Here is a 1,153,433-nt window from a genome sequence, read left to right on the forward strand (position 1 = left end):
AAAAGCGCGGATCCCCAGCACTGAGGCGATGGGAGGGAGCCGAACGCAGAGGAAAGTGACTCCGGTCGCGTGGCCCCAGTCCCATCACCTCCCCCGACCCCAGAGGGGCTGGGGGTGGGGGTGGGGCGAGGAACAGGCCGTGGGTGAGCTCTGGAGTTCTTGGAAAAGGGCAAGAAAGAAAAACCTCAAATGGTTAAACCACTCTCATAATTAAAACTTTTTAAAAATGCGGAGGGGGGGTGCGGGAGGCGTGTAGGAAAGGAAAAGAAAAAAAAAGAAAAACCGCGTGTTCGGTCATTATTTAAATACAAATATACTTACAAAAATCTTACACAGGCTATATACAATTCATAAAAGCGTACAGTCCTGGTACCGCAGTGAGGACTAGAGAGGTCTGTCCGTCCCCCCTCGCTGGCAGGTCCCTTTGGTCCGTTTGCCCCCAGGGATGTAAACTTTTGCAAGAGCCCAGTTTTTCACCAGGGGGCCCGCGGCTTTGAGGGTCTAGTGAGAAAACCTCTATTAGCCGCCAGACCCGGCCAAGGATTCCGGTGGGGCCAGCTCTTGTGGTGTGGCAGGGTCCAGCGGACAGCTAGGAACGGGGTCCGAGTCCCGGGGGCTCAGACGGTGGTCTCCCCCTGTTTGCTGTTGGTGAGCCTGGTGTAGAACTTCCTCCAGGAGTTTAGGGTCTTGCCAGACCAGATCCAGAAGCCCGACGTGATGCCCACGATCAGTGTCATAAGGTACTTGATCATGAAGACTGTGAAGTCGGGGCTCATAGGGGGGTGGGGCGGGGCGCCCCCGCCGGCCTGGAGGTGGGGGCAGGGGATGGCATAGCTTTTGCAGCTCTGGGCCACCCAGCTGCGCTCCCACTGGTCCCGGAAGGCCTGCTCATAGAAGTAGCAGGCGATGACTATAGTGGCAGGCACGGTGTAGAGGACGCTGAAGACACCGATGCGCACCATGAGCTTCTCCAGCTTCTCGGTCTTGGTGCCGTCGTGCTTCATGATCGTGCGTATGCGGAAGAGCGACACGAAGCCCGCCAGCAAGAACGAGGTGCCGATGAACAGGTACACGAAGAGGGGCGCCAGCACGAAGCCGCGCAGCGCGTCCACGTTATTGAGACCAACGAAGCACACCCCGCTCAGCACGTCGCCGTCCACCTGGCCCAGGGCCAGGATGGTGATGGTCTTAATGGCCGGCACGGCCCAGGCGGCCAGGTGGAAGTACTGCGAGTTGGCCTCGATGGCTTCGTGGCCCCACTTCATGCCGGCCGCGAGAAACCAGGTAAGGGAGAGGATCACCCACCAGATGGAGCTGGCCATGCTGAAGAAGTAGAGCATCATGAAGAGGATGGTGCAGCCCTCCTTCTTGGTGCCCTGCGCCACGGTGCGCGCCCCGTCCTCGGAGAACTTGTCATTACACACCACCCGGTCCTCCAGCAGGAAGCCAGCGATATAGGCCACGGCCACGGCGGTGTAGCAGCCCGACAGGAAGATGATGGGCCGTTCCGGGTAGCTGAAGCGCCGCATGTCCACCAGGTAGGTGAGCACGGTGAACAGCGTGGAGGCGCAGCACAGCACCGACCAGATGCCGATCCAGGTGCGCGAGAAGCGCAGTTCCTCGGGCCCAAAGTACATGAGCCCGTATACCTTGGTGGGCTCGCACGGTGCGCCGCAGTCCTTCTCCCCCAGGAAGTGGTAGTTGAGGTAGGAGGGCACCTTGAGCGCGCGCGGGCAGGAGAACTTGCCGCGCTCGGACGCGCCGCCGGTCCCCGGGAAGCCGCCGCCGCCGCGGTGTCCCCCGCCGCCTCCGTGTTGGGGGTTGCTAGTCCAGAACTCGGGAAGCAGCGAGGGCGTCGGGGTGCCCTTGTCCGACGTGTTCTGGCCCACGCACAGCTCGCCCGCGCCGTGCACCGGGAACTTCTCGCACTTGAGCGTGTCAGGCCACTGGAAGCCGAACTTGTTCATGAGCGCCTCGCAGCCCTGGCGCGCGCGCTCGCACAGGGAGCGGCAGGGCGGCAGCGCCTGCTCCAACACGGTGCACACGGGCGCGTACATGGAGCACAGGAAGAACTTGAGCTCGGCCGAGCACTGCACCTTCACCAGCGGGTAGAACTGATGCACCTCGAGGCCCGCGTCCTCCTGGTTCGTGTGGCCCAGCAGGTTGGGCATGATGGTCTGGTTGTAGGCGATGTCCGTGCACAGTGGGATAGAGATGGGCTGGCAGTAGCCGTGGTCCGGGATGGAGATACCCCGCTCGCCGTTGTACTGCTGCCCTCCCTGTTGCTGCTGCGGAGGTGGCGGGGGCGGCGCCGGGGGCTGCTGGCCCGGCCCGGGCCCCTGGCCCGCCGCCTGCGCCCGGACCCCCAGCAGCAGCGGCGCCTCCAGCAGCCAAAGTAGCAGCAGCAGCCGGCGCGCCAGGCGCCCGGGGTCAGCAGCGGGGCGACGGCCGAGCCTGCGGGCGGCCCCGATCCCTTCGGCCACCGGGCCAGCCCCGAGCGCCCCGGCAGAAAGTTCCCAGCTCGCGCGGCCGCCGGCGGCCCAGGACTTCTTAGGCGCCTCCTCCTCAGCCATACTTTCTGGGCTCCTTTCTCGGAGCAGCTCGGCGGGGGCGGGCGGGGGCGCGGCCGGCGGCGGTGCCCCCCGCGGCCAGGGAGATCTCCTCCTCGGCGCCGGTGCCCTCCGTCGGGCCCCAGCCGCTCTCGGCCCGCTGCCCCGCTTCGCGCTCCGCGTCCCGCAGCCGCCGCCGCGGAAACTTGCGATTCATGAAGCGCGGGCGGCGGGGAGAGCCCGGGCGGCTCGGGCGCGCGGGGGTCGCGTCTCGCCTCCCCGGCTCCCGGCTGGCCGGCTCCGGCGGAGCTGGCGGCGCCGCGCTAGTGGCCGCGGCCCGGGAGAGCGCGCAACTCTCGGCAGACCCGCGGCCTCGGCTCCCCCCAGCGCCTCCGCCTCCTTCTCCGCCGCCGCCGCCTGACCATTTGTGTCAATCCCTCAACTCGCTCGCTCTCCTCTCCCTCGCGCGCGCTCCGACCGGTTTCCAGGCGCCCCGCAGTCTCTCTTTCACCCGGAGGGAGGAGCCTTGAAACCGACGCGGAACCCGAGGCCCAGGGAGCGTCGCCCAATCGCCGCACCGGCTTCCCGGCGCAGAGGGCGCCTGCCGCCTGGGTCCCTGAGCGCGGGTCGGCCCCGGGCGGGAGGAGCTGGAGGAGGAGGCGGGCAAAGGAGAGAATCGAGGTGGCGGCGAAGGCACGTCTCTGGCACAAAGAGTGGGTTTGCTAGGGCGCCGGACAGGCATGGTTGCTTTTGCTTTGGCAGGGGAGGGGGGGTGCAGGGGTAGGGGAGGGGACGATTTGGAGAATGCTCCCATATGCTGTTGGAGATAATGAATAAGACTCGGCACACCGCGGGACTTAGCTCCCCCCCGCCCCCCTTTTATCCATTTTCATGTTTAAAATCCTGCTCTTTAAGCTGCCTGCAAACAACAGCATGCCTGACGCGGCGCTCAGAACAGATGCCTCCTCCTTAAGGAGCGCACAACTTCCTTCGACTTTGTGTCTGTCGAGGTTTTGTTTCAAATTATTGCTCGACTACGAGCACTGGAGCTGGGCTCGGCGAACTGTGGACGCGCCATTCCCCACCACCACCCCCGGGAGAAGCGCGCCGGATCGCTTGTTGAACAGAACAACAAAACACAGACACAAACTTTGATGGAATTTCCAAAGTCAAGCCAGATGCGCGGTCCGCTAGTACTCTCCGTCTTGCATTCCTTTCCCATTTCTTTAATCAAGCCAGAAACAGAAGCAAAAAAGAAACTAGCCGTTAAATATTCAAAAAGAGAAACTTTTAGCTTTTGCACTTCCCTCCAGGAGGGGACTTCAGCCCACCCGAGACCCAAGAGCGGCTCTGTCCCTGGCACGATTGCGGGTGAGGGAAACCACGGCCTTTGTGGAAGCTCTTAGGAGCCTGTGAGGCCCCTCGTTCGCCCACGCTGGGGGTGGGGGTGGGGTGGGAGTTGGGGCACTCGTGGGAAAGGCAGACCTGGCCCTGCGGCGCCGCAGACTGGGCAGCAGCCTGGGTTCCTCCAGCATACAGAGTTGATGCCAGTCTCAGAAATGAGCAAAAACAATGAAGTCTGAAAATAAAAAGCAGACTGCCGTTTTCCTTCTTAATTCCAAACTATATTTTGTATCTAGGCCAATTCACACTCTTTAGACGGTTTTGCAAGGGTGCTTTCTCAATGATGGTTTCAGTGACCAGACTTTATCAATAAAATGCCATTGTATTATTACTTCTTAGGATTAGTAATAATTCAATGAGAGTCTGTGATTAGACTCCTCTAGGGATACTTTTCTACAGTTTTTCCCATCATTTGTTTGTTCATTCATTGGTAAAATCTCCACAAGTCCTTCTTCTCTGTGATATATGCACTGGTAGGTATAGTAGAGTTGGAAGATGAACAAAAATATGCCCAGCCTGAGCCAAGGGATAGATCAGTGTGGCACAGAAATATAGATCCATAATAATTCCCAGCAAAACAGAGGTTCAGGTGGAAAGGGGAGAGAAGCATTCTGATGAGGTGACTGGAAGGTACAAACTTAGGGAGCTGAGAATCCTTAAATTGCTTCCAGAAAATTGGAGGTGGTGGTGAGAAGAGCATAGACTGGATGTGTCTAACATACAATGTGGAAGGCAGGAGAAAATATTTCAGTCCACACTAATCTACCTGGGTAGAATTATACAGACAGTAGGGAGCTATTGAAAGTCACTTGTTCTCACAGATGCATGAAGCGGATGAATGTGAAAGAGGGAATCTGGGACAGACTGTCGCAGGGAAGCTGGAACATCAGTTTAGACAAAAAGGTCACTACTCAAGAGGTGTGTTGCTTGTACTGCATACTAACTAGGAGCTGCGAAGTTCATCACCAAGCATGCTTGTGGTGTCTCGGAGGAATAGGCAGTCACTTCTCTACACATAAAAATGAAATGATATGCTTGGAGGACACACTCAGGATGGGAGATGGAGATGCATGCTGAAAGTAGACTATGGATCAAACATGATGGCCACTTACTACCTGTGTTGCAAACCATAACACCCGAGAAAGAGAGAGAGAGAGAGAGAGAGAGAGAGAGAGAGAGAGAGAGAGAGAGAGAGAGAGAGAGAGAGAGAGAGAGAGAGAGTGTGTGTAAAAGGGAATGTGAATGTGCCTGCCACAGAGGTGGGATTAGGGGGGTGAGGGGTAGGATGGGGTGTGGCAGGAGGGATACTGAGAACATTGGAGGTGAAGAATGGGCACTGGTCGAGGGATGGGTACTCGAGCATTGTATGACTGAAACATAATTATGAAAGTTTGTGAGTTCTGTAATTATCTTGAGGTGATTCATTATAAAAAATAAACATTCATGAAAGTAAAAACATTTTTTAATTAAAAAAGCTATGTTAAGGAACAAAAAAATGAAATTATTTGTATTTGACTCATATTTGTGATTCTTATTCGACTATGCGTGGATGCAGTAAATTTATCAAATGTGTATTTGCATTTAGTGTTTCTGTATCCCTGGTGTTTATTAAAAGAAAAAGCAGGGCCGGAGCGATAGCACAGTGGGTAGGGCGTTTGCCTTGCACGCGGCCGACCCGGGTTCGATCCCCGGCATCCCATATGGTCCCCTGAGCACCGCCAGGAGTAATTCCTGAGTGCAAAGCCAGGAGTAACCCTGTGCATCGCCAGGTGTGACCCAAAAAGCAATAAATAAATAAATAAATAAATAAATGAATAAATAAATAAAAGAAAAAGCAACAGGTATTATATGTGACTCTGCGTATGTTGGCGGTAATTCAAGACACATAACATTTAAAAAGGAGGTTTGGGAAGCACAGGTGCTTTCTGAAATTCCCTGGGCTGCCCCAGTCCATATAATTCATTTGTTAAAATCACATCTTATTTGTAGAGGGAAGGGATTTGAGCCACAACGTTTACTCCTGGCTTTGTGCTGAGGGATCATTCCCGGCAGTGCTCTGGGACAATCTGGGTACTAAGGATTAAACCCAGTCTGACCACTTGAAGGAAGTGCCTTACTCACTGTACTATCTTTCAGGCTCCCTTATTTTACTATTCAGCATCCCAGCAACAGCCTACAGTTTACCAAGGGCCTGGGCCTAATATTCATTCCTCTGCTGATATTAGCCAATGCTGAGCAATGGGACCAAGCCAACTTTCTACTTACATCTCCTGTAAAGAGTTCTCTTGTGTTCCATGTTTGTCATTCCAGAGACTAGACTGGGTGGGAACTAGACTGAATTTACTCTGATGGCTTAAGGTGGGGTGGGGGGGGCTCGGAAAGCATTAGGTGCATTGTGAAGCTTTTACTACGACCAACACCAAACACTGTCCCTTCTCCTCATGAGATCATAGCTTAGCAAATTCAGCAGAGTTCATCCAAGTAGAGTCATCTTGCTTCAAAAGCTGCTCTTTTGAAATTCTTGTAATTCGTTTTATCCTTTCACCAGAGATGTGTGATTTATTAGAGAAGAGGCTCAGAAGTGCAGCCAGAATTAAAATATAAAAAAATAAAAAGTTGTTTTTTTCAGATCACAAAAGTGGGAAGTCAGAGAAATCACTTAGAAACTAGTAAAATAAAAATTTTATTTTTCAGTTTATAACTAAGGGATTGGAGAGATAGTACAGTGGGTAGGGCATTTCCCTTGCATATGACTCACTTAGGTTGAATTACCTGCACCTCATATGGTCCCACAAGCACGGCCTACAGTGATCTCTGAGTGCACAGCCAGGAGTAAGCTCTGAGTACCGTTCAGTGTGACCCAAAACTAAACAAACAAAACTAGCTTACAGTTAAGAGTATTAAGGCCAGAAATATTAAAGGGCCTTGATTGACTTGAATTTTGTTAGAGGTATATTCTCTTTCCTGTTCTTTTGAATAATTCTCTTTCTTCCTCTATCTTTCCATTCCTCCCTCCTTCCCTTCCTCCCTCTCTCCCTCACTCCCCTCCCTCTCTGTCTTTTTTCTTCCTTCCTTCTTTTCTTCCTTCCTTCTTTTCTTCCTTCCTTCTTTCTTTTCTTCCTTCCTTTCTTCCTTCCTTCCTTCCTTCCTTCCTTCCTTCCTTCCTTCCTTCCTTCCTTCCTTCCTTCCTTCCTTCCTTCCTTCCTTCCTTCTTCCTTCCTTTCTTTCTCCTTTTCTATCAAACCCAGTGCCTCACATATGCAAGGTAAATACTCTACCCCTGAGTTACAATACCAGCCCTCTTTTATTTAAAAAAAAACAAAACATTTTTTTTCTAGTTCTCCTTTGATGAACTATGTAAAAAAAGACCTCACCAGGTAAAGAAAGTTATTATTGAGAGTTGACTTCTAAAGGTTAAAAAAAAACAAAAAACTCCACTAACAATCAGTGTTGCAGAAGAAAGATTTTGCAGACGACCGAAGTGATAACAAAATAATAGAAAAGAAATATGAACAGCATATTTTTACTTTAATTTATATTATTTTCTCAGGGCATGGAAAGGTTTTGGATTCACATATATTTAAAATGTTTTGTAAATATAAATTATTGAGAATTTTATAATAAAATGACCCAAATTCTTCTTGCTATTGATTCTTCAAGCATTGGACTTTGTCAAGTTTTCTTGTATAATAGACCTTGTTCTATCAGGCCTTTCCTAAATCTTCTGAAGTTTCTCCAGACTGTTTGTGCCACAGAGAAGGTGGATAATTACAAGTGTGGAGATCTAGTTCCAATTATCTACAGTTGAGTGCACAGAGATATATAAGCAGTTAAGTGCAAACTCCAAGTGCAGTCTAGAGGAACTTGAGTTTGTAGGTTAATTTTTTTTTCATTGCTAGCTTATCGGTGTCCGTTTTGAATTATCTTTGCTTATAAAAAGAGATTTCACAGGGTTAAGACTAGAATTTTGAACACCTATTTGTTATGTATTTATTTAGTTAGTCATTTAAACTTTCTAACTCTTAGAGAAAGGAACTAATTATTATCTTCTCTTAATAAACGAAGACTAAGGCTCAAAGCAGTTAATCAACTTTTCTAAGTTTCTAGAACCAGTTAAGTTCAGAGTAAGTTTTGGAGCTGAGCACAGTCTCTGGATTTGTGTTGAGAATTACTCTGTGAGAATATAAACTCCAAACACTTATAAGTAAACAATTGATTTCTGGATACAGATTATGATGATTCTGCCCATTTAATAATTTTCTTTTTGAAATATACATTCACTGATAAGCTAGATGGATATCTTTTGGTTGTTTTCTATGAATCTAATATTTTCCTCACAGGTGTTCTATGAAATGAATTTGTTCACATAGGTTTGTAAAAAAGTTATATTCAGGGCTGGAGAGATAGTACAGCGGGTAGGGTATTTGCCTTGCACATGGCCGACCTGGGTTCAATTCCCAGCATCCCATATGGTCCCAGCATCCCATATGGTCCCCCGAGCACAACTCAGGAGCAATTCCTGAGTGCAGAGCCAGGAGTAACCCCTGTACAACTCCGGGTATGACCAAAAAAAAAAATAAGAAAAAAAAAGTTATATTCTTTGTTCTGATTGCAGATTCCTATTAGCCATTCATAAAATCTCCAAGAATGTTTGATGTCATTTGTCTTACCTCTTTTTCTCACTTAACTATATGCCTACCCTTTTGGAATATACCCATATCTACACACATTGCATAAATATTTGCTTGATACTCATGCTCTGTTGGATAAAGTTTGAGGAATGCCAGATTAGAATTAATATATTTCGGAACTAATCTTTTAAGGCTGAATGCTCACATTTGTATTAGTTTTGTATAGTCAGGAGTGAAAACCCAGAATTTGATCTATGCTTTGAGTTTTTGATGGTATTCTATGAATTCCTAGTGAATGAGTACTGATTTGTTATGGAGATAAAAGTAGAAGAAAAAGCTCCGTCTGCATTATTCCCTCTACTCTGAGCGGCATCACTAAGGTGTCTATTGAGTTATTTTCTCTGGTGGTGTAACTCTTCTCAGTGTTTTCCTTAAGCCTCTATCTAATTTCTTTCTCTTGTAAGTACTGTGCAGTAGCCTATTGCATCACTGGACTCACATCATTATTTCTTTTTTTAAATAGGGGGCTCACCCAATAGTGCAAGGGATAAAGCTAAGGACATGTCCTTGCACTATTATCCCTTGCACTATTGGGTGAGCCCCCTATTTAAAAAAAATAATGAGATATCTGGGATTGAAGGCAAGCTCCAGACTTGCTATGCTATCTTTCCAGCCCCTCACAACTGTTTTCATTAGTCTTACTGTCATTAAATTGTTGGAAACATTGTATACTATCTGAAAATGCTTTTGAAAATATACAGGCATTTGTAAGAGATTTAAAATATAGCCCATATGAATATAAAGTAACAAAATGGGAGACCAACACCCAACAATAGTAGAAATAAGTAACAACAGGTTTGCTTCAGGGCTTGGAAGCTGACCTCACAGGCTAGAGGAAAAGGCAGCTCAGATAGAGAAGGGAACACCAAGTAAAGGGTGTTTGGAGGACCCGCTCGGGATAGGAGATGCGTGCCAAAGGTAGACTATAGACCGAACACGATGGCCACTCAATACCTCTATTGCAACCCACAACACGCAAAAGAAGAGAGAGAACAAAAGGGAATGTCCTGCCACAGAGGTGGGGTGGGGGGGGTGATGGGGTGGGGGTGGTTGGAGGGATACTGAGATCATTGGTGGTGGAGAATGGGAACTGGTGGAGGAATGGGTACTCAATCACTGTATGACTGAAATACAATCACGGAAGTTTGTCAGTCTGTAACTGTACCTCACAGTGATTCACTAATAAATTTTTTCTTAAATGTAGCCCGTCTGTGACACCCTGGGAAAAAAATATAGATAATTAAGACCTGTTGTTTCAGGGTCTGGAGAGGTAACATAGGCAGGGTGTTTGCTCTAAAAGTGGTCAACCTGGGTTCAAACTCTGGTACTCCATATGGTCCTCTGAGCACCAGTAGGAGTAATCCTTGAGCACAAAGCCAGGAGTAAGCTTTGAGCATGGCTAAGTATGACCTCCAAACCAAAAAATTAATTAAAAAACAATACCCTATGTTTCACGAGCTTAAAACAGCCTATCTGCTTGACTAAGATGTGGAGAACTGCATTTGGAATCATTTCGGTGGAGAAAGTTTTTAAGGGAACAAATAAAATGTGTGCTCTGTAAGTATATACTCCTGTTTTTCCTTCTGCATGAGATGACATTTTTGGAAGCTGTGGGAAAATAAACCATGGTTTGATAAAATTGTTTTTATTGTTGTCCTTGCTTTAACCCTATTCCACTGGCAAAAGCTAATATGGAAGACAGAACATGGTTCTTAAAATCATAGCACTGTGATTTTTAATTGACAACATTTCTTTGGCTAGGATAAAGAAAAGTACTGAAATATTTACACCTTATTAGATACCAAAGATTGAAGAAATTCTAACAGCTGAGGCATAAAAGGAAAGAGAGAAATATTTTTCTGATAAAAGTCATCATATCACAGTGCCTGACAATCTTCAAACGACGACAGAATCCAGATAAGTTGTTAAGAATGATGATCCTTGTCTTCCTTTGCTGAACCTTTTAGAAAATTAGGATGATAATCTACTGGATATTTTAAACCCTGCTGACTTCAATATCCTACAATTCTGGTCACAACAGAGATATGCACACCCATATTTAAAAGCTGGACACTGATCAACAGGCAAGTATGCTTGATTTTATAAAAGGGGTCAGTACCGTGCTTTTCATAATCTTTGCTTTGTTGATCTGATAAACTGCTATTTAAACCAAGGATACTGGACCAGGGAGATACCTCAAAGGACTGGGTGATGCTTTGCATGTGGGAGGCCCATGTATAATCCCCAGAATATGGCGCCCTGAGCACTGTGCCAGGAAAGGCCCTGGAGCACTGCTAGGTATGGCCCCCAAACCAAAGTAAATTTTAAAAAATCAATGAATTTTCAGCTTTCATTTACCACATCAGTACTTACAAGAACAAAAGTAAGAGAAGTCTCAATCTATACAACTAATGTGCTGTATTTTGGGGTCTGACAGTCTGGGAAGTTTATATGACATTTTGTTTGCTGCAGGACCTTCGCATTAACACAGAACTTTTAGATTGGAAGGAAAGTAAATTTGTCATCATTAGAAACTATATATTTAACTGAAAATATGTATAGAGATCAAGATTAAATTCTTTGGGAGGAAGTAATTATGTGTGTGTATCAGGTATATCATCAGGTATATCAGAGAGATACACAGAGAGAGAGAGAGAGAGAGAGAGAGAGAGAGAGAGAGAGAGAGAGGGAGGGAGGAAGGAGGGAAGGAGGGAGGGATATAGGGACTGAATCCATGGAACTATACCTCTACCCAATATTTCACTGAACCACATTTACCCTCACCCCCAATCCCAGAAACAAGTAATTTTAATGTTTTTTGTTGTTGTTGTTTACTTGTTTAGTTTTGGTTTTGTTTGTTTCTGGTTTTGGACCATACCCCATTATGCTCTGGAGCTATGGTGGCTCTGAACTCAGTAATTACTTTTGGAGTTCTTTGGGGATCATAGGAGATGCTGGGGATTGAGGTGGGGTTGGCAGTGTGAAAGCAAGTGCCCTACTCTCTGTACTATCTCTTCAGCCCCATTAACGGTTCTTTTTCACAAATACATTAAAGAACCATGCAATGTTGCCAGCCCTGGTATCAATCCTTGGCAGTAAGTCAGCACACTCCTTTACAACTCACTCAGTGGTGGTAGAAACTTTCATCTCACCTTTATTGTTTACTATGACCCTTGAATTATCTTCATACTAAAGAAAGATTGTATCTTCTCTCCAGTTTGACTTTTGTTGTCGAATTACCATTGCTAGATGTACTTTCTTCCTGAGCTCAAGTCTGCCTTTCTTGACTATGGGAATCACCATGTCATTCTCACCAGCAGCAGGAAATCGGTTCAGTTGTCCTCTGGTCCCCTTCACAAAAATGATCTATAGAATGTTGGTTCCTGTGTTGTCCGCACAGGTGATCATAGTTGAAGAAAAAAAATCCAGAATTTTGTACCAGAAAACTGACTTTGTCCTTATTTTGCTATTTTTTTAATTACCATGAAAAACACAGATATAAAGCTGTTCATGATAAGGTTTCAGTCATACAATGTTCCAACACCCATCCCTTTACCAATGTACATTTCCTACTATCAGTGTCCCTAGTATCCCTCCCACCACCCCCATTGCCCTCCCCCAACCTGCCTCTATAGAGGCACTTTTCTTCCTCTCTCTCTCTCTTTCTACTTTTGGGCATTATGGTTCACAGTATAGATACTGAGAGGCCATCATGTTTGGTCCTTTGCCCACTTTCAGCACGCGGCTGTCATCCAGAGAGATCACTTCCAGCCATCATTGTCATCATGGTCCTTCTCTATCCCAACTGCTCTCTCGTTGAAGGCTAGAAAAATACTAGATCTGGTGACTTTGATATGGTTAACTTTCCCCTTTATCCCATTAATGGCACCAACTCTATTATTTTCTAAATGTTTCTTAGGCCCATTGCTATGGAATCAAGCACACCCAATGCCCAATCATGTCCAAGTGACATCAAGTGAAAATCAATCTATTCTAATAATTCACAGGGTCAGCAACTATGACAGGAAAGGAGGAATGCTTTTTGTACATATGCAAACTCAGTAACCTCAATTGGGAGAACTCCCACAGCTAGGAAGTGACTCCAACAGTTGAGAACTGGAATCGTTGGAGCTGGAAGTTCCACTTCCAAAATGCCTGGACCCAAGACAGAAATGGCTGGACTTTGATGGGGTTGCTAGCCAGATCCTTACAAATGACTTCTCCAGCATGGCAGCCTGAGGATTATCAGATGACAGTTCCATTTTCCAGCCCACAAAGCAGAAGTCACTTTTTCCTTCATGACCTAGCCCGGAGGTCATATAAGGTCACTTCCAAGGCATTCTAATTGTCAAAGCAGCCACAAGCCTGAACAGAGTCAGGTGGAGAAGGCACAGGCACTATTTCAATGGAAACAAATGTCAAAAGGTTTATAACCATTTAAACAAAAAAACCGTCACACTAAGAAATTTGAATTTGTGAAATTCTTTTCTTTTAAATCACAGGGCTAGTAATAACTTTAATTTCTTGGATGCTTACAACGTGCTGGTTCTCATATCTATTCTTTTAGAGCTGTCTTATTATCACCTGTGTTTTATAGAAGAAAAAAGGAGGTCTCAAGATGAACTGGTTACAGCCCAATGAACAGAAGAATGGAGATTTGAGTCAAGATTATCTGGCTATAAACTATAGAAGCTTAACAGCTTGGCTATGTAATTCCTTCTAAGTAACTGGGATAAAGCTTTTTAAGATTTGTCAAAGAAAAAATTTAAAGTCATGAATGCTCACCAAGCAGTAAATTTTTTAGATAAAAATGCTACCAAAACTGATTTGATGGTCTCAGTTTCACAACACTGAAAAAAACAAACAAGTCTCTTTTATTTTAGACACCTGTATGTTGGCAGAGTATTTTTCAGACAAGATTGGACAAGCTCAAACTCGTCAAGCTGGAACGTTCTCCCAGAAAAATAAAGTGAGTGGTGAGACTTAAGGGTTACTATGATGAGACTGGTGAGAAATCAGGCTTTCATCTTTGACTCTTAGTTCAATATCATTCCAAAGTTCATAGTTAGTTTAGCATCCAGAATTGGGATGTTATCAAGGCATATTTTAATGCATAGTTGTTTCATCTTTCAGAGCAATTAGGAAGTAGATAGCAGAAGCACAGAATTACAAAGCTCCTTTTTTAAGAACTCAATTTTCACACGTCATTCCTAGTTACTTAGCATGTTCATGTGCTACAAAAATATAAGGTTTCAAAAGAGACACAGCTCTGTAATGAATTAAAAACCCACGTCTTGTATGAACCCTGCTACTTACTACACTATCTCAGCATGCAACTGAGATATATAATCCTTGTGTACCAGCTGTGGATGTGCTAAGAACTTGTAGATCAGAGGGAAGCCCTAGAACTCTATGGTTTCAGAACCAAATGGGCATAAAAATTTCAACTCTGCTGGCCCTATTTCCACTTTGTATCATATGTGGGAATTGGCATTAACAAGAAATGGGTTCTCCTCTGACCCTTCATTCTCCTCTACCCCAGTAATCCTCCTTGCTAAAATTCCTGCCCTGGATATTCTTTTCCTACACATCAACCACCAAAGACTCTACCAAATTTGCTCCTGCTGCAAAGTAACCCTCTATCTGTGAGTCTCTGAGGGCCATAAAATCTGGGAGCATCCATCCCTCACAAATCTACCATCTTTCTCCCCTGCACTGCCTAAATTCAGATAGATTTCCTTGTGGACAATGTTCCTTCAACTAAGTTAGCTTCCAAACATAAGTAATCTCTATTCTTTACTAACTCTGCCCTCAGATGCCATAGTGTGGTTAGCAAAGGTTGATCTTTGTGACTACCCGAGAATCTTAAAAACACTATTCAAATTACTTCTCACTGACACAAATGTAAACTGGTATTGGCTCTTTAATTTTTCTGCCCAACCCTGGTACAGTTTCATCCCTTGCCCCCTGCCCCATGCACTTCCTAAAGAGCTGCATCTGTCTTTTATTTTAATTCATTCAATAAACATTTACAGAGCACTCACTGTGTGCTACACCCTATGGTTGGTGTTCAAGATAAAACAACAAACAAAGTTGACATATTTAGAAAGTTTTTATTCTATCTTCAGAGTTTTTATTCCAGCTGTGGAGAAAGACACAGAGCAGGAGAGATAGTATAGGAGTTAAGGCACTAGGACAGTAGCACTATCGTCCCGTTGTATATCAATTTGCTCGAGCGGGCACCAATAATGTCTCCATTATGAGACTTGTGTTACTATTTTTGGCATATCGAATACTCCATGGGTAACTTGCCAGGCTCTGCCTTTGACCTTAATTCAAATTCCCTAGTATCACACATATGGTCTTCTGAGCACTGCTGGGGTTCACACTACAGAGCCAGGAAGAGTCTCTTAGCACCATCAGGTGTGACCTAATCCCACATTTCCCAAAACAAGAAAGATGCTGAGCAAATAGAATATTCAATATATATATGTCATTCGGGTTGACATAAATTGTGTTCTGATTGGGGATTATAGCTCACTTTGGGTCATTTCATCATAGGGAAAAATGCATGGGAAAGTCATGAAGGTGTTTAAAAAGGATTCAAGGAGACAAGAGCCAGAGCCAAATTAGCTCTATTTCATTTGCTAAAGTTTAGGTTTCTTCCTTTGCATTCTTACTTCTTTAATGTGGCTTGTCAATAATTCAGAGTCTTCTGGTTCAAAGAGGAATGTCTTTTTTCATTCATATGAAGTGTAGTGTCTGCTCCTGGACTAGTTGATCAGAACCATAGAAGCTGGACTTAGTGCACAGACATGCTGCTAGGGACGCCTCTGAGAAAATGAGTTAAGACCCCCAAAGAAGAGGTGAGGCTCTTGGCAACATTGTTGATACAATAAACAAGACTTTCCCCAAGAGCATCTCAACTAATTATGGAAAGAGGATGGGACCAAGGAAAAATTCACTGTTTATGAGAAATATAAAAATGTCATCTGATAGAGAAGAGTTGGTCAAATCCAAAGGGATTGTGTGGAAATAAGAGTATGGTATCATGATAAACTGGCATGATGGCTGTAAAATGCTCACAAGCAAGAAAGAGTAACACACATTTGAGGACCCATAGAAGGGCTAGGTTATTGCCAACAACATATTTTCCCTCTGGTGATCGATAGCTTTTCTCTTGACCCCCAATTTTCAATCATAAGGCTTCCCAGGAACCCAGTGGGACTCCTGTTGATGAGTAAGGACACTACTGAGTTCATAAAAGGGACATTCAAGTCTTCTCTACTGATAGTAACACAAGTACTGACACTTCTCATTTACTGTTGTTTTTGCTCTCCAGAAATATCTATCTTTACAGAAACGTATTGGTTTTGCTTTTTTTTTAAAAAAAAATTAAAAGTCATGTCACCTCCTTTCTTTAGATTTTATAGATGCTCCACCAGATCTTTGTATCTATACAACAGATCTCTATAAATTCCAGCTGAATTTTAAATAGTTTTTAAAGCACCTCTTGAATTTTAATAGTCCATATAATTACTTTTTTATTAACTGAAGGTCAGAAATTGAGCCATTTTGTTCTTTTGGAGAAACAGTAACTATTAGGAGTTACATAAGATAAGGCTCTGACTCAGATTTATTAGCACTTTAAGACATTGTTCCTTGTAGTTATAGTGACAATTGTGATTTAAGCTGAGCAAAATCTGTGAGGTCTGTGGTGATTAACGATAGTCACAAACTCCTTGCCATTCTCCCATTAAGAAATCCCATTCTTATTCTTGGTGAGAATGTAAATTGGAGTAGTCATTATGAAAAGCAATATAGAAATAACAAAAAGTAGCGAAAAGTAGAATCCCAAATAATGCAGTTTTAGTACTTTCTCTGAGTATTTATTTACACAAAGAATACAAAAGAACTCTTGGCTGGAGTGATAGTACAGTGGGAACAGTGGGTAGGATGTTTACCTTGCACCAACACAGGTTTGACCCCTGGGACCCTATATGGTCCCCAGAGTCCTCCAGGAGTAATCCCTGAACACTGAGTCAGAAGGCCCTAAGTACTATCCAGTGTGGCCCCAAATAAAAATAAAATAAATAAATACTCATTTAAAGTGGCACAGTCACCCACTTGTTTATCCCAAGTATTATTTACAACTGGATTTGGAAACAAACTGTGTGCTCATTAACAGATGAGTGGAAAAGGATGTGGTGAAAATACACAACAGAATAGCATTCAGCATCTAAAAAAGAAAAGAAAAGAAAAGATTAAGCCTTTCCATGGACAGAGCTAGAGGATATTAAGCCAGTGTAATGTCAGATGAAGAAAGCACCATATGATTCTACTCATCTGTAATACTTAGAGAAACAAAACAAATTAAATAAATAAAACCAGAAAATGCTTTCAGATCCCAATGCCAAATTTGCATTTACTGGAAGGAAAGAAGAAAGGGAGGTGGGTAAATCACATGAAAAGTATCAACTGCATGGTGAAGGATGGAATTAGACTATAGTGGTGAGTCAAATATAATAAAATATAATATATACAGTTTTCTATATATGATGAGGTGCTTCATCTGAAACATGTAATTTTATAAATCAATATTACTTCAATAAAAAGATTAAAATAGGGCCAGAGAGATATTATAGCAGGTAAGACTCTTCCCAAGCATGTTCCAGACTGAGTTCGATCCCTGGCACCACATATGTTCCCCCAAGCTCCACCAGAATCCCTGTGCACAAAGCAAGGAGTAAGCCACTGAGCACCATGGAGTATGACCCCCACCCCAAAAAATCAAAATATAATTAAATAGAGAACTAGTGTATTTGCCCTCCCTTGAATCTCTGGTCTTGGGACTTGCTTTGCTCGGGGGTAGAACAAGAAGACAAAGTGATCCTGTGCTACTTGTTGGCTTACATCTTCAAAAGGCAAAAAGATTCTGTTTGTGAGCTCTTGGAAGACAGCTGGATGCTATCAAGAAGCTGCAGTGCTAAGGAATGGTAACAGGGACTACAGAAATGTTCTGGAGGTTGAGGTGCCATCTTGTGTATCCCAGGTGAGTGCCGCTCCTGCTGACCTCATCTAAAATCTGTGGAGTAGAAGCATGGTTCAGCCGGCCCCAGTCTGTCCTGAGAATTTTAAGACATAATACATTTTTCCCATTGTTGTTCATTGATTTGCTCGAGCAGGCACCAGTAACGTTTCCATTCTGAGAATTGTTGTTACTGTTTTTGGCATATCAAATATGCCATGGGTAGCTCGCCAGGCTCTGCCGTGCAGGTGGAATTCTCTCAGTAGCTTGCCAGGCTCTCCGAGAGGGATGGAGGAATGGAACCCTGGTCGATCACATGCAATTCTGTTCCACTTTGGGATAATTTGTTACAAAGTAAAAGACATGAAAAAGATTCTGTTACTAAGAAGGTAGTGAACTTCCTGCTATTTTTAAAGCTTTTTGGTTTGAGTAATAATCTTTACTGCTTTAGGGGCTAGGACAATAGCATAATGGGTAGGGAGCTTACCTTGCATGCAGCGGAAGTGGGTTTGATCCCAGCATCCCCCATGGTCCTCTGAGCACCACCAGGAGTGATCCCTGAGTGTTGAATTAGAGCCACAAGTAGTAAGCCCTGAGCACTATGGAGTGTGACCCACAAACACAATTTAAAAATTGTTTTACTAATAATTTTATCAAAACCATGTGTCAAAAAATAAATTATCTTCCTCTCATTCATCTTAGTCATTGTTTTATTAAAAAGTGGTCAGTGTTGGAAATTCCTTAAGTATTCAAATGTAAACAGAAACATGTACATATTTATTCATTTCATCAATTTCCAAACAATTTTAAAGGCAATTTCATATTCAAGGAACACACACACAGTTGCCTAATTTTATTAATTGCTATGCAATATACTACTGACTAATGTTCCACACTTTATTTGACTAACACCCTATGCATGTTTTTTTGCTTCTAATAATTTATTATGAGTAAAATTGGAACAATTATCCTCGAGTCTGTACCCCTTTGCACATATTCAGAAATCCCAATGTGGCAGGGAGGAAACTGAAGTAGCTCTATCAGCTCTACTGGATTTCATTCAAGTGGAGGTAAAGCTCTTAAGTAGAGGAGGGAAGCTGATACTTGCAATAGCATCTTGCTTAGAAGAATATCAATTAACATCAACAGCTGTAGCATTGAGTACTGTTATCCCGTTATTCATGGATTTGCTCGAATGGACACCAGTAACGTCTCCATTGTGAGACTTGTTGTTACTGTTTTTGGCATATCAAATATGCCACAGGGAGCTTGCCAGCCTCTGCCGTGGGGGTGGGATACTCTCGGTAGCTTGTGGGGCTCTCAGAGAGGGATTGAGGAATTGAACCTGGGTCTGCCACGTGCAAGGCAAACGCCCTACCCACTATGCTATCGCTCCAGTCCAATAATAATAATAATAAAGGGCAGACTAAGAATTAATCTTAGTCAAGGCTGGAGAGATAGTACAGCAGTTAGCATGTTTGCCTTGCATGCAGCCTACCCAGGTTCTATGCCCAGAATCCCATATGGACCCGTGAGTGCTGCCAGTAGTGCCCAAGTTCAGAGCCAAGAGTAACCTCTGAGCATTGCCAGGTGTGACTCCAAAACAAAAGCAAATCAAACTCTTAAGTCACAAGTGTTAATTCATTACAATGTTCCCAGCAATTTAGAGAGAAGAGTGATTAATTATGGAGTACTTTTAACAGAGAAAGTGAAAGTTCACACATTTGACCTCCCAGGCCCTCACCTCACCCAAACATTACTCCTCTGAGGAAAGTTAGACTTTTCATTCATTCTTTGCTTGAACTAATTCAACACCCTATAAACATGGGAGAAAGGGCACATTTCTAAAATAGAAGACATGGTTCTTTGGACAGAGGCATTCCTATCACTGAGGCAGTGGATAGAGTTTGGGTAAGCAGGCAAGTATAAGCCTTAAATTTGGTAGAATAGATCATACAGGATCTTTTCTCCTTTGGATACTTCTGAAAATCTATTTCATATTTTTTGAAACAGAAGGGAGATGAACATGGGAATCATAAAATGTTCTCTGTCTTATTTCAGTCCTGAGGAGGAATCACTCTTTCATTTGTTTAAATATATGATTCTAACAATGATATCACCAGAAGTGGTTAAACTTAATATGAGATGAGATCATTTATAGGGTTTATTAACATATACTACTGGGCATACTTCATTCCCATAGCTCATTAGTTGGGTGACTTTGGACAAGTTTATTTAATGATGACTAGCCTCAGTTTTCTCATCTGTAGAATGGCTGCTATAAAAATAGCTTCCATGATTATCTCACTAGGTTGTTGTGCAAGGATCATATGACATAATGCATATACACAACACTTTGAAAACATTCTCCAAATATAAAGTATCTTGCATAAGTCACTTGTGAAAATACCTTTACTGACTATAAAAACTCATCCCAATCCTGGCACCAACTGGTACCAGAATTTTGTTCATTCTTTTCCAAAGCACAAATGAAATAAGAATTTATTTTCTTTTGGGGAAAGTTATATTTCATCCTTTTATAAGCACAAATGAAGATTTATTCTTTATCTTTTTTTTGAGAGAATAAATCTATACTTCTACATTTTGTCTATATTTGTGCTCTTTGGATTACATTCCTACATTTTTATATGTGTGCATTTGTACATATCTACATTTGTGCTTTGGGGACTCTGAATCAAATGTATTGATGATTTGCTGAGTCTATGAAATCCTTTTTTCAAATCACCTTGCTAGAACACCAGCTAACCCCCCCATTTAAATTAGTAGCAATACACAGCTAGAGGGTGGACAAAACAACTGGCAAAATGAAAGTTTCTGCCTAAAACAGAGCTAGAAGGATAACCAGTACATAGGGGAAAAACCTTTGTCATGAGAAGGAGAAAGTTAGCACCTTTAAAAACAAACAATTATTAAAAGCTTTATGGCTCCAGAATTACTTAAAGGCATGAGCTCAGGAACCAGACTTTGTGGAGTTGACTTGAGTTCTGCCACGTACAAGTTGTGGGGACTTAAGTAAATAGGCTAAATTCTGTCTGTAGTTTCCTTACCTATATAAAGAGGTGCCCCTTCATTGGATTGTTATGAAGATTCAATGAATTAATACTTATAACTCATCTGGAGTAGTGTTCGGCATATGTCACTACATTAAAATAAGGTATCTGACAGATAGTATTTAGTTACATCAGACTCTGGCATCAGATTTCTGTTGTTCGTTTGCTAGAGAAGATGCATGCGTTAGTTCTACAGAGAATTAAGATTTAAAAGCCTCTGAGTTTACAGATCAAAATGTAAGTACTTTCAGACATTCCCTAGTTCAGTGTGTGACCTATACACCAATGCACCACAGCAACTTTCTTTAAACAAAGTGAAACCAAGTTTGAGAATTATGAGCTCAGATCTGATCTCAGAACTGGTAATGCATTTAATCTCTTCATGCCTCAGCTGCTTTGCCTGTAGTAAAGGAAGGAAAAGCTGCTTCACAAGGGTATCATGAAGATGGGAATGAGATAACGTTGGTAAGACTCTCTGCTTGCTAGGAGAGGCGCCACCTAAACACAGATTATAATTATTCTCATCCTGTATCCTAATGGAAGCTGGTTTGGATGCCATTATCTTATTAAATGACTAAAGTCAATCCTGAAATTATGATACTGAGTGATTGGATCATTAGGAACAAAGTCCCAGACAACTTCCCTGCAGGAAAACTGCTAAGTAGATGCCTACAGACTTTGCTGTGTTAAAACTCACCGGCTGCGTTACTCAGAGTCCCCTATGGCCAACACTCAGAAGAGAGCATCACAAATATGGCTCTCTCGGGGTGCCTCTTTAATTTTTAAGGTTTTGGTTTGGGGGTCACACCTGGTAATGCTAAAGGCTTCCTCCTGGCTCTGTGATCCTCACTTCTGGCTCAGAGATCTTTCCTGATGGTGGTTTGGGGCCTATGTGCAGTGTCTGGAATCAGACCAAGGACTACCACATGCAAGGCAAGTGCCTTGAGCCCTGTTCAAGCCCTCAGGTTCACCCAGGGCTTCCAACTTACTTCCTGAGTGTTACCAAGTTTACAAGAATCCAGGGCAGGAAGATTTGCAGCATGATTTCCTTCATGAAGTTCTTTAACTATGCAGGGTCACAAAGCTCTTTAGAGGTTTAAAATTTTGTGGAACTAATCACGTAAATCTTCTCAGACTTGTCCCAGGTTCACATGACACTGACAGTAGGTGACAAATGTTCAGAGTAAGTGAAAAAACTGAGAGAAGCAGATAATATAAAATTCCTATGAAATTCCTCTGCTCCTGGGTAAACAAAATATTTCAAAATAGGAGACATGCTGAAGTGGAGATGAAGTAAGGTGATTTTAGGTGGCACGTACATAGGTGTTATGCTTGTGTATGTATATGCGTATGTACACATACCCATATGTTTACAAATAAAGTATATGTGTATATAAACGTTTAATTCTATACCATAATACCTGTGCATTCGTGAATATTATTGCTTTGGACAAAGATAGAATTGATAATTGAAAAAGATAGTTGGTAGCTGACTTGGGCCAGAGAGATGGTATAGTGGGTAAAGCACGCCAGACCAGGGTTTGATCTCAGCAACACATATGGCCCCCAAGCCCTGTCAGGATGATCCTTGAGCACAGAGCCAGGAGTAACGCCTGAGCACAGTCAGTTATGACCCAAAACCAAAACAAAAGAACAAAAAAAAAAGCATTTGTCTTAAAGCAAAAGGTTAGGAAGTGAACAGTAACATAGAATCACAATGAATGTTTCTGTTTTTTTGTTTTGTTTTGTTTTGTCTTCCAAGTGGTATTCAGGAGGCCTCAGGGCCCTCTCAGCCCACCAAGTCAGAATTTCAAGGCAAGTGCCTTGAAGCCAGGGATTATCCAGGTAAACCCAGCAGTGCTTCTGAACCCCAACAGTTGCATGTAGTGATGCTCAGGGGAACAGTAGTGGTGCTGGGAACTCAACAGGAGTGTTGTAAGTAAGGCAAGCACCTAAACCACGTTATCTCTCAAGCACCATTATACAGTTGGTGATGATGATGATGATGATAGTGATGATTTTGGTTTGGGAGCCATACCTGTCAGTGCTCAGAGATTACTCCCAGCTCCATGCTCAGGGGTCACCCCTGACTGTATCCTGGGCACTAAGCAGTGCTAGGGATCTTAACCAGAGCATCCAGCATACAAAGCATAAGCTCAGTCCATTGAGCTAGCTCCTTGTCCCCACAATGTATATTTTAATAGCAAAAAAACCTCAAAAAACAAAGAAACAACAAGAAAAAAATCCCCAGTGTTAAAGAAATACCATCTTAGAGGGCAGAGAAGAGCCTGTGTTTCCTTGTTACAAGTGAATATCGGATTTAGATTCCAGGGTGGAAGTTAAAGAATAGTTAATTTCCTACATCTGGATTGACTATCAGTGTTTGTTAAAGCCATTTTTCATGCTTTTGATTATGTTCAGGTCAGGTGTAATTACTTGTGTGTAATAGATGAGGTAACAGACGAAATATCCTTAAAAAAATTGTGCAGCAGCAAACTGGCAAGTATATAAAAATCTGCATATGTTCTAACACTGTTTAAGGAAAAGAATCATGCAGTTCAGTGGTTTTTACAAAGTAGACTACTGTTTACTAAAGCTAGTAGTTGCTCATTTAACTCCTTGGGAACTCACATTACTAATGGGCCCTGTTTATCTTTCATCTCCCTTGTGCCATGTACTTTCTGCAAATTCATCTTGTCTGTGATTACAAGGGTTTGAATTTTGAAACAGGTAACAACTGACTAATCCTATTAGGGATCCATTTACATTTTACTTGACTAGTAGAATGTTAATATCCTTTTAAGTGTGCTATTAGTATTTAATAATCTGGAGATTTCATATACTATTTGAAACCTGGCCTCACCTAAAACTATGGGAAAATCTGTCAAGGCCAGATTGTGGCTCTTGCTTTGTCATCTTTTTGCAGGAGTTTTCCCCTCAGACATAAGCAGTCCTTCTGTCAGACACTGGACGCAAGTCTCTTTCACTCATTTACCTTGAGTCTGGGTTAGAGGGCACAGCAAATCAGTCAGTAGCTCTTACAAATCAGCTCTCACTGGGGAGTGATAAAATGAGCATGGCAGCTATTAACCTAAAGTGAGAAAAAAAATTAAGCTGATATGTTTCATAGAACCTATGATTAAATATGGAAATTAATACTACTTATTATGCTGCCTGCAAAATATTTTCATTGCTTGATTTAAAAAATATTTGTCCAGGGGTCAGGGTTGTAGCTCAGTGGCAGAGCACATGGCTTACTTGGGTAAGGCCCTGGGTTCTACCACTGGCACCAAAATTGTAGCACAAAACCAATTTCCTCCACACAATTTGCCATTCACACCACAACTTAGAAAAAATAGACTGTAGCACTGTAGCACTGTCATCCCGTTGTTCATCGATTTGCTCGAGCAGGCACCAGTAACATCTCCATTGTGAGACTTGTTACTGTTTTTGGCATATCAAATGTGCCATGGGTAGCTTGCCAAGCTCTGCCATGCAGGCGGGATACTCTCGGTACTCACCGGGCTCTCCGAGAGGAACGGAGGAATCAAACCCGGGTCGCTTGCATGCAAGCCCTAATTTCCATGCAGTTTTGACTATGTAATTTTCATCATTCCTGCCTATATCTAAATATCAGTATGGGAGGGGCCACACCTGGCAGTGTGCTTAGGGCTACACCTGCTCTGTGCTCAGGGGTCAGCCCTGGCAGTACTGAGAGCTCACAAAGTGCCAGAGACTGAATTCAGGCCTCCTGCATGCAAAGTATGTGCACAACATCCCAAGCTCCAAATAAAGGAATCTTCCCCTTTTTTTTGCTTTTTTTTGTTTTTTTTTTTTTTGGGGGGGGGTGGAGGGGGCATTCTGAGTTTATTTAGGAGCTATTCCTGGTTCAGATCTTGGGAATGATACCTGGCAATGCTCAGGAGACCAGAGGTGGTGCTAGGGCCCAAACTGGGTCTGCCACTGCAAGACAAGTGCCTTAACCCTTTTTTTTCTATCTCTCAGCCCTTAATAGCAGAATTTCTTACCTTAACTTTTCCAAAATACTCATTCTTTACCTTCCTTCCTTCTTTTTTGCCTTCATTTTTATTCACCATGATTTACAAAGTTGTTGATAAGTTTCACATATTCAATATTCAACTCCAAAACCATCATTAGATTCAGAGTTCCTCCAACAATGACCTAAAGTAACTTGTTCCTTCCTAACACCATTGATCTCACTAGTATGATGATTGTGATAAACTATCCTCTTTTCTTTCCTTGGGAGCCCCATCTAACTGGGACTCATTCTCTTCTATCTTTATCATGTTGGGAATGGGGTCAAGGAATAGATGAGCAATTAGAACAAGCAAGCACTCATCTCTAAGATTACAATTAGCACTGTTCTTTGGGACAAAGACCCCTATCCTCCTATCTGTTATAATGGGACACATACATGGTACAGATAATATGTACTTGCATATAAAATGTATGAATTCATAGCTTCTGATATGGGTAATCAAACATAACATAATTATGGTTACATTTAAGAAATTACTTTTGATTTTTGGATGGCAGTTCAGGGAAGCAGGCCAGCGCCACTGTTGTCAGTGCGTGATTCGGAGGAAAAGACCAATTAGGCAAGAAATATTATCCATCCTTTATTTATCAGGAAATCAAATACCTGAAATTGGAAGAATTTTTCCAAAACAGGGCCTAAGATTGTGAAAAAGAAAGAGAGAAGATGGGGCTGGAGCAATAGTACAGTGGGGAGGGCATTTGCCTTGCAGAGGCTGACCCGGGTTCGATTCCCAGCATCCCATATGGTGCCCTGAGCACCACCAGGAGTAATTCCTGAGTGCAGAGCCAGGAGTAATTCCTGTGCATTTCCAGGAGTGACCCAAAAAGCAAAAAAAGAAAGAAAGAAAGAAAGAAAGAAAGAAAGAAAGAAAGAAAGAAAGAAAGAAAGAAAGAAAGAAAGAAAGAAAGAAAGAAAGAAAGAAAGAAAGAAAGAAAGAAAGAAAGAAAGAAGAGAAAATAATATGGTCTCAGATCAAGCCCACCTTGACTTGAGCCTGAGGGAAAGCTTTGGAGCATTGCCTACACCATAGAGCTGCTTTCTTCCGAGGCTAGGATGCTAGCCCATTGAACCCCCTTGTGCACATGCGCGCACGCACACACACATCATGCACAGTTTGGTTCAGGAGATAACAATTTCAAAAACTACACCAGAGTTCCTTTCCAAACCAAAAAGTTCTCAAGATGCATTTTAAAAACACAGGAAATAGTCCAACCTTTATAAAATAAGTTTTATGACTGATTCTAATTAAAATGTAGAAATAATTAAATCCTCTTTTACATATAAATATATGATATATACATATATGCATACATAAATGTATAAGCTATATATATGTAAATGTAATATATATGTGGATAAAAGTATAGGTATAAGAAATGATGTTAATGTTTATCTAAAAAAAAACATCTTGCCACAGACAATCAGGAAACTTTATGTTCAAAGGATTTACAAAATAAAATCTCCCTGAACAGAGCTTAGCCCCTTGGGACTTGATATAGGAAAACAAAAAATATCTTCAAGAAATATCTGATTGTCCTTCTGGCATATTCTTACTTTGTTCTGACATAATTTGAGTTCAGAATCATATTGCATTAGGCTTAGCAAAATGTAAACAGAAGAGAAAATGATTATAAAATAATACTGTACTCATAATCTTAAAAAATAGATATTTAACAAAATTGCCTCCCCCTCTCCCCCTCCCGACATTTCTAGGGAAGGGTTTTGGTAGAATGGCCATACCTGGAGATGCTCAGGGATAACTCATGGATCTGCACTCAAGGATCACTCCTGGTGGTACTTGTGGGGCCATACCTGGTACCAGGGATAAAGCCAGGGTGGGTTGCATGCAAAGCAAGTGTTTCAACTCCTGTACTACTCTAAAGCACCTGAAAAATATACTATTATGGTTTGAGGGCTACACTCAGTGGTGCTCAGGATTTACTCCTGACTCTGTGCTCAAGGATCACTCTTGATGGTGTTCAGGGGACCATATGCAGTGCTGGGCATTGAACTCAGGTTTGCAATGTGCAAACCAAGAGGCTTACCTGCTATACTATCATTACAGCCCATTTAAATGATTTTTTTCTTTTGGGGGGTAGTAAATCTTTTTGACTAAAGGAAACACATTACCTCCTTCCATGATGGAAAAAGTTCAATGTCAGCAATTACAGGAAATCTGAAAGAATATAAGTAGGAAAAAGCCCAAGGTAAAATACAGCTTATTCTATTTTTCCCACTTAAATTTTATTTTCAATGACTCACCATGAGATACATAGCTACAAAATTGTTCATGATTGGGTTTTAGTCATGTTCCAACATGACTGGACTGTTCCAACATTGGCTGTACTTTGTGGAATATGTATATTGGTGGTAACGGAGAGACAGGGAGAGAAAGAGAGATTCATTCAAAATTAAGCTACAAAATTCAAAATTCCAAATATTCCAAATGTTTCAATACCCATTCCTTCATCAATGTACATTTCGTAACACCAATGTCCCCAGTTTCCTTCCTGTTACACCCTGCTCCCCACAAGGCCTGCTTCTATGGCAGGTATTTTTCTTCTTTCTTTGTCTCTTTGTCTCTGTCTCTCTCTTACTCTCTGTCTCTGTCTCTGCCTCTCTGTCTCTGTCTGTCTCTGTCTCTCTCTCTCTCTTTCTCTCTCTCTATTTCTCTCCTTGGGCATTATGATTTGCAATATAGGTACTTAAAGATTATCAAGTTTATCCCTTTACTTCCTTTTAGCACTCAGTTCTCATCCAGAGGAATCATTTCCAACTATCCTAGTCTTAGTGTCTTCCCTCTCCACAGCCACTGTGGCAAGCTTCCAACACTGGACCAGTCATTCTGGCCCTTGTTTCTACAATCCTTGGGTATTAGTCTCATATTTTTAAAAAATATTTCACAGTAAGTGCAGTCATTCTAAGTCTGTTCCTCTCCTTCTGACAGTTCATTTGATTTCTTTCCTGATTTCTTTTTATAACACCTTCAAGATACCATCCCAAAGCTATTACCATAACTGAATATTTTACATAATAGAATGCACTGGCACTTCAGATCTCTTTTTGCATGACAAATGCTTAATTAGGAAAATAATAGGATAGAAATGAAATTGGTATTAACTATGACTAACACAGAAAATTATCCTGGAGAAAAAAAATTTAGTTTTAATTCACCAAAGGCAAAAAAGAAAAGGAAAAACAAGCAAGCAAACACAGAATCTTACATGCCAGAAACAAATCAGAAACTAAAGCAAGTCTAGGGTTTATACCTACCATATGGATGAAAGAATGAATCTCTTTTTCTCATTCTCTCTGTCTTCCCCCCACCCTCTGCCACCAATATGCAAACTCCACAAAGTCTAGCCAATGATAAGTTTTTAGAAAAAGAATATCGAAAAGTTCTTAATATGGAGATCTTAATTACCTGTACTAAAAATGTCAGGCTCTGTAAGTGTAATGTTTCCATCAGATTAGATAAAGTGTATACCAAATTAATGTATAGGCCAATTCAGCACTGCATTAGCAATCTAATTATAACTGTGAAGTAATTCAATGTGGAACTTCATGCTAAAATATGGTAATTTCTGTTGTAAGGCTTTTAAAGACCTGTTGTATTTTCTTGTGCCTTTTTGAATTGTTGGTGATTTGTTGCCTTTGGCCAGTGAGTCAGAGGTTATACTGCTCTTTTACAGATAATGAGAACTACCTTAATTTCTTCTCTTGCATTTAGTTGCAGAATCTTACTTCAGCAGGAATATATTTGTCATACAAAAAAGCAGATAGGGCTTCCACCCAAGTTGGCTTCCTTAATCCTTTGTTCAGCCCAGTCCTGCTTTTCTAAAGCTGTCTAAAAATGTTCAGGAGATATTCATTTTTTCGAAATTCTTTTTTGGGGAGCATGTTCACAAAAAAAATTAGAATGGCTTGAGTTATTTGCTAACATGATGGGATTTACTTTTACTAAAATGCTTGAATATTGTATGTATTTCACTCCATTATAGCTATTTCCAAAAATTTACAGTTGTTCTGGCTTTGTGTTGCCTTTTTCTTTCTCTTTTAAAGTTGAATTTATATAGGCTTATAATATTGCATAAGCCTCAGGGATACAGCCTTATGCTTTTACATCTATATGCTACTTTGGGGTTACCACCAAATGTACAGTGTTAAAACATCACTGGATGAACATCATAGTTGGACATGGTCCATTTTGCCCACTGATACCCAGTGTTCTGCTGTCAGAATCTAGAGTTTATTTATTTATGTTTCTTTGCTTTATCTTCCACAGGTGAGATCATACTGAATCTGACATTCTCCATCTGAGAAAAACTTTTTTTCAGAACAGTTTAGTTTTATAACAAAACCTAGAGGCGCATGCAGAGATTTCCCATGTCATTCTTACAGGCCTTAATAATTGTATTTTCTTTTTAAATGTTTCACTTCTTCTTGAACAAGGACAAATTAAAGCCACCATATAGGAGGAACTATTCAAACTATTATGTAGGAATTTTGTTGTTTGTGTTCAAATGCCACACAATAGGTCCTTTACTGATGGGAGTATGTCAGCTCTCTCTGTCGAGAATGCCACCTTCAACTGGGCAGAAACTCCCTGGACTTTGGTCCAGTTTTTAATTGGCCACAAATTGTGGCAAGATGACCCATCCCTGCCTCTATATTAAGTAAATATGAAATTGCATAGAATTAAGTTCTTGAGTTTCACTTCTTTCTCTTCTAGCTAGGGAATTTGAAGTAAAATCTGCTTGACATCTGTCACTTAGTGCTTTGATATCAAATCCAAGGCAGGAAAAATGATGTTATATGTCAGATTGAATAGTATCTGCTATATAACAAAGATTGCTCATATTATATGATGGACCAGAATATGCATCTTGTTTTATGCTTCATCCTCCTTAGAGGACAGCAACAGAACCTTAATGGTCAGGTCCATGGGTATGTTTTATGGAAATTGGAAACTATTTAATTCAATCAACATTTCTTTGTCAAGTGATAGCCTCTGAATTAGAATCTGGAAGTGAATTACAATGACATTCATCGCAGGTTGTGGGAGCGTAAGGTAATAAATACCAGATAGCCTTGAAGATAGCAAAAGGAGCATGGGACCCAAGCTATAAATGCAGTGGAAGGAAGGAGGTGTCCAGCAGATGGAGTATTCTAAGGAAAACAGTGAAAAGTCCCTATTGCCAGTGTTCAGATTCATGCAACATCACTGTTTAATGTAACTACTGCGTACATAGGGCATCTAGCTTCTCCATGCATTCAGTTTTTGCCCTTAAATTTCATTCTACTACTCACAACTGCCAGTCTTTCCAAAATGAAAATCAGATTACTTCTCAATATGTATCAAATTGATTCAGCATCTCATCTTCCCACCAAAGACTACAACCTCAGCAAGGGCTCTGTAAGCTGAGCCTGCTGCCTCTTCATGACTCATTTCAAACTCCTGCCCTCACCAGAGCAGCTACCTGTTCATCTCACCTTCCACCCCTTCTTCTTGGTCTCTGCTGAAGTTCCTGGGCTTGGCTGTCTCCCACCCTCAGTTTGGTTGTGAGTTCTACTATTTCCCATCACTGTGACTGTGTGTCAGGAATTTTGACTTCACGGCCTTGGAGTTGGACTTCTGAGTGCAGGACTGATGTTGTCACCCCCAGATCATGTGGTATTGTGTTGATGTTTATATACTAGCGAACTCAGTCCTGGAAGGTAGCTGAGGCCAAAAGTCTCACATGCTTTGCTGTGCAGAGGGAAGCTGCTGTGGCTACCACGAGGAATCCAAGCAGGAGATGGCATCACACAGTATCAGGAACCCCAGAATGTGATTAGGAGAGAAGATGCTCTAATCGAATAGAAGAGTCAAGAAATGAGCTTAATGCCTCCTGGAGCAGGGTGAGAGGCTGAAACTTCCAGGGGCATGTCTCCTGCTCTCTTGAGAGATGGGGCCCTCAACAGAGTGGGAGACTAACATCCAAGAGTAGTAGAGATAAGGATCAGGAGGTCTGCTCCACAGCTTGGAAACTGGCCTCACATGCTGGGAGAAAAGGCAGCTCGGATAGAGAAGGGAACATCAAGTAGAGGATGTTGGGAGGACCCATTCAGGTTGGAAGATGTGAACTGAAAGTAGACTATAGACCGAACATGAAGGTCACTCAATACCTCTACTGCAAACTAAAACACCCAAAAGGAGAGAGAACAAAAGGAAATGCCCTGCTGCAGAGGCAGGGTGGGGTGGTGGGAGATGGGGTGGAGGTGGTGAGAGGGATATTGGGATCATTGGTGGAGGTGAATGGTCACTGGTGGTGGGATGGGTAAACGATCACTGTATGAGTGAAATGCAAACACAAAATGTTCAAAATTTGTAATTGTACATCACAGTGATTCTCTAATAAAAAAATTTTTTTAAAAGAGAGATGGGGCCCTCTAGGTTCTACTTGAGAAGAACTGAGGAGATAGGTGGAAAGTGGCAATTTCTCACAACCGACAGACACTGAAAAATAAAAAAACAGGTAAAGAGACCGCAGGAATACACAGGAGCTGGGCGGCCACTCATAGTAAGGCTGGACGGTTCAATGTTTGGGTCTACTAATGCAAACCCTCTTGGTCTTAATGGTGCTGGGGGTACTCAGGCAACTTCAGTTGAAGGGTTCCATGCAGTTCAGAGTATCAAATTCCGATCTCTGCACCTGCTAGGCATATGCCCCGGGTCACTGGGTCATCTCCTCAGCCCTTCAGTTTTATTTTTAATTGGAAAAGTTAGCATAGCTTTCTCTACTTGATTAATATTCTTTTTAAATTGTTGGAAGAAAGCATACCTTCATTTTTGCAAGTTCTATCATAGTGACTCACAAATAAAGGGACATTTCAGTTATGTGTCCTGCATTATGGCCCCAGACTTTGTCTCTAAGAAAGAAAAAAAATCAGTTGGAGATGGTCATAGACCTTGCCGGAGCTCTGGCTGTGTCCTCCACACACAGAGCATCACGGCAGTTTAAGAAGAAAAAATAGGCAGAGGCCGAGCCTCCCATCAGCTAGAGGTCAAGGAATTAATTACATCCTGTAGGAGCAGGCCTGGTTTGGGTGTCTTTTTCCTTGTGACCAACAGAAAACAAACAGAAAGTTAGACTGACAGCAAAAAAGGACATTCTTTGAGCTGCTTCGTGGCTATCGTTACTAAGGAAACCAATTCTTTAGTATTCATGTGTTCGGCAGATGGCTGCACTGACTCTCTAAGGTGGAGCAATTGCACAAAATGGCACAAAGGAGAAGCTGGAATGAAAACAACCCATCAGATAAATATGCATGTAGTTGAAAATTTAGCCAACCTCTGGTATCTTGTGGCTTTACAGTTGAGATCACTGCCAGTATAAAATAATTTAGAGTAATCAGGGGCATATCTTTGTGCTGCTTTATATGATCTTAGTCACATCCTATCCACACATTGGGAAGAAAAGCATTGTTGGAGGTTACAATGATCCTTGGAATATGGTCCCATTTAAATAAAATTCATCAAAAGGGTCCCTGAATTGTATGTTTGTCTCTATTCCCAAACACCTTTCCCTCCAAAATACTTTCCCTCAGTATTAAAGGATGAAAGTTGAGCCAACCTCCTGGTACTTATCTCTACTATTCTTGGGTGTTAGTCTCCTATTCTGTTACTTCATATTCCACAGATGAGTGCAATCTTTCTACATCTGTCTCTCTCTTTTTGACTCATTTCACTTAGCATGATACTTTCCATGTTGATCCACTTATATGCAAAGGTCATGACTTGATCTTTTCTAACAGTTGCATAGTATTCCATTGTGCAGATGTACCAAAGTTTCTTTAACCAGACATCTGTTCTCAGGCACTCAGTTTTTTCCCAGATTGTGGCTATTGTAAACAGTGCTGCAATGAACATTCAAGTACAGATGTCATTTTGACTATACCTTTTTGCTTCTCCAGGATATATTCCCAGGAGTGGTATTGCTGGGTCAAATGGGAGCTCAATTTCTAATTTTCTGAGAAGTGTCCATACTGTTTGGTCTCACATGCTCGGGGAAAAGGCAGCTCAGATAAAGAAGGGAACACCAGGTAAAGTGTGGCTCGAGGACCTGCTGGGGATGAGAGATGTGTGCTGAAGGTGGACTACTGATCAAACATGATGGCCGCTCAATACTTCTATTGCAAACCACAACACCCAAAAGGAAAGAGAGAACAAAAGGGAATGCCCTGCCACAGAGGTGGGGTGGTGTGGGGGGATCAGTTGGGAGGGTGGGAGGGATACTGGGATCATGGGTGGTGGAGAATGGGCACTGGTAGAGGGATGGGTGCTGGAGTATTGTATGAAACACAAGCATGAAAAGGTGTAAGTTTGTAACTACCTCATGGTGATTCACTAATAAATTTTTTTTAAAAAGTTGTTACTTAGCACTTATTCAATAAAAGCATTGATTTAAAAAAAATAAATAAAAGATGGAAGTGGCATATAAATTGTTAATCAAAGAATGGGAGTGTTTACCATGATTGCTGAGCTCCAATCTTAAAACATCAGAAAAGTCAGTCATATAGAAATTGCAATCCCCAACAGGCAAACGTAATCCCATGGATTAGCCTGTGGAATGCACAGGTCTTCAGCATATGAAAGAGCACAGTTAAAAAAGTGGGAACTCTATATGGCTGAGTGAAAGAGAAGAGACAGAAAAGATGAAGAAGAGAGAGAAGTCCCTCCTTGCTGCACCCTGCCCCAACCATTAGATACTAAATCGGTGATCCACTAGCAATTCTCCTAATGAGAATCCAAGCAGGGGAATAGCTAAGAATTCTCAGAGAAAAATACTATACACTGTTATAATTGAAAAAAAAAGTGTGAAGCCCCTTCATCTTTCATCTTCATGGACTAGGGGAATTCACGTGGCTGAGATATACTAGTAACCACTGAACTGTAGCACTGTAGCACTGTTGTACCATTGTTCATCCATTTGCTTGAGCAGCACCAGTAATGTCTCCATTATGAGACTTGTTACTGTTTTTTGTTGTTGTTACTGTTTTGGCATATCGAATATGTCCCTGGTACCTTGCCAGGCTCTGCCGTGCGGGCAGGATACTCTCGGTAGCTTGCCAGGCTCTCTGAGAGGGGCGGAGAAATTGAACCCCGATGGTCGCATGCAAGCATGCAAGGCAAACACCCTACCCACTGTGCTATCACTCCTGCCTGCCACTGAACTAGATCATCATTAATATTTCACTGAGTCATCATATCACTGACATCCTCTTCCAGGAACAGGGGACCATATGTGGTACCAATGATGGTGATTCAAACCAGGGTCAGCTATACACAAGACGAGTTTCTTAACTCCTGTACTGTTTCTCTAGCAGCAGCCTATACTGAACATTATTGTTGATGTAAAATATAATCATGTAACCAAAGAGAAAAGTAATTTTTGAATGCAAAAAAATGATTTTGTTTGCATTTCACAACTCATGCATTCTTTTTTGTGGGTGTTCATTCCACAAAGCATCAATGTGCATGGCACTTTGTAGATAGCAAATATTTGAAAGTAACAACCATCCCTTCACCCCTCCCACACACATATTTAATGCATGACTATTTATTTTTTCTCTTTTGTTTTGGGGCTACATCCAGCGGTTCTCAGGGGTTACTCCTGGCTCTGCTCTCAGGAAACACTCTTGGCGGTGCTAAGGGTAACAGTATGGGATATTGGCGGGTGAAACCTGATTGGGCCACATTCCAGACAAGTGCTGTACATGCTATATTATCTCTCTGATCCTCTATGTTATTATTTAATTGCTTTCTAACTTATTTTATTTTGTTCATTTGTTTAACTGTTTTTTGTCAAAAGTCAACTCTACATCAGTCCTGTTAAGAGCACTAAGCACTCGGTGATGAGCACATGCTGTCAGCAGGTGCTGCCACTAAATTTGGGATCTAATAGAGAAGATATACATCCAACAGTCACATTAATACAAAATTTAAAAGTACATATTGTTATATATGTATATAACCACAGAAACATCAGACATGTCCAATAAGTATCACATACATATATAATCAAGCTGAATCACTACAGCAAAGAAAATAAAGGGGGTACAACGAAATCTAGATGTTCATTTATTATACATATCTTCTGGATTTTAATGCTTATAGTATACTTATTGAATGAACTGTATTTCTCTTGTCTCTCTTCTCAGACAGACAAAGGTCAATTTTCCACTGCCACAGAGAATGTATGTAAACTCCCCATGTACTAGATATCATTCTGACAAATAAAAGGCAATGAGTCACCAATAATTACCAAGGATACACAGATTTGGATTTTTTAAAAAATCAACCACACCCAAATGTAGTTTTTAAAACATAAACAACTAGATTCTAGGTATATTTAAAATGTACCATGATGTATTTTGTGTTATAAAGTGTTTAGTAAAGGTCAGTCAATCAAAAGTTGACCTAGACTAGAAACATTGGACTTAATTTATTATTATTTTTATTTTCTTTGTGGTAATTTTTGGACCAAAACCAGAAATACTTGGGGATAACTCCCAGTTCTGTACCAGGGATCACTCCTGGCAGGGCTTAGGGGATGGATATGATGATGGTGTGCTAGTGACTGAACTTGGGTTAGCCACATGCAAGGTAAATGTCCTGCCCACTGTACTATCGCTCTGTCCTGAAACATTGTGTTAATGTCTTAATAAAAATAAGATAATTCAGCAAAATTAAAAGCCAACAAAATTTCCCCTGAAATAAAGAAATATCCTTAGGTTTCTAGGGTAAGTACAGAAAGTGCCCTTATAGGGAATTTACCTCTCATGCTCTGCTCATCAGAGTCAGCAGCAGCGCTAAGAATCTCTAAGAGAGATTTATCAAAATTTCTGTTACTGTCTCTAGTAGGTTTTTATGTTTATGTCACCCATAAACACACCTGTAGGTTTTTGCAGTAATATTGTTCACACCAGGCTCTCTGAGAGGGAAGGAGGAATTGAACCTGGGTCAGCCTCATACAAGGCAAATGCAAGGATACAAGGATAACATTGGGTTTGTCCTTTCAGTCTTGCCATAGGGAACTTAGTTTACCTTAGAGCAATGGCCTTTCTGTATGGACACAGGAAGGCAGTTAATATTATGCTTTGTAACTTGGGAGCCGATTAACTCCAATAATATTTACTCCTGGGCATCTGCTTTCTCAACTCAGTTGCCCTTAGTTCCTAGCACCCCAAAAGCAGGATCCTGACAAGGGACAGAATGGACCTAGGGCAAGCAGTGATCTACCCTGGCATCGAAATGGGCCAGGCCAAAGAGCCACAATACTCAACTATAAATTGAGAACATGGTCATAGGCAAATGTTGTCATGATCCAAAAGTAAGGATGAGACTAGAACCCTACTGGGGTTAAGAAGACTAAACTGGCCTGAGGACGGTGGTCTGGAATATATAGTGAATGTCCTCAGGAAAAACCAAACTTTTAGTCTGATATATTTCTTACTGTGCTCATACAGAATGACATTGCTAGAAATATTAGAAGTAAATTTACTAAAATTATTTAAGCGGATTACTAGCTGAGGAAGAAAGAAAGTGACACACCCTTGTTTGGATCCCACCCTTGAGCAGATCTAGTAATCTGGAGTAATCTCCTTAGATGAGATTTTGTTAATCTCCTGGAGAAATGGTTTTACCCTTCTTTGTTGATTTCTTAATGTTCAACCCACCTTTGTGTCACCACCCTATGTAATTGCTATATAAACTAAGACTGTAAATGGGAGAGAGGGCAGGAGCAAGACAGAAAGACAGAGGCAAGACAAGCGGCAGAAGTAAGACAGAAGCGGCAGAGGTAAGACAGAAGCAAGGAGAAGAGACAGAAGCAGAGAGAAAAGACAGAGAAGCAGAGACAGAGAGAGGTCAGAAGAGACCAGAGGAGAGACTACAAAAATAGAAAAAGAGATAGTGAGACACAGAAAAGAGCACAGCGGCACACACAGAAGCAGAGCACAAGGAGGAACCATCCCTATCTGGTCCATACACAGTGGCTCGAGAGCACCAAACGTGAGCAGACACAGAGAGAGAGAGAGAGAGAGAGAGAGAGAGAGAGAGAGAGAGAGAGAGAGAGAGAGAGAGTTCTGCCCTGAGAGCCAGAGAACAACACAACACACATCATCTCCCCCTCCTGTGCGCGTGCATCATTGTAATTTTTTACACCCTATATGCTATGCTATCGCTCCCAGAAAGCTATCAAGACTATCTTGCCCGCATGGCAGAGCCTGGCAAGCTAGCCATGGCATATTTGACTTGCCAAAAACAGTAACAATAAGTCTCACAATGGAGACGTTACTGGTGCCCGCTCGAACAAATTGATGAGCAACGGGATGACAGTGCTATAATGCTATTGTTCACACTCAGGAAGGAAGATTAAAATTAAGTGGCAGGAAAGATAGTACAGAGCAGGTAAGGCACTTGCCTTGCAGCACCCAACCTGGCTTCAGTCCCTAGCACTGCATATGCTCCCCAAGTACTGCCAGGAGTAATCCTTGTGCTCAGAGACAAGAGCAAGCCCTGAGCACCTCCAGGTTGGCTCCCAATCCAAAAAATTAATAATAATAACAACAACAATAACTGTCACTGTCATCCCGTTGCTCACCGATTTGTTCGAGCGGGCACCGGTAATGTCTCTCATTGAGAGACTTATTCTTACTGTTTTTGGCATATCCAATATGCACGATACTCTTGGTAGCTTGCCGGGCTCTCCAGAGGGGCGAAGGAATCGAACTCGGGTTGGCCGCGTGAAAGGCGAACGCCCAACCACTGTGCTATCGCTCCAGCCCAAAAACAACAATAATAATTTTAAATAAAATTAAGAAAACAAGCACCAAATTTTATCTGTTTCAAAATGATAGTTTGTCAAGGCTGGAGAGAGAGTATAGTGAGTGGGCACTTGCCATGCATTCAGCTAACCCAGGTTTATTCCCACCATTTCATATGGTCGCAGCACGCTACCAGGATTAACCCTTGAGTATTGCCGGGTATGGCCCTCAAAAACAAATAAACCAAAAAGGGAATAGTTTTTCTCTCTTTCTCTTGTCCCTCTGCTGAACTTTTCTCCCACTTACATGACCTACAAAAAATCCAACCATTTCTGGGTCTCTATAACAACTTTCTAGACTCCAAGCAACAGTTATTTCACAGTGGGAAAGAAAAGATGAACAATGTGGTATGGCAGGAATCTCATGAAATAATACCACCGCAGAATTCAAACCAACAATAAAGCTGCCATTAACAACAACAAAACATTTGAATGAATATCTCTTCTCACAGCTCCCTCCAAATCTTTGTGGATTTCAATTATTTCTCTTTTGGTCAAATACAGCAATTTTGGATTATTCAAAGAACTTTTGCATTTACTGCACGACTATTTTAATATAAAATATCACTGAGTCAAACTTAAATATATATAAAATTTCTACTTTTTTTCCTCTTTGAAATAACTTACTCTCCCTAAAAATGTGAACAATGGAATTTGTGTTTGAGCACATTGTTAAAAATAAGCCTAAAGCTTTAGTAATGAATCACATGTAACTAGTGTTTTTTTTTTTAAATAAATAAATAAAGTCTGGAGTGGATAGAGGACAGAGAAAGTATGGTTTAACGGGGCAAAGAACTGTGATTTATTTTCAGGAATTGCAAGACATTGTCTAAATATAGAAAAAAGACTCCAGTCATCTCTGAGGGTTGAAAATCACTGCCAACACCCATATACACACTTTCATCTGTCAGCCTGCAGAGAAAAATCTCTGCACCTTTATAATTGTTTTCTATTTTTGAAAATTGATTGTGCATTATGGCTACAAAATGTGTATCAAAAGCTTGTAGAAAAAGAGATTTTGTGGCCTTACCTGGGTGGGGTTGAAAATGAGATCATCTGTCCCAAAAGGTGTTATTTTAGTCCCTCGTGAGGCATTTAAAGCTAGACAATTGCTTATTTAATTCCTTGGCACAGCAGGTTCTTACAAAATTAGTGTTAAGAAGCTACTTACCCAGGATAAGTAAAATCCAAGCATTAGTAAGTCTTAGAGACGAGACGGAGGGCTGCTTGTTGGCTGCTTAGAGGGGATTGCTTTCCCTCTGGGATAGTGGCTGTTTGATTTGGGGAAGTAGGAAGTTACGGAGGGATGGTGAGCAAGACTCTATAAAATGTTTCTTGTGAGGCTGGTGAGACACTAGGCAGTTAGCACCTCTGGATTCAAAAGCAATAAGGTAGGAAAAGGTTTCCAAGAGATTAGAGGGGATAACATTGAGTTAGAGACAATTTTAAAAACAGCAACCTAACTCCAACATTTCTAAGAAAATTAAAATTTTGAATTTCTATCCGGCCTACCAATTCTTCCTGATTTAACACATGTATACTAGGTTGTCCAGCTTCAGAGATTGGCTTCATTTATTTATTTTACTGTGACCTTAATGGTATAATGAGCCTTCCAAAGGAAGAAAATACAAAATAATGCTGACATGTCAAACTGAACTCACAGTAATAGGCTTCAGTACAAAATCACCAGGTCATTTTGCCAACTAACAGCAAGTACAGTGGTTTTAACGTGTCTTCAAATGATTTGAAATACCTTCCATTAAGAAGTAGAGTCAAATTCTCTTCCTTTAAATGCTGAACTGGATTTAGTGACTTTCTTCTAATTAACAGGGGGTAGCAAAAATCATTCTGTGTGATTTTCTAGTTCCTGAAAAGTAATATAGGGGTTGTGTATAGCCTTTAGATATGTCAGACTGGGGTTTGATTCCTGATGCTCATGATTCATGTACTCTGATCATTACTCATTACTGCCCAAGAGTCTCTGAGGGCCATTATCTCAAGATCTTAAAGGACCCTTGAGCACCACTCGGGTACTGAGGACACCTCAGATAGAGTGTCTAACCCCATGGTTTTGCCAGTTTCCACCACTCAGGTATCCTGGATAATCCTCAGCACTGAAGCACCTGAGCTGTCCCACATCCCAGTTGCCAGAAATTTATAGTGCGCTCCTGGGCCTCCTGAGCTCCACTGGGGAGGCTTTCCCCACACCTTCCCCACCAAAAGTCATACAGATGTTCCCTGACTCTTTCTCTTGAGGGATCCTGCTTTGGAACATAGAAAACCACCATGTTAGAGAAGTCACATGCAGAGAGTCACATGTGGACATACAGAAAGATAGCCAGAATTTTTAGTAACAGCTCCACTGTGAGACTTGTTGTTACTGTTTTTTGGCCTATCAAATACGCCATGGGCAGCTGGCCAGGCTCTGCTGTGCCGGAGGGATACTCTCGGTAGCTTGCAGGGCTCCCCGAGAGGGATGGAGGAATCAAACCCGGGTCAGCCGCATGTGCAAGGCGAATGCCCTACCTGCTGTGCTATTGCTCCAGCCCAATCTCTGAACCAGCCTCAAACCCAGCAACATCAAACTCAAGACATCTGGGGCCAAACAAGTTGATCCAGAATGTTGGGTCCATGGAAACCATGAAAGATAACACAGAGAATGCTGCTTTTAGCATACCAATTTGAGTGATGATTTGTTTCACAGCAATGCATCACTGGGAACTTTTGGTTCCAAAAAGTGAGGCATTATCATAACAGAACTTAAAATATGTGCTGATAGTTTGGGTCTGAATAGAGGGTGGATATGAGAAGAGTTCTGAGTAGGCTGATGGTAAGAGATTAAAAGCAAATAAGGAGTAGGTATTGAGTGATGGAGAAAAGAAAATCTTGGTTATGAGTGATGAAAAGTCTAGCAATATTTTCACAAGTTATAACATGAAAAACAGAAAATTTATGTAATGAACTCACAATCCAGTAATATATCCAGGATGAGTGTTGAGATATTACCTGATTCTCCAGTTGACATAGTAAAATATGAAAAGAGAGGATCTTAAAAAATATATTAAATATAAAATCTTCAAAACCATTGAGGCTCAAACAAATACAAATATGAGTTTCATATTATCCATCTGGACAATGAGGCTAAGGTTTACACATGTCATTTCCATCTGATGATGAAGATCATAGTATGATTCTAAAATCCTTGGTTAAGATCTCAGATACACTTGACATAAAACCTCTTAGATTCTCTCAGATAGTCAAAAGTACCTCTAAAGATATGTTTAAAAATTATTTTAGTGTTTTGGGCATCATCTGGCAGTTCTCAGGGCTTACTTCTGCACTCAGGGATCAGTCCTGGTAGGGTGGTGCTGAGGATAGAAGCTCAGTTGACTGCATACAGGCAAGGGCCTTACCTATTGTACTATCTCTCTGGCCCTTTCTCTAAGAAACTCAAGGGCATGACTGTCCAATGTCTCCAAGTAAAAAAAAAATACTTCTGAAAATTTTAGGGGCATGATCTGTTCACCGTTTTAGGAGATATTCAAGGGAGAGAAAAATTTATCTCAATGAGATTTGTGTATGTAATTTTTGTCTAAGGGAGTAAATATCAACAAAAGTGATAGGAAACACATACTGTTTTAAAGACACAGTAGAACAAAAGCATTCCCAGGGCACTCTTAAAGGTGCATAGATGGCATAAAATGAAAAGAGGTTTATGAATTCTCCAAATTTCATGGGAAAGGAGGGAACTCAGAAAACCACTAAGCTATAAACATGGAGTAAGTTTTATAGATGGGAAGGATATATTGGAGCAAGAATCCAGAATTCAGAAATGGCTCAAGCACCCTGAAAAAATGGACTGGAGGGATTATACAGTGGGTAGGACATTTGCCATGCATGCAGCCAACTCAGTTCGATCCCAGACATTCCGTATGATTTCCTGAGTCCTACCAAAAGTCATCCCTAAGCGCAAAGTCAGGAGTAAGCCCTGAGCACAGCCAAATGTCGCCCCAACTCTTCCTACCCCTCCAAAAAGAGCCTTGAAAAACCACTTCTCCAGAACAATAACTGGAGCCAAGAACTGACAGTGAGCACCTGGCTGGCTTTCAGAATTGCTGCAGACTACTTACTCATTACCACATGGATCATGTTGGGGAACTGTCTGTAGCAGCTATCCTCTGCCTTCACAGAAGTGTTGAGTAGGGGGAGCAGTAACTTGTTGCTTTAGTTCACAGATCTTCAGATCAAAACCAGCACTCATGATGCTGCCACTGAGGATGCAGGGCTTCATCCTCAGCACCTGAGCCTGATTTGGATCACAGCATATTGGACTTTGAGCCTGAGAACAATGCCATCCAGATGAGCTATTAGGGAGATGTTGGGAGAGGGGAGTCTATTTTGCATGTGGGATCAATATAAATCACTCGTAGCCAGAGGGCTGGCTGTTACAGATTTGAAATGTGCTCACTGTTCTTTGACGTTCTTTTCATCAAAAGGTGGTCTCTGATTCTCCTCCCGTTAAATATAGGCTGGCCTTAGTGACTCACATCTAACACCAGGTCATGAAAAAGCAATATAGCTTCCACCTGGGTGTTTTGCTTTTATTTTTGCTGCATGGGCTTAGGAGTCATGAATCATAATGCAAAAACATGTAGTGAAGCTAAAGCCATCGTGCCAATTCAGATACCTGGGGGAGAAATCAGCTTACTAGAGCTCATTTGCTAGAGCTTGTTCACCAGCTAGCTCTTCAAGTCTTCCCTTTTCTGCACCATAGAGGTGAGTGATGTGCTTGCAGGAGACCTCAGCAATTCCCAGCCCCCTCTCCCTCCACTCTGCAGACTGAAGCAATAATGCATGCCAGAGCCATCCAGCTTAATGGCTCCTGAATTTCTGACTTGAGGTTTGAGAGGTAATAAGTAAAGAAAAATTTAGAGGTAATAAGTAAAGAAAAATAAAGACACTAACACTGGGTTGGTTTGTCATACATCAATAATGAAATGAGGAGGCACCAACACTCATTACTTGATGTAAATGGGACCCATGTAGTATGGAATTCTGTTATGAGTATTGATCAATTTCTCCAGGCTCAGTGCTAGCTACACTGCTTCTCACATTTTCTCTCCTTTTTTCTTTTTTTAAACCTTCATTTGACCTTTTTCTTCACTTTATTTGACACTTCAAAACTAGTTCCTAATAAACTGGAGCCATGATTTTTTTTCATCTCTTGGGAAATTCTATTATGTACACCCTAGAATTCCCCTCCTTCCTTGCTACTCTCAGTGTCCCCTTCAGTACACCTGTTCCAGAAAGGACAGGAAATGAAGGAAACCCTTTCTCTTCGATACCAAACTGTCTCTGTCTGTTCAGCATCTAAGATCCTTCCTTCATTTTGAAGGTCGAGGTTGATTGATCATCTACTGAGACTAACAGAGTTGATGTGGAAGGTTTCAACTACAATGGGCTTGACTACTTAGACTCACAACTTTCCTGTTATACAAGTTTTTGCAGGCACTCAAAACAGCCTGCAAAACTGCTCTGGAACCTACCTGCCCTTTCAAATAAAAGTTTGAGTTTTCTGCAATCATAACAGCGTGGCTCATAGCCAGTGTCTCAGGGATGTTTCACAGGGTACCACACTCCAGCAGGCAGTTGCTGCATTGGCTGTAATTTCACCCAGGGTAACACCTTGATGAGTTCTCAGGCTTTTCTGATACTCTAAGATGTGACTTGCTCACAGTGCTCCCTGAATAAATGGAGAAAAAGCAGAGTTGCTCACTGAGTTCACATAGCTCACATGGTTCAAAGTGTGGAGGCCCGATGTTGAGATGCTTAGTATAATGCCAGGAGAAGGAGCCTGGCAGGGTTGCATGGGCCTGTGTTGTTCCTCTGATGGCTGCTGAAAAGCACAGCTGATGTTTGCTGCTCTTGGGTTTGAAATGCAAAAATCATTCTGGTATTCTTTTAGTTAGTGAAAATAGGTACTAATGCACTTTTTTTTGGTGTGTGTTTTATTTAATTTGTATTTTGGGACTCCCAAGCAGAGTTCAGGAGGTCCTGGTTCCTTCCATGCAATTCTCAGCCAACTGTTCTAGTGGTTCTTTGTGAAGACCTGAGGATGTGATGCTGTCCAGACTCTGCAGGCTGAGGGATTCCTTGGGCCATCTGAGCAGTGCTCGGGGCTTCCAGGGCTGTACTTGGCAATCAATGCTCAGGGAACCAGGTGGTGCTGGGGATCTGATCAGCTTTGGTCACAGGAAAGTCAAGTGCCTTAATCTCTGGACTTTCTCTGCGGCCAGTAATGTAGGTTTATTTATAAAAGTAAAGTGGCCTAACACAAATGTTGAAAATGAAAGAGCTTCTAGCATTGCCCAACAAGGGATATGTGATGCCAGAGAGAAGGCAAGGAATGAGGGAAGAGTATGCAAAATTCCAAGGGGGTATTTATTACTTTAAAGGCTGAAAATCCTTGAGTTAAACCACAACCCGACCTTAGTAGAGTAAATTGGGACACCCTGATGTTTTTATTGCTCGTGGTTAGCTGGGAAGCAAGACCAAATTAATCTTAGGGGACTGCATGCTGTTTTTGTCCTTCTATGTTTGCATTTTGCTCAGCAAAGCTTGCCCAGGTTCTCTGGAAAATCATGTGTCCCAAGATACCCTCCTCTCCACTCTACATTCTGCCAAAGTGATATGTACTATATGCATCTAGATATTACATATTGCATAGTACATAAATGAAGCAATATGCACCTACTGTGTCTTGGTCACCATTTTGCGGCTTCAGATACAGAGATCTAAAAAATATCTGCATGTTGTTACTATTTCAAAGTGACAAGGGAACTTGGAAAGGGGAAACTGTTTTGAGGGGTGTTCTGGAATGTTTTGCAAGAGAGACAGGTTTTTGTTTTTTGTTTTGGGGACCACACAAAATGGTACTCATGGGTTACTCCTGGCTCTGCACTGGAATCTCTCCTGGTAGTACTGGAAGGACTATAAGGGATGCTGGGGATCAAAGCCAGTTTGGTTGAATGCAAGGAAAGTGCCTTACCTGATGTAATATTGCTCTGGCCCCTGAGAGAAATTTTGAACAGGGAGGTTAAAAGGATTAGTTGGAATTGAATTAGTATAAAAATGAGTCACTATCACTGTCATCCCATTGTCATCGATTTGTTCGAGCGGGCACCAGTAACGTCTCTTATTGTGAGACTTATTGCTACTATGTTTGGCATATCCAATACACCATGGGTAGCTTGCCAGGCTTTGCCATGCGGGCACGATAATCTCCGTAGCTTGCCAGGCTCTCTGAGAAGGGTGGAGGAATCGAACATGGGTCGGTCACATGAAAGGCGAACGCCCTACTGCTGTGCTATCACTCCAGCCCATAAAAATGAGTAAGGGCATTCTAATCAGAGGGAACAGAGTGTGCAAAAGGACAGGATAGGACTAAAGTAATAGGACAGATGTTAAGGCACTTGCTTCACATAAAGTCAACCATGGTTCAATCCTTTGCACTGCGTTTGGTCCCTTGAGCACTGCCAAGAATTACTCCTGAGTTCCTCGGGAGTAGCCCTTGAGCACTCTGGTGTGCAACCTTTCCAGATAGCTCACCACACAGAAGTGATTTTGAGAACTGAAATAGAAAGGAGACTAGAGTCTGGGAAACTGATTCTTAAAAATAACAAAGTGACTTGAGGAATTTGTTGATTTCTGTGGTTTAAGAGCTTCCCCCCCCTTTTTTTTTGTTTTTGTTTTGGGCCACACCTGGCAGTGCTCAGGGCCTATTCCTGAGTGTACTCAGGATGATCTGGAACCATATGTGGTGCTGGGAATTAAACCCAGGCCTTATTCAGGCAAAGCATATGCTCCAGCTCACTGAGCCATCTCCTCAATTTCCCCCTTCCCATCTGATTTCAAGCTATCAGTCATTTAAGAACAGGTGTCCAACATTCCTCCATACTTGACATTTGGTTTTTGTGAACCCCTACCAGCTAGCTAGTTTCAGTATGCGACTGACAGCTCCTTTTAATTCTAAGAGAAGGGCTGGGGCAATCTGTTGCTCTTTTAACAGAATGCTATTTTTTTTTCTTTTGGGGTCACACCCGGCGATGCACAGGGGTCACTCCTGGCTCTGCACTCAGGAATTACCCCTGGCAGTGCTCAGGGGACCATATGGGATGCTGGGAATCGAACCCAGGTCAGCCATGTGCAAGACAAATGCCCTACCCGCTGTGCTATCACTCCAGCCCCAAGAATGCTATTTTCATGGATTTGCAGTAGGTGGCCAACACACACACACACACACACACACACACACACACACACACACACACACACTGAACACTCTGAAGTTTACTTTCAGGTTTCTATTGCCTAGTATAAATGTCTTCAAACCCAACCAAAAAGCATCTAACTTAGTTTGCCATGTTTATATAATCTGTTTCCGACCCTCCAGAAATGGATTGCCCTCACGCACAGAATTAGCATCCTCAGTGCCTTTCCCTCAAGAAACCTGTGTCTCCCATTTTCACTTTATATATTCCAAGTGTCCAAGACCCTGGGATTTCCCCAGAACTTCTCTTCCTCACAGTGTCCACCTCATGTGAAGGGCTGCTAGAAGAAAGGGTGCTCGCCAGGGTATGGATGTGGGAGTTCACAGCTATGCAGGCGGGGCCCTTCACACCATGGATCTTCATCCCTAGAGTGGGGAACAGGAAACAAAATTCAGGAGAAGGCCTTGAATAAGGGCACCTTACTCCATAATGCTCAGTTTTTGTGAGACAGTATGAGGCGTTTGAGAATTCTAAGTATAACCCTGACCTCTTAGATCATTATGATAAATTCTTTATCTATTTCTATAAGAGCAAGTAGAATATATTTACATTTGACTCGCTGGATTTGTATATACATTTAAATATTTAGATAGACGGTACGTGGGCCTCCATTTTGCCTTTTGCTTTGGGGCCAGCTAAAGTCAGGGATATCAGGGATGTCAGGGCTGGTCCTGGCCTCCCCCTATACTAGGTCTGCATCCTCAGCCAAGCGAAGCAAACTACAGCCTCAGGCAAATTGCTGCCCACTGCATGTTTTTATGGAGGCTGTGAGCTGAGAGTGGTTTTTACTTTCAAGTTTTGAAAAACCAACAGAAAAATATTTCATGACATGTGAAAATTATACTAAGTTCAAACTTCGGTGCCCACAAATTGTTTTATTGGAGGACAGCCACACTCATTCATTTGTGAAAGTGCATGGTGGCTTTCTGGCTAGAGAGCAGCATGAGGAGTTATGACTGAGACAGCAAAGTGGAAATATTTACTATCTGGCCCTTCTGGAAAGTTTGCCCACCATTGTCCCTGGTGCAGTAGACAGTAGAAAGAGAGGATTCTAAAAGTTCTCTCTCTTTTTTTAAAAAAAAATTATTTTATTGAATCACCGTGAGATAGTTACAAGCTTTCTTGTTTGGGTTACAATCTCACAATGATCAAACACCCATCCTTCCACCAGTGCACATTCCCCACCACTGATATCCCAGGTATAACCCCCCCTTTCCCACCTTCCTCCTGTCTCCATGGCAGACAATATTCCCAATAATCTCTCTCTAACTTTTGGGCATTATGGCTTGCAACACAGACACTGAGAGGTCATTGTGTTTGTTCCATTATCTACTTTCAGCATGTATCTCCCATCCCAACTGGTTCCTCCAGCCATCATTTTTTTAGTGATCCCTTCTCTACTCCATCTGCCTTCTCCCCTCCGCTCATGAAGCAGTATTCTAGCTATGGGGCAATCCTCCTGGCCCTTGCATCTACTGTCCTTCGGTGAGATTCTAGAAGTTCTCAGTGGGCTATGTGGTAGAATCAACTGAAGCCAGGGTCCCAGTCCCATTATTTTTGGATAGAATTGGTATGGAATTAGGGGGAATTTCCCCACAACTTTAATCAGAGGCAGGGCTGTCAACGAGTCACCAGGCTGTGGATAGGATACTTAAACCTGAATTTCACAAATGGCAGGTGGAATAAGCTTGGCATGGGGTTGTTCTTGCCTTCCCCCAAGGATCTGAGTGGATGGCAGCCTTTCTTTGAGGATGCAAGGTACCCAATTCTACAACTTGGCTGAAGTTGGCAAGAGGATAAAGTGTCACTATTTCAAACAGTGGGATGATTTATAAAGCTCAGTTTCCTGGGAGCCTCTCTAAATCCTTGAACCACTTGCTGGTTCAAACATGTGTCCCCCATCATCTTCTGCAGTGTCTGCTTCTGTCAGGCCAGCACACCATGGGCTTTTTAGCACTTGCCTCACTGGGATCCCCTGCCAGGCCACCTCTTGGGATACACTCCAATAGGGAACCCTTACCCAGTCTTTGCACTGCACCCTCCATAATTATTGGTCATCTCGCAGGGAAGGAGAAAATAGACAACTCTATCAGAATGCCATTCTCCACCAGATCATTCAGCACTGTTGGCAGAGGCCGGCCTGGGCCTGCAGGGCTGCTCTGAGCTATTATTGTGCCTGGCTCTCTCTCAGCAGGACTCAGCACAGACAATATAGCACACTGAGAGCATGGGGATGAACGGTAAATACGGGGCCTGAGATTTTTTTTAATCTTGACAGTTTTCCCCTGATTTGTGTCCTTTATCCTAGTCCTCTCTGCTGTATAAGCTTCTCAAATCTAATGCTCATAACGCCACCACCCACTGGTAGCAGCGGGCTGTAGGACCACTGTGAGGTTCTCATTGCGGAGATTCACAATGCTCGCCATTATTCAGCAACTGTACGTGTTCACCTAGTGGCTCAGGGTTGCTCCAACACCTTCCTTCCCCTCTGGTTCCTCTTTGCTCTGGGGGTCCACAGATACTCTAGAAGTGCTGCTTTCCTGCCTCTGACGCTTGCCTTAATGAAAGCACATCACATGCTCCAAAGTGGCAGAGCTGGAATCACCCCTCTGTGAAAAAGGGAATATTGGGCAATTGGAGAACTAATTGTCACTTCTGTGACATTCAAAAAGTTAAAATCTTATTTCTCAAAGCTCTTTGGCCTCTAATAAGCACTTGTCCTCGATTTCTTTATTCTCTTCCTTTTTTCTTTAAGAGTTCATGGGATTAGGAGGCCCAAGGATGGCTTAGTGACTAGACGAGCCTCCTTGCAAGTATCAAGTCAGGGCTTTGATCCTGGTGTTACCTATATGTAGTGAATGCAGTCCCTACAGCTATGTGATTTAGGATCCGTCGCAATGCAGCAGATATGGTCTCTGGCACATAGTCAGGTTTGAGGACACTGCAGTTAGGGTGTGCAGCCTCTGGCAAGTAAGACAACCAGAATGTGCAAGAACACAAGTGAATGAACAACATGTGAAAGCACTTCTGCGAAAGAGTGTGAGCACAAGTCTGGACTCCCCTACCCTCTCACATGAACACCTTGACCCAGTGTGTTGTCAGCAACCAAGAGAATGTGGAAAGGATAGGAAATTGATAAAAAAAAATTGATAGAAATAATACTTGATAGGAAAAAATAATTTAGTGGGATTGAATAAACCTTGGCATGTTGTCCAACTTGAAAATGCAAACCCAGTACTAGAGCTTCTGGGAATGATCTCAACAAGGGACCCATGTGCTAGTGTAACTGTGGGAATGGGGGCCTGGCATACACTATGTTCCCTTGAAAAAATATTGAGAAGGAAATTCTTTTGATACTTCTATAATTTGAATCTGCTTCCATTTAGATTATTATGGTTCACTAGTTGATCGTTACTGTGGCTACCAGGAAGCCTGTCTTTAGGTAAGCTCCCATCTCAGAAACCCCTGGTGTTGGCAGAATGGTCTATGCTTTGGCATGGACCGATGACTAATTAAGGGTAAACAGCAGGGCCAATTGGGAGGTAAAATTGTGATGCCTCTCATGACCCGTTCAGGGTTGGAATATGCATTAGCTGACAATATTTTTGCTTGGATTTGTGAGAATATAAGTTTGTGAAGGGCTTAAAATGATGAAATGACGGAAGTTTGAAGAGAGATGCAAGGGGACACAAGCATGAGGTAACTGCTGCTGATGGGTGGGGTCTAGTTGGGACCCACTTTGAGAGAAGGATGGACATTGTTCCGAAGGTCAACTAGGCTGGCACTTCAACGTGAGGGTCTGCATATGCCATGCTAAGGTCCTGTGGTACTGGAGATTATTCTGGTCTTACTGAGGCCATTCCCAGAAATGCTGAGGGGAACATGTGATGCTGGGGATTGAACCTAGGTCAGAAGTATGCAAGGCACATACCATAACTGTTATACTATCTCTCAGCCCTGAAAGACCAGGTTTTTTTGGTGTGAAGTAAGATGGCATTTTTTTGAAACATATTTAGAAAGATGTGAGGGGAGAGAAAAAGAGAAGTATGTGTTCATGAGAGTACTTCTTGAGAGTTGGAATAAGAAATGGAGACAAGCAAGTGAGATACATGTCTAAGGGAGACACAGGCTTGAAGAGCAAGCCAGACCAAGTCTTTAAACATGGTTCTCAAGAGTAAGCATTTATTTTCCTTTTTAAAAAATTAAATTAAAAAAAATAATTTTCTTGGACCACACTCAACAGTGTTGAGAGGTTACTCCTGGCTTGAGTGCTTAGAAGTCACTCTTGGTGGTTATTTGGGGGACCATAAGGTCCTAAGGATCAAACTTGTGCTTTCTGCTTACAAAGTTTCATTCTAGTGCATTAAGCTATCTCTCTGGCCCTATGGTATTTTAAAAATTATTCATATGATTTAAATTATTCAAACATAATTTCTAAAATTGATGAATGTATCTGACTTTAACATTAGTAGCAACTCATCAAAGCACAGGGGTTTTCTTATAGTCATGAAGTGGACCAATCTAGCTCAGAGGGCAGTGATGACAGAAATGAGACTGGCCTTTTGGGTGGCACCATCCATCCAAGTGCAGGCTCCTGCACCGTCCCAGGATTGCAGTGCAGACCTCCCTGGGCGCTGCTTCGAGAAGCTCGCTTAGGTTGGAGAACAGTATGTTTCTGCCAGAATGTTGGCATGCCAAAGCACTGCTTTGTATTCAGAGAAGAGTTCCTCACTCACCTCGTTTGAGGAAATGTGTAAAATTATCAAGCAAGAGGCAAGAAAATAGAAATAAGATTATCATTAAACAAAGCCAGACCGAGTCCAGATGACCAGAGTTTGTGGTAAGTGTCAGTAAAAGCTGGACTAACTGTAGATCCTCAAAGCTCACAAATTTGTACTGCCTCGTTGTCATACTCCTTCACTCAATCTGGCATAAGAAATAAAGGAAACTGAGGGTGTAACTGACTCCTGGAACATTTTGGCTAATTCACTCCTTGCCACATTCATTATCCACTCATTATTTCAGGGATGGGGTCTTATTTGATTTTTAAAAAATTTTTGGACCACACCTGGCCGTGTTCAGGGCTTATTCCTGGCTCTATACTCAGGGATCACTCCTGTGAGCTTCGGGGACCATATGAGATGTTGGGGATCCAACCCAGTTCTGCTCCGTGCAAGGCAAAAGTGACTTACCCACTGTACTGTAGCTCAAACCTTATTTTGCATTATTTTTAAGAATGGTTGTGCTTGAGGGTTTCCCCCCTTATTTTGAGGGGAAAGGAAAGCTGGCAGGGTCACAGCTGGTGTGCTCAGGGCTTACTCCTGGCTCATTATCACTACTGGTAGTGTTCAGGACCTAAATGTAGAGCTGGCGTCAGCAATGTTCAGGGAAAGTGCTTTACCCACTGGTAAAGGCAGGACTAAGACCTAAGAGTTTTTAAGAAAAAAATTTGGATACTTTTGGATACTATTTTTTTTTTGGATACAGAAAAAATTTTGGATACTGCTATTTGGCACCCACCAAGAAATACCAAGAAAATGTACAGAGATTCTGTTATACTTTATTCCATATCATGTTACAAGAAAACAACAGTGACAGTTGACAAACCATTACATCTTTCATAATACAGACAAATTACAATTGATAACAAATATGCAACATGTATTATTCCATTCTCCTTACTATGCATCATTTGGAAGTATAATAGTTTTTTGAAAAATGCTAGTATGTTTTATAGGTACCAACCTTCCCTGTTAGAAAGTACACATCTTCTTGTATCATACTGTATCATACAAAAAAAAAGAATAAAAGAAGCATTTAAAAAAAATACACTCCCCACTAGAGAATGTCGATTTTGTATGTGCCTCTAAAATATGCTGCTGTGGAAAGAGTTAGGAGAATAGAGATTGCTTATTTGAACTTTTTATTTTGTTCTGTTTTCTGATGTATGAGAAAATTGCAAGGCAGCAACATATATGTTTTCCTCTGCCTACAAGCCAGCAAGGGAGATGGAAGTTAGGCGCAATTATGCAGCATATTCTTCTATATAGGGGGCAGGCAATAATCTACCCCAGTATATACAGCCTAAACATCCTCTTATATAACAAAGATTACAAAACCAGTAATATTCACAGATGAGTATCTTATATAGATGCATAACCTAAGACAGGATTATGCTGGCTGTCATATACACACTGAAGAAAGGACACCACGAGGTCTTGCATTTTCCACAAGCTCGGAGGTTCCCTTGGAAATGTTTCTCATCACTCTTGGGAGGTAGAAATAGCTTCTCACACATGTATCAGGTGGATAGACAGCCATGCCTGCCTGCTGCTTCCTGTTTTTTTTTTTTAACATTTTTGAGCTCTGCAAACATTTCTTTCATGTCCTATGTATTTCATATATTTAAGCTGAACAAATCGTTCCTTGAAGAAAATGGAGATGAAGTCCTAAATTTCCCTTCAAATACTATGTGTGCAGTGACGGTGCAATGATATAATCACCATGCTAATGTGTTCATACTATTCCAGCTAGGAATAGTATGATTTCAATAGTAGGATTTCAAGCTACTCCTTCATATAAAAATAATCTCACACAACTCTCCAATGTTTTCTCAATAGAATAATACATCTGTGAATGAACAGTTGAATTATTTTCATGGCTGCCTTCACTCTGAGGAGGGCAGAAAAGAAGAGGAAGAATGTCAGAGCAGATGGGAGAGAAAAGGAGAGAGAAGTAAAACCAAACTTTGAACTTTCTGTATGGTTGGAAGTGGCAGGGAAAGAGCTGAAAACCTCCTAGACATGATGTTCTAATATGTCTGCCTCTCTAATAATAAAGTCAATTTTTACTTTGTTGAGTAAAATTAGATTTCATTTCCCAAGAGCTGATGACAAGGGCCTGTATCTCTGAATGACTTTAACATTCCTAATGTATGTACTTTAACAATAAGTATTTTCAAATTCTCGAGCTTTTAGAAATCATGTCAAAAAGCAAGATTCAGTCATCAATTGCTTTTGGCTTAAACATTGTAAAATTCAAAAGTTATGCCTTGTCTCTAAAATAATGAAATCAGAAGAATTCACAGGAAGGGTCACTTTTGATTGCATGTAGCTTTTTTTCCCTCCATCTTTAAGAAGTTCTCATTTAAGCCTCTGTGAAACAGAAACACCTCCAGCAACTTCCAATGGGATGGAATGTAAAAAAAAAAATAATAGGAAAGATTTCTAGGTAGCAGAGCGTAAACATTCTAACTCTGGGTGACATTTTCTTTTTAAAAATCAATCAGTGACTGAAATCAGATCAATTCCTGGCTTAGCACTTAAAAGCTTACTATGAACACTACTTTTGAATGGGATGGATTATGACCTTGACATATCTATGTCAGGGAAGGTACCATTTTCATGTTTGGAAATTCTGGGTCCAATTTCCTACACAAACACTGGGTTTGACTAAAGAAAATCTTGTCCCACACCTGACTCTCAGAGAGTCTTTGTCAAAAGTGGTACATGATTCCTGCACTTGATCTGAAAAAAAGCGTGCCATTTTACACTGTTCTTCTCTCCTTTCCAATAGGAAACGTAAGCCAATGTGCGTGAAGGAATTTCTAAAGGAATCTTGTGCTGAGGAGCAAGGCTTCACACTTTAGAGCAATGTCCTAATGACTCCTTTGGCCTAGGTATTACTTGGGATTCTGTCCACTGGGAGAGAGCAGGCAGTGTTCCCTCTGGATCTAAGCACATCTCTATGCACATGCACGGTATGCATTTCCCTCCGGTCATATACTTGCTTTCATTCCTCTGAGCATCCTCAACTCCTAATACAAGGGAAGCTTGGCCTTTCATTTTTCCCTTTTCCAAAGCAAGAACTTCTGCATTGCCTCTAAAATCTGCATTTGAACAGTAATTCTAGGACTGTAAAAAGTTAAGATACCCAAAAATGCCCCCAATTGGCGTGGAGTGTTTAAAAAAATTAATTTTATTTTTCCTATGGTACTTTCTTGTGAATGAGTGAATGTTTAAACTTTGGATAAGTCTGAAATTTGCCCTTTTAAAATATTAACCAGTAAAGATGACTTTCAGGGCTTATCCAGCGGGTACAATTAAGTTTGCAGCCAAGTTTCAAACTATCCCATCCCCCACTCTTTTCTCCATTTAGAAAACAATGTGGAACAGAAATAGATGGCAAAAATAAGATGTCAATAAGACCAAGTAAACCTGTACAAAAGTTACCTCTATCTCCAGAAATCAATAAAGTAGACAGTTTATCTCCATTGTTCTTTTTTTTTTCTTTTTGGGTCACACCCGGCGATGCACAGGGGTTACTCCTGGTTCTGCACTCAGGAATTACTCCTGGCGGTGCTCAGGGGACCATATGGGATGCTGGGATTCGAACCTGGGTTGGCTGAGTGCAAGGCAAACGCCCTACCCGCTGTGCTATCGTGACCCTCCATTGTTCTTCATGCTTGAGATTTACTTCTTTACTTCCCACCTACCTGAAGAACAGCCATACTCTGTGGCTTGAAGACACTAAGCAGATTCTGATATTGTACATAAATGTGCAGCTATTTCCAAGAAAAGAAACCACCCACATTTGCACTATCCTCAAAAGATAAGCCACAAGTGGGGGGTCCTTAGTCAAGGACCAAACTTGTCAAGTCAGTCAGAACATGAGTTTGCTTTCACTAAGAATTTCCTTCCTCGTGGTTGCAAAATGTGTGCTGCTCTCAAAGAAAACGCACATTGTTTCATGCCACGATGTGGCTTTCAAGCACAGACATTACTGAAGAAGTGTGAACACCAAATGTGTTGTCTTAATGTATTTAAGACATGGCTGGTGAAAGCATAAAAATCTTTACAGAGACGCTGCACTGTGGAGGGAAATCAAATAAAATCAAACACAAAAGACTGCAAAGAATACATGCCATGTATCAGTAAGCAAAGCTTAATCTTCACATAGTTCTTGGAAATCACAAGGTACCCAAATGCGTGCAAGGTTTTAAATAAATTGCAGAGAAAACAGGGTCTTGCCAGCTTCAATTTTCTTGTAAGTGAAATCCGCCACAGGGAGTGAAAGAAGACTGATCCACGATTCCCTTTGTGTTATTGGCCACGTCATTAATGTGTGTGTGTTTTTTTCTTCCCAGGATGATGACAACTTAATCCTGGAAGGAGGAAAAGAGAAAATGCTATGTATTAAAAAAAAAACCTTACATCATTCATTTTTCCTAAATGACACGAGACATCAAAATTGGTCAGGCCAAAATGAGCCTGTTTTCTCTCCAGCCTCTCCCAGTACAAAGTCAAGTAGATTAGCTTCCTTACCTGAAACGGTGCTTAGATTATGATACACAAGTGTTCTGACTGCATTTCCTTCCCCTAAAACATTGTAACTTCATGAATTTAAATGGTCTTACTTCCTCTTGGATTATTTAGGGAAAACGAAATTCAGCAAATTTCCTTTCCCAAATCATTAGTAGCAATACTGGTCTTAATTAAGCGCCTGTAGCATCATGCGGGGCCATCATAGGACACCATATCACGTTCGTTTTTATGAACATGAAATAGAAAAATGGATCACATACATGCTTTTAAATATCCAGCTGCATGTAATTCCTTGGTTGCATATTATCAGCCCTCGTTCTGGCAGAATGAAAATTGGTCCGCATGAGCTGATTCCCAGCCTCTTCCCAATAACCCTGCATGCAATTGAGTGTCCCCAACCACGCCAGCTTAAAGAGGGTAACTACTTCCATGTGAGTGAGCAGCTCAAAAAAAAAGAAGGAATGTTCCCGCTGCTCCTGTCCACATTTCTTGTTGGCCCGTAAGCGTTTTCAGAGTCTGAAGGATAGGAAAGAATGTTGTGCCAGGAGGGTGAAAAGCTTTGCTCAGGCTCAAGTCATGCAGCCTGGAGATTAGATGTGTCAGTCCCATTCCATCCCAGAGCCAACTCCCATCCTCAGCTGAGAAGACCGAGGCTTGCTCAGGTCTGCTTGCTTCCTCCTACAGTGCCACATTATCCATTTCCCAAGAAGAGAGGAACCCTTGTCATGTGCTGTCACCCTACTGCGTCCATGCAGGCTGCATAGAGTATCAAGGACTCCATTCTACATAGCATGCCCTTGGCTATGAGAGGAAAAAAAAATCTAGTTTTACATTTAAGAGGTATGAAAATCACACCTTCCTCAGGTTCAACTCATAGTTTCCAGTGATGTTTTTTTTCCTGGATGGTGTGTGTGGGATTTAAACTTGTGACCATGCACGTGCAAGAGAGGGGCTCTTAGCCACTGTGCTTTTCCTCTGGGCCTAGTACTTCATTTTTTATTGCTTACTAACATTCCATTATGTGGCTATATTATGTTTATCCTTTTATGAGCTGAGGTATATGTGGATTGTTTTTAACCTTTTGGCTATTGTGAACAGAGCTGCTGTGAATATTTGTATACTGGTATTTTTTTTATACTGGTATTTTTAATATCAATATAATCTATATAGAATAATATATATCTGTATAAAGTAATATCCATATTATTTTAGGTACTTAGGAGACAAATTGTTAGGCCTATAGTAACTTTTTGAGGAACTGACAAGCTATTTTCAGTTTGTTACAGCATTATTTTATTCTCCCATTAGCAATATGCACAGGTGCCAATTACTCCACACCCTTACCTACATTTGTTATTTCATATAAGAATTCTAGTTTCGTTAAAAAATTTTTTTTTAAATTGAATCACCATGTGGATAGTTACAAAGCTTTCAGGCTTAAGTCTCAGTTACACAATGCTCGAACACCCATCCCTTCACCAGTGCACATATTCCACCACCAAGAACCTCCCCACCCCCCCCCCCCCAGCCCCTCACCCCGCCTGTGTAGCTGATAAATTTCACTTTACTTTCTCTTTACTTTGATTAAATTCAATATTTCAACAAAAAAACTCACTATTATTGTCTGGACTTCCCCCCCCCCAAGTTGGACCTGCTGGAAAGGATACATTTGATAATTTGTTTTCCATTGCTGAGACAATTCTAGTTTTAATTTTCAGCATGGACATTCCAGTGGTCTCTATGAGTATCACATCATGTTCCCATATTATTTCCCTTACTATTGATTGTGCATACACTTCATGTTCATGTTCATCATTTGCATAACTATTTGGAGATATACCTGTTAAAATCATTGATTTAACTGGGCAAAGAAATGTACAGTAGTAAAGGGGGGGTATGCCTAGATAACCCTTGTCCTGAGTGTTTAGAGTGGAGAAGGACAGAGAAGGAAAGAAATAAAGGGGAGAAGAACTGGAAGAAATGGGTGAATGGGCATAAGTTACACCAGAGATATGGGTGAGTGGTATAGCCATATATCCAAAACACAGACAACAACCTGAAAAAATGAAATCTAAGATGAAATTACTGAAACTTTGTAATGTGCTTATTAAATTCACATGCAGAGATTGGGGTGAGAAAGGAATATGGGAACAGTGGTGGAGAAAAGTTGACACTGGTGGTGGGACTAGTGTTGAAATATTATATGCCTAAAACTCAACTTTGAAAATCATAGTTCTTAAAAAAAAAAGATCTGGAAAAAAATCCTTGATTTGTCAACAAATAACTCCTTTTAGTGAGTTAGAGGAGCTCTACAGGTATCTTAGCTGCTAATCTCTTATCACACGTTTTCCAGAGTGGAGGATACCACCGTCAGTGGCAACTGCAGGGCACTGAGCAATTGTTTTTTCCCAAAAAATGGGGGCAAGAAGCCAAAAAATCAGGCCAAACCAGCTAATCTGCAGTGTGTGTGTGTGCGTGTGTGTGCGTGTGTGTGCGCGCGCATGTAAGTGTGTGTGTGTGCGAATGCCTGGTTGTGCCCAGAGCTTATTCCTGGTTCTGCGCTGAGCAATCGGGAACCACATGGTATGCCAGGGACTGAACCAGATTGAACCAATGTCTGTCTGAAAGGCAAGTACATTACCTACTATACTATTTCCTGGTCCTAAAATTTGCAAATATTTTCTCCCATTCTGGGGCTTACCTTTGACAGCACCCTTTAACGCATAAGATTTTAAAATCTGGATAAAATCCAGCTTGTTCATTTTTAAAAAATTGCTTGTCATTTGGTGTTACATCTGAAAATCACTGCAAATATTCACCCCAATGATCTAGGTGTTAGTTTTCATTCTTATATTTAAATCCCCCATTCATTTTGAGCTGAGTTTTGCATATGATTTGAGGCAAGGAAAAATAAAAAACAACCTTCTATTCTTGTAAACTCCCATACTCAATAATGAGCCAAATATAGACCAAATCTTTACCTTACCTTTGTGGGAGAGGGTCAGAGGTGGATGGATAACCTGCATATGTTCTTTGCCACTACTAAGTGCAAACTCTGCGTAATCACTAACTTTAATTTTATTTATTTATCTATTTTTGGTGGGGATCCACACCCGATTATATTCAGGGTTTATTCATGACTCTGTACTCAGGGATCACTCTTGGCAATCTTGGGAGACCATCAGGGATACCAGGGATCAAACCCGAGTTTGATGCAAAAGGCAAGCGCCCTACCCACTGTACCAGCTCCCACAAACACTTTTTGCTGTGGCTCACCCTTTCACTCCTGCCAGATTACCTCAGATGTGCCTTTATCAAACCTCTATTTAAAGAAGTCTCTATTCCAGCAAAAATAACTACATGAGAACACCCTCTTTAGGCCTCACTCCACGCTTGTCCTTTCAGGGAAAGAAGAAACTCACCTTTTTACTGTACCCATTGCTCCCATGGAATAATGCATTTTGATTTTGGCATTGACCTCTTTTCCGAAGCCCATGACATCAAGGAGGGAGAGAACACTTGTCTCTGAAGTATTTCAAGCACACCTGTCTGCAGGCATCGCAGGGAGTCTCCACCCCCACTACCATCCTAACACTGTTATTAAGCAAATGTCAAAAAATGTCTTTTCTCTGCCCTGCTCCTTAAAGGGCAGTTGAGATTCCAGTGCTTCCAGGAAGCCTGATGACCCTGGTCCAATGGGAGCTGCAGGTTTGTCCTAACATCTGCGTGTCTAGGCATGAAGTTCCAACACCCACACCCAAATGATATCATCATGGCTTGGCTCTTCTCCACCTCTTCACTTAAGGGAAAGCAGGCCCAGTGCTCAAGCTGAAATGTTAAGCTTTATTTGGTCCTTCCTGAGGAGTAGGAACATTTCCTCCGAAGGTGCAAGAAAAGTGGCACGTGGCATCGTGATTTTGTTCTCGGTTTTATTGACCATTGTGTCCCTCGAGCATATCCCAAACTGGGCTCAGGTACTCAGCTGCTGATGTAAAGGAAGGGGGACAGGAAGAATGTGAAAACTTGGGAGTAGAATATATTCTCAAACTCAGAATTCTTTCATGGAACATGGACTGAGAGCAAATCCGCCCACACTCTTACTTATGGGCACCTCTCAAATAGACCATTCCCCAAACCCATAATAGGTGAGAAGGTTTAGCTCTTTCCAGGGGGCAAAGCATTTTTTTTTTGGTTAATTGAATGACATTCTAATTTTAAATGAATGATTCAATTTTCAGTGCTTTTTATTTCATCTAGCAATAAATCATGTTGCTGTCAGGGTACATGGTGTGCTACTATTCAGGTGGATTGATTTCATCCTCCTTTATGTAGTTATTTACTTATTTATATTTTAAAGCCATTGCTTTTGTTCTGACTCTCTGAGTGCAACCTCCAGGAGAATCACATGTACAAGCAGAGTTATGTAATAAAGGTAAGTTATAATAATAGTAACTGGATGACAAACGGTGAGCAGAATGATTATGACAAGTCTATTATTTAGTATGGACAATATCATTTAATGGAAGGTGCCAATAATACAAAAAAGAAGTGCAAGGAGAGCCAGACCCATGCCTGTCTCTGTAAGATGACTCTATCACCCAAATTACTCCAGCTGCTCTGCCTGATTTTGTTCATTAGCACCATAGAGTATCACTCTTCTTTCTTTGGGAAGCATTAGTATTGATTAAATTATCTAGCACTACATAAAAGGTAGGTAAATTTACTGCTAAAAAAAGTTCTTAAAATCTAAATGCAAGCATGCACTTGATGGATGGATAAGGTGAAGAGGGTTTGTGACAAATATAGGGAAGTGAAAGATAATATCAATATAAATCTTTCTCTCACACCTAGTTTATGACTAAAACGCACTGCACACACAATAAAAATGAACAGTGAATAGGAACTATAGGCACAATAATGTGTGCATCAGCCCCCAGCCGAATAAACGGTAAGATTAATGGATGCCATTTTTGTCTTGCTTTCTACGTTTGCAAGCTTCTAATTCTCTAGAAATGAATGTTTTCTAACAAGAAATTAGATTTTATTGATAAAATCTTTATTCAGAAATATCTACATAGAGCTTCTTGGCTATAAATATTAATTAATTGGATCTCCGGTACCCATAATGCAACTTTGTTCTGACCCATGTGCCCTATGAACTAGATATTTTTTTGGATTCAATTTTCTTAAAACCAACTGTCAGCATCATGTGATGGAGGAGATGAAAAATGAAAATGAGCAGTCCCGCTGTGCAGGTGGGTGACCTGTGGGAGAGAGTCTGCCTGGTAGGATTTTTACACGAACCATCAGACACAGACCAATTGATTAGATCATCTCATACCCGCCACCAACTAGGCTCAAGAGACTAATTAGAGAGAGTACTGCCTGCGCAGGCACCCCATTGACACCTAATTTGCTCAGCCAAAGCCTTTGGGGAAAATGTATTATCTCTGCAGCTGCACTTCATGCATTTCTGATTCGAGGCATAAGCAAGGCGTGCTCCATCACTCTTTTGAGCAAACTGAATGTGGAAGCCCTTAAGTGCTAAATGCAAGCAAACAGACCCAAATTAAAAATAGGCCAGATGCCTTCTAATTCCCTCTGTGCTCCCCTTAAATATCCATGTGTACATACACATGCACACTCAAACCCCACGCACGACAACGTGGAGTTTGTGTGCTGGGGGGATGGCATGGGCCAGGACCCCAGCCCAGGCTGCTTCCACGGGATCCCTGGCTCACGCTCGCACTGGCCTACTTACTCTAAGTTTTGCTATTTGTTTTCCCCCTTCTCTGCCACAGGATTCTTTCTTTCCTAAAGGATAACTCTGGCCTTTTGCCTGTCCCACCTTAAGTATAGCTGGAAAGAAATGATTATTTGGTTTCCAAATTAAAACAACTGTAGGGTCTTCCTTTCATCTCCTAAATTGAGAGGAGGATATTGATCAGGATGTATGTGGAGCTGTAGGGTAATGTGCTCAATTTCTGTATTATTTGAGAGACTTTTTTTTATAAAGATGCCAGTGAGTGAATTATTAAAAATTGACAGAAAAAAACAAACTCCATCATATCAAAGACAGTATAGAATTACAAAATTTATTTCTCTTCAAACCAAACAATGTATATAATTTGACAAATGATTAGAGTTTACCTTTTTCTAACATAAAATAAAACTGATTCCAATCTCCTCATATATAGAGTACAAAACACTGGCATATAAAGAGAGGTATGCCACTAATAATAGGCTTTAAGATAGAATATAAAATTATTCCAGGTAATAAGGAAGAATTTGGGCATTTTTGTGCCAAACCTAGTGACTAAGGAATAAATTTCCATAAATGCAGTAATAAGAGAACAAACTAGGACTACTATGGTATTATAGAGCAGATTACCAACTTTTGTATTTTTGTGCTCATATTGGGTGAGTTTTTTAATCTATGTGATCTGGTGAATTTCAATTCTGCTTTGTAGTTTTTCTTATAAATTTTTTATCTACCGAATTTTTATTTTTATTTTTTTTATTTTTAATTTTTTTATTGAGTCACCATGTGGAAAGTTACAAAGTTTTCAGGTTTAAGTCTCAGTTATACAATGCTCGAGCACCTATCCCTTCACCAGTGCACATATTCCACCACCAAGAATCACAGTATAGCTCCACCCCGTCCCTCCACGCCCCTACCCCCCCCCCGCACCCTTAGCCCCCCCCCCGCCTGTGTAACTGATAAATTTTGCTTTACTTTCACTTTGATTGCATTCAATATTTCAACAAAACTCACTATTATTGTTTGGAGAGTCTCCCCCTAAAGTCGGACCTGCTGAAAAGGAAGCATTTGGTAATTTGTTTTCCATTGCTGAGAATGAAGAGGTATGAGGTCGAGTGACCACACTTAGCGGCCTCACGGTTTTGGGTTTCTGTATTTTAGTATTTTAGTAACTAAGTCCAGAGAAATATCTGCCAGAAATTGCATCACTGCCAACTTGTACTTCTCAGTTCTTATAAATTTTCTTAACAATTCAATAAAGATTCTGTAGGTTCATTTTAGTGTTCATTTTATAAACTTGTGTTCAAAATTGACCTAATCTAGGTCCCCGGACCAAGGATTCCAGAGGTCACTAAAGACACGATATTTCTGAAGGTATTTGGAGAGTGATCAGAGACGTTTGGCATAAGTAGAAAATCAAGGCCTGAATGAACACAACCCAGTCTACACACTCTGTCTTGCTTTGTGATTAACAAAGTCAACGTGGTTTCTCTTCCCCGAGTACCACCTCAAGATTTTGCATGAAAAATACCCAGAAATAGCTGGGATGTATGTAGGTCAGTGGTAGAGCAAATGCCTCAAATATATAAAGTCCTAGCTAGGTTCAATTCCCTGCAACACACACAGACACAGACACACACACAAACACACATACACACACACGTGAGTGTGCGTGTGTGCAAAAGAATTGCATATGCCATGTCACTTTGATTTGCTGTTGTTGGAGATTGTGGGCATTGATTACATTTGATTTTTTAAAAAATCTATACTGGTGGAGGGATGTGTTTGTGAACATTGTATGAGGGAAAAACAAGTTCTAACATGTGTGAATCTGTATCTGTACCCTCATGGTGATTCACTAACTAAAGAATAAAATAAAAAAAAATCTATACTAAAAAGAAAACGAACAGACAGGAGTGATAGCACAGCAGGTAGGGCATTGCCTTGTACACTACTGACCCAGGTTCGATTCGTCCCTCCCTCTTGGAGAGCCCAGCAAGCTACCGAGAGTATCCCACCCGTATGGCAGAGCCTGGCAAGCTACCCGTGGTGTATACATTACGCCAAAAATAGTAGCAACAAGTCTCACAATGGAGATGTTACTGGTGCCCGCTCGAGCAAATTGATGAACAATAGGACGACAGTGCTATAGTGCTACTTAAAAAAACCAAAATCATTTCTTTGGACTAAATTAATCTTCAGTAGAGTTCATGATCATAGAAAATAAAATTGAAAAATAAGGTTGCTAAACTGTAAACACCTGGATAAGTACAAAAATATCTAAAGTAAAATTATTACCTATATATATGTATATATATACACACTATATATATGCAAACAAACATGTATACATATTTATATATAGACATATGCTTTTTTGTTTGTTTTGCTTGGGGACATAGCTGGTGGTGCTCAGGTGTTATTCCGGGTTCTGTGCTCAGGGATCACTCTGGCTGGCATAGGGAAACATATAGGGAGTCAAGGACTGAACCTGGGTCAGCGGTGTATAAGGCAAGCACCCTACTCACTGTACCACTGCACTACTCCCCAACATACACTTATTTGTATACTACACTGCATTGTCTGTAGCACTGTTGTCTTGCTGTTCATCGATTTGCTCCAGCGGGCACCAGTAACGTCTCCATTGTGAGATTTATTATTACTGTTTTTGGCATATAAAACACGCCATGAGTAGCTTGCCAGGCTCTGCCATGTGGGCGGGATACTCTTGGAAACTCACCAGACTCTCCGAGAGGGACGGAGGCATTGAACCCAGGGTGGCCATGTGCAAGGCCCTACCCGTTCTACTATCGTTCTGTCCAACCCCCCAAATCAAAACCAAACAAAAACCCTAGGAAGCACTGCCCTATTCCAGTCCAGGGATGATGCAAGGGTGGGTGTGGAGAGTACACATACCTGTTGTGAAAATTTTTTCTCGCCAGAGATCCCCACGGCCCTGCAGTCAGCATCTTGGGCTATTTTACTGAAGCACTCCACCATCTCCCTCCAGAAGGCTTTGTCATACACACATAATACTATGCTATATTTTTTTTATAAATGCTGGATTCAAAACAATGCTTTAAAACTTTATACTTATTCAAAAAAATTGCAAGCAGCTTGTTGTGGGTTTTTTTGAGTTATATTTTCATGACTTTCTAGAAATACAAGTTTTGTTTAGAACATATGTAGTCACTGTTTACCAGTAATTCTAACATTGCATTGAAGCTCTTGGGGGCTGGGGAGTGATGGGAAGTAGAAAATTAGTCAAGTCTACTTCAATAACTAATTTCTGAGTTATGATAATCATGCTTCTTTCTCCCAGAAGAGAATGTATCTTTGAGACCAGCAAAAGAATATTCATTGAAATGGATGCAGAGATAGACAGGCTTTGTTTTAAGCTTAACAGAAGGTCCATCATTCAAAATAGCCTAAATCCTTTAAGTTGAAAGCAGTTTGGTAACATCCATATGGATGCACAATGCACTAATTGCAGCGACTTTCCACATTTTAAGCTTAATGCCAACGTGCTGATTCCAATTAATTTTTTTTTAGACAAAGCTATAAGTCTAACGTTACAAGACAAAGCATTTCTCACATGAGGGAGACTGACTTACCATATCATTTTAATAATTATCATTATCAACAAACATTGACTGAAAACCTCATTAAAGATAATGCACTAGATGATGTGTAATTAGCTGTGATTGAAAAAAATGGTACATTTTAATGGTGTGACTATTTATTAAATAAGATTTATGTAAATGCAAAACACTGATCAAATTGTAGACACATGTGGAGTAAAGGATGGGCTTTCTTGGAGAACGTTCTGTTTGGTCACAGTCAAAGGAATGGCAGGGAAACAGAGAGAGTCTTGATCTAGGCTTTTTAAGAAACATCAAGACAAGTTAAATCTTTTAAAATATTACCTATATATTTTTAAAAACTGTAATAATTAGATATGTAATACATAAGCATGTACATGTATATGCAAGGTTACTCTAATGTTTGAAATAGTTTATGGAAATAGTTTTATTGATAAAGTTAATAACAGAAAAGGCTGCCCCAAAATAGCTTGTTCTTTTCAAGTATTTCACATTTAAAGTCTTATTTGCACAATATATCTTAGTAATATATCTTAATAATAGTAACTGTAATTGAAACCAGCTAGAGTTACTATAACTGTATAAAAATAATAGTAACTCGTTTTCAAGTGGATATAAGTTAGTAAAATAGGGTCCTCACATTTTAACCTTGCTGGTATATTATAGTCATACATACTAAATTCTGTTTAAATACAGTTGAGTAACGCAGAAGTGTGTGCAGTTTTTGCAACTTAAAATATAGACACAATCTCATAAAAATCACTCCTAAATATTTAGCAGAGAGAAATGCAACAGCTTGTGTCTGACTGTAATGAAAAGATCTGAGAGAAGATGTGAATTCATTTCAGAGACTTTATGTATTCTCAAATTCAAACTTGTCTAGGAATACTGCACTAGCTGTAGAAGCATATCATGTTAAAGGGCTTGAATTCAATATAGACCACCACAATTCAAATTTGTTCATAATCACTTGCATCACTTGTATCATTTGTCATCCCATTGATCTTCGATTTGCTCGAGCGGGCCCCAGTAATGCCTGCATTTGTCCCTGTCATGTGCTAGTGTAGCCCAATGGTATCTGCTCGCTCCAGGAACACGAATATTTTCAAATTCAAACTTGTCTAGTAATACTGCACAAGCTGCTGAAGCACATCATGTTAAGGGGCTTGAATTCAATATAGACCACCACAATTCAAATTTGTTCATGATCATCTTATAAATTTGGAAAACTAAAACATATTTATGTAGTGCAAATTAGATCACGAATGATCACTAAATAAATTGGTGTCTGTGTGAAGAAGAAAGGTGTATATTGGCTAACATAAACAATTTCTTTCCAATGTCAAAGATTTGAATCACCAAATGATATCAACCATGTGCAAGGGACATACATATAACTGCAGGGACATACATATAATAGAATACTACAGATCCTGTCCATTTAGCCCACATGCTTCCTCTTGGTCGGTCTGGTGACAAGCTCTTTTTAGAATTAACTTTTTTTGTTGCTTTTGCTTTGGGGCCACACCTGGCAGTGCTCAGGAATTACTCCTGATTCAATACTCAGGGATCACTCTCGGTGGACTCAGATATTAGGGATCTGGGGTTGGCAATGTGCAAGGCAAACGTGCGACCCACTGTACTATTACTCTGGCCCCTGGAATTAACTTTTTATTGTACAATTTTCCTACATCTTCGCACATTTTGTTCTTTTATCCAAAAGTTGGCATCCTCAAGTCTTCTGTCAAGTTTGTTACTGTAAACTGCGCTCATAATTTTACTGCTTTTATAAGAAAGATGTATTATATATGAAATGTCCATGTCCCCTCCTTAAGTTCACATGCTGAAAACTAACCCCTATGTGATGATCAAGAGGAGCCTTTCGGAGGAGGTTCAGTCAAATGGATGGAGTTGACAGGAATGGGATTAAAGCCCTTATATAGAGATCTCAGAGGTTTTATTGTCCCTCTATTATGGTAAGAAGAAGGTCCCCTCATTAGGTATCAAATATGTCAGTATCTTAATCTTGAAATTCCTAGTCTTAAGAACTAAGAAAAATAAACTTCCTGTTCATAAGGCATCCCAAACTATGGTATCCTATGGCAATAATTTGAAAAAGACTAAGATACTAAGGTTATACCAAGTCAAATACATTTAGAATGGTCTGCCCTGTCTGTTTTCCCCCATAAGTGATGTAGTTTTCATTATGCTATTCTGATATGAGTGTGAAATAAATGAATAGGATCATGTAGCTTTATTTCTGTCTCTATGTATCTATGTAGCAAGTGTTTTCTCTCTCTCTCTCCCCCTCCTCTGCTCTTTTGCTCTCTTCCTCCCTTATGTTGCTACCACAGTGATGTCTATGTGATACATCTGTACCATTGAGAGTTGACACACAGACACTATAGCAGTACATCATTTCCAGTAGGAAATGCCTGCTGGTGAGAGGAGGCGGCCATACTGAAGGATGTGGATACTGGATAGCCACTAAGCTCCCCACAACTCTTCTCCTAGCACTCACTTCACACTATAAATGGTGCCAAAGACCAATTACTTGAGGAGGAAAAAATCACTGGATGTTGACTCACTGAGGCTATGACTCTAGCTATAGGAAAAGTTATTGATGTATATAACTTCCACAGCATTGCCACAGGTAGGTTTTGAAGTATTTTGATACTGGCTATCCCACCAAAACAAGTTGTTTTATTTCTATAATAAACAAGATGATTTGTTACAAGTAAATATAAATCATGTGCATCACACTGAAAAACAAATACCAGCATTTTGTGCTCATGCTATACTTTTTCCGATTCAAAGTACATTTCCACTTATTCTCTCATTTAATGAAAGGTGCCTGAATAAGACCTTAAGAAGGGAATAGCTTTTATAAACTTAACTTTAAAAAAAGCTCTAACCCTTTTAGTCAATGTCTTCTGGCATACTGGCAGCAGGAGGTACATTTCAGGTTAAACCCACAGCATCCCTAACTATAATAACCTTTACAGGAACTAGGAATAACTCTCCCTGCTTGCTCAGACTGAAGAGGTTTCCAGGATTCAGAAGTTTTAATTTCTAAAACTAGGGCAAACCAAAACGACTTGGTCACCCAAACAGAAACAGTAGAATTGATGTGCTGTTTGTTCTAACTTTGTTATAAAAACAGAGCCAGAAAACCTGACATTTTATTAAATGAAATAAGATATGCTCCAGTGTTAGAAAGTGAGTCACAAAAGCATTTTACAAATTCTCCACTCTGGGAATGGCAAAAGGTTTGCTGAGAAGACAGTAGGAACTGGGTTAGCAATCTTCTCTTCTCAGTCATCAGGGATTTTTCGCTTATCTCTCTGATGTTGTGCTTATTGAAACCATGTTAATCACATTCTGCTCTAATGGGTTGTTGAATTCAAGACCATCAACTTAGTATATAACACAATTTCCTATTGCACTTTCAATAAAGTCAGCTTATTTAAATTGATTTATTCTTGTTCTGTGTGGCACGGAGGAGGAAATGGTCAAGACTATACCTCTGACCATCAGAAAAGACAAGAAGTGAAAAATATTGCCTGAATCTCCACTGCAAATGACTCTGCTCTATGAGCATTCGTGGAGCCAAGTCACCAACAGGTCTGTCCATTTCAATCCACGAAACACAGAACATTTGTTTTAAACAAAGCACAGTGTGTGTGTGTGTGTCTGTGTTTGTGTGTGTGTGTGTGAGAAAGAAGACAATAATACAATAACTTTTATTAAATCAAGGTGCTGGTGATGTTCTGGACTTAGCTTGCAAAAGCCAAATGTTAAAATTTTTCAGAATTTCTAAAGCCAATTGTTAAACATAGCCACCCTTGAAACTGGCAATGGATAGTACTGGGAAATGGCCCACTGGCTTAAGAACCTTCTGAGTTTGATCTCTGGTGCTGGGGTATGCTCTGGGAGTGATCCTGCAAACTCTGATGTTTATGCTGGCAGCTCAATTGTCTAATTCCTGGCACCAGAAGTTCCTTGCTGCACTGTAGGCCGAAGTGTGCAAGCACCATAACTAAAGGGAGTGACCCCTGGTGAGCTCCTTCAATGAAATAATGTGCAAACTCTGCACACTGAGTATAAGCCACCCCCACCGTAAGCATGTGTTTGAGCACTGAAGTGACACCAATGCAGTGCAATGAGCATCACAACCAGACTCAAAAGAGCCACAACAGCTAAGTCAGCGCTACCCCCAGCAAGTACATGTGCAATTGCCACACCCTGAGGTTGCTACTCCTTGGTAAGCAACACAGCCCAGCGTGTGTGACTACCAGTCATCGCAACAGTAATATCGAGAGGGAAGAAGGAATAAAAACATAAACAATGGAAGCAGGGAGTATTTACATCTGGGGATGCAAGACAGTCAGGGACTTCCTGCTTCTCCTGGAGAGTCAACTGTTTACCAATGTGGATAATTGTCACTGTAGTGACTTTCAAGAGTTTGGAATCTTGGAAGGGGTTGATGGTCAGGAAATGATCCCTAAGTCGAAATGAAAAAGGGCAATCATTTTTCTAGCAGTACCAATGCACTGAGGGAAATCTGGGCTTTGATAGATAAAAGTTTAATGTGTAGAAAAGTAAGATAAAGGACATTCCAGAAGAGGCAAAGGCTCTGGGCAGCAGTGAGATAGGGTCACTGGAGCAGGAACACTGGATGGCTGGAAATATATGCGGCAAAGCCGCCAGTGCAGATGAGGGTGGAGACCCTGACACCCTTGGCTTCGGAGTGCGGGCTTTCTTCTGTATGAGAGAAAGAGGTTTTAAAGACTTCTCAGCAGGGAGATACCCTGCTCAGGAAGTTACCCAAGCCAAGAGCAGTCGTGTTCTGGTCACCAGATAAAGTCAAAGGGATTTCTGTGAAGTCTGTGGGTAAGCAGCTGTCTTCTTCAGGCCACTGAATTGGATAACATATCTGGGACTTCAAATGACAGTGGTGACTGCTCACAAAATCCCAGATTTTGTATCATTTATTACCTATGGGAAACACCAGGAACGTTTTAGACTAACAGTAACATAGAAGCTAAGCATTTTTCCTCCAAGAACTGTATTTTACAAATGTGGCCAACAGGGAGAATTTGGACATCTCCATACAACAGAAAGATGTCCTTAGGTACTAGATAAATAATTTGTTCACTGTGTCTTTCACTGTATCACTGTCACTGTATCACTGTCATCCTGTTGCTCATCGATTTGCTCAAACGGGCACCAGTAACGTCTCTTTGTGAGACTTGTTGTTAGTGTTTTTGGCATATCGAACATGCCACGGGGAGCTTGCCAAGCTCGCCGTGCAGGCGAGATACTCTTGGTAGCTTGTTGGGCTCTCCAAGAGGGATGGAGGAATCGAACCCGGGTCAGCTGTGTGAAAGGCAAACGCCCTACCCGCTGTGCTATCGCTCCAGCCCACTGTGTCTTTATGTTTGTTATAAAGACATTTAAAAGGAAAAGGAAAAAAATATGCGCCAATTCCTTCTTTACTACTCTACTGGCCTTAAAACTCAAACACACTGTTTCTGATTAGCACACAATGCCAGGCAGACTTTCTAATGACAGCATTTGGAGCTCTAAAATACTGTCAAATCTTTAAAAGAGAAAATGCAGTAAATCAGAAAATGTCGTCACCACATTCTAGCCTTGGTTCACTGTGGCTGCAGGATGTGAACTAGGAGTTTCAGCTTATTAAAAATGTGAAGCCTGTAATGTCTGATGAATAAGACATTCACATCAACACAATTGGTTTCCTCTCAGAATAAAATAATTAAAGTGAAAAAAGCCCAGTGGTTTGGTGGTAGAGCAATGAACAGTGGTCACAGGTATGGAATCAAATATTTCATTTTCTTGGGCACTGATAGTGGCCAGTACACACCAGGCTCGTGGGACTCTGGGATGTTTCAGGCTTTTATGGTATTCTGTGTGGTGGACAGAAATACAGCTCTGCTGGAGCTCAATGAATTGAGGGATTATTGTGAGAGGCATTGAAATATCCTTTACCTTGGCCCAAACCAGGGTCCCCCACACAATGAGGTAGGTCAGGAATGTGACATCTCTTCCACACCTGTGAACAGAAGCATATCCCAGAAAGATCTGATTTCCTCTTCATAGAGATGCTAGATAGCAACGCTGTGTCTTGTCTGGGTTATGCTGTTTGTTTTCCAGTCTGTTGGCACTGAAACGATACCCTAAGATCCTACCATGTTCCAGAATCTCTGTTAAGTCTTTTTCAAAAGTTCTTACTTTTAACACTTGGGGTCAATTAGAAGAGAAAAAAAGATCTAATGATTTAGCTGCTTCATGGTATCAAGAGAGAGAAAATTACTTCGTTAAATTATTAATTATTAGAAGTTGTATATTTTACAACATATACAAATGCAGGGGGAGATAAAATAAAACAAACCCTAGCCCAATCAGTTCCACCAAACTGTTTAAATTTTGTTTCTCTTGCCATCCTTGGAGTCCATGGCTCTGTGTGAAGAGTTATGCACGATGAGCCAGAGCCAGAGATGTTAGGAAGGAAAAGCTCTTTTGTTTTGTAATTACTCACCTGCTGAGTTTTAGTGCTGGAGTTTATGTAGCTCCCATAATCAATTATTGAGGACTTTGGTCCAAGCAGCATATCAAACGATTCAGGCTTGGATTAACATGGCAGAGTTAAATCTCATCTCTGAGTACTTCCTTATTAAGAACATTTCTAGCATTGATTTTTAGGGACTAATGTACACCTGATAAAATGTACAGAGAAACATAACTCTTTTTTTTAGCTCTCTGGGTGGTTAACACTTTCCATAAACTAGAGATGGATGATTCAAATAAGATACTTATGAAGTCAGTAGGGTGGAGGGAATTACTAAGATTAATGAACTGCAGTCAAATAAAAAAGATAGAGGCACTCAGAAAACAATGTTGGTGAAAGGAGTTTTAATGTAAGAACTATCTACAAATAGAACAAATGAACACTCCTAAGTCTGAAAAAACACAGTCATGGATATGATCTGAATGTTATCTATCTATCTATCTATCTATCTATCTATCTATCTATCTATCTATCTATCTATCATCTATCTATTATTTACTTCTGATCACAGATTCTTTGCATTTGAAATTCAAATCACACACATATTATGTATATATATATATGCACACTTCTATGTATTAAATATTTACACCCGAATTGGCCCAATAAATATCTGCTATGAAACAACATTCATTAATGTTTTATCTCTATTCTGTCTTCTGTGCTACAGTTTTATATACTCTAAATATGACAATATATTTTAGAACACTAAAAATTTCCCCAAACATACAGCAAAGTGAAACAATTATGTCATATTGCTATGTTAAAAGAAAAATGTTTTAATTCAGCATCTGAGAATATGATTTTTCTTACTAACAAAATATTTCCTAAATGTCACCCTTCCCTCCTACTTGCATCAATCCCCCAGTGGCAAAGCTACTAATAAATACAATTGCTAATAGCAACTCCAGATCAAGAACCTAAGGATTAGAGTGTGAGAATGCTAAATAATCCTACCATAATAGTAGTTTTGCACATAGGACACCTTAGAGCACATTTCGGGGAAAATTATCATCCATGAAAGTTAAATATCTGTAATTCATTCCTTTTCAACAAAGATACAGTCTTTTTTATGGGAAGATAGTATTTATTTATACAAACAAAAGTATTTATACGTTATGTAAATTATAGGTAAAATTATATACACACATGCAAGTATTCTGTTATATATCCATTGGGTGGTGATGCAGTGATTTTTCCCCTTGAATTCTTTTTCTTTTTTAAAGTGAGTAACTTTTATTTATTCATTTATTTTTATTTTTTATTTTTTGTAATGGATCCCCATGAGGTGCAGCTACAGACTTACAAACTTTCATGGTTACATTTCAATCATACAAAGGTCAGCACCCATCCCTTCACCATTCCCCACCACCAATGATCCCAGTGCACCTCTCCCCACCCCCACCTCATCTTCCCCACCCTGCCCCACTTCTGTGGCAGGGCATTCCCTTTTGCTCTCTCTCTTATTTTGGTTGTTGTGGTTTGAAATAGAGGTAATGAGTGGTCATCTGTTCGGTCTATAGTTTATTTTCAGAATGCATCTCCCATACCCGAGCTGGCCTTCCAAGCACCCTTTACTTGGTAGTCCCTTATCTATCTTAACTGCCTTTCCCCCCATCGACAAAGACACAGTCTTAAGCACTGCTGTATAAGATGTGACATTATTTATGTGTTTTCTTATATACTAGCCCCTCCTACCATGATAAAAAACAATAGTCTAAACAAAATAAACTAAAAATATCATTTAGCCAATGAATCAAGTTTCCTTCAAGAGAAGCTGAATCTGGAACACTGTAGTTGACAAAGGTAACTATCAGAGGACATTCTGCTTTCTACTTGACAAAGTAACCTCCAGAGAAACATAGTAACTCCCAACTAGGGTTCTAAATAAATGACCTCAGAGTACTAGGAGCTCAAAAATCTTTTCTCCAAAACACAATCCTTTACTCTTTCTCCCTTCTTTTTTGTAATGAAGTTAATTTCATGCCATATGATCCAGCAATACAACTTCTAGGCATTTACCCAAATGACATGAAAATGTCAATTTGTAAAGGTTTTTACATTTCTATGTTTATAGAAGCACTATACATAATAGCAGAACATGGAATTAACCTAAATGCCCATTGATAGATGAGTGGATAAAGAACCTATGGTAAGTAGTCAATGGCAAAAGTAACAGTCTGTCATTAGAAAAATATGAAATTGTGCATTTAAAGGGACCAAATGAGGTGATTATGGACCAGTCTTGAGGTGATTATGCTAAGTGAAACAAGAACCTGAATGTTAATTACTGGATGTTTTTACTCAAATGCGGAAAATGAATTACAAATCAAGCAAACAAAACTGACAAAATTAACTTCTAAATTTGGTGAAAAGCATGAAAGTTACCACTACAGGGAGTCAGGATGGGTGAGTGGGAGGAATTTTTTCTGGTGGTGAGACAGTACTGGAACTTCGGAGGTGGGTGTGTGAATGCTATGCACATGCAGAGATATTAAGCTATACCCCCAAGATTCTTTAATATTATAAACTAATGATAAGCTATCAGGTATCATTATAAACTAGTGATAAAGTTAATAAAAGAAGGGAAGGAGAAAAGTTATTTTCAGTGATGTGCCATAATGCTGCAGAATTCAAAATAAACGCAAAGAAATTATATAATGCTTATTGTTATTAAACACCATTATTAGCAATCACCTTATTTCATTTATATTTATTATCCATATAAACTAGTATTTCTTCTATTTACCTGACAAGGTATAAATAATACTTCCAGGAATCTGCATTTGTTTTTAATGTGTTTATCAGTGCTTACTGGTCCAGAAAGTATCAAAATAAATCATTAGGATGGTTAGAATTGCTTATTATGCTTCTGGTTCGTACAGTTACCTTTTAAGACAGGTTTTAGTATATAGGTGAGGAGCTAAAATTGCTTGAGATTGGTATTTCTTTTTTTTTTCCTTTTTGAGTCACACCTATCAATGCTCAGGGGATACTCCTGGCTCATGAACTCAGAAATTACTCCTGGCGGTGCTCAGGGGACCATATGGGATGCTGGGAATAGAACCCAGGTCAGCCGAGTGCAAGGCAAACGCCCTACCCACTGTGCTATTGCTTCAGCCCCAAGAGATGGGGGCCGTATGGTCAAAACTTGTATCTCTTATCAAAAGAATCTGAGCTGGCCATCTTATCATCAGATGACTAGCTCAGAGTTCTACACATTTGTTCTTCACACAGTGACTTGGATTATTGCTCTGGTTGTGCCTTTTCAGAATTACGGACTATCAAGACTTAGCTTAAAATTTGGCATCATGAGGACTCTTTGGTTAAATCTTGCCACACTTGTATCCACTTCTTGTGGTGTTTTGGTTTGTTTGTTTGGTTTTTGCTATTTTTGCTATTTTGGACAACACCTGTTGATGCTAAGGGCTCACTCCTGGCTCTGCACTCAGGAATTATTCCTGGCGGTGTTTGACCATACCATATGGGGTACTGGGGATGTAACTAAGGTGAGCTGCGCTGCGTGCAAGGCAAATACCCTATCTGGTATATTATCACTCTGGTTACTTGTACCCCCTTCTTGATCCACACACAGGAATAATTTGTACCTTTCTTGTTAGGAGACAACTGCTTCTGGTTACATGGAATCCCTGTGGAATCCAGCTTGGTAGTACCAAAAGCCCCAAGGACTATAAATTCCTGGCAGTAAGTTAAGAAGGGAAAAGAAAAATGTGGAGTGAGGGATGAATCATGATTTTTTCCAATCAGCACCAGGTTGCCATAGCAACCACATGTAGCTGTCCCTTTACCTTGTTGCTCCCACAGAGCTGCTTGCTGACTTGAGTGTTCAAGGGAATGTGCACAGAATCATTTTAATTCTGATCCATATAATTTTACTTTAATACTACTTAATTTTATACCACTTCTTCCCTTGAGCATTAAAGAACTAAGAGTTTAAAAACGTATTTTTGACCACAGTTTCCACCTGATCAGTTGCAACAAAACCTTTTTATTTCCCCTTCTGGAAGCTTCACATTTTCTCTTCTTGGGCTGGAGCGATAGCACAGCTGGTAGGGCATTTGCCTTGCATGCGGCTGACCCGGGTTCGATTCCTCTGCCCCTCTTGGAGAGCCCAGCAAGCTACCGAGAGTATCTTGCCTGCACGGCAGTCTGGCAAGCTATCCGTGGCATAATCGATATGCCAAAAACAGTAACAAGTCTCACAATGGAGACGTTACTGGTGCCCGCTGGAGCAAATCGATGAGCAACAGGATGACAGTGATACAGTGATACAGCTATTTTCTCAGTGCACACATGTGCATGCATGCACTCACTCACTCACACACAGACACATACATACATACACAGGTATATACCCACATAATTTGACTTTTAGTAGGCTAATTTGTTTGAAGGAATATCCTAAAGAGAAATTCTAAGCATATGGATATGGGAGCATCTTGCAGACTTGTAGTCTTCCTACAGCTAAGAGGTCTTATAGGAAGAAATGGATGTGGCATACTGTAAGTTTTTTTTTTAATATTTTAACTTCACATGCCTTTTTTGTAAATAAGATTGCAGGATTTATTTTACTTTTAAGAACCAAGAAAACCAGATGCTCTTTAGAGAACCTGAGGGCATGAAGGGTTTAGAAAACAAAACAAAACAAAACAAAACAACTTGCTGGCCTGAGAGAGAGTACAATGGACACAGGACTGACCTGGGTTCAATCCCCAGCATTACCCCTTACATTTACTAATATTTCCAGGATTTATTAGTGCAATTGATGATATCCAGTTCTCTGCCTTCTTCACCTTCAGTGGAATGACCTTCCTAACTCCCTTGGAAGTTAGGCTTGGCCACTCCAACTGTTCTGATGAATGTAATATGCACACCATGTGGCTGCTTTAAGGATACTGGTCACTTATACCCAAGTGACCGGAAAGGCAAGTCCGAAGATACAGCTTCTGTTAGCTTGTGTCTGAACAGAGTCCCTGATGATTCATATGGACACAGAATGTGAACAAGAAATAAACATTTACTATATTAAGCCAGAGCAAAATCTGTCCCACCCAAATAATATGATACCTGCCTGTATAATTTAGATCTTAAGTCCCTGAATAAAACCTGAAAATTCTCTATGTCAGTGAGGCCACTGGAACCACGCTGAGCCCCTAACTGCACTTAAAGACAATCTTAGCTCATGTGAGACTCTCAGGCAGGAGACTAACTACAAAAACCAAGTTAAAAATATGCCTGTCAAGGAGGCGGGCTTTGGGGTGGGAGGGAACATGGGGGGACTGGAGGGACCCATCTCACTTGTGGTGGGATTGGTGTTGGAGAACTGTATGCCTGAAAATCAACACAAATTACTTTGTAAACCAGATATCTTAATTAAAAAAAAATCCTGCAATTTAACCAACAACTGTTTTGAAAACAACCTCAGTGGGCAGAGTAGTTTATTTTGCCATTACTTTTGCTAGTTTCCTGGTAAACAAGGGAGGTGTAATGAACACATGTCATTTGCTTAAGGACTCACAGGCAAAGTTAGAACTTGTACAGATTTTATTACTCCAAATCCTGTACTTACAATCTACTGTATTAGTGATGACAGTTAACTCTCAAATGGTATGAGTAGGACACAGATTAATTTCCAAAAAGAAAGAGAAAAAAAGGTTGATAAGAAGAAAAAGTCACAAACCATACAACAAAACTCACATCTCACTTATATGATAAAAAATAAATAGTAGTGCTAGATATATCCACTGAGGTTTATTTCTTTTTCCTAGCAACAGAAAAGTTTTCAGGCATTTGGTCAAAAAGTTGGAATTTTTGTATAATTACTGCTCACAAAATAAGCTAATTTTCATATAAATTGGACCAGAGTGAAATTTCTGTAGTAGTATTATTTTAAATTATAATCATTAAAATCACAGATATAAAAAGAATCTGGAAAGATGTGTGCCAACTACTAATAGTGGCTAATGTTGGAAATAAGAACAAGACTTATGTAGACTAGGAACTTCAGTTGTATTTTATGGGTGTGCTATTTAACATTTCAATAGAATGGGCTTATGAGTTATTTGTGTGGTTAACACATATGCAGTGTGAATAATAACTGTTTACCCCATATCTGTGGGTTGGTGAGATGGTTATATTAGCAGTTGCAATGAAAAACTAAACCTGACTGGCACTTGGCTTATTGAGTAGCACCATGTAAAGGCTTGATAAAAATTCTTATTTTTTAATTTTTTATTCATGGATTGGAAGAAGTCATCATTGTCAAAATAACCATATTACCCAAGCTATCTACAGTTTCAACACAATCACCATTAAAATTACAATGACATTCTTCAAGGACATGTAACAAACTCTATTAAAATCTGTATGTAACCATAAAACTTCCTAAATATCCAAAGCAACTCAAAGACAGAAAAAAATGGAAGATGGAAAGTACTTCATTTCTCAAGCTTCAATTCTACTATCAAGCTATAATAATCAAAACTGCATAGTACTAAACTAAAGATAGATCTAGAATAAAATTAAGAGTCTGGAATTAAATGCTGAGATGTAAGGGCAGTTAGTTTATGATACAGAAACTAAGTGTGTGAAAGTCTCTTCAATAAATGGTTTTGGGAAAACTGGATATCTACATAAAAAAGAAAGAATGAAAGAAAGAATGAACAAATGAAAGAATGATAGAGGAAGGAAGAAAGGAAGAAAAGATGACAAAAAATGAAATTGGAACAATATCTCACACCATTCACAAGTTAATTTAAGGTGATTCAAAGACTTAGGTAGAAGAGAATCTATAAAATACACTGAAGAAAACATCGTTAGAACTCTCCAGGAAAAAACAAACACAAATGGGACTATACCAACTTAAAAAGTTTCTCATGACAAAAAGAAACTTAAGCTCTCTCTCTCCTTTTGGGTGTTGATGGGCTCTTGAACATTGCATGAGGGGAAAACAAGCATGAAAATGTATGAATCTTTAACAGTACCCTCACTGTGACTCACTAATTAAAAAATAAATAAAAAAATAGATGTGGGAAGGAAAGAACACCATGTTGAAACACTATAAAATCATGATAGGAATATTCACCCTTAAACTTCAAAGGAAGTGCCAGAATAATCTATTCAAGTCAATGGAGAAGACTGAGAAGTACACAACTCATTTCAGCAATTTAACCATAAAAACAGATTAATTTAGCTTTGGTAAAAAAAAAAGAAACAAGCTAATATGAAAAATAAAATGCACCTTATTTTTCCATTGGGGAAAATAGTTTTACAAAATACAGAAAATAAATATTAATATCCATTAAGTGCTAATAAGTGCACACAAAGTTTTTACAACAAAAAACCACCAATCCCATCCAAAAAAATATAAACAGAAATTCCCTCAAAGACGCTATAGAGATGCCCTTAATAGGCATATGAAAAAATGCTCATAGTCACTTATTTGGGAAATGCAAATCAAAAAGTCAATGAGATATAATCACACAAATGAGAATGGTGTGTATCAAAATAGTATTGATGAAAATGTGGTGAGAAAGGAAGAATCAGTCACTGTGGAAGGGAATGCTGTCTGGTTCAACTTCTATGGAAACAATATGGAGATTCCTCCAAAAAATGAATACTAGAACTCCCATACAACTCAGAAATACCACTTCTTGGCATAAATGCCTCAAGTACAAAAATATTAATTTGGAAGGACAGATGCATACCTATATTCATTGCAGTGCTTACTATAACCGTCAAGAGATGAAAACAGATACCAATGGGTCCAGCTCCACATTTCCTGAAACTCTGTTTACTCCCCATTCTACCAAGTGAGATTAATTTCCCAGCTGATATCTCTGGGGTCTTTCTTGGAACCAGAGACAATTATTCTCCCTTCAGACTAGGTCCCAATAGTCTCCACACCCTGCCTTCACCATATCAATGGATCCAGGTCCACATTTCCTGAAGCACATAGCCACATACGCTGTCACTCGACAGTTGAACTCATCAAATTTCATACTGCTCAGAATTATATTCCCTGTCACAGGATGAAGATGGGTGGGAAAAGGAAAGAACAACTCCAAGCCTAATCCCTCAGAGATTCCCCCAGGAAGGGCTAACTAGAAACATTCACCCTCAGCAGAGCAAATACAATGGGGAAAACATGTAAAAGCTCACCAGATTAATGGGCAAAACCAGTTAACCTGGAAGGCTCAACCAACACCAACCAGCTCTGTTAATCCTCACAGGATGACTTTATTGACACCATGGTAAGGCTGTTTAATGAATTCAGAAGAATGATGGCACAGGTCATAAGTAATTATGAGCTGAAATGAGGTAGGTACAATTAGAAATGACAAAAATGAAGAATATGGTAGGTGATATACAAGACTCAATATAAGCTCTGAATAGCAGAATAAGAGCAGCTGATAAAAAGAATAATAGGATCAAAGATGAGATACAGGGAGCCAGGCTATAGAAAAAAGTCTGAAAATAAATAAACAGCTTACCAGAAAATATGGGATGAGTCCAAAAGGAACAAATGAGAATCATCAAAGTCCCTGAAGAACAAGCAAGGTAAATTTGATGAAGAACAAGAAATCATGGATAAGAAAACTCCAAGACACATTTAGCTCAGAATGGCAAAAACCAAAGACAGAAACAAAACATTGAAAGCAGCAACATCAGAAAAGAAATTTACACACAAAGGGAAGCCCGTAAGCTTCACACCAGGATATATCACCAGAAGAGAGGGATAGTACAAAAATTCAATGAAATGAATATGTAAGCAAGAATACTTCATCTAGACAGACTATAATTCAGATCGGAAGGAATGATACAGAGGTTCAGGAACAGGAAATGGCTTATGGAATTCTTAACCTTGAAACCAGTTTTGCAAGAAGCAATAGAGGAGCTTCTTTAAAAGACAAGATAAACTTCACAGCATGTGGTATTGAGTATGACATTCACTCATGGTGCTTATTATTCCCCAGCTTACTCTTGGCTTTGTGCTCAGGGATCATTCTTGGTGGTACTTGAGAGACTACAAGTGGTGCTGGGGATTAATCCTGGGTTGGCTGCACATTAAGCAAGCCCTTAACCACTATATAATATGGCCCTTGAGAAAAAGATTTGGACTTGGTAATTTTTATTTAAAACTTTAACTAGAGATTCGTAAAATCTTATTCCAGGGCAGACATACAGTACAGCAGATAAGGCACTTGCCTTGCATGTGCCTAATCTGGATTTGATTCCAGGCAACACATATAGTCCCCTCAGCTCAACCAGCTCAACCAAAGTGATCCCTGAGCACAGGGGCAGGAGCAGACCCTGAACACAGATGTGTGTGTCTCCAAAACCAAAACTGAAGAAAAAAAAAGTAAAGAAAAAGAAAATTTTATTCTGAGTGTATTAGAAGCATGATTGTATGACTATTTATCTATTCTATTTTGCCTTTCTATATCTACCTGTCCATTTGTCTGCATATACTCTGTGTCTTGGTCCTGAGCTGTGGTCCTCAGATGAGGAAGTAAGAATTCAGGGAAAGAAGTGGCCAGCTGAGTACAGCTCAGTGATTAGAAAAATCCACTAACATTGAGAGTTCAATTTTGTCTGCATATTGCTTCTAGCTGCTAAGTTTGGGCAATGATAAATACAGTAGAACATCTCTATTACTTATTTGCTCTCCATTTTATAGAAGGTTGATTAGCTTTTGTATTTTACATGCTTTTAGTCTTCAGAAATAAAAGCTATAAATTAAAACGCATGAGGCATGCATAAGTGATATTCCTAAAGCAAATACTTAACTATGGGAAATAAAATATCTTTTAAAACTGCACAATGAGGGAGCCAGAGTGATAGATCAGTGGGTAGGGCATTTGTCTTACACATGGCTGACTCCGGTTTGATCCCTGGCACCCCCTATGGTCTTCTGTGGCTTGCCAGGAGTAAGCCCTGAACACTGGGCCCTGAGTACTGCTGGTGATGGCCCATAAATTTAAAAAAGGGGAAAAAAAAAGAAAAGCACAATGAATCACACAGTAAATCTTAGTATTCAGGTATAACACAATAGATGTGGGATTCTTTTATCTTTCTGATCTGAAAATTATTACAAAATTATATAAAATAATACTTAACTATGAAAGAGTTCATATTCATAAATATTTCTGGAATACATTATAGAGCATTTGTTTTAAAAATTTCCACAAACAAGCTGTAATATTTGTCCTCATTAAAATTTGGGTTTAGAACCAGAAGGATGACTTAAAGTACTAGAGTGCATGCTTTGCATGCAAGAGTCTTTGGCTCAATTCTGGAACTGACTGGCATCATGTGGTCCTCTAAGCACCTTGTCAGACTTGAACAGAGCCAGGTGTGTACCACATCGGGAAAAAAAAGTAGGTTGTTTAAAGCTAACAGTGGAACAAGGGATGTGGTTAAGTAGAGCACAGACCTTGCATGTAAGGCCTATGAGATGTCCCAGAAACACTGGGTGAGGCCCTACTGAATCCTGAGCATTGCATGGCCAGAACTGCTTGTCCTGAGTACTGCTGGAAGAGATCCCACAATGACAGAAGGGGAGCCCACCAAACTATTATGTAAAGTTTACATCAATGTTGCTATTTATGAATTACTTATCTTTCTGGGCTTCAGTGTGAGAAAGAGAGGCAAGTCTTCATTATTCCTATGGCAAAGAGTTTATTAGAGGAGTCCCTAGTAGAGCTAAGGACTCTTAGCTTATTCTAATTTTGTATATGTTTGTATACAAAATTAGAATAACTTGCTGACAGAAGAACACATAATCATTATATTCAAATGAATTAGTGTATGTTATAAGGAGATCTGATGATAGAAACATAATTGCATACTATTTTAAATAATTTAACTGTTCTTTATTTTGCTTTGCCCTTATTCTCATGGTTTAATTGAACTGTTTCATTCCTGTTTTTAGAGGGTTTTTCCTTTTGTGGATTTATTTTAACTATTATTTCAAGAGCTTTCCCAAGACCAAGCATAAAAGCTCACATGCCTATTTTTCTCTTAAAAGGTACAACTAATTAACTCCTAAAGAGTACTCTTAATTTTGAAATTCAGGCTACTCTTGTATGTCAAAAAACCCTTTGAACTTACATGACTTCAGGAAAAAGAAAAATGTAATTCTAAGTTAAATTAGTTAGAAGGAGAGGGACAGATATAGAATGCACTCATTTGTGGGATATAAAAATAATACAAAAATTAAATTTAAAAATTTTAAAAATGTAAGGAGACTAATCTACAAGACCTAAAAACAGGGCCAGAAGGACTGGTCAATGGCTGAATGCTTGTCACAGGTGTGTGTGTGTGTGTGTGTGTGTGTGTGTGTGAGAGAGAGAGAGAGAGAGAGAGAGAGAGAGAGAGAGAGAGAGAAAGAGAGAGAGAGAGCACACAGGGGTGGGGTGATGGGAGGGTATGTGAAGAGCAGTTATGATAGACAAGAGACCAGTATGACAAAAATAGTTAGAAATGAGAAGGGCAATCAGAATAGAGAAGGGACCAGTATGACATTAATAGTTAGAAATCATCATTCTGGACAAGAACTGAGTGTTGAAATTAGGTAAAGAGATATACACGATAACCTTTCAGTATCTGCATTGCTGCATTGCAAACCAAAATACCCAAGAGGAAGGACACACACACACACACACACACACACACGCAGACGAAGAGAGAGAGAGAGAGACAGAGAGAAAGAGAGGGAGGGAGATAGAGATGGAGAGAGAATGAAGGAATAAAGAAACGTGCTGCATAGAGGCAAGTGGTGGGGGTAGTGGTGGTGGGAGGGAGGGAAACTGCAGATATTACGTGGGAAAATGTAAGCTGGTGAAGGGATGGGTGTTGGAACATTGTATAACTGAAACCCAATGATGAACAACTTTGTAACTATGTATCTCACTGTGAATAAAAAATAAGACTTTAATAAGAGAAAAAAACTATAATTACAAGTATGCCTAGATGAAGAATACTAACCCATACAAATGTTTTCCCCAAACAGAAGTATTTACCTAAATTCAGCTTTTGTGACTTTACTGTAAAGATATGATTTTTGTAGTCTGAACCCTTTCAGTATTCTGGACCAATAATTTCTATTCCAAAGGAGGGAGAACATTTTCTTTCAAAGGAAGCGTAGAAAGACACTAGGAAATTAAAATACTCAGAAAGTCCTCGTGGGTATGCAAAGTAGTACTCTTACATTCATATAGCACCATTAATGATAAGAGTTAAACAGCAAAAACAAACCGTATATTCACCAACAAAAGACTGGGGAATAAAAAGTGGCACATCGATGGAATGGAGTATTACTTGGGGAAAATAGAAAAGAAAGAACTATAACATGATACATACTGCAATGTTGGATGCCCCTTGAAAAAATTAACTGAAAGAAGCCAGCTGCAAAAGCTCTGTATTGTGTGATTCAATTTATGTGAGATGTCTGGAGTTGGCAAAATCACAGGAAGGGAAAGTAGATGAGTGGTTTTCTGGAGTGGAGGAAGTAAGGAAGTGGGAATGAGGAGTGACTGGCAATGGGCAAGCGGTTTATTTTCAGGGTGATGAATTGTCCTAGAATTAGAATATAGTAATATTTGCACCACTAGGTATATACCAAAATCACAGAAGTGCACACTTTACATTGGTGAATTTTATGGTATGTGAAATATATATTTCAATCAAGTTGCAACGGTAAAGATTTTTTTCTGTTCTCCCTAAATATAAAGTCTAAAACTCTAACTTAAAAGTTATTTACCCTTTGACTTATACATTGAACATATACGTCTGTAACAACAAAGAAAGTTAAATGTCATCATTAACGTACATTTGAAGGTAGAATCTCAGTGTGTGTGTGTGGGGGGGGACGGATATTAATGGAAATTGTAGCTGAAAGTAACTGGAACTGAGCTGGGCTTTTCGGCTTGGGCAGAACTGGATAGAGGGAAGGGCAATAAATAGTTGTCCAATAAGAAGTTGAACTTCTAAATAGTTCTTTTGTTTCTATCATCATTGCTTAGTTGTTTGGGGCTCTGGGGGGTAGTGATATGTCTCTTATTTACTCTGTGTCATTCAGTCTAGAATGACAAGTGGGGAATAGGAGGTACTCAGTAAATATTACTTGATTTCAGGAGTGTATATATATTGCTAGGATCCTTTTCCTAGAACGTGGGAGATAAATGAAGCAAGCTCTTGCAAATATATTGTGGCTTTATGCACTTGAGAAAAAAAATCCCCTTCTCCTAAGCTGATGGAGTTCCTCTCTAGGATTTGTGTCTGGGAGCACAAATCATGATCTGTTCTAATCCTGATGCCTGACAGATCTCCCTTCTAATGGTCTTAACCCAAGATACACAAAATCTATTCTCCTGGGCCTGGCAATCAAAGTCCTTCTCAATCTGATCTCAAATTTCCTGCTCCATCCTCAGTGTTTAATGCATAAATCTTAATAAGCCTATGCTTTGAAGTGTGGTATATTAAACACATTGGCTTCCATACTGCCTTCATTCCACCAATTCAGTACTTCTGATTCCCTCATCCCCAGTGCTGGGGGTTGAGTCTAGGATGTCAGACACACAAGGCATGCATTTTACCATGCAGCCAAACCCCTGGCCCCAATCCAGTACTTTTAAGCTAAACACTAACCATTTAAAATGGAAGAATGTACCCTCCACATTGTGAAGTTGCTCCAGGGTACTGTCCCAGACCTATCCTCTCATCTCCATAAGCTCTCCTTCTGACTCTCTTTTTCCTCTGATTCTTTACTCCTTCCTCATCTGACATTTTATTTCTGTGCATATTATTGGATCCGTGCTTTGGTGCTAGGAAGGTACACGAGAATTTGACCCTCACTTCTCTTGTCCTTTGGTATGACCTTGGCCCCCCTTTCACATAGCCCTTTGGGATGAATGAATCAACCTGCCTTCTCAGCTCTCCTCAGGTATAATTAGCTATTTCTCCCCTCTCTCTGAACTTAAACTTATCAGAGCATGCTGCTTCATTACATACTTCCACCTTCTACCATTTAGGAAATCAGATGGAAGGAGCCATATATTATTCTTAGGAAATTAGCACTGTGTCTGACATACAGTAGACATTCAATAAATTAGTCTGGAGAGGATAAAGACAAAGGTTGACCTGAGCTGAGAAAACGGGATGTGGAGGAAGTCAGACTGTAAAGGGTCTCAACATGCAAACACAAGAAGCTAGATCTGTGGTAGAAAGAAACAAGGTGTCACTTCAGATCTCTGAGTAGGGAAATGACACAATGCACACAGCATCTTGGAAGGCTTATGATGTGTCACCACTCGGGGGGAGCGGAACAAGGGAGGGTCTGGAAGTCATGGTGAACACTCAATAAACGGTTTGGGTTTTGACTGGTGGAGCTTGGAGATACGCTTACAGAGACAGAGGTGTGTGAGAGAATAAAGAGAAGAGCATAAATCTAAGAGACTGTTCAAAGCAAACACAGGTTTGGGGGGTTGAGAAGGGCAAAGAAAAGGAGAGCTAGCGGCTGGCAGAATGGGATTGGGGGTGAAAAGAAGGCTGAAAGTGGAAACCTGTTCTCAGAGGGAAAGAGCTCAGCTCTGAGGATGCGGAGTGGCTGTGGTCTGTCCGTGCATGCACGGGGCCGCATGCATCTGTGCACCGAGTGTCTGTGACATAAACCCTTCGCAGTTTCAAGAAGTTTCACCCCAACCCCCCACTTCCACCCCCTGCGCCCTCCCCCAGCCCTGCTCTTATTTCAGCCAACAAAAACAAGTTTACCCATAAAATTAATGGAAACGATCTGCATTTTCCTCGCTATAGAAAGAATTCTTCTTAATTACTTTTTCTGGGGAGTTCTTAGACTCATATATCCTGTAGCTTGATTAAATCCCTCAGAAGTTAACTAAGCATTGCAGATTTTCAGCAAGAATCCCAGAGGGTTGGTTACTCGTCCCATGTAAACGATTATGTCTTGGAAAGTGGCATTTCAGGAAGGCTAATGAAGACCTGCTTTCCTGGGCCAATGCGAAATATATTCCTCAACACTTTCAAGGAAATAGAATATGGTTAACATAGTAATAAAAACTGGATTTCTGGGCAACCCTTCATTTTCTAATATGGGTAAAACCATGTTAGCAAAAGTGAGGATTTTCCAATATGATTTTTCCTGTTAATATTTTTAAAAAGTATTTCCCAGCTGTATTTGTTTCCTCAAATTCTTCTGAAAGAAGGCATGGCTCCAGATGATTTAATCAAGTGGTCTTTCACCACCAATCCATGGGCTAGTCTACATTAGAAAGGCTAAAACCACTGGTTTGCTGCAGTGGTTAGAACTACCAGTGCGTGTACAGAAATATTCACAGGTTATCAAAAGGTTGAAGAAAGCTCAGCTAGTTTGTAAGAAGCCAACCCTCAAAATACAAGCGCTCTCTGCTCTAATAAACTCTCTCCTAAACCTGAGTGCAAAAGTGTCCGTATACTTTTCAGCAGTGGGACAGGGACAGAGCCAGCAGATAATGGGGCACTAAGGTGGTGGATGTGCGCCTTCACCCACTGTCTTCCAGGCACTCACGCTTAAAGGCTGTGGGTGCACCAAGTGAAATCTTCTCGATGGTCCATTTCTGTCTGCAGTTCTTCATGGTTTTTCAGAAAATACAGAATTTATTAGAGACCAAAACCCAAATGTGGTCTGATATGAATGAGTGAGAAGTGATGCCTTATGCCTTGTGAGAAGTGGTGCCTTAGCCACTTATGCAGCTAGGACTACCTCTGCGTTGACCTCCAAAAATAACCTTCGGAGAAGTGGGCTCCCTGGTCTGTCTTAGAGGTCTTTGCTCTTGTTTACAGCCCACAGCCTCCTACCTAAATCCCAGATTGAGACCCTCGATCTGGCCTGAGAACAGAAGTGAATTGTTTCTAGGAAAAAAAAAGATGATTTCCTTTTGGCACAGAACTCCAGCTTCGCGTGTCTGGCCCTGCAGCTTTTGCCCAGATACCTGTAATGGCTACTTCTGGTCTGCAAAGGACAGGACACACTTCTTCAATGCCTGGCCCTTAAGGTCCTACACAACTAATTAAGTGTCACTCTTTCTCTATTTCTAGTTGAACTTTCAAGTCTGGCTGTGTTGAGTTCCCAAAATGTGTATAGTTGTATATATGTTATATAAAAGAGGCACACATATAAAAGAAGGGGAGGGAGGCTATAAATATAGGCATCTATTTTTTATATTTAAAAACTAAAAAGTAGAAGTTTTGAAGCTGGCGTGGTGGTTTAAAGCACCTTTCCAGAAAGTGTGAGTTAAAACTCTGGTGATCTCTGTAAAACTCTAGTGATCTCTGCACATGACAAGCCAATCCTCATGATCCCACAGTCTGAATTCCCTGGCAGAGTGTAGAAAGGCAGAGTGTAGAAAGGAAGATAAGCCATAAAATTAAAGAAAACATTCCATAAGAAGAGGGAGAGACGGAGGATACAATAAGCCTTGTTTTATAGATGTAGCACAGGAACTGTAAACATATTTATAAGATTATTAAACAAAAGATTAAAAGGATAATCCTAACATTTAAAACCCCCCACAAAAGTACAGAGAGAAATTACTGAAAATAATTTAAAGTTTACAATTATCATTAATATTGGTTTTGGGGCCATATGCAGCTGTGTTCTGGTACTACTCTGTGCTCAGGGATGATGCCTGGTGGTGTTCAGGAGAACACATGGTCCTAGGGATTAAGTCAAGGTCAATTGCATGCAAGGCAAATGCCTCAAGCCCTGTACTCTCTTCAGCTGTACTGAGAGTGATTTTTAAAAAGGTGAAAGATCTTGGGGTTGGGGTACAGTGTACAGTACAGTGGGTAGAGATGTGTCTTGTACACGGCAGACCTGGGTTGGATCGCTGTCAAACCATATGCCCCCCTGGTTCATTAGAAGTGATCCTTGCAGAACCAGGAGTAAGCCTTTAGAAAGACTGGGCATGACCCAAGGCCCAAACCAAAGCAAAAAAACAAAAGATAAAAGATTTATACAATCTGAAAAGAAATAAGAATGACTTTAGAACAAGAGATTTTAAAACACCGTAACAATGCTATATAATGCTAAACAATGAAACAACCTGACCATAGAGTTCATATTGCATATTTCTCATGATTACAACCCTAAGAAGCACAAAGATGCATAAAAAGATGAAAAAAGGAGTGTGAAACCTTAACTACTTTCATTCTGCCACTGTGAGTCTGCTATGAGCGGTGTGAGACAGAAACACATGACAAATTCTCTAGCCAAAATTTTCTACATGCAGGAAGGTGGTATCCAACCAGATTCCATAATATGGAATTTTATTTTGTTATTTTTTTTCTTTCCAATTTTTAAGTTAGGTACGTGATTTACAATACTGCTGGTAATAGAGTTTCAGGCACACAATGTTCCAACTCCACACTTAGCACCTGCATCATTGTCCCTTCACTAATATCTCAGAGTTCCCTTCCATGCTGACCCTCCCAACCCCTTGCAAAACTCTTTTTTAAAATATTTAAGTACATGTTGGGCTATATGTTTACAATAGTATTAGTGCACATGGTTTTAATGTACACTTATCTCACTTCTACACCACCAATGTGCCAAAGACCCTTAACCGTACATCCTGTGCAACCTCACCACTCTCCCACCTCAGCACTCCAAAATTTGGCATTCTTAGTTCTGTAATCTGGGGCTGAGTGTCTGCCATCATTTGATACCTGCACTCCATTGTCATGCTACAAATGAGGGTGAATACCTGTACTCCCTTCTCCTTCTGGCTTATTTCACTTAACAGGATACCCTTTAGTTCTATCCAAGTTGCAGCAGACTGCATGACTTCATATTTGCTTATGGAATCTGAATTTTACCATCCAGTAAAAATGATGATGTATTTCACGTCTCTAAAATGAATACACATTTCACAATCTGGTTACTGAGATAAGATAGGGAGGTAGACCTACCCTGGCAGCAATGTACACCCCCCAGCACTCAAATTGTGGTCTCACTACAGAATAGATGAATACCAGGTATAAAGCCCCAAATAAGAAATGGACTAAAAAAAGTGCCCCAGATTAATATGGAACAATTTGTCATCAGAAAGGAAGAGAACAGAAATTATTGGCACTTAGTCAAAGGTAGTCAGAAGGCAACTTTAAGAGCCTCTTATTGGTTCCAAATAACTGAAATAAATAAAAAATACTGATCAACAATGGAGCATATTAGAAATTCACCTATTATTTTGAAGTCCTTGTGTTTTCTCCATAGTTTTATTCAGCAAGCAAAATCACTGAAGGAGGGAAGAGTTCTTTTTAAAAATGCTTAATAAATAAATGAATGTTATGACATACTTATAGTACCAATACTTTTAACGTCCAAAGATTATTAGTCATGGCAATGCTCATCAACAGCAATGAATGTAGAACACTATTGTGCAATGTTATTGCTACAAAGCAAAAATTAAACTCAACAGACATTAATCTGGTCAAAACTCATGATCTAAGTACTAGCTTAGAGAAAACAGGAAAGTGGAACAAGTCATAGGAACATCACGGGAACACAACATACAAAACTGATAGCACGCAGCTCTACAGGACAAGATATTGGGCTTCTCAACAAAATTCCAGGAAAAGAAGAGGGCGGAAAGAGGGAGAATTGGGAAGAGTAGAGGAATTCAAGCAAACCAAAAATTATAAAAGGAGAAAGAACTTTAAAACAATATTCACTGATAATAAGGGGCGGGTATAATTTTTGGAGGGGTCCCTACAAATTAGGTTTTAAATTAGGTTTAAAAAGGTTGGTAGTCATAGAAATATATACTAAATATATTAAAACAAGAAACAAGCTTGTTTTGTGGTTATTAAATAATCCAGTGGGAGGGGAAGAGTGGGTAAAAAGAAGAGGGAAAAAAATCGGAAGTTAACAGCTGAAGGTGGGCATCAGAGGTTCAGGCTCTTGACTATTGTAAATGCTTAATATTCCATAATTCCCAGCACCACATGGTCCCCTGACAATGATGGAAATTAACCCAAACCACTAAAATGAGTGTATCCCTGAAAACTGCTGAAAACTGACCCCCCCAAAGCCCCCCATAATGTACAAACATTGTTTTCTCACTAATTTCACTGACTTCTCATCTCTTTCCTCTTTTAAAATCTCTTTCTTATTTAAAACCAACCAAGTTTCAGTTCTGCTCATAACTGCACCTGCAACAAATTCTCACCTTATACCTCTATAGAAACAATTGTCTATTTCATTATTCATGTGACATGACCTTATTGTGTCTTATTTTTTTTAACAATGATAACAATTGTTTATTACCAACGGGATCTTCTCATATAAGTTGTAAATAAACAAAGATGTGGTAAAACTCACTCATAATTTTATTCTATGAACGAAGAAACATTGGTAATTTTTTTTCAGTCTTCTCATGCCTACCTCTGTATATTTTAGTTATAGAAATGGGAATTTTGGACACATAGCTATTCTGAAACCTATTTCTGTAACCTTAGTGATAAGCAAGAAAGTGTTTCAGTACGTCTTTAAGTATTACTAAAGGACTAACTGCTGTTGCATAAACTGTATCATATTTAAAATTTTCTTTATAAAGCAAAATTCTTGAAGGCATGAGTGAGGTGAATTTTCAATGCATATTGCATTGAGCGCACAGCAAAGCATTGCTCGTGATAAACAATATGATATATATTCCAGTGGAACCTCTGATTGACATAATTTTATGGTTGGTTTTCTACCTCAGACTAGGAATTCTTCACAAATGAACCAGTCATACATTTAAGCCATGTCCATCAGTCTCTGGTATCTAAGAGTATATTACACACACACACACACACACAAATAACACAACAATAGAAAGTTTTACATTTAATCAGTGCGTTGGCAGTCACTGTTTTTTTTTAAATTATAAAGTTCCAAATTCAAAAAATGAACACTTAAGTCTTATACCAGTTTTGAAGAGATATTGAAATACCTTCTTGCTTATCACAAAAGTTAATGAAGTAGTTCTCAGCTATTTGCCATGAAATCCCAATTCTCTTGATCATGTTGATCATCAGCAATATGAGTTGGGAAGAGTATTCATGTGCATGCTTAAGAAAATCTAGTAAGTTTTATCCACTGGGGACAAGCATGGCAGGTTGGCATAGGACTTGTTATAAAGATTTGTAGAAAGCCCGTGTCCTCTGTGGACAGTGATTAGTCTTTGGATAGCACTTATTGAGTGATATAATTGATATGAAAGTCATTTTGCTTACCTACTTATCTATAACACTAAAATGAGTAACAGAAAAAAAAAACAAAATCACAACCCAAAACCTTTTTGGAAAGAAAAAAAGCATAGGGGTTAAACACTCAATAAATATGCATATCTGCATAGAACTTCTTGAATTGGAATTTGATATATGTTTGGCTTAGTAAAAATATTGACATTTTAACATAAAAGTTTAATGTAAATCTTTAAAATAGGTATAATGGAATATAATCTATTCAATTAACCAACTTTCATTTAAAAAATTATTTGAAACATTATTTGTAAATATTTAGTTGGAGACAAATTTTGAGTGGTGAGATGAGGTAATTATAAGACAGAACCATAAATATCAACACTAACTTGAACAACATAATCTAAACTATCATAATTTTTAAATTTTTTTTGCTTTTTGGGTAATACCCAGCATTGCACAGGGGTTACTCCTGGCTCATGTACTCAGAAATTACTCCTGGCAGTGCCTGGAGGACCATGTGGGATGCTGGGAATTGAACCCGAGTCAGCCGTGTGCAAGGCAAACGCACTACCCACTGTGCTATCACTCCAGCCCCTATCATAAGTTTAAAATAAGACAAGTCAACATAAGAGCACTAAATCTAAAAGATTTTTGGGAGTCAGAGAGATAGTACAGGGATTAATTAAGATACTTGCCACTCATGTGGTTGACCCATTTTGATCTTCTTTCTGCCCCATATAAGCTCCTCCCATGTAGGATATCATTGGTTTGTTCTTTCTCCCTTGCCACAGAGTTTGGGCTTATCTGGTAATAATCTCTAAACAATTCTAGACTACATTGGTATGTCCTGCTCCCCTTGCCACTAGGAGCTTAGGTATATCAGTCACGCCCATCAAGGTACTCCCGAGCCACTCCCATTCCTTTGTCTATCCATAATCATTTCTATGCTCCCTTCCCCAACCAGTTAATTAGCTCTTCCCCTAATCAGACTCTGTTAATTTGTAAGGTCAGACCTTGCTAGGATAGTGAACTTGTAAGTTAATATTGCCTTTCTCCTCTCCTTATGTCTTTCGAATAGTTTACTTTAAAACAATGTCCTTTTTGTATGGACAAAGAAAGACAGTTGTTAATGTGCTTTGGTAACATGGGATTTAATTGGCTTCGAATATTATTCACTCCCGGGCATCTGCTTTCTCGACTTAAGCCTCAGCTGCCCTTACTTCCTAGCACCCCCAAAAGCAGGGTCCCAACGAGGGACGGGACGGACCCAGGGCAAGTGGTGAGTTACGTGCTACCCTGGCATCAAGATGGGTCTGGCCAAAGTGCCTAATGCTTAACTATATGTTAAGAGCTTGGTCATGGACATGTCATGTCATGATCCAAAAGCAACGGCAAGACTAGGACCCTGCTAGGGATAGGAAAGACTAATCTGGTCTGAGCACTGTAGTCTGAGCAAGCTTAATGCATCTCTTGCTATGTCTATACAAAATGATTAATATTATGAATGCTATATGCTAGTTGGACAAGGAGAGGAGAAACACACCCATGGAATTCCACTCTTGGGTGGGTGTCCTGCTGAAAGAGAATCTGTCCTAGAAGAAGCATCCCCTGAGGGAAAGAACTTTACCCCTATTGATGGTGACCACACCTATGTGTAAGCCCCAACCCCTAATGCTGGGGGATTTAACTAGGCTGAAAGAGTGGGCTGGGGGGGCCAGTCTCAGGCCAGTTCCAGTGCCAGATCTGGAGAAGCTAGATCAAGATCCAGATCCAGAGGAGAAGGAGAATAAAGTAACATGGGGGAGGAAGAAGCAGGAGGAGAATCAGAGGAGAATGGAGATGGGAATGGAATAAACTGCAACTGAGACCAACCAGCCTGGCTCCGTTCTTTCCTTCACCTGCCTCGAGATCGCCATAAGCCTCCCCGGGATGGGGGAAGTGGCTGGAGACTACCGAACTCGGGCAGCGGGAGAGACAGAGCACAGCTGCCCAGTGCCTGGTGCCGTGCCGTCTCTCCCTTTTCTTTTTTGTGTTTTTACACACTCCCGAACACCACCGGAGCTTTCCCAAGCAGCACAGTGTTGGAACTAGGCCCTGAGCACCACTGATTGTGGTACAAACGGCTTCCCAAGGCCCAAAGGATTTGAGATGTAATTGACATCTAACATTATTTTGCATATTATGACTCCATATTTATACATATTGTGAAATAATCACATGTCTAATAAGCATCCATCACCCAAGTCAGAAATTCATATTTTCATCATTATTTAGTAATTCTACTGTACATCTTTTATGATTTTTAAATACAATGAATTATCATTTTTTAAAAAAAATTATTAGTGAATCACCATGAGATACAGTTACAGATTTACATATTTTTGTGCTTGTTTTCAAGTCATACAATGCTCGAGTACCCATCCCTCCACCAGTGCCCATTCTCCACCACCGATGATCCCAGTATTCCTCTCACCCCCTTACCCATTCCCCCCCACTCCACCCCGCCTCTGTGGCAGAGCATTCCCTTTTGTTCTCTCTCTCCTTTTGGGCATTGTGGTTTGCAATAGAGGTATTGGCCATCGTGTTCGATCTACAGTCTACTTTCAGCACACATCTCCCATCCCGAGCGGGTCCTCCTACCACATTTTACCTGGTGTTCCTTTCTCTATCTGGGCTGCCTTTTCCCCCAGCATGTGAGGCCAGCTTCCAAGCCATGGAGAAAACCTCCTCGTACTTATCTCTACTATTCTTGGGTGTTTCTCTCCCATTCTGTTACTTTATATTCCACAGATGAGTGCAATCTTTTTATGCCTGTCTCTCTCTTTCTGACTCATTTCACTTAACATGATACTTTCCATGTTGATCCACTTATATGCAAATTTCATTACTTTATCTTTTCTAACATCTGCATTATATTCCACTGTGTAGATGTACCAAAGTTTCTTTAAACAGTCATCTGTTCTCAGGCACTCAGGTTTTTTCCAGATTCTGGCTATCATAAATAGTGCTGCAATAAACATACAAGTGCAGATGTCATTTCGACTATACATTTTTGCCTCTCTGGAATATATTCCCAGGAGTGGTATTACTGGGTCAAATAGGAGCTCAATTTCTAATATTTTGAGAAGCGTCCATAATGTTTTCCAAAAGGGCTGAACCAGTCAGCATTCCCACCAGCAGTGTAGGAGGGTCTCTTTCTCCCCACAGCCATGCCAACAGTGGTTGCTTTTGTTCTTTTGGATGTGTGCCAGTCTCTGTGGTGTGAAGTGGTATCTCATAGTTGTTTTGATCTGCATCTCCCTGATGATTAGTGATGCAGAGCATTTTTTCATGAGCCTTTTGGTCATTCATATTTCTTCCTTATTTTTTATTAAGGATAAAAATAATAATAAAATAATAATAAAAATATTATTATTCTTAAACTTAATTTTTTTGCAGTGTCAGGAAAGGAACACAGGACTTCATACTCTTACAGAAAATTCTTACCACTGAACTACATTCCTGTTCCCATAAAAGACATATTGAGGTGCATTCTCAGTGATGTGAATATGTATATAAATTTAATTCTTTTAGTCTAAAACAATAAGAATAAAAATTTCAAAAGATTTATTTTGGATGGGATTATGACTACTATTGTTGTATGACGGACCAAATTGGCAAAGTTTTTAGACAGTTAAAAATTATAATATGCCAGGATGTGGATCCACTGGTGGAACACAAATCTAAGAATAATTATTAGACATAAAACTAAACTTATAATAGAAAATGTACCTTTAATGAGGAAAGTGACCTGCCTTCTCCCCAAATTAATAGATACATTCCTAGAAGTATTAGAATGAGTTTGAATGCTTCAATTACAGGGATTTTTGCGTGCCCATAAATGGATACATTCCTTTGTTACCTAGAGATTGTACAGCTTAACAAAATTCTACCCACTAGTATGAGGATGGATGAATGGATACTTTCTTTGGGAAGGAATCTGAAACTGCAGGTGTTCTCAAGGACATGCAATTTGGAAGAGAACAAAAAATTTGGAAAGAACCTGGATGCAAAATGTATATTCATTCTTGTTTGAAAAGCACAGGAATAGGATATGATTCAAGTCTTCCAGGAATTTATGATTTGACGTAGGAGGCATAACTGCCATAAATAAAATTTGATGTCAGTGATCTGAGGTCAAGGGGCACTCAAAGTGGCATTTAAAAGATATTTTAAAATGTTTTCCATTTTCTCAAACAAGCAGCTTTTAGCTCATAGAGCACTGGTCATGGAAAAAATGGAGATTGAACCTGCTTTAGTTGGAAAATAACTTTCAATAGGAGAGTTTGAAGGTGGTACAAAAAAACTGTGAATATACTTATTACTACGCTAAATCATACACTTAAAAGCAGCCAAGAAGGTAAATTTCATGCTGTATGAATTATACCACAATAAAGTTTTGGGAAAAAATTGGGTTAAAGGACCAAGAACTGAAGAAATAAAAATCTTATAAAATTCTTTTGTTTATAATAAAATCACTTGACATTATTTTCTAGTTATTTAGCTTTTGGTCATTATTAAAATTGAATACATGCAGACTGAAAACATTTTAAATTAAGTCAATCTTAAAGGGAAGTGATTTGTTTCTCCACTTAAAAATTGTCTCCCAGGGGCTGGAGCGATAGCACAGCAGGTAGGGCATTTGCCTTGCATGCAGCTGACCCAGGTTCAATTCCCAGCATCCCATATGGTCCCCTGAGCACTGCCAGGAGTAATTCCTGAGTGCAGAGCCAGTAATAACCCCTGAGCATCGCCGGGTGTGACCCAAAAAGAAAATAAAAATTTTCTTTCAATGTGGACAGTACCAAGTTGTCTATTATTGTGGTCTTTAAACAACTTTATTATATTAAAATTAGAAAACCTAAAACTGCACAATGTCCATTATCTACTACACATGTGCACACACACTTCACTTTGATAGTCACTTATTTCACCATCAGCAGAATTAAAGGATATATTCTGACATTTAGTGGAATCACTCATGATACAGAAGTAAATGGATATTTAAATGAAAATTATCCTTTGTATTTAATGCATGAGTGCATATTTTATAGGGAAACATTAATCTAATACTTGAGAGCATTTTCCATTACCTTAAGCCTAAAGTTTGTTCTCCAGTCTTTTCCATATCTGTAAATACACAAGGAATGACTTATCATAGCATCACTAGTTGACCTCTAAGAAACAGCTCATGTCATCACTGAGCAAAAGTGCTGGTGAAACATTTATCTCGATGAAAGACCTCAAGCAGTTAACCTGCTCAGCAGAGGCAATGCAACCAGGCAACAGGATAATGACCTCTATCCAAATGTGGAAGGTACATCAATTTAATACCCTGACAGCTTGACAAAAGATGATGGCAGCTCAGCAGGAAAACATTAGCTATGATAACGCAGGGTACTGTAAGTGAAAAGAATGAATTATGAAGCACAATGCAATTTGGGTCGGGTAGGGATATTTTTTTTCATAGCCAACTTTATATTTAGGACAGTAGTCATGCCTAAATCTTCCTTCCATTTTTTTTCCCTTCCTGAAAAAATATGCTGGTAAAAGTAAAACAGCAGTGTGGATTAAATTAATAGCATAAATTGAGTTTTCTAACTAACCCGAGATGCTGCTCATCTCTGCTTCTGAAAGGCTTAATTGTTACTCTTGCAGAGAATCAAAAATGTGGGTGCTGGGACACTGGCTTAATACATTCGAAAATAACAGGCGACTCAAATCAGAGTGGACAAGGCCAGGTTTGCTGTATTTGTTACTGTTTTAGTTTAAAATGGAGAAGGTACTGGCATACTTTGAAATTTTCTAAAATCCTGTCCCCTCCCCCCAACCTGCAAATTCTGCTTAAAAAAAAAAAGATCAACAATCCAATTTTAGAGTGGTGGCATGATCATGCTTGTATGTTTATTCAAGGACCTTTACTGTGTGACAGGGTTTCAGCCTGTGTGGTTTTCTCTACACATGGCAGGCAGCTGTCAGAACCAGTGTGAGGGGTGAAAGGGCAGCCCGGCTGCTCTGTTAAATCACGGGGTTCCATCAACATCTCAGAATTCCTGCCGAGTGGGAGCTGGGAGACCACAGATTAGAGTACACTGGAGTGTGTATATTAGGTCACTCAGTGTCTATCAAAGCGATATCATGCCGGTGAGCTGTACAATAGATTTTACTGTGTTCTGTTCAAAGAAAATATAAGGAGAGTGGACATGTGTGTAGCAGACCACAGCTGAACACTTAATTCTTCTTGTCTTTAAATGGGTGAATTTATTATCCACAAGATGAATGAAGAATAGGGGCACAATCAATAAAATAGCTTTGGAAATCATGCAAAGCTGGTGGTTTTATTCAGATCCTGGAAATGATTGTTGGGCAGATGCCCTGAAGAGCCAAAGGGCTGTGATGGAGGCCCAACACAAGAGGGAGCGGAACTCTTTTGTTTACAATCTTGAAATCTTGAAGGAATACTTCCCCTCGGTTTTGCAAAACTTCAGTGTCCTTGACTGCAAGATGGAAATGCTAATGCCTGGCTCATCTCCCTTCCAAACTGGTAAACTGGAAAATGAATTCCTAAATGAGAAAGGATTTTTAAAAAGCTAGAAGAATTCAGCATGATGGCATAGTGTGGAATATTTAAGAAACGTCTTAAGTTGTATTAATGGATATTTGGTCTACCCATAGAAATGAAAATATTTACTCTGATGACAAGTATTGGTCAGTTTTTTTTTTAAACTGAAAGATGAAAGACTAAAAGATGTTTAACAGAGTAAAGCAAGGAACATGATAATGGATAGATAACTCTCATGCCTGACAAATGAAAGTTGTAAAATTAAAGAAGTTTTATATGTCAATTTTAAGTGATGAATTCTTCTTGACTATGATATGCATATACCCAATCTTATATTAGAAAGAACAGCTAACACTAACAAAATGTTTACCATGTGCCAGTGGATTGATTGAACTTTTTCTGAATCATTTATTTAAATAACAAGAACATTTATGAAATGGTCCCAATGATCAGTTTTTAGGTTAGACCACCCACAAAAATGTATCAGACTTTGTGTTATGAGTTCCTTTTGGGTTAAGTGTATTTTATAATCTTGGAAAATATGAATAAGCACATTCTTTTCTCTTTATTTATTAACTTTGGTTTTGGGGCCACACCCAGCTGTGCTGAGGGCTTGCTCCTGGCTCTACATTCAGGGATCACTCCTGGTAGCTCGGGCAATATATGGGGTTGCAGAGATTGAACCTGGACCAGCCATGTGCCAGGCAAATGCCTTACCCACTCTCTCCAGCCTCGAGTTCATTATTTTCTATAAAACAATTTCATCTCATATTGCATGAGAAAGATATTGTTTTTTATCCATATATTTTAGATGAGAACATTATGTTCCAAGAAATGAAGTGATTTGGACAGCCACCAAGGGATCCACACAGGATTCACATCTAGGCAGCCTAGACCGGGTGTAAAGGCTGCACCAGTCACCTTGTCAAAAATGCACCTCCTAGGGGAGCAAGTTGTAAAGATGCCTTACTGCCTGACTTAGGTGTCCATTCAGCTTGGTGAACTGCAGCCTGAAATATACTCAACACTGTCACTCTGGATGCAGAAAATAAGTCAAATAATAAGTGCAAATTTAGGCCTCCCCCCAAACAAGCTTCTCTATTCTTGTTTGGAAATAAATTCTTGAAGAACATTTTTTAAAGGCAGTAAAGAAATTCTTAATTAGCAAATTACATTTTGTCTGTTTGTAACTGGGCATGAAAAAAAAAAGCGTATAAAACACAAACAGGCATATCTGGAGCTGCCGAGCACTGCTCTGCAGGTTTCCCTGGGTATCCAGGGAAAAATTTCAGGAAAATTTTTTAGAAAAAAAAATTTTAATTAAAAAAATTCAAAAGACATACTAAAATTTGTTCATACTGAAGATCCAACTCTAATTTTCAGGCTTCTCTTTTGTCATTACTTCGCAACATTCAGCATAGGTGAGCAAGAACTAAAAAAAATATGCCTCTTTTCTGCCTCATATTCTCAAGTGAAGTGAGGAGGCTGAAGGCTTCCTTTCTAGCCCTTGTGGAAGGATGTCTGGGTTGGTGGCTGAATCTTTAATGAACTTCACCAACCAGTCCAGGAGCACAGGGGCTGCCCTGTTCTCTAAATCTTAATAACTGATCAATTCAGATGCCGGTTGAGCTTTGTTGCTGTGAAAGGTCAGAGAAAGCAGTGAGTATATTCCATGAATAACAAAAACTGAAATCTAGATGCATTTACAAACACAGTTAGTCCCAACTATCAGCTTCAGGCAGCATCAGTATCGTACTAAAAAAAAAAAAAGTTTGGTTCTGCATTATAGGTCAAAGTTTACTTTCTAATCCTGCAAAAACATGAACAATCTGAGAGCTTCTACAAAAGAATTCCATTCAAAGATTTTTGTCACCAGTAAGACAGCTAAAGGTTGCTGCATTGCTTAAAAAAATGAAAAAAAAATTAAGAGGCACTTCAAGTTTAGCCTCTTTGTAAGGCCTTCCTATTTATTTATAATTTTTATTAATTCTGAAGCCAGTTGCTCCTCAATGGCGCATTTATGTTCAACTAGGTCAGGTCCACTGGGATGATATTTGGTCTTTCCCCGCAGACACACAGAGTCTGTATGGGCAGCAGGCTCGAGCTACCAAACACACTTCCTTTCCCAAAATTTGACTACATGAATTTGTCAGAGGTTTGTGAAAATCTATAAAGAAATCCAGATATGTGTTTCCTGAGTCTCTCTATGTGAGACCTACACATAAGTTACATTTTGCCTCCTTATTAGGGCAGCAGGCATTTGGCAAACAGTCCACTTGTGATGGTTTGCAGGGTGTGGTATAGTTAACAGTGCAAAGAACCACAAACATAAGTAAAATAAAACACTGAAAACTGTTCTTTCATGTTATGTTAGTTTGGTAAAACAATATGCACTCACTGACCAAACCTACAAACCAAACTTTTAAAAAAATTTATTTTTTATTGAGTCACCATGAGATACACAGTTACAAAGGTGTTCATGACCCACAGTTACAAAGCTGTTCATGATGGGTTTCAGTCATACAATGTTCTAATACCCATACCTCTACCAGTGTCCATTTCCCACCACCAATGATCCCAGTTCCCCACCCCTCATCATTATGGAAGTCACTTTTCTCCTCTCTCTATCTCCTTAAGAAAGTTGCAGTAGATTAAAATTTAGTTGGGCTGGAGAGAAAATACAGAAGTTAAGGTGCTTGCCTTTTATGCAGCTGACTCAAGTTTAATCTGGCACTGCATATCATATGGTCCCCCGACCACTACCAGGAATGATCTCTGAGCGCAGAGCTTGGAGTAAGCCCTGTGCACAGTTAGGTGTGGCCAACCTGCAGCGACCCCCCCAAATTGGTACAAGAAATATTTATATGAGATAAATGCTCATTATTATATATCTTAATAATGCTATGATCAGCACCATGATCAATAACATTAGTAGTAATGATAATGTCACAGAGAGAACTTTAAAAATAAAGACAAGCCAGAGGTCATTGACACTTGAAATATTCCAGTATAAATTAATATGCATGAGACTGAATGGTTTTGAGCCAATCCCTGCAAATGTTGCCATCACCTTAAAAGGACTGGGGATAAAGTCCATTTTTTTTCTTCCTGCCCTCCAGTTTTACCCAATGGAAGGTGAAATTTAACCCTTTTGAGACTGTTACTAGCCGGAAGTCACTGATGATATAGCGCAGACAATTGGAGTTAAAATGACTCTTGGAGACCCAGAATTGTATCCTTACTTATAGAGGAGACGTGGTGCCTAATAGAGATGAAACTATATGCTCAAGGTAATAGTTGGGAACATGGTTGATTTAATCCAAACCCAACGTCTCTGGACTCTGACTACAGCGTTGATCTGCTCTATCACCCTAAACATGATGAAAAACAGGTAAAGGACACCAATTCCTTACAGTTAGTCTGTTAGCACATCATTATTAGATGCATGCTGTTGAATTTGTGCAGTCTCTGAGGTTAGAAGAAATGTGCAGCAATTGAAATGTCACAGGCCTGGAAGTAATCAAAAGGAAGATGAACGTTCATTACTACTGTGCATAATGCTCCCAACATAACTGTGGCTGGTTGCAATGTGTTATTAGAGCTCGGGTTTTTGTTGCGACTGTATAAACCAAGCCACATAGGGAACACTGGAGAGTGATCACAAAAATACCTTTCTTTCCCTACTGTCCCTCAAGCAGCAGGGATCAAATGACTGTTTCTCAGCTGTCTGTCTTTTAAACAAAAATATCTCCTTCACTCTACATGTATCTGTGGCAAGTTGGTGTTTGCTTCTTTTCTGTTCTGTTCTATATTTTAGACCCCAACCTTGGATCACTGGGGGAGACTGAGACTAGAAAGGGCCTAACATGATGTTTTACAAATTTATCTTAGATTCCTTCAGTACGTCACAGTTTGCATTCAAAAGAGGCGGCAGTGTAGAGCAGGCAAGCACAAAATGATGTGCCACTGGATACTAGGCTTGCAGAATCACTGGATGCCAACCTTGGGGCGTGAAGGACTTGCCACTCCAAGTACTGGGGTTTTCATCTAGATTTTGAGATAATTACCATTATACAGTGCAATGTTGGTATATGCTAATTATCTGTAGCAAGGTCAAAACCTATTTATTTGTTTAGAAAAAGAATTAGTAAGACTTAGAGCAGTGATCTTGAATCCATTCTGTTTCCCAAATTGCACATAAACCTCCCAATTCCTTTACCCAGAATCAAGTCCGACTACTACCATCTAAACATGATTCTTTCCGTTCCTTTCTTTTCCTTTTGTCTTTTTATAGCTCTTCCCTCCCGCCCCCAAGTGTTGATTTTTTAAAATAGCAGATTACATTTCTCTGCCAGTGGCTAACAATACTATGAAGTTTTGAGAGTATAGTTTCAAACCTTCATAGGAGCAGGTCTCACTGTATATGACGTTCTAGTGCCATCCACACTATCAAAATGGTCCTTTCTACTCATTTCTCCTACCCCGCACCTCCTTTTCTTCTGGTAGTGACCATAATATTCACAGAACTAGAGATCTTTCTTAATTTTACTTGGTCCCAGTAGCTTCATGTGTCAATATATGATAATAGTTTTTAGAAATTAATGAGTACAGAAATTATATAAGACCTGGTATATAAGCACATAGTTATTTTCTTTCCAATTCCGAAAGTTAAGACTTCCCCATAATTTTGGATCTCAGCTGCCTGATAACATTTTGACTCTAGTGAAGAAATGGTGTGCTAAGCTAATTAATATCATATGGCTATATAGACATTGCCAAGCATTGGCCTAATATTGGACATTTAGTGTATTTCCAATGTTCTGTTGTATAAATGATGTTGTATGCTACCTGTTACTTCTAACAACCTATTCTTATAATTTCCATATAAGGTAGATGCTCTTAATATAGCCATTTTCCCAAAGAGGAGAAGAATTTGGCAGTAAAAAACAAGAAAATAATCACACAACTAAGTTAAGCATAAGAAAGTCATCCAAATTTTCAGATTCCAAAGGTTTACTAACTTCTCTACACATCTTATCCAAAATGGTTAGAGCAACTATCTTGTGTTTTTAATGCTAAAAATATAATTTATCTATAGTTTTTATTACATTGGGCATCATATTCCCCAATAATTCAGAGACACTGTAATGTCATTTTCTCTTTGGAAACAAACCTTCAAGAGAGAGCCCTTGACCTACTGTTGGAAATGATTCCGTTGCAAATTATTAGCAGGTTTGCAAAAACCCTGTATTGTTTTCTAAAAGACTTGGGTACTTCATTGTACCTTTTCATTGCAAACTTTCTGGATCAGTACAACTTGGGTGGTCATGAAGAGCAATTTCAGGGTACTCAGGAGGCAATTTGATTGCATTCTGGCAAGAAGATATCCTTTGCTGTCTTTATCCAATGGAGACTTACATAAATCTGATTAAATACCTTTCTGGTCATGAATTCCTGTCATTGTTACTAAAAGCAGTATGAATGAATCACAAAGAAATAAATTCGATTTTTGAAAACAACAACTGAGAAAAATGATAAAGCACAGTAAATACACTGTATTACTAAATGCACAATACTTCCCATAGAAAGTAATATGAAATGGTTGTAGCATACCCCAATCCAAACTGATTGGATCCTTCTTCCCTAAGATGAGGCTGACTACATATCCCTTCTCTAGGATAAGCAATAACTACAATAATATTCATGACTACAATGCATTTACTACTATGTGCTTGCCACTATTCAAAGAACCTTATATGTACTAATTCCATTTAATTCATAGAACCATATTAGATAATGATAGTAATTATATTTTCTCCATTTTATTCATGAGTACTCAGTGCTTTAGAAAAGGTGATTTCTCCAAATTATAGAGTTACTAAGTGGTGAGGCTGAGATTTGGCTCTGGTAATCAAATCCAATTTGAAAATTTAAACCTGGATGCTTTTGTTGTGTTACTTTTAGAAGATGCTCTCTGAAAACCAGTGAGTTTGAATCTATAAAATCGACTGTTTCCAGGTGTTATAAAGACCCAACAAGTCTGACCATGCTAAAGCCAAAGAAAACAGTGACTGTTTTCTCTTGCATGTTTCTTTCATGACTTTCAAAAAAGACAAACATTTGAGATATCAAGAGCAAAGACAATCTTACTTAATATTAACCTTGAAGAAGTAACAAGAGCTAATTTGCTTTCTCAAATTCTATGAAGATTTTATTACTTAATTACCATGTTTTTAAAATGTACTTACATTTCACTTTCACATGTCATTTTATGAACTGTTAACAGAAATCATTGACTTAAATATTGAGGGGAAAATCAAGACTAGTATTTTATTTGTTAAGTTCTAGCCATGTGCTGAATGCTGAGAACTTAGCAGTATCTATGGCTTTGTGTTTTTAATAACTCAATGTGTTTATTTTTGAAATTATATACTAGATCTTAAATGTCATTTCAGGCTCATTTGGTTTCATTTATTAAGTGACGCTGTTTGCCTCAGGTAGTTTTTAAACAGTAAAGGTGAGGATTTATTAATGAAACAACAAAAAGGATGGTGACTGTTGTAAAAGCATGATTTTGGTATCTTCACATCACAGATACTTTAGGATTAGCCTACTAGAGAAACAGTGTGCGTTGTTAGGAGAATCAAAATATAAAGTGATTTCTCAGTCTGCCCGGACACATCAGAAAACCTTACTGCTTTGAGCATTTGCATTTGGCGAACTTTTCCAGTCAAAAATTTTCCAGGATATATTACAAATTTTACAGCAAATGTTGATACTTTCAAAAGAAATTAATTCAATTTTATTTTGTCTTACTTTCCACATTTTTGGGGGGTCAGGGGGGGTTGTTGGTTGGGCCACACCTGGCTGTGCCCAGGGCTTATTCCTGGCTCTGTGCTCAGGGATCACTCCTGGGGGTACTTGGGAACCACATGAGGTGTTGGGGATTGAATCAGAGTCAGTCTGCCTTGCATGCAGTGGACCCTGATTGAATCCCCTCCCTGGCATATGGTTCCTCAAGCACCACCAGGAGTGATACCTGAGCCCAGAGCCTTAACTGTTGTTTGATCTCTTTGTCATCACAGTACACAACTGATTTTCTCATTTTAATTATATACTAAAGTGTTTATCTCATTAGATTATAAAACTGAATTATTTTCTCATTTTAATTCCATATAAATTTGTGAGCAGCCCCCAATCAACATGACAAATGAACCATGGCATAAACAGATAATGCTCTGGGAGTTCAGACTTGTGCACATCCTTCCTAGCACTTGTTTTCCATTTCTTTAATTATAGCTATTCTAGTGTGTATAAAGTAATCTCTTATAGTTTTATTTGTATTTAGCTGGTAACTAATGGTTTGGAGGTTCTAGCAGGGGACTGTAGTTACTTGTATACCCTCAACCCAAGACCAGTATGTCTCTATTCAGGGAAGGCCATCCTCTAAGACCGAGCACGCAGCTTCAGGAGGGATGTACAAGGAGCAGTGAGGGAGGAAGGGGACTCCCGCCTAGCCAGCCAGATCAGTCGAATCAATCCTGGTGATAAATGGGGTGATAGATGTCACAGCCAGATTGCCCTCACATCCTCATAGTTGGGGCTGGAGCAATAGCACAGTGGGTAGGGCGTTTGCCTTGCACAAGGCCGACCTGGGTTTGATTCCTTTGTCCCTCTCACAGAGCCCAGCAAGCTACCAAGAGTATCCTGCCTACATGGCAGAGCCTGGCAAGCTCCCCGTGGCATATTCAATATGTCAAAAACAGTAACAAGTCTTACAATGGAGATGTTACTGGTGCCTGCTTGAGCAAATCAATGAGCAATAGGATGACAGTGCTACAGTGCTGCAACTAATGGTACTGAGTATAATTTCATACATTTATTGATGTTTGTGTATCTCATGTACTTTCCCATTTAAAATTTTCATAATTTAGCTTTTTATTCTTCTGTTGAATATAATCTTTATATTTTCTGATAATAAACACTTGTCATGTATGACTTATAAAAAACCAGATAATGATCATGACAGGATTGCAAAGTGAAAAAGTATGGCTGTTATTATGTACGGCCGGTCAGTGAAAATGCATTGTGACACATTAAAATGTCCTATAAGTATATAGTATATTCCATAAGTATATTAGTATATTCTATAAGACTTATAGCCTCCATGAACAAATTCAGGTTTATAAATATAACATAACAAAGAACATAAGAGGAAATAGCAAGTACGAAATATAATAAAAAGGAAACTGAAATAAAGTCTTTACAACTATATGCAACAGCAGTAAACATTTGATTATTTATAAAGGGTTAAATCAATAGTTACTGAACTGAGATAGCTTAGACCCTTTATTTCTGGTAAAGTCCAACCAATTCCTTAGTTTGGGGCACCCACCACTGCCAGAACCTCTGCAAATTCCAGGACCATGGGTTAGGATTTCCTCCACAGGCCCACACATGGCCTGATATTACTGATGCTGGGGAAGGATGTTGACCATTTACCCCTCAGTTTTTTCCTCTATGTGAAGGATGACTAACTCAGACACTTGCCCACAACATCCTACATTTCAGTAGTGGTTTTCCATTTAAGGTGACTGAGCTTGGCAAGGGCATACTGTAGATAAAACAGCTCAAGACTCCGAGAATGCTTCCCATGCTTTTTAATATAAGCTGTGACTGTACTGCTAGTCCAACAAATGTGGAGAACTTGTTTGATTAATGTCTAAAATATCAACGTCTGGCAAACAGCTATCTTGCGGGCAGCGGGGGTGGGGGGAGAAAAGTTAAGTTCCTTGGGATTTGGAGAACTTGCCATGTTTCTGGGGAAGTCCAGCAGCTTTAGAGATAGTGAGTACTGCACCAGATGTTCCAGTGACCTTTGTGAACTCCAGAATGATGGGCAGGATGTCTACTCATGATTGTGCCCTGGGAGGTGGGACTTTACTTTTCCATGACAGGAGAGCAGCTGCCTCTTATCATCTTCCATTAATATCACAGACATTAGTGCCCATCTGTTTAATCCACCCTCTTAGGTCAGTGTGTGAGAGTACTGGGCACCTTCTGTGTGCCAGCCAGTTTCTAAGCTGAGTGCCTTACATGAAAGACCTAAATCACTTCCTTTCACAAACCCCAAAATATCAGAATCTGACAACCACTGTTGTCTAGATGAGGGCATAGAAGCAATGTTCCCAAGTCCACATGGTTTCTAGTCATTAGAATTAGAACCTCTAAAAGGCTACATGGCAATGCCTCAATGTCTTTTAGGTAGTATGAGGCACTTAGCATCCTTCATCCCACAGTTCATATTTAATCCTCCTAAAACTTTGTAGATCAGTGTCGGTCCATCCATACCTGAAGATGAAGAAACACTCCCGAGATTCATGGACCTGTATGTAGACACACAACTAGCAAGAAATAATTCCCACAGTGTTTGAGTCCAGGTGTGCATGAATTGGTAGCATAAGGAAACCTCTATGTGGACATTGAAGCCTTAGCAAGCCTCTCGGTCATTGTGGGGAAGAGCCTCTAGCTGACAGTTTAGGAATCCCTATTCTCAAATCTGAAGTGACCCCGGATCATTTTATTTAATTATTTTTTAAGTAGACCATGAGGTTAGTTCTATTTATTTTATATATCTTTTGGATTACACCCAGTGGTGCTCAGGGCTCACTCCTGGCACTGTGCTCAGGGATCAAGTCATATGCTACACAAGAATCTTAGTTCTTATACTATCTTTCCACCCACTACCCCAGGTAATTTTAGACAGAACTGTCTTTCATACCTATACACATCCTTTATTTTTTTCTTACAGAGAAAACATGAAATGCGTGATTCAACAACAACTCTGAGGAAACTTATCCTCTGTCCTACTTCGAATTCAAATTCAAAACTCTCTTTCCACAGTTTCCTTGTTTGAAATGCTTTTGAGCCCTTAAGATACCAAAGTCACAAGAGGAGAAATTAATCGCTGGAGACATGTAATGCATAAAATATGGAAATGATAGCTGCCTAAAATAAAAAATAGATTGTATCATCCAAATGAAGGCTGATCCAAAAATGGCATGTCAAACCACTAACATTTCCTTAAGTGCTATTTGCATGTTCTTTAAGTTTTGTCTTCAGCATTTTCATGGGTCTGCTCATGCTCCAAGTGTGGGCTGTGCCAAGAGGCTCAGCATAAATGGTTTCAAATGCACAGAATGTGATGGGAATCTCATTTGAAACCATATGGCCTCTCCCAAATGTTCCAAATGGTCACTTCTCAAAAGTACAAAGATTTAAAAAAAGAATTCTGCCACCATTAAAATATATGAATAAATAAAAGACAGCAATGACTTCCTTTTCCCTTCTGGATTCTTGGACAGGTTGTAGAGTATGAATTGCTTCTGCTCTGTGGCTGATTTTCTGTTCAGATAACTCATCTTTATTCATTTCCTTTCAGTCATGATGAGACATATTGAGAGCAGCTGTAGGCAAGAGGAGGGAGAAAAAAAAAAAAAGGATCCCTCACTCCCTCCTTCAAATCATTGTCAAACAGCCATTATAAGGAATCCATCTGGGCTAAGTCCTGGGCTAGGCACCCAAGACATAATAAAAAACAGCAGAAGAAACAGTTTAAATGGAATCTAACAAAAAGATTTTAAAATTATATAACCACACATTTTGGGGGGAAATCAACTTCAGAATGATATAATGCAAAGTCATGTAGAACAGACCTAAAGGAAAATTATACTTGAAATAAATTCAAACCCCAACAAAACTAAGTGTACTGAAAAAGTAATGGAAAACACTAATAATAGGCAGGTAACTGGTCATGAGAGGTCTGGTGGCCAACTTCAGCAGGAGTTTCTATATCAGAAGATGGTGAGTACCCAAAATCTAAGCTTTGCAATGTAAGAATAATGAAAATGGCTGTGGAAAAACAACTTTCAGAAAGGAGAATAAAATAATTATTTGCTTTAGTGACTCTGTTTTTATATCTGAAATAGTCTTTTCACGTTTACATAGCAAATGAATCGAGGATCAAAACTCAGTTTTGTTTTGTTTTTCAGATTTTGGATGGCAGATGAAGATTTCTTTGGATCCAACTTGGTCTGAATTAGGAAGCAAATGCTTTTAACATTTCACTTAAAATGATTTCATTTGTTTTAGTATATAAACCCAACAGAAATCCTGTTTATGGATTATTCTACTATACTTCAATGACACAAAAATGGCTTCAGTTTCAAAGGAGAGACTTGGCAAATGATTATTACATGAAATATTGCAGTCTTGTTTATTTTACAGCATTCTTGTTCATGCGTTTTTAATGGTTACATGAACCAAATGCTTAGGCAACTATGTGGAGAGGATATGAATGAGAGAAAGATGTGTTAGCAAGCAAGTTTGAAGACTAATAGCTTTGCAAGTTTTCTTAAAATGTAATTTACTGAACAAAAAAAATCTTGTGTTTGAAATTCACTAAGAAAATGTAAGTGAATAACATTAGTTTTAAAAAGACAGAAGAAAAATCATCTGAAAAAATAATCATAGTCACACATCCAAAAGAACAAAAGCAACCGCTGTTGGAGAGGATGTGGGGAGAAAGGGACCCTTCTACACTGCTGGTGGGAATGCCGACTGGTTCAGCCCTTTTGGAAAAGAATATGGACGTTTCTCAAAAAACTAGAAATTGAGCTCCCATTTGACTCAGAAATACCACTGCTGGGAATATATCCCAGAGAAGCAAAAAAAATATATAGTCTAAATGACATCTGCACTTATATGTTCATCGCAGCATTGTTTACAAAAGCCAGAATCTGGAAAAAACCCGAGTGCCCTAGAACAGATGACTGGTTAAAGAAACTTTGGTACATCTATACAATGGAATACTATTCAGCTGTTAGAAAAAATGAAGTCATGAACTTTGCATATAAGTGGATCAACATGGAAAGTATCATGCTAAGTGAAATGAGTCAGAAAGAAAAAGACAGACATAGAAAGATTGCACTCATCTGTGGAATAAAAAATAACAGAGTAGGAGACTAACACCCACGAATAGTAGAGATAAGTACGAGGAGGTTTGCTCCATGGCTTGGAAGCTGGCCTCACATGCTGGGGGAAAAGGCAGCTCAGATAGAGAAGGGAACACCAAGTAAAATGTGGTTAGAGATCCCGAGCGGGAAGGGAGATTCGTGCTGAAAGTAGACTAGAAACTGAACACAATGGCCACTAAATACCCCTATTGCAAACCACAACACCCAATTGGAGAGAGAGGACAAAAGGGAATACCCTGCCACAGAAGCAGGGTGGGATGAGGGGAGATGGGATTGGGAGGTGGGAAGGATACTGGGTTTATTGGCGGTGGAGAGTGGGCACTGGTGGAAGGATGGGTTCTCGAACATTGTATGAGGGAAACAAGCTCGAAAATGTGCAAATCTGTAACTGTACCCTCACAGTGATTCACAAGTTAAAAAACAAATAAATTATTTAAAAAATAATCGTAGTATGCACAATAAAGAATTAAACTCGTTTACCTTTGATAAAGAAGAGCCTCTACTGTAGCACCATTGGGAAGAACGAGTAAAGAGAGGCTGCTAAAATCTCAGGGATAGGATAAATGGAGACGTTACTGGGCCCGCTCGAGCAAATCAATGATCAACAGGATGCCAGTGATACAGTGATACAGTGATACCTTTATTAGCTACAACTTCTGCTGGCTTCCAGTTACTGTCATCACCCTACTCGGTATCATATGGCACTGCTGAGTACCCTCTCCTTTGTGAGGACTGCCCTTCAGTGTTTTTTTGTGATTGGATTCTCTCTTTATCTCTGCAATGGTATCTCAGGTGACTGGTTTGCCTTCCTTTCTGCCACTCCCTCTGTCAGTTTACCTCCAGGGGTCCAGGACACTAAGCCATGCTTTGATGTCTCTCAGGAGCCCATCTTCTTCCAGGTAGACAAGTCCCTTTCTCCTCTGTTCCTATTTGGGCCATACCAGTGCTTCCCTGGGGCACTCCTGGTTGTGCTCAGGGGATCAAGCATAGAAGCCAGACTCCTGCAAAGTGTGACTTAGTCCTCTAGCTATCTTTATAGCCCTGGCAAATTATTCTTTTTTATCCCCTTTGACTTTGCTATACCCATTTTAATTTTTTTATTGCAAGCAGTATGAAAGCCAAAATTAATTCTTGTATATTTTAAAAAATTTTAAAAATTGATTGAAGTACTGCTATTTACTATGCTATTAATGATGGTTTCCCAGTGCACAATTTTAACACCACACCCATCAACAGTGAACCACTTCCCTCCCCCCATGTCCCCCAGTGTGCCTCCTTTTTAACCCTCACCCTCCAAACTCAGTTCTGTGGATCAGTTTTTCCACTGTTTTGACAGGCCATCCTTACTCATTGCCAAGGACACTTTAAATGATTATTTTCATGCCTTTTCAAAACTTTATAATGAACATGAAATCTGGTAATAAGAATCACATTCCATGATGTCATTTTAAAACATACTATTCAAGGCCCATGACTTCCATAGTGTCATTTTTCTATTCAAACACAATGATAAATACTTATTGTCTGTAACATGAGGGTGAAAGTTTCTCTGCTCAGTTATCTGTGTCTTGTTGGGCTCTGTAACCAATGCATTTGTGTCTTTCCAGAGTATCTTTTTTAATTTTTAATTTTATTGAATCACTGTGAGATAGTTACAAGCTTTCATGTTTGGGTTACAATGTCACAATGATCAAACATCCATCCCTCCACTATGCACATTCCCCACCACCAATATCCCCGGGATTCTCCGCTTTCCCACCCTCCCCCTGTCTCCATGGCAGATAATATTCCCCATACTCTCTCTCTACTTTTGGGCATTATGGCTTGCAACACAGACACTGAGTCGTCATGTTTGCTCCATATTCTACTTTCAGCACACATCTCTCATCCCGACTGATTCCTCCAGCCGTCATTTTCTTAGTGATCCCTTCTCCAGGGTATTTTTGACCCCTGTCAAAGTGACTTGGTTTCTTCAGGGCATTTTCCTTACCCATTGCCTACCAGCTCTGCATTTGATCAACACCCAGTTAGAATCCATTTCACGATTCACCCTCACTCCCAAATGTGTCAATTCTCCCACTTTATTCTTAGAACATAATTTGGATTTATTTATAAACATTTGGTTCTTTTTTTCTAGTTTTACTATATATGGAAAAAAAGAAGACTCTCAATGTGTACCATACAGTTGTTGCAAAAATAATTATTTGGCGAGAGTGATATTCCATCAGGTATGAGAGCCACATACTTTCCACACATACCACCCAGGTTGGATCTCTGGCTACGGTACCTGTAGTCCTGTGAGGAGTGATCCCTGAGCACAAAGCCAGAAGTAAGCCCTGAACACAACCAGGTGTGGCCTCAAACAAACGAAAACTCCTCCAAACAAAAAATAATTTTCATACACAAGCCAGACACTTGGCATTGATAACGTTTCCTCTGTTAACATCTCACATTTACTTATTTACATATTGGTCTTAGTTGCTAACCTCTGTCTCCTACATCATGTCTGTGTGATTGCCTTTTGTTTTTAGGCCGCACATGGTGGTGCTCAATGGTGACTCTTGCGTGATGCTCAGAAGCTGCTCACAGAGGTGCTCAGGGGATCATGGAGGCTGGGATTTGAGTCCAGTCCTCCTGTATGCAAAACATGTGCTCAGTCTGTTGAATTCTCTCTCTGGCCTCCTCCATTACCATTTTCACACTTCGGTTATGGAACTTTCTTAAATGAGACTGACATTTTACACATGTTTCTTTCATGCTCACCTGTCAGTACTATGAGTACAATGATCATGTCTAACTAAGGGGGCCAAGGTCATAGCTCAGAAATCTGGAATGCATGATGAGCATGAGTGAGTCTGGGTTTAAACACCCTGAGAGGGACCTCCAGGCACCAAACCGAAAGTAGCTTGCTGGATGTGGCCCCCAAAGAAACAGACAAACAAATCTAAGTTCTATCACCACAGCACGAGGCACATGGAAGTTACTGATGAATATTTGTTAATAAATAATGAACTGGAGGAAATAGAAGACTACAAGTTGAAGAAAATTCTTGAGAGAACCTGCACATAATTTATGGATAGAAAGAAAAATTAATATAGAATCTCCTTGGATGAAACTGTTATAAATTAATAAACAAGATCTATTTCCACTTATTTGTCAGATATCACATGCATAAAAATTCACTTGGAAATACATTACCCATCTGATTTCTTCTTTTACAAAATTATTATAGTAATTAGTGATAAAATGTGGGTGGGAGGAAGAGGAGAAAGAGGAAAAAAGTGTACAGTTTATAAAAATACCATAATGAAAGGAACTACAGGGAATCATGCTGAGTTAAGTCAGTCAGAAGGAAAGGGATAGACAAAGTCATCTCCCATTGTATCACCCTATTGAAAATTTTAGAATTCTGAAGCTCGGCCAAGAAATTAATACTCACAAGTCTCACAATGGAGACGTTACTGGTGCCCACTCGAGCAAATCGATGAACAATGGGACAACATTGCTGCTCTACTGATATGCCAAGAGTAGCACATCACATTTGATGGGGTTAAGGTAGAAGGCAATTGATCTTGATCCAGAAGTAAAGAACTACATATTAGCACAATTTTAACCAAAAATAAGGGAAGGGATAGATATGAAATGATCATTCTCATATGTGAGATTTAAGGATACACTCAGTATGATAGCAACAAAGTGCCAAGGGGCCGGGTTGGGGGGGTGGAGGCTCAGTGGCAACAGCAGGATTGGATTGAAAGGAAGGGACCACTGGGATCTTGGTGGAGGTAAGGGGGTATTCTAGTAATGGATGTGGTATTGGAATGATATATGCATGAAGGCATCATTAACAGTACTGCAAATCACAGTATCTCATTAAGGACTAAAACAAAACAAAGCAAGTCAATGATAGTATCAGTTCCTACCTTACCTATTATATTCCAAATTACTTTCAAATTGTTATGCATCTACGGAAACCAAAAGATCCTACCATGATTCATCAGACATAACAATGATGAATAAATGTCCTATAAGGAAAGTTATAATTTTTTGGCCAGGCTTTGGAGAAGTTGTAGCCACAGGAGGAAAGTCTGAGTGATTAATATGGTCAATCAAACCTATTTAAGAATACCATAATCCTCAATACCCAGGCTTGGTTTTTATAATGCATGGGTATAAATTCAACTGCAAGGATTTTTCCATCTCATGTTGGGTCCTAATTTCCATTTCTTTGGACTATTTCACTTCTCTCTTTGAGCTCGATGGACCATAACATTACATCATAAGTGGGCAAAACTGAGACTTCTCCTTCCATGTTAGCAACCATGGAATGCTGATATTTAGCTGCCAGTTCATTCTGTCATTCATTTTTGGGATGAACCTGATCAAAGAGTGAATATACAGAGAGAACAGAGAAGCATTTCTGTCTATGGGGATAATGAACAAAAGTGCCCTCTTGGAACCAAATAAGTCATCCAAACCAGTTTTTAATGCAGATTATTGTGCAAGTACAGTAAATGTTAGTTAAGAATCTGACTGCTAAGAGATGTCTTAGAGAAATAAAATCCAGGAAATAAAAAAGACATGGTTATAAATGGAAATTCACTGAAATTCTAGTGTTGGGAAAACAGGTCTAGATCCCTATTTTAAAAGCTTATGACATTCTCAAAGGTTTGTACCAGATGAAGTTATGTTTTGCAAGGATGAATGATAAGATCCTGCTGGGCCATGTTGAATCAAGAATATGATGTGAAACAAACAGAGCCTGTATTGAAGCTGCTCCACTTGACTAGTAACTAATTAGCAAGTCAGAATCACATAGAGCTGGGACTTTGTCCTGTGGTCCATGCGACTGAGGAAGGGGGAGAGCAAGGGTTGAATATGAGAACATAGAGGAAGTGGTGCTGTCTCCACGAGAGGACTCTCCCTTAAGAACAAAGTAAGCCTACTTCCTGGAAGATCCCACACTTGGGATTCTTCAGGTGCTCGATGAGAAACAATAATGATAACATCAGGGCCCTTTGACAAATTGTTCTCCAGAAAATAAAACAAATAAAAATAATTTATATATTAATGAGACAATGATAATAATAATAATGTGGCACTGTCATCCTGTTGTTAATTTGCTCGAGCAGGCATCAGTAATGTCTCCATTGTGAGACTTGTTGTTACTGTTTTTGGCATATTGAATACGCCACGGGGAGCCTGCCAGGCTCTGCCGTGTGGGCGGGATACTCTTGGTAGCTTGCTGGGCTCTCTGAGAGGGATGGAGGAATCGAACCTGGGTCAGCCGCGTGCAAGGCAAACACCCTACCCACTGTGCTATCGTTACAGCCCAATAATAATAATAATAATAATAATAATAATAATAATAATAATAATAATAATAAGATTAACCCCGTGCTTAGTGAAGTAAATCTGATTTATATGAATAATCTGTAATTCTTATCTAAATAAAAAGCTCAATTTCCATGTTCCTGAGGCCGGAGGCATAGTACAAGAGGTAATGTGAATGCCATGCATGCGGCTGACCCTAGTTCCATCACTGGCACTGCATCTAGTTCCCCCTAACACCAGCAGGAGTGATTCTACAGCCAGGAGTAGTAAACCCTGAGCACCACTGGGTGTGGTCCCAAATCCAGTAAATAAATAACGCATAAAATACAAAGAAATTATAATGCTCTTTAAAGGGCACCAATTGTACATGCATACATGGGAACTAAAAGATGGCTAATTTGGCAGAGGAGAGGTCCCTCTTGGGTACACTCGAGCACAGAGTTTTCAATCATTTTAACATGTTTGAAACCGACACTGTCCTTTGTATTCCTCTTTAGAACCTGCACTGACTCAGGACATGACTCTTCAAAGAGGGAGGAAAGGGCAAATGCATCAGATCATCTGCTTTATAAGAAATTATTAAACACTAAGGTTAAAATGTTAAAATAAGTTGAATAAATCTTAAAGTGACCCTGTGTGCATGTGTGCTCATGCAGACCAATACTTTAAAAAAAAAATCAAGAAATATAATGTAAATATACTACTCTATTTTGCTGTAGAGTAGCCATCACAAGCGGGTTTGACAGAACTGATTTAATAAAAGTAGAAAATTCTATTTAACATAATATATTTTAATCTAAAGGGAGATGTGAGAAGAGGAACCGCATTTTAAGAGACACTTTATACACAAAACATCCTGTTGTAAACAATAAGCAAACAGAAGGTTTTATATCCCTGGCATTAAAAGGGTTAAGCGCAACACTAAATGTCTCTTCCACTTTCTCTCAACTGAAGGATGTTGTAATTTTTTTGGATTTATGAATTGGCTAGGGCAGTCAGCATCTTGAACATAACAGACTCTGTCTAGATCTATCCCTTACCTGCTGGGAAGAGACAATTCCCCTCACACTTGGAACCCTGAAGCCCTTTAAGCTGCTTGCTCTGTAACCGGAGCAGCTGGGCCCTACACAATTCTTCATCTCCTGCCACCAGCCTCACTAAATAAAAACTATGGCGCCTTGTTAGCCAACAACTGAGCGTGAAATCACTACATTGCAATCCCCTACTCTCCAAGTCAATCCATTTTTTCCCCCCTATTATAGACCTGGATGAATTGATTCAATAAAAGAGGGAGGTGGAATAGAATAAAATGAATGTGTCAGGCAACCAAAACATCCCTAAAGAGCATATTTAAATCCATATTGTGGAATTAGTGCATTCACATAGAATAGTTTAGAGCGAGCTAACAAAACCAAGACATGTGCTACTGGATGTCAGCATCATGCTTTGAACTTGTGCCGGATATATAACGGAGAGAAAGGTAGAGACAGATATGTGGCCAAGAACAAACTTTTGTCAGGTCTGAAATTGCTAACAGATTGGAGTGTGTTTGACACGGCACTGAAATGGTAACATGTGTTCTTTCTAAGGAGTATTAACATTCTGTGCATTAGCTACATGCTAACTATGTCAGCAGTTTTTCTGGGCATCTTATGTTGTGTATCTGTGGATGGAAGAAGCAAGGGAGGTAGGCCCCAAGGGAAGGAAAGCCAAAAAGGAAAGAATACGAAGAGGTAGGGAGTAACATGTCCTAAAAGAGGTGCCAACTTTTGTTTGAAAATGTTTCCCATGTAAAAAGCATGCTAGAAAAATAGTTTTAAAAGGAGTATTTTGAAATAAAGATCTTTTCAATATTTTCATTCCCCTAAACATTTATATTTTTTACTACTTCCTAATTTGTAGGGCTATTTACTTAGCAATCTGAAATGGCCCTTGCACTTATGTTCTCACAATTATTATTTTTATTAAATCTCTCTCAAGAGGGAAAAACTGTTTGATAGCAAATATTAGAGTGGTGAGTAAATACTATTACTAAATATGAACAAGGATCATTATTCCACCTAGCCTAATTGAACATCATTAGACTTTTAATAAAGGGCAGAGTCCCCCTAGCTGCAAATTTTCACATATGGCAAGCTATGTTTCAAATAAAATTTTAGCAACTGTTGCTGTTAGTCTATCTCTTACAGATAGCAGCTACAGGGTGTGCCTGACAATACCCAGAAATAGCAAGACTTGTATAAACATCTGTTGGCTTGTACTAATCGGAAGAAAATGGAAAACATAAAATAATGATTCGGAGCTAAGAATCTCACCAGCAACTTTATTCACTCATCAAGAAGTCAGTGTCCTGGCCACAGATGTCATTTACTAGAGCAAAACTCAGTCAGAGTGGTCAAGCTGTGTTTAAAATTGCAATATTTCTACGGATGGGCACAAAGGGTCCCATGGTCTTGAGGCTGAAATATAATTTGTATCACCAAAGTTTACATGGGATTGGAGATAGTGTCTTCTCATGGAGAGAGGTTTTTTTTAAAGATAGAAAATAATGCATATAAGTAATGTTTTTCAGTAGGAAAGTGTCCAATGAAGTTAGCAGTCAGTAAAGGCTGATTTTCTTTTTACTATAAAAAGAAATTGAAAAAAATAAGGGTATAAATTTATACTTCAGGACCATTTGCCTCTTTCAGGCCATAAAATACTTAAAACTACTTAATCATCTGTGTGTATGTGTGTATAAGAGAGAAAGAGAAAGAGATAAAAGGAAAAAGAGAAAGAGTAGTGAGAGAGATGGATGTACTGGGGGCTGAGTACTGGTGTGGGACTACTGGTGGTCTTGAAAGTTTATAAGCCCTTTTACCAAGCTAACTTATGTGCACCCACTCAGTATGTACGAGCTTAGTCACTATTTTCTGCAATAACCCTATGATTCTAAGTATTACTTTTTAAAATAGAAGGGGAAAGACCCTCCTGATGTGCGGGAGTGGTGTAAAGACAAAGAAACGTCAAGTCAATACAGAAAGAAGAGTACAGAAAAAGGAGGTTCTTTGACAAGGGGAAAAAAAAAGAAGTCAAGATTCAAGTTTGTAAAATCACACAGGACACGACGAGTGGCTCTATCTACTAGAGTCAATGTCTGAACAATAACGCCTCTGAAGGTTTTAGAAGGGTTTTCAGGGCACCTGAGAGGAAGGAGTTGGATTTACACAACAGGTGGCTCTTAGGGAAAAAAAAAAATTATCTCAAGAAAAATGGCAATGGGTTTATGAAATTTGGAACATCCAGGGAGGGCAGCCTGTGAAGGGTTCATAAAGAAGATGAGAAACTTCTAGTTGTCCTTCCTCTAGCCCCACTTTGACTCATCACTGAGGTAAGCCTAATTCCCGGCCCCACACATGGGATCTGAGGTGATAAGCTGGCTTGGTGGGCCATGGCTTCCGTTCCTCTCCATTAACTCAGATAATTGAGCATGGGTTATGAATGTTACATTAGCCATGGCTGTTGTCAACACTAGTCACTGATGTTGATGTCCCAATTTGAAGAGAATGAGGGGGACAGGGGAGAAGTTTCCAGTCAAACAGCAGTACTGTCTAAAGATATAAAAGATCTTTTCAGAGGTAATTTTTAAAAAAAAAGTTGGCAACTTTAAAGACCAGCTTTCTCATGTGCAATGTGGTGTAGAGCAGCTTGTAGGCTGCAGATCAATAAATTCCAGTTAACTTTCAAGTCATGTCAGCATGCAGCTCTGGCTGGTTTATTAATTTAAATTTCAACCCTCTAAGAAGGTAGGTATAAAGAAATAAGGCACTGTATGGATGGCAGTGAGAAGGCTCAATCTGAACAGGTCCTCACATATACCAGTTATCAACATCAAAAAAAAAATCGTAAAACACTGACAATAATAGGTCATCCCCCTTCTGTCTCATTCAGTGAGGGTTTTTCTGTGGCATCATGAGTATCAATCATTTCTCTTTGGAAGAGTTCTGGGTATCTGAGCAGCTACTAGTGCAAGAAAGGAAGATTTTAATCAGACAAGCTGCAATGATTAGTTAAATAAAAGGGAGGAAAAAGAAAATCATACCATCTCAATGTTCCTGGGAAGGGGTGTTTTCCCCTGTCCTGTGTTTCTAATATCTCAATGTATCTGACAGAAGAAATGAAAAGCTAAAAATGGCTTGCTTTTCCTTTCAATCATTTTTCCCTTGCATATTTTCTTTTCTTTGATTCTTTATGTTTCCTTTTAATATACATTTAAAAAAAAAACCCAAACCCAAACCCTCAAATATCTGTCAGCGAATGATCCCTTTGTGGAATTGCTCCAGGCATCAGAACACTCTGGAATTCCTGTACCAAAATAATATTTTCAAGAGTACAAAATAATTTTGCTAGTATGCCCCCAAATTAGTATGTTAGTACAGCTGCAGTTCAAAGACTATATCCTTAAACTAAATGATTTCTGAATTATCTGTGCCACTCCAACCTTGCATTGATATGAATAAGGAAAATCGTTTAAATCTGTGAAAATTGATCACAGACAAAGGCTGCAGTTGAATTTTATTGTACTTCTTCCATTTCTTCATTCTGAGAGAAAAATGTATGAGGCAATGGCATCTAACAACCCATACTGATAGAATCTTAAGCAAATCATTTAATAAACAAGTGCTTATATAGAAATCTCAGATGCTTTCAAACCAACTGTAATTTCAAGAAGTTTATATAGAATATTATCATTTTAAAATAACTGCAGTATGTATTTGAAGAACCAACTGAAACAATATGAAGTGTCTCACATTTTCATGTTGAGAATTTTAGATTAAAGACAGACTTATACTTTTTATTTCTGACTGCATTCAGTTTTAATGAAGGTTCCTGGAGCTTCTCACTAACAGTGAAATTGTATTTAAATAAAGCCTTTGGGGTGTTCAAGTTACGGATTAATTAACTCAATTTGGACAGGGTTTGGGGGCACTGTAGTTCTCGCATCTCTAATTTTATCTCCAGAGGTAGTCAAAGTTCCTCTAGACATTAGCAACTAAATAATTGCGGAGGCTTAGACTGATTATGATTGAAACATCTAAAGTAAAGCAGGCTTATCAGAAGTCAGAATAAGAAGCCTGGTGATGAGAGCAGTGAAATCACACAGATAGTTTACATTCCTAGCACACTGTAGAACTGGACTATGAATTGGGCTCTGCCTCTAAGCTGTGGGAATGTGAGTGAACCCCTAATTCCTATTCTTCCCCTGCAAAATGGAAAACCTACTTGGGAGGTTGTTGTGAAGACTAAGACAATCCTTATATAGTAAAGTCTGGGACCAGAAAAATAGCTCAAAGAGATGAGCTCATGCTTTGCATGCAGGACACCCGGGTTCAACCTCTGGTGCTTCATGGGCACCTGAGTACCACTGGAGGTGAGACCTAACTATTTAACCAGTTAGTTAAAGTCTTATATGGCACACCGGAAGCATTTACTAATTGAGATCACGCCACTGTTTTTGCTGTTAATCTGAACATTGTTCTTTATGGGAGTAGGATTTTCTAGAAATAAAAGGCAAAGGAAAAGGGTTAAGAGGAGGGTGGCTTGAAATGTTCTGACATGATAGCAACTGGCCTATGGTCACACTGTCTTTCCTTCCCGCCCCCATCAATGCATGTACCCACACACACACCTGCTGTAGAGGTCATTACATTTCCTGTCCAGTTCCAAACACAGCCTGGACTTTCCAGTCTTTCTGTACCTTCTGATTCCCTTTCCTGGAAGCCTGTCACTGACTATAAATATCCCACATAATCCTGAGGCTTTACCTCAGATGCCATCTTCTCCAGAATGCATTCACTTGCTCACCGAGGCCTGACATTGCTGCTTTCATTGCACTTATTTTATACTTGTACAATAGTACTTTTATCACATTTTCCCTCGAGTTAATATCTAGTATCTTGTGTCATTTACTGCTTGACAAAAGGGACCACACTGTTTCAGACTGAACCTTTGTGCTACTTCAAAATGTATACACTTAAGTCCTAACCACCTAGCTCTGATATGATGGCATTTGGAGATGGGAGTTTGGTGCAAGTAATTAGGTTTAGATGAGGTCATAAGGATAAGGTTCCCAGATGGGATTGGTGTCCTTCTGAGAAGAGAAAGATATACCAGAACAGACACTTTCTCTCTCTCCTCCCACCCTTCCCCTAACCCTTCTGCCATGTGATAATAAAGGTTGGCATCCTAGGTCAGGACAGCTCTCACTGGGAATCAGATATGCCAGCATTTCGATCTTGGATTTTTATAATTTCCAGACTGTTATAGAGAAACACTTTTGTAAAAAACAGTATTTTGTTATAGCTATCTCTGGTGACTAATCCTACCACATCTTGGTATCTATGCACATAATTTTAAAAAAAAATTTTTGGCCTTTAACAAATGTTTGCCAACTTTCTGGTTCTTAGTCATCTGAGCTACCTATTTACACAAATTAACTTACTCATTCCCTCCCTCCTTTCCTCCCTATCTACTTCCCTCCCTCTCTTCCTCCTTTCCTTGTGGTGTTCAGGGATGCACTGGTTTCAGTGCTTAGAGATTGCGCCCAGTGGTACTCAGGGAACTAAGAGGTGCTAGAAATAGCACCAGATACTCCTGCATGCCAAGCAAATACTCAGTTCATTGAGCTCTCTCTGGTCCCATTAATATATATATTCAGACGAGCCTCACACATGAAGGAAAGGAAGCGGCAGAGGAATCCAGGTGTGTGGGACCCGGGGCCGAGATCTCCAAGCCTGCTCGGATAGGGACTGGGCCTCTTCCACCCAGATCCTCCATTTTCTAGTAGCTAGGCGGTCACACCCAGAAACTGCCCCCAGCCCCGTGTAATCCCACCAATGGCCAATATCCAGAGACTATAAGACCGAGCTCCCGGAAGGACATCTTATAGCCTAATTCTCCCCTTTGGAGAACCTGGCAAGCTACTGAGAGTTTCCTGCCACGTGTGAGAGCCTGGCAAGCTCCCCGTGGCATATTTATATGCCAAAAACAGTAACAATGATGGGTCTCATTCCCTGACCCTGAAAGAGCCTCCAGGCAGTACCGTTGGGAAGGACAAATAGAGGCTTCTAAAATCTCAGGACTAGGACGAATGGAGACGGTACTGAGACGGCTTGAGAAAATCGACAATCAACAGGATGATGATGATGATGATGATGATATATAAATGCATATATATATATACACACATGTTTACAAATACATATAATCACATATGTATATATGAATATATTTATTTTCCGCTCTCCCTCTCATTATTTCTATTGGCTTTAGGGCTACACTAAATAGTGCTCAGAGATTATTTCTTGTTCTGTTCTCAGGAGTGAGCCCTAGAGTTACTCAGGGGACCATATGTAGTACCAGAGATTTGAACCAGGGTCAGTGGGAAGCAAGGCATGCATTTAAATCCATGTACAATCTCTCCAGTGGGAAACCCCTCCCTGCCATAAATGATTTTTCTTTCCTGTAAATCTGCTTATACTCATTTCAGTTTGCTGGTACCACATAAAATACTTCACTTTGTATATAGCACATTAAGCAAAATGTGGTGAGAACAGAACAATTTTACCCCAAGAAGCTTTATTAGCAAGACACTTGGGAATGTAAAGTCAGCACACATAATGGTAAACCTGGTTACTTATCAAACAATTAGAAAATATTATGAGACAGGCTCAGTAAAAGCCAAAAAGGTGACTTATGTGAATGAAGGGAGTTAAGTTATTTATAGAAAGAAATATGCTCTCATCAACGCTTCTTGTGACAAAAGGCTCCACTGGGCTATTTTTACATTTGTCATTTAGGACAGAAACCTGGTTGCAGGAAATATCTCACTTCTCTTTGCCCTCTCCAATGAAATAAATAACACTAAAAAGGTGAAGGTAAATAGCAACAGTTTCTCAGTCTTGGTCACTAGAGAGCAAGTTGTGAATGGCAGGATGGTGGCGAACTTCGGAGCATGACCTTTTCTTAAGATGACTGTCACTGGTCAGCCCTGACTCATCAGAGATGTTAGGATCTGCCCACTATCGGCCAATCTTTCTTTACTTAAAAATAAGATGAAGATAAATCTGATTGTTACTTGAAAAATCTCCCTAGCTTAAAATGCTGACAATTATCTTAAAAATTTAGAATACTTTGGGCTGAAGAGATAGTACAATAGGTGAGTTGCTTGCCTTGTATTCAGCTGATCACATATGGGGTACCACATATGGGGTCCCTCAAAATACCACCAGGAGTGATCTGAGTACGGAGAAAGGAGTCAGCTCTAAGTACTACTGAGTGTGGCCCCCAAACAAAAACACATTAAAAAACCATTTTAACAAAATGTAATGCGTAAGGAAAATTATCTGTTACTGCTCTATAAGTGTTCTGAGAATCAGAGCAAGACAACAGAACTATAGTTTGGAACTTGCTGGCTCAAGGATATGGATAATATGGCACGTGGGAAGCACCTACACTCTGTTTACGGTTCTGTTATTTTCTCTTTCTCTGTTGTCTGTGCTAATTTTAAACTACTGCTCTGGAATTGGTCCAGCTTTTGAATCTTACATTGATCTCATCAGAGCATGGTCCTACTAGGCGCATTTACATTTTCATTCTGCTTTTAATTTCTCTCACTCTCTGTATTGATACACCAGCACAAAGGCGAAATCTACCTTAAAAGAACAGACATGACCTAATTATCTTCACCTGCTGCTAGCCCCTTCTGTCTTCGGGTAGGCCACCAGGGAAGGTGCCACCTGGCCAATTCACAAGTTTCACAATGTGGGGGGTAACTTTGATTCTTTTGTCTTTTTCCTCCCACTTCAATCAACTAGGACATCATACCTCATATGAATGATTTTCTTTGTGAATCGGTTTCAAAATCCCCCTCCGGAGTGCCATGAAACTTCCAAATCAAAACAAAACAAAAAATAAACTCCCCTAGAGACAGTTCCTACTTTATTACATTTTTGCTTCATTCAAACAAATTTTTGTTGCCCCCTATAGGCAACAGGTTCAGTTCTACTTGTGTGCTTTTCTGCTGCCTTATAAAAAAACCTCTTAAATTTCTTCCAATTTTGTGCCAATTTGAAAACTTTTTTTTTCAAAATAAACCTTTTTTTTTTTAAATTGTATGAAAACTCAGGCCAAATTAAGTCCCTGGATGATCTTTCTTCTGTCAAGAATATGGCTATTTTGAATCAAGAAATAATTTTCACTGCAACAATTTCCAGCCTTTTTTTAAAGGTAAAGAATATAGAAACATTTAATAATAATAAAACTTATTATTAAAGAGTATTTTTATCATATATATAATTTTTGTATATCATGGATTCTATGAAATTTGGAATATATAATAGTTACTGAGCATTTTTTAAGAGCCACACAAGTCACTGATGTACTATTTTATATTTATCTATTTATCTTTTTTTTTGGTTTCTGGGGCCACACTGGCAATGCTCATGCCTTACTTCTGGCTCTGTGCTAAGGAATAACTCCTGGTGGACTCAGGGGACCATATGGGGTACTGGGGATTGAACCTAGGTTAGCTGCAAACAAGACAAACACCCTACCCGCTATGCTATCATTCAGGACCCTAAGTATTTACTTTTATTATCCCATTTAATCATCATGGGCTGGAGCAATAGCACAGCCCATGATGATTAAATGGGATCATCATGGGTAGGACGTTTGCCTAGCACGCAGCCGACCTGGGTTAGATTCCTCTGCCCCTCTCGGAGAGCCCGGCAAGCTAATAAGAGTATCTAGCCCGCACGCAGAGCCTGGCAAGCTACCCGTGGCATATTGGATATGCCAAAAACAGTAACCACAAGTCTCACAACAGAGATGTTACTGGTGCCCGCTCTAGCAAATCGATGAACAGTGATTCAGTGAATCATTATAGTAAGCTGACAAGAGAGCCTCTGCTCTAAGATATAGATGAGAAAACCAAGACTCAAAATGGTTAATATTACTACTGATCACAGAATTGGTAAATAGCAGAGCAAAATCTCAAAACCCAGCCTGTTGGTCAGAGCCAAAGGTCTTAATTCCTACTTAAATGGCTCCCCTCAGTTAAAAATCACGCCTGCAGAGATTAAGCAGAGAGCTATTCCTAATAGGACCAATGTAAATACCAAGAATGATTATTAAACAGTTTACTAACATGATAAAAATACCCATAAAGCCAATAACTATTTTACTTCTTCCCCCACATAGGCACAACAGAATTGATAATGAGACAAAGGAATTCAACATAAGATTCTGGATCCTAGGACAGTCTGTCATGCATTCCCTCCACAAACCAAGGGCAGAAAAAGAGTCAGGTAAACCTATTTCAGCTTCCCAAAGGAAATCAGCTAAGAGGTGTTTTTAGAAGTCGCTTCTTTTCTCATTTAATCCTTGTTCTTTTACATGTTATTCCCAGTCCAGAAATGGTCTTTCCTCATGATCCTCAGTTCTCCAGGCAACTTCTATGAGCATCTGAGTAGGCTGCCTAAATCTTTCCTCTCGTGACACCATTGCTCATTCTGCCTTTCGTGCCTCTCTAAGAAACGAGCAGAAAACAGTTCAATGAGCATTCCCTGTTCTCCCCCTGCCATTTTTATTGTAAAACTGTTTAAAGCCCATTCAGATTTAGTGTTACCCTGGTTATATTAAGTCTCAGAGTTTTCTATGAGTTTAAGAAAGGCAATTGCATTGTAACTTCAGACAGAAACAGAAACAAAAACAAAAAAAAAACACCTCACCCAAATAACTCATAGCTCAGTCATTTTCTTAGCCCTCTCCTGAACAGAAAATCAAAATAATGCCGATCTGGTTCTGATGGCCTCTATACTTGTTCTAAAAGTGCCAAGAAGGAGCCTGATAAGTCATGTGTTTAAATTTTTGCTCACTGCATTTTTGTTTAAAAACTTAGATGGAAACAAGTATACAGCAATTTAAAACGGAACAACTTCAATGCTCTGAGTGATGAGCTGGGAGCCCAACTTATGTCTGCATCTCTCCTCTGCCCCACAAAATAAACTCTGACGGGGAATTGGGGAGTAGTCATTGGTTTTCAAACTTGTTCTGACCACAACTCACTAATATATGATCAAAATACCTAGAAAGCCAATAACTATTTCACTTTATTTCCCCCACATAGGCATAACAGAATTGATAATGTGTCAAAAAAAACTGAACATAAGATAGATGAAGTGTCACAGTGTAGCTGGGCATGTGCATACGTAAAAACACTCAGGACCTAAAATTTCAGGTAATGATACTAATACTTCCTACATGTGACTATCACAGACACCTTCCTTTCTCAGTCTGTTCTGCGTAGAAAACATCCTAGTTCACTAGAATGGTACAATCACCCTTGAGAGGGGCATTGTAAACACTATATTCATCCTTAGATTAATTCTATGAAGGCATTTTTTTCCTGTCTACATTTCCTTCTCCTATGGACTGGAGTGATGGCACAGCGAATAGGGCATTTGCCTTGCACGTGGCCAACCTGGGTTAGATTCCTCTGTCCCTCTCAGAGAGCCCGGCAAGCTACCGAGAGTATACCGCTCACATGGCAGAGCTTGGCAAGCTGTCTTGTCTTTTTGATAACAGTCTAACAAGTATGATATGGTATCTTATTTTGGTTTGCTTTTATTCATTTCTATTTGCTCTAATAGTGATGTCAGCCCCCCCTTTCTTGTGTCTGTTAGCCTCTCCAATGAAATACCTTTTTTTTTTTTTTAATTTTTTAATTTTTATTAAATCACCATGTGGAAAGTTACAAAGTTCTCAGGTTTATATGTCAGTTATACAATATTCAAACACCCATCCCTTCACCAGTGCCCAAATTCCACCACCAGAAACCCCAGTTTACCCCCCGCCCCCACCCCCTACCCCCTACTGTATAACTAATGAATTTCACTTCATTTTTTCTTTACCTTGATTACATTCCATAATTCAACACAAAACTCACTATAGTTGACATAACTCTCTCTCTCTCTTTTTTTTTTCTCTTTTTCCTTTTCCTTTTTTTTTTTTTTAATTTTTCCCCCTCATCCCCCTTCCTGCGCCTCATAGTATGGTGTACTCCACGCCACGTTGGCCAGCGTGGGGCTTTTGCTTAGCTCATAGTCCAGAGGTGGCTGTTACATTAAGAACCTTCAATATTTCAACAAAAACTTACTGTTATTATTTGGAGTTTCCCCCCCAAGTTTGACCTGTTCAAATGGAACCCTTTCACATTGATGACAATTATAAATGTTAAGTGGATTTCTGTATAAAGTCCTGGGAAAATTCTGCCAGAAACCAATTCCTAAAGCTGTCTCTGGTTCCCGCTTGTTCCACATCCACCGGCTCTGCAGGGGCATGGGCGCCCGGGCCGAAAACCCGGCCGGCCGGAGCCGAGCACGGGCCCGACTAGGGCTGGCTCTGTATCCTGCGGCTGTTTCAAGTTCAAAGCACACATTTTTTTTTTTTTTTTTCCCGCGCCACCAAGTTCGTACCTTCTCAACGGACCCACAAAATGTCGGACACCACGCCTTCTCCCGGAGGGGAGAGAGACCAAGAAGGAAGGTTCTTTCCTCCGTTAGCCGGCGTGGGGCAAAGGCTTAATTCACAGTCTCCATACATGGGTGCAGGCACTTGCTGGAACCCCAATTCCTAAAGCTGTCTCTGGTTCCCGCTTGTTCCACATCCACCGGCTCTGCAGGGGCATGGGCGCCCGGGCCGAAAACCCGGCCGGCGGGAGCCGAGCACGGGCCCGACTAGGGCTGGCTGAAATACCTTTTCGATTACACTGCCAAAATTTTTATATATTGCATATTGGTGTAAACCAATACTGTAGCTCTTCTACCTCACTCCTTAGAGGATTGAAGAAATCTGCTGTGTCGTCTGAGTGATAGCCCTGAATATACTCAGACTATTTTGTCCTCTGGAGCAACAGGACAGCGAGCAGGGCATTTGCCTTGCACGTGGCTGACCCGGGTTCGATTCCTCTGCCCCTCTCGGAGAGCTCGGCAAGCTACTGAGTGTATCTCACGAGCACGGCAGAGCCTGGCAAGCTACCCGTGGCGTATTCGATATGGCAAAAACAGTAACAACAAGTCTCACAATGGAGACGTTCCTGGTGCCTGCTGGAGCAAATTGATAAACAACAGTGCTGCAGTATTACAGTACTACATTTCCGTCTCCTAAGGAGCTGATGAAACCAAATAACAAGAGGAAAGTGGAGACATTACAATTGGGATGCAGGGTTGATTCACTAATCTCAGAAGAGCATCTTCAAAGGGAAGATGACCTCCAGTGAAGTCTAGTCTTTTTTCCTCGTGACAAATCATTGGACAAATCACTTGGTTTTCACTGTATGGACCAGAGAAACAATGAAGGTTTGAAGCGACCTATGCAAAGACAAAGACAAGTGTCCTTACACATGCTGCAGTTCCTGCTCCCAGTTTATGCCGTGTCTCACTGTTATTATTTATTATTTATAAATCTGCAGATTTATAAAGTGTCTTGAATCCCTGTAATCTCCTATTTTGGAATAAGCAGAGAGGAGGAAAAAGAGTGGGAAAAGGAGAAAAAAGAGTGGGAAAAGGAAGTCCAGCACAGCAAACAGCAAATTAAAAAATATGTTGTCATATATACATATATATATATATAAAATCTACTCATGCTACATTGTTACTAATATAAGGAAAAACAACAAGCCACCCCTTTAAGAGAATACAGAAAATATTTCTGGTAGATTTAAAAAGCATTGAAAGAGAATGAAAAAATATATTTGGGGAAAGAATTTCTAATGTCTACTGTATTTCTACCCTTAGAATTGTCTTCTTACTATGTCAATCCAGTGGCAGCCACAGGACTTAAAGGTTTTATTGAACTTCCTTCACTGACAAAAAAAAAAATCCATCTCGAATACCATCAATTTAAATGTGTGTCCCTTTTCATCTTTCATTTTAGCAAGAGGCCGGAAGAAACATACCTTTAAAAAAAAATCTACCCCTGGTAAACCTGTAACAAGGCTTCAAACATGTGCTTCTACACCAAATCACAAAATGGGCTTTTATAAATTTCTTTCTATAAAAATAAATAAGAGAAAGTAATGAAAAAAAGGATAAAGCCTTCATACAGAATCGCAGCAATTATATCCCCACAGCTACACTATAACCCAAAACTTTGCAAAGGCTTTGATTACTGAACCATGGCTGAAGTGAATAATTTGCTTTTCACTCAGAAAACAAGGACATTCATTCTCACCACAATGGAGAGAGGCAGTTTTAATTAAACCTTATCAAAAGATGAATAAAGAATAAACTCAATACCCATTCCACAGTACTCTATTTTCATCTGTTTAGTTTAAGCTTGCCATGTTCATGCAATAATTATCCACTGTCCAAGGAATGCCAGAGTTGTGTTAATGTTGGTAAAGATTTAATTAGCTCAATTATCTGGAGAGCATTGAAGTGAGGCTCAGCACAGTACAAATTTCTTCAGGCTTTATACATACCTCTGATCAAAATACATGAAACTGAAATTCAAGTGAACAAAAGACTTCAACTTCTACAATTCTACTACTGAAACAGTTCCATACTTCATAATTTTATTACTCCAATTAAAAAAACCCCACAATATCAGTCTTTAGAAGTAAAACTCATAAGTGAAGGCTTATCTGTGTGTGTGTGCGCGCATATGTGTGTGCACAGCACAGTTAACTGAATCTGTAAATATGTTCTTAGAAAGTTAATTAAATTTGCCTTTTAGATAAATATTAACATCCAAAGTCTAGTCTTTTTTTAAAAAAAATATCTTTTCAATGTGCCTACTACTATTACCCACCCACCCCCTCTCCGCCCCCCAAGCCAGACATTTAAAAAGCATTGAAGGCACAGTGACACAGACAACTGTTTCAATCTGTCAGACACCCGGGACAGACAGGAGGGTTCATTCCAGAAAACAGATTGGCCCCCAGCGGCCTGACCTTCCTGGTGGGAAAGAGAACACAGCGCTGTGCTTGACAAGCTCAGCAACAAAGAGGTATATTCAGGTTCCCCCAACTCAGACACGCTTCTCACAGGGAAAAATGCAAAGTAGGAGAAAGAAACACTGCGCTTCCAGCAAAGCGGAGCTTACTTAGATCAGAGACGAGCATCTCAACCAGAAAGAAAATAACGTTTTTGGAAAGTAATAGGCACCATTTCCCCCACTCGGTTATAACTTCAGAAAGCTCTCCACTGCCCATTGCCAAGGTCAGCGCTTCCCACCTTCCCTGCGATCTGAACTCACCAGCATGATGGGACCAGTGAAAAACCCAAAATAGACTGATAAAAGGCTTCCTAATTACTCCGGCAATGAGGTGTGGGGGATCCCTTTGCTTCCAGAAGCTACCTCATGCTAATTTCAAAGTAAAATTTCTTTCTTCTCACATGTTACAGGTTTTTGCCTTCCTTTTAAAATTTACATGAACATTTGTCTTTTAGATCTCTTAAACAATTTTTTTAATCATTAAAAAATGATTTAATTTTTGGATTTTCTAGCAGGCTTCAAAATGAAGGAGAAAATCCACCTTAGTGCTGAGAGAGGGTGCTCAGTAGGCTGGAGTATGTGCTCTGCATGTAGGAGACCTGGGTTCAATTCCTGGCCCCACATGGTCCTCTGAGCACAACTTGAAGCAATATCTGGGCACCCAGCTAGCAGGAGCCCCTGAGAACCACAGCCCCAAAGAAAACATTCTAATTCTAGCAAATATTTAGACAGTGAAAAACAAAATTGAGAGGCCCTGGCAATGTGGGTTGGTGTAATAGTGCCTCTCTGGTGTCCGTGGGTAGCACTGCACGGGGCTGTGAGCACCACCACACAGTGTGTGAGCAACAAAATGTGCGAATCCCAGGGAGCAAAACAACAAAGGAAAAGCTAAATAAGTGCATTGATGAAAGACTATCCTCAATAATATAAAAACTCAAATTGTCACTGAGCCTGGATGCAAACTTTTATTAACCTCCATGTCAATTTTATTATGTATCATACTCAATTAACCTGTTCTTAATATAAATGTATTGAATATGTGCATTAAGATACCACATTAAAAGAAAGGTACCACTGGTTCTTTTTTGGTGGGAGGGAAAATGGAATTGAATGATCATACATTTAAAAGTAAACAACTGCCCTTAGTATTCTTTAAAGAAAAAGTACATTGCTATTGTTAAAAACTTCAGGTTCTTTGTTTTTGAAGCATATTTTCCTGAACTATCAGGATTACAAGCACTCTGGCTTAAATCAGCCCGGGTTAAAACAAGTTGTGACTTCTGACCTTTATTATCATAATGACTTATTACATAATCAGGAACTGCAAAGAAACACTCATCACTTGACATATGAAAATTTTTAGAAAATCTCTTGGTGAAGACCCCTGCATTCTACATAGTATATGCCTCCTTTAGAAGCTTAGACACAGACCAGAATATTTTATAAAAACTTGGAATGTCAGAAGAAAGACAAGATTGGTGAGACAAGGAGGGAACTTGTTACTGCTCTGCTCAGTGGTCCAAATATTTTGCTTCAAATTGAGAGTAAAGACAATCCATGCCAATTAGAATTTGTTTTTGGTCTGCCCATTTTCTGAGCCATACTTCTAGGGAATTTCATCAAGGCCTTCTTTGAGCTGACAAAGAAAGAAACAAGTGTTGCTTAGTTTTACCTTGTTTTCTAGCCTGCAAACACATTAATGTTTTGACTCACCCAGTCTGGCTCGAAAAGACATCCTTGGAAGTTCAGAGTACTTTATGCAAGAACAAAGGGGGCCTGGACTCAGTTTGCAACTGGGGTCTTTTTTTTTAAGCCACACAACTAACCTTCTTTTGTGCTGGCAAAGGGGGAAACTTTGAGCCCTTTGGGTTTAGAAGACCTTCAAACAGACAATAGTGTGCAAACAACCCTCAAGAACACAACTTAACTAGAACAACCTCACCACGCTGAGACTGAGGCTTTGAGAAAGGGCCTTCAACAGATTTCCTTCTGCTCATCACCAGAACAAAGCCTGCCTGTCAAAACTGAAGTCTCCTTTCTTTGGGTTAAATCCTTGGGGTAGGGGGGTATGCAAATGTCCTATGTGGTTCCCAGTCTGAGCCTACTCTCTTCCAGCTATCTCCCTAGGCTGGCTCACCTCACAGATTATTCACTGCCTGACACAGAGATCAGCTGCCCAACTCAACATCTTTCACTGCTCTCCCAGTCCTCCCAGCTATCTTCACAGACCATAAAGGGGCTCATTTAGTTGTAATTAACTATTCCATTTAATTGTAATGAACTATCCCAGGCATAGTTCCTAAGGTATGACAATTAATTGTGTTAAAGGTCAACATTCATTCTAGTTCCCATGAAGATCCTTCCCCTTCCCTCTCTGCAGTCTTCCTCCTCAGTCTTCTTTCCACCTGACACCTTTAGCACCTCCAACATTCCCTCTCCTTTCTTTTCTTCTGTCACGTTTCAAGAAAAGAGAGGAGAGGAAAGTGGAAATCACAAGAAAGACCATTCCAAATGCAAAGCTTACTGAAGGGTGAAGTGACTCGTAGAAAAATCACCAAAAGAAATGAAAGTGAACTAAAAAACAAAACAGTGCAAATAAAAAGAAACTGTGTCAGCAGGAACATAAAATGACCACATAATGTGCTTAATGTAGGTCCCAAGAATGTTGGGACAATATAAAATTAGACACTGTAAAAAAAAAAAAATTCGGGGCTGGAGCAATAGCACAGCGGGTAGGGCGTTTGCTTTGCACGTGGCCGAGCCGGGTTTGATTCCCAGCATCCCATATGGTCCCCTGAGCACCGCCAGGGGTGATTCCTGAGAGCAGAGACAGGAGTAACCCCTGTGCATTGCCGGGTGTAACCCAAAAAGCAAAAAAAAAAAAAAAATCCCAGGGCACACACAGAAATCTCGGACCCGAGCAGTTTGTGGCAGAGATGGCCCAGGACTTTGCAATAGGCCTTCTCCGGTGGGCCACTCTAGATGGGGGCAGGTGCTGTCCCACCGCCTGCCCTCTAAGAGCTCTAGCAGTCGCCACTTTCTAGAAGCCAGCAAGAAGCACCAGATCCCACGTGGCCATGATCCAGAGACACACACAGGAATCTCGGACACGAGCAACCTACAGCAGCAATTTCCTTGACCCTAATTATTAAAATCTTAGAATTCCTAAAACGTGTTGCTGCTCTCACAGCTGCATGACATTATATTATATCCATAACAAGCAATACAAAACACATTGTACAGCAATTGTATTTTTGGTAGATATAAGGGGACGTAGGACTGGTCTCAAAATATTGAAGGTAACTAAAGTAGAGAAAGAATATCTTGCAAATTGTCTGCCACACAAGGCAGGGGGAGGTATGAAGGGGGGGAATACTGGAGATTTTGGTGGTGGAAAATATGAACTGGTGAAGGGATGGGTGTTGGATGACGCTATGATCAAAGTTCAAACATTAAATTTTTGTTACTATATTTCATGGTGAATTAATACAAAAAAATTTAAAAAAACATCCAAGGGCTAGTGTGAACATTGGCAGGCCAGAGACCCAGGTTTTATTCCTCCCACAGCACAGGCTCCCACCAACAGTGGGAAAAGCTCTTCGTGTGAACCACTGGGTTATGGCCCAAGTCACCTTTCCAAAATTCTGAAGCTCAAAATATTCAAGCCATTACCCACCACCTCAAAAATTCTGAAATTAATTTTCTGATTTCTCTTCTAAACTTTTTTCTACTTTCTACCTGCACTATATAAAAAAGATACAAATAAAAATTAATGGTTTTGTCTCATTAATATCTCTTTTAATCCAAAAAAGTACAGGCCAGATAGAGATAAGGTCAAGATTCTTAATCTCTGACCTCTAGCAAATGTTTCAGGTACAGGCAAATGGCCATGGAACACTGAAGTTTACGTATTTTTTTTTTTTGCAGGCAGACCAATAAAACCAGGATAAAGTAATTGTGGAGGAGGTCATATGATAAAACATTTACTGTTAAGGTCCTTCCATTACTCATGCACTACCTGAGCTATAATTAATTGGTCAAATAGGTACAAGTTAGAAGTAAGGCTTCTTGCAGTATCTCCATCCTCTCAGCCCACAATATTCAATATTGTGTGGCTAGCCTTGGCACAGCATGGGAGATAACTTCTTATATCAAAAGACTCAAGGATCAATGCCCTGAAAAATTTACTAAGTAATTGGCAATGAATTTTGAGTAACAAGTCATTATTTTGGTGTAATTATTATTTTTTAAAGTTAAAATGTTTTATTTAAAGATGTTTACTTAGGGAAAGATAGGGAAGAGAAGGAGAGAGTTACATATTTAAGAAAAAACATGAGGGGCCGGAGCAATAGCACAGTGGGTAGGGCATTTTCCTTAAATGGCACTCGGCCGACCGGGGTTTGATTCCCAGCATCACATATGGTCCCCTGAGCACCGCCAGGGGTGATTCCTGAGTTCAGAGCCAGGAGCAACCCCTGTGCATCACCAGGTGTGACCCAAAAAGAAAAAAAAAAAGAACATGGGCTTCTCCAGAAGTGAAAATGTAAGGGATGGCTCCTTTGGGTGAAGATTATATACATTATCTCCAAATTGTCTTGGCCTGGAGTTCTTGACAAACATAAAAGTTAATATAGGTATTGTCGCAGGGAAAGTCTTGAACTCTTGATGGTCCTTTCATATTCTTATCATGACCTTTTGATTCTCCTGCTAGCTCTTCGATTTTTTTTTGGCAAAATTATGATTCCATGCTGTTTTATTAAAGCCATCTCTATACTGCCATTTCTTAATTTTGGGGGTCTTTTTATATGTTTAAAATTCCTTTTAGTTTACTGTATTTTAATACAGTAAAGTTTATAGCCAAAGAGAAGAATAAATGTTGCGGTAATTTCTAATATTATCTTAGACGTAAGTGTGAACGCAATTTTATGCATTTTTTAAGACATGATCTATCATATTAAGAGGTTCAAAGAAGATGAAAAATAGCACATCTCCTTTCAAGTTTGTTGTAAGATCCCTAAAGGATCTCTCAATTATAAAATAGTTTGTTTTTTCTGTGTCTGACCAGGGAGTCATATTTATTTCTCCATGAGCAATCTCACTAAAATCCAAATTCTTAATAATGTTGCTCTAGAACGTTTACACTCAAGCTTTAAATTGCTTTTTTTTTTTTTTTGGTCTGTTCTCATTTTCTAAGCCCCAACCGCTTAAGTTCTAGACCTTTCCCTAACATGCTATACTTGGGACCTGACTTTTCTCTCAACTTTTCCTCTGCTTGGAAACATCCAACTTATCCTTCAGATGCATGAAAACTCTAATTCCTTCTTCTACTCATAGTCTCTTCCTTTTGCAAACTCCCTCCAGCAGAATTATTTTTTTCTCATTTGTTCTCTCATGTAGAACCATGAAAACTTGTACTATTGCTTTTAACTTCCTGAAGTTTTTATATTTCATTTGAAATAAGAGAACACTAAGGTGAGTTAAACTAGATATCTAGCAATTCAATAATTCAAACTTCATGAGCATAAATTATGTGCAATGGCAGGAGACAAAAATAAAGTAGTGAAATGAGGATAATGCAGTGGACAGATTCCTGCATGCGAAGGTTTCACTTTTATTAGGAAAGACTGACAAGGAGACTTCATCTCTAGAAGTCCAATGTGCTATCCATTGTACCACAAAGACACCTTGACAAGGAGACTGCAGTGTAGAGGAGCTGAAATTCTGCACTGGCCTCCACAGGTGTAACATGGCTACACATTTATCTGTCTTGACACAAAACAGATTTCACACTCATTGGCCATCTTGCTAATACCGACCTTGAATCAGATGCTGGGGCAATTTCAACTTCTGAATACAAACACTGTCGTCCTCTGGTCAGTGTCTGAAATCTCTCTCTCTCTCTGTCTCTCTCTTCTCTATGTCACCATTCTCTTTCTCCTCTCTCTCTCTTTCCCTCCCTCTCTGCCTCTCTCCCTCTCACTCTCATGATTTTGACACCAAGTACCTGCCTTAGTTCAGTAATTTATCTTGGATTTCTTCCATTTGATCAAGAACCTGTCTCAGATCTTGTGCTTTGCGGGCTACTTTGTAGATGATCATGTTGGCTTTAAAATGTCATCTGTCTTCACCTAGTAAATCAAGCTTATATGAGATCCACCAGTGACCAGGTGGATCTCATATGTCTTCTGAGATGAAACAAGGGCACTACATTTTGGTGGTAATCTTCCTTCGATTCCCTAATCCCAATCTAATCATGAGAAAACATCACGAAGGTCATTTCACAAAATAACCTAAACAGCTACTCTTCAAAGGCTTCAAGTTCATAAAAATCAAAGGAAGACTGAGAAACAGAGGTGACTAAGGAGACTAAACACTAAACACGGTATGGTACTCTGGATGGGCTCCTGGAACTGAAAAAGAACATTGCATGTGAAAATAAGTGAACTGAAAATAAAATGTTAATCTATTTAATAATGTGGTAGCACTGCACTGTCATCCTGTTGTTCATCGATTTGCTCGAGTGGGCACCAATAACTTCTCCATTGTGAGACTTGTTGTTATTGTTTTTGGCATATCGAATATACCACGGGTAAGTTGCCAGGCTCTGCCATGTGGGCAAGATCCTCTTGGTAGCTTGCCAGGTTCTCTGAGAGGGGTAGAGGTATCAAACCCAGGTCAGCTGCATGCAAGGCAAACGCCCTACCTGCTGTGCTATCATGAGGGTACCTACATTAATTTCTAAGGTTGGTAAATGCACCACAGTTACAGACGTTGTTAACAGTATAAATTGGATGAAGGGCATAGTTTTCTGCATCATTGTACACTTAAAAGCATTTCACAGTAAGGAGTACAACAGATTGAAAAATACAAGCCTGATCTAACTACTACTCTTATAGTTGTTACTTTTTATCCTGAACTCACAGATGCATTAAGATTACCATGCATCTAGTAGTAGCTGGACAGGGAAAATTCTCTCTGAAGAAGTAGAAGTTTTCTGAAAGAAGCAGAATTTATACTGAATCTCATTGGGGCTGTATATGAAAAAAATCTTCCTCAGTCCTATAAACTAGATATGTCGAAAGGACTGGCTATTTATTGTCTTATGGTCAGAGTGTTTCCATGTAGAAGCACAATAAATCATGAAAAGGGAAAGTTAGCCAGGGATGTGACTCAGAGGTAGACATTTCCCTGCATGTGTGAGATTCAATGCCTAGGATTCAATCCCTGGCACCACAAGAAAGAAAAAGAAGAAAAAAGAAGGGTGTGGTGATAGGCTTCAGACTTATAATAAAAGTCTTTTAAAAATTGGTCTGGTAATCAAAATAGAGATATTCAACTATGTGGATAAAATTAGATTAACTATATAGCAAGCAAGAAAAAAAATGTAGGGCTGGAGTGATAGCACAGCGGATAGGGCGTTTGCTTCGCACGAGGCCGACCCGGGTTTGATTCCCAGCATCCCATATGGTCCCCTGAGCACGGCTAGGGGTAATTCCTGAATGCAGAGCCATGAGTGACCCCTGAGCATCACTGGGTGTGACCCAAAAAAGCAAAAAAAAAAATGTAGTGAACTGTATCCAAGGTGGAAAAAATGTCACCAACATATTACCATGTAGGAATTAATACAGTTATTGATAGAGACTTTCACTTTTCAATTTATGAAGACAATATTCTTATAAAGTACTAAAAAGTCTCAAAGAGCTATTGTTTATGGAGGTTGTGACTACTGATATTTGAAATAAAAAATTCAAAATTTATTAATCTATTTTAAAAGTCTTATTAAAATAAACTGAAATTTTAATAAAAACAATATTTTCTAAACAGAAATAGTGAGAGGTATGGTACCACTTCACCTTTATGCATAGCTGAATAAAGACAGCTATACTCTTCTGTGTGTTTACCTTCAATATGTTCTATAGTATATTGCTTTCGTGGGTGCAAGTGAAAAAAATATAGTGTCACAGATAAGTGTCTGGAGACGAAAGAACTGTTTTAATAACACTTACGGAAAATTATGACTACTCTTTTTTAATACTACAACAAAACTCAGCAAGTGGTAAATTTTTAAGGTTAAGTTGCACTGAGAAATCTCAAATCCTATCAATGAATTGTTTGTGTTCTGTTATTTTAAAATTTATTTTAAATTTTATTTTATTTTAGACCTCTGGTGAATATTTTAAAAATGCATAATAAAAAATCATACATTGGTCCTTTGGAAAATACTGATTCATTGGGTTATTTACAAATTTTAAATGGTGGTACCATTAGACAATGTCAGAAATTCAAGCTTGTTTATGTTTCCACTAGTCTCTTTTGAAAATTCTTTGGTAAACAGTGACCTTCACAATAGCAAATAAAGTTTTCCTATGTTTACCCAAATTCTAATTTTTACTAAAAGTTTTTATCTTATCATTGGTAGCAAATTCTATAAGTTGTTTTGCTTGACAGAACCCTCCTTTTGTTCATTTCTGAGAAAAATATGTGAAGATCCAATTTTGAATACTCATAGTTTCCTGACAGTCATTCTTTCAAATAAAGGTTGTTTCAGGAAAAAGCACCTAATTCATCTTGAAATACAAATACCTACACAAGAGATTTCTTCTCCAGGAGAGGTTTTATTTATTTATTTATTTATTTATTTATTTAAGAATGTTAGACATCAGGGAGCAGATATGATTTATGCAAACCTCTTTTTCATCACATACAAAATTAAAAAAACACATTAACTCAAAAGCAGAGGTTTAGTAAAATTAATAGTATTTATTTCTTCATCAAGAACATTACTAAGTAATGCTAGCATTTAAAAAAAAATCACTTCTGCTGTGGTAAAGAAAACAGTGACAAGGAATAGTTTGGTGCCTCTGCCATGACTTGCTCCAAGGGCAGCAATTTTACTTCCAATTGCTTTTGCACCATTAGTGCAAATGTCAACACAGTACAAAAAAGCAAAGAACATCTTAGTATTTTTATGGAAACTATTTGACTCCATGCAGCCTCTGGGGATCCCCAAGGGTATATGGCCCACACTTTGAGAACTACTGCCACAAAGGACAATTATAAATAAAGATGCCATTATTTTCCTTTGGAAACTAGCGACCTTCTCTGTAGAGAACTCACATATCTAAAAGTGAAACTTTTCACAGTGGGGTCAGCAATTCACAGTTTTGGAACAGCTTAACAAAAGGATGAGAAATGTAAGAATGCCAGTGTGCAGCAGGTAATTTTAGTTAATGGAGGAAGATTAAGACAAGAATGCAAAATAGTGAATCACAACAGCCCTGAATGTACCTGATTTGAGAAGAGTGAATGAAGGGCAGGGAATGGAGGAGGAGTTAGTTACAAGACTAGGCTTGAGTTAAATACTGCTATTCAGGAATCTATACTGTAACAATGTATGAGAATTGAGAGAATGAAGAGACAGCTGAATCTAGCCCACTGCCTTGGCAGGCCTTTGGCCTGGACTTCTGGAGAAGAAAGGGCAGTTTACTTAACTTTGTATGAAACTGACTAGAACATTAATTTGTAAAAATCTAAAGTCAATTATTTTATTTTTAAGGTTCTTTTTGGCAATACTCTACCCCCAAATGGTTGATTTATTAATTTTTCTAGTAAATGTCATTAACACACTGAGTTATTGCCAAAGAATTAAAAAATCTTAACATTTCTTGAACCATTTCAAATAGTATTTCACAGATGCTTCTTTTTCAAAGGTCAGCTTCTTGACCACACAATATAACTTATAAAACTCCCAAATGAGGGGATGAGTGGAGTCACACTGATCTTTAAATTTTCAGATTTGACAAAACTAATACAGTATATCTTGACAGTTATATTCAGTAGCTTAATGCTAAGCTTTTTATGCTGAATACAGAACAGAATAAATTTTCCACCAGTGTTTTGACTAGGAGGTTTTAAGATTCCCATTCACATCAAACAGCAGTCTGAGGCTGCCTGATAAAACAAGCATTGACTATTTCATAACCGCCTCATAAAATGTCTCAATATTTAAGAGAAAAGAGAAACTCAAGGCAGAGGCATTTTGGAAATATATGTTTTAACCAAAATCTGGCTATATAAACATCCTCTGGTGTTCAGTCAGAAGACTTACAGCTGTGACGTGTGTGACTTAAAATAACAAGATGAAGATTTCCATACAAAAGATAAATGAGATCATAAAATTTTCTTATCAAGAGAAAATGCTTATTTGGGGGGAAGGGGTATGAACTTCATGTAGGAACAAGTTTTTATACTGAAGTTTACTGGGACATTGTAAAAATACTGGAAGATTCAAAATGAGTTTAGTCAGTATGAGTACATGTTAGGCAATAATATTTTGTTTTGCCACCATATTCTTTTCATGAGTTGCAGATAAGTTTTTCTTGTAGGAATATCTTAGTCTATTTTGTTTATAAATATGGCTGTGGTAAGTTGACAAATTTATGGTCAACTATCAAGTTCTAGATGAACTTTCAACTAGATAGGCAGTAAAGGAATGGAAGAGTTTCTCCTTTAAGAAAATCAAAATGTTAACACTGTACCAAACTATAACAGTAATATTTTAAAATAAGCACATTTTAAAATAGATTAGATCTAAATCTCACAGAGGGCAAGCATTTTCCTCTATAAATGTGACTGCAGGAGAATCAGACCCAGGTTTAATTTGTGCAGCCTAGAGGACCACTGAAGATAAGCACCAGTCCTGTTAGAATTCAGTATGAGACTGAGCAAGTACCCAACACCAGCTGAGGGAAAGAAAAAAAATGCCTCTTATTTTCAAAAGTTTTCCATCTCTGTCCATTTCTGTTGAATTGCCACAATTGCCCAGATAAAACATTTGCGAGTACGTCAGCTTTAATTAATGTAACATGATCTGATCATTTCCACAGTTAAGAATAAAGAAGTTTGCATTCTTTAAATCCAAAGCTCAACCTGGAGATTATGCTAAATTGCTTCATTCATAGTCCACACTCCTCTGCTCATGTCAGAAGGACAGCATTTGTCCCCTCTAGTGATAAACAAATTATACATGAAATCAATTCCACTTCACAATCATTTTCCCTATTGGGTATTATCTTTCCTTCTCTGCTCCCTCCAGTTAAGCCCGCATCCTGTAACTTGCTAATGAGCTGGGGGCTTTCTGTTCCAGGTGGCACCCCCTGCCTGGAAGTCATGACATTTCCCATTTCGAATGCTGCTGGCATTTTTCGACAGCTCCTGCTAACTAGCCTTTTTGACCTGCACTAAGAGGAACTCATCTGATCGAATCCTCTAACCTGCCAATCATTCCAGCAAATGATCTTCACAGTCACTCCCAAGGCAGGAATAGGAGGGGGGGGAAAAAAGGAAATAAGAGTGAGAGAGTGAGGCAGTAGGCAAGCTGCCTCTGCAGCTACCTAATGAGAATACTTTAAGTCTCTGAGGCAGCCCAAACACTGAAAAACTGGTGGGAAAATTAGGACAGAACTGAATGTCTGGCTCTGTAATTACTGATTTTTTTCCCATTCGGAGATCATTTTGAGAGCAACACCTCTGAGATGTGCCAGTTTCTACAAAACACAAGAACACCCTACCTGACTTGGAGAAAATAGATTTATTTCTCCTGTCACTATCAATATGCAATTCTCATAATCCCACTCTGTCAAACAGCATCCTTTTACAGAATTAATTATGCGCTATAAGCTTGTTAAGTGTGCATTTGTAAACTGGGGATGATTATCATGTTCACCACAGTGAAGAAAGTACCTCTTCCCCCTTTCCCCTACAGGCATATTTCAAACGCTGCCATCATTTAGGGGGTGTGTGTTTATTCATATTTATATAAAAAGCAAACAGGTATTCTGGAGTTTGGCACTGGACTCAGAGAGGTTCTAACATTGAATAATCTGGGTTTTCATATCATTGGAAATAAAATAACTTCCAAAATGTTCTTCCTTATGCACAGTGGGTTTTTTTTTTATCAGTTCCCAGGCTACAGAATAACTCAACTACTTTATGAAGCAAGATCCTGTACATGGATCTTTGGCAATGGATCACAACTCTAGGCATCTTAAGTTAGATTTTTTGACCAAAGAATGATATAATTACAGGCTATCATTGCACCATTGTATGCAATAATGTAAAATAAATACTGCACATGATTTAATTGCACATGATAATCACACATCTTTTCCCATTTATAATAATTAGGCCAATAGCACCATTTACAGTAATTATTATATGTAATTGAGGGCATTTTACTAATTGCATTAAAAATGATAATCCAGAGCAATTAAAAATCCAAGGGCACTATACAAGATGCAAACTACATGAAAAATGGTGATAAATTAAGGGGAAAAATCCGACAAAGAATGGCAAAGAACAGCACAGAGAAGTAACTGAACTTGGTATTTAGTGTAAGACAAAGTTTCATCAATTTCTTTTCTTGTTCTAAGCCTTAAAATGTTTTCCTTAGGTGTAAAAACATTCCTTTATTTTTTTTTTTTTTTTTTTTTTTTTGCTTTTTGGGTCACACCTGGCGATGCACAAGGGTCACTCCTGGCTCTGCACTCAGGAATTACCCCTGGCGGTGCTCAGGGGACCATATGGGATGCTGGGAATCGAACCCGGGTCGGCCGCGTGCAAGGCAAACGCCCTACCCGCTGTGCTATCACTCCAGCCCCTAAAAACATTCCTTTAAATGAGCTTTCATTTTATCCTAACAACTCTAGGACTGATGAAAAATTATTCTATTTGGCTATATGCATATATAACAAGTGTGCATGAGTGTGTGTGTGTGTGTGTGGTTTGATAGAAGAAGCAGCTATCCTAAATTCTAAAAGAGATGCAGTAAATTATTTATTTGTACAACCCAACTGATGTTCTTTTAAGCCTTATTCACAGAAGTATCTCGCAGTAGTATTGCAAACATTTTGTTAGATATGTTTGTAATAATTTAGCTAAAATGTTTAACTTTGTTAGATTGGAAATACATTTGGGTTGTAGTTCTCATGATATTTGCTCTCTGTCTAGAATTCCAATGTGTCTAAGAATCGGAATTCCTGGCTTTTGTCCCAGGATCCCAGGGTATCTCCCTTCCCGATCCCACTTCCTTTTTCTACCCAGGCAACGTTGCAAAGTGAGGACTAGGAGGAGGAATGATGAGCATTTGTGGGACAATGGGAATGAGTCCCAGCTTCTTTTTGCCTTCCCTTTCTGACACTGTCATTTAGACATTGTCTTCCATGCATTCAAATGTCATCCCAGACTATCAGCCCACTTCAACTCAGCCTCCTTTTATGCTCAGACACTTCTTAGAGTGCAGACCACAAAGACTGTCTAGTGGGACTCAGCAGCTCTCCTGGTATTAATAATACAATACAGTGCACTTAGGGCAGAGCCAATTCCCTCCATATCCCAAATTCATAAGAATCAACATTAAATGAAAAGGAAAAATAGAGTACCTCAACTGATTATAGCTACTTATTATGTGACTACTAACTTTCTATCAAGTTGGCTATGTATTGCAATAGATATCTTGCATACCAGCCACACCACATCTCATGCCCACTATTTGAAAGAAAGTTTCCCTTACACTATGCTGCTGGCTAAATAGTCCCTAAGAAATTAATTTGTGTTTTAAAAAAGATAGAAGATGCAAGTTGCAGCACAATCTCCCCTCCCCCTCGCTTGGAAGCTCATCTGACCTGGAAACAGTGAATTACAAAAATGTAGCCAATTTTCGTGGATTTAAGCAAATGAACCAATTTTTAGAGCATCAAACCAGTTTCTTCTCTTTTTCCCATTCTGCTTATATGGACTCTCAATCAGAAAAAAGGGAAAACATAAAGCAAGGGCATAAAAGTCCTATTTTTAATTCAAAAGTATCACTTTGAAGTCTTGGCTTTTTAGAAAAATAGTGAGTATGTAAAGGTAAGGGGAGCACGCATGTAGGAGAAAATGAAGGAAAAAGAGAGAAAGTAGTGAATATGATAAAGTGTAGTAAAATGCTAACGTTTAAGGAAAGTAGGTGAAGGAATTGAGAATTCTTTGTGTCATTCTTAAAATTTTAGTAACTACTTCTAGGATGTACTTGGGGTGAAATATGACACATTTATCTACATTTTTACCATGTCTTATGACATTTTCAGTACATAATTAAACAGATTAGATAGTGAAAGACCTCGGAGTCCTTTCTAACCCATTCTGGCGTTGAAAGGGTGGTTGTGTGGAACTGAGATCAGAGGGGATCCAAAGAAAGGAGATGTCCTTCTCCAACTATTCTGCATCAAAATTGAAATAATTTTGATTCTTCTTGCCCCCCACTATTGTGATTAGTCTAGTGGCTCCGAGCACCAGCTGGCCAGAGAAACACTATACTATTAGGCAAGCCCAGACCACTGTGTGTGACCCCCACCTATAAAAATAAAATGAAATACACCAGTGCTACCCAAGTTGAAAGAAGATTAGGTGATATAACTTAATACTTAATAGTCACACAGGGCTAATGGATACTGTTCATCCACTACAAATTCTACACTGCTCTTTCTTTAAAGAATTGGGGGTTGGGGCAGGCATGGAATTTCTTTATTTGTTTTTATCCAGTTCTGATTCAGATAAACTGATGTTTTTATATCAAAGAGATACTCTCTTGAATGTGAAATGAAGATTTCAGTGTAGGTGGTTCAAAAGCTACCTGTGTTAATATCCTCCGAGATTCTTTACAATGTAGATACATGGACTCCAAGAATCAAAGATTTTTGAAAGATGTCCAAGGGTTTTGGCATTCCTATGTAAGGACAAACTGTACTGAATATTCAAATGATGATGTCAGACACTCCTATGTACCAATACATTGTATCATCTGCAGTTTGAGTTTTAAAACTTTCTTATCACAATTTCTTGACTAATTTGTGCACTCTCCTCAGCTTATTTGGGAAGCCAAACATTAGGAAATTATTGCTATATAGCTGATCCAAAGAGAGTGAGCTCAATATGTTTTTTCATTGTCATATAACATAGATTAAAAAATATATATGTATGTATATAATATGGGCTGGAGTGATAGCACAGCGGTTGGGCATTCGCCTTTATGCGGCCGACCCGAGTTCGATTCCTCTGCTCCTCTCGAAGAGCCTGGCAAGCTACTGAGAGTATCGAGCCTGAGTGGCAGAGCCTGGCAAACTACCCATGTGTATTGGATATGCCAAAAACAGTAACAATAAGTCTCACAATGAGAGACGTTACTGGTGCCCACTTGAATAAATTGATGAGCAACAGGATGACAGTGACAGTGATGTATATAATATATATGCATGCATATATATATGTATATCACTATCAATGATTCACTGTCATCCCGTTGTTCGTCGATTTACTTGAAGGGGCACCAGTAATGTCTCTATTCCTTCCAGCCCTGAGATTTCAGCACCCTCTCTTTACTCAATTTCCAAACAATTGGAGGTTCTTTAAGGGTCAGGGGAATGAGACCTATCATTACTGTTTTTGGCATATTGAATATATATATGTATATATATATATTCAATATATATAAATTTATATATATACATATATATATAAATATACACACAGAAATATGCCAAAAGAAAAGGAGTGTCACCAAATTATACATGTACAGGGTAATAATGTAATTATACATGTGTAATCCTTGTACAGGGTGAATTTAATGGAGTCTGAAGAACAACTGATTCACTGAAAGGAGATGTTCCTCTAAAAGAACAAAAGCAACCGCTGTTGGAGAGGATGTGGGGAGAAAGGGACCCTTCTACACTGCTGGTGGGAATGCCGGCTAGTTCAGCCCTTTTGGAAAACAGTATGGACGATTCTCAAAAAACTTGAGGTTGAGCTCCCATTTGACCCAGCAACACCACTGCTGGGAATATATCCCAGAAAAGCCAAAAAGTATAGTAGAAGTGACATATGCACTTATATGTTCACCGCAGCACTGTTTACAATAGGCAGAATCTGGAAAAAACCCGAGTGCCCTAGAACAGATGACTGGTTGAAGAAACTCTGGTACATCTATACAATGGAATACTATGCAGCTGTTAGAAAAAATGAGGTCATGACGTTTGCATATAAGTGGATCAACATGGAAAGTATCATGCTAAGTGAAATGAGTCAGAAAGAGAGAGACAGACATAGAAAGATTGCACTCATCTGTGGAATATAGAATAATAGACTATAAGACGAACACCCAAGAATAGTAGAAATAAGTACCAGGAGGTTATCACCATGGCTTGGAGGCTGTTCTCTCATTCTGGGCAACTCAGAGAAGGGAACAGCAAGTAAAATGTGGTTGTTGGTCATGTGGGGGAAAGATGATGCGGGCCAAATATAGACTAGAGACTGAATACAATGGCCACTCAACACCTTTATTGCAAACCACAACACCTAATCAGAGAGAGAGAACAAAAGGGAATACCCTGCCATAGTGGCAGTGTGGGGTGGGGGGAGACGGGACTGGGGAGGGGGGGAGGGATGTTGGGTTTATTGGTGGTGGAGAATGGGCACTGGTGAAGGGATGGGTTATCAAACTTTGTAAGGGAGAAACATGAGCACAAAAATGTATAAATCTGTAACTGTACCCTCACGTTGACTCACTAATTAAAAATAAACTATTAATTTAAAAAAAAAAAGAAAGGAGATGTTCCACAGTGAGCAGATACCATTTCACAAAAACTTTACAGTCTGAAGTATGAGCAACTATGCATTCCCCATATAAAAGGGAAAATAACCACTCTGCATTTCCTGTTTCAGTTTAGAATGATTGAGAAATTAAGCTCAGCACAGGAATGACATTCAATGTAGCTCTGGGCTTTTCTTGGGGAAATTTTTTTTTAAATAAACATTTAGGTTTTATAAGAATTTAAGAGGGTCTCTTACCTTCAAATGCTGATAAAGAAGAGTGAGTGAAAAAAATGAAATCATAGTCTATTAGTATCTTTAGAGGGAAACAAAATATAAGAAACTCAGCCATAACCATTTAGAGGATCCTCTCTCATTTTTAACTTGGTTGTATGTAGTTTTCATTTTATTTGGATATAAGAGTGAACCAAAATTGCTCTCTGCTGCAAAAAAAGTGCTTCTCATTAGCTTTTCTATAAGGCCAGTTTATAAAAATCCAATATCATCACTTAAATAATTGAAATGACCTCAGTATGCAAGTGTAGAAACATTTTGCCTTTCAAATGTGGGAGAAAAAAATTAGGGCTTGAAACAGTTCTTCGTCCTCCAACATTTCAAAAATAGATGTGATACAGTAAATTTTCCATATTTATATCTCTAACCTCTCCGAAGATAAGGGTTAAAGGCTGCTGCCTTTCATCCTAGCCTCTCTGAGTCCCAATGTCTTCCCCTTGCTCTCCTTCCCAGTCTCTGGATTTTACCAAGAACTGAAACACCTGAAGAAATTTCAGTATGTCACAACTAGATTTGCCAATTAATTAATTTACTCACAGCAAAATCAAAATGTAAGAAATTACATGTTTCTCTATATCAATATTCTTACCTGTACAGTCTTTCCTCTATAATGTCTACAGATTTATATTTAGCTATTGGATAAAATAAGGCTGCTGGGCCTGAGAGATAGTACAGGGGTTAAGGTGCTTGCCTAGTATGTTGTCAACCCTAGTTCAATCACAGAAACAGAATATGGTCCCCAGAGCATCACCAGGAACAATCCCTGAGCACAGAGCTAGGAACAGCCCTTGAGCAGTGTCTGGGGCTGCAGGTTTTGGATGTGGCCCCCAAACCAATAATTGAGTATAATATAGGATTATATAGCACAGGATATAATAACCAATCTACAGGCTGTATTATCAGATCTCCAAGATAGTTCACTAAACTGCAACTCAAAACCCAGAGGGTGAGAAATTAAAATGTTTTTTAAACAATTTTTTTTACAGACTGGCAAAAACTCCTTAGAATTCAACGTGCCTGGAAAGATTTTCTGAGAAAAGAAAATTCGGATGTTTCCTAACATAAAATTAATCAAACTGAAAATTTTATAAGAGAACAACAGAGAATAATAAATAATAATATCAGTGCTTCAAAACTGTTGTTTTTAATAAGGGTCCCAGGCTGTGGATAAGGAGTAGAGTGTGTCACCTTTCAAGCACTCAGTAATCTGACAAACACCCAACTCTTACCCCAAGGGATGCAATCCCAGAGGCACTACTGTCTATAGTCACAGCGTGGCTTCCATAAAGATATGTGGGCACCATAGTGAAAAGTGTGATTCCTGGCAAGCAGGCATGCGAGCCCTGCAGTCTCACCTGCAAGCATCACAACAAACTATGCATCTAACTAAAGGAGTGCAAAGCTGTGTGCACGCAGCAGAGTGTGCAAGCACTACATCTGGACTTGTGACAGTCAGTGATTAAATAAAAATGTGGGAACATCAAAGAGAAACAAATGTGCAACCCCCATTATGGCAATATCAGTGATAACAAAGAGGAAGTGGAGGGAGGAAATTGGAGTACAAATGAAACAGTGGTGCTATAATAGTTAAAGTAAGTAGTGATAACAGTCATATTTTTTTTTCCAAAAGGAATAGAGTCTCTGAAGAATGAAGAATCTTACTTTTACCAGTGGAGTAGCAAGTTTCCTGAAAACGTTTCCGGATTGACATTTCAAAGTCATTTATCCACAAATTTTCTTTTCATTCATAAATCCTCAACACATTCCTGAGAGGTAAAACTCACCCCCACAAGCTAGACCCAAAAATAAATCAAGATATGCAGAAGACAATATAAACAATTTAGTTTGCTGTGCTGACAATCCAGCCTGCTGCATGTTTCACATTAAGAGAGGAGAAAAGAAAAAGAGGAGTTCCTGCAATGTTCAAAACATCCTTTGAGTCACTTAACTATTTAATTATTGACCATCCACACAAGCAGGGAACAAATATGGACTGTCAAGGAAAAAACCTTTCCTGCCCAAAACTGTTTTTATTTTCCTATCTGCTTCAGTTATGTGACATTTGAAACAAACACAGATATAAATGCAAGCACAATTTTCTTTTTAATCAGAAGATTTCCATATGGCAATGATGAGGCAGTTTTTGCACAAGTTGCTGTCTTGGCTTGTTTCTGTGAGGCATGTATGATGCCCATGGTCACACAGGCCTGGTAAGAGAATACCTTGCTTTCGGTGAGCTTCATATAACACACAACAGAAGAAGACAGCGAACAGACTGGGGGAAAAGAGAAGCTCACCAAGGCCCTGTAGCTCACCAAGGTCTGTAGGAGGAAGGGGCCAGGCAAGAATTAGAAATGAATGAAGCTGCTCTCACGGCAGCTGAGCAAAGCCAGCACATAAGTCCCATTTCCAAGGGCTCAGAGCTAGTTACCACATAAACTTCTCGTGGAAATACGCGTGCAGTATAGTCAGAGTTGCTTATTTTTCAACTCAGACCAGATAGCCACCAGGTTTTATGTAAAAAATTTTCCATTAAAAAAAAACAAGAACAACTAATTAAAAAATATCATGTTACCCCAACAAAGTCTCTGATATAGTACCGGGCTATCCCTAACCTTTCTTTCACCTCAGTGAAGAACTGGATGAGTGCTTGAAATGAAGGGTTTATGAGTGCTTCTCGCTCCATAAATAAAATATAACTTAAGTTATAATCCAGGGAATACCTGAAACATGGAAAAGCCAGATGGCATGCGTCTTGGGTAGGATCTGTGCTGATGCCACTGTTGACCTGGGAGAACCATACAGGTCTGGGGGGGGGGGGAAGGGAACTCAAACTACTTCATCTGAAAGATTTATTCAATGTCAACTCACTATTGCTTTCCAAGTAATGCAGGGCATCTTACCTGTGCAGTCTCGACGACACTTTACTCATCAGTGCTTGCTATTTGATAGACTTTTGCCGTAACTATTGTTTTTCCCAAAGACCCGCATGCTCTCTCCAGCTTCTGGTTGCAATCTTACATTTGGGACCGTAAAAATAGAAGACACTGTGAATGGAACAAAAGTTTTCGCTCATCATCTTTATAGAGGTATTTCTCATCTTTTCTTTTTTAAAAAAATAAGAAAGGAGGTTGGGGGGGGCTGGGGAGATAGCTCAAAAGACTGGAGTGCATGCTTTTTGTATATAAGACCCCCAGAGTTAAATCCTCAGCACCGAATGGTCCCCTGAGCACTCACAGGGAGGGCCCCCAAACAAATGCGTGTATTTGTGAGACTGTGAGGAGGCGGATGGGGGAGAGAAAAAGGGAGTGATCCCTAGAATGTGAAACATCATGGTATTTGCCTTGATCTTGAAATATCAAGTGTTCATGCTCCCACATACATTTACACAACTTCACAAACACATATGGCAATGAAGTTTGCTTCTACATATAATCGCTCCTATTACTCCGATTTAAAGAAACATTAATTTGGAATTGGAAATCCTATGTTTTGCTACTGCCCCATGCCTTTCTTTCACTACCTCATCGGAGAGAGATGTATTGAGCCCCACCATGCTCTTGGTATTTTGATATCTTGCAGGATATAAATCAAGGCAGAAAGAAATCCCCATTATTTTAGATTTCACTTGGGAAAGACAATTACTAAACAATCACAGAAACATGACAACTAGTAGTTGACAAATATGGTCCCCTGAGCCCTTCCAGGAGTGATCCCTGAGCACAGAGCCAGGAATAAGCCTGGAGCATTGCTGAGTGTGCTTCAAAAGCAAACAAACAAACAAAAGGGTGTAGAAAGAGAAACTAGCAAGAGCCGACTTTGAAGAGCAAAAAGAGAAACAGTCATTATTATACTGAGTGGGCAATCACATAAACACAGGCAAAAGAAGGTGGAGAGTGACAGGGAAACAGCAGTTGGAAACACAAGAAAAGGTGTACTCTCAGTTGTTTCCTCTTTTTCCTCTCTTCTATGTATAGGGCGAAGGATCAAACCCAGTGTCTCACACATGCCAACAGAATCTGTGGGAAAGCCAGGTGTTGGGCATGGCAAAAAAGTCAGGATAACTTGCAGAATGGAAGCTTGGTGTTGCCATTTCAGGGCAAGAGTTCAGAAGACTTACTCTGGAGTTCAATTTAGGGCTGGAGAGATAGTACAGGGATTAAGGTGCCTGCCTTGCATGTGGCTGACACTGGTTCAATCCCCAGCACTGCATATGATCCCCTGAGCACTTCCAGGGGTGATCCCTGAGGGCAGAGTCAGAAGACAGTCCTGAGCACAGTGGGGTCCTAAGCAGACATTTCTTATTTTTGACCACCCCCCCCCAAAATAAAAGAGAAGAAACGACAGTTAAAAAAAAAGAAATAATGAAAAGAAAAAACAGCACAGTTTGGGTTTCTGACATATGCAGATGTGGAATCTTTAGTTGGATATACAGGTCTGGAGTCAGTAAAATGGGATTGGAGATGAAAATCCAGAAGCTGTCAGTGTACAGAGGATATTTTAACCACAAGACCAGAGCTCTAGGTCTGAGGGAGTACGCATTCAGAAAGATTAGAAAGTCCCAGTGCACACCAATGAGGTGGGATGACAGGGCTGGTAGATGCAGGAGGAAAGAGGAAGGTTCACCCATGGCGTTTCTCAGGAGAGTTGAGAGAGGTCAAAGGAAAACCCTGAGAAAGTCCTGTCCTGGAATTCAAGGGGAAAGGTATATTACAAGGAGGAAACGATGGTCATCTCCTCTCCTACTCTGAATTCTGCTGATGGGTAGAGATAAAGGTCGGGAGAGACAAACAGGATAAAAAGCCGGGATTGGATGGATTCTCAAGAGAATGAGCAGCAGAGTCTGGAGACAGCAAATATATTTGAGCTGGTCTGTCTGTTTTATTTTGCAAAGGATGGCACAGAGCTACGTTCCTGGCAAAATATTGTTTTAGAGCAACACAAACATTAGAGCTGGAAGAGTCCTTGGGGATCACTGTGTGTGCAGCAACTTAACGGAGGAGTGGAGGCCAGGATCAGGCGCTCTGATTTCCAGTCCATGCTCCTCATGCTGCCCAGCCTGGCTGGCCTCCTTCCCCGCAGCCCTGAGTCTTATGGATTAGCAAATGAATGCAATAAAATCAAGGACTTTGCTCTATGAAGTGTATTTTGTTCATTTATTTTGACAAGGGTAGTTCAGCCTCAATTATTTATGTAACTTGATAGTATACACAGGAGAACGCTCTGTGGTGTCTTTGGGATAAGTAATGAATTTCTTCTAAATCAGCCCTCCGTTTCCTTTCCAGCAATTAAATCTGTGAAGAACTGGGGCAAGGCTGTTGGGGTTTCAGGACTGAGGGAGAATGACAGGGTGCTACCAGGCCTAGCCAGCTTTGAAACCACCGCATCCCCAGGTATCTGTTCTATTATTCTTGCTTGATACATTTATAATTCCTCTTCAGTGGCACACAACATATTCCTTATAAATTTTGGTACTGGGTAAAGTGACAAGGCCTTAGATGTAATAACAAAAGATATAACGTTACATACGTCTGCAAAACAAATAGAGTCTGGCCTAAGGATACAACTTCATCTTTGTACCAATTCCTAAAATGACTTCAGTGCTCTGGGAAGGTTCTAATAACACCCGCCACTCCTCGAAAAGGGTGTAATATGTTAAAGTAGGCCAAGAAGGCCACAGCCCACATTGAGCTTATTTTATTTCAATTCTTTTTGTGAACTTGGGTTTGCTTCTGTTTGCAGAAAGCAAAGTGTTTCCTTTCATGCACATTCTTTAACAAAATGCCATTAGTTATTTTTATAAATGTGAGTCTAGAGACCAGTGTTTTGCAACCATTTTGCTGACCATGGCTCCCTGTTGATCTTGTTCCCTTCAGATCTTACCAGCTGGCCCCCTTGCCTCATGCCATGCTCCTAGCCCATGAACACAATTTCATTTGTGGCTCCCCTGGCATATCTTAGGGGGCCAACAAGAGGTCATATGGCCTAATACTGAGAAATAACTTCTCTGGACCAAACTGTGTCCTTCCCAAGTTTACATACTGAAGCCTTAATATGGCCACGGGTTGGTATTTGGGGAAGGAGCTCTGGGTTACATTAGGGCTAAATAAGGGCAGTTTAGGGCCCCTTCTGTGATGAGATTAGCAGCCTCATCAGAAGAACATACTCTCTCTGCCTTATAATCATGTGATGAGATGGATATCTGCAAGTCAGAGAGAGACTTGTGCAGAGAGCCACATTTGCTGGCATCTTGATCTTATCTTTGCGTCTCATTACGTGATACAGGCTACAGCAATAAAGAGACTAGGTGAAGTTCTTGCAGTGATGAATCTGAACCCTGGCTCGGCTCCTAACACAATCCATTCACTGATTCTGCATTCTTCTTTCCAGGTGTTGTTCCTTCCAAATCTCCATGGAAAGGAGGCCCAGGAGGGTGTGGCTGCTGCTGCTGCTCCCATCTCGAGGGCCACTGTGTGGTGGACATTTAAGAAACTTCAAATTCATTTAAAATTTAAGAATAAATATAGGCTGTAGACTATTAACTCAGGAAACAGGGTCATCAAAACTAGTGACTTTACCGAAAACAACTATTTCCCCAGATCTCCAAGGTCTGGGAAATCTTTGTTTTGGAAACATGTTTACAAGGACTATTACTGTGCCCGAAATGGAAATGACTGTAGTACTTAATACTGAGACTGTCCTTTCTTTTGACTTGATTTATGCTTCATAATGATTATCTACTAGACACAGAAATAGCATTTCCGTAACTCAAAATTGTTACCGGAGGCATTTAGCAGAATCTTGCTTTAAAAATATAATGATTTTTCATCTTTATTCTCCCCCCTTCAAAAGGTTTCACTGCTCCTGATGTTTAACGTTATGCAAAGACGTGTTTCTGCCAATGAATATCGCCTTATGGTTATGCTTCTGCAAATAGCCTGCTGTGAGCTGATAAAGGGATTAATGCAGCCAAAATTCTTAATCTGTGAAATTACAAATTAAATTCTCATATTAAAAATACCACCCTGAGGTATTTTTTGTGGTTTTAATTCCCCTCTGGTGTTCTGCATACATTGTGCTTGTTAATGACAGGGACAAGGCTGTCTCCGTTGGCAGCCTGCTGCCGAGTGATAATGTGTAGGCATTTACTTACTGATAGAAACTGGATTTAACCACTGGCTGATAAACTAAGTGGCAAGTGGGTAATAAGTCCCTATTAACAGAAAAATACTACTACAGAATTCAGAATTTATAGACCATCAAAATCTTGGCTTAAACTCAATCACTGAGTCAGATGGGATTGAGATGTCACCAAGGAGGAGTGATATTCAATTCTGTGCTATACTAAATGGGAAAACAAACCATATGTTTGAGTTCGATCAGCCACAAACTAATGAGCCGACTCACATCCATTTTTCCAATATAGAAAGATCTTACAATTCATAATTTTTCCATATGAATTTCCTGTTTCTTTCTTTTCTTAAAGGGGGATCACTGTCATTATTGGTCACTAGGTTTTCATTTAGGAAGGAAATAGACCAGTCTACAGGAATGAATATGAGCTGGGAATATATGATAAGGAAGAGTTACAAAGCATAGAGGAAGCATTTGTTATTGTAAACATAATTTGGGGTACAAAAATAAATTCAAATTAAATAAAGTAGTATATTCAGAAAGATTTAATTAGGAATATTAAAGAAGAGTTTTTTCCTTAGGATGATGTACCAAAGTGAGGGGTTCGTGTCATCAAGGAAATCCAATAATACAAACGGGAAAATTCTAAAGTCCAAGAGATTCAAGAAACTCCCCTTATGTCTATTGTGAGTGTGACACACCCAAGGATTAGCAAGCATATCATAATTATATGTGTATATGCAACATATTAATTTTAAGACAACCTGAAGAGTATGAGAATAAGTACCTTTAAGTTGTTTTTTTAAAGAATGCATCACCAGCGAACAAAAAGTTTCTCAGTGCAACAATGTTTTGCAAAATTTCACAAGAATTCTGTTTCACACTTTAGAAGAAAGATGAGACCTCCAAGCCATAAATCCTCTCCCCAAATATTTAAAATGTAATTGGAAAAGGCTGTGTAAATATGAACACTTTTATAAAAACAAAATAAAAACCCACCCAGGAATGTGTTTTGTTTTAAAGGATCCAGAGAACAGTCTGTATGAATACCAAGAGCATTTGTAGTTAAAATGAATTACATGTCTCCACTTCTTACATGTCAATTCAGCGCATTAGCCAATTGCCAACTCTGTTCCTCAGCTCCTGCATAGCAGCCCTTTCTAAGGTTATTGTTACAACCAAGATGGGCTCTGAGAATCAAACAGAAATGAATCATTTCTCCTCTGTGTACTGCAGCCAGTTAAAAAGTACTGCATGCACAAAGCACTAAATATGTAAATCATATTTTCCTTTCCCTTTATGACGGCTCAGATCATTCTTTTTGACACACATAGAATCAAATACAAAGACAGGCAGCTGCAGACTGCAGAGCAGAGATAGCAAAGAAGGAATCCATTTTCTTCCTGTGTCTGGTAGACTAGCAACTGAATGACAGGATTCCACTAAATATATACATATACAATCCTTTTCCCCATCCCTTCCCTCACACTCGGTCCCTCTCTTTTTCTTTCAAACAATTTTATGCATACGTGCAATGGCATACACAAACATAATCTTACATATGCACACAATAACATATGACTCTTTCTACATGTTATGTATGATTGCTAAAGTGATATTCTGTTTTGATTGGGTGTCGCGAATTTGCCATACTCACTATCGGTCAGTTCCCATAGCCGTGGGGGCAAGTCACTAAAATACTCGTGGCTCAAGGCAGCCTGTGCCGATAGTCTGTTCTTTGGGGAACACTGTAGGAGCTTGGAAGCCAGATCCTCTGCATAATTCACATAGCTGAGCCTGAAAGCACAAGCAAAATAGAGAAATCAGAGTGAAAAAGAAAATCTACTACATAAAACATGATTAACTAATTTAATCATGGTTGGACTTATTTATTCCTGACATTAAAAACAACTTAAAGTACTCACTGAAAATAAACAGAAGCAAAATTCACCTTGGTTTGTACAGTACTTTTTATTCTAAACTGGCTTTTACTTTTGATAATCTAGCCCCACTGACTTAAAATACTACTATTCCAAGTGAAAGGTGGCTACTTTCAGGAAGAACTAATCTAAGATACAAAGTTTTTTAAGACAGCAGTTGATAGACTTTGTTCACAAAATCTACTCCTGTATATACAAATGGATATATTTATATGGAAATGAACACAAAATAAGAGAATTAAAATAAAACTGGTTTTAAGTGCTCTATTAACTATCAAGAATCACAGAATTAGTGCATATGCTAAATATGAGGCTTGAATCAGTTCAAAATGACCATCTGAAGACTAGAAAGAAAATGGGTTTTTCAAGATTGCCAGAAGAGCAGAAAAGTTGAGTCTCCCAGGTGGCATGACTCTTAAACATGACTCTTGAACAGTGCGACCTGCCTTGCTTTTCATGGAAATCTCTCACATCTCAGTGCAATCAAACCCCGATGATTAACATCATAGTGGCAATGAAAGTATTTAAAACAATGTAATGGCTATCATTTATGGAGAATTGAGTATGTGTCGAGAATTTTCTTGGGGTGGGGTGGGATTATCTCAGTGGTAGAGCACCTGCCTTGTGGGCATGAAGCTTTGAGTTAGGTCTCTGGCACTGCCCCATGGGCAAAATGCAGTCCTGATGGTGTTTGTCATCCACCGCATTGGTAAGGCCCCAGGAGAGCAGCGCAACCAAGTATTTGAGCACCAGCCACGGCAATAACAACAACAAAGGAAAGATGGGGGGTGAAGGATGGGAATCTTTAGGCATTTTCCATTCTCATATTTAGAGTGTGACTGCTCCATCTTCCCAGATAATACTGTGGAGCTAAGTAGGGATCAGAGAAGGCCCCTTAGTGGACTGAACAAACTCAAGCCCACCCTGAATTACTTGACTCTAAAATGCTCCACATTTGCCATACTCACAAATGACTTTAAAAAATTTTGACCTGAGATTCCTGCATTGCTACAACTGGTGTAAAAACTGGAGAGACCAAGGTTGCATCTGCCCTGGAATAAATTTTCAAAAGTCTAAAGCCACCAAGCTTACAACTGATCAATAGATATCTTTCTTCAATTACCCACAATTCTTGTCCTTCTCCCTCCTCAAACAACTCTTTAGTAGTGATATAAAATCGTTAAGGGGACAGACAGGAGGATTGGAAGTGAAGAAGCAGAGGGGAGGTAAAGAATTTAAATAAAGGAGAAGAAAAGGAAAAAATATATATTTATAATACATATATTAGATATTAGGGCTGGAGTGATAGCACAGCGGTTGGGCTTTCGCCTTTCACACGGCCGACCCGAGTTCGATTCCTCTGCCCCTCTGGGAGAGCCAGCAAGCTACCGAGAGTATCGAGCCCGCATGGCAGAGCCTGGCAAGCTACCTGTGCATATTGGATATGCCAGAAACAATAAGTCTCTCAATGAGAGACGTTACTGCTGCCCGCTCAAACAAATCAATGAGCAACGGGATGACATTGACAATGATAGTGATATTAGATATTATGTATTAGTTTAAAAGTCCAACTGTCTAAATCTTCATATGAGAAGGTCTAACATATGAGTCAGTATTTGGATGCTGCAATGGCTCCATTTTAAATACTGACCATTGATTTCATTTGCAATGTCTCTTCCTAGTGAAGAGAAATTTTCAGAAAAAGACGTTCTTATGGTTCTCCAAGTTCTCCAAGTTGATGTTTTCTTTCCTTTAAGAGGCGCCATAGCCATCCAAATGGTTTCTCCCTCTTGTAAGACTTTCTCATTGTCATAACTTTTCATCAATATTTAAAAAATATCAGATGCAAAGTTTGTGATGTATCATGGTAAACACTATACTTAAATTGGATGTGCAGTTTATATACAATGGTGGTGAGCCTTCTGTCAGTATCAACTTTATACAGGTTTGCTACAAAAGAACAAGAGTGCCAGATGGAGACTAGACCTTGGTTTTAATGTTACTCTGTCACAAGAATGACAAATCCCATATGGCTGCAGAATCTCCAGCTCCAACAAAGCCTGACTCATATGTGGAGCATGCTTTTACTATTCTGAAGAATTATAAATAGTTATAATTGTATCTTTGTTTCTGGAACAGATTATCAATCACATGTAGACTTAATGTGCAAGAATCTAAATATAAGGAATTAACCATTAATAATTCATTTTTCTTTCCCCCCACTATGACTAAACTTAGGCCTGTGAAAAAAATTGAATGCTTGTATGCAATACTTGGTTTATATACAAATATTTAAATTATCAATGGAGTACTAATTTTTAAAGATATCTATTCATTGCATGCATTTATGACTTTTAAGACAATTTTCCACAGGCATTTTAGCACCAGATTTTGAGTTACTAGAACCAGTTTTGAGTCCATCTAAATTGAGTTTTATCCCAAGTCATAAGAGCTCACCTTATTAAAATGTTAGAATGATTGTGGTTGCTTGAAATTTCTTTTTATGTTGGCAGATTTTCAAATCTTTCCTTCTAATTTTGTCCATTTTTGCTTTATATATTTAAAAGCTGGATCATTAACTACATAACAGTCTAGCACTATTAAATTATCCTGGTAAATTAACTCTTTAATCCTTCTGTAGTCACACTCTGTATCCTTAATAAAGCTTCCTTCCTTCCCTCCCTCCCTTCCTCCCCTCCCTCCCTCCTCTCACCCTTCCTTCCTTCCTTCCTTCCTTCCTTCCTTCCTTCCTTCCTTCCTTCCTTCCTTCCTTCCTTCCTTTCCTTCCTTCCTTCCTTCCTTCCTTCCTTCCTTCCTTCCTTCCTTCCTTCCTTCCTTCCTTCCTTCCTTTCCTTCCTTCCTTCCTTTCCTTCCTTCCTTTCCTTCCTTCCTTCCTTCCTTCCTTCCTTCCTTCCTTCCTTCCTTCCTTCCTTCCTTCCTTCCTTCCTTCCTTCCTTCCTCCCTCCCTTCCTCCCCTCCCTCCCTCCCTCCTCTCACCCTTCCTTCCTTCCTTCCTTCCTTCCTTCCTTCCTTCCTTCCTTCCTTCCTTCCTTCCTTCCTTCCTTTCCTTCCTTCCTTCCTTCCTTCCTTCCTTCCTCCCTCCCTCCCTTCCTCCCCTCCCTCCCTCCCTCCTCTCACCCTTCCTTCCTTCCTTCCTTCCTTCCTTCCTTCCTTCCTTCCTTCCTTCCTTCCTTCCTTCCTTCCTTCCCGCCCTCCCTCCTCCCACCCTCCCTCCCTCCCTCCCTTCCTCCCTTCCTTCCTTCCTTCCTTCCTTCCTTCCTTCCTTCCTTCCTTCCTTCCTTCCTTCCTTCCTTCCTTCTTTCCCTCCCTCCCTCCCTCCCTCCTTCCTTCCTTCCTTCCTTCCTTCCTTCCTTCCTTCCTTCCTTCCTTCCTCCACCTCCCTCCCTCCCTCCCTCCCTCCCTCCCTCCCTCCCTCCCTCCCTCCCTCCCTCCTTCCTTCCTTCCTTCCTTCCTTCCTTCCTTCCTTCCTTCCTTCCTTCCTTCCTTTCCTTCCTTCCTTCCTTTCCTTCCTTCCTTTCCTTCCTTCCTTCCTTCCTTCCTTCCTTCCTTCCTTCCTTCCTTCCTTCCTTCCTTCCTTCCTTCCTCCCTCCCTTCCTCCCCTCCCTCCCTCCCTCCTCTCACCCTTCCTTCCTTCCTTCCTTCCTTCCTTCCTTCCTTCCTTCCTTCCTTCCTTCCTTTCCTTCCTTCCTTCCTTCCTTCCTTCCTTCCTTCCTTCCTTCCTTCCTTCCTTCCTTCCTTCCTTCCTTCCTTCCTTCCTCCCTCCCTTCCTCCCCTCCCTCCCTCCCTCCTCTCACCCTTCCTTCCTTCCTTCCTTCCTTCCTTCCTTCCTTCCTTCCTTCCTTCCTTCCTTCCTTCCTTCCTTCCTTCCCGCCCTCCCTCCTCCCACCCTCCCTCCCTCCCTCCCTTCCTCCCTTCCTTCCTTCCTTCCTTCCTTCCTTCCTTCCTTCCTTCCTTCCTTCCTTCCTTCCTTCCTTCCTTCCTTCCTTCCTTCCTTCCTTCTTTCCCTCCCTCCCTCCCTCCCTCCTTCCTTCCTTCCTTCCTTCCTTCCTTCCTTCCTTCCTTCCTTCCTTCCTTCCTCCACCTCCCTCCCTCCCTCCCTCCCTCCCTCCCTCCCTCCCTCCCTCCCTCCTTCCTTCCTTCCTTCCTTCCTTCCTTCCTTCCTTCCTTCCTTCCTTCCTTCTCATCCTCCCTTTCTTTCTTTCCTCATATTAATTTAATGATCTCAGGTTTTTTTGGTTTGCTGGCATACCACTTGTTACCTTTTTTTTAATGTTTCATATCCAAAATTTTATGGTGCCTCTTTCATAGATATTATATAGCTGGTATTTATCCAAGTAAACTACTCCCCATTTGTGGGGCATATTTGGGTTTCAATATTCGGTTCTGTTCTCTGGGATCCCTTCTTGCAATGCTTGGGGGATCTTATGGTGCCAGAAATCAAACTGGGATCATCGGGCGGGCTTCAGCCTTTTGGGTGCTTATCTTACATGTGGCTGGGCCAGATTTGATACCTGAACTCATATGGTTCTGCCACCTCCACCAGGAGTGATCCCTCAGCACAAAACCAGAATTAAGCCCTGAGCACTGCCAAATCTGGAACAAAACCAACACAAAACAAAAAAACAAAAATTCTGAGATCAGCTGCATGCAATAGAAGCCTCTTAATCTTTGTATTATCTCTCCAAATGCTCCATTTTGAAGAAAATTAGCTTATTTACAATACCATTTTAATCTTGCATTTCATGTTGTCTTATTCTATCTTTGATATCACATCCTTCCTTTGTTTGGACTGAGTTTTAAAACAGCACTTTCCTAAAATGGTTTTAAAATGTATACTTTCCAATTTCTATGTGTTTTTCGATTACTCTAAGTTTTTCTTTTTCTTTTCTACAGTTCAGACATTTAAACTCTAAAATGAAGATTTTATAAGCTGGTGTACATTCACAAGTTATTGCTCCTATAAAAATCACAGACCTATAATCACATATTTAAGCATTAGAAATTAGAATGAAGATCAATATGTAGCACCATCTTATCAATTACAAAATATGATAATTTTTTCTTTTTTGCTTTTTGGGTCACACCCCGCAATGCACAGGGGTTACTCCTGGCTCTACACTCAGGAATTACTCCTGGTGGTGCTCAGGGTACCATATGGGATGCTGAGAATCGAACCTGGGTTGGCCATGTGCAAGGCAAACTCCCTACTTGTGCTTTCTCTCCAGCCCATTATGACAAAATATTAAGTATAAGATAGTAACTTAAGAGTTCAACAGGCATATAAAATACCAAATACCTATTCAATTTATTCACAGAAACTATTTTTTTCAAGAAAGATCAGGACAAAAAATTACTTACACCAAAAATAAATGGTAAAAAATTTTCAATAAAAATGGGAGAAATACAGGCTTTGCAAAATTTTATAATTAAGAATTATTTTAGCAGCAACAAAGCATTTCTACATTAAAAAATTACTCACAGGCATATTCCATACATCCTGTAAAAGACAAGTACAATATTTTGCTAAAAATTAATAGCTCACTCCTACTCTATTTTTATGCTCTCTCTTTAAGTTGCACCCAGAAGTGAAAACATTAAATTAACTTTAAGACATTTTTATCTGGAGACATTAAAGATATGTAGGTGCTTCTGTATAATGTGGACTCTACATGAACTTAATAGAGGTTTGTAATCGTCAAAGTAGAGGGTTTTGTAACAGCACAAAATGAAATTTATAGAAAAAACAGTTAAAAAGTTGTAAGACTTGGTCAAAAGCCAACGAAATAAATTGTTATACAAATCTGATATATACTGTTTTAACGTTGGAGACATAAATACACAGCAAGTAAATAGTCAGGGAGGCCTTATTATCAATATTTGAAATGACTGAAAGGATAAATATCAGAATATTTAGACTGTTTCCATAGTTTGTGGCATTTTACTGCCATATTATAAGTGTGTAAGAATGGTGTTGTGTACAATGGCCACTCTACACCTTTATTGCAAACCACAACACCTAATCAGAGAGAGAGAACAAAAGGGAATACCCTGCCATAGTGGCAGTGTGGGGTGGGGGGAGACGGGACTGGGGAGGGGGGGAGGGATGTTGGGTTTATGGGTGGTGGGGAATGGGCACTGGTGAAGGGATGGGTTCTCGAACTTTGTATGGGGGAAACATGAGCACAAAAATGTATAAATCTGTAACTGTACCCTCACGTTGACTCACTAATTAAAAATAAACTATTAATAAAAAAAAAGAATGGTGTTGTGTATTTAGCATCACAACTCTATAATCTTTTTGTTTATTAGTATGATTTGGGATGGAGTTGTTTTAAGGAATATATGACTTGATACTGCTTGGTTTCAGCAAAGATCAATTGATAAAAATAATACATTTTGAGCACTAAACAGCAAATATCTTTATTTATTTAAATAATAGTGAGATTCACAGTTACAAAGTTGTTGATGATTGGGTTTTAGTAATACAATGTTCCAACACCCATCCCTTCACCATTGCATATTTTCTACCACCAATGTCCTCAGTTTTCCTCCTGCCCCTCTCCTCACTGCATTCCACTATGGCAGGCACTTTCTCTTTCTCTCTCTCTCTCTCTCTCTCTCTCTCTCTCTCTCTCTCCCTCCCCCCTCCCAACCATTAACTAGTCCTCCTGGTTTCTGCTTTCCCTGTCCTTGGATATTAGTCTCAATATATATAAATGCAGTAATTCTATAACATATATATGTATATACCCCACAAATAATGCAGTCATTATGTATCTGTCTTTTTCCTTCTGATTCATTTCACTCAACTTAATACTCTCCATGTCCATCCATTTAAAAGACATTTCATGCCTTCATTTTTTCTAATGGCTGCATAGTATTCTATTGTGTAGGTATACTACAATTTCTTTATTCAGTCATCTGATCAGTAAATATCTTTAACTAAAACCTGAAGTGGGCAGATCATAGTACAAATATGGAGGCTGCCATTTTGTCAAATTTGATGCCTGACAAGCCAGCTTATCAATACTCCTAGGAAAATGACATCATTCACCTACATGTTAGCTAATAAGTAGGATAATTTGAGTCCCGTCTTCAACTCCGTTTTTTTTTTTTTTTTTTTAATGGGCTGGGGCTGGAGCGATAGCACAGCGGTTGGGAGCTCGCCTTTCACGCAGCCGACCCGAGTTCGATTCCTCCGCCCCTCTGGGAGAGCCCGGCAGCCGACCAGAGTTCGATTCCTCCGCCCCTCTGGGAGAGCCCGGCAAGCTACCAAGAGTATCTAGACATTAGTGGTGCCCGCTTGAACAAATCGATGAGCAACGGGTAGACAGTGTAAAGTAAAGTAAAGGTTTTTGGGCCACCAGAGGAGCTTGAAAATTACTTCACACTCTGGGCATTCTCCTGGCAGTGCTCAGGGATCAAGTAGTGTTAGAGATGAAATCTGGTCAAGTTTACGCTCCAGTTCTTCAAGATCTATGCATGGTTCCTCAAGTTCTATTTCTAAGGTACCTTGTTACACAGGTAACAAGGTTTATCTACTGCAACAGTAATATGATGGCTGGAATCTGTAATATGTAGCGGCATTTCTGGATATTTATATTTCTCCAAATATAAAAGTTACTAGTTTTTATAAGCACCACAACCACTTTTATCTTAGAAAGTTTACTGTATTTTCTATTTCATTTTCCCATCAATTAACATTAAGGCAACAAATACTGGGCAGAGGTGAAACAACCAGATTTTTCAAGAAAGTGCATGTTACCAGTCATAACCAGTCACCACATCTCATGTCACAACCACCAAACCTGGATGCCTTCTTGATCCAAAAGAGCAGTACTGCTAAGTGTTTTCACATAGTCTTACTATAGCACTAAGGTCACACTAAGTTCCTCCATATTTCATTTAAGGTCAAACGTTCACATTGTCTGGTGTATGTCTTCAGAGGGGTGGTCTATATATTCAAGCCATATTGATTGATTATTTTTTCAATACTTTTCTTTTAATGAAAGCAGAAATAATGTTTTTAAAAAGGTGCAATTTGGTCTACTGCCCCTTTTCAAAAAAAAAAAAATCACCAGAATCTCCGAGTCTCCTGAAGATCTTCTCTCTTCAAGTAAACAAACAGAAAGCCCACCCACCACTGCACCCAAGGCTACTACTGGCCACCTATCCCCACACTGTTCCCGAAGCCTGGGGCAGAAGGTGATAAAGATTGCTTTGGGAAACACTGATAAAGGGTCGAAGTCTATCTTAAAAATACTGCATTTGAAATTCTAGGTGTTTTGAATACTGGGTGGTAGTAACAGCAAATCAAATGATCCTCCTAGCTGTATCACTACCATCCTGTTGTTCATTGATTTACTCAAACTGGAACCAGTAACGCCATTCATCCCAGCCCTGAGATTTTAGTAGCCTCTCCTTACTCGTCTTTCCCAACAATTGGAGGCTCTTTCAGGGTCAGGGGAATGAGACCTGTTATTGTTACTGTATTTGGCATATTGAATATGCCACGGGGAGCTTGCCAGGCTTTTCTGTGAAGGTGGGATACTCTCGAGAGGCATATATACATATATATATATTTATATATATACATACACACATATATGTATATGTACATATACATATATATTTCCTTTTATAATGATGTGTCCAGGAATATGTTCTCTCATGCGTGAGGCTCAGCCCGAGCATGTGGAAAACGGCCTGGAGCGTGGCGGTGGTGGGGTAGTGGAGGTCAGCTGCCGGGCTGGTCCCTTGGGGCGGGGAGGGCTCTAGCTAGAAGCAACAATTCTTTAAACCATTCATAGGGCAAGTTACCCAGTTTTAGCCCACATCAATCAGAATCCTTTTAAATGCTTCCTTGATTTTAATTCAATGCCCCCAATTCATAGCCAACCCCTCCTATGGAGCTTCTTGGGAGGAACAGTAAACAGTTCTGGTTCCCTTGTCTGTATAGAGACCTTGCTGATTTCCTAGCAACTCTCTCTGCTGCCCTTCAGAATATATATATGTGACCAAGTACATCGCAAAGCCGCCTAATCTGAAGTCAGTGGTGCTCTTCTGGGGTTAACTTTTTTCTGTGGGATTGTGTTTGTTTAACCACCAAGAATATCAGAAGAAACATCCATACTTTATACCTTCTGTAACTTTCATACGTTTAACCTTAAAGTTTGGGAATCAATATTATCTTTATGCATATGCCAAATAATACAAAAATATTACACTTTAATTCTGATTATAATAGCTCCATCTTTCATGTTATCACTATCTAATGTTTTATTTCTATTTTCTGTGCCTAAAATATATTTAATATATTAAACTGAAGGTATTTAGACCTGATGATGCTTTTTTCCCCCATTTCTTTAATCAGCTTTCTTCTAAATCAAATATTCCTTCCCAAATTAATTTTATCTGAAATACACATCTTAAAAGATCTTTCTGTGGGTCACACCCAGAGATGCTCAGGGGTTACTCCTGGCTCTGCACTCAGGAAGTACTCCTGGCAGTGCTAGGGGGACCACATAGGATTCCAGGTATTGAACCCAGGCTACTGTGTGCAAGGCAAAAACCCTACTTAGAAGATCGTCTCATGAGGATCATCTGATGGCAAATTTCATCAGTTTCTACTCAAGATAATAGTTGGATGCAGGTAAAGCCCAAGGGAAAAGCACTTTTCCACAAGCAATCTGCTATTGCTATCTGCTTGTACTTCTCTTCCTCCTTGGAGTTGTTCAGTTGAAATGAAAGTACTCTTTTAATTTAATCTGCTTGATTTTCATTGTTTGCTGACTTTGAAGTTTCATGTCTTTCAACAACTGTGGAAGAAAATCTCAGCCATTACTTTTCTTTTCTCTTTCTTTTTTTAGGGGGGGTGGGGAGGTGGGGCACAGATGTCCAAACTTAGGGGTCATCCTGACAGTGCTCAGAGGATCACATGTGGTGCTGGGAATCAAAACAGGGTTGGCTATATGTAATGTGGTGCTTTATCCCTTGTACGATCTCTCTAGCCCCACCCATTACTTCCTTAGTATTGCCTTTCCCTAACATTTTCTCTTTTCTAATCTATCAACTCCAGTGTAGTGCTATTAAAATTTGGTTTTGTTTTTCATAGTTTGTCTCTCTGTTCCCCATTCAAGTCTCTTTTCAGCTTAAATTTTCTTATTAGCCGCATACATCTTTTTCCTACTTGTTTTTTTAATGAAAAAATTTTTATATCTTTTAAATCTGAAAACAATCTTACAGTTTTAATGTTGATGACTTATAATTGAAGTTTTAAAGTTGATTTGATTTTACAGCACTTAAAATGTACTTACACTCTATGCATGATTAATTCCCCCAACTGAAAGTTCCCGGTGTGAGGTAAGTATCCTACCTCCACCCCCGCCCCAATTTTGTTGCTTCTGCTACTAACCCTCAATTACAATGACTTTTTTTTCTCATGTATTTTATAATTCCCGATTGTGAATTTGTGCTTGGCTAATGCATTATTATCTGTGGGTATTCTGAAGAACTCACGTAGAGTATTTCTTTTCTCCAGAGGAAATTTCTTTTGCTTCTTCCAAGAACACTGGAGTTCTGTCAACATCTAAGCACTCCAACTTGTTTCTATTGGTTTCTGAGACGAGATGAGTTAGTAAAATTTAAAACCTAAGCTTATAACATTCTCAAGGTCAAATTCTTAATTTCCATTTAGAGCCAAGGCTGAGGCAAACAACGGTCCTTATAGTCTTTTTCTTTCAATGCCAGCTCATCACTGCTGAAAGACGCTGATGGTCTGGACTCCATAAAGATAATATCAATTCCCATGCTCCAGCCTAAAGCTTTATTTCCTGACACCTAAGAGCTCTATGCTCCTGTTCTGGCAATATCTTCAGGGCAACTGAAACTTCAGTGTTTATTTCATCAGTCTACTTCCACTCTACATTCTTGGTCCCTGGACATTTCATTTATTTTCTTCTTGGTTCGACATTTGAGTGGATATGCTTCTTATTTTTAATCCTGACTTTAGTTGATTTTTGATGATATCAAAAGAAATCCCCACCATAGATCTGTATTTAGAATATGCATACTCTAGCTGGTATAAAATGATATATGTAGGCCAATAATGAAACCCTCAGCATCTGCCAGTAGAACTGAATTCATTAACTGGGGTTGGCAGGGTGAGAGGGAAGCTGTAAAGAACAGAAGAGGAATGCTGACATCCAACTTGTAGGGAGAGAATAGCCAACATTGTAAATCGTAATGTTACTATTAAAAGTACTGTAAATCAATACTTAAAAAAAAACATAAACATATCAAATTCTTAAGTCTTTTCCCCTGGAATGATAGTTAAGTTGATGCTCTCTTTGTCTCCTTTGGGGAAAAAAAAATCAGATTCTTTAAGTCACCTTTAAGAGGCCTCAAAAACTAGCTATCTGATGTTGCTTCAGGCCAATGTTCCTTCATCACACAACTTTGTAGTGTCTCACAAATGCATCTTGCTAAGTGGAAGAAGCAAAGGTGACATGCTATGTAATCCACTTATAGGATATCCTGAAGAAGGCAACATGATAGAAACAGAAAAGTGTTAGGTGGTTTGTCAGAAGCTGGGAGTTATGAGTAGGCCAAGTAAACAATAGGGCGAAGGGGAAATTCTTTATATACTGGGCATGTTAATAAAGAATAAAATCAGGCCATCTAAAGAAGTGAGATGGTGCATGAGGTTAGGGTCTTTTCAGGGAGATTTAGCAGAGGGAGCAGTTTAGAGAGAGGGTATTAAAAATTGCTCATAGGGAACAAACAAGCACTGGGGTGGAGAGATGGTTTGACATTAAGGCTTTTCATATCTTATGGGCATGGGGTGAGGGGTTCCAAACCTAATGCCTGCTACTGCTAAAGGTGAGGCACTTTTAATAGTTTTGGGTGGGATTTCAGGTCACTGAGAGGGGCTCTGTGATAGTCATGAACCTGAGTATGCTATTCTCAGTGAGTCTTTAATGCTCACTAGATGCTCATATGAAAGGCAAACATAAACTGGCAGGGTAGGAAGGGCAGGGGAATGTCACATTCATTTTATACCCCTTTTATCAAAAAGTGAAAGATGTTTTCTATTCATAGAAACTCTCCAGGAAAAAATATGAAGCACATTTAAAATTATCAATCTAAATGACAATGAAGAGAAACAATCCCTACTGAATTCAGTGTGTACATTAGAAAGAAAATCTTATGTGACTTTCAAATATTTTTAATATAGTTAAAAACAATGTTACTGTTCTCATCATTTATACATTAATACATTTCATTCATTTTCTGAATTTTATCTCTGAAAAATATGCACATGTGCACTCTCTTTCTCTCACACACCCACAGACAGACACACACACAATGAATTAAAAATAAAAATAAAGGAATTAACATGAATACTTTAAAACAGTCATACACAATGATTAGAATATTTTCCTTTTTCTTCCTAGAGGTCCATTTTTGCCTCTTGGAAGTGGGGGATATTGGATGGCCATAAAGGATTGTCTAGCATTATAATGTCATGTGTTCTCCAATCTGAAACAAAGCAAGATTGTGAACTAGAGGCAGAAGGTTATCAGTCATATTAATCTGCCAGGACTCACCTACCAGGGCTTTTTGTCCTGCCAACAGGAAATGATCTAAAAGTTCCTTTCACTTCTCTCCACTCAACCTATGAATTCAATGCTTTAAAAACTATTTGAAAAATTCTCTTTAAGTTTCTTAGCTATGCTAAAAACAAAGAGCAAACCCAACCCAGAGTACTGTGAGCTAAAGACTGTCAAAGTTGAGAAGAAAGAATTGAAAATGAAGCATGGGAATGGTGGTGCATAAAAGAAGAATTGGAGCTAGGGAAGGATAATTAGAGCTACTTCTTAGAAGGTAAAGTTCTTGAGAGGGCGTGGGGACACATCTTTGAGTAACTGATTGGGAATTGAGAATATCAATCTCCAAAGTTTTATCTTACCTAAAACTTGAATTTAAAGAATAAACAATCATTTTAAAATAGAGACAGAAACAACTTAAAAACATTGAAGTGAGGATAAAATTGGCCCTTATTGTTTAAAAGTCACTTTATAAGTAGGAACTGCAAGTGTTTTAGTTGTTTGGAATTTGTGTGCTTTTGCACTCTTAGTTTCAGAAAACTCCCTTTAAAACTGATAAACATATGCTTGTAGAAAAACTTAAAACTAAGACAAGTTACACTTTGTCCCCAAAAGGTGACTCTAATTTTTTTCCTATAAAAGTCTTGACTAGGATTTCTTCATAAGTTAGCAAATGTAAGCATGGTATTTAAAGTGGAAGTGTAGGAGCTTTAGTTTACTTATTAGAACACTCAGTGAAGACACTAATTGCCACATTAAGTCTTGAAAGGGAAAATGGGTAGAACAATTCAAGAATATTCCTTACCTGAATTCAATGATGGACCTACATATAAAACATTGTAGTGTGTGCTGTCTCGAAAAGTTAGAAACAGTGACCTGGAGTGAATGATGTGGAGGGTTTCGCATTCATGCATTCTTAGAACAAAACCAATGAGTTTGGATCCTTATATTTGATCATATACACACTGTCTCTATGGTAAAGATGCCAACACTGGATTGCCCAGCAATAAATCTCCATTTTTTCAGGGGAAGAGGGTGGGGCCCCACCTTGCAGTGTTCAAGGCTTAATTCAGGTTCTTTGCTCTGGGATCACTCCTGGTAGAGTACCATCTGTGAATTGGGATTGAATTAGGTTTGGCTGTATGCAAGGTGAGCACTTACCTGAGTACTGTGTCTCCTTTTCAAACAACCAATCTTTTTTTTTTTGTGTGTGTGTGTGTGGGTTTTGTTGTTGTTTTATTTTTGAACCACCCCCAGTGGTGCTCAGGGTTTACTCCTGCTTAGGTGACCATGAGTGGTGCCCGGATCAAACACAGGTCAGCCATATACAAGGGTACTGCTCCAGTCCCCTAAGAATCAATCTCTTTTGGAACACTGTATGACTGAAATGCAATCATGAACAACTTTGTAGTGCTCTATCTCATGGTGATTCAATTAAAAATAGTCGTTTATGAAGAAGTCTATCATTTAAGACAAGTTTGCATTGAACATAATTGTCAGGTATATCACAATTTCATATTTAACTATCAAAAGCAAAATTCTCAATCACTTTCTTATCAAAGTCTTTGACTTCTAAGAAAAATTATGGTCAGAATATTTCTCTGATTTTTTAGGAAGTGGCTTATTTTCAGAAAACAGGATTAAATCTATTCGTTTTGAAAAGACAGGGTGTGTAATTGATCTATTGGAATATAATTAAGTGGGAATCTCAGACATTAGAATAGACTCTTGGAAAATGTAAATGCTAATACGAAGATATAAGCCTACTCAGAGACTCTCTCAAGCCTGCATGGTGGGTGAGACTCTTAGTCACCGTAATAATGAAGATAGAGTTGATGCTGAGACTTTCTTTGTTAGTGATAGCTTGTAAAAAAATTATGGGACTTCCTTCTCTATCTGAGCTGCCTTTCCCCCAAGCATGTGCTGCTGGCTTCCAAGCTGTTGAGCAATCCTCCTGGTCTTATCTCTACTATCCTTGGGTGTTAGTCTCCCATTAAGTTACTCTATATTCAACAAATGAGTGCAGTCATTCTATGTCTGTCCCTCTCTTTCTGACTCATTTCATTTAGCATGATACTCTCTGTGTCAATCCACTTCTATGCAAATTTCATGACTTCATCTTTTCTAACATCTGCCTTGAATTAAACATTTCTTGGGATCAGAAAAATAGCTAAACATGCTGACCACATGCTTTGCATGCAAGAAGCCTAAGTCCAATCCCTAGCACTGTCAGGAGTAAATCCAGAGCACCAAGCAAGGAGTAACTCCCAAAGAGAAACAAAATAAAAACTAATTAGATAAAACAGTTTTCTTTTAAAGCATCCTAATTTTTTTCCTGTATTTTTCCTCTCTTTAACTCTGAAATTGATTGCTAAAAAAGAATACACATCTTATATTTCCATTAACACCCATACAATCCTATACGTAGACAACACAGAGAGTTTAGTCATCATGAACAAGATGAATAATTCTTAGATCCTCTACACTCGTAATCCTTTGATTAAGATCTAACCCTTCTGCGACACACTTGCCACTATCTGGTGGAAAAGTCCAGAAAGTGCTGAAGAACCCTCAGCAGTCACTGAACCAAGTTTTTAAAAATGACAATACTGACACTCTGAATAGTAACAAAAACTGCCAAAAAATGAGTTCGAGCAAAGGGGGATAATTAAGGTCTTGCTGTGGGTTTCCAGAATTTAGCCAGAAAATATTTACCCATCCTTCCTTGTTTTTATTTATTACAAATTTTCTACCCTCCCAGGAAGTAGTGGTGACTCTAATGTTTATGTCACTCTGAAATCAAGCAACTGTTTTGAAAAACTGGTTAGTGTGTGATATAATTATACTAACCCTGCCCAGGGGCTTTAATGAAACTACTAATTTTCATATTTGTTTTTCATCAATCTACTGATGCAGATATTATAAAATATTCAAGGAGAAAAGTTAAATAAGTGGGCTTCTTACCACATACTTTTCAAAAAACCTTTGTGTATTTAAATTTATTTTTGCTAACTACCTCAAGGCTAATCATGCTTCCCTTCAAGCTGTTAACAGAGAAGAGCTGGTGACCTACCGGTGGCAGTATTCTTACAGAGAATCCACTTTAATTTCTTATCCCAGACTTCTGAAGCACCCCATGGCTATAACTTTTCATTGAATTGTTAAGTTGTTACATTTTATTTTTTTTACTAGTCAATATCAACACTATAATCCATATGAATCTGACTATAATTCTATATTCCAAAGTAACATATAGTTTAAAAATTACTCTAAGCTTTGGTACAGCTTGCCAAGCATTAAAATTTTTCTTGGACAGAACAGCACAAACCTATCAGGAGTGGGCCTCAGTTATGTCTTAGAAAATATTTCTAGACTTATCTGTGATGTTTTTAGAAGATGCTGTGATTATGATTTTATAATTTTGGTTCAGTATTTTACTTTAATTTGGGAGTTAACAACAGCAGAAGCATGCTGTTCCTTTTCAGTCCTCTGCCTGAATGGCCTGATAGAAGAGAAAAATTTTATTTAAATAAATTCACTGCATCACTGTCATCCCATTGCTTAAATTAAAAAAATGTTTAACCCTGGTCATCAAATGATAGAACTTACAGAATACTTAAAAAGAAAATTTTCAACTCAGATATCAGTATAGAACATGCCCAGCCTCCAGATGATGTGCAGACAACAGAATTTATTTCCAACTTACTCTGCTTAGTTATATATATCCATAAAAACTACTATCTTCCTAGCCATATGACCTCCCCCACCCCACATGCTATTCCATTGTTACCTGAAGGACATGAGGCAATTCGTAACCTTTCCAACTTCTGGATATAGATCAGGATAAAATTAATAGCCCTTTCCTACTTCATAGAACTACTGTGAAGATTGACCTTTCCGTCCCATCACTTGCTTAAATCGATTATAGGCATCATATTATTTCACCTATTTCACGAGTCTTTACAAACATTTTTAGGAAATCAAGAGTGAAGCAAAGTAAATTGTTAGTGACTATTTTAACAGTTATGATGATTTTGTTATTTATGCTACTTAGAGAATAAAGATTATCCAATTTTCCTGAGTTCAAAGTGTATGATGACAATACTTTCATCTGAAACAGACAGCTCATTTTTGATGACAAAAGACTGTATTGGGAGTTTAAATTTAATTTCTCATTTATCAAAAAGGAATCAATACATAGTAGCATTTGCAATGGCTTATGCTTTACATTTCAGATGGATAGGTTATAAATATTTAGTCTAAATTACACAGATTGGTAAACATTTTCATTATAAAAGACTCCTGCAAAATAGTTTAAGTTATTGGTGCATCTGTATTATGGTAAATTGAGTTAATGGAAAATAAGAACTTCACAGCTTTTCATTCCGCTGAAGTTACAAATCTCATCATCAGAGGCTGGTATGGAAGGCTGATATCTGCTTCAGCAGAATGTATCTATGTGTCCTTCCCCTATCAACAGTGCTAAAAATAGCTCCTGAAAGACCTCATTTTATGTGATATTATTCACCAAAAAAGAAGAAAATATATATCCTTAATCCTGAACAAAACCGCTTCAAAGTTTATGTTCTCAATAAACCTTTCACTGAAAGCTGAAAAATATAACTTAGTAATGCAAAAAATGCCTGAACAAATATATCAGATTTTTCACTTAATGCTTTTTACAGGCTTAAACCAAATGGAGTAAAAGGAAATCACCTTTTACAGTCCGACTCCAGCAGGAAGAATGCCTTGCTGTTACGCTTTTTAAAGAAGGCATGGTGAATTTATATCAGCTTTGGTGAATCTTGGGGCATGATAAAAAGAAGAAAAATACTGGCACAGTTAACATTCCACAGAATTCTTTTTTTACATATTTGTTTTTTAAGAGACTGGACATGATTCAAGATAATAAGAAAAATGTAAACAGGGAAGTAATTTTTAAAAGCAATAGATACATACATAGTTTAGCACCATATGCTGATGTAAAAGAGATAATGGTTTTTTGCATCTCAAAAAACTGTCTCACAGATTGATATTAAATGATTAGGATTGGATGAAATTACTAAGAAATGTTCTTCCATTTTTTAAAGAAAATTCCGTTAGCTTAGAGCTGACATGTTATGAATAATCTATTTGCTGGGGACTGGAATTTGGGCTCCTTTATTTTATGACATTGCATCTGAAATTTGAAAATATGCAATTTGGAGCCAGAGTGATAGTACAGAGAGTTGGGCAGTTGCCTTGCAATTTGGTCAACCAGGATTCAATTCCTGGTACCACATATGGTCCCCTGAGTGCTGCCAGGAGTGCAGGAAATTAATATGTAATATTTTATTTTGACATAAGAGATACTTGTTTATGTCTCAAATGAAAACTGAAAGGAGACTATTAACTTGATGGGTATTCTCTGAGAAGGTCCTACTCTATTTAAGAAGAAAAGTCAGATACCTTTGAATACATACAACTCCTACGTGGTCTGTCTACTTTGTCATACAGCTCTTTTAGACAATACATTGACCTAATGACTTATCTGATCTTACTTGATAATCACAAAAGGTAACACTCTTATTTCCAGTTCTGTGTGAAGGTGTAAGGGTACGTTGAAGCATTTATTGAGAATTTTCTATGTGCAATGGACTTCACCTGTGAGAAATTTTCTGGTCCTACATAACTACCTATGAGATAATCATTATCCTTCCTTAAGAAAGAGGGAACTGAAACTCTAGGTCATTTTCACAACTTGTAAACGTATTAATAGCAACAACAACCAAAAAGATCTCCTGTCAGATATTCAGAGATTTTTTTTCCCCACTAGGTCTATTTATTCCTATGTCTGAGAAAATCCATAATTTTATGATTCTATTATTGCATACATTTTCACCTGGTAAAATTTTCTTTCAAACCTTAATTTTGAGAGTTTAAGCTTCTAAATGTCATACCCATGCTTTTATTATGATCACATATTTTTGTTTCTTCCTATTGCAGAAAAAAATTACAGGTAAAAAACAAATTCAGGCATCCATAAATAATGCATACTGTTGAGGATGTAATTTTTCCACTTGTGGTTATTTACTTTGATTTTCACGGTGTTGCTTAATATTCCCTTAATAGTGTGGCTAGTTTTATCAAATCTCCATCCACAAAAATATACCTATGGAATTGATCTTACATCAACTTCTTGCATATAGCAGCTTTGTAAATATCTTATTGCGAAATGTCATGAATGGTAAAAAAATAATCACATTACAGTACGGCTCTTTTAAAAATATATCTGTATTCATATATTCTGATGCCCCAAAACTTCCAATAAAAGTGAAAATATAAGACAATAAGGATAAGGGGCCAGAGAGATGAGGTGCTTGCTTGGCAGGTGACTGACCCTGATTTGATTCGCATCACCGTATATGGACCACCAGCATGGATAGGCGTAACCCTGAGCACAACTTTTAGTTCGTCAATACTAGTTTTTTATTTACTGATATTTCAATATCCTGTCTTACTTTCTTACATATCACTTTTAAGATTATTTTGTTATTTATTGTCCTTCATATTCTTGAAAGCAAACTCAATGAGAGCAAGAATTTCATCTGAATATACTCACCTCAAAGATCCAGGATGTTTTAGATACTAAATTAAATGTCTTAGTGTTTCATGAATGACTTTCTTTGAAACTATCAACTCATTTCCCCTAATCACTGTATCACTGATCCCGTTGTTCATCGATTTGCTGGTGCCAGTAACGTCACCATTAGTCCTTAACCCATGTTAGTGTAGCCCAATGGCATCTGCTCGCTCCAAGAACACAAAGAGCCCGAGATTTTAGCAGCCTCTCCCTACTTGTCCTTCTCAACATTTCCGAATTGGGAGCTCTTTCAGGGTCAGGGGAATGAGTCCTGTTATTGTTATTGTTTTTTGGCATACTGAATACTCCACAGGTGGCTTGCCAGGCTCTGCTGTGCAGGTGGGATAGTCTTGGTAGCTTACCGGGCTCTCTGAGAGGAAAAACTACCATTTCCCCTAATATTTTCCATTTTTACTGCCTTACTGTGCCATTAGCAGTAAAGAAATGGGCTGTTTTCTAATCCTGGTAGCGATGGTGTTTCAAAAGATAGGGCCATTCCTTCCATGCTGCTGACTCTGGTTTGGTCCAGACACCACATATGGTCCACAGATCATGGTGAGGAGTGATCAGAGCTCAGAGCCAAGAGTCCTGAGCCTGTGGCCCCCAAACCACCACCACCCTCAATACCAACAACGACACTCATTGTCCTCTCTTTTGGCAGCACATATAATAAAAATGGACAGATGCTACTGAGATTCTCATGGGCCTTGTGCAAGGATGACAAGTAACTCTATAAAGTACTCCACAGACTTCTTTTAAACATGGTTTTAGATCTGGAGGAATAGATGCTAATGAAGGTTAGGATGATGGGAAACAGAAAACAGTAAATCCTTTCAATTTAATTGATCCATTTTGAGGGAGTCTACCTAATAGTGCTCAAGAAGTCTGGGGCTGCTTCCAGAAAGTCCAAGCCAACCCGGCTGGCCAGCCCTTCAAAGTGAGGAACCAAAGATTTGGGGCTTCACAGGACCTGACCCATGGCGACAGTGATTACCCAGCATACCAAGGGGCTTCCACAGGTACATCAGCAATAGTTGGGGGACCATGTGGTGCCAGGGGCTCACCTAGGGCTGACTGCATGTAAAATATGTCCCTTAACCCTTTTTTTAATCACTCTGTCCTCTAATGCTATTCTCATGAAAATGGTGCACTAAAACGTTTATCTAGTTTACAAATCTTCCCCTTTTTTGAGGGGGTACCACTCTAAATTTTAAAGGCCAGGTGAGTGACTTACTTGCCTTTGCCTCATATTAGCATTACTGTGTATAAAATGGGACTGAGGGATAGATGTAAGAGATTTGCTCTGTCTAAAATACAACTGAAGAAAGGAAAATAAACTTTCTAAAATAAGCTTAAGTGCTTCCACCAGAAAAATATGGATAACTATTTGAGAGTTGTTTTGAGGATTAAGTAAGATAATGCAGACAAAGCATTTGGCATGCTGGAGGCACATGCATCTGCTCTGTGAACAAATGCAGCTGTTGTTGTTTACTAATGCACATTGCTGCTACGTCCCCACTATTTCTATACTTGTGGAAAAGTATACGGACTTAATGTGGTACAGGGAGTTTTTAGGAAGATAATAATTTCCCCCCATACAGAGTATGTTTGTAAAAATCTTCCAATAGGAAATACTTTATTGGGTGATTTACAAGTAAGAGAAAAATTAAAATTGAGGTTGTGACTAAACTTGCCCAGAAAAGATCTCATAAATTTTTATATGCACATGAAAATAATGAGAGTGAAACTTAAGAGAATATTTTCAATATTGTCTTGCATGCCTTGATACTATTTTTTTTCCTGATAGGCTTCAGTTTCTTAATTTCATTTTATGACTTATTTTGGTTTTTAGGTGGTTTTTTTTTTGGGGGGGCAAGTCCTCATTCTGTGCTGAGGAACTATTCAAAAGCACATATTCCACCTGGATGAGCCTTCTCCCTGTCACCAGTCTCCAAATTTCAGCAAGATTTGTAAATTATGCCAAGTCAGACCAACTTCGCCTTTATTAAGTTTGTCTCTTCTTGTTCTAATGTTCAATATCTTCCTCAACGTATGGGTCACTATGATAGCTCTGTTCCTGGATGTCTTGATTCCTTTGTACTCTCAGGCACTAGGGCGTTAATCTCAAGTCCAGGCATATCAAGACATGATCTGAAAGACTTTCGCTTTTTGGCCTTTGCTATTCCTTCTTCCCCCCTTTCAACCATTCTGCTCAAAATGTCTCAACAGAATTACTCATGAACATCTTAACCAGGATGCACATGATTGCAGAGTATTAAAAGTCTACTAGCATTCCAAGGAACTGCAATCAGTGTTTGAGGGATTATGTGATTTCTTGCATGGCTGGGGCTGATGTGAAAGTTAGCATGTTTGGAAAAACAAATTTTGTTGCTGGCTTTTGTTTGGTCATTTGACTCCTAGAAAATATTTTTTTCTACTCTGTGATCTGACATATGCTACAAATGTGAGGTCACCACCGAGGAAAGGTCTTCAGTTTTTTTGAAAAATGTGTCATTTTTTTTTAAAGAGATAGTTTCCTCCTACATTACAGTGTGTAATTTAAAGAGTGTTTTTTTTTTCCTCTGGAGAGTGGGGGATGGAGAGGAGGGATTTGGGGCCACTCCCAGTGGAGTTCAGTGCTTAATCCTGGCTCTGTGCTCAGGGATCACATCTGCCGGTGCTTAAGGGATCAAATGTAGTGCAAGGGATGGAACTTGCAGGGTTGGCTGCATGCAGGCTGGGACATTAGTCCCTGTACTATATCTCTCCAAGCCAAAAAAGTGATTTTTAAAGAAAAATCTGTAGAGTGTATGACAACTCAAAATGTGTTAAGAACTATATTCTTCTACTACCAAATCCTTGCCTATGACCTTTTACTTTCTCTCTTTTTAAAGAATGTTTTAAATTTTATTTTCACAAACTTGTTCACAATAATTGATTACATTCAATATTTCAACACCAATACCACTACCATTACACCTTCCCACCATCATTATTTTGAATTTTCCACCACCACCCAAGCCTGACCCAAAGACAGATGCTAAATACTTTATTTTGTATTGCTTGTTATGAATAATCAACTAAAATGACCCCAAATATGTCCTTAGAGGAAAGTATGTGAAAATTGTTGTATCTCATCTTGGAGCCATTAAGGCCCTATATAAGGGATCACTAATGTTGTTAGAGATTAAGCCTTGTTGGCTAATATGTGTATATATATATATATATATATATATATATATATATATAATGTGTCGTGATAGCACAGTGGGTAGGGTTTTTTCCTTGCATGTGGCCAACCCGGGTTCGATTCCTCCATCCCTCTCAGAGAGCCTAACAAGCTACCGAGAGCATCCCGCCCGCAAGGCAGAGCCTGGCAAGCTATCTGTGGCATATTCAATATGCCAAAAACAGTAACAACAAGTCTTGCAATGGAGACGTTACTGGTGCCTGCTCGAGCAAATCGATGAATAACGGGACAACAGTGCTACAGTGTTATATAATGTGTTATATATATATATATATATATACATTTATATGTTACTCTTGGTATATCAGTGGCATAAACTATGAGATGTCACGCAGCTGTAAAAGCAGCTGCATGTTTCAGAAATTCTAAAATTTTAAATAGGGTGCTAGATCTGGAGTTAAAATTTTAATTGGATGGTGATTTGGGGATCTGGAGGTGTCTCTGCAGCGCGTTGCTCTCTTCCAAGATCTATTTCTGAGTTTATGAAATTTATTTGTGAGTCTCTGATCTTTTACTTTCTCTTTTTATACCTGTATGACCCTATATCTGACTGCTCACTATGACAAACAGCTGAAAGTACTTTTGCAGTTTGCAAACATCTGCTTCCAACACAAAGAGCACAATGAAAAAAAAAATATATATATATATTGGTATAATCTAAATTCTCTTTCTTTGTAGAGAATTCAGAGACTATTAGTGTTCGAAAGGCAAGGAATTGAACTGAGTGTGCTTAGTCACTAGTCTTAAAAGCCCACATTACTAATGTAACATGAGCAAGAACTCTGTGATCCCTTCCTCTATTGGTCCATCAGCCAAGAGGCTGGTTTCTTAACAAATAAGAAAACCACCAACCAACCTTGCATTCCTTTCTCACAGTGCAGAGGTGCTTGTGGATCTGGGAACCAGAGTATGCAATGGGTAGGTTGATAGTGAGCATAAAACAGGTTGAGGCTGTTTACTCAAGTGAGCAAAAAGTTTTGAGCTGCATATTTCTCCTACCTTTACTTCCACATTTTGCTCTTTAGAGATAATAATGTGGGGTGGGGGGGAGTGGGTCGGAGAAAGTTCTTAAAAGCAGTGCTCAGGAGGCCACTTCGGCAAACTTCAGCTAACTGGGCCAAGTGATTCAGTGCTAGGGCCTGATATATATATGTACCTGCTTCAGCCCTGCAGTGCCAGGAACCATCAGAGCACACAGGCAGCAGTTGGAAGTGGCTCGGCTACACCCAGTGATGCTGGGAGAATGGATATAGACTGCTACAATTTAAACTCAGATCCCGGCACTTGTCAAGTGTGTGAGCCAGGCCACTGAGCCATCTCCCTGGCCCCTAGAGAAAATGACTGATAACTGAAGGATGTGCTTTCCCATATCCATGGCTTAACAAATTAGTATCATGACTAGAACGACTTAAATTTCTGAGCACTAATTTCATCTTGACAGCTAAACTAAATTAAAAAATTTAATATGAATCTTATTATCATTTGGGGTTCAACTATTTATAATTTCCAGGTATATGGAGATAAAGATGTTTATAAGTAGGCATGTCTTTGACATTAGGCAGAAGCTAGTGGCACGGCCTGAGTCATCATTAAAAGTTTTTTAGGGCCTTAAAATGAAATGTGTCTTATTAGTAACAGTACTGTCAGCCAAAGTTCCTAAAAAGAAAAAGAAATAAGTACCTGCCACTGAGGCCAGCAGAGGGTGGGAGAGAAACTGGGGACATTGGTTGAGGAAACAGCACAGTGAAAGGCAAAGTGCAAAAATATTGTACCCTTGAAACAGCAATCATGAATGATTTTGCAATTTTGCAAGTCACAGGGACTCAATAAAAATTTAAATTAAAAAACAAATGTACTGGCATAATCTAAAAAAAAAACAGAAGGCACACACTTGCAGGTCATATGAGAAGAATGGCAGCACTTAAAAATGATTACTTAGTAAATTACAAGGGAAGTTTCTAAAGAATACTGAAGTCTCTTCAGAATGGAACAATCACAGACTATATTAACTTATAGTCAATGTGAAACAGTCCTGTCATGCATACATATGTTTCATGTTTGATCAGGAAACATGCTGACATGTATCAACCTTATATGCAATTGATATGTCAGCACACTCCCCAAGTTCTGGTCTTCCAATTAGGAAAAATTAGACAAGTTAACTCATTTAGGTTTAGAGGAGGAAATGACGAGTGTCCACAGAATTAGTACTGCTCAAATGCCATCTTTGAACCTCCAAGGATACTAAAGGGGCAAAGGAGCAAGATGCTCAATATTCAACAAAATTGAAGAATTTGAAAATTGAAAATCTTTCAATATTCTGAGAAAGAATAAATCCTAGGTAAGAGTCAAAGGACTTGGACTTAAGCCTACAGCCAGATGAGAAAAAATAAATAAATAAGTAAGAGTAGGGAGGGAGACAAAACATTGACAATAGGCTTTTTAGCTGCCAAAACGAATCCACTTCACAATATAATCTGATAAAGTATCAGTAAAAAAAGATGGTCATAAATCATGTTCTATTTCACATTATTCAGTTGGATAGTCCCAGGCAACTATCTTATTTTAATACATTTAAATTGGGATAGGATGCTTTCTTTGCACATGGATGACCTGGGATTAATCCCCGGCACCACATCTGGTCCCCAGAGCACTGCCAGGAGTGATCTCTGAGCACAGAGCCAGAACTAAGCCTGGAGCACTGCCGGATATGACCATAGAATGAAACAAAGAAAAACAAGCAAGCTTAAAAGGTTCTTCAATGTCACCAACCACATTTTAAGGTACTCAAATAGCCACAATGTAGCTAATAGTTACTGTGCTGGACAGTGGATATGAACCATTTCCATCAGTGCAACAGAGCTAATGAACATGTTGCTCTACTGCAGCTTTGAGACATTTTTTAAAAAATCTAAAAGAACTGTGTAGTCTAGTAATAGGAAAATTTAGCTTTAGATAAAGATTAGATATTGAATGGAGAAAACCAGTGATTTGGCTCTAGAGAAGAGTGCTGGTTAAATGTTTATTCCAAAGATGTGCCAACTTTTTAGGGGAAGAAACTAAAGTCACTGTGGATGAAAGATGCAACTGTCAAAATGGTTTCCATTTTCCTTGGGAAAAATAAGAGATACTAATTCTTTTTAGAGATCACAACTTAAAAGTAACAGTGAGGTAGTGAAATGTGGAGTGGGACAAGTAAGGTCTCATAAAATTACAACAGTGAGAATAATTTTACTCACTCTTAACTTAAACGAAGAATGACGAGCAATGAAACACATGAAAACTCCCATTTACATGCACTTCTATGAATAAAACAAAGGGCCTGGTTCCATTTGGCAGTAAATGCAGGGAACTGGTGTAATTTCCATAATGAAGTTGCCTCTATGTCAATTCATACAGGTATTAATTATCCAAGGAGACACCTCAAGTCACTGACAGGGGCAGACCAGCAAAGTAGGGGGCAGCTCTGCTTTCCTACAACAGAGATATTGGACTCATTTTGAAAGGTAAAAAAGGACTTAGCTGCTTTAGCGGATGTATTTCATGGAGATACAGAGCTGTCCTCGAACCTTTTGTCTTTTCCCTCAGAGCATGCTGCCCCCTACAGACATATGCAGAGATATGCACATCTAAGGCTTCAGAGACACCCTATTTAACAGTTCATTAGTAAAGGCATGATGAAAAAGAGGAAAGGTGGTTGGTTATCTTTGTTGCCTGAAAAAAGGCCTAAGGATTAAGATGAGAAACAGAATTTATAAGCCTCTCATAAACCTTACTTCTTCAGGTGACACATGCATATAGTCATGAATCTAGTCCTATCTTAGCCTTTCCTTTGAGACTGAAATGTATGTTAACCACCTTTTATATTTTTATTTATTTATTTATTTATTTTTGCTTTAGCCAGGGAGGAGAGAGTATGGGGGAAAAAAGAGGAGAAAGAGTGGTTGATGTGATTTGACAGCCTTTGCTAACATCTCCAAAGTGCTATCTGTTTTGATCTAAAACTCAGTTATTTTAAATCCAGGATTTGAGTTGGGAAATAAAAGTCAAAGCATTTAAAAGAATATACATGATTTCATTCCCACTAAGAATTTAATCTTTTAAATCCTGGCTGCAGTGAGATGGTCAAAATTTGGCTGAAGAAATGAGCACTATCCTTCATCTTTACTTCAAATCAATTCTACTGCAACCTCATGCCATAAGCACACACACACGTACAAACACACATACACAGCTGGTGTGTTTATTGGTTTAGTCACTAAAGGATTTAGCTGGACAAACATCACAAAGATGATGGCTGATTTAATTGAATTTATGATCAAATGTTTTCCATTGCAGGAAGAGTGGGAAATCATTTATGGGGAAATCTGAATAATTTAAGGGAAGTTCACTTGGCATTATGTTTGTATATTAAGTCTTGAGGGATTAAATACAGCTGAGGACTAGCAGAGAACTCATATTCAGATACAAAAAATATGCTGTATAACAATGCAGTATGGGCTAAAAAGATGCACAAAAATATGCTGTATAACAGTGTAGCATAGGCCAGAATATTGAGCTTTTTGTGCAAATATTTTTTCATTTATATCAAATTCATAGTCTCAATAACAGTATCCACACAGAATATATGGTCATTAGTAATTTTTCAATTGTAAACAGTCATTAGATTTTCCTAAGATCCCCAAAGTGCTGAAATAATCTAAAAATGCTTTTACATATGACAAAAATAATTAGTTAGGGGGTGTACATAGTTATTCATAAAACATTTTAATGCATCTTTGCTGTTGCCAAAGACAATTAGAAATGTATTGCAAGGCAGTGTGGAATTATGTTATGGCATGAATGTGGCTCAGTGACAAAGGCCAGCAATTGGACCAGAGATATGGCTCAACAGGTTGAGCACATGTTTTACAGGTGGGGGTGTCCTTCTGCTCTCCCCATATTGAATGTTCCCCCAAGCATGACCACCCTTCCTCCCACCCCCATCCCCCCATCCCCCTACCCTCCCACCCCCAGCCAAGATTAATAGCCCCAAGCACCAGCAGGTCTGGCCCAACACCAAAAAGAGAAAGGAAAGGTCAGTTATCTTTAGAGTCTCTTACCCATCTGCTTCCCAGTAATAACAGGTGGACCAAAACAAGGCCATTCTCTAAGCCTTTGTTCATTGTCTTTATAGAGATAAGCCATCTACATTTCCTGTGTAAAAGCTACAAACTGCAGACTTTGTATTTCATCTCTACACTCCCTCCAGTACACCCCCTCCAGTCAAGTGCACACACACTGCCCAATGCCAGTAGGGGCATGCCTCAGTTCTCACAGAGAGAGCATCATGGGAAATATCTAACACACTCAAACCTTAGTAAAATTGTTTACCTTTGGGTTTCTTCTGATCTAATTAAAAAAAGAGAAACAAACAGGCTTTAAAACTTATGATGATCCACAGTTTTACATTAATTATGTTCAATGCTATTTGTTAACCTACCACTCTTAAGAATTGCTAAGGACAGGCTGGAGAGATAGCACAGTGGGTAGGGCATTTGCCTTGCACGCGGCCAACCCGGGTTCGATTCCCAGCATCCTATATGGTCCCCTGAGCACTTCCGGGAGTAATTCCTGAGTGCATGAGCCAGGAGTAACCCCTGTATATTGTGCATCACCGAGTGTGACCCAAAAAAGCAAGAAAAAAAAAAAAAGAATTGCTAAGGAAGGGAGAGCTCATGATCCCGGACAAGTGATTTTTTGGAAATGAATATACAATGCTCTGTGTTGGTTTTTGCTAAGAAATGGCAATGAAGAATTGCCTATATACTCATTTCTCCCATAACTTATTCAATCCTCATAATATTTCTGTCAAGTGGGTTGAAGATAGGAAAATGGGTACAGAGAGTTCAGTGTGTTTCCTGAGAAGTGTGTGGATTAGTAGTCGACTAGGAGTGGAAGTACATCCCTACAGACCCTAGAGACTGTAGCAGCTTCAGGCATTCTCTTGTCATCGATGCCAATAATTATATTTGTGACTTTATGTTCTTTTTTTGTGATTTATCTTTCTTTTTTTTTCTTTTTTGTGACTTTATGTTCTTACAAGGAAAAGGACCACATTCTCCACAGCAGACATTGGACAGTCAGATCAACATGCAGAGTCTATTTAAACTATCTTCAGAATGAGTCTCCCTAAATGATGAAGGAACTCAAATGATCCATGATCAATGCTCAAATGATCAGGCCCCTGCTCCAATCCTAATTTTCATAATCCTAAACCCAGGCCCTATAGAGTACATTCAAGAAAAATGATGTTTAAAATGATCTCTTTATCCAGGACTTAATATTTATGGCAATACTGAGGCTGACCATTCTCTAAATTCGTAAGCATTTTCTTAATGAAATGAAAATGACATGAGCAAGTGTTGTGGAAAGGGACTACATAGTGTTTCTTATAAAGAGCAGTGTCTATTAAAAAGAAAAAGAAAAGCTTCTGCATTTCTGTTCATGTTATACGTTTCAAAAGGTGGCAATTTCCCATGTTCTGAAGCTGAAGGATTAACATCTGTACCAACAGCAACAGCGGGGTGGGGGGGAGGGGGACGCAGTGAGGAAGACCAGGCTTTCGGTTTGGGAGGCTTATTTAGAAAATAGAGCCCTGCTCAATAGTATCTCCAATGTGGTGGAGAGGAAGCTGAGCCTTTATGTTTTCTGAGTAGAGTTAGGGGAGATCAAGGGGGCCGGGAACAACAGCGGAGAGGTGAATTCTTAAGGGAGTTCAAAAAGGGTATGGAACTGTGTGTCTAACCCCTAGCAGTTCCTCACAGAAAAGAGAGAGAGAGAGAGAGAGAGAGAACACGAGAAGGAGAAAGGAACAGAGGTGCTTGCAACAGACAGTGCCCCTCAGGAGGGAACAGCGTGGCTCCTCTAGGGGCAGGGGCTGGGGAGGGGGAGAGGAAGTAGTGTGGGATGCTGGGTACATGTTGTTTTATTCTACCACTATTTCTGCTGCAGGTTGCTGCCTGCATTGGACCCTCGGAGCAATTTTCTTCCCAGACTGTTTACAAATGAAAAGCAGGATAAGATGTGAAATTATAAAGCAGGATCTCTGGACACTTGAGCACAAATGCAAAGATGCTGGTGTGCAGTTTCCAAAGATTCAGACATGCACCTAGGGGCTGTGTCTGGGAACCCTTGAAACCAATGACTAGTTCACATGTTGATTGACAGCTGTGCCCTTGCTACCGCAAGCGGGTGCTACAAATTCTACTCACAAGTGAATGAAGTTATGAAGTTTCAGTCAAACAAAAAAAATTCAGTTCTGAAGTCATTCTAGCCCTATTTCCAGTGCTCAGTGGTCACAGGATGTTAAAGGTTGCTCTACTGGGCAGTGAAGATATTGATTTTCACCTATGGAGAAGGTTCTCACAGGCAATGCTGTCTGGAGGGTTACAGAAATGTCAGGTCAAACTTTCAGTTGTCTAGGGGATGATAAACCTTCCTGAGAACATTCTTTTTTCCCTTCATACTAGGGATGGAAAATGACTTCTTACTAATACATAACTTTGAGGTTATCTATGATGAGCCTGGGAATGTGAACCAGCAGAGTTAAAGGCCTCTGCGTTCCCCGACAGGCTGGAGACCAGACGAACAGCCACGTCCGAACCTAGTGAGGGCTAAGCCTGCCCCTCTGCTCTGTCTCACTGCCGGCACTTAGGTCTGGAAGCAGAATGGCCTCTAAGATAGCTACTTGTGAACCCCGAGCCTGTGAACACAGTACTTTCCATGGCCAAAGGCATCTTGCAGATGTAACTGAGGTTACAGACCGTCAAACAGGCAGATTAACCTGGATTATGCCAGGTTACACCTTGATAGACAAACAGTGTTTCCTTTCTGATGTGGAGGAGCGGGGACAAAAGAGAAAGTGGAAAGGATGAGAAGGGTGATCCTTTTGGATCTCTTGTGAAGAAGAAGGGGGTCATGTGAGGAGGAAGGCAGGTGACCTTAGAGAGCTGGCAACGAGCAAGGAAATGAACCACAAGAAACTGAGTTCCACCAACTGAATGAGGCTGGAAGTGGATCCTTCCCAACTGTCACAGATAAGAGTCCAGGCCAACCAACACCTTGATATGGGTCCTTTGGGACCCAGATCAGAGACACCAAGTTAAGTCTTTGAGGACTCCTGCTCATCACAACTGTGAAATAATAGATTTATGTTGTATTATGAAAATGAATTCGTTGTAATCTATGATTGTGGCTACAAATGCCCTATTTCTCACATACACACATACACACCCTCCCACACAACACGCACACACAGTGCGCGCGGCTGTCCATATGTGTATGTATGTGTGTCTGGTGCTGGGGATGGAGCCCAGAGCCTCCCACTGCGCCTTCAGCCTCTGTTTCATATTGTGTGGAGAAGCAGAGGAACTTCAGTTCACACTTCTACAATCTGTTTTGGAAAACAGTTGGAGAAAGTCTAATTCTATCAGTCTCCTTTCAGGGCAATGAGCAGCCCAGCTGCTCCGGGAAACTCTGGATCTCTTCAGAAGTGTAGTTGGGTTTTAGTCCTTAATGAGCCGGATGGCAGAAGGAAGGTGCTGGCTGCGCCATGAGTGCATACGTTTGGATGCGGAGTCCAACACATAATCTGAAAGGATGAAAAGCAACGGCTGCTGCCAACTCGCAGCTGGCATATACTGTTAAGTAGCAAGACACAAGATAGATATTTCCTGTCAGAAAGAGGACAAAAAAACTCCCGCCCAATGGACAAAAAACAAACAAACAAACAAACAAACAAACAAACAAACAAAAGCATGGAGGGACTCCTGCCCCAGCCACCCCCAGCCATAACCGGGGCCATCATCAGCAACAGCAAATTCTTCCCTTCAGGAAGAAAGACATGGGGGTGACACCTGGCAATGAATCAAAGTGAGAGAAGACAATTTCCCTGGTGCTGAGAGAGCGGTATGCAATAGGTGACAGAGCTCACTTGCAGCTTCACACGGAGACTGCCACAAATGCACCTTAATCCTACAGCCTCAGCACAGGACAGGGCTGGGCCAAGGGGGTGGGTGGGTGGGAGGGCATCAGTCTGCTGCAGACACTATCTCTCCAGGAAAGAGCACAGCAGGTTTCCAAGAACTTGGATCATCTTTCTGCTCTCTGTCACCTAGCCTGGGAATGAATGAGATCTGTTCCCATCAGAGACGACTTTGCCCAAAGCTGGAGTAAGAGCAAAATAAAAGCATATTTTGATACGCCCACGTTTAATACCAGACTCACTGAAATCAAAACCACAACCCAATAGTACTCTCTCAGTAGAGTCACTCTGGGACCTACATTCCAATTTTTAATTTTCAATAGTATTGATCATTTGACATCACTGTGTCTGCGTTCTATTTTTAATTCAAGCGACAAAAATGATAATAATAAAATGATGATGACCAAAAAAAATGTAACACCTTTCTTGACAAGCTCTCAAGATGGTTTGAAAGAGAGATTGTGACAACATATAAGTTAGCAAATTCAATATTGCAAAAAGGCTGGCTGCGTGCGTGTTAACCATCACTGTGATCCCTCTCACGACTCCAACTATGGAATGAGGTTAGTCCTGATATGGTTATGACTCTAACTAGGTACATTTTGCCTGTGATCCCAGGTACAATGCTGCTGTGTGAGAGGGATCAGGGCTTGGCCATTGGCGAGCTTCTCTTGGACGCTTTCCTCTTCTCTGACCTAAACTGTGTCCTGGCCAGGCTTCCCTGCACTCTTTGAAGACCTTTAGGATTCCTAACAGAATCTGGAATGCATCCCCTCCTGGAGGATGTCCTCTTTTTTTTCTCTCTTCCGGACCCCACTCTGCAACTTACTAGAACTGCTGTTAGGTGGCTGGAGGTTTAACAAACATGACACTTACGTAATTTTTTTCTCCCATAACTAAACGAATGATTCATTCCTCTGGAAATAAATGTTCCTCCAGAAAGCACTGTGAACCAAGCTTTCTGAGCAAGCGGAGGAGCCTCTGCAGCCGCAAACAATACCCAGTATGAGCAGTCAAGGTCAGAATAAGAGGCCTGCTCGGACGGATGGTGCATGTGTTGAAAATGGTATTTTTCAAGGGTGTGGAACGTGGTGAGCAGCTACACCCCATGTAGATTCTAAAGCTGGATTCATATCCACAGAACTGTGTGGATGACAACTGCAGCCTTTAAAAGCCTGGAATTCCAAAACGCGGACTTCAGGATCTGCTGCAGAGCTTGTCACTCCAATAAAGCCATTCTTTAAAAAGTGCACTGAAGATGGAAAGAATAATTTCTTTGAAAATACTGTAAGAAGAAATCTCAAGGCACCCAATAAATTAAAACTGCTACTTTGAAGTAAATAGAATTATAACAAAAATGATCAACAATGAAGAAAATGTGAGAAGTGGGGAGGAGGCACAGATCAGGCTCAACTCAATGGCTCCCCCTAGTGCCAATAACTGTTCTTCTATGTCTAAGCAACCGACCAACGGAAAGCTTTCATTTAATCTGCAGTATTTTATTATTTTAGATTCATTTAGAACAATGCAGTGCAGTAGAAAACAGGGCCTTTCAATGTATTGACAAGTCAATGACTGAAATTTCAGTATAATACATCTGATTCAATGAAATAAGAAAAATCTAGCAGAGAATTATTAATATGGAGAAAAACTTATTATTCCCTTAAACGTTGTTCCCAATCCTTTAATGTACACGTAATACAATTATCTAGCAAGTCACCTTTAGATCATGTTCTGGACACTGGAGAGACGGTATAGTGGATATGGCACTTGTCTTTCATGCGACTGATCCGGGTTCAATCCCCAGCAACCTTTAGGGCCGCCCCTAGGCCCCTAACTAGGAGTGATCCCTGAGCACAGAGTCAGAAATAAGCCCTGACCACAAGCAGGTGTGGCTCAAAAAACAAATATATATATATATATATATATATATTTATTTATATATAGAATATGATCTGAAAGTTAAATACTGAATAATAAGTCTAGAAAAATTTAAAAAACAAATAAAATACTTTTAAATCTTCTAAATTAGGGTTTTTGATTTTGTGAATCAAATATGTACAGATAAATGCTTCCTTCTCTGTCTTGCATGTCCATAAAGGTAGTTTGATTACAAATCTCAGCAGTTATTACAAACTTAAGGTATCAGCTTTTCTAAATTAGTAGGAAAAAATCAGTTAAGCTAATTAACAAGGAGTGTTATGAGCAGAATTAGAGCAGGTGGGTGGAATGAGCAGGCAAGGTTGACCTAGCTATACCTATTCAAGTCTGTGAACTTACTTTCTTTTATCAGCTACAAGCTGTTTCCCAAACGTCCCTTCTGAGACTTCAGTAGTTTAATCTTCTCTTTCTGCTACTTTCAAATCTCCAATATGGTTTGGCTGTTAAAAGACTCCAAAACAAGCAAATGTGTTCCTGGAATCTTACCCTTCACTTTGTTGGAAAGCATATACTAAAGTTTCTTCTCCAGACAAAATAATAAAAGATCTTTTAAGTGGCTGGAATTCTTGGTTGATTGCACATACATGCCAATGTCAAAAAACTATAAATAGAGAGATTTGGAAGAAAAATAGGGAGAGACTTTATAACTCTAATGAAACAGTGGAATGTTCTGAAGCCAGTCGGAAAACAGAACATATACTTATAAAATTAAGGTCTGTCTCCTTGTAACCCAAGATCCCCTTTAAGTAGACAAAGCCCATGTGGATCATATACCTCTAATATGAGGGAACAGAAGAACTTTCTTTTCTTTTTAACATATATGTTTGTTATTCTGAATCCCATAATTAAGATATATTCTTCATATGTATCCTTTTGAGTTCGGGTATCTACTGTATCTTTTGGAATTCTCCCATCACTACATGATTTCTCCAGAACAATAAAGAAAAATTCTTCAAAGGATAAATATCATGCCCATGGTTACTGTACAAATGAAGTCAATAGGGAATTGCATAGGTGTTACCTAGGGCAGACTTGGACCCCAAATGAACTGGGTCACTTGTTAAAGCTGTTCAAAGAGACACAGCATTCATTACTCAGGAAATCCTTCCTCTCTCATGCTAGTCGACATGTCCATTAGCTTTAGAAACTAGGTTAATACATAATTTAAAAAGATGTTGATAAAGTTTATACAGTGATTTACTTTTTTAAAAAAATAGTAACCTGCCCTTCTCCTAAGAACCTCAGTCCAATTCAAATTATTTTTTTTTACATGTAGTTCACTTGATTTTAAACCTATTACAAGAAAATTTACCAAGTGCTTTAGTTTTGCAGTTGTGTTATGGACAAGCTAATCAGCAGCGATGGAGGAAGCCAGTTCTTGCTTAGCAGTCTTTCAGTGCAGTATCTCTGGATCTAGACCCGCATCTGAAGTGAGTTGTGTCAGAATGTTGATGGCAGCTGCCAGGTCCCAAGTCCAGCTGGAGGGAGACTCCACAATATAATTAAAGTTTTTGACTCCTCAGTTCTGTCTACTGCACTTTAGGCTTAAAGTGGCTGAAGGCTGTAGCTTGGCCCGAAGGCTTTAGGGCAAAACACTGAGATGCCAGAAAAAAAAAATTTACAATATTTTTGCTGATGATTTTATCACTTCATTTTTTTTTCTTAAAATAAACCCTTAAGGCAATAAGAAATAATACTGGCTGACACTTAAAAATAGCATGATTTTAAACAAGTCGGATATAATTTTAAAACCTTCTCAAGATCAGCTTCTTTTTTTGTCAAACCTTTTTTTTTTTTTTTTTGGTGGTGGTGGGGCTGCATTTTAGGGCCACACCTAGTAGTTCTCAGGGCCTATCCCTGGGCTCTGTGCTCCGGGGTAACCTCTGTGAGTATTCTGGACCCTATGCAGTGTGACAGCGGCCATAGTCCCTGAAAAGCTAGTGCCTTATCTCCTATACAATCAAGATTAGCTTTCAAAATTCTCTGAAAAATGCTGTAAAAGCAACCAAGCAATCTGAGGCAGTACTTATCTTATTAAACGACAGTGAATTAATTCTACTTTATTTAAGAAGCATAATGATGATAGAAGTTAAAAGGTCAACCTTACCTATAATTCTCCTAGAAGATTAAGCGAACTCTACAAGCCGCCAAAGAGATAGTACAGTAAAGGACCTTGCCTTGCATGAGATCAACTCCGGTTAAATGCATGGCACCGCATGCAGTTCTCTGCCAGGAGTGATACCTGAGCACTGATTCAGAAGTAAGCCCTGAGAACTGCCTGGCTTGGTGCCCAGAACAAAAACAAATAAAATAAATTAATAAATTAAGGCGAATGCTCCCTTTAATACTGAAATTCTTAACTGCAGGCCAGGGCTGGTCCAAGGGAATAAAGATATTGAAAACTACAGCGCGAGTATTGTAACCTTTCTTTTGCATACAAGTATAAATCTTATGTATTTGGAAAATGCACATAGTAAAATATCTCTGCAGATTTTGTTTTTGCAAGGGGAGTCACTATCAAGTGGTACTGAGGCAGTCCAATGGCCCCACCTGTGATTTTTGGTCCACCAGATGTCCAATATAAGGGCCTGAGGACATGGTGCCAACGAGGGCCAAGGCCTCTACGGCTGCATCCATTACTTCTTGAGGACCATGCAGTGATTAAATCCAGGTCAGAGATACATGTTCCCTTACTGTTGTCTTGTCTCCTGGCCCTTTAAAGTTTTATCTGTAAGAAAACCTGCATCCTTAAAAAAATTATATATATGTGTATATATATATGCATATATATACACATATATATATTCTGAGCGATTTATATTGCCATAAATTAAAAGCCTATTTTCTAATACCTAGCATCATTCAAGACAAATTTAGAAACAGGACATAATGCATAGTTTAAAATTTTTTCTAGTGCAGAAATATCACATATCCTGATTTTTGTCAATGAAATGAACTGCCTTTATGGTGACATGAATGTACCTGTCACAGAAAGGGCTGCTCAGTTCCTGAACTGTCAGAACAAAGTGAAGCAACACAAAGCTTGAATATCATGCCAATACTCGCCTAGTTTCTCCTGGGAAGCAAAATGCAAATGGGCAAAAGAGCCTTTTCTAAGAGGCGGTCTACCAGTCACTGTGGAATGGTTGAAGCAGATGGTGTAGGCCTTGATGACGCAGGCCTTTGTGTTAGAATGCCTACAGGGCAAGTGCTGGATACAAGTTGCAATAGGGAAGCACTGATTTCTGGCCAGTTTTATGTGAGACGGAGTCCTTCTCACAAGGGCCATGTGAAGGATAACACTGGTTTGTCCTTTCTGCCTTGCCACAGGGAGCTTAGGTTTATTGGGTCACTCCCATCACAGTGCTCCCATTCCTCTGTGTTTATCTGTAACCTCTTTCTTATGCTTTGCTTCCCCAACCAGTTAAATCACCTTTACCTCCTAATCAGACTCTGTTAACTTATAAATATTGCTTTTCTCTTCTCCTTAAGTCTTTTGCATAGTTAATTCAGAGCAATGTCCTTTTTGTATGGACACAGGAAGACAGGTACTGCTATGCTTTTGTAACTTGGGAGTTAACTGACTCCGAATGATATTCACTCCTGGGCATCTGTTCTCTTGACTTAATCCTCAGTTGCCCTTGCTTCCTAGCACCTCAACAGCAGGGTCCTGACGAGGGACTAGATGGACCCAGGGCAAGCTGTGAGCTACCCTGGCATCGAAATGAGCCTGACCAAAGTGCCATAATATTTAACTATAAGTTAAGAGCATGGTCATGGACAGATTCTGTCATGATCCAAAGAGTAACATCTAGATTAGGACCCTGCTAGGATTAGAAAAGGTTAATCTGGCCTGAGCACTGTAGTCTGAGATCTATAGCGAGATGTCTCCAGGAGAGACACACTACAAACTTAATGTATCTCTTACCAGGTCCATACAAAGTGACTAATATTAAGAAGTAGAATTAAGATGTTAATTAAGTTATTGGACTAAGGAGAGGAGAAACACCCCTAGGTGGTATTTCTACCCTTGAGCCTGATCGCCAGTCAGGAAGGGCTTCTGATATGTTGGTTGTGCTAAAGATGGGGGGGTGGCTACCCCCAATGCTGGGGAGTTGGAGAGAGACTAGAGAGAGACCAGGCTGAAAGATGGAGCACAGGGAGAGATGAGTGGGAGAGAAAGGAGGAGACGGGAATGAGGGGCAGTGTGAGGCAAGAAAGGGGAGGTTAGGAAGATTGGAACAGGCGTGTGGGGAGAATGGAATAAACAGCAACTGATCATCAACCAGCCTGGCCCTCGTTTCCTCCTTTGTCTGCGCACGGCACCGACCATCCCGGGTGGGGAAGTGACCTGAGACCACCGAACCCTGGCGGTGAGAGAGCCTTGCAGGGCTTTCCTAGCCTCCCAGTGGTTACACACCATGTACGGGCCTGGTTCAAGCAGATACTGTTGCTATTTATTTTCTAGGTTAGGGTTTAAAAGTCACTCTGCCTACCTAAAGGGAGATAAAGCACAGCTATCAAAAATGGGATATTTTTGTCTACAAATGACACTTTGTGTAGATTTTCCAGGTTCTCCTTTTCCTTCAAAAATCAGGAGACAGATTCAAGACTATTTTATCAAGCACTGTTTCATAAAACGCTTAGCCCGTTAGATGAAACTTTTTGAGTAACAATGAGAACAAATGAACCTGCTCATTTAATGAAGATAGACTGTCAACTATATCTGACCCATCACAGAAGAACAATTAGTTAATTATGCTAAATCACTGGCCATTGAAGTGGAGGAAGGAAGGGCTAAAGGACAAGGATCACCCACAGAATGTTCCAGCAGCTGGTGTGTTACCAGTGGAGATCTAGTCAGTGGAAATGAACTGACTCATCAAGTGGTAAAAGCAAAGTCCTGTGTCAGCAAACACTAATTCTACCATGTGTTCTGGGCAGGAATTTGGCCAAATAGATTATTGCATAATGTAAGGTATTCCTTCTACGTGTCTCTTAAGATAAGCTGTCCGGTACATCTACACACAGTACTGGCATTCCTTAATATAACAAAGAAGAGGCATTTGCGATAAGAAACTTGAATGTTTTTCTTTTTGTAACTGACGGTGTCTAAAATTCAAGTCTATAACAATAAAAGGTAAAACAATATGTTAAATTTCCCATAGACATATTTTGATGTGACAAATTAGCTTATTTATTCAAACCAGTTTCAGTTACCTTCTCCACCAATATAATGCAAGAAATGAGAAATCCACAACACTTAAAGGGGAGACTCAATTATTTTGCTTTACAACTTTCAATAATTTACTAAAAGGTTGGCTTGCAATGACAGAGCTTTGAGTAACTTGAATAACCTAGATCTTGAGTTTTACTGGATTCCAAACCCAAAAAATCAAGTCTATTTCAGAAAGGTCAGAAATTCAATAAAAATTAAACAAATGGAGTATATATACTTAGAATCCCAATAAAGCTTAGAGGTAAAATATGTAAATGGAAAATAAATCCCTGAAATATCAAAGTTATCAAACTAGAAGTTTCTCACCATTATTCAGAAGCTAAGGTCAATACTATGATTTATTGAGTAAATGCTACTTTACTGTGCCGATACAAAAATGTTTCTTGGAATATAAGTGCCAATCAAAATGGATTTGTGATTTACAACCTTGATGTAATGTCACATTGGTCTAGGTAGCAAAACTTATATAATGTCAATTCAAGTTGAATATGGTGACTGGCATATAGTTAGGCATAATATCTATTTAATAGTTAAGTGAATGGATAACTGAATGAACAAATAAAAAAAGAAGTCATGAAAGCATATTAAAATAGTTTTTAAAATTGAGAAAGAGAGAGACAGAACAAGAACAATCTGTATAAAGACTTACTTATTCCATGCTTGTCTAAGGTTTTTAGAGCTGTACAAGGTAAAGCGCTCTGAAATAAAAAAAAGAAAAATGTTAAGCAATTTTTGTTTCCATTGTATATATTGCAAGTATGATAAAAACTCAGCTTTTAAAAATACAATATTCTCACTTAACCATAAAATGACTTCACTTTTAGTTTAGTATTTGTAAAGAGTAACAAGAAAAAAAAAACAACCTTCTTTTTTTGCAGTAATGGAGATCAAACAATAGGCCTAACATGCTAAGTGTTCTACCACTGAGCTACATCTCTGTTCCAAACAAGAAAACCTTAATCTTTAAAACAACAAGGCACCGTTTTCAGTCTTTTCTTTTGTTTTCATTTTTGTCTCTTGTCTATTAAGGCTTATCTCATAATCAGCTTCCTAGTAATGATTTCTCAGAATAAGTTTTGAGTCAAAGAAACACAAATTGCAAAGCTCCAAGCTATATGTAGATTCATCAGTAGTATGACCAATTGAGATCTGCTATTTCCTACGAAGACACCACTGGCCAAAGGACACCAACATTAATTATTCTTTCTTAAACCTTATAGTATTTACACATGCTCAAAGCTAAAATACAAATGTTGCACTCTGTGTTTTACATTTATCTCAAATAATTTTCATTACATTTTATATTTAAAAATCTACTTCTTCTGGAGCTTGATAGATGGATGGCTCAAAAGAATGCCCCATGCTCCACATATAGGAAGCCTGGGTTTAATCCCCAGCACCGTATGGTCCGAAGAGCACCACTGTGAGTGACCCCTGAGCACAGAGCTGGAAGTAGTCTTCCAGCATGGCCATATGTGGCCCCAAAATAGACACACACACACACACACACACACACACACACACACACGTGTGTGTGTATACAAATATACATACATGTATATGTATATTATATATATGTTGCATTTTTACTATACAAAGTTAAACAGTAAGGTGGCATCATTATATATAATCTCCTTCCCTGCTTCTTATTTTTCACTCCTGATAAATAGCAATAGCTTGTTATGTCTCTCTTTATATATTTTATTATGATAAATATAACTTCACTCATATATGCTACTTTACTTAATTATTGAGTCATTTAAAATATTTGTGGGTCTTGAGGACACATCTAGCAGTGCTCAGGGCTTACTCCTCTCTCTGTGCTCAGGGATCACTTCTGGTGATTTGGAGGATCACATGTGGTGCGGGGATCAAACCTGGGTTGGTCACATGCAAGGTAAGTGCCTTAGCTGCTGTACTGTCCTCAGGCCCCTACTTAAAAATTTTCTTAATGACGTCTAGAACAACTATCTAAAATTTTTTAGTCCAGCCGGGGCCCGTGCTCGGCTCCGGCTGGCCGGGTTTTCGGCCCGGGTGCCCGTGCCTCTGCAGAGCCGGTGGATGTGGAATGAGCGGGAACCAGAGACAGCTTTAGGAATTGGGGTTCCAGCAAGTGCTTGCACCCATGTATGGAGACTGTGAACTAACTTTGGCTACATGCTGTTCCAGGAAGAGAAATGATTCATTTTCAAACTTAAATCTTCGCGGACTTAATTACTATAATACAGAAATTGTAAACCGCGCGGCCGCTACTGCAGCCGCACAACATTTTATCTCTTCATTCTTATCAGTGGAAAACTTATTATCAAATATTTCCCTGTTAATAGAGCTGTATTCTTAGGGGATAAATTCCAACAAAAATAGTGAGTCTGTTTTGAAACTCTAATAACAATAGTGAGTTATGTGTTGAAATCTGGAATGTAATCAAGGTAAAGAGAAAAGGAAGTGAAATTATCACTCACCTACGGGGTGGGTTGGGGGGTAGGGGTGGGATGTATACTGTTTTTTCTTTTGTTTGTTTGTTTGTTTGTTTTTGCTTTTGTTTTTGTTTTTATTGGTGGTGGAATATGGGCACTGGTGAAGGGATGGGTGTTTGAGCATTGTGTAACTGAGATATAAGCCTGAGAACTTTGTAACTTTCCACTTGGTGATTCAATAAAATAAATTAAAATAAATAAATTAATTAATTAATTAAACATAAATAAATAAATAATTATGAAGAAAAAAATAAATTTTTTAAAAAGAATTTGATAATATGAAGTGGGCAGTTAGTCATATCAATAAAACACATGTAATAATAGTTTTTAACTGTATTTTTCATAGGCTTTAAGTACCATAAAGTACCATAAAATAGTTTTTAACTGTATTTTTCATAGGCTTTAAGTACCATAAATACTTAAAATGACTTATAAGTATTAGGTAGTTACCTAATAGATATTTAGTAGTTTCCATTTCCCTTGAAAACAATTCTTTGGAGTTATTGATTATAATAAATATTCAGAAACAACTCGTGTCCAAGAATAGATGATGGAAAAAAACTATACTATATATACAAAATGGACTATTAGTTATAAGGAAAGACAAAATCATTCATTTTATTCAGTGTGGTTGGAATTAGGGGGCATCAAGCTAAATTAAGCTTTAAAGATGAAGCAAGTTAAATTTGTGGGGCAACTGGATATAAAACAAACAGAAAAGGAGTAGTTAGGACAACTACTACAGTTGAAAATGTGGAATTTCATATGCAAATGAAATCTTACTCTGGAGGTCTTTCATCTCTCTGTAATGATTCAGAGAATATTCAAAGTTCTCATAAAGTTTCAGAGCAATCATTCAAGCTGGGCCAATTGACAAACTATTCAATAACCTTCATGGCATGGGTGCTGACCTATCAAAACAGAAACTACCCATTACAATGGTATGTGTTAGCTAAAGATTAAAAGTATTATTTATATTCAGGCTATGAACAGAAATATTCATTGTTATAAGGAAGCAAGAGTTCTCACCACCAACTATATTTTAATGTGTGTCAAAAAATATCTGATGCCTAGGACTGGAGCAATAGCACAGCAGGTACGGTGCTTGTCTTGCATGCAGGCAACCCAGCTTTGATCCCCAACATCCCAAATGGTCCCCCAAGTCTGCCCGAAGTGATCCCTGAGTCAGGAGTAAGTCCTGAAAACCACTGGGTGTGGCCCCAAGCAAACAAATAAACAAGCAAACAAAAAGAATTTCTGAGGTCTAAGTTTATCCTCTATTATAACACATTACATAAAATGCAGAAGCTGGTGTAGAATGCAAATGTAAAGATGTACCCAAGGAGTGTCTCGAGACAGCTCAGTAGGTTGAACAGATGTTCTGCATGGAAGAAAACCAAATTTGGTTCCTGGAACTGCATGGTTCCAAGCACTTCTGGGAGTAAGCCCTAAACAGACTTCCGAGCAAGCCCAGACTACTGTCAGCTGTGGCCCCAAAACAAACCAGAAATGGAAAAGAGGAAGAAAATAGGAAGAACAGGTCTCCTTATAAAGGTGCTTTTTGTTTGTTTGTTTTGGGGACATGTGTTCATGGCTTGATCCTGTCTCCATGCTCAGGGATCATTTCTAGTGGGGTTGGAACAATATGTGGTGCCTGGGATCAATATGGGCTGGCCATGGGCAAGGCAAGTTCCCTATCCATCATATTTTCTATGGTCCCTATAAAAGTTTTATTTTTAATTATTAGTGTCTAAAGTTGGTTTTTAGAAAGGAAGATATATCTTAAAAATTAATTACATTGAATGTTCTTGTAAAACAAATTCGATCTCCTTAACTTTGTACTCCCCACAAAGCAATTTTAATAATTTGCTGTGATTCTAGGAGGAACAAGAATTCCATTACAGATAACATTAATGCAATCTTGCATTTAGAAGTATATTATTATTCTTAGCCACTAATGACTGCACACAAATATTAGTTCTAAGAACTGTCTCTATTTTGAGCTTGACAGGGTATGCTAATAGACTCCCCCAACCCCCGCAGAAATACAGTATGTCAGTTATAGTGATGCATAAAAGAGTGAAAATTAGTAGTGAAACATGTCACATAAAAGTGATAAAATATGAAACTTGTCTTCTTATTATCTACCTGCCTTTCCTTCATATAACTAAATTTTCTTCCAGCAAATATCACTTGGGCACCTGCCTATGTGCCAGATGCTGCAGCTTTAGAGGCACCCAAAACTGAAAGAGTCCTAGTTACAGTTCAGTGGCATAGAGATAACTATGCCACTTTGTAAACACAGAATTCCAAATATAGGGTGAAGAGTGCTGCAATGTGGATTTGGACATAGTTCTTTTGGAGCCTCCAGGCAGAGTCTCTAACCGCACTTACTTCTTTTCCAAATGAAGACAAGCTAATCTCTGAAACTAGCTCTAGCCACACACAGCACCTGCTTATCTTGTATGCAACATCTTGCAGATCCTAACAGCCAAAGTGCACACTTTCTGACAGCATTCTCCGAACATTCTCTGTAAGGAGAAGGCATTACATTTCTAATCAGACAAAAATACCGTATTTCAATCTATTTCTATAAAATGTAGCTGTTCCACTAGAATGGGAGCAACATAACTGGCTGTGTAAGTTTTGAAAACAAAATGGGGTTTAAATGAGTGCCTCAAATCAGTCACAGTCTACTGGATAAAAGTAGTACTCCACTGCTTATGAATAATTTTATCTGATTATTTGAGTATTTGCATATGAGTATTTTGCACCGTTGTACTTCAGTTGAGTTCACTCTGTCAGTTACTACTTTAATGTCAGCTTTCTCTCTTCAATTATGTTTAAACTAGAAGTTGAGAATGTTGTGATTTAAAGCTTTGGTTAACTCATAGCATAACTGAGGAGTGCAATTAATTTAAACCTGCAGGCAGGCTTTCACCTTCTCCTCTTTTTGCAGGGACACTGCAGAGGAGGATAGCTCACAGCAGGAAACCAGGGAGGAGAGCTTTCAGAGAAGAAATCACTCGCTATGCGACAGGGTGGGGGAGAGAAGGTTGGCAAGGTTTTCTCTCCAATTGCCATGCCTATATATATATTCCAATTCCTTGAATTCCACGGGAAAGCATCTAGAGAACAATGCTATATAAAGTATTCTATAGTTCCCCAGCTTCGAGGAGCTAAATCTGAAATGGCTTGGGGTCCTGTGAAAGCGGACTTCAGCTCACTCGAAGATGTGACTTAAACTGGAGCTTACTCATTTGTTATAAGAATGAACTGTGCATTGCGGTGGAGTAATTTTAATTTTTAGCCTCCTCATTCTTCTCTTACCGTGTTTTTTGGTATCTTATATGATGCTGCTTTTGAAAAATATTCAATAGGAGTAAATGGTTAAATCAACCATCACTATCACAACCACTAACAACAAAGTGTGTACTTTGTGTGTTTGAAGAACTTTTAAGTGTGTTTGAAGGACTTGAAAAGTTAAAGCAAGTTTATAACCTAACAGTTTTCTTTCTTTATTGAGGGGTAGATGGGAGTGGCAGATAGGAGTATAAGGGGAAGCAAGACACATAACAATAAAGTGCATCAAACTTAATTTTTCTTACAAACAGATTTAATATTACATAATATAAACACTACCATGAAAAAACTACAAGTCAACATAAAAATAAATATGTACAAAATTACACAGATGTGGACCAGAGAGATAGTACAATAGGTAAAGTGCTTGCCTTGAATATGGACAACCTGAGTTTAATTCCCTGGCATCCCAAATGGTTCCCCAAGCCCACGAGGAGTAATTCCTGAGTATAGAACCAGGAGTGATCTCTGAGCACCACTGGGTATGGCCCCAAAACAAAAACAACAACAAAAAGGTAAGATATGCTTTACAATGAATTCCTCAATACCATTCTAACTTTTCACAATTCAAAAACATTAGAGGGGCATTTTTGGGCGACACCTGGTAATGCCCAGAGATTATATCTAGCTCTGAGTTCAACAAACATTCCTAGTCATTCTCAGGGGAACATATGTGGTGCCTTGGACTGAATTTGGATTGGCATGTATAAGACAAGCACCTTACTGTTCTATCTCTGCAGCCCCAACAATTTAAATTATTTAGGATTAGACTACATTTTAACTAACAAACTGAGCTTGTAAGAATGTAAGAGATAGAAGGACTTATTCATTCTAGATTATTTTTTGTGTGCTTACTGTTTGTCAGGTACTGTCCTAAGCAATGAGGAAGTAGCAGTGTGCAAAACATATGAGGTGTCTAGGTGGCCTACAATAAATCATGGGGCCAACACTAAGGGGTCACAACTATTCCTGAGAATTTCTGGGCAATTTACCTTCTTTTTTGTTGTTGTTTTTTGGGTCACACCAGACGATACACAGAGGTTACTCCTGGCTCTGTACTCAGGGATTACTCCTGGCGGTGCTTGGGGGACCATATGGGATGTTGGGAGTCGAACCCGGATCGGTCAAGTGCAAGGCAAAAGCCTAACCCACTGTGCTATTGCTCCAGGACCCTGCAATTTACTTTCTTGTAGTTATTAGAAAAACCAAGTCAAGAGCAATAATTGTTGATATGCGGATGTAGATAAAGAAAAGCTAGATTTACACTCTCTCTAAGTCCCTAGAAATAAAGATGAATTAACGAGCAGGATATGAAAGTGTATCCCATATTGAAAAGATTCAAATTGTGTCAAATTAAGAGTTTTAGATGTCTAACTCCAAAAAGGCAGAGTATCCAAAAACAGGCATTTGAGAAAGAACATGTAGGTTCACAGAACTGCAATCTATAGTCTTAAAATAGTGATATCCCCAACATACCTAGTGGCTGTAATTGGACGCAGCTCTGGTGTTATCAGCAGGAGACCTGGATGTGACATATTAATGCTAAGCAGAGTTTCGAGGCCCTGTCACCGCCAACGAGCATGACCTCAGGGTGCTGAGCAACCAGACTCAGTACTGAAAACAGAAGCCTCCAGCCTCCTGGCTTGCTCTGGTTACAGGAAATCATTTTCAAATTATCAACAGCATAAAATGAGTAAAATAAGGCACCTCTAAGTAACTTCTAGTAACTTCTTGTGCTACAACAAATGTTTATTTGACTACCAATGTCCTTTTGTTTCTGTACCATGCATACAAATGTGGGCTTGTGCGCACCTATTGATGCATGAGGCCTTCAAACAATTTCACTACAAAAATCTCAGGACACATCATTTTTTCCATAGGACTTTTTTCCTAGACAGCAAACGGCTAATCAGTTAGGCATAAAGACAAGTCTAAGGTGCGTATTTTACAGGTAAGAAATAATCTCTGTAGTTCCCAGGGGACAAAAGGGAGAAGAAAGACTTTATGTCTCTTTGTGAACAACCATTCACCCATTCATACAGTCTCCTAAAGGTGGAAGAAATCAGAAAGGGGACATGCAGACCTCCAAGGGGAATGTGAGCTAGACAAGACCCAACAATCCAGAAGTCTACCCACTTGACTTTTTTTTTTTTTTTTATAAAGGAGTAACCTGAAGTTAGAGGGAAGGACTTGCCTTAAGCTGTAAGAAACAATCTGTTCCCAGACAATCAATACTTATAAGGGGTCAGGATGCTGAAGTCTGTACTAGCAAATATGCCCTGTGTTCTGTGTGGTTGTATCTATGAAGTCTTTTCTTTTCTTTTCTTTTCTTTTCTTTTCTTTTCTTTTCTTTTCTTTTCTTTTCTTTTCTTTTCTTTTCTTTTCTTTTCTTTTCTTTTCTTTTCTTTTCCTTTCTTTCTTTTCCCTTCCTCCCTCCCTTCCTCCCTCCCTCCCTCCCTCCCTCCCTCCCTCCCTCCCTCCCTCCCTTCCTTCCTTCCTTCCTTCCTTCCTTCCTTCCTTCCTTCCTTCCTTCCTTCCTTCCTTCCTTCCTTCCTTCTCTCTCCCTTCCTTCCTTCCTTCCTTCCTTCCTTCCTTCCTTCCTTCCTTCCTTCCTTCCTTCCTTCCTTCCTTCCTTCCCTTTTCTTCCTTCCTTTCTTTCTCTTTTTAAGTGGGTTATATTTATTTATTCATTTTTAAATTAATTTACTTTTACTCACTATAGTTTACATAGTTATAACACTGTTCAAGTGTATGGTATTGATGTACAAAATCATTGCATCCCACCATTATTCATGTGGCCCCAAACCCTCCACTACTTGTCCCTATGTCACTTCCAGCTGTTCTTCCCTCTTTTTCCCTCCCCACCCTGCATAGTAATCAATTTTGTATTTCAAGGTGAAGGATATGAGATTGTTCAGTGCAGTCTGTTCTCTTGCTTAGTCTCTCTCTATTCTACAGATGAGAGACATTATCCAATTAATAATTTGTGTTAACATGCTGCTCTCCAGTTATGAACTCATTTTCTTAAACAATGACACAGGGGATATGTCTTTTTCCCTCATTTTACACATAGAAAAACTGATATACACAGGCTAGGAACTAAGACACTGGGTATGTGGACCTTGTTACATAGCTTGCATTTGGCAGCGCTGGGATTAGAACCAGGAATATGATCTAAAGTCTGTACTCACAGTTGCTATACACTACAGCACTTCTCTGTGTCTCAGGGAGGAATGTGAGGTTTGACAATGAGATGACAAAGAGCTAGCAGCAACATCAACAGATCAACTCTCCACTAGCCACCAATAAAATACACTTAGAGAAAAGGCAAAAGTATAAGCAGAGTAAAAAAGATCTATGATCACAGAACTTAGTGAGGAGGGAGGAATGAAAAGGCAGAGCTGAGAGGTTTTTATTTTTTAATTAGAGCTCTATATGCTATTATAATGATAGATACATAGCATTATAAAGCTGATAAAAAACCACAGAACATACATTAAGAATGGACCCTCAACACACTTTGGGTTATAATAATGTGTCATACAGGCATATCAGCTGTCAACAGGTAGACCACTCTGGTTTCTTTTTTTTTTTTTAATTAGCATTGTTGATAATGAGGAGACAGTGCTTGTGTAAGAGTAGGAGGTACAAGGAAATCTTTGTACCTTCTGCTCAGTTTTGCATAAATCTAACACTTCTCTAAGAGGGGCTGGAGCAATAGTACAGAGGGTAGGGCTAGCAGCCTTGAACATGACTGACTGAGGTTCAATTCCCAGCATCCCACAGGTGCCCCCTAGCACTGCCAAGACTAATTCCTGTGTACAGAACCAGGAATAATTCCTGAGCATTGCTGGGTGTGAACCAGGAAGTGATAAATAAATAAAAGTTTTCTAAGACATGAAGTCTATTTAAATTACAAACAACAACAGCACAACATGTACATAAAGTCTCCTGAGCACTGAACTGCACTGCTACAATTATTCACAACAAATCTGAAAAAATGGCCATCATGTACAGCTATGTCACACAAAGCAGACATCTGGTACACTGAAGCTTATTACTCCATGGAGATTAAATACTTAAGCTATCCCTTATTAAAGCAAAATAAAGAATAAATAAAAATCACAGACAAGTGCGTGTTCTTCTATCTCTATGTATTTCTATGATTCTAACACTTTGGTGGAAATTGAGGGCTCATGTTCTGGAATATCAACCATCTGTTTTCTTTCATTTTTTTTCCACAGTAAAGAGATTATTAGTTAAATGAACCAAACTGGTTCAGTACATATACACATATTACCATGCCCTTTGTGCACATCAGCCATTGTAAACATTAATGCATTACCAATGCTGGCCTTTGGTCAGCATTGTCCTCAGATACAGATATAAATGAAGGACATTTTATCAGATTTTACAATAGAACTAGTTAATCATAGTCAATTTATCAACCTATTAGTATCTTGATTTAAAAATTTGTGAGAAAATTATTATTTGCATTTTAAATAACTAGAACCAATATTTTTTAACCTCTGTATTAGCACAGGATTTTTATTCTATTGTCTTGGGAGATGGTTCATTGGTTTAAAGCAATAGCCCAGTAACTGTGAGGCAAGCAATTCAAATCCCAGCTCGGGGGCTGGAGCAATACACAGCAGGTAGAGCGTTTGTCTTGCACGTAGCTAAACTGGAGTTTGATTCCCAGCATCCCATATGGCCCCCTGAGCACCGCCAGGAGTAATTCCTGAGTGCAGAGCCAGGAGTAACCCCTGAGCATCGCCGGGTGTGACCCAAAAAGAAAAAAATTCCAGTGCCTCTCAATGTGAAAGGTAAGACTGAGAGCTCTACTGTCAGGATACCTAAAGTGAAAAGGCCCTGATGATACTGAAGTGGCTTAAAAAACACCCAAATCACCTGTGTGATTATGAGTTTAATCCCAGTACAGCCTCCTGCACCACATGCCAATCCTGACAAGTCTCCTGCCTGGGGAATGCCAGTGAGAGAATAGTAGATCTATTTTCTCACAGTTATGTATCTACTATGCAGAACCCCAATTATAGTGGTTTAGAGGACTTTTTACAAATCCCAGAAGTCAAAAGACTTACAATGAGATTAGATTTGATTATATCTCACATGATTAGATTAGAATAAATGTTTCTTCATCCCTTTTCCCACCCACTCATGAATGAAATATAATTCTCTGTTCCACTGATGTGTATGACTTGTGGCCAATGGAATGTTTGTGGTAGTGACACAAGAGAAGTTTCAGATGAGCCTGGGGCATTTGGACTGTCCTCTTGTCATAAGAACATTCTTTTGCAGCTGCCATTTCCAAATGAGATGAAAGATGTGTGGAAAAATCTGAACCCGACCTGCAGCTGAGAGGCAAATCCTGCAGAAACCAGGCAAGGTCAACAACTAAAACCACTTAACAAGCCAGGACGGAGCCATTAAAGACTTTTCTTGGCGGGGACTGGGGCAGGGGGCTGGGGGGGGGGGCGGTCAGAGTGAAGAGTGGGTGCCATACTCAGTTGCTCAGGGCCTATTCCTAGTTCTGTGCTCAGAAGTGATGCACAATGGTGCTCAGGGGACCGTAGGTGACACCAGTGGCAGGGACTGAAATGAGTTCAGCAGGATGACAGGCAAACACCTTTAGTACTGCGCCATCTCTCAAATCCCCATAAGCAAATTCTTACCATAAATGGCACTGACTCTGGGTGGGCAGTTTTGAACATTTTTCCAAGTGGGGAAAATGCTTATCTGGTTCCAGGTTGGGTAATACTCCTGTGCACCACGAGGCAGGACTTTCTGACCAGTTTGAGCTTTATCTATCTTCCTGTCTACATGGCCTTCCATGAGGACCGCAAGAGATAACACATGTGACAGAATCCAGCATACTATAATTAACTACCATGCAAATAGCTTCACCCACCAACTGGCACTAAGATTTGTGACCATTATTCTGTTTCAAAGAAATTTCAAAAGCTGGAATATTCACACAAATTCTTTGCTTCCATTATCCTCATGTCTGAGCTAAGAAAATCCTCCAGTCTCCTGTGGGCTCAACTGAGTCATGAACCTCTCCTAGGGCTATGGATCCGCTGCTAAAGAGAAGTCCATTGAGCAAGAGTCTGGCTTGTGGAGTCACTCTCCTTCCCTGGGAATGCATCGTCTTCAAGTTTCTGGGGTCAAGATGTGATTTCAACAACTATAACATTGTCTTGTTTCATATTTAACCTTCCAATTCCCGTGTCCCCTTCCTCCCTCCCCCACACCTCCAAAATCTTGATTGCTAACGTCTTTGAAAAGTTTAGGGCCAGGAAATATGGAGGCTATTGTACAGGGAAGATTTCTAGTTATACATTTGCTAGTCGAACTGGAGCACAGCGGGGAGGGCGTTTGCCTTGCATGCAGCCAACCCGGGTTCGATTCCTTCTTCCCTCTCGGAGAGCCCAGCAAGCTACCGAGAGTATCCCACCCTCACAGCAGGCCTGGAAAGCTACCCGTGGCATATTAGATATGCCAAAAACAGTAACAACAAGTCTCACAATGGAGACCTTACTGGTGCCTGCTCACTCAAGCAAAATCAATGAACAATGGGATAACAGTGCTACAGTGCTACATTTGCTAGTATTTACTAGTTAGATACCTTTGAAACAAAAAGTGACAAGGATATTATTTTAAAAGTGTATGGCTGCTTAGAAGGAGAGTGACAGAGAGTGACTGCATTTATTTGTGGGATATAAAACCAAAACAACAAAGACTATGAAACTAATATCCAAGGCCAGGGAAAATGGGCCAGGAGGACTGGTCAATGGTTGGAAACCACCGCCAGGGTGTGGGGTTGGAGGGTAATTAAGATACAGGAAGATCCATTATGACAAATTAGTTGGAAATGATCACTCTGGCCAAGAACAGTGTTGAAAGTAGGTAAAAGGATATACAGGTAACCTTTCAGCATCTGTATTACAAACCATAATGCCTAAAATGAGAGAGAAGAGAGAGGTGCCACCATAGAAGCAGGCAGGGGTGCCGGGTGGCTTAAAGGGGTGGGAGGGAAACAGGTGACATTGGTGTTGTGAAGTTATGTTGGTGGAGGGATGGGTGTTGGAACACTGTGTGACTGAAACCCAATCATGACCAGACTTACAACTGTGTATCTCACTATGATTCAATAAAAAAGGCAGACTAAAAAAAGTGTATGACTGCTTTATGTTAATTCCCATAAAATCTAACAACTCAAAAAATGTATTTTTGTAAGCAGACGGACATTTCGGAACCATGAAAATCATCTGGCCTTTATTCAATTTCAATCTCCACTTTTAGAGAAGAATTCTAATTCTTTTCATAGACTTTTAACCTCCCTCCCCCCTCCCTCCCTCCCTCCCCCCCCTCCCTCCCTCCCTCCCTCCCTCCCTCCCTCCCCCTCCCTCCCTCCCTCCCTCCTTCCCTCCCTTCCTTCCTTCCCTTCCTTCCTTCCTTCCTTCCTTCCTTCCTTCCTTCCTTCCTTCCTTCCTTCCTTCCTTCCTTCCTTCCTTCCTTCCTTCCTTCCTTCCTTCCTTCCTTCCTCCCTCTCCCCCTCCCTTCCTTCATTCCTTGGATGAGGGATTGCAGAAGAGATGAAGTCTTTATCTTAATGCTGTGTTAACTTTGGTAAGATGAAGTCTAGATAATTCTCCAATTGAATTTTATGAAATCTCGAAGAATATTAGAAGAGAATCAAATCTGCTTAGGGTCTTTTGTTTGTTTGAATTTTTAGGATTACAATGTGAAGAGCTTAATTTTCCCTTGCAATTCAATTTTTTTCTGACAATTCCTAGACACTCCTTTAAGTCTCCATCATTATAGATGCCCTCTAGTGAAAATAAGTGGGAAATTCTTCAGGCAGAATCAGACATAGTGAGAACAGAATTCCTTGCTTCTGCAGTTAAGTCAGGTTTCTGCAATTCCTGAATATATTCCCACCCCCAAAAGCTGTTTATGGGGGGAAAAATTCATGTTTTATATTTTTGAGTAATTGTCAAAATTATGGGTCCTTTAGCATCTCTATGTCACATGATCAGTCACCTCTCTGGGCTTCCTCACTTTCAAAGCCTCATTCGTTCAGCTGTGGACTGCTTCCCCGAATCCCCAGGCATCACTGCTACCTGGGGAGAGGATAAGTTCACCCTGATCCAGGACTTATCATTATAGACCCTTCTCACCCCTGAGCTGCAGCCAGAGAAGCTCCCAATCAAGAGAGGTTCACACTTGAGAGGAACCTCTTTCCGTGTCTGAAATAGGTCTGCTACTCTTTGCAGTCAGCAGGTCATTTGGAAAAGATAAAAGCATCCATTTCTTTCCCTGCTCAAAAACCCTCCAACGATGCCTCTTGTGCTTCACATAAAATCCCACCTCCAGACCTGGAGGGGCGAGGCCCTGCTGTTCTCTCTGTAGTCTCCCTTCTTCAGCCACAAGGCCGTGGAGCTGGTCAGCTCGTCTGCCTGCTGGACACGAAGGAAGAACAATTTTCTGCTGCGCTCACGACTGTGCCTTCAGTGGTCACCTGCTGCCTCGTATCTAGCAAGGCCTTAGTGAGGATCTGAGTGTCCCTGAAGCCTTGCCCCTCCTATGCAAGGCTCTCTCTAACTCTCAGGCACCGGGGGCTCCTGGTGTGGCCCGCACCATTGCAAAGAACCAGGATAAAGACAAGCCTCCTCTGCCTTTCTGGCCAGGCTTCACCTTTTTATCTTTTTAAAAATCATTTTCCCCGAGGGCTGGAGCAATGGACACTGAGCAGGGTATTGGTCTTGCACACTGTCAACCAGGGGTTCAATCCCCAGCACTCCATCTGATACCCCTCAGCCTGCCAGGAGTGATCCCTGAGTGTAAAGCCAGGAGTAAGCTGAGTGCCACTGGGTATGGCCCCAAAGCAAAAACAAAACAAGAAACAGACAAAAGCCTTTCTCCACTCTGTAAGGTTTGCTGATTTCCTAGATGAACTGTTGCTAAGTTGGTTGCTGAGGGCGCAAAAAGCTCTAATCATCCTAAGCCAAGGGTGGGTCAAGCAGACCCACCAATAAAACCTGAATTAAGAGCCAGATGTTTGTCTGGTTACAGGCATGGCGGCAGCTGTTGTGGTGTGAATGTGGCCGCCAGAGCTTTGGTGGGGCCAGAATTGGACCATCCCACTCCTGAGATCACCCCAGAGGACTGGGTATCTGAGAAATTTTTTGTGGCTTTAGTTGATCTCTTTCAAGCCTTATTTATGAGTCTCTGGAACAAGGCTGGTAGATGAGCTTCCATGGTGACGGCAGTGGTGGGACGTGGGCGAGGCTATCAGGGCTTCTGGAAGTATGGGGAGGTGAGGGGAGATCGCCCAACCCACTCCTAAAAGGCCCGGGGTTTTAAGCCAAAAAAATCCCCTATGTCCCTGAAATTTTCGGCAGGTTAACATCTCCGGGAAACTCAGTCATGAGGTGGTGAAGTCTGGCTGGAGGCACGGTGGCAGCTGTTGGGGTATAAATATAGGCGAGAACTTGGCCCACCCCCATCCTGAGATCACACAGAGGTCTCAGCCTGTACAGCTGCACTCGCCCAACAACTGGTCAGGCCACCCAGTTAAGTATTCAAGATTTTCTGGAGCGACATCTCCAAATTCTACAGTACTAACATCCCAGCGGGAGCTCGCCACATTGGATCCGAATGTAACGGAGACTCCAACTAAATCATGACTAATAAAAACATTAACACAGAAGGCTTAATTTGCAACAACAGCTAAGTAAACCCTCAGGCAAGGACTCAATGTCTCCATGGTGAGATACAACAATTTTTACAAATTTTATTTTACTGAAGTATTTTTTGTCATTCCTTTATGCATTTAATGATAACTGTCACTGTCATCCTGTTGCTCATCGATTTGCTCAAGTGGGCACCAGTAACATCTCCATTGTGAGATTTGTTGTTACTGTTTTTGGCATATCGAATACGCCACGGGTAGCTTGCCAGGCTCTGCCGTGCGGGCGAGATACTCTTGGTAGTTTGCCGGGCTCTCCGAGAGGGGTGGAGGAATCAAACTCGGGTTGGCCGCGTGCAAGGCAAACACCCTGCTGCTGTGCTATCGTTCCAGCCACACAGGCAATAAAAAACAAATTACTGTGGGCCTGCTATGGGGGTAGGCTTGAGGGGTGGTTGGGAAAATGGGGACAACAGTGGAGGGAAGGTGACAGTGGTGGTGGAACTGGTGTTAGAATATTGAATGCCTGTAACAAATCATCATGAACAACTATGTAAACCACAGTGTTTAAATAAAGTGGATGGGTGAGGAGAAAGCAGTGGAAGCCAGGTGTTTGCACAAGTCCATTTTGAAAACCATTACATGGTTACACTCTCGTACAAGTATTATACCCCATTATCAATTATCAATACAACTTCTACTTATCGATTTTAAAAAGGACATTAGGACAGGAGAAATAGTACTATGGTTAGGGCATCTGCCTTGCACACAGTTACCCTAGTCTGATTCCCTCGTACCACATATAGTCCCTCAAGCACAGAATCAGGAGTAAATTCTGAGCACCACTGGGTGTGGCCCCAAATCGAAAACAAATAAATAAAAGATTCTTGAGGTCAAGAGCCAAAGGGCTGTGGGAAAGGAACTACCAGGCAGAGGATAGCCCTTGAACTGAAATTGTTCCACTTAGCCTGTATGCAGATGCTCCCTTGAAGGTCAGTGGGCTTGTTTGGGGTAGCTTAAAATATCATCTTTTTGCATTTTGCCTCCAGGAAAAATTTTTCCTTATTGCTCCAACTTTATTTGAAGAAATTCTGTCGTCATCAAACTTTCCTTAATCAAGCAGCCTCTTATATTGAATAACTTTCTCTTAGGAATAATATAATCTCTTTAGAAATGCTCTGTGCTCTTGCTTGATTTGGGAACTTAGAATTATTTTATTCTAAAAGTCATTACTTGTAATTGCTTCTGGTCTAGTAGTAATTTTTTTCTCCCTGAATTTTACAGTGCCTCCCATTCTGAACTCCCGAATAATAATCTTTCATTAAACAGCTGCTGAATGTCCCTATTGTTGGACACACTGAGGAGATGAATGAAAGTATTACACATGGAGTCTAATGTCATTTCAGAGCCAAACCATTTTATATAAAGTGAGAGTTATGAATTTCGCTAAAGACAAAGATCAGATTCTTGCCACTTTTCTGATGATTTCCTTTATGGGGACAATTGTCAATATGATGTGTTCTGAAAGAACAATGAAAACTCCTGACACTGCTCGTCAGGCGTGTGGTCTGACGATAGGCTTCCAGGAAGGGCTCTAGTACCTCTGACCTCAGGTTCCTGGCCAGAGTAAAAAGGAAGAAGTAGGTACTCCCTGCCTGAGGCCTCTCCCAGCTCTACTATTAAATCCTGTAAAACAGTTCCAGCCTTGCACTCAGGGGCACCAGACAAAGCTTTCTCTGGGAAGCTCAAGTATGAATCCTGGCACCGCAAGCATCCCCCAACGCCACATCCCCCCCCCCGCCCCCGCCCCCAGCACTGCATTGCTGGGCAAAGTCCTGAGGACTCCTGAGCACCACTGTGAGTGGCCCTGGGACTCCCAAGCAGGCCTCTTCCCTAAAACAGTTTTATTAATAGAAAATAGGTTTGGAAACATCAAAATACCATGCATACACTCAGCTCAAGTAACTCCTGGGATTTTCCTTGACAGCAAGAAATTTCAAGAACTGGGGCTGGAGCGATAGCACAGCGGGCAGGGCATTTGCCTTGCATGCAGTCAACCCAGGTTCGATTCCTCAGTCCCTCTCGGAAAGCCCAGTAAACTACAGAGAGTATCCCTCCTGCACAGCAGAGCCTGGCAAGCTACCTATGGCGTATTCGATATGCCAAAAACAATAACAACAAGTCTCACAATGGAGACATTACTGGTGCCTGCTTGAGCAAATCGATGAACAACAGGACAACAGTGCTACAGTGCTTACAATTCTCAGTCACATGCCCCAATTCTATCCGTGTGTTTACTATTGCTCGGCCCTGATCTAGGACAGGATCACTGCTGGGGAAGGGGAGAGGGGACACGGCACAGTAGGAGGGTGAAGGATGGGGGAATCCACTGACTGGACTTCAGCACTGAGAGTCTCCTCCTCTTCGAATGTGAATCTCTCAAGCCTGCAGTATGAGGGTCAGGGATCAGACAAGCGCCCCCGGGAAGGGCTGGCTATGTATTTATTACATGTAAGGACTCAGATTTGTTCCCTTTGCATTAAGCCAATTGCGTATCTTTCCTTGACTCCACTGCAGCCAACTAAGGAAGCACTTACTACATCTATTCATCCATTGGACCAATGTGTTTTTTTTTCTTTATTTTTAATTTGTGAATCACCGTGAGGGTACAGTTACAGATTTACTCATCTTTGTGCTCTTGTTTCCCTCATACAAAGTTCAAGAACCCATCCCTTCACCAGTGCCCATTCTCCACCACCAGTAAACCCAGCATCCCTCCTACCCTCCCCAATCCCATCTCCCCCCACCCCACCCCACCACTGTGGCAGGGTATTCCATTTTGTTCTCTCTCTCTAATTAGGTATTTTTTTTTTATATTTTGTGTTTGTCAATACCACACTTAGTACCATCTATACATTATTTTCTAGGACTTCTGTATCTTCTACATATTATATATGTGTAACTGTGCTTACACATAGTATGAGTGACTTAAATCATTGACACCTGTCCTCCAGGAGAGCCATCTAAACAAGGCAATTTGGGGGGACTAGGAGGTGGCTTGGAAGCTCAGGTGTGTGCCTAAGAAGCATGCGGTTCAAATTCGGTCCCAAGTGCTGCCTACACGGACCAAGAGGAACACTGGAACCCCAGTGACTCTGCCTGGCTGTGGCCCCTGCTGGCACCGACTCATCCTTGGTTTTGAGTTTTTGTTTGTTTTATGAGCTGCACCTGGCTGTGCTCTGGGGCTACACCTGGCTCTGTGCTGAGTGAAGATGTGGATCACAACCATTGGTTCTTGGGTCAAGGAAATCAAACCCGAGCCTTGACTCTGCAAAGCCTGCCCCCTGTCCACTTAACTATCTCTCTGGCCCTGTGATCCGGGGGTGTTCCAAGCAATTTTCAGTCACACAGCATCAGGTACGTGTGCAAACACTGTGACTATAACCTGTGATACTGGGCAAGTACCACAACCAAAAAGATGTATGAACACCGAGGCCAGAACAATCCCCCCAGCTCATGTGTGCAACCACAAAACACATATGCAGGCTCTGCCTCTAAAGGAGAGAAACCCCTGGAGAGTAGCACTGCACTGTAGCACTGTCGTCCCCTTGTGCATCGATTTGCTCGAATGGGCACCAGTAACATCTCCATTGTGAGACTTGTTGTTACTGGTTTTGGTATACTGAATACACCACGGGGAGCTTGCCAGGCTCTGCCATGTGGGCAGGATACTCTCGGTAGCTTGCTGGGCTCTCCGAAAAGGATGGAGGAATCAAACCCTTGTTGGCCATGTGCAAGGCAAACGCCCTACTCTCTGTGCTATCACTCCAGTCCTCTGGAGAGTAGCACAGCCCAAAACACTTGCAAACCCCACGACCATGTGTGCATGCAACCCTGCTCACTGCAGTACCAATGAGCTGGGGGAAGAGAAGTGAGGGGACAATGTCAGTTTGAAGTTTTTTATATAATTCAGTGAAGCAAGCATGGACTGAACACCAAATATGTACTAAATACAGTCCCTGATCTTGTGAGGTTCCCAATCTGCTAATTTAATTCGCACTATATGATAGCTTTATCCAGAGCACACTTATGATGAGGATAAATTCTATTCCACCGAGATAAACAAATAACTCCATGTTTTCTAGTGAAGAAATTTGGCAGGCCAAATGGCTGTCTCAGTTGTTCCTTCCTGCATCTAAATTTATTCACTTGGAAATCTTTGCAGATTCTCTGCTTTATTTCCCTAGTCTGCAAGGTTTTCGATACCAACAGGGGAAAGCTAAGCTTCTTTTAAGAGCTCATATTTGGAACATTCATGAAGAGTTGTGTTCTCACTTAGATTCTATTAGGAACAAGTATAGCAGTTAAAGGATGCATCTTGGTTGGTTTAAAAAAGAAGAATAAAATGTACCTTAAACTGTTAAGTTTCTATACAGTCTATAAACATAGAAGTTATTTTAAAATTTCAGTAAAGTACAAAGAGTCCTTGGGGCAACTGAAGAAGATGAAAGAATTTTCAGCACAAAGTACACTTTGAGAAGATAAATGTTAGGAGAAAAAAATAGTTTCCCAACTCAATCTCTCTTTGGGATTGATAATTTATTCTTCATGGTTCCTCAAAAGAAAGAAAGAAGTAAAAAAGAATATAATTGGCTCCCCTAACAGAAATTATTCACAGCTATTTTCCCTCATAAAATAATGAACTATTAGATCTTCTATAAAATCCCTTTCAGAAAATTTTATGGGAGGTCTGCATTCTATAAGCCATGTTTTATAACCAAGAATAGAAAAAAATCATTTAACAAGAATCCATTCCACTGATTTTTATTAAATTTCTAATTCTAAACCTTTCATCCTTCCTATAAAAATTAAATAGATCACTGTTGAGATTAAATGTAATTTTTACAACAAATTCATTACTGCCACCTACTGATATGAAAAAACATTACAGGTTATTTTAAAAATTTCAACTTATTTTTTTTGAGTTTATGTAAAATGTAAAATTTTCCATTTTAGGGGTTCCAGCATTTTATTCTAAAAATATTAAATGATGTACAAGTGGATACTGAAGCATTCAATATGTTTAAACTAAAATTAATAGACTATACAGTTCTAGCTTTTAAAAGAAGAAATTCAAATGTTATTCTTTCTATAATTCAACACTTTTGTGGGAGTATTGTGAGAAGTCACACTGATAGATTACACTGCTCAAATATAGTTTTTATATCCGTGAAAATTTAACAATGATAAAATTAATAACTGTTTCAAAATTAATCCTTCAAACCAAGCCAACTCTACCTGGTGAAAAATCTCTCCTGAGGAGCTTCATTAACATTATGTTTACAAACAGTGTGAGCATGCAAAGTAACTTTGCCAATAGGCACTGGCAAAAGTAACTAGAATTCGACAAGGTAATAGATTAACTTGGGATGTAAAACTTATATATTCCCCTTTGCACATACGAAGCACTGTGTCAATGGTAATGAACTAAACATACCTGGCTTGAAATGTGGTAAAGAATGAACTCCAGGCCACGTGTCCTCATTGGGTGTTCCAAGAACCTAGAGGAAAGCAGGAAATTGTGGGAACAGACTTATTTCAAAGCACTTGAAATTCGCCAATGTAGAAAACACATACTGCATATGATGAAACTGGAATTCTTTTTTTTCTTTTTTAACCCCCTGTTATCATGTGCCAGGATTCTATTTCAATAAAAACAAACCTAGCTAAAAAGCCACCCAAGATGAATGCCTGTGTTTTAGCAAATGCAGTAAGACAGCTTAAATCTGCTACATTTTATCAACTCTAAACCTACGAAGGACGCTGCGGGCTCAGACGATATCTGTCTGAGTTTTTCATGTGCTTTTGCCCTTCACTTCAGTATCAGATGCCTCATCACTGAATAGTTCTAAGAAGTCTGGTATTTCTTCTCCCCCAAAACTTTCTGTGGGAGGGGCTGGACTGATAGCATAGCGGGTAGGGCATTTGCTTTGCAGCCGACCTGGGTTCAATTCCCAGCATCCCATATGGTCCTCTGAGCACTGCCAAGGGGAATTCCTGAGTGCAGAGCCAGGAGTAACCCCTGAACATCGCCGGGTGTGATCCAAAAAGAAAAAAAATCTTTCTGTGGGAGCATAAGTTTCCAAGAAGCAAGTCAGACAGCCTGGGAAATGCGCATTGTCTCTGGGCTGCAAAGCTCAGCATCAGTAAGATCTTTGTGTGATTGATAGTTTTCTCTTCCCCAAAACCTCTTCTCTCAACACTGTCCTTTTTATTTTTTCAATCCACACTTCACTTTTTCCCCTCATCTGTGTTCCAGTAACCATCATGTTTGGTTTGGCTACGAAATGAGAGGAATGAAGTGGATTGGAACTAGCCAACTGACTGGAATTTCCAGTCTTGCCCTTGACTGCTTTCACATCCTCCATGGTGATAAATCATTGCACAGAGTGGGCTAGAAGAATAAAGAGCCAGCCTTGGACTTGGCCTTTCTGGGTTCAAATCCTTGATCCCCTGCTTATTAGCCAGAAGCCTGCACGAGAACTAATCTGACTCGATTTCAATTTCTTCCTGTGTAAACGGGGTGTGAGGGTCACGCCTGCCTCACCTGGGATGACACCGCTACCTGGCATGCAGCGAGCTCTAGGCAAGTACGAGACTCTTCAAAGTATCCACAGAAATCAGAGTCAGGTTAGGAAGGTGCCAAGCAGGTAGGAATATCTAGCCCACCCTCTTCCCATGTGACATCCTGCTCTGGGGTGTCAGCACTTTGTGCTGCATCTGGGACCATGATGACCAACCAGGCCAGCCCAACAGGACAAGAGAGAAAGCTGGAGTCTGAAAAGGAGGTGGAAACATGAGCTTTGAGGTGCTGCTGCTAAGCAGTGAGAAAATGGAGAGATCTGAAGAAGTAGGTACTGGCGTCCAGATCCACTGAGGCCTGGCTCGGGCCTAGCATCACCCAGGCATTCACAAAATTCCAACGGAGTGAATGAGTGAATGAATGAATGAATGGATCACAGCACTGTGAGGTCTGTTATGAATGGCAGATGGGCTTACATGATCAAATGCATTTGAAACAGATCAATGAAACAATGCATTTGATCTGTTTCAGTCACCAAATTGCTGGTTCCCTTCCCCCTTGGGGATCCTGTATGTTTGAATGTGGACATCAGATTTTTTTAAAAGATGAAATGTAAGACACGGTATTATAAAGCTCTGTCCACGCTCTATGAGTGCCAACACACGCATGAATTCTGCGTGAATAGAAAAGACTTTTCTTCCTTAGTAATAACCATTCTAGAGGCTGGAGTGATAGCACAATGGGTAGGGCATTTGCCTTGCACGTGGGTGACCTGGGTTCGACTCCCAGCATCCCTGAGCACCTCCAGGAGTAATTCCCGAGTGCAGAGCCAGGAGTAACCCCTATGTATCGCCAGGTATGACCCAAAAAGCAACAACAACAACAAAAACAAAAGAACCACAATATAGGAATGAGAAGTTCTCAGCTGAAACCCGGAAGGTAGGCAATAATGCAAGTTTGGAGGCTGAGACACAAATTTAGTCCTGGATCTGCTGAATGTGCACAACCTGTGTAGATCAGGGTACGGCAAGGACAGATTTGGACCTTGGGGAAAGGATTTAAGAGAGAAAATAGGTTTAGGAGGCAATATGGGGTCAGGGACCCTGAACCTGGCTTGATTCCCAGCACTACATGGTTCCTCAAGCACCAGCAAAAGTAGTGTTGGGGAACCCTGGCATCACTGGTTGTAGCTCTGGTGACACCAATCACTTGCACGAGTGGCTGTGGTGGTCCTAGGTGTTGCGGGACCTGAGCATTGGACCACCAGCCCAGTTGACTGAGAATCACTGGGAGGGGTCCTGAGCCCATGAGCAAGGCATGGGGGTGGGGGAAGGTGTCCCCCAAGCAAAACAAAAGATGGAGTCAAAGTTTTGAAACTATGGTCATAGAAAGCAAATGTAAAAATACAAATGACACACCAGTCTTGCCTCCCGATGTTCATCCACTGACTGTTCCCTCAAAGAGCTGCTCTTTGTCTTGGTCTGTTTTTCTCTGCCCTGATCTAGAAACATCTCTCCTTCCTTGGGCACTTACACTCTGCTCACATGATCTTTCAGGCCCTTGAAATTTCCTTCCTCTGCATATCCCCTCTCAGTTCATCCGTTCCCCACCCCCCCACACACACTCTATCCACTCACATGGGGCATTTATACACACAGCTTCCTAGCCTGCACACCTGTGCCCTCCCCAATTCAGACCCCCTCCCCTGAAATGCCTCCTAGAGTAGAATCTCCACAAGACGCCATGGCAGCACTTTAGATCTCTGTAGTAATGGACCAGCACAACTGAATTTTTACATTTGTTTCTGTGAACATCATGATTAAAGACAAAGTCATTCACTGGGCTTTATGTGCAATCTACTTTGTGTTGGTATTTTAAATTTACTTTGCTGTGGCCATTTGCCTTGCACACGGCCATCCCCAATTTAATCTCCAGCACCACATCTGGTCCCTGGAACATCACCAGGAGTGATCCCTGAGCACAGAGTCAAAAAGAGAGCGCTGGGCTCAGATGGAACTATTTCCCCAAATTATTCTTTGACTTTCTTTATATGCCTCTTATCTTGCAAAATATGGGGCATAAAGTAGACACCCAGTAAGTACTTGTTGAAAGAGTTACATAGATCTACGGGATCCTCATGAATGAAAACCAGTTACCACAGGGGTCACTGAATTCCCTGAATAAAAGGCTGCATAAACCTTTTTAAGAAGCAGGGGCTGCATCTCTTTCATCTTTCTTTAATTGCAAGACCTGTGTTTCCCCCCTGGCTTTCCCCTTCAGTTCTAAAAAAGAAAGAGCAGAGAGTGAGAATTCAGATTCGCAGAGGCCAGCAGGGGCTGCAGGCAAAGGACAGGGCCAGTAGGAAGCAGGAACAGCTGAGTCCGATCCCGTCCAGAGACTTTTCACAGTGAAGGGGCTGGCTGACACCTGCATGTCTCGAAAAAACTCTCTCAATCCAATGGCTGAATTCTAATTTCTTGGAAAAAAATTATGCAACATAAATTGGGAACTTGAGCAAAATTCCAAATCCAAACCAAATGAAAAGGTTCAAGTGAAAGTTTCAGGAGCCTCTAGGCTGCAGTCTCTGTTCCAGTGTTATGTGGGTTTTAGCCAACACCGACAAAAGGAGCCACTGAGAAGCTGAGAGTTCAAGGTTTCACAGAGAAATGGTGGTGCTGGAATGCAGAATCAGGTTGATTTGATCAGCAATGAAATCTTAAGAACTGTGCTACCTCACTCCCAGGAGGTCAGAGAGATATGTGGCTCGGATGGTGTAAAGTAATGGGCAGCCAAAAGGCTGTGATGTTGATTATGAAGAATAAGGCTCTCTCCCTCCCTCCCACTGTCTCCCTCCTTCTCTCCCTCTCTCCATACACACACACACATACACACACACACACACACACACACACACACACACACACACACATGCATCCTCAGCATTTTCAACAGTGACTAAAGAGACAGGGCGGTGGACAGGATATTTGTCTTGCAGGTAAGTGACCCGAGTTCAATAGCTCACACCATATATGGCTTCTCAAACTCCACCAGGAGTGATTCTTGAGTACCTCTGGGTTGAGCCCCAAAACCAAACCCCAAAACCAAACCAAACTATTAACTTATTGTTAAGTCACTTAACATTTTTAAATGATGCAAAACAGAAAAGCTGTGTGGAATCCTAATGGCCGAGGCAGGGCCCAGGGTCGCAGCGCCTGCTGTGCAAACCTGCATTCCTTCAGGCCAAGAGGCCAGTCCCGACCCCACCTCAGTCCCCCATGCTTCCCGCTGCCCTGCTCCTCATCCATGGGGCCACCACAAAGAGCAGCTGTTGGGCCAGTGGCCTTCCACGATCATGTGTGCAGGCAGTGCAACACGCATGAGGCCTCTGGTGATCAACTGTGGGCAACCCCCAGTCATCGCAATAAAGAGAAGGGAAGAGAAAACTTTTTAAAAAGAAAATGTTGATTGAGCAGGAGCAATGGACTGAGTCAACACAGAAAAACAAAGCCTGTGCTTGGTTCCTGTTTGCTCGTGGTTTAAGATGGAGAAACATGGGATGGGACAGATGACTGAAGGGGCTGGAGAATCACGAGGAAGCTTTGAGCCCATGCCGAGCACAGAATGGGAGGAGGAGGAGGGTAGAGGGAGGAGGAGGGAGGAAGAAAAGGAAGAGGAGGAGGAAAAGGAGGAAGAGAAAGAAGAAAAAAGGAAGAAAGAGGGAAGAAAGAAGGAAGAAGGAAGAAGAAAAACACCCAGGAATAGAAGAACGGGCTGTGCCGCTCACCTTGTGTAGATTAAGCACCTCACTGTCACTTGGGAACTACCCTGCCCCATGCTGAGTCAAACAGATGGAAAATTAGAAGCAGAGGAGTAAGAGAGGCATCCACACAGAGAAGGCCTCGCTAATGACAGGAGCTGCTCAGAAGCAGCAGCCAGTCTTAGGAGGCATTGTCAGAGCCGAGGGTTGGGTGGCTCAGATGTATTAAAGACCAAGATCTGCCTCCACGGACACAACATTTACATGCAATAAGGTGCTGATGCAATCCTATGCCACCCTGGGTGGTAAGAATGAGGTCAGACATTCATTTCATCTTTGGTTATTTGGCCACAATGGCAATTTCAGGGTTAGAAAGGGAGAAGTGAATTGTATGAAAAAGCTTCTGACTCTGTGAAAGAGGAAGGAAAAGTTACAAATGAAAATTTTAATTTTCCTTCTTAGTTTTCCATCGATAGTAGGTATCATTGATCATTACATTTGTATAGAACAAGCACAATCAATGGCTCGTAGCAAGGAAAGAAAAATCTGAGCATAGTAGGGAGGTATTTACTCATATATTGTTGATGGTGTACACACACATATACCTCCTTCCATCATTCCATAGACCTCACCTAAAATACCACTCAGTGAGGGATTGGAGTGCTGTGGCTTCATGTTTGTAGGATTAGAAAAGCTGCTTTAAAACGCAATTGATTCGGGGGTTGGATTTCTATAGTCAAGTTGTACAGCGCAAGATGCGATCCTTAAAATGGCCAGCAGGGGGAGCCACTGGACTGAGTAAATGAAAAGCGGCCAGGATTCAGAAAGCCTCCTATGGAATCAGCTGCATGGGGGCTGGATGAGGGTAGGGGTTTCCAGAACCCTGTGCCCTTTAAGTGAAAAGGAATCCGAATAAGAACAGTTCTTAGAATTTTACTTAGAATGAGTTCAATTGAAAAATCATCTGGGAAGTATTAAGAAGCAGAGTTTAACACACACACACACACACACACAAACACACACACACACACCACACAACTGGGATCTATCCTAATGACTGACTGCAATGGCCTGAGGTATATATAGCCCATGTGTGTGGAGTTGTTTTTTTTTTTTTTTAATCTCCTTGGTGATTCTCACATTAGCAAGGGTTGGAATCACGGACTGGTGCAATCTAACTAGGCAATCTCACAGGGTCCCTCAATTGGGATAAGGCTTATAGATCCTCCCTCCCCCAGCCCCCCTCCCTCGAAGTCTTTGGGCCTGCATCCAGAGGAACAACACAGGCTGTCAGTAAGAGAATAACCAGAACAAGTAGTAGGTGATAAAAGAGAGCAGAGGGTAACTGAAAAATAAATTTGAGGACTAGAAATATAGTACTGTGGGTAGGACATTTGCCTTGCATACACCAGACAAGAGTTCCATCTCTGACAAGCCATAAAACCCCCCAAGCCCCACCAGGAATGATCCCTAGGCACACACAGACAGGAGTGAGCCCTGAGAATTACCAGGAGTGGCCCCTAAACAAAAAAAAAAATAAAAAATAAATAAATAAATAAAAGAAAGAACTCCAGACAGTTCACTTAAGTAGAACGGTTTACAGAGAAGACAACAGCTGGTTAAAAACTTGATGTCTTGGGGCGGGAGTGATAGTACAGCCTGTAGGGTGCTTGCCTTGTACCAGGCTGACCTAGGTTCGATCCCCAGCATCCCATACAGCCCCCTGAGTCCTACCAGGATAACTGAATACAGAACCAGGAATAACCCCTGAGCATCACTAGATGTGGTTCCCCCCCAAACAAAACCAAAACCGGATACACGTTTCATTATTCTCTTTTTCTTTGCCTTGCTTTTGCTGTCTGTGTCCATCCCTTACCCCACTTGCTCCGATTCCCTTCTCCATGGTTTGCTTTTCTTTACGCCAAGTGATGTGACTGTGACACAGCTTCATGAAGGTGTCCCCAATCTCTTGGTGGGGGCACATCCATGGGAATGCATGAATGGGCTACTGGAGCAGAGGCTGCTAGGCTGGACTGGGCAATGCAACCAAGCAAATGCAGTTGACAAGCTGGGCCGCAGCATAAGATGGAGGGGTGGGGCGGGGGACGGGTGAACCCCAGGTGAGGGAGCTGGAGACAGGACGCCAGATGCCACACTTGATGTTCCCAGAGACCAGCAGCAGCAGCATCATGTCACCTACACCCTGGGGGCAGAGCTGTCCCCTCCCAGCCTGCTGGAGCTGGAGCTGGAATTCACAGAGAACCCGGGTGACTCATAGACACGCAAGGCTGAGAGGCGCTGCTTGAATTCACCCAGATGGGGTTTTCCAACGACAGGGGACAGAACCTAATGGCTGCAAGCACACCTCCAGCAGAGTAGCACTGTCAGGTTGTGGGTTTAAGGAGGCTTTGGAGAGGGGGAGCTGTGGGCAGTTGGATGGTGTGGGCAGCGCACATCAGAGGCTGAGAACAGGAAGGACAGTGGCGTGGAGAATTGTGGATTCTCACAGCATCTCATGGATCTTCACACACTCTCAGTCTCGGCATGTCAGAGCTCATCCAGTGCTCTCGTGCCCTCCTGGGGCAATCACCACCAGGGGCCTCTTTATTTATTTATATTTATTCTGGTGGGGGGCAAGGGGGGAGCCACATCTGGTGGTTCTCATTTTCACTCCTGGCTCTGTGCTCAGGGGACCACATGTGGGGTGCTGGGGAATGGAATTAAGACCCGTTACATGCAACACAAACCCCTTAAACCTTGTACTATTCTGTCCTCCTCCCCCCAGGTGCCTTTGAGAACAAGAGGCATTGAATAATTTCTGGAAACTGGCAACACATTACTAGCAATAACAATAAAAGTAGGAGTAATAATAAAAAGTACCCAGTTCATCCACTGTTAGCTGCAAACTTGAGGGCAATTAAAATTCATATTCAGATTACTTATAATGCATGACTATGTTGATCCCATCAACTTTTTCTGGAGTAAGTTTATTATTTACTACTAGGATTAAGCCCTGAGCATGGCTGGGTGTGGCCAAGAAATGGGGAAAAAATGTCTAAATACTCATTTTAAAGTACATTATAGTGATAAATGGCACAGCTATGACTTATTCATAACCAGAGGTTGGTTGGGAATTAATATCTCAGGCCTATCATTCTTTAGTCTACTGCAATAGTTGGCCGAGGAAAATTATTTGAAGATGATACTTAAAAGAATCTTTTATATGTAAAAAACTTTAAGTGAACAACAACAAAAATAACTTGGGGAAGTAGGTCTTCTTGCAGCACTAGTCACTTTACACAAGCTCCTGGCAGCTTTGCTTCTACTTGTGAGAGCTGCAACCAGCCCAATACAGCAGAACATTATTGGCTACTGTGCAGATGAGAGTACTTAGCCACACAGCATTGATCTGGAGGACAGGAACAGAGTCGGGACATCACCCGTTATGTCCAGTGCTCCTCCTGTCGGTCACTCAGAGGTGGGTCGACATTATCGCTAGGACTGTTAAATTCCTCTCAGTTGATTCCTACCACTACTTCTGCATGTACAGCTCTGCAGATGGGCACCGGGGCCTTCATCCAGGCCAGGTAATTCCCGTCAGGGCGGCTTCGCTGCAGCTGACCTTGACTACACTGAGTGGGTTTCAAAGTCAAGGAGTGAGACTTCCACAGGTCCTTCCTTAAGAAAATGGAAACTGAAGTTTATTCTTATTCAAGACTGACCAAGGCAATCACAGATCTGTTTGTCACCGAAGAAAATAAAAACTAGGATGTACTATTTTCCATTTCTTTGGATATAGAGCAGTACTTTATTTGATTTTATTATTTGTAGGGAGAGGGGCCCCACCAGGCCAGTGGTAGAATCCACAGGCCAGGGGATGTAATGCTGTTTGGGTCCTGATGCTGGAGATACCCAGGCACCTCAGTGATGCTGTGGCCTTCCAGAACCACACGAGAAAGTACTTGGGAGCCTCCAAGTACTTTTTCTTGGAGGTCTGCATCTCCGTGATGTTTGGCGGACCACAAGGTGCCAAGAATCAAATCTGGGTGTTTAGCACGCACCGTAACTGCTGTTCTACCTCCTTAGTGAAGTGTTGCATTTCAATTAATATGATCAGCCCCCAACCATGAGCTACCCAACCTGAGAATTAGGTGGTTTAACCACCACCTCCTCTGATCCTGTGGCTCAGAACCCATACTGTTTTCAGACTTGAAGAAAGTACCATTCTGAAACAGGCTTACTCGTCCCCACCTTTTACTCGTTACATAATTTGATTATCCATGACCATGAAAATATTTGTTTTAATTACTTCACATTTTATAAATGACACAATGCCAGGTGTAACCTGGTGGGGTGTAGTTGTCAGTTAACATGACTTAGAGCAAATGTGGCTTGGATTAGCCCCGACTGTTGCGTGAGAGTCCTGTGACGGACAATCCCTCACCTGCTCCCTGACTGGCAGCATCGGCACGTGCTCCACAGCTTCTGTTCAGGGTAGCACTGTAGCACCGGCGTCCTGTTGTTCATGCATTTGCTCAAGTGGGCACCAGTAATGTCTCCATTGTGAGACTTGTTAGTGTTTTTGGCATATTGAATATGACACAGGTAGCTTGCCAGGCTCTGCAGTGCAGGCGGGATACTTTCGGTAGCTTGCCAGGCTCTCTGAGAGGGCTGAAGGAATCAAACCTGGGTCAGCCGCATGCATGGCAAATGCCCTACCTGCTGTGCTATCGCTCCACCTCTTTACTTACTTTACTTAGTAATTCTAGAAATTTTAGGTACCAAAAGTCTCAGCGAACAATTAGAGCACTGGCAGGATGAATTTTGCAACCAATTTTATAACTCTAGAAACTCATGTTTAAACCATTACTTTTTGAACCTGTTTTCACGTGTCATAATTATCTCAGGGTACAGGAAGGAAAATGGCATTGGCCACAAATGGCAAGCTGAAAGCCCAGCTGCCAACCTCACCCCTGCTTCCCCCTCTGAAGTTCCATAATGCGAAGATGAAAAGCTGTCAGGGCTGGCAGCCTCAGGTCCGTCCCAACCCTAGGCAAGCTGTCTGCGACTCACGACAAACGCTTCCAAAGAACGGTTTGCAGCGTAGCATGAGTTCCCCAGATGGCGCACAAACAGGCGATGTCCACAGGAACCCGAAAGCCCCACAGCCAGACCTCTCTGGGCAGTGGCTAAGGAAAGGGGCTCACCCAGCCACCCTGGAAATCCAGCCCCTGAGGGCGTGGCTCTGAGAAGGAGAAGCAGAGCACAGAGAGGGGGTGCTCTACCCCCAGGAAGCTGGGATGAGCCTGTGCACAGAACAGGGTCCATGGGGAGTTGAGACTTGGGAGAAGGGAGCTGAGACTTGGGAGAACTCCATGGGGAGTTTAGACTTGGGAGAAGTGGGATGGGGGTGGAGCCTGAGCAGGGAGGGGTGAAGGAAGTGCATTGCATCCTGGGCAGGAGAGGGTCTTGGGAGGCAACAGAAAGGCAAGGTGACGGGCTGGCATTTTCTTTCTCCTCTCCAGGACTTCTGACCTTCCCTCTCCACAGAGGTGCCCGCTCACATTGAGATGGGATCTGGTGAGAAGGCGCCACTGCGGGTGGGGGAGAGGTGAAGGGAGGCCCCCTCCCAATGGCTCTGCAGCAGTGGGGTGAAGGGGGAGGCAGGGAGGAGGCAGAGCCTGCAGCCGGGAGTGCTGAGTCCTGGGAGGGCAGTATGTAGGTCAGGCCCTGCCTCTGGAAAGGAAATCCATACATTTACCTGCTCTAACAGGGAAAAAAAAAAGGACACTTATTTTTAGAGCTTTGAATGGGGTATGCAGGAATGTGTGAATCACAATGAAACTGTTATTAAGAATACTGGCAGGAAAAAAATGGTTTTAAAAATGTAGGTCAAGAGAGTTCTATAGAAAGTACGACAATTGCAGTATTTTATGGTAGCTTTTGCCACCTTCTATGTACTAATTAGGGCTATACAATTAAAATTTCAACATATGCATCTATTAAAACTGTATCTATTCATTTATTCAACAAATGCTGCAAACAAATTGTTGCCAAGGACTTTGCTAGAAGCGAGGATGCAATTACGGAAAAGGCAGTCCTGGAGCAGGCCGGGGTGCAGCTCATCCCTTGCATGCACATGCGTGAGACTTGGGGTCCATCCATAGCAGAGTGGGGATCAGACAGTCGTGCAGGAAGGTGATTGGATCCCAAAGAGAAGCCTCAGACCGGCTGGACCACCCCTACTGCAGGCACCTACAAATGGGCCCCATGTTTCTAAGCTGAGGGAGCCTGAGAACTGGCCTGTGGAATATCATTGCTAAAATCTGGTATTCATGGGACTGGAGCGCTAAGTTGAGTGGGTAAGGCACTTGCCTTGCATATGGTCAACCGGGTTCTATCCATGGCACCTATATGGTCCCCCAACCACTGAGAAAAGTGACCCTTGAGGGAAGCACCAGAAGTAACCCCCCCAAAAAATGGTACTCAGAATCCAAAATTAGTGTGACCTCCTCCAAAAACAATTTTGTATTCATAATCCAACATAGTCCATTCCTTAGAGCTGCCAACAATGCTTGCTCTTAGGAAGAATGTCTCTGTCTCAAGGCTTCTGGCAATGCTCAGGGATTGTGTGCTGCTAAGCATCAGACCTGGGCCCCCGACAGGCCAAGCAGGTCCTTTGCACTGTCTCCCGGGGCCTGAATCAGTCTTTCAGGAGGGCCAGAAATACTTCCTTCTTCTCCCCACCACATTTGCCACTACAGACTGATCCTGTATATCCCCCCCACGGCCACCCTCCAAACTCTTATGTGGACCTTTTGGCTCAACCCCCCCGTCCCCCGTGGGGTTATTTGGAGCTGATGCCTTTGCGGGGTGATCAGGATTCGGTCAGATCAGGAGGAAGAAGACCTCGGGAAATGACGAGGCCCTTCTCAGAAGGAGGCCTGGGCCCTCGGCACATGGGCTGGAGCTGGGCCCTCGCTGAGAGCTGACCTGGCTCAAGGCTCCCGGACCACAGCCCCCAGAACTCACAGAAGTCAAAGAGTATGGTTTCAGGCACCTGCATCACAGCCTTCTGTGGGGGAGGGAGGCCAAGACATCTTTTTGTTTGCTGATTTGTGCCAAGGGAAAAAGCATGAGCCTTGCCCCAGAGGAGCTCTAGTTATGAAACTCACACACACACACACACACACACACACACACAAACACACACACACACACACACACACTCTCTCTCTCTCTCTCTCTCTCTCTCTCTCTCTCTCTCTCTCTCACTGCCTCATGGGAATTTGCACACAGAATTAATAATTTATAAGAGATTACAGGATAAATTCAGAATGATGATAAATAGTTCAGAGGAGTCTGGGGGAGAGGGCTTTATTATAAGTGGCTTAAAATGTGATATAAGGAAAAATAATTCCTAACGGGAGCCTTGATTTCTTGATTTCTATAGAAGTACACAAATAGAATTTGAAACAGATTGAGCGGCTTATGGGATCACCCAGTTAAGGGGGTGGGGTGCGCAGAGGGGAGAAGGAGAGAAGAGATAATTTCCAAACCCTTCAGACCTTCTGAATCAGAGAATACTGCAAACACCGATTGAAACACATACGTTGACCCTCAAGTTTGCCCTAAATAGGGAACAAAATGGAGATCAAAGAAACTAAGATAGGGCTGGAGCAACAGTCCAGCATGGGTGGGGAGCTTTCCTTATACCTGGCTGACCGGGGCTCAATTCCTGGCACCACCTTCTAGTCTCCGGAGCCCATAAGGTGTGATTCCCCAAACACAGAGCCAAAAGTAGGCCCTGGACACAAAGCAAAATAATGTTCTCAAGAACATTTTTGTTGTGGCTCCCAAACGAAAATTAAATTTACCAAAAGAAGACTAAGATACAGGAACAGTTTGGCTAATAGTGGACTTCTCTTCCTCTTCTCCAGCATCCTTCTAGAGAACCATCCTACTTCATTAGCTCTTAAGAAGCTGCTTTCACCCTGGACTGACAGCACATCACAGAACACTGCTGAGGTGGTTTATCATTTTCAGTGAAGGATAAGGATTCCCCAAAAGTTAGGCATCGAGACAGATGACAGGCCAGCCTACTGTACACACAGAAAGCTGCCACGGGGCCGCTCTTCCTCTGATCTCTCAAGAAGGCAGCACTCATCATTCCCTCCCAGATGGGCTCTGGTTCCTCTGCTGCCAGAGTCGTGGGGGGAGGGTGGGGAGCAGGGACCAGCCGCCAATGCTGCCTCTGGGCAATCAAGAACAAAAGGCCAGTGGGGGTTTGATCATTGTGTGACTGTAACCCAAACATGAAAGCTTGTAACTATCTTACAGTGATTCAATAAAATTAAAAAAAGAAAAGGCCAGTGTAAACAAGATGCCTCAGTCAACTTAGGAGCACACTCCCCAAGAATGCAGGGCACTGAGTCAGCCTCCAAAATTCAACTGGATTTGTAATTTTTAGCCACCTTCGCCTTATCATGTCTCAAGATTCAAATAGGCTCATAGGGGCAAGAAAGCTAGTACAGGGGTTAAAGTGCTTCCCTTGAACGTGGCCAACTTCAATTTTGATCCCTGGTACGGCCCACTGAGCATGGCTGGGTGTGGCCCAAGCCCCTCATCCTCCATGGGAAAAAAAATTAACAACACGGATTCACCAGGAGACAAGCTGAACAGAGACTGAGGATATTAAGGCCTTTTCGGAAGACGAATGTTAGGATTTCAGACTTGTTCATTCTGTACTTAAGAAGTGAAATGTAAAAAAGGGAGGAAGCATTCTCTGCTCATCTACTTTTTCTACACTGCTTCAATTTAGTGCAGGCATTTGGTGCAGTGTTGCCTGCATCCCCCACCCCCTTGTAATGTGTTATCACACTACAATGTCAGTTACCAACAGCATCTCTGTGCCTTTCTCCTAGGAGCCTTCCAAAGGAACAGCAGCCAGACGCGATCACTGTCACTCACAGTTCCTTAAGGTCACAGACACCAGTACAAATCTCCCTCTCTTTCCTCACTTTCTTATTCCATACACCATATCTGCATGAGTGCATTTTCATGAGCATGATGGCATGAATCTCCCTCCCTCTTACTGAATTATTCACTAAGCTTCAACCACTTCCTACCTGAGTTGACAAGCTAAGTCAGCCATAGATGCCTTTAACCATTGATTTTTCTGAGTGAGGACACTGTTCAAAAATCCATATAGTTCACACTTTGCATATAGGAGACCCACGTTCAATCCCTAACACTAAATGGTTCCTTAAGCAGCACCAAGAGAGGTCTCTGAGCACTGAGTCAGGAGTAACCCTTGAGTTCCACTGGGTGTGGCGCTAAAACAAACAAACAAACAAACAAACAAAACCAAGCAAACAAACAAAAACCAAATAAAATCTATTTTTCTCTCTTGGGACAATCCCAACATATCTTAATAGGCTCTCTACTGCCTTCAGAGTCAGACCTGAACTGGAGGAAGTGTGACCAAGTATCTCTTAATGACACTCAGTTTTGTTATATGCTATATGTTTATAATATAAAATGGAATCTGATTCTCTTATGATAGGTACCATGGAAAGTTGCTTATAGATTGAGAAATATTCAGGGCAGGGGGCTGGAGCAATAGCACAGCAGGTAGGATGTTTGCCTTGCATGTGGCTGACCCAGGTTCAAATCCCAGCATCCCATATGGTTCCCTGAGCACCACCAGGAGTAATTCCTGAGTGCAGAGCCAGGAATAACCCCTGTGCATTGCCAGGTGTGACCCAAAAAGAAAAAAAAAGAGATATATATATATAGAGAGAGAAATATTCAGGCCCTCCCACTTCTGATCCACCCTCCATTGACGCTCTGATCAAATAAACCCAATTTTATTGTAGATAATGCCAGTGTTGAAGCAGGTGGGTGAACACAGAAGCTCAAAAAAGGTATCCCTGAGTTTCAGAATGACTTTCGAGTCTATCAGCGTTGTTTGGATAATACTGTTTGGCACGAGAGAGTAGAGCCAGAAAAATGCTGGGTTGGATGGATCCAGGAATGTTTCTGATTTCCAAACCTCAGGGGATAAGTGGAGAACAGGTATGCAAGATCGAAGCATCAAGTACTCAGGAATAGTCAGTCATGTGGGAAGAGGGATGTGGGGGTGCAGGCTGGAGGCTGAGGGCAAGGAGGGTCTCTACTGCACCACCCAGGGATCCCTCTATGGAGGGCACATGGACACTGCTCCTTGTTTAACCCTCACAACAGCACCTCCAGGAGGTTATATTTGTTTATGTTATGGATGAGGAAACTGAGACTTAGAGATTTTTGGGGGATAATGTTCAGTGGTTGCCAGGACTCTGTGTATGCAAGGCACATAGCATAGGGGGTAGGGCGTTTGCCTTGCATGCAGCTGACCCGGGTTCGATTCCTCTGCCCCTCTCAGAGAGCCCAGCAAGCTACTGAGAGTATCGAGCCTGCAAGGCAGAGCTTGGCAAGCAACCCATGGCATACTGGATATGCCCAAAACAGTAGCAACAAGTCTCACAATGGAGACGTTACTGGTGTCCGCTAGAGCAAATCAATGAGCAACGGGACGATAGTGACTGTGACTGATCTCCCCACTTAAAAATATTTTTCTATTTATTTATTTTTATTTAGAAAATTCTTATTAAAGAGCCATGATTTACAAAGTTGCTGAGAGTTGAGTTTTAGGCATACAATAATTCAATACCGATCCCTCCCACAGTGCCAGCTTCCCTCCACCAATGCTCCCAGACTCGATAAGCGCATCAACCCCCACTCCTCCACTGCCTGTCAAGTTGATGGGCATATCGCAAAGTTTTAGTGGTTTCCACTTAGATTGCATGTTCTCAATTCTGTGGGATCTGTGTTTTGGATATGTGGCTACACCCCTTATTCATACCACTTGTATAAAAGAAGAGAATTTACAGTATTCTCCCAATGATAAATGAAGTAATTTAATTCATATTTTGGATAACCTCTGTTAAATCTATTCTATTTTTCTCTGAAGACAGTAGATGATCAGGACACATACAAGAAAATCCATGGGATGGAATCAGCTTTATTAATTAGCACTACTGGTCAATGGTTAAGAGACTGCCTACTGGGTATTTAAGGATCCTGGTCTGCCACTTAATAGTCACCTGAGAGTGGTAAGCAGTGGACTAGAGAGTTGCTGCCAAAAGCAATGCATTGGCAAGCAAGTTCCAACTCAAGCATTTTGAGCCTTGCAACTAAACTTCTTTTACTTTACAATCTTCCTTGTGCCTACTTTCCTCTTTGGTAAAATGAGTGTGAGTATCTGCTTCATCAGGTCCTTTGATCAGAAGATACAGGTATCACCTTCAATAACTAGGTGATACATGTAAAGTACTTAGAACATCACAGTGGTACTAAGTGAATGTTAGCTGCATCATCATCATCATCATCACAACCATGTCATCAACATTATGATGGATCTAAAAAAAAGATACACTATCTTTTAATGGAAAATGTGATAATCATATATACTTCACCGAGCTGTGAGAGTTAATGAGATAATGCAAAAACTGCTTATGCATGATACTTGCAGCTAATAGTATCAGCAACTTAAAAACTCATTGATCTAGTTCCCCATTGTTGGACTTTTCTATTTAGAAATATTTTCCACATGATTATCTGGTCATGTTGAAATATCAAGTTTCTAAGTCAAATGATAGGATTATATTACTATTTTTACCTCATTTATTTGGTAGAATCATTACATCAATTAGTGATACCATCAGAGGTAGGAGAGTACTAATTTCACCTTGCCAAGAATAGCTATGTTCTTGAGAATATTTTGAGAAATCTTTCTTAAATGATTATCACATAGGTCATGACCATCACTGAGATCAACAAAATTGTATACTGTTTGAAAACTGAGAACAAAAGAATGGAGTATAGCAGGAAGAGCAATTCATTTATTATGAAAATGGTAACTCATGATTGTGAAAAATGAAGAGGCCTTGATAAGAACATTACCTTCCGTGGTGCAAGGTGCTGGGAAAGTGAAAAATACCAACTCAGCAAGTACACAGTGTCCTCAAGAAGACAAAGAAATCAATAAAAGCCACATTTCATATAACTTCCAACAACAACAACAGAAAAAACTGGCGTGAGAACTTTGGAGGAATTCAGCTGCTTCATTATGTGAAAAATGTCTACTCGAGGGCTTAAAATATTGATGCCTTCAAGATTCTTTTCCCTGGTCACAGAGCTTGAGGTCAGAGGCTCCAGGGGGCACAAGAATGAGTTCAGGAGACAAAGCTTCTCACTGCACAGGAAATAGTTCTTACTGAAAGGTCACAGATGAGTCCAGAGAAAATTCTTCTTCCTCTTCTTTTTTTTTTTTAATATAATTACTATAGCACTGTAGCACTGTCGTCCCATTGTTCATCGATTTGCTAGAGCGGGCACCAGTAATGTCTGTAATTGTGAGGCTTGTTGTTATTGTTCTTGGCATATTGAATACACCACGGATAGCTTGCCAGTCTCTGCAGTGCGGGTGGGATACTCTCGGCAGCTTGCCAGGCTCTCCGAGGGGGATGGAGGAATTGAACCTGGGTCGGCTGCCTGCAAGGCAAATGCCCTACCCATTGTGTTATTGCTCCAGCCCGTAATTGACTATATAACTAAAGGAAATAACCTCAAATTACTTTGAACACAAATTAAAAGGTAGTTGCCAATACTTTTAATTTACTCATTTATTTCGCTTTTTGGGATATATCTAGTGATGCTCTGGGGTAACTATTGGTTTTGCACTGAGGAGTTACTCCTGGCAGTGCTCAGGGGACCACAGGGGATTCTGGGGATTGAACCCAGGTCGGCTGCATGCAAAGCAAATGCCCTATCCACTATACTATTGCTCAGGCCCCAGCCAATACATTTTAAATATATACGACCATGTGCTTTAGAATAACTAGACACTCAGACTTGTACTTATAGAAAATTTAGTTTAATCACCAGAGAAGTGCATGTGACCTAAATAATGGCTACATATTTGCCTTTAGAGGGGAAAGCCCGATCTTGCTATAGCAGAGAATTTTTTTTTTTTTTAAAAATTCATCCTTTTGGGCTGGAGCAATAGCACAGTGGGTAGGGTGTTTGCCTTGCACGCAGCCGACCCGTTTTCAATTTCCAGCATCCCATATGGTCCCCTGAGCACCGTAAGGGGTGATTCCTGAGTGCAGAGCCAGGAGTAACCCCTGTGCATCACCAGGTGTGACCCAAAGAAAAAAAATCATCCTTTTGCTTTTTTAAATATAATTCATATTTTGTTTTGCTGTTTTATTTTACTATGGGGAGGGGAATTCAGAGTCACACCTGGTTCCGCCCAGGACTTATTCCTGGGTCTGTGTTCAAGGATCAATCCTACTAGTGCTAGGGGGATTATATGCAGTGCTGGATATCAAATCTTGGTTGCCCAGGTGCAAGGCAATTGCCGTACTGTACTATCTTGCTGGCCTAAATTAGGTATGCTTTAATTTTCATGTATGTGTGTGTTTTGTTTGGGGACCATGTCCCGTGAATGTGTATTCTGTACTCAGGGATCACTCCTGGCTGTGATTTGGGGGGACTGTATGTGATGCAGTGATCAAACTCAGATCAGCTGCATGCAAGGCAAATGCCTTCTTACCCCTGTACTATCTCTCAGGCTCTGTTAATTGTTTTTTTTAATTTGTGATAAATATGTAAATATAGGCTGCCGGAACATTTGACAACATCAATGTATATTTTCCAGAGGCCACAACTGAAGGCATTTGTGCTACTGGCATTTAGAGGCTAAAAACCGAGTCTGCTATGAGAAATCCGACAATAGAGAATTGTCTGGCTCAAAAGGTATGCCCAGAAACCCTGCTCTAACTGATGTGCCTTTATACTAAGAACATAAACACAATGAGCATGAATCATACAAAGAACTGCTGAAGCTGCCTCTTGGCTGCTCACTACTGCAGACAGAGTATATCATCCAGGGACTGGGGGTGAGATGCTGTATACAAGCAAGCCTCACTCCACCTAAACCCTTTCCTGACTGTTAAGGAGAAACAGCTTTCCTTGGTGACTGTCGGTAGGAGAAGCAGAATAGGATCTGCATCCTTCCTGTTTCTCCCACGTAGCTTGGAGAGATGAGCAAAAAGGCGCCTTCTTCATGGGCCGGTGGAGAAAAGAGAGCATTTAAGGGCTGCACTGCCCCAATTATTCACTTTAAGCAATTTGGGTGAAAAGCCATTCACACTGTGACATCTCAAACACAACACTGGCACCTATTTTAAGCTGTTATATATAATAACTTGGGGCATCATCAAAGATCTACCTGAGATCCACAGGATTCGATTAATTTAGGAGACTGCTGGGTAATCAAAGGAGAAAACCTAATGTCCTCTCTTCTCCACTCCAGCCCTCCCCTCCTACCTTCCCTATGTTTGGGGGCCACACCTGACTGTGCTTTGGGATTATTCCTGGTGAGGCTCAGGGGATCATATGTGGTGCCTGGAATCGAACCCAAGTAGACCACTTATAAGGCAAGCTGCACTAATGTACTATTTCTCAGTCCCCATGAGGAACAATACTTACAAACAATCGCTTGCTTTAGGTCTCCCAAAAGATCCTAGGACAAGATAAGCCACAAAGCTTCAAATCATGACAAATATCATGGAGGTCCTGCTGATGGCCACATAAAGGAAGACTGACTCTCACCTCCTCGGAACAGTCTGTTTAAGTTGATTTTGACATGTTGCTCATTAGATATTTCTCTCTTTTTAAATCAGCACATTTTCTATCCTTGGTCATTTTCTGTATTATAGTATACTAGGACTAAAATGTTTGAGCTGGAAGGGCTTTTAAAAACCATCTAACAATAGGCAGGAGGAAATGATTCAAAGGGTTGGAGCTCATGCTTTATATGCGGGAATCCCAGCTTCAATCTCTGAAACCACACAGTCCCCCCAAAACCTTCAATGTGGCCAGCTCAAAATCCATCTAATAAAATTTAGACATTTTGCAGATAGCAAAAAAAAAAGAGGTGAAATACATAGGGGTTTTCTCTGTAGTCACTAATGTTCTCAGTTAGAAATTCCTTTCATCCTCAGTCACCCAGGGTGGCTGACAGTACAATTGTGAGGAAGAAACAGACACAGAGAAAGCACCAGAGTGTGGCAAGAAAAATACTACAAACAAATGCGGAACTTTGTGACCTTGGACTCTGGGCTCAAGGGGACGGGAGTGAAGATCCTCTGCTGAAGATCCCAGGGATCACACCCATAAGCCACCTCCTGCTGGTGCCAGATAATCTCCTCATCGGCCACCATCCAGTTCACACAGCTCTTTCTCCCAGAAGGGAACATAACATGAAGCCTGCCATAGCCATACTACCGGACTCTTCATCAGGCTGTTTCACTCGGGGCACCCCAGAGTGGGGTGGGTGAGACCCAGCCCCGGCAGCTGAACAACTCCAGAACCCAACTGCTACCATGCTCAAGGTGGCTCAAGGCATCATAAGACACTCCCTACCCATTCCCCATAAGTACCACAACACATTTGATAGGGTTCAGATAGTATGCAACAAATCGTAGAGGGATATATATATATATATATATGTATATATATATGCATATATACATATTTTCATATATATATATACATGCAAGGCTGTCCCATGTGGGCATGTGGGAGAGCTTTGCAAGCTTCCCATGGTGTATTCATATGCTAAATCCAGTAACAAGCTGGATCTCATTCCCCTGACCCTGAAAGAGCCCCCATTGCAACATCTTTAGGAGGGCCAAGTCGAGAGAGACTTCTAAGATCTCAGGGAAAGGACGAAATGAGAGGTTACTGAGCCTGCCCAAGAAATCGGTGATGGGATTTTGTGATCGTGATATATACATACGAGAGCTCACATCACTCAACCTTTAACACCATGTTAGTGATATCATAAAAAATGTCTTAATGGCCCCTGCCAAAGTAGAACAATCTTCACACTGTTTCCTATATGAATACTTTTTTGTAAGCATTTTCAGTGTCTCTTCATAACAGAAAATACAAAATATATTATTTCGGTTGTGCTTTGGGACAGGGATCGGGGCTTGAGATGGAAACATCCCGAATTTGGTGGTGGGAAGGTGTAATAGTGGTGGGATTGGCGTTTGAATATTAAATGTAATCAAATATTATGAACTACTTTATAAAATAATTTTAAAAAATAAAAATACTACTAACACAATAGAACATTTCGATTTATCCTGGCCTTGCCTAGACCCTCCCACAGAAGGAATAGAGAAATGGTGGTTGGCTTCAGGTCACTAGAAGGCATGGGTGGAAGCCTCGCTTCCAAGATTACACGGTGCTACGTAAGATTTCATAGACTTCATGTAGACGGAAGAGAGAACTGAGTGGCGAGATACTCCCAGTGGCCTTGGAAAAGCAGCATGTTTCCCTGAGGACCTTCAAGAGAATGAGGTCTTCATTCCTACAATCACTAGATATAACATTCTACTAAGCATCACAGGGGACTGAAAGTCTACCCTAACTTGCGAATGGAATATTATCCAGCATTTCACTGACCAGCAGTCACTATGAGGTAACAAATGTATGTTGCTGAAGGTACTACATTTGTGGGAATACTGCTGCAGCAATGAAAAAATAATAGACACATCAAATACCAATAGAGCAAGTAAACTGCTTGAAAGCAAATAAATCCCCAAAGAACAGGGATTTAAACACAGGCGGTCAGGTTTCATGATCCCTTAACCACAAACCAAACTGTTAACAGAGGCAATCTCTGGGGTCAAGGTGAAGTGAACTATTTTTGCTTAGCCTATTTAATTTTTATTCATGTACTTTGCACTCTGATACATTATACACTCATTAGTGCATGTACACAAATATACATTATTTATTGATTGTCTGTCTCTCTGACTAGAATATAAGATCGATGTTGGCAAGAAATTCTGAACTGTTTTGTTCACTCTTGCATACCTATCACCTACAACAATGGCTGGCACCGAGCAGATGGTAAAATAATTTGTTGAGAGCCATGAACAAAATGCCATTACTGAGAAGCCATGTTTGAGATTTGCTCAGAGTCCCTAGATGGTTAAATACAAAGTCAGATATTATTGATTGCATCATTGTTTTTGACTTAATCTTCATCCCTTCCTGCGTGCTCTGCTGTGGGACTTTGTGATTTTTTCATAGCAGTGCAACTTTTTCAATAGAAAAAAGTTCCTCCTTACCAGTCAGGAAAGGGTTTAGGTGGAGTGAGGCAATAGATTTGGGATGGGAGTGGAAACGGAAGTTATAAACTTAAGACTAAAAAGACAGCACTCATTTCTACATATCCTTTTGTCCTTTTGTCACTTCAAAAAAAGAGCACTTTCCTGGTCAGTCTCTTGGTCCAAGGGAAAGAAGGATATGAATAGGAAACTTGGACTTGCCTTGCAATTGATGAGCTGAGCTTGAATCAGCTTGCCCTAACTAAACCATGAGCACACAAATAGGAACAAATGTTAAGTTATTGAGTTTTGAGGTGGTTTGTTATATGCATTATTGTGAGCTAGAAAGAGTTCTGGTCTACCCAAGGTCTTATTAAAATGTAATTTCACAGTGTTCACTTTCTGCAGAAGAAAGCTCTGATCAGAAAAGAAAGATTTAATTAATGCTTTAATAATCTCTTTGTTGGCTATAAGATGCTTTGTAACCATTATGCTAAAAGAAGCTTTTAGTCTAGAACATCCCAGAGATCATAATTCTGCTAAAATAACAAAACCAACATATAATAAGCTCTTCTTAAATTAAAGCATTACAAAAATTATATTATACAGTGCTAAAGGGAGAATGAAGGTGTGAATTGGAGCCAGAAGTTCAATAGCTAAGAAAGCTGGAGTCAATATAGAGTTGACAATAGTCAATCATCTACTTTCAAGATCTGAAAAGACTAAAAAGGTTTTCAATTTTTGTAGCCTGGAGTCTCCGGCTATCCTTTAAAATACAGTATTGTCCATAATTCATACAAAATTGAAACGAGATCAAAGCTAAGTCTATTTGGTATAATTTTCCTGGAATAAAAGATGCAGAAGGGGCATCAAAGCTCAATATTAGACATGAAAGAAGTGGTCTCAGAAAGCTTTCAGTTGAATCTCACCGTCCAATCAGGAGGCTGAGCCAACCCAAAGCAGTTAATGCGGGTGATGCCAGTGGAACTTTCAGTACAGCAGCAGTTACATCTCTGTTAGTAAGAATAGCAAAACTATTCTTACTTCTTAGGGTCTATGTAATATGCCATGTTTGATGTTTCTATATTGAATAAAACTATAGAAGGTCTAGGAATATTTTTGTTTTATCCTCAATGATTCTAACAAGTAGGCTACTCTTATATTGATGATACAGATAAAGTTTGGAAAGTGAAATTCTTTGCATGAAGATTAGAGCAAGTAAATGGAGGCTAAGGAAGAAAAGAGCTTAGACCCAGGTCTTTACTCTCTATACAATATAATAGAATCCCCCAGCTTCCTGCTTGTTTTTTTTTTCCTTTTCTTTTTCTTCTGACTTCTTTTGTGGTAAAGATTTTGAATGTATGCAGCTTTTATCTTTTTCAAATTAATGTTATCAATCATTTAACAAATTGAATCAGACATATCACTGTCTCTATGCATCTGCTCAGAAAAATATCACCCCATTTATTTGTCTAGTTTTCCAGCATGTCCTCTGGCTGATGTAAAGCAAATCTAATTTGATTTCATCCATGTCTTGAAATTGTATGAAGCCGGTTTAGCATTATCATTCTTTAGTGATGGAAGAAATCTGGAGTACCGACTAGCTTTTGTGTCCTGGAGTCCCTAGGACTCAAAAGGCTGTTATCTCTGTGAACAGGCTCACCTACCCACCAAATATTATAATACACTGATGTTGGACCTTTCCTTATAGGGCTTGTGGAATACAGAGTTGTTCCAGAAGTGCCGACACTCATCCACGGTAAAGCACTATGCACTTGTCCTGCTTGTGTAAGTACCTATCCAGGTACCTCAATTAATTAATCATAGAAACACACAGACAGAAAGTCAGTGTGGTCTTCAAGGGAGTAACATCAAGCATCTAGTTTACAACTGAGCTGAGAGAGAATATGAGTGCTCTCCTTTCCAAAACGATTTTAGCTTTCATATTAAAATATTACATATCATATACAAAATAAGAATACTTTAGCAGTCTGTGAGAATATTTGATAAAATGTGGGTCCAGTACTGACCCTGAAAGTCCACCTGGGGATGCTCCAGGCACTCCCTGGACATTTGATCACAGCCAATTGCTAAGCCTCTCTCCATTTCTTCCACCAAGGCACTCGAACCTATTTTGTTTTTAAACTTTGCCTTTTTTCCGTTTGCATATCTTAAAAATCTTTTCATATTGGAGAAAACAGTAGGGAATAAAGCCTCACTCTCTTTTGATAAGTGGGCTGTTTGTCACTAAGAAGTATTAACTTCAGAGAAGGTAAGCTTGTATCTTTCAGTCACATTTGCTCATTACAAATGGACTTGAGGATAAAGTGAAGGAAAGGAGATCACTGGGTACCTGAGAACAGCCAAGCAAGCACCCTGGGAGGATGCTGACTGTCTTCTTATCCAATAGAGGGATTTTGTTTCTTACTTCCTTTTCTTTTTCTCAACAGGAACAATAGGCATATTGATATTTGTGGGAGGCATTTACAAAGTTCTTTTCTGGTCACTCTGGACCTCCCAGAAATGGTGCGAATTAAGCTACTAATAACAATGTTTGGTCTGAAAGTTGGACAGATGAATTAAAAAGTCATTCACATCTGATTCTCACTCCTCTTAGAGAATCTGGTTTCAAACTGAAAAAAAAAAACTTCCTTAAAAATTGCATTAAAGGATGATTAGAAAGGGCATCTAGCATATAAGCTTTGTACATACCAAAGCAAGACCAAGACAGATTAAAGGTATTCTATTCAGACACAGAGGCGGGGTGGAGGGTGCCTGCCACAGAAGCAGGCTAAGGATGGGGTGGGGGGTGATTGGAGGGAAATTGGGGACACTGGTCGTAGGAAATGCACACTAGTGAAGGGATGGGCACTATAATACTGCATGACTGAAACCTAATCATGAACAGCTTTGTAAGGAACTATACAATAGTGATTCAAAAAAATAGTAATAATAAAACAATCTAAAAAAGGGGAAAAATTATATTCAGGTAGAAATGCAAAATGTAAATCTGCTTCTGACATGGATGGCCTGCATCTCTAAAAGTACTTAACTAACTTATCTAAAATGATTAGAGCTGGGGGCTGGAGCGATAGCACAGCGGGTAGGGCGTTTGCCTTGCATGCGGTCGACCCAGGTTCGATTCCCAGCATCCCATATGGTCCCCGGAGCACCATCAGGAGTAATTCCTGAGTGCAGAGCCAAGAGTAACCCCTGTGCGTCGCCAGGTGTGACCCAAAAAAGGCAAATAAATAAATAAATAAATAAATGAAATGATTAGAGCTGATATTGGGTGGGTTGGGGAGGAATAGAACAAATGCACAAATCACACCTGCAAGAGAGACAGTTTAAAAACAGTTATAGTATTAACCGATGAGGACTCTAAACTCCTAAAGGCATATGATGGCAAATAGATGGCAACACCTGTAATGGTGGCTCAGTGGATTTTCATCAGTGCTGGAAAGCATGTTTGAAATAGTCTTAACATGAAAGAAAACACAAGGTTCAGTCCTTAAGACCTGAAGAGTGACCAGATCATGGTAAGATGAGAAGCATATGGCAGAGGATGACTGGTAGAAATAGGGAAGAGTCTTGTGTTTGGACAGGCAGAGAAACAGAGAGGATGTCAAATATTCCTAAATCAAAATGCACCTGGGCAGCAGCTCTCATTTCCAGGCAGAGTCCTGCACTGGAGATTAGCTGGGGAGCTGCTTTTGTTCCTGAGGCTTTTTATTCCTGTCATTTTGCAGCCTTCTCCAGTACAATATTCTCAGGGATCTATTTGTTCATTGATGGCTAGAATAGGTATCGATCACATTTTAGGTCAGCAATTCATTTCTAAAAAGCCAAAGTTCTGCATGAGAAGACTAAAAGCCTATTTCTCATTGCTTTGAAGGGAGAGATTCTTTTTCTTTCTCCATTTTTATTGATTTATCATTAGTTGACAATATGACAGAACTTCAGAGGCATAGCTTAACATTTCTGGATGTATAAAGGATTTGCCACCAAAGTTTCAGGGCCAATCCTACACTAAAATCTCTCTACCCTACATGGGGGAAATTTTGACATGCCACCCCAAATTCTGACTCAATTTCCAAAATTGCAATTAATACACACTAATATGCTAATACAGGTTATCAACTACAATTATTTTTAAATAGTTGATACAAACGAATATGTCATGGGATATTTATATATATGTTTGGGGGTATACGGACATAGAATTGACTCTTATCTATATTCTATGGAGTATGAAAAATAAATACATGTCCTACTGCAGGGCAAAATCATTGGTAAGAGTAATGCTGCTGTATATATATATATATACATATATATATAAAAATATATATATACAATTACTGAGAGCAATGCTGGGTTCAGATGGACAGGCTTGTGATCTGAACCATGAGTAAAAGAGGGATTAGTAATGGAAGATTTTCCTGAGGCTGCATACCCTAAAACAGTGAAGGGAGGGATGGTGGATAAAAGATGAAGGCAGGAAATGCCTTGAGGAAGAAGTAACATCCTGAGAAAATAAAGAGAAGAAGGAGGCTGGTATAAAGGGGGCAGGGGCCCAAAGGAGAGTGACTATATCAAATGTGAATACATTTGATTAAAAGCAAAAAACAATAGGGAAGTGAGTTTGGGTCAGATAGGAAGAGATTAATGGACCAAATATGATGACCTCTCAGTGTCTGTGTTGCAAGCCATAATGCCCCAAAGTAGAGAGTATGGGGAATATTGTCTGCCATGGAGTCAGGGGGAGGGTGGGAAAAGGGGGGTACACTGGGGATATTGGTGGTGAGGAATGTGCACTAGTGGAGGAATGGGTGTTTGATCATTGTGTGATTGTAACCCAAACATGAAAGCTTGTAACACAGCTTTGAAGCACACAGTGATTCAATAAAATAATAAAAAAAAAATCGATTAAGACTTGACCTAAAGCAGAAGACAGAAAGCTAGAGCCCAAGTTGATGGTAAAATCAAATTTTATATTTAAACAGTAAATTCTTTGTTTGGTGAAGATAATTAGTTACAGACAGAACTTTTAAAACCATAATTTAAAGAATTGCAGTATGAATAAGAAACAAATTCAAGGCTTTGATAATGGAAAGGAAATTAGAAACTTTGAGAACTATAAGGGCTTTTCAACATTTCCTCTCTCTCCAGCTCATAGATTTGTATGTGATCTGACCCTAGAATATGACGGGGCAGATACAGATGCTTCTTCTTAGCTGTCCATGCTCTATATAAGCCTGTATTATATGACCTGTGAATAATGCTCTAAATATCACAGTGGCCCTCAGCAGAAAAAAAAATATTCTTCACTCCTACATAAAAGGGCGGGCATTCAGGCACAGGAACTTGGAACAGGTGAGCCCCTCACAAATAATCTTTATTGTGCTTGGGTGGTACCACTTCCACCAATACATTAAATTGTCTGGTGAAAAGATATGGTATTTTAATAAATATAAGAAAAAAAGACATCATCATAGTAGACGATACATTATTTGAAAAAAAATATACAAAAGATAGATTTAATATCAAGAATGCAGAAATAACTCCTATAAAAATAAAAGAAAAAGGAAAAAATCTGTCAAGTTAAAATGTAACTCAAGTTAAAATGTATGAATCATCAATGCAAAATATAAAAGAAAAAGACATTTAATACATCTAGAGCTGATAACTTAAAAAAATGTTAGCACATGCACACACACATACACATACAAACACAAGGGGCCAACACTGGAAAGACAGATCACATGCTCTGCATACAGAGACCTGGACTCTGTCCTCAGCACTCCACAGTCTCCAAAGCACTCCAGGAACGACCCTCAAGCACAGAGCTGAGAGTAGTCCCTGAGCATCACCAGATGCGACTCCAAAACCAAAACCAAAACCAAAAAACGAACATGGGCTAGTTCTAAATTCTAAACACGATTCCACATTTGATGACAAGAAAATGAGAAATTCACCCCATAATCCATTCCAGATTACCTTTGTGCATCAATGTTTCCAGGTCTACAATACAGTGCCAAGTTACAGAATAGAAAAATCCCTCAAATATAAACTAATTTAAGGAAGCAAGAGAAGCCAGAATGGGCAGCTGGATATAAACAAAAGGAAAAGTTTTTTTTTTCAATTAAATTATGTTTTCTTGCTCCTAATTCTCCTCATACCAGACTAATAAGCATTACAAATTTTGTTTTAGCCATGGAAGACCTCAAAAAACAGTGCTGAATATGAATAAAACAGAAGGTGAACTCTGGCTAAAAACCAATAGAAAGGCAAGAGAGATCATTTAGTGTGATGTTTGGTACTCTGATATCTTGACAATTAACAAAAAATATCATCAAATACCAGAAGACCTTGTGTGAGGTACTCTGGGCACGTATGTAATAATAAAGGTAAAGAAAATTAGGTGACCTACTTTGCAGTCCAATTTTCCAATTCTGAATAGTTATTTCACTAGTCTCACAGACTCATGCAGGGCTGGAACCACTCTTTAGTGTTCTCTCTGGTGCAGAACTAAACCTCTTTAGATTGAGTCTTAATTATATATTACCTCGAATTAATCCTATTATATAAAGTTTGTGATTATTACAGTCAGACATGAAGATTTTTCTACCTCAGAATAGTCTTTTCTTACCTCAAGGTAAAGCAAGGAGAAGCAGCAGGGATAAAAAGCCACAAGGATAATGAGACCATGTGGTCTACAGAAAAATCTTTCCTTAAAAACATTGGTAAATTGACAGGATAGGAACCTAGGTTTTCAGCCAGATTGAAGCTCTTTATGAAGAACAGAAGCTCAAATATTTTCAGTGACAGAGTGACATTTTAAAAGAGAAAGGAAAAAAGGTCCCATGTGGCAAATAACCTGGTAGTCTCTTTTGACGATTTCTAGAATGTCTTTCTTTAAATCCTAACACAGTTTCTGAGCTTACACAATATTGAGAGACACAGATAATAAGGTAAAATATAAAGAAGTTCTAATGATTGGTAGGAGCAAGAAGATATAAGCAAAGAATAATCTACTGCCAGAAAGCAGAACTCAATGTAAAAAGACGGCTAAAAAAAAAAATAGAACAAAAATATAAAATAAAAGAACAGAACAAAAAAGAAGAAAAAGATTAGCACAACAGCTGTGATAGGGAATAGCCCTCCCCCCATACACCAAATTAGAAGTGGGGGAGTGGAAAATAAATGAAGAGGATTTATTTACTATGTAAATATCAGACTATATTTGGGATCTTCTTGGGTTATGATGATATGAGGCCCTTTGTCAATTTTCACCATCAGGCTAAGTAAGAGATTAAGTAATTTCACTATGATATTATTTCTACTATGCAGCAGTGTTGGAAGGAGGTAAAATTCATAGTTTTCATACTCTGAGTACGGACTACTTAGAGAAAAGGCTGTCCAGAATATTTCAGGAAAGCTATTTCTCAAGTGCTATTGCCATTTCTTCTTTCTTTCACTTACATATCATCCATTTATTTGTTTGTGGACATTAACGAGTGACTCCTTACATTTACTCTCTGAAAGTATTTACCTGGATGCATGCTGAACTCTGGGGGCATAAAGGAACAATTACAATAATTACAAAACCTAGCCAAGATGAAGTTATAGACTGCCTGAAGTAGTCAAACAATCAGAGAACAAACATAAAATAAAGATTCGTAAGCATCAAATACCAGGCAGTGGAGGATAGTGATTCCTTAGAGACACTAAGGTGAGCCCATGGTTGCTTTAATTTATTGTGTGGAAAAAAAATCAGAAGGTGACAATGCAGAAAGGGGAAGACAAGGGAGAAGAAAGTAATCTCTTTTTGGTAATGATATGTGAGAGAATTCTGGGGATGGGGGAGAGGGGAAGGTCAGCTCAAACTTGTAGAGAAAATTATTAGAGAATATAACTGAGAGAAAACTGATGACCACAATGGATGAAATGATTAGGAAATTATGTGTAGTTAGAGTCTGGGTAACTACCCAATGTTAGGGAAACACCCACTTAAATGATGAGTGGGAGCTGTGCCCAAAGCTTACCCAGAGGAGAGAATATAGTGCATATTCCCAGTAGCAAGAGTAGAAAACCTCATAATTCAGCAGGCACTGTATATATATTTTTTTTCTGTTTTTTTTTTGTGTGTGTTTGTTTTGGGCAACACCCAGCTGTGCGTAGGGGGCTTTATCCTATCTCTGTGTTCCCACTTATGCTCAGGGGTCCATAAGGAGTATAGGGGATCAAACCTGGGTTGGTTTCAACCATTGTCAAGTGTATGTGGGGCTGGGGTAGGTAAGACAGAGAAGAGACTGCTGTGACAATAATAGCTGGGAATGATCACGCTGAACAAAATATGAGGGTTAAAAGTAGGTAAGGGATATTCTGGATAACCTTTAAGTATCAATACTGCAAACCACAATGCCCAAAAGGAGAGAGAGAGAGAAGGAGAGAGAGAGGGAGAGAGAGAGAAAGACAGAGAGAGAGGGAGAGAGAGAAAGAGAGAGAGAGCAAGCAAGAGAGAGAGACAAAGACAGAGACAGAGAGACAGAGTGACAGAGACAGAGACAGAGAGGGAGAGAAGAAAAGCACCTGTCATAGAGGTAGACAGGGGTGGGGGTTGGGTGATGATGGGAGGGAACCTGGGGACAGTGGTGGAGGGATGGGTGTTGGAATATTGTATGACTGATATCTAATCATGAACCCTTTTGTAATGGTCTGTCTCACAGTGATTCAATAAAAAAAGCAAACAAACAAACAGACAAACAAAAAACCCATCTAGGTTGGACCTGTGCAAGGCATGTGCCTTATCTGCTGTACCTCTCCAGCCCCTGCAGAGAATAATTTTAGAATGATCTTACTTTAGTAGTGGAGAATCAGTCACACCAGGTAAAATGTACTATGGTTCCTGTCCAACAAAGCCTAAGAGTAAAACCTGAAAGGATTAAATGCTTTTCATTAACTGACCATGTCACACACACACAAAAGCTGCAGAATATTTTCTGAAATGCAAAATATATACATAATCTGACAGGAAAATGTTCACCATGCATGGCACCAAGTAAAGAATTATCAGACATACAAAGATGCAGGGAAACATAAATGAGTAGAAAATGAATAGGAAACTATAAATGAGTTGAAAACTCAGTTTAAAAATCCTACTTATGAAAAGATCACAAAGATGGCAGTATCATAAAAAGTATACATAGTAGGTATTTCCTACACTCAGAATGCAAGAAGAAAGATTGCACATGCTGAAATAAGTATACATAAGAGATATAGACAAAACCTATTGGGCCAGCGCTGTGGCTTAGCAGTAGAACACCTGCTTTGCATGCGTGAGGCACTGAGACCAATTCCCAGCACCATAAAAAAGAAAGAGAGCAAGAAATAGAGAACTCTGAGAGATAAAACTTATACTGTGAAATGAAAATGCGTGGGAGAAAAAAATAGCTGGTTAAATATTATAAAAGAAAAGATACCCAGTTTTCCCTAGCCCGTTTTCCCTGGCCATTATATTAGTCTTCTACTATATAGTTATTTCTGTATCTGTCCCTCTTCTTTCGACTCATTTCACTCAACATGATATTCTCCATGTCCATCCATTTATAGGAAAACTTCATAACTTCATTTTTCCTAACAGTTGCATAGTATTCCATTGTGTAGATGTGCCATAGTTTCTTTATCCATTCGTCTTTTCTTGGGCACAGGTCCTCTATGGCAGGCGAGGGTTGGGGGCTGGGGAGTGATGGGAAGGAACCCGGGAACACTGGTACTGGGAAATGTACACTGGTGGAGGGATGGGTGTTGGAATGCTGTATGACTGAAATTTAATCATGAACAGCTTTGTAAAGGTCTATGTCACTATAATAGTCTAAAAAAATTCAAAAAAGAAGTAAAGACGCACAAACTTGCAAGACTTAGCACAAGGAGTGCTATAAGGTGACACAGTTGAGGACAAAAACTAGAGAACAGAAACCAGTGAATGACATAATAATTAGTGAATCAATGGCCAAATAGATAACTATAACTCTGAAGGATAGGAGAAGTGTGTTAAAAATATGTGTGTTCAAAAATAAAACCAACCAAACCTTTTTTAAATATGATATAAATTGTTAACTGATCTAAGAAGTTTAGTAAACCTTCTGTGCAAAAGCATAATGAAAAATGCAACAAAAGACATCAGTATCAAATAGCTTACAAAAAAAGTGATGGGGCATGCGATAGTATAACACCCCTCTAAGCTAGTGCTATAGTACCAGGTACAGCCCGAACACAGCAACATGCCTGAGCAGTATGGTACCCTCCGTCCCTTATGATGAACCCAGATGACCTGCTGGCTGAGAATGCTCAGGGAGCCACTGGATCTCTGGACCACTGCCTGAGGCCCTTATCAAAATAAAACAAACAAACAAATAAGCACCGGGTGGGGCAGGGCAAAGAACTCTCTCAAGGCATGTCAATACTCTGCATGCTGGCAGCCTGTGTTCAATCCTGGCACCACATGGTCCCTTGAGCACTGTCAGGAGTGATCTACACTGCCAAGAGTGAAGCACTGCGCTGGAAGCAGCCCCAGGGTACCACTAGGTGTGGCTCAGCGACTAAACAAACAAATAAACCAAATAAAAGCAGGGAGAGGAAAAGGGTAAACACAGAGAAAAACCAAAAAGGATAAGACTCAAATAATATATTTTGCCCAGTATGATGCAAGATTATATAATCGCTTCAACAGATGAGAAAAGATATTGGAAAAGAACCAATGTCTATTTCTTATTAAAAAATCATAAAAAGATTCTTTTATTCTATCCTACGAATAGAAAAGAGTTTCCTCAACCTGACAAAAGAAGGTGGCAGAAACAGACTAGCAGCTTCTACAAATCACCAGGGAGTGCAAAACATCTAGACTAGCTAATTAAAATTATTTTTTCAAAGTTGAAGAATCACTGGACTTTGAAACCTATAAAATTACAATTATTACAATTGTAATTACAATTGTAATTATTACAATTGTAATTACAATTGTAATAATTATTACAATTATTACTGTCACTGTCATCGTGTTGCTCATCAATTTGCTTGAGTGGGCACCAGTAAGTAACGTCTCCATTGTGAGACTTTTTGCTACTGTGTTTGGCATATCAAATATGCCACAGGGAGCTTGCCAGGCTCTGCCGTGCGGGCAGGATATTCTTGGTAGCTTGCCGGGCTCTCCAAGAGGGATGGTGGAATCGAACCTGGGTTGCATTACTTAAAAAAGTGTAGTTCTGGCATAAGATGACCAAATTTGTGGTCAAGTGATTTCTATTTTTGACCTGCCACTGTTTTATTAACCCCCCCAACCATTTCGACTCCCCATCTTCTTCTATTCAAGTAACCTCAGTTTTGTTGTCAATATTGTCAGTGTTATGTCTTACCTTTGGGGGAAAGATCACATCCAGCAGTGTTCAGAGGTCACTGCCAGAAGTCACTGCCTGGATCATGTAGTTCCAGGAACTGAACCTTGGTCTCCTGAACGCAAAGCACTTGTTCCTGAGTACCTATAGGTACCACTCTAGTACCTATTCTGTTTTATTTTTTTAAATTTTGTTTTGTCTAAAGTTTTGTCTAAGTTTTACATCCTTATGCTGCATACATGGCTGATTCCATGATGGTCTACTAATATGCAATAAAATTGCAAAATAATACACTGGCAAAAAGGTGCTTTTTTTCTACCTAAATACTGGAAAAAATTAGCAACATTAGGACCTATAATAGGCATCATACAAAATTTAACTAAAAATGAATCAAAGACTGATGAAAACTCTTAGAGCTATAAACCATCTAGTAGAAATACAGAAAAAAAAATTTGGACCAGGTGGATAGGCTAAGATATCTATGTATTTTATCAAAATTATGTTCTCTTGCTCTTTAAAGTAAATGTAGCAAGAATACAAAGATAAGTCAGATGTCTGGATAAAATATTTGCAAAGTATGTGTGTATATGCATAAAAGTATATACACACATACTTTGCATATAAATATATACTTTGCACATATAGCACATACATATACAATAAATTTTTCTATCCAAACTTTATAAAAATAACTCTCAAAATGCAATGACGAGGAAAAAATTAAATAAAACATTGAAGACACTTTACTGGAGAAGACATATGGATGACAAACAAGTAGAGGAAAAGAAGCTCCATACAGGGAAACACAATGAAAATTACAGTGAGAGGTCAGTACACACATACTAACTAAAATGATTAAAATTAAAGACGTGAAGCTGCTGGTGTGGCAATGGAAAATGGTACAGCTTAGAAAAACATGTAGGCTTTTTAGAGTTAGACTTACACTCCGCTATGTACGCTATACTTACACTGTAATCCAGTTTGTTCACCCAAGGGTAAAAAAACCAAGAACATTCATATACAGAGCTAATAATTTTATTTTTAAAATCAAGAAACAGCCAATGGATAAATGAGTATCCACACAACTGGGTACCACTCAGCTATTAAAAAAAGAACTTTTGGGTTACAGGAGATATGGTATAACAGATAAGGTGTTTGCCTTGTACACAGCTGACTAGAGTTTAATTCCCTGTATCCTGTATGGTTCCCAGGTATGGCTCCAAAACCATAAAAAAAAGATGGGGTGCAGTGCTTTTTCTCTTGGTTTGGTGGCCCCACTGAGCTGAAATAGAGTTATTCCAGGGTTTGATGCTCAGCATGGCTTAGTAGGCTCAGGAGGCTCCTGATGATGCCAAGGACCAAATACAGGGATGTCACATGCAAAGCAAGAGATCCAGCCCTTTGAACTATCTCTTCAGCTTCCAAACAGTTAACAACTGACACTGACAGCAACAAAGTCAATTTCAAAACCAGCTAAATTCACTGAAAGACACCAGACCACTCCCCATTCCCACCCCAAACAACACTTTCTGTTTCTACTTACATAAATTTTTAAAAGCACAGTGGGTAGGGCATTTGCCTTGTATGAAGCTGACCCGGGTTCGATTCCTCCACCCCTCTCAGAGAGCTCAGCAAGCTACCGAGAGTATCTCGCCCTCACGCACGGCAGAGCCTGGCAAGCTCCATGTGGCATATTTGATATGCCAAAAAACAGTAACAACAAGTCTCACAATGGAGATGTTACTGGTGCCTGCTTGAGCAAAATCGATGAGCAACGGGATGACAGTGACAGTGATACAGTGAATCTATTGTAGAGTGACAGGAAGAAGAACTGAGTGGTTGCCTAGCAATAGGGAAGAGGGTGTGCAGGGATTGAAATCAGTATAAGGAAATTGTCCACTATCACGTTATCCTGATTATGGTGATAGTTATATGGCTGTAGATGTATGGCAGAACAAACATATTATACACTGAAATTTAACATGTCAGCTATGCCTATGATGCAATTTCAAACTTTTTTTTTAAAGAAAGTCTCAAAAGGCAAAAATTTAGCATAAAACGCAACTTTTAACTTTTCTCAGGTAGTTTTCCTAAAACTTAAGTTGACTATCTTCTTTTAAGTACACACCCCTCATTTTCCATAAAGGCAATTTAAAGGTTCAGGAGTAATTAAGGATTCTGACAGCAACAAAAGAAAGATAACTGAACATGCTTTTCCAGACTACAAACTCTCCTCCTGTCACTCTGATAAATTTCTCTCCTTTTGAGATAATAATTTTGAAGTTTTGTAGAAAAAAAAAATTACCAAGTAGGTTCTAGGAGATAAATGCAAACATAAGAAAAGAGGAAAGAAGCAAAATTAACAACAATCATGTAAGAAATATAGTAAATTTCACAGAATGACTTCAAATGTGGTCTGAATTAAGAAGGGTGAGGTTTGGCCTTTATTCTAAACTGGCATCAGAGGTGACAGTGCTTCTTTAGGGAGCGGTCTATTCATTTTCCCTCACCTCCTTCTCTCTCACTCTTGATTACTCTGATTATCCCTCTAGCCACACTAAACTCACAATTTCATGTTGCTGGCTTCACCTCCAGTCAGCTGAGGTTTGTGAGGTGTCAGACAACAATTCCTGAGTGGAATTACAACAAGGAATGAGGTGTCCCTGTGCCTGTTTCCTGGCTACCTCCCTCCCCAGTTCACATTCCCAGATTCTCTGGAAGGCTTTGGTGTGGTCAGAATGAATGAGCAGTCCCAGAAAGCTGTTTAAAACTTAAGTCTTTTCTGTGGACGCCAACACCGTTCTCACCTGAACAGTGAAAAAAAAAAAAACCTTCACATGACTATTATTACATGGACTATCTGAAAAATGTTATATTTAAAATGATTAAAAAAAGCTCAAAATGTAAATTGTTATTTATAAAAAAAAATCCCAACCATACAAATGACAGATGGAGAAAAATGAGACGGGCATGTGTGAAAATGAGAATAGTTGATAGGTGTTTATTTTTTCCTCTTCCCTGTTTTCAGTAGTTTTATTGATGTTATATTGTCTTTATGAAGCAGGGGTTGCGGGGCAGCTTATTGACAGCTGCTAGCTTGAAGGCTTTTCAATCTGTCCAGCAGAAATGAATCTTAGCCTTCTATTCATCTGGGGGAAAAAAAGGGAAAAATAACAAATTTATTTTGCTTCTGTAGTGGGTGGTTGTACTGTGGTGGGTATGTTTGACTGCCAATTACTGGTAACAGTTATCTGATTGTTATACATTTTATAAATGTGTCTAGCACTGCTCTGTCTGAAAATGTATAGTTTAGAAAAACACACATAACCTTATCATCTATTCCACAGGGTGAAGACAAGTGACCTGTGAGATGACCCACACCTCGAATTAAGTGCCTGCTCTGCTGATGCTATGAAATCTCCCAGGAAGCTTGTGGTCTGAGGTCAGTCTCTTGTGAATGAGGCTGCGATGACAAATGATCTAACATAGGAAATGTGTGATGGGATTATTTTGAAGAGTAGCAGAATGTGCCACCATCAAATAATGCTACTTTAATATACTGATTATTTTGAGCTGTTATGTTCTAAAAAAAAAAAAGTAAATGTAAGAAGAATCTTTTCTCTGAACTTCCCTTAATCTGTTGCTGGGGATCAATGCTGTATCCCCCAAAAGTCTTTGCAGAAGGTTGATTTTTTTTTGAGAGGCGCTTGCTCTGAATGTTGGGCACGGGCTGCATTTGAAAGTGGAAAGGAGAATTTCAATTCTCCACTCTCTATAAAAGGGATGTCCTAAGCCGTTTATCCCTATTCCTCCTAGAAGGAAGAATTTAAATCTGCATGATTTTGTGTATTGTGCCTTTCCTGCAAACACGTCCAGGTTTTTACCTTCTGCTTTATAGCAAAGCTGGTTTTTGGTTTTGTTTCTTAATGGAGTTAATATCATACTCAGAGGTGTTCTTGGCAATTCCCCAGGTCTCTGACTCAGTGAACCATGCAGTGCAGGGGATCCAGCCCAAGCCTCTTGCACACAGGTCTTAGCAAGCTGAACTCTCTCTCTCTAGTGCTTCAGCAAAATTTTTAAGCTAATATTTGAAACTACCACATAAGCGAGTTACTCGTTTTGTCTACAATGTACATAGGAGGCATGCATGTTATTAATAAACTCATTTATACTTTAAAGTTTTACTTCATCTACCTGATACTTGTTTATTTGCCCAGTCTTTGAGAACCAGATGGGTATGCAATGATTTCTTCTGCATTAAACTACTGCCTACAAATATTTTTTTCTAGGAGGAACTTAATTGCCTTAATTCCCTTCCCTGGAGTTTCTACCATCAGGAGACATGAACTCCTATTAACTTTACTTATTTTGGTTTCGGGGCCATGCATGGCAGTACTCAGGGCTCACTCCTGGCTCTGGAAACAGGGATCTCTCCTGGTGAGCTTGGGAGAACCATATGGAGTACATAAATTGAACTTGGGGTGGCCGTTTGCAAGGGAAGTGTCCTACCAGGCTATAGTATCTCTCCAGCCCTGGGGAAGATAAATTTGTACCACTGCAAACTGCCAACATTTTCACCTATTGCACTATGGGCTTATTTTTACTTCTAAAAATCAGTCACTATTCCCTTAGAGACCATCACCCCTCCCCCTTTTTTTCTACCAAAGGTATTAAAATCTTAGTCTAATCATCATGATTAGTTTTCTTCACTGGGTAGCTCTTATAACTTGAGATATGCAAGCTTCTATTTGCTTCTCTGGGATTCTTGGCTAAGAATGGGATCTTGGCTAAGAGGTCAGAACAGAATTGGAGGAAAACTGTTTCTCTTCATCTACAACTCTCTCATGAAAGTTAATCACCAATTGACTGCTGAACCCAAGTACTAGCCATCTCAGTGGAAAGGAGGACAGCATCTGTGGGAAGAATCTGTGAAACTGTTATCCAACTGGGACAGTTGGAAACTGTCATCTCATCTCACTGCAGATCAGAGTGGAATGATAGCCAATACTTGGGAACAACCTAAAATTTCAAGACTAAGTGGAATAACTATGTAATTGCTGTAGAATGGATCTTTATTCAGTTGTTTCAAACAACATAGAACCAGATAGAAGCAACATTTATAATACCTTTTTGTACAATATATCATTCACAAATGCACACCAGGTTTTTATGTGGTATTTTAGAAGAAAAAGTATATGTTTTTAATGAACAGGGAGCTTACAGTGATAGGGAGAGAGTTTTGACTTTTAAAATTGCATATAGCACAGCAGGTAGGGCATTTGCCTTCATGCGGCTGTCCCAAGTTCAATTCCTCCACCCCTCTCGGAGGACCTGGCAAGCTACCGAGAGTATCTCGCCCACATGGCAGAGCCTGGCAAGCTACCCGTGGTGTATTCGATATGCCAAAAAACAATAACAACCAGTCTCACAATGGAGACGTTACTGGTGCCTGCTCGAGCAATTCGATGAGCAACGGGATGACAGTAATGACACTGATACAGTGAAAGTTGTATATTTACATTCTACAGTCAAATTTTGGGTGTTTTAATAATATAAAAGACAAATTAAAATAAATGGAACAGGATACTGGTAGAAAAATGGGGTTTGTTAAAAATGACCGGGGTTTGTTAAAAAATGATGGAGAAAAGTGAGAATGGGAATAAGTACCAGGGATATAAGTAAGTGCTAGGAATACATAAGGTACTAGGAATAAGCAATTTCTATCAAGGAGAATTATACTCTTCCAGCCTCAAGGAGAACTGTAATAATTCTCCTTGATAGAGAATTATATCAAGGAGAAAGCCTATGCTAAAAATCTTTCTCCTCCTCAACATCATTAACTGCCCAGGATTTACATTTCTGGACAAATGCAGCAAAGATGGAAGAAGGGATGAACAGAACAATGGAGGGCTGGAGAGGGAGCTCCATAGACTGAATTCCTGCTTTTCATGTTAGAGATATGGGTTCAGTTTGCAGCACTGCTTGATACTTTGAGCCCTGCAGAGAATGACTCCCTAGAGATAGGCTTAGCCCCCAAGAGCAGCCAAAAAACCAGGGAAGTGGGAAGGCGAGAGGGAAGCAAGCTACCAAGTTCTTTTTCAGTTGAAAGAAGCAAAGGGAGGCTAATTCTGACCGCTGCCAGCAGGATGGAGCAGGCGAGGTTCCCAAGGACCCTGCAGATGAGGATGTTGCCCGGAGTTGGGTCCAGCAGTGTCCACTTACAGGGACAACTAACACTGTCTTCTGGCAGAGTCACCAGACAAGCAAGCCTGCAGCTCTCACCACCTCTAGGGTGGCATGAGGATAAGGCTGGGTGCCTTTCTGAATTGCTTCAGATCTCAAACCACAGCCACCCACATCACCATCTGTCTTGTGCCATGTGGACCCAAAGAGAAAAAATCCGGTTTGGTCCTAAAAATATTATATTGCCTCAGAAGGAGCCGTCTTCTAGAGTTCTGCCTTCCAGACCTCTGCTTTACATAACATCAATTAGTGATGCTAATTCTATGTTAAGTGGTACAGCGGCCACACCCTGGAATGTGAAATTGTAAACGGTAAAATTCTGCCCCAATAATTTTGTCCAAGTATAGCAAACCTAGTTTCCAGCGGTTCCTGTTCCAAGGATCGCTGACCTTGAGTAATAACCACAATACAGTCAGACACTAGCGCTTCCTATGACTCACAACGTGCAAGATGTTTATCTCTAATAAAATGAACACTGTTTTATAATAAAATCCCCTACAATTCCGGGACCACTGACCCAAAGAGACAGTGCAGGAGATAAGGCACTGGCCTTACCTGTGACTGGGTTGCTACAATCCTGGTTCGAGTCTCTGCGCAACAAAAGGTTCCAGGGGTACCACCAGGGATGACTCCTGAGCACAGAGACACCAAAGTCCCCTAACACTGCTAGTTGTGGCCCCCAAACCAAAGTAACCATCATCTTGTTGTTGTCATCTTGTCTTCATCATTATCATCCTGGGGCCAGGAGATAGTACAGTGTCAGGGTGCATGTTTAGCATGTACCCAACCTCGGTTCAATTCCTGGCACCATATGACCTGGAACACTGCTGGGTGCAGCCCCCGAGGACCCCGAGCACCACCTGGAACCCCAGCACCACAGATTCTAAGCAGCATTGGATCTTTGGGCCCTGCTGCCAGACCACCTTTGTGGTTGGCTGAAAATTACCAGTGGGGGCCCCCAGGCCCTCTGTGTACTACTGGAGAGTCTTCTTCCGCCACCCCAGGAAGAAAAAGTAATCTCTAAAACTGTTCATGAGTACTCAGAAGCTACAGATTGTTTATCAATATAAGAGCCATTCAGTCTGCCACCGTCCAACCTGCTGGCTTGTTGCCAATAAAGTCCGTCCTTCCTTCCTTCCTTCCTTCCTTCCTTCCTTCCTTCCTTCCTTCCTTCCTTCCTTCCTTCCTTCCTTCCTTCCTCCCTCCCTCCCTCCCTCCCTCCCTCCCTCCCTCCCTTCCTTCCTTCCTTCCTTCCTTCCTTCCTTCATTCCTTCCTCCCTCCCTCCCTTCCTTTATTTCCATTTTTTCTTTTTACATAGTTTTTCTTCTTCTTTTCTTTTATTTTTTAATTGAATCACTGTAAGCTACAGTTATGAAACTTTCATGTTTGAGTTTCAGTCATACCATGATCAAACACCATCCCTCCACCAGTGTACATCTTCCACCACCAAAGTCCTAGTATCCTTCCCCACCTCCCACTGCTCCCCCTCTATGGCAGACAACTGTCCTCTTACTCTCTCTACCTAAGGGTAATACAGTTAGCAATACAGATTACAGATAATGAGAGGTCATCATGTTTGGTCCTTTATCTATTTTCAGCACACATCTCCCATTCTGAGCGATCCCTCCAACCATCCAAAATGCTCTTCATCACTATTCATCAGGGAGATGCATATCAAACCAACAATGAGATATCATCTCACACCACAGAGACTGGCATACATCCAAAAGAACAAAAGCAACCAGTGCTGGCATGGACATGGGAAGAAAGGGATTCTGCTTTATTGTTGGTGGTAATGCCGACAGGTCCATCCTTTTTGGAAAACAATATGGGCATTCCTCCAAAAACTAGAAATTGAACTTCCATATGACCCAACAATACCTCTTCTGGGAACAAATCCCGAGGGTGCAAAAAAGCACAGAAGACATGACATCTGCACCGGTACGTTCATTGCAGCACTGTTCCCAATAGCCCGAATCTGGAAACAACTCGAGTGCATGAGAACAGAAAGCTGGTTAAAGAAACTGTAGTACATCTACACAATGGACTACTATGAAGCTGCTAGGAAAGATGAAGTCATGAAACTTGCTTTATAAGTGGATGGCCATGGAGAGTATCATGCTAAGTATAATGAGTAGAAAGAGAGGGACAAATATAAGATAAAGCACTTTCTTGACCAGCCACCAGGTCTCTTTTTTGATTAAACTCTGGAGAGACAGCGGAGCTGACCCTTCAAGGTTACAATCCACTCCTATTAATATAATCTACACTGCGGACATTCCCCTGCTCTTCATGGGTTTCCGTAGGTAATTACTGTAAAACAAAAATTGTCTGTGAAGGCCCACCGAGCAGCAACGGCCAGTGGTGACCTGAGGAACCAGGAAGAGCTTTTGTTCATGTAAAGACCCAGGTGGCACCTTTACTATTAAAGGCTCCTTTACTTTTCTTGAACTCTTCCTACAGCCATGTTATTTCTTTCCTTTTGGTCCTTAATAAAGTTTGTGTCAGTATCCTATTTGGGGCCTCAGGGATGAATTTTTTTTCTCTGGGGAGACAAGATTGAGAACAATACTTTCATTCTCTGTAACATTCTGGGTTCCCTATAATAAGTTTCTATTTAGGGGGCTACAGCCATGACTTGGCCAGCGCGGTCTGAATCCTAAATCTTGGGAAGACCCTTTTCAAGTTTGTTACTTTCTTGGTTTATCTCCCTTACATTAGAATATTCCTTGAGGTTCCCTTTTATACCCTCTTAAGCCACATATAACATAAACAAACAGGTTTCACAGGAGGCCCTCTTGGCATTTATAGAATTCTGTACTAAATTTCTGAGTATGACCAAGACAGAAAAAGTGGGGCTTTGATGGGGTGGAGGAGCCATTTATAAAAATACACAGCTTTTAAGGAAAAAAAACATGCTTTTTTTTAAGACCTGTCATTCCATAGACTTTACTAGGAGACTCATTTATTCATTTTGTGTCTGAAAGTTTCTAATTTCCCATATGGAGAAAGGAAGAATATCATCCCTTAGAGAGTCACCTGCTTCTAGCCTTTATTTTCCTAAATACCAATTCCTCCCCTCAGAATTCACTGGACCTAGATTGAGGGCATTCAGTCACAAATGATGCTTTGAAAATCCTTCCAAAATTCAGCTTCCTCATTAAAGCCAAAACTCATTATTGAGTCTCAATGAATTATGGCTTATAAAGAGGCAGGTTTGAGAAAAATTTCCTTCCCGTTCTTCATCCACAAGCAGGAATAATACCTGCTCTTTACTGTGTGAACCAGATACTCTTCTAAGTTCTTTACATGAATTAATTTCTCACAACAGGCCTCTTCTTAAGTGAGTATAATTATTGTCAGTCTTCAAAGTTGAGTAAAGTAAGCCAGAAAGATGTTGAATAGCTACCACAAGATAATCAGCTTGAATGATAAGCATAATGGAAACCTAACACAGACATTTAATTCACTTAAGCTTACCACCTTAACTGCTCATAGAGTGAAGTCATAACAGCAAATTTCTTCTAAGAAGTTAACTACTTCATATTAAACCTATTCAAATTACATTCTAGCTTCAAACTTCAGATTGGATTATGAATGATAGCACTATCTAGCAAAGAAGTTAGTAATTTTAAACTTCACTTTGATTTCCAAAGCTATGTATTAATTTCTTTATTCTTTTCTCACTATTGGTCTGGCACATTGCTTACAGGTTATTTCTAACCTTCTCTTGTGCCCTGTAGCTTTCAATTCATCCAACTTACCTTTCACGTACTTTTAGAAGATATCCACTGAATAAAAAGTTGGGAACTTCCCTCAAATCTCAAATTTTCTAACCTCTTGTTTTTCTATTGATCCTGCTCACATTTTCTCAGATAAAGAGATAAAGTGATAACTGTTCCTTACCAATACCAGCCCTCCCACACATTTAATACATAACATGCTTATTCTTTATTCTAGATTTCATAAGTTAGGACTAATCTTATTGTTATATACCTTTCCATTTTACCCTCACTATATTAAATTTGAAATTGAATTTTAAGGAAACTTTATAGCAATACTGAATCTTGGTATTAATGAATACACTACATCTCTTCAATTTTGTAAGTCTTTCCACATTTCTTTTTTGTTTATTAGTGAATCACCATGAGTTACAGTTACAAACTTGTGAACTTTCATGTTTGCGTTTTGTTTATATCCCTCCACCAGTGCCCAGTCCCCTCCACCAATGTTCCCAGTATCCCTCCCACCCTCCCACCCCATCCCCCCCCCCCACCCCACCTCTGTCGCAGGGCATTCCCCCTTGTTCTCTCTCTCTCCTTTTGGGTGTTGTGGTTTGCAACAGAGGCACTGCGTGGCCATCGTGTTTGGTCTATATTCTATTTTCAGAGTGCATCTCCCATCCCGTGCAGGTCCTCAAACCACACTTTACCTGGTGTTCCCTTCTCTATGCGAGCTGCTCTTTCCTCCAGCATGTGGGGCCAGCTTCCAAGCCTTGGAGCCAACCTCCTGGTACTTACCTCTGCTATTCTTCGGTGTTAGTCTCCTATTCTGTTATTTTACTTCATATTCTATATATTTACTATATATTTAAAGTAAAATATATTTTACTTTATATTTAAAGATGAGTGCAATCTTTCTATGTCTGTCTCTCTCTTTCTGACTCATTTCACTTAGCATGATACTTTTCATGTTGATCCACTTATATGCAAATTTTATGACTTCATCTTTTCTAACAGCAGCATAGTATTCCATTGTGTAGATATACCAAAGTTTCTTTAACCAGTCATCCGTTCTTGGGCACTCGGTTTTTTCCAGATTCTGATTATTGTAAACAGTGCTGCAATGAACATTCGAGTGCAGATGTCATTTCGACTGTACTTTTTTGCCTCTCCGGGAGATATTTCCAGAAGTGGTATTGCTGGATCAAATGGGAGCTCAATTTCTAATTTTTTGAGAAGCGACCATACTGTTTTCCAAAAGGGCTGAACCAGTCGGCATTCCCACCAGCAGTATAGGAGGGTCCCTTTTTCCCCCACATCCATGCCAACAGTGGCTGCTTTTGTTCTTTTGGATGTGTGCCATTCTCTGTGGTGTGAGGTGGTATCTCATAGTTGTTTTGATCTGCATCTCTCTGATGATTAGTGATGAAGAGCATTTTTTCATGTGCCTTTTTGCCATTCGAATTTCTTCCTTGAGAAAGTTTCTTGTAATGGTTAGCACTCTGGACTCTGAATCCAGCAATCTTTCCACATTTCATCAGCAGTGTTCCATAATTTGCGAAATACAGATGTCATATATATGTTTATTATCTATATTAATTAGTATTATTAATGGTACTTAAAAATTTTAAATGGTTGTTAACAGTATATGCAAAATTTGATTTTTGTATTTTTTTTTCAGCAGCTTTTTTGATAGTGTCTTTTTTTTTCTTTTTTGGGTCATACCCGGTGATGCACAGGGGTTACTCCTGGTTCTGCACTCAGGAATTACCCCTGGCCGTGCTAAGGGGACCATATGGGATGCTGGGAATCGAACCCGGGTCAGCCGCGTTCAAGGCAAACCCCCTACCCACTGCACTATTGCTCCAGCCCCATTTTTGGTAGTGTCTTTTGGATATCCTACATAGGTTATCATGTTGTGTTTCAATAAGGAGAGTTTTGCTTCCTCATTTCTTATCTTTTCATGTTTACTTATTTGTTTGTTTTATTGAACTTGCCCCAGCAACATGTTGAACAGGTCTGGGTGTCATATTTGCTTTGTTTCCAACCTTAGAACTGAAGTGTTGAGAATTTTATCATTAAGAAGAATGCTTCCTTTCATGTGCCGTTTGGCCATTTGAATTTTTTTTGTGTGTGTGTGTAAATTTCCGTTCATTTCTTCTCCCCATTTTTTGATGGGGTTAGAGGGTTTCTTCTTGTAAAGTTCTACCAGTGCCTTGTATATCCTGGATATTAAACCCCTAGCTTATGGGTATTGGGTGAATATTTTTTCCCATTCCTTGGGCTCTTTCTGTACTTTAGTCACAGTTTCTTTTGAAGTGCAGAAGTTTCTTAGTAGCTAATCATCAGGGAGATGCAAATCAAAACAACAATGAGGTATCATCTTACATCACAGAAACTGGCACACATTAATAAGAACAAGAACAACTAATGCTGGCTCCCATGTGGGGAAGAAAGGGTCCCTCATTCATTACTGGTGGGAGTGCCGATTGGTCTAGCCTTTTTGGAATACAATATGGACATTCCTCCAAAAACTAGAAACTGAGCTTCCATATGTCCCAGTAATACCACTCCTGGGAATATATCCTAGAGATGCAAAAAAATACAGTAGAAATGATATCTGCACTTGTATGTTCATTGCAGTACAGTTTACAATAGCCGGAGTCTGGAAAAAATCCGAGTGCCTGAACATAAAGGACTGGTTGAAGAACCTCTGGTACATCTACACAATGGAATACTATGCAGGTGTTAGAAGAGATGAAATCATTAAATTCACATATAAGTGGATAAACATGGAGAGTATCATGCTAAGTGAAATTAGTCAGAAAGAGAAGGAAAGACATAGAATGACGGCACTCATTTGTGGAATATAAAGTAGCATACTATAAAACTTAGAACTTATCTCCACTACTCTCAGGGACAGTAGAAATAAGGGCCAGGAGGATTACACCACAGCATGCTGTGGGAAAAGGCAGTTGGAATGGGGAACGAAACGCTAAGTAAGTGATGATTGGAGGCATCATCCAGGGTGGGAGATGTTTGAAAGTAAACCAAGGACCAAACATGATGACCTGTTAGTATCTGTATTGCAAATCACAATGCCCAGAATGAGAGAGAAAGGATTGTACCTGCCACAGAGGCAGGGAGAAGGGTGGGATGGGGGTGGCCGGTGGAACACTGGGAACATTGGTGGTGGAAAATGTGCACTGGTGGAGGGATGGGTACTCGAGCATAGTTTGACTAAAGCACAATCATGCAAGTTTGTAACTGTATTTCAGGGTGATCCAACAAAACTTATTTAAAAAAGAGAGAGGAATGCTTTTTGTAGATTCTATAACTAAATTCTCTTGTATTTCTATTTTGCTAAGAGCTTTGATCTTATTGAATAGGAGTTGTTGTTGTTGTTGTTGTTGATGTTGTTTGGGGGGGCACACTCAGTGATTCTCAGGGGTTACTCCTGGCTCTGTGTTCAGGAAATACTCTGGCAGTGCTTGGGAACCATATAGGATAGGAACAAAACCCGGTCAGCCATGTGCAAGGTAAATGCCCTGCCCGTAGTACTATCACTCTGACCACTGAATAGGTGTTGAGTTTTGACAAATTCTTTTTTTTTTAAATTTTTTATTTATTTATTTTTTAATTTTTATTTTTAAAATTTTAAAAATTTTATTGAATCACCATGAGATAGTTACAAGCTTTCATGTTTCGGTTATAATTTCACAATGATCAAACACCCATCCCTCCACCAGTATACATTTCCTACCACAAATATCCCGGGTATATCTCCCCTTTCCCACCCTCCCGCTGCCTCTATGGCAGACAATATTCCCCATACTCTCTCTCTACTTTTGGGCATTATAGCTTGCAACACAGACACTGAGAGGTCATCATGTTTGGTCCATTATCTACTTTTGGCATGCATCTCCCATCCCAACTGGTTCCTCCAGCCATCATTTTCTTAGTGATCCCTTCTCTATTCCATCTGCCTTCTCCCCTCCGCTCATGAAGCAGTCTTCCAGCTATGGGGCAATCCCCCTGGCCCTTGTATCTACTGTCCTTGGGTGGAGTTTTGACAAATTCTTTTTATAAATCTAGTGAAATAAACAAACAAACCACTTGTTGACACTATCCATGAAAAAGAAATGCCATCTATTTTTTTTTCTTAAACATGCTATTTCTGCTTTGTTTTGGAACATAGTCAAGTCAATACAATAACTAATATACATTGGCTGCAAATAGAAAATCACATATATGTTCTCAAGGACTGGGGACAAGAATAAAGGCCAGATGACTGCAGTGACAGGTGAGACATATGGTGAATTAGACTAGCTAAAAGGAGACTCAGGGATCATATAAAATTTTATTGTGTAATAGAACATAATTTTTATAAACTTATCATGAGCATATTCAGTATATTGACTTTATGGGGCAAAAAATGGGCCCTTATTTTGCTAATGTTAAAACGTGAGACATTTACAACAAAAATAACTGTTTTTTTATCTTACAATTATTTTTTCCAGAAAACTGAAGCACTGTGGTGATACCATAAGAATCATCTAATCTAGTAATTGTCACATTATGTTCCTTAAAGTTTTATTATTTCCAAAGAGACATACCATTGCTATTATGAGGGTGGTAGGAAAAAAGAAGATATGCAGGTGAAATCTGGGGTTTCAGTATTATAAGTGAGATTTCATTTCAAAAATTCATTACATTGTTATAAAATTTTTATTAATGCTATGTATACTTTAACTTCATTACATAGGTGCAGACACTGAATCCTGACTAATTATATATTGTTAGAAATAAGATGGGACTAGAAATGGGGCCTTCCAACCATCACTCCAGAATTATGAGCTTTAATTTATCTAGAACGAAAACTTCTGAACCTACTTTTTATAACCTCTATGAGTCATGAGTTCCATAAATTTATTACAGATGGTTCTGTTGTGTCACTTCTACTGGGCTCAAACACAGTATAAAGCAAAGAGAAAGAGCTTTGAAGAGAACAGTTGGGTTTAAGCACTGATGACTACAGTTTTAGTAAAGATTTGTGTCTGACTTATTTTAATGGAGGCAGCACAGAACATCCAGGTCAACCAACTTTGTTCCTCAAACATTGCTAGGAGGCGAATATCCAAATTACTGAAACATATCCTAATTTCCCTCCTGGGGCTTCAGTGGGATTAATTAAATAGTATGAGAACTAAGGAGAGTGACAGGATAAAAAGAAAGTCCCTTTACTTTCTATAAAACAGGAAATGTGGATATTCACATTAGAAAAAAAAAGTGTTGCCTCTCCCAGAAAAAGGAAAATAAAAGGCAGAGCTGCTACCAAAGGGTCTTTATGTTATGTTTTCATTATTCTGATATTATTTCTCCAGCAGGTTATGTGCAATACACTGTGGATAAAATCTCTTCATTTGCTTTCTTCTTGCTTTTCTGAGAGAATTTTTTATCTTATCATCTGAAACAGGCTGGTATTATCAAAGCTGTGTATCCTGAGAGTCAGTGGCAGGACTAAATTTCCTTTTTTCATTATTTCTGGCAGAACACATAGACCTTAGGGGTAAGCTATCTCTACCAATATGTCTTAAAAGTCTTACTTGGCTCCCTTGAGGGGAAAAGAAGGTAATTAATCTGTTAATGAAGACAGTATATTAATCTGTCAAAATATTTAAAAGCATTTTGCATTTAGATAACTATTTTCTTAAATGGACAAATGAGAACAACAAAAATAGCATTTATAATCATAAATGGCTAAGGAGCATACAATTTAACACTCAAATTCTAAGACTGAAAATCAGCAAGAATGAACAAAGTCCCAGTATCTTTGCCCACTGATGTGTACCTATTATTTCTGTATTATATTATGTCTTTATGAAAACAATGCTCTGACATATGACAGCTTGCTCCCTCGTAAAACTTATTTCAGTGATGGACGAATTATAAAAATATAAAACTGCACTGATTTTTAGAACATGTAATACTCTGATATATGTAGGTGTCTTCATTGTTTCCAGAAGCACACTGAAGATTTGGGGTCATTTCTCTTAATGAGTTTCTCTTTTGAACCAATTACAAGAGACAGAAAATACCGATTAGAATGTCTTCTTTTGAGGGTTGGGAAAGAGTCCACTAAAACTGATTCGTGCACTTGTTTGTTTCCACTTTATAAAAACTTAAAAAATCTTTTCATGGGAAACTATTTAACATAAAAAGTTGTCAAACGTAGCCTAGGGTAAGTGGAATGAAAATAGAAAGAGTGCTCATTCATCATTCTAGAAATACCTTAATAGTTGTTTTTGCCAATAGGAACCTTAGCATCTTTTTCTGTACTGTGTGAAAAGTCAGGTCCTTTGAATACAGCCTTTAGTGGCGTGTTTTACTACAAATACAAGGCTGGGATGTTCAGGACCAGCTAACGTTAGTGAAGGAAGACAAACCAGAGTAAGTGTGTGATCCATGAAAAGTAAAGCACAGCTATTTTAAGCGCAAGATCTCATGAGAGAAGAAGAAAAGGTGAAGTATTCTTTGCTTCTTTAATTATTCCTTATTCTTAAAGGCCTCCGTAGTGGTTCTGGGGGACAGGAGGGTTCTTGGGGCCTCTAGGGTCACCCCAGAGGTGTGTTGAGGATCAAACTTGGGGCTTTACACAAACTCAGAGAATATGAAAGCACAGAAAAGCCCCAAGACATCTCCCTGGTCCCTGAAGGTCAAATATTGAGCCACAAAATGGAAGTAATTACAGTAAACATAATTGCCATTTTTTAAGGAAAATTTTATTACAGGGTTGTGAATAGTAAGTTCAAACTATAGGCTGGATTCTTGACACTTGTGAAACTCAGTACTTGGGCTTCAGGCCTACCACTGGGTGATAATTCAAAAGAAGTATAAGTTTTATTGTGTACCACTCATCATTCCAAATTTCATAACAAAGGAAAAGCAAGAAGGTAGCTTTTTAAAAACAAACAAAACAAAACTCCATCATCCTTTTGGTTGCATTTTAATAAATAAAATCATTGCCTTGAAAACTACAGGATAAAGAAACATGTCAATAGAAGAAAAAGAAAGCATTTCATCACATGCCTCCATCACTAGTTTTCAATGTCGTAAGTAAATGCTTAAGTAAATGCTAAAAGTAGTGGTACAAAAAATACTAGTTTACCAGTAAAATAATTAACATTAGAAAATATATATTTTTTTTACATATAAGCCACCTTGCCTTAACATTTTCCATTGAAGCCAATGTCTTGTGTGACATAAAATATGATAAGGATCTCTGAACTTTTGTGAGATGATATTAACATAGCCATAATCAAAAGAATGCCCTAATTTTTAAACAACTCATACCAAGTTCACACACAGGAAGTAGGATGACCATAGAAAATATCCTTTAACATTTCTCCCTCCCCTTAAGCAGTGGTCTTCAACTGCCATGCCACGAACCTATGTTAGTCTCTGAGTGGATAAAGATTGAATACCAGTAATCAACTACAGTGGGTACCATTGCTGGTCTGTCCTGCAGTCTGGTATGCAGGACAGGTACCAGTGCTCAGGTGTAAAAAGGCAGTAGAACCTCCCCCAAAGTACAGACCATGGGATTTTTTAATGCCTCAAGCTTATTAGTGCCCTTTATTATGTTCACTGTCACTGTCATCTGTTGCTCATGGATTTGCTCTAGCAGGCACCAGTAACATCTCCATCGTGAGACTTGTTGTTACTGTTTTTGGCATATCGAATACGCCATGGGTAGCTTGCCAGGCTCTGCCATGTGGGTGAGATATTCTCGGTAGCTTGCCTGACTCTCCGAGAGGGGCGGAGGAATCCAACCCAAATCTGCCTCTTGCAAGGTGAATGCCCTATCCGCTATGCTATCTATTGCTCCAACTCCTTTGTTTCAGAGTTTGGCTTGACTGACCTTTTAGCCTCCCTGCAACACTTACTGGGCTTTCACTAAATTGCTAGGAAGCAGAAGCCCTGGCAGCTGCACCCACTGCTGCCACCACACCAATAGCCTATGGTCTAACTCCACGGCTTTGCTAAGAATCTCTGCAAAGACACCGAACTGCATACTCCCCAGTGCTCTCCAGTGTTGGACTATAACTAAGGTCTTCTCAGAGTGGGGGCGGGCAGCCTCCCTCCACCTCCAATAGCTGCCGTCATGTTCACTCACCCACCGGCCCGACCCTGCTCTTCAAATTCACAAACTAAAGCACTGAGGAAATGCAAGCCAAACCACTGAAATTCATGGACATATCAGTCCACCCAGCTGAAAACTCTGGGGTGTCCTCCCTCGGGAGGTGGGCAAGCCAAGTTCCTGTTCTACAGATCCTAAAGTTTCTGGGTCATCTGGCCATGTATGTGGATACCTGCAAATTCCACAGTACTGACATTCCAATAAGAGCACACCAAATTAGAGGAGAAAGTGACATTGAAGCCAACTAAACTCAACAAACAAAAACAATAACACAGTAGGCTCAACTAGTGATAAACAGCATAGTAAATCCTCAAAAACTTAACCCCATGGTGAGATATAACAATTTTCACAAATTTTCTTTTGCCTAAGTATTTTTAACAATTCCTATAGCCATCGGTTGTAACAAGCAATATAAATTATTGTGTTCCTTCTAAGGGGGCAGGCTTAAAGGATGGCTGGGATTGGTATTGGAAAATCAAAGGCCCATAATGACCATATTATGAACAATTCTGTAAATGACCGTGTTCAAATAAAGTAAAATAAATAATACATCGCCAGGCAATAAATATTGTTGCTTTAGTGCCTTACTGCCATTCCACGTATCTGCTTATATGTCTTCAAGAAGAAGACAAAATTCCTAAAATGAGTATCTTACTCTTGGCACAGAAGAACTTATACATTGCAGACAATATTTTGTAATTTTTCCTTAGAAGTTTTTTCCTAAAAGACTTGACTTTACAGAGAATTTCAGATTCATCTGCAAATCTGATCATAGCATACAGAGACATCCCAGTAGTATAATTTGTTTACAAAATTGTCACACTGTCATCCCGTTGCTCATCGATTTGCTCAAGCGGGCACCGGTAATGTCTCCATTGTGAGACTTGTTGTTACTGTTTTTGGCATATCAAATACACCACGGGTAGCTTGCCAGGCTCTCTGACAGGGATAGAGGAATAGAACCCGGGTTGGCCATGTGCAAGACAAACGCCCTACCCGTTGTGCTATCTAGCTCCAGCCCGTTTACAAAATTAAGTTTAATATTTGAAAAAAAACTATAGTATAATCATTTATTCTTTTTGCTAGAATGACACTTAACATCTCATGGAAGTTAATGATTTTACCATTTCACATCCAATTTAACATTATAGTAGATCAGCAAGCTCAAATTTGTAAGATAAACCACTATATATTACTCATTATGCCTGAAAATGATTTTCAATATAAGGAAGGAAATTAAAAAGGAATCTGCAGTGAAATTTAGTTCCCCTATGATTTTAGTTTTCTGACTTCCTCAGAGTGGCATTAAATAATAAAAGAAAATTCAATGAATACTTGGTCAAATTCCTTCAAAATAGAAATCCAGTGGACCACAAACCATTTTATCAGCACCCCAAGAATTGAATCATATCCTAAGAATCAATAATCATATTTGAATGTGCATTTATCATATTTTTGTATGAGAGGCAGTATTTCAATGTACTGGGAATAAGACAAGATCCAATACTTGAGCTTATTATTATTCTTGAAAAAAGTTTTTAATAACACCTTTCAATGATTTTTGCTCAGGGAATATGAAATACTTGATAGTGAACTTAGAGCCAATTGATAATAATTTGTTCTACAAAGCTTCGGTAAAATGAATTCTGCATCTAAATGTTAATGTTATTTGCCATTAGTGAATCACATACTCTTAGATCTGCAAAAGGAGAAACTAAAAGAAAACATGAGCTCACATTTATTTTTAAATAAACAAATGAAGGCAGAAAAATTGTCTTTAATTTTTTAAGTGATTCTTAATGTCATCCCCACAGAGTTTCCACAAAGGATGCATTTTTAAAAGAACACTGACTTTAAGAATTACAGAATTTTCTCAAATAATCCTATCATCACAAATCAATATTACTAAAGCATCAAAGCATCAAATGCTTGACTTCACAAGAACTACTTTTTTCCCACATAATCTAAACTCTTATATTTTTTGGGAAATGAGATTAAAAACAACTGTATTAGAAGCTCAAAACTGAAGAAAAATGATAAAAAAGAATTTAGTAAATAACCAAGAGACCTAGAAGGAGAGTGCCTCTTTAATGGGAAATTAGGAAATAATTCAGCAGGTGGGGAAAACATTCCTAATATTTAAAAGGATATCATATTTAAACATATTTGAACTAGAGATAGAAGAAAAATTCCTGGTAGGTGTAAAAGTTCAGGATGTGTACGTAAGTCAATTCTGCAGTCTTTAGCAGGGTCATTGACTTATAAGTTAATGACCAATAAGAACAGCAAAGTATGACAAGACTGACCTTAATTCTTGCCCCAGAGTAGAACATATTTCCAGGCACTTCGAATTTGCTGACAATTTTAGTATCTACAGTTATTAAAAGCTAACACTACACCAAATTTATACGATGCTAAGAAAAAAAAATCACTGAATAGTACAGTTATTTTGTTTACTCAGGGGCTGGGGGGTTTGGTTATCCCTAGCAGTGGTCAGAAGCTATTCTTGGCTCTGTGCTCAGGGACCACTTTTGATAGGGATCAGGGAACCTTCTGGGGTGTTAAGAATTGAAGTGGAGTCAGACACATGCCTGACAAGCAACTTACCTCCTGCACTCTCTCCAGTCCCGAATAGTACATTTAAAATAAACCATTTTCAACCATCTTCCAGTAAAAGTAAACTCACAGATTTTAGAACAAAGTAAAAAATATAGCTTACATATATGCTACTTCAAAAAGTGCATGCCTGTCATTTTTATGAATAATGGGTGAGACAGGGGACAAATAGTGCTCCAAGGTCAGATAATCTGTTAACTTAAAAGTGGATATGCTCTGATGACTTGGGCAGATTATTTTATATAATAAATTTTAATCAAATACCAAAGCTTTCTACAAAGATATATAAGAATGAGACATGAGAGATCAATTTAGCATAGAATGTTTTGAGGAGAGTTTTTCCCCTCCATGTGGCAGTTTGAGCAGGACATCATACAAGGTCAGTTCTAAATGAACTCATCCCTCACAAAATTTATCCTTGTAGGTAATGGTTTCTGAAGCAGCATGAAAAGTTGTTTACAAAATGAGGAAAACAGAATGCTAATCAGGTGACCAAATCAGGTAAGAGGCCACGGTGCTCTGATCTGATAATCACAGATCTTTGCTGTATAGACAATTTTTAGTAATAGCCAATTAATACCAATACATGCCACATGGAAAGAAATATGCAGCTATATTAATTATAAGGGCAGGAATCTGAGGCTGTTATATCAAAGTAACTTTATTGAAAGCAAAAATAAAAATTCACAAGACTGGGGTCGGAGAGAGAGAGTTCAAGGCTCTGTATGCTTGATTCCCAGAATTTGATGACTGGTATTACATAGCTCCCTGAACACGGCCAGAATGGCATGGGGGGTCTCCCAAAACCTCCGGGCTGGAGCAGTAGCACTACATTGTCAGTCCAAAGCACAAAGCCATCAGGCCCACACAGCTGAACTCGCATGTCCCAGAGCACTTCAGAAGAGCCAAGTTCCTAACCTCTTATCCCCAAAAGTAACAACTTTTCACCGCCAGCAAGACTTTGACTAGTCAAGGATTACTAGATTCTGGATAGGATGTTCGCACTATTAAGGTTCTATGTTTCACAGCATGTAAAGCCTAGTATTTCAAAGTAGGACATTCATCCTATAAGGTGAAGTTTTAACCAGGAGGACTCATCAATCAGGGCTTGTGCCTTTGTCTGGAGTTCAAGCCACTGAAACTCCAGTGCACAAGGCCCAGAGTGAGCAAATAGGAATGATTCCCAAGTCATTCTAATGGCCACTCCTGGTTACAAATTCAAGCAAAATCAATTAACCAACGACTGCAAACAAAACAGCTGCTTTGGTAAAAAAGCAGATAGGATTTAATTTCAGTTCTGGCACTTCTTAAGCAGGTCTTCTTGGCTAAGTTCATATAATCTTGAAGATAGTTACCTAGCTATAAATCAAGAGTAATAATACCTATGCATTCTTTGTCATGGTATCAAAGGCCTACTGCAATGGAGAAGTTACTACAAAACTTGGAAGCTTTAAATAGCAAACATATATTATCTCACAGCTTCTGTGGTCAGGAACACAGACACAACTCACAAGACGGCAATTAAAGTGTGATTTAAGACTGTGGTCTGACATGAACACTCAGCCAGTACCTCTGCCAATACCTCCACTCCACTTCAAGATCACGTTTGTGCTGCCAAACCTCAGGTTTGCACTGGCTAATGGCTGAAAACACCATTTCCCTGTCAATACCCTAAGAGATCACCATAGAACCATTCTAGTCATACATGGCAGCTGGCTCTGCTTAGAGTAGCCAGTGAGGTAATGGAAGATGAGGAAACAGGAAAGCAGCAATCCAGCTATCATTTTGCATTCAACTCTCTGAAGTTACTATATATATATGGGGGATCTTTTAATACACTTTGGCACAGTCTGTCCATTAAACACAAATCTTCACGGTCTGGTCCACATTCATGGGCAGATTGCACCAGGGCTTAAACAATAGGAGGTGGTCTAACTATCAGCTGTCTTAGACATGATCCTGCCACAAGAGATGTGAAGGTCTGAAGAATAAAAGATAGATGTGGAGCCACACTGCATACAAAGAACCAGATAAGGTGAAATGTGTATTATGAAACTCTGCTTTATGGCCCACATACTGGGAAGGAATGTGCTGAGAAGTGCCACTTCCTCACTTGCCTCAGATGTGTTGCACCATCTTTTTTAGTCTGACACATCTGTGAACTTGTTAGTCAAAAAAAGAGAAGAAAAGGAGGGTGAGCAAATTGGAGACCTCATGACCCAAGAAGCAACACTCTGCAACATTTCACACTTCCATAACTCATCATGGGAAATGATACTGCAATAGCTGCAAGGAGTATGGGAAAAACGAAATTTTAAAAGCTTGATTTAACTTTTGCAGATTGTTTTTCTCCTACAATGGGATTTTTTTGTGTGTGTGGAGAGGGAGGCACTCTGGGTTTTGAAGCCAAACCTGGTGGGTCTCAGGGGTGATTCCTGACATAGCATTCATTGTTTTTCCTGGAAGAGCTCAGGGGACCATGTGGTACCTGAGACTGGGCCCAGGCTTCCCTTATGCTTTGCTAGATCCCATGAGCTAACTCCATGTCCCCTACAGTGTTTGCCTTGGTGATAATGCCCTAGTGAAAATTCCTGTGTTCTGTGGTTCTGTAAGGCCGTTTTGTTTTTAATGTTATTTTTTAATTTTATTTTTTTGCTTTTGGGTCACACCCAGTGATGCTCAGGGGTCACTTCTGGCTCTGCACTCAGAAATTAACCCTGGCCTTGCTCAGGAGACCATATGGGATGCTGGGAATCGAACCAGGGTTGGTTGCATGCAAGGCAAACACCCTACCCACTGTACTATCACTCCAGCCTTGTAAGGCCGTTTTAAAACACAGCATAAGCATCTTTGACACTCTTCCCATCTAAAATGATCCCATTCAATTGACACTGCCTGTAGATTTGTGACTGATTTTACTGAAAGTCATTCTACATGACGTCTGAGACTGAGTTAAGGAAAACTAAAGTTTCCGTGTAGGCTAGTGGGACATGCACTCATGGATCCAAACCTGTCCAGAAGGAAGCCCAAAGAGGCCATTGGAGAGAACACTTTCCGGAGCCTCAACACCCTGCCATGAGAGATGGCCTGTCCCCAACTAATTCAACTTATTTTTTTTGCTCCCATTGCCATGTGTGCAACCATATGAGAAAGTCGAAGTCTAGGACTGCACTTAACTGAATTCCTGACCCAGAAACTATGAGAGATAATTTGAATATTGACTGTTGCTGCTAATGAATCTTTGAGTCAAACATCCAAAGCAGAAGCCAGAGTTATGAGGTGGTTAGAGGATCACCACATAATTAACCCAAGAGAGCCAATAAGTTGTCCTACAGTGCCGACATTGTACACACAAGTACATGTAAATGTATAAACAAAATCATAGTACAAAACAGGGATATCTCAGGCTAAAACCTTCCAAACCATGTAAGAATGTTGCACTAAAGATCTAGATCACCATCTCTTAGAAAATGAAAGTGACTACTGGAAAGTGAAATTGGAAAGAATGTATAGATAAGATGGCTATGCCTTTTCAAACCCTACTAAATAGGTGAATACATAATTGCAAAGCAGGAACATTGGAAATACTGCATTATTTTTCATTTTATAAGAATATTTCGTTGTTACAACAACAATTAGTCAACAAATGTAGTCAGCACATCCTGAACATAGCTTGGGAGGTGAAGAATAAATAAATAAAATAATTCTGAGGGGCTTGGTGATAGAGTGAATGCCTCATGCGTGAGGCTTTAGATTAGATCACACACACACACATACACACACACACACACACACACACTGTGTTTTTTGTTTGTTTTTGCGTCTCACCCAGCAGTGATCAGGGCTTACTCTTCACTCTCTGCTGAGGGATAATTCCTGGTAGGTCTGGAGGACTATATGGAATGCTGGGGACAAAACCTGGGTCAGCTACATACAAAGCAAATACCTTATCCACTGTTTTATTGCTGTAGCCCAAATACATTGTTGAATAGCATTTCAAATATTCCTTTTTTTTTATTGAATCACCATGTGGAAAGTTATAAAGCTTTCAGGTTAAGTCTCAGTTATACAATGCTCAAACACCCATCTCTTCACCAGTGCACATATTCCACCACCAAGAATCACAGTATAGCTCCACCCCGCCCCCACAACATCCCCAGCCCCGAACCCCGCCTGTGTAACTGATAACTTTCATTTTACTTTCACTTTACTTTGATTACATTCAATATTTCAACACAAAACTCACTATTATTGGTTGGAGTTTCTCCCCTCTAAAGTCAGACCTGCTGAAAAGGAAGCATTTGATAATTTGTTTTCCATTGCTGAGAATGAAGAGATATGAGGTTGAGTGGCCACACTAGGGGCTGCACGGTTTCAGATTTCTGTATTTTAGTATTTTAGTAACTAAGTCCAGAGAAATATCTGCCAGAAATTACATCATTGCAAACTTGTACCTCTCAGCTATTTTATATTCCACATATGAGTGCGATCTTTCTATGTCTGTCTCGTTCTTTCTGACTCATTTCACTCAACATGATACTTTCCATGTTGATCCACTTACACGCAAATTTCATGACTTCACGTTTTCTGACAGCTACATAGTATTCCATTGTGTAGATGTACCAGAGTTTCTTTAACCAGTCATCTGTTTTCGGGCACTCTGGTTTTTTCCAGATTGTGGCTATTGTAAACAGTGCTGCAATGAACATAGAAATGCAGATGTCTGCACGAAACCGTGCAGCCCCTAGTGTGGCCACTCAACCTCATATCTCTTCATTCTTGGCAATGGAAAACAAATTACCAAATGCTTTCTTTTCAGCAGATCGACTTTAGGGGGGAGAAACTCCAAATCAATAATAGTGATTTTTTTTTTGTTTAAATATTGAATGTAATCAAAGTAAAGTGAAAGTAAAGTGAAATTTACCAGTTACACATGCGGGGTGGAGGGCTGGGGAGGTGGGGGGAATGGGGGATGTATATCGTGATTCTTGGTGGTGGAATATGTGCACTGGTGAAGGGATGGGTGTTTGAGCATTGTATAACTGAGACTTTAACCTGAACGCTTTGTAACTTTCCACATGGTGACTTAATAAAAGAATTAAAAAAGAAAAAGATGCAGATGTCATCTCTACTATACCTTTTTGCCTCTCCAGGATATATTCCCAGGAGTGGTATTGCTGGGTCAAAATTTCCAATATTCTTAATCCCAATATGTATTGCTTACCTAACTATGTGTCAGTCTTTGTACAGAAGAATTTATCATAATTTCATAATGTTTTAATTTTTCTAAATATATGTCAACAGTATCACTTCCTTGTTGAAAGTTGTACTGTCTTCTCATTACTTACTTATAAATAAAATAAAAATAAGTTCTCAATCTATCAAGATTCAGCTGAATATACAGGTTCCTCTTCTACTCACAGGAAACATTCCCACTGCACTCACTTCACTCCTCCACCAAACCCATTTCCCTGACTCCACTTAAGATCTTCAATTTATTTAATATTTAGAAACATTATTAATAATTTTCTTTAAATACTTACCTCACTGAGTATAGACCTACACTGTCAAGTATTTTAGAATTAAAAAAAATTGGCACTCAAGGACATTATTAAAATCATTTGGGTCTATCCTTCTTATTTATACACATAGAACTATTATCCAATTACGAAAAACAGAATTTGGAAGGAAACAAAAGAACCCTCAGCTCAGACGTCAATATTTATAACATTTAGACTTCAGAACTTTGGCTAGTGGAGCTACTTCCATTACTGGATCTCCCATCTACTGATAAACAGCATATTATCCATGACTCCATTTTCTTTTCTTACCCTCCTTTATTTGCTCTTTACTGTATCTCTGTCACTGTCATCCCACTGTTCATCAATTTGCTCAAGTAGGCGCCATTAATGTCTCCATTCGTCCCAGCCCTGAGATTTTAGCAGGCTCTCCTTACTCATAATTCCCAATGGTACCATATTGGAGGCTTTTTCAGGGTCAGGGGAATGAGACTCGTTATTGTTACTGTTTTTGGCATATAGAATACACCATGCGGTCCTTGCCAGGATTTGTATTTGCTCTTAGACCATACTTAAAGGTATCTAGGGGAAACTTCTGGCTCAGTGCTTAGGTGTTGTTCCTGGTGATGCTTGGAGGACCAAGTGGTGTTAGGGACTGAATCTAGGCCTCCTGCATGCAAAGCATGACTTCCAGTACCTTTGAGCTATCTATTTCCCTGATACTCTGATGAGGAGTATATTTGGCCTACGCACTCTGATTTTCAGTGTGATCTTCTCTAGGGTGACATAAAGTGACAAAATTCCTTTATTTCTCATTGTACCTGTATGACAGAGAAGTATAGCTGAAAAGGTACAATATAAAATGAACTCCAATCGGTTCAATAATGGAAGTGATGATACAAATAGGTGATGAAATATTCCATATTTAATAATGTGACTGCTACATCTGATTGCATGATAATACCCACCAAAGAAGGAGGTGTCGCTTGCTCTAATTTTCTTTTGGCCTGCCTCAGCCAATCATGAAGCCTGTGTGAAATGCTCCAGCCAAGATCCTGGACACAGAATCAGGATGAGGAAAGAAAGACTAGAACTGAACCTGTAGACTATGCCTCTAGAGACAATCTGCAAAACATAGTGGTAAATTTAAGGACAGAACTGACTCAAGCCATTAGCTTTCAAATTTGCAAGTGGTTTTATTCACATCTCCCCAAACATACACTTTCAAACACCGAGTGACATCTAAACAAAGAAAAGAGTTATCTGAATAACTATCAATCAAATGATGTTTGATGGATAAACCAACAACTGGTAGAACCAGAAGATCCAGGTGACAGGGAAAGGTGAGAGCCTCAGGGTAATCAATATTCTAAAGAACAAGACAGTTTCCCAGATGGAATGCAGTCAGCCCCTATCTCATGACTGTATGTGGGCCCCACAAACCCAGAGGCATCTGCCAAAGGTCTTGGACAGCTGTGCAAGCACTCTCTGCCATTTGTTCAGCTGTTCTGCAGTGAGAGGGATGCCTATTCCCACGGTCCCACCAAGATTTCTTTTCTAGCTCAAAACAATAGGATTAGAATACAGCATTTTAAAAAACATTCTGATTTTGTCACTTTAATCATATATTTACCTGGGTAAATGCATCTACTGCTTTTTTTTGCAACTAATGGAGGTGAACAGAATCTATCTTGCCACATTTAAAAATGAGTAATACCAAAGAATTGAAATAAATCACTCTCTCCTCCTAAGAGCAGAATTGCTACTTAAAGAAGTAGATGCCCTTCGCCAGGCAATTCAAACTGTTGTGTGAATACAATTTGTCAAAATCCCATCATCTTCGATTCCTTCTTGCATGTGAACATCACAATTGCAAGGAAAATGATTTATTGGTGAAATTCCAGATTGTAGCATAGCCAGCTATATGTATACATATATATCTGTATGTATATATATTTCAGTGCAGTTATTATGGTATGGAAATGAATTCACTGGACTTGTTAAAAATGTGAACTGTTCCTTTCTACCACAAGAGGGAAAAGGGAAAAAAAGGCAACCTTTCAAAGAAAAATATAAATTATTTCTTACTGACTTATCTTTGTTTTCATGTTTTTAATGAAGACTGGTGCATGGGAATTAATGCTATTATCTATCTTGTAACAAGCTATTAATTTTGTGCTTCAAATTTATTAGCCACCTTTCTATGTACTGTTCACAGGCAAATGAATGGATTTTATCCCTGTATTAAAACACAAAAGAAACCAAATAATCTCCTGTTTTATGACCTCTCAAAGTTGATTATATACTTGACAATGCTTTACTAGAGGCACAGTACCTAGACAATAGCCACTTCAGAAAAGGATTTCTGACAGTTTTATATGCGAAGTTTGTGTAAGCAGGTTTCACTACATTTTAATAGTCATCCCTCCTCAGACTATGCATTAAAGGTCACTAAGGAAATGCATTTCTCCCAGTGACAAAACCGTACTGGGCAAGTAAATTTTTTTTCCAAAGATCACACAATTTCCTATGAGTTTGTCTCTTTATTGTGACATATGGCTAGCATTTGCAAATTTAAACAATTCAGTGGAGAAAGTAAAATGCTTAAGATGATAGCATTTACTGTTAAAAAAAAGTCTGTAGGTCTCTGTTTTTATTCTCTTTTGGTCATGTCCAATTCTTTAGGGTAAAACATAATGTTATTTAATTCTAAAGCAGCAATTTTATATCGATGGTGATCTTTATCTCCTAATTATCAAAGGACATTTTACTTATAAAAAGCATTAGGAATGTAAAACAGCTACAGTAAATGAGTTATTACCATCAGTCATGATGCTATTAAGCCTTTAAGGGTCTCTGTGCTCTAATAAGAGCAAACAGTACTTTAGTATATCAAAATTCCCATGAGAAATACATGATGATTTATTTTTGTGATTTATTAAAAGCGTACTTAAAAGCTCAAAGGTCTCAGCATGCCCATAAAATTAGGAAACTACTGGCATAAAATTAAGAAGTAATAGAAAATTCTCTGTGCAGAAAGTAATCCATCAAAGAAGAACCTACCATAAATTATTTACATTTAAAAAAATATGTAAGACAAAACTTTGATTAGAGTTGAAGAGATAAATCAAAAGGCTGATCAAATGTTTGGAATGCAGGAGGCCTGGGTTCAACCACCAGCACCACACAGTCCCCAAGTACAGTCAAAAGTGACTCTGAAGCACTTTTGATGGAGCTGAGAATAGCCACAAGCACCAACAGTCGTGGCTCAAAATTGGAAAAGAAAACCCCACAAAAACGAACATGAAGCTCTGATTAAGGCATATCAATAAACTATACTTTGATTAAACTCATAGTTTTTGACTCTGCTCCTATATACACAGTTCACTTTTCCAAACATTTCCAATGCCTTTTAGTCTATACCGGTAATTATTCATGAAGATATTACTTTGCATATGATACCTTTTGAAATTTTCTGAGTTTAAATATAGTAAATTGAGAATGTTACCAAACAAGAATTAGTAAACGTGAGGTTTCATAAGTATTACTTAACAGCTATCAGAGTGAATAGCCAAGTGGGATCTAAAATTTAGAAAATAATTTTCAAGTGTTATTATTATTATATTAAATTTAAAAAACTAAATATTTGAAGAGATGTCTAAGCATAAAAATCTACAGGATGCAAACTATAAAATTCCCTCTCCTGGTATACTTCCCAATAGAATTACATATTAAAATATTCATTATCCTTTAAAGATAATCTTTTCAGGAAATTATTTGTGAAGAAATGTTTCAAATAATTGAGTAGCCAAAAAGATAGTATAAAAAAGGAACATATGTACAAATGACATATTTATGCTAAGGACAAAAATGCATAAAGGACTCTTTTAGATGGGAAAGATCAATATTATATACCACTTATAAGTAATATAATTTTTAATAACATAATCTGTGTAGAATAGGATCAATCTCTTTCGTTCTCTTTTATATTCTGTTAGTTTTGGGTCATTCCTGGTGGTACCTAGCATATCATGCAGTGTCAGGATCAAATGGGCTCCTGCCCGCAAAATATGTTTTTCAGCCGTTTGAACCAGTACAATCTCAATGAAATAATTAAGGGATGTGTGTGGGAATAGAGAAAAGTATAAGTAAAGATGAGTGTATAAGAATGGGTTTACCAGAGTTAAATTTTATTGAATTAGAACTTGCAATTCTAATAACTATTCTTAAAAAAATATTTTAGGTACTCTGGTTTACAACAGGGTTTCATAATGAAAAATATGCAAAGGACACTTCTGGTAGTAGTATATAAAAGTTAACAACCACAGGGCTAGAGAGAAAGTATGGAGGGTAAGGTGCTTGTTGGTTTGATCCCTGGTGTCCCATGGTTCCCCGAGCCCACTAAGAGTGATGCCTGAGTGCAGAGCCAGGAGTTAGCCTTGAGCACAGATAAATGTGGTCCACAACCCAATCCCCCCAAAGTTAAAACTGCAAACAAGATATCAATATAAGGTTGGTTAAGAAAATCATATTCTACTCATACAATGAAAGAGTCATTAAGAATGAAGATATCGAGCTCTGGAGTGACAGTATGGTAGGTACAGCACTTGCCTTGCATGCAGCTGACCCGGCTTCAATCTCTTTCCATTATTTTGGGGGTAGTTACTGTACTGGGCCACATTTAGCAGTGTGCAAGGTTTACTCCTGGCTCTGCTCAGTCGTCATTCCTATCAATGTTCAGGAGACCATACGTGGTGCCTGGGTTCAAACCTGAGCTAGCTACATGCAAGATGATTGTCTTACACCTGTACTTTCCCTCTGGCCCTTCAATTATTTCTTAAAACAACTGGTGAAATAGTTATGATTTCTTTTATTTCACCTATGGGAAAATCTCAGGCTCAGAAAACTAAGTCTCCTGCCCTAGGTGGGGACAGTGTAGATAATAAACTCAGATGGTCTGACTCCAGAACACATTCTGTTAATTTATTCATTTATAAGATTTGAATGTAATGCACACCATTCATTAGTTTCCCTTGTTGTTAAAACGTAAAGGGTACTGCATTCATCCCAACTAAGCAGAACTTACTGGTATGCTGATATTAGCTAAACTGCACTTGACTACGATCTTACTAGTTTTCCCTAAATTTCTTTTTCTATCCCAGGATCTCATCCAGAAGGCTGCTTTACATTAAGATGTCATGTCCCTCTTGCAGTCTCTTGATCATGATGATTCTCAGACTCTTTTTGTTTATGAAAACCCAATGGTTTGGAGGAGGACTACTACTGAGATATTGCGCAATGTCCATCAATTTGAATGTGTGTGTGTGATGGGTTTTTCACGATCAAACTGGAGGCATGGTTTTGTAAGGAAGATGGGAGGGAAAGTATCTTTCTCCACACATTCTACCAAACAGCAAGATGACTTCTCTTGGGGGAGACTGAAATTAAAGACCTGTATGGAGGTACTGTTTGCTGGCTTTTTCTATTTTTAAAAGCACTCTCTCCCTGGTCCTTTTCTTTCTTTGCTTTATGGGAAGAACTTACTAATCAAAGCACAAGTGTATATGGGTGGAAGTGTAGGAGGAAATTGAGCTCCAACAACTTAAAGTGGAAAGAGGCGTATCTACATAAATTATTTAGTATCTTTCTGTCAGAGCCTTCATTTATTAAAATTTTATTTTTATTTACTATACTTAATAATCTTTATTAAGTATAGTAAAATTATTAAGTAATAAAATTATTGTATTAATGATTTTTATGTACTATACTTTACAATATTGTGAAAGACTGCAGTATCAATATAGAAAGTTACTACACCCAGCCACCATGCAAGTGCCACAAACCATCCACCACTGTCCCTCCACACCACTGGTCTGGCTTTCTTTCCTCCTACCCCCACTATTTAGTAATTGTTTTTTATTTCAATGCCAAGACTTTGTCATTGTTTAGTACTTTCTATTCTCTTCTTTTGTCTCTCTATTCCATAGATGAGTGAGATCATCTAGGAACTGTCCTCGCTCTGACTTTTTCTCACTTAACATGGCACCCTCCAATTTTATCCACCTTGCAGCAAATGGCATAATTCCATATTTTTCTTACAGCTGCTGACCATTCCCTCCTTTAAACGCATCATAATTTCTTGATTTATTTGTCCCTTGTTAGACACTTGTGTTGTTTCCATACCTTGGCTATTATAGTAAACCCTTCAATGAACTAGTATACATATATCTTTTCAAATTAAGGTTTTTGTATTTGGGGACAGATGTCAAAAAGTGGAATTGATGGATCATAAGGAATTCCTACTTTTACTTTTTTAAAAAAATCTCCATATTATTTAGAACCTTTATTTTGTTATTGTTGTTACTGTTTTTGTTTGGGGGCAATGCCCATTGTGTTTCGAACTTACTCCTGGCAGGCTCAGGGGGTATGGAGTTCCAGGAACTGAACCCAGTCAGCTGCCTGCAAGGCAAACATCTTACCCATTGTACTATCTCTACAGCTTGTAGTGCCTTTATTTTTAACCCGTTCTCCTATTCTCCTTTCATATACCACCCTTTCATACCATTGTGGCATATTATGCATATACAGTAGTTCCAAAACACAATTCGTAACTAATGTCTGGCTTTTGCAGAGATCCTAAAAGTGTGAAAATTAAATGTGACAACCAATATATTTGTTTAAAATCATTTTCCACTAACCACTATAGAATTTGTCACAAAGATAATTAGAAACCACTTATTTTTTTTTTCCTCCGAAGCATTCTGTAAAGAACTTACCAGAAATATTCGTTCAAGTTGATCCTGAATATCTTTCATTCCTGGAAAAGCAGCCACTCCTTGAATCATTTCAACAAAGATGCAGCCAACTCCCCTAAAGAGATAAGAAGGTCCATTACAAAAATGTCAATATATTCTGCTTAGGAAACGAAATTTAAAATTAGGACAACTAAATGAGCAAGAAGAGTGGGATATTGTAGAAAACCTCAAAGAAATGCACACCTTAGCTACAATACTCTAGTCAGCTAGACTATCACTCACATTTGAAGGAACAATATAAAGCTTTAGGAACAGGCAATAACTTAGGGAATCCATAGGCCTGAAACGAGTGTACAAGAAGCTTCAAAGGAGCTTCTCTAAAGGACACTTCTCAGCACGCGCCTCTGAGTGTGGCACTCACTCATGGTGTGTATGTTTGCCTCCTACTAGGTGAAGACATAGTAAACATAGTATGTTTATTCCTAGGTTGCTAAGGGATTTTACATATTTTCAACAATGAATTAACATAGCATTTATACTGAATGTTCTACGTCTTTATGTCTTATCAGTCCTTTTATTCATCAATAGAGATTTTATAGCAATCTCTCATCTGCATTAGCAATCTCTCATAGGCACTTAAACAGAATCTATAATATAATATCTTCTAATATTAAATGAACATTCCCTTGTTTTGGATAAAACACATTATACCTTTATAGCATATTCATATTTCCCCTTTAAATTTTATTCATATTCTCCTTATAAATTTTATTTATATTCTTTTACTAAATTTTATAATTGCAGATTTACCCATTTTATAGATTTACTCATTTCATGCAGACTCCAAAATATATAAGCAAAAAACAATAGGAAATACACGATTATTACCATAACTAGACCCAACTACAAAATACAAGTTAGTGCAATATATTTTAAATACCAGAGTTGAAAAGTTACTTATAATGTGAAAGCAGGCATTCTGCTCTATGAAATTATTTTAACTTATTTACATAGGACAAAATTCTATGAAAACCAATCCTCACAAATGGACTTTTATTGATTTATTTTCAGATCATTACATGTGCCATTCCTTTACGTTTTCTTGGAGCAAGCAATATGGAATTTTATTTGTTATGTGTCTAATAAGGAGGAGAATTGGGTGGTGGGAGGGAAACTGGGGCATTGGTGAAGAGAAAGTAACACTGGTGGTAGGATTGGTATTTGAAAAATGTATGCTTGAAGCCACTATATTATGAATAATTTTGTAAATCAAAATTATATGTAGTTTTAATAAACATAAATTAAAATAATCCTTATAAAAGGAAAAAATAAAATTAGGACAACTACCTCTAAAGGAGACATAAATAAATAATATGCTTAATCATTACTAAGGGCAGTACCACACATATATCTACATCTCATAATTTTCCTTCCCTTCTCTGTCTCTACTCCCATGAGAGCTCACTATAATGGATTCAGAACATAGTATAAGTCACTAAGACTGTAAATTTTGGTGCCTCTGTCTTGCATAATAAAGTGCAATATAGAATCAAGTGATTCCTAAGCCTAATAGGGAACATCTCCACGGTCTTGTTTAATATATTTTCCAATCCTTTCTCATAGACTCTTTTTTTTTTTTTCTTTTTGGGTCACACCTGGCGATGCACAGGGGTCATTCCTGGTTCTGCACTCAGGAATTACCCCTGGCGATGCTCAGGGGACTGTATGGGATGCTGGGAATCGAACCCGGGTCGGCCGCAGTGCAAGGCAAATGCCCTACCCGCTGTGCTATTGCTCCTCTCATAGACTCTTGATGCACTGTAGTCTCTAGATGTCTAGGATTTTTTGAACTTCTCTTGGATCAAAATCATCTGGAAACTGGGAGGAAAATGAGCTTCAACAACTTCAAGCAGAAAGAGGACAGACATAAACCATTTGGAATTCTTCTGTAAGAGCTCTCATTTTTTAAACCACTAGCCTACAATGTCTAACCTTTCACAGCCTAACCTTAACATTGTGGAATATTATTAATATACACTAGTTCATTAAAAAATCATATATACTACATACACACACGTGAAATCATTATCTGAGAAATTGCAATAATCTGTACTTGGACCCTAGTGATTCTATTTTAATCAGTCTAGCTTGGAACCCAGACATTGGGTTTTTTGCTCAAATGACCTAAACTCATCTACTTATGCCCAAACATAAACTGATGTAATTTGGTCCAATGACCTACTATCTAGAACTCGATCCTTCCTCTACCTGTACTTGATACAGAAAACCAAACGAACCTCTATAATTTAAATCCCATCTAATCCACAAAACCACCCCAAACAAATCAGAAGATTAACTCCCTTTTATAGGCTTATAGATTAAGCCTTTACTCATCACAGGCAATATCCGCTATGATAAACTTCCTTAGTTTAGCCTGTGTTCTCATAACTGCTATCTAGCAATCCAGCACATCAAGAGATCTTCCCATCCAGAACACAGCAAGCTGACTTTACAGTAGGAACAACCAATCCAGACTATGAACAGAAAGCCAATGATACTGTTAGTGAAGACTGGTGAACATGTCACTCGGAAGTGAAATGGAAAAGACTAACACACTCATGGCAAGAACTAGCAATTATGGCCGCTTGGGGGCTAGAGAAATAGTAAAAAGGGCTAAGGGTCTTGCCTTGCATGCAGTCAATCCTGTCATGATCCCTGACACCACAGATAGTCCCTGAGTAACAAGAATGACCCTTGAGCTCAAGTAGTAATCCCTGAGTATAGCCAGATATAGCCCCAGAACCCAAATCTCTCTTTCCCCTGCACCAAAAAAATAATGCCCAAATTCCTGCAAAAGACATATTTTGTATTCACCTTTCTCCCACCTTCCAGGGGTCTAGATAATTTATATTTTTTCAAATTCCTTCTACTCCAGAACAATTCCTACCTCCACCCTCCACTCCCACATAACTACTTTGCACGGCTTTACACTTACTGAAAGTATCCTAATTAAACTGCAAGCACTGTTGGGGCATTTCTTCTATGACTGAACTCACTCAATTTAGGTGAGCAAACCCATGAACCTTCAGTTTATTTCAGAGTCTAGAGAGAAGTCCCTCTCTCTAACAACCACGGTTGTTAACACAGTTACATATTAGTAATGCTTTGAGTTAAAGAATTCACTTGCAGAACTCTTACTTCTATAATTCCACATATTTCCTATCCAAATGAAAAATGCAAGATATGCAGATTAAAAAATCACTGAAGATAAGTTATACTTCATATCACACAAAAATAATTTCCCCTAAGTAGCGAAGAACTAATTTAAAATCAGTATTCTAAGCAGATGGATTTAACAAATCGGTGTTCTAGACAGATGGGTTTAACACAAGTTATTTTCATTTGAGTTGACAAACAACATAGGTATTGAGACTGTCTTATTAGTATACTACAATGTAATGGTATATTTCTAAATAGAGGGCTTTCCATACAAAGGAGCACCCCTTAGATTTACAGCAGACTTATCAGAGGAAACCCTCCAAACCGGAAGACAATGGTGGGATATAGTGAAAAAACTCAATGAACTGAACGTCTCATCAAGAATACTTTATCCGGGGCTGGAGCGATAGCACAGTGGGTAGGGCGTTTGCCTTGCAGCAACTGACCCGGGTTCGATTCCCAGCATCCCATATGGTTCCCTGAGCACTGCCAAGGAAAATTCCTGAGTGCAGAGCCAGGAGTAACCCCTGTGCAGAGCCAGGTGTGACCCAAAAAGCAAAAAAAAAAAAAAAAAAAAAAAAGAATACTTTATCCGGCTAAACTTTCACTCAAACTTGAAGGAATGATACAATATTTCATGGATAAACAACAGCTCAGGAACTTCATAGGCTCAAAACCAAATTTGAAAAAGAAGGACTGAAGGGGCTACTGTAAGACAAGAAAAATCCTACAAGCACAACAAACCCCTACAGAAAGATGGCACAAAACCCCATGACAATAATCTCCCTCAATGTCAATGGTCTAAATGCAATTAAGAGATATGGATTGGCAAAATGGATTCAGAAACTGAACCCAATATTTTGCTGCCTACAATAACCAGAAGGCTTTAGATATCTAGTTGGGTCTAAAATTTCAATTTGGTGATTTTCCAATTTTTTCTGCCAAGGCCTCCCCCTACCCCTACCATCTTCACTGACCTTCAAATATTTTGTCTCTTCACCTAAGTTTATATAAAGATCTTGAATCTTAAATAGTTACCTGCACTTTGCTCTTTTGCTTTGTTACATTCAGCATTTATCTTCTGTTCCCCATCTTTTTGGGCCTTATTTCAGTCTTTTCATCCATCACAAGTTACAACACACGGGTGTAAAAATCCTTAGCAGAAGTCCAGAAGTCACAGCCTCCTCCAGAGTGCCTAGCTGAGCTGGCTGATGAAATAACTTGTACTGCCATTTCTTCTCAAAGAAATTACTTCACCATTATTATAGCAGTAGTTTACCCTATGCAATATGATACACCATAATATGATGCTTAAAACCTATTAAAGATAAAGCTGCACTGAACATTCTACTCTGTTAGAATATGATAGTACATTGTTTCTCTATTTCTCGGTTTATTTTTGGACAAGAGCCGGAGATGTCCAATACTTATTCCTGGCTTTGTGCTCAGAAATCACTTTTTTTTTTTGTTAGGGATAACCACAGCCAACATTCTATCATTAAAATTTGTCCTAGGTATCATGGTTTTCAAACAGTTAATGGCAGGGTTTCAAGCATAAAACACTATAGATCCACACTCTCCACCAGTGTCCCCTTCTCCCCACCACTGACCCAGCCCACCCATCTGTCCCCATGCCCACTTTGTGGGAAGCTTAAGATCAGTTCCCAGTTTCTATTGTCCTTGGGAATTTGTTACTCCTGTACCATGTGGTTTTGTTTCCTTTATATGTGAGAGATCAATCTGCATCTTTCCCCCTCCCTCTGACTAACTTCACTCAGATGGCATTCTCTATATCCAGCCATATTTCAGCAAACTTTATGATTTCATCTTTTCTTAAAATACCAAATGTATTCTATTGTGTATATGTACCACAGTTTGTTTATCCAGTAATCTGTTCTTGGTAATTTGAATTGTTTTCAGATTTGGGCTATTGTGAACAGTGCTACCCTGAACACAGGAGCACAAATTTCTTTTCTGAATAGAATTTCAGGGATCACATTTAGTTGTTCTTTGGTGAACCATATGAGGTGCTGGGGACTGAATCCAGGTTGGCTTGTGCAAGATAAACACCTTACTCACTGAACTATCTCTCTGGCCCCTAATACAACATTTTAAAAAAGTTTCTTATTTGCTTATCTACCTGAGGAACTGGGATTCATTTCTAATGGGCATTTCCTGCAACATCAGTTTTGAAAGATAACAGATAGTGTATAACAAAACCAACAGAATTATACTTAAAGGCTTTGTTAGAAAATGTAGAAAACAAAGAAAACTAGGTATTAAAAAATATTCCAACATATTACCACAGCAGAATATTTTAGTACTGGAGCAGTCTTAATGTCAAACAGCAATAAAAGCCCTTCATCTTAATGTAAAAGTATCGCCTTCCTTCCTTCCCCTCTTGCTACCCTCCATTAGCTCAGTACATTTTCTCACTTGATGAATTAAACCCACTATACTAACTGCTTTATCAAGAAAGAATTCATCTATGTAAGCTCTATATTTACAGTATTATAAATCATATCTTGGGAAACAACTTCTTTAGTATTTTGCTTATTTGAAGAATCGGAGTAACTATATAATATCAGCCACTTTTTCTAAATATTTTAATAAGAATGCACACTAAAACTAATACTGAAAGGGCAAATGAACACACATGATACAGTATGTTTGAACTCATTTTATTTTGTTTGTTTGCTTTTGTTATTTTCAGGTTTGGATCTATAGCCTGTGGTACTGAGAGAACAAGATACAGTGCCATGGAAGATCCAGAGTTGATAATATGGCAGGCAAGTGCCTTAAATCCTTGATTATTTCTTCAGACCAAATTCCCACTTAAGAATTAATTTAAAAAGCCACATAGAAAACATATTCATGTATGCTCAAACATTCTTTAATTCCTTTGAACTAAAAAAATTTCCAAATTGGATGTATGGCACAGATATGTAAGCATTTCTTCAGCACAACTAAATATAGATTTCAAGAAGAATTTATAATTCTATCTTTTTGAACACTATTTTGAGCAAACATACACTTCTGAGGACATTATAAAGCATTTTTTCCTGACACTATTACTCTATTAACTTTGCAACTTTTCTATAAATTAAAAAAATCCTAAAATTTAAAGTTAATTTTTATTTGATTTTTTGAGGGCATACCCAGGGCCACATATGATATTACTGCCTTACCCTTGTACAATTTCCTGAGTTCAAAAAATTAATTTTTAAAGAGTGAAGGAAGAAAACTTTGATACTATGATATAACATCAGTCATTGTAAGAACAAATGTGACATTTTCTGTTTTCTTATATAAGTAAAAAAGAACCTATGTGCATTTTGATGAATGTCTTTTTGTTTTTTTGGTTTTTGCAGTAATAGAAGCACCTAAAACTATATGCTCAAAATGTGAAATGTCAGTTAAGGTTCAACCTTAAATAACTTAGGAAGCCAAGTAAAGATTAAGTTTAATATGAAGGCATACAAAAAAATCAATAAGTACTCTAAGGCAAAGGAATTCAAGATAAAACATATCTAAACTATTAAATTTGGGGCAATGGGAGGGGAGAATGTGTAACAGAGAATAAAGAAAATCCCAGATAAGGGACACGAGCTTTTTGTCCATCAAACAGGACACAGTAACTATAAAGTTGTAGTTTGTGAAGACTGCAATGTCTCTTATTTTGTTAGCCTTCCTTAGCTCCATGCTCATGCTACTTCTTAAAACTGTAATTTATTTGATTATGAATATTTTAGTCACTGTGATCTTTCCTAGAACAAGGATGGAGTCTCTAGTTTTAGAGATATAATCACCATCAATCAAAAATATTAAGGCAACATGGCAGCCCTTCCTGGTCTCAGTGGAAAGCCTTAGGTCACTGAGGCAACCAGTCAGTATGAATTGTAATGTAACTGCTTCTTAAAGTTCTGTTGAGATTTTTAGGGTGCTGGGCACATTATTAATAGGACTCAACTAAAATAGGGATAAGCTGGGTCCATCAGCTCCCATGGCCAGAGTAACTGCATCTGACGCATGAAATTTGAAGTGGAGTATATTCGATTTTCTCATAAAAACATTAATGCTACATGCTGTTAAAGAACCCAATAAACTACTAACCACACAGAGAAGTGCAAACTATGACTAGTATCATTTATCTGACATTTATCAACTTTTGATAAACAAAAATAAAATAACACTGTTAAAAAAATAAAATAAATAAAAATTTATTTAAAAAAAGTAAATAAAAATTCAAAAATCCTCCTTAATTCTTTGTGCAATCCCTACACCAACGGTCTGGCTCAGTCTCAGTAACAATGCAGGAAGACGTGAAACTCTTTACAGATGGTGCCGCTTAAATCTCCATCCTAATTTCATTCATTTATTTGCAGAGACTTGAGGCACCTTAAGATGCAGAGTTCTGAGCAGAAGGACAGCTGCACTGTCAGGAGCAACGCTGAACTGCAGGATCCATCCAGGTTGACCTGACAGGACCCAGCCCGAGTGCATGCAGGGCATCACCCAGCTCACACTTTCTCTCTGAGAGGAGCTTGCTCTCTCGCAAAGGCTTGTCTGATAGAAATTATCAGAGGCCTCTACTAAGGTTCAGGGAATTATTCAGAGCCAGTTAGAACCACTGTGCTGCTATACATATGGAAGGAGGGCTCCAGATAAAGATAATGTCAAGCTACTTCTGATAGGAGAGCCGACAAACGGAACCCAAACTCCCTGTTGCAAGTTAGCTATTTCTGCCTTTCCCTTTTAACAATGATGACACCAGAAATGCCCTCAAAACCTATCTGCCAAGTGAAAAAAAAAAGGCAGCTGAAGATGTGCCCCTCACCCTTCATTGTGCATGCCAGTCTCGTGGAGATCTTGTTAGAATGCAATTCTGATTGACTGCGTCTGGGCTGAGGCCTGAGATCTCGCATTTCTAACAAGCTTCTAGGCGAAGCCAATGCTGATAGTTTCCAGAACAGAACTTGAGCAACTAGAATTAAAAGAAATTTAAGTAATGCTGTTTTGAATAATTTTTATAACCCAGGTTAATTCTCTGAATATATATTCAGCCACCAGTTAAAAGACAAAAAAGGAACAGAAAACTAGTGAAACAAGTTAGATTAAAATCAAAACACGTTCTGAATATAGTACACAGGGACACAATGCTAACTAAAGAAGGTTCCACATTAATTAACCTAATAGGTAATTTAATTTAGCCAGGGTTCACTGAAATAGGCCATTACGCAATTAAGGCCAGTACAAATCTACTAAGGTGACCATTTATTCATTTCACTTTTCTTCCATGGAATGAATATATTTGTAAAATAGATCAAAGACTTTTGTTCCCTAGGAGGTAAGCTTTTAAAAGATCAAAAAATTTTTAAAAATTGTTTTGCTATAAATGGCAAGGAAATTTATTATACATAATAGACGTGATCTTTTCATGTTGGCATTTGCAGTATTTGAGAAGTGAAAGATTAAAAAATTACATTCCACATGCCCTTGGTGACTATTGAAGGAACTGAATTGATTAAACTGTCACTCATCACTTACTGCGGTTAGTGCTTCATTAGGCACAGATAGGCACAATATATCTTAGTCAAATACTTCTATGCAGTCCTTAGCTCTCAAGGCATGAAAACAAAACAAAACCCAAACCTTGGCTGTGGGCAAAAGCCCATCTCAGAAAATAGTTCAAAAGGAATGTTTTGTCTTGTGTTATGGCAGAGGAAAGTTTAAGGTGCATTTTCAAACTAAGAAACAAAATTACATCTCTAAGAAAGTGTAATTACAATTAAGCATATCAAACAAAAAATCAAACAAAGGATTAAAGCTGCTTCTGAAGTGGGAGGAGCTGGCAGGTGGTTTGGGGCTCCCCTAGAGCCCACTCGTAAAATCAGATTTAGGAATATGCTCAAGAAGGGGGGGGGAGACAACACGTGGAGGGGGGACCCTGGGGCCATCGATGGAGGAGAATGGGCACTGGTGGAGGGATCGGTACTTGAATATTGTATAACTGTAACACAGGCACCAAACTCTAACTGCACCCTCACGGTGACTCATTAATAAAAAAAAATAAATTAAATTAAAAATAAAAGAAGCTCATTTTCCTCCAAGTAGCAACTGTCTATTTGCACCACAAGTTGCACTGATAGTTTCTGTTTACACACTGCAATATGCAGCTACCTCTATAAATTTCGGTAAATATAATCACGTTATCATTACCTGCTTCAGAAACCTTGCTTCTCATGCTATATTTTTAAACTGTCATATCTGATTCCCAATAATTCCACCCTTCAATTGCCACCTTCCCCTTTCTTATTCTTCTCCACCTGCTGCCTAAAACCTGTTCTTTCCTACTCACAAATCTCTACTGATTCACGCCCAAGGATAACTTTATCCAAGGTATGACCTAAGTGTCCTTCAATCCTAACTTTGTCAGCTGTGAAAGATGACTTTGACAACCATTCTCACTTGGCGACACCTTCCCTGACCTTCCACCTCTCTCCCAATCATCTGCCAAAAACAAATTTATCATCATCACCTCTGAGTTACCATCTGTGTTAGCCACATACTTGGGATAATGGTTTATTATACTCTTTCCCTTGAAATCTGAAGTCACAGACAGATCTTTCTCATCTCAACAGTCCTGGGAGCTGACACAGAGTCTGGTACTAAATAAGTGCTCAGTAAACATCTGTATATAGGAATGAGATCATCCCACACGCTAGTTAGAGGAGTGTACACAAGAACAGCGACATAGGAAGTATTTGATTTAGAACTAATGTTATCATATAAAATTAAGCACTGAAAATCAGTGTGTTTAGTGATTTCATCCAAATATCTATATTCTAACTTCATTTTTGAGTCCCTCCGAAGGAATTCTGGCATTCTCATGGAAATTTCTAATCAGTAGTACTATTACTAGAAAGATAAAATTCAGAAATAGAAGAGCTTTAGGAACTCTTGAGACAAACTGACCCTCCTTCCTTCCCTCTCTCCTAATTCTTTCTTTATTCCTTTCCCATGCCAGGGATTGAACTCAGGACTTGAGTTCATGTAGTGAAAACTTGCACTATATGTATCACTGCCTTAATTTCAGTACTAGAACCTGTAATTGTGCTGCTGAACCCCGGGTCAAACATCCTTTTATTAGGCTACACCCTTCTCCAAATAGACCATGGACTTTTTTCGTTTTAGAAAGACGTAAAGTGGGGAGAAGGATAGAATGCATGCTCATGAAAGAACATGGGCTTGAAGAGCAAGCAAAAAAAAAAAAGACAAAAAAGGGAGATATATGTTCAATATGTGAAAAATAAGCCTCCACCACATCCTTTAAATCTTTATTGACTTATTTAGGATTCTGAGCTACACTTAGTGCTGTTCAGGGTTTACTTTAGGATCTGAGCTCAGGAATCCCTTTTGGCAGGCTTGGGGACCATACAAGGTGCTGGGGATCCAACCCGGGTCAACTGTGTTTAAGGCAAGCACCGTACCTGCTGTACTATCACTCTGGCCCCCATGTTATTTTTTATTTTTAAGAATTTTCCAGCTTAGGCTGCGGATGTGGTTCAGTTGTGGAGAGCTTGCCTGACATGTGAAGAACTGGTTGAAGCCAATCCCTACAACTACATGTGGCACAAAAGTAGCAGCTATTGCCAGCTGAGACTAGAGCCTTTGTGGAGCTTTCCTGACTTGTTCATTTGCTGAGTCACTCCCACTGGTGCCCAGAGGTCTCCAGGCTGACAGTGGGCAGGGGTGTGTGGGATCAAACCCAGGGCTTGGCCCACGGGAGACTGTGTGCTACCACTTCAACCACAATCCCAGCTCCATTTAAAGGTTCTTCACCTCTCTTCCCTTTCTATTGCTATGACGGACTCTGCCATAACTGGGAGTGGCACCAACTCGGTTGAAGTCCTCACACACTTTCAGATGCGGTGTTTTCTAGGGTTGCATGTTTCACTTAGAATGCTCTCCCATATTCCGGCTGCAGTGCTTGCCTGGGATCATATGCTTTATTATGCAGCCGCCACATCTGGTTTTGGTGACTGCTGCGGGGTGGGGGGGGTTGTCATTCTTTAGTTGCATTGCTTTTCACAGACCTGGCTGTGTGTGGTATGCTGCAAATGCCATATTTTGTTGTGATCCCTAGATTTCAAACGGCAGAGCTCCTGGGATCACACTCTGGCATACGGGTGGCACCTGGGTTCCATACGGGTGGATAGAACTCACCCACTTCAGGGTCCCAAAGCAGATGTTCTGTCACTACTGCCTTGGACTCTTATAACAGCATTTCTTTTGAGAGGTGGGTCTGGTCAGAATCAAAAAGGAAGAAATAGAGTAAAATTGCTATACCTGGTAACACAATGCAGACAAGGATAAAACCTAAAAGTGTTTCTGCAAAAGTGAGAGTTTCAGACAGACAACATAGTAAAATTATACTAAGAAAATCATACTAAGAAAATTAGTATTATCAGTGATTGTAGACAGAAAAAAAAAGGATGGTTGTCAATGCTTAAAAATCCAAAACAGAATCACAGATAAAGAGGGCTCCAGAAATAGAGTCCTAGAGTAATAATCACAGGTTACAGAAATAATGGGAACTATTCAGACTTAGCACATCCAGGAAAAAAGTCACAATTAATATAAAACTGTAAATAGGACAGGCATTTACTGAGCACTTCTACAAGAAGAAAAGAAAACTCAAAACACTGCATTGAATAGCAGAGGAGTGGAATAATGAAGAAAAAGAAAAGACCTATTTGATCAGTGATTTAAAAAACAATCAGTGAAAACACTTCTCTGTGGAACTACAGACCAGGCAGGAGAAGAAAATAAGCCCTGCACACCTTCAGTTTTCTGCAGGACAAGGGAGTACTTTGCCCTGCAAATGTATTAATACTCTTTCAATAATGTGGGCACTTGTGAAATCTGTTCATGAGTAATTATCATAAGGATGTAAGGAACTTGACACTCAAGCTACTTTTTTTTTAGAAACCATATCTAGTATATAACAAAGAGCAATTACCACTTAAATCTTTACTACTTCCCTAGAGGATTCTGAATTTCAATTTACAGTATGCTAAGTTGATATATTTGGTTCACATCATCAAACCACATAACTGGACTTTGATGGGCTCTGATTAATAGTACTGAAACGGGCACTACTAAGACATATGGCTGGATGACTGATATATGACAGGAAAATATTTGAAAGCGTAGTTTCTATTAGACAGGTTCTTTATCTCTTTCACTAAATTTCTTAATTCTTTTTTAAAAAAACTGCAATTGTAAATAAGATGCTTTTGAAATTTTTTCTTGCTCATTATTTGCACATAAAAATGCAAACAATTTTTGCATACTGATTTGTAACCAGCATATAGCTATATTCATTTTTCTAATGGCCCCTTTAATTAAGTTTTGGTGTTCTTAAAAATATATATTAATTAATCATCTGCAAGTAATTATGTCAATTCTTTTTTTCCTGTCTGGATACCTTGATTTCATGTTGTCAAATTCTATGAATACTTAAGTTATGCTAACTTAAGTAGAAGTGGTGATAATGGGCAGACTTGTCTTGTTCCTGATTTTATTTATTTTGGGTGCTATAGGGGCTAGTAAATGATTTTTAGGAGGCTCAGGAACCCCGCTGGCAATTCTCAGCCAACCAGGATAGTGATTCACTGCAAGGCCCTTGAAGGTGCATGGTTGCTCAGATCCTGTGGTGCTGGAGATACTAGGGTCACTTGGGAGGTGCTGGGAGTCCTCCTTAGGCCACACCAGCTAGTGCTCAGAAGTTGCAAGGGCTACAGCTGACTGGCAGTGCTTAGACAATCATGTGGTGCTGGTGAGCGAATCTGGGTTGGGTGCGTGGCAGGCACGCACCTAACTGCTGTACTATCTCTGTCCCTGAGTCCTAATTTTAAAGAAAGCATTCCAGTTTTCTCCAGTGAGTATGAAATTATCTGTGAATTTACAGTATATAGAATTTTGTTTATTTGTTGGCCACACCAACAGTGTTCCGGGCTTACTCCTGTCTCTGTGTTTATGCATCTCTCCTGGAAATTCTCAGGGAACCCTAGGTAGTACAGAGGATCAAACTAGGGTCAGCTGTATTCTAGGCAAGAGCCCTGCCTATTGTACCATCTCTCTGCTCCTGTATGTGGACTTTTTAAGGCTAAGATTGTTCCTCCTATTTGCCTTTTATTGAGAGTGCTTGTACATAAATGGGTACTGAATCGAGTAAAATGATTTTTCAGCATTTACTTATATTACCCTATGGCCTTCTTTGCTTTCATTATCATAGTGTATCAGATTGCTGGTTTTTCATATGTTGAACCATCATTGTATGCCTGAAACAAACATTACTTGGTCATGATGTAGGATCTTTTGATGCTCTGTTAAATTTGGTTTAAATACCATTGGGAGTATGTTATCTAGAATTGCAGCCTCTCTGTTCATTAGGGATACTAGTCTATAGCTTTCTTTATTGTGATATCCTTGTCTAATTCTGTTATCAGGGTAATGCAGACCCCATAAGATCTATCAGAAAATATTTATTCTTCTTTGATATCTTTTGAGGAGACTGAGAATAGTCATATATTCTTTTGGAAGGTCTGTGGTGGTGCGGGCAAAGCTAGTTGTGCTCCTGAAGACATTGTGGTATGGTGCTTAGAAAATACTCAGAGTGGTTCTGGAGGACCATGTGGTGGCAAAGATTAAACATGGAACTCCTGTAAGCAAAACATGCACTTCAGTCCTCTGAGTATCCCCCCAGCCCCTTATGTTTTATAACAATTTGATGAACTCACTTATAAAACTCACTTATAAAAATTTGTTTGCGGATGTGTGTGTTTGGATTATTTTTTATTATTGTTTCAATATTCCATACTTGTGATGTGTTGGGGGCTGGAGTGATAGCATAGCAGGTAGGGCGTTTGCCTTGCATGCAGCCGACCCAGGTTCCTCCGCCCATCTAGGAGAGCCCGGCAAGTTACTCATGGCATATTCGATATGCCAAAAACAGTAACAAGTCTCACAATGGAGACGTTATTGGCACTCGCTCGAGAAAATCGATGAGCAATGAGATGACAGTGATACAGTGACAGTGACAGTGATGTGTTGATTCACATTTTACCTTCTTATTTCAGTCTGAGTAGGCTGTATTTACTTCATTTAGGTAATTAAATTTGTTGGCATATAGTTATTCATAATAGCCTCTTCTAGTCCTTTGCATTTTAAGGGAATTTATTTGAATTTCTTCTTTGTTTCTGATTCTGTTTAGTAGAATTTTTCCTCTTTTTCATAAGGTTAGCTAAAGGTTTGATTTTATCTTTTTTTTAATAATTGGCTTTTAGTTTCATTGATCTCTTGCATTTAAGGAATTTTAAATTTCATTTGTTTCTGCTCTGTTTTGTTTGGGGATGGAGTGGAAGGGGCACAGCCAGCAGTGCTCACGGGCTACTCCAGGGGCTGTCAGGAGACCATACAGTGTCAGATACCAAACCTGGGCCTCTTGCATGTCAAGCATGTGTCTAGCCTCAGTGAACTATCTCTCTAGCCCCTTGATTTTTAATATTTACTTCCATTAGCTCTTGGTTTTATTTCTTATTCATAGTGGTAAAGTTATACTATTAGTTCTGACTTTCCTTACTTTTTAAAAATAAAGGTTGGTATTGAGACCATCTTTTTTCTTAGGAAAGTTTTTGCTGCATCTGATAGATTCTGATAACTTGTATTTTAATCTTCATTTGCCTTCAGTTATTGTTAGTTCATGCTATAATTTCCTTTTCGATGCCATAATTACTGAAAAAACATAGTAGAAGAGGGGTTTTAGACTCATCCAGAGTAGGATGGTAGTAGCTTGGTGTGCAGTTTCCTGATTATTAGCTTAAAAGGGGTAGATTTTAATGGGAGAACTGAGTATTATTTTCTGAAAAGGGTGGTACACAAGACTGGGAGCCTCTGCTTTATTTTTGAGATTTTATTCCAATTTTTTCCTTAGTTAAATATTAATTTTGTAGTACTAAGATGACAACAATATGGTATGATTTTAATAATCTTGTTTATTGATACATAATTTGATTGTTTTATCTAGACTAGCCTTGAAATTGTTCCATGAACACACAGAACAGTTCTATTGCTCTGGGATATAATGCTCTATAAACATGCAGTAAGCCCATCTGTTCTAGATGATTAAAGACTGCTATTTTCTTATCAATCTTTGTTTAACTGATTTCTCCATTGATGTTAGTAGGTTGTTAAAATTCCTCCATTACTGTTTTATCATTGATGTCACTCTTTTTATTAAGAGTTGCTTACTATATTTTTGAGTTCTTTTATTTTTTACATGTATATCAATATGTATAACACCATTCTAATGCATTAAGTCCTAAATTATTATATGTTTTTTCCTGTGTCTTACTGCTCATTTTAGCTTGAAATCTAGGCTATCCTATACAAGTATAGGTGAATCAATTATTTAAAACATATCGTTTGTCTATTGGACAATTTTGTGACCTTTAGTTTTAGCTTGCATTCATTATAAAAGCTAAGGTATATTTCTTGTGGCAGTAAAAATCTGGATCTTGACTTTTGGTTCATTCTATCATTATATGCCTTTTAATTGGTGAATTCAGATCTTCAAGACCTGAGAAAATTATTGAATGAATGAAATATAAAAGCATTTATTGACATTTATTTGTTTAGATGCTTTCGTTCCTTTTTCACAAATTTTCTTTTTCTGTATGAACTAAAGACATAATTTTTGGTGTTGATTTAATTTTTTATAAACTTTGATGTAAATTTGTCTTGAGATTACATAAAACAACATAATTATTTTGTATTGTTTGAATTTCCACAAACTTTGTTGTAACTATATCTTGAAGGTTAATTTTATACATCTATTTATGTTGCAATGCCTGGTATCAAACCCAAGATTTCACATATTCTAAACAAGTACTAGACAACAGAGTTTCAGCCAACTTTATTCTTTTTTTCTTAGGCCAGGGACTGAGCCCAGGGCCTCACATACACAAGGTAGACACTCTACCACTGAGATATATATATATATATATATATATATATATATATATATACACACACCATCACTGCCCTGAGGTTTGCCTGTAAAGATTTATACTTGTGAACTATGTGGAAGATTGATATTCTATATTCATTTTAGTGGTATACAACTCTACTCTTCTCCCTCCCACTTCTGAATTGCATCATTTTGGTGTACTACTACTTTGAGGTGAAATTGCTTTTCATGTTATAAGAAAACCTTTAATATTTCTGCTGAGGCAAGTATGAGATGATGAACTGATTTAATTTTTATCTATAAAAATCCTCATATTTTCTTTTAACCTAACTAAATAATATGCTAGTTCAGAATATTCTCTGCTGAAATTCTTTTCCTTCAGAACTCTCATGTTCATTCTCCCACAGGTTTTTGTAGAAAAGTCAACACATTATCTTAGTAATTTTGGTTTTTTTTCCAGATTTTTATAGTATTATGTTCTTATCTTCAGCTTTCAACACATTAATTGTCACGGCATCTGTCTATTTGAATTTGTGTTTGGGACTCTTTGAGTCTCTATTACTTAGAAGTTTACTTCCTTTTGCAAATTAGGTAAGTTCCAGGTTATTATTTCTTCAAATATTGTTTCTAACTGCTTCTCTCTTTGTTATCCATCTAATATCCTACAATACAGAAAGTGTTCCTCTTGATGTAATTGCACAGGGCTCTTACAATGATTGCACATCTTACAATTTCATATTTGCTTTTCTGTTTGAGCAAATTGAGTTTTCCTACCCATCCCGAGCAGAGCCCCAGCAGCCCAAGACCTACAGAACCCCACCAAAGCCATGCTCAAGGCTCCTCTCCACACATCTGAGCCTCACACATAAAGGAACCAGGTGTGCGGGACCCAGGGCTGAGATCTCCAAGCCTGCTCAGATCGGGACTGGGCCTCTTCCACCCAGATCCCCCATTTTCCAGTAGCGAGTCGGTCACACCCAGAAACTGTCAGCGTCCTGTAATCCCATCAACAACTAACATCCAGAGACTATGAAACCAAGCTTCCAGAAGAGAGCGACGTAGAATCTCTTGCCCCCGGACCTGGCTGTCTTCACTGGGGCCCCTCGGAGGGGGTGGGTTGAGTTTCCCTCCCTGCCCTGAGCAGAGCCCCCAGGGCCGAGGACCTCCGGAACCCAGCCACAGCCATGCTCAAGGCCCCTCTCCACATGCCTGGAGGAGCCTCACGGATGAAGGAACCAGCAGAGGAAGCCAGATGTGCAGGACCCGGGGCTGAGACCTCCAATCCTGCTTGGATTGGGACTGAGCCTCCTCCACCCAGATCTCCCTTTTTCCAGGAGCTTGGCAGCCACATCCAGAAACTGTCCCAGTATCCTGTAATCCCATTAATGGCCAAGATCCAGAGACAATAAAACAAAGCTCCCGGAAGCGATTGCACGACCTCTTATTGTCTAGTTCTCCCTCTTGGAGAACCCGGCAACCTACCGAGAGTATCCTGCCTGCTTGGAAGAGCCAGGCAAGCTCCCCGTAGTGTATTTTAAATGCCAAATACAATAAAAATAACAGGTCTCAATCCCTTGACCCTGAAAGAACCTCCAATCGTTGGGAAAGACAAGTAAGAAGAGGCTGCTAAAATTTCAGGGCTGGGATGAATGGAGACGTTACTGGTGCCCACTCAAGCAAATCGATGAACAATGGGATGACAGTGATACAGTGATACAGTGATTTCTGTTTGAGCCAATTCTGTCTCTGTACTATCTCACTGACTACTGACTTTCCTATTTATTGTTAAGTCCTGTGTAAGAGCCTTTAGCGCAGCTGTTATGCTGTCCACTGTTTCTGCTAGAAGGTTTTGTTATTATCACTTAGTTTGGGGCTACAGCCAGCGTTGTTCAGTCCTTCCTTGTGGCTCCATGCTCAGAGATCACCCCCAGCAGTGTTCACTCAGAAGATCCTCTGCAGTTCTAGGGATGGAACTGGGCTTGGCCACATACAAAGCAATTGCTTTCCCCGCGCCCCCCCCCCCCCCCGCCCACTCTCTCTGGTCTAGAGGCCTTTTCTTTTTGTGAAATCACAAATCAGCTAGTGTGAACAACACAACAAAGCACTTTCTGATTTGGGAAGGCGAGGAACATATAATTACCATAAAATAACAATAAAATAAAATTGAATTGATTTTGCAGAACTGCCAAGTATCAAAGTTTAAAAAATTCATTCCTAGGCTCATAGCTTTAAGATAGCTTGAATATTCCCTGCTATATAATTTTTATAATTTTTTCAAGGATTGTACTAGGTATCATTCATGTGAAGCAATCTACCAATGAGTTACAGCCTGGTCCCTGGAATATTTTCTAAATAAACATATCAGGATTGATATGATAAACATAAAAAAATTATGTAGCTGTATGAAACAATAAAGTATTTTCTTTAAGTTTCATTAGGCCATGATATATGCTTTAAGAAGCAACATGATAAAAGCAAAAAAGAATCATTTGAACTATCAATAATTAAGAATAAAAAGTCTTGACAAGACTTTCTACACAGAGTACAATTATGTATATATCTCATTACTGGAATCTACACTGTCTCTTACATACAATATGGACAAATATAAAATGCCAAAGCTGGACCCTCTGCGCCTAAAGACTTTGGTTCCAGAGACCTAACACATTCGGGCGTCCAGTGCAGCTTCTAATAGCAATGCACTGGGACTGTGAACTGGGCTACAACTCCTTACTGCCCGGGGGTGGATCTTCCCTCCCCATCCTGTCTTCCTGCACGGAAAATGGTGGCGGCAGCAGCATCCACGTGGCAGGAGCCATCTTTTAAGACTCCTAACCCAGAGGTAGATGATTTTTACACTTAGGGCTCCTAGGGAATCATGGGAAGTGGGTGTAACCGGCACGCCCCGGACTAGATAAATTCGGAGCTGCTGAGAGTGAAACGGACCCTCTGCGCCTAAAGACTTTGATTCCAGAGACTTCTTAAAGCAATGCACGGGGACTGTGAGTTGGGCTATGCAATTTTGGCAGAATTTTCCCTGGACTTTATACAGAAATCCAAAACCGCGTGGACGCTGCCGCGTCCGCGTCCGTGCGACTTAACATCTATAATTGTCAGCAATGTGAAACGGTTCCTTTTTAACAGGTCTGACTTGGGGGGGAATCTCCAAATAATAACAGTGAGTTTTTGTTGAAATATTGAAAGTTATTAAAGTAGCAGCCACTTCGCTGGACTGTGAACTAATCAACAGCCCCACGCCAGCCGAGAAGAGGAAATATCCCTCTTTCCAGGTTGTTTCCCATAGTCAGGGAGAAACACGGCGTGGCATCCACCATACTATGAGGCTCGGGAAGGGGGATGAGGGGGAAAAAAAAAGGAAAAGGAAAAAGGAAGGAAAAAAAGAGTTATGTACTTGGATCAGTGGGGCTACATATCTCTTCATTCTCAGCAATGGAAAACTAATTATCAAACGCTTCCTTCGTAGTAGGGCTGTCTTTCTTGGGGGTAAACTCCAACAAAATAGTGAGTTTTGTGTTGAAATATGGAACGTAATCAAGGTAAAGAGAAAATGAAGTGAAATTCATCAGTTACAGAGTTGGGGTGGGGGGGCGGGGGCGGGGGGTATACTGAGGTTTTTGGTGGTGGAATATGGGCACTGGTGAAGGGATGGGTGTTTGAATATTGTATAACTGAGACATAAACCTGAGAACTTTGTAACTTTCCACATGGTGATTCAATAATATTTTTTTAAAAAATGCCAAAGCCAAAATAAATGCAAGTGTACCAAGAAATGTGCTGCTCCTCAAATTCTGCCCTTGTAATTATTAATCGCATATCACAGACAATGCTTAAGCTTTATTTTATTTTTATCTTTTTTTAAATTTTTAAATGAGATACAGCAGACAGTTTATGGTCACTGACAGGTTATTTACAGTTGGGTTTGTCTGTTTGTTTGTGGGCCACACCTACTGTGCTCAACTCTTACTACTAGCTCTGCTCACAAGGATCACTCCTGACTGGCTAGAAGGACCACAGGTGGTGCCAGATTAGCTGCAAGCAAGGTAAGTGTCCTATTCACTGTAATATCACTATCGCTTCTAAGGTTTCTTTTTTTTCAATCTTTTGTTATTTCTTATTTCTCCCATATCCCTTTTAAAATAGTAATTTAATGACACTACTTGTGAGAACAAAACAAATAGACAAAAAGATCTTAATTTGGGCTATAGAGATAGTACAGAGGATAGGGTGCTTGCCATTCATGTAGCTGATCCCGGTTCTATCCGTGACACCAAATATGGTCACTTGAACACTTCTAGGAGTGGTCCCTGAGCACTACCAGAGATGCCTCATCTCATATTTATACTAGTTATAAGCACAGTGTCTAAAATTAAGATTGCTGTTTGTAAACTTAAGCCATATAGTCATACAACACAGCACCAGTAAATAAGAAAATGTGATTTGTAATTACAATACACTCCAGATAACAAAGTGTCCTAAGGGAGTTATTTACAAAGTCAGAGCAGCATAGAAGTACCCACTTCTGTCATTCAGTAACAGTATGAAATCTGTACTCAAATCCTTTCATTAATCAAAAGCCATACAGTTATTTTTATGCAAGTTCTTAGTTTGCCTCTAGTCATCTCTCCATTCAACCATAGTTTTCCTGTGCACATATGTTAACAGTGTACTCCTTCACTATTCAATTCTGAACTCTGGGGCGGGACTGATAGTACAGCAGGTAGGGTGTTTGCTTTGTACATGGCTTACCCAGATTTGGTCCAGGCATCCCATCCCATGTGATCCCACAAGCACCAACAGGAGTAATTCCTGAGTGCATAGCCCAGAGTAACCCCTGAGCATCACCAAGTGTGCACCCTAACTTTAAATTCCCCACAAAACAAAAACCACCACCACCAACAACAACAACAACAAAGAATTAAGAACTTTGCACCGACTGGTAAATTTATTGAAAGAGTTTCATTAATTGCTTTTGCTTTTTTCTAGTTAATAAACTCTTGTTGGAGTCACATATCTGAAAAACTACTTTCTATAGTCAATTCTTTAAATTCATATAAAATTCTTTATCTCTCTAGAAACCGTCACTTTCCATTCTATTCCATCACTGATCTTACAAAAAGGCATATGGCTTTTATTTTTTCAAAATAATTTTCATAATAAAATTGTCAACACTTTAAATGAAAATTAAAGGTCAAGGACAGAAGTTTTCACCACTATACCAAGATGCCTGCATCACTGTGACTTTTGCCTACACCAGCCTCTTTGGCTGACTACTACTCAGATCACATGCAATTTTAATTTGTTTGAGAGCAAAATCAAGGGCAAGAGCATTAGTCCACAGCTAAAACTTAATATTGAATTACATTAAATTCACACAAGCATTAAATTTTCCACAAGAGTTAAATGACATGAGTAAAAGGTTTATATATTCCTGCCTTTCTTCACAAAATGACCAAAGTGTCAATTAAAGAAGAAAAATTTAAGGGAAAACAAATCGTTACATAAGATGAATAGGAAACTCAAATGGATGAGAGAGAACCCATTTTCAGAAGATTTGGATGAAGCTGTGGCACTCAGCAGAAAAGATTCAGGACTTGCAAACTTCACAGGTTCTAAAAGTAGGACCATCAGTGTGACAACCGGTGAAATTTGCTTAGTATGACACATGACAATCTCATCTAGTTGTAGCAAAAAGTAAGACAATCTTTTCCTATTACTGAGAAGTATTTAATTGTGTATAATAATACAAATTGTTTTCCATTTTTTTGTTGTTGGAAACTTAGGCAGTTTGTAGATGTTGACTATGTATACAGTCCCAGAATGAACACAGGCATATATAGATAAAAAAAAAAGTTTGTGTTGGGGCTGGAGCTATAGTACAGTGGGTAGGGCGTTTGCCTTACATGTGGCCAACCTGGGGTTCAATTCCCAGCATCCCATATGGTCGCCCGAGCACCGCTGGGAGTAATTCCTGAGTGCAGAGCCAGGAGTAACCCCTGAGCATTGCCGCGTGTGACCCAGAAAGACAACAAACAAACAAAAATAAATAAATAAAAGTTTGTGATAAAAATAAGCAACTCTCCTATATGTCTCCACTGATCATCCTCTATAGCAATCTACTGGTAGCAGAATAGACGTTTAATTCCTAAATAAAGAAAATTCAGGGGCCAGAGAGCTAGCTTAAAAGTGGAGAACCACATGCCTTGCAAAAACTAGGTCCTGAGTTTGATTCCTGGCACATGATGCCCAACCTCCTCACTTATTACTGCCTTGCATGATGCTGACACCATCAGCTGGGCCACATATTACCCTCAGACCCCTGAGTACGGCTTGGGAATCATCCTACATATACATACACACACCTGCAGACACACACACTTGCACACACACACATGCATACACACACAGATACACACGAAAAACAAGTTAAATCCAAAGGGGCTCAAATTGAGCATTAAAAAATAGCCAAGATCAAGATGAGACACAGAACTTAAAAAATGGGTAATAAGGAAAAAAGTTTGTCTGCGAGTCCATCAGTTCTGCTCTCTCTCCTGCTTTACAGACATATACTGCCAGGAAGAGCACTGGAGGGAGAACAAAGACTAGGTCTTCAGACAGTTCAGGATGTCACAATGAAAAGCCTGGGGTCTTTTCTGTATGAGCAATATATAATGAAATGATGAACCATCTGGACTCCCTTAAGTCATAGATTCATAATACCTCATTTACAGAAAGTAATGGACAGCTATGAATTCCCTGCATGCCCATATTTGAAATAAAGCTTTCAATAGAAACTAGAGAAAAAATAAAAGAGCAAACATACACATTAACTGAATTTTTTTAAAAAAATGGAATGCTGAGAAGACAAAAATCCGTAAAATGAGGAAAGATTTTTTCCAGAAAGAAAGTACAGGGAGGCACACAAATGACTGATAATCACAATGGAAACAGATTTCTCAGAAGCAATAGAATTGCTCTAAAAAAAAAAAGGAATCAATGCATTCAAGAATCAAGGGGGAAAGACCTAATTATGTGTTCATCCAAACTTTTTCAACTAGTGTGAAAGCAGATAGACATTTTCAGAACACTAAGACTTTGAAAATGGTCATTTCTAATGTATTCTTTTTTAGGAGGCTACAAGAGAAAGGCATAGAATCCAGGAAAGAGGAAATCAGTAACAGAAGGAAAAAGGAATCAACCTAGAACAGACTTCAATGAAATGACTAAGTAGAGAGATGCAAGGAAACCAGCAAGGCATACTCAAACACTAAAAAGCTAGCAAACAGAGGCAGGAAGTCATTACTTGCCCTAGAACTCAAAAGGTCAAGTGTTATTGAATATTGACAGAGGCAGAGATGAGGCTGCCAAACAGAAGCTGTAGTCAACAATTTCAAGAAATAAAGCCTAAAGCAGAGAAAAAAGAATTAGGGAACAGTCTGTCTTCCTCTCCCCCAACTTGTCTATAGCCAGCAATCAAGCAGAAACAGTCAGCCAAACAGCTTGGAGGATGCAGTGCCCTAGGGAAGGGCCTTTAGGACATGGAGCAGCAGAGAGGGCATAGGACAGATTTCTAGGGAAACGGAGTAACCTTTCTAGCGCCTCCAACCACAGATGGGCAAATGGAAGGCCCCAAGAAGTATTCCAAGGCCAGTCTGCTATTCCAAGGCAGAAAATCCCAGAGCTGAGAGAAGATACTTTCAAAGAAATGGATGATCAAGGGAAATGTCAATAATATTTGCTGACAGATCTGCTGAGTGTCTGAGAATCTGAAAACAATATTTCCATAGGTAATGGATAAAACTTTTATATTTAAAAATAATGCGCAACAGAAATACAGAATCTCAATTCATTAAAAGAAAATTTAAAACAATAGGGACTAAAAATCTCTATAGCAACAGAAGTCAGAGAAATCTAGAAGAAGCAAAGATTATGCAAGAAAGAATTCAAATTCTAAAATATTATATGATTAATCTATTAATAATGTTTTCATGTTAATGGTTCAGAACATGATAAACAAACTATGCTGAGGGAATAAGGTGGAGTGAGGAAAAGACGGGGAATGGGAAAAGAAATGGGAAAAGCCTCCCATTTCACCTAGCGTTACACCTACCTAGTAGATAATGTTTGAAATGGGAAATAAGTAATTGCCAACGAAAACAATTAAGACATGGAGATAAATTAAAAAAAATAAAATTAGCGCTTCTGATAAAAGTAATAGTGGATGAATATGGTTAAGGCAGAGATGAAGGTTTTGCTATTGTTGTGATTGCTACAGCTATTCTTTAAAAGATTTTATTACCTTAGCTGTCTGATTTGAAAACTCAAGAGATAAAGAATGTCAGAGATAGAACCTTGGGGTTTCGATGAGTTTTCTATTATAGCAGTGTCTCTCCTTTATTCAGCAAAACTTATAATTTATATAATTAGATAGTTGCTTTCTGCATGAAGAAGTATGTAAGTTAAACCATAAAAGGTGTTAATATGTAATCCAATATATTCTCTAAACTTTAAGTACCATATATATGTGTGTGTGTGTGTATGTGTGTGTGTGCGCGTACGTGTGTATGTGTTTATTTCCAAAAAAAATACATGTACATAAGATGTGACTATTTGGACTAAAATATCTATTTTTCTAAACATAATGCCATTATCATATCCCTGCCAGGCAGAACCTCCTGCCCCCATGCTAGGCTGTCTTCACAGGGGCCCCCTCAGAGGGGGGCAGGTTGAGTTTTCCTCCCGGCCCCAAGCAGATCCTGGCTGCAAAAACCTCCAGAATTCAGCCACAGCTATGTTCAAGGCCACTCTCCACATGCTCTGACTAGCCTGAAGGAACTGACAGAGGAACCCAGGCATGCGGGGTCCGTGGCTGAGATCTCCAAGACTCCTTGGATCGGGACTGGGCCTCCTCCACCCAGATCCCCAGTTTTCCAGTAGCTTGGCAGTCACACCCACAAACTCTGCCCCAGTGCCATGTAATCTCATCAACAGCCAAGATCCAGAGACTATAAAACAAAGCTCCTGGAAGAGAGCGACACAATTTTTCCTTTATTTTCATTTTTAGTTTCATTTATTTTTTGTTTTCCCCGCATGGCAGAACCTAGCAAGCTACCTGTGATGTATTTGATATGCCAAAAACAGTAACAACAACGTGCTCTTCATGTTCCTGGAGCAAGCAGATGCCATCGGGCTACACTAGTATGCAACAGGGACACATGAAGACATTACTGGCACCTGCTCAAGCAAATCAATGAACAACTGGATGACAGTGATACATTGAAACAGTGATTATCATATCCCTAAAACTAAAACATCAGTCTCATTTTCTTTGGGATCCCATAGTACTCTTAGATGCTATACTCCATTATAAATGCATTATGTTTAGCCTGGCTGATGGATAGATCCAGGGATGACTAAAAAACTTATTCTCAACATTTTTGATCACGAATTAAAGAATTTTACATCATAATTATCATCACCATCTTTTGCTTTTTCTTATAAGCAGGTGAGGTAGCTGAATATATCCAGGACTATCATAACACCATGAAGCTTAATCACTGTGACTAGCTACTTGAAATCAGTTTGTGGGTAATACTATGGTTAATTGGTAAAAACAGGGTAATTTCAATTCATTAAAAATATTTAGGGCGCAGAGCAATAGTATAGCAGGTAGGGCATTTGCCTTCCACGCTGCCAATTCGACCCAGCATCCTCTATGATACCACCCAGTCCCAGGAATAATTCTGAGTATAGAGCCAGGAGTAACCCCTGAGCATTGCTGGGTGTGACCCCCAAAAAGAAAAAAAAATTAGTAGTAAATTATGTATTCACAAAGTGTGTGTGGGTCCTCTCTTGCCACAAGTGTTTGGTGGCCATGAGCCACTTCCGCACCTCAGCCTGCAGCCGTGGACAACAGACACATGAAGGAGGGAACAGGGCAGCCAAGCTGGTGGTGATCAGTTGCCGTTTATTCTAATCCTTGTCCCGCTGTTTATTCCACTCTACCCACGTGCCTATTCCAGTCTCACTGAGCACCCTAGCCTCACACTGCTCCTCATTCCTGTCTCCTATTTTTCCCCATGCTAGTCTCCTGGCACCCAGTCTCACAGCCTTAGTTTAGAGCCCAACCTCCAAGATTGGGGGTAGCAACTACACATAGGTGAGATAGTACAATCAACATATGAAAGTCCTTCCTTCAGGGGAAGCTCTTCTAAGACAAAGATCTCCTCCTGCTAGGAGATCTGCTCAAGGGGAAATTTCATGGAAAGGCACACTTCTTTCCTTAGTCCATATACATTTAAATGGTGATCTTAAATTTACTTCTTAATAATATTAGTCATTTTGTATGGACAAAGTAAGAGATATACTAAGCTTAAAGGGTGGCTCTCCTGGGGACATATCACTATAGACCCCAGACTACAGTTCTCAGGCCAGATTAGTCCTTGCTAACCCTAGCAGGGTCCTTGTCCAGTCTCTTCTCTTTGGGTCATGAAAGAATTTGTCCTTGACTCTGTTCTTAACTTATTATGAGTTTTATGGCACTTGGCCTGGTTCCCTTTTCGATGCCAGGGTAGCTTACAGCTTGTCCTTGGATCTATCCAGTTCCTTCATCAGGACCCTGCTTTTGAGGTGCTAGGAACTAAGAGCAATTGAGGCTTAAGTCGAATAAATATAAGAGATGCCCAGGAGTAAATATTATACAGAGTCAATTAACTCCCAAGTTACAAAAGCATAGCATTAACTGCCTTCCTGTGTCTATACAAAAAGAACATTGCTCTAAAGAAAACTATGAAAAGGACACAAGGGAAAGAGAAAGGCAATATTTCACTAACAAACACAAAATCCAGAGTCCTTAGAATGATCTGATCTTACAAGTCACACGGTCTGATTTGGGGATGTAGGTGATTAACAGATAGGGGAAGCAGAGCACTGAGAAGTTAAACACAGAAGAATGGGAGCACCTCAGGAGTACTGTGAGGGTGTAATGCAATCAACCTAAGCTCCTATTGGCAAGGGAGAAAGAACCATTGTTATCCTACAGTAAGCACTAAATATAATGCCTTATTTTATATAAGAGTACCATCTTCTTTATAACTAATAAATGACCAAACATATCTACTGAAAACACAAACATATTCTTACTTAAATATGCTGAGAAATATGGGATATTAAAAAAGCATAGTCAGGCTGGTTTACATAGAAAAAACCTAGTTTTTTTCAAAGCCTTAAAGTACTCCAAAGTCATCATGAAATTTAGCATGTTGAAAGCCATTATTACCAAATGACATAGAAATACACTTTTACAAAGAATTAGTCAATGATTGAGCAGTGTAGTAGAAGTTTTCTGCGAGTACTTTTAGCTCACAGCCAGTGGTACTTGGGTGAGAATTAAATGCTCCAATGCATTGAGTCTCTTCTGACCACTGAGTTTCTGTAAAGCATTGCTCTGATTTTTTAGGATAAAGATGACATGTCACAGTTAAAGCATTATGTTACATTTATTTCTTTGGCAAAACTACTGTTAACTCCCAAAGCATATCTTTGAATGATAAAAGATATGATCACCCTAATTTTCAAGGGCATTAGTACTGAGAGTGAGCTTAGAAACTAGGACCATGAGCTCAGCTTTCAACCACCAGGCTGTTCTCCTGACTAGCACACTTTTCTGTTATTGTTCCACTGCACTGTCGGTAGCTACACCAACAAGTCATTTGGTTCATATATTACTAAAGTAGCTTCCACAACCTCTTCAAGAGTTGTTACTCAGTGACTAATCTATGACTACCTTGGTCTTATAACCTGAAATTAATAAGAAAGTGTGCAAATGTTCTTGACTTGGCAGGTGACTACACGCAGCTCATCAAATTTTCATTCTTACTAGCCCACCCCCCTATTTTGGTGGGAAAAGATGCTTAGGGCTTTCACCTGGGTCTGTGTTCATGGGTCACTCCTGGTGGGCTCAAGAGATCATATGGGGTGCTGAAGACCAAATCTAGGTCAGCTGCGTGCAAGGTAATCTATTTTCCCCCCTAATTTCCTTTTTAAATCAAGAGTTAGCAATTGTAACGATCACAGGATCCAGTTTAGGTTGGCTGCACACAAGGCAAGCACCTTGACACAGTCCTGACTATTATTAAACATGCATTCTTTTTCAAAAAGGTGGTCAAATGAGTAAAGGCTAGGGATTAGGAAAAGGCATAAAAGCACAGATATTGATCCCATTAAAAATAAATTTAATAATCTGTCTCAAGTTTTTTCAAACAAACCCCTCCGTGAATAAAAATATGTCTGTCTAATAAGGAATTGGAATGGCATAGGAAATGTGGCTCAGTGCCACCGTGTCTCCCTTGCACGATGCATGTGGCTTGTGAGTTTGAGTTCATCCTACATCACTGAGAATGACAGCTGGCTCTGACTGTGTGATCTCCGGCACCGGATAAAGCAGGCAAACTTCAGCACACTACAACCAAGTGTGCAACAAACACAAAGGGAAAAAAAGGGGAGGAGGTGAGGAAGAGGAAAAAAGGAAATTAGTAAGCTTTTAAAGTGAAATAGGATAATAACCAAACTTAAAATGTTCCTGTTCAGGAGGTATTCTATGTGGTGGGAAGAAACCCGAGGACCCTGTGGAAGGAAGTTGACACTAGTGGTGGGAATGTTGCTGGACATTGTATGGCTGAAACTCAACGATGAATAATTCAGTGATCATGGTTTCTTAATAAAAAGTAAAATAAAACAAAAATAGGACAGGATAAGATGCCAGGGAAAGTAATGTGTAGGGTGTTTGACTTGCTAGGGATTAGGAAAAGGCATAAAAGCACAGATATTGATCCCATTAAAAAATTAATAATCTGTCTGACACGAGTTTGACCCAAAGTTTGACCCGAGTTCAAACCCCAGAACCACATCTGATCCCTGAGCAATGCCAAGGGTGATGTCTGAGCACAGAGTCAGAATTAAGCTCTGATCACTGCCAGGAGTGAACCAAAAAGAAGCAAAAAGTGAAACAGGATATGATGAGAGGAGAGAAAGGTAGTGCTTAAGGCAGTTGAGTAAAAGACACCCACTTAGAGAACAAACTGAACTAAAAAAACAGGAATTTTATTGCATTTGATTTGGGGGGTCACTAGTAAAATAAAGCCCAATTTCTTATAAATCATATTTAGATACTACAAAATATGTTGTGAAGAATAAAAAACTTTGTGTGGGTGTGGCCCTGAGTTCCATGCTTATTGGTTTTCAGTAAGCATGGAAAACTGCTATTTATATTTAGTTTTTCTATTTTATCCTCTGCCATTACATCTTGAAACAGAAAGTAAGTAAGAAAAAAAGCAGAGTTCAGCTTGTGTTTAATAAAAGCATGATTATTATTGCTATTATTACTATTATTTAAGACTCAATGGTTACAATTACTCAAATACTAAGGATATAAACATATATATATATATATAAAATTATTTTCAGGGCAGGGGCTAGAGTAGGATTAATTTATGATTCTCTCTGTTAAAACACTGTAAATAAACATGAGTCCTAAAAACTTTATTTCCCTACACAAATTACCTTGGTTAAAGAGAGAATATTAAGGATGATATTGTTAGGACTGATTGCAGAACTCAGGATAATTCCAATATGCATGATGATTAAGCTATTTAATAAAGCATGATGCTAAATGGCCTTATAATAATAAATAGGCAGTTTCTTTTCTGATATATGCAAAATCAGTTTTGATGCAGATAATTTTCTATATATCACGACCGGTATGGAAATCGTTTTCTAACTACCCAGCTGCTACAATGTTAAAAAAATTAATTTTAATCTTAAATCAAAGATGTAATAGAGAAAAGGGTGATTTAATATGCAATCTCATTACATTTGACAGGCTTATTTATAAATGATTTGCCCCACATTTTGACAAGCATAGTTAATATGTTAATTAGCTCTTAAAAAGATGATGAAAGGAAGAGACTGACATGCTATCATTCTTCACACTCCGTCTTGGGGTACACTGTAATTGATGCCACAAGGTAGCTCTATACTGCGCCCCTCCCAAAGAACTGTGATCATGATAATGATTTATTACTTACAAATAAGTTAATCGCCCTTTGTTAAAAATGAATCCCTTAAAATAATCCCAGGTTATCTTTTGCCTTGGGAAACACACACATCTGTAAACATATTTATGAGTTTCCACACAAGAAGATAAAGCTCACTTAGAGCAATGACCTTGCCAGCGAGAGCACTGCTTCCTGGCTAGGGAGCCACTGCACAGGCCAACTGTTTTCTCATTTTCAATTCTCTTCCAGTGCTTCTCGGTACACAGTAAGCCTTTTATGGCTTATGAGTTTAAAGATTATTCCTAGTGCCTAGACTTGACAAAATCCAGAAATTATCAAAGTTCAACATGAGAAAAATGTAAATATGGTTCTTTTGCTTAATGCAACTTCACAGGTAGAGATAAAGGTATGGCGACATATCTTGCTTGATGCATTCTAAAAACCGCATAGTAGAATCACATATCAGGACAGCACTGAAGACCAAGAGCAGTAAATCCTAACATGGACACTGTGATTTCCATCCCTTGCTGACTATGCTAACACATATGTGTCTTCATTAATATTTTTGTTTCCTGTGGCCATTTAACAGAAAACTGGAAAATGTAATGCTGTAGAGGGATCATTAGTTTTTAGTTACCACCCTACTGGCCCCTGGTTGGTAAACGAACTGGAAAAATAGCCAGAAACTATTGCACCTGCCTCCTTGCCATTGTTCCTGGGTTAATATTTGCACTTCTCTTTGCAGCAGCTGATCTGTGACTCAATTATGGTCCCATTTGTTGGTTCTTGAATGCCCACCATTGATGTCATTGATTATGCAAAAATCAATGCCCTGTGAACTGTCTAACAGAAAAATTACATTTTACCTGATTTAGAGTATAACAACAAAATGGCTTTTAAAAAGTGGTTTGGAATGAAATCAGGTTCAAAATGACAGGCATTCCATAGATATAACTCAGCATTTGGATCTTGGAAATGAGAGGCAATAAGTATGGGAGCTGCTCAAACATTATACATTCATTATCTGTTTCTGGTAACAAATGATGTTGGCACACAGGCTAAAGGGCATTTGGGGTCTACATTTTTTTTTAAAATCAGGTTTTTCCCCCATCAACTTCAATAACAGCTTTTGTATGTTTTCATTATGTCTCCATTTAAAGCAAGCTGGCAGAAAGCACCAAACCTCTTTCCTTAAGAGAAACACACACACACACACACACACACACACACACACACACACACACACACACACACACACACACTGGGGGGAAAAAAGGAGCCAGGGAGTAGGGGAGAGGCATGAATAGGAAATTAAATACTATCCATTAGAAACAGACATATTAGCAAGTCACAATCAATATAATTCTTTGTACTTTAAAGAACACTTTTAAAGGTTTTGGGAAAATTAGCCACTAGGACATAATAAAACATCTCTGGATTATAAGGGTGGAGACTTAACTGAACTGCCAAGCACTAAGACAAAACTGGCTCCAAGACACTATTTTCAAACTATGTTACTCTTAGTAGAGTCCTTAACTGACCTCAAAGAAAGAAAACCTAGAATGTCTATACTAAATAAATAGGAAAATGCTGCATAACTCAAGAAATTAAATCATGATTGTATGGCCAACATTCAAATGTAAGGTAGGAGGAGGAAAAGGACGAAAAAGTTTTATGTCTTGATACAGTTCAAAATTTTGACGCTTTTTGACAAACAAATGCATTTCAAACCATTTTTATGACACTTATTTCCAAACCATTTTGCTTTCTTTACAATTAGAGATCAAAATACCTATTTTGCCCAAGTTCCTGCTTCAGGTTGGGGAAAAAAATTAACTGCATAAACAACCATTCAGAAAGAGCCAGGAAGTAAAATGAAAAAATAATGGTTGAGTCCTGCTCTTCAGGGATAGATACTTTTGCTACAGGGACATTTTGGATTTTGCTTTAAAATGGTAATAGAAATATTATGATAATACACCTTAAGTTCTTTGATGGTCTCAGATTCTCTTATTACTCTATCTATGCTTCATAAATTAAATATATCCACATAGACATAAAAAGTAGCAATTTAAGTGACCTCACAGATACTAAGTCCCATTTTTTGGCTTGTTTTTGTTGCCTAAGGCAAGAAAATCTTTACTCTGTTCTATATCATGAGGAAACTGATTGTTTTCTCACCCTAAAATTTTTGGATCAAAAATATCAGTTAGGAAGCCAGCCCTCATCACAGTCTAATTTACTAAAATTCAAGAATGATGATAGAGCAGTGAAGCAAGAACACAGCAGTAAGATAAACAACACATGTTGAAGTTTTATGGAGGCCATAAACATATAACATGTAGCCAAATTCTGGATATAGGAGAATAACCATTCATTGGCATATAATTCCTGCTACAAAAGAGCCATATGCTATTAAATGACTTTGTTTTGGATAAAGTTGTAAGTCTAGAAAAGAAACTTTTTAATTAATAGTGGATATTTTCACCAGTCACTAGTGAGTTTTTGTTAAATGTTAAATGTGAGTATTTTCTCATTTTATTATGACCATACTTGATGGGTGGGCTGGAGCGATAGCACAGTGGTAGGGTGTTCGCCTTTCACTCGGGTGACCCGTGTTCGATTCCTCCGCCCCTCTCGGAGAGCCTGGCAAGCTATCAAGAGTATCGAGCCCGCCTGGCAGAGCGTGGCAAGCTACCCGGGTGTATTGAATATGCCCAAAACAGTAACAATAAGTCTCACAATGAGAGACGTTATTGGTGCCCACTCGAACAAATCGATGAGCAACGGGATGACAGTGACTTGATGGGAGCTAGCGGGATTTTTATCATAAATAATCATACAACAAAACTTGCCAATTTCGGGACCCCAAGATGGATATTTTTGTTTGTTTTTGGTCGGGGTCACATCCCGAGGTGCGCAGGCTTACTTTTGGTTTTCTGGTGATGGGGACCATAAACAAATTGATATATGCAGGACAAGCACCTTAACTCCTGTACTAGCTCTCTACCCCCTATGATGAAGTTTTTAATTGTGCTAAATGATCTTGTGAAATTAAGACTGTCCTAAAATTAATCCTGGGGTTGAAAAATAATCACTGTCACTGTCATCCCGTTGCTCATCGATTTCGATTTGCTCGAGTGGGCACCAGTAACGTCTCCATTGTGAGACTTGTTTGTTACTGTTTTTGGCATGTTGAATCTGCCATGCAGGCAAGATACTCTCGGTAGCTTGCTGGGCTCTCTGAGAGGGGTGGAAGAATCAAACCCAGGTAGGCCGCATGCAAGGCAAATGCCCTACCACTGTGCTATCGCTCCAGCCCTGAAAAATAATTAACTCTTTAATTTCACTCTAAATAACTGGCAGTTTTTAGGGGCATAGTGAAAATAAACTTGATGCCAGAGGCCCAATTAAGATTTTTTTTTTAGATCTTTATGCTGTGGGTTTAAATATTTTCTCGTTACTTTCAACTTACAGTTCTGTTTAGAGATATATAACTCTTTGTTGTAAAATGAATTCACAAATTGAGCCACTTAGGGAGAAAAATCACTGCACTGACAGAAGAATGCCTCTATCCCTGTCCATCAGACACCATCTGCAAGGAAATCACTGATTAGGGAGCATTCCTAATCATGTTTTTAAAGAAACCCAGCAGTACTGCCACACAGGCAAACACTCCTGCATCGTTAATCTTCATTCAAACTGTTAGGATGTTTGTGTAGGCTTGACCCAGACCAAGCACTATAGAAAGATTAGCTAAAGTAAAGCATCGATTTCTCACCACATGTCAAGGCAGGTGGAATATTCTGTGGAGCCCAGGAGGACATCTGGAGGTCTATACCACAAGGTAACCACTTCGTTGGAGTACGTGTGGCTAGGGACCGATTTTGCTCTTGCAAGACCTGTGGGTTACATGAAGTATAGATAAGTTTAATGAAAATTAATGGAAAAAGAGAAGTTAAATTTGAATGTTCACAATTTTAAACGATCAAACATGATTTATTTATTTATTTTTAGGAGCATGAATGTATTGTAAAGGTAAGTAGAAAGTTTGGGAAAAGCATATTGTGTTTCAATTACCTATGAAAAATAAACACCATTAGGTAAATCATTGACACTCCCTCTTAAGACATTACATATTAATGGAAAATGTAATTACACATTTCAAGGAGAGTAACTAAAATGATTCAGAAACTAATAGACATCACACAGAGGTTTAGAAGTCTCCTGAACTTTTCAGAGAATGTTTCACGGAACACTGGTTCTGAGAAAGAAATACGTCTCATGAGAAAGGGTTCCAGTTCAGAACACCTTTAAAACAAAGAAGGTATTCTTTGCCATGGAGGCAGGGGGAGGGTGGGAAAGGGGTGGTATACTGGGGATACTGGTGGTGGGGAATGTGCACTGGTGGAAGGATGGGTGTTTGATCATTGGGTGATTGTAACCCAAACATGAAAGCTTATAACTATATCACGGTGATTCAATAAAATTTAAAATAAATAAATAAATAAATTTTAAAAATAATAAAAAGTGAAATAGGTATTCTGTAGCACTGCACTGCAGCACTGTCGTCCCGTTGTTCACTGATTTGATTGTGTGGGCACCAGTAACATCTCCATTGTGAGACTTGTTATTACTATTTTTGGCATATCGAATACGCCACGGGTAGCTTGCCAGGCTCTGCTATGAGGACGGTATACTCTCGTACTCTCGGAAGCTTGCCGCACTCTCCAAGAGGGACGTAGGAATCAAACACAGGTAGGCCATGTGCAAGGCAAACGCCCTACCTGCCGTGCTATCGCTCCAGTCCATCAGAAAATGTACATAACTATATTTAAAGTATATATTCATATATACTTTACCTATTTAGAGGTTAATTCTAGAATATGGAATTACTAGAAAATTTAAAATAAAATTTTACTTAAAATTAAAATTAAAAAATTAAAATTGATTTTTATGAATTTAAAGATTCAAGAACTTTCTATAATAAATATATAATATGCACATATGAAACCATAATTTTCAGTACTTTAATTAACAATATTCAATAAACATACATTTAAGAAAATTTTACAAAATCTAAGACGCAATTTTTTTTTTTGGCTTTTTGGGTCACACCCGGTGATGCACAGGGGTTACTCTTGGCTCATGCACTCAGGAATTACTCCTGGTGGTACTCAGGGGATCATATGGGATGCTGGGAATCAAACCCAGTTAAGGCAAAAGCCCTATCCACTGTGTTATTGATCCAGTCCCTAAGATGCAAGTTTTAAAGGAAAAAGAAGTCCTGTATAATAGCATTCTTGCTACTGATGTTTATTCACCACAAGTGTAAATCATTAAAGTGTTAGCTCTCTGTAGTATTAAGAAACATGTCATATATACAGTTTATTAATTCATGTCTTTTTGTATTATACACAAATTTAAAAGTAATACTGGGCCAAGGAGATAGCTCAAAGGGCTGGAGCACATGCACTGCATGTGCAAAGTCTCAAATTGGATCCGTAGCACTGCAAGCCCCTCCTTCACCCCCTCCCCCAGCAACTCTGGGCCAAGCAGCATGACATGACTGTGCCTGAGTGCACAGCTGTCAGGCCGCAATGCCAGCCCAGCATCACTGAGATGGCCCCAGAGTCCCTAAACACTTCTGTGAAGGCTCCACCCCCAAATTTACAGTACAGCTGGTGAAACAAAAAAAAAATTTAATTAGTTCAATAGCATTTTGATCTACAATTCAATTCAAATTTCACAAATTTGTTGATGTTTACAAATGTGGCACATAAAAATGTACATTTTATAGACACACATATAAACACACACATAAATAGTCCTTAATGTTTTTTGCACATGAAATAGAATACCTATTTTTGAAAACAAATGTTACAATAAGCATTAATTCTTTTGTGTGTAACTTATTACCTACTTCAGTTCACTTAAAAGTGAACAGAGAAGACAATCAGGATGGTAAAACGTCTCCATAATTTGGTGATTCAATTAAAAGCAGCAATCCCATTGGTTTTTCAAATGACTACGTTTCTCTACAAAGACCAAAGTGTCAAGCATACGTCCTGGGATAGCTTCTGACTTCTTCCATATGCTCTTGTCAAGTGGAATGTAGAGAATAATACATATATAAAATTAGTAAATCTTCTGTGCTGCTAACGACATGGTGACCAGAATTAAAAAAAAAAGAGTATTCAGAGTGGGAGAGAATATTTTACCACCACTCATCTGACAAAGGGCTGATATTTAAGACATATATAGCACTTATAAAACTTAACAGGAAAGGGGTTGGCGTGATAGCACAGCGGGTAGGGTGGGCGTTTGCCTTGCATGCGGCTGACCCGGGTTTGAATCCTAGCATCCCATATGGTCCCCTGAGCACCGCCAGGAGGAATTCCTGAATGCATGAGCCAGGAATGACCCCTGTGCATCGCCAGGTGTGACTCAAAAAGAAAACAACAACAACAACAACAACAACAAAACTTAAAGGAAAATAAAACATAACTAATTCCATCAGAAAAAATGGAGAGATGAATAGAAACTTCCTCAAAGAAAACATACAGATAGCCAATAACTTATGAAAAAGTGCTCTGCATCACTGATCATGGGGAAATGCAAACCAAAACATCAATGAGACACACACTACAAAGAACAGAACAACCAGTGTTGGGGATCTGGGGAAAAAAAATGAATCTTCAGGATCACCAAATAAATGGTGCAAGGAGGATCCACTCTGGATGGGAGATACACCCTGAAAGCAGACTATAGACCGAACATGATGGCCACTCAATACCTCTATTGCAAACCACAACACCCAAAAGGAGAAAGAGAACAAAAGGGAATGCCCTGCCACAGAGGCAGGGTGGGGGGAGGCGGAAGGGGGGATGGTGGGCGGGATGCTGGGACCACTGGTGGTGGAAAATGGGCACTGGTGGAGGGATGGATACTTGACCACTGTATGACTGAAATGTAGGCACGGAAGTTTGTAAGTCTCTAACTGTACCTCACATTGATTCAGTAATTTAAAAAAATGAACTTTCATTCACTACTGGTGGGCATGTCAACTGGTTTAGCCCTTTTGGTAAACAATATGGAAATGCAAAAAATTAGGAATTTAGCTTCCATATGACCCAGCAGTTCTACTTCTTGGCATCTACTACCAAGGGCCCCCAAACTCTATTCAGAAAAAGTATTTGCTTCCCTATGTTCATGGCAGCATTCTTCACAATAGTTAAAGTCTGGAATCAATCCAAGTGTACAAGAACAGATAAGGTAACTGTGGCATCTATACACAGTGATATATTACTTGGGTCAAAGAAAAAGATGAAGTCATGCGATTTGATGCTACCTGGATAGAACTGTAGGGTATCATGCTGAGCGATGCCAATCAGAAAGAGAGGGACAGATCTCTTTCATATGATGGATATAGATAAACGTAGTAAAAAATAACAAATGGCCAAAGGGAGCAGGACCCAAGAACCCGTTTACAGTACTGAGCTGGAGTGGGGGATGGGGCAGTGGGAGTGGGTCCCTGAGATAATGGTGGAGGGAGGTGGACACTCTAGTGGAGGCTGGGATATTGTGTATATGAAGCCCGATCATTAACAATATTGTAAATCATGATGACTAAAGTTTAAGACAAAACCAAATCTCTGGGGTCCTTGTGACAGAAAGTTAAGTCAAAAAGATAGAAGGACAAAAAAAAAAATCCAATTTTTTCATATACGCTAGTTGCATCACTTGTATCACTTGTCATCCCATTGCCCATCAATTTGCTTGAGCGGGCACCAGTAACGTCTCCATTCATTAGCTGTAGGTTAGTTGTAGGAAAAAAATATTACTCCTTGAGTTAAAAGAAGAGCAAGACTTCAAAACTACCTAGACATATAAATAAATAAAGATAGAGAACAGTTTAATATATATAGAAATAAATCTAAGCAAATAAATGTTGTTTAAGGTTAATTATGTCACTCTAAATATAAGTTTGGAAACATTTCTAGAAAACATAGCCAGGAGATTTTTATAACATTTTTTATCTCTTTCCCATCCCCAACTGCTCAAACTCTACGCACATGGCCAAATAAATTCCCTAACAACATAGAAATGAGTTTTCAAAACTAACTCTTCAATGTGTTAAGACAGTTTTTTCAAATGGTTCACATGCAAATGTGTCATGTTGAATGACAAATATTATATATGCATGCATATTTTTAAAATTTTGGAGGGACATTGTGGAGATGTTCAGGCTTTACTCCTACCCCTGTTCTCAGGGATAACCTTGATGGGACTCCGAGGAATCATATGTGGTGCTGGGTATTGAACATATCTCTCCAGTCCTGAATATTATATTTTCTAAATAAACTTATTGAGAAAAGCTCTTCAATCATCTCACTTAAATACAATAATTAAAATAAACTATTTTTTCCCCTCCCGCCGCCAAGATGTGATCCCAGGGAACGCACGTGTGTGCGGCCTCTCCGCAGCTGCATGAGCCTGACTCCAGACACCAGCTAAATTTTTCGGCATGGGCAGCTCCTCGCAGAATGTCTGGAGACATTCTGAGAACTAAGCCGCGGCCCCATGCCCGCCCAGGAGGGGAAAGGTATCTCTCTCTCTTGCCTCTTCCTTGCTGGGGGTGAAGGGCATGGTGACTGCCATATTATGATGACCAAAGATGGGGTTTACAAGCTAGCAATGATCCAATATCTGGAAGAAATCTCCCTGGACTTAGTTGCTAAAGTACAGAAATCCAAAACCGACTCATATCTCTTCACAACAGGTCTGACTAGTGGGGTACTCCTAACAATAATAGTGAGGTTTGTTTTGAAATATTGAATGTAACCACAGTAAATAGAAAGTAAAGTGAAATTTATCAGTTACATGGCTTGGGGAGGGGGTGGTGCTTGGGGGCGGGATGGGAAGTGTGCTTTTTTTTTTTGGGGGGGTGGGATATGGGCACTGGTGAAGGGATGATTGTTTCAGCATTTGTATAACTGAGACTTAAGCCTGAAAGCATTGTAATTTTCCACATGGTGATTCAATAAAATAAAGTTCTTTAAAAAAAAATAAATAAAATAAACTATTTTTTCTCATGGAAATGCCCTAAACATTAATTTTTAAAGTATCCTAAATGTTTATTTTTAATGAAACTTTTACCCTATTTTATTTTAAATCTTTCAGTTAAAAATGCAAATAAATTCTAAAATTTTCAGGGAGAGAGAGAATTACTAAAACAATAAAATTTAAGAAAAGGGAGGAAGAAGGAAGGAAGGAAGGAAGGAAGGAAGGAAGGAAGGAAGGAAGGAAGGAAGGAAGGAAGGAAGGAAGGAAGGAAGGAAGGAAGGAAGGAAGGGAGGGAGGGAGGGAGGGAGGGAAGAAGGACTTGAAGTAGGAATATAAAAATACATATTTAATAAATATTTTTGTTAAGGATTCTGCTTTGTGTTTATACAAATCATGCATCAAAACACGCTTACTCATGCAAAATTTATTACACTGCATCCTTCAGCTGAAGGAAGACTGTAGGACAGGATTAATTAGCACAACATGTGTGAAAGCTTTCTTTCTCTGCTCCTTGTCAGTTGCTATGGTTACACTACAGGAAGAGAGCTACACTACCTTTGAAAAAGGATGAAGTTCATGGGTTAGTATCAAAACTCCTTATATTAATGTTTGGTTTGAATTAAAAGTCCAAAAGCAAAGTGAAACGCTAACTAGATGAGCACTACTTACTTACAGACTGCTGTTTGGGCTGAATGTGCATACACGCAGGGGTGCATGTTGCTATGGGCACGTAAAATGGCTTGTGTAACCATTCAAAGTACTCAACTTTAAAGAGTTACCAAATATAACTAAAAACTCTGGAATAGAGTAAATTCTACTCCTTATCCCACTGCAAAAACTAAAAAATGGGCAGCCCGGAACATCTCTCTCATAGGTGAAAATTAAAGATACACAGCAGGCTACAGTGAAAGTACAGCAGGTAAGGCGTTTGCCTTGCACGCAGACGACCTGGGTTCGATTCCCAGCATCCCATATGGTCCCCTGAGCACCTCCAGGAGTAATTCCTGAGTGCATGAACCAGGAGTAAACCCTGAGCATCGCCAGGTGTGATCCAAAAAGAAAAAATTAAATAAATAAAGATACACAGCAAGGAAGCAACACGTGTTCAAAGGCAACATAGAGAGCTGATCCTAGGGTTGGAGTGATAGCACAGTGGGTAGGGCGTTTGCCTTGCATGCATCCGACCCGGGTTTGATTCCCAGCATCCCATATGGTCCCCTGAGCACCGCCAGGAGTGATTCCTGAGTGCATGAGCCAGGAGTTACCCCTGTGCATTGCAGGGTGTGACCCAAAAAGAGCAAAAAAAAAAAAAAAGAGAGAGAGAGAGAGCTGATCCATACAACTGAGTAGGGTGGGAGGAGGGACAGTGAAAGGAAAGGGTGCTGGGGTCCTTGGGGGAGGCAGGTGGGTACAATGGTGATGGGTATGGTGTTGAAATGACATTTATGAGGAACTACTAATAATATTAAAAACCACAGAATCTCAATGAATACAAATTTAAATAAAAATTAAAAGTTAAAGAAAATCCATCACCTCTATACTAAGTAACATAGTAGAACCTTAGATTTCCAGGACAGTTAAGAGAATTAAATTCCTGTTAATCTTGTACCCAATGAAATAATTCCTTTCCCTAGCTCTTTAAGTTCCCAATTCTGATAGACACATAGGAAAAAATCATGAGAAAGTTCTTCCAATGTTTGTCCTACATCAACCAGTCATCTAATATGAGCCAGTGGAGACTTTTCAGATCTTGTCTTCATAGCTTTCTCCAGCAGCACTGGACACTGTGGACCACCCTACTCACGTATTTACTCTTCTCAGATCAAGAACAGTTAACAGGAATGATTTCTTTGGGGATTTCCAAGCTATGCCTTAGCCGCTGGCTTTGTCTAGAGTTAAAATAGTCAGGATCTAGAAACAGGGTTATATATTCAAATTAGTGTTTTCTCACATGTCTACACCGTAGGCAACTGTGACTAATGCCGTGTTTTAACTGTCATGCACAGGTGATTTCTCACCTAACAAGATTCTATCTTCAATTCATATTGCCTGTGGGCTGCAGATCTGAGTCCAGTCAATTGCACACTAGCTATCGGAAGAAGATGCTCTGCAGGCACCTAATTCAACCCAACCACAAGTTCCTACTGTCATCTGCATTAAGAATGCAGGAAACAGCCCATGAGCCCAGAAGCACAGGCATTTTCTAAGTAAACTACATTAGGTTCCAGAGAGTAAAATTTCTATTATTTGCATTGATATCCCTTACATTTTATATTTCATGCATAACTAATCATTCTTTCAAATTCCTAGGCTTCTTTATTGTCTTTATTGAAGATACTAAATTTGGTATGGAACTGTATGAAGAAAATTGCTTAACCCAAGATCAGGATTCAATAATAAAAGTTCTCATGTCTCAGTGACATTCTTTTGACTAAAGAACTGGAGGAGGGGGGAGTCTGGCAACTTAAGCTCATTGTTTTTCTAAGTAAGCAAAACAATGACAAACATTAGATGAAGTTGCTCAAGTCAATAAAAATGCAATACACAGGAGTATCCGCCACCCCCCACCCCAACCCGCTTCAGTCTTTCCAGAGGCCGGGTAACTATATTGCATTTGTCAATGCTTTTGTTTTTACATTATCTCCAAATGAAATAATGAGTGTCTTGCTCTTAAACAAAAACTATTACTAGGAGAGAGGTTCCTTCCTATGGACTTGATTCCAAACAGACGTGGTTGCCTGGCAATATTTTACGATCAAGCATTCAGGCTGGAAAACGAAAAGCTCCCCTGCGCCATGAGAAGCAAGAGAGGAGGCTTTGATCCTCCCTTCCCATGTCAGGAGGAACTGGCCAGGAATTTCTTTTTTTTTTTTCACATGAATGTTTAATGGAGGCTTCTTCCTCCTAGAGAATTTATACTGGACATCTGAAGTATGTTAAATCAGCTCAAAAATATTTATTGCTGCTCTTAGAGTTTGTCAGTAAACACCCATCAAACAAAACAAAGCAAAAAGTATGTTCTTCTGGTGTCTCCCAAGTCCTGGCCTTTAACCTCTTTCTTCTGCACTTGACAAGTTTTCCTGGATTGTTTTATTTAATTACTCCCATGGCTTCAGTTATTATTTATATGCTGACAATCTTCATCCCCCTTGCATTTCTAATACCAATTTTTCCCCACAACTTGAGATTTCTGTATAAAAAATGTTCATGGACCCTGCATAGAGATCTAAATCTTAAGCTTTTCTTTCCTTTCCAACCTTCCAATCAGTACTTTATCCTCTACTGTTCTGAAACCCGCTAGGAAACAATGCCATCCCCTCAGATGTCTTGTTTCATAATACATTCCTTAGGGAAGTTTGGGAAGTTCTTGACCTTCTACTTTTAGCTAATGGATTTTCCCTTTGTAATTTACCCCTTTTTACTTCTCCACTTCCAGTTTGCCTCATGCTTTGCTGGATTGTTATAATTGCTTTAAGTCTGTCCGTAGAAAAAAAGCTATACTTTTCAAAATAGGTTTTTATCTCATTTTTTAAACTATTTTGGGAACATTCCTGGTGCTGTTTATGGAACACAGGGGCCAAATTTGGTGGTGCTCGGGTGGCATAAGGTTCTGGGGATTGAACCTCATCCCAGGCCCTTTAAATACATTTAAGACAATGAATGATTTTTAGGTATTGAAGTCAATTTTGTGAAAATTAAAGTTTAATTATATACTTTTTTAATCACTATGAAAGCCGAGCATCCTCCAATTCTTGACACTCTTTCATTAGAACAAAATAGCTTTCCTTTTTTTTTCTGCCCAGACTTCTACTTCAACAAAAGCTACTATTTTAAGGGACACCTAAAGCTCTTTAAGTTGATTTGATTGCAGTTCTCAGAGTAGTTCACCAAATAAATAACCTGTGAAAATAAAAACCTAATAAAATGGAATAAATCAAAAAGCCGCATTTCCGGGAGCTTGCTTTTAAGTCTTCAGATCCGAGCAGGCTTGGAGGTCTCAGCCCCAGGCCACAAGATGCAGCCACGAGACTTCTTATAGCCTGCTCATCCCTCTGTGAGATCCTGGCAAACTACCAGGAGTTTCCTGCCCACATGGGAGAGCCTGGCAAGATCCCCATGGTGAATTAATATGCCAAAACCAGTAACAAGCTAGGTCTCATTCCCCTGACCCTGAAAGAGCCTCCAATGAGGCATTGTTGGGAAGGACGAGTAGAGAGGCTTTTAAAATATTAGAGCTAGGACGAATGGAGACGTTACTGAGACCGCTCGAGAAATTCGAAGATCAATGGGATGATGATGATGATGATGATGATGATGATGATGATGATGATGATGATGATGATGATGATGATGATGAAGTTAAAAAGTATTTATACAGTTTTAGGCAATATCTGATTTTTTTTCTATTTTTAAAACAAATTTATTCTCAGAGGGGCCAAAGTGATAGTATAGCAAGCAGAGTGCCTGTTAATCTGTGACACCATATATAGTTTCAGGAGCCCCACCAGGAGTTATCCATAAGCACAGAGCCAGAAGTAAGCCCTGAGTACTTCTGGGTGTGCCCTCTTTCCCCCCATAATGAAATAAACTTATTATCAGAGAGTATTATATGCATGGATACTGTTGTGATCCTGACAGATCAAGGTCCCACACAATTTGACACTGTAATTACATCAGCTGAAAAAAAATGTGGGGGCTTCTATGGAGGAGTCTGGTGGAGGCCACAGGGTGGCTCATCAACAGAAGCTGTAATCAACAGAAGCACAAATGAACTCCTGACTATGTGAGAGCTCCTGCCCACATTAAAATAAACAGGCAGTCTTGGTAACACGTCCTGAATATGGCATAAACCTGGGTCATCAAACTGGGCCAAAGTTGAGATGTTTTCCCCGAGTGCCCTAGAACAGATGACTGGTTGAAGAAACTTTGGTACATCTATACAATGGCATACTACGCAGCTGTTAGAAAAAAATGAGGTCATGAAGTTAGCATATAAGTGGATCAGCCTGGAAAGTATCATGCTAAGTCAGAAAGAGAGAGACAGACATAGAAACATTGCACTCATCTGTGGAATATAGAATAATAGACTAAGAGACTAACACCCAAGAATAGTAGAAATAAGTACCAGGAGGTTGACTCCATGGCTTGGAGGCTGGTCTCTCATTCTGGGCAACTCAGAGAAGGGAACACCAAGTAAAATGTGGTCAGAGGTCATTCGGGGAAAGGGTGATGCATGCCGAATGTAGACTAGAGACTGAACACAATGGCCATGCAACACCTTTATTGCAAACCACAACACCAAATCAGAGATAGAGAACAAAAGGGAATATCCTGCCATAGTGGCAGTGTGGGGTGGGGGGAGACGGGACTGCGGAGGGTGGGAGGGATGCTGGGTTTACTGGTAGTAGAGAATGGGCACTGGTGAAGGGATGGGTTCGCGAAATTTGTATGAGGGAAACATGAGCACAAAAATGTATAAATCTGTAACTGTACCCTCACGGTGATTCACTAATTAAAAATAAATAAATTATTTAAAAAAAAAAGTTGAGATGTTTTCTAGTCTCCACATATGTGGGCCTGAAGGCTTCTCCAGCTAAGAGAGACAGTCCAGAATCCTCTCTTTGGAGAAGTGGCCCCTTCCTCCTTGTGAAGACAGGCACCTGCAGAGAAGCTCCCCAACCTCCCCTGCACTTCGACAACTAGCTTGTCTCCTGACATTCCTTAGGTGTTTCATTAATATGCAACTGGCTTGAGTTGTACAATGAAACCCGTCCCCATAAATATGGCCACTGGCACTTTTGAGATTAGACCTCATCTTCCTGATCATTACCCTGTATATCTTGAAAAGCCTGAGATCTAAAAAAAATAATAAGACAGAATGCCTTATAGAAAATCTGACACTAGTCAGCTGTATCTCCTTGATTAAGTCAACTAAGATTCTTGCTCTAGTTCTATCAGTTATAAAATAGGAGTTGGCATTCCATGGCCGGCACACTATCTGTATTTGCAAATAAATATATATATATATTTATATTTATTCATCATATATTATTTTACTTTATTTAAAAAATTATTGATTCACTGTGACTACAGTAAAAAGCTTTTATGTTTGAGTTTCAATCATACAGTCATCAAACACCCATGCCTTCACCAGTGCACATTTTCCACCACCAAAATCCCCAGTATCCCCTTCTCCCCCCGCAAATATATTTTGATGGAACACAGTGACATCCATTCCTTCCGTCTGTGACTGCTTTTGTGCTAATACACGGAGCACTTTACAGAGAATGTATGATCCATAATGCTAGTGTAGGAATCGAAAACTTTAGTATCTGGTATCAGAAAAAGTATGCTAACCCATGAACCAAATGCAGGAATCACCAAGTACTGAAACTCAAAGATCCCAAGAAAATAGTGCTAAAAAAATGCTAAAAAGTCTTTTTGATGGATGAAGGTCATATATGCGAAAGTGTTTTTATTTATTTATTTATTTATGCTCTAGGGTTTTTTTTTTATTTGGCAAAAAACCCAAAAGTCAAGGACAAAATAGGAAACAACACACAAAAACACACACATATGTATGTATATATTCTATAGAGGGCCAGGCAGGGTCCTGTGGAAGGGAGGATCTGAAGCTTCCCCAACTCCCTTTCAAGGGAAAAGAGGTGAAAGGCAAGTGATTAGGCATGAAAGTCTAACTTTCAGGGGTGGTGCATGGGGGGGGGTAGTGTGGAAAGAAACAAGAAATATCGACTGACTCATGCACAGTATATTCATAGGGGCTGGGAAAAGACTAAGTAGATGGAGTAGGGACATGAATAAGAGGCAAAATAAGAAATTTAACTTAAAAGGGAAAAGGAGAGGGGATCTCAACTCCCTTGGTCCAATAATAAATTTGGGGTTAAAGTGAGGAAAATGAAATTATTTAATTTAGAAAGCAGGCTCTCAGGGGGCTGGAGAGAAAGTTAGGAGGGTAAACTGCTGGACCTGCAATGGCTGACCTGGGGTTCATTCTCAACCCACATTATGACCCCCTGAGTTTTACTAGGACTGACTCCTGAGTGCAGAGTCAGGAATAAGCCCTGAGCACCACTGAGAGTGGCCCACAAAGGAACAAACTAAAAGCATGGTGTCAGTAGAGTATCCTTTCATTTCCAAAAATATGAGCAGCAGCAAATTTTGTTCTCTTGTCTGAATACTGGGAACTGTGTGTGTGTGTGTGTGTGTGTGTGTGTGTGTGTGTGTGTGTGTGTGTGTGTTGGGGGGGATGAGTCTATGTGATATCAGCACAGGCTTTCTGGCTGTGGTCCTGCACAACGGTCTCTGCAGCCCATGCCAGGCTTCCTTAATGGTCCTTTAAATCAGTAATTCCACCTCAATGAGCCCATCACAACATATCTGCATTAGCAGAAAAGGCAAAATTACTTTCAATACAGTATATGAGAATATATCATCATTTTCACAGTTCACTGGTTTACATTTCATTTTCTAGTTTCTGCTTCTCAGTTAATGAAACTCATAGTTATTATTCCAATGCCAGATGACAACTCAATATAGAAAACAAATCTCATAAACCTGATAGCAAGTTTGATGAATTTCCATATCCTTGCTGATTTGTTTCTCCTACTTGAAATTAAAGGTAAGCCATAAAATTCATAAAAATCTAAGAGATAATATACAGAACTTTTATGCCATTTTCTTAAGAATATGCATTAATACATATCTCAAATAAGAAACATGTAATTTTATGTGATACACAGCATCTACTTATTGAATAATCACAAATATATAAAGGTCAAATAAGACAAAAATAATGATATGCAATATACTTTGCTCTTGATAGGAAGAAGCCAATTTAATGATAAAATTATTATAAACATATGATGTTTACGGAATTTTCAAATATATATGTAGCACTGTAGCACTGTCATCCTGTTCATTGATTTGCTTGAGCAGGCACCAGTAACGTCTCCATTGTGAGACTTGTTACTGTTTTTGGCATATCAAATACGCCACAGGTAGCTTGCCAGGCTCTGCCTTGCGGGTGGGATACTCTCAGTAGCTTGCTGGGCTCTCCGAGAGGGATGGAAGAATCGAACCTGGGTCAGCAACATGTAAGGCAGATACCCTACTCGCTCCAACCTTGAGAGTATCCCGCCCACACAGCAGAGCCTGGCAAGCTACCTATGGCGTACTCGATATGCCAAAAACAGTAACAAGTTTTATTATGGAGATATTACTGGTGCCCCCTTGAGCAAATCGATGAGCAACGGGATGACAATGATACAGTGATACAGTAATATGATGTTCAAGTTGGTAACATTCCTCCTCGCATTATTATATCAAAAATTTTAGCTTTGAAGAAAAACAGAAAATTCAAGTGGATGTTCCTATAAAAACTTGATAAAAAAAGATTTCCTTCCTAAACTAAAATTATAAAAAAAATAAAGGGAGAGAAACTCTCCTCATAAGATTTGCTAAAATATAAAAATTAGTGGACATGCTTGTGCATATATAATAGAGACATAATTGATGAGTCTTTATTGAGCAGTTATAAACTACAAGGTATTATAAAAATTTTAAATATGTTATATCACTTAAATATTGAAAAACCTAATATGTGGTACCCAAATTTAATTGAAAGGAAACTCATTTATTCCAGGTCTCTTAGTCCTAAAAGAAGGGGCAGAACTTGAACACTGGCAGTGTGACTGCAATAACGTTAAGATAGGAAACCCCAGAATAAATGTGTACCTGATCACTGGTTGGGGACAAAATCTAGAATGGTAGTTCAGTCTTTGCAAGAAAGAAGAACAGCAGCTAGTAGGGTGTTTGCCTTGCATGAGGCTGACCTGGGTTCAATCCCCAGCATACCATACGGTCCCCTGAGCACTGCCAGGGGTAATTCCTGAGTGCAGAGCCAGGAGTAACCTCTGTGCTTTTCTAGGCGTAACCCAAAAAGAAAAAAAAAAAGAAAAAGGAGGAAAGAAAGAAGAAAGGAAGGAAGGAAGGAAGGAAGGAAGGAAGGAAGGAAGGAAGGAAGGAAGGAAGGAAGGAAGGAAGGAAGGAAGGAAAGAAGGAAGGAAGGAAGGAAAGAAGGACAGGGAGGACAGGGAGGACAAGGAGGGAGAAGAGAAACAGAAGCCGAGGAGGAGGTTCCAACAATACAAGGAAACTAGAAAAAATGACAAGTGTTGTCAACAATGTCTAAAAGAACAATCAGACAAAAAGCCCTCAAGGAAAGGGAAATTTGATAAGCAACCATTTGGAGAGAAGCTCATGGATCTTCCTTTCGGGTCTGGTTACTGGAATGACAAAAGTTCTTATCTGCTATTTTGTTAGATTTCCAGTGGAAACTGATGAAGACAACAACCTTAGATATGAGCCCTTGGAGGATGTGGTACAGTGAAGTGGAATAGCTGGTCAGTGTTTCAGGGGGCTACTGATCTTTATCTTATCAGACTTCCCCTCAGACTAAAGGACTAACAGACTAATGTCCCTCACCTCAATTTTTTCTGAGAAATTTGGGTGTGGTGATTAAAACACATCATAAAGGTTTTCAATAATACCTGAGAAAGTTCATCTAAGGTATCCTTACTTAAGTAAAAAGAAACATTTTGTTGCCACTCTGAGTGGTTTTCAGGACCTATTCCTGGTTCTGTGCTTCGGGGGTCACTCCTGGAAATGCTCCAGGGGTCAGTTGGTGCTCTGAGGATTGAAAGCAAGTCTGTTGCTTACAAGGCAAGGACCTAACTTCCCTAATATCTCTCACAGCCCTCTGAAGTGAACTTTAAATGTCCAGTGAGAACGATACCAGGTCCATTTGTTTGAATTGAGAAATTTTTATGTTTTTACAATCCAAGTGGATCAATTCAAATTAGTGAGGCAATTATTTGAGCCAACTCAGGAGGAAAAGGATTTGGATCATTCTAGATCATTCTAAAATTTTATGATTGCTACCCAATTTGTCTAAATTATCTCCTCGTATGTATTTGGTTTTCTTTTCTCTATCCCATTATTTGAGTAGAGGTCAACTTATATTGGGGGACTTAAGACTGTACTCAATACTGAATTCCAGATATCATAATTAAGAAATGATGTCTACTAAAATATATGCACAAGTTTATTTTGAAAATTTCAGAACTTGCTTTGCAGCACAATGTAACAACTTTGTTGTCCAAAATTTCAACACCACTAAATGTAGTAAATAAATGAAATAAGCATGCTTCAACTCTCCAAAAGAACAGGCACATCCGACAACCTTTTAAAAAATTCTTTTTTTTTTTTTGGCTTTTTGGGTCACATCTGGCGATGCACAGGGGTTACTCCTGGCTCTGCACTCAGGAATTACTCCTGGCAGTACTCAGGGGACCATATGGGATGCTGGGAATCGAACCTGGGTTGGCCGTGTGCAAGGCAAACGCTCTACCCACTGTGCTATCGCTCCAGCCCCTAAAAAATTCATTATCTTTTTAAGCTTTACTTAAGCACTATGGTTTACAGAGTTGTACATAATACTGTTGTTTTGGGCAATGCTCCAATGCCAATCCTATCACCAGTGTAATTCCATAAAATAAATATATGTAACAGAGCTTCATGCCAATGAGGATCTAAGAAATTGTATATTGTCTCTAATATTATCATTTCATTTTGAATGAGAAGGAAACTTAGCTAAGGGTTCTGTCCATTTGCCTTCACTGTTCCTAAGCCAGTTCCTTTTTTCTGTTCTTTGTTGCCTCTGTCAGTTGAGGGCCTCAAACTTATGCTTCTGGATCTTGCAATCTCATTTGTCTCCCAGTCTCCATGTTTATCCTTGCTGTTACTATTTTTCTATAGTTTAATGAAGCTGGGCTGGAGCGATAGCACAGTGGTTGGGTGTTCGACTTTCACATGGCAGACCCGAGTTCGATTCCTCCGCCCCTCTTGGGGAGCCCAGCAAGCTACGGAGAGTATCCAGCCTGCGAGGCAGAGCCTGGTAAGCTACCTGTGTGTATTAGATATGCCAAAAACAGTAACAATAAGTCTCTCGATGAAAGACATTACTGGTGCCTGCTCGAACAAATCGATGAGCAACGGGATGACAGTTTAATGAAGAGACAGTTACAAGTAGTATAAAAGGGCTTCCACGGTGGGGTCACATAAGGCCCCTACTTACAAGCTAAGTGATTATTTAGGGTCCCGGACTTGGTGTTGATGAGACTCAGTGGCTTCATCTGTGAAATGGACTACCACTGCTGGAATATCCCACCAGGTTCATTTTGAACTCTTCCTCCCTTTCTGCCATTCACTTCATGTTTGCTACCCAGAGGCTAACATTAATGGGCCTGTAATAACAGAGTCTATGGCCCTCTGTCCTCAAAGTGGGGTCAGCCAGAGGAAGGCACCCTGACCAAAGGTCAAAGGAAGGAGAAAGGTGAGGTCATTGTGGCCCTCAGACACACCCCATCTTTCCCCCCACAGCTGAACAGGCAAATGACAAAGGCTAAGTTCCTTGGAAAATCACTAAGCAGGCCCCCGAACAAATTTCTCCTTTATCCTTCAGTAGGAAATAGAGTCTAAAGGAATTTCACATCTTTAACTCTACCCATAGCTTCTTCATAAACAGCCCCCTCATCAGACAGATGGAATGCCAATAAGCGCATCGAAAGTGATGTGATGAAAAGTGATGAAAAGTGCTCATCATCACTTATTATCTGAAAAATCAAAATCACAACAAGATATCATCTCACACCAGTGAGAATGGCACATATCCAAAAAAAGGAACAATTTGTGTGGCTGGGGATAGAGTGAAAGAGGAATTGCAGGTGGGAATGTTGCCTGGTTCAACCCCTACAAAAACAGTATGGGGGAATCTCAGAACAATAAAACTAGAGCAGTGATAGGATACAGCAATTCTACGTCTTGATTCCTACAGTCAGGCCACATAAATTCATTTTGACACATATGCACAGCATTATTCACTGCAGCACCTAGGACAATAGCTAGGGTATGGGTGTCCATGAAGGTGTGGTACACTTACACAATGGAATACTATGCAGCTACAAGAATTATGAAATCTTGCAATTGACAGCAACCTGGATGGAATTAGAGGATATTATGTGAAGTGAAGTAAGTCAGAAGAAGGACAAATACTGGATAGTCTTACTTTTATTACTATATAGAATAACAGGATGTGGGAATTCAAGATATTAAACGTGGAATATCTATATTACCATGGCCCTAGAATATAGAAATAGGAAGGGCAGGGAAAGAAAGAAATCAAGGAGTGGTGATTAAGAAGAGGAATATGAAAGGTAACAGGGTAGAGGTCAGGGGCTTTGAGCAAATCAATGTTATAGAGGTGTGGTGTATCTGTATATCTAAACCATGGAACTAACAACACTGAAAACATGAGATCCAAACTAAAAATATGACTGTCAAGGAGGCAGCCTGGGGGGGGAGGTAACCAGCGACACTGGTGTGGGGAAGCTGACTTGGGATCAGTGCTGGAACATTGTAGGTCTGAATCTCAACTGTAAATAACTGCAAATCATGGTAACTTAATCAATAATTATCTTTTTTAAAAAGCAGTCCCTTCATCAAAATCTCAATAACCACATTTGAGCTGCTCCTCCTGGCCTGTTTTCTTGTATAAATTGATAGACATACAGATGATTTATAGGACATTTGTGTGAATTAAATAAAAATAAAAATATAGAATATAGGAGAAATATGTACTTGGCAAATGCTCAATAGTGCATTTGACTGATAGATGTTCTCAAGATACACTGGCTATTAGCATTTAGTAAAACACCTTCTGACCATGTTTGTCCTCTGCGAAAGAGCTTAATGGACCTTCTGGGCTTTTCCCACAAGATTGCAACTTTCTTAAAGTGGGCTCACGATTCATTTGCCCCAGTTCCTAGCATAGTGTTTGGCCCAGAGTGAGTCACTGTTGGAAGGACAGATACAGTGAGAAAACTACATATAATCAACGTCTGTGCAGTGTATCTGAGCAGGTGGCAGTGAAAGAGGCCAACAGGGAAAAGTGCCCCAACACACCTCCTAAATGTTGAGATTCTAGTTGGCTCTCCACAGAAAAACTTAACCTGGATTGTTTTTAAAAGGCAAAGCTACTGTGTAAAAATACATCAATAAAAATTCTTTTAAAAAGAAAATATTGAATCACCGTGAGATAGTTACAAGCTTTCATGTTTGGGTTACAATCACACAATGATCAAACACGCATCCCTCCACCAGTGCACATTCCCACCACCCAATACCCCAGGTAAACTTCCCCTTTACCATCACTAAACATTCTTGATAAATTGGGCTGAGGTAAGGGATTGGGTTCACCCTGTTGTGTTTGGGGTTGACTCCTGTTAGTACTGGGAGACTCAACCAGAGTTGGCTGCATGCATAGCATACACTTTAACCCCTTCACTATCACTCTAGCCTCAAATGATTGATTCTTATGGTAAGCAGTAAGCCCTAAATGCAATAAGATACTTTAATCATTTTATAATGTTCACAAATATTTTTAGCAGAAATACAAAAAGGGTTTAGATATAATGTTATTAATACACAAACTCTGGTTCTTTTTTTTTTTGTTTTGCTTTTTGGGTCACACCCAGCGATGCACAGTGGTTACTCCTGGCAGTGCTCTGGGGGACCATATGGGTTGCTGGGAATTGAACCTGGGTTGGCTGCGTGCAAGGCAAACACTCTACCCGCTGTGCTATTGCTTCAGCCCCAAACACTGGTTCTTAATAAGGGATGAAGCCACATTTCTAACAAATTTTATAACTCCTAATTCTTTTAGGAGATGATATTTTAAATTTAGAAAATAAATCCTCAAGAATCAATCAAGCATTTCTCCAAAGTTTTATATCAAAATTTATGTCAACTTAATGACAATTGCTGTTACATAAGCTCATTTGCAATAAGCACATAAAATGGCTTAATTCATATTTTTATTTCTGTGTTCCTCTCTCCAGTGTCACTATAAGCTCCCAGTGAACAGTTATCTTTTCTTAAGATTTCCCAATGCAATGGGCACTACCACTCTCCAAACTTCTATGTTCAGACATAACAGGAAATCTGTAAAATGTAGCAGTTAGACAAGATTTAGTGTGTATAAAGACATTCAAGTAAGAGATCGATTTGCTTCTGCATGTTAGCCTCTTAGCCTCTAACAGGCAATATTCAGATGTGTTAAACTAGCTTGGATATTCCAACACTAACAGTTGCAGGCATCTCTCAAAGGGTTAAATTGAGTATAGAAAAATGTATGCCTGGACAGACTTCAGAGTTTTTTAAAACCCAACTGAGCAGAAGAACAAAAACACTCATTTCAAAGCTTCCAGATGTTTGATTTTACTGAAGGAAGAGACCCAAATTTACCTTTGAGGCAGACTGTATCTTTGTTCTAGGAAAGCCAACTTAATGACAATTGCTGTTATATAAGTACAAAGCAAGTTCCTACCCTAGGTTCAGGGGCAATCTGTGAAATTAACCTGCTTAGAGTGCAGGGTTTAACAAACACTGGGTGCATGTTTTGGCAGAGCAAAGACGTTTTTAATATTATGGGTTTTTTTCTTAGGAAGACAACTAATTGCCTCGACGAGCAGAGACAACACATCCATGATATTCCAGATCTTGATGAAAGATTTTTTTAAGGAACCCAGGACTCAAGAAAGCACTTTATGAGAGATATTCTAATGGTTTACTAAGGGTTGGACCAATAAGTCCAAGCTACAGAAAGATTTATGCTTAAGTCCCACCAAGAGTACTGCTGTTGGACTACTGTAAACCAGTATAAATGGTAAGCGCCATGATTATCTTTTGCCTCTGACAGGCAGTACCCTCAAGCTGTGCTGGGGATTAGAAGGTGGTCATGTGAAATGAGACCTCTCCAAGGCTTAGATCCTGAATAGAAATTCTAAATAGAAGTTCTAAATAGAAGTTCCTAGACTCTCTTTGGAAGTCTAGGGACACAAATTCAAATGGCATTGCTGGATGCAATCATTTTTATGGGGAAAGACACCATATCTAAGTAAAGAGGGAAGAGCAGGAGATAAGAGAGGGCCTTTCAAAAAAAAAAAAAAAAGAGAGAGAGGACCTTTCCCCATCTGTATGAGGCGGACCCTCTCAGTCTTGAGTGGAACATGAGACAGAGCGATCTGCCTGCCCTATTTTGCATGTCTGCCATCACAAAATCTTGGCGATGATACCCCAAAGTTGACTGGAGTACAGCAGCCTAAGACAACTGCTCTTACTGCTCCTTGGCGGTAGAGAGCAAAGGCAGCACATGATGACACCAGGGTCACACAAGCTGTACCATAAGGGCCACCAACAGAAATATTTTCATTGTGCCTTCAATGCAGGAACAGGAGGGTTAATAATTGCATTTCACCTGGAGCACTGACAGAGAACCAGGGCCCACTCCAAAGAGCCCTGATGCGCTATGCCAATCACTGTGAAGGGATCAATCTACACAGGAACAGAGGGGAAGTGTCCTGGTAGAGGACATGGCCAGTGCCTATGCTGTGAGTCAAGGGAGGTTCTGGCATGCCACAGGTATGAGGAAGGGCCCACGCAGCGTGGGGACAGAGCACCCAGCATGAACTTTGGTATATCCATATTTCTTCACACCTTCCTTCCACACAGGCCCTTTTCTGCTGCTTCCCACAGTCAGTGCTATTTCGAACCCATCCTCAAGTTCTTCCCTGATTGGAAGTTCAGAAGTCATTCCTTCCCGGCTCAAGAATTTCCAAAATATCAAATTAGCTCTGCCTTTGGTTTCACATCAAGAATTTATAAAAAGTGGTGCAGGAGTTGGAGAGTGACCCTAACCAATTCAGGGCATCGATCATGTCAGATTTTTGAAAGTCGACCAGCACGGAGCTTCACATAGGGATAGTGTACAGTGAATTGACTTGTAACTTGAAAGTCACTGGGTATGTTTTAGGAGTTTGAGAGATCAATCAGTGGTTAAGTTTATTGTGATGTTTATTCTGGGTTTATCTACACACACAATGCCTTCCATGCATGTATATTCACTGTGTCCTTGTCTGTAGGAAAGACTAAAATAACCTCAAACTCCAGAAGGAAACTAGAAGTACAAACTATAGGACAGCTATAATATGCAAACAACAATACCAATAAATCCGTACATACTAATACGGAACCAATTGAAATATATTAAAGATAAAGGCAAAATAGAGAATCAAGAGTATATGTATTGTTTTCCCTAAAAATATATGTTGATCGATGAAGATTATCTTTGGAAAGAGATACAAGAAATCACCAAATCTAACCACTAAACCACCAATGCCTGTGGGGAAGAAATACAGAAGCAAGATGGAAAAAGGAAACTTAATTTTTACTATAGAACTATTTTAAGCCCTTTGCAAGGTCTATATCTGTGTGTACACATTACCTACAAATAAATAAATAAACCCAAAAAATTGATTTTGAAGGAGAGAGGGGGGAAAAATGGCCAAATAAGAACTTATCCAGCCCTATGATGTCTCAGCACTTCATTTCCTGTTCTCCTAGATTCCAACCTGTTTCTTCCTATTTTATGAAGGCCTAAAATAGTCCTCAGCTCTAAATGACAGACTTTCCTGGTGCACAGGAAGGCTGATGGCTGGCAGCCTTGAGCTAATGACCAGGTAGAACAAGCTAAAATAAACTATTATTTAAATACTCTCAACACTACAGCCAAATTGTTTTCTTTTTTTGGGGGGGTTTCATCTTTTTTAAAAAGATTAATTTTATTGAATCACCTTGAGATAGTTACAAGCGTTCATGTTTGGGTTACAATCTCACAATGATCAAACACCATTCCCTCTACCAGTGCACATTCCCCACCACCAATATCCCGGGTATACCCCCCTTTCCCACCCTCCCCCTGCCTCCATGGCAGACAATATTCCCCATACTTTCTCTCTAATTTTGGGCATTATAGCTTGCAACACAGACACTGAGAGGCCATCATGTTTGGTCCATTATCTACTTTCGGCATGCATCTCCCATCCCAACTGGTTCCTCCAGCCATCATTTTCTTAGTGATCTCTTCTCTATTCCATCTGCCTTCTCCCCTCTGCTCATGAATCAGTTTTCCAGCTATGGGGCAATCCCCCTGGCCCTTGTATCTACCGTCCTTGGGTGTCAGCCTCATGTGATGCTACCCTACACTCCACAAATGAGTGCAGTCCTTCTATGTCTGTCCCTCTCTTTCTGACTCATTTCACTTAGCATGATACTCTCCATGTTTATCCATTTGTAAGAAAATTTCATTACTTCATATCTCCTAACAACTGCATAGTATTCTATTGTGTAGATGTACCAAAGTTTCTTTAACCAGTCATCTGTTTTAGGGCACTCGGGTTGTTTCCATACTTTGGCTATTGTGAACAGGGCTGCAATAAATACATAGGTACAGATGTCATTTCTACTGTGCTCTTTTGCATCTTCAGGATATATTCCCAGAAGTGGTATTGTGGCATCATATGGAAGCTCAATTTCTAGTTTTTGAAGGACTGTCCATATTGTTTTCCAGAAAGGCTGGACCAGTTGTTATTTCCACCAACAGTGAAGGCGAGTCCCTTTTTCCCCACATCCACACCAGCACTGGTTGCTTTTGTTCTTTTGAATGTGTGCCAGTCTCTGTGGTGTGAGATGACAGTTTGGCTACTAACATTTAGGATAAACTTGTGTGAGCAATTTGAATCATCAGGCAATTTTAAAGTTTTAGAAAAATCTTTCTTGCAGGGAAACTGACCTGCAAGTAGAACAATTTTAACCGAATTCTCTAAGAAGAAAGTACCAAGCCTGGCCAAACATTAAGATTTTTAAAATATAATTCATACAGTGAAATTTTTCATTTCTAAGTCCAATGTAACCACACGAATATATATTTCTCTAAATATCCAAGGACTAATTAATGTACAGCTATATCAGGCAGATTTGAGACACTGAAATGGAGAAGTAACAAGCCAACAATCTATTTTTCCTCACTTGTCAGCAAACATCAACATGCTAAGTCTGGAGGACTAAGAAGTTCCCAAAAGATTTCCATGGTTTTAAGAGAGCTGTCAGGAATAAAATAAAATAAAATGTAAACTAATTTTGTGCTATACAAGACAACTGTCTTTGAAGAATTAACAGATAAAAACTTAACATCTGATAAACAAATCCTTTTTAGAACTGGTTAAATATACTTTAAATATTCCCATCTTGTCAATCTAAATAACTAGTCACGGCATTTATCCTCTCCAAGAAGGCTCTATTTGAAACCTTATAACGTAGCTGAAGATGCTTTAAATCTAGAAACGCTCTTCAAAACTAATTTGAGTTCCATTATCCTAAAGAGCTCTCCACTATGCTTTTCATCCTTTCTTACTCCAACTATTTCATTAGTTATTTCACGAAATAAACACAAAAGGGATACCACTTGAAATGACTGTCTGACAGATGAATGGATAAAGAAGTTGTGGTATATAAACACAATAGAATATTATGCAGCTGTAAGAAAAGATAAAATCCTGGTTTGTAACAATGTAGATGGATCTGGAAGGCATCATGTTAAGCTAAATATGTCTGAGAGAGAAGAATGGATACTGGATGGTCTCAGTTACCTGTGCAATACAAAGAGACAAAACAAAGGAATGAAAAGCATAAAACAGCTGCAAAATCTAGGCCTTGGATTACAAAACTTAACAAGGAGCAGTAGGGGAAATGAAGGTTGGGTCAGAGGTGACATAAGGACAATAGTGCTTATGTGCTCATGGGCACTTTGGTGCTGGGGCTATACTGTAGTCACAAAACAAAACCTGAAACTTAAAAGTTACTGTAACCATATTAACTAAATTATAATTAAAAGTAACAAATAAATAAGACTCAAAAAAAGAAGAGATATATACGTGTAAGTTAAAGTTTAGCACCTGTGGACAAGACCATGTTCTCATACTGAAAATCAGCGCACTCATTCCCATAAAAATACATGCTTCAAGAGAATCAATATTTTCTGTATCTCTAACCTGACTTTAAAGCTAACACAACATCAAGTGCTGTGAACAGATGTGGCTTACAAGTCTAAAAATAAACTTCAACTAGTCTTCAAAAAAAAAAACCTTCCCACAATACTTTTTTAAAGATATCCTTTACACTATCAATCATTTTCTATAAACTGTATTTGTCATAAAAAATGACAACTTTATATATTGTTCACTTTCAAGTTAAAAGGTAAAATAATTCCTTAGTGTCTTAGGGAATAAAGGAACTTTCTTAGGTGATGAAAGTGCTTTACAAATAAAATTTGGAGGTGATTGCACCACTGTACATTAAGTGCATTAAATGATAACTGGTAAATTTCCTTTAAGGAAAGTTCATGCAAACACTGAATGGTAACAGTTGAAGACAAATTCATCTTACTATTTTAGTTGGATAGTAAAATATTAAAACTAAAATCTTCATAAGGAAACTGGAAGATGTGGTAGGAATTTTCTGCAGTTTATGGTAGGAATTATAACATAACAATGTAGCACTGCACTGTAGTACTGTCATCCCATTGTTCATCAATTTTGCTTGAGTGGGCACCAGTAACGTCTCCATTGTGAGACTTGTTGTTACTGTTTTGGGCATATTGAAAATGCCCCGGGTAGCTTGCCAGGCTCTGCTGTGTGGACGGGATACTCTTGGTAGCTTGCAGAGGGACAGAAGAATCAAACCTGGGTCGGCCACGTGGAAGGCAAATGCCCTACACGCTGTGCTTTGCTCCAGTTCAAATCGTAGTTATAAGGTTTTACGCATTAAATTCCAAAAGAAAACATTATTTAGATGTCAGATTAAGTCAAGTACTCATCCAGGAAGACTGATCACTGAGAATGCCTAAATTTCAGAATTAAAGAGCTGAAAATCTGGATACACATTAAAAATTAACATAATGACCATTTAAGAAGCTTGGACAAACCTCTTATCGACTAGAAGACTAATAACAACAGTAAATTCAAAGGAATGAAAGAAAGAAGTAGTACAAGAGAGTATCCAAAATTTTCTTTATGTTAGCATAATAGTTTTCTCTTTAATGAAATCTGAGTAGTATGTTTTATATATACTGACAGAAAAAAGCAAATAATCTATTCATGTTGGAATATATGTTACTTGACTTCGAAATACAGCTTGTGATCATTTTATGTAAAAGTATTTTGTTTTTGTTCACTTCCTTTTACCCAACTGTTCACTCACATAAATCTATTTTACTTATAAAGCTCATTTGATAAGATTCTGATTGCTTCATGAGAAAAGTAGTCTTTTAAAGAGTCTTACACAACAATACACCTATTGTTGAAATAAAGTATTACTTTTTTAAAACAAAACAATTACTTTAGGCATATAGAAAAGGTTATGGGATATGTTAACAGAAAGTACATTAAGGAAGAAAACATGTTTCTTTTTTCATCTTATTGTTACCTATAATGTCTATTTCAGAATAAGTAACACATTACTTATAAATGCAAAAGTTAACATGCTAAAATATGAAAAAAAAATCCTGCTGAGTGGCTGGGGAGGCAGCACATGTGGAAGGCCTGGAGTCTGATCCTCAGCACTGCATGACCTCCAGACAGTTTCAGGTGCAGCCCTGGGAGTCCCAGAGTACTACCACTTGTGGCTGTGATGGGTCCAAGCAACACTGTATTGTGCTGAACCACCAGGCCTGGCTGGCTGATCATTACCAGAAGTGGCCTTGAGGACCTCTGAGCACTGTTCAGAAGGTTCTGAAACACGCACAAAATCTTGCTGATGTGTTAATGATTAATAGAATCTAGGTTATGAATAATATAATGGCTGGTCTGAGAAGATACATATATAATCAAGGAATTTAAGATATTTATATTTTAACATGGGCTGGAGCGATAGCACAGGGGGTAGAGCGTTTGCCTTGCATGCAGCCAACTCAGGTTCGATTCCTCCATCCCTCTGAGACAGCCCAGCAAGCTATCGAGAGTATCTTGCCTGCATGGCAGAGCCTGGAAAGCTACCCAATGCATTTTCGATATGCCCAAAACAGTAACAACAGGTCTCACACTGGATACGTTACTGGTGCCTGCTCAAGCAAATTGATGAGCAATGGGATGACAGTGATACAGTGATATTTTAAGATAGCTACTATGATACAAGAATGTGAATAACTGTAAAAAATTCAAAGGCACGCGCACGCACGTGCGGAGGAGGGTGATGCAATGTGTACTGTGTTGTTCGCAGGCTCTCGGGGCGGCGCTCTCTCTCTTTCTAGCCGCTAGTGTTCGGTGCTCTCAAGCTGCTATGTATGGACCTGATCAGGATGGTTCCTCCTTATACTGTGCTTCTGTGTGTGCCACTGTGCTCTCTTCTGTCTCTATCTCTATCTCTTTCTCCGTCTCTGTAGTCTCTCTTCTGGTCTCTTCCGACCTCTCTCTGTCTCTGTGTCTTCTCCCTTGCTTCTCTGTCTTCTCTCTGTGTCTTCTCTGTCTCTTCTCCCTCGCTTCTGTGTCTTCTCTCTGCTTCTGTGTCTTCTCCTTGTTCTGTGTCTTCTTCCTGCTTCTTTCTTGCCTCTGTCTTTCTGTGTCTTCTCATGTGTCTTCTCCATATCTTCTCTCTTACCTCTCCCACTTCTGTGGTCTTCTTCTGTGTCTTTTGCAGTCTTATTTATATAGCTATCACATAGAGTGGTGACACAAAGGTGGGTTGAACATTGACAAATCAACAAAGAAGGGTAAGACTATTTCTGCAAGAGATTAACACAATCTCATCTAAAGAGATTACTCCAGATTACTAGATCAACTCATGGGTGGGATCCAAATAAGGATGTGTTGTTTTCTTCCTTCCTCAGCTAGTAATCCACTTAAATAGTTGTAGTAAATCTACTTCAAATATTTCTAGCAATGTTATTCTGTATGAGCACAGTAAGAGATATATCAAGTTTAAACTTTGGTTCTTTCAGAGGACATCTCACTATATATTCCAGACCACAGTCCTCAGGCTGGGTTAGACCCCATTAGGGTCCTAGTCTCTTTGTTACTTTTGAATCATGACAGCATTTGTCTATGACTATGTTCTCAACTTTTAGTTGAATATTGTGGTGCTTTGGCCTGGCCCATTTCAATGCCAGGGTAGCTCACAGCTTTCCCTAGGTCCATTCTGTCCCTCGTCAGGACCCTGCTTTTGGGGTACTAGGAACTAAGGGCAATTGAGTTGAGAAAACAGATGCCCAGGAGTAAATATTGTTGGAGTCAGTCAGCTCCCAAGTTACAAAGCATAATATTAACTGTCTTCCTGTGTCCATACAGAAAGGACATTGCTTTAATATAAACTAAGTTCCCTAAAAGGATAAACCCAATGTTATCCTACAAATAACTAGCTTAAATTTTTTTCTTTGACATGATTATCTTATTCTCAATTTTGAGGATAATAAATATATGTGAATAAAAAAAACAAGAATTATACCTTCTTTTATGATACAATGTAATGATGTTTTCTAAAAGTTCTCCTCATGATTGGAATTGATTACATTGAAAGAAAGGTAACAAAAATTCCTATTATAAACAAGGTTTCTAGTAATAATAATTTTATACTTTTTTAATTTCTTTGGGCGGGAGTGAGAGCACAGTGGGTAAGGCATTCGCCTTGCACATGGCTAACCTGGGTTCGATTCGTCTGCCGCTCTTGGAGAGCCCGGGAAGCTACGGAGAATATCTCGCCTGAATGGCAGAGCCTGGCAAGTGACCCATGGTGTATTTGATAGGCCCAAAACAGTAACAAGTCTCACAATGGAGACATTACTGGTGCCTGCTCGAGCAAATTGTTGAGCAACGGGATGACAGTGACAGTTGAATTTCTATAATTTTTCATGGACCAAGAAAAATTTACTTTAAATTTGGACAAAGAATATTTAAAGAAATAATCACAACTGTTTAGACATATGGTAGGGAATAGAGTAGGCTTAGTTAGAAGGATAGTGTTTAACATTTTTTAAAATATTAAAACCTGGATATAAATCTTAAATATCATTGAACCCAATTGGTTTTATTTAACTTACAAAACACAAAACTGCCAGTTTAAGTCACTAGTCCAAGATCAGATTGCTGATCTGTGACAAAACATTAGAACAAGCATTTGGCTTAAATATCATTGAGCCCCACTGGTTTTATTTTAACTTAAAAAAACAAAATTGCTGGTTTAAGTCACTCGTCCAGAATCAGACTGCCAATCTGTGACAAAACATTAGAACAAGTATTTAAACTTCCCATTACTTTAACTATGTTCGTTCTATTAAATGTCACTACTAGAAGATCTGGAGTCTTTTATTTTATTTTATTTTATTTTATTTTAATTTATTTTATTTTATTTTACTGCCCTCTCTTCTCAAAGGAGAGTTTCCTCCTGGCTGTGCACACCTCGTCTTTGCCATGGACCTTGACTGTCACTTTCCTTTCAAGCACAGAAGACTGGTGAAACTTCAACAGGACTTATTCTGTCAATGTGCCCCACATGGCAAATTGAATCTTGCAGGTACCTAGGACTTAGCTCCCTGTGATAGTCCCAGGGACTGGCCTTGGCCTTGGTCCTGTCCAGTCTGAGTTGAGGAGGAAGTCAATTGTCTGAAAATGTTCAGACAATTGACTCCCACCAGCCCCGCACCTTTGCCCACACTACAGGCCTTTCTAGGGAACAAAATCAAAAGTGGCACTTGGAGACTGACCATGAGCAGAGAGAAGGGCCCAGGTAGTGAATGAAACAAGTTGTCCTAGAACAGCCTGCAGGGTAAGTAAGAATAAAGTATGTGAACCGACCATCAGATCAACAGATGTTTCAGGACCACTTTGGAAAGAGTCTGAGGATAAATAAATAACAAAAAATATAACCAAATACTGGCATCTGCTGCCACTGCCACCACCTGACATTTAATTTATTCTGGCTTTGTGGGCCATATGTCAACTCCCATCTCCTCTTATTCCTAAATAGTAGAGGCTCTTTCCTTTGCCATGTTACATAAAAGGGATTGTAAATATTAGCATTATGCAAACCTACCCCTCCCTTTTAATTACGCCAGATCCTTATGCTATCATGGTATCAGCAAATCATATCACTTTCCTCATCTTTTCAAAATATACTTTTTTAGATTTCTCCTAAGTTTCCCAAGAAAACCACAGCACCCCATGCTAGCTGCCATTTGTGTATAGAGAAGTCACCTGTTGGAAACCATATTGGTGGAATAATTGTCAATTTTTCTAGCAATTTGCTTAAAAAAAAATCTATTGCTTACCTAACCTTTCCCTCTTCTATTTTGCAATTTGAAAGCACAGGTTGAGTAAAACACTGTAGGCAGAGATATACACTGCAGTGTCTGACACAAGTACCAATAAAAAAAAAAAGTATCATGAGTATCATTCCCAACACTGTTCAAAAATTTCTACACTATTACATAAGGTTTCACATGCTGCTGTTATTTATGAAAGATCATGTAACTGTATAATCACCATAAAAAAACTGGAATGCACTTTGATTTCAACAGTAGTTGGCTGACTAAAAGGTGGCTGGTTTCCTGATCTCTAGTTTCCTGGAATATGCCCTTTTGTGAAATATCTTTCCCTTGAGTGTGGGTGGGACCTATTATTTCCTTTACAAAGAATATGGCAAAGGTGATGGGAAAGCATTTCTACACTTAGGATTACCTGTGGTTACACCCCCTATTCTATTGCAGACTTGTTTTGCACTCTTGCCCTCTCATACTTTGATCAAGCATGTCACCATACCAGAGAGATGCATATGGCAAGAGGATTATGCCATTTTTCTTCTGCCCAATGGGATCACAGAGTATATGAGCTAGTCTTTACTGACCCTGAGCTTACTAGATATAAAAAGGGTAACCTCTAGCTGACAGTTTGGAACTGAAATTCTCCATCCAACAGAATGCAAGTACCTGTATTCCACCAACAAGAACCTGGCCTTGGAAACAGATCTATTTCCAGTGGAACTTTCAGATGACACCATGATGTCCGTCTTTGTGAGGCTCTGAAGCAGTGGCACCCAACTGATTTATGCCCAGATTCCTAATCCACAGAAACAGTGAGCTGTTAAATGGGTTGTTTTAAGCCGTTTACTGGGGCTAATTTGTTACGTGGCAACAGATAACAAACACACCAGCATTTTCCCAAATTAGGTTTCACAGAGTCAACAATCTGCCAGTAATGAATGACATCTGGTAGATGGCAGTGTCAGATGTTTTTGTTTGGTGTGGAAAGGTCAAGGGTCTATAATCACTAGCTACTGTACACTTGACTCCAGAGGTATATGGGAAAGTGGGATGATATACAATTAGCTGACCCTAAGCTCATCAGACTAAGAAAAATTCTTTTAATTTCAGAAAATATAATTTTTTTAAGGTTAGAGAGACAGTATAGTGGATGAGGTACTTATCTTACATGCAACCAACCAGATATATAATACTCTGCCCCACATATGGTCCTCCAAGTCCTGGTACAAGTTATCTCTGAGTGCAGAGCCAGGAGTAAGCCCTGCCATGTGTTGCCCAAGCACATCTGGGTACAGCCCCAAACCCCCAAACCGCCACCCCCAAAAGTTACCTCAGTCAGCATAAGTAGAAAGAGGGGCCAAAAACCATCTGACTCATTGGGGAGAATGGCCGAACTCCTTCTAGAAATAATATAAGGATGAAGAAAATTCATCTCCAATTTTCTTATAGGATTCTCTAAACTTTTAGCTCTCAAAATAAACCTAGCATAATATGTTTCTGAGGAAAACAAAGTGTGTGTGTTTCTCAACAAAATACTTTACTGCTAGGGAGAATACACAACAGTATTTGTCATTCTGTTTTGTCTCTTTACTCATCTCACGGCTCAGGGCCCCTTATCAACATGATTGGGGCGCCCCAGTATGCTGGATGGGAAGTAGCAGCAGACAGAGGAAGGGGACTGGAAGACACCTTGTCAGGTATTGCACAGCACATGTAAAGAGGGTTTGAGTTTTGTGTGTAGGTCTTAATTTCCAGAAATTTTACATTTTTACCAATGAAAGGCTAATACTAAAGTCTTTTATTATCTTCAATGTCCATGCTTTTAATTTATACACCATCCTTTGGAGCTGATGAGTTCAAGTGTTCTGCTTAATCTATAATTATTAGTGTTTGAAAGACAATTTCAAATTTGCACCAGAATTTCAAAGCATATATATATATAAATAAATATATATGTATATATATAGCTATTCCTGTTGTTTAAAAGTCGAAGAGAAAAAAATATTATTGGTATTGAAAAGAGCACTGACCATAATAAAAATTATACCACTTGAACATTATTTATGTTGTTATTTAAATATGTAAAAATAGTCATATAATGCTGCAAGATGATTTCAAGATGAATTACTTTCAACAGATTCTACAAAAATGCCAATGTAAAAATTCTTGTCAATTTAATGCCAAATTTGAGATAATATTACAAGAAGGCATATTTAGACATATTTAGAAGGCATAGTGAGACAGGTATTGTCTATTTAATAAGGTTTTAAGGATAAATATTAAGATCTATGAAATCATTCACAAATAATGAGGGGTCTCTATTGTCATGTATTATTAGAAATGACTGAGATTGGAATCAATTTCATTTCCTTAAAGCAACCTGATGTCAAATATTTCAGAACAAATGTTTAAATGATTCAACTACTGTAGTGCTTCCAAACGCTAGTCTAGAATGACATCCCCTTCTTCTACTAGGCAAAATGTTCATCCCGAGTTTCAACAATGTACAACACAGATACTCATACTCAAAGAGATCACAAACATGTCACTCACTAAGAAGGTAGAATTAACAAGTCTCAAATTTTTAGAAGTGACCAGAGTTTTCTATTAAAGTCTTAGTTGAAAAGATGTAGGATTTGATATTTTTACTGTAACAAAAGATGCATGCTACCAGGTACACAATTTACAAATTTGCTAAGCAACCAGTAGTCTACTAGTTATCTTACATCATTAATTTTGATAACATATGCATAATTTTTTAAAGATTATAACTGTATTATAACATAAGCAAATAACTATTAGTAAACCTTTTCATTTAAGATTTTAAAGTCTTGGGGTGAAAAGTTAGTACACTGGGTAGGAAAATAGCCTGTCTAGCATGCAACCAACCCAGGTTCAATCCTTGGCATTCCTCATGGTTCCCCCAGCCCACCAGGAGTGATCCCTGAGTGCAGATGCTTAAGTAAGCCCTGAACAGTGCCAGGTGTGCCTCCCCTCAAAAAAATTAAAAGACTGGTGAAAAAATGAACTTTATCATCAATTGATTTCAAAAAATAAATTTATCACAAAAAATTAAGTCCCAGAAGACAAGTTATGAGGTTTTTACAATATTTCTTAATAAGCTAATTGCACTGTTTTAGAGAGCTCCTAGAAATCAATATGTCTCTTTACATTTAGATTTTCAGGTTACTTGACAATATAACAGAAATTTATGCAGCAAGATTTACTCCTTAGAGAACACAAATATTGACAACAAAAGACATGCTCATGTTTGTCAAGGATTTAATAATTTATGTTATTAAAATGTACACTAAAGCACAAATCTATTTTTATTATTATGGACTATATTTGTAACTCAAACTTTCTTATTTCACAGTATATACACTAATGCACTATTTGTCAATTATGCCTCAAAAATTTGTTTTGAAGGCATTAGATCATTTTTCATGGGAAAAATGTATAATACCAATGGATTCTTGATTCAAGTATTCTGCCTCTGAGAAGAATTAACAAAAGAATAATTTTATAATCTCAAAGAAGTGATAACAATATTACAAATCTATCCCAAAATTTTAAGAATAAGTTACTTTTGTTAAATTATCTACAGACAACTCATCAGTGAAATTAAATTAAATGATACTACGATTGAGATATTTTTGTTAATGTAAACTAAAACAACAGAAAAATTGTAGTATCATTACTTTTTATCATTATTAACATTCTTTGTTTGGGGATCATGCCTGGCAGTACTCAGGGTTTACTCCTGGCTCTGTGCTCAGGGATCACTGATAGTGATACTTGGGAGACTATATCCAGTGCTGGAGATCAAACTCCATCAGCTACATGCAAGAAAAAGCTCTACCAGCTTTCTCCGGCTTTTAGAAATTTCATTATATTAATAGATATCTACATTTTATATCTTATCCTGCCCAATAATTACACTATAAGTGATAATGGAAATTTCTATAAAACATGCAATATTTTGAGTTTAAATTCAGGCCTTTAAAAAAATTTCACTAGTACCCATGCCATTGTGCTAGAACTGATAAAATGGTGCCCACAAGACAGTGGAAAGACTAGAGTAGAATTTCTGTCTCATGTAACCTTAGCAAAGCACTATATCCTTTGTCAGAAACACACTTTGGCATATATTAAAAGCTCTTATTAAAAAATATGCTGAATCAAGTTTTGAATAACATTTCAAATTACACCTTTGTTAAAGAAAATAAGAACTATATTTTGAGAAAGTTATATTTAAAATAAGTAACATTTATATATCTAAGTTATAAGTCCTGAAGGTTAATAATCATCTCATTTATTTTATTTATCTTTTGTACCACACCTGGCCATGCTCAGGGGTTACTTCTGGCTCTGCAGTCAGGGATCATTCCTGATCATATGCAGTGCCAGGATCAAACCTAGGTCAGCTGCATGTAAGCCAAATGCCCTACCTGCTGTATTATCACTATGACCCCCTAATCATGAAATTTATATAGATTATAAATAAGGCGGACTGGAGCGATAGCACAGCAGGTAGGGCATTTGCCTTGCATGAGGCCAACCTGGGTTTGATTCCTCTGTTCCTCTCGGTGAGCCCGACAAGCTACCGAGAGTATCCTACCTGCACGGCAGAGATTGGCAAGCTCCCCTTGGAGTATTCAATATGCCAAAAACAGTAAAAACAAGTCTCACAATGGAGATGCTACTGGTGTCAGCTCGAGCAAATCGATGAAAAATGGGATGACAGTGCAGTGCTACAGTGCATCCTTAAATGACGGGTAAATTTCAATTTATTTAATTTTCTGAAAATTGTGAGCTGCCTTGTATAACTATTTGAAAATACTCATTTCAATCAAGGCACAGGGATTTCTAGTAAATCACCTGAGGACACACAGCTTGCAAACTACAGAGTAATTACTAACAAACTCAGGGGCCAATGTCTAGAACTTTTGCTTATGAATTTCGGACATTTTTTCAGAGTGTTTTCATGGAGTGATTCCCATGTAAAAAATTTTACTTTTAGATTAAAATGCTCTGGTGTCAGAGAGATAGTGTAAGAATTAAAGCCCTTCTCACACAAGGCCAGCCTTGGTTCGATCCCAGGAAACTCATATAGTTCTTAAAGCACCACCTGGAGTGAGACCTGATGAGAAAATAAGAAGTAAGCTCTGAGCATCACTGGGTGTGGCCCTACCTTCTCCACCAAATAATAATTAAATGTCTTAGTAATCCTGATAATAGCTCCATATGCCCTAGAATTGTGTATTGTTTATCTCTAACCTGAGGAAAAGCTAAGATTTGAAAAGAAAATTGCATCCAATTGGAGGGATCGCTTGGGATGGGAGATGCATGCTGAAAGTAGACTATGGACCAAATATGATGGCCGCTAGTACCTGTATTGCAAACCATAGCACCCAAAGGGAGAGAGAATAAGAGAGAATATGCCTGCCACAGAGGCAGGGGTTAGAAAGGGGTGGGGTTGGTGGGAGAAATACTGGGAACACTGGTGGTGGAGAATGGGCACTGGTGGAGGGATGGGTATTCAATCATTGTATGACTGAAACACAATCACAAAGGTTTGTAAGTCTGTAACTATATCTCATGGTGATTCAAAGATTGAAAGAGAGAGAGAGAGAGAAAGAAAGAAAGAAAGAAAGAAAGAAAGAAAGAAAGAAAGAAAGAAAGAAAGAAAGAAAGAAAGAAAGAAAGAAAGAAAGAAAGAAAGAAAGAGAGAGAGAGAGAGAAAGGAAGGAAGGAAGGAAGGAAGGAAGGAAAGAAGGAAGGAAGGAAGGAAGGAAGGAAGGAAGGAAGGAAGGAAGGAAGGAAGGAAGGAAGGAAGGAAGGAAGGAAGGAAGGAAGGAAGGAAGGAAGGAAAGAAAAGAAAAAGATAGATTCCATCCACTGGGAGGCATTGGTATTTTTCAACTACTGACCAGTTCTGCTAAGTTGTAACAGGGAATCTGATAGAATCAATGCAGCCTTCATTTGTTTGCCCATAGGGATTCTTCTTAGTACTCTAATTTCTGCCAGCAATATAATTAAAGAGGGCAGTTTCTTCTAATTCACAAATTATCATGGCTCCATTCCACCTTACATTTCCAATGAAGTTTCCTACAGGCCTACTGTGAGCAATGTTTTTGCAGTTTCCTCGAAACGTAGGGTCCCAGCTTCAGTGTGGCACACTGAGTGCTAACTAGTGTTCTAGATTCTGCTCTCATAAGAGGGATCTACTGTTTGGCCACTTCAGGTCATCACACTGGCACATATAACACTGACCTGGCTCTCAGGTTATCTGCCTTCTTTCAGTGGAATGGGGAGTAAAACCTATGCACGTGTTAAATATATTATGTGTTATCAGATGAATTATGACTATTTGGTACAACGCTAGGGCTCTAAAGACATAGTTAATAATGCCATTAATGATAATTTAACACATCATTTACTAAGTAACAGGCACACAATGTTAACTTGCTTTGCAATGTGTATACATTGAGATGAGGTTTTAGGGCTAGGTAATTTCTAAAGAAAATCTCCAAAAAACCAAAATGAAGATGCAGAAAGACAACATAAGTGTTAAGGCACATATCTTGCATATGGACAACCCTGATTCAATACCTTTGATTACATGGTCCCCTGAGCAGCATCACATGCAGCTCTGATGGTCGCTGAGCACTCACCACCACATACTAGGACCCTTGTACGGAACCTACAACTAAGCTGGGAAGAATCACATGGAGGCTAATTCTGCCTATCCTGACCAAAAAAGGCAGCACACCCTAAAATTAAAATTTCTGAAAATGTAAGTGCTGCAGTACTTTTCTCTTACATGAATATAACAGAATTATATATATATATATATATATATATATATAGTCCTCTTTGATTTGCTGCACTTATTAAAACATAAAAGCTTTCCAAATCAGATGAAAATTCATCATAACCATAGAATCCTGAAATATTATTTTACCTTAATTTCCCTTTGTATACTCCTGATGTCCAATTCCCAGAGTGAAGGTACTTAATTTAGCCACTCACTGATCCCTTTCACCACAACTTCCCATTCTATGACTTCCAGACTGATTCTAAGCCGAGTGTTGAATCTAATATGTAGTGGCCATTTTTTTTTCTGGCAGGATAAATCAACTTTTTTAGGAAACTGTACTCCAAAACTGTAATGAAATTGTCACTGCACATTTTAGATGAATGTTCTTGTGTATCTTGTAATATGCACGTCTATATTTATTGAAGCAATGTTCATCTCCACATTTATTGCAACATTATTTACCACACCTAACAACTCAAGACAACCTTAGTTACATTGAAAGATGATTGAATAAGGGAGATGATGAAGTACCACTCAGTTATAAAATTAAAAAAAAAATCTTGTCAATTTTGAGAACATGAGCAGACCTAAATAGATCATGCTTAGTAAAAATAAATTAGAAGACAAACAATAAAGAATTTCTCTCATGCATCCATGACATACAAAGAAAACAAATGAACAAATGACTATATAAAACAAAAATATAACTTTAAAATCTGCTCACCTCTCACAGTCACCACCATGCTAACTCATCTGCTGGCCCTGCTTAACCAAGTCCCAACTAAATCTCCCCAGACATGCACACCAAGCAGCAAAAATTTCATGGAAACAGTGGTTCCTGAAGCCAAAAACTCTGGGTGCCCTCAGGAGGCGAGCCTGAATACCCACACAGCTGAAGCCCCAGCAGCTGCACCCACAATCCACAGATGCGGCCACACCAAGGGCTCAACTCCACCACTTCATGAACAGTCTCTGCAGAGACGCCAAACTGCAAATGACTTCAGGTCCCACAGTACCCAGGCTGAAAACTCTGGTGTTTTTTGGACTTGGGGTGAGTAGCTTTCCTGCAACTCCCCATGCCCTGGCACACATGCCCACCTCCCATGTCCATTAGGTCAACTCATTGGTCCCAAAGCATAGATCTCCAATACTGGAATTCCAGTCGGAGCACAGCAAATTCGACAGGAAAGTAAGACAGAAGCCAACTAAGCTCAACAAGCAAAAATAATGACACAAAAGGCTCAATTAGCAACAAACAATTTAATAAATTCTTACACAGGGACTTAACCCCAGAATCATATATAACATTGTTAACATATTGATCTTTTTAATACTCACATGATTTTAAAATTGGAGCCTTATTATCTAATAAATTTTAGTTCTAGAATTGTATCAACTGTTATGGCTTTTTTTTACATTAAAATTAACTTTAGGAAAAAAGCGCCCCCTGTGTCCCGTGCCCGCCCGCGGCAGCGGGACAGCTCGGAGCACCCCCTCCCCGCCGGGCAGGTCCCAGTCATTCGCCCACCGCGCCTGATCCCGCCCTCCCGTGTCTGACAGGTATATTGGCTCTTCCCCTTGGAGACCCTGTGCCACCTGGAAAAGCGCCCCCTGTGTCCCGTGCCCGCCCGCGGCAGCGGGACAGCTCGGAGCACCCCCTCCCCGCCGGGCAGGTCCCAGTCATTCGCCCACCGCGCCTGATCCCGCCCTCCCGTGTCCTTAAAAGTGGGCGTGGCCTGTTTCCAGAGCGGCGGCCGCTAACGCGGCCGCAGATATTTTTCTTACCATTCCACACATTGTCCTTTGGCTACAATTGATTGAACTCATTTCTCCGAAGAACTCCCTCATCATCTTAGTTACTATATGTTGATACTCAACTAACCTAGCCTATCCTAACTTCACAAAAACTGTCAATGAACACATCAACTTGCACGGAAAAGTACTTTGTCAAAAGAGCATAACCAAAAATCTTTAGTCGAGGTTCCTCCCAAGTTAACGAGAGCTCCAGATAGTAAAGCCCATAACAACATGAAGAAACTGAGAAAATCCCCACCACTAGGAGAGAGCCAAGAAAATATCTCACTAACCTCAGCAGCGACCTCCCAGAAATACACCCTCCTCTCAGATAGAGAATTCAGAGAGGAAATTGTGAGGATGATTCATGAACTCAACACAACTATGGAACGAACATCTAATAAATTAAGGGAGGATATGGATGCCGCGTTGGAACGCTCCACCAAGATAATCCAGGAAGAAATGAGAGCAGAAATTTCAAAGCTACGAACAGAAGTCACACTACTAAAAGAATCAGTAGATGAAATGAAAATCTCCGTAGGAGCCCTCAATAGTAGAATGACTACAGCCGAAGACAGAATCAGTGAACTTGAAGATGAGCTGCACAAAGCATATAGACAACAGCAAATAATGGCAAAAGACCTCAAAATGGCTCTAGAGCGAGTTAGAGTCCTAGGGGACGACCTCAGGAGAAACAATATAAGAATCATGGGAGTGCCGGAACCACACGGAACCAATCCCAATGAAAAAAACACCATTAAAGACATCATTGCTAAAAAATTCCCAGAGCTAGAGAATGTGGACATCCAGATACAAGGAGTCCGAAGGGTGCCAGCTAAAAGGGACCCAAATAGAAAATCCCCAAGGCATATCATAGTCAGAATGATGGATGCCGTGGATAGAGACACAATACTGCAAGCAGCAAGATCAAAGAAGGAGATCATATACAAAGGCGCACCCCTTAGATTCACAGCAGACCTATCAGAAGAAACCCTCCAAGCCCGAAGACAATGGTGGGATATAGTGAAAAAACTTCATGAAATGAATGCCTCACCAAGAATACTCTACCCGGCTAAACTCTCAGTTAAACTTGAAGGAACCATACATTATTTCATGGACAAGCAACAGCTCCGGAACTTCATAGACTCAAGACCAAATTTAAAAGAAGGACTCAAAGGGCTACTATAAGACAAGGAAAAAGACCTATAAGAACAACAAACCCTACAAAAAAATGGCACAAAATTCAATGACAATAATCTCTCTTAATGTTAACGGGCTAAATGCACCAATCAAGAGGCATAGAGTGGCAAAATGGATTCGGAAACTAAACCCAACCTTCTGCTGCCTACAAGAAACACATCTGAATAGCCGGAACAAACACAGACTAAAAATCAAAGGATGGAAAACAATCCTGCAAGCAAACAGCCCCCTCAAAAAAAAAGCAGGGGTGGCCATACTAGTATCCGATAGCATTGATTTCAGGCTGAAAAAGATCAGAAGGGACAGCAAAGGTCATTTTATATTCATCAAGGGATATGTGCAACAGGAAGAAATCACACTCCTAAATGTATACGCACCTAATGAACGACCAGCGAAATACTTAAAAGAACTCCTAACAGAATTTAAGGAGGACATAACTAGCACCACGATAGTAGTTGGAGATTTCAACACTGCCTTATCACCTCTGGATAGATCGACAAGAACAACACTCAGCAAGGAAACGAAGGCCCTGAAGGAAGAAATGGAGGAGACAGGGCTAATAGACCTATACAGGGCTATATACCCCCAAAAGAAAGAATACACATTCTTTTCCAGTGCACACGGAACATTTTCCAAAATAGACCATGTTCTGGGCCACAAGTTATACCTTAATAGAATTGGAAAGATAGAAATTGTATCAACTATCTTTTCAGACCATGATGCACTGAAGATGGAAGTTAATCATGCACAGACTCGGAGAACCAAATCAAACACTTGGAAATTAAACAACTCACTATTGAACAATGAGTGGGTCACGGAGGAAATCAAGAAAGAAATTAAGAGATACCTCGAAACAAATGAGAATGAAGACACAAGCTACCAGAACCTATGGGACGCAGCTAAAGCTGTGTTAAGGGGAAAATTTATAGCTCTGCAAGCCTTCCTCAGAAAGGAAGAAAGGGCCTATATAGATAGTTTGACTTCGCAGCTCAAGATCTTAGAAGAGGACCAGCAAAAGGAACCCAAACCAGATCGAAGGAAAGAAATAATAAAACTTAGAGCAGAAATTAACGATATGGAAACCCGAAAAACAATCCATAAGATCAATGAAACAAAGAGCTGGTTCTTCGAGAAAATAAATAAGATTGATAAACCGCTAGCAAGACTCACAAAGAAAGAAAGAGAGAAAACCCTAATAAACCGAATCAGAAATGAAAAGGGGGACATCACAACAGAAACCAAGGAGATTCAAAGGATCATCAGAGACTACTTTGAAAGTCTGTATGCCACAAAACAAGAGAACCTAAAAGAAATGGATGAATTCCTTGACTCCTACAACCTCCCAAGACTGAGCCAAGAAGACGTGAAATACCTGAATAGGCCCATAAATATCAAGGAAATCGAAACGGTAATCAAAAGTCTCCCCAAAAACAAAAGCCCAGGTCCAGACGGATTCACTGGCGAATTCTTCCAAACATTCAAAGAAGACTTGTTGCCAGTTCTCCTTAAGCTTTTCCAGGAAATCGAAAAGACAGGAACCCTGCCGAACAGTTTCTATGAGGCACATATCTCCCTAATACCAAAAGCAAACAAAGACACCACTAACAAAGAAAATTATAGACCAATATCCTTGATGAATACCGATGCAAAGATTCTCAACAAAATACTAGCAAATAGAATCCAACAACTCATCAAAAAGATCATACACCATGACCAAGTGGGATTCATCCCAGGGATGCAAGGTTGGTTTAACATTCGGAAATCAATCAACATAATCCATCACATCAACAAAAGTAAAGATAAAAACCATATGATCATATCCATAGATGCAGAAAAAGCATTTGACAAGATCCAACACCCATTCATGATAAAAACTCTCACCAAAATGGGTTTTGGAGGAACTTTTCTCAAGATAGTCAAAGCCATCTACCATGAACCTATGGCGAGCATTATCATCAATGGAGAAAAACTAAGGGCTTTTCCTCTGAGATCGGGGACAAGACAAGGATGTCCACTCTCACCACTTCTCTTTAATATAGTACTGGAAGTATTAGCAATAGCCATCAGGCAAGAAAAAGATATTAAGGGGATTCAGATTGGAAAGGAAGAAATCAAGCTCTCACTATTCGCAGACGATATGATACTATACCTAGAGAAACCTAAAAGCTCTAGTAAGAAACTCTTAGAAACAATTGACCTATACAGTAAAGTCGCAGGCTATAAAATCAATACCCAAAAATCCATGGCCTTCCTATATGCAAACAATGAGACAGAGGAAAGGGACATGAAAAAAGCAATCCCATTCACAATTGTGCCCCAGAAAATCAAATACCTTGGAATCAGCTTAACTAAAGAAGTAAAGGACCTCTACAAAGAAAACTATAAAACGCTACTTCATGAAATAAAAGAGGACATGAGGAAATGGAAACATATCCCCTGCTCATGGATAGGGAGAATAAACATTGTCAAAATGGCAATACTCCCCAAAGCATTATACAGATTTAACGCGATCCCTATGGGGATACCCATGGCATTCTTCAAAGAAGCGGAGCAAGCAATCCTGAAATTTATATGGAACAATAAACGCCCACGGATAGCTAAAACAATTCTTGGGAAAAAGATGATGGGAGGCATCACCCTTCCCAACCTTAAACTCTACTACAAAGCGGTAACAATTAAAACAGCATGGTACTGGAACAAAAGCAGAACTGCAGACCAATGGAACAGGGTGGAATATCCCCACACACAACCTCAAATGTATGATCATCTAATCTTTGATAAAGGTGCAAGAGATGTGAAGTGGAGCAAGGAAAGTCTCTTTAACAAATGGTGCTGGCACAACTGGACAACCACATGCAAAAAAATGGGCTTAGAACTCGATCTGTCACCATGCACAAAAGTCAGATCAAAATGGATTAAAGACCTCAACATCAGACCACAAACCATAAGGTACATTGAAGACAAGGTAGGCAAAACCCTCCAGGATATTGAAGATAAAGGTATCTTCAAAGATGACACGGAACTAAGCAATCTAGTAAAAACAGAGATCAACAAATGGGACTACATTAAACTAAAAAGCTTCTGCACCGCAAGAGATACAGTGACCAGAATACAAAGACTATCCACAGAATGGGAAAGGATATTTACACAATACCCATCAGATAAGGGGTTGATATCAAGGGTATATAAAGCACTGGTTGAACTCTACAAGAAGAAAACATCCAACCCCATCAAAAAATGGGGTGAAGAAATGAACAGAAACTTTACCAAGGAAGAGATACGAATGGCCAAAAGACACATGAAAAAGTGCTCTAAATCACTAATCGTCAGAGAGATGCAGATCAAAACAACCATGAGATACCACCTCACACCACAGAGGCTAGCACACATCCAAAAGAACAAAAGCAACCGCTGTTGGAGAGGATGTGGGGAGAAAGGGACCCTTCTACACTGCTGGTGGGAATGCCGGCTAGTTCAGCCCTTTTGGAAAACAGTATGGACGACTCTCAAAAAACTTGAGGTTGAGCTCCCATTTGACCCAGCAATACCACTGCTGGGAATATATCCCAGAAAAGCCAAAAAGTATAGTCGAAGTGACATATGCACTTATATGTTCACCGCAGCACTGTTTACAATAGGCAGAATCTGGAAAAAACCCGAGTGCCCTAGAACAGATGACTGGTTGAAGAAACTCTGGTACATATATACAATGGAATACTATGCAGCTGTCAGAAAAAATGAGGTCATGACGTTTGCATATAAGTGGATCTACATGGAAAGTATCATGCTAAGTGAAATGAGTCAGAAAGAGAGAGACAGACATAGAAAGATTGCACTCATCTGTGGAATATAGAATAATAGACTATAAGACGAACACCCAAGAATAGTAGAAATAAGTACCAGGAGGTTGTCACCATGGCTTGGAGGCTGTTCTCTCATTATGGGCAACTCAGAGAAGGGAACAGCAAGTAAAATGTGGTTGTTGGTCATGTGGGGGAAAGATGATGCGGGCCAAATATAGACTAGAGACTGAACGCAGTGGCCACTCAACACCTTTATTGCAAACCACAACACCTAACCAGAGAGAGAGAACAAAAGGGAATTCCCTGCCATAGTGGCAGGGTGGGGTGGGGGGAGACGGGACTGGGAAGGGGGGGTGGGATGTTGGGTTTACTGGTGGTGGAGAATGGGCACTGGTGAAGGGATGGGTTATCAAACTTTGTAAGGGAGAAACATGAGCACAAAAATGTATAAATCTGTAACTGTAAAAAAAAAAAATAAAAAAAATAAATAAAAAGAGAAAAAAAAAATAAAAATAAAAAAAATAAATAAAATAAAATGTGAAAAACAAAACAAAAAAAAAAATAAATAAAAGTTTATATCATAACTGTAAAAAGAAAATGAATATAATTTTCCATAAATTAAAAGCAAAATAAAAATTATTTATGCATTAAAAACCAAAACAATGTAATAAACCTCTAGGTGGATACTATTAAAAAAAAAAAAAAATTAACTTTAAAATATTTGGAAAAAATTTGAAGATGTAAGACATATTAGTGATTACAAAAGCAAAGGTGGAAAGAGCAGTGTGTAAAGTGACAAAAGTGGTCAGCTGTACAGTGATCATATAGGACAGGAATGAAGCTCACTGTCATAAACTTCGTGTAGTACATACAGATGCTGATATATATATGTATATATATATATATATATATATAAATGCACACCTGAAACAGGGAACAATGTTACTTTAACTAAAAAAAAATACTTAAGAAATTAGATTATCAGGAAATGGGGAACTAGCTCATATGTCTGGACAATATGTTTTGAATGAGTGAGGTCCCGGCTTTAAGCCCTGGGCAGTACATGATTTCCGAGTACTGTGAATACAGCAATGGATTCCCAGAAGATTACGGGAGCAGCTCCGGACGTCCTCAGAAATACAGGGTCACATTAGAGCTATAAACTTGAGCCATTCATCCTGGTTAGCCGGTACTGCAAGAAATGTCCCTGGAGTACTGTTAGAATTGCCACCCCCACCCCACCCCCTCCCCACCAAAAAAAGAAGGAAAAAAAGAATCACAAATATATTTCACAGAGATATATTCCAATTTTAAAGTTTAGAGTTTTGCAAATGATTGTAATTTTTTGATATCTGTAAACTTAATTACGTAAAACCGCCAAGTTAATATTTGTAATATGTGGTAAAGCAAAAATTTTTGACATGTAGCTAAAATCATAAAGAAGCACAGATTATTAGTTCTCATTGATTTTCATTAATTTTAAATACTTTCTTCTTTCATTAGAATAAAATATTAAAAGTCCTACACACCTATACTTGTCCTATAGTGTATAGACTAGATACAACGCTAAGGATTGGACTGGGGTCGGTCATTTACAGGACAAATGCCTTAACTCCTGTACTAACTGTATCACTGACACTTGACTAAATTTTAAAGTGTGCCTGTTTGTAAGTTAAAGAGTAGAAAATAGGGAAGATCCAAGAATAAGCAATGATAGTGACAGACTCAATACTACCTTTTATATTAAAATACATTATTTATTTGTTTATTTATTTATTCTTGCTTTTTGGGTCACACCCTGCAATGCACAGGGGTTACTCCTGGCTTTGCACTCAGGAATTACTCGTGGTGGTGCTCGGGGGACCATATGGGATGCTAGGATTCGAACCTGGGTTGGCTGCGTGCAAGGCAAACGCCCTACTTGCTGTGCTATTGCTCTAGTCCCTATTAACTGATGTTAACAAAACTCATAATCAAGTGTAATCACTGTTGCCTTGAACAGCATGTGCACATGGGTGCGACAAAATTCTTAGATTTGCTTCATTGCAACATTTGCTAAGATCATTTACTCTGATCATCAAGATCAGGTTTCAGTCATTCCACATGCAGATTTGTTTCCTAAGGATACATGTATATATTTCAATTGATTTGTCTGATTAACTACCAATAATTCTACCTTCACACCATATCAGGAAAATGGAAGCGCTATTTTTTTCCATACTAAAATCTCTCTGCCCAGGTTTCCGCTAACAGTAGAGATCACCACTATTTGTAGTATTCTATTCTCCATTTTAAGATGTCTCATGACCTTACATATATGATTTGGATAAAAATGAACTAACAATCATTTGAATTTCCTCATTTCCATGGAGTCAAAGCTGCCATTCTTAGCAATCAACCTCTATCCACATTGCTTCAATCTGCTTTATGATGACTATTGAACAAAGAGGTTTCCAAATAATAGAATATTCATATTCGTGGCAATTTAGATATTGACTTCTTGTTTCCATTTACAATTCTAAGAATTCACATACATGAATTTTAAGAGGATTTTTAGGGCAGTGAAGCTCTTCTGTATAGTAATGACAAAATACATGTCATTATAACTTGCCCAACACCATAGCATGTATAACATAAAGAGTAAACCCTAATGTAAACTAAGAATTTTGGATATTAATGAGGCGTCAGTGTAGATTTGTCATTGTTAAAAATGTACCATGCAGGCTGTTGGAAATTTGACACAGGAAGAAAATATACATGTGTGAGGACAGGGGGTAGATGGAAAAAATCTTTATAATTTCTGTTCAATTATGCTCTGAATCTAAAATTTCCCTTAAAAACAAAACATTTAAAGGGGGAAAAATTAATCTATATGGCAGGCGAGTACATCTGATAAAAGTTTCACTGTCACAATACAGAAATAGGAAAAATATAATTTAAATTATATAACATAAAATACAATTAAACATTTTTAATCAAGATAATTAAACTATAATCAAATGTTACTGGCAGCCTAATTTCTAATAAGTAAGAAAACTTTGGAGGGAATGAATGGGACAATAAAGAAAATTTAAATCTAAATAATGAATCCGAATTATAGACCAGAGAGAATATAGTTTAAAGCATCAACATTACTTTTTAAAAGGTTGCCAGTCTTGGAACAAAGAGATAGTACAGGGTTTAAGCATTGCCTTATATACAGCCAACCTCAGTTTGATCCCTGGCACCACATATGTTTCCCAGAATACTTCCAGGAATGACCTCTGACCACAGAGCTATGAATATCCCCTGACTACTGTGGCTCAAAATTTGCCCTTCTCCCCCTCCTTCACTTCCGACACTCCCACTCCCACACCACCACCACCACAACAACAAAGAAAATAAGTAAGAGCGACTACTCTTTAAAACAATGGGACTGGAGCAAATCGATCTTGTTAACATGTCAAATCAAAGTGATTGAATAATTCTAATAATTTCTTTGAAGGGGAAAAAAGAGAAAAGCCCTTTATTTGATTCATCACTGTAGCACTGTCACTGTCATCCCATTGTTCATCGATTTACTCAAGCGGGCGCCAGTAATGTCTCCATTCATCCCAGCCCTGAGATTTTAGAAGCCTCTCCTTACTCGTCTTTCCCAATGATTGGAGGCTCTTTCAGGGTCAGGCGAATGAGACTATTATTGTTATTGTATTTGTATAATGAATACATCACCAGGAACTTGCCAGGCTCTTCCCTGAGGGCGGGATACTTGATTCATACTATATTATAAATTATTCTAAAAGTACTTATCAGGACCAAGGAGATAGTATTGGGGTTGTGGAGCTTGCCTCACATGGGGCAGATCCAGGTTTAACATTGGGCACTACATATGATGCCCCAAGTCCCTTCAAGATCACTCCTGAGCAAAGAGCCAGGAGTTAGACCTAAGCACAGCAGGGTATGTGGCCTCAAAACAAAAACAAAAGGTTCGCAGAGCTATATGAACACAACTGCATCCACTTTGCATTAAAATGTATATTTGCTTAATTTTTCAAAGGGTCTGGTAAAAGAAGAGTGACATCTCACTGAGTAATAAAGAGATTTCCTCTAAAATATATCATCATCATCGTCATCATCATCATCATCATCCTGTTGATCATCAATTTTCTCAAGTGATCTCAGTAACATCTCCATTCATCTTAGTCCTGAGATTTTAGAAGCCTCTCTTTATTCATCCTTCCAAATGGTGCCGCATTGGAGGCTCTTTAGGGTCAGGGAAATGAGAACCATCATTGTTACTTGTATTGGCATATGAATACACCATGGGGAGTTTGCCAGGCTCTCCCATGCAGGCAGGAAACTCTCTGTAGCTTGCCAGTTCTTCGAGGGAGAACTAGGTTATAGGATGTCTCGTGGCACAAAGCTTCTGGGAGCTTGGTCTTATAGTCTCTCGATGTTGGCCATTGGTGGGATTACATGGTGCCGGGGGCAGTTTCTGGGTGTGACCACCTAGCTACTGGAAAATAAAGGATCTGGGGGGAAGAGGCCCAGTCCCTATCCTAATAGGCTTGGAGATCTCGGCCCCGGGTCCCACACACCTGGTTCCTCTGCCAGTTCCATCATACGTGAGGCTCATCTGAACGTGTGGAGACAGGTCTTGAGCATGACTGTGGCTGGGTTAAAGAGGTCCTCGGTCCTGGGGGCTCTGCTCGGGACAGGGAGGGAAACTCAACCCACCCCCTCTGAGGGTCTCCCCCTTCCCTGGTGAAGACAGCCAGACTCGGGGGCAAGAGACTCTAAAATATATATATCTTGAAAAAAAGATAAAGAGAATCTGAATCCTACAGGTAATCCTCACATACTACATCCCAATCTTCAGGCTATGCTGTACTTAACCTTGAATTTATAATTACAATTTTACTGTTAAGTTTTACATGGACTGGAGCGATTGCACAGTGGGTAGGGTGTTTGCCTTGCACGTGGCAGACCTGGGTTCTATTCCTCTTCCCCTCTCGGAGAGCCCAGCAGGCTACCGAGAGCATTCCGTCCACACGGCAGAGCCTGGCAAGCTACCCATGGCATATTCGATATGCCAAAAACAGTAACAACAAGTATCACAATGGAGACGTTACTGGTGCCTACTCGAGCAAATCGATGAGCAATGGGACAACAGTGCTATAGACTTTTACACGCCACTGATTAATAATATATAGGACTACTTGTGTATATATTAAACAGGCCTATGTTCAAAGTCTTTATATTTATCACACTGACATTCTACTTTTTATCTGAAAGCTGAAAGTTGATTTCTTTGTTTTCTACTATTCCCTAAGTGAATTCCAAGAGGCGCATAACAAACCAACCATGCACTTGCCATGACCTCTGCAGAGTTACCATCTCTGGTGTGTGCTGCAAATTGCTTTAAAATTAGATTTACAATACTTCAATTTTCCAAACTAAGATTAAAAAAAAGCCTAGAGGAATAAGATACTAGCATTAGGTAATATTTTAGAGCTGTGGTGGGACTTCTATAAATTTTACTTGATTAAAACTGAGAGATGTTTAACTAAGTTTTTGCACTGAAATAGTCGTTAAATTTGCCAAGCTCTTTAACACTTATTTTATAGAGTTCTTACAATCTCTTTTACTTAGGGGACATTTAAACTTTCCAGATAGCTAGGTCAGGACCTCTAAATAGAAAATGGATAGGGCATATGGAAGACACTTCATTTTTTAGGAGATATAAGAGGCTGCAGTTCTACATTCATCTTTATTGTCTTAAACTCATCAAAAAGAAAAATGTTAAGTTCTCATACTATCAAAAAAAAAGTTAATTCCTCATTTGCTTTATGCATTAACTTATATTACTTCAACATTTTTAATGTTCAGATGCCAAAAAAGCATAAAGATCATCTAGTTGAATTTCTAGAAACTAGAATTTTTTAATAAGATTGTGTTGCACAGGCTCCAAATTCAGTGGACTGAATCCATCATAACACATCTGATTATTAGGAAATAGGTTAATAACTTCAGGAATGTCTGACACAGAAAAGGGAATAAAAAGTCCAACATTCTTATTTTTCAGATGAGGAGCCAAAAGTTCAGAGGGAATGAATCACTTCTTGAAAGCCACAGCTTGTTACAGATAAACTAGGCAGGTCTCCTAAAACAAAGATAAATACATACTGCTCTTAACAGCTGTTCTGCAGACAATCACTTACGAGTTGCAGAGCTGAACTTTAAATCTTAAGTATCTTTTATGTATGTTTATTTTCATGACTTTTTTTCCTGCATCCTAAGGTGACAAACATTGCAAATATCAAGTGAATTAATACAGCGCCTTGTGTAAAGAGACTCAAAGCAATCCTGCAGTTCCAACACTATCTGAATTCATCTAATGCCATTTGCATTCTTTAGCTATTCCCAACCATAACAGCCCTGATGAAAAGAATATTAATTTTTTATGAAAGGGTTATCAAAGCTAATCAAACAAAAATTAGTAAATTCAGGTGTTCAGGTATAATTACACTAATAATCAATTATTCATGCAACCAATATTTACAGAGCATCTACATACCATGTTTCGTTCTAAACAAAACAGACAAATGATCAGGATTAGTTTTTGCCCTTACAAAGTTTAAAATCAGGGAACAAAAGCAAAAAGTAAATATAATTTAAAAAAACAGAATAATTTAAGTGCACTGCAAACTGTATAATGGCAATGGAAAAATTTCTGTATTTGGAAAGATGGCCTCTCTGAACCAGTGACAAATTAAGTCATCTGTATGACAATCAAGGCAGATTTAGAGCATTCCACATAAAGGGGATGGTTATATTAAAGTGTGGGAACAAGTTTTAGTTTGCTTATAGCATAGTACACAAGGAGAGAGATGGGGGAGAAGATATAGGCTGAATAGAGAGACTTGAAACCTTTTCTAATAATAGACAATCTAAAGACAAACCCTCCTTTAGAAATGAATCAAATGCCTCTGCATTTTAATCTTATGGGCTGGAAAAAGTTCAGTATTAAGAAAAACAGAGGGATTCTAAATCATGATCAATTTACTTTTTCATAAAGGAAATAAGGCTCAGGTACATACTTAAAAATGACTTTACTAACAAGAAGTAAAAATAGCCTCCAGTACTTTTTGACCATCTGGAGATTTCAGAACTGTACTTCCTTTAAGTCTAAAAGCCTCTACAAAAAAAAAAAATTATCATATGATTTACCAATCCAGCAGGTAAAAATCTCCAAACCACTAGGGCTGAACTCACTTACTGCTTTTGAATTTGTAAAATGCCAACACAATCTTTAAATTAAGTGACTCAGGTTCAGAGACAACTCAGCAAGCTGAGCACACGTGTTGTATGTCATGAGGCCTGAGATATATTTCTGGAAACACATGGTTCCAACACATGGTACCACTGGGAATTATTTCTGAGCACAGCACTGAGCATCTCTAGGTGTAGGTCCAAAACCACAAAAAATAAAACAATCGTATGATGCATAGTTTCTCATATTAATACAATCTAATTTCAAAGGCGAGGCACCGTAATTGTTATAAATACATAAACTTAAAAGGACATAAATATCAATAATCCCTAAGATTAGTCAGCTCTGTAAGGTAAAATACATTTATGTGTATAAATAAAAGGACTCTAGTCCACCTGAGACTGAAGCATATGGATCAAGTATCTGAATTCCAGCTTTGTAAAACAGCTACTAGTTTCTCATCGTCTCTGATCTTAAGGCTCTAAAATTAAAAACACTAGCACTTACAGAATGAAAACTATCATAGATTGCACAGGTCTCTTTTGATAAAAAAAAAATTGGGGTCTTTTTCTGCCCAAGAGAAATATGCAGGACAAAGAGACTGTTTTTGTAGTCTTCATGCATCTAACACTGAATATGACCCACTGTTTTTAATTGTTCTGCAGCCTGGAACCATACCATTTTGACTGTCTTGCTTCTGTGCAGCTTGCACTGTTTCCTTCATTTCAGACACAGACATGTGCCCACGCACAGTAAATCACAGTTAATTGCATGTCTTAAATTAAAAGACAAAAACAATGCACAATTAATTGGGGGAGATTGTCAACTGGTGAAAGGCTCTTGCTTATTGCACTCTGCTCACAGGATGCATGCCAAGTGTGTATTTCTGGAAAGAAGATTCAGTATGTGACACTGAGGGGAGGTGCAGGACAGAATCTTTCAGCAGAGCAGGCTGGTACAAAAAATTAGAAGCTTTGAAATATTTAACACAGTGATGGCTGCATATAAAACTTTCTCTATAAAGGAGTAAAGAGAAGACTGTACAATCCAGAGCAATCAGGAATAGTTAAAATGTCATTGATAAGGGATTATAGAGAGATGATATACAATTGTCTCTCTATTGGGTCATTAGAAAAAAAATCTATGCAGTTAGAGATTTTTTCATAGTATTTAATAACATGAGAAAATGTTCATGACATATTGCAGTACAATTGCTTACAAAATAGTGTCTCCAACTTAAAAGACTCTGTAAGTGGACAAAGAAAGAAGATACAAGGAGATAGGTTCCAGGAAAAATAAACCAGAAAATGTTAACGCTTATCTTCTGAGTTGCTTATGCTTTCTAAGTTTTCTAATTTTCTTAAAGAAAAATATCTCTAAGTTATTCAATATTTCAAGCTACTTTCAAGTTTTATATTTAAAGTTTAAGTTTTCAAGAACTGTAAAAATATTTTTAAATGAACTTACCTATTATAATTAAAATATCCATTATAAAATTTAAAAATTACCTCCAGTAAACACTTACATTTCTAATCCTATTATAGTTGTGGTAATTATACACAAAATCATCTTAGTAAAATCATAGTTTATTGGGGCCAGAGAAATAATACTGGGTAAGGCAATAGCCTTCAGTTGGCTTATCCAGGTTCAGTCCCTGGCATCACACCTGGTTTCCTGAGCAGCACCAGTAGTGGACCGTGAGAACAGAGCCAGGAGTAAGTTCTCAACACTTCTGAGTATGGACTAAACTGTCAACCCAAAAAGTATTTTACAAGTGGTTAAGAAAACCACCTTCAACACAATTAAGTGGTTAATACAATGACTTATTCCATATACATAGTGTAGAATGGAAGACAATCACTATAAATTCTGCTTTTTGAGAATTTACTGAAATTGCAAATGCAAATTTTCATAGCAAAGTCAATAAATAATCTTGAATTGAAAGAACTATAAATCTCTTCTCCATCCATTATTTGCAAACACTACATAAAAAGAATTTACATTTTGCTACCTTGACTTAATTATTCTGATACCAATACCTGGCAATAACATACCCCCCCCCACACAGAGTTTTATCATTTTACCAAACTAAATAAGAACAAATGACAATTCTGTAATATATCACTGGTCATTTTGTTTTACTTCAATATTAGAAGAAATGAATATTCAAAATCCAGCTTAGTAAATTTATGACAAAGGTATCCAACAGCCTAACTTTTAAATAAGAAAAAAAAAATTTCCTGCTCTGTCTCATTTACTGGAGCTGGGGTGGGAAAAGTTAATCATTTCCTAGCAAAGCCCATATCTCAACCTCAGGCTTCTTTATGTCTCAAGGGTAACATTTCCATTTCACTTTTAATGGAACAAATTTCTAATCAGAATATGTATTCAAAAGTAACTGAGGCAAGGCAGTGTCAACATGTCAGGCTGCCAGCAGCATTCCCCAGGCCTTGGAACCAACTTAGCACTCACACTGCTGTGACAGAGAACAGGGAAACGAAAAAATGTCATATTTGATGAAGAGGAGACAAGCCAACACTGTAAAATAGTTTTGCTACTCTTCGGATGCTTAATTCAATGTTTGAGGCATGTTTTGAAGGAGCAAGAGGCCACTCTGAAAAGATATTTGGAAAGGATGATTTTCAGGGACTCGTGGCATAGCCATAACCTACTTTTCATTACTTCTAGAAAGGATAATAACCTAACAACCCCATAGACTGCTTAAGGGTTGTTGTTGGTCTTTTTTTTTTTTTGGAGGGGAGTGGGATTTGGGACACATACAATGGTGTTTAGGGCTTACTCCTGGTTCTGCATTCAGGGATCACTTCTGGTGGGGTTGAGGAACTATATGGGGTGCTGGGATAGAACCCTGGTCAGCTTTATGCAAAGAATGAGTCTTACCCAGAGTTCTATTACTCTGGCCCTGTTTAAGGTTTTTAGTTCTGTTTTTGTTTTTATTTAATAAAAAAATGAAAAGAAAAGTGATTTGATAGGCTCAAAACTTATTTTCCTCTTTAGAAAAAAAAGTCTCAGGCAACAGAGTATTAAGTATATTTTGTGCTACTCTAAAAAATTTCAGAAGTATGCATTCAGGTTTCTTCAAACCATAAAAATATAGTTTTAGTTGCTGAAGATGTGTGATAAGAGAAGATTATTATGCTACAGCATTTTTGAGTGTCTGATATTTTCATAATATAAATGGAAAAATCAGCTTTTTTGGATATACTTTATGCTTAAAATTTTACTGACTTTTTCTTTGAAAATACGTGAGACATGATTCATTCCGATGATTAAGATTCTAACAAGCAATCTGGATTTTTAAAAATTCACCAAGCATTATGTTATCAAGAAAAAAATAAAAAGAATGGAAAAAATTCCTTCACCCCCACCAAATTTATCATGATCTATAATGATAAAAGAAATGCGTTTAAACAAATGCAGTGCCACCATCTGCCTGGCATTCTCACAGTGGGACAAAATAGACTGGTAATTAACTGCTTTCCTACCGAAATCTGCCAGCTTTAACTCCCCCGTGTCACTGATCAGAAGGTTCTGTGGTTTCAGGTCTCTGTGCAAAATATAACGCTGGTGGATGTAAGACAGCCCTCGCAGCAACTGAAATAAAAACAACTGAAAAAAAAAAAACAACAAGGAGACAAAAGTTAAAATCTTAACACAGATAAATGCCAGTTTCTATATATAGTCTGCCAAATACTTGTATTTACCAAAATTGGTTACCCTGCACTAGACTTCCTGTTAAATTATTTAAACAGAATATACTTGTAGGTATAGAATCTTCTTCTGTGTGAAAAAAATAAATGCAAAAAAATTAACTCTTTGATCTGAAACAAACACACACTCTCTCTCTCTCTCTCTCTCTCTCTCTCTCTCTCTCTCTCTCTCCAATCTATAAATTAAAACAGAATGAAAAGAACAATTCTTTTTGTTTTATTTCCTCAGGCATAAATTGATTGAAAGATAAAAAAAATCCACATTCTCAGAGTAAAAACACAGAATTTTGAACACAGGTTATGTAAATGAATATTTAATTCCATAGAAACAACATAAGTGCAGTATTCAAAGATTACCCATGAACATACTTATGTTCATGGAATGGAAAGATAAGACAATTTGAATTAATTATAACCAAAATCATCACATGGTCCAAATAATATAATATTATAATCTTATTGCTTCTGCACACATGGCCACAGAGATCAGGATGGTGTCTAAAACAGACATGTACCTTCAATAGTTTCAGAGCTTACTCTTCCCAAAGGAAAGAAAACAGCAGAGACAGAAATCAAAAACTGAAGAGCAATACTTTTTGTAAGAAATAATGTTAAGAAATAAATGATGGTCTTATTTACTTTGTTTCATTTTGGATTATGTTAAGTGTTTCTATTTTGGTAAAATAAAATTGTGAATCTAGACAAGACTTCTAGTGCTCTACTTATGAAAGAGAAACTATATTTAAACAACTTACTTGCCAGAACAATCATAATTGACATCATTAAGAAATCAATCTCAAAAAATAAAAAATAAAAGCAAATGTTTTAAGTGCCATCAGCATGCTAGTCTACATAAACAGCTAGTAGCAAATTGCATATTTAGGAAAGCATTAAATGAAGTAGTTGTTAAGACAGCGTTGGTGAAAGGATTCCGGAATATTCAAGTTGAATTTGAATTTGGCAAGTTAAATTTGGCAAGTGCTAGAAGGTCCTGGAAACCAGCATTTCTGGAATATTTCCCTGCTAATCAGAGGTTAGAGAGTCAAGAAAAATTTTCACTTTGGGTGAATACCTTGAAATCACAGCAAATGTATTTATTTCAAAACCTTTTCAAGTGATAATATACTATGGAACAGTGAGGGTTTAAGATTATCTTATACAGATTCTAGGCATATGAAATCAAAGTTTGTTAGCCTAGATTAAAATACCAACTGAAGAACCCCAGGAGACAAACATCTCCCTTGACTTTTCCTTTCCATCCTCCCTCTGCAGCAGACGGAAAGACTTAACACCATCACCAGCAGCTTCCAGCCTCATTCCTCACTTCTAATACACTCTGCATCCTGAAGTCTAAAGCTTACAATTTTTAAGAAAATCTGCATCTCATTAGTTTAGAAGAAAGAATGAGCAGACAAACCCACTTTATTCTCAACAAATTAAAATGAACAAAAAGGGCAGAACATGTAACAAACAAAACGAAATTTAAAAACGGATTTAAAAATTTTCAGAATTCTTAAACTGTTTTCCATAAAGGCTAAACCAATTTCCATTCCCACCAACAGTGAATGAGGGTTCTTTTACATTTGTTTTCCCATCAACCACTTGCTACTTCTAGCTTTATGATGCAGATCATTCTTACAGGTATAATATGAAATCTTATTATTTTGATTTGCATTCCCTGATAATAAGATAATTTAATGGATCTTTATTCCCTACCTGTGCGTATTGGCCAATGTTTGTTAGGTCTTCTTTGGTAAATTGTCTATTCAGCCTTCTCCCCATATTATCCCAATTTTCCATCTTGGGCATTCCCCCAAAGCACATAAAAACACTAAGGAAAAAAAATATATGCACATCTATGAACTGAAATGAACCCCTCCCCCCCCAAAAAAAACCTATCAAATTACCACACTCCTATGCAGGATTATAGAGAAAGAAAACAAGAGAATATCCAAAGACACAAAAACAAACTTTGAGATTCCAACTGCAACTGGAGAGCGGGGTATGACTCAAAGGGGGAGGAAGTCCAATGGCCTGTGACAGAGGGATATAAGTACTTAGAAGATGTCTGTGATATCATATTTTGAAGAGCTGTAAAATTGTACTCCTAAAACATATACACAGCCTTGTAGAACAACATTATGTCAATTAAAAAATAGTTTTAAAATAAGTACAGAAAATGATTTTGAAAAGCATATAAGCATTCTGCAAGGTGAAATCCCATAAGAACAGGTTTTCTAGTTTCACCACAGGACTGTATATTAGTTTATCTAAGGCGTGATACTGAGTGCCAATGACAGAATAACATCTCTTTAAACTTCTATAACTATATATATAAGAAAAAGGGGACTACTATTATCTTTGTATTAGTGACAAGGAGATTGAGTAGTTTCTCAGTTTACAGTACCTGAGTGGCAGAGCAAAGACCCAAACTCTGACACTGTACCGTGGTGTCCTTACAACTACCACAGCATAAGAATCCTAGGCAGGAAATATAAGTAGAGGAAGTTACTAATCCACAACTGACAAGACGATCTGGGCAGTAGGTCCAGAGTCTTTAAGGTCACTGAGCTAAGCCATGATTCCATCTGGGTGCTCAGACATCTTCATCTTGGATTCCTGACTCCAAGCAACCTCACCGCTGGCACCCTTGAACACAAAGTGCTCTTCATCTCTTTTGCTCTTTCTTGCTTTTCATTGCCAGAAATGCCTTCCTCTCTGTGACTTGCTCATCTCTATGATGTCTCATGGATTTCTTCAGAAATGACTCTCTCTTAGTGCTTTTCTTGACCACCTCCCAGGACATTGCCCTGTCCACAGGTTTGAGTGAAATGGTTCTCCTCTCTGGTACCCAGGGCAGTCTTGGAACATGCCCATCCAGTTTGGATTGTTCTTCCTCTCATAAAGTGTGTGTATTCACAATCTGTCTACCTCGGTGCATGGCTGGCACTTCTATGCCAGCAATGGCATGACAACTGAATTTTAAGACATCGAGAGAAAAATAACAATAGAATGTCATTCTCAGAGGCTAAGGACAGACGTGAGCAGATCTGGGAGTCCCAAAGGCCTCTTCTAATACCTTCATTAATTAGTGAAAATATATCATTTTCATGCTAATCCAGAAAAAATTCAAAGCGTATCATATTAAAGAGGAATAAGGAAATCAGTGTTTGGAAAGAATGCAACTACACAGTTTAATGCACAAGATGAAATAGCCCCAAACACAACAGACATTAGCTAAGAGCCCCAAACAAAATTTTAGCTCTTTGAACAAGGCACAAAATTAAGTCAGAACAAATCCCCATAGAAGAAAATCTTTAAGGAATTTTTAAGTGCCATTCATGTACCAGGTGCTGTCATGCAAAACGATTGATGCTAAGATAAATAAGCTCTAAGATGCAGTTTCTATATCTGAAGAACTCGTAGCCCATTGGGTGTTATGAATCACATAAATAGAAAGCTATCACTTAGAAATCTGAACTGTAACAGCAGTACAAATAAGTGTGCTAAGGCACAAGCAAAAGAAAAGCTAAAAACAACAGTATTAACACATCTAATTTATCAGAGGTACACAGGTAAACAAAGTGAGGGACTAGATACTGTACAGTGATGACAAAGCTTGTCCAAATCCTATAAGCCAAGACTCCCAAGAAATGGGGGTGGGAGTGGGGAAAGAAGTAAAAGAGGCAGACTAGAAGGATGTAAAGACAGTGGAAGAGGGTCTTGGGCACTTGGTGGCAGTGAAGTTGAAGGACCTTAGTACATCAAAAACATAAAAGTATTATTGTTACCAAAACCACAATAAAACAAAATATCAAAAATTAAAAAATAAGGGCAAGAGAGATAGTACATTGAGTAGGGTGCTTGCTTAGCACACAGACAACCTAGATTTGAACCCTGATATACCATATGGGTCTCCAAGCGCTTCCAGGAATGACTTCTGAATACAGACAGAGCCAGAAGTAAGCCCTGTGCATAGCTGGGTGTATATAAGCTATTTTCAATTAAACAATTAAAATATAATGATTTAACATCAAAAAATAAAATAACATTAATCTGGCCATTGTATGCCAGGTAACCCATGGAAGGAATGAATAAATGAACAAATAAATAAATGAACTAGAAAATTTTTCACTCTCAAAGAGAATTCATTGCACAGAAAATTTTAATAGGAAACCCAGATGTAGTGAGTATTCATGATAAGCACATGTTGAAAATAATGTGGTACCCGGCAAACCTCTGGCTATTCTGAGGAGAAACTGAAGATAATAATCAAAAAAAGATCATTAGATATATTTATAAGAAATACCTGAAGACACCATATGAGACTAAACCTATTCACCATCAATCAATGGTGGCAAGAGGGGAAACAAAACAAAACAAAACAAAACAAAACAAAACAAAACAAAACAAAACAAAACAAAAACACAACAGTCCTCATGTTAAAAATCTTAGTGCTTGGTGTTAATAGAGATTAGGTTCTTGCCTTGAATGTGCTAACACCCAATTTAAATCCCACATTCCACATATGATCCACTGAGCACAGACCCAAAAACAAAATAAGAGAAATAGAGAGTAAGCCAGAAAGCGAAAGAGAGAAAAGAAGGAAGCAAAGAAAGAAGGAGAGGGAGGAAGGAAGGAAGGAAGGAAGGAAGGAAGGAAGGAAGGAAGGAAGGAAGGAAGGAAGGAAGGAAGGAAGGAAGGAAGGAAGGAAGGAAGGAAGGAGGGAAGGAAGGGAGGGAAGGAGGGAGGGAGGGAGGGAGGGAGGGAGGGAGGGAGGGAGGGAGGGAGGGAGGGAGGGAGGGAGACAAGCTTGTCATTTTAGAAACGTACTCAAGTGCTTAATAGAAGATGAATTGCTGGGTGGGTGGTCAGGAAGCAATGGTCCAGACCTACTCTTTCTAACTGAAGGCTTTCTTTAACTTATACTATTACAAGTACTTTTACATACACCATTCAATTCTTTCCATCTGTATTCCTGTACACACTTTTCAAAGAAAAGAGATATCTACACTGTAAAAGCAGAGGAAACTTAGGCATTCAAACACCATACAGCACTGCAAAATTTCCACTCATTAACTTAAATGAAATTGCTGCTTCACAAGTGCATGGAAATTATACACCCAATATTACAAAGTGCTTTACTTATATATAGTGAAGTTCATGTCTCAACTGGAATATTATTTAATGACATACAAGTTCTGAATTTCTGTTCATGTTATTTAAAAATCTTCATAGAGGCAAAAACCATAACAGAAAATAGCTTATATACTAAAGCTGATGAATAAACATATTTGAAACACTTTCTATCTTTTTACTCTAGTATCCATAGGGTTCTTCCTCAGAACATATTGTTACTTCAGGTTATACTATTCAACGTTATAAAAGATTGTCCTTCCAAACTCTTCAGTATGATCACAAAAGGTATGCATTTTAACTAGATTTTTTGTTTTTCATATTTTAAATGAACACTAATCCTACACACTTCAAATTGGCTTGAATGGCAATGATATGATGAGTAGGAACAATTTTGCCAGCAGCAACTCTAACTACTTTCCAGATGCCTTGTCACCTCCAGAAGGAGGCCACTCACATTCTCAGTGACCAGTCATACATCTCCAAGAATATCCTTTAATACTTCATTTACTCCCTTTGGAAATTCAGTCTGTAGATAAAAATACAGCAAGATAAAGTCCTTTTATCAAAATATTTAGAATTTGGTAAAATGTGCATATTACTGAATTCATCATGTATGTTCTATTAGAAAAATACAGGTACTGGGTGTGGACAAGTTTTATATTCATTTCCCGTTCAAAGCCTAGTGTTGCTATTGTTTACAGTGCTGGGGGTGGAACTCAAGACCTTACAAGTTGGAGGCCTGCGCTGTGCCACTCAATCATATCCTGAACCCTTCCACTTCAAAGTCTGATGCTGTCTCAGTTAAAGTTACTATGTTCTTCAATGTTCTGAAATGTAAGCATAATTTAATGCTTGTTTTCACTTAAAAAGAGGTGAAGCAAGTGAACATCTGCAGATTTTCAAGGTACAGATCAACTTCCTCTAAGACACATCCAGCATCTTGAGGAGCTCATGTGGGATTCATGAACAATGATAAGCAATGGACTGTGCCTTATGGTCCAGAACCAATTTTTTCCAAAACAGTTCTACTATCTTTCAGCTACACGTGGGGACCAAGATGACCATTAGCCATTTTGAAAATTACTTAAGGGGCTGGAGAGATAGTACAGCAGGTAGGGCATTTGACTTGCAGGTGGCCAACCTAGGTTTGATACACAACACCCCATGTGATCCCCAGCGTCCAACCTGAGCACAGAGCCAGGACTAAACCTGGAACACCACCAGGTTTGCCTTCCCACAAAAAAATTAAAAAGAAAGAAAATGATAAAAAGTAAGGCTTAGATATCTTCAGTGGTCACTGTGTATTGTAAAATGGTATCAATGCATGATTTAATGTATTAAAAAATAGAAGGGACACTACAAGTCAAATAACTATGACTGCATTATTTACTATGTGTTTATAATGATAGATATTATGGTATTTCACATTAATGTTAATGATTCATTCCTCCTAAAACCTCTGTTAGATATTAACACCTCTATTTCACATACAAAGCAACAGAAACTCAGAGAAATGAGGTGAATTGACCAATGAGACACAGAGCAACTAAGAGGTCATACTGATATGTGAATCCACTTTTGCTGTATGCTGACAGCTACACTTAAGAGTACTATTCATGCACCGATTGATTTTTTAAGTACATGAACTATCTGATTAAATATACATCATGTGAATCCAAGGCTCCTATGGTACTTGACAAATTGAAAAAAAGAAAAAAGCAGAAGTTGCTCATAGGTAATAAACACTTCAAACAATACACTCCAGGGGCTATAGATATAGCAGAAGGGTTATGGCGCTTGGTTTGCACCCAACACACCCTATGGTCCCTGGAGCATTGTCAGGAGTGACCCCTGAGCACAAAGTCATAAGTAAACCCTGGGCACCATCGGATATGTCCCCAATCCCAAAACAAACAAGCAAAAACACAAAACCCTACAAGTAATATGCTCTATGTTTAAGTCTGTAGAATTTTTGCAAATATTAACTTATACAATTACACTAATTACACAAATAATCAGACTTCTACAAATTAAAAAAAAATCAGAAACTTTGAGATCCTAAAATATGACTACTCATTTATACCTGGAAATGATCACTCTGGACAAGAGTTGCGTGATGAAAGTAAAGGGATATACATGATAACCTGTTAGTACTTATATTACAAACCATAATGCCCAGAAGGAAAAAGAGAGAGAAAGGGGGAGAGAGAGAGAGGGCAGGAGGGAGGGAGAGAGAGACAACACCAAACCTGAGGTACTACCCGAGCACCTCAGAGTGTGGCCCCAACAAATGAAAAAATCAGTTGTAGTCAAGTTTATGTTTGCCAATATAGTTCAGCATGATACAACTGACCTATGTACATAGTTAAAAGTAAAATGAAATAACATAAACAAAGATTTTTAACCAATTTTATGTGAAAATGTATACTTCTCCAGTTACCAGGTCCTTTTTATTGAAAATTAAAATATAGAAAGTTAAAATAGATTTACCATCTAAAGTAACATCTTAGATACTAAACAAAATGATTGCCTTAGTAGCAATTGGTATATCTAATATAACTTTTCTAAGAGAGAGAGAGAGAGGACCCGCGCCAGGCTGTTTCACTTGTGGTGCTCCGGAAGGGGGTTGGTGAGACCCTTCCCCGCGCAAAGGGACCCAACGCCGGCCGAAAACCTCCAGAACCCAGCCGCTGCCACACTCAAGGCTGCTCCCCACACGCCCGGGCTGAGCCTCGTGAATCTTTGGAAAAACACAGGTATACGGGACTTTGTGACTGAGAACTCTGGGTTCAATGAGACAAGGAACAAAGATCCTCCACCCGTAGCCCCCTGTCTCCGGTTGCTCAGCAGTCATGCCCATAAGCCACCTCTGGCTGGTGCCAGATAATCTAATCACAGTCACCATCCAGATCACACATCTTTCTCTCCTGGACGGGACCATAACATGACGCACTCCATAACCATGCCACTGGACCTGCACCAGACTGTTTCACTCAGGGTGCCCCAGAGAGGGGCGGGTGAGACCCTCCTCCCCACCCCAACGGACCCAGCCCTGACAGAGGAAAAGCTTCAGAACCCAGCAACCGCCATGCTCTCGGTCGCTCTCCACATGCTCGGGCAAAGCATCACCCACGAGTGAAATATTCCTGAATACTTCAAACCACACAACCTACCTCAAAACTCCAGGATTACTGCACCAAATTTATAGGGTTCAAAGTCAGAGACAACCAATCTTAGAGGGAAATATACATTTTTTACATATATATATACAATAAATAACACAAGGCTCAACTTTTAATAACATGTAAGTGATCTCTTATAGAAGGACTTAATGGCCCCTGGGTGAAATAAAACAATATCCACACTCTTTATTCTAAGGATACTTTTTTGTACCATTTTCAGTGGTTTTTCATAACAAGCAATACAAAATATATTATTTCAGTTCTGCTTTGGGGCAGGGATTGGGGTTCAGGATGGAAACATCCAAAATATGGTGGTGGGAAGATGAAATGGTGGTGAGATTGGTGTTTGAGTATTAAATGTAATCAAATATTGTGAACTACTTTACAATATAAAATATATAAAGAGAGAGAGATGAGAGAGAGACTGAAAAATTGACAAAGATGATGAAGCTTGATGTTAATAGTCTTGGGGAAAATTCAAACTTGTAAGTTATATCAAAGAGGTAAAAAAAAATTTAATGGAATCCAGGGGCCAGGAAGACAGTGCAGGAATAAGTCATTTGCCTGACATCCTGGTTCAAATTCTGAGACTACATATGGTTACCCAAGAGCCACTAGGAGTAACCCTTGAAGACAGCCAGGAATAGGCACTGAACATCTTCAAGTATGTTCCGTCAGCCTCCTCCCTCCCCCGCCCCTGAACCACCACCACACACAAAAGACCAATGGAATCCTGGAAAGACCTGTATTTGGATACATGTGATCAACAATCTGCATCTTTTCAAAGAGGCCTATGTAATAGAAATTTTTATATTAATGAGAAAATAAATATCTTTGAGAGATACTGACTAGTCATATAAAGACTATACCTATTTACTATTTACTAAAACAAACACAGAATCTCTGGCTAGGTGTAGCACTGCACTGTAGCGCTGTCATCCTGTTGTTGCTCGATTTGCTCGAGCGGGCACTATTAACGTCTCCATTCTGAGACTTGATACTGTGTTTGGCATATTGAATATACCACGGGGAGCTTGCCAGGCTCTGCCGTGTGGATGGGATACTCTCAGTAGCTTGCCGGGCTCTCCGAGAGGGACGGAGGAATCGAACCAGGGTCTGCCACATGTATGGCAAACGCCCTACCCGCTGTGCTATTGCTCCAGTCCCTGGCTGGGTGTACATGTGCTAATAACCAGACTGATTTCCCTCCTGGTTCTCCAAGTTTGTCATGAAAAACATGAAAACAAAAGGGTTTGGGGAAGGATCCGTGTTAAGAGGGAATGAAACAAGCAAAGCAAATGAATGGCTTGAAGCTTAAAACTCAGGAGGGTTTTCTTTCTATTCCCACTATATAATCCCAAAGGTGGGTAATTTCATTCCACAATTAAAAAATATCACATGGCATGCTTCCAAGGACTGTGTTTCACCAATCTTTGAGTAAATTTATGTTAAATCTGAATTTGGAAGCACCTCTAGAAAGAATCTATTTAATTAGCTGGCTTGATTCTTTTGTCCGATAAAAATTGTTACAAGCAAATCAGCAGACGAGCCAAGTATACAAAGGACATGTTCTAAAAACAATTGAATACAGGCCCGACATCTTAACTCACTAAACCTGGCCAACCAACAAGACATCAACTGACACATGGAATTAAAATTTTATTTTTTACTTCTAATTCCTCACATTCTTTATAAAGAATGCTCTTATAACAAAAATAAGATGAAAGGGCTCAAAAAATGTCTGGACAAAAAAAAAGAAGTCTGGACAGATGCAAAGACTGTCAAATTTTCAAAGTAATCTTTAATGGCTTAATGAGATAATCATATTTTTTAATGCAGAATGAAGAAAGGCTCTATAATAGTCACAGTAAAGTATAGTAGGAAGTTATTACCAGTTAAACGAGACCTCTAATGCACAATATAGAGAAAATCAGGTGTTCCCTGATTCTTTTTAATCTGTACATTAGAAAGTCATTTAGGAATCCATTCTTGGTACCATCTGTATAAGACAATCTTAATTTGGCATAACATTATTTGGTCTGTTATGCACCTGCTTATTCTCTAACTATGAAAGAAAAATAGCAATTTCAACCATAATAATCCTCACAGCTTTTTAATTAATATAGATATTTAAAATTTAGAACACAGATTTATGCCAGTAGGAGATAGCAACAAAATAAAACAAAAAAATTAATTTATTTGGATTACTCCATAAGTTTTATAAAAAATTAACAAATACACTTTGGCAAGGAATCTTCTGAAAAACTCATCAAGATAAAGTGAAAATGGAGAAACAATGTATAAAAGTACAGGAAGGTGCAATTTCTTTATAGTGATAAAATTCAAAGAGCTACATTTATGGCTATCAGCTGGAGACAGCATCAATTAATCTTTTTGTGTGTGTGTGAACCTTAATTTTCTGACTCTCGTGCTTATTCAATTTTTAAAGAACAAATGAAATACAGAACAATGGATAGAATTTGGATTAGTGTAGCCATTTTTAAGGCCAATAATCTATCTGAAAGTCATTGAAAATTATAAAGAACTAATACAAGTTTTGCATTTGACTCAACTGATAAAAAACACAACTAAATACACAACTAATGGTTTATAAATACATAAAATACACAACTAATGGTTTATAAAAAAGGAAACTAAATTACAACATTCCCTAAATTCCTACATACCAATTATCCTGTTCTAAAAATTGGATGCTATACCTTCAATGGACATAAATATTTATCAAAAGGCCAATGCTCTCAGGCTTTTGACTTGTGTTTTTAATTGTTGTCTAAGTAATTAACTGCTAATACTATATATTTGTCTGAAGTGATATCATGCTTAGAAACAAACCATTACTTAATAGTGAATATTTATTTCAGAACATCATATTGCTAACAGACACGTTTTGTGGCTAATTACAGGAGTGGTGTGATCCTAGAAATTTAGTTAACATTGACTTTTTTTTATGAGTTTATTGCAGTGATTAGAAGTATGTACATCAAGAAAGACAAATTTCACTCTTTAACATACATTTCATATCTTATTTTTTTTGCTCTTTTTTGGGGGGGTCACCACCCAGCAATGCACAGGGGTCACTCCTGGCTCTGCACTCAAGAATTACCCCTGGTGGTGATCAGGGGAACATATGAGATGCTGGGAACCGAACCCAGGTCAGCTGCGTGCAAGGCAAACACCCTACCCATTGTGCTATCGCTCCAGCCCCCAAATTTCATAACTTTAAACATCTTTTTCAGAGAGTGATTGCAAAATTATCATAGAGTATACCATGCTTTACTCTGTATTGAGTTATATGCTGTTTTAATGGTTCTTTTCCCCCTTCGTTCTTCAATGACATAACACCTTCAGATAATCCTTGAAACTATTTGATTCACACAAATGAACAGAATCAGTCTTTTTAAAAAAGCTTTAGAGAAGCTTCTTTAAAACACAAGAGAAACTTCCCAGCACATGGTACTGAGTATGGAACTCACTCAAGGTGCTTATCTTTGGCCTCTACTAGATTAAGAAAGGCATGTTTTCACATGAGGCTGACACCTAAGGACAGTATATACAAGGGTCAGGGGGATTTCCCCATAGCTGGAAGACTGCTTCATGAGCAGAGAGGAGAAGGAAGATGGAATAGAGAAGGGATCACTAAGAAAATGATGGCTGGAGGAACCAGTTGGGAAGGGAGATGCGTGCCGAAAGTAGATAATGGACCAAGCATGATGACCTCTCAGTGTCTGTGTTGCAAGCTATAATGCCCAAATGTAGAGAGAGAGTATGGGGAATATTGTCTGCCATAGAGTCAGGGGGAGGGTGAGAAAGGGAAGCGGGTATACCCGGGATATTGGTGGTGGGGAATGTGCACTGGTGAAGGGATGGGTGTTTGATCATTGTGAGATTGTAACCCAAACATGAAAGCTTGTAACAATCTCACAGTGATTCAATAAAATTTTAAAAATTTTTAAAAAAGAAAGGCATGTTTATTCTTAGCTTGTGAAAGGATTTTATACATTTTCAATAAAAATTAATGTTTCATTTATATTAAATGCATTATAAATTTCATTATATTAAATGTCTTGTCAGGTGGGTTATTATTTATATCCATAGATACTTTTATTACAAATTGTTACTTATTTAGCAACATCAATAATGTAATATTTTCTTTTATAAAATCAATATTCCCTTTGCTAAGTTAATATACACTTCCATAGGCGGATCAGGCTTTCCCCTTAACATTTTTAACTCTTCACTGTTACTAAATTGTACATTTGTAGGATTGATGTATTTATATAAATTTTAAAATATATAGCACCAAACTGTTCCTAATGTTAGTTTAATTTATTTTACCTCAAAACATATAGTTTTGGGAAAAAAAGTTTTATTAACTTATCATTGGTTTGCATTTTTGTGGAATTTCAGGAGATTAACTATATTAATTCATGTGTGTGCAGGTGTCAGCACCTCCAAAGTGGGAAAAAAGAAAAAGACTCTTCCACATGTGGGACAAAAAAAGAAAATGGTCAAAGTCATCGGAACTAATGGAACTAAAGATTTTGTCTATAGAGCAGAGTTTACTGGGGGCAGTGAATGGAGAGTGGAATGACTGGGATGGGTTCTTGGGACACAGGTGGAGAGTAGCAGGTTCTCTAGTCATGAATGTGATATTGGAATGATGTAGGCATGGAAAGATATGAAAATATTGTAAATCCTGGCACATTAATAAAATTGTTAATAAAAAAGATAATAACTTAATTGATTTTTGCATACCCTGGAATGTATAGAGAACTATTACAGGGTCTTATTTTAGCTCAACTGGGGAATGGAGAGTTAATACAGTGGGTAAGATGTTTGTCTTACACACGGCCTATCTGGGCTCAATACCTGCATCCCTTTATGGTACCCAGCACACTTCCAGGAGTAATTCCTGAGTGCAGAGCCAGGAGTAACCCCAGTGCATTGCTGGTGTGACACAATAAACAAAAACCAAAACAAACAAAAAATATTTGATTCTAGCCCAACTGTTAGGTTTTAATTAATATGTAGCACAGCATTATGATTATGAAAAGCTGTCAGCTTAGTAAACATTATTATGTTCTCCATTTTTCATTCACATATACGTTACAATAAATATCACCAAAAGAAAAAAAATGTTATGACATCAAACAGAAATATCCATGAGACATCTGTCATTATGTCAAAGTCAGACTTCTTTGAGAATCATTTCACCTCTGCAGAGAAGATCCTAAACATAACTCTAAGGGCCTGCATTGTCTGTAAGCAGACAAACAGTGAAGAAAAGTCAGTGCATAATTAGGTGAGTGGCCTCCCATGGAAACCACGATGGTAATAAGGGCCTTCTGCTTCTATACACTGCTATTCAGGTGCCAAAACACAGACATTAATAAGCTCCATTCTATTTTTTAACTTCCCTTGTCCTCAGAGAAGGTATTTCTTGTATTTTAAATATTAAAATGACAAAGATATGTAACTGAGAGCATATGAAGTCACATAAAATAAACTAATTATAGTAACTTGATGTATTAATCATACACAGTAGGGCAAAAAACATTATATAGAGATTCAAAAAGCCCTTAGACATTTTCTTTATCTCAACAATACTCCTGTTTATTTTATACAAAATGTAGGAGCTAAAATCTACAGTTATTCTAGTATGCTCATCCTGCAATAAGTTGGCTCTTCAAAGTCACAATTTTCAAAGAAAATTGAAAAGGGTGATTTCCTTTTCAATTTTCTGAACACTTAATATTTAAACTGTTTTTTTTTTTTTTTTTTGCTTTTTGGGTCACACCCAGCAATGCACAGGGGTCACTCCTGGCTCATGCACTCAGGAATCACCCCTGGCGGTGCTGAGGGGACCATATGGGATGCTGGGATTTGAACCCGGGTCGGCCGCGTGCAAGGCAAACGCCCTACCCGCTGTGCTATCACTCCAGCCCCTATTTAAACTGTTTTGATCATGTAAATCTTATTTCAAAATGAACCATTACATAAATAATTTAATTTACTCCTAGTGCAGTAAGTTATTATGTCTGGAAGTAGTAATGATCAAGTTGTGGTATTCTTTCATTAGTTTAGTTTTCTTTGTAGAATTATTAATTCAACACCAAAGTCTTCCTATTTTGTAAATCTGCTCAAATAAATTAAGTACTCATCTAATAACACGATCTGTGGCATTTTCAAAGGCAATCTTTCCTGGAGACTTCTGGTATACCCTTGTTGGGGACTGTTCAGGACCCTAAACAAAAGAGGGCCCGAAACCTTTACCCTGGACAAACTGGAAAATTCCATTACGAGCGTTTGCATAACCTAAGGCATAGGTGCCCTTGTGACAAAGGAAATAGCTAAACTCAAGAAGTAAAAGTAGCCCAGGGCAGTTAACCACGAGACCCCAAAAAGCCCGTAAAGTAGAATGCCTTCCTTTACACTAAAAGCCTTGTACATTCCTCCTGACAGATGCTCCTGCCAGATAATCCCTTGTCTTCCCCTCCCCACTATTTCTCAACTGACTCTTAGAGAATATTGTAGGCCCACCAAAGTACGCCCCGAACTTTTCCTTATTTGGTCTGAGAAGACACTTCCCTGATGATGGACAACTCATGTACCAACCCCCTGCTAAGAAAGGTATAAAACCAGCATGGCTAGTAATAAAGACGCTCTTGATCAGCACGTGTTGTCTTGAGCCCCTTTTACTAACCTCACCAGTTTTATTTTCAGATCGGGACCACTCTTAGAACCCACCCAATTAGGAGCGCTTTCCACTGTTGTCTCTCTGCGGGCCGGAGAGATTTCGGGGGAACGCGCATACCCTAATAATTATAACTGGTGGGTGACTTTCCCAATATAATAATATTATCATTCTGGAATCTTCATCATTGTTCTAAGAAGCACTTTTTTCCCCTATCACTAAGTCATATTCCTGTCCTGCTCACCTACTGTGAAAGCTTCTACTCAATTTGCCTTCCCTTCCTTGGTTTACTCCCTGAGTTCTAATGAAGTTCATCTTTGAGTAGTTTCCTAAGAAAGGAAGCAAGGTAGGCAAAATCTTCAACTAAATGCACATAGTAAGAATTTGTATAGAAATTAGGTTGGAGATAATTTTACATTAGAATTTTTTCTCTTCCAGTAATGCTCTTAGTGTTTGATGTTACTGAAATTCTTGATGCTTTGGGGAAAATCAGTTTTCTTTTCATAGGACTTAATTTTTCCTGTGAAATCAATGTTCTTACATTTGCAATAATAAATAATCACCAGTATATTTTTATTACATGCTCTGGACATCTAATGACTGAATCTTAAAGCTAATATCGTTCACACATGCAGAAAATTAGAGTTTGAGGATCCCTCTTTTATATTTAATTCAACTGCTGATTACATTTCCTGAAATGGACTGTTCATTTTCTGATATTTTCTTTCTTGTTTCTCCCATGTCTATTTTAAGCTCTATTTTCTGGAAAACTCTATCTTTTATAGTTTGATTTGTGTTAATTTGAACAAAAAGTCAGACAAACTTTTTGTTCATCAAGTTATCTTTAACAATAACAATATTCACGTTTATGGGTGCACAATTTAACTTTAGCTGAGTATATCGATATTTTTATATTAATGTTTACCTTTCCTGATTTTTTAGTACTAAATAGAAACAATTCTTCCTCTGAGCTACATGTTAATTGGAGTCTTCATTGTAGAGGCACCTGCATGTATTAGATCTTTTTAAGACTGATCAGAATCTTCAAAACTAACAGTTTTCTATCCTGAGACATGTGTAACACCTACATTTTAAAAGCATTACAGAGCATGCTCTAGTTTGCATGTTTTCCCATTTTCTATATTCTTCCATCTGTGGAGTCATAGCCATGCTCTGTGAATATCACTACACTATTACATTTATAGAATAAAGAACAGTAGGGATGGGGATGCTGTCAGGCTGCAAGAGACAAATGGGCTGCATGCAGGCTGTGGGGTCAAACCATGTAGGAACTTAGGAAGATCAGAAGACAGGAGCTCTCTATACTGAGACTGAGCAAACTCTCACTTCTATTTAAAAATACTTTAAAAGTCTGGGAGATAAGCACACTTCTGTGAAATCAAATTTAAAGATGATGACTGATATTTATCATAATCTTATGCCCAAGAATTGATGTTCAGTATATTCTAGTAAATACTCAGGAACCCGAGGCAAGAATGATAGTTCAGTGGGTAGGGCCCTTGGCTTGTAGTCAACTGTCCTGGGTTCAATCCATGGCACCACATTTGGTACCCCTAAGCCCTACCAGGAATGATCCCTGAATACAGAGCCAACAGAAATCTCTGAGCTGGTGTGATCCAACACAACCCCCGTATCAAAAATTTTTTTAAAAAGAAAATTAAACCAAATCAACCATAAGAATAAAATAATTAATATGAAAATGTTACTACTTGAGATGCTTTAATCCTAAAGGAGTAAAATTAAATTCATGCTATGAAACTAAAGTTTAGGCTTATATTCAAACATGGGTAAAGCAATAAAATAGGCTGGAAAGAATATACAGCAGATAAGGCATTTGTCTTGCTTGCACCCTACCCAGAGTCAATCCTCAGTGCCACATATTATCCCAGGAGCACTGTCAAAGTGATCCCTGAGCAAAGAATGAGGAGTAAGCAATGAGCACAGCCAGATATGTGCAATTCCCTCTGAAAGACTATTAAAACAAATCTCTTCACCTATTAAGATTCCTTCCCTGAATCTAGCACTAAAAAGTAAGTTAACTAAAAATCAAATAATTGGAAAATATTTTCCAAAAACGGAAAACAGATGGAAAAATCGATGAGTATAAGTACCATATTTGTTTTGTTATATGTTTATAAAATAATATTTTTCAGTTCCTTCACCCTAAAATTCAACAACGTAACTGACCACTATTTAAAATCTTATCAACACTACTAATGTTACAAAGCACCTCAAATTTATTAAGGAAAAGGAAATAGGACACTACATAAAGAATAGAAAATTTACAAAAGTTAAATTATTAATTATTAAGAAATAGATGAAAACACTGATTTTTTATTATCAGGCAAGAAAATGTAATGGCATGTCTTTTTACTCATTACTACAGGAAAAAATTAAAATTGCTGGCTTTACTCAATGCTAGATAAAAACAGTTCTGTAATTTACAACACTGTGGCAAATGTCCTAGTCAAATTCACTTAAATTTAGAGCACATTTCATTTTGAATAAAGTAAGATCCTACTAATCAAGGAGATATCTAGCTATTCAAATAAGTGTGGAAAGCTTTTATAAAATTATTGACTCTAGAATCAATCATTGTAGCACAGTCTGGTAGTACCCAAAGACCGATTAATAAGGTTAAAAATGATGGCTACTCATAATATACATACCATAACTATGAGAAAGACTGAAGTACATAGTAATGGCTGATTTAAAAGGCTATACATGATATGTTTTATGTGAAAAAAAAATTAAATAATATTACATAACATTATTTTACAAAACAAAAAGAATCTATGAAAAAAATCATATACAATACCCTACGTACATATATATACCTTGACAAGCAAAGGGAAAGGATACAAGAAAAAAAAACATTTTGCAATTTAAGGTGTAGATAATTAACAGGAATAATTGGAGACAAATAATTTTACTTCATATAGATATCTATAGTTATAAATTGATTCTTATAATCAGTAAAACATAGTCAAATCAGTTACAAATATGAGCACAGAATTAAGCATTCAGATATGACTTTGGTATCTTCAAACTACCCAATATTTGGGGACCATTCCCAATAATGTTTGCAAAGTCAGAGAAAAAGTTATGTTGATGTATAATGATCCAATTTTTAGTTAAAAGGTATTAAAGATAATAGAAAGAGAACCATGTTGATCAACTGTATACAAGATTATAAAACAGGTGCTGTAAATTCATTATTATAGTACTGGATCATACAATATTTAATACTGAAACCAATGAGCACTTCAATTGCCCCTACTAAAAATAGTTTTATAATAAAATTCCAGTGAATTCATTTATCATTGTCAAATGTTTTTCCATAAAGAAAAAAGGTGAGATAAGGACTACACAATAATAGTAGTAACGTAATGTCAAAACACAGTTTCCCGGGCCGGAGTGATAGAACATCGGGTAGGGTGGTTGCCCTGCACGTGGCTGACCTGGGTTCGATCCCCAGCATCAGTAAATCCTGAGTGCAGAGCCAGAAGTAACCCCTGTGCATCGCCGGGTGTGACCCAAAAAGCAAAAAAAAAAAAAAAAACCAACAACAACAACAACAAAATACGGTTTCCAGTCACTAAATAAAGGCTTAGCTATGGTTAAATTCAATATTCTCTGTAGGCAAAAAAATTAAGTCACTGTAGAGAGATTAGAGTTTGGCTCAAAAATCACACATGATACATGCTAATCCTTGATTATGAAAAGTCTTTTCTTACCTTCACATTATCTGGATGCAGCCCTCCAGGGTGCTTGTCCATGTACTGACATAAATCAGTGTGCTAGAAAAAAAAAATGAAAATGTATTAACATACCTCTGGCTATAAGATGATTAATCAATATTTTTTTGCTTCAAAGTCACCATCACCTTCTGAAGAAAGTAAATATAAGAAAATTGGGTAGGGTTTTAGTATATGCAGTTGTATGCTCTCCACCCTCTATTTTAACCACAACTGAAACATTATCTTTACCTCCAGGCTGTTTTATGTCAAACATATCAGTGTAACATAAAAAAAATTATGTATGTAATATGTTAAGTACTTAATTCCCTCCTCATTGAATGTATATATCTTAAAAAATCAAAATGCTTCAACTAAAAATATGTACCTTAAGGACAATGAATACAAACACATACACAACTAAACAGTTTAATGGCAATTATCTTGCATAGGGCTGGAGTGATAGCACAGCGGTAGGGCGTTCGCCTTTCACTCGGCTGACCCTATTCCTCCACCCCTCTCAGAGAGCCCGGCAAGCTACCAAGAGTATCGAGCCCGCACGGCAGAGCCTGGAAAACTACCCATGGCATATTGGACATGCCAAAAACAGTAACAATAAGTCTCACAGTGAGAGACGTTACTGGTGCTCGCTTGAGCAAATGGATGAGCAACAGGATCACAGACAGTGATAGACAGATCTTGCATATTTCAAGTTTAAATGCAGGCTGATTAGTAATACTTGAGTGTGTGTATGATGCCAGGAATGGAATGAAGGGTCTCACACATACAGGGCATGATCTCTACAGCTGTTTAATTATGTTATTAAGAAGAAAGAAGTGCAAATATATCACTCATCATATTAATCATTAGATTTATTTTAAAAGTTCCCATCTATATCATTAGAACATATCTTCCAAGGACAGGAGATGGCTTAAAGAACTCACAGAATGGGTGCTCACAGTGATACATGTGGGAATCCCAAGTCGGATTCCCAACACTACATGATACCCAAGGAATGAACAATCCAGAAGTGATCTCAAAGCACTTCAAGATGTAAGCTCTCAAACAGAAAAACAAACACACTCATTTTCAAGGGGCTGGGGTTCGAATCCAGTCCTCCTTCACTCAGAGTATGCTCTCTAATCTAGTGCGCTCTCTCAAACCATTGTGCATGCTTTTGAAAACAACAGTCATTCTCATAAAATCTGGCAATGTATTGGACTCCAGAAAAGTCTGAGAACCCAAAAAAGTTTCCAAAAAGCAGAAAAGATATTAGACATTCTTTCCTCAACTCCATAAAAGTAACATCAACATATATTCTAATTCATTAACTCTAAGACATATAATTATTTTGTGCTGACACTGTAATACCATTAACTTGCTCTCCTCCAGACAATAATTGGAATGTAGCTATCAATGACTGCATTTTATTTTGCTCTGCATTCAGAATTGTTACTCTGATACTATGATTCATCAAAAAGCAACTTAAGCACCATCTGAGGAACAAAATGAAAGCATCGTATGTCATTGTGATCTGAAATCGATTTATCAAAAAATTTCAGGCAAGATTTTATTAAAAGTGTCAAATTAATACAGCAGGACTCTTTCAATAAATACAAAGAATAATTTTAGACTAAAAAGAAAGTGGTCAGTTGCAGTTCCAGTGAAGTGTTTTTTTTTTCCCGTCAGTCAAGAGGGTCTTAAATGCAATGGCCGCAGGAACACTTAGGGAATGAGGTAAAGAGTAACGTAGGAAAATCTATTTTCCTGGAAATTAAAAAAAAAAAACACACTTTTGTTAGCAGTACCTGGGATTGAATGGGAACCTCCTGCATCCAAGGCATGAGTTTTGCCATGGAACCACATTCCCAGACCTAAAACAAATTGAAAAATCTAAACTGGGTGGTGTGGGAGGGGAACCCTAAGGCAATATTCAGGTATCCAGGTATCTAGGGGATGCTCCTGGAGATGCTAGGCCTACTGTGCTCCACCGCTCCACCAGTCTATACTAGGGCTCAGTGCCAGGGTCACTAGGAACACACCTGACAGTCACTGGGGCATCCAGAATATGCCTCTGGGGCTCAGGGGAACACGTGGGGCTGGGATTGACCAGAGGCAATGCAAATACAAGACATATACCCTGGCCCCTTAATGACTAAAACTTTCCAATGACTTTTAAAGTCATGACACATAAGACATTATCTGCATTATAAAGAAATGGAAAGTCAAAGCATTATTATGGACAGAAACACTTACACCTTTAAATCCACTAATATGAACATGAAAATGAACTACTAAAAATGAAAAAAAGCAACAAATACTAAACACAGAGATTCAAAGATAAACTGTAACCAAAAGAAGGACTTAATGTAATGTAGCTAATAAAAGTTAATTAGTAAATAAAAAACAACAAATTTGATCAATTATACAAACTTTTCTGAAAATTCTAATAAAACTAGTCTTTGGAAATTTTGAAAAGTTTTACATGAGGATTTTTGCCAAGAAAGGATAATGACTAACAATGAAAAAAATGACACCGCTGTAATTGGAGATACTTTTATTAGTTATTTTGGACGGGATTGGGGCACAACCAGGGGTTTACAACAGGGGCTATTTCTGGCTCCATGCAGAAGGGACCATATGTGGTACTAGGAACTTGAGCCAGCTGTCACTGACATTGCAAGGCAACCACCTTCACGCCTGTGAAGTACTCTGGCCCAAGGTGCAGAAATTTTTAAATATACTACATACAGACAATTTTGTAAAATGAACCATATAGATTATTATAAACAAATTAAATCGATCCATTCATTATCTCTGGGCAGGAAATATAATATAGCAGGTAAGCCCTTGCCTTGCACGCAGCATACCTAGATTTCATCTCCAGCACCAAATATGATCCCCTGAGCACCTCTGGGCATGATCCCTGAGCACAGCCAAGTGTACCCTCCCCCAAAATAAAATAAATTACACCCCCCAAAAAAATTTTTAAAAAAGAAGAAAAATATTTCTAAAAAAATAAGGTAAGTGGCTCGGAGCAACAGTACAGCAGTATGGCCCTTGCCGTGCATGGAACTAACCTAGGTTTGATCTCTGGCATCTCATGTGATACTCCAAGCTGTGAGGATTGATTCCTGAGTGCAAAGTCAGGAGTAACCCCTGAGCACCACCAGATATGGCCCCCAAACAAAACAAAACAAAACCCATACAACATTAAGATCCGTTCTCTAAGACCGTCCTTCTTAAAAAAGCTTTTTAAAAATTTGTTTTAATTTTTTTATTACTTTGTCTCGCTCTTACAGATTCTTTCTCTGAGCAACTCTAAACTTCAACCAAATTTCTTTGTGAGGCCAGGGATATAGTTCATTGCTGCAGTGCATGACTTACACGCAAGACGGACGACTCAATACCTGGCACTGAATCAGTGAATTATCCATGAAAATATTTTTCAACAATTCTTTATTCATTCATTCAAGAGACTAGCTCTTTCATTAAAGAGACATCAAATTCCTCAAAGAAATGACTCCTTGCTTAAGCCCTGGCTTTCAGACTATACTTTCCTCATCAAGCTTAAATTCAAATAAAGCCCCTTCTCAAATGCATGAATTTGTTCCAGTTCTCCTGTAACATTAAGTATGCTGTCCACAGTAGTTGTCAGCTAATTTTGATGTTCTTCAGAAGCACTGCCAAAATGTGACACTGAAAATAGTACAGTTCTATTTCAGACATCTAGACTAAAAATAAGGTAGTCTTTCCATGGGGATATATCTAACAGAAATCCTCATTTTGAAGACATGTTAAACACAGAATCCCTTACTTCCCTTTCATTTAGGTTTTCAGTTTGACTGAGTCAGTGTATTCAAGTTTGACGTAAGTTTTACAATATTAAAAAAAAACTGCTTCAAACGCTCAGAATATAGAACGATTCCAATAGATAATAAAACTAATTTGAACTTCTTTATTTTTAAGAAATAGGTTTATTTTATATTTAAATAGCAATATTCAGTTATATTTTTAAATAATAATATCTTGATATAAAAAAGTAGAAACTGATTTTTGTATGGATAGAATATATTAAGGACCTAATTGACAAGCCATGAAAATTGAAGCACAAAAATACATAAATTGAAGCACAAAAATACAAAAACATAAAATATGAAAACTACAATATGAAAACTATAAAAATACAGTTTCTTCTCCTGGCTTATATTTAACTGTCTTCATCCCAATTTGTTTCTAGACAATCCAATTCATTACAGAGAACCTTGTGTAGTACTCTAATTGCCAAGAGACCCAAGCAGGAGGACATGAAAAATTATTTCCATAGTGCTACTCCACCGCATTCCCAAATTAATGACACCTATAACAACTGTTGATGTGCGCAGCCAGGTGGCAGATGCTTACTTGTGATGCTCACATTGCTAGTGTCTAATCCATTCACTGCCACGTTCCATATTGGACAGACCAGAGGTATTCTAAGAGAAAATACAGTTGGAGCGTAACTGTGAGCTTTGGTATCATTTTAGTTTTTAATCTTTTCCAATGGTAAGTCGTTAAAGCCATGCAATTCACTGTAGAATTATTATTGCCAAAGTCCACTGAAGTAAACTTATCGAAGTTGAGCCTCTACTTCTGTGGCAATCAATGTCCCTTTCCAGTAGCTCTAATAGCTTCTTTAATTAGTCTACAGTGTGGTAAGAATTATAGCATTAAATTACAAAGCAGTTAGCGTCAAGGTGCACCTATATGAAGTCCATGCTTCTGGTTTAAAATGACTTGAAATTTGCATTTTTTGGGGGGGTTAAGCTTTAACGTATTTGTTCCCACATCATAGTAAATAAAAATTTGATTTTGTGAATGCCAACACTTGCTAAACATTGAGAAAAAAGAAACATAAACATTAATCAACTTTTTTAAAAAATTGCAGTCATTCAAAATGTTTTAGAGAGGAAATTTGTACCCATTATATACTCTACAATGGAGGCTTCCTTAGAGGTTGGCAGGGGAGTGGGGGAGTATGCTCGGGATTGAATTGAATCCAAGACCTCATATAAGCAAAATATGCTCTACAACTGAGTGACAACCCTCACCTAACAGGTTTATTTTTAAAACAATGGATCAGAAGCCAGAACAGTAGTCCAGTGGGACGAGTACTTGCTTTGCACGTGTCAAACCTAGGTTTGATCCGCAGCATTCCATGCAGTCCCCTAAGCACTACAAGGAGTGATTCCTGAGTGCAGAACCAGGCAGGAGTAATCCCGAGTAATCCCTGAGCACCATTGGATGTGGGTCAAATATTAAAAACAAAACAAAAACTTGGATTAAAAAAAAGTTATCAGAATTTATCAAACGTAAATTAGGTTTAATGATAATGTGTTGAAATTTCCCATTCTAATGACAAAACTAAGACATTGGGGAACAAGTACAAATGTGGTATCTCTCCCTCTGAAGTAGAAATTCTAACTAGAACTCTGTAACTGTGCCTAGATTATTGTGATTGAGCGCACAGAAAACAATATGGCAATACAGTCAATATAGTCTTCCAATCTACTTTTGCATTACTATCCAAAGATAAGTATCAAGTGGAATGTTCTCAAATATTTCTCACTACTCCTGCAAAAACTCATTTTACATATTGTAAAACCTATTTAAATGTTATTTTGTTTTTACCTGGTTTTAAGACAGTTAGGAGATATTTGAAATTTTTCCAGTGAACCATACATATATTACCTGAGGAGGTGGCAAAGGTATTTATCACACACAATATTTATACCACCCACAGTAATCACAGTGCTGTCGTTTTTTTCCTAATTAAATTAGTCTCTTTTTGTACATATAATGCATTCTCTTCTCTTCTTTAGTCATAATAAACTTATACGTGGGCTAGCTATCCCATAATTCACCCTAATTAGTTTCAGCTGTCATTTCTAAATCTAAAATGCATGGGCAGCCTGGGGCTGGTGACTGGAAGAGGAAGCGTTTCCAACCACATTCCCATCAGGTAAAACCAGCAACCTGATCTTTTCCATTAAAACAAAAAACTTGCTATTTGGCTTCTGGCAATGACACCAAGGGTAGACAGATTGTATAGCATTTCTGAGGCACTAATATTGTAGGCAAACCATTCTTTCAGATAAAAAAGATGCAGATATTCAGACACCAATAATTTAAGAATCTAAAGTAGTTTAAATATTCTAGGGGATAATTCACAAATCAAATGTATACTCATATAATTTATTTACTTTATAAAATTCCTGAGGTACAAATAATTTTTCTTCATTTTTAAGAAATGTTTTGAAAATAAAAAATTTGGAGATGTTAAGAAATATACAGGGACCCTCTGCTCCTAAAGACTTTGATTCCAGAGGTCTTCTACCACGTTTTGGCATCCAGAGCAGCTTCCTACAGCAATGCACTGGGACTGTGAGCTGGCTACAATTCTGCGCTGCCCGGGGATGGATTTTTCCTCTCCACCCTGGTTTTTTGCAAGGAAAATGGAGGCAGCAGCAATATCCACGTGGTGAGAGCCACCTTTTAAGACTCCTAACCCAGAGGTATAGGGGTTTTACAGTTTGGGGCTCATAGGCAACCATGGGAAGTGGGCGTTACCGGCACACCCTCGGCCCAGATAAATCCGGAGCTGCTGAGTGCAAAATGGACCCTCCGCTCCTAAAGACTTTGATTCCAGAGGTCTTCTACCCCATTTTGGCACCCAGAGCAGCTTCCTACGGCAATGCAGTGGGACTGTGAGCTGGGTTATGCAATTTCTGGCAGAATTTTCCCTGAACTTTATACAGAAATCCAAAGACTTAACATCTCTTAATTGTCAGCAATGTGAAACAGTTCCTTTTTAGCAGGTCTGACTTTGGGGGAAACTCCAAACAATAACAGTGAGTTTTTTTGTTGAAATATTGCAGGTAATCAAAGTAGCAGCCATTTCTCTAGACTGTAAACTAAGCCATAGCCCCCACGCCGGCTGAAAAAAAATATCCCTCTTTCCCAGTTTCCCATTTTCGGGGAGAAACGCGGCGTGGCGTCCACCATATTATGAGGCATACAATGGGGGATGAGAAAAAAAAAAGGAAAAGGAAAAAAAAAAGTTATGTACTTGGAGCAATGGGACTACATATCTCTTCATTCTAAGCAATGGAAAACTAATTATCAAATGTTTCCTTGGTAGTAGGGCTGTCTTTCTTGGGGTGAAACTCCAACAACAATAGTGAGTTTTGTGTTTAAATACGGAATGTAATCAAGGTAAAGAGAAAATGAAGTGAAATTCATCAGTTACGCAGGTGGGGGCGGGAGGTATACTGGGGTTTTTGGTGGTGGAATATGGGCACTGGTGAAGGGATAGGTGTTTGAATATTATATAACTGAGACATAAGCCTGAGAACTTTATAACTTTCCACATGGTAATTTAATTAAAAATATATATACAGAAATCTGGAAGTACACTACTGTAGTTCTACAGAATCACATAGTATTCCTGCATTCAATGATTCTAAAACAATGTACTCTCCTTGAAAAAAGAAGGTAACTACCTAGTATGATTTATGTGTTGTCTCACAAAACTACTCATGAGTCTAAACCATATAACACATTCTAATGGAGTCAAACAGTCAGTTGGAAAAGAAGTTTATACTATTTCAAAGTTACTCTCACATATAAAAGGAAAAATAAAAAATCAACATGTTTCTATGCAATAATGCAATCATCCCAAATCCCCAAGAACTGGAGATTGGGGAGAGTTTTCGAAGTGGGCCACTAAATTATTAAAAGTTAAATCATGAAACAGAGGAGAAATAAATAATTGAAAGAGCTCTCAAGAACATCTGAACTGTAAAAACCTTCTAGAGCTGACGTGATAGAAATGCTAAAGGTAGTGAAATTATAATATAAACTAACAGGACAACATGTTGCTTAGGAACAAAGTAACATCAAAAACAAAGAACTAAAGGAGAGGAGAAGAAAGGAAGAGGAGAAGTAAAGAAGGATAAGGAAGACAGAGTGATCAAAGGATAATTCTGGGATAACTCTTGTTAACTAGAAGAACCAGTTTTTACCATCATGGTTCTATATACTGATACAGAAACTGATCACACTGATGGTTGGTTGAGAAAACTCTATAAATTATACTGCAATGAGTGTTCGGTATATGCAATTTTTGACATGCTAAAGCTAGAATGCATCACAAAAATATTAATTATAATTCAGTCATGTTGTCAACTTCTCCAGCACATAAATTAAGAATCAAATAAAATTCATATGGTTAAAGAATTACTAAAGTAAGTATAATATAAAGTATTCACTATTAAGTACCTTAATGATGACTATGGAGGAAATAATAAAAACCAAATAACTATCAATAACACTCTTTTCTTAGTAGAAATAAAACAAATATGACATTGTGAACATCATTTAATCCAGTGTTAGTTTTGGTGCTTTCATTCTTCCTCTCTCTCTCTCTCTCTCTCTCTCTCTCTCTCTCTCTCTCTCTCTCTCTCTCTCTCTCTCTCCTCTCTCTCTCACACACACACACAATTGGAAATAGAAAAAGCTATATTATAAGAAATGCTGCTGGAGGGGTGGGTGTTTGATCATTGTGTGATTGCAACCCAAACATGAAAGCTTGTAACTATCTCATGGTGATTCAATAAAATTAAAAAAGAAAAAAGACATAGAAATGCTGCTAAGAGTTTACAGTGCAAAAATAATTTGAAATACTTAAAATTCCTGCTTATTTATGAGGCAATACGTATGGGTTATAGACTCTAACACGGGACAAAAAAAATCTCTAGAACTGGAAAAATGCTTTGAATATCAATAGATTATAAATATGTAACTTATTTAAATCTTCCTACCTGCAGAAAAACACAGAATATGCAATGACAGTCCTGGCAAAGTTCTCAGAGAAAGTCCAGGCATTTGTGAAGTACATACTTATTACTAGTTATGTTATGTTATGAAAGAAACAATTCATATTGCTAGTCCTCTGATGGACCCAAATAAAGGATAAGTGCATTTTGATAAATTCCATTTTTTAAAAGCTTTTTCAAAACTGGAGTGATAGCACAGCGGGTAGGTCATTTGCCTTGCACGTGACCGACCCGGGTTTGATTTCTCCTCCCCTCTCAGAGAGCCCAGCAAGCTACCAAGAGTATCCCGCCCGCACGACAGAGCCTGGCAAGCTACCCGTGGCATATCTGACATGCCAAAAGCAGTAACAAGTCTCACAATGGAGACATTATTGGTGCCCGCTCAAGCAAATTGATGAACAACGGATGACAGTGCTACAGTGCTATTTCAATATACTCCACAATGGAGCAAAAGTAACTCAGGTTTCTCAAATACATAAGTAAAAAGATAATACCTACTTTAGTTTCTTGAAACCAAGTTTTTACCTGAAGAATATGATGCTATAAAATTCCTTATATTGAGCAGTAGTGGAGCATAAAGTTTACAACCCATAAAATTTGTAAGGTTTTGTTTTAGTGCTTTTCTCTTAATAACAATAAATGGGGGGGGGACTCATACTCAGATCACAGAGGGAGAAAAACTCTTGAAAACTCTTGACTTCTTCTATACTGAGTACTACCAAAAGTAATAATAGAGGAGAATTTTCTCTTGTCCGGAGAGTTCAATAGGCAAAAGTCACTTTGTTATTCCATACTTGCATTGCAGACCACAACACCGTAAAGGAGAGATAAAATAAAAGGAAATGTCGATGGGATACTGGGAACATTGATGATGGAGAATGGGCACTGGTGGAGGGATGTGTACTCATCATTTGTAAGCAAGAAAGTCTGTAACTCTGTAACTGTACCTCATGGTGATTCATTAAAAAAGATTTCTTTTTTTTTTTCTTTTTGAGTCACACTCGGTGATGCACAGGGGCTACTCCTGGCTCTGCACTCAGGAATTACTCCTGGCGGTGCTCAGGGGACCATATGGAATGCTGGGAATCAAATCTGGGTCAGCCTCCTGCAAGGCAAACGCCCCACCCACTGTGCTATTGTTCCAGCCAAAAAAATATTTTTTTTAAGAGTCACTTTCTTGACCTAACTGTCATGAAAAAAAAAAACTTTTCAAAGATGAAATCATCATTATTTTTCTATTTTGTGACCTAGCATTGCCTGAGCCATGAAAATAGGAAATAAGCTTAATTCCTCGCTATGCATGAGATTGAAATTAAATTCTTCCTAGAAAATAAACTGTTTTATTTCTCTGCACAAACCTTACATACTTGCAAAGTTGTCAATCATTTCCCCAGAAACTTGACAAATTTGTCTGACATTTGATACTGTGACAAATATGTCAAGACAGTGAATATGAATCCTGAAACTTCAAGATGCAAAGACCAGCATTATTGTTATTCATTATGTATTTTAAACCCTCAGGCCAAAATTTAGTTATGTATTCACTAAATCAAAGCTAAAAATCACTATCACTGTCATTTCGTTGATCGTCAATTTACTTGAGCGGGCACCAGAAATGTCACTATTATACTCAGCCCTGAGATCTTAGCAGCCTCTCCTATCTTATCTTTCCCAACAATCGGAGGCTCTTTCAGGATCAGGGGAATGAGACCTATCGTTACTGATTTTGGCATATTGAATACACTACGGGTAGCTTGCCAGGCTCAGCAAGTGGGATACTTGCGAGTGGGATACTCTCGGTAGCTTGCCAACCTCTCTGAGAGGTATGTATATATTTGTTACTGTATTTGGCATATGAATATGCCAGGGGGAGCTTCCAGGCTCTCCTGAGTGGGCAAAAGATTCTCAGTAGCTTGTCAGGTTCTCCAAGAGGGAGAACTAGGCTATTAAATGTCACACTTCTGGGAGCTTGGTTGTATAGTCTCTAGGCTGTTGCTTGGGATTACACGGGGCCAGGGACAGTCTCTGGGTATGACTGCCTAGCTATTGGAAAATGGGCGATCTGGGTAGAAGAGGCCCAGTCCCGATCCGAGCAGCTTTGGGGGTCTCAGCCCCGAGTCCTGCACACCTGGGTTCCTCCACCAGCTCCCCCATTTGTGAGGCTCGTCAGAACGTGTGTGGAGAGTGGCCCTGAGCATGGCCGTGACTGGGCTCCGGAGGTCCTCAACTGTCCTCCTAAAACTAAAGATATCTTTACATTTCTTGATTTAATGCAATATTCCAGGAGGATATTTCAGCAGAATCTCCTGCCCCTGCACCAAGCTGTCTTCACCGGGCCCCTCCGAGTGGGGCGGGTTGAGTTTCCCTACCCTCCCTAAGCAGAGGCCAGGTAGTCAAAGACCTCCAGAACCCAACCACAGCCATGCTCAAGGCCACTTTCCACACGCTCCAACGAGCCTCATGCATGAAGGAACTGACAGAGGAACCCATGCATGCAGGAACTGGGACTGAGATCTCCAAGCCTTCTCAGATCGGGACTGGGCTGCCTCCACTCAGACACCCCATTTCCCAGTAGCTTGGCAGTCACACCAAGAAACTGCCCGCCAGCACCATGTAATCTCATCAATGGCCAAGATCCAGAGACTATAAAATAAAGTTCCCGAAAGAGAGTGATGCACAATCCTGCACGGCAGAGCCTGGCAAGCTACCTGTGGCATATGCAATATGCCAAAAACAGTAACAATAATGGGCCTCATTCCTCTGAACGCAACAGGGATGAATGGAGATGTTACTGACGCCCACTCGAGCAAATCGATGAGCAACTGGATGACAGTGATACAGTGATACAGTGAATGCTATATTCCACAAAAATGCTACTAAAATTTTTTTTTTTTTTTTTTTTTTTTGCTTTTTGGGTCACACCCAGCGATGCTCAGGGGTTACTCCTGGCTTTGCACTCAGGAATTACTCCTGGCGGTGCTTGGGGGACCATATGGGATGCCGGGGATCGAACCCGGGTCGGCCGCGTGCAAGGCAAACGCCCTACCCGCTGTGCTATCACTCCGGCCCCAAAAATGCTACTAAAATTTTTAAAAAGAAATAATAAACTTTACCAAGTCTTCTCCTTTCCTGATGCTGTGGTTGAAAATATCATTTAAAACTAATTTTTAGCCAAATTTAAAATAAGTTATTGGTTCAAATTTTAATTACCAAATTTTTACATAAAATCATACTGAATAATTATAAACTGTTTCATAGCTTACACAATAATTACTAAGTTTGTCATCAAAAATCAAAGTATTACGTTGGTATGGTTATTTGTATCAAGAAAACAGCAGAAGTTAAAGCCAATATGAAAGATAACCACATTTTTGTTCAATGATACTGTGAGAGAGTCTCTTGCCCGTATGCTTGTCTTTCCTGGGGCCCCTCGAAGGGGATGGGCTCCAGCTTCCCTCCCCACCCCGAGTAGAGCTCCTGCAGCCGAAGCCTCTGGAGCCTTAGCCACAGCCATGCTCAAGGCCCCTCTCCACACATTTGGACAAGCCTCAAGCATGAAGGTACCAGCAGAGGAACCCAGGTTGTGTGGCACCCGGGGCTGAGACCTCTAAGCCTGCTTGGATCGGGACTGGGCTTCTTCCACCCAGATTTCCCATTTTCCAGTAGCTAGGCGGTCACACCCAAGGACTGCACCCGGCCAACGGCCACCATCCAGAGACTATAAAACCAAGCTTCAGGAAGACATCTTAGCCTACTTTTCCCTCTGGGAGAAACTGGCAAGCTACCGAGAGTTTCCTGCCCACATGGAAGAGCCTCGCAAACTCCCCATGTTGTATTCATATGCCAAAACCAGTAAAAATGCTGGGTCTCATTCCCCTGACCCTGAAAGAGCCTCCCTCCTTGGGAAGGATGAGTAAAGAGAGGCTTCTAAAATCTCAGGGCTAGGACGAATGGAGACCTTACTGAGACTGCTCGAGAAATTCAAAGATCAACGAGATGATGATGATGATGATACTGTGAAATAAACATACATAGTAAAAAGGCTTAATGCTTCATGGATAAATCATTTCTGTCACTGTCACTGTCATCCCGTTGCTCATCGATTTGTTCGAGTGGGCACCAGTAACATCTCCATTGTGAGACTGTTACTGTTTTTGGCATATCAAATATGCCACGGGTAGTTTGCCAGGCTCTGCCGCGCAGGCAAGATACTCTCCGTAGCTTGCCGGGCTCTCTGAGAGGGGCAGAGTAATCAAACCTGGGTCTGCCGCATGCAGGGCAAATGCCCTAGCTCCAGCACAAATCATTTCACTTTTAAAAACTAAATTGTCAGAATCAATATTTAGATAGCACAAGAAGGTACTTGTTATGCAAACCGACACCCCCAGTTTGATTCCTAACACTCATATGGTACTCAAAGCATTGTCAGGAGTGGCCCCTAATCACAAACACAGTAGTAAGTCCTGAGTCCATCAGGGTGTGGCTACTCTACAATAACCAACTAAATAAATAAATAAAATCCAGAATCAATTGTTTTGGTTTTGTTTTTGGCTTTTAGGCCACACTCGAGTATGCTCAGGGCTTACTCAAAAATAAAGTGTTCAGTAAAATATTTTTAAGTTATCATTTGAAATTTGTATTATAAAGAAATTTTACTGCATTAAAATATGTATGATATCAAAGAAAATAATGGGACTTGTACACAAGGATGCATTAATTTAAGTTTACTGGAACAATTATAGCATTAACTTCTGTGAATATAAGAAGCCAAAAAGCATCACATTTCACATGAGTAGAGTATGTATGTAAACACACATACACATACAAATATGCTATATGTATTAAACATAAAGGAAGTTTTTTAAAATAACATATTGGGCTTCTCTGATCAACAGGACAGAAATGTGAGATAGTCAGTATAGGCCGTCATAAAAAACAACATGAAAGACTTCTCACAATTTAAGGGTCAAAACAAGTCACACAGCTACAGTTCTAAGTTCGATAAAGTAGATACCATCGTCCCATGGGAATGGAATCCAAACAACTGAGTAAACACCACCTTTCTTATAACCACATTCAATTTTTCCTTCACTGATTACATAGTAACGATATACACGTACATGTTTGCAGCAAATTTTGAAAACCTTTCCTCAATACTTAGTAATTTCAAGAGAATTCTACAATTTTACAAATGTATGCAATTACTGTCCATCCAAAGCTAACTTCTCTGAAAATTCTGGGTACTCTATGTTATCTTTCCCAATTCTTAACTCTGAAATCATATTTTTTTGCTGCAATACCTGGTACACTTGAAGATTTAACCCAAATCCCAGTCTTGAAACAGCAATTTCCTTGAAAGATTAAAGTCTGTGTCTGACAGCTTCTTTTATAAGGATAAACTGTGCTTTTAGATAAATTTTTATGACTCCATATCCTAGACTATGCTTTCTAGAGTGAGTTGGGAGGTACAATATTCTTCTTACATAGAAGGGATAAAATATGTTTATTACATAAACAGAAGAGAGAAGTAAGACTGGAGAAAGAAAAACTATAATGCAGGTCAGTGATGCCCCTTGGTTCCAGAGTTGCCCGGCATTAGCAGAAGTCACAAAGCTGAGGTCCAGGGTCTCCGTAGTCACCAGATTCAGGATGCCCAGGGAAAGACATGATCTCATTCAAGGCTATCTTTGGAGCTAAGACAGACCCTGCAGTAGCTGACACAGAATTAGTTTTGTGATTATACTTAGAGCAACAATGCAGCAAGTAAAAGAGGCATGACTTTTGAGTCTGTGTGTCACAACTTATTCTATAAGGGTATTTTAATGCAACCTTGACAAATGACTACACACACAATTCTATATGATTCATCAATTTTATTAAAATCGTTATCAATGTGGCAAAGATTTGGAGTCCCCTGTGATTGTATACTATGGAACATATGAAATGAGAAATATTCCTGCCCTCAAGAAGACCTGCACCATGCATCTCACATAAATATCCTGATGACAGACAAAAATGATCATAGTGCCCTATGCAACTTTCACAAGATGATCCTCATGTTATGCTACTTTAATTCAAGTGAAAACTGATTTATGAAAAAAACCCTAGTCCCTATTTTTACTAAAAATATTGTCAAAATAAATGTATTAAACCCTTAAGCAAGCTAGGACTAAACATACTTTTATTCATCTAGTCGAGGGTAAACATATGCATGTATACATTCTCAATGTGTCTTATTTATATTGTTAAAAAAACTTAGCAGTCAATCATTACAAATTGACTTTATAGATTTATTTCTGATAGCTCTGTTTTCCATTCCTTTCAGTTTGGTTGGAGCAAGTATTATTGAATGCATTTGTTATATGCCTGCCAAAGGGTAGGCTGGAGGGAGGGAGGATTCGAATCTGTGGACATTGGTGGAGGGAACAGTCACTGGTGATAGGATTGGGGTTGGAACATTGCACTTAGGCCTGAAACAACTATAGATAAACAATTTTGTAAATCATTGTGTCTTAATAAATTAAAAATATATTGCAAATAGTATTTCCACAGGTCTCATTTCCTCAGCATAGTTGACTTTCTACCTTATTATCTGAATTATAATCTTTTCTCAATGTATTTTTTTAAATTCTAGCATAGATTGCTTTTCAAGCCTTGAAGAGTAATGTTCTCCCTGGAACACGTCCTCACTTGGGTTGCTTATTTCCACCCTAGAGAAGAAAGAAGATTGTGTTCTCTCTTGAACACATTCCCTCTCTTTCTATCCTCTCACATCATTCTAAGCAAGTTTCATTCAATAAAATATACTTTGCTTCACTATAAAAAAAATTTAAATGCAGCCTAGAATACACAACATTTTCCCCTCTCCTTATTGCTTCAAACTTCCTAAACCAAACAAAATGGGGAACGATATACATGGGAAAAAGATACCAGTCAAGCCTCCCTAATGTCCTTTCTGAGCACTAAAAAGAAGGCCAGGTAAGAGCAAAAGCTTTGATACAAAGAAACAAATAAAGAAAAAGAAGACAAAGAAGAAGGAAAACTCTTAATGAAATAATAGATGTCATGACAAAATAGTCTGTCAGTTCCTAAATTAGGAAGCAGAAATGAAACAAGAGCATCTGTTTGGGATTTCTAACTGAATTTGTTATCTGCTATAAAGAAGCAGATTACTTGAAGTTTGATATTAATTTTAACACTAAGTCTATTTTCTGTATCAGATAGCACTAATCATACATAGCAAATCACAAACATAATGAGCCTGCATAAATAATGACCTACACATTCTCAAGAAGTGTTAAAATCAGAACTCATCACCATTATTTTCTTATACAGATACACTATAGAAACGTTTTTATTAGCTTTAAATTTCTGTGAAATACCCAAGTGTTATTGTAGTCTTTAATATTTCACAATCCCACCATAACAAACAGAAATAATAAAACAATGAATAGTCAAAAATTCACAATATTTTCCATCGGGACAGGACATCTGAACTAAGACAAGCTCACACACTGGAATCTGATTCTGAACCTAAATTTTTGCTGACTGGATGATAACCAAGTAACAATTCAAATATTTTCAATAACATTAGCCATGACAGATTCCATAAATTCTGACTAATGAGAAAAAATATATAAATCCTTTATAACCATTACTGTGAAATATCTAATTAATATAGCATTTAAAACAATTACAAGCTCAATTGTTTGTTCAAGTTTAAATTTATTAAGAATAGATGATATTTCAAGGTAAAGATGACAAACTGAACAATGCATGCACTTTATACTCTCCTGATTCCTTCTCTCTCCAAAGTTCAGATGAACCAAAAGGATGGGAACAAGTTTAGCATAGCAAGGAACAAACAATGGGTTGTAGGATATCATTGGTCTGTCCTTTCTCCCTTGCCACAGAGTTTGGGTTTATCTGGTAATAATCTCTAAACAATTCTAGATTATAATGGTATGTCCTGCTCCCCTTGCCACTAGGAGCTTAGGTATATCAGTCACGCCCATCAAGGTGCTCCCGAGTCACTCCCATTCCTTTGTTTATCTGTTATCACTTCTATGCTCCCTTCCCCAACTAGTTATTCAGTCCTTCCCCTAATCAAACTCTGTTAATCTGTAAGGTCAGACCTTGCTAGGACAGTGAACTTGTATTGCAAGTTAATATTGTCTTTGTCCTCTCTTATGTCTTTTGAATAGTTTACTTTAAAACAATATCCTTTTTGTATGGACAAAGAAAGACAATTTTTAATATGCTTTGGTAACATGGGACTTAATTGGCTTCAAATATTATTCACTCCTGGGCATCTGCTTTCTCGACTTAAGCCTCAGCTGCCCTTACTTCCTAGCACCCCCAAAAGCAGGGTCCCGACGAGGGACGGGACGGTCCCAAGGCAAACGGTGAGTTGTGTGCTACCCTGGCATCGAGATGGGCCTGGCCAAAGCGCCTAATGCTTAACTATATGTTAAGAGATTGGTCATGGACATAACATGTCATGATCCAAAAGCAACGACGAGACTAGGACCCTGCTAGGGCTAGGAAAGACTAATCTGGCCTGAGCACTGTAGTCTGAGATCGAGATGACCCCAGGAGAGCAATTCTATAAACTTAATGCATCTCTTGCTATGATCATACAAAATGATTAATAATATGAATACTTATATGTTAGTTAGACAAAGAGAGGAGAAACACACCCATGGGATTCCACTCTTGGGCGGATGTCCTGCTGAAAGAGATTCTGTCCTAGTGAAAGCATCCCCTAAGGGATAGAACTTTACTCCCTATGGATTGTAACCACACCTATGCATAAGCCCCGGTGGATTTAAGGTGGCTGTGAGAGGGGGCTGGGGGCGAGTGCTGTCGAGTTCCAGGGCCAGTCCCAAGGCCAGTCTCCAGTGCCAGATCTGGAGAAGCTAGATCGAGATGGAGACCCAGAGGAGAAGGAGAATGAAGTAGCATGGGGGAGGAAGAAGCAGGAGGAGAATCAGAGGAGAATGGAGATGGAGATTGAAATAAACTGCGATTGAGACCAATTGGCTCCGTTCCTTTCTTCACCTGCCTCATCATCTCCATCAACCTCCCCGGTGCGGTGTCCGCCTTTCTTTTTCTTTTTTGCATTTTTACACAAGATTCAGCACTCAATCATGTTAAAACCTCTCAACAAAATGGGATGCGAAGAAACTTTCTTCAATACAGTCAAAGCCATTTACCACAAACTCACAGCAAGCATTATTCTCAATGGGGAAAAACTAAAAGCCTTCCCTCTAATATTGGGGACAAGACAAGGTTGCCCACTTTTGCTACTTCTATTCAATATAGTAGTGAAAGTATTCGCCATAGCAGTTAGGGAAGAAAAAGATATCAAGGGCATCCAGTAGTAAAGGAACAGGTCAAGCTCTCACTATTTGCAGATGACATGACCCTATACTTAGAGAACCCTAAAGAATCTACCTAAAAGTTCCTAGAAACAATAGATTTGTACAGTAGAGTACCAGGTTACAAAATCAATACCCAAAAGACTATGGCTTTCCGATATGCAAATGATAAATGAGAAGAAAGTGATATTAAAGAAACAATCCTGTTCACAACTGTGCCACTGAAAATCAAGTACCTCAGAATCAACTTACCTAAAGAGGTAAAAAAAAAAACTATAAAATGCTACTACAAGCAATAAAAGAGGACATGAGGAAATGGAAACATTCCCTGCTCATGGATTGGGAGATTAACATCGTCAAAATGGCAATACTCCCCAAATGATATCCAGGTTCAATGTGGTCCCTATAAGGATACCCATGATATTTTTCAAAGAAATTGATCAAACACTTCTGAAATTCATATGGAACAATAAACACCCATGAATAGCAAAAACAATCCTTGAGAAAAAGAAAATGTGTGGCATCACCTTCCCCAATTTCAAACTCTACTACAAGATGGTAGCACTTAAAATAGCATGATATTGGAATAAAGACAGACCTACAGACAAATGGAGTAGAATTGAATATTCTGGCATAGACCCTAAAATATTCAATCACCTAATCTTTGATAAGGGAGCAAGAAATGTGAAGTGGACCAAGGAAAGCCTTTTTAACAAATGGTGCTGGCAAAATTGGACAGCTACATGTAAAAAAAATGAAGTCTATAGAGACTGAACACAATGGCCACTCAACACCTTTATTGCAAACCACAACACCTAATCAGAGAGAGAGAACAAAAGGGAATACCCTGCCATAGTAGCAGTGTGGGGTGGGGGGAGACGGGACTGGGGAGGGTGGGAGGGATGTTGGGTTCACTGGTGGTGGAGAATGGGCACTGGTGAAGGGATGGGTTATCGAACTTTGTATGGGGGAAACATGAGCACAAAAATGTATAAATCTGTAACTGTACCCTCACGTTGACTCACTAACTAAAAATAAACTATTAAAAAATTTAAAAAAACAAAAGAAAAAGTTTTAAAAAAATGAAGTCTACGTAATACCATACACAAAAGTCAGATAAAAATGGGTTGAAGATCTTAACATCAGACCTGAATCCATATGTTTTGTCTATGTTTTCTCCCACATATATATGGAAGATACATGAAAGAAAATATAAGCAAAACCCTCCACGATACTGAAGTTCAAGGCATCTTCAAAGCTGAAATACCACTGGTCAAGCAAGTGGAAGCAAAGATTAACAATAGGACTACATTAAACTAAGAAGCTTCTGCACCTCAAAAGAAACAGTGACTGATGATCTTGGAGGTCTACTAACCAATTTTGTCACCCAGCAGCTTCTTATAGAAATGCATCTAGACTGTGAACTGAGCTACAACCCCATGCAGCCCCGGGAGGGGAACAGTTTTTCTCTCTCAACCCCTTCTCGCTATGGGGGAGGCGGCAGTGGCGGCAGCAGCGGCGGCACCCATGTGGCGACCGCCATCATCTAGATCCCACTATTCAGAGGTATGAGTTTGCAGTGATGTGGCGGGCAGGAGATCACGGGATGGGGGTGTTACCAGCACGCTCTCTGCCCAGATGAGATCCAGAGCAGCCGCACACAAAAATGGCTCCTCTGCTCTCTAAAGACTATGATCTTGGAGGTCTACTAACCAATTTTGGCACCCAGCGGCTTCTTATAGAAATGCATCGAGACTGTGAACTGAGCTAAAATATCAGAAATCCAAAACCTCATATATTCTTCATTCTCAGCAATGGAAAACAAGTTATCAAATGATGCCTTTTCAGCAGGTTTGATTGTCGAGGGAAAATTCCAAATAATAATAGTGAGTTATCTGTTGAAATATTGAATGTATTCGAAATATAGAGAGAATAAAGTGAAGATCATTAGCCACACAGGTGGGGAGGGGGGTGAGATGGGGGGTATACTGGGGTTCTTGGTGGTGGAACATGGGCACTGGTGAAAGGATGGGGGTCTGATCATTGAGTGACTGAGAATTTAACCTGAAAGCTTTGTAACTTTTTCCATGGTGATTCAATAAAAATAATAATAATAAAAACAGTGACCAAGATACAAAGACTGCCCATCGAATTGGAAAAACTATTTACCTAATACCCATCTGATAAAGGGTTAATATCAAAGTTATATAGTACACTAGTAGAATTTTATAAGAAAAAACACCAAATTCCATAAAAAAAAATGAAGCGAAGAAATGAACAGAAACGTTCTCAAAGAAGAAATTCAAGCTGCCAAAAGGCACACACAAAAAAATATGTTCTTCATCACTAATCATCAAGGAAATGCAAATCAAAATAACAATGAGATATCATCTCATACATACAAATGAATAAAAACAGTGCTGGTGCAGATGTGGGGAGAAAGGGACCCTCATTCATTGCTATTGGGAATGCTGACTAGTCCAACAACCTTTTTGGAAAACAATATGGACATTCCTCAAAAAACTAGAAATTGAGCTCCCATTTGACCCAGCAATACCACTTTCTTGGAACATACCCAAATTGTCCAAAGACACACAGCAAAAACACCATCTGCACTTCTATGTTCATTGCAGCACTATTTACAATAGCCAGAAGCTGGAAACAACCTGAATGCCCAAGAGCAGATGAATGGAGAAAGAAACTATGGTAAATCTACACAATGGAATACTACACAGCTGATAGGGGAAATGAGGTCATGAAATCTGCCTATAAATGGATAGACTTTGAGAGTATCATGCTGAGTGAAATGAGTTAGAATAAGAACAGATATAGAATGACTGCATTTATCTGTGGGATATAAAAATAAAACAACAGTAGGACACTAATACCAATGCCACAGAAAATGTACCAGGGGAACTGGTAAATGGTTGGTTAATGGTGTGGGAGATGGATACTAGTTAAAATAGAGGAGAATTTACTATGACAACATGAGTTGGAAATGATCACTCTGGACAATAATTAATTCTTGAAAGCAGGTAAGGGGATATACATGATGACCTTTCAGCATCTGTGTCATGAACCATAATCCTAAAATGAGAGAGAGAGAGAGAGAGAGAGAGAGAATGAGAGAAAAGAGGTGCCTGCCATAGAGGCAGGCTGGGGTGTGGGATGGCTTGAAGGGATGGGAGGGAAACTGGAGACACGTGCTGAGAAATTATACTGGTGGAGGGATGGGTGTTGGAATACTGCATGACTGAAATGCAATCAAGAGCAATTTTGTAATGCTCTAGTGATTAGAATGTGATCAGAATCTCACAGTGATTCTGCACTGCACTGTAGCACTGTTGTCCCATTGTTCATCGATTTGCTCAAGTGGGCACAAGTACTGTCTCCATTGTAAGACTTGTTGTTACTGTTTTTGGCATATTGAATATGCCACGGGTAGCTTGCCAAGCTCTGCCATGAGGGCAGGATACTCTCGGTAGCTTACTAGGCTCTCCGAGAGGAAAGGAGGAATCAAAACTGGGTCGGCCCCATGCAAGGCAAATGCCCTACCTGCTGTGCTATCACTCCAGTCCAAAAATATACATATATATATATAATTTATTTCTCTAGTTTATGATCACAGTTGTTAAATATATGTGCCCTCACCACTAAGTCAATGGTGGTTTGAGGGATCGCTCGGGATGGGAGATGCGTACTGAAAGTAGACTAAGGACAAAACATCATGGCTTCTCAGTATCTGTACTGCAAACCATGATGATACCCAAAAGTAGACAGAGAGTAAGAAGGAAGGTGCCTGCCACAGAGGCAGAGGGTGGGCTGGGGTGGGGGTGGCGGGAGAGATACTGGGGACATTGGTGGTGGAAAATGCGCACTGGTGGAGGAATGGGTGTTCAATCATTGTATGACTGAAAATCATGAAAGCTTTGTAACTGTATCTCAGTGATTTAATAAATAAATATATATATATATACATAAATATATGTGCCCTCAAAAACCATAACTATCCAAGCACTTGAGCAATATCATGACTTGCTCTTCTCCACACCGGCAGTATGCTCAGCTGATATATAATGACACTGAGACATGAAACTTAATGCACTGCTGTGTTACAAAGAGTCTACAGAGAAACTTTGATTTGCTCAATAGATTTCCAGCATGCAACAGAGTTTTGGAAATCAAGACAAATAGAAACTCATTCTATCTGACCTCAGGGTCTCATCTAGCTTCTTCTACACTTTGATTTAAATTTATTATTCATGATATATTTTATTCTTCTATTCAGTAAATATTCACTCACTCAGTGAGTATCTTCCAGCTTCCACTGGAGAAGTCTTAAGGTCGTGGCCGAAGTTAGCATCTAGGCACTCAATCTTTTTGTTTCAATGTATTTAAAAGACTATTTTTGTGTTCTTTGCTGTGAAGCCATGCCTGGCCGTGCTTGGGGCTTACTCCTGGCTCTGTGCTCAGGGCTCACTCCTGGTGGGGCGTTAGGGCTCAAACTAGGGTCCACTGGGTGCAAGGCAAGTTCTGTATATACAATACTGTACTATCGCTCGGGCCAGAAAGATGTTCATTTTTAATGATTTAACATGTTATTTATTACTACAGTGATTCATAAAAAAAATTTAATTCAAATGTTCATCAACTACTAAATGGATAAACAACGTGTCATATTGATTCCTTGGAGTATTATTCAACCATGAAGAAAGTACTGATACATGCTACTACAGAGGTCCTTTCAAAAATATGTTAAGGGGAAAACAACCTGTCACAAAAGGTCACATATTATTATGATTCCATTTAAATAAATGCCCAAGCAAATCTATAAGGTCATGAAGTAGATAAACAGCTGCAGAGAAACTGGAGTAATAGTAAAGGGGTAAGAGGTTTCTGTTTAGGGTGGTAAATTTTTCTAAAAGTAGGTGTTAGTGATGGTTCCACAGTTTTGTGAAGGCAGTAAAAAGCATTTAATTACAGAATTTTAAAAGAGAATTCTGTGGGGACCACAGAGATAGTAGAGAAGGTAAGGTGTTTGCCTGCATGCAGCCAACCATAGTTTGAATCCCCAGCACCATTTACGGTTCCTGGAGTCCCCTGTGAAGGTCATTCCTGAACACGAAGCCAGGAATAGTTCCTGAGCACTGCTGGATATGGTCCCCAAACATAAAAATTAAAAAGTAAATGAAAATAAATCTTGTCATGAGAATAGTACTTTAAGTTAAATGTTTTAAGAAAAAATGAAAGACATGATTCCTTATTGAAAAATCACAGCCAAAGGAAAGAATGCTTCATGATAGTCATTTTTCCCCTTTATAATGAAATTTCTGAACACTAGAAATAAAACAAACTATTTTCACACTAATAATGAAAACTAGCATCACAGTGGAGCAATCCTCCTGAAATTCTATTGAACTTATTTTCAACTAAGTTTTCTATGTCTTGCCAAAATGTCAATCAATGAGCAAAATAGAGTTATTTTCAGAGATGCGATGTATCAAAAATTAAGTCTTTCACTACCCCTTTCCAGTAAATTATTAAAAATTGTGTTTGCTGCCAAAACAAAATGGGAAATCAAAAAGAGCATCAGGCCATAAGAGAAAAACACCACAGAAAAATCGGTGAAGGAAGATGAGCCAGGTAAAGAGGTTCTGGGACACAGTAAATTAATGACAGAAATGAAACTATTATTTCCAGATAAAACCAAAAGTTGAACTGAGGGAGAAAAGCAATGATAGTCTCCGATATGTTGGAACTGCAAATTTGATGTAAAAAGAATAGTCAAAATTATACAGAGAGAATAGGAAGTAGGTGGAAGGAAAGCAGAGAGAAGTTGGGTTCATTCATTTGATTGAAAATAAAGAAAAGGAAAGCATACTTTAACTCCCATTTGTTATTATAGGAAATCAATGTATGATGCCAAGATGTGGATAATCAAGAACTGGCAATGAAAATTAATTTATTAGTAATTCAAATAAAAATTGAGTTAGCAGCAGAATGATGGAACTGAAAGCTTATTTCTATAAATTATAAATCTAATTGACTCTTTATATGCAGCATGTGATGTATAACTTATATTAAAACAATAAGTACATTTTATAATAAATAACAAAGTCTTGAGTATATCTAATATACCTTTACCAAAGCACAAAATGCACTTTAAACTAAAATATCATGTAGTGTTAGCTATTCTGGAAATGCAAGAAATAATCACAAAAGCAGGTATGATAATGAAACAGAATAAAAGAAAATCTGAGCTATTAAATTGTTTTTTTAATCACACTACTGATTCTGAAAAGTGGGAAGTTACAGACACCCATTCTGTAAGATGATGTACATCTTCTCATTTTGAAAAAAATATGATAGTGATTTTTTCTCCAATAACTTAATGTCCCAATCAAGCATAATATAAAGGTAATTGGAATTATTGATCATCTTCACCTTGATCTTGTGTATTTTGATCACAAAGAAACTTTAGTACCTTAACTGAGTGTTTCTCTAATGTCTCTAAGCTGATAATTAGTGTCGTCTTATTAAAGCTAATGAATTCTGTTCACGTCTACATTTCCCCCTGAAACATACATTTTTTTCAACAGAACCATTTTCTTCATAAATATAGTAACAATTTCTGTGAGAAAATAAAACAAACGACTAGAAATATGTTCTTTGTTTTAAAAAAGAATTCTTTTATCACCATCACCTTCATTTCTATTTCTCTCCACCAAATCTTTTTCAGTATATTTCCTTCAAATATCATGTTTTATATTCTAGCTTCCCAATGAAATGTCTGCAATTTAAATGATAAATTTCTAAATTAAAGTAAGACAATTAAAAAAATTTAAATAGAGGTATAATGTATTCTCATTAAAAATATTTCCTGGATAGTGGAGCAAACTTGTAACTGGATGTTTTGTGGATAATGAGGCATTTACTCTAGCAACAATTGGTGATCAGACACACTTCTATCTCACACCACATGAATTATAATACTGAACTGTAATTAGGGTCTTCTAATAAGGATGGCAACCTCACAAAATAAAAGCATAACATGAAAAGACAGGTGTGATGTAAACAACAACAACAACAAGAATCGTAGAAGAAATAAAATCTGAGCACCCAACATGATAGCAGCAAACATATTTGAAAATGCAAGAGATCATGATTCCCGATTAGATGAGAAAAAAGTCATTAAAAGAGTAAGAGTAGTTAATTGACTTTATCTTATCAATTAAAGACAATGAGAAGTTCATAAGAGATCACTAATTGAAAGTTAGTGTGTTTTCTTTTCATGTCTTTCATTTCTCCTTATGGTTTAGAATTCAACTGCTTCATGCTGTCTGCATATTCAATCATCCACAACTCTGACATCTGTTCACATCAGTATTTGGTTATGCACGGCAGCTCTAGATTATACTGTGTCACTAATTCTTCATATACAAAATAGAAACTCTTCTGTGAAGAAAGATTTTGGGGGTTGAATTTCTGTCTTCCTGTTGTTTTTCCTTAAGACAACCTGAAGTTCTGTGAAAGCAACTTGCAATTCAAATGCACACAGGTATTATCTAGCTTAATAAGCTCACAGCTCTACACAGGATCTCAAAATAAGCACTGGGGCCAGACAATAGTAGAGTGTTAAGGAAGTATTCCAGGTGCTACCCATATTCATTCCAGGTTTGATAATCGGCACCACATGTTTCCCGGGCATTACTGGGTGCAGCCCGGAGGCTTTCCCAGCACTGCAGAGCCTAAGAGTAGCCCTGCACCCTTAAGTCCGTGCACTGGATGCAAGAGGCTGAGAATCACTGTGGGGCACCAGGACCTCTGTTTGGGGTCCTCTTCCTCACAAAGAGTTATATATGTACATCTCTAAAGTCCAAGGAGAGCCCTTAACACAGAGCACACAGTTTATATATGTTGGAGGGTAATAATGAACGAGTAAATAACCATAACCATTTTATGTTTCTATTTTGAAGTTTAAGATCTAAAACGACTGAAAAACGTGGGTGGCACTTTATCAGCCCTCTTTAGAGAGCGCTCCTACTCCTCCTGTTTGCTTCAGTACTTGTCAAAGTACAGTCCTATCCCTCAACCTGCACTGCCCGCCCCCTGCCTGCCCACCACCCCCCAGCCCCCACGCTACACACACTAGCCTCTAGCCTGTAGATGAGCAATGGGAAACGCAGGAGGCAGGGCTCTCCTCTGCCTTTACATCAGCTGGAGTCTCACTTCAGTGTTGGCTTACACAGAGTCTTTCCACATAAGCTTTTTAATTTAACCTTCTTCTGCTTTTCCATGTTAGGTCAGGTGGCTTTTCACTCCTCTTTTTTTTTTTAACCAAATACATTGTTTTACTTATCCCCAAAGCAGTTCAATGTGTAAGTTCTGCTCATTATTTCATCAGATTCTTTTTTGACCCCTGATTCCATCACCCCATGTGTTAATTATGGCTCCCAGCTATGACACACACAGATAGGTCAAACACATCATCACCGTATCTTTATTTGATTCACTAATAATAATATCAAATAGGACAGAGTCAAGGACAATGGCCTCCAGCATAGCACTTTTCTTTTTAATTTATTTATTTTTTTCTGCCCTGATGACAATTCATTAACTAGACTGAGTGAAGTTGTCAAAAAACAGTGACAAGAGGGGAGGGGAGAGTGTCACAACTAAATTGCCATTTTATTCTGCTTGTAAGGGTACCAGGAGAGCCCCTATCATAAGTTGTATTGAAATAAAGAGAGCACACTACTCTTCAAAAAAAAAGGAATTAAGATCATTGAGATCACTGTATGTTAACATCAAAAAATATATCTTGTTTTGGTTTGAGGACCACACGGGTGGTGCTCCAGGGTTATTCCTGGCTCTGCACTTAGGAATTTCTCCTGGTGGTGCTTTGGAAGACTATATGGGATATTGGGGATAACACTCAGGCTGGCCACATGCAAAGCAAATGCCCTACCTGCTATACTATCACTTTAGCCCCTAAAAATCTACTAATGTGCTGTAACAGATACAGAGTTTTGTTCTCAGACACTTCTAAAAATCAGTACTATTTTTACCACCTGTATTATTGATGATCTCAAGTATTATAAACAATGATTCTACTGTTCCTTCCACATTCTTTTTTTTTAATTGAGTTATCAGATACACACTCTTTCCACATTCTAGATGTAACTTATCTGGGACTGGATAACAAACTTATTTGGGCGGATGTTTATGAGGATTTTATTTGGAGAGAGGGTGGGTGGCAGAAGAAGACCAGGGAACTAAGAGAGTACAGTTTGCATTGAAATATCTCCATGTACTAAGAAAATCTACCACCTTATGAATTTTTTTGTAGCCAGGTTCATCTCTGGAGACAAAAGTCAAAGAGCCAAATACATGCTAAGGGCCTTGCACAGTCAAATCATGAGCATGTACCCTAAGGGTAGGTAATCAAACCCAACTTTGCATTAGGATCTAAGAACCCAAAGAAGTAGGGACGATACAAACTTTAATTTAGGGAAAGGGAGACTCCCTAGTGGTGCTCAGGAGGTCCAGAGGCCCCACCAGTGATTCTTGGCTATCAGGCCCATGGTTCGGCTCCAGAGCCCAAAGATGCAATGCTGCTCAAATCTTTCAGTGCCAGGGATACCTAGAACACCCCAGCAGTTCTAGAGATATCCAGGGCTGTATCCCCAGCTACCCTGGTGATGCTCAGGGGACCATGTGATGCTCAGAATCATTCCTAGGTCAGGCCATGCCAGTCAAGCACCCTAACCCCTATTCTATCTCTTGGCTTCACAAACACTGCTTTATCTTACATCAGCAGAAGAGGCGGTAAGCGAGGCCAGCGAAGGAAGAGACAGTGCCTGAGGCCAACACATCCGATGGCAGCCTGGTGCTGTGTGGTCAGCTCCATGGCGCAATTTGAACTCTTGAGTCTAGCTATCCAGCCTCACACTATTCCTGCCCATTTTTTAAATCATCCCATCTGGTCTATCAATCACATAATAACCTCTCGATAAAGTGGGTGTGACTACTTGGGTGTGAGACCACTGAGAAAAATTCTCCATCTAATAAACAGTTTCAACTAACTCATCCAGAGAGAATATCAGTTGTTTGCAAGTGGGAACTCTGCCTTGTACATTTATTTGAAGCAGCGATAGCACAATGGGTAGGATGTTTGCCTTGCATGTGGCTGACCCAGGTTTGATTCTTCCGCCCCTCTTGGAGAGCCTGGCAAGCTACCGAAAGTATCCTGCCTGAATGGCAGAGCCTGGGAAGCTACCCGTAGCCTATTCGATACGCCCCAAACAGTAACAACAAGTCTCACAATGGAGATGTTACTGGTGCCCACCCAAGCAAATCCATGAACAATGGAAGGGCAGTGCTATCATGCAGTGCTACATACCTCAAGCCCTCTGACATAACCAGGTGGTTTTCAGCAATCCCAATGACAGAGCTATTCTAATTGCAACAGACTCAAATTTCTTCTATATCTTGCATGGGGAGAGTATGTGCTTAGTTATTTTTTTTTTAAAAGAGAGAGAAAAAAGACCAAAGAACAAAAGTAGAGATCTATGATAAATGGAACAGAAAAAATATTTTTAAAAGCTCCTGGTTATTCACCTTAAATAGTGAAAGTCACAATTTCTCCTTCTCTCCTTCTGCTCTGAATGTCCCTCCTTCATACATTTAAGTAGAAAGAACTGCTGTGTCACAATGTCAGACACTTACCAGGCACCACATGGGCAGCCCTCACCCTTGGGAAATCCCCAGGCTATGCAGCTCAGAGCTGCTGATGGAACAGTTTTTACCTGAGGCCATGGATAATCTCCTTTCTAGCTGTTGTTTTTCTTTGCCCGTGTTAGATTTCCTTCATCCTTAATATGGAGTGCTCCTGTCTTCAACCCATGGAACCTGTTTCTAATTTCTTGTTTACTTTTTAATTATTAATTGCTACAACATATACTAGCTTAAAATTTGGTGGTTTAAGCAATTAACAGGATTCCTATGTTGCAGAAGACACAGCAGGGACCACACTCCTTGGCTCCATGTGAGTCTGTGAGCTGGTAATTTTCTTCTATCCCCACAGCCAGGATGACCTTTTAAGGCTCAGGTTCAGCACTTAGCTAAAAGGACTGTGCAAATGGCATTGGTGGGGTCCATGATTATGGCCTAACTTCTCAGTGTCTTCCAAATTCTCAATTCTTTTCCACATCATGCAGTGAGACTTCTCCATATGGCCTCTCCACATGGCATCTCCAAAACAACTATTAATGTGAAAATAGCTGGTCAGGATGTTCAAGAAAGCAGGAACGGATGCCCTCAAGACCTCCTTAAGCATCAGTCCCACCACTTGCACAAGGCTACTTCTACCATGTTGACTTATTGGTTGCAAATCCCGCCTAGATGAAAGAACAGGGGGATGCCACTCAAGGGTATGAGAATCTGGAGACAGGGTTTATTTAGGGTCACCAATGCAACAATTACCACACTTGGTGATTTCATTCAATTCCTTCATCAAGTACTATCTATAACCAGAGTTCCCAAATCTCTATCTTATGTTTCTCTCCTAAAATGCAGTTTTCTGCCCCACTGTTTTGTGAAATCCCCACTTGCAGCTATCTTATGTTTACCACATTTAAGACTGAGTTGTCATTTTAGTAATGTCCCACCCACCCCCCCCAAAAAAAAACAAAAACAGAATTGCATCTCTCCACTTTGCTCTTCTTGTAGTTTATCTCATGTCTCCTTATAGCAGCTTTTTTTTTTTTTAGTCGCTCAGCCAAAATCCTTCAGGTCATCCTTGTATCTAAAATTCCATACTAGAGGCTAAAGAGATGGTGTGGGGGTAAAGAGCTAACCCTGCATATAGCACTGTGTAAGATCCTAGGGGCACCCCCAGGGATCACACTGGATCACACTAGCCAGAAACAGTCCCTGGGCACCAGAAGGTGTGGCTCCAACCCAACGCCCATCAAAATAAATTAAATAATAAAATTCCCCAACAAAGTCAATCAGCTCACTGACTTCTCACTATAACCTGTGTTGGGAAACAGTTTCTCCCCCAAGGTACCCGGACACGTTGCGAACCGGGTCCAGGAAGATATGGGGCAAAGAATGACGGTACATGGAGAAACACCCTCCGGGAGCAGCTGATGACTGTTCACTTTAATGCCAAATACACACATTGTATAGAGGGTCTCAGCCTTATAGGAAGGTCCAATCACGTAAAATTTTGTATTATTGGCCTATGACCTTTCCTACTCTGCTTTGCCCCGGTTCAATCCCACTCAAGGCTAGGTGCTGCTAAGGATACAGGACAGTTTCTATGTCTTGGGCTCATGTGACAGAGGTCGAGTGAGCTCAAGGCGGGACACCTGGTGCTGACACCCTGCCCTTGCCAACTTTGCCCAGATACTCCCTTTCGTGCAGCCTCGCTTTAGGACCGCTTTGCAAGGTCGGGTCTTATCTGCTCCAGTGTCCATAGAGATGCTCCACACACCCATACTACTGTCATCACTTCATGGATCTATAAATACAACAGCTTCCTTCCTCACCTGTCCTCTTTCAGAAATAGACTACCTTCAGTCTATTCTTTAGAAACCAAGTAAAAGTAGAAACCAAATAAAGGTAAATTGGATCAGTCTGGTTTTTATGTTTATGAATCAATTGTGGCTTCTCATCTATACGAGTAAAAAGCCAAAAGCTCATTAAAACAAGCACAAAGTCTCACACAATCTGAAACACAGTGAATTCTGGGATCTTCAATTTTGCCCTTACAGCTGCCATCCTTGCTTACTCCATGTAAGACACGGCCTGCTGCTCCTCATAGGAGCCTCTATCTAGGATATTTTTGCCTTGAATAGACGAGAAGATTCTTCTTTACCTCTTTCATATTTTTACCTAAGTACCTCTCATTTTTGCCTTCCTTAAAAAAACCCACTTAAATTTGTATGCACACGCACATATATATTTTGTCTTATAGGAAATCAGGAAAAAATGCCCAATTGGCCCAGGATAATATAATCTGAAAACCAGAATATTGCTAGGAAGCTACAGTTTTGGAGAACAGATGTGGTATAAAATCATGCAAATGTAGATATCAAAATGTAAGAGGCAGAAAAATGAAACAATTAAGTAAATTGTATGACAGAGTGTAATGACAGAATATAGTTTCTAGCTGCCAGTTCTACCTCAGCCCATCCTTTCTGACCCTGAAGAGGATCCACAGCAGCAGGTCTGCAGGGTGGAATGAAGGAAGGATCTCCAGCCACAGAAGCCTTGGCTCCCTTCCTGTGGTTTTGGCTGTCATGATTTAGGCTTTTTTCTTTTTACATTTGGAATACAAGATTTTGTATTATATAATGTTGCACACTTGAAAGATTTCACTATTTTACAGCATAGTAAAAGAAATAAAAATGATTGCTCCAGTGACTATCATGATTAGTTATATGCTTTTTGCTAATCTCCTTATACAGTTATTAAATGTGCAATGAAAAGTGCTACTGAACTTTATTTTTTATATTTATTTTATTTCCTTATTTATTACAGTTATTGTCAACAGTTACAATAGCTCTAGCATTTATGATTTTGACATGTAAAGTGAGTACATGTTCGCCACCATCAACAGGACCACAGCCCTCCACTGCTGTGCTGATGTCATTTCTAGTCTGAACTTTATTTTGCTCTCATGAAATTGAAAATAGAACAGAGTAACTGGTAACATGTATTTCCATAACCATGTTTGCTATTAATATTCTTATTTAAACTTCAGAAATTTGGTTTTGATATTTTAGTACCATGCTAAGAAGAATATTGTGGCACTTATCTTCGGCAAAAAGTTCAAAATAAATTACTTAACTTTATGTTTAAGTAGAAACAAAAATCTGTTAACACTTTTGCAAAACTACATTCTGGAGTCAAAAACTCTGGCTATTTCAATACATTTCTTTAAAACTGCATAACTATGAAAAAAATGACAGTCAAAAGAATAATTAAAACATCTTTATGAAGCCAGATACCTTTTAAGTAAATTGAGCCACTCCTTGGTAAAAGTTGCCCCTTGCATCTGACAGCAATTGCAGAAGGTTATAGTCAAAATGGCACACAGCCCAGGGAGGTACATGCTACTGTGGCATAGACATATGGGCAACCTAGGCAGCAAAAGTCCCAGTGTCCCCAATCTTCCAGCTTGCAGTTCACTATAGACTTTTATCCACACATTTTTAAAGTATCTAAAAATCTACATTACAGATCACTGCAGGGGCTCTCCACAGTACTTAAGAGACAGCCAAGCTAACAATATCCTATTAGCTACTGAATCACAAAATAAATCTGCAAAGTCATTTCCATGTCACTAGCCTTTCATCACTTATCTCATTATTCTGCCCTCAGTGGGCTTTTATGTAACCTGAGGCATTATCTGTAGAAATAATATGAAACAGCGTAAGAGTTATCTTATAAAATAAAAAGCATAAATATATTGATACTATACATAATTGTTAGTTTCACCTGTGAGCGAGGGATTACTGAGACATAAGTAGGTATCTCAAAAGTCCATGCATGTGTTGGAATATTGATGCAATAAATCATCATGAACGACTTTATAAAAATAAAATTAAATTAAAAAATAATAAAATTGGGGCCGGAGTGATAGCACAGCGGGTAGGGCGTTTGCCTTGCGCGCGGCCGACCCGGGTTCGATCCCCGGCATCCCATATGGTCCCCCAAGAACTGCTAGGAGTAATTCCTGAGTGCAAAAGCCAGGAGTACCCCTGAGCATCGCTGGGTGTGACCCAAAAAGCAAAAATAATAATAATAATAATAAAATTATATTTTTAAAGCCCACAGACACTTATTTAATTATAAAGTCCAAATTTTAATTTGGACTTTAAAATTTTTTTTTTAATTTTCCAAAGCAAACTCCAATCACTTCTGTCCAAAGGAAAATAACAGTGCCTAATGAATCTTAAACTATTAATGATACTGAAGTTTTAGTGGAAATAGAGTATATTTTCAATGAAGACTAAAATGCTCAAAATAAAAGGAACTATTACCCAGAACCTCAAAAACAACATTTTTAAGTTTTTTATTTTGTTCCATAGCCATGCTCAGGGACCACTCCTAGTTCTGTGTTCAGAGGTCTATCATGTGGTGTTGGGAGTCAAACCTGAGCTTTCCGCAAGCAAAGCATGCACTGAGCCCATTAAGCCATCACATCAGGATCCAAACCAACGTTTAAAAATTTAACTTTGATGTTAGCAATACCACCATTAAGTTTAGGAAGTTGTCCAATTAAACTGCTTGGTATTTGGTTTTAGGGCTTCCTAAATAGCAAAGTTCTGTTCCTGTGTCTATGGAGATATATATCTTTGTCTTTATTTAAAAAGATCCTGGCAGAGGTGGGGAAAGAATAATAGTACAACAGGTAGGATGTTAAATTTTCAACCCCTGGCATCTCATAAGGTCTCCTAAGCCCCTTTGAGTCATCCCTGAGCACAGAGCCAGGAGTAAGCCTAAATATCACTGAATGAGCCCTCCCCCACAACCCCCCACCCCTCAAGAAGAAAAAAAGGATCCTAGGGGTTGGGAGTTGCTCAAGGGTAAGACATCAACTTGCATGCAACTGATCCCAGCTGGATCCCTGGTAATCTTTTAGTCCTCCAAACACCACCAGGAATGATCCCTGTAATAGTCTCGTGTACTCTCTCCAGAAGGAAGAGAGAAAGGAAGAGAGAAAGGAAGAGAGAAAGAAAGAAAGAGAGAAAGAAAGAGAGAAAGATTCCAATGAATACTATAATGTACAAGTTTGTTTAACAGAAAAGTAGTACATTTTATAATTTAAATTAATTGCAAATAGCTGGGTTTTGAAACATTTTTATTAATTAAAAAATAAAGCAGTTTCACAGTATTCAGCATTAAACTATATTCAGGAATTTACATGTAGAATAGGGAAGACTTGTGAAAAGAAAGAAGATAAAGTTCCCTTTCTCTCCTCTCTCAAAAGGCTCAATATTAGTAAATTTATAGAAGTTGATGGGAAATATAACACTGTATCACGGATTCAGAGTAAGACGAGTCTGGGTCTGCTTTACATGCCGCAGTATCTAGGAAGAGTACTTAATCTCCCTAATCCTCAGGTTTTCCCAGTTAAAGTGCTAAGAGTCCAATAAGGCTGTTGAGAATATCAAAAGAGATTATGGGTGCCCAGGGACAGTTCAGTGGCAAAAGCATTTGCTTGGCATGTATGAAGCTTAGAGTTCAACCACCAGAGCCACCCACAGGCACTCTGTGCTGACAGCTCTGTTGTCTTATGACCTGAGCACTGAAACGGAGTGTGTGTTCCCCAGTACACAACCAGATATGTGTGACCTCCACAAGTAAAGAGCAAGCACAATGACTAAGAGTGAGAACACCACAAACAAGCATATGTATAGGAATATGTCATACTAGTCATAAAAACAACTCTTATGTGCCATGTATATGTCACACAGTCACAGTAACAATTTCAAAAGAAAAGGAGAGTCAATAATACTTAGTGTAAAATCCCCAGCATAATGCCCAGCACCTGGGGGTATGGTGTTGCCAGCAGGTCAACCTGTCCCTGTGGGGCGAGTGCATCAGCAGCCTGATGGTGCCTTCAGGCTTCCGGGTATTCCAAAATTGCCACCGTGCCTTTGGCTAGACCCCAACAACTTGGGGCCAAGTTTACCAAAAGTTAGGTATGTGGGAGCCACACCCACAACTACCTCTGGCTCAGCTCTACAAGAAGCTCATTTATTCGCCTTATTTCACTATCACTGTCACTGTTATCCCATTGTTCATCGATTTGCTTGAGCAGGCACCAGTAACGTCTCCATCGTGAGACTTGGTGTTACTGTTTTTGACAAATCGAATACGCCAAGGGTAGCTTGCCAATCTCGAAAGAGATCAAAAGTCACACACACTCGGGGCCAGTGCAGCGCAGGGCATATACCAATAGTTTATTTCTCTTCAAAAGATAGAAACAAGGGCCATGATCCAGAGACACACAAAAGAATCTCTGAACTGAGCAGCTCGCTGCAGAGATGCCTCTGGACTTTAAACCAGGCTGACTTCACCAAGGTGTCTCAGACAGGGGCAGGCGTCATCCCTCCACCTGCTTCCGAAAAACCCTGGCGGCCGCCACTTCCAGAACCCAATGAGAAGTGCAGGGATGAGGGTTCAGTGAGGGCAAACTCCAGGTCTCAAGGAGTAGGGGATAGGCTGGTCCTTCTCATCCCTACTCCTCCACATGGGACCTAGAGGCCACACCCACAAACTGCCCCCAGCTTCTACTTAAGCTCCTTAACAGCCATGATCCAGAGACATACAAAAGAATCTCCAAACCGAGCAGTTTGCTGCAGAGATTTCTCCAGACCCTAATTATCTAAAATTTTAGAATTCCAGGAGCACATGGCCACTCTTGTCGCTGCACAACAACTTATGCTATTCATAAAAAACAATACAAAAGAGAGTATGGGGAAGATTGTCTGCTATAAAGGCAGTGGGAGGGGTGGGACGGGCAGGTGGATACTGGGGACCTTGGAGGTGAAAGATGTGCACTGGTGGAGGGTTGGGTCATCGATAATTGCATGACTGAAACTCAAATAAGAAAGTTTTATAACAATCCCATGGTGATTAAAATAATAATAACAATAATAAAAATAATAATAATAATAATGCCAGGCATCAAAAACAATGCCAAATAGTTCTAAGATTTTAGTACTGTAGTCATCATTTCCTTCAAAGTTTTGGAAAGCTCCCTCTCCGATGCCTTGATCTTTATCTGGAGCTCACAGCCCTCCTGTTTTCTAATTGAAGTCCCTCGTTTACATCTGCTCTAATTCCCAAGACAGGTCACCTTTCCAATGCAATGAAATGCACAGTAGTGGTGAAGGGAAAGGAGATAAAATTATTTTTGCTAGGTACTCTTGAGGAAGGGAATTTGATTAAAATAATCTATTAAAGTTTGTGAGAATCTTGATTTTTCTACTGAGATATTAGTGTATATGCAGTCAGTAATAAAAAGTTTAAAAAAGTAAACCTTTAGGAAATCAATCTCATACTAATTGATGGTCACATGACTGACCTAAAGCTGAAAGTGCTTTAGGTCTCTACTCAATTGACCTATAGTTAGAAGAGCCTATTTATTCCCTATCCTAGAAAAGAAGATTTTCTTTTAGTTACATTCCCCATACCTTTTTATTTTAAAATAAACAATGTTATTTGGGTGACCAGTATTGGTATTAATGCTTTTGGAATTGAAAGGGTTAACTCAGTTCACTTTTAGTCCATCTCCTTCCCCTCCACTCCCCACCAAGCCCACTTTCTATAGTCAGGAGTTCTTCTGTTCCACCTTTACTCCCAATTCTGCTTTTAGGTGAAATATTTTACTTAAACAAAAACCAAACCAGTTTTAACAACAAAACACATTTCACCAAGGAGAATAAAGACAGGAGATTAAAAGGGCAAAAAGAAAAAGGCATTAAAAAAATAGAGGGTGAGGGGTGGGGAGTAGGGGGAGGGAACCTGGTGGGAAATGTACACTGGTGGAGGGATGGGTGTACTGTATGACTGAAATCCAATCATGAACAGCTTTGTAAGGGTCTATCTCACAGTGATTCAATAAAAAATAGTTTAAAATAAAGGGAAGGATAAAGTCAAACTAACACTGAGAAAGTAAGAAAACAGAATTAAAGTACAGTTTTGAAAAAGAGTCAAAGCAGCACAACCATAAGACAATAATGACACAAATTTGCTTCATTCACTACAAGAGATCAGGTAAAAATACATTCTTAACTCCAGGAAAGGAGCTAGGAATAAAATGTTCCTTGTTGAGTAACCCACATGTCCACAGTTATTAGGTGGCTAATTTATGAGGCCTTGGGATGTCACCATAAGAGTTGGAACCGGGGGAGCTGTAGTATAGCAGGTAAGGTGCTTGCCTTATGTGCCTGCAACCCCATATGGTTCCCTGAGTTCCAGTAGGAATGACACCTCAGCACAGAGCCAGAGGTGAGCTAAGAGCTCTGCTGAGTGCTCCCCTCCCTGCCCTGCCAAAATGAATTGGGACCAGGAAAAATTCCACTCACACAAAGAGTGATTATTATGTTTGGAGGTCAAACTTGCCAAATATGTAGCTCAGTAAGAAAGAACTTGGGTTTGACCCCTGTAGCTCACAATTTTTTAAAAAAAATACCTACATACACACACATATATATTTAAATAGACTTAATCAACTAGTAAATATTGCAGCATAGAGAATTTCTTTCCCTATTATGACTTTATTCTACATATATAAAATCAGAAAATGATATCTTATGGAAGATGCACATTTTTAACTTCACAACGACATTTACTTTTCTTTTTGTTAGTAAATCCATCAGTGTTATTGATTTTAAAGAAAAATTACTTTTAAGTTAGTTTAATTATTCAATTGAAGGAGAAGAGGGGAGAAAGTAGGCTTTTGAAACATTTCCATGAAGCATTACAAGTCAGTCAAGTACACAAAGAAAACTCTAGGTTGAATTGAAGTATCATCATGGAAATATGAAACTAAAATTCCAATTCTAAATCAGCTGAATACATTATTGACTACAAAATTGTAGATTCAACAAAAGAAATAATATTTGCATTGATGTGTGAATCTGCATCCATTCTTGGTAGCATGTAATATATGCAACTGTTCAGCTTTAGCTGTCCTTGTAGTCACATTACCATATTATTCAAATGTATCTATCATTTATATGTAAATAGACAGGATGAATGGCTTCTTCATAAGACAACAATTTTCAAATGACAAACAGACACAGGCAGACATTAGCAGGCACAAAATTGATGCAAATATTCATCCTATTATATATTTTAAGGAAAATGGAAACTATTTAAAATTTTTTTAAAAAGTAGTATAGTAATTACAAAATGAGATCTTAATACAGTCACAATACCAACAGCTATTCTTCTCAATAAAAAGCTCCCCCAATGTCACTTGTATCTTATAAATTACAGGTTCTCAGATCCATCTGTGAAAATTGGGATGTTAATTATTATGGTTACATTTCATGACTCCACAGTTAAATGCTGTAGTGGTGCTACACAAATACCATATGTTTTTCTTAGGGAAACGAAGAAAGATTAATTATGAGTTCAAGTCCAAGTCTTCTAGCAGAATTACTCTCAACACAATAAGATCATTATATTGTGTGCTATGCAAATTGGAAGCTTTAATTAATAGCCAAACTACCAACTGAGGGGAAAATCCATGAAGTCTAAATTGTAAGTATCAGGTTTCACTCCACAGATACCCTCATAAGGATGCTTTTGAGAAACCAAGTTGCAAATACAGAGAAAATAAAAATATTTTGTGTGTATATTCAAAATTTCTTTGGCACAGTGATTCCCATCATGTTATTTAATTCTATTTGATAAACAAACAAAAGTACACTGTATCCTATTACCAAATAGGTTACAAACCGATGATACATGTGGTAAGAATTCAACTTAAAATTTTCCTGGTATTCTCTTATAACACGTCTTTCAAAATTATGTAAAGATATATATCCTGTGTTAACTACCTCAGCAAACTGCACACTAAGAATAAAACTCAATGAGAATTGTCTACAAATGTTATCAATATTTACAAGAGCTGAATTCTTTATTTGACTCACCACATATTCAAACACCAGTGTCAGTGTCTCCTTGGTATGGATGATGTCATGAAGCAGCACTATGTTAGCATGTTTGAGTCCTTTTAATAAAGAAGCTGCAAAATAAAGTAAACAAAGAGATTATTTTCCTCACTGAAAACAAGATGATTTGTTTTATTATCATTTTGGCAAGTTGTTAGTTTAAACCTTTATTTTAACATTTTTCAAGACAGTAACAAGTTAGGTTGGAAAACAGAGGAACACAATTTTCATGGAGATGATCCTTCAACTATTTCATCTGTTATTTATTAGTCCCTGTTAGATTCAATTTTGTCCAGAGAACAGGTTATTTTCACATTTCAATTTCAACTTAGCTTTTTAATTTATTTTGTGTTGCCAAGAACTTAACCCACGGCCTCACTCAAGTAACACAACTGCTCTAGTGCTAAGCTACATCCCCAGGTTATTTTAAGAGGTTAAGGCTTTTTTAGGAAAGGGCTCATCTTAGTAGATGTGTTAAATATGAAATTTGTATTCTGCTGATGTTGCATTCATTTTAATTGATCCTATTGGATGATGATGATGAGACATGGTTTATCTTCAGAATGGTAGTTCTGTCATCAAACAATTCAAGAAGCATTCATATTTCCAACTATAATTGAAGACAATTGAATTCCTCATTTAAATTCTGCTAGTTTGGGCTTTGTATATTTTGCAACTCTGGGGTTTATTACAAATGCATTTGGTTAGTTTTTTTTAATAAACTGCTCCTTTATCAATATATAACTTTTATTTTTCTCTAGTCAGTTTTGTTTGATGTTAATATACCTATTCTAACTTGCTTTTCATTAGCATGTATATGCTCTATCTATAGATGTTTTACTATTTTGGGGACATACCTGACATTGCTCAGGGACTCCCTCCAGCTCTTATCACTTACACTGTTTCCACATTTCTCAAAGTAATGTCTTCATACCCATCAATTAACCACTGCATTTACCCTTTGACTTCAATAAAATTAAAATTGTGTCAGCATTCATCTTGAAAAATTTTTTCCTGATGATGTCTAATATTATAGAGAAATAAAACATGTCATTTATAAAATATAGTTTTACCACCTACCTGAAGACTCCAAGATGTCTCAACAATGACAGATTTTAGATTTATAAATACATTTATATGCATACTTAAGATACACTGTCAGTTAAAGAATTACTAACATCTATATCTGAACCACGCTCTCTTTCTTTTGATATTAACATAAATAATTCATTCTTACTTGGAAAAGAATCATGGCTAATTTCAAAGATTATGGCCAACACAAGGTACTGAAAGGCAGAAAATTGTGTATGGCATCTACCAACATCAGCTTAAGTGACAGACAAGACTAACATGCAGGCTGCCAATGAAACAGCCACTGGTCCCAGCAAGGTGCCAAATTCCTGCCATAATCATGCAAGTTTCTCGCCAGGGCTGCCAAATTAATCCAGTGATTAACATCTACAGGCCCAAGAGCCAGAATGTCTTCCTTTTCAAGAAAAACACTGTCAAAATAATTCTACATGTAAGCCTAATAATATCACAAATATACCACGTTATTTCCTCATTACTTACACACAAAACAATTCCTGTAATGTTAGTGTTAATTATTCCAGCATGCTTAGTTATCCTCAATTTTTGGTTGTTGTTTCTTATTTGGGGTGACACCTGGCAGTGCTCAGGGTTTACTGCAAGCTTTGTACTCATGGATCGATCATTCCTTAGCGGGCTCAGAGTGGGGTGCCAGAAACCAAACCCAAGTTAGCTGTGTACAAGCAAGTTTCTTGCCCATAGAACTATCTCTTTGGCCCCTCTCCTCAAATTTTAAGTGAACATATGGTAATTTCAACTCACTTTACCATTGACATATGAAAAATTACAAGTTAAATTGACATAGAAAACTTGTAGTCAGAGGAATACTTCAGAGAGCTAGAAGCAGGCTTTGCAAGCCAGAGGCTCACTGGGAGTAATCCCAGATATCAAGCATGAACACCACTGGATGTGACCTCAAAAATAATTTTGTAACTAAGGTTGACAATGAATATTTTAACAATATTTGTTAAGTTATGAACAATAATAATTGTGTTGAAATAATGCAAAAATAGAGAAACAATCCGCCTCATAAAGGTAATTGTGCCTCTAGATAGAAATAAAGTCCCAGGATAGAAACATAATCTGTTAGCAGGATCCAAATATCCACAATTCAGTCATATTCCCATCTCCTAATTTGAGTATGAACATTTTAGGCTTCCAATCTGACTTGGTCGAGGTTTTATTTAAAACATTTTATCTAAACCAAAGTCTCATAATGCTTAAAATAAAATGTGGGTTAATAGAGAAATCCAAAATTGGTTTCCAATCTAGTGGGGTTTTTGTGGAGGTCATACAGTGGAGCTTAGAACTCAGGGGTCACTGCCAGAGGTGACAGTGCCAGGGACAAACTAAGGGTTCAGGAAAGCAAAGCATGCACTCAAGTCCTTTGGGCTCCCTTTTAGTAATTAATTTCAAAAGCAGTGTTAATCAAGAAAGAAAATCAAAACCATTCCTTAATATTCCTAATAATTTTCCAAGTCATTTTTTGACATCCTACTAGAAAAGAAAAAATCATAAATAAATAAAACCCATCCAGGTCATTCTATTTCTCTTTAGAAAGAAAGAACACATTCACATTTTTCCTCTCCTTTTTTATGTGATCTATTTCACCTGGATGTGATGTCCAGCTGACTTTTCTAGAAGATAAAAATAACTTTCTATTAAATAAAGGAGTTTACCATAGCTCAAGCTATGACCTCAGTGGACATAAGCTTTTGCTTCAAATCTACAGACAATGAGATCTAAGGCTGTCAACATGGGTTTTATTTTACAATTATTTTCAACAAGAAGTTTAATTTCACTTACTAGTAAGTAGAATACCTGAATATATCCAAGGCTAGTATTTCGAAGGGAATGTCTTAGGAGTGAGAGACATAAAAGTCATATAGAGAAAAGAGACGATCGCATCTGGGACACAGACTGGTCCAGATAGAGAAAGAAACAAATGTGTGCCCTGAGAGCTGAAGATATAAAACCTAATTGGAATACACAGGTAGAAAAATGGTAAATCTTGTGACCTATCCCATTTAGACTCTTCTCTTTATTTATTTATTTATTTATTTATTTATTTATTTATTTATTTATTTATTTTTTGCTTTTAGGGTCACACCCAGCGATGCTCAGGGGTTACTTCTGGCTTTGCACTCAGGAATTACTCCTGGTGGTGCTTGGGGGACCATATGGGATGCCGGGGATCGAACCCGGGTCGGCCTCGTGCAAGGCAAATGCCCTACCCGCTGTGCTATCGCTCCGGCCCCCTAGACTCTTCTCTTTAATGATAAACACACATACATATAACCTAAACTAATAAATGATAAAAGCAAGATAATCTGGTGAAGAGGGGAAGTGCTATCTCTAACTCAATTTTGCTTTGGATACTTAGATACACACAAATATACAAAGAGAACTATGTAATAGGGAAATGAGGTAAGAGTTAACTCGAAATATAAGCTTAGTACAAACATAGTGTCATATAAACTTAATTTCGCTGAAATCACACCCCTGATTTAGGGATGTGTATTCTGTTCACCAGATGTCATTCAAGTGTGCAAAGATAATTATAAATATCAATTATCTTTAATTAAACATTATAAATATCAAGTAAGTGGTTTAAAATTCGTCAAAAACTTTACTGTTTTTATTTGCTTTTTAGATGAATTGTTTACTTGGCAATGGACAGAAATTCAATCCCATTACATATTCCTCTTTATTTGCTCACTTACTCAACTCCCCATCATTAGAGACATGATATGTGGCATGAGAATTATAGCCTCAGCCATTCCCCTTGCCATCAATACCTGTTTATTCACTACTTGGTAACTGGCAAACAGCAGTGAGATGGGGGCTATTTCCACACTGAAGCCCCAGTAACCACACGGAATGGCTACTAAATCACTTTAAAGAATAAAATCCTCTAGCAATACAGATTGACCATATAAAGCCACCAATATTTGACATTGTAACTTACAGCAACTTTGTGTGGTTCAGCTTAACCGTATTCATGTGGCTCACCAAGAAAAACTTACAAATGCAGAGTTACTTTGACCACTATTAACATTCAAGCCATTAACCTGACACAAATAACCAGAATTAAAGAAACAAAAGGGTAAAAAGGGGAATAATTTGTTCAACAAAACATGGTTATAGATGAAGGAAAAAAAGAATTTATTTTGGGGGTTGGAGCAATAGCACAGCAGGTAGGGCGTTTGCCTTACATGCGGCCGACCCGAGTTCAACTCCCAGCATCCCATATGGTCCCCTGAGCACCGCCAGGGGTAATTCCTGAGTGCAGAGCCAGGAGTAAACCCTGTGCATCGCCGGGTGTGATCCAAAAAGCAAAAAAAAAAAAAAATATTTTATATGTGTCTCCCATCTCATTTCTCATTTAAACCATTTACATAGTCATTAACAAAATAGAAAGGATATGTATGGAAAAGTTCTTCATTGCAAACTGATTGGTTATAAAGAACTAGAAGAACTCTACAAAAAAACATAGACGGAGGCCAAGGAGATCATTCAAATGGCAGAGCACATGCTTAGCAGGTGGAAGGCCTTGAGTTCAATCCTCAGGCACCTCATGAGCCCACAGGCACTGAGAGGTAAGGCCCTGAACTGAACAGCACTATCAGTGATGGCCCTATTTTTAAAAATATATGTGAAAGACACACATATGTTTAACTGCACTATTATTATGCAAATACTATGACATAATGAGTCTTACAGCAATCCGACTCTCCAACACTAATTCCTCTTCCCTAGGATATGGTAGACATTTCATGAATTTCAGAATACTTCCTTTCTTCACCTGGTACAACACTGAGCCTGAATCAGTTTCTAGTTTGTTCTTACATCACATGCTAATCTAAATTGTTGGGACTATACCTTGTCTAACCAGATACTTCCTTGCATTTAAATTAATTTACTCCCTGAAAAAGATTGTTAGTTTTAACATCCCTGGTTATTCCCAGTTAAGTCAGCAAAATGACCCACAAACTAACTCTCTCCGTCCATGTCTGAGGTGATGTGATTTCTATTTGGCACCGCAAAGATCCACCTTCCACATGCACGCAGTATGTCAATACCAGGTATGTTGTACTTCACAAATGCAAACAACCTTGCTAGTAACTTCTGCAAAACCAAGAAACAAAGTAGCGGTAGTTATGTTCCAAGCACATCTTTATGCTGAGAGAAAGAGAGAGAGAGAGACAAAATTTATGGGATGAAGGATACAAGATGACTTAACATAAGAGCTGGTTTTTAACTGTATTTTTGAACTTGCTTTATATATATATATATATATATATATATATATATATATATATATATATATGCATATTTGGTTTTTGACAGGCAGAGAGTCTCTTGCCCGCATGCCTGGCTGTCTTCCCCGGTGCCCCTCGGAGGGGATGGGCTCCAGCTTCCCTCCCCACCCCAAGCAGAGCTTGCGGTGGCTGAAGACCACTGGAACCTAGCTGCAGCCATGCTGGAGGCTCCTCTCTACACGTTTGGACAGGCCTCATGCATGAAGGTACCGGCACAGGAACCCAGGTGTGTGTAATCCCATCAACGGTCAACATCCAGAGACTTAAAAGCAAGCTCTCAGAAGCGATATCTTTGGCCTACTTCTCCCTCTAGGAGAAACTGGCAATCTTCTGAGAGTTTCCTGCCCCCATGGGACAGCCTTGCAAACTCCCCATGGTGTATTCATATGCAAAATCCAGTAACAAACTGGATCTCATTCCCCTGACCCTGAAGAGCCCCCAGTGCAACATCGTTAGGAGGGCCAAGTCGAAATAGACTCCTAAGATCTCAGTGAAAGGATGAAATGAGATGTTACTGAGCCCGCCCGAGAAATCGGTGATTAACGGGATATTGTGATTGTGATTGTGTGTGATTTGGTTTTTAGGCTATACCCAGGGATGCTCAGGTCTTGCTCACGTCTTTGTGATCAGAGAACAGAGAACACTCCCGGCAGTCATGGGAGCCACATGGGTGCAAGGGATCAGCAACGTGCAAGGCAAATGCCCTACCCAAAATACACTATATAGATTTAAGGCTGCTGAATAGCTTTCTTTATTTGAAGAATCTTGTTTTACACTTTAACACACATGGGATACATGTACAGTTAATAAGAATATTATATACAATTTAAAAGACTTGTGATTTGGCAACAAACCCCTGCTTCAGAATAAATACTTACTGGGTAGGATGCTTGCCCTACCCTGCAGCTGACCCAGGTCCAATTTGCAGCATCCCATATGGTCCCCAGAGTCTTTCTGGAGTGATTTCTAAGTGCTTTCAAGAGTGATTTCAAGAGTAACCCTTGAGCATCACCAGGTGTGGCCCAAAACACAATAAATATATAAATAAACCAAGATTCTTTTTTTCTTAAAAAAAAAAAAAAGAAGAAGAAGCAGCACTTAATATCTTCTGCTTGCCTCTCCACCCCTCCAGGGGAGATTAATCTCCTGGCTGATATCTTCAGGTCCTTATTGGAACTAGAGGCAGATTCCCTTCTCTCAGGCTAAATCCTAGCAGCCTGCATGCCAAACCTCTACCATATATATTGACAGGCTCCGCTCCACATCTCCTGAAGCTCAAGGCTGTGTACACAGCTGCAACAGCTCTACTTATCAAATTTCATATGCTTACTGTTACACTTCCTATCATTGGGAAGACAGGCGGGGAAGAAGAGCAAAACCCAGCCCAATCCCTGAGTCTCCCGGGAGCGAACACAAAGATTCACCTCCAGCACAGCAGGAGTACGGAAAATCCAATGGGAGAGATGCTTAGAAACCCACCAAGGTCAAGGAGTAAAACAGTAAGATGGAAGGCTTCACCACAGCAAATAGCTCTGTAAATCCTTGGAAAATGACTTTGGTGATACCATGGTAAGGATATTTAGTGAGCTCAAAAAAACAATGGCACAAGTAGTCAGCAAAGCCCAAGAAAGTCAGAAGGCCAGCAAAAGAAAACTACAATCAGAAATGAATAGTAGATGATACAGACAACTCAAAAGAGTACCTGGCCATTTGAATAACAGCAGTGCAAAGAAAAAGAGCATGGAGCTCCAAAAAAGAGGAAACTTTTAGAAAACAACAGAAGATTGAAAAAGTCCAAAAAGAAATGAAAAGAACACCACACAGCTATGGGATGAGTTCAAGAGGAAAAATGTAACAGTGTTTGAAATCCCTGAAGAACATGAAGGCAAATTTGGTAAGGAACTATTTAAAAATCATAGATAAGAACTTTCTAGAGTTGAGGAATAAAGGCAACAAATACAACAAGAGGGGCAAGGGTTCCCAGGGAAAATAGACTCGACTAGAAAAACTCCAAGACACCCTGTGCTCAGAATGACAAAAACCGAAGACAGAATAATAGCAGTATTAAGATTAAAAAAAATTGTGGGGTACTTACATATAAAGGAAAGACCATAAGATCCAAGAAAGATAAATCAAATGAGACTCAGAGCCAAAAGAGAGTGAACGAATATAACACAAACATTCAATGAAATGAACACCTTACCAAGAATACTCTCTCTAGCTAGATTATCATTCAGATTTGAAGAAATGATATATAGCTTCATGGACAGGCAGCAACTTAGGGAATTTAGAGCCCTGAGTACAGTTTTGCAAGAAGTATTAAAGGAGTTTCTTCAAAAGACAGGACCTGCATATGGCACTGAGTGTGGTACTCAATCATGGCATTTAATGTTGACCACTAATAGATTAAGAAAGGTATGTTTACTCCTAGCTTGCCGAGGGATTTTATACATTTACAATAATAATGTTTCATTTATATCGAATGAAATATAATGTGTCTGATCAGGTGAGGGCTTTTTATATCCATAGAGATTTTTATTACTATATCTTATCTATTAATGCAAACACTAAGAGTATCTACAATGAAATATTTCCTAATATAAAGTCAATGTTCCATTTCTTGGGATAAAACTTCTTTTATACTTTTATATGCATAGTCAGATTTTCCCCTTAAAATTTTATTAATTCTCTTCATTTTTACTACAATTGAACATTTGTAGAATTTACCTATTTCTTTCAAACTTTAAAGCATATCAGCAAAGACTTATTCATAAAATTATTTTAATTTATATATTTTAAAAAGAAAGATACCACGTTTTTTTGAAAGAAAAAAAACCCTAAACATTGATATCATGAAAACTATGTTTAACAATGCCAAGTCAACCTCCTCTCTTTTACAAAAAACAAAGTGCAAGTTTAAAGTTAGAAAATATTTTCTTTTCCATGGTGACAAGTGTCTACAGTATGCCCAACCAGGTCAAAATGACACTCAAGTTAGGAGCACTGTCAGGTGCATCCAAGCAGCTGGACAATTCTACAGACACAAGATACTCCTCAACATCAAAGCAGACTGTTGATGTCACCACAGCTACAAGCCCATGCTTATGGAGATGCATTTCTCCAAACGCAAAGCAGACTCATGCACCTGACATCAGTGCAAACTCATTAGGTCCCATTTCAAACCCACCAAGTCCAGAGCAGTGATGACAGGAAGAATCATCTAACGCAATTTTTTTAACATTAGATGCTAACCACTAGGTAAAGAAAAAACACAGGCAAAAATTGTGCATATAAAGCCTATGTTTTAAATGTTTTATGCAGCTTTCTATTCAATGCTTATGTATCCTAAAATTTAAAAATTGCTAATAATAGTTTTTATAAAAAGGAACAGTATACCATGTTTATGTGTGTTTGTGCACTTATATTTCTTTCCAATGCTCCACAAGCAAATCAAGAAAACAGCAAGTAAGCCTTTAATGACTCCTTCTCCCTTCCCTCCCCTCTTTTCCTTCCAATTTTTTTCCTTCCCCACCATGCCCCACCCACCTTGCTCACGTATGAGGGCTGTATAGGTTGATTCTAAAATATAAAAAGTTGGCTTAGAAGACAGAGAAAATTCTTTAGTCTGAAAATGTGATGGTATTTTGATGTGCATAGTTTTATTTTTTTTAGCTAAAATCAAAACCCCCAAGTGACATCTGATAATTTTCACATAACTAAAATGTTGATAAGATCAAGACTAAAAGATCTTTCAATCCTAAAATGATTTCTAAAATCTATGGAAGAGTAAGGATTTATGTAAGATGCTTGTAGTAAGCACTACATCAAAAACAGCACTGTGGTGAACACATACAATTGGCAAGTCTGAGCACACTCTAGAAATAGTCTGATGTCTACTGGTCCAGCCTTTAGGCAAAACAATATGGACATTGCTCAAAAAAACTGGATATTGAGCTTCCATCTGACCCAGCAATACTGGGCTTGAGTATATACTCTAGTGACCCAAAAACACAACGCAGAAAAGCTATGTGTACTTCTATGTTCACTGCAGCACTATTCACAATAGTCAGAATTTAGAAACAAGCTAAGTGCCCAAGAACAGATGAGTAGATAGTGAAACTATGATGCATCTACACAATTAAACACTACACAGCTGTTAGAAAAAAGTGAAGTCATGAAATTTGCTTATACATGGTGAACATGAAGAGCATCATGCTGAGTGAAATGAGTCAGAGGGAGAGGGTTAAACATACAATGATTGCACTCACTTGCAGGATGGAAAAAAAAACAGTATGTGCATGACACCCAAACACAGTAGAAACAAAGGACAGGAGAACTAGTTCATGGTAAGAAGCTTACCACAAACAGGCAGGGGGAGTGCAGTGAGGACAGAGAAGAAACCACTCTGACAATGATAGTTGGAAATGATCACTCTGAACAAGAACTGAGTGCTGAAAGGAAGTAAAGTGATATGCATGATACCCTTTCAGTAGCAGTATTGAAAACCGCAGTATCTAAAAGAAAAATACGAGAGAGAAAGAGAAGGAAAGTATCTGTCCTAGAAGCAGGCTGCAGGGGTGGTTGGTGGGGGTCCAGGCAAGAGGCAAGCTGGGGACACTGGTGGCAGGAAATATGAACTGGTGAAGGGATGGGTATTGGAACACTTCATGACTGAAATTCAATCATGAACAAGTTTGTAAATGTATCTCACACTGATTCAATAAAAAATAAAATAAAAAACAATTTGAGCAAGAAAAAGTGAAGTGAAAGACTATAGAAAAAAATGAGTATGACTTTTAGTTGTGGTTCTTAACCTTGAAAACCCACTGAACTGAAATTTCAGATATATCACTACTTCATGTGACTAAATAACAAAGCCAACGCTAAAAAAATTTCAGCGGCAGAATTTAGTGAAGAGAGATCATTCTCAAAACTCTGTGTTTCTCACAGTATGAATTAACCTTCAGGCAGTCACATCAGCTTCAGTCCCATGTCCCCAGAAGGAAGGCTGGTATGCTGTCCCTAGGCCTGGAACTCACTAACATGGTCTCCAACAATTTACAAGCCTGCTGGAAGCCCACGCTCATCTCAGCCCTGAGTGAGCAAACCTTGAATACACTGAATCCCAGTGCACCCCTCTTCCCCCAGGGCCTGCTCCCTCTTGGTGTGCAGGGATGCTCAACTTCTAATGACATATGGTTAAGTCCCCTCCACAATATGCAAATGTTTGAGAGGTTTACAAGATAGTTCACCTAAAGGAAAACGAAAAAGATGCAGTCAAGGATTGCCTTCCAAGCAGGTGGCAGGAACAGGCAAATCTCTCTTTAAACATTCCTATTTCTCTCAACTCACATAACTTCTAGCAACTGCTTTAAAAAAATATATTGAATCATCATGAGATAGTTACAAGCTTTCATGTTTGGGTTACAATCACATAATGATCAAACACCCATCCCTCCACCAGTGCACATTCCACCCCCCCCCCCCGCCAATATCCCCGGTATAACCCCCCTTTCTGACCTGCCCCCTGCCTCCATGGTAGAAAATATGCCTCATACTCTCTCTCTACTTTTGGGCATTATGGCTTGCAACACAGACACTGAGAAGTCATCGTGTTTGGTCCATTATCTACTTTTGGCACGCATCTCCCATCCCATTATTCCAGCCATCATTTCCTTAGTGATCCCTTCTCTATTTCATCAGAAACTGTTTTTGAGGGAAACTTCAATATCTGAACATACACAGAAGCAACATAGGGAAATAATATAACAGGCCAGAAGAATACTACAGACATTATGGCTCTGTAGTATGCAACTGACCCTTGCATGCAATTGACCCCATTTTGATGGTATTACATGATACTGGAGCATCACCAGGAGTGGCCCCTCAGCATAGAGCCAGGAGTATTGAGCACCAACGGGTCTGGCCAACCCAAACCCCCAAATAAAACACAAGTATATACCTAAAGACATAAAGGAGAGAGCATCATTTCAATTGCTCACTATTCAAATGTCTCGAATAGTAAAAATAAAACTGCTTATGTGAAGCTACAAGGGCAAAATATTATTTAATTAGTTTGGGAAAAAATCCCTCCCAACCTAAGAAAATAAAGATTTTCTAAATTTCCCAACCCTAGAGAAGACACACTCAATACAGAAGCAAGGACAACTTTTTAAATACATGGTAGAGCCTCAATTTTTGATTTATATTTATTTTAAAACTTAGAGCCAGAGAAATAGTACAAGGGTTATGGAACTTGCCTTGCACAAAATCAACCCAAGTCTGACCTCCAGTGTCATATATAGCCCCTGAGTATTGCCTGGAGTGAACCTGAGCACAGAGCCAGGAATAAGTTCTGAGCAAACTGGGTGTGATTTCAACAACAACAACAAAAGAAACAGAACAAAAAAGCAAAGAGATTAGACTAGCAATTAGGGAACTTGCTTGATTATTTAGGGGCCAACCACTCAACATTGTCAGGGGACTCCAGGGATGGAAACAGGAGGAGCCACATTCAAGGCAAGTTCCTTAACTCCTGTACAATCTCTCCAGCTCCAAAGTCCTAATTTTTACAGTGCTAGATTTAATGCAAAATACTTTGTGATTGTTTAAATCATCTACTGTCCACTGTGATAGATCTATGGATTTCACAAAAAGACAAGGGAGGGAAGGTTCTTGAAATCTTCAGTATGGTGTTGGTACTGGAATTATGTGCAGTCAAAATCAAATTAAACTAAATTAATAGAATAAAATACACTTTCTTTACCAAAAACCAATACACTTTCTGTGGGGATGGATGACAAATATCAGTATGCTCCTATGCATTTATCTGAAGAATATGAAAATACAAATCTGAAAGAACATTTTCACTATACCTATGTTCACAAAAGCATTGTTCACAAACAGCCAAAACATAAACAGATTGAATAAAAGGCTATAATGTATATATAAATATATATGCATAATCATACATACTATTCAATGACACCTATTTTCTATTAAAAAGATGTTTTTAAACCCTTAGAAATTTTAAAAATAAAATACATGTTGTACAGTATATATTTTATGTTTTTTAATTATCAGTGTATCTTCAGACTGTCCTGTAGATCAATAGACTTCTCTATTAGTCTCAAATTTCTTAGAACATTTTCATTTTATTTCTGTACTAGGGTTGGTCAGAGGAATTGGGGAAGGGGCAACTTGAGCATCAGTCATCAGTCATCTAGGTAGGAATCTGATTCCTGATACATTCCTCAACTGTTTCAACCATGGACGACTGTTATTGTGTCTGTAAGGTACACATGAGACTGCTATTGACAGTCTCCTGTTAATATAACCTGCTTTTCTCTGAAGAGAAATGTTTGGGTGTTAGGACAAGCATCCATCCTCAATTAGTAAGCCATGATTTTCTCAAACGTACCTTTTCCCTTATAAACTTTCACCTTGTCACCTATTTTATACACAATCACAACAGAAAAAGTTCTCAGTGAAATGTAACACTGAAGTTCACCTGAGCACCTAACCAACTCCTTAAGTTTAGAGGAAACTACAAGATACAGACAGCTTGCCACACATTTTCCATTTTAGTCTCCTCATTCCTAATGTTGTAGGACTGTTTCACTAATCCAAACCCATACTGATTCAAAACCCTCAACCAGGGGCTGGAGTGATAGCACAGCGGGTAGGGCATTTGCCTTGCCTGTAGCCAACTTAGGTTCGATTCCCAGCATTCCATATGATCCCCTGAGCACTGCCGGGGTAATTCCTGAGTGCAGAGCCATGAGTAACTCCTGTACATCGCCAGGTGTGACCCAAAAAGTAAAAACAAACAAACAAAAACCCTCAACCATTCCTAATGTTCTGATTTGGTTGCAATTTTCTTTTATCATAATATCAAGGCCCCTCTCCACACATTTGGAGGAGCCTCATGCATGAAGGAACCGGCAAAGGAACCCAGGTGTGTGGGACCTGGGACTGAGACCTCCAAGGCTGCTCAGATCGCTACTGGGCCTCCTCCACCCAGATTTCCCGTCTCCGCAGAAGCTAGGCGGTTACACCCAGAGACTGTCCCCGGTGCTGTGTAATCCTGTCAATGGCCAGCATCCAGAGACTTAAAAGCCAGCTCCCGGAAGCGCGCGGCCACTTTGAGGCTGCGAAATATCTTATAGCCTACTTATCCCTCTGGGAGAACCTAGCAAACTACTGGGAGTTTCCTGCTCATCGGGGAGAGCCTGGCAAGGTCCCCATGGTGTATTAATACGCCAAAACCAGTAACAAGTTGGGTCGCATTCCTCTGACACTGAAAGAGCCTCTAGTATGGCATCGTTAGAAGGATGAGTAGAGAGAGGGTTCTAAAATCTCAGGGCTTGGACAAATGGAGAGGTTACTGAGACCGTTCGAGAAATTCGACGATCAATGGGATGATGATGATGATGATGATGATGATATCATCACATCTTTCAGGTGTTTTGGACCAGAAAACGAAGAAGATGAAAAGCCAAGAAACATCAGAAATGCTTGTGCAATAGCTCACCTGGACTAAAGAGTCTTTAAAGTAAAATAGTAATAAGTAAAGAGCTAAAGGGGAAGTAGCTGTTCCAATTGACGTTTAAAAACCGCCTTTATCTGATCAACTCACTTCTCTTTTTAAAACCTTTTCAATGGCAGCTTAACCGGATTTACAAGAGCCTGCTCAAAATGGCACTTGATGGAGCTCTTCCCTGGCCCCTCCACTCCTGCCACAGGCTGAACTCCATATAGCTCCTCTTGCAGGGCTCCAATTCACCATGTTATCTCGTCTCAGACCTCTGGGATGTGGGCCCTTCTGTTCCCAGCCTCTAAGCTCACCAATTCCTACCAGCTCTTCAAACCTCATCTTCGTGGCCACTTCCTTTGAAGTGTCTTCTGACCCCCGGGGCTCAAGTTAGAAGCATTTTCTATCAGCTGTCCCACCCGGTGGTGTAATTAGCCTATGACCTATTTCCACTTGTCTGCATCACCCACTCACTCATTATTGGCTCTTATTCCTGCTGTGTTCGTAGCACTCAATTCACTGCTGAGTTTATTGAAGAAGCTTATTAAGTACTGGTTGAATAATGCATGCATGAGTGAGAAAAATAAAATCCTTAAATCATCTTTCATAAATGCTGCAAGTCACACGGTTCTTCGGCTGGCACTCTGCTGCTGATTCGTTATTTTATTATAAAGTGTTTAGTTCAGCCTGGATATGTTGAGCAAAACAAATCCACTCTCATTTGGTTATAACTGACAAATATACAGCAGTTATGTGACATGACATATATATATTTATATGTACACACATATATGTACACACATAGTGTATACATATATTTCAAATTGGACATACATGTCCTTCTAGTTTTAAATTTCATTTTTAGAGAAAATAAACTACAAAAGAAATTCAAATAAGGAGCATGTTCAATTTTCTGTTGTAAAATTTCCATAGGAAATAATTCCATTTATAATTTTAAGAAATAAAGAATAAAAAAATCTTTAAAAGTTTAAATAAAACAGCAGTGTTCAAAGTATCTAACTAAATTTCTGTAATGTGATTTCCATTAAATTGTTTCAAAAATTTAGACATAGTTTGGAATCTCAAAAATATATGCAAATGTTTTCTTAAAAAAATGTTAAAAGAACTGACTCATTTTTTCAGTAAATGTTGAGTCAGTGACTACAGCATGAGAGGTACTGTGCTGGGCATTAGAGATACAGCTGGGAATAAAAGTCAAAAATAAGCAAAAGCCCTGCCCTTGGGATATTTATATTCTGATTGCTTGAGAGACACAATGAAAAACAGTATGAACAACAAAAATCAAGATATGTAAATGACATAGCTTAGTTGAGTGAGAAACATGCTAATGAGAAAAGTACAAGACTTACATGTTTAAATTTTATTTCTGGATTCAAAAGTGGGGCATTTAACCACAGTTGGATGATATCTTGGGACCAACTTATGACTTATCATTTAGAGTGAAGCCAACACTAAGGAGAGCACTCCAGAGGGAAGGAGGTGGTGGATCACATAGCAACTATACTGGAGAGTTCCACTTTTCCTCAAGACACACAGCTGTGAGATAATACTTCTTTCTTTTCATCTACACCATTTGAATGAAGGTTGCCAGTGACTTGCAGCTGAAAGCATCCTAATACATACAAGGCTCTGATGCTTTCCTATTCCATCATTTGTTAACGTCTGAGATGGTTAAAAACACATGGACATTTGGGGCTAAAGATGAAATCCTCGTTGCTACTATCTTTTTGAAAACTGCAGACAGAATATAAATATAAACAAAAAAGTTTTCAATCTAATAGTTCTGAAAATATCACTCAGTATCGTCCTTCATTTTATTATTGGGGGTGGTGAAAGGGAGTCCCACCCAGCGGTACTCAAAAGCCACACTCAGCTCAGTGCCTGGGGTTGCTCTTGGCACTGCTCAGCGTGTTGAACTATCAATCTCTCAGCCCTTACCCTTCATGTTAGCAAGGGGACTAAAAACTCAGCAGAGAACTTAGAATCCTCCACTCTTCCTCTAAGATTAAGGCTCTTCCCTTCATCTATTCTAGAGCAACACAATATTAACTGAACAGAGGCTTTCAGACCATTTCAACCAAAGTTCCCATTTTGTAGATTAAATCCTGAGAAGTTAAAACCTTCAACTAAGGTCATTGTTTACCGAAAGCAGATATCAAACTCAACACTCCTAATTCCTAGTCCTAACTACATTTTCACATGCTGACTCTCTGCAGGTTCCACTATTAATTGTCTTGCAATTAGCAATTCAAGTGCTTTTCTAATTTTTTGAAATCTTTCTGTATAAGCTTGAAAGTCTGAGATAATGCTCTTTTGCTGTGCCAAGCAGCAGTGACATTCTTAAAATCCATTATTACTTCAAACTACAAAAACAAAATCATGACTTCAGAGCTCTGTCAACATAAAATGTAAACATCTTTTCCTCAAGAAGCCCCAGCAATAGTGCAGCAGGTAGGACATTTGCCTTATAAAAGCTCCACCTGGGTTCAACCCCCAGCACCCCTTACAGTGCTCTGTGCAACAACAGGACGGATCCCTGAGCATGGAGCAAAGAGTAAGCCCTAAGCAACTCTGGGTGTGGCCCGAAAATGAAATTTAAAATTACTGAAGATGTATGTCAGTAGAAGACTGGCAAAAGATACAGCTCATTGTCTTAGAAATTATGTAAGTACCATCCAAATTCTTTCCAAACTACTGAATTCCTCTCACAATGGCTTCACAAGGATATTCTTCCCCCTGACTGGGCAGTAGACTTTGGATTCCAGACCAAAACTTCCCCAGGGACTGCTCTTGGCAACCTCACCAGCAAAATTTGCTGTCACCACAGCTCCAATAAGACCGAGGACATGGTCACTTTCACATCCAGGATGCTCTCCATTCAAGAACATAATTCTTCTCCAGCCAGTGTTAGGCTTAAAATTCAGCACTGTACAAACATCACTTACCATATACAAGGTCAACCTACTGAAATGGAGAAAGTTCATTCCCAGTGGCTTAAGACTACTTTCATATATTAACTTTAATGAATAAAACAACCAAACCATTAATCAATTTTCTGATAGAGCTGCAAAATTAATCTAAATAGATCAAGATAAATCACTACTTTAAAAATTGAAACCTGCATCTATGTGTGACAAGAATATATGACTCACATTTAACTCTAAATGTATTCTTTTAAGGGAAAAAAAAAAGACTGAGATTAATTACTAGTGAGAGAAAAATACCAGGGCTGACAGAAAAACTCACATTGCTTGGTACCAGTTTTGGGTTCAGATCCAATTTTTCTGGTCTCTCACCTAATATCAGGAGTTCCCATTCCATTTCTATTTTAACCACGCAAGTCAAGTAATTAACAGCATTCTATCCCTTATAGTACAATAATAATGTCTTGGACACCCACCCCCCAAAGAAAGTGGGAAAATAACAACCACTTTGCAAATCTCTCAAAAGAAAGCAACATCAATAATAAAATTATTAGGTCAATCTTTCCTGAGAAAATGTTACGCTATACTTCAACAAATGGCATGATCCTTCTTCTCTCCTAGGATCAGACCGCACCCAATTCAGACAACTAATGGGATTAATAAACAATGTAGGATTCCAAATCCTAACATCTTCCACTTAGCTGTGATGCCAGCTGGGCAAGTGGGGGGAGAGGCACCTCCAAAGCAGTGCTCAGGAGGCCCGAGGGGTTCTTCCTAGTGATTTTCAGTCTCTCTCTCTCTCTCTCTCGCTCTCTCTCTCTCTCTCTCTCTTCCCTCTCTCCCTCTTCCTCTTTCCTCTCCCTTTCTCTCCCTCTCCTTCTCTCTCTCCCTCTCCCTCTTCCTCCCTCCCTCCCTCCCTCCCTCCCTCTGTCCTTCCAATATCAGTCTTTGCAACCACTGTCCATTGAAGTCTATGTTTGAGCATTTAAGTATGTACACAAGCATACAAAGGTGGGTGTTTGTCATATTGTGTCCAACACAATCTAGTTCTACACACATCTTGCTATGTCTAGTCTTTTATACCATACTACTTTTGTTAACCTGTGACATCCGCTTCTAAACCCCTTCCTTTTTGCCTTTGTATTCCTAAAGTGAAATACCAATTCTTCTATCACTCTTACTTTCATTGTCTTCATTTGCAGGATGAAGTGAGCACGTCCCCTTTTGGGGGCTGCTTCCAATCCTTCACAAATCCTTAACATGTGTCTTTCACAGAACTAAGTAGCTGTGAGGGCTGTTAGACAAGATGAGGGGGGAGAAACTGAGGCCTCACATTATAGTCAAAATATTAAGTGATATTTTAAGAAAAGAATCCAGATGACAGTCCACACATACATAGTGAGAGCACAGTGATATATGGTGTGTAGGGTGCTTAGCTTGCATGTGGACAACCTGGCACTGAAAATGGTTTCCGGAGCCCCACCAAAAGTGATCCCTGAGCACAGAGTCAGGAGGAAGCCCTGAGATCTGCTGGATGTGACCAAAACACTTGGTGATGGGAGGGGGGGGGTGAAAAGGTATATATAAGTTAAGGTGCTAACTGTGGCTAGTATATAACAAATAATGCTGTTATAGGTCAAAGAACAGGATAAGGTTTGAATTTCAGCTTTAAGTTTTAGGCTCCATTTTCTGCTACTCTGTGTCCTTGCTAAGGTTCTTTCACATGTATGTCATGGGGGTAATAGTATCTACAGCACAAGGGCTGCATGAGGACAGGTGAAACACCACGGAGTGGGTACTCCAGAAAAACCCATCTCGTTGCTCCCATAAGCAGGCATCTAGAACCATGAGGATTACCTATAACCCTCAATTAACTATAATGGACCCTCTTTTGTTGGTAGGGAGGAGGTGTGGAAAGGAAGAGGGTCACCCCAAGCAATGCTAAGGAGTCCTGAAGCTACTCCCAGGCACACTCCCGTAACTAGGTCTGATAGCTCAATGCTCAGCCCGGGGATGCAGTCCTGCTCAGTAGCTGGAGGCCTCCCGGGCTACACTCAGCAGTGCTCAGCACAGGGGAGATTCTAGTGTGGGGGATCAAACTCAGGGCCTGAAGCATGCAAGAAACAGCATGCCAACCCTCTGGGCTACCTCCCACGCCCACAATTCATCTTCTGTCCCTTTTAATTCCCTCTGTGTTGGGGAAAGAGGATTCCTGAGTATGTACCACGAAAATATCAGTACTTGAACAAAATATTCACACATGACAGCCAATGCAGGTAAGGCTTTGTAACAAAATTATATAAGCTACTGGCTGCATGACGACAGGTGAAACACCACAAAGTGGGTACTCCAGAAAGACGTGTTAATTAAAAAACAAAAAGTGAGGGGAAAAAATAATAATACCCTATATTATATTTTGCTTCAATAAAGTCTATATTTAGACTTTCTTCTTAACAACAGTTTTAGATTTACAGGAAAATTAACTAGAAGATCAGAATTTTCCCATCAATGCTTTTTTTTCCCTCCATAGTCTCTCCATGTGCTTTGTTTGCTATAGCTGAGGTCCTTCAACTATTATTACTAATTAAAGTCAAGAGGTCATGCTCATTCTCTGTGCCATTTATTCTATAATTTGACTCTGCCCATCACCGCAGAATTATGTGGGTCAGTTTGACAATCCTAAGAGTCCCATTAGTTTATTTTAATAAAAGAGACAAAGGGCTTTACCAATCATAAAAGACATTCATATATTTCAATTTTAAACAAGGAAAAGCAAAAGTACACATCAGAATCTCAGCTGGCAGGTAATCACATTTTTATGCCCTCCATTTATTTATTTATGGGGGCTTCCCAAATGGTGCTCAGGGGGCCTCCCCCAACAAGACCAGAGGCCCAATGCAAGGGACCAAGGATAATATTATCCAAGCAACACCCAATGGCTCTGGGGACCTCTGGGCTGCACTCAGCATTACTCAGGGATAACAGATGGTGCCAGCAAACAAACTTTATTTGACCTCCAGCAAGGCAATTGCCTTAAGCCCTGTATTCTCGATGGCCCTTTCCTCCTTTCAAAAGTCATATATATGAGTACGGTACCATATGTATTGAAGTGTGTGTGCATAGGTATACATATTCTCTTATATATTCTCTTGATCCACTTGCATTTTAATTGGAACCAAAAGTTTAGTAAAAAGAATTAAGGGAAACCAGAATTTCCACAAACGAAGCATTGATTAAACATCACAATAAGAGAACACATGTAGTTGGTCGGATTCAATTTGAATCCACACAACTCTTCCAGAGCTGCGATGTTATCTGACCTTGAGCTCATTCTCTTATGTTTACGATTTTCCACTAGCTCTGCACAGCAAAGCAAGAAATACAATTAAAACACAAGCAATTACTTGTGTTCTTGTTCTCCTTGCCTATACTTAAGTCTTAATATGTACAAGGGGGTTGTAGTTAATTTTAGAAAAACAATTGTAGCTATTCTGTAGGACACTTTTGGTAGATTCCTATTTAGTCCTTAAAGAAAATAAAAGCCTTGGGCTGTAGAGATAGTACAATGGGTAAGGCACTTGCCTTCCACCAGGTCACCTGGGTTCACTCCCCTTCCGTTACCATATACGGTCCCCAGAGTCCATCATGAGTAAATCCCTAGCACAGAGCCTGAAGTCAGACCTGGGCACCACCAGTGTGGCACCCAAAACAAAACAAAAAGGAGAGAAAGAAAACACAAAACCTTTCATATAAGTGTGTATGTGTGTGTGCGTATGTGTGTGTGCATGTGTGTACATACATGTATATTTGTTATTTCCTTGCTTTTTCTTTTTGTATCACACATCCAGAAGTGTTCAAGGCTTACTCCTTCTTTTATATTCTTAAGGAATACAAACTTTTCCAAACTTTATGGGTCAAATGACAAGCAAGACTTGGCGTTCTGGCCATCCTGATTTCTTGAAAATAACTCTGCCAATCTCCTCAATGTGGATAATTGCACCCCCTATCTTTTTCACTGATTTAAAATAAAATGGGGCTTTGAAACGGAAATAGGGAGTTGCAAGGCTAGAAAAGATAAGGAAAAAGAACATCTTAGCTTAGAAGGCTGACAGCTTCCTGTGACAGTGACAAGGTAATAGACAGGCAGTCCTTCCTAGAAAGAAAATAGATGTAGCCTGTCCTCTGCAGCAAGTTATTTCCAGTCTCTCATCTATCTCTCCCAAAGTTTAAATGACAGCTAGCTTAATTCTCACTCTTCATTCTTTTTATATCTTTCCAGATGTCTATGCAGTAGGCATACAATAAAAGTTGGTTGCGGTGAATTGAATGTCCCAGCAAGCATAACTGTGTCAGTACAGAAACAAAGGATGAAGAATCACCAAAAGGCTAAGGCACAATTTCAAAAAGGGGAAATACACAATTCACAAGCATTGGTAAAGTCTTCCACTCCTGTTCTCAATGAAAATGTTAATTAAAAAGCAATGGCATATGCTAGATCAGTGAAAGTGAGCACATAATTTGGTGATACTATTAAGAATGACCAGAAAATATAAGCATTTGCTTCTTACATATAATGTGTGGTTTCTATAAGACCTTTCTAATACTCTTCTGGCACAAATTTGCCACTTATTTCTGCATCTTGATAAAGAAAGCACAATAGGTAGAGACCTTTAAAGTATTGCATTCTTGGGAAAAAAAAAAACCACATGTGGCAGAATTAAGTAAGCAAGTGGGCTTCCCTGCTTAGTATCTTTGCTATTAGAAAGGTATTTTGCATTCCCATACCAGAATGGCAAGACTGTTCATCATGGCTAATGAATTTTCTTGTAAGAAGATAAAGAAGATAAGCAAAATGGAGAAAGGGCATAGGTTAGAACTCTGGGATGATAGAATATGAAATATAAATGTCTTCAGAGCATAAGCTATAGAATGGGTGACAGTCTCAATTCTACACTACTTGCTTTGTCACTTTTGATAAATCAATTGTCTTCTGGGACTTGATGCTTTTCCTCATCCCTTAAATCAATGGGCATAACCAGGTCTTAGAATTTTTCATTAAAAATTTTCTGCAAAATTCACTCACTTAATGGGCAGTGTATCTGCTGCAGCAATATATATTTTAACCAATATGTCATATTATTTGTATAATAGAAACTCTAGGCATATTATATGCCTTTTCAAACAACAAATTTCCCCCTCTGTACCATAAGTATTCCATTTTACTTAAATACCATAGATTACAAACTTGTTCTTGATGCATTTGTTACCGTCATTCAGTATTCCACAACAATCCCACCATTAGTGTGACCTTTCCTTCACCACTATCTTCATTTTCGCAACTACCCCTCAAATCTGCTCCCATAGCAGGCCGAAAATAATTTATTTTGCTTGTTACCACTAGATGGCTAATGAACTTTCAAAAAACTACTTCAGTAAAAGAAAATTTGTGAAAACTATTGTATGTTACCATGGGGGAATTGAGTCTTTGTCTGAGGGTTTGTTAATCTTTTGTTGCTAGTTGAGCATTCTGTTTGTGTTTTTGTTAATGGAGCTAAGTTGGCTTCTATGTTACATTCCCATCCAAACTGGTATGCTCCTACTGGGATACTGGGACGTTAATATTATAGTGTTTGGAGATGTACAAAAAATGCTCCAGAAAATCTGGAGCTCCTACTTCAGCAGGGCATGGACCTGGGCTGCTTGCCTCCTGAAATGACCATAATTCTCATATGCAACCAACACCAGGTTTGAGCATCAGTATACTAAAGGGCTTTTGATATACTTGATGACACTATTTTTGAGCAGCTGTAAATCAAACTTTTGTAAATCTAATCTGCAAAATAAAGGAGAAATACTTTAGACTAGAGATGGAGAAAACATATCCCTCCAAATCTATCTACCCAATTAATTGCTCAGACCAAAGCAATCAAAAATCAAAAATAAAGAGTGATTGTCACAAAAGTCAAAAGACAAATACTTCAAGCTTCTAAATCCATATACAGTAACCATGTTCTTCTGGACCCAGGAAACTCTTTTAATTTTACTCTAGGGGTGAGACTTCTAGCTTTTGACTATCAAATAAGAGCTAACATTCACACATTATATTACCATTGACAATTCTGGCTTTAAATACTAGAATCTTCTATAGAGTCTTGCATATAGCCGATGAATTTGTACTCATAAACACTGCCATCTGATAAACATAATTACTCCTCCTTAAGTTTCCTTGTAGCAATAATCTGTTACACCAGTTTCTCTATTTCTACTGGATCATTCCCATTAAACATGCCCCAGTATCATCTTACAAGTATTCCTAGACTTTATGTTTCCCACCTACCATCTGCCACTTTTAACAATAATTTCTCAGCAATTCTTCAGAGAAATGCCAATCCTTGCTGACTCTCTGATCAGCTCCTACTTAGTCCATAAAACACTATAATCCAGAATCTATTTCTTCCGTTATTTTTAGTTAATTTCTGTCTCTAAAAAACAGAGATATGGAGTAACAGACATTAGCAAACAAAACTCCCCTCTTAAGCATACCAGAAACCAACTACAGTTTACAGAGAAACCTTATTAGCTCACAGAAATTAATATAACAATACCATTCACAATTGCACCAAAACACAGAACAGACCTAGGAGTAAAACTAATAAAGTCACTCTCTAGCTATATACTAAAAAACTACTTAACATGATGAAATAGAGTATGCAGAAATGGAAAGACATTTTGTGTTCACAAACTGGATGAATAAACATTATTGAAATGGCCATCTTACTTAAAGCAATCTACAGACTGTATGCAATTCCCATCAAAATCCCAATTAAATTTTTTAAAATTTAACAAATAATTCTTAAGTTTACATGAAAACACATAAGTTTCCAAATAGCCAAACTAATTCTCAGAGAAAAGGAGCAACAGGAAGGCATCACACTCTATGACTTCAAACTACGTCACAAAGTAATAGCAATTAAAATAGTATGGGTTGGAACAAAAACAGATACACAAAAAACAAAATCAAATAAAGTTTACAGAAATAAATTCTCTCATGTATGGAAATCTAATCTATGACAAGGAGCAAATATCAGAATAAAGAAGACGGAAGGAAGGAAGGAAGGAAGGAAGGAAGGATGGAAGGAAGGAAGGAAGGAAGGAAGGAAGGAAGGAAGGAAGGAAGGAAGGAAGGAAGGAAGGAAGGAAGGAAGGAAGGAAGGAAGGAAGGGGAATTAAAGACAGGAAAACACAAAGTTTTGTACTAAAACTTGAGTAAAGCTGATTATTTCCTTGCACACACACCCTTTAATTTCCCCCCCAATACTCCAAAGGGTCCAATTATACTTATAACAATCAATATTTGATTTGGTCTCGATTCTACTTAAAAATTTCCTCAACTCAAGTCTCTGCATTTCAGCCTCCAGTAAGTAGAACAGCAGTCTTACAAATTTCCAAACAAGTTCATCTATGTCAGACATATTCCACCCTTTATGTTTTTATAAACCAACTGAATCTATGTGATAATCAGGGTTTTGTTCTAAGAGGTATCTAATAGCATTGCTGATTCATGTTTTTTTAAAGCAAGTTTATATGCTGAATATGAGCTACAAAGTAGAGATATAAGTTCCTTGAATTGATTACATCTATCTTCAGATCATTTGCTTCTAAAATGTCTCTATAATAAAGCTTCAGAAAGTCATTCACTGATCATTGTGAAAAGAAGTCTATAAAAAGACAAACTCTAAGAGCTAATAATTTATTGCCTAAATAGTTCAGTAATCAGGCTACTTGGGTAATTGCTCTGAATGGCTTAAATTTTTTTTAGATACAGAAGTTAACAGAATTTTTATGTAACATCAAAGTTTGTAATCTTAAAGCAATGTGAAATTAAATAAAAATCACATTATAAAGTGCATGTAGCACTGTAGCACTGTCATTGTCATCCCATTGTTCATCGATTTTCTCGAGCAGGCACCAGTAACATCTCTATTGTGAGACTTGTTGTTACTGTTTCTGGCGTATCAAATACGCCACGGGTAGCTTGCTAGGCTCTGCTGTGCAGGCAGGATACTCTTGGCAGCTTGCTGGGCTCTCCGAGAGGGACGGAAGAATCAAACCCAGGTCGGCTGCGTGCAAGACAAACACCCTACCCGCTGTGCTATCGATCCAGTCCAAAGTGCATGTAAATTTTTAAATTTTTCATAACTAAACCAAATTTAACCAAATAACTGATATTTTAAAATCCTTCTTGAAAATCTCACTATTTGGGGGATGGTGGAGCCTACTTAACATTGAATGTTTTAATCCATACTAGTGATTGATATATTAAAGTCAATGTTGTTATATGTACAAGTTTCTAATTAAATTTTCTCACTGAAACGTGAACTCCATGCTGTTCTACTTCATTATACCTCTTTCCATTCACAGCCACCAAGTTCTTTTAAAAACAAATTCCGTTACATCGTCTATATATGCTTTTTTTAAATTTTATTGATTTATTGGCTTTTGGGGTCACACCTGGCTATGCTCATGGGTTACTCCTGGCTCTGCACACAGGAATTACTCCTGGCATTGGAATGCCATATGGAATGCCAGGGATTAAACTCAGGTTGGCCGAGTGCAAGGCAAACACCTTACCCACTATACTGCCATTCTGGCCCCTATTTTTATTTATATTTTCTAACAGTATATAGACTTTTTGAAGGCAGAGACTATGTTTATATCCTTGTCTCTAGTGTAGGGTTTTCAAACATACCAACATACCTATGAAACTTTGAAATAAGATTCATGTGCTTCGGATTCAAAGGATTATGATTTGCCATAACTGGTGAGTGCCTCGTAATCTGTGTGGAATCATACTCTCTGTCTTCCCCAGGACTCCTGTGAGAATGCTCAGAGCCCCTCCATGGTATTCACAGAATAGCCATTGTCTGACAAATTGGGTCACAAATTTTAGAAATGATACGCATTTTCTGATATAAAGTGTTGGAAGCCATTCTCATCTTTACAGAACATGAATTAAATTTAAAATGAAGTAAACTTAGAAATTGGAAGGGTCAGAGCTAAAAAGATTCCCTGTCCGGTGATTATGAATTCCACGAGACAGCTACTCAGCAATTTCTCTAAACAAAATATAAGGGCAAGGGCAAGCGCTGATGTGCTGGATGACAAGGACAAGCTGTGATATGGGAAGCAGAAGGCTTCTAGCTGGAGAACAATCTAGGCAGACACCAGATTCATCCCTGGGAAACAAGTCCTTAGCCATGTGATCTCTACTCCCCATTCTAAGTCCCCTACTTCCATTGTCCTCCTCTAAATGAACTTGTTTAAAGTCCTTCACATAAGCTTTCTTCATGACCTATCCTCCGAAGCTATCACATTTTTATCAAACCTGATTTGAAGTGATATGGTCATTGGACAGCAGTGTGGGTGAGAGAGATAGTAAAGAGCTAAGGTGTGTGCCTATTATGAGGAGGATCCCAAATTGATCCCCAGCGCCACATATGTTCCCCCACCCAGAAAATCCCCAGCACCACAGGGACAAAGCAGCACTGTATCGTTGGGCCCTCACCTTAAATTGCAGGCCTCTTTGGCTAAGAATTCCTAGGAGGGGCTCTGAGCCTCCTGAACTCAGCTTGTGAGACAACCACCCTCCAAAAAAAAAAAAATTAATTAGGCCTTATTTTATCTTTAGTGATACTTCAATATTTATCAATACATTTTTTCATGTTAAGCAACAGCACAGTGGGTAGGTGTTTGCTTTGCACGTGACCAACCCGGGTTCGATTCCTCCATCCATCTCAGAGAAACTGGCAAGCTACTGAGAGTATCTTGTCCGCACAGCAGAACCTGGCAAGCTACCCATGGTGTATTCGATATGCCAAAAACAGTAACTAGTCTCACCATGGAGATGTTCCTGGTGCCCACTCGAGCTAATCGATGAAAAACGGGACTACAGTGCTAATGTCCCAGTGCTAAGTTTTTAAAATTCAAACTTCTTGAAAGGATTTTCAGGTATATACATATATTTTAAAACATAGGTCTGTTGAAATGTTTGAGAACCCTGTTTTTTTTAATGCTAGGGTTTCATAATACTTTGTTAATACTACATATTTTACTATAAATTACATCCAGTGATGTGATTTTTAAATATTGTATGTTGTGGGGTGGTGAAGATATCTGAGGGCCCAAGGGCGAACGCCTTGAAATAAGAACTCAAGTTCAATTCCTGGTACCATAGAAGAACTCGATCCCTGTACCTCAACACAAACACCACTGGGGATAGCCCTTGAGGCCCCAAGTGCCACCAGGTATGTCCCCAGCACTGCTGGGTCTAAGAAGTACTGCATTAGCTGAGTATCACAGGGAGTGGCTCCAGAATTTGCTGATCACTACCTGGAAAACCTTTCACTTCACCCCTACACCACTCCCCCCAACACACACACACACACACACACACACACACACACACACAGACAACTGTAAATCCATGACAAGTTACTTCAGCAAACCAAAAGTTTTTGATCAATTTCAGGTATTTAATTTTATTATCGGCTTAGTGTTTTATTAAATTTATTTCTGGTTTTCACCTAAAATCAAAAAGACATAAGAAAAACTAAAGAAATCAGTTTGGGAGCCAGTAATAAGGGCATTAGTTAGATTATATGTGTAGCATACACAAGGCTCCCTTCGGCCACTTCCTCACTAGAGAGTAAGAGGAGTGGGGAGAGGTCATTGTCAGGGGTCAGGGAGCCAGCTCAACAGACTGAGCATATCCTTTGCATGCAAGAGAACTAGATTTGATCCCGGCACCACATGCTCACAAGCACTGCTGAGAGGATCCCAAGCACAGAGCCAGGACTAGTCCCCAAGCACTGCCAGGTATGGCCCTCAAACTAACAAAAAGAATGAGGGGTACAAAAAAAATTAAAAAAGGATACAGATCTGACATAAGGTTGAAGGTCTAGAACATATGCCCAAACATCTCGATTGCCAGGGGTTGGGACTCGATGTTAATGTACATATCTTCCATAGGGAAACTCTTTTTTTTTTCCAATTTTATTATATTGAATCACCGTGGAAAAAAATACAAAGCTTTCAGATTTAAGTCTCAGTCATATAATGATTGAACCCCCATCCCTTCACCAGTGCACATGTTCCACCACCAAGAACCCCAACATACCCCCCTCCCACCCAGCCCCCACCAAAGTAGCTAATGATCTTCATTTTCTTTCTATACTTTGAATACATTCAATGTTTCAACAGAGAACTCACAATTATTATTTGGAATTTACCCCCAACAATCAGGCCTGCTGAAAAGGCATCATTTAAGAATTTCTTTTCATTGCTGAGAATGAAGATTGTATGAGCTCAGCTGCGCAGTTTTGGATTTCTGATATTTTAGCTCAGCTCACAGTCTAGATGCATTTCTGTAAGAAGCCGCTCTGGGTGCCAAAATGGGTTAGAAGACCTCTTGGATCATAGTCTTTAGGAGCAGAGGGTCTGTTTCTCGAGCAGCAGCTCCGGTCTTATCTTGGCTGAGGGCGTGCCGGTAACGCCCCCTTCCCATGATTGCCTGTCACTGTCATCCCGTTGCTCATCGATTTGCTCGAGCGGGCACCAGTAACGTCTCTCATTGAGAGACTTATTGTTACTGTTTTTGGCATATCCAATACACACGGGTAGCTTGCCAGGCTCTGCCGCTCGTGGGCGCGATACTCTCAGTAGCTTGCCGGGCTCTCCGAGAGGGGCGGAGGAATCGAACCCGGGTTGGCCGCGTGAAAGGCGAACACCCTACCGCTGTGCTATTGCTCCAGCCCATGAACCACAATATTGCAAAGTTCATACCTCTGGGTGGAAGTCTTAGGGGGTGGCTCTCGCTACGTGGATGATACTGCCCCCGCCATTTTCCATGCAGAAAAACAGGGTGGAGAGGGAAAATCCCTCCCAGGGTGGCACATAGTCGTAGTACAGCTCACAGTCTAGGTGCATTTCTGTAAGAAGCCGCTCTAGGTGCCAAAATGGGTTAGAAGACCTCTTGGATCATAGTTTTAGGAGCAGAGGTTCTCCATATGGAAGGTCTTGAGTTCAATGCCCAACACCACAAAGAACCAGAATTTCAGTCTATTAAGATGAAAACTTAATCTTAACTTCATGTTGAAGAGCTGATAGTGTGAGCCAATTGCTTTCCTCAGACACTACAGGAAGTAATTAGTGTAGATGGGGCAGGGTGGGGGGAGTGCTTACCAAGAAGTGATTTAATACAAGAGCCCAAGCTATAAATAAGATCAATAAAGAGGTGGTGAGATGTTAGATTCCAGTTAGATTCCAAAATTCAGTTGCCTTCACCTATTCCATAGGTGAAGGCAACTGAATTTATTGATTGACTAAGATTGGGGGAGGGGCTTGAGAAAAAAAATAGTCAAATTAATCTTATTAATCTAATACAGAAATTGCAATTCATAATAAAAGATTTATGAAAGTCATTAGTTATATTTGAAACTCACACTGCCACTTACTGGAGAATACCGTTAAACACAAAACAAAAGCCATACAAGACCTCTATCTGAATTCTAAGAAGACATCGTTCCTTCACCTATCCTAAATAAGAATGATTCACAACCAGTGTTCTGCAAGAGAGTCATTCGACCAGCAGATGAATATCTCTCTCAGACAAACTGCTGGACACTCAGAGTCAGCACAGTTGTCATGAAAAATACAGTAACGTCGCACTAGAGAGAGATGGGGCATGAAAAATAGCACGATTCAGCAGTATTAAATTAAAATGGCTTTGAAAGTCCTGACCTAGCTAGACAGAGAAAATATAAAAATATAGAACTGAGGGAGAAGGAGAGGAGATTAGTTGCAGTTAACTGTTCAAATCTGGAGGATAGCATATTCCAATGAATAATAGCATTACTTTAGCATAAAGACCTACTAATCTTCTGCCTGCTGCTCCTGCACTCAAGTAAGGTTTGCCTCGGGCTAGCATCACCAGGACTATTCCAGCATGTGAGTCAGTGCCCCTCCCCTCAATCTTGGAGGGGGGGGTTGTCCCCAGCAGCTTCCACACCCAATTTGCACCATATTAAGGGCCCATACCACAGCTCCTAATGAATGCAGTTGTTTATGTGGCTATGAAACAGAGCTACTCAACAAATTGCACACTGCTCAGTTATGCTTCTGTTACTTGGTGATGTTGGGCAGAGAAGAAAGAGAATAATCCCTAGCCTAATCCCTCAGCATCTTTTCAGGGTGTGTAACTGCAAAGACTCACCCCTAACACAGCAGAACACTAGGAAACCAATGGAGAAAGTGTGTAGAAACTCACCAAGCTCAATGAGCAAAAACAAAATAACAAAAGAAAAATAAGACACCAGTCAGCTCAAACAATGTCTTTAGCAACATCATAATGAGAATACTCTATGAGCTAAAAAAAAAATATGATGGTAGAGGTAGTTAGCAAAGTACAAGAAAGTATACACTTAAAAAACTACTACTACAATCAGAAATGACAGAAATGAAGAGTATGGTGGGTGATATTAAAAACTCAGTGGAAACTCTGAGAAGCAGAATAACAGCAGCTGAGCAAGGGATCAAGGAACTCCAAGATGAGAAAGAGGAAACCACTAGGAGAGAGCAGAAGTTATATAGTAGCCTGAAAATAAATGAACAGAACACCAGAGAACCATGAGATGAGTTCAAGAGGAACAATATAAGAATCATCAGAGTCCCTGATAGGAAGAAGGCAAATGTGATGAAGAAACAGAGCTAAAGAAATCATTGGTAAGAATTTCCCATAGTTGAGGAAGGGTCCAAGCAAAAATAGATTCAACTAGGCAAACACCCAAGACACATTATATTCAAAATGAAAAAATCCTAAGACACATAAAAAATATTGAAAGCAACATGATCAGAAAAGGAACTTATGCACAAAGGAAATTCCATAAAATGTTTAGCAGATATATCTCTACAAGCCAGAAGAGTATGGAAGAATATAGTACAAGAACTCAATAAAATGAACATCTCACTAAGAATACTCTATCCAGGTAGTTTATTATTCAGATCTGAAAGAATGATACAGAGCTTCATGGACAAGCAACAGCTTAGGGAATTCATAGCCTTGAATTCCCCAGTTTTGCAAGAAGCAGCTAAAGAGCTTCTCTAAAAGACAGAGAGATGTGGTACTGAAATTGGCACTCACTAAAAGTACATAAGGTTTCCCTCTACTAAATTAAGAAAGATTAAAAACAGCAATCATCACAAATTAAGTTTTGCTGATTTATTTTCTAATAATTCTAATAATTATATTTGCCATCCCTTTAGGTTTTGTTGGAACAAGTTACATGAAATAAATTTGTTATATGCTTTCCAAGGGGGCAGGACGGAGGTGGGAGGAAACCCAGGGACATAGGTGGACAACAAAGAACACCAGTGGTGGCAGTGGTGTTGGAATATTACATGTCCTAAACAACTCTATTATGAACAACTTTGTAAACCACAGTGTCTAAATAAAAATTCAAAGAAAAAAAATAAAAACGAATAAAGACTTAGAACCAGACTATGATAATTAAGTCAAAGCAATGAGGTAGCCAATCAGAAAACAACACAAGTGCCCTAGAACAGATGACTGGTTAAAGAAACTTTGGTACATCTACACAGTGGAATACTATGCAGCTGTAGGAGAGATGAAGTCATGAAATTTGCTTATAAATGGACAGATATAGAGAGTATCATGCTAAGTTAAATGAGTCAGAAAGAGCGGGACAGACACCAAAGAACTCCACTCATTTGTGGAGTATAGAATAACATCACATGAGGCTGATGCCCAAGGACAGTACATACAAGGGCCAGGAGAATTGCCCCCATAGCTGGAAGCCTGCTTCATGAGTGGAGGGGAGAAGGCAGATGGAATAGAGAATGGATCACTAAGAAAATGATGGCTGGTGGAATCAGTCGGGATGGGAGATGTGTGCCAAAAGTAGATAACGGACCAAACATGATGACCTCTCAGTGTTTGTGTTACAAGCCATAAAGCCCAAAAGTAGAGAGAGAGTATGGGGAATACTGTCTGCCATGGAGGCTGGGGGAGGGTGGGAAAGGTGGATATACTGGAGATATTGGTGGTGGGGAATGTGCACTGGTAAAGGGATGGGTGTTTGATCATTATGTGATTGTAACCCAAACATGAAAGCTTGCAACTATCTCACAAAGATTCAATAAAATTTAAAAAAAAAAGCAATGAGGTAGCTAAAGAGGAGGGGTGGGGAGAGAAAAGGGACTTCAGCGGTGGGCTTAAAGTTGGAACCTTGCATACCTAAAAGTCTGTTATTGACAATGCTGTAATCATGGTGCTCATATGAATATTTCACAAAATAAAAAAGGGGATTAGAGCCAGAGTCAGCATATCCCAAATTACATCATCATTTAGCGAAAAGTACTTATAAGAAAAACTCAGAATCATCCAGGGGTGCCACTTCTCTAGTAAATTGCCTAACTCAATTAATAGAATAAGCCTGCATCTCCTGAGATGAGAACTCTAAATCAGCCTTTCTTCCAAATGTGGTCCTCTTCCAACCTTTTCTCCTTCCCATGGCCCCCTGTATTACTGGATGTCTGAGGCAGTGGTTTATCCCATTTTCATAATTTTCACCTGGACCTGCTACCTCAGATTGAAAAAAGCTGCTTTGAGTCCTTTCTCTTTTTTTGTGTGTTTTTTTTTTCCCCTTAAATTGTATTTATTTATTTATTTTTAATTAATTTATTTATTTTTAATTAGTGAATCACCGTGAGGGCCCATTTACAGATTTATACACTTTTGTGCTTATGCTTCCCTCATACAAAGTTCGGGAACCCATCCCTTCACCAGTGCCCATTCTCCACCACCAGTAAGCCCAGCATCCCTCCCACCCTCCCCAATCCCATCTCCCCCCACCCCACCCTGCCACTGTGGCAGGGCATTCCCTTCTGTTCTCTCTGAAGGCCCAAGTGGCTGCAAGAGGAAGAGGACGTGGAATGGGACGTGGAAACATATTCCAGAAGCGAAGATAAATTTATCTGTTGAACTAAACTTTGATCGTATTTTTTCTTTTAGGTTATCTGGGTTTTGTATATGTACATACAAAACTGTGTATATGTTCTGTTTTTTTTTTTTAACATCTTTCTCTTTAGGCCAGGGGGAACGTTAAACTAAATAAACATGGTTGTGTTTTTTCTTTTTGAGAAAATAAAAAAAAAACTCATCTATGGTATATAGAATAACAGAGTGGGAGACTAACACCCAAGAATTGTAGAAATAAGTACCAGGAGGTTGACTCCATGGCTTGGAGGCTGGCCTCACATTCTGGGGAAAGGGCAACTCAGAGAAGGGATCACCAACTATAATGTAGTCGAAGGCCATGTGGGGGAAGGGAGTTGTGGGCTGAATGAGGGCTAGAGACTGAGCACAGTGGCCACTCAACACCTTTATTGCTTTGAGTCCTTTCACATAACATAAATTCTAGAAAAACTTTAGCTTTAAATGGAAATACATATGTCTTCTTAGCCTTCTAACTTAGATCAAATACGATATCTGTTCTATCGATTTAAGGGGTGATAGAACAAACCAAGCATAGTATTAAAGTCTCTATGCAAAGTATAAGAATCAATGTGTATGTGAATCACTTGAACAAAGGTTAGTATTTAGTTGATTGCGTATTTATGTTTAAAATAGTTTGGTATTAAAGAGTGCTCTGATCTCCCCCATGTCCGCGGTCTGGGGCCCAGAGCCCCAGGCCCATCTCGCACCTCTCAGTCTCCCTGTTGCGGCCCTGACCCCTCCCTCTTCATCAGGTTGTTAGGGGCGTGTCCACACGTCAGGGGGCGTGGCATCAAGAGGGGGCGTGGCCAAAGATTTTTTTCCCACTCAATGCATTGTGCTTTGGCCATAATCGATAGAATCTATTCCTCTGAAGAATACCCTGGTCATCTTAGTCACTATATGTTAATAGTCAACTGACCTAGCCTATCCTAATTTCACAAAAACTGTCAATGAACACATCAAGCTGAACATAAAGTCCTTTGTAAAAAGATCATAGCCCCACGCTTTCTCTTGAGACTCCTGTCAAGCTAAGGAGAGCGCCTAATAGTAAAACCCATAACATGAAGAAACAGCAAAAATCCCCACCACCAGCAGAGATGGAAGGGAGGATCTCAGCAAACCCAGCAATGACTTCCCAGAAATACAGTCTCCTTTCAGATAAAGAAGTCAAAGAGGAAATAGTGAAGATGGTTGAAGAACTCAAAGCAACTATGGAGCAAACATCCAATAAGTTAAGGGAGGACATGGATGCAGCATTGGAACGATCCACCAAGATAATCCAGGAAGAAATGAGAGCAGAAATTTCAAAGCTATGACGAACAGAAGTGACACATTTAAAAGAATCGGTAGATGAAATAAAAAACTCAGTAGGAGCCCTTAATAGTAGAATGACTACTGCCGAAGAAAGAATCAGTGATCTTGAAGACGAGCTGCAGAAAGCATATAGGCAACAACAAATAATGGAAAAAGACCTCAAAATGACTCTAGAGCGAATTAGAATCCTGGGGATGACCTCAAGAGAAACAACATAAGAATCATTGGAGTACCAGAACCACAGGGAACCAATCCTAATGAAAAAAACACAATTAAAGACATCGTTGCTAAGAAATTCCCAGAGCTAGAAAATATGGACATCCAGATCCAAGGAGTCAGAAGGGTGCCAGCTAAAAGGGAGCCAAATAAAAAATCCCCAAGGCATATCATAATCAGAATGATGGATGCTATGGATAGAGACACAATACTGCAAGCAGCAAGATCAAAGAAAGAGATCATATACAAAGGAGCACCCCTTAGATTCACAGCAGACCTATCAGAAGAAACCTTCCAAGCCCGAGAACAGACGACTGGTTAAAGAAACTTTGGTATATCTATACAATGGAATACTATGCAGCAGCTAGAAAGGATGAAGTCATGAACTTTGCATATAAGTGGATTAACATGGAAAGTATCATGCTAAGTGAAATGAGCCAGAAAGAGAGGGACAGACATAGAAAGATCGCACTCATCTGTGGAATATAGAACAACAGAGTACGAGACTAATACCCAAGAATGGTAGTATATATTACCAGGATGTTGGCTCCATAGCTTGAAAGGTGGCCTCACATGCTGGGGGAAAGTCATCCCAGATAGAGAAGGGAACACCAAGTAATATGTGATTGGAGATCCTGCACGGGAAGGGAGATGCGTGCTGAAAGTAGACTAGAGACTGAACAGGATGACCACTCAATACCCCTATTTCAGGCCACAACACCCAAAATAAAAGAGAGATATCAAATTGGAATGCCTCACCACAGAGGTGGGGTGGGGTGGGGGGATGGGACTGGGGCGTGGGAGGGTTCATTGGTGGTGGAGAATGGACACTGGTGGAGAGATGGGCTCTTAAACATTGCATGAGGGAAAAACAAGAACAAAAATGTGTGAATCTGTAACTGTACCCTCACTGTGACTCACTAATTAATAAATAAATAAAAATAAAATAAAATAGTTTGGTATTTTAACAGAATACTTAAAATTTCAAATTATTTTTAAATTTTATGTTTATTGAGAATGATATGACAACATTCATGTTTATGTCTTTATTGCATACTTCACCACAACCACCAGAAAAATACCAAACGTTCCCTATGGTCTCTGGGTATTGTTTCACTGGTTCCAACCCTCCCATCTTCCCTTGCCCTCACCCCAGCTGGTAACCTCAGGCCCACTGTCAGAGGCCAGTAGTTGTCTTGTTTGGACACTGTCCATTTCTTCACTTTGTTTCTTTCTATACCACAAATGAATAAGCTCATCCAGCACTTATCCTCCCTCTCATTTTACTTAGTATGACACCATCTGGTAAAATCCAAGTAGCAGCCAAAGGAAATATTCCACCTTTTCTTATAAGCTGTGTAGTACTCCATAGTGCAAACATACCGCATTTCTTTTCCATTTATTCATGGTTGGGCATCTGGGTTGTTTTCAGATCTTTCACTGTTTTAAATAGAGCCACAATGAACACAAGCGGTTCAGAAATCCTTTAAATCAATGTTTTCTGCTTGTTTTGCTTTGGGTTTGGGGTTTTGTTCTTGCTGTTTGCCTTTTGTTTGAGAGGAGATGCTTCTGGATCAGTCTCAGGGTTACTCCGGGCCCATCCAGTTCCAAGGTTAAACCTGGGCCTGATACATGCAAAGTGTGGATACTAGTCCTTTGAGCTATTTGAGTCCCTTTCAAAGCTAGTCCCTGAGCTTTGAGTTCCTTCAAACTGATCATTTTATTCTTAGGATAAATACCAAAAGGTGCATTACTGCATAATATGTAAGTTACATAATTAATTTTTTTGAGAGGTCTCTTTTTTTACAGACTAAAATAGACAATAGCCCACATAAACAAATGAGGCTCCTTATTCACCACAGCTGCCCTAGGGCTGGCTGTTTCCAGATGCTGTGGTCCAGCTCATTCCCACAGGGATAAGGTTGTATCTTGTTGTCATTTTAATTTGCATTTCCTGATTATAAGTTACAATGAGTACTTTTTCACTTGCTTGTTTTTCATCTTTATGCCTTCTTTGAAGAGTTTGTTCGTCTGCATTTTTTGACAGAGACCTTTTTTGTTACAGAGTTTTGTGAGTATTTTATACATTATGTATAATTATAAGTATGCCCTGTTAGATGCAAGATGTATGACATCTTCTATCATTTAGTGAGGGTATCTTTCTTTCTCTTTTGTATTTTGAACCACACCCAGTGGCACTCAGGACTTACTCCTGGGCTCTATGCTTAAGATCACTTCTAGTAGTGTCCTGGGTAACCTTATTAGGGTGTCAGGAATCAAATCTGGGTAAGCATTGTCCAGTTAAGCACCCTACTCATTGCACTATCTCTTTAGCCCCTGTAGTGGGGTATTTTTTTCCATCTTAAAGAAATTTCTTATACAGTGCAGAAACTTCAGTTCGATGTAAATCCATTCATTACTTTTTGTTTTTGCTTTCTTTGCCAACAGAATTAGATCATTCAAGACCCCTCATGAGTTCTGCCTATTTTTATCAATATACTGAGTGGTCTAATATCAAGATCTTTATTTTATAGTTGCAAAGCAATTACACCAACTCCTCTGCAGGACAAGTACCACATTAATGCAAGCTGCCAATAACAAAAAGAAACTTCTGCTGGGTAGAAAAAGTAAAGAGAAAATTTTTGCTCAATTTTTCTGAAAATTAAAACTGTTTATGAAAATAAATTCAGTGTTTTAAGATCCCTCCACCATTATCCCAAAATTCTTTCTGCTTTCTAACCCCTAAATTCCCAGTTCAACTGATCAGGTTTCGGGGTTTATTTTCAGTCGGGACTATCTTATATCTTTCTTTCTATATGTTTTGCATATGCGTGAGATCATCTGGCACTTATCCTACTTTCTGACTCACTTCACTTAGCATGACACCCTCCAATTCCATCCAAGTTGCAGCAAATTTCAAAATTTCATCTTTTCCCAAGTTGAATAACATAAATTGAAAGGTACAAGAGACATTTCCTAGGTTCTCACCAAGACTGAAATTCTGAAGATCAACTAGGTTTTTTTCTTTTACTAGGTACACAAGAACATTTAAAGTGCTTGCAAAAATGACTGATAAAGATATTTGGATGCCTAAAAAGGCCCATGTTACATTTATAAATGCATTTTTAGATGTTCATGTTAATTTAATTAATGATGCATATAACTGGGAGTGATTAAGGCTACTTTGCTTACATAGTTCTAAATTGTAACTGAGTAGATAACTGTTCTTACAATTTCTGCTATGGTCTACTTATTTAATGGCACAGACAGGCTTGCATTTATAAACTTTTATAGGACCCACACTTTAAGCTGGATGGCCAATCTCACAGCTTGGCATCCAGAGCCGAGGAGAGTTGCATATTTATCTCATGTAGGCTTCTTTCTTTGTTTTCTTGTGTTGTGTTTGTGTGTGTGTGTGTGTGTATTTTTGGCTGATCTCAGGACACACTCCAGTAAAGGCTTGGGGGATCATGTGTGGCACCAGAGATTGAACTCGGGCCAGCTGTGTGCAACCCTCTGCACTATCTCTGGCCCAGACATATTTATTTTGACCCTAAACAATATATACATAAATACAGTTTATACATACTATATAGGTAAAAAGACTTTAATTCCCCAGATGGATTGAAAATTAAAGTTCACACAAAAACCTACATGTGAATGATTTTACCAGCTGTAAATTTGCCAAAAATTAAAGGTAGGGCACAGGGGAGCCTTAAGGTAATGAAATGAATGTGATGGTAGAGACTCACTATAAGATAGTTATAAATGCATTATTTTTCTTGCTGAAATGCAGAAAACCATACAACCCAATGAAAGCTATGGACTTCAGCTAATAATAATGTGTCAATATTCTTTCATGCATTGTAAGAAATGAACCACATGAATGCAAGCTGTAGCACTATAGCACTGTCCTTCTGTTATTCATCGACTTGCTCAAATGTGCACCAGTAATGTCTCCATTGTGAGACTTGCTGTCACTGTTTTTGGCATATGGCATATCAAATACGCCACAGGGAGCTTGCCAGGCTCTGCCGTGTGGGTGCGATGCTCTCAGTAGCTTGCCGGGCTCTCTAAGAGGAATGGAGGAATCGAACCTGGGTTGGCCGATTGCAAGGCAAACGCCCTACCCACCGTGCTATCGCTCCAGCTGTAAATAATTTTTTTTTTAATTTTATTGAATCACCATGAGGTAGTTACAAGCTTTCATGTTTGGGTTACAATCATACAATGATTAAACACCCATCCCTCCACCAGTGTACATTCCCCACCACCAATTGCCCCAGTATTTCCCTTTTCCGACCCTCCCCCTGCCTCCATGGCATACAATATTCCCCATACTCTCTCTCTACTTTTGGGCATTATGGCTTGCAACACAGACACTGAGAGGTCATCATGTTTGGTCTGTTATCTACTTTCAGCACAAATCTCCAATCCCAGTCTATTCCATCAGCCATCATTTTCCTAATGATCCCTTCTCTATTCCAGCTGGCTTCTCCCCTCTGCTCATGAGACAGACCTCCAGGTATGAAGCAATCTTCCTGGCCCTTGCATCTACTGTCCTTGGGTGTCAGCCTCATGTAACGTTCTTTTATACTCCACAAGTGAGTGCAGTCCTTCTATGTCTGTCCCTCTCTTTCTAACTCATTTCACTTAGCATGATACTCTCCATGTCTATCAATTTAAAATAAAATTTCATGACTTCATCTCTCCTAACAGCAAGCTGTAAATAAGTTTAAAAAATTCTGCTAGGTAGAAAATATAGAGAGGAACTTTCTGCTCTATTTTTCTAAAAACCTAAGACTATTTTTTTAAGTGTAAATTTCTAAAGCATACATATTCAACTTAAGCAAAGTGAAAACTTAAAAATAATCTAAAATCAGAAATTATTTGTTTTTTAACTTCTTTCAATCTTTCCTTTTGATTAGAACTAGAGAGTGCCAAGGAAACTGAGCTCTAGAAAAGGGAAGTAAAGAAACCAATGGTTTCCTTAATGATACAATGGAATGAGTGGACTAATGGCAGCCTACAAGATCTTGGGTTGCTAAATTATAGCATTTAAGAGCTTCCCCTAAGTTATTGGAAGCTGAACTCAGAGCATTCATGTACAATTTATCCAACAGCTGGAATTAATTGGTATCTTCACTCAATCTCTCTGGAATAAATTATTTTATGATAGCTACAGTTGCAAAAGCAAGTTCTAATATTTTTTTATCCAAATTATGAGTCCAGACTTTAACTTTAAAAAAAAATAAAACCTGGCAAAATGAAGGAAAAAAAAAGAAAATGAAAATAACTGGCAGAAGTTTTGACTAACAGAAGCATAACTGCCACATTCTTATGGTTATTTTTATGTAAGTCTACCCTCAAAGGATTATTCCCAAAATATGAGTAATACGTTTAAAATAATGACATGTGTCCGGAGGGAGAATGTAGCTCATTGGTAAAGTGCTTAGAATGTCTGATATCCACCAATTCCAGTAAGTGTAGAAATTTGAAAAATAACATATATTTGTGATAAAGACTAGAATTAGTACTACTAGCAAGTTATTAAGATATATATACTTTCCCCCACAACATCTTTCCTTTAAATCTATACTATCTGAAAAATTGTTAGTGTTAATTAAAGTGTGCCTACTTAGCTGTCTTTTTAGAAATTATTAATAAAATTTGATTCATAAACATCACAAGAATCTGTTTCCCCATGTCTTATACTACAGAAGACAAGAAGGTATAAAATACAAATTTTCGAGCTCAGAAGTTTCTTTCTGAATTAAATTTTTAGAAATACCTATATTTTTTAAATAACCTGATAGGATATTATTAGTTTTCATAATAAATTTTACTTAAAGAGAAAATTTACAAATGATCAAAATGTGGCAATTATCTTTTATTTATACAAAAATTTTCTTGGGGGGTTGGCTATGTAGAATTTAAAAATCCCCACTATTAAATGAAGGCATCCTTCTTTATATTTGTTCAAGTTAAATTTGGCTCGAGTCAAAAGATTACTTACATATAAATACAGATTGACGAATATATTACAGCATCTAAAAAGGAGTACAAGGTACAGAATTATATATTTGGGTTCCACTGTGGAACCCAGGTCATGCAGATAAACTTTAGATATATACATAATTCTGTACTTCATAAATAGGCTTCAAGTGGTTCAATGTTAACTTGGCCGTGAATCCTGAACTGAAGCCAATATTTCAGAGGCATAGGCTGTACACTTGAAGGTAGCCTTTCATGAGTTCCTGAGGAGAATTTAATTGCATATTTGAGCCAAGAAGGACATAAACTGCAAATCTACCAAGACAACTTTATCAGCAAATACCTGAAATATTGCCAAGAAAGGGAAGTTTAATACACATGGCCATATGATATCAAGCTATTACTTTCATTTTATTACCATTACAAATTATTATTATATCATCACCATTATTATTACTATCATCTGTACCATATTGGTTATTTATACTATTAACTAACTATTAAGAAAATTTACTTATTTTGAGTAAATTTGAGTAAAGAGTCTCCTGCCCGCGCGCCTGGCTGTCTTCCCGGGGCACCTCAGAGGGGATGGGCTCCAGCTTCCCTCCCCAGCCCAAGCAGAGCTCCCCGAGGTCCGGCTGAAGACCACCAGAACCTATCCACAGCCATGCTCAAGGCCCCTCTCCACATGTTCGGACGAGCCTCACGCATAAAGGAACCGGCAGAGGAACCCAAGTGTGTGGGACCCGGGGCTGAGACCTCCAAGCCTGCTCAGATCAGGACTGGGCCTCTTCTGCCCAAATTTCCCATTTCCCAGTAGCTAGGCGGTCACACCAAGGGACTGCTCCTGGCTCTGTGTAATCCCACCAATGGCCAACATCCAGAGACTTGAAACCAAGCTCCTGGAAGACATCTTATAGCCTACTTCTCCCTCTGGGAGAACCTGGCAAGCTACCAAGAGTTTCCTGCCCGCATGGGAGAGCCTTCTAAACTCCCCATGGTGTATTCATATGCCAAAACCAGTAACAATGCTGGGTCTCATTCCCCTGACCCTGAAAGAGTGTCTAATACGGCATCGATGAGAAGGACAAGTACAGAGGGGCTCCTAAAATCTCAGGGCTAGGACAAATGGAGACAGATGTTACTGAGACTGCTCGAGAAATTCGACAATCAATGGGATGATGATGATGATGATGTACTTATTTTTTTTTAATCACTGTAGCACTATCATCCCATTGCTCATCGATTTGCTCGAGCGGGAACCAGTAATGTCTCCATTGTGAGACTTGTTACTGTTTTTGGCATATCGAATAACCACAGGTAGCTTACCAGGCTCTGCCATGTGGGTGAGATACTCTTGGCAGCTTGCTGGGCTCTCCAAGAGGTACTTATTTTGTAGCACCTGACAATTCAATAGATCCAGGAGATGGTTATGATAGTCCCATAGAACACATGGTAAGTTGCATTATTTCTCCAACCTCTTTAAAAATTCTTTAAAAAGTAATAAAATGATGTGCAGTTTTGTTCAGCAACTTGTACATAGCCATAGAGCAGCTAACAAGCGGTAGAAGCTTGAAACCAGTTCTCACTGAACAACCACATTCTTTCCATCCATACCAGGTTGCACTTTTGTCAGTTATCATTCCACTGGGATTTTTTAGGAGAAAAGAGTTAGAATTACTGATTTCCCAACTGACCTACAGTTCCCACAAGAGCAACCCAAACTCTTTAGGTGCTATGTCCACACAGTGGCTCACTCTTACGATGTCGCTATCACTTAGCTGCATTTAGGTGAAGATACATCCTACCGCCCTTTGAAGGAAAGGTTTAACAATCTACACACATTTGCATGCTTAGTGCCAAATCACAGGCTTGAGACTAGGTTTGTGTTCATCTAAACCAATTATTCCTCACTACTACTTGCAACTCCAAATTTTCCTATTCACATCTTTCCAAACAGATTATATTAATTTAAACTACCATGTGAAAATTGTCCAGTAAGATATCTTCTTGCTGTCACTTGAAGTCTGCGCTATGGAAAAGTAGAATGATGTAGCCAGCGAGACTAAGTAATATTATTCTATCTACCTCAATCTTCCTTTCCCAGATATCCCGATGGAGCTTTATTCAAACAACAAATTAATTAATGTTCTATTTAGAATATCTAAGGAAAATCTTGACCAACTGCTAAAATTCTAAAGATAAAATAACTGAACATAAAAAAATCTAAAATTGGTTGATTCTATGACCTCACATTCTTCCTCAGAACCAAGAAGATAAGGACAAACAGAGAAGGTCAAGTTCATGTCTCCTTCATCTCTGTTATCTTCAACCAGTAGCTCTGGGATGAGCAACACATGCCCACATACAACTGTGGGATCAATACTAGAAGGGCTGTGGAAGTGATCAGCTTGCCAAGCAGCAGAGAGATAAATTTTTAAAAAATCAGTAATTGCATGGTATGATAAATATTATACCCCTAAAACTTACAAACATTACATTCTTGTAAAGTAATGCCACCAATTAAACTAAAAGCCCCACCTTTGCCTCGCCCATGGAAAACCCAGTATACCCTGCCCACACCTACTATCTTGCTGGCAGAGAAACAACCCAGCATCACAACTCCAAGAGAACATGATATTGCCAAACCTCCCCACATACACATGTCCAGACTGAGAACTCTAGGGCCTTCTCACTACAAGAGCGGCAGATTCCCCTTTCTGCCTGAAGACACAGCAGTCTGCACTCATACCCCACATTCTCCTACTGAAAAATGACCTAGCTTCACATCTAAACGCAAAAGAATGGGCAGCACATGAATCTTTCAAGGTGGGACCTGTCCAGTCTACAGACTGAAAGCTCAGGAGTATTCTTGAATAGGAATGGACCAAATCCCCTCCACACAGACACACACCCAATCCCTCCCCTGCTACAAAAAAAAAAAAAATCAAAACCAAAACAAAACAAAATAAAAACCAGCATCCTCTGCCCACACCTGTCATCCTGCAGGCAGAGAAATGGCCCGTCATTAAAGCTCCAAGAAAACATGATACTGCTGAGTGTTCCCAGGTAGACTGGTCCAGGCTGAGGACACTGGGCCCTTCTTGGGATAGGGGAAGAAGATTCCCCTTTCTACCTGAAAGCACAGAGCACAGCAACCCCATCCACACCTGACACCCTTCAACTTAGAAACAGCAGAGTTCCACAACTGAACCTTTGTACTAGAATATTCATTTATATAAAGAAGATCATAAGTACTCAGTTCACATGTAATCTATAACAGACGAAGAAATGAAGGATTCTCAGTATTCCAGAAACTGTCTCGTAGTCCCTTCTTTTACTTTCCCTCCCATGAGTCATTATTATCCTGATTGTGACACTATAGTTTTGACCATTTTGTAACAATTATTATGTATGCCTTTATGTCTGCCTTCTTTCAGTTGACACTCTATTTTGTCTATAGATGTACTGCATTCACTGACAGACCTTTTGAAGGCAGAGCTGACCTGCATGCCCAAGGAAGTAATGCTGTCAGCAGGGAAGACAGTCCTGGAGAGAGGAACAGGATGAAAATCCCTAAAGAGGACATCTGGAATCTTAGAAAAGGGACTTCATGGGGAACTGGCCCCAGAATAATGTGTGAGGATAAAAGAGGACAAAAGGAGAAGGAAACAGTAATTCACTTATAATCTGACTTCATGTCATTCATACAAGCGCCTCAGAAACCTTTAGAAATATGTAATTGTGAAATTCTTAACAAAATTTTATTCCTTGAGTTCAAATACAATTTTTCTAGAAAACAGCCTCTATCCACTCTCAACATACTTAACAATCTTTTTTAGCCATGGCTATAAAAGAAAACAATAACCAGAAAATAAAAGTCTTCAATTATGAGCCTCTTATTCTACCAGATTTTGTCAAGAACGCCAAAGAAATGAAATATGTCTCACCTTCCAAAAGATAAAAGCATATAAAAAATAAAGTGAAAATTTGATAAAATGCACAATGGTGAACAAAAATTGCATGGTACTATTAGCATGACTTACAGATTAGTGATTAGAAGAAGAAAAGTTTTAGAAGACAGGGGACACTGCAGAGAGAGCACAGCAGAAGCAAGGTCCTGAAGGCTTGAACGAAGACACACAGTGGTCTGTGGGTGGGCAGGGATTCCCTGGGTAGCAAATGTGATGGGGGGAGCAGCACCCTTACTGAACAGGAAGGCAGGCAGGGAACGCAGTAAAAAAACAAGCTCTGTACCAATAAGTTGGGGCTGAAAATGAAGTGACCTTCTGAGTCAAACAGAGATACTCACCTTGATGAGGCAGAAGTACTTCAGGTTCCTACACAGGAAAGTAAAACATTGGTTGTGACTGTAATAGACCCCCTGGGGCTCAGCTGGCTCATCCTTCAACTGCATCTCTAAGAAATGTCCTCTGGGGGAAGAGACCTTGGCTTCAGGCACTGCCCCCTCCCCCTCCCAGTTCATGCCTCCCATTAGGGGGTAAGTTACTCAGAACTAAAAATTTCAGAGGCAGAAAAGAAGAGACTAATGCCGCAGTTACAGACAGAGTAAAGGACAATCATACAGGAGACGAAATTCTAGAGGGCCCTTTGAAATGGATCATATCAGGGGAATCTCAGAACTAAAGGAGTTTCAGAGGCTGACACTTTTCCATTTGTAATGTCTGGAGCACATTGTAGGATCAGTGGAGATGTCAAAGACGAAAGTTCTCTGGAGGCCTGTTCGGTCTTTACTCAACCCTGCCTTCCACACTTCTTAGCAGACATACATCAGAAGCACGCCCCAAGAGCTCTATACGCACCCCTGCCGCTGAGTCTATTTTCAGGAAACCCAATCTAAGTGTGTACTCTAAAAAGATAAGTTCAATGGCAAAATGCAGGAGAAAGTGAAAAGATGAAATCAGAGACCAAAAAGAAAATTATTTCAGGGCCATTTCATTATTTTGTATTTGGAGAGGAAAATAACAATGAGGATAAAAAAAGGAAAGAAACACAAGTAGATAGTAGCCATACTGATTTAAAAGAAAAAACTAGAACTAGAGTGATAGTACTGTGGGTAGGGCTTGCGGCTGACCCGGGTTCAATCCCCAGCATCCTAAATGGTCCCCTGAACACCACCAGAGGTAATCACTGAGTGCAGAAGCAGGAGTAACCCCTGAGCCAGGTGGACCAAAAAAGGAAAAAAAAAATCTACAAGAAAAGTAGTGAGTGGTTAGTTATGAGAAGAGAGCAACTTAACATAACACAGACACAGACAATATGATTTCTCTTAGTGAAAATCGTGTTAGTGCAGAATGTAAAAGGCTAATTGGTTTGGGGCATTCAAGAGAAGTTGGTTCAGTTGTGTTATAATGGAGACAACAGCAGTATGTTCAATTAGTTGTATCAGGTTGTCTAAATTTGGAGGATGAAAAGAGGGGGGTGGGAAATAAACACAGTTTGGTACTTTAAGTATAGATAAACTCTTATAAGGAAATGAGAGGACACAACAAATTTAAGGAAGCACAAGAGTGGACTTCAAGATGCCAGATTTAGCAAAGAAAACTGAAACTCAGAACACCCAGCTTACAAACCTTAAGGGTGATACATTCCTTAGTGGCAGCAACAAACAATGTCAAATTATAAAACTTTTAAGAATGATCAAAAAAATAAAAGGGGTGGGGGCAGAGAGATAATATAGCAAGTAGGGCACTTGTCTTATACATGGTCAACCCTGATTTTATCCCTGGCATCCCATCTGGTCCCCCAAGCGCCACCAGGAGTAATTCCAGAGCACAGAGCCAGGAGTAATCCTTGAATGTCACTGGGTACAGCCCCAAAACGAAATAACAGCAACAACATCAAGAGCAAAATTAAAAGGTCATAAGTTTTTGCTAAGTGGACAGCACTAGTAAACTTTGAAAGAAAACATCTTAGTTTTTACTTGAAAAATTCAATAAAAGATTAACTGATTCCTATGTTTGAAATACTGTGTGCTTTCTTAAACTTTATCTCTGATTAAAACATTTTTTAGCAAAGCTGTCTCAAATGGAGAGTTTCAACATCCCTCTCGTGATAAGTGCAAATGTTCAACACTAGGAAGCCTCCTCTCACTGCTAAGGAGATGATAATATTCTTCAGAAAGCAAGAAGCTCTCAAAAGACTGCTTTTTCTGTGTTAATGCATACATTTTAAATGACCATTTATAAAACTTAAAGAACTATCTTCCCTCTCTTAAAAGCTACAAATTGCTTACAGCGATTCTATGAACTCAGGGGGCCCACATCAATTAAAAAGAAGAAAGATTTCTACATATTTGTTTCTAAGGAATTTTAAACATGCATCCACCAAGGAAATGAAAAATATAAATTGCATTTATTAAACATAACACTATCTAAAGTAAGCTTTTAATTTCTAGAAATGTGCCAACATATATACCCATGTACATATATAAAGAACTATCCTAGAAAAACGAGCATTAAAGATAGCTTGCTAGATATTCTCTGGAAAACCTAGGTGAAACAAATCATCTTAGTGACTTCCTTGTAAACAAAGAAAAATAAACATTCTGCATAATAAAAGTTTGTTTGTTCAAAAAACTCAACTCTTGACTGTCATCTAAAATTTGCTTTTGCGTGCTCTACATCACTAGTCGTCAGAGAGATGCAGATCAAAACAACCATGAGATACCACCTCACACCACAGAGACTAGCACATATCCAAAAGAACAAAAGCAACCGCTGTTGGAGAGGATGTGGGGAGAAAGGGACCCTTCTACACTGCTGGTGGGAATGCCGGCTAGTTCAGCCCTTTTGGAAAACAGTATGGACGATTCTCAAAAAACTAGAGGTTGAGCTCCCATTTGACCCAGCAATACCACTGCTGGGAATATATCCCAGAAAAGCCAAAAAGTATAGTCGAAGTGACATCTGCACTTATATGTTCACCGCAGCACTGTTTACAATAGCCAGAATCTGGAAAAAACCCGAGTGCCCTAGAACAGATGACTGGTTGAAGAAAATCTGGTACATCTATACAATGGAATACTATGCAGCTGTTAGAAAAAATGAGGTCATGACGTTTGCATATAAGTGGATCAACATAGAAAGTATCATGCTAAGTGAAATGAGTCAGAAAGAGACAGACAGACATAGAAAGATTGCACTCATCTGTGGAATACAGAATAATAGACTATAAGACTAACGCCCAAGAATAGTAGAAATAATTACCAGGAGATTGTTTCCATGGCTTGGAGGCTGGTCTCTCATTCTGGATAACTCAGAGAAGGGAACACCAAATAAAATGTGGTTGGAGGTCATGTGGGGGAAGGGTGAGGTGGGCGGAATACAGACTAGAGACTGAACACAATGGCCACTCAACACCTCTATTGCAAACCACAACACCTAATCAGAGAGAGAGAACAAAAGGGAATTCCCTGCCATAGTGGCAGGGTGGGGTGGGGGGAGACGGGACTGGGGAGGGGGGGAGGGATGTTGGGTTTACGGGTGGTGGAGAATGGGCACTGGTGAAGGGATGGGTTATTGAACTTTGTATGGGGGAAGCATGAGCACAAAGATGTATGGATCTGTAACTGTACCCTCACGATGACTCTCTAATTAAAAATAAACTAATAAAAAAAAATAAAAGTCAACAAAAAAAATAAATAAATAAAATTTGCTTTTGCATTATATTCAATATCTGAAGTATAAAAGGCTGTACACTGCCCTCCAATGACACAAAAAGCTCCCACAAACAACTCTGTAAAGGGGAAAGCAGTATGAGCTGCCCCTGTACTTAACAGTTTGCCTAGAGGCTTTATGGAACAGAAAACCAACACAGAGATTTATCAAATTACCAAAATAAAATAGCCATAATTTCCCAAGTCATGTTTGGCTCCAAATAGTTATATGCATAAATAGCATGGTGACAGATAAATCTGAACACAAATCATATATATATATATATATACACACACAATTACATATATACACACATAGCAACAAGTATTAGTCATTGACTTCTGTAGTTTTGAGATTTGGTTTTAGTCAAAACATTTGGACTATGAAGGTTTTACTTCATTACTAAGGCAGACAGTTCTTTTAACTATAGATTTTATGTCATTTGACATATATAATGTGAAGTTGAGAGAAAATACTTTTATTATTATTATTCTTTTTATTAATGAATCACCGGTGGGGGTGCAGATACAGGTTTACATATTCTCATGCTTGTGTTTCAGACATATACAGCTGGAGTATCTATCCCTCCATCAGTGCCCGTCCTCCGCTGATGACCCCATTATCCCTCCCACCCACTCCCACCCCATACCCCTCCCCACCCCGCCTCTTTGGCAGGGCATTCCCCTCTGTTCCCTCTTTCCCTTTGGGCGTTGTGGTTAGCAATGGAGGTCTTGGGTGGCCAATGTGTTTGGTCTATAGTCTGCTCTGAGCACGCCTCTCCCATCCCGAGCGGGTCCTATCACATTTTTGCTTGGTATTCTCTTCTCGATCTGAGCTGGAATACTATGCAGCTGTCAGAAAAGACGAAGTCATGAACTTTGCATACAAGTGGATCAACATGGAAAGTATCATGCTAAGTGAAATGAGTCAGAAAGAGAGAGACAGACACAGAAGAACTGCACACATCTGCGGAATATAAAACAACAGAATGGAAGACTAACACCCAAGGATAGCAGAAATAAGTACCAGATTTGCTCCATGGCTTGGAAGCTGACCTCACATGCTGGGGGAAAGGGCAGCTCAGAGAGAAAATACTTTTCATTTTTGTTTTTCAGTTTTTGTTTTGAGGTCTTACTCAGCAGTGCTCAGAAATGACCTCTGATGAAGCTTTCGGGAACATTTGTGGTGCTGGGGACTAAATGGGTTTGGGCCACAGGGAAGTCAAATGCATTTACTACCTCTCTGGCTCCTGAGGGAAAATATTTCTAGTGAGCCATATTTATTATCACCTTTCATTACCATAATACTTTGTGACTTCATTTTTAACAGTTTGAGTAAATCTAAACTACTAACATGGGCTTATTGGTATGTTCAATAATCTACTACTTAAGGCAAAAAAAATGTACTGGAATTACATCTAGAAGGATAGCTTTTAGGTTATGGCTGAATTCCCAGAGAACCTCAATTCTGAAAACTATGAGGGGTCTATTTGAAAACAAAATTGTGAGAAAGCAGTCAGGCTTTCATGTTTCTTCATTTTTAATATGTTTGTTCCCCCAATAAGAGAACACCTTAAACACCTCCTTTTCACCAATTATTCCACCATGTTTTGCTATCAATCATTTATTCTATATTAATCACTTTATGAAATAGCAGGATGTCTAGTATTTGTATAGTATATGTTTCCATATTGTTTATAATTCCTGCCAGACAAGATTTGATTCCTTTCTCAATATATTCGGATTGTGCTAGACTAGAGATAGCTACAGAGAGCTACATGTGTTAGGCTAGAAAAACATATCTTGTGCATGCTAGCCATGGTCCCTAATGTGTACAATCTCCCTTCCCAGGGTTTAGTTTTTTAACCTCAATCATCCTGTCTCAGTAAAGTCAAGTCCTAATGTTAAGAGACACGTGATAGAGTCAAAGAGATGTACATTGGAATCCACTGGAACTCAACCTTGTCTTTTTAGAAGGGGTTACCACTTGGCAGGCTCTTTCACCATTACTCAGCTTCATCACTCAACTCAGAAGAGGAGCAGGAGGAAAGAGCTACTCCAAATCCAAGCCAAATGTGCACAGAAATGCTGAACCATTCCTCATAAGGCTTACAATCTTTATAGCACAATTAAAGGCATTTAAGACTTCATTAACATTAGTTTCACAGGTTTAAAACATAAATAGCTTTCAGGTGTACAGCATTATAATTCAACAATTGTATATGCTATCTTATGATCCCCACCAAAAGTCTAGCTACTCTCCACTACTCTAAGACTTAGCACTTTCCTGATCGACTTACCCACAGACCTGTTTCCCCTTCCATAACCACCATTTTGCTCTTGCAATCTAAGAGTGTGTTTTGGCTACGTTTTGTTTATTCTTTCATTTATTTAACTTTCACATGCAAATTGAAATCACAGTAATTTCTCTTTATGTGACTTACTATAAATAAGTTTTTAAATTATTACCCAGGTCATCTAAATTAGCAAACCCCACCACCCTGATGCTTATTAGGGAAACTAGCTGTAATCTCTGCTCTCTCCCCACCCCCAACCAACAAAATATCCTGACCAGAAAATTAATCCTGGTATTCATCAAGAAAATATTAGAAACATAAATAGCCCTGTGAATCCAAGCTGTTATCATTAAAACTGAGCCCTGCTGTTGGTTCCCACACTAGTCCTGAACTTTAGGACAGAAGGAAGGAGTATCAACTCACAGGGAATGGAACTACTGCCAAGTGCTTGCTTATTATTTCCTTAAATTCTTTTTCTTGGGCAGACTTCAAATTGCTAAGGATCTTTTAAAAAGTACCATTATCAAATCAATTCTTATGAGTATTCTCAGGGACATAGGACTGAGATGGCATGTATCCAAAATACATAAATGTACTACACTAAAATTTCCTTTTCCCCAGAGTAAGATATCTGATACATTACACATATATATGCTATTCATTTGCTTTTAAAAATTAAAATAGGAGGGCTGGAGCAATAGCACAGCGGGTAGGGCGTTTGCCTTGCACGCAGCCGACCCTGGTTCGATCCCCAGCATCCCATATGGTCCCCTGAGCACCACCAGGACTGATTCCTGAGTTCAGAGCCAGGAGTAACCCCTGTGCATCACCAGGTGTGACCCAAAAAGCAAAAAAAAAATTAAAATAGGAATGATGTAACGGCCTTTTGATGAGTGCTACTATATTCCGAAATATCAGAAGAAAAACTATAGAGAAACTGAAATTACGCATTTGGGAAGTGCTTCTCACCCAGACCATATAGAATCTGTGGTGAAAACTGCATTTTAAAGATGTGATTCAGTACCAGGTCTCTGGCCATTTTCTCTGCAGTGAATCACATGACTTTCACAAGTCTGAACTATTCAGATTTTGATAGTTCGAAAGTATATACTGACCAAAGATTCAGTTCTTTAGCAAAATGAAGAGATCAGACCATATCATCACTAAAGTTCTTCTCAGACTAAATGTAGTCTATGTTTCAGGGATTTCTTCAAACAAAATGTCACCTCGTGTTCAGCACAGGTGTATCAACTTGATCACTTTGGCCCTGAAACCACTGCCACTTCTGTCTTCCTGTTACTGTAAATGATAGTATCACTTTCAAATTCAATCTTGCTTAAGACACTCCTTTTATTATCAGCTACATCCCTTTTAATCACCCTCAGCTAGATATATTCTTTACTTACAGTGTCTGGCTCTACCTCCTCTTTCCTAGACTTCATTATAATCACTTACAGATCTTAGGATCTCCTAGATTTTTCCCTCAGGCATTCAGAAGCACTGACCATATTAATGATTCAGCATCAACAATAACACTCACAGTATACCAACAAAAGAGAGAGTAACAAAATGAGACTAGACATCTCAGTAACTGAGACTTTGCACAAAATAATACCCAGAGTGTCTTACTGTATAATAACAGTGAATATAAGAGCGCTTGTGTTCATCAGTAAAAATTCAAGATCAAGTCACATTCCATAAGAAATGTGGATTGTCACAAAATCTATCTTCCTTTAAGTCATACTAGGGATGGGACTGAGCGGAGGAGGAAGTCATATTTCCCACTCTAAACCAGCTGTCCTAGCAGACATGTTTTTCTCAGCTCATTTCTCCGTAGATGAATCCTGCAACGGTCTAAATGTTCTATGTACTCTTTCTCTTCTGAATTCCCAGTATAATGCAACTCTAATCCCCGTGGATGATGGCATTAGTAGGTGGGGCTCTGGGAAGTCATGGGGCCCTGAGGGCACTGCTCTTAAGACTGGAAGTAACGTTCTTTAAAAGTTATTCCCCCCCTCCTTCACCCCACCCAGTTCTTTGGTCTAATGCTTTTCAACATAATCCGAGGACCAACTCTAGCTTTTGTACTGGCATTTAATAACCACTGTATTGTAGCAGTAGTTTTCTACCATTTTTATGCTTGTGGACTGGCACCAGTGTAGCCCCTTTCTCTACAGAATATAAGCAATCTACGATCTGAGATACAGACTTTATTCAACCATCCTGATGGCCTGATCTTAGACCTCCAGACTTGGAAACAAAGTAAATCAAGTTCTATTTATAAGTCATGGGCTAACCCGTCTATGTCATGCTGTTACAGCTGTCTAAAGGAACTAAGACATTATCCTCAAAGGTCAGTATGAAACCCATCTCTCCAAAACCCACACCAGAGATAGCTTAGCTTTTTCATGCAAAAATTCCATGACCCTCTCTGTAACTGTTTAAATTTAATTAAGACACTAACAAGAACACTGGGTTATTTCCATTTCATTAGCAGGAATTAAAGAACTGGGATATAACTAGCCAGTGCTCAATTCATACCACAATACCACAGAACGTTAACACCCAAGATATTACCAAAGTTATCACTGAGTACAATTATCATATGACAAAGTATAATCGGCTAAGTGCTAAAATATAAGTTCATAAATCAGCAACAATAAAACCAACAAAAAGAACAAAACAGGAAAAGGGATTGTTTTTCTCTGAAATCTAGAAAGGCTTTACAGAACTGACAGTACTTCCACGGGTCTTGAAAGATGGTCAAAGCAGTGTTGGAGAAGAGCTGGAAGAACATAGAAAGGGGGAGAGAGGGAAGAGTGTTTCTCTGGTTGCTACTCCACTACAGACCCATAAAGCTTAACCTGTCAGTTGCAATTTACAATTAGCTTCTTGGTTGCATGTGTTATACCATGATTTGGGGCTCACATTAGGTGTCTCCTTGGAGAACTGTGTTGTGATTAAACTGTTTGCAAAAACTGACAGCAGTGACATACAGCTTCAAATGGTAGGATAATCTCATTAGATGTCTCTTTCTTTTTCCAAGAGGCTAGAATGAGTCAATTCAGCACAGGGAGGAATCTCCTTACTTATTCATGTTGTCTACCTTCTTGGAACTATGGACGCTATAACATCACTGATGTCAAATAAAACACTGATTTCTTCCAAGTGAATGGCACATTTAAAAAAATTCTGGTGTAAAATGTGGTCCATGCTTTCACCGCCACCCCATGGCTACGAGGCAAGATCCTGATGGTCTTTCTTTCCTTCCTTTTTTTTTCTCTCTTTTTTTGTTTCTTTGTTTTTTCTTTCTTTCATCTTTCTTTTTTTGCAGTCTTTTCTTTATTTCCTACTTTTTCCCTTAGTTTTACTTTCAGCATTATGATTTACACTGTTAATACTTTAAATTGTTGGTTTATATTTTAATCGCTATAATGTTGGGTTTAATATATAAAATATTCCACCACCACTTCCTCGACCAGAGTGTTCACTTCCCTTTATCTCAGTCCTAGTGTCCTTCCATTGAATTCCCCCCATTTCTCACCATAGTTAATAACCACTGTAGACCATTTCTCAGTTTTTGTCGCCTCTGCTATTGTTTCACTAAGTTTCTTTACATTCAGCATAAGAAGGAGATAATTCAGCATCTGTCCATATCCTTCTGAATGTCCATGCTTCTTACGATGACAGAAAAGAGTGAGTACCACCAATAAGAGACTCACAAAATCTTCCTCATTATAGCATTACTCAGGTATCACCTCCTGCTTCATAATTTAATTGTGTTTATTGGGTTTTGGGCCACACCCACCTGTGCACACATCCTACTCCTTGCTCTGTGTTCAGGGATCACTCCTGGCAGTGCTTGAGACCATATGTGGTACTGGAGATCAGACCGTAGTCAGACCTTCATTCCTTACCACATGAGCTATCTTTCTGGATCTCTCAATCACCATTTTAAAGGCTCTCTTTCTCACCTAGTTTCCAATAAATGTCATTTCTTATGGTTAGAAAATAAGGTTTATTTATGATAATAAAGATAATGGAAGAAATTTAGAGAAATTGGATGAAACACATTATAGTTACTATTAAATAATTAATAAAGACTTCTAAATCATTTATATTAACATTATCTTTGTTAATCTAAATATAAATATAGTTTATTGAATTAGCAGAAAATTTAGCGATGGCATAATTTATAAATCAAAATATATACCCAGTATAAGTTGATTATGATTTTCTGAGGCTCAGATTTGTTGTTTGGCAAATCTTACAACTCTTAATATTATTTTGTAATTCTCACAACTATTTTACATCAAAAGATGTGACTTCTTTTGGAAAGGAAGTTTATTAAAAATTTAATTTATATACTGCTAAATTTACCAACTGCAAGTGTACCATTTGTCTGATCATTAGCACAATCAGAACAGCAATTTCCTTTTACCAGTAACTGTGACAGTTTACAGTCCACACTGCCAGCTTCAGCCCCAGGCAACCACTGATCTGCTTTATGTCTTTAGAGATTTGTCTTCTTTAGGAAGTTTATGTGTATACACCAGTCTTTTATATTTTAGCATAATGTTTTCAAGGTTTAAACTATGTTAAAGCATGTCATCGTTGGTTAGCTATTTTTTATTGCTGCATAAAAATTTATCAGTTCAACAGTTGATAAATATTTAGGCTGTTTTTCAATTTGAGCTATTCCGTAGAGTACTGTCAGGAACATCAGGTGTGTCTTTGTGGACAAATTTTCTTTTGTGGGGAGAAGATGATACTCGGGAATGAAATTTACAGCCCATATGATAAGTAGACTCTTAATTCTTAAAACGTTATAATGCTTTCTAAAGTGACTAGTCCATTTGATATTCCCTCCAAGTAGGGTTGCAATTACTCTACATCGTTACCAATACTAGGTGGTATTCTTTTCTATAATAATCATTGTATTAGATGTATAGTGGTATCCCACTGTAGAGTACGATTATTTGGATTGGGGGCTTCTAGAAAAATTCAAGTGAGTTGGGGGGCTGGGGTGGGGAATATTCAGTAATATCCCAGTAACCACTCCAGCCCAAACTAATCTCGGTGTGACTCAGATGGTGCTGAAGTGATAGCACAGCAGGTAGGGTGTTTGCCTTGCATGTGGCCGACCTGGGTTCGATTCCTCCGTTCCTCTCGAAGAGCCCTGCAAGCTACCGAGAGTATCCCATCTGCACAGGAGAGCCTGGTAAGCTACCGGGGATGTATTTGATATGCCAAAAATAGTAACAAGTCTCACAATGAAGACGTTACTGCTGCCTGCTCAAGAAAATTGATGAGCAAGGGGATGACAGTGATACACCGATACAGTGATCCCAGTAATATTCAGGCAACCATTTCAGATGTTTCAATGTTTGGGTCCAGTACATTGGTACTGTTTAAACCAGGTAGTATTGGGGGGCCATAGGAACCACTGGGGCCACCGCAGTGATACAGAGAAACCACCAACAAAAACCCCAATAGTGCTTGGGGATCATACAGTACCAGAAACCAAATCAGGGCTCTCACCTACAAGATATGCACTCCAATCCTTTGAGCTATCTCCCTTTAAATTTCAATTATTTTATTACTAATGATTTTGAGCATCAGTTCGTAAGACTTCTCTTACAGAATATCTACTATCATATATACTATTTGGAAACATTTTCCTCCAATTATGGCTATTCTGATAATGTCATTAGCCTTTACTTCTAAGGATATAGGATGTTTAGTTAACATGTGTTGGACTATAGTTCTAGGCATTTTAATAAGTAACATTGGTTTGTCCTCTGTCCCTCTGCAGGGAGTTTAGGTTTATTGAGTTACACCCACCACGGTGCTCCCAAGGCACATCCAATTTCATCAGACATTCCCAACCCTCTGTGTTTATCCTTACCCTCTCTTTTGTGCTCTCCCCCTATCTGTTACTTACAAATATCCCCAAATCAGACACTGTAACCTATAAAGTCAAATCTTCTGAGGGCTCTGGGTTTTGTATATGTATACTTTGCATAGTTTATTTTGAGCATAGTTTATTTTAGGGCCCTTTTTGTACAGACACAGGAAGACAGTGAATGCTACGCTTTTGTAACATGGGAGTTAAATGACTCCGAATAATACTTACTCCTTCCTGGGCATCCAACATAATTACTTGACTTAAGCCTCAGGTGCCCTTAATTCCTAACATCCCACGAAATGGTCAAACCAGGGACTTGACAAACCCTAAGATACCCTGAGTTCAAGAAAGGAACAGGCAAAGTGCCATAAGAAGTATAATAAGTTGAGCACAATTATGAAAAAAAGAAACCTCACATGACCCATAAAGAAGTGACTGAATAAGGACCCTATCTAACCTGGCCTGAGGACCTAGAGTCTGGGATATATAGTGAGATGTTCCCAGGAAGAGCCACTCCTTAAGCTTAATATATCTCTTATTGTGTTCATACAAAATGGTTAGAAATATTATTAAGAAGTAAATTTAATGTGATTGTTTAAATGGAGGGAGGGAGGGAGGGAGGAAGGAAGGAAGGAAGGAAGGAAGGAAGGAAGGAAGGAAGGAAGGAAGGAAGGAAGGAAGGAAGGAAGGAAGGAAGGAAGGAAGGAAGGAAGGAAGGGGGGAGGGAGGGAGGGAGGGAGGGAGGGAGGGAGGGAGGGAGGGAGGGAAGGGAGGGAGAGAGGCTTTGTCATTGATCAACTGACTATGACTATGAACAACTGATTCCAGTCTCCTTATGTTTCTTGTATGCTTTGTTCATTTATATTTTTGAATTAATGATTTTTTAAGTCTTTAGCTTTAAAATATGGCAAGATATTCCCTGGAACGATTCATTAATAATTATTGGACTTGAGCCTCCTATACAGACAATATTCATCAGTGGAGACTAATTCTGAGAAAAAATAGTGATAGAACTCTTGAGCCCAAAGTACTGTTTTGAACTTAATCTAAATTTGTTTAGATTTGTGGCTGGAGATATAGTACTTGCGTTGCATGTGGCTGAGCCATCCCCAGCACCACAAGTGGTCCCTCAAGCACCACCAAGAAGTGATTCTAGAGTAAACCCTGAGTACAGCCAACTGTGGTCCAAAACCAAATAAATAAATAAAGTTTCAGGTTAAAGGAAGCTTCCTAATCTGTTCTTATTGTGTTTATGCAAAATAACTGGAGACACTTATTAGAAGTAAATTTAATTGTTATTGTGATAATTTAGCAGATCAGCAGTGAAGGCGAGAAAAATGTGTTTCAGTAACATGCCTATAGTAGAAATCAAATTCTGCACTTCTTTATTTTTTTTAAGTTTTTGCTTGTGAACTGGAATGCTGAAGTTTTATAATGTGTGACTTATTAAACAAGTGTTTCCATTTTTCTTCTAATTGACTCACATTGATTAATAATTCAGGGAGTTCTCTTTAAAAGAATATGAGAGCCAGAGATGGAGAACTTGATTACAAACTCCAAAGACTACCACAGAGATCCTGCTGTTCCTCTGAAGGCCTGGGAACAATGGAGACAAGGCAATCAGCATTCTGAAGATGCTCAGAGAGCAGAAACTTCAGTTTTTAACTAAACTTTTATCTAGATGTCTATCTCATTTAAATCTTTTTTTCCCTTTGTCAAGGATTTAGACACAATTTCTTAGATGAACTCATCTATATTCAGGACTGAGACTGGTTCCATAAAAAAAAAAAATGGACAAAATTATTTCTGAGTTATAGAACTTCTCAAGAAGTTCTGCGAAAAAGCAAATATCTGCCAGACCAAAACATGTCTTGAGCCAGAGATATAGCACAGTAGGTAAAGTGTCTGTGGCTGACATGGGTTCAAGTCCCAGAACAATATATGGCCTCCCAGCACCTTTGAGAAGTGTTCTCCCACACAAGTTCCAGGAAAATAGCCATAGCACAACTGGGTGTGGCCTAACTCCCCCGAACATCACCTCCTTACACACACACACACACACACACACACACACACACACACACACACAGAGAGAGAGAGAGAGAGAGAGAGATCAAAACAGGTCTTGGTAAGGATTAGCTTCATAGGAAGGGTGTGTGAAAACAGAATATAATTTACCTTTCTAGGAATCAAATTTTGCCAGCATGTCAGTTTGTTTTATTCTACTTTCTCACCTCCCTCGCCCCCCCCCCCCACTCAGCAGAAAATGGCCAGATCTGAGTAAACTCACCTTTTATTTTCAACAACTGAACACACTAGAAAAACTAGCAGGAAATGAAAAAAATAGAGAACAGCTTCTGCTTATATTAGAATCCCCAGATAAATGGATATTTCAGCAGAAAGAAAGCAGATATTTCGCCTGGAGCCCCCAACTTTCATAGAAATGGAAGGAAGAACTGATAGTAGGGGCCTTAGCCAAAGATCAATATTAGACCAGACAACCGTCCCAGTCCTAGAGTCCAAATACAAGAAACAATTTTCAGTTTAACCTTCTTCCAAGAGTCTTACCCTTACTTTGTTTAGGATTGTACCTGAGACTGTACCTTGAGAGACCAATGCTTGATGGGATTTTGTTGTCATTCTGACACCAACTTTCTGAGCCCACCTTTTCTTCCCCCAACTCTTTCTTCCCCATTCTTTCCCAAAAAAACCTCCTTTTTCTGACCTTAAACAAGATGGTTGCTTTGAGAACAAAAGCCCAGCATCTTCCAACCTGCAGAATGGTCAGTCATAAAGCTCTTTTCTCAACCCATGCAAAAAAATCACATTTTATGATAAATTTTATGTTTTCAGCAATTATTTCTTTAAATGTGTTCTGCCTTTTTATTATTTTTGTAGTATATATTGCAATATATTTGTTGTGATATATATTGATGTATCTATTTCCTTAAATGAATGATAAAAATCTTCCTTGTTTATATTCAAAGACACATACCTAAACCTGATATTTGTAAATATAGGACATTAACTCATGAAAGTAGTCATAATATTTATCATGGATTAACTATTATTCAATTTGTCATCATTTTACTATTTCTATGACTAGGCAGATACAGCTTAGAGAACAAAATAATATGATAGCTTCCCAAATATTAAGAAGTAACAAAAGTATACATGAGTTGATTGCATTTTTATAAAGCAACTTGTAGAAGCTATGTTAATTACTCTCATGACAAGTAGTTTATATGCAAATTTTGAATACTCATCAAGTTTTCTAATTAGCCAAGAAATTTTTAGAGAAATAATATTGCCTCTGAAACACCAGTTAAAAGACCTTAGTAAAAATCCCAACAGCTATTTATTAAAGAAATTAGGTGTCAATGGGCAATTTTTCTCTGGGTCTCAAATTCCTCATAAGTATTTGGAAATACAGATGCCCACACGTAACACAGGATTACTGTGAGAATTAAATTAGATACAATTTTATTATTTTTTGGGGGTCACACCCAGCAATGCACAGGGGTCATTCCTGGCTCATGCACTCAGGAATTACCCCTGGCGGTGCTCGGGGGAACATATGGGATGCTGGAATTCGAACCCGGGTCGGCCGCATGCAAGGCAAACACCCTACCCGCTGTAATATCGCTCCAGCCCCTAGATACAACTTTAAAAGTTAGGCACAAGTATTAAAAAGTTCATAGAGATTTTAGTCAATTATAAATGATTAAATCTAATTGGATAGACTAATTATAGTATCCTTCTAAAAATGTTTTAAGTTCAATGTATCAGCTCGGCCCAGGGATTACTAATGGCTCTTGGGACTGGAGCGATAGCACAGCGGGTAGGGCATTTGCCTTGTACAGGGCCGACCCAGTTTCAATTCCTCCATCCCTCTCTGAGAGCCTCACAAGCTACTGAGAGTATCCCACCCTCCCGCGCAACAGAGCCTGGCAAGTTATCCAGGATGTATTCGATATGCCAAAAACGTAACAAGTCTCACAATGGAGACATTACTGCTGCCCGCTCGAGCAAATCAATGAACAACGGGACAACAGTGCTATAGTGCTACAGTGTATCAGCTCAGTTTATATTTCCAACAATCTACTTACATGCATATTTCTGAATATAATTTAAAATTTTATTTCCAAATAGAATAGAATGAAATGTCAGAATCTTTTCTCAAATTTACATCAGACAAGAGTTCAGTTCTTGATTTCAAACAAACAAACAAACAAAAAACATTGGCTTGCTCTTCAAATTCACATTCTCCCTTGAACAAAAATCTGACTTTCTTGTCTCTATGCCTGTTTGCTTATTTTTCCACTCTGGTAAAGCCCTGGTTCTCTCTTGAATACATATTTCCTTTGTTTCTCTTTCATCATCTTTCTCATTAAGTTCCATCCAATAAATAAACTATCTTGTGTCACCAAAAAAATTAAATAATTAAAAAAATTGAAACGATCTTTTCCAGCAGTACAAAGAGGGCTGGGTCACACCCTGCAGTGCTCAGGAACCCTTTATTTGGAAGATGATCTCTCCCAACCTGTGCTTGGGGGACCATGTGGTACCAGGGATTGAACTAGGGTCTGCATGCAAAGCAAGCACCTTACCCCCTGTACTATCTCTCCATCCTGAAACAAACGTGCAAACAAAAGACTCTCTTAAAATTAGAGAAAGGAAACAAAAAACATGATTTTCATGTTTTTCATGTTTTTTTAAGTCACATAATCTAACAGTGTGCAAATCTTTTGTTGATATAAATTGGCAGACGACCACCGAATTAATGAGACTTACAAAGAAAAACAGTTTTAGTGATTTACATAAGCTTACGCAGAATCAAAGTCTAGACTCATGGATTTTTATCCATTTACAAAATTTTTGTCTGTCAATTGTCAAATGCACTGAAGCAATCCATGTTGATTTTTTCAGTGACAGACACAGTTATTATTAAAGAGTTCAACAGAAATGTTTAAGCACAATAAATGTCCATCACATAACAAATGTGAATCAAAAATAGTGATAATATTATTATAAATCATTTTATCCAGGTAATGATCATGCTGCTACTATTATTTTAACCATGAAACTCTATTATAGCTCAATCTTCATTTCAAAGATAAAGAAACTAAGAGTCCATGGTTCTAGTACTGAACATATGCCTTGCAGGAGTGAGGTACAGGGTTCAATTCCCGAGCACCACAGGGCCCCCAGAGTAGGAGACATTTGATAAAGCGTAGCATGTGACTGGACTTAGAGTTTGAGCGAGACGAAGCCACTCTTCTCATTTATGCCCTCACTCTCAATTCATCTCCCAGGTGCCTAAGAAAGAGATCCAGTTCCTGGAAGAAGGAGGAACGAATCTAAGACCTGACTTGTCTTTGGCATACTCTCTTTTTCACCAGGCAGTATCAGAAGTAAGATGGGCCTCCTCACCAAGACATTAGAAATTCAGAAACCATCCTATGAGAGAAAGGGTCTTATGAAGGATGGTAAGGTTGCACTTGATAACAAGAACTGTGCCCTTATTTAAATATATATCTGGATAAAAGAGTTCTTTCAGTAGAGAGGTAGCACAGGGCTTAACATACACAAAGCCACGGCTGAATCCAATAGCAAGTCAGCACCACATGATGTCACCCACCAACACAACTCCCTCATCACTCCCTCATCCTAGAGGCCCTGATCTTTGAGAATTACTGCATTGGCCCACTGAACCAATCCCCAGCACGACAGGGCCAGAGTTTTGCCATATCCTCAGACCATCACACTGAATCCTGGACTAGTTGATCAAGAATTCCTGCAAGGGGTTCCCAAGACTCTTGAGCATCATTTGGGAGACCCCTCACACAGGCACAAAAAGGACACTTGTGGAACAACATAAAATTCAAATCAAGATTTACAGTGTGAGGGTCAGGGAGATGGCACAAATGATCCAAGTGCAGACTTCCCATGTGGGAGTCTTAGGTTTCGTCCTAAACACTGCGTACTGGTCCCCCAAGCACTAACAGGTGTGATCATCAAACAAATTACCAACACAAAAATATTTACAGTTTTTCTTTATGTAAATGTGTTGAAGCTCCCAACAATCAATTTACAGAACTGTGGAAGCAGACCTTTGTTATTATTTCACATCTACTTGAGGGGTCCTAGGGGTCACCATTTTATGTTCTCCTTGCTTCCAACCCCATAGCAAGTACCAAAGCTTCAATTGTATTAACTGCCCTGACAGATGTCATTCTCATCACACAACATACTGTTCATGAGTCTTTCAATAATCCATAAAGAGTGACACTTTTCTTACAACGAAATTTCACTACAACAACAAAAATAACCTATTTAGACGGAGCCAGAACAGATCATTTTGAATAAAGTTCTCCAAAGTGTTCAAATGTCTAGTAGATGTAAACAGAGTAAGAAAGGAACAATGAAAAGTGTGGCTGAAGCCTCTAACAGTCCATTTTTCTTCAGAGTTCTTCCGAGGTGCATTGCAGGTCGCCATCCATGAATAGCAACACATCCCTCTGTAAAACAGAGAGGGATAAGTACTTTGGATCGAAGAGTGTTTCAGAACCTCAGATTCATTAGAACCTCAGAATGTGAACTTATTGGGGAGAAAAAAGGCATTTGTAAGCATAATTAACTGGATAATAATAAAGCTGAACTATATTGAATGGATCTTAAGTCCCACAGTGGTGCTCCAGTGAGGTGAGAAGACCCACAAGGGAGAAGGTCAAGTGCAGGTGGCTGTGAGATGGTAACAATGCAGCATCCAGCCACAGAACACCTAGGACTGTTAGAAGCTAGAAGTGGAAGAAGCCCCCACTGGAGCGCTCAGAGGGAGCATGGCCTTGACATGATGGTGATTGTGATCAAGCATATAACGCCTCCAGCATTAGAAGAAAAAAAAAACTGTACATTTTAACCATCAAATTTGTGTGATTATGGCAGTCCCAGGAAAGTAATACAACACCTCACAAAGAATTTTTTTTAAAAAGTCATAGATTGGTTAATTGTCAATTGAAATATAACTCATATATCAAAAACCCAACATCCAATCTTTACAAGCAATTAATCAGACAGCTGCAAGTGAAACATGTTTTTTAAAATTCAGCAGGAATATTCAACTATGACATGAGATGGATGTTATGAAAAAAATCTAAATCTAAAATTAAAATTATAATTATTCAACTTAAATCAACTTATTTTTTATATGGGGTGAGTGGAAGGGTGGAGCTAAAGGCAAACTAGTTAACTTAATTGGTTGTTTCAAAACTCGCCCATGGAAAAGGTATTCAGTCAAAAGAGGTAATGGGATGGCTTGGGGTGGAAGACAGCAGACAAAAAGGAGCCCCACAGTCAGGCAACCTCTCTCTTTGCTCTTCATCTATGCCCAGGGAAAGAGCAGAACAGCAGGAATCTTATCCAGAGGCATAAGAGAAGCCAAGGAGACAGAGAGCCACTAGGGTAAGACCTAGAGAGGCTCAATGTTCCAGCAAAGAGACATGGTGACAGGCTTTATGACTAGGACATTTCAGGCTAGGAAAGTGTACATCAGCTAGGAAATGGCACAGGGCAATACCAGGCCATCAGATTGTGGAAACAAGCAGGCAGCAAGGGACAACACTAGGACGTCATACACTAGGGAAACAGAATGAGTGACATTGTTCACCATTTTCTATAAAAACATATCAATGACAATTTATATGCCACATGACTATACATATAGATTGCAATGTTTTAATTAGGGAATAGGGAGATAGCTCAAGGTCCTGGAGTAGAAACCTGGCATCTACTAGGTCCCTCATCCAATGCTGGCAGAGCATGCCCCCGCCCCCTCAGCAGTGCCATGTGTCTCTGGTGGCCCCACAGCATGAGGCCTTAGCACCGATGCATCGCTGGGCCTGGAAAATAAACTGTCAGACTCAAGGCTGGACCAATATCACTGGGGTGACCCCAAAGTCCTCTCAACACTATTTGTGGAAGTTTCCTCCTAATTTATAAAAATTAAATAAATTATCAAGTAAAGAATCCAAGTTATATAATTAGCAGATTAACAAGTTCCAAATAAAAAATATATTTCTTAATCTTCTCTTTAATTTCTATCTACCTGAGCCATTCTGAATACTTTAAACTTTACTACAATTATTATTATTATTACTATTACACTACTTAATTTGCATTCCAGAGAGAAAAAATAACAAAATAATAAATCAAGGAAGATTTGCTTCTGAAGGAGGGTGGACAGTAAACAGAATAAAGATGGGTAAATCTTATAGAGCTATTCAAACACATATTTAAGAGAGTGTTTTCAAACGATGAGTTCTTTGCTAAACAATTTACCATTCCATTTCCCCCTCTATGCTTTGGCTACATTTCTTTAGCTTCATTGCTCAGCCTATCTTCTCTCTTCTTTTTTATCCTCCATGAGTACTGTCCTATTTTATTTCATGCATTCACTTATATAAATAAATTTTTGGTCTACATTCTCCTTCCCCAAATCTTTTTGTAGTTGTTGTTTACTAATAGCAATAATATAAACCTCCCCTCCTTAAAAAAAAAAGAACACAACCTAAGTTCTATTTTTCTACTTCAATTACATTCTGATGCAATTTTTAAAATGTGGGCTCTGGACAATGAAAGCCCAGACTCAAAGTGGAGCCACGCACTTCGTGGCAGGCAGTAACTGGGGTGGTGAATTCCTTCTACGAGGTTCTTCACCTATAAAAAGTATGCCTCCACTTTATAGGATTAAGTGAGACAAAACACTGGCTGATATGTACAGCATGAGCAGTATTACAATTTTCTATTTGGGGCTGGAGCGATAGCACAGCAGGTAAGGCATTTGCCTTGCACGCTACTAATAGATCCGACCCGGGATCGATTCCTCCTTCCCTCTCGGAGAGCCCTGGCAAGCTACCGAGAGTATCTCACCCACACAGCAGGGCCTGGCAAGCTCCCCGTGGCATAGTCGATATGCCAAAAACAGTAACAACAAGTCTCACAATGGAGACGTTACTGTGCCCGCTCGAGCAAATCGATGAGCAACGGGGAAGACAGTGACAGTGACAGTGACAGTTATGAATAGTATTACAATTTTCTATTTCAATGTTTCTCTATTAGATGATCTAGACTTCTTTATAAGCTTCATTTCCACCTAAGTAAGCTGTTAGTTGCTCAAGGATCCACAGGAGATGATGGGAGTCACTGATTTTCATTCCGTGTCAGGAAAAATCTTAGTCCTCTCAATTAAGTTGCAATATCTAGAATATATCACAGGTGAAAATGTACATATTTTGAAGTTGTTTTAAAGATGTGATATCTGAAGACTTTCGGCTACTCTGCTTCAAACCTTTCCTGTATCTCATCTCAAACCTTTCCTGCCTTTATCAATACCATCAAAAACTGTGACAACATCATACAAGAACTTTTAAATTAAAATAGAAAAGCTTGCCCTCGGCTCTGCTACTTAATTTCTCTAAGCTGCCATCAAAGCAGAGTGAGTTTCAAAGCACCTGAGCCTGAATTAAGTCATTAAGCTCTCATGCTCTAGGAGATAAAATTAAAGTCCATCTTTGGACATAAATCTAGGTAAGATTTGGATTACTATCGTGTATTTCCACTTCAGGTGAAAATTATATATTAAAATACAAATTCTCTGGTAAGCTGATAAGTGGTATGCAGCCACTTCAAAACTATTTTTGGGGCATAGTGGTTTCAGACACTGAAGTCTTTCTACTGTTGACATTTTGTGAATGAGAAAACTGACCAAAACAGCAGAAAAAGAGGCAAACTAAAACGAGTTTATCTCAACTCAACAAGACATGCCACTGCCTCATCAATGTAGAACTGAACATATCCAAGACTTTCTTGCTAAATGTTTCCAATTCTACCACCAACTACACAGAAAAATTAGTACACAATGACTTCTAGAAATAGTAACATTAAAATATAGAAAAACTGAACAAAAGTGATAGCTTTTCAGCCCCAGCCCGTGTCCTCTGCACCCCGGCTCCTCCCCGGGCCGCTAACTGCGGCCCGCCCTCCCAGGTACCGTCCCAGACCCTCGGCCACGCCCTCCCGCGCCCCGCTTCCCGCCGCCTGGACTCCCCGAGACCTTCCAGCAGCCCCAGCCCGTGTCCTCTGCGCCCCGGCTCCTCCCCGGGCCCCCTAACTGCGGCCCGCCCTCGCAGGTACCGTCCCAGACCCTCAGCCACGCCCTCCCGCGCCCCGCTTCCCGCCGCCTGGACTCCCCGAGACCTTCCAGCAGCCCCAGCCCGTGTCCTCTGCGCCCCGGCTCCTCCCCAGGCCCCCTAACTGCGGCCCGCCCTCGCAGGAAGACACTTGGGGGCGTGTCCCGTATGTTAGTAGGCGTGGTCTAAAAGTGGGCGTGGCCTCCTCTCAGAGCGGCCAACGCTAACGCGGCCGCAGTTATTCATTGTTACCTCAGCTCACTCGGTACTTGTATTTTTTTGAAAATTCACTTTTGCGATCTCAAACACGCAAAATAGCCATTAGCTTAGTCTGACACTATAAAAGCTGTCAGTTAATAAGGGAAGTTTAGCACGATCAGAAAACCTTCTTTCCACAAGAAGAGAAAGGAGTAAATAACTACAAAGCTCCAACTCTATACTTCCGTAACAATATGAAGAAGCAGCGAAAATCTCCTCCGAGGAGAGAGGGGGAAGAAAAGATACCAGAAACCTCAACAGGGGCTTCTCACATCTACGACCTCTCAGATAAACAATTCAGAGAGGAAATCTGGAGGAGAGTCGACCTACTCCAAGCAAATATGGAACAGACATCCAATAAATTAAGGGAGGAGATGAATAAAGCGCTGGAACGGTCTACCAAGAAAATACAGGAAGAAATGAGAGCAGAAATGAGAGCAGAAATTTCAAACCTTCGAACCGAAGTCTCACAAATAAAGCAATCGGTAGATGAAATAAAAATATCACTAGATGCCCTCAACAGTAGAATGACTACAGCCGAAGACAGAATCAGTGATCTGGAAGATGAGCTTCAGAAAGCTTATAGACAACAACAAATCATGGCCAAAGACCTCAAAATGGCTACAGAGCGAATCAGAGCCCTGGGAGATGACTTCAAGAGGAACAACATAAGAATCATTGGAGTACCAGAACCGCAGGGAAGCAACCCCAATGAAAAAAACACAGTCAAAGATATCATTGCTAAGAAATTAACAGAGCTGGACAAGGCAGGCATCCAGATACAAGGAGTCCGAAGAGTACCAGCAAAAAGAGACCCGAATAAAAAGACCCCAAGGCATATCATAGTCAGAATGACGGATACCATGGATAGAGACACAATTCTGCAAGCAGCAAGGTCAAGGAAGGAAATCACATACAAAGGAGCACCCCTCAGATTTACGGCCGATCTGTCAGAAGAAACCCTCCGAGCCCGAAGACAATGGTGGGACATAGTGAAAAAACTCAACGAAATGAATGCCTCACCAAGAATACTTTATCCAGCTAAACTCTCACTCAAACTCGAAGGAACCATACACTACTTCTCGGATAAACAACAGCTCAGGTCCTTCATAGACTCAAAACCAATCTTGAAAGAAGGTCTAAAGGGGCTACTGTAAGACAAGGAGGAGCCCCATAAGAACAACAAATCCCACAGAAAGATGACACAAAACCACATCACAATAATCTCTCTCAATGTCAATGGCCTAAATGCACCTATCAAGAGACACAGAGTGGCTAAATGGATCCGGAAATTAAACCCAACATTCTGTTGCCTGCAAGAAACACACCTGAACAAACAGAGTAAACATAGACTCAAAGTCAAAGGATGGAAAACAATCCTCCAAGCAAACAACCCCCTTAAAAAAGCTGGAGTGGCCATCCTGGTATCCGACAACATAGATTTCAGGATGAAAAAGATCAAAAGGGACAGCGAAGGTCATTTTCTGTTTATCAAGGGATATGTACAACAGGAAGAAATCACACTCTTAAACGTATATGCTCCTAACGAACGACCGGCTAAATATTTAAAACAACTCCTAACAGACTTCAAAGAGAACATCACTAACAGCACAATTGTAGTCGGAGACTTCAATACGGCCTTATCGCCTCTAGATAGATCCACAAGAACAAAACTCAACAAGGAAACACTGACTCTGAAAGAAGAAATTGAAGAGAGAGGCCTAATAGACCTATACAGGGCCTTACACCCCCAAAAGAAAGAATACACATTCTTTTCCAGTGCACATGGAACATTTTCTAAAATAGACCATGTACTGGGCCCCAGAACATACCTCAATAGAATCGGAAAAATAGAAATTGTATCAACCATCTTTTCAGACCACGATGCGCTGAAGATAGAAGCTAACCACTCACAAACATGGAAAATCAAATCAAACACCTGGAAATTAAACAATTCAATGTTGAACAATGAGTGGGTCAGGAAGGAAATCAAGGAAGAAATCAAAAGATACTTAGAAACAAATGAGAATGAAGACACGAGCTACCAAAACCTATGGGACGCAGCTAAAGCCGTGTTAAGGGGAAAATTTATAGCTCTCCAAGCATTCCTCAGGAAGGAAGAAAGGACCCACATAGATAGCTTGACTTCACGACTCAAGACCCTAGAAAAGGACCAGAAAAAGGACTCCAAACCAGACAGAAGGAAAGAAATAACAAAAATTAGAGCAGAAATTAATGACATCGAAACCAAAAAAACAATCCGAAAGATCAATGAAACAAAGAGTTGGTTCTTTGAGAAAATAAATAAGATTGATAAACCGCAAGCAAGACTCACAAAGAAAGAAAGAGAGAAAACTCTAATAAATCGAATCAGAAATGAAAAGGGGGACATCATAACAGAAACCAGTGAGATTCAAAAGATCATTAGAGACTACTTTGAAGGTCTTTACGCCACAAAAAAGGAGAACCTAAAAGAAATGGATGGATTCCTTGATTCCTACAATCTCCCAACACTGAAGAAAGAAGACTTGGAATACCTGAATAGACCCATCAATGTTAAGGAAATTGAAACGGTAATCAAAAACCTCCCCAAAAACAAAAGCCCAGGCCCAGATGGTTTCACTGGCGAATTCTTCCAAACATTTAAAGAAGACCTATTGCCTGTTTTCCTCAAACTTTTCCAGGAAATTGAAAAAACAGGAACTCTCCCAAACAGTTTCTATGAAGCACATATCAACCTAATACCAAAAGCAAACAAAGACACCACTAAGAAAGAAAATTACAGACCAATTTCCCTGATGAACACCGATGCGAAGATCCTCAACAAAATACTAGCAAATAGGATCCAACAACTCATCAAAAAGATCATACATCACGACCAAGTGGGATTCATCCCAGGGATGCAAGGATGGTTTAACATTCGGAAATCAATCAACATAATCCAGCATATCAACAAAAGTAAAGACAAAAACCATATGATCATATCAATAGATGCAGAGAAAGCATTTGACAAGATCCAACATCCTTTCATGATGAAAACCCTCGCCAAAATGGGGTTTGGAGGAACTTTCCTCAAGATAGTCGAAGCCATCTATCACAAGCCTACGGCAAGCATTATCCTCAATGGGGAAAAACTAAGGGCCTTTCCTCTGAGATCGGGCACAAGACAAGGATGCCCACTCTCACCACTCCTCTTCAATATAGTACTGGAAGTACTTGCGATAGCTATTAGACAAGAAAAAGTGATTAAGGGCATCCAGATAGGAAAGGAAGAAATCAAACTCTCACTATTTGCAGACGACATGATACTATATCTAGAGAAGCCTAAAACCTCTACTAAGAAACTCTTAGAAACAACAGACTTATACAGTAAAGTTGCAGGCTACAAAATCAATACCCAAAAATCCATGGCCTTCATATATTCAAACAATGAGGCAGAGGAAAGGGACATGAAAAAAGCAATCCCATTCACAATCGTGCCCCAGAAAGTCAAGTACCTCGGAATCAGCTTAACCAAGGAAGTAAAAGACCTTTACAAAGAAAACTACAAAACGCTACTCCATGAAATCAAAGAGGACATGAGGAAATGGAAACATATACCCTGCTCGTGGATAGGGAGAATCAATGTTGTCAAAATGGCAATACTCCCTAAAGCATTATACAGATTCAATGCGATCCCTATAAGTATACCCATGACATTCTTCAAAGAAATGGATCAAGCAATCCTAAATTTCATATGGAATAACAAACGTCCAAGGATAGCTAAAACAATTCTTGGGAAAAAGATGATGGGAGGCATCACCCTCCCCAACCTCAATCTTTACTACAAAGCAGTAACAATTAAAACAGCATGGTACTGGAACAAAGGCAGAGCCATAGACCAATGGAACAGGGTGGAATATCCCTACACACAACCCCAAATGTATGATCATCTAATCTTTGATAAGGGAGCAAGAGATGTGAAGTGGAGCAAAGAAAGCCTCTTTAACAAATGGTGCTGGCACAACTGGACAACCACATGCAAAAAAATGGGTTTAGACCTTGACCTGACACCATGCACAAAAGTCAGATCAAAATGGATTAAAGACCTCAACATTAGACCACAAACCATAAGGTACGTTGAAGAAAAGGTCGGCAAAACCCTCCACGATATTGAAGATAAAGGTATCTTCAAAGGTGACACGGAACTAAGCAATCTAGTAAAAACAGAGATCAACAAATGGGACTACATTAAACTAAAAAGCTTCTGCACCGCAAGAGATACAGTGACCAGAATCCAAAGACTATCCACAGAATGGGAAAGGATATTTACACAATACCCATCAGATAAGGGGTTGATATCAATGGTATATAAAGCACTGGTTGAACTCTACAAGAAGAAAACATCCAACCCCATCAAAAAATGGGGCGAAGAAATGAACAGAAACTTTACCAAGGAAGAAATACGAATGGCCAAAAGGCACATGAAAAAGTGCTCTGCATCACTAATCATCAGAGAGATGCAGATCAAAACAACCATGAGATACCACCTCACACCACAGAGATTAGCACACATCCAAAAGAATAAAAGCAACCGCTGTTGGAGAGGATGTGGGGAGAAAGGGACCCTTCTTCACTGCTGGTGGGAATGCCGACTGGTTCAGCCCTTCTGGAAAACAATTTGGACGATTCTCAAAAAATTAGATATTGAATTCCCATTTGACCCAGCAATACCACTGCTGGGAATATATCCCAGAGAGGCAAAAAAGTACAATCGAAACAACATCTGCACATGTATTTTCATCGCAGCACTGTTTACAATAGCCAGAATCTGGAAAAAACCCGAATGCCCCAAAACGGATGACTGGTTGAGGAAACTTTGGTACATCTATACAATGGAATACTATGCAGCTGTTAGAAAAAAGGAAGTCAAGAATTTTGTAGTTAAGTGGATGGGCATGAAAAGTTTCATGCTGAGTGAAATGAGTCAGAAAGAGAGAGACAGACATAGAAAGACTGCACTCATCTATGGTATATAGAATATCAGAGTGGGAGACTAATACCCAAGAACTGTAGAAATAAGTACTAGGAGGTTGACCCCATGGCTTCGAGGCTGGCCTCACGTTCCGGGGAAAGGGCAAATCAGAGAAGCGATCACCAACTACATTGTAGTCGAAGGCCATGCGGGGGAAGGGAGTTGCGGGCTGAATGAGGGCTAGAGACTGAGCACAGCGGCCACTCAACACCTTTATTGCAAACCACAACAGCTAATTAGAGAGAGAGAACAGAAGGGAATGCCCTGCCACAGTGGCAGGGTGGGGTGGGGGGGAGATGGGATTGGGGAGGGTGGGAGGGACGCTGGGTTTATGGGTGGTGGAGAATGGGCACTGGTGAAGGAATGGGTTCCCGAACTTTGTATGAGGGAAGTATAAGCACAAAAGTGTAAAAATCTGTAACTGTACCCTCACGGTGATTCTCTAATTAAAAATAAATAAATTATTAAAAAAAAAAGTGATAGCTTTTACCTCCACACATAAATAGGACTGAGACAAGATTAAGAAGACAAGATGATTTTTAAGAAAATTAAAACTGACTCAGCTTAATTCTTCCTCTCACCATCAGTTTTTTTATCACCATTTAGATTTAGATTTACTCAGCAGTCAGCTTTTATTAGTAAAACCTGCAAATATTTCACTCAAAAGGCAAGACAATATCATTTTGGCCTCAACCATCTCAACAAATCTTCCATTCCCTGACCTCCAAAGCACTCAAAATTCTGAGTTCAAGGATTACTTGGCAAATCAAAACCACAATAAAGAGGTGGATGGTACCTATAAGATCATTCAAACCAAGTGCTGCTTTCTGCATGCAGATACTAGGGTCCAAAACTATTAGATTGTGTTATGTTATGAACTGTACTCCCAAATTCATGTGTTGAGATTTTACCTTGATCATCTTAGCATACAGGTATACCCATATTTGAAGACAGGGTTTTTAAGGAGATATGTTGAAAATGAGTCCATTTGTGTGAACTCTAATGAAAGATGATTGGAGTCTTTATAAGAAATGAAAATTTAGGGCCGGAACAATAGCACAGTGGGTAGGGCATTTGCCTTGCACACAACTGACCTGGATTCGGTTCTCAGCATCAATATGGCTCCCTGAGCACCACCAGGAATAATTCCTGAGTGCTGAGCCAGGAGTAACCCCTGAGCACTCCTGGGTGTGGTCCCCAAAACAAAATGGAAATTTGTTAAGTGAAATAAATAAGAAAGTGAAAGTGGATGGTTTCACTCATATGTGAAATATAAATAACCAAAGCAAATGAAATGCAATAAACCAACAAAACTAACTCTTAAACTCAATAATAATAATAATAATAATAATAATAATAATAATCATGGTTATCAAAGGGGAAAAGAAGGGACTAAGAGAATGAGCAGAAAGGTCTTTTTATGGGTAGTATGGAACTGGAACTTTGATGGAAGTAATAATGATGACTAGATATACATACATAATGGTGTGAAACTAAAACCCTGAAATTCCACATTACTGCAAACTATTATATCAATAAAACTTAACAGACTGTTTATGTAAATAAAAAAATTTGAAAAGCAAAATGAGAGTATGGGGTCAAGGCACTTGCCCTGTGTGCAACCAACCCTAGTTTGATTCCTGGCATAGCATATGGTTGAGGAAGCATTGCCAGGAGTGATCTTGAGAACGGAGCAATGACTGAGTCCTGAGCACAGAAGGGTGTGACTGAAATCATACCCCCGCTCTACACACACACACACACACACACACACACACACACACACACACACACACACGATATTCTGCAAAGAAAAGAAAAAAGAAAAGAAAAGAAAAGAAAAGAAAAGAAAAGAAAAGAAAAGAAAAGAAAAGAAGAGAAAAGAAAAGAAAAGAAAAGAAAAAGACAAGTACAGAGAAAAGATGATGTAAAGATAAAGGGAAAACACATCCACCCATAGTCAAGAAGAGAGACCTAAGATAGTAACTTCCTTCTGAGGATCCAAATATCAGAACTGTAAGACCATAAATTTCTATGCTTGAAACTACTCAGTCCATGATCTTTAGTTATGCTGAATCAAGCAAATATAAATGATTTGTCCAGTCCTGTGTGGTGAAGAAAAACAGTCAGGAATAAAGCCCAGTTTCTATACTAATATCCATGGTACTTAGTACCTCACTATCCTTAAAACTTACCTCTCCATTTTCACTAAAAGTTCCCTCCCACAAAACACAGACTTCTTCAGCTTCTTAAGGCCAATGCTAAATATATATCCCTTATGCTAAACTCTTTTGTGAGTTTCATTCCCACACCACCAAGATATTTTCATACAGATGTCTCATGAACTCCAAATGTTGAAAACCCAATTTAACCCCTCCACAAAGTATGACAGTTTTAGAATCTAAGGTCAAGCTGGTATAAGATATAATTCTTTAGGTAAGTTATCTAATCTCCATATTCACAATACAAAATTTCTATATGTAATATGAATATTATAAAATTAAAAAAATTAAAAGCACTAATGTAACGATTAAGTTAGATAACACCTTTTAAACTATAAAATATAAAAATAATTCTCAATGCAATCACAAATTATTTCTCTGACACCATTATTTTATTTATTCAAACTAAGACCCATGGATATTTCCCTCTCAAGCCAATTATAATTAATGATATGCCTAGCCCTAATATTTCTTTATGTAAAACATTTTTCATCACCACTTTCCAATAAATTCAGATGCTCATAATTTTAAATTGGCAGTATTTCAAATGATTGATTCATCAGATTCTAGGTTCTTTCCACAATCGTCCAATCTATATCACAACCTGACATCAAATTCATCTTCCAAATACATTAGAAATTCTTCAGAGGCTCTCTTACAGAACAAGGTCTCAGTTACAAGAGATCTCAGCGTTTTGTGACACAAGGGCAACCCAGACAGGGTTAGAATGTGACAACCCAGACAGGCTTAGAATGTAACAAAAGTACTTGCCTAATCCCAGCAAGTATCAACAGATAGATAACAAAAAATTCCTTTTGACCCTACCTCCTTCTTCCTTTTAAACTTCCCACTAAAAGAGCTAAAGGTCATAATCTGATTCTCAGATATTATTATGTGTAGCTTCTTAATCTTGATCCTGTGTGGACACCAACATCTCGGTTGGGAGTGGAGAATTATTCTGTATAGACCACCTATGCCTTCGGGGAATATTCCTACAGCTAGTTTCATATTCCCCCTGTGTTCTTCTTGACATCACATCTCATTCCTCCCTCTCCTTATGTCCTCATATCAATCTACCATAAGTAGTTTCAGTAGAACTCTTTGCCACTGCTACTGCTACTGTTTGTTTTTACTTTTTTCTAAATTTAGGTACAATGATACTGTCACACCATACCCAGAATACTGCCATCCCTCTGCCACTGCATCTAGGTTCCTTCTCTCACCTTCTCATCTCCCCACTATACAAACTCAGTTTTATACTGGGTCCATTACCATTGGCCATCATTTCTTTCCTTACTGTGTTTCTATATACCCTATACAGGGGAAAGATTATTTGGTAATTGCTTTTTTTTTTTTTTTTTGCTTTTTGGGTCACAACCCAGCTATGCTCAGGGGTTACTCCTGGCTTTACACTCAGGAATTACTCCTGGCGGTGCTTGGGGGACCATATGGGATGCCGGGGATCGAACCCGGGTCGGCCACGTACAAGGCAAACGCCCTACCCGCTGTGCGATCGCTCCGGCCTGGTAAAAATTGCCTTTTGACACACTTGAATCTGAAAAACACCCTCCAGCTCCATCCTTATAGCAGTGAACTGCAGGATTTCAGTTTTTCAATAGCTGAATAGTATTTCATTTTAGAACTGAACGGTATTCCTCATATGTACAGTTTATTTGTCCACCAATCTGTTCTTGGGCACTTGAGTTATTTCCAGATCTTACAAATGTATCTCTCTTTTCATTTAATTTATGCATTGGTTTTAGAGCCATACCCAGCAGGGCTCACGGCTTAGATATGGCTCTGTGCACAGAGATCAATGTTGGTGGTGCTCAGGGTTCACATGGGGTGTCAGGTATCAAACCTGAGTTGGCACTCTGCAAGGCTACTGCCCTACCCATTGTACTTTTTCTGGAACCCTAACTGTCTTTTTTGTAATTAATGTTTTTAAGCCTTTGAAGAATATGCCAAGAAGTGAAATCGTTGAGTCATATGGAAGGATAATTTTTAATTTTTGGAGAAGTCTCCGCAGAGGCTGAATTAGAAAACATTACCATGAAGAGTAAATATGGGTTTGTTTGTTTTCTCACAAGCCACCAGAACTAGTTGTTTATACATTTTTGTGGGTGTCATTCTCACCGATATGAGGGAATATCTCACTGTCATTTTGATTTGTATTTCCAAGTAAGTGATGAACAACACTTTTTGATATATTTATTGGCCATTGTGTCTTTGAGGAAGTATCTATTTCCTACATTTAGAAATAACTTGACACTGACATACCTTCTCATAATTTCTTGGTTTATTATCTGAATATTTGCCTTCTACTTGGAAGGGAAATCCTCTGAAAACATAGTCTCTGTCTAACACCTTATCATAATTATAAACTTAAGTTCAATTATTTTCCTTAAATCACAACAAATATCATAGAATGGCTGCCATGCTAAAAGTTGAGAATATAGCATCACTGTGGTTATATATTAATAGAGAGGAAAAATTTCAATAATTTCAGAATTCAATAAGAACTATCAAGGAAATAAACAGGGTGGTGACATGAAAAGTAATAAAGGGTAATGTGATGATCAACTGCTATTTTTCACATGATGATTTAAAGAAGCTTTTCTGGAGTAGAGGGCATCTGCATTGATACCTGGCACATGAAAAGAGTCCGTAAGAGCAAATCAGGCAGGGACAATAAAGTAACACATATGCCACCCCCAACAGAGAAAACCTTATAACACAGAAAAGCTTAGTTAGAGAAAAAACAAACAATGATTGAAACTAAGGCTTTTAGAGAATGACATATTATTTCAAATATTTTAAGATTATTTAGTTCCATAGTATAAGAGGTACAGTAGAAAGTTAATGGAAATGAAAAATTTAATTAAAAAGAAAATTTTAATGAAAAAGCTATCACAAAAGTACAAATCAGGTCTAAAGAAATCTAGTTCTCAGACTTTTAGGAAAGAAAAAATAGACAGATTATCTTTTAGAGGATAGCAGACTCATTATGAGCTAAGTTTGAGGATACTATTCACTGGGTATTATTACTAAATGGGGGGTGAGATGGGAGTAATGTTGAGGGGACCATGAGTTCCATATAAATGTGGTAAACTGGCAGTGATTAGTGTGAAATAATTTCCTTTTAAAGATTAAAACTATCACATTCTCAGAATAAAGCTGACAGATTATCAGAATTGTGATATATTATCCTTTTTATAAATAATGTCATTAAAGAGCTATCAGTGAGGCACATGAACGTACGATACTAGACAAAAGGAATTAGCTATACATGGGAATATGTAGATGAGTAGCTTAAAGTTATTATTTAAACTCAGGAAATAAACAAAATAACTTGAGAATAGATTAAAGAAGACCCCAAAAAGTCCCTAAAATTTTGAGGAGACAGCATAAGAGAAAGAGAAAAAGAGTACCTACTTTGAAAATCTGTCACCACAAAAGAGAAGGTCCAACCATATGCAATGTAAATTAAAATAAAACAGAAAGCAGACTATTTGATCTATAAGTCATTAATGAATGTTATAAGAACACCTTCAGCTATAGAGAAATGATAGAAAGAAATTGTATATGAAAAAGAGAAGTGAGAAAGTACAAACAGAAAATAGACTTCTAAAAATTAAGTGTAAATCATAATGATAATGGTGGGAAATAAATGAACCTAGTGACAGGCTATATTTATCTTAATTATACTATTGCAGTAAATCATAGATATCTTGTTGTACATCTGTGGAATAAGCAGCTATGATCCCTTCAATGCTAAAATAAACTGAAATGTCATGTCAATATAATTTGTACTTTCAAAAATGTAATAGAAGTACAGCTATTAGTATGAAAAGACCTAAAGCTAAAAGGTTCCCACAATATTGAGTATTTTATTCTTTGTTATAACAGAAAATAAAAAGTATTTTATTCTGTATTATAACAAAGAATAAAACAGTAAATAACAACCTTTACTGTTCAGAAGTAATGTACCAAAAGATGGGAGGACTTTTGTTTCATAAAACTTGAATGCTTGGGCCAGAAAGATTGTATAAGGGTTAAGGTGTTTGCCTTGCATGCAACTGACCACAAGTTACCCCTGGCACTGCATATGATCCCTAAACACAGCAGTAGTGATCACTGAGCACAGAGCCTGGAGAAAGTACTAAGTACTGCCAGATGCAAGCCAAATCATTCCCCACCCCCCAAAAAAATAAATCCTTGAGAGTTTATATTTCTTGTTTGGACACCACATATTGGATAAGAGGCTAATATTCAAGACACATAAAGCACTCTCAAATCTCAGAAGGAACTATCTCAGACTGTGGGGAGTGGAGAGGAACAGACATTTTCTCAAAGATGACATAAATATGGCCAAGAGGCACATGATAAAATGCTCATCACTAATGATCAAAGAAATGCAAATTAAAACAACATTTGAGAAATCACCTCACATCAGCAAGCATGGTCTATATGAAGAGGACTGGAGACAGTAAGTGCTGGTGGGAATTTGGTGAAAAACAAACTCTAATTCTTTGTTGATGGGAGTGTTCAGCCTCTCTGAAATATGGCTCGGAGACCCCTCAACACATTACAAATAAAAGTTTCATGCAATCCTGAAATGCCACTCTTGAGAATCTGTCTCAAGAACACAAAAATATTGATCAGAGGATACAAATATACACCTTTGTTAACTGCTGCACTATTTACAATAGCCAGGATCTGGAAATAACTCACTGTGCCCAACAGATGAGTACTAAAAAAAAAAAGGTTGTCTATATAGACAGCAGAATTCTATTTAGCTAGGAAAAAGATGAAATTTTGCAGTGTACTGCAATTTGGATGGAATTGGAGGGTGCCCAGGTTGACTGAGTCAGAAAGAAAAAGATAAAAACCAGAAGAACTGGTTTACATATATAGACTATAAAGAAGCAAAGAAATAAATTAGATAATCCCCAAAGAAAATAAATCCTGAGGAATGATCAACAAAACTGGGATCTTAGGTGATGATGGTAAATGGACCCTGGAAAATGGTGGAGGGATTTAGAAATGTCAGTTCTCTAAAGAGTAACAACAAGAAAATATAATGACTTCACTACTATAGTGAACTATGTTTAAATTTTAATTTAATTTAATTAATTAAAATTTTAAAATTAAAAATCAATTAAAAATTTTTAAAATTTTAAAAATTGATATTTTGTTAATATTACTTAAAGGCCTAAAATGCTTCTAATCCCATGCATAATTTCCAATTCACATATAAAAATATCAGATTGTAGATTGAAAAAAAATGTCTCAATTGTAATTTTACAAAAATTATTTATAAATTATGAAAAGTTAATAGAAAACTTAATAAAAGAGAGAAAAAGAATACAAATGACTTAATAAATTATACTATCCTTCCCCCTTTTAAAGTCTTTTCCATAAAATACACGAATGCAGAGTTATAATACATCAACATGTACCTTAGAAATTCTATAAACAAATGCCTCAATCACTAGTGATACCTTTACCATCAAAACACAGCAAGTTTTTCCCCGTACTAAGATATAACATAATGTTTTTATTTTCATACATGATTAAATATGACTAAAAGAAAGACTGGTTTTTGTATTTCAGTTTGTGCATTCCACAATCATGTAATTTTAGAACTAAGCATATTCAGAGGTGTGTAACATGTAAACAGCTTTGGGAATCACACAAATTTAGAAGTAAAAACAACAGACAAAAATGCCTACCTTCCCTGATAGCTGTAAAAGGTGTGCCTTCTTCTTCTTGCAGCCTGATCACTTTCAAGGCTACCAACTTCCCATTTACCCTGGGAGAAATGAAAGAAAAGATAAGAAGAAAAGCAGTGAAAATATGTTTTAGTTATGGTCCAAACTGTCTCTCTTGTAATTTATATTTTATGTATTTTTGTTCTGACATGTCAGTGACACAATTGTTCTACAAGGTTAATTTCACCGAGGCTTGGAATTCTATGTCATCATAAATAGTCACACTTTAAATCTTCACATGCTAAATATTCACATTTGCAAAACCCAAGATTTAACAGAAGTTTTCTGTGATTCATTGTTTCTCTTCCAGAATAAAACTAGTGCTTAACAAAATCACCATGCTTAACCACTCATTCTGAGTCTAAATATCAAGCAGTCAAAATAACTGTCTCCCTTTGCTTCTTCAACGGTTCCTTCTTTGCTTCTTTTGTTGAACTGACTTCATAGTCATTCTTAGACTGAGATCATCCATCCCCAAGGACAACAAGTTGACTCTCAGTCTTTCATTCGTTTTCTCTCTATTCATGTCATTTGTTTTTAACCTCTCATCTGGGTGTATCTCATAATGCAGTATATCATAAAAATAAGTCATGAAATTTTACTATTACAAGATTACACAAGACCTATCCAAAACAGATGGTTCTTCCAGACACATTCTAAATGTGTATCAGCTCTAATTAGAGGTAAGGCTGCTCCAGGCAGATAACTTTCTATCCAATCAATTCTGTCAACAGACATGACTGTATACAGGTCTTCTTGGATGCTCTACTTTCTACTTTTTCTAGTTCTAGCCACAAAATTTCATTAATCATAATAAGTAAAACAAATACACATGAAAATGACATTGAAGGAGTGGAGAGAGAGTAGAAGAGTTAAGGCACATGCCTTGGATAGAGACAATCCCAGTTCACAATCTCATGGTCCCCTGAGCATCACCAGGTGGCCCAGGTAATTTCCCACTGCAGGACCTAAGCAGCACCGCATCCTCAGGCCCTCACATTCAACCACCAACTTCCTGAACACTGCTTGGGAGCATACATGCCCCTCCCACAATTATGCTATATAGAGGTCGCTCCAATTCATACTTCTCCTAGCAAATGATCTTTCTCCCCACTGTACTGACACTGATACCAATCCTTTGTCGATCGGACAGGAAAAATATGATTTCCTGATGCAACTGAAAAATAATTAAACATCTCCTTAGATTTAAGGAATGAGCAAAGAATTGGTAACCCAGAGAATTCAGTGGTTGAATCTCAAATAACGAATTCAAATGTTTCTTTCGTAAAAGATGCATCCAAATTCAAAGATGCATCCATTTTTGCTTTAATAAAAACTGTCACAGACACATATCTCCAAAAGCCAAAGAATTTAATATATACCAATCAACCTAGTAGCATTCTTTACTGAACTGAATGCTGAGGTACATTGCTGGATATAGGAATAGATAAGAGCACCCAATTCTAAAACTATAATGTGCCATCTCCTAAATACTAGGCATGTGTTTTACTTTCCCTTGTGCTTCAACTGGGAGAACAGATCTGCTTCTTTCCTGCTGTGTGTACCAGCTACCCACCCAGGTGCAGGCAAAAAATTAGTATGCACATAGAGTTCATCTGGAGACTACCTTGTACTCTTCGTCCTTTACAGCTATGGGAAGGCTTTGGCAGAGCTTGTGGCTGGGAAGTAGTCAGTGCTGACATCTGCATAGATTCTTTTCAGCCCAGTTGAGCTCATCACTGGCTCCCTAAGGAGGTAGTAACTGATTCCAGGAATATTCCCCTCATTTACAAATATTTCCCCTCACAAACACACACACAACACACATACACACACATTCTCTTTTCCCTTTAAGATATTCATATATATGTCACAGGAAGTGAATTCTGTCATATAGGGACTTCAAATTTTTTTAGTTATATTCTTAAAACACGTTCAAACAGTAAAACTCTGAGTTCCCGGTAGAATGATATGCATTAATTTTTGATGAAAAAATATGAATATATTTTTATGATAACTACATCAAAGAACAAAATATGCATTCCTGGTATTCTGGTTCTGAACATCTTTCTGCATAAATTAAACCCCTAGGTATTATCTTGTTATAATCATGATAACTACAATAAAGAAATTGAGATTTTCAAGTACTACATCATGTGAAAATTCCTCCATCTGACAATTCCTCCCTTAAACCTGCAGGTTGATTCAAGAATAAATTATAAAAATTATTTTAAAAACTACAGGGGCATCAAATTTTTATAAAGCATTTAGTGTCTTTTATATTAGGCTTAAATATTTTTTTCTCTTTGCTTAAATTAAAGGTGCAGTTTCTTTGTATTTAATGCCTGTACATACAGAAAGTTTTTTTAATTTCCTTAAAATGTTACAATTTGGGGTCTGGAGAGATAGTACAGAAGGTAGGGCATTTGCCTGGTACATGGCCAACCCAGGTTCAACCCCATATGGTACCCACCTCTGCCAGGACCTGAGCACAGAGCCTTGAGTAGGCCCTGAGAACCATTGGATGTGACCCCTCCCCTAAAAAACTTAGCATGTTTTCCTCAGTTGAAGTTAAATGATGTTACACCTTATCCCTCTCATGTATAGAATGAGAGATATATGCATATGTTATGCACTGTAGTACCCAAAACTCTATCATCTGTACACTATGCATACCTTAATAAAATTTTAGGGGGCCTAGAAAGAAAAAGACAATACAGTAGGTAGGGTGCTTGCCTTGCACACAGCTGACCCAAAATATCCCCAGAACTTCATGTTGCCCCCTGAGCCCTGCCAGGAGTGATTCCTTAGTGCAGACCCAGGAGAATGCCCAGAGCAAAGCCACATGTGGTCCAAAAGCAAAATCAAAAACAGAATTTTTGAAATTTATAAAATGCCTTGTTAAACTTTTTCCACCCATAAGACATGTTTCCAACGTATCAGTATTATTTAATAATCTGACCCCAGACCACTAATCATCTGCCTTCCCTCCCCACTGCTTCATTCCCAGTAAGAATCCTATTGATTATCAAATTGCTCTTTAACCCTAGTCAGTATAGTTTTCTTAATTAGTTTTTATCTTCATGTCTAGACATTCACCAATTACTGAATCCCTGAATTCAAATACCTAGTAGAAATTAAGTCACTAACTTCACTTCTGGAGAAAAAAAAATTTCAACTTTGGAAAAAATGACATCACAAAGCTTTTAGTACAGATTGGTGCATATACTGCAAAATACTTAAAATACTACAATGCTTAAAATTCTAATTTACTTTTTCACTTAAATGGCAGTCTTTAAAACTATTCAAAGAAGATAGTTATTATTGTATAAAATAATAAAATGAACAATGTATCTTTTAGGCTTAAACAATTTTACTATCACTGTTACTGTCATCCCGTTGTTCATCCGTTTACTTGAGTGGGTGCCAGTTAACGTCTCCATTCGTCCCAGCCCTGAGATCTTAGCAGTCTCTCCTTGCTAATCTTTCCCAATGACTGGAGGCTCTTTCAGGGCCAGGGGAATGAGACCTGTTATTGTTACTGTTTTTGGCATATGGAATGTGCCACTGGGAGCTTGTCAGGCTCTGCCTTGAACCATTTTACTAAAGACTCAAAGTATATATTCCAAGCACTGATTTGAGTTCTCTAGAATAATTACAAAATTCAAATTGAATCAATAAATTAGAGCTGTTTACAGGAAAACATTGAAGATTTCTTTATTACATGTCTTATTAATTAAATCAGGAGCTAATGAACAGAAGGCAATCAGGCTTGATTGGCAATGGAGAGACATTAATTCAGGTAAGTAACATGGAAAAAAAATGCCTTAAACTGAGTCACTAATAGTGCAGAATATTTTATTGGAAGAACTGTAAGACCTTCCTCCAACCCTTCTAAGTTATAAAGGAAATCATTTTCAATTCAAAGATTATTCACAATTCTCTAATTCTTCCAACAAGTGTCATTCCCAAGTTGACCTCACTATAAGACTCACTACAGGCCCAAAGATAAGTGACTCACTCCTTTATTCTGCCCATGCTATGGGGAAGAGCTGCCAAGTGCAGCATGACACTAACCTAAAGAACTCTAGAGCATGCTGCCAAGCCCTCACAGAGACAGGGGACACTGGGTGTTCCCAAGGAGTCATGCCGGATGGTTTTAACCACAAATGCAAATCTTTGCCAACCTCAGAAACTATCCAAAGTCCTGTGTGCCCTAACATGGCAAGCATTAAAATTTTGTTGTGAAAATAAAGCCAATATCTAGGAGCTTTGAAAAAGGAGAATAGTGATAAATTTCACACATTTACCTGCCTATTCAACACTTTATGAAATCTAAACTTTCCACTTAGTTCAGGATACACATTCCAGGTTCAAAGGATGATGCCCAAAGATAACTTCCTTACAGACAAGTAATTCTCCAAGGAAAGCCTAAAGACTTTTCATTTCATTAGTTACTTTATATTAATAGGATAACTCAGTACAATGAAACAAAATCACAAACATTATCTAGGTCATCTTTGAAAATAGTGTCCATATGGTAACACCTAGAAGGAATTATACCTAGAGAATACAAAGGAAATTAAGGCGATATAGCTAAAAGAAATTTAATATGCTCTGGGAAATTTAATATATTCTGCCTCTCTCTTCCATTATGATTCTGTCTCCTGAGGTATTTCTAAGGAAAATAATACCACTCAGAAAAATTCAATGCTTCTGTTTCTTTACTGTACTGGAAGAAACAAAATAAAGAAAGGCAGGTAATACTGAAGAAGTGACAAAGGTAGACTGGGTCATATTAAGGATAATATTTTGAAATAAATTAAATTTCTGAAGTTTTTTAAGTATTTTAAAGGTATTTGTAATTGTGCTTCTTTGATTAATACCCCTTAAGACATTAATTAAAATTCTGATTATATTGTATTGCATATACATTTCAAATATTAAAAGACAACTGAATATCCATGTATTCGCTTTCCCCATTCAAAGTCATTTTTTATTTCAGTATAAATGAACAGTATATTAATTCTACTTGGCTTTTGCTATACTTAAATATCTTGCATGCTATTTATATTTTATATTAGAAGAGTAAATTATAATTTTAAGATAAACTGACAGAAATCATGCCTTGTCACAATTTTATCAAAACAATATAAACAGAAGTACAAGAATGCTGCACTTTTGCTCAATTAGTATTCAGAATAAAATCCAGAGCTAGAGATATAGCTTAACAGGTTAAAGTAGAGGCTTTGTATGCAGGAGGCTCAGCTTCCATTTCCAGCAATACATGATCCCCTGAGCACCTCCTGCGGTAAATCCTGAGCAGTCATGAGGAGTTCCCAAGAACCACTGGGTGTAGTCCCAAAATCAATAAACTAAATTCAAAAGATTAGTAAAAGTACATTATAATGGACATTTACCAGTTAGTGGCTAAAAATGACACACATCTAAATATTTAATGAAAAAGAAAGCAGTATGCTCAATCACCAATTACCATGTGGCTATGAAAGAAATAATTGACATTTAAGCACAATTCATCACTATCAATGTTTACTCAAATGCATTAGGTCATAATCCATAAAATTTGAACAAATAACATTCAAAGAAGAAAACAGAACTACACAGATTTCAACAATTTTAAACCAACAAATTTGCATCTTTCCAAAAATAAAATCAGTCAACTAAGAATTTGAAAAACCTATAGTATGCAATTAGAAGCAATCCCAGCTCAGGATCCTGAGTAAAAAAAAAAGATCTTCACTAGTTTGTTCCTGTATTTTTGTCCTTTCCCTGCGTAAAACAAAGTTGTTCCTCAAAAGAGTTTCATGGACTTCAAGCTTCCCTACAGCCTATCAAATGATTTGGTTCTTATGATGTGTCAAAATTTGCTCCTTAAAACTTCTACTCTGTGATTCAAGTTCTGTGTTAATGAAGATTCAACCAAGTGTCCAAAGCAAAGACAAATCTTCACTAAAGTTTAATATCACACACCTCATTCAACAAATACTAATTTAGGGACTATGAATCTGGGTTTGGAATAAAGGATAAACAGCGCGCACGCGCGCACGCAGACACAGAGAGAGAGAGAGAGAGAGGTCCCAGCACTTATGGTTATTAAATAACTCTAATTATTCAAGAAGACAAACACAAATTACATGGCTATAAGGAAGGTGAGACATCTGAAAGGGAGTCAAGAAGTTCCCATCTCATCCAGGATAAGAAATTTATTTATAAGACATCAGTAGGGACTGGAGCGATAACATAGTGGGTAGGGCATTTGCATTGCATGCAGCTGACCTGGGTTCAATCCCCAGCATCCCATATGGTCCCCCGAGCACTGCCAGGATTAATTCCTGAGTGCATGAGCTAGGAGTAACCCCTGTGCATCGCCCGGTGTGACCCAAAAAAGCCAAAAAAAAATCAGTAAAATAGTACCCGTGATTGGAAAGGATATTAAAATTATAGTTTATAATAAAACAAACAAAAATCTCAGCACCCTTCTTTGGAATGCACTATAAAAACCATCTCATTGGTTTCAAAATTGTTAGGAGCATCAAGATATATCTTTACCTTATTAAAGCATTAACCAACCCTTGAAATATTTCCATATGCACTGTAATGCAGGATAACCACATGTTAATGTGTGAAAGTTTCTTTTCAAGAAATCATGTGAACAAATGATATACTATGAATGTCACCATTTTTGCTAACCATAATCACTCAATGAACTATTAGCTGCTAAAAATAACATAAAGAGTCTTCTGCATTTTATGTGCTTTTTAATGGGAGCATTCCTGATCCTTATGAAATAAATACAACCTGAATCTGTCGAAGTGTAAATAAATTTATCTTGGGGAAACATAGGAACACATTAAATAATATCACTGGGATATAATCAGGAAAATTCAAACTACAAAAAAATAGGAGAAATGAATTTATTCCTTTGACAAATAGACTTGAAATTATAAATAAGAGTCAGAGGCAGATGGGAAAGTATAGATTAAAAGAGGTATCAAATAATAGTATTAATCTTAATGCATGGATCGTAATTTATTTTGATTCCAACAAAGTGCACTTTAGGCTGAATTTATATTTGATATAATGGAATCGTTACTTTTTTTCCACACATGATAAAGGTATTGTGGTTATGTTTTTAAATGAAGCCCTTAGCAGATTTTTATAACCTTTATTGAGGAACCATTATTACAATGCTGTTATGATAGATTCATGCTACAGTGTTTAAATACCAGGACTATCATAGAGTAGCTGTTTCCCTCATCTGAAGTGCCAGGTCCCCTCCCATTCCCTGGCCCCATTCAGCCTCTAGTAAGCTCAGTTCTGGATACCAACTCAGGTTCTGTTGCCTTTGGCCATTTATTATTCCTAAACTATGTTCTTTGCATCCCACATATGAAAGAGATCATTCAGTATCTGTCCCTCTCCTGACTGACTTCCCTCAGCATGGTACTCTCCAGATCCACCCACATGGCGGCAAACTGCATTTCATCTTTTCTTATGGCTGAACAGTATTCCATTGTGAAAAATAAGTGTACCATAAAATAAAAATATGTGCCCTACTAGTTTTCCAAAGTAATTCCCTTAAACTTTTCCATTTTTAAAGTTTTTGTAAGACACATCCATTATATTTTTCTCTTGCATGTTTGGGTTTTTTGTTTTTGTTTTGGGGTCACACCCAGTGATGTTTGGGGATGACTCCTGGCTCAGCACTCAGGAATTACTCCTGGCAGTGCTCAGGGATATGGAATGCTGCAATATAACCTAGGCTGGCCATATGCAAGGTAAACACCCTACCCTTGGTACCCTACCCTCGGTACCATCTTTCTAGCCCCAAGACATACCCATTAGGAACTCAGATAAACATGATTCAAATCACAGCATGCTATACAAAAGATAAGGAACCTAGTTTATATTAGGTTCCTTATATATTGGAAGCAAGAATACCTGAAAATATGACATTTAAAGTGAAGCAAGAAATATAGACGAGTACCAAAAAAAAAATTCCAGGCGGATGGAACACTCTACACAAAAGCACAGAAGCAGAAAGCACGATGTGTGAAACAAAAATATCAGAAATAAAAAGGGACTGAAGCGTGCTGTCCGTAGGAGTGCATCTGGAGAGAGCAGAACTTGGAGTCCCTTAAGGGACACTGAGAAAATTAGTTATATTAAAAAAAATACTGCAAGATTTTAAAGAGAATTAAAGTATTGAATTATATGTGTACAGCTCACTTACTGTGTGGAAAAAAGCCTAAAAAAAGCACAACAATGGCAGCAGGGAGAGATCAATGTTTGGGGGGCCCAAGGGGGATACAGGAGTAACAGACCATCAGAGTTTCAGTAAGAGCAAGAAGTAAAATGTAAATAATATTCTGAGAAATAGCCTGTCAGGATAAATTAAATCAGGTGATGGAATGGTATAAAGGATGCCACCAGACATCCTATCTTGGGTACCTGCACAGATGGAGGTTCCCGAAAGTGAAGAATTCGACAGAGACAGTACGAGGAACATCCAAGTGGAGATGAAAAGAAACTGTCATTCAGAGCCCTGGATCTCTGCAAAAATTTCGACTAGAGGTCAGAGAAATAGTGCAAGGAATAAGGTGCTTGTCTTGCATTCAGTAAACCTTAATTCAGTTCCCTGCACTACATCTGAATACAAAGCATAAAACTGGGAGTAAGGCCTGAGCATCGCCAGTGTGCTCCCCCCATTTTTTAAAAAACCAAGACTAAATATAAAAATCTGTGAAGGGCTGCAAGGGAAGTGATAATCTTAAAAGGGCAAAGAAAACTCAGAGTAAAAAAACTCAGATGGAGGTAGGAAATATGTGAGTCTGATGATCAGAGAATAAAGTAGTCCTAGAAGATAAAGAGCATAAGAAGCAGGAAAGGGACAGTACGGGTGACGGAGTGAGAAATGTAGGATGAGGACTGTGGGACAAAAATCAAAGAGTGTGTCTTGGGCAGTGCCTTTGGAAAACACTGATGCAAGGCGATTCAACCAAGGCAGTCTCTTGAAGCAGGTGGAATATGGGCTGGTATTTTGGCTGTCACTCAGCAGAGCTGCCCCTCAGTGCATTCAACAAGGCATGAAGAAAGACAGGGTCACATTTTGCAGCTGTGCAGAAAAATTAAAGGTTCTAAACACTGGCTACATATTACAGTCTGCCGGGGAGCTTTAAAACATAGCACCTGGCCTCACCCTTGTGGAGTTAAGATTCTGGGGTCTGTAATTCTAAACCATGCTGGGTGATTTAATATGCAAGTCTGGCTGAGAACCATTGCGGTAAGCCTTCAGATTCTCACATCAATTTCTCGGTGCCTCTTTTCCTTTCTCTAGTGTTTCCAACACTGAAGTCTCCTTTTTACTCTAAGTATTAAAAAAAATTAACAATTTTAATTGTTCTCCTGGTTTAACACACAAGCTTCTGGATAAGTCTTTTTTGTTTTCTTTTTGGGTCACATCCTGCGACGCACAGGGGTTACTCCTGGCTTTGCATTCAGGAATTACCCCTGGCAGTGCTCAGGGGACCATATGGGATGCTGGGAATCGAACCCGTGTTGCCTGTATGCAAGGCAAACACCTTACCCGCTGTACTATCGCTCCAGCCCCACTTCTGGATAAGTCTTAGCTGATCAATTTCTTTTGAAATGTGGTTCCCAGGATATTCACACTGGTAGAGTGTGTATATCAGATGTGGTCAACTAAGTTTTGAGTGGAGAGACAGTATTCTGGCAAATTTCAGAATCTAGACTTGTACTAAATTTTCTTTTGTTTATGTTTTCGTGCCATACCCAGTGAATCTTAGTGCTTTATTCCTGGCTCTGAGCCCAGGGATTATTCCTGGTGGGACTCAGAGGGTCATACAGAGTCCTGGGTATTTGACCTGGGCTGGCCATATGCAAGACAAGCACCCTATCCACTGTATTATTTTTCCAGCCCTGAACTTGTACTAAATTTTCCTAAGCATGTAATGAGAGCCACAAAATACTATAAACTTATATTGACCTTTCTAATAACTAAAGCATCTGAGTTTTTTTCATGGGAGGCTGCAGCCATATTAACTCTAATTTGTCCTATACCTAATAATTCACTTTTAAAATAAGATTTCAATCTGGTTATCCCTAATATGCTTCCAACTTGTTAAAAGCAACCAACAGCTCTTGTTTCTCCTGATTAAGTCTTAATTTTAATGATGGTATAGAATGTCTCTTTGTACCTTGCTCCATCAAAGGCAAAAACTAAAGAAGATGCTATTAAGAGAAGTGCTTTTGGACACCATATTCCTGACACTCATCTCATTTACCTTTCAGGGCCACAGCTTCATCGTCTCTTTCTCTCTATTTTTTCCCTCCTCTTTTCACTTTTGAACTTCCAAATTCTGTCTTTTCTTTCCCTAACCACTTCCTTAGCTAGGCCTCAGCCTCTGTGTCCCTTCTATGTCTACCACTGATAAGTACTTGAAAATTTACACCTCGAACAATTTCTGGCTTAAAGGGCTCAGTGGTGAATGGATAAGTCAAGTCTTTCTCATGTACAAAAGACACTAGAAGCCCACACACTCTTATGTATGCTTAACACATATATCAAATCCACCAGCAGCAACAGTTCATCACTATTTATCTATCAGAACATAGTCAGGAAGAGTTCATAAGCAAGAAACTATACAAGAGTGTCGGCATTCTGCCAGTTCACTACCTAATTATATGATCAGAAAAAATAAATTAAGATTATTAGTATTCATGAAGATATGGTGAAAAAAGGAACCCCAATTACTCTTGTTGGGAATGTAAACTGGTTCAACTTCTATAGAAAACATTAAGGAGACTTCTCAAAAGATTAAAAATGGAAGTATGCATAATCCAGAAATTCCACTACTTAGTATCCACCCCTACCTCAAAACAAAAATACTAATTTGAAAACATATATGTACACCAATGTTCACTGTGGCACTATTTACAGAAGCCAAGATCTGGAAACAACAGGAGTGCCCATCAATAAGAATGGATTAAAATACATATATATAACGTATATGTACTCTGAGCTGCTTAAAACAATAAAAGGTGAAATCTTGAATTTTTCTACAACTTAAGTAGAACCTCCCGGGTTTGAAGTGCTTCCTCTCCTTCCCTCACCAAGCCAAACTGGATATGGTTAGCTGGTTTGGTGAGCTGCATTCAAGAGATTTTTTTTTTAGGAACTGGGAGATATGGGGGGTGGGGGTGGGGGTGGGCCACACCCACCAGTGCTGGTGGCCAATCCTGGCTCTAGCTCTGTGCTCAAGAGAGACCCTTGAAAATGCTCAGGGGACAATCTGTGGTGGTTGGAATTAGAACCAGGATCAACTGCATGCAAGGCAAGTACCATACTTCCTGTACTATCTCTCTTGCCGCTGAGAGAACTTTTTAAAATCTATTTTGATATATGGATGAATTTCAGGGAGTAGAATGTCTCAGGACCTCAGAGGAACAGCTCGATAATACAAGAAACCTTCCTGAATGAAGCAACATAATGCAGCCTTTGAGGAGATTACCAGCCAAAGAAGAAATAAGATAATCTTAAGCACTAAAAAAAAAAATGATGAATAAAAGTAAGCTTCTAAAAACACATATAAAGCAAAGTTTTTAAAGACAAAGATCAAAATAATTATTAACATAGCAAGAGAAGGGGTAAATACAGAAAAAATTGCTCAGGTACCCCAAATATTTGATAGATGGTTATATATACTCCTGAAAGTACTAAAGTACTAGATATTTGCTTAATTGATTAAACAGAATGGAATCCTAAATATTAAATAAAATCTAATATGTTATGCAAAGATTTTTAGAGACAGATTTTTCACACAAAGTAAAATTTTAAACAAACTATATTCATTGGTTCTATAACTTTCATCTGTAGTATAATCATTTATATCCCTGAAAAAGTTGTTCTTTTTTTTGTTTTTTCTAGTTTTCCTTTAAAGCTCACTTGTCTGGAAAAACAAATCATTGCAGCATCTGTGAAACGGCTGCATTTTACATTTTTAGAGAAACCACATTTATTCCTTCTGAGGTGGAGCTACCACTTCAAATAGATTTTTATCCTCAGTACCTTGTTTCCATAGAAAATGCTTCCAGGACTCAAGAGCACAGCGGGTAAGAGGCTGGCTTGCATGTGGCCAGCTCTGTCAATCCCCGCCACCACATATGGTCTCCTGAACACCTCCAGGAATGATCTCTGAGCACAGAGCCAGAAGTAAACCCGGAGGACTGCCAGATATGGTCCCCAAAAGAAACAAAACCAGAAAAAAGACCACCAAAAAAGAAATGAGAAAAAACTGTTTCCCAAGAAAAAAGAAAAGAAATAGTTCTTGATGAGATTTTCTTTTTTTCTTTCTTGAGGCACTTATTATTTTCTGGTTAACTTTTATATATCATTATTTCATACTTCATCTGCAACAAAAATCAAATTAACTCATTCATAGTTTTCTTTTTGTAAGAGCTTGGCTACAGCATTTCAATCTGAGTTGTTTTACTACATGAGTTTGGGTTAAGAAAAGATGCATGCCATTTACCTTATAGCATTTTAAATTTCACAGTCCAAATATATGATTAAAATATGATGCTCACAATTGCCTTGCATGGTTGTAAATGCTCCCCTTTCTCTAGCAGAGAACTACACATTGAACTTAAGAGAGAAATCAAGCCTCCATGCTGGGGGGTGGGGGAGGAGGGGGAATCTCCAAATAAGTTAAATGAGATGCAGCAAAAAGCAAATCACTGATTCACCATGAGGCTTTGGGGAGTCCCCAAATACTCATTGCCAAGTAGTATTAGCACAGAGATCTTGCATTTTTCATTCAAACATAGCCATACGAAATTAAGTGAAATTTGGAACAGCAGGATAAAACAATTAAAGCAGCTCTGGAGAGCCATTAATGCAGGGGTATTCAGAGTTCAAACTATTCTCAGTCCATTTTAATAAACACACACACACACACACACACACACACACACATACCACCACCACCACCACACCACACCTTTAGTTTATGCTACAATCAGGAGAGCAAGCTATTATTTTCTTTTTTAATTGTTACAAAAGTCTTCTATAGAGAACCAATAAAGAAAACTATTCAAAAGTTCATGAAGAATCAATAAAAGAAAGTATTATATACACACTGGTGAATGGACTAGGACATTTACATTATGTCAATGGGATTAGGAATGACTTTTCTTTTCTTTCCTTTTACCCCCTAGTCTTTATTAAAATATATATTTAGTCCCTGTGATTTACAAAGCTGTTAATAACAGAATTCCAAGCAAACAATGTTTCAACTCCAATCCCATCACCCTTACTAGTGTCCCTCCACTAATGTGCATGAGATCCCTGCTCCCACAAGCTCACCTCCTAAAAAGACTATTTTTAAGGTTCAGTTATTGTAATTTGGGCCTCTTACTTCCAGTAGTGTTGGCTCTAGTGGCATATATACAGATGCATACAGAAACCTCACCTCTACACCACTAACCTGCCCAAGGCTCCTACTGACTACTGCTGTGTTACCTCCAGTCACCCTCCTCATTCCCCCTCCATTTCTCCATTTCTTTGGCATTTTCATTTATATAATCTAGGGTCAAGGGTTTGTTCACCTTTGATGCCTTCCATTCCCTGTCTTGTTATTCTACATACCATAGGTAACTGTCAGCACCCAGTATTTGCCCATCTCCTTCTCACTTTTTAATTTAACATTCTCTAGATGGTATTTTATTATATATATATATATGTATCTACATAATTTTAGGCAACATGACTTACAATACTGTTAATGGTAGGGTTCATGAATGCAACATCCCAGAACTACAATCTCATCAGAGTGTCCACTTTCCTCCCAGGGGTTGCCCCACTCATCCTACCCTTCCCCTCTTCCCAACTAGCCACTACGGTAAGCTCACTTACTAGCACTCAGGTTATGTTGCCTTTGACCATTTGTCATTCTTTTGATATATTTCTTTATAATACACATATGAGAGATCATTCTGTATCTGTATCTCTCCTTCTGGCTGACTTTATTTAGCATGATACTCTCCAGATCCATCCTCATAGCAGCAAACTGCAGCTATTTTGCTGCTAAAAGATGAAAAGACTTCATCTTTTCTCATCACTGAGTAATATTCCCTTGTGTATATATACCATTTCTTAATTACTTAGTTATCTTTTCTTGAGCATTTGGGTCCTTTATTTTCTCCAATTAAAGTATATTACTTTCCTAAGTATAAAAATATTACTAGCAAATATACTTAAAATTATTTTTTAGAACTGAAGAGACAGTACCATCATTAAGGCACTTGCTTTACTAAACCTGGTTCACTCCCTAATAGCACTTGAGGTCCATAGAGCACCACCATGAGTGATTCCTATGCATAGAGCCAGAAGTAAGTCCAGAGAACATCTCAGTGTGCCCCTCAAACAAACAAAAATAGTTAATTTTAAAATATCAAGAAAAGCCACATTTATCTATTTTTATGAAGATATGGATTAGAGAACAATGCTCTGAAGTTATAATTACCTAAAAGTAAAAGTAACAGAACTGAGGAGATGCTAGAGCACATGTCTTGCATGCAGGAAACCTAGGTTCCAGCTCAGCACCACAATGTTCCCTGAGAACCACTGAGAGCCACTCCTGAGGATGTACCCAAAAGCAAGACCTGAGCTCTGCTGATGGTGGTGCAAAGCTGCATTTCTTTTAAAAATAACACTCAATTTGATTGCTTTATAAATAAATAGGGTGCCTAAACAAAAAATTATTGTACTGAATATAATGATAAACATTACACAAATTGATATTATATTAGATGTTATAAGATCAGTTATTAATCCATTTATTATCAAATAACCGATTAGTTAAAGAAGGCTGATAAAGTTATATAATACACATACATACATATACATATATGTGATATAAGATCCATGGTAGTATAACTTCCAGAAACAAGCAAAAGTAGCCAGAACTACTTAGCATAGTTCCAAAATAAAATATGTTTCTATAGTCAATAAGTTTAAAATAAAAATGATTTTCTTAGCACACATTACTTAGCATGGTTCGAGAATGAAATCTGTTTCTATAATCAATATGTTTAAAATCATAATGATATTTTCAATTCAAAAGCAGTTTTAAATTTTTTATTAGAGAATCACCGTGATGTACACTTACAAACTTATGAACTTTTGTGTTGCATTTCACTCATACAGCGATCGTTTACCCGTCCCTCCACCAGTGCCCATTCACCTCCACCAATGATCCCAGTATCCCTCTCACCACCCCCACCCCACCCCCCACCACCCCACCCTGTCTCTGCAGCAGGGCATTCCCTTTTGTTCTCGCTATTTTTGAGTGTTGTAGTTTGCAACAGAGGTATTGAGTGGCCTTCATGTTCAGTCTATAGTCTATTTTCGGCACGCATCTTTCAACCCAAATGGGTCCTCCCAACATCCTCTACTTGGTGTTCCCTTCTCTATCTGAGCTGCTTTTTCCCCCAGCATGTGGAGGCCAGTTTCCAAGCTGTGGGGCAGACATCCTGGTCCTTATCTCTACTACTCTTGGGTGTTAGTTTCCCACTCTGTTATTTTATATTCCACAGATGAGTGCGATCTTTCAATGTCTGTCTCTCTCTTTCTGACTCATTTCACTTAACATGATACTTTCCATGTTGATCCACTTATATGCAAATTTCATGACTTCATCTTTTCTAACAGCTGCATAGTATTCCATTGTGTAGATGTACCAAAGTTTCTTTAACCAGTCATCTGTTCTTGGGCACTTGGGTTTTTTCCAGATTTTGGCTATTGTAAACAGTGCTGCAATGAACATACAAATGCAGATGTCATTTCTATTATACCATTTTGCCTCTCTGGGATATATTCCCAGTTCTTATGTTGACTACGTACAGAGTGGCAAATTCTGGGACAAAGACTTTTTGGTTGTTTGTTCTTGGGGTGGGGGGAACAACATATTTAGTGCTCAGGAAACAGTATGTGGTTTTTTTTCTTCCTTTGTTTTTTTGTTTTGTCTTGTGGTGCTGGAGATTGAACAGGAGTCAGCTGTGTGCAAGGTTTTGACCCCTTATTCTCTCTCCAGTCTCAATGACTTTCTTTCTATACCGGTGTTTCTCAAAGTGGATAATATCCATGGGGGGTGGGGTGAGGGTGGAGGTCGCTGAAACAATTTTTTTAGGAAAAAGTAGCTTCAGAGGCACATTAGGCATTTTTGGTTTTGGTTTTGGTTTGGGGTATAAAGAAGGCAGTTCCCAATTTTTTTTCTGAAAGGGGAAATAGGCCAAATAAATTTTATGATCTCTGATTTACATTGTGTAACCGCTAAAATACTTCTACATAAGAGATACTTTTATTATCTCAGCCTTATAAAGAAACTGAGGCACTGTCTAAAATCACTAGTAAGAGTGGCTACAGAGTCAACACAATTCTAAATGGTCAGACACAGTGCCCAGATTCATTAGCTCTCTGTGGAGTTGTAATACTTAAAGCATGGCACGAAGAAAAAGTGTGAGGTCCACAATCTCATACAATCTTTTCCCTTCATTGAATGGAGATACTCTGGGTAGGGTATGAAGTCAGTGGTAAAGCACTTGCCTTGTATGCATGAGATTTTGGGTTTTCTCCACAAAAAAAGTTTTAAATTAAACAAAACAAAATGACTATGAAAAAAGACCCAGAAACAGATACACTGCAAACAGCAGGGTTTTTCCACTCACAAGAAAATTGTTTACTCTCAAAGCAATGTCATTTTTTGTGTTTTCTAATTTTTTTCAAATTTAAAAAGTATATTTTAGAATGGAATAACATCTCACTCTAATTATAAAAACAATACATGCAGATGTGTATAGTAAAATAGTTGGAAAACACAGAAAAAATAAACCTTAAAATGTTTAAAGATAATATTAAAAAATTTAATAAAAATACTAAGAACTCTGGTTCAACGGAATCGGGAACAGAGATTCTCCGCCCGTATCCCCCTGTCTCTGGCAACACAGCAGTCACGCTCATTAACCACCTCTGGCTGGTGCCAGATAATCACACTCATTGGCCACAATCCAGAGTCGCATGTCCTCTCTGGGGAGTATAACACGACACTCACCATAACCATGAAAATAAATTTAATTAAAAAAAAATTAAGAAGGGTTCTGAGGGATAGCTCAGCGACTTGGAATACCTGTCTTGTAGGTATAAATCTGCAAGTTAGATCTTCAGTCCTACCATATTCCCTGAGCAAAATCCATGCAGTTATGCCCCTGTGATCCCTGGTAACAGGATCAGACACAGTAGCAGCAAGGCATGTAGGAGCACCACAACTAAAGGGGTGCAACATCCAGTGAGCACTGCAACCCGAAGACATGAGAGCACCATGACCACAGAGTGACCCATACAGAGCTCTGGGAAAGCTACAAGCAGAAATAAAGGAGTGTAATCCTTGTTGAGCACCATGGCCAAGTGTGTGAACAACCTAATGTGGGACCTCCTGTGAGGCAGGTGATTACAACAAGTTGAGGGGGAGAGAAATCAAAAATTGCATCAATAAGAACTGGATTATGCATAAATAAATTCTTCAATATGTGCATGTATTCTAAACTTTTTTTTCCTATGTGCAGCTCTGCCCCCCAAAGGAAAAAAAGTATTATTTAATTTATCATATTTTTTAATTTATTAGTCTATATCCTTTTACAGAATAACTTGAAATAAAAACCCAGGAAGTCTCCAGTTTAACCAAGTCTTCTTTCTTGTTGTTGTTGTTTTTAATGACCCCAGCATTTCTTTCTTTCACAAAATTTTCTAACACCCGCATTTTGATTTATTAGTTCAAGAACCTTAGTCAAGACACTAGGGAAGCTGGGAGTGGGCCTGGGAAATATTTGGGGGCAGTACCTAGGAGGTAAGTTTAGCTGCCTGGAATTTAGTCTGATTCCCATGCATAGTGGTGTAAGAGAACTAGTCTCCAAGCTAAGATAACAGATTTTATCCAAGAACCAAGATAAAAGTCTATACTTTATAAAACTGAGACACACAGTAATCAAATATGCAGTTGAAGAACTGTGCAAGCTTCAAATCTCTGTTCCTCAAGTACCATCTGTCAAATCTCATCTTGTTTTACTTAAAGAACCTAACTGGAATATTTCTAAACATTTTACTCAACCTTTACATAGCCAATAGTATTATGACTTTTGCTAAAGAATAAGTTACACAGTAAGAATGCAAGTGATACTCAGATGCTGGTAAGCTCATGAACACATGAGAAGAAGTAAAGACAACAATGAATCACTAAGAAAAATGTACTATTAAGATTGCACTCATCTGTGGAATATTAAGTAACAGAATGGGAGACTATCACCCAAGAATAGTAGAGATAAGTACTAGGAGGTTTGCTCCACGGCTTGGAAGCTGGCCTCACATGCTAGAGGAAAAGGCAGCTCAGATAGAGAAGGGAACACCAGGTAAAGTATCGTCGGAGGTCCCACTTGGGATGGGAGATGCATGCTGAAAGGAGACTATTGATCAAACACGATAGCCACTCAATACCTCTATTGCAAACCACAACACCCAAAAGGAGAGAGAGAACAAAAGGGAATGCTGTGACACAGAGGTGGGGTGGGGTGAAGAGATGGAATGAGGTGGTAGGAGGGATACTGGGATCAGTGGTGGTGGCGAATGGGCACTGGTGGAGGGATGGGTACTAGAGCATTGTATGACTGAAACGCAAGCATGAAAGTTTGTAAGTCTGTAACTGTACCTCACGGTGATTCACTAATAATTTTTTTAGAAGAAAAATATATTATTTTGACATTTGTTTAAAATTGAAAGGAAGGCTTCATTTAAGACTATTACAAGATTGCCCTCATTTGTGGGATGGAAAAAAAAAACATAATATGAGACTAATACCCAAGGTCTGTAGAAATAAGGGCTGGGTGGACTGGTCTATGGTTAGAAATCTGCTTCAAGTGCTGGGAGAGAAGGCAACTGGTATGGGAAAAAGATCACTACAACAGAAATAGCTGGAAATGATCACTCTGGATAATATCTGTGTGTTGAAAATAGGTAATGGAGCAAACATGATAACCTCTCAGTATCTGTATTGCAAACCATAATGTCTAAAAGGAGAAGGAAGGAAGGAAGGAAGGAAGGAAGGAAGGAAGGAAGGAAGGAAGGAAGGAAGGAAGGAAGGAAGGAAGGAAGGAAGGAAGGAAGGAAGGAAGGAAGGAAGGAAGGAAGGAAGGAAGGAAGGAGAGACTGACATAGAGACAGGCTGGGCAGGGGTTGGGGATGGCAAGAGGGGAAACTGGGGACATTGGTGGTGGGAAATGCACATTGGTGGAGGGATGGGTGGTGGAACATTGCATGACTGAAACTGGATGATGAATAGTCTTGTAACTATTTATCTCATGGTGATTCAATTAAAAATAATACTAACTAAGTGGGATTTATTTGCTTGTCTCTCAAGTGACTTGGCAGAACTTTTACTAAAACTGGTTTAGTTAAGTCTGTTAAAGATAGGGGTGGGACTAACGGTGGTACAGCCAACCCTAGTGATGAATAGTATCACCACTAACGTTCTGTCAAGGAGAATATCTCTCAGAAATCAAGAAGTTTCTGACAAAAAAGACATGTAAAAATGTGTATGTCTATCACCACCAAATAGGAATCAGCACCCCGTCCTACAGAACAATCTGCTTGGCTAGGTATGTGCTACAAAGTAAGGCAAACAGACAAGGTTTTAAAAGAAAGCTATTCAATAATGCTAAGCCTCTATCATCAAATCTTGTTTCTAATAAGAAATTTAATTTCCTTTCAGTGAGATGAGACAATTTAACCACTTTGAGCAAAAACCATATTCATAAGGATTTCTTTGTACAAAATTCCATCATAGTCTGGCTTCAATAAATACTGCATGCCTGAATGAATGAAGCTGACTACCGCCAAAGAGACCTGAATCTGTGCCCAACTAGAGACCAGACAGGTGATTTCAGTTTTCACTGACAGAAATTTTAAAAGGCAGCCTTCCCCAACCTCTCCTCTCTCCACAGACTGTGTCAGTCTTCTCATTCATGAATAAAAGTTTTTTGATAGGTTTTGCACTTAAGTTCAAAGTAAGTATTAGAGGAGTGAATCCCTGGCTTCAGAAACAACACATACTCAAAGTCCATTAGCTATTTGGTTGCTTGTTACCAAAATGAGGAATAAATCCATATGCCACCATTACTCTTCTGCACTGGAGAGGGGATGACACCAGTAGGCATCCAACTTTGGAATGCTTCCATAATAGCACCTATATATAAATCCTTGCTAGTGACTTTAGCTAGCATATCATCTTATAATTAGTAAAAGTAAATGAGTAGGATATCTGTAAACTGAGTGAATTAAACACATATTTCAAAAATCTTTCTACGTCCTTTATTGGCAAATATAGTTTTTAATCATTTAGTCATTAATCATAAATTAATCATTTAGTTTTTAATCATTATCAATTCCTCCTTTTTTAAGACTTATGTATACTGTCCTGGAGAAAAATAATGAAATGATAATTAATGTAATGTAATGTAATAATTATATATAATTATAATATAATGTAATAATAAGAATTATTACCTAAAATTCAACACTATAAAATTAATGATCCGTGTCTCTAATGTCCAGTGTCCATATATGAACGACTTTGGTTATGTCACATAAGATTACTTCTTTTTTCCTCTATTTCAATTAAAATGCATATACAAATATATATACACATATATTTTGCTTCTCTTACCAGGATTTTAAAATCCAGATTATTAATCTGTCAATTGGATTAGGCTGAGAATTTAAGAGAGAAAATATAATTACTTCAGGTGTTAGTCATTATGCTACAAAATATATTCACTTTGAATAACTAAGGAGAAAGTGTTACTAAACTACATAGGATATTTGAAAAAAGCAATAAAAAGATATTTACTTGTTTCAGACTGGAATTGCTCCAATTCCAAAGTATAGTAGAAAGTGACAGCAGTGATAGTGAGACACAAAGGTATTTCGTGGGACTTGCTATCACTGAAGAAAGGGTAAAGCCATAGGCCCATAGTTCAATCTGTCAACTTTTCTCCCTAGATATACATAATCTCTAATTTTTTTTAATGCTATTTGGGAGTGGGGCAGGAAGACAGGAGATTTGAGTCATACCCAGTGGTGTTCCTGGAGCTATTCCTGGCTCTGTGTTCAGAAGCAACCACTAGAGGTGGGCAGTATGTCAAATGTGGTGCTTGGAATCAAATCAGTCTCAGCCAAAGAAGCCAAGTACCTCAACCCCTATACTCACTCTATGGTTCCTGTCTCCTACTATAAAGACAATCTCTTCTTCTTCTCTGAGTTTTTTCTACATGTACATATATAAATATATGAATATAATGTCATATGAACAAATATAAAACAAGTCAAACAAGTGTAAATTTTTGAAAATTAGAAAATACACAGTCCAATTGAAGGTACCGGCAGAGGAACCCAGGTGTGTGTAATCCCATCAACGGCCAACATCCAGAGACTTAAAAGCAAGCTCCCAGAAGATATCTTGTAGCCTACTTCTCCCTCTGGGAGATATTCGAAAGCTTCTGAGTTTCCTGCCCACATGGGACAGCCTTGCAAGCTCCCCATGGTGTATTCATATGCTAAATCCAGTAACAAGCTGGATCCCATTCCCCTGACCCTGAAAGAGCCCCCAGTGGACATTGTTGGGAGGACCGAGTCGAGAGAGACTTCTAAGATCTCAGCGAAAGGACAAATGAAGAGGTTACTGAGTCCACTCGAGAAATTGATGATTAACGGGATTTCATGATTGTGATAGTCCAATTGTTAAGTTGCTATTAATATTTTCTCTGTAAAAATACAACCATGACAGCTTTGGTATAATGCACTTATCATTAAACATTATCCATAGTTATTAGACAAAACAACTTTAAGTAGAACTTTTCTTTCCAAGTCTTATTTTTTAAAAACCCTCTTGCTACTTTTTTATTTTTCATTTCTTATCAATTGAATGCGCTAGAGCGATAGCACAGCAGGTATGGCATTTGCCTTGAACGTGGCAGACCCAGTTCGATTCCTCCACCCGTCTTGGAAAGCCCTGCAAGCTACCGAGAGTATCTCACCCGCACCCCAGAGCCTGGCAAGCTACCCGTGGCATATTCATTATTTCAAAAACAGTAAGGACAAGTCTCACAATGGAGACGTTACTGGTGCCTGCTCAAACAAATCAATGAGCAACGGGAGGACAGTGATACAGTGATATTAATTGAATCACCATGAGATACAGTTACAAAACTTTCCCGATTGGGTTTCAGTTATAAAATGATCAAACACCCGTCCCTCCACCAGTGCACATTTCCCAACCATCAATGTACCCAGTATCGCTCCCCCACCCTGACCCAACCCCACTACCTGCCTCCATGGCAGACAATTTTATTCTTACTCTCTCTCTACTTTTGGGCATTATGGTTTTCAATGTATATTGCCCCTTTTTTAAACAAATAGTTTGATGGTAACTTACTTTAGGTTACATCAAACATCACAAAAATGTTGAATCAAGCAATTTTAAATTCTGCATGAGTAAATATATATAAACAATATAACTGTGTCTATTTAAAAATGCATAAAGAAGTAACTAGGAAATATTTTGAAAAATTAAAATGTGGCCATGAATATTTTCAAAGGAAACTACATGAGACAGAATGATCTTTCCATTTGAAATCAATTTTGAATATTATTAAACTTACACAGAGTGCTGGAATATACTTCAGGTGAGGGTCAGTAGAGTGCTGAGATACTGATTTACTCAAGTCTTTTTGAAAGTTTATTTCTTTTTAAAAAGATAGTTCTAACTATTATATTTCTCCTTCCATTATTCATGTGACATATAAGTAAAGGCTGTAAAGGTGCTGACAGCTTAGAAGTTATGTTTGCAATATACACAGAATTAAAAAGGCGGTAAGAAAAAATTGGGTGCCAGCAAATTTTGGTCTGAAGTTCATGATGAGGAGAGCAATGAAATGGAAAATCTTGTCCAAAATAAATGTATCCAAAAGAAGGGAAAAGGGGAACAGTGAGTATGCTTTCACATGCAGGCACCAATGTATGGAAAGTCACAAATTACTTTGGGGAAAAACTATGATGTCACTCTGAAGTTGCCTAGAACAGTGAAGAATATAAATGATAAACGACTAAAAGGAAATTACAGTGCTGGCACAGAAGGAGATGACAAGTGTGGAAGAAACTGGCTTGTACTAGAGTTAATCATTAACAACAGAGCAAAGTAAGCATAGAATTTTTAAAGCATATATTTTTTTTTCAAAAAATACAAGGAGATAAAAATGATTATAGTTAGGCTATATGCGGGGAAAGACTTAGAGATAATAGTTGAGGGATCTTGATACTTGGGTGGTATACAGGTATAGTACAGTATCGGTCTTGTTGTAAACTATGATGTTGCAATAAAAATATTAAAGAGGGGACTGGAGCAAGAGTGCATTGGTTGGGGCATTTGCCTTGCGTGCAGCTGACCCAGATTCAACCCCTCACATCCCATATAGTTCCCTAATCCTAGCCAAGAGTAATCCCTGAGTGCAGAGCCAGGAATAAGTCCTGAACATCACCTTCTGTGGCCCAAAACTAAAAACAATTTCGAGGAAAAAAGAAGTAGGCATTGGATTCAGACTGACAGGAAAACCCTACATGTGACTTTGCTATCAGATTACAGGAAGTTACTCAAACATCAAAGACCATTGGTTTCTAAATTTGTAAATGGGAGAAATATCATTATTCACTTATTTTATCACTTATTCAAAGCTTTGCGAAAATTATCATAACCAAGAAAATATAACAGTCGAATATGTGGATATGCAAGACAATGTCCTAAGCTCCAAATATATTAGTTCATCTGTGGTTTCAGAGCTACAAGAAGTCGTCCATTACTTGCAGTATCTTTATACATAATAAAATGAAGTTTAACTCAGTGGGAAATAAACAGCAGCTTTATTTCATGAGAGAAAGGAGGAACAAAAAGAAAACTTATAAAATCAGACACTGTTATTAAATATTCACAATGAGTATCAATGAAGAAGGACCAAAAGAGAAACCAACAGGCTACACAGAGTTCAACTGGGTATCTAAATTTTTTAATTAATTAAATAAATAAAAAAGATAAAAGATATTTAAGAAGAATCACGTTCTTGTAGGGTCTGAAATAAAGTTAACAATAAAAAAAAGCTGTTTCAGAACAACACATTATTAGAACAAACCAGGAAACAATTCCCTGGGACAAATGGAATAAAACTCAAGTGACAAAAAACAGGCATCCTAAATGTCTTCAATAACAATATACTTCTTGGGATCGGAGAGATAATACAGAGGTTAAGGCATATGCCTTTACACATCTGACCTTGACGGGGTCCTTGAGCACTGTAAGGCAGACCCCTAATTAGAGCCTGGGGTAAGCCATGAGCACCATCAGATGTGGCCCCAGCTCTCCGTCTTTTACCGTCCTTCCTCCCCAAAATAGAATATACCTCAGGATGAACATACTTCCTCAGCTATTTCCTCTCCCTTTTTTGCTCTCTGTTATGATCTCATACACACTCAAGTTGTTTTCTGGTCAGTTTAAACTGAAACAACAACAACAACAAAAAGGTGTCTTTTATCTTCTTTCTTTCCCTGCTCCACTCCTTGAAACAGTTTATATTCATCTCCATTTTTTTCTTCATTCTCTGTTCAATACAAGGCAATGAGGTCTCTCTACCAGGTCATATACAACTTAAGAAAAGTTTTCTTAACTACACACAGACTGGATTCTTTTCAGGACTCATCTGCTTTAAACTTGCTAAATACTTGAAATAATCATCCACCTGCCCTGCCGACAAGCCCAGCAGGCCCAACCACACCTGACATCCTCTGGCAAATTCAACAGCCCAACTCCACAGTTCTAAAATATATCTCAAAGAGATTCCAAGCCACTGAACAGCAACAATGCTACAGTTCCTGGAACATGCATGGATGTGTGACACCTCCAAAGTTCAAAGTACCGACAGCCAAGCAAATTTGATGAGAACTTTGTATAGAAGCCAGCTAAGCTCAATGAGCAAAAACAATAACCCAGAAAGCTCAACTAGCACCAACAGCTCACTAAATCCTCAGGCGATGACTTTAACAACAACAGCTTGAGATATAACAACTATCACAAATTTTCTCCTACTGAACAATTTTTCAATAATCCCATAAGTCATTTCGTTTGTAACAAGCAATATATGGTAAATTATCTTGCTAAGGGGGCAGACTTAGGGGGAGGGTGGGAAATTGGTGGAGGGAAGGTCACATTGGCAGTAGAACTGGTGTTGGAACATCATGCCTGAAAAAAGTGTATTGTGAACAACATTGTAAATCACAGTGTTTAAATAAAGTGTACATATGTATGTGTATACACACATACATATATACATGTATATATATGTATTTTTTTAATAATCATCTACATTCTTCTGGATCTCTCGTCACTGCTTGGTATTTGGCTGGTTTTCTGGCTCAGTAAAAATTCCTCTCAACTTCAAGTAGTTCCTTTACACAGTTCCAACTATCACTACTATTCCATCTCTTCAACTTCACTCAGAGATGGCATATATTCTAACTAATAATCCCGTATGCTTTAAGCCCAGCCCCAGATTCCTTCAAATCTCTAGAGCTTAATATAAAAACTTCCACACAAACATGATTTTTTAAAAGGTTTCACTCTATTTAACCTATTCTGTTGCCTTCTCATTAGAAATTCGGCTTCCTTTGGTACACCCAGTAGGCCTCATTTGTAACACTTAATTTGGATCCACAGTCTCTTCATTTCCCTCTTCTTTCTCCTAAGAGGTTTGATCAGTCACACAGCAGAGGACTTTGGTTCCTTCTCTGAATCCTCAAGGGAGGGGGATGGGGGGGGGGGGGCGGTTGTCTGTCAGCACCTGCACTACCTGCTAAGCTGCTTCAGGTTTCACTTCTCTCTCACACCCACTGGGGCAACCTGGAGTACTAGAATCTTATTTTCCACTGACTTACAATAGAATTTTCATCTATAAACTGAAGTTCCTTGTGTTCAAAATGTCCCTCAGGAAGGGGAAACTGGTGGTGGGATGGTTCTGGAACACTGTGTGCCTGAAACAACTCTATTATGAACAACTTTGTTAATCATGATATCAATAACAAACAAAAAAAAAACTTCCCCTCATCAGAGACAATACTGATAGACCTTCAGGATCATTGATTTAACTCCTGAAACTGATTTAAATCACTGAGATAGTTAAAAACAGAGCAATCCCATTGAGGCAATTTTCACCTATAGACAGAAATAAAGTTTCATATTTTTTAAGAATGTATTAGGAAAATAAACTTTATTTCTGTGAACACTGAAAGGAAGGAAGCATATATTTACTTGGGATCAACCATTTAAATGAAAAAATGTCTCTTGCACATGAGAGTTTTAAAGTAATTTCCTCTCTGTCTGGAGATTTTTTTTAACCCTGGATATTTTCCCTAGAAAAACACCCCTGAGTTTGTATTATCTTTTCCATTTTCATATTCTCCTGACAAGAGTAGATATTGCTTGCTCTCCATTTCATTTTGATGAGGAAATAAACAAGAGGCCAAAATTCAACTTCCTTGGCAACCTAAGTATACTTAGAAAAAATGCCTGATCAAGTCTCACTCATTCCTCCAAATCTTTCCTTTTTGATCATAGCCTGCTAAAAATGAGTATTTTTGTGAATACAAGTATACCAGAATCCAAAAGTGCCTCAAGTCAACAATTTCTACATTATAATCTTGCACTTGATTACTTAATGTGGTCCTAGATTATTCAGGCACATATCTTCTCCACTGTTAAAATTTCTCTCGATAGTTTGATTCTGTAGTATGTATCAGTGTTAAAGAGACAACAACCATTTGTCTAAAACTGACGGGACAACCTTATCATTTTAAGTTCTGATTATACCTGATTTCATCAGTTTCCTCATTAATTTTTGTTCCAAATGTGCATTTCCAATATCTTGAATTAATCTGAGCCTATTATTTTATTAATGAGAAATTTTGGTAAGATATTTAAATTGCGACTGAACAGTTACTTACTTCCTATTTTGCAAGTCACCACATCTAGTCTCTATAATCGCTGTCCCCTAAGCATACACTACCCCTTTTCCATAAAATTATGTAAATTAACTGAAATATTAGAGGTGAATTTTTTTATTCCTAAATATTTATTGAAATCAATGCTTCTAAAAATGCAGTTGGATCACAAAGTAATCAAATTTTATCTTCTGACATTTTCCTTTTATTCTCATATTTTTTTTTAATTTGGGGGTGACACCCATTGGTGCGCAGAGCTTACTCCTAGTTCTGTGCTCAGGGTTAACTCCTGGCAATGCTCCAAGGACAACATGTAGTGAAAAGGAATAAATTGGGGTCAACTGCATGCAAGGCAAGTGCTTTATTCCCTGTATTATGTCTCTGGTATTCAGTCTGCATAAATTTTTAAACATTTCTTAGGATAAGAACAATGACAGTGAATTGTCTCACTTGTTACCTGGAAATAATTTCTGTTTTTCCTCACTTTTGAACATTAATTCTATTTAATATAGAATTTTGAGCTATTACTTTGTTTAAAAATACTAAGCAGGGGGTATGATGCCGCCATCAGGTCAACCTGTACCTGTGGGGCAAGTGCAAGCAGCCTGATGGTGCCTTCAGACTTCCTGATACCCCCAAATTGCCGCTGTGCCTTTGGCCGGACTCCAACAACTTGGGACCAGTTTTACCAAGAAATTAAGTGGCCAAAAGTTAAGTATTTGGGAAACACACCCACAAACCACCTCCGGCTCAGCTATATAAGATCAACACAGGCAGGGAAAGGGTTAGAACGAAGGTTGGGGGGGCAACAATACTGGGGATTTTGATGGTGGAAAATGTTCACTGGTGAAGGGATGGGTGTTTGATGATAGTATGACTGAAGCTCAAACATGAAAGCTTTGTAACTGTATCTCACAATGAATCAAAAAAAAGGGGGGGGGAATAACAAAATAATAAAATAAAATTAACATTCAGAATAGAATTTTAAAAAAAGTCATGTGGAGATCGGCCACCATCCAGATCACAAGGCTGTTTCTCCTGAAAGGGAGCATAACATGAGGCTCCCATACCCATGCCACTGGACTCCATGCCAGGCTGTTTCACACAGGGCGCCCCAGAGGAGGACGCGTCAGAGCCCTCCCCACCCCATATGACCCAGCTCCAGCAGCCAAAAACGTCCACAACTCAACCACTACCACATTCAAAGCCATTCTCCACGTGCTCAGGCCAAGCTTCACACATGAGTGAAGTCCTACGGAATCCAGGTAATGCAGAACTTGGACTCTGGGCTCAATGGGATCAGAAGCGGAAATCCTCTGCCCACTTTACCCAGTCTCCCATGACCCAGGGATCAAGCCCATAAGCCACCTGCTGCTGGCACCAGATAATTTCATCATCGGCCACCATCCAGATCACATGGCTGCTTCTCCCGAAAGGGAGCATAACATGAGGCCCCCATAACCATACCACTGGACTCCATGCCAGGTTGTTTCACAGGGGGTGCCCCAGAGGAGGGCGGGTGAGAGCACTTCCCTCCCCAAGGGATGCAACCTCGGCAGCCAAAAACCTCCACAGCCCAACCACCATCATGCTCAAGGCCGTTCCCCATGTGCTCAGGATGACCCTTACATATGAGTAAACATTTTCCTGGAACATGCAGCTGCTTTTGCTGCCACTTGACATATTATAAAATACTCCCTACCCATTCTCCATAATTAACACACCACATTTGATGGGGTTCAGATCGTAGGCAACAAATCATAGAGGGAAATATATATATATATATGTGCATGTATACATATATTCAGATATATATACCAAAGCTCACATCACCCGAACTTTAACAACATGTTAGTAATATCCTATAGGATGGCACCTGCCAAAAAGATCAATCTTCACACTGTTTCCCATATGAATACTTTTTTGTAAGCATGTTCAGCAGTTCTTCATAACAGACAATATGAAATATACTATTTCAATTGTGTTTTGGGACAGGGCTTGTGGTTTGGGAGGGAAACATCTCAAATTTGGTGGTGGGAAGGTGTAATGGTGGTGGGATTGGTGTTTGAATATTGAATGTAATCAAACATTGTGAACTAACTTATAAAATTAAAATTTTTAAAAAAGTAATGTGGAATTCATGCCCAATTTAATCAGCTTAATCAATGGCTGAATAAATAGCAATGATCCTACAATAAAAAAAAGGATACTAAGCATTTCACTCCACTCTCTTACTATTATACAATTTCTTCTGAAAAGTCTGATGTAATTCTTTTTTTTTTATAATTTATTTATTTTTAATTAGAGAATCACCGTGAGGGTACAGTTACAGATTTATACACTTTTGTGCTTATACTTCCCTCATACAAAGTTCGGGAACCCATCCCTTCACCAGTGCCCATTCTCCACCACCCGTAAACCCGGCGTCCCTCCCACCCTCCCCACTCCCGTCTCCCCCCCACCCCACCCTGCCACTGTGGCAGGGCATTCCCTTCTGTTCTCTCTCTCTAATTAGCTGTTGTGGTTTGCAATAAAGGTGTTGAGTGGCCGCTGTGCTCAGTCTCTAGCCCTCATTCAGCCCGCAACTCCCTTCCCCCACATGGCCTTCGACTACAATGTAGTTGGTGATCGCTTCTCTGAGTTGCCCTTTCCCCGGAACGTGAGGCCAGCCGCGAAGCCATGGGGTCAACCTCCTGGTACTTATTTCTATGGTTCTTGGGTATTAGTCTCCCACTCTGATATTCTATATACCATAGATGAGTGCAGTCTTTCTATGTCTGTCTCTCTCTTTCTGACTCATTTCACTCAGCATGAAACTTTTCATGCCCATCCACTTAACTACAAAATTCTTGACTTCCTTTTTTCTAACAGCTGCATAGTATTCCATTGTATAGATGTACCAAAGTTTCCTCAACCAGTCATCTGTTTTGGGGCATTCGGGTTTTTTCCAGATTCTGGCTATTGTAAACAGTGCTGCGATGAACATACATGTGCAGATGTTGTTTCGATTGTACTTTTTTGATTCTCTGGGATATATTCCCAGCAGTGGTATTGCTGGGTCAAATGGGAGCTCAACCTCTAGTTTTCCAAGAATCGTCCATATTGTTTTCCAAAAGGGCTGAACCAGTCGGCATTCCCACCAGCAGTGTAGAAGGGTCCCTTTCTCCCCACATCCTCTCCAACAGCGGTTGCTTTTGTTCTTTTGGATGTGTGCCAGTCTCTGTGGTGTGAGGTGGTATCTCATGGTTGTTTTGATCTGCATCTCTCTGATGATTAGTGATGCAGAGCACTTTTTCATGTGCCTTTTGGCCATTCGTATTTCTTCCTTGGTAAAGTTTCTGTTCATTTCTTCGCCCCATTTTTTGATGGGGTTGGATGTTTTCTTCTTGTAGAGTTCAACCAGTGCTTTATATACCATTGATATCAACCCCTTATCTGATGGGTATTGTGTAAATATCCTTTCCCATTCTGTGGATAGTCTTTGGATTCTGGTCACTGTATCTCTTGCGGTGCAGAAGCTTTTTAGTTTAATGTAGTCCCATTTGTTGATCTCTGTTTTTACTAGATTGCTTAGTTCCGTGTCACCTTTGAAGATACCTTTATCTTCAATATCGTGGAGGGTTTCGCCGACCTTGTCTTCAATGTACCTTATGGTTTGTGGTCTAATGTTGAGGTCTTTAATCCATTTTGATCTGACTTTTGTGCATGGTGTCAGGTCAAGGTCTAAACCCATTTTTTTGCATGTGGTTGTCCAGTTGTGCCAGCACCATTTGTTAAAGAGGCTTTCCTTGCTCCACTTCACATCTCTTGCTCCCTTATCAAAGATTAGATGATCATACATTTGGGGTTGTGTGTAGGGATATTCCACCCTGTTCCATTGGTCTACGGCTCTGCCTTTGTTCCAGTACATGCTGTTTTAATTGTTACTGCTTTGTAGTAAAGATTGAGGTTGGGGAGGGTGATGCCTCCCATCATCTTTTCCCCAAGAATTGTTTTAGCTATCCTTGGACGTTTGTTATTCCATATGAATTTTAGGATTGCTTGATCCATTTCTTTGAAGAATGTCATGGGTATACTTATAGGGATCGCATTGAATCTGTATAATGCTTTAGGGAGTATTGCCATTTTGACAACATTGATTCTCCCAATCCACGAGCAGGGTATATGTTTCCATTTCCTCATGTCCTCTTTGATTTCATGGAGTAGCGTTTTGTAGTTTTCTTTGTAAAGGTCTTTTACTTCCTTGGTTAAGCTGATTCCGAGGTACTTGATTTTCTGGGGCACGATTGTGAATGGGATTGCTTTTTTCATGTCCCTTTCCTCTGCCTCATTGTTTGCATATATGAAGGCCATGGATTTTTGGGTATTGATTTTGTAGCCTGCAACTTTACTGTATAAGTCTATTGTTTCTAAGAGTTTCTTAGTAGAGGTTTTAGGCTTCTCTAGATATAGTATCATGTCGTCTGCAAATAGTGAGAGTTTGATTTCTTCCCTTCCTATCTGGATGCCCTTAATCTCTTTTTCTTGTCTAATAGCTATCGCAAGTACTTCCAGTACTATATTGAAGAGGAGTGGTGAGAGTAGGCATCCTTGTCTTGTGCCGGATCTCAGAGGAAAGGCCCTTAGTTTTTCCCCGTTGAGGATTATGCTTGCCGTAGGCTTGTGATAGATGGCTTCGAGAAAAGTCTGATGTAATTCTTAACCATGTTCCTCTCTAGGTAAGGTATCTTTGTCCCTCATTTCATGCAATATTTTCTTTGTTCTTTACAGTTTACGTACAATGCCTAAGTGTGAGTTGTTTTCATTTATTGGTGGAGGAGTTGTTTTCACAAATAGATGTAAAGATAAAGATAGCAAAATGAAGATGCGGACAAGATTATAGCATACTGAGTTTGAAAGGTGTTTGTCAAGAATTTTGAAAAGTGTTCTTCATTATTATTTCAAACATGTCTCCATTCTTTCTTCTCCTGGCATTTTGATTATTCATATTGTTTTGTCATACTGTTTTGCACTGTCCAAATATTTTCAGGTTTTTCTGCTTGGCTTTTTCTTCTTTGCATTTAAATTTGGGGAGTTTTTATTTATAGTTATAAATTCTTTTGCTTACATGAATCCTCTAACTAACAAAGTAATGGCATTTTGTACTTCTACTAGAGTTTATATTTTTTTTATTTCCAGTATTTTTTTCCTTCAAGTTGCCATTTCTCTGTTGACATTATCCATCTTTTCTTGCATGCCATCTACTCTTTTCCATTACAGGCCTAACATAATATTTTAAATTACAACATCAGTATCATATCTAAGCCTGCCTATGATGATTGCTTTACCATCAGAGGTGCTTATTCCATGCATTAGCCATTTTCTTTCCAACTTAGGTCCCTGACTTCAGGGTTCCAATCTATTTTTTGATTGTCTATGACCATACTGTCTATGACTTTTTGCTCTTTAGTTTTGGGAATATCTTGTGATTTTTTGTTGAATGCCAAACATGTAAGAATTTACATACTAATCTGGATAAGAGTTGGACTGCACTCACGGTTACTACCTCAAGATACTTAGAATATCTTTTGTTGAATGTCAAACATGTATGAATTTACATACTAATCTGGATGGGAGTTGGACTGTACTCTTGATTACTACAGAAGTACCAAGGCTTTAAAACTTCCAATTGACACTGACTCCTTTTGTCTTTCAGCTTCCCTTAGAACTACTACACATTAAGAATCTGCACCTAGCATCTGTCTCAGCTATCAATTCTGCTATACTGAGTTTAAATATTGGGGATGTGATCCTTACAAATAATTATTCCATGTATAATCCATTTTCTTTCCAACCCGTACTTAATTCCCTGACTGCAGGGTTTCCAGTCTTTTTGTGAGGCCCTGTCTATACCATCTATGACTCCAACTACTTACGTGAGAGAGAAAAGATGGATAACGCTGCATGTGAGTTAAAATCCATCTACCACCCAAATCACCTCCAGTTAAAAACTTTTCCCTGAAGAGTAGAGTTTTGTAATAAAGGATGCTTGGGGTATATTTCAAAACAATTCCTCTTGCTCTCCTTATTTCTATGATTCTCACTATAACAACTACGTGTGATTTCTGGGTGCTTCCCTCTGACGGTGGCTCCCACAGTTGTTCATCTACACTCACTCTCCAGTAGCACTGTCGTAGCACTGTCATAGTCCTCCTGTTGTTCATTGATTTGCTTGAGCAGGCACCAGTAATGTCTCCATTGTGAGATTTCTTGTTACTGTTTTGGGACATATCGAATACGCCACAGGTAGCTCGCCAGGCTCCGCCGTGCGGGCAGGATACTCTCCGTAGCTTGCCGGGCTCTCCAAGAGGGATGGAGGAATCGAACCCAGGTCGGCCGCGTGCAAGGCAAATGCCCTACCCACTATGCTATCGCTCCAGTCCAGTGCAGTCTCCAGTAATTCACCAAAATTACCAATGGATGTCTTTATTAGTTTATGACTCTGGCAGTTTGTGCTGCAAGTATAATAATTCAGCTATGTCTATCTGGATGAGTCTGTGTCCCCATATTTTAGTATAGTGTTATACGTGACTTCCATTCTCTTATAATTTGAAGAAAAGTTAATGTACTAGTTTTTCTCTATGTAAGGACAGAGAAAACATTTTCTATACCCTTTATATGTTGGATCTGAAGCAGAAATCCCCATTCCTATGTCTTAGGATCTCACTCTAATAACACGCTATTAAAATGCTGAATCATGTTCCCAGAGAGATCATACATTGTAGGATACTTGCCTTGTATGTGGCCAACCTGGATTCAATCCCTGGCACACCATATGGTCCCTGAGCCGTGCCAAGAAAGATCCCTGATCCTGTAGGAAAGATTCTTGAGCACAGAAACATGTGTCATTCCTGAGCACTCCTGGGTGTGGCTCAAAAAATAAATCACTGTATCACTGTATCACTGTAATCCTGTTGCGCATCTATTTGCTATGTGCAGGTGAGATACTCTTGGTAGCTTGTCAGGCTCTCTGAGAGGGGCAGAGGAATCAAACCCAGGTCGGCCATGTGCAAGACAAATGCCCAACCTGTTGTGCTACCTGAGTCATGTAAAGAGTCAGCACCAACTTGCCAGTCATATGAACAGATCATGTTTGCAATAGATATCTCACATCCCAGTGAAGCTGTACAAAACGATAGCACATGGAACAGAAACAAACTTTTCCTGCCTGGCATTTTCCCAGTTGCAGATTCATTAGCCAAATAAAAGGCAATTATTGTTGCAACTCTCTAAGTTTTGGAGTGGGTTATTTTATAGCAACACATAACAGCAGAATGTTCCTAAAATGATCTTCAAGGTTTTGCCAACTTGTCCAAACTGAACTCATGTAAATCTCCCCTGAAACATCCCATGACCACAGTTACAGGCAGCTCTGAGTGTAATACACAGTGGTGTCTCTGTCTGTCTCTCCTCTCCTCTCCTCCCCTCCTTCTACCTCCCTCTCCCCTCCTCTCACTGCTCTCTCTCTCTCCTCTGTCTGGCCTGAAACACTCTTGTCCCTACTCTTAATATTTTGGCCACCTCTTCTCCTTAAGACCTAAATATCAATATATTCTCCATAACAAGGCTTCCATTGGCCCTCTACTTAGAGTTTTGGTCTCAAGCTGTAGAGACAGTACAGGAGATGAGACACTTGACTTACAAATGGATGTCCCATATTTGATCCCTGCAACTGCACATGATCCCCCAACTACTGCCAGGAATAGGCCCTGAGCACCATAGGGTGTGGCACAAAACTACCCATACAAATAAGTTTAGCTCCTACTTATTCATTTTCCTCACGCCAAAACCATGATTATCTAATTTAATTGTTTCTTATTGTTCCCTGCCCTTATGCAATTTAAAATATGTCTCGTGACTTGATTGATTTTTGCCTTTCCCACTAGAAATCATGTTCTATAAAATGTGCTCTTTTTTATTTAGCAAAACATATCTCCTAATTGGTCTGATACCTAGAATACAATAAAGGCTTAGCAAATATAAACAATGAAATAAGTTCTTTGAACTACGTGCTACCTCCATGCATCCTTGTTTAGATCAGATTTGCTCAACCTTAGCCCTTGACTTTTCAGGCCAAATAATAATTCATTGCAGGATACTGTCTTTTTCATCTGCAGATATTCCACAGCAATCTTGGACTCTACCATATAGGTGCCAGTACTGTGCTCCATGTGCTCCAAATGTCTCCAAATATCATCAAGTATGTTTTTCAGTGAAGATAGCTGGCTGTCTTCACCGGGGCCCCTCAGAGGGGGTGGGTTGAGATTCCCTCCCTGCCCCAAGCAGAGCCCCAGCAGCTGAAGACCTCTAGAACGCAGTCACAGCCATGCTCAAGGCCACTCTCCACTCGCTTCTATGAGTCTTACGCATGAAGGAACCAGAAGAGGAACCCAGGTGTGCGGAACCCGGGGCTGAGATCTCCAAGTCTGCTCAGATTGGGACTGGACCTCTTCCGCCCAGATCTCCCATTTTCCAGTAGCTAGGCGGTCACACCCAGAAACTGCCCCATGTAATCCCATCAGTGACCAACATCCAGAGACTATAAAACCAATTTCCCAGAGGAGAGCGACACAGAGTTGAGACATTATAGCCTAGTTCTCCCTCTTGTAGAATCTGGCAAGCTACCAAGAGTTTTCCTTCCCTCATGGGAGAGCCTGGCAAGCTCCCCATGGCATATTCATATGCCAAATACAGTAACAATGATAGGTCCATTCTCCCGACCCTGAAAGAGCCTCTAATGCAGCACTGTTGGGAAGGACAATTAAAGAGAGATTGCTAAAATCTCAGGGCTAGGATGAATGAACCCGCTTAAGCAAACTGAGGATCAACAGGATGATAGTGATAGTGATGCTTTGCAGTGCAAAATGGATTAGTACTGGCTTGGACCAGAAAGATGCTACTTCCCTAAAATCCCAGTTCCAATAAAACGATAACAATAATAATAATAAACCAAATATTGGATGCGGGTGTTTTAAACCAAAACTATTCTTTCCCACCTATCTTATCCTTTCCCTAGTCCTCCTCACAAACTTCTTGAACTAAACCATGGAAGAGAGACTCTAGAAACCCTCACATTATGATTGAAAATGTTTACACTGACCCTTTCAGAAATTCCCTCTACTACTATCAAAAGAATGGCTCCATATCACCATTTAGCATAGAAAATATGTGAGTACAATTCTGAAGAAAGTGATCATCACTGGCTGTTTTGAGGGTTTCCTAATCAATCTTGATGATGAAACTAATAGACCAACACATTTAAACACTGTTTAATGGGAAAATTATTCCTGCAGTTTAGTCTAATAATTTAAATCATGTTTCCTGTTAAACAAAATCCTCATTGTCACTTGGGTATCCAAAAAAATTAGGCATTGTTTGCTCATCTGCATCAAGCAAAGTGAAACCAGATATGCCAATGAGCCAGATTCTGTGTTGTTGCTTTTTTTGTTTAATTTTTGCATTCGAGAATTTTTTCTCTAAAGCAAAACAGAGTTGAATTTGCAATTTAAGAGGTTTTAGGGTTTTTAAAACCACAATTAGCAGATGTTGGTCGGTGGTTATTATCCTCCCTGAACTAGGTGAGGAGAATAATTTGAAACTTTTTCAAATGTTTCAACTTTCACCTATATACAAGGAAGACCAAATCTGAAAATTGCAAGGAGCAAACTCTAACTTCATTAAAAATACAATATATAACCTTTGTACAACAAAATGGTCTATCTTGTACATTCAATTACAAAGCTAACCTGACTATTCTCATACATATTATGTTCATGCCCTGTAAATCAAGTGTGCTAATCTTTGACATGAGAGTGCGTGTCATCTTTGGCACATGGACTCAAAGTCTCAAAGGAATTAGAATAGACTGCATGAGAAGTAGTGGATCTGGGGAACATTTTAGGCAGAGCTTATTAAATGTAATCCAAATGTCTAACACACAGCATTCCTTATTTGTAAGTTCTCAGGACACTGGAACTCAGTCTGACTGTCCCTGTGTCAATATTTAAAGCTGACACTTTACTGAACCCTGAGTCCAGAATTTTCCACCTGGAGATTTTTGACTTTTAGAATTCTCAAACTCCCACTGATGCAGTTTCATTGGAGTTGACCTGTGGGCAAGCTTTAAGAGCCACCATTTTTTTTCCTCACATATTCTGAAAAGGTGGTTGACTACCACTGTCTTTCTTCTTGCTGCTGCTTGTTTTAATTAACAACCCTGTTTCTCCTGGGGATTAGAAAAGCTCTATGAAAATGTATTTAGTATATTTCAGTCTTGGTTTGGCATAGTCTCTCAATTTATGAGGTAATTTAATTCAAGTACAGAGATTCAATACAAACTGGCAGAATGAAATGGTAAAAGAAGATTGGCACTTTCAATCATTTAAATTTCATCTTACATAAAATGAGCAAATCACTTCACTGTTCTTCCTGACCTCTGAGATAGCAATTTACAGCTGCCACATACCTGTGTGAGCAGGCTTCTAAGCACCTGAAAGAACAAAGCTTGTAACCTTGGGCATCTTCATCTCAACAGAAACTAAAGATAAACAGGAGGAAAAATGACCGGAAGTCAAACTTCACCGTGCAGTGATTTCAGCTGAGCAAGTCCATTACTTTGAAAGGTGGAACCAAGAGCAAGTGTTTTATTCTTTAAATGACATCTGAAGAATGAGAACATCAAAAGCAAGTGATAACAGCATCACAATTCCCCTGGATAAAATAGCAAAGAAAGTAAAGGTATCTGTTCCAGGATAGAGTAAGGTTCATAATCTCTCACTATTTGTGGCAGGGTGATAGGGGGGTTGTGCAGGGGAGTAGCTGCTAGAGGAGCTGAAGCATCTTGGAAGGACTTGACTAGCCCCACCAGTGGAAACCCTGAATAGAGGAGCTTCTTCCACTACATCTCCAGCTTGGGAGTGGAGACGACCAGTGGCCATAGCTCCGCCCTTCAAGAGCCATACACTCCTGAGTGCTCCTATATACAAACAATCCACTGACATGTTCACATTACAATAATTAAAGCCATGTCAGGGCCAGAGCAATAGTACAGAGGGCATATGTTTTGCTAGCAGCCAACCCAGGTTTGGTCCCTGGCATCCCATGTGGTCCCTGAGTACCACAAGGAGTAAATCCAGATTAAAGAGCCAGAAGTATCCCCTGTGCATCATGGGATGCAACAAAAAATAAATAAATAAAATAAAATAAAATAAAAGACATTTACAATTTGACATTTGATTGTAACATTTTTTGCTGATAAAAAATTACATAATAAAATGATTCAGACTGCTTTTAATTCAGAGTAATCAAACTTTTAGAACTTTACGGGAAGGTCTGGTAATGAAAGAGTGAATATTTAATTATTCTTGCTTGAGGAGCTAAACCTCAAATAGAAATTGTCCCAAGAATTCCGAGAGTAAAAAAAAAGAAAAATAATTTCAACAGTATACACCATGACAAGAGAGACTTGACTTAAAAGCACACAAAGGTCTGGCTTCTAGATTCAGTCATTTCAAAAGAGAACATATTTTAAATGCTTTCACAGTAATACTATGTTAAAGAACCTGAGAGTAGACTTCAAAATCTCTAAGCTCTCATAATAAGGATAAAATATGCAATTATACAAGACAACAAATGTCAACTAGGCCTACTGTATCATTTTGCAATATACATAAATAATCATTCTGTTGTTAATCTAAAACTGACGTACAAATTGTGTAGTATAATTCAATGAAAATAATATATTTTACTTACTACCATCCCCCTTCATTTTTAAATCCTACAACGTTTTACTTAGGACTTTCTTACTGAATACTAGTCTTTATAAAAATATGCTTCACATTCTCACTTATATAGAGTTATTTATGTGTGACCCATCACCCTTCAAGATTGTTACATTTCCTGAAGGCAAAATCCACATCTGTTACTCCTTCTTTGCCAAAGCATAAAAATAACATAATAAACACTCATCATTAGTTGCACCAATTCAAATGATGTTAACAAGTTTCTTGATGTCTATATATCGTAAGGAAACTGTAAGGTTAAAAGACAATTCCAAGTTTCAGGAAAACATAGTTTTCGTACCCCTGACCAGAGCCAATCCCAAAACATGGGGTCTCCTCACCATTGCCCAGCACAGACCAGGAGGCCCTGCAGTACTGCTGAGTGGCTCTGGTGGTTTGGGGCACCAAAGATCCTGAGTAGTACCACATTCTTAGATTCCAGCACTAAACCACTAGCCCTGATGGCCAAATACTGTCAGTGGGACAGACACGCTGAGCACTGCTGGGTAGGTGCCACACCCTCTACCCCCCACCTTCACAAAAACTGTTTTCAATGTGCTGAAGAAAAGACATCTTTAGGGCTAAAGAGACAGTTCAATGGACTGTAGTACATGTTTGCATGCAGGAGATTTGAGTTAAATAACAGGCAACACATAAATCCTGAGCACCACTGGGCATATCCACAATCACCATGAGTGTGCACCAAACACCTATATCACTGTATCACTGTCATCCCATTGCTCATTGATTTGTTCGAACGGGCACCAGTAACATCTCCACTGTGAGACTTGTTGTTACTGTTTTTGGCATATCAAATCCGCCATGGGTAGCTTGCCAATCTGCCGTGCAGGCGAGATACTCTCAGTAGCTTGCCAGGCTCCCAGAGAGGGGTGGAGGAATCCAACCTGGGTTGGCCGCATGCAAGGCAATATGCCCTGCCCTCTGTGCTATCACTCCAGCCCACCAAAAATCTAAAAAGGGAAATTTTAAAATAGCATATATTTTAAAACTGCAAAGCATTTGAACAATATAGAGCATTTGTATTAAATGCACTGCAAAATGCTGTCAGAATTTAAAGCAAAGAAGATAGTCAGGAAACCAAATCAGGACAGAGATTATTGTTCAGAGTAGTCACAAACTGCTTCCATTCCCCCACACATACACACACACACACACACGTATGTGTATGCACTGAAAAATACTGTTATTTTAAAATTTTCTCTCAAATATAAAAATATGGGAAATTTAAACATGTTTTTCTAAACTAGAAAAAATACAAAAAGCTTAATTGTGAACTTGCAGCCTCACAGGTTCATATGGTTGCAGTTAAATAGCAGTAACATTCAGAACCAAATTCATTGCCAAAGGGCCTATCCTGTATAGGAATTTGGCTCCGTTTCTCCCTTGCCTATGTGTCCCCACAGAAATAAGAAATTAAAGAATTCAAGATAATAAGAAGGCTTCCTGTTCTCCTAATATTAGTAAATCAGTAACAGTAACTATACCAAAATCAACTATTACAAAAACCTCTTAGTGGGCCCGAGTCTGGAGAGGGAATATTCTTTGTTTAAACTGTTTAAAGAATATAAAGTAAGTATTATATCTACAATAGGTACAGAGAAAAAAACACTGCCACAAATTTAATATCAAATTAATTAACTTTTAAATTAATTTTATAGGTTGAATGTTTCTTAAAAAAATAATAAGGTGAGAACACCATCTCACTCAGCCTCTTAAACAGTACAAAAATTCCTTAAAAAAAAAAAGTAAGAATGGAACTCCCAAACGATCAGTAAATTCCACTTCTGGGCTTCTATTTGCAAAAACATTAGTCAGAAAAAGACATATATACACCATGTGAATAATGGTACTTAATACTATATTACCCAGGATATGGAAACACAAATATACAACAACAGACCAGTCGATAAAGAAGCTGTGGTATACATACACAATGAAATACTATGCAGTTATAAGAAAGGATGTAACCATCGGTTTGCTACAACACAGATGAAACTAGAGGGTGTCACCTTTAGCAAAATAAGCCAGTGGGAAAAGGACAAAACCAGATGATCTGAAAAATAAGACAAGAGAACAGACAGTACCAAATGATGACAATCCCCAGGCTTGTCATGAAACTTGAACACACAGTTGGGGAGGAATGAAGAAGAGACCAGAGATGACAAGGGACAGTGGTGGAATGTCACTTTGGTGGTTACAGGGTGAGGTAACTTTGTACATCAATACAAAAAATTCTAACAGTACTATAACCTACTTACTTAAACTAGAATAAAAGCTGGAGAAATAGTGAGCAGGTACAGTGCTTTCCTTGCACGCAACCTAACAGTCCCTGAGCACTGCCGGGAGTGATCCATCAGCACAAAACCAGGGGTGAGTCCTGGGTACTGCTGGAAGTGGCCTCAAAACAAAAAAACAATAATAATAAAACCTAGAATTAAAAAAAAATAAAGATATGCTGAACTTCTTATTCTAATTGCTTCCGAATGTTCCCTTATTTTGAAATGTATTCTTTACAGGAAGTTAATATTGATGACATTAAAGTTACCCCTAAGTCATACAACTAGTGTCCTTATTAAGAGAAAAAAAACTGGGGGCTAGGGCAGAGAACTAGTTCACCTGCCCTCTACATTGCCACCCCTGGTTTGCCACCTAGCACTTCAGATGGTCCCCCAACCACTGCCAAAAGTGATCCCATGACACAGAGTCAGAAGTAAGTCCTGAGCTTACTCAGGTGTGATTCACATTCCCATTACTACCTGAATAGAAAGAATAAGATAAAAGCTTGAACCTAAAGACATATACACAGAAAGAACATCACTAGAAAAACTAAGGTAGGTGTGAGACATCAGACTGATATGTCTATATTCCAAGAGTTCCAAAGACTGCCAGCACTCCACAGAAGCTAGGAAAGAGACAGAACAGGCTCCTTCTAACAGAACCAAACCTCATAAGAAATCAAGTAAGCCAAAACCTTAATCTTATATCTAGCCTCTAATTTATGTCTATTTTAAGACGTAAATTACTATTGTTGAAACCATCCATACTTTGGTACCTGGCTTTGGCAGCCCTAGCAAACTAAAATCAAAAAAGTTGATAACGAAATCCAAATCCTAAATCAACCAATTTATGTAAAACATTCTCAAATCAAAAATCTGTGGGATCACCACAAATACCACGCAGCTTTATTGCAGCATAATAACAGCAGCTCTTGGGGAAGATGCTAAAGGTAATATTTAAAGATGGACTCAGCCATGCAGACCTTTATGAGAGATTGGGGAGTGTTGGAACAGAACTTCCAGCATTTAACTGGGTTTTTAATGATGCAGTGCTTCAGGAGACATTTCTAAACAACTCTGAAGTCTTTCTAGATGGCACGTAACTTGTTTGGTCTGACCTTGCCCCTTAAAACAAGCAAGTACAAGCAACCTGTCATCTCCTTAAGCAGGTGAGTGGACAACAGTTTTCATCTCCAGCTGGAGGAAATTAAATACACCAGTAAGCTGAAGACTGCTTGAGAATTGCTGTCAAGAAGCATTTAGACCTGCTGTGACAAAAAAAAATGTATTAACTGTCTAGAACTATCCCTCTCAAAGATTGTAAACACTTACAAGGCAGTGTTTCTATTCAGACATAAAAAATGAAGAATTTTTTAACTACCTGAAGGATTTTAACATAAATCTTCAAGTAAAACATTTAATAGAGTTATTACCTGACATCTGGAAATCAGCAGAGCACATCTTAGGAGAGAGAGGACTTCAAAGTGATTGGTTTGTTTCCTTATAATGAAACAGCATGTTTGCTTCTGTTTGATTCACAATTAAAACAAGTCAGAGCATATGTGAAAACCATCTGGAATATGCAACAAGGACCAAGTCTTTTCCAGAAAGGCCTTATACTGTGGAAATGGTATAATGTGATAATGCTCACGAAAAGAATGGCTTCAATCCACACAGACACGAAACAAAAAAGATTTACCACTATTTGTACAGATTCAAACAAAGCTAGAACTCTCTAGGTCCCAAGATTCTTGGTCCAACAGAGATTATAATAACAGAGTTTACTGAGGGCTTGGGAATACAGTTCAGTGGTAAAGTGTCTGCCTTGTTTGCATAAGACCAGGGTTTGACCCCTGACACAGCATAAACAAAAAAAATAATAGAAACAATATACAGAGTGGTGAAGAGTAAATAAGACAATAAATGTATCAAATTTTATGTAAAATAATAGCTTAATCCAGTGCTTTTTAACATTATTAACATTAGATGTCACGTTTGGACGAGCCTCACACATGAAGGAAACAGCAGAGGAACCCAGGTGTGCGGAACCCGGACGGAGATCTCCAAGGCTGCTCGGATTGGGACTGGGCCTCTTCCACCCAGATCCCCCATTTTCCAGCAGCTAGGCAGTCACACCCAGAAACTGCCCCCGGTGCTGCGTAATCTCATCAATGGTCAACATCCAGAGACTATAAAGCCAAGCTCCCAGATTAGAGTGACACAGTCTCTTGCCCCCCCACTTGGCTGTCTTCACCAGGGCCCCTCAGAGGGGACGAGTTGCGTTTCCAGCCCCACCCCAACCCCGTCCCCTTCCTAAGCAGGGCCTAGACAGTTGAAGACCTCCGGAACCCAGGCTCCAAGGCTGGAAATCTCCAAGGCTGCTCAGATCAGGACTAGGCCTCTCCCACCCAGATCCCCCATTTTCCAGTAGCTAGGCAGTCAACTCCAAGAAACTAACCCTAGCACCGGGTAAACCCATCAATGGCCAACATCCAGAGACTATAAAACCAAGCTCCCTGACATATAATAGGCTAGTCCTCCCTCTTGGAGAACCTGGCAAGCTACTGAGAGCCTATTGCACTCAGGAAACCTGACAAGCTCCCCATGGCGTATTCATATCCCAAATACAGTAAGAGATATATACATTCCTCTTGGAGAGCCCGGCAAGCTACCGAGTGTATCCCACCTGCATGGCAGAGCCTGGCAAGCTACCTGTGGCATACTCAATATGCCAAAAACAGTAACAATACGTCTCATTCCCCTGACCCTGAAAGAGCCTCCAATTGTTGGGAAAGACGAGTAAGGAGAGGCTGCTAAAATCTCAGAGCTGAGTGTAATAGAGATGTTACTGGTGCCCACTCAATTAAATAGACGAACAACGGGATGACAGTGAGACAGTGATACAGATGTACAAGCACTTTTTAAGCAGCAGAGCAGAATTTTTCTTTAGGAAAGAATATAAAAGACTGGAATACAAACTGTAACTTGAGATAAAGCACTACTAAAATTAGTAAAGCCAAACTCTGCATTTCTTATCCTATCTGTATGTTTAGAAGACATAATCAAAACTGTTTCTATACTTTTGATGGAAAACTCCTTTAAAAAAAGAACAGGAGGAGAGTTTTTATACACCACTCCACGTGGTGGGGAGAGTAACTACAGGTGTTGGGAAGGTGTTATGGTGGTGAGACTGGTGTTGGAATATTGAATATGTAAATTACTATGAACTACTTTATTAAAATAAAATAAAATCAGAGTAAAAAAGGATAAATAAATAAATTAGTAAAACCATTTAGACCATTCTATAACAATCAATAGTGCTCAAGCAATAAAGTTAAGTAATGAATAGACCAGTAGATTTTGTGTTGCTTTTATTATCCATCACATTTATTTTTCACTCATATTTTTCAGAGACCAGTTTTAAAAAACTATAATCTCAAAAAATAATAGTATCATTTTTATTTATAAGAATATCAATGTTGGGGCTGGAGTGATAGCACAGCAGGTAGGGCATTTGCCTGGCACACAGCCGATCCGGGTTTGATTCCCAGCATCCCATATGGTTCCCTGAGCACCACCAGGGGTAACTCCTGAGTGCAGAGCCAGGAGTGACCCTTGTGCACTGCCTGCCCTCTAAGAGCTCCATCAGTCGCCACTTTCTAGAAGCCAGCAAGAAGCACCAGCTCCCAAGTGGCCACAATCCAGAGATACACACAGGAATCTCCAACCGGGGCAACTTGTGACAGCAATTTCTTCAGACACTAATTATTAAAATCTTAGAATTCCTAAAGTACGCAACCGTGAAAGCCGCGGACATCATATTATATCCATAACAAGCAATACAAAACACATTGTCTAGCAATTGTATTCTTGGCAGATATAAGGGGAGGTAGGACTGGTCTCGAAACATCGAAGGTAACTAAAGTAGAGAAAGGATACCTTGCAAATTGCCTGCCACACAGGCAGGGGGAGGTATGGAATGGTGGGGGGAATACTGGGGATTTTGGTGGTGGGAACTGTGCACTGGTGAAGGGATGGGTGTTGGATGACTAAATGATTGAAGTTCAAACATGAAATTTTTGTTACTGTATCTCACGGTGAATTAATAAAAAATTTAAAATTTTTTTTAAAAAGAGAATAGGAACTGGTGGTAGAATTATGTGCATGAATAACCATTATTAATGTATTATACACCACAGAATTTCTATTAATAAATTTGTTTTTAAAATAAAATAACAAGTACATTTTATTTGTCAAATATTCAGAAACTAGTGAACTTACTTGCTTTTCCCTTTGTATACTGTAGCATAAGATCCTTCCCCTAGTTTTTCCAGTTTTTCATATGAATCAGCTTTTCCAAATTTGGGACTTGTTGGCTAAAAATGAAGCAAAGAGGAAAACAAAACAGGTTGTATCAAAGTAATTAACACTAAATACCCCATTTTGCTGAAAATACACAGATTTCCTATCATTTCTAAATAACTTTTTCTGACATAAGATTGCTATACCAATTGAGTTACAAAAGTTAGGAAAACAAATGAACATAGTGTATGAATTTAAATTAAGCTTTAATCTAACTGCCAAGAGTGAGCTTCTATTAACATATTGGCATTTATAGGGCCAGAGTACAAGTACAGCAGGTAAGGCACTTTGCCTTGCATGCAACCAACCTGGGTTTACTGCCCTATGCCCCATGGTTCTCAGAACCTGCCACAAGTGTTGAGCACAGAGCCAGGAGTAAGTTGTGAGGATAGTCAAGTGTGGCCCCCAAACCAATAGATATCCTCCCAGTGTACTACTACCAGTGATTGCTTTTAGACATAAATAAAATTAAAATTATTCTACAAGGCTGTGTACCTTGAATTTTTTTGTTTACTTAATATTGAATGAATACTATCTATATTGTTATTAAATCTTGCAAATTAAAGTCTAGCAAGCATTGGTGCATGGACTAAACCTGCCTTCTCCCTATTTCTGATTATCCCATGAGTTTTCTTTTGGAGAGTATTTGGGCCACACTAGTGGTACTCCGGGGCTACTTCTAGCTCTCTGCTCAGAGGTGGTGCTTGGGATATCAAACTGTGTTGGAAACTGAAATGGAATTGGTCGCATGAAAGGCAAGTGTCTTAACCCCTGTATTATCTCTCTGACCTCAAGGTCTGTCGTTTATTGTTGCTGGCAGGCGCCCAACAGTTTTTTGAGGGGGGTAGCAGGTTGTCTTTCCTGTGCCAGGGACGGAATTCCTGCATCGCACATGCAAGCCGTGCACTCCGGAAATCTGAGCTATATCCCAGGTACCAGATTTTACTTTTTGTTGAGGGGAAAGGAAGGGTGAATAGATCAGAAGAAAAATTTAAAATTTCATAGTATGTGAAAATTAGATTAAGATGACCTTCAAGTTTTATTAGAACACAGTTATACTCAACAAGAGCTATAGCTTAAACAGAGGATATATGCCTTCCAAAACTAAAAATGATTACTATTTGACCCCTGCTGTAAATCAGGGGTGATTTTTAAAATATTCAGGCATGCCAAGGAACTCTTGCAATACTTTTCAGTGATAATGCAAATAGATAGCAAAAGTATGTTTTATTACAATGTTACTAATTGAAACACAATAAAACTCAAGGGGCTGGAGAGATATTACAGAGATAATACAGTGGTTAAAGATTATATAATCAAAGCAGTCTTGGAGGGATGTTGATACTCTGATGGTTGGAGTGGTCTGGCAACACTGTATTCTCAAAACACTAATATTAACAGTCTTGGGAAATCAGCGTGCCTACATTTCAAAACAAAAGAAAAGGCTAGCAGTAGTGATAATCTGTAAGTAACCAGCTTGAGAAGCTTACTGAAAGACTTGCAGAAAGTTTACAGAACACTATAATTGGATTTGTGCCCTTCTACCACTTATTGGAAAAAACTCTATATACCGGCAATGAAACTGACTCCCATGAATATAAGGTTTTTATGTAGCAAGCTGAACACATGCTTCATGCCTTCTTCCACCCAAAATGTTGCAGAGATAGGAAAAAGATCTTTTTCAAAACTAATATTTTTCAAGAATAGGAAACAAAGAATGGCCAATTCCCAATCAAATCTTTGAGGTGTTTTGAAAAACAGAAAGTAATCAGGATCAGAACTTAAGAAACATAATTGGGGAAACCTAAAGTCTCAAAATATTAGATTATTACAGATAAAAAGAAGCAAAATTCTCTAGGTATATATGAAACTATTCATAGCACACAAGGTAGAAGTCTCCCAAACAGACTACAAAAGCATCTGAAGAGAGACGACAGGTGAAAATAGAGGTATTCCAGGACAAAGGGCAAATCAAGGATTGTAATAGGCAACAGCCAGAACAAGGCTGATTATCACCATCCTCGTGCTGCAATCCTTGCCTCTCACACTCACTAGAGTTTACAGAAAACAGAATAAGCTAAGAGCAGTGCAGCTATCAAATATGAAAAAAAAACAAAAAACATGAATATATAATCAAAATTTACAAGTCGTTTAAAGAAAATCAGCATTCTGAAAGAGAAACATCAAATTCAATCGATATATAAGTTAGAACACTAAGGAAAAAAGGAGTTGACACTGTAAAAGTAGAAACAACTCTGAATGAAAATAACCAGTAGCTTCATGAGGATTTAGGAAAATATTACTGCCTATAAAAAGAAACAATTAGAGAGCTTAGACGTTACATATTTAATCAGTGAGATAAATGATGGGCACTGAGTATAAAAATGGGACAAAATTGAAAAAGAAAAAAAATAATGTTTAAGCAGAATTCTCTTAGAAAATGCTCAGGAAAGGATGCACCTCAATAGAAATATTACAAGGAAAATATTTTCACAGAAAACAATGGCTATAAGTGATCACTCTGGACAAGAACTGAGTGTTGAAAGCAGGTACGGTGATATACATGATAACCTTTCAGCATCTGTATTGCAAACATAATGCCTAAAATGAGAGAGAGAGAAAAAGAAAGAGAGAGAAAAGAGAGGTGCCTGCCACTGAGGCAGGCTGGGGTCGGAGATGGCTTGAGGGGTGGGAGGGAAACAGGGGACACTGGTACTGGGAAATTACACTGCTGGAGGGATGGGTGTTGGAATATTGTATGACAGAAAGGCAATAATGAACAAAGAATATTCAAACAATATTTCTAAATGAAGAAAAAATTATTTCAAATAATTAATACTGTAGTCAATATGACCCCTCAAGTTCAATAGAAAAGCCACAATTTTATTAACCACAGCAAAACTTCTGAGTATAAAATACCATTTTATCTCAATAGTTGATGTGTCTGGAGAGATGCAAATTGTGCAGGAAGAAAGGAACAAGAGAAAGAAGAAATAAACCATGTTGAGATCTACAAGACTGGTCAGGCCAGACTGCAAATACTTATGAATTCCAAATGCAAGTGTTTTACTATGTTTTTTAAACACTAGAATAAAAGTATATATAACCACTAACGTAGAATATGCAGCCATAAGAACAAGATAAATAAAATACGCAATCTCAAATAAACTAGGAAGAGTCATAAGTGGAAGAACAATGAAGAAAATAAAGAACAATGAACTAAAAAGAACAATGAAGAAGGTATAATAGGGTAAGATGTGGAAGGTTGGAGGAGAAGGTACTCAATTAAAAAGGTGTCTTAAGTAAAAAAAATATATCATAAAGGAAGTTAAATCCAAATAAACCAGCAATTACAATAAACATAAAAGTACAAACTTCTATTTACAGAAAATTCTAGTATTAAAAAGAAAAATATCAAGAGGAGTTTTATCCACAAGACTTTAAGAGTAACCCTAAAGATCTCTGAGTACTGTTACTGTTGAGCTGATCCCCAGTACCTATGGACCCAAAAAATTTCACATCACCAGGTGGACCGTAGCATTGAGTCACTTGGCATAGGTGCCCAACTACTGCTGGAGTGACCCCTGAGTTTGAGTTTCCTGAGTTCTGCTTAGAAGGTACCCCCCACAAAAAAAAATGTAATGTGCTATTGAATAGGAAGGGAGGAAAAAAAAACACTGAAAAAAAGTAAATGTAAAAATAAAGAAGGGGAAAAATACAGTCCAGAGCTATTTTTATAAAGCAGTCATAACAAACTGACAGGTGAGAATCTGATGAAACAGACTAAATTTTTATATCCCATAAAAATGGATAATGAAATATACAAGGAAATTTAAGGAGATGCCCTCATTTTTGTAGCATATACACTAAAATTGAAACAATATGCACAATACAACTTGTGTTACAAAACATATAATGCTTAAAGGAGAGAGAGAGAGAGAGAGGGAGAGGGAGAGAGAGAAGAGAGAGAAAAGTGCCTACAATCACGGCAGGAGAAGGGGGGCAGGAGGAAAATTAGGGACATTGGTGGTCAGAAATGATGTATATTAGTGAAAGAACAGGTGCTGGAACACTGTATGACTGAAATCTAATCATGAACAATTTTGTAACTGTGTACAGTGTAAAGATTAAAAGTTTATAAAATGTTTCTAAAAATCCCCACTGATTGCAGTAGACACAGAAAGGTGGTTGGAGTGTGTGTGTGTGTGTGTGTGTGTGCGCGCACACACACACACACACACACACACACAGAGCCTCTAAAGCAGCCTCCACCACCACCAGAGCCTGAGGTCAGAAAGACCTGCTGTAAAGTTTGTCCAGGTACAGAGAACTGGCATAACATGAAAAGCTGAGGCCTCTCCTTCACCTCCTGGAAAATTCAGGCAAGACAGTGTCCTCAGTAAACTACCAGTGACAGCAAACACCTGAGGCTGGACCTTGAGGAAGATCTCACTGTCCATGAGATCAGACAGACCAAGTCAGTCACAAGGAGAGGAGATGTCTGCTTAGGCTGGTCCTCCACCACAGGCTAGTGATTTAAAAAATGCCTCCAGACACCCCCACCAAAAAGATTGGACCCTGTCCCCACTGACACCAGAGTCTGAAAAACAAAACAGAACTCTGTTCTGTTTTGTTTTCTCCAGAAAACTGGAAGGAGGGGAGGGTCAGAGAAGGTGGGCAGGAGAGGAACAGGGGATATTGGTGGTTGGAAAGGTGCACTGGTGAAGGGCTAGGTGTTGGAACATTGTATGGCGAAGATGTGATCATGAACAACCTTGTAACTATATCTCACAGTGATTCCATTTTCGTTAAAAAGGGGGGAAAATGAAACACAAGCCTTGCATGTGCAAGGACCTACCCCCCCCAATAAAACGCAAAAATAAATAAATAAAATGATCAGATTGCTTTCTAAAAATTAAAATAAAAATAGCTGCTATAGGGTCCAAGAAGATAGCTCAAATGATCAGATCACATGTCTTGTATATTTAAGATCCTCAGTTCAAGTCCTGTCACCACATGCCCAACCAAACACTGTAGGGTGTAATCCCAATGACCTCCAAACACCATGGGCCCCACACAGCACTGGACCCTGTTACCAAACTATCGGGCCCACACTTCTAGGCCAATCATTGCTGGTCGTCTCCTTGGTACCCTGAACTCCACTGGCTGTGATCCCCATCGAGTAAATAAGTCAATGGGGAAAAAAGGAAAATGGAAAAAAGTCAATGAAGTGCAAAGATATGAAACGCACAGTAAGAGAATGAAAAATTAATAAAATAGTAAAGGGAGTTAATTCTGTGCCCGAATCTGAAGCTATTTAAAACAATGCTAAATAGGGGTTGGGGACAGAGTTCAAACGGTAGAGCACATGCTAGTGTACCTCTGGGTGTAGGCCTGATGGCCCCTGACCACAGCCAGGCCCAACCACATAACCCTCAGCGCCAGGCAGGCATCACCAAGCCTCCCGAGCATAGCTGGATAAGCCTCTATAGGAAAAAGTTCAAAGATGCTAGATATAAAAACCTCCATGAAAAACGTCAAGAACAGCTCACTCTCACAGAAGAAAGACTAAGAAAAACTGACAATGAATTCCAGTAGTGACTCAGACCAAAGAGGAGATGGAAAAAAAATAGGACAAAAATTTAATTCTTAGAGAACTATCAGACTCCATTAAGAAGAGGAAACAAAAAATACTGGTTATACCAGAAGGTGAAGGAAGGAGAAGAGAACAAAGTGCTGAACAAAGAGAACAAAATCAGACATAATAGCAGAACTTTTTAACCCAAAGAAAAAGATAAACATAGAAATCGAGAACATTGACAGAACACTCAGATTTCTGAATATACAACAAAGCACATTGTAGGATAACACAGCCTCAGATAGTTTAGGTTTATTGGGCTGTTCCCATCACAGTGCTCCCTGTTCTCTGTGTTTATTTGTAACTTCTTTGTGCTGGTTGACTTGTAAATATTGTTTTTCTCTTCTCCTTAAGTTCTTTGTATAGTATATTCAGAGCAATTTCCTTTTTGTATGGGCACAGGAAGATAATAATAAATGCTTTTGTTATGTGGAAGTCTTTTGACGCTAAATGATACTTTCCTCCCAGGCATCTTTCTCTCGACCTAAACTTCAGCTGCACTTACTTTCTAGAACCCCCAAAAGCAGGGTCCCGAGGAGGGACTGGATAGACCCAGGGCAAGCAGTGAGCTATGTGCTACCCTGGCATCGAGATGGGCCTGGCCATAGTGCCTAATGCTTGACTATAAGTTAAGAGCTTAGTCATGGATAGATGCTTGTCATGATTCAAAACGTAATAACTAGATTCGGACCCTGCTAGGGTTAGGAATGATTAATCTGGCCTGAGCTCTGTAGTCTGAATCTGTGGCAAGATGTTCCCAGGAGAGCTGCCCTACAAGCTTCAATGTATCTCTTACTGTGTCCTTACAAAAATAACCAAAGGAGAAAAACACCTTAAGTGGTATTTTGCCCCTGGGCCCTCAGGAAGGGCTTCCATATGTTTTTGCTTTCAGACCAGGCGGAGCTTGGGCCCGGAGGGCAAGGTGGAGAGATATAAATAGGGGTGGAGAGAGCCATCGAGGTGGTCAGAATCTGAGAGAAGTAGTGAAAGTCTGAGTCCAGAGAGTCTGAATCCAGAGAGCAGAATCCAAAGAACGGGGATCGAGGAATGAGGAGCTAAGAAGGAAGAGTGTGTGAGATGACAGAGATAGAGACAGAGGAGAGATTGAATAAACAGTAACTGATCAGCAACCACCCTGGTCCTCCTTCTTCCTGATCCTATCCACACACAGCGGATAAAGAGCACCGAACGTGGGCGGTGAGAGAGAGCCACCCAAAGAGCCCGTGAACACAGATCCCTCCACGTGCAGGAGTAGTTCTTCACAGCGTGTAACTGTTAAATTATCAAATCAATAACAGAAAAAATATTGTCTACTAAGGAAGATTATATGTAACACTGAAAGGCACTCAAATCATCAGGCTATCAGATTTCTCAGCAGAAATTCTTCAGACTAGGAGAGAGCGGAATGACATACTCATAATTCTAAAAAATTAAAACATTCAGCCAAGAATATTCAAGCTACAAAAATGATTATTCAAACATGGAAAAATACAGAAACCACAGCTAATGAGGTTTACAAACACCAGGTATGTGCTACAAAAAACACTGAAGAGATTTTTTTTTTATAGGAAAAGAAAAAAATACTAAAGAACATAAAACCTTGAAAATGGTGATTAAAAAGTAATACAAAAGCAGGAACATAAACAAGAATAAAAAATGACAAAATTTCCAAGTGGAGTAAGAAGAGAATCTATTTAGTTTAAAGATGATCAGTAGATAGCAGCACAAAACAAAAAGAGATGATGCTGAATATATGTGAATTAAAATATACCTCATGGTAACCAGGAAACTAAACCCCAGTGCATAGATCCTTAGAGAGAAACTGACAGTCATCAAGAAACCATGAGAAGAAAAAGACAAAGAAACCATAGAATAAGCAGGCGGAATAGCTGGAATGGCAAAAATAAAGTCCTCTATTCCAAATATTAATAAACTCCTTAAATATGCATGTTCAGAACTCATCAACCAAAAGCCTTAGAATGGCTATAGGGGTTACATTTTTTAAAAAAGTCAGGATACACCAAAATTAAAGATGCAAGAAACTCATGAGATACTAAGACACACGTAGTGAAAAGCTAGAGGTAGTTTATACCTAATAACAGGAAAGGAAAGAACTGCCACACCAGCTACACTCAATGAAATACTAGCCAGCTATTTTTTTTATCTGAACTTTTGAGACAACATGTATGTAACCTGAAGTGCTTATACTAAACAAAATAACTCAGGAAGTGAAAGACAACAACCAGATGGTTTCACTCATACATAGTATATAAATAACCCAAACAAATCATTCGGCAAACCAACATTTAACTCAGTATATGTGAAAAACATGGTTGTTACCAAAAAATAAGGAGGGGAGGGGAAAGAGAGGAATGGGCCAAGGGAGTTATTTCAACAGAGTGATGTCACTAGACATGTAATATTGGGTACATTGAGATGTCTACATATACAGAGGTGTGAAACTGTACCCAGCACTCAGGGTACACAATCTCCAGTGCATGTATCACCATAATCAAAGTGTACAACCCACAGCGTGCAAGCAACTAAAGATGTGTAAGAACCACTGTCAGAAAGTGTGACTCCTGGCAAGCATGTATGTGATCACCACAGTGACACCAGCAAACAAAATGTTGTGACCCACCCCCACCCCATTCCGTGAACACATATGCAAGCAGTGTGTCTACAATTGGATGATTCCGAGTGAAAACAGCAGCAAACACCAAAACCAAGTGCATGATAGCCAAACATCAATCATAACAATAAGGTGAAGAAAATGGGAAAAATGATTTTTTTAATTTAAAAGTAGAAAAAAAATAACCATAATCAAGTTTGAGATAAATAACATATGTTTGAGATATATGAAACAATTACTAGCTGTGGTAAAATGAAAACTGTCAAATCCACATTAAATGATACAACAGCAAATATCAACAGGGCAAGCATACAGTTGGAGAGGTAAAGACTTGTTCTAAGATTATTCCTGAGATTACTTGCGAACTGCTCCAGGTAGTGGTCAGTGGACCATATGTGGTTCTGGAGGTTGAAGCCAGACTCCTGCATGCAAAGCATGCAGTCAGCCCACTGAGCTATCTCTCTGGTCATAGGCTTAAATATTTAAATTAATGTTATTCAAAAACAATGAAAAAATATTTATCAATATTAAGCACAAGTTTAATATTCAACAAAAAATGACTCTAGAATAGGCCACAAAGAATATCTCAATATGAAAAACCACAGAAGCATTTTAAAATATACTTTTCCTGAACAAAATTCAGTAAATTGCAAATTAAGAATGAAAGGTTGGGGTGCAAGTACAGAGGTTAGTGCATATGCATGTGCCCAACCCAAATTCAGTCCTGACACCACATGACCTTCCCAGCATAGTCAGGTGTAGCAGTGAAGGCTTCTGATCAGCTCTTTGGTGGTCCCACAGGGTCTAAGTAGAAAAGCATCTCCAAGCTCTAGTTACTGAATCACACTCCCTGTGGACCAAGTTTCACCAGGAATGGCCCCCAAGTTTCTGGAATATTGCTTTGGAGGTCCTGAAAACAAAATTTAAAGCTAAACAGCTTACCCACATGAGTTAAGAGGAAAACAAAATTGAAAAGTTCACAAATAAATATGTAGCACTGAAGACATGACATTTTAAGACTCATGGAATGCAGCCAAACCAATAAGAAAAGAAAAATTTATGTGTGTATGCATTAGAAATGAAGAAGGTAATTTAATATATGCATTTCACCACAACTAGAGAAAGAACAACAAAAGACATAGTAGGGATAGATTACAAAAGGCAATGGGCCACCTGTTCTTTTCTGCAAGAAACATATAAGGAATGTGAACCATAGGTTGCATTGAAGCAAGTCAAACTTAATGGAAAATTATATTCCAAATGTTCCTGACTAGTCCCATGTGGGTTATATATCATGTATTTTTCATCACCAGGAAACAGCTTGCAAATGTCACATTTTACCATCACCCTCCTGAGCCCAAGTTTTAAATAGAAATTTTTTAATCTATATTAAACTTCAGTATAAAATTATCTTCAATGGGGAAAATATTATGTTCACAGTTCCACTCCAAATTATCTAAAATCAGAATAAGGAGTCTCTGTGTATGTTCTTAAGCTCTTTCAGAATAAGTTCAATGTATGTTGAGGGAAAAAGCAGCAAAAAATTACCTCCTTAACCCTATTAGTAGACAAACTGCTAATGCATATTTAAAACAAGACCAAGACACAGCCACACAAAATAATTAGTATGAGAATAGGGAGAAAATTTGAAGTCCATATTTTCTCTTTCTGGAAAGGCACAAATAATTTTCTATAAATGAACTGTTTCACTCTTTATACACTGCTTTATAAGATATAGTTCATGCAAACATTTTAATATACAGGCCTACAGTACACTTACTACTTGAAAAAACTAATTAGAGAAACAATGAGAATGTATTTTTTAAAAATCTCATTTATCCGCAAGAATTATCAAGTAAGGAAAGAAGTTAATAGCACAAGTAGTTTATTTATCTAATTAAATATACTTGGATGCATTAACTGCCACAGTAAAACTATCTTCTATTAATAGTGAGATGGAAGGAAGTTGTTCATTGTCACATTTGCTCATAAACCAATGAGTGTTGTTTGACCAGTGAAAATGACAGGCAGACGGTGGAAATTCACTCTAATTTACCTATCAATCACGCTAAATTCATAGAAAGAAGCAGACACACACATAACCCTTTCTAAAAGTTATTCTAGCCTGGGGATGAGACTCATAGGTAAGGATACACGCTTCGTAGACACTAGGTTCAATCCAGGACTAAAAAATAAAGTAAAATGAAAGCAAAAACTGTTCTAATTCAGTGTTTCTCAACCTCTTTTTATGACCATGGTCCCCTTCCCAATCTGTTTCCTTCCTGTGCCCCCTCCTTCATCCTACCAGTTGGTCCTCTCCTAGACACATGCTGGGAGCTCCTATTTATGCAATTTTCACCCAAGGGCTCCTGTGAAAAATCCTGGAGCCCTCAGGAGTCATATGGTTTCTGATTGAGAAATGCTGCTCTAGTCTATAAAACAGTAGGCCTAGACAATAGGACATGTCTTTCAGACAGACTGAGCTTAAGAACCAGATCTTAGAAGGTTTGTTTCCTATTTTATACCTGCAAAAATGTTATGATCTGTAATTATTATACATAGAAAAGGAGTCAAAAGTCAAGTCTATAGGCCACAATGACAAAAATTCTATCAAATGAGAAGACTAATAAAATGCACAATAATTTATGTTCAGGACTTTGACTTGCTTTATTTTTCTTATAATTTTATTCAATCATCACATATAAACAAAGATGCTGGGTCAAATCATTATGTAGCAAACCCTCAATAGTGTATTATCCCAGACTCATTGATAATGAGCCTGGATAAATGTGAACCAGTCTTATGGGTTTCTATTCTCTGCTTACCATGTATCTACTTAAAGTTCAAACTTGAGGCAGCACTTTGGAGAATTGGAAAGACAGAAGCTAATGAGGAATTACTAATAGGCAATCCATGCACAGCGATGTGCAATTTGATGAGATAACATTAATACATTTTTAACAGAATAAGGGTTACAGAAAACCATCAATTGTCTGAACGAGTGGAGGGGAACACAGGCATCAATAATGGAGAAGCGATAATATGTCAGCTGAAAGGAGTCTGCCATCCTGTCATGTAGGAAATACTTACAGCCTCTGCCAGCCCTAGGTCATTGCTTGTATAATAACAATGACCACTAGATTATAGCAAGGGTTTACTTTATGCCTAGCTTTGAGATATCACTTTACATTGCCTAAATGAAATCCTGAGATTGGTTTAACTAGTAGCACAACTTGAATGTGAAGAACTTAAAGATAAGAGATATAAAGTATAAACTCATGATTGGAAATTCCAAAATTTCAGTTACCCACTTTCAACTGCAATCTGGAAATATATCACACAGTAAGATATTCTGAGCGGGAAGGAGAGAGGGTATGAAATGAAAGGTAGAGAAAAAGAGAGGAAGGATGTATATTAACATAAATTTTATTTCAGTATATTGTCATAAATCTTCCATTTTATTATTAGTTATTGTTAATTTCTCACTAAGCCTAATTTATAAGTCAAATTTTATGACAGGTATGTATGCACAGGAAAAAGCTTTATATAGGATTCAGTTTCAAACTTTCATTGGGAACCTTAGTTCATATCTGCTGCAGATAAAGGAGAATCATAGGAACATATATAAAATTCTATAACTAGGGCCAGAGAGATCACACAGGGGTTAAGTCACTTGCCTTGCATTTGGTCAATCTTAGTTCAATCTGCTGCCCTGAATATTCTGGTCATTCCCCAAGAACAGCCAGGAATGACCTCTGAGTTTAGAGCCAGGGTCGCCACCAAGTGTGACCCACCCATTCAAAAAAATAAACCTAGCGCTATTAGCAAAGCTAGAATTGAAACTTAGTTGATTAGAATAAAAATCCTATTTCTTTACCACATCCATACAGACAGGATCTTTCTATACTTAAACTTCCACCCAAATGGGAGAGATAACAATTATGCTTAAGTCTGTCATACACTGAAACTCTTTTTTTTTCAAAGCAGGAAAGGGCTTCTGAACTTTATTTTTATAAACTGCATTAATCTACTTCTTTGTTATAATAATGCAATGATACAGCTATACGTCCACCATTTTACAGTGAATTCATTGAAAACTGATTTTAACATTCATCTATAACATCTTTGAGATTCTGATGACCCACTGATTGCAGGAAATCCAAACTAAGAATCAGTTTTACTACATTGTACTGTAATTTTGAAAGTTGTTATGAGGGTAGGAAGAATTTAAACAAGACGAGGTCTCATTAAACTACAAGGTTCTACAGTGAATACTGATATGGCTCATCCTTTTATTTATTTATTTATTTATTTATTTATTTATTTGGTTTGGGGATCACACCTGGCTGTGCTCAAGGCTGATTCTTGGCACTGTGCTCAGGGGTCACTCCTGGAAGACTCAGAGAACCATATATGGTGTCAAGTTGGCCACAATCAAGGCAAGTGTCCTACTCACTGGACTATCACTCTGGCCCCTGACTTGGTTGATTGTTCTTCTGCACATGATCTGAAAAATCTTGAAAGCTCTATCACCCTTCATTTCTAATGTTGTTAAAGACAGCCCCATGCAGAAATTCAGAGTTTATGAGTAACCTGACTACAAAATCAATCTAGATGCTACAGAGAGTAAAAGACCTAGGAACCACCTATGGTAACAACCTAATATTGGCTCTACCTGGAAATTTTCCAGTCCCTACAAGAAGTAAGTAAAGCTAAGATGACATCCCAAAGGATGAATATCTTCATTTCTAAATGAAGATGTAAGTATCTTTATTGAGACTCGAATCTCTTTGAACCTATTCAAATGAGAGTTCTAAGGAAGATAGGAAGATTTTCAACTTAGTGTTTCTCTTCTCTCTTCCTCCTAATTAGGAGAAGTCTAGAAGAGGATGTATATTTTTCTGGAGATAGAAAGAAGCAAATCTGGAGAAATTTGTAGAATGCAGAGTGGACCTCGATTCAAATATGAATTTCTGAAAATAAATGTGATGTGAGCTAAGCTTATGATTACACAATCAACAAAATATTTTCTAAATTGGGCCAGCAAGAAAAATACCCCCTACAGTGCTCTTAACAGTACTGGCTAGTGAAGAGCATGGTCATATCAGAGAAGGTGGTAGAAAGGAGAAGAAAGTTTTCCTGAGTGATATTCTGAAACACTACCTGGGTTGGGGTGGAGGGTGGGCGGGGGAGTGGGCAATTAAAACATCTTAGAAAGAAATAACTAGGGGCCTGAGCGGTAGTACAGTGGGGAGGGTGTTTTCCTTGTACACGGCCGACCTAGGTTCGATCCCCAACGTCCCATATGGTCCCCCGAGTACTGCCAAGAGTGATTCCCGAGTGCAGAGCCAGAAGTAATTCCTGAGAACCGCCGGGTATGACCCAAAAAAAAAAAAGAAAAAGAAATAAACAAGATATAAACAAAATCCTTTAATAAAGGAGTTGAATAAAATTACTTTTTTTTTTTTACCTTTTAGCTTTAATTTTAAAGTGCACTGCACAGACAAAATCAGAAAGCATAAACAAACGTGTCCATCAGTTAGATAATTAGACTTTAAATTTCTTGGTTTTAGCCATAAGCAGTATATGCATTTTATATTCCAGAAAGAGAGAGACAGAGAGAGATCATACTCTCACGTATGGAGAGAGAGAATAAGGAAGTGGTATCATAGTGTAGCAGCATCTACCATAGTATTTCAAACAAAATGAATAGCTATTCTGCTTTTCTCTACACATTGGGGTTGCAATGTCCCAATTCTATTCACTTTCTTAACTGTGCTCTTGGAGCCTATTCAAGATAAGTAATACTTTTTAAAAATAACAATAAATGACATTAATCTTGGTGGTTCTTGGATAAAGGAACTCTTTGATGCTCACCGGCTTTTAAAAATCCTTAAGAATAACAAAAGCTATGTCCCTGGAAATCCTACGGCAGCGAGTATGAAATGATCAAACCCATACATTGTTGAACAGGATGTAAAATGATGTTACATGAGAAGTGTTACTGTCTCCATTTATGCCCAACGTGGAAAAGGAAATTAGCCTTTACACGCGCGCACACACACACACACACAGAATAGAGAGAGAATAAAATATCCCATAACAATAGAGAGGAGAACAGAAAGGCAGTAAGGAGAAAGGATTCTGACTGAATAATACAAAATATTGTAGCATCATGCCAACAGAGAAAAAGGACCAATTTCTGTCCAAGAAAGACAGAGCAAAGACCTTTATTTCAGGATATGCTGAATGGAAGAAAAAAAACCTATAAAATGAAGAGAAAGAAAATCAGTTTATCCACAAAGTAGTTAAGAGTCATAATATGTTAGAAAGAATCCCAGGGTGTATCAGAAAAGGAAAAACTTGCAATAAATTCAAGAACAAGTATCAAAAGCCAACAATATAATAGGAGAGAAACAGTGGAAGTTTCTAATTCAACAGGATAGTCTGAACAGATGTATTTATATTTCACCTTCACCAATCTGTACTAAAGTCATGGCAAAGTTTTAACTCACAAAGTCAAAGAGAATTAAGTATGAACAAGATTATAAGTAAGATACAAACAAGATTTTAGAGATAGGAGACACACATGGGAGAGATAAATAACTAGACAGGACAAAGATTTTAAACCAGTAAGATATGTCACCCAGGGACTGGACTGTTCCTGGAAAGTTTAATTTTAAGGAAAGACTAAGGACAAATGATTAATTAGAAAGGACCTTAAGGATGAGGCACCCTTCTTTATACAGTAATCTGTCTGCCCCGCCTCAATTACAGTCCTCAGAAGAGGTTCCAACCGAGAGACTGAGCACAGTGGAAATCAGGATGAAGAGTCAGGCTGCACGAAAATTTAGCCCAAGAAAATCTGCAGAAAAAAACTAGGAGCCAATGAGCTCATCTCTTAATCGTTTCAGAATTAGAGCAATAAAACGGACATACAAAAAAACAGATAAACTACTAAATTCACTTCAGAGAAACAATGGCAATCCTCTGGATGCAGCTCAAAGATCTTGTAGTCCAGACTGGATTATAGTATGGAAAATTGCAAGGACAACCACAGGGAGAAGAAAAAGAGATTGTCTGATGCTTATTTGTTTCGGGGGAGTCTTATAGCTTTATCAACTAATATGGGACCTCAATTTTCTGATTAAAATTCTATTAATTAACAATGAATTACTGAAAAAGTAATTATAGTAGAAAATCCAAAATTTGTGCAAAAAAAGAAACAAGACCTTTAAACATAAAAAAATCCGTTCAAAGACCAATGTTTCTTTTTTTAAAAAGTCCAACAATTCTTACCTCAAAGCCTAAAATTTAAGTTTAAAGTCTAAGTTTATCCGAAATTTGCCCTTCCCCCTTTAAATTTGTAAACAAGATAGAGTGTGTCCCAGAAAACACAGCAACAGATATAATGAGAAAATGGCAGAATTCACCCCAAAGATAAATCAAAACAAATATTTGTTTGAAGGAATAATTCCTAAGATAAAGAGAGCTAAGTAAATTACCTAAAAGGAATTTTGTTTTATTTGAAAACCACTCCCACTATGCTCAGGGATCATTACTGCCAGTGCCTGCGGAATCATGTGGGTGCCTGGGATCCAACCTGGGTCAGACAGGTACAAGGCAAGAGGCTTTACCCTCTCTACTATCTCTCTGGCATACTTAAGGAGAATTTTAAGCAACTATTTAATAATGATCACTGCAATGACATTAATAGAAGAGAATTTGAGAAAGAGAGAAAATGCAAACAAAAATTATAGAACAGGACTGAGTACAGTTGCTGAAATAAATACATAACCGGTGAGCTCAACAGAAGAATAAAAAAAGCCAAAGATGACTTGGTCAGATTAAACATAAGTGGGACCAGAAAGATAGTATAATAACTATCAGAGTTTCATTGGCATTTTTCAGGGAAGCAGAATACAAACACTATTGACATTTTTATGAAATTACAAAAGACCCTAAATAAAACAAAGAACAATGTCTCATCACTGCACATCTGAAATGACAACTTTTACTTTATCTTTCAGTAAATACTGTTATTTATCTTTTTTGTGATGTGCATATGTAATAATAATATAACTTTATTTTTAAAATAATATCTATATCATTTAATATTGGTAATTATATATATCATTCATATATATCATTTATATAGACTCATATATGAAAAAATATGTGTGAATCTATATATGTGTGTATATATTTATGTCACATTATATATTATTCATATGTAAAGCAATATTATACATATCGTTCTCTTTCTACAATACAGAATAATATATATCATTCTATGGTGCATACATACACATATTCTGAATGATATATTATCCATTATATTCCTACAATATAGTATTAATCATACATGGAAATTCCTTTCCTTTTTACAGATCATACCAAATCTAAATGCTGCCCCAAAAGTCAGTTATATAATTGTGATATAGAAGGCCCCCACTTTTGCCATTGCAAACAAAATAACAGATGTCGTTTAAGGTAATCTGATAGGCAATTCTCCCCACAAATACTGCATCAATAATACTCACTACAGTATCACTAACATAAAATGTGACAAGATTTATAAAATACCATATAATGTTACTAAATTGAAGTGTCAAAACACCTCTAGTAGTTAAGATTCTTGCTATCTTGGCCACTTAATATGAAATTTAACAATTAAATTTATGAAATAACATGTTTTTAGCAAGATAATATAATCAAAATCTTGGCTGGCTTCTCTTACCTTGAGCATCTCTATCAAATAATTTTTAAGATTTAGGTTAAATATGACAATAACTAAATAACTTAATTTCAGTGACCCATATATATTTTAACAATGCTAAATACAATATAGTCATTGAAATATATATTTCATCAAAATTTTGCAGTTAAAAATAGCAAATCACCTCTAAACTTCATAGTTTCTTAGGTCAAAGGCAAATATTTCCTTAATTTGTTTAGAGAATTTTGTTATGATAAACAGATTCTTACTTCAAGAATCAAATTCAATGTCCAGCCCTTAAAGTTATAAACTTTTATAATGAAAACAAACTGAAATAAGATGAAAAACAAATTTACTATTATTATTAAAAGAGTTATTTGTGAATGTGTCAAATTTAAAACCATTCTTAAGACTTGCAAACAATAAAATTTAATGTTCTTTCTAGGGGGGTTGAACTAGTTAAAAACAACAGAAAAAAATAAATTTTCCAAAATTTAGTTGAATAATTTATTATTTGCTTGCTGGGTGATTATGAATAAAGAATCTGTATATAGAATTCTCTCTTTCCCTCTCCCTCCCCCCTCACTCTTTTTCTCTTCTTTTCTCTTTTTCTTCTGCACCCTTCCTTTTTCCTCCCTTCTCCACCTCTCACCTTCCTCTTCCCCTCTTCCCATCTTCCCCCTTTCCTTTCATCCTCTCCTCAAAATTCTCCTTCTCCATTGGTCCCTCTAGCATTCTCTGTGAAAGCATTAAGCCACCCTGGGTGAGAATCCATGGTAATACATTGATAAAGTGACCTGCTGTCTTGAGCTCAGCATGCTGATGCTATAAGGGTAATATTCCTTGTGTTTACCCACTGATGAGCCCACTCATAAACAAGAAGACTGCACTTACCGAGCTGGGGCTGGAATGCCGCCTAACTTTAGGGGACTCTTTGCCTGTGGAGGAGGTCTTGAAGTTAATGCAGGCATTGTTCTCAGAATGAACCCTCTTGACTTGATTAGTTGGTTTCTCAAACGGGTCAAAAGTGCTCTGGGTCCTCTGAACCCTGACTTTTTTATCCTCAGGAATTGTGTCCAGGGGTTTGATCACTGAGTCCATTCCCTGGCAGTTCCGTGTAGACATCTTTGTGACACATATCTGGGGAAGAGGAAAGAAATTAAACTCAAAACTCTTCAGTGAAACTTGAGCAACAGTAAACAAGATATTTCATTATTCTATAAAACATACCCATTTCTAATTTCAGTATGCAACAAAAAGGTCAAGCTTTTAAAAACTACACCAGCTTAAGTAAAAACATGGAAACTTCTTCAAAATCATTCTTCTGATACCTGCTTAGGGCTGACATTGAAAATATTATCCCAAAATTGGAAAAACTAAGGCTTAGGCTATTAAGGAGGTTCTTGAATACCATCACATCATAGCACTAACTAAAAGTGGGATTATTTCTGAACTACTAATAATTAATTCATCAGGGTATCTTAAAGACAGTTGCCTAAATAAAAAAACAAAAAAAATCAGCTGGACTAAGTCAGATGGCTATTTTAACTGATGGATCATCATGGAAGCAGTTAATAGCTAGAGAAAATGACGGTGTCCCTCATTGTGTTTTTGATTGAATATATATGAAATTTTATGTGGTACATATATCCTAAATATTAACACTTTTACTTTATCCCAAATTGTAGTGGAGTATAGAGAAAAGCTAATGAGAACAGGAGAAATAGTGCAAAAGTCTAGAGCACATGTCTTACACACCAGAAGTACCAAATTCACACCAGCACCACAAAGTTCCCCCACATTATTAGGGGTGGCAGAAGCACTGTTGGTCTGAGCAGCATCAAATCTCTGGGCCTGACAACTAAATTCTTAGGCTGACCTACAAGCTAAATATTGTCAGGAGTGTCCCCAGACTACACTAATGATTAAAAATGTCAAAAACTTTAAAATGTAATACCCATATTTTAATGTACAAAAATGAATACAGAGAAAAATCATTACATAACATTTCAAATTTTTGTTTACATTATTCCTCTAGATTCCCTATTCCCTTTTCAATATCTCTGCATAGCCTAACTCCATTTCATTCTAGTCTTTCTGACTTCATGCCTTGTTTTCCACTTTTTAACCTAGCCCTGTTGTTTTCCCAAACCCTAGAGACTTTGCTGTTCTTACTAAAGAACTTTGTGCTCCCGAGGACATCTTCAGCAATTAAGAAGCATAAACCCTACAAACAACTCGTGGTTTGGGCAAGACCTCGGGGCTAACTTGCACCCTGCGGTCTACTATTTAATCAAGAAATTTGCACTATCTTAACAAACGATACTGTATTGAATAAAACCATTTGACTTTTTCCGATATTTATGGAAAAATATATGGAGACAGTTTTTAAATATGGACCCCCCAGAAGTGTTACTTTCAAGTAAAACTTTGTAGCACAACTACAGGTAAGGGGGAGTCGGGGGAGGGGATTAGCAAAGACCAAATATCAAATTTTGACATGAGAACAAAGAAAAGAAGAGTTATAAAGATATCATCAAAACTTAAAAAAAAAAAACTTGAGAACTGAAGAAAGTACAGCACGTATGGTACTTTCCTTGCACACAACTGACAATGGTTCAATCCCTGGCACCCGATATGGTCCCCTAAGCAAGGCCAAGAGTGAACCCTAAGTACAGCTGGGTGTGGTCTCAAAAAATACAAAATAAATTTAAAAAATTAAATTAAAAAAAATAGCTTTAGTGGTCTAGAGAGATAGTACAGCAGGCAGAGTGCTTGCACTGGATGTAGCCAACCTGAGTTCAATTCCCAGCACGCTACATGGGTCCTCTGAGCCCTGCTGGGAGTGATCACTGCGTACAGAGAGCCAGAAGTAAACCCCGAGCACAGGTAGGTGTGATCCCAAAAAGTAAACACACACAAAAAGGGACTTCATTTTCAATAAGTTCATGAAATCATCTTAATATCTGGGTTTTCTGCTTGTGTCAACACATCGAGTATAAGTGTGTCTGTGTGTGTGCGTGTGTGTGTGCATGTTTGTGTGTGTATATTTAAAAATCACTGAAAATACATATTTGAGAAAACAGAATTATTTTCCATTGGAGATTTTTTTATTTTTTGGACTGGAGCGATAGCACAGCAGGTAAGGCGTTTGCCTTGCATGTGGCCGACCCGGGTTCAATTTCTCCATCCCTCTCGGAGAGCCCAGCAAGCTATCAAGAGTATCCTGCCCACAGGGCAGAGCCTGACAAGCTACCCGTGGCATATTCGACATGCCAAAAACAGTAATAAAAAGTCTCATAATGGAGAAGTTACTGGTGCCCGCTCGAGCAAATCGATGAACAACTGGACAACAGTGCTACAGTGCATGAAATTATATATACCACAATTATTTTGTTTATAGCCCTCATGCTATCAGGTCAAGCAAAAATAAGAATGAAAATATTATTTTTAATTTTAGGAAGCAAAATTACTCCAAAATCATGATAACGTTTTGAGTCTACACAAGTGAGGAGAATAAATTATTATACAATCTATTGCAAACAGCTATGTACCACCTATCGACATGTAAATCAGCATCAGGTACTTAGAGCTAACTCTAACTAGGTGTGCAGAAAATGCTACTATACAGATTTGCATAAGTATATACAATTAATTTTCCTAACAACACATTCCCCAGAATATATGTGTCATCCAATGACATGTCATTATAAAGTCCTATCACCTTCCTCCACCTTACATGAAGGGTTCTATGTTAATACGTTTGCTGTGAGGTAGTTTGTCATTTAATGAATCCAAATATGGCAAACTTCTCCATTGTAAAAATCAGGGCTAACTAAGCACTTGTGGAAAACCAGCTTCTCTAAAGTGTTCTATCACTAAAACAGACACATAGCAATCTTCTAATTCTAAAGAAGGGAAAGAATTTAAATTATATTATTTGAATTTAAAATGTTTTGCAAAAACATTGTTATATTCTTAATATTTACATGTAAATTTTGTTGTCCACTAGCAAATGACAAAATACAAGTAGGAAACAATCATTAAACTAAAGTAGACTTCTTGGTAACAGTTTACTTGTATGAAAACATGCCTTATTACATTCACAAACATATGTCTTGCTAATTAATTCCTAGTTTATATGATAATTTTTAACTCTATCAATATGCCCACAGAGGTTTGCAGAGAGCTTCTTTTTCCATGCAGACCACATATTTGAGACCAGTACCTCCTTATCCCTGGCAGGGAAGCATGATGTCTACCCTTTAAACCACTTTACCTACAGTCACCTCACTCAGAAACAGCCAAATAGCAGAGCTCCACAGGCACTGAATTAATGAATCAGATTTAAGAAATCCCACTTCAATAAGAAATTTCCATACTCTCTACCTACAATAGGGCTAAAACTCTCAAACATTTATTACCCAAAAGCTGATGTCAAAAGCAAACTAGCAGGCTTGAAACAAAATTAATAAATATATATATGCATGAAAGGTTTACAACAAAAGACAGAAAAATTTTAGCTAATGGCTCATTGTGATGTGGAGACTTTGAAAATAAAATCCCCATATCCCTCACCTTTACTAATCCCTTCCCCTTAGAGTGTAAGTATAATGAGCTATCACACCATTTGATATAACAAATAGGAAGCTATCCTGGATGGATGAATCTAATCAGGCAATCCCTTTAAAAAAGAGAGAGAGAGAGAGAGAGAGAGAGAGAGAGAGAGAGAGAGAGAGCTTTTTTTTCTGGTTAACTTCGTAAAAGAGAAGTGTGAGCTGGCTATCTGGAAGAAAGCAAACTGTTCATGTTGTGAACTGAAGTGCAGGCAAAAATGAGGCATAAAGTGTGGGTGGTTTTTAAGATCTGACAGTTGTCAGTGGATGAGGCATAGCAGGAAAATGGAGTCCACAAACCAACAACACACAAACACACAAAAACAGTTCTCTTACAACAGAAAGAGTTCTGTTAATAACTAGTAAGCTTATAAGAGGTTTCTAAACCCCAAGTGAGAACCACAAACTAGGCAACTGCCTTTATTTTAGCCTAGTGTGACATACACAGAGACACCAGCCATGTTGCATCTTGTTTTCTAACCTCCTGACAAGGAGAAAACAAGCTAGTTAGTTTGTAGTAATGCATTACATTGCAATAGAAAACTAATAGTTATGTTACTGAAACTGCTTGAAGGTCTTTGAAATTTGAGCAGAATTATCTTAGGAACATGTGACTGGTAACACTTTCCGAATTTGATACACTGTATTAGATCCAAGAGAAAATAAAATTACTATGACTATATCGGTAACTGACCATACAATAAGAGTTTCTGCAAGATTTAAGCCCCTTCACAATATAAAAACAATTAACAAGTTCTCCACACACTTGGGTTTATATACAACTTATTTTGGCATAACCCAGGGTGTGGGAGAATAATACTTGCATTGGTGCCTTGCTCTGTGTGTGCATGTCCACCCAGGAAAGTAATCTATACCTGAGTTTTCCACAAGGGCAAAGTGACTGCTCTGGAGCCAATTCAAGTTTCCAATATTTGGGGTAAACAACTTACATGTGATCTCGCCACCTCTATTAATCATGAGGACTAAAGAAAGCAGAATACAGGCCCTAGAGAAGAGCATGGAAGGACTGGCCTCACAGACCAAATGAGCTAGCCAGTCAGACCCCAAAGAGAAAAGCCAGGAGTTAAATCTAGAAAAGGGGACAGGCAAGTTGAAGACAGCCTTGTTCTAGGGAATTTCTATTTCCCCTAGAAAGCTGTCCTGTCTGGCAGCTTGTAGAATAGAATGGTGAAAGATCCCAGGTCCATGAACACAGAGCTAAGCCAACTGGCAGGTGAGAGTTCTACACACTGGTGTTGCTCCCTAGGGTTCATGTCTTCATTTGAACCTTTTAATCAATCTGCCAGCAATCTAATTTCTTTGTTTGGGGGCTATACCTGGCCAGTATTCAGGGCATCCATCTGTGCTCATGGCGAGGCTCAAGGAACCATATGGTCTGCCGGGGATCGAACCCAGGTCGGTTGCTTGCAAAGCAAGCACCCTGCCCACTGTACTATCCCTCCAGCCCTCTGTCAGCAATGTAAATCAAATAGATCCTCATCTCTAATAAAATATTTTCAAAGTTCTTATGGTCTGCGCAGCAGAAAGTCGTGGCGACTTATACTATAACCATATACTATAACAAATGTAGTAGGGGAGGTGGCAAAATGGACTTAATCAGTTCCCATTCTTGGATCTGTTCTACTCCTTCGCTGCAGAATAAAAAAGGTGGGGGGACATCTTGAGACATAATGAGATTTCAGTTTGCAGATCTGGAAGCAGAGAATAGCCATGAAATTATCTAGCTGTTACCAAAAAATCAGGATCCTTAAGAAAGATGTCATACATTGTCATCATCATCATCCCGTTGATCATAGATTTTCTCAAGCAGTCTCAGTACTGTCTCCATTCGTCCCAGCCCTGAGATTTTAGAAACCACTCTTTACTCGTCCCAAGGGTGCCGCATTGGAGGATCTTTCAGGGTCAGGGGAATGAGACACATCATTGTTACTAGTTTTAGCATATGAATACGCCACAGTGAGCTTGCCAGGCTCTCCCATGTGGGCAGGAAACTCTCAGTAGTTTGCCAGGTTCTCCAAGGCTATAAGATGTCACGCTTCCGAGAGCTTAGTTTTATAGTATCTGGATGTTGGCCATTGATGGGATTACACAGCGCTGGGCACAGTTTCTGGGTGTGACCACCTAACTACTGGAAAATGGGGGATCCGGGTGGAAGAGGCCCAGTCCTGATCCAAGTAGGCTTGGAGATCTCAGTCCTGGGTCCCACACAACTGGGTTCCTCTGACGGTTCCTTCATGCGTGAGATGATTTGTAACATGATAATATTGCAGGTATGTAAATTGTGCACTTTCTGGATGTTAAGTGGACGGTATAAATGGGGAATCACAGGAGGGGATCCATCCTGCTATCCAGGTTTATTCTCAGATCAAGTAAAGGATAGTGCATATATGAAAGTCAAAAGAACGCTTCCACTGAACACAGCCATACCCTATAAAGACATCATATGGCATAGTCTGAACACTAGGAATGTGTGTGTATATATATATACATATGTATGTATATATATACACATATACATACATACATTTGTATGTATGTATATGTGTATATGTAGTATATATATGCATATATACTATAGTACTGTAGCACTCTCATCCTGTTGTTCATCGATTTGCTTGAGCGGGCACCAGTAAGGTCTCCATTTTGAGACTTGTTGTTACTGTTACAATGTCATAAAAAATTAAAAGGCAAAATAATCTGCCAAATTATTTGAAAATCAAAAGGAAAATAAGTTATAGTCAAATGGCACAGTTATCAAGAGAATATGAGTTCATTATGCTTTCAAGAGGTAAAAATTAATAAAAGGGAAAATGGAAATTAATATAATTGAATATGGTTGGTTTTAACATGGAAATATGAGAAAGCCAAGTGGTGATAGAAAAGGTCAGAACTGTACCAAGAACCGCAGTTATTGATCAAATCCTGTAGAAAGAGGCCTAAGCAACACAAGTGAAAGGAGCAAAAACATGAGTTATTCCAATAACAGAACTAAGCCAGTACAGCACAGTAAAAAACTCGATAGTACATGATGTCACCTAAGCACTATTTTATCAAATAAAAATTTTTATCAAATAAATATTTTATGTATTTATTATATCTTATTTGTTACAACGCGGCCGTGCGACATCTAATACCTAGTTCTCCCTCTTAGAGAATCTGACAGGCTACTGAGAGTCTATTGTCCACTTGGAAGAGCCTGGCAAACTCCCCATGGCGTATTCCTACCAAAAATACAGTAACAGATATATATATACCTCTCAGAGAGCCCAGCAAGATACCTAGAGTATCCCGCCTGCACAGCAGAGCCTGGCAAGCTACCTGTGGCATATTCGATATGCCAAAAACCGTAACAATAGGTCTCATTCTCCTGACCCTGTAAGAGCCTCCAAACGTTAGGAACGATGAGTAAGGAGAGGCTGGCTAAAATCTCAGGGCTGAGTGTAATAGAGACATTACTGATGCCGGCTCGTGTAAATTGAAGAACAATGGGATGACAGTGAGACAGTGATATTTTATTTATTTATTTATTTATTTAATTTATTTATTATATATTATATTTTATTGGTATTTTATTTATATATTTATATTTTATTTATATTTATATTTTTATTTTATTATATATAAGCAAATATTTACTTAAACACAAATAAATATAAACTTAAATATAAGTAAACATTTATATTTATTATACTTTAAATCTAATAGTCATGTTTATAATATTTATATATTTGAATATATTGTGTTTATATATAATATTTATTATATTTTAATATATAAATAAATATAAATATTTTATCAAAACTTACATAAAACCAATGTGGGGGTGGGGGGTGCAAGAAGAGAATAAGCTAAATATCAACAACCGAAAAGTTTAATACAACAAAGCTGCTAAGCAGTGACTCACATCAAAATCACTTTAGCAACCAAATAACCCAATTACCAACATCTCAAATCCTGCCATCTTGGCTACTTTTGAAATTAATTAACTGTCATCCCGTTGCTCATCGATTTGTTCGAGCGGGCACCAGTAACGTCTCTCATTGAGAGACTTATTATTACTGTTTTTGGCATATCCAATACACACGGGTAGCTTGCCAGGCTCTGCCGCGCCGGCTCCATACTCTCGGTAGCTTGCCGGGCTCTCCAAGAGGGGCAGAGGAATTGAACTCGGGTCCGCTGCGTGAAAGGCGAACGCCTAACCGCTGTGCTATCGCTCCAGCCCAATTATTAAAAATTATACAACCTCAAACAGATTACAAAATATTACTGAAACCCCTGGGTGGAATGATTTAAACAAGTAAATATGCAACACAAAAAAGGCATATCCATGTCTTTCTTATGGTGTCTTAAGTACTCTGATGCAGTCACAGTAAATGAGTATTTGATATGAGGATTATAGGTGAGTCATCGATATTAAAATAAAGACAAATTGGTTTCCAAATTACATGGAGTGTGTGTATGTTTAATTTAAGACTGAAATCACTTGGTCAAGTACGATGAGGCACAGAAGATACGGTGTACACCGACAGCTTTCACTGCCCACTAGACAGTTTGTCAGTGCCATGAACAAAAGGCACAAGTCACAGACTTTCTACAAAGCAACCGATACATACATTGTCTAAGAATCATCTGAAAAATTACCTTGGCATAGAAATCTCTGTTGATTCAATTTTACTCACTCATAAGACCAGGGGCATAGCTCAATGGGAAGATAGTTCTGCGTGTGAGAGTGTTGATTTCAATCACCAGCATGGCATGGTTTCCCCAAACTGGGGGGCATCCCCAAGCAATGTCAGGTGTGGTCCAAAATCAGTAACAATAAAAAATTTCACCTGCTCAGACTAATCCTTTGTTAAATGGTGTAGGGTCTTGGGCACTTCAGTGATGGTGAATTGCTGTGACTGTGTACATCAAAATCGTAATTCTTAATATTGTAACCATGCTACCTAAACTAGCAGTAAACAAAGTAGAAAGGAAAAAGAGAAGTCATATCAGTGATTATGTATATTTAGTCTATTCCAACATTTTGCATATTCTGTATTACAATTATTCTTTTAATGATACTTTAGTCTCAACAACATAATTGTCTCATCCAAAGAGCAACGACTCTGTTCATTCTAGAACCCTCAAGAGTTCCTTTACCTTCAAATCTCTCTAGTTGAAGGTTGTAGAAAAAGTTTTGATCATACTAATTTATGAAAACTTAGAGAATTCCATAAATTTGAAGTCATTTTTTCATAGCGCCTACAGAAAGCACCTTTGGTACCTCTGCCCAATCACAGGTAATCACAGTTAACATGTACCACCAGCACTGTCTAAAAACAATACGCAGTGCAACACTAATGAGAATTAACATTTTCCCCCCTCTGACTGCATTTTTTCACACTTCCTTGTTCTAGTTAGAAACTGAAGCGACAAAATCAACAAAATAAGGATGTCTTATGGTACTTAATTTTAAAAAAATCATCACAAATACCAAAATAAACTTCTTTTATTTTAGTAACTCCTATTTATTTTTTCCAGTAAATTCACTAGAATCTGAAATCTCAAACAATATTAGTGATGCAGCTTGAATCAGTTCTTCTGTTCACGCAACATTCACCGGGGGGTTGTATATATGATGATGCCCTCAAATCTCAGTTCAAATCTCAGTTAAAACAGAAAATCGTTAAAAATTTAGGAAGGGAGACTCGAAAGTCACCATGTGACACAAAATTTTAGCTGGACCACAGAAAATTCAGACAACTGTCTACCAACCTCACAGCAGTAGATTTTAAAAAGCACAACTTAATTCAGTTAAGGCTGGCATTCATTTCAAGTGAATTCATTCAGGCTGAAAATTGTCCCTTTGAATCAAGCATTTCCTGGTGAAATGCATTTTACTGAATTCAGAGCTTGAACACCTCTATTTCACACTCGGGGTAAAGGCAGACACTAGAAAAAGAATTAGTTTAAAACTCTCACAGCACATATGCCTCATGCATCAGGCAACTGCTAAGTCATGATCTTTTGACATTCATGTAAGGAATATCTATTGTAGGTCTAATGCAAAACTGAAATGAGCAAAAATCTTGACATTCAAAAAATCTGTTTGTTTTTTCCTATTTCATTATTCTATGTAGGTATGATGGTTTTCTCCTGCTCAATATCTTCTCTCAAAATCTAATCTCAATAAAAAAGAAAATGAAGTCACCATTTAGAAGTTTGTTGGGTTTTGTTGGGGGGAGGGCAGGGTTGGTTTTGGTTTGGGGCTTACTTCTGGTTCTGCACTCAGGGATCACTCCTGGCGGCTGGCTTATAGGAAGCTAGGGCTCAAACCCAAGTCAGTCACCTAAAAGGCAAGTACCTAACCCACTGTACTATCAGTCTGATTTACAAGTTTTTGAACGCTTAAATCAGTCTCTGTCTCTGTCTCTGTCTCTGTCTCTGTCTCTGTCTCTCTCTCTCTCTCTCTCTCTCTCTCTCATTTGAAATATAAACACTATAGGACTCTATCTCATATAGTGAAAGGAATAACAACTATCACAAGATGAGGGGTATGTTAACATTAGACTGTTGGAAATAATACCACTAGAATCAGAACCCAAGGCTGAGCCCTTGGTCTCTGGCCAAAACTGTAAGTTGTGTATGTACATATACGCAGAGTTGGCAATTTTACTGCTGGTACAAAGATACAGGATTTTATCTAAATATGTAAAGCAGAACATGTATGTGTTTGTTTTTACTTACAACTGTTTTCTCAGGACCAAGATTTTGTCAAAAATCATCTTCAGAACATTAGCAACTATGCAAGCATGTCTGTTTCCTTGGTAAGTCAGAACTAAGTGACTTAGAGCGAGTTCCTTCAACTTTCCGAGTCTCAAAAGTTGACCGCATATTGTGTAACAGCTAGAGTAAACAGCTCTGAAGATTTTTCACAGCCCAAACATTTTTTTATTAACTTCAGGCAGCCACTTACAACTGGCAAATTATTTTAAAATATCATCAGATAAGGCCAGACACATAAATTCACTTCTGCATGCTTTCTGAGACATTAACTTTCGCTGAGGATGTTAGGTTGGAAAGGAAACGGCTGGGTTCACTCCCTGCTCACTTCTGAAAGCTCCAGTGTCTGAGAGCCTTCCTGAACTCTAAAATCCTGGCGCTGATTCTCAGTGACGGAGACATCGGCATTTTGGCCGAGGAAAAAGATCTGAGCAGCATAGTGCAGTCACATTGTCGGAAGTTTGGCAGTCCAGGTTCTGTCTTCAATACTGTTGGTCATGCCCCTTTGTCACTCACAGTCCAAACTTCCCAACTAAGAACAGTGAGAAGAAGAAATCTATCTAATTTTATACAATAGAATACTAAACACTTTAACATTAAATGAAATGGAGATACCTGATACAACAGGCATGAACCTAAAGAAAATATATTAAGTAAAATAAAGCAGGTATTTGAAACTCTAGTATGAAAACTTTGTAAAACCTGATTGTTTAATAAAATATTTATCAGGGAGATGCAAATCAAAACAACAATGAATATCATCTCACACCACAGAGACTGGCACACATTCAAAAGAACAAAAGCAACCAGTGCTGGCGTGGATGTAAGAAAAAAGGGATGCTCCTTCACTGTTGGTGGGAATGCCGACTGGTCCAGCCTTTCTGGAAAACAATATGGACAGTCTTTCAAAAACTAGAAATTGATCTTCCATATGACCCCGCAATACCACTTCTGGCAATATATCCCAAGAATGCAAAAGAGCACAGTAGAAATGACATCTGTACCTATATGTTCATTGCAGCACTGTTCACAATAGCCAAAAATCTGGAACAACCCAAGTGCCCTTGAACAGATGACCGGTTAAAGAAACTTTGGTACATCTACACAATGGAATACTATGCAGCTGTTAGGAGAGATGAAGTCATGAAATTTATAAGTGGATAGCCATGGAGAGTATCATGCTAAGTAAAATGAGTCAGAAAGAGAGGGACAGACATAGAAGGACTGCACTCATTTGTGGAGTGTAGGGTAGCATCACATGAGGCTGACACCCAAGGATGGTAGATACAAGGGCCAGGGGGATTGCCCCATAGCTGGAAGACTGCTTCATGAGCAGAGGGGAGAAGGCAGATGGAATAGAGAAGGGATCACTAAGAAAATGATGGCTGGAGGAACCAGTTGGGATGGGAGATGCATGCCGAAAGTAGATAATGGACCAAACACGATAACCTCTCAGTGTGTGTGTTGCAAGCTATAATGCCCAAAAGTAGAGAGAGAGTATGGGGAATATTTTCTGCCACAGAGACAGGGGGAGGGTGGGAAAAGGGGGGTATACCCAGGATATTGGTGGTGGGGAATGTGCACTAGTGGAGGGATGGGTGTTTGATCATTGTGAAATTGTAACCCAAACATGAAAGCTTGTAACTATCTCATAGTGATTCAATAAAATTTAAATTTTTCTTAAAATAATAATAAAATAATAAAACCTGATGCTTTAATAAAATATTCAGCATTTAAATTTATTAAATAATTAATAAAATAAAAATAACCCAGATATAAATGACCATATACTATAAAACCCCATGTACTAAATACTCATAAAAATAAAATTTATTAAAAAAGATTAATATTTGTCTAGGGACAGAAGTAGAAATACAATTTTTTACTTTGACTGTGGCTGCAATAGCCATTATATATCTATAAGTGTCGTACTGTACACTTAATGAATGTTATTATGTCATGTGATTTATGGGTAAAAATTTCTTTAAATCTGAATATTAAAATAGAGAAAAATTTTAAAAATTAGTCCTAACATACTCCATAACAATGAGGATGAGGCAACTTCTGAGCAGAGATCTTTTCCAGTCAATGAAAAGGCTTTTTAATCAGCCGTTTTAACTCACCAGAATTCAATGTCTATTATTGCAATTTAATTTTAAAATGCTTATTTTTCTACTGACTGTTTTCTTAGGGGTATGACCTAATTTCACTGAAATCTGAATCCATTGGCCAATGGCCACAGTTAAATGGAGAACTCTTACGGACATAGCATTCCTAAATGTTGCTTCATTGACTATAGTTCTGCTAAATTCCTAACTAGGCTTCAATGCTTACCTAAATCTAAATCTATAATAAAATGTTTAGGTAGTATTCCTAGCACATTAAATGTATAGTGTAAAATTAATTCACTCAGGGGCTGGAGCGATAGCATAGCGGGTAGGGCGTTTGCCTTGCACGCGGCCAACCCGGGTTCAAATCCCAGCATCCCATATGGTCCCCTGAGCACCACCAGGAGTAATTCCTGAGTGCAAAGCCAGGAGTAACCCCTGTGCATCGCCGGGTGTGACCCAAAAAGAAAAAAAAATTAATTCACTCAGTCAATTTTCATTCTGTCACAATTATACAGTTAATTTGAATATAAGAAGTGGTAGTGTTTACATGCAAAAAAATGGGCGTAGACCTTGACCTGACACCATGCACAAAAGTCAGATCAAAATGGATTAAAGACCTCAACATTAGACCACAAACCATAAGGTACATTGAAGACAAGGTCGGCGAAACCCTCCACGATATTGAAGATAAAGGTATCTTCAAAGGTGACACAGAACTAAGCAATCTAGTAAAAACAGAGATCAACAAATGGGACTACATTAAACTAAAAAGCTTCTGCACTGCAAAAGATACAGTGACCAGAATCCAAAGACTATCCAGAGAATGGGAAAGGATATTTACACAATACCCATCAGATAAGGGGTTGATATCAATGGTATATAAAGCACTGGTTGAACTCTACAAGAAGAAAACATCCAACCCCATCAAAAAATGGGGCGAAGAAATGAACAGAAACTTTACCAAAGAAGAAATACGAATGGCCAAAAGGCACATGCAAAAGTGCTCTACATCACTAATCATCAGAGAGATGCAGATCAAAACAACCACAAGATACCACCTCACACCACAGAGACTAGCGCACATCCAAAAGAACAAAAGCAACCGCTGTTGGAGAGGATGTGGCGAGAAAGGGACCCTTCTACACTGCTGGTGGGAATGCCGACTGGTTCAGCCCTTCTGGAAAACAATATGGACGATTCTCAAAAAATTAGAAATTGAGCTCCCATTTGACCCAGCAATACCACTACTGGGAATATATCCCAGAGAGGCAAAAAAGTATAATCGAAATGGCATCTGCACATGTATGTTCATCGCAGCACTGTTTACAATAGCCAGAATCTGGAAAAAACCCGAATGCCCTAGAACGGATGACTGGTTGAGGAAACTTTGGTACATCTATACAATGGAATACTATGCAGGTGTTAGAAAAAAGGAGGTCACAAATTTTTTATTTAAGTGGATCGGCATGAAAAGTTTCATGCTAAGTGAAATGAGTCAGAAAGAGAGAGACAGACATAGAAAGATTGCACTCATCTATGACATATAGAATAACAGAGTGGGAGACTAACACCCAAGAATTGTAGAAACAACTACCAGGAGGTTGACTCCATGGCTAGGAGGCTGGCCTCACATTCTGGGGAAAGGGCAACTCAGAGAAGGGATCACCAACTATAATGTAGTCGAAGGCCATGTGGGAGAAGGGAGTTGCGGGCTGAATGAGGGCTAGAGACTGAGCACAGTGGCCACTCAACACCTTTATTGCAAACCACAATAGCTAATTAGAGGGAGAGAACAGAAGGGAATGCCCTGCCATAGTGACAGGGTGGGGTGGGGGGAGATGGGATTGGGGAGGATGGGAGGGATGCTGGGTTTACTGGTGGTGGAGTATGGGCACTGGTGAAGGGATGGGTTCCCGAACTTTGTATGGGGGAAGCATAAGCACAGATGTGTATAAATCCGTAACTGTACCCTCATGGTGATTCATTAATTAACAATAAATAAATTTATTTTTAAAAAAAAGAAGTGGTAGTGTTCATAGGCTAGAGAGATGCATATTTTACTGAGTCCTGGGTTTTTATTTCATCTATAATGTGATTATAAAATTGAAATAGTTTCAAACTATAAATTTGAAATCACTGCATCACTGTCATCCTGTTGCTCATCAATTTGCTCGAGCAGGCAACAGTAACGTCTCCATTGTGAGGCTTGTCGTTATACTGTTTTTGGCATATCGAGTATACCATGGGTAGCTTGCCAGGCTCTGCCATGCAGGTGAGATACTCATGGCAGCTTGCCGGGCTCTCCAAGAGGGGCAGAGGAATCGAACCCAGGTCGGCTGCGTGCAAGGCAAATGCCCTACCCACTGTGCTATCCCTCCAGCACATAAATTTTAAATACTCAGCATAAATACCATTACTATTACTATTTCTGACCTATGTGGGGTTTTCTGGATATAATAATCAGTGGGGGATCAGTACAGCATCTTGAATATTCCCTTAATATCTTGATGCTCTTGGACCAAAGAGCACTGACATTATCAGGTACTTCAAGGCTCTCCTCAGTCCCACTGTGTCAGGATCTGCATTTTAACAACATACCCATAAGATGTGCGTGCAGATGGAGTCTGAGGTACAGTACTCTAAACCATGTAACGGAATACCATTCTGCTGTAGCTGTCAAGTAAGGGATTGAGATTGTGAGAGTGAAGTCTTTTGGACAAAGTACTAAGACTTTGCTTCAGACTCTGGATACAATATGAGTGACAACTACTTCAACATTCTTTGGGTGATATTATTACTTAACTTTCTACAAAAAATCACAGAAATTACATGCGATTATTTGATGCAGTTTTGAATACTGAAATAAAATTTCCCAGGAAGGTAAGAAAAAATATTTCAATTGACCAAATTTTAAAAATTGAGGGGAAGGAGATTGAGCTATGCCCAGCAGGGCTCAGAGTTCTGGCTGAGTGCTCAGGGCTCAGTCCTGGGGACTGTATGAATTGTTGGAGATTAAACTGCAGTCAGCTGCATGAAAGACAAGTGCTCTACCCACTATACCATCTTTCAGAACCCCAATATATTTATTAATTAAAAAAGACATACTATCAGGGTTATGAACCGAAAAAAGTATATGTACATAAATAAATTATAACATAATATTTGACATTGTTTCCTGCACAGAAATGTGTGGGTTTATGTATTTCCAATACAAAAGCATTGTTTACCATTGACCACCATATTTGTTTTAAAAGTTACCACAAAATTATTCTAAGGAGAACTGAACCCAGGATCTTGCCATGCTCTTTATATTGCCAGAGCTTATTTGATAGCTTTAAAAAAATTATATGGAAGCAACTGCAGGCTCAAGAAATGAAATTTTAAAGCCAGAGACATAGTATAGCAGGTAGGGAATTGCCATGCATGCAACAGACACCAGTTAAATCCTCAGCCCACATATGGGCCCTCAAGCCTGCTAAGAGTGATCCCTGAGCATAAGTCATGACTAAGCCCTGAGCACTGCTATGTCTGGCCCCAAAGCTATCTATCTATCTATCTATCTATCTATCTATCTATCTATCTATCTATCTATCTATACACTATATATATGAAAATTTTAAGAAATTTATATTTGTGCAGACAATCGTGTACTCTAAAGAAAGTCTCCCCCTAGGGGAATATAAGAGGTACTTTGTCCACATGGCAAAAGTAAACATTTCTTGCCATAGATTGGACAAAACATGTGAACTCCTACTCCAAAATAAAAGGATACAATGATTCTGTGAAAGCCTTGGTAAGATGCCTTTTAATCACTGTTCCCACTAACGATTTACTAAAAGGAGGCTGGAGAGATAGTACAGTGGATAGGGCGTTTGACTTGCACATGACCAACGCTGACTGGGGTTTGATCCTCAGCATCCTATATGGTCTGCCAACCCTCACCAAAAATTACCCTGAGCACAGAACTAGAGATAAGTCCAGAGTACCACTGATTATGGCAAAAAAAATTTAAAAATTACCAAATAACCAAAGAAAGGTCAAGGGAAGAAAAAGGAAGAAAAATTTTTCTGCCTCCCACTTGACATCTAAAATTAAATGTTGATTAAAGTGCCATAATGGAACAAAGACAGACAGCAGTGTGGCACCCATATCATATGGACAAAAAGTACAAAGTAGTGGGAGGTAAAATATTAGAATTGATATCGATAGTCTTCCTGCTCCCATTTAGAGCCAGAGGGCTCAGAAATAAAGTAAATGAAATAAGAATCCTGCACATATTGATGAAGTAGCTTTATGAAGATTCCACAAAGCAAAAGCCTACTGCAACGTATAAAATTCCCAAAGCTGCAGTGGAAACTTGGAATATCCCCATTCACCAGGAAACAAGAATGGAGGTACGGAAAGTGGCTCACACTGCATGGCTAATTAGTTTCTTCACCAAGACATTCTTCCCTTAAGCTTTTATTCTAAAAAAGAAAAGGCATAATCTTTTCCCACTAGCACAGAATTTACAGGTCTAAATGTAGTTTTTTCATTTTATTGCTTTGGATTTTAATCTGGCTCTTACCCAAGAAGGGTATGAGAGGTTCTTCCAGAGGATCAAAAAAAAAGTGCAGGAGAGTAAAATAACCTGACAAGGGAAACTAGTGCAACTGTGCAATGACTATCACGTCAGAATTACTAGGAACAAACCATCAGGCTAAACTCAGGTTCATGGACACATGAAATCAATAAGGTGATTTAGGATGCTCTTTAAGTATACACATATATTTTGGTTTTAAGGACTATTTAAACATTTGAACCACCAGAAAACTGCCATCTGCCGCAAAGATTACAAAACATTGGTCCCGATACCTTCTAAATTCTATTGTTTCTTTTCTGAGTTCCACTACGCCACCAGTAGCTTCTTTGTACTATACCAGGAGAGTTCTTCCTTCATATTTATACTCTTGAAATACGTGCAGTTTACTCTTCTGTCCCCAGTGTGAGATAAAACAACCAGAATGCACAATAACATTAGAAATGGAAACGAAAAGAAGACACTACTCAAAGTACAGACTAGTCCATTAGGATCTGAATTTCTGTCCCCCGGTAACCATATGAACCACATTTAAAATTAAAGGTTATAAATATTTTTAAATTCCCTTCCTAAAGGAGAAATGAAATTGTGTATTACCTTCTTACTCTGAAACAGATGGCTATATAAATAAATACAATTAACCTCTCCTTGCCAACAATAGTCTTTTCAATAAAATGCAAATGCATTATTAAAGCTTATATAATAATTTAGTGATTAATTTCAAGAGTGATGTCACAAAGTTTAAAAGTTTAAAACTTTTATTCTAATAGAAATAAATCTCAATGCAAGCTGCACTGATAAATTTAGAAAAAAATAGAGCATCACTTGATACAGAACTGACTTTTGAAGCTCTTAAAAATCCTTAGAGACTCTCATATGGGTTACCAACCACATAGTGCTTATGAAGAGAAACACGGAACAATGAACCTTTGGGGAGAAAATGAAAGTGTCTTTCAATGCAGCTTTTACAACTGGCCCATCTATTGTAAAGCGCTCAAATTTCAGCAATAATAAATTGTGCAGAAATCCATTAATAATAAACTCCTCGCTGACTTCATGAGGACTGGGTTTTTATACCTTTCCGAGGACTGAGGAAAGTCAATAGTGAAACCTAACTGATATATCTAAGGTGAATAGAACAGAGCTGTGGGGAACACATTTCCTGCTGCTCTTCTGTCACCTGAAAACAAATGCCAGTGCTTCCTGGAGCATGTCACTGTCATCTTTGTAGTCTTAAAGAGATCTCCTTTAGTGGAGTAATAAGCCACTGGGGCAAATTTGTTTCAGCTGGAAACTCAAAGAGAAAAACTGTATTTCTGTAAGACATATATCCTTCCAAAACCTGCCAGATGATGAACAGAATACCAGAGCACTCTATCATATCTTTCTCTCACCCACTCAAACCCAGCAACGTTAAGATATTTTCATCAGTGCTCAATACTGAAGTAAACTGGAGATGGACCCTGTAGAAGGCGTATGCAAGTTGATAGAAAATATAAATGGAAACTAATCATTTCCAGACGATGGATGGTGACAATGATGTCAATGGCGATTGCTACACTCTTATGTAATAACTATTATCAAAAATGCTTAGTTTTTTCAGTACCTATAACAATCTTACAGGGTACTACTATTATCCTGGTTTTATAGGTAATTAAATCAAGCTACACAACAATTAAGTAATGCGCCGATGGTGACACAGGTTTATTTCAAGATTCTGACTGCAGAGCCTTCCTTACATGTACCAAGAGAACTGTCAACAAAGGGCAGATGTGATCTGCAACATTGTCTCACTTTTTCTTCTCCTACTTCAAAATCATGTTCAACTTCTGAGTAAAATGCAACTTCTCGAAGATTTTCCAACCTATCTTTCCCTCCTCCCACACCTTACTTCTACCACCCAAATTTAATATGCTTTTGACTAATTTTATTTTGAAGCAGTCTCAAAAAACAGTCTCAAAAAATAGTCAAGACAAAAAGCAAAGTAGAGGAACAGAAGAATCAGATCCATTAAGAGAGACGGGCTGGTTGGGAGGATAGGATTAGACACTGGTTTCAGATGGTATTAGACACTGATATATCCAATCTTCCTCTCAGTGGAAGTTCGCATCTTCTGATGAATGTCAAAGGCAAGAATATAAACTACTGACTGATTTACTGTAAGAATCACCAAATTGTTCCATAGCAAATAAAAAGAACAGATGTAGGTTTCTTAAAAATATCCCTTATGAGGAAACTATTTGGATTTAATATATACAATATATCAAAAACGAATTTAAAAACTGAAGTATTGTGCTCTATATTGTGCTATAGAGTACCAGTGCTCTATACTGATAAAGTAAAGCTTACTTTTTCCAACAGAAATGGCATCATGCTTATGCCTTCTTTCATTTCTCTCTTAACTCAGACAAGGGGTGCTTGGACTGAGTATCCATGAAACATAGCAGCAGGAAGTGAAAGCAGGCTTGCAGCAGGCATTCGGAGACTGATTAGAGCCTTACTCTCCCATAGGCTGAATAAATAATGATGAAGCAATTTAATTACACAACAGCTGAAGTATCTACCTGCTCTGAGTCTCCCATTCTTAAACAAGACCTCAATTTCATCAGGTTTCGTTTATAAGTTATATAAAGTAAGAAACTGGAAGCAGCATGGGTGAAACTCAAATGTTAAAAATGACAAAAGCTACTATTCTGTTTTCCATGGAATATCCACCTGATTATCGCAACTGACATAAGAATCTAAATATCTCATTCACCATTTACAAGGGTTGCTCAATTAGCAGCTTTTATAAAGAATCCATAATGTATGCATATACACATATATACATACACTTTCTCTCTATGCATTCCATTATTTTTAGATTTGGGTTCATACTCAGTAGTACACAGGGCTTTTCCCAGTTCAGTGCTCAGTGCTCACTGCCAGCAGTGTTCCGGGATCAAACTCCTGCCTCTAGAATGCAAACCATGTTCACTAGCCCTTTGTGCTATCTTCCCAGCCCCTTCAGTGCATTTGTGTTCCTTATTATTCATGCCCTTCACCAACACTTTGGTCTTTAGCCTCTCCAAATTAACTATCATGTCATCCATATGGGAATTTGATGTAGTCAAGTCATCTAAAGCGGGTGAGAGGGAAACTGCTAGGTTCTCCACATAAAAGCCAGAGCACATACTTAAAAGAAAACAGACTTCTATTTTCTTCTATAATATCAATGAATCTGAAAAACACGCTAAGAGGAAAGGGTCAGAAATAAAAGGACACATCATGTATGATTCCACTTGATATAAGGTACCCGGAGTGAGCAGTGCAAAGACATAGAAACTAGAACAGAAATTAACAGGGCTGAGGAAGAAAAATTGGAAGTTAATATTTAATAAGTATAGACTTTGTTTAGGATGAGAAAAGTTCTGGAGTGGATAGCAGGGATAGTTGTCAAAACACTACAAATGTACTTAATGCCAGCAATCCATACATTAAGAATACTTAAAAGAGTACATTTTATCTTTTGTATATTTTATTTTATTTATTTTAAAAAGAAACACTTGAAACAGATATCTCTTTCACAATTATGCAAAATTCAGAGGCAAGAGGGGTATGTATGCCCTAAATTTCTCTTTGGAATAGTTAAAAAGAAGACTTTAAGTTCCATGAGGACAGGAATAGATCTGTTTTTCTTAGTGTTTATTTCATACTCTCTTATGAAAGAAAGTCAGTAGACTTACTGTAAATGTTTGCTAAATAAGTAAATGGGGAAAAGAAAGCAGGATGAATTTTCTTCACTACAAAATATCCTAAAGATATCAAACTTAGGTGTCCAGTCGAAAGTAAATAGAGCATATTCCAGAGAATCACATGAACTCTACTACAGCTAAAATTCTTCAGAGAAGGGATTGGGTCTAATTCATCTATCCTTCCTTCCCAGTATGTCTCACAATGTCTTATGCATAACAGAGAACTAATGTTTAAGAATGTAAAATAAAAATCATACAACTATAAAATGAATCATATCACTGTTCTCAATTTCCCCTCTTTCAAAAAAATTCACTATTTTTTTGCTAACTATTTTTGTCAGAGGATGAAAAATAGACCTCTCAGCTTACACAAATAAAGTATAAATAGCCATAACACATTACTCTCAGGAAAAAATAATATTCTAAATTTTTTTAAGTTTTTGTAATTAAAAAAAGTCAACCGAAAGAGTTTACAGTTCATTTTAACTTTTCAGGAAATAGTCAAAATAAAAGAAAAATTTAAGTCTCGGGAAAAATATCTATATATCCATTCCCAAGAACCTTTATAATACATAGCTGAGCAAATATAGAGGCTTCTGTCAGGCTCTTCATCCCCTGAAAATTATAAAGAACCCAGACATGTTAACAAAATTTCTCTCAATTAGCCTATCAAGTAATCAGATATTCTTTCTTTAAAAATACTCTAAGATCACAGACAACTGACTTCTGAGCAACATGCTACAAAAAGGTACTTATGATTTTCAACTAGTATTCACTACCAACAACATTCTTTTTACATGAATTACTGAGTTAAGGTATAATGTTTTTAAAGCAAAAAAAAAGAAGATACTGGCATCCTCCTTAATATTCAACACCTGAATAATAAATGAATCATTATAAATCCACTGAAACCATATAATGGAGTATTCTACTCAAAACAATATTAAAACATGTCCTTCAACTTTAACTGCCTCCCCCAGTACTTTCTTGTCAATTAACAAAGGAAATAGGAACACAATCTCTACTAATGCAAGATGCACATTCCTATTTCCCAACGGTTATTCTCTTTATAAACAGGTAAGCATTATTTTGGAATAGCCTGTCTGCTCCCCCAGTCCTTCAAGAATGCAGGAGTTCTCCATTAGCATCCGAAACGCTAACAGTCCACTCTGAAGGCAAGCGCTTCAAGCAGAACTGCATGAAAGATTATCACCTTAGTACATGAAAGCATAACCACTCCAGGTGTAATGATGCAAATCGCCAGCACACTGACCTCTGCGAGGCAGCACACACTTAAAGCAGGTGCATTTCTGAGATCCAGAAGGGGAAGAGGCAGAATGAGCAGCAAGGAAGTCCCAGGTCCCTAATACATTAGAGATGTTTATTCCTCTCGGATCCAATCCAACTAATTCTTAGACATCAGTTTACCCAGGTAAAATAAAAAGTGGTCTCTCGTCCTTCACTGGCTTGACTCATAGGGCATTCAGCCAAGCAAAGCCAGGCAAAACAATCTGTGAGGTCTCTTTACGTTATAATAAATAAGACGAGTTGCCAAAGAAATAAGACTCAGCTATGGCAAAGAAGCAGAGTCGCTAAACCTTTTTCTCATCTTATTACCGCTACTGGTGTTTACAAACTACAGGCAGTAGCCTAAGGAGCCTCAAGAGACTCTCCCAGGAGTAGCCTCCTGTAAGATCCCAAATTTAACTATCCCCTTGATCAATCTGTGATGTTTTGGCAGTTAAATAGAAGGGAGTGAGTAAAATGACATGCATAAAATGAATTCTCTGCAAGTTGTAAATGAGTGAGTCAGGATTCAGACTTCCCGAGATGCTCCAAATTAAAACCCTTGCTCTAATTTTAAGCATGCTGCGTCTTACCGTTGTGCTGCTGTCTCTCTCAAGCTTGATTTACCTGGAACTCCGTAACATGTCTCTAGCAGTGTGTTTGCACCAGGCCAGGCTGATACAGCAACTGAATTCACATCTTTCTGCACTAGCAAGCTGAAATGGTACGGCCGTACTACAACCAGGAAAGGGGGAAGCAGAAGCAAAAAAAAAAAGAAGAAGAATCCAGAAATCACCTAAGAGAAGCTAATCTCAGTGGAATAAGACCCAAAAATGGTTCAGAAGACTGCAAAGGACATGCTAATATTCAGTATCAGTGATATTAACAGCTTAATTCTCCCAAAAAAACAATCTAATATTTTTTTCCTCCAAACACGATGGACTTGCCTGTGGAGTTCCCAGGAAGGCAGAGTAACGGGGCTCTGCAGCAGCATTGCAGCCAAAGTAACAGTGCATATGCTGTCCAGCAATTCACAACACACTGTCTCTCAAAGAGATATTGATTTGCAATGCAGGGCTGCTTCAAAAGAATACAGAATGGATGCCAAACAGCTAATGGTGATTGCATAGGAGAAAAAACATTTAATCAAGGGGATGTACCTCATCATGCTCAATTCAATTTTTTAAAAGCACCAGAGGAAGCCAGTAAGTTTCCCAAGTGACAATCCCATTAAACAATAATCTGAGGTCCTATAGAAGGCCAAGTTTACATTACAGACATTCATGCTGCAAAGAAAAAGTTCACTAAAGTGGCTGAATATGTCCAGGTACATATATTTGCCATATTCAAAAAGGACATAACTCTAATAATCATATACCAAAATGCACAGCTGAGGCACGGAGCCCAACTATAGTGAGAATATACTTTACACATTACACAAACCCACAGAATTAATGACAGGGTTAGGGATCATACCATTATCAAAAGTAAAATACCAACACAAACCAGATCTCACAATCTTGAGACAAGATTGTGCCAAGTCATGCCACACAGTGCTAGGTGGCAAAGGATGCCAAACTGCTACGCTCATAGCGACCCCTACAGGAAACTGAGTGATCTACAATTCATCCTTGTTTAAATTATTTTCTATCCTCAGAAAACAACCTTTACAAAATGGTGTGAATTAGACCAATATTAGGGCACAACTTCAAAAATATATTAGGCAAGAATTTTTTAATGTGTGCATTAAAATTATTACATATATGTTCACCTACTTAAGACATTAAGGTGCAAGAAGATGTAACTAATGTGTCAATCTCAGTCAATATTTCAGAGTTCCCAGGATTGAGTACACACTTAGAACCTCAGGGAGCAGCACTCTCCTTCACATCCAAATTAGTTTCAATCAATCATATCCCTTACTTCCAAATCACTTTCAGTTTTACTATTTTGAATAACACTGTAATGATATCAACATTTTTCTACGACACAAAACCTTACAAATATATCTTCAAATACAAATAAGTGCACTTCCTTCTTAACTAAAAACAATAGAAAAAATACCTCCTTTATATGTGAAAACCATTAAGTTATATGAATATTATATCTGTGGTAAAGACTTCATAAGGTTTTGAAGAACCTGGGAGTTCTTATTATTTTTTGTTTGTGGCACACACCCAACAGTGCTCAGCACTTACTTCTGTGTCTGAGCTCAAGGATCATGCCTGGCACCATATATAGTCCAACGGGCCCGCCAGGAGTAATCCCTGAGTAATCCACTGCCAGCTGAGGCTCAAAAACAAATCCCCTCATAAAAACTTCTGTTTGGTTTTTGGTCAATTCCCCATTTCAAGTTCCTTAAGGAATACACTGCATCAACTCCACATGTTTTGGAAATGGGTTCTCAGGCTCCAGATGCCAAGTCAGTGACGCTCAGCCTCACAGTACAGGTCTCCTAGATTTGGAGCTCCGACCTGGTGATGCAGAGCTGTTCACATGCTGGCTATGGTCCATGGGGGTCCATACCAGACATGCTCTGGAGTCATACAATGCCAAAGATCAAACTTAACACATGCAACACATGCAATTCACAAATGCAACACATTCATAACAGCCCTTTGAGTTTTCTCCCTGGCCCTCAATTCCATCTTATATACTGCCCCATTGTTCCATAACACAAGGCTAAGCATCTTGCTAATATTAAGTAAATACTTAAAATCATTCCATTTCAATTCCATACTTTAGGGCTTAGATAATCTCCCCATCCTACCATTTAATGTTCCTTTAAAGCAAACAAACAAACGTTAGAAGTGTTACCCTGAGTCAGTTCAAGGTAGTCGATATCTCTTTTTCCACTTTTTTAGGTTTTCAGGCCACAACAAGCAGTGCCCAGGGATGCTCCAGGGCTACACCACAGCTCTATGCCCAGCAGCTACTCCCTAGCTCTGTGCTCGGGGACCATGTGGTGCCAGGGACTGAACCAAGAACTCCTGCGTGTAAAGCATGTGCTCTGTCCACTGAGCTATCTGCAACCCCAAGTAATATTAATTCCTGTATGTCTTTTCCTATAGAATTAGCTGATAAGGACATGTACAGAGTTATTTGCACTAAGCTATGTTGCACAAAAGCCAACACACTATACTTGTTTTCTCCTCTATTCTTTCATGTATTCATTCATGGATAAACACACATGACTCAGCTGGCAATATGAGAAACCATTTTCTCTGCATTCAAGGAGCTCAGAGTGGTTGAAAGTAAGGCAAATGATTACAATACCCTGAAATGAGTGTGGAGTGAGCCCGTGACTAGGAATAATGTGCCTTGGATGGCTGAGGAAAGCGATGACTGAGAAGGTAGCACAAAGCTGATGCTTCCAAGCAGTACCAGTCATGCACATTGCACGAGGATAGGACTAAGGGGCTCAGACCTCCGAAACGGGAACCACAGAGCAGTACACATGGTGGCGGCAGCTGTGATGGTTGCGGGCAAGGCACTGAAATGTGCCAGAGCATAACGGGCCCTGGAAAACCATGCTACAAAGTTAGGAAGTTCATCCCACAAGTTTTTCACTTAATCCAATGAGAAAACATTAAAAAACTATAAACTGAAGAGTGGCTGGATGGAATTTTCACTTCTACGGTGGCATAGAAAAATGGCACTGTGATACAGGGGAGGCAGGGAGGCACATGGGAGGCTAATGCAATACCTCAGAGAAGGCTCTGAGAGAAAGCCACGAAAACGGAATTGGGGAGACAGTGGGCATGAGAGAAACCCAGAGCCAGTCACATGTTGAGTGTAGACATGAGGTCTAGTGGGAAGGGAAAAACCACACAGAATACTGGATCTTTTCTAATGTTTCTTGATAGCGGGTGAGGGCACATCTGGCAGTACACAGGCTCACCTCTGGCTCTGAGCTCAGGGACTACCCCTAATGCGGTGCAGGAGACCAACAGGGGTCAGCAATCAAACTGGGGCTAGCTGCATACAGAGCAAACACTTAACCCCTGTACTATCTATCTCTGTCCTCCTGGGCTATAAATTTTTAGCGAAATTAGGGGGAAAGATGCAACCACAACCTAAACAAGTTGGGGAAAAAGAAAATACATAGCTTGAGGAGGAAGGGAAACGATCCTGAATTCATTTTACACACTTGGGTTTTAGTTGTCTTTGGAACAGCCAATTGGACAAGCTGAGTAGACAGTTGGGTGAGACATTCACTGATGCAGCCACGGTAAAGACTTCCTAGAAAAACAGCTGAGCCAGGCTTCTTGTTCACGTTATTTGTGGACACCACACTTTCAAAGAAAAGGAGGGGGGTACCAGGACAACAGGGACAGGGCAGAGGAAGGAAGAACGCGGGCTCCATAAAACAACCACACAACCCCTGGCCGGCTTGAGCAGGGCGGTGGTGACGCTCTGTTCCCTCCTTCCCCACTTCCTCCAAAGGAACACTTGGCAAGACTACCAGAAGCCAGATGACCCGCAGCAAAATGTACGAGCCCCCCAGGAACCCACTTCTTTTTTGTGGGAGTCACTTCTCGAACTAGCAACAAGAAGACCATAATGAAAGGGCCCTGAAATATGTCCCTGGGGCCTCATGCCACTCCTGCTTGGCCGGCTCTGCTTTAGAGTGTAAATAAACTCTTGCTCTGCTTTACTTCAAAAGGATAAATAAAACGACACCCTACAGTTGTTCAAGCAAAGCAAGAGGTCTAACCATGTGTGCCCCTGGGCTAGTTTTGACCAACAGATCTGGAAAGGAAGGACTTCCATTGAGTCTGACAGACACTGGCCAGCAAATAAGATCACAGCACTCACCACAAAGCCTCAGCTATTCCAAAAAGCTCCCCCAGAAACCTTTGTCTGTGCTTCTCCCTCTGCCTAGAATGTTCTTCCCAGTCAGCTTCTTCTCATCATCTGACTATTGGAATTCAGAAATCACCCCTTCTGCTGTTATCTCCTCTCTCCTACCATATACTGCACTGCTTTTGCTTCACTCTGATGGGGTTATTTGTTTACCTTCTTCCCAAATAGAAGGGAAACTGCTCAGGAAGTACTCACTGCTGTCCTAAGCTTCTCCAGTGCCTAGATCAACATTCAGTAGTTTTTCACTGTCACTGTCATCCCATTGCTCATTGATTTGCTCGAGCGGGCACCAGTAACGTCTCCACTGTGAGACTTGTTGTTACTGTTTTTGGCATATTGAATATGCCACGGGCAGCTTGCCAGGCTCTTCCATGCAGGTGAGATACTCTCGGTAGCTTGCCGGGCTCTCCTAGATGGGGCGGAGGAATCGAACCCAGGTCGGCTGTGGGCAAAGCAAACGCTGTGCTATTGCTCCAGCCCTCAGTAGTTATTAAACAAATAAATGTTAGGAAGGGTTTCCAATGACAACTTAAACAAATTCCATGAACTCCTGTACAGTGGAAATGAATGGCAAACATTGAGGGATGTGTGGGAAGAATAGTAGGGGGGAGGGATAGTGGGAAATAGTATCTGGTACCTACAAGAAGTTTAGCCATTGACCGGAAGTAAAGATAGAAGCTTGAAGGCAAAGCTATGGGAAATTATTTAGTTCATATCACAGAGAATTCATAATCCACTGCTCTGAAAAGTATGTAAGGAGAACTAGAAAGATAATACAGGGCTTAAGGTACTGGCCTTGCACGTGGCCAACCAGCATTTGATCCCAGCATCACATATGGTGTCCCAAGTACCAACAGAGTGTCCCCTGAAAACAGAGCCAGGAGTAAACCCTAAGCACAGTGTTGTGACCCAAATTCTCCCCCCATGCCCCATGCAAGAAAAAAAATGGAGAGAGAGAGAAAGTAATGTAGAAAGGACATGAATATCTCCCCAAAGAGGCTGAATATCAGTCACTATAATTCTGTAACACTATCAATTCCCTTTGTAAACTTGTACAACAAAATGGTTAGGTTTGATCTTAAAATCATTATGTTTTAAAGTTAAAATATAACGTTTAAAGTTTAAAGTTAAAGTTTAAAGTTAAACCCTCATTCTTTCAGGTTACCCTAAAAAAAAAAGGAACTCCTCCATGGATTCCATTCATTACTTTTACTCCCAGACTTACAAGGAAACAACAGTCACTTAAAATACTTTGCAAAATATTATGAAATTCTGTATTCACAATACACAAATCCATCCTTGTCTTGGTTTGGTTCTCCTCCTGCCTCTGCTGCTACTATCATTTCGATGATGGGGTCACACGTGTTTGGTTGAGGTGCTACCCCCAGCTGCCACAATGGGGTTGGTGCCCACGTGCTTGCACAATTGTTACCCCCATTGAGTCCTGCTACTTGCACGAGTTCTGGTTGAGGCCACTGTGCTCACTGAGCCTCTCACACTTTAGTGGCTCCACCACACAGGGTTGTGCACCCAAGCAGCCACATTCAGTGGCAACACTGGGCTTTCCAGACAGCTGAGCTTCCAGGACCATGCTAAGCACGTGTGGGCAGTGACGGGATGAACCCAGAGCCTTACACTGGCAGGGCAGGCACTTTTACCATCGAACCATCCCCCAGGCCCCGGGGAAGTTTTAATTGACATTGTGTCTAAGTACAGTACCAAAAATATCTGGCTATTATTTATGTCCTTTCATGCAGACGCAGAGGATGTTGTTCTTAATGTTCATTAATTTTGAGTCTTCTGGATTCTGGAGGGGGAAAATAACGCATAAACTAATCCTCTCAGTAAGTACAGGTGCTTCTGTCATGACACAATATACTTGTTCTTGAAAAGCTGTGCACTCTGTTAAATTGCACCCTAAAAATAAAAGGGCTTCTGGGAAAGATTAAATTGAAGACAGGCCATTCAAAGCCCCTGTATCCAGAGCACTGAAGAAAACAACAATGCTGACCAACACAGCAACACCGGCCTTCACCTCCTCGCTGTTCTCTGCACACTGAGACTGGGTTGTGACTTCCATACAGGACCAGTTATGGGCCAGAGATAAATCCCAGTCTGGTCACTGTAAGTACAGAAAATAGATGCAGGTGGAGAGTTAGATTAAGACTGCATCTGTGTGTGAAAGTAAAATTCTGAAGAGAAAAGCAGAATGGAAAAATTTTGCTATTTTTGTCAAAAAAAAAGGCAGTAGAGAGATGAGAAATCATCAATCTGAAAGAGGTAAATGCAAATTACTCCAACACAAAGATGGACCTTGATTTTTACCTGTTTTTCCAAACTCTGATGCCCTATCACAGTTCACCTTCCACCTAAGTGATCAGCCCACTCCTTTTAGGGAACCAATTTTCTTCCTTGCTAGGCATCTGGTTTTCTGGTTGTATTACCTTAAATCCCTAAACGGAGTCTGACTCTCAGTTTCTGCTGTTTAGCATTTAATTTTATTTTTTGGGGGGGTTGGTTTTGGGCCATATATGCAGATACTGAGCGGCTACTCTCAACTCAGTGCTCCAGAGGGACACATGTGGTGCCACAGATCAAACGTGGATCTCAAACATGTGCTCCAGCATGTCGAGCCATCTCCTCAACCCCACCTCAGTTAAATGTCTGATCCTTCTCAAGGCTTGTATCCGCTGTTAAATATTTATTATATTGCTTCTTCCTACAGATATATGCAGGTGTATTTTTTGTATTTTTGTATTCATTTAGGTGATAAATTATTTATCATTAGGTGATAAACAAAATGCATGGGCTTTTACCTGACCCAGTTCAGGTTTCCCCATTCAAGCCCTCACACACACGGGATTCTGGACGTGCTGTCATGCCCCAAGAGTGTGAAATGGAGCAGGAGACCCAGATACACACGTGATTTCTATGATGATCATATTCACAAAAGAACAGTGTTCCAGAATTCTAATATGTTCTAGGACAAATTAGTTCCAGAAATAATATATTTGTTCACACATAGAACTAATATGAGCTTTTAAAATGTGAATTAAGTTACAAAATTTCAAAGGCTAGCATAATAAAATCTTCAGGTCAAAGCAAGAATAAAGGCAAAAAGCACTGAGAAAAGATGTGAGGATTTTCTCTCTTACAGATGTCAGGACGCCAACAAGAACAGAAGCTACAAATCCATAATGGTTGAAACATTTCTTCAGGAATTATGTCTCATTTTTTAAAAACTCATCTAAATATTAATGGACTGGAGTGATAGCACAGCGGGTAAGGCATTTGCCTTGCACATAGCTGACCTGGATTCAACTCCTCCGTCCCTCTCAGAGAGCCCGGCAAACTACCGAGAGTATCCCACCCTCACGGCAGAGCCTGGCAAGCTACCTGTGGCCTATTTGATATGCCAAAAACAGTAACAACATGTCGCACAATGGAGATGTTACTGGTGTCCGCTCGAGCAAGTTGATGAACAATGGGACGATAGTACTACGATAGTAATACATAGTACTATGTATTAATAATGAACTGGGGGAAGAGTGCCTGGTTAAGGATTACAAGTCAGTTATTGCTTTTAAGAGCATAAGGGGCAGGCGGGCGGGCAGGATGAAGTGATAGATACCTGAAGTGCTCAGGGCTTACTTCTGGCTCTGTGCTCATGGTCACTCCTCGTGATGTTCAGGGAAACACAGTGATGCTGGGGATCAAACCTGGATTGGCCATGTGCCATTGTCTGCTGTACTGTCTCTCAACCCAAAACTTTTTAAGAGTCCTTAAAGGGCTGAAGAGAAGAAACAGCAATTTAGGCACAGATAATCCTGTTCTGACTGGCCAGATGGTCCCCCGAGCACCACCAGGAGTGACCCTCTAAGCACAGCTCTAGGAGTAAGCCCTGAGCAAAACTAGATGTGGCCATCAAAACAAAATAAAAAACAAAAAATGTCTATGATATATAGATATAATTTCAAATTATGTCTGACATTTTTTAATTTAGAAATGTTCCACTTCTGATCTAGTGTGTACTTTAACATATAGAAATAAAAAACATGCATTGAATAATTGACTTTCGAGGCTGGAGTGATAGCAGAGCAGGTAGGCGTTTGCCTGGCACATGACCAACCCAGGTTCAATTCCCAGCATCCCATATGGTCCCCTGAGCACCAGCAGGAGTAATTCCTGAGTGCAGAGCCAGGAATGACCCCTGTGCATCACCAAGTGTGACCCAAAAAGCAAAAAAAATTAAAAATTGACTTTCTTTATCTCAAGAAGTGTGACCACCTCAAGGAATGGATAGCAATGCTGTACTTTAAACAATATACTCTCTGGATAATAAAAAGATAACCATCTAAAGAAATAAACAATTTAAATTAAATTATTTGACCCTGCATGATTTAATTAACTGTCCTGCAGCTAATACTGTATTTGAATTTTCAAGCTAACACTAGTATAATTTAAAATATTCCGTACATACACATGTATATCACCCTTAATGAAGAAAAAGCAAACCAAAGCAAAGCAACCATTTGTCTAAGATCATCATATGATCACACCATAACTGACCCAATCTCATTAGCACTGTAGTAGCGCTGTCATCCCATTTTTTATCGATTTGCTCAAACAGGCACCAGTATCGTCTCCATTGTGAGACCTGTTACTGTTTTTAAAATATTGAATACGCCACAGGTAGCTTGCCAGGCTCTACCATGCGGGCGGAATACTCTCTGTAGCTTGTTGGGCTCTTTGAGAGTAATAAAATATTAGGTTCACTACAAAAATGTATACATAAGAATATTAGCACACACAAAAAAAAGAATATTAACAACTGAGAAATGTTTTCACTTATTTCTTTTATGGTTTTGTTTAGTTTTGTTTGGGTTTTGTTTTGTGTACCACTGGTACACAAATGACAGCGTTACACAGGGGTTATTCCCATTTGTTGCTTTTAAGTCACTTCTGTATGTGCTCAGGGGACCATACAGTGCTAGGGATCAAACCTGGGCCTCTGCATGCAAAGCATGTGTTCCCCTCCACCACCCCCGCCTCCTTTGAACACTCTCTCCAGACCCTACACTTCTTTTTTTATCCAGTAAAACTGTGACAACAGCAGTACTCAAATATTGGTTGGCTACTTTCTGTCATTGCTTGTGGAATAATATTCTGGTGTTTTGTTTGTTTAGTCTTGGCGCCACACTGGGTCATGCTAAAGGCTTACATCATGATTTTGTGCTCCAAGATCACTCCTGATGGTGCTCAGGAGACCATAGCTATTTCAGAGATCAAGCCAAGGATTGAACATGCAAGGCAAGTGCCTAAATCCTTATACTATCTCTCCAGTCCCCTGGAATTATCTTCTTGAATAGATATAAAGTCAGTTCCTATTTTCCAACAGAAATAGAATCTATTTTGAATGGTTGGCACGTCTTTTGTTTTCTTTTTTCCATGAAATAACCTCTACCTGGATTAGTGCCTATTGAAGTTGAAGGAGGGCTGTACCCTATCCAGGACCAGATGAGAGATTGAATCTAAACCAGTCACTCCCTAGAAGTTTCTTAACCAGAGCTGAATTGGAAATGCAGATAAAATAGCAGATTTGAAGTGCCCAATGACAGTGTTCCCAGCCATATAAGAAAACTGGACTGAGATCACAAAACTACCAGGTAGTAATAGTAGAGAGGAGGATAAGGGACTGCACTACAGTCCATGATCTTACTCCCTGAGAATCTACTAGCACTGCTGGGCTGCCTGAATTTCTAAACCTCAGTTGTTCAATCCCTGCTTCTACTCTAATACACTATTCCCCCAATAAATCCAAAATTTTTCCTTCGATAAACTTTCAGTCCCTTACAACTAACTGTTCTGGTACACCTGGGGTATGTGCCCTAAAGAACATGGAGCGACTGCAATCATTAAAGCCAGAGCAAGAACTAAATAATTTAGTTGGCATGTCACTGCAAACTCTAGGAAAGGTGATTGATAGCTGATGCAAATTTCTTTGCTGGCAGAAGGACGTGTTTATCAGGACCCAACAATTTTTTTTGTTGTTTTGTTTTTTGGGCTTTTTTTTAATTTTATTTTATTTTATTATATTGAATCACTGTAAAAAAAATACAAATGTAAGTCTCAGTCATATAATGATTGAACTCCCATCCCTTCACCAGTGCACATGTTCCACCACCAAGAACCCCAATATACCCCCCTCCCACACAGGCCCCCTAAGTAGCTAATGATCTTCATTTTATTCTCTCTATACTTTGAATACATTCAATATTTCAATAGAGAACTCACTATTATTGTTTGGAATATTCCCCCCAACAATCAGGCCTGCTGAAAGGGCATCATTTAATAATTTCTTTTCATTGCTGAGAATGAAGATTCTATGAGCTATCACGGCCGCGCAGTTTTGGATTTCTGATATTTTAGTTCAGTTCACAGTCTAGATGCATTTCTGTAAGAAGCCACTCTGGGTGCCAAAATGGGTTAGAAGACCTCTTGGATCATAGTCTTTAGGAACAGAGGGTGGACCCAACAGTTTTCAACAAAGCTACTTTCCACTCCTAAAGAAATACACTATTTTTTTTATTTATACTATATTACGCATTGGACCGAGAGCACAGCAGGTAGGACGTTTGCTGGGTTCGATTCCTCCATCCCTCTCAGAAAGTCCAGCAAGCTACCTAGAGTATCCCGCCCTCACAGCAGAGCCTGGCAAGCTACCCGTGGCATATTCTATATGCCAAAAACATTAACAAGTCTCACAATGGAGATGTTACTGGTGCCTGCTTGAGCAAATCAATGAACAATGGGACGACAGTGCTAGGGTTCTACTAAATTATATGATTTAAGTGTTTTCATTTACTCTTCTATAGGGGAAGATGTGCAATAAACAAATGAAAAAAAAAGTTGACCATAAATCATGGAGCATGCCTGTTCTTCGGTTAACTGTACGTGTAGGACATCCAAATGCCTGTACCAATAAGTTAAAACAGGTTTCCAAATTGCTGTGCAATATAGCATATATTTTAGTGGGCTTTTATTAGCAGGGGGTTAAAGAGAAGAGGGTTTGACCACATAAAGTAGTGTTCAGTGGTCATTCCTGACCAGGTGCCCAGAGACATATGCGGTGACAGGCACTGAACACAGAACTCTCAACATGCAAAACATGTGTTTCAGACCTTAAAGTCATCTAATTCACATCCTAAATTTTAGGCTCACTACTTAAAAAGTGATAATCTAGGCTTGTAGCATTTATAACTATGAATTGATAAATGCTACCACCCACAATTAGGTAAGAAAGATTATAAGAAGGATTATAAAGGGGAAGAAGTTTGTTATATCTACTCTGAGTTTTAAAGGCTTCTGGCCATAAATAAAAGAGGGATAATAATTTCTTTTTAAGTAATAGCAAGGGGAGGGCTGGAGTGATAGCCTAGCAGGTAGGGCGCTTGCCTTGCACGCAGCTGACCCAGGTTCAATTTCTCGGCCCCTCTCGAAGAATCCAGGAAGCTACAGAGAGTATCTCACCCACACGGCAGAGCCTGGAAAGCTCCCTGTGGCGTATTCGATATGCCAAAACCAGTAAGAACAAGTCTCACAATGGAGACATTGCTGGTGCCCGCTCAAGCAAATCGATGAGCAACGGGATGACAGTGACAGTGACAACAGCAAAGGGGGTTTGGGAAAAGCCACATACGTACACTAGGGACTTGTGAATTATATAAAAATTATGCTAAGACTGTCTTCAGTTTGAAATCAATGTGGTCTGATACTAGGATGGCTAACCCAGCTTTTTTATGGGAATTGTTTGCCTGTAGGATTGTTTTTCAGCCTCTGACTTTGAGCCTCTCTTTGCTCTGACTGTTGAGATGTGTTTCTTGCAGGTAGCAGAAAGTTAGGTTCAATTTTCTAATCCATCCTGCCACTCTGTGTCTTTTAATTGGTGCGTTTAGCCCATTGACATTGAGAGAGATTATTGTTATGGGGTTTTGTCCCATTTTTTCTGCTGAAATTTGGTGTATTAGAGGGGCCTGCCTTGTCTTAAAGTAGCCCATTCAGTTGTTCTTGTAACCATAGTTTTGAGTCTATGAAGTTCCTGAGCTGTTCTTTATCTGTGAAACTGTGAGTTGTTCCTTCTGTTATGGAAGAGAATCTAGCTGGGTAAAATATTTTTGGTGAGGTATTTATTTCATTGAATTTTTTTCACTATATCCCACCACTGTTTTGCGATACTATCTTACACCACAGAGACTGGCAGACATTCAAAAGAACAAAAGCAACCAGTGCTGGCGTGGATGTGGGGGGAAAAGGAATGCTCTTTCACTGTTGGTGGGAATGCTGACTGGTCCAGCCTTTCTGGAAAACAATATGGACAGTCCTTTAAAAACTAGAAATTGAGGGCTAGAGTGATGATGCAGCGGGTAGGCCATTTGCCTTGCACAAGGCCGACTGGGCTCGATTCCCAGCATCCCATATGGTCCCTCGAGCACTGCCAGGAGTAATTCCTGAGTGCAGAGCAAGGAGTCAGCCCTGAGCATCACCGGGTGTGATCTAAAAAGCCAAAAAAACAACCCAAAAAACGAAAAACCTAGAAATTGAGGGGCTGGAGCAATAGCACAGTGGGTAGGGCGTTTGCCTTGCATGCAGCCAACCCAAGTTAGATTCAGCATCCCATATGGTCCCCCAAGCACCACCAGGAGTAATTCCTGAGTGAAGAGCCAGGAATCATCCCTGTGCATCGCCGGGTGTGACGCAAAAAGAAAAAAAAAAACCTAGAAATTGAGCTTCCATATGATCCCACAATACCACTTCTGGGAATATATCCCAAGGATGAAAAAGAGCACAGTAGAAATGACATCTGTACCTATATGTTCATTGCAGCACTGTTCACAATAGCCAAAATCTGGAAACAGCTCTAGTGCCCTAGAACAGATGACTGGTTAAAGAAACTTTGGTACATTTACACAATGGAATACAATGCAGCTGTTAGGAGAGATGAAGTCATGAAATTTGCTTATAAATAGATAGATATGGAGAGTATCCTGCTAAGTGAAATGAGTCAAAGAGAGAAGGACAGACATAGAAAGACTGCACTCATTGTGGAGTACAGAATAACATCACATGAGGCTGACACCCAAGGACAGTAGATACAAGGGCCAGGAGGACTGCCCCATAGCTGGAAGCCTGCTTCATGAGTGGAGGGGGAAGGCAGATAGAATAGAGAAGGGATCACTAAGGAAACAATGGCTGGAGGAATCAGTCAGAATGGGAGATATGTGCCAAAAATAGATAACGGACCAAACATGATGGCCTCTCAGTGTGTGCGTTGCAAGCCATGATGCCCAAAAGTAGAGACAGTGTATGGGGAATGTTCTCTGCCATGGAGGCAGGGGGAGGGTGGGAAAAGGGGGTATACTGGAGATATTAGTGGTGGAGAATGTGCACTGGTGGAGGGATGGGTGTTTGATCATTTTGTGACTGTAACCCAAACATGAAAGCTTGCAACTATCTCATGGTGTTTGAATAAAATTTTTTTTAAAAATTTAATTATGCTAAGAATATCTTATAAACGTTTTTTTTTTTTTTTGCTTTTTGGGTCACACCAGGATATGCTCTGGAGTTACTCCTGGCTTTGCACTCAGGAATTACTTCTGGCAGTGCTTGGGGACCATATAAGATGCTGGGAATCAAACCCGGGGCAGCTGCAGGCAAGGCAAACTCCCTACCCGCTGTACTATCACTCCAGCCCCAGTAAACTACATTTTCTGTGTTTCATTACTAAAATATTTCTTCACATTCTATTCATTTACCATTTTTTGAGTTTTTTATTAAGCATGATGGGAGACACAAATACGAATGGAACCCAATTGCTCCTCTCACAGATATTTATGAAAATCCATGTACTGTAAGAAATAACTGCCCTTAAAGAAGCAAAAAAAAAAATTCTACAGGAGTTAGCATGAGTGATGTCTCAGAATTAGGGATCAAAAGTTAGGTATTCAAATTCTGAATACTTGTGTCACAAAGAATTCAATAGTTAGGATCAGGCATTGGGGGGTGGCTAGGAATGTATATCTAAAGACGAGCAACAATCTCTCCTAGCATAAGAATTGTTATCTCTATCTGGATATAATTTGACAATTTAACAAAGACTCTTTGTAATATTATAGGAGTATGGCCTAGAAGAGCTGTACCATTTCCGGCATTTGAACTCTCATGAACAATGATTCTTTTCTCCCTCTGGTGGAAGATTATCTGGATGGATTCCAGGGTCTCTCAGTAAACTGCCTGGCCATATGGTTCAAATATGTGCTTTCTCCTCGTTGTCCTGGATGCAGACAACCAAATTCTTTTATATCCCTTAAGGAATATTGCACTTTGGAAACTACTACAACATCTAGGCCGTGGGGAACCTAGAGACCACCCTAACCTCTCAGTCCTCTCCCCAATATGGATTCTAACTCAGAAAAGTGGGGCTTCTTATGACAATATTAAGAATTGATTCTAACTTTTATCATCCTTCCCCTTCCCCCAGTAGTCATATTTATTCTGATTAAGGAAGATATGGTTCAAATAAATCATACTTCTTGACTGGCCCCATCACAGCAGGTTCCTCCTATAGGCATGAAGCAATGTAGGACCAGCCAGTCTTAGTGACCACGACCTGCTGTGAATCCCCCGTGGATCACATGTGTCCTCTCAACCTCACCAAGGTTCTTTCAATGAGAACTCAAAAGGGTAGGACAGAACTGATAAGGATAAAAGAAACATCATAGGCTAAACCATGTAGACACATACACTGAAGAATTATACTTAACATAGTAAGGCCAGACACAGAATAACAAAGAATGAGTTTAGAATTACAGAATCATGTTCCTAATAAAGTCTTCAACAAAATATATTAACTCTGAGTAATAGTAACAGTTCTTATATCTTAGATACTGAGATATGTGGCTAACTTCACTAAAAAAATAATAAAAATAAACTTTTAACCATGTGCCCTGTACATCAATAGGCTCATTTTCTGTCACTCTTTCTGTCCATCCATTTCTACTGATTCTGCCACAATATCCATATCTCTATGGCATTACATTTTATACCTCTAGAGCATTCCGTGAAATTCAACCATTCAACAGTTACAGTCTTTCCTGATACTTGCTCTGGCTGAAAGAAGAAGGAACTATTTATGGTTCTCCATGAGATTTAATGAGAAAATTAAGCTTATACTCATCCTCTTTATCTCTCTCTGGGCTCTCTTCCTTTTCTATCATATTTCCCCATTGTAACTACAAAGCAGCAGCTTAAGAGTCAAGTCAGAACTAAGAAGCCATAGTTGCATAATGAAACTTCAAAGATAAGGTTTACTGAACAGATTAGAATGATTAGGAGGATTTTACCACCATCGGGACACATGGGAAATTCAGTGAGTCGCGAATACAGGAAGAAGGGCGAACTTAACATTTACCAACAGAAAATTCAACCATATAATATATTCCTACCAGGTAGTCACTAGAAACATTAGACAAGAGAAGATTAAAAACTCAAAAACAAAACTTAACAAATATCCGTTTTGCCAGTAGCAACCAAGGAATTTTTCAAATAAATAGTTCTGAACAGATATAAATTCCCAAATAAATTGGGGGTGTTTTATTGATGTCCACCAGGAAGCAGAACACTTTCCTCTGACAGAGCACTAAACAAAATGTTTTATTTGGTCCGTTATTTTTAAAGTCTGAATCATTTGCTTTAAAATCATATATAAATAATAAACTTTATTATTGAAATGTAGTGAATTATCTATGGTGATATCTTTGTAAACATAATCTATCCACTTATACTAAATGTCAACCAGAATAGACCATCATTCTGCTTTCTCCCATTTACAAATATAATTTACCTGCCCAGAGTGAGCATTTCCATCTGTCACTGTCACAGTGGACTTCTCTCTCCTAACTGCCCTACTCCACCCACTACTTGCAGCAAGCTTCCAACTGTGGGCCAGTCTTCCTGATCCTTGTCTCGACTGTCCTTGCATGTTAGTCTTCTACTATGTATTTTTATATCCCACAAATGAGTACAATCATTCTATGTCTGTTTTTCTCCTTCTGACTCATTTCACTCAGCATGATACTCTCTATATCCATCCATCCATTTATGAGAAAATTTCATAAATTCACTTTTACTGATGGCTACATAGTATTCCACTGTGTAGATGTGTTTATAAGGTCACCTGTTCTTAAGTGCTCAGACTGTTACCAGACTTTGACTATTGCGGACAGTGCTGCAATAAACATAGAAATGCAGATGGATTTTCTACATTATGTTTTTGGGCCCCCAAGATGTATTCCCAGAAGCATTATTGCTCATTTTTAAGTTCTGGAGTAGGTTAAGGAAGAACCATGATAACCTTTCAGTACCTGTATAGCAAACCATAATGCCCAAAAGGAAAGAAAAAGAGAGTGATAGCTAGAGTGATCGAAAGAGAGGGAAAAAGAGAGAGAGAGAGAAAGAGAGAGAGGGAGAGAGAGAGAAAAAGAGGAAAAGTGCCTGCCATAGAAGCATGCAAGGATGTGGGAGGCAGTGTGGGGGTTGATGAGAGGGAAACTGGGAACATTAGTGGTGGGAAATGTTAAACTGGTGAAGGGGAGGTTGCTGGAACACTGTATGACTGAAACCCAATCATGAACAACTTTGAAACTATATCTTATGATTTATATATAGATAGGGCTGGAGCAATAGCACAGTGGGTAGGGCATTTGCCTTGCACGTGGCCAACCTGGGTTTGATTCCTCTGCCCCTCTCGGAGAGCCCGGCAAGCTACCGAGAGTATCCTGCCTGCATGGCAGAGCCTGATAAGCTACCCATGGTATATTCGATATGCCAAAAACAGTAACAACAAGTCTTACAATGGAGATGTTACTGGTGCCAGCTCGAGCAAATCAATGAGCAACGGGATGACAGTGATACAGTAATACAGTGACATATATAAATATATATATGTATATATCTCTTCTGTTGCAAGTAGCATACATGACATACTTAAGAAATTGCATTTTAATAGCATATAAGATAATTTATAGGTAGAATTCATTGTGCAATAATTGAAGTTAACATAAAATTAAATGAGAATATAAAAACTAATAAAATATAATTACTATTAGAACAGTATATCCAAGCACAGTTGAAAACATCACATGGCTTTTATTTTTCCTTATTCATTTTTCATTATAGTTTAGATAAAAATAATGTCAAAGTTTATGGTATTCTACCCCTGTTCTTATGTTACGCTGTTCAAATCTTCCTCCCCACCTTCCTTCCCACTACAAAGTGACTGACAGCTATGTTTTGGTATATCAAGTTACTTTGCTTTACCACAACCAACATTCCCCACACCCTCCACCTATGCCCTAGTGTTACTCCCAGTACACATCATTGTCCTCCCACCCACCCAGACCCACCTTTTCCCCTGCAATCTGGCACTCTCAGACCTGTAATCCAGTGCCCAGAGTTCATTGTTAATTGATATTATTCATTCCCTTGATTTGTTTCTCTACATAGCATAGCTGCGTGAGATCATCTGGTATTTGTTCTCCTATGGCTTATTTTGCTTAAAATGATACCTTGCTTTTATTTGCACACAATATGTCAGATAAAGGACTAACATTCAAAATTAATATAACACACACAAAGTTCAGTATCCCAGGGTTCCGAGGTCCTCTTCAAACTATTCTTATTCCCATGCTAAATGAACAAACTAAGCATATAATTGTGTGGGCAACTAATTTTTTTTTGGGGGGGTGGCCATACCCAGCTGCGTTCAAGGCTTACTGGCTCTGTGCTCAGAGATCACTCCTGGCTGGGGGACCATATGTGATGCCAGGGATCAAACCCAGGTCAATCCTATAAGACAAGAGCTTTTCCTACTAAACTATCTCTCCAGCCCTTGGGCAATTAATTTTAACTGAAACCAACCTATAATAATAAACATCAAGTAGCATATAACTGCAAATTTCAAGTATATAAGTACTTTAAATGGGTGGGAGGGAGTGATGTTTACTGGCTTTCCCATCACACTTTTTTTGGGGGGTCACAACCAGTAACATTCCTGGCTTTTTTTTAAAATTTATTCTTTTATTGAATCACCATGTGGAAAGTTACAAAGCTTTCAGGATTAAGTCTCAGTCATACAATGCTCGGACACCCATCCCTTCACCAGTGCACATATTCCACCACCAGGAGCCCCAGTATACCTCTCCCACACCCCCTACCTCCCCAGCCCCCCACCCCACCTGTGTAACTGATAAATTTCACTTTACTTTCACTTTACTTTGATTACATTCAATATTTCAACAAAAAGCTCACGATTATTGTTTGGAGTTTCTCCCCCCTGAAATCGGACCTGCTGAAAAGGAAGCATTTGATAATTTGTTTTCCATTGCTGAGAACATTCCTGGCTTTGCACTCAGGAATTACTTTGGGAATGCTGGGGATCAAGCCCGGGTCAGTCACATGCGAGGCAAATGCCCTACCTGCTGTAATTTTGCCCCAGCCCCAACACTTCTTTCTATTGGTAAAATGTTTGATTCTTTTAACTCCATTATGTATTCTAAAACTTTAAGAATATTGTAACTCTCACCATTTTGCTTCACACATAAAAGTCCTCTCTACACTTTTTATTCTAAAGGTACTTCTAGGCTAATAAAAAAGAAATTCACACAGTGCAGTTCAGTTTTTTATCTGTTCAAAGACACCATTTAACATCTGAAAAATTAAAAGAAGAAAGCACATTGTAAATGCACTAAAATCTGATACCTTAGTAAAAAGGAAACTTTAACACCTTAAAAAATGTAAAAAGCTTCCTTTTAGTAACAATTGTATCCTGTTTACAGGGACTATAAATATCAAAGCAAAGAATTGCTTCAGCTAAGGTATATCTTCTTTTTCTTTAACTAAAAATGGAGAGGGCAATGAAACGTCATTATGCCCAAAGTCATTTTCTCCACAAAATCTCAGGTATCCTTCCACACTTCCCACCTACAGTTCATATTCTTCTCCTGAATATGAACATTCCTTCCACTAAAACAAGTAGCCAAATCAACTGGCTCCAGTGCCACTTTTGTCTTTTTATGTCATCAGAGATGAGGGGAAAGGGGCACACACAGTGGTGCCAGGGATCAAACTCAGAGCTCCCACATGCAAAGCATGCATTTCAGCACCTTGAGCCATCTCCCCATCCCCTCTAGTATCTCACTGTATTGCTTTTATTTAATTCATATTTAGCTGGCATCTAATACTATACTCTTCTTCATCTACAAAACCATAATCTGAGGTATAGAAGTACTATAAAATGACTATCACCCAAGATCTTTCAAAAATTTTCAAATTTGGCAACCAAAGCAAAGACAATAAACGCAAAAAGTATTTGCTTGTATTTTGGCTTGTTCTAGCTTGTTTGGGTTTGGGTTGGTTTGGAGACGAGACCTATCAGTGCACAAGTGCTCCTCCTGGCTCAGGTGCTTGAAAGTCACTTGCAGCACTACTTAGGGGACCATGTGGTGCCAGGAATCAAGCACAGGGGACTCTTACACACAAGGCACACGCTACAACTATCTCCCCAGACCAAAACTCTCAGTCACAAATTCATTTTAATTAAGTTCTAACCTCTCCACTCTACCAATGTACATCAATAGCCTCCCCACTGCTAATTCACATGAGCAATTCCCAGACCTCACCTGGACCCTCCAGTAGCTTAAGTCAGAACTGATTGTTGTTCTACCCTGAAACTCCTCACTGGGGCTCAACCAAGAATTTGCTTCCTACCCAACTGGCTCTGCTTCTCAAGCCTCAAGGCTAAAGACCCCTCTTCCCAGCCTCTGATGAAATATCCCAGAACTGAGACGGTGACCTCTTTTCAGCTCTGTCTACACTGCCTTCTTATTACCTATCTCAGATTTGTATCTGCAGGATCCCTTTTTCTTCAACCCCAGCCTCAGAGCCAACTTACTATATATGCCAACTTACTATATCCCCTCCCAATCCTGTTCCTCCTCACTGAGGTTCCTTCTCAATAAAAATCTCTGTCATAAAGATGGTTGGAAATGATCACTCTGGATAAAAGCTGTATGCTGAAAATAGGTAAAGGAATAAACATGATAGATAACCTCTAGGTACCTATATTGTAAATCATAAAGCCCCAAAGGAGGTGCGGTGAGAGAAAGAGAGCGACAGAAAGGAAGATAGAGGAGAAAGAGAGACAGACCAGAGACAGAGACAAAGAGGAAGACAGAGAAAGAGAGAGACAGAGAGAGAGAGAGAGAGAGAGAGAGAGAGAGAGAAGAAAAGTATCTGCCATAGAGACAGGTTGGGGGGAGGGTGGTAGGAAGGAAACTGGGGACACTGGTTGGAGGAAATATACACTGGTGGAGGGATGGGTGTTGGAACACTGTATGACTGAAACCAACCATGATCAGCTTTGTGATTCTGGATCTCAAAGTGATTCAGTTAAAAAAAAGTCTGTCATTATTTTTTTGGGGGGGTCACACCTGGCGATGCACAGGGTTACTCCTGGATCTGTACTCAGGAATTACCCTGGCGGTGCTCAGGGGACCACATGGGATGCTGGGAATCAAACCCAGGTCGGCCGAGTGCAAGGCAAATGCCCTACCCACTGTGCTATCACACCAGCCCCAAAGTCTGTCATCATTGCACTTGATTTCCCTAATCAAAAATTTGATAATCCTTGATTTCTCTCTGATATCTTATATATCATATACCCATATTGCACACTGGATAGTCCAATGTCCAACAAGCAGGAGCTAGGCATGAACTCAGTGGGCAAGCACAAGCCTCACATTCATAATGCCCTAGCACTCCACATGGTCCTCCAAACCCTGCCAGGAGTGATCCCTGAATGCAGAACAAGGCGAAAGCCCTGAGCACTGCCAGGTATGGCCCCAAACATCAACAACAACAAAAAAGGAAACATTAAATTGTATTTTTAAGTATCTTACAATGCTAACTAGGAGCTTTTGGGACAGAAAAAAAACAATCATAGGAAAAAATAACAAGGAATAAAATACTGTATTAAAATTTTAAAAAATAATAGTAGGTCATTCCCTACAAGATAGCTGAAGTGAGTTGAAGGATAAAGAAGCTGGGGAGGTGAGAGATGAAGATTGGAAGCAGAATGCAGTAATCCATGGAAGAGTGCAGAGATTTTTTTCTATGATGGGGGAAAAAAATAAGTCTGGGTTTAGGGAGTTATTTTGTAGACAAGACAGAGCCCGGAAATAATAAGTCAGGAAAGAGCAATCAGAATTTATTAGGGGATTGACTGCTCTGGATACAGATTATATAACCTAAATAACCAGACTGTTTAAGTGAAGTCACAACTTATCTGCTCAAGGTCTGCTCAGAAATAATAAAGACTTAACATAACCTTCAATGATTATTTGATCTCTAATAATCATTAGGGATTATTATGATTATTATGATATAATTATGATTATTATGATTATCATAATAATCATAATAATCCCTAACATTTATACCTAAAACTTACTTATAGTTTTTTACTCATACACCTTTAATGATTCGTTTTCCCAGTGAAAAATTTACTCAGCAGGTTCCTACTTGAATATTTTCAAATTCTAATCCAATTCCATCTATTTATATGACATTCATTAATTAAAGCACACAGACCCCTATCTTTGCAGAATGAATCAGTTCATTTTCTTGTGATTCTAAATTTTAATACCACATGCGATAGCACAGCGGTTGGGCATTCGCCTTTCACCCAGCCGACCCGCGTTCGATTCCTCCGCCCCTCTCAGAGAGCCTGGCAAAGCCTGGCAAGCTACCCATGCGTATTGGATATGCCAAAGACAGTAACAATAAGTCCTTTCAATAGCCAGAATCTGGAAAAAACCAAAGTGCCCCAAAACAGATGACTGGTTAAAGAAACTCTGGTACATCTACACAATGGAATACTATGTAGCTGTCAGAAAACATGAAGTCATGAAATTTGCATATAAATGGATCAACATGGAAAGTATCATGTTGAGTGAAATGAGTCAGAAAGAAAGAGACAGACATAGAAAGATTGCACTCATATGTGGAATATAATGTAACTGAGAATTACAAGTTGGCAACGATGCAACTTCTGGCAGATATCTCTCTGGACTTAGTTACTAAAATACTAAATTACAGAAACCCAAAACTGAGAGGCCGCTAAGTGTGGTCACTCGACCTCATACCTCTTCATCCTCAGCAATGGAAAACAAATTATCTAATGCTTCCTTTTCAGAAGGTCTGACTTTAGGGGAGAGACTCTCCAAACAATAATAGTGAGTTTTGTTGAAATATTGTATGCAATCAAAGTGAAAGTAAAGTGAAATTTATTAGTTACACAGGCGGGGGGGGGGGGGCCTTAGTGTGGGGAGGCTAGGGGCGTGGGGGGGTTAGGGGAGTGAGGGGGTGGGGTGTAGCTCTACAGGGATTCTTGGTGGTGGAATATGAGCACTGGTGAAGGGATGGGTATTCGAGCATTGTATAACTGAGATTTAAACCTGAAAACTTTGTAACTTTCCACATGGTGACTCAATAAAAAATTTAAAAAAAAAATAAGTCCTTTCAATGTGAGACATTACTGGTGCCTGCTCAAACAAATCGATGAGCAACAGGATGACAGTTGACATGGGCAGTGAAATAATTTACAAGAAAATTCATTTCTTGAACAGAAACTTTCCCAAGAAAGAGATACAAATAGCCAAAAGGCACATGAAAAAGTGCTCTACATCATTAATCATCAGGGAGATGCAAATCAAAACAACCATGAGATACCACCTCACACCACAGAGACTGGCACACATCCAAAAGAACAAAAGCAACCGCTGTTGGAGAGGATGTGGGGAGAAAGTGACCCTTCTACACTGCTGGTGGGAATGCCGACTGGTCCAGCCCTTCTGGAAAACAATATGGATGCTTCTCAAAAAATTAGAAATTGAGCTCCCATTTGACCCAGCAATACCACTGCTGGGAATATACCCTGGAGAAGCAAAAAGTATAGTCGAAATGACATCTGCATTTATACGTTCATAGCCGCACTGTTTACAATAGCCAGAATCTGGAAAAAACCCGAGTGCCCTAGAACAGATGACTGGTTAAAGAAACTCTGGTACAAGAGATGCAGATCAAAACAACCACAAGATACCACCTCACACCACAGAGACTAGCACACATCCAAAAGAACAAAAGCAACCGCTGCTGGAGAGGACGTGGGGAGAAAGGGACCCTTCTACACTGCTGGTGGGAATGCTGACTGGTTCAGCCCTTCTGGAAAACAATATGGACGATTCTCAAAAAATTAGAAATTGAGCTCCCATTTGACCCAGCAATACCACTGCTGGGAATATATCCCAGAGAGGCAAAAAAGTATAATCGAAATGGCATCTGCACATGTATGTTCATCGCAGCACTGTTTACAATAGCCAGAATCTGGAAAAAACCCGAATGTCCTAGAACGGATGACTGGTTGAGGAAACTTTGGTACATCTATACAATGGAATACTATGCAGCTGTTAGAAAAAAGGAGGTCACAAATTTTTTATTTAAGTGGATCGGCATGAAAAGTTTCATGCTAAGTGAAATGAGTCAGAAAGAGAGAGACAGACATAGAAAGATTGCACTCATCTATGACATATAGAATAACAGAGTGGGAGACTAACACCCAAGAATTGTAGAAACAACTACCAGGAGGTTGACTCCATGGCTAGGAGGCTGGCCTCACATTCTGGGGAAAAGGCAACTCAGAGAAGGGATCACCAACTATAATGTAGTCGAAGGCCATGTGGGAGAAGGGAGTTGCGGGCTGAATGAGGGCTAGAGACTGAGCACAGTGGCCACTCAACACCTTTATTGCAAACCACAACAGCTAATTAGAGGGAGAGAACAGAAGGGAATGCCCTGCCACAGTGACAGGGTGGGGTGGGGGGAGATGGGATTGGGGAGGCTGGGAGGGATGCTGGGTTTACTGGTGGTGGAGTATGGGCACTGGTGAAGGGATGGGTTCCCGAACTTTGTATGGGGGAAGCATAAGCACAGATGTGTATAAATCCGTAACTGTACCCTCATGGTGATTCATTAATTAAAAATAAATAAATTTATTATTAAAAAAAAAGAAACTCTGGTACATCTATACAATGGAATACTATGCAGCTGTTAGAAAAGATGAAGTCATGAACTTTGCATATAAGTGGATCAACATGGAAAGTATCATGCTAAGTGAAATGAGTCAGAAAGAGAGAGACAGACATAGAAAGATTGCACTCATCTGTGGAATATAGAATAATAGACTATAAGACTAACGCCCAAGAATAGTAGAAATAAGTACCAGGAGGTTGTCTCCATGGCTTGGAGGCTGGTCTCACATGCTGGGGTAAAAGGCAGATCAGATAGAGAAGGGAACACCAAGTAAAATGTGGTTGGAGATTCTGCGCGGAAAGGGAGATGTGTGCTGAAAGTAGACTAGAGACTGAACACAATGGCCGCTCAATACCCCTATTGCAAACCACAACACCCAATTGGAGAGAGAGACCAAAAGGGAATACCCTGCCACAAGGGCAGGGTGGGGTGGGGGTGGGGAGATGGGATTGGGGGATGGGAAGGATACTGGGTTTATTGGTGGTGGAGAATGGGCACTGGTGGAGGGATGTGTTTGCAAACATTGTATGAGGAAAAAACAAGCTCAAAAATGTGTGAATCTGTATCTGCACCCTCATGGTGATTCACTAATTAAAGAATAAATTTTTTTATAAAAAGAAAATTCATTTCTGATCTTTCTTTTAATTTTGGGTTAAAAACTGTCCTCTGAATATTCAGATACTAAAATACCCTAAAACTTATGCAATACAAACTTCAGGTTAAAGCAAGAAAGTTCAGCTGATCTAGACAAAATGTATGATAAAAGCTTTGTATTATTAGGGTTAAAAATGTAGGCTTGATTTTAATATTGTTTACATGCATGAAGAATTTTAATATAGAATGTGCAGTTTACTTTTTTTAATCAAGTGATTTACAGTTAATATTAAAGGAGTTCAATTTTCTTTTGAATCAATGCTTGCTTTTTCTATATCTTTAGCATAGATATACAATCATTACTTTCTCTTCTTACCTTAGAGCTTGCTCTCAATATCTCTTTTGGCAGTTACAGCGTATTTGGAAAGCATCTACCTAACACCCACTACATGACAGCGCACTGCCCAGCTCTAAGTACTAAGAGAAAGATAAGAACATATTCCTCTGACGCAGATCCTCATGGCAACAATCCATTCTTCCTCTCCTCCTTTGGGACATCCACAATTCCATGAACTATTTCTTGAATTTATATAACACCTAGTTTTACTTTCTTCAGCAAACAACTTTCTTCTTGTTCTTTCTCAGTGATCACTCTTAAATTAGCATCCTTACACTATAAATCTGCTTACAAAGAAAGCAAAAATAATTCAAGAAACTCAAACATTTTTCTGTTCCTTAATCAGGTGTATGATTAGTACCAGCACAGAGGAAATCTAGAAAATTCATTAAAAAAGGAGGAACGGGGGATGCACGGTAGAACTCAGGACAGGGGCGTTACTGGCGCCGCGCTCTCTCTCTGCCGAGATGTGACCTGAGATACCACACATGTGAGGCCTCTCTGCTGCTGAATGACCATGATCCCGGAGGCCACCTATCTACTTTTGGCACCAGCAGGTTCTTGCAGAAATGTCTCTAGACTGTGAACTAAGCCATGGCCCCATGTCGCCCCAGGAGGGTAAAGGTTTTTCTCTCTTTTCTTTTCATTTCTGGTGGGGCGGCATGGTGACTGCCATATTATAAGGACCACTAAAGAGAGGTATGAGCTTGCAATGATGCAATTTCTGGCAGAAATTTCTCTGGACTTATTTACTAAAATACTAAAATACAGAAATCCAAAACCGCGTGGCCGCTATCACGACCTCATATCTCTTCATTCTCAGCAATGGAAAACAAATTATCAAATGCTTCCTTTACAGCAGGTCTGATTTGTGGAGGGGGAACTCCAAATAATAGTAGTGATTTTTTTGTAGAAATATAGAATGTAACCAAAGTAAAGAGAAAGTAAAGTGAAAATTATCAGCTACACAGATGGTGGGGTGGGGGTGGGATGGGAGGCATACTGGGTACTTCATGGTGGAACATGTGCACTGGTGAAGGGATAGGTGTTCGATCACTGTATAACTGAGACTTAAGCCTGAAAGCTTTGTAACTTTCCACATGGTGATCCAATAAAACACACACACACATACACACACACACACACAAAGAGGAGGAATGAAGACAGAGGACTCAAGGTCAAGGACAAAATATTCTCTCCCAAATATTTCTTTTTTGTGTGTAGGACAGGCACTCAACTGGCCCTAGGGACAATGGAATATTGTTCCATGATAGCACAAACTAGTTCAATGTCTTCTCTCCAGATCCACTTCCCTGATGAGTTTTCCCTGGAAATTCATAGCAAGACAACTTTAAGTGTATGGTAAAACAGGAAAGTTAAATATAAAATTATCTGTATATGCTATTAACATTACAAAGACCCCAGCTAGGAATCAGTGGGAAAGAGAGGGAGTACATTAATGAAGGGTGTGGTGTCAGAATCATGTGCATGAGAAACCATTATTAATAGCATTTTAAACCGCAGAATCTCAATTTTTTAAATTTTAATAAAATGTTTAAATTTAAAAAGTAAAGAAAATGTCCTTCGGATTAAAATCGGAAAAAATGGAAGCAAAAATCAAAAATAAATAAACCCAGTTTCAGGAGAAAAGGAAAACAGCAAAAATGTAGGTCTCATCACATAGAGAAGAGTGATAATATTGATCCTTTCTCCAAATTTCTGAGGGCATCATAGTCTAGAGTTTATTCCAGCCAGCTTATATAACTTATACAACTTCTGTTCAATAAATATTTAAACATGGAAGAGTGCAGATGTTTTAAATTTTAAAAACGACCTTTAGACATCAACCTTAATATTTACATTCCACAGAAGATGTCACATTTTAAATACCTTTGGGAAGAATACACAGAGCAACCATTTCAAAATGAAAATGAGCAAATATGTACAAAATCTGAAATACTTTATACAACATCATGAAACAGAAATCTGACTTTTCAACATACAGGCTAAATGAACTAGTCTTTCCTTCATGTAATTCACATTTTTTATACATCTTTTCCTCCTATACACCACAAACTACAGAACCCTGCTGGCAAAATGCTTCTCCCTGGGGAGAAATTTTTTTTAACTTGATATATGAAATGCCTTGAATTTAAAGCAGTTTTCCTTTCTCATCATAAGAGAGCAGTGACCTCTATGCAAACTATAATGAAAAATGCAAGTCAATGTTATATGGTAGAAATGAAATATGAGTTTATAGCTACAAAGATATTAGACTTAACAACTTCAAAGTTCACACAATTAAAACAAAGAAAATATAAAATAACGCTATGCATGTAGGAACATCTCCTGATAAAGATATCTCCCCACAGAGACACAAATACTAGTGGGAAACCAATTATTATTACCAGTTTTCTTGGCAAATAATTTAGACCGTCAAAACATATACGGAAAAATAGAGTAAAAATAAGATTTAAGAACTATTTAGTGGACAGATCTTTCTTACAACATTTTAATAATATTTTCAGATCATAATAAATAGCTCAGTCTATTTTTCTAAATTTATAAACAATCATTTATAAATATATACTTATGAATATGTCATGAATGTATTCAGAAGTAGATACATTCATAAGAGATACATGATCATAGGTGGTAAAGAGTCTCAATATCTTACCTTCATAAAACTGGCTAATGTAGTAATGCTGAGAGTTCTGCGGTTAACTTTATGATATAGGATATAGTAAGGAAATGTAATTCTATGACCTTTTCTCCAATACTGTGACTAGTATAGCCTGCTAGAGCTGAAAATAATCACTCTGGGTTTAAATATAAAGAGAGACTCTCATGAACACTGAAAAGAATTTAGCCATGAGGGGTATGGGCACATTTGTTTTTTAGGAAGGTCACTAGCAAAAAAAAAAAAAAAAAAATTTTAGGATGGATAGGGTCTGATATAGCACAGCAGGTAGGGCTCTTTCTTTACATGCAGCCAACCCAGGTTCAATCCCCAGCATCCTATATGGTCCTTTGCCAGGAATAATTCCTGAGTGCAGAGTCAGGAGTAAGCTCTGAGCACTGTCACGTGTGTCCTCCCAATATAAGAAAAAAAAAATTTCTGAGAATGGAATTGACATGAGTCACTGAAGTCAAACAAGACACTACTATAGTTGCCTAGATGATATGAAAACTGAAACTGAAACGACAGTAGAAAACAAATTTGAAAACCACCACAAGAAATCAACAGAGAAGCGGTTGCTACTGCTGCTGACTGCAGCCAATATTGTTATCATCAGAGTGTACTTGGAGTTTCAGTGCCAATCATGCTACTAAATGCTTGGTGACATTAAGTCAATTAATCCTACTGACTATCCTTGGAGCTGAGTACTAAAATCAGTAGTTATTTCCCATATTTTACTGTTTCTTTGTTTTCCATTGTGTTCTACCCCAATTTCTACAGGATAAAAATGAAGCCAAGGATAGATGAAGTGAAAGCCTGCAGACCAAACCGTTTCTTGTGTTCCAAATCTTCCAGTATTCTGAATTCATAACTAACTGGAAAACACTATTTTGGGGGTGAGAAAGATGACTCAATGGGCTCAAGTGCATGCAGGAGCCCTGGGTTCTATTCCCAGCATGGTATGTGGTCCATCCACCAACATCACTAGAAATGGCCCTGAGCACTGCCAGGTGGGAACCTACATAAAGAAAAATTAATAAATGCAGCTGGTTTTTCCAATGGTACCTAATAAAATTCCTCATACTCCGATTTCTAAGGCACTATCTTTCCTAGCTGTATAAATCTACTTACCAGAGTGCACGCTGTTCTCCGATATAGAGCAGATGGAGGGTACCATGCTGACTTTAGACACAAGCCACTCCCATTTAGCTCTGTGGACTTGTAGGGGAACTACTCTAGAATAAAATTTTGCAGATTTCTCCACCTGGAACACTCTAATCCTCTAAGGCAGCCGTCAGATAATCTGCACTTCTTGATGCCTAAAACAATTCCTACTTCCCCAAATTGATAGGAAATATAAGTAATTCTGATATTCAACTGTTGTCCTATTATTGTGGAAAAGATCCATTATCACATTACCAAAGTCTACTTGCTATGTATACATACTAAGACCTAAAAATATATAAATATTCCAAGTTCAAAGCACACTTATTTACTTCACCTCTTCTGAAAACATGCCTTTCAACCTATTCTGTTCTAGTCATACAATGTGAAGTTTCAGAGACAATAGATATAACATTGTGATGGAGGTATCCATTATTTTTTATCAAAAATACAATCAAACACACACACACATGTGTACTTTCACATCTTTGAGAAATTTGAGGTGTTAACACCTGTCTTCTTGGGTAATTTGAGGCTATAAGGGAGTAGGTGAGAGGGAGTAGGTGAGGGAATAATTAAATCTCTTGAGTTACTACCAAAATAGATTGCTCTTGGTCTGCCTTTAAGATATTCAAAGAGCTCTTTAATTCAAGGGAGGTCTTTTCTATAAGTGCTTCCTGAAATCACAACAGAACTGTTGAGTGTTTTCTGCTCTTTACCCCCACTTCAGAGAGGTGTATAAAAGCAGCCCATCTGATTCTACTTTTCCTTTCTTAGGATATTCAATGTAGCTTAACATGGCTATTAATTTGCTGGTGTTTATCTTCCCCACCTTCTTCCCTTTCTTTTGTTGTGGTTATTACAATGACCAGGGGTTGCACACACTTGATGGTAGTGCACACGCACATTTAGTTCCAATGCCTGTACATGTGCTTACCAGGGTGGCACTTCTTTAGTTGTGATATTTGAGCACATTCTGGTTGTAGTACTCAAGACAGAAGTGGTCATGTGGTGTTCCCCTACAAGCTCACCAGGGTCTAGCTCCTGCCCACAGTACTTGTACGTTTCTAACTGCATTGCTTGTACATACTTGGCTGTGCACCGGAGATCTATTGAGGTGCCACTTCATGTTAAGGCACCTGGGTTCCCAGATAGCAAAACTGCCAGCATCAGAAGAGAGATTGCCATATGTAGGCAGCACCAGGGATCAAAAAGCTTCACACTTGCAAGTAGCCACTGAGACATCCTCTGACTTCATTAATTTGCCACTGACACTACAACATTTTTGATATTTGTAGATTTTCACTTTATTTGGGATTTTAACGTTAATGCATGATAGGCCCTGTTAATGTCAATCATGGTTCAGACAAAAATAAAATAAAATAGAGTTGTAAGAGTTTTATATTAACAACGTAATCACTCTGGTTGGTCAGATCATGGATTTCAATGCTAAACTGTCTTGAGTTTGCTTTATGTCGCTACTGTTCATCAGTTGTGTAACTTCCTCAATAGAAAGTGGAGGGATCGGAGCGATAGTACAGCAGGTAGGGTATTTGCCTTCCATGCGGCCAACCCAGGTTCAATCCCCGGCATCCCGTATGGTCCCCCAAATACTGCCAGAAGTAATTCCTGAGAGCAGAGCCAGGTATAACTCCTGAGCATCGCCAGGTGTGACCCAAAAAGGAAAAAAAAGAGTGGATAACAATAGATTGTTATGAAAATTAAATTAACTTTTGCAAAGGGCACTGTGATCTAAGAGGACCATAGGATCCCAGCAAAAATGGAACCAACTAGGAAAATTCCAAGACACATTATACTCAAAATGAAAAAAAAATCCAAAGATAGAGACAGAATATTAAAAACAACAAGATCAAAAAAGAAACTTATATACAAGGAAAAGCGCATAAGATGTACAGCATATCTATCAAATGAGACTCCTCAAGCCAGAAGAGTATGGAAGGATATAGTACAAGACTCAGTGAAATCAGCACCTCACCAGAATACTCTACCCAGCTAGATTATCAATCAGATTTGAAAGAACTATATAGAGCTTCTTGGACAGGCAACAGCTTAGGGAATTTATAGCCTTGAAACCAATTTTGCAAGAAGCACTAAAAGAGTTCCTTTAAAGTAGAAGAGAAACTTCCCAACAGGTGCCATTGAGTATGAGAACCATACTCACTATGGTTGTCCTCTACTAGTTAAGAAAGGTTAAAAACATATAGCAGTCAATCAACACAAATTGACTTTTTTATTTTCTGGTAATTCTATTTGCCATTCCTTTAAGTTTTATTGGGGCAAGTAATATGAAATGAATTTGTTATATGCCTGCCAAGAGGGCAGGCTCAGAGGTGGAGGGGTCGGGGGCAGTGGAAGGAAACCTGGAGACCCTGGTGGAGGGAATGGAGACATTAGCGGTTGGATTAGTGCTGGAACACTCTATGCCTGAAACAACTGTCATGAAGAACTTTGTAAATTACAGTATCTTAATTTTAAAAATAAGATAAAGGAAAAGAAAGAAATACAAAGAACAGCCTGCAACATATAAGAGTAACATAGAAAAAAATAAAAAGGGAAAGGGGGGATTGAATATAACACAAATTGCAAAGAAAAAAATTTTGAAACTTTTTATCATCTTTAATAGATAAAATAGAAAATAAATATCTTCAGAGAAGGAAGCCATCACATATATTTTAAAAAATGAGAATGCAATGAATGGAAAGGATATTTATTGGGGGCCATAAGAGACTTCTGACATTAAAAAGGAAATTAATCAAAAACAGTTTTCAAACATATAATCAGAAAACTAAGCCAAAGAAATTCTCATGACAAAATACAATAATCTTCCTCTAAGGAAACTTTTTTGGAGCTTTTCCAGTGTTTTTTCATAACAAACAATACAAAATAATTTTTTTCAGTTCTGCTTTGGGGCAGGAGTTGGGGTTCAGGATGGAAATATCCTATATATGGTGGTGGGAAGGTATAATGGCGGTGGGATTGGTTTTCTAATTTTAAACATAATCAAATATTGTGAGCTACTTTATAAAATAAAAAAAAATTAAATAGAAATTCCCACGAAACATCAACAAAAGACCAACTCTAGGAAATAGAAGGAAACAAATACAAATATTAGAATGTCAAGAGCATAATATAGCAGATCCAAAGTCTTAAATAATAGAAATTCAGAAAGAGAGAGGGAAATGGAGATATGAGCAGCAAAGCATATAATAAGAAAATGTCTCAAAACTAAAAACAGAATATTATCTTCATGTCTGAACAAAATATTGTCTTAATACTCAAAGATCCTATACCAACTGCTTAGCACAATAAAAAATAAATAAGAATATCATGAGATAAACTATTATGAATTATATAATACCAGAAATATATTTTAAACATATAAAAAATTCCAAAGGAAAATATGAGTTACATATCTACATATATAATTAACAATTGCAGGGAGAGAAAAGCACAGGATTAAGCATTTGCCTATCAAGTGGCAAACTCTCCTTGAAAAGCAGCATCGTATACAATCTGAACACAACCATCTCTCAGCACAGGAGGAAGCCCTGAGCACTACTGGTTTTACCACTACCACCACTAAAGAAAGGTCAGAAAAATAGTACAGAGTTTAAAGCGCTTGACTTGCATTCAGTCACACTAGGTTCAAGTCCCAGGCATCATATATTGTCCCCCAAACATCACCATGTGTCACTTCTGAGCTCACAGTCAGAAGTAGACCATGAGCAATGCCTCAGCCTCTTCAAAAGCAATTACAGAGGCATTAAGAATTCTGCACATAAAACTAATTTAGAAGGCATCAATGATTTTTCTATTTTATAATGGGGAAAAAATTACTTTAAACATAGAATTTTATACCCAACCAAACTCATTCAAGTGTGTGAATAAAAATAAATGTGGTCTCAGCCATAAAGACAACAAAATGTAGCTTTCCATTTTCTTTTTCTGAAAAAGATATCAACTAAGTGTTAAATGAGCAAAACACACACACACACACACACACACACACACACATACACACAGCATAGAATCTTAATTCCGGTGATAACACAATAGAGAACTGAAGAGAAGACCCAAGACAATACAGATTCTTCAGGCCTAAGAAACAGTCACCTACACTAGAACTCGAAGATGAGGGCTGTGTGAGACAGATCCTCAAAACTATGTATTTAAAAAAATTCAGCAGAATTGGAGATGAGACTGGGAGAAAAAGGGAAGTCATTTTAAAACATATACAGGGCTGGAAAGATATTACAGGGGTAAAGACACTTGTCTTGCATGCAGCTAATCCCTACCACCAGGAAAGACTATGAAGACAAGGTAGGAGTAAAACCTGAGGATCTCCAGCTGTGAATTGAAAATAAATTAAAATAGAAGAGTATATATCTATTGCATTATTACTCAAGTTGAAATAAAGTTTTACAAAAACAGCAATATAACATAGCACATCATTTCAACTGATGTAAATACCAACTACATACTCATCATAATAAAAATATATCTACTAATTTAAATAAGAACTGAGATATAATCTTAAAATATTTTTACGAATAGCCCCCAAATGTCACTATCCAATAAATTAGGACAAAAGAATACATATGAAATAAATTGCTGGGTTTTTTTACAGTTAGACATTTTGAGCATTATTTCAACACTATAATGCATTCGATATATTAGCTTTTTAACAGAATCTTTATAAAGTAAGTAAATGAGAGGGAGAGGAAAATAACATGTTTTCAATAGTTTCAGTTTTACAAGAGAAAAGTTTCTAAAGATACTTTGCATAGCAATGTGAATATAGTTAACACAACTAGACTGTACATTTAAAAACATTATGAAGGTAAAGTTTTAGTAATGATGGTGTACAGTAACATTGCATACCAATATTATAAACTTAAACTCTATTGTGGTTGTATTACTAAACTCTAATATAAAATATCTAAGAATATGATTTTTATGTTTTGTGTTTTAGCAAAATTAAAAATAGAAATGTGCATGGATAATTAAGCTTTTTCATTGCCAATACTGTGCAGATTTCTCCTCAGCAAAGGATCACGGTTCCTTTTTCCCCATAACTACACCAGCATGTATTTTTCTTTCTTGTTTATTTTTTGAGAGTCTCTTGCCCCCTCACATGGCAGTCTTCACCAGGGCCCCTCGGAAGGGTGGGCTGAGTTTCCCTCCCCGCCCCAAGCAGAGCCCCAGCAGCTGAAGACCTCCAGAACCCAGCCACAGTCATACTCAAGGTCCCTTCCACATGTTCAGACGAGCCTCACACATGAAGGAAACATCAGGGAAACCCAGGTGTGTGGGACTCGCAACTGAGATCTCCAAGCCTGCTCAGATTGGGACTGGGCCTCTTCCTCCCAGATTCCCCATTTTCCAGTAGCTACGAAGTCACACCCAGAAACTGCCCCTGGCGCCGTGTAATCCCATCAACACCAACACCCAGAGACTATAAAACCAAGCTCCCAGAAGCGACATCTTATAGCGTGGTTCATCCTCTCGGAGAACCTGGCAAGCTACAGAGAGTTTCCTGCCCTCATGGGAGAGCCTAGCAAACTCCCTGTGGCGTATTCATATGCCAAAACCAGTAACAATGATGAGTCTCATTCCCCTGACCCTGAAAGAGTCTCCAATGCAGCATGTTGGGAAGGAAGGGGCTAGGACGAATGGAGATGTTTCTGAGACCGCTCTAGAAAATCAACAATCAACGGGATGATGATGATGATGATGATGATGATGATGATGATGATGATGATGATGATGAAGAAGAAGAAGAAGAAGAATAGCACCACCAGGTGTGATCTCTAAGCACAGTCAGAACTAATCCCTGAGAACCTCTAGGTGTGGTCCAACCCTCTTTCCCCAAATGACGCTATATAATTTAAAGAGGGAGGAAGGAAGGAAGGAAGGGAGGAAGGAAGGAAGGAAGGAAGGAAGGAAGGAAGGAAGGAAGGAAGGAAGGAAGGGAGGGAGGGAGGGAGGGAGGGAGGGAGGGAGGGAGGGAGGGAGGGAGGGAGGGAGGGAGGGAGGAAGGGAGGGAGGGAGGGAGGAAGGAGGGAAGGAGGGAGGGAGGGAGGGAGGAAGGAAGGGAGGGAGGGAGGGAGGAAGAGAGGAAGGAAGGAAGGAAGGAAGGAAGGAAGGAAGGAAGGAAGGAAGGAAGGAAGGAAGGAAGGAAGGAAGGAAGGAAGGAAGGAAGGAAGGAAGGAAGGAAGGAAGATATCAAATTTACCTTTAATGTACCACTGCAGTAAACTGTTTTAATTGTAATTTTCAGGGGTGGGGGGCTTAATTAATGCCTAGTTACAATTCTTGAAAACCTTCTCTGCCCTTGGCCCAGGCAGTGACAATATTTATGGAGTCAGGCAATGTCAGGACAGGAAGCAAAAGATAAGTAGGACACAGTCTGCAGCGGACAAAGCTTTCATGTACTCATTAGTCCACATCATTAGTCTACTGATGGGTGAAAGACTAAAGTTGGCACATGAAAAAAGCTGTTGGATCTTAGGAAACATCCATGTACAATGCTCCAAAGAAGGGAATGAATGAAAGTCAAAGTCTAAAAATTTAGTAACAGTGGGAGGTTCTGAATAAGCTGGTTTTGAATTAATAAGATAATGGTGGGGGGATCTTGAACACTGGTGAAGGGATTGGTGTAGCTCTGTAACTGAAAAACAATGACTTAAATGTAAACCACGATACTTCAATAAAATATTAATCAAAAAGGTAGTTTTGAATTGATATAAAAACAGAATTCAAAAAATACTTAAGCATCATGATCATTTTTGGATAAACACATTCCTACCAATTTAGGTACATTTTTGAAGGTTAAGTCCACAAAATATAGTTAAATAGTAAACATTTGGTTATGTGTCAAAAATCTAACAAATAAAACAAACAAAATACACCCCTGGTCATACTCATGCTGCTGCTGTTTCTGACTTCATTCTTATTACTTCCCCCTTTGGTCACTCTGTTTCATCAAGAGCCATTTGTTTGTAGATGATTCACTCCCTCATCTCTCCAAGCCAATAATGAAAATTCTTCTCCACTATGAAATCTTCTCTGTTCATTCTATTTAAAAATTACAAACCTTAAGAAAGAAACTGTCTTCCAGTGTATAAAAATAAAAAGAAAAGGCGCGGGCGAGGCAAGGGACGTCTCACCGCACCGAGCCAGGCACAGGGCCTAGGGCAGCAGCTGTCTCTCCCGCCACCCGAGTTCGGTAGCCTCCAGCCGCTTCCCCCACCCCAGGGAGGTTGATGGCGAAGATGTGGCAGGCGAAGGAAGGAACGGAGCCATGATGGTTGGTCTCACTAGCAGTTTATTCCAATCTTCCCTCTATACACTCTCCGTCCTCTCTACACCTTTCTGCCCTCTATACACTCTCCCGCCTCTATCCACTTTCCACCCCTCACCTTCTCTCCGAACCCCTTTTATTCATCATGGCCCTTCCAAAGGGCGCAATACATTGACATCACCAAAAGCACCAAAAGATCTTACAGGAAGAACATTGAGGCAACATAATTCCCTTGTATCTGCAGGCCGCTAATCTAGGCCCCCGGAAAGAAGATACAAAACCAAAACGGAAGCCTTCTTTGGGCTGAAAGCACTCGGATTTACATCCCAAAGACTAGGCCGGGCCAGAGCCTGGAATCTACAATGTCAAATCAAGCCTGGCTAGCACCTTAGATCTGCAGGGGTCAAAGATCAGCTAGGTTTCTGTGACAAAAGGTTTCTGTGACAAAACTCCAGAAGGCAGCTGGAAAAGGGGAAATATTCCAACATCTCCCCCCTTTTTGTTTAGAACAGATTTTAACCATAAAATAAAATGCTAGGCACAAAATGTTCAATAACACTAGCAGAACACCTATTCTCTAGGACAGATACGCTTTCAGCAGGACCCATCCAAGGATGAAATCCCAAGGTTGTGTTTCTCCTCTCTGTCCAACAAACATATAAGCATTCATAATATTAATCATTTTGTATGGGCATAGCAAGAGATGCGTTAAACTTTTAGAACTGCTCTCCGGGAGTCACCTCGATCTCAGACTACAGCGCTCAGGCCAGATTAGTCTTTCCTAGCCCTAGCAGGGCCCTGTCTCGTCGTTGCTTTTGGATCATGAAATGACATCCCATGACCAAGCTCTTAACATATAGTTAAGCATTAGGCGCTTTGGCCAGGCCCACCTCGATGCCAGGGTAGCACACAACTTACCGCTTGCCCTGGGTCCTTCTTCGTCCCACGTTGGGACCCTGCCTTTTAAGAGGGCTAGGAACTGAGGGCAACCAAGGCTACAGTCAAGAAAGCAGATGCCCGGGAATTAATAATATTCAAAGCCAATTAAATCCCAATTGCAAAGGCATAATATTAAATGTCTTCCTTTGTCCATACAAAAAGACATGGCTATAAACTAAACTATTCAAAAGACAGGAAGAGAGGAGAAAGACAATATCTCACTCATACATATAAAATCACAGATTTAACTCATCAAAAATACTTTGCCATATAACTGAAAACCCAATACCAGAAGTATAGTTATTACAGGTACTATGAATTTACAAATCCATTATTCTAACTGTTCATATATATATTATATGCTAACAAATGATTTTTAACATTATCCCATGAAAATTCAGTCAAATTTTACAGCATAAGTGTTATACAAAATAAAACATAATTCTAATCTACAGGAAATCAAAAGGGCACACAAGCTAAAACAGAAAGAGTTAAATTTCCGTTAAAATACATCAGGTTAAAAATCCAAATTAAAGTGATGCAGTAAGAAAAAAAATCTATTGCATCCATACACTGATTATCTTTACATTGCCATACCAGGCTTATTTCTACTCTTTTGACTGTATGAACATAACTTTGATGGGTGTGACCGATATACCTAAGCTCCTAGTGGCAAGGGGAGAAAGGACAAACCAATGATATCCAACAACTCCCCCTTTTCTGTTTACAAAATTACAAAAATTTGAAAGAGGAAGAGGAACAATTCCAAACACAATACAGTCTTATAAATTGTAGTAAAATTTTCAGTCCAACCCTTGGCCAGAGCAGTGCTTGTAATAAAGCGTCCAATTGTCCTGCACTGTCCAAGGGTTGGCAGAAAGGATACTGGGGACATTGATGGTGGAAAACGTACACTGGTGGAGGGATGGGTGTTCAATTATTGTATGACTGAAACTCAATTATAAAAGCTTTGTAACTGTATCTCACAGTGATTCGTTAAAAATATAAAGAAAAGTTAAAAAATCAAAATTACAAACCTTCCTATACACTCTCTCATTTTCTTTTTCCCCAACAGACAAATCTTATCCTCCCTTCACAATTTCATTCCATGATGATAGAATTTTTCAAAGTTGAGATAAATGTATATTAGATCTTCAATAAACATTGGGGACCGAAGTAATATCAATGAATCAACAAAACAGTATTTGCATTTTAGAGCTTTAAAAAATATGCTGAAGCTATCATGATCACAAATAATAATAAAGTATAAAATTAGACTAAGAATTTATGCCTGAGTTAAACATTAAGGAAATGGTTATCCAATTTACAATTAAACTTACAGGATTTTTTCTATTTTTTCTATTGTTGCTTAATTTCTAAGTAATCTTTGCCAAAATTAGCCCTTACACAATGCCTTTTATGCCCTTAAAATATTGTGATACAACACCCATCCTGTTGGATATTAACCCTAAGTGTTTTAGGCTTCATCAGTGAATTGCCCCTCTTCCTCCTCCTAGAGAAGTTTACTAACCTAGTTAAAGTTTATCTTTAACCTTTCCTTTGTGTTTTACCTCTCATTGTCACAGTTCCTCAAGTCAGTTTTAATTATTTATAAGCCAAACTTTCTGGTAATTCTGGACTTTATATTTGCAGTACTTTGCATTTGCAGTGCTTTGTATTTGAAGTGCTGTGTGTTTGTACCTGCTTTCCTATTTCCCCAATAGCCTTTTTGTATTTTACTACAGAGCAATGTTCTTTGGTTAAATGCAGAAAGGCCGTTAATGCTATGCTCTTAATATCTGTGACTGACTGAAATATAGCTACTCATGGGTATTGGTCATAATTACTTGACTCAGGTTTCAGACGCTGTAGTTCCTAACACCCCAAAAGGGAGGTCCTGTTGAGGAACTAGGATGGACCGAGGGCAAGTGATGAAGCTACCTGGCATCGAAATGGGACCATCTAGAAAACATAAATGCATGGTCTTGATGCAAGTTATTATGACTTAAGAGACAGGACCCCTGTAGAGAAGGATAAGCTGAACTAGACTTAGGACTTAGTCTGCTATTTATAGTAAAAGACTTGCTTGCTCTCAGAGACCAGAGAACTAAGTTTGGAACCTTTATCTCTTATTGTGTTTGTCCAAACAACTGCAAGTATTGGTAAGAAGCTGACATAATTGTTCGATTGTTTGATAAATTGTTGACTTAATTGATACATACGACTAGAAGGAAAGAGAAAAGCAATATAGATATCCCTGGGCGACAGAGCAGCTCCTTGAGTTTATCTTTCCCAGAAAATTGCCTCTGCTGGAATGTTTTACCTCTGTAAATCACACAGACATGCAGTCCTATACCTCTGACCCCTTCAGATATTCTATAAGTATGCTAGCAGCTCTGCAATAAATGGTTCATTTTCACCATCAGGCTGTGGTCCCCATCTGTCTCTGCTGAGGCGGCCTGGGGAGGACGGGAGGAGGCTCACGGCCACCAAAAGCACATGTCTCGCAGCACCTACGAATTTTGTGAACTCACAAGTCCCTTCACTAGTATAATTTTAAATTTTATTGATTGAAATTCTGTATTTTACAATACTGTTAATATTGTTTCTCATGCACATAATTTCAACAAGCGGTATTTTTTAAGTAACTAGTGTTGGAACATTATATGACTTGAAATCCAATCATGAACAACTTTGTAACTTTGTATGTCAATGTGATTCAATTAAAAAATAAATTAAAATTTTAAAAATACTGTGCTATATAAATATCATTTGATTATAAATGAAAAAGATATATAGTTGCCTTATAAATTACTTAGCTGCATGTTAGTTTCATTTTTAAATAATACATATGATTGTTTCTAAAAGGTTAGCTAAAAAATTTCTTATTCTGTAGCTAAGAACGCCATCTGGCTCAATGTTAGAGAAACCACACTATTAAGTTGAATCTGTTATCTATACAGTGTTTTGTGTTTCTAAAGAAATTTCCTTCTAAGATGAGACTAATGATGTTTCAATATTTTAATTCAGTATTTTAATTATTTTTCTTTGCTTTTTTTGATTTTTTTATCTGTCACTGTGAAATTACAAAGTTATTCATGATTAGGTTTCAGGCATACACTGATTCAACACCAATCCCTTACCAGTGCCCACTTCCCTCCACCAGAATCTACCCCTCCCCTCCTTTATTTCTCACCCACCGGAGTGCTCTGAGGGGTGCATTTTTAAAACATATCATTTTTGCATTGTGGTTTATTGTACTGTTGCCGATAGTGTTTCAGACATCATACTTTATCCCTACCAGCACTGCCACCTCCTCCTATTTGATTTTCCCTCCATTATAGTGATTGCCACCTCTCGTCCTATCTCCCAGTTCCCTCAAGTGGTTCCTACTGACTACCAGTTCCCATGCTTTTTATTTATATTTAATTTGAGCATTCATTATACCCCCATTATGTTTCCTTACACTCTGCATGTGAGAGAGATTATTCTACATTGGCCTCTCACCCTCTGACTAACTTCACTCAGCATGATACTTTTCAGGTCCAGAGATGCTCTGCTCTTACTCCTGGCTCTGCACCCAGGAATTACTCCTGGTGAGCTCGGAGGACAATATGGGATGCTGGGTATCGAATTCAAGTCGGCCACATGCAAGGCAAGAGCCCTACCCTCTATGCTATCACTCCGGCCCATCCAACAATCTTTTGAGTAAGGCTGGTATTAGTGTTACTCTTATTTCAAAAATGAAGAAACCAGAGCACTGTAACAGGAATGTAACAGGAATCCTAGTAAAGCCAGAATTTAAATCAGAGCTCACCTATCTGAAGCCAGGTGATCAGTGTCTGGAGGACACAAACTTAAATGTTCCATTATCTGCCTCTTCTGAGATAGCAGATAGTAAGCAAACCCACCCTGCAGCCTCTCAGAGCAATAAAAATGAGCTGAAATCTACCAGAGAAGGTTTACAGTTTAAAGATGTGGGCCCATATTTTTGATAATACTTCACTTTCTTAAAACTAAGATGTGTGCGGAAAAAAATTTACATTCTTCTCAAGTAGATTCATTTGCATCCAGATTAAAGATTAACTTTATAATTTTAGGATTGGTTGGTTATTGATTGGTTGATTTTTATGAGAGCAAGATGTGTTTGACCACACTCACCAGTGCCCAGGGGTTACTCCTGGAATGGTGCAAATCCCATTTAGAGGCTTGTAAATTTTAAGGGGGTGAAAGACTGAGCCACAGTTCCATTAATTAAAAATTTCACTACTATTCATGCATACCTCCCACTTTAATCCCTTTCCTCCATTCTGCTATTTCTTGTTCAACAAAATTTAAAGAGATTCCCTACATACACTCTCAGTACATTTCTGTGCAGCCTGTACTTTAACTACAAATAATACTACTTATAATTTTTCATTGAAGGAAGGGGATCCACACTTGATGGTACTCAGGTGCTACTCCTAGGTCTGTACTCAGGGTCACACCTGGTGACATTCAAAGGACTCTTTGCAATGCAGGGTATCAAACTGGGACCAGATGCATGCAAGACTGGAAATGGTTTAACCTCTGAACCATCTCTCTAACTTTTTTAAGTATATAGTTTTTTACATCTGTGCCAGAATCAAATATTTTTCAACATAAATTTGAGACTAAGGGACCAGAGCAGTAGTACAGTAGGTAGGGCATTTGCCTTGCACATGCCCAACTCAGGTTTGATCCCTAGCATCCTATATGGTCCCCTGAGCACCACTAGGAATAATTTGTGAGTACAGAGCCTGGAGTAACCCCTGAGCATCACCAGATGTGGCCCAAAAACTAAAAAAAAAAAATGAGCTCAAATTTATCATTAAATTCAGCAGCAGCATCTTCTCCAATCCCTTAGTCTCTATTTTATTTTTTTGCTTTTTGGGTCACACCTGGCGATGCACAGGGGTTACTCCTGGCTCTGCACTCAGGAATTACCCCTGGCGGTGCTCAGGGGACCATATGGGATGCTGGGATTCGAACCCGGGTTGGCCGCGTGCAAGGCAAACACCCTACCCGCTATGCTATCGCTCCAGCCCCAGTCACTATTTTTTTCCCAATCACATTTACCCCCATCTGCTTCTCTTTCAGTGGCAGAATTCATAATCCTGATATAAAGGATTACCATTACATTGAGCTATTTTATCTCAGTTTTTTGTTTGTTTGTGTGTTTTGTTTTACTATCGTTGTTTGGGGGTCCAGTGGTGGATGTCATGCTAGGGATAAATCTATGTCTCACATGTATAAGGTACATACTTTACTAAGCCACATCCCTGGTCTGTGCTTATATGTTTAAATCCTCAACTTGTCTGAAAATTGGACGTACTGAGGCTGGTAGAATCTAGCGAGCAGAGCTCAGACTCCACAAAGGCAAGTACCATGAAGGGCAAGAGTGTTCTCAGTCTTGTGTATTACCTGCAATTACAAACACAATGTTTAGTAGATTTTAAGAACAAAGTAACTTTGGTAAATGGAGTGAAGGAAAGGAGAGAGAACAAAAGAGAACACAATAAGGGAAAAAAACTATAAATTTATTATGGCATATGGGTTAGTGAAGAAATATAATCACAGTGTAAACAGTTTCTGCACATGCATGCTACTGCAAACTATCTCTATAGCCAGCACTAATTACACCAACATAATTTTTATTATCCTTCTATATCAGAAATTCCCTGTCTTTAAGACACTCCTCCTCTGGGTCATTATATAAGGCCATTTTAATTAATTACAGAAATACATTTTCAATATCTCAAGTTTACTTGCAATCTATTGTGTCCTCCCATTTACCTTTGCAATAATATGTCAAGGGTTTTGTTAATAATTACTATTGTCTTTGCCCATGAATTATTGATTTGGTGCTTTAAACATGCACAATATATCATGTCCATATGCTATATGAACAATAAAATGGATTTTTAATAAAACATCCATTATTAAAAGGTATCTAATTAGGTAATTTAATAGCAGTAACATAGAGATAAGGCAAATCATCTCCAGAGTGAAAGAGGCTGTCTACAGTTTGTTAGGTTTTTCAATATAGTCACAACATGACAAGCTATTTCCATTTATATTTTTATTTCTTATTTATGTTCTCTAGGTGCCATTACTCACTTCCATTAGAAATCTCTATTCACTGGTCTATGACTGATCCCAGGTGTCAAAAACAAATATTGGATGTCCACAGGTAATCACTGAAGCAATAATTTTATTCCGTTCATTTTACATCCAAGAAGGGGCCATGAGAATGTGTTATACACATGTACTCTGACAGCTCCTCTGAGCAACACAATCCAACCTGGATTTTTTCAGTGTCCCTCCTAATACTTTCCTTATGACTTGAGCTTTTCAACTTCATTTTCTGTCATTCAAATATTATTGGTATTGATTTAGGTGACACTGGGGGAAAAAAGAAATCATAATTCTAAGTCACACTTTTCAGTTGTCAAGTCTGGTGATTTAAATCAAGGATTTATTGGCTGTCTTTTCTGTCCTTCAGCGTTTATTGCTCTCAGCTGCTGCAATTGTTTCTATTTGTTTTTAGATCATAAGCAAAAGATGCCACCATTTCAAACTTTTATTTATCAGGGTACTTCCAAAATTGCTTTTTCAATCAAGTTTTTCTTTCAAATTCCTTTGGGAAAAATTAATTAGGTCTTACATGCAAATGCTACATTTTAAATAACTGCCTAATTTCTACTTTGGGAAGTCATGGGACTATTATTCAGAGTGCTACAGGTAAAAATCAGACTAGATAGAAAGATCTTCCAAAAACGTAGCACACTGTTTTTCCATTTTCCCATCTCATTACACACTCAGTCATCGATGTGGATGTAGAGCACTTGTGGCCCACTGTCTCCATTCTCTGAACTACCTTTTCCCTCTGCCCTCACTCTTCCTTTCCCACCATCTATCCAAATAAAACCCTGCTCACACTTCAGATGAAACTAAAAACTGAATCCCAGTTCCTAAATAAGTCTCTGTCTCACAGTTCTTGTTTTAATTAGCCCCCCTCATGCAAAAAGTCCAGTAACCCAGAGGTTCTATTCAGCGATTCCTTCTGACAATTTTCAAAAAGAGCCTTATGTTTTAGGCATAACAAATTTCACTCACATTTCACTACTATAGGCAAATGTCTCTTAAATCAGCTTCTTTTCATATAGTAGTGGGGTTTGCAGACCACCCAAGTAAAAGATTAGAAATACTGAAATTCCTTCTAGAATAAATGATCCCTCTATCCTGACTGTGTTCTGTGCTAGCTGCTGGGTTTTGTTTTTTGTTTTACAAAAATTATGAATAGATTGTGTAGTTATACATTAGAGACAATCACAGTGAACAGGCCTTTTAAGTCTTTCTTGGCTCCCTGATCATGAACAATTTAGTATTTGGTCAGAGTATCTATATTTTCATACAATATAATAAAATCCCATCACTCACTTAAAATTCACTTTAAGCACACTAGATTGTTCTACATATGGAAGATTTTAATTCATCATCATCATCATCATCATCATCATCATCATCACCATTCCGTTGATTGTCAATTTTCTCAAGTGGTCTCAATAACATCTCTTTACGACCTAGCCCTGAGATTTTAGTAGCCTCGTTCTTCCCAACAGTGCCGCATTGGAGACTCTTTCAGGGTCAAGGGAATGAGACCCATCATTGTTACTGGTTCTGGCATATGACAGAGAGCTTGCCAGGTTCTGCCATGTGGGCAGGAAACTCTCGGTCACTTGCAAGGTTATCCAAGAGGGAGAACTAGGCTATAAAATGTCGAGTTTATGGGAGCTTGGTTTTATAGTCTCTGGATGTTGGCTGTAGATAGGATTACACATCAATGTGGGATTACATAGCTCTGGAGGCAGTTTCTGGCTGTGACTGGAAAATGGGGGATCTAGGTGGAAGAGGCTCAGTCCCGATCTGAACAGGCTTGGAGATCTCAGCCCTGGGTCCCAAACACCTGGGTTCCTCTGCCAGTTCCTTCATGCATGAGGCTCATTAAAAATAAATTTATTTTATTTTATTTATTTGTAAATAAATTATTTCCAGCACACCAGGAGTGAGCCCTAAGCAAAGCACCTATCCACCTCCCCCACCCCATGAAATATCTTCCTTCAAATATCTTACTTTACCAGCAGTACTTACAGCAACAACTGGGGATAACCTGGTCAGGGAGAGATGAAACGATGGGGGTGCTTTGCTCCTTGATTCTAAGAAGCACATGTTTTTTTTTGTCATTTTGGGTCACACCTGGTAATGCTCAGGACATACTCCTGGCTCTGTACTCAGGAATTACTCCTGCTATTGCTCATGGGACCATATGGGATGCCAGGGATCAAACCCAGGTTGGCCACGTGCAAGAAAAACACCCTATCTGCTGTACTATCACTATGACCCCTGAAGCAGATATTCTTTTTTTTTCTGCTTTTTGGGTCACACCTGGTGATGCACAGGAGTCACTCAGGAAGCAAATATTCTTGACTGGGAAATAAAACAAAGTTGGAGCAAGAGACAATAAAGCGGAAGCTGCTTGCACACTGTGTTCCAGATGATCCCTGGGATTCCTTAGGAGCCACTAAGTCCACCAGCAGAAATTCCTGGATTCAGAGCCAGGAGGAAGATTTTAATTAACAAAAAGAAAATAATATTCCACCAATTCCCTCAACAAACTACTATCTCAAATCTGATGGCCACTTAGAGTAACTGGATACATCATTCTCCCAGAGTAACTTTAAGAAAATAATGATTTAAAAACACATATCATCGAATACATTCCATAAAATAGTTTGTTGTTATTCCATTTAGTTGACAATAATTGCCAGCACTCGATAAGAGAAATTTGATATACTGATGAACAAGATAGAATCCTTGTTTTCCAATGTTGATAACTACGCTGAAGTGATGTATAATGGGAGGGAACCTGGGGACACTGGTGCTGGAAAATGTACACTGATGGAGGGATGGGTGTTGGAATACTGGATGACTAAAATCCAATCATGAACAGCTTTGTAATAGTCTATCTCATAGTGATTCAATAAAGAAGTTTAAAAAGAGAAAGGGAAAAGAAAAAGTAAATCCTGAGCATACCAGAGACATAGTCCAGGGCTTAAGGTGCCTGCCTTGCATGCATCTGACCACAGATCAATTCCCGAAATCACACAGTTCCCTGACCACTGATGCGGATATCCCCCAAGCATAGGGACAGGAGTAGTAACCAAGCAAGCCCTATGTGGTCCTAAAGCCCAAGATGAACAAACAAAATCAAAAAACATACAAGATAATTAAAAAAAAATTAATAAGGAGAGACCAAGGAGAGAGCACAGGATCAGTCAAGTGTGGGATGTGGTTCAATCCCCAGCCTAATTATCACTGAGTGTGGCCCTGATGCCCTCCCCTTTCTCCTCCCCCGTCCCAGCTTCTCATGAATATCACACCATGAGACCTAGCAATGAACTGTCCAGCCCAACTGGTTATTTATTACCTATCTATTAAGTAGACCACTGGCCCCCCAGAACACTGCTTAGGAGTTCCCCCAACCCTCACAAAATAAAGTCTGATGGACACAAGGTAAAAGAATTCATTAAAATTCTGATGTAGACATTCTAGAAAATAAACTGAAGCATCCCTGCTTTACAACACATACACACTACTCCACATGCAGAAATCTCTTTATGAAGCCATAAAAGAAACTAATTTTACAGTAGTTTCAGGAAAACCATAGCAAGTGTGCCCTTAATCTTGGTCAAAAGCACAACTTAGAAAAATGAAGACATGAAATTTGACTATAAATGGATGGACATAGAGAGTATCATGCTGAGTGAAATGAGTCAGGAGAGGGATAGATATAAGAATGCATTCATTTGTGGTATATAAAATATATATAGTAGGACTGGTCAATGGTTGGAACTAACCATTGACCAGTCCTCTCTGTGGGAAAGGGGGAGAGAGGAGGGGGACTTAGCATAGGTAAGATTTTAGAAAAGAGACCAGTATGACAATAATAGCAGGGAATGATATCATCACGCTGGACAAAATCTGAGGGTTAGAAGTAGGTAAAGCAGTATTCTTGATAACCGTTCAGTATCAATATTACAAACCACAATGCCCAAAAGGGGAGAGAGAGAAAGACAAAGAGAGGGGGAAGGGGGAAAAGGGGGAGAGGGGGCAGAGAGGGAGAGGGAACAAGTGAGGGAGAGAGGAAGGGAGAGAGGGAGGGAGAGAAGAAAAGTCCCAGTCATGGGGGGGGGCGGGGTTCATGGGTGGGAATCCCGGGGACACAGGTGCTGGGAAATGTACACTGGTGTTGGAATACTGGATAACTGAAATCCAATCATAAACAGCTTTTCTATCTCACAGAAATTCAATTAAAAAAATTTTAAAAATCACACCTGGGCATGGGTGAAATTTAGTTTACGCCACACAGTTTCAAACCATTAAAAAGTAATGACTGGAGGCCAGAGGGATAGTCCAATAGATATGGCTCTTACCTGACACAAGGACAATCCCAGATTTTATTCCCAGCAACACTTATGCTCCCCTGAGCACTGTCAGGAGTATAGAACCAGGAATAAACCCTGAGCTCAGGGTGTGCCCCCCCCACAGAAAAAAGAAACATACATATAAAACAAACATACAGCACTGTAGCACTGTCGTCTCGTTGTTCTTCGATTTGCTCGAGCAGGCACCAGTAACCTCTCCATGGTGAAACTTGTTACTGTTTTTGTCATATCGAATATGTCACAGGTAGCTTGCCAGACTCTGCCATGTGAGCGGGATACTCTCAGTAGCTTGCTGGGCTCTCCAAGAGGGAAGGAGGAATCAAACTCAGGTCGGCCACATGCAAGGCAAATGCCCTACCTGCTGTGCGAAACAGACTCCAGTCCAAAAATGTACATATACATATAATTTATTTCTCTAGTTTATGATCACAGTTGTTAAATATATGTGCCCTCACCACTAAGTCAATGGTGGTTGGAGGGAACGCGCGGGATGGGAGACGCGTACTGAAAGTAGACTAAGGACAAAACATCATGGCTTCTCAGTATCTGTACTGCAAACCATGATACCCAAAAGTAGACAGAGAGTAAGAAGGAAGGTGCCTGCCACAGAGGCACAGGGTGGGCTGGGGTGGGGGTGGCAGGAGGGATACTGGGGACATTGGTGGTAGAAAATGCACACTAGTGGAGGAATGGGTGTTCAATCATTGTATGACTGAAAATCATGAAAGCTTTGTAACTGTATCTCAGTGATTTAATAAATAAATAAATAAATAAATATACATAAATATATGTGCCCTCAAAAACCATAACTATCCAAGCACTTGAGCAATATCATGACTTGCTCTTCTCCACACCGGCAGTATGCTCAGCTGATATATAATGACACTGAGACATGAAACTTAATGCACTGCTGTGTTACAAAGAGTCTACAGAGAAACTTTGATTGATTTGCTCAATAGATTTCCAACATGCAACGGGGTCTTGGAAATCAAGACAAATAGAAACTCATTCTATCTGACCTCAGGGTCTCATCTAGCTTCTTCTACACTGTGATTTAAATTTATTATTCATGATATATGTTATTCTTCCATTCAGTAAATACTCAGTGAGTATCTTCCAGCTTCCACTGGAGAAGTCTTAAGGCCGTGGCTGAAGTTAGCATCTAGGCACTCAATCTTTTTGTTTCAATGTATTTGAAAGACTATTTTTATGTTCTTTCCTGTGGGGCCATGCCTGGCCATGCTCGGGGCTTACTCCTGGCTCTGTGTTCAGGGCTCAGTCCTGGCAGGCTGAGAATAACCACATGGGGCGTTGGGGCTCAAACTAGGGTTCACCAGGTGCAAGGCAAGTTCTGTATATACAATACTGTACTATTGCTCGGGCCCGAAAGACATTCATTTTTTAATGATTTAATGTATTATTATTGCACTGTGGTCCTGTTGTTCATCGATTTGCTTGAGCGGACACCAGTAACGACTCCATTATGAGACTTGTTGTTACTATTTTTGGTATACCGAATACTCCACAGATAGCTTGCCAGGCTCTGCCATGTGGACAGGATACTCTCAGTAGCTTGCCAGGCTGTCCAAGAGGGTTGGAGGAATCAAATCCCGGTCGGCCGCGTGTAAGGCAAACGCCCTACCCACTGTGCTATCGCTCCAGTTCATCTTTGTGCTATGCCAATTTATCGTTCAAGTCCTTCATAATCTTTATTAAACTCCTTGAAAAACAGATTTCACAGGTCCATGCAAACCAGTTAACAGGCCCAGGATTTAAGGCCATACCTGTCTAACCACAAAAATCCATATGTGAAGCCTGAGAGATATCACAAGGAGAGAGCTAGAGAGATAGTATAGTGCTGCCTTGCTTGAAGTTGAACCTCCAGTTTGATTCCTCGCACTGCATACAGTCCTCTGAGCACTTAAGGAGGATACTCCTGAGCAGAGATCCAGGAACAGTCTCTGGGCACTGTAGAGCATGGCCAAGCATTCTTGTCCTTCTTGGGGTTGTGGGGAGACACTCACTGGAAGAAATTTTAAAGATGTATCTTCTTCATGACCAATATCTCACAAAATATCAATTCTCCACAAATGCATCTATCTCTCTATATATTTAATGTAATCCAGTCAAAATCCCACCATAATTTTTTGTGAAAACAAATTAATTTTCCCATAAATCAAGTTTACTGTTGTTAACAACCTTCAATAATTCAACAATAATTTTTCACATCTTAATACTGGCCTTCTGGAAATTCAGTGCAGGACACTAAGATAATCAACAAGGATAATAAAAAAAATTATTATTTGTTGTGGGGCTGGAGTGATAGCGGTGAGGAGGGCATTCACCTTGCACCTGGGTTTGATTCCCTCTCGGAGAGTCCAGCAAGCTACCGAGAGTATCTTGCCCGCACGGCAGAGCCTGGCAAGCTACCTGTGGCATATTCAATATGCCAAAAACAGTAACAAGAGTCTCACCATGGTGACATTACTGTGCCCACTTGATCAAATCGAAGAGCAACGGGATGACAGTGACAGTGATTACTTGTTGTACGGAGAGTATCCTGCCCACATGGGCAGAGCCTGGCAAGCTACCCGTGGCAGATTCAATATGCCAAAAACAGTAACGATAGGTCTCATTCCCCTGACCCTGAAAGAGCCTCCAATCATTGGGAAAGATGAGTAAGGAGTGGCTGCTAAAATCTCAGAGCTGGGAGAATAGAGACATTACTGGTGCCCAATTGAGTAAACTGACGAACAACAGGATAACAGTGATACAGTGATTCAGTAAATAACTGGTCTGTTCTATCCAAATGCTTCATGGATAGAGAAATTTAATCATATTAACACTTAGTGACGTAAAGGGACACAAAATAAACTGAATCTTTTTCAATAAGACATTAGAAAATTAACCTAATGATACAACAAAATTTGAATTAATCCCAAGGGAACCATCAAAATCCCAAAAAGGTACAAATTAATGTACATCATCAGTTGAGCTACTATTTTATAACAAAGAAATTAAGATGCGATGTACAGGACTCTTTCTTAATGTGAACATTTTCTTACTCAGTCCTGAAATTATAAAGATTGTACAGACATGTATATATGTACAAGCACATATAAACATAAATATAAATGTATATGAATGAACACATAAATATACAAATATATAAACTAAAATGGTAAACAAAATGTACATACACAAGAATAAAATACTAATCTATAAAATCCTCATACACATTTACACAAAATTATTTTTACTATATTTAAAGCAGTAAGATAGAGATAATTCAGACCAATAGCCTCTGAAAGCTACACCACATTTTAGAGTTGTAGTCATTCAAGCTCAAACTCTGAGGCAGCCACTTCAAAAGCCTAGGGTGAATATAAATTACTTAGTAAAAAATCATTTAATTTCATTCTTAAATATAAAGCATTCAATGATTTATCCAGTAAATAATATAGCTGCATTGTACCAGCAAAAAATAGAGTAAATGTAAAAAATGAAAAAACTACTTTGAGTTCAATAAAACTATTGTCTGTTTAAGCATGTTTTATTTGTATGCAGACTATTTTAAGAGGTTAAGAATTTTTTTAGGGACTAAGAATGTGATCGGTGGTAGAGTGCATGCCTAGAGGTGTAAGATCTTAAGATGATCTCCAGAAATGCAAAAACAATAAATAGTAAAAATTTTTTTTATCTTATTTGCAGGACTGGAAAGATAGCACAGTAGGTAGGGTGCATGCCTTGTATGCAGCCAACCTGGATTTGATACCCAGCATTCCACATGGTATGCTGAGTGCTGCCAAAAGTGATCCTGAGCACAAACCCAGGAGTAAGTTCTGAGTACTGCAGTGTGTGGTCCCCCCCCATAAAAAGACTACCAGTGCACTTTCTCTGTTATTTTTCAAATCAACACTAACTCCAAATATTCTTAAATTACTTTGTAGATTGCTGGCTCTAAATGTTCTTGGACAGTAAACAATTCGAAAAAATATACATATACTCAACTAAGAGTAAATCCCACAACAAACTATTTAAGACAACATACTATATTAGTACCACTGTCATCCCGTTGCTCATCGATTTGCTCAAGTGGGCACCAGCAACGTCTCTATGATGAGACTTGTTATTACTGTTTTTGGCATATTGAATACGCCATGGGCAGCTTGCCAGGCTCTGCCATGTGGGTGAGATACTCTCGGTAGCTTACTGGGCTATCCAAGAGGGGCGCAGGAATCAAACCCAGGTCGGCTGCGTGCAAGGCAAATGCACTACTCGCTGTGCTACAGCTCCAGCCCACTATATTAGTATAATGTGTTAATAACAGTATCAGTATTGATAGAAAGTGTACAGTAGGCCTAGTTTATTTAATTTTTTGATGTTTTATTTTTGGTTTTCAGCTCTTCATTTTTTAAATCCAAAAAACTGAAACATCTAATAAGTAACTAGTATTATTACAAAAATATAAGTACTCTGAGTGACTTGTCAGAAATATAAATGTTAAGAAACTACATTTAAAATGTTACATGTGAATCTGTATCTAAAGTTATTTTTTAATTTATTTTATAAGGTGGTTCACAATATTTGATTACAGTTAATATTCAAACACAATCCCACCACCATTACACCTTCCCACCACCAAGTTTGGGATGTTTCCATCCCAAGCCCCACGCCCTGTTCCAAAGCACAATCGAAATAATATATTTTGTATTGTATTGTCTATTATGGAAAACTGAAAAATGCTACAGAAAAGTATCCATAGAGAAGACAGTGTGAAGACTGTTCTATTTTGGCAGGGCCATTAAGACACTTTTTAGAATATCACTTACATATTGGAAAGATTGAGTGATGTGAGCTTTCATATATATAACTGAAACTATGTATATATGCACATAAATATATTTCTTTTTTTTTTAAGTAAATAGATTTTATTCAGAGGTTTCTGAGGGAGGGAGGAAGGGATAAGTGGGAGAGAGAATAGTGAAAATAACGCACTCAAGAGAGAACACGGGCTTCTCCAAGGGTGGATGAAGCCCCTACACATAACCGAGCTTTAGACACAAAAGTATGAAAGCATGAAAGTACACATCTCAAGAGGGAAGATGCGGGCGACACATGTGCTCGGCCATGTGGGCACAAGCAGCACATGGGCTCAGGCAGCATATGCGCCTTTTTTTTGCATATACATATATTTCTATCTATGATTTCTTGCATACAATTTGAACCCCATCAAACGTGGTGTGGTACTTATGGAGAATGGGTAGGAAGTGTCTCATTTGCGGCCGCACGGTCCAGAAATGCATTCACTTGTTCGAAAGGCTTAGCCCAAGCGTGTGGGGAACGGCCTTGAGCATGGTGGGGCTTGGGTTCTGGAGGTTTTTGGCTGCCAGGGCTGGGTCCCTTGGGATGTGGAGGGCTCTCACCTGCCACCCTCTGGGGAACCCTGAGTGAAATGGAGTCCAGTGACATGGCTATGGCCTAAAGGGTTTTTCTGTTTCTATTTTTCTGTTTTTGCTTTTTTGGGTCACACCAAGCAATGCTCAGGGATTTCTCCTGGCTCTGCACTCAGGAATTACCCCTGGTGGTACTCAGGGGACCATATGGGATGCTGGGAATCAAACCTGGGTCAGCCGCATGCAAGGCAAATGCCCTACCCACTGTGCTATCACTCCAGCCCCCTGAACTTTTTTTAATTTAATTTGCCATTAGTTAATACATTTCAAGATGATCACACAATATTATCTCTAAGCTAGATTTCTTAAGAACTATTTCCTGTTCAAAGGCAATATGACAGAAGAATTTATCCACACAAAACTCTTCACAGAGTCAGTGAAGAGAGGGGTCAAAAGAGAGAGCCATTGGGGCTTTGGGGAAAGGAGGTGGGAACACTGGTGATGGGTGTGATGCTAGAATTATCTGCATGAGAAACCATCATTAATAGTATTGTAAATCACAGAGCCTCAACCAATCAATCAATAAAACAAACAATCCTAAAATACATAAATTAATAAAATTAAAAATAACTATTCCCAACTTACGTTGCAACTATTACAGTTTCTCTTGTAAAAAGACAATTTAGGTATTATTTATTCTCTTGTTCCATTATTTTAAATATAGAAGTCAGTGAGTTCCTGCTTAAGCCACTGATTAATTGCTACATTTTATAACCTCTGTACAAAGTACATAAACACAGGACAGAAATTATGTTCAAGGAATAAGTGAATGAACAATAAACTTATGGTGTCTTCTGCATGCATACGAATATGCTCTTGTGCAACATTTCTCATTAAGTTCCACACTGTGGGTCTGAAGCTATAGCTCAAAGGGCTAGTTCACAGGCTTAGAATGCAGGTGTCCCAGGTTTGATCTGGGCACCGTATGATACCTCAACCACCACCAGGAGTAATCCCTGAACACAGAGTCAGGAGGAGTCCATGAGCATGGCCAAGTGTGGTACCCCATCATCAAAAGAATCCCATTAAGTTTAAAAAGAAAAAAATGTGGGCTTCTCAGAACATATCTGAATAACGATTTACTCTCAAACTGAATGTCAAAAATAAAAAAATGAATAACTGATGTAAAAAATTGTATTAAAAGGAAAAAATATCCCTGTATAATTCATTTTAGTTTTTTTAAAGAGTTAATATAAAATGAATAAGCTACACCACTTTCAGATTATCCAAACTTGGAAAGGCATAGACATAATTATTATATAGGTGGTAATTTTTTCCTTGGTCCCTGTTATTGCTCTACTCTAAATCATTCATATGTGAATTGATTTGATTATGAAGAGTCTCTGCAACTAATACCATGTTTTCACCCCCAATTTCGGCCAACAACTGACTTCCACTCTTTCTTTTCCACTGGTGCCTTTGCCCGCCTTCCAACACACTGCATCATTCCATATTCTGAATGATAAGTGCTTTGCTTAAAGCCCCATTTTATGCTTGTAACAGCACGTTTTGCCAATGGCTGCCGTTTTCCTCCACTTCACTCCTATCAGCTGCTAAAGGGAGCCCAGAAGTTTTGCTCCTAATCATTCAACACTGAGTCACAGCCTGTCTGAACCACTACTAGTTCTGCCAGAAAAGAGCTTCTGCAGTCCATCTGCTTGCCAGCCACACAGCTGGCACCACTGGGCATCTTCATAACCTACTCTGCTAACGAAAGAAACAACAGGCGCTGGAGTGGGTACTAAACCAAAGAGATATGGCATTCATGATGCTTGCCCACAATCCCCCTTCCCATAAACAAAGAAAAAAGATTCACAAATATCACTGAAATGGAAAAATTCAAGTCATCTTAGGCACCAAAAATCAACTTTAACAGAAACAGTCTTGATTATAGATGCACCGGGGTGCAGATGGTAGACCTTCCTCCTATTTAAAAAGAAAATCAGCAAAGAAAAGATATTACATATTCTTTCCCATCATCTTAAAAAAGCAAAGTGACCCAGTGTTTTCCACTTTAGTAAATACAGAGGAAACCTCAGTAAAATGACTGCCAAAGTTAGATTTTTAGAACGGAGCTAAAACCATTTTACAAACATCCCTCTGTTTTCTTTTAATAAGCAGATAATAAATAGGCAGCAGTACAATAAGAGAGTGCAAAATGATTACATGATTTCAGGAGTATAATATTATTTTGAGGTAACAGTTCCAATACTGTAGAGGCATAACCTTAGGACACCTTTTTTAGAAAAAAAAGTATAAAATTCATCTGAAATTGACTCTTACAAGCATCCTGAATTTCATAGTAAGCTTTATAAAAAAAAAACACCTAAATTTAGAGGAAATTGGTAGGTAGGAGAATGACAGAAAATTGTATTTCGGGGATCACTATTTGGAACTCAGACTTAAACGAAATTGCAAACCACAGATCTCACCAGCTTAGGAAACAACACTTTCCCAACAGGCTAGTGTCTAAATATTCAGAAAGCCAGGTGGATTCAGACAGGCCTTTTCTTGTTTGTTTCCAAAATAAACAGTCGCTGGCCAAATTTAGAAATACATCAAGTGTTTGCTAAAATTTCAAAATGATCTATGTCAAAGTAAATAGAAAGAAGACTATAAGCTTGTATGCATACACACTGTTACTTCTTTTTATTCCTCAGGTGTTGTGAACTGATACATAAAAAGCTTGAGGATGCTGCCCATCACTCACCTCCCATCACGCCCCATTCACTCAGCCCAAACCTTTTCCCCTCACTCCTACTTGTAAGCTCACCAAGGCCTTGGCACTAGCAGGTCTCTTAGAAAATCTCTGCCATTGATGTAACCCTGTCTCCCCCATGGCCTTACTGTTCTCCTGAGACAGGGATGCTCAGGAAGTCCCACCCCATCACCTTCTTATCAAAAAGTGCCTTTCGCCAAGATCTGGTAACAATCCAAGGCCCAAGGACAGATGACTGGATAAAGAAACAATGGAATACTACTCAGCTACAAGAAGAGATGAAATCATGCAATCTGCTGCAATGTGGATGGAACTAGAGTGTAATGCTGAGTGAAGTCATCAGAGAGAGAGAGACAGATACAGAATGATTTCATTCATACGTGGGAGAATAAGGGAGAAACAAATGGCCAAAGGCAATAGACCCCTAGAGTCACCCTAACAGAACTGGGTTTGCCAAAGGGGTAAGGTGGGGGATAATAGAAGGGGACCTTGAAGCATTGGTTGAGGGATGTTGATATTCTAGTGGGGGGTGCAGAGTTGGAATACTGTATGCCTGAAAGTCTACTGTTAAGAATATTGTCCATTATGGTGCCCAAATTAAAAAAAAATTAAATCTACTCTTACTTTAAGCAATCTGATGTTGTTTATAAAAATAAGTATGGTGTAAAGAAAACAGCAAGAAGAGACAAGATGGTGGCTAGTCTGATGTAAACTTTTTTCTCTCTCCATGCTTTGCATATTTGTGCAATCTTTGATAGTATTATAAGGTCAAGATAAGGTAGAAAATATTTAATTAATACAGAAAACAGCTGATTTGCATACTTGTATACACAGGAAAGAGAATAACACTGGTGTACTGAATCAGTTCTTTTTCTGAATGTTATTCAAGAAGGTGCTGTTGTTAAGCACCACAAGCCCTTTATTTAATATAGTTACAGTTGGCCAATTTTGTTATGTTATTATTGTGCAGGGATTTTTCCATACCCAGAGGTGCTCAGGGGCTACTCCCAACTAAGGGCTCAGATGTCTTTTCTGGCAGTGCTATAAAGCCACACGGTGCTGGGGGATCCAACCTGGGCCTCCTGCATGCAAAGCAGTGTTCCAGCCTACTGAGAAATCTCTCTGGTCAAAATGCTTGTTTTATAGGTTCTCCGATAACGTCATAGAGTTTCCTATCAACTTTATAATACTCCCAAATTAACTACTGTTACTTTGCTAGCAACAGTCAAATTCATATTGCAAGAAATGTTTCAAATAGTCTTTGCCAACATTCTTTTGTGGAAGGAAAACAAAATATCTGTATTCAGACACTAAAATCAAAGTATCAAATAAAAGTCTGAAATAGGGAGATAGTACAGAGGTAAGTTCTTGCCCTGCATGCAGCTGATGCTGGTTCAATACCTGGCACCACACCAGTACCAAATGGATTCAAGTTCTCCTCTGAGCATTGTGTAGACAATGAGCACTGTTGAGTGTGGCTCAAAAAAGAGAAAATAATAAAAAAAAAAGATGAAACTGTGAAAATAGGACTGGGAAAGTAGCTCAGGGATAGAATATATGCTTTACATGTATGAGACCCTGAGCTCCATCCCAGTCATACAAAAATAAATTTTGAAACAGTTGAAGGCCAGACTAGCCACAACAGGTATTATATATAGTGTTGTAAGCCTACAATAAATAAAACAACACAGTCTGGGCACAAGAATATGCAAACAGCTAAATAAAAAATAATATAGAAAGTAAGGAGGAATGGAGAAAGGGAAGAAAGGAGGAAGAAAAGGAAAGAGGGATATTAAAGGTATGTTAAATACATTAATACTTTCATATATTATATATACTGTATTAACACTTTCATGTATTATAAAGTGCTATTATATGAACAAAGAAAGTGAAATGGATAGGATTCCCGGCTTTCTCATTCTCATAACCATCCCCAAACCATCACCATCTCAATATTAATAAGAGCCATGTTGTTAATAAGACAGTGAAAATTGGGACCGGAGCAATAGTACAGTGGGTAGGGCGCTTGTCTTGCACACAGTCAACCTGGGTTCAATCCCGAGCATCCCATATGGTCCCCTGAGCACTGCCAGGAGTGATTCCTGCATGCAGAGCCAGGAATAACCCCTGAACATGGCCGGGTATGACCCAAAAAGTGAAAAAATAAAATAAAATAAAAGACAGTGAAAGTTTCCCACCATTACCAAATGCCACCTAATGAGAATAAGCTCTATTAGATAAACGGAGTTCTTACAATTGACGTGTTGAATGGTGATGAGTGGAACTATTTAAATCTACACCATGTATAAAAATAAATTCCAGATAGACAAGACCGGACTCATCTTCCAATTGGGGTGGGGTGCCCCCTCCAGGCAGAGAATGGGTAGTAACAGAGGTCCTGGCTTGCTCTTCTGACATAGTTGGAGGAGGGTGGGGGGAGGTGTTGGACCTGGGTCCTAGGAGGTCTGTAGTTGGCAACAGAGTGGGAGGAGACAGTGCTTCCTGGGGAAAGGAAAGCCTACCACTGTGGTTTCTACTCACCACTTTGTAAAACTGCTTAGACAAAATGTTTCGGAAAAAGATGCTTGCACAAACCATAAATATGCATTTTATGATTTGTTTAGCCTTCTGAGAATAGAATCATCCTTAAATCATCTAAATCAAAAAAGCTGTGTGTTTTTTTTACCTTCCCATTTCAAAGTATAATTATGGAAGCAATTTAAGCAGCTGAAGATAGTCTATAACTCACCTCGTACATTGCTAGATCTGCAAAAAGTCATCTTTCTTATTCGTCTTAATGGAGTTTCTGGTCCTACCTTTCTTAATGGATTCTTTGTCTCCTTCTATGATGAGGTTCTCCCTAGATTGTTTTGATTTGTCCAGACAGACACTTGCAATCCACACTGACAGTCCCACCAGTGATCTCCAGCCATCACCGCAAGCTTAAAGCCCAACTCTGCAGATTCCCTCTTGGCTGACCTCTGCTCCAGTAATCAATACATGCTGTTGTCCTAAGTAAAGAGCTTTTCTTCTCACTGTGGATAACCATGTTTTTAATACTGTTATATCTCTGGAAACAGCCCTTTCATATGACTCATACAAATTTTCTGTGCAATTTTATAGTCACTTTTGCTGTGAACAATAGAGCATCTCTCTATGTAACATGAATCCAAAACAGCCAACATAGATAAATGTCCAAATTAGCATGATTGCACATTTTTAAAAGTAATAAGTGGTATGTACATGGGGTGACAAACAGTATCTAGCTTTAATGGATCCTTAATATATGTAAAAATAAGTTTTAACTCTGTACTTATCACTTTTTAAAATACATGTTAGAATACTTTAAAATGTACTATGGCAATCAGTAGCATCAAAGGAAACAAGTATGTGTTGCATAACAAATAAGTCCTAATATTTATAGTTTTGTGATGTATAAAAGATAAATTTGTGCTAATTCACATACAAATTTTCTCAGTAATGATGTGTGGAGTAATTATCACACTAAAGTCAGAAGATTTTTTGAAAAAATACTGTTAACAAGTACCATTTACTGAGTCTCTGGAAAGTGGATTAATCAATTTGAAAAGCTTCTTAAAACACATTTTTAATAAAGTATGCAATTTTATAAATGAGTCAATAATTAATGTTCTTTAAATACTAAACCAGAATTTAGAATGTCACTTAAATGAAAATCTACTAAACAAATTATGAAAAAATATCAATTTTAGACCTTTTTTCTATTGACAAATCCTCAAAACATGTAAAAAGAGATGTAAGCACTCTACTGGGCTACCTCTGCAGTTACAGAAAAAATATTTTGTTTTGTTTTTTAGATTATTCCTCCATATTTATCACTTGTATTACTTGTCATCACCTTGATCTTCGATTTGCTCAAGTGAGCGAATGTATTCTGTCTCCATTTGACTCTGTCGTGTGCTAGTGTAGCCCAATGGTATCTGCTCACTCCAGAAACATAAAGAGCCTCAAACCCTTCGTTCAGGGTTTTGACGAAGAAGTCTGACCATCTCGTAGGTGGGTGGCCACGTGGTCTTTTGATGTCCAGTGGAATCCAATCAGTAACAGCTCTAGTCCAGAGGTCGAGTTACATGTCAGGCACATCTGATTTTTGATGCCTTGGCAAACAGACAGCAACCTCGATTCTTGACCGTCAATGGAAGCCAGAATTCCAAATTCCTTCTCTCACATGAGTGAAACGTGATACTCCTAGCATAGCTCTTTCCGTTCCTCTTTGGGATACACGAATAGCGTTCTCATCCTGTTTTTGCAGGTCCCATGTCTGTGAGGCATATGTTAGTGCAGGAAGAACAGTGGAGTCAAAAAGATGTGCCTGGAGCTGGGCATTCTTCATCCTCTTAACCACTTCTTTGACGCTCTTGAAGGCATTCCACACTGCTCTCTTCCTCCTGCGCAGTTCTGTTGTCAAGTCCTTCCTCATGTTGAGTTCTCGATTCAGGTACACATAGCTGCTGCATTCGGAGATGTTCATTCCATTGAAAGCAAATGGAATGTCAGAGACTAGTTTGTTTTTCATGAACACTGTTTTACTGAGATTCAGCTGCAGGCCATCCTTTCCATACTCAGTCGAAGTCGGCCAGCATTTGTGCCGCTTGGCTAATGTTTGTCATTATGAGAACGATGTCATCAGTAAAGCAGAGGTGGTGTAGTTGCCGACCATCTATCTTCACTCCCATTCCTTCCCATTCCAGTCATTGCTTGATGTTCTCAAGGGTCGCACTTAAGAGTTTCGGTGAAATGGTATCACCCTACTGAACTCCTCTCTTCACATCAATGATCACTTCCTTGTAGAATGGTGAGATCCTGGTGGTGAATCCATAATACAGTTCGAAGATGATCTTGATGTACTGAGCTTGAACGCCCTGTTTTGACTATGGCTTCGATGACCGATTCAGTCACAACAGAATCAAAGGCATTCTTTAAATTGATGAACGTTAGACAGAGCGGCATCTGGAACTCTCTCGAATCCTCAATGAGCTTGGTCACCATGTGGATATGGTCGATCATGCTGAATCCTTTTCGGAACCCGGCTTACTCCCATGGTTGTCCTTCGTCTAGTGTTCTACCTATTCACATCATGATGACTCGAGTGAACAACTTGTAGACGATGGACAACAGGCAGATTGGGCGATAGTTGCTGATGTCATAGATGTCTCCCTTCTTGGACAACAGAATGGTCCTGCTGGTTTTCCACTGGGATAGAACCTTACATATGTGCAAGTACCCTGTGAAGAGCCGAGCCAGTGTATTGATGAGTACTGGCGGCAGATTCTTCAGGTGTTCGGGTCTGACCTTGTCTGCACCGGGTGCTGTATGCTTCTTTACCAACGAAATTATGTGTCGGATTTTGGAAGGGAGGATGTTGGGAACAACATATCCATCCTGCGGAATTTGATATGTGGGCAGGTGAACGTGGCTGTCAAGACATCTGAGTAGAAGTCGTGAATAATCCTCTCCATTGCCCTTCTGGAAGATGTGATAGATCCATCCATGCATCGGAGGGCAATCATCTTGGTCTTGTAGTTGGTGAAGGACAGGCGAGCATTGCGAATACTTTTCCCAGCTTCTGTCGCATCGGCCAACACTGCTGCTCTTCTCTCTCTGAGGTCTTCCTTTATTGATTCTCTGCGCAGCTTTGCGAGCTAAGACGTGATTGCCTGAGGTTTGTGCCAAACCACACTGGCAAATGAGCTCGAGAATTACCGAAGACAGGTGTCTGTGTGTGGCTTTCCTACTCTTGGCATTCCTCACTCACGCAATCATGAAGGCACTGAACCAGTCGATCATATTCCTCATCAATGTTGTCAAGGACGGCATTTTCCCACTTCGCCACAATAGTGCCAAAGAGCTCCCAACTGGAGGTCATTCTGGGAGTTTTCTTCTTAAATTTAAACTTTGTAGTACTTTCTCCCCACTTTGTGAAGTAGAATTTTGCACGAAGGAGATGGTGGTCTGATTCTGTTTGGAATTTTGGGACAACAGCAAGGTATTGTTCTGATACCACACAAGGCCAAACCTTCAATTGAATATGATATGGTCAATTTTGTTGTGGAACTGTCCACCAGGAGACTCCCGTGTCCAACGTTTAGGTGCAGCCTTCTGGAACTGTGAGTTACCATGGATGGTCTTGGTCAACATGATGAACTCAGATAGTCTCCACCCTGTTCATTCCATTCTAGGCCATGGGTCCCAATGTGGATTTCCTCTCGGTCCTATCTTGGCATTAAAATCACTGACAATGATCTTGTAGAAGGTGTGGTCTTCTTTATAGAACTTCTCCAGCACCATGTGGAACTTCTCAATTTCTTCTTCATCATAGTTGTATGTTGGTGCATAGACCACAAAGACAGAAACTGCCGGCAGTGAGCTATATCTATTCATGCGTAATCGTCCAATTCGGGCTGTTAAGCATTCAAATGAATCAATGCTCATGGCCAAGTTCATGTTGACAAGGACACCGATACCACCAACGCCCCTGTTGTCGCATGTTCCGAGGAACAGTTCTTCTCCAGTGTCGAAAATGGCGTGATGTGATTGATGCCTTCTCAGGGATGAACTAGACTGCCAAAACGAAAAAGAACGAAGATGACTGTACTTTTAATGTGTTTTTGGCATATCAAATATGCCACAGGTAGCTTGCCAGGCTCTGCTGTGCTGCTCTCCGTAGCTTGCTGGGCTCTCCAAGAGAGATGGAGGCTTTTAGAGCGGCCTTACAGGTGTTTCCATGGTTCACACCATATTTGAACCCCATCAAATATGGTGCAGTAATTATGGAAAATGTGTAATAAGTGTCTTTTGGTGTGTGGCATGGCCACTTCACAGCCACTCGGTCCGGAAAGCGGCCTGGAGCATGACAGTGGTTGGGTAGTGAAGGTAGTGGAGGTCGGCCAATGAGGCATTTATCCGGCACAGGTAGGGTGGGTCGTCTGGGTTTCGTCCCTGGGGCACCAGAGATTGGGGGAGGCACATAGAATCTTGTTTCTAGGTCTCAATGAGCCTGGAGTCCAAGGTCACAAAGTTCTGCTTTACCTGGTTCTGTGGGCTTCACTCATGCGTGAGGTTCTGCCCAAGTGTCCAGAAAGCAGCCTGGAGCATAGCGGTGGCTGGGTAGTGGAGCTAGTGGAGGTCGGTAGCTGAGGTATTTATCTGGCGCGGGTAGGGTGAGTTGTCTGGGTTTGATCCCTGGGGCACTGGAGATTGGAGGAGGCAGACAGAGGATCTTGTTTCCGGGTCTCATTGAACCTGGAGTCCCAGGTTACAAAGTTCTGCTTTACCTGGTTCTGTGGGGCTTCACTCATGCATGAGGTTTGACCCGAGTGTCTGGAAAGCGGCCTGAAGTGTGGCGGTGGCTGGAAAGTGGAGCTCAATATTTACTTTTTTAAATAAATTTTATTGGATCACCATGAGATACAGTTACAAACTTGCATGATTAAGTTTCAGTCATACAATCCTCTAGCACCCATCTTTCCATCAGCGCACACTTTCCACCACCACTGTTCCCAGTACTTCAGGCCACCCCCACCCCATCCCACTCCCTGCCTCTGTAGCAGTTACAATCTTTCTTACTCTCTCTCTAATTTGGGGCGTTATGATTTTCAGTACAGATACTAATAGGCCATCATGTTTGGTCCTTGGTCTACTTTGAGCATCTTTCTCCCATCCCAGACAATCCTTCCAATCATCATTTACTTAGTGGTTCCTTCTCCATCCCAATTTCCTTTACCCCCAGCACGTGAAGCCAGATTCCAAATCATGGCATGATTCTCTGGCCCTTATATTTACTGTCCTTACGTGTTAGTCTGTTATTATGCTACTGTATATTCTACAAGTGAGTGCAGTCCTTCTATGTCTGTCCCTCTCTTTCTGACTCATTTCACTTAGCATGATACTCTCCATGTCTATCCACTTATAAATGTCATGACTTCATCTCTCCTAGCAGCTGCATAGTATTCCATTGTGTAGATGTACAAAAGTTTCTTTAACCAGTCGTCTGTTCTTGGGCACTCGGATTGTTTCCAGATTCTGGCTACTATGAACAGTGCTACAATAAACATACAAGTGCAGGTGTCATTTCTATGTTTTTTTTGCATCTCCGGGATATATTCCCAGGAGTGGATTGCTCAATCATATAGATGGTCAATTTCTAATTTTTGGAGTAATGACCATATTGTTTTCCAAAAAGGCTGGAACAGTCGGCATTCCCACCACCAACAATGAATAAGTGTCCCTTTCTCCCCGTATACGTGCCAGCACTGGTTAGAACAAGCATTTTGGACCTCATATTTCACTTCAAGCTACACTTCTGCTCCATCAACATCCAAGTTTTCTTTGCAATAATTATATAAGTACACCAATGTCAAAATATAAAATAGCTCAGAAATTAGAGGCAATAATAGAAATTAATGAAACTTGTTTGACTCTTGCAACAAAGTTTTGTGATTTGTTTTATTTAATTTTGTTTCCATAATAGAGGAGTCTCAGTACTAGAAGTAAAACATTGAGTGCTAAAAAATAATATGAACAGCAACAAAATAGTGAAACATAAACTATCTTATATTATTAAATTTTAATCAAAGTTCTCAATTTTTAAATTAAGTTAATCAATTTTTATTCCAATTTGAATGTAACTACCTCTGTGAAGTTTTCCCTGATCCTTCCATGCCTCTTTCTCCAAGCATTAGTACCCACACTGATACCTTACACAGACTATCCATACTCATTTCCTCCACTTTCTATTCCTTCAGAAAGGAACCCCACATCACCCTCTAAGCGCTGCCACAAGTGACCCCTGAGCACATATCCAGGAGCAAGTCCTGAGTACTGCTGGGTGTGGCCCCCAAACAAACCCGCAAAACCCTGTGATGCATGGCTAGGAAAAGTTTATCCCTTAAACTGGACATTATCTGATTTGGTATACCTCACCCTGCTCTAGGAAACACTTACACAGCACCTCTTTGGAAATCTACCTCTTCAAAAGAACAACAAAAACACCCAAACACAAGCCTAAAATGAGCCCTGCTATCCCCTATTAATCTCTTTAAGATTAATATCAGTTTAATTAATGATAAGATTAATATCATTTCAATTAATATCCCGTCCCTCGGGACTTGGTCAACGTGGGTAGCCAGGAGAGGGTTCGCGAGTGAAAAGGAGACAGACACAAGAATAAAGAGACAGACACAAAAGAATGGGAGCAAGCTCCAATTTTATTTCTCCTAAGCTAGTCTTTTATAATTGATTATATGAGGAAGTGGGCAGAAATGGGAGAATAGCAAAGAATGCAAACATTTAACAAAACTGGATATGGGCCCTCATGGCAGTTACCCTGGGCATTGTTGTGCAATCTTCAAAAGGTACTTTAATATATTTCCCAAGAAGCGGTTGTTCCTTAGTTACAGGTCAGTTTGTACTGACATATTGGTTCCCAGGCATTGGTTCCTGGTGGTTCCCAGGCATTGGCTCCAGGCAGCTATTGATATTAAGCTATATTATAGCTCACTAAGCAACTGCCTACTTTGGGAAATACTGTCTTAAAACAGAGTGAAATTATGAGTGTAAGAATCACAGTTATAGTGATATGCATGAAGAAATAGGAATTTAAAAATTCCTTAAAATAAACCAGTTGAAAAGTTCAAGCTCCAAAAATTAAACTAAACTCAGCCCTTACACTAAACTCAGCCTTCTATATTCGTATGAGTGAGATTATATAGCATTTATCCTGCTCCTTCTAACTTATTTCACTTAACATGATACCTTGTTCCAATCAAGTTGCACCAAAAAGCAAGATCTCACTTTTAATTAGAACTGAACAGTATTCTGTGTGTATGTATGAGAAGAAAAAGAGAGAGAGAGATTGTGTTTGTGTGTATGTGCGTGTCTGTGTGTGTGTGTATGTCTGTATTACAACTTCTTTATCCACTGATTTGTTGGGCATTTGGGTTGTTCCCAGATCTTGGTTATTATAATTTGTCTGGCAATGAACAGAGGTGTACTCTGTTATCTTTTCAGATTAAATTTTTTTTGTGTTCTTGGAATAGAGGTGTAGCATCAGTGATTAAATGGTAGTTATATTTGAGGCATCTCATACTATTTTTCATAAAGCTGAATCAGTTTACAATCTCAACAACAGTTTACAATCTCAACAACAGTGAATAAGTTCTTTTTTTCCAGGGCATCTGACTATATCATTTTAACTATGACAAACTGAAATGTTACTGATATATAACAACAACTTCCTGCATTATATCCATGTAAAAGTAGCATACAAATGCTTATGGAAACATTATTTCTAATCACCAAAAGTGAAAAGCAGTAAATGTATCAACTGATGAATGATGAATGGGTAACAAAATGTGGTAGATACGGACAATGAAATATTAGTTGATAAGAAAAAGGAATAAAGTACTGAGGTATGCAGGAATTTTAAATTCAGAATAGGCACACATATTGAGATAGAAAAATATGCAAGTGATTGATTGGGGCTGGAAATGGAGAGAGTGCAGTTAAGGGTTTATAGCTAAAAGATACAAAGTTGTTGTATAAAATGATGCAATGCTCTAAAATTAGCTTGACTGGTGGTTGCAGATCTCTGTGAATATACCCAAAACTACTATATATCTTGAATGGGTGTGTTATAGATAATACATCATTAAAGCTATTATTAAACATATGCTTTAAATTCTCACATTCTGTATTTTTCTTTATTAGCTTTTATTCACATTTCATCATTTCCAGTTACTGCTCCACAGTATATAGAAGCAATTCCAAACTTACATGCTCCACTGACCACTTACTTCAAAATAAACCACATTTGACATGAAGCAAACGAACAGGTTATTCTATTCCCAAAGTTCTGGCAAATGGCTGTGGACACCAAAAGGAACAGAATAATTTGCAGCTAAACTGAAACACAGTTGTCTATTTATATCATCCTCAGTTTCAGAAAGCAAACTTTTAATGGGCATATGTCATGTTGATTTACTCTGTTTTTACACACCACTTTTGAAAGGAACTTCTTATTTGTGAGGCATGTTTCATAATCAAACCACTGGCAAATTCATTAAAAATAATTCCACTGGGAACAGAAAAGATATAAAGGGGAAAAGACAGTTGTGATATACATCAAACTTTCCTGGAGGAAAGGGCTTGTAAAAACATTACCCTTATTTCATCAAAACCATCAGCTTCCCATGATTCACGCCCCCCAAAAAAAACCTAATAAAATATGGCCTTGTCATCCATGAAACTTCAACATAATTAATTCATCTTGACTGCCTCACAGACTTCTGAGCCTATCCTAAATAAAAAAAATTTTAAGAGCTCACCAGTCACAGGTACCAATATTTTCAAAGAAAAAAATTAACCTTGCTTACATGTTAGCATTTTCATACTTCCAGTAGCTTAATGCAATGAAAAATGAGGTCTGCATAACCTTCTTATTGGAAAGGCTTAGAACGGGAAATGGACCTATGACTTCTACATAATTGCATGATCTCAAGTTCAGGATTTGAGACGGAAAATACTGAATGCCAGAATTAGGAGTGCTGACCATCTTCATGAGGACCACAACTTCCCTCCTGATTTAACAGCCATGGAAGCACCATCTGGGTGGAAAATGGTAGACCTCCAGCCAATCCAGTGGAGCCTGAATGCCAAACTCAGAATGATGAAAACATCCAGCTGGCAACGTGCTACACAAAAGTCTGGTCTGCATAAAATTTATCCCGATTCCTTCATTTTTCACCACAAGTATTTTATTGTAGAGCCCCACCAGCTCTTTCTCTAAGAAAGCAGCCCTTAAACATTATTAAGAAGCATGCCTCAGTAGATCTTAGTAGAATGATAGATTTTACACTTCTATCATTTGAAGAGAGCCTACACCAGGAATAGGAAAACCAAGTTTACAGTTGCAGCCCTTCTGTGTGACTCTGGGCACTTTCTATAGTTTCTATAGGCTATAATGGTTTTCCTTTGTAAAATGAATGATCCCAAATCTATCTGATCTAAAATTTGGTCAATCAATTGAATGCACTATATTATATTGGGTTTTCACCTCAGAAATATACTAAATGAAACAGTATTCAGAAAATTCTTAAGCCTAAAATTTATCAAATTTTGAATTTTTTTAATGATCTGTAGTACCCACCATTTCTCCATGGCTATTAGAAATAAAGATACTACCATACCTTGTGAAACCCCTGGTAGATTATAACAACATCCATTTCCCATAAAATAATGGAAATGATTTCTTCAGGCTACAGTGGGAAAATAAGTTTCCTTGTTTTTACAGAAAGACAATTTGTGACAATTTGTCTTTCAACTCCAAATTGAGAATTATTTTTAAACTTGTTCTAATTTACTAATCTCCCCCAGTAAGAGTACAGCCCATCTTTTTCATGCTGATGTTTGCTTTTGCATTGACTTATGCCCTGTTTCCCTTAAAGGTTTCCAAGTTCACAAAGGCAAAAGTGTCTTATATATCTTTTTTTTTTCAGCAACTAGCACTTTCTACATAACAACCACAGGTCGTTCAGCTGTGAATCTACAAAGGAATGCAGAGACCCTTGTATCTGAAAGGTCCATAAATAGACCAAATTTCAGGCCAAGGTATATTCAGCTGTTGAATTGACAGAGACCCCTCTCCATCTTTCAGTTCACCATTCTTCACTGTGGTTTTATAAACAAATACTTCTTTCTAGTAATAAGAGAGCATTATTTCCATATGACCCTGGTTTTCTTTCACGCTAGTTACAAGCATCTCTCTCTTATGACTCTTTTTGGGTCCATGTACATCTCAAACCAAATATTGTGGCTCTAGAGAAACAACTGACATCAGTCAGGTCAATATATTATGCCAACTCCTTGAACAGGAACATATGTTGTAAGCTAAGATTATCTTTTCCAAGAAAAAAATATGAGTAGATATGAAGGCAAAGCACAACAAATGTCCATTGGACTCTGGTTGTTTGCTTAATTAAATGAATTCATGTAGGCAATAGAAAGTTTTTCATCTATAGACCTTACTGTACAGCTCCATAATACACAAATAGATTCTAAGAAATTATGTCATGATTAGTTAAGAATGGAGCTGGGACAGAGGATGAGGTATACAAGTAGATGTAGGCAATGGAAAGATAGCTGTCTTTCTAGCTCACCCAGAGAGCTGAAAATCAAAGCTTACTATTACAGTTTGTCCCCTTATTTACACCATACAGAAGAATTAATATTAAATGGAGAAAAGACTTACATGTAAGAGCTAAAATTATAATGCTGACCCCACAACAAAAAAATCATCATCATCATCATCATCATCATCATCAATCATCATCATCATTATCATCATCATCATCCCATTGATCGTCAATTTTCTCGAGCAGTCTCAGTAACGTCTCCATTCGTCCTAGCCCTGAGATTTCTCTTTACTCGTCCTTCCCAAAGGTGCCGCAATGGAGGCTCTTTCAGGGTCAGGGGAATAAGACCCATCATTGTTACTGGTTTGGGCATATGAATAAGCCACAGGGAGCTTATCAGGCTCTCCCATGGGGGCAGGAAACTCTCGGTAACTTGCCTGGTTCTCTGAGAGGAAGAACTAGGCTACAGTTTTTTTATTTAATTATTATTTAATTTATTAGTTAATTTATTTTTGTTTTTTGGGTCAGGCTCAGTCATTATAGCCTGACCCAAAAAACAAAAATAAACTAATTAAATTTAATATTGAGTTCAAAAACTTTTATCCAAACCGCCTTAAAATATAAAACTTGACTATTTCACAAAAAAATAAAAACATAAATCTACATAACTTGAATAGAAAGCAGTTTCTTAGATATGATACAAAACCACAAGAAACAAAAAAATTTTTTTAAAAAGCAAAAACCACAAGTAGCAAGGTAAGACGGACTTGATCAAAATTAAAACTTCTGTTCCTCAAAGATCTAGAAAACAAAAAGATAATCCAAAGCAAAGGATAAACTAGGTGCAAATGATAAAGCATTCAGAATATGTTATAAAATTTTTGCAACTAAATAATAAAAAGACAACCCTTGCATTGAAAAGAGGGTGAAAGGTAAGGAAGAGAGTTCAGGGGGCAGAGGCCCATGCATTACATGTACAAGGACCTGAGTTGGATCCTCAGCACTGCATGTCCCCTGAAGCGCCTCCAGGTATAGCCTTGTTGACCTCTGAGAATCATGGGGGCTGCCTTGGGGACTTCTGGCACCATTGGGCCTGAGAAACTGCACATGATCCATCAGGTTGAACAATCTGGTCAGGATGGCAGATTTTCACTGGGGGTGCCTTTGGGCTCCCAGGCACTTCTTGAAAGTAAGTCTCACACACACAAACATTAAAATTTTTATAATACTTTATAAAAAGTTTTTTTAAAAAGTACTTTAATAGACACTTATCTATGAAAGATATGCAACCTATGGCCAATACCTAAGTGAAAAGGTGCCTAACATCTGATAAAGGAAACACAGTTCAAAACTACATGAGGTAATTTTTATACACTCAAAGACAGTTAAAATATAAAATATTAGCCAGATAGCTAATAATAAAAAATACTGGTTAGTATATGGAGGAACTGGAACCTTTATAAATTGCTATTGGTACACAAAATGCTACTATTGCTTGGGGGAAAAAGTTTGGCAGCTCTGTGGCTTAAGAGTGAATCCATGAGTTCAATTGCCTGGACCATCCAAAACGCACCAAGCATGAATCCAACAGCACTGGCATCAGGGATTCTCAGCTGCACAACAAATTGTACAATCTCCAGCATGCAAGAAGCAAGTAAAATCCTCCCAGTGAGCTAAATCAAGTTAATGCAACCTCCAGTCATAACAACAGCAAAAAGGGAAATGAAAACAGGGAAAAAGAGCAAATGAAGACACAGCATCGACAGAACAGAGAGAAGAGAAAGAATGCAAAGGAAAGAAAGAGAAATGCATGCAGGAGAATCAGCCAGCCACACTTATAAAGAGTCTCAGTGAATAGTGAGGCAAATCTAAAAATAATGAAAGGGAGGGAAGGGAAAAAGGAAAGAGAAAGGAAGGAAGATAAGAAGAGAAAGGGAGGGAGGGAGGGAGGGAGAAAGGAAGGCAGACATTTTCTCAAAAAGTTGTACATAGAGCATAACTTTAGATCCATAAGCTCATAACCCATAGGATCCAGAAATTTTGCTATGAGGTGTCTATCACTGTATCACTGTCATCCCGTTGTTCGTCGATTTATTTACTCGAGCAGGCACCAGTACTGTCTCTATTCCTCTCAGCCCTGAGATTTTAGCAGCCTCTCCTTAGTCGTCTTTCCCAATAACTGGAGGCTCTTTCAGAGTCAGGGGAATGATACCTATCATTACTGTATTTTGCATATCGAATATGCCACGGGTAGCTTGCCAGGCACTACCCGTGTGGGCAGCATACTCTCGGTAGCTTGCCAGGCTCTCTGAGAGGTATGTATATATCTATTACTGTATTTGGGATATGAATACGCCACGGGGAGCTTGCCAGGCTCTCTTGTGCGGGCAATAAACTCTCAGTAGCTTGTCAGGTTCTCCAAGAGGAAGAACTAGTCTATTAGATGTTGGGGGTATACACAAAATAAATTAAAATGTCAGTACAAATATTGCACATGGATGTTCATAAAAGCATTTTTGAAATGAAAACAGCAAAACCATCACAAATGCATCAATGCAAAAACAAAAATACAAGTCACACCTCTGAAATTCTACAGATTATCAACTAATAATAAACCAATGTAAAAAATTTTACTGTAAAGATACTTAGACCACAAGCTACCTGTCATTCAGCAATAAAAATGGATAAAGTATAAATTCATTCTATAACATGAATGAAATGTGAAAATATTAAGCTAAACATAAAAGCCAGTCACAAAAGACCAGACAGCACCAAACAGAGGCAACATCTAGAGAAGGAAATCAGATTAGTAGGGGGCAGGAATAAATAGAAAGTGAACGGTGTTGAGTACAGATTTCTCTGGGAAGGATTAAAAAATGTTCTAGACTTAGTGACGACAACTGCAAATCTTTGCGACTACACTTGAAATCAGTGACTTGTGCACTACAAGAGTGAACTTCATGGTACATAAACCACATTCTGATTTTGAAAGTTTGAATATGAACTGGGTATTAGACGTTACCAAGAAATTATTGTAATTTTATAAGGGGACCAATATTTCTGAGGTAATAGAACTGGCCCCTTCTGGGGAGAGACACACTGAAGAGTGTAAGTGAAGTTTTGGGATGCCTTGGATACCCCTTTACAATAGTTTTTACAATAGTTCAGCAAGGGCTGGAGGGATAGTAGAGAGAGTAAGGTGTTTTTGCTCCGTCCACCCCAGTTCAATCCACTCTACTACATATGGTCCCCTGAGCTCTTTCAGGAATAATTCCAAAGAACAAAATCAAGAGTAGGCCCTGAGCACGTTAAAAATACAAATAAATAATACAATAGTTCAACAACAACCAAAGAAAGTTAGATGATTTAAGTGGGTACCAATATCCTGGAGCTGGAGAGTTAGTACAGTGGGTGGGGCACTTGTTTGCACATGGTTGACTAGGTTCAAGTCCCAGAACTGCAGGTGTTACCTCAGCACCATTGGTATCACTTAGCATAGATCCAGGAGTAAGCCCTGAGCCCAGCTAGGTGTAGCACCCCTCAAACATATTTTTTAATTATGTTGAATCTGAGTCACAAGAATCTCTGAGTTCAACATACCCTCCTTTCCACTTTTGGGTGCCACTGAATTTTTTTAAGTAAAATATCATAAAAGAGATGGTGATGCATATTTCCATTTTTTTGTGACTGTGTTAAGTGGTAATCAGCCAGCCACACTTATAAAGAGTCTCAGTGAATGGTGATGCAAATGTAAAAATAATGAAATCAAATTGCAAAGTCCATTCAGAGAAATGGAAAAATGTGTCTGGTGTTTCCATTACTTCTAGAACACTCCTTCCTATTTCCGCTTATTAACCAAAACCATATTTTAAGGCAATATTTTCCCAAATTATGTTCCAAAGTCAGAAATTCCTCAAGGCATTAGCAGATGTTCTCAAATGAAAGTGTTCCATTGTCAAATAAGTTTGCGAAACACTGGGTCAAATAAAGTTAGTATCTTTGCTGCATTAGATTCTAGAAAGGGTAAAATGCACACATGCACTAGGAGTCATGCAAAAGGAGCAATAAATTGCTCTGTTTGTATTTCTACAGTGTACCTATTTAACTTAGGAAATAATTCTTCAAGTCTACAGAGAACCATTATCAGCTCTAAAATCCAAATAAATGCATTATTTATACTTTAACATCCACTCTGAATTTATAAAATGCTGAATCTAAAGACACTACTTTTGCTAACAAAAAGATATTTGAGCAGGGCCTGGAAATCTGAGAAGCTAGCCAGGCAATGTCATAGTCAAGCCAATGTGAAGAGTACTTGGTACAGAGATACAAAAGCAAATAGACATTTGAGGCATTGGGGAACTGAGAGCACAGCCCCCAGTTCTACAAAACAGAAATAGGTGAGAAGACAAGAGATCGGACAGGGAAGGATTTTGACATAAGAGTGGTGAAAAGCTGGTGAGAGGCAGGAAAAAGAAATAATGCAATCAAACCTCCAATTCCCTCTGGTATCACTAGATATAGATTAGACTTAGATACTCATATCAATGTAGCTATGTAGAAATAGATGTGCATCCCCCTGAAGCCTAACAACTAACTTTGAAGAAATGTGTGTTTACATTAGAAAGAGTGTTCTAGTGTCTGGAGCGACAGTACAGCAGATAGGGCACTTTTCTGGCTCATGTTCAACCCAAGTTCAATCCCCAACATCCATATAGTCCTTCAAGCACTGCAGAACTAGGAGTAACCACTGAGCATTGTTGGTGTGCCAAACCCCTCCAAAAACAAAAACAAAAAAGTTTTTTTAAATGAAGCAATCTCCCACTCCATATCTATATTTGGGGAGGGAAGAAGCTGGGCCATGTCTGGCAGTGCCCGGGAGCTACTCTTAGTTCTGTGCTCGGAGATTTCTCCAAGACTATATGCAATGTCAGAGATGGAATCAGGATTGGCCATATGCAAGGTAAGTGTCTAAATCTCAGTACTATCTCTCCAGCTCTATATTTATAATTATTTACATTTCTGCCTAGACACAATTCACTCATGCAACACTAGTCCTCTTCAGCTCATTCTCCCATTGACTGCACACACTGGAATCTTTTAAAGTACAATTCTTGTCTTGACTATTTGGAAACGATCTCTCAAAAAACTGACTGAATATCTTGAAAAGTAGAGGAAGTTTCCAGGACATGCTGACACTTGAAAGAATGTCCCCTTTATTAAAAGCTATGGGACAATCATTTCCCATGTTGCACTTTCAATTACTGACGACTGCAGCTGGAGTTACAAACTGTTCCCTTGCTCCTGAAAATTTTCTTTTTGACAGGTTTGTTGACCATTCATCATGCATATAAAATAAATAATATTTGAGTATGAATATATAAAGATTTTGTGATTGAACATAGAGCCTGGGTTTCCTGATTTCCTCTAGAGTATTAAAGATTTGACAATGCTAAGCAAGAACTTTGCAGGAAGCCACTAGGGGAGGTAAAAGTCACAGCACATCATCCCCTCCCAAAGGCATCAAGCAGCCCACCCCTGTACTTTGTGTATTTCAATTCAAGCAATGAGGACTGGGATGCATGCTCCTTCTTTTTTTTTTTTTTTGCATGAGAATTACACTGATCTAATCTTGTTCAAAGGTAACAAATTTCTCAAATTATACACAAAAGACAATAATAAAAAACAATACTCACCAATTAAAATCAATAAAAATTTTCCAGGCATCTGATAAACGTAAAGAATCACATCTATTTCTTGATATCTGCACATGTATGTTCATCGCAGCACTGTTTACAATAGCTAGAATTTGGAAAAAAAACAGGGTGCCCGAGAACAGATGACTGGTCAAAAAAACTCTGGTACATCTACACCATGGAATACTATGCAGCTGTCAGGAAAGATGAGGTCATGAACTTTGCATATAAGTGGATCAACATGGAAAGTTGAATGCTAAGTGAAATGAGTCAGAGAGAGAGACAGACACAGAAGAATTGCACTCATCTGCGGAATATAAAAAAAAAGAATGGGAGACTAACACCCAAGAATGGTAGAAATAAGTACCAGGAGGTTTGCTCACGGCTTGGAAGCTGGCCTCACATGCTAGGGGAAAAGGAAGCTCAGATAGAGAAGGGGACACCAAGTAAAGTGTGGCTGAAGGATCTGCTCGGAATGGGAGATGTGTGGTGAAAGCAGACTATAGATTGAACACGATGGCCACCCAATACCTCCATTGCAAACCACAAGACCCAAAAGGAGAGAGAGAACAAAAGGGAATGCCCTGCCACAGAGGTGGGGTTGGTGGGGTGGAGAATGGGATGGGGGGAAGGGATGCTGGGGTCATCGGTGGAGGAGAATGGGCACTGGTGGAAGGATGGGTACTCACGCATTGTGTGACTGAAACACAAGCACGAAAACATGTAAATCTGTAACTGTACCTGCACAATGATTCATTAATAAAAAATAAATTTAAAAAAGAATCACAGCTATTTCTAAAAAATACAGTAACTAAGGACTGCAGTTGTCTGGACTTGTCCAAGTAAAGTCTGATCCCAAATCATATTTCCTTCAGTAAAAATATTAGGACTTCAAGAAAGGGATAAACTGGCCATCACTGAGATCTGAAATAATTTGCTATCAAGAGCAGAGTACCTTCTACTCAACTTTGCTTTCAGACCTTTACAATTTTTCCGAAGCATAGAGCAGACTTCGTATTGCTCTAATCTTGCTATGGGTTATCAATTTGCTCTATATAAGTATGTCTACTAGGAAATAAAGGCCATAAGTCCTTAACAATTGATAAACTCCATTAAATTTATTATATCCCGCTGACTCTTCCTTTACTTCGGTCTTAACACTGAACCCTTCTGATCTCTTTCACAAAGAAAAAAAATTTACACTGAATGTAAGTACAGCTTTTATAATATCATCAAGCTTTGGGGGAAAAAAGAAATGAGATTATTTACTTAAGCTTTTTTGTCTTCAGGAAGATGACTGTAATAATCCAATGCTATAATTATCAGGTGGGGTAAAGGTATCAAAGATTTCATCCAAATGTGAGGTCATCCATTTTCTGATGGAAACAGCAGTCAGTCAACTTCTTTCTCTTTAAGATTTGTTCTTGGTTTTTTGTCTTTTGGCAAGAAGCCTTTTCCTTTCCTTTGATTGGCTGCACTCCAAAGCCCAATCACCATGCTATAAGGGGTTAAATCTATCAAACAGCTGCAGGAAAATGTCAAAACCCTTTGAGTATGAGCCAGAAAAAGTTTAGAGAAATAAATTATCAGAGTCCTTGCAAATGTAAACAGTAATGGGGAAGGGGGTTAGACGCATTTATATTGGCATCTTGTTACAGTTCATCATTTTTTAATATTCATTACCTTTTTAATATTCATTACTTTTAGTGCTTGTATAGTTAAGTAATTTCTATTGACTTTAACTCTTTCTTACCCATTATTTAATATGAAGTCTATTCTTCTCCTACTCTCCCCATGAAACTCTTCAAGAGAAAAAGCCAAGTTTGTGCCATGCACTGTTATACTCCTGGAACCTAGCACTGCATTACTGTAGAGAGCACAATAAACAGTGAAGAAACACATACTTCATATGCACATTAGCAGCACCATAACTCCAAGCAATACTTAAGAGAAAAAAATCATTTAGAATGTTTTTTAAGCAAAATCTGAGAAATGAAACTTAAAAAGTAGTTATAAAACACCTACAGATAAATACTACATTTAAAGACCTACAGACTGATAGTATAAACAATTTTCACTGGCTTCAGACCCTATACTGCAAAAGCTCAATCCTTTATAGAAAACAATTTCTATTCTGCAGAGGAAAGGTGCTATGAAATTCAAGCATTACTAAGAAGTTCTTTAAACCATGAAAACAAAATTTGTTTTTGTTTTATTAAAGATGACTGAAGGTTATGAATTTTAAGAGAGAGACACTGAGTTGAAGTGTATGGTCAAAACTCTTAGAAATTTTACTAGGGGCTGGAGCAATAGCACAGCGGGTAGGGCGTTTGCCTTGCACGCAGCCGACCCGGGTTCGATTCCCAGCATCCCATATGGTCCCCTGAGCACCGCCAGGAGTAATTCCTGAGTACAGAGCCAGGAGCAACCCCTGTGCATCGCCGGGTGTGACCCAAAAAGCAAAAAAAAAGAAATTTTACTAATAAAAATTCAGTGATTGGAAGTATTTCCAGTTTCTTGTACCAGAACAACAGAAACAAAGGAATAATGGCTTCTCAGAGATCACAAGCGCAAAGTATTAACACAGAAGTACAGGATTAAAGCAATGACTGAGAAAAGACAGCTGAAGACAGCAGGTTCTGAGCACATTGGCAGGAGACAAACTAATCTTTATTAAGTCGATGGATAGTTCATGGACAATTCTTAACATCAGATTCTCAGTAAAAAGGAGAGGATAACCCAAGCAAACTAAGTTAAAATCTTCAATGCTTTTTCTCAAGCAGGTCTCTATTTCTGAGAGAAAAAAAAAATGAACATACAATAAATTAAGACAATACACATAAAGTGAAGAGATGTGAGGCAGGTGTACTGTGGCTTATTCAGAGAGAGATTTCTGAAAGGCGGAGTAATGAGAGGAGCGGGGATTCACAGAAGAAACAGACGCCCATCTCCACCAGACTTTGTGTGTATTTGGGTGGGTGAAGAAATAACAGTGAATCCAATTTTTGCAGAGGAAATAAAATGTGCTTCCCACACACCTGAGAGCCAAGATTGGATTTCACATTCATTTCCTTCAACATTCACAATGTAATGAGTATACAGGTGTATCTTCATAACTCCCCTTAGCAGATGAGCAAATGAAACAGGTGAAATGAAGTGACTCACAAAGGTAGGATTTCTGGGGCCCAAAGTCTCTGCCCTTTTCAACTCTTACTATAAACAAGGTTACGGGATGACTGCTTAAGCCCTGTCTGTACAGGCACTTCCTCTCTTCCACAATGGTATGAAAAATTAAAACTTTCAACACACAATCCTAACAGTTCATACTATGTAGGAACTCCTATATCTCAAACACCGCAGTGAGTACTTCACAAGTATAGCTCACAGAATTCTTGCATTTGATCAAGAAATAAATGCAACTTTAGAGATTGGGAAGCTAAAGCATGGACAGGCTAAGTGCCCAGGTCACTTTTCTGTTGAATGACGGGACCCTTAAGAAGCATTACGGCACACTACTGCAACAGAGCTTTCAAAGGATAATCACCTAAAATACATAGGAAGTCCTTTAGTAACCAGCCAGTTCTTTTTTTTTTAATTTTATTGAATCACCGTGAGATAGTTACAAACTTTCATGTTTGGGTTACAATCATGCAATGATCAAAAATACCCATCCCTCCACCAGTGCACATTCCCCACCACCAATATCCCGGGTATACCATCCCTTTCTCACCCTCCCCCTGTCTCCAGGGCAGACAATATTCCCCATACTGTCTCTCTACTTTTGGGCATTATGGCTTGCAACACAGACACTGAGAGGTCATATGTTTGGTCCATTATCTACTTTCGGCACACATCTCCCATTCCAACTGATTCCTCCAGCCATCATTTCTTTAGTGATCCCTTCTCTATTCCATCTGCCTTCTCCCCTCCACTCATGAAGCAGTCTTCCAGCTATGGGGCAATCCTCGTGGCCCTTGTATCTACTGTCCTTGGGTGTCAGCCTCATGTGATGTTATTCTATACTCCACAAATGAGTGCAGTCCTTCTATATCTGTCCCTCTCTTTCTGACTCATTTCAGCCAGTTTTTCATTCTCTGAGGGTACCAGAGGCAGTGGAAAAATAAGGCTGAATTGTTTCTCTGGCCCAGCCTGGCGTAGATACCCTTGCAGGTTCTACCACCCATTAGCTCTGTAATTTCACTAAGTTTATTAGTTTCTTGGGATCTTAACTTCAAAATCTGTAAATGAGGAACTTGTGAAAATGTTACCAGAATGTCCGCTAGTTCTGAATACCTATGGTTTTGTTTTAAATAAAATCCTTAGCTACAAATCACGTGGGAAAATTTTAAAAGAAATAAGGGCATGGACAGTGATCTCCTCTGCTGATGAATGAACAACGATTTGAGCAAACTGTATCATCTTGGTCCATTTACCCCAAAGCTAATAGTAGTCATTTTTTAATACACACACTGGCAAGTTTAAAACGTGCCTCAAGTACCTACAAAATTTGTTGATAGAAAAAGCACACAAACCTTTGTCCCAAGTAAGGTGATCTCATGGAGCTAAGAGTCAACTTTTGTCAGTCTTTTGTTGAAATACAATTCTGTTTTTCTTTCTCAGACGTGTTCTTGGGCTCTTGCAAATAGTACACTTAATCCTCATGTAATGCAGGGGAGCGCTCAGAGGACTGCTTAGGGCAGCTGTTGCAGTTGCCAGAGACCCCCCACCCCAACCCAATTTGAACAGTTGGAAGCTTGCAGACCTTGAGGTATGAGATAGAGCACCCACTTGCACACATGCATCAATACATTTATAACCTCCCAGACCTTGAAGTGACAAGAGAAAATCAATCCCAGCAACAGCAGCCAGAGTAACACAAATCAGGCTTAAAAAATGAAGAATGCCTAGTGATCCCTCAGCATGCAAGGGTCAGAAAGCCTTTTAATCAATCAACAGATAACAATGATAAGGCATGCCATTATAACCTGAGATAACATTCAAAGAGTTTGGATTAGTGCCACCAGATATAGAAGGGTCATGGTTAAAATCAAGAATTATCTGACTATCTGGAAATCAACACCTCATCCAAATGCTAATTTTCATCCATAATACAAGAACACATTTTGAGAAACTTATAACAACAGATTATCAAAAAGGGAGAAAAAATCTAAATTCAGCAGTAGGCCCTTCATGTGATGTCATGCAAGCTGTATACTATAACTGACAAAGATCGATGAGAAGTAAGAGAGATAGTATGATGGGTAAGGTTGGTTGCACTCACTTAAATAAATGCTGCCAACCCCAGTTCGATTCCCAGCACCAAATATGGACTTAACAGGCACTACTCAGAGTGAGTCCTAAGCACAGAGACAGGAGTAAACCCTAAGCACAGTCAAAACTAAACCTAACAAAAAATGACCTATGAGTGTTTCTCCTGGGGTTATGCAATGCAGTAGTAACCACAAGCACTCTTTGCTATCAAAAATTCTACAAGAGATACCATTTTTACATTTCACCATGAATAGACCCCATTTCACACATTCCAGCCTCTCCAGAGATTTCCAAGCTTCAGGTTTCAGAGTTAGACTTTTTAGGACCATCTGCTTGCTGCTCTGCCACTCCAGGTAAGGGCCGCCTCAGCCAACGTCACTGGCATGACAGACATACTCAACAAATGACACAAGGCTAATAGACATGTTTCCTGTCATTCTGTAGGGATGGGCAGAGAAGAAAGAAAGCAATCATCAACCTAATCCCTTAGCATCTTCCAGGGGATCTAAACACAAAGACTCACTCCCAGCACAACAATAAAGTTAGAAAACCCATGGGGAAAACACATAGACTCCCACCAAGCATAATGAGCACAACCATATAAACAACACAAATCAGCTCAGCAAATCTTTAGACAACGTCTTTAATGTCCCTTGATAAGTATGCTCAATGAATTCAAAGAAACGATGGCAAAAGAAAAGCACAGGAAAGCATAAGAGTTGAAATGAGAAAACAACCAAGCCCAAAATGACAGAAATGAAGAGCACAGTAGGTGCTATTAAAAACTCAAGAGAAGCTCTGAACAGCAGAATAAAAGCAATTGAGCAAAAGATCAAGGCGCTCCAAATGAGAAGGAGGAAACCACTAGGAAATAGCAGAAGATAGAAAACAGTCTGAAAAGAAACAGTGCACCAAAGAACTATGGGATGAGTTCAAGAGGAACAATATAAGAGTTGAAGTTCCTGAAGAACAGGAAGACAACTGTGATAAAGAAACACTAATTAAATAAATCATCTATATGAATTTCCCATAGTTGAAGAATATAGGCACCAAGAGTCAGGAGGCCCAAAAAGTCCCAGAAAAAAAAAATAGACCCAACAAGAAAAACTTCAAGGCATATTATACTCAAAATGAAAAATTCTAAGATCCAAACAGAATTTTAAAAGCGGCAACATAAAAAAAGAAACTTGCATACAAAGAAAAAGCCGGAAGATGTACAGCAGATCTATCAAATGAGACTCTTAGAGCCAGGAAAGTACAGAAGGATATACTCATCAAGTATAAGAACTTGATGAAATGAACACTTCACCAAGAATAGTCTATCCAGTTAGATTATCATTCTGATTTGAAGTAACTATATAAAGCTCCATGGACAAGAAACAGCTTAGGTAATCCATAGCCTTGAAACCAGCTTTGCAAGAAACAATAAAAAAAGCTCCTTTTGAGTGCAGGAGAACGTTCCAAATAAGTCACATTTAGTACAACACTTACTAATAGTGTATATGATTGCCCTCTACTAGATTAAGACTTGTTAAAAACATTAAAAATATTGCAATCAATAATCACAAACCAACTTTTATTTATTTACTTTCTGATAATTCCTTTCATTCCTTGCTATTCCTTTAATTTTTGTTGGAACAAGTAGCACTGCACTGCACTGTCGCACTTTCGTCCAGTTGTTCACTGATTTGCTCCAGCAGGCACCAGTAAAGTCTCCACTGTGAGACTTGTTACTATTTCTGACATATCGAATATGCCACGGGTTTGCAAGGCTCTGCCATTCGGGCGGGATACCTCGGTAGCTTGCCGGCTCTTCTAAGAGGGATGGAGGAATCGAACCTGGGTCGACCACGTGCAAGGCAAACGCCCTACCCGCTGTGCTATTGCTCCAGCCTGAAACACTGAGAGTAAAGGTCAGTTAGCCTCTCCTCAGTGGGCAAGTACTCAAATTTCACTAACTAAATCTAAGTAGGAGAAGGTTATTCAAAACATATTAAAAGCCTAAACTACAGAACATGCTATTACTTTTTTATTTTCTGAAGAAAGCAAAAAGAGTTATACCTGGCTCTGTGCTCAGGGGATATTCCTGGTGGCAGTGCTCTGGGAAACTGTATATGCAGTGTTGGGAATCAAACCCAGGTTTGCACCTGCACTAGCCCTCTGGCTCGACTGCAGTTTTTTTTTTTACTTTCTTTTTTTTTTTCAATTTATTTTTTTTATTGAATCACCATGTGGAAAGTTACAAAACTTTCAGGTTTAATTCTCAGTTATACAATGCTCGAATACCCATCCCTTCACCAGTGCACACATTCCACCACCAAGAATCACAGTATACCTCCCCCCAACCCCCACCTCCCCAGACCCGCACCCCGCCTGTATAAATGATAAATTTCACTTTACTTTGATTACATTCAATATTTCAACAAAAAACTCATTATATTGTTTGGAGTTTCTCCCCCCAAAGTCGGACCTGCTGAAAAGGAAGCATTTGATAATTTGTTTTCCATTGCTGAGAATGAAGAGATATGAGGTCGAGCGGCCTCAATAGCGGCCGCACGGTTTTGGATTTCTGTATTTTAGTATTTTAGTAACTAAGTCCAGAGAAATTTCTGCCAGAAATTGCATCATTGCAAGCTTATACCTCTCTGCTACTTTATATTCCACATATGAATGCAATCTTTCTATGACTGTCTCTTTCTTTCTGACTCATTTCACTCAACATGATACTTTCCATGTTGATCCACTTATATGCAAATTTCATGACTTCATCTTTTCTGACAGCTCCATAGTATTCTATTGTGTAGATGTACCAAGATGTACCAAAGTTTCTTTAACCAGTCATCTGATTTTGGGCACTCTGGTTTTTTCCAGATTGTGGCTATTGTAAACAGTGTTGCAATGAACATAGAAATGCAGATGCCATTTCTACTATACCTTTTTGCCTCTCTGGGATATATTCTCAGGAGTGGTATTGCTGGGTCAAATGGAAGCTCAATTTCTAATTTTTTGAGAATCGTCCATATTGTTTTCCAAAAGGGCTGAACCAGTCGGCATTCCCACCAGCAGTGAAGGAGAGATCCTCTCTCCCCACATCCGCACCAATACCAGTTGCTTTTGTTTTGGGGGATGTGGGCCTCGACTGCAGTTTTTTAACAACAATCTATCTGTACTGTAGAATACTCAATGTATAAGAATATTATCTACTAACATTTTCTTAACCTGCTGTCATGTAAAATTTCTAACACCCCAAATTATCTTAAATCCCATATTCCACTTAATAAAGTGCTAAGAACACACTTACCATAATTATCATTTAATGAGAATTTTTCAGATTCCCAGCATAAATCTTTTATGCATAATAACACATTCCAACTTCATTGCAATACTATGAAATAATAAGCAAGATCATCATGCCCATCTTACAGAATAAGATGCTGAGGTTCAAAGAATTCAAAAACTTGCCCAGGTCACCGAGCCAATAAAATATGGTAGCAAAATTTGAATCTGGACAATCTGCTACTAATCTAGTCTTTGGCTATTACACTATTCATTCCTAAAACTCTACAAAATCAACAAATATCACCCAAAAAATGTGTATGCATGGTTCCTTAATTATAGAAATACTTTATGCCATTATCTTTTCCTAAATAAGTTAATGTCACCAATGTTATAAATTTCTTACAAAATTGTACAGAAATTTCAATCCATCAAATGTTACAAGGATTCCCTAGTCAAGTCTAAGTTAATAAGGATGTGCTTTTACTCTAAATCATCAATCCAAGGTTCATGGTTGGCAAAAAATAAATCGTACTCGGGGCTGGAGCGATAGCACAGCGGGTAGGGTGTTTGCCTAGCACGCGGCCGAACCGGTTTCGAATCCCAGCATCCCATATGGTCCCCTGAGCACCGCCAGGAGTAATTCCTGAGTGTAGAACCAGGAGTAACCCCTGTGCATTGCCCCGGGTGTGACCCAAAAAAAGCAAAATAAATAAATAAATAAATAAATCGTACTACTCTGATAAGTGGTGTTGAGAGAAGCTAGGGAAAATAAGCGGCATCTGAGAGTCTCTGTGCCTTTGTTCAATTTTTTTTTTGTAAACCTGAAAAAAATAAAAGCTTTTGGAAAAGTCAGTCATAAAGGAAAAAAAAAGTGTCAGACTAAAGGCACTCACACTATCTTGCGCGCTCCCCCACCCCCACCCCACAAGCTCTGGAATTCCATGCTCTCCAAGGACTTCTTCAGGCAACTGAGCTCTTTCCAAACTACTTGAAACTTTCCCACAGCCCTTCAAATCATGCCTGGAGCCTTTTCTTTATTTCTGCCTTATATCATTAATTATATATCTTCCTGAAGACCAACATATATACTCTTACACTCACTCCTCTTGGCAACAAGCACAGAAAATATGTAAAGGAAAAAAATTAAATAAAATAGTGAATCAAGAAAATACAAATACTTTATCCCAGGAATTCTTCCCCCACCCCCACCCCGCCTTGCTTCCACTTTTTAAAAACTCTTAAGTACAAAGCTGTTCAATGGTCAGTCTCTTGAATATTCTATTAAAAAGTTTTTAATAAAATAAAAACCAGAAGTAATACAGGACAAAATTTTTACAGACATACTAACCTTACTTAAATAAGATCGTATCTGGCAATTTTCACAGAGTTAAACTATGTATATTTTTTAAAGTAGTTTCAGACTCCTGTTGCTTCAACAAAAAAAATCTGTTTATTGAACAAAAAAAAGTTTTAACTGCTTTGAAACTCTACTATTTCTTGCAGACAGATCAGTGGGGAAATGAACCCTTTAGGATTTGAACATAATAAGGTCTAAATAATATCATAAAACCAACCAGAAATTATTGTCCTGCTTTTAGTTCATAGAATTCCCTCAGCTGTATTTTCCCCCAAAAGTATATAGAAATTCATAAAAACAGAAAGCTCTCAGGCATTTTTTAATCCCCAAATGCATATGCAGAATCTAGGTTTGTTTGCTTCTTAAATGTTTTACCTGGAAAGAATTAGATACTGATGTCTTTAATCTACTCTACTTTATCCCAAAATCACTAGAAGATGGAAACCAGAAGAATGTGAAAACCACATTTATCAAAAGGAAACTACCTTTGCGCCAGCAACACTAGTTAACCACCATTTACACTCAAATGTATACACCCAATAAAAACAAAAGTAAAAACAAAACTACATATCCTCACAAAGGTTTGTTTGTGGATGTTTACTGCAACATTAGTAATAATAACCAAAAAGTTATACCAATTCAAATTTCTATCGACTGAAAGATGAATAAAGAAAATATTCCAAATCAAGCTGGTAGAATATTATTTGACCATGATGAAGAAAAAAATGAAGGATGAACCTTCCAAAACATAAAGTCAAATGAAAGAGGGTAGTTACAAAGCCTATAGAGAAAATTATTTCATGTATGCAAAACCTTCTAAAGGGAAAGGAGGGGAGGGGAGAGAGAGAGAGGAAGAGAAGGGAGGAGAGTAGAGGAGGAGAAGAAAAAGAAGAGACAAAGAGAGAAAGAGGGGGGAAGAGGGAAGAGAGCAAGTAAAGAGGAGGGGTGAGGAGAGAAGGAAGTGGGGGAGGGGAGGGGAGAGGAAGGAATAGATGCATGGCTGCCAGTAAGGAAGGAGACAGACTTCCTATTACTTAGTGGCTATAGGGTTTCTTTTGTTTGTAATCTGTGGAGGTCACAGCAGATGGTACTCAAGGTACCAAAAGGGTCAGGAATCAAGCCCAGAGCCTTGACTTGAGTCACCATCCACAGCACAAAGTTTCGCTTTTAGATGGAAATATTGTAAAACTTGAATTTTAAGAAAACAAAAGACAATCCCAAATGAAGAGGATTCCTACAAAGTAACTGATACAGTTTGGACTGAAATTAGATCCTCTAGCAAATAAAAGGCAAAAATCAAGTCTTTAACACTGGTTGAATTACTTACACTCCACCCGCCCAGCCTTAATTTCTTCACTGTAAAAGAGGAACTTTCACAAAGTTGCATATCAAAAAATTAAGTGTCTAATGACATAACTAGTCTGAAACAAATGCTCAACCAACTTGTATTTTTCTTGTCATTGTTAAAAATGCAGTAAGACAGAATTTAAAACAGTCTTCAATGACCAAATAACTCACCTGAGCTGTGTTGTCCAATACAGTAGCCACTAGAAACAGGTGATTATCAAAACTTAAATTGAATGTAAAAAAATTTATTTCTTCAGTCCCATGAGTCACATTTTGTATGCCTCATAAATTATCGAGTACATATTTGGCAACACAGATCCAGTAAAACATCAAAAGGAATTTCCATAGATCCAGAATATTTTTACCATCACAGTACTAGATACCCAATGAAGCAAAGTATATTTTTCATTGATTACTGAAAATCAATTATAAAAAAAGTCATATCATGACAGTAATAAGAAAAAATTAAAGACATATTTACCGAAAGCATTTTGAAATGACATTTCAAAAAAGAAAAAATACACAAAGCTATAACCAAAGTCCTTATCAAAGTGTAAAACTATCTGGGTTTCTTCATAGTACAAAATAGAAAGGAGAGAAAATCATTTAAATTAAAATTCTCCAAAATCAACCAAATATCTGTGGCAGCAGTTTTCATTCATAAGTCATATTATTGGAAGTATCTTTAAATGTGTATTCATCTGCAGCTATTTTCAATTAAAAAAAAACATGTCAGATGGACAGTTTGCATGTCAACTCCAATTCTCAAGTTTTACATAAGTATGTGACTAACTGATTAGTTAAGTCGCTTTATTTCACGTCAAAATAAGGAGGCTCAAATCTCCAAAAGCAAATGCATTTTAGTGAATCATTCTATAAACAGAAAAAAACGTTTTTAAACATTTAAAAATCTTGTTACTGATTTTTAATAATAATTATAAGGGTTAGGTAAATACTTAAAAGAAGTCGATCTTTTGCAAGGCTACGTCTGCACATCCACACTTACCTCAGCACCTTCAGGTGCAGCTGTGGTGGTACCAGCAGGCCAAGCACTGCCAGAGAACCTTCTATTTGTTTTAAAGAAAGAATGAAAGAAATACTAATGATAATCGGAAAAAGTCAGAAAGTCATTCTTAATGGTTTATTTCCTTTTTAGCACAGTGGATGCTTGTACTATATGGTTAATACTGCAGACCAGAAAGGCTCCATCAATCAGGCCAAATCAAATCAAAAAGCTTAGTTAAAATGCCACTGAGAAACATGAAGGAGAGGCATCTGTCTGCCTCCGTTTAGGTTAAGAAAGGTTCTGGACCACCACTGTGTCTAGGCTCAGATATAAAAATAATAACAAGTCCAAATTTATAATGAAATATTGAATAATTGTTAATATCCCCCCCTTGCAACTCAAATACTTTCACATTCAAGATATATTACCCCGATGAAAAAGCTAAATGGAGTCCTTGGAAGAAAAGGATGAGCATTTGGTTTTAAAGTAGAGTGCACTTCGTTCATGCTATTCCATCTGGAATAGGCCTAGTAATTATGCCTGAAAGTTGCAATACACTTTTCCCTGGGGAGCCTTAAGTGCCTTAAAAACATGGGCTAGTCCACATTTTTAGCATCCCGAGGAAGCATAAAGACTTGGTACTCTCTACAACACACACAAAAGAATTAATACAAGATGAGAACTTATACATTGTGGCTCAGCACCCACATACCCTAAACCAGATTTAAACAGACCTCTGGAAACTCTGAAAGATGAAAGTATGTGTCAAAATCTCTGAAGAAGTTGGCAAATTTCCAGGATGTTAGACCACTTGGCAAAATATTGGTCGCCACAGGAAGTCATGAAAGAATGGCTCTTTGCTTACTCAAAGGCCAGAGAGAGCACATTAACTTCCCATAGATGTGCTCATACATTATACAAGCATTTGTCATGTGTTTCTTTGCCTCATTTTGAAATAGAAGACCCAGGTCACATAAAATTGCTCATACAAAAGTGTAAAAAAAAAAATAAGTATGTCAAATATGCAGTTTGCATGTCAACTCTAAATCTCAAGTTTTACATTAAGTATGTGACTAATCGATTAGTTAAGTCTCATTGTGTTTGGCAAAGATGCCAGTAGTATGAGGCCCTGGGCTCTAACTCACTCAAACAAATCCCCTTCTAAGACGAGAAATTGTTTGCATCTAAGCATGGTTCGATTGCTCCAGAAACACTTCCTTTTCTTGTGTTATATTTTTATTTTATTCCCATGCCTTAGTGCTAATCTAATAAGCAAAGTCACTCTAACAATTTGAGAAATCAACATTGGCAGAGACAAAAACCTACATTCTTTTATGTTGTTTAAAAAATAGAGCTACATCAACACCATGTACATCTTAAATGCTAGGATGAAAGTCCAAAGTTTATGTCCACACAAAAATCTAGGAAAATTGGAAGCACTTCAAAAGTCCTGGAGGGGCCGGAGCGATAGCACAGCGGGTAGGGCGTTTGCCTTGCACGCGGCCGCCCCGGATTCGATCCCCGGCATCCCATATGGTCCCCCAAGCACTGCCAGGAGCAATTCCTGAGTGCAAAGCCAGGAGTAACCCCTGAGCATTGCTGGGTGTGACCCAAAAAGAAAAAAGAAAAAGTCCTGGAGCCACAGTGATAGTATAGTGGGTCAGCTTCGCACACAGCCCAACTGGTTCCACCCCTCGCACCACATATGGTCCCCTGAGCACCAACAGGAGTGATTCCTGAGCACAGAGACAGGAGTAAGCCCCAAGTAAAGTCAGATAAGAGACAAAAATAGAGTCCTTCCACAAGTAACTGAATAAACTAACTATAGTATATCTATAAATGGAATACAATTCATAAAAAAATTATAAAATGAATTGAGATAACTAGCCACAAAGAGACATGGAGGAATCTTAAATACATACTGCCAAGTGAAAGAAATGAGTCTTGGAAAGGATAGACTTCATATGACTCAAACTATGTAACTTTCTGGAAAGGGCAAGACTCCGGAGACAGCAAAAATGACCAATGACTGAAGGGATTCTAAGAAAAAGAGATGAATACCTTATTTCATTATAGACTCATTGACGATTGCATTACCATTTATTTTGCAAACAAAAGAAGTATGTAGTCATTATGTGAAGCTGTGTGTGTGTGCTACCAGTATCACTGGAAAAAACAGGATGCAGCAATTATGTGGTAAAATTTGGTATGTGGCACACATAAAATTTCTAGTATGTTACTCAAATAGTAGATTTGTGTGGTACACTTGTCAAAATCCATTGAACTGACATTACAGTAAATCTCAGTGTAAGCAATGGACTAAGGTTAATAGTACAGAATTAATTATTGACTCACCAATTTTGACATATATACCACACCAATGCAAAATATTAATATTAGTGGAAACTCCCAAGCCAGCAATATAGGGTGTGAGTAATAATGCAGACATTACTTTTTGTTCAATTTTCACCTCCCAAAAAAAGTGTTTTTTTTTCTTAAAGATATTGCTAGATGTGGGGGCTGGAGTGATAGCACAGTGGGTAGGGCGTTTGCCTTGCACTCGGCCGACCCGGATTCAATTCCCAGCATCCCATATGGTTCCCTGAGCACCGCCAGGGATAATTCCTGAGTGCAGAGCCAGGAGTGACCCCTGTGCATCGCCAGGTGTGACCCAAAAAGAAAAAAAAAAGATATTGCTAGATGTTACATTTCTCAAGAACATTACTACCTTTATTCATCACATTTTAACCTGTGGGCTTCTTAACAAGGTTCCCTGAGGGAAAGACTGTATCTGAGCTACTTCATATCCTCAATGCTGAACAGACTGAGAAAGGCCAAAGGAGGTAAGGGAAGGAGAAAGAAAATGCTTTAGGAGAATGTCCCTTGTCTCAACAGGAAATACATGATACATTCAAACTGGGTACAATACATTCCATTTGAACTTAATCAACAGAAAGCTTTTAAATGAAAGACAGGGTTGCTGCAACTAAGACTCAAGGAGTAAGAATGATCCTTTGAGAGAGAAACAGAAAGGTGAGCTGTGAATGATGGAGTTGGAAGGTCAAGTTAGGGAGACACAGGTCTGAACTCAGTAGGGAAAAAAAAAAACAGAGGACTTAAACACCCAGCATCACACCCAGCACCATTCTCCATTTGGAAGAAGTATATTCAAAGGTATAATCCACAGGAGCCAGCCAGCCACAGCATAGAAAAGGACAGAGAAGGAGAGAGAGGAAATCCTGGGCAAACAGAAGCTATCTAGCATTTGCCAACACACAAAACCCACACTCCTATGCTACAAAGACACAAAACCTTTATGTCTTCTCTTTTTCCTTTGTTTCCTTTTTTTTTTTTTGGCTTCGTTTAGTTTTGTTTGTTGTTTTTATGCCATATCCATCAGCACTCAAGAGACTATTCCTGACTCTCTTCCGGAGTGACCTCTAGCAATGTTCAGGGTCCATTTGTAGTACTTGAGATTGAACTGGGATCAGCCAGGTGCAAGAATACACTTTAACTCTGCTGTCCAGTCCTGTGCCTTTATTTCTACCTATGGTCTAGACTCAGACCCACCTAGACTTCAAATCCTAAATTCTATCACTTTGTAGGTATATTGGCAAATCATCAAGCCTTTACGTCTCAGATTCACAATTTGCAAAATAAGACTAATTTGAGAATCTGCTTTAGAAATATACGGATTAAATTAGACAACATAAAGTGCTTAATTATAGAACATAGGAAGTACCATTATTTTATGCCCCACAACACACACTTATGGACAGTTTCTAACACATCACCTTATACTTACTGCAGTCCCTTAGCTGTTTAATGTGTTCTATCCCCTTCAGTACAAAATACAGACTTTCAACAGAGAAAAGAACTGGGTCATTTTACTCTTTTGCCATCCTCCAATGCACCTACCTGATAGAGCACTGCGTAAATAGAGCAACAAGATTTGCTAATGCAATGCATAACCCCTCTAATAAAAGAAAGACTTAATTTATTAGCCTGAGGAACAAAGATACAATTAATGAAATCACTTGTTGTTTTCCTCTGATCTAGAAAATGTCACTTGATTCATAAGTTAGTATAATTATGCTTCCTCGTGCAGTTCTCCTTGTGTAAAATTCAGCAGATATACCTTTTTCGCAATCACTTCCAAAAGTAACATAAATTAACTATGGATCATTTCAAATAGCAATAGTATGAAAAAGGGAACTGGAGACAGGATTATGAAAAGAAAATTAAGCCGAGGACAGAGCAGCAAGAAAAGTCTTCATAAAGATAATGGACAGAGAGAGAAAATCAGAGCAGGCCCCGAAGCTACCTGATGGAGAGCAGTGCCTACGAGAAGAGAGCTTAGAGACACAGCTTATACAGCAGGCACTCGGCTGAGTCGTTTCTAAGGTGTATGCTCCTTGGTATTGGGAGTGAAAGATGAAAGTGTGAGGGTTAAAGAGATTAAAGGAAATTATTCAAGTATCCTGAATACTTTGCATCTACCAAGACAGTAAGAGAAGGAGGAAATAGGATCTCAGAGACCTCACTGGGAAAAATATGGAACCATGAGACAGTAGCAATGACTGAACAAACTGGTGGAGGGACGGGTGTTGGATCATTATATGAGTTACACCCAATCATGAACAGCTTTATTTTATGGTAACTCAATAAAAAATAAAAATAAAATAAAATATGAAAAAAAGTCAGAAAAGAACTAAACATGTGAACAATGAAGCTAATAAAGAAAAGTGGCCTCCTGGTATGACCTTGCAAGGAAGAAAAATTAAATACAGACCACAGTAATTGTGAGGGAATGACATATCTAGATATTTGAGTAACTGTTCCAGTCAGTTGGGAATACAGAAACCACAGATATGTGATATTTCACGTGGCAGATATTTAATAGAAGAAATTGATTACATAGGTTGGGAGAGACTGAAACACACAGACAACCCTGATTTGGGTAGTTGCTAAAGACAACTACAATCTGAGGTTTGGAAAAAATGAAAGGGAAAAAGATGTAAAGTTAGCAGAAGATAGGTGCCATGTTCATAACTGGGCTTTGGGTAAAGGGATATATACAGAATCTTGGTTTGGAACTGTCACCAATTTGATGATGCAAAAAAAATTTTAATTGAGGTAAAGTTGGTTTGCAAAAATACCAATGTTCAGATGTTTTAGGAATACAATGTTACCAAACCACACACACCACCAAAGTGTCATATCCCTCTACCAGAGTCCACTAAACACTTTCAGTTCCAACCCCTATTTTGCTCACCTCAGTTCTGTGGCCTAAGATTAAAGGTTTGTTTTCAATGTACATTGTCTCTTCCCTTATTTCTCTATATGAATGAAATCATTCAACAGTTGTCTTTAATAAATTTGTCTTTAATAAATTCTCCTGATTTATTTCACATCACACAACTCTATCCCATTTCATCTACAAACGAAAATCCCTTCCACTATAGGTTTGAATTATAACTGGTTGCAGGAAAAATGCCAACAGGGGCTAAGAACAGCAAAGTTCTTTGTCTTCCTTCCTCCTACATTTCTGTCTTCTGCCAGTATCTCAAACTGCCAGAAACCAACAGAAATCTCACTAGCCAGGGAATCTGGGGAAGAAATTCCACAGAACTCCAGCTCCAACCTCACAAAACAAAGAATAAAATGGGGAGCTTGAAGCTAAAACCACAAGTAATTAGCCAGCAAAACTGATCCCCATATTTTTCTTCTTCCATTTCAAGTTCCTCAACAGAGTAATCTCCAGGATGGTTTTCCAAGATCCTAAGCCTTGTATAAAAGAACTACTGAATGTCATAAAGTTTTTATGACTAAAGTAAATTATATTATTTGATAAGAACTCCTTTACTCTGTCAGAATTATTAATCTATTTCCTATTTAGTTGGTCCAGAAATTTTATAGGGTATTAAAGCTATGGTTCAGCGGTACAGCACACAGCCTAGATGAGTAAGTGCCTAGGTTTGATCTTTCTCTCTCACACACACACTCATATAAAGTAAATCACAAATTTCACTGCATAAAGCAGAAAGAAATCATTTTACCATTGAAAAGACTGAACAACTACAACTTACTCCAACAGAAAATCCTTACAACATTCCTAACATTTCCAAACTCCACTTAATTATCTCCTGACTTTTCTACACAGAGTTGGCTTCTGTGCTGGGATGAGATGTTGAGCCTTGAGAGGACTATGTATATGGTTTTGAAGGTAGAAGAGGTGTGAATCACTGAGGGTCATTCTTCAAGAATTCCCTTAATGATCCCCACTTCCTAGAATTCACATTTTTGGTATGTCTCCTTCCATTCTGAGCAGGATTCGCCAGTGTAAAAAAGAGATTGCAGAAATGACTGATTCTTCTGGGATAATAAAGACACTGCAGCAACTTACTTGCTTTTTCTTTAATTACTCACTCTGGGCGAAGTCAGCTGCCAGGATGTGAGGATCTCATTCTATAAAAATATGTGAAGAAAACGAGGCCAGCCTTCTGCCAGCCATAGCCCTCTGAGTGAGCTCAAGGACAAACATTCCAGCTCCAATCCTTCAGATACCTGCAGCTCGAGCCATCATTTTGACGGAAAGCTCAGTCATCACCCATCCAGTTCACTTCCAAATTTCTAACTTCCAAAATACTCTGAGATACCAGGGTTTATTACTGACTTGTCACTAAGCTTAGAGGAAATTTATGATAGAACAACAGATAACTAAGTCATATAACCTCGATTGAGTTATCCTCTGTTATAATTTCTTAGTCGTATGGAAAAGATTCACTAGACATGTGTTGTTTCTAATTATTCAGGCCCTGATTATGGGCCTGAAAAAAAAATCTTTGAGCCCAAAAAATTATTGGGCTCTTTTAAGGATCCAGCTGCTCCAACCCTCTCTATCTATTTCACTAGTCTTTTATATGTCTGGACATCCTGTCAAGTAAAGTCATCAGATGAATTATACGTCCATGAAATTTTAAGTTACCTAATGCTGAAAGCATTCAAGCAGATGATTAAAGGTTATAAAATATATTTTTACACAAATTAGAAGATGGAACTTGATGATCTCCAAGATTTATAACATAAGAAGTTTCTAAGGCACAAGTTTCTAAGTCTACGGGTGTTTCCTCCAAAAGAATTTCCTATTTCTCATCAGGTATAATTAAGTTCCTGGAGTTCAGAAGGGATGAGAAATTAAATGGCTTATAAGTGAAAATGAAACTGCTCAGCGTCACTATTTTTAAAAAGTAATGCAAATTTAAAACAACTAGTGAAGCATTAATTTTCATATGCCAGATTGGGAAAATCTGCAAGTTTCAAACACATCAGGGCAAAGGGTGGGGAAACAGACACTATGGGTGGGAGTGTGAATAAGCGCATGCTCTTTGAAAGGAAATTTTGGCAATGTATACTAAAATTTAACTGTAGGACTAGGCACTTCCAATTTGAACAAAAATGGATATTTACCTGTTTATAAAAACAAAATCCTATAAATAACCTGAACATTTACTATTTTAAAGTGAGTAGACTAATGGTCGTATATCCATATAATGGTTAGCAATTAACCTATAAATTAAATGTCAGCTCTCTTTTCAGACTCCTGTGAAATGCCTTTAAGATACACTGTTTGGAAAGAACAAGCTATGGGGCAGAAGGATAATACAGAGTATAAGGTACTTACCTTGCATGTGGTTCCCTCTGCCCAAAACAACATCATTAGGAACCCCTGAGCACTTCCAGGTGTTACCCCAAAACAGACGAGGAAAAAAAAACAATAAACAGAAAAAAGGTATGTCCCTTTAGAGTAAAAAAAAAAAGATATGGGAAGAAACTTATGCTTATAAAATATCCGGATAGAGGGTTTTTTGTTTTTAAGTGTTTTTCAAAGTTCCATCTAAAGAGAGGTAACAAACGGAAACAGAGCAAAAATTCTTCTCTATAACTTCTACTCATGTGGTGCATTATGCATTTTTTACTTTTTTAAATACAGAAACAGTTCAATGTAAAAAACAATCAAATAAGAAAAAAAACTAACAAAAGCTTCAGTTAGAGCTAGTTTTTCAACTACAATACAATATAGTCCATCAAAGTGACCAGGATCTGACTTTGGACTTAGGACATGCATATTCAATCATTAAATTATCTCAGAAAGGAAGGCGGTGCTTCAAACTGTTAGTGAATATCTCACTAACTAGGGAAGGAATGGTCTTGCCACCTTAATGCAAATCAGTTAAGCAAAGATAGGACACCCACTAGATGAACATCCTCCAGCCCTGAACCTGGTGAATGTGATGGAACTAATTTTTTTTTAACTGCCCTTCCCCCTTTTTTGCAACTGACTTTGAATGTTTGGATAAAGAGGTAGTGAGGTTAACAAGATCAAAGAAGTCAGCATGTGTTTAACGAACTAGTGGGGGTCATCCAAGGAACACAATTGCTGTCAAGGGGTCTGCACCTCCTGCTTCCACCATAAATGTCACTTGTGATTTTCTTCTCCACTGACCAAACCTTTTCTGAGACTAAGTAGGCACTTCCCTAAATCAGTGACCTGATTAAAAGAAGTTGAGTGTCTGTTAATTATTCCCAGCATATGTGACACAAAAGAAAAACTGAAATAGGACAACATGTTTTCAAAACAACCCTCATGGCCAGAGAGATAGAACATCAGGCATGGCACTTATCTTGCACGCCGCTGACCTGGGTTCAATCCCCAGAATCACATAAGGTTCCTGAGCCCCACCAGATCCCTGAGCACAGAGCCAGGAGTAAACTCTGCCAGCGTGACCCAAGAGCAAAGAAACAAAAGCCCTCTTTTTCTCTTTAGGGTAACATGTTAGGGATGAAATCTTAATTTTTGAAATGGGATTTACTTATTTACAAACAAGTGAGGGCACTTTTGTTTATCTAACTATAAATGAAACGAAGCACTGTAGCACTGTCATCCCATTGTTCATTGATTTGCTCAAGCAGGCACCAGTAACGTCTCCTTTGTGAGTCTTGTTGTTATTGTTTATGGCGTATCGAATACGCCACGGGTAGGTTGCCAGGCTCTGCCGTGCGGGCAGGGTACTCTCAGCTTGCTGGGCTCTCCGAGAGGGATGGAAAAATCGAACCCAGGTCGCCCGCGTGCAAGGCAAACGCCCTACCTGCTGTGCTATCACTCCAGTCTAAAAATATTCATTGAAGTGTTTTCTAATATGTGCTATGACCAGCAAAATGAAAGAACATTTTCAATAGCATGGATGGCCCTACAGGCTATGATATTTAATGAAGTAAGACAGACAGAGGCAAATGCCAAACGACGTGATTTTACTTGTATAAAGTAACACAGAGAAAAACAAACCAATGAACTAAATAAAACAAAAATAAACTTTCAGAGTATAAGCCCAAATTAGTGGTTACCAAATGGGATGGGTGAATCAGGTAAAAAGGGTCAAGTGTATGGTGAAGGATAGAAATAGACACAGCGGTGAACATAAGGTCATAGATAGATATAGATAAAATACAGACATATACACAAATATATATATATATGTTGATCTGTAATGAAGTACAATTGAAATCTATAGTTATTATAACCAATATTGTTTCAACTTTAAGAAATTAGAGTAGCCAAAGTGTTTGTTACAAAATAGAAAATAGTCAATAGCATTTTGGGGGGGGGGAATAAAAAATTAATAAAAATAAAAAATCAATGTAGGGACCTGAGAGATAGCAGCACTGGGAAAGGAGCTTGACTTGCACACAGCCAACCTGGGTTCAATCAGCTCATGCGGTGTCCACTGGGCCTGCCAGGAATGATCCCCAAGCACCAGAAATCAGCCCTGAGTATAGTCAGGTGTGACACTCCCACCCCCACCAAAAATAAAAGTACATGACATGATTTTAAAGTTATCTGCAAGAAAATATATGAAAATAACTTAGAAAATTCTGAAAAGAAGAATTATAGAGGGAATCTAATCTATTAAATAGTAAAATGGTATGATAATAATTTTGAATTTTGATTTAGTAATAAATAAATAGTAGCACTACACTGTAGCACTGTTGTCCTGTTGTTCATCAATTTGTGCAAGTGGGCACCAGTAACGCTTCCTTTGTGAGACTTGTTATTAACTGTTTTTAGCGTATCAAATACGCCACGGGTAGCTTGCCAGGCTCTGCCTCAGGGGCAGGATACTCTCGGTAGCTTACCAGGCTCTCTGAGAGGGACTGAGGAATCGAACTGGATCGGCCGCGTGCAAGGCTAACACTCTACCCACTGTGCTATCGCTCCAGCCCAAATAAATAGTAATAAATAAATATTAATAAAAAAATAGTAATAAGTAATTAGTAATTGGTAATAAATAAATAATTTTGATCAAAATACATTTATTTCATATTCTTAAAATATTGTCAGATACAAAACAATTTCTTAATAAACTTTCAACTATTCTTACTAAAAGATAGAAACATGCCCAAAATATTCCCTTTTGTAAATCATTTTTTAAATACTATTATGAGACCAGATAGGAATACACACATACACACACGCACACATGCACATCCCTTTACCAGTACTTTCACTAAGATGATCAGATTCAAATCTAGTAAATGTTTCATTTTAAAACTATTGAAAAGTGTGTGTGATTGTATGTGTGTGTGTATGTATGAGAGAGAGAGAGGGAAATAGAGTGAAAGAGAGAGAGAGAAACAAAGAGGAGAGAAAGGAGGGGAGACTATACAACCAGTTTTAATCACTCTATAGAGACTATAAATCTTTTTTAAGGTTGTTTAGAAATTAATTGTTCTTTTAATTATTAAAAGTATGATTTAATTGTAGACTGAAACAATGTATGCCAAACACAAGCCCATAATTTCCAAAGAATGTATGGTTAGGGGTTCTTTTGTTTGGGGGTTGTTTTTCTTTTTTTTTTTGCCTCCCTCTTCTTAATGAAAAAGTAAAACCTAAATTCCACTAAATTTTTCAGTAACATAAACAGGTTGTTTAATTACATTTTTTACTTAATGAATTGCAACTGAGCTGAAGAGATAGTTCACCAAGCTATTGTGCTAATGCTAGCACATGCAAAGGCCCTGGGTTTGACCCAAGCACTGTTAAAATGGAGATAAAGGTTGGATTTACCTTACTTTATGCTATAAGGAAATCCAAAATTAACATATGTCCAGTAACTGTATCATCATTATCATAATTTTTAGAATACATGGGTTTCCATTAAAAATTTATATATCACTGACTGGGTAACTTAAATTAGGACTTGACAACCAAAGGCCATACGGTCCCCATATGAGCACCCAATAAATATCCAAAAAGACTACAAGTAAAAAATATATGGAGATACAAGATTAAGGAACCAACCAGCTAAACAGGGAGACAAAGGAAGGAGACAAGTTCAAAGGGGGCCAGGGCCAGAAAAAGGTTAAAACACACTGATTTAAGTAACAGAGTTGTCTTACAGTGAGAAAAACTGGTGAATCTAAGACCAAGGAATAGTGGGTTCAGCTTCCAGGGCCCTCCTGACTGCACCTTTGCTCTGTGTCTCACCTGGTGAGGGGAGACAGAAGCCCTCTTGTGTTTCTTATAAAGACAACAATGTACCAAATCATCAACCCTCTTATGCCTCATTTGACCTAATTTGTTTCCGTGAACATCTTATCTCCAAAAGTAGTCATAATGGGATTAAAGGCTTCAGCGTAAGAATTTGGGGAGACATGGATGAGTTCATCAAAATTCTTCTATTTTCTTTCCTCTCATTCTTTAATATGTTCTATACGTCTAAAGAAGAAATATCTCGGATATTGGGATGCCAACGTTGAACCTTTACCTCTACCAGAGCAACAGATGGAATGAAGGTGATTTGTTGGCTTCTTGGGTTATATAAATGAAGACACACCAGTTGAGAAAATGGGCATCTGCAGCCAGACCACCCCAAATGTACCTGACGATCTCATCTGAGATGATGAGCAAGAAAAGAAAAACTGACGTATGATATCCTGACTCAGTCATGGAATAACATCAGACAGTACTGCCATAAAGGGACGAGTCACAGAGAAGCTTGGTAGGGGTAAACGGGGCTCCACATATGTTTTACAACTCTTCTCATCATTCAGTGGGGCACCACTTTGAAACACAAGGCTGCTACTGCCATACACAACCAAATCCATTATTCTATGTATTAAGAAATGTCCATATGGTACACATCAAAACATGTAATTACAATACTCTGTGACCAGAATATAAAAGACAGAAAATAACTAAAAGGTCAAAGAACAGGTTAAAATGAAATGTTTGGCTTAAACATGACAACATCAACATTAATGTGAAAATCTGAATGGAATGCACAGGATGGAGGTTTATGAAAAACAGCAATGCATGTATTAGAGAGTAAATAGGCTACTGACAACATCTCTTCAGCAAGAGAGAACCTCCAGAAACTACTTACCCATGTCTCTGTGTGTCAAAGCCTGAAGGCAAAGACTTTCAAACTCTATGTATTTCAATCTTTTATACGTGTGTGTGTGTAGACAGACAGACAGACAGACAGACAGACAGATAGATACATATGTATCACCTCCCACCATTTGCTCCTCACACTGACCCTCAGGGTTCCTCTTCAAACACCATTTGAGGATTTTTATGAAAAAATCTCAGAGATGGGAAGGCAAATACCTCAAAGGTCTGGAGTATATATATAATAAAAACACTTACCATTCATAAGGGAATAATAGGAGGGCCAGGGAGCTAGCTCAAAAGACTAAAGCTCATTCATGGCATACAGAGAGGCCTGGATTTGATCCTGGACATCACGTGCCCTCCTCAAAATATATATATGAGTCCCATAAAACAAAATAAAATCTCACACACCTGAAACATACCATGATTCTGTTACTTTAATGGGAAAAAAATGAATAGTCTCCAGGACAGCCTTGGTGCTTAGAGGGTGTGCACTGCAAGCATCTGTCTGAGAGTTCAATGCCAGGTACCCCATATAGACCAAGCCCAATCCTGACAGCTCTACTGACTGTGATTCCCAGCAGCACAAGTGATTCCCAGTTGCTCTGCAATCAAGTATGTGCAAGCACGACTTCTACAGAGGTGTAACCTCCAACAAGCACTGCACATAAATATATGTGCAAACACTAGAGCCAAGCATGTTAGTGATTTCCAGTTATGAGAAAAGGAAGGAGGGCCAGAGAGATAGGATAGGGGGTGAGCTTGCCTTGGCTACGGCCAGACTCAGTTTGATCCCTGGCACTGCATATGGTCCCTTGAACACCACCAAGAGTGATCCCTGAGCACAAAGCCAGGAGTAACTAAACCCTGAGCATCACCAGGTGCCCACAGAAAAGAAGGAAGGAAAGAAGGAAGAGAAGTGGGAGGGAGGGAGGAAGGGAGGGAGGAAGAAAGGGAGGGAAGAAGGAGACAAGAAAGGGAAGAAGAGGCAAGAAAAATAGCTCATTTACAACTCTTCTCATCATTCAGTGGGGCACCACTTTGAAACACAAGGCTGCTACTGCCATACACAACCAAATCCATTATTCTATGTATTAAGAAATGTTTTCAGCAGAACATATGCCTAATAGAGAGGGAAAATGGAACTAAATTAAATGACTATGAAAAATTATTACAATAGTTTTAGGGTGGGGGGAGGAGTTTGAGTCCATATCTGCTGATACTCAGGGCTTGCTTCTGCTTCTGTGCTCAGGGATGACTCCCAATTGAGCTCAGGGGATCCTGCAGTGCTTGGGATCAGACCCAGGCCTCCTGCTTGATAAGTGTGGGCTTAGCCCTTAAAGCTATATCTCCCTCCCCAAGTTTTTGAAGCAATTCTGAAGTATAATGCACATCTCACACAAACAACCTTTTATTTTTGGGAGGGTGAGGGGGACACTAGGAGGTATCTGGTCACACAGAAGTACCACTCCCACTATCGCTCAAGGAACCATACAGTGCCAGGGAGAGAACCCAGGACTTCCACAAGCAATGCATGCGCCAGTCTCGGGAACCATTTCCCAGACCCCTTACCTCACCTTTTAAGAATTAAATTCAGCTGCTTTTAGGACATTCACAAAGTTATACAAATATCAACTCAATTAATTTCACTTTTATTACCTCACAAAGAAAACACACTCCTTAGTTGTCAACACTGGTATGTGCTCAACACTTTCCAGCCCAAGGCAATCATTACTTTCTCTCTACAGATAGATCTAATGAAATCTTTGATATAAATGGAATCATACGATATGTACACACTTGTGGCCGACTTCTGTCTTATAGACAAATATTAACAAAGTTCATTTATGTTTTAGCATCTATCAGTACTTTCTTTTTATTAACAAGTAATATTCCATCACATCACAATTCACTTATCCATTAGTTGATGGGCATTTGAATTATTCCCATTTTTTGTCTATAATAAACAATGCTGCTATAAACATTTATATACATGTTTCTGTGCAGATATATAGGTTTTCATTTATCTTAGCTATATATAACTAGGAGAAGAATTACTGCATCAATTGTAACTCTATATTTAGCCAATTGAATTACTACAAACTGTTTTCCAAAGGATCTGAATCATATATCCTCTCCAACACTTGCAATTATCTATCTTTTTTATTCTAGGCTTCCTAGAGCTCTTAGGAGAAACTTCATTGTCATTTTGATTTACACTTCACTCATGGCTACTGATGTTGGGCATCTTTTCATGTTTACTGACCATATGTGTACCTATTTTAGAGAACTACCCATTCAGATTCTTTGTCCAGTGTTTAATCCAACTATCTGTCTATTAATGAATAATATTCTTCATATAATTTAGATAGTAGTCCCTAACCAGATATAGCACTGTAGCACTGTTGTCCCGTTGTTCATTGATTTGCTCGAGCAGGCACCAGTAACACCTCATTTTTGAGACTTGTTACTGTTTTGGGCATATCAAATACGCCACGAGGAGCTTGCCAGGATCTGCCGTGCGGGCGGGATACTCTTGGTAGCTTGCCGGGCTCTCCAAGAGGGACAGAGGAATCACACCCGGGTCAGCTGCATATAAGGCAAACGCCCTACCCGCTGTGCTATCGCTATATATGATCACAAAATTTTTCTACTATTCTATGAACTGTTTCTTGCTTTCTTAGTATTATTGTTTTTAAGTCTATCCAGAAAATAATAAATACCAGAGAATGGAGGCCAGAGAGGAAGTACAGCAATCAAGGTCCTTGCTTTTCATACAGCCAACCCAGGTTCAATCCTTGGCATCCCATATGGTCCCCCAAGCACTGCCAGAAGTGATCCCTGAATGCAGAGCCAGGAGAAAGCCCTGAGCATTGCTAGGTGTGCCTCAAAAACCAAAATGAATAGGTAAATAAATAACCAGGGAAATTTCATTCCATCCACAATCCATATATAACACCATAACTAGAACAAAGAGTAGGGAAATTTATATCGTGCCCTTCTCTATCTTAGTTGATATTTATCCTTCTTTTACCTCAGAATTTCATCCTCACATACTGATGTGTCAAGTATTTTTACTCATTTTTGTATACTCAATTAAACTTCAAAAGCTTTATACATTAAAATATTAAATGCCTTTACTCTAAATTCTCAACATTTTCTAACCGGATTTGGTTAATGTAAGTATTTTTATTGTTAGGTAAAATTATCAACAGGATAATAATTTTGTGCCAAATGGTTATCAAAATATGAAATAAATTTCAATAATAATATGTTACCTATTGGGCTGGAGCGATAGCATAGCGAGTAGGGCGTTTGCCTTGCACACAGCCGACCTGGGTTCGATTACTCCTTTCCTCTTAGAGGGCCCGGAAAGCTACAGAGAGTATCCCGCCTGCACAGCAGAGCCTGGCAAGCTACACGTGGCATATTCTATATGCCCAAAACAGTAACAAGAAGTCTCATAATGGAGACATTACTGGTGCCCACTTGAGCAAATTGATAAACATTGGGATAACAGTGACAGTGAAAGATATTACTTATTAAGTAACTGAGTAGGGAATGGTTAAAAGGTTTTAAGATTTACCTGACACAAAAACAATGAACCAGACCCTTGTTTCATGATCAAGGGTCTGAAAAACCTGGAACTGACTATTATAAAACTTATGGACGCTGAAGAGGATATAAAGCTGAAGGAGGCTGTGGTGAGAAGGAAAAAAGAATCTACATGATGTCCAGACTGTAGATGTATTTTCAAACAGATCAGTTTTCAGAAAGAATTCATCAGCAGTACCTGGAAAGAGTCTCTTAAAACTAAGTCAGAAAGTATTTTGGTGTTCTAAATGTGCATGTTCCCCAGCTAGGAAAGACTCGCACTCAGGGTCTTAGAGATCTTTATGCTCCATTGGGTGATTACACATGATGAGTACTTACTATTATGCAAAGCCTCCTTTATTAACACATATTTCTACATAGAAGAGACATGGTGACAGGTGAAAAAAGCTCACCTTTTCTAATATTTCATTATAAAACAGGACAGATCATAGCAGTCAAGGCAATTCAATCAGAAAGATTGAAGATGAGATACAAAGGCTGATAATTTTAAGTAAATAAAGTCTTTCTTTTATTTCAGAAGTTTGAAGACTTCAAATGGCTTGCTACACTAGACTGCAGTGAACAAATAAGCCTTAAATAGCTACTTTTGAATTCAGACTTAAGCATGACAAGTTCTTATGACTGGATTAATACTGCTTACACTACTCAAAATGTCACTTTGACAAACTGCATGTTTGTCTTGATAGTATCTCCCCAAGGCATATGGTGCTTCCATTATATCCAGTGTTATCTTTGTAGCAGGAGAATACACCTCATTGTTTTTAGAATATTCATAATTTACAGGGTCTCTCTTTGGTCATGATTCATAATTGCTCATAATATTGAGGGGAAAGATCCCTGCACAGATGCTATCCAGTGTGTGTGGGTTTTTTAATTGCTATTAATTTCAAAGAACAAAGTGTTCTCTTTGAAGTAAACATGTACAGCAACAATGCAAGCTTTAAATGAAAATGTTACCTATAAAGTAAAAGATAAATAAGATGTTAGGCTAAATTCTATCACGGCCACCTTGAGGCAAGTCAGAAACTTTGGTAGAATATAACAAATTTATAATATTCTACAATTCCATACAGCATGAACTTCTAAAGAACTTTCTTTATGGCCAGGGAGTCAGCTCAAGTAACAGTGCTTTCTGCGGGAAATCATCCCCTAACATTAACCCCAAGGTCAGGATAGTCCCCTGGGCAAAACAGTTTAGGGGTTTTAGGAATACCACCAGACACGCCATAATGTACCCAGTAAAGAAAAGAGTATGACAGTGTTGGGTCTTTCAGATATAAATGGCAACAAAGGCAAAAAACAAAACAGGAAATTGCCACAACCTGCTGATTGGCTATGTGAAATACCCCAGTCTTTGCTCTTAATGTACCCACTGAATTTCGATGTGCTAACTATCCTTAATGCCTCTGTCAACTTAAACAATAACCCATGTGTTGGAAGCCTGGGTGGGGGAAACAATACCGTTTTGAGTAAGTGGCCAGCTTGTGAGCTCACTGATGGCTGTCCAAGTGACCCTAAAGCTTGGAGACAGTCTTTGTGTGTGTTTGTCTCCTTACGTGTTTGCCTCACTCTTCACAACTGACCTCCACTGGACAGAGGTTGAAGGTGCTGATCCAACTGACTTTAGACATTCTCTCATGTGGGAATCCTAGAGTTCCTCCAGGAGTGTCCTTGGCCCCCAGCACAGAACCTGAAGTCACTCCTATCTGCCACTGCCACCACCCCACACACCACCAGACTGTGGCCCAAACACCTTACTTTGTACAAGGCTGACAAAGGTGTAGAGCATAAACACACTGCAGACCTTGATTCTCTCATCCTAATAGCATCACAAAAATATGTAAAGTAGCTGAGGGCTTTATAGATATTTGTAATTCAAACATTTATGCCCAAATTTAGATTGTTGCTATTAAAAAATATTAAAAAATATTCTCTAGAATTTAGCTTCTTAAACTGTAGGTCACAATCACGTAATTGAACCTGGGCCACACAAAAAAAAAAATCTTCAAATTCCCAACATCCCATAGGGTTCCCCGAGCACCGCCAGGAGTAATTCCTGAGTGCATGAGCCAGGAGTAACCCCTGTGCATAGCCAGGTATGACCCAAAAAGAAAAAAAAAAAAAGACTATAACTTGCACTAGTACTGCACTTGCCATCAAGAACTGTACCATCTTTTCATATGAAAACTTAGGAATTCCCAGAGATTGTGTAACACATAGAAAAGAGGGGGAAGTACTCTATATGCAATCTATAGAGGAGTGAGTTTTACTGTCTTCTTCGTTATGTGTAACTATGTGTAATTTATATTTTAAGATGAAAATACATACAAGTACACTAAGTGATCAAACAATATATGCTTACAACTACCTTTCATGAGTACATGTGGATTTAAAAGAAGTGAAAGATTAACCTGAATATTTTCAAAACTATTTATTGGACATCTAAAAAAAAAGCTATTGGACTGCAGCGATAGCACAGCGGGTAGGGCGTTTGCCTTGCAAGCGGCCAACCTGGGGTTCAATTCCCAGCCTCCCATATGGTCCCCCGAGCACTGCCAGGAGTAATTCCTGAGTGCATAAGCCAGGAGTAACCCCTGTTCAACGCCAGGTGTGACCCAAAAAGAAAAAAATTAAAAATTAATTTAAATTCTTTTTAATTTTAAAAGCTGATATGGATGTGTACCTACACATATTTTCATATCAACCAAATCCTACAAATGTGTACCAGTACACTGCATATGCCCCAGGCAGCACAGCTATTGCTGACGGGACTAATCAAAATGATGGACATATCTGGAAAGACCAATAAACTAAACTACTTTTCAAGCATTCAACAGTTACTAAATTCCTGGATATTTAGAGAATGCTAAAAAAATTTTATGTCTGTATATATTAAGTGGAGCTTGGCTCAAATAATTATATATATACATACATATGTAAGTTTTCTATTACCAACTGAATCGTCAAGCAGGAAATTTTTTTAATTTAATTTGTTTATGCAAACAATGAGTCTTCACTATTCTGCACCCTTCCCCTCTCAAACACCAGTTGCATGCACACTCTTTACTTTGGGACAACCTAAGTTAGTTTCTACCAGCTTCCAAAATGCTTACCCAGCAGAAAAGGAGACAGTACCTTTCCTGCTCAGTAACTCAGAATAACTGAGAAAAGTTGTCCTACACATATTGATATTTGACTACAGACACTGGTGACAGGTGGGGTGTGAAAAAGCACAGCTTAGGGCATAGTGTAGGAAGAGGCATTAAACAATTACCCAATTATATTACAGCAAAATAGTACCAATATAATGCATAACCAAAATCTATAAACTACTTATTTAGGTGCTGGGGTAACAACCTCAGTGAGGATATTTGATTCACTAGTTGTAAACCAGTAAAATTATTTTTTCTTATAAACTTAAGAGGCATAACAAGGCTTGTCAGCTTTTTCATTTTGCCATGAAGGTTATAAAAATAACAATAACTATAATTTACAGTCGCCATGGTAACAAGAAGAAAGTAAAGAAATTATCTTTTAATTTAAAAATAAGGTATAACAAGACTACTTTTATCTCGGTAAAATAACCTCACCACACTGTTATTATTTTCTTTTTTGCTGCAGGCTGATTTTCAAAGACTAGACTTTGTTACCATAGTACACAATATATCTTTGGGCCGGGGACATGACTGAGGCAGGAGCCCTGGGTTCAGTCCCTGCCATTAAATAGTCCTCTGAGCACCACACCAAGTGATGATCACCCCCAACACTTCACCCCAAGCATGGCACCGGCAACAGGCCCACTCGGAACCATGACCACCAACAAAACCAAAAATAAAATAAAATAAAATAAAATAAAATGAAGATCTTTGCAGTTCCAGGTATGATTTGTGGACCAGCAAAGGCGCCTATATCAATCTGCAGTTTTTAATGCAAGCAGAATCAGAGGCTCCACCACAGACAGATCATCAAAATTTCACAAGATTCCCAGGAAATTCACATTCAGAATAAAATTCGAGAAGCATGATGGTTACACTACAAAAACCCTTCCACAGCTGGAAAAAAATCAACCAGAACCACCAACACTAAGATCCAGCAAAGAGAAGCTGAAGAGACAGCACAGGGGTCAGCACAGGATGGTCAACCCCCATCTGATCCCAAACACTGCCAGGAGTAGCTCCCAGCACAGCTGAACCTGGTTCAGAAACCAAAAATTTAAAAATTAATTAAATTTTTAAAGACTCAGTAATGATCTTTAACATTTATAGCCATTTTCTCAAAGATGGTATTGAAAGGAACTGGACAAAAAGATGAAACATAAAGCTGATGAGCTGACATCTTAAAGATCAATCATGTTTCACCTCTAAACTTTAAAACTTTAATAATAAGAGCATGGGGGGTGGGGGCGGGAGAAACAACCAAGAGTCCATAACAAATAGCATTCAACAGCTCTGTACACTTCAGGAGCATAAAACTGACTTCCTAGCTTCTGTGTGAGATAATGCAGGCCAGGAGTGGTTAAATGCGGAGTCCTATTCTGATGTAAAAATCCTGCCAGAGACAAAACCATTTTCATCACTTGCAGTTAATCAGTCAGCCAATTGTTTAAGTGACTTGACACATGCTACATGTGAATTCATGTTTTAAGACATTTTATTCCACTATCACTTTTCCTAACAAAGGAAATTTCTCTAGGTGCATGTTAATTATGTGCAGACATGACACACAGACTCTTTGTCAAGCCACTCTGATGGGAAAAGTCATTGGCAGTATAATGCAATGTCTTCCATAAAGAAACGCTATAATACACATATGGCGTTGAGCAATTACGGTAGCCACTAGCCAGAAAGGGACACTGATCACGATCACACAGTCCACTGAGAAGTGAAATAATCATAACACATACAGGAGGATTTGGAAAACTTGTTACCCAAAAAATTCACAAGTATCTCAATAGAGTTCATATTGATTACATTTCCAAGTTATAATACATTGGTATAGCGGATTAGGTAACGCACTAAAATTAAAGTCACCTATCTCTTTTAATGTTTTAATTTGACTACAGAAAGAAATTTAATAGTGTGCGGCTTGCATCAGAGATCTATTAGACAACACTGATCTGGAAACACACTAGAATCAAGCATGCATCAATCTTTTTTTTTTTTTAAATTGTGCAGACAATTCCGTGGGATACATAGAACTCAAAGCACAAGGCTACATGTTCTGCATGCTAGACACTGGAGATGTAGGTTCAAAATTCAGGTTTGACCACTTACAAAGTGCCCTGAGTACTGATGAGTGTGGCCCCAAAACAAAAACCATGTAGGTAAATCTTTGAAAATAACTGCAGAAAGTATGTGTTTAGGAACTAGCCAAATAAAAGCGAATAAAGATCAGTAGCAGATCTTTTTAAACATCAATTGAGCAAGAACTTCTGAAATGTCTGCAAGAGGGTCCTAAGAAACATCAAGTATTTAATAAAAGAGCGAGACAGGGAGAAGTTGAGACAAACTTAAGTTCAATCACAGTGGAGATGCTTTCTCTCAGAGTCTAGGAATGCAGAGGAGTGGAAAAGATAAACAAATTCCATTGACAATAGCCAATGATTTCCTGGCCAAAGCCATTCAAATAACTAAGCTTCCCCACCCCTTCATAAAACAGGGAAGGGAAAACCACAATCTCAATACTTCCTCAGATCAAAAAAAAGCAGCACAGGGAAAAAAACAGCCAGAGGCTGATCATATATAGATCTGTGAAGATGTAACTATAAATTAAAATACAGCCAGTTTATAACGCAGTGAAAAATACAAATTTAAATTAAAAAGTGTCCTTCCAGACAACAAAGAAAATCAGAAAAGCTTTTCTGGGATTAAAAAAGTAAATTCTTTTTTTTTTTTTTCAAAAGAGCAAAACCTCCATACAGACGGCATTAAAACACTATTTCCAACACTGGGAAATGGAGATGGGTCAGTTCCTTTAGAGAGTACAAATTTGAAGCAAGGAAAGTGACTGAAACCATCTCCAAACTGGTCAGATTCCTCTCATTCCTGGCCCCAGGAACAATCCCATCACTTAGGAAATCTGGATTTCTGCCAACACTGCTGCTTCTGCAGCCTGCTGGGGGATGGGGGAGCAGGGTGGGAATGTCTGGGCAGCTGGCTGTTATCACAAAGCCTTCCCTCTTCGAAAGGCTTATAATGAATTTCCTAGACATGATATAACAGTGTTTTAAGTGATTCATAGTACAAAAATATCACATTTTTTCAAATGTTCAAGGTGTAAGAGGCCAATAATTACATAAATGAAATCCGATGCAAATGTTAAAACAAGATGTTCTCGTGGTTTTTAAAATTCCTTTCATTGGATCTAACCTCAACAGATCTATACAGAAGATCAGAAGATTTTTTTTAAGCTATCAGGAGATAAAGAAATATCCTGAGAGCTTAATATAGGCCCTAGGTATCTCCCTACTTTACACCACTTCAAAAAACAAAATAACTTTTCACTGGAAAGTTACTGGGAGCCATTCGCTGTTCAAAGAGGTTTTTTTCACTGGCTAAGACTCATGTGATTTGAACAACCCTTTGAGGAAGACATTTTTATTATCCCCCTTCTCAAGATGCATGAAGAAGTGACGTCTCCCACAGTCCACAAATGCTAAGGCCTGCAAGGGACTACAGGATCCTGACACCAGACAGCCCAGCTCTGGGGCCTAGCTTTCTCCCCCAGAGCAGGAGTTTGTCTTAGCCTTCACTCTCAGATGAGGACATTGAGAGTCATCAGGATTATGAGACTGGTCATACAGGGCTAGTAAACAGTGGCCGATGAACTGGAACCCATATCTAATGCTAAGTTCTTCTCATAAGCAGCTTCCTATTTTCACCAAACATTTGCCCCCGTGTGCAAAGCTGTCAGAAGTATTTTTACTGTCTCATTCTCAAGGGGATTGGTTGCAAGCTACTTCCCTACTCTTTCTTCTTACCCAAACTGTCAATATTCTTTACTCATAGTTTGAGCTGGTGGCTCCTGAGACATCTAAACAACCCAAAATATGATTTATATGCTCTTCACAGCCATATAAAATTAAGTACCAGTTCCATAATTTTGCTCCAGAATAGAGGAAATAAAATGTGTTTGTCTGAATAAACAACTTAATGGATGATTCATTATCTGTCATTAATGTCGCAATACTGAGGAAATAACTATCATTTTGAAAACCAAACTACTAGGGCTTTTGGATTACACACCCTTCAAATGTGATCTTGGGGTATTTTAACTGACTTTCTCAGGTGAAGCAGAACAACTGGGAAAGATGGAAGGTTATGGCCTAAGGAACAGCACTTGCCTTCATGAGAACAACTTCTTCCTCTACAAAACAAGGACCCAAAAACTCAGCCAGAGACATAACGAAGGGGTTAAAGCATATACCTTGTCAGGGCCCACCTTTATAATATTCCCAGCACTAGATGTGTCCCGAACATCACCAGGAGCAGCCCTGGCAGCCCTGAACTATTGCCTGGTAACCTAGGGAATCCTCAGCACTGCAGGCCTGGGAAGCAGGACACCCTTGGGCCCTCCCCATTGAACCCTGGGCTGAGAGTCACCAGGAGGAGTGCTGAGATTTCTCTCCCCCTCCAAAATGTTAAAAGAAAAAAGAAAGAAAAATAAAATACTTGACATCCCCTACCTACTGCCATGTAAATCACTCACCTGCTCTATGGACTAACAACTAAATTTCCAAGGAGATGCAAGCCAAGACACTAGAATCCGTGAACACACTGGTCATCTCTCTGCTGAAAAACTCTGGGGCACCCTCGGGCAGGAGGTGGGCCTAGTTCCTGCCCTGCCAAAGGACAGGCAGCCACACTCACACCCCATAGCTGCCACCACACCAACGGACCAACGGCTCAACCCTGAAAATTCCAGTTTTTCAGACTGAGAATTCTGGGGTCTTCTCAGAGCTTTTCCCCCAGCCCCCGTACTTTCAGAGCACTGAAAGCCATGTCCACATCCGACAGCTGGCACCATGACCACTTACCTACAGGCCCATTTGTACAGATCCTGAAATTTCTAGACCACACCGCCATGGAGGCAGCCATGATACCTCCAAAATACTTACATCCCAGTAGGAGCACACCAGATTGGATGGGAAAGTAATATAGAAGTCAATTAAACTCAACAAACCTAAACAATAAATAACACAGAAGACTCAAGTAGCAACAAACAGCTTTGTAAATACACGGACATGGACTTAATAATAACACTCTGATGAGATAAAACAATTTTCACGAATTTTCTTTTACCAAAGAATTTTTGACAATTCTATTAGCCCATTGAGTTGTAACAAGCATCATAAAAATAAATGCATTATGTGCCTGCTAAGGGGTGGGTTTGGAGGGAGGTGGAGAAAATAAGTATGATGGTGAAAGGACAGTAACTCTGGTGGAAGGATTGGTGTTGGAACACTGAATGCTTATAACAACTGCATTAAAAACAACTTTGTAAATCATGGTGTACAAATAAAAAGAAAAAAAATCTTGAATAAAAAAAAGGAAATACTCATCAGCACTATCAAAGAGCTGTTACAGGACTTTACTCAGTTAATAAGTGCCCTTGTTTTGCAACCTCTGAAGCTCAACATCTGCTGTGAATAGGGAGTGACCCTTGGTCTAGTCTCAGCCAGCTGCAAATGGGGTCCCCAGACTCAATAGGTAGTCTTGAGGAATACCCCAGTCCCTCCCTCTGATCTATCAGTCTCTAGGCCCTTCAGGGAAAGCTTTCACTGGACTGTAGGGTGCAGGAGCTGCTCCTAAACAACAAAACAATGGGATATGACTTCAACAAAGGACCTAACACCAGCAGCCAGTCTTTCCCCAGGGCCACAGCAAGCCTAGTCAATCCTCAGGGGAAGCGGAGGAGGTTCTGGCTGGCAGTTTCCAAACCTTCTTATGCCTGCAGACCACTGAAAATTGAAAAAAAATTACCAGGATCCCAGTAACCTGCCTAAGAGATGCACAACTGAACAGCCCTTGAAGGGAATGAGCAAGGGCCAAAGAGAGAGCTCAATAGGCTGAGCACATGCTTTGCTAGCAGGAGAGTCTGGTGTGATACCCTGCACCCATGGACAGGGCTTGTGGTGCTGGGGGTCTCAGAGGACACAGAGCCAGGATTCGCCCCTGAGCACCACCAAAGAGGACCCAAAAAAATTAAAAAGATAAGTTAGAGGAGCTAAAAACTAAAAATCTTCAAAATCAACTACAGGAACAGCTGCCCCTCTCATAAAACAAAAGACTAATTACTGGTATTCAGGAGGCCAGGCTATAACCCACAGGAGGCAAAATTCCAGGACAAAAATCCTCTTAAGTCACTTGATCTAGCACTATGCAGTTTCAGGCCTGTGCATTTGTACAGGGCTGGGGTGGGAGGATGTGAGGGGAGGTAATGCAGATGACTGCCAACTTTAGAAAGAATAAAAGATATTTTTTCAAGACAAAAAAAAAGAACAAAATTTTTTAAGTAATAGAAACTTTTTTTTTAATTTATAGGATAAGGAAGTCAGTGAGCTGACGAATGGCATATTACTACATTAATAATGGAAACTATCAATATTCATTATGCAATAATCATAAATAAAGGAAAAACAGTAAAGGTAGGGCAAAAACAGAATACTTTTAAAAAGAAAAAAAGAGAAAGAAAACGTGGTCATTGGCAATACTATTTAAGGGTGGAAATGTTGATCTAAGATAAGAGAGAACAGAGAAAGAGGAATTTCCTTATACAATAGTAAATAAATAAACAGTATAAACTCCCCAGAAAGACAGGAAGAGCTCCAAGTAAAAGCACACTCAGGGTAGTTTTTGCTGAGGATGTCTAAGGTAAGGATACAAACAGCTTCTGAATCCTGAATAAGGTTAGTAGGTATTTCTTCCTACCTTCTCACACCTCTACTGTCCACCCAGAGAAGAAAAAACCCTAGATAAAAATTCCATTCTATTGTGCAATGTCCAGTGTTTAATTTGGATGTATCTTGGGGATGAAGAGGAAAAAGACACCAGTAGATTTAACCTCCTGGAAGCCTGTGATCCACTGTACGTGGGTATCAGCTTGCGTTTCCCTACTATAAGCAGAAGACACCTTCGAAAGGGAACGGTCCTGAGCGGGCAGTTTTTCTAGTAAAGAGTGTCAAGTAAGGCAAGGACAGAAAATCCATAAGCTTTTGAGGAACAAAAAAAAAAAAATTGCAAATGAATGAAGAACTGTCAATTTTATGTTCTTGAGAAATGTGCACAGATTATTTTAAATCATTGTCTCCAAACTAACAATAGGAGCAGAGTATGTGAGCCCTAAGTTATTGACAGTAAACAACATCTGGCCTGTACTTTTTAATTAGTTCACAAGGAATCCTTAAGGCAAATGCCATAGGATTGATAGAACTGGAGTAAACACCTACTCTAAGTAGGAAAATCAATTTATTTGCAGCACTTTCATTTTCTTTCTCAATTAGTCCCACAGCCAAGGGCTACTATTAATACACTCTTAGCATTAATGTACAACTTAAAAGTCACACAATTCAACAGGAAATGTAACTCAATCCTCATTTAAATGCACAGAACTTTCAAGGTTCATTTTCAAAGGCCAACAATCAGGAGGTACCTTCCAGCCACTACTTTAGCTGCTGGCATTGGGGGCTGTCTAGGTCACCCCTAGTTCAGTCACTTCATTAGCCCTGTGTTTCTCTGCTAATTGCCTAAGTTCTTTTAAAAAAAAATTATTAAGGTACTGGAATTCACAATATTTTAATTATACTTTTCATGCTCACATTAGCGAATACCACACCCACCAGCAGGAAGCCTGCCTCCCACCACTTGTGTCCCAAGAACCCTTCAGCCCCCATTCCATGTAAGCTCAGATCTACAGAAAAAAATCTTCAGTTCTGATGACTTTGGCCGTTGTTCCCTGGCTGTGTTTCACTTTTATTCCATATATGGAAGAGATTTCTTTTTTTTTTTTCTTTTTGGATCACACCCGGCGATGCACAGGGGTTACTCCTGGCTCTGCACTCTGGAATTACTCCTGGCGGTGCTCAGAGAACCATATGAGATGCTGGGAATCGAACCCAGGTCGGCTGCGTGCAAGCCAAATGCTCTACCCACTGTGCTATCGCTCCAGCCCCGGATTTCTATTTTTTTTTAATTGTGCATGTAACTAACCTGGTTTTGATGTCTCTCCACTCCTTCCAGGAGTGATTCCTGAATGCAGATCCAGGAATAAGCCCTGAGCACTGCTAGGTGCTACAAAAAGAATGCCCACAAATGCAGAACACCGGACTGATCTGTAGGACACAATAGCCCACTGGCCTCACAGATCCCATGAGTGGCCACTTCTTTTTGTTAGATCCAGTCTGCACACAGTCATGGAAAGGCTACAGTGGACAAAGGAATTGGTGTGACAGTGGCAGGAGCAAATCTTAAGTGTCCACTTGACAGCCTCAGTTTCCCCAACTTTAAAATGAGGAGGATCCTAAAATTAGCTCACAGCAAACACCACCTCACCCTCAGATCATGGGCCAAGAATGTGAGGATCCACGCTACAGAGGGGCAACGCAAAAGTCACAAACAGAACCACCCAGAGCAGGATGGCTGCTGTAAGTGACAGCGGAAAACCCAGAGCCAGAGGACGTGGAGGGCTTTCTTGTACCAAGACTGCTCGAGGATTCACATGCATTATCTGATTCATTTTTACAATACTTTGTGGTAAAGATTATGATCCTTGAACTGACAAGGGAAAGGAAACTCACAGGTTTGGTGGGGCTGGAGAGCATAAACCAGCTGGATTTAACTTGCAGGCTAGGTGTGCTTTTTTGTGCTTTTCTTCCCCCCCCCCCCCCCCGGAGGGCGAGTGTCCCACCTAACTGTGCATGGTGTCTACTCCCGACTCTGTGCTCAGATAAGACCCCTAGCAGTTCCCATGGGAGCATGTGTGGCATGAGGCATCAAACATGGGTCAGTTAAGGGGTTAGGCAGGTACCTCCCATAAACACCACCATATTAAGCTCTTTTATAGACCCAGCTTTACAGACTCATGATTAAATCTCAGAAGAGATCAACTAAGCCACAAAAATTCATGGAAACACACTGGAAACTCTGGAGCACCCTCAGAAGGGGAAAAGGCCAAGTCCCTGCTGTGCCAAGCCCTGGTAACCACCCACACTCACACCCCCAAAGCTACCACTAATCGAACAGCCCAACCCCACTACCTAACAACTGACCTCTGCAGGGATGCCAAACTGCCCAAAACTTCACTTCAGATACAGCTGTCTTGTCTCCAGGCTGAGAATTCTGGGGTCCCCCTCCCCCATACTTCAGGAAGTACTTGGTTTTTTAATGGCATTTTAAAAAGCCAGTCACATAGATTACTAAAATTATGACACTTTAAAAGAATATTGTCAGAAACTTTACAAGCTCCTTTGTTTGTTTGTTTTGGGACCATAGCTGGTGGTTCTCAGAGCGTATCCCTGGCTTTGCACTCAGGAATCATTCCTGGCAGGGCTCAGGTGACCACATGGGGAGCCAAAGTTAGGCTGCATGCAATGCAAAGCCCTATCTATTGTACTATCACTCCAGTCCCCAGAATTTATGGTTTTTAACCCAATGTGAGGTCACGCTAATGTTCGAGTCTAGTCTTCTCAATTAAGACAATATATTTTTATTTAGGCACCGCAATGTACAAAACAGTTAAAATCCATGTTTCTGATAATGTAGTCGAAGGCCATGTGGGGGAAGGGAGTTGCAGGCTGAATGAGGGCTAGAGACTGAGCACAGTGGCCACTCAACACCTTTATTGCAAACCACAACAGCTAATTAGAGAGAGAGAACAGAAGGGAATGCTCTGCCACAGTGGCAGGGTGGGGTGGGGGGAGATGGGATTGGGGAGGGTGGGAGGGAGGCTGGGTTTACTGGTGGTGGAGAATGGGCACTGGTGAAGGGATGGGTTCCCGAACTTTGTATGAGGGAAACATAAGCACAAAAGTGTATAAATCTGTAACTGTACTCTCACGGTGATTCACTAATTAAAAATAAATAAATTTAGAAAAAAATCCATGTTTCTGGCATTACAAGTCCAAACCCACCACTAATGTCAGCATCCCTCCACCAATAAACCAAGGTCCCCTCCCTATCCTTGTCTGTCTCCTTAGCAAACTCTTTTTATCAAAAAAAAAGTTTTTATTATAGTTTAGGTCACATGTTTACACTAGTGTTAGTTTTTATGGTTTTGATGTACACAGTTAACTCACCTCCACACCACACACCTTGTAAAGTCTTTTAAAAAAAAAAGTGCTTACTTAGTGAAGTGTAGTTTTCTTAATCTTTGTGACTTGCTTTTTTTCATCTGTCATCATTGTTATTTCTAACATACTTTTACCAAAGAAATTGATGGCTGGAATGTAACTTTTCTATACCACTCATATTTTTTATCTTTTCATTGGCCAGGTTTTATTTTAATGAAAAAAAGTAATAGTTTAAGAATAAGCAACAAAGTTTAAAAATAAGCAATAAAAATAATTTCCTAATACAATCTTTGCACACTGAGGAATAATTTTAATCAAATTTCTGAATTTCTTAAACCCCTAAATGTACCAAATGAGCTACTAAAAAACGAGTTTAACGAGATTAAGCAGGAGGCACAAAGAAATTCCTTTCAAGAGAGTGTATCTGAAGTTGAAGAATATAAGGTGTTATAAGCAGGGCAGTCACATCACACTGGTGGTGGTCATCAGAGGTGAAATGTCCTCATGGAAATGAAGACTAGTTAGAGGCTCTCAAATAGGAGCTACATGCTCCCCCAAACAAACAGCAGGAAGGGCTGGCAAATACATTCATTTTAAAAGTAAATATTAACCTAATGAGTTTGGTGACCGGAAAAATGATTCTGCTCTCTTGAGATTTTCACTTCCCTTCTCCTTCTCATCAGAAAAAAGGAAGAAAAAAACACACCAAGAAACCACAAATCTGCCTACTTTTGAGCCCAGCTGGGACCAGAGAGGTTGGGGGGAACACGTAGCAGACTACCCCAGCCTGTTATTCATGGGGCCCAGAACAGTGGGATCATACTGACCCCAAATCACCAACTGTGATCCTCAGCATTGCCTTGGAACACCCAATACCAAAACAAGTGTGCAACCCCAAACACTGCAACAATGATAACAAAATATAGAGAGACAATATTTTCTGATTTTTTTTAATCTAAAATCACCTTTTTTAAGCACCACTCAAATAAAAGCAGAAGACCAAGTAAATCAAATAATATTTATTCCAAAACTCAATCATGAAATCCAGGAACATAAGGCAAGGCAAGCCCTTCATGTAAGGGTCATAATCCTACTATTACAATAGGGCACAGTCTGCACAAAGCATCTAACTGACCTTTATTGTTCCCTTTCCCACACCAGTCATGTGCCAGGAAAGAATACTGACTGTCACAGTGAAAGGAAGGTCCCGGTGAAACAGACCTAGTACCTGGTGTGTAAAGGGCTCAGGAAGGGAAAGAAAACTTGGGTGGCAGTTGAACCATACGCTCCTAGCAAGAGAAGTTGGTGGTCCCCACCCAAACCAAGTAGTTTTGGGAAAGGGAAAAGAGGGGGAGGGGGAAAAAAACAGGGCTAAGACTAAAGAAACAGAGCAGCAAGCAGGTCCTTGCCTTGCATGCAGCTGACACAGATTCGGTCTCCAGCATCCTATATGGTCCCCCAAGCACTAACAGGACATATCCCTGAGCACAGAGCCAGTAGTAAGCCCTGGACATAGCCATGTATGGCCCAAACACAGAGAGAGAAAGAGAGGAAGAGAGAGAGAACCCAGTAATGCTGGTAGTAGCAGCCGATCCCAGTTCAATCCTCCTGGGAATAGCACCCAAGCACCACTAGGTGTGACCCAAATGAACCCCCACCTCAGCCCACTCCAGCTCACCCCAATACACACACACACACACACACACACACACACACACACGCACACGCACACGCACACGCACAAGCGCACACGCACAAGCGCACACGCACACACACACATGAAAGCAAACAGGAGAAAGAAGAAAACTGTAAGTCTCTTTCACTCAGCATCCATCCTACCAATAAAAGGCTGTACTAAATATTCAGTGTTTCTCCCCAAGCCCCTAAAATCTTTCTTTTTCCCTAAGATGTACATTTTGTGTCTGGGTGTTGCCAGGAACCAAACCCAGGGCCTCAACACATGAAGAATGCACTCTGTCACTAAGCTTTAGTCCCAAGATACAAATTTTTTAAATACTTTTCCATTCGCTTCATATTTTTAACCTTCACAAAGATTTCAGTTGTCACAATATGAACTGAATATGAAGCTTGAGTCACTCCAGGTGCACAATCTAATAATCCAACTCTGTACAAGAGAGGCAGGATTTGAAGAAAATGAATGAATTTTCTGACATTTTCTGCTCAATATTAACTATTTGACTTGTTCAAGAAAGGCAATTTATACTTGCTGTAAAATGTTCTGTTTTTGAACATGTCATTTAAAACATACCAGAATCAATCTCACAAGACTTCCCAGCTGGAATCAGACTCATCTAATAGTTAACCTTCCGGAGCCCTCTTTAGTGTGCAGGGCCCTAATAACTGACTGGATTTTCCTAACTTTTGGGGGCAGGGGGCTTGTTCTGGTTTTGTGGTCACACCTGGCAGTGCTCAGGGGCTACTCCCAGATCAGTGCTCTGAGGACCATACAGCTTTAACACAAAATTGCTGCCCGTAAAGTATGTGGTCCAGCCCATTAAGTTAATACCTGAGTCCTGAGATTTTTTTCTTCATTAAAATATTGTTACTAGAAGAATCAAAATGATATGATCAAATAAGTCCACCCAATCGTTACCAAAATCCAGATTTTTTTAAATGGCAATACAAACATAGTTTTCACATAACCTTGAAATAAAGAGTCATTTAGAAAATTGCTAGTTCTGAACTTCTTGATCTCAGAAGATCAAGAAGTGTCCTTTCAGCAATTTATTTAATCTCCCTGTGTCTCAGTTTCTTCTCTGTAAAAGAGGTAACCCAGATGGAAAAGGACAGAAATCTACAGGAATCTTTTAGGTTCAATACTGCAATGTGGTAAACCATCCCCAAGATAACCATGTGCTGTTTTCCCTTCTGGTGCAAAATAAAACTTAACCACACACAAGCATCAAAACACTGGACTCTAAGCACAAATTAAGCTGCTCACTTGTTGAGAAGCTTTGAGCAAGTCATAATTTCAATGAGCCTCAGTTTCCATATTATCCATTTGTTAAATTCCTCTCTTTTGATGTTTCCCCTTGCAGAGAACACATATATTTTTCAAAGCTGAGACTATATTTATATACAATGGTTATTTTCACTTAACATTATAACTTATTTTTATGTGTTTTAATCTTCTATAAATTTTCTATAGTGAGCATATTTACTTTTCTTAATCACAAAACCTAAAATTGTATCAGTGAAAAATATTTAATAGTGATAAGGGAAATTTCTATAAAAGGCTCAGGGTGACTTCTAATATGCCAATGTTGCTGGAAAACTGTATTCAAATAGAGAATGTAGACATAAAGCAAAGTAGGAAAACTAAAGGAAATATATACAGTAAAGTGAATCATCCAAAACAGTGATCACAAATTAATGCCATTCGTGTGGTTTTTAATATTTGTATCTTTAACTGTAAAATATTAATGTAAAAGCAGAACAGTTTGCCTTGCAAATTAAGCACTTATTTGTTTTTCCCTTTTATGACTGTAGCAACTTTTTGTTGCACATGTAACACATCATTTAGATAAAGTAATGCAAACCTCTCGGGAGAAATAGTGAGCTCAATTAAGATATGTGGAGAAAGACCATATGTTACCAAGACTTTTGCACAGCTGAACCCCAATATCTAATGATCCAAGGATGCTCATTTATAAAATTAAATAGTCTGCTTTTTAGGAAAACATAATCAAGCACTGCATACATTCTCCATCATATTTACTTGAAAACAATATAAAGAAAACTATACAGCTGAAGATTTTAAATAAATGCACGATAAAAAGCTCAAATTCGTGCCTTGAGAGACTACTACTGACATATAATTCCACTTCATCAATCTTATTTCTTCTTTATATTTGTATTACTGGGTTATTTTTTTCCCTATAGTACAGGGGGTAAGGCACTTTCCTTCCCCACTGCAGAACCCCAACTTAATCTCCGGCACTGTATATGATAACCTGAGAATAAGCAAGACAAATTCCTAAATACAGTGACGGGAGTAAGGTCTGAGCACAGCCTGGTGTAGCCCAAACTCTCCACCCCTGACCAAAACATATTTAAAAGGGGCAGGAGAGATAGTAGAAGAGGTAAGGTGTTTGCCTTACATGCAGCTGACCCAGGTTTGATCCTCAGTACCCCACACAATCCCCCAAAAACTGCTAGTGATCACTCTAAGCACAGAGGCGAAAGTAGCCCCATGTCACCCAATCTACCCCTTAAAATAAAAAGAATTTCCTGAATTAAAGAAATATTATTCTTTTTTTTTCTATTTTGGAATAATTTCCATTTAGCTTCTTCTTTGTTAAATATTTCTTTAGTTGTTCTTTAAGCTAAGATATCTGAAAAACTAATGTGATGTTGATAAATATGCAACTGCACATCATGACTATATTTTGGTTTGGTTTGATTTGGTTTTGAGGTCACATTTGGCTCTGCTTAGGCTTACTCTTGGCTCTGTGCTCAGGGATCATTCCTGGGGGAGAGAGTACGTCAGAGGAACCATATGGGGTCAAACCCGGTTGAGAGTGCCCAACCAACTGTACTATTTCTCTGGCTCCTGACCATAATTTCTGAGTGACATGTCAGAATGCAGGATTTGAAGTTAAGAGCTGTTCAAAATAAATTCAGGACTCATGTGATGGTGCCAATATCCTTGTCCAACGGCTTTCTACACTTTCAGTAATGAGAATTCTAGCAGAGTGGCTCTCAACAAGACACACACTTGCAACACACTCTCAAGAAGGAAGCCTGGCTAACTGGAGGAGCAGAACCCTCTGAGATTTCTGGTGAGAGAAATGAAGAGGCTGGCACCAAAATCTTCAGGAAGCATTGAGCAAACTCTCATCCTTCATACCCCATCACTGTTTTACAGCTCTGGAGCAATCTCCTTTTTTTGAAACCCCTCTCAAATAGAACATTCAATGCCTAAAAAAACTAAGTTTACAGTTATAGAACAGCCTTGAGGCAAGGAACAAACTGGAGGAACATATTTCAGCTTGTTTCCACCAAGACATATGTCATATCATGGATAATGTTTGTCACATTCCCATAGGCAAACTCGAGAATATCCCAAATTCCTGGTACTTAAACTGTTCTTCTTTCCCACACAGAAAAATGCATCAAAACACAACTGCATGGCATCAATCTGCTTACATGTTTTTAAAGGAGATTATTTTCATTCTTCTACATTTCAACTGGTCAGAAAAGAGTTGCAAAGTGTTTGCAGTTTGCTACTCTTACTCTAAATAGAAAGCACCTTCTAGATACCACACTTTAAAGACATTGAACATGAGGTTTTCCACTGATTGAGAAAACAAAAAGAAATGCAAGGGATTTCTGACTCCAATGCTCCCCGGGTTCTTTGTGCAATGTCAAGACTCTTTCAATACTTAGAACCTGACTTGCTATAAAGTAAAAAAGGTGTATCAATGAAAAACTGAGCATATACTCTACCTAATGCATTTTATGCGGGTATGTAGAAATTAGAGTAGTTATTTAAAAATAATTACAGGGCCAGAGATATTACAGGGATTAGGGCACTTGCCATGCATACAAGGCACTTACCTTGTACCTAGACCACCTGGACCAATCCCTGGCATTTCCTAAAGTTCCCTAAACACTGCCAAGAGTAATTTCTGGTGCAGAATCAGGAGTAAGCCCTAAGCACCACTGGGTGTGGGCCCCCAACCCCAATTAATTAATTTGTGAATTCATTAAATGATTTTTAAAAAGCTAATAATAATATAAAGATTGGGAAATGGCTCAAAAGACTAGAGGGCATGCTTCGCTTCCCTTAAGGGAGTCTCTGATCCTCAGCACTCCAGGATTAACCTGCAACACCAGCACTGCAGGCAGGCAGGCAAGGAAACTGTGGCCAGAAACAGTCAAAAGGGGTTAAGTGCATGGCTGACCCTGGTTCACATGAAACAGCCCAGATAGTAAAGAATCACCCACAGTTTCCCCTCCCTACACCACTCTCCCAGCCTCTGAGCACCCCTGGAAAGCAACCCCCAAAAAAGAATTACATAAGGAAAGTACTTATCTGATTATTTAACCATTGAACACTGTTGGAAAGAGTACTGCCCTATTTTGAAGAGAGGAAACAAAAAGTTAGAAATGTAAACTAAATAATAATGGTTATAACCAGAATAAACTTAATGTATTGAAAAAAAATAAATTCAGGAGGAAAAGATGAAAATTTCTTCAGTTGTTGTCTCTAAAAGATGAAAGCAGTCCTTCAAGAAACCTAGATGGGGGCTGAAGAGACAGTCCAGCCAGCAGATAAGGCACTTGTCATGCACACGTCTGACCCAGGTTCGATACCTGGCATCCCATATGTCCTCCCAAGTAATTCCTGAGCACAGAGCTTGGAGTAACCCCTGAGCATCGCTGAGTGTGACCCAAAAAAGAAAAAGGAACCTAGGATATTGCTGTGTCCTAGAGAAAAAAAGCTCTCAAACTTGAGAACACACCATTGCTTCCAATTTCTTGTGATTTTGCCTTTTTACATAAAGAATAAGAATTAAGTGTGTTCTGGACTATGAAAATTATCCATTAAAGGCATCCCACAGGGAAGGAACATTGAGACTGGAATAACTTTCACAAGGACCAAACTGTCACACACACCAGAGTCTAATAGAAAGGAAGGACCAGGGTTCCAGTCACCAAAAGTGCTGCCTGCTGACTTAGCTGATTTCAAGTCTTGCTCTGACTCCTGGAACTAGAGGCTATCGCAACTGCAATCAAGCAATTTAAGGATTTGTAGATTATATAGCAGTAGCTCAAATTTCAGCCAGAAGGAAAATGGGTATAATGTATTCCCTGTGACTGGGCCCATATTGTATCTAGAACAAAATCCTAAGCACTTAGGTGGTAAAAAGAAACTTTCTGTGTCAAAGGTCAGCTTTCTGCAAATGAATTCAAACCTGCAAATCCAGGCACTGCCAGGAAGGGAGGGTCTCCCAGCCTTGTAGGCTAAAGGGCCCACCCCATCAGAATGCACAGCATTCACAGAGCGCTCCAGAGTGCCACTCATGCTTTCGTTTTCTGTCTTTGGGGAATTAAGAACATGAAAGTGACTAATTCTCCCAAATGTCATACATTTCGTATTTTGTGACATGAGCTTCCTCTCTGAATTTTTACGGCACTACCCAGACATTCTAGCCACTGTCTGGAACTAGACATAATTATGGTAATTATTTCTACCATAATTATGGAGATGGTAAATGTGATCAAACATTTAAAGAAAGGAAAACCTGAAGCCCTGAAAGTTTGAAGCATCTAAAATTTTCACCTTAATTGCCAATGAAAGAATTAAGGAGGAAGTAAGGTTCTTTTTCAGCCATTCAAAATGCTGATTTTTAAAATATAATGACTGTAGGGTTACAGGTATAATCAGAGAGGAGGCTGCAAATGTCTAGATTGCTGGCATGAAACAGGTTCCTAGGTAACATGAATTTTATATGAATCTTATTATAAGGCAGACATGACCTTGGTAAAAATAAAATTGGCTATAAAGCAATATAAAACCTTACTAAAAGAAACAGTGAGACCTCTCAGCATCTACTCCAAAGACCCGAAAATAATGAAAAGATCATTACAGCACTACTCACAATAAGCAAAATCTGGAAGCAATCTAAGTGTTCAAGAACAGATGACTGGATAAAAAAACCTATGGTACATATATACAATGGAATGCTACTCAGTTATAAGAAAAAATGCAATTAACTGCTACATGGATATATATCATCTAGCAGTGAATAGAGGATATGATATTGAGTAAAATCAGTCAGAAGGAGAGGGTCAGATACAGAATGACTATCATGTGTGACATAAAGAAACATAGTTGAGAACCACAAATTACCAAAGGCAACAGATCTGAAGAGTTAGTCTACAGAACTGAGTTTAGCTAAGTTGGGGAGGGATAGGTGGGAAGGGCCTTTGGGACACTTGTGAAAAAAAGCAGGCACTCTGTGGAGGGTTTGACAATTGGATGGTTTATATATATGAAACTATCATTAACAGTATTATAAAGTGTGGTACTGCAACAAAAACTGGAGAAGGGAGAACGTGAGAATGAATCTGCTTAGGCACAACAGGATGACAGGAACTAGTCAAGACTGAGATTAAATTCTGAGACTGACTACATTGAAGGTTCTCCTTTTTCTTTTTCACATTAGAGATTTCAAGCCTTCTTATATCTGCAGACAGAAGGCATGTTCGGAGCTAATTCAGAGTCTAACATGAAAACAGGCAGTGGTAGACACCTGATGCACAGAACTGGAGAACTTTGTAAAGAAGGTTAGTTTGGAGCCAGAGAGACAGTAGAGAAGTTGAGGTGCTTGCCCTGCATGCAATCAACCCCAATTTGATCTCCAGCACTTTATGGTCCCCTCACCCTCAGCATGACTCCAGAGCCAACAGCCAGACATCACTCCCAAGCTCTACCAGGTGTGGCCCCAATTCCTTCGCCCCTCAAAACAGGTTATTTTAGAAGGCTGAAGCACAGAAGTGAGAGAACCGTAAGACCAATTATAAAGTTATTGTGATGTAACAGGGAAAAGTAGTAAGTCCTAACCTCAGTGGCAGCAACTGGAATGATAAAGATATCAAAACATATTAACATTTTATACAGTTTTTTAAAAAAGTAAGCAAGGGATAAATCTTGAAAGGCAACTAGGAGTTCAAACCTGAATCTGCAGCTTAAAGTATTAAGCATGAGAATAGCATGATTTGTATTTCAAACTGTTCCGATGAAACAGGAGGCAAACTGCAGGCAAGAAAGTCAGTTAAAAGACTACTGCAAAAAAAAAAAAAAAGACTCCTGCGGGTCCAGGCAAAAGATGACAAGGCTGAACGTGACCTTTGCAGTAGGAATGGAGAAGATAAGCAGGAACAAGATGAGAAGGTGAGAAGGATTTTAGGGCAGTGTTAGTTGGAATATCATGGGGCTGGCAAATCTCAAACCCTTGAGGCAGTAAAAAGATAAGCAGCAAATTTAGGGAATAAAGCAAAAGCAATATGTTATATGTGCTGGGATGAGGGCGACTATGAGATACAAAGACAAAAAAATATATGGGTAGCAGGATATTCGTGTTTGCTGTTGAGAACAGAGGGCTGAGTCAATTATAATGAAGTAGCCAAAATAAGGAATAGACTAAAACCATTTGCAGAAAGCATAAAGAAATGATCACATAGTACAGGGAGTTTCCAATATGATAGAAGGCAAGGAGGAAACATTATGCTCAGAGTTTACAGATGGACAAAAAGAGAGTTTGGAGCAAATAAAGGTAACAAGTCTGAGGGCAAGGTGTAATTTCTTGTGAACTGACACCTAATAGAAACAAGTGTTGTGAGAAGTTGGAAGCTGTTATGTATGAACTGTACCCACCAAAAAGTGAATTTGTTAAAGCTGTTCCCACAGCATGTCTAAATGTAATCTTACTTGAAAATAGTCATGGTAAATATACTGGTAGAACTGAAATGCGGAGTAAGGTGAGTCTTCTAATTCAGCACGACTAAGGCTCATAAAATGGGGGGGAAAGAGAAACACACAGAGAGAAGAGAGCCTACGAGCCGAGGAAAGCTGCCTGTGCCAGACCCCTCCTTCCCAACTCTTTAGAAGAAACCAACCCCAGTGACACACTGATGTTAGACTTCTCATCTCCAGAACCACTGTGAGACATTTCTGTTGATTCAGTTGCCTGTTTGTGGCATTTAGGTATGGCAACTCAGAGAACTGATACACAGAGAAGAAAGACATGCACGATGAGAACAGTGGAGGCAGGATGAATGGAAGGTGAGCAGAAGGTTAGAAAGGAGTGGGAAGGTTTGGGCAGGGAACAAACAGGCCAGGCACGCGATGCCGCACTGCACTGCTGCCGAAGGTGCCAGCTAAGACTGGAGATGATAAATTTATTTATAGAGTGATTTCCTCAAGCAACTCTTGGCAGTCACTGGTTTAGGGAAGAAAAGATGCCAGGTCAAAACAGAGGACTGGCAGAGTAGATGACAAGCTGAACACACAGGGATAAGGCCATTGAGGAAACCGACAAGGCAATGATGTGCCAGGACTGGAGAGAAAAGGAGACAAAGGCTGAGGGAATAGATCCTGGGCTGGAAGAATAGGACAGGGCAGGTGGTGGAGTGTTCATCTAGAAACTGGATGTCAGAAAAGAAAGACATGGAAGGAGTGGGAGGGTGAAGCAAGTGGGTAAAGTGAAGTGAAGTTAAGCAAGTGAAGAAAGCGTGTAACTGGAATTTAATATTTTAGATTTGTGATGGTACCAGTGAAGTGATCCCGTTTCAGCAAAAAACAAATATGGGTAAAACAAGCCATGACAGAAGTGGAAGCTATACCTTTGTCTACAAAATATGTATGCTTCATTCACACACACACACACACACACACACACACACACACACACACACACACACACACACACACTCTGAGGCCACCAACACAGATAATGCTGATGGTAGTTAGATACTGCAACAGTTTCAATCACTTTCAGTACATGAAAAATGGCAAGGAATATTCCCCCAAATCATATTCCCCCAAACCTAATGCCTAGGTTCAGGTGTTTTGTTTGCTGGCTTTGGTTTGGAGATTATGTTCCATGCTGAGGAAACCTGGTCCCACATGCTATGCTATGCAAAGCATGTGGTCAATCTGTTGAGCTTTCTTTCAAACTCGAGGGTTCTGGTTCTTACAAAATAAAATGTAAAAATCAGAGCCTAAGCTGGGGAGAAGCTCATGGATCATAGGCACAAGCCTTGTACATACAGTAGGGACCGAGCACTGCCAGGTATGGCCTTGGTGACTGCCAGCATGCTGGGCCCGAAGAGCACTGTACTACCCTGCCAAACAAGAACACTGCACCATTGCACCAGCTGTCCAAGTATTGCCAAGGGTGGCCTCAGCAACCCCTATCCCTTCACTCCCCCTGAAATATCCTCATAAAACAGCTGCATTTAGCATCCAGGTATTTTAAATTTTTCTACAAAGTAACAAAAAGAATCATGTACTAGAAGCTGAGATAAATTATATGGCCTCTCTGTATCCCATAAAATTATTATAGTAAGATAGAATACCAGTTCAGCCATAAGCATGTACTTGGAACGGTTACAGATATGATGTAAGATAGTGAGATCCTTGCTATGCTCTATACCCATTTTCCTAGCAAATAAAGAAAAAAAACTTCCAAATGCCAAGATAAGCATCAGTCCTGTGCAAACATGAGATAACTGATCACAGGAGATATTATCAGAAAACATAATGATCACTCTTTTTCAAGCAAAGACTCTCCAGATTACATACCATAAACAACTAGGACTCTTTAGCATCCAAAGGCTTACTTTAATCACTGAAATTCTGCACTTCTCACCAAAGAGTCATACATAGTCAGAATTTTATTTAGCAATTCTCCAGCAAGAACAGAGACATAAAGTAGACCTAAAAGCACACAGCTCAACTTCATCAAGTAGCATGAAAACAACCCCTGAATTATTGTGGCTTTAGAGTGTTCCAAATCTTCCTAGGTGCATGTACTTACACTTGATTGGAGCTTTGTGCTTCCAAAGTTGCAAAGGGTTCCTGTGTGGTAATCTGGTACATGGGGAAATAGTTACATTTTTCCCATATATTTCAAACATCATTACTATTTTAAAGCAACATTAAATTTTAAAAATAAGGTTCAAAATTTCACCACTGTTTACTACCTCAGAGGATAGGTACCACTCTGGGGACATGGCCTGGTTGCTTATTTACTAGAAACAAACAAAAATTCAAGAAAGAAATTTCAAAAGTTCTAGAAGTATCATAGATAGAAAGTTCAGATTTTCTTAAGTCTCTCATCATAATGTCACTAAAAGTAGGTGTCCATTCAAAATCGTGACATAGATTAACAATCTTCTTCCATCCTGCAATCTGGTTTAGCCATGTGTATCTTCAATAATTATTTATTTAGCCCCCTTCTATGAGCTATATACAGCCAAACAACCAAAGCTTCAAAATTCAAGTTCTGTGCAAAAACATCTAAACCAGTACAGTTTATATGGGATAGCCTTATGAATGACTAGTCCATTCATGTCAAATATGTAAATGAAGCGTAGCACTGTACACTGCCGTCCTTATTGTTCATCAATTTGCTCGAGTGGGCACCAGTAACGTCTCTATTTTGAGACTTGTTGTTGCTGTTTTTGGCATATCGAATATGCCACGGGTAGCTTGTCAGGCTCTGCCGTGCAGGTGGGATACTCTCAGTATCTTGCCAGGCTCTCCGAGAGGGACAGAGGAATTGAACCCAGGTTGGCTGCATTCAAGGCAAACACCCTACCTGCTGTGCTATCGATTCAGTTCAAATGAAGCATATGGAACACAAAATATCTCCTATTTTAGTAAAGGTCCAAGCACACAATGAAGGAGAGGCAAAAGAAAACCATCCTAGATTCTCTTCTTCCCAAATATGATGAACTTCAACAAAGTTCCCTATTTTAACAAAACAACTATCAATGTAAATATCTGAAGTCCTTAATACTTAGCCTCCAAATTGTTTCATCATCTCCATACAAGAAATAGTACACAGTTCCTGCATACAATTCAAAGCTAGTTTGGAAAATTAGCCGAAATATTTCAGCTTTGGGAACAATAAGTCTTTCTGAAGGATTCATCTCTTTCCTTCTTTCCCCCACTCCCCCTGGCAAGAAGTGGGAGAGGTGGGGCAACAATGGTAGAGCTTACTCCTGGCTCTAGGCTCAGGGATCTCATACAGTTCTAGGGACCAAACCCAAACCCTCTGGTTGCAAGACAGGCCACCATCCACTGTCTCTCTGATCCCAAAATCCATTATTTCCTTTTCTCCTGAGTTCAGAGTCAAACACTATCACTTTCATTGTCATCCTGTTGCTCACTGATTTGTTCAAGCGGGCACCAGGATAACATCTGATTGTGAGACTTATTGTTACTGTTTTTGGCATATCGAATACACCACGGGTAGCTTGCCAGGCTCTGCCATGTGAACACAATACTCTCGGTAGCTTGCCAGGCTCTCCAAGAGGGACTGAGGAATCAAACACAGGTCGGACGCATGCAAGGCGAATGCTCTACCACTGTGCTATCGCTTCAGCCCAAAGTCAAACACACTCAGAGAAATATTCCACAGGAGAATGAGTGTAGCGACTCCACCAGCTCCAGGCACTCTGGAGGAGGCCTTGCTCTAAGAGAAGGAGCACTTCTGTACTTAAATACCAACGTGGGAGAAGTTGCTACAGCTTGTTGATCTGAGATGGTGTCCCAACTCAAAGTTTCAAGATTGAAATATCAATTGAATTTCAAGTTGAATAGAGCCTACCAATTTCAAAGAGGAAAAGGAGACCAGAAATTCATGATTCTGCGACTGTCATCTCAAGCTAATCAGGCACAGTAAGATCGTGGCTCTACGCTGTCGCATACATAGGACTCCATCCTACATTTAGGGGTGAAAGCAATGTGACACATCACAGTCCAACAGATTGGTCTTGTGAATAAGAAAACTGAGCTCAGGGTAAATGAGATGACTTGCCTCAACTGCTTGGAAGTGAAGAACAAGAATCCACATGGCTGTCACTAAGCTCAGCACTCTCATCTGCAAGGTTTTTACCCAGAAAACACCTACTGCATGTTAACCGTATGCAAGACACATAGAGACCATGACGCTAAATGTGGTCACTTTTTCAAGGATTCTTTTTTGAAAAGAATTGTAAGGTTGAGGCAACGTTTCAATTTTAATCACTGTCAGCAAATCATGACAAATACCCTTATATGGCATTTCAGAGGACTATCTGAAAGTAATTCACCCCACAGTACAATTCTGAATTTAAACTGAATCCTCCCAGCCTTTATGCTATTAATCACTATCTATTTTACCAAAGGCACAGAAAAAATAGGTCAAAAGCCACTGAGAGGGTGACTGAGTCAGGGTTCACCCAGGCATGTCTTCACTACTGTCTTCCCTGGCTTCTGGCCATGGCTTGTCCTGATTAGCTAGCTGGAGGTTACCTGGTCCCTCTGGAACCCAATTTCTTCATCTCTCAATCATGAAGCAGGTCACATGATTTTAAATGTCTCTTTCAGGTATAGTATACTATAATTCACCAACTTAAACTATTTTTCCACTCTCTTATGGTACCAAGGACGGAAAACATTTGCAGAAATAAAAGATCATTTCATCTTTTTTTTTTGCTTTTTTTGGGGGGAGGGGGTCACACCCGGCGATGCTCAGGGGCTACTCCTGGCTCTGCACTCAGGAATTACTCCTGGCAGTGCTCGGGGAACCATATGGGATGCTAGGAATCAAATCCAGGTCGGTCACGAGCAAGGCAAACGCCCTACTTGCTGTGCTATCACTCCAGCCCCAAGATCAATTCATCTTAAATTATAAAATTCAGAACTCTGTCTATGCAGAAGTTTTCTTTTCCAAGGAATTAATCTTTCTTTCTTTCTTTCTTTCTTTCTTTCTTTCTTTCTTTCTTCCTTCCTTTCTTTCTTTCCTTTTTTTTCTGGCAAGGAGTGGGAGGGGCGGGGTCCCTTTGGGTAAGGAATAGCAAGTAAATACAGGTTTGACATCTTTAAATTTCTTTATTTTATTTATTTATTTAGGTTTAGGTGTGACATTTGGTGATGCTCAGGGGTTAATCCTGGCGTCCTCAGGAATTAGTGCTGGCGGTGCTTGAGGGACCATATGGTAGACTGGAGACCGAACCCAGGTTGGCTGCATGCAAGTCAAGCACCCTACCTGTTATACTATCACTCCAGCCAGAAATCTTTATATTTCACCTTGAGGGGTTGGGCCAATAGTACTGCAAGGATGCTCTTGCCATGCCCATGGCCAAACTAAGTTCAATCTCCAGCACCCCAGAAGATCCCCCAAGACCCACCAAGGAGTGATCTCTGGGCACAGAGCTGGGATTAAACCCTGAGTACTTCCAGGTATGGCTCAGAAACAAAAAATAAAATAATTTTCATCTATATTTCTTTAAAAGCTAACACCACAGCTACATTATAATTGAATAATGTTATATATAATTGTTATAATTGAATATAACATTCAATTATTAGCAAGAGCTTTAAATGAGACTTTTTTTTACGCTCCTAAGAATGCTAGGAGTCATTTATAAAAACATGAAAAAATATCAAGGTATAGGGTAAAAGAAAAAAGCAGGATATAGCATTTGGTCTGTTGTTTTATCTTAAACTTGGAAAAAAAGCAAGAACATTCAACTGTAGTTATAGCTGGATAATAGGATTTGAAAGGCTTTTTATTTCTCTTTTCCTTATATTTCTTTTTTTATATAAGCTTAAATTACCTCAATAATTAGAGGGGTGATTTGTTTTTATAAAGAGGGAAAGTACCCAATATTCTCACACTGATTTCTGTAAAGAAAGAAAATACACTCCCCAAACATTTTACCAACACTTCAGAAATTCCAGAAATACAGGTTTAGAGGAACACATCGTTATTACCAAGTAAGTAACAAAAGGGGTAGAAATGATTTGTATATTGCTTCAGGTCTAGAAAAACTAGGTTTTAGGTAATATTTTAGGAATGCTGGCAGAGAAATCTGGCATTAGAGTCCCGGGACATGAAGCATGGTAGAGCTGGGCCCAATGAAAATTAGAACGGTGCTGGAAGACAAAGCAGCCAACTGTGAGAGCCAAATAATCCAGGTCCCATCTAGAAATCCTGGTATAGAGGAGACTGACCCTCAGTAATCCGGCCCTGCTCTACAGGCTGCCACATGGTCTCAAGGGGACTTTCAAAGAGCACAAACGTCCTTCCTCTCTATTGAGGAAGGAGGACAAGTAACAGAACCCACAAGTACTAAAACTAATCCAGTAACTGCAACCAAACAAATCTATTCTTTCATTGCATTGAAGAAAAATATATCATGTGGGTGCGCTCACACACACACACAAACACACACACACACACACCACGCCCAGTTTACAACACAAGTCAATCCCTGTCGCTTTGGGTGGTAATAAATCACCACTCTTTATCACTCAAAAAACTCTTTAGAAGTATTGATTCTCTGGTGATTGCTATTGTTACCATTTTTGAAAAATTAGGAAAGTAAAATTCAAAAGTTGCACTCAGAATACAATTATATATCAACCTTTCACCACTTTACTTGAACAGATCTTTATGCTTCTTTGCGGCAAACAGAAAAAGACCAGATCTTGATATACAAAGAATAGGAAAACTAGAACAGGAAAAGTCATCTCCTCCCATGGGAGCTGGATGGACAATATGTGGCTTCAACATCACATCACCTCTTAACCAGAGAAGGCCGCAGGCAACCATGATGTCCAACCTGCCAGCAGCTCCAGCCATGCCCCAAACAAGCATAGTGTATCTGGTTTCCCCACCTCATCACCTCAAGAAGATCAGGGCACAAAGGTACAAACAAAATACCTTTTGTTTGTTTTATTAAAAAGACATTTCTGTTGCTAGCTACCCAAATTCATTGGAGTAATCATTTAAAATAGGAAAACTAATATGATGTTACTAAATAACAAGATTCCATTGCTTGATTTTTGAAGGCATTTTTTTCTAAGTGCAAAGTTGGCACCTATCAAATATACCTGGCAGTAATTAAATACTCCTAAAATTAGATAAAGCAACTTAACCTACCTCATCGAAGCTGGTGTCATCTTTCTTCAAAGCTATAAAACAAAAAGAGAAAGAAAATGGTTATTTTGAAACATTTCAAAGAGACAAAGTAAGTTCTAGAAAGCAGTATGGTGATTTCATTTCAAAAAGTGAAATTGTACTCCTATCTGAATAACAATGTTATGATACAAATACAGAAACTGCAAATGAGAGAAGGAATTGCACAGCATGCATCTTTGTGAAACAATTTTCATAAATATGTAAATGAACTCCCCTCCCAAGAACAGGTAAGAAGGATGCATATCTTTCCGCTATCTCTCCACTGGTAGGGAAACGTTTTAATAAACGCATGAAAGAATCACAAAGTAATCTTAAAGAAAATTCACCTGCACCTGAATCATATATATTATTATGCATATAGTATATGCCCCTCTTAATCAGACTGCCAGGAGACTACCCACACTGCAAGTTCCCAGAATGAGATGTTCATACTGAAAGAAGTTTAAGTAAGCACTGTGGACACATCATTCAAAAATTTCAACATAATACAGTCTATGACAGTATCGCCAAAGGAAAAAAATACCTTTGAATATTTTATAGTCTTGTAAATAGTTCCAGTTTTTAATACACATGACTTCAGAATTGGAATTTTATCATCCTAAAGAGGAATGTGTTTCATTTCATTCACAGTTGGCAAACATCTAGCTTTTTAAGTCTTACAACTGCTTAGAATGCTTCCTTTTTTAGGTGAATACACAAAGCAGTTAATTTACCTGAAACCACGAAAGAAAAAAATTTAATTTACTCAAATATGCATAGGCATTTCTGGTCTATACTGAATATCTCTATTTAGAAGTCTTTTGTCAGCTCATAGTTGGAAATCTATGTTCTGACAAAGGCAATGAAGAATGAATTACTTTAGCAACCAAGCTCTAAGAGAAATCATATGCCTAAAATGAGGCTATCACTTTAAAGCTCATATATATACATCAGTATAAGCTTTTATATAATATACACACATATTTTGATATATAACCTGACAATCTTGTAATGGTCATTTTCTGTTCATGTTATAAATATCTTTTTAAAACATTGGGAATGATTGTTATAGTGAGTTAAAAGAAATGAGAGGATAGTGTAGGAGATAAAATGTTTCTGAAAATTTAATTCTTAGTCTTGTCTTTTTACCTAAGAAATTGGCCTGGAGCGATAGCACAGCAGGTAGGCCATTTGCCTTGCACGGGTTTTGATTCCTCCGCCCTTCTCGGAAAGCCCGGCAAGCTACTGAGAGTATCTGGCCCGCACAGCAGAGCCTGGCAAGCTACCCGTGGCATATTCGATACGCTAAAAACAGTAACAAGTCTCACAATGAAGACGTTACTGGTGCCCACTCAAGCAAATCCATGAGCAACAGGATGACAGTGACAGTGACAGTGACCTAAGAAACTGGTGACCTAAGAAAATATATTTCTTTGGACTGGAATGATAGCACAGCGGGTAGAGGTTCAATTCCTCCATTTCTCTGGGAGAGCCCAGAAAGCTACCAAGAGTATCCCGCCCACACGGCAGAGCCTGGCAAGCTACCCATGGCGTATTTGATATGCCAAAAACAGTAACAACAAGTCTCACAATGGAGATGTTACTGGTGCCTGCTCAAGCAAATCAATGAACAACTGGATAACAGTGCTACAGTGCTATATTTCTTTGTTTATTTAATTTTATTGAATCACCGTGAGATAGTTACAAGCTTTCATGTTTGGTTATAATCACACAATGATCAAACACCCATCCCTCCACCAGTACACATTCCCTACCACCAATATCCCCGGTATACCCCCCCTTCCCCACCCTCCCCCTGCCTTCATGGCAAACAATATTCCCCATACTCTCTCTCTACTTTTGGGCATTATGGCTTGCAACACAGACACTGAGAGGCCATCATGTTTGTTCCATTATCTACTTTCGGCACGCATCTCTCATCCCAACTGATTCCTCCAACCACCATTTTCTTAGTGACCCCTTCTCTATTCCATATAGTGCTACATTTGCTCTATGACTTTATTTGAGAACACTTTCTTCTAATTGAAGAAAAGGCACAGTGAGGGAGAGGGTGGGAGACAGTAGGGTGGGTAAAGCACTTGCCTTACACATGGCTGACCCAGGCCCAATCCCCAGCACTCACTGCCAGAAGTGAACCCTAAACACAGAGCCTGGATTAAGTCCTGAACACTGACAGGTGTTGTCTAAAAACCAAAAAAAAAAAAAAAAAATGGGCACTGCAACCATGTGTGGCTCAAGTCCTGGAGTCCATGCCTTATAAGTGAGGCCCTGTGTCTATTCCCAGGCTCCACATCCTACTTTTCACCCTTCAGCCAACGGCGCAACTGAATGTGGTCCTGGTGGCCATTGAGCACCTGGAAAACACCACAGAAAGTGACCCGGGCTCCCGCCACATTTAATATGTATTCCACTTTCCATACCCAATCTAAAACAAGTCAATTTGATAGAAAGGTATATTCAGATGACCCTTCATGGCTACATTTTCATTAGAACACAAAACTTCTGTAGAAGGCTTTCTTTAATTCTCAGTTAACAATCATACTAGACTCCCTGAAACAAACTGGTGTCCTTAAATTAACCTACTTAATTAGAGATTTCTTTATAAACACAAACTTTGAAACATGTTTGCATTACTTTGATCAAGATAAAAACTTTTAAAATTTTTCCCTGAGTTTTCTGAAGCAACACATCTAATAAAAACTACAGCTGATACAGTAGATTCCTTGGGTAAGTGCACATATGGAATGAAAACCCTTTCACTAGGAAAAAAGAAGAACTTAGAATGGCTTCAGCACCCAAGCTGAGCTATTTCCTTCTTGCCCTCATGTCCTGCCAATTCCCCAAGGCTTCTGGATAAAAAGCTCTATAGATAGAAATAGAGGAAACAGATGAGGGAATTCCAATTGTCCTTCCTAAGAGATAAGGAACTAGAAGCATACTCTCTCTCGTACACTATTCTCAAGCCCAACATACTAGAGGGGAGATTTTTAAAACCAATAAATCTATCACTCTACTAAAATCCCTCAATGCTAGACTGACAACATATATGATTTTGAAATCAGTGTTGCATCTTTGTTGGGAACAGCGTTAACAGTAACAACAGAAGCCAATTAAAGGTTATCTTTGCAAATATCTAGCAGATCACTGAAAAATAAACTCTGACCTAAAGACGAACTCCTCTCATTATTGATTACACTCCCTAATTGTCCTTAATCGTTCATGTAGGTGTAGTCCCACAACTTGTCTACATCACGGAATGATAAACACATCAGATTTTTTTTTCTGAACTAACAAAGGGGTATATATTAAGCCATTTAAGAGCATCAGATGCCCTATTCAATCCTCTGCACGAGACACCACTTCCCCTAAAAAGGTTTCCATGATACCACCAACTACAGTGGTGTCCTTCTTATGTTGCCCAATAGCAAACTATACTAATTTTCGTGGTATTGATTTATGATTCTGTTATCAATGTCCATTCACCAGCCTTAAAATCCTCGAGGCCAGAAACTGCTAACAATGACTCTGGGTGCCATCACAATGACTCACACATAGGAGGCACTCAACAACTGTGTGGAAAATTAATGAAATACTATGGCACCTAACATTTTGAAAGACAGTTAAGTTTTGGCATGCAAAAAATAAAGAAGTCACTATTCTCTCTCATGAAATTTAAATTACCCTCCATAGTAAAAATATTTTGAACCCACAATGTGATATGGTACGATGGTTAAATTTTGTGTCTGAAACCTTAATCTCGTGTTTCTCTTTTCTAACAGAATGGATTTATCAAATGACGGTTGGACTCTAGAATTACACACTTAAAGCACAAGGTAACAAATCCCAAAATTCAGTGTAACCATAGCCTCTTCGTTGTATTCTATTCTCTCACAAATGGCACCCTTTAAAGAAATGGTATACATGGGGTTCATCTCAAATATCACAGAAAAGAATTTTTTTCTATAGGATATCTAAGTAACTATGAAGAAAGGCATTAAAATGAATATAAAGAAATGTCAGTATGACTTAATTTTCATCCTGGATATTACTGAAAGTCCTTTTCTTCCTAAGTTATAATAAAAATAAAACAGGAAGAATAGGATTTTAATATAAACTTTTTAAAAATTAAGTTCCCAAGCATGTTTATGCTAAGCTGAATTTAAAATAAAAGACACCTGCGACAACAATACAGACTCCTAAAAAAGTGACCACAGTTGGGACAGGTGTTGGGACACAGTATATCTAAGACCTAAGTATAAACAACTGTACATCATGGTGCGCTAATAAAAATCTTTTTTTAAAGATATTGTTTTGAGCTCTGAAAATTTTTTTGAAATAAATACAATGCTTTCTTTAAAAAATATAAGTGAGCACAGAGACACTATACAGCAGAAAACCTCAAAGACCACTAAAATTGATGGATAACTCTGAAACTCTTTATACCCGTCTCATAAGAGAATAATGGCTATAGCATAGTCATTTCAGGGTAGAGGTCACAAATTAGAGCAGTGTAGTTGGAAAGTCAACATGTTTTACTAAAGACTACAGAGTAACCAAGGGCTAGAGCATATGCTTTTGCGTGTGGAGCACCTCAATCTCCAGCACCCCAATGATGATCCCCAGGAATTGCCAGAACTGACCAACAAGCACTAAAGCAGGAGCAGTTCCTAAGCACTGCTAAGTGAAGACACCTCCTCTACAAATGAAAAAAAAAATGTTTCACTTCGTTAAACCTCATTAAAATCTCAGATCAGGGGCTAGGGTGATAGTACACCAGGTAGGGCGTTTGCCTTGCACACGGCTGACCTGGGTTCAAGTCCCAGCACCCCAAGCACCGCCAGGGGTAAGTCCTGAGTGCATGAGCCAGGAGTAACCCCTGTGCAACACCTGGTGTGACCAAGAAAGCAAAAGAACAAAAAACTCAGATCAGCTGTATTTGGAGTGGGCAGAGACAACACTGGCAGAGTCTTTCATGTGTGATAAACATTAGCATTGCCACTTCTATATAATCACAATTATTATTAGAAATAAACATAAATTGGTCATCACACTTTCCAAAAAGTATCCTCATTCGCTACAGATGAAAGCTACTTCTTAGTTTTGTTGTTGTTTGCAGAGAGCACGTGCTACAATGCTCAGAGGCTACCCTCAGCACCATGCTTCAGGGTCACTCCCCAAGGGGACTGTGTTTTACAGTGCTGAGGGTAAAACCTGAACCCTTTGGTGAAAGCATGTGCTCAACACTGAACTATGTCTCTGGCCCATATTACAAAACAAGCTTCACTTTTAAATCACACTAAAAAAAATAAAATTCAGAGGGTGGAGAGAGAGTACAGCAGGTACGGTGCTTACTTCGGACGCAACTGAAGGAGGTTCAGTTCCTTGCACAAGAGATAGTGCCCTAAGAACAACCAAGAATCATGATCCATGAGCACTGCTGAGTGTGACCCCAAAGCAAAATTAAAGATAACATTAAGTCACTATTTTATATCCAAAGAATCACCTCATATGTAAAATGTATCCTGTTTTCTGATTGGCTATTAAATGGAAAATCAGTATATATACCTTCTCTTGCTTTATGTGTTCTGTTTACTTCTTTTTACTTCTCTTTCCACTTAGACGTTGAGATGTTGTCTTTATGATACAATTACTATTACTCAATAACAACATACTATGGATTTTTGTTAAGTCTGTACTATATATCATACAAAACATCATATGCATTACTTCACTAAGTCCCAGTAATGAAACTGAAACAAGGAAGCTAAGAAGTTGAGAAACCTATCCGAGAACACTATGTCACAAATGACAAACAAGGGACATCCCCAATCCATATCACATATAACTAAACCCTCAATCAATATAGTGTCTAACTTCATAACACAACCTGTTTCAATAGTCTCCAGAGGCTTAAAAATCCTCATATAGAGCGGAGAGATAGCCCAAGAGCATGTTCACATAGAGGAGGCCTGGGTCCAATTCCTGGCACTGCATGAGTGACCTCCCTCCTCTCCCGGCCCACCCCTAATCCTCCCACAACCTGCCCGGGCACCACAACAGCAAGTCAGGAGTAGCCCCAAAATAAAACAAAACAATATTCAAACAATCACAATGATTTCACTGAATTTTGATTTGATAAATAAAATATGAAATATCAAGAAAATATGTAGAAAAAATATTAATCTCTCTGTATATTAGTAATGAGTTGCTGAGCTTGGTATACAATCACAACTACTAAAAGATAAAACCTCACTATCTCCTTTTACAGTTCTCTGCAATAGATCTATTATTCAGAATCATAACCTTCCATCAATATAAAAAATAATCAATTATGCTCACTGTACTGTATTGTCTCCTAAAGGAAGAAAGTAAAATCTAGGAGATCTGAAGACATCCTAACAAGAGTTGGAATCAAAAGGAGTTTCACGTTACTAAATCTTAGTAAGCTAGAAAATCCAATTATGTATAATATCCTATTTGCCAGCACTGTAGTTAATCCAAGCTTTACTGATTGTCGATCAAAATCTTCAAATTATTTAAACATAAGGAATTTTTATGTTAATGTTCTTGGTTTCTTACTGAGACTCAATTGCAATGAATTATTTAACACAAAACTGGACGGATTCCAACAGAGTCATTAGCATTAGTAAATATACAGTTAATGTGTTTCAGGACAGGCTTAATGGACTCCAGAACACACCTTCGCGATGGTTCGGGTCCAGGACTAAAACATTCTCCTTAATAATGCAAAACAACTCAACACCTGGCTCTCCCACACTCTTGCTTCTAACTTCAACTGAATATAGGGAGTTCTTCACATGCACCCCTAATACAAAACAGCGAAAGTGCAAATATCCAAAAGATGCAAGAAGTAAAATTTAAACTAAATACAGGCTACACTCTATAATTTTACAGTTATCTTGAGAGAGTCTGTTATGAAAATATGAAATTTTAAGCTAAAAAATGTAGGCTTCATTTTGAAACATGTTTTCTTACTTGAAGAAAGTTTGCATAGCTTTCCATCCACTTATATAATGACTACCAAGTGAATGTATGAAAGAGGACTATAACATTCAGACATTGTTTTATTTTAAGGAATTCAGCATTTATATGCTCAATTTCCCTCTACATGGATGACATTAAAGAAGTCAAACAAAGGCTGAAAAGCTTCTTGGGGACTCTGGGAGGTTATTTCTAGGGTCATGCGATTTTCTTGCTCTGAGTGGTTCCCTACATAAATGAAAGTAAGGATGTCATGAGCGACAGCGAGCGTCTTCAGGTGAAAAGGCCAACGCTTTGGCCAACGCTAAAAATCTAGCAAAAGCATTTCCACGTGATACTGCTGTCACCCAGTTAGTATATGTCATGGGTTGAGTGTCACAGTGCTCAGCATTTCTCTTCATTTTGTTGGTCATCTGGTCGGTTCATTGAAAGACAATAGCCCCGGAGCTGTGGCATACTGGATGAAGTTTGGGAGACTTGGCCCTAAACGTCCGGACAAGTTCACCGCGTTCCCCTCTGCAAGCAGCGAACGGGAAGATCTGAGGCTGAGCGCCCAAGTGTCGCTCGCGAGGACTCGACGTACTGAACAAAAGGTCCCAAGGTATCTGTCCCACTTCTCTTCAGGTTGGAAGTGCTAAACAATACCAAGGAACAACTCCACGTCTCGACTACTTCCAAAGCTAAAACCCCCAATACCGACCCCTGCGCGAAGATGGAAAACAAAAAGCAAGTGACCAGGTGGCCGCGAGCGGCCCCGCGCGCCGCGGGGTCCGGGCTGTCCCCTCGCGAGCGCGAAAGCCTAACCGCTGGTGGCAAGGATAACAGCGGAGCCCACGCTGGGATTTAAAACCGTCCCCAAATGCGCCCCCTAAATGTGAGGGTGAGGGGTGCCTTCCTTTCCGTCGCGGCCCTCCCCTAGGATCTGGGCACTGTGCCTCCTCCCCTCCCTCCTCCTCCTCCTCTTCCTCCTCCTCCTCCTCTTCCTCCTCCTCCTCCCTCCTACGCGCGGGGCTGGCGGCTGCATCGCTAGTGCCAGGCGGGAGCGCGGGGCCAAGGGAGCGGGGCGCCGAGGGCAGCGCGCCACTCACCGATGCGGCTGAAACTCTCCGACAAAGTTCTCCGCAACTTCTTCATCTTGCCGATCTTCTCGGCCGGCTGCGGCTCAATGAGGTCGCACATCTGGGCGACGCCGGGCCGGGGCAACTTCCCCAAACTGGTCCAGAAGCTCCGCGCAGACAACAGCTCGGGCGCGCGGCGCGGGGAAGGCGGCGCCTCTGCCTCTGCCTCTGCCTCTGCCGCCGCCGCCGCCGCCGCCGCCACCGCCGCCTCCTCCTCCTTCTCCTCCTCCTCCTCCTCCTTCTCCTCCTTCTCCTCCTCCTCCTCCTCCTCCTCCTCCTCCTCTTCCTCCGTCCGGGAGGCGACGCTCGGGGCTCCCGAGGCGAGCGGCGGGCTGTGCCGGGGCCTGGGCCGCGGGCGGGCGGGCGGGGGCGTTCTACGTGGTGCCGGGGCCGGCCGCGACCGCCGCCGCCGCCGCCCGCCTCATTTTCCCTCCTTTGTAACCGAGAGTCGCACGGCCCGAGGGCGGCCGCGGGGGCGGCGCGGCGGGAGGCGGAGCGGGGGCGGGCGGCCCAGAGGTGCGGGAGCCGAGGGTCGCCTCTTCCCTCCCCCTCCCCAAAACCTCCCGCCTCCCCCGAGCGCGCGAGCCACGGGCGGGGAGAAGTTCTCGGCGCCGACTTTCGGGCGCTCGGGGAGAAGGAGCCGCGGCCGCGCTTTCCCGCGACGTCCCCGCCGCTCCGCCTTTCCCGCGGGGGCCCGGCGACACCCGGCGACACCCGGCTCTCGGCTCCCGGCCGCGTCCTCGGACGCCCCCCAACCCCGGCGCCCCCTCCCCGCGGACCCCCGCGCTCCGCCCCCGGCCCCGGCCGCCCCGCCCGCTCGCCGCGGACCCGGCAGCTGGAGGGCCGCGAGCCGGTGACACTCGGCCCAGACTCGGACCCCGGGGGTGGGGGACGGGGTGGGGGGGGGGGTTATGCAGACGGTTGCTGTGAGTGTCGGAGTGTGGTTTTGTGTGTTGGCTTGGATTTCTTTCCCTTTTTTGTTTTTTTTTTAATCTTTCTTTCCCTCCCCGCCCCCCTTTTTTCTTCTCCCCTCCGGGAAGGCTTGTGAACGGAGCGCAGGGTCGCACGGGGGTGGCGGAGCTCCCGTCGCCTCCCCGTGGGGGCCGGGAAATGGAGGGGCTTCACGCCCGCGCCCGGGTTTGGAGGGCGACTTTTCCCTCCCACTGTGGGCCAGGGATGCTGCCAAGTGCAAGAGCCAAAGGCGACAGGGGGCCCATTTCTTTGCAAAGTGCAGCGTCCAGAGCCGAAGCTTCCCGTGTAACCCGCGGGAAGGCAGCGCTGATGCGGTCGCCGTCTACCTACACGGGGTCGGTGACAGGCCGAAGGTAGAGGGTAGAAGGTAGAGATTTCTAGTGAAAATGGCCAGGTCTCCAGTGAATAGCAAAAGAAGTCCTCAATCTGCTTCCCATTGGGAGCGAGGGAAGCGGATATTGCTAAATTGGAAGACTTTAGAGGTCCCAAATTTGCTTATCTCCTCTCCCCCCCGCCCCTCCCGCCGCGCCCCAACACAGAAAATGAACTTGGAGGGGGCGGGGCACCGGGGGGGGCGCTTTATAAAAACCCCGGAGCCAACAGTTCAGGCAGCAAGCACACATCTTTATTCTCATAAGACGTGGCGCGGCGAGTTCTCCTAACGTCAGTCTCCCAGGGGAGAGAGAAGGAAGATGGGGGAGGACTCCAATGAGTTGATCTGGGGCCAGCCAAGTCCTTATGAATAGAAACGTTAGTAATCTTGAGTCATCTGGCTGTGTAAGTAATGAGAGCTGGAGACCATGTGACAATGCTATTTGGTTTAAAGGAAGTTTTGGGGAGTTTGTGTTTTGTTAAAAGATTTTTATCTTAAAACAAAAACTAGCCCCCTGCCTTCCTTAAATTGTGAGGCGGGGCACTTTGATTTGTTGTACTTTACAAGAAACACTGTATAGAGGCTTGATTGCAGCTGATTTAAAAAAAAAAAAAAAAGTCAGCCAAGTAGTGGAGAGCAAAGAAGGGTGGGGAGTTTCAAAGAAAGTGGGTGATGAGTTAAAGTGTAAGGATTCTGGGTCCCCGTGACTATCTGGATATTCTGAACAGCACCCTGAGTGACCTCAGACAGGAAAAGTTTCACTTTTACCACTTCCTCTGGCTAGTTAGGGAGAAAGTCAGTAACTGTGAATGAAAAAAAAGCAGGTAAAGAAAAAATACGGATGAATTCCATCTACTCATCAACAAAAATGAAATACTAAGTTCATAAACTTTTGTGACTATTGCTGTTGTCTTTCACAGTGATGATTTTCAAATATATATATGTGATACCTTTGTTTCACCTCCCTAGTATTTCTAACTTTAAAAAGTTCAACTTCTGCATAAACATAGTGTAGTAATGCTTTAGTGTACTGACGCTTTGTTAAGATGAGATATTTCACAATGAGAATGGTTTAATAAATAAAATGAGATATTTCAAATACATACTGATGTGTAACTGTCCGAGTAAGATAATGAATATTTAGCATCAACTCACTTGTTGAAAAGCATACACATTGTGTTTCTATGTGTTTGGGGGAAAAAATCTGAGGTTTGGAGCCAAAGAGAGAGTACAGTGGCTAAGGTACGTATACTGCACAGGGTCCTGTGAGCATCATCATGAGAGATCCCTGAGCAGAGCCAATGGTGGCCCCCCAAATGAAAACAAACAAAATGAATGTTTTCTTTGCACTTGAGATGTGACAGAAATGTTTCCCCAAAATTGCATTACCTTTTGCAAGATAAAATCTTAATTAGGACAAGAGCAATATCTAAATGGGCTGGATTGCATGCTTTCCAGGTGGGAGGCCTGAGTTCGGTCTCAAACTCTGGAGTAACCCCTGAGAATGGCTCTGTGTATGTGTGTATGTGTGTATGTGTGTTCAGTCCTAAAGAAAAAAACCACAAAAATGACATTTTACTTTCTTTTTTCTACTCCACACCAAACTGGTCTGTCACATCTCTAAAAACCATTTTGCCTACTTGGCCAAAGATACAGTTGTTAGCTGTGACTCAAACAAACCTTGTCAATTATGAATAATCAACTTTCATTATATGTTTATCTACTTCCTTTATTGATATATATTTTTAAATGGTTGCTTTCACAAGAAACTGTGGTGCAAAGTAGGAATTTTTTAAGATTTGTAAGATATATAAATATTTTAAGATATATACCCTGCTTTTCACAATTGCCTACACTTTAAATAATAAACAGTGCAGGGACCTTATCATATGAAAGGCACAGCACTTGTCGCATAGTGGATATAAATTCAGTGAATGTCAGCTAAACATGTTATATGTTGCTACCAATGAAAATAAGTGTTGTCTTCAGAAACAAGATGAATATCCAGCATCTGTGTGGCATATGTATTTTCAGTGGGAAGAGGGCTCTGTGCCAGTCTTCCAGCTGAACTTCCGGATTACAAGGTCACAGTTTTGGCTGGTCTGCAATAAAGGTGCAGTATCTCAACACAATCAAAGGAGTTTACCTAGAGGCTGAACCCAGCATGGGTTGACCTTAATCAGACACAATTAAAACCTATATTGCATTTCTTGGAGTAGTAGCAACACAGCCTGGAAACCCAAGATTAATGCGATCTGGTCTATCAATGTGTTGTGTGGCCTTATATAATAAATGACTTACCTATTTCTTTGGCTATAAAATGAGAAGCCTGATCTAAATGATCTCTATGATCATTTGTAGCTATAAAATTCTAACTTGTCAGACCGTAGAACTAATGTCTGGATTAAGGTACTTGCCTTGCATTCAGCTTCAGTCTCTGGAACACCGCTAGGAGCCACTTCAGAGGCAGGAGAAAACCCTCCAGCATCACCATATTGCCCCCCAAATAAGTAAAATTGTGATTTGGTAAAATTTGTCTGTGCCTTATGTACTGAAAGATATGTTTATCAAAATAATTATATACAAAGATAATGACAAATGAGATTTTAAAGATATTATTCCTAGTAAGTTGTGCTTTTATTTGTGAGTATTTTCCATTTTAAAAAAATCTAATAGGCTATTTGTTGGCAATAAATTGTAAGAGAATGAATCCTAACCCAGGTAAGATGAAATTTGGAGGATTTTATATGAATCTCAGAATGACAAAAGCAGATTTACTAACCTGAAAGAGTATGAAATAATATTATCAGAGGAAAGAAGTTAATGATAAAAAGCAAGCCACAAATATATAGAATAGAGTTGGAAAATGAAGTTTAAGAGATAAAATACATGCTCATTGATGTATTAAATTTAGCTAAAATATAGATAAAGATGAAGATATATAGTCAGAAAAAGTGATTAAAGTAGTAAAAATTTACATTATGACATATCCACTTAGAACTATAAAAAGCTACCCTAGTTAATTATTTTTAGGATCAAATATCATACTCCTTTTCTGAATATGTCCAGGGACTTAAGCAGCACAAGGTTAAATGATCTACATAAGTTTCTATGAAATCAGCAATGAAACCAGTAGGCGAAGTTCAAAACTCTTGTCACTCACATTTATATTCTAGTTGTGAAATAATGCCCAGTCTTACACGTTTCTTTAAAAAGAAATAATAAAGAGCATCAACATCTTTTTAAATTTTTTATTAAAAAGCCATGATTTGCAAAGTTACTAATAGTTGTGTTTTGCACATACAATAATTCAACACCAATTCCTCCACCAGTGAAGAACATTAACATTTTAAAGAAAAGGGAAATAGAAGTTTGCAGAAACTAGTGAATTTACCTTGTAATTTCATGTACCTTGAGGCTGCCTCAAGTCTTTCCTTCTTTTAAAACAGTCTTTCTTTGCCTAGTTTGCTCTTATTTTGAAATCCTTTATACTTAAAAACATTGTTCCTTGTTCACACAAACCACCAGGCTTGTTTTAGGAGTAAGACCTATACTGTCACTGTCACCCCGTTGCTCATCCTTTTGTTCAAGCGGGCACCAGTAATATCTCTATTGTGAGACTTGTTGTTACTGTTTTTGGCATATCGAATACACCATGGGTAGCTTGCCAGGCTCTGCCTATACATAACTATATATATATATATATGTATATATGTATATGTATTGGTCTAGAGCAATAGCGCAGTGGGTAGGGCATTCACCTTGCATGCAGCCCACCCGGGTTTGATTCCTCCACCCCTCTTGGAGAGCCCAGCAAGCTACAGAGAGCATCTTGCCCACACAGCAGAGCCTGGCAAGCTACCCATGACATATTCGATATGCCAAAAACAGTAACAAGTCTCACAATGGAGACGTTACTGGTGCCCGCTTGAGCAAATCGATGAGCAAGGGGACGACAGTGACAGTATATGGATCATATACATATACATATACATATATGTGGATTATATACATACATATACGTATATCTACATATATACATACATATACATATATATATGACCTGTCTATACTTTGTTATCATATGGTTTAAGAGACCCAAAGACCTAAGTAAATGTGTTCCACTAGCAAAAGATGGTAAGAAAATCACGATCACGATCACGAAATCCTGTTAATCATCGATTTCTCAAGAGGGCTCAGTAACCTCTCCATTCATCCTTTCTCTGAGATCTTAGAAATCTCTCTCAACTCAGTTCTCCCAATGATCTCGCACTGGAGGCTCTTTCAGGGTCAGGGGAATGGGATCCAGCTTGTTACTGGATTTAGCATATGAATACACCATGGGAAGCTTGCAAGGCTGCCCCATGTGGGCAGGAAACTCTCAGAAGCTTGCCAGTTTCTCCCAGAGGGAGAAGCAGACTAACAAGATATCTTCTGGAAGCTCATTTTTAAGTCTCTGGGTATTGGCCGTTGATGGGATTATACACACCTGGGTTCCTCTACCAGTACCTTCATGCATGAGGCCCGTCCGAACGTGTGGAGAGGGGCCTCGAACATGGCTGTAGCTAGCTTCCGGTGATCTTGGGCTGCCGGGAGCTCTGCTCGGGGTGGGGAGGGAAGCTGGAGCCCATCCCCTCTGAGGGGCCCAGGAGAAGACAGCCAGGCGTGCGGGCAAGACTCTCTGCCAGTTAGAAAATAAGAAACTGAAAACCATGCAAATGATGTCAAAGATAAATTACTTCAAAGTTTTTGAAGAAAGTACTACCAAGGTCAAAGCACACACTGAAATAAGGATAAATTCCCCTTTCCTGTTAGATAATATTAAAATATAATAATTGACTTTTCTTTGTTATGTAATATATGAATAGAAGTTGTTTTAAATTGTGTTTGATTTGTGGGGGCATACCACTGGAGCGATAGCACAGCAGGTAGGGCATTTGCCTTGTATGCGGCCAACCTGGGTTCGATTCCTCCATCTCTCTCAAAGAGCTCGGCAAGCTACTGAGAGTATCCCACCTGCACGGCAGACCCTGGCAAGTATACTGTTTGATATGCCAAAAACAGTAACAAGTCTCACAATGGAGACATTACTGGTGCCCACTTGAGCAAATCGATGAACAATGGACGACAGTGCTACAGTGCTACAGTGCTACCACTATGGTGCTTGGGGTTACCCCCAGTTCAGTGCTTTGGGATTGCTTTCACCAGTATTTGGAGGAACCAAGTGGTAACAGGCCTCCTGAATATCGAGCATGTTCTGAGCCCACTGCGCTACCTCTCTAACCCCAATGGCAGTTTTTATGAGAAAATCTATATATTCACTTATATTATTTTGTTTATGTTTTAGGCCATACCTGGTGGTACGGGGGTGATACTCCTAGTTCATTGCTTAGAGGTCACCCAAGGATCATGTAATGCCAGAGATAAATTTTGGGGTTCTCCCATGCAGAGCAAGTGCTTCCATCATTTGGGCCATCTCCCAGTCACCTACTACTATTTCTAAGATAAAATTCACTAGGTTTTACCCTTTGATGATACCTTGCTCATGTTGTACTGATACATTGAAATATTTGTAATTAATTTTGAGAATGGCTCCTTTCTACTCTAATTGGCATTTTTAAATGAATTAAACATCCTAAAACAATTTATTGATCCATGCTACATGCATAAGCAGTATACTGAGGAAATACAGTTTGTTCATAACTAATACTTATCCTATATTTCTCACTAATGAGGACATATCATGTCAAAATGAATGCCTTGTCTATCCAGACTACTGTAACAATATCATAAGGTAACTTATAACCAATCAAAGTTTATTTCTGGAGACAGAATGTCTAAGATAAATTCTAGAGACTGGATCCAAGATAAAAATTATAGCATAGGCCGGCCCTTGTCCTCCCCCACCCCAACATGACCCCAAGTTGCCACCCTTGAATGGCCCTTCTGGCTACCGATGAAGCTGCTTAATGGTTATGATCCCAGAGACTCACAAACAAACCTCAGAACCCAGCGGCTTTTGGCAGAAATCCCTCCAGATTTAATTATTAAAATTTCAGTATTCCAAAATCGCACAGCGGTGAAAGCGGCCTCATGACATCATATGCTATTTATAATCAGCAATAGAAAACAAATTGTCTAATGTTGCCTTTTTGGCAGGTCTGAGTGTTGGGGGGAAATCCCAAACAATAATGGTGGGTCTGGTGTCGAAATATTGAATGTAATCAAAGTAGAGAGAGAGAAATGTGGAAATCATCTGCCACACAGGTAGGGGGAGGGTGTGGGATGGGAGCTATACTGGGGGTTTTGGTGATGGAAAATATGCACTGGTGAAGGGACAGTGTTTTACTATTGTATTACCCAAAAGCTTTGTAACTGCTCTCATGGTGATTCAATAAATAAATTTATTCTTTAAAAAATTATAGCATAGGGGCTGGAGCAATAGCACAGCGGGTAGGGCGTTTGCCTTGCACGCGGCCTACCTGGGTTCAATTCCCAGCATCCCATATGGTCCCCTGAGCACCGCCAGGAGTAATTCCTGAGTGCAGAGCCAGGAGTAACCCCTGTGCATCGCCAGATGTGACCCAAAAACAAACAAAAAAAATTATAGCACAGTAAAGTCTGGGGAGACCCCTTTTTCTTCTAAGTTGAAGAGTGCCTGCTTACAGTTCTCGTGTGGTAAAGGAATGAGGATACTCTCTAGAGATCTCTTTTATAGGGATCAATGAATTCCATTGATTAAGGGTTCTATCCTCATAACCTTATTATCTCTCAAAGACATTCAAATGCGTCACATTGAGGATTAGTTTGCAATACATGCACGGGCAGAGGGCAACATAAATATGCAGTCTAGAGCACTTGAGGAGCACTTTAGTTTTACTTTAGAGTATCCTTAATAGAGACTACAGGAATAGGGAAAGGAACAGGGAACATAGAATAAAAATCCTCCAAGATGATTCAAATATAACCCAGTCAAATGAGAATTCCTGATTTATTTCCTTAAACATCAACATCACTGTCATCCCGTTGCTCATAGATTTGTTCGAGCGGGCACCAGTAACGTCTCTCACTGAGAGACTTATTGTTACTGTTTTTGGCATATCCAATATGCACGGGTAGCTTGCCAAGCTCTGCCGTGCGGGCGCGATACTCTCGGTAGCTTGCTGGGCTCTCCGAGAGGGGTGGAGGAATCAAACTCGGGTTGGCCGCGTGAAAGGCGAACACCCAACCGCTGTGCTATCACTCTAGCCCAAACATCAACATGATGGTGATATTTAGTGGAAGTCAGTTACAAAGGACAGTATGTTTTGTTCTGTTTTGCTTTCTTTTTTAAATTTTTTTTTATGTAGGGGCCACACTCAGTGATGCTCATAGGCTATTCCAAATGAGTTGCTTTAGGTGGCCATTTCAACAGTGCTCAGGGGACCATGCAGTAACATTACTAGGAATCAAACTGTTTCTGGGCCTCCTGCATGCAAAGTATGCACTCAAGTCAAAAGTATGCAATTTACAAGGCCCACAACGTTTTCTTATCACAAGCAAATAATTTCACCTGTCTTCATTTGTTTATTCTATACATTATACTAATAGTATGTTCCAGGTACTGTATTAACTATATATGCTGCACTGAAGGAAATAAATGATATACTGCCTGCTTGCATAGAGCTTACAGACCAATGAAGAAAATGGTATTGAAACTCATCATTTGCAATCAAAGGTAACCCTTTTAAAATATAGGAAAGAGGATCAGAGAGGTACAGGAAGTAAAGGTTAATGGAAAATGAGGGCTGACCACTTGCATGTGGTCAGCCCTGGTTCTATCTATTCCTAACATCACATGGTCCTTGAGTACTACCAGAGATCACTCCTTAGCACAGAGTCAGAAATAGACCCAAGCACTACCTAGTAGCCCCAAGCCCTAAAACATGGACTGGAGATATATTATAGGAAGTAAGGTTCTTGCCTTACAACTGATCCCTATTCTATCACTAGCAGCATATACGGGCTCCTGAGCACCACCAAGAATGACCCCTGAGCACAGAACCAGGACTAAGGCTGGAACACTGACAGCTGTGGCCTAAAAACCAAAACAAACAACAATTATAGTAAGGATTGGAAGCACTGAAGACCCAACTGCAGGGAAATTTCACCATCAGAGTCAAAGCTATGAATCCTGTATTTACATCTAAACTGAGACCCCCAAATCCACAGAGGTGGTAAGGACAAAAGCAACCCTAGATATGATTCACACTTCAAAAAGAAGCCTAAACCGACCCGGGTTCAAATCCCAGCATCCCATATGGTCCCCTGAGCATTGCCAGGGGTAATTCCTGAGTGCAGAGCCAGGAGTAACCCCTGTGCATCGCCAGGTGTGACCCAAAAAGCAAAAAAAAAAAAGAAGCCTAAATATTCCTCCATTCTTTTGAACATGCATAGTGCAGAAGCTCCTGGGAAAAGACCATGTTTAAAGCACATTGAGGAAGAATTTTTAAAATTTTGTTCATATTTAGTCTTCCCACAGATGGGCATGATTGTCCACTCAGGAATGTATTTGGATGTTGAACACATGGCACAATGTACCCATTAGTGAATATGAAGGAAATATATTTAGTCCTAATGGTAACCTGTGGGTTTCCAGAAGGGAAAGAGTCCTTGCAGTGACTGATAAAATGAACAAATGGTTAGAGATGAACTGACTCTTATTTTATTTCTGGCATAGAGTCTACAAGGTGGAGAATTTCTCTAGCAGTAGCTAAAACCTGTGCTATTCAAAATTTCTATTGGTAAGGACTGGAGAGATAGTGCAGACAGTGAGGTGCTTGTTTTGCATGCACCCTACCTCAGGTTCCAACCCTGATACCCCATATGGACCCTCAAGCACACCAGTAGTAAGCCCTGAGGACTACTAGGTGTGAACCCCCCCCAAAACAAAGCCACTTGTATCACTTGTCATCCCGTTGATCTTTGATTTTCTCGAGCAGGCGCCAGTAATGTATCCATTCATCCCTGTCACATGCTAGTGTAGCCCCATGGTATCTGCTTGCTCCAGGAACACGAAGAGCCTCAAACTGTTCATTCAGGGTTTTGATGAAGAAGTCTGACCATCTCTTAGGTGGGCGGCCATGTGGTCTTTTGACGTCCCGTGTAATCCAGTCGGTAATGGCTCTAGTCCAGCTATCATCTCTGAATCACATTACATGTCTGGCCCATCTGATTTTTGACGCCTTAGCAGCGTCCAAGACAGCGTTTCTGATTCTTGATCGTTGATGGAGGTCGCAACAACAACAACAACAACAACAATGACAATGAAAAAAAAAGGCCTAGCAAAAAATAATAATAATAATATTCACAAAATTCCCATTAGCTCTTAGGGGTAAAGGCCTACATTAATCTCTTTACATTGGTTGTTCAGATCTGGAAGGATAATAAAGGATAAAGATTTAAAGCTGTCAACAAACATCAAACTGAAGGTAGAAGCTGGATATAACTCAGCAATAAAGTTTATGCCTTGTAGCACATTAGATCTGGATTCAATGACTGGTTGAGAGAGAGAGAGAGACAGAGAGACAGAGAGAGAGAGACAGAGACAAAGAGAGACAGAGAGGAGAAAGCAAAAAATTGCAGGGAAAAGATAGCTATTAAGTCAAGAAAAAAACAGTAAGTTGAACAGTTAAAACATATTCATAGCATAACAACATAGTAAATTCTATGACTTACAGAATGATATTTACAAAGTCTTAGTACAAATATGGAAGTCAATATAATTAAGACATGGCCAGGCTAAGAAGATGAGTAATGGGAGCTGCTTATTTTTGTAATGGGTATGATAGGGTTTGGTGAAAATAAATTAAATCTTCATCTTCTAAAGAAAGAAATCATTGATATTTTTATAGAAAAATAAATTCACTGCTTAGATATATAGGGATAATTCTCAAGTAATCCAGTAAAAGTAGAGTTGACCCCTGAACAGGGTTTAAGGGTACTAATCTTCACACAATACTCAGGTATAGTTTGTAGTTTCCCAAAATGCAACTACTGTTAAGTTGCTACCACTGTTAAGTCTACTGTTAATTGAGAGTCTTACCAATAATATAAACAATTAATGTACTATACACTTTATTATTACAATATAGTAAGAGAAAAAATTAGCAGGAAATTCATAAGGAGGAAAAATATACATGTATATAAGTATTGTACTATATCATACCATGATTTTATATTACCAGTTAATAAGAAAATCTGGAGTCAGAGAGAGAGTAGAGGATATAAGGCATTTGTCTTATAAATGGCTAATCCAGATTTAATCCCCAGTACCATATATGGTCTCCTGAGCACCGCCAGCAGTAACTCCTAAGCACAGAACAGGAGTAGTCTCTGAGCATACCATATGTGGCCCAAATCCTATAGCCCCAACCAAAAAACAAAATATCTTTTAAGAGACCGGGGAGATATTTGTCAAGAACACACCTTGCGTATATACCCCATAACATCAGCCTGAGATCCAAAACTTCAGGCCTACACCACCATGTCAGGTATCACTGAGAGTAGCCCTCAAAAAAAAAAAAAACAATAATAGTGCATGTGTAACTCTCAAATATATTTAAACAGATTACAAAAGAAAACTATCCTAAAGGCAATAATAAGTCACCCATTAAAATATTAATATCATGCTCAATGAGAGACTGAGCATGATATTAAAATCAAATTTGCATTTTATTAAGACTAGTGTTTCTGCAGAGATAGCATGGCAGCTTGGACACTTGCCTTGAATGCATGCAGTCAACCCAGGCCCCATTTCTGACACCACATATGGTACACTGTTGGCTATCAGAAGTGATCCCTGAGCACCAAACCAGGAGCAAGCCCTGAGTACCACCAGGCATGACAAAAAAATTGTTTTTCTCTAGTTACTTTATAGAGTAAAAATAGAGGGAGGGATAATAAACACAGAAGAGTCTATCAGAAAGTTTAGTTACAGAAGCCTGGCATCTAAACAGGAAATAATGTTGACCTCAATTCAGATACAGTGATAGGAGTAGATAGAAATAGAGATTTTAAAGTATTAGGGCTGGGGATGGACCTCAGAGTTTACCCCTTGAATGTGTCATCCTAGAGACCAAACTGGGAAAGGGAGTGTCTTTATGGATGGAGAAAACAGTTCAGTGTTGAAGCAGTAGTAGGTTTGTGCTTTGCGAATATGAAGGCTTGGGCTCAATCCTAGAAACAAAAACTAAATAAACAGCAAAAGCAAACAAACAAAAAGAAGCCAAGATTATAAGTGAAAGAGAGAAGACTCAAGACTGATACTGTATTTTCTAACTTAAACAATGAGGTAGATAGGGCATCATTCATTAAAAAAAAATCCAGAAGGGAATGATGCTATCGTTACAGAAGTAGGGTGTTTGCCTTGCACACGGCCGACCCAAGTTCATGCTTTGCACACTTCCCATATGGTCCCCAAGCACCGCCTGCCAGGAGTAATTCCTGAGTGCACAGCCAAATGCAACCCCTGAGCATTGTCGGGTATGACCCAAAACAAAACTAAATAAGAAATCCAGAAGAAGAGTTAGTTTGAAGGAACTGGAATGTAGCCAAGCAGAACAGCTCTCAGGCCTGCTCAAATGGAGATCTGAAGCTCAGCTCAGAAGCCTGACGGAATACAAGCAAGGAAAAATGAAGAGAAGAGGCAAAGCAAAGTGAGAGAAAGCTGACAGGGATAAATCAAGTTAATAGGAAAGTCAGGGAATGGACTTCCCAACAGTGTCCAGGGGATGCAAAGGTGACTGAGAGAGGGATGGAAACAGAGGCACTGAGAAAACAAACAGGAGGGAATATTAGTAGCCTTGACAAAAGCCAAAGATGCGGGGCAGTGGGGCAATTGAGAAGGAAGTATGCATCAAGACACTCACTTTAATCTGTTTAACCATCATAATAGGAAATAATTCTTAATGTCTATAAATACTTTATCGTATTTAGTTCTCAAAACACTGTCTCTATGAAACAGATGTTATTATTTTTTTAATCAAATTTTAGATTGAGATATAGTGGGATATCACTTGGCATGTGGGGTAGTGCCTTGGATACTGTCCAACACAGCTCTCCTGAGCCCAAGAACATTTTAAATTACATGTGTGGCTTGACTTATATTTCCACTGGACAGCCTGGTCTAAAAGACTTCCCTTCTGCTCTCAGATGCATAATACTACAAAGACAAAAGAAATGACCTGCGTGGGGCACTTTGAGTTTTCTTAAGAGAATACACTATGTAACAACAAGATAAATTATTTTATATGCTAGTCAGCCAAAAAAACGTACTATTCTTAATAGGCCAAAGATAATGTTACTGTCTTAGTTGTGGTTTGTGTTTTCCGAATGTGGGGATGAGTTTGCACAAAGTCATCTGTGACATTTCTCTCCCCGCCTACTCCACCTCCGCTCGGAGCTCCCTTATGACCAAACCAGCATGCTTTTGAAATACCTGGCCCAGGTTAAGAATGCAGTTCTCTAGCCATGGAAAATTTTATTTGTGCAAAACTCGAGGCCCTACATAGATCTGAACTTTATCCTATTTAATAGGATATTCTAATTATCTGATCTACTCAAGCAAGCAGATTCCATTGCCAGTAATTACTTCTATAATCATAATTATAGAATACCCTTGATTCTCTTGTGTTTAATTCTAAATATGGTAGATTAGAAAGCACTACAGTGGGGGAAAAAACTGCACACAAACTCTGACTAAGAAATGTGTGCGCGGTGTGTGTGTGTGTGTGTGTGTGTGTGTGTGTGCGCGCGCGCGCGCCTAAATGTGTGTCTTGGGCAAATCTCACATTAAAAGTTATAAATCATTTAATTTACTTATGGCATCATTTTAAAGATAATTATAGGACATATAAATTATTAGAGATAAAATAAGTATAGTCCTTTATCCTGGGCAAATTCAGAATTAATAAAAAAACTGAAGTGTAAGATATAACCTTCCTCATCTTTCTTTTCTGTTTTCATCTCCTTTTCATCTCCGCTTAGATCCTCACTCTCAATTATTAGTCTCTGCGCTTGTGTCTGATTTTAGTCTCCTTCTCAAGCCTCCACTGTCTTTTTTTTGGGGGGGGGCCTTTGGGTCACACCCCGAGATGCACAGAGGTTACTCCTGGCTCTGCACTCAGGAATTACCCCTAGCAGTGCTCAGGGGACCATATGGGATGCTGGGAATCAAACCCGGGTTGGCCGTGTGCAAGGCAAATGCCCTACCCCCTGTGCTTTGGCTCCAGCCCCAAGCCTCCACTGCTTTGTCTTACACTCTTCTTCCCTGCATGTCATTGGCTCCTACCCTACTAAATCATCATTAGTAAATAAGTCTTAAAATCCTCCATTATTAGACAAATATACACAAGTCATTTCCTTTGACCCCACTTTCTTTCCTTATAGCTTCTCTACTCTTCTTTACAGCAAAATCTTTCAAAATACTTCTTTTATGACTGTTTCCATTCTTTACCTTCCATACATTTTCAATGCATAACAATTAGGTTTCCTTCCCTCCCTGAAACTGCACTTGTAAAGAACAAGCTAAACCCTCATGAGACCAAAGGCAAATAAAGCCACATCTTACAGTGCTTTCAGACTGCTGGCCACTCCCTCCTTAAAATACTCTTCTAGCATGATGCTAGATACTGATTCCCCAACCTAGGCAATTAGATAGTCATTCTCACACTCCTTTCTAGATCCTTTATTTATAGCATATATCTAAATCTTGGAGATCTTTTGGTTCTTTCACCTTTTTATCTGTCCTCATACTAGGATCTCTTAATTACTCCTATGGCTCTAAATGTTGTCTATCACTGTATCACTGACATCACCGTATCACTGTCATCCTGTTGCTCATCGATTTGCTTGAGTGGGCACCAGTAACATCTCCATTGTGAGACTTGCTACTGTTTTTGACATATCAAATACACCATGGGTAGCTTGCCAGGCTCTGCCGTGCGGGCGGGATACTCTCAGTAGCTTGCCGGGCTCTCCGAGAGGGGCGGAGGAATCGAACCCAGGTCATCTGCGTGCAAGGCAAAAGCCCTACCCGCTATGCTATTGCTCCAGTCTAATTGCTAATAATTCCCAAGTGTATATCCTAATGTAAATTCCATATTCATACACCCTCATAATTGAATATCAACGGTATCTCTCAAATTTAGCATGTCAGCAAAGGAAATACTGGAAAAGGAAGTGGAGGAAGCGGAGGAGGAAGAGGAGCAAGAGGAGGAGGAGAAGTGGGAAGAGAAGGAGCAAAGACAGAAAGAAAAAGGAAAGCAAGAAAGGAAGAAGGAGAAAAGGAAGGAACTGTAGTTTTGCTTAACCAAAAATCTAGATGTTCTTTACTCCTTATAGTTAGGCATATATAATCCATCATCTCATTTACCTCTATTATTCTAGATCAGGGCATTATTATCTCTTACCTGCGTTACTTCTATATTCTCTTGGATTGACCTCCATGTTTCTACTTTTCTACCTGCCCAGTTCATTTTCAGAAAAAGGGATCAGTAAACCATAGATTGGTTCATGTCCCTGTAGATAAGAAAAGTCTTTCATTCCCAAAATAAGTTTTCGTTCGGCAAAAGGTTTGGAAGAGGCAAAGCAGAGATTGCCTTTCTTGTTCTGTTTTGTCCTGTATGTCAGACAGAACCCAGAGTACCTCATACTGGAAGGACATGCATCCTCCACCACTGTTACACCCTGAGCCTGAGCCTAAAAATTTCCTATGAATAAATATTTACAAATAAGCATCTCCTTTAATGGCTACTCCCACTTAAGATACAGGCAACGAAGAAGGCAGGATTTATATGGTTTTATTGTGCCTTTTTTCAGTAACATTCCCAACTTCCCTTTTCTCTTTGGAAGTCCTCTGCCTTAGTTAAGCTATTTAAATATGATGTGAGATCTCACGGGTGAACTTCACTGGGTCTCTCCTATGAGTACAGGAAGTTTACATGCTATTAATAATTTTCTTGTTGGTTTTCTTGTATAAATATGCCTCATGCAGGGGCTGGAGCAATAGCACTGTGGATAGGGCATTTGCCGAACCGGGTTCAATCCCCAGCATCCCAGATGGTCCCGCGAGCACTGCCAGGAGTAATTCCCTGAGTGCAGAGCCAGGAGTAACCCCTGTGTATTACCACTGGATGTGACCCAAAAAGCAAAAAAGAAAAAATTAAATTTAAAAATAACCTAAAATATGCCTCATGCATATTTGATTATTTGTCCAGGCTCTGAAGAACTCAAAGGGATAAGAGAGATTTCCTTTACATTCCAACCTCCCTCTCTGGTTTAAACTGCTCAGTGGTTCAACAACTTCTTGCTGTATCTGGGATGAATTTCAAACATCTCACTATCACACAAGGCTCTGTGTAGTTCGGTCCTTCTCTACTCTCCCACCCTTGGACCACTTCATGCCCATCTCCACTCTCCTTCCTGGTGCCTTTGAACTTGCCGATCAATTTACCTAGAATGCTCCCCTGCACCAGGTTTCTTCCCTCATCTGAATGTCAGGCTCTCTTTAACATCATTTAATTGGGACACCAAAATGAAAACAAAAAAAATTGTAGAATTTCCTAGCATTTATAAATTTGTGGTTTATGGGAATTTAAAAACATTCCCAGTTTTACATATTTTAATTGCATAGAAGTAAATTAATCTATGCTCCCAAAATTTATATACTATTATGAGTCAAAAATTTTTATTAAAAAATTTCAAAGTAATAAAAAAATCATTCATTTGGGAAAAAAGTAAATAAAATCTATTGATCAAGAAGGATCTTTAAAAAGCATGGATGAACAACATTTTATTTTAATTATTTATTTTGCTTTTGGGGCCACACCTGACTTTGCTCAGGACTTACTTCTGCACTCAGGGATCACTTGTGGCAGACTCAGGGGACCACATGGGATGTTGGAGATCAAACTGGACTTACTGCTTGCAAGGCAATTGCCCTGCCTACTATACCATCTCTCTATTCCCTAACACTTTTTAATGTTAGAATAGTATTTTTATTTAATTTCCTATGTTTTCCTTTTTAGTACTTTTTCTTATATACTTTAAATTTTTTACTTTAAAATATAATGCAAATATATACATTTTTAAATGAATCAATAAAAATATACTGTACTTTTTATGAAAAAAATGTTATTCTTAAAATACATATTAAATATTCTAGGATATTACAGAGATAGTACAGGAAGTAAAGTACTTGCCTTAAAGGCAATTGATGCTAATTTAATCCCAGAACCTCAGATGCCCCTGAGCACGGTCAGGGGTCTGTCCTTAGCATTGAGACAGGAAGAGTGCCTGAGCAACACGGGTGTGGTCCAAAACTATCCTCATCAGAAAAACAAATATACTTTGGGAAGTGGAGTAGAAGTTCAATTTCAGAAGAAAAAAATAAAGAAAACTTCCAAGTTAAAAACTTGCTCATTAAAAATATTAACATTTTAAAATGATAATGGACTGGAGCGATAGCACAGAGGGTAGGGCGTTTGCCTTGAATGCAGCCAACCCGAATTCAATTCCTCCATCCCTCTCGGAGAGCCCAGCAAGCTACCGAGAGTATCCCGCCCACACAGAAGAGCCTGGCAAGCTACTCATGGCGTATTCAATATGCCAAAAACAGTAACAACAAGTCTCATACACTAGTAGAATTGTATGAGAAACAAAACCTCCAACTCCATTAAAAAATGGGGAGAAGGAATGAACAGAAGTTTCCTCAAAAAAGAAATACAAACGGCCAAAAGGCACATGGAAAAATGCTCCACATTGCTAGTCATCAGGGAGATGCAAATCAGAACAACAATGAGATATTATCTCACACCACAGAGACTTCACACATTCAAAAGAACAAAAGCAACCAGTGCTGGCATGGATGTGGGGAAAAGGGACGCTCCTTCACTGTTGGTAGGAATGCCGACTGGTCCAGCCTTTCTGGGAGACAATATGGAAAGTCCTTCAAAAACTAGAAACTGAGCTTCCATATGACCCTGCAATACCACTTCTGGGAAAAAAGCACAGTAGAAATGATATCTGTACCTATATGTTCATAGCAGCACTGTTCACAATAGCCAAAATCTGGAAAGAACCTAAGTGCCCTAGAACAGATGACTGGTTAAAGAAACTTTGGTTCCTCTACAGAATGGAATACTATGCAGCTGTTAGGAGAGATGAAGTCATGAAATTTGCTTATACATGGATAGACATGGAGGGTATCATGCTAAGTGAAATGAGTCAGAAAGAGAGGGACAGACATAGAAGGACTGCACTCATTTGTGAAGTATAGAATAACATCACATGAGGCTGACACCCAAGGACAGTAGGTACAAGGGCCAGGAGGATTGCCCCATAGCTGGAAGCCTGCTTCATGAGTGGAGAGGAGAAGACAGATGGAATAGAGAAGGGATCACTAAGAAAATGATGGCTGGAGGAATCAGTCGGGATGGGAGATGCGTGCCGAAAGCATACAATGAACCAAACATGATGACCTCTCAGTGTCTGTGTTGCAAGCCCTAATGCCCCAAAGTAGAGAGACAGTATGGGAATATTGTCTGCCATGGAGGCAGGGGGAGGGTGGGTAAGGGGGGGATACCGTGTATATTGGTGGTGGGGAATGTGCACTGGTGGAGGGATGGGTGTTTGATCACTGTGTAATTGTAACCCAAACATGAAAGCTTGTAACTATCCCGCAGTGAGTCAATAAAATTATAAAAAAAAATTTAAAAAACCCCAACTCTCACTATGGACATGTTACTGGTGCCCTCTCGGGCAAATTGAGCAAATCGATGAACAATGGGACAACAGTGCTACAGTGCAAGGGCTATCAAATTGCTCATTAATTAGATTCCACTGAATAGATGCAAATAATAGAGATGTGACAATCTATTTTAAAGAGTCATGAGAAGATTTCAAATGTTATTTTATACAAAGACAATGGGTATATGCATTTGCAATTTTTATTGACCTCTCAAGCAATGAAGGACCCTCAAAGGACCCAGGGTCCACACTTGATGATACTCAGTCAAACGGGTCAGATGACTTAGTGTTCAGGCCAAGCTGGCTACATTCAGCAGTGTTCAGGGGGCCTTGCACTGCTGTGGATGAAACTCAGGGCCTCAAGCATGTAAAGCGTGAGCACCAGTTCTTTGAAAGATCTATGCAACTCCTACTTGTGACTCAACAGGATAAATATTTTGTCCTCAACTTTAAAATTTGATGTGAAATGTTCTGCTTCTTAAACTATTTTAGGACCTCTGTGAGTGAAAATGTCTGTAAACAATGATAAAAGAAAATTGTGCTAGAAAAGAAAATCCTCAAGGGAAGCACAGTTACTATTGAGATTGTGCAATGAAATATGGTGACAAAGCAAACTCACAGAAACAAACGTGAGTTTGCTTCTGTGTCCTTTATCAGAGAAAAAGATCAAACTGGAAAAGATTGAATGGACATTGATAAAAAGGAGAAGCACTGGATAGCAAAAGAAATTCTAACAGTACTTATCTCCCCTGAAGGTCTACAGCGAGGAATGAGAGAAAAAGGATTTGAGTTCATCAGGATAACTCAGAATTCTGATTCTGCCCATTATTATTAACATGGCTAGGGCTAGATACTTATATTCCCTCATCTGTATTATGGGCCCAGTGTGATTTATCACACGGAGTTAAATTGCATAGTGGATATAAAGAGTGCTATGCAAAGAATGAAGCAGGCAATATAGAGAGAGTTGATTGTGATTAGGTTATTATGTGATTGTAGGCTTTAGAACAATTTATCTGCGTTGAGTTTCACTTCTCTCCTCTAAAACGGGGAATAATACAATCTATTTAGAATTACTATGAGGATTAAAATGATAACAAACTTGAGAGTGCTTTTAACACAAAGAAAGCATTCAATAAATAGTTCTTTCCTACCTCTACTTCCTTGGCTTCCTATTGATTTAGACCACTCTATGGTCCCCCCCGATGGGACACGATGCAAAAGAATAAATCCAAATACCTATTTATAGATCACTGTATTACTTTCATTGAGTCTACTAGTAGAAAGATTAAATATAAAATGATTATTTTTCTTGCTGGGAAAAAAGATCACGATCTCATTTAACAAATGACTCTATACTTGTAGTACGACCTTTCGGCTTTACTTGCCAATGTCATTAAGACAAAATTATTTTCATGAAATTCTGGCAGACAACTATGTAACAGATCCATAACCATGTAATCACTTCTCTCATACAGAGGACCTCCTTACAAAGAAAAGAAAACTTCTTCCCAAGTGTTTCCAGTCTTATGAATAGAAAGATAAAGGCTTCTTAATCTTTTGGAACAAATGCTGCTAATTAATGTGATTTGCTTATTTTAGAAAGCACAGAGTATGCCCTCTCTTCCGAGCTTTGTATCCAAAACAAAGCCCAATTTAAGAGGAGGTAAGATGCCCAAGCAGCAGCTAGGGGACCAAGTTTTACCAAAAAGGCAAGGAAATGCATCTAAAGCCACTTTCTCCATTCTAATGTGTGGGATAATGTCTATTTGTTTCTCTTCAGAGACTGGCTGCCAACTTGCTGTTCCCTGTTAAGAAGAGTGGTGTAGTGACCCTGAATAGTCAAAATGCACGGGAAGGCTTTTTATGGGCCAGGATCCCTGCAGGAAACAAATCGCACACTCCAGAGGAGTGAAAAAAAGTATTATTGATGCTAAATAATGGTTTCCTGGGCATCCATTATGCTGGACTCTCTTTTTGTCTGTTTAAGATCATTCACATGAAAGTATATAAAAACAAAGGAAGGAGTGTAAGAGAGAGATAAATGGAAATGACTTAGAATGGTATAAGAAAGGACTAGAGAAAAACGAGGAAAGTGAGTTATCTCTCTTCCCATCCACACACCCACACACCTCAGGGCTGGCAAGAAGAAGCCAACACAAGGAACAGAGGTCAAGTCCTGTCAAATCAAATCCTGGTCAGAGACCTGCACCTGTCACCAAGGACCACCCATTAGAACGTAACCATGAGTGAAGGAATGTGGCTACTGTCAACAAAGGTGCAGTATATAATTTATGAAGAATTTCTGAGAAAATATCATCTGGGGGCAGTGGGGAAAGTTTAATGAGCCAAGTACATGCTTTGCACGCAGGCATGCTTGGGTTCAATCCTTGGCACCACAAGGTTCCCTGAGCACCGCCAGGAGTGACCTCCAAGCATAGAGATGAAAGTAGGCCCTGAGTGCCACCAGTTCTAACCACCACCTCAAAATCCTTAAAACTTAACTATCATTTTTTCCAGTTTGTAAATTGGAAAAAAAATCAGAATAAAAAAGGTATGGTTGAGGCCAGAGCGATAGTGCAGTAGGTAGAGCATTTTCCTTGCATGTGGCCAACGCAAGTTCAATCTTTGGCATCTCATATGGTCTCCCAAGCACTGTCAGGAGTAATTCCTAAGTGCAGAGCCAGGAGTAGCTCCTGAGCATCACCAGGTGTAACCCAAAAAGCCAAAAGAAAAAAAAAATTTAAAGGGTATGGTTAAATTTTCTAAAATAGAAAACTTGCACTTCTCTCCCTCTTTCTCTCTTTTATGTTTTGAAAATTTCTATGAAATTACATTAAAGTTTATTTGACTCATGTGCAGAATAACCAAAATTATACAATTTGTATGACATAGTCTGTGCATATGTATGTAATTTTTCCTTAACGGAATCAATGTATAAAACTAACTCAACTATTTTATTTTATGTTCTGTCTCTCTGTCTCTGTCTCTGTCTCTCTCTCTCTCTCTCTCACACACACACACACACACACACACACACTCACACACATACACATTTTGCTAACACTCTCTACTTTGTCTTATTGATGAGTGAAAAGATTTATCATTCCCTTTCCATATGTGGATCACTTGTAGTCTTCATAGTAAGTGTTGACTAATAGAGGAAAGTGACATGAGTATGAAAGGATATGATAGACTTTCTTATTTTTTTCTCTGAATTTGAAGACAACTTTACTTCAGAGGTAAAGAGTGGCACCTAATCATTGATGTGAAGTGCTTATTTTGCATTTGCTGTAGTCTCACTGAAAGTTCTCAAGCGAGGGCTGGAGAGATGGTAACAGCAGGTAGGGCACTTGTCTTGCATGCAGCCAACCCGTGCTTAGTTCCTGGAACCACATATGCTCCTGGGAGCCCTGAACACAGAAGAGATCACTGAGCGCAAAACCAGAAGTACACTCCAGGCCTAAAACCAAACAAACAAACAAACAAAAAACAAACAGAAAATTCTAAAATGGCTGGGATACACAGGAATTCCATGACCATGGGACATTGCAAATGCTGGATGCAAATGGAGAGGCCAGAAATGGAGGGCACATACTGTGTATCTTCATGTATCAAACTTCACTAACAAAACACATGTTTAAGGACAAAGTTCTTAATAATGTCAAAGTTGTGAAAGCAAAGCATTAGACCAAGTGACGGACCCTCTGAGCCACATTGGTGGATCCTAAATGGTTGGTGAAGGAGTCAGGAGGCAGCAAAATGGCCATCTCCAGTCTAACTAAGAGAGAGAAGGGTCAAGAGTGGACTGTGTGGAGCAGAGTATAGCCAGCACAGTCTCCTCACACCACATCTATCCAACAAATGTCGGTCAATGTATTTTGTCTAAGATAATAGTAGCCAAGCAGATACCAGGGCTCTAGGCTGATATTTATGTAATCGTGTGAGGCTTTACCATAAATAATAATAATAATAACAAAATACAAATATATAACAGGCGCGGTACTGGCTTCCCCCCACTCCACTTCAGATTGCGAAAGGAAAGAGAGTAAAATACGAATCCCTGGGAGGTTCTGATACTTTTCCTGGCTAGGACATTGACCAGAGAGGCCGAGTCAGATCTGCTTCCGGGTTGTGCCCTGGCTTCCGCTCCGCAAAGGAGCAACGGGACAGGGCTGCTCCCATTCTCACACTGCAGAGGTCTGGGAAATGAAAGCTTTAAGGACTGTGTTTTAGCTTTGTGGTGAATTCCACTAGAGGTAACAAAATTTAGAATATACCAAGAAACACTTCTAGATTTGCAAGAAGTTGCTAACAGGTACAAAACAAAACAAAAAAAACCTGGGTCCTTGAACCCTGGTGTGACCTATGCCCCTATCAGGGAGACCAGAGTCAGCAGGACCACATGAAAGCCTCCTCCAGCTCAGGGTCTTTTCACTGGATCAGGGAATCCCACTAAGTTCAGGTACGGCAAGAAGAAAGTGAGGAAAATGTGGATAGTCACAGCCACTCCTTTGCATGTAACCATCTCTGCCCCCTCCTGTGCAACTTATTGGCCAGCTGGAATAAGTCAAAGGGAAAAAAGAACTCATAGTTTGGTTCTTTTCATTCACCTTCAAATTATGACCTGACATTGTGCTCTGGCCTAACCAGTAGGTCCTTATGTAGGCATAAAACATCATTACATTTTTCTCATAACAGCTGAGGTAACACCAAAGGTCCTTCTAGATTCAGAGGATAAATTTTAAAAGGAGCGGGTCAGTGTGATGGAAATACTGCCTTGGTGAGGTTCTGCAGTCAGGCCCAGAACCTCTGCAGGCAGGGTAGGAGTCCCTGGGAAGGGGAGGAAGGTGAATGAAGACCAAAAAAGGGACATCACAGGGAAGCATAGGGAAACTGAAAGATATTCAAGACTTTAAACTTTGCTAAAACTCTGGTATTAGTAAAGTCATGCCTTGCTCTCAAAAAATATGATGAAGCTGCTAGCATGGAAACTAAGTCCTTGTGTCTTAAAGTGAAAGCATTTATTTGATCTAAAGAAGGCAGCAGAAGATAGTGCTTAAGTGCCTCTCTTCAAGATTTGACATTATTCCCTAAAGGAGATAAGATTTTGGTGAAGAAACTCATTCCCTCTGTATCTCCGCTTCCTCAGCTACAGGATGAGGGTCTATTACATTACATTGTATTGTATCATTACACTATGCCATGTTATGTCATGTTATTATGTTGTATGGAGTTCAATTTGTAGTGAGTTAGCTAGTCAATACTTATAAATAATTTATAATAGTTTTTAGTACATGTGAGATGATATACAAAATTAATAATCTTTGCCACCCCCTACCCCCGCAGTCTTAGCACAGAGTTCTTAAAACACTTATAATTTTCTACAGAATAAAAGCCCAAGAGCACCTTTATTCAAGTATTTGGAGTTTGACTTCTATCAGAGCACCTAACTGCCTTGCAATAGTTTATTTGGTTCTAATGAGGAGACTGTTGATAAGCTGCTGGTTGAGATTTCATCTTCTAAATGCCAAAGCAGGATAAAAATCTTGGATTCTTCCGCTCACCTCCCAGTTCTTGGAAAAAAACTGGAAATAGAGTTAATGACCCATCATGCCGGTATGATGAAAACTCCATAGAAATCTGCAAAGTCTAGACGGTTTTCAGACTGTTGAATACACAAAGGCATTGGGACAATGGACACTTACAGTGGGCTGGGAAACTCCAAGCCTTTTTCCGTATCTTGCTCTACATGTCTCTTCCATCTGGATGTTTATTTGTACCCTTCATCCATTCCTTTAAACACAACTGTTGCCCTCAATTCTGTGAGCTATTCTAGCAAATCCGAGGCAGAAAGAGGTCATGGGGACCTTAGATTTGTGGCTGTATTAAACAGAAGTTATGAGTAACCTTATGACAGACTGTTCTGTTGGGCATCTGAACAGTGTGTGGGGATCTTCACAAAACTAAGCCCTAGACTTGTGGTATTTGTCGCTAATCTCTAAGAATATTGTATAAGAATTGAGTTCAGTGATAAGACACCTGGCTAACGTTATAAACTTAATGTGAAAAATCCACCTGCATCTTGATCCCTGAGTGCAAGGTGAGGATAAGCCCTGATCACAGTTAGGTATGATGGAAAACCTCAAAATTAAAAAAAAAAATCTTCCTATATCTTATGTGAGAAGTCATAAGTGTGCATGCAATTCAAGTAAAATCAGATAGGCTCAGTTTCCTACATAGTTAGTGCTCAATAAAAAAGAAAAATATTATTAAAATAGATACAGCTATAGTACTGACAAATTGGGGCAATATTTAAAGTGCAAAATTTTGCTATAGATTAATAAAAATATCCATTTGTTTTTACTATATATATTTTTTAACAAGGAACAATTATAGTCATTTGGAGTGAATTTTTTTATGCTTAATCTTTGTGTTAAAGATAAGCAGTTTAAGACTGGGGAGATAGTACAGGGATTTAGATGATTGCTTCCTTTGTGGCTGGCTCTGGCAATGTATGGTCTACTGAGCACTATCAAGAATAACAACCAATGAAAGGTAGTGCCAGAAGGAGCCCTCAAGAATCCCAGATGTGGCCCAAAATTGCTCACCCCAACACATACAAAGCACTTTGATTAAACAATATAATCATTTCCTAACTTTTGTTACCAAAAACTAGAGGTGTTCTTTACCTTCTTATAATTTGCAGATAGGGCCAAAGAGCTAGTACAGTGGGTAATGTGCTTGCCTTGTGTCTGGTCAAATTGTGTTTGATCCCTGGTACTACGTATGTCCTGAACCCTGCCAGGAGTCATCTCTGAGTATAGAGCCAAAAGTAAGCCCTGAGCACTATTATGTGTGGCCCCCAAACAAAAACAAAAATGAAAGAGAGAAAAACACTTTGCAGATAAGTTATTCTATTTCACCCTCCAATCATCCCCAAAGAGTAATGAAGGTTTTAAAACCCTTGGTCAATTAAATAATGAAATACCGAAATCAGATAGATCCTGCTGAGCAAATAAAATAGGGTCCTTTCCTCTTCAGATGCAAACTTAATTTAGAATCTAGTTTGTTTAATTAGCTTAGAAGGTGTTAGGGAGATTTGACTATCAGGGTTTTATTTTGCTTTTAGCAGTCAAGTTGAAATAAAATTGTTGGAGTTGCACTTGCTAGATTCCCATGTCCTCTGAAAGCACATATTACATAATTGTCTTTTATGAACTTGCCCAAAGAAAACCCATGGTGAAAATATTGCCCTGCCTGATTGTCAAGGTTTCTGGGAGAATTAGAAAAAGAAAAAAAAAGTTTAAAAACCTGAAAAGCAAAGCACTCTAAAAATGAGCAAAAGCATTCTACAAACTGAAGTCTACAAAAAGAATTGGACTGTATTGTATGACATTTTTTTCTTATCCAAATTCTCTATTAAATATTTTTTGGCCTCAACTCATAGTATTTAGGAGCTACTCCTATCTCTGTGCTCAGGGGGTTGTTCCCAGTGGTGCTCAGACTACCATGCACTGCCAGAGACCAAATCCATGTCTCCTGCATGCCACACATGTGCTTGGCCCATTAAGTTATCTCTCTGTTTACCCAATTTCTTTTTGCATGTCATTCAACAGCAGGTAGACTGGCTTATTTGTCAGGAATAATAGCCCTGAATTAATCCCATTCACATCTCTGAAAGTGCTCTTGCCAGTATCCGTAAAAGAAAAATTACACTTGATTAATCAACTAGAGTTCTTTAATGTTTGTTTTAAATAAGTGGTGTCTTGCCTATAGTAGGTACTCAATAAATGTTTGTCAAGTGAATTCGGAGTTACTATAATTTAAAGCAGTTGACAAGATTCTATTCCCAAAGCTGTTAGACATCAAAACAATGGCTTAAACAACCTAGTTACTAGGGAGACATAATTTTCATGGAGAGAGTTGAATAATAACAAGAACCAGAGTCTAGTGGTAAAAGCTCTTCTGGCAGATAGATGATTGTGGTGACTGTTTGGCATGAATACATACTATCTACCTGTGTAATATTTCCATTAAAGATAAGGAGTGCAAGGTGGAAGCCAACATTTGAAGATAGCATTAGACTTAAATAAAATATGTTTTAGCATTATACAGGGCCCCCCAAATGAATTACATATTCATTGTAAGTAAGCAGAACATTTGCAATATGCTGTGGATTCCTGAAGGTGGGGGGAGGAGAAAAGTAAATCATATCCTCAAGACCTAGAAAAGGGAAAAATGATCAGTATAGGCTGAAGATATTGGCAAATTCTTGTCATAAATCATGAAGTTGGGGAAAAGAAAGGAGGATTCTTCTGCTCTTTTGTTTTCACAGTACTGAGGAGCTGTGCATGAAAGGCAGGTAATCTGAGTTACAACCCTGGCCCATGCTTTGTTTCTCATTAAATGTATCAGCAGTTCTCTCACATCATCTTCTATTTTTAACTTTTATCTCAACATTTTTATTGAAATACAACACATATAAATCACTCATTTGAAATTTAAGTCAATGGCTTTTAGAATATCCACGAGGAGTGCCACCTGCTACCATTTAATTCTAGGATATTTTCATGGCACTCCAAGATGTCCCTATTAGCAATCACACTGCAATTCCATCACCACTATTAATTTAATAATTTACTTTAAAAAATTTTTAATGAAATACTGTGAGATACAATTACAGACTTACACAATATCGTGATTATGTTTCAGTCCTTCAGTGGTCGAGTACCTATCCCTCCACTAGTGTCCATTCTCAACCACCAATGTCCCCAGTATCCCTCCCGCCACCTCACAATCCTCTCCCTGCCACCTCCCCCATGGCAGGCACCTTCCCTTTTACTCCCCTCTCTCCTTTTGGATGTTATGGTTTGCAATTAATTTACTTTCTATTGCCACAAAGTTGCCTTTTCTGAACATTTCACATAAATGGACTCATGCAATATGTGGTCTTTAGGTCTTTAATAATTGACCTTTTTCACTTTTGCATAAAATTTTTATTTCATCCTTTTTATATACAATACCATGTTGATATCATGAAGCAGCACATCATTTCTTATTTTGTAAGGTTTTTTTTTTCTTTTTGGCCATACCTGGCTGTATTTCGAAGTTACTCCTGGCTTAGTGATCAGGAACTGTGTGGTGCCAACAATCAAACCCAGGACTTTACACACACAACATACATGCTCTATCACTGAACCACATCTGCCCCTTTATTTATTTTTATTGATGAAAATATTCCATTGTGTGGATATGCACATCTCATTTAACTTTTCTTCAGCTGATGAACACTTGGGTTGTTTTTACTTTGGGGGCTATTATAAAAATGATTCTATGAATATTCATGTGCAAGTCAAATTTTTTGGGTCAGTGCTTACTTAAAAAATCTTTTTAAGAACTGTGTTATAATTCACATAGCCTAAAAGTCTCTATTTTAAAGGATTTGCTTTACTGAATTTTAGCATAATCACAAGTCTAAGCAACTCTCAGCATCATATAATTAAAAAAAGTACCTCTTCATCCCTTGTACTGAATTAATATTAAATAACCGTTTAAAGTCCTCTTCTTTGGGGGGAGTAGGCAGGGATACAATGGGGAAATTACTAAAAATACACTGCCCTTTATATTTATTATTTTTTATTTTTTTGAATTTATTTATTTTTAATTAGTGAATCACCGTGAGGGTACAGTTACAGATTTATACACTTTTGTGCTTATGCTTCCCTCATACAAAGTTCGGGAACCCATCCCTTCACCAGTGCCCATTCTCCACCACCATTAAACCCAGCATCCCTCCCACCCTTCCCAATCCCATCTCCTCCCACCCCACCCTGCCACTGTGGCAGGGCATCCCCTTCTGTTCTCTCTCTCTAATTAGCTGTTGTGGTTTGCAAAAAAGGTGTTGAGTGGCCACTGTGCTCAGTCTCTAGCCCTCATTCAGCCCGCAACTCCCTTCCCCTGCATGGCCTTCGACTACATTATAGTTGGTGATCCCTTCTCTGAGTTGCCCTTTCCCCAGAATGTGAGGTCAGTCTCCAAGCCATGGAGTCAACCTCCTGGTACTTATTTCTATGATTCTTGGGTGTTAGTCTCCCACTCTGTTATTCTATATGCCATAGATGAGTGCAATCTTTCTATGTCTGTCTCTCTCTTTCTGACTCATTTCACTTAGCATGAATCTTTTCATGCCAATCCACTTAAATACAAAATTCATGACCTCCTTTTTTCTAACAGCTGCATAGTATTCCATTGTATAGATGTACCAAAGTTTCCTCAACCAGTCATCCGTTCTAGGGCATTCGGGTTTTTTCCAGATTCTGGCTGTTGTAAACAGTGCTGCAATGAACATACATGTGCAGATGTCGTTTTGATTATACTTTTTTGCATCTCTGGGATATATTCCCAGCAGTGGTATTGCTGGGTAAAATGGGAGCTCAACCTCTAGTTTTTTGAGGGTCGTCCATATTGTTTTCCAGAAGGGCTGAACCAGTCGGCATTCCCACCAGCAGTGTAGAAGGGTCCCTTTCTCCCCACATCCTCTCCAACAGTGGTTGCTTTTGTTCTTTTGGATGTGTGCTAGTCTCTGTGGTGTGAGGTGATATCTCGTGGTTGTTTTGATCTGCATCTCTCTGATGATTAGTGATGTAGAGCACTTTTTCATGTGCCTTTTGGCCATTCGTATCTCTTCCTTGGGAAAGTTTCTGTTCATTTCTTCGCCCTATTTTCTGATGGGGTTGGATGCTTTCTTCTTGTAGAGTTCAACCAGTGCTTTATATTCCATTGATATCAACCCCTTATCTGATGGGTATTGTGTAAATATCCTTTCCCATTCTGTGGATAGTCTTTGGATTCTGGTCACTGTATCTTTTGAGGTACAGAAGCTTTTTAGTTTAATGTAGTCCCATTTGTTGATCTCTGTTTTTACTAGATTGCTTAGTTCCGTGTCACCTTTGAAGATACCTTTATCTTCAATATCGTGGAGGGTTTTGCCGACCTTATCTTCAATGTACCTTATGGTTTTTGGTCGAATGTTGAGGTCTTTAATCCATTTTGATCTGACTTTTGTGCATGGTGTCAGATCAAGGTCTAAGCCTATTTTTTTGCATGTAGTTGTCCAGTTGTGCCAGCACCATTTGTTGAAGAGACTTTCCTTGCTCCACTTCACATCTCTTGCTCCCTTATCAAAGATTAGATGATCATACATTTGGGGTTGTGTGTAGGGATATTCCACCCTGTTCCATTGGTCTACGGCTCTGCCTTTGTTTTAGTACCATGTTGTCTTAATTGTTACTGCTTTGTAGTAAAGTTTGAGGTTGGGGAGGGTGATGCCTCCCATCATCTTTTTCCCAAGAATTGTTTTAGCTATCCGTGGGCGTTTGTTGTTCCATATGAATTTTAGGATTGCTCGATCCATTTCTTTGAAGAATGTCGTGGGTATATTTATAAGGATCGCGTTGAATCTGTATAATGCTTTGGGGAGTATTGCCATTTTGACAACATCGATTCTCCCTATCCACGAGCAGGGTATATGTTTCCATTTCATGTCCTCTTTTATTTCATGAAGTAGCGTTTTATAGTTTTCTTTGAAAAGGTCTTTTACTTCCTTGGTCAAGCTGATTCCGAGGTACTTGATTTTCTGGGGCACGATTGTGAATGGGATTGCTTTTTTCATGTCCCTTTCCTCTGCCTCATTGTTTGTGTATAGGAAGGCCATGAATTTTTGGGTATTGATTTTGTAGCCTGCAACGTTACTGTATAAGTCTATTGTTTCTAAGAGTTTCTTAGTGGAGGCTTTAGGCTCCTCTACATATAGTATCATATCGTCTGCAAATAGTGAGAGTTTGATTTCTTCCTTTCCTATCTGGATGCCCTTGATCTCTTTTTCTTGTCTAATAGCTATCGCAAGTACTTCCAGTACTATATTGAACAGAAGTGGTGAGAGCGGGCATCCTTGTCTTGTACCTGATCTTAGAAGAAAGGCCCTTAGTTTTTCCCCGTTGAGGATAATGCTTGCTGTAGGCTTGTGGTAGATGGCTTTGACTATCTTGAGGAAAGTTCCTCCAAACCCCATTTTGGTGAGGGTTTTCATCATGAAAGGATGTTGGATCTTGTCAAATGCTTTCTCTGCATCTATTGATATGATCATATGGTTTTTATCTTTACTTCTGTTGATATGATGGATTATGTTGATTGATTTCCGAATGTTAAACCATCCTTGCATCCCCGGAATGAATCCCACTTGGTCATGATGTATGATCTTTTTGATGAGTTGTTGGATCCTATTTGCTAATATTTTGTTGAGAATCTTCGCATCGGTGTTCATCAGGGATATTGGTCTGTAATTTTCTTTCTTAGTGGTTTCTTTGTTTGCTTTTGGTATTAGGGAGATGTATGCTTCATAGAAACTGTTTGGGAGAGTTCCTTTAATTTCAATTTCCTGGAAAAGTTTGAGGAGAACTGGCAATAGGTCTTCCTGAAATGTTTGGAAGAATTCACCGGTGAAACCATCTGGGCCTGGGCTTTTGTTTTTGGGGAGATGTTTGATTACAGTTTCAATTTCCTTAACATTGATGGGTCTATTCAGGTATTCCAAGTCTTCTTTGTTCAGTCTTGGGAGTTTGTAGGAGTCCAGGAATTCATCCATTTCTTTTAGGTTCTCTTGTTTTGTACACTGCCCTTTATATTGAAGAAATAAAATTTATTTTAATTTTAGGTGTTTTGATTTTATTTTCAGGAGCCAGAGTTCATATCCAGGATCTCCTACATGTAAGGTACACATCCTACCACTGACTCACAATTCCTGTCCTTTGAAGGAATAAAAGCAAATATTTTACATCTGTATCACTGTCACTGTCACTGTCATCCCGTTGCTCATCAATTTGCTCGAGTGGGCACCAGTAACATCTCCACTGTGAGACTGGAGCCTGTCAAGCTACCCATGGTGTATTCGATATGCCAAAAACAGTAACAACAAGTCTCTTACATTTGTATAAAAATTAAAATATTTTATTCTATATTTGGTCATTTTATTTATCATCTTTTTAAAAAATATTCTCCTCACTCCAATTTATTGTTGTTTTTATGAATGGCAATTGCACACATGCCTGACTGTGGTACACAAACATTCTCTGTAGTGGTACTTATAGAGGGGTGTGCACCAGATTGTGTGCTTGTACACTTGGCCGGGGTTTCACTAAGCTCTGCACTCCTTTACCTGCAATTCCTGTGTATATGTTAGCCAGGACTTAAATTCTTAGTTGAGGCACACAAGTTTTCACTGTGTGCTTGCTGGGGATCGTTGTAGTGCTCTCAAACATGCTTATCATAGCTAGCACTTTTGGGGTGATATGTTCGCACATCTCTTTTTATGGTACTTACTATAACAACAGCTCACTAAGGGTGACACCCATTCTTGTGGAACTTACATATACCTGATTGCAATGTGACCGAAAATCACATTTAGTCTCTGAAATCTACAGCAGAGCAGCCAGGATCATACTGAGAATGTTGAGACAGGGTACTTGAACTCATGGCCATGTATTTGCCAGACAGGAGTTCTAAGACAGCACTATTTCTCTAGCCTACAAGCTACTGAGAGTATCCTGCCAGCAGGGCAGAGCCTGGCAGGCTCCCTGTGGTGTATTTAATATGCCAAAAACAGTAACAATAACAGGTCTTATTCCCCTGACCCCGAAAGAAGCTTCTAATCCTTGGGAAAGATGAGTAAGGAGAGGCTGCTAAAATCTCAGGGCTGGGACAAATGGAGACCTTACTGGTGCCCGCTCAAGTAAATCAACGAACAACGGAATGACAGTGACACAGTGATACATAATATTTTAACCTATTTCATTATTATTTTAAGTGTCTTCATTTTTATCATAATTTAGGTAAATGGTTACAAAAGTGTTAATGCTTCTGGTTTTGATTTACAAAGTTACTGTGGGCTTGTTGAGATAATTTATGTGCCATAAAATTTATGTTTTTATTTCTTTTTCATTTTAAGATCACATCTGGTGTACAGGAATTAAAGACAGACTCTCAGATAAATTGAGTATAACAGAGAGCCCAAAGATAAACCTTTATATTTATGGAGATGTTATCTGTGACAAAGAATTTAGTTACGTGAAGCATGCCTCTTCAACAAAGGCCACTGGGAAAACTGGACATTCAAAAAAAAATAAACTAAATTGGATTCACATCTCATACTATGCACAAAAGTTAATTTGAATATATTGATATTAGACCACAATCCATAAAGTACACTGAAAAAAACTCTAAGTAGAGTTTTCAGGAATGTTTTCATGATGTAATTCCACCGACAAAGATAACAATAAAATAAACAAATGGGACTACAGTAAATTAAATTTAATACTTTTTGAGGTAAAAGAAACTTGGGCTAAAATAAGAAGACAACCTACTGAATAGGAGAAGATACTTGCACACAACACATCAGATAAAGTACTAATATTCAAGAGTATTCACAACACTCAACAATAAAAAGACTAATGACCCCATCAAAAAAATGAAAAGTAAAGATGAACAGATATTTTCACAAAAAGGACAAATACATGGCCAATAGGCATATTCAAAAGCGTTCATTGTCACTTATTATTAGGGAAAAATAAGTCAAAATGACAGATATCATACAGTGTTAGTGAGAATATCATATCTCAAAAAGACTGGAAACAGTAGTTGGGGATGTGGTGAGATATGGTGAGAAAGGAACCTTCAATGACTGTTTCTCTTGTTCAGACTCTATGGAAAACATTATGGAAATTTCTCCATAGAGTAAGGATAGAGCTTCCATATTTCCACTTCTACTCCCCAAAACTAAAAGATATATGCACATTGGCATTTATTGCAGTTCTAAGTACAACAGGCAGAATATGGAAACAACCCAAATGTCAGTGACGATTGAATTGATAACATGCTATAAATACACAATGGAATATGTGCAGCCAGAAGAATAGATGAAAACGTACAGTTCACTGCAATATGGATAGAACTGGAGGGTATCATGCTAAGAGAAAGAAGTTAGAAGAAAAAATACATATATCAGATGATCTCACTCATTTATGTATATAGAGAAATAAAACAAGGGAACAAATCATGTGTAATAACAAATTCTTGGCCCTGGCTACAAAACTAAGAATATCAAGCAGTGGGGAAGGTGTGTGTGGGGGAATGATAGGATGAACTGGAAGTAACAAGGGAACATTGGTGCAGGGTATTGGGCATTGGGTAGTGGTGAGAGGAAGAAGCAGTGTACATCAAAACCATAAACATAAACACTATCACAAGCATGTGATGCCATCTAAATTGTAGTTAATAATAATTAACCTTAGTTAATTATTATAATTATAATTGTTATTATTATAAACAGAGATTATTCAACACATAGTGCTGAAACAACTGGTCATCTCCTGCTAAAATAAAGATGGGTCACCTTGGGGAGAACACGGATATTTTTAGATATAACATTAATGGCACAATCCACAAAAGAAATTATTGATAAGCTAGACTTCATTAAAATTTTAAAAAATCCTATTCTGCAAAAAAAATTTCAAGAGAATGAGAAGTCCAGTCAAATATTGGGATACAATATTGGAGCCAGAGGCAGGTCAGGTATTTGCCTTACATGTAGTGAACCTTGTTTCAATCCCCAACACCCCATATAGTCCTCTGAGTCCACCAGAAGTGATCCCTGAGCACAGAGTCAAGAGTAGGCTCTGAGAACTTCTGGGTGTAGCCTGAAAATCATATTTATATATATTTGTATTATTTTTATCACTTGTCATCCTGTTGTTCATCGATTTGCTCGAGCGGGCGCCAGTAACATCTCCATATGTCCCTGTCTCGTACTAGTGTAGCCCAATTGCGTCTGCTCACTCCAGGAACATGAAGAACCTCAAACTATTCATTCAGGGTCTTGACAAAGAAGTCTGACCATCTCGTAGGTGGGCGGCCACATGTTCTTTTGACCTCCAGTGGAATCCAGTTGGTAACAGCTCTAGTCCAGCTGTCATTTCTAAATTGCATTTTGTGTCTGGCCCATCTGATTTTTATCAACAATGGGCCAATAATATATATACATATATTTACAAATATATATCTAATGTGTTTTTAAAAATACACAAAGAACTCGAAAACTACACAATAAATAACTCTCCTTAAAAGTGGGATAAAGAACTTAACAGACACTACACAAAGGAGGAATGTAACTGTCAAATAAATATATAAAAAGGGTTATCAACAATATACAACCAGGGAAATATAAATTGAAGCAACAACACCACTACACACCTATCAGAAAGGCCAAAATCTGGAACATTAAGACCAAATGCTGATGATGATGGGGAACAATACTTCCCATTAATTGTTGGTAGGAATACAAAATGATAGTTACTCTGCAAGACAAATTGGTAGATCTTACAAAGCTCAACCTATTTTTGCCATATAATACAACAATCATACTCCTTACACTTTGCCCAAATAAGTTGAAAATTTGTGTTCACACAAAACTTATACATGAATGCTTCTGGCAGTTTTATTCATTACTGTCATATCTTAGATGCAACCAAGATGTCCTTCAGTAAGTGAATGCAAAAACAAACGCTGGTACATTCAGACAATAAAACATGATTCAACGCAAAAAAAAAAAAGAAAGAAATATTGTCAGCATTTAGGACAGAACTGGGGATTATCATGCTGAGTTTAGTCTATCAGAGGAAGAAAGACGAATATTGGGATGTAAAGAAACATAGTAAGGAAATAACAATGGTCACAGACAACAGAACCTGAGAATTGCTCTACAGAACTGAGTTTACTAATTACAGGGGTGGGTGGATAGGATGGGACCCTGGAATAACGGTGGACGGAAGGGACACTGGTTTCAATGCATGAAACCCTACCATTAGCAGTATTTAAATTGCAGGGGGGCTGGAGTGATAGCACAGTGGTTAGGGCATTTGCCTTGCACATGACCAATCCGGGTTCGATTCCAGCATTCCATATGGTCCTCTGAGCACCGCCAGGGAAAATTCCTGAGTGCAGAGCCAGGAGTGAAACCTGTGCATCACCAGGTGTGACCCAAAGAAAGCTGAAATGCATCTTACCAATTTAAAAAACCCAATTCAAAAATTACAGTGTGATGTCCATTTGTGTGACAGTCTGGAAAAGGATGCAATATGGAAACAGTAAAAAAAAAAATCAGAGCTTTTCAGGGACTAGAGTGAAAAGACAGTTGAGTTGGAGGAGCACAGAGTATTCTGAAGGCAGTGAAATATCCGATTGATGTTATAATGATGGATAGTTGTTACTGTACACTTTTCCAAATCCATGTAATGTATGCAACACAAAGAATGAATCATAAGATAAACTATACACTTTGAATGATATTAAAATGTAATGTAGGTTCATCAATGATAACAAATGTACCACTCTAGTGGGGGATGTTTATAATGGGGATATCAATGTACCTGAAGGAGATGAGATATTATGGGAAATACTTCTTTTAAAAGTAGCTTTTTTATAAAATAGGATTATCCCCAAGACGCATTTTTTTTGCTTTTTTTTTGCATCACACCCACCAATTCTCAAGGGTTACTCCTGGATCTGTGCTCAGGAATCACTCCTGACAGTTCTCAGGGGACCAAATGGGATGCCAGGGATCAAACCCGTGCAAGGCAAACGCCTTCCCCACTGTGCCATCTTTCCAACTCCCAAAACACAATTCTTTAAGCCTTTATTAATGGAAAATATTTGGTGGCTTGGTAAATGTCCATAATTCTTGGCTAAATGGAAAACACAAATTGGTTAGAAACTATTAAATATTAGCCAAGCATAAAAATTTTGTATTATGAATAGAAAAGAGAATCATCAGTAAAACTTCTACAGAGAACATGGAATTAATTTTATGTACTTGTTAAAAAATTTAGGGTCACAAGTATTGTAAGTAAATAACACTTCATTACTCTAAGCTGAACTTAACTTGCTAGGAGAGTCCATTTCTAACAATAATTAAAGCACTTAATCTTATCAATTATAGCTTTGGTATTTTAATCATAATACTGGGTTTCTTTTAGCAAAGTCAATCATGACTGGTTATAGTTTTATCATTTCATTATTTGAATCTGTACTCAACCTTTAAGAATTCCTCTATTTCTGCATTCTCAGGATGTCTGGGACTGAGGGAAGTTCTCCAGACATGATGGCTTTATGGCATCTGGCTCCTACTCCTCTCTATCTGGTTCCCACTGACCATAGGAGGTGGGGAGCAGTTGGCAGCCTATCTACAGGCATGTGATCTTTAGTTCCTGGACAATGTGACTTCCCATCTCTTCTCTTGGCAAACTCCAAGATCTTTCAACGTCCTTTCAGTTCTCACTCCCTGTCTCCACCCTCTCACTCCATGTTCTCTCTAGCCTCAACTCAGCCTTCATTTTGGTTACGTGGAGTAGTTTGGACCACATCCTATTATGGTCTACTCCTGACTGTGCTCAGGGACCACATATGATGGCAGGGATTGAACTGGGGTCAGCCTCCTGCAAGGCAAGTATTGTCCTATCTCTCCAATTCCTCAGCCCAGTTGATGTCCCTGCATCCACCCTCCAGTTCCAGACAATCCCTTTGTAATAACTCCTAGGAGATCACTGACTCAATTCTCAGTAGTCTTAAACCTCAGCATGTAGAAATTTTTATCTTTGTCTTATGCAGACTTTGAGGAATGTCAGGGTGGGGTGTCTTTTCCAGTCTGTCTAAAAATTGGAAAGACAGTTCTACTTTATGCTACCTCTGGCCCTCCTCCCAGAATTTTAATGAGGAGTATAAGTCTTTGTTGTACATGGTTGCCAAATTTTCTGGAAGTCTCTCTATTCTCACATATTTTTAGAACTGTAGAAAGTAAATCTTACCAAAAACATCTAGTTAATTTTATTGTCTCCCCCTTCTCCCCCATTTTTCTTTTTCTTCCCAGTATGGATAGGATGTAACTGTGTGTTATATAGGGAGATAGCTACAAAAGTCTTGGGAAAGTTTTAGAAGCAGCCAGGGCATAAGACACATGTGTAAAGCATTGACATAGACTTGTTAATAAAGCTGTAGACGGAGGTATCACTCAGGATGGGATGGGAGATGTGTGCTGAAAGTAGATAAAGGACCAAAACATGATGGCCTCTCAGTATCTGTATTGCAAACCATAATGCCCAAAAGCAGAGAAAGAGTAAGAGGGAAATTATCTGCCATAGAGGGAGAGGGTGGGAGGGTGGGGTGGCAGGAGGGATACTAGGGACATTGGTGGTAGCAAATGTACACTGGTGGAAAGATGGGTGTCCGATCATTTTATGACTGAAAATCATGAAAGCTTTGTAACTGTCTCTCACAGTGATTAAAAAAAAGCTGTAGGCTTAATAAAATATGGTAAACAAGAAAACTTAGCTACTTCACAGAGGAAACTATGGTACTTACCAGGGGAAAGGAGTACAAAGAATGAATAGAATGATGTTTCAAGTAGTGAGGTGCAAAAGTGGTAAGTCTATACACATTTAAAGATTCGGAGCTAAATTCCAGAAATTACAAACATTGTCAACATTGCATTATATTATATATAAACATTACATTATATTATAGTTTATATATAACTATATATTTATTTTACATACATTTATATTTATAATATATTATATACTATATAATTCAACATACCATAAATTTATTATATAAAATATAGTTTATATTATATACTAGAAATATATTATTTTATAAATTATATATTTAAAGCATATAATTATATCTATAATTTATCACAATATATTTACATAATATATAAGATATACAAACATATATTATATATAAATATTGTAATTAATACATTAAATTGAAAAAATTATCGAAGAGGGCTGAGAAGACAACTAAGGGACTGAGAAACATGCTTTGCATGCAGAAGTGCTTAAGTTTATCTCTAGCACCACATGACCTCTGAGCGCCACCGTTATAAGCCAAAGGACACTGAGCACCATTCAGCGCTGCGGACCAAGTGGTACAGCAGCATCCTACCCTAGCACTGGAGTCATATAGTATCACTGAGAGAACACTTCTAACACTCCTTAGAAGGCCTACAATAAAATAAATTTTAAAAATCATAGAATTAAACATTCTGCATGGTTATAACTAAAAATTTTAAAAAAACAGAAAAAAAATACATGATTCAGGCTGGAGTCCTAGAGATGTCATCTTATTTTTAAAAAGTGCATTTTTTTGTTTGACTTTTTTGGGTCCCTCCCAGCAAGGCTCAGGGGTTATTCCTGGCTCTGCACTCTGCACATATGGGATGCCATGTAAGGAACCTAGGTTGGCCGTGTGCAAGGCAAACGCCCTACCTGCTGTACTGTCGCTCAGGCCCAAAAGGTGCATATTTTATTAATTTTAAAAAAACAGTGCATTTTCATGAAAATCTCTTTGGCCCGGCAAGCTACCGAGAGTGTCTCGCTCACATGGCAGAGCCTGGCAAGCACCCCCTGGCATAGTTGATATGCCAAAAAACAGTAACAACAAGTCTCACAATGGAGACGTTACTGGTGCCCGCTTGAGCAAATCAATGAGCAACAGGATGACAGTGATACAGTGATATTGCAGGATAAATAACAAAAGCAATGCCCCACCCCACCCCGTGAGTCATGCACATGTGGTGAGAATGAACTTTTTACTTTGTTAAAAAGTGGTTCCAAAGAAACACATAGGGCTTTGGAGGGAAAACAGCATACGTTCTTTGCACTCCTCCATCATGGCCAAAGAGAACAATGAAGAAAGCTGGCAGAGTTAAAAATGAGTCTGCCTCTACTGTAATGATTTCTCAAGCAACTTTATTGTGATCTAATTAGAGTAATCTAATGCAACTCTATTGAATCTTAGATGGAAAGATTTGGTTCTTTGAACTAGAATTCTTCCCTGAGTAATTTTTCTTTTCCAATTACCAAATAGAAAGAATCTCTTAGGCTTGATCTTGAGGGTTAAATATTTACAAGGATGACTGGATAACTGTAGAGACAGGTAAATGGATAGGTGGGAGACATATATAAAATAATTTTGAGGGATAACAGTCAATTAAGAATCTGTAGTTAATTACTTCAATTACATCAATAAGGAATTATTGTAAGTCAACTATTGGGCCAAGTTCTTAATATTATTGACTTATGGAAAATTAAACCTAGAATAAGAAATAAAAAACAATTAGATGTATAAATTGTATTGGTAAGAATATGGAGAAAAATGAACTCTTGTCTTATGGTTGGGAATGTAAATTGATATAACTATACTGAAAAGCAGTATGGAGTTTTCTGAAAAAAAAAAAAAAAGAAGCTTCCATATAAACAAGCAATTCTACTTTTAAGAGTATATAAAAATATACACAAAATTATTACCTTGAAGTTCTATAATTACAATGTTTATGACAACAGCTGAGATATGGAAACAACCTTAGTGTCCATGGATAGATAATAGGATAAAGAAGATGTGTTATAACATAAAACAATGGCATATTATTCAGCTATAAGATTAAATCTTCTTATATGCATATTCTTATCTTCTTATCTTTATATATGTACATATATATGATTAAATTATTTCCAGCAAACTAGAAAACATTTGGGGAATTATGTGAAACAAAATAAGCCAGAAAGACAAATATTGGATGACTCTACTTATATATGAAATATAAGAAAACTAGATGGAAAGTCAAAACAAAGTTAAAATATGCCAGTAGGTATCAATAATAGAATTGAGGAAACCAAAAGGAACTGAGTGTTGAGGGGAGGAGCAAGGGTGGCATGTTTTAGTGAATGGTGGTACATTTAAAAAACAAAGTGTTAAAAGAAAAGAACTGACTTTTATGAGCCACAGTTACAAAGTACATATAACATCCTCAAGTACTTGAAAATTATAAATATATTTACTGGGGCCGGAACAATAGTACAGTGGGTAGAGCGTTTGCCTTGCACGTGGCCGACCCAGATTCGATCCCTGGCATTCCATATGGTACCCCCAGCACCGCCAGGAGTAATTCCTGAGTGCAGAGCCAGGAGTAACCCCTGAACATCGCTGGGTGTGACCCAAAAATCAAAATAAATAAATAAATATATTTACAGATGATCTCTAAATCAGTTTAAACATTCTCGCATTATACAATTAAGTTTTGCAATGAAATTACTAATTAATATCTGTTGTCCTCAAATAATTTAAAATATAGAACTGTCTTTTAATTTTCAGTTATTAAAAGCATATACTTCTAGTTAAACAAGTCTCTTAGCTTTAGATAAGATTTTTTTTTAATTTTGAATTTTGTTGAATTTTCTCCGGTATAACCATAATATATAAAATGACCTTGGTTTTTTAAAAAAAAAATAGTTAAAGCATGAGTTTAAAAGTTGGGTTATCCCATAATGCCCAAAAGGAGGAGAGAGAGAAAGAGAGAGAGAGAAAGAGAGAGACAGAGAGACAGAGAGAAATAGAGAGAGAGTCAGAGAGACAGAGAGACAAAAGAAAAGTGCCTGCCATAGATTTGAAGGAGAGGAGATAGGAGAGTGGGGACACTGGTGGTGGGAAATGTACACTAGTGAAGGGACAGGTTTTGGAACACTATATGACTGAAACCCAATTATGAACAGCTTTGTAACTGGGTATCTCACTGTGATTCAATAAAAAAAAAATTTAAATTTAAAATTTTTGGACTATCATTCAGGTTTTTTCCTATCATTTTTCTTCTTAGCTAAGACTCATTCTATTTGAACAAATTTAAATTTTTTTATCTTCTCACAAATGTGCCCTATATTCAGGTTACAGAGATGCACATCACATGAGATCAAGTGTTTTGTGTGTGTGTGTGTGTGTGTGTGTGTGTGTTGATATGTGTATGATGCCAGGGATTGAAACCAAGGCCTCACATGAACTGTATCACTGTCCTTCTGTCATCCTTTATACTCATATTACAAGCACACACAATGATTACTAATGTATATTTTTAAGTCTATCACACATAGGAATTTTTTTTATGCAGTTTGGACTTTCGGTTATATACGGCTATACTTAGGGATTACCCCTGGTTCTGTGCTCAGGCATCACCTGTGGTGGTGCTCAACAGACTTATATGATGACCGAGGGAGCATATGTAATGACAGGATAGAACCAACGTCAGGCTCATGCATTTCTTAGAGCCCTACCCACAGTAATAGCTCTCAACCCATACAATAAATTTCTTAAAGGTTGATCTATTAGCTGAATAAACTAGCAGAACTCTTTTATATTAAAATGATGCTTTATTTGCACACTAATTCTATTTTGAAATTATGCAGCATCTTTCTATTTCACCAAGTGCCTCCAAAGGCAGGAAACTTTTTGAGTGGGGATAGAAATGTTAATGGACCTTTGACTATGCAAAGATAAAAGCTAAAGTCACCTGTATTAGTCTGGAAACCCCTAGCTAGCTGGGCTGGTGGTTCAATGCAAGGGTCTGAAGGCTATTATGCCTCTCCTACCCTGGGGTGTCAGCCACCACACCTGACAAAAGCTTGGGGACCCATATGCTGGATCAAACAGGAATGAATCACATGCAAGGCATTCACCTTAACCCCATACTCCAGCCTGTAGATTAGAATATTTTAAGGACTCCCAGGCAAAAACCCAAAAATAATAATATACACAGAGCCGAGGCATATTTTATGCCAGAATAAACAGGAAAAATAATTTTTTTCTGGCTCAGTCCTCAGTTGAGATGTCTGGGTAGGTAGAATTTGGAGGAGACATAGACAAGATGCAGAAGGTCAGGCTCAAATGTGGGACAGATGAACTGCATTTTAGCAAAGTAAAATACTCTCTGGAAAAAGTAAGGGAGGAAGTGTTTATATATTTGGGGGGGAGGGGGAGAACTGGGGGTGTGCACACCTGACAATGCTCAGGGGCCATTCTTGGCTCTATGCTCAGGAGTGACTCCTGTGATGTTGGGGACCTTATGAAGTACCAGAGTCAAATAACCCAGACATCAGGTCACACAGGGGTCAGCCACAGGCGATGCAAATACCTTACCCCTTACTCAATCTCTCTGGCCCCTGGCTGTTTTCATTCCATAGATTCCAAGTCTTTCATAAAGAAACACCTAAGTCTTGCTTTGAGAATTTTAGGGAGAGGCTATCTGCCTATTTGCAATGAAGCTGAATGGGGGTGCAACAATCTGGAAAAAGCAACTTGTGAAAAGTATAAAGAATGTGCTGAGAAACTGCAGGAGAAATGCAAATCATAGAGAGAATAGCATGTGTTTGTTTTATTTTTTTTTTTTTAAGGAATATCTGTAGTTTATTTTATTTTTTTTTATAGTTTATTTTTAATTAGTGAGTCAACGTGAGGGTACAGTTACAGATTTATACATTTTTGTGCTCATGTTTCTCCCTTACAGAGTTTGATAACCCATCCCTTCACCAGTGCCCATTCTCCACCACCAGTAAACCCAACATCCCACCCCCCCTCCCAGTCCCGTCTCCCCCCACCCCACCCTGCCACTATGGCAGGGAATTCCCTTTTGTTCTCTCTCTCTGGTTAGGTGTTGTGGTTTGCAATAAAGGTGTTGAGTGGCCATTGCGTTCAGTCTCTAGTCTATATTTGGCCCGCATCATCTTTCCCCCACATGACCAACAACCACATTTTGCATGTGTTTGTTTTAAATGTAACAAAGTTTGTGTTATATGAAACACTGTTGTTTGACCTTAAGTTGTAAGTCTGTAAAATAATCACTGTCACTGTCACTGTCATCCGGTTGCTCATCGATTTGCTCGAGTGGGCACCAGTAACATCTCCATTGTGAGACTTGTTACTGTTTTTGGTATATCTAATATGCCACGGGTAGCTTGCCAGGCTCTGCCGTGCAGGCAGGATACTCTCAGTAGCTTGCCGGGCTCTCCTAAGGGATGGAGGAATCAAATCCAAGTCAGCCATGTGCAAGGCAAACGCGCTACCCGCTGTGCAAATTTAAAGTAAACATTCACTTTTCAGTGGCACTATTTTTCCTAACTCTTTTTTTTTCTTTTTTTTTTTCTTTTTGGGTTACACCCAGCGATGCATAGGGGTCACTCCTGGCTCTGCACTCAGGAATTACCCCTGGCGGTGCTCAGGGGACCATATGGGATTCTGGGAATCGAACCTGGGTCAGCCACGCACAAGGTAAACGCCTTACACGCTGTGCTATCTCTCCAGCCCCTTTTTTCTAACTCTTAATAATTATGTGAAATTATCAGCTATCCCATCAAAGAAAACACTATTTCCATAATTGCATGTTGGACTGGAGAGCACTGCTTTTAAATATTATATACAAGCCCAGCTTCAAACTAGAATCACATTGTAAAAAAAAAAAAATTAGAAGCATTTCTTGGGCCCACTTCAGACTAAGTCCAATATTTGGATGTGAGATTTTGAGGGCGAGGCACTTAGGGTGGTTCTGGGAGCCCATGTGGCAATAGATATCAAGCCCAGGGCTCATATATGCAAGCATGTGCTCTAGCCTCTTGAGCAATGTCCCTGGACTCTGGGGGTGAGAGCTTAAGACCTTAATACCAAAAAGAAAAAAAAATCCCTGGGGTTGAAGAGATAGCACAGGGGTTAAAATGCGTGCATTGCATGTAGCCAATCCCAGTTTGATCCCTGGCACCACATATGGTCCCCTGAGAACCACCTGAAGTTATCCCTGAGCACAGAACCAGGAGTAAGTCTTGAATAACCTCCACCACTATCTCTATGTCACTTCTCATCTGCTTCTTTATTCCCCCACCCCACCCCTGCCACCACTGCTTGATAATCTGAGTTTTGCAATCCAAGGTAAAAAGTTTATCATAATTCAACACTTTTCCCTTGTCATGTTTCTCTATATACCACAAATGAGTAAGATCACCTGATACATGTCTTTCTCCTTTTAACATATTTTGCTGAACATGAGACTCTTCAGCTCCATCGATGTTGAAGTGAACTGTATGATTTTATCTTTTCTTATAGCTGCATAATATTGCATTGTACACAACTATATTAACAACTCTTCCAAGTGCCCCATTAAGATGATAAATTAAATGTTCATACTACCAACATGCACGGCAGAGCCTGGCAAGCTACCCGTGGTGTATTCGATACACCCAAAACAGTAACAACAAATCTCACAATGGAGACATTACTGGTGCCCACTCGAGCAAATTGATGAACAATGGGATGACAATGCTACCATGCTACTACCAACATATTCTGACATAAAATTTTAACTTTATTTAAGTGTAAGAGGAAAATATTGAAAAATTAGAAACAAATTTACAATTTTGCTTTGGTTTGGTTGCTTTGGGGGTCACACAGTGGTGTTTACTTTTAGCTCTGCCCTCAGGGATCACTCCTAAAAAGCACAGGAGACCATATGGGGTCCTGGGGATCAAACCCTGGGCCATCCCTACTCACTATACTATCACTCCAGCCTCGAACAGTTGACATTTTGAAAGTGGTCTGAAATTATGCTATAGACTGAAGGAGAATAATGTATTGAAAACTTGCTAGAAGGCTATTACAGATATCCAAGAAAGAGATGATGGTGTTCTGGGCCACAGTTGTGGCATCTACGAGAAGGACAGAACTGTTAATTATTAAGGAAAGAGAAAGTAAATAATTGATTCTATGATAGTAAGGAATCAAGTTGACTTCTCTTCAAACTTGGAGATAAATGGCCAGGTGGTAATGATATTTGCTATGTTAAAGAGATAAGGAAAAGAAGAGATCGATGGTAGTGGAAGGTAATTATATGTGTAGTTCTATTTTTGCTGAAAGGAATTGTTGAATATGCATCTAAATTTTAAGGAGGAACTGAGAATATCAATCTGGGAATTTGTATGGAAATGAGATTGACTAAAAACAGTGTTTAGATTGAGAAATGCATACAATCTGGGTCTAAATTCTGAAAATTGCAATCTTTAAGGACAACGTAAACAAGATCCAGCAAAAAAGACAGAAATGCAATGTCCTTTAAAAAAAAAAAAGGAGAAAAGCCGGGGATATAGTGTAATTTAATTTATAGGAAAGAGGGAAATATTTGTGAATGATGTAGAATATTGAATCACTGTCACAGTATCACTGTCATCCCATTGCTCATCGATTTGCTTAAGCGGGCACCAGTAAGTCTCCATTTTGAGACTTGTTATTACTGTTTTTGGCATATTGAATACACCACAGTTAGCTTGCCAGGCACTGCTGTGCGGGTGGGATACTCTCGGTAGTTTGCCGGACTCTCCGAGAGGGGCGGAGGAATCAAACCCGGGTTGGCTGCAAGGCAAACACCCTACCCGTTGTGCTATGGCTCCAGCCCGAGGAATATTGAATAATGCAAAAAAAATCAAGTGAAGACTCACTGAAGAAGACATTGTTGAATGTTTTGTGGAACTGATGAGGCTGAATATAACACAGTAATGGAATGGGTGGTAGGAAACCAGCTAGATAAGAAATATAGCAATAGCAACTTAGATAGATGTAAATAATTCAAAATTTTTAGCTTTAAAGGAGAAAGATGAAAAAATACTCTTGCTGAAAAAAATTTTATTTTTTCTTTTATGTAGTTTTTGCCCCCACTTTTAATGGTTATAAAGAAGGAGTAGGTAGGAAAATTTGGAAGATGTAAAAAACAAGAGAAGCAGGTGAAAAGGATTTAGAACATAAATGAAGATTGTGTTTTCTATAGCAATCTATTGCTACATAATAATTCTCCCAAAATAAGCAACATAAAACAGCACACATTTATTATCTTATAGTTCCTATGGGTCAGGAATAAGGGCACAGTTTAACTGAGGGCATCTGGCTCAAGATCTCTCGAAATATTACAGTCAGACTGTTTACTTGTGCTATAGTTTTATCTGATGACTCAACTCAGGGAGCAAGAAATATCTTCAGAACTTGCTCATAATATTATTGTCTGTATTCAGTTTTTCCCAGGTTGTTTTATAGAGAATCCTATTACCTTGTTCTGTAATCCGAAGTTTTTATTTAGCACACGTTCCTTTCCATATCATAGCTCACAACACAGCAACTGGATTCCTTCAGGATCATTGAGAAAGAGATGGGTTTTTCAAGTCCAACACTTTTTGTAACCTAACTCACACAGGATCAGTCACATTCAGGGTAATATGGCCAGAGACAGTAATCTAACTTCAGAAGTAATTACTATTATTGTGTTCCGTTTATTAGGAGCAAGTTGCTATATCCAGTTTCCATTCAAGGAGAAGGGAAGAAATTAGGGTCTCCACTAAATGGAGACCTTTGAGGAGTTATTTTGTGGGGCTGAGCCATACTCAGCAAACTCAGGGAATATGCCTGGCATTGTGCTCAGAAGTAACTCCAGTGATGTGTGGGGACCATACATTGTGCAGGGATTTGAGCTCAGATCTGCCGTATGCATGGCAACTGCCCCACTCTGTACCATGCCTCCAGCCACTTTGGAGTCTTCTTATAAGATACCTACCAGAGTGATTAAACTCTAGACAGAAGAAGGAGATTATGATCACAGAAAGATGAAAAACTGAATTTAGGTTCAAGTAATTTTGACAATTATAGTGAGAATGAAGAGAATACATTCCAGATAACTTCTGTCTTTTATGCCATTTTCTCAGAGAGCAAGGAGAAAATCAGTAATAGTGAAGGAAGTTTGAAATTATCTGTATTGAGAATAAGAGAAAGAGGTGAGTTGGGAACAAAGGATACACTAGGAATGTATGCATCCAACTGAAGTAGGAATAAACAATTTTAAAGTGAAATTAATCTGTCCAATTGGCTGATTTATTTTAAAGCAGTACTTAGGAACAAGCAACACAAAGTTTTCCTGGACTACTTTCTGATGATTGCCTACTTTCCCTCAGGGGGACATGGAAAGCATAAAAAATTGCTGAGGCTGATACCAAAATTTATATAACCATAAAACTGAACAAAATAGCTGCAGTTTCAGCATCTAAAAAAAGGGAACCTGTAACATAGAGTTTCATTTACGACAGAATTCAGAGTTGTTAGCACTAAATAGGCCAGGATGCTAGGATATATGCCCCGAAGTTGCCTACTTAATCTGCTTTCACTAGAGTTAATACTTACTGGAGATAATAAAACCCATCAGTTAGAGTAAGGTATTAAAATCTTTTTACTAATTATTTGGTTAAAGATATTCATATAAAAAAATTTCTAAGATTTATTTAAAAAAATTATTTTATTCTACCTTCTGAATAAAACTTAATATTCATTTTAATGCTTTTCTTTGTATTTTGTTTTCCTGGTTTGGGTATTGCTCAGGGATTACTCCTGGCCCTGAGGTCAGGAATCATCATGGTGGGACTTAGGGGAATATACAGGGTACCCAGGATTAAACCTGGATCAGAAACATACAAGGCCAGCACCTTACCCACTGGTATAATTCCTCTGAACCTTTTATGTCTATTTTCTAAATTTTTTTTCTATTTTAACAAGAATGATACCACTTCCCTAGATATCTAACTCGTTGGAGGGACTAGGAATGACCCTTTGTTTTTGGTTCTGCCAAGTTCACTAAATTATGTGTCAGCTGCCTAAATGATGCTTGACCAATGTAGCGGAGAGAATGCCTAACAGAAACTAACACAGAGATTCATCTCCCACACTATTCTAAGATCTAAAAGAGAAAAATACTTCTCTTCGGGATTTTATTTCACTCAGCTTTATCTTACCTTTTTATTTATATTAAAAGTACCCAATGAACAAGGAATATCTAAAGACTGAAATATAATGACAATCTAAGACAAAAGGAGATAAAATTTTGCAATTTCCAAATACAGCTTAAAACTAAGACACCATTGTAGAAAGAGAGGCAATTTGGATTCCTCTATTGAGATTTTCTCAGATAGGAGGATCTGAAGCACAGAGATGTTTATGATTAACCAATAAAAGCGATTCACCTATCTGTCATAATAGAGTAAGACATGAGGCAAGAGGACTAAGAGGCATGAGGAGAGTAGAACTGGGGCCAGGTGGGTGGTGTTAATAAAGCAAATCAGAGGTGTGACAAAATATTGGATCATTCTAGTAAAAGGGATGCAACTGTAGTCTTCAAGGGGACTTTGAAATCAGGCTACCTGGGAGTTTTGCATAGAGTAATGACAGCAAAAAAGTGATTATTTCTCACTACTTGCCACATGAACAAGATTAATATGGGAGAATGCTTTCCAAGGTCTTGCACTATTTTTTTTGCTTTTTGGGTCACACCCGGCGATGCACAGGGGTTCCTCCTGCCTCTGCACTCAGGAATTACTCCTGGTGGTGCTCAGGGGACCATATGGGATGCTGGGAATCGAACCCGGGTTGGCCGCGTGCAAGGCAAACGCCCTACCCACTGTGCTATTGCTCCGGCCCTTAAGGTCTTACACTTTTACAAATATTTAACTCACATTTTTTTTTGTAGGATAGATATTCTTACCTCTAGCTTAGAAAAGGAACAGGCTGGGATAATCATGAGATATTGAGACTGGCTTCCACTATGTAAAAATCCTTCCTGAATCTAAATTGCCCTTCATGTGACACAGTCCTCCCAGATACTTCTTTATTACTCTAAAAGGAAAATGACATGCTAGAACATTCATAAAATTGATTCATTTGTATTCATTTGTTAATGTATTCATTCAGTGAAAACAGTGCTTTAGCTTTGTTGCAGTCACCAGGATTAAAACAATAAAACAAGAGCTAAAATCCCTGCACTAGGGGGCTCTATTTTCTAGTGAGAGAGACGGCAAACTAAAAATCATTTTTTTATTAATGAAAAAAAATGAGCAGAGCAATGAGATGGAGAATGAGTGCTAGATGGGTTGGGAAGGGGAGTCACAGATGATGGTGTGTTCAGAGAAAGACCTCTATAAGGAGGCAACATTTCAGCCAAGATCTAAATGAGAAGCGGGCCGTCAGGATCTGGGAGAAAGGTATTTTAAGTGAAAGCAATACTGCCAAGACCTTAAAGTGGGAGAGATAGTAGCCAATGTTAGAAACTGGCCAAAGCTCAATAGGATTGGAATTGAATGAGCCAAGTAAAGAACCATCTGTGATGCAGTTAGAGCAGCCAACGAAGGCAGGACCATGAAAATCTTTGCAGACAGTACAAAAGGTTTGCATTTTATTCTTGATGCAATGGAAGGCTATGCTGATTTTCAAGTAAGGGAGATAAATTATTTTATGTACATTTTAAAAAGATAACTCTACTTGCTTTGTGAAGAATGAATAGCGAAGGGTAAAAGAAAATCTATAAATATGTTCCCTGAATTGCAACTTTAATGAAGTTGTCTACTAAAAACAATTCTACATCATGAGACTATAAGCATGCCATTAAACATGATTTGAAATTACTTTTTAAATGATGTACAAAAACCTGAATCCATTACACCATTCCACTTTTTAAAAAATAATTTATTTTAAATTTTGCCTGTTTTGACTATCAAAGCTGTACATATATATATAATAATCTCTGGTTATATTTTCTACTTCATTAGGATCCGTTCCTAAATGTGGAATGGAACTAGCTATAGATAAAATAATGAGTACTGAATTGTTCTTTTGTCAACTTAGTTAAGCAGGAAATTAAGTATCCCAGAATCCCTTTCCCTGCATATTGCAGGTTGAGTTTTCCAGAAGAGGAGTTTAAAAAAAAAACTTATTGAATCACTGTGAATTAAAAGCTTTCATGTTTGGGTTACAATCACACAATGATCAAACACCCATCCCTCCACCAGTGCACATTCCCCACCACCAATATTCCCTGTATAACCCCCCTTTCCCACCTTCCCCCTGCCTCCATGGCAGACAGTATTCCCCATATTCTCTCTCTCTACTTTTGGTCATTATGGCTTACAACACAGACACTGAGAGGTCATCATGTTTGGTTCATTATCTATTTTTGGCACAAATCTCCTATCCTGACTGATTCCTCTAGCCATCATTTTCTTAGTGATCCCTTCTATATTCCATCTGCCTTCTCCTCTCCACTCATGAAGCAGGCTTCCAGCTATGGGGCAACCCTCCTGGCCCTTGTATCTACTGTCCTTGGGTGTCAATCTCATGTGATGTTATTCTATACCCCACAAATGAGTGCAGTCCTTCTATGTCTGTCCCTCTCTTTCTGACTCATTTCACTTAGCATGATACTCTCCATGTCTATTCATTTAGAAGCAAATTTCATGATTTCATCTCTCCTAACAGCTACATAGTATTCCATTGTGTAGATGAATCAAAGTTTCTTTAACCAGTTATCTGTTCTAGGGCATTTTGGTTCTTTCCAGATTTTGGCTATTGTGAACAGTGCTGCAATGAACATATAGTTATTGCTCTTGGACCACATCCAGCTGCGCTCAGGGCTTATTACTGACTCTGTGCTCAGGGAACTTTCTTGGTAGTGCTCAGGGGACCATATGTGGTGGCAGGGATAAAACTTGGTTGGCTATGCACAAGACCAGAGTTTTACTCACTGTGTTGACTCTCTGGTCCACAGAACTTTTAAAAATTTTATTTTAGGCACCATGATTTACAATACTGATAATGACAAGATTTCATGCATAAAACATTCTAGCACCACACCAACAGAGTATCAGCTTCCCTTTACAACTATCTCAGTATCCCTCACACCCATTCACTACCTCTTCCATGGCTCTTGGCTTATTCCCTCCCAACCTCCTCCCCACCCCCCATCAATACTACTAAAGATCAGTTCTCAGCTTTTGTTTCCTTTAGGCCTTTGTTATTTTCTCACTATATTTCTTTATATTGCAGATATGTGAGATTGTTCTGTGTCTGTCCCTCTCCTTATTACTGACTTCACTCAGCATGATACTCTATAGAACCAATAAAGATACACTACCCGATCAATCAATGGTTCAGAATTGAATACCTTATGACAAACCCCATATATATGGGCATTTAATTTTTGATAAAAGAGTTGAGAACATGAAATGGAGTAAATACAACTCCTTCAACAAACAGTTCTGGGAAAATTGGAAAACTACATGTAAGAAAATAAAGCTGAATCTTACACCGCACACAAAAGCAAATTCAAAGTGTATCAAAGATCTTAAGATCTGACCAGAAACTATAAAGAACACTGAGGAAAATATAGGCAGAACACTTCAAGATTTTGACTTCAAAGGTTCTTTCAATGACCTGATAGCACTGGTACCAGAAATAATCAAAATAATTTAAAAAATCAAAAATAAACAAATGGGACTACATAAAGTTATAGAGCTTCTAGTGTCAAAAAAATTAAATGGCTGAAACTAAAAGATAGCAAACTTAATGGGGAAAAGATATTTGCAGTCAATACATCAAATAAAGATTTGATATCCATAACTGTACTCTCACTGTGACTCACTAATTAAAAAATAAATTAATTTAAAAAAAGATTTGATATTCATGATATATAAAATACAAATATCAACAAAAAGAAATTCAAAAACCCTACAAAAATTGAGGAGAGGAAATGAATAAACACTTATCAGAGGAAGACAGGAGGATGGCCAGTAGGCACATAAAAGAATGCTCAGTATAATTATCACCAGAGAAACATATCAAAAATAGTAGAAACATTGCAGTTATGTATTGAAAAAGGAAGTTTTATCCTCTGGTGGTAGGAATGGTGTCTGGTACAACCCATGTGAAAAACAGTAGGAAGACTTCTCAGTAAACTTAGAATTGAACTGCCATGTGACCCAGCAGTTCCGATTTTGGACATCTATCACCAGGACATAAAAACACTCACTCGAAAGGACATATGGGGGAGGCACCGGCCCCTCCTGCCACTGCCAAGATGTGACCCCGGGGGCCGCACGCCTGTGCGGCCCCTCCGCAGCTGCACGAGCGTGAATCCAGACCCAGCTGAACCACTTGCAACATGGGCAGCTACTTGCATATTGTTTCCAGCCTGAGAACTAAGCCGCGACCCCATGCCCGCCCAGGAGGGGAAAGGTATTTCTCTCGCACACCTGTCCCTTTCCGGGGATGAAGGGCATGGGGACGCCATATTATGACGACCACAGATGGGGTTTACAAGCTAGCAATGATCCAATATCCGGAAGAAATCTCCCTGGACTTGGTTGTTAAAGTACAGAAATCCAAAACCATGCGGCCACTACCATGGCCGCGCGACCTCATTTCTCTTCACAACAGGTCTGACTCTAGTGGGGTGTTCCTAACGGTAATGGTGAGGTTTGTGTTGAAATATTGAATGTAACCAAAGTAAATAGAAAGTAAAGTGAAATTTATCAGTTACAAGGTGGGGTGGGGGGGTGCGGGGGTGGGCGGGATGGGAGGTGTACTGTTTTTTTTTCGGTGGTGGGATATGGGCACTGGTGAAGGGATGGTTGTTTCAGCATTGTATGACTAAGACTTAAGCCTGAAAGCATTGTAATTTTCCACATGGTGATTCAATAAAATAAAATTCTTATTTAAAAAAAAGGACATATGCACACTATTATTCATTGCTGCACTCAGTTCAATAGCTAAGATATGAAATCAACCTAGATGTCCAACAACAGATGAATGGATTATATATATGTGTGTGGGTGTATATCACATATTCGTAATATTTTATATATATAATTGAATACTATGCAGCTGCAAGGAATGATGAAATCATGCAATTTGCTGCAACCTGACTGAAACTGCAAGATATCATGTTGAATGAAGTAAACCAGAAGAAAGCAAACAAACACAGGATGATCTCACTTATCTGTGAAATACAGACTGTATTATAGTAAATACAGTATTATATTTGTATTTAATGTATTGTATTATATACTGTATTATAGTAAATACTGTATTATAGTATGATGCTTAGATCATCCTTGACCCCAGTGTTTAAAGAGGAGACAGAGAAGAAAAGAAATCGGGGTGGGGGGGAGAAGAAAACAATAAGTGATGGGTTAACAGGAATCAAGGCTTCAATTATACCAATGAGTGAGAGTATAGCCATATACCCAAAACAGAACTGGAAACATGAAATCTAAGCAGCAACCACTGGAACTTTGTAATATTTCAGTCTCAAGCTGACAGGTGGAGGTGGAGTGGAGCTTGTGATGAGGAGGGAATCTGGAAAGAGTGGTGGAGAAAAGTTGACACTGCTGGAGGGATTGGTGTTGAACTGTTATCTGCTTAAAATGCAACTCTCAATAACTTTGTAATTCATGACTCTAATAAAAATTTTTAAATAATAATATTATTGGTGTTATATATGTAACTTTGTCTTATAATCTACTTATTCTTTCAGAATGAGCAAATGTTGATTTTGTAATACAATTTACAAACATAAAAAATACTCTCCAGGACCATCCACTCATTGCAGCAAACTGTATTATTTCATATTTTCTTATTCCATTCTTATCCTTTTCTATTCCATCTGTACCACAGTTTCTTTATCCAGTCAGTGTTCTTGGCTAGTTTCCAGATTTTGGCTACTGTGAATAGCGCTGCAATGAACACAGGAATGCAAATGTTTTTTTCAGAATATAGATTTTTGGGACCCTTGGAATAGATGCCAAGAAGTGAAATTGCGGATCATTTGGAAAATTTATTCCTAGTTTTATTTTAGAAGTAATCCTACTGTCAAGAATTGAATGCTGAAAGTAGATAAAAGGATATATACATTATAATCTTTCAGTACCTGGGCTATCTACCATAATGCCCAAAAGAGGAGGCGGGGCAAGGGGAGAAAGGGCCTGCCATCAGGGAAGACTGAAGGGAGGCGTTGGAAGGAGGGTAACGTTGAGTTTTAAAAACTGGGACAGAAGTTGGAAACAACCTGAATGCCCGAGAACAGATGTATGGATAAAGAAACTGTGGTACATCTACACAATGGAATACTAAAGAACTGTTAGGGAAAATGAGGTAATGAAATTTGCCTACTAAATGAATAAACTTGGATCATAATGAGTGAAATGAGTCAGAAGGAGAAGGACAGATATAGAATGACTGCATTTATTTGTGGGATATAAAGAAAAAACCAAAATGACACTAATACCCAATGCCAGGAGAAATGGGCCATCAATAGTGTGGGAGATAGAGAGTAGTTAAGATAGGGGAGGACCCACTATATCAATACTCTTTGGAAATGATCACTCTGAACAAGAACTAAGTGTTGAAAGCAGGTAAAGGGATATACATGATATAGGATATACTTTCTGCATCTGTATCTCAAACCATAATGCCTAAAATGCAAGAGAGAAAGAGAAAGAGAGAAGAGAGGTGCCTGCCATAGAGGGAGGCTGAGTGGGGGTGGCTTGAAGGGGTGGAAAAAAACTGGGGGCACTGGTGATGGGAAATTACACTGGTGGAAGGAAAGGTGTGGGACATTGTATGACTGAAACACAATCATGAACAATTTTGTAATGCTCTGTCTCAAGGTGATTCAATTAAAAAAAAAACTGGGGACACTGGTGGTGGGAAACACACACTGGTGAAGGGATAGGTGTTGGAAAATTGTATGATGGAAACCTAGTCATAAACAACTCTGTAACTATGTATCTCACAGTGGATGAATTTTTTAAAAATTAAGTGTCGTTATTGTAACCCAAAAAGAATATTTTAAAAAAATAAAAGGATGAGGACATTAATCAAAACTAGAAAAAAGTCAGATATATAGTGCTTCTATTTTACTCAAAAAAATTCAAGGTGTACTAGAATCAATTAAGATTCAATTGATTCATTAAACAATTAATTGATTCACTAATCAATCACTTAATAGTCTATTTATGTCTTTCCCAAAGTGGACTATACTCTCCTTTGGGGACACTGGAATAATGGGGGTGGTTAGTGACAGTTTCAATCACAATTTGGGAGACACTGCTTCCGTTTTTCACTTAATCAAGGTAGCTTTCCAGAGGAGTATTCAGTAATTGTTTTTTGAAATGTGGTAGCAGGCCAAATTGATTTGGGAACCTCTGGACTATAAAGAAACCGTTAAAACTAAGTGGTGGGGCTGGAGAGATAGAACAGGCATAATATTCTTGTTTTCTACACATTTGACCCTGGTTTGATCTCCCACACTGCCTCCTGAACACAGAGCCAAAAGTAGCCCCTGAGCACTATGGGATATGATCTCCAATCCAAAAATAATTAAATAAAATGCAAGAAGAAATCAAGAGATAAGCTCAATGTTTTTAGGTTTGCTGATAATCTGAGTCACTATGGACTTCATCAACTGATCTGAAATCTAATTATTTCCAAGAAAATTTTCTACATTTTAAAATCCCAGAATGTGGCAAATTACAACACCCACATTATCCACCATAGAAGTGGCTGCTTTAAATCGACCTTTATTAAGTAAATGAAGAACAAATTCTTGTTCAAAAGACAGTGATAGATTTTTCAGGATATGTTCAGAGTGAAAATAAAAATTCCTCTTAGATTTTCTTTAAAGTTTAATGAGCTCAAAATCCATCACTGTACTCATTAGCAGACACATTTTTCATAAAGTGTTAATAGTTCTCTCTTAAAGTAGCAAAAAACCTACTCAAACTACCCTAACGAAGAATGTACTGGAATCCTCTGGGGCATCTCCCTCAGATGCAACAGTAAAAACTGAACTCAGGCCTCAGATGAGACTGATTCCATAAATTGGACAGTTCTATTTGGATATGTGATATGTGTTGTGTTGTGTGTGTGTGGTAGGTGGTGTGTGTGTGTTGTGTTCTGTGTGTGTGCGTGTGGTGTGGTGTGCGTGTGGTGTGGTGTGTGTGTGTGTGGTGTGCGTGTGTGTATGTCAGGTTTCTTGGTCTCTTATCTTGTTCCTTGACTCAACATATTTCTTTCTTTCACCCTCTTCCTTCTCTCTCCTGGAGACAAAGATGAATGGAGTGGTGATAGAAATAGAACAGACAAACCCTACAGGTACAGAGAAAGTAATTTTAAAGAGAACTGCAGAGCAGCTATGTTTAGACTAATACTCTAAAAAGTTTAATTCTATAATAGTCACTAAAAAATTCACATGCATAACTTATTACCCTCGATATTTTCTTAAAAGAACCATATACTTTTTCAGAACATAATTTCATAGGGAATACAGTGACATAGCAATGATAAAGTATTGTGTACTTTTTCATTTATTAACTCATCATAAACATTTATTTTTTTCCTTTACTTTCATGCAGTAATTATTCACCTATTTTATTTTTGTTTGGGGCAACACTTGGCCGTGCCCACAGCTTACTACTGGCTCTGTGCTCAGGGATCACTCCTGGAAGTGCTCAGGAACCAACTACAATGTCAAGAACTGAACTCAGGTCAGTCAAAATACAGAAGGCTCAACTAGCACCAACCAGTTCAGGAAATCCTCAGACAATGACTTGAGTAACACTATTGTGAGATACAAGAATTGTCACAAATTGATTTTATTGATCTATTGTTTGACAATAACAGATTTTATCATTCTATCTTTCTTTTTGTTGTAATAAACAATATGAAGTAAATTTGTTTGTGCTTGTTAAGGGGTCAGGCATGGGTGGTGGGTGGGAAACTAGAGATAGTGGTGGAGGAAAGTTCACACTGGTGGTGGGATTAATGTTGAAACACTGAATGCCTGAAACTGTATTGGAAACAACTTTATAAATCATAGTTACAATTTTTTAAAATGGTATAAAATCTTGGAGGTTTAGCTTAATATCACACCATGTAATACAATAAATCCCTACAATATACTGCCATAAAATTAAAAGTAAATTGTTGAAAGGTCAAATAGTTCTGAAACATCATAAACAAAATACAGGCCATGGTAAAAAGAGCATTAAAAGATGTAAGTGAGCAATTAGGTAGTAGCAGAAATATCACAGAAAGCAAAAGAAGTATAAAAGTCCTTGTGATGTTCTGGTGCAAATGACAATCCTATTTCATCAGATTTAAAATGAAATTTTGAAATTATAAATTAACAGTCTTGTGAAAATCAACACATTGCAAAATTCTTCAATATGAAGACATAATGTCATAGAAAAATGGGTGAAAGGTAAGGTTGCCTGACACAGGCACCATTTCTTTTTTTTTGTGATCAGTGCAGTAACAGGAATATTGGGAGCTCCAGCCAAGAGGTACTTGAGCTGCTTGCCAATTATTTCTCACGTTGTATCACTTCTGGGCATTTTATAGGCAATCATCAGCTTTTGAAATTTAGAATGCCTGGAAATCTTTTAATAGCTTGAACCCAGGAAACTTTTCAAACTTGTGTTCCTAGAAATTATACTTTAAAAATCATTAGACCACCCAGAGGATTTCATTCTCTGAGTTACATATCTTTTATTCCGTTCAGTGAAATGGTTTATGGATTGCAAAAGCATGGAATGTGTACAGAGCTGAGGGAGTCCAGAAGGATCAAGTGAAAAAATCCATCATCCGCGTTTTATAATTGAGGAAACTGAGACCTAAACATCAATTTGAAGATACCTGGCTAGTCAGTGGCAACCTCAGGGTTTGGAGATCTAGTGACTGAAGGTCATCATGGAGGACTTCTTTGTAATTTTCAGTTTTGCTCCCTCTCTAGGTATCACTTTTACAACAGATTTTTTTTTTATCTTATGATAGGAAAGAAGTTAAGAGGGCTCTGGGAATCACAACTAGATAGACTATTACCCAATTGCAAAAGATAATTGTTGTATCTTATTTATGAGTGAGAAATATTTTCCTATTAGCTTCCTGAACATTTCTCCTGATAGTTCAGAACTGCAACTTGTGAACTATAAACAAGCACGCCAATAGGCAGAATTCTCCAGAACAGTTAGAGCATACCCTCTGGGGATGGGAACGGAGTCGATCTCTCTCCAGTCCATAACCAAACGAAGAATGATGGCGCTTTGAATGAAATGGGGTCATTCTGACAAGCACGTGTGTGAAGGAGGGAATAGATATTGAGCAGGTAATAAACAGAATCTTCTATGAAGAGTTCAAACTCTCGTGAGAGTAGAACACACGAAATTATTTATCTTAAAAGCTTCCTAAGTATTTCTCTACTGTCTTTTGCTCTACCGTGCCTTTTTTCCTCCTTCTTTCTTCTCTGCCTTATCATTTTCTTCCTTTCTCCTTTCCCTAAACTGTTTAGTCTATACAACTTTAAGCTTACTGTTTGCAAAGAATCACATTAATATAACTTTATCTTTGGGGAATGTTTATTAAATTGCTTATAAGTAAATTTATTATTTTATAATAGTTTTATATTTCTTATATTTATTATTATAATATTATAATATAATATAAACATTATATTTTACAATAATTTTATTATTTATCATCAAATATATATTTATTATAAAAATGTGTTTATTTATGTTTGTATTTATATTTAATATTAATTCATATTTGTTTATATTTATTATCATATTTTTAAAAATTATTGATTTTTAATTAGTGAATCACCGTGAGGGTACAGTTACAGATTTATACATTATTGGGTTCATGTTTCCTCCATACAAAGTTCGAGAACCCATCCCTTCACCAGTGCCCATTCTCTACCACCAGTAAACGCAGCATCTCTCCCACACTCCCCAGTCCCGTCTCCCCCCCACCCCACACTGCCACTATGGCAGGGTATTCCCTTTTGTTCTCTCTGTCTGACTAGGTGTTGTGGTTTGCAATAAAGGTGTTGAGTGGCCATTGTGTTCAGTCTCTAGTCTACATTCGGCATACATCACCCTTCCCCCGCATGACCTCCGACCATATTTAACTTGGTGTTCCCTTCTCTGAGTTACCCAGAATGAGAGACCAGCCTCCAAGCCATGGAGTCAACCTCCTGGTACTTGTTTCTACTATTCTTGGGTGTTAGTCTTCTAGTCTATTATTCTATATTCCACAGATGAGTGCAATCTTTCTATGTCTGTCTCTCTCTTTCTGACTCATTTCACTTAGCATGATACTTTCTATGCCGATCCACTTATATGCAAAATTCATGACCTCATTTTTTCTAACAGCTGCATAGTATTCATTGTATAGATGTACCAAAGTTGTATAGAGGTACTGGTTGAAGACAACCAGTCATCTGTTCTAGGGCACTCAGGTTTTTTCCAGATTCTGGCTATTGTAAACAGTGCTGCGATGAACATATAAGTGCAGATGCCATTTCGACTATACTTTTTTGCTTCTCTGGGATATATTCCCAGCAGTGATATTGCTGGGTCAAATGGGAGCTCAACCTCTAGTTTTTTGAGAGTCGTCCATATTGTTTTCCAAAAGGGCTGAACTAGTCGGCATTCCCACCAGCAGTGCAGAAGGGTCCCTTTCTCGCCACATCCTCTCCAACAGCGGTTGCTTTTGTTCTTTTGGATGTGTGCTAGTCTCTGTGGTGTGAGGTGGTATCTCATGGTTGTTTTGATCTGCATCTCTCTGATGATTAGTGATGTAGACCACTTTTTCATGTGCCTTTTTGCCATTCGTATCTCTTCCTTGGGAAAGTTTCTATTCATTTCTTGCCCCATTTTTTGATGGGGTTGGATGTTTTCTTCTTGTAGAGTTCAACCAGTGCTTTATATACCATTGATATCAACCCCTTATCTGATGGGTATTGTGTAAATATCCTTTCCCATTCTGTAGATAGTCTTTGTATTCTGGTCGCTGTATTTTTTGCGGTGCAGAAGCTTTTTAGTTTAATGTAGTCCCATTTGTTGATCTCTGTTTTTACTAGATTGCTTAATTCCGTGTCATCTTTGAAGATACCTTTATCTTCAATATCGTGGAGGGTTTTGCCGACCTTGTCTTCAATGTACCTTATGGTTTGTGGTCTGATGTTGAGGTCTTTAATCCATTTTGATCTGACTTTTGTGCATGGTGTCAGGTCGAGGTCTAAGCCCATTCTTTTACATGTGGTTGTCCAGTTGTGCCAGCACCATTTATTAAAGAGGCTTTCCTTGCTCCACTTCACATCTCTTGCTCCCTTATCAAAGATTAGATGATCGTACATTTGAGGTTGTGTGTAGGGATATTCCACCCTGTTCCATTGGTCTTCAGCTCTGCCTTTGTTCCAGTACCATGCTGTTTTAATTGTTACCGCTTTGTAGTAGAGTTTAAGGTTGGGGAGCGTGATGCCTCCCATAATCTTTTCCCCAAGAATTGTTTTAGCTATCCGTGGGCATTTATTGTTCCATATAAATTTCAGGATTGCTTGATCCGTTTCTTTGAAGAATGACATGGGTATCCTTATAGGGATTGCGTTAAATCTGTATAATGCTTTGGGGAGTATTGCCATTTTGACAATGTTTATTCTCCCTATCCATGAGCAGGGGATATGTTTCCATTTCCTCATGTCCTCTTTTATTTCATGGAGTAGCGTTTTATAGTTTTCTTTGTAGAGGTCCTTTACTTCTTTAGTTAAGCTGATTCCAAGGTATTTGATTTTCTGGGGCACAATTGTGAATGGGATTGCTTTTTTCATGTCCCTTTCCACTGTCTCATTGTTTGCATATAGGAAGGCCATGGATTTTTGGGTACTGATTTTATAGCCTGCAACTTTACTATACAGGCCAATTGTTTCTAAGAGTTTCTTACTAGAGCTTTTAGGCTTCTCTAGGTATAGTATCATATCGTCTGCGAATAGTGAGAGCTTGATTTCTTCCTTTCCGATCTGAATCCCCTTAATATCTTTTTCTTGCCTGATGGCTATTGCTAATACTTCCAGTACTATATTAAAGAGAAGTGGTGAGAGTGGGCATCCTTGCCTAGTCCCAGATCTTAGAGGAAAGGCCCTTAGTTTTTCTCCATTGATGATAATGCTTGCCATAGGTTCGTGGTAGATGGCTTTGATTATCTTGAGGAAAGTTCCTCCAAAACCCATTTTGGTGAGAGTTTTTATCACGAATGGGTGTTGGATCTTGTCAAATGCTTTCTCTGCATCTATTGATATGATCATATGGTTTTTATCTTTACTTTCGTTGATATGATGGATTATGTTGATTGATTTCCGAATGTTAAACCATGCTTGCATCCCCGGGATGAATCCCACTTGATCATGGTGTATGATCTTTTTGATGAGTTGTTGGATTCTATTTGCTAGTATTTTGTTGAGGATCTTCACATCGGTGTTCATCAAGGATATTGGTCTATAGTTTTCTTTGTTAGTGGTGTCTTTGTTTGCTTTTGATATTAGGGAGATATGTGCCTCGTAGAAACTGTTCAGAAGGGTTCCTGTCTTTTCAATTTCCTGGAAAAGCTTGAGGAGAACTGGCAACAAGTCTTCTTTGAATGTTTGGAAGAATTCGCCAGTGAATCCGTCTGGACCTGGGCTTTTGTTTTGGGGGAGACTTTTGATTACAGTTTCGATTTCCTTGATATTTATGGGCCTATTCAGGTATTTCATGTCTTCTTTGTTCAGTCTTGGGAGATTGTAGGAATCAAGGAATTTGTCCATTTCTTTTAGGTTCTCTTGTTTCGTGGCATACAGATTTTCAAAGTAGTCTCTGATGATCTTTTGAATCTCCTTGGTTTCTGTTGTGATGTCCCCCTTTTCATTTCTGATTTGGTTTATTAGCGTTTCTCTCTTTCTTTCTTTATGAGTCTAGCTAGCGGTTTATCAATCTTATTTATTTTCTCGAAGAACCAGCTCTTTGTCTCATTGATCTTTCGTATTGTTTTTCGGGTTTCCATATCGTTAATTTCTGCTCTATACCACTTTAAGCTTACTGTTTACAAAGCATCACATTAATATAACTTTATCTTTGGGGAATGTTTATTAAATTGCTTATAAGTAAATTTATTATTTTATAATAGTTTTATATTTCTTATATTTTATTATTATATTATGGTATTATAATATAATATAATATATCGTTATATTTTATAATAATTTTATTATTTATCATCAAATATATCTTTATTATAAAAATATGTTTATTTATGTTTGTATTTATATTAAATATGAATTCATATTTATTTATATTTATTATCATGCATTTATATTTATTATATTTCTACTTATTATCAAATATAACATTTTAATTTTGAATTTGGTAATCAAAATTTTTTCACAGTAAAAAAGATATACAAAAAGAAAAAATATTGGGCTTGGAGTGATAGTACAGCAGGTAGGGCATTTGCCCTGCACGTGGCCGAACCTGGATTCGATTCCCAGCACCCCATATGGTCCCCCGAGCACTGCTGGGAGTAATTCCTGAGTGCAAAGCCAGGAGTTACCCCTGTACATCGCCGGTATGACCCAAAAGAAGCAAAAAAATTTTTTAAAAAAGAATAAATCTTTTTTATTTCATTTATTTATTTCGTTTGGTTTCTGTGTCACACCTAGTGATCCTCAGGGATTACTCCTGGCTCTGTGCACAGGAATCACCCCTGGTGTTGCTTGAAGGACCCTATGGGCTGCTGGGGTTTGAGCTCAAATCAGCTGCATGCAAGACAAATGCCGTACCTGCTATACTATTACTCTGGCCCTGGAAAAATCTTTTTTCAGAGTCACTTCTAGAGAATTACATAAAAAATTCTCATTGCTGCATGAATTCTTTCACCATAAATGTTGACTATATCTCAAAATATGCAAGAATTTCTTTTTTTCCTCTACCGGTCACTTCTATGATGGAAAAAACCTAGTATACTCTATATATAACAGATACTGGATGAGGAAATGTACTGTAATAAAAGGGGAATGCGCAGATCACCCTTGACCCCAATGTTTAGAGAGGAGAAGGACAGAGAAGGACAGAAACCAAGGCCGGAAGAAGAAAACACAAAGTAATGTGTGAACCAGCAACAGGACTTTATTTGTACTGGTGATATAGGTGAATGATCTAGTCATATATGCAAAACATAGACTCAGCAAAACTGAAAACATGCGACCTAAGCTGCAACCACTGAAACTTTGTAATGTGCTTGTCAAGTTGACAGGAGGGAATGGGGTAGCGATTGGGGTAGGGAGGGAATACAGGAACACTGGTGGAGGAAAGTTGAGAACTGGTGGTGTGATTGGTATGGAAATATTATATGCCTAAAATGCAACTATCAACAACTTTATAAATCACAGTTCTTTAATTAAAAACAAAACAAAACAAAAATACCCATAGCAGATCTATATCAAATGAAGTCTTACAGGCCAGAGGGAACTGGTATGTTGTAGGCAACATACTGAATAAAACTGACATCCACACACACAAAAGAATCTCAGAACCAAGCAGCTCACTGCAGAGATTTCTCCAAACCCTAATTATCTAAAAATTTTGAATTCCAAGAATGCATCGCATGACATCTTATGCTATTCGTAATAACCATTACAAAATGAATTATCTAACATTGCCTTTTCAGTAGGTTTGAGTGGTGGTGGGAAAATTCCAAATAATAATGGTGAGATTAGTGTCAAAATATTGAATGTAATCAAAGTATATAGAGAGAGTATTGTGGAAATTGTCTGCCACACAGGCAGGGGAAGGGCTCAAATGGGGGGTAGGGAGGTCATTGGGGATTTTGGTGGTGGAAAATGTACACTGATGAAGGGTTGGGTGTTTGATCATTGTATGACTGAAACTCAAACATGAAAGATTTGTAACTGTATATCACGGTGATTCAATTAAAAAAAAAGAAACAGACATCCGAATAAGATGACTATAGCCAGCTATGATATCACTCAGATTTAAAGAAGTAACAAAACTTCACAGATAAACAACTGCTAAAGAAGATCATGACCACAAAAGTAAACTCTGCAAGAGGTACTAAATGGTCTTCTACAAAACACAAAGGTACCCTACTTGGAACTAGTAAGATACTAAAAACATAAAACGTGGGAAAGGATGGGAGTAATAAAGCGCCTTGTGTAAAGAATTTATGAGGCTCATTTTCTTTGACTTTAAGAGAGGATATGAACTCTAAACTTCGGAAGTAAATTGCATGGTAATCTCAAGACAAACATATTCAGACAAACAAGTAAGAAAAAGCCAACTAGAACCTGATTACTAAATAAAAGCAAATATCAAAGTATAGCATTGTAGCACTGTCATTCCATTGTTCATCGATTTGCTCCAGCAGGCACCAGTAATGTGTCCGTTGTGAGACTTGTTACTGTTTTTGGCATATAGAATTACACCATAGGTACCTTGTCAGGCTCTGCCATCAGGGTGGGATACTCTCGGTAGATTGCTGGGCTCTCCGAGAGGGGCAAAGGAATAGAACCTGGGTCGGCCATGTGCAAGGCAAATGCCCTACCCGCTGTGCTATCTCTCCAGCCCAAAGTATATAGGGAAGAAAACAATGGAAAGTCAAAAATACAAATACTAGAATTCATATAAACATATGACAGCATATTTCCTTATTGTAATAATTTTGCTTAACATCAATTGCCTGACCTTAGAAGTCAAAGGCAAATAGTAGTAAGGTGGATAAGAAAACCAACACCAAAGTTCTGTTCCTTATGAGAAACCACTTGAATGTCACAATGAACAATTTCAAAGTAAAACACTGGGAAATAATCTTAAAGTCTTATACTAGCCTGAAAAAGCTAGGATGACCATATTTATATCAGATTACGAATCATGAAATCCCGTTAATCACCGATTTCTCGAGCGTACTCAGTAACATCTCATTTCGTCCTTTCCCTGAGATCTTAGAAGTCCATCTCGACTCGGCCCTCCTAACGATGTTGCACTGGGGGCTCTTCAGGGTCAGGGGAATGAGATCCAGCTTGTTACTGGATTTTGCATATGAATACACCATGGGAAGCTTGCAAGGCTGTCCCATGTGGGCAGGAAACTCTCAAAAGCTTGCCAGTTTCTCCCAAAGGGAGAATAAGGCTAAAGATAGCGCTTCTGAGAGCTTGCTTTTAAGTCTCTCTCTGGATGTTGGCCGTTGATGGGATTACACACACCTGGGTTTCTCTGCCGGTACCTTCATGCATGAGGCCTGTCCGAACGTGTGGAGAGGGGCCTCCAGCATGGCTGTAGCTAGGTTCCGTGGTCTTCAGCCGCTGGGAGTTCTGCTCGGGGTGGGGAGGGAAGCTGGAGCCCATCCCCTCCAAGGGGACCTGGGGAAGACAGCCAGGCATGCGGGCAAGAGACTTTCTGCATCACTCTCTTCTGAGAAATTGCTTTTAATCCCATTTATATCAGATATTTGACATATATCAGGCTTCACTTTTAAAAGGTGACAGGAATGGATATTATATAATGATCAAGAGATCTACACATCAAGAATACTTAATACTCATTGATATATAGGCATCAAATGAATGAGCATCACATCAGACTAAGTTCAGTTTTTATATTCAGCAAGCCCAGGCTTACTTCCTAGAAACAGATAGTACTTTTAAGTACCACCAGGAGTGACTCTGAGCACTATTTTTCAGTATAATATTAGAAGTCCTTTATTAGGTAATTAGACAAGAATGAGAAATTAAAGAAATCAAAATTGGGGGGGAAAGTTAAATGATAACTATTTGCAGATGGTATATTATACATAGAAAATTTAGAAAACCCATAGGAGTCTGGGGGCTGGAGCGATAGCACAGCGGTTGGGCATTTTGCCTTTCATGCGGCCAACCCGTGTTCGATTCCTCCGCCCCTCTTGGAGAGCCCGGCAAGCTACCGAGAGTATGGAGCCCGCAAGGCAGAGCCTGGCAAGCTACCCGTGCGTATTGGATATGCCAAAAACAGTAACAATAAGTCTCTCAATAAGAGATGTTACTGGTGCCCGCTCGAATGAATCGATGAGCAACGGGATGAGCAACGGGTGACAGTGACATAGGAGTCTGCCCCAAAACTTTTAGTAACAATAAACCTATTCAGTAAAGTGGCAGGCTACAAAATGAATATGCAAAAATCTTGCATTAAAAAAAAAGTTTTATTAGTGAACCACTGTGAGGTACAGTTACAGACTTACAACCTTCGTGCTTGCATTTCGGTCATTCAATGATCGAATAACCATCCCTCCACCAGTGCCCATTTTCCACCACCAATAGTCCCAGCATCCCTCCCACCATCCCCACCCTGTCCCCTCCACCCCACCTCTCTGTGGCAGGGCATTCCTTTTTGCTCTCTCTCTCCTTTTGGTTTGCAGTAGAGGTATTATGTGGCCATTATGTTCGCTCTATAGTCTACTTTCAGCCTGCATCTCCCATCTCAAACGGGCCCTCCTAGCATCGTTTACTTAGTGGTTCCTTCTCTATCTGAGCTGCCTTTTCCCCCAGCATGTGAGGCTGGCTTCTAAGCTGTGGAGTAATCCTGTTACTTATCTCTACTATCTTATGTGTCAAAAACTTGCATTTTTATATGCAAACAATGAAGCAGAAGGGAAAGGATTTTTAAAAATCTCATTTACAATTGTTTTCCCCAGTAAAGTACCTGGGAATTAACTTAGTAAGGAGATGAAAAACTTAGGCACGCGCGCACACACACACACACACACACACACACAAAAGAAAACATAAATAGAAGTTAAAGAAATGGACGGAATCAGAAAGAAAGTGAGGATTTAAGGCTCTTGCAGCGCTGTGGCTGACCCTGATTGATTACCGACACCACACACAGTCCTCTGAACACAGCTAGGGGTCCCTCCTGAGCAAAGAACCAAGAACAGCCTCTGAGCACTGACAAGGGTCAACTCTCTACCCCTCAAAAAAAATGGAGCGGGGGTTGAAGGCAGATAAACAGAGATAAAAGGAATGGAAACATGCTCTGTTCATGGACTGGAAGAATTACCATCACAATGATCATTCCATCTAAAGCATTATACAGATTCAAAGCAATCTCCATTGAAAATAAAAACCCTCCTGGCATCTTTAGGGACTTGGAACATATACAACTAATTTTTATTTGTTTGTTCATTGTTTTTGAAACACATTTGGGGATGCTCAGAAACTGCTCTCAGCTTGGTGCTTAAAATCACTCCTGGATGGGCTCAGGGAACCATGCAGTGAGGGGAATTGATCCTGGAAAGTATTATTCTTGCATTGATCTACCTGTGCAGCTCATACTAAACTTTATATGAAAAATAAAATATTCCCAATAGTTAAAGCAATACTTAGAAAAACAGATGTTTTCTTTTATAGTCAGCATTGCATTTCCTGACAATATACTATAAAGCTACGGCAATGAAAAAAATGTGTGGTGGGATCTGGAGAGATATTACAAGGGTTAAGGTACTGGAGTTGCATGTGACCCAGTCTGATCCCTTGCAATGCTTATGGTCCCCCAAGTACCATCAGAGATGACCTCTGAGTGGTATGAAATAAAGCAAACTCTCAGACCAATAGAATAGAATTGAGAACCTAGAGATAAACTCCCAGACAAAGAGACTAGATGCCTAAACTAGAGCAATGAAGGTCTCTTTAACAAATGTTGCTGCTTGAACTAGTAACACTAACTCTACTTGATGATGACTATATTTTATTCTATAAAATAAAAAGACATAAATTTTCCCAAGCTGCACTCAAATAAGATCCGGAGATGCCACGCACGAAAAGGAACCTCTGCTCCTAAAGACTATGATCCAAGAGGTCTTCTAACCCATTTTGGCACCCACAGTGACTTCTTACAGAAATGCATCTAGACTGTGAGCTGGGCTACAACCCTGTGTCGCCCGGGGAGGGATTTTCCCTCTCTACCCTGTTTTTCTGCACGGAAAATGGCGGTGGTGGCAACATCCATGTGGCGAGAGCCACCTCCTAAGACTCCTAACCTAGAGGTATGAGTTTGCAGCGACGTGGCTTGTAGGCGATCATGCGGGGGAGGGGTGTTATCTGCACGCCCTCTGCCCAGATAAGATATGGAACTGCCACTAGCAAAATGAACCCTCTGCTCCTAAAGACTATGACCCCAGAGGTCTTCTAACCCATTTTGGCACCCAGAGCAGCTTCTTACAGAAATGTATCTAGACTGTGAACTGAGCTAAAATATCAGAAATCCAAAACCGAGCTCATAGAGTCTTCATTCTCAGCAATGAAAAGAAATTATTAGATGATGCCTTTTCAGCAGGCCTGATTGTTGGGGGAAAACTATCACAAACAATAATAGTGAGTTCTCTATTGAAATATTGAATGTATTCAAAGTATAGAGAGAATAAAGTGAAGATCATTAGCCACTCAGGTGTGGGGGGTGTGTGTGGGAGGGGGGTATATTGGGGTTCTTGGTGGTGGAACATGTGCACTGGTGAAGAAATGGGGGTTTAATCATTATATGACTGAGAATTAAAAAATTTTTTTTCCAAACTGTTAAAACTTATATAAAAATTCAACAAATTTATAGTGTATAAAAATTAATATACAAAATCATTTGAGTTTATATTTGCTAAAAATAAGAAAATATAGAATTTAAGGAAAACATCCCATTTATACTGTTTCAAAAAGAATAAAGCTTCTATGAACAAATTATCCAAGGAAGTTAAAGATACTTGTACACTAAAAACCGTAAGACATGATGAAAAAAATCAAATGACACAGTAGGAAAAAAGATATTCCAATATTGCAAACCACAATGCCCAAAAGAAGAGAGGTAGAGAGAGAGAGAGAGAGGGAGAGAGAGAGAGAGAGAGAGAGAGAAAGAAGAAAAGCACCTTCCATAGAGGCAGGCAGGGGGTAGGTGGGGGGTGATGGGAGGGAACCTGGGGACACTGGTGCTGCGAAATGTACACTGGTGGCGGCATGGGTTTGGAATAGTGTATGACTGAAATTCAATTATGAACAGCTTTGTAATGGTCTACCTCACAGTGATTCAATAAAAACGTTTTCAAAAAGAGAAAAGATATTCTATAGTCATGGAGTAGAATAGCTCATATTTTAAAATGTCAGTTCTATCAAAGTAATCTGTTGATTAAAAGCCATCTCTGTCAATAGTCCAATAACAGTTTTTCACTCAAATATACCAAACAATTCCCAAATGCATATGGAATCACAAAAGAACCGAAATGGCCAAAATTATGTTGAAAAATAATAAAAATGAAGTCATCAAAATATACTACAAAGTACTATAGTACAATAATAAAAGAGAATAGCATTGACATAAAGTCATAAAATATTAGCAGTAAATACAGACACATCGATTAATGGAACAGAAAAGAATGAAATAAGCTAATGTATATATGGTCAATTTATGAAATTGGGGAGACAGTGAAGAAAAGACGCTTTCTCTTCAATAAATGGTATTAGGAAAATTAAATAGTCATCTGAAAAAGAGTGATACTGAACCCTATCTTATATCACACCAAAAAATCAACTAAAAATGGATTACACTCTTGAATACAAGCCCTAAAACATGAAACTCAAAGGAGAAAACATAGACAGTAAAATTTTCATTGGTTTTCATGACATTTTTTTCACTAGGTACAGGAAGTAAAGGCAACAATAGCAAAAATGAAAATAATACCCAGAAATGAACAATAGCAAAAAGAGGAAACAAATTCTACTGAAAACATATCGAGAGAAACAATAAACAAAAATTTTTAAAAAGTTACAGAATAAGAGAAAACAGTTACAAATCATATATCTGATAGAAGGTTAATAGCTTTTTTAAATATAAGAAATTTGGGTCATGGACGTAGCTTAATGCTTTGCACATGTGAGGTTCTGAGTCTGATCCCCAGCACCATACACACACCCACAGACACACCCACAGACACACCCACCCACCCACACACACACACAGAGAATAAAAATCCCTACCCAAAGCACCCCAAAGAGTGTAAAGAACTTTTAACTAAAAACCTAAGATAATATCACTGTATCTCTGTTATCACTGTCATCCCGTTGCTCATAGATTTGCTTGAACGGGCAACAGTAACGTCTCCACTGTGAGAGTTGTTACTGTTTTTGGCATATCTAATATGCCACGGGTAGCTTGCCAGGCTCTGCCGTGCAGGCGGGATACTTTTGGTAACTTGCTGGGCTCTCCGAGAGGGATGGAGGAATTGAATCTGGGTCAGCCGAGTGCAAGACGAACACCCTGCTTTCTGTCCTATTTCTCCAGAGGACAAAACAGTCTGAGTATAGTCAGGGCTATCACTTAGACAACGCAGTAGATTTCTTCAGTCCTCTAAAAAGTGAGATAGAAGAGTTACAGCATTGGGTTACACCAATATGCAATATATAAAAATTTTGGCAGGATAATTGGAAAGATATTTCACTAGAGAAGACATAAATGGCTAACAGACACATGAAAGCATGGCTGACATCACTATTAGAGCAAATAGAAGTAAATAGAAGCAAATCAAAATAAGGTATCATATCATACTCGTTAAACTGTTATCTCAAAAAAAACAAGACAGGGCTGGAGAGAGAGCACAGGAAATAAAGTGTGTGCCTTTTATGCAGCCAACCTGTTTCAATCCATAGCACTATATATGGTCCCCCCAAGCACGAACCAGGAATAGCTCCAGAGCACTTCCAGGTATGGACCCAAAACAAAACAAAAAGGCAAGAAATAATAAGTATTCATAAAGATGTGGAAAAATGGGTAATTCTTTTTGTTGTTATTGATTTTTTTGTTTTGTTTTATTTTAGTTTGGGGCCACAGCCAGTGGTGCTCAAGGCTACTTCCTGCTCAGAGCTTCAAGAATTACTCCTGGCAGACTCGGGGTACCATATGGGATGCTGGAGAGCAACCCTAGTCAGCCTTATGTAAAACAAATGCCCTACCTGCTGTACTATTTCCCCGGCCCCCAGGGGGGGAATTCTTATGCACTGTTAGTAAAAAATTAATTTGGTATAGCCTCTATGAAAAACAGCATGGAGATTTCTCAAAAATTTAAAAACTGAACATCCATATGATCCAGCAATTCTGCTTGTGGTAATCAATTCAAAGAAAATAAAATTATTTAAAAACTTATGTGTACCTTCAATGTCAATGAAGTATTATTTACAATAGCCAAGACATGGAAGCAACGTGTCACTTCCTCTTCTTCCTCCCAACACCCTCATACACAGGGATATTACTCAGTAATAAAAAAGAAAATCCTGACATTCATGACAACAATAATCTTGAGGACGTTATGTGAAGAAAATAATACAGATAGATAAACATACATGCTGCATATATATGAAATATAAAAATATTGAATTAATAGATGTATAGAAGAGATTGGTGACTGCCAATTATAGAGATGAGAGATGGGTGAGATAGGGAAGGTGGTGAAAAGATAAAGTTTCCAATTGTAAAATAAACTATGGGAATGTAAGATATATCATGGTGCATCTGGAGAGATAGTGCAATGGGTAGGGTGTTTTCCTTGCACCTGAAAGACCCAGGTTTAATTTCGAGCCCTCCATTGTCAGGAGGTCTCCCAAGCATTGTCAGGAGTGATCCTTGAGTGCAGAGTCAGGAGTCAGCTCTGAGTACACTCGGGTGTGGCCCAAAAACCAAAAGAAAAAGAGAAAAAAAAGTTTAATTTTCGAGTTGACAGAAGTTAACTAAATTTATTTGAGGTAATCACTTTGTATAATACACAAATATCAGATCATTATATTGTAAATCTAAAACTAATGCAATGTTTTGTTTAACTTAGACTATATCTAAATCACACTGGGAAAATGGAAGTAATAAAGAAAAAGGGATATGGGAAAATAACAAAAAAACCTTTGATGAGTTATATAATCATGACGTCTTTAGTCTTGTAAAGTTATATAATATTTTATTATTGTACTACATAAGCTAATAATTGTTCTACATAAGCTAATGACATTTCAAATTGACTTTTTTCTCCCCAAAGGAAAAATATGGCAAAAGTAACATTCTTTCAAAACAACAAGAGGGCGCTTTATAGCAATGAGAATGGCTACAGCAAAACAGATTCAAAACAGTAAGGGTTCGTGAAAATGTGAGAAAAAGGGAACTCTGAGAAACCACTGGTGGGAATGTAAATGATACAGTCCATGAAAAAATGGTACATCTTAATAAAAACTGAAAAGATCATATGATCCAGCAATACCTTTCCTAGTATTTATCCCAAATATATGAAAACATTAATTCAAAAGGATACAGTACCTCTATGTTTACAGAGTTCTGTTCACAATAACCTGAATACAGAAACAACTTAAATGCCCACATGGTGACTAAATAAAGAAGTTATGGAATGTGTACTCAGTGGGAAAATATTTCTCTGCCACCAAAGAAGATAAAATTGTGACAATGATATTTAAGGTAATTATGCTAAAAATTAGAAAGGGCTGGATTGATTGCACAGAGAATAGAGTGCGTGCCTTACACATGGCCAACCTGGGTTCCATCCCCGGCATTCCATATTAGTCCCCTGAGCCCACCCAAATGAGCCGTGAGTGCCAAGCAGTAGTAATCCATGAGCAGAGACAAATGTGGCCCATAAACAAATAAAAATAAGTGAGGAAGTGAAAGAAATTACGGAAGGGTTTTGCTCTTATATAACTAAGGCAGTGGGCCAGAGCAATAATACAACCAAGAGGAAACTTGCCTTGCACGCAGCCAGCCCAGGTTCAATCACCGGTCCTATATGGTCTCCTGAGCACCCTTAGGAATGATGATCCCTGGGCATAGAGTCAGGAATATTTCCTGAGCACCTCCAGCACCCCAAAGAAAAACGCTAAGGCACATAAACAGGTTTAAAAAAATGTCAAACTCTAGATTCGATGAAAACGAAATAGTTACCAAGATGGTATGGGTGGAACGAGCAAAAGATGTGGTAGTGGGTTTAGTGACTGCCATGCATAGAGAGAGGTGTAAAGATAAACCTGGGTATGCCATAATATTGTAAAGCAATGATAAATTGATAAAAATAAAACTTCTAAAAACAAATAAAATGTATGTATATTTCAAAAGTATATACTAACTAGCATATAATAAATAATGTCAACACTTGTTAGAATCCATTTCTTAGAATATTTAAATGATTCTTCCTACTGAGCAATTATAGCTTTTTTTCCCTTTAGTGCTAGAAATCAAAATATGGAAGATTACAGAATGCTAAGGACTTTTGGGGAGGAACTTTGCCAGGATTCTTTTAGTAGACAATTGCAGAGAATAGGAAGCATTTGAGTAAGTATTTTGAATCAAGAATGTTTTGTTCTTTTGCCCTCTTTATGGAAAAATAATATTTAAAACAAATGTTGGCATTTTGAGTGGTGGGGAATGCAGTAACTTTATATATTAGTATCATAACCACTGATACTATTGTACCAGGTTACCTAAACTGTAATAAAATTAATTCTTAAAAAAATGACATTAGAGGTCAGAGACATAGTATAAGGGTTAAGATATTTTTGCCTTGCATGCAACAGACCCCAGCTAAATCTTGGTCAATCCATGTGGCTCCCTGAGTATCACTAGTAACAATTCCTGAGCACAGAACCAGGAATAATATGTGAGCATCACCAGGTGTTGGCTCCAAAACAAACAAATAAAAATTACTAGTTTTGATCTAGAGAGACAATGACAGTGGTTAAGGCCTTGCCTTGCCTAGACCAAGCCAGGTTCAAACCCCTAGTACCATATTTTTAAAAAATAAGTATTTAATAAGTATTGCCAGAGATCACTAGCACCTGAGTACTAGAGGCTGTGGCAAAGAAAAGAAAAAGAAAATGTTTTTAGTATAGAACACTGGGCACAAAGCCATTTTTTAAAATGAAACTTAAGGAGTCGGGGAGAGGTACGAGGTACAAGGGTTAATACACATGCATTGCATGTGTCCACCTCCAGTTCAAACCCCATCATCATATTGTCCTGAAAAACTCAAGAACATAGCCCTGGAGGTTCGTGAGCACTGCCTTGGAGTACTGCTGAGGTAGTCCAGGTAATTACGAGCTCTTCATTCTCTTCCAACCCAATTGGTCAAGAACTATGAAGAGTGGCCCACAGGGACGCCAAAAAACAAACCATATCAGTCAAAAACAGCCAACAAATACACATACATTTAACTTAGGACCAAAAAAACTGCTCAAAGGGCTGACTGCATGCTTCCCTGAAACCACATTGTCCCCTGAGCATAGCCAGAGGTGACCCCTCAGCACACAGTTGAGAATAGTTCCTGAGCACTGCCAGCAGTTGTCCCAAAAGCGAAAAGGAAATGTATACTGGTGAAGTGATGAGTGTTGGAACACTGTATGACTGACCTAATCATGAACAGCTTTGTAAGGGTCGATCTCACAGTGATTCAATAAAATATATAAATAAATAAAAATTTAAAACACCTTTTAAATAAGTAAATAAATAAATAAAATTGAACCTAATTCCCTAAGATTTTATGTTTTAGTAGTTGATTTCCAGATGTCTAGAAGGCTGCCCATAAACTCATCAAATGTGCTTTGGGATTTTTCAGTGATGAACCAAATAAACTGTTAAGCTGAAAATCATTAGAATTGTTTAAGCCAAATAAAAAGACAATAAAAAGCAAATCTATCCTTACCTTTTAAAACAACCACGGTTTTTCTGTTTCCATTCTGGTGTCCCATTAAGATGGCATTCGCTGTGGCAGAAGGATAGTTTAACCATCTAGATATGTGTTTTGCATGCAGGAAGCCCAGGTTTGATCCTCAGCACTGCATGGTCTGAGAAGCACTAGGAATGATCTCCAAGCAGAGTCAGGGGTAGCCCTGGAGTATTACTATCTATGGCCTGAAAAACGAAGGAAGGAAGGAAGGGAGCATTACTATCTATGGACTGAGAAGTGAAGGAAGGGAGGGAGAGAGGGGGGAGAAAGGAGGAAGGAAGGAGGAGGAAAGAAGGAAGAAAGAAAGGAAGGAAAGAATTAAGGAGGGAGGGAGGAGAGAGAGAGGAAGGAAGGAAGGAAGGAAGGAAGGAAGGAAGGAAGGAAGGAAGGAAGGAAGGAAGGAAGGAAGGAAGGAAGGAAGGAAGGAAGGGAGGGAGGGAGGGAGGGAGGGAGGGAGGGAGGGAGGGAGGGAGGGAGGGAGGGAGGGAGGGAGGGAGGGAGGGAGGAGGGAGGGAGGCCAGTTGGTTTTCTTCCTCATTATTCAATTTTACAATAGGGCAAAGTGTTTTCTAAACACTAACCTCATGGAGTTAGGTAGTACAGTGATAGGCTGCTGCAAGCAATTGACCCAGGTTCAATCCCTGGTGCCCCACCAGGAGTGATCTCTGAGTGCAGAGCCAGGAGTAAGTCCTGAGCACAGCTGGATGTGGCCCCCAAACAAACAAAAATGAATAAAACTAATCAATAAGCTCATTCTTGAGTGATTTTAGACAAATGTATTTTTGGTTTGGGTTTTTGTTTTTTGTCTTTGTTTTTGTTTGCTTGCTTTTGCTGTTTACTTCGAGGCTCAGCAGGGATACAAGCAGCTCAGAAAGACAATAAATATGTAATATTTCAGTGTTTCAAGGGTTACCAGTACTTTCAAATATATGCATTCTTTCAAAATAATAAAAGCTTTTACTGAAGATAGGGGCTTCCCAGTCGACTTCCCCTGCCCCCGCCCGGCAGACTTGTTTTTTACAGACAGTGATAGAAGTTAAGCACACACAGAAACAGAGAATTAAATCAAACACCTGGAAATTAGCTCAATGTTGAGCAATGAGTTGATCAGGGAGGAAATCAAGAAAGAAATCAAAAGACACAAGAAAACATGACGTTCCATTTGCTCTCAAGAGAACAAACATCTTCGAATGCAGCAGTTACATGTACCTGGGTTGAGAACTCAACATGACGAACGACTTGACACCAGAGCTTCGCAGGAGAAAGAGTATGTCAAAGAAGTTTTTAAGAGGAAGAAGAACCTCCGGCTCCAGGCACATCTTTTTTACTCCATCATTCTTCCTGCACTAACATACACCTCAGAGACCTGGACCCTACGAAAATAGTATGAGAATGCTATTCGGATATCCCAAAGAAGAATTGAAAGGTCTATGCTTGGAGTATCATGTTTCACTCAAGTGAGAGAAGGAATACAGAGTTCCGAAGTCAACAATCGAGAATCAGGGACGCTGTCTCATTTGCCAAGGCGTCAAAAATCACATGGGCCAGACATGTAATGTGATTTAGAGACGACTGCTGGACTAGAGCTGTTACCGATTGGATTTCATGGGAGGTCAAAAGGCCCACCTATGAGATGGTTGGACTTCATCATCAAGACCCTGAATGAATGGTTTGAGGCTCTTCGCGTTCCTGGAGCAAGCAGACGCCATTGGGCTACACTGGCATGTGACAGGGACGAATGGAGACATTGCTGGCGCTGCTCAAGCAAATCAATGAGCAACGGGATGACAAGTGATACATGGAAACAAATAAGAATGAAGACACAAGCTACCAGAAGCTCTGGGACACAGATAAAACAGTGTTAAGGGGAAAATTTATAGCTCTGCAAACATTTCTCTGGATGAAAAAAAGGGCTCACATAAGTAATTTGACTTCACAGCTCAAGATCTTAGAAAAGGACCAACAAAAGGAACCCAAACCAAGGAAGAGGAGGGAAATAATAAAACTTAGAGCAGAAATTAATGACATGGAAAGCCAACAAGCAATCCAAAAGATCAATGAAACCAAGAGCTTGTTCTTGAGAAAATAAATAAGATTGATAAATCAATAGCAAGACTCAAGGAATGGAAACTGAATCAGAAATGAAAAGGGGGACATCACAAGAGAAACAAAAGAAATTCAAAAGATCATTGGAGATTATTTGAAAGTCTGTGTGCCACAGAACAAGCGAACCTAGAAGAAATAGATAAATTCCTGGATTCCTATAACCTCCCAAGGCTGAGCCAAGAAGATTTGGAATACCTGAATAAACCTATTACTATCAAGGAAATTGAAACAGTAATCAAAAGTCTTCCTCAAAACAAAAGTCCAGGTCCAGATGAATTCACTAAGCGAGTTCTTCCAAACTTTTATTTTTATTTATTTATTTATTTATGCTTTTTGGGTCACACCTGACGATGCACAGGGATTACTCCTGGCTCTGCACTCAGGAATTACCCCTGGTGGTGCTCAAGGGACCATATGGGATGCTGGGAATTGAACCCAGATCGGCCACATACAAGGCAAATGCCCTACCCACCGTGCTATTGCTCCAGCCCTTCCAAACTTTTAAAGAGGACATATTGCCAGTCCTTTTCAAGCTATTCCAGGAAATTGAAGAAACAGAAACTACCCCAGTTTCTAGGAGGCACATATTACCCTAATACCAAAAGCAAACTGAGACACCACAAAAAAAGAAAATTACAGGCCTTCATAAACATGGATGCAAAAAAGCACAGTAGAAATGATATCTGAACTTGTATATTTATTGCAGCACTATTTACAACAGCCAGAATCTGGAAACAACCCAAGTGCCCGAGAACAGATGACCGGTTAAAGAAACTTCGGTACATCTACACAATGGAATACTATGCAGCTGTTAGAAAGGATAAATTCATGAAATTTGCATGTAAGTGGATGGACATGGAGAGTATCATGCTAAGTGAAATGAGTCAGAAAGAATAGGACAGATATAGGATGACTTCTCGCATTTGTGGAATACAAAGTAACATAATAGGAGACTAGCACCTAAGAACAGTAGAGATAAGGGCTAGGAGGATAGCTCCACAACTTGGAAGCCTGTCTCACATGCTGGGGGGGAAGCTTAGATGGGATAGAGAAGGGACAACTTAGTGAATGACGGCTGTAGGGCTCGCTCGGGATGGTAAATGTGTGCTAAAAGTAGACTATGGACCAAACATGATGGCCTCTTAGTACCCGGCCTCTTAGTACTTTAATACCTGTAGTACTTAGAAAAATCACGATGTGAAATACCAGGTAATACAATACCTGCTGGGAATACATATATGCAGAAGAAATCGGGACGTAAAATGCCAGCTGAGAAAATACCTGCCAGGAATATACAGATGCAGGGGTAACTCCCCAGCTCTGCACTCAGGAATCATTCTCGACGATTCACAGGGGACAATATAGCATGCTGGAAAAGGAACCCTGCACCCACTGCAGTATTTCTCCAACCAGTAACACTTAGGATTGAGTGTGGTGAAAGAACAAAAGAATTTCAATATTTAAAAATACTTAAGCTCCCGGAAGAGAGCGACACAGAATCTCCTGATCCAATGCCAGGCTGTCTTCACTGAGGCACCTCGAAGGGGGGCAGGTAGAGTTTCCTTCCCTGCTCCAAGCAGAACCCAGGCAGCTGAAAACCCCCAGAATCCAGCTGCCGCCATTTTCAAGGCCACTCTCAACATGCTCGGAGGAGCTTCACCCATGAAGGAATCGGCAGAGGAACCCAGGTATGAGGGATCTGTGGCTGAGATCTCCAAGCCTGCTTGGATCAGGACTGGGCCTCCTTCATCTAGATCCCCAGTTTTCCAGTAGCTTGGCAGTCACACCCACAAACTGTCCCCAATGCAGAATCTACTGACCCGACTCCAAGCTGTCTTTACTAGGGCACCTCAGAAGGGGGTAGGTTGAATTTCCCTCCCCGCTCCAAGCAGAACCCTGGCACCCAAAATACCAATGCAGTATTTCTTGGACTTCTTACACTCTAGCCCACCTAAAGTAGCACACATTTGTTTGGTTTTAACATACTTCTTGTATTCTCTTATATACGGGCTTAAGTGAATCCAGAGTGAAATACAACAACCTTCACACACTTCCCTCTTATTGCGGTGGGAAGATGCTCATGGTGGGGTGGGTGTTTGAATATTATCTGTAATGAACTATTGTGAACTACTTTATGAAAATAAAATGTATAAAAATCGCAGAAAAGATAAAATAAAAATAAAAATACATAAAGGCTATATCTCTAAAGTCTACAATATGCACATTGGTTTCAATGCGCATATTATTCCATTACTTTACTTACTTTTAGAAATAAGTTTTAACTTTGTCAATTTAAAATATTATGTGTTATAATATACTTGTAAAAATTGCATTTACATTCTTTTTTGTTATTGTAGCTTTTTGTTAAACACATCCTGTTGTGCTCAGGGCTTACTCCTGGCTCTGTGCTCAGATATCATCCACTACAGTGTTTGGGGGCCATGAGTGGTGCTAGGAATTGAACCTAGGTTAGCTACATGCAATGCAAACCGTACTATTTCTCCAGCCATGCATTTATATTTTATCTAGGTGTTCCATTTGGTTACATGCCTCTGACAATTCAGTAATCATAAATATACATTTTATTCTGAAAGCACATACACAGGGTCTCTTTAATAATTCAAAGAACTTTCTATAGTAATGAAGTTGTAATTTTAAGCTAAATGGGAAAAAATGAATACTATTAAACATAACCAAAAAATCACTGAAAAAAATAAGCATAATGACGCAAGAAAAATAAATTCTACTCGCTCAAAATATTTTGCTTTTTCCTATGCCATTGCATATTTCTTAAGTCATAGTGACAGCTTTCCATCTCTTTTGTTGGAATACATGACAACCATTCATGTAATGGAGCAGGTGCAAAAGATAACTGCTATCCTGTTAGAAGCAAGAATGTCAGCACTCTCTGTGCAGTGATAGGCAAATCTTCATCGCTTTTGTATAAGAGATCTCCTGGGAAAGCTATCGCCAGACCTTATTGCTATACTCTCAATTTCCCTCATCTCAAATTGTTATTCTTCAAAAATAGCCAAGTTGCACTTTAAGATCCCCTAATAGATGATGAATCATAAAGTCAAACAGAACATAGGATGAGATTATTCATAATTCCATTTAACACAAAACTCCAAAATTATGAATTTTTAGGTATGATATTGTATATTTTGAAATTACAATATATTGAGAAATACTCAATCTGATTATGTAAAATAAATTATTGGAAAAATAACTAACTGCTTTGTGTAAACATAAATGTGTAGTGTCTAAAATGAATTTGAGTCCATAATAAATTAACAAAAAATATTTTGAAATTATTATCAAATAAATTTAAGATGGCTAAAAATTTTATTATTTCCAGCATTGTTTATTTGTCTAAGTCCTTTTCAGATAATTCTAAATCAAAAGCTATGCTCATATTGTCGATATAATTAAAGGAGGAGTTTTTCATAATTTATTAGAGGTGACATGACATTCTAAAGAAGATAATATTGTCTATATTGAATTGTTTTGAACTAAGAAGCTAATTTGGAATTTGTTATGGTAAAAGGATTAAAAAATAAAATCCCCCAAAGACATCAATTAATGAGATTTTCAAAGGTTTATGAATATGCTCATTTAGAGAGAATTAAAACAAAATAGATCGTTTGTGGTGTGGGAAGGAGGCCAGAAAAACACAGAAAAATACAGAAGTTAAGGTACTTAGCTTTCATGAGGCTGACCATGGTTTGATCCTCAGTACTGTGATCTCTATTTCTCTCTCTCTCTCTTCCATCTCTCTCTCTCTCTCTCTCTCTCTCTCTCTCTCTCACACACACACACACACACACACATACACACACACACACAAACACACACACACACACACACCACAAACACAGAGTCAGGAGGTAGCCCTTAAGCACCACCAGGTGTGCAGCTCCAAAAAAAAAAAAAAAGAAAAGAAAAGAAAAGAAAAGAAAAAAGAGGGTTTTTTTTTTAATTCTTGTAGAAATGTGTTATATAGGAGCTGTCATTTCTTTTTTTTTAATTCATTTATTTTTAATTAGTGAATCACCGTGAGGGTACAGTTACAGATTTATACATTTTGTGCTCATGTTTCCCTCATACAAAGTTCGAGAACCCATCCCTTCACCAGTGCCCATTCTCCACCACCAGTAAACCCAGCATCCCTCCTACCCTCCCCAATCCCATCTCCCCCCACCCCACCCTGCCACTGTGGCAGGTATTCCCTTCTGTTCTCTCTCTTTAATTAGATGTTGTGGTTTGCAATAAAGGTGTTGAGTGGCCACTGTGTTCAGTCTCTAGTCTGTATTCGGCCCACATCACCCTTCCCCTGCATGGCCTCCGACCACATTATACGTGGTGATCCCTTCTCTGAGTTGCCCTCTCCCCAGAATGTGAGGCCAGCCTCCAAACCATGGAGTCAACCTCCTGGTACTTATTTCTACTATTCTTGGGTGTTAGTCTCCTACTCTGTTATTCTATATTCCACAGATGAGTGCAATATTTCTATGTCTGTCTCTCTAAAAAGAGGTTTTTTTTATATTCTAAAAGTTACCATGCTTTTGAGGCATGTCTCCATTTAAGAATATATTTAAATATATTTAAAACTAGCAATAGTTATCTTGTAGTCAAGCAGATTCGCCTTCTGTTTATTTTTCCTAATTTTTATACGCATAATTACTCCACCTGTACCTGGAATTATGCAAATAAGCTTCAGTCTGTGTCAAGTTTAATAAACTTGAATTTCCTAGTACCCATGTGTCTGTTCACTCAATTTTAGTGCCAACACTATTTCCAACTGAGGCATGAGTCTGAGTGAGCTCACAAGGCAAATATAAACTTCAAGAACTGCACTGGGTGTATCTGTGTGTTCAGTGAGAATTCACCCCTCCTGCCTCACCCAAAGGAATAGATAATGGTAAGTGCAGAGCTCTAAAAGATATACTCCTACTTCAACAGGAGGGTTCAATATCCACTCTAACGACCATATATACAATGGCATAGTATTCAAATCATGAGAGATAAATTCTGTCAACTGTAACATGAATGAACCTGGGAGACATTATGCAAAATAAAACAAGGACAGAGATAGTCTAATCTTACTCTTATGTGGAATCTGAAATAAATAAATAAATAAATAAATAAGCCATACTCAGTTACAGAAACAATTTACCAAGAGAGAGGAAATGGAGGCAGGTAGGTCCAATAGGTCAGTCATAGTCATAGATAAATAAAACCTGAGGACATACTGTATAGCAAGGCATTTATACTTAATAATACCATATTAACTTCTACATTTAAATTTTTCTTAAGCATTCTCACTATATCAAAAGGGGAAATATATGAATTACGTGAGATTATAAGCACATCGATTTGCCTGATTTTGGTAATTTCCACAATGGAAATATATATAAATATATATAAATGTATATATATGCACACACATATATATATACACAGACACATATATATATACACATATATATATATATGAAACTATCATGCTGTATGCTTAAAGCATACACATTATTTTGTTTTGAGGTCACACCGGTCATGCTCAGGGATTTCTACTGACTCTGCACTCAGAAATCACTCATGGTAGTACTCAGGGGACTATATGGGATGCCAGATTGAACATGGGTCAGCCACATGCAAGGTGAGAGTCCTGCACTGGTCCCAGCATGTAGCACTGTAGCACTGTCATCCCATTGTTCGATTTTCTCGAGACCAGTAACGTCTCCATTGTGAGACCTGTTGTTACTGTTTTTGGCATATCGAATACAGCACGGGCAGCTTGCCAGGGTCTGCCATGCGGGTGGGATACTCGGTAGCTTGCCAGGCTCTCAGAGAGGGACAGAGGAATCGAAACCAGGTCGGCCGAGTGCAAGGCAAATGCCCTACCTGCTGTCCCAGCATATACAATTTTATTTGTCAACTATAGCTCAATAAAGCCAGTATGTGATGTGAGAAGGACAACATAAGTGCAAATTCCAAGAAACAAGTTGGAGTGGAAAAAAGACAACTTGATACAGATAGGAGAGATCTTGCCTCAGTTGACTAAGTGATTTATCACTTCATGAGGAAAAGACACCAACATTCTTGATTTGGGTGGAACGTAAGAGATTGCTTATTTCTGCAGTTATGTAGTCTTTAGTTATAGTCATAATTTTCTTATAACTATAACTATATAAATGATAGTTATAATTTTCTTCCTACATAATAATCAATCTTTTATCTGGTGTAAGATATATCTTTCTGAGGTTATGTACAATTTTCCTTTTAAATTTAGACTATTTTTTTTCTAGCTTAAAATTCCAGTTTATCTTTAAAGTCAAACTTCTAGACATATACAGAATCAAACTTTATTTATCTTCATTATGACAATGGATCATTTTCTTCATAATTTTTGATATTATATGACTCCCAATGTTCAAAAGAAGCTACATTATATTTTTATATAAAAGAAAATGCAAAAAGACTAGAAAGATAGCACAGGGGTCAAAGGCATATCCTTTGCATGTATGGGATCCTGGACTAACCCCAGCATCGCATGGCCCTCTGAATAACAGTATATTGTTTGAAAGTGTATTGTCAGGATTGGATCCTAGGTCCCCAAGGATTGCTTAAAAGACTTTCCCCCAAGTAATTGCAAATAGCAACAGCATAAAATTAAATGGTACAGCTTCTTTTTCCAAATTTTGTCTAACAAGTTGAAATTTTTTTAAAGGTGGTGACACACTTGTTATTAAGTGTATCAGAACAGTACTGAGGGCCAGAGAGATGACTTGAAGGACTAAACACATGTTTTGAATATCAGAGGCCCAGTTTGAGCCCCAGCACCATATGATCTGAGTATTGCCCCATGTTGGGCTCAAAACAAAACCAAAACACACAACAACAACAACAAAACAATAAAACCCCAAGCAAATAACAGTATTGTTCTAATTCTGTTCTATTAAAAATCCTCTAGTGAGAAAGGAGGAGATAGTAAATCAATAGTGTATCAGGTAGGGTGCTTGCCTTGCATGCAGCCAATCTGGTTCCATTCCCCGGCACCCCTACATCCTCCAAACCACACCAGGATTGATCCCTGATTGCAGAGCCAGAAGTAAGCCTTGAGCACTACTGGGGGTGGCCCCCAAACAAGAAAGTTCTCTAGTATTTCTCATAAATATTTTAGTCCTCACACTTTTTAAAAACTGCCTCAGCATGGATTGGAGAGATAGTACAGCAGGTAAAGCATTTGCCTTGCACATGGCAAACCTGGGTTCGATCCCTGGCATTCCGTATGGTCCCCTGAGCAATGCCAGGACTGATTCCTGAGTGCAGAACCAGAAGCAACCCCTGAGCATCGCCAGGTGTGACCCCAAAGAACAAAAATAATAAATAAGTAAAATCTTTTTTTTTCTTTGCGTTTTGGGTCACACCCCAGCGTTGCACAGGGCTTACTCCTGGCTCATGCACTCCGGAATTACTCCTGGTGGTGCTCAGGGGACCATAAGGGATGCTGGAAATCGAACCCGGGTTGGCCGTGTGCAAGGTAAATGCCCCTACCCGCTGTGCTATCACTCCAGCCTCAATGAATAAAATCTTTTTTTAAAAAAAAAAAGCTGCCCCAGCATAAAATAAGTATTGTCACTAATTTATTCAAAGTTTCATCAACACAGATCCCAGTGATGTCCATCATTACCTTAAATTTACCATTGTAAGAAAAGATTAGTGGGACTTTTTTTGCAATATTCAAGAAATGTAAAATTCGAGAAAAATTAGAATTAGAGTATTTATTGTCTGGTAACACTTGATTATAAAATTCTAAAGTTAATTATACTCCTAGATTATAGTTTCTAATTTTTGTTCCATATGTCAGGTGCATAAGCATCTTCGTCCACTTCAAGCTCAAAGGGAATAAAAGTAAGATTGTAAAACTAAGAAGGATTTTATTCAAGTATTCTAAAATTTAACCATAAAAGCTGTTTCAAGAGCAAGAGCTTTCTCAATCCTTATCATCTCAAATTACTACATGATCCATAATGTGAATTTAATACTCTACAAAAATGTTCAACAGAATTTACACAAGGGGATTTTGTAGTTCATCCCTCATTCAATCTCAAAGAGTCTGTAAGGATGATAAATATCCTGGAGGAAGCCTAAAAGAAAAGGGATACATTATATCATTAGAAACAAAATACAATGGAAACTCTCAGGTTTCACATTTAGACAAGAAAGTTCAAAGCCACTAGCCAATTCTTATAAAATACACTGTTTTCCAGCTCATTATCTATCCCTTGAAGAACTGTACACAGGTAATAATGGTAATCAACCCACGTTAGTCACACACCAGGGTCAAATGGAAATGAAAAGCCTCTTCAATTACCCAAACTAACATGCATGACTTATTTTATTCTGCCAACATGAAAGAGGTAGCCTTGAACATTCATGAAGGACAGCCTTTGCCCACTCTGTATTAAGGTCAGAGAGCTCACTCACCACAAATATTCCCAGGAAATGTTAGATTTGGCAGAGAACAAACCATATATTCCCAAAATGTCACCATATTGGCCTGAGTTGTCATCTGCTAAGAAAAAAAATCTTGTCAGAGTCCATTCCTGTCAGCAACCGCTGCTCTGCTGAAGGGGACCTGGAAGGAGAACAGTTCTCACAGTCCCCAGTGCAACTCTTCCACTTGACAGACTTTCCCGTACAACACTATTGTTAGTCTAATGCCACGTCTTTTTCTTTTTCTTTATTTTCTTTTTTGTTTTTTGGGTCACACCCAGCGATACTCAGGGGTTAATCCTGGCGCTGCACTCAGGAATCACTCCTGGTGGTGCTTGGGGGACCTTATGGGATGCTGGGGATTGAACCTGTGTCAGCCTCGTGTGCAAGGCAGACGCCCTACCTGCTGTACTATGGCTCCAGCCTCACCACATCTTTTTTTATCCATCTTAAATGCCTACTCCCAAATATTTCTCTATATTTTACTAATTAAAAACCTGGTCGACAATTCTCTTATTGAAGTCTGGCATAACCCAAAGTCTTTCGAAACTCACCATATAATCTGATCCCAGCACTATTTCTGCAACTCAAACACATGCTCACTCCAGTCACACTGAATTTCAGTTTCTCCAAACCCAAAGCATCCCAGCACCTTCTTGTATGTTCCTTCCCTCGTTATGTTCCTGCCTGACTTCTTACCACACTTTCTTTAGATTTGGGATTTTGTCTTTTGTTTTTCTGGGGGTGAGGTGGGGCAGATATTAGACCACACATGAGGCAGTGTTCTGGAAACCATACGTGGTTGCTGGGAATCAAAACAGGACCAGCTGCATGCAAAACAAGTGCCCGTACTAGCTCTCCAGTCCTCTTAGTATATTTTGGTCTTTGCTTAAATCCCATTCTGCCCAGAACATTTGTATATATCTCAATATCCTCCCCCACACCCAATTTCAATTATTTATTTTTCTTTTCCAACACTGTCATATTATTTTGGAGAGGAGGGGACTCCCAAGCAGTGGTCAAGATCCCTAGGGGGCCTTCTTGATGATTCTTTTTTCTTTGGGGGGGGGGTCACACCTGGCGATGCACAGGGGTTACTCCTGGCTCATGCACTCAGGAATTACTTCTGGCCGTGCTCAGGGAACCATATGGGATGCTGGGAATCGAACCCGGTCAGCTGTGTGCAAGGCAAACGCCCTACCCACTGTGCTATCACTCCAGCCGCCTCCTGGTGATACTTGATGGAATATATTCGCAGTTCAGTGTGAGAGCTCAGAGATGACAATGTCACAATTTGTTGTTTGGTTGATTGATTTTGGTTTGGGGATCACAACTGGTGGTACTCAGGACTTGCTCCTGGCTCTCTGCTCAGGAGAACCCATGTAATGTAACCAGGGTTGCCTGCATGTCAAGCAAGTACTTTACCTCTAGCCTCAGTGTCAAAGTTTCTAATTATTTTTCATTTTCCTTGCTCATTTGTTTGTTTCCAGACAGCAATACCAATTTTTTGATGGCAGGAATTATATTTTTCTTCAGCTTTATTGAGATACAATTAACATACAATATTGTATATGTTTAAGGTACATTATATATTGCAAAATATTCCCACTGTGGTATTGGCAAAAAACCTCTATTATGTTGCATAAATAACATTTTTCTTTTGGTAAAAACAATTTAGATCTACCCTCAGCCACTTGCAAGTATATAATGCAATGTTATTAGCTAAAACCACATGCTATATATAGTCTCCTAAAAACTTGTTTGTCTTTTAACAAGAAGTTTAAAATCTTTGACCATCATCTCCCCTTTCATCCTGGTATTATATATCTTGCTCACATTGTAGTCTCAATGCCAGGCACAAAGTAAACTTTCAATAAATGTTTATATAATTTATTTATATTGTGCATTTTTATTGTATGTTGTATGTTCATCTATTTTTCCCTAACCATCATTTTTAAATCAGACCAAAATCAACTCATCACTTACTCAATTTTATTGTATTATTTTAAGGCCCCCTACTATATGCCAGAAATTGTAAAGTTACAACTATTATTTACTAAGTGCTTACTGTATATTAAGTATTATTATAAGTACTTTACCCATGTTTTCTTATTGTATCATCATAACTATGTAAATAAGTTACTTTTATTTGAGAGGCCATACCCAGAAATGTTCAGCTGCAAGTCCTGGCTCAGTACCTGGGGAATGCTCCTGGAAGTACTCTGGTAACCATGCAGGGATGGAGATAAATCAGGGTCCCCTGCATGCAAAACACACACTCCATCCCAAGTCAACAAGCAATTTTGTATCTCCCTGATTTTAAAATGCAAAAACTAAAACATAGATGGATAACTTAGCCAAAATAACACACAAACTATCAGTGAGCAGTTGAAATTCTGTCCTTTACTGAAGAAACACCCATTACTTCCACCTTTAGATAAGAACCTGGAAAGAAGAGGAAAGTACATGGGGTGAGATAAACTCAAAGGAAAGCAACAATATCTGATTATTTAGGTTTTTATGGATTGTGGGGAGGAGGCTTGAGGGTGTTGGTGGTGGGCTACATCCAGCAGTGCTCAAGGCCTACTCCCGGCTATTGGTCATTTGCAAGGTAATTTCCTTAGATCCTATATAATAACAGGTCTAATTTTTTTAAATGTTTCACTGTTTCATTTTTAAAAGACTAACCAAATGGAATGAAGAATTGTCTTTTTTTAACCTTATGTGCTTAATGGTATTTCTACATTTATTCAGTGGTAATTGACAATGAAAGCTCTTCTGCAGTAATATTTTTTCCCTGAAACAGCATTTTTGTTGTTTTGTTTGTTTTTTTTTCTGAACACACTCAGCAGTGCTCATAGGTTACTCCTGACTCAATGCTTTGGGTTCCTTCTGGTGTTGTTCAGGGGATTATGTGATGCCAGGGATTGAACCCAGGGTTTTTTCATGAGAAATAAGAGCCCTTGCCCTTTGTGTTATCTCCCAGCCCCTGTAATAGCATTTTGTTCAAAATTAAATACCTTGGGCCTACAGAGATAGTATAAATGGTAAGCGCTTGCCATGCATATGGCTTCCTCTAGTTAGAGATTCAGCACCACTAATGGTGCCCCCTAAGCAGGATCAGCCAGGAGTGATCCCTGAGTAAGTAATCCAGGAGTAAGCCTAAATATAGCTGGGTGCAGACGCAAACCGAAATACAAACACATACACACACACACACAGGCACAACACACACATGCACGCACAACACGCATGTGAAAGAGGAGGAATGGGGGAGGAAAGGGAAGGGAAAGGCAAAGAAAAAGATGTTTCTTAAAAAATGTCATTTTAGGGGGCTGGAGTGATAGCATAGCGGGTAGGGCGTTTGCCTTGCACGCGGCCGACCCGGGTTCAAATCCCAGCATCCCATATGGTCCCCTGAGCACCGCCAGGAGTAATTCCTGAGTGCAGAGCCAGGAGTAACCCCTGAGCATCGCCAGGTGTGACCCCCAAACCAAAAAAAAAATGTCATTTTAGGGCTGGAGTGATAGCATAGCAGGTAGGGCATTTGCCTTGCACGCGGCCAACCCGGATTCGATTCCCAGCAACCCATATGGTCCCCTGAGCACGGCCAGGGGTAATTCCTGAGTGCAGAGCCAGGAGTGACCGCTGAGCATCGCTGGGTGTGACCCAAAAAGCAAAAAATAAAATAAAATAAAATTTAAAAAATGTCATTTTAATTATGGGTTGTTGTATATATATGTGTGTGTATATATATGGAAGGAAGGGCACATCTCGAAGTGCTCAGGGGTTACTTCTGGTTCTGCACTCGGGAATCACTCCTGGTGGTCTCATAAGAAATACCTAGGATCAAAGCTGGGTTGGCCCAGTGCAAGGCATGAACTTTACCTACTGTACTATCACTTCAGCCCAAAAGACAGTTTTTTTTTCACCCAATAAAATGTATCAGAACAACTGGCTAGCCATTTTAGAAAATGATAAAATTAGAACTAAATCTTAAACTATATGACATTATTAATTCAAAATAACCTACATAGCTAAATGTTTAAAGCACAAAGCTATTTCAAGTTATTTTTTTAGGTAAAGTTCCCCATAGTCAGAATACTAGGTTCAATATGTTTTTTTAAGGTACGGCCTGGGGTTCTTATTTGCAAAGTGAATTTATTTGATTCTGGACCCTTTCAGGGTGCTCCCAATGCAGTGCTTAGAGGACCCAGAAGCCATTCACAGCAATACTTGGGTGGTTGAAAAGGCAAGACAGTTTAATGCTCAGAACAGTTTTTAGTGCTGCTCAGGCCCAGAGGTGCTGGGTGCTACCAAGGCCATGCCCGGCTGTGTTGTGGGGGCATGCAGTGCTGGCGTTTGAACTTGGTGCCTCTTATAAACCAGGCATGCACTCCAAACTTTTGGAAAAAAACTGCACCTGATCAAACTACATTTTTGAAATTTGGGATTCCGAACAAACTTATGTTGTCAAAGTATGAGATAGTCATTCTTAATCAAATGCCAAAAATGTGTCTTCTGGGGGGCAGAGAGATAGTACAGGATTAAGGTGCAGACCTTGCATGTGGCCAGCCCTGACAGATCTCTGGCACCACATGGTCTCCCAAGCACCATAGGGTGTGGCCCTGGAAGCCCCCAAGCACTTCCAGGATGGTGTAGGTAATCCCTGGCACCACAAGGACCAAGCAGCCCCACATCCTCAGGACTTCTGGAAGAAGTCAGACCCAAATTAGTGTTCTTAGTTTTTAAACTAGTTAATAGAATGTACATATGTGTAGTTTAACTTAAGTTTTAGGAGTCCTCCTTTTCCTTAGGCTTTTCAAGTATTTGCAAATGTATATTATCACAGTAAAATATTTTTGTAAAACTAATGAAAGAAATAAAAAAAAACTTTTTTAAGAGGACCCAGAGGCTGGAGAGATAGTAAAGCAGGTAGATTGCTTGTTTTGCAAGCAGTCAACCAGAGGTCTATTCCCTGCATCCCATACGATCTCTCAAGTCTGTCAGAAATGATCCTTTGAAGGCAAAGCCAGGAGAACAGCCTGAGCATTTCTAGGTGTGTGTGGCCCAAAATCAAAAACAAAACCATAAATCACTGTATCACTGTCATCCCGTTGTTCATCAATTTGCTCTAGCAGCACCAGTAATGACTCCATTTGTCCTAGCCCTGAGATTTTAGCAGCCTCTCTTTACTTTGTGTGGCTGGACTCACCCGCCATGGCACAGAGAGGCACGCATCTGGGGTCTCTCGGTCCTGCACCCTCACCCACCACAGCCCCTGCATTGCTGTCCAGCCCCTCGGGGCCCACCGCCCTTGGGCACCTCAGCTACAACGTCCGGGAGAGTAAAACCATACATACATACATACATACATACACACACACATACATACATACATACACACATACATATATACATACATACACACATACATACATAAAGAGGGCTCCAAAATTCCATGAATTTCAAACCAAAAACCATAAATCAGAGCCCCAGTGTTGGAAACTTGAAGAAAGGCCAAGAGTCAGGGACATTGGATTATACTCAGGATCACCATTTTGCCCCCAGGTAAAGATCACGACCCACCTGGGAGCAAAGGTCTTTACCTCCTCATAACTCACATAAATGTACAAAGACATTGATCACTCTGGCCCAACTGCAGGTACATACTCACTCAACGACACACAAAAAATAACTCCAGGCTGCAAAGGTCGCAATGGCAAAGCAATGAAGAAACCCACCAGATTTAGTGAGTGAAAAAGCTAGCCCAGATGACTTAATGAGCTATATAACCTCTCTGATAAAGAATTTAGAAAAGAATTGTTGATGATGTATAAGAAGTTCAAAGAAATCTTTGAACACAATCAATAAAATACAAGAGGATATGAGAACAGAAATGAAGAAAGTGCAAACAAAAGTACAAACAGAGATGGCAGATCTGAAAAACCTGGTAGGTGAAATTAAAAATAATTTGCTTAAAGACCTCAGTAGCAGAGCAAGAGTTGCTGAGGACAGAATCAGTCCTCACCCAAAACGAGATGCAGAAAATCTCAAGACAATAGCAGACGATGGAAAAGAATCTCAAAGTAAACAAACAGATAATAGAACTTTGGGAAGAATTGACGAGGAACAACATAAGAATTATCAGAGTCCCATGAGACAGGAAGACAGCCCTGATGAAGAAGCAATAGTAAAAGTGATCATTGCTGAGAAGTTCCCAGAGCTGAAGAGTGCATGCCTGAGATCCAGAAGACCCGAAAGGTACCAGCTAAAAGAAATTAACCAGAACAAAAAAAAAAAAATCATAGAGATAGAATACTGAAAGCATCAAGATCAAGGAGGAAATTATATACAAAGGAGCATATTTAAGATTTACAGCAGACTTATCAGATGAAATCCTCCAGACCCAAAGTGGTGGGAAACAGTGAAAATACTCAAATGTACACTTCCCAAAGAATACTTTACCCCATCAAATTCATTTGGATTTGAAGGAACAATTCACAACTTCAAACATAAACAACAACTCAGGAACTTCATAGACTCAAACTATTACAAGGAGGACTAAACAGGTTACCTTAAGACAAGTCCCATAAACACTCCAAACTCTTACCAAAACACAGCACAAAACCCCATTACAATGATCTCACTCAATGTCAATGGGCTAAATGCACCAATTAAGAGACACAGAGTGGCAGGATTGATTAGAAAATTGAACTCAACACTCTTCTGCCTGCAAGAAACACGTTTGAACAGACAGAGAAAATACAGACTCAAAGTCACAAGTTGAAAGACAGCTCTTCAAGCAAACAACCTTCTCAAAAAGGAAAGGGTAGGCATATTAGTATCAGATGACATAGACTTCAGGCTGAAGAAGGTTATGAGAGACATTGAAGGTCATTTATTAATGATCAAGGAGACTGTACATGAGAAAGAACTCACACTTCTAAACGTATATGCATCTAATGGAAAAAATTCATAAATTTGATTTGAAACTAACCATTGAAGAAGTCTCTGGACTTTTAAGTTTTCTACTCAGCAGTGTCTGCAAGAGAAAAAAATTCAAAAATTCAAAACTCAAACATTTTATGTTTTATAAGTCTTTCTAATAAAACTAACAATGACTTAACTCATTTTTAGGGCATTGTTTATTGTGGAGTTATATCCAGAGATACTTAGGAGTTACTCCTGGCTATGCTCTCAGGGAATCACTACTGGTGGGCTTGGGGGACCATATGGGATGCCAGGGATGGAACTTGGGGTGAGAGCATGCAAGGCAAACCCCCTACCCACGGTATTATCTGTACAGTTCCTTAACTATTTTTTAAGTGTTAAACATTTAAACTGTTTGTATTTAAATTATTTCTATTCTGAAAATATTCTAGAGATGCTAGATAGATGTTTAATATTTAGCACTCAAATGACTTAGGTATTAACAACTTGGGTATCAATTTGACATAGAAGAAAGGGCAAGCATTTAGCAATAACAATGACACAAAACTATCTGTTCCTAGTTACAAAAAAACCTATGGATGTTCAATAAATACCTAGTTCTAAAATATTATCTCCCAAATTTATTTTTATAGAAGTTTAGATCAAGACAATACAAACATCCCTCCAAGAAAATACTGTGGGTAAAGAGCATTGTGGTTAAACAATACAGGACATATAATTTTTTAGTCGATTATTTCCTTTTCCACAAATCTATGTATTCCATATGTGAACAAACACTCATAAGGTTATAAGGCAAACAGGTTACTGGTAACTTCCCAAGTTGGACACTCATGGGTCTTTCCCTCTATACTCAAGGTTTCCTATTTTGAAATGTATTGGTACCACTGTCCCCCACTTTTCCATCTTCTTTTTTTCTTTTTTTTTTTTTTTTGCTTTTTGGGTCATACCTGGCGATGCTCAGGGGTTACTCCTGGCTCTGCATTCAGGAATCACCCCTGGCATTGCTCAGGGAACCATATGGGATGCTGGGAATTGAACCCGGGTCGGCTTCGTGCAAGGCAAACACCCTACCTGCTGTGCTATCGCTCCAGCCCCCACGTTTCCATCTTCTTTTCAATTCCTTTCAAATAATCTTATTTATTTAACTCCTTAATGTAAGCATATCCCTTGATCAAGAGATTTTTCTGGACAAACAAAATACTTGTCTGTGAATCTGAAGGTATTATTTCCTACAATGAAACTAGTATTTAATTGTCCTTCATCTATGAAGGGCAACCACTTCCAACTAAAATAACTTTTACAAACACCAATTAATTTATTAGTTAATCCTTGTGCTCTTTTCAAAGCATTTTTCTTAGCCCAATCTGCTGTAGGAAATATTGGCTGCCATGGCTATACCTGGCAGTGCTCAGGGGACCATGCACTACTAGGATTTAAACTTGGGGGCTCCCTTGCAGTATATATATTCATATATGTATGTATGTATGTATGTATGTATGTATGTATATATGTATATATATAAACTTTGGTTATATTGTCCTGATCTAAAAAACATTTGGTGCAGTTACCTAAAGTTACCTAAGTGAATAGGTGGATCATGGTTAATTAAAGGGGAGGGTGAGGGTAGTGCTGGGTAAGGGAAATTGAGGTTTTGACTCAGTTAGGGTTCCAGGATTCAGATTTGGGAAAGGAATGTGAAACCCTCCTAGGAACTGTGGAACAATGGAAGCTACTTCTAGCCAACACAGATGGGAAAATTTTATTTTCTATCAATAGTGTGGTTTGACCCATCCTATACTAGCTATTTAGGATACAAGAAAATGTCTTAGAAATGGGAACAATATAATATACTGTCATGTTTTCTACTCATACTGTAATGCCGATGCTTGTAATGAGTAAAGGATGGGTAACTTCAGCTCTAAGTTACTTGAAGAATTGGATTTAAATAATTTAAAAGACTTGCCATAATTGCTTGGACCAAAACTGTATGGTGATCGATGAACAAAGAGTTGAGCTCTGTACAAAACAACAAATTTAGAATTAATTAGCAAGGTTTATATTTAGAACAGTAATAATTAGAAATATTAGATGATTATAATTAGAATCATTTGATTTTATTATATATTTATGCAATGTTTTGTTGGTGTTTACATTATCAATTCTCCCATTTAAAAAAATATATCCAAAGAATTAAAGAGCTTGATGAAGGACACAATTAAAATGAATGCAAAATTATTTAAAAACCAATCAATTAGCAATATGATTAACAATTGTTGTTTAAAGGTTTATGTCCCCTTAGTATAATAAAACTAAACAAAGGCAAAGAATTTATCTTAATTGACCATATCAATAATGATAATAATACTGCCTAGGAAGCATTATTGCTTAAGAATACTCAAAAAGTATTATTGCTTAAGAATACTCAAAAATTTCTACAGAAATAGATGAAAAAGAGGGATTTGGTGTCAGAACAAGAATATAGAGGGTAGAGAGCTTGCTTTGCACAGGCCAACCTGGATTTGATCCTCAGCATGCCATCCCCTGAGAACCACCAGGACTGATCCCTGAGCACAGAACCAGGAGTAAGCCCTGAGAACTGCAAGGTGTGACCCCAAAAGAAGAAAGAAGGAAGGAAAGAAAGAAAGAGAGAAAGAAAGAAAGAAAAAAGAGAAAGAAAGAGAGAAAGAAAAAGAAAGAAAGAAAGAAAGAAAGAAAGAAAGAAAGAAAGAAAGAAGGAAGGAAGGAAGGAAGGAAGGAAGGAAGGAAGGAAGGAAGGAAGGAAGGAAGGAAGGAAGGAAGGAAGGAAGGAAGGAAGGAAGGAAGGAAGGAAGGAAGGAAGGAAGGAGAGAAAGAAAGCAAGAGAGAAAGAAAGGAGGAAAGAAAGACTTATTAATAAGCATAACACTTTTTATGATGCTAGGATCATGAAAAGTAAACATAAAAAAGCAAAAACAACAGGTTATTCACCGCATCCTGTCATATATGTACCGTTATTCTTTTTGCTATATTTTGTTCTAGAGATAAAGAAAAAGGAATTGTCTTCCATCTTATCCTTTCCTTTATATGTTAAGAAGAAAAGATGTAAATCTCTTTTCTTCTAAAGCCAGAAAAATACAAAGTCCTAGAAAAAGAGGAGGACTTTAATAAAGAAACCTTTAGCCAACTATTATTATTTTACATATACATTTTATTTACAGAAGGATCTATTAGTATGCGTTTTTCCCTTATGAGTATTTCAATCTGCCTATGTGTCCTTCTGGGAGGTTCACAAAAACAATTAAGAAAATAATACCATGTTGAATTGAAGGAAAATGAAGTAAAACAAATCTCTTGATATCTAGGAACTACAAAAACAATCCCCATTCCTTTTATGAATCTAGCTTTTGAAAAAGTATTTACTCTAGCACCAAAAGGAAAAGAAAAAAATCCTACAAAGAAAGAGATAGGGGTCTCAAAAAATTCTTCTAAGAGAAAGTGGGAAAAACGTCTGTAAATTTAAACAGTAAATCTGACATTGAGAAGAAAATTACTGCTCTAATTTAGAGTAGTTTAGTAGAAATTACTGTAAATTAGAACTTAGTATGATTTTTCTTTTTTTTCACATTGCTGCCTTTATTCATTTGTAATTTTTTTTAAATTTTTTTATTCTTTTTTTAAATTTTTTTATTTAATAGTTTATTTTTAATTAGTGAGTCTACGTGAGGGTACAGTTACAGATTTATACATTTTTGTGCTCATGTTTCTCCCTTACAAAGTTTGATAACCCATCCCTTCACCAGTGCCCATTCTCCACCACCAGTAAACCCAACATCCCTCACACCCTCCCCAGTCCTGTCTCTCCCCACCCCACACTGCCACTATGGAAGGGTATTCCCTTTTGTTCTCTCTCTCTAATTAGGTGTTGTGGTTTGCAATAAAGGTGTTGAGTGGCCATTGTGTTCAATCTCTAGTCTATATTGGGCCCGCATCATCTTTCCCCCACATGACCTCCAACCACATTTTACTTGGTGTTCCCTTCTCTGAGTTGCCCAGAATGAGAGACCAGCCTCCAAGCCATGGAGACAACCTCCTGGTACTTATTTCTACTATTCTTGGGTCTTAGTCTTATAGTCTATTATTCTATAGTCCACAGATGAGTGCAATCTTCCTATGTCTGTCTCTCTCTTTCTGACTCATTTCACTTAGCATAATACTTTCCATGCTGATCCACTTATATGCAAACGTCATGACCTCATTCTTTCTAACAGCTCCATAGTATTCCATTGTATAGATGTACCAGAGTTTCTTCAACCAGTCATCTGTTCTAGGGCACTCGGGTTTTTTCCAGATTCTGGCTATTGTAAACAGTGCTGCTATGAACATATAAGTGCAGATGTCATTTCGACTATACTTTTTGGCATTTCTGGGATATATTCCCAGCAGTGGTATTGCTGGGTCAAATGGGAGCTCAACCTCTAGTTTTTTGAGAATCGTCTATATTGTTTTCCAAAAGGGCTGAACTAGCCGACATTCCCACCAGCAGTGTAGAAGGGTCCCTTTCTCCCCACATCCTCTCCAACAGCGGTTGCTTTTGTTCTTTTGGATGTGTGCCAGCCTCTGTGGTGTGAGGTGGTATCTCAAGGTTGTTTTGATCTGCATCTCTCTGATGATTAGTGATGTAGAGCACTTTTTCATGTGTCTTTTGGCCATTCGTATCTCTTCCTTGGTAAAGTTTCTGTTCATTTCTTCGCCCCATTTTTTGATGGGGTTGGATGTTTTCTTCTTGTAGAGTTCAACCAGTGCTTTATATACCCTTGATATCAACCCCTTATCTGATGGGTATTGTGTAAATATCCTTTCCCATTCTGTAGATAGTCTTTGTATTCTGGTTGCTGTATCTTTTGCGGTGCAGAAGCTTTTTAGTTTAATGTAGTCCCATTTGTTGATCTCTGTTTTTACTAGACTGCTTAGTTCCGTGTCATCTTTGAAGATAGCTTTATCTTCAATATCCTGGAGGGTTTTGCCTACCTTGTCTTCAATGTACCTTATGGTTTGTGGTCTGATGTTGAGGTCTTTAATCCATTTTGATCTGACTTTTGTGCATGGTGTCAGATCGAGTTCTAAGCCCATTTTTTTGCATGTGGTTGTCCAGTTGTGCCAGCACCATTTGTTAAAGAGACTTTCCTTGCTCCACTTCACATCTCTTGCACCTTTATCAAAGATTAGATGATCATACATTTGAGATTGTGTGTGGGGATATTCCACCCTGTTCCATTGGTCTGCAGTTCTGCTTTTGTTCCAGTACCATGCTGTTTTAATTGTTACTGCTTTGTAGTAGAGTTTAAGGTTGGGGAGGGTGATGCCTCCCATCATCTTCTTCCCAAGAATTGTTTTAGCTATCCGTGGGCGTTTATTGTTCCATATAAATTTCAGGATTGCTTGCTCCGTTTCTTTGAAGAATGCCATGGGTATCCCTATAGGGATCGCGTTAAATCTGTATAATGCTTTGGGGAGTATTGCCATTTTGACAATGTTTATTCTCCCTATCCATGAGCAGGGGATATTTTTCCATTTCCTCATGTCCTCTTTTATTTCATGAAGTAGCGTTTTATAGTTTTCTTTGTAGAGGTCCTTTACTTCTTTAGTTAAGCTGATTCCAAGGTATTTGATTTTCTGGGGCACAATTGTGAACAGGATTGCTTTTTTCTTGTCCCTTTCCTCTGTCTCATTGTTTGCATATAGGAAGGCCATGGATTTTTGAGTAATGATTTAATAGCCTGCAACTTTACTATACAGGCCAATTGTTTCTAAGAGTTTCTTACTAGAGCTTTTAGGCTTCTCTAGGTATAGTATCATATCGTCTGCGAATAGTGAGAGCTTGATTTCTTCCTTTCCAATCTGAATCCCCTTAATATCTTTTTCTTGCCTGATGGCTATTGCTAATACTTCCAGTACTATATTAAAGAGAAGTGGTGAGAGTGGACATCCTTGTCTTGTCCCCGATCTTAGAGGAAAAGCCCTTAGTTTTTCTCCATTGATGATAATGCTTGCCATAGGTTCGTGGTAGATGGCTTTGACTATCTTGAGAAAAGTTCCTCCAAAACCCATTTTGGTGAGAGTTTTTATCATGAATGGGTGTTGGATCTTGTCAAATGCTTTTTCTGCATATATGGATATGATCATATGGTTTTTATCTTTACTTTTGTTGATGTGATGGATTATGTTGATTGATTTCCGAATGTTAAACCATCCTTGCATCCCTCGGATGAATCCCACTTGGTCATGGTGTATGATCTTTTTGATGAGTTGTTGGATTCTATTTGCTAGTATTTTGTTGAGAATCTTCGCATCGGTGTTCATCAAGGATATTGGTCTATAGTTTTCTTTGTTAGTGGTGTCTTTGTTTGCTTTTGGTATTAGGGAGATATGTGCCTCGTAGAAACTGTTCAGAAGGGTTCCTGTCTTTTCGATTTCCTGGAAAAGCTTGAGGAGAACTGGCAACAAGTCTTCTTTAAATATTTGGAAGAATTGGGGGCTGGAGAGATAGCACAGCGGGTAGGGCGTTTGCCTTGCACGCGGCCAACCCGGGTTCAAATCCCAGCATCCCATATGGTCCCCTGAGCACAGCCAGGGGTAATTCCTGAGTACAAAGCAAGGAGTAACCCCTGTGCATCACCAGGTGTGACCCAAAAAGCAAAAAAAAAAAAAAAAAAGTTTGGAAGAATTCGCCAGTGAATCCGTCTGGACCTGGGCTTTTATTTTTGGGGAGACTTTTGATTACAGTTTCGATTTCCTTGAAATTTATGGGCCTATTCAGGTATTTCACGTCTTCTTGGCTCAGTCTTGGGAGATTGTAGGAGTCAAGGAATTCATCCATTTCTTTTAGGTTCTCTTGTTTCGTGGCATACAGACTTTCAAAGTAGTCTCTGATGATCCTTTGAATCTCCTTGGTTTCTGTTGTGATGTCCCCCTTTTCATTTCTGATTCGGTTTATTAGGGTTTTCTCTCTTTCATTCTTTGTGAGTCTTGCTAGCGGTTTATCAATCTTATTTATTTTCTCGAAGAACCAGCTCTTTGTTTCATTGATCTTGTGGATTGTTTTTCGGGTTTCCATATCGTTAATTTCTGCTCTAAGTTTTATTATTTCTTTCCTTCGATCTGGTTTGGGTTCCTTTTGCTGGTCCTCTTCTAAGATCTTGAGCTGCGAAGTCAAGCTATCTATATAGGCCCTTTCTTCCTTTCTGAGGAAGGCTTGCAGAGCTATAAATTTTCCCCTTAACACAGCTTTAGCTGCGTCCCATAGGTTCTGGTAGCTTGTGTCTTCATTCTCATTTGTTTCGAGGTATCTCTTGATTTCTTCCTTGATTTCCTCCGTGACCCACTCATTGTTCAATAGTGAGTTGTTTAATTTCCAAGTGTTTGATTTGGTTCTCCGCGTCTGTGCGTGATTAACTTCCATCTTCAGTGCATCATGGTCTGAGAAGATAGTTGATACAATTTCTATCTTCCCAATTCTATTAAGGTATAATTTGTGGCCCAGAACATGGTCTATTTTGGAAAACGTTCCGTGTGCGCTGGAAAAGAATGTGTATTCTTTCTTTTTGGGGTATATAGCCCTGTATAGGTCTATTAGCCCTGTCTCCTCCATTTCTTCCTTCAGGGCCATCGTTTCCTTGCTGAGTGTTGTTCTTGTCGATCTATCCAGAGGTGATAAGGCAGTGTTGAAATCTCCAACTACTATTGTGGTTCTAGTTATGTCCTCCTTAAATTCTATTAGGAGTTCTTTTAAGTATTTAGCTGGTTGTTCATTAGGTGCGTATACATTTAGGAGTGTGATTTCTTCCTGTTGTACATATCCCTTGATGAATATAAAATGAACTTTGCTGTCCCTTCTGATCTTTTTCAGCCTGAAATCAATGTGATCGGATACTAGTATGGCCACCCCCGCTTTTTTTTTGAGGGAGCTGTTTGCTTGCAGGATTGTTTTCCATCCTTTGATTTTTAGTCTGTGTTTGTTCTGGCTATTCAGATGTGTTTCTTGTAGGCAGCAGAAAGTTGGGTTTAGTTTCCGAATCCATTTTGCCACTCTGTGCCTCTTGATTGGTGCATTTTGCCCGTTAACATTAAGAGAAATTATTTTCATGGGATTTTGTGCCATTTTTCTGTAGGGTTTGTTGTTCTTATAGGTCTTTTTCCTTGTCTTATAGTAGCCCTTTGAGTCCTTCTTTTAAATTAGGTCTTGAGTCTATGAAGTTCCTGAGCTGTTGCTTGTCCTTGAAATAGTGTATGGTTCCTTCAAGTTTAACTGAGAGTTTAGCCGGGTAGAGTATTCTTGGTGAGGTATTCATTTCATGAAGTTTTTTAACTATATCCCACCATTGTCTTCGGGCTTGGAGGGTTTCTTCTCATAGGTCTGCTGTGAATCTAAGGGGTGCGCCTTTGTATATGATCTCCTTCTTTGATCTTGCTGCTTGCAGTATTGTGTCTCTATCCACGGCATCCATCATTCTGACTATGATATGCCTTGGGGATTTTCTATTTGGGTCCCTTTTAGCTGGCACCCTTCAGACTCCTTGTATCTGGATGTCCGCATTCTCTAGCTCTGGGAATTTTTTAGCAATGATGTCTTTAATGGTGTTTTTTTCATTGGGATTGGTTCCGTGTGGTTCCGGCACTCCCATGATTCTTATGCTGTTTCTCCTGAGGTCATCCCCTAGGACTCTAACTCGCTCTAGAGCCATTTTGAGGTCTTTTGCCATTATTTGCTGTTGTCTATATGCTTTGTGCAGCTCATCTTCAAGCTCACTGATTCTGTCTTCGGCTGTAGTCATTCTACTATTGAGGGCCCCTACGGAGTTTTTCATTTCATCTACTGATTCTTTTAGTTGTGTGACTTCTGTTCGTAGCTTTGAAATTTCTGCTCTCATTTCTTCCTGGATTATCTTGGTGGAGCGTTCCAACGCTGCATCCATATCCTCCCTTAATTTATTGGATGTTCGTTCCACAGTTACTTTGAGTTCGTGAACCATCCTCACAATTTCCTCTCTGAAATCTTTATCTGAGAAGAGGGTGTATTTCTGGGGGGTCACTGCTGAGGTTAGTGAGATATTTTCTTGGCTCTCTCCTGGTGGTGGGGATTTTCTCTGTTTCTTCATGTTGTTATGGGCTTTACTATCTGGAGCTCTCGTTACCTTGAAAGGAACCTCAACTGGAGATTTTGGGCTATGCTCTTTTGACAAAGGACTTTTGTGTGCAAGTTGATGTTTTCATTGACAGTTTTCATGAAGTTAGGATAGGCTAGGTTAGTTGAGTATTAACATATAGTAACTAAGATGATCAGGGAGTTCTTCGGAGGAATGGGTTCTATCAATTTTGGCTAAGGACAATGCATGGAATGTTAAGAAAAATATCTGCAGCCGCGTTAGCGGCCTGTGCTCTGGAAAGAGGCCACGCCCACTTTTGAGGACACGCCCCTCAGGCGCGGTGGGCGAATGACTGGGACCTGCCCGGCGGGGCTGGGGTGCTCCGAGCTGTCCCGCTGCCGCGGGCGGGCACGGGGCGCGGGGGGCGCTTTTCCGGGTGGCCTTAGTATTATTTTTCTAAGAAAATACTAAATGACTTTTAGAAGAAAGTCTAGAAAATGAATATATGTTACTAATGATCATAATGATGAAAAAATGATATATGTGTCCCTCTTGACAAAAACACCTATTTGAATGCAACTAAAAACTTTAGAAAATGCAAATAGTACATGGGAAAATCACAATATAAACATAAAACTACCTGAAATGCAGCAAGATTTTGGGAATGGAGAATAAAAAAAGAGAATCTATTTGATCAATCTATTTATCCTTTTCAAGCACTACAGATTAGAGACAGAGTAACATTTCCTATTTCTTGTTTGGTCTTTTATAGCACAATATTTATACAATCAAAATAAATTTTATCAATGCATTAGTTTATGATTTTATATACAAAATATAAATTATTTCAAGGTATAAATACAGTTCTATACAGGATGTAAATATTATACACTTGACTAGGTCAAATGAGTGAGGAAGTTTGCATTGGGAGACTAAAGGAGAAGAGAAGTATAGTACCCAAAATTTTCTTATTTTAGTAACAGAAGGATATATAGATAGATAGATAGATAGATAGATAGATAGATAGATAGATAGATAGATAGAATTAAGCATATTATTCAAAGTCCAAAAGATACGTAAGAAGCTTGGAGACAGCACAGAATTTAAGTCATATACCTAGCATGTGCCTTATCTGGGTTCAATTTCCAGCAACCCATGGCCCCTTCACCTCCACTTCCCACTATATCCAGGTTTAGTACTAGAGGTCCAGCGCTCCTCCAGGCCGACTCAGGTATCCCATAATGCCATGGCAGCATAACATCCTCTAGCTCTTGTATTAAACTGTCAGTTGATGAGAATGATGCATGGGGTCCCCAAGCATCTGAGTACTGCTTGGGAAGTACCCCACACACAAACAAAACCAAAAATATAAACAACAGAGAACACAGTAGTTTAAGAGCTAATAATAAAATACAATAGCTTACAGGCCAGAGAAATAGTACTGTGGTCAAGGTTCTTGCCTTGAATGCAGCAAATCTGGCTTCAGTTCCTGGCACTGCATATGGTACCCTGAGCCTACTAGGAGTGATACCTGAACACAGAGCCAGGAGTGATCCTGGAACACATCCTGAGTGGCACCAAAACACAATAAAAAATACAATATCTTGGGGGCTGGAGCAATAGCACAGCAGGTAGGGCATTTGCCTTGCACGCGGCTGACCCAGGTTCAATTCCCAGCATTCCATATGGTCCCCTGAGCACCGCCAGGGGTGATTCCTGAGTGCAGAGCCAGGAGTAACCCCTGTGAATGAATCACTGGGTGTGACCCCCCGACCCCCCCGAAAAAGAAAAAACAGCAATATCTTAAATTAAAAATAAAATGAGATAGTCACTATCAGCCAAGTGATAAAAATATAGATAATAAAAGAAAAATTTTAACTTTCATGATAGGGAATTAATGGACAACATCTATAGTTAATCATGAAAAGCAAATGCCAACACCCTGTTCAAATATATCATCAAGGTTTACTTTTCATGTTATAACTTTTGTACTTTTAAAACATTTTCCTGTTGTAATATACATTTTTAAAATATAAAATGGTAGAAATTCCCTAAAGCTTAGCATCCTTTTCAATTATTTGGCCCAAAAGTGCATTCTTACTAAAGATCAAACAGACATACTCCTGTTGAACCAGATAATGAGTGGCACAGCAACACCACGTGATGGTTATAAGGATTATTATGATAAGTAGAATCATCAGGAATCCAAACATGTCAACTGAAATATAAGAAAAGAAATACAATTTAAGTTAACTTAAGATTAATAATTTCTTACCATTTTCTAATTTTATGCATTGATTCTTACATGAAAATTCAAAATTCATTATTGAAAATAATACAATAATATACATGACTTACACCAATAAAACTGTCACTATTAAAGTACATAAGACTATAAAACCAAGCTCCTGGAAGAGAGCAACGCAGATAGTCTCTTGCCCCCATGCCTGGCTGTCTTCCCTGGGGCCCCTCGAAGTGGGTGGGCTTCAATTTCCCTCTCCGCCCTGAGCAGAGCTCCCACGGCTGAAGACCTCCGGAGCCTAGCCACAACCATGCTCAAGGCCCCTCTCCACACATTCGGACAAGCCTCATGCATGAGGCAACCGGCAGAGGAACCTAGGTGTGTGGGATTCGGGGATGAGACCTCCAAGCCTGCTGGGATAGGGACTGGGCCTCTTCCGCTCAGATTCCCTATTTTCCAGTAGCTAGGCGGTCACACCCAGGGACTGCCCCCAGCGCCGTGTAATCCCACCAATGGCCAACATCCAGAGACTATAAAACCAAGCTCCCGGAAGCATGACATCTTATCTCCCTCTGGGAGAACCTGGCTAGCTACCGAGAGTTTCCTGCCCACATAGGAGAGCCTCCCCAACTCCCCAAGGCATATTCATATGCCAAAACCAGTAACAATGATGAGTCTCATTCCCCTGACCCTGAAAGAGCCTCCAATGCTCTTTTCTATTGGAAAAGACAAGTAAAGAGAGGCTTCTAAAATCTCAGGGTTAGGACAAATGGAGACGTTACTGAGACCACTCGAGAAATTCGACAATCAATGGGATGATGACTAAAGTACAATGACAATGAAAAAAATCTGGGTTCCAAAATGACTAGTGCGCTTTATCTACAAATTGGTGAACTATTAGGTCACTGACCTAATCTTTTCTTTATCTCTAAACTCATTCCAGGCAATACCTCACCAAATAAATTAGCAGACCCTTTTGCTTACTGTTTCCATGAAGATACCTACAAGTACCAGGAAATTATTTGTTGTTTGAATTTCAGTAGTTCCTAAACAAAAAGATAACCAACGTATACAGGAAAAGCAGATTTCTGGCACTTGTAAAATAAATCTCCACGCCCTAACTCAGTAATATAGAATTTATCATATTATTATGCCAATAACAAGAAAGGAATACTAAATACATGATGCACTGTTCATCAGTTATTCACTACAAACAATTCTTATCTTTTTCCTCCACACCCGCTCCCCAGGAATTCTTATCTTTATCTTTTTACTTATTGTTTAAATACATAATGATAACTGAAGAATTAAGGGTCCAAAGGGCAAATTTTCATGTTTTTTTTTTCACTCAGTTAAAAAAATAACAGATAACTGGTTTTAGGTTTTATTCATATAGTTTTTCACCTGGACAGCTTTTTCTTTCAGCTTTCTTCTATAAACTTCTAAAAATGTTTTAGTACATTTCCCTGACTTGGTATGTTCCCTGCTGTACCAAAACACAGCACAAATGTTAAGATTCTTTGAAGAGTGAGATTTGTGCAATTAGTTCTAGTTAGTCATTCTTCTGAATGTCAATTCTCCGCATTGAATGCATCTTCTAAGGAAATATAAATCATAGTCACACTATTGAGTTCAGTGGGTCCTTGCTGAAACTGAGGGCTTACTCCTACTTAGGGTCTGTGTTCAGGGATTACTCCTGGAAGGCTCAGGGACCATACGGGGTGCTTGGAATCGAGCGTGGGTCAGCATGCAATATAAATGTATTATCATTCTAGACCCAGAATTAACATTTAAGAAATTCCTGGACTTCCTTAAAAACTATGAGAACACAAATCTTCCTTTCACTGAATTATGGTTATCATACATCAGAAAATTCCATACACAAAATTTAAAGTATTTAACAACTAGTATGCTAATTCACTCATAAAAGTTAACAGTGACTTCAGTTGAACCAACAGTGACTAGAAACAGCCAATAAAGTTGCATCAAGGGCAAACACCAATGAACAGACTTGCAGCAGGATTTTTTTTTTAAATAAATGACTTCATTTGTAATGTTTCATTACAAATCACTAGCATTTGCAAGTCACCTGAAAAAAAATACAAAAAATTCAAATAAAGACAACTTACCTCTACAGTTTAACCAAAATATAGAACTTAATCCACAGTCAAAGAATGGAAAACTAAATTTTTCACAAGATTTTTCTTCACTGCACCAAAAACACTGTATTATAAAAGAAAGAAAAGAGCAGTGTCCAAATATAATGTCTACAATCCCAGACATTTTATTACTAGTTCAATATTGTACAAATATCCACCACCATCTTCATCATTATATTATTATTTGTAATTGATACACTGTTTGGCCTGCCCCACTCCCTTTACCAGGACTACACACCCAAGCCCCAATGTCAATAACTATTTTCTGCCAATAGCACAAACCCATCTTTTCTCTCTCTTTATTTTTTACCTTTTCACCTCTTTCTTTCTTTCCTTCTTTCTTTTCTTTCTTTCTTTCTTTCTTTCTTTCTTTCTTTCTTTCTTTCTTTCTTTCTTTCTTTCTTTATTTCTTTCTTATTAAATCACCATGAGCTACAGTTACAAAACTTTCGAGTTTCAGTCAGAAAATGATTGAACACCCATCCCTCCACCAGTGTACATTATCTACCTCCAATGTCCCCAGTATCCCTCCCCCACTCCAGACTCACCCCTCCCCCTGCCTCTATGGCAGACAATTGCCCTCTTACTCCTCTCTCTTCTTATGGGTATTATGGTATACAATACAAATACTGAGAGGCCATCATGTTTGGTCCGAGTCTACTTTCATTGAAAGTGATCTGCTGGTAACCAACCTCTTTCCCAGCTATATGTAAAATGTCTATTTGCCACAGAAGAAAATGAGATCAATACACAGGAGGAGGCAGAACTAGTTAGATGAAAAGAGGGAATCAAAATGGAAATAATGTCTTTTCAGATGCAACTATATGTTAAAACGGAGGTCACCCCAGGACATCTCAATTTCGTATTATTTTTATAAAAAACAGATTATTTTTATTTTATTAGTTTCAGTGAGCTTCTATCACTTACCACAAATGATATTTCTCAGACCTTAACATGAACCTGAAGTTAGAAAAGTCTTCAGAAAAAAATTTTGCATTACCCAGAGGAACAGTAAAATATATTCAACATCCCTGAGAATGTGTAACTTTAAACAAATTTCATGGATTTTTCCTTTTAGCTAAGACAGATGACCCTTATTGAACCAACACAATCTCAGATTCCTAAGCGAATGATAGTCACTTAAGAAAACAGCTAAAATTTGCTATTTACTTTTATTTTATATTTATAATTTGTTTTCATTTGAGGCACCCTTACGGTGAAACATTTTTAAATGATAACTAATAGTGTTCCACGTGAAAAATAGAGAAATACTCTGAATTTCTCTTATACCTTTTAGGGTCTTCCCAGCAGTGCTCAGGGAGCCAAGAGAACACTTGTCAATCCATGGCCTGGTGCTGCTCAGGCCTATAGGGCCTCTGTGCAAAAAGAATGCTCAGTGCTGGGAATAGAGCCCAAGGCCTCTGCATGCCAGACATGTGCTCCAGTGCTTTGTGCTCGCTCTCTGGCCTGACTACTCCAAATTCTTGAATTTTGTTCAATATAGTTTTCTCAATAAATTGGTTTGCTCAATAAGCAACATTTTAGTGGATTCAGATCTAATAATCTAATTATCTGGATCCTTGTGTTTTGAATCTTTTCCCTCCACGCAATAAATGGTGAAATCTTTCAAAAAAAAAGAAAAATAGAGAAATATAATATTTCGAGTAAAAATAGAGTATTGTCAGACTATACTCAGTAAACTTATATAGAGATCAAAACAAGATTTTATAAGCAAATTATTTTTGGTTTTGGGTCATACCTGGCAGTGCTGAGGGCTTGTTCCTGGAATCTCTCTTGGTGGTGCTCAAGGGACAATATGTTGTGTGGAAGTCAAATCCAGATTGGGTACATGCAAGGCAAATGCCCTGTCTGTTGTACTCTCACTACAGCTTTGTAAGAAACTATTAAATTAAAATGTGGGGCTAGGAATGTAACTCAGTGATTGAACTCTTTATTTATATGTTTGAGGCCCTGGGTTCAAATTTAAGTACTGAAAAGGAGGAAGGAAAAAAGAAAGAGAGGGAGGTAGGGAAGGAGGAAGGGAGGGAGGAAGGAAAGGAAATGCACTTACTCTCAATGCCTGTTTAGGTGTTATAGCACATCCTTGCATGTTACCATCCAAGGTTTGAACCACATGGTTCCTCAAGCATCACCAAGAGTAGCCCTCCCCTGAACACCTCTGTTTGTGGTCCCTGAGCACCACTGGGGTAGCCCAGGTAATCCCTGGCACTTCAGAGCTTGAGCATCATGGCATCCTCAGGCCCTAACACTAAATCCCCAGACAAACTGGCTGAGATTCTCCAGGAGGCACCCCTGAGCTTCCTGAGACCCAAAATTAATTGATTAATAAAATGAAATTTAAATGCAGAAAGAGAAAAGTTACATAATTGTAACATTCTGTTAACACTGTGTAAAATAAATGGCTTTATAATCAGACTGGCAAAAAATTAAATGTAAAAAAAACAAAAAAATTAAATGTGCTATTGAACAAGGACATTGAAGAGACATAAAAAGCATTTACCAATTATTTATTGCAAATTATATAGTGAAAGTTATACAAGTACATAAAAATATATACAAGTGTATATATACAAGTATAAAGTTATAAAAAGTATTAGAAAGTTATAATTCAATACAATTGAATTCTGAATGGAAAGTTCTCACTTGCAGTTGGAATTACTAATTAAAATTATATATATGTATATATATATATATATATATATATGTACCTATATATAGGGCTGGAGCGATAACACAGTGGTAGGGCGTTCTCCTTTCATGCGGCCGACCCGTGTTCGATTCCTCCTCCTCTCTCGGAGAGCCCAGCAAGCTACCAAGAGTATCATGCCCCCACAGCAGAGCCTGGCAAGCTACCCATGGCGTATTGGATATGCCAAAAACAGTAACAAATAAGTCTCACAATGAGAGACGCTACTGGTGCCCGCTCGAACAAATTGATAAGCAATGGGATGACAGTGACAGTGACCTATATATAAATATATGGAGTCCATTGGATACATTTGTTCAATTCAGCCCATTTTTTAAATGAGGTTGAATTTTTGTTGCGGGTTTTGTGAATTCATTACGTATCTCATAGTCTCCTGTTAGATGTATAGTGTACAAATACTTTGTCCCATTAAGTATGATGTCTTCTTTCTCACCAATTATAGCTTCTTTCACTGTGTAGAATTTTAAAATTTGATGTCTGATGTTTATTTTTGTTTTGGCTTTCCTTGCTATTGGAGTTTAATCCCCAAAGAACTGCAGAAGCCAGTACACTGGAGTGTTTTGCCTTATGTGTCTTTATGTATTTTACGCTTATGTATTTTACGCTTATGTACTCAGTCAATATATTTTATGCCTTCAAGAGCGTTGAAGAAGTGGTTAAGAGGACGAAGAACCTCCGACTCTGGGCACATCTTTTAGATTCCACCCTTCCTCCTGCACTAAATATGCCTCAAAGACCTGGGCCCTACACAAACAGAATGAGAATGCTACTAGGGTATCCCAAAGAGGAATCGAAAGAGCTATGCTAGGAGTATCATGTCTCACTCAAGTGAGAGAAGGAATCCAGAGTTCTGACCTCCGTTGACATTCAAGAATCAGGGACTCTGTCTCATTTGCCAAGGCATCAAAAATCAGATGGGCTGGTCATGTAATGCGATTCAGAGACGACCGCTGGACTAGAGCTGTTACCAACTGGATTCAACGGGATGTCAGGTGACCTCGTGGCCGCCCACCAACTAGATGGTCAAATTTCTTCATCAAATCCCTGAATGAACGATTTGAGGCTCTTCCTGTTCCTGGAGCAAGCAGATATCATTGGGCTGCACTAGCACGTGACAGGGACAAATGGAGATGTTACTGGCGCCTGCTCGAGCAAATTGAAGATCAACGGGACGACAAGCGATACAAGTGATATTTTATGGTTTGAGGTCTAGCATCCAAGTCTTGAATCTATTTTGAGTTAACCTCCCTGCCTTAGGATCATCCTCAGAGTGCCAACAGAACTTCAGCTAGTGGTGCTGCAGGGGCCACGAGTGCTGGGGATTGAGATCAGGGTCAAACCCTGTAAAGCTTGTGCTCTAGCTCTTTGACGCCAAAACCAGCATTCTTTTTCTATTGGGAGAAAAGATATCTAAAAATATAATTCTCAAGATTTACTTCTCACTCTGCTCTCAGGAATCATTCCTGGTGGGACTCAGGGAACTATATGGGCTGCCAGGGAACCCCACTCTACTCTCTCTTCAACCACTACACCTGTAATATTTTAAAGAAAACTCTCACTGCACTACACATAGGTAGCTCTATATAGATATAGACATATAGATTTATCTATATGTATGTTAGATCGATTGATATATACATCCAGATTACTGTTCTAGATATCAAATACTAGAATGCACTTTTCAAACTAGCAATTTTGGAGTTTCTTCCTTTGGCGTTGTCAGTTTTCCAATACCTATTAGAATAAAATGGTTCTGTGAAGGTGACATCAAAGCTCTTTGTGGAGTAAATAAGCACCATTTCCTTCTACACTTAAAGCATTACTACTCTCACCCAAGTTTTTTTTTCAATAACTCACCATACTTTATATATTATAGACTTGAGTTAAAAAAAAATTTTGGAATCACTCATGACTGAGTTTTAGGTATACAATATTCCAACACCAATCCTTCACCAGTCTCCACTTCCCTCCACACCAATGTCCTTAGTTTCTAAACTGTCCCCAGCCTATGTCTTTCCAGGAAAAATAGTGACATCTGCTATCTAATCTGAGGAAGGGGCCTTTAGCTACTTTGTAGTTAAAGAACAGAGATTAGTTCTTTTCAGTCTTTATGGAATAAAATCTACATTATCTTAAAGAGCTTGTCTTCATCTTGACTTAAAAAAAATACTTGAGTCGTAAATTTTTTTCAAATCCAAAGATCATTTTATTCTGAGGCACATGAAAAATTGCTCATGATTACTTAATCAGCAAGATGTAAATCAAAACAAGAGCTATCACTTCACACCTGTGAAGATGGTTAAATTCAAAGAGAGTAGAAGCAACACATGTTGGTGATGTGGAGTAAAAGGAGCCTTCATATACCATTGGTGAGAATGTAAATTAGTGTGGAGTTTCATCAAGTACTTTTCAAAAAATATGCCAAATGACACAGTAATTCGACTCCTAGATATTTAGTCAAAGAATGCAAACCACAAATACAACAAGATATATACCCAACTATGTTCACCGCAGTTCTATTTACCACATCTAAGTTATGGAAACAAACCCAGAGCACTACAGATGAGCAGATAAAGATGATGCGGTGTATATTCTCAGCTATAAGGAAAAAATGAAGTTTTGCCTTCTTTTATAAAATGGTTGGAACTAAAAGGACTTATGCTAAGCTAAATAAATCAGAAAAAGACAAATTATATGCGGTAAAGAAACACAGTGAGAACACAGACAAAGATAAATGAAAATAAAATCCTTAAACTCTGACCACAGAACTGAAGTTATAAGTGGGTGGAGGGGGGTGCAAAAAGAAGAGAGAGATTAATAGACTATGATGGAAAAACATTGATACTCTGGTAGTCAGTTTGTTGTGAAAACATATTTTTGGAGAGGGATAAGAGCAAGGCATGTATGTAGTTCAATAGTGCAGGGCTTATGCTCCATGTGTGAGGCTCTGGGTTTAATACCCAGCACCACCAAATAACTCTTTAAAAAAATTTTTAAATAGAAAAGAGGTGAAATTGTACCCCTAAAATATGTAGTCTTTTAAACCTTTATTATTCCAATTTGAAAAAAAAGATGAAATCCTACCATCTGCAATTACATGGATAGACCTAGAAAGTTTTATACTTAGTAAAGTAAGTCAGAAAGACATACACAAATCACATTACTTTACTCATATGTGTTATACAAGAAAACAAAACTAACAAATGAGCTATTTTAAATAATTTTTAAAAATCTTTGCAAGTGTAAGACCAAATCAGTAAATATCAGAAGTAGAGGAGACTTGAGCTGGATAAATTAGGTAAAAAAGGTCAAGTCACAGATGACTAGTTAAAAAAAACTTTGGTACATCTACACAATGGAATCCTATGTAAGGGGAGATGAAGTCATGAAATTTGCTTATAAGTGGATAGACATAGAGAGTATCATGCTAAGTGAAATGAGTCAAAAAGAGAGGGACAATTTGACCCAGCAATACCACTGCTGGGAATATATCCCAGAGAGGCAAAAAAGTATAATCGAAATGGCATCTGCACATGTATGTTCATCGCAGCACTGTTTACAATAGCCAGAATCTGGAAAAAACCCGAATGCCCTAGAACGGATGACTGGTTGAGGAAACTTTGGTACATCTATACAATGGAATACTATGCAGCTGTTAGAAAAAAGGAGGTCATGAATTTTGTAGTTAAGTGGATGGGCATGAAAAGTTTCATGCTGAGTGAAATGAGTCAGAAAGAGAGAGACAGACATAGAAAGATTGCACTCATCTATGGTATATAGAATAACAGAGTGGGAGACTAACACCCAAGAACTTAGAAATAAGTACCAGGAGGTTGACTCCATGGCTTCGAGGCTGGCCTCACATTCTGGGGAAAGGGCAACTCAGAGAAGCGATCACCAATTGTAATGTAGTCGAAGGCCATGCGGGGGAAGGGAGTTGCGGGCTGAATGAGGGCTAGAGACTGAGCACAGTGGCCACTCAACACCTTTATTGCGGGCCGTAGAAGCTATAAAGAGAAGGAGAACAGAAAGGAATGCCCTGCCACAGTGGCAGTGTGGGGCGGGGGGGAGATGGGATTGGGGAGGGTGGGAGGGATGCTGGGTTTACTGGTGGTGGAGAATGGACACTGGTGAAGGGATGGGTTCCCGAACTTTGTATGAGGGAAGTATAAGCACAAAAGTGTATAAATCTGTAACTGTACCCTCACGGTGATTCTCTAATTAAAAATAAATAAATTTAAAAAAAAAGAGAGGGACAGACATAGAAGGACTACACTAATTTGTGGAATATAAAATAACATAATGTGAGATTGACACCCAAGGACAGTATACACAAGGGCCAGGAATATTGCCCCATAGTTGGAAACCTGTCTCAAGAGCTGGGGGAGAAGGCAGCTGGAATAGAAAAGGATCACTAAGAAAATGATGGTTGGATATATCATTCGGGATGGGAGATGTATGCTAAAAGTAGATAAAGGACAGAACATGATAACCTCTCAGTGTCTGTATTGCAAACCATAGTGCCCAAAAGTTGAGTGAGAGTATGGGGGAAATTGTCTGCCATGGAGGCAGGGGGAGGGGTGGAAATGGGGGGAGGGTATTCTGAGGACATTGATGGTGGAGAATGTGCACTGGTGGAGGGATGGGTGTTTGATCATTGTATGATTGAAACTCAAACATGAAAACTTGTAGCTGTCTCCCATAGTGATTCAATAAATAAAATAAAAGGTCAATTGTATGGTAAAATATAAAATTGGACTTTCAGATATGGATCCGTAATAATGTATGCCTGAAATTTATGTTATAATGCAATGTTATAACTCAAAAGTAAAGGACATCAATGTGAAAGTATAGTTTTAATGTTTTTACCTAAACAATGGGTAAGACAACTCTCCACATGTTCAGACAAGCCTCACACATGGCGGAGCTGGCAGAGGAACCCAGGTGTGTGGGACCCAGGGCCAAGAACTCCAAGGCTGCTCAGATTGGGACTAGGCCTCTTCTACCCAGATCCCCCATTTTCCAGTAGCTAGGCAGTCACACCCAGAGACTGTCGCCGGTGCCGTGTAATCCCATCAATGGCCTACATCCAGAGACTATAAAACCAAGCTCCCGGAAGAGAGCAACACAGTCTCTTACACAGTCTCTTGCCCCTGAGCCTGGCTGTCTTCACTGGGGTCCCTCAGAGGGGATGGGTTGCACTTCCCTCCGCCAACCCCAGCAGAGCCTCAACAGTTGAGGACCTCAGGAACCCAGCCACAGCCATGCTCAGACTATAAAACCAAGCTCCCGGAAGTGCGGCTGCAATGCGGCCGTGTGACATCTAATAGCCTAGTTCTCCCTCTTAGAGTACCTGACAAGCTACCGAGAGTCTATTGCCCACTTGGAAGAGCCTGGCAAGCTCCCCGTGGTGTATTGATATCCAAAATACGGTACAGATATATACATACCGCTCAGAGAGCCCAGCAAGCTACTAAGAGTATCCCACCTGGGGCAGAGCCTGGCAAGCTACCCGTGGAATATTCGATATGCCAAAAACTGTAATGATAGGTCTCATTCCCCTGACCCTGTAAGAGCCTCCAATTGTTGGGAAAGATGAGTAAGGAGAGGCTGCAAAAATCTCAGGGCTGAGTGTAATAAATACATTACTGTTGCCCGCTCAAGTAAATCGACGAACAACGGGATGACAGTGATACAGTGATACCTACACAATAAATTATTATTATGCAAATAATATATTAATTGATTTTATTCTGATAATCATTTCATCATATGTATGTGTACGACTATTTTATATCTTTATTATATGTTTATAAATACTATATCCAATGGACTATAATACTGTGCTTTGGTGGTGGCCATGGTGTGGTAACATACGTTTTAAATTTGTGTGAAACTTTTCCTGAAACACATAAAGTCTTTTCTTGAAATTGAATCAAAGAGAAATACACAGTTACAAAGTTGTTAATGAGTGGGTTTCAGTCATATAATGTTCCAACACTCAAACCCATAGTCTTGTAAACCAATTATCAGAACTTTTAAAAGACTGCTTTGTTTTAAAGTATAATTTTCTAAAAGTTTGTGATAAATTTATATTGCTTGGAATACAAAAGTATACATTTAATAACTGCTAATAATCATTCCCATTATTAAAAACATGCTCAAAACAATGTATGAATATATCTTTATATTACACTGTAAAGTTTGTCTCTGTCATTCCCCACCATTTCCTCATATGAAAGTTAACTTACTCTTTTATCACTTGTGCACGAAGTACACTTGTTATTTGCCAGACAATCTATAAAAGATTAAGCACAAATATTAAATACAAAGCCTATCTATCACTCTATATTAAAAGTGTTCTTCATTCAGTCATTCCCATTTCATGAAATATTTAACCATACGCAAGAATTTTATTTTCTAATTTTCTTTTTTTTTTTTTTTTTTTTTGCTTTTTGGGTCACACCTGGCAATGCACTGCGGTCACTCCTGGCTCTCAGGAATTACCCCTGGCCATGCTTAGGGGACCATATGGGGTTCTGGGAATCGAACCCGGGTCGGTCGCGTGCAAGGCAAACACCCTACCCGCTGTGCTATTGCTCCAGCCCCTTCTAATTTTCTTACATCTAGGCACTTTTCCCAATGGTATTTAAATTCAATCTCTAATTTCTCCCATATCTTGGAAAAATATTAAACGACACCATTTAGTTTTGGGTATCCAAGTTTGTCCAAAATATAACTTTTAAACAATAATAATAAAAACTAATAGGCAATATCATGGTAAATTTTAAAACACTATTCTTTTACTTTTACTGGCTGTCTTCACCGGGGCCCCTTGGAGGGGCTGGGTTGAGTTTCCCTCTCCGCCCTGAGCAGAGCCAAAGGCCTCCAGAACCCAGCCACAGCCATGTCTTGACAACTCTCCATATGCTCGGACGAGCCTCACGCATGAAGGAACCAGCAAAGGAGCCCAGGTGTGTGGGACCCAGGGCTGAGATCTCCAAGCCTGCTCGGATCGGGACTGGGCCTCCTCCACCCAGATCCCCGTTTTTCCAGTAGCTAAGCAGTCACACCCACAAACTGCCCTTGGTGCTGTGTAATCTCATCAACGACCAATCCAGAGACTGTAAAACCAAGCTTCCGCATTTGTGGCTGTGCAGCCTCTTATTGTCTAGTTCTACCTCTCAAAGAACCTGTCAAGCTACCCAGAGTATCCTGCCGCACAGCAGAGCCTGGCAAGCTTCCTGTGGCATATTCGATATGCCAAAAACAATAACAATGATGGGTCTCATTCCCCTGACCCTGAAAGAGCCTCCAATGCAGCACAGTTGGGAAGGATGAGTAAAGAGAGGCTGCTAAAATCTCAGGGTTAAGATGAATGGAGACGTACTAGCACCCGTTCAAACAAACTGGTGAACAACAAAATGACAGTGATACAGTGATTCTAATAACTCCTGTGTTATTCAGCATGGTTTTTCCAATATATTCCTGGTTAAATAATCATTTAAATAGTAATACTATTATTTATACTAATTTTATACTAATGTTCTTTTTCTATTCCTATCTTGGATACCTATTATATTTAGTCACAGCATTTCTTTCGGTCCACAATAGTTTCTTAACACTTTTTTGTTTATAGGACACTGGTCAAATATTTTGAACCTCAATTTATTTTTTTAAATATTTTCTCATGATTAAACTAGAGTTGTGTTGATTATTTCAGGAGTAAAACTCCCTCAATATATCAGATCAGCTATTAATATGATACCAAGCTGGTTTTTATTGGTGGTGTGATGGTGGTGATTGATGTCAATAATGAATGCAACTAATTATTGTGAACAACTTATTTAAAAAATTTTAAATTAAAATGTTTATTGTAAATAATTATAGCCAATCCTTATTCCTCAGAGGTGGTTATTATTTATCATCCCCATCTGACATGGAAACTAACATCAAAAGAATAAAATTTGCACATTCGCTTTCACTTGCTAAGAGCAGAACATGGATGTAAGGAGAAATAATTTCCTGTTTTGCCCTCTACCAGTTTTCTCTTCTCCTGAGAAATACAACCCACCCTTTCTTTGCAGCAGTGCTCTCTCCTCAGTTTTATACACAGCTTTATATCTCATCTTCTGCACAAACTCTTGTCCCAGAATGAATTAGGTTGCATATCCTGAACTGCATTGGATCATGTCAGACCACTCAGTTAGAGCAATATTTCTCAATTTTTCCTGAAAATGCCCCAAACCTCCACCCATTTCCAATCTGGTTCCCTTCCTGTGACCCCTGTGGCCTCCCAGTTGGTCCCCTAATCTCATGTCATGGCTCCTCCTTTATGCAGTTTTACCCTGTGTCCCCATTGGAATATCCTGGGGACTTACAGGGAACAATATGAAACATGATTGAGAAACACAAACTTAGACCAAGGAGATAGAATAAGATTATTTTAGACCAATCACTATACTCTTCCAAAAAATTACAAATTAGACAGATAGATGGCCAATAGGTATATGAAATGATACTCTTTCCATCACATCATCAGGAAAATGTAAATTAAAACAGCATTCAGTGATCATGCTGATGGGTACCCTTTCTCTATCTATGTCTATATCAAAGCCCACTCTTTATCCTTTAGTCTTGTGATGGATCACAAATTCAAATATCTAGGTATACCACACATTGATAAACTGATATGATAATAACACAATTGCAATTGAAAATTAATATGAAAAACAGAACAAAGGAATCAGGCAATCTAATTCTACAGCATATAAGGGCATATTTTTTTCAAGAACAACTAAAAATAAAAAATGAAGAGTGGAAATAATGTTTTATTACAATTCTCTATACTTTAAATTTATTTACTTAACCTGTTAATTTATTCTATAGGTATGTAAAAGGAATCTATGTGGTTTTGAATGTACTTTTTTTCCTGTTAGTGTTTCACATTTGTCACAAAATTATTTTTCTAAATAATGTAAGAGTAGTGCTATTTATTCAGCCATTGGTTAAGCTGATTTAATTGGGCATAAACTCCACATTACTTTTTTTTATTCAGAATGTTAATTTTATTTTATTGTTTTTATTATTATTATTCCCCAGTGAGATACAGTTACAAAGCTTTCCTGTTTGAGTTTCAAACAGGTTTGATCATGATTGATTGATCACCCAACCCTGCACCAGTGCACATCTCCCACTACCAAGTTCCCCAGTATCCACCCCATCCCACCCCTTCGAGCCCTGCCTCTATAGCAGACAATCTCACCCATACTCTTTTGTATTGCTTGTTATGGATAGCATAAGATGTCGCAGCCACGTTCTCCTGGAATTCTAAAATTTTATATAATTAGTCTGGAGAAATCTCTGCATCAAGGTGCTTGGTTGGAGATTCTTTTGTGTGTCTTTGAGTCCTTAACTCAAGCCGTTAAGGAGCTTGAGTAGCAGGAAAATGTAAATTAAGGTCATGCCCAGAGGCACCTCGTGGGCATGACCTCCAGGGTCCCGTGGGAATGGGGAGATGAGAAGGACCGGCCCATCCCCTATCCGCTGAGGCCTGGAGTTTGCCGTCACTAAACCCACGTACCTGCACTTCTCATTGGGTGCTGGAAGTTGGTGACTGCCGGGGATTTTAGGGAGCGGTGAAGGGATGATGTCTGCTCGTGTCTGAGAAACCTCAGTGAAGTCAACCTGGCTTAAAGTCCAGAGGCATCTCTGCAGCAAACTGTTCCATTCGGAGATTCTTTTGTGTTTCTCTTTATCATGGCCATTAAGGAGCTCAAGTAGCATCTGGAGGTAGTTTGTGGGCATGACCTCCAAGGTCCCACTGGGACGAGGGATGAGAGGGCTCAGCTCATCCCCTATCTCTTGAGGCCTGGAGTTGGCTGTCACTGGACCCACGTACCTGCACTTCTCATTGGGTTCTGCTAGTTGGTGGCCGCTGACGTTTTTAGGGGGCAGGTGGAGGGATGACGCCTGTTCCCATCTGAAACACCCTGGTGAAGGTGGCCTGGCTTAAAGTCTGGAGGCATCTCTGCAGTGAGCTGCTTGGTTCAGAGATTCTTTATGTCTCTGGATCATGGTCCTTGTTTCCATGTTTTCCAGAGAAATAAACTATTGGCTTATGCCCTGCAGGGCATGCCTGCTTTTCCAAAGCGTGCCTTGCCACCAGCCCTAACTGCGGCTTTTGAACTCTTTCAAGATTTATGGGTCTCTGAAATAAGGTCAATAAATGAGCTTGTGTAGTTGAGCCAAAGCTGGTTTGTGGATGTGGCTCCCACATACCTAAATTTTGGCCATTTAATTTCTTGGTGAACTTGGACCCAAGTTGTTGGGGTCCAGCCAAAGGCAAAACGGCAATTTTGGGATATCAGGAAGTCTGATGGCACCATCAGGCTGCTGATGCACTTGCCCCGCAGGTACAGGTTGTCCTGCTGGTGGCACTGTACCCCCCAAAATGATGTTGTTAGATTCTGCTGTTGCATGTCTCTGTTTTCCTCATTTCTTATCTGTAACGTTTGTTTGTTTGTTTTGAGGACACAATCAGTGGTACTAAGGGCCTTATCCTGACTCTGTGCTCTCTTGGAGGAGCTTGGGTGTGCCAGAGATCAAATCTGGGTCAGTTGCATGCAAGGCAAGACCCCTACCCACTATATTGTTCTGGTCTCTCATCTGTAACAACTTTTGCACTGTTCATCTTCAAACAAGGTGAGGAAACGTAAATTTACCCAACTCTCTAGATCTTGGAGTATTACTGAAAATCCTTGAAACTTAGTGACTTACTAGTTTATATTACTAAGAGGTAACAGCAGCATTTGGAATGTTGTTACACGACTTTTCTATTCTGTTCCAGAATTTTCTTTCTATAGTTATTTCTATAGCTTCCATTTTATACCTTAAAAATAATGCATATTGGGGCTGGAGTGATAGCACAGCGGGTAGGGCGTTTGCCTTGCACGCGGCCGACCCAAATTCGATTCCCAGCATCGCATATGGTCCCCTGTGCATGGCCAGGGGTAATTCCTGAGTGCAGAGCCATGAGTGACCCCTGAGCATCGCTGGGTATGAATCAAAAAGAAAAAAAATGCATATTATTTTTGTGCAACAATGAAATATTGCATTTATGTCCTTATGTGCCTATTTATTATCATTGTTCAAAGATCTCTATGTTTGAGCACAACATAAATTTCTTCAGTAGAGGGGAACAGAAGTGAGGAACACTAGCCTGTCAGGTACACATGCAACTTAGTTTAATCCCTGGTGCCTCTGCATGTACAATTTATGGCTTTATCACAGTGTAAAAGACCATGAGAAAAGTATAGGATCCCTAGTGAGCAAAACCTAATGTGTAAGCACCACAAGCAAGTATGTATGCAGCCCTGATCAGCTCAGCAGCAGCGGCAGCAGCAGAAGGAATGAAACTGAGGGGAATCCATTGCTTAGAAATTGGAAAAGAAGATTCTTAACCCAAAGTTTCATTAAATGTAAATTATAACTTCTTGGAATATTGGTTATTAATCCCAAGTGCATATGAATGACAGAGGTTAAAATCCCTGCCCACTAAAGCTACCTGCTTTTTTTGATCATTCTCAAAGTCCTATTGGTTGCCTGTGGGAAAAGTCTACTGATAACTCAGAGCACTAGCAGGGGTATTGGCGGTGAAGATCTCAGCGAGGAGTTAGAATACATTTCATAATTTCAGAAGTCATTATCTAAGAAACTATATCCTTATTAAATAGAAAGGCTTATTAGTAAATTATTAAACATAAGAAGAGAGGGGAAACTTCCTCAGGCTCAGAAACAAAAACTCAGAGAAGGACCCGGACGGACAATGATGATTGAATCAAGTTATTTCTCAAAACATGAACTGCTTCCTCAGAAACACTGATCAGTACTAGTCAGTGCTATAAACAAGCAAGCTAAAATTTAAAACTTTAGTCCTGGGAAAGGATTGGAGAGATAGCACAGTGCACACAGCCAACCTGGGTTTGATTCCTGTCCCTCTCGGAGAGCCCAGCAAGCTACCAAGAGTACCCTGCCCGAATAGCAGAGCCTGGCAAGCTACTCCTGGCATATTGGATATGCCAAAAACAGTAACAACAAATCTCACAATAGAAATGTTACTGGTGCCCACTCGAGCAAATTGATGAACAATGGGACGTCAGTGCTACAGTCTTGGGAAGGGAATACTATGACAATAACAGTTGCAAATGATCCCTCTGGATGAGAGAGAGAGAGAGAGAGAGAGAGAGAGAGAGAGAGACGGAGAGAGAGAAAGACAGAAGGGGAGAGGGAGAGAGAGAAGGAGAGAGAGAGAGAGAGAGAGAGAGAGAGAGAGAGAGAGAGAAATGCCTGAGATAAAAGTAGGTGGGATGAGGGGAGGGAGGAATTGAGGACAATAGTGGTGGGAAATGTACACTGGTGAAGAGATGGATGTTGAAATATTGCATTAATGAAACCCAATCACAAACAGCTTTGTAACTGTGTATTTCATGGTAATTCACTTAAAAAGTAAAGATACTCAAAATTTTTTAAAAGAAACTTCAGTCTTGGATCCCTAGTGATAGTACGGCAGATAGGGCACTTGCCTTGCATGCGGCCAACACAGGTTCAATCCCCGCACCACATCTTGTCCCCCAAGCCTGCCAAGGAATGATTCCTGATTGCAAAGCCAGGAGTATGCCCTGAACACAGCTGAGTGTTAGTCTTTGGACATCAGATTATTACGTATGATTCTGGATGTCTTTATTCATTCTCTTTTTTTCCCCCAAGAATGTTTATTGAGACTCCATGACTTACAAAGTTACTTATAATAGAGTTTTTTGAGGCATACAACATTCCAACGCCAATCTCACCACCTGTGTCCCCAGGTTCTCTTCCACCCCTTAGCCTACTCCCTTGGCAGGCATGTAACAAATTTATTTCATATTACTTGGCCCAATAAAACTTAAAGGAATGGCAAATATACCTATCAGAAAATAAATCAATAAAAGTCAATTTGTGATGATGAATTGCTATATGGTTTTTACCTTTCTTAATCTAGTAGAGGTCAGACATATACACCATTAGTGAGTGCCATACTCAATGTCAAATGATGGGAAGCTTCTTCTGCTCTTTAAAAGAGTTCTTTTACGCTTCTTGTAAAACTGGTTTCAAGGTTATGAATTTCCTAAGCTGTTGCTTGTCCACAAAGCCCTATATGGTTCCTTCAGTTCTGAATAATAGTCTAGTTGGATAGAGTGTTCTTAGCGAGGTGTTCATTTTGTTGAGTTTTTGTACTGTTTCTTTCCATATTCTTCTGGCTCCTAGGGTCTCATTTGATAGATCTGCTGTACATCTAATGGGCTTTCCTTTGAATATAACTTTCTTTTTTGATCTTTGCTACATTCAATATTCTATCTTTGGAGTTTGTCCTTTTGAATACAATTCATTTTGGAATTTTCCTAAATTGGGTCTATTTTCACCAGGACCCTTCAGGTCTCCTGGTTCTGGGTGTGTGTAATCCTCAACTCTGGGAAGCTGTTATCTATGATTTCTTTAATGTTTCTTCATCACAGTTGTTTCCTGTTCTTTAGGAACTCCAATAATTTGCACTTTGTTCCTCTTGAACTCATCCCAGAGTTGTCTGGTATGCTTTTCATTTATTTTCAGCCTATTTCTACCTTCCGCTGTTTCCTAGCATTTTTTATTCTTCTCATCTTGGAGCTCCTTGATCTTGTGCTCAGCATCTGTTATTCTGATGTTCAGAACTTCTATTGACTTTTTTTTTTCATACCACTACCACATTCTTTCATTTCTGACTATAGTAGCTTTTTTTTTTCACTTCAACTCTCATACTTTCTTGTGCTTTGCTATGGTTTCTTTGAACTCGGAGACCATCCTCATCATAGTGTCACTAAAGACGCTGTCTGAGGCTATACTGGTGCTGCTTTTGTCTTTGATGATATTGCTTTTGTTCACTGAGCCTGGTGACTTTCTCCATGTTTCCCCCATTAGTTTTCTAGTGCTCTTCTTGTGGTGGAGGGGTGAGTCTTTGTAGTTACTCACCCTGGAAGATACTGAGGATTTAAGCTGAAGATTCTCTTCTTTGGGATGGTGGAGCGGCAAACAGAAGGTCAGGCAGGAACTGTGATGTGAGCATTTTACATGGAGCAGTCGAGTGTGGAGACCCACCCAGAAGAAAGAGGCTCTGCCTCTCATTCCAAAATAGGCCCAGTGGTATTAGCCAAAGGCTGACCTCACCTGGGATGGCAAAGCAGCAAGCAGATGGTCGGCTCTCTTTTTATATTTTATCCACATTATTACAATCTTTTGAAAAAGCCCAGAAAAACTCCCATTTTCTAAGGAACACTATTTATAGAGCAACCATGGTAGGAATAGTATTAGCACAGCAAGTTGTCCTGGAGAATGTATGGAAATAATCAAGAGGTTGAAAGAGAAAGAAATCTATGAAAAGGATTAAACCAAAAGTACAATTGAGACCTTTTGATTCAGCTATTTACCATACAAACTCTCTCAAAGAGTCTCATTGAGTGAAAAGTTGAGAGTTCTGATTTTGGGTTTAGTGACAGAGATGGATTTAGGATACTATCATTCTTTTAGTTTCTAAAACCCAGACAACAGAAATTATTCTGTATTATTAACTTTTATCACACAGAGGGTAGGGCATTTGCCCTGCACGTGGCTGACCTGGGTTCGATTCCTCTGTCCCTCTCAAAGAGCCCGGCAAGCTACTGAGAGTATCCCGCCCACACGGCAGAGCCTGGCAAGCTACCCGTGGCATATTCGACATACCAAAACAGTAACAACAAGTCTCACAATGGAGATGTTACTGGTGCCCACTCGAAAATCGATGAACAATGGGATGACTGTGCTACGGTGCATGGTCTTGGGGCCTTACAGCACACTGTCCAAGTAATTGAAATCCTGTTTTTATTATATTTACACAATTCTTATTAAAGTTCTTATTTCCAGATTCATGAAATGAACTCAGTATGACAATATTTCATTTCTTTAGTTGGAGGTGTGGGGAAGGTCATTAATACTAAAGGAAATCTCCAAACCAAAGTATTTGCTTCTTAGATAAGACTTAAGTTATATAAAGCAACAAATCTGGGAACTGAATAAAACAAAATGAAACTAATCCTTGAAAAATCAAACTGAGACTATAAAAGTGGCAGAGCATGGCGGCGGGTGGAGGGGTTGGGGGAGCTGGCAATGAGAGGAGGCCCAATAGATTATGGTGGAGAGATTTCTGTTATTTTGATGGTAAAAGGATGCAACAACTCAAAAAAACACTCCTGAAACATACACAATAACTCTAATTTTAAAAAAGATAAGACCTATATTAAGTAGGTTAACATTAACTATATTAACAAACCTTAAAATAGTAAGACTATGAACAGTGTCTTAGAGTAAAATCCAACAACTTCTTTGCAGCATAAAATTGGGGGGTTATCAATCATGCAAAAAGTGAGGGGTGTGGATGTATATATTCTCAAATTAGAATTGTTTCAACTTACTATACATTTCACATAAAGGATATGATTCAGACAAATTTAGCTGAATTTCAAATTCTCTCTCTCTCTCTCTCTCTCTCTCTCTCTCTCTCTCTCTCTCTCTCTCTCCAAAAACATTTAAAATTGTCTTCTGAACAACAAATGGCAACTTTAAGCAAACAAGTCACACAGGTCAAGGAATCACAACCAAAATGAAACACATCTGTAGTGGAGAGTGTGAGTACCAGTCTTGAAGTTCAGGATGGGCTTACCAGATGCTACAGATATTGGTAATGGCTTGCTTCTCTGGCCAGACTTCTGGGCAATCCCATTCTCTGAAAGGCTGGTAAGCAGTTGGATGAGAAAGCAGCACAGGAAAACTGGCAGGAGGATCTGGCTCCAAGCCCTTAGCCAGCACATGGTGTCACTGCCCTGGGCCCCTCTGATTCCTGGCTAATGGGGCTGTGGCAGGTCTTAAGTTCCAGTTCAGGGACCATGAGCCATGGCAGCCCCAGGTTCTGAAGCAAACCCTTTCATTTCCCTTTATCCCAGCATGACTCATAGAATCTTAGGACCCTAATATTCCATTTAGAACACAGAATATTTGGAATGCAAGCCTGGCGTGCTCTGGGCTGGGGTTGACCACTGGACTAGACCAACCTCACCTAATGACACTCTTTTTGTGTGTGTGGGGGGAGGATTAAACCATTTTGAAGAGAGATGCAAATTCTCATTTCCATCATTGGGTAGCATCTAAAATCTTTCTGAGCCGCCTTTCATCAGATATCAATGAACCTCCATCTATCACACCACAGGAAAAAATATTAGTGTGAGTGAGATCAAGACTCTCAGAACTCTGGAAATCCTGGATCTTGTCCCTTATTTTATTTCTCAAATGTGGGTAATGGAGTTGTTCTACAGTTTTCCTGTCATATTGGTCTAGACTGTGTGACTTTGGCTCTAGTGATGATAATAAGGAAAAGGGAAGATGTATGACGTTATCGGTTGCTTTTTCCTTGCACTTATTTTACATTCCTTGCAGAGTAAAAAAATTGAGTGTTTTAAGCGAAATTATGAAAACTTCTCTCATAAACAAGAGTAAAAAGATTAAGGATGTGAAGCACAAGTTCTGAAAAGTAAATTCAAATAGTCAATAAATGAAAAATATTTTTCATTTGTGTTTGTTACTAGTATGTTTACCTAGGAAAATGTAAATTAAAGTAATAATGATCTAGTATTATAACATTTTTCTTATAAAATTAATATATACTTCTAGTGAAGAAATGTAGATATTTTATTACAAAATTAATATATATTTCTAGTGAAGATATGTAGGGGAAAATACCATTGTGTCTTTTGTATAAGGAAATTTTTATCATCACGGGTGTACTTTTATAGGACATAGATTAAAAACCCTGACAAAACCCAGGAGATGGAACAAACTAATTATTTTAAAATCCTAAAGAAAGTCATACCCAATAATGAGGAAAATGGCAGTGCCTGTGTTTTCTAGGCAGAAGAAAGAGGTAGGAATAAAAAGTAAAATACCAGGAAAGGGTCCAATGATAACACCATTCACCAAGCATGAGCATCCTAGTAAAGAAATGATGACTCTCCAGTATAGGGCATGACTGACAGAAGAAGTCATGAGATTGAATTGGATTGCTAAATCCAATAGGAATAATGGGTTCTTAAAGTTACAATCATCAAGCGGTGTTGCTTAAACAGAAGAAGCTGGAACTTCTAATACAATTACCATAACATCTGCTAAAATCAAAAGGGCGGGAAATACAGGGAGGGAGTATAGAGAGGGAGAACAGAGTATGATATCTCTAGGGACTACCAAGAGAGGTAGTCAGCAAGTGTGCTGCTTAATATCCACAGCCAGAAAAGGGCAAAAAGGAGGAGCAGGAGATTGAGGGCTCTGACCCCTATAAGAGACCATGTTCCCTTCTCAGTTCCCAAATGTGAGTCAATTTTCAGATTCAGTATTCATTAACTGAAGAGCTATGCAAACTCCGGAAGGTACTTCACAACAATGCAGCCTATAAATACTGGAGTGATTCTCCCAGTACTCCCCCAAAGTAATTTACAACTACTTATTAAAAGTGTACATTGAAAAGAAAAGAAATGGTTGATGTTTTCAGAACTTTGGGGCATGAGGCCTGAGTTGGCATTGGTATACTGAGATTCAAATATTCATCTTGCACAATTCTGTCTTGATTTCTACTTCTCGAAGCATTATGAAAACATAATCATTTCAGAAGGAGAAACTGCTGATCCATCTGGACACTGGATCAAATTGTCCCTGGAGTCAAATTGTTCTGTTATCAGAGCCAATAAAGTTCTAGTTTGCGTAAGTCAGTTGGAATTATATTTTCCTTTAGTATTCCTTGACAGCAACATATCAAACTCCTCTGAGGAAGGAAAACTGGTGATAACAGATTTGTGATTAGTGTTCTTAAACAAAAGGTCTTGGCACTTGAATAGGTGCAGTGAGGAAGGGAGATATGCAAGTCTACAAATCCTGTTTAACTCTGCTTTTGCTCATAAATCATGCCTGTTCTTTCTATAGATCTATATACAAAATGCCATATATGATTGTACATATTTACACATGCATAAAATATACAAAAGTTCTCCAGATACAATGATAACAAAATTGAACAGAGGATTATGATTGTTGTTATAACGGGATTTTTCATTTCCATGGCAAGAGAGTTAAGAGGCCAGAACATTTAATCCACCCCAGCATTACTCTGCTCTGCCTATCGATTCCCACTCTGATCTAAATGTGTTTCTCATCAGCTCTGAGCCTCTGATGCTGTTATAATGATTACAGAATCCTATCTCAGGCAGAAAGTTGGGGAAATGATGTTACTTCCCATTAGACTTGAAACCTCTAGATTAACCTATGCCCCAGTAATCTCATCAGTGACACGCCTTTAAATATCATCCATATGTAGCAAACTCCTAAATTTATATTCAAGATAATATATATGTATCTTTACTCTTAAAATATCAGTCAAATATATCAAAATGAAAAAAACACCTGTTCAACATCTTCAAATGGATGTCAACCAAACATATCTCCACATTTTCAAAACTTATGATCCTTCCACCCATTATGCTATTGTTTGTCTTTCAGTCCCAAAATGTTGCAGTCATTCTTTTTTTTTAATAATAAATTTATTTATTTTTAATTAATGAATCACCATGAGGGTACAGTTACGGATTTATACACATCTGTGCTTATGCTTCCCCCATACAAAGTTCGGGAACCCATCCCTTCACCAGTGCCCATACTCCACCACCAGTAAACCCAGCATCCCTCCCATCCTCCCCAATCCCATCTCCCCCCACCCCACCCTGTCACTGTGGCAGGGCATTCCCTTCTGTTCTCTCCCTCTAATTAGCTGTTGTGGTTTGCAATAAAGGTGTTGAGTGGCCACTGTGCTCAGTCTCTAGCCCTCATTCAGCCCGCAACTCCCTTCTCCCACATGGCCTTCGACTACATTATAGTTGGTGATCCCTTCTCTGAGTTGCCCTTTCCCCAGAATGTGAGGCCAGCCTCCTAGCCATGGAGTCAACCTCCTGGTAGTTGTTTCTACAATTCTTGGGTGTTAGTCTCCCACTCTGTTATTCTATATGTCATAGATGAGTACAATCTTTCTATGTCTGTCTCTCTCTTTCTGACTCATTTCACTTAGCATGAAACTTTTCATGCCGATCCACTTAAATAAAAAATTTGTGACCTCCTTTTTTCTAACAGCTGCATAGTATTCCATTGTATAGATGTACCAAAGTTTCCTCAACCAGTCATCCGTTCTAGGGCATTCGGGTTTTTTCCAGATTCTGGCTATGGTAAACAGTGCTGCGATGAACATACATGTGCAGATGCCATTTCGATTATACTTTTTTGCCTCTCTGGGATATATTCCCAGCAGTGGTATTGCTGAGTCAAATGGGAGCTCAATTTCTAATTTTTTGAGAATCGTCCATATTGTTTTCCAGAAGGGCTGAACCAGTCGGCATTCCCACCAGCAGTGTAGAAGGGTCCCTTTCTCCCCACATCCTCTCCAACAGCGGTTGCTTTTGTTCTTTTGGATGTGTGCTAGTCTCTGTGGTGTGAGGTGGTATCTTGTGGTTGTTTTGATCTGCATCTCTCTGATGATTAGTGATGTAGAGCACTTTTTCATGTGCCTTTTGGCCATTCGTATTTCTTCTTTGGTAAAGTTTCTGTTCATTTCTTCGCCCCATTTTTTGATGGGGTTGGATGTTTTATTCTTGTAGAGTTCAACCAGTGCTTTATATACCATTGATATCAACCCCTTATCTGATGGGTATTGTGTAAATATCCTTTCCCATTCTATGGATAGTCTTTGTATTCTGGTCACTGTATCTTTTGTGGTGCAGAAGCTTTTTAGTTTAATGTAGTCCCATTTGTTGATCTCTGTTTTTACTAGATTGCTTAGTTCTGTGTCACCTTTGAAGATACCTTTATCTTCAATATCGTGGAGGGTTTTGCCGACCTTGTCTTCAATGTACCTTATGGTTTGTGGTCTAATGTTTAGGTCTTTAATCCATTTTGATCTGTCTTTTGTGCATGGTGTCAGGTCAAGGTCTACGCCCATTTTTTTGCATGTGTTGCAGTCATTCTTGACTCTTTGTATTCTCTGATATTCCACATACAATTTTTAAGTAAATAGCCTCTAGTTTTAAATTGGAAAATGTGTCCCTCCGCTTTTGTTACTACAATACCCTCCTACTTGGTCTCTCTGCTCCCACCTTGCCCTATTCTATTCTCAAAGCTTACTTGTATACAGGATTTATTTCTATAAAAGTCCAACCTGGAAACATTTGTGTTCAGAAACTTCCGTTTTACTCAAAGTAATAGTAAAAGGCCGATACCTGTGTGATCTGACACTTCTCCACCTTACTCTCCGCCATCATCTCCAATAACTATCCTCTACAGCCATGCTGCATCTTTGCTATTTCTCACAAATCTCAAGCACTGCCTCATGAGTTGGGGAAGAAGGCAGCTGGAATAGTGAAGGGATCACTAAGTCAATGATGGTTGAAGGGATAGTTCGAGATGGGAGATATATGCTCAAAGTAGATAAAGGACCAAACATGATAGCCTCTCAGTAACTGTATTGCAAACCATAATGCCCAAAAGTAAGAGACAGTATGGGGGAAATGTCTGCCACAAGGCAGGAGGAGGAGTGGGATGGGACTGGGGAGTACTAGGACATTGGTGATGGAAAATGTGCACTGGTGGAGGGATGAGTGTTTGATCACTTTATGACCGATACTCAAACATGAAAGCTTTGTAAGTGTTGCTCACAGTGATTGGAAAAAAAAAAAAAACTCAAGCATGCTGTCACCTCAGTGCCTTCGTTGTGACTATTTTATCTTCCTAGAGTACATTTCCTTCAGCTAGTCTCCTGGATAAATCACTCAGCTCTTTGAACTCTTTTCTTAAATGGAATCTTCTTAATGAAGATGAAACACCTAACATGAAACACCTCAGAAAATATGGCAACCTGCACTTCCTCTTATAGGCGCTTCCTCATACAACCCTTTCAGATGCTCTATTGTTCCAGAACAGGACCCATTCTATCGCTTCATCTGGCTCTGGGGGTGCACGCCTGGGCATTTCTTTCTTATTTATTTATTTTATTAATTCACTCAGTTGACCCGGGTTTGATTCCTCAATCCCTCTCGGAGAACCTGGCAAGGGATACCGAGTATCCCTCCTGCACGGCAGAGCCTGGCGAGCTAACTGTGCCGTGGCGTATTCAACATGCCAAAAACAGTAACAAGTCTCACAATGGAGATGTCACTGGTGCCCGCTTGAGCAAATCAATGAATAACAGGATGACAGTGCTACAGTGCTATTGTTCCAGAAATTGTTATCTTCCAAAATCATTATAATTTACTTATGCCATGACATTTTTTCTTTTTAGCTAGATTATAACTTACTCTAGATTATAAACCCATAGTGTAGGAATTTTTGTCTCAAGATTCCTCCGTCCCTCTTGGAGAGCCCGGCAAGCTACCGAGAATATCCTGCCCACACAGAAGAGCGTGGCAAGCTACCCATGGTGTATTCGATATGCCAAAAACAGTAACAAGTCTCACAATGGAGACGTTACTGGTGCCTGCTCAAGCAAATCGGTGAACAACAGGATGACCGTGCTACTGTGCTACTTTATTAGTATAACCCAACCATTAGAATAGTGTCAACAGATAGTACAAACCCAATAAATATTGTTAAATGAATCTTCAGCCTCTAATCATTCATCACTTTAGTTCTGCTTTATATTGAGTTATTTCAATGTCCTTCAAACTCCCAAATCCCAGAGTTCCTAAAGTCAGACTTATCTTCCCCATCAAATTTGTCTGTTACCTTTCCTTTAAAATTGATTCATAGCATCAATACCATTCATCCAAGAGAGAAATCTCAAAATCATTCCTCATTTGAACTTTTAGAATAATTCTCTAGTTATTTCTTAGTACTGACAGGCATTTGATATTATGATCCTTTAGCTATTCACTCAATAAACATTTTTCATTGCCTCTGATACCTATCCTAACCACTCATGGATTATCGCTTATTGTTGGTAAGAAGAGTTAGCTTGTGCCACCATAACAAAATAACACAGCCCAGAGACTTAACCCTTAACCAACAGGTTATTACTTTATAGTCCTAGAAGCTACAGGTCCAATCTCAGGGTACTGACAGGGTTGGTTTCTTCTGAGGAGATTCTGCAAACGGCTGCCTTCCTGTGGTATCCTTATATGGTCTTTCCTCTGGGCGTCCTCATGATCCCACTTAATTTAATCAGCTCCTCCATCATATGAGGCTGAGACCCAAGGACAGTAGATACAAGGGCCAGGGTGATTGCCCCATAGCTGGAAGTCTGCTTCATGAGCAGAGGGGAGAAGGCAGATAGAATAGAGAAGGGATCACTAAGAAAATGATGGCTGAAGGAACCAGTTGGGATGGGAGATGCATTGCCGAAAGTAGATAATGGACTGAACACGATGACCTCCCAGTGTCTGTGTTGCAAGCTATAATGCCCAAAAGTAGAGAGAGAGTATGGGGAGTATTGTCTGTCATAGAGGCAGGGGGAGGTGGGAAAGGCAAGATATACCCCGGATATTCGTTGTGGGGAATGTGCACTGGTGGAGGAATGGGTATTTGATCATTGTGAGATTGTAACCCAAACATGAAAGCTTGCAACTATCTCACGGTGATTCAATAAAATTTAAAAAAAAAGAAAGAAAATAATGCTGCAATAAACATACAAGTGCAAAAAAAAAAAATCAATCAGCTCCTCAATGGCCCTATCTCCAATACAGTCACACTGCAACCTAGAGCTTCAATATATGAATGCTGGGAGATTGTTAAGTCCGTAACAAGGGCCACAGCAATAGTATAGGAGGTAGGGTGTTTGCCTTGCATGCGGATAGCCTGGTTCTATACCTGATACCCCACATGGTTCCCTGAGCCTGCCAGGAATAATCCCTAAGCACAGAGCCAGGAGTAAGCCCTGAGCACCACCAGATGTGCCCCCACCCCAAAAACAGTCCATGCAATCAGGCATTGTACAATTCATTCTTTGTCCCTCAGAGTTATTCCTGTCAAAAAAATTTTCAGTTCTTATGTATATGCACATTTGTTCTTTTTGTCTCTACTTTTCATTTTTCCAAATCTCCCTTACTCTTACTGAAATGTTTACCTATTAAAAATGCCTTTCTAATATTTTCATTGATTTTGTGTATATGATGTGGACAGGGTTATTATTTTCAAAATATGTTTAAAATAGAGAAATATAGGTAACAGACTAAAAATAATGATCAGAAAAAAAAGAGATATGACTGCTAATGCCATCTGCTGGTGATGACAGAAATGGCATGTTTTTTTTTTTCAGGTTTAAGTCACAGTCAAATACTGATTAAACCACCATCCCTTCACCAGTGCACCAGTTCCACCACCAAGAACCCCAATACACCCCCCTCCCACCCCACCCCCCATCTAAGTAGCTGATGATATTCCCATTATTCTCTCTATATTTTGAGTACATTTCATATTTCCATACAGAAATCACTATTGTTGATTGGAAATTTTCCCCAACAATCAGGCCTGCTGAATAAGCATCATCTAATAATTTCTCTTCCTTGGTAAAAGTGAAGGCTTTGAGTCCGCGTGGCCGCTATTGCGGCCGCGCGCTTTTGGGTTTCTAATATTTTAGCTCAGTTCACAGTCAAAATGCATGGCTGCAAGAATCTGCTCTGGTGCCAAAATGGGTTAGGAGACCTCAGGATCACAGTCAGTAGGCGGGAGGCTCTGCTTCTCGTGCCTCGGCTCTTGGTTCATCTCTGGGCGGAAGGCGCGCCGGGAACACCTCCCCTCCCAGGATCACCTACAGGCTACGTCACTAAAGAAAGTCCTACCTCCTGGTGGAGGGGTCTTAGAGGGTGGCTCTCACCGCGTGGCTGCTGAGAAATGGCATGTTTTTCATCAGAATTTGCTCAGACCTAGTCAAAAATAATGAAGTTTGAAGAAAAGTGCCTGCTATACAGGCAGGCTGCGGGGAGGGGAGCGGGAGGAAAACTGGGGACATTAGTGTGGAGGAAATGTACACTGGTGAAGGGATGGTGATAGACCATTGTATGACTGAAACCCAATCATGAACAACTTTGGAACCATGTTCCTCACAGCAATTCAATAATAATAATAATAATAGCCACTCTGAAATATTACAGGTAATACAGTGAAACTGCCACTTTTGCATGCAGCTGAACTTGGTTCTATCCCTGCCATCCCATTTGGTCCCCTGAGTAGAAGTAATTCCTGAGTGCAGAGCCAGGAATACCACCCCCTGCCATGCACTGCCAGGTGTGACACCCCCCCACCCTGCACAAAAAAATAAAAATGAAATACCTCAACCTCCCTTGTATTCATCTATATTCCCAAAGAAAGAGAGTCAAACAAACTCAGAGAAATATGCAGCAGTCGGGGTAGGATAAAGAGAGGTGGGAAATGTATTTGGAGGGTTAGTTAGTGAGTAACCAGCATTTTGTGGGGTCATAACTGGAGATGCTTGGGTTTGTTCCTGGTCATGCCCAGGAGACCATGAGATGGTGGGGATCAAACCTGAGCCACCTATATGCAAAGCATTTATTTGCTCTCACCCATTGAGCTACCATTCCCGCCCTAATTAAATATGCTTTCTTTCACAAAATGAACTTCCCTATCCTGTTTTATAAGTATATACATCTTTACATAAATGTGTATACACATATTTACATAAACTCTGTATCATGAACATTGCTTTACACAGTTGGCTACCCCTAGAGATCCAAGATTGAGAACTTAAATGTCTTATTTATTTATTCTTATTTACTGATATAATTCATTTTCATTTGTGGTGGCAAGTATTCCAGTGTACACTGTAGAAGAGATTCCCCAAAGTAAATATTTCTTAATATATAAACAAATAATTAAAAACTCATTATCTGTTCCAATGGATTAAATGTTTTCTGGGAGGTGGAAAGGGGCAAATGTATTTTATTTTATGTTATGTCTTAATGCCCAATGAATTCTGTCCTGAATACAACAAATGCACTAGTAAAGGAAACAATACTTTTTTCTAATTCCCAGTTGTAATTTTTTATAACAAATAATTCAAATAGCAAGTTCAAAGAGTTTCCCCCAGGTTTTGTTTTTAAAATAAACACACACAAAAAAAAAATTAACAAAATAAAAACAGCAAGGGCAGAAGCAAGAGTACAGTGGGAAGAGCATTTACCTTTCATGTGGCTGACCTGTGTTTGATCCCTGGCACCCCATTAAAACCAGCAGGGATAATCCCTGAGTGCAGAGTCAGGAGTAAGTCTGAAGCACACTGGGTGTGGCCCAAAAATTTTAAATGAAAGAAAATAAAAACAGCAATATAGTATTTGGTGAAAGGGCCCTCCCAAGCAATAATTAGGAGGCTTAGGGGCTCCACAGGCAACTCATGGTCATGTGGCCAGTGGTTCATGCAGAGGCCTAAGGATGCAGTGCTTCTCAGGCCCGGTCGTGATGAGAAGTACTGAGGCCATGTCAGGGATGATCACATCCAGCAGCGCTCTGCAATATTCAGGGCTGTACCCAGTGATACTCAGGGGACCATTTGTTGCCAGAGATAAAATCAGGGTCGTGTGCATGTTAGGCATGTGCCTTAACTGCTGTACTATCTCTCGGTTCCTCTAGTATTACTTCATTTTTACTTCTGAATTTAAAAGTCCACATTTTTTAAAAAAAATAGAAGAAATTGACTATCTCCAAATGAAGCACTAATGTCAACATTTAGAGCAAGTGCAGTTTAATTGCAGAACTTTAACAATTACTCAGCAAGACAAAGTATTTCCAGTACACTGCACATTAATTAGCGAACACTTAAAACCAGTGTGCATGCCCTCTTCCTTCAATTGTCTATGGTAGCTGATAATCTATTGTTCTGACCCCTGTACCTTCCATCTTTGAGCTATGGAGGTTGTTTGATACGAGAAACATGCAAGCAGACGAATCTCTTGCTGTTTAATTGCTGCAGTTGGCTCAATGGCAGGGTTGCATCAGTTTTTCAGTGGCATTGCAGAAGTAGAGCAGAGAATTCTCTAAATGTCACAGTCCCTTTTATATACAACCAGGGGAAAGAAAGCATGATGGAGACTGTTTTCTGGGTATTTTATTGTTCTAGAAGAAGGTATGTTTAAAAATCTAGTAGACATTTTTGAGAGTGCATGTAGCAAAAATACATTTCAGTGGAAAACATACATTCTGGCTGGTTATTGCTGTTACTGCCATATTCAGAAAATGTCCTGCTATGGGGCCGGAGCGATAGCACAGCGGGGAGGGCGTTTGCCTTGCACGCGGCCGACCCGGGTTCGATCCCCGGCATCCCATATGGTCCCCCAAGCACTGCCAGGAGTAATTCTTGAGTGCAAAGCCAGGAGTAACCCCTGGGCATCGCTGGGTGTGACCCAAAAAGCAAAAAAAAAAAAAAAAAAAAAAAAGAAAATGTCCTGCTATATTGAGTTTCAGGCACCAGTTGAATTATATTATGGTAAGATTTGTGATTAAGGTAAGCTAATTCAAAATGACAAGCCAAGAGCTTTTAAATCCCATATTTCAATGAAATCTGGCAGCACAAAAACAGCTGCTCTAAATCTGCTCCTCTAATATTTCAAAGAAAGAATAGCAATGGATCTCTGATACCAATATATGCCAACTGCAGAAATTCTAGAGCAGCCTGTGAGACCCCGGGTCAAAGGTCACACTCTTTTACAGATGGCATGTTTAATTATTAAAGAGCAATTTTAATCATTCAGTCATTTCAGACCATAAAAATAAAAGGTCTTCTTTGATATCTTGAAGCTTGTTGCAACCTAAATTCTGCTGTCAAACTTCGATGGAGCCAGTAAGTGGCATATGTGATTTCATATCCTAACTTGATTTATAATCTTATGTGAGTTGAATTTGTTTTGCAGGCTGTCTAAGAGACATTCCTTATGGGGGCGGGGAGAAGGGAATTGAAGGTCATGTCTTTGGCAGCGAATTTACCTACCCCAAGCAGGAAAATTAAATCTAAATCCTTGCTTAGATTAAATCAGACTCAAATTCCTCAGGAAGAGACTCAATGGCCTCTTATTTAAAAAAAAAAAATTGTTTGCAAATTTGTGGGAAATTTTCATATCTAGTCTCAACATTTTTATATAGCGTCTTTAATCATCTGTTTATTATAAAATATAACCCAGCAAAATGTTTGGTATTAAAGTCAACAAATGTTAGGCTCTACTCATCCCCTCATCAAATACATGCACGCATACATTCATAGGCATACCTTGAAATCCCAGTTTACTTACTTTGGAAGAATTATGGAACAAAATTAATAAAATCCTATCTATCTTTACAAACAAAATGAAAAACAAATCTAAGATTAGCATGTCATTTTCTGAGGAAAATAATTATATAACTTTGAGGCAACAAGAATAGACAATACTTACTGACTTCTACGAACCATGCACTGTGTAAATCTTTTTACACACTAATCCTCATAAATGCCAATGATAAAGGAACTATAATAGTTTTACAAATGTGGAAACTCAGTCATGTAGATGTTACTTTCTGTAAGACTATGTAGATGACAATTGTATTCAGGGTGCAATTAATTGGTCTCTAAAATTCTGAAACATATGATGGTGCCATTACCCTCTGGCTGAAGTCTACACACTATAATTGAACAAGTTTGGGTTCCTAATCATTAAAAAGAGGGAGAACGAGAAGCGTGGAAAACTGTGGGTTATTTAAAAAGAGAGTTGTGTTAAAGGATTTATTTTTAGGTGATTTGTGTGGGCTGACGAAGGAGGGCTTTTTTTTTTCTAGATATTTTGTTGCTAAGAGGAGCTAGAGCAATACTATAGCTGGTAGGGTGCCACTGCCTTGCATGTGGCCAACTCATGTTCAATCCCTGGCAATCCATAATGTCCCCTGAGCCTGCCAGTAGTGATCCCTGAGCACAGACAGAGCCAACAGTAAGCCCTGAATTATTGAGTGTGACCTCCACACCCACAAAAAAACAAAAAACAAAAAACGATAGCACAGTGGATAGGGCATTTGCCTTGCACGTGGCCAATCCAGGTTCGATTCCTCCATCCCTCTCAGAGAGCCTGGCAAGCTGCCAAGAGTATCCCACCTACATGGCAGAGCCTGGCAAGCTACCCGGGGTATATTGGATATGCCAAAAACAGTAACAAGTCTCACAATGGAGACGTTACTGGTGCCCGCTTGAGCAAATTGATGAGCAATGGGACGACAGTGCTGCGGTGCTACTGTAAGGAAATAGGGGTAATTCATGTTTGAGTATTTCAATAAACACAAGAAGGAGAGAAAATCAGAACAGTATGTAGCAACATTAGATAGTTATTGCAGTTACATTTAAGGGGATATGGATCATCCAGTAAGTAGAGAAATCAGGGATTGAACCCAGGAGGTACAACTCTTTGTAGTTTGTACATTTACCTGCTTTATATGTAAAGACAACAGAGGCAAACAAAAACAACCAGACTTGGCAGGAATGTGGGAGAAAAGGAGCCCTCATATATTGTTGGTGGGATGTTGACCTGTACAACCTCTCTGGAAAACAGTACTGACGCGTCTCAAAAAACTAAGAATTAAGCTTCCATATGACCCAGCAATTCCACTTCTGGGCATTTATCCGAAAGTTACCCAGATTTACAGGGCTGCCTCCTCCCTTTCCTTCCTGAGACGTCTGACTCTTAACTTTGTAGAATATTGCCAATAACTTTATTTTTTTTGCTCTAGTTATTTTCAGTAGCTTTATTTTTATTTATTTATTTTGCTCTAGTTATCTAGTTAATCATGCTTGAAGCCAAAGAACACTAACTGACACATAAAGTCAACCTGATAATGTCTTCTACTAAGTAGGGTTTGATTTTGGTAAAATGTCCTTTAACAATGCTGGTTCAAAATAAAGGACACATAGTTCAAACTTTGATTTCCCGTTCACATGGAAACGAGATTATGCTTTCCCAGGCTTTATAGAAAGTTCTAAGAAAACTACTCTTTATGCCTAGCACTAGGTTTTCATAATAATGGCCTTAAAGATAATGGGTCTTTGACCTTGATTTTCACTATGTGATTCTTTACATTTCTCCTCAATAGAAACAGATGTTGAATTCACAGCTCCTCACCAACTCGCTTTACTGATAAACAACAAAAGGATTTTTGTTTCAATCCATTCACACAAAAACATGACTAGGAAATTCCTAAACCTAAAAGCTATTTCTCAAAAAAGTCCATAAAGTTTTATAAAATTACAGATATTCTTAAGTGGGGTAATAATATGTTCTTGAAAAAAGTGACCCATTGGTTTAAAATTGCTTGGACTAGTTGTTTCATTTGAAGCCATACCACACCATCTTCAAGAATAAAGTCTGGGCAACACAGCAAGAAAAGAATATGGCTATAACTATGTTTCTTGAAAAGCATTCAGAATAATAGGCCCTTCCTGAGTATCTGCACTGGAATATATTCTTATAGATGCTGGTCCTATTTTAGAAGTCAGATATTCTAGGAGCTTTTTATTCTGCAAAGTAATAGATCATATAAGGAAATATGAACATTTTGTAAATGCTTGCCTATTCTTATTTGCTCATGAGAAGAAATTCAAGAGAATCCATAGGCTATTAGAACTAATAAATGAGTACAGAAAGTTTCCTCAACTCCAAAGCAATAGTGTTCTCACATGCAAGTTACAAAAAAATAAGAAAATATAGTTAAAATAAAGGTCCTATCTAAAATGAACATTAAAGTATACATCTATTGCCTTGGGGGCTGGGAGATAGTGGTAGGACAAATGCCTGGCATGTTCCTGACTTGGGTTGATTCCTGCACCACATGATCCCCATAGCGTCACCAAGAGGAAGTCCTGAAGACCTCTGAGCACTGCTTGATGTGGGATTGGAGGCCCTGGAGCATTGCCAGGATGATCCTGGCATCCCTGAAACCACAGGGCCCGAGCAACAGTGCTCCTCAGGTCTTTGTACTGAACCGACCACCGGATTGACGGAGAGGTGCCAGCAGGACCCTGGATCTCCTGTGCACCACTTGTCCCACCGCCACCAAAATATCCCCACATAGATATCAAAATACCATTGAGCATAATAAAGCATTGAAAATGATAGATAGTATATATATATTGTTTTAAAATGACATATTTATCTTTCCATGAGTGTAAAATACTGTTTTTTAAAAACTTCTTTAAGTGTTTATAGAATAGTACACAAAAATTAAGATTCTAGCCATTTCTATAAGAAAAGAAGGAGGAAACAGTCCCTGAGACTTTATTATTTTAAAATACTCAAACATGGCAAAGGGATGGCTCACTGGTGCCTCCCTTGCAAATATAAGTCCTTCAATTCAATCCCCAGTGCTGCCTGCATGCATTGAGCTCAATCCTGACAGTTCTGGATTTCTGCATATTTGGGGAAGGGGGAAAGGGGTGAAATCAGGGGATGTCTCCAAAACAGTGCTCAGAAGACCCAGAGACCCATCCCCAGTGATTCTCTGCCAGACAGGTGTGTGGTTCAATGTGAGACCCTGAGGATGGGGTCAGAGAGACAGGACAGCAGGTAAAGTACCCATCAATACAGAGCAGGGGGAAGAGCGACAGGAGCCCCTGGGTGAAGCACATGCCTCCTGGGGAAGGAATAGCATCTGCCTTTCCTTCTTTGAAACTTAGCAGCTCTTCTAAATTCCTCCTGAAGAAAAAGTTACATTAGGGACAGGTTTGAGAAGCCCAAGATACTACTTCCAAAGGTTCCTCTGCTAGGGAATGAAGTGGAAATTTGGGAAGCAGGAATAAATGTTTCCCTCTAACAATGAGGATTACATAACACCACCATTTTAAGAGCTAATCCTTGTATTTCATCCACTGGATGCTGTTTCATTATCTTATCACACACAAACCCCAACCACTAGAACTTTTCTCTCTCTTCTCTCTCTCTCTCCTCTTCTCTCTCTCTCTCTCTCTCTCTCTCTCTCTCTCTCTCTCTCTCTCTCTCTCTCTCTCTCTCTCTCTCTCTCTCTCTCATTTACTTGGCTTTTTGGGTCACACCCATCGAGGATCAGGAGTTATTCCTGCTTCTGCACTCAGGAATTACTCCTGATGTTGCTTAAGGGACTATATGTGACACTGGAGATCAAACCCGGGTCAACCATGTGCAAGGAAAACATCCACTCTGCTATACTACCACTCCAGCCCTAGAGTGATTTTCTCTAGCTGCACTCTCAGAACATCTTGATTCCTCAGCTTCACCTATCTCTGTTCTTTCTTTGTGGCTGAGAGGACTGCTTAGAAGAAATGGTATTAGCCTCAAGAAGAGTGCTGGTCATGGTGATTCAATAAAAGAATAAAATAAATAAATAAATAAATAAAATAAAATAGAGGGAAAAAAAAAGAAGAGTGTTGGTCCATAACGGATAGCTTGTGATTTCATTTTATCTTGTCACTAATATTTTTTTAATTTTGAAAATTTTTTCCATTTTATTTTATTTTTATAAAGTTGTTCACAACAATTTATTACATTCAATATTCCAACATTATTACACCTTCCCCACCACCATTATTTTGAATTTTTCCAAGTCTGTCCCAAAAGCAGGTCCTAAATAATTTATTTTATATTCCTTGTTATGGATGATCTGCTACAACTGATGCAAAAATTTTTCCTTAGAGGGAAGTGTGTGAAGATTGTTGTGTCACACCCTGGAGCCATTAAGCCTTTGTTTAAGAATTTACTAACATGTTGTTACAAGTTGAGCCTTGTGTGCTAATTATTATTATTTTTGTATTGAGAGCCATTGCTTTCTGCCTTACACCTATCAATCAACTGTATTATGCTACTTTTGGCACATCAGTGGGGTAGAGTATGAGATGTTGCATTCGCAGCCACGTGCTCTAGGAATTCTAAGATTTTAAATAGGGTGATAAAACTGGAGGTGACTTTGGGGCCCAGAGACATCTCTGCAGCTTGTGGCTCTCTTCCAAGATTTACTTGTGAGTGTCTGGATCATGATCAGAGCTTATACAGCACCAGAGCGGTTCGTGGGCATGACTACAAGGCTCCAGGAAGAACAGGGAGATGGGGGAGGTCGCCCATTCCTGACTCCTTGAGAACCTGGAGATTTCAGTCACAAAAGTCACATACCTGACTTTTTCAGCAGACTCATTCTCATGGATGAGGCTCATTCTGAGCCTGTGGAGATCGGGCGTGAGCATGGTGTTGATTGGGTTCTGGAGGTTTTCGGCTGCCAGGGCTCTGTTGGGGTGGGGTGGAGGGTGCTCACCTGTCCCTCTCTGGGCTGCCCTGGATGAGACTCAGCTTGGTGCAGCATCTGGAGGCATCTCTACAGCTTGTGATTCTCTTCTGATATTTATTTGGGAGTCCCTAATATTTTCTTGGTTCTGACTTCCTCAACCATTTATTTGACACGATGTTATCTGGTTATATTTTATTTATTTTAAAACTGTGTTTTCACTAACTACTGTAAATCAATCCTGGGCTTGCTCTTCAAGCCTGTGTTCTCTCTTGAACTCATATCTAGCTCACTTGTCTAAGTGCTCAGGGGGCCAAATGCAGTACCACAAATGAACATTTAGCGTCTTCTTGCTTGTTGCCACTCTGGAGAAGCCTGTATTCTCTCCTGAACATACTTCCTCTTTCTCTCCCTTTACATCTTTATAAATAAGTTTCAATGGAGACTCTCTTTCTTGCCTCACAAAGAAAATACAATCATTTTCTGGAATAAGGCTCAATAGAAATCAATATATTTAACAAAATAGTTAATATAATATTTAAGGAAAGCAAAGATTGTCAGATTATTTACTATTTAATTATACCCCTTATATATATTATTTGGGCTGGAGCAATAGCCCAGCATGTAGGTCGTTCGCCTTGCATGTGGCCAACCCAGATTCGATTCCTCCACCCCTCTCAGAGAGCCTGGCAAGCTACCGAGAGTATACAGCCCGCGCGGCAGAGCCTGGCCAGCTACCTGTGGCATATTCGATATGCCAAAAACAGTAACAACAGGTCTCACAATGGACACGTTACTGGTGCCCGCTCGAGCAAATTGATGAGCAATGGGATGACAGTGACAGTAACATATATATTATTTAAACTCTATAAGTGCTGTTATGTATAACCTCTTAAAATAATTTTAATAGACTGTAGATATAGTTCAGGGGTTGACACCTGCCTTACTGAGACAGAGTCAGGTTTGATTCTTAGAACGGAATATGGTTCCCTGAGCACTGCTGGTAGTGATTCCTAAACACAGAACAAGGAGGAATCCCTGAGTACTGTCTGGTATGGCCCCCAATCAAAAAAGTAGCACTGCATTGTAGCACTGTCATCCTGTTGTTAATCGATTTGCTTAAGTGGGCACCAGTAAAGTCTCCATTGTGAGACTCATTGTTACTGTTTTTGGTATATCGAATACACCACGGGGAGCTTGCCAGTCTCTGCCATGCTGGTGTGATACTCTTTGACTCGGAGTGGGATGGAGGAAGGAACCGTCGGGTCGGCTGCATGCAAGGCAAATGCCCTACCCGCTGTGCTATCGATCCAATCTGGAGGTAATATCAACATTCTAAATAAACGTACTCTTGTAGGTTTGGGGAGGACAACACCCAGAGATGCTCAGGGGTTATTTATTACTGGATCCACACTCAGGAATAACTCCTGGTGGTACTCTGGGAACTGTATGAGATGCTGAGTATTGAACCAAGGATGGCTGTGTGCAAGGCAAACGTCCAACCAGCAGTACTATCGCTCTGGCCCCTAAATACAAATATTCTTTCACTCAGGATTCCACCTGAATTGATCACATATAATCATGAAAAAAAATGCATGAGGACATCTGTTACATAATTATTTAAATAGCAAATTCTGATAAATGAATTTAAAAGAAATAAACAGTATGTAAAACTATTCCTTGCAATTAATTACTTATTATAACCACTAGATGTCAGAATTGTTTCGCAGAAATAAAAAGCCCTGATTCAAATGACTTCTGAAGGTAGGTTGGAAAGAACTTTCTATAGTCCTTTTACTGATACTTAAAGTTGCGGAAACTGATCCTTAAAAATTACTGATACTTAAAGTTGTAGAAACTAAAAGGAATATATACTAATACTTACATAGCAGGTAAGGTGCTTGCCTTGCACACAGCCAACTGAGGTTTGATCCCTGGCACCGTATTTGGTCCTACAAACCCCACCAGGAGAGGCCCCTGAACATAGAGCCAGGAGTAAGCCCTGAGCACTGCTGGGATGATCCAAAGCCCCCCCAAATAAATAAATGAAACAAAATTACTACTACTTATACTGCCACCCATTGAAACTCTAAAACAAAAGAAAATCTGCAGATCACAAAGTATTTTGGAAAACAAAATATTCTATAATGTCATCTTAATAAAAAGTTATATTTTAAAATGTTTTTTCAGGGGCTGAAGTAATAGCACGTGGGTAGGGTGCCTTGCATGTGGCCAACCCGGGTTCGATTCCCAGCATCTCATATGGTCCCCTGAGCACCGCCAGGGGTCATTCCTGAGTGCATAGCCAGGAATGACCCCTGAGCATCGCCGGGTGTGACCCAAAAATAAAAAAAAAAGTTTTTTTCTTAAAAATATCTCAATGTGTATTTATGCTTTTACAAGACTTTAGACTTATATGCACAAAATTTGGGCATCCATGTATGGTGTGCCATGGAATTTCCAAAAGGAAGTCAGGCTTCTAAGAATTTCACCTTTAAGACGTTTTATACATGAAAGTCCACCTTTGAAGTCTCATTTTAGAGCCCAGAAAGATTGCAGAGGGATTAGGCACTTGCCTTGAAGGCAACTCACACTATTCCTTTCTCTGCATAAGGTCTCCAAGCACTGCCAGGAGCAAAACCTGGGCACTGTCAGGTGAGCCCTCCCCACAAAAAACAAAGAAAAACAACAAAATAACACCACAAAAAAAACTTGTCTCAACTTTTTTCAATCTGTGACCACTTTATCCCCAAATTTTTACACTACTCCAAGCATATATGTGTATATGTATTAGGCATACAAATAAAAGATTTCACTGTCACTGTCATCCCGTTGCTCATCGATTTGCTCGAGTGGGCACCAGTAACTTACGTCTCTTTTTTTTTTTGGGGGGGGGACTTGTTGTTACTGTTTTTGGCATACTGAATACACCACAGGTAGCTTGCCAGGTTCTGTTGTGAGGGTAAGTTACTCTTGGTAGCTTGCCAGGCTCTCCGAGAGGGGCAGAGGAATCGAACCCAGGTCAGCCGCGTGCAAGGCAAATGCCCTACCGCTGTGCTAAGATTTACTGATAATAAATCATGCTTAACTTGAAACAACTCCCACATTGTTACAACTCTGCATGGGGTGCAGCCAACCTACAATTTAACAAGCTAGACCTCAACTTCTACTCCTGGCCTCAGAGTAGAACCCACTCGCAGTTCTGGCATGCATCTACAGATGGGCCTGACTTAGAACTGAGTTAGAAGTTTTAACTTTTAAAACTTAAAACTGACTTAAAACTGTCCTGACTTAATAAGGAACGGCTCTTAAAGACCTCAGTATGTTCCATTATTTCCTGCCTTAGAACTAAATAAAGGATTAGAGACTCAAAACTAGCCCAATTCTAGGTCCATTTATTTAAAAAAAAATTTCTTTAATTTTATGTCATATTATTGGATTCTTTTGTTTTTGTTGTTTTGCTCTGTTTGGAGACCATACTCAACGATGCTTAGGGGCACCTGGGCTTCCTGAATGCAAAGCAGATGCTCCAGCCCACTGAGCATGTCCAGCCCTCTGGCTCTGGACACTTTGTTTTAATATGAGGACGAGCTCTCCTAAGCGAAATGTTCCTATGATGATCCACTAGGATAGGGTTAAAAATTTCCAATCAGGGGCTGGAGTATCGATAGTACAGCAGGTAGGGTGCTTGCTTTGGACGTGGCGACCGGGGTTCAATTCCCAGCATCCCACATGGTCCCCCGAGCACCACCGGGAGTTACTCCTGAGTGCAGAGTCAGGAGTTAACCCCTGTGCATCACTGGGTGTGACCCAAAAAGAAAAAAAAATCTCCAATCAGTCAATGGTGCACAACATTTATCTTTTTTCTAGTACTTTGTGGTTGTGAGAGTGTGTGTATGTGTGCACGCTCACACATGTGCACAGGGTAAAGTACACATAATTTGCATCCTTACCATCTTAATTATTTCTTAGTGTATGACTCAGCAGTATTAAATATATTTCTAAGGCAGTACAACCATTATCAAGGGTCACATCCTCTCTGGATTTTATTCTCGCCATATCCCTTCTGGGGATTTTTAGGTTTATTTTTGTTTTTCCTCACATACATTTTTAATCTTTGCTATTTTATTATTATAATTTATGGATCAGGGTTACAATCATCTTAAACCTTATGGTTACTGATGTACACAGTTACCACACTCACCACCACAACCAAAGTGAAGACTAGATCCTTTTCAGGGTTCTTGTACCGCAGACCATAAAGCAGAAGTTAGGTGCTGTTCCTGTTACCTTTACTTATTTCTCTCTAAAGTTCTATTCAAAGTGCACAACAGGACCTCAAACGATTGGTTCAGTAACTTCATCTAATTTAAATACTGTTTTCCCTAAGATTTATAATGCGTTCATAATTCTATCCAAACACAACATCAGAGTGAACTTGGTTCTTGGTCCCTCTCCTGCCCCCAGACAAACCATTTCTGATACAGATACTTGTTTCACTTCTTCAATCTCAGCTGTAACATTATGCAGAGTAACAGTAAGCAAAACAATGTCCATTATGACCTATTAAAAGAAAACATATTAAAGGTTTAAATAGAGGCTGGAGAAATGATACAGGATTTAAGCACTTGCCTTTCACAGAGCTGAGCCTGGTTTGATCCCGGCATCATATATAGTCCCCAAAACACCTCCAACATTTGCCCTTGAATAATCAGGAATCATTTACCAGGAATAATCCCTGAGCACTGACAGGTGTGGCCACAAAACAAAAAGTCTCAATAACAGATGTGGAAAATGCAAAATAGAAACGGAGTTTCCCTCACATATCCAAGAATGTCCAGTTCAGCTGACAATACCCAGAACTGTAACAGTCTCCACCCCTCTGACTCCGAGCCCAGTGCCTTCTCTGTTAGATCTACTGGGAAAGGATATAATAGAATCTTACGTCTGTGATCTCTTCAACAAAACTGTGTATTTTTCCTCAGCAAATACACTTCCTCTCAACTTTTATATGCAATTAAGTGTCATTATTGGTGAATCTGTGTTTGTAAATTCACCTACTCACTAAAATTTGTAGCCTCCAAATAAATACTATAGGCCTTCATAGTCACTTGAGGACATAGGCAACAGCAAAATAAAAAAATGTGAACAGCTCCACTGTTTCTTTGTGGCCCAGGTCAAACAGGCAACACTACCTATTTTTTTAGCTCTCATACTGACAAGTACCTTCCCTGAGCTCTATGTGGTCTCACTTCATATAGGATATGTATATGTTTATATTATTGGCTATTTTTCTGTATAAAGGGTAGTGCTGAATGCTGAAGCATAGTGCTGAAATGCTTTCATGTGTTTCTTAACTGCAAGAAAGTTGTAATGTGCTTTATGGAGAAAAATATATATTAGTTACACTCTTAACAGGCATGAGTTGTAAGGCAATTGGCCACGAGTTCAATGTTAATACATGAATAAAATCAAATAAGGTATCTTCATTTATTCTTATTCCCAGCAACATTGGGTGAGGACTCCTTTTTCACTACATCCCCTCCAGCACTGGGTATTTCTCATCTTTTTTTTTGTTTGTGATTTGAGGGTTCACATTCGACTATGCTCAAGGCTTACTCCTAGCTTTGTAAATAAGGGGTCCTCTTGTTGGTGCCCATGGACTAAATATGGTGCCAGGTATCAAACCCAGGTTATGTAAATTGACGAAGACATGGTGACTGGAGGTTTCCAGAAATCTCAGTGTTGTCAGGACCTACCTGCGCTCCTTCTCCTCCTCATAGGCGATTACTTGAGTTAATTGAAGCCCAGAAGGTTTGCTTTGAATTTGGTAAATTGGTGCTTCAAGATCATGCTCCTTCCAAAACAATACACAATATTTGTTTCCTTAGCAACATCTATTTAGATGCTGACTTAAAGAATGAGGCAATCATAAGGTTTAAAGTTTACATTTCCTTCAGCTAGAAAATGGGCCTATTCTATAACAAAAATAGTGGATAAATCGCCAGCCTGGGCAATAGAAAAATATGTATATATTTGGGATGGAGATCCCAGGGGTTGCTCATGTTCAGGGACCCCTAACAGTGATTCTCAGCCAACTAGGGTTTTGGTTCAATACAAGGGCCCTGAGATGCGATGCTGCTTAGAACATGTGGTGGTGGGGATACTCAAGTCACCCTGGCAGTGGTGGGGGCCTCCAGCGCTGTACTCAAAAGTAGTTCTTGAGTCGGGCCCGTGCTCGGCTCCGGCCGGCCGGGTTTTCGGCCCGGGCGCCCATGCCCCTGCAGAGCCGGTGGGTGTGGAACAAGCGGGAACCAGAGACAGCTTTAGGAATTGGGGTTCCAGCAAGTGCCTGCACCCATGTATGGAGACTGTGAATTAAGCCTTTGCCCCACGCCGGCTAACGGAGGAAAGAACCTTCCTTCTTGGTCTCTCTCCCCTCGGGGAGAAGGCGTGGTGTCCGACATTTTGTGGGTCCGTTGAGAAGGTACGAACTTGGTGGCGCGGAAAAAAAAAAAAAAATGTGTGCTTTGAACTTGAAACAGCCGCAGGATACAGAGCCAGCCCTAGTCGGGCCCGTGCTCGGCTCCGGCCGGCCGGGTTTTCGGCCCGGGCGCCCATGCCCCTGCAGAGCCGGTGGGTGTGGAACAAGCGGGAACCAGAGACAGCTTTAGGAATTGGGGTTCCAGCAAGTGCCTGCACCCATGTATGGAGACTGTGAATTAAGCCTTTGCCCCATGCCGGCTAACGGAGGAAATATGTAATTTCTGGCAGAATTTTCCCAGGACTTTATACAGAAATCCAGTCGCGTCCGCGCGACTTAACATTTATAATTGTCATCAATGTGAAAGGGTTCCATTTGAACAGGTCAGACTTGGGGGGGAAACTCCAAATAATAACAGTAAGTTTTTGTTGAAATATTGAAGGTTCTTAATGTAACAGCCACCTCTGGACTATGAGCTAAGCAAAAGCCCCACGCTGGCCAACGTGGCGTGGAGTACACCATACTATGAGGCGCAGGAAGGGGGATGAGGGGGAAAAATTAAAAAAAAAAAATGGAAAAGGAAAAAGAGAAAAAAAAGAGAGAGAGAGAGTTATGTCAACTATAGTGAGTTTTGTGTTGAATTATGGAATGTAATCAAGGTAAAGAAAAAAATGAAGTGAAATTCATTAGTTATACAGTAGGGGGTAGGGGGGTGGGGGCGGGGGGTAAACTGGGGTTTCTGGTGGTGGAATTTGGGCACTGGTGAAGGGATGGGTGTTTGAATATTGTATAACTGACATATAAACCTGAGAACTTTGTAACTTTCCACATGGTGATTTAATAAAAATTTAAAAAAAAAAAAAAAAGTAGTTCTTAAGGGACTATATGGTACAGGTAATCAAGCCTAGGTAGCACTCATGCCAGACATGCACCCTAACTGCTGGATCATCTCCCAGTCCCTTTTAGGGATATATATATATATATATATATATATATATATATATATATATTGCTTTTGGGGTCACACTCAGCGATGTTCAGGGGTTATTCCTGGCTCTGCACTTAGGAGTCACTCCTGGCGGTACTTGAGGGACCATATGGTGTAGGATAACATAGCCTCAGTAGTTTAGGTTTATTGGGTTACTCCCGTTACAGTGCTCCTATTCCTCTTTGTTTATTTGTAGCTTCTTTCTTGGTGTTCTGTTGACTTGTAAATGATGTTTTTCTCTTCTCCTTGAGTCCTTTGCATAGTTTATTCAGAGCAAGTCCTTTTTGTATGGACACAGGAAGACTTAACAAATGTTATGCTTTTGTAACCTGGGAGTCATTTGACTCTACATGATATTTTCCTCCAGGGCATCTGTTCTCTTGACCTAAGCCTCAGCTGCCCTTACTTCCTAGCACCCCCAAAGCACGGTCCCGACGTGGGACAAGAAGGACCCAGGGCAAGCGGTGAGTTGTGTGCTACCCTGGCATCGAGATGGGCCTGGCCAAAGTGCCTAATGCTTAACTATAAGTTAAGAGCTTGATCATGGACAAATGCTGTCATGATCCAAACAGTGATAACTAGATTTGGACCCTGCTAGGGTGAGGAATGATTAATCTGGCCTGAGTGCTGTGGTCTGAGCCTGTGGCAAGATGTTGCCAGGAGAGCTGCCTTGCAAGCCTCAATGTATCCCTTGCTATGTCCATACAAAAATAACTAGTATTAAGATGTTAATAAGTTCCTGGACTAAGGAAAAGAAAAAAACCTTAAGAGTGAGGAAGGGCTTTGGAGTGCCCTGCCCTCAGGAAGGGCTTTCTTATGTTGATTTTGCGACCTGGCTGGTTGTAGCCTGGAGGGTAAGGTGGGAGAGACAAGTAAGTAGGAGGAGAGAGAGAAGCCAGAGAGAGAAGCAGCAGTTGAGCAGTAGATCCAGAGAGAGGCCGGAGCTGGGAGTGCGGGAGATGAGAAAGCTTGAAGATTGAATAAACGGTAACTAATCAGCAACCAGCTTGGTCCTCGTTCTTCCTTCGCCTGTCCTTGACCACCGGCTGTCCCGGTCCAGTCCACACACTGCGGTTCCAGAGCACCGAACGCGGGTGGTGAGACAGAGCCGCCCGGAGAGCCCGCGAGTGCTCACCCCCCCTCGGCGTTCTTTAGTTTTTTACAATATGGGACTCCAAGGATCAAATCCTGGTCGGTCGTGTGCAGGGCAAACGCCCTACCTGCTGTGCTATCACTCTGACCCCTTTCTCCTTCGAATAGAAGCTTGGAGACGATAACTCCTCTATGTGAGGTAGCTAATACTTATCACTGTCATCCTGTTGCTCATCAATTTGCTCAAGCGGGCACCAGTAACGTCTCCATTGTGAGACTTGTTACTGTTTTTGGCATATTGAATAGCCACGGGTAGCTTGCCAGGTTCTGCGGAGCAGGCGAGATACTCTCAATAGCTTGCCGGGCTCTCTGACGGGGGCAGAGGAATCAAATCCCGGTTGGGTCGGCCACGTGCAAGGCAAACACCCTACCCACTGTGCTATTGCTCCAGTCCAGCTAATATTTATAAAGATTGTTAACTTTCTTCTTTTTTTTAGATTTACATTAGGGGTGCCATATCCAACGGAGCTCAGAGATTACATCTAGATCTGTCCTCAGGCATCAGTCCTGGTGGGGCACAGGGGACATGGAGGGGATTGGTCAGCTGTGTGTGAGGCAAGATACTACTTCCCCCTGTACTATCTCTTCAGCCCCAGACTGTTAGTTTTATTAATTACTGTTAATAGCTCCAAATGAAGTAAGAAGTCATGAGACAAAGCAATAAAAACAAAGAACATGAGGATTGGTCTTGGAAGAAAGCTTCTCATGGGGGACTGAAGGGTGGGAGATAGGGCAGGGAATACTAAAGTGATAGGCACAGTACCCTATCAGTAACAGTATTGCACACCACAGAACCTAGAAGAAAAGTAAAAAATATAAGGGTGGAGGGCCTGCCATAGAGGCAGACAAGAGGAGGAGTGAAGCTGGGGACACTGGTGGAGGGAAATGGGCACTGGTAAAAGAACTGATGTTGGAACATTGTATGCCTGAAACTCAATCATGAATAACTCTGTAATTCACCATGACTCAATACAATTTTTTGTAAAAAAGAAGTCATGAGGCAGCTGGCAAAAGTAAGGGCAGTGGCACTGTAATTTCATAACTATCTGTAAACTACAAAGCAAAAATCATAGATGTGTTTTATGAGACACCTATTTTTATGGCCAGCACGAACATCAATTGGAATCTGATATCTGATGTACCTTTAATGAGCAATTCTCATAGAGTGAAGCCAGAAATATTTCACCACGTCTAATCCTCCCAATAAAAATTGATAGGGTAGATAGCACTATCCTTTGATGCAGTGGAAATCAGGTTCAGAAGATAAGTAATTTTCTCAAAACATAATAAATGAGAGGTCCAAGTCAACCTATTTCAAAGTGTCTGTACTGACAGCCCAAATCATGCAGGAACTGCTCATGATGTGTGGGACCCAGGGCAAAGTAAAAGTATAAAGCCCCTCGTTAGAAAATTCAGAATTTCTTTTCTTGTGATGTGGGGAAGGGTTGTGGGCAAAAAGTAGGGGGGTTGGGCACATCTGGTGCTACTCAGGGACTTTTGTTGGCTCTGTGCTCAGGAGTGACCCCTAGAGTTCCTTACCTCCTGTACTATCCCTCTAGCCCTGAAGATCAAGAATTTCAAGACAACCACTACAGAACATAACCAAGACAAAGGGCAGATAACTTGTCCTCAGTGGGAAACCTGCAGCAGTGGAAGGAGGGGAGTTAGGATACACTACACTACAAAGATAAGGGGAAGTGGGCACTCTGTCTGGATAGAACTGGGGGCTGAAAGAAAGGAAAGTGATGTGCACGATAACCTTTCAGTGACAGTACTGTAAACCCACACTGCCTAAAAGGAAAGGGAAAAGAGTCTGCCATAGAAAGAAGCTGGGGGACAGAAAGGAAACTGGAAACTGGGGACACTGGTGAATGGTCTGGTGCTGGAACATTGGAGGGCTGGAATTAAATCATGAATAAGTTTGTATTTCATGGTGCCTCAATTTAAAAACAAAAGCAACATTTTTTAATTATTTTTTTAATTAGTGAATTACCGTGAGGTACTGTTACATACTTACAAACCGTTCATGTTTGCATTTCAGTCATACAGTGATTGGGTACCCATCCCTCCACCAGTGCCCATTCTCCTCCACCAATGATCCTAGTATTCCTCCCAACCCCCTTTCCCCTCTCCCTTCCCATCCCACCTCTGTGGCAGGGCATTCCCTTTAAACAAAACCAAAATTTTTTAAGAGTTTCTGAGAGTGGAGCCTTTGTAGCTGCACAGTTACCATACTTGTGAAAGCAGTCTTGGCCTCATCTGACTTCTAAATATGCAGATCCAGAGGGTGCTGGGGAAGAGAGGGGAGAGTACTTCTGATATGTCTCTTTTTTCACATCTTATTTCATACATCTGTGCCTGTCTTTATTTTTACCTTTTTTAATAATGTAGGAATACTGCTCTTTATTCAGCCAGTGATTAAGCTGATTGAATTGGGCATGAACTCCACATTACTTTTTTTTTAATTCAGAATGTTACTTTTATTTTATCATTTTAATATTATTTTTCTCCCCTTTTTTTTGATTCACTGTGAGATAGTTACAAAGCTTTCATACTTGAGCTTCACTCATACAATCATCAAACACCCATCCTTTCACGGGTGCACATTTTCCACCACCAAAATCCTCAGTATTTCCCACAGATACCCCCATTCCAACTCTTCCCCTGCCTGTGTGACAGACAATTTCCCCCATACTCCCTCTCTACTTTGGTCACATTCCATATTTTGACACCAGTCTCACCACCACACAAACCTGCTGAAAAGGCAACGCTAGATGATTTCTTTTGTATCGCTTGTTATGGATAGAATATAATGTCCAAGAAACTCTGTCATTCTCTTCCGAGACCTTTAGTTTATAGTCTCTGGGTCTAGGCCGTTGATGAGATTACATAGCGCCAGGGGCAGTTTGTGGGTGTGACTGCCAAGATTCAGGACAACTGGGGACATGGGAGTAGTAGGCCCAGTCCCAATCTAAGTGGGCTTGGAGATTTCAGTCACGGGTTCCTGCATACCTGGGTTTTCCTGCTGGTCTGCTCATGGGTGAGGCTTGTCCCCATCCCCTCTTGGGTGAGGCTCGTTCAAGCATGTGGAGAGTGGCCTTGAGCATGGCGGCTGTTGGGTTCTGGAAGTTTTCAGCTTCCAGGGTTCTGTTTGGGGCAGGGAGAAAATCTCCACCCATCCTCCTCCGAGGTGCCCCACTGAAGACAGTCTGGCGCAGGATCAGGACATTCTGTGGCTCTCTCTTCCAGAAGCTTTATAGTCCTTGGGTCTTGGCTGTTGATGAGATTACATGATGCTGGGGGCAGTTTGTAGATGTGACTGCCAAGCTAAAACTGGGGATCTGGGGGGAGGAGGACCAGTCCGATCCAAGTGGGTCTGGAGATCTCAGTCATAGGTTTCCACCTACCTCTACACTACAGGCCCTAACTGCATCTTTTGATATCTTTCGAGATTTATGGATCTTGGAAATAAGGCCAATAAATGAGCCTATATAGCTGAGCCGGAGGTGGTTTTGGGTGTGTCTCCCACACACCTAACTTTTGGCCAGTTAATTTCTTGGTAAGCTTGACCCCAAGTTGTTGGGGTCTGGCCAAAGACACAGCAGCAATTTTGGAGTATCTAGAAGTCTGAAGGCACCATCAGGCTGTTGATGCAGTCATCCTGCAGGTACAGGTTGACCTGCTGGCAGCACCATACATCTGATATGTCTTTAGTATGATTCCTGTCTCTGACACTCTGAAAGCATTGATAATTTTTCCTGGCAGTATGAGTGACTTTGCTTCAAATGAAAAATTCAGAGGCATCTGCTGAAACGAAAACAAATACATAAACACAGAAAGACAAGAGTGCCAGTCTTTTGATATGTAACTGAAAATAAATAGCAAGGTTTTTAAGCAAAACAAGATGATCTTTGTCTTCTTCACTGTTTTTCTCTTTGAAATATCTTGATTGAAAAGGCTCACTCATACACTTTTTTTTTAATTTTTATTTTTTAAAAAATTTTATCACCATGTGGAAAGTTACAGAGTTCTCAGGTTTATGTCTCAGTTATACCGTATTCAAACACCATCCCTTCACCAGTGCCCATATTCCACCACCAAAATCCCCGGTATATCCCCCGCTCCCCACCCCAACTGTATAACTGATGAACCTCACTTTATTTTCTCTTCACCTTGATTACGTTCCATATTTCAACACAAAACTCACTATTGTTGTGTGAGTTATATCCCCAAACAAGATAACCCTAATAAGGAGGCATTTGATAATTAGTTTTCCATTCAAAGATTGTATGTTTTCAGGTTTTAGAAAAGGTGGCGCGGCTGCATCAGCGGCCGCGCGGCTCGGATCTGTCCCAGTCCCGAATCCTGGAGCCGTGTTAGTTGCTGCTCAGTGTCGCCAGGGTTCCATCTGGCGAAGGTGTGCTGGCGGCACCTCCTCCCTCCGGCCCCCCCGGTGTTGCTGGCCCCGATTCAGGTCCGGAGCATTGTCCAGGCCGCGTTGCTCACCAGAATGCCTGCCGCTTCTCTGTGGATAGTGGCATCAAGATGGCGACGAGGGTGGGTCGAGGGCGTGACCTCCGGCAGCCGGGACCACTGGAGTTTTGGGCTGGCACCGCCCCACTCCAGTGGCCCCCGTGGCTCGGATGTGTCCCAGTCCCAAATCCTGGAGCCCTGTTAGTTGCTGCTCAGTGTCGCCGGGGTTCCATCTGGAGAAGGTGTCACTCATACATACTTTTCTTCTCAGAGCAAACTCAATTTTTGTTCATTTTTCTTTCTCATGACTTTTTTAGCTTTTTTTTTTTTTTTTTTTAGTTTTGGTGATACCTGTTGGGGTTCAGGGGCCATTACTAGCAGTGTTCACAGGACTCTGCAGTACTGAGACTCAGATCAGGGCCTCCTGCATGTGCTCAGCCCATTTAGCTACGTCTCCAGGCCCCAATTATTTTTCACATTTTTTTTTAATTTCTATAGAAATTTTATTCTGAAATGTTAACAGAGACTTGTAGTAAAACAGTATTTGGAATCAAAATAATCGACTTCTCCTGGGCATGATATCATTTAATTATGTACCCTTGGATTTCACATTTCTTTCTGGGGGGTCAAGGGGCCCAAAACCCCATACTGCACAGAGCTTACTTCAGCTCTGCACTCAGGGATCACTCCTGGTGAGGCTCAGGGATGATACAGGATAACAGTAAGGCAAGCACCCTACCTTCTGTACTATCACTACAGCCCCTTTATTTCACAATCTTTAAGGACAGAGAATTTCAGTGATTCATTTTTATCACAAGGTATTGGGACTTTCTTAATTCCTGCTATGTTCCCTGTTAAAGCTAGTGCAATTCTACAGGCCTTGGGGTTCTACCTGGAGAAAGTTTATCTCCCTCCCTACAAACTTTGAATATTTATGGCTTTCTGCACCTCAGGACCTGACAATTTTTATAGGCTGGTGGGGAGAAAAATAGACAAAGTTAGCATTTGATGTTTTCCATTGCTAAGCCATCCTTCCTTGGGTCACATTTTTGTCTATCAATCTCTTTTATGCCCCTAACCAAGGTGCTCAAAATCTATAGTCTGCTCCCATCTGCAAGTCAACAGCTACCACATTTGGCCTCTTTTCTGTCCAAATGTTAGGACAATAATCATATTAAATTTGCAGTACTGAAATGCCAATTACAATTCAGCTTCTCGTTCCCAATCTACTTATGCTGACAATGGCTTTTTGTCCTGTTATTTGTTTTTCCAGTGGCAGGAATTGCTTGTCAACTCGACTCTTTAATGAGTCTTAGAATCAGCTATTCCCTTTTGAACTGAAAAACAATCAGTTTATTTTCTTTATGAGTGACTGGTCCCAAGTTGGTCCAAAGGATGTGAGTTAAACTGTTTAAGCTGGTTAACATTGAATGACTGATCCCAGAAAAATTACATTATAACAAGTAATATGGTTTTTATTATTTTAATATGCCTGGCCACTCTCCACACACTCAGATAAGCCTCATGCATGAAGGAGATGGCAAAGGAATCCAGGTGTGTGGGACCTGGGACTGAGATCCCCAAGCTTACTCAGATCCGGACTGGGCCTCCTCCACCCAGGTGCCCCATTTTCCAGTAGCTAGGCAGTCACACCCACCCTGTAATTCCATCAATGGCCAGGATCCAGAGACTATAAAACAAAGCTCCCAGAAGCGCATGGCTGCATTTGCAGCCACGTGACCTCATTGTCTAGTTCTCCCTCTCGGAGAACCCGGCAAGCTACCGAGAGTATCCTGTCCGCACGGCAGAGCCTGGCAAGTTCCCCGTGGCAAATTTGATATGCCAAAAACAGTAACAATGATGGGTCTCATTCCTCTGACCCTAAAAGAGCTCCCAATGTGGCACCATTGGAAAGAACAAGTAAAGAGAGACTGCTAAAATCTCAGGGCTAGGACGAATGAAGACGTTACTGGTGCCCGCTCAAGCAAATCAATGAACAATGGGATAACAATGATACAGTTCTTGATAGTCATGTAATAAAATTAACTACTAATTTTACTGCAAATGTATTTAATCTCTATTCAAAACCTGTGTTTTATTCTTTGGCTTAATCTCTTGATGTTATTAATAACATCAGCAGCTGCTCACAGTGTAACCAAAACTAGAATAAATTCTGGTCCCAGGGGCTGGAGCAATAGCACAGTGGGTAGGGTGTTTTCCTTTCACGATGCTGACCTGGGTTCAATTCCCAGCATCCCATATGGTCCCCGGAGCACCTCCCGGAGTAATTCCTGAGTGCATGAGCCAGGAATAACCCCTGTACAAAGCTGGGTGTGACCCAAAAAAGAAAAAAAAATTCTGCTCCCAGTCTAAGTCCAGATTTTTTCTCCACCCACCTCCAACATGAACACAATTTAGTACTAAATATTCAGCACTTTGAACACAACTAGAATTATGGGAGATTTTTTTCTAAAAGGAAGCAAAAAAACTCATAATACCTTCTCAACGCTTAAAAACAATCAAGACTGTCAACTATGAATAACTTTGCAAATAACAAATTTAAATTTAATAAAATTAAATTTCAAAACACAACTGCATTTGCTCTAACGCTTAATTAGTCTTCCAGTGTTATGTACTGGATCACCTTCATAGAACCTCAAGACAGTAATAAACACTGTTTCACCTCATTTACATAGGTTAGAAAATTGGAGGTGGGTAAGAACAGATAGGGTGCTTGCCTTGCTGACCCAGATCCTATCAACAGCATCCCACATGAAACCCCAAACCCATGAGGAGTGATTCCTGAGTAAAGAGCCAGGAGTAACACCAGGAGTGGCCCAAAAACAAAATTAAAATTGGAGGCAATTTAGTTGGTTGATTTGACTTGGGGCCTCTCAATAAGTTGGCAATAAAAGTGTTTGACTGGAGTCAAGAAAATCTGCTTCTGGCTATAAAATCAATACCCAAAAGTTTATGGCTTTCCTATACACAAATAATGAAAGAGAAGAAAACAATATGAAAAAAGCAATCCCTCTCACAATCATACCTCAGAAAATCAAATACCTCGGAATCAGCTTAACTAAGGAGTAAAGGATCTGTACAAAAAATACTACAAAATACTACTTCAAGAAATAAAAGAGGACACAAGAAAATGGAAACACATCCCGTGCTCATGGTTGGAAGAATTAACAGTGTCAAAATGGCAATACTCCCCAAAGCATTATGCAGATTCAATGAGATCCCTATAAGGGTACCCATGACATTCTTCAAAGAAATTGATAAAACACTTCTGAAATTCATATGGAACCAACAACCCCCTATGAATAGCTAAAGCAATTTTTGGGAAAAAAGAGATGGGAGGCATCGCCTTCCCCAACCTCAAACTCTACTACAAAGCAGTAATAATTAAAACAGCATGGTATTGGAACAAAGACAGATTCACAGATCAGTGGAATAGGGTTGAACATCCTTACACACACCCTCAAATATATGGTCATCTAATTTTTTATAAGGGAGCAAGAAATGTGAAGTGGAGCAAGGAAAGCCTCTTTAACAAATGGTGCTGGCAAAACTGGACAGCTACATGAAAAAAAAAAAAAATGGGCTCAGACCTCTATCTAACACCATGCACAAAAGTCAGATCAAAATGGATTAAAGACCTCAACATCAAACCAGAATCCATAAGGTACACTGAAGAAAAGGTCGCCAAAACCCTTCACAACATTGAAGCTAAAGGTATCTTCAAAGATGACACACCACTGTCCAAGCAAGTGGAAACAGAGATAAACAAATGGAACTATCTTAAACTAAGAAGGTTCTGTACCTCAAAAGGAATTGTAACCAGAATACAAAGACAGTCTACAGAATGGGAAAGGATATTCACTGAATACCCATTTGATAAGGGGTTGATATCAACGATATAAAAGGCACTGGTTGAACTCTACAAGAAGAAAACATCCAATCCCATCAGAAAATGGGGTGATGAAATGAATAGGAACTTTCTCAAAGAAGAAATCTAAATGGTCAAAAGGCACATGAAAAAATGCTTTTCATCACTAATCATCAGGGAGATCCAGATCAAAACAACAATGAGATATCATCTCACACCACAGAGACTGGCACACATTCAAAAGAACAAAAGCAACCAGTGTTGGCATGAATATGGGGAAAAAGGGACTCTCCTTCACTGCTGGTGGGAATGCCGACTGGTTCAGCCCTTTTGGAAAACAACATGGATGATTCTCAAAAAATTAGAAATTGAGCTCCCATTTGATCCAATAGTACCACTTCTGGGAATATATCCCAGAGATGCAAAAAAGTACAGTAGAAATGATATCTGCAGTTGTGTGTTCATTGCAGCACTATTTACAATAACCAGAATCTGAAAAAAACCTGAGTGCCCAAGAACATGACTGGTTAAAGAAACTCTGGACCAAAAAAAAAGAAAAAATAAAATAAAAAAGAAAGAAACTTTAGGTCATCTACACAATGGAAAACAATGCAGCTGTTAGAAAAGATGAAGTCATGAAATTTGCATATAAGTGGATCGACATGGAAAGTATAATATTAAGTGAAATGAGTCAGAGAGAGACAGACATAGAATAATAACTACACTCATTTGTGGAATGTAAAGTAACATAATGGGAGACCAACACCTAAGGATAATAGAAATAATGGCCAGGAAGATAGCTCCTTTGCTTGGAAGCTGGCCTGACATGATGGGGGGAAAGGCAGCTGAGATAGAGAAGGGACCATCAAGTAAATGATGGTTGGCGGGCTTGCTCAGGATGGGAGATGTGTGCTGAAAGTGGATTATGGACTGAACATGATGGCCACTTAGTACCAATATTACAAACCATAACACCCAAAAGGAGAGAGAGAGTTAAAGGGAATGTGCCTGCCACAGAGGCAGGGGGAAATGAAGGGTGAAAGGAGGGATACTGGAAACATTGGTGGTGGAGAATGGGCACCAGTGGAGGGATGCATATGCGTTCATTTTATGACTGAAATATAAGCAGGAAGTTCGTAAGTCTGTAACTGTATCTCATGGTGATTCATTAAAAAAAGAAAAGAAAATCTGCTTCCAACATGGATCTCTTACAAGATTAATAAACCGGAATTTACTATTGGTATGAGGTTTCAGTTCCTTTTATGTTAACTATAGGACTGTGCAGTGTCTCACAACATGGCAGATGATTTCTACCAGAGCAAGTGATCCAATAGAGGCAAAAGTCTGTCTTTTAATCTTTGGTTTTAAAGACCTAATACCTTGGACATCACACACCATTATTTCTGCAGAATCTTTTTTTGGTAACACAGTCAGTACTGTCCAGTGTGGGATTGGGAGTCATAAGATTACAAATACCAGGATCACTGGAGACCCATCTGAGAAATTAGCTACCACACTTGTCACCCCATGCTTTTCATCAGAGATCCCTTAAATAAGGATGTTGACAAATTCTGTCACTAAAAAGAGAGTTGTTGCTATTTATTGAATTTACATTATTGCACATTATACTTGAGATATATTGTTAGTGACAAAACACTATGATAGTACTTGACTTAGATGTCTGTGTTCTTTGGATTCCTTGTCTTGTAGTTCAAGCCATTCAAGATTCATCTTGTTGAGTCTTTAGAGAAAGAAAATGAATCTTGACATTTTCTACCTAACCCAATGGCTGATACCTTGTCTTTGAAGTTACCAGGATGGAACCAGGATGCTACCAGGATGGAACTTTTCTACTTCACTACTTTGTTTTTGTGTTAAATAAGATCATAGTTCAGCATTTCTTCCCTAAAAAAATTTTTTGAACTTTAGGACCCAATCATTTCCACTTAAATTGGTGACTCAAGCAGCTAATAACCAGTTATAGTTTGGTTCTGCCTAACCTTTGTAAGCAGTCTCTATTAAGGCTGATTCTCAGGTGTTTCTGTGGATGGTAGGTTACTCTGTGTGCTGGCATGCGATATTCTCCACTCTCAGCATGAAGGAGGCCTGCCTTCATGTAATTAGAAAAATCTGAATTTCTGATGCCAAGGATAAAATCCTCTTGGATTTAATTACAGTGATACACAGCCACTATTTTGTTTTTTAATCAGTGGCGTTTTAGGTTCTGAACAGCACTACAAGTACTAGTGGTTTTGTTTTTATTTTTTCTTGGGTCTTTATTTTTTTTTAAGCACATGTGAATTTTGTTTTGTATAAGAAAAGATGAGTTTCTCTTGATCTCTGATGATGAATTTAAAATTTTAGAAGCGGGTCCAAAGTGTTAGTACAGCGGGGAGGGCATTTGCCTTGCATGCAGCCAACCCAGGTTCGATTCCCAGCATCCCACACGGTCCCTGGAGCAACACCAGGAGTGATTCCTGAGTGCAGAGCCAGGAGTAAGTCCTAAGTATCACCAAGTATGACCCAAAAAGCCAAAAGAAGAAAAAAAAAAAGCATTTGGCTTTGGTGTGGGGACGATCCAGGATTATGTATATTGGAAACTGATGTATATTGGTTACTTTTACATCATTTTTGGATCTTTGCTAGGGTAAATCTACTAGTAACGAGTTTTAAATAAATCCAATTTGATACAGGTTTTCACGTTCAGGATAAACAGTTTTTCAACGTTAGGTGAAATACTTGGAACATCTTAAGGTGATTATTTTTACCTCTGGACAACTGTTACATATGAATTTGGGTGTGTTGAGACAGAGAGAGAGAGAACGAGAGAAAGGGAAGGAGAGAGAGAAAAAAACACTTCAAAATTGAATTTAAAGATGTAAATTTAAAATTTACATTTAAATTTGATTTAAAGACCTAATGCCTTGGACATCACACACCATCATTTCTGCAAAATCATTTTTTGGTAATAGTCAGCACTGTCCAGTGTGGGATGGGAGTCAAACAAGATTATGAATACCAGGAGGCAAGGATCACTGGCGGCCCATCTGAAAAATTGGCTACCACACTTCTGACCCCATGCTTTTCATCAGAGATCCCTTAAATAAAGATATTGACCAATTCTGTCACTAAAAAGGGAGTGTTCGTAATTACAGTATTTGTAATCTGCACCAGGTTCAGTATACATTTTTAAATTTTTTTATGGAGGTACTATAATTTACAAAGTTATTCATAGCACCCAACTTTACAATCAGCCATGATCAAATTCCATGTGTACAATTTTCCCGACCTCAACCCCATCACACCTGTATCAGAAATCACTCCTGCCTGGGCTCTGGGGACATATGGGGTACCAGGAACCGAACCTGGGTCAGCTGCATTGCAAGGCAAATGCAGTACTGCTGTCCTATCACTCTGGCTCCAGTAAACAATTCTCTGAAAAACAAAACAAAACAAACAAAACCTATGTCTGATCAGCTATTAATATGTTTTTTAAATTGTTAAAAATTAAGCAAAGGTCCTCTGCACAAAATCTTCCATTTACTCCTAAAGCAAAAGTCTTGAACATGTTCTGTGAGTCGGTTATTAAATTATTTTAAGTAGGAGAGGGATTCAATCATATTTGCATGTCATTAAGTTTATTCTGCTGCCTGTATACAGGATGAATTCAATTTGTAATAGGGAGAGATTGACATGTCAATTAATAGTCTATTTCAGAATCCACTTTAGCATAGATACAATTTTTTTGTTTTTGAGTCACATCCAGCAATGCTCAAGGGCTACTACTGGCTCTGCACACAGGAATCACTGCTGGCACTGCTCACGGGACAATGAGATGCCAGAGATTGAACCTGGTTGACAATTTTTTTTTTAATTGAATTTAATTTTTTTTTATTTTATTGAATGAAATAATTACAGTTACAAGCTTTCATGATTGGGTTTACAATCACAAAATGATCAAACACCCATCCCTCCACCAGTGCACATTCCCCACCACCAATATCCCCAGTATGCCCCTATCCCCACCCTCCCCCTGCCTCCATGGCAGATAATATTCCCCATACTCTCTCTCTATTTTGGGGCATTAGGGCTTGCAACACAGACACTGAAAGGTCATATGTTTGGTCCATTATCTACTTTCGGCAAGCATCTCCCATCCCAACTGGTTCCTCCAGCCATCATTTTCTTAGTGATCCCTTCTCTATTCCATCTGCCTTCTCCCCTCTGATCATGAAGCAGGCTTCCAGCTATGGGACAATCCTCCTGGCCCTTGTATCTACTGTCCTTGGGTGTCAGCCTCATGCTATGTTATTCTATACTCCACAAATTATTGACAAAATTTAAGCAAGCGATTTACCTGCTATACTATCTCTCTGGTCCCTATCACAGATAAAATTTTATGGCTCTTAGAACTAGCATGATTCTTAGTTTACTCATCAACTAACCTAAAGGTCAGCAAATCCCAAACTGAGCAATAGTACATGCTGAAATCTAATGGTTCTCAAAAAAGTGTTGTGTATAGAAGTGAAAGAAAGGGAGAAGAGAAAGAAGAAAAAGCCCTAACTTGCCAATTTTTGTAGGATACTTTTACCATACAGTTACTTCATCTCCTTGAACAGAGACATCAGGCCTTCGGAAGAGACATAAGGCCACAATTGCAGCAATGCTGGCAGTATCAATGATATTTCCATCACGATTTAATAAATGTAGGTCCACACGTATTTGCCAAACCTTTTCACCAGCAACAACACAGAGAGATTCAGTGTCTATACACTTTGAATTTCTTAGGCTTCTTTCCAAGAGCCGATTCAACTTCACCAAAAGATCTGACTGCCTGCCAGGCTCAAAAGCTGGGGCAGCCATCTGAGAAAGTTCAAGGTTAAAACAAAGAATATCTTCTGTTGCCCCACTGAGTTTTGGAGAAACAAGTTTACAGGGAACCTGTCCAAGAACTCTTCGTTCTCCCGAGCTCCACCACGCAGCACCCACAGTCCGACCCGAAGGACAACCCGCAGGCTCCTGTAGCCTAGGTCTGCCGGCCGTCCCATCTCCATTGATGAGCACTGAAAGACAGCGGCTGCCCTACTCCCGCGTGGCCCCGGCGGGCACCTTCACCTTCTTCTGGATGCCCCGAGCAGGAAGCGGCGCTCGCAGTTGAAGAGCAGCAGCTCCTTCCCAGCTCGACCCGGAGCGCAAGGTGGTGACCCCCGCGGCCAATGGAGCCAATAGCAATCGATGGGGTGACAGATGTCGCAGCCAGATCACCAGGGCGTTTGCCTTGCACACGGCCGAACTGGGTTCGATTCCTCCATCCCTCTCGCAACCGGCAAGCTACCGAGAGTATCCCGCCCAGCAGGGCAGAGCCTGACAAACTACGTGTGGTGTATCTGATATGACAAAAAAAAGTAACAAGTCTCACAATGGAGATGTTATTAGTCCCCGCTGGAGCAGATCTATGAACAACGGGATGACAGTGATACAGTGATACTTTTACCATGGCCAGTTTCATGACTGTCAGGTGCCTGTTTGTTTGTTTGTTTGTTTCGGGGGGCACATCCCGCAATGTTCAGGGGTTACTCCTTGCTCTGCACTCAGGCATCACTCCTGGCAGTGATCAGGGTACTATATAGGATGCCAGGGATCAAACTAAAGTCAGCTGCGTGAAAGGCTACCACTTTACCAATGCATTATGATCTCTCCAATCCCTTGATGCCTGTTAACAGTTCATCACACTGGGTTTCTCTTACAAAATACATTTTTTTCTTTTTCTCTGACCCTCTATCTCACTTTCTTACAATTTGCTAGAAATACTTTAAAGGATTCTAGTTAAACTGGATTGTTTCCAAAAAAATACAATTAACAAATGCAGATCTCCTCACTATGAACAGATTTGTAGATGAATGTTAAGATAGGTTATCAAATACCCAAAACACCTCTTTTTCTAACCTTGTTCCAGTTCTGCAGTGAGGTTTAAAGAACTCAGCAATGTGAATACACTGTCTTTCAAGGCTGGAGGGTGGTGAGATAACCTGCAGTACAGGAAGAATGACCTGTTCCTAAAAAAAAGTTCCTAGGCAAGGGAAGAGAGAGACCTTAGGTGAACCTGTCAGTATACCTGAGGATTAAGACGCTGCTCATCAATGGAGATGGGATACTCCTTCAGTTTCCATGAATCCTGTGGTTCTGTGACTGCAAATTACTTTTTTTTTTTTGCAGTGATTTTTAAAAGTTTTTCATGATGGAAAACCTGATATAATCTCTTTTAAACTGTTCCTTAATGTTGCGGCAGAAAGTATTTTGTAAACAATAGAGTCCATTTTTTTATTCTACATTTTCTGAGCAAAAATGAAGAAACCACCCTGTACTTCCAAAAACCCCTGCAGTCATAGACACACCCCAAAGCTGCCACACAGTTAAAAATTTAACTCCAGCTGTATCACCCCGTTAAAAATGTTGGTCTCCCTGGAGTGCACAGCTGCATTCATGGCAATGCAATGTTTCAAATTCTACAACATAGACAAATAAACCAGGAGTAATACATCAGATTGGATAAGATGTCATGAAAGCAACCAACCTCGATTAACAAAATATAAACACAAAAGGCTTAGTCTGTAACATCCTAGTAATCTCTTATACAAGGGATCAATGGCTCCAAGGTGAGAAATAACAATCTTCACTAACTTTCTTCTAAGAAAACATTTTTTGATCATTTTTTTTGAGTCACTGTGAGACAATTAAAAAGCTTTCCTATGGCCTTTGAAACAAGGCCACTAGATATAATAACACTAAAGATCAGTAATAATTTTTTCTCTTGATAAGAAACTGTTCATTTTTTTCTCCTAATAAGAAGCAAGTCCCTGGAAACCTAAATATACTTTCTACTGAAGACTTTGGCAAATGAGCACTTAAAATCATAACTGTCAGGTGCCTGTTTATTTGTTTGGGGGGCCACATCCCGCAATGCTCAGGGATTACTCCTTGCTCTGCACTCAGGAATCACTCCTGGCAGTGCTGGGGCACTAAATAGGATGTATATAGGATGTATGAGGTCCATTGTTGTTACTGGTTTTGGCATAGTGAATATGTCACGGGTAGCTTGCCAGGCCCTGCCATGAGGGCGGGATACTCTCGGTAGCTTGTCGGGCTCTCCGAGAGGGATGAAGGCTTTTAGGGCTACACTAGCATGCAACAGGGACAAATGGAGACGTTACTGGCACCTGCTCGAGCAAGTCGAAGATGAATGGGATGACGTGATACAAGTGATAGGATGTATGATTAGTTTCAGTCAACAGCCATCCCTCCACCAGTGTACATTTTCCACCACCAATGTCCCCAGTATCCCTCCAACCACCTCCAGCTAGATAACATTTTAGAGGATTCTAGTTAAACTGGCTTACCTCTTGCCTCTGTGGCAGACAATTTCCTTCTTACTTTCTCTCTACTTTTGGGCATTATGATTTGCAATATAGATGCTGGGAGGCCATCATGTTTGGTCTTATATCTACTTTCAGCACACATCTCCCATCCTGAGGGTTCCTCCAACCATCATTGACTTAGTGATCCCTTCTCTATCCCAGCTGCCTTCTCCCCCAGCTCATGAGTCAAGGTTCCAACCATGGAACAATCTTCCTGGCCCTTGTCTCTACTGTACTAGGGTATTGGTCTCATATTATGCTATTTTATATTGCACAATTGAGTGCAATCATTCTGTCTGTCCCTCTCTGACTCATTTTACTTCTTTTATCAATTTATTGAAAATAAGCAATAGAAAATAAATTATTGAGGGCCTGGTATGGGGGCAGGTTTAAGGGATGTTTGGGAAAATTGGAGATAATGCTGATGGGGAGTTACAATGGTAGTAGGATTGGTACTGGAATATTGACTGTAATAAGTCATCATGAACAACTTTGTAAACCATAGTGTCCATACAAAGTGTAAGAGGAAATAAAATTTAAAAATAAATTCAAATCGAAGAAATTAAAACATTTTTTAAAAGTCACTTTTTCCTCTGAAAACAATGTGTGGAACATTTTGAGACAAATGATGGTTTTTTTTCCTATCAAATGCTCACCAAGTAGTTCTATTTGTATTAATATCTTCATAAATTTCTTGGTTTTTACCTACATTACTTAAAATTTTACTATAAAAAAATCTCTTCTCGGAAGCGATCACCAACTACATTGTAGTCGAAGGCCATGTGGGGGAAGGGAGTTGCGGGCTGAATGAGGGCTAGAGACTGAGCACAGCGGCCACTCAACACCTTTATTGCAAACCACAACAGCTAATTAGAGAGAGAGAACAGAAGGGAATGCCCTGCCACAGTGGCAGGGTGGGGTGGGGGGGAGATGGGAGTGGGGAGGGTGGGAGGGACGCCGGGTTTACGGGTGGTGGAGAATGGGCACTGGTGAAGGGATGGGTTCCCGAACTTTGTATGAGGGAAGTATAAGCACAAAAGTGTATAAATCTGTAACTGTACCCTCACGGTGATTCTCTAATTAAAAATAAATAAATTATTAAAAAAAAATAATAAATAATAAATGTTGAAATTACAAAAAAAAAAAAAAATCTCTTCTCGGGGCTGGAGTGATAGCACAGCGGGTAGGGCGTTTGCCTTACACACGGCCGACCCGGGTTCTAATCCCAGCATCCCATATGGTCCCCTGAGCACCGCCAGGGGTAAATCCTGAGTGAAGAGCCAGGAGTAACCCCTGTGCATCGCCGAGTGTGACCCAAAAACCAAAAAAAAAAAATCTCTTCTCTCTTTCCCATTATTCCTATCAGCAAAGACATATGCATTCCTATTTCATTCCTTTGGGTTATAACTCAATAAATATTATTTAATGCTCAGATTGACCCAGATTCAGCCCTAAAAACCTTTTCAAGCTAGTGCTTATATAACTGAATGTCTCCATCATTCTTTGAGCATTTCCTTATTTTCTGAAAGATTAAGCTGTAGTAAGTTTATGTTGTACTCCCTAAAACTAGAATCACTCTTTTCCAAGGAGCTTTGTGTAGGGTGTACTTTTGAAAACAGATCTTGGATAATGGTTCCAAATAATCTCTTTTTTCTCAATTTTGACTAGTAAATCTGTTTTCTGAATCTGGATGGCAGCTTTGGATTACTATTCTAATTCAAAGAGATTCTACAACCTAAGGAACTACCAAAGAGAGCAAGTGATTGGATGCATGCCAAGGTACAACTAAACGAAGAAGCTTTAAGTGACAGAGTAAAGCTCATTCTAGATTTCAGAAATTTTGAGACAATTTAATGGTCAGGATCACATCCCTTGACAACCTCAGGTCCTAAAGAATTGGACATGGAAAGTGAAGAGATAGTACAGTGGATAGTACACTTCCACTGCACACAGACGATCCAGATTCAATCCCTGGTACCCCACAAGGTCCTTCCTGAGCCCACTAAGAATAATCCTGAGCACAAAACCAGAATTAAGCCCTGAAAACAGCCAAATGTGGTCGCAAAACAAAGACAAAAACAAATAGGAAAATATGGTTTTCTTCTGAGCCTGCCAAGATTGATCCCTGGGCACAAAGCCAGGAGTAAGTCTTGAAGACTGCCAAGTGTGGAACAAAACCAAAAACAAAATAGGAAATAGGAGCTAAGTCTCCTACTTAACTATTTGAGAATCCCCAATCGCCAAGATCACAGACCATTAAGAAACTTCATTCACTGAAAAGACAAATCTGGCACACTGACTTCATTCAGTAGTTTTTGGTGGTATGTTAGTTTAAAACAGTCCAGCAAACAACTAGGGCCACTCCTAGAATGGGCAAAGAGGTCTTAACGCTTCTACAATAAATCCAGGGTTTTCACTTACTTTTCAGTGGCTATTTTATAAGGTTTTAAGGTAAAATGTGTCTTTTTCAGTTTACATATATTCAATTAACATTTCTCAAGATAGTCTACCTTAAAAGACTGAGGAAATAAGACTAGAAACAGAAACTTATAAAAATACATCTTTTAATAAACATCAAGAAGTTCAGTGCAGTTTTTAGTGAAGTTTTACATTGCAGCTTACAGTAAAGATTATGAATTAGTGTATATTTACAAGTATACTCAGGAATATTTCTTTCTCCCAAGACCAAATAAACTGTATATGGAACATTCATCCCACATTTAAATTTGGTTTCCAAACTGGCTTCTACAAAAGTTGCTTAATATTAATAGGCTTTTACAACATAAATTTGAAGTGGAACTGGAGCAATAGTACAATGGCTAGGGCCCTTGCCTTGCATGCAGTCGACCCAAGTTCAATCCCCGGCTATCCATATGGACCCCCAAACCCACAAGAGTGACCCCTGAGTGCATAGCAAGGAGTAAGCCCTGAGCACCACTGGGTGTGGACCAATCCCCATTCTCTCCCCGTCGCCCCCCATCACAATGAGAGCCTGCTGAATCCTTAAAAGTTACTGAAAGAATGATAAACATTCCCTTTCTTTTGATGGCGTTGAAGAACAGCTGCTGAGAGCAAATCTGAACTATTAAAGGCAGTACGGGAAACAGCTGTTTCTTTTAAGTGAATTCCTAATAAATACCATTTTGAGGCTACAGATTATAAATTCAGGAGATTCTTGTAAGAAAAGTTTAACATTTATATTCATGGTCCCATGGTCCAAACACTATCCAATATTAATGACTAGTCTAATTTTCTTCACCATTGTTACACAAGGAAAGGAAAAATGGTGAAATTTTTGACACTATATAGACAAATTTAGTGAGAGAGAAGACTGAAACAAATCAGCAAAGAGGAATATTAAAATAATTTTAGGGCCAGAGAGAGAGAGAGTAGAGTGGGTAGGGTGCTTACCTTATACATGGCCAACCTGTGTCTGATCCCCAGCACCCCATAGTATCCCCCAAGCATGTCAGGAGTGACCCCTGAGCATCGCCAGATGTAACCTTGCCTCCCCCCAAAGAAGGAAGAGGAAAAAAAACCTTAATGGGCTAGAGTGATATAGTACAGTGAGTAGGGCATTTTTGCCTTGCACATGGTTAACCAGGGTTTGATCCCCAGCACTACACTGGATTCCCCAAGCCTGCCAGGAGTGATCCCCAAGTGCAGAGCCTGGAGTAAGACCCGAGTACCACCAGGGATGGCCCCAAAACAACACACAAAAAATAACTATCTAAGAATTCTACCTGCCATCATCTTGGAAGGATCAAGACTCAACTATGTCTAAGAAGATTTAAAAAGAATGAAATCAAAACCCAGAACTTAAAAGCCATAGTCTTGCATGCTTTCTACTGATATTTCAAATTTATACAAGTGGAATTATTTGCTATCTACATAAATTAGTATTAGGATTTGGAGGGAAGTATATCCACAAAATGATAAACCATATGCAAATCTGCAAAAAGGGCATAATAATCTGTTTCCCATGCAACTACCTGCTCATGAAATTTGTAATGGTTAACAGAATAAAATACTTATGAACACAGTACTAATTACACCAACTAAGCAGCAGTTCAAATTCATCAAGGCAAAGACCAAACATCCCTGAATTTCTAAACTTCATCTCAGAATTATTCACTGCATCACTATCATCTGGTTCCTGGATTTGCTTGAGCGGTACCAGTAATTATTAGTTCAGCTAAATTTTACCAAAGTAAAAAAGATACTTTAAGTACTCCTCCATTTTCTATTATATTTTCAGAGGGGAACAATTTCTCTAATACATTTATCCATACATATTATTATGATAGCATCTAAAGTAGGCACTTAAAGCAGTGGTTTTCAACCCGGACCACTATCCATTTGAGGTCAGTTTGAGAACTGACAATGAATAAACACTGGTATAGAGCAGTGATTTTCAACCTTTTTACACCTATAGAATGCATCAGTCTGAAGACTAATGGTTGAAAACCACTCCTTTAAAGCCTAACTTCTTAAACTGTGGGTCGTGACTCCAAACATAGGGTCATGTAACTAAATATGAAGGCTATTGTAAAATAGAGTTTCTTTACAATTCTCAGTAAATATTTTATTTGTACACCTATTTAACATACCTGGGTATCACATAAAAATTTCTTGGACAAAAAGGGGTTGCAAGTGAAAAAGTTTAAGAAGCCCTGCTCTGAAGAATCTATAATGAATTAAACTTCAAAGTTCTAGAATATATTGTTGATATTGTGCAATTCTTTGCATTTGAAATATATTACTGGAGCAATGACTGAGAAATTAAGAGCAGCTACCACTGAAGTCAGATTGTTCCCTAAATTATTAATTTTAAGAGCAATAGTGGTTTATCTTCCCTGTTAAACTTTGTGACAGGGACCAGATCTCATGTTCTGTCATGCATCCTCTTCTAGCACCTACTTAAGTGTTGGACACAGATAAATGCTTAAGGGAATAGCAGGATCGGAATCAAGGGTGAATGTAGTCATAGCAAAACCATGCCTCAACTTTCACCCATCACAGCTTTTAGGGTGAATCATTAATATTGTCATTGAAGAACAGATGACTGTGTCTGATCACTGTTAAGAGAATACAATCCACTGGTCCTCTTTCTATTTCTCAGTCATTAAAAGATTATAGATGGATATGAATACCACTAAGTATTAGTGGAAAAGGTTGTACTGCCTCAGAGGAAGCACCAATCACCTAGCACATTTTAACTCCAATAACTTATAGAATCATTAGCATTTAAAATCCTGTAATATATTATTCATTGCTAGTAAACATTTAAAGTGTTAGGCTTATTCTTTGACATCACATAAAATGCATTTAATTCTTAAACACTGGCATGAGGTAGAATTTAAAGAATTCACAAAAGAAAGTTATCTTCAAAATTCTGGACCCTATTTAATACAAGTAGGTGTGAGAGAGAAGTAAGTCACAGTCTTAAGCTGACAGACTGACTACTGTTAAGTATTACCCTATTGAACGTAAATTTCTTGTATGTGAAATTTTTTTTTCTGACTTAAAGTATTCTAGGGGGAAAGGAAAATAAACAACCTGAAATACTCAGATTGTATACAATACCTTCTCTTAGCCATCATTTTCAACTTTACCATGTTATTCTAAATCACCTCAACTGAGACAAAAGTTCTATTTAACTAATTATGTATCAATATGAAGGTTAAAAACTCTTCTAGCATAAGAAGCCTAAGAAAAGGAAGTAATTCACATTTAATATAAAGTACTTTTCATAAAAACTAGCAGCACTTCATTCTACCTACCAGAACTTGGTTTCACTGACTGGTCAGAAATAAAAGGAAAACGTATACAGGTTCATACAACTCCTTGGTAAGGGGAAATGTGAGGCTATAGAGTTTTTCTTAACAACTATTTCCCCCCATTAGGTGGTATGTGAAACTACTGGAATGTCAATTTCAATGGCAGAGAGACGGGAGCGTGCTGAATAGGGCTGTGAGTAAGTGTGCATATTGGCAGGATGTGAGTAAAGTGGTTGCCAGAAAGGAGAAGGCAAAGATTTGCATGCACAATACCAAATAAACAGAAGAAGAGAAGTCATAAACAGGCCCCCAGCACTAGCAATAGTGACATACACTGCATAGTCGAATGTAAAGAATGGTGCAAACTTCCTGTTCAGATGGGTATTATAAAAGATGACCCAGATGGATGGGGAGAGGCTTACAATACCCGCCAGGAAAAAGAACAGCCCGGCCACAAGATGGCAGCCTGCACTGTTGACCAGACACTTGGCCAGTTTGACATTGGGCACTGAGGACCTGAAGGCTGTGTTGCACATTCCAATTAGGCAGAGCAGTAGGGCCCCCATGGCGATCAGGATGCTGAGAGGCAGGGCAAATTGTAGGACCCGCAAGTCCAGCTGGTCAACTGAGTAGTACCAAGTAGTGTCGTACATCAGGCAGTCACTACTCCCATCATAGCGGGCACACTTCACCCATAGGCCAGTGTAAACAGTCAGGTTCTTTTCATTTCTGTTGAACGTTATCAGCCGTAATTTCCTCCAGTTGGGCAGTAGAGTCCCCGCAAAGAGTCCTGCTACTGAGGCGATTCCACACAGGAAGGACAGGACTGTGGCTGCATGGACATCTCGACAGCCCATGTTAGGCAGGCTTGTGCAGGCTTGTCTGTCAGACTGCGGAGGGTGACACAAGAGGAAAAATCGTGAGGGGACAATAGAAGAATACAGCAGGAAGTGTAGTGCCAACTGGCAACACTACTAATGCTGAAATGTCAAAGAGAGAAATTCTGCTCCTTGTATCCTTTCTGTGCACAACATGAATGTATACAAACACATGTGCCTGCAGCATCAGGGCACAGGTGCAGACATGCCTCTGTAATCACCAACTGGGTGGTACAGCAAGAGAAGTCTTTAGTCACAAGCATTTTTCTTTATACCACATCAAGGAGACAATCAATACAATTTTAAATTCCCTTAGCATAGCACCTGAAATTCTCACAACTGGCTGTCTCTACTCACGCATTTAACATACATAAGTGAAGCTAGGTTCAAGGCATACAGCAACCACCACATACAGACAACACAAACTGGACCTCAGTTGTAAAATGACACACGCACATAGTAGAAGCAAAGGTGGCTCGTAAAAGATGCAGGTGTAGAGAGAGAGATACTACACAGACTCTGAGGCAAACTGCTTGGGTTCTAATCCCCACTTCCTCACTAGCCAAATGATTTTGAACCAGCAACGGTTCTTCTCTGTGCCTCATTTTCCTCATCTGAAAAAGTAACAAGCCTCTCTAATAGGTTCTTCTATGTGTGATGATAATGTCAAGTGCTCACAACATTCTAGTGCACTCTCTAATAGGTTCTTCTATATGTGATGATAATGTCAAGTGCTCACAACATATCTAGTGCACTATAAGACCAAGGCAAGCAGTAAGTACCTTGCAGCACTCAATGATCAGTTCAAGTTCTTGACATACTGAAGAAGTTCAAGGAATATGTGCTGAATAAATCCTAAAAGAAAAAAAACAAAAAGCAAACTCACCTCAATCTTAAACTAGGCACAATAGAAAATTAAAAAATGTAAATGGACTCCAAAGAATAAATAAATAAAAAGAAAACAAATGTCCTTGAAATTATTCTGTTCAGCTATTTCATGGATGACTCAAAGTAACTGAAGTGCTTTTCAGATTATGTCACTGATTATACTAATACTGCTCAAATAAGATGTATGCGAAGTTTTTAAGTAACAACCACCTTTCTCTATTAAAAGCTATTTCTCAAGAAAAGAAAAACATAATTAGACCTTTCTTTCATCTAAAATTCAAATACTGTATTTCTTTTTTGTATGTGGCAAATTCTAAAAGCCACTATCTTATTCACCTGTAATTTCTTCAAGGGTTTGAAAATCACTGTCCAAATATCATTAAAATATATTTTCTCTGCCTTCTGTCACATACATTTATGAGACAACAAACAAGGGGAAGCACATTTTACCTCTTTTAATTGTATGACAAAGGGATAAGAATATTCTAAAGTTTAGGATATACTTATTTTGGGGCCAGAGAGATAATAGAGAGGTTTAAGGCACCTGCCAGTTCCTTAGGGAATGGAGATGACCCAGTTCCAGCACTACCTATGATCCCTTGAGCACCTCCAGGAATGACTCCTGAACATCATCAGGCCTAGCCTCTGAGCATTGCTGGACCCCAATCCTCCACCCCAAAAGAATCTTCTTACTTCAGAATACTGTTTTTACTTAGAGTCAAATATTATCTGTTAAGATGATACAGTAACTTTCTCAGGAGTTCAAAATGCTGAGAAATACTACTTCTAAATGCATCTGTATGTAAGAACATGATGTCCTTTAGAAAACAATATATTTACTCCAGTATTATTTGAGGGATGAAAGGAGGCAGTTTGGGCTACTTCTGGCTAGGCTCAGTAGTGACCCTGGTAATGTCTAGGGACCATAGTGGTGCTGGTAGTTAAATCAGGGTCAGCTATATTATACATATAGGCCTCGGGGCTAGAGCAATAGCACAGTGGGTAGGGCGTTTGCATCGCCAGGTGTGACCCAAAAAGCAAAAAAAGAAAAAGGGCCTTATCTCCCATATTTATCTTCTAGCCCAATATTTTCTACTAGTAAAACTAACAGTAATTTTCTAGTAGAAAATATATAGGTATATGTACATACCTATAGACATACACTATCTATCTCCCCCATATACTGTGAGCAACTTGCACACTGCCTGTCACATTGTCAACCTAATATAAGAACTGGGACCTGTGCCTGGCACCACAAAAACAAAAAATGGGACTCTGTCCCCAAGACCATAGTAACTTACAAAGGTAGGTAACTGATAAAGTAGAACTGGAAAGGTATATGATCATGGGGCTGGAGCAATAGCACAGTGGGTAGGGCGTTTGCCTTGCACGTGGCCAACCCGGGTTCGATTCCCAGCATCCCATGAGCACCACCAGGAGTAATTCCTGAGTGCAAAGCCAGGAGTGACCCCTGAGCATCGCTGGGTGTGACCAAAAAAAAAAAAAAGCAAAAAAAAGTATACGGTCATTCCTATCAATATTACATTCAACGTATATTTAATGAGTATCAGGCACATGCAAAACAGGTCCTAGAGGGACACTAAAACCACTAAGATCTGGACCTTACCCCAACGTGTTAACAGACTGAGGACAAGAATGTGCTATTCTATGAGAACTCCAAATGCTTAAAGTAAATCAGCTTTATGATCAGTGAGTGTCAAGTGGTAAATTAAGTAGTAAACTAAATGAAACAATAAGATGTCTGATCAAAAAAATATGTCACATAGAATTTGAGAAAGACAGAGGAATAAAACAATGATGTTTTAACTTAAACAGTACTGTATTTTTCTCAAAGTTTTGGCACACTTCTTGCTTTTAGAGGTAGTTAACAAATATATTTATCAATATAATTAAGTTTACCCCACTGATTCCTACAAAGCAAATGAAGAATCAAGATAAGGATAAATTACATTAATAAATTCAGGCTTGCTCTTCAAGCCTAAATTTTCCCTTGAACATGTGTACCTCCTTGCTTGCTTGCTGGTTCTTTCAGGATTGTGTTCACTCTTGAACATGTATGCCTTTCCTTCAACTCCATGCACATCTTTCTAAGTTTCTGTCAATAAAAACTATATTGCTTCATTATTTCACTTTCTCCTAAGATTCTTTCCGGTGAGGGGAAGGCAACAGACCATGAATACCTGTGCCAAGGTTAGGACTTAAGTTCCTTTCCTACAAAGAATGATTAATTAATAAAAGAATTTGTGTACATAAAAAATAAAATTCATTCTTTCTTTTTCTGAGGGGGGAGCACACCGAGTAGTGCTGAGGACTTATTCTTGGCTCTATGCTCAGGGATCACTCCTGGAGGGTTTGTGAACCATATTAGGTGTCAGGGATCAAATCTGGGTCAACTGCATGCAAGGCAAAATCCTTACCTGTTTATAACCTGAATATTACCTGAAGTAATAATATTCTATGGACTAGTACCTGTTTTACTATAGCTTAGCCCTTCATTATATTTTTTAACAGTTCTTAGATTAACAAAGATAGAACAATATTCCATATCAAATAAATATAAATGTTATATCCACCTCCTGCACTTTCTTTGTAGAAGGATTCTTAGTTCAAATTCTAGAGTCTGGGAACCCAGAACTCCTATAGAGCCAATATGATGGATTTTCTTCAGAAAGGAAGTACTACTTGCCTCAACTCTTTAATTTTTTTTTTTTTAACTGCAGTGCTGGAACTTATGCCTTAGCTCTTTACAACTTTGCTTGTTTTTAATGCCTCATTAACTCCACATATATTTTATTTAATAGTAGGTCATATAGTCCACTAGAGGATCAAGTAATATTCTATGGGACTAACTGAAAGGAAGCATGTTTAGCAATTTAAAACCTAAAAACAATGCTGACTCTCAGGTAAGAATTTGTTTATAAATAAGAGTGAAAAACCATTCTCCGTCTGTTTCATGTCAATTTTGAATCCAGAATTTTTCTCAAATTCAAATATAATCATCTCACTCTATTTCTTACCATGTAATTTATTTTAATATTATTTTTAAATTCTTTTCATAGTTTCCAAGTTTCCAATTCTACATCCTTCCTCCAAATTCTCAGATTCCCTATGTGTCAATATCCCATTTTACACACTGCAGACAAAGTAAGCATGTATGTAAGTAAGCAAGCAAAGTAAGCATGTAGTTCTATAAACTTTTCAAGTTTTCAGCTTCTAATTTGGCTAAGAGCTTTTTCTCATGCTATTCTTCCTTTAAGAACATTCTTAATCTCCAGTCTTTGCTTAGCCAGTATGTTTATATCCCTAAGGTTTCTAGGGAAGCTGTTTCTAAACTTTCCTTCTCTGCCGCTAGTTATTGTCTTTGTACTTTTTCTTTGGTAGCAGTGATTACACATATAGTTACTGGTCAGTGTTTATCTTTCCCGCCAGAGTGATTCCAGAAGAACAAAGAGCCTTCTGTTCTTTTCCCTTTGTCCAGCATTGGCACATAAAAGCACTCAATTATTTGTCAAATGAACAAACAAAGGCCCATAAGAGTATGGCCAGGACACAGAAGGAATCATCCATTTGCTATTATTAGCTCCCTTTATTCAGATCCAGTGTTGTCAAGCCTCAAAGCTTTTAAAACCTGCCTCTGCTTATCTCTACCGGTCAAATTCTATTTCATTTTTTGCAACAAATACAATGTTCTTTCCCCAGAAACTTCCCTAGAAATGAGGTCATTCACAGGTATTTACAGGTGGACTATGATTCTAGAAATAAATATCTGTTTGGCAACACAGATTAACTTTTATGATGGTTAGAGAGTCTATCCACAATGACTGTGCTGGTTCATGTGTTCTCAACTTTTGGGTATGAAATACAGTGGATACATACCCCATCATTAAGAGTGGTTAATATAACCAACTAATGTTTTAACTTACTGTTTATCAAAGCTAAGTATTGTATTTGTAGTTATATTTTCTTTTAAAAATGGCAAGGAGGAAAAGCAAGCTTCTTTTTGCTATACAAATTCTCTTGATTGGAGACAATGAAAAATATGTGAGACTAAGACTACATTTTAACAACTTTGAGCAGTGCCTCTCAAGAGCAGTAGGCTCTGTTTATACATAACAGACACATACATGGGTTTGTTACTTCTGAGAGGAAGTTTGGTATTGTGACCTAGGTAACCAAAGACCCAAATGCTAGTTACAACCTTCCATGCACAAACTGAAGAAATCATTTATGTCCTCTTTACCTCAAATTTCTAACCTGTAAAAATTCTCCAAAGTAGCTGTGAGATCATGAATAAAGAAGCACTTTGTAAAACAGAAGACAGCCAGAAGTGTAAGCTTATAATAATTATGACATATAGGCCTATTTACTCTCTCTGGCTATGAACATTCTTTTGTTCTGGACACTAGACAAAATAATCATAGATGACTGCAGCCAAAACAATGACAGAGTACACTCTCTGGAGCAGTTGCTGATCAAATCAAACAAGGGCAGTTTCAAAACTACCACTTCGTTGTTGTCATCTACCATCTGTTCCACAGTGACTTTCAAAGAAGCAGATAAAATTTGGCAATTTAAGATTACACAATATCAATGATACCCTTTTGGGTAAAAAAGAATTTCAAAGAATTTTTTCCCTATGATTTAAAATACTTCAAAGAAGTCTACAATGGAATAGCGGCCAAGAGATTTAGGAATTCAAAAACCCATCATTAAGTAATTTTCCAGGCAATAATACAATGGGTCAAATATTTACCTTGTACAGGGGAGAAAACAGGAACCTCCCAGCTGTGCCATAAGTGAATCCTGAATGTAGAACCAGGAGTAAGCACTGAGCTTCGCTGGTGTGGCCCCAAGAACAAAATACCAAATTTTCAGTGCTAACTATGAGGAATAACTATACAAGAACATGTGTGATAACAGTTATACCAATTTTTAATGGTAATAACTGCAATCCCTTCTGCCTGAATTATGTGTTTTTTTGAGAAACTATAGGTCATCAGTCATTGCACTCCTAAGGAAGGTGTGTTGTGTACTACAACAATTTGGTTTAATTAGAGAAAAGTGTCCTGAGATATATGGCATCATGTCTATGCATAGAAATGAGCTATAATCACAGATTATATTTACTCATTGAGGTTTCTGGTCGCTCTAAATCAGCTTTATCCAAATGAGAATACAAATCTGAACACACAGTAGCAATATTCAGAGCCTAAAGAAAAAAATATTCACCCAAATAATTACAGTACTTCTTTAAATACTCAATTTGACTTCACACAGAATTAAAGTAATTATTGCTCATACCAATAAAATATTATACTAAAATAATAAGTAAGAGACTGGGGGATATTTTATTCTTAATATATCAATATGTAAGATAGATAAAAAATTAAATCTCCTTTAGGCATTTGAGAAGATAAAAAACGGGATAAAAGTCACATTACTGTCTTGGAATTACCTTATCAATATTTAATGAAATTTTATTAAATTTCACAGACTACAATGAAAAAATGAAAAAATACACAAAACACTGAGCTGTTCATTGCCCAGGAAGTAAAGTAATTGTTTCTGCGATACTTTTTAAAATGATACACCAAAACCCTGCAGCGTGGATCAGCACTGTGCATCCTAAAATTTGCAGCTGGAACGCTTTTTCAAATATATGGCTGCCCCACGGGCCTCAGGGCCTAAACCTGCCACTTAAGTGTTTCAATCTATCTTTTTGAAGCATCAGGGACTTCCTGCTCAAACAGTATTTATCTCAACCAGCAAGAGAATGGAGACTAGTAAACGCCTGAGAGCTTCCTGGATCACTAGCCTAGGGCCGATGATTACACCTGTAGCAGTTCTCACTGCGGCGAAGAAAGATTTAAATCAAGTTTTCGCCCAGGAAATAAATGATTCTTGGGTTGGCAGCGAGCATCATAACTGCTCTCCTCAAAGTCAAGAGAATCCTTCTAAATTTTTTAAATTTCTTTATGTTTTACAATTCAAAACTCCACCTAAGAGCCAGGGAGGTGAGAAAGCTCCCGGAACTGGAGCGCAAGCTCCGCAGGCTGGAGGGCTGGGCTGAAACCGGAGCCCGGGGTCGACCCTCCTCCCCACCGAGAGCATCAGGCAGGGAGCAAGTCGTGGGCACCGCCGAGTGTGACCCGCAAAGCCTCCAGCACGTCCCTCCGGGCTTGAATAAGCTACTCAGTCAAAACGGGGTCACCAAATTCGGCCTTCCCCTAATAACGCGCGCGAGGTGGGTGGGTGATGGGGGGGGGTTGGGGAGAATCCAAGCTTCCGGCGCCCCCAGTTGACGGGAAGGGAGAGAAAAGCTTTCTAAGCCCGCGAGCCCGCCGTGAGGACTGGGGGGAGGGGGGCTGGAGGGGGCCGCCCGCGGGAGCCAGCCCTGCCCCACCGCGCGGGTCGAACCCGCAAGCCGGGGGCGTCTTTAAACCAGCAGCATCCGTGGCCGCCCTCGAAACAGCGGCCCCTCGGCACCGCCAAGCCCGCCGTGGCACCCGCACCTCCCTCAGCGGCATTCCAAGCCCTCCTTACGCCGCGACCACCTCCACGAACGCGCTCCGCGACTTTTTCCCCCCGAATCTCCCGACTTCTTCCCACGCCCGCGAAAATCTTCATCTCCGTCCGCCCGAGACCCAGAAATCGCGACCACACCTACCCGTTTCTCACACCCGAGGCACTTCACACTCCCTCCCCCGGGATCATCTCAGCTACTCTGCCTCGCAGCGTCCCCGGAAGTGCGCGCCCCCGACACCCGCACCGGAGGCTTCTGGGAATACCCGCGGGTTCCCCAGAGGCCCGCGAGAGGCCGGCCCCGGATGCCCGGGAGACTACAACTCCCAGGATCCACCGCGCCGCCCGCGCCGCAAGCGGCCACCCTCTCCTGACCCCTCCCGCCCCTCATTTCCTCACTTGCCACCTGCTCTGTTCTGTTCCTTGCAGATTTGGATGGCGGGTCTGAAATGAAAAGGTTAAACGAAACAAAACGCAAAATAGCATTCGAGTGGTTGTGATTTTTCCCTTAATAGGTTTCACTAGAAATTGTTACCCCCACCCCCTCCAATGAAGTAATTTATGACAAAAAGATGCACAGGCCAACTCTAGTAATGGACTGTCCAGGTTTATGTTGCCGTGTGCTTACACGTTAGTTGGGTGGCTTTGGGCAGGTTCTTTCCCAATGGGGTTATCTGTAAAATGGGAATAATGAATATACATCCATCATAAGATTGTATTGAAAATTAAGTAAATTGTTAAAGCCACAGAGCCAAATAAAACACATATCCCGCTCTTGTAGGCTTGAACTAACTTTAATTTGCTCTCCCTCACAATTTCAATTGTCCTCTGCCTTTCTTTGTTGGTTTCTCCTATTTGTGTAGCCCTGTTTAGTGACTACCTGCATAAAAGGATTCAAAACTATGATTTTTTTTTTTAAAAAAAAGGAAGGAAGGATGGTGCTACATTTGAATTATCACACAGATAACTATGATAAATGTTGGTAACTTAAATCTGGAGAAAATTACTGTACGGGTGCTCACAGTAATATTTCAATTATACATATCTTAAAATTTTTTCAAATTATAAAGTTTTTAAAATATAAAGTTTTAAAACAAAGAATATTAGGTTCAAAGAAATGGAGGGATGATGTATCACTGTCCCACTCTGCCCCATATGATGCTAAGCAAGTAAACAGCCTTTATGTTTCATCTGTAATAACTACAGCAAAAAATAATAGAATGAGTTACTATCATTAAATGACTTACTATGTACAATGTAGTTTACAACAGTGTCTGACACACAATGCTGTACTGTTACTATTTTGTGTTGTTCTAGTAACAACAGGTTGTTAATGATGGAAAAGGGAAATAGATCAATACTATGTGCCGTACTGCTTCAGAAATTAATAAAATTGTCTAAGACCAGAAGCATTTCAATCCAAAATGCGACCTAGAAATGTTAAGATGAAAAAGAGAGAACTACATACAAATAAAACTAAAGGATTTTAGTTTCATAATTATATCTTATTTAAGAAAATTATACCACACTTCATTAAACCTTTTCTTTAGAAACAATACCAATAATAACGTTTGACAACCAATAAAAAATTAAGGTACTGGTCATAATGTATTGGCAATATCAGGAAAATACATTGAAATATGTACTATGAACAAAGAGAAATTTTGGTCCTCGAATTTCAACTTTGAATGTACTCAGAACTCACAAAATAAAGAAAAAATTACTACTTTACATATATTGCTTCAAAATTAGCTCTAATATAAACTGGATATCCTGTCCTTCAAATTCCAAATATTCAAAGTCTAAGAACATGATTCATATAATTGCTATGCTTTACATAGTTTGGTAACTGGTCATTGCAAAGGATTTAATTTATATTATGAACATATTAATAATATTTACAAAGGCGATTACTTCGTCTGAAGTCTTCCAAGCATGGAACAAACATTAATTAAACAACTGTCTATAATGAGAATCAGATTTTTTTAATTTAAAACTGGGGTATTTCCTGTGGGCCCTGAAATCCCCACTCTTGTGAGAGTGTCTTTACTATTTCCTCTTTACCTTACTTTTGAGTGTGTGTGTGTGTGTGTGTGTGTGATTTATTTTATTGAATCACCATGTGGAAAGTTACAAAGTTCTCAGGCTTATGTCTCAGTTATACAATACTCAAACACCCATCCCTTCACCAGTGCCCATATTCCACCACCAAAAACCCCAGTATACATCCCACCCCCCGCCCCACCACTTCCACCTGTGTAACTGATGAATTTCACTTCATTTTCTCTTTACCTTGATTACATTCCATATTTCAACACAAAACTCACTATTGTTGTTGGAGTTTCCCCCCAAAAAAGACAGCCCTACTGCCAAGGAAGCATTTGATAATTAGTTTTCCATTGCTGAGAATGAAGAGATATGAAGTCCTGCTGCTCCAAGTACATAACTCTTCTTTTTCTTTTTCTTTTTTTTTTCCTTTCCCCTTCCCACGCCACCCAGTTCGTACCTGCTTAATAGACCTCATAATCTGGTGGATGCCACACCGCGTTTCTCCCCGAAAATGGGAAACAACCGGGAAAGAGGGATATTTCCTCTCCTCGGCCGGCGTGGGGCTATGGCTTAGTTCACAGTCTAGAGAAATGGCTGCTACTTTGATTACCTTCAACATTTCAACAAAAAACTCACTGTTATTGTTTGGAGTTTCCCCCAAAGTTAGACCTGCTAAAAAGGAACCATTTCACATTGCTAACAATTAAGAGATATTAAGTTTTGGATTTCTGTAGAAAGTCCAGGGAAAATTCTGCCAGAAATTGCATCACTGCAAGCTTTTACTTCCTTTTTGTGGTGCTCATAAGATGGAAAAGCCTGGAGAGAGAAACCCTTCCCCCCTGGCGCCGCATGGGGCAGCGGCTCAGTTCACAGTCCAGAGGCCTCTCTGCGAGCTGCTAGTGTCCAAAGTAGTTCAGTTGGCCTCCAGGATCATGCTCGTGCAGCAGCGGAAAGGCCAGACACGTGTGGCCAGTGCACTTAAATATCGGAGGTGGGCGGCCCGGTACCCCCCCCCCGGGAATCCCCGCGAGTCCCACAGCAGCCGGGCTGGTACCTCCATTTTGTGCTCAAAAAGCGGTGATCACCATGCTGTGCCCAGAAAGGAAGAGTTGAGAGAGAGAAACCCTACCCCCCGGCGCCACATGGGGCAGCGGCTCAGTTCACAGTCCAGAGGCATCTCTGCAAGCTGCTAGTGTCCAAAGTAGTTCAGTTGGCCTCCGGGATCATGCTCGTGCAGCAGCGGAAAGTCCTATTTACCTTAAATAAACACTTTACTTCAAAAAAAATTAGAAGTCCAACACATAGAAATATTGCTATATAGACATTATAATTACCAGCCATATCTGTAACCCGCATTTCTAGATGTGTTTTACATGCTGGTCCCATAAGGAGGGATAGATTTAAACAAAATCTGATAGACTATTAGGGGTCTTAAAATGTACATTGAATTCAATTCATCACTGATCTTCAAGAAAAATATGATATTCTTAAAATAAATTCTTAAAATTTAATGTAAGATTTATAATTGATATTGTTAATTTTCATTTTAAGCTATAATTTTCAAGTATTATTATATGGTTGCTTTTAAACATTACATGGAATAGTTAGAATTTCCATCTAGAAATTATAAATTTCTAGATGAAACTTAATTTATTAGGTGTGCTTCTTATCTAAACTTTAAAAATCCTGTTTCATGTAGTTATGGGCATTGTGAGCCATAGCACAGCAGGTAGGGTGTTTGCCTTGCACGCAGCCAACCCAGGTTCGATTCCTCCGCCCCTCTCGGAGAGCCCCGCAAGTTACCGAGAGTATCCCACCTGCACGACAGAGCCTGGCAAGCCACCTGTGACGTATTCGATATGCCAAAAACAGTAACAACAAGTCTCATAATGGAGATGTTACTGGTGCCCGCTTGAGTAAATTGATGAATAACGGGATGATAGTGCTACAGTGCTACAGTACTATGGGCATTGTGGGCAAGAATATAATCTGTGATCTCCATTAACTTTTGATTTGTTTTGTATTGTTTTGTATTTTTTTCGTTTGGGGCCACATCCAGTTATGCTCCGGGTTTACTCCAGTCTCTGAATTAGGGATCACTATTGACGGGTTCAGGAGACCATGTGGGGTTGCCTGGGATTGGACCTCAATCGACCACTTAGTTGGCAAGTGTCTTACCCACTGCATTATCACTCAGACCCTCCATTAACTCCAGTATCTCTGTTTCTGCTCGAAGCAAATGAACACTGATGTGAAAGAAAACATAACGTTACAAGAAAACTAACTGCATAAAACCTAAAATAAAATACCCTGATTTTTGCCATTATGAAAGCAGAGTTCCCCATGATACATTATAACCAAAAAATCAGTTTACATAAAGTTCATTTTGCTATTATAAATAAGAATATATTGATATTTATCACAAAAAGAACAATATGATAGACATCCTGGAATTTTGTCTAATAGGTGAGATCTTCCAAGCACAGATTCAGAGTACTATATATTCAATACTTGTAAGTATCTGATAGTCTGTAGCACTGTCCTCCCGTTGCTCATCGATTCACTCGAGCAGGCACCAGTAACGTCTTCATTGTGAGACTTGTTACTGTTTTTGGCATATCCAATATGCCACAGGTAACTTGCCAGGCTCTTCTGTTCGGGATACTCTCAGTAGCTTGCCGGGCTCTCTGAGAGGGACAGAGGAATCAAACCTGGGTCAAGAGAGAAGTATCTGGTAGTACAAACTTTAAATTCATGATGGTAAGTAAATAAATAAAAATCACAGAGATCTCTGTACAGGGGTCCAGAGATAGCACAGTAGACTGCTTGCCTTGCACCCAGTCACCTTGGGTTCAATCCCTGGCACCCCCCTTACAGTCCCCTGAGCATGCTGTGATTCCTGAGTACAGAGCTGGAACTAACCCCTGAGCACTGCCAGGAGGTATGACTTCCCCATATCCAAAAGCAATCTCTGTATGGAGGGCTGGAGTGATAGTATAGGGGATAGAGTGCTTGCCTTGCACACAGCCAACCCAAGTTCAATCCCCAGAACCTCATATGGTACACGGAGTACCATCAGGATTCCTGACTGCAGAGCTAGGAGTAAGCCTTGAGCACAGCCAGGGGTGTGCCTCCCCACCCACCCACCCCCCAAAAAAGAAATCTCTGTAAGCACTCCTCGGCAGTGGTTTTATATATATCTATCTAAATAGATAGATATAGAGATAGATAAAGATAGATATAATAGCTTACTGATGGCATGTATATTAACAAATATTCCATAATGTCTACCTATATTAAAGGATAAAGACAAGTCTTGTTTAAATACAAAATAAAAGGCAACTAAGATAACATAGAAAGAATTACTTCAAGATAAGAATTTGAAATTAATTTTTGATAAACTAAAATCCAAATTTCTTATTTATTTGGGATAAGAACCAACTGTTAAGAAAAGTTATATAAGTGAGAAAACTTTCAGCACCTAGAAAATATAAATAATTAATATTTTAGTGAATTGCTTAATAAAATATTTATTAGTCATGGAGTAGTAATTGAGGTGTAATTGATATAGCAAAATCATACACAATTCATCTTAATCTTCAACATACAACTGTCATTCTTTGGCATTGCAGAAAATATCATGTGTCATAACTTCTAAAACTCACCTAACCAAACTATCCTCATATTGTTATGTGCTTAGCACTGCAACACTGTCGTCTCGTTGTTCATCGATTTGCTCACGCAGGTACTAGTAACGTCTCCATTGTGAGACTGTGGTTGTTACTGTTTTTGGCATATCAAGTATGCCATGGGTAGTTTGCCAGGCTCTGCCGCGTGGGCGGGATACTCTGGGTAGATGCCAGGCTCTCCAAGAGGGACGGAGGAATCGAACCCAGGTCGGCCTCATGCAAGGCAAACACCCTACCCGCTGTGCTATTGCTCCAGTCTATAGACCAAAAGAGAAAAAAAAAATTTTTTTTCTGAACTTTTATTTTAAAAGAGAAAGCAAGGACTGAGGGGGTGGGGAGCAGGAAGAGGTAGATGAAGCAACAGGACAGGGCCTCAAATACATTGGGGATATAGAGGCGTGAGATATCTATCTGAACCACAGGACCAATACAAACTAAAAGCATTTGATCCAAAGGACAATAAGCAAACTTCATAATGTGCTTGTCAAGGAGGCAGGACGGGAGAGAGGCTGGGGGTCCCAGGGTAAGAGAGTTGTCACTGGTGATGGGTTTGGGGCTAGAAAACTATGTCTGAAACTCAATCATGAATAAATTTGTAAATCAAAACACGGAATCTACAAATGCAGGCAGGCCTGACTTGTCTACTCTCTGCATGTCATTTTTTTCTGGAGGGTTGATCCTTTGTGCAGTAGGACACATGTAAGTCTGTCCGTGCTGTAGTGACCTCACAGTTGTAGTAGCAATGATGCTCTTCCGGGATGCTCAGCATAGCTGGCAGGATTCAGAGCTCTGCCTGGAGCCGTTGCGCTAAGTTAAAGGGAGTCAGTTCATCTCAGTCAGTTTATCTGAGTATTTATTATTTTTTTGTGCTTATATTTAGAAAATAATAGAAGTAAAAAAAAAAAGATTAAATGACTGTGAACTCGTAAACGTGAAACAAACCCAATACAAAAAATGGACAGTGAAGTGTTGATCAAATTCCACTTTCCTTTCTCTTACAACTTTCTCTTACAACTGTTGTAAAATGGAAGTAGTCTGTTATAACCTTGCAGTTTCTGCTACCAAATAGGAGATCCAAGAGGTCATCAGGTCTTGTCTGTTACTTCAACATTGTACAGGCAAACACTGTCCATGCAAAACTACTCCCAATGAGTAAAACAGGGAAGACACTATGTAAACAGCTGTGAAGGGTTGTTTTATTTTGTTTTGTTTTAAAAACAAGAAATAAAAGGGAGACCTAGAGAAATACTGCAGTGGCTTAGAGGTCCTGCTTTGCAAGATTATGATCATGAGTTCCAATCCCTGGCAACCTATATGCATCAAGTGCAACTCAGGAAGCTCTGCTGTCTGAATCTAGTTTTGTTGTGATCCCAGCACAAGCAACTTCTAGCTGTATCAAAGCTAGGTGTGTGTAAGCACCACAAAAAGGGTTGTGACTGCTGGCAAAGGCAGGGGTGCCAAAAAGTGCAGCTACTTAGATCATGCTTGGAGTACGAGGATTGAATTCACGATCTCATGTTTGCAAGATTGGCAAATTCCCCACCACCACCCCTAATTTTATTTAAACAATACGGTTTACAACATTATCCATGATTTGTTACAGGCATTCAATATTCCAAAACCAATCCCACCACCACTGTTCCCTTCCCTCCATTATTGACTCCATTTTCCAAACAACCCTTCATGTCTGTCCCCATAGCAGGCCCACAAATAATTTTATATTGCTTGTTGTTGGGGATAACTGTTCCCCAACATCAATCCCCAACAGTTTATCACCACCAAATGGCTGATGGAATGATCAAAGAATACTTCGATAAAAGAAAATTTGTGAAAATTGTTATATTTCACCATGGGGACATTAAGTCCTTGTCTTGATGGTTTATAAACTATTGTTACAAGTTAAGCCTTCTGTATTAATAGGTTTTTTTTTTAGTTGAGATTGTTTGGTTTGTGTAAAAAACTATGCACGCCGACGGGCATGTGCACTCTCGGGCTCTCCGGGTGCCTGTGTCTCACTGTCCACGTTGGGTGCTCTGGAACTGCTGTGTATGGGCTGGATCGAGACGGCTGGTGACCAAGGAAGGCGAAGGAAGAACGAGGACAAAGCTGGTTGCTGATTAGTTACCGTTTATTCAATTTTCCATCTTTCTCATCTCCCAGCTCTGTCCTCTTTCTGGATCTACCACAGCCTCCATTCTCTTGTCTCTCTCCTCCCTTTTTCTCTCTCCCCTTTGCCCCTAGGCTACACACAGCCAGGTAGCAAAATCATCATAAGAAAGCCCTTTCTGAGGGCCATCAGGTTGAAAGAGAACACAACCTAGGACCATTCCAAAGCCCTTCCTGACTGCCAGTAGGCAAAATACCTCTTAAGGGGTTTTTCTCCTCTCCTTAGTCCAAACACTCATTAACATCTTAATACTAGTTATTTTTGTATGGACATAGCAAGAGATACATTGAGGCTTGCAAGGCAGCTCTCCTGGCAACATCTTGCCACAGACTCAGACTACAGCACTCGGGCCAGATTAATCATTCCTAACCCTAGCAGGGTCCAAATCTAGTTATCACTATTTGGATCATGACAGCATTTGTCCATGACCAAGCTCTTAACTTATAGTTAAGCATTAGGCACTTTGGCCAGGCCCATCTCGATGCCAGGGTAGCACACAACTCACTGCTTGCCCTGCGTCTGGCCCGTCCCTCATCAGGACCCTGCTTTTGGGGGTGCTAGGAAGTAAGGGCAGCTGAGGCTTAGGTAGAGAAAACAGATGCCCAGGAGGAAAATATCATGTAGAGTCAAATGACTCCCAGGTTACAAAAGCATAGCATTTGCTAGGTCTTCCTGTGTCCATACAAAAAAGGACATTGCTCTGAATAAACTATGCAAAGGACTCAAGGAGAAGAGAAAAACAATATTTCAGTCAACAGAACACTAAGAAAGAAGCTACAAATAAACACAGAAGAATGGGAGCACTGTGATGGGAGTAACCCAATAAACCTAAACTACCTGAGGCTATGTTATCCTACAGGTTTGTACTTTACATTCCCATCCAATTAGTGTGCTACCATTGGGATGTTAGTATTGGAAAGTTTGGAGATGTCGCTCCAGAAAATTCAGAATATTTAACTGGGCAGCCTGGCCAGAGGCATTGCAGCTGCTTTGGGGCCTTGGTAGGGTGGGAGCTGGCCTGCCCCAATTCCAAGGTGGCCCCAAAGGTCTCAGTCAGGACTTGGGTATCCAAATATTTTTTGCAGCTAGTTGATTTCAAAACTTATTTGTGTGTCTCTGGAACAGGGGGTCTAGATGAGCTTATGGCAGTGATGGTAGGATGGGGGTGAGACTGTTGAGGGCTTCCAGAAGTACAGGGAGTGAAGCGTGGTCACCCATCTCGACTCCAGGCAAGTACAATTTTAGACACTGAGTCACCCTCAAGTTATCCATGCTGTTTCTCATTAAAAAAAAAATAATTAAACCATATATTTTATAATAAAACTCAAGAAAATGTGTAATTTGTAAAAAAACAAATTTCACTCAGGCAGTAATTTAGAAATTATCATCTTAGAATATACCAATGAATGGCAATATTGAGCTATTAATTTTAAGAGTGTATATCCTACTTATTTCCTCTTTACTAAAATATGACAGTAGACAATGAAAGAGAAATAGTATGCAAGCAAACAAGACATGTTATCAGTCTGTTCCAAAGAAGAAAAAATACTTTTTCTTATAAAAATTTTCCAAAATTTCAAATCCATCTGTTTTATTATATACTAGGGATTAAGATTTTCACTGAGCATATGTCCAAATTTAGCATTTTAAGTATTTTCAAGAAAAAGAGAAGTATTACATATTAAGAACTAAGTACATGACAGACTCAAAAACATTAAAACCTAGTTGATTATTCTAATAATATTCTAGGGAATCCACTCATAGAATTAAAAACTATTAACCATGCTAAGATTATCATAATATTAGAAGGCATTATTGTATGTGAAGTGGCCATAAAATTATAAACTGTCATTGTTAGCAAGTTTATAACTATAATACAACTTAAAAAGGTATGGCTCCTTTATGATGATATATTTATCAACTGATTAGTAATAATGTACAAAAATACGTCCGTGGACAAGTTTGAAAAAGAACACACATCTGTATTTATTTTTAAATTAACTTATATTTATTTGAGGACTAATAGCAGCATTCTTTGATGGTGGCTCACTATACGATATACCGGAACTCTGTAAAGTATGCAACTGTTTCTTATGGTATGCATCATTTTCCTGGTCAGCTTGTTCATCTAGAGATTTTCTTATACAGTTCTTTAGTTCATCAATTCCTTCTCCAGTAAACGCAGAGATGGGGACAATATGTTGGAACTCAAGAGTCCTTTCAGGAATCATATTTTCTTCAAATAAATGCAGAAAATCTGAAACAAACAACACAAAACTAAATTGCTTTTTATTGTCCTGGAAAGTAAGTCAAAATATGTGAGAGGCTTAAGTCTCTAACCAGAACTGAAATTTAGCATTATTAACCAAAGAGTTGTGAACCAAAAAAGCTAAAAATTTGGCATTATTAATTTTTTCCAAATTCTAAAAACCTCTGGCTTTTATTATTATTTTTACTTGGGGCTATACTCAGCTGTGCTCAGGACTTAGTTCTGGCTCTGAACTCCGGGATCACTCCAGGTGTGCAGACGATGGAATCTGGGCTGTTACATGCAAGGCAAGAGCTTACCCACTATACTAACTCTCTGGCCCCAGAACCTCTGGTGTTTACTAGTAATAAAGGTAAACTGGTGACAATGTCTTGGCACATGTCAGGTGCTTAGTAAATATTTCTTGGATGCATTAAACCAAATTAAGTAAAAGACAAATCACAAAAGATGCTTTACTTAAAGAAGTTACAGATGTTGCTCTAGTTTTGTGGTGGGAAAGGGGTTTATTCAAATGAGGCAACACAGATTCTCTCAACTTTTCTATAAATATAACATAATTCATTATCTGAAATACACTAATCTGCATCAATACACAGGCAGCCTTTAACTTGCCCCTAAAATGCAGATTTATCATCATTTGATACTAGGAGCCATACTAAAATTGAAAATAATGTGGAGAGAGTTCAAAGGAAGGTAATTTCAGATAAGTTCAATATATCAAACAGAAAATAACAACTACTGTATTACCTTTTGCTTTCTCCAGTCACAGAATGGAAGTAGGGGAAGGGAAAAGGCAGGTTAATAGTGTTATGAATTGGAATGGCTCCACTGAAAGTAAATGGAGAAGTCAACACAGAGCTTCTTCTTTCTTTTTTGTTTTTATGGCAACACCCAGTGGTGCTCAGGGATCACTTCCTGGTGGGGACTGCAGGACCACATGTAGTGCTGAAGATCCAACTCAGACCAGCCGCATGCAAGGTAAGCACCCTACCCACTATACTATCACTTTGGCTTCCTCAGAGCCTCTTTTCTGAGAGGCATATGTCCCTCAAGGAAATTCAAAGAGGCAAGCTCAGGAATTATCAGGTTTATTACCAAGGGGATAAAAAACAGATCTAATGATATAATAAAACAAATGATATTAAGGAATAAAAACAATTTACAGGGACTAGAGTGACAGTACAGTACAGTAGGTAGTGTGATTGTCTGATCCTTGGCAACCTATATGGTCCCCTGAGCCAGTCAGGAGTAATTCCTGAGTGCAGAGCCAGAAATAACTCCTGAGCACCACCAAACAAAATAGAAACAAACAAAAAAATTGTTTACAAATTCCAGGTAATATTTACATTCAAGAAGCAACCTATTCCTTTCCGCCGCCGCTGCTGCTTGAGCAGGACCGCGGAGCCCAAATGAACTACTTTGGACACCAGCGGCCCACTGATATGCCTCCAGACTGTGAACTGATAGTCTATCCCAGGATGCGACAGTGGGGAAGGGTTTCTCTCTCCAGGCTTTTCCATCTTATGAGCACCACAAAAGGGGAGTAAAAGTTTGCAGTGATGTAAATTTCTGGCAGAATTTTCCCTGGACTTTATACAGAAATCCAAAACCTAATATCTCCTAATTGTCAGCAATATGAAATGGTTCCTTTTTAGCAGATCAGACTTTGGGGGGAAATTCAAAACAATAAAAGTGAGTCTTTTGTTGAAATATTGAAGGTAATCAAAGTAGCAAACACTTCTCTAGACTGTGAACTAGACCATAACCCCACGCCGACTGAGGATAAGAAATATCCTTCTTTCTCGGATCTCTTCCTTTCTCGGGAAGAAATGTGGCGTGGCGTCAGCAATATTAGGATATCTATTAAGCAGGCACGAACTTGGTGGCGCGGGAAGGGGAAAAAAAGGGAAAAAAAAATATGTACTAGGAGCATTGGGACACTTGGGCAGTCTTGGGCCAGGGCCGATACCAGCACATGCTAAACTGAAATTCCACCCGGGTAGCCACACTTTTGTGCGGCCACTTAGCTGCTGATATACCAGAATCCGGAAACCAACTAGACTACTTTTGGTCCCAGAAACTGCTTACAGACATGCTGCTAGACTGTCAACTAAGCCATAGCCCCACGCCGGCTGAGGATGGGAAACATCCCTTTCTCTTGTTTTTTTTTTTTCCCCCCCTTTGCTGGGTGGCGTGGCATCAGTCATATTATGAGGATTACTAAGCAGGCACAAACTCGGGGGCTCGGGAAGGAGGGAAAAAAAAAGTTATGTACTTGGAACAGCGGGACTTAATATCTCTTCATTCTTAGCAATGGAAAACCTATTATGAAATGCTTCCTTGGCAGTAGGACTGTCTTTTTTTGAGGGGAAACTCCAACAATAGTGAGTTTTGTGTTGAAACATAGAATGTAATCAAGGTAAAGAGAAGTGAAATTTATCAGTTACATGGGCGGGGGTGGGGGGGTGGGAGGTATACTGGGGTTTTTGGTGGTGGAATATGGGCACTGGTGAAGGGAAGGGTGTTTGAGTATTGTATAACTGAGACATAAGCCTGAGAACTTTGTAACCTTCCACATGGTGATTCAATAAAATAAGTTTAAATATTAAAAAAAAAAGAAGCAACCTATTAACTCAAGGTCAGTTCCAATATGTAAATTATAACCTGAAAAGATTAAAACATCTATTCACCATGGGGAAGAGACTTTTTTCCCCTTTTTTTCCCGCTTTTTGGGTCACACCCAGCAACACTCAGGGGTTACTCCTGGCTTTGCACTCAGGAATTACTCCTGTTCCTGCTTGGGGGACCATACAGGATGCTGGGGATTGAACCTGGATGGGCCGCGTGCAAGGCAAATGCCCTACCTGCTGTACTATAGCTTCAGTCTTGGGAAGAGATTTTTGAGAAGGGGTAAAGGATCTTTTGCAACTGACTAGTTTCAGTTCATTTTTCCCAATGTTTATTCTGAGGATAAAAAGAGAGCCCCATTACACTGTTAAATAAACTAGTACTATTTAAATACATTCATTACTTAACGTCCACCCTAATTTTCCTTGATTGCCTTACATGCATAAAAATAAAAGCATTTTTACTTTAGAATAGTTTTATTTTTAGTTAATATACAAAACTGAGGAGAGGCCTTCTCTTTTTTTGTTTGTTTGTTTGATTTTTGGCCACATCCAGTAATGCTCAGGAGGTTACTCCTTGCTCTACTCAGCTATTTGGGAATTACTCCTGGAAATGCTTGGGGGACCATGGAGGATGCTGGGGATCGAATCCAGGTCAGCAGTGTTGGAGGCAAAAACCCTATCTGTGGTGCCATCTCTTCAGCTCTCAGGGCCTTCTCTCTTTTCTGTGGTGCAGGGGAATGAGTGCAGGTGTCCTCCACATGTAGGAATGGCCTGGATGGCTCAGTCATATTCGTTAACACTGAGAAGAAGCCCTTTAAGTTTCTTTACGCGAGTCGCTCCATTTAGAAATAAATTTCAAGTGAATTAAATCTTCTTGAGTAACAGCATCTATTATCTGAAGTCACACATACATAGTTATTTTTAGAAAACTAGCATTCTTTAGAGATGTTCACAGATGGCACTGCAAAGAAATATAGCATTTTTGGTCTAAATGCTTTTTTAAAATTTATGGTGTTAGGGGAATAAGTACAAGAACTTGTGAAGCACGTTAAAGAAAAGACTTCACGGGTACATACTGACTTTTTTCAAATTCTAATTATAATACCACTACCATTCAAGAACCCAGGTTAAATTTTACTTTTTCATAAAGCATGACCTTTTCAGCTCAAATTAAACATTTTTTGGTCTCATCTAACTTTTCAACTGGTTACACATTCTGAAACTTAACAATCATTTTTAAAAATTATTATTATAATTTCATTTAGACGTTTTGTATGATAGATATTTTTTCTTTAAATATATTTTGACAATAGCAGTTGTCAGTTTCTTTTCCACTGATTATAGCACTTAGCACTCTCTCTGTACATAGTAAATATGCATTAAACTGGCATAAAGTGAAAAAAATGGGTTTACCTTTAGGATTCTGGAGTTGTTCCATCAGTTTATGGAATTTATCATCCGCATGTGGCAAGTCCATTTTATTAACTGCCAGGAGTGCAGGTTTTGTTTGAAGTTCCTCTTTGTACAACTCTAACTCCTTTAAATCAAAAAAGAAGAATCAATATATTTTTATTTAAATATTTAAGCAAATTATATACTCTGTAATATCTATGTTTAACCTACAGACCTAAATAATCTGGATTTCCCACCCATCTCTGAAATGCAGTGAATTGCAACAGCCACAAACTAATTTAAAAGATAATTTGGGGGCCTCAAAAACTTCTCGGATACTCAGTCCTGGCTGAGACCTCTGGAGCGAACCTAGGAGGGGCCTGGACTAAAGCCACACTCACACTCCCAATAGCTGTGACCATGCCCAGTTAAGTGGCTAGACTGCTCAGTTATATATTCTGGATTTTCTTGAGCCACATCTACAATCTCTACAATACTAACATCCCAGCAGAAGCACACCAGATTGGATGGGAATGTATGTATCATCTCCACTAACAAAAACATTAACACAGAAGGGTTAACTTGCAACAACAGCTTAGTAAACCCTCAGACAAGGACTTGATGTCCCCATGGTGAGAAACAACAATTTTCACAAAATTTTCTTTCACTGAAATATTCTTTGATCATTCCATTAGCCATTTAGTGATGACAAACAATATAATATAAATTACAGGGGGCTGAGTGATAGCACAGCGGGTAGGGCATTTGCCTTGCACACGGCCGACCCGGATTCGATTCCCAGCATCCCATATGGTCCCCTGAGCACCACCAGGGATAATTCCTGAGTGCAGAGCCAGGAGTGACCCCTGTGCATCACCGGGTGTGACCCAAAAAGCGGAAAAAAAAAAATTAGAGTGGGCCTGCTAGGGGCAGGCTTGAGGGGTGGTTGGGAAAATGGAGACAATGGTGGAAGGAAGGAGATGGTGGGATTGGTGCTGGATATTGAATGTCTGTAGCAAATCATTATGAACAATTTCGTAAACAATGGTGCTTAAATAAAGTGGGAGGGGGAATAACTAAGAAATAAATTAAAAGATAATTTGGAAAATGCTTTTGGTTTAGCTCATGTGTTAGTATATTTTAGCTCAAAAAACATGTTAGAAGGGCTGGAGCAACAGCACAGCGGGTAGGGTGTTTAGCCTTGCACGCGACCAACCCAGGTTCGATTCCCAGCAACCGTATGATCGATCCCCTAGCACCGCCAGGAGTAATTCCTGAGTGCAAAGCCAGGAGTAACCCCTGTGCATCGCCGGGTGTGACACAAAAAGCAAATATATATATATAGATATATATATATATTAGAGAAAGCTGTTATTTTTTGTCTAAAACCATGTACAGATATTTGGGCTTCATCTAAGCATATAAAAAAATTTAGACGTGAATAATGATAATTTATTTGCATTCTTTAAAAAGTGTTATGTGGGGCTGGAGGGATAGCACAGCGGGTAGGGCATTTGCCTTGCATGCGGCTGACCCAGGTTCAAATCCCAGCATCCCATATGGTCCCCTGAGCACCGCCAGGGGTAATTTCTGAGTGCAGAGCCAGGAGTGACCCCTGTGCATCGCTGGGTGTGACCCAAAAAGCAAAAAATTAAAAAAAAAAGTGTTATGTGTTTATAATATATTCTTGGGACATGGATTAGGCAGTAATATTTTGGGATGAGGAGAACCATACCTGGCAGTGCTAAGAGCTTACTCCTGGCTCTGCTCTGAGGGATTACTCCTGATGGTGCTTGGAAGACCATTTGGGGTGCCGGGGATCAAAGCATGCTCAGCTGCATGCAATGCTGGCACTTACCCATCATATTATGACTCTGATCCCAAAATAGGCAATAATTTGGGGGTGGCCCACACCTGGTGATGCTCAGGGGTTACTCCTGGCTCTGCATTCAGGAAATCACACCTGATGGTGCTCAGGGAAACATAACGGATGGCAGGGGTTGAACCCAGGTTGGCTGTGTGCAAGGCAAGCGCCTTACCTGCTATACTCTCTCTCCAGCCCCGAATTCTTTTTTTAGAGATGACATCAAAAACACAAGCAAAAGGAAAAGAAAACAAATGGAGCTAGAGAGGGCTGGTGTGATACAGAGGGAAGGGTACTTTCTTTGCATGCAGCCAACCTGAATTAGATCCCCAGAACCCCATATGGTCCTTGGAGCCCAAGTGATCCCGGAGTGCAGAGTCAGGAATAAGCCCTGAGCACCACTGGGTGTGGCTCCCAAAAAACAAAAAATGGGAGTTCATTAAAATTTAAAATTGGGGAACTGAAGAGAGATAGTACAGCAGGTAAGGTGCTTGCGTTGCACATAGCCAACCTAGGTTCAATCCCCAGCACCAGAGATGTCCTCCAAACACCACCAGGAGTGATCACCTAGCACAGAGTCAGGAATAAATCCTGATCACTGAAGAGTGTGGCATCAAACTCCCCCAAATATTTTTTTAACTTTGTGTTTCAAAGAATATCACAAATAAAATGAAAAAGACAATTTGCAGAATGGGAGAAACATTTGCAAATAAGATATTCCAGTAAAGTATTTATATCCAAAACATAAAATTCTTACAACTCAACAAAAAAAATCTATCTATCTATCTATCTATCTATCTATCTATCTATCTATCTATCTAGATACAGATACATAGATACATAGATGGGGGCCAGAGAGAGAGTATAGTGGGTAGGGTCTTGAACACAGCTGACCAGAGTTTGATCCCTGGCACCTCATATGGTCCCCAAAGCCCTGCCAGGAATGATCCCTGAGTGGTGAGTCAGGAGTCAGGGATAAGCCCTGAGCACTGCAAAGTATGGCCCAAATCTCTCCCCCACCTCCACCCACCGTCAAAATAAGACATACAGCTCATAAATGAATGGACAAAGAATCTGAAAAGACATTTCTCCATAAACATTCAAACAGTTAAGAAGCATATGAAAAGATAGTTTACTATCACTATCACTACCATCCCACTTATCATCAATTTGCTCAAGTGGCCCAGTAACATCTCCATTTGTCCTAGCCCTGAGATTTTGGCAGCCTCTCTTTACTCGTCCTTCCCAACAGTGCTGCATTAGAGGCTTTTTTAAGGGTCAGAAGAGTGAGACCCATCATTGCTACTGTATTTGGCATATGGATAGTTACTATCATTAATCACAAGAAAGCACAAATCAAAAACATAATCACCACTTCATCTCTATTTAGGATGGCTAAGAATAGTAAAACTAGAAAATAATAAATGCTAATATTTATGCAGAGAAGTCTTGAATGATAGGACAGTGGGTAGGGCTCCTGACTGCATGTGGCAAACCTGAATTTGATCCCCCAGCACCATATATGATCCCCCAAAACCTGCCAGGAGTAAGCCCTGAGCCACCAGGTGTGACAAAAAATATTTTTTACACTGAAATCCTTATACATTACTAGTGGGATTTTAAAATGGTGTAAGGTACAACCCCTTTGGAAAATAGATTACTAGTTCCTCAAAATGTTTAACACAGGGCTAGCAATTCCACTCCTAACTAAGCGTATACCCAAGAGAAAAGAAAACGTTAACACAAAAACCTGTATACAGGGGCTGGAGCAATAGCACAGCGGGTAGGGAATTTGCCTTGCACGTGGCCGACCCAGGTTCGATTCCCAGCATCCCATATGGTCCCCTGAGCACCGCCGGGGGTAATTCCTGAGTTGAGAACCAGGAGTAACCCCTGTGCATCGCCGGGTGTGACCCAAAAAGAAAAAAACAACAAAAAAAAACCTGTATACATATGCATATGTTCATACTAGTAGTATTACTCATACTCATAGCAAAAATGAACAAAGAAAATAGTGTACATAAAATTCTGAAGGTGATATTTTCTTTTAGAAATAAAATCCCTGGAGGGCTAGAGTGATAGCATAGTGAGCGTGGCACTTGCTTTGTATATGCCAAAGTGCATATGGTCCCCCAAGTACTGGTAGGAGTTGATACTATAGACGTGATAGCTACCAAAATTATACCTAATGAGGGCCTGGAGTTATAGTATGGTAGTTTCAAACTCTGGTATCCCATATGGCTCCCCAAGCACTACCAGGAGTGATCCCTGAGCAAAGAGCAAGGAGCAACCTCTAAGCATCATTGGTTGTGGCCCAATTCCTCCCTTGTCCCCCCAAAAGTATACCTAATGAGTAGAAAAAAGGAGACTGAGGAAAAAAGATTGTAAAATAGAATTATGTAAAATCAAATTATCATTCATGAAGCCAAGAATGGGGAATGTTTCAAAAAGAAGAAATAATAAGTATCAAAATTTAGGCAAGCAAAAATCTGAGTAGAATTTGTTAGGGATTTAGAATTAAGTAGGACTTTATAACTGCAATAGTAATGTAGGAGTATTGATAAAGGCAGCAAATTTAGATGACTGTATATTTTACCTTTAAAAATAGTGGTAAAGTACATATTTTAATTATAAAATTTTATTTTAAACATCTTTATATGCCTACATATTGGACAAGATGCATACTATACTGAAATAGAAGATTCTACCTTAGTAAGGAGTATTATGGTCTCAAATGCAGTTCTGTACTGAGTGTAAGAAGAAAGCTGAAAACCAGAAATATCAACCTGAAAAAAAAAAAAGAATCTTAAACATGAGAACAACAGCTATATATTTGTCTCAAAATGCTTTAATATTCTCAGGATGAAGTATTATCACTTAAATGTGGATAATTCTGTGATTCAAAATAAGTTACAGAAATTGGATTAAAAAAATAAGTATTCTGAAAATGAGTTAATAAAATGAAAAATTACTATTGATAACACATTTCAATACATCTTTTGTACATATGTGAAACTCTAGCATCATCAATGCAGTAAGTATAAATACTATACTATGGATGTCAAAAAATTCAAAGAATTACTTGATAAATATGGCTAAACATATTTAATACAGTAAGCAATACTATTTCCATCTTCATAGTAGAAAGATTATTTGCTGTATTTGACATCCATCTAAACAGACTTAGTGAAATCATGTATGTTACTACTTTAAATATTACAAAAATTTCCAGGGAAAGTAAATTAATTGATTTTAACATTTATTTGAACAACACATTGGTATTCATATGACTTACAACAAAAAGTAATTGTCTAGTTCTTTCTATATGTTTTAGGAATTTGTGGCCCATTCCTTTGTTCATATGTGCTCCTTCTATTAATCCAGGGAGATCAGCTACTGATACCTAATACAAAGATAAATAGTTTGACAAAATAGAATAAATAAAAATAGCAAGGACATTACATTTCAAAATTTTCATATTTTAACTGTAAATACTTCCTACTTTTGATTAAAAACACATCTCCATAAGACAAAGATAACTTTAGAGCAAAATAAATACACTGACTTGAGGCTTTAAGAGATAGTACAGAGATTAGGGCCTTCGCCTTGCATGCGGCTGACCCTGCTTCAATTCCTGACATCCTATATGATACCCTGAGCACCACTAGGAGTGATTACTGAGTGCGGGGCCAGGAGTAACCACTGAGCATTGCCAAGTGTGGCGAAAGACCCAAATAAATAAATACACTGACTTAAAATGTTGGGAGCAGGAAATAGTACAGTGGTTAGGACACATGGCTAGCAAGCACTTAACCTGGGTTTATTCCCGGCATCCCATGGTCCCAGCGCTGGCTGGGTGCAGCCCTTCAGGACCCTGAGCAGTGCTGCATCCTTTGTCTATTGCAGTGAACCACTGGCCTAGGTGGCCAAGACTTGCCAGTGGAGGCTCCCCCCCAAAAAAAAGAATTAAAATCTTGGCCTGAGAAATAATACAGGGGGTAAGGGACTTGCTTTGCATGCAGCTGATTCCAGTTTAATCCCTGAAACCCGTACCCGATATGACCCGGGAGTCCCAGAAATACTCCTGTACTTCTGGATATATCTGGATATCAGTTTATCTATTCATCTACTGAAGAACATTATGGTTATTTCCAGCCTTTTACAATTATAAAGCTGCTACAAAATATGTATGTGAAAGACTTCGGTATGGCTAATAAATTTTCAACTCATTTGACAACTACCAAAGAGAATAATTGTTGATTGTATATTATGATTTAAAGTTATTTTCCATTTATCTCATTTTTATTCTAGTCATTCAAATGGTTTATAGCTATTCTTTTTAAAAAATTAAAAGCATTAGTATACCAGAATCCCATTTAATTAAAAAAATTTGGGGGGGCTGGTATGACAGTACAGTGGGCAGAGCATTCGCCTTATACATGGCTGACCCAGGTTCGGGCCCCAGCATGTCATATGTTCCTTTGAGCACCACTAGTAGTGTTTCGTGAATGCAGAGTCAGGGCTAACCCCTGAGTATCGCTGGTATGACCCAAAAAGCCAAAAAAAATTTTTTTCTTTTTCATGTATACATAATGTCTTAAGGAAAAGATAATAATATAGAAATAAACTGAACTTACAAAGAGAAAAAAACAGAAAAAAACATAAAGAAGATAATTGTAGTAGCAAACCTCAAGTAATATTTGAAAACACAGAAGTCATATTTTTATACAAAATATCACTACAATAGATCTAAAAGAATTGATTTCACTTGTCATAAAACAAAATATTACAATTTTTTTCTTCTAGTACAACAGTAGTCAAATGTAAAGAAATCCACAAACCAAAAACAAGCATATCAATTTCTAACCAAGACTCATAATTTAAAACCTTACCTGTTTGAAATCATCATACATTATCTTTCCAAGTTCAGGTTTCAATGTTGTAACTAAAAGAAAAAGTAGCAGTAAACTATGACTAAAGTACAGGCTGGGCAATGTAGGAGACAATGATCCTTTTCCTTGAACAATTTAATTCAAAATATGTTCTTATTTGTTGAAATGGAAGACAGAATTATTCTGTTAATTACAATAGGGACAGGAAGATAGTACAGAGGTTAAGGTCCCCTAACCCTAATCCTATTTTGATCCCTGGCAGCAACAGGATGAGCCCTGAGCACTGGTGAGTATGGCTCCTTACAAACAAATATAAAAATTATAATATACCTGAAGAAGAACAAACACATATTTTTATTATGTGCATAGACATAGATCTAATCTAAGTAGTGATTCTGAAAGTTCCTCCACTACACTGCAAAAGACAGTGATTAAAAAAGTTGGGGTTTTTTTGGGGGGGAACACAGGACAGAATTTAATTTTCCTATCCATGGGTCTGTGATAAAAAGTGTTTAATCCCTTCACACTCAGCTATCTTCAAGCCACACTAAGCCTGCATTAGTCTCCTTCCTATGACTCTTTTTTTTCCTGCTTTTCTTCTTTTATCTTTCTTAAGAGTCCTCTCCATTATAATGATTAATATTGGACAGGTAATTTTTAGTGGTTGTTCCAAGGTTAACTCTACTTCATCAGTCCAATTTTGGATTGGATTAATTTTCCAGGTGACTCTCATGTTTGAATGTTTTTAATGACAGAATCCTATAATATTCATTCACAATTCTCAGCCAGGACCATTTATATCCCATGTCAACCCATTTTCTATAATACATAGAAAGCTAGCTTTGAAAAATAAATTTTTTAGACCTTACATAAAAAGGCTGTCAACTGCTTTAAAAATATAACTATCAAGGGCGGCCGAGGACGTGGCTCAGTGGTAAAGTCTGTTGTAGGTGAGTCTAGGTCCTCTCTCTGGCCCTCACCCTGCTCTCCCCCTAAGAAAAGGAAAGACAAATTCAGACTACACAGCCTATATGTATGGCCTCTTACATATAGTCTCTGTATATCCTCAGTCTCACCTTGATTCCTTCATGGACTCTAGAGGCAGAACTCTCCCCCCACCCCCAAACCCCATCCCACAGAGCCACTATGCATGTACTATTTCTCTGACTAAAAGACATTTCCACCTCCATTGGCATCACTGACTAGCTCATATTTACTCTTCATATCTCAGCACTGGCAGGACAAAGAAGTCTGGAACAGTCATCTATACTCTTTCATAAAACCGTTTTATTTTTACTTATTTTTGGTTTGGGGGCCACACTTGGTAGTCCTTAGGGACTCCTGGTTCTGCACTCAGAGATCACTCCTCTTGGCAGGCTTGGGGAACCACATGGGGTCCTGGGGATAAAACCCAGGTCATGCACATGCAAAGTAAGCATCCTACTCACTGGATTATTGCTCATAAAATCATTTACAATTCCCTTTATTAAAAAATAAATATATCCATTAACTTCCCCTCCATTCTGTAAACTTATAAAGTCAATAGTATCCATTCCTGCTTATCAATCTTTCTGATCCCAAATCTTTCTATAGTTCCTTAAAATAAATGCTTGCTGAGGAATCAACTCATCTCTGCCTTTACCGTGGTGATTGATAAAAGGAAAGTGCTTATAAAGTCACAGCTAAACCTGACAAATAATTATGCAATAGAAAAATTATGGTAACAGAGTATTTAAAAATACTAGGAACAGTGTATAGAAATTTAAGATTAAAAGGAAATGCATATATATTTGTCTGCTAAGAGTTTTCAAACTAAAGTTACTCTAGAACAGTATTTCCCAAAGTGGGAACAATACTGCACCCCAACTCCCCTACCCTACCCATATCCAGTGGGATCACAGCAGACTTCCGCACTACTAGGTGTATGCATTTTGTTTGTTCACTTAGAGAAAGTAGATTTCCAAATGAATACTGAGTAATTTTTTTTTTCTAAAAAGAGGGTACTGGTTAAGTAAATTTGGGAACCTCCTCTGTAGTTATCATTCTGTTCATACCCAGAAAAAGATTAACTTTGTAAAATTTATTGCATTAAATATATAATAAATTATACTTACAAGCATAATCCGCAATTTCAGGTTTTGCATGAGAAATCTGACTTAACAAAGAGGATTTCCCAGCATTTGGGAATCTAGAATTTAAAAACAATATACACACACATTACAACAAATACAGTTTTTTGTTTTGTTTGAGGGCCACACCTATCTGTACCCAGAGCTATTCCGTGGCTCTGTGTTTGGGAATCAATCCTGGTGGTACTCTGAGTAACAAATGAGGTGCCAGGATAGAAACAGGGTCAGCTGTATGCAAGGCACACACCTTCCTCATGTACAATCTCTCTGGCCCACTAAATGTTTGAATTCCAAACATTTTGGAATATTAATACTGAATTATGACAATTTCTGGGATTAAAAGTAGAATCTAAGTTTTAAATAATTTTGAACATCTAGAAACTTGTTGAAAAAGTAAAGTAGATTCATTCTGAATACTGAAGTTTCAGTTTGTAGAGTAAGTAATTTAAATCAATTTTTTAAAGCAACAACTTGTAAATCATAGAAAACCTAAAAGAAATAAAAATACAATCCTCTACCTCTACAAAATACCAATAATGTATTAATCTTATTGTTCTGTGGATTAAAATTAAAATTTCATATGAACATTTCAAACATGAAAGTATATTTTTTTAGGAATATGTTACATGAGGAAAAAAAAGAACAGGGGGCCATCAATATGGTTCCCCATTGCTCATCGATTTGTTCAAGCAGGTACCAGTAACGTCTCTCATTGAGAGACTTATTGTTACTGTTTTTGGCATATCCAATACGCACGGGTAGCTTGCCAGGCTCTGCTGCTCGGGCTTGATACTCTCAGTAGCTTGCCGGGCTCTCCAAGAGGGGCGGAGGAATCGAACTCGGGTCGGCCGAGTAAAAGGCAAACGCCCAACCACTGTGCTATCGCTCCAGCCCATCAATATGATACAATGGGTAAACTAGCCTTGTACAAGGCTGACCTGGGTTCAATCCCCAGCATAATATATGATCCTGCAACACTCTTAAGAGTAATCCCTGAGCCCAGAGACAGAAATAAGCCCTAGAGCACAGGGAAGAAGGGAGGCAGGAAGAAATAACAGAGGGCAGGAGGGTTGATGCAGGGAGGGGAGGGGAGGGGAGGGGAGGGGAGGGGAGGGGAGGGAGGGAGGGAGGGAGGAAGGAAGGAAGGAAGGAAGGAAGGAAGGAAGGAAGGAAGGAAGGAAGGAAGGAAGGAAGGAAGGAAGGAAGGAAGGAAGGAAAGAGAGACAGTACAGCATGTAAGGCACCTGCTCTGTATGTGGTTGGTCTGGGTTTGATCCCTGGCACCACCAGGAGTAAGCTCTGAGCACTGCCAGATGTAGAGGGAAGGAAGGAATAGAGGGAACAAGGGAAGAAGAAGAGTTCATCATATTTACTTTCACTGGACAGTGAATGTGAAGGGTTTTTCAGCCAGAAGAAACAGTATATACATAAAGGCTCCCGGATGGCTGTCAATAGATAAACGTGCCTAAGGATCCTGGAATAATAAACCCCATTTACCTAGCTCCAACAAATAATATATCCTTAGAAGGTATTTCTTTAAAGTTGATTTGTTGGTTTGGAGAGACAGCTCAGGGGTCAGGGAAACATACTACACATGCACAAGGACCTGAGTTCAACTCCCAGAACCTTAATCTGTCCTCCCACTCCCAGCACTGCTCAGTGTGACCTCAGAGGCCTGGGCTCTCACAGCATGCGCCCCCACCCCCCACCACCACCACTCAGCCCAAGGATTGAATTATCCACTCCTACTGGTCAAGTGTCACTGAGAATGGCCCCTGAGGATCCTGAGAATGGTTGGGAGACAAAAAAAAAAAAAGTTTTTTCCCCAATTTTTTTTGTGTTTCTGACATACACTGTTCCATCACTGATCCCACCACCAGTGTCAACTTCCCTCCACCAGTGTTCCAAGTTTCCTCCACCCCAACTCCAATCTACCATCTTGACAGGCACCTTTTTGAGTTCAGTTATTAGAGTTTGGGTCTTGTGATGTCAGTGCTGTTGATTCTGTGGTATGGATATTTACCTCTATCGTTCCTTAATGCCATTGATGTACCTGAGTCCCCTATCCCCTTGACCCTTGCCCCCATTGCTTCTCATCTATCTCTTCTCCCCTCCCCCTTCACATTATTTCTTTCCTTCTCCCTATTCTCTGGGGGCAAGGGTAATCTGGGTGTCCCACTTTTAAACCATTGCATTTCCTCATTCAGTTACTCTAAATACTAATGTAAGTGATATCTCCTATGTTTGGCCAAATAGAGGTATAAATAAGGTTCATATATTACAAAAGCTTGATGAGTGTCCTAAGTTTTTTTCTGTATAGACTCCCTCTTGGTCGTGCTTTCTATTTGCAATATTCTTTTTTTGTCTGGGGGCCACACCCAGTGGTGCTCAGAGCTTACTCCTGATTCTGCATTCAGCGATCACTTCTGGCTGTGCTCAGAGGATTATATGGAGTGCTAATGATTGAACCCTAGTTGACTTTGTGCAAGGCAAACACCCTACCTGCTGTACTACTGCATCTGCTCCATCCCTCTTTGCAACTTGAAAGAATTTGAGTCATTTATCCTGTAGATTTTCTTTCCCACAATCTGGATCTTTTTCCACAGAAAACCCCATGAGGTCATTTCACATGTTCCTTTGCCCTAGATTTTCTATAAATTTATAGTTAGATTTTAAGACCTTGATCCAATTTGGGTTGATTCTTTTTCTGAAAGATTACTTCATAGTTGGATGACCTCCTTTTTAAATAGAATCACATTAGGTGCATATCTTTCAATGGTGCATGGTAATTTAAACAATTTTTTACTGTTAGGCATTTAAGGTGTCTCAAGTTTTTTGACTAGTGGTAGAATTAACAGTGGCAGAAGTAACAGTGGTAGAATTAATAGAATTGTTTCTCTTCCTACAATTAAGCATTTGCTAGTTGTCTTATTTTTTTTCTAAAAACTTTAAACCAAACATTGGGCTATCCTTGAAACTTTACACATATTTTAAATCTATTTCTTGAGATAATATTGCATGAATACTGATTAAAATTAATGCTCATTTGAAGACTCTGATTTTATTATAAAATTTCCTTCAGAATGGCCCACCATGTATAAAAATAGTACCAGGAATGAAGGGTCATTTAAGAGATGATCTCCTAAATTTCATTCCAATATTTTTACTGTATTTATCCAACACACAGAAATCTAAGTTGTGCAGTCACATATGAAAGCTTCTCAAAAAATTATAAGATAGAGGTATGGGATGCATGCAAGGGCCTGGGTTCAATCCCTGGCACTAAATAGAATCATATTAGGTGAACGTCTTTCACTATCCCACTTTTACCATCCCACTACCCGACCCAGCACTGCCCTGGAGTGCTGAGAGGCCCCCACAAGCACCTCCAAGTGTGGTCCTTTGTGGTTAATGTGGCCCCTGGATGTGGGTCAGTGATGTTAAGGTCTCCTTTGGCCTTGCTGGGTCTTGATATCACAGCAACACATTGCTACTGAATTGGATAAGCACTGAACCTTTCAGTATGGTGGACTAATTCTATCAGGTCTGAGTGTTGCTTAGGAAACCCAAAATAGAAAAATAAATAAAAATTTCAGATGAAAAAAACTGATTTTAAAAAAGAAGTTCAAATAAATAAATAAATAATGATAAAAAAAGTTTAGTATGATATAGTAATTCCACTTCTAGCTATTTATCTGAAAAAAAACAAGAATACTAACCTAAAGAGATAGAGGCACCCACATGATCACTGCATTGTTGCTAGAACAGAAAAGACATGTAAAACGTCTAAAGTATCCATCAGTGGAAGAATGAATAAAGAAAGCTGTGTCTGTCGGCCTGCTTGCCTACCTATGTGAATGTAACACAATGCTACTACTGGTGATTTCATTAAAGGATTTTGCTAGTTTCAACTTGGATGAACACAAGTCAGAAAGAGAAAGACAAATACATTATCATCTCATTTATATTTGGAATTTAAAATATTTAAATTCATGCATGAGTGGGCAAAATAGGTAAAGGCAGTCCAAATGATATAAATGCTCAGTTACAAAATATATCATAAGTATGTAATGAGTATCAAGGTGATTATACTTAATAATATATCACACACTGTAACTTGCTTAGAAAGTAAATCTTAAAAATTGACATTAAAAATGTATAATTATGAGAGATGACTCCAGACCCTATACCAGGCCGGGTCTCAGATCCAGGGCACCCCAGAGGGGGCACAGGTGAGCTCAGCACCCACTGAAACAGAGCCCCAGCAGCTGAATACTCCACAACTGCATCATTGCCATGCTCATGGCCAAACTCTACAGGCTCAGGGTGAGCCTTATCCAGGAATGAATCTGTTGAAAAACTCAGGTATGCGGGTTTTGTGACCGAAATCTCCAGGCTCTCACAGAGTGAGGGATCGGCTACCTCCCCGCCTCCCCGCCCCCACCCCTGTTCTTCTAGGAGCCTGTGAGTCAAGCCCATGAACTGCGTCTGACACCACATAAGTTCATTAACCACTTATGATCCAGAGACTCATAAATAAATCTCAACAGATCAACAAGTTGCAGAGATGCTTCCAGGCCCCAAAGTTACTATGCCGTTAAAAATTTAACTCCAGTTGTATGACCCAATTCAAAATATTAGAATTCTTGGAGCAACATCTCATACTCTACACCAATGATATACCACATTTGATGGGATGTAAGGTAGATGGCAACCAATCTCGATTAAGAAAATATGAACACACAAGGCTTACCCTGTAACATGTTAGTAATCTCATATACAAGGGCATAATGGCTCCAAGGTGAGACACAATAATCCTTACATACTTTCTTCTAAGAAAATCTTTTTTGATCATGTTTAAAAAATTATTCAAAACAAGCAATATAAAATAAATTATTTAGAAAAAAAATAAAAATAAATAAATTATTTAGAGCTTGCTATTAGGGCTGGTTTGGATAGTGGTTGTAAAAATAGAAAATAATGGTGGTGGGAAGGTGCAATGGTTGTGGAACTGGTGTTGGAATACTGAATGTAATAAATGATCATGAACAACTTTATAAAAATAAATTTTTTAAAAGTATAATTATGTCAAGTATAGTTATCACTTTGTGATATGCAAATATCAAATCACTATTTTTTACATCTAAAGCCAGTATAAAGCTTCATGTCAATTATAGTTCAATACACTATATCCAAGGGGCTGGAGATGGTAAAGTGGGTAGGGTGCTTGCCTTGCATGTGACCAACCCTGGATCAATTCCTGGTATCTATATGGTTCCCTGAGTCCCACCAAGAGGGATCCCTGAGAATCAACAGGTATGGCCCAAAAAAACAAAACAAAAAAAATACGAATAAATAAAAAATAAACTATTCCAGCAAATAAAAGAGCACTGACTTGTCCATACAACAACGTAGTCATCAGAAACATCATAAGAAATGAGAAAATACGACTAATTCCCACATTCAGAGTTTTCAAAAAAGTTCTTTGAAAATATTTTGCAACTATTAAATTGGAACTCTTAAAAAAGTCAAATTAGGGGCTGGAGTGATAGCATAGTGGGTAGGGCGTTTGCCTTGCATGCGGCCGACCCGGGTTCGATTCCCAGCATCTCATATGGTCCCCTGAGCACCGTCAGGAGTGATTCCTGAGTGTAGAGCCAGGAGTAACCCCTGTGCATTGCTGGGTGTGACCCAAAAAGAAAAAAAAAAAAGTCAAATTAAAGTCTATTAGCAAATTTCTTTTTTTCTTTTCGGGCCACACCATATGGGATGCTGGGAATCAAACCTGGGTCGGCTGCATGCAAGGCAAATGCCCTGTCTGCTGTACTATCACTCCAGCCCCCCATTAGCAATTTTTATTAAATAATCCTTCTATAATGAAGTTATAGAATATACACTTTGCCTGAAAAGTATTTTCTTATATCCTGTTATACTCAGGCACTTGTAAATTGCAAAATTTTCTCATGGTCACCATTCGCTGAACAACTTATTCTTTTCGAGAGTCTCATAATAATAATAATTAAGCAGACATATGCGTGCACACATGCACAAACAAAACCACAAGCAAATATTTCTAAGGGGATCAAAGTACAAAATAAAAAATGAATAAGAATGTTAAAGCAGACATGAGATATTTTTTATAAAGTAATAAAAATTTTAGAGGCTAGGAAAAGATCGGCTCTTACAAAAGCAATACAAGCATATAAGTTATATGCTGTCTTCTAAGATTGAGTTCACTGGAATAGAACTAAACTGATGTCTGATTACGCTGATATTAACAGTAACAACTTTTTAAGAATAGTTGCTCAATTTAAAGGCACTAGAAAGATATATTCACTACTATATCTAAGAATCTAGATGCTGGAATTGGAGAGATAATACAATGGGTAGGGCACTTGCCTTGCAGGGGTTCAATCCCAGGTACTGCATAAGGTTTCCCAAGCCCCATCAGGAGGCAGGAGAGATCTCTGAGCATAGAGCCAGAAGTCTAGGTGTGAGCCATCCTAAAGAAACAGGAATATAGATGCTTTTTTCTACCCAGACGATAACTCAGTGGTTTGTGAAAGCATGTGACTTACAAGTGAAAGGCCCCATGTTTAACCTCCAGTGGCACTTGCATGCATTAAGGGCAAACCTGGCAGTTTGGTTTTTTTTTGATCCTCAGCACCACGGCATGTGTAAGCACTGCAGCCAAAGATCTGACTCAGGGAAAAGTATCAGAATCAAAAGATGTGAGTCCTATGGCTAAGACATTCAGGCCCTGGCAAGCTCTAATACCAGAATGCACATGAGCATGAAAACTAAAGAAGTGTGATCCTGATGAACACTGAAGCTAAGTGAGGTAGCACCATAACCATATGTGCGATCCCTGGTGAGCACTACAGCAAGCAGGCAGTTGTGTGACCCTCTGCAATCCCAAGAACAGAATTCCAACACCACTCAGCAGCTATCTTGGCCATGCGACATCATATTCTCTTCATTAACAGCAATAGAAAACAAATGATTTAATGATGCCTTTTTGGCAGGTCTGATTGTTGGGGGAATATTCCAAATAATAATAGTGGGCTTTCTGTCGAAAATCGAATGTAATCAAAGTAAAGAGAGAGTAAAGTGAAAATCATCTGCCACTCAGGCAGGGTGGGGGGTGCAGTGCGGGGGTATACTGGGGTTCTTGGTGGTAAAAAATGTGCACTGGTAAAGGGATGGGTGTTTGATTATTGTATAACTGAGACTGAAACCTGAAAGCTTTGTAACTGTTCTCACAGTTACAAAGTGATTCAATAATAAATAAATAAATAAGAACAATAACAATGAAAGAAAGGGGGGGGTGGATCTTGATGCTTTAACTATTTGTTCATTTTGTTTTTCTTTTTTTTTTTCCTTTGCACCATATCTGGCTGTGTCCAGAGCTTACTCTTGGCTGTGCTGAAGGATCAATAATTCCTGGTTGTGCTAAGGGGGAATATATACGGGTGCAAGGGATCAAATTCAGGTTGGCCATATGCAAGATAAGCACCTTACTTGCTGTGTGCCCGTGATACTTTATTGTAATTTAAAATCTCTTCTGAAAAGCTTAGTGTCATTATAATATTTAGTAAGACACTAAGCTTATTAATGATGCAAAATGTTGGAATATAATGATGCTATTGTTCAATCACTAAGCATTCTACAAATTTAAGGCATATGCTTCAAATGCCTAATTCAATAATATTCAATAATAATGACCTAATTCAATAATACTGCAAGGGGAGAACTATCTCCATTTACTATTAAGGATGAGAAAACAAAGACTATCTAACATAACTAAGACTACCGAGTCAGCATTCAGAGGATATGACATTTTAACTCAGAGTCTAACTTGAATCTCCCACCTAATTACTTATCCTTACTAGATTCTTCTTAGACTGTAAAAGTGTCCTGAGGGAACTTGAAACACATTTTTCTACCAAATGAGACTGAGAATGGCTGGAGTTTTTAGTTTATGCACAAAACTCTATTAAACCGTAACATTCATTTATTTTTTAAAGAGTATTACAAAACCTCTATCTCTTAATCCTCATAACTATATTCTGATGAAAAAAAATAAATGAATTGGTAAGTGTCGATACAGATCACATCTTTCCCTTTTGTAATACAAGAATGGAGCATCTGTGAACTCATAAGCCACTACTAGTCAGACCTGAACAGGCATGAAAAAGAGGTGAGTAATTCAGGGGCTGGAGAGATAATACAGTGGACAGGGAGCCTGCCTTGCAAAAAAGCTGACGTGAGTTCAATCCCTGGCACTCTATATGGTCCCCCTCAAGACCTGCCAGTAGGGGCTGGAGTGACAGCACAGTGGGTAGGACGTTTGCCTTGAACGCGGCCGACCCGGGTTTGATCCCCAGCATCCCATATAGTGCCCTGAGCACCTCCAGGAGTAATTCCTGAGTGCAGAGCCAGGATCAACCCCTGTGCATCACCAGGTGTGACCCAAAAGGCAAAAAAAAAAAACAAAAAAAAAACCCACCAGTAGCGATCCCTGAGCTCAGAACTAAAAGTCGTGAGCACCACCAGGTTTGGTCCAAAAACAAAACAAAAGACATGAAGGATTCAGATTAAAAACTCTGATAAAGAAGCAGTTGAAAGGGCTGGAGAGACAGTACAGCAGTAGGAAATTTGCCTTGCACACAGCCAACCCAAGTTCGATTCCTGGAACCCCATATGGTTCCCCTGAGCACTACCAGGAGTGGTTCCTGAGTTAGAGGTAAAGCCTGAGAAAGTCAGGGTATGCACCCCTCCCCTAACCCTCTCCCCCTAAAAAGCAGTGAGAGCCAGAGAGATAGTACAAAGGTTAAGGTGCCCACCTAGCATATGATTGCTGTGTCAACCCTGGTTCAAATCCTGTTACCACAAATGGTCCTCTGAGCACTGTCAGTGGTCTGTGAGCACAAGGCCAGGGCTGGTTACTTAGTGCCACCAGTTGCACCCCACCCTCAGAAAAAAAAAAGGAAAAGAAGCAGTAAGGTGGCTGGAAAAGAAGATGGAGAGAGTTTAAAAAGAAGCTGTGGACAGTTTGTGGATTGAGCAACAGCACCAGTTTTTCCTACCTTTTCCTTAGGCCTTCCACCAGATTACTGTGTAAACTAACCATAAGACAAGGGAGAGGAAACGCACAGTTGAAGTTTTCCCTTCTTTTACCTACTCTATATCCTATTATATCCCTCCAGGCTTTTATCAGCATTACAATAAAAAGAATTATAGGATGGAGGTTGATGAAAAGAAAACCATGGTTAAGAACTTCAGTACTCAAAACCTATCCCTGGACTGCAGCTGTATATGCAGCTTCATGACATCTCACACCTCATATCACTCAGTCTCCAAGAGTAGCGCACCACACTTGATACGGTTTAAAGTAGAAGGGAACCAATCTTAGAGGGAAATATATTTTTACATACACACACACACACATACACACAAGCACACAAGTCTCAGTGCTTGACAACATATTAGTAATCTCTTATAGAAGGGCTTAATGGCCCCTGGGTGAAATACAACAATCATCACACACCTCCTCTAACGAAAGTTTTTTGGAGTATTTTCAGCGTTTTATTCATAACAAACACAATACAAAATAGATTATTTTGGTTCTGATTTGGGGCAGGGGATGGGGTTCAGGATGGAAACATTCGAAGTATGGTGGTGGGAAGGTGTAATGGTAGTGGAATTGGTGTTCAAATATTAAATGTAATCAAACACTGTGAACCACTTTATAAAATTAAAATAATAACAATAAAAGTAAAAGAGCTTCAGTACTCAGAACAGAGTAAAAGAGGATGTGAAGGACAGGGAAAACAGTCAGAGCAAGATCCATCTTGGTGCTGCAGCAAGTCTGATGGTTGAGACTGTACCAGCTCTGGCTATCTGATCAATACCTCTATTAAACCTGTGAGAACATTCAATCATTTTTTCCTTCTATACTCTTTTAGAAAGATATATTTAGACATTTAGGTAGATTTTATTCCCCAATATAGCAAAATAATTTTACCTTTTTAAACTACTGCAGTTGATTAGTTTTCTTTCTTTACCCATTCCCTAAAATTTTTGCAGTCCAACTTAATTGCTATTATCTTTGGAAAATGAATAGTACTATGAAATTCTATATTAGCAACATGAAGATAATTATATTTATTAGCATATTCTCAAAGTATGCAAATAATGAAAAAATTCCATAAGCTAGAAATAATCCTGTCCTCAAATTATCATTCATAGTTAGTTTCTATTCATAAACTACCTCCCCATGGGGCTAGAGTGATAATATACCATTATATTATCACTTGTCTTGCACGTCATCACTTGTCTTGCACAAGTACAGCAGTTGTCTTGCACGTCATCACTCCAGGTTCAATTTCCAGCACCTTATGTGGTCCCCTGTGTACTTCTAGGAATGATCCCTGAACACTGTGCCAGGAGTAAGCCCTGATCACCTCTAGATATGGCCTCCTCCTACACCCAAATCCATAAATTATCTCTCAAAAAAAAAAAACTAAAAGAACGTTAACACTTACCCAACAAGACCTATATCAGCTACAAGTTTTAGATCAAGGCGAATTACTCGTTTCTGGCCTTTTAATGGTAAAAAATTTGTAAGTAGTTTACCGCCAAGTCCTCCTTCCGCTACCAAAATTCTTTCTTTCTCTTTATTGAGTTCTCCTTAAAAAGAGAAAGAATGATACTTAGATCAGTATTAGTAAGTGGAGTTTAATTACTAAAGATTTTTTCCTATAGAATCAGATAGCAAGAGAGTCCAATTCACAAATTCAAAGAGCTAAACACTAAGATTTTTAGGCCATACCCAGCTGTACCTGGGGCTTACTCCTGGGTCCTGCAATCAGGAACCACTCATGGCAGGCTTGGGGGACCACTCAAGGCACCAGCAACCAAATGGGAGTCAGCAGTGTGCTGTATCTACTGTATTATCTACTGTATTATCTGTATTATCCTTCCAGCCCCTATAAGATTGATTTTCTACTTAAAAGTCTGATCCCAGAACACTTTTGTCAGAAGTTAACTTTTAAAAAACATGCACATACCCTTATTTTTACAATTCACATATTTAGCAGGCAAGGCCCAGACGAGATCTGGAGCGGCCACACACGAAACGGCTCCTCTGCTCCTAAAAGACTATGATCCTGGTGGCCTACTATAGGCCTACTAACCACTTTGGCACCCAGTGGCTGCTTACAGAAATGCATCTAGACTGTGAACTGAGCTATAACCCCATGCCGCCCCAGGAGAGGAAATTTTTTTCTCTCTCAGTCTCTTCTTTCGGCGACTTCTGGCAGAAATCTTTCTGGACTTAATTACTAAAATATCAGAAATCCAAAACCGTGTGGCCGCAACAGCCGCTCATATATTCTTCATTCTCAGCAATGGAAAACAAACTATCAAATGATGCCTTTTCAGCAGGTTTGATTGTTGGGGGAAAATTCCAAAAAATAATAGTGAGTTTCCTGTTGAAATATTGAATGTATTCAAAGTATAGAGAGAATAAAGTGAAGATCATTAGCCACAAGGTGGGATGGGGGGTATACTGGGGTTCTTGGTGGTGGAACATGGGCACTGGTGAAGGGATGGGGGTTTGATCATTGTATGACTAAGACTTAAACCAGAAAACGTTGTAACTTTCTTCATGGTGAATCAAGAAAAAAATAAAAATTAAAAAAAAAAATTAGCAGTCAATTTTAAGGAGTTTTTATGTAGTCTCTTTTTTTTTTTTTAAGTTCAGGGCTGGAGAGTCAGAGTAATAATACAGTGTGTAGGGCATTTGCCTTGAATGCGTCAACCCAGGTTCCATCCCTGGCATCCTATATGGTCCCCTGAGCACCTTGAGGAGTGATCCCTGAGCTGGGTGTGGCCCCAAACAAAAGCAAAACAAAACAAATAAAACAAATGAAAGTTCTTTATAGACCATGTTGCCTAGTGGTAGAGCACTTGCCTGGCATGTATAAAGCCCTGTGTCAATCCTTATATGGGATGAAGAGAGAAGCTCATTTATCAACAGCTCAAGTATCAAAATTTAATACTCAAAAAGTATTCCCCATAGCTTCCGAACAATTTTAGTTTTTGTACTATTTTGGTTTGGGGGTCACACCAGCAATGTTCAGGGATAATCCTGGCTCTGTACTCAGGAATCACTCCTGGCAGTGTTCAGAGGACCACACAGGATGCAGGAATTATTCCTGGCAAGCAACCTATCTGCTGTATTATCTCTCCAAATCTGCTTCTGAGAAACTAAAGAAAATATGTGCATTTTCACATTTTTCTCAACTTAAAATCTAAAGGCTACTTACCTATAATTTTTCCATGTTCATCAGTCACTGAAACACCAACAGGTACAGGAATTTCACAGTCTTTTCCTTTGGAGCCTTTCAGTGCACTAACTCTATACCCGAACCCCCCCAAAAAAAATTAATTAGAAATCCACTGAATTAAATGACTTGTGCTTCAAACAAATTATGAGTATACAGAGTCTACCAATAAAACCTTCAAGCAGATCCTAAAGGGTCAAATATATAATGAAAATTAAATTATGTCTATTTACATTTTAGAAATCATACTACAATAGAAGTTATTTTCCTGTCTGTTTATTTGAACCACAACCAGTTGCACTCAGGAGTTACTCCCAGCTCTGTGCCCAAGGGTAGCTCCTAAAGGAACTCAAGAGAAGATGCAGTGCTGGGGATCAAACCTGCATCTCTTACATACAAAGCATGTGTTCCAGTCCTTTGAGTCATCCCTCTAGGCCCAAGAAATAATGTTAAGTAATGAATTAAGGTGCCAAACTAGCCAACAAACCATTGTTAAATCATAAAACTCATAGTAAATTACTGTACAGCTGAAATGATCTTTGTTACAACACAGATTAGAAAATGGGCAATACACAGGTGTGTGAGTGGGGGGGGGGGAGGGAGGGCTGACCTTAAGCCTGGAGAGATATTACAGAGATACAGAAGTGCTTGCCCTGTATACAGCCAATCCCAGTTCATTCCCCAGCATTACATATGGTCTCCTTGCCACTCCAGGAGTGACCCCTGAGCACAGAGTCAGGATTAGTCCCTGAGTACCTCAAGGTTCAGTACAATGCCTCCCACCCCACCAAAACAAACAAACGAAACCCCAGAAGACCCTGATCTTTAATGAGAATACTTTTATTTTAGGAGGCTCATCTGACTACTCTCAAACTGCTCACAAGAAAATAAACTGATGCAAACTGCTACTAGTAATTATACTTCCAGGAATTTATTCTAAAATAATAGTTGAGGGGCTGGAACAATAATACAGTGGGTAGGGTGTTTGCCTTACACACAACTAACCCAGGTATAATCCTAACCAGGTTTAATCCCTGGCATCCTGTATGGTCCCTGTGCACCACCAGGTATAATTCCTGAGTGCAGAGCCAGGAGTAACCGCTGAGCACCACTGGATGTGGCGCAGAAAACAAAACCAAAAATAGCTGAACCAAGTAAACTACTACCTATATAAGGATGTATATTGCAATGTAATTATTATAGTAAAATAGTAAGTTCCTAAAGATGGATTTCAATAAATATCTATTTATAATGCTATTTAACTATTCTGAACAATTTTCTGGCACAGGGAAAACACAAAGACTAAAGGAAAACTGATTGAAAAGCATTTTGATCTAATTTTGATTTACATGCATAAAAATAATTACATAATTATTAAATGTATAGGAAAAAAGAAATGTTTTTATTTTCAAAGTGAAAGAGAAAGATTGTTCTCATATTTTGAGGTGAACATAATACTTACACAGAAAGTAACAAACATTAACAAAAAAATAAAGAGAAGGTTTTTTGTCTTTAAAGAGATGACCACAAACTAAACAAATAGAAAGGATAGCAGGGATATATCATTAAATAAGCTGATTTTTTTTCTCCTGATTTTGGGCCAAATCTGACAGTTCTCAGGGTTTACTCCCAGCTTGTGCTCAGAGATGACTCCTGGTGGTGCTTGGGGGACCATATATGGTGCTAGGGGTTGAATTCAGTTTATCCAAGAGCAAGGCAAGTGCCTAACCCACTATACTATTGGCTTCAGGATTCAATTAAATTCTTATCTTTTTTTTTCTTCCAGAACAGACTAATTTTATACTCAAAGCCACTCAGTAAATGCTTACCGACTGTTTGCTCCTTCTCCAGCCACAAATCTTTTCTTAGGGTATTTGCTTTTAAGTTGTTTTAAAGTCATTTTTTCATGGGCAACAACCCAGACATCACCACCTTTTCCGCCTTCTCCGCCGAAACGAGGGTAACCCATTCCACCAGTTCCTCCCCTGGTGAAGAGTCTCAGGTTATCAATGAAGTTTCCATACTTATAAAAGAGAAAAGAGAACATGTGTGTATTAAACATCTTACCAATTTAGAATTCCTTTCTAAATTTCTTCTCGACTCGACTTTTTCTTGTTGCTACCAAACTCCAACGAACCAAAACCTTGATAATGGCTTTCTGTGCGTCAGATTTAGTTCTTTTCTTCACTCACTTTTTGCTCCAGACTTTCTTTTCTGGGGTGATCTAAACTGTACTTTGTAATTATCACCTGGACGAAACAGTCTCTATGCCTTAATGACAGACAGGTCCATCAGGATGTTAGCAACTGAGAACAAAACATGTATTTCAATAATATTTTAAACTTTCAAATATGTAATTTGTTCTCAAAATATTACTGAAATGGCAAGTCACTTCAAGCACAACATATTAATATGACAAAATCAAACTTTTCCAAGGTTCTCTGAAGTCACTGAGTAACAGTTTATTCATTGAAACTCCATATGGGAATCTCTAACCCAAACCTGCTTGTTTCTGTAGACTTTTTTTCCCTGAACCTCTGATCAATCTGTCCTAGTATCTTTTTTTTTTTGCTTTTTGGGTCACACCCGGCGATGCACAGGGGTTTCTCCTGGTTCTACACTCAGGAATTACTCCTGGCAGTGCTCAGGGGACCATATGGGATGCTGGGATTCGAACCCGGGTCGGCCGCGTGCAAGGCAAACGCCCTACCCGCTGTGCTATCGCTCCAGCCCCTGTCCTAGTATCTTAACTAGAACATTAGGTCCTAACTAGTTTCTCAGCATACAGCCATATCTTCCTTGACACTTCCTTCATTTTCTGAAAATGAATCTTAACTGTATTTCTTCTTGACTCAAACTGACTTTTTTGGTTTGGTTTTTCTGCACTTTACAACATGAAGGTCTAAACATCTCAATACTATATTCAAGCTTTTCACCTACCCTTTTAGTTTCACTTCCTTCCTTTCTTTGCATTGTAGTAACTGATACACTGCCACATCTCTATGACAGTGCTCCTGCTTTTCCTCTACTAAGTATACCACTACTTTCTGAAAATTCATTTTCGGGTCTTAATTTTCCACCAACCTTATTGCACATTCTCAACAATTAAATTATCCTCCATTATGACACCTTTTGAAGTTACACATTACATTTAGCGTTAACTTCTGTTTCCCTCACTCAACTATGAACTTGCTGTGAAGTAAACTAGTTTCTGAGTGTGTCTGTGTCTGTGTGTGAGCGCACACTTCTGTTTTATTTTCGGTCACAACTTACTGGGCTTCAGGAGTACTCAGAGGACGATGGGAGCTGAAAGTGTAACCACAGACTCCAGAATGCAAAACATATGCACAAGCCTTCTGAGCTAACTTCCCTGCCCCAACATCTTCCAGTCTACCAAAATTCCTTTATTTCTCAAATTAATAATAATCACATATTTAGCCATTTAGTATAAATGTATCGAAAATATCTGGGAATTTTCTTCAAAATACAGATATAGGGCTGGAGACATAGTACAGTGGATAAAAAGCTTGCTTCTCAAATTGCTGACCAGGGTTCAATCACTGGCAATACATACAATCCCCAAGCACCGCCAAGAAGGATCACTGCACATAGAGCCATGAGCAAACCCTGAGCACAGCCAGGTGTGCCACCCCTGTCCCCGCCAAAAAAATTAAAAAGGAACAAAAGCAAAATAAAGATACACCATTGACTATTCTGATAACACTCTAGAGGAAGAAAAAGAAGCGGGTCAAGTCAACATGTTTAACAAATATTCTTTGATGATTCTGGTGCAGTCTTTATCAGGCACTGCAGTAGTTAGGGGTACAGAAAAGATGCAGCTTACACAGACTTTGAGACTCAAAGGGACAGCAGGGTTGAGAGAAAGGCTGCTTTGCATGTAGTAGTCGGTTTAGTTCCGCTGCAATACATGGTTCCCCAGGGCCAGGAAAAACCTCAAGTACCCAGCTGGGAGAAGCAGAAGCTCCTGAGCACTGCCAGGTGTGACTGAAGGGGGGCAAAAAGCATATATTTTCATCTGAGCATAAATATGTAATAAAATAGTGTTGTATGCAATAGGAAGGAAATATAAATGTCATCTAAGAGCTGATATTTTCCTCTGGGATGAAGAACATATACTTTAATTAGGAAGGCAGGATCAGAGATGTACCCTGTAAGTGAACAAGAAAGTCAACAGAGATTCTCCTTGCCAAGGACAAACTGGCAGTGAGTCAAAGGAGTAAAGCTACATACAAGCAGCTTTTAATAACCTATGCTCAAAAATACAAAGCATTTTCTTTGTTGGCTGAAAGATCATTACCTGACATGTCCAAATAAATCCCTTCGTTTGGGGAATTTTTCTGGAAAAGAGATTTGAATAAAAGATAACTTCACTCCAAAGAACTACTAACCATGTATTTCCTCTGAAAGAAAACGTTTTTAAGTTCCATTAAATGTCACGTTTCTATAAAAGTTTACTTTAATCACAAAAAAAAAAGTCACATTTCTTAGTGAGTCTGTATGTTTGATTTAGAGCCTTGCCGTAAATAATAAACTTAACATTTAGGACAAATTATGCTGCCACTATATCACTTTAGCTCTTAAAAAGCTTTTCTTCAATTTGAAGTATTTTGGTTTACTTCCGTTTTTTAACAAGAACAATCCTAACAACCACTGCACAAAAACTAACAGCTTCTGCAAGAAGGTAAGTCTGTTTGGGGTCCTATGATGAGAAAACCGCTTTTAGAAAGCTCTTAAAAACAATGCAGTCTAGAGAAACACAAAAGGGCAGGCTTTGGAGAAAGTTATTAAAGGGGGGAAATACACTACTTGAAACAAACGGGGAACGCTACACACCGCCTAAACTCTTTGGCGCGTCTCAAAGACAGGCAGGTGAAACCTCAAAACCCGCCCCCCAACACATGTGTGCCAGGCAGACAAACACACTTCGGTCCCTCACGGGCAAACCCGGTCCAGGAGACGCCGGGAGGAGTGTATTACCACCAAGCAGGAAAGAGGACCCGACAGAAACCGCGGGGAACACGGGATGCGAAGGGCCAGAACCCTTAAGGGTTGCCTTAAGACTAGCTCGAAGCATCAGGTGGAGAGGCAGCAGTCACGGACCTTTCTGAAAAACACGCCACTGCAGTGTACCATAACAGCGACGACCACCGCTTTCCGGCCCTCAGAATCTGTCGGCCCCGAGATGTCGCTCGGCTTATTACGTCATCACCCCCCGCCGCCGCGAGTTGCCGCGCATGCGCCTTCCTGGATACGCCTGCAAGGCCCGCGGGTACTGAGGCGGTGCCCCAGTCTTCCTGACAGGTTGAAGGGCGTGGGCCTGATGAGGGGAAATACTGCATAATACATTGACAACGTGCCCAGAAACCCTGAGGCTTGACATAAGGTACATAATGCGTGCCTTTGGAATTAAGAATCTTTGTGAAACAGTCAAATATATATATATATATATATATATATATATATATATATAACAAAAGTTTAAAAGACACAAAAATTCTCCCCCAACCCCTACTCTGTTGGTTTCTTCAGTTTGCATCATCTCTAAGTTAAATACCCAGAAGCATTGTCTGTAACACTATCGTCCTGTTGTTCATCGAGTTGCTCGAGCGGGCACCAATAACGTCTCCATTGTGAGACTTGTTGTTACTGTTTTTGGCATAACCAATACGCCACGGGTAGCTTGCTGGGCTCTCCGAGAGGGACAGAGGAATCGAATCCAGTCCACCTCAAGACAAACGCCCTACCGCTGTGCTATGGCTCCAGCCCAGAAGACAACGAATTTAAAACTTGTGATTATCATCATCACCATCATCCCGTTGATGTGGAACTTCCGGAGCGGTCTCAGTAACGTCTCCATTCGTCCTAGCCCTGAGATTTTAGAAGCCTTTCCTTACTCATCCTTCCCAACGATGCCGCATTGGAGGCTCTGTTAGGCTCAGGGGAATGAGACCCAGCATTGTTACTGATTTTGGCATATGAATACGCCATGGGGAGTTTGCAAGGCTCTCCCATGTGGGCAGGAAACTCTTGGTAGCTTGCCAGGTTCTCCCAGAGGGAAAAGTAGGTTATAAACTTGTGATAGAGACATGGAATATGAAATCCAATCATTTCTCTCCCCACCTCACCCCTTTTCTGTTTTTTGGCTTACACCTTGGGGCTCGGGGTAACTCCTGGCAGTACTGGTGGACTCAAATTTGGTGCTAGGGATTGAACCAATGCCAGCAACATGCAAGGCAAGTGCTTTACCTTTCCAAGCTCTCTGTCTCTCTCTCTGGGCCTAAATCTCTCCGGGCCCAAACCAAAGAATTTCATTATGGTTAGTGAGAAGGGAAACTGGTCCTCAACTCTGGAGGCAATAGTGAGTCTTTATCTACCTCTCATTTGAAGTTTGCCTTGGTGAGGCAGAATCACCTTTCCTCTGCCTGGCGGGACTGACAGTGACTGGGTTTTCACTGTTTTCTCATACAAGGATAAATGACCATAACGGTAATTGGCTCCACTGGAGTTGTGTGAGAATATATTTTTTAATTGCCAGGACCATTAATTCCACAAATATTTTTCACATTTCTATCCTTGTGACAGTGACTATTTGAAATAGATTATAATTCTTTTTGCTCTACTGAATCTTATTTCTCTTCACCAATCAGTAAGGCTGTCATTGTCACTCAACATACAATACTGGAATATTAGGTTGTTGGCTGTGTCGATGTTAGTTTCAATTTTGGTATTATTTGTTCTCATTTGGATGACTGCCTTTTCTGGGTCTTCCCATTAAGCCTGACTAATATAGATACCAAACTATTTACAGCTTTAAGATTTATTTTTTTAAATGTATCTATATTGTAGATTAAATAATATGGTTACAGTAATGTTGACATCTATGGTTTTGGTGTACAACATCACTGCACATCCATCGCCAATATCCTTCACTCTGGTCCTTATATCAGTTCTAGTCATCTACTTCTACTCTGCCCCTGCTTGGTAAACTCAGTTTTGTTTTGTTCTTGTTAGTGAACAGATATCCAAATAGTTTCCTTTCCCTTAATATACACATAGGAAAATGATAACAGCAAATAAAAGATAAATGAGAAATGGATATAAAAACATCCCAAAGCACTAAGGAACACTATGTACTATAAACAAAGGAGAGAGCATGATGTTTTCCTTGAACAAAACACAGAACTGTAGGTGTACATTGCATCTCTGGTTGCCACATAGTAAAAGAAACATGAAACTGAAAAGTGTCCCCTTTAAAATGTGCTGCTGAAATAAACATGAAATGAAATAAACCAAGATATTATCCACACCGGATGCAGAAGTTATTTTTAAAAGAATGCCATTGACAGAATGTCTTCTCTATGGCTGTTCAGATTAAAGTATCAGCAAACCACTATAGTCAATGGCACTAGAAATTTTGCATTAACAGACCCAATAGTCTCTAATAAGCCATTGGCATAACTTATTGTTTGATTCATATTATTTCAATATAAATAAGGTATTTTAATTTTAAATTATTGAGTTCTTTATTATGTAATAAAACTTAATTTTATGACAAATTTTTAATAAATTCATGATTATATATATAAAAGGATCCAAACATATGGTTCAGTGTAACCCTTTATCCCCAAAACTTGCAAAGATAATCCCAAAAATTCCCATATACCTTTCACTATGATTACCCTAATGTTAGCATCTTATGAACAGTTTGTCAAAACTAAGAAATTAGTGTTGATAAAATACTATTTACTATATATTTTATTTGCTCTCACTAGTTTTAAGCTATAATAGTCATTCTTTTCCAGAATCCAATCCTAGATACCACATTATATTTAATAAACATTTTAGTGTAGCTATTATTTTAAGCATGACAATGCATAGTAACAAATCTAGTATGTTGTGAAATTGTACTGTTCAATTATGTCTGTGTAAAATGAAGAGTGTTTGAATTGTCTGAATTTAAGACTATCCACACTGATCTTGTGTCTTTGTCTCTTCATTGAACTCACATCTTTCATCTATGATGCTTTTATTTCTGCTAGCCCATAAGTAGTCAACATAACCAGGTTAAAGATTCTGAATGTGAAAGCGCAAAGGTCGTATCATTAACTTAAATCCCTCTCTGGTGTTCACTAACTTCCTCGAAATTCTGGCTCCTTTTCTTCCTTACCAAAAACTCATGTGCTGGGAACCACTAAGAACTGAGGACTATGTATTAGCTAAATTCTTTTTCTTTCTAAATAAAAATGTAACACTGTCAAGTCGAGGTCACATAATTCTTCTGAAATAAGACCTATGTGAAGGAAAAGTATCAGATTTTACCTACAGCTCTTCTTCCTAAGAACTTACGGGTAGTTCATTAATATAACAATTATGAATCCTAATTTGTCCCACTCAGCTATCTGTTGAGACACTGCTGTCATTACCAAAATAAGTAAGAAAGAATAATTAAGCAGAATAATTTGATGGAAGGAAGGAAGGAAGGAAGGAAGGAAGGAAGGAAGGAAGGAAGGAAGGAAGGAAGGAAGGAAGGAAGGAAGGAAAAAAGACTCAAATTTTTTGTTTTTGTTTTTCTCCTGAATTACTCCTGGAGGTTCTTAGGGACCATATGTAATGCCAAGGATGAAACCAGGATCGACTTAGTTAAGGTTAGTACCTTAAGCCCTATACATGTTTTAATGTTTCTTTTACATTAATTCATAATAGAGAAAACTTATCCTTATGCAACAAAACTTAATTTAGTTCTTAGTGCACTTTGTTAACATAAAGGATATGATTGAAAAGTTAGTTACTTAGAACTATTTATAGAAATCCTAAGAATTTTTGAGTCATATTTTTATGACAACCCCACCTCCCCATTGTCAACCACTTGTAGTAGAGGAATAAAAATATTTTGCAGGGCTTCTAGTATTCCATGAGTCATTGATTGTGTTCTTTTCTTATACTTCCTTTTAATCATCTGCAGGCTGAAGAATGGGAGTAAAATTACAAGAAGAATCTTTGGTAGTGATGCTTCCTGTTTGTCCAAAACAAGAGTACTCATACAGCAAAAATTAATAGCATATAAACGATTCTCATTTTATCTAACCTATTTTCTTTATTGTTATTGAAGTATAAAGCAGTACCCACTTATAGTATAATATAATTTGTATATCATTTTAATATAATTCAGAATAAAGAAATTAATATATTAGCATACTAATATGTTATTTTTCAGTCTGATTGCCACATCATAATTTGATTAGCTAGAAAATAATACAGAGCCATAAAAATACTAAAAGTCCTCGTACTTAAAAGAGACTTAACAATTTTGTAAATAAGGTGATTTTTTTTGTTTGAATAGTTGGTTAGTTATTGTTTTGTGTGATGTTAGATGTAGAACCCAGGTCCTCATACATGGAGAATAAGTGCTTTACCACTGAGCTGTGTTCCTGGCTCAAGATATAACTTTTAAAATTTAGATCTTCTATGATTCTGTTTGGTCCTTTAATTGATTCATTCTGGCACTCATAGTAGCATTGAACCTCATTTGGTTGTTGTAGAACTTTCCATTTGTCCCACTTATTCTTCAGTTATCTAGAACTTTATTCATGTTCTTACTATTTCACTGAAATCACACACACAAAAGATCCTTTCTCAGTTCATATATTTCTTGGATTAGAAGTATCTTTCGGTGAGGCCATTAGATATATGGGATATGACCCATTTTTGTTGACCAAACTGTTTGTTAATGAGGTGGGGTGGGTAATAAGGATATGAAAAGGTAATATAATTCATAGAACCTTTGATAGTTTTGATTTTTTCTCCGTATCTGGAAACGCTTGACAGTGAAGATGTCAGGATCACCTGAGACCTTGTGACATTTCTGAGCACTGAGCTCTGAGCTTCTGGAAATGTGTTTTAAGCCACTGAGCCATCTTTCATGCCCCATAACCTTTTGTTTAATTTATTATTTGATTTGGGAGAAGTTTAGGAATTTAGGAGTTTAAGTTCTGTGCTCACAAGTGACTTCTGGCAGTACTTGAATGACCACATGTGGTGCGGGGGATTCTAATCAGAATCAGTGGAATGCAGAGCAAGCTTCTTAGCCCCGGTACCAAAACTTTTGATTTTACATAATTTTTAGCAAAAAAAATATTATAGTATGTAACAAAACTGGGGCCAAGAATCAAACACAAAGTTCTGCAATTATGCCTAAGCACCAGCCCATTCTGATGCTTAGAAAGCAAAGAGAATTTCTGATGAAATTTCTGACAAAATTTCTGACAAAAGGATGTCAATAATTGAAAAAAAGAGGAATTAGTCTATGCTTAATGATAATTACAAAGAATTGTTTAAGAAAACTTATAGGATGACACTTTTATAATGATTTTTTATAAATTAATATTATGTTGATGTGGCAGACCCAGGTTTTATTCCCCTGCTCCTCTTGGAGAGCCTGGCAAGCTACTGAGAGTATCTCACCCGCATGGCAGAGCCTGGCAAGCTACCCGTGGCGTAACCGATATGCCAAAAACAGTAATAACAAGTCTCACAATGGAGATGTTACTGGTGCCCGCTTGAGCAAATCAATGAGCAATAGAATAACAGTGATACAGTGAATTTTATGTTGAATAAGTCCTCAGCATAAGACAACAGCTTTTCCTTATTTAAATCTTTTCAAGGGTGGACGTTTTCCTCCCCATTACATTATAGTGCCATTATTTTCTACTTATACATAATAATTATTCTTTTCTAATGGAGGTGGACCTACCAAGCAGTGTTCAGGAGGTCTGGGGCCACTTCTGGTAAATTATTGGCCAACCATGCCTGCCATTCAATGTTAGGGCATGAGGATTCATGCTTCGATGAAAGCAGATTTAGTGCATATAAAGCATGAGCCTTAATTCCTGTATTCTCTCCAGCCCAGATGGATTCTTAATGAAATTTAAGTTTCATAACACTAGATTCAGAAATCATTCAGTGTCTGTTGCTATATGTATAATGGTCAAAACTTAAGATCAAATTCCAGTAAAAACTCTTCCCTTTTGTCAAACCAGTATAAGTTTATGTGCCAACTTGCTAACTTTGGCTTCAAACTTTTCTATCTTTGGAGGATGAGAGAGAAAGAAAAATATAATTTTAAAAAACTGTTGCTTTAACTTGTCTTTGATGGGGTAGATTTTGAATTTGGTGTGGGATTGACAGTTAAACAGGGCTAGGACTAACACTCTCATAGGTGCTTTTGTGTGTACTGGCTAGAGTTCCATCATTGAATTTCTCACCTCTGGTTCCCTAGTAGGTTTATATTTGATGGAAGATTTAAAATTCTCCATAATTGCAGCCACATAAGTTTCTATTTAGGTTAATTTAGGTCTATTTAGGTCAAATAGATCTTAGGTCTATTTCTAAAGGTCTATTTCAATACTGTCTTTGCAGATGGGGCCCCTTTTAGTAGCCCTACTGAGCATATTCAGTGCAAGCTCTTCTTTATATATCCTGCAACCCAAGACCATAGGAAACCCAGGACCATTAAACATACCTGGTTACTTTAAGTAAAAGCTAATATCCAAAACAAGAAATTCTTTTACTGCCAAAGAAATTGGCTCATCAATTTCTTGATTTCCTGATTTCCCTGGACAGGTGTCAGACTAGAGTCATTTTGCTCCATTATATGGAAGTAATGATATGTTTTCTCTGTGGGTTTATTCAGTGCACATTCAAATATGAGAAAGGTGAGGAGATAGAACAGGGGCTAAAGTGCTTGCCTTGCGTGTAACTTATCCCAGTTCGAATCTCCAGCACCACATATGGTCTTGTGAGCACTTCCATGTGTCACCTCTGAACACTGACCAGCCTGACCCCCAACAAGAACCAAATAAGAATGAGATAAGGAAAAGGTATCCCATACTTCCTGAAAGTTGAGAATGGAAAGTGTGAGAGTTGCAGAAACTTTGCCGTCATTTTCTTTTGAAATATGAATTTGGGGACTAGAAAGATAGTGCAGAGTGTTTAGGCACTTGCCTTGCCTGCAGTCAACACCAGTTTAATCCCTAGTGCCACTGGGAGTGACCCCCTAAGCATAGGAGTAGGAATAGCCTCTTAGCATCACTGGATGTGTCACGTAAAAACAGAAACAGCTATTTTAAAATCTGAATTTGGGTTAGAAATCTTACTTTGGTTTGAATCATTTTCACTTGATGGGTCACTTGTAACTGGTCACTTAGTATCCTGAAATAGTCAATTTCTGGAAAGAGGAAATTTAGAGAGTGCACAAAATTTTATTAAAACAAAAATTTTCAATAAATAAATGTATTAAAAATAATAAATAAATAAAACATAAACATTTTCTATTCTTTCTTATATCTGCATGGTATAAACTAAGTTTTTTACCTTCTTAGTTAATTTTACAGTTTAGCTACAGGAGCTGAAGAAGATATAAATATGGTTTTTTACAATTTTTCTATTTTTATACATTTATTTTGAGATGATATATCTTATATTTTATCTTTTTTCCTTTTCTGATACTTAAATAAAATAATAATTTTTCAAGTAAACCTCTAAGGACTAATCTTGGATTATGAAAACTGCTATTTTTGTGTGCCGTTCATTCCAAATTTGGACATCTCTTTCCCTACTGTGTAAATTGTCTCTCCAACAGACAGGAATGATTGCTCCTCCATTAAGGAAATCATCTCTCTTATGAAATGTCATCTTGGGGAAAAATGTCAGTATTGTCAATCTTGTCATTCATGTAAGACTTCTGGCTGAAAATTTATAGATGAAAAGTTTCTTTTTTATTTTTTCAAAGGAATATGATGTCTTATTAACTAATGGGTATTGTTTTGTTAAAAGAGAACTCCCAAAATATCTTTGGTTTGCAAGTATTTTAAGTTCATTATCAATATTTTCTATTCACGTCTCTGCTTTGATATAATAATAAATACAAAATAAGAAAACAAAAATTCAGAAGACAAGATGTCAGGAAATGTCTGACTTTACCTTCCAGAGATTTTTTTCATTATTATTCTCCTCCTTAGCTTGGCAGCCACACCCACAAAGTGCCCCAGGTGCCGTGTAATCCCATCAACAGCCAAGATCCAGAGACTATAAAACAAAGGTCCGGGAAGAGAGTGACACAGAGTCTCGTGCCCCTGTGCCTGGCTGTCTTCACGGGGCCCCTTGGAGGGGGCAGGTTGAGTTTCTCTCCACGCCCCAAGCAGAGCCCCGGCAGCCGAAGACCTCTGGAACCCAGCCACAGCCATGCTCAAGCCCCTCTCCCCACGTTTGGATGAACCTCACATATGAAGGAACTGGCAGAGAAACCCAGGTGTGCAGGACCCAGGGCTGTGATCTCTAAACTAGCTTGGATTGGGACTGGGCCTCCTCCACCCAGACCCCCCATTTTCTAGTAATTTGACAGCCACACCCACAAACTGCCCCCAGCACCGTGTAATCGCATCAACGGCCAAGTTCCACAGACTAAAAAATAACGTTCCTGGAAGCTTATAGCCTAGTTCTCCCTCTCGAAGGAACCTGGCAAGGCACCAAGAGCATCCTGCCCGCAGGGCAGAGCCTGACAAGCTCTTCGTGGCATATTCGATATGCCAAATGCAGTAACAATGATGAGTCTCATTCCCCTTACCCTGAAAGAGCCTCCAATGTGGCACCTCTGGGAAGAACAAGTAAAGAGAGGCGGCTAAAATCCCAGGGCTAGGATGAATGGAAACATTACTGGCAGCCGCTCGAGCAAATCAATGATCAACAGGATGACAGTGATACAGTAATACAGTGATATTATTCTCCTAGGAACTTGATGGAATTCATATATGCTCCTTACCCAAAGTCTTGCACTCCACATGTGGGCTCTCAGGAATCCTTCAAAGTCTAGCCTGCCAGCACAGAAATTTCAGTTGCACCATTTGTGTAACATTAACTTTCTCCAGGCAGCCCTACATAGTTATTTGCATCATCACTCACCTATCAAGGCAAATAACCTCACTCAACTTTGATTTCTCTCTAGTGCTTCCTATTAGTGAATTCATTTAACCAAACATCTAAATATTTGCTGAGACCTCTTCACCATCTTCATTCTTACCCTTATTTATTTTTAAATAAACTCTAGTAAAATTGCTCCTAATTAATTACTCCTCTACCTTTGACACTTTTGTCTTATGTTCTATTGAGTAGAGTGAGTCTTTTGGAATCATAACTAGATCATCATCATCATCATCATCATTATCATCATCATCATCATCATCCCATTGATCATCGAATTTCTCAAGCAGTCTCAGTAATGTCTCCATTCGTCCTAGCCCTGAGATTTTAGAAGCCTCTCTTTACTCGTCCTTTCCAGTGGTGCCGCATTGGAGGCTCTTTCAGGGTCAGGGGAATGAAACCCATCATTGTTACTGGTTTTGGCATATGAATACGCCTTGGGGAGTTTGCGAGGCTCTCCCATGTGGGCAGGAAACTCTCGGTAGTTTGCCAGTTTCTTCCAGAGGGAGAACTAGGCTATTAGATGTCTATCAGATGGCGCAAAGCGGCCATGCACTTCCAGAAGCTTGGTTTTATAGTCTCTGAATGTTGGCTGTTGATGGGATTACACAGCACCCCAGGGGCAGTTTCTGGATGTGACCGCCTAGCTACTGGAAAATGGAGAATCTAGGTGGAAGAGGCCCATTCTCGATCCAAGCAGGCTTGGAGGTCTCAGCCCCGGGTCCCACACACTTGGGTTCCTCTGCCAGTTCCTTCATTCATGAGGCTCATCCAAATGTGTGGAGAGGGGCCTTAAGCATGGCTGTGGCTAGGCTCAGGAGGTCTTTGGCCACAGGAGCTCTGCTCAGGGTGGGGAGGGAAACTGAAGCCCACCCCGTCCGAGGGGCCCCAGGGAAGATAGTCAGGTTTGGGGGCAAGAGGCTCTCTGCCATTACTGTCATAACTAGATAATTTTATTTTGTAGCTTAAAATTCTCCAATATCTGCCTATTGCAATTAGAATATAATCAAGTTTTGAAATCTCACATGATTTTACTCTTGACATTTTGGGGCAACCACACCCAGATCTCAGGACTTACTGTTGGCTCTGTGCTCAAGGATCACTCCTTACAATCCCTGGGGGATCATATGGGATTCCAGGGATCAAAATTGGGTTTTCCCTGATACAAAGGGCAAGATAAGCACTTTGCCCATTGTACTATCTTTCCAGACCCTGATAGTCTAAATTTTTTAAGATTGAGTTCAACATGATGGTTGCCATAACCATGATGCCAGACCCTGTGTACATTCGGAACACCCCGGAAGGGGGTGGGTGAGACCCTTCCCCGTCCCAAGGGACCCAGCTATGGTAGCTGAAAACCTCCAGAATTCAACTGTTGCATGCTCACGGCTGCTCTCCACATGCTCAGGCCAAGCCTCATCCATGAGTGAATGTATTCCTGGACCACATGGCCGCATTTGCAGCTGCATGACACTTCATACCACACACCCTACCCATATTCCAAGAGTACTGCACAACGCTTGATGGAATTAAGAGTAGGAGACAACCAATCTTAGAGGAAGTTTTTTACAGATATATATATGTATATATATACACACATATATATAAATGTAGATATATATATATATATACCTACATTTGTTCTCCAGTGCCACTATGGTCCCCTGAGCACCACCAGAAGTAATTCCTGAGCACTACCAGGTGTTGCTCCCATCCCCCATCCCCCAAAAAACACCTGTAAGAATAAGACCACAAATTTAATCCCTGGTGCTATCCACCAGTGTAAATGCAATCCTAGTGATTTTGCTCTTTAGGGATATCTTGGTGTCAACATAGTGGAAGATCTCTAGTAAGCTGCAGAGAGGTGTGTGTGAGGATCACAACTAAACTGTGCAACCACTGGTGAGCATGAGTGTGAGCATAATTTAAGTGTCGGTCACCCAACGAATGCTACAGCAAGAATACCTATGCACACCACAACTCAGAGTATGACATCCATGAGCACATGTGCAAATATCACAATTAAAAATATGCAATCCTTGATGAGCCCAAGCTGAGTGTTTAAACATCTTAACCATATGTATAACCCCCAAATAGTACCACAAACAAGTGGGCACCACAAACAACATCACACCCAAGGATGGGAGTTATCTCTGGTTACTGCAACAACAAAAATGGCATGGGAGTGTGTGTTTGGTGGAGACAGGGGGCGATGCTGGGGACAAAACCTACATCTATATAGAATTTTACTGTCAATGAATATTATCTCTTAAGAATGAAAGATGGGGGCAGAAAAGTAGTACAGTGGGTGAGGTGCTTATCTTGCACATGGTAGACCCTGGTTCAATCCCTGGCATGATATAGGGATCCCTTTCACAGCCAATAGTAACCTCTGAGTACAAAGTTAGGAGTTAGCTTTTAGCACTGCTGGGTGTGATCCAGAAACAAACAAAATAAGTGAATAAAGGCATTTTCAGATAAAGGTAAAATTACATTGACAGAAAGCATGCACTACAGGAAATACTAGAGAAGTTCAGATTGATAACAAGTAAAAACAGTCAGAATTCAGATTTTTAGGAGGGAAATGAAGAGCATTAGAAACTATAACATTTTACCATGGGTCCATAATATGTGTAAATGTTATGTAGCTGATAATTATAGAAAAATTATATGGGCAATTAAATGGACTCATACCTTGTAAGCTTTCTGCATTTTACATAAATTGATTCAACATTACCCCTAAGTCTGAAACATTAAAGATATATCTAGTAAGCTGATTATCACAGCTTACTAATAAATGTCATATAAATTGTGATCTTTACAGCAATCACTTAAAAGAAAAATGTAGAGAAAAATGGGTCATTGAATATAAGATGTTTATTTTAAATATTTTCTATGTGTCAGCTAAACCAAAATAAACTATAACTAACATAACACTTGAATTCCTCATTCATTTTTGTTTGGAGGTGGGAATGGGGGATTGGGCCCCATGATAACTCCTTACAGACTTGAGGGATCATATGGGGTACCAGGGATCAAACCCAGGTTGGCCACGTGCAAGGCAAGTGCTCTACCCTCTGTACTATCTATCTCTCAGATTCCTTTTGTTCTTATACAGTGACAACAAAATACTTCTATTAGCTGACCTTTATTGTAGGGGTGAGGATTAATCCTTTTATTTTTTTGCTAAGCTCCTCTCCTGAAGTTTTTCTTTTTTCTCTCCCAACACCAAGACAATGTTTTGTTCATCACTGTCTTCTATGTACCTGAATAAAAGATGTCTTCCTTCACTTAAATTATTCAGCAGACAAGAGTGCTTGTTTTCTCTGTAGGGTACTTATTTGTTTCAACTTTATTTCCTGCTCTTTCTGCCCAAGGTCATTGAATCACACTTTGATTAATACAATGTTATTAAGGTGTACTAGAGGCAATTGCAGTGGTAAACATTAAATTAATGTCTTTCATTACAATGAGTCAGAAAAATCAATGAAAGAAAAATTATTCTTTCTGTGGATATTCAGCATTAGTCAGCCAAATATCCCTGCTCTGTGTGGAGTGCTCTTCTGAATTCTATGTGTTGTGAAGGCAGTATTTCCTGGAGAAGCATATTGTATAAAGGAGAGATGTGATTAACACAAGTGTGACAGAGCTGCTACTAAGTGGAAGATAGTGAACATGGGGGCAAAGACTGTGGTCTGACTAAATCAGGAAGTCTTCACAAGTAACTACCCTCTAGTTCCAAGAGTCTTGGATGACAATGATAGTTGGAAATTATCACTCTAGACAAAAACTGAGTACTGAAAGTAGGTAAAGTGATATGCAAAATACCATTTCAGTAACAGCAAACCATAGTGCACTGGTACAGGGACTGGTGTTGGAACATTATATGACTGAAACCCAATCATACACAACTTTGTAACTGTATCTCATGGTGATTAAATAAAAATAAATAAAAGACAGGTGATTTTTAGTAGCTGAAAAACCTTCAAAATTGTGCCAATAATGGATATAAAGTTGAAATTATCCAAAGCTATTTTTCGAGTGACCATTATATTTGTTTTTCCTCCAGGTTCCAGGTATTTATTATTATTATTATTATTTAATTTTATTGAATCACCATGAGATAGTTACAAGCTTTCATGTTTGGGTTACAATCACACAATGATCAAACACCATCCCTCCACCAGTGCACATTCCCCACCACCAATATTCCCGGTATACCCCCTCTATCCCACCCTCCCCCTGCCTTCATGGCAGATAATATTCCTCATACTCTTTCTCTACATTTGGGCATTATGGTTTGCAATACAGATACTGAGAGGTTATCATGTTTGGTCCATTACTTACTTTCAGCACACATCTCCCATCCGACTGATTCCTCCAGGCATCATTTTCTTAATGATCCCTTCTGTATTCCAAGTGCCTTCTCCCCTCTGCTCATGAGACAGGATTCCAGCTATGGAGCAGTCTTTCTGGCCCTTGTCCTTGGGTGTGACCATTATATTCTATGCTAGTCACTAGAAAAACATGAAATAGGGACAAGAGAGAGATAGCTTTTTACACTGCTGAACACTGCTGATCCAGGTTTGATTCTCAGAACCGCAGATGGTCCCCAGCACTGCCAGGAGTGATCCCTGAATACAGAACCAGGAGTGATCCCTGAGCACTGCTGGATATGCCCCACTCACCCAAAAAGAAAAACTTGAAATAAAGATAATATTTTAGGGAGGAGTTTCCACCCAGAGATGAACCGAGAGCCGCGGCACGAGAAGCAGAGCCTCCGCGCCTATTGACTGTGATCCTGAGGTCTCCTAACCCATTTTGGCACCAGAGCGGATTCTTGCAGCCATCCATTTTGACTGTGATCTGAGCTAAAATAATAGAAACCCAAAACCGCGCGGCCGCGATTTTTTGAGTGAAGACTCAAAGTCTTCACTCTTACCAATGAAGAGAAATTATTAGATGATGCCTATTCAGCAGGCCTGATTGTTGGGGAAGATTTCCAATCAATAATAGTGAGTTCTGTATGGAAATATGAAATGTACTCAATATATAGGGAATAATGGGAATATCATTAGCTACTTAGATGGGGGGTGGGGTGGGAGGGGGGTGTATTGGGGTTCTTGGTGGTGGAACAGGTGCACTGGTGAAGGGATGGTGGTTTAATCAGTATTTGACTGTGACTTAAACCTGAAAGCTTTGTATTTTTTTTGTTTTCACGGTGGTTCAATAAAATATTTCTTTAAGAAAAAAAAATATTTTAGGGAGGATTATTGCTCTGGTGGGGAAAAAAACACCCTATGTAGATGACAAACAGAAATGCAAACAAATACCAAGTAATGTAGAGAAAATGAACAGCTACATGCAGAAGGAGATTGAATTAGAAGAAACTCTGAAGTGGGGTCAGGGCCTAACGTGACAGAGTAGAAAGGAGAGAGAGAGTCCTTTCTTTGATATTTCAGAGATGAAAGACTGAAGAAATGGACTATGCTGGGAATTGGAAGAAATACCTGTTGGTGGTAAAAAGAATTGCAATAAAAACAATGCACAAACCACAACAGCTAATTAGAGAGAGAAAACAGAAGGGAATGCCTTGCCACAGTGGCATGGTGGGGTGGGGGAGAGATGGGATTGGGGAGGGTGGGAGGGACACTGGGTTTACGGGTGGTGGAGAATGGGCACTGGTGAAGGGATGGGTTCCAAACTTTGTATGAGGGAAGTATAAGCACAAAAGTGTATAAATCTGTAACTGTACCCTCACAGTGATTCTCTAATTAAAAATAAATAAATTATTTTAAAAAATGTGTCTGTCAAGGAGGCAGGCTGGGGGTATGAGAGAGATTGGGAACATTGGTAGAGGAAAGTTAATAATGGGAATGTTGTTGGAAAATTCATGCTTGAAATTCAACTAAAAATAACTTTGAGAATCACAATGCTTCAATAAAAATCATTTTCAAATAAGAAATTAAAAAAAAAAAACAATGCACAGCTAGGCAAATATTTGCTACGAATATAATGATAAATTTGATAGGTAATTAACTTGAGCTTATCTTTTTAAAACTTATGTTAAATATTAATTTCTACATGAATTTATTGCAGCTATTTAAAAATATATTTTGTGACCACAGGGCTCCAGAGATAGTTCAACAGACTGGCACATACTTTGCATATTAGATGCCCAAGTTCAATTCCTGACACCACTTGTTCTTTCAAGGACCTAGCTAGGTATTTGTTTGTTGTTTGTCTATTTTGGCCACACCCAGCTATGCTTAGGGCTTACTCCTGACTCCGAACTCAGGGGTCGCTTCTGGTGGGGATCAGGGGACCATATGTGGTGCCAGGAATTAAACCTGGGTCAGCCATGAGCAAGGCAAATATCCTTCCTGCTATACTGTCTCTCTGGCCCCTCAGGGACCAAGCTGCAAGAGATCCCCAGTAGCTGCAAGGTGTAGCAACAAAAAAAAAATTAAAATTAAAAATTACAAAAAAGAAGCAAAATAAAAGAGCTAGAGCTGTCTTTCAAATTAGTTATATTTTTAGAGTTTAGATATTCATTCCATGGGTTGGAGCAATAGCACGGCATTCCACAATATCCAGAATCAATTCTATTTTTTTCATATTTAAGTCCAATGTAACACGTTCTGCATCAATTATATGCTCCCCACTAATCTTTCTTCCCATTTTACATATTTGTAATTGTGATCTCTGTAAGTAAACATGATTTAAAATTTTTTTCTCTTTTCTTCTATTTCCATCTCATCTCAATGTGACAACTAACCAAGTTTTTTTTTAAATTTGAAATATATCATTATTACTATCCTAATAGTTTTACTATGTATTAATGAGTCTACTATCCATAGATGCTCTCTTTCTAAACCTCATTCTCTATTTTAGTATATCCCTTTGGATGGGTATATCCTATCCACTCTCCTAAATTTTATATTAACCATTTTCATACCATGAAATTGTCTTGTGCATATATATGTGTGTGAAGACATGTGGTTTTATTTTGCTGTTTTTAAAAATTTATAGAAAGGGGTCTGCTGCAATTTTTCACGTATAATGAGTATTGCTGCATTCTATTTCATTTTCACTACTGAACAAATATCCTTTTAAATGAGCAAACCACAGTTAATTTAAATTCTTTAAGTGATCATGTTATTTCCATTTTTTTAAAATTTTGTGAACAATGCTACTGTTGAGTATTTTATTCTAGTGTATGTCTCTTGGTATCTACATGTGAGAGCTTCTTCAAGATACATAGCTTTGAGTGAAACAACTTATTCTAGGTTATGTGCATGCTCAAATTTGCAAGATGAGCTTATTTATCCTCTAGACTAATGGAGCCAATTTTCAGTCCCCTTCACTCTAAGAGTGTCTGTTACTACATGTGATTGTTTATTATATGTATCTAACTTGACTTGGGTGCTCAGATATTTGGTTAAGCAGTATTTCTAGGAGCTCAGAACGTAGTATACAATTTGGCCACAGGATTGATATTCAGCACAGCTTAGCTCCTTCTCCCTTAGTATCACTGCTTGCAATCCTGGAATTCCCCAATCGTGCCTGATGACCCTGATCATCCCTGCATTTTGGGGCTTAGCAGCATCACATCATGGGCCCTTGCTCTCAATCACATCCTAGGTTGGCTGAGGATTATACGGAGTGGGGACTGGACAGATAGAACAGTGGGTAAGATCTTTGCCTTGCATACGGTCAACCCAGGTCTGATCCCTACCATCCCATAAGGTCCCATGAGCACCAGCAGGAGTAATTCCTGAGCTCAAAGCCAAAAGTAATCCTTGGGCATCAGCTATGATCTCCCCCACCACCCCACAACATACACACACACACACACACACACACACAAAAACCCTCAAAAGAACTAATGAAAAACAACAGCAAATGATTACCTGGAGCGGCCCCTCAGACCCTTGAATTTATTTGAGCCTCTCAGTAAATATATATACAAAAACAATCCCCAGGATAAGATGATTTTCATGGGATTGTATCCATTAAGGTCCTTTTGTATCTCTTAAGGTCCTTTTGTATGGGATTGGCATTTGAATGGACAAACTGAGTAAAGAAGATTGCCCTTCCCGATAATTTCTCTATTACTGAACTAATAAAGTGGCCCATTTAGTTGACAGTGAGTCCCTTCTCCTTATTGTTGTTGATGTTTTGTCTTGCTTTTTTGGATTGAGGGGCACACATCCAGTGCTTTGGGGCTACTCCTAGCTCTGTTCTGTTAGGGAGGGGACACCCTGATGGTGCTTGAGGTACCATGTAGTATAGAGGATTGAGATTCTGTGATTTACAATACAGTTTGTGATGGCTTCTCAGGCACATTACTCTAACACCTCCCCATCACCAATGTACTCATCTCCTTCCTCCGTGTACTACAATGCCCCTCCCATTCATCCCCTAGAATCTCAATCAATAAAGTATATTTTTTTCCAAAAGAGGGCCTGGAGCAATAGTACAGTGGGTAGGGCATTTGCCTTGCATGCTGCCAACCCAGGTTCGATCTCTGGCACCTCATATGGTCTCCTGAACCCCACCAGGAGTGATTCCTGAATGTAGAGCCAGGAGGGAGTAACAAATGAGCATTGCTGGGCGTGACCCAAAAATGAACCAAAAAGTGAATTTGTTCTTTTTCCCCCTTAATGCATCATGCTTTTATAAAAACCTCAACTCAACTTCTAGGGACTTTTATTATATTGTTTTCCTTCAAAGTTAAGTTGTAATGGTTATGATCCTGTTTCTTAGTCTCTTTTCTTTGTTATCATATATTTAAAGATTAATTTCCTCCCAAGAATGATGTTATTTGATTTATTAGAAGGAAGCTCCCAAGTAGTGCTCAGGAGTTTGGGAGTGAATACTGGCCAAGCAGGTGAGCATTCAAGGATGTGGTACTGTTAGGCCCTCTGGCACTGGGGATCATTCAACGGTACTTGGAGCCTCTAGGGCTGCACTCAGAGATGCTTGAGGGATCATGTGCTGAGGAATGAACCAGCAACAGCGCACTAGCTCCTATATTAGCTCTCTGATTTTCAATGACGTCACAAATGTTGTTCTGCAATATTTTTATTACTACACAGTATTAAGTAGTTTATAGTTTTCTTTATAATTTTATATTTACTATTGCATATCTTAAGAAATGCATTTATTTTCTAAATTTCAAAATAGGTGGAAATCTATATTATCTTTTTTGTGGCTGTTTTTGTTTGGGGGTCATACGTAGTAGTACTCAGGGTTTACTCCTGACTCTGGGCTCAGGGATCACTCCTGGCAGACTCAGGGAACCATATAGGGAGCTGGAGATGGAACCTGGGTCAGCCATATGCAAGGCAAGCACCCTCCCTGCAATACTATCACTCTGGCCCCCATGTAATCTCTTTTTGTAAACATTCTGTATGATGATCAAGCAACAAAGTCTGAACAATAACTTGTGAAATTGTTGAGGATTTCTGTTTACTTGCTTTATTTTTCTATTATGATAATGGTACACTCTTTTTGTAGGGCTGGAGGGGGGTGCACACCGGGCAGTGATGCTCAGGACACTGATAACCATATGGAGTGCTAGGGATCGAGGCAAGCCCTAGCCGCTCTCCTATCTCTCTAGCTCTCTCTCTGGCCCCATAAGCCCCAACTAATGATATGATAGTAATTGTGGTTTTTTGTGTTTGTTTATGCACCACACCACTAGAGCTCAGGAGCTTCCCTGGCTCACTGTTTAAGGGACATATGGTGGCAAGGGTTCACTCCAGCTTACTGAGCTATCTCTCCCCCTTTCTTTTGGGGGGAGGTTTGAGCCATTTCTAATAACTGTGCTGTAAGAGCAAAGAGGGGACTAGAGAGAGAGAAGGACTAGACTAGATCAGAACTAGAGAGATGATGACTATGAGGACTATGATGGGGACGATGATGATGGATCTATGATGACTGGGACTACAATCAAAACTATGACTATGATTGTGCTGTAAGGGAGAGATCAGACTATGCTGGGGATGAGAGAGAGAAATAGACTGTCTACCAATCAGCCTGTTTCTCTGTTCCCCTGGTCCTTCGTTGCCCTTCACCATGGGCCAGCCAGAGGAACCACTCTAGGCCACTGAATGCTTGAGTTACCCATGCCCACGCTTTACCTTGAAACTCACACAGAGGGAAGAGGAGCATTATTACCACCATTAAGTTTATCTAGAAAGCAGCTTTTGTAGGAGAGGGTTTCCTTGGAAGTGTGGTGCCCTGGTGTCAGATGAGATGTGGATGCTAAGTGGATCATTTGCAGTGCCTCATCTAGCTTCAAAAACTCGTGACTGGGGCTGGAGCAATAGCACAGCGGGTAGGGCGTTTGCCTTGCACGCGGCCGACCCGGGTTCAATTCCCAGCATCCCATTTGGTCCCCTGAGCACCGCCAGGGGTGATTCCTGAGTGCAGAGCCAGGAGTAACCCCTGTGCATTGCCGGGTGTGACCCAAAAAAAGCAAAAAACAAAAACTCGTGACTAATGGTGGGAACACAAATCTCAGAACCTTGAAGCAGAGGAAAAGCTGGTGAGTGATGCACTTGTGTATGTCCTACCTGAATGAATTAATTTAATCTTCTCTCAGTTCTGTTTTGTGCATAAGCTAATCATAAAAAATGAGGGGACAAGAAAAGAGATATTGTCATGGCAGAACTACTGAATAAACAGCTCTTCTGCTATAAAGAAGAGTGTAGGGGGACTGGAGTGATAGCACAGTGGGTAAGGCATTTGCCTTGCACGTGGCCGACTCGCGTTCGATTCCCAGCATCCCATATGGTCCCCTGAGCACTGCCAGGGGTAATTCCTGAGTGCAGAGCCAGGAGTGACCCCTGTGCATTGCCAGGTGTGACCCCAAAAGCAAAAAAACAAAAAACAACAAAAAAAAGAAGAGTGTAAGGGAGAGCTTGGTAGAACTGTGAGAGGATGGATTTAGGGACGGGACTAGGAAACTGGGCTAATGAGTTTGGCACTCTTCTTAGTTTCCCATTCCAGCTCAAGAACCCAGAAGACAAGCTACTGCTTAAGAGTAAGTGGAGCCATCGCTCTCCACACACTGGGGCCGAGCTTCACACACGAGTGAACCTTTTCCTGCATGACACTTCATACATTTCATAGAACACACACTACCCATACTCCAAGATTACCGCACCACATTTTATGGGATTCAAAGTAGGAGGCAACCAATCTTACAGAGAAATATTATATTATTTTGATTCTGCTTTGGGCAGGGATTGGGATTCAAAATAGAAACACCCAAAATATGGTGGTAGGAAGGTGTAAAAATGGTTACTTACTTTATAAAATAAAAAATTTTTTTAAAAAAGAGTAAGTGGGGCGGAGGCAATTAGCCTTGTATTGATTTAATATCCTATCTAATTTGATTATAGTTTTTGCAAATTTGGCATAGAAGACTTATACATGAAGATAGTCCAAAAGATATGTTGAGGCTGAAATTGTTGAACATTACACAGATAAGGACTTGTTTGGAGTATTCATTCCACTGAAGACTAAAAACAAACATATAACAACCAGAAAAATGAGGGGGGGGAGTTGGAGGTGGTTACAGAGAATACAGTAGTGGGTAACATACCCAAAGCACCACCAGGAGTGATCCCTAATAGTAGGGTCAGGACTAAGCCCCTGAGCACTCCCAGGTGTGGTTCTAAAACAAAGAAAAAATGAAGGGGGGAAAAAAGTTAAAAGGGGGGGGAAGGACAGGAAGGGATGGGGGAGGTGTGTGTGGGGGTGCCTGTTTTCTCAGTATTAAACTGTGTATTTAGGTGTAGGGAGTCTTTGTGCCTGTGTGCATGTTAGTATTGTCACTGTCACTGCCATCTCATCCTTCATCAATTTGCTCCAGCCGGCACCAGTAAGGTCTCCATTGTGAGACTTGTTACTGTTTTGGGCATATGGAATAGCCATGGGTAGCTTGCCAGGCTCTGCCCTGCGGGCGAGATACTCTACGTAGCTTGCCCGGCTCTCCGAGAGGGGCATGTTAGTATTAGTAATTTAAATCTAAATGGGACTTAGCTACAGGTTAGAATCCATCAGGGAACTCCAGGATTTTAATGGGGCCGTATTGAAGTTTTTCTCTGCCTGGGCAACTGGCCATGGAGGCTGGTGGGTGGAAGGAGCTTAGGGATGTGGGCCGACTTCTACCTTGGGGGACCTTTTAAACCAGAAAAGACTGGGAGAAGAAAAGAGCGCGCCAGCGAGCGATCAAGGAGGCCCCTGAGCGGTGGCTCACTTGGAACGCTGGGGTGCTGATTCGTGTGCGCGCGTGGGGGCTCCCCACTGGGAAGGTGAGGGCGGAGCCCGGAAGCGCGCCGCTCCCTGGACCCCTAGAAAAGGGGCGCGGCTGATGGTGCGGGGCCGCGGCTGGGTTACCTTTACTGGATGCTCCGCAGTGCCGGAGCGCAGCGCGGCGGAGGCGGCCGGGCGAGCGCGGGGCACCGGGACAGTTCCCCGGCGGCGGCGGGAGCATCTCCGAGACCTCGGTGCCTGCGGGCCGGGAGCAGCCAGCGCGCCGCGGGCGAGGCAGGGCCCGAGAGGTACTACTTCCACGCGGGTTTTCCTCTCTACGCGGGGGGCGGGGACCGTGCAGAGACACCCGAAGTTCTCCGCGAAGGACAATCCTCTGGTCCCATCATCATCCCTCCCTTTTAGACTCCGTGTCATCTAGCCCCGGGCCGCGCAACAGCTGAGTTTGGGGAGGGATCTGCAATGTTCGCGATGGTGCGGAACGACCTCAATGAGCAAAGTTTAACATTGGTAGCGTTGGGTCTGTCCCCTTATCCCAACTTTTGGTGGGCAGGTGGGGAGCGGCGGGGACTGGAACAGAAAGCGAGAATTGAGAAATGTTTTCAGGTTCTGGTTTCCCCACCCTCCTCCCCAGGAACTGTCGAAGAGCTGGTTCCAGAGCCATCTCCCAAGCCAGACTGGAATGGTCAAACAATTCAATGCCAACTTAGTTCTTCCTTTCCATTCAGCTCTATGCTTTCGATCAATTTTCTGCGGGGGTGGGGTGGGGTGGGGGTGGAGGGAGGATGGGTCAGTTGTCAGGCTTTTATCACCTTTACTGGATGCTCCTTAGGTGGCTGTGAAATCTCTGCAACTAGGAACAACTTGAGAGAAGCCAGGGATCCCACCAGACACCGGTGCTTAATTCTTAAAGCACTTAAAATGCAAGTATTTCTCAGTGAATGAAAATGAAGCGTCAGGTCCTTTTATACTTAATATATTTATTGTAGTTAGCAGCCCAGCGCCTCTTGGGTTAATAGATTTATAATATTAGCATAAAAAAAAAACCCTCAGCTCTCCGCCTGCCCCACGCCACTGTGCTACATAGACTGGGCTTCATTTAAATCCATGGAGTTGAAATATGGTGAAGAGACTTGGAGAGGGAGACAGGAGACTTGTGAATTTACTATCATTAATTGAGATGGGTTCCCCCTTCCCCCCACAATCCCTAATCTGTAAAGGAGGGAGGTTGGTGTACATGTTTTTATTTTTGCAAATCTCTTCCAGCTCTAAAGGTTTGTGATGAAACTTTTATATCTCCAGGGATATATGTTGAATTTCAGTGGCTCCTGGAGACTGTTTATCAAAATATTGCTAAATAAATCGGAATATCTTCCCAAAAGCAGGTCTGGAGTATGAAACCAAAGAAAATCAGTAAATACATAGTAGGCAAATCTGGCTTGCTCAGAACCATATGTGTATGTTGATGTATTTTTAATATTTAAACTGGACAGTAGTTAATTGGATAATTATCTTTTTAAATTAAAAATACCTCGCCTTTCTTTTTGCTTCTATAGAGAATATGGGTTTTGCCATAAGAAGATGGTTCTACCTACCTCTGGGCTGCCTGATTCTGGTCAGTCTGATTCAAGCTGATTTTGAATTTCAGAAGGGAGTGCTCGCCAGCATCAGCCCTGGGATCACAGAAGACATTGATCTCCAGTGTTGGAACACTTGTTCTTTGACGCTGATAGATCTCAAGGAACTCAAGATAGAGCACAGTGTGGATGCTCTCTGGAATTTCATGCTATTCCTGCAAAAATCCCAGCGACCTAGGCATTACAATGTCTTCTTAAGTATAGCTCAGGATTTTTGGGACATGTATGTAGACTGCTTACTTTCAAGATCTCATGGAATGGGCCGCAGACAGGTGATGCCTCCTGAGGCAGATTTTCTACAGAAGATAACTAGAGGTAATCTAAATGTGTACTTAAGAAAACAGCAATTTTTCTTAAAAAGTCACTATTTACTCCTTCAGATTTTGTATCTAACAAGCAAACAAATGATAAGCTTTTTTTAAAATCTTTTACTGATTTGACATCATTTAGAAACCATAGCAGCTCTGATGTGCAAACAGTTGATTCTAAATTATTTTGGAATATGATATTTTGCTAGGTCATTAAAATTATTTTCCCATATGCATAGTTTATAGTAACTTAATCTAACCTAATATTCATATTATATACAAGTATATATGTATACACACATATATGTATATTTGATGGTGCTAGGGTTTGAACCCAGGGCCTCATATACATAAGGCAAATGTTCTCTGCTTAGCTACTTCCTAGGCCTAAATTTTCATTGTATTTTTAAGATTTTGAGATTTTTAATTTTTTCAATGGAGCAGCATAAAAGGGGAACCTATTTGTATAAGTCATAGTAGAGAAAAATATTAACATTTTTTTCTCTCTAACCTTATAGGACTGGGTTTTACAAGACATTTTCTACATTTAAGAATGAGAACTTGGAAAATACCTTAAGCAAGATGATACATCCTGAAAGTTTATCAGCATTCAAGTGGTCAAATTATTTTCTATAGTATTAATCAAAATTATTTCAAATTATTTAATGTTGATGATTGTATTTTTGTTGATGTGTAATTATTTAATAGAGTTATATTGAATTAGCATTCCATCTTTTACAGATAATTTATCAGTAGTTTTTCATTTAGAGCATCTTTGTAAAGCATTTTTGTTTGAAAGAAAACCACCTAATATGCAAATTTACTATTTTAATAAAGTTAATGGAGCAATACTGTAGCAAATTTTATAAAGTATCTTATTTGTAATATTGCATTTAAAACTTCTAAAATTAGAGCCAATATTGTCTTTTTTTTTTTTTTTTTTTTTTTGCTTCTTGGGTCACTCCCAGAGATGCTCAGGGGTTACTCCTGGCTTTGCACTCAGGAATTACTCCTGGTGGTGCTTGGGGAACCATATGGGATGCCAGGGATCGAACCCAGTTTGGCTGTTTGCGAGGTAAATGCCCTATCTGCTGTACTACCTGATAGTACAGCCCCAATATTGTCTTAGAAGTAAGTTCTTCGCATTTAATTACCAAGCCTTGGGGCTGGAGCGATAGCACAGCGGGTAGGGCATTTGCTTTGCATGCGGCCAACCCGGGTTCGATTCCCAGCATCCCATATGGTCCCCTAAGCACCGCCAGGAGCAATTCCTGAGTGCAGAGCCAGAAGTAACCCCTTTGCATTGCCAGGTGTGACCCAAAAAGCAGAAAAAATAAATAATTACCAAGCCTTCTTATATTGAAGTATTCTTCTATGTAATAGAACTATATTTTTATTCCTCTAGTTTTTGTTCTTACTTCTCCTCCCTTCCTTTCTCCCGGTTCCTCTCTTTCCTTGGTTGTTTTCCCCTTTGCTTCTCCTTTCCCTCCCCTCCCTCTCTTCCCATCCCATTCCCTCTTTATCCATCTCTTCATTCTTTCATTCACCTTTTATTTTCCCTTCAATATTATGTATTTTTTCAATAGGTGCATTTATTTTCTTTTGACCTCCCTCCCTACTGTGGTGCAAGGAATCAAGCCTAGGTGACTCCTAAGCCCCTTTGTTGCCACCACCAAGTCTATACTGTGCCATTGTTTAGGCCCTAGGCAATAGCCAAAAAATTTGGTCTGTTGCTTCTTAAGGAGAAAGGTATTCAAAAACAATTTCAAGATGCGCAGTACACTAAGAACCAAACTACTTGTTTCAGAAGTCCAGCCTTTGCTAGGATTAAACCAAATGTTATCTGTCCCATGGGATTCCTAAGCAGTGCTATCATGGTGTAGAATACTGTTGTCAAATATCCCAACAATGCCAGTTTTCCTTCTATGTAAGCTGCTCCCAGCACAGCCAAGTTCAATTAAAGAAATTTTAAAAGCAGCAAAAATAATACTGAATGCAGCTGGTAGCCTTGATCCAAGGAAAATTTTGAATTACAGATTGGGTTTGACATTCTTTGAGTTAGGGACTGCTCTGAAATTCTTATGAAACAATAGACTCTTCACTAGGGGTTTTATATACATGTTCACCATATTGTGAAACTCACAATGGACACGTTACTGGTGCCGGCTCGAGCAAATCAATGAACAACGGGATGACAGTGCTACAGACAGTGCTACAGTTCTTCATATTGTATATTTCAGGAGGTTAAGAATCTCCAGTATTGGGGCTGGAGCAATAGCACAGCGGGTAGGGCATTTGCCTTGCACGTGGCCAACCTGGGTTCAATTCCCAGCATCCCATATGGTCCGTGAGCACTGCCAGGGGTAATCCTTGAGTGCAGAACCAGGAGTGACCCTGTGCATTACCGGGTGTGACCCAAAAAGCAAAAAAAAAAAAAAATCTCCAGTATTGGTAGCTTGCCACAAGTAGAAGGGTGGAGGGAGGGCAGTTAGGATAGAAAAGGACCAGTAAAATAGTGCTAGTTGGAAATGATCAATGATCACTCTGGACAAAAACTGAGTGCTGAAAGTAGGTAGAGGGATATACATGATAACCTCTCAGTACCTACATTGTAAACCATAATGCCCAGAAGGGCGGGAGCAGGGGAGAGGGAGAGACAGAGACAGAGACTGAGAGACAGAGAAAGAGAAAGAGAGAGAGAGGAGCACAGAAAAGTGCCTGCCATAGAAGCAGGGTGGGGGACAGGTGGGAGGGCAGCAGAGGGAAACAGGAAACATTGGTGGTGGGAAATATACACAGGTGAAGGGATGGGTATCGGAATATTGTATGACTGAAACCCAACCATGAAGAACTTTGTAATTGTCTATCTCACTATGATTCAGTCAAAAAACAATTATATTATCACTAAAAGAATCTCCAGTATTGGACTGAAGCAATAGTAAAGTGGGTAGGGTGCTTGCTTTCCACACAGCTGACCTGGGTTCTATACCTGGCTTCCCATATGGTTCCCCATGCACCACTGGGAGTAATTCTTGAGTGCAGAATCAGTAGTAACCCTGAGCACTGCTGGGTGTGGCCCCAAAAGAAAAAAAACCTCCATTATTGAAGAATGGACTGTTCCAAGTGTTCTTTTGCAAATAATTCATGTACCTAATAATAATAAACATAATTATCTATAGATTATAAGTCTAATGAATTTATACATTTAAAATATCTTTCCAATATCTGAATCCTTAAGATTAAAGAGTTCATTTGTCGGAAGGAAGGGTCTTATAACAATGAGTAGAGAAATAGTCAAGAAGTTTCCTTATTCATATCCTACAGATCATCTGAAGAATTATCTAGAGGTACAGTGTAACAATTTTCTTTAGAATACAGATGTCTTTGAAAACCTGTGTACATATGATTGAAGGCCAAAAATTCAGTGACATAAAGCAAGATTATAAGTTTAGCACAAAATTTTCGGCTAGATCTCAATTACTTAGAGTTGTCTTACAAATTTTATTACAGCTCTGCTTTAATTTATAAAATTGTTAGCCTTTAAAAATCAACGACTTTTCCAGTCCTCCTAATTGAATTTACATATTAATTAGATTATTAAAATTTTGATAACAGTTGACAAAGCTAGTATTCTGATTTTAGAGCTGTTTTGAATTTAAAAAGCCTTTTTGCATGTACTTAGATACCATGTTCTTTTAAAACTTCTTCAGAATTTCTCCCATGGCACAAATAATGGTATGTGTATGTAGGATATTATTTAAAAAAAAACTCATTCATTCAGCAAGTACTCACTGAGCCTGGAGGGTACACTGCAGGGACAATTCAAACACAGTGTTGTTTCAGGGAATTGTTACAGTGATTATCATTGCTGCAAAACACTTATGTTTGTCCTACTGGTGGGTAAACTCTGCATAGAAGGAGAAATCTACATAGAAATTCTACACAGACATCAGACTGCCTTAAATGTAGTCAGTCCAAATCACAAATTAGATATGTCTTAACTATATGCAAAAATGACATATATCCTGTAATATCCACATTATTACTGCATGATGGTTAGTTATATAATATTTTGGACACTCGTGGCATTGCTCAAGGGACCATATGTGGTGTAGGGGATTCAAACAGCAATGTGTGTGTGTGCAAGGCACTTGCCTTATATCCTGTGCCATCTCTCTGGTCCAGGTAGCACTGTAGCATTGTAGAACATCCCATTGTTCATCGATTTTCTTGAGTAGGCACCAGTAACGTCTCCATTGTGATACTTGTTACTGTTTTTGGCATATCGAATATGCCACGGGTAGCTTGCCAGGCTCTGCTGTGATGGCGGGATACTCTTGGTAGCTTGCTGGGCTCTCCGAGAGATGGAGGGATCGAATCTGGGTGGGCCGCATGCAAGGCAAATGCCCTACCCTCTATCGCTCCAGTCCCTGGTCCAGGTACTTTTTAAAAATGGGATCTCAGTAAACTTAGAATTGACCTGTCATACAACTCAGTAATTCCACTTTGGGGTATCTTTCCCAGGACAGAAAAACAGTCAGTCAAAGGACACATGCATACCATTATTTATTGCCGCACTTAGTACAATAACTAAGATATGGAATCATCTGAGATGTCTAAGAGAGATAAGTGGATCGTGAAGATATGGTATATACACACAACTGAATACTACACAGGTAGAAGGAACAGTGAAACCATGCAATTTGCTGCATCATGGATGGAGCTGGGAATATCATGTTAAGTAAAGTAAGCCAGAGGACAAACACAGGAGGATGATCTCACTTACATGTAGAGTTAGAATAACAGGACAAGGGACTGCAGTGTTTTAAAGGAGAGATGCCTAAACAACCCTTTGTCGGGGAGTATACGAAGGAGAGAAGGCAAGAAATCAAGGTCATGGGAAAAAAGGAGGAAGTATGTGGTGTGGGTGTGGAGGGGCAATCAAAAGAATTCAGGTACATTCGTAGTATAAAGAAACATTATAGCTAAATATCCAAAGCAGAGTCAACAACACTAAAGCCATGAGACCCAAACTATAATAACTAAACTTTAAAAAGATGCTTGTTAGGATGCAGGAGGTGGGGGAGGGGAGCCAAGGTGGGGAGGAGATCTCCCTCAACCAGAGGAAGTTGACACTGGGGAGAGGGATTGGTGCTAGAACACTGTATGTCTAAAGCTCACCTGTGAATAACTATAAATCATGGAGCTTTAATAAATTAAAAAATACAGTTAAAAAATGTGTGTGTGTGTGATCTTACTGTCTGTCTAATAGAGTTCAGTAAATGCCCTTTACATAGAATCTTTGCACTCATAACTTCCTGCGAAGAAGAGAAACAAATTCTATTGTAAGGGCCAAACTGACACCATGACAGGCAATGGAAATCAGCAAAATCATTTGCTAGGCCTCAGGCTCAGTTCCTGGAACTGAAACCGTTTTGGTTTCCCAGCAGTGAAACAATGAGAAACTAGCCAATCAAGACCCCACTGGGAAGTCCTTGGACCCAGCAGGTGGGCTCAATCAATCACCATACGCCCTATCAACAATGACTAGTGCCAGAAATTGTTTCATTGTTTAAGCCTGACCACTGTTACCATAATGCTTTTTTAACTTTGAAACCTATGTAAACCGCTTGTGATTTGGAGTCAGGGTCGTTGTGTTGGATGAGACTTGGACCTTAGCTTGAGCTAGCAATAAAGTTCCTTTGTTTTTGCATTATTGTGTGTGGATTTGGTCTCTATGTGACTGGGGATTCGAAACTCGGGAATAACACTATTTTCTACTATCTTGTTAGGTACATTAGTAATAGAGAAAGGGATTCAAGAGAGAACAAAGGTCAGTGACGAACTGATGTATGCGATCTACTGCTGTGGCCATAAGGAGAACGATCAGTTAGGTCAGGTGAGAGAACGTGGGTCAAAGGTGAACTGGCAACTCATTCCAGTGAGAACCACCACAACAGCTGTAAATCTCTGGTTGTTGGTGCTACTATCCTCACAGGCAAAGGGAAATTTCTGAGGATTGAGTAGTGGGAGGAAGAGGCATGATGAAGTAGGAGAAAGTGGGAGCAGTGGAGAAATGGAGTCTTTTCTTTTTTGATAATGAAAGTAGATTTCAATGACTATCTTCCCAACTCTGCTATTAGTAGCATCAGGTAGGTAGTTTTAAATTTATCAAAGATGAAATAGTTACACAGTAATTTGGCAAATGCTACAAGTATGGGCTTGTTCTACTGGAGCGCTTGTATGTACTGAGTGCAAACAACGGGATAGAATCTAGACAGGTCTTGTCTTTTCTCTGTGTGTCTCTGTCTCTTTCTCTCTTTTCTTCTCTCTGTCCTGACCATAAACTCAATTATGTGGCTTTCTGGGTAGAAACAGGGGTAAATGAGAGTGTAGAAATACTATGAAAACCTCGTAATATCAACCAGAGATACAGATACTTGGTTCTACATCCAGCATTTACGGTATCAGCCTTCTGTTTTTTGGGAAGATACAGATACCTCTACCCCAAAGGCTGGAAGACCCTCCCCAATCTCCCTTTCCCTTCCCCATTAAAGTAACATTAGAATTTGCTTAGCATATATTAAGAGGAAGACCATCTGCATTTAAAATTTTATTGTTCACTTCATGACTAACTTTTGCTTTTTATAACAAAGATAATCTATTTCACTTTGATCAATGTATTTGTCGCAAAATTTGAATGCCCAGTGATTACATATATTTTTGGTAACAATATCCAGATCCCCATCTCATTGATATACTTTGGGTGGGGTTATCTGATACCGGCTCCCAGAGTAGACAGTCCTTAGTCACGGTAAAAGCCATGGGGTGTGGCTTCTGACAGGTCAGGGATTCCAAGCTCAGAGGCAGCTGCAGAGACTTTTGTGATAAAAGCAATCACTGGAAGGTCCCGTTCACATACTTTCAGTCCCTAGAGTTAATAATGCTTATAGTATTAATAATTCCTAGATTTCATAGCTATAGAGCCAGTGTTTTATTTTGTCTTCACTCAGTTATAGCAGTTCACACGCTTAACCCGTACAATATATTTAACAATTTCAGCGAAGAACCATTGGTAGTCTTTCCAAAGAAATAGATGATAGCTTACCTAGGCTATATATTGATATTTTTAATAAAAATAAACTATATTTGCTTTTATTTCATAATATAAAAACTTTCATTCTAAAATATTTGCTTTACTTTTGTATACAAAGATATATTTCACTAAAAAATTATAAGCAGGATTTATTTTTAAATAGAGCACTCATGTTGCAGCATTCTTCTTTGGTTCATCCTCGGCTTTCCCTCCTTTCACCCTTTGTAAGGCTCCTCCACGAATAGGAAGCTTCTTAACGGCAATGTCTGTATCAGCCAGAGGACCTCCCAGCAACCTGTTAGGAGTACTTTCCACTGTGACTACCCGACCAGATGGCACCTAAAGAAGCAAATACGGAGGAGTCCACTTATAATATTCTCAATAAGGGCAAAAGCTGTTGTTTTTCCTTTGCTTTTTTATGGTTTTTGTGTCATACCTGGTGGTGCTCAGGACTTACTCCTGGCTCTGCGTTCAGGGATCACTCCTGGTGGTACTCAGACCATATGGCCCAATCTGCTGTACTATCATCTGGCCCACCCATTCATACTTATGCTTACTAGAGAAAAAATATAAAAAGTAACTAACAAGTAACTAGGAAGCAACGTGGCATAAAGGAAAGATAAGGACTTCGGAACTAGGAAAAATACATTTGATTCTACTTCTGATTATTGGCACTGCAATCTGGGGCAAATACGTCCAGATGAGGACAACAGGGATACAGTATTTTGGCAAAGGAGGCACCATACATTTTCTATCACAGAGCCATAAGCAGTAATATTTACATTAATGTGTGCATAAGTTTCTTGAGAATCCTAAAGGTATAGGTTTGAGTTAAACCAGCACTTAGTAAGGATAGAGATGCCTTAGGGATGAAAATAAATTATGTGAGGCTGGAGCCTCACCTACCTACCAGTAGGTAGGGCATTTGCCTTGAACTTGGCCAACCTAGGTTCGATTCCTGGCATTTCATATGGTCCCCTGAGCACCACCAGGAGTAATTCCTGAGTGTAGAGCCAGGAGTAATCCCTGGCTATAGCTGGGTATGATCCAAAATACAAAGAAAAAAAGTAAAAAAGAAAATGAACTACATGAAAGTCTTTGTTTTTGAGTCATATTAGCTGAGCTCAGGGTCTACTCCTGGTGGTGCATCGGGACCATGTGGGGTGCTGGTGATCAAAACCCGGTTGGCTATATTGAAGGTACGCACCTTACCTCCTGTACTATCATTTCTGCCCCTCATTTAAACAGAGAAAAGAGAAATAGGAGACTAAACTACTTGGAAATAACTTTCTTTGGGAGCTATATTCAGTATCAACCAAAACATCTAGAGAGAAAAATAACTTACCGTTGTGTTAAGGCCTTTAATATCTGTCCGATGAAATACCGCATTTGGTGGTCGTTCATTGTATCTAGAGGATTCTATAGCTTTTTCCTGGAGTCTTTTTGCTTTCTAAAGATTTAAAAATTAGAAAATAGTATTAATCACTATTAAAACATTAGCTGTGGTACTTAAAATGAAGTATGCAAAGTGCATTTAATTGTGTCTGGCTTATACTTTACTAGGCATTACTAATATCTGCATTTATTTATCTAGTCCAAGAAGAGGCTTATTAGCATGTTGCATCTTGTATACAATGAAGAAGAGACCAGTCATCTGAGAATGATTGGCTTCCAAACTTATAAATATATGACCAATGAATAAAGCTGGTCCGAAATAAATCAGGTTAAAATTTTGGCAAGTCATTTAATCACTGTATCACTGTATCACTGTCATCCCATTGCTCATCGATTTGCTCCAGCGGGCACCAGTAACGTCTACATTTTTAAGACTCGTTACTGTTTTTGGCATATCGAATACACCATGGGTAGCTTACCAGACTCTGCCGTGCAGGCGAGATACTCTCGGTAGCTTACTGGGCTCTCTGAAAGGGGTGGAGGAATCGAACCTGGGTCGGCCGCATGCAAGGCAAACGCCCTACCCGCTGTGCTATTGCTCCAGCCCACGTCATTTAATAAGTTACTAAATTTATCTAGTAATACATATTTTCAAAATATCTTGCATAAATTCGGGCTGAAGAGATAGTACAGCAGACTGTGCGCTTGCCTTGTACATGGCTGATTCAGATTTAATCGCCTGCACCACATAAAGTCCCCCGAGTCCAGCCAAGAGTGATTCCTGAGTGCAGAGCCACAAGTAAGCCCTGAGCACTACCAGGTATGGCCCAAAAACAAACCAAAAAAATTGCATAAATTAAGTATTAATTCAACACACTTAAATGTTTTAAACATCTAGAATAGGGGCCAGAGCAATAGTACGGAGAGGAGGGCGTTTGCCTTGCATGTTGCTAACCCAGGTTCAATCTCTGGCATCCCATAGGGTCCCTGAGTGAGCAATGCCAGAAGTAATTCCTGAGTGCAGAGCCAGGAGTAGCCCCTGAGCATTCCTGGGTGTGAAAACAAACAAACAAACTAACAAAAATAAACATCCAGAATAATGTCACATACTTCATTTATAAGTAATATTTGAAGTCCTAGAGCAGGAGAAATGTTTCTTACTTTTGCTTTTGGGCCATACTCAGCAATGCTCAGTGGTTACTCCTGGCTCTGCACTCAGGAATACTCCTCCATGTGCAGGGAAAGCAACTTGCCTGTTATACTATTGCTCCAGCTCTTAGAGTAGGAGAAACACGAGACACCAATTGGTCTGCATGGAAACGGCTGAAATTTATGAACTGATCCTTAGAGGACAGGCTGTTCTGAAGCTATTTGGTATGTAAATTTGAGAAGACGTTTTTTGTGAGAAGGAGGAAACACAGGACCTGAGGGTGTCCTTCCAATTTTATTCTAGTTACACTATTTTTTTTTTTTTTTTTGCTTTTTGGGTCACACCTGGCGATGCACAGGGGTTACTCCTGGCTCTGCACTCAGGAATTACCCCTGGCCGTGCTCAGGCGACCATATGGGATGCTGGGATTTGAACCCGGGTCGGCCGCGTGCAAGGCAAACGCCCTACACGCTGTGCTATCTCTCCAGCCCCTGGTTACACTAATTTAACATTTAACCATTTCCTTGAGAGGGGCCAGAGCAATAGTATGGTGGAACATGGAGTTGTCTTGCATGAGGCCAACTCGGGTTCAATTCCTGACACTACATATATAAATCCCCTTGAGTTGAGATTGAATGTCCATCTCTCCAGGAAGGGAGCATAACATGATGCTCATTATAACCATGTCTCTGGGACCTGCGCCAGGCTGTTTCTATTTATTTTCACAGACATATATATAAAAGCACACAAGGCTCAACCTTTAACAACATGTTAGTGATTTCTTACAGAAGGGCTTAATGGCCCCTCGGTGAGATACAACAATCTTCACACTCTTTTCTCTAAGGATACCTTTTTGTAGCATTTTCAGTGGTTTTTCATAGCAAACAATAAAAAATATATTATTTTGGTTCTGCTTTGTGGCAGATATTGGGGTTTGGGATGGGTTTTGGATGGAAACGTCAAAAAATGGGGTGGGAAGTGTAATGGTGGTGGGATTGGTATTTGAATATTAAATGTAATCAAATATTGTGAACAGTTTTATAAATTAAAAAAATTTTTAAATATATAAAATAAAATAAATAAATCCCCTTGAGTCTTGCCAGGAGTGATTCCTGAGCACAAAACCCTGAATGCCACTGATGTGGTTAAAAACAAAAACAAAACAAAATAAAACAAACAAACCAAACTAATTTTATCTAGAGGAAGAATTGTGATATTACATAAAATATATACAAAGTATGTACAGAAAAGGTGGAGCAAAAAATGTTTGTTTTGGAAATCATGATGTAACTCACATATTTCAAGTGATGGGGCCGGAGCGATAGCACGTGTTTGCCTTGCACGCGGCCGACCCGGGTTCGATCCCCGGCATCCCATATGGTCCCCCAAGCACCGCCAGGAGTAATTCCTGAGTGCAAAGCCAGGAGTAACCCCTGAGCATCGCTGGGTGTGACCCAAAAAAGCAAAAAAAAAAATAAATCAAGTGAACAAGAGCATTATAAACTTCTTAGGTGACTTTCTAGAATCTAGCTGAAACAGTTTGCCCTATTTCTCCAGAAGTACGTTTAACCCCTCCCTGCTCATAAGCTTCAATAAAATCTTTTGGTGCACATGAACAGCATACACTCTGTGGGAGAAAGTAATATGGATGGCATTTTTTCTGACCATCACTGCTTCTTACAAAAAATACTCAACAATAAAGATCAGACAAAAAGTACAAGCACATTTTCTCTATCATTATCATCATAGAGGTTAGGATGACAATTTCTGCTTCCCAGTTAAACCAAATGAAACCCAGAATGGTATTCTCTCTAAGTTTGAAAATGCCTATTGTTGGTTAATGCTACATTATACACGACGTTCTTCTTATAGTGTCAATATTCTACATAAAGCTGAAAAAAATATAGAAAAAGATGAATAAGCACTTTTTCCTGAAAAAAATATGAAAGTGGGATATTTGCTATGGATATCATAGTATTATAAAAACCTACCTTTAAAGTTTTAGCGTTTGATGTTCTAGCCACGAAATTTTCCCATGATTTATTGGCCAATTCTCGTTGTTTATGTGTGGCATGTATCTGAAATGAGGAAGATATTCAAGAGCTCCAGTTTATATTGCAGGATACCAAAAGAATTGAAAAACCTTTTCTTTTTGAAAGAAATTCAGTTATGCCAAGGTAAAATTTCAGGCTGTACAGAAAAAGGACTGGATGATCTATGGAGCTGAAAATTTTTAAATTAAGAAAAATTTTAAATTAAGGGAGAAAGTCCTTCTTCCGATATGTGGCTAAGGTATGAATTTCTCCTCGTAAAATGCAATATAAAACACTTATTATAAACATATGAAATATAAAAATAACAATAAGTCTCTGAAAGACTAATTATAATTCCATAACAAGCTATAAAAAATGACTCAACAGCTACATTCACAGGAGAAAATAAGCTTTCTGCCATGACTGGTAATAATTTAAGCAAGACAATATTGGTAAACTACTTTTTATTTATGACTGCTGCAAGATAAGGCATATGGTGAAGGTGTTGAGTTTGTTATAGTAATGTAGTCTAGGGAGACAATTAGAAACAACTGCAAAGACTATTGTTCTCAACAGGCTAGTCACAAAATATATAATCAGGACACATGCCCTTAACTAGTGTATCAAACATTATCAAATTTAAATTATGTACAAGGAATATCTAATTCATCAACAACTGCTAGAAAAGTGGGGTCAGATTTTTAACATATTTACAAGAGCCCGTGACCACTGGTCAACAAAGCAGATATTCTGCCTTTAGAACTACTGAATGCAGCAGTTAAATCTCAAGATCTGAACTCCGTGGTTTCTTAAAGAAAAAAAAAACTGCATCAAGACATTGAAAGTAATTGTAAGAGAAAACTAAATGCTCAAACATTTATAACGAAGTCAAATATATCCCATGGGTAACTTCAATTAGTTATACTGAAATTTGATTTGCCTCAGTGGTATACGTGGCTTACTTTTGAGTACACTTTTTGTTCATTCTGCATGTCTTGGCGAAGTTGGCTTTCAATCATTTCACTTTGCAGAGTAGCAACCATCTTGCCAATATTTTCTGATGCTGTTGTAATGGACTCCAAAAGTTTTCTATCTGTAGTGATTGGTCGTAAATTTTCTAATTTTATTTCTTCATAAATTTCATTCCATATTTCTCCAATCTGTTAGGTCAAAGTTTAAAATTTAAAAGTTTTTAGGTGCTGGGAACGTCAGGTCAGTGTTTGAGTACATGTTTTGCATATATTAGACTCTGGATTCTAACCTCTCAGCATCTTCCCACAAAGGATACACCTTTAGGCAATTCTTTATTTCAGTGATCATTCCAGGGTTAGCACTTAGTGAAACAGCTGGTCCTAACTTCTTGGGAACAAGTTAAGTGCACTAGGAATGATTTGGAGCCACTGGTTGTACGTAAATTTTCAGAAGTAATTTATGAAAACTTCACAATAATAAGGTTTACATGGATAAAGCTCCATGCCCTACATTTAGGTATAATAATAAAGTATCTTTATTACTATCCTCTAGTTTGTGTAGTTTGGGGTTATTTCTCACAGCCACAGAAAAAGCTGCTTTAGTCTCATCCTCTTGAAGTACTTACTGATGCTTTCTTCCTAAAGTCCCGTAGTGATTGTGAAGCAAGTTGAATTTGTAGAACAATGAACACAGGGATACTTGGAACCCTAGAACTCTACTACCCTGGGAAATAGAGCCCTGCCCCTCACTTAACAAAAGGCAAGAATTGAATCTGAAGCTTGTGATTCTGTGGCTTCATTATGCTAACAATTCCATCTAATCTGGTTTGCTTAGCTTTAGGCAAAAATTATATATCCAGGTTAGAATTTAAAATTCAGTCTGAGGACATTGGTGGTAATGTATACTGGTGAAGGGACAGTGCTGGAACATGATATGAAAAATTCAATAATGAACAACTTTGTAACTATGTATCTCACTGTGATTCATTTGGGTATTAGTCTCCCACTCTGTTATTTTATATTCCACAGATGAGTGCGGTCTTTCTATGTCTCTCTTTTTGACTCAATTCACTTAACATGATACTTTCCATGTTGATCTACTTATATGCAAATTTCATGACTTCATCTTTTCTAACAGCTGCATAGTATTCCATTGTGTAGATGTACCAAAGTTTCTTTAACCAGTCATCTGTTTTGGGGCACTCTGGTTTTTTCTAGATTTTAGCTATTGTAAACAGCCTCACATGCTGGGGAAAAAGGCAGCTCAGACAGAGAAGGGAACACCAAGTAGAGGATGTTAAGAGGACCCATTCAGGTTGGAAGATGCGAATTGGAAGTAGACTGAACATGAAGGTCACTCAATATCTGTATTGCAAACTACAACACCCAAAAGGAGAGAGAATAAAGGGGAATGCCCTGCCGCAGAGGCAGGGTAGGGTGGTGGGGGATGGGGTGGGGGTGGTGAGAGGGATACTGGGATCATTAGTGGAGGTGAATGGGCACTGGTGGAGGGATGGGTAAACGATCACTGTATGAGTGAAATGCAAACACAAAAGTTCGTAAGTTTGTAACTGTACATGACAGTGATTCTCTAATAAAAAATTTTAAAAATTATAATAAATAAAATAAAAAATAAAAATAAAAATAAATTCTTTGCTTTTATTTGAAAATAGAGGCTTAGTCATTTATAATGCTCAAATACTAGTAGGAGAGAATTCTTACAAAATTTTGCCTAAGACTTCAAAACATTTAGCAATAAAAATGGAAGGAGCAAGATAAGCAACATAATATCCTTTAATGGATCATTATCATATAAAGTAATGAATCATACACTATAAGTCAATATTTTTATAACTAATAATTTAATTCTAGTTTTTAATACTTTTTAAAAAGTAATATTTTAAACAGCTACATCTTTAAGTAATTCTATGACAGCAATATTTATCTTTTTATATAAAGTAATAGTTGAATACAATCTTATCCTATAAAGAAGTCAATTAATGGTTTTTTGAATAGGATGAGATGTAAAGAGGAAAATAAGATCTATACAGCTACATGGATGATTGTTCACAGCTATTAAAAGATGTTTCATTTTCCAATTATTTTTTTTGCCATAGTAGAGTTGACACATTATTAGGAAGGTACTCACTTTAAAATCAAGATATCTATGTATGATACAGAGGGTAACAAAATCTTCAGCTGTTAGGCCAGGTAAATTTTCAAAATCTAAAGGAATTTTATAAAGCAAGAGTTACTTTAATGAAGCAAGTTATTCCAAAAGACATATACCTATCATAAAAGTAAATGCAAATAGTTACATTTACATTTAAATTAATTTCAATTTGTGAAAATCTTACTTTGATGAATTTCTGGTTTCCTCCCAAAACAAATCTCTTCAAGGTCATCCTTTTTAGGGAATTAGAAGAAAAATATTTCTGAGCAGTACCTTCAGAAGTGGGCTGGAGCGATAGCACAGCGGTAGAGCATTTGCCTTGCAAGAGGCTGACCCGGGTTTGATTCCTCCACCCCTCTCAGAGAGCCCGGCAAGCTACCGAGAGTATCTCGCCCACACGGCAGAGCTTGGCAAGCTACCCGTGGTGTATTCAATATGCCAAAAACAGTAACAAGTCTCAAGATAGAGACATTACTGGTGCCTGCTAGAGCAAATCGATGAGCAACAGGATGATAGTGACAGTGACAGTGACCTTCAGAAGCTACAGGGGATTTGAGAACTTTTTCCCTAGTAGAATAAAAAATAAACTTTTAAAAACTCAGGGTTAAAGATATGGAGAGATTACTGAAAGGGCCAGAGCACATGCTTTGTATACAGGGGTCCCAAGTTTGATCCTTGGAACCCATGGTCCCCCAACAATGTCAGATGTGACCCCACCCACTGGTTCTGTCTCCCTCAGAAAAACCAAACTCAGGTGATTCAGAATTCTAGTGTTTAAACCTAACGTTAAACAGAGTGCAGAATAAAATTTCTTGGGGAAACTTCAAAAAATATTGATATCTGGGCCCCACAAACAAGAAATTTAAATTTCACTGGTTAGGGTGCAGCCTGAACACCAGAGTCAATGGAACATGCATTTATGTGTATAAAAATATTTTTGTCCATCATGAAAAAATTAATTCCAAGGCAAAATAACACATGCATTCTGCAACAGAAAGGCTTTTGGGACTATGACAGTGGCTTCTTACCTAATTTTCCCAACACAGCATAAATTTTTGCTCTGATATTCTCAGCAACATCCATAACAGCTAAAGTGGGACAGTTGGCAGGTTGTGGCATAAGTTTCTGCTCTTCTTGAAAACTGGTAAACAAGGGTTTCTTTGTATCTAATTATTCAATACCATGAAAGCATAGGAGGGACAGATAAATATAGTGATTTAATATTCATTTTGGGATTTTTATTCTAGACATCATATAATACATATAAGTATAGTAAAATAGTGGCTACTCTTGAAAACACAAACAAATCAGTCAATCTGCGGCAAAAGTTGGCATTCATTTTTATTATTTCTGTAAACTAAAAAAACTCATAAATTTGCTTTAAGAGAAAGCTTAATATAGATAATTTTTTAAAATTTTGAGATTATGAAATTCACCAGTCTAAGTTTAATAATGATGTAATCTTCTTTGCTTTTGATTTCTGTATGTAATGTTGCATCTCTAAGATGATTTTTTGGGCCTCAGAGATAGCACAAGGGTTAAAGCACTTGACTTGCCTACAGTCAACCTAGTTAAGTTTCCAGCACTGCAACTGGGTCTCTGAACACTCCTAGGAGTGATCCCTGAGCATAGAGTCAGAAGCCAGCTCTGAGTGTGGCCCAAAATCAGAAAAAAAAATTGTAATTTCTAGATAATAGTAATAAAAAATAGTATGAATTACCAAAAGTAAAAAGTGTCTTAAGTTAAAAATGAATATTATTAGTAGTTTAGATAAACCGTAGAAAGAATCATGAGGTTTTAGAAATGTAATATTGCACTGTAGAATAAATAAATGAATTGCAAATTCTGATACTGAATTAACGAGTTTAGCCTCATTAATTTAGAATCTAGCAATTAAAATTTATAAACATTTCATTTTTTTTATTTAGAGAATTTCTCCTAAAATTATATTATCTAACTATAAATCACTTGAAATATGAAAAATGCAATAAAGCTGTTTTTAAGTATTCTAATTATGCTCCAGATTTGATTGGCAAATAAAGTATTACTGACTCTAGTTGTAAAGGCAGGAATACAAAGAAACTGCTTTACAAACTATGTATGAGCTAGTTTTTTTTCCCTTCCTCTCCTGAGTTAGTTTTTTTAAGTTAAAAAAATATAGCTAAGTACTTTTCCTGAAAAATATTCTCTAAAACAATGAGAATATTTGTTCCTTAACGTCTTTTGAAAATCTTTTTAAAAATATGCATTTGTTTCTTCTAACAATTACAAATATACTTACCAATGATCTTCCCATATTTATCACGTTTTACTCCTAGTTCTTTTTCTTCCTTTCTCCATAATTTAATTAAAAGACTAGCAGCTGTCAGATCCTTCTTTCCTCGCCAAGCTTTGACATGAGCTGTAGTTTTAGGATTATCACAAAATTCAACCATTATTCCAAGTATTAGATTACAGAACTTTTTTTGGCTCAACTTTTGCAAGGAAACAAGAAAGAAAAAAATGCAATAAATATTAAAATTAATGCTTTTTAAAAAGGAGAAATACATTAATCAGTAAGTTTTTCCCTAAATAACTGAAATAAAATTCAGACTCTAAGACTCATTTGGAACAATTTTCTGTCAAAATACTCAGTGTAATTAGTAAGTTAATAAAGCACTAAGAATTAAAAAAGGGTTGGAGGTCTCAGTCATCCTGAGCCCAGCCTATGTTCATAAGCTCTATGCAAAATAACATCTCCTACTAGTCTTCCTCAGGCTTTTCCATCAAAGAAACCCTAATGGCAAAGGTTAGTGAACACAGTGAGTAATGTCTTTGAAGTTTTATATGTGATTTTCAAATAAGTATATGCCTTAACCATTTATATATATATATATCCCAAATAGAAAACCTCATAAATCTTTGAGTAAAAGCAAATTCCAGGAAACTATGACAAATTCATTTTGTGACTTTTATCTCTTTTATCTTCTGACCTATCAATCCGAGCCTACAGGCATGTTTCACCCTAGTCAGAGAAACATGGTGGTAGATGCATCATTTAGGACTGCCATAGCGGAACTAGAAATACTGCGTTCTTTCCACTTTCTGAGTTTTTTCAGGGTTTCTGGTTATGAATCATTCCTTTTCATTAAAGTGGGCTATAATTTTATATTATTATTTACTTATTTTTGTTGTGTGTTATGCTTACTGAGTTTGCTCTCATCTCAAGTACCAACTCATTCTCCTTCAGAGAGATGAGGGGACAAAAATAACTTTAGAAGCTTTTACTAAATCAAAGTAGGTTACTCTGTGAACACAATAAAGAATGATAGCTATCACAGGTAGTGACCTAGCTAGAAATTTGCTCTAGAATATCTCCCGAAGTTTTCATGAGAGAAAACTATACTCTTCACATCATCTTAACTATGAACCACTTAGACTTCAGATAAGTATGAAGTTGTTTTGAGTTAAATAACTGAGGATCTTTGGTAGCTTCACAACTGTTTTTACTGGAAGCTTCTTATTCTCATTCCTGCTCATTCTGTAAAATAATGGCCCCAAACATATTGCACTTGGCATTACTTATGAACTATACAGAGATCTTTAAAAGTGCTGATCCCTTGGCCCCAGAGTATAGGAAAGATGAGGAAAGAAAAAGTGGAGGGGAGGCAGAGAAGAGACAGATAAGAAACAACGGGGGAACAGCTCTAGGGACTAAGGCAAAAGTGGTGTTAAGGAATGACAGAGCCAAATATCCAAACCAAAGAGTCAACAACACTGAAATCAAGAGAGTCAAATTTTAATAACCAAACTCAGAAAGGTGCCTGTCAAGAGAACAGGCTGCAGAGGGCAGGGACATATGGGAAGGAATCTGGAATGTAGGTGGAGGGAAGTTGTTACAATGGTGGTGGGATCAGTGGTGCAACTGAAGCAGAAATATTGTATGTCTAAAATTCTTTTTTTGGGGGGTCACACCTGGCGATGCACAGTGGTTATTCCTGGCTCTACACTCAGGAATTACTTCTGGTGGTGCTCAGGGGACCATATGGGATGCTGGGAATCGAACCCGGGTCAGCTGTATGCAGGGCAAACGCTGTGCTATCGCTCCAGCCCCTGTATGTCTAAAATTCAACTATGAATAATTTTATAAATCATGGTTCTTTAACAGAAAGAAAAGAAAAAAAGTGCTGATCTTTATTTTGTTTATCGCAGCCCTTGTAGTACTAAGCTAGAAGTTATTAATTAATAGTCATGAGTTTGATGTAGTCTACAGTTAAAAAATGGTTGCATATATAAGGTTGGTGGAAAAATAAACCATCTAATAAATTTTGTTACCCAGATTTGGGAACACTTACATTAGAAAACATTTCTTCAATGGAGAATTTTTTTAGAGCTTTAACATGTTAAAACTGATGTTTATTAATCTCCAGGAGAAGTTTTTTTATTTTTTATTTATTTATTTTTTGCTTTTTGGGTCACACCCAGTGATGTGCAAGGGTTAGTCCTGGCTCTGAACTCAAGAATTACTCCTGGCAGTGCTCGGGGGACCATATGGGATACTGTAAATCGAACCTGGGTCGGCCTCGTGCAAGGAAAAAGCCCTACAGACCTTGCTGTGCTATCACTCCAGCCCTGAGAATTTTTTTTAAACAAACACTTGAACATGATTTAATCATTAAACAGTATTTTGTGCTAGTATTCTATTTGGAAAGGGCCAATACGGACACATACATTTTTTTTTGATAATTGTTGCAATCATACTTACTGCCAATAAGTCCAAGATAAGAAAAATGCCTTCCTTTTCAAGAAAGTAATCCTCTGAGGAATAGCATCCCAAAATGCAGCACCTTAAGTAGAAATCAAATTATTAATTTAACAAGATAATACTGTTAAAACTTAATTTGTGAGTTTATTTTCATCAGAAACACTTTTTTAGTTTTGGTTTGGGTCATACGAGCAATGCTCAGGGGTTACTAATGACGGTACACAGGTGACCGTATAGGACGCCAGGAACTGAACCCAGATTTTGACACATTCAAGACAAATGCCCTTACCACTCTACTATTGCTCTGGCCCCATCCAAAAATATTGCTATTTTAAAAAAAACATGATATATACTTTGCTTATTCAGTTTAATTTCAACTATTTTAACCAATATTCTTTCATATAACTGCCTACCTTTTTCTGAAGATGTAGTATTAATAGATTTTATGATAATTCTTTTGTTTGTTTTAGTGGTGCTGGAAATCAAATACAAGAACCTCAAATACTCTTTTGCTGAGCCACACTCCCAGTTCCGATATTAATTACTCTTCAGTGTCTTCTGGTTGTTCGAGTGACTGTTTCGTTTTTAGTGTGCTCCAAACATCTGATGATTTTTACATTTCATTTTTGCTGTTGGAATTATTTGTTAAAGTGCCTTATCTAGGGTCAAAGCTATAGCATGGTATTTGCCTTGCACATGACAAACCTGGGTTTGATCCCCACATATGGTACCGCAGCCAATAGAAATGATCCCTGAGCACAGAGGCAGAAGCAAGCCTTGTGCACTGCCAGGAGTGGTGCCAAAACCAAAATTAAATAAAGTACCCAGTTCTTAGGTCAATGCAGTTTACATGGAATGAGGGATTTAAACTGCTTCCAGGGCTACTCTTTATTGCTTCTCAGGGTACTGATTAATGAACATGGACTGAACAAGCTGGTAGTTGTGGTGGTCGCACATCTAATCTTTATTCTCAATTACTGAAATCCTGTTGGGATCAACTTCCCGTGTCCCTTCTCTATTTAACATGGCCCATATTTAATTATTAATAACATAGTAATTGTTTAATAACATAGTAATGGCTCCCTTGAAATAGGAGAAACCCTTGAATGGACCCACATCCACAGATCCTGAAACTCTCCTCACTGCCACATTCTACCAGGTAAGACTAATCTCCAGTCTTCATAGTTCTACCCTTTCAAAAGGTCCAGCTTCTTGGGGATGGAGGGATAGCACAGCGGGTAGGGCGTTTGCCTTGCACGCGGCCGACCCGGGTTCTAATCCCAGCATCCCATATGGTCCCCTGAGCACGGCCGGGGGTGATTCCTGAGTGCAGAGCCAGGAATAACCCCTGTGCATCACCAGGTGTGACCCAAAAAGCAAAAAAAAAAAAAAAAAAAAAAAAAGGTCCAGCTCCATGTCTCCTAAAGCGACAACTCCTCATTAAAATTCATACTTTTAGGGCTGGAACAATAGTACAGCGGGTAGGGTGTTTGTCTTGCACCTGTAAAACCCGGGTTCGAACCCCGGCTTTCCATGTGATTCTCCAAGTATTGCCCAGAGTAATTCTTGACTGCAAAGCCAGAAGTAAGCCCTGAACATTGCCAGCTGTGGCACCTCCACCCCCGTCCAAAAAAAAAAAACCAAAAAAACAATCAGACCATTCACAGTTATACTTCCTATCATTGGTGAAGGCTGGAAGGGAAGGAAGAGTAATATCCAGCCTAATTCCTCAGAGAATCACAGGGAAGCCATCTACAAGGATGTACCCTCAGCACATCAGGAGCACAGCAAACTCATGGGGAAACATGTAAAAGCCCCCTGAGTTCAATGAGCAACCACAATTACACAGAAAGCTCAATCAGCACCAACCAGCTCAACAAATCCTCAGACAATGACCTTAGTGACACCATGGTGAGGATGTTTAATGAACTCAAAGACACAATGGTACAGTCAGTCAGCAAAGCACAAAAAAGCATAAGAGCAGAAATGCAAAAAATGCAAACAGAAATAAAGAGTATGGTATGGTAGATGATATAAAAAAAACTTAATAGAAGTTTTGAGAAGCAGACTAACAGCAACTGAGGAAAATGTTGAGGTGCTCCAAGATGAGATGGAGGAAACCACTAAAAAACAGAAGGTGGGAGAGCTGGCTTTTAAGCCCAGATCTGTGGGGCATGAGAACCCAGACAGACCACACCCAGGAACTTGCCTACTCCACACCTATCCAGGCACCAGCCCAGTGGGGGTACTTTCTGGAGCCACGGCTGCAAATGTGGCCTCGAGATATTCTCCCTCTACGTATCCCATAAGAACCATAAACTAGCCTCTTAGGTGGAACTTTCACTAGGGCAGCTTGATGGCCAGAAACACATTAGACCAAGAAGTCATTAGCCCCACCTCAACTAAAATTATGCCAAAAAGACAACAGTAACAGTGAGCATGAAGGTCTAAACTGCATTGGTCACAATGGTAAAGCAATGCAGAAGTCCCCCAAGCTTAGTGAAGAAACTAGCCCAGAAGACCAATAATGAAACCAATAATGAAGTGCTAGACAACCTCTCTGACAAGGTTTTTAGCAGGGAGCTACTGAGGATGCATAGGGAGCTAAAAGAAACAATGGATTGCACTGCCAATAAAGTACAAGAAGGTTTGAGTAGAAATATGGAAAAATGCAAACAAAATTACAAACAGAAATCACAGATCTGAAAAACCTGGTAGGAGAATTGAAAAACTCAGTAAAAGGGCTTGGCAGCAGAGTAACAGCTGCTAAGGACAGAATCAGTGAGCTCCAAGATAAAGTGCAGAGACTCTCCAGACAGCAGCAGAAAATGAAAAAGAGACTCACAATCAACAAACAGATGCCAAAAGAAAATTGGGATGAAGCCAAGAGAAGTAACATAAGAATCACTGGAGTCCCAGAAGGGCAGGAAGTAAACCCTGACAAAGAAGAATTTCCTTCAAAGACATCATTGCTAAGATATTCCCAGACCTGAATAGCACATGTGACCAGATTCAGGAGGCCCAAAGGGTACCAGCTAGAAGAAATTCAAATAAAAATACCCCAAGACACATCCTGATCAAAATGACGAAAACCTTAAGAGACAAAATTCTGAAAGCAGCAAGATCAAAGAAAGAAATTGCCTATAAAGGAACATTTGTACGATTGACAGTCACTTACTTGATGAAACCCTCAGGGCCTGAAGACAGTGGTGGGATAGTGAAAAAACTCAATGAAATAAATGCCTCACCAGAAAATACTTTACCCAGCTAGACTCTCATTCATATCAGAAGAAACAACACACAATTTTACAGATAAAAACTCAGGAACTTCATAGACTCAAAATCATGGGGTTACAAGAACAACTAAATGGGCAACTTTAAGACAAGATAAGCCCCTCAAATACACCAAACTTCAGCAGAAAGATGGGACAAAACCCCATAACAATAATCTCACTCAAATTCAATGGGCTAAATGCACCAATTGAAAGACACAGAGTGACAGGAAGGATCAGAAAATTGAACCAAACACTCTTCTGCCTGCAAGAAACACATCTGAACAGTCAGAGCAAACATAGATTCAAAGTTAAAGGCTAAAAACCAATTCTATAGGCAAACAACTCCCTTAAAAAAGCTGGGGTAGCCAGTCTGATATCAGACCACATTAATTTAAGATTGAAGAACGTCACAAGAGACAGTGAAGGTCATTTCTTATTGATCAAGGAATCTGTACAGCAGGAAGAACTCACATTCTTAAATGTATATGCACCTAATGAGGGACCAGCAAAGTACTTAAAACAACTACTCATAGATTTGAAGAAAGACATCGATAGCAACACAACACTAGTGGGAGATTTCAACACCACTTTATCACCTCTCGATAGATCAACCAGACTTAAGGACATATTATATCTGAAGGAAGAAAAGGAAGAAAGGTGCTTAGTAGATATATACAGGACACTTCATCCACAAAAAGCTGAATACATATTCTTCTCAAGTGTGCATGGGACATTCTCCAAGATAGAGCACATACCTTCATAAACATACCTCCATAAAATTAAGAAGATCAAGATACCTCCATAAAATGAAAACATACCTCCATAAAATTAAGAAGATCGAGATTGTATTAACGATCTTCTCAGACCATGATGTGCTAAAAATAGAAATGAAGCACATACACAAACAGAAAATCAAATCAAACACCTGAAAATGAAACAGCTCACTACTGAACGAGTGGCTTACAAAGGAAATCAAAGAGGAAATCTAAAGATTCCTGGAAATGAACGAAAATGAGGACATGAGTTACCAGAACTTATGGGACATGGCAAAAGCTGTGTTGTTAAGAGGAAAGTTTATAGCTCTACAAGCATTCCTCAGGAAGGAAGAACAAGCCCACATCAGTAACCTTACCTCACAGCTTAAGGGTTTGGAGATGACCAACAAAAGGAGCCCAACCCAGGCAGGAGGAAGGAAATAATAAAACTTAGAGCAGAAATCAATGAGATGGAAGCCCAAAAAACAATCTGAAAGATCAATGAAACCAAGACCTGGTTCTTTGAGAAAACAAACATAAACCTCTAGCAAGACTCACAAAGCAAAGGAGAGAGAAATGCCATATTGAACAGAGAAGAGGCCAGGCAGTCTGGTGAGCAACGCGGCCGGAGAAATGCTCCGGACCGGAATCCGGGCCAACAACACCAGGGATCCAGACGGAGGAGGTACAGCTGGGACGTCTTCTCCAAATGGAGCCCTGGTGACACTGAGCAGCAACTAACACGGCTCCGGGTTGCAGGACTGGAACACATTCGAACCGTGTGGCCGCTAGCGCGGCCGCGCAACCTTTTCTAAAAACTGAAAACATACAATCTTTTAATGGAAAACCAATTATCAAATGCTTCCTTAGTAAGGCTGTCTTTCTTGGGGGAAAACTCCAACAACAATAGTGAGTTTTGTTTTGCAATATGGAACGTAATCAAGGTAAAGAGAAAATGAAGTGAAATTCATCAGTTATACAGTGGGGGCTGGGGGGTGGGGGGTATACTGGGGATTCTGGTGCTGGAATATGGGCACTGGTGAAGGGATGGTGTTTGAATATTGTATAACTGAGACATAAACTTGAAAACTGTATCTTTCCACATGGTGATATAATAAAAATTTTTTTAAAAAAAGAGAGAGAAAACCCGAATCAAAAACAAAAACTACACACTTCACAACAGAAACTACAGAAATTCAAAGGATCCTTAGTGATTACTTTGAGATCTTTATGCCTTGAAACAAGAAAATCTCAAGGAAATGGATAAATTTTTGGATTCCTATAGCCTCCCAAGTCTGAACCAAGAAGACCTGGAATACCTCAACAGACCTATCACCCTCAAGGAAATTGAAACAGTAATAAAAATCTCCCCCAAATACAAAATTTCTGGCCCAGATGGATTCACTACTGAATTCTACCAAATATTTATTTATTTATTTATTTTGCTTTTTGGGTCACACACAGCGATGCACAGAGGTTACTCCTGGCTCATGCACTCAGGAATTACTCCTGGCGGTGCTCGGGGGACCATATGGCATGCTGGGAATCGAACCCGGGTCGGCTGCGTGCAAGGCAAATAAACGCCCTACCCGCTGTGCTATCACTCCAGCCCCATACAATTTTTTTCTACCAAATATTTAAAGAGGACTTATTCCCAATCCTTTTTAAGCTTTACCAGGGAAATGAAGGATCAGAAATACTTTCAAGCAGTTTCTATGAAGCAAATATCACCCTGATGCCTAAAGCAGACAGAAATACCACAAAGATAGAGAAGTACAAGCTGATATCACTGATGAACATAGACACAAAGATTCTCAACAAAACCCTAGTAAACAGAATCCAACAACTCATCAAAAAGATCGTACACCATGACTAAGTAGGATTCATCCCAGGAGCGCAGGGATGGTTTAACATTCGCAAGTCAATCAACATGATCCATCATATCAATAAAAGAGAAGATAATAACCATATGATCATATCAATAGATGAAGAGAAGGCATTTGACAAGATTCAGCACCTGTTTATGATGAAAACTCTCAGCAAAATGGGCATCAATGGAACTTTCCTTAATGTAGTCAAAGCCATCTACCAGAAGGCCACAGCAAGCATCCTTCTCAATGGGGAGAAACTAAAAGACTTCCCTCTAAGATCAGGCACAAGAATAGGTTGCCTACTCTGGCCACTCCTATTCAATATAGGGTGGAAGTCCTGGCCATAGCAGTTAGGCAAGAAAAAGAGGGGTCCAGAGTGATAGCACAGCGGGCAGGGTGGTTGCTTTGCATGCAGCCGACCTGGGTTCAATTCCTGGCATCCTATATGGTCCCCCAAGCACCACCAGGAGTAATTCCTGAGTGCAGAGCCAGGAGTAACCCCTGAACATCGCTGCATATGACCCAAAAAGCAAAAAAAAAAAAAAAGAAAGAAAGAAAAAGATATCAAGGACATACAGATCGGAAAGAAAGAGGTCAAGCTATTACTATTTCAGATGACATAATACTCTATTAGAAAATCCTAAAGACTCTACAAAAAGCTCCTAAAAACAATAGGTTTATATAATAAAGTGGCAGGCTACAAAATCAACACCCAAAAGTCCATTTGTATATAGGCTTTCCTATATACAAATAATGAAAGAGAAGAAAGAGACATTAAAAAAATAATCCCGTTCACAATAGTACCTCAGAAAATCAAGTACCTCGGAATCAGCGTAACTAAAGAGGTGAAGGACCTATATAAGGAAAATTACAAAACACTACTTCAAGAAATAAAAGAGGACACTAGGAACTGGAGACAGATCCCCTGCTCATGGATAGGGAGGATTAACATTATTGAAATGGCAATACTCCCCAAAGCACTATACAGATTCAATGCGGTCCCTATCAGGATACCCATGATCTTTTTCAAAGTAATAGACAAAATACTCCTGAAATTCATGTAGCACTGTCACTGTCATCCCATTGTTCATCGATTTGCTCGAGCGGGCACCAGTAATGTCTCCATTGTGAGACTTTTTGTTACTGTTTTTGGCATATCGAATACGCCTGGGTAGCTTGCCAGGCTCTGCCATGCAGGCAGGATACTCTCCGTAGCTTGCCAGGCTCTCAGAGAGGGACAGAGGAATCAAACCCGGGTCAGCCGCGTGCAAGGCAAATGCCCTACCCGCTGTGCTATTGAATAGCTGTGTAAAAATATGGAACACTTCACAAATTTATCTTATCCTTGTGCAGGGGCAATGCTAAACTTCTTTGTATCATTTCAATTTTAGTATGTGTGCTGTCGAAGTGAATACTCTTGATATTATAATGATTGGGTAATATTTAAGTGCAGGGGCCAGAGATAGTACAGCGGATAAGATACTCTCAGTAGCTTGCCAGGCTCTCTGAGAGGGGCAGAGGAATGGAACATGGGTCGGCCGCGTGAGAGGCAAACGCCTTATCATTGTGCTGTCGCTCCAGCCCAGCCCTAAAATACCTCTTTAATAAAAAAAGAAAAAGAAGGGTCACCCTCAGCAGTATTGGATGGGGTATGGGAGCCAATGACAGATGGGATTCAAGTGACAGTTAGTGTGGGCAGTGTGGGCAGTGCCCACAGGCAGTGTGGGCCTGACTCAGAGGACTCCAGAGCAATACCTGATGGTGTTCCAAGGGCCATGAGGGGTAAGGCATGTGCTCTAGCTCTTAAACTATATCCCAGTTCCCAAAATACCTCTATCTGTCATATACATTATCTTGGCTTTAAGAAACACACATTCGCGTTAAAAAACTGTTAATTCATACATCTATATATTACTTTCACTAACCTGCTTTGGTGAATTCTTTCATCAGGTATATTTAAAAGGGAAAGGGAGAGAATGGAAGAACACTGACAGTGTTTGAAACCTTTGTTGGTTTAAATGGGTGATTCGGGGCCCTAGAGATAGCATCACAGACTGAGTGCATGTTTTGCAGGCAGGAGCCCCCAGGTTTGATCTCAGGCACTACATGGTTCCTCAAGCATCACAGGAAGTGGGACTGGTTCCTGAGCACAGAGTTAGGCATGCCCTGAGCAATGCCAGCTGTGGTGTGCAACATACACACACAACAAAATGGGGTTAAAAATTTTATCCTTATAATTCTCACATTTTTTTTTTTTTGCTGGAACAAATGAGGAAATTCCTGAAATTCATATGGAACAATAACTTCCCACGAATAGCTAAAGCAATTCTTGGGAAAAAAGAAAATGGGGGCATCACCTTTCCCAACTTCAAACTGTACTACAAAGCAGTAGTAATTAAAACAGCATGGTATTAGGCTTGAAAGAGATCCTCAGACCAATGGAACAGAGTTGAATATTCTGTCACAGTCTCTCAAGTAAATGACCACTTAATCTTCGACAGAGGAGCAAGAAATGTGAAATGGAACAAGGAAAGCCTCTTCAACAAGCGGTGCTGGAAAAACTAGATAGTTACCTCTAAAAAAATAAACTCTGGGGGCTGGAGCGATAGCACAGCGGGTAGGGCGTTTGCCCTGCACGCGGCCGACCAGGGCTCAAATCCCAGCATCCCATATGGTCCCCTGAGCTCCGCCAGGAGTAATTCCTGTGCATCGCCGGGTGTGACCCAAAAAGCAAAAATTAAAAAAAATAAAAAAATAAACTCTGACCTCTGTCTAATGCCAGGCACAAAAGTCAGATCAAAGTGGATTAAAGACTGTAATATCAGACATGAATCCATAAGGTACATGAAGGAAAATGTAGGCAGAACCCTCCATGACACTGAAGCTAAAAGCATCTTTATGGATGAAACACCACTAAACAAGCAAGTGGAAACAAACATAAACAAATGGGACTACATCAAACTAAGAAGCTTCTGCACCTCAAAAGAAACAGCGACCAAAATACAGAGAGAGCCCACAGAATGGGAAAGAACGTTTACCCTATACCCATCTGATAAGTGATTAATATCTAGGATACACAAAACACTAGTAGAATTGTACAAGAAAAATAAACCTCCAACCCCATCAAAAAATGGGGGGAAAAGTGAATAGAAGCTTCCTCCAGAAAAAAAAAAATACAGGGGCTGAAGCAATAGCACAGAGGGTAGAGTGTTTGCCTTGCACCAGGCCGACCTGGGTTTGATTCCTCTGTCCCTCTGGGAGAGCCCGGCAAGCTACCAAGAGTATCCCACCTGCATGGCAGAGCCTGGCAAGCTACCCGTGGCATATTCAATACGCCAAAAACAGTAACAACAAGTCTCACAGTGGAGACGTTATTTGGTGCCCGCTCGAGCAAATCGATGAACAATAGGACGACAGTGCGACAGTGCTACAGTGCTATAATACTTATTAATGCAGACATTTAAGCAGTTTATATAATAGTTTCTAATATAAATATCCCTTTTATTTGGATAAAACATACTTTTTCGCTTCTCCAGATTTATTCAGATACTCCCCTTATATTTTCCTTAACCCTTTTTGCTCTTAACAAATTTAACATTTGCAAGATTTATCTACTTCTTTACAACTATTACAACAAGACTGTAAAATTAAAAGAAATTAGGAACTCTGTACTAGGAGTAAGTCAATAACTGATTATTATTTGAATCATAGTAACGCAAATATAAAATAAAATTTAATGCAATATACTTTAGATGCAAGAATTCAGAACTTACTTATGTAAGTGAGAAGAAGCACTGTATTATATTGTATTAAAGGGTTTTATTTTCCTTATTTACATAGGTTAACATCATACAGTAATCATGAATTGGCTTTTTATTAATATTTTGATCATTCTATTTGCCATTTCTTCAAGTTTTGTTGGAACAAGTAATATAAGGTCAATCTGTTATGTGCCTTAGGGGGCAGGTTGAGGATGGGTGGAAAAACGGAGACACTGGTGAGGGAAGGTCACACTGACGGTGTTGGAACACTAAATGCCTGAAACAACTGTTCATTATAACAACTTTGTAAATCGTGGTGTTTTAATAAAAATAAATTTTAAAAAACATTTGGAAATGATCTTAGTAAACCTATTAGTTTTTAACTCCTTAAAACAAAGTGAAATGAGGATTTCAACGGATTTCCAGCCTACGAATACTATATAACTGATAGTAGATGTTTCAGAATTCCCAGACCAGGCAAAAATGAATAGGTTCAAAACACAAAAATAAGGACTTAAATTTAGGTACAAGAATGGTTTTATTTGAAGGATGGAAACTTTAAAAGTATATTAGTAAATTTCACGTCTGGATTATTAGAAAGGCCATCTTTTCAGTGATCTTTCTAGTGTGGTTTTGAGGGAATAAAAATGGGACACAGAGCTCTAAAGGCAATTTCCTTCCACTGTGATTACATCTAACTTAGATACAGTTAAACTTACCAAATGCTGTCCAGTGTAGCAAAAAGAAGTACATTATAACCCAATCCACTCTGTAATTTCTTAGGGTCTATTTTCATTACATGTAGAATTATATCCACTCCTTCAGTTCCAAAAATTTCCTAAGAAATTTATTTTAAATTATTTTTTAATATAAACAATCCCTTCCTTTCAGCACTTTATCCAATCACCTAAAACTTACTTCATAAGACAAATAGAACATTGTTAGAGAAACTGTACTTTTAATATGTTTTTTAAAAATCTGAACATTCCACAGCCACCTCCACGTAAATAATAGCTCGGTTCATGACTAATCTCAGAAGTGATGCAAGCCAAGCCACTAAGTTATGGTAAAACTCATAGGTAAACCAGTCTTCAGGCCCAAAAATCTGGGGAGCCCTTTGGGGCGAGGGAGGGGGAAATGAGCCAAATACCTACCCTGCTGAAGCCCCAGCAGATGCACCCCCACTCCACCGCTGCCATGCCAGTAGCCCAACCTCACCATTTCACAATAAATCTCTGCAGACACACCAAGCTGACAGAACTTTCAGGTATACTGGTTTGTGGACTGAAAACTCTGGGGTCTTCTCAGAGTGGGGGCAGACAGCCTTCCCTTAATCCTCATATTTCTGGAAGCTCTAGTAGCCACACACACATCCCACAGTTGCTATGTAAACAATGACCAGCTTCATGACTAATCTTGGAAGAGATGCAAGCCAAGCCACCAAAACTCAAGGGTATACCAGTCTTCAGGCTGAAAACTCTCGGGTGCTTTCAGAAGGGGGGATGGGTAAGTCCCCACCCTGCCAAAGCCCCAGCAGCCACAGCCACACCAAGAGGAGCACACCAAATTAGACAGGAAAGTGGCATAGAATCCAATTAAGCTCAATAAACAAAAATAATAACAGAAGGCTCAATTAGCAACAAAACAGCTTAGTAAACCCTTAGACATTGACTTTAATGACCCTATTATAATTAAACAATTTTCATAAATTTTCTTCTACTCAAGTATTTTTTTATAATTCCATTAGCCATTCTGTTTTAACAAGCATATAAAATTAAACTTATTTTGTGCCTGCTAAGGCCTTGGGAGGAAGGGAACTGAAGATAATGGTTTGGGGAAGATCACATTGGTGGTGGGAATGGTGTCAGAACACTGAATGCCTGAAACACCTTCGTAAACCATGGTGCTTAAATAAAGCTCAGAAAATAAAACAAATACAAGGAAAAACAAAAAAAAATTGTACTCACTATTCTAAAACATATAAGACAAATTATCAAAAGTCAGTCATTTTAAGAGAGGGCATAAAGGCTGGTGTGTGGCTCAGTGGTAGACCATATGCCTTAGATGGATCTGCCTTAGATGGATCCCTGGTTTGATACTGGTTAAATGGGTGTATCCATTTGTCAAAACATAATTGAACTCAGTCCCAGAAGATGGTTCAGTGGCTTTAAGTGCTTATCCAGCAAGTTCAAAGTTAAGAGTTCAAACTCCCAGTACTGACACCTCACATGCTAAGGCAATCCTGACAGGTCTGTTGTTAGGAATTCCCAGTGAGAAAGGGCCTAGAAGATGGCTCAGTGGTTTAGGCTCTCAAGGCCATGAGCTTAATCCCTGCCACTGTATACACACAGAGGTGATCCTGACTGCTGCCCATGCAGTGTGCAGTCCCCACCAAACAAAGAAACAAATAAACAACAACAACAAAAAACAAGCAAAAACCATATTAAACTAAAATCTCAGAATAATAACACTTAAGGTAAATAACTAAACTCCAGTTATAAAAAGAAACACTATGCAGCTCTAAGAAAGGATGAAATCTTATCAGCAGCTACAACTAAATTGGACCTTCAGGGTAAAGTCAGAAGAAGGAAGAGAAAAAACTTGGCAAGTTCACTCATTGAAGGTATGCCAAGACACAACACAAGGGAATAGACTGTATCCAGAATATAAAACAAAGTTCTTGCAGTTAAAGACAAACCCTTGGACTTTAACTCTTCAAAAGATTAAAAAACACCACTATTTGTGTACGGTTAGTGCTAGGTGACTTGAAGATTTAAATCAAACTGAGACACAGGCATTCATACCTTTCTAGAAAGATGATGCTCACAAAGACCAGATAAGATAAGAAATATATCAGATTGAATTTCCAAAACAATGGCCTCATCCTTATCATGATGCTTGTTTATTGTATTTTTAAAGATTCCTGTAATGAAAAAATGGAAAAAACATAAAGTTATTTGATATTGCATTTATTGTCTTGAAAATTTCCCTATATAATTTCAGCTAGACAATTTGGGATATGTGAGGGAGCTTAGGCCATACCTGGCAGTTCTCAGAGACTGCCGTGCCTGGTTCTGTTCTCAGTAGTGAATCTTGGCAGTGCTCAGCAGTACCACATGTAGTACAGGAATTGAAAGAGGGTTAGTGGTGTGCAGGGAAAATCACTTTACCCCCGGTACCATCTCTGTCCCAAGAAAAACTATTTTTAAAAGGCCATTTTCATTGCATAGTTACCTAAATACTAGACAAAGATAACACATGAATTCTGGTCTTAAGGGATGGGCTCCCAAGAGGTGCTCAGGAAGCCTGGGACCCCCAAAAGCAATTTGGCCAACTAGACCAGCTGCACAATGTAATGTCCAGAGGATGAGATGCTGCTTGGATGCCCCCGTGCCAAGGATAACCTGTGTATCCTGCAGCATTGGGGGCTTCCAGGGCCGCAGCTGGTGATGCTCAGCAGGGACTACATAGTATCAGGAATCGAGTGTGTGTCAGATGCATGCAAGGCAAGCAGCATAACCACTTGGGCTCTAAGTACAATCAGCAGCCACATATAGAATTTTTATAATTAATTTCTATAGTTAATAACAGTGTCAGTAAACAATGGTCTACCACCCTGGTGCTTCACTCATCAAACAAAACAGCAAGTAAGGCACTTGCCTTGCAGAAGGCCAAACCAGCTCCCTTCCCTTGCACTACACAAGGTCCCAACGTGCTGCCAGGAATGGGCCCTGTGCAAAGAGCCAGAAATAAGCCCTGAACACTGCCAGGTGTGGCCCAAACAACAACAGAACTAAATAAAATTACTTAAAATTTCATGAGGCAGGATTGTGTTCTTATAAATATATGTCCAAAACGTCAGCTCATCTCTTCTAATGAGTCAATTTTAAGCAAGATCTTTTCTCTCTCTGTCACTTCTTTCTGCATCTTCTGGTGTCTATCTAAAGATATCTCCAACCATTTTAGGTAAAACTGTTTCCCAAATTTCTTCCCTACTTTAATCAGAATTAAAAACACCCGAAAACAGCAAATTACACTGATGAAATGAGATTTCCAATAAAACTTGAGTTCAAATAAAGTTTTCCTTTCAAATTTAAATAGGGATAAATAAAATTTCTCTAATATTCTATGGGGCATCGTAATAGCAGGAATGGGCTATTTTTCAAAGCAGGAGACCCTGATATCAAAGCCTGTATCCAAAGACGGCCCTGAACTGACATGTCCTGGTCCTTTTAAACAATTCCAGGTGAGGATCTGACTCAAAGGATGGTAGTTGAGCATTCAGGAGACCGAATCTAGAGATATGTCACAGACAGAGGGGACTATGAGTCACTATCAAGAGTATCTTCTAAAACCCCGACCTTGCTGATCACTGATCTGCTTCTTCTTTCTACATAATTTTATTTTATTTTCCCCTTAGATGAAGACTTGCTATTTTCCCACTATGTATAACAAGTTTATGTGTAACACGTTTATAGGTAACACTTCCAAGAAAAATCTCTAGAGTTATAAATATTCTACTTTCATTGGTGCATAAGCAAGTTATGTTTTACCTGTAAGTTGCTGAATTATTCCCTTTTCACAAAGATCGCTGTTTATTGTGTCATCCTCAAGGTAGACCATGGCTCTCAGGAGTCTTAAAGTATAACGCATCTGGGCAAACTTGGTGCCACGGCCACCTGAACCATGAAAACTGTTACCGTGGCTAAAGAAGGGATCTGTGGAGAAATTGTCAAAATGCACTTTACTTGGAAAAATTAAACATTTTAAATACAAAACAATATATCAGCTACACATTAAATAGATGTGTACTATTTAGAAAGACTACTTTTTAGAAAAATTTTTTTCTAAAAAATTTTACAATTATTTTAGATTAAATAATTTAGAATTAGTATTATCCTTCCCTTCCCTCTTAGCCGGATGTAAGCAAAAAAGCGAAAAAAAATTTCGAGTGAAAAATTACTACCAACAAAGAATGTAATATCTCCCTTTAACAATCTATTTTTATTATTATAAGAAATGAGAAATGAAATTAAATATTTATATAGATTGGGGATCTATTAATTTAGATTACATGTAGAACCAGTACTTCAGTCTTTGAGCTAGACTGAAAGATCTAGATGTTGAAGTGGGGAGGGTGGGGATTGTTACTTTAGACTTAATATTCTGAAATAACTCCTAGCAGGGCTTGGAGGACCTTATACAGTACCAGAAATCAAACCCAGGCTTCCTATCTGCAAAGCATGTGATCAGCCTGTTGAGCTATCTCTCCAGCCAAAATGGAGCTCTTGAGCTTCAAGAAGACAGACTATTGGTAGGAGGCGTAGAGGAGTGGTTTGGGCCACACCTGGCTGAACTCAGGGCTTACTCCTGGCTCTGTGATCAGGGATCAGGCCTGCTAGTGTGCAGGGGGTCATTCATGGTGCTGTTTATTTTGTTTTAGTTAAGCAAGATCATCATCCTTGAATGAAATTTAGGAAAACATGAACATGCAGCCAAGGAGAGGAAATATGTGTTCAAGAAAGAAAAGATCAAGCAAAGAGACACAGACACAAACAAGTGAGATATGTAATCAAGAAGTACCTGGGCAGAGGTTCTTCTTGATCTTCTTGAGAGTGCAAACCTTATGGCACTGGGTTTTTGAACCCACTGAGTCTGGGCTGGCTGTGTGCAAGGCAAGCATCTTATACTCTGGCCCCTATTTATTCTGAACATACCTTTAGCAGTAAAAACAGTAGTCGGCATTTAGCAGGCATTTAACAAATATTTACTGAATCAATAAATGAAATACTGGCAGAATGTAATTTTAATCGTTGGATAAATCTAATACATATTTTGGAGGCACCACATCCCCCAAATACTTTGGAGATCAAGTGCTGCCCCCAGATCAACTTTAGACCCTGACATGCATTCCAGCCCTCAGAGTCATCTTTTATGCCCATACTATAGATATTTAAGTCAGATATCTTAAATATCTGGAGCGATAGTACAGCGGTAGGGTGTTTGCCTTGCACGTGGCCAAGCCGGGTTCAATTCCCAGCATCCCATATGGTTCCCTGAGCACAGCCAGGAGTGATTCCTGAGTACAAAGCCAGGAGTAACCCCTGTACATCGCCGGGTGTGACCCTAAAAGCAAAACAAAGCAAAACAAAACCCTCTAACTGAGAAAGCATCAACAACAGTTAGGACATCCATGTATGATTTTAAGTGAAACCTCAGGGTTTTATCCTTACAATATGCAAATATATAAAAATCAGAGGGGGACAGATCTTATGCATTTTTCGTTGCTTTCATATTATTTTTTATGTACATATTGAATTCTTTTGAAATATGTAGGTTAAAACTTTGACAAAATCTTGAAGTACCACTTACCTTCACTGTCACACCATTCTAGAAATGCAAGAACTCGAACATTTCCTTGGCAAAGCATATACTCTTCTATTAATAAAGGAGCCACAGATGACAAAGTAGCAATTGCATGTAACTGTAATTCTTCATACTGTGTAGCAGACCATTCAATTATTTTGAGTTTCTCCGGTTTTTTAACATAGGTGAACAAAGCCTGAATAACTTTGCCTTCAATTAGTAACTATGAGAAAGAGCAACAAATGGTACTTTGTTAAAGACATTATTAAAACAATTTTACTTAATCTAAAAAATAAAAAGATTCCCAATTTGAATCTTTATTGATCACTTCAAAATACTAGTTTTCAAACTAACAAAAATATGTAAACAAATAAAGCAACTCAATAACATTTTGTTCTGATCACCTTTTTAAAATCATTTTAATAATTCTATGATTTCTAATACTATTGAATTAATAAACCATACCATTCAAGTTCACACCTTGTGTTCACTAAGCTGCAATTTTCTCGAGTGACAAAATAAAGTCAGAAGTCTTTCTGAACAGTATTTAACCTTGTTACTGTTCAATTTCAATTCAATAACAATTAACATGGGCTAGAGCGATAGCACAGTGGGTAGGGTGTTTGCCTTGCACGAGGCTGACCAGTGTTTGATTCCTCCATCCCTCTCGGAGAGCCCGGCAAGCTACCAAGAGTATCCCACCCACACGGCAGAGCCTGGCAAGTTATCCATGGGGTATTGGATATGCCAAAAACAGTAACAAGTCTCACAAGGGAGATGTTACTGGTGCCCGCTCGGTTACTGTTGCCCGTTGGAGCAAATTGATGAACAATGGGATGACAGTGACAGTGATACAGTGATATTTTATTCACAACTTTATTTGACGATAAATTTAGGTAATACAGAATACAAATATATTTAATTTAAAATTATTATAATATTAGTTTTATGTATATAATTTGGTATTTGTATATTGCAAAATATCACAAGTCTACTTCCCATCTATTTTTTTAAATTTTATTTTTGTTTATTTATTTTTGCTTTTTGGGTCACACCTGGTGATGCACAGGAGTTACTCCTGGCTTTGCACTCAGGAATTACTCCTGGCAGTGCTCAGGGGACCATATGGGATGCTGGGAATCGAACCTGGGTCAGCCACGTGCAAGGCAAACGCCCTACCCGCTGTGCTATCTCTCCAGCCCCGACTTCCCATGTATTTTTAATTTTTTTTCAAATAACTGTATACAATCTTAGTCCCTAATAACTCCATACTGTATAAAAGATGCTCATGATTATTCACTTTATAACTGAACACCTCTTGATTCTTTTCACCCATCTCACCCATCCACAACTCCCATTTCTGGTAACTATGAAATACAGTATGCTGTCTGTTTCTACACATCTTATTTTGTTTTCTTTGATAAATTTTTTAAATTTTATTATTTTGGAAAGTGATCTGGGCCACATTTGGAGGTGCACAGGGCTTACTCCTGGCTCTTCACTCAGGAATTACTCTTTGTGATGCCTGTGGAGCCATATGGGATTCCGGGGATTGAACCCTGGTTGTCTGCATGCAAGGCAAGCACCCTACCTGCTGAACTATCTCTCCAGTCCATTTTGCTTTTTAGATTTCGCAGATAAGTGATTACATGGCATTTGTCTTCCTTTTTGAATTTATTTCAGTTAGCCAGACATCATGTGCATGTCATTCCAAATGAAATCTTGCCATTTGAACTATACAGTATTTTATTATACAGATATACCGCTTCATCTTTGTCCATATATATCCATTCATCTATTAGTAGATACTTAGTTGTTTGCATGTCTTGTGAATAATGAATGCTACAATAAATGAAGGGGTGATAGATATATACACCCCTTCATATATATTTACACATATATATGCATATATCTTTCCAACTATTTTTCATATCCTTTAAATACAGATGCAGAAGTGGAATTGCTAAATCCTTTTATTTATTTTAAATTTCTATTTTCAATTTTTTAATTATTATTTTTTTTATTTAATCACCATGTGGAAAGTTACAAAGCTTTCAGGCTTAAGTCTCAATTATACAATGCTCGAACACCCATCCCTTCACCAGTGCACATATTCCACCACCAAGAACTATTTTCGATTTTTTTAAGAATCTATACTGTTTTCCACAGTGATGGCATCAAGTATATTCCCCTTGAAACTTAAAAATATTATTTTTTTGTTTCTTTGAGTCCACACCGGGTGTTCTTAGGGTTTACTGTGATCAGAGATCACTCCTGCCAGGGTTTAGGGGACCGTATGTGCTACCAAGGATTAAATCCAGGTTTAATAAATTTCACTTACTGCAACAAACTTTCTAATAATAATTTCAAACAAATTACTGAAACATGACCAAAATGTTTTTACATAGTACAAAATGTTTATAGTTTAGAAAGTCCTCATCTCCGTCTCACAAAGTATGATAAAAGCAGAATTATTATGGCCTCCATTTATAGGAAGAGGAACCAGCCTGAGCAAGTTAAAGTGATTTGGGCAAGATCCTGTGTGTTATAAGAGAAATTTTGCATATCTGTCCTTCAAATTACATCATCCTGTTATGAAGGAAATAAAGTATTAAGATAAGTTAATGGGTAAATTAAAACAAAGACAACATATTTTTGTGGAGAAACAGCAGATCTACAAGAGTTAAAGATTGGCAGAACAGAGGTTAGCAACTCCTTCCAGCATTAAGTAATCTTTTGTATTACAATCAGAGATTTATTTACAATCAGCATATTGGGCTGGATAGTCTATGATGTTAGATCTATATGATTTTTCTTTTACTTTCTATTATTTAAGAACTATACATATATAATAAGAAAATCTCTAATGCTTTCCTGCTTTGCTTTGTTTATATGGCTTAAATTTAATATTGAGCCAGTGAGAGAGTAAAATGGGTAAGGCACTTGACTTCCATGCGATTGATCTGCGTTCAATCCCTGATATCACATATGATACCCTGAGTATCATCAGGAGTTGACACTAAGCACAGAGCCAGGAGTGACCCTGAGCACTGCCAGATGTGTCCCATTCCTCCCTCCAAATTTAGCTTTGTTTGCTATTAACAGAGAAGCAAAGGAAAATCGGAAGAGGCGAAACTCCTGCAAGCAAGAGATTATTTCTTTCCATGGTAACCATAAAACTGATGAAAGATTTCCAGTCTTAATTTTTAAAGAGCTATAATAAAAAATGTTGAGTTTTGTTTTGATTACTCTTTACCTGTACAGTAGATAAATCTTTACATAAGATCACGATTATATTGAATAACAATTTCTTCAACTCAAAATCTTCATAGGAATTAGAAAGCTTAAGACCTTTCACCAAAGGATCTTGACTTTTAACTGTGTGGGGAGAGAAAAGAATAAAATAAAAGCAAAAAAAAAATGCAAGGGCTTATCAACATAACTAAAAGTTCTACAGGTTTTTACCTTCATTAAAGGTTGCAAACAGTACCAACTCCCTGGTAAAGCCACTTTCCTAGTATAAAGAAAACATACCAAAAAAGAGTTTATTTAATAGAAATTAAGATATAAATTCTATACCTATTATTTAAATATATTTACCAGATTTCCCAATTTTTGACTGTTTGCACTCCAAAGGCACTAATACTAATGAAAGCAGGAATAAAAGCAGACAGCTCAGTGGCACAGTGCCTACCTTACAGGCATGAGGCCAGGTCACAGAGCTAATCTCCTGCACTGCCACACATACCAAGGGCAACCCATGCAGCATTACATCTGTGATCTCTGGTGCCACAATGAATGTGTGACCTGTGGTGCATGACAATCAAGACTGTCCAGCACAAGTCCTAGTCACAGCAACAACAAAGAAAAGAGAATGGAGAGGAAAACACACACACACAGAGACATAGTATGATAAATTGATACACTCAGGGAGTTCACAAGCTGGAGGAGAGATACAAAGAAAACTGCACCTTGATACATCCCAGCAAAACCAAAAACAAAAGCCAAAAAAAAAAAAAACCAGAAGATGGAGTGAAAAATCTGTAACATTTTTTCCAAATCAGTTATCTTTATTGAGGCACCATGATTTATAACAGTACTGATTTAGGCATTTTAGACTAGTGTGTATGTGTGTGTTGGGGGGGAAGGGGAAGATGAGTGGTTTGGGCCACATCCAGGGATGCTCAAGTATTTTTCCTGGGTCTACACTCAGGAATTACTCCTGGCAATGCTCAGAGGAGCATACGGGATGCCAGGGATCCAACTCAGGTAAACTGCATACAAGGCAAGCACATACCCCTTGTATTATCACTTTGCCTTCCCATAAAGATTTTAGACTTGCAGTACTATATGCCATGTCCCACCCCTACAGTGCCAATATCCCTACTTCTCATTAGAAATAACAGAGCCAAAAAACAGGTATTTTTAAAGTGCTAACAAAGGAAAAACATTCAACGTAGAATTTTAGATTCTGTGAATAGAATTAAGAAATAATTAAGAAAATTAATTAAGAAAAATGGTATTTTCAGTAAAAGAAACCAAGGAAATTTGTTGCCAGCAGCCAGTACATCCATGTCAAAAGAAATGGTGAAAGTTTTTCTGAGGGAAGAAATGATACCAGATAGAAACTTATCATCAAAAAGGAAAGAAGTAGATAATACTGGTAAGTAAGTAAATGAGAAACAATAAGGAGGTTTCCAAAGGAATGCAAAGAAGAGCAGGCAGAGTAAGAAGTATCCTGGGGAGCCTCATGACACTATGACATGACCTGACAATACATTCAAGTCCACAAACATTACACCGTGCTTAGGATTCCCTCTCCACAGACTCATGATTTCCACAACTACAATTAATACCATTAGGATTCATACTTACAATCATTGGTGCTCCACTATTTTGAGCTATAATCGTAGTGATCACTAGTATATCGTTTCTAAGTTGACGATCATAATGACTAAAACCTCTCATAAAAAGGTTTTTAAATACTTCTTTCAAAGCCCTAGAAAGTAAAATAATATTTTAAAAATTGTCTTTCTATGTAAATAATACTAAAGTGCTTTTAATATTATGCTATTAAATACTAAAGTATCTTCCTTTTTAATATTATGCTATTCAGTCTAATGTATTCCTAATCTCTTCCACACTTTCCAATCTTATTCTTTGTGTATCAGGTAAGAATTCACCAACAAAATCTCTACATAAAGGTCAGTGACTCTCTAAGACAAAGATCCAATTACGCCATTTTTCTTCTGAATGCTTCAGTCTAGGGGCCAGAGGGATAGGACAGAGGGGAGGGTGCTTGCCTTGAATGGGGTCAACCCCAGTTCAATCCTTTGCATTCCATATGGTCTCCCCTCCACCCCCCAAGTACCTCCAGGAGTAATTCCGGAGGGTAGAGAAAGGAATAACCCCTGATAATTACTGATCATAACCCAAGAAAACAAACTTAAAAAAACAGTTTCAATATTTCAAGACTTCTCTTGTTTTTTTTTTAATTTTTATTGAATCACCATGTGGAAAGTTACAAAGTTCTCAGGTTTATGTCTCAGAAGACTTCTCTTGTTTTTGAGATAACTACTTTCTTATTAGGGCTTGCTACAGTCTCTGCTTACATTGTTGGCCTTATCTCTCATTTTTCTACTTGCACTTTATGTTTTCACTATTTTTAATTCCTTTTTAGTTTATTTTGCTAAATTTGTTCATGTCTGTTCCCCTAAGATGTTATCTACAAGCAGAACGCTTCTGTATTGCTAATTTGTATTTATAATTTAGAAGTCAGGTTAGATTTCATGAGGAACCTCTTTTATTTCCCTTTTTGGGTCACACCCAGCGATGCACAGGGGTTATTCCTGGCTCTGTACTTAGGAATCACTCCTGGCGGTGCTCAAGGGACCATATCGGGTGCTGGGAATCTAACCCGGGTCAGCTGCATGCAAGGCAAACGCCCTACCCGCTGTGCTATTACTCCAGCCACCCCCATGAGGAAGCATTTATTAAGGTTGCAAGTCTGGATCAGACTTCCTCTAATATCTCTTCAGCCCTACGCATTCAGTCATCCAACCACAATTAATCTTGTGATGTTCCCATAGGGTTCAACATAGCCACTAAGATCTGTCTGCTACTAGTTGTTCTTTCTGGAATAGGCTTATTGCAAACACCAGACTGAACAAGATCACCAGGGACTTAATTTAATGTGTTTTTTTTAAGCTTTCAGAATATTTCAGAATGAAAGAGCAAATCTTCTGCTTAATTTGGGATTGTACAATGTAAACCTTGGTCTTTGGTATCACCACAAGGCATTTTCAAATGAAGCCAACACTACGAAAGATTGAGCAGAGAGAGGAAGAGGCCCAAGCACTGAGATCTACTAAGCTGTGAGTTCAGTTGCAAGTGAAAACAGTTTTATTGATTTTGTATTACATGAGTTCATAAATTTGTTGTGTAACTTAAGTTAGTTAGATTAGAGGTTCATTTGTTGCAAACAAGGGGCTAATTTACTGACTAGCCCCTTTCCTAAAGAACATGTAGCACCTTGCAATAATCTTTCATAGCATAGAGTATCCTTTCCTTTAGTTGCCTATTTACTTACTCTCTCACAACATACAGCAAATTCACTTTAATTCTACAACCTAGTACTGAAAGCAAAGATCACTTTAATTCTACAACCTAGTACTGAAATTTGTATAGTGCAGACAAAACAATGAGCACATAACTTAAACATTCACCCATATTTTATATATTGTTAATACTTATTACAGTTTCTGAAAATCAGTAAGTACTCAAAAAGATTTATTGAATGAACAAATAGAATAGTCCTTTTCAATACTGAATCTCACTTTCTATAACTTAAAGACATAATTTAGTATTGTTAAAAAAACTACTTTAAAAGCCTCTCACATTAAAAAAAAAAAAAGCAGCTTTCTGTGCAGATGCGTTTCTGGTTTCTGTCACAACACAAAGATGTCCTACAACATGAGTCAAAAGCCAGATGAACACAGGCTCCAGAAAAGATATTAGTTCTGTCACTAGTTCACATTTATGGCTAAAACCATTCCTATCTAACAACCTACACTTACAGCAAACATTCCAAGTTACAAAGTTGTTCTATGACTTCTTCTTTTGAAGATTTTTCCAGTAAGTTCCAAAGTATTTCTGATGAACGAAATAGGAGTTGTCCAGAAGGATCTGGGTCATTGAGGTGAGCACAGATCCCATTGGCTGCTTGTGCTTTCATCATTAAAGTACAATTAACTTCTGAAAATTAAAAAAAAATGCATTAATACTCTATAATCTTGACAACCAAAAAGAAAAGTTAAAAATATAGTATTTTATTTTAATAATATACAAACCAGAAGTTGAGAGATGTTGCAGAGCTTTAAGTACCCAAAGTTTCTCAACAAGTTGATTTTCAAGGAAGGCCAGTGACTCAACCATAGATTTTGCCAATCCTCCAACTTCAGCCATTTTAATTTTATATGATGAACTAGCTTGCTGGTAACCTAATAACAATTAGTTCACATATATATGCGGTATTTTCTATAGCAATCTTCTATAATAAAAGAATGAGTAATTTTTCACTAAATAACAGTAGCAATAAAAAAATGGAAATAATACCTAAAATGCTATAACACAGGGATATATAAACTTTTTACACAAAAGCCAGATAGTATTTTAAGCTTTTGGTAGGTATAGAATTTCTAGCTCAAACATTCAAATTTGCTACCACAGCATGAAAACAAGTAGAAAGAACATGAAATAAATGATCAAGTTCTATTCTGCATTTTTACTGAGCCAGTTTTGAGTTGGGGTCCATAACTGGCTGATCCATGACATAGCATTTGAAGCGGAACACAAATTCGAGAGGGGAACATATTTCTTAAAGAAACATACATATATGGGGGCTAGAGTGATAGCACAATGGGTAGGGCGTTTGCCTTGCACTCGGCCAACCCGGGTTCGATTCCCAGCATCCCATATGGTCCCCTGAGCACCGCCAGGGGTAATTACTGAGTGCAGGGCCAGGAGTGACCCCTGTGCATCCCCAGGTGTGACCCAAAAAGCAAATATATATATATATATATACATATATGTACATATATATATATTTCTTTTTCAGAAGATACACTTTTCAGTATAGGAAAAAGCATGGTTACAAAGAGTGTTTTTACTATTCAGATCAATGTTTTCAGTATTACCAAGAGAAAATTGTGTGATGGTGGCAATAAAAAACTAGGAGCAAGTGTAATAAGTTATGATAAACTACTAGTAATATGATGGTATTTTAAGAAAGTTTTATCTGACAACTGTCACTGTCATCCCGTTGCTCATCGATTTGTTCGAGTGGGCACCAGTAACGGTCTCTATTGTGAGACTTGCTTTTACCGTTTTGGGCATATCAAATACTTCACAGGTAGCTTGCCAGGCTCTGCCAGGCGGGGGAGATACTCTCGATAGCTTGCCGGGCTCTCCGAGAGGGACGGAGGAATCGAACCTGGGTGGGCTGCATGCCAGGTGAACACCCTACCTGCTGTGCTATCACTCCAGCCCTTACCTGACAACATGTCATAAGAATTTCTTTTTGTGGGGGAAGTAGGGAAAGGGTGAGGAAGGGAAACTTGGGATACTGGTGATGGGAAATATACGCTGGTGAAGGGACAAGTGTTGTAACTTGTATATGACTAAAACCAAATCATGAACAACTTTGTAACTGTGTATCTCACTGTGAGTCAATTAAAAAAATTAATTTAAAAATTAAAAAAAAAATCTTTCCTGAGACCCACAGGACCACTCAGTGGAAAATGTTTATCTTGCCAAAGGTAAGGTGTGAGTTTCACCCCACTGCCATGTACCTGTGCCAAGAGGGATCCTGGAGGCTCTGTTGTATGGGATTCCTGGTGGTGCAACAGAATGTGTGACATCTAAAGCACCAAGTCCAGACGTGTGGGAACATTGCAACCAGATGAGCAATTCCCAGTGAGCACAACCTCGGGGCATCACCAGGTGTGACCAATTCCCTCCCTAAATAATAAAAAAATAAAATCTTACCTGGAATATGCTTTTTTGGTGGTTCTGCATGATAAAAGTCAACAATACACTTACAAATTTGTATCCTCAATTCAGAACTTGGTATTTGCATTAAGTCACCTGCCAGAAACAATAAAATAAAAAGCTTTTAATAAGTCATGAGATTATTTACAAATTTAAGCATACTGTATTAATAATAGCATTATTTAAGATAATCTAATTTAAGATTCAAATTCAGTTTGTTTAAATTTACACACACACACACACACACACACACACACCCCTCACCTTGGATCTATCACCCTGATAACTCTATATCAATCTAACATTTAACTCTTCAACTCAACCCCTCCTCTTTCCTAAGAAGTAAATAATCATAATCAACAGCATAAATTCTTGAACGAGAGACCTAAGATTAAATGTTAGCTATGTCTTAGTACCTGGTGGACTCAGGCCTTTACTTTCTCACCTATATAATAAGTATACTGGGGTCTAGAGTGACATAAAAACAGGTAGAGTGCTTGCCATGCACACAGTTGACCCTGGTATGATCCCTAGCACCACATAAGGGAGCACTAGCAAGTGTGAAGTGTGTCCCCTACCAGCACCCCCCACCAAGTACTAGTAGTTACTTCTTCTAAGATAAATGTGTATGTGAAAAAGGCTGACAACAGTGTCTTCATATATCAAATTACTATTACTTATTTTGGCTAGACATAAGCTAGCATTTTTCCTTCCTGACTAGAGACCTGGTAATTTGTTGCTTATAATAATACATTCTGCTGTTTGAAAAATTAGAAGTGCACATTCTCTGCTGCCTGCATCACAGCCAAAGATATGTTCTTTCTTTCTCTGTCTCTAAATAAAACTAGTTTGTATTACTATTTGCATTTTTCTGAAATTCTTTTCTGTGATGGAAAGCGGCAATCCTGGAAAATCTGGGCAAGGGTTAGGACTGACATTACATTTCCTGCAAAGAGTAATTCCTCACTCCAGTCTGAGTTAACAGCTCCCTGAGAAGTTGAGGGGTGGGGAACAGAGCCTCTGCCATGTAGACCAAGAGGTTTCCAGGTGCAACCTGACAGTTGTCTTGCAGGGGCTGATGGGATGGCAGCATCTGCAACAGACTTTGCCAGTCCAATCCGAAAGGCCTAGCCAGGCACTTCCCTGGATCGAGGAGGGTCAAGCAGAAAGTGGAAACAGTGGTCTTGAGACCACCTTTTTTGCTCCCCACTTCACCCAAATCACCTGCAACATTTGGCAGATAATCAGGGGTTAAGTGAACTGCAACATAATTCATGAAATCACCCAGGGAACCCACCTTTTGATAGGAGCCACTTCTCCCACACCTGCAACAACTTCCATCTCTACTATCCACTAATATGTCATTACTGGAGTCTTTCTCACAGTAGAAGAACTAAATGAGTCTGCTTAACTTTTGTCTGAGGAGCAGTTGGTAACTTTAATATGCACAATACTCACACCACCATCAGGAGTGGCCCCAAAGTAAAAGGTAACATAAAATAAGATTTAAGAATATGTTGGATGGAACCTAAAACAAAAAGAAACAAAATGGTAGGATAAGAGCCTGAAGTAAATTTTGAAAGTGAAAAAATAACAAGGTTGGGGGGTTAGCTCCTGGAATTTACTATCCACAATAAATAAAGTGAGGTTCCACCAAAAAATAAAGGGCGGGGGGAGAAAAAAATGGAGAGAAAAAGGAAAAAAAGAAATTGGAAGTAAATCCTGCTCTCCACTTGCCAGCATAGTGAAAAGCAGTGAATTCCTAGGTAGTCTTTGCCGATAATAATTTTATATTTATTTGGGTGGTGATAAAGAATAGAAAAGACTCTCCAGAGTCTGCCAGGAGTGATTACTGAGCACTGCCAGTATGCCGCCCTGCCCCCCCAAAAAAAACAACCAAAATTCCTCCGCCTATTTCCAGAATTTTTTTTTTTAAGAGTTAAAAGGGACAGAATGACAGTACTTAGTAATCATTCCCAAACTATTTCTGGATTATCTTCACCTTTATTTCAAACTGATTTGCATTTGTCCTGGTCAAGTTCTACACATGGATCCCTAAGAAATCTGAAAATTATTCTGAATGTGACCTTCTATGTCCTAAGGACAGCTAGAGTTAAGTAGATGTAGCAGTTTCAGGCCTGACACTCATCTGGTTGGATTCAATAGTGGAGGAGACTTGTGTTTTGCCTCAGATCTTTTATGCTTATCTTTGAAGATAGGGCACTGACTAGAATTGCAAATGGACAGATGTGGGGGAGCCAGTAGGCAAACCTTTCAGCAAAAGACACCATTTTTAAAAAAGTCTCAACATCCTCTTTTAATTTTGTATTCCGGAACTCTTCTTTGATGATGGAGAGTCATTATGGTTTGAAAAAATTATGCAATAAGAACAACTACATTTTTCCAGCAAAACTAACCAAAAATTCAAGTTTGTGGGAAATCCTAAGATTCCATGCCTGCTTCTCCACCCTTCGTTCCTGTAAGTTTAGATCATTTATTATAGTTTCTGTTTCACAGTCTCAAGGCAGAGTACCAACTTCTTCCCTCATAAATTTGCAAAGTCTTCCTCTTAAGACAGAAATATCTATCATTTAGAAGAAAAAGTAGTATGATTTATTAGCATAGTATAAATTGAAAAAAGATTAGTAAAAATGATGAACAACAGCCTTTGTGCAAGACTTTATATTACACAATAACTATTTTAGTTAAAACTTCTATTTCTTGGGGCCATTGCGAAAGTACAGAGGGAAGAGTGCATGTGGCTGATCTGGGTTCAATCCCGGGCATTCCATATGGTCCCCTGGGTCGGCCAGGAGTGATCCCTGACAACCTCCCCCACAAACACCACCTATTTCCAGCAATTAAAAAAAAAAGAGCAATAAAAGGGACAAAAAGATAGTTTAAAAAATTAGATAGGGGCTGGAGTGATAGCACAGCGGGTAGGGCGTTTGCCTTGCACGCGGCCAACCCGGGTTCGAATCCCAGCATCCCATATGGTCCCCTGAGCACCGCCAGGGGTAATTCCTGAGTGCAGAGCCAGGAGTAACCCCTGTGCATCGCCAGGTGTGACCCAAAAAGCAAAAAAAAAAATTAGATAGATAGAGATACATATTAGTTTGGGGGCTACACTTGGCGATGCTCAGGGCTTACTCCTGGCTCTGAGCTCAGGGATCACTCCTGGTGAGCTCAGGGGACCATACGTGGTGACAGGGATCAAACTCAGGTTGGTGCTGTGCAAGACAAATATACTACCTGCTATACTATCACTCAAGCCACAAAATTAAGTATATATTTATAAGTATCTGCCAATACTCTTGAAACAAAATTTTTAAATAATGAGGGCATCAGATGCATTTTGATTTTTGAAATGTCATCAACCAAACCTAAAATTTTAGAGCCAGAGAGATAATACAAGAGTTAAGGCAGATGCCTTGCATCCTTCCAAACCCACCTCAAATACCCAATCCTGCACAAAGTTCCTTAGGCACTGGCAGGGGTCAATCCTGAGCACAGAGTCAGGAATAATCCATGAGCACCACTGGCATGGTAGCAGAACAGGGGAAACAGACAAAACAAACCTAACCTAAACTTTAAATTTGTTAATACTACCCTCTCCGCTTTTGAACTGCTTTCTCATTGTAAATGACTGAAATTCAAATAATTAAATTTTATGGTTTTTTTTTAGGACATCTTAACTTCCCAGGTTTATTCAATTTCTTTGACACCTCCCTCTATCCTAGGCTCACATAATTTCTTCCAAAGTATCTACAGGGAAGACAAGGAAATTTCTTTAGATATAAAAGAGTTGTTGTACATGTCAGAAGAAAAAAAAAAACAAGATTCATTTCAGTAAAATCTCTCAACATTTTCCACTATGAAGTACAATATCGGGAACACAGCTATTCAGTAAATATTTATTAAAAAAACTTTTTTTGGTCAATGTGTCTTTCATTTCCCCTTTACAAAAACCTAAATTAACAAATAGAAACATAATGTAAGATTTGTTTGGGAACATGATGTCACATCTCAGCTAATTCAAGGAACAGTGTTTCATTCATCTCACTTCTTATGAATTTATTATTTTCTTCTTTAGGAAATAAAATACTAAATAAATCAAATAACCCAAATACAAACATCTGTTCTTTTATATACAAAACTCATTTTTATATGTATTACGCTAGAGTTCACCATGTTCCTTCATTTATGATTTATCTTAAAACTTGATTATTTAATGATCTGACTCTCAATGACTCTGGCAACTAATTATAGCAGTCACAGAGGTCAAAGTTGAAAACATTTTTGCAGTGAATGAAAGAAACTACACCTCTTATTTCCATAATACATCAGCCAACATTTTATTAAGCTAAACATAAAACAGATTAGTACAAAGAAGTACCTACCTTTCCCAATATTTTAATAATACAGAATCTGGGGGCAGAGCTGGTAGGGTCTTGCCTTACACACAGTCACCCCAGGTTCTATCCCGAGCATCCCATATGATCTCCCGAGCACTGCCGGGAGTAATTTCTGAGTACAGAACATGGAGTAACCCCTGAGCATTGCCATGTGTGCCCCCAACTTTCATCCCTCCAAAAATAGAGAATCTTATTGATATAACAAAAAGCACAAGTCAAAAATAATACAAGATATAACACCAACTGTACTATGTTTAATTCCCAACCAGAAAATAAGAAAAGTGCCTAAATTTAGAATCTTTTGCTTTGTTTTCTTTTGGGGCCACACCTATCTATGTTCAGGGCTTACTCCACGCAATACGTGGGAGACCATGAATGCATAATGTGGGGGATCTAACCTGGGTCAGCTATGTGAAAGACAACAGCATTAACCCCTGTACTTTCTCTTCAGCCCCAATTAGGAAGTACTCTTAGAAAAATTTACTGAGATACGCATTTTCCAAATACTAGGACCTGTCATATTGCATCTCACTTTTAAAAAGAAATCTTAACTTACCCAGAAGTCCTATTGACTTGGCAGTTTCTTCAGCATATGTTACCTCATCCGATGCTTTCTTTTTTAAAAACGGCAAGCTTCGATAAGAATGAAGAATATATGAATTATGTTTAATAAAGGCCTTAATGAAAGCACCATCTGCAAATTATGGGAATTTTTTTTCTAAAGAATAAAATTAAGATGCTACTCTAAATTTTTAATAAATTATACATTTTTATAAATTTATAAATATAAATTTTATATTTATACAAATTTAAATTTTTATAATTTTTAATAAAATTTATAAATTTTGCAATTTTTTATAAACTGTGGAATTAATAGCTCTCATCAATAAACTTTATGTCCCTAAGCAAAGGAAACAGACACAAAATGAAGAGAAATGGACAGAAAAGGCAGGGTTTAAGAATAACATTTTGTAACACTGCACAAATAATTAAAGAATTCCCTTTCTGAAGACAAAATAACAGTACATATTATGTAGTAGCAATTTAATAGAGATATACTATCAAGAGAAGGAAGACAAATCTCATATGTAGGCTTACTTACAACTTAAACATTGGTAAAAGGTTTTTTCTTAAGTTTTTGCAACTAGTTAATCAATAGTCTGTTCTTAAAGATCAGTGTCTCCTTTCTTACCAGCTGCATCATCTACTCTTCATAAAATAACAGACAGACATTTTGAACACTAGGAAATTCAAGTTAAACTGTTCATTTCTAATGTTTGCTAAAATTTTTCACTTGAAACAACTTTATTATTCCACCCATTATTAGATCAAGATCACTAATGAATTCTAAAACAAAATTTATTTTTTGTTCCAAACTTTTCCCATCATTATCAAAAAAAAGGTAAAGGGGTTCTTGATCAAGACATCTGTGAGAATGGGGCTGGAGTGATAGCACAGCGGGTAGGGCATTTGCCTTGCACTCGGCAGACCCGGGTTCGATTCCCAGCATCCCATATGGTCCCCTGAGCACCGCCAGGAGTAATTCCTGAGTGCATGAGCCAGGAGTGACCCCTGTGCATCGCCGGGTGTGACCCAAAAAGAAAAAAAAAAAGCAAAAAGGAAAGAAGTAGATAATACTGGTAAATAAGTAAATGAGAAACAATAAGGAGGTTTCCAAAGGAATGCAAAGAAGAGCAGGCAGAGTAAGAAGTATCCTGGGGAGCCTCATGACACTATGACACAACCTGACAATAGAGTCAAGTCCACAAACATTAACTCCTGCATTTATCACTCCAACCCAAAAAGTCATTTCTTGATAGTGCTGTTGTAGTAGCATTAATGTTGAAAGCAATAACTTTGTTTTTTTAATTTTTAATTTTTTATTGAGTCACCATGTGGAAAGTTACAAAGTTTTCAGGTTTAAATCTCAGTTATACAATGCTCGAATACCCATCCCTTCACCAGTGCACATATTCCACCACCAAGAATCCCAGTATAGCTCCACCCTGCCCCCCCACACCCCTAACTCCCCCACGCCCCTAGCCCCCCCACCCGCCTGTGTAACTAATAAATTTCACTTTACTTTCACTTTGATTGCATACAATATTTCAACAAAACTCACTATTATTGTTTGGAGAGTCTCTCCCCTAAAGTCAGACCTGCTGAAAAGGAAGCATTAGATAATTTGTTTTCCATTGCTGAGGATGAAGAGGTATGAGGTCGAGTGGCCACACTTAGCGGCCTCTCGGTTTTGGGTTTCTGTATTTTAGTATTTTAGTAACTAAGTCCAGAGAGATATCTGCCAGAAGTTGCATCGTTGCCAACTTGTACTTCTCAGTTACATTATATTCCACATATGAGTGCAATCTTTCTATGTCTGTCTCTTTCTTTCTGACTCATTTCACTCAACATGATACTTTCCATGTTGATCCATTTATATGCAAATTTCATGACTTCATGTTTTCTGATAGCTACATAGTATTCCATTGTATAGATGTACCAGAGTTTCTTTAACCAGTCATCTGTTTTGGGGCACTCTGGTTTTTTCCAGATTCTGGCTATTGTAAACAGTGCTGCAATGAACATAGAAATACATATGCCATCTCTACTATACCGTTTTGCCTCTCCGGGATATATTCCCAGGAGTGGTATGAAAGCAATAACTTTGAATCTAGTGCTCTAGGACATGCAGTTTCAAACTCTGAAGATGTTTACACAATGTAATCTCACATCAATATAATAATTTCCAATTAGCACATTAATGTCTATTAAAAGCACCAGAGCAATAATTTTTCTGAATTTTTTAATCCCTATAAAAAATTAAGACATGGTAAAGCACCCAATAAATTGTTTCCTAATATTTTATTCAGAAATTTAGAAAAATGTAAGTTGCCACAAAAACATACACATAATAACATTAAAGTATTCAGAGTTAAAACTGATGCACCACATATGCCTATTATTTGAGTATTCAAAAAAATGTGACTTAAAAATTTTAATTGAGAGGTTGGAGCAATAGCACAGCGGGTAAGACGTTTATTTTGTACGAGGCTGACAGGGATTTGATTCCCAGCATCCCATGTGGTTCCCTGAGCACTGTCAGGAGTGATTTTTGAGTGCAAAGCCAGGAGTAGCCCCAAAAAGCAAAAAAAAAAAAAAAAAATTGAGGGCACAGAGCGATAGTACAGGGAAGTGTGTGCTTGTTTTACACGTGGCCACCCGAGTTCTAGCGTTCTATCTCTAGCACTCCATATGATCCCCAGACCCCTGCTCAAAGTGATCCTTGAGCACAGAACCAAGATTTAGCCCTGAGCACTGAGGGGTGTGGTCCCAAACCAAACAAACATATAAAACAAAAAAGTTAAATTGGTAGACAGGTTTATAAGGCTAAGATGTCAGAAGGGTTTATTTATATTTTAAGAAACTAAGACTGTCTGGTGAAAGGTATGGTGTTGGAACATAGTATACATGAAGCTCTATCCCTAACAGCATCATAAATCATGGTGCCTAAAATTTAAAAATTAAAAAAATAAAATACACCAAGATGAAAATTTTAATATCTTGATTAGCCACTATGTGGCAGCAAAGACGCAGAATATATTCCCGTGTCCTCAAAACAGCTGGAGAAACAACAGTTTAGAATATGGGATATTGGGGCTAGAGTACAGGGGATAGGGTGTGTTTGCCTTGCATGCAGCTGACCCAGGGTTGATCCCATATGATCCCCTGAACGCCTCCAGGATTAATTCCAGAGTGCACAGCCAGGAGTAACCCCTGAGCATGGCCAGGTGTGACCCCAAAACCAAACCAAACCAAAACAAAAAATAGCAGATATAATATATTTTATAATTCTGAGCTTTAATTTGCACTTAAATATATTAAGCAAAAATAATTAGTGACATTTATTCTTCATTCAAAATTGGAATATTAAATAAACTAGGATACAGAACTGTTATATATCTTAGTCAAATTTTCTAAGGAGAAATTAAACAATTATCAAGAATTATTTGTAAATTTATTTAATGATTCTCAAAAATTCTAAAGTTACTTTCTTACCTAATTCTCATCATTCACCTGAGAAATACTTATGAGAAAACATTTTAATATATTTGTAGCATAATCTCTTGTAAAACTGACTACCTTTGAGTTTATTTTCTTTCTTTCTTTCTTTTTTTGTGGTGACGCTATAGAACTCCCTGATCAAACTCCATACCCACACAAGCAAGGCTGGTGTTCTATCACGAATTCACATCCCAATCTCCAATCTTTGAAATCTGCTAGATGAAGTGATCAACTGAAGTTTTCTGAGTTCTTTACTATTTTGTTACAGGGGATATGTTTATAAGACAAAATTAAACACAGTAAAAGTGAGATCATGTAAAATAAAGCAAAAGAAAAACAACTTACCCACATAATTTCAGAATACTATAAGCAGATTCTATAAAAACAGGTTGGTTTTCAATTTTTCTTGCACACAGATTAAGAAGTTTAAATATTTGTGCTAAATCTCTTAGGGGCTGTAATATTATTAGTTAAGAAATAAAATTAAGAATTATATTTTCTTCACTTATTCTTTAAGGTACTAAAGGATACCCCCTTTAAATAAAATACCTGACCCTGAAAAGAGCCTCCAATTGTTGGGAAAGACTAAGAGAGGCTGCTTAAAATTTCAGGGCTGGGACGAATGGAGATGTTACTGGCGCCCACTTGAGTAAATGAATGAACAATGGGATGACAATGATACAGTGATTAAATAAAATATGTTATAGGGTAAAGATAATGTATTTTCTTGGTTTTGTTTTCAGGGTCAGATATTTCATTTAATACCCCCTTTAAAATACCACTCTGGACTCTATATTTTTCTAATTCTCGGGCCTCTTGGATCTCGATGGCTTTCATTATGAACTTATAAACAGCTAACTTGGGACTGGAGCAGTGGCACAGCAGGCAGGGGGTTTTCCTTGCATATGTAGACCAAGGCTCGATCCCCAGATTCCATATGTTCCCCTGAGCACTGCGGAAGTAATTACTGAGTGCAATGAAGGTAGAACCAGGAGTAACCCCTGCACATCACTGGATGTGATCCAAAAAGCAAACAAAAACAAAAACAAAAACAAAAACCCATAAACAAACAAAAGCTAACTTGTTCCTGCCTCTCTCCTCATCTAAACATTTCAAATGATCTTCTGGATCTTCTGTTTTTTTTTTTTTTTCTTTGTTACTCATTTACTCCCTAACTCCTAAACCTACTGAGTCAGGCTTTACCCTCTTCAGTGCACCAAATAAAATGGAGGGCAGGGGGCACTCATGTACAAGGCATGAGTCTTACTCCTTACTAGCTCTCCAACCGTAACCATTTTACTTTTATTGACATGTATTATTTTTACATGTTTTTGGTGAGTGTACATAAACAGAAACATGTTGTGCATGCTAATAAAACTGGACACCATGCTTAAAAGCAAGTAAATAATTTCCTATTTACTAGCAAGGATCATGGAAGAGCTGGCAAGCTGCCCATGGTGTATTCGATATGCCAAATACAGTAACAATAGCAGGTCTCATTCCCCTGACCCTGAAAGAGCCTCTAATCATTGGGAAAGATGAATAAGGAGAGGCGTTAAAATCTCAGGGCTGGAACGAATGGAGACATTACTGGTGCCCGCTCGAGCAAATCGATGAACAACGGGATGACAGTGATACAGTGACAGTGATTCTTTAAGGTACTTCTGTCTACAAAATTCCATCTATTTTGTGTAATGTGATAGACACTTTTATTTTATTTCTTTTTAATTTTTTTAATTTTATTGAATCACCGTGAGATAGTTACAAGCTTTCGTGTTTGGGTTACAATCTCACAATGATCAAACACCCATCCCTACACCAGTGCACATTCCCCACCACCAATATCCCGGGTATACCCCCCTTTCCCACCCTCCCCCTGCCTCTAAGGCAGACAATATTCCCCATACTCTCTCTCTACTTTTGAGCATTATAGCTTGCAACACAGACACTGAGAAGTCATCATGTTTGGTCCATTATCTACTTTTGGCACGCATCTCCCATCCCGAGTGGTTCCTCCAGCCATCATTTTCTTAGTGATCCCTTTTCTATTCCATCTGCCTTCTCCTCTCCGATCATGAAGCAGTCTTTCAGCTATGGGGCAATCTCCCTGGCCATTGTATCTACTGTCCTTGGGTGTAAGCCTCATGTGATGCTACCCCACACTCCACAAATGAGTGCAGTCCCTCTATGTCTGTCCCTCTCTTTCTGACTCATTTCACTTAGCATGATACTCTCCATGTTTATCCATTTATAAGCAAATTTCATGACTTCATCTCTCCTAATAGCTGCATAGTATTCCATTTTAAAGATGTACCAAAGTTTCTTTAACCAGTCATCTGTTTCAGGGCACTCAGGTTGTTTCCATATTTTGGCTATTGTGAACAGTGCTGCAATGAACATATAGGTACAGATGTCATTTCTACTGTGCTCTTTTGAATCCTCAGGATATATTCCCCGAAGTGGTATTGCGGGGAGTGAGAGACACTTTTAAATTAATTTTAGATTCTAAAGATAAAAACTCAGAACCACAAATTCTATTTATTTTTATAACACTATGTTTTAAGGTCTTTAATTAGAAGTTTGAAGTCTTAGGCGTTGACTGGTTGGTTGGTTTGGGGGCCATACCTGACAGTGCTCAGGGTTTATTCCTTGCTCTGCACTCAGGGATTACTTCTAGTGGGCTTGGGGGGACCATATAGGATGCTGGGGGATTGAACCTGAGTTGGCCTTGTGCAAGCACCCTACTTGCTCCAGCCTGAAAAGGTTTTTGTGTACAGGAATACATAAAATAATTTAATAATTTAATATTTTTTGTTTGATTAAAAAAATTGTTAAGTCATATTGTATTATAACTTTTCTTTTTTTGGTGTTGCTAGGAATCAAAGCCAGGACCTCACAAATGCAGGCAAGGGCTCTACTTCTAAGCCCACAACCATAATTTTTGTCTTAATAACTGCTTATTAAATTGTTCTTTTCTCATGATACCTTTAGAATTTATTTACCAACCACTACACCATTAATCCAGTTGATCATTAATCTTTCATTAGAATAAGTTATGACACACTGAAAAATTAACTAAACGGTTTAATTATATTCATTTTACCAACTCACACACACCAATACACTACTCCAGAATTAGCAACCCAATACTCTATTAACACTAGTCAGGTGAATTTTACTGTTTTAAAGGTTCAAATTGGCTGGATTTTTATTTCATTTAATACTAGTAGAACTAGTAGAGGGCAATAAAAAAAATGTCACTGTATCATTGTCATCCCGTTGATTACGATTTGCTGGAGCGGACACCAGTAACGTCTCCATTTGTCCTAGCCCTGCGATTTTAGCAGCCTCTCTTTACTCGTTCTTCTCAGCAGTGCTGCATTGGAGGCTCTTTCAGGCTAAGGGGAATGAGACCCATCATTGTTACTGTATTTGGCATATCAATACGCCATGGAGAGCTTGGGAGGCTCTGCCATGCGGGCAGGATGCTCTAGGTACCTTGCCAGGTTCTCAGAGAGGGAGTACTAGGCTATAAGAGGGCACGTGCTTCTGGGAACGTTATTTTATAGTCTCTGGATCTTGGCCGTTGATGGGATTACATGGCGCCGGAGCAGTTTGTGGGTGTGGCTGCCAAGCTACTGGAAAATGGGGGATCTGGGTGGAGGAGGCGCAGTCCCAATCTGAGCAGGCTTGGAGATCTCAGCCCCAAGTCCTGCACACCTGGGGTCCTCTGCCAGTTCCTTCATGTGTGAGGCTCGTCAGAAATAATTAAATAAATGAAACAAATAGAGGGACTGGGGCAATTACAGTGGGCAGGGTGCTTGTCTTGCACGCAGCTGAGCCAGGTTTGATCTTTAGTACCTCATTTGGTCACCCAGGCACTGCCAGGAGTTACCCCTTAGTGCAGAGCTAGACGTAAGCCCTGAGCACTGCTGTGTGTTCACCCCAAACAAAAAACAAAACTAATAGAAAAGTAAAATAAACCTTCCTAGATAATCAGGTAAAAACAATTTTTATTTTATATATTTTAAAAAGTAGGTAAATGGGGGGCCAAAGAGATAGTATAGGGAGGAGTTAATACTCTTGTCTTGCATGTGGCCAACTTCAGTTTAATCCTTGGCTCTGCCAGAAGTGATTCCTGAGCACAGAGCATGGAGCAAGCCCTGAGTACCACTGGGTGTGGTCCCCAAAAGGCAAAAAGGAAAAGGAAAAAAAATGACAGATGGTCCATAAAGGAATTTTGTAGATTTTGTTTACAGTTAGGGAAATTGCTATTCTTGGTTTAATACTATCATTATCATTTCTATTATTTTTCTAGAAGTTTCTTAGTACAAGGTGGAAGAACGGCTACATTATAAGTACAAACCTCTGTTAACTTCCTAGAGATGTCACCAATATACCCCTCTCTTTTATGCTCTATATTTTATAACCTGTGTCAGCCTACTGAATGTGAAAAAACGTAGAGCCATTTGCTCCCACCTCTTTAACCTTCAAGGGAAAAATGATGGAGGTATTGTAACACCAGGATAAATGACAACAGCCTGTTTTCTTATGGCTGGAGAAGTTTATCAGCATTGGAAATACTAAGTTAGTAGAATGAAGACTCTGACTTGGCCTTGTTAACACTATCCACTGTCTATGCGATCCTACAGAAGCAGATACTGTCTGCACAGAGTTTTTTTGCATTATACTTGTTTCTTCAATTCTAAATTCTCAGATAGAAAAATATATTTTATTAGAAAATACAAAATGTGTTATCTTTTGTGTGGTGTATACAATAATGATCTATCCAAACACAACCATATTCCAATTCCCAGAAATTGTGAACGTTATTCAATGTCTTTTCAAATATAATTAAGTTAAATATCTTGAGATGGAAAAGTTATCTTTGATTGTCCAGGCAAGTCCAATGTAATCATTGGGTCCTTATAGGGGAAAGAGAGGACCAGAAGCGGTGCAAACTCAATCACTAATAATACTGCATGAGATCAAAACAACAATGAGATAACATCTCACATCACAGAGACTGGTCCACATCCAAAAGAACAAAAGCAACTGGTGTTGTTGAGGATGTGGGGAGAAAGGAACTCTCCTTCACTGCTGGTGGGAATGCCGGCTGGTTCAGCCCTTTTGGAAAACAATATGGACGGGTCTCAAAAAATTAGAAATTGAGCTCCCATTTGACCCAACAATACCACTCCTGGGAATATATCCTGGAGAGGCAAAAAGTATAGTAGAAATGACGTCTGCATTTGTATGTTCATTGCAACACTGTTTACAATAGCCAAAGTCTGGAAAAAAACGGAGTGTCCAAAAACAGATGACTGGTTAAAGAAACCTTGGTACATCTACACAACGGAATTCTATGCAGCTGTTAGAAAAGATGAAGTCATAAAATTTGCATATAAATGGATCAACATGGAAAGGATCATGTTGAATGAAATGAGTCAGAAAGAGAGAGACAGACATAGAAAGATCGTACTCATCTGTGGAATATAAAGTAACAGAATGGGAGACTAACCCCCAAGAGTAGTAGAGATAAAAGCCAGGAAGTCCGCCCCACAGCTTAGAAACTGGCCTCACATGTTAGGGGAAAAGGCAGCTGAGATAGAGAAGGGAACACCAAGTAAAGGATGTTGGGAGGACCCACTCGGGTTGAAAGATGCATGCCGAAAGTAGACTATAGACAAACATGATGGCCACTCAATACCTCTATTGCAAACTACAAAACCCCAAAGGAGAGAGAACAAAAGAGAATGCCCTGCCGCAGAGGCAGGGTGGGGTGGGGGGGTTTGGGTGGGGGTGGTGGTAGGGATACTGGGAACATTGGTGGAGGAGAATGGGCACTGGTGCAGGGATGTAAACAATGACTGTATGACTGAAATGCAAACATGAAAGTACATAAGTTTGTAACTGTTCCTCACGGTGATTCACTAATAAAAAAATTAAAAAAAAAATACTGCATCGCTAATAATACAGAAGTGAGGGTTACCAGGTTTATTGAAGTAACTGCAGTGATAGAAATGGATTAACTTCAGACTGCATTGAGGTGTCTATTCTCCCCTATTATAGGGAGAAAGAAAGAAAGAAAGAAAGAAAGAAAGAAAGAAAGAAAGAAAGAAAGAAAGAAAGAAAGAAAGAAAGAAAGAAAGAAGAAAGAAAGAAAGAAAGAAAGAAAGAAAGAAAGAAAGAAAGAAAGAAAGAAAGAAAGAAAGAAAGAAAGGAAGGAAGGAAGAAAGAAAGGAAGAAAGAAAAAGAAAGAGAGAAAGAAAGAGAGAAAAGGAAAGGTAAGAAGCAGAAGAGTGATGCTACTCTGAAGAAGGGGACATGAATTGAGGCATTCAGAAAGCCTTTAGAAGCTGGAAAAGGGATTCTTCTATAAAGCCATCAGAAGGAACTACCCTTGCCAATTTTGATTTTTGCTCAGTAAGACTGATGATTCTGGACTTGTGAATTCCAGAGGTCCAAAACAATTAAATTCATATTGCTTTAAGGTACTAAATTTGTGGGAATGTATGGCAGCAATAGGAATCTAATATATTATCTAATAAATATCTTCCAACTCAGAATAAAGGAAATGAACAATTATATAAAGGATACAAGTCCATTCTGATAACACTGTACCAATTTCTTGACAGATGTAAGTTGTTTTTCTTCTATTTCACCCTAAAACAAATGACCTATTTTAGTTTGGGTGGTTTTTTTGGTGCTATTAAATCTCTTAATATTTTTAAAAGTTCATTAATATTAAAAAAGTAGACAAATTAAAATTCTTAAGTAAGCCTTAAATTACTATAATATAGGCATTACAAAATACTTCCTTAAACAAGACACAAATACTCTTTACATTTTATTAGAAATTGAGAATCAAAGCCAGGTTAATTAAAAAGGAATGACTGTTTTCAGAAATAATATTAATAATATCTGACACATCTTTAGCCTTTTTTCTGTCATGAACCACATAACACTACATATACATATCAATTAATGAATATTCTATTCAACCCTATTAAGGAGGCACTATTATTATCCCTCTTTATAGAATAGAAAATGTGAACTGAAACACTTAAGTTGTCCAAAATCATACATACTGCTCATAAGTGATGGTGTTAGGAGTCAAATTTGGCAACCTGACTCTAGAAATTGTATTTTCAACTTCTGAAATATGTCCAATATGCTGTGCAAATCAAAGACTTTCAGCTAGTTTAAAATAAATAAGTAAAAAGATAAATAAAATAAAACTCTAGGGTGGGAGAATAGCTGGAACACATGCTTTTCGTGACCAGGTTTAATTCTCATCACAGCATGGTCCCTGAGCACTGCAAGGAGTATCCCTCTCCAAACAAAATGAAACAAAACTCCATATGTTTCCATTTCTAAAATCATGTTATCTTTAAAATTTTCTTAAATTTTTCAAGAGGAATTATGATATCTTCTTTATCTTTTTTGTTTGTTTTGGACAAACCTCATTTAACAACAATTAGGGGCTTAACGTTACTGTATTTTTTAATGCAGATATATTCACATGAAAAATAACTAATAAGAATCATATTCACCAAATTATTTTTAATAATTATATTAAAAAATTTAGAGGCTAAAAATATTAAAGCAGGTACTTATGACTATTAATCACAGGACTTTTTTTTATAGGCTTCCTACAGTCAACTCTTATCTACTTAAAATTTCATAATCTTCTTTGTTTAGTTTGTTTTTTGGGGTAGGTTTTATTTTGGGTCGGTTTGGTGGGGGAATATGGGGCACACCCATCAATGCTTATGGTTACTTTTGACTCTGCACTTAGGAATCACTCCCGGCAGTGCTTGGCTTATCTATGGGATGCCAGGAATAAAATCAGGGATAAAATCTGAGTCGGCTGCATGCGAGGCAAATGCCTTTATTGCTGTACTATCACTCCAGCTCCTCTAAATTTAAAGTCTTTGAATATCAAACACTTTGCTTAAAATACTTTTAACAAAAAGAAGAGAAATGAAAGTTATATTTCAGAAAATATATGTTAGCTTTCAGAGAAAACAGTTTACAAGTAATATAACAAAAACATTTTTTTCTCACATTTACTCCATCAGTCTCTTCAAGGAGTTTGATGATACGATTCAGGTCCATAGATTTGAAAGTAGCCTGAAAAAATACACCTCTTAGTATTCTATGTCATGAGAACCGAGAAATACTATGACCTTACCACTTTTATGCAATATCCCAGAAAATTAAAAATATCTATGGGAAAAAAAGACAGTGAGGGCAGAATAAAAAGCAGATGGTAACTTACCATAATAAATTGTAGACTGAAAACAGAATAATTCCTGGGCTCTTATGTTATTTTATCATTTTAATGTCTTTAAATTTTATTAGTTCTGAAAGCCCAAGGGAACATCAAGAATAACACCCCTTACATGTATCTCATATATACTTGTCACATTTCCCATGCATACACAATACCCTTTTTGCCTATGCAGGTGTATGTGTATACATATAATTAGCTTCGAAGTGCAGGTAGAAGATAAACTTCCTGAGCTAGGTATCTCCTCTTTCAGTTGTTATCAGCTATCAATCATTGAAATTGGAAAGCAGCATTATTTTTGGAGGAATGGGGGAGGGCAAGAAGATCAGGCCACATCTGGCTATGTACAGGACTTTCTCCTGGACTGTATTCTGTCAGGGCTCAGGGGACCATGTGGGGTGCCTAGGATCAAACCCAGGTCCGGCTGCATGCAAAGCAAGTGCCCTACCTGCTGTACTAACTCTCTGGCCCATATCTTAAATCTTAAGCACTTTCCATCTAATTAATTTATTCAGTCCTCATTTCTTACTCAGTTGTGAAGATTTCCTGCTATTTTCCTTGTCTCTATATTTGCATCCTTCAACATCATTAACTATTCTTAGCGGGAGTAATATAATTAAAATCTGAATATGATCCTAAATCATTCAGTTAGTCTCCACTGACTCCCACCCTATTACATTTATGTTGGTACAATTCTATTTCTCTCCTTTAAGATATAGCTCAAGTGTCAGATCCCCAGAAGATGAAAAAGGATAAAACAACTATCCCTCCTCGGAGCCCCCACAATTCCCACTGCAATTCCCATCATGTTATTCTAAAACAGTCTATATAATTTATTCTAGCCATACTCCATCCCAAAGTCCATTGAAAGCTTTTCTCCTGCATCCCCAAACTCTGGATCTGACATATAGCACTGTAAATTGTTCAATAAATGCTTATGAGTCAAGAAACAGCTACTTTATAATAAAGTTATTTGTAGGTAAGTTGTAGAAAGGAATAGAGGGCACTAACACCAAGATGTATGGATGGATGTTAGTGCCCGAGAGAAAGCAGCCAGGCCTGTTTCAATCCTGGGCACCACATGGTCTCCTGAGCAGAGCTGGGAGCAGCATATGGCTCTGACAGCTCCAGAGCACCATAGGGGGGTAGAGGGGAAGGTCCCAGGGCGCTACTGGGGTGACCTGGGTAATCCCTGGTACCTCAAGGGCCCCCATATTAATCCTCTGCAGGCCAAGACTCTCTAGAAGCCCTACCCCACCCTCTGGACCTCCAGAGAATTGCCAGGGAGACCCAAAACCCAAACAACAACAAACGTATTTCTGATGAGAACTAAATCTTTAAATTGTAGATGCAGCCTAAGCACTGCTTACCTTGGAGATTAATGCTTTGTGCAGTTTCTTGTGTCTTTGTTTGGGGGCCACACCCAACAATGCTCAGGGGTTACTCCTGGCTCTGCACTCAGGAATTATTCCTGGTGGTGCTCAGGGGAATATATGGGATGCAGGGGATTGAACCCAGATTGGCGATGTGCAAGGCAAGCGCCTAACCCACTGTATTATCTCTCTGGCCCCACGAAATATTTTCTTTTAAATTAAAAGAATCAAAAAATTCTACCAGTTGTTTCCTACTGTTATAAGACTTAATGATCCCAAATGCCTGTTTATCCTTTCCCATCTGTCAAGCTTTCACATCTAATTCTGCATATAAAATAACTGTTTAAAAAGATGATGCAACAATGCTTCACCAACCTGGCTGGCTGTTCAAAGCTAGGCCCTGAGGAAGTGGTGCTACTCAGTAACCTTAGCTCTCAGGGGTCTCAGAGCCACACATGGCAATGCTGGGGGTCCTTACGGGTTCTATCCAGTGTTGCTCAGGGGGCTGGGTAATGCCAGGAATCCAACTCTAAACACATCCCTAACTTCTGTACTATCTCCTGGTCTTTAGGACCAGGGTAGGGAATTTTATGGACATAAAGTCCAGGACAATATTGCAAACAATTGACAGGATATGACATTAACTAATAGAATGTGGAGGTGCTCAGAATCTCTCAGAGTGAAACTTTGGTTAAGGAAGCTTAAGCATGCTATTTAGGCAAGCTAATCAATAACAATTTAATATTTATTACATCTCTACATTATTATTTATTGCATGTCTACATTATGCCAGGCTTTGTTTGGGGTGCTAAAAATATGATACTAAAAAAAACACAAAATGTCCTGCTTCGGGGCTGAAGAGAGAGAATGTATAGAGGTTAAGGTGCTTTAGTGGCCAAGCCATTTGATCCCCGGCACCACATATGGTCCCCTGAGCCCCACAGGAGTGACCCTTGAGAACAGTGTCAGGTAAGTCCTGAGCATAGCTGGATGTGACGCAAAAACAAAAAACAAAACAAATCTAAAAAAACCCAAATCCTTCCTGCTTTCCTAAAGAACTGATATGCTTTTGGAGGAGACAGAGTAAGTTACATAATATAGTTAATGTAGCGGCTTTGTTTGTTGGAGGGAAGGGGTTTGGGTTTATTCCTGGCTCTGTGCTCCTGGCAGTGCTCAGAAGACCATGTGGAGCCAGCGACAGAACTGGGTGGCTTAACCTCTGTGCTATCTCTCCGGCTCTTTACTATAGTGTTTTGGAGAAAACCATAACCCTGAGGGGAACAGTGGTCAGCAAGACTAAGAGACAGTCACATTTCAGCAGCCTTTCAGGAGTTAAGGAAAAAGCTACCAATATCAAAGGGAAAACTCCCAGGTAAGGGGTGCAGCAGGTGCAAAGACCTCTCTTAGATGGGAGCACACCAGACACGAGTGACAGAAGCCAAGTCAGTGTGGTCGAACACGGAAGCCTTTGCACATTACTTATAAGGACTTAACTTTTACTCTGCGCTGAGAATATAAGAGTGAAAGGCACAGAGCATTAAGGTTTATCTTCTAGGGATAGAAATATAGCTCACAAAGGGCTGATGCTCATGCCTAGCGTGCACAGGGTTCCAGTTTTCATCCCTGGCACCACAAGGCCTCCCTAGAAGCTCAGGTTATGCAGCCCTTGGTGGCCCCTTGCTCCCACTGCAGCAGACCAACCGCAACCCTATACTTTAGAGAAAGAAAATTTAAACATACAAAACAGTGATCAACAAAATAAATGCCAACTAAAAGAAACTGACTCATACCCAGAACTAGATTCATTCATGAGATTTGAGAATGCTTTCTACTGAGGAGTACTTTAGGTGGGATAGGAAGGGTCTAAAAAACAGAGTAAGAGTTATGTTGCTGGAGAGGTAGCACGATGGGAGCTCGCCTTGCACACGGACAACCCAGGTTTGGTTCTCAGCATTGCATATGATGCTCAAGAACCACTGAGAGGGCTGGAGTGATAGCACAGCAAGTAGGGCGTTTGCCTTGCACGCGGCCAACCTGGGTTTGAATCTCAGCATCCCATATGGTCTCCTTAGCACCGCCAGGGGTAATTCCTGAATGCAGAGCCAGGAGTAACCCCTGTGCATCGCCAAGTGTGACCCAAAAAGAAAAAAAAAAAAGCACCACGGGAGAGATCCCTGAGCACAGAGCCAGGAATAAACTCTGAACACCACTGAGTGTGACCCAGAACCCAAAATTAAATAAATAAAAGTAGAGTTAAGACAAACTCAGCAAAGAAAGTAAGGCATTCATTAGATATTTCACATAGCCTTCCCTGTAATGGGCATTCTTCTGGGTGCTGTTGGGAACCCCTGTTGATTAGGCTATACACTACAGAAACACAAGTTTCTGCCCTCATGGCTGCGGCAAAGTAGGTGGTATACAAAGAGAAGAGATTATAAACTGGAAAATCTTGAGAACAAGACCAAAAAGCTGAATGATTTTAGGAATAGCAGAGTGATAAATGTTATCAAGTTCAGTTGTTCTCAAACTAAACGTCACTTTCAGGTACTTTTTATGGGTCCACAATGGGGACACAATTTTGATTAGCTCCAAGGAGCAGCCCAGCTACCAATAGTTGTTTGTTTTATTAATTTGGGGGTTTTGTTGTTGTTTGGGGGCCATGCCCAGGGGTGCTTAGGGTTTACTCCTGGCTCAAGAACTACTCAAGAACTACTCCTGGCAGGCTTGAAGAACCATATGAGGGTGACTGAGACCGAACCCAGGTCAGCTGCATGCCAGGCAAATGCCATACCTACTGTACTATTGCTCCAACCCTAATATAGTTGTTTTTTTAAAAGGTCTTCTAACAACAGTTTAAGAAATTCAGTGATTCAACTCTAACCCCACAGCCAGACTCAGTATCCTCCTACCAATGTCCCAAGATTCTTCCCTTCCCACACTCCACCTTCTTAGCAAACTTTCTTTTCAATTTACTTATTATAGTCTGATCACAATATTACACTAGTATTGCCTCTTGATTTTTTTTTTTGGGGGGGTCATACCAGGAGATGTACAGGGGTTGCTCCTGGCTCATGCACTCAGGAATTACTCCTGGCGGTGCTCAGGGGACCATATGGGATGCTGGGGATTGAACCAGGGTCGGCCGGCCGCATGCAAGGCAAATGCCCTACCTGCTATACTATCGCTCCAGCCCCCAATTCACTCCTCTGGCTGTGATGTACATATTCATTTGTCTTTGATGTACATTTATTTCTTGTACAACTTCATTTTATAGAGAGGGGACACAACTAGAGAGGTTAAATGATCTGGTCAAAGGTAAAATAAAATTAGAAGCTACTGTAGGTTCTGAAATAAACAGAGGGAGGGACTCCGGAGAAGATAGCAGGATGACAAGGAGATGTTTCAAGAAGAACAGACTGGGAAGAGAGAATGCAGTATGAACCAAAGAGCTGGCTGGAAGGACAGCAAAATAATCTAGGTATGATGTGGCATGGTAATAGGTGATAACAGGAATAGGACGAAAGAACAAGTTTGGGTTTTTCCCCCTTTTTTTCACATCAGGTGCACTGACATCTTAATAAGGTTCGAAGAAGCACATGTCCCATGGATGCATGGGTGACAATCATAGTGCATATGCGCCACAAAAGGATCTCAAGCAATTTTCTTTTGGGTGAAGGAGGTTGGAAATGCAGGATATTTGAAAGAACTGGAAATTGGCCTCAGGCAAAGACAAAAAAAATTGTCATTTTAGTGTTATCAAAGAGAACTAGATTGCACTTTATAAATTAAGAAACAGAGTGACTTTCACTAAGTTTCTTATAGTCTTAGGGGTCTCATTTTAAAAAAGCAACCATAAACAAAGAAAACACAAGAAGAGAGTTGAGTGTTTTGGCAATGGCATCCTAAAAGTACACTGCCAAACCTCAACACACAACCCACCCACCCCTGTTTGCCAGTCTCATATAATCAATCCGGCCTTAAGAAATAATAGTAACATCGAGGAAGAATGAGAACCCTCAGGTACCCAAATCACCTGCTTCTTGGGTTTGCCAGGTACTTGGAAGAACAGCAGTAGCGTAGAGCCTCTTTGCAGTGTGGAGAGCTCCAGTTCCTCAAAATTCTCCCCGTCTGGATTGGAATACTTCCACTGCCAGATCAGGGAAATTCCCCTAACACCCCCCTCCGCCTCCTGCAAACGTGTTGTTGCTCCAAGGGTTATTGTGTAAATGTCTGAGAATCCTCCGAGAGCTTAAACCTTTTCCCACAGTAGCAGAGGTCCCCAGTCAACCGGCCATGCTCCAGTGCTCCAGGATGTGGACGCAGGAGACAGGGTTCCTGACGCAGCCAGAGACTTCACGAAACCTCCACGGGAATTCCCACAGTGGCCCCAGGCCATTAGTGTGAGGATGCAAGCTGGATTCCTCCATAGAATTCACCTTTTAAGGCAAGATCACAGCTCTCTAGAGACAAGCAGTGGAGCCCGCGCCTGAAATTAACGACCTGGAGTTTCTAAACACCCTCGCCACGAATGGAGATCGAAAGGGAGGGACCCGAAGTGAAATTTCTCAACAGATCAACCTGAAATAATTAATTCCGTATACATGTCAAAAAAAAAAACACAAAACAAACAAAAAATTTTAAGCACACAAACAAACAACAACAAAAAAAAGAGTTTGTTCTCTCCCAATGCTTTCTGACCCACCCTACAACCAGAGTTTAATTTTAGATGAGGGCGACGCTTAACTTTCTAATTCAATAGCCTTTTCTGGCCCTCTCGAGTTGCAAGTTTTAGCCGCGGGAAACCAAACACACGAGAGAACTGACGCCTCTGTCAAGCACCGCGCTCGCTCACCGGGGTTTAATGCACAAATTTGGGCTTAGAGCCAGTCGGGAGGTCGTCAGCTCACAGTGCTCGTTGCATCTCTTTCCCCCAAGCGAGCCCGCAGTGGTTTTAAGCATTCCCCCCCTCCCGCAAAAAGCGCTTCCAGGTTCCTCCAGCGCTTCAGTGGGACGCTCCGGGAGGACCACGAGTCCCAATTCCCCAGACAGGCAGGTTGACGACAGTCAACCCCCTCCCCGAGCAGGTGGCGCGGTTCTCTAGAGGATCCGCTCTGCGCTGGCACCGCCGTCCCACGGGGCCTTGATTCCACTCGGGCGCCCCCCCCCATTTCCGCCCAGTTGCCCCCAAGCCTCCCCCCCCCACACACACACCCCAGGCACTTCTCAAACTCCTGTTTCTCCCGTTTTCTCTCCCCCGCAAACACCGACGCCGGCCGTACCTGCGCGTCCTCATCCTCCGCCACCACTCCGATCACCGGGATCTGGCGCGGGCTGGCGGACTTCGCCCGGGCGCCCGCTTCCTGGGCCTCGGCGGGGGCCGCCGCCTCTGCTCCGGACATGGCAATTCGGGATCGGGGGGTCCCCCGGCCCTACCCAGCGACCGCCCGGACACCTGGAAGAGTGAGACACACTCCCCCCCCCCCCCCACCACCACCACCACTGGGCGCGCCGCGAGTCACGCCGTCTCCTGGAGGTCCCCCGGTAGCCTCTGCCCCCTCCACGCCGGCCGCATGGCGCCGTGGCGCCCACCCCAGGCCTCAGGTGCCCGCCCGCGTCTGCCCGTTGTTAACACCGCCGGCGCGTTGCTAGGGGCGGGGCCGCAGGTGCCGCTGCTACGGAAGCCCTAGCATCCAAATCACCCCCAAATCAAATCAGTGTCTCTGGACTCGCTCTCCGTTAATGAGCTTGCGCGCCAGGAGACCGGAGGAAATTTCAGTAGGTAGCAGGGGAATATGATCTTAGGTACCAGGTGTAGATTAACATTGGTTTGTCCTTTCTGCCTTGCCACAGGGAGCTTAGATTTATTGGGTTGCTCCCATCACAGTGCTCCCATTCCTCTTTATCTGTAACCTCTTTCTTTGTGCTGTGCTTCCCCAACCGATCAATCACCTTTATCTCCTAATCAGACTGTTAACTTATAAATATTGCTTTTCTCTTCTCCTTAAGTCTTTTGCATAGTTAATTCAGAACAATGTCCTTTTTGTGTAGACGCAAGAAGACAGTTAATGCTATGTACTTGGGAAATAATTTATTCCGAATGATATTCACTCCTGGGCATCTGTTCTCTCGACTTAAGCCTCAGTTGTTTCTCCTAGCACCCCCAAAGCAGAGTCCCAATGGAACCAGGGTAAAGCTGTGAGCTACCCTGGCATTGAAATGGGCAAGGCCAAAGTGCCATAATACTTAACTACAAGTTAAGAACCTGGTCGTGCACAAATTCTGCCATGATCCAAAAAGCACAACTAGATAGGACCGTGCTAGGGTTAGGAAAGATTAATCTGGACTGAGCACTGTAGTCTGAGATCTATAATGAGATGTCCCCAGGGGAACCACCCTATAAGCTTAATATATCTCTTACTGTGTCCAGTAAGAGATAGTACAGTGGAGCGACAGTACAGTGGCTAGGGCGTTTGCCTTGCATGCAGCCAACCTGGGTTCGATCCCTTGCATCCTATATGGTCTCCCTAGCACCGCCAGGAGTAATTCCTGAGTGCAGAGCCAGGAGTAACCCCTGAGCATTACAAGGTATGGCCCAAAAACTAAAAAAAGAAAAAAAAGAAAAAAAAAAGAATTAAGGTGTTAATTAACTTGTTGGACTAAAGAGAGGAGAAACACCCCTAAATGGTTATTTTGCCCTTGAGCTGAAGAAGGGCTTTCATATGTTGACTTTGCTACTAGATGGGGTGTGGTTGCTACTTCCAATGTGGGGAGTTGGTGAGAGACCAAGATGGCGAGTTGGAGCATGGAGAGACTAGAAAGAAGGACAGAGTGAGAAGAATGTAGGGGAAGAACGCAGGAGCAGGCGCGTGGGGGAGAATGGAATAAATGTCAGCTGATCACCAGCCAGCCTGGTCTTAGTTTCCTCCTTTGTCTGCCCATGGTATTGGCCGTCCCAGGTGGGGAAGTGTCCCAAGTTCACCAAGTGCGGGTGGTGAGAGTCACAGGCTTCCTAGCTGAGGGGAGATTACACACCAGGTGTGTTTCGATCTTGGTGTTCTTGCTACAAAGAGTCCTAGGAGGGGAGAAACAGTCCTAAGTGGTAGATGATAGACACCAGCTAGTGTTGGAAGCCTTTATAAAAGCCCAGTGGCATCCACATTCCCCAGAATTTTGCTCTTCTGTACTCACCCCTTCTGTACTCCAGTGACCCTAGTGTATGGATAAATTAACAACAGGCCATCGTATGCAATGTTAGGAAGTTTTTAGAGATAAGTAACTAATCCCAAAGCATGTGAACCCTTGACACTTTTCTCATCTGTAAAATAGGATTGCTGTGGTCAGACCAAATGAGAGGGCAACTGTGTGAAGTAGTGTAATAAATACACCATGGTCAAGATTATAATTTTCATTATTATTGTTTTGTCAAGCCACTGTATTCTTAGTAATAGTACAAAAGAATTGGGATTTTTTAAATGTATTCGATTAGTTTTTAAAGTGAAGTAATATTATGTAACATTATGTAAATTTCATGTGTGCATCACTGAAAACCACCATTCTTATAAGTTACACTGAGTTTCCCACTTTGTCTAACTCTATCCTTCACAATACAGTTTTCCTCAACAATTTATCCATTCTTTTGCCTTCTATTCTGGAAACCACTAGTTGGTTTTGTATTCTCAAAGTTTTAAATTTTATTTATTTATTGAATTTTATTTGTTTTTTCTATATACCACATATGAGTAAAATCATAAGGTGTTGTGGTTTCACTAAGCATAATACATAATACAATATCCATGTCTGTGCAAATGGCAAGATTTCAAGTATAGTTTTCATAACTGAGTGGTCTTCAATTGTGTATATATATCATAACTTCTTTATAGAAAGGATCAGTTTTAACAAAAAAGCTTCTAATAATCATCAGGATAATTTAATTACTTGACCATGATATATATAAAATCTTATTTAGAATCCTCCAAATCTTCTCATCTCTTTTTTAATTCCCAGGAAGTCAAAATTGAAGTATAATTATATGTGCTGGAGCAATAGCACAGCGATAGGGTGTTCACCTTGCACTCGGCCAACCCGTGTTCGATTCCTCCGCCCCTCTCAGAGAGACAATGACAGTGACCGTGACAGTAATCTATAAAAGGTATAGAGAAAAATTAGGTATAGTAAACTCCATGATAATAAATTTCTCCTTGCTTTTGTGACACTGGTATTTTTTATTGGCAACAAAAACAAATGAATGGTACTACATCAAACCAAAAAAAAAAATTTACAGAGAAAGAGGTGAACAGAATAAAATGGAATCCTAAACAACAAAAGAAAAATACAGGAAACAGCCGCAGGATACAGGGCCAGCCCCCGCCAGGGCCGGGGCTCCGCTCCGGCTGGCCGGGTTTTCGGCCCGGGTGCCCATGTCTCTGCAGAGCCGGTGGATGTGGAACGAGCGGGAACCAGAGACAGCTTTAGGAATTGGGGTTCCAGCATCTGGCAGAATTTTCCCTGGACTTTATACAGAAATCCAAAACCGCGCGGACGCGGCACATTTATAATTGTCAGCAATGTGAAACAGTTCCTTTTTAACAGGTCTGACTTGGGGGGGAAACTCCAAATAATAACAGTAAGTTTTTGTTGAAATATTGAAGGTTTTTAATGTAGCAGCCACCTCTGGACTGTGAACTAAGCAAAAGCCCCACGCTGCCCGACGCGGCGTGGCGTACACTATACTATGAGGCGCAGGAAGGGGGATGAGGGGGAAAAGAAAAAAAAAAAAGGGGGGAAAGGAAAAAGAAAAAAAAAGAAAGAGAGTTATGTCAACTATAGTGAGTTTTGTGTTGAATTATGGAATGTAATCAAGGTAAAGAAAAAATGAAGTGAAATTCATTAGTTATACAGTAGGGGGTAGGGGGGTATACTGGGGTTTCTGGTGGTGGAATATGGGCACTGGTGAAGGGATGGGTGTTTTAATATTGTATAACTGACATATAAACCTGCGAACTTTGTAACTTTCCACATGGTGATTTAATAAAAAGTTTAAAAAAAAAAAAGAAAAATACATGCAACTCCTTAGTCCCACGTGTAAAGTAAATAAAATTAAATCAAACATTCTGCTTGTAGATTTTCCATGTGCTTTGTTTCCTTACTAGTGATAATATTGTATGAATTTGTTTTTCTTTTTTGGTAAGTGTGCCAAGCTTTAGGTGTGTGTTTGGTTTTTAAAGATTTAATCGTGCAAGTTATGCTTGGGGTTTAAATTTAATCACTTTCTGTAAGTCAGGTTTTTATAGAACTAAGTTAAGAGCACAAGACATACTTTTATGACATCAAAACACAAGAATGTATGAGTAAAATGACCATTACAATGCAAATTCTTTGATCAAAAAGTTAAGTAAGTAGCAGAGTAATGAGCTATATACTTAGAAATGCTTCAGTCGGGTTTCAGTTCTGTAGAACTTAACATCTCTGTTAAGTTACAAATTACAATGTCTTAAAAGCAGCTGTTTACCTAAAGATTAACTCCCAAGTTTTAATGACATGCTGACCTCTGCCCAATTTTTCCTGTTAAAGGAAACAGAAAGGGTGCTGGCAGATGATTCCATGGTTAAAGTGCTTGCCTTGCAAGCATTAGGCATGTTCCAACCCGCCAAGCAGAATCCTGGCAGTTCCTGTTTGGACCGGGCAGCTCTGCTCATGAGACCCCTGCGCCACAAAGCATTGTTGTGCATACACTGCATCCTAGTGGACGGGAGCATCTCATCCTGATGTGCAACTCATGGTTGTTGTAATGGCATAAACAGAGAGAAAAAATAAAACAGATTAAAACAAAATAGTCTGTACCACATTTAGATTTCAAAAGAGCAACTTTAAAAAGTAGTAATTAAGAATTCTAGGTGTTTGTGTAATCCCTGGCACTGCAGGACCAAACAGCATTGTACCCTTAGGACTCGGCATTGAACGCCTGGCCTGGTCGACTGTGAATCCACCTGTGGGCATTACCCCCCCTCCTACCCTTCCCCTTCCCTTCCCCCAGCTTCTCCGAGCACTGCTTGGAAGCTTGGGACCAAAAAAACCCTGATAACTGTGTCTCCTAGGCTGAAAGAGAAGATAATATTAACAAATGTCCACTTAAATTCACTGATGAAGATTCCAAAAGACATGGCTCCTGCTAAGTCCAAGACAGAAAACTGACCCAGCACCAAGAGCTTGAGTACGAGGGTCAGAACATTGTTCTCTGTCCTTTAGGCTGGGACCGCCATCTTCCAGTAAATCATAAAAATGACGAACACAAAGGGAAAGAGTAGGGGCACCCGATACATGTTCTCTAGACCTTTTAGAAAGCATGGAGCGTTCCTTTGGTGACGTTTGTGCGGATATACAAGGAAGGTGATATCGCAGGATAAAAGGAATGCGCACTGTCCAAAAAGGAATGCCCCACAAATATTGCCAGGGCAAAACTGGAAGGTTCTACAATGTTACCCAACATGAGGTTGGCATTGTCGTTAACAAACAAGTCATGGACAAGATTCTTGCCAAGAGAATTAATATTTGTATTGAGCATTATGAAGCACTTTAAAAAAATCTTTGTTTTTCAACGTTTATTATATAAACAATTTATACAAGGGAACTAGAGCAGTAGTACAGCAGGTTGAGACCGTGCCTTGCACATAGCTGACCTGGATGCGATTCCAGGCATCCCATATGGCCCCTATGCACAGTAATTCCTGAGTACAGAGCCAGGAAAACCTTCTGAGCACTTGGAGGTGTGGCCCCAAATCCCCTGCCTCCCCCAATTACTCCCTCCAAATGTATACAATTAGACAATTTGTACACTTGAAATATGTCCTTCTGTTGTGTAGCAACTATAGCTCAACAGCATGGCCTAAATAAGAAGAAAGTGTGGCAATTCCTCCAGCACCCAAGTCATTTTCAGCTCAAGGCAAATCTTGTTCCTTCGGACCTTACTCCACTTCTCTGCTCCCAAGTTAATTTGAAGCAATTAGAAGAAACTTTATTCTGTATATTCGGATCCTCTTCATTCTGTATGTCACTATCACATTTTATAAAATAATAAAAATGCGAATTAAACAATTCAAGTATTTAAACGTTACAAATCCAGCAAGTGTTCCAATTTCCAAGTCTCATAAATGCCAAGATATTTCTTTTTAGAATCTTCTTGAATCAAAATCTAAATGAAGGTCATGTGTTTGCACATTAAATTAACTGATTGGTTTGTCTTTTATCCCCCTTCAGCATCAAGACTTCATCTCAGGGCTTCATACATGCAAGATATATACTTTACTGTAGGATAATATAGCCTCAGGTAGTTTAGGTTTATTGGGTTACTCCCATTATGGTGCTCTCATTCCTCTTTGTTTATTTGTAGCTTTTTTCTTAGTGTTCTGTTGACTTGTAAATATTGTTTTTCTCTTCTCCTTGAGTCCTTTGCATAGTTTATTCAGAGCAATGTCCTTTTTGTATGGACACAGGAAGACTTAGCAAATGTTATGCTTTTGTAACCTGGGAGTCATTTGACCCTACATGATATTTTCCTCCTGGGCATCTGTTCTCTCAACCTAAGCCTCAGCTGCCCTTACTTCCTAGCACCCCCAAAAGCAGGGTCCCGATGAGGGACGAGACAAGGGCAAGCGGTGAGTTGTATGCTACCCTGGCATCGAGATGTGCCTGGCCAAAGTGCCTAATGCTTAACTATAAGTTAAGAGCTTGATCATGGACAAATGCTGTCATGATCCAAACAATGATAACTAGATTTGGACCCTGCTAGGGTTAGGAATGATTAATCTGGCCTGAGTGCTGTAGTCTGAGCCTGTGACAAGATGTTGCCAGGAGATCTGCCTTGCAAGCCTCAATGTATCTCTTGCTATGTCCATACAAAAATAACTAGTATTAAGATGTTAATAAGTGTTTGGACTAAGGAAAAGAAAAAAAAACCTTAAGAGTCAGGAAAGGCTTTGGAATCACCTATCCTCAGAAAGGGCTTTCTTATGTTGATTTTGCTACCTGGCTGGTTGGGAGAGACAAGTAGGAGAGACTAGAGAAGCCGGAGAGGCTGCAGTAGATGGAGAGAGAGGCTTGAGCACAGAGTGCGGGAGATGAGAAAAATGGAAGATTGAATAAATGGTGACTAATCAGCAACCAGCTTGGTCCTCATTCTTCTTTCGCCTGTCCTTGGTCAATGGCCATCCCGATCCAGCCCATACACAGCGGTTCCAGATTACTGAACTCGGGTGGTGAGACAGAGCCGCCCAGAGAGCCCGCGAGTGCACGCACCCCTCGGTGTGCCTTAGCTTTTTACACTTTACCTTAGTCACATCCTTAGTCATTGATTGGCATGCCTCCCTAAGAATTTTTTTGTTTTGTTTTCCAAAATCGCCACCATACTCTCGGACTGTCTCCACCATCTCAGGACGGACCTCATCAAGATATAATTTGTTGAAAATTCTGGTATGTGGGTTTTGTGACTGAAATCTCCAGACTTTCTCAGAGTTGGGATGGGCTATACCTCCCTCCACTTCCCAACAGACATGTAAGCACTGGCAGTCACCCCACAAACCAAGTCCAGTGCCACCCTGTAAGCTCTACTACCAGCCTTGCTTCAGAGACCCCTAAATAAATCCTGAAAAAGACCAAAAGCCGCAGTTAAGCTCGGACATGCTATGGCTGAACAGACCGGAGTAAATTGGAAGGGGGTGGGTTGATCTGGGACCTGCCCAAATAGCGCCTCTGGCAATTGCTTGCTTCCACAATCCAAAATTGCCGCTATACCCCTGGCCTAACTCCACCATTTCAGGTCAGGACGGATTTCACCAAGATATAATCTGATGAAAATTCTGGCATGTGGATTTTGTGACTGAAATCTCCAGGCTTTTCCAAAGTTGGGATGGGCTACCTCCCCCACCTCCCTGTACTTCCAGAAGCCTCGGCAGTCACATCCACACCCCAAAACTGCCACCTAATTGAAAACCTACGCCGGCCTCACCATCCCAATAAAAATACCAAATGCCCTGAACAAACACCATGACCTCTTAGTACCTGTATTGAAACCATAATGCATAAAAGGAAAAGGAGATAGCAAGAAGGAAAGTACCTCCCATGAAGGAGATTGGGGGTAGGGGTCCGGGGTTGAGGAAACAGGGGACATTGGGGTTAGAAGGTGTGCACTGGTGGAGGAATGGGTGCTGGATCTCTGTATGACTCAATTATGAACAGCTTCATAATGGTCTATCGCATGGATATCCAATTCAAAAAATTTTTTTAAAATTAATGTGGAGTTCATGCCCAGATCAATCAGCTTAATCAATAGCTGAATAAATAGCAGTACTCCTACATTATTAAGCACTCTTAAGAGTCGAGATGGCTTCCTGAAACAGGTGAAGGGAAAAGAAGGAAGCCAAAAAGAAAGGGACGTAGGTTCAACTGAAGCGCCAGCCTGCTCCATCCAGAGAAGCACGCTTTGTAAGAACCAGTGGAAAAGAGCCTGAACTGCTGGAGCCCATGCCCTATGAATTCATGGCGTGAGAGGTGTTTGTTTAAAAATAAGGAGACTCCTGGACTAATTTTTCAAAAAAAAGAAAAAGGAACATTACTGTCAGTGAACTGTTGGTGCTGCTAGATCCTTCTAGAGGATCCCCTTCCAAATAGTTAGAAAGTGTGGTTTATTGTATTATCTCTAGCTTCTGGTCAGTTTCATCATACTCACTTCTGAAAAAGCTGGTTGCAGATTTGGGGATTGAGAGGAATGGCTCTTGAAAACTTTGACCTAAAAAAGATCCATAATAAATCTAAAAATGAGTTGGATTGAATATTGATCTGCCTTTCCTGTGGGGAGCAATTGTTATATAAATATCAAGAACCTTTTAAATGTAAAATACAGGTTCACATACAGTCTGTAGGCAATCGTCAATAAGTTAATCGACTGGATAATATAGAGTTTCTCGTGTAATATACAGATAATACGCAGTTTCCACATGTAAATAGAATTTTATGATGATGATGATGATGAAAGAAATGATAAAACATCAAATAACTGCCAAAAAATAATTCTAGGGTTTTTTTCTGGCAATATTTGTGTAATGCCTACACACACACACACACACACACACACACACACACACACACACACACACACACACACGGTCTTGTTTTTTCTGTTTTAGGGCAACACTCAGCAGTGCTGAGAGTTTGCTCCGGCTCTGTGCTCTGGGATCACACTGATGGGCTCAGGGGACCATATAGGTGCCAGGGATCAAACCCAGATCAGTTATGTGCAAAGCAAGTGCGTTATGCACTGTACTAACTCTGCAGCCCCTACTTAAAAATAGTAAAATAATAATTACTCATTAGTGTGCATTAAGTGTGTTTCTAATAAGTATATTAGCTTCTCATGTGTGAAGTAAAAGTTTTTAGAGAAATTTATTTAGAGGAATATGAGAAGAGAGAAAAGGAGAGAGGTTGAGAAAATCTTCTAACATGTATTCAAGATTACAAATGAATTTGGTAATCTCTAAATGTCAGATGCTCCAAATGGTCAAGCAAATGCCTTTCTGAGGTAAAGTAATTTCTTCGTAATGGATTTTTTTTTCACTTTCTGCACATCTAAGATGTAATTAGTTCAGTCCTTGTAGGTTAGCTCAGAGTAGTAATGAGGGGCCAGAGAGATAGTGCAGGAGATAAAGCACTTACCTTACATGAGGCTGCAGTGCTCGGGACCCTTGTTTGAATCTCCACTGCTAAGTGTGCTCCTCCCACCCCAAAAGAAGTAATAACATAAGAAATACAAAGTGGGATTTATTCTAAAAGTCTTGCTCAGTTCAGGTAGATTGTTATAGAAGCAAAACATAGGAAAATAAACAAATAAATACATTTCTCCACCAGAATCATTAATGCAAATTTTGGGGGAAATACATGAAATAAAAGCCATCAAAACATTTGCCCCTAAAGTCAACCATTTTAATCAAAAGTATATAGACAATCCCAATTACAAATGAGTTTCACATGGAAAGCTGAAGGAGCTAGTTGTGTTTAGGGTAGAAACTGAATAAATAAAATTAATTCATAGAGTGACTTTTTTTGAGCGGGCACCAGTAACATCTCCATTGTGAGACTTGTTACTGTTTTGGGCATACTGAATATGCCATGGGTAGCTTGCCAGGCTCTGCCATGTGGGCGAGATACTCTCAGTAGCTTGCTGGGCTCTTCAAGAGGGGCAGATTAATCGAATCCAGGTCGGCCTCGTGCAGGGCAAACACCCTACCCGCTGTGCTATTGCTCCAGAGTGTCCTTTATTGGGTCTAATTAAGGTAGGGCATTAGCTTTGCATGTATAAGATCCATGTTCAATCCCTGGCTTCCCATATGGTCCCTGGGGCAAGGCCAGGAGGGATCCCTGAGTGTAGAGCTAGGAGTAAGCACTGAGCACAGCTAGATGTGGCCCCCAAACAAAGCAAAACAAAAACCAACCAACCAACCAAAAAGTATCCTTTCCAGAAACCAGAGAAATAGCACAGTAAGTAGGGTATCTGCCTTATATATAGCCAACCCAGCATCCCATATAGTACCTTGGAACTGCCAGAGTGATTCCTGAGGGCAGAGCTAGGAGATCCTCTGAGGACCACTGGATTTGGGCCAAAAACAAACAAACAAACAAACAAACAAACAAACAAACTTCCTGAATCAAAATTTCAGTTCTTGGTATGGGAACATTTCCATGAAGGGAAAATGTTCTCCAAATTTAGGGGAGGAAAGCCATTATGTTTACATGATAAATTATAGTAAGGACCCCCAGCATCAAATTGTATTATTGAGTGGCATTAATCAAAGTCTATCACAATGATATGTTATTCAAGTTATTTAGTTGACTTGCTCAGACTCCGTAATTATGAGTATGCTAGAACTGCTGAGACAAATATCACAGCCTGCGTGGCTCATACAACTGTTAGGTCACCATAGGATGGAGCTACAAAATTCTTAGCCAATGTGTTCAAGTTCCATTAGTTTTTTCACTAGGAGTTTTGGGGTTCAGGGCACATACAGGGACTATTCTTGGCTCTGTGTTCCAGTGACCCCTGGTGGTGCAGAGGACCAAACTACATTGCAAGGCATGTATGTATTATGACCTGCAAGTTTCATTCTAATATGATTCTCTTTAACTAATAGATTGTTTCTCATCATACTGTTTTCCCCTTCTCTTATAAGAACATCAGCGTTAATAAATTATGGCCCAGTCCTATGACCTAATTTTGCCTTACTACTCTTTAAAGACATTATGGCTAAATAGTAATTCTGAGTTACTGCGTGTTAGGACTTAAAATTAATTGTAGAGGGATTGGACATATAGCAGAAAGGTTAAGGCACTTGCCTTGCACTGATGACCTTGCTTTGATCCATACTACCTCTTATGGTCCCCTGAGCACTGCCAGAAGTGATCCCTGAGCACAGAGCCAGAAATAAGACCTGTGCACAGCTGGGTGTAGTAAAAAACAAAACAAAACAAAAAACCAAAACCAAAATAAACAAACAAAAAACAGAAAGGGAATTATAGGGAGCTTAAATTCAAACTAATGCTAAGGGTTATAATTTGAATTCATAAAATTTCTTATTTGAATTTGTACTCTGATGACTTGAGTCTGTCGCTGAGAAGGGTCTATCCTGAGAACTTTCAACCAATCTGGACTTTGAGAATGCAAGGTTTTGTCAAAATCAAGGTGCTCCATTTTTCCATTTGGAGAACCTACTACCAAAAGTAGTGTTGTCAGCTTAGGTTCCCATGACCCTGCCAAACATGAACATTCAGTCGCTGCTACTTTTAGGGAGGGGGGTGTCCTCTTCGGAAAGCTGAAGTGAGGATCAGATGGAAGAGAGGCAGGCAATGGAGAAGAGAACTTAAAATCTAGGTGTTATTGAGCCACAGCTTTGGAACAAGTGCTCTGAACTGCATATTCTTTTAGAATATCTTCATGGAGACCTTATGAAGTAACTGCACTTTGGTTAAAGCATCTGGGGAAAAAAGGAGACTTTATCCACAGTTCCCTCTTGTGCTATGTTTCCCTGAACAAAGTTCACTGCTCAAATCATAGTGCCAGATTTAGCCAAAGGAATAAAAAAGTTCCATGTACTATTTGCAAAACTAAAAACTCATTTGTCTTTATATTGCACTGAGTGGCCAGTATTTTGTCTGGCTACCCCACACTCTCCATATCCCTCTCTAGTGTTTCCAGAGGCTGTAGGTGCAATGCCGGGGACATCTAGTGTTTCCAGAGGCTGTGGATGCAATTGCAGGTTGCAATGCCAGGGACAGCAATAGATGTTGACTCCATCTGGGCTCACTGGGAAGCCTTTTGTTTTTAGAGCAAAAAGTAAAATCTTTTACCTGTCCATTTAAATATAGAACAGATGTACAAAGCTTCCTGGTAGTTTAACATTCAAGAAGGTGCTATTTTTTTAAATGTAGCTCACAGCATTTTAATTTTTATTTATTTATATATTTATTTGTTTATTTCTTCTTTTTGGATCACACCGAACAATGCACAGGGGTTACTCCTGGCTCATGCACTCAGGAATTACTCCTGGTGCTGCTTGGGGGACCATATGGGATGCTGGGAATCGAACTTGGATCGCCTATGTGCAAGGCGAACGCCCTACCCACTGTGCTATCGCTCCAGCCCAAGAAGATGTTGTTCGTATCACAAACATTGTTTGAAAGCATGATTGGTTGAGGCCAGGTATTCCCCTAATTAGGTATTACAGTCTATGAAATATTGCTGATAACATTCAACTGATATGAGTTTCCCTGAGTTGGGACTGGAGCGATAGCACAGTGGGTAGGGCATTTGCCTTGCACGCGGCAGACCCGGGTTCAATTCCCAGCATCCCTTATGATCCCCTGAGCACTGCCAGAAGTAATTCCTAAGTGCAGAGCCAGGAGTAACCCCTGTGCATCGCCAGGTGTGACCCAAAAAAAGCAAAAAAAAAAAAAAGTTTCCCTGAGTTACACTGAGGTGAAGTGTAAAGGAAGATTAAATATACCTAATAAATAAGCACCAGGAAGGAGGTAGCCACCCAACTGCGTTAAGTGGGATTTAGTGTTCTTTGTGTACCCTCCCTTGAACAAGTCATTGAAGGGTTTTGTCTCACTTCAAAAGCACAAGGTTACAAAGGAAACTCATTTTTTTTGGAGTTAATATGTCACCTTACTACAACCACCACTAAAACACCAATATCCCTCCTCCAGTCTATTGGACACTGCAGACCCTCAGTACAGTGGTGTTATGTTCCCAAGAGATTTTATGAACACAATTTCTAACACACATGTAAAATGCCTCTTCTTTTTCTTGCACAACTTTGATACCAGCCCCACAATCTTCTGGATTTCAGTTGTCACTAGAGATTGCTAATGAGTGCAAGGATATGGGTGATAAATAGCCTAATTTTCTATAAAATCTCATTCATACCTTGGGAACATATTGTATTAGAAATTCTGAATATTCAGTTCTCAGTATTAGATTTGCAGACACAACCACGGATGGAAAACACATACTACTAATTAAGCTGTATGACTGCAACTATACAGATTATTTTCCATTATTCTCTAAATGAAACTACTTACAAAATACTTATACAGCATTAGGTATTGAAGTACTCTACGGATGATAAGGCGTGATGATAGTGTTTTGTACTTTATATACAGGAGCTTGGCATGGGGAGGAGCAGAGCCCTAAACCAAACTGTTAGATGCCAAGTGAACAAGGAACGCCTGTAACTTGAATATTCCGTTGGATCCTGGCTTAAAGAGAATTAATTATGGGTCTGAAGGACAACTGAGCATCAAAGTATCAAAGGATGTAGGTTCCAGTTCCCTGCAGTTAGGTACATATAAGCACCAAAAGATGTGAGCACTGAAGACAGGCCTGAGCCCTGAGAGAACATGTACTCGCAGTTACTCTTGTGAGTACTACAATGTGGTCACTAACAAGTCTGTATTGGAGGCACTGCAACAAAACCAAGTGTGGAGCACTACAACCGTGTGTGTGTGTGTGTGTGTGTGTGTGTGTGAGAGAGAGAGAGAGAGAGAGAGAGAGAGAGACACTACTGTTTATTGAAATAACAAAATTGAGAGGAAAGGCAAATTTAAAAACAAACAAAAGAATTTCCTCAACATCCTATCCAAGATTAACATCCTAGCTATTCGCAAGCAGTAGGACAATAAAACATAAGACTTCACAGAAGGATTGAAGGAAACATCTCAGTAGGAGACCAGGTTCTACAAACGGCAAGTAAAAAGGCAACCACTATTAACTGAGCCTATCCACAATCCTTTTTCACAACAAAAGGAAACAGGGATACTCATCTTCAAGGGCCCTCTTTCATACCACCACAACAACATGAAGAAACAGCGAAAATCCCCATTGCAAGCAGAGGATGATCAAAGGAGTCCGGAAACCTCAATGGGCGTTTCCTACAAACTTGACCTCTCTGATAAAGAATTAGAGTTGAAATCCTCAACATGTTCAATGAACTCAATGCAAAGATGGACAACTTCAAGGAAGACCTGGCGGAAACAATACAAATGACAGTCGACAAAATACGGGAAGAAATGAGAGCAGAAATAAAAAACCTTCAAAAAGAGGGGCTGGAGCAATAGCACAGCGGGTAGGGCGTTTGCCTTGCACGCGGCCAACCCGGGTTCGATTCCCAGCATCCCATATGGTCCCCTGAGCACCGCCAGGGGTAATTCCTGAGTGCAGAGCCAGGAGCAACCCCTGTGCATCACCGGGTGTGACCCAAAAAGCAAAAAAAAAAAAAAAACAAACAAACCTTCAAAAAGAAATGAAGGATTCGGTATATGAAATCAAAAACTCTCTGGCTGCCCTCAACAATAGGATGACTGCAGCCGAAGACAGAATCAGTATGCTTGAAGATGAGCTGCAAGAAGCCTACAGGCAACAACAAACCATGGCAAGAGACCTCAAAATAGCTCTAGCCAGAATCAGAGTCCTAGGAGATGATTTCAAGAGGAACAACATTAGAATCATTGGACTACCAGAAACACAAGGAACCAACCCCAAAGAAAAAGACACAGTCAAACAAATCATTGCGGAAAACTTCCCACAGCTGGACAATGCAGGCATCCAGATTCAAGGCACCCAAAGGGTGCCAGCTAAAAGAGATCTTAACAGAAAAACCCCAAGACATATCATAGTTACAATGATGGACATCATCCAGAGAGACACAATACTGCAAGCAGCAAGGTCCAAGAAGGAAATCGCATACAAAGGAGCACCCCTTAGACTCACAACAGATCTATCAGAGGAAACCCTCCAAGCTCGAAGGCAATGGTGGGATATAGCGAAAAAAACTCAATGAAAACAACGCTTCACCAAGAATACTTTATCTGGCTAAACTCTCATTCAAACTAGAAGGAATCATACACTACTTTGGGGATAAACAACAGCTCAGGAACTTCATAGACTCAAAAACAAACCTAAAAGAAGCACTAAAGGGGCTATTGTAAGACAAGAACAACCCCTACAAGCACAACAAACCCTTGCACAAAGATGGCACAAAATCCCATAACAATAATCTCCCTTAATGTCAATGGTCTGAATTCACCAATTAAGAGACACAGACTGGCAAAATGGATTCAAAGACTCAACCCAACATTCTGCTGCCTGCAAGAAACACATCTGAATAGCCAGAACAAACACAGACTCAAAGTCAAAGGATGGAAAACAATCCTGCAAGCAAACAACTCTCTCAAGAAAGCTGGGGTGGCTTTACTAGTATCGGACAACATAGACTTCAGGTTGAAAAAGATTAGAAGGGATAGTGAAGGCCACTTTTTATTAATCATGGGATATGAACATCAGGAAGAAATCACACTCCTAAATGTCTACGCACCCAATGAGGGACCAGCTAAATACCTACAACAGCTGCTAAGAGAACTTGAGAAGGACATCTCGAGCAACACAATAGTAGTTGGAGACTTCAACACCTCACTGTCTCCTCTGGACAGATCAAGAAGATTAAAACTCACCAAGGAAATACTGGCATTGAAGGAAGAAATAGAAGAGAGAGGGCTAATAGATCTATACAGGGCTTTATATCCCCCCAAAAAGGAATACACATTCTTTTCCAGTGCACATGGAACATTTTCCAGAATAGACCATGCGCTGGGCCACACAGCATACCTCAACAGAATCAACAAGATAGACATTGGGGAGGTGGGGGGAAGAGGGGAGATATATCGTGATTCTTGGTGGTGGAATATGTGCGCTGGTGAAGGGATGGGTGTTTGAGCATTGTATAACTGAGACTTAAACCTGAAAGCTTTGTAACTTTCCACATGGTGAATCAATAAAAGAATAAAAAAAAAATAAAAACAAACAAAAGAGGCTCTGAGTAATAGTACAGGGGTTAAGACATGCAGCCAGTCCTGTGTTTGATTCCCAGCACCACATACGGGTCCCCTGAGCACTAGAATGATTAGATTCCTGATTAGAGCCAGGTATGGCTGTGTCCCCTGTCCCCTTCAGAAAAGATATCAAATGCTGTTGAAATAGCTTTGGTTAGAAAGACCAAAACATTGCCCTCCAACCCCAAACTAAATGTACTGTTTTTTGAATGCAGAAGCTGAAAAAAAAATTACATAGCTCCATTTTTATTGAAATTGTTGCTCAGCAAAAAAAAAAAAACCACTTGTATTTCAAAAGACAAGACACATGGAATACTACTTTTTATTTATATGTAAGGCAGATCTATGATGGTATAAAAACATGGTACATAATCACAGCAAATTTTTGGGATTACAGAGTTTTAGCAAATTACACACTTATAAAGACTATTTTCCAAGCATATACAAAATATAATGAAAGATCGAGGGAGGAAATGACTAACAATGGAAAATTCATTTTTATGTAAATTGCACAGAATCCTTTATAAACTTCTAAAGGTAAAAATCATCGCTATCTAGTTTGTTCAAACTTTTTTAACGCATCATGACAAAGAACAAGTCTGAAAACGCTTAGTTTTGACTTCACATTAAGAAACTCAAAATCACAAGATGTCAGGTAGATGTAGTGAAGTAGTCAGGACCTGTGAAGTATCTAATTTGTTTTAAGGGTGTGGCTCTGCTCCTATCATGTCCACAATCTGACAGCAAGCATAAATATTTATATTTATGTATTAAATATATTACTGCTTTACTTTGACGAGAACTCCAAAAACCAGTGATGGCCCAGAGCCCTTTCACCTGCCTAGCAACATGATTATGTACTAATCAAGAGCAGAGCAACTGATGTGATGAGTAGCTGACTTTAAACAACGAGACATTGGAGACAATTTCTTGACCTGCTCAGGCTATGTATCTGCAAAGATGTATCATTATCAGGCCGGAGTGATAGCACAGTGGGTAGCATGTGGCCGACCTGGATTCAATCCCTGGCATCCCATATGGTCCCCCAAGCAGCGCCAGAAGTAATTCCTGAGTGCAGAGCCAGGAGTAACCCCTGAGCAACGCTGGGTGTGACCAAAAAGATGTATCATTATTTTTATTTGTTTCATATGGACAGATAGCATCCACAATTAACACCTGATTGTGCTCAGGGAACAACTGCTCAGGGAGCAATTCCTGGCTCTAAGCTGATGGTGCTCAGGACCCCCTTACACCACATGCAAAGGCAAGTGCCATACCCCTCCTGTACTGTCTCTCAGGACCTCAAAATTCTTCATATGGTAATGGAACCAACAACATATAAGCAGATAAAGCTATGATATGTGATATATATTTATATATACACAAATACTTGAGAGATCCCCCCAAAGAATAAATTAATACTAAGTAAATAAATGGAACACTTTATATTAGTACTTCCTTCAGAGCAGCCAAATATATTCAAATCCTAATTATATATTCATACAATGAATTACTACAAAGAAGGATAATATGCAATTTGCTACAACTTGGATGGAAGTAAGCCAAGACAGATCAGATGAAGTCACTTATGTATGGGTGGAAGAAAAGCAGCCATCAAAGTGGGAAATATACCTAGATTACTCTGGAACCTTTATTATAGAACTGAGGATAGGGAAGGGAAGAAAATGAACAAGGGAAAGAAGAGGTGGATGGTAAGACAGGTGTTGGAAATTAGGTACCTTTTTAAATTCTAATAATTTAAAAATTTTGAAATTCTCCATAAGGGCATGAACACCATTCTAGTCATTAAATATATACTGACTTAAGAACAACTGATGGTGAGGGATCTCATTTGTGACAATATATCATAACTAACATATGTGTAAAATGGTAACAGCGTATAAATTCAAGACAAGATTTTAGGTTATTTCAAAACAGTTTATGGACACGAATTCAGTGTTTAACTTTCCTGTTTGTAATTTATAAATTACATCTATGTTACTTTTTAAAAAAATATCCCGTAAGTAACCTGAAATTTCACAAATGTACCTCTTTGGGGAGAAACTGTATAGAATTTATTATGAAATAGTTTAATGGCAAAAGGCAATTTAAGATAATGAAAGTTTTATTGTATTACATAAGAGATAAATATAAAAATTAGATGGTATATTCTTAAAGCCCTTTTTATTCCTAACTGGACAGTACTATATCAGGTTAATTTTAAAAGTAAAATTCCTTAAGTCAAAATGCTACTTTTTATGAGATTAACTAGGTAGTTAATACTGTAGCTCATTAGCCAATCCCATATGTAGCATAAAATAAATACTTCTAATAAATACCTATAATTTATTATCACACTTTGAAATATTTTAAAATTTAAATAAAATTTCCACATGTGTAGACAAACAGATAAATTTCTATATATGCCTTGAAAATATATTATGAAAATATTCTTATTTAAACATAACTTGAAATAGTCTAAAGAGACAAAATCTAAACAAAAATAGTAGCTTAATTCACGTGAATGTTATTTCCTTCTTAGGAAAAATTGATATTCTTGCATAGATTGAGATTGGGCATATTTTCTACAATCTTACAAGTTTCCACCACATTCTCACATATTACAGACACAGAATTCTGAGGGCAGAGTAAAACATCTTGGGAAAAATAATGAAAAATAATTGTGCATGAATTGGTAAAGTAACACAATTCTAAGTCAATTTTTTTAAAAAAAATCAATAGATACCTCCAATTTTTGTACTTTTAGAGGACCTTTAAATATTGATTTATTTTAAAACTTAAAGTCTAATTTTAGTAGTAGAGAGAGGTATTATCATTTGAAACAAGTTATTGTTCATTCATAAAGTTTTAGAAGTTCCTGATCTATAAAAGGGATTAATTTTATTCTTTAAGATAAAGATCTTATGAAAGCTCTCAGGAGAAAGAGACTTGCTCTCCAAGCCCATTTTCTTTCTTGGACATGTATATCACTTTCTGTCTTTGTTTGCTTTTTTCTATCTGGAGAAGTCCGTGTTCTCTCTTGAACACGTATTTCTCTCTAACCCTTCATATCTTGCTAAGTTTTACTCAATAAAAACTATCTTTGTTTAAAAAAGGATCTTAAAAGAAATAAAAAAGAAATACTGGAAATATGCTGTTAATATTAACTCCTTCACTACAAGTTTATGGAAACCTATTTACTTTTTTGAAAATTACCCAATCAAATTTTTACTAAGAAATAATTATAAAGGGTAGACTAATGAAATAAAATGATCAAACAAAACAAATTAAAAATCACCAAAAAAATACCAAAAGAATCATGTGTGATATACCTCATCAAGTATATTTAGATATAATATTTTAGATATAATATTTTAAGAGACTGCAAAAAATTGCAATTTGCTGTCAGCTCACTATTTGAATAAGAAAAATATAAATTCTTAAAATGTAGCGCATTTAAAATTGTTTGAACAAAATGCATTTTTTACATAAGAAATTAAGCAACTTATGATTCTATGTCTAGATTAGATTTTTGATCAATCCCTTAATTGCTCCTTATGAATGCTTGAACAAACTGGAATACTTCTCTGGCAAAGAAAAGGAAATAACCAACTATGCTGGAACTTAAAAAGTTATACAGGACTTCGGCTATTCATTAAAACCATTATTTTTCTGGGTTGGATAGTACAGGGCTTACAGTACTTGCCATGCAGGTGGCCAACCCAGGTTCTATCCTGGCATCACATATGGTCCTTTAAGAACCACAGGAGTGATCCCTGAGCACAGAGCCAGGAGAAAGTCCTGAGCACCAAACCCTGCCCCTCCAAAAAAGAAAAACAACAACAACAACAACAAAACCACCATCACACTGTTCCTCTCCCCCCCAATAAAAGTTTTGTTGTCTTTCCTCTCTGGATAGGTTGGCCTATGAATTGCCATGTGTCTCTAAGTTAGCAACTATGACTTACCTCAAGAAAAAAAAATTATTGTGATTTCACCTATGTCTTTTGGTATCATGATCCACTATAAAATATGTCTGTCTATGTATGTGAAAGAGAAAACAATTCAATATGGCAATAATGCAAGGGCATGGAGGATGACAGTGGTGGTTAACGGATGCAGCCTCAGGAATACAATTCTCTGGATATGAATGTTGGCTCTTAAATTGCGTGACCTTGAGCAAGACTATTCTGTTACTTTTATCAAATATAAAAATACTGCCCCCCCCTCAAGAGGTTAAGTATTAAAGGGTGGCATTGTACAAGGGCCTAGAACCATGACATATTATAACCTACTATAAATGAACACCAATAAAATCCTACAGCAAGAGAGAACATTGATACAACAAAACGCAAGAAAAGAGAACAGCTGAAAAACTGCAAACTTAACATGTTCCCACTAACTAGAATCAATGATGAGATTCTCAGGGTTCATAATACACTAGAAAAACAGTGCGGCCAAACATGACCATCTCTTCCCTGATCAATATGCAGTTTAATCACAAACTACTAATTTGCAATTAATATGCAAATAAATTGTCTCTATAACAAGATGAAGGATAAAGTCTTTCATGAGGTATGAATTATCAGTACATATATATGCACTTTATAATGTTAGGTTCATTTTGTTTCTTTAATTTGTTGCTATTAAATCACATTGCATCATCACATTAACTAATTGTATTTTCAAGTCCTATCTCATGAAATATTGGACTATTACCATGTGCAACACTTTCTAAATGCCAATATAAATCTTTTCTAAAAAATAATTGCATAATTATATATTTCTATTTCATATGCTGAATAATTAAAACTCTACTTAACCTTCAAGGAAAAAATCCACTGGATTACATTGAAAAACAAATTTAAGTGTGTTGCTGGTTTGTAACATTTTACATTTTATTGTATCTATATATTATTAACTATATTTTTCTGACTATAGTTTAAAATAACAGTATTACTATCATGTAAAATTTCAACAAAAACTTGGAATATAAAATCCATATACATAGATACGATGTGAAAAGTAATTTGACATCAATCCTTACTTAGTTTGGATGGAAATTGAACTGGCTTCAGTCCATCCACAACAGTTAATTTGCCAGTGTTCGTACAACAGAAGACTTCATAAAAACAATAGCATGGGTAGAATTTTCTTTCCATGGCATCAGCAAGCACCATTTATCATCACATTACTGTCACCCGCTCTGGAGAGAGATGTGGAACTGTTCCTCGATTACCTTCTTCTAGAAATTGACTCTTTTCCCGGCCTTTTTTAATTTTCTTTAGCTTTTGGCTTATACATGGAAGGAGCAAAATGATCTTACCCACAATTACAACCGAGGGCAAAACAAGAGCAAGAACAAAGTTCGGTGGTGTGTAAAACCGGTAGCTCTCTTCTTCAAAAGCCCGTTTCCATCCATAAATTAAAACATGGAAAGTACTTATGAGCAGAGCAACATAGCCAAGTGTAGACTTGGAGGAGAAGAAGAAAAGAAACAAAATTACTCAGACTCAAATTAACCCACATTTAAAAAAAATTAATTATTGAAAAACAAACTACTGAAAAATAATATTGTGTTTTTTTGAAAAATATGTATTTTAAACTACAGAAATATTTTCAAAAGTGGTGCATCTTTTACAGAGAAGGCCATATGGAATATTCTATAATAATAATTTAAGTAATTAAATGTGAAAATTATGATGCTACATAAGATTGTATTAGAAGGATGTACTATTATTTCTTAGCTATTCCTTTTTGTTGTTGATCACTCTATAGTCAGCTATAAATAAATAATTCATTTATTTTCTATTTTCTAATATCATTACTATGGAAACATCTGGCTTTTACTTAAGGGTATTGATTAAAAACTGTATACTTTATAAAGCTTATCCTCTTATTTGTCCTTACCAGTAAAATCTCACCTACCTGAATAAAACTGAATTCCCTCCAGTTTAAAACATTGCTCACTGATGGGATGGCGGTGACTGCCAGGAGAGAGAGCAAGCCAAAGCTCATTATGCCAAAAGAGATATGCATTTCAATCCTCCAAGCTTCTTCCTCATTCCAAGAGTTTTCAATATTTGCATGAACCTTACAAGAAAGTAAATGTGAATTTACTTCAGTTGGTAGAATATTAACTGATTCAGCACAGAGTTCACTCTTGGCATAGAAGTGTCATACTAGTTAACAGTTGTATTAACTTGACTGAACCTAATACCATCATTAGGAGAGCAGAAAATGATATTTCTCTACTATGGAGAACATCTTTCTAAGTGGTATTGACCCAGGTGTGGGCAAAATGAAGAGAAATAGTTAAGAAAGATTAACTGGGCCAGAGTAGTAAGTACAGCAGGTAGGGTGCTTGCTCTGCACGCAGCAAATGTGCAAGGCAGGTTTGATCCCAAGCCCACCAGAAGTGATCCCTGCACAAAGAGCCAGGAGTAAGCCCTGAACATGGCCAGTTTTGGTGCCCTCCTCCCCCAATATAAACAAAGTTTTTAAAAAACAAAAGGACTAAATTGTCCTTCTTAGCTTAAGTCTAACATTGTAGTCAACTCAGATCATAATATATCACACTTACAAGGACTCTGGTGTCCTAAGACAGTGAAATTCAGCTGGTGGCTTCCAGGAGTACAAAAATTACTGACAATTAGACTAGGTTTAAGGCTGATAGCTTCAATGCAAAAATGGCTCATTTAGAGTTGAGTTTGACTTCACTACATCTGCATTGTCTAAGGAAAGACACTTGAGCTGGAGAGATAGTACAATGGGTAGGGCAGTTTGTCCTGAAGATGGCTAATGTGGGTTCCATCCCTAGCACTCCATAAGATCCCAACACTACCAGGAGTGATCCCTGAGCTCAGAGTAAGTTCTGAGCAGAGCCATGTGCCCCTCCCCCCAAAAAAAAACATATTTGAAAAAATACATTGAGGCAACATAAGTGGACAAACATTTGGCTTTCTTGGGGCTTTGTCCTCAAGGCAAGTTCTAGCTTAAGATCAAATAAACTATTATTCTTATGGGAAAAAAAAGGCCTAGGGATGTACTCAGCAGTAGAGCCCAGTAGAACACATGTCCTCTGTACAAAGACCAAGTCTTGACTTCTTTTATTCTGCAAATAATGTATGGTAACAGCTTTTACCCTAAAAGAGTCTGAGTTAGCCACAAGCAGAAACAGGATGTAAGAATTCTTACCCTTTTACGGCCAGAGAGAAAATACAGTGGGTAAGGTGTTTGCCCTGTGGCAACCCCAGATTCGATCCCTAGCATCCCATATGATCCTCTGAGCACCACCTGGAGTAATTCCTCAGTACAGTGCCAAGAGTAACCACTGAACATCACCAGGTATAGCCCCAGAACAACATAAAAAATTTTCCCCTTTTTAAAGAAGTCAAAATTTCTGTTAAGATCTTTCATATAAGACTTTTGTAAGATTCTGTCTAAGGTGGGGCTGGAGTGATAGCACAGCAGGTAAGGCATTGCCTTGCACATGGCCGACCCGGGTTCTATTCCCAGCATCCCATATGGTCCCCTGAGAACCGCCAGGAGTAATTCCTGAGTGCAGAGCCAGGAGTAACCCCTGTGCATTGCCGGGTGTGACCCAAAAAGCAAAAAAAAAAAAAAAAAAAAAAAAAATTCTATCATAAGGTATTATATACTACAAAATGTTTAACACGATTTATAGTCTTTCATTTTAGATCATTCAAAAACTTACATTTTACAAGTTATTTTATCCTCTAAGGATGGCTGGTATGAGATAAGACGAAGATACTTTTCATACCTGCTGGTAAGCCATGTTGAGAAACAAGTATCGCTCTGATCTTCTCATTGGTAAACAGAGACTGTAGGCAACATGAACTGCAGCGAAGAAAAAACCTAGTAATCCAAGTTGTTTTCTACACTGTAGCCAGGTCTCCAGCCAAGTTGGAAATCTCCTATATTTGGTTCCGTAGTAAAGTTGATAGGCAGCTGCCAGGAGGCCAGCCAGATATACGAGGGACAGCAATGTAATGGCAACGATGGGCAAGGTTTTATTCACAACCTCAATAGGAATCTTATAAAAATCACTCTGCCGATTTTTGACATATGGATGTATCACATCTCTGACGAAGGAATAAAGGAAAAAAAATATCGCCAGACTTATAGCAACTACCACTGGCCCTCTCCAGAAAGTAAAAAGTCGGAGGGGCAAATTTTCAATCTCTCTGGCTGATGATAATGATCCCAGGTCAACAGGAACAAAATTCAACTGTCTGGCAAGTTCAATGACTTGCTGTCGCGCTTGAATATTGTTGCTGCATATATAAACCTGCAGAAAAATACACAAGATTGATCATTACTTTTGGTATTTATAAAAAAAATTATCCAAGTACTCCACCTAATCACTTAGTATTTGAGGATCATACCAAATAGTATCATAGATGGGACATTTAATACCTATCTGCAAGGATAGAGGGAGCAAGGAAAAACAGGAGGGAGGGAGTTACATTTTAAAAGGTTTTTGTGAAAGCAAGGAAAGACAATCCTTGCCTTTTCTTAAATTAGCCTATCATGAGAGCAACCACTAAATTATTTTCTCCTTTTGCCATATTATTTTGAGAACAGACGTGTGCCTTGCCAAAGTAAGGACAAACATTTTTTGGTGCTCATAAATATCAAAATGAAAATCAACGGAGGAAAGTATCAGAATTTGCTTTTGTGGTTGAGTTATTTTATAGGATCCAGCATAGATTTTCCTTTTCTTGATTTTATGAATGTTAGGTTATATAGCTGTTGGTTACGCATTCTACATGGAAACAGTTTTCTCTGATTAAATTTTCCACTCGGGGCTACAGACAGTATAGAAGGATGCTTTCCTTGCACAGGCAGACTATGGTGCGACCCCCACCGGAAATGATCACTGAGCACAGAGCCATGAGCATGGCCCTGAGCACTAAGGGTGCCTTACCCCAAGTCCCAGAGGTTAAAAAAAGCGAAAATAAATCTCTCCCAGGTTTGGAGAGGAGAGAGAATACAGCAGGTAGGGTGCTTGCTTTGCATGCAGCCAACCCAGGATCAATCCCTCAGACCCCATAATACCTGAGCACAGAACCAGAATAAGCCCTGAGCACAGCCAGGTGTGGTACAATCTCCCCTGCCCCCTTCCCATCCCGCAAAAAATATATTTTCCCCCAGGGGCTGGAGCAATAGCACAGCGGGCAGGGCGTTTGCCTTGCACGCGGCCGACCCGGGTTCGATTCCCAGCATCTCGTATGGTCCCCTGAGCACCGCCAGGAGTAATTCCTGAGTGCATGAGCCAGGAGTAACCCCTGTGCATTGCCGGGTGTGACCCAAAAAGAAATATATATATATATATATATATATATATATATATATATATATATATATATATATATTCCCCACTTAGATTTCTTAGTGCAATATTCATTTGTGTGCATACTTTTGAGTGGTGCTAAGGATGGAACCCATGGCTCCACATATGCTGCACATGCCAGAATTTGGTTTTAAAATAGTTTTAGTCACAAAATACCTTACAAATGAGAATAAAATGTAAAAGATACATACCCGTCGGCTAGCATCCTTAGGTCCTGACTGAAGTGCCCAAGCTGAGACAACATTAAATCCTTTGACAACCAAAGAATCCGGGAATAGTGAAGCCAAATATTCAGCATTAGATTCTGGGTATTGGTTTACTTTCAAGTTATTGCTCACATCAATCAGGATTTTACCCACTAGCAGATGTCTCAGGTCCCACAAGGATGTGTAATGCTCTCTATGTATAGCAATAAATATTATATTTGTTTTTGTTAAAGTATCTTCATGATTAGTTACATCTACTACATGAGGAAAAAATTCAGAAGCAAACTTAGGGTTTCTACTTCCTATGACCACATGATAGCCACATCGAATAAGTCGAATGGTCAGGGATTTGGCAAAATCTCCACTTCCAATTACACCTATGGTAACCTTCTTTGCATCTTTGATTCCATTGATGCCATTAGGCAAAAATGCTTCACTAAGACTCTTTGGGCTTCCCATCATAGAGATTGATTCCATGATATGGGTTCTTCCAATATCACCAGGAATATTCTAGGAGATAAAAGAGAATAACATCCATTATTACCTATCACCAAGCATAAATACATTCTGAACATTCAATAATGTTCCCTGTTTCTGGAGGCAAAATGCCTGCAAGCTAACCATGATGCCCAGAAGCATGGTTTGGGGGTCGGGGTGTGGGCAGAGGTGGGACAGAGCGGGGTAGAGGGAGGAGAGAAGGAGAGGGAGGGAGAGAACCTATAGAGGAAGACCTGGGAGACAGGGGAGTGAGGGAAACTGGGGACATTGGTAGTGAGAAATGTACACTGGTAAAGATGTGCATCAGCCCTTTTGGAAAACAATATGGACGATTCTCAAAAAACTAGAGGTTGAGCTCCCATTTGACCCAGCAATACCACTGCTGGGAATATATCCCAGAGGAGCAAAAAAGTATAGTCGAAATGACATCTGCACTTATATGTTCATCGCAGCACTGTTTATAATAGCCAGAATCTGGAAAAAACCAGAGTGCCCTAGAACAGATAACTGGTTGAAGAAACTTTGGTACATCTATACAATGGAATACTATGCAGCTGTTAGAAAAAATGAGGTCATGAAGTTTGCATATAAGTGGATCAGCATGGAAAGTATCATGCTAAGTGAAATGAGTCAGAAAGAAAGAGACAGACATAGAAAGATTGCACTCATCTGTGGAATATAGAATAATAGACTAGGAGTCTAACACCCAAGAACAGTAGAAATAAGTATTAGGAGGTTGACTCCATGGCTTGGAGGCTGGTCTTTCATTCTGGGCAACTCAGAGAAGGGAACACCAAGTAAAATGTGGTTGGAGGCCATGAGGGGGAGGGGTGACACGTGCCGAATGTAGACTAGAGACTGAACACAATGGCCACTCAACACCTTTATTGCAAACCACAACACCTAATCAGAGAGAGAGAACAAAAGGGAATACCCTGCCATAGTGGCAGTGTGGGGTGGGGGGAGACGGGACTGGGGAGGGTGGGAGGGACTCTGGGTTTACTGGTGGTGGAGAATGGGCACTGGTGAAGGGATGGGTTCTCGAACTTTGTATGGGGGAAACATGAGCACAAAAAAGTATAAATCTGTAACTGTACCCTCACAGGTAATTCACTAATTAAAAATAAAAAAATAAATTTAAAAAAATAAATAAAATTTTTTTAAAAAGATGTGTATTGGAATATTGTATGGCTGAAACTCAATTATGTATGACCTTGTAACCATGTACCTTATGGCAATCCAGATTAAAAATTGCACCCCCTCAAAGGAGTTTGCAAACTATGTATCCTAGAACAAAACAAGACATGAAGCTAACAAAAGCTTGTCACCTAGTTGATATGCTCGAGAAACTTTTCAAATTTAAAAGGGGCATGTGAATGAATCATCTGAGAATTCTGTCAAAATTTAAATTTTGATTCAGTAGGTGTCAAAATTTAAATTTTGATTCAGTAGGCCCAGAGTGAGGTCCAACGTTAGCATTTCTAAATAAGACAATGGTCTTTTTAGAAATTATCATGTAGTCATAGGTGACAGGAAGAAATTATTGCGCTGGTCTGGAGATTCTTTTGAGCAGCAAGGTAGTTCAGCTCAATAGGGAAGTTTTGATCTAGAGCATCTTTTTGAACAGTTCAAACAAGTGTGATTACCCAGCTTTTCAGCAGATCGGAGATAGCAATCAGAAATGCCACTGCAGGTAGAGAAAGCATTATGTGGATATAGTTCACAAGATAAAATGGGAAAACTACAAAAAATAATGAACTATGTGAAGTAAAACTGGAGTCCTTTGGGGTGGTCTATAAACTATTCTGTACTCCTTTAACATTAAATCATAGCAAGATGAAAAGAGTAAAAAACTCTGACACTAAATTTTTTTTGTTTTGTTTTGTTTCTTTTTGGGTCACACCCGGCGATGCTCAGGGGTTACTCCTGGCTCTGCACTCAGGAATTACTCCTGGCAGTGCTTGGGGGACCATATGGGATGCTGGGAATCGAACCCTGGTCCACCTTGTGCAAGGCAAATGCCCTACCCGCTGTGCTATTACTCGCACCCCTAAAATTACGTTTTAAGAAAAATAGCTATCAATGTAATAAATGATTTAATACCATACTTTTATCATTCACCGGTTATCCTATAACTTACCATTGAGAAAGAGTACTAATGCCTTAAAAATATATAGTACTTATAGAATCTTTTCTCCTATCCATTGGTTGCATAGAATATGATGTAGTTATTCATTCTCCCTGGGGGCGGTGTGTGTGGGGAAATCTGTCTTTTCCATTTTAAAATTAAGACTAGCATCTGAAATATGCATATTTGCACTTATTGAACAATAAAAATCAGGGGGACATACAGACAATAGGCATTTTTGTTAGGGCTAAGGAATAAATGGGTTCAAATCCACAGCATCCTACATGGTACTGAGTAGAGCCAGGCATGACCCGAGCATAAAGGAGGAATAAGCCCTGAGCACCGCACAGCTGGTTATGTCTCCAAAACACACAAATCATATTGCCAAGAATCAGTGTCACTATTAGATCTGATTTTTTTTTAAAAAGCACTGTATAGCACGGTCGTCCCATTGTTCATCGATTTGCTTGAGCGGGCACCAGTTAAGTCTCCATTGTGAGACCTGTTGTCACTTGTGTTTTTTTTTAAATTGTTTATTACTGAATCACTATGAGGAGTAGTGAGGTAGAGTTACAAGCTTATGAACTTTAGTGTTTGCATTTTAGTCATACAGTGATTGTTTACCCATCCTCAAACTCTACTACAAAGCGGTAATAATTAAAACAGCATGGTACTGGAACAAAAGCAGACCAATGGAACAGGGTTGAATATCCTGACAAACACCCTCAAACATATGATCATCTAATCTTTAACAAGGGAGCAATATATGTGAAGTGGAGCAAAGAAAGCCTCTTTAACAAATGGTGCTGGCAAAACTGGACAGTGACATGCAAAAAAATGGGCTCAGACCTCTACCTAACACCATGCACAAAAGTCAGATCAAAATGGATTAAAGACTTCAACATCAGACCAGAATCCATCACATACTTTGAAGACAAGGTCAGCAGAACCCTCCATGAAATTGAAGCTAAAGAAATCTTTACAGGTGACACACCATTGGCAAAGCAAGTGGAAACAGATAAACAAATGGGACTACTTTAAACTGAGAAGCTTCAAAAGATACAGTGACCAGAATACAAAGACAGTTTACAGAGTGGGAAAAAATATTCACCCAATGCCCATCTGATAAGGAGTTGATATCAAGGATATACAAGGCATTGGTTAAATTCAACAAGAAAATATCCAACCCCATCAGAAAATGGGGGGTGGAAATTTTCTCAAAGAAATCCAAATGGCTAAAAGACACATGAGAAAATGTTCCATATCACTAAATCATCAGGGAGATGCAGATTAAAACAACAATGAGACATCATTTCACACCAGAGACTGGCCCACATCCAAAAGAACAAAAGCAACTGGTGTTGGCGCAGATATGGGTAGAAAGGGACTCTCCTTCACTGCTGGTGGAAATGCGACTCATTCAGCCCTTTTGGAAAACAATATGGACAACTGTCAAAAAATTAGAAATTGAACTACCATTTGACCCAGCAATACCACTCCTGGGAATATATCCCGGAGAGACAAAAAGGTATAGTAGAAATGACATCTGCATTTGTATGTTCACTACAGCACTATTTACTATAGCCCAAATCTGGAAAAAGCCAGAGTGCCCAAACACAGATGACTGGTTAAAGAAACTTTGGTACCTCTACACAATGGAATACTTGCAGCTATGAGACTTGTTGCTACTGTTTTTGGCATATCGAATATGCCACGCGTAGCTTGCCAGGCTCTGGCATGCGGGCAGGATCTCTCGGTAGCTTGCCAGGCTCTCCAAGAGGGATGGAGGAATCAAACCCAGGTTGGCCACGTGCAAGGCAAACGCCCTACCCACTGTAAAAAATACCCTTTCATTCCTTCACCATGCACAATTTATTTTATGTTAATAGCAGACTGGATCAATTTAATTGATTTAATGGATTATAGAGGAGCAGGTTGAATATTTTAAAAAGCATGTTTTGAAAATTTTCACTGAACAAAAATTCAAATTATGGGCTGAAGTGATAGCACACCAGGTAGGGCATTTGCCTTGCACGTGACCAACCTGGGTTCTGTTCCCAGCATCCAATATTGTCCCGTGAGCACTGGCAGGAGTAATTTCTGAGTGCAAAGCCAAGAGTAACCCCTGTGCATTGCTGGGTGTGACCCAAAAAGGAATAAAAATTCGAATTAGCAAAGCCAGAAAATTTTAACTTTCTACCCTAAAAACAAATTGTATCCAAATGCATCGATAAATTGTCTTTAAAAAGATATATTACTTAGTACTCATATATTGCAGTCTATGTGCAGGATCTCTTTGCACTATATATAAGAAGCGACTGAACCCCCACAGCTACTATGAGACAGATGCCAATACTATTGTGTCCATTTTCCATATAAAGAAAGATAATGAGAGATAATTTGTCCCCCAAGGTCCTAAGAATTGGAAAAGCTAGGATTACAACTCAGGCACTGCTATTACATGGGTTTTTTTTGGGGGGGGGGGGTTGAGGCGGGAGGGTGCACACCTCATGATGCTCAGGGATTTCTTATTGCTCTTCACTGAGGGAACACTCCTGGTGGGACTTGGAGTAGGGGGAACCATATAGGATGCCTGGGATAGAACCAGGCTTGCTGTATGAAAGACAAGTACCCTTCCCACTGTGCCATGACTCCTTCCCTAAATGTCATTTGGGATCATGTAAAAATTTATTGACTTTTTATAATTATGCGGTGGAGAGCACGTCGTCCTCATAATAATAATGCATTTTTTTTTCATTGACCAAGTAACTTCCTCAACATTACACAGTAATCCTAACATCTAGTTCATTCCTGGGAAATCACTAATTTTGAATTTAGTGCACATGTTTATCTTATACCTTTCAAGATAGAGAGGTAGAAATGATCTGCTTTCCCTGGTAGTGATTGACCCTTTCCACCATAAAGGTCAGCCATCAAGGAGACTGCTGGACACTTTCAGAATTGGAAATAGCAGAAAGAATCAGAAATAATGAAGTCAATGTTCATTTCATCCTTAAAAATTAAAGGTGACCAAAAACCTCCCGAACTCAACTGCAGCCATGCTCAAGGCCACTCTGCTCGAATGAGCCTCACCCATGATGGAACCTGCAGAAGAACCCAGGTATGCAGGACCTGGGACAGAAATCTCCAAGCTCGCTTGGAGCAGGACTGGGCCTCCTCACCCAAGCTCCCCAGTTTTCCAGTAACTTGGCTGTCATACCCACAACTCCTGCTGGTACCATATAATCTCATCAATGGCCAAGATCCAGAGACTGAAATAAAATGACACAAGCCTTACCCAAGAGTGAATCTGCTCTATAGTTGTATTCTAAATTTTAGAATTCCTGGAGCATGCAGCTGCATTTGAGGCCATGTAACCACTCATACCCTACCCCACTGAGGTACCAAAAGTAACACACATTTGTTTGTATTTAACATACATATTTGTAGTCTCTTATACAAGGGCTCAATGGCTCCAGGATGAAATACAACAATCTTCACACACCTTCCAGTTATGGTGGTGGGAAGGTGCAATGGTGATGGAATTGGTGTTTAATAAACAGCTTTATAGAAATAAAATTTAAATTTAAAATTAAATTAATTAATCAACTAATCAAATCAATTAATAATGAATTATTAATTAATTCTGACCAATTAATCCACCCCTCATCATACATTATTTAAGGTTAAAGTTAAATAATGTAATAGACTCACGCAAGAACCCAAGTTTCTTATATCCATCAGAGTAGAAATCATACCATCCCTCCAAATATATAAGGTGTAAAATTTAAATCTAAGAATCTCATTAATGGGGCCAGCGAGATAGCACAGTATGTTGGGCACTTGCCTTGCACAGGACTGACCTGGGTTCTATCCCTGGCAACCCATATGGCTCCCCAAGAACGCTAGGAGTGATCCTGGAGCAGATTGCAGAGCAAGGAGTGAACCCTGAGCACTTCCAGGTGCTCACTCTCAACCCCAAATTCAATAATGATTAAGGCCTTTCAAATTAAAACAATATGAAAACCACCCACTTATTTCACTAAGCAAGCTCAAACTCCTTGTGCAAATAAGGTGAACAGGTAAAACTACATCAGGACTTAATAATGTAACCTAGGCCCCTCATTACACCGATTTTTAAACATTAATAATGACTATTTTAATATGCTTGCAACTTACTCACATTGTATTTCCACTGGAAAGTCCTAACTGAACACAGAAAGTGTGACTGGAGTTACTAATAGAATTTGGCCTAGGGGCTGGAGTGATAGCACAGCAGGTAGGGCATTTGCCTTGCACGCGGCGGAACTGAGTTCAATTCCCAGCATCCCATATGGTCCCCTGAGCACTGCCACGGGTGATTCCTGAGTGCAGAGCCAGGAGTAACCTTTGTGCACCACCAGGTGTGACCCAAAAAGAAAAAAAAAAAAGAATTTGGCGTAATGTATGAGTCTCTTTCAGTAATGGTATTTAGGATTATACAAAAGCATCCATAAGAGGAAAAAAAAGAACACTTTAATGGATCTAGGAAATGGGTTTATGCATTACTTAAAGTATGTAATAAAAGCATATGCTGTGTGCTACTGCATAATTCGCAATGATTTTTATATGTATTATATGACTTATTAGATTCACAACTGCTATGAAGCATATTTAATGCAACTTAAAAGGAGGAATTTGGGGCTGGAGTGATAGCACAGTGGAAAGGGCACTTGCTTTGCATATGGCCGACCCAGGTTCAATACCCGGTCCCCAATATGGTCCCCTAAGCCCATAGGGAGTGATTCCTGAAGGTAGAAGCAAGACCTTAGCGCTGCTGGGTGACCCCAAAACAAAAACAAAAAAAAAGAAAGCAGTTTAATTCATATTAGGAAAATTTTCTATTGGTTTTTGAGCCATACCCCATGATGGCAGAGCAACTCCCAGGTTGGTCCTAGGGCACCATGTTGGTCCATTAGGTCCCGGGATCTAATCCTGACTCCTCCTACCCCCGTGCAAAGCCTGAAGAGCACGCCCTCCAGCCCTTTGAATCATCTCCCCAGCTCCTCACTGAGAAACTTGCTGAGAATTTCAGTTAATAGTTTTAGGATCTGCCTCAAAAAAATTATAGTAACATCTCCCCAATACTGCGGCACCCGTTTTTCTTCTATGTATAGAACAGAGAAGTGTGGTACATATCCTACCATCTGCTACAGAGGGAAGTCTGCTATCTAGAGCAGAATCATATACCTAGTTAGTACACATTTGGGCTTTCAGAGAACTGCCAGTTAACAAGACCAGGGGTTACGTTTAAAACGAAGGTGGGAGAAGGAAGTCATTGAATAGTCATTGAACCTTGTTGCAGATGTACTTGGAGATGAGGCAAATCCATTTGGTTCACTTGTAAATAACCTATGACACCAAGACTCCACAAGCTGCTAAAGGCTTTCAGAATCTCCAAAATATCCATTTGGAAATCAAGTCTAAAACCAAAGATTGTAATGATTCTCATCATCTATCCACCTTTCTAGTCCCAACCATTCAGCTATCCAATACATATAGAGTCTTAAAAGACCAGACTTCTTCAGTGAGATAGTGACACTCCAAAGGAGTAAAAACAGTCATTGGTTTCTAAGCTATCTAATTAAATATGACAGATTCCATTATAAGCATTGACTCAGGCAGCAACTATAAAATCTCTTTATCAGCTATAGTTTACAGATTCTAAAATGCACCCGTTTTTAAGTGAGCAAAGGATTTTCAGTACAATTTACAGTTATGCAAGCATTCCCACAATCCAATTTTAGAACATTTTATCTGCGGTAACTGCTAATACTCAAATTTTAACACAACTGGCCAAGAGAGAACACCTCTTTTAAAAAAAAATGCTACCTCCCTTTCATGCCCAGAGTGTGATCTAAGTTTTGCTGCTGCTGCTGTTGCTGCTACAGGAGTCAGAGTGCGTTCCCGCTGCTCGGGTAAGTAAATGCAGAATCACGATCCCAGCACAGGTTCTTCCCACACCAAAGCAGCAGCTCTCAATCCTTGCTGGACTCTGGAATAATTTAACTAACTCTGTCATAATGTAAGTTTGTAATAATGAAAAATAATGTAAGGGAGAAGACAGTTGCTTTGGAATGCAGGAAGCCGGGACAGCATTCATGCAGCCATTTTTTCCTTACTCACTGTGTCTGAGCAGTATCACAAGGTCAACTCACTCATGTCTTTGCAATTTCCTCTCATCCTGTTCTTAAAAAGTATCATCAGCTCACCACTCAGCAAACCCCATTCCTATAGTTTCCTAATCAAAACTCAGAATGGGGCAGTAATGCTATCACTTCTCTCTGACAAAGGGCTCCTCTCTAGCAACCGAGGCTGATCTGAATAACTGAGAGTTTCCTAGTAGAGTGACTTGCTCCAAAATAGCACTGATCAAACTTCAATTCCAGCATTATTGTATGGGGGCGGGAAAGAGATAGTACAAAGGTGAAGGCATTTACCTGCACCCCCTTGACCTGGCCTAATTCCCTGTAGGCCATATGCCCCATCATCAGCACTATGAAACATCTCTCTTAAGCACAGAGCTGGGAGTAGTTCCTAAAGACCGCAAGGGATGGCCTCAATGCCCCCCCCCCACCCGTTCTCTGAATAAACCCAATATGATCACCTGGAATCTTATTTAAATGCATGTTCTACATTTAAATTCCTAACTTCTTATGTAAATTCTGAAAGTCTGGCCTCGGGAATGGGTCATGTCATTTAACACGTTGACACTGGCCAGCAATTTGTATTTATTAAGCTACAGTCAAGTGTGAGCCAGCAGTGGTGGGTGCCAACATCTATGTGTTACACCATATAGTCTATGGTATTCTGTTATGGCAGCCTAAATCCATAAGACAAGTTTTACTTTTCATTTTATCCACTGGGCATGTCATCAGTCTTGGAAGAACACTGCTATCCATGTTCATTTTTTTTGTATCCAAGTTGATGAAGGTTGAAGAAAATAAGACAACTGAGCTCACATATTAAGCCCTGAATTAACTTATCATTGTTTAGTATCCACTTCTGTCCCAGAGACGATCCCTTTCCTTTTCCCAAGGAATTGCAGTAATTTCCTCAGCAATATCTCAAAACTATTTTCTTTTGTTTGGGCTGCACCCAGCGGGTGCCAGACCATGCTGTGCTGGGGCCTCCTGAATGCAAAGCATGTGCTCAGTCTATTGAGTTAACTCTCAGGCCCAGCAGCAAACTGTCCTACCCAAAATTATTCCTATCTCAGTCAATAGCACCTTAGTGGCCCGTGGCTCATATTCCAAAAACACTGTGTGTGGTGGGGAAAGGGGGGGCTAGGATGCAGTTATGGGGCTTAGAGACCACTTCTAGCAATATTCAGTGAATTGGGCTGAATGTTCCAAAACTTGGTCCCAGCAGTGCTGGAGCAGCAGGGGGATATGATGCTGATGACTCAACTATTCCCTCGGCCTCCCAAAATAATTCATCTCCACTGACACAGCTTAATCCAGATCACTATCATCTGAGCTCTGGAAACACTTCCTAATGGGGGCTTTATGTTTTGCCCCTTTATCATTCTAACAACAGTTAAGATTAGCTTAAAACATCAATCAGATGAAATCTCTCCTCTTTAAAATCGTGGTTTAGAGATTGGATAATACAGTTTAGCCCAATAACTTGCATGCAGCCAACCCCAATTGATTCCCTGTACCACAAATAGTACACTGAGTGCTGCTGGATGTAGCCCAAACATCCTCCCACCCAAAATAAATAAAACCATTTTCTGATTTTTGGGGCCACACCCAGCATTGCTTGGCTCTATGCTCAGGAATTATTCCAGGTGGGTCTTTGGGAAAATATCAATAAACAATCATTGCAGCCCAAAACAATGGCTTTCTGATGCACCTAGAACTACAACTAATTTTTATTTTCTTGGCCACACCCAGCTGGCTCGTGCTCAAAGATCACTTCTGACAGCTTGGAGACCATCTGGGGTATCAAGAATCAATAGGGCCACCTGAATGCAAGACATCCCACCTGCTGCATTATTGCTCAGCCCCTACAGCTACTTTTCTGACCAGCACTTTGAAAGGGCTTGCCCTGCTCAGCTCTCCAATCTCATCCTGTCTGGCCATAGCCTCCTCTTCTAGAAAAGACTCCCTTCCCTCCTTTCAGCCCTTGTTAAATTTTCTTTGTCATTGTTTTACTCTTCCCACCCCCAACCTCCACCAGAATAAGCTTCAAGGTAGAACCATGTTTGCCTGGTTTATCACTGACTCCACAATGCTAACAGGAAACAAGCATGCTCAATGCTAATAGTAGGGGCTGGAGGGATAGCACAGCGGGTAGGGATATTTCAGTAAATAATTTGTTACTGGACAGATTATAAACTGTCAAGGTCCAAACAGATGTAATGGGTCTCTAGGTGAAATTCTTCCTTTGTGCATTAAGATGTGGGACTAAAGGGGGTAAGAGACATGTCAATATCATGTTTTATCAGTGTGGCTGCTCAAAGAGTACAGAGAAGCTATTGACAGAAATCCTGTGTCCTAAATCAAAGTTGCAGTCCTTTCAAATCTTTTTGGCATACTCTTTCTCTAACCTTTCTAACTCATTTAGGATCCTTTCTTTAAAATTCATTTCTGTTGGGCCCGGAGCAAGAGCACAGCTGGGAAGGCATTTGCCTTGTACACAGCCGACCTGGGTTTGATCCCTGGCATCCCATATGGTTCCCCAAGCACCATCAGGAGTGACTCCCGAGCACAGAGCCAGGAGTGACCCTGAGCATTGCTGGGTGTGGCTCCAAAATTAAAAATAAATAAAGTTAAATTCATTTGTGGGGTTGGAGAGAGATTACTGAGTGTAGAGCCAGGCATAACCCCTGAGCTTTTTCCATGTGGCCCAGACCCTCTGTCCCCCTCAGAATTTGTTGGCCAGGAGACAATACTGTTAGGGTACATGCCTGGCAGGCCTGTCATGTACCCTGCCTCAGATTAAATGCCTTGCACCATGAAGGATAGCACAGTGGGTGGGGTGCTTGCCTTGCTAACCTGGGTTGAATCCCTAGCACCTCATACGGTCCCTCAAGCACCACCAAGAGTGATCCCCGAGAGCAGATTGTGACATTAAAAAAAAAAATCCTGACATCACTAAGACAATGCGGCCCTGAAGGCCCACAGAATCCCTGGGTGCAACCCTTGTGTCACTATTACTACAGGGCCCGGGTGCATTACTTCCTCAGATCCTTGCAGTGAATCACCAGCCAGTTTGCTGAGAATGAAAGGAGCCCCCCGCCCCAACGCACACGCACACGCACACGCACACGCACACGCACACGCACACGCACACGCACACGCACACGCACACGCACACGCACACGCACACGCACACGCACACGCACACGCACACGCACACGCACACGCACATCTCTTAAGCAGCACTTGGGAACGCCCAACTGTGTATTTACCTCCATCTCCAATACTCTGAGCATTTAAATTAAGTTCATTCACCAGAAGTTGACCTTTCATGTTACCAATATAATTAAGAAAATGATGGAAAGCTTTCAATTTTCTTTCTGTACAATTAGCTCAATTTATCATTGATATTGCTCACACATCCCCAACTCTTAAAAAACTGTCTAAGGAAATAAACTGCAGCCATCCTAATTATGTTTCTAAATAGCCTGCAATATATCTAGGATGGGTATTTCTCTTCTATGAAAAGCTTTTAAGCTTTGAAACAACAAAAAGCAGAAATGCAGAAGGGCTTTTTTTTTTAAAAAAAAAAAGCATCCTTAGGAAAAAAAAAGATCAAAACAATAAAGGTGGGGAAGACCTGAACATTTTTGTTTTGTTTGGGGGCCACACCTGGCAGTGCTCAGGGTTTACTCTTGGTTCTGTGCTCCGGCCTCCTGCTGGGCTCGGGATATCTATATGCCACAGGGATCGAACTCTGGTCGGCCTGATGCAAACAAAACGTTCAATGCCCTGCAGACTCACTCCGGCCCCTGAGACCTGAAAATCTCAAACTGGAGGTCTAGTAGGATTGGGTCAGTCACAAAGATAGGGCTAAGGGAAAGAATGAGTTATTTCCCTTCCAATTTCCTTTTTAGTAATGAGTGATAATTAAATGGCCTGAAATAAGATTCCCCCATCTAATAAACGAACTGCCTGAGGAATTCAACCCTTCTCCATGGGGTGGGCAAGGCAGAAATCTCACAAAAATTCTCTTCCTCTCTGCTCTATTTTAAGAGAGGGATTTTGAGGGCATACTTTTCAACAAGTTTTAGCTGAGACTGAAACAGGGCTCAAAAATAATTTAGGACACCCGGAGTAGAGGCAAATTACTTTCTGACATTATAATGGCCAAAACACACAACGGGCACACAATTGGGTAATAGATGAACCGCCTAGGAGAACAGTTCACAAAGAAGCCACGCGTGATGTTCAATGCAAGGACAGGCAGACTCTTGCGGAGGTTGAGGTAGCGTATCAGTACCTGTCCTTGGTGGTGGTGGGCGGGGGGGGGGGGGGGGGAGACGGAGGGAGCACGTGCTACCTGGGATGAAATGCGTCTGGGTATCTTCCCCAGGGCCCAACCTCAGGACGTCCCGGGGGCAAGGTGGGGTGGAGGTGGAGATGGGGGCCGGCCGCAAAGGAGGTACCTTTCCCCACCCGTTCCCTACTCCACACGTCGAGGGAGGTAGCAGAAGATCGCGGCAGGTCGCCCGCAGAGGGCGCGGGAGTCCCGGAGGATGGATGCCGCGCGGGGCTCCCGGGGCATCTTTGACCCTCCACCTCCCTGCGGCCACCTGGCCTCGCGTCCTTCCCCGACCCGCTCACCTCCGCGCCCTCTGCGCCGGGCAGGGGCCAAGCCGGGCAGCTGAGCCGGGGCGGCGTCGACTCTCCCCGGGGTCGGCGGGGTCTCCAGGGCCTAGAGGGACTGACGCCTGGGGCCGGCGGCTCGCAGAGGAGCTGGCGCGGCGGTCGCGCTCGGGCGGCTGCTTCCCCGCCTCCCCCGGCTGGGTCACTTATACCCGGGAGGACGCGCGGGAGGGGCGCGGGGGCGGGCCTAGGCGGTGACGCGCCACCCGGAGCCGCGCGCGGGGAGGAGGAGCGCGCCCGGCCACTACGCCAAGGGCTCAGCTTAAGGGGCGCCGGGGTGGGGGTGGGAGTGGGGGACCAGGAGGTCAGGGAGCGTGGGAGGGCCTTGCAGCTGGACCACCTCGGACGCCCGGAGAGCGTTTGCGCGTTTTTTCCGCCGCGGCTCACACCCCGCGCGGGGGCAGCTGAGTAACTGCCCGGTGGCCTGCGCCCCGCCTCCTACCGCCACCTCACTCCGCCTCCCCCCAAATCACCGCCCCCCCCCCACCCCCAGGGCTCCCTCGGGATTCCTTCCGAAACCCAGCCGGCTTTTCCCTTGCACGGCTTTTGTGGAGCGTGCTCGTCTCGCCGCTTCGCCACTTTGCTTTTTCATAACGGCGTCCTCCGCTCCCCAACCCCACCCCGCCCCGACCCCCTCCCGGACTCTTACCCCGCGCCGAGTTCCTGGACAAGTCTGCAAAGAAGCGGCGCCTTTTCTCCGACACGTGTTCTTTCCCTCACCTCTGCCCACGCCAACTGTCTCGGGGCGGAACTTCGTCCTTGAAAGAAGATGTTCAGACCGGCCCTCTCTGAACCACGTCGCGGCTCCCTGTCGCAGTTAGAGGACCCCCGCAGCTGGCTGACTGTAGATGCGGCGGCTGACTTTGACCTTCACTCTAGCGGGCGCTGCACGAGCTTTGGATATCTGAGAAAGGCGGGTTAGACCGGGACTCAGGTAGATAGATCTGCTCCGGAGAGCCGCGTAACTCCCCCCATACCTTCCCCCCGCCCCGCCGGCCTCAATGGCCTTGAAAGTTCACCTTTGTCTCTGGAACTCTGTAAATGTTCGCCTGGCTGATCACCGACCGAGCAATCAGATATCCTCTCTCCTCTGTGTCGAAGCAGGGGATCATTCTCAGATGCAATATCGATTTATCGACAATTTTCAAATTAGGGTTTTTTTTTAAAAATGTGTTAGTGAATTTCTATTTCAGCAAATTAAAGTTCAAACAGGTATCTCCCTGTGGTTTATCCACGGGGGTGGGGGTGGAGTCACTGAGAAGGGGGTCTTGGATGGCTCATTGGACTCTGCACTTTCCCCTGTGGTCCATAGGGATTAACCTTTGAAAAGGCTGCTTTGGAAACATCCTTTAATTTCACATGTATCCCCTCCCCTATTGCTAAATATATTTTGTGAGGGCTAGGGGACGGTAGGGGATATCACACTCAAAAATTCTTACTCCAGACTCTGAGCTCAGGCAGTACCCAATGGATCGATCCATGGATCAGCTGTGTGCAAGACAAGTACCCCAGTACCATCTCTCTGGCCCTTTAAAGTTTAGGAATACACTCTGTTTTTAGTGATGTGTCATGGCATGGGGACATTGACAGCTGGAAGGAAAATCTTTCAAGTGTTTGGTAACTGGAAAAACTTACTTTTTTTTCGTTCATTTTTTTGGGAGCCATACCGGGCTGCGGTGCTAAAAGGCTTACTCCTGGCTCTGAGCTCAGGGATCACTCCTGGCGGACTTGAGTCCTGGATATCAAACCCAGGTGGACCACATGCAAGGCAAACACCTACCCCCTGTAGTATAGCTCTGCCCCTCTCAAGCAATTTTAAAGTGCATTTTATTATTTCACCACATACAAGATTTTCATGTAGTGGCGTTAGCACTTTTTATGAGCACTTCTAGAATTTATTCAAAAGAAATACAGGAATCTTAAAAGTGCTCAGCTTTTTTTGTTTTGTTTTTTATTTTTTGGGTCACACCTGGGGTGTGTCACACACAGGGGTTACTCCTGGCTCTGCACTCAGGAATTAATTCCTGATGGTGCTGAGGGACCACATGGGATGCTGAGAATCAAACCTGGGTCGGTGGTGTGCAAGGCAAACGCCTTACCCACTGTGCTATTGCTCCAGAGCCCAGATTTTTTTAAGGCATATGATTTTCACAAAAGGATAGAAAAAGACAGCATTTTCTAATTATGCTAAAACATTACTTGATGTATAAGAAATATAGGCAAGCCACTATATTTATAGCTGGCACCAAGGGATAGTACAAAGGTTAAGGGCGCTTTCCTTTCAGGCAGCCAACATGATTTTTGATCTCTGGGACTGCATATGGTCCCAGAAACAACATCAGGAGTGTTCCCCAGCCCTGCCTGAAGGACCGAAAAACAAACAAACAAAAAAGTAATCTTGGGGCTGAGCATTACCGAGGTGTGGCTCCAAAACAAAAACAAAACAAAACAAAGTAATCTTAGGGGCTGAAAACAAGCAGAGCAGGTAGGGTGCTTTCTGTGAACCCGGCTACCCGGGTTCTATCTTTGGCATTCTATATGGTCCCTCAGGCACCACCAAGAATAATTCCTAAGTGCAGAGCCAGCAGTAACAACCCATTATTGCCCAGTGTGTCCCCAAAACCAAAGTAAATAATTTTTTTTGAAAATGAATTTTGAAAAGTGATCTTAAAGTGGGTTCTGATATGGTAATGGTAATTTACTCATTCTAAAAAGTAATAGTAAATTACTAAAAACGTAATGGTAAATTACTCATCCTAAAAAAAGAATCAAGCCAATAACTAGCTTCCAGACGTTAATATCTATTTATTTTCATGAAATTATTAAAGTTTCATCTGTCCTTGATGAAGATCACCTAGTGTGTTAGAATAAAACTGTGCATGTTGTACTAATCTATGATTCCTTTGAGCTCATTCCATGGAAGCTGTCATTTTCTTCTGTTTTTCCGTTTGGGAATTTCAGAGTTTAAGAGCATTTCGCAAGATTTTCCAGGTCATGACGTGCTCTTCAGTTCCCTGAAGTAGTAATTGATTCCACTGAAGCGCAGCAATAATTTATAAAATGTATCTCTAGTGGCCTTGAGGTGTTAGCATATTTTTTTCTTTGAAGTTATTATACAATTGAATCATGTAGAGTAGTAATTTCCAAATTGTGTAACTTCAAGCACTAGTCCCTTCAGATGCTCCTCTAGTAATTCATTTACCACAAACATATTTTTTGAATTCCTGCTCTATTCCCTGACTGTAGGAACAACAGCAAGGAACATAGATTTACTTACCTGTCCTGATAGAATTTATTGTTTAATGAGGTAAAAATAAGTAAAACAAGTAAGTGGAAATAATGATTAAAACAAGAATTTTTCAGTTAATTAATAAATTCTTTATATTTACAATGGGCTGGAGCAATAGCACAGTGGGTAGGGCATTTGTCTTGCACGTGGCAGACCTGGGTTTGATTCCTCCGCCCCTCTCGTAGAGCTCAGCAAGCCACCGAGAGTATCTTGCCCTCATGGCAGAGCCTGGCAAGCTACCCGTGGCATATACAATATGCTAAAAACAGTAACAAGTCTCACAATGGAGATATTACTGGTGCCCGCTCAGCAAATCAATGAGCAACAGATGACAGTGATTCAGTAATAGGTGATAGTTACAATGCATTTTAATAAATTAAAAAGTTGGTAATTTCTCATTGAAATCAAAGAAAATTATCTTTGTTGATGTATTCATATATCTTAATAAATTTTAATATATATAATACAAAATAAGTTTTTTGAAGACAAAATAGTATAGATGTATGAGTATATCTATATATTTTAGTGGAGTTATAATAAAAATATATATTTTATGGCCTGAAGACAAAATAAATCCCTTAGAGCATAAGAATGAATACTGGGGCTGGAGCAATAGTATAGAGGGTAACGCTCTTGCCTTACATATGGCCAGCCTGGGTTCAATCTCCAGCATCACATATAGTTCCAGAGTCCCACCACCAGCAGTGACCACTAGAGAGCCTGAATAAGCCCTCAGCACCACCGGATGTGGTCCAAAACCAAAATGAATAGTAATAATAAAATTCATCCCTAAAAAAAATGCTAGTCATGGGGCCTGGGAGAGCACAGTTGGTAGGACACTTACCTTGCACACAGCTGACCTAGGTTTGATCTGTTTGATTTCAATGATCACATTAAATCATCAGTAGTGATTTCTGAGTGCAAAACCTGAGCATTGCCAGATGTGACCCCCCCAATTAAAAAAAAAACAAAAAACAATAATCTTAATATTTTTGACATGAGCAGACTTGATCTGGACATCCTGGATGACCATCCTATAATTATGACTGTGCAATTTCAAAGTCAGTATGTTTTTATTTTAACCGTACACTGGTGCCTAGTATTACCATCTCTATTAAAATTTAATGAGAGGGGCTGGAGAGATATTACAGGGATTAAGTTTCTTTCCTTGCAGCCTGTCAATCCTGGTTCGAATCTGCAGCACTCCATTTATTTCCACCCATGCATAGCCAGAGTTACTCCTGAGCACTACTGGGTATGGCCCCAGAGTCGAAATTTGAGTACTCTGCTCTGAAAACTGAGTAGTAAGTCAGCCAATTATAAATTGGTAAAAAGAGTTGGATAGGTATAGAGATGTAGATATATACTTCTTCAAAGAAGATATGAAGGCATCAACAAGGACATGGAAAATAGATCAATACTATTATTAACCCTTAGAGAAATGCAATTCAACCACCAAAGATATGAATTCATGCACACTAAGATGCCTAAAATCAAACAGGTAGGTCTTGCAGAAGACTCAAAGGGCATAAGTGCTTGCTTTACATGTGGAAAACTTGGGTTTGATTGCCAACAGAACCAGGAGTGACCCAGAGAACTGTGTCAGATGTAGACCCCCAGCACCCTCCAGAAATGTCCCCAAAGCAATTAAATCGGTATTAGAATATCAAGTACTGTTGAGGGACCCACAGAAATTAAAAACATCATCCTTCACTGGTTAGAATGTAAAATGATGAAGCTACTTTAAAAATAGCTTGACATTTCCACTTCTAGATCATCATCATTATCATCATCATCACCCCATTGATCGTGAAATTTCTCAAGTGGTCTCAGTAACGTCTCCATCTTAGCCCTGAGATTTTAGAAACCTCTCTTTACTCATCCTTCCCAACGATGCTGCATTGGAAGCTCTTTCAGGGTCAGGAGGATGAGACCCAGCTTGTTACTGGTTTTAGCATATTAATATACCATGGGTACCTTGTGAGGCTCTCCCATATGGGCAGGAAACTCCCAGTAGTTTGCCAGGCTCTCCCAGAGAAGAAGTAGGCTATAAGATATCCAAAGTGCACTCCCATCCACAGCCAGCATCCAGAGACTTAAAAGCAAGCTCCCGGAAGCGCGTGGCCACTTCTAGATATGTACTTTTTTTTTTTTCTTTTTGGGTCACACCCAGCAATACTCAGGGGTTACTCCTGGCTCTGCACTCAGAAATTACTCCTGGCGGTGCTCAGGGGACCATATGAGATGCCGGGGATCGAACCCAGGTCGGTTGCGTGCAGGAGATGCCCTACCTGCTGTGCTATTGCTCTGGCTCCTAGATATATACTTAAGAGAACTGAAAACATCTACAGAAGGACTTGCACTCAAATACTCATTACAGCATTACTGCATCTGAGAAGCAGAAACAATTAACTCTTTATAATCAATGATTGCGAAAGTGCAATGTATAGTCATGTTATGGGGAATTATTCAGAAAGTATTTTTATATAACTGGAATGAAGTACTGATCATCATCATCATCCCATTGATCATTCATTTTCTCAAGCGGTCTCATTAACGTCTCCATTCGTCCTAGCCCTGAGATTTTAGAAGCCCCTCTTTACTCGTCCTTTCCAACAATGCCACATTGGAGGTTCTTTCAGGGTCAGGAGAATGAGACCCAGCATTGTTACTGGTTTTGGAATATGAATATGCCATGGGGAGCTTGCCAGGCTCTCCCATGTGGGCAGGAAACTCTCGGTAGCTTGTCAGGTTCTCCCAGGGGGAGAACTAGGCTATAAGATATCTTCTGGGAGCTTGGTTTTAAGCCTCTGGATGTTGGCCATTGGTGGGATTACACAGCCACCACTCACTGAAGATTCTGCAAGGGTTTTGCTATTATCATCCTCTGATGAGCTATAAGCCAGGGGAGGAGAGCAAGCTCAACCGGCTAGAAGACATGGTCCATGTACAGGAGCCTCAGTTTGATCTGTAGCACCCCTGAACACAGTCGAGTAAGTAGCCCCAGAGAGCCAGGAGTAGCCCGAGCTCTGCAGGGTACAGCCCCCAAACAAACAAAACAAAACAAAACAAAAAAGATGGGTCGCAAGAGGAAGAACTGTAAATATTGGTGTTTTTGACTTTTATAGCTTTTGGGTCACACAGGCAGTGCTCAGAGGACTATATCAGAGATCAAAACTGTGTTCACACACAGAAGGAAAGTACTTTACCCTCTCTACTATCTCTGCCCAATTTTGATGTTTTTACTTGAGAGCAATATACTATGAAATAATTCACTTAAAACTGTATTGGGGGGCTGGAGCAATAGTACAGCGGGTAGGCCATTCGCTTTGCACGAGGCCAACCCGAGTTCAATTCCCAGCATCCCATATGGTCCTCTGAGCACTGCTAGGGTTGATTTCTGACTGCAGAGCCAGGAGTAGCCCTGTGCATTGCCAGGTGTGACCCAAAAAGCAAACAAACAAACAAGCAAACAAACAAAAATCTGTACTCGGGGTCTGGAATGATGGTATAGTGGGTAGGGCACTTGGCTGCTTGGGACCAGCCCTGGGTAAACAGGCATGAAGCAGGGCACCAGCAAGGATTAAGAGACAGAAATAAGAGAAAAAGCACAGTCAGGGGCAACAGCACTGTGAACTGAGAGCCCTGACTGTCCTCAGCTTCCAGTGTTTATTGTTTAGAATCAGTAGGCATCAGAACATTCTTTAGTTGAGTTAGACTTCTACATATCTGAGGGTGTTGTTAAACTAAACATAAATGTAAAGGGTTTCCTTAAGGGTAAATTCTTCTAGGAGCACTTCAGGGCAGTATTCTATCTCTGGATTGCCGCATTCTGGATTCTGGTTCCCAACACTTGCCTTGCATGCAGCCAACCTGGTTTAGAAACCCAGCATCCCATATGGTTCCCAAACCCGGTCAGAAGTAATTCTTGAGTGCACAGCCAAGAGGTTCTTGTTTTGTTTTGTTTTTTAGTGAAGTAAAATAGTTTTATTTAAATAAATATGAGGAAAGAGGGAGGATGGGGTGGGAGGGAGGGGGAGAGAGAGAGAGAGAAAGAGAAAGGTACATATCTCAGTTTGAGATGTAAACAAATCTCTAAAACACAAAAGCACTATTGCCCTTAGAATTTTATGGATTTTTTTGTTTTTGTTTTTTGAGCCATACTAGGCTGTGCTTATTTCTTACTACTGGTTCTCTGCTAAGGGATCACTCTTGGTGGGGCTCAAGGAGACTCTATGGGTTGCCAGAGATCAAACCCACATCTGCCTCATGCAAGACAAATGTCCTACCTGCTGTACTATCGCTCCAGCATTGAAACTTTGGGTTTTTAAAAAATTACTTATGTATTTATTTATTTGCTTTTTGGGTCACACCCGGCGATGCACTCATTACTCCTGGCAGTGCTCAGGGGACCATATGGGATGCTGGAAATCGAAGCAGGGTCAGCGGTGTGCAAGGCAAATGCCCTACTCGCTGTGCTATCGCTCCAGCCCTGAGTGTTGAAATTTTAAAAAGACAATTTTTAGGGCCTGGAGAAATAGTAAAGTGGTAGAATTGCACACAGAGGAGCCAGGCTCAATCCCTGGATCCTGTCTGGTCCCCAGAGCACTGCCAGTAGCAATCCCCAAGTACAGGGGTAGGAGTAACACCTAAGTATCTCCAGATGTGGCCCCAAACTAAAAACAAACAAACAAAAAGATGATTTTCAGGACCAAGAGAGAGAAAACACAGGGCAAGTGCAGGCTTTGCATCAGGAACACTCAGGTTCCATCCCAGACCTACATGGGTCCCCAAGAATGTCTGAGCTCAGAGCAAGGAGCAACCCTTGAGCACTACCTCAAAAAAATACTAAAAACATGATTTTCAGACCAACTTCAGGTTTTGTATTTCTACTTGATTAAAAAAAATAAAAAAATACAAACTATTGAATATTTGCTATATTTTATTTTTTTAATATTTCTGGAGAAGACAGTGAGATTCTCAGCCAACTGGGTATGATTGCTTGGGCCCAAAGATGAGCTGCTCAGGGCCCTTTGGTGCTGGGGACCACCAGAACCATACCCCCCAGCCCAGGAGTGCAGACATATGCTGCAGATTCTAACCCCTGTATTATCTCGCTGACTCCCACAATTTCTTTTTCGTCTTGTTATTGAAGTACTGATACAGATGCTAAAAAACAAATGAATCATGAAAAATTGTACTAGACGACTGGATAACCCCCACTATCATAGGGCCCTGAACAACACTACATCCTCAGGCCCTCAAATTGAACCAGCAGCCTGGTTGACCAATAATCAATAGTTACTGGGAGGGACCTCAGGCCTGCTGAGCATCACATAGGAAGCTTCCCTCCTTCCCATCATACATACCCACAAAATAAAATCGTACTAAATTAAAGGTGCTAAACACAAAAGCCCATAAAGCAGGTCCAGATTAACATTTTTATTTGAAATCCTTTAGTTTTGATGTCCATGAGAAAAAGAAAGTGCCCATTGTCCTTGAACAAATTATCTTATTTGAGAATCTGCTCTCATTGTTTTGTCTAGGTGCCAAGAAATTATCAATATACTTAAGGGATGGCTTATTACATAATATGATTTTAATATATAAAATGTGCAGAATAGGCCAATCCAGACAGAATAAAAATTACTGATTTACTGAGCAAAGAAAAATGACTATTTAACAGTAAGTGATGCGGGTGGGAGACGTGACCCCCGTCAGAAGAAGTAGGGCTCCCAATTCATATGTGGGGATGACTCCCCACTACCTAAAACAGTAAATAAAATATTAGATTGTTAAAGTAGTACAACTTTAAGAGTAAATTAAAAAGCACTAAATGGAAACCTTAAAAGGACATTAAATTATACTTCAATTATAACAAAATAGAAATCAGAATTGTCTCAAAGAAAAAGTAATGATGGGGACTGGAGCGATAGTATAGCAGGTAGGGTGTTTGCCTTGCACACAGATGACCTGGGTTTGATCATTGGTGTCCCATATGATCTCCTATCACTGTCACTGTCACTGTCATCCCATTGCTCATCGATTTGCTCGAGTGGGCACCAATAATGTCTCCATTGTGAGACTTGTTACTGTTTTTGGCATATCAATTACACCACAGATAGCTTGCCAGGCTCTGCCATGTGGGCAAAATACTCTCTGTAGCTTGCCAGGCTCTCCGAGAGGGGCAGAGGAATCAACCCAGGTTGGCCATGTGCAAGGTGAACAGTCCTACCGGCTGCGCTATCGCTCCAGCACATATGATCTCCTAAGCAGGAGTAATTTTTTTCTTTTTTCTTTTTCTTCTTTTTTAGGGGGGGGGGGTGCATCACATCTGGCAATGCACAGGGGTTACTCCTGGATCTGCACTCAGGAATTACTTCTGGTGGTGCTCAGGGGACCATATGGGATTCTGGGAATTAAACCCTGGTCGGCAACGTGCAAGACAAACACCCTACCCTCTGTGCGATGGATGGCTCCAGTCCTCGGGAGTAATTCTTGAGCTTGGAGCCAAGAATAACACCGAGTATGAGTGGATGTGGCCCCAAAACAAAAGCAAAGTAATGAGACCACCATAGAGATAGTGTAGGGATTAAAGCATTTGCCTTGCAGTTACTTAACGATGGGTAGATCCCTACCACTGTATATGGTCCCTTGAGCACTGCCAAGAATGACCCTCAAGCAGTGAGCTGAAAGTAGTCCGTGAGCAATCCCAGGTGTGACCAAACTCCAAACGTGACCTCCCCAACGTAATGAGTGAACAGAAGACAATATGTAACAAGGCATACCCTTCAAGTAAAGACCAAATAACATTAATTTGTGCACTATCAATGTATATTTAGCAGCTAACTGGAAAGAAAAAAACCAATGGAAGAAATTAGTCACTATCCAGCCCATTTTAATGGGTATGCTAAAGCCAGAAAATCTACATAGTTGCAGCCAGTAATACCACACTGTTATTAAGAGCAGCAACTTAATATCTATCAAACAATATAATTATTCACATGCATACACTTTATTATCTTTAATTAACTTTTAAATTTTTGTGAAAGCTTTCCTATTTACCAGTTGTATAGAATTGGATAAGTTACTTACCTGGTCTCAGTTTCTTCATCTATTAAGTGGACACAATAAAAATTACCATCTTATAGGGTTGTTAATCAATTCAATTATTAAATGAATTTAATCATTCGTTTTTAATTATTAAAATTAAATAAGTGACCAGTATGAACAAAATTTGGATTCCCTTTTAATAAAATTCATACTAGACTGAAATCTGGGTCTAGATAGTCTAAAGACAATGTGCATTTTATTTGCTTATATTCCACTCTCTCCTCTACACTGTCTCACAAGTGTTACTTTTAAGTCTTAAAGATGAGTAGGAGTTGGCTGGAGTGATAGCACAGCGGGTAGGGCATTTGCCTTGCATGTGGACAACCTGGGTTCAATTCCCAGCATCCCATATGGTTCCCTGAGCACCGCTAGGAGTAATTCCTGAGTGCAGAGCCAGGAGTAACCCCTATGTATTGACAGGTGTAACCAAAAAAAAAAAAATGAATAGTTGAGGTATCCGGGAGCTCAGCAGTCAGGTGCACATGTAGGACCTGACTTTGAACTCTGGCAGCACATGGTCCACCAAGCATCATCCCATATTACTTCAAACACCACCAAGAGTAATTCCTGAGGACAGAGCCAGGAGTAGCTCCTGAGCATTGCCAGGCGTGGCCCACAAACAAAGAGATTAAAAAGTTTCCTGGAAAATTGGCATTTGTCCACATAGTATTAAAGATTCCTTCCTATTTTTCCCTTCACTGTTTTGAACCACAATATACATTTTATGGGCTGGAGCGATAGCACAGCGGGTAAGACATTTGCCTTGCATGCGGCCAACCTGGGTTCAATTCCTCCGTTCCTCTTGGAGAACCTGTCAAGCTACCGAGAGTATCTCGCCCGCATGGCAGAGCCTGGCAAGCAACCCATGGCGTATTCCATATGCCAAAAATAGTAACCAACAAGTCTCACAATGGAGATGTTACTGGTGCCCGCTTGAGCAAATTGATGAGCAATGGGATGACAGTGATACAGCGACAGTGATATACTTTTTATGTCATTTGGGTTTCATCTTTATCCGATTTTATGTAAACAGTTGTAGAAAACATTGTAGCTATGGTGGTAGCTGCTCACCAAACATGGTTGCCCAGTGAGACCCTCTAGTCCTTTGACTCTTGAGGCATCTCCCTCCCCCTACATTTGACTCTATATTGGACCCACGTGACAAATGGAGTCAAGTAGTAGAAAAGCGGTGTAGATTTTCTTGATTTAACAAACCCAATGGGTCAGCTTGCGACAAGGTTTGTAGCACTTGCCTTGGTCTCTTGGAATACTTGTCCTGAGGGAAGCAATTAGCCATTGGAAAATTGACTTAGAAATACAGTGTTTGAAGGAACACTAAGGCTCATAGGGCAGTCATAGAAAGGGAGGTTTCTAAGTGGTCTGCTTGGTGAGGTGTGAATCATCTGAGTTAAAAGCCATCTTGGCTTCCTACTTAAGCCTTCAGGTGACTTCTAGTCCTGTCTTTTCTTGAAAGACTCCAAGGAAAGTCACCAAACTTAGGCCAATCAATTCAAAGCACTGTGAAAAAAGAGGAGCTTGTTATTTTAAGCTTGGCATAAGTTTGTTATGCATTAAGAAGTAACCAAACCAAAGAAAGGAAATGCTCATGAGTAATGATATCTGTTTTATCTTTGCATATGAAAGTTTAAAAAAATACAGCAAAAAAAAATAACCCATACAGCCATAAGCCCTTTTTACCCAGTAGACTGACACTGGTTCACTTTTGTTTTTTTGTTTTTAAAATCACAAAGATGGGGCCGAGTTATAGTACAGTGGGTAAGGTACTTACCTTCATATGGCAGACCCAGATTTAGTCCTCAGAACCCTATATGGTCCCTGAGCCCCACAACGAGTGATTACCTGAGCAGAGAGCCAGGTTAAGCCCAGAGGACCACAGGTGTGACCTCTAAACAAAACGAAACAAACAAAATTCACAAAAATATTATTTCATTGTTTCCTGTCATTTCATCATCTTTTTGATGGCTAGTTTTAGACAGTTTCCGAGAATAATTGAGTCAGTCATTTCCAAATTCACAAATCCTGATCTTTTAGGAGTGGCAAAAGAAATCCGCTTTAAATCAGTTTTAAATCAGCTTAAGAAATGAAATCTGACTGTTGTTTCTACAAACATAAAATGTTGACCCTTGTGACTATAAAGAGACCAGAGAGGATTTGGAGTGGAATGGAGTCTATTTTAATCTACACTTAATTATATTTTACTTAGTTTCTCTCTTTCTCTTTCTCTTTCTTTCTCTTTCTCTTTCTTTCTCTCTTTCTCTCTTTCTCTCTCCTTCCTTCCTTCCTTCCTTCCTTCCTTCCTTCCTTCCTTCCTTCCTTCCTTCTTTCCTTCTTTCTTTCTTTCTTTCTTTCTTTCTTTCTTTCTTTCTTTCTTTCTTTCTTTCTTTCTTTCTTTCTTTCTTTCTTTCTTTCTTTCTTTCTTTCTTTCTTTCTTTCTTTCTTTCTTTCTTTCTTTCTTTCTTTCTTTCTTCCAAAGTTAGTTGTGTGCAAAGCAAGTGACTTATCCACTGTACTGTCTTTCTGGCCAATTAATTTATCTTGTCACTGTCACTGTCATCCCATTGTTCATCAATTTGCTAGAGCGGGCACCAGTAACTTCTCCATTGTGAGACTTGTTGCTGTTTTTTGGCATATTGAATACACCATGAGTAGTTTGCCAGCTCTGGTGTGCAGGCAAGATTCTCTCGGTAGCTTACTAGATTCTCCGAGAGGGATGGAGGAATCGAACCTGGATTGGCCTCGTGCAAGGCAAACGCCCTACCTGCTGTGCTATTGCTCCAGCCCTTCATTTATCTTAAATACATTAAATAAAACCGAAATGTTCTTTAAAATGTTTAAATTTTGACCCAGAGACAATACATTTCTGAAAAGAGGTTGCCATTTACTTTTTATTGAGTGTTATAGATATTGATCACAGTGTTTATAAAAAAAATAAAGTGCCTTAGGGACTAAGAAATGGTTCAGCAGGTAGAGCACTTCCCCCAGCAGTAACCTCTGAGCACAGAACCAGGAGTGAGCTCTTAGGAAAAAATGGGAAGTTGAATATATGCGTCTGGTGTTCAGGTGTAAGAATTTTGTAGTTACTGACATAGACATATAAGTCATAAAGTCACCAGTAGAGTGAGAGTAATTGGAAAGAAGAATTCCAAAGATTAAACTTTAGAGCATACCAATGTTTGATAGTAAGAGAGATAGAAGTTAAGAACAAAAGAAAATTAAGATGCCACTAATGGGATAACAGAAAAGTGGGACAATTAAGTGTCCAGAAAACCAAATGAAGAGAATATTTTAAGGAAAGGGAAGTAATTAGTTATGTCAAATGCTTCTGAGTGATGAAGTAGAATATGAAATTAAGAACAAGATTTGACATGTAAGCATCAGTGGTACCTCATAGGAATTGGTTCAGAGAATAGAGAATTCAAGCTGGAGACAAGGTATCGATGATTCTTTAGAGTTTTGGTATAGGACTGGTGCTATAGTACAGTAGGTAGAGTACTTAGCTTGTAGGTGCTGACCTGAGCTCAATCTTCAGCACCACATGTAGCCCACTGAGCACTTCCAGGAGTAATTCCTGAGTGTAGAGCTATGAGTACCCCTGAGCATCCATGGGTATGACCCCCATTGTAGCACTGTTGTCCCATTGTTCATCTATTTGCCCAAGCGGACACCAGTAACGTCTCCACTGTGAAACTTGTTGTTACTGTTTTTGGCATAACAAATACTCCACGGGTAGTTTGCCAGGCTCTGCTGTGCAGGAGGGATACACTTGGTAGCTTGCCAGGCTCTCCAAGAGGGATGGAGGAATCGAACCCAGGTTGGCCACGTGCAAGGCAAATGCCCTACCCGCTATGCTATCATTTCTTAGTGCAGTAGGCAGCATGTCAGTCTCATGGCCCCCAAACAAACAAAAATAAATTAAAAATTTAATAAATTAAAACAATTCATAATTAAAAATACAATGAAAAGGAGAGAGGGTCAGAGAGACAAAACAAGGGCCAAGGCAAGATATTCTCTAGGGTCATCATTGTTTAAACACTGTAGGAAGATAGGGAAAAGAAAACAAGAAGTATGATAATTGAAACAAAGGGGAAAATGTCATTATAAATACATGAAAAGACTATAGTGGACAAGGGTTACTGATAATTTATGAAATATAGTAAGAGTCTTTAAGATTGCTAGATTAAACTATCTATAAAGCAGCAATGAGCAGTTAAATAATACAAAAAGGAAAGACGCCATTATTCAAAGGTTTCCACTTAAAGATCTTGAAAGCTCCATATGGAGAAATGTGTAAATACTATTGAAAAGGGATTAAAATAGAGAGAGAGATGCAAAGAGAGAGGGGGTGGTGGAGACTGAAATAAGAGACAGGAAAATAGAATTAAAACTATCTATAAGAACAAAAAGCATATATAATCATTTATTTATTTATTTACTTATTGTTTTCTGAGTCACACCTGCTGGTGCTTAGGGCTTACTCCTGGCTCTGAGCTTAGGGGTCACTCCTGGTGATGCTCCATATGGGATGCCAGGGATTGAACCCTGGGTCTGCCATGTGCAAAGGTAATGCCCTACCCTCTGGACTATCACTCATGCCGAGCCCCCAAAATACCCATAATCTTTGTTTGTTTGTGGGTCACAATCAGTGCTCCGGCTTACTCCTGCTCTGGACAATACTCTGTATGCTGTACGCCAGCCCCCATGAGTGCTCAGGGTTTACTCTTGACTCTGTATTCTGGGATCACTCCTGGCACTGTTCAGGGGACCGGATGCAGTTTTGGGGAGCCAACCCTAACCAGTTGCATGCTAAACAAGTGCCTTAACCCTTCTACTATTGCTCCAACCTCTTAGAGAAATAATGTAATTCAATAAAAAGCATTGGTTTTCTGAGAACTAGGATGAAAAATTTGACAAAATAATAACTATTGAGCTGGCATATTCTAGATGTTTCTACAGGTCACATTTAGGGTCACATATTGACTTTTATTCTAATTGCAACTTTCATATATTTTATGTTATTGTATTACTTAGTTTTTCATACATATCTAATTAAAAATGCCATTAAGACACACCACTTTCCCAAGCTAATTATTATTTTTACAGCTTATAATTTATTAAAATAATTATGAAATTATTTAAATAATTAAAATTTTGCCTTTTAAGTTCAAAAGCTTTAAAAATAATTATTCTTGATAGTAATCTCACAAGACCTAAAACAGACTAAATACTATGTAATTTTATGTTTTCTTTATGACACAGGGTCATTAGGAATGTAAATTACTTTGTACAGTTATAATTTTATGTTCAAGTAGCTGTTTGCATGCATGAATCTGGGGACTACTTTAACTGGTTAGTGTAATTTGCTCTACTGTTTCCTTTTTCTTTTTGATGGGGGAAAGGTTTGAGTCCAGGTCTGCTCAGGATTTACTCTGGACTCTGTACTTCGGATCACTCCTAGCAGTGCTGGGGAAACATAATGGGGTGCAAGTCAAGCATTGAAAGAAACTTTCTGGTCCCTGAATCAGTTTTAAAAACATGGGTGGTTTTTTTTGTCATTATTCTGGACTGGAGCTATAGCATAGTGGGTAGGGTGTTTGCCTTGCATTCGGCCAACAGGGGTTCTATTCCTGTCCCTCTCATCCCTCTGGCAAGCTACGGAGAGTATCCACCCGCATGGCAGAGCCTGGCAAGCTACCCGTGGCATATTCGACATGCCAAAAACAGTAACAAGTCTCACAGTGGAGATGTTACTGGTGCCCGCTCGGGCAAATCGATGAACAAGGGGATGACAGTGCTACAGTGCAGTGCTACATTCTGAATGGACGCTTTTGGGTTTTTGTTTGTTTGTTTGTTTATTAGGGATTTTTTGTCTTGTTTTGTTTTGTTTAGTTTTGTTTTGGGATGTGTCCAGCTGTGCTCAGGGATTACTTCTTACTCTATACTCAGGAATCACTCCTGGTGAGCTCAGGAAACATGGGATGCTGGGGATAGACCCCAGGTAGGCCACTTGTAAGGCAAGTGTAAGGCAAGTTTTTTTTTTAACCTAGAAAAAAAAGAGTACGTTTTCTAATACTACCAATATGTCAGCTTCTTGCACCATAACTATTTTGTTGTATCTAAAGTGCAATAAACTTACAAAAATTGATATGACACTGTCAAGAATATTTTCTGATAGATTATGAGTGAAGTTCTTTGAAATATTTTAATTTAAGAGCAAAGGTTTTCTGGGGCTGTAGAGATAATACAGCAGGTAGGGTGTTTACTTTTTACACAATTGACCTGGGTTTGATCCCAGCATCCCAAATGGTCCCCTGACCACTGCCAGTAGTAATTCCTGAGATTCCTGAGAACACACCCTGAGCATCTCTGGGTGTGGCAAAAAAACCCAACCCCCACCAAAAAAATAGGTTTTCTATATATTAACCCCAAGAACAAAGGTTTTCTATATTCTTTTTTATAATAACAGCTTTATTATCTTTGCTTATGTTTGCTTTCACCAAGTTCTCATTTCCATTTTATACAATAATTCCCAGCAATTAATATGAATTGTTTTATAAGCATTAAAATTACTACATGGGAATAAAACGATAAAGAACCATTTAGATTGCTTAGTATTATTAGTTACATTCCAGTTATTACAATATTTTAGTTATATACTCCCTACTTTGGAAGAGCCTGGCAAGCTCCATTCGATACGCCAAATACAATAACAATAACAGTCTCATTCCCCTGGCCCTGAAAAGAGCCTCCAATCATTGGGAAAGATGAGTAAGGAGAAGCTGCTAAAATCTCAGGGCTGGGATGAATGGAGATATTACTGGCGCCCGCGTGAGTAAATCAATGGACAACGGGGTGACAGTGATACAGTGATACAATGATACTTCCTACTTATAATGTTGATTTTATATGTTATTAGTTCTTTCCATGCTATCTGCAACTTCTATTAAAATTGTTCTATTTGGAGGGTCCTGGGTATGGCTCACATGATAGAGCATATACCTACATGCCTAACAAGTGTGAGGCCCTGGGTTTAATCCCTTCCTTCCTTCCTTCCTTCCTTCCTTCCTTCCTTCCTTCCTTCCTTCCTTCCTTCCTTCCTTCCTTCCTTCCTTCCTTCCTTCCTTCCTTACTTCCTTCCTTCCTTCCTTCCTTCCTTTTCTCTCTCTCTCTCTCTCTCTCTCTCTCTCTCTCTCTCTCTCTCTCTCTCTCTCATGTGTGCCATATGGTGTTCTGGGGCTATTCTGGGCTCATTGGGCAGAAATGACCCTGACAGTGCTTGAGGGACCATATATGTTACTGGGGATTTGAACCAGGACGAGCTGTGTGCAAAGCAAGCATCATACCTCCTGTTCTATCCTATCCCTCTGTTGCTAAAGTGATTTTATTCTCATTGTCAAAATGAGAAAATTAAGACATCTTACTACAAGTGGACTTAAAACTAAAAATTCTCTATTATCTGGAAGATAAATACAAAGCAGTAAAACCATCTCTAGTGTATTTTTTTTAAATTTTTTTTTTTTTTTGCTTTTTGTGTCACACCTGGCGATGCACAGGGGTTACGCCTGGCTCTGCACTCAGGAATTACCCCTGGCGGTGCTCAGGGGACCATATGGGATGCTGGGAATCAAACCTGGATCAGCCGCGTGCAAGGCATACGCCCTACCCTCTGTACTATTGCTCCAGCCCTCTAGTGTACTTTTTAAATTACCTTGTTTCAGTAAGTATCCTTATTAAGGTACCATGTCCTTTTTTATAGTATATGGACATAGAATACATTGTTTGCAGTCCTATCTCTTTGTGGGACTCCACTAAGAAATCTGCCTCTTCCAGGTTCTCTTCCTTCCTTCCTTCCTTCCTTCCTTCCTTCCTTCCTTCCTTCCTTCCTTCCTTCCTTCCTTCCTTCCTTCCTTCCTTCCTTCCTTCCTTCCTTCCTTCCTTCCTTCCTTCCTTCCTTCCTTCCTTCCTTCCTTCCTTCCTTCCTTCCTTCCTTCCTTCCCTCCTTCCTTCCTTCCTTCCTTCCTTCCTTCCCTCCTTCCCTCCTTCCTTCCTTCCTTCCCTCCTTCCCTCCTTCCTTCCTTTTTTCCTCACCTGCTGTGCTCAGGGCTTACTCCCAAGATCAGGGATTACTGTTGGCAGTGCTCAGGGCACCATATTGGGTGGTGGCAGGGATTGAACCCAAATCAGTTACATGCAAGGCAAGTACCCTGCCCACTGTTCTATCTCTCCAGCAACTGCCCACTGGGTTCTTTACTTCTGAAGTCTGTCTTGGGTTTATCCAGCCCATGCAAAGCTCTCTCCTCTATTTGTGGCACTTATTCAGGCAGAATTCATATGATATTTTGTATTGCTACTCTTTCTAGAGTACACTTTGGATAATTTTTGTGAATCTATAACACAAAACCCAGGTAAATGATGAACGGGTGTATTTCCCTTGAATACACACCAAAAATCAATCTAAGAGAAAAACTATCTTTTTGTGAGGAAGTTGTGTGCCTCTTTAGAGAGGCATATTTGCAGCCAGGATATTGTGTCCACATTGGTCTACCAGGAAAGCAAACTAGAAAATGCAAGCCAACACTCAGGTAATTCTTGGCCAAAGACACAAACTGCATACATTTTTTAGAAGTGAGTTCCTTGAACTAATTTGCATTGATTGTGCTTCCGTCCAAATGAGTAATAAGTAATAAGTCAAAATATGGTAAATCTAATCATTGCAGATTGCTAGCTTGTAGCAATACTATTTAACTGTTGACTAAACTCATCTAATTATTACAATCCAATCTAGCTCACTTTGGAAAGTCACAGTTCATTTTGTACAGATTTATGATATAAAGTACATCTCATTTTAAATACTGAATACTGAACAGCTTTCCCTCTGGTGTGGAAAGGATATATATTTTTTAAGTGTGAGTATTATTATATAGCGAATGAGAAGTCAATGAAAAAAAAAGTCAGTGGAAACTTGACATATTTCCTGATGTGTACATTAGTTGAAAAGTAAAATTCTACTACTTTTCTTCTACTACTAAGAAAAGATAAAGTTATACAATTTGCTGCAATGGATGGATCTGTAGAGTATGGTGTTGAGTTGTATCAGCCAGAGAGAGAGGAGCAGACTGCTCAGAATGATCTCTCTCATATGTTGAATAATAAGGAAACTTTGTAGGGGAATATCCAATGCCCAATGGCAATAGAAACAAAAAGCAGGAGAACTGGTCTTCAGCAGGAAGCTTAACATTGGGAGAGGGGGATGGAAAGTGCCTGTCACAGAGGCAGGCTTCAGGCCCGAGGGAAGCTGGGGACATTGGTGGAGGGAAGTACGGTGAAGGAATGGGCATTGGATCAATGTACTCCTGAAGTTCAATCATAAATGTTTTGTAACTTTGTAATTCACAGTGATTCAATTAGAAGTAATTCTGTGGAAAAAGGAAAAGGAACAAAAGGGAAAGTCTTTTTTTTTTTTTGCCACTTTTAATTCTGGTTCTGGACTCATGAATTACTTTCTGGTGATGCTGGTGGGGGATGGAGGGGGTGGAGCGAGGTCCATATGGGATACTGAGGATTGAATTCTGGTAGGCCACTTGCAAGGCAAATGTTCTTCCTGATGTACTATGGCTCTGGCACTGAAATTCAAATTCTGTTTTTTTTTTTTCCTTTTTCTTTTTGGATCACATCCAGTGATGCTCATGAGTTACTTCTGGCTTTGCACTCAGGAATTACTCCTGGTGGTGCTCAGGGGACCATATGTGATGCCTGGAATTGAACCCAGGTTGTCCATTTGCAAGACAAACGCCCTACCCGCTGTACTATTGTTCTGGCCCCAGGAAAGTCAGTTTTGTTTGTTTGTTTGTTTGTTTGTTTGCTTTTTGGGTCACACCGGCGATGCACAGGAGTTACTTCTGACTCTGTACTCAAAAATCACTCCTGGCAGTGCTCAGGGGACCATATGGGATGCTGGGAAAGGAACCCGAGTCGGCTGCGTGCAAGACAAATGTCTTACCTGCTGTGCTATCATTCTAGCCCCCAAATTCTTTAACTAGATTAAAGGCATTGATTTTTATAACTATCCAGAAGTGTACAATTTAAAATTAAGTAAATAAATATCTGCTAAGTTTACAATAAATAATAGGTTTGTATGAAAAATATATGTCACAGATCTTCTCTTTAGGAAATTTACTGCTCAAATGGGTAAGTTATGTCCACTATTTATTCAAATATGAATTCATATTAGTTTGATGAGAAAAATCTTCACTTGTAAAAGAGGCATACAGTAAAAAGATTATTGTGAGAGAGAAAGGAAGAGAAAAGGTGTTCTTTTTTTTTTTTGCTTTTTGGGTCACACCTGGCAATGCACAGAGGTCACTCCTGGCTCTGCACTCAGGAATTACCCCTGGCGGAGCTCAGGGGACCATATGGGATTCTGGGAATCAAACCCAGGTCTGCTGTGTACAAGACAAATGCCCTATCTGCTGTGCTATCACTCCAGCCTCCGGGAAAATGTGTTCTTAAAGAAGAATTTAAGCAATAAGAACAAGGTCACTATCAACGCCAGTTTTCTAGTAGACTAAGTCCATTAGTCTGATTTTTGAGTGAGGTGAAAGATTATAGATTAGCGTAGAAAGGAATTTGGGGTCAGGATGTGGAAAAGTGTGAAAACCATGTTAAGAATTTACACAGTAAGCAATGATGGACAGTTTGGGAGGGAGATTTGGGTAAGAAAGAAAGATGATTCAAGCAGAATTTTAAGTAGATTAATTTATCAGTCTTGTGTGATTTGAAAGGGAAGGCAATGAAGGCCCAATACCAGAATGCCCCAAGACCAGTAAAGTAGTTGAATGTGAGGTAGAATAGAAGACAGATGCTAGTTTTCGTGCCAACAACTGCTATTTTTTGACTCAGTAGTGTGGTGGTGCTGACACCATGCTGTCTAAAAAGCCACACGTGGGCACATCGCTGACCTGATCATCCAAGTGTCTCTGCTCCTGGGATTATAAACATTGCTGTGTGGATGGACCCACAATCTGCCAGAAACAATTAATGCTGTTGCTAGAACATTTCTTGCTAGATCTATCAAGGAATAGATTCTCTTCTTCAATGATTCAGTATTGTCCGTAACCTTCTCTCCTATCATATTGTGCGGCAGGTAGCCAGTTTCCAAGATGGTCATATGCTTTTCTGCTACTCTTCCCTTGGCTTAATTTCCTTCCATATTATTTTGGGGCTCTTCTGTGTTAGGAGTGGGTGGAGAGCAGAAGTGGTGGTATAAGGGCAATCAGATAGGGATGCTAGAGATTTCAAACTGGAATCAGCAGGGTTTGGTCACAGATTGGAATTTTAGATGTGTAGGGATAAGTCTTTTTCAAATTTGGTAAAAAAGGTTGTATGAGAAGTAGATGTACCAATGTCTGGACTGTTGTTGCAGGAAGTAAGGAATTGCTTTTCAGGTAGGAAACTTAGACAACCATATTAAGATAATGGTTCATTTATATAAAAATGGAGACTATGGCTCGGGTGATAGCTCAGCAGGTAGGGCATTTGCCTAGCATGTGGCCAATCTAGTTTTTGTCCCCAGCACAGCTTATTGTCCTCTGAGTCTCTCCCAAGTGATCCCTGAGTACAGAGCCAAGATTAAGAACTCTGCACCACAAAGTGTGGCCCTTCACCTCAACAAAAACAACAAAATAACAAAAAGAAGGAAACTGTCACACAAAATGAGTTTTAGATGGATAGTTTGAATTTTTTAACTTTTTTATTGAATCACTGTGAAATAGACCATTACAAAACTGTTCACGAATAGATTTCAGTCATACAGTTTCCCAACACCCATCCAGTGTACATTTGCAGCAAGTGTCCACAGGTTCCCTCCCATCCCCCCACCCCCACCTGCCTCTATGGCAGTATTTTCCTCTCTCTCTCTCTCTCTCTCTCTCTCTCTCTCTCTCTCTCTCTCCTCTCTCTCTCTCTCCTCTCTCTCTCTCTCTCTCTCTCTCTCCCTCTCTCTCCCCCTCTCTCTCTTCCTCTGTCTACCTCTCTCTCTCTTCCTCTCTCCCCCCGTGCCCCTGCTTCTCCTGCAGCACATATACTAATATCAGATGGCTAGTTTGTGGCTCAAGTGGTCTAGAACATGCTTTATATGTGGGCAGCCCTGGACTTGATACCCACTACCACATGTCCCACCCAGCACCTCCATGAGTGACCCCTTGACAATAAAAAAAATGAGTTATCTTTTTATATATGGCTCTTTCTTGAGTATGTTGGAGAATGGACTTCTTTTTAACAATACACTGTGTAAAATTGCTTCCAGGGTTCTGAGGCTGTGACTCAGCAGTGACAGTGTAGTCATAGCAATGTTACAAACTCTGTCCCCCACATTACTAAATGCAATCATGCAATCCACAGTATTCATTGGAAGTATGACATTCCAGCCCCTCCCCCAACACACACCACCACAGTGGAAATGAAAGAGGGAAATTCTCTCTCTCTCTCTCTCTCTCTCTCTGTTTCTCACCCTCTCTACCTCTATCTTCGTATTTCTTTCTCCCTTGAAAGAAGGAATAGTAAAACAATGGAATCAATGTCATTAATTTCTTATAAAAGAAACCTTAAGGGCTGGAGTGATAGTACAGTGGGAAGGGGTTTGTCTTGCACGCAATCGATCCCATATGGTGCCCCATGCACTGCCAGGATTATGTAATTTCGAGTACTGAGTCAGGAGTAACCCATGAGCATCACTGGGTTCCAAAGCTGGAAAAAAAAAATCTTAACAGAGGACCAGAGAGATTGTACCCGGTTTAAGTTTCTTGCCTTGCATTCTGCTGCATCCACCTCATTAGCAGGAGTGGTCCCTGACCACAGAACCAGGAATAAGCAGAGAACAGCTGGGTGTGAACCTAAAAACAAACAATCAAACAAGCAAGCAACGAGTTCTTAACAGCTTTTTACCTGTTTCTCTCTTGCCTCAGGTGAATTTTAATGGCTGTCTCATCACACCTAGTTAAGTAGATAGACTGCAATCAGAATCTGGGTACTTGTGATCACACCCTTCCCTCTATTTGACTATGCTTTATAAAACTGGAAAATGCAAAAAAAAAATACTCATAAAGACAGACAAAAACAAAAATTGTCTTCCTAAATTCAAAAAGCCATAATTCTGCACTGGACAAGATTTTATGCCCTTTGAATAACTTTTCTACAGGAGCTGGAAAGATAGTATAGCAGGTAAGGCAATTGCCTTGTATGAGGCTGATCTAGATTTGTCTGCACCCTATATCCCCTGGCACTGCCAGACTCCTTACCACAGAGCCAGCAGTGAGCCCTGAGCACAATTGGGTGTAGCCCAAAAACCAAAAACCAAACTAACAAAACAAAATTTCCTATAATGCCAAGTATACTTTTGTCTTTGTTCTTAGCTTTCTTTTAAAGAACTAGTTATAATTTATGGCTTAGTTTTGAAAATTTCTTCTTTTCATTATTATACGCTTGAGCAAACAAAACACAAACAAAAATTATTAGGAATAATAAAATAAATGTAGGAAATATGAGGAAGTTCGTTTGGACAATTGCTATGATTGTGTTTAGTTTATAAAGAACAAATCCTAAGTACTCCGCGTTCAGTAACATTGAGTTGAGTTCAGTAACATTCAGTAACATTGAGCAAAAGCTAAAAATATTGTAATGTACCACTTCACTATTCAAGCTAATGTCTTGGAGGGAACAAATTGTTATAGAACTCTGAGTTCTACACTGACTCTAGGTTTGCAGTTTGCATTAATTAAATCACTTTCAAGTGTGAGCCACTGGTGGTACACGCAGGAATTAACATGTTAAGAGGCCTTTAAGGGTTTGAAAAAGAAGCTAATATGCTTCTTCATTAAGTATCTTATTCATAAGAAGCCAAATCTTGATATTCAATAGGATTTGTGCAACACAGCAAACAAGGAAGTGTGACAATGCGAAGAAAACAGGTTCATCAGACTTAACTCACTCTCCTACCTTCCTATATCCCACCCAGTGGATTCACTGAGTGCTTTTTCCTTTCAAGTTAAAAAAAAAAAAATCTGTTCTGTCTGCATGATTTGGTAGATGCCTGCCCTAGAGACTTACTATTTGCTCTCCTTGCCTCTGGTATAACAGTTAAATAAGAAATAGAGTCTTTAAAAGAAAATATTTGTTTGAAATAAAAATATTAAGGCAAGTGTGAAAGGATTAGCAAAAACATAAATCATTGTTGAAAACAAGCAACATTTTTTATATGTAATCTAGGAATGTCAAAAGGGTCAAGCTGATGCAGCATTTTCTTATCATTTTTTTTGATAAGAGCAGGAGAATTCCTAGTCAGATCATTTCTTGTTACATAGTCCCTGACTACAAAGTCTATTTGACATTTTACAGCTGTTTGCATAAATAAAGACAAACCCAAAGATTATTATGGATCAGTTGCCTTCATTGTTTTTCATTCTTTTTCTCTGCTCCTTACCCTACTCCAGCTTCCTCTTCTTGTTATCTATTCATCTTACCATGCACTATTACAATATAGAAGAGATTATCTTTCAGGATAAAGGTAGAATGCCAAAGTGGGAGGAGAATTTGGCAGTATTCTGGGTTTTCTGAAGGACAATGTGCATTCTTCTTCCTTTATTCCCTTAAAAGTGAGAAATAAATCTCCCCAGCTTTTACTGAATAAATTAAGCTCAGCCCTCAGTGGACAAAGTGTTCTTTTTTTCCTTCTTCATTTTTCTAATCTTCTCAGGGAAAAAAGATTTCCAAACACTCACTGCACAAATTGTTAAAAACATATTTTAGTCTGACTTGAGCCGTATGCCAGCATAGTTTAGTACTAAAACTCCAGTTTTCATGTTGCAGACTTGGTTGCCCTGGTTTAAAATTATATGTTGAATTATGAAGATCAAGTCTTTGATAGTCAAGGAAAAAGAAAATACTAACTTGGAATTTTGTCTATACCAGCTTGGTGCATTTCCCACTCGTACATTCTTTCCAGAATGTTGTTTGGTAAACCATCCCTCTTCTACTAGCAAAATTGTACTAGCATAAAAATATTTAAAATAATTTTGGTTTTCATGGACTTCTTAAAACACTGCCATAGTTTCTATTTATTTCTGTGAAAAGAATACGTATGTGTATACACAAGCACATATGTATGCATATATAACTATAATTTGGGTGTCACACCTGGTTATATGCCAAGGGCTCACTGCTAGCATTGTTGGAGATAGAACCTGGGCTGGAATTATTCCAGACAAATACCTCAAAAGTGTGTACTATTTCTAGCACCCAAAAGATATTTTCAAGTGACAATTATGAGGAAAGCAGTAGGGTTTGGCAATAACCAACAGAGATTTTTTTTTTAAAAAAAGGTAAAATAATTACCTGTATTAAAATAAATGGCCTTAAAGAAAATCAGAGACAAGATATAGCAAATTGATAGGTATTGAAAACCTAGGCATTTATTTATATTTTTATTTTTCTGGGCATTTAATGAACTATTTTGTATTTGAATTTCAAGACTTTAAAACAATGTTTAATACATTTCACATTAGGTTTACTTTATTTTGTAGATTAAAAAACAAGTTTTTAAGAGGAAGAAACAGTGACTCTTAAAAAAATTTTTTTAATCGAACCAGGACAGGAGTGATAATACAGTGAGTAGAGCCTTAGATGGCCCGGGTTCAATCCCCTGCACCCCCACCCCGTATGGTTGCCCAAGCCCCACTAGGAGTGATCTCTGAGCACAGAGTAGAAGCCAGCCCTAAGCATTGCTAAGTGTGACCTAAAATCAAACAATTGTTTTTGAATCACCGTGAATTACAACATTATAGAGTTATTTATGATTGAATTTCAGGCTTACAATGTTCAGACATCAATCTTTTCCTTCACTTAAGTCCATTTATTTCCCTCCACCTGTATCCCCAGTTTCCCTCTGGCTCCCTAGCCTGCTTCTATGGCAGGCACTTTTCTGTATTTTCCTTCCCCCACCCTTCTTTTAGACAGTGGTTTGCAATACTATCACTAGAAGGTGTCCTGCATATCACTTTACCTCCTTCCAGCATCCAGTCCTTGTTCAGAGTGACCACTTGTTTCTATCGTTGTTATAGTTGTTCCTTCCTTGACCAATTCCTCCTCCCCAAAGTAGCAAACTTCTACTAAGAACCAGTTCTCTCTCCATTCCTTGCTGTTGCCTTTAGGCATAGTTATCCCCCTGACTCAATCTGAAAGCATCTCACAATTTTGACAAGCTCACAGGATTTTAAATGATTATTCTGGGGTTGCTTTGAAGAGAACATATTGCTAGTGTCCTTGATTAAATGTTATCCACAAACACAAATTCCAGGAATCTGAAAGCTGAGATGGGTCAGGAAATCACAGAGTTGGCTAATGGAAGAATCAGACAGCTGTGGCCTTTTGTGTCAATAGAAAGAAGAATTTTGTCACAAACTATTTATTTACACAACTCCTAAGACTTGTATTTCTCAAATGGATCTTTTCCTAGCACTGTTGCATCCTTCAACCCCACAAAGCAGAAACAACCTCAGAATTACTGTTCCTAACTCGTGAGCACAGGATTGAGCCAGTTCTGGGGGATTTCAGAAAGGACAGGGGAGATTTGCTCTGTTTTGAGTCCCTGAACTTTCCTTCAAGACATCTGATAAAGGTGACCCAACACGGGAGTCTAGAATGACCAATGCTAAGCCCTCAGCAGGACACTGTTACAAAGTCAGGAGTTTCCTATCTTATTCTGTTATCTCAAATGTCTGAACCTCTACAAAAGTCTCCTTTCCACAGGCCCAGTTTCATTTGTAAGTGAAATTTCATGGGAGATTTATAATATGGAATTATCCTGTTTATGAGATTTTACACAAATTATTTTTGATTATATAAATGTAGAGATTTTTAAATGTAGTTTGATTTATCTGTGTTTTTATTGATCAAGGCTCTGTGATTTACAATGCTGTTAATGATGGTTTCTCATGTGATCTTAAAAACTCAGTTTCTTACAAGAGGTGGGTAGTAAACCGATTTTATGTGAAAAGTTGGTATGAAGGTGGTTTGACATTTAGCAGCAGCCTATTTATTAGTGTTCATAATTAGAATTGCCAGTTCCTATTGGAATGTGAAACTTTATGAGGAAAGTGATTATTTGGTATGTTAAGCCAATTATTAATGAAGAAGCTTCTAGAAATACCATCTACGCCCCAACTTTTTTCCCCCCAGAGCCAAATTTTAGAAATGTGCACAATCACCTTAGGTGGTTGAGTTTTTTTTCACAAAGTAAATATAGCAGGTCTTCAATTAACTGTAGGTTCATTACATTGTACTTGTAGTTTCCTGAAAACTACAGGAAAGGAAAAGCAATCTTTAGGAACCAGTAGGACAGCAGATAGGGTGCTTGCCTTGCATGAGGCTGACCCAGGTTCGATTCCGAAGCCTGCAGGAGTGACGCCTGAGGGCAGAGCCAGGAGTCACAGCTGAGCATTGCCAAGTATAGTTTCCCCCACTTCCACACCCCTAAAAACAAAAACAAAACTAAAACAAAGAGAAAGCAATCCTTGCTGAAGTTGAACAAAATGACAACTGGCAGGTAAAACTTAGAGGTAGAGCACTTGACTACAAAACGACAATTCAATAAATCAAGGAACTGCTTTTGTTATACTCCATTTTCTCTTAAAGTGACAGTTTGCCTTTAAAAAGTGCCTGTCAAGGTGGCAGACTGGGAATATTAGGGGTGGGAGGGAACTTGGAAACCCTGGTAGAGGGAAGTTGACACTGGTGGTGGGATCAGTGCTAGAAAGTTATATATCTAAAACTCAACTATCAATCACTTTGTAAATCAAAGTTTTTTAAATTAAATAAAAAAACTAAATTAAAAATTAAATTTAAAAAATTTTAAAAACTTTTTAATTTCCAAGAACCTGTTCATATCAAGTAACGATTGCTGTACTCTACTTATTTCCTTGATGGAAGGTTTTTGTATTCCATCCCCACCAAGCCTTGTCTTAGATGGCTTCAAATTTCACCAAGATTGGGGCTGGAGTGATAGCACAGTGGGTAGGGCATTTACCTTGCACGCGGCCTACCCTGGTTCGATTCCCAGCATCCCATATGGTCCCCTGAACACCGTGAGGAGTAATTCTTGAGAGCAGAGCCAGGAGTAACCCCTGTGCATTGCCAGGTGTGACACAAAAAGAAAAAAAAAATTTTTTTTACCAAGGTCGTATTGTCTGGATCCATCCTGTACTGTCCAGTGGATCCTAAAAGAGTCTTAGGAATCTTTTTATCTTTCTCTAGCTCCAGCCTGTTTTATTCTACTCTTTTTTTCTCTCCTATTTATTTATTTTTAGTTTTTTATTTATGTTTTTGGATTTTGGGCCGTACCAGGTCATGCTCAGGGTTTCCTCCTGGCTCTGTGCTTCCTCCTGGAGAGGTTCAGAGACTCACATAGCACTGGGGATTGAAGATGGGTTGACTGAATACAAGGCCAGCTCCCTACCTGTTGTACTATCTCTTCAGCCCTTTTTTCCCTTCTCCTTTCATCTTCCTGAAATGCCTATGAGAAATGCTTGAAATTATCTTTTTTCCATGTCCCTTAAGTAATTTTCAACATTTTTCATTTAATGAAATTTTCTTTTGCACTTTGTTCCAGGATACTTCTTCAACTTAATATGTTTTGTAAGTTAACCATCACCATCATCTATTCTAAAATTGTTTCTTCATTAATATTAATATTTTTCCTTTTTGAAATTTAAGTATAAGAGATGAACTTGATTATAATAATAATAATTATTATTATTATCATTATTATTATTTTTTGGTTTTTGGGTCACATTTGGCGATGCACAGGGGTTACTCTGGCCCATGCACTCAGGAATTACTCCTGGTCGTGCTCAGGGGACCATATTGGATGCTGGGAATCAAACTTGGATTGGCCATGTGCAAGGCAAACGGCCTACTCACTGTGCTATCACTCCCTGATTATATTTCTTTTTCTTTCTTTCTTTCTTTCTTTCTTTCTTTCTTTCTTTCTTTCTTTCTTTCTTTCTTTCTTTCTTTCTTTCTTTCTTTCTTTCTTTCTTTCTTTCTTTCTTTCTTTCTTTTTTTTTTTTTTGCTATTTGGGTCACACCTGGCTATACACAGGGGTCACTCTTGGCTCTGCACTCAGGAATTACCCCTGGTGGTGCTCAGGGGACCATATGGGATGCTGGGAATCGAACCTGGGTCAGGCACGTGCAAGGCAAATGCCCTACCCGCTGTGCTATCTCTCCAGCCCCTGACTATATTTCTTTTTTTTTTTTTAATTTATTTATTTTTAATTAGAGAATCACCGTGAGGGTACAGTTACAGATTTATACACTTTTGTGCTTATACTTCCCTCATACAAAGTTTGGGAACCCATCCCTTCACCAGTGCCCATTTTCCACCACCCGTAAACCCAGTATCCCTCCCACCCTCCCCAATCCCATCTCCCCCCCACCCCACCCTGCCACTGTGGCAGGGCATTCCCTTCTGTTTTCTCTCTCTAATTAGCTGTTGTGGTTTGCAATAAAGGTGTTGAGTGGCCGCTGTGCTCAGTCTCTAGCCCTCATTCAGCCCGCAACTCCCTTCCCCCACATGGCCTTCGACTACAATGTAGTTGGTGATCGCTTCTCTGAGTTGACCTTTCCCCAGAACGTGAGGCCAGCCTCGAAGCCATGGAGTCAACCTCCTGGTACTTATTTCTACAGTTCTTGGATGTTAGTCTCCCACTCTGTTATTCTATATACCATAGATGAGTACAATCTTTCTATGTCTGTCTCTCTCTTTCTGACTCATTTCACTCAGCATGAAACTTTTCATGCCCATCCACTTAACTACAAAATTCTTGACCTCCTTTTTTCTAACAGCTGCATAGTATTCCATTGTATAGATGTACCAAAGTTTCTTCAACCAGTCATCCGTTCTGGGGCATTCGGGTTTTTTCCAGATTCTGGCTATTGTAAACAGTGCTGCGATGAACATACATGTGCAGATGTTGTTTCGATTGTACTTTTTTGCCTCTCTGGGATATATTCCCAGCAGTGGTATTGCTGGGTCAAATGGGAATTCAATATCTAATTTTTTGAGAGTCGTCCAAATTGTTTTCCAGAAGGGCTGAACCAGTAGGCATTCCCACCAGCAGTGAAGAAGGGTCCCTTTCTCCCCACATCCTCTCCAACAGCGGTTGCTTTTGTTCTTTTGGATGTGTGCTACTGACTATATTTCTTTAACCTTAGTTCTTATGCCCATAAGAGTCTGACTTCCTCACTTATGTTTAAGCTTCATCTCTGATTTGGACCCCTCTTCTCCCGTGCACTATTTCTACTTAACGTTTCTGATATATCTACTTAAAAATATCAGTGTGTGTCTTATACATCCAAAGAAATTTTGTTCTCCTTTATGTATGCTTTTATTATAACCTAGTAAAGATATAATAACTTCTGTATAACCTAAAGTTATAAATACTTTTTTTTTGCAATGATAGCTTAAATTGCCCCAAACTCAATTAATTTTATTTACTTATTTATTTATTTTTAATTTGGGACCATGCCTGGCGATTTTCAGGGGTTACCCCTGACTCTGAACTCAGGAATTACTCCTGGTACTGTAGAGTTCTATAGTCTCCTTACGTGTAATACTATTGCTCTGGTCCCAACAAGTCATTTTATTTTTAAAAAATAATTTATATTTTTGCTAATGAATGCAATATCTTCTCAAATCTCTCCAGATATTTTGTTATACTTATTTTAGACTTTTATTCTATTGCGTCCTTTATTTTTCTGTAGGTTTTCATTTTTCTGATCTACAAATCAGACAAATCCTCCTGATGATGTTAACTTTCCACAAATATTTGGCAATGATTATTTGTTCTTAAGACTGATGATACTCTATTTCCTTGTCCAAATAAGAATCCTTGTTTACTTTTCTGTTAATACAAGCTTTAGTTTGACGGGAAAGGTGTAAAACAGTGGAATGTATGCTCCCCCACTCCCGCCCCAAAGAAGTTGTGTAAAAGTTTCTCAGGACTGACCTATAAAATACAGCAGGTCCTTCAACAGACATTTCTGTCAACATGTTTCATTATAATGTTAATGAGAAAGATCTCTTCTCCTTAATGACACTATCTGTAGGGAGTTTGCATATTCTCTTGACCAAGTCTGTATGAGTTTCTGCTCACATCCCAAAGATGTGCACACTGAGTTAACTGACATATGTAACTGTGGCCATTCAAGAGAATGTGGGTACATTTGAGTGTGCCCTATATCAATGGAAGGAAGACTGCCAAAATTCCTTCCTGCCTTTGTGCTCTGAGTTGCCTGGATAAGCTTCTGGCCAACTCAACTATGAACTTCAATAAAGCTGGGTGGGTGGAGTGGGAGTTGAAAAATGAATGAATGAATAAAAAATGCTTGCTTGATATCAGAAATGTTGGAGCTGGAGATAGAGTACAGAGGGTAGTGTGCTTGCCGTGTACATAGCTGACACGGTTTTGATCCCTGGCATCCTATAGAGTCGCTTGAGCACTTCCAGGAGTAAATCCTGAGTACAAAGCTAGGAGTAACTCCTGAGCATTGCCAGGTGTGTCCCCCAAATGAAACAGAACAAAAATATTGTGGTCTTTGGAGTTGTTTTTATAACCAGAAAAATAAGCTATATGAAGCTCACTTTCTGTTTTATTTTTAATCAATCAGCTTATGTTAAAATTCACACACAGGGGGCTGGAGCAATAATACAGCAGGTAAGGCACTTGCCTTGCATATACCTGACCTGGGTTAGATCCCTGGATCTTCATATGGTCCCCCAGAGCCCCACATAGGATTCCTGAGTGCAGAACCAGGAATAACCACAGCACAGCTGTGGTGGCCCAACACTTACCCCACAACAACCCCATAAATGAGTAAAATTCACACAATAGTTTTGGATGATCATATTTTCTTGGGACCTTTCAGTCACATTAAGGGGTGTTACTAAATGCAGGAGATGGCTTTGAATAATAGAAATTTATTCCCTCTGTTTTGGAGGTAAGGAGGGATTCTCAGGTCATTCGATCTCTGAAAACTTACAGGGCAGGATCCTTTCTATGCGTTCCAGGCATTTGTGGACTACAAAGCCTTTAAATTTATGCCTCTATATTCATAGTCTTCTAACCAGATATCTTGGGTCTCTTCAAATGGGACCCTTATCTTTGTTTTCTTAAAAAAAATCAGAATACCAATAACTTGCCTAACAGGCCTAACAAACTCCATTAGAATCTCATTTTAACTTCATGCACAATGATCATTTCTATATAAGGTCACATTCTGAGGTACTGGGGTTAGAACTTCAACATTTCTGTTTGGAGGTACAATTTAGCTTATTACATTGAGCTTGTCCTCGGAGTAAAAGCAAACTTTCCCATTGTTGCCTTGTTCATGTCCAGTGTCTGGCCTGATAGTCTCCCCATAAAAACTTCCATTTTAGAAACCCGGTTCTTTCTGGATAGTCAGGATGTCCTTCTTGTTCTGTCCACTATGGACGCAATGTGCATCTTACAGGATTCTGTCTCTTGGTCCCCAGAACTGAAAAAAGGAGCGTTTTTCCTATTTTGTTCTGTTTAAAAATGAGGTCAGCAAGTCAACTGTTCACATCTTTGAGTGAAAAAGTCACTGGCCATATCTGGCTGATTCTTTAATGACTCATTCAATAGTGATTTGGTTTGGTTATATTAGAACATAAAACTTATCTAGAGTTTTCTGAAGAATTTTTGTTTTCTTTTGCAATAGCTTCTACTTGAATTTTTTTTTTTTTGAATCTTGTTGCAGTTTCTTTTACTTGTTTCTCTGCTGATCTGATTCATCTGATTTTTGTCTATCCCAAATGCTTTGGATGTACTGGATACTGGAAATCACTCACATTTCTGGTCTTTTCACAATATTCTTTCCTATTTTGCAGTTATGTTTATGAATTATTCTTTAATCATATTTAATTTCAGTGGTATTTGGATCAGAAGAAAATAGATATTTGTGTTTACTCTGGCATAAGCCATGGTAAAAGGTGTTAATCTGAAGTAAGGGAAATGAATTTTTTTCTCTTTTTTCTTTTTTTGCTTTTTGGGTCACACCCAGTGATGCTCAGGGGTTACTCCTGGCTCTTCAATCAGAAAGTACTCCTGGTTGTGCTCAGGGGACCACATGGGATGTGGGGATTGAACCCGGGTAGGCCGTGTGCAAGGCAAACGCCCTCTCCTCTGTACTATTGCTCTGGCCTGACACCAAACTTTTTCAATAAATGTCCAAGTAGTAAATTTTATAGGTATTGTGGGCATTAAAGTCTCTGTTGCAATTACTCAAGATTTCTATTATAGGATAAAAGTAGTTTTTTGTCCAATTTATATAAATATAAATATATCATTCAATATATCAATGAATGGAAATGTCTACAAATATAGGAAGTAGGCTAGGTTTGGCCTTTGCCTAAAATGAGTTTTCAAGCTTACCAGAATATCTGAAAGAACTTGCTAAACCATTGCTCTCTTCACTTTAAATTTCTTGTATAATAGATTTGATATAGGTTTCCAGAATTTACATTTCTGGAATGTAAACCAGATCATGCTGATACTCCTAATTTTTGAGAATTCGCTCATCACTTTTTGTATCCTAAACACTGTTATCCCAACAACTTGTGATTATATGACAGTAATTCTTATTAATTCACTCACTTGGTAATTAATAGTTTATTCAACAATGTTTCTTGAACTTCTATTGTGTGCCATAGTCTCTTCAAGATAACGTGAATACTGTCACAAACATAATAAAGCACTCCCAATAACAGTGGGATCCAGATAATTATAAGTGTGTTTATGACAGATAAGACTGGAAAGGTAGTAAGAACTATATAAACCAAGTCAAAGAAAGACAGAAAGTATTATAAGAGAATTATTTGATCTATTTTAAACAGGACTGTCAGGAAATCTATGTGACATATGTAAAAGAGTTAATATGCTTGGGGCTGGAGTGATAGTACAGCGGGTAGGGTGTTTGCCTTTCACGTGGCCGACCTTGGTTCGATCCCCAGCATCCCATATGGTCCCCCAAGTACTGCCAGGAGTAATTCCTGAGTACAGAACCAGTAGTAACCCCTGAGCATTGCTGGATGTGACCCCAAAACAAAGAAACAAACAAACAAAAAGTTAATATGCAAATTGAGTGGTTTTGTTTTTTTGTCTTTTTGCTTTTTTGGGGGGGGGTCACACCCAGCAATGCACAAGGGTTACTTTGCACTGCACTGCAAGGGTTACAAGCTCTGCACTCAGGAATTACTTCTGGCAGTGCTAGGGGGACCATATGGGATGCTGGGAATCGAACCTGGGTCGGCCACATGCAAGGCAAACGCCCCACCTGCTGTGCTATAGCTCCAGCCCCAAGATTGAGTGGCTTTGATAAAACTTTGTGGCATAGGAAACAGAAAGTATGAAGAAACTAAGATAAGAATGACTTTGTGTTTGAGAAAAAGAGGAAGACCTGTACAATGGGAATAACTTGAGTGGGGTCAAGAGTGTCAGAGAAGAATCTGGAAAAGTGGACAAATGACAGATGTAGACATTTTTAGACCATGGCAAAGACTTAGCATTTCATTTTAAGTTTTACTGGAAGACTTAAGATATTTTTCCTCCCCAGAGGCCTAATATGACACATTTCTGAGGCATCACACTAGTTGCTGGGTAGAACATTTTCTGCGGGGGTGGTGATGGAGAAGCACTGAAAGACCAGTTGGCTGACTTCAAGAATGCTAGAAGAGTAACTAAAGTAACTTGGGCCAAGATGATTTTAGTAATGAGACACAGTTGGATGCAGAATATATTTTTATGGTTGAGTCAAATAGAACTTACTGATGAACAGGATATGAGTGTATGGCAAACAGCAGTATCCAAGATGGGCCCTTTTGGTTTGCTTGAGCAACTTAGAGGGGATGAGAGTAAAATTAAGATTTTTATCTTCAGAACTTTATATTTGAGATGTTTTTTAGAAGTTCAGATGAAATTGGTTAGTAGGTATCAAATATAGTAGACCAGAATCCAGGTCTGGTCTACTGGAAAAGATAAGGCTAGGTATGTAAACTTAGTTTTCACTAATATAACTTAAAATAAAATTGAAGTCATGTTTCATTATAACATTATAAAGGATCAGGCAAACAATATGGAAAATAAACATGTGCATCTTCTTTGTCCCAATTTAAGACTCTCTTTATCCCCATTCATTCTAGCAATCACTAGTTGGTTTTATAGTCCAATTTGTTTTACTTAGTTCGTCTGCTTATTTTCTCAATATATCACAGGGATGAATCATGTTTGTCCCTCTCTGTGATTTATCTCACTAAGCACAATACACTTTAACTCTATTCATAGTGTTGCGAATTGCAGGAGTTTGTCTTTCTTTAAAGTTCAGTAATATTCCAATTTGTATACAAACTATATCTTTATTTCACATTACTAAGCATTTAGGTTGCTTTCAGTTCTTACCATAAGTGACAATAAACTTGAGTGAACATATCAAATCTTTTTGAATTAGTGTTTTTAGTATTTTTTTAAGTACCCAGAGTAAGACAAGTGGAATATTATGGAACTTAAACATTTTACTTGTTGTTATTATTGTGGGATCCATATGCCATGGTACTCAGGGGCTATCAGAGTCATGCCTGGTTTTGCTCAAAGGAGCAATAGGTGACTGGAAATCAAAACTCACACATACAAAGCATATATTCTACTCTTTTAACCACATACTTAGACTTAAGTTTTATTTTCCAAAGTATCTCCATACTATTTTCCATAAGGCTATCCAAATAATATAGAGCATAAGGATTTTCCTCTCTCCACATTCTCTCCAACACCTATTTCTTCTTGTCTTTTGAATAATAACCATTCTCATAGATGCACTTCTAGAACAATAAGAGATGAACATCTTTTCATGTGTCAGTTTATCAAGGGCTGGAGAGATAGCACAGCGGTTGGGCTTTCTCCTTTCACGCGGCCAACCCGTGTTCAATTCCTCCGCCCCTCTCGGAGAGCCCGGCAAGCTACTGAGAGTATGGAGCCCGCACAGCAGAGCCTGGCAAGCTTACCCATGCATATTGGATATTCCAAAAACAGTAACAACAAGTCTCTCAATGAGAGACGTTATTGGTGCCCGCTCGAACAAATTGATGAGCAACGGGATAACAGTGACAGTGACAGATGTCTTCTCTGGACATAAATCTATTCAGATCTTCCACCATTTTTAAAAATTGGGTTGCATTTTTTGTTGTTTAAGTTTTATACATGTTTTTAAAATATAAATTTAGAGTACTAATTCCTTGTCAGAAGTATCATATACAGAATATTCTCACATTCAGCAGAATATCTTTTAATATCCACACAAGTATTTTTAGTTCTGCAGAAGCTTTCTCATTTTATACGTCCCATGTGTTTCTTCTTGCTTTTGTCTCCCTCGCTATTGGAATTGAGCCCCCACACACTAAGAGTGATTTCAAGTTTTTTTATTTGTTGTTTTAATCTATCTGGATCAGTGACTTGGAGAGTTGAACCACTGTTACTACTACTAATACTTGTCAAGCAGGTGATACCTTATTTTATTGTATCATATTTGGCCTTCTCTGGCTGCCAAAAAACCTATATTTACATAGCTATGTTAACAGGGTGGGGGAGGACATGGTTGTGTTCAGCCTCTGTTGAGACTATGCAGGGGTGGGAACATGTATTCTTCCTTCTTGGGGACCCAGATTTAAGACTTGGTAGTCTAGGGGCTTGAGTGATAGCACAGTGGGTAGGGTGTTTGCCTTGCACGGGGCCAACTCAGGTTCGATTCCCAGTATTCCATATGGTCCCCCAATTACTGCCAGGAGTGATTCCTGAGTGCAGAGACAGGAATAAACCCCGTGCATTGCCGAGTGTGACCTAAAAAGCAAAAAAGAAAAAAAAAAAGAAAAGAAAAGACTCAGTAGTCTATCCGTTGCCAGTATGAGATTAGTCTTAAGAGTGGAGGAGGGAGAGTATTATCTGAAGAGTGTTCTCAGTTGTCCTTGCTGTCATCTAGCCCCTCCTCCTGGACTTCACGTGGAATAAGGGTCAGTACTTCCATACCATTTCTTATCTCCCTTTCCAGAGCCTCGAGCAAGGACAGCTGTCTTACTGTCTGTACTCTTGATCGCAACCTCTATGACTCTCCAATTTTCTGTCCACTGATGTGTGACTCTCCCTCATGTCTTCTTTCCCACAAGATTCAGAATAAGTGGTTGAATGTTTGAGAAACAGAGCAGCACTTTTATTGCCTCTGGAGAGTAATAGGACAAAATCTCTAATCCAGTAATCCATTGTCTGTCTAGGAGGAGAGGCAAGTAGTCAACTTATCATCAGTCTTTGAGTTACAACCCCAAAGAGAATGCTTGCAAATGAAAGAGAACCATGACTGGTTGCTCTCTGAAATTAGAATGGGGACTATTTTGTACCTTTGGATGTGAGTCCCATGCCTTAAATTTCAGACAATGGGAAACAAACTATGTAACATGCTTTTAGCCTTTTATAGGGGTGAGGGTAGGGGAGAGGTCATGCCTGGAAAATGCTCAGAAGTTACTCCTGGCTCTGCACTTAAGAATTACTCCTGGCGGTGCTCCGGAGGCCATATGGGATGCCAGGGATGGAACCCAGTCTCCTGCAAGGCAAACGCCCTACCCACTGTATTTTCACTCTGGCGGTAACATGTTTTTAATAGTGTTAACATTTATGGGATTGATGTTCAGAGTTTCTGCAACCCTCCTTCACCATCAAAGTACCCCAGTTCCTGTACCACTCTTCAGATGTCACCTCCAGGCCACCTCAAGAACCTACTTTGAACTTCACCCTGTCTGTAGAGAGAATAGCAGATGCTTAGATTCTGTTCTGTGGAATTCCCTCTGGGCGCTGGGATAGTAAATCATTTACTTGACCTGGTTCTATCAGAGCTACTTTTAATCTTATCAGTTCTTCTCTTGACTTGAGTCACTTTGTAGATTTTTGGATCAAGGAAATAAAAACTGAACAGAAAGAGTCCATTTCTTCTGTCAAAATGAAGAGGGGCCTGCGGGAGGATGGTGTTTTGGTCACACTGGCAGTACTGGGGGGTCACTGACTCTCATATCTTACCAGCTGCTCTTAATCCATCCAAGGTGTGCAGGGGCCATTGGGTCTGGGAAAATCAAGTTTCCTTACATTGTAGTGCTAGCACCTTTTTTCATTTCTATCTTCTCTTTTCAATGCTGTTCCAAGTTTTTATTGAGAGAAGTTGCATTTCAGAAAGGTCATGCTTCCAAGCAAGGGATTAGAGTTCTGGTAACCTCTTCAGCTCTTTTTCAGTTCAGTAATTTATACTTATTTATATCTGTATGACTGGGCAACTAGTTTCAACTTCATTCAGAAATAGGCATCCGTGAGCAATCCTGAGCCGTCACATCCTCCCTATAAATAAAGGAAGGACATATCCATTGAACAAGCAGTAGCCGAAGAATGAGCTGAAAAGAAGGTACCCAACTTTCCTCTTGAGTCAAATGACCACAAGCCAGTAACTTATTAATTTATTGAAGCATAAGCATGCCTTCACCAGTAAGAAATCAAATAATTTTTACGTCTTCAAAGGACCTCTCAAAAACAAAACAAAACAAAAAATCCCCAAAACCCAAAACCCAGAAAACATAGGGACAGAGTGATAGTATGGTGGGAGGGTGTTTGTCTTGCTTGTGACCTACTCAGGTTTGGTCCCTGGCACCCTATATGGTTCCCTGAGTCCAGCCAGGAGTTATTCCTGAGCACAGAGCCAGGAGTAAGCCCCAAGCACTGCCAGGTATGACCCCCCCAAAACCAAAAATAAAACTAAAATGAAAAAAACAAAAGGTCTCTTGGAAACACAGGGAAAAATTGTCATGAAGAAAGGAATTTTAATGAAGAATAAAACTTAATATTAATTTCAAACTGGAAAAATTTTGAAAGACTATTTTTGCATTGAAGAACTGTTTTAGGGAAAAGGAACTGTTGTATCTTGATCATTTCTTGGGAGTAAAATTGGAGCGTTGATGCTACCAGTGAAAACCACATATTTTTATTATTAATATTAATGTTTAAATTAACAGATCCCATGCTTAATAGGCCATAATTTCTTATCACTACATTAGACTGTGGTCTATGATTTAAAAATCAGATTAGAATAATATATTTATGTTTTATATTTTTTCCTGAGGGGCTGGAGTAATGATATAGCATTTATGGCATTTGCCTTGCACATGACTGATCCAAGTTTGATTTCCAGCACCCCATAAGGTCAAGAGTAAGCCCTGAGCACTGTTGGGTGTGCACCTCCAAATAAACTCCCCCCTCCTCCGCAAGATATAGAACTCATTTTAATGGCATTTTCTCCCTTTAATGGAAGTTTTTATGATTCCTATAGCACAAATGTATAAAGTAAAGAAAATCCAGATTGACTTTACCCTAAATTGGAGGAATTCTGCATGGGAAAGGATGGCTTCTGGAACTTGGAGTAGAGTGTTTCAGGTGATGTTCTTTGATCTCCAGGGATAACCTATATAAGACATGATTGTGTTAAATGTATCAGATGTTTCTTCCTCCCTCTCTTCTTCCTTCCTTCCTTCCTTCCTTCCTTCCTTCCTTCCTTCCTTCCTTCCTTCCTTCCTTCCTTCCTTCCTTCCTTCCTTCCTTCCTTCCTTCCTTCCTCGCTCCCTCCCTCTCTTCCTTCCTCCCTCCCTCCCTCCCTCCCTTCCCTCCCTCCTTCCCTCCCTTCCTTCCTTCCTTCCTTCCTTCCTTCCTTCCTTCCTTCCTTCCTTCCTTCCTTCCTTCCTTCCTTCCTTCCTTCCTTCCTTCCTTCCTTCCCTTCCTTCCTTCCTTCCTTCCTTCCATTCCTTCCTTCCTTCCTTCCTTCCTTCCTTCCTTCCTTCCTCCCTCCCTCCCTCCCTCCCTCCCTCCCTTCCTTCCTTCCTTCCTTCCTTCCTTCCTTCCTTCCTTCCTTCCTTCCTTCCTTCCTTCCTTCCTTCCTCGCTCCTCCCTCTCTTCCTTCCTCCCTCCCTCCCTCCCTCCCTTCCCTCCCTCCTTCCCTCCCTTCCTTCCTTCCTTCCTTCCTTCCTTCCTTCCTTCCTTCCTTCCTTCCTTCCTTCCTTCCTTCCTTCCTTCCTTCTTCCCCTTCCTTCCCTTCCTTCCTTCCTTCCTCCTTCCTTCCTTCCTTCCTTCCTTCCTTCCTTCCTTCCTTCCTTCCTCCTCCCTCCCTCCCTCCCACCCTCCCTCCCTCCCTCCCTTCCTTCCTTCCTTCCTTCCTTCCTTCCTTCCTTCCTTCCTTCCTTCCTTCCTTCCTTCCTTCCTTCCTTCCTTCCTTCCTTCCTTCCTTCCTCCCTCCCTTCCTTCCTCCTCTCTTCCTTCCTCCCTTCATCCCTTTTCCCCTTCCTTCCTCCCTCCTCCCTCCCTCCCTTCCTTCCTTCCTTCTTCCTCCCTCCCTCCCTCCCTCCCTCCCTCCCTCCCTCCCTCCCTTCCTTCCTTCTTTCCTTCCTTCCTTCCTTCCTCCCTTCCTCCCTTCCTCTCTTCCTCCCTTCCTCCCTCCCTTCCTTCCTCCCTTCCTCCCTCCCTCCCTCCCTCCCTCCCTCCCTTCCTTCCTTCCTTCCTTCCTTCCTTCCTTCCTTCCTTCCTTCCTTCCTTCCTTCCTTCCTTCCTTCCTTCCTCTCTACCTTCCTCTCTTCCTCCCTTTCTCCCTTCCTCTCTTCTCCCTCCCTTCCTCCCTCCCTTCCTTCCTTCCTCCCTTCCTCCCTCTCTCCCTTCCTTCCTTCCTTCCTTCCTTCCTTCCTTCCTTCCTTCCTTCCTTCCTTCCTTCCTTCCTTCCTTCCTTCCTCCCTCCCTTCCTCCCTCCCTTCCTCCCTTCCTTCCTCTCTTCCTCCCTTCCTCTCTTCCTCCCTTCCTCCCTTCCTCTCTTCCTCCCTCCCTTCCTTCCTCTCTCCTCCCTTCCTCCAACCCTCCCTCCCTCCCTTCCTTCCTTCCTTCCTTCCTTCCTTCCTTCCTTCCTTCCTTCCTTCCTTCCTTCCTTCCTTCCTTCCTCCCTTCCTTCCTTCCTCCCTCCCTTCCTCCCTCCCTTCCTCCCTTCCTTCCTCTCTTCCTCCCTTCCTCTCTTCCTCCCTTCCTCCCTTCCTCTCTTCCTCCCTCCCTTCCTTCCTCTCTCCCTCCCTTCCTCCAACCCTCCCTCCCTCCCTTCCTTCCTCCCTCCCTCCCTCCCTTCCTTCCTTCCTTCCTTCCTTCCTTCCTTCCTTCCTTCCTTCCTTCCTTCCTTCCTTCCTTCCTTCCTCTCTACCTTCCTCTCTTCCTCCCTTCCTCCCTTCCTCTCTTCCTCCCTCCCTTCCTCCCTCCCTTCCTTCCTTCCTCCCTTCCTCCCTCCCTTCCTTCCTTCCTTCCTTCCTTCCTTCCTTCCTTCCTTCCTTCCTTCCTTCCTTCCTTCCTTCCTTCCTTCCTTCCTTCCTTCCTCCCTTCCTTCCTCCCTCCCTTCCTCCCTTCCTTCCTCTCTTCCTCCCTTCCTCTCTTCCTCCCTTCCTCCCTTCCTCTCTTCCTCCCTCCCTTCCTTCCTCTCTCCCTCCCTTCCTCCAACCCACCCTCCCTCCCTCCCTCCCTCCCTCCCTCCCTCCCTCCCTCCCTCCCTCCCTCCCTCCCTCCCTCCCTTCCTTCCTTCCTTCCTTCCTTCCTTCCTTCCTTCCTTCCTTCCTTCCTTCCTTCCTTCCTTCCTTCCTTCCTTCCTTCCTTCCTTCCTTCCTTCCTTCCTTCCTTCCTTCCTTCTCCACACCCAGAGATGCTCAGAGGTTACTCCTGTCTCTGCACTCAGGAATTTCTCCTGGTGGTGCTTGGGGGACCATACGAAATGCCAGAGATTGAACCTGAGTCATTGGTATGCCAGGCAAACACCCTACCTGCTGTACTATTGCTCTGGCCCCTGTGTCAGATGTTTTCTACAATGATGACTTCTGAAAAAATGAGCTTGGCCTTGGCCTAGAGAAATAGTGCAGGGGCTAAGGTGAGTTTAATTGCCTTGCATATGACCCATACTGATCCGATCCCAAGCACAGCACATGTCCTGCTTGAGTATTGCTGGAATGATCTGGGAGCATAGCCTGAAGTAAGCCCTGAGGATTGGACTGTGGGTGTGATCTGCCCTCCCCGTCCTCCCCACCCCCCCGAAAAGAAAAGAAATTTAGAAAGAAATTTTATCAGGAGAACAGGTAAATTCCTTTTTTTTCTTTCCCACTGCCCCAAACTATATCCTTTTCATGATTTTGTTTATGAACTCTAAAATTGAAAAAAATAAATCACACACCATTCCTTAGCAAAAGGGATTATTGTAAGTTGTTTCCAATGTACAGAATACACACTCCTTTTTGTTGTTGTTGTTATGGTTAAAAATCTGCTTCTCATATGGAATTACTTTTCCCGGATAATAGCACCTTTCTTTTAGTCATCTAAACTAAAAGGACCCAAGTTCCACCTTAATCTCCTTCCTCTCCCTTACTCCTCGTAGTCTATTAGTCATGAATTCCTGGAAATTCTATCTTTCTACTTTATATAATCCTCTTTTCAGTAACTCTCCTCTTTTATTCATCATTCTTATTATAGCCTTTGTTTGCATTTTTTTGTTTTGTTTTTGTTTTTGGCTTTTGGAGTCACACTCGGCAATGCTCAGAAATTACTCCTGGCTCTTCACTCAGGAATTACTCCTGGCACTGCTCAGGAGACCATATGAAATGCAGGGGATCGGACCTGGGTCCGCCACATTCAAGTCAAAAATTCTACCTGCTATACTATCTCTCTGCCCTCCCCTTCCTCCTCACCCATCTTGTTGGCAAACCTTTGGTTTCTGTCCTCGGGTATTTGTAGTTAGTTCCTTCAATACCTTTCAGTCTTTAGCCTCCACAACCAGTTCTATCTCCTGAATAGTCCACAGATAATGTTATTTAAAATGTAAATTTGATCATGTTAAGCCCTGATTAAAATTTTTGTTAAGCCCTGATTAAAATTTTTTGTGACTTCCCTATTCCTTGTAAAGCCAAGCTCAGACTTTCATGTCATACAGTACTCTGGATCTACCTAGTCTGTGTCCTATCCCAATCAGGTATTTCCTTTACATATATTATCTTTTGGACTTTAGCCCTAGGATTTCCCTTTTCTTTCTAATCATTTTACACTGTCATACTGCTTGTTATGCTTCCTATTTTCCCATTTTATCTGAAGAACTTCTATTTACATTTCATTTGTTTTGGGTAGGCGGGGCAGAGGGTGCTAACACATCAGTGCTTGTATTTACTCCTATTTCTACTCCTGGTGGTACTTGGTGACTCAACGTTTTCAGAAAACAATACAGACACTTCTCAGAAAACTAAAATCTGAGCTTCTCTATGACCCAGTATCCACCCCGCTTCTCAGCATCTTTGCCAAGGACCCAAAAAACTGTTCAGCAAAGTCATTTGCACTCCTATATTCATTGCAGCACTACTCACAATAGTCAAAATAACTCAAACTTTTAAGAACAGATGACAGGATAAAAAAACTGGGGTATATGCACACACAACAGAATATGATTTGGCTATAAGAAAAGATGAGTTCATGCATTTTTGCTGCTATGTAAATGAATGTGGAAAGTATCATACTGAGTGAAGTTCGGAGGAACAGGTACTGAATGATCTCTCATATGTGGGGTATAAAAAAAATACAATAGCAAATGGCCATGTGTAACATAACCCAAGAACTGGTCTACAGAACTGAGTGTACCATGGCAGGGTGTTCAGGATGGGTTGAGAAAGGGAAACTCTGGTGGAGGATGTAGTGTTCCAAATACTGTGTACTTTTTTTTTTTATCTGTATGCTTTCTGCCTGGCTCCGAGTCTAGTGTGTGGAAGGTACTCATTGAAGTATTCAATGAAGGAGTAAAGGAAAATTCAAGTTTATACCAATATTTTGTGTGTGTGCTTGTGCATACCCAGCAATACTCAGGGCTTATTCCCTGGCTTTGTGTTCGGGGATCAGTCCTGGCAGGCTCAGGAACCTTATGGGGTGTCAGGGATCAAACATGGGTTGGTTCCATGCAATACACTGTGCTGTTGCTCCAACCCAGGTTTATTTTTTTATTTTTTAATTTTAGTGAATCACCATGAGATAGTTACAAGCTTTCATGTCTGGGTTACAATCTCACAATGATCAAACACCCATCCCTCCACCAGTGCACATTCCCCACCACCAATATCCCGGGTATACCCCCCCTTTCCCACCCTCCCCCTGCCTCTAAGGCAGACAATATTCCCCATACTCTCTCTACTTTTGGGCATTATAGTTTGCAATACAGACACTGAGAGGTCATCATATTTAGTCCATTATCTACTTTCAGCATGCATCTCCCATCCCAACTGGTTCCTCCAGCCATCATTTTCTTAGTGATCCCTTCTCTATTCCATCTGCCTTCTCCCCTCTGCTTATGAAGCAGTCTTCCAGCTATGGGGTAGTCCCCCTGGCCCTTGTATCTATGGTCCTTGGGTGTCAGCCTCATGTGATGCTACCCTACACTCCACAAATGAGTGCAGTCCTTCTGTTTGTCCCTCTTTCTGACTCATTTCACTTAGCATGATACTCTCCATGTTTATCCATTTATAAGCAAATTTCATGACTTCATCTCTCCTAACAGCTGCATAGTATTCCATTGTGTAGATATACCCGTTTCCTTAACCAGTCATCTGTTTTAGGGCACTCGGTCCAACCCAGGTTTATACCAATGTTTTGTATCTGTTTTGATTTGGGGGCCACACCTGACATTGCTCAGGGCTTATTCCTGGCAGGGCTTGGGGTACCATATGGAGTGCTGGGGATCAAACCCTATTGCTTGGGGATTGCTAGGGGATTCAGAGAATGTAGACCAGTGTTGTTTATTGCCAAGGTCAGACAAGTCTTCAATAATCAAGTCAGAACTCTACTGTTGTCCTTGATGGGGTCACTAAAGTACGTACAGGTTAGATTCCTGTTCACCCACTGAAATCTGTGTCTTGTACAAGCAAGGGTTGAATGTTTTAAGTTCCCAGTAATGGAGATGCTAACAGTTTGCCAACTTAAAATGCTGTTCAGAGTACAAGTACTTGAACTGTTTATGTCATGTTGAACCCCCTTGCAATTTTCTCTTTTAGTGTGATGTGGAGGTAGGGTTTGGACTATACCTGACTATGGCTCAGGGCTAATTCTGACTGAGCTCAGGAGACCATGCATGATTCCTGGGATTAAAGCCAAGTTGGTCCCATGCAAGGCAGGCTCATTACCTGTTATACTATCTCTCTGGCCCTACCTTTGCTCTTATACCATTTCTCAAGGGTACCATTTCTGCTTCCAATCGTACTGTTCAACTAATTACACTATCTCCAGACATGTCTCTATATACCTGGAACACCAGCAGCACAAATAACTGCTTTTTCTCTTTGAGGAACTAGTCCACGGTATACTTTGAAGTTCAACTGAGTTGCAAATCTTAGAAAATGCAATTTATTTTCTGGTTTTATTTTATAACAAAACATTATGTTGTATAGTGAGTTTTGTGTTGAAATATGGAACGTAATCAAGGTAAAGAGAAAATGAAGTGAAATTCATCAGTTATACAGTTGGGGGTGGGGGGCGGGGGTTATACTGGGGATTTTGATGGTGGAATATGGGCACTGGTGAAGGGATGGTGTTTGAATATTGTATAACTGAGACATAAACCTGAGAACTTTGTAACTTTCCACATGGTGATAAAATAAAAATTAAAAAAATACATTCTGTTGTAACAGTATTCTATTATTTGTGTTTCAGGGCACATTTTATCTGAAGACACACATATTATATACATATATATATATATATATATTTCTTTTTTGAGAGGAGGGTACTCCCAGCTGTGCTTACTTCTGGCTCTGAACTCAGGGATAACTCTTGGTAGGCTCAGGGAACAATATGTAGTGCCAGAGGTAGAATCCAGGTTAAGCCATGTACAAGGCAAGTGCCCTACCCGCTGTACTACACAGCTCTGGCACTCTTTAAAATAAGGCATGTTATAATTAACCCATGTTCCCATCATCTAGAATCAATAATTACTACATTTTCTAATCTTTGTTTTATCTAGGCATTAAACTTCCAGATCCCAAACAGAACAGATAGTTTGTAAATAGGTATAAAAGATATAAATAGTATCTTCTAAAAATTTTTTAAAAATTCAATATACCATACCTGTATGATTTGAGAAAGGACACAGTTCAAGGCTTTTATATAGCAAATCAGATATTGTTATGCATAGCATTTCTAAGCACATAAAGTACTAAAGACTGTTTTTAACAATTGCAAGAAAATACACTCAGTTCATTAAGATCCTCAAGCATCTTTTTATTAAAGAAATATAGATTTGAAACGTTTATGGTTAAATCTATCAATATTGAACAAGTATGTAAATAAATAGTAATTCTATAAGTGAGAAGACATCTCAATCTTATTAACTTTGCTGACATCTTCCCAACCACGTCTGATCTTCAAAATCTTCTTCCTGAAGTACGGCAGGAACAGTATGGCTTTACCCATCAAGACGACAATTGGAAGGAAAACAGCTATCATAAAAGTTGGAGGTGTGCACCATATAAATTGACTTATATCTATCCATTTATCCCAGGCAAAAATCAATGCATGCAATGTGCCAAGGGTAAGGGCAACAATTCCCAGATTGCTCTGCAAAAGAAAACAAAGAGATTTGGTGAAGTCTACTTCAGTTTATTTTATTCTATCTCTTCTAGAACTAGTTTATTGCTTGGAAATATTTCTATTTGTGATCATATTCTTCTTGCATTTCTCAACTATGTCCATTCATATTTGCTCACCTTTTCATAATTCTCATTTCCCTCTGACTCCTTTGGATTGCATAGTAGCACCCAGGCTAAGCTGAGCAAATCCACTCCTCTCCTTTAAGTCTATGCCATTTGATAGCACTGCCTTCATTTTTCATTTTATAGTTATTTGTCTTTTGTGCAGTTGCCTTAAATCTGCCTACTGAGACATCTGAAAAGAGGTATTCTATTTTATAGGTTTTCTGAAGGATCAACAATTTGTGAATTTTAGGTACTCTAATATTGGTAGGCTGACTGAAGATTACTGCAAAAGTCAGTTTGACCTCAAAGATCTTAGTAATTAGGAAGTCAAATAACTAACTCTGATATATTGGCACATAGGTACTAAAGTGAACAAGCTTACTCTAGTGATAAAGTGGAAGATCAACAATTCTTTCTTGAACAAAACAGCAAATACACGTAAAAAATTTTCACGGCACCACCTAAGTGAAGATTCTTAAAAATAGTTTACTATTTTAGTTTTATACCTTCTAGATAACCCTTCTAGATAACTTTGGCTCCTGTCCATCTTTCATTGAAATGATAACTAGCTGCCAGAATGAGCCCCTCACAAGTATTCAGTGTTTTTAAATCTCCAATATGTTTAATTAAATAGCTAAATTTATATTTTCAGATATGGATCTTCAAGATAAATCATAATGGGGCTGGAGCGATAGCATAGTGGGTAGGGCATTTGCCTTGCATGCGGCTGACCCGGGTTCAGATTCCCAGCAGCCCATATGGTCCCCCCAGCACTGCCAGTAGTAATTCCTGAGTGCAGAGCCAGAAGTAACCCCTGTGCATTGCTGGGTGTGACCCCTAAATAAAGCAAAAAAAAAGAAAAAAAACCACTTAATCTGTATATTAACTCTTTTTGTTTGTTTCTTTGTTTTGGGGTCACATGTTACATGTCCATAAGGTTGAGTCTACAAAAGGTGTTTGGGAAATGTGGCATCACTTCTAAGCTGCACTGGAATAATTCAGATGAAGACACAGTATCTGTACCAGTCAGTGTCTGTTGAAGCATGTGTATGGACATGTATGACTGGGAATTTCCACAAATACCTACTCATAAAGTCTAAAGCTATGTAATTTTAAAAAATCTTGGCAGTGCTTAGGACTGTATGCTTTTCAATCTCAGACATGGATCCACTTGTATTCACAAGTACAGGTTAGAGTATAATCTCACAATTAGAGATTAGCCTCAGTAAATCTGAGAAATTGGAATGAATCCAAATTTTAGAAACTCAAGTAATTACACAAAATGTTACTTATAAAAAGCTCTCTTACACACACACACAAATGCATGCACACACATACATGGCACTTGATAGAATACTTCTGCATTAACATCACAAAACTGTTTAACTTAAAATGAAATCAGGGGACAAGCAAAATAACATTTTGAGGGCTTTCCTGTAATATCACATTTCTAGTTATTAGATGGATAACATATTGTATAAAGTTTCCAATACTATTGTTAGTTGACTGATATTTTTTACATGTCTACTAACAGGTGACAAAATGTATTGTAATTAGAACAAGTATGCGGACTTAAATTATCATGTTTAGATATGGTGAAGTAAATATATGTGATATTATAGGCACAAAAAATTCATGAGGCAAGTTTCTCCTTATTTTACAGCAGATTTACCTGAATATAGTCAAATTCTCTCCATGTCAAAGAGTCACTAACAGATGGAATAGATGTCACAGCCAAAAGAGCCAGTAATGCAAGTGCAATAATCCCAACAGATACATAAATTTCCATTCTCCAAACATCATCCTCAATCCAGGCATCTTCTCTATTTTGTTGGACCTACAATATGAAAAGATGAAAGACAAAATGCAAACAGTACTTTCCTGCCCTTCTTCATTCCTATGGTCAACTACAGAGGCCCCTATCATTGGAGTCTCCACACTTTATTTTGGGCCACACTCAGCAGTGCTCTGGCTATGCACTCAATGACCAGTCCTGGCCAGGCTTAGGGGACCACATAGGGGTTGGCGATCAAACCCTGGTGGGTCGCGTGCAAGGTGAGCCCCCTAACTGCTATACTATCTCTCAGCCTCCTCCATAAATTTATGACTTTGCTTTCATATTCCATTAAGGGGAGAACAGAAGAGCTATTCATCTCTGTCCTATAATATTCAATAGCTTGAACTACAATGTGCATATGTGGAAAATAGGCGTAAAATAAGAACAATCAGAATAATCAGTATTAAAAGGTAGTCTTGTGAGGGTAAGAGATTACTGAAACATGGCCCTATCTGAAAGGAAATACTTGTTCTGTAGCTAAAGTTGTTTACTATGGTCAGCTTGTAGAACATTCGTTATAAAAGTATGTGTGATGTAACCCAAACATGAAAGCTTGTAACTAATAGTGATTCAATAAAATTTAAAAAAAAGTATGTAACCTAGTCCCATGAAATTACACTACAACATAAAAAATACAGATTACTTTCTCAGTAAATGATTCTAATAGGGATTTGAGTATTGGTATTAAAACAACAAGGAGTACATTTGTTTGGTGCATTAGACATCTTAACTCAGTGATACTGTCAATACCATCATCTTACCTGTTTATACGCCCAATTTAGCAGCATGTATCTGTAGGATCGCCTCATTGGATAGGTCAAACTATAAATTGCATGCAGTACAGCAAAAAAAAAGCTGAGAAGCCCAAATTGCTTTCTTGTTAACATCCACTTATCCAACCAATTTGGAAATCTCTTATACTTGGTTCCATTACGAAGTTGTACAAGTGCCGCTATTACACCTGGCAAATAAACCAGTGCCAAGAGGGTGATGGAAACCATTGGCAAAACTTTGTTGATGACCAAGATTGGAATTCTATATAAATATTGTTTATGGAATTTCACGTAAGGGTAAATGACCTCTCTCATTACAGTATAAGCAAATGTCAGAAAGCCCACAACAACAGCAATTCTTAGTGGTATGGACCACATTGGAAAGAGCTCTTGTTCTTGTTGAAGTTCTGGAGGGCAATCATATTCATCAAAATGGGTTGTTTGTTGCAAGTCCAAAACCACAGGTCTTTTCAGCATGCCTGAGTCTCCTGAATCTTTATTCTATAAAAGAAAATAAAATAAACATCTTAGAATGAAGCAATAGGACTTCCCTATTTGTTTCCCTATTTTCCAATAGAATTTCAGACTCATAGGTCACTGCGCTCATCAGTCAAAGACACTGAGAACCATGCTTTTGGATACTGGAAAACTGGCGACTGCAGTCTGTGCAACATTGATCAAAGGCACTGTTAGTTATGTTGGGTTTCTTCAGTCATTAATTTCTCTTATTCATTTTACTTAAGTGAAATATGTGCTTCAGATAAATCCACTACAACTTGAACTATTGTGCTTCTAGAAGGCAAAAAAAAAATTAGAAAAATGCAACAGGAAGACAAAAATTTGGAGTGATAGTACAGCAGGTAGGGTGAGGTGAGTTTGATCTCTGGCATCCCATATAGTCCCCCAGCACTGCCAGGAGTAATTCCTGAGTCTAAAGCAAAGAGTAGCCTTTGCTGGGTGTGACTCCAAAACAATCCTAAAAAAAAAAAAAAAGAAAAAGAAAAAGAAAAAGAAAAACTCCCCTAAAAAAAAATAACAACCAACAAAAATTTAAAACATTTAAAATCAAGGGATCTTTGACAAAATAAAACTCAGAAGTTGCAAGTTATTTCCCTGATTGAAATAACCTGATATTCCAGCAAATAAAAGAAAGTTGTAAAAGATTTGTAAAAGATGAAGTCATGCTGTTAACATGTAATGATGTGGAGAGTATCACGCTGAGTCAGAGGGAGAGAGACAGACACAAACAGAAATGTTCCTTAGAAGCTTATCAGTGGGGTGAGAAGGTGGGATAGTTCAGGAAAGGGATCATAATGACAAAGATAGAGGGAAGTGATCACTCAGCACAAGACTAGGTGCTGAGGAGGTAAAGTGATCTGCATGATGTGCTACCAGTAACAGTATTGTTAACCAGTGCTTAAAATTAAGGTGGGAGCCAGGAGGATGGGAAGAAAATAGTGTCTGCCACAGAAGCAGGCAAGAGGACAGGATGTAAACTGGGGACATGTGGTGGAGGCAAGTGGATATTGGTGAAGGCTCTGGTGTTGGAACACTGTATGCCTGAAACTCAATGAGTAACTTTATAACTCTGAAATTCAATGATTCAACAAAAATATAGAGAAAATAACCTGAATATATATAAATTTCATGCTTAGAGGCTACTCTTGGTTTGGTACTTAGAGGACCATATGGTGCTAGAGATTGAATCTAGGTTCTTGCACCAGTCTGTTGAAGCATCTCTTCAGTCCACTTTTTAATTATTTTTTTTATTTAATTCTTAATTAATTCTTAATTCTTTACTTAATGATATCTTGATAATAATTTTGGTAAGCCTAAAACCAAAAATGCAGGCTTACAAAACAATATGGCATTTATGACTTGTTAAAAACCCAGAACTTCAGAAAGTTAGAAGTAATTAGAAGGGCCTTGGAGATGATCTGGTCTCTCTTATTCTACTGAGAAACCCAAACACAGTGACTTATTCAAGATGTTTCAGAAGTCCGTGACAGTCAATCAGGTGTTGCCTGTCTCAGATACAACACTGCCCTTCGCCCTCATAACAAGAATCACCTTCATAACAAGAATCAGCATGATCTCTGTACACTAGATTAGAAATCATTTCTGTAACCAGAAATTATAGGACAACATTTGAATTATATTGATACATTAAAATCCATCATATTATTAAAAATTTATCATTTTACCAAAGACTCATCATCTTCTAGACTTCTTCTGGGCTTCATTTCCCAATGTTCTTGGTTTGTGATGTTTTGTTTGCTCTCCATGGATTCTATATAGTAGGTATGGATTCAGCCACCTATGGGAAGAGAAATTAAGTATCTTCTTCAAGTTGCTATTTATGACTAAGGTACAATAGAACAATGTAAAAATGTTATGGATTTAAGAATTAGAGGTGGAAAATGTACAACTGAAATTTGGATGGTGGCCAATCCACTCATTCCCCCTTCCCCCCTTTTTTTGCTGGTTCCATAATCAGGAGGGTATGTACTCGTGGCTTGATGGTGTTTTGCATGGCTTTGGTTGTGGCACTAGCCAGGGGTCACACATGGCTGCAGTGCCCACGCAATCATAGTGCTTGCCAGGGCTCCATTCTTTAGAGATGGCACTTGTACATAGCTTGTGGTGGTGCTGAGGATACTCAACTGCTGGGTAGTGCCCAGGATCGAATAGTTAGTCACAAAGCAGACACTCTACCACTGAGTTACACCCCCAGGGTCTCTGATTTACACATCTAAACTAATTTTTTTTGTTGTTGTCCTAGGGTCCTACCTGATAGTCCTGGCTCTGCACTGAGGCCAGATATGGCAGGGTTCCAGGGACCATATGTGGTGCCAGGAGTGGAACCAAGTTGGCCAAGTGCATGGCAAAGTGCTCTAACCCCTGCACCATCACCTAGGCCCCCTCATCATAATCTTTTTTTGGGAGGCCACAATTGACAATGGTCAGGGGCTACTACTCCTGGCTCTGCACTCAGGGATTGTTCCTAGCAGGGCATGGGGGACCATATGGGGTGCTGGGGATCGAACTCTGGTCAGTTGTGTGCAGGCAAGTGTCCTACTGGCTGTACTGTTGCTCCAGCCCCACCCTCACCATAATCTTTAATCCTCAAACCAGCACCTTCAAGCAAAGAGAACCAAGAATGGTATGTCTATTATTTAAAGGGTCTGATGTTTCCTTTTATTTTAGAACCTCATTTATTTCAGGACCTCATTTAGAAGAAAGTCAATTTCTCTCAAAGGTAAATATAACTTGAAATGCTTTAATTTTGTGACTAACAATATTACCGATGGAGGCTGGAGTTAGCTGGTGCCAGATTATACATGCCCCATCTCCTGATCAACCCACAGGTTATCATTCAGGTTTGGTGTAACAATTTTTAGTAAGGGAAAACATACAATGCCATAATATTATTCATTGCTTTTAATAGCTCTAGAATTACATTCTGTATTTGTATTCTATGAAATTCAATGGGAAATCTCTGATAGAACAGAGATGTCAACATACATCTAAGAATTACCAAGAAAAGGAGAAATGAAACAAGAAAACATGGAAAGAATGGAGAGAGAGAGGAAAAAAGAAATATGGAAAGAAAGAACTTGTGGTTGGCAGTGGAGTGGGGGTAGGAGAGGAGGATGCAGTGCCAGGGATCAAACTCTAAGGTCTAGAGCTAGGCATGGCACTATCACTACCTAAACCTAGCCATGGTGGCAGAGCTTAAGCGGTTAGAACATCCCTAAGACCAGATTCTGAATTCTTCAGTTACATGTTTCATTTTTGCCCTTAACCTTAATTCAAGCTGGCGGTCCATTATTAGAATTTGAAATGGTTCTGAGTATAGCATACAGCAATCAACTGAGTTTTGAACTCTGATAGACACTGACAAGGAAAAAAAAGAATTAGGACTTCAGCTCAGTGCAATCAGGACCTAAGGCCAACTCTCCATTGAGATCTTCTAATTCTGTGAGTTGTGGGGCGGCAAAAATATTAACACGCAAACTAACAGTTATTCACCATTAATTTGTTAACTATGTTGTCCACAATGTTAAGCAGAGAGTACAAAGTTAGACAGTCTCAAGCTTCTGCTTTAAGCTTAGGAGAGAGGGCAGGCGAGGGAGCAACTAGCAGTGAATCCAGAAAGCTGATAAGACTTTCTTTCTTTTAAAAAAATTTGTAGCTCTGAGGCTTTTATTTTTTTTGCCACACCTAACCCTGCCCAGGGCTGAGTCCTGGCTCTAAGCTTCTAAAGAAGGGTAGGTGGGGCAAGGTGTGTAAGGCACATGCTGAAGCCCCTGTACTATCTCTCTGGTCAGAGCCATAAAAACTAGTAAGAACTGAAAATCAGTGTATTTAGTATATTTAGTTCACTTAAAATACTGGCCTTCTAGTAAATCCTTTAGCTTCACTACATTTTGGCCGCTATATAAAGGAAATGCTCCTTTGGGCGACTTAAAAGCATAATTCCTCAAAGAGTATGCCTTAATTTTTCCTTTATTGGCAGAGGAACTTAGGTAGAATATTATTTGGGTCATTGAGTTCAAATCCATCTCTTTAATAGCCACTAAGGAAGGCGATTTTGGTAGACTTTGAAAAACCGGTTTTATTTGGTGCCACCATGTTTCATAGCTTACAAAACCTGCAGCTCACAAATCCTGCAGCAGCAACCCAGAGCTCCATCTAAACTGTCATTCCATCCAATCTCCCCCTTCCATCCCCACCCCACCCGAAGCCCCACTTCATCTTTTTTTTTCCCTTTTTTTTGGGGGGGGGGTCACACCCAGTGATGCTCAGGGGTTACTCCTGGCTCTGCACTCAGGAATTACTCCTGGCGGTGCTTGGGGGACCATATGGGATGCCAGGAATTGAACTCAGGGGATTGAGCTCAGGTCGGTCTCATGCAAGATAAAAGCCCTACCCGCTGCACAATTGCTCCTGCTCAGAGCCCTGGTACAGGAAGGCTGAGGGTTCTCCTCTAGTTCTACTTGTGGGGCATCCAACAAGTTGGAAGCATTTGCTGAATGAGGCCACTACATTCACAATCTGGATGAAAAGCCAGATTGGCTTTGGAATGGGGGTACCCAGCCACCTCGGTATGGGAGGGAATTTAGGCTGCGGAGCAGAGCCAAAGCAAAGCCCAGAGCGGCAGGGAGCTTAACTGCACGGCTTACAGTCAACTTTGTGCCCCAAGCCAAGAAAATAAAATAGCAGTCAAGAAAAATATGTTGGTTTCCATAAGACATCAACCAGTATATTATTTCAAGTCTACGGTAAACCTTTTTCATTAAGCCGAACAACAGGAAAGCAGAGTGTTCAGAATTTGACCCAAATTTCTCTCTAACTCCCATCTCTGTTCAGAAGCAAAGCATATTTCAGATCTGATTGTTGTTTTCCTGTACCAGGAATGCTGACCTGATGTTCCTGTTAAATATTGACACAGCCCAACAGACTCAAGTTTTTGCAGGAGAGTAATGTGAGGAAACCCTTCCCCAGGAGGACACAATGCGAGTCGCTAGGTACTTGCAAATATCCACGTGCCTCTCAGCCAGATTTAACCCTGGGACGCAGAGATACAGTTGTAAGCCCGGCTGTTTTTAAATCATCGCTTCCTCTCCTGCCCCAGCGTTAACATTCTGCGCTGAAAGAGTACGAATGACCTTTCACTAAATGTCAAGACGTCGTGGGAAACATCCCCTCAACCCCCCGCGCCCCGCCTCCAACAAAAGTTGGAAACGTCTTTTCTGCCTTTTCTGCCTGTACACCCTCTCCAATGAATCTGCTCCTCGACTTAAATTAAAACCTCGACTATTTGGAGGGAAAACCACTTCGTACCCCAACACAGATAGGGAGAGGAGGGGAACTCCGGTCCCGAAGATTTTAAACAGGGAAAACTTCCTGTTACTAAGGAAACCAGCGGACAGCTGACCCGGCTGTAGGCAGCATCATTCATCCACGCGATGCGAGCCGCGAAGACTTGGCCAAGTTGGAAAAGTTGCCAGCAGCACCCATGTTAAGAACCAATGTCCTAATAACCCCCCACCCCCACCACCACTACCACAAGTCCCTGGGGAGTCCCGGGCCCCGGGCTCAGGGCCGAGCCACAGGGGCGCGGCGTGCGCTGGCTGGGCAGCCGGCCCCGGAGCGGCGCACAAGTGGCTTGCAGAGTTCTCGCCGGCTCCCCGCGGCCCCTGCTGCTGAGGCTGGGCGCCAGAGTTCAGAAAAACGGACTGAAGGTACTCACCGGTTCCCCGGCCCGACCGGCCGCGCACTCGGCTCGCAACGGCTGCCCGGCACTAGCGGTGGCACGCGACGCTCGCGCCTCTTAAGCGCGGAGCTCGGGGGCGTGACCCTGACCCCGCCCCCTCGCCGCGCGCGCGGGTGCAGCGCCACCTGCCGGTGCCGGGCGTCAGGGCGCCGTCAGCTTCGGAGCCGTTCCACCCCCGCCCCCACCCCCGCCCCCTCCCCGCCGCCCCAGAGCGCTGGAGAACTGCAATTTAGATGCTGCTCCCAGAATGGAGATCCTGGGGATCTTTTCAAGTCACCTTGGTTTTCATTTCTCGGCTTATTGATATGTTCCACGTCCGCTCGATGCAATGAGCAAGCATTTGTACACGTTTCTGTGTGTGTGTGTGTGTGTGTTTTGGTTGTTGTTAATTTGGGGGTCACACCTGGTGAGCTGAGAAGACACTAACATGCGGTGATAGTGGTGGTGGTGGTGGTGGGAGGACCAAGCCGTGTCAGGGATAAACTGTGGACCTTCTAGACCCCAAACATATGCTCCCGCCCTTTACGCCATCTCCCTGACCCCTGTGCAATTTTTTGCTTTGTTTTGGGGGCCACACTGGGTGATGCTCATGGGTTACTCCTGGTGGGCCCAGTGGACCACATGGGGTGCAGGGGTGGAACCCAGTTGGCCCTGTGCAAGGCAAACACCCTACCCGCTGCATTATTACTAGGGCCCTCATGTGCGATTCTTTGTAGCGTTGGTTCTCAAAATTTTAACGTGTAGTTAAAGCCTTAAGGCTCGTGCAGACACTAATTCATGAGTCCCACCAGGCATCCTGTCCTGTCCTTCCACGTTGGGGCCTGAGATCCTGCGTTTCCAGCAAGTTCCTGGGATGACTCTGCACTCGCAGATATCACACTGTTTTAAGATCTCCCTGGCTCATTTCTAATTTCACAGTGACTTTCCCAGCTGCCTGAGATGGACAACTGAGGACTAGGAATCCAAATCCAAACGTTGAGGGTCAGTGGACCCCTAAGGCGGCCAAACCTTGGAGTCCACACACGCATGACCAGCTGAGTGCTCCCTTCGTCTTTTCACCTCATTATTAAAGGGAACTCCCCACTCCCTCACCCCATCTAGGTCCAGCATTCAAGGGTGGGTTTGTTTGTTTGTTTGTTTGTTTTTGGGTCATACCCAGCGATGCTCAGGACTTGCTCCTGGTGTTGCTTGAGGGACCATATGGGATTCTGGGGATTGAACCCGAGTTGCCCCCCTGCAAGACAAACGCCCTATTGTTCCTGCCTCTCCTGGATGTTTTTTGGAAACGCTTTCCAATTGGCACTTAAAATCCTGTGAAAGGCAAGTTACCAGGGACTGAGGCCTGTGGTAGAAATAGAATCACACTTTTTATTTCTGGTGAAACTATGAAGAGAATAACTTATTTTTATTAAACTTAAAAATATTGAGCCTCTGTGATTTACAATACTGTTAATGATGCTTTCCCATGCACATAATTCCTAGGGCGAGAATAATTTTGAAAAGTTTTAGGGAAAAAATGAATCTCTGTGTAGCACAAATTATAGAGAATTAAAATGCATTTCTAAATGTGTTTTAAGCATTGTTGAGTGATTACAAATTTTATTATTTAACCGCTTATTTTCTTGATTTTGAGATCACACCTTGCTCGTGCTCAGGGCTTACTCCAGGCTCTGTGCTCAGGGATCACTCCTGATGGCTCACTCAGGGATCACACCTGGTGCTGGGGACCAAAACCCCATAGGCTGTGTGGAAGGCAACTCCCTTGTCTTGTACTTGTACTATCTTGTGCTATCTCTGTGGCCCCCTGATTTTGGAGTTTTAAAACAAAGCAATTTTTTTTTTTTTGGAACACACCCTGAGATGCTCAAGGGTTACTCAGGAATCACTCCTGTCCGGCTTGGGGGACCATATGGGTTGCTTGGGATTAAACCTGGTCTGGTTGGCTGTATGCAAGACAAACATTCTATCTGCTGTATTATCTCTCCAGCAGCTATCATCATCATCATCATCATCATCATCATCATCATCATCATCATCATCATCATCATTATTATTATTAAAAAGATTTAATAGAGTATGGTCGGAGAGATGTACAAGGTTAAGGAACTTGGCTTGCATGTGGCCAACCCAGGCTCAACTCCTCCTCCCCCCTAACATGTGGTCTTTCCTCCTTCCCCCAATCCAGAACACTGCCAGGCGTGATCCCTGAATACAGAGCAGCTACTAAATCCTGAGCACTGGGTGTAGTGCAAAAACAAACACAAAAGGATTTAGCAGATTAACCTAGGAAGGTTATTTTTTTATAACCTAGGAAGAGGTAGGTCAAATATGTTATCAGATTAAGATAAAACTGGCTATCAGATTAAGATAAAACTGCTATCCTTTTTTTTTTCTTTTTTGTGTCACACCCGGCGATGCACAGGGGTTACTCCTGGCTTTGCACTCAGGAATTACTCCTGGCGGTGCTCAGGGGACCATATGGGATGCTGGGATTCGAACCCGGGTTGGCCAGTTGGCCGCGTGCAAGGCAAATGCCCTACCCACTATGCTGTCCTCCAGCCCCAAAACTGCTATCCTTTTTGAGAAAACATTTAAAATTAAGCCTCCACTATTCCCCCCCTTTTATAATGACTTCCATACCTTTTTTTTTTTTTTTTAGCTTTTTGGGTCACACCCGGCAATACTCAGGGTTACGCCTGGCAATGCTCAGAATTACTCCTGGCTTTGCACTCAGTAATCACTCGTGGTAGTGCTTGGAGGACCTTATGGGATGCTGGGGATTGAACCCTGTTTGGCCGCATACAAGGCAAATGTCCTATCCGCTGTACTATGGTTCTGGTCCCACAACTTATATAATTCTTTCAAGAGATTTTCTGTTCACTATTTTAGTGCGATGGCTAAATATGATACATTTCAAAATAAACTGATTGAAATTTTGAGTTTGCTAATTAGACACAGATACTAAAAAAGCAATGCAATGAAAAAACACGGTATTAAAGAATTTTATTCAGTTATCAGAAGTTAGTATTGGATGAAATTTTTACTCTTTGGGTGATTTGGATTTGGATTTGTGATTTGGACATGAGATGAAGAAAACATATTTTTGAGAAGTACAAAGCAAAAACACTGGAAAATGCTCGGAGTCAGTCTCTGTTGAACATATTTTCCCAATCCAGCATGGTGTGTTGCAATCACAAATATTGAAAAGTAATTTGCTAGTTTTAATTTTACTTTTAAGAACCAAAGGATTAAAAGTTTTTTTTTTTCGTTTTGGATCACACTTGATGATGCACAGGGGTTACTCCTGGCTTTGCGCTCAGGAATTATTATGGGATGCTGGGAATTGACCCTGGTTATCCTGTCTTGCTGTGGCTTACTTTCATTACAAGATATTCTGAATGATTCAAATTTGTAACAAGTGAATTCAAATTTTTTTAATCCCCCCAAAAGAAAAACAAAACAAAACAAAACAAAAGAAACAAGGGGGTGGAGTGATAGCACAGCAGGTAGGGTGTTTGCCTTGCCAAATGTTACATTGATGTAGAGTTATCAGGCTGATAGATGCAAGGTGGGATGTGTGTGTGTGTGTGTGTGTGTGTGTGCGCGCGTGCGTGCGCGCGTGTGTAGCACTGTAGCACTGTCTTCCCATTGTTCATCGATTTGCTTGAGTGGGCACCAGTAATGTCTCCACTGTGAGACTTGTTACTGTTTTTGGCATATCGAATACGCCACGGGTAGCTTGCCAGACTCTGCCATGCGGCCAGTATACTCTTGTTAGCTTGCCGGGCTCTATGAGAGGGATGGAGGAATCAAACCTGGGTCAGCTGCGTGCAGCTACCCGCCCTACCTGCTGTGCTATCACTCCAGCCCTTGCTTTTTTTTTTTTTTTTTTTTTGCTTTTTGGGGGATTAAAAAAATTTGAATTCACTTGTTACAAATTTGAATCATTCAGAATATCTTGTAATGAAAGTAAGCCACAGCAAGACAGGATAAACGGGGTCAGACTCTGAACTGATGCTCTCACAGTGATCTGTCCTCTGGGCAATAATGTAATTTACAATGCAGGAGGCTTTTACTTAATGATAAGCAACTTCATCTTAGAACTTGGTAAAGTTTCTGAGAAGTAAAAATGGAGGACTCAAGAGATAATACAACTGGGAGGGTGTTGCCTTGCACATAGTTGACCTGGATTTAATCCCTGGCACCCTGTATGGTCCCTGAGCCCACCAGGAATGATTCCTTAGCTCAGAGCCAGAGAGTAAGCCACGAGGATCACCTGGTATGGTCCAAGGACAAAAAAACAAAGCAAAACCAGATTTCTTCCAGCTCAAGTCTTGTGTTGCCTAAAACAGATAATGGTTAACTTATGAAGGTTTTGGAATAAATATGTATCAGTTGGTTTTATTTGGGTATTCAATAATATCCTTGGTGATAAACCTTTACAAGTGCATCGTTTTCTTTAGTAGAAAAAAAAATGTTTGGACAAGCCTCATGCATGAAGTAACCGCAGAGGAACCCAGGTGTGTGGGACCTGGGGCCAAGATCTCCAAGGCTGCTCAGATCGGGAACTGGACCTCTTCCACCTAGATTCCCCCATTTTCCAGTAGCTAGGCAGTCACACCCAGAAACTTCCCCCATAGAGGTGTAATCCCATCAATGGCTAATATCCAGAGACTATAAAACCAAGCTCCCAGAACAGCGATGCAGCCATGCTACATCTAATAGCCTAGTTCTCCCTCTTGGAGAACCTGACAAGCTACCGAGAGTCTTGTCCACTTGGGAAAGCCTGGCAAGCTTCCTGTGGCATATTCATATCCCAAATACATAACAGATATTTGCATACCTCTCGGAGAGCCTGGCAAGCTACTGAGAGTATCCTGCCTGCACGGCAGAGCCTGGCAAGCTACCCATGGCGTATTCGGTATGCCAAAAAACAGTAACGATAGGTCTCATTCTCCTGACCCTGAAAGAATCTCCAATTGTTGGGAAAGACGAGTAAGGAGAGGCTGCTAAAATTTCAGGGTTGTGTGTAATAGAGACGTTACTGGTGCCTGCTCAAGTAAATCGATGAACAACGGGATGACAGTGATACAGTGATTCAATAATATCCTTGGTGGTAAACCTTTACAAGTGCAATCTTTTCTTTAGTAGACTAACTTTTATTTTTTTTTATTTTTTATTTTTTTTCCATTTATTTTATTTTATTTTATTTTTTTAATTAATAGTTTATTTTTAATTAGTGAGTCAACGTGAGGGTACAGTTACAGATTTATACATTTTTGTGCTCATGTTTCTCCCTTACAAAGTTTGAAAACCCATCCCTTCACCAGTGCCCATTCTCCACCACCAGTAAAACCAACATCCCTCCCACCCTCCCCAGTCCCGTCTCCCCCCACCCCACACTGCCACTATGGCAGGGTATTCCCTTTTGTTCTCTCTCTCTGATTAGGTGTTGTGGTTTGCAATAAAGGTGTTGAGTGGCCATTGTGTTCAGTCTCTAGTCTATATTTGGCCCGCATCATCTTTCCCCCACATGACCAACAACCACATTTTACTTGCTGTTCCCTTCTCTGAGTTGCCCTGAATGAGAAAACAGCCTCCAAGCCATGGTGACAACCTCCTGGTACTTATTTCTACTATTCTTGGGTGTTTGTCTTATAGTCTATTATTCTATATTCCACAGATGAGTGCAATCTTTCTATGTCTGTCTCTCTCTTTCTGACTCATTTCACTTAGCATGATACTTTCCATGTTGATCCACTTATATGCAAACGTCATGACCTCATTTTTTCTAACAGCTGCATAGTATTCCATTGTATAGATGTACCAGAGTTTCTTCAACCAGTCATCTGTTCTAGGGCACTCGGGTTTTTTCCAGATTCTGGCTATTGTAAACAGTGCTGCAGTGAACATATAAGTGCATATTAGACTAACTTTTAAAAACAGTCCACAAGAGGAAGTGACTGTGGATTCCATTTTTAGAAATTTTGTGGGTTGATTTTTTTCTTTTCTTTTTTGTACATTTTAAAAAATTTTATTTTTATAAAGTAGTTCATAATACTTGATTACATTTAGCATTCGAATACCAATCCCACCACCATTACACCTTCCCACCACCATCTCTTTTTTGTACTTTTTTAATTTTAGTTTAAAAGTGAACCGAAAGAGTACCTCAGCATTGTGCATTATAAAAGAATGTGTCAGTATTTTAGGGTTCCACATTTCATCTGTAAAATGTGACTCTTAAAAAATCATAATAAAAGTAAAAAACTTTGTAAAAAAAGATAGTCAATTTACGTTTTTGATGGGTGGGTTACTTTGAGACTGACATCAATCTCTGTCCAAATGCTACTTAATGATGTTAAAAATTCCATGAAAAAATGCAATTTATTATTTTAAAAAATAAATTATTTTTTAAAAAATTTGTTTTTGGGCCATACTTGGCAATGCTCAGGGTTAACTCCTGGCTCTGTGCCTGGAGATCACTACTGGTGGGGACTGGGGATCAATTCCAGGTCAGATCGATAAGGCAATTGCCCTACCCCCTGTATTATGGCTATGGCCCCTTAAAGTATGTTTTGATAGATAGTATGTTTGATCTATCAAAGGGCTGAAGTGTTTCAAAATGATACATTAAGCTATATCAGACACATCCTATAATGAATAAATAAAATGGTATTTAAAAAAGTTTATTCTGACATAGAGTTGAAATATAAGCTTATGAAGACTTATTCTAGGAGAGTGACAACAACAACAAAATAAAAAATTGAGGCCAAAAGGACAGTTTTTACCACCTTCATAATATTTCTTAAGGCCCCGCAGGGATAAAACAGCAAGTAGGGCGCTTGCTTTTCTCGTGGCTAAGCTGGACTCCATTCCCAACTTTGCTTCCCATATGATCCCCTGAGTACTACAAGGAGTAGTTTCTGAGTGCAGAGCCAGGAGTAACCCTTGAGCATTGCTGTCTGTGACCCCCAGAGAAAAAAACATATTAGTTAAACTGGGTGACTTTTTTTTTTCCTGTACCTGTCCGTCTCACACAATACCTGACAGAAAATAAGCATTTTTTTAAAAAAAGCCTGTGAGATATGATTTTTTTAAAAAAGATTGTTTTTATTGAAACTTATTTAGAGTGATTTATGGAGATAGAAAGAAAGAAGATCATGGTGGAGAGAGAACACTTGCTTCTCTAGAGTGGAAATAAGCACACAAAGAAAGAGTCAAACAAGCAAGATCCAGTTAAGGGAGAGCTTGGTTTTGATGAGCAAGCCTCCTTATTTTATTTATTGAATCGCCCTGAGTCACAAAGTTACTTATGATTGAGTTTCAGGCATATAATCAATGTTGAGTAAAATTATTTCTTTAAAGATAATGTAATCCTTCCCCCTAATGTTTAGGTTCTTCCTTAACTTGCAACTTTTCTCTTTTGAGGGGAGGGAGTGAAACCACATTGGGGATGCTCAGGGAGGGGGTGAAACCACATTTTGGGATGCTCAGGGCTTATTTCCAACTCTGTAATCAGGGATTACTGCTGTCCGCCTGAGTTCAGAGGATGTCTGGATCAAATCTGGGTGGGCTGTGTGTAAGCCAAACACCCTACCTGCTATACTCTGGTATATTCTGGACCCAACCCGAAAAATTTTTATGAGATATATTTATTACATAATACTTTGTTATTTTCAGCATGTAACAGCAGGTATGTAAACCAATGATTCAGTATTATAGTACAAAATTGTTATCACAATCAGTCTAGTTGTAACATTTTCTACTGTACTTTTTTGTTCATTTTAATTATCTAAAAGATTTTTAGGTACCCTGGTTTGTAATACTGTTGATGATAGGGCTTCATGCATTCAATATTCCAGCACCACATCCTCTCCCGGGGTGTCTGTGTACTTCTGCCACTGTTCTCAGGGTGCCCCCCTTCAAGCCATCCTCCTCCAACCGCCTGCTAAGTTCTGTAGAGAACTTTTAAAGTTTATTCTCTGTAAAAAAATATAAATGTGCACTCAAAAGGGGTGCTATGATGTGTGTTCGAGGACTCATGGGTGGCTCTCTCTCTCTCTCTCTCTTGCCGCTCATGTTCGGTGCTCTCGAGCCGCTGTGTATGGACCAGATCGGGATGGCTCCTCCTTTGTGCTCTGCTTCTAAGTGTGCCACAGTGCTCTCTTCTGTCTGTCTCTCTATCTCTGACTCTGTATCTGTAGTCTCTCCTCTGGTCTTTTTTGAACTCTCTGACCTCTCTCTCTCTCTCTCTCTCTCTCTCTCTCTCTCTCTCTCTCTCTCTCTCTCTCTCTCTCTGTCGTCTCTCCTCTGGTCTCTTCCGATCTCTCTTCTTCTTATCATCTGTCTTCCCCAAGTCATTCTGCTTCTATCTCTGAAGCCCCTCTCACTCTCACTTCTGACTCTGACCCTCACTTCTGACCCTGACCCTTACTTCTGACTCTGACCCCCTCCGCTCTTACAGTATTAGTTTATATAGCAATCACATCATCATCATCATCATCATCATCATCATCATCATCATCATCATTATCCCATTGATCATTGATTTTCTTGAGCAGTCACAGTAACATCTCCATTCGTCCTAGCCCTGAGATTTTAGAAGCCTCTTATTACTCATCCTTCCCAATGGTGCCACAATCACATAGGGTGGTGATACAAAGGTGGATTGAACATTAACAAATCAACAAAGAGAGGTAAGGCCACTCCTCCAGGAGATTAACTCAAGGATAAAATCTCATCTAAGGAGATTACTCAGGATTACTAAGAGACCCACTTAAGGGCAGGATCCTATCCTGGGTGCGTCACTTTCTTCTTTCCTCAGCTAGTAATCCACTTAAATAGTTGTAGTAAATTTACTTCTAATATTTCTAGCAATGTCATTCTGTATGAGCACCGTAAGAGATATATCAAACTTAAAGTTTGGTTCTTCCTGAGGACATTCACTATATATTCCAGACCACAGTCCTCAGGCCAGGTTAGTCTTCCTAATCCAGCAGGGTCCTAGTCTCGTTACTTTTGGATCATGACAGCATTTGTCTATGACAATGCTCTCAACTTGTAGTTGAGTATTGTGGCGCTTTGGCCCGGCCCATTTCGATGCCAGAGTAGCTCACAGATTGCCCTGGGTCCATTCAGTCCCTCGTTGGGACCCTGCTTTTGAGGTACTAGGAACTAAGGACTAGGAACTGAGTTGAGGAACTAAGGGCTAGGAACTGAGTCAAGAAAGCAGATGCCCAGGAGTAAATATTATTGGAGTCAGTCAACTCCCAAGTTACAAAGCATAATATTAAAAGTCTTCTTGTGTCCACACAGAAAAGACATTGCTTTAAGGTAAACTAAATTCCCTGAGGAAAGGCAGAAAGGACATACCCAATGTTATCCTACAATTCTCCTAGCAATTTTCAAACATGTAAT

At 39.3% G+C, this 1,153,433-nt stretch overlaps 9 protein-coding genes and 2 non-coding genes across 15 annotated transcripts in view; 2 read left to right on the plus strand and 9 right to left on the minus strand.

The window, feature by feature from the left end:
• FZD1 (frizzled class receptor 1) overlaps positions 1-2,709 on the minus strand; it is a 5,323-nt gene extending 2,614 nt beyond the window's left edge. Inside the window, exon 1 of the mRNA XM_004602282.3 lies at positions 1-2,709. This exon is cut by the window's left edge and continues 2,614 nt beyond it. Coding sequence (XP_004602339.3) covers positions 618-2,573 — 1,956 coding nt within the window. The 5' untranslated portion in view covers positions 2,574-2,709 and the 3' untranslated portion in view covers positions 1-617.
• Positions 2,710-51,542: 48,833 nt separating this feature from the next.
• On the minus strand, positions 51,543-736,840 carry CDK14 (cyclin dependent kinase 14). Of its 4 annotated transcripts, XM_012935646.2 has the most exons (15): positions 736,599-736,840; positions 728,470-728,501; positions 572,217-572,462; positions 554,253-554,347; positions 508,636-508,715; positions 428,828-428,922; positions 389,888-389,950; positions 370,869-370,992; positions 316,926-317,046; positions 282,842-282,935; positions 216,298-216,361; positions 195,898-195,946; positions 156,260-156,399; positions 150,372-150,515; positions 51,543-55,165 (listed from the first exon to the last, which is right to left on the minus strand). In XM_012935646.2, the coding sequence occupies exons 1-14, from the start codon at positions 736,687-736,689 to the stop codon at positions 150,400-150,402; spliced, it is 1,410 nt and encodes a 469-aa protein (XP_012791100.1). In that variant the 5' UTR covers positions 736,690-736,840; the 3' UTR covers positions 51,543-55,165; positions 150,372-150,399. The 4 variants fall into 4 exon arrangements, with proteins under 4 accessions (XP_012791100.1, XP_054981387.1, XP_054981517.1 ...); XM_055125412.1 differs by lacking the exons at positions 728,470-728,501; positions 736,599-736,840 and adding an exon at positions 595,029-595,170; XM_055125542.1 differs by lacking the exons at positions 728,470-728,501; positions 736,599-736,840 and adding an exon at positions 595,063-595,131.
• A 75,336-nt stretch (positions 736,841-812,176) lies between these two features.
• Positions 812,177-843,354, minus strand: PTTG1IP2 (PTTG1IP family member 2). The gene is made up of 5 exons (XM_055123172.1): positions 843,192-843,354; positions 840,942-841,038; positions 831,662-831,714; positions 829,745-829,789; positions 812,177-812,324 (listed from the first exon to the last, which is right to left on the minus strand). Exons 1-4 carry the CDS (start codon positions 843,343-843,345, stop codon positions 829,776-829,778), a joined length of 318 nt encoding a protein of 105 aa, XP_054979147.1. The 5' UTR covers positions 843,346-843,354; the 3' UTR covers positions 812,177-812,324; positions 829,745-829,775.
• Positions 843,355-905,277: 61,923 nt separating this feature from the next.
• On the minus strand, positions 905,278-917,078 carry CLDN12 (claudin 12). 2 transcript variants are annotated; one of them, XM_055135336.1, is made up of 3 exons: positions 916,970-917,078; positions 910,176-910,248; positions 905,278-909,405 (listed from the first exon to the last, which is right to left on the minus strand). In XM_055135336.1, the coding sequence occupies exon 3, from the start codon at positions 909,370-909,372 to the stop codon at positions 908,638-908,640; it is 735 nt and encodes a 244-aa protein (XP_054991311.1). In that variant the 5' UTR covers positions 909,373-909,405; positions 910,176-910,248; positions 916,970-917,078; the 3' UTR covers positions 905,278-908,637. The 2 variants fall into 2 exon arrangements, with proteins under 2 accessions (XP_054991311.1, XP_054991319.1); XM_055135344.1 differs by lacking the exon at positions 910,176-910,248 and having other exon boundaries at positions 916,970-917,068.
• An 8,061-nt stretch (positions 917,079-925,139) lies between these two features.
• GTPBP10 (GTP binding protein 10) lies at positions 925,140-957,485 on the minus strand. The gene is made up of 10 exons (XM_004602168.3): positions 957,377-957,485; positions 954,085-954,278; positions 952,238-952,329; positions 950,453-950,597; positions 939,891-939,964; positions 937,777-937,829; positions 936,180-936,287; positions 935,593-935,670; positions 931,042-931,165; positions 925,140-926,986 (listed from the first exon to the last, which is right to left on the minus strand). The coding sequence occupies exons 1-10, from the start codon at positions 957,407-957,409 to the stop codon at positions 926,727-926,729; spliced, it is 1,161 nt and encodes a 386-aa protein (XP_004602225.2). The 5' UTR covers positions 957,410-957,485; the 3' UTR covers positions 925,140-926,726.
• Positions 957,486-980,099: 22,614 nt separating this feature from the next.
• On the plus strand, positions 980,100-980,597 carry FAM237B (family with sequence similarity 237 member B). The gene has a single exon (XM_055128894.1). The coding sequence runs from the start codon at positions 980,100-980,102 to the stop codon at positions 980,595-980,597; it is 498 nt and encodes a 165-aa protein (XP_054984869.1).
• Positions 980,598-987,100: 6,503 nt separating this feature from the next.
• Positions 987,101-1,048,719, minus strand: CFAP69 (cilia and flagella associated protein 69). Its single transcript, XM_055141021.1, has 23 exons — positions 1,048,547-1,048,719; positions 1,041,669-1,041,734; positions 1,040,199-1,040,264; positions 1,033,944-1,034,053; positions 1,030,093-1,030,169; positions 1,025,119-1,025,217; positions 1,023,423-1,023,572; positions 1,023,150-1,023,327; positions 1,020,949-1,021,072; positions 1,019,539-1,019,587; positions 1,019,330-1,019,451; positions 1,016,080-1,016,296; positions 1,014,261-1,014,425; positions 1,012,512-1,012,630; positions 1,010,427-1,010,545; positions 1,000,046-1,000,127; positions 997,583-997,775; positions 996,330-996,467; positions 995,278-995,354; positions 993,120-993,317; positions 992,116-992,202; positions 988,925-989,029; positions 987,101-987,918 (listed from the first exon to the last, which is right to left on the minus strand). Exons 1-23 carry the CDS (start codon positions 1,048,664-1,048,666, stop codon positions 987,748-987,750), a joined length of 2,832 nt encoding a protein of 943 aa, XP_054996996.1. The 5' UTR covers positions 1,048,667-1,048,719; the 3' UTR covers positions 987,101-987,747.
• LOC129401360 (U6 spliceosomal RNA) lies at positions 1,007,257-1,007,361 on the minus strand. Its single transcript, XR_008628288.1, has one exon. It is a non-coding gene; the product is annotated as a U6 spliceosomal RNA (small nuclear RNA).
• LOC129400886 (small nucleolar RNA SNORA66) lies at positions 1,039,537-1,039,672 on the plus strand. Its single transcript, XR_008627952.1, has one exon. It is a non-coding gene; the product is annotated as a small nucleolar RNA SNORA66 (small nucleolar RNA).
• Positions 1,048,720-1,064,968: 16,249 nt separating the features above from the next.
• Positions 1,064,969-1,087,879, minus strand: STEAP2 (STEAP2 metalloreductase). Its single transcript, XM_004602165.2, has 5 exons — positions 1,087,737-1,087,879; positions 1,074,264-1,074,788; positions 1,072,480-1,073,007; positions 1,070,625-1,070,789; positions 1,064,969-1,070,170 (listed from the first exon to the last, which is right to left on the minus strand). Exons 2-5 carry the CDS (start codon positions 1,074,753-1,074,755, stop codon positions 1,069,883-1,069,885), a joined length of 1,473 nt encoding a protein of 490 aa, XP_004602222.1. The 5' UTR covers positions 1,074,756-1,074,788; positions 1,087,737-1,087,879; the 3' UTR covers positions 1,064,969-1,069,882.
• Positions 1,087,880-1,134,669: 46,790 nt separating this feature from the next.
• Positions 1,134,670-1,144,038, minus strand: STEAP1 (STEAP family member 1). Its single transcript, XM_004602281.2, has 5 exons — positions 1,143,990-1,144,038; positions 1,139,938-1,140,050; positions 1,137,722-1,138,234; positions 1,136,796-1,136,960; positions 1,134,670-1,134,986 (listed from the first exon to the last, which is right to left on the minus strand). The coding sequence occupies exons 2-5, from the start codon at positions 1,140,016-1,140,018 to the stop codon at positions 1,134,729-1,134,731; spliced, it is 1,017 nt and encodes a 338-aa protein (XP_004602338.1). The 5' UTR covers positions 1,140,019-1,140,050; positions 1,143,990-1,144,038; the 3' UTR covers positions 1,134,670-1,134,728.
• Between the last annotated feature and the right edge of the window lie 9,395 nt (positions 1,144,039-1,153,433).

This window comes from Sorex araneus, chromosome 1, assembly GCF_027595985.1.
Source record: "Sorex araneus isolate mSorAra2 chromosome 1, mSorAra2.pri, whole genome shotgun sequence".
Classification (NCBI taxonomy): domain Eukaryota; kingdom Metazoa; phylum Chordata; class Mammalia; order Eulipotyphla; family Soricidae; genus Sorex; species Sorex araneus.

Excerpts from the sequence above, each read along its gene's own strand:
- CDK14 (XM_012935646.2), bottom strand. The coding sequence starts at position 736,689 with ATGTGCGACCTCATTGAGCCGCAGCCGGCCGAGAAGATCGGCAAGATG. Across the intron at positions 389,951-428,827 it reads CACTGGTGTTTGAATATGTG|CACACTGATTTATGTCAGTA; the intron begins GTGAGTCAAATA and ends TTTTTTTTCTAG. Across the intron at positions 156,400-195,897 it reads CTTAGACAAGCATGGAATAA|GCTCAGCTATGTGAATTATG; the intron begins GTAAGTCTTTAT and ends TTGTGCTTTCAG.
- PTTG1IP2 (XM_055123172.1), bottom strand. The coding sequence starts at position 843,345 with ATGTCTGGGATTGTAGACATTATATTTGGACACTGCTCTTTTCTTTCT. Across the intron at positions 841,039-843,191 it reads ATTTTGGTTAAACTGTAGAG|TTGACATGTTTGGATTCCTG; the intron begins GTAAGTTGTCTT and ends CTTATATTTCAG. Across the intron at positions 831,715-840,941 it reads CATTATCTGGTTCAACAGGA|AGCTCAACTCTTTGTTCATC; the intron begins GTATGTCTGTTT and ends TGTTTTGTACAG.
- CLDN12 (XM_055135336.1), bottom strand. The coding sequence starts at position 909,372 with ATGGGCTGTCGAGATGTCCATGCAGCCACAGTCCTGTCCTTCCTGTGT.
- GTPBP10 (XM_004602168.3), bottom strand. The coding sequence starts at position 957,409 with ATGGTACACTGCAGTGGCGTGTTTTTCAGAAAG. Across the intron at positions 937,830-939,890 it reads TGAAATTGCGGATTATGCTT|TTACAACATTGAAACCTGAA; the intron begins GTAAGTATAATT and ends TTTTTCTTTTAG. Across the intron at positions 935,671-936,179 it reads CTAGACAATTACTTTTTGTT|GTTGATATTTCTGGTTTTCA; the intron begins GTAAGTCATATG and ends TTTTTTTTTCAG.
- FAM237B (XM_055128894.1), top strand. The coding sequence starts at position 980,100 with ATGGGTTTTGCCATAAGAAGATGGTTCTACCTACCTCTGGGCTGCCTG.
- CFAP69 (XM_055141021.1), bottom strand. The coding sequence starts at position 1,048,666 with ATGTCCGGAGCAGAGGCGGCGGCCCCCGCCGAGGCCCAGGAAGCGGGC. Across the intron at positions 1,021,073-1,023,149 it reads TGTAACTTGGAATGTTTGCT|GGCTTTGAAAGAAGTATTTA; the intron begins GTAAGTGTAGGT and ends TTTACTTTCTAG. Across the intron at positions 1,014,426-1,016,079 it reads AGAATGGTGTGACAGTGAAG|ATCCCTTCTTTAGCCACGGT; the intron begins GTAAGTGGTACT and ends ATTTCTCCACAG.
- STEAP2 (XM_004602165.2), bottom strand. The coding sequence starts at position 1,074,755 with ATGGAATCAATCTCTATGATGGGAAGCCCAAAGAGTCTTAGTGAAGCA. Across the intron at positions 1,073,008-1,074,263 it reads CTAAGGATGCTAGCCGACGG|GTTTATATATGCAGCAACAA; the intron begins GTATGTATCTTT and ends ATTTTTCTGCAG. Across the intron at positions 1,070,171-1,070,624 it reads GGGAATTCAGTTTTATTCAG|TCTACACTTGGCTATGTTGC; the intron begins GTAGGTGAGATT and ends TTCTCCTCCAAG.
- STEAP1 (XM_004602281.2), bottom strand. The coding sequence starts at position 1,140,018 with ATGGAGAGCAAACAAAACATCACAAACCAAGAACATTGGGAAATGAAG. Across the intron at positions 1,138,235-1,139,937 it reads TAGAAGATGATGAGTCTTTG|AATAAAGATTCAGGAGACTC; the intron begins GTAAAATGATAA and ends TTTCTTTTATAG. Across the intron at positions 1,136,961-1,137,721 it reads TAAATTGGGCGTATAAACAG|GTCCAACAAAATAGAGAAGA; the intron begins GTAAGATGATGG and ends TTCATATTGTAG.